Below are 1,153,433 nucleotides of genomic sequence, written 5' to 3'. Positions count from 1 at the left end.
AATATTTCTTAAAGTCCTGTCATATGAAATGTATGTTGTATAATGGAAGGTTAATAATTAATCTTGCATATTTTAGACTTGCAAACCCTACCAAACGTTAGAGGCTGTGTGGCTTGCCTGGAACCACAGCAAATTGGCTGAATAACCAGGACTAAGACACAGAATGTTCTGTTTCACAGTTCAGGACTTTGGAACCACACTGATTTATCATAATGACACCTCAAGACCAGAAAACATTGGCAAACAAGAAGAAAGAAGGATTTATACAAAACAGAGCAATGAACTAAGGGGAAAAGAGAGAAGGAGAAACTGGGCATAAAGGTAAAAAAGGAAAATGAGAGAAAACAATATAAGGTTAGAGGAAAAAATAAAACTAAAATTAAATCTATTATTAAGTGCTTTTATCTCAGTGGACAGAATGTAAACATCTGAGCACCATTATTTAATCCATAATTCACTCCAGAAAACTGTATTGAGGACTTCAGTAAAGAAGACAGACTGCAATAATTTTTCAAATCAATGTCAGTAAGCATTAATATTATAATATGAAAAAGTAAAAGGAAAAAATAGAATAGGAAGAAGGGAAGAAAGATCTCTGTTTCTTATTGCTCTCATTTGACATTTGTTCATATAATATTTAATTAAATTATGTAAAGCACAAAAATTCTAGAAACAAGTACATTTGGTGAGAATAAATTTTGTAGCCATATTAGGCAGGAATTTACTAGCAGAGAGTATTCAGAATGCCATTAGCATCAGTCTGTGAGGTTTATGGAGTGTAGATTAATTCAGTGCATTAGTAAGTGGAAGTCAGTTCAGAGAGCTTCTACTGTAAATGACCAATAACAATAGTTTGCCCTTTCAGCACCAGCTTTCTGAAATTGTTCTGGAAATGGACTCGGTAGGCATTCCCCTAAGCAATTTAGAAGAATAGATTTAGAAGCCTGAAATGTATGCTGACTCTGAATAAACTCTCTCTAAAACCAGAAAGGAGAATTTTCTCCTGTAGATAAGTTCTTCAGTGTGGGATATCCCATCTTCTATAAACCAGGCAAAGCAATTCAGGAGTACCACCAGCACACAACTAGGATTGTAGAATCTAACCATGACATTCTTTTATATTATATCTGTAAGGTGTGAGCCAAGCTTTTAATACTGTTTTCCTCCATGCTGAAGCCAAAGTAGCTTAGTCAGACACAGGATAAGTTGTCTGAAATGATTATTTTGAATAATTGGGTATGCTTGGCAACAGAAAGCATAAATTTTATAGAAATTAACTGAAAGTTTCAGAATGAATCAAGTATAAGACAATATTTTCTAAGAATCTGATGACTAGCCATATATGTGTACGTTTCTGCACACACATGTATGTGTACGTGTGCATGCATGCATGCACATGTGTGGATCTACTTTTTATTAACTGGCACTGTTTAACAATATAAAGAAGCTAATCAATGTTGGTGAAAAACAAAACTCAGTAAAAATATTTAAAGAGATTTATTATCAGCCAATATGGGTGATCATGGCCTGCAGTACAGTCTCAAGAGGTCCTGAGAAACTGTGCCCAAGTTGGTTGGGTCACAGTTTGGTTTTATACATTTTAGGGATACAGGAGTTACAGGCAAAGACGTAAATCAATACATGTAAGATATAGACTGGTTGGGCCCCCAAAGGCAGTACATCTCAAAGAAGGGGAGGGGGAGACTCTTACAAGTCATGCCTGGGTTCAAAGATTTTCTGGCTGGCAATTGTTTGAAAAGGCTCAGCTTTCTCTAAAGACTTGAACTAAATGCGTGAGTTAAGATAAGGGGGAACGTGGAAGCCAAGTTTCTTGTACATAGATAAAGCCTCTAGGTAGCAGCCTTAGAGAGAATATGGTTAATGTCTCTCTCTTTTTAGATGCTAAAGATATTAGACCCTCATCTCTCAGATATGGGAAAGACCTAGAATGGGAAGATTCTCTGCAGATGTATATTTCTCCCACAAAAGACAGTTTTGCAGGACCATTTCAAAATACGTCAAGGAAATATATTGTGGTGTAAAATATTTCGATTTCTGTCAGGGTCTGTGTATTAGTCCATTCTCATGTTGCTAATAGAGACATATACAAGATTGGATAATTTATAAAGAAAAAGAGGTTACACATGGCTTGGGAGGCCTCACAATCACGGCAAAAGGTGGAGGAGGAAAAAAGGCATATCATACACGGCGACAGGCAACAGAATGTGTGTAGTTGTAGGGGAACTGCCGTTTATAAACCATCAGATATCGTATGCCTTATTTACAATCCTGAGAACAGCATGGGAATGACCTGTCCACATGATTCAATTACCTCCCACTGAGTTTGTCCCATGACACATGGGGATTATGGGAGCTACATGCAAAATGAAATTTGGGTGGGGACACAGCCAAACTACATTAGTCTGCTAACTGTCATGTGATGCTATACCAGAGTCAGGTTAGAATTAATAATCTAATTGTTACAAAGAGTCTTTTTTTGTCAGTCTTATGCTCTATCTTTTAATGTTAATGCTGGCTAGTTATGCCTAAACTCCAAAAGGACTGGGATATAACAAAGTGTGTTCAACTTCCTGTCCTGTTATGGCCTAGAATTTAATTATTCAGCTTTCTCTGGGGTCCTCTTTGCCGAAGGGGAGTCCATTGAGTCAGCTGAGAGGCTTAGCATTTTAGTTTTGATTTACAACAGTAATTGGGGAAGATACTCATTTTTTAAAACTATTCTTTAAATATTTATTAAAATGAAAAGCTCCCTGGTGTGTGTGTGTGCCATTTGATTGAAATGCAGCTTTCTAGGACCATATCAGTTAAAATAATCTGGGACCAATGCCCACCATTTGTCTTTTCTATCTGTTCACAGGGCATATAATTGAGGAACAATAAAGCTTATTAGAAAACATTGCCATACAAGTGTTTACCCTATACCATTCTTTGTTTTTCTCTCCTTTTTTTCCTTCTCTGAACCAGTTCTACTCTGCTTTTCAATGGGATCTTTATGTACCTAATCACTGAGTTCCACTGTATTGGGTACTTGAGTAGTATGGAGATGCCTTTTAATTTTTCAAGCTTTTTTGAGAGCTATCTTATTTTCTATATGAGAATAAAACAGAAAGCAACTTGACTGATGTCACATACAACAATAACTAGAACTACCTGGTGCTAACTCCAAAACCCATTTTTTCTCAGATTGATCCTTGACTTTCCCAGCAATTTGGGATTTCACTAACTGTTTATCATCTCTAATTTAGATGCATGTGGGTAACTTGTCTCGATGCGAGCCTTGTGAAAGAGAAAACCCTGACTCTGTTTCTATCTTTCTTTGTCCAAAGTGCCCCACCCCTGCAGAATTGCGGTAGTAAAATACCGAACACATTTGCAATTAGAATTTTAAAACACGCTATGTGAATCTTCAGATTTCCTTTTCTTTGCTGTATAATACACAAAGCTAAATTCCCTGCTATTAATAATCCCGCTGTGTGTGGGGATATGGCAGGAAAAGGCCACATTATGATATTTTTATACAAATTATTCCAAGTCATGCTGTCCTGTCAACCTCAAAATGAGAGCCCTAGCTGCAACTTAAGTAAAATAATTCATCAAAGGTAAAGGGATTAATGGTATGTCTTGCATGCATAGTTATTTCCTCATTTACCATTCAAAAACTATTTATGACTGTCTACTAATTTAGGCATGGCATCATATGCACGGGCTTAGTGTAGTTACATTGCCAATATCAAGATTCTTTCTGGCCCTGGGAACTGTGCTGGTTAAAAGTGGAGTTCAGGAAATGCCACTCCCAAATATACCACTTTGGAGTATATACTGATATCTTTGAACCAAGGGCACTTGGGGAAGACCAGATATAAGCAGAATCTTTCTCTGAGCTCCGCTTAGCTGCCTAACAACAGATCCTCCAAAATTAACCCATTTGTCATGAATCTCTTCCCCAGGGATTCTATTAACCAAGGAAAATTAACTGGGATCCCAGGAGATAAGGATGAAGTTGATACCATGCCCAGATAGACAATCACCTGTTCTTCTGAGTGCTGCTCCAAGACAAGTTTTATTACCTGAGAGATGCTTTATCTATATAATAAGACAACATTTATTCACCATACATCTCCTCCATCACCCTCCCACAACTTGTGTTACCACCATCTCCCTGAAGGGCCTCAAGATGTTATATAAGCTGCAATCATTTGATTCTTCTTCAAGACTCCTATACTGTGGGACTCCCATGCATACATATGCAAATAAATATGGTTTTTTCTCCTGTTAATATGTCTTATGTCAACTTAATTTATAGCCCAGCCAAGGAATCTAAAAGAATGAAGGGAAGACATTTGTTGCTCTCCTACAAACATAATTTAAAAGACACACTTCAAAAAGATAAAAGTCTCTTTCCATTAGTTCTGGTAGGAGAGCAGTCTTGCATTACTTTTTGGTCTTCATATTAAGTCATTAATAACACAGTTTGTGAGTGATTGGCTGTTATCCTATACATAAGCAGATAATTTCTGAGGTTGGGTTTTTCTGCTGTTGATAAGTGGAAGTATTTTACATCATCAAAGGAATTTAGATATTTCCATTCGTTCTCTGTCCATGCATAATTTTTTTAACATATTTACCAAATATTCTCTATGTGCCAGGCATTATGCTAGATACTGAATATACAGTAGTAATTAGAAGCCATCTTCTTTATTCTCATGAAGTTTAAAATTTAATAGAGGGTTTCAGCTTTATTAGAGTGAAGGTTGTCACTTATGTGCTACAAACAAAAAGCTGGACAAACTGACTCACCAACATCTTTTGGATGCATCAAAAGACTGATGTTGCAGGGTGAGCTTCCAACTGAAAATTGAAAGACACACGTGAAACCATAGAGTCACTGCTGAGATCTTCTTCCAAAGAACAGAAGCTGATAAACAGCCATAAACTGATAGGAACACTTTAATGGCAATTTTGATCATTTGCTGGAGGCTGAGAGTGACTGTTATGAGAACGAGTTAACTCCTGGGGACTGCAGCCTTAGAGGGATCCCACACTTTCCTGGGCTTTACCTATCAACACCCCATCAAGTTCTCTCAGTGAAAATCAGTTGCCCTCCAGGCTAGGAAGTAGCTGGAGCAAGAAATATACAAGATGATCCTGGAGTGTCTAGTAGTACCAGCAAGTGAAGAAGTGCTAAAAAATCAAACAAACATAAACAAGACCATGATAACTAGGTTATGTCAAATGGATTAAAAAAAAAAAAAGGAAAGAATGCCCAGTGGCTAAAGTTGAAGTAATTTGAGCTACCAAAGTAAGTAATATGGTATAGGATTATAGTCCAAATATGAAATAAACATTCACAAGTTCATACTAATGTAAGTAAATGATTGACTATATTCACAAACAGGAGAGGAAGGACAAATCTCTTATCCAGAGGAAGCCCAAATAACTGATGTAGACACTCCACTTTCAAGGGGGGTGGAGCATGTCTCATATCTCCCTGCTCTTTAAGTGTAGACAGTGCATTGTGACTTCCTTCCAAATAATGCAGTATGGAAAGAAGAAAACTGGTAACTTTACAATAGAGAAACCTGACAAACAACCTCATCCAGGTGGTAGAGTTTAACATGAATTGTGATAAGTAATGTTCATAGTATGCACCCTTGATGTGTGATGAAAATGATGCTTTACCTCTGAGTCTTCCCTAAAATCACATAACTCCAGTCTAATCACAGGAAAAATATCAGACAAATCCCAGTTGAAAGACATTCTACAACATATCTGACCATTACTCCTCAAAACTTCAAGGTTGTCAAAAACAAGGAAAATCTGAGAAACGCTCACAGCCAAGAGACTAAAGATAGTTAAGACTTAATGTAATATGGTGTCCTGGGACATCAGGTTTAAAAGCAAATTAAGTATATAGAAATAAAGTATTATTTTAGTTAATAATAATGAGCTAATATTGGTTTATGAATGGAAATAAGTGTATAATACTAATGTATAAGATACTAACAATAAGAAAAACTGGGTACAAACTGTACAGAAACTCTGTACTATCTTTTCAACTTTTTTGTAAAACTAAAACTATTCTAAATTTTATTTTTTAAAAAGTGAAAGGGAAATAAAAATATTCTCAGACAAAACTTGAACAAATTTATCACTAGAATACCTACACTGCAGAAAATATTAATGTAAATTCCTTAGGTAGATGGAAAGTATGTAGGTCAGAAACCTTATGTAAAGAAAGAAAAAATATCAAGAAAAAAATAAATAGACAAAATACTTTTCCTCTTTTTTTTTTTTTTACTGATTTTAAATATAGTAAATAAACACTGCAAAACCCAAAGTATAAAGCCCAGAGATAAATATTTAGTTATGAATGTCCATGACTTTTATTATGAAATGAAAATGACAATGGGAAGCTGGGATTCCCTAGGCTATATGACTTGTGGGGAAAAAAAAAAAAGAGACAAAAAGCAAGATAGATTGTTTTTGCCCTATAGCATTGACCTCATCATGACTCCAGATTCTCCACATTTCTCCTAATGCTCTTGAATTTTTCTTCCAAAGAATATAGAAAAATCAGTCTCTAGTATTATAAATAATGATGTTACTGATGAAATAGTTACACAAAATTAAACGAACAAAGGCATAGATTTGCAAATAGCACAATGTTTCTTAAATAGAAGAGTAACTGAGAAGTCATATTGGCAAAATTGCAAACTTCAGTTATTACCCACTCAAGACCAGACTTAGCTGAAATAATCAAACAAAATGGAAGAATTACCCCTGGTAAGATATATGATTAACTAAAAATAAACAGATTAAGACATGATGATAAAATATAGAAATGAAAAGATTGACTAGAGAAAATTGGACTTGAGAGAAATAATGACAACAAAATATGGTAAACAATGTTAGAGCTATAAAAGATAAAATTTTACAAAAGGAAAAATTTTCACAGTGGAGAAAACCTGACTGATGAACCTAACCACTTATATAAAATGTGTGCTGTAACACACCCAGGAGCTGATTTCTGGAAAGCATTAATAAAATACATAGACCATTAGCTAGACTAATAAAGAAAAAGTTCCAAATAAACACAATTAGAAATGATGAAGGGAATGCTACCACTGACCCCACAGAAATAAAAACAACCATCAGAAACTACTACAGATACCTCTCTGCACTCAAACTAGAAAACCTAGAAGAGATAAAAAATTTTCTGAACACATATACCCTTCCAAGGCTGAGCCAAGAAGAACCTGATTCCCTAAACAGATCAACAATGAGCTCTAAAATTGAATCAGTAATAAATAGCCTATCAACCAACCAAATCAATAAATAAATAAGCCCAGGGCCTGATGGATTCACAGCCGAATTCTACTAGATGTAGAAATAAGAGCTCATACCATTCCTACTGACACTATTCCAAAAAATGAGGTGGAGGGACTTTTCTTCAATTCATTCTGTAAGATCAGTATCATCTTGATACCAAAAACTGGTAGAGATACAACAACAAAAAATTCAGGCCAATATCTTTAATGAACATTGATGCAAACATCCTCAACAAAGTACTAGCAAACCAAATTCAACAGAACATTTAAAAGCTTATTCATCACGATCAAGTAGGCTTCATACCCAAGATGCAAGTTTGATTCAACATATGCAAATCAATAAATGTGATTCATCGCATACAAAGAACTAAAGACAAAAACCACATGATTAAATATACTTAGAAAAAGCTTTTGATAAAATTCAACACCCATTCATGTTAAAAACTCTCAATAAACTAAGTTTTAAAGGAACATACCTCAAAATAAAAAGAGTCATCTATGACAAACTGACAGCTAGCATTATACTGAAAGGGCAAAAGCTGGAAGCATTCCCCTTGAAAAACAGCACAAGACAAAGGTGCCCTTTCTCACCACTTCTATTCAAAATAGTATTGGAAGTTCTAGCCATGGCAATCAGGCAAGAGAAAGAAATAAAGGGAATCCAAATATGAAGAGAGAAAGTCAAACTATCCTTTTTGCAGACAACATGATTCTATATCTAGAAAACCCCACAGTCTCAGCCCAAAGGCTCCTTCAGCTGACAAACAACTTCAGCAAAGTTTCGGGATAGAGAATCAACATACAAAAATCACTAGTATTCCTATACACCAACAACAGCCATGCCAAGAGCCAAATCAGAAAGCAATCTCATTCACAATTGCCACCAAAATAATAAAATACCTAGGAATGCAGCTTATCAGTGAGGTGCAAGATCTCTACAAGGAGAACTACAAACCACTGCTCAAAGAAATTAGGGAAGACACAAACAAATGGAAAAACATCCGATGCTCAAGGATAGAAAGAATCAGTATCATTGTAATGGCTATACTGCCCAAAGCAATTTACAGATCCAATGCTACTCCTCTCAAACTGCCTATCATTGACATTATTCACAGAACTTGAAAAAAAACTATTTAAAATTCACATGGAACCAAAAAAGAACCCAAATAGCTAAGGCAATTCTAAGCAAACAAAGTTGATGCATCACGCTACCTGACTTCAAACTATAGCACAAGGCCACAGTAACCAAATCAGGATGGTACTGGTACAAAAATAGGCACATAGACCAACGAAACAGAATAGAGAGACCAGAAAGAAGGCCACACACCTACAATCATCTGATCTTCAACAAAGCTGAGAACAGTCAATGGGAAAAAGACTCCCTATTCAATAAATGGTCTGGGATAACTGGCTAGACACAGGCAGAAGATTGAAACTGAACCCCTTTCTTACACCATATACAAAAATCAACACAAGACTTAATTAAAGACTTAAATGTAAAACCCAAACTATAAACAATCTGGAAGACAATCTAGGCAATCCATCCTGGACATAAGCACAGGCAAATATTTCATGCTGAAGATGCCAGAAGCAATTGAAACAAAAGCAAAAATTGACAAATGAGATCTAATTAAATGTAAGAGCTTCTGCACAGCAAAATAAACTATTAACAGAGTAAATAGACAACCTATGGAATAGGAGAAAACATTTGCAAACTATGCATCTGACAAAGGTCTAATATCCAGCATCTATAAGTAACATACAAATTTACAAGAGAAAACCAAACAATACCATTAAAAAGTGTCAGATGATATGAACAGACACTTTTTAAAAGAAAACATATATGAGGCCAATGAGCATACAGAAAAAAACTCATTATCACTGAGTATTAGAGAAATACAAATCAAAACCACAATGAGATACCATCTCAGCACCAGTCAGAATGGCTACTATAAAAAGTCAAAAAATAGGCCAGGTATGGTGGCTCATGCCTGTAATCCCAGCACTTTGGAAGGCCGAGGCAGGCGGATCACGTGGTCATGAGATCAAGATCATCCTGGCTAATAAAGTGAAACCCCGTCTATACTAAAAATTCAAAATATTAGCTGGGTGTGGTGGCTGGCACCTGTAGTCCCAGCTACTCAGGAGGCTGAGGCAGGAGAATGGCATGAACCCGGGAGGCAGAGCTTGCAGTGAGCCAAGATCGCACTGTATCCGGAATTGGTGGGTTCTTGGTCTCACTGACTTCAAGAATGAAGCCTCAGACACTTGTGGTGAGTGTTATAGTTCTTAAAGATAGTGTGTCCGGAGTTTGTTCCTCCTGATGTTTGGACGTGTTCGGAGTTTCTTCCTTCTGGTGGATTCATGGTCTCATGATCTCACTGGCTTCAGGAGTGAATGAAGCTGCAGACCTTCATGGTGAGTGTTACAGCTCTTAAGGCGGCGCATCTGGAGTTGTTGGTTCCTCCCATCCAGAGTTGTTCATTCCTCCTGGTGGGTTCGTGGTCTCACTGGCCTCTGGAGTGCAGCTGCAGACATTCGCCAGGAGTGTTACAGCTCATAAAGGCAGTGCGGACCCAAAGAGTAAGCCGCAGCAAGAGTTATTGCAAAGAGTGAAAGAGCAAAGTCTTCCCGCTAGGAAAGGCTACCCAAACAGGTTGCCGCTGCTGGCTTGGGCAGCCTGCTTTTATTCCCTTATCTGAGCCCACCCACATCCTGCTGATTGGCCCATTTTACAGAGAGCTGATTGGTCCGTTTTACAGAGAGCTGATTGGTCCGTTTTGACAAGGTGCTGATTGGTGCGTTTACAATCCCTGAGCTAGACACAGAGTGCTGATTGGTGTATTTACAAACCTTGAGCTAGATACAGAGTGCTGATTGGTGTATTTACAATCTCTAGCTAGACGTAAAAGTTCTCCAAGTCCCCACTAGATTAGCTAGACACAGAGCACTGACTGGTTCATTTACAAACCTTGAGCTGGACACAGGGTGCTGATTGGTGTGTTTACAAACCTTGAGCTAGACACAGAGTGTTGATTGGTGCATTTACAATCCCTGAGCTAGACACAGAGTGCTGATTGGTGCATTTATAATCCTCTAGCTAGACATAAAAGTTCTCCAAGTCCCCACCAGATTAACTGGATACAGAGTGCTGATTGGTGCATCCACGAACCCTGAGCTAGACACAGAGTGCTGACTGGTGTATATACAATCCTCCAGCTAGACATAAAAGTTCTCCAAGTCCCCACCTGACTCAGGAGCCCAGCTGGCTTTGCCTAGTGGATCCCGTGCCAGGGCCGTGGGTGGAGCTGCCTGCCAGTCCTGCGCCATGCGTCTGCACTCCTCAGCCCTTGGGCAGTGGATGGAACCAGGTGCTCTGGAGCAGGGGGCAGCACCCCTTGGGGAGGCTCAGGCCACAACAGGAGCCCACCACAGGGTGGCTCGGTCATGGCAGGCTGCAGGTCCTGAGCCCTGCCCCACGGGGAGGCCTCCAGGCGAGAATTCGAGTGTGGCGTGGGTGGGCTAGCAGTGCTGGGGGACCAGGCACCCCCTCCACAGCTGCTGGCCCAGGTGCTAAGCCCCTCACTGCCTGGGGCCGGCAGCACTGGCCGGCTGCTCTGAGTGCGGGGCCTGCCCAGCCCACGCCCACATGGAACTCATGCTGGTCCTCGAGCAATGCACGCAGCCCCCGTTTGCGCCCGTGCTTCTCCCTCCACACCTCCCTGCAAGCAGAGGGAGCCAGCTGGGGGCCTCGGCCAGCCCAGAGAGGGGCTCCCATAGTGCAGTGGCAGGCTGAAGGGCCCCTCAAGTGTGGCCAGAGGGGACACCAAGGCGGAGGAGGCACTGAGAGCAAGAAGGGCTGCCAGCACATTGTCACCTCTCAGTGCCACTGCACTCCAGCCTGGGGGACAGAGCGAGACTCCATCTCAAAAAAAAATAAAAAAATTTAAAAAGTCCAAAAATAATGGATGCTGGCAAAGTTGCAGAGTAAAGGGAACACTTACACACTGTTGGTGGGAGGGTAAATTAGTTTAACCATTGTGAAAAGCAGTATGGCGATTCCTTAGAGAGCTACAAGCTAAACTACCATTTACCTCAGCAATTCCGTTAGTGGGTATATACCCAGAGCAATAGAAATCATTCCACCAGAAGTATGCATACAAATGTTCATTGCAGCACTATTCATAATAGCAAAGACATAGAATCAACATAAATGCCTATCATTGGCAGATTTGATAAAGAAAATGCAGTACCTATAAACCATGAAATACTATGCATCCATAAAAAAACAAAGAGATGATGTCTTTTGTGGGAACATAGATGGAGCTGGAGGCTATTATCCTCCAGCTAGCTACTGACACAGCAACTAAGTACCACATGTTCTCACTTATAGTCCGGAGCTGAATGATAAGAACTTAAGAATACAAAGAAAGAAACAATAGACACTGGAGTCTACTTGAGGGTAGAGGGTGGGAGGAGGGAGAGAAGCAGAAAAGGTAACTACTGGGTACTTGGCCTAATACCTGGGTAATGAAATAATCAGTACAACAAACCCTCACCACATGAGTTTACCTGTGTAACAAACCTTCACATGTACCCCTAACCTGAAAGTTAAAAAAAAAAGTTAAAATGAATGAATACATAAAATGTGTGCTACAAAGTACTGAACATGACAAAAATAATTTGACAAAATATAAATAAAATACTAAAAATAAAAATCGCTTAAGTGAACTATGTAAAAATTGATAGTTCTTGATTTTAATGAAATTTATTCTAGTTGATATTCTCATTCTCATGAAAATGTATCAATTTGGATAGAATTTTGACAAAAACGTATTAAACATTTTTGTAAAGCCTAAAAAATATGGATGCAAAGCTATACTTAAGTCCTGAAACTATCCATTAAAACAAACAAAAAGCAAGATTTACTGAGTATTGATTATAGTTAACACTGCAAGATGCTAGACATTTGTTATTTAAGATAGGTACAATTCCTGTCCTCATGGAACTCAAATATATTGTGATAAGTTGGCTTTTAAAAAGTAAAATAATAATCAATGTAATAAATTCTGCAATTTCAATTTTGGTAAAAGCCTTATAGCAAAATAATAATATGTAAGAAAGCTGAGTGGATCCAAATGAAGTAAGAAAGCATTATGAATTTTTATGGAAAGCTTCTCTGAGAAAGTAGCTTTGAAGTGGATATCTGAGGGAGAAGGAGCTAGTCTCAAAAGAAGAGCATATTTCAAAGTCTGGGAGAAGGAAAGGCCTTAGCGTATGTGAGTCAAAGGAGGGTCACATGGTGTCAGAGCAGGAATGAGAAACCAAAGAGATATAGCCAAAGAACAATGCAGAGCTTTGGACTTAACTTGTGGGGCTGATGTAAAGATTATTGGCAGGATTACAACTTATGTTTGGGGATGAAAATTGAATGAGCTCAGACTGAGCAGAAGTTTATTGGAGGCAGGAGAGAGAAGACACTAGAAATTAAAGAGATTTAGATCAAGAATTGAGTTTCGGACATGTTAAAGGTGGCATGCCTGCTTGATATTTAAATGGGGGACTCCAATTGTGTATGAGTCTAGAGTGTGGAAACTATATCTGCAATTACATGTACCTTAAGTGCCAGACTCCTGTGGGTGGTGGTAAAAGCACAGGAATGTTTGAAGGTGTAAGAAAAGATAGGAAGATAATTGAGAGGGAATCACCCAAGAAAGAGGCACGGGCTAAATCTGTATTAAGGAAGTCAATAGAAGACATTTTCAAGACACAGAACACCATCAACTACTAAAAACACTTTTGAGATTTGGTGACGTTTGCACAGGAACAATAATGAGGGAAGACAGAAGCAAATACTAGACTCTTTAACATAGCTATTTTCATTATTTGCCTTTTAAAAATATATTTATTGTGGCAAAATATACATAACATAAAAGTTACCATTTTAACTCTTTTAAGTGTACAATTAAATGGCATTGGTCATTCACATCGTGCAACTACCATCACCGTGCATCTCCACAACTTCTCATCCCAAATTGAAACTATACAAATTTAACTTCCAATTGCTCCCTTCCCCAGCCTTGGCAATCACTGTTATCTGCAAAGAGAAAAAATTTTACTTCTTCTCTTCCAAGTAGACGCCTTTTATTTTTTATTATTGCCTAATTGCTCTAGTTAGAACTTCCAATATTATGTTTAATTAGAAGTGACACAAGCGGGCATTCTTTTCTTGTTATTAATCTAAGGGCAAACACTTTTGTTTTTTTCACTATTGACTATGATATTAGCTATAGGATTTTCCTAGCCTTTTCATGTTGAAGAAGTTTATTTTTATTCCTACTCTTTGGAGTGTTTTATTATTAAAGGCTATGGAAGTTTTTTTTTTCTGAATATATTGAGATGATTCTTTTGTTTTTGGTTTATTTTGCGCTGTGTTAGTTTGCTTTTGCTTTGATTCTGTTACTAGGATGAAAATCAATTTTTCCTTATTGAACCACCTTTGAATTGCAGGGATAAATCTCACTTGGCCATGGTATATAATCATTTTCCTATGCTGCTGAATGTGGTTTGTTAGCATTTTGTTGAAAATTTTTAAATAAACAATTCACAAAAGGCCTTGGTCTGTAGTTTTCTCATATTTTTGTCTGGCTTTAATATCATGATAATGCTCGCCCCATAAAATGAGTTAGAAAGTGTTTCCTCCTCTGCAACTTTCTAGAATAATTTGAGAAAGATTGGTGCTAATCCTTTCAATATTTAGTACAGTTGTGAAGCCATTTGGTCAAATAATTTTCTTTGTTGGTAGACTTTTATTATTGATTCTACTTCCTTACTAACTATAGGTCTATTCTTACTGTCTGTTTGTTTATAATTTGGTCTTGCTAAGTTTGTGCTTCTAGGAACTTGTCCACTTCATCTAGGTCATCCAATTTGTTGGTGTACAATTATTCATAGAACTCTCCTATAATGTTTTAATTGGTAGCAATGCTCCCACTTGCAGTTCTGATTTGAGTAATTTGAGCCTTCTCCCCTTTTCTCTTAGTCAAGCTCACTCATGTTTGCCAATTTTGTTAAGCTTTTTAAATAAAAAGTTGTGATTTCCTTGATTTTCTATATTGTTTTTCTGTTTTCTGCTTTATGTACCTCTCTTGGACCCTTTATTATTTCATCCCTTCTGCTATTTTGGGTTTACTTTAATACTATTTTTCTACCTTTTTAAGGTGTAAAATTGGGGTTTATAATTGAGATATTTCTTCTTTTTTAATGTAATTGATTGTGACTATACATTTTCTTTTTAGCACTGCTTTCACCAAATCCCATATGTTTTGGTATGTTGTGTTTTATTTTAATTTGTCTGAAGGAATTTTCCAATTTCTCTTGGAATTGCTTCTTTGACCTGTTGGTTTAACGGTGTGTTGTCTAATTTCCAGACACTTTTACATTTTCCAGTATTACTGTAATTATTGATGCCTAGCTTTAAGCATTGTGATATAAAATGATACTTTCTACAATATCCATCTTTTAAATTTTACAAAAACTTTTTTTGGCATAACATATGGACAATGATCCATGCTCAAATGAGAAAAATGATTCTTTTTTGCTGTTGTTTGCTGTTTTGTTCTGTGTGTGCCTAATCCAACTGGTTTACAGAGTAGTTCAAGTTTTCTAATTCCTTATTGATCTTCCATTTGGTTGTGCTATCCATTATTGAAAATGACATATTAAAGTCTGCAACTGTTACTGTTGAACTATTATTGATTATTATCAATTTCTGCTTTTAATTTTGTCAATCTTTGTTTCATTTATTTTCACATTTTGATGTTGACTTTATGTGTTAATAATTCATATATCTTGTTGGTTAATAGCTCTTTTATCAGTATGTAATGTTCTTCGCATCTCTTGTAATAGTTTTGGACTTACTATTTTGCCTGATACTAGTATACCCATAAAAATGCATATGTGTGCTCTTTTTTCTTAATATTTGCGTAAAATATCTCTTTTGTTTCCATTTTAACCTGTTTGTGTCTCATATCTAAAAAGATTCTCTTGGCTGGGTGCAGTGGTTCATGCCTGTAATCCCAGCATTTTGGGAGGCTGAGTCAGGAGGATCCCTTGAATGCAGGAGTTTAAGTCGAGCCTGGGCAACACAGGGAAACCCTGTCTCTACGAAAAATAATAAAATAAGATAAAATAGAGTTTCTTATAGACAGCATAAACTTAGATCACAATCTTTTTCCTTTTAAATATTCTGCTAATGTTGACTGGGAAGTTTAATTTGTATACATTTAGAGTAAAAAATAAGTTATTTTTGCAATTTTGTTATTTTTATGTTTGCCTCATAGCATTTTTATTTCTCATTTCTTCTATTATTGTTTTTTCATGTATAGAGTGGATTTTTAGTAATATATTTTGGTTCTTTTCTCATTTCCTTTTGTGTTACTGTATAGATAATTATTTGTGCTCCCTATAAAGATTGCATATATTATCTTCTAGTTATAACAATCTAATATTAATTTGATAATACCTAACTTCAACTGCACAGACAAACTTGATACAGTTCTATCTTCCACAATATTGATGATGCAAATTACATCCTTATACATTGTGTACCCACAGCATATACTTATAATCTTATATGGTTGGTCATTTAAATTATGTAGATAATACAAAGTGAAGATACTAGCAAAAATTGTAAGAATAGTGGCTTTAATATTGTTTAATATAAACTATAGGAAATTACTGTTTACTCAAATCTGAGATTTCTGTACCTTCATGCAAGTTTGTATTACTGTCTAGTATCCTTTCATTTTGACCTGAAGAACTTCCTTTACATTACTTGCAGAGAGCTTTAGAGCAGTAAATTCCATCAACTTTATTATCTGGCAACATTTTAATTTCCCTCATTTTTGCAGGACAGTTTTCCTGGATATAGAGTTCTTGGTGACTTTCTTTTTTATTCCAGCAGTTTAAATATCCCACTGTCTTGTGGCCTCCAACATTTTTTTCTCAAAAATATGCTTAGAAACTTCTTGAAGATTTCTTATTCATGAGAAGTCACTTCTCTCTTGCTGCATTCAAAATTATTTTCTTGTGTTTGTATTTCAACACTTGATTACAATATGTTTCAATGCGGACTGCCTTGAGTTAGTTCTACTTAGCTTTTATGGAGTTTCTTATATTTGTATATTAATGTCTTTCCTCAAATCTAGGATATTTTTAGCCATTATTTCTTCAAATAATCTCTCATCTGTTTTCTCTCTCCACTCTCCTTCTGGGACTTCCATAATGTATATATTGATCCACTTGATATGATGTCCAAGTTTATAGGCTCTGGTCACCTTTTTTATTCTTTTGTTCTTTCAGTTCTTAGTCATGATAATTTCAACTGGCCTGTCCTCAGGTTCACTAATTCATTGTTTGTGCCTGCACAAGATGCTGTTGAACCTTCTACTGAATTTGTCAATTCAGTTGTACTTTCCAGCTCCAGAATATCTGTTTGGTTCCTTTTTGGTCATTACTATTTCTTTGTTGATATTCTTATTTTTCTTAAATACTGTTTTAGTAATTTCCTTTAGTTTTTTTACTCATATTTTTATTTTGCTCTTAGATACACTTATGGTAGATTCTTTATCTAGTTTGGTATTTGTATATCATCAGGGATAATTTCTACCAATTTATTTTATTCTCTTTAATGGATCATGTTTTTCTGTTTCTTTGTATGCTGTGTGATATATATATATATATATATATGTATTTTCAGACTGCCGTTTTGCCAGGACAGCCCATCATTGATTAGCTGTGCATGCTCTGAGTTTAGGGATCAGGCCAGGGTGAAAGCATTAAGCAATTTCAGAATGTTTCTGAGCGTATCTCTTGACTGGATCTGCATGTAGCTTTCTCAGTTATCCCTAATATGTGGCTGCTTTTCAATTTCTTAGTCTTCCAAAGACTTTTACTTCAGCTTTTCCTCAGGATCTTAGACGGTCAATAGAATGATGCTACCATTATCTCTTGCAACAGGTATATGTGGGTCTGTTTTTACCTTATAGCTATCATAATCATTGGTTACTACTTTTCCCTGCTTCAGATTTGAGTTAGATGTGACAAACATCTTTTCTTTAGATAGCACATAGATAGGTTGAAATGTTGCAAATAGTGCTAATCTGCTCCCTGCAGTTCAAGAGAGAGGAGCAGGAACCAGGTATTGCTTCCTTGATACCAAGGCCACAACACCACACCACATGGGGAGGGGGTGGAGCAAGAATAAGTAAAATTGCCGTGCAATTTCCTATCATTTTTAAGGTGGCCTTTCCCTAATAGGTCACTTGCTTGGTTGCTGTAAACATTTAACTGCTTTCCAGAGTTCTTACAAAGTGAGTTCGTCTAATTTTTGGTCGTTTATTTTGTCTTTCTAGAAAAAAATGGCTTGAAGTTTCCTAGTCAGCCATTTCATTGACATGTATCTTTTCACAATAATTATGAGAAGGGGATTGGCCAAAAACATCTTGCTGCTGATGGTGGGGTGTGTGTGTGTGTGTGTGTGTGTGTGTGTGTGTATACATGTGTCTGTGTTCCTATTACAAGAGTGCATTGAGTTCCACCAAATTATGTCTATGAATGGGAAATACCATGCTCCTTTTGTGCTTTCCTTTGTTGTAATGTTGTAAAGATAAGTTGGCTCAAGTTAACAACCATTTTTTGACACCAGGTAAATAACTAGTCATTGTGCTGAGGACTAAGCATACAAAGAGAAATAGAATAAAATTATCATCTAAAGGCTCTCACAGTTTAATGCTAATAAAGCCAGATCAGGCTGGGCATGGTGGCTCACGCTGTAATCCCAGCACTTTGGGAGGCCAAGGCGGGCAGATCACGAGGTCATGAGATCAAAACCATCCTGGCGAACACAGTGAAACCCTGTCTCTACTGAAAATACAAAACTATTATCTGGGCATGGTGGCAGGTGCCTGTAGTCCCAGCTATTTGGGAGGCTGAGGCAGGAGAATGGTGTGAACTTGGGAGGCGGAGCTTGCAGTGAGTGGAGATTGTGCCACTGCACTCTGGCCTGGACAACAGAGAGAGACTCCGTCTCAAAAAAAAAAAAAAAAAAAAGAACCAGATCAATAAAATTTGTTATGGTTTGAAAGTTGCCCTGTAATAAAAATATTAATGAGGTGAGGGTAGAGGATAAAAAGGAATAGAGATGTAAGAAAATATTTCTAGATAATACAATATCTGTGCCATACATGGAGTATAAATAATTTTTTTTAACTGAGACTAGCCATAGGGTCCTCAGACAAGAAAACAGTATTACAAAGATGCATTTGCGTGATAGTGTGTTGAAAATGAAAGGACTCATTTATTCATTCAACAAGTGTTTCTTGAGTTGTTATTAGGTTTTAGGCACTGCCCTATGTCTGAGAATGCAGTAGTCAAAAACACAGTCTCCAAACTTATGAAATTCAAACTCCATTTGATAGGAGGTAAAAGTTAATCGTGAGATTCTACTTTGGAAATCAGTAAAGGCTTTGTTGAAGAACTAATGTGTGAACAATATCTTGAGAAAATTGAAGAAGTAAGCTATATGAATATGCAGGGGGAGATTGTCTTTAACTAAGGGTACCATAACTATGACAATTTTATAGGTAAAGTATACTTGGCCAATTAAAGAAACAACAAAATTTCAGGGTGCTTCCTCAGTGAAAAATGTGAAAGGAAATGAAGTCACTGATGTAATAAGATCATGTAGCACTTTGTTGGCCATGGTAAGATTTTTCATTATAAGTTTGAAAGTAGATGACTATAGTGTCATAGGACTGTAGAGTCAAATGAAGAACTGATGGTGAACAAAGAAGTAAAGAGTTAGATAGAGCCCACATGGAAAATAACAGTTAAAAGTCATTTTGAATTTTATGTGCAAAAATCCACAAGATGTTTAATGCTCAGAAACATCATATGAAATGAGGACAGCTGGCCAGGTGCGGTGACTCACACCTGTAATCCTAGCACTTTGGGAGGCCGAGGCAGGTGGATCACGAGTTCAGGAGATCGAGAGCATCCTGGCCAACATGGTGAAACCCCATCTCTACTAAAAATATAAAAAATTAGCTGGGAGTGGTGGCACAAGTCCCAGCTACTCAGGAGGCTGAGGCAGGAGAATGGCATGAACCCGGGAGGCAGAGCTTGCAGTGAGCTGAGATCGAGCCACTGCACTCCAGCCTGGGCGACAGAGAGAGACTCCGACTCAAAAAAGAAAAAAAAAATGATGACAGCTAGGGGTAAGTAGATCAGCCAGCAATAAATTTATATGTGAGTGTGTGTGTGTGTATGTGTATATCTATATCTCCACACAAAGTGTATGTTAGGGTTCTCTAGAGGGACATAACTAGTAGGATATATATATATATATCCTATATATATATATCCTATATATATATATCCTATATATATATATATCCTATATATATATATCCTATATATATATATATCCTATATATATATATCCTATATATATATATCCTATATATATATATCCTATATATATATCCTATATATATATCCTCTATATATATATCCTATATATATATCCTCTATATATATCCTCTATATATATCCTATATATATCCTCTATATATATCCTATATATATCCTCTATATATATCCTATATATATCCTATATATATATCCTATATATATATCCTATATATATATATCCTATATATATATCCTATATATATATATCCTATATATATATCCTATATATATATATCCTATATATATATCCTATATATATATATCCTATATATATATCCTATATATATATATCCTATATATATATCCTATATATATATATCCTATATATATATCCTATATATATATATCCTATATATATATCCTATATATATATATCCTATATATATATCCTATATATATATCCTCTATATATATATCCTATATATATATCCTCTATATATATCCTATATATATATCCTCTATATATATCCTATATATATATCCTCTATATATATATCCTATATATATATCCTCTATATATATATCCTATATATATATCCTATATATATATATCCTATATATATATCCTATATATATATATCCTATATATATATCCTATATATATATATCCTATATATATATCCTATATATATATCCTATATATATATATCCTATATATATATATCCTATATATATATATATATGAGGGAGTTTATTAAGGAAAATTGACTTGCAAGATCATAAGGTAAAGTCCTATGATAAGCTGTCTGCAAGTTGAGGAGAAAGGAAGCCAGTGGTGTATCAGTCCGTGTCTCAAAACCTCAAAAGTAGAAAACCAACAGTGCAGCCTTCAGTCTGTGGCCAAAGGTCCAAGAGTCCCTTGCAAATTACTGATGTAAGTCCAAGAGTCCAAAAGCTGAAGAACCTGGAGTCTGATGTTCAAGGGCCAGAAGCATCCAGCATGGGAGAAAGATAAAGGCTGGAAGACTCAGGAAGTCTACTGTTTCATCTTCTCCTACCTGCTTTATTCTAGCCACTCTGGCAGCTGATTAAATGATGCCCACTCAGATTGAGAGTGATTCTGCCTCTCTGAGTTCATAGACTAAAATGTTAATCTCCTTTGGCAACACCTTCACAGACACACCCAGGAACAATATGTTGCATCCTTCAATCCAGTCGAGTTGACACTCGATATTAACCATCACAAAGTGGCAGCACTGACAGATGGCTTGGGAGAAGAGCTTCAGCCTCCAAAAATCTCTATTAGCTCTCCAAATCCGTTTCTTATTAAGATGAAGCCTTAAGTAATAATAATGTCTTTGCTGCATAATTTAAGCTTTAAAGCTAATCTCTAACTGCACCATTCAATTAGATTGCCACCTACTAAATTATTAGATGGAAGTCCTTGATCTGGCATTTGTTTTATTGTGAATCCAAGAGAAAAATGTCAAGGACTTGTGAAATTGAAGAGTGTGAATTTTTAATAGGCAGACTAAGTACATGGTCAGGATACCTGCCAGGCAGGGACACCAAAAGAAGTGAGAATTCTGTTATTAGAAAATCCAGAAGAATGTAGATTTAATTTGAATTAGTCTTATTTTTATTTCTTCTTTTTTTTTTTTTTTTTTTGGTGGTGGAGAGCAGGGCATCATAGTCTTTTCAGCGGCTTTGGCATCTGCAGTTCTTTCTTTGGTCTCATATGGCAACAATAATTGAGATATAGGGTGGTGCAATAAATTTGAATGATGAGTACAAAATGAAAAAGTCCTCTGGCCTCTGTCTCTTTTTTTTTTTTTTTTTTTTTGAGACGGAGTCTCGCTCTGTCGCCCAGGCTGGAGTGCAGTGACGCAATCTCGGCTCACTGCAAGCTCCGCCTCCCGGGTTCACGCCGTTCTCCTGCCTCAGCCTCTCCGAGTAGCTGGGACTACAGGCGCCCGCCACCATGCCCGGCTAATTTTTTGTATTTTTTTTAGTAGAGACGGGGTTTCACCGTGGTCTCGATCTTCTGACTTCATGATCCGCCCGCCTCGGCCTCCCAAAGTGCTGGGATTACAAGCGTGAGCCACCGCGCCCGGCCTAGGCCTCTGTCTTGAATAAGCTGGTCTTGAAGAATATAAACAGAAAGTGATACATTTCTTAGATTACCAGTTAAAAAGAAGAGGAAATGCTGGCTAGAACTGAGTTGATGTGCCTGGGAACACTGTTAAAAAGAATATTTTAATAGTGTAAGAAAAAAAATGTTAAGTCAGTTTCAAGTCAGTTTGAAACATTCTGGGTTGAATAAAATTATTAAGATATTTTTAGTTAATATCTTATTGAACATGTTTCTCAGAGCTTTTGAAATGCTATAGGCCACATGAATAGGTATACAGGACAACAATGTCCCTGACAATATGGCCATCATCCTGTTGTCCTTGGAGAATTCATTAGCACCTTCATAATTGTGGCTGGCTGCTATGCCCAGTTCAAGAAATTTTAGAAAGGTGTCTTTTTTTTTGTCATTCTTAAAAATAGTTGGTTTAATATTCTCATTTTTCTATAAATATGATGATTCCTTTGGAAAAGACTCTCTTTTCATGGCTATTACAACGAAGTTAAGACAGTTTTTCTACAACTTGAAATTGTTAACTGAAACACATATTTTTAGTATTTAATGAGGCTGAAATTACATATTTTATTAAGCATATTTTTTGTACTAGAATGCTTCCCTTGTTTGTATATACATATAGATAGGTTAAATGGCTATGATTTATGAAAAGATACATTTTTAGTATTATTTTAAATTGGTCATGGTTACCAATCACCAGAGCTGTATGTAAATACATTTGTTAATATGTTTGCAGAACTAGATTTCCCATTGCTGATCTACTGTAATTGTTGCACTATAAATATTTAGGTTTGTTTTTAACTGTCTCATATCAATGGGATCTTACTTCATAAAACATAGAAACAAGAAAATAGATGAAAATAGTGTTTTTTGCTTGACCTTAGAAGAGGGCCACAAAAAATAAAAAAAGAGATAAAAGAATAAACAAAATCAATAACCTCTGGCTAGATTAACAAAGAAAAAACAGAGAGGACCCAAATGAACAAAATAAAAAATGAAAAACAAGACATTACATCTGATGCTACAGAAATACAAAAGATAATCGTAAACAACTATAAGGTAAAAAACTGGGAAAGCTAAATAAAATAGATACATTTCTGGACATATACAAGCTACCAAAAATGAACTAGGGAGAAATAGAAAACCTGAGCAGACTAATAATGAGTAACAAATTTGAATTGGTAATAAAAAGTCTCCTAACAAAGAAAAGCTCGGGACCAAGTGGTTTTACTGTCAAATTCTATTAAATTTATATTTAAAAAGTAGCACCAATTCTTCTCAAACCATTCAAAAAAATTAAAGAGGAGAGAATTCTTCTGAAGTCATTCTACAAGGCCAGAATTACCCTTATATAAAAACAAGCCAAGAACACAACGTCAAAGGAAAACTACAGGTCAATATTCCTGATGCATATTGATGCAAAAATCCTCAACAAAATGCTAGCAAACTTAATCCAACAATATATCAGAAAGGTAATAAGCCATGATGAAGATGGATTCATCCCAGTGATGCAAGGATGGTTCAACATATGGAAATCAAAAATTGTGATAAATTACATTCAGCGAAAAGAAAGAAAAGCCCCATATGATTATCTCAATAGATGCAGAAAAAGCAGTAGGTAAAATTCAACATAACTTCATAATAATAAAATAAAACTATTTTTCACTGCATTAAAAAAAGGTTTTTTTCACTCCACTAAAAAACCCTCAATAAACTATGTACAGGAGGTACATACCTCAACATGACAAAGGCCATACATGACAAACCTATAGCTTCATTATGCTGAATGGGGAAAAGCTGAAATCCCTTCTTCTGAGAACTAGAATAAAACAAGGATGTCCAATTTTACCATTTTTATTCAACATAGTACTGGAAGTACTAGCCAGAGCAATCAGGTAAGAGAAAGAAGTAAAAGGTATCTCAATTGGAAAAGAGGTGGTAAAATTGTCCCTTTTTGCAGGTGACATAATCCTGTATTTAGAAAATCCTAATGCCTTAACCAAAAAAAAAACTTAGAACTGATTAAAAGTTTCCATAAAGTTGCAGAAAACAAAATTTACATTAAAAAGTCAGTAAGATTTTTACACACCCAAAACGAACAAGATGAAAAAGAAATAAAGAAGGCAATCCTGTCTATTATAGCTACCAAAAGAAAGATACCTAGGAATAAATTCAACATGGAAGTGAAAGGTCTCCACAAAGAACATTACAAATGACTGATAAAAAATATTCTCTCTCTATATATATAATATAAATATATATATATATTTTATATATATATATATATTTTTTTTTCCGAGATGGCAGATTAGGGGCTTTCAGCATGCCTCCGCCATTTGGAAATAGCAAGATAATACATAGAAGTAAATTCTGTGAGCTTTAAATCAAGAAGGAAAATGGGAATCCCCTTGAATCATGAAGGTCACCCCAGATCCTGAAGAAGGTAATCTGGCAAACTGCCCCTATGGCAGCATGTGGTTGATAAAAATGAGTAAAGGCTCCGTAGGTGAGAGGGCAGAGAGTCTGTCTCTGTGACTCACCTTTCCACTGGGAATCCAAGCAACCTAGGCCAAGGGAGAACACTGTTTCTCTCAAGCCCTGGGGCTAACTTGGGGAGAAGCTTGGAGATGCTGTGAAGGAAAGACACTGGAAAAAAACTGCAGACATTTTCCCAGATCCAAGACTGAGAGCAGTACACCATTTTAAATCTAGGTATATAGAAAGTCAGACATACCTTAGTGACCTGGCAGTGTGGCTGCACAAGCATTGTAGTTTTCGCTGGAGATTGGAGCACCTTCTCTTGAGTGTGGTGGAGGCCTCCACAGTCAGAACCATGGACATCACCCCAGGAGCAGTGCTAGAATTGTGCTGTCTCCCATGGTAAGCCTAGGCAGGAGGGGAACTGCTACAGCTGCCATTTTTCCTGGATGGTGAGACTTGTAGCCTGGACTGGCTTGGTGACTTGAAACCAATCTGTGTGTGCCATTGCTGTATGTCTTCCCTGGCTCTCCTAAGATCATGGTGCAGCAAGGGCCACTCTGCTCCACACCTAGGCAGAAATCCAGGCATTTGGAGCACTTACTTGCCTGAACCAGAAGCCTGAGCTACCCCACCCTTCCTAGGATTAGGTTGTGGTTCAGTGAGGCACTCTCCTCCATACCCGGGCAGATCCCATGGAAGCTGGCGTACCCATTCACCTGGTTCAGCAGCCTGAACTGCTCCACCCTTCCTGAATATAGATCATGGTGCAGCAGAGTTCCCTCTGCTGCATGCCTAGGCAGGTCTGCAAAAATGAAAAGCACCCATTCACCTAATTCAGTAGCTGGAACTGTCCCAAGCTTTGTGGGCATATATTGTTGTAAAGTGGGGCTCTCTTTGTTCCACACTGAGGCAAATCTCCAGGAATTTGGACCACCAGCTAGCCTGGATCAGCAGGCTGATATGCCCTACCCTTACTGTGTAGAGATTCTGGCACAGGAGGACCCTCTCTTCTACATTCCCAGCAAATCTCCAGGCATTTACAGCACCTGCTTGCTTTGTTCAACAGCCTGAGTAACCTGCCCCTCTTGTGCAGGGCTCCTGATGCAGGGGAACCCTCCCTGCTCCACATTCAGACATTCAGATCACTGTTCATCTGGATCAGCAGCGTTATCTGCCCCACCCTTCCTATGCAGAGATCCTGGTGCAGGGAGGCCCTTTCTGCTTCACATCCAGGCAGATCCCCAGGCAATCAGAGAACCCACTCATCTGAATCAACAACCGGAGCCACCCCACCCTTCCTGGACATAGATTGTGGGGCAGCAAAGCCCTCTCTGCTTCACATCTAGGCAGATCTCTAGGCATTCAGAGCACCAGCTTGCCTGGATCAGCAACCTAATCCACCTCACCCTTCCTGCACAGAGACCCTGGTGAAGAAGAGCCATCTCTGCTACATGCCCAGGCAGATCTCTAGACATTCAGATCACCTGCTTGCCTGGTGCAGTCTGAGTCACCACAGCATTCCTGTGCAGAGATCTTGGTACAAGGGGTCCCTCTCTGCTCCATGTACCATCTGACAGATCTCCAGGCATCTGAGATGAGAAACCATCTAAAACCTGCTGAAACCATCTTCTGGATTAGAAGTTTAGGCTACCCACCCCCCTTCAATTAGGGGCTTAATGAACTTAATCACTTAATGCTGAGGTGATATCTCAGCTCTATGCCTAGGCACAGCTCTGGGTGCTTGTTGACTTCCTACTGGCTTCTCCCTCAGTGCTGGTGTTTGTGCCTTCCATCAGGGGACCAGTAGGAGGATCTGCCCAGTCCAGTCTCACATTTCATGGTTCATGTGTCCCCTGGGCTAAGAAGCAAGCTCAGAACACTGTGCATTCCATATATCAGGCCATTATCTGAGGCAACAGAAAGCTTCTGCCAGCAAATAAAAAATGAAGTGTATACGCACCCATGTTGGTCATAGTCAGCTCTTACCTATAAGTGCCATCTGTGGGCTTGTGGGTCGAACTCCATAGCCTATAACCTGCTGAAAGAAGTGCACAGAACTATAGAGGTAAATCCAAAAGATCCTACCCAGCATTCTCTACAGTCCCATCTCCCAGCAAGGATTAAAAAGGGAAAGGGAAAGAGAATGTAATAATAATAACATAAAGGAAAGTAAAAATGCTACCTGCATGAAAATAATTACAAGAATTAAAGTTCCAGTGTCTCCAGATGAGAAGAACCAAGTGCAAGAATCCTAGCACTATGAGAAATCTGAAAGTAATACCAGCAACGGATTACAGTAGTTCTCCAACAATGCTCCCAAACCAAAATGGGAACTCAGAAATGACAGATAACATATCCAAAGCATGGATTGCAGTGGATTTCAATGAGATCCAAGACCAACTGAAAATGAAAACAAAGAAACTTCTAAAGCAATTCAAGAAATGAAGGAAAATATAAACACCTTTAAAAAAATCAATCAGAGCTTCTGGAATTGAAAAACTCCCTTAAGAAATTTCAAAATATAATTGAAAGCTTTAATAATAGAGCCAACCATCAGAAGAAGGAATTTCAGAGCTTAAAAACCAGACTTTTGAAATAACTCTATCAAACAAAAATAAAGATAAAACAATTTAGAAAAATAGTTTTTGAGAAACACAGGATTATATAAAACAGTCAAGCCTATGAATTATTAACATTTCTGAAGAAGAAGGAGAAAAATAAATAACTGGAATATATATTTGATGGAATGTTAAAAAAAGTTTGCCTAATCTTGTTAGACATCCAGATTTAAAAAAATAAAACAGAGAATGCCTGCAAGATACTATGCAAAACTAATATCACTAAGGCATATAATCACCAAATTGTCCAATGTTAATGTCAAAGAAAAATCTTAAAGGTAGCTAGAGAAAAAGGGCAGATCATGTACAAAGAGAAGTTTATCTGCTAACAGCAGACTTCTCAGTAGAAACCTTACAAGCCAGGTAAGAATGGGGGCCTATTTTCAGCATTCTTAAAGAAAAAAAATTCAAACCAAGAATTTTTATATACTGTCAAACTAAGCTTTATAAGTCAAGGGGAAATAAAATATTTTCCAGGCAAGCAAGCAAGCAATTAAGGGAATTTGTTACCACTAGACCAGCCTTACAATAGATCTTAAAGGGAATTCTAAAAATGGAAATAAAAGAATGATACTTGCTACAGCAAAAACACACATAAGTATGCAGCCTACAGACCCTATAAAACAACCACAAAATAGATATAACAAAGCAACCAGCTAACAGCTTCACAAAAGAATCAAAACTTCACATGTTAATATTAATCTTGAATGTAAATGGCCTAAACACCCCACATAAAAGGCACAGACTGAAAGGTGGTTACATAAACAAGACCCATCTGTCTGCTCTCTTCAAGAGACCCATCTCACATGTAATGACATCCATAGACTCAAAATAAGGGCTTGGAGAAAGATCTGCCGCACAAACAGAAAGTGAAGAAAGCATGTGTCTCTATTCTTACTCCAGATAAAACAGACTTTAAGCCAATAACAGAGAAAAAAAAAGACAAAGGAGGACACAGCATAAAGATAAACAGTTTCATTAAACAAAAAGACTTAACTGTCCCAAATATATACACACCCAACATTGGAGCACTGAAATTCATAAAACAAATACATCTAGACCTGAGAAAAGACTTAGAAAACCACACAATAATAGTGGGGGACTTCAACACTCCACTGAACGCATTAAACAGATCACTGGGGCAGAAAACTTACAAAGAAATTCTGGACTTAAACACAACACATGAAAAATTGGAGCTAATAGATATCCACAGAATATTTCGCTCATCATCCAGAGATTATACATTCTTTTTCTCTTCACACAGAGCATACTCCAAGACCCACCACATGCTCAGCAATAAAACAAGTTTCAATAAATTTAAAAACATAAAAATTATACCACCATATTCTCGGAGCACAATGGCATAAAAATAGAAATCAGTACCAATAAGATCTCTCAAAACCACACAATTATATGGAAATTTAAAAATTTGCTCCTGAATGACTTTTGGATAAATGATAAAATCAAAGCAGAAGTTTAAAAGTTCTTTGAAATAAATGCAAACAGAAATATAATATACCAAAATATCTGGTATGGCCTAAAAGTGTTTTTTCTATTTTTTTTTTTTTTTAGTCTGAGCAAGATCAGTAGACCAATAGCTAGATTAACACGGAAAAAAAAAGAAAGAAGATCCAAATAAGCACAATTAGAAATGATAAAGGTGACATTACAACTGATCTCACAGAAATACCAAAGACTGGAGCAACTATTATAAACACCTCTACACACACAAACTAGAAATTCTATAGAAAATGGATAAACTCCTGGTAACACACTGACTCCTGAGACTTAATCAGGAAGAAATTGAAACACTGAACAGATCAATAATGAGTTCTGAAATTGAAACAGTAATAAAAAATCTACCAACCAAAAAAGCCCTGAACCAGATGGATTCAAAGCCAAATTCTACCAGACGTATGAAAAAGAGCTGGAATAAATTCAACTGAAAATATTTGCAAAAATTAAGGAGAATGAACTCCTCCCTAACTGATTCTATGAAGACAGCATCACCTTGATACCAAAAACAAAGACCCAACATAAGAAGAAAACTACAAGTCAGTATCACTGATGAACATAAGATGCAAAAATCCTCAACAAAATACTAGAAAGCTGGATTCTACTGCACATCAAAAAGCTAATTCACCATGATCAAGTAGGCTTCCTTCCTGGCCTTCCTGGGATGAAGGGTTGGTTAAACATATGCAAATCATTAAATGTAATTCACCACATAAACAGAATTAAATTAAAAAACATGATGATTATCTCAATAGACATTGAATCAGCTTTCAGTAAAATGCAACATCCCTTCATGATAAAAACCCTCAAGAAACAAGGCATCAAGGGACCATAATTCAAAATAATAAGAGCCATCTCTGACAAGCTCACAGACAACATTATACCAACTGGGCAAAAATGGAAGTATTTCTCTTGAGATCTGGAAGAAGACAAGGATGCCCATTCTTACCACTCCTGTTCAACATAGTACTACAAGTGCTGGAAGAGCAACCTGGGTAAGAGAATTGAATAAAAGCATTCCAATAAGAAAAGAGAAAGTCAGTCTATCTCTTTTTACTGATGATATAATTCTATACTTAGAAAACCCTAAGGACTCTGCCAAAGGGCTATGAGAACAGATAAACAATTTTATCAAGGTTTCAGGATACAAATTCAATGTACAAAACTCAGTAGCATTTCTATACATCAATAAAATTCAAGTGGAGAGCCAAATGAAAAATAATAATGCAGTCCAGTTTGCAATAGTTACAAAAAAATCTTATAAATACATCTAACTAAGGAGATGAAAGTTTTCTACAAGGAGAACTACAAAACACTGTTAAAACAAATCACAGATGACACAAACAAATGGAAATATATACCATGCTCATGGATTGAAAGAATCAGTATCATTGAAATGGCCATACTTCCCAGAGCAATCTACAGATTCAATGCTATTTATGTCCAACTGCCAACATCATTTTTCAAAGAATTGAAAAAAAACTTTGCTAAAATTCATGTGAAACCAATAAGGAGCCCAGATAGCCAAAGTAATTTGAAGTAAAAAGAACAAAGCCAGAGGCATCACACTACTTAACTTCAAATGACATTATAAGGCTATAGTAGCCAAAACAGCACAGTACTGGTACAAAAGCAGACACATAGACCAACAGAACAGAATAGAGAGCCCAGAAATAAAGTCACACACCTACAGCCATTTGATCTTTGAAAAAGTTGACAAATATAAGCAAGGGGGAAATAACTCTATTCAATAAATGGTGCTGGGATAGCTGGCAAGCCATGTGTAGAACAATGACACTGAATGCTTACCTTTCACAATATACAAAAATTAACTCAAGATGAATTAAAAATTTAAACATAAAATCTCATTATATAAGAATCCTAGAAGGAAACCTAGAAAATACCATTTATAGACATTGGTCATGGCAAAGAATTTATAACTAAGTTCTCAAAAGCAGTTGGAACAAAACCAAAAATTGACAAGTGGGACATAATTAAACCAAAGAGCCTCTGCACAGCAAAAGAAACTATCAACAGAGTAAACAGAAAACCCACAGAATGGGAGAAAATATTCGCAAACTATGCATCTGACAAAGGTCTAATAGCTAGCATCCATAAGGAACTTAAACAATTGTACAAATAAAATTGAAAAACCCCATTAAAAATAGACAAATGGCATGAACAGATGCTTCTCAAAAGAAGATATGCTAGCAGCCAACAAACATAAAAAAATTGTTCAATATCACCAGTCATCAGGGAAACACAAATCAAAATCACAGTAAGATATCCTCTTACCCCACTTGTTAAAAGATTATACTACCCAAAACAATCTACTGATTCAATGCAATCCTTATCAAAATACCAATGAACTTTTTCACAACATAGGGATGAAAGCCCTAAAGTCTGTATAAAACCAGAAAAGATCCCCAAAAGCCAAAATAATCTTGAGCAAAAAGAAGAAAGCTCTAGCTATCAAACTACCTAATTTTAAAATATACTACAAGGTTATAGTAACCAAAACAATATAGTATAAATATAAAAATAGATTCATAAACCAATGAAACAGAACAAAGAACCAAAAAATAAACCCTCATATTTATAGCCAACTTATTTTTAACAAACACACCAAAAATGTACACCAGAGAGATGACACCCTCTTCAATAAATGGAGCTAGGAAAACTGTATATCTATATGCAGAACAATAAAACTAGAGACATATTTCTCTCTATATACAAAAATCGACTCAAAGTGGAATCAAGAATTAAATGTAAGACCCCAAATGATAAAACTACTAAAAGGAAACATTGGGGGAATACTCTAGAACATTAGTATAGGTAAAACTTTTACAGCTGAGGCCTCAAAAGCACAAGCAACATAAACAAAAATAGACAAATGAGACTATATAAACTTTTAAAAAAACGCTAAGTAAAAAGAGAAAAAAAAAGAAAGAAGAGACACCAGCTGAATGGAAGAACACATCTGCAAAATATTCATCTGACAATGGACTAATATCCAATAACAAATAATAATAATAATCTCATGAAAAAGTGGGCAAATGGCTGGGTGTGGTGGCTCACGCCTGTAATCCCAGTACTTTGGAAGACTGAGGCTCAGGGATCACAAGCTCAGGAGTTTGAGACCAGCCTGGCCAATATGGTGAAACCCCGTCTCTACTAAAAATACAAAATTAGCTGGGCATGGTGGCATGCGCCTGTAGTCCCAGCTACTCAAGAGGCTGAGACAGGAGAATCTCTGGAATCCAGGAAGTGGAGGTTGCAGTGGGCTGAGATGGCGCCATTGCACTCCAACCTGGGTAACAGAATGAGACTCCCTCTCAAAAAAAAAAAAAAAAAAAAAAAGAAAAGAAAAAGCCGGCAAATAACATGAATAGAACTTCCTCAAAAGAAAACATACAAATGGCCAATAGATATATGAAAAAATATTCAACATCACCAATCATCAGGGAGATGCAAATTAAAATCACAATGAGACATCCTTTTACTTAGAATGGTTATTATCAAAAAGACAGAAATTAACTGATGCTGATGAGAATGCAGAGAAAAGAAAATTCTTAAATACTGTTAGTGAGTGTCCATTAGTGTAACCATCATGGAAAGCACTGTGCAGATGTATCAAAAAGCAAAAAACAGAATTATCATACAATTCAGCAATCTCACTGTTTGATGAAAGGAGAGGAAAGGAAAGGAAATCAACGTATCAAAGGGACACCTGCATCTACATGTTTGTTGCAGCACTATTCACAATAGTGGAGATATGGGATCAATGTAAATATCCATCAGTGGATAAATGGATTCAAAATACGGCATTTATACACAATGGGATATTATTTGGTCATAAAAAAGAATGAACTCCTTTCATTTGAGCACCATAGATGGAATTGGAGGTCATAATGTTAAATGAAATAAGCTAAGCACATAAAGACAAATGTTGCACGTCTCATTCATGTGTGGAAGTTAAACAGTTATCTCAAGGAGATAAAGAGTAAAATGATAGTTACCAGAGGCTGGGAAGAATGTGTGTAGGTGGAAGAAGGGAATAAAGAGAACTTAGTTAATGGGTACAAATATACAATTAGATAGAAAAAAATAAGTTATAATATTCAATAGCACAGTAGAGTGACTATATTTGATATATATTTTTAAAAAGCTAAAGGATAAGATTTGAGGTGTTCTCAACACAAAGAAAGATAAATGCTGGAGTGAAGAATATTCTAAATACCTTGACTTGATCATTACACATTCTATGCATGTATTGAAATATCACATGTATTCCATAAATATGTACAATTATTATGTATCAACAACAACAAAAAGGCTTTCTGGGTGATTCTAGTATACAGCCAATATTGAGAACCTATACTGAGACAACAGAGGACTTGTTCACTTGTGAGAAAAGGGATTCCCTATGAGACAGGTCATAAGAGACAATAGAATACATATACAAATGCTGTGAAATTTACACTGTCTAGGTGACAAGGTACGTAAAGTCAACCAGAACACACATACAGATCCACTCTCACTTGGATTCAAAGATGGAGGAAGTAGCAAGAAATCTTGCAACAACTGGCTTTTACACATCAGCTGACTCTATACTTTTCTATTATACACCTCTATCATCAAAAAATTTAAAGCCTGAATTATATGTGTATCTCCTGTAATCTGTGAAAATAGACTATTCTATTTATAGATATTATAAAGCACACACGAAATAAAATATTTTAAAGGGATAAAATATAAAATACATTATTGAAAAACGGGCCAGGCGCAGTCGCTCACACCTGTAATCCCAGCACTTTGGGAGGCCAAGACAGGTGGATCGCCTCAGGTTAGCAGTTCAAGACCAGCCTGGCCAACATGGTGAAACCACGTCTCTACTAAAAATACAAAAATTAGCTGGGCATGTTGGCATACGCCTGTAATCCCAGCTACTCAGGAGCCTGAGGTAGGAGAATCACTTGAACCCAGGAGGCGGAGGTTGCAGTGAGCCGAGATTGCACCACTGCACTCCAGCCTCGGAGACAGAATGAGACTCCATCTCGAAATAAAAAAAAAAAAAAGAAATTAATAAATACAGAAAACAAATTGTAAAATTTTTTTAAAAGGCCTAATTTACACTTGACACACATAGAGCTATATATTCTCAACTCTTGAGATTTATTCCTAAAATTCAGAGAGCTGTTTTCTAATTTTCTTATTTAAAATAGCCACATCTATCTCTTCTACCACCATTTTATTCCTTACTCTTTTTTTGGTTTTCTTCAAAGTATAAGCCTGAAATTTGGTTTTAAATTTATTAACTTATTTAAAAATAACTGTCATCTCCCTCGAGACAGTAAAGGCAGGGATATGGTCTTATTCACCACCAAATCCCCAATGCCTAAAACAGTGCCTAAAACAGAGTAGAAAAAAAAATGTATATATTGGCAAGAAGAATGCAAGGAAAGGAAGAAAGAAAAAAATGAATGAAAAAAGGAAGGAAGGAAGGTAGAAGAAAAAAGAAGGAAAGAAGTAGGGAACGATGAAAGGATGGAAGGGAGGGAGAGAAGACAAAAAGATGAAAGAGAGAAAGAGACAGATAAAGGAAAAGAGGAAAGGAGGGCAAAAATCTTGAGCATCTTTTTTGTTTGTTTTGTTTTTGAGACAGCCTCACTCTGTCGCCCAGTCTGGAGTGCGGTGGTGCGATCTCTGTTCACTGCAAGGTCTGCCTCCTAGGTTCACGCCATTCTCTTGCCTCAGCCTCCCGAGTAGCCGGGACTGCAGGCACCCGCCACCACGCCCGGCTAATTTTTTTGTATTTTTAGTAGAGATAGGGTTTCACTTTGTTAGCCAGGATGGTCTCGATCTCCAGACCTCGTGATCCTCCCGCCTCGGCCTCCCAAAGTGCTGGGATTACAGGTGTGAGCCACCGTGCCTGGCCAAATCTTGAGCATCTTATACTTCTTTTTATACTTAGTAATTCCCAGCATAATCATTAGCACAGTGGCTTTTACATATACAGCACTTAACAAATATTTCTCCATTGACTTAACAAAACCAAAAACTACCTGACTGCTGCTAATGTCACAACATATTACCAATATCCCGGAAGCAAAACTTTCATAGTTTGCCCAGTGCATTTTTCCTTTGTATTCAATAATCACAGTGTGCCATCTCTTGAAGGTCATGGAGTCTTTCCCCTTTGCCCTCTCTTCCTACTGCTGTCATCTTCTTCAGGGCTTCTGTGCATAGGGTCACCCCGAGAGAAATAGTCTTCTAAAAGTATCCCTTTGTTTCTCAAAATCCTGTCAGATTAATCTTCCTAAAGACAGATCAATTTATTCCCACTCAAAAAAAGAAATTCAAAGGCCTCTAATTATGTACAAAATAAGGTTGAATCTCCTTATTCTCACATTCTAATTGACTCTGTCACTAACCTTCCCCACCAATTTTTTTAGTTAATTTCTTACCCACAGTGGTTGGGCATGTGGGCTTGGATGTAGATCAGAAAAAAAAAAAATTCTCTAAGGCCATATGGTCTTGAGCAAATTAATTATGTTCTCTGTGCCTCAATTTTCACATGGATAAAATGCAGATAAGAATACTGCCTTTGTTATAGATTTGTTGCAATGATTAAATATTGTTAAATGCTTGGCTTCGTGGGTTCAAATTAAAGCCCTTGGATATGTATTTATAATTTTGGCAAATTACTCGACCTCTCTTTGTCTTGGTTTCTCAAGCGTAAATAAAAATTGTACCTGTGTGTAGTGTTATTAGAAAAATTAAATGAGTTAAAAGTTTCCAAAATCCTATAACACATCGTTATGTTCATATATGCAAATTCATATGTACTTTCACTTTTAGTCAAACTCTTTTAATTAAAATACACACACACGCACACACACACTACATTTTCCACTAGCTTCTTTATTTTGCTTGTATTTTTAAAAAACTTCATTGAAGACTTCATCTGACACCTCTGTCTATAAAAGGCTCCTTCATGAGGCTTTTTTTTGGTCTTGTATTGATGTCCTGATCTGCCCACCAATCACAATTTCTCTTTTTTAGGATGTTAGCCACGTGTTGTTTTTTCACAGTAATGCCCTTTCCATGACCTCATTGACTTATTTAAGCATGATTCCTTATTAATGGAGACCTATTTTTTGCAGACACTATGCTTTTGTTATATAAATACTTTTTTAAAAAATTTGTAAGTACAGTGAAAAATCAACAAGACGACAGATTATGAAGCTTGGCCCTTGATCACCAAAGGAAAAACAAAAACTAAGGATGGCTAAAGTAACTTTACAAAAGTTGTGGAAATCAGTCAAAGATCTGCATCAACCAGGCAAATGCCCAATCCAGTAAAAGACACCTCCAAATAATAGGAAATTTCATGGCATTTTTACTTAGCTTTACTCCACACCTTCCCTGGCATGGGAAAATCTGGAAGAAGCAGGCTAGTTCTTGGTTCCCTTTCTCAGACAGGAAAGAAGCAGAGCAGCATGCATTTCCAAAACTCTCACCTTTCTGTAAAGTGGCCACTGGAGGACAAGTTTTTGTTTTGCCTGACTGGGAACTCAGATGGGGAATGGTGACATGACATAGCTTGGATCTCAGGCTGAGAAAGGCCACAGAGGAAGTAGAAGATGCTGTGATATGTAAACATCATGGAGAAAACATTAGACTCTGGAGTTAGACTTTGGAAAATGAAAACCTTCTGCTCCATGACTTGAGTGTTATATTGTAATTCTCTACTTGAAACCACCTGTCCTAGGCATACAAAGATTTTTAGGTCCATTTTGTTTTCATATATCACCACATATGGCATCTGTTACTTCCTTTTATGACCCTTCTCAATTTTAAAACTACTGTCTTAAATAGGCTTAAAGAGCTAAAGAAAAACGTGGACAAAAATAAAATAAAATAAATCATGAAAATGACATATGAAGACAATGAAAATATTAACAAAGAGAGGTATTATTTAAGAAATAGAAATTCTGGAGCTGAAAAGTATAATAACAAAATTGAAAATAATATTATGAGAGAGGTTCAATAGTAGATTTAAATAAGCAGAAGAAATAATCAGCAAACCTGAGGACAGAACAATTGAAATTGTTGACTGAGAGCAGAAATAAAAATGAACGGAAAATGTAAACAGAGCCTAAAGAACTTGTGAGACAGCATTAAGCAGACAAATTATGTTGGGAGCAAGCCCCCACAAATCTGGCCATAAACTAGCCCCAAAACTGGCCATAAACAAAATCTCTGAGGCACTGTAACAGGTTCATAATGGCCCTAATGCCCAAACTGGAAGTTTGTGGGTTTACAGGAATGAGGGCAAGGAACAGCTGGCCCCAGGGTGGAAAATTGCTTAAAGGTATTCTTAAGCCACAAACAATAGCATAAGTGATCTCTGTCCTAAGGACGTGTTCCTGCTAACTAGCCCAACCTATTCCTTTAATTCAGCGCATCCCTTCGTTTCCCATAAAGGATACTTTTAGTTAATCGGATATCTATAGAAACAATGCTAATGACTGGCTTGCTGTTAATAAATATGTGGGTAAATCTCTGTTCGAGACTCTCAGCTCTGAAGGCTGTGAGACCCCCGATTTCCCACTTCACACCTCTATGTTTCTGTGTGTGTGTCTTTAATTCCTCTAGTGCCGCTGGGTTAGGGTCTCCCCGACCAAGCTGGTCTTGGCACAATTATGCATTATGAGAGTCTTGGAGGAAGATAAGGGAGAGAAAGGGGCAGAGAAATTCTTGGAAAAAATAATGGCTAAAAATGTCCTGAATTTGAGGAATGGCATATATCTACATACAAGAAGCTTAATAAAAACCAATAGGATAAACTGAAGAGACCCACACCGAGCCACGTTATAATCAAACTGTCAAAAGCCAAACACAAAGAGAGAATCTTGAAAGCAGCAAGAGAATTGTGACTTGTCACTTAAAAGGGGTTTTCAAGTGGGTTACCAGCAGATTTGTCAGCAGGAAACTTTGTGGTCGGAAGGCAGTGGGAATATATATTTAAAGTAGAAAAAGGAACAAAGTAAACCTGTAAAACAGTAATTTTAGGCCTGTCAAAACTGACCATCAAAGATGAAGGGGAAATCAAGGTATTTCAAGAGAAACAAAAGTTGAGAGTATTTATTGCTGCTACACTTGCCCTATGAAAAATGCTAGTGTCTACAAGCTAAAATAAAACAAATAACAGTTACTTAAAGTCATATGAAAATATATAGTTATCTGTTAAAGGTACATACATGGACAAATATAAAAACTAGTATTATTTTGATTTTGGTTTGTAACTCCACTTTTTTATTTTCTACAGAATTTTAAAGGCAAATGCACAAACATAGTTTGAATCTATGAGAATGAGGTCTAAATACACATGATGTAATTTGTGACATCAGTAATGTAAAGTAACAGAGGAATTAGTCTGTAAGCAGGTAGCATTTTTGTATGCAATTGAAGTTAACTTGGTATTAATTTAAAAGATTATTAAAACGTGAGAAAGTTATATGAAATCCACATATTAACCACAAAGAATACATGTCTAGAATGTGTGTAAAAGGGATGAGAAGGAGATCCAAATTTGTCACTATGTTTTTTAAACAAAAAGTAAGGCAGTAATATTAACAGAAAAGAGAACAAAACTGAAAGACATGCACCAAACTAACAAAAAATAGCAAAAGTAAGTTATTCCCTATTAGTATTTACTTTAAATGTAAATGATTTAAATTTTTCAATGACAAGAAATAAACAGAAGAATCCTAGCACTTTGGGAGGCTGAGGCAGGCAGATGATGAGTTCAAAGGATCAAGACCATCCTGGCGAACACGGTGAAACCCCATCTCTACTAAAAATAAAAAAATTAGCTGGGCATGGTGGTGTGCTCCTGTTATCTCAGCTACTTGGAAGGCTGAAGCAGGAGAATCGCTTGAACCTGAGAGGTGGAGGGTGAATTAAGCCAAGATTGTGCCATTGCACTCCAGCCTGGCAATAGGGCAAGACTCCGTCTCAAAAGAAAAAGAAAAATCATGATTCAAATATATGCTGCCTCATTTTAGATCTAAGAACATGCATTAATTGAAAGTAAAAAGGTGAAAAAATATATACCTTCCATCAATATATTAATCAAAAGAGGGGAGGGATAGCTAATATCAGACAAATAGATTTTAATTTAAAAACTGTAAAAGGACCTAAAGAAGGAAATTATATAGAAATAAAAGTGTAGATTCACCAAGAAGATATATAACAAGTAAAAACATACATGTACCAAGTATTAGAGTTTTCAAATATATGAAGCAAATAGTGAAGGGATAAATTATTCCACTTTTAAAATTGTGGCTAGAACAATCAAACAGAATGTAATTAAGGAAACAGAGGAGTTTAATAACACTATAGCCAGTTGGAAATAGCAGCATTCAACAAAACTCAACACCTTTCCCTGATAAAATCACCCATATGTTGGGATAGAAGGAAATTCCTCAACAAGACAAAGTCAATATTTGAAAAACCCACAACTAATATTACATTCAATGTTGAAAGATGATAGCTTTTCCCCAAAGATTAAGGAAAAAAAAGGTGTCTGTTTCTTCCACTTTTTCAACATAGTAGTAGGAGGGCTAGTCAGAGAAATTAGGCCAAAAAAAAAAAAAAGAAAAAGAAAATCCAAATTTTGAAGAAAGAAGTAAAATTTTATGTTTTCAAGTGACATGATCTTATATATGTAGAAAACCCTAAAGACATTACATAAAAAGAAAATTGTTATAACTAATAAATGAATTCTGAAAAGATGCAGGATACAAAATGAATGTATCAAAAGAAGTTGGCACTTTATATGCTAACAATAAACAACCCGAAAAGGAAAGAACAGGTGGGGCCATGATGGCTGACTAGAAGCAGTGGCAGTCGAAGGCTCCTCCTGAAAAGAACCAAAACTGCAAGCAAATCCAGCACTGACAAACGAGGTATTGAGGCTCTATCATCAGGACTGACGAGGCAGCTGATGTGACTCACAGAGAGCAAAAAAAAAAGCAAGGTGGTGCATCGGCCCACCTGAGGGCCACATGGGGAAAGGGAAGCACCCTCTCCTATCTAAGGGAGATGATAAGTGACCATGCTGCATAACCTGGGGACCCATGCTTTTTCCACTGATCTGTGCAACCCACAGATCAGAAGATCCTGCTCATGAGCCCATGCCACCACAGCATTGGGTCCTAACCACAGAAACTGCACAGATTCTCAACAGCCACTCAGCTAGAATCTGCCTAAGACTACCGAGTTCCCAGGGGGTGGGGAAGCCAACATCACTGTGGCTGCCTGCTGTCTAAGCCATCTGAGCTCCCTGGGGGAGGAGCAGCAGCCATCACTGAAGCTGGCTGTGGCAGACCCTGGCCAGACTGCCTCTTTAGGCCAGGCACCCACCCATCCCTTCTCACTGGGCGGGGCCTCTGTGCAAGAACTCCATCAACTCCAGCCAGAAGACTGGGGGACAGAACTCAGATCTCCCTGGGCCTGAATCCCTAGTGGAAGGGATGGCTGTGATCTCTGTGGACCAGCAGACTTAGTCTTTCCCCTACTAGCTCTGAGGAATCTGGGCAGCCCAGACGAGTGGGTTTACCCCTAGTGCAGCACACCCCCTCCACCTATGGTACAGCCAAAGTACTTTGATAAATTGGTCCTGATTCCCATGCCCCCAAACCGGGTGAGATAGCCCAAAAAGGGGTCACCAGACACCATATGCAGGAGCATTCCTTCTGGGATCAGATTGGTGCCCCTCAAGGTCGGAGATCCCAGAGAAAGGAAGAGGTACCCATCTTTGCTATTTTCCAGCTTCTTCAGGTGACATCTGCAGGTGCCAGAAGTACCCAGATGAATAGAGTCTGAAGTGAACACCCAAAAAACGGCAGCAGCCCTACAGAAGAGGGATCAGGCTATTGAAAGGAAAACAAACAGAAAGCAACAACAGCATCCATGAAAAAGTCCCCACAAATACCTCATCCAAAGATCAGCAGCCTCAAAGATTGAAACTAGACAAACTCATGAAGATGAGAAAGAATTAATAGAAAAATGCTGAAAACTCAAAAGACCAGAGTGCCTTTTCTCCTTCAAGTGATGGCAACACCTCTCCAGCAAAGGTACAGTACTGGATGGAGGATGAGATGGACGAATTGACAGAAGTAAGCTTCAGAAGGTGTGTAATAACAAACTTCGCTGAGGCAAAGGAGCGTGTACTAACCCAATGCAAAGAAGCTAAGAACTTTGATAAAAGGTTACAGGAACTGCTAACTAGAAAAGCCAGTTTAAAGAGGAACATAGATAACCTGATAGAACTGAAAAACACAGCACAAGAACTTTGTGATGCAAACACAAGAAGTGATTGCCTAATTGATCAAGAAGAAGAAAGAATATCAGAGCTTGAAGACTATCTTGCTGAAATAAGGCAGGCAGGCAAGATAAAAAAAAAAAAAAAAGATTAAAAAGGAACAAACAAAACCTCTGAGAACTATGGAACTATGTAAAAGACCAAACCTAAGACTGATGGGAGTACCTGAAAGAGATGTGGAGAATGGAACCAAGTTGGAAAACATACTTCAGGTTACCATCGGGAGAACTTCCCCAAACTAGAGAGACAGGCCAACATTCAAATTCAGAAAATATAGAGAAGCCCAGTAAGATGCACCATGAGAAGGTCAACCCCAAAACACAAAATCATAAGATTTCCAAGGTTGAAATGAAGGAAAAATTGTTAAGGGCAGCCAGAGTGAAAAGACAGATCACCTACAAAGGGAAGCCCATCAGACTAACAGTGGACCTCTCAGCAGAAACCCAACAAGGCCAGAAGGGACAGGGGGCCAATATTTAACATACATAAAGAAAAGAATTTTCAACCCAGAATTTCACATCTGGCCAAACTAAGCTTCATAAGCGAAGGAGAAATGAAATCCTTTTCAGACAAGCCAATGCTGAGAGAATTTGTCACCACCAGGCCTGCTTTGCAAGAGCCCATGAAGGAAGCACTAAATATGGAAAGGAAAAACCATTGCCCCACTGCAAAAACACACTGAAATGCAAATACCAATGACACTGTGAAGAAACTGCATCAACTAGTGTGCAAAATAGCCAGCTAGCATCATGATGACAGCATAAAATTTACACATAACAATATTAACCTTAAATGTAAATGTGCTAAATGCCCCAATTAAAAGACACAAACTGGCAAATTGGATTAAAAGCCAACACCTATTCGTGTACTATATTCAGGAGTCCCATCTCATGTGCAAAGACATATATAGGCTCAAGATAAAGGGATGGAGGAAAATTTACCATACAGATGGAAAGCAGAGAAAAGCAGGAGTTGCAATCCTATTTTCTGACAAAACAGACTTTAAACAAAAAAAGATCAAAAAAGACAATGAAAGGCATTATATAATGGTAAAGGCTCAATTCAACAAGAAGAGCTAATCTAAATATATATGAACCCAATACAGGAGCACCCAGATTCATAAAACAAGTTCTTAGAGACCTAAAAAGAGACTTAGACTCCCAAGCAATAATAGTGGGAGACTTTAACACCACACTGTCAATATCAGACAGATCATCAAGACAGAAAACTAGTCGATATTCAGAACTTGAACTCAGCTCTGGATCATGTGAAACTAATAAAGAATTCTCCACCCCCAAAGAATAGAATATACATTCTTCTCAGTGCCAAATGGCACTTACTCTAAAAATCAATCACATAATTGAAAGTAAAATACTCCTCAGCAAATGCAAAGAACTGAAATCATAACAAACAGTCTCTCAGACCACAGTGCAACAAATTAGAACTTAAGATTAAGAAACTCACTCAAAACCACACAACTTCATGGAAATTGAACAACCTGCTCTTGAATGACTCCTGGGTAAATAATGAAGTTAGGGTAGATTTCAAGAATTCCTTTGAAACCAATGAGAACCAATAGAAAACATATAAGAATCTTTTGGACACAGCTAAAGCAGTATTAAGAGGTAAATTTGTAGCACTAAATGCCCACATCAGAAAGCTAGAAGGATCTCAAATTGACACCCTAACATCACAACCTAAAGAACTAGAGAAGCAAGAGCAAACAAATCCAAAAGCTAGCAGAAGATAAGAAATAACTAACATCAGAGCAGAACTGAAGGAGATAGAGACATGAAAAATCCTTCAAAAAATCAATGAATCCAGGGGCTGGTTTTTGGAAAAAATTAATAACATAGCCTGCTAGCTAGACTAAAAAAGAAGAAAAGATAGAAGAATGAAAAAGACACCATATAAAATGATAAAAGGGGATATCACTGACCCCACAAAAATACAAACATTAATATTATAAACTAGAACATCTAGAAGACATGGATAAATTCCTGGACATATACGCCCTCCCAAAACCAAACCAGAAAGATGTCCAAACCAGAAAGATGTCGAATCCTTGAATAGATCAATAACAGGTTCTAAAATTGAGACAGTAATAAACAGCATACCAACCAAAAAACAGCCCAGAACCAAATGGATTCACAGCCAAATTCTACGAGAGGTATAAAGAGGAGCTGTTACCATTCCTTCTGAAACTGTTCCAAACAATTGAGAAGGATGGACTTCTCCCTAATTCATGTGATGAGGCCAGCATCATCCTGATACTAAAACCTGGCAGAGATACAACAAAAAAAAGAAAACTTTGGGCCATTATCACTAATAAACATCAATGCAAAAATCCTCAATAAAATACTGCCAAACTGAATCCAGCAGCACATCCAAAAGTTTATCTACCATGATCAAGTCAGCTTTATCCCTGGAATGCAAGGCTCGTTCAACATATGCAAATCGGTAAACATAATTCATGACATAAACAGAACTAATGACAAAAACCACATAATTACCTCAATAGATGCAAAAAAGGCCTTCAATAAAATTCAATGTCTCTTCATGTTAAAAACTCTCAATAAACTAGGTATTGATGGAACATAATTCAAAATACTAAGAGCCATTTATGACAAATCCACAACTGATATCATACTGAATGGGCAAAACTGGAAGCATTCCCTTTGAAACCCAGCACAAGACAAGAATGCCCTCTCTCATCACTCCTATTCAACATAGTATTGGAAGTTCTGGCCAGGGCAATCAGGCAAGATAAAGAAATAAAGCGTATTCAAATAGGAAGAGAGGAAGTCAAATTGTCTCTTTTTGCAGAAGACATGATACTGTATCTAGAAAACCCGATTGTCCCAGCCCCAAAGCTCCTTAAGCTGATAAACAACTTCAGCAAAGTCTCAGGATACAAAACCAAAGTGCAAAAACCACAAAACATTCCTATACACCAAAAATAGACAAGCAGAAGCCAAATCATGAATGAATTCCCATTCACACTTGTTACAAAGAGAATAAAATACCTAGGAATACAGCTAACAAGGGATGTGAAGGACCTCTTCAATGAGAACTACAAACCACTCCTCAAGGAAATAAGAGAAGACACAAACAAATGGAAAAGCATTTCATCCTTGTGGATAGGAAGACTCAATATTGTGAAAATGGCCACACTGCCCAGCCCAAAGTAATTTCTAGATTAAATGCTATTCCCATCAAACTACCACTGACATTCTTCATGTAATTAGATAAATCTACTTTAAAATTCATATGGAACCAGAAAAGATCCAATATAGCTAAGAAAATCCAAAGCAAAAAGAACAAAATTTGAGGCATCACGTTATCTGACTTCAAACTATACTTACAAGGCTGCAGTAACCAAAACAGCATGGTACTAGTACCAAAACAGACACATAGACCACTGGAACAGAATAGAGAGCTCAGAAATAAGATCACACATCTACAACCATCTGATCTTCAACAAACCTGACAAAAACGAGCAACAAGGAAAGGATTCTCTATTGAATAAATGGTGCTGGGAAAACTGGCTAGCCATATGCAGAAAACTGAAACTGGACCCTTTCCTTACACCTTAAACAAAAGTTATCTCAAGATAGATTAAGACTCAAATATAAAAACCCAAAACCTTAAAAATCATGGAAGAAAATCAGGGCAATACCATTCAGGATATAGGCATAGGCAGACTTCATGACAAAAATGCCAACTCAACAAAAGCCAAAACTGACAAAATGGGATCTAATTAAACCAAAGAGTTTCTGTACAGAAAAATAAACTATCATCAGAGTGAACAGGCAACCTACAGAATGGGAGAAAATTTTTGCAATCTACCCATCTGATAAAGGTTCACTATGCAGAATCTACATGGAACTTAAGCAAATTTACAAGAAAAAAAAAAAAACTCCATCAAAAAGTCGGCAAAGAACATGAACAGACACTTTTAAAAGAAGACATTTATGCAGCCAAGAATCATATGAAAAAAAGCTCAACATCACTGATCAATAGAGAAATGCAAACCAAAAGTACAATGGGGTACCATCTCATGCCAGTCAGAATGACAATTATTAAAAAGTCAAGAAAAAATAGATGCTGGCAAAGCTGTAGAGAAATAGAAATGCTTTTACACTGTTGGTGGGAATGTAAACTAGTTCAACCATTGTGGAAGACAGTCTGATGATTCCTCAAAGAGCTAGAACCAGAAATACCATTTGACCCAGTAATACCATTACTAGGTGTATACCCAAAGAAATATAAATCATTCTATTATAAAGATACACATACATGTATGTTCATTGCAGCACTAGTCACAATAGTGAAGACATAGAATCAACACAAATGCCCATCAATGACAGACTGGATAAAGAAAATGTGGTACATATACATCCTAGAATACTATGCAGCCATAAAAAGGAATGAGATCATGTCCTTTGCAGGGACATGGATGAAGCTGGAAGCCATTATCCTCAGCAAACTAACATGGGAACAGAAAACCAAACACTGCATGTTCTCACACATAAGTGGGAGCTGAACAATGAGAACACATGGACATGAGGAGGAGAACAACACACACTGGGTCTTTTTTGGGGGGTTGGGGGAGAGAGAGCATCAGGATAAATAGCTAATGCATGTGGGGCTTAATGCGAAGGTAATGGGTTGATAGCTGCAGCAAACTGCCATGGCATACATTTACTTATGTAACAAACTGGTATTCTCTGCACATGTACCCCAGAACTCAAAATAAAATTTAAGAAAAAGAAAAGAAAAGAACAAGAATAATTCTACTTACTATAGCACTAAAAAGAAAATACTTCAGGAAAAAAAAAAAGCAATCAAAACGGCAAATGGCTTATACACTAAAAACTGAAAAAAAAAAGGAAATTGCTGAAAGAAATGAAAAGAACCACCAGTAAATTGTATCAAACCCCGTGTTTATGGATTGAAATATATAATATTGTCGAAACATCAACACTCCCAAAGCGATCTACAGATTCAATGCTAAACGTATAAAAATCTCAACAAGGTTCCTACAGAAAAGACATATTCACTCTAAAATTAATATGAAATATCAAGGGATTCTGCATAGCTAACAGAATGTTGAGTAAAAAGAAAAGAGTTGGAGACCTCATTTCTCCTATTTCCAAACTTACTACAAGGCTATAGTAATCAAAGTTGATTGGTACTAGAAAGAGACAGATATAGATCAATGTACTAGAACAAATAATAAAAAAATAAAGACATACATATATGGACAAATGATTATCTTCAAGAGTTCTAAGACCATTCAAGAGTGAAATGAGAATTGTTTTAATAATTGGTGCTGAGAAAAATCAATATGTCCATGCAGAAGATTAGGGTAGATCCTAATTTTTTACTTTACTTCACACAAAAAAATTAACTCAAGAGGGATTAAACACCTAAATGTAAGATCTAAAACTAAAAATTCCTTTGAAAAACCATAGGAGAAAAGTCTCACGGCATTGGATTTGGCAGTGATTCCTTGGATCTGACACCAAAGTAACAGGTAACCAAAGTGAAAATAGAAAAATTGGACTTTATCGAAAGTTAAAATGTTTGTGCTTCAAAAGGCACTACCAACAGAATAAAATGACAACCAACAGAACTTGAAAAAATATTTTGTATCCCACATTTAATAAGAGATTGATGTCCAGATTATATAGAGAACTCCTAAAACTCAACAACAAAATACCCAAATAGCCCAATTCAAAAATAAACAAAGAACTTGAATAGGCATTTCTCCAAAAAAGTATTTAAATTGGCAATAAGCACATGAAAAGATGTTCAACATCACCAATCATTAGGGAAATATAAATAAAAACAAAAAAATGAGATACCACTACACACCCAGTAGGATGGATTGCAATTATCAAACAAAACAGACAACAAAAATAACAATAATGAAAATAACAAGTTTTGACATGGCTTGGATAAATTCGAATGCTGTGTATTGCTGGTAGAAATGTAAAAGAGTGAAGCTGCAATGACAACTGTATGGTGGTTCCTCCTAGAATTACACTAAGATCCAGCAATTCCACTTCTGAGCATATAACCAAAATAATTGGAAGCAGGGACCCAAATATGAGATACTTGTTCACTTGTGTTTCTAGCAGCATTATTCTCAATAGCCAAAAGATGGAAGCAAGCCTAGTGTCCACTGACAAATGAGGGGATAAACAAAATACAGTGAAATGTTATTCAACCTTAAAATGTATTAAATTCTAATACATGCTACAGCATGAATGGATCTTGAGGAAAATATACTAAGTGAAATAAGCCAGTCTCAAATGGGCAGTGTATGATTCTCTTATATGAGGGAATTAAAGAGAAGTAATATAGACAGAAAATAGAATGGTGATTGCCAGAGGCAGGGCAAAGAGGGGAATGGATTATTATTTGTTAATAAATGCAGTGTTTTAGTTTGGGAAGATGAAAATGTTCCAAGAATGGATATTGGTGATGGGTGCATTACAAGGTGAATGTACTTAATGCCACAAAAATATACCCTTAAAACCAGATAAAATGGTACATTTTACGTTCTGTATATTTTACCAAAAAAAAAAAAAAAATGCAATGGCCCAAAAAGATGACTACTACAAAAGAATATTATAACCTATTAGGAGTTGCAAACTCACACACCTGTGTAAGGGAGGAAACATTTTCACTCTACCTTCTTAATGTTTGATAATTGAGTCTATAATATAAACTGACAGCTGGCAAATTAACAGGAGAAAAGATATACAAAGTTATTATGGGCATGGGTACATAACATGAAGGAAGGGTGAATATACACAAACCCAGTGAGACATAGAAGCTAATATATCCTCTTCATAGAGAAAAACAAAGGCTGGATGTAGGCAATTTAGGGGAGAATAAGCAAATTTTGGGAAAGATGAATGGGCCCTCAAAACAAGTGATAGTCTATCTACGTGTGGTGTCCTCTAGTCCCTTGAGTTAATCTTTTCTGGTTGATAAGATTCCCAGGGAGGAAGGAATTCAGGACAATTGAGCTCCTTTTGGTGGTTCTCTCTTTAGGCAGAAAAGGAAACACAGAGAAAAACTTGGCCTGACTTGGGGTTCCCCAAGTGCCCTCAGCTTAAAGTGGCATATTTTGGGGTGACATTTCCTGAACTTTCACCTTCATCATGGACTTGGTGATGGAAAGCAATAAAATAGTAAAGATGATATTAGAAATGGAGAATGGGTTTCTCACCTAACAGCATTTAAAAGGAAACAGATACACATTGTGTTAGCTAAACAAGCTAAATTGTTCCACTACATTTAACTCAGAAGGTTTAAGTGTACAGTCCCTATGTAGACAAGAAAAAAAAAAGACAGGAAAAAGAAAGAGAGACAATTTGTGTGTATGTGATTATTTGCAAAGGAAAACTACAGATATATAGCTAGCAATGACAATGCTGAACACATTCAGGGACGGACAGGAGTTCCCCACGGCTGGGGAGCAAGATTTTCCAGCCAGGCCAGGCTGTCCTATAGTGAGTGTCCTATAGGACTATCCCATCCTACTGCTCTCTGCATCTGGTCTAGTGCAGAGCTGTCATTTGCAAAGCGGTCATGTGAAATGTATATTGAATTCCCTCTGCACAATTACTTCTTGGCATCCATGCCTGATTCAATACCTTGACAGCTCATTCTGCTTCTCAGAAGTTACAGGCTAAGTTCAAAATTGACAATTTCCCAAATCGTTCTGAAATACTTTAGTGTGAGAAAGGCCCAGCATAAACCCGGCTCTGTCTTGCTCTATTCTGGGCTCACATGGACACCTCCTTGGGGTTAATAATATGTGACATAAGGAGACATTATTCTCCACTGTTTATGGTTTAAAGGGTCGTTGTGTAAAAGCAGGAAAATTAAACTCACGGTGTAAAATTCAGTCATGAACAGAGCTGTACCATTATTCATTCAGTGCTACCATCCCTTAAGCAGATGTTTTAGACTTAATCTGCCTATTTCTTTGTGTATTAATAAAGAAAATTATAGAACTCCATCTGCAATTGATACTTAACTGCAATGCCACTTGAAATGTGCTGATTAGGCCATTGCAGTAAAGACCTTAAAAATTCTGTATCCATTTTTCATTTTTTTTTTTTTCAGAGAAAAAAGGCAAAGTTGCCAGTATGGCTGTTTAAAGTGATTTCCAAGAGATGCACAAAATATCTTTCTGCCATTGCTCTTATTATCATTTTAGAAAAACAGTATGTCCCCCACTCCTCCCCACTTCACCTTGGCCACCAGGATGAACATAAAATGAATTTTTGATTCATTTTGAATGTATTTATTTATTAGATCCACACCTTTCTGGGGTGTGTTATATGGCTCATTTATGGGGAAAGTTCCTCTTCGTTTAACACTAAACTTACTCCATCACGTGTGTCAGAATCATTAGGCAAACAAGAGATAGTTTGAGTTGTAGATACTGCTTTGCTTTGTGCTGAGTTCTTAGATAGGTTTTTAGCATCATCTGCCATCCTTCCTATACTCTTAATGTCTAATTTGCTAATACTACAAATACAGTTTTTACCAATATATAGTTCTTAAAAAGGTATTCATATTTTAGATAGGGAAAAAAGGCCAGGTGCGGTGGCTCATGCCTGTAATCCCAGCACTTTGGGAGGCCAAGACTGGTGGATCATGAGGTCCGGAGTTTGAGACCAGCTTGGCCAACATAGTGAAATCCCGTCTCTACTAAAAATACAAAAAATTAGCTGGGCCTGGTGGCAAGTGCTTGTAATCCCAACTACTTGGGAGGCTGAGGCAGGAGAATTGCTAGAGCCTGGGAGGCAGAGGTTGCAGTGAGCCAAGATCACTCCACTGCATTCCAGCCTGGGCGACATTGTGAGGCTCCATCTAAAAAAAAAAAAAAAATGACGAGAAAAAAATACCGAATCTAATCACTCAGTATTGGAGATAACAACATAGATTTGGAGACTTAAGGGTGGAAATACCTTTACAAGGCCATATGTCAAAACTGACCTTTTCCCCCTAGAAGTCAAGGTGGTTTGATTAGTTTTGGAGTCAGATTTGTTGGGATTAACCCTGGGAGTTAGTATTAGTTTATCTAGTTGTGTGACTTTAAGAATGCTACTTGTCTTCTTTGTGCCTTATTTTCTTTATTCATACATTAGGGTCATAATAATAGTAACTACGTCAAATCATTAATTATAAGAGACCAATGAGTTAATTCACATATATATATTCTAAATATATTTACAACAGTGTTTGACACAAAATGGGCAGTAGATACATTTTAGCTATAACAGTCAAATATAGTTTGGAATCAGGCAGACTTGGTAGAAATTTAAATCTACTACCTACTCATTTAGCTGCATATAGCCTCAGTTTTCTGATCTGCAAAACAGATACAGAAAGGTAGAGTAAAGAGTTTATGAGATAAAGTACATAAAAATTTTATCACAGTGGGTGGGCATCTTGAATAGTTTTTGATAAATGTTATGCTAAGACAGTTATGCATTGCTTAATGAGGGGAGTATGTTCTGAGAATACATCATTAGGATATTCCATTATTTTGTGAACATTGTAGAGTGCACTTACACAAAGTTAGGTGGTATAGCCTGTTACACAGTTATATGTTATAGCTGTAACAGTAATAAGTTCCTTGCCTTATGCACGCAGCAAGCCAACCCACCAAGATACTGGGTTGCAGCAGAATAAGAGGTTTAATCCTAAGGCCACTGAACAAGGACATGGAAGGAAACATCAAATCTGTCTCTCCAAGGAGTATGGGGCTAGGAATTGGAAGAGTTTTGAAGTGGGCTGAAGTGTGATGGTTGATTGGTTGAAGAGTTCAGGGTGAAGTTATGAGACAGGAAGATGAAGAAACTATTCTCTTGTTAATTCAGTTCCTCTGTGGGGTCTTCAAACTGGTTGGCTTTTCCACTGGAATTCAGGATCTGCTTAAACAATTCTTAAACACAAGCTTTATGATTCTAAATTCAGAAATCCTATCTATAGGAACAATGGAAATGGAAATCATCAGTGTCTAGTGCTATGTGACTTTTGGTTACAAAGAAGTGGGTCAAAATGCACAAAAGGTGTGATAGGCAGGAGAAAAAAGCAGGCCATTTGACCTAGACTGAGCTAAAATACTTTGTGCTTCAAAATCAACCCACGTTTGACATTAACAACGATTATATTTCTGTCCAGAATTCTTGTTAACTCTGTGAGGACAGTTTCATAGCTTGTTTCTCCTAGGCTACAAACTGGTACAGGGTACAGAATGTTACTATACTGAACAGTGTAGGCAATAACACAATGGTATTTGTGTATCTAAACATACCTTAACATAGAAAAGGTACAGTAAAAATACAGCATTATAATATTATGGGACCACAGTCATATATGCAGTCAATCATTAACCAAAACTTTTTTTTTCCTTTGGTGGCATGTGACTGTACTTTTAATGTAAGAGGTGGGTATGAAGTCAGAATTGAATACATGTTGTTTTTTTTCTCTCCCTTATCTCATAACCTCTTACTTGCTCATTCAATCTTTATAAAAGATGTGACAGGTAAAATACAAAGCAGGTCATTTGATCTAGATTAGCTAAAATACTTTGTGCTTCAAAGTCAGCCCACGTTTGACATTAACAACTATAATAGTCACCATTTACTGAATATCCTCTTACTCTATCTCACATCATGTAGGTAGGGTCCTAGAAACCTATTATTCTATAATAATTATATTACTTCTGCTTTTCTGATGGGGAAACCAAGGCTTAGGCGGTGAACTAACCCATGCACAGACCACACAGCTAATGCACAGCAGACACTGGATGTGAAAGCAAAACTGTTCAAACTCGTAGTAACGCCTGCCCCAAAATTAAAGCAAACGGTCTCTATAAATGTTATGGATAAGTAGGCTTTTTAAAAAATAAATTCTATACTCATTCTCAGGCTCCACAGCCTATTTCTCTAATTTGTTCTCAAATATTGGGACTTTAAAAATAAAAATGGAGACACATTCCATTCTGAAATACAAGCAGAATACCTAAGAAACTAATTAGCCTGTTCAATGAAATTGTGACTGAGAAAGGGCCGTAGAATAACCCTGGGCTGGTAATTATCTCTGGAACAGCCAGCTTTTTCAAAGCAAACAGACTGACTGGTGATTATAAAATGATGACCAGTTCAAAGAAAATTACGCCTGCTGAACAGTTAAATGAGGCCCCTGGACTGGGCCTCTCCCCTCTTTGAAATTTCTGAGATCTTAGAGAAAATCATAGCATGCAGATAATTTTTTTCTTTATAATACTGAAATCCATTGAGAGAGTGAATAGTAGATACACTTCTGACTTAGCTCATATACTTAGAAGGGCTAGGTTGTGAAATGTTAAAATTACAGCCACAAGTGATGCCTGAAAACAATTGCAATCTTTCATTAAAAAATAAGTACAACTGAATAAAATTGCAAAGACATCCATTTCCAAGAACAGAAAGTCTGCCTTGTCTTTGTATAAGCTTCAAATTAGTCCTTTGAATAAAAGTGCCATGAAATAACGTGAAGTCTTGGATATTTATTAGAAAGATCAGAAGTATTTTCCAAAAAAATTTTTAGTGACTTTGTCTGTAGTGATACTGTGACCACACCCCCGCCCTTTAAATTTGGTCAGTTGGTCAAGTCTGCCCCATGAACACTGTTCAGTTCACTTTACATTTAGTAGTAGCTCTTCTGTCAAGCGCCTGCTATTCTGCTCAGTAGTGAGGATTCAGCACTAAATAAGATGTCATCCTTTTCCTTAGGAAGCAGACAGCCTGGTCTGGGGAACCTCTAGTCTTATGGAAATAAGTATGAAGATTTTCCTTCCAGCCGATACTTGCTTCAGCAAAGGAATATGGAAATATTTGTAAAACAGGTCTGGAATCAGGGTAGGCTGCTGAGAGGACTTAACATTCTCTATTGTAGTATTAATGTTTCCTTTCTTTTTGTGCTTGGGTCTCATACATAGGTCCTGGAGAAATTTGGCATGGCAGAAGGCAAATGAGAAACTTAATTTTTCTGATAAGTGTTTAAAATACACTATAGCATTTATGAAACATATTGCCAATATTATAAAGGAATAGGGTGACTCTGATGATAGTGTCCCCAACATCATAGTCCAAGTAGCATTGTCACACTCTTTTCCTAATTTCTATGTATTCTCAGCAATGTTAAGGTCCCATATTCATCCCTGGATTAGAGTAGTTTTCATTTCTGCTGATACCACAGCTGATGTGTCATTTCAAGGTTCTGTTCCCAATAGGCCCCTTTGCAATCAGCCCTGCTCTTAGGCTCTTCCTCTTAACTGCCACCAAATTCTGTGGAACATTTGGGGATGTGGAGAGATTAAATTAAAGCAATGCAAACAACTTTAAAGTCAATATTAGATGTTTCTACAGCTAAAACTTCACTCTCGTTTTCTTGAGAGCTTGTTTGGAGGTTTTAGCAGGGCAGTGCAGCTACTCGTATACCCTTGACCGAAGACCAGTCCTCCTCTATTGGGGATGGTCATCATCTTTGACGGAGCGCACAGCTTTGGGAAGGGACACACATGGAGTGGTGGGGGAGGAAAGGGACACCCCATCTGGCCAGCCAGATTAGCCAAATCAACCCTGGTGATCAATGGGTGACAGATGTCACAGCCAGATCGATCACCTTCACATTCCACTCTCATTTTCTTAATTCAAACTCTAGATTCTTACATGTCTTCCTCCCTCCTTCCATGTTTTGATCTTCTCACTTAACATTCATGTTCTAGTTTCTGTTTATTTCTAAAACAGATCATTTATTTACATATTAATTTTTCTTTGCTTTTTTGGTTGTTGTTTTTTGAAATGGGATCTCATTTTGTCACCCACGCTGGAGTGCAGTGGCATGATCTCAGCTCACTGCAGGCTCTGTCTCCTAGATTCAAGTGATTCTCCTGACTCAGCCTCCTGAGTAGCTGGGATTACAGGTGCACACCACCACAGCTGGCTAATTTATGTATTTGTTTTTAATAGAGATGGGTTTTCACCATGTTGGCCAGGCTGGTCTCAAACTCCTGACCTCAGGTGATCTACCTTGGCCTCCCAAAGTGCTGGGATTACAGGGGTGAGCCACCGCACCCGGCCGTGTTTGCTTTTTTTTTTTTTTTTTTAATAAACAGAAGACAATTTAGGGACCTGGAGCTGTACCCTTTTCCCAAAGAGTCATCTAATAATACTTGTAAAAGAAAGAGAAATTCTAGGTACTAATTTCAAGATGATATATGGTTTCACTCTTCTGCCATATGTGAATAAGCAGATGATTTAACAACAGGAGTCACACATATACCTTGTTTCCCAGATGGACGCTACAGTTCTTGTGAATGAGATTCATATTTTAAACTTTTTTGAATGTCCTATTTCATTTAATATAGCACTCTAAACATGCAACTCATAGAAGGCAGAGAATGTGCCGCATGCTAAATGAGCATATGTTGCTGCTTTTGTTGAAGCAGCAGAATGTAGGAGGTAGAATTTTATGGAAAAAAGCAGGCTTTACAGCTAGCCACTTACTATATGAATTTGGGGTAAATCATTTAACTATTCTGAGCTTCAGTGTCTTCGTCTGCCAAATTGATTTCATATGTCACAGGAATGTTGTGAGAATTAAATGAGGTAAGAAATCAAAATACAATTATGTTTCTTCCTCTTTTTCACGGTATATAGTCTTGTGAATGCAAAAAAAAAAGTAAGTACAGAATGAAAAGTTTTAAGCTCTCTCCATGCCCAGATTCAAATAGAAAGAAAGGCAAACTTGCTGTTGGCTAAGAGTCTGGGCGTTGGATCTTATTTGTTTTTCAGCCTACGTGGCTTCATTTCCAGTGGATGACAGCATATTCACCGTGTATCTGGCCTGTAAAATCATGCTTTAGCATCTGCACTACATGCCCACACCAGATATACCTTGCTCTGGGACAATCTCATAACATGCTCGAGTCGTTTCACCTTGACCTCCTGCCTTCCCTGTCACCTCGTTCCTCTCCTTGGGAGGAGCTGTCCTCCCAGGGACACACTTTACAAAAACAGATCAACCAATCTCAAATCACACCCCTAATCACCTCTCTTACCAGGCTGTCACCTTACAGCCACCATTCCATTGCCCTAATCATCGCAGGGCCAAATACCAGACAACTAAGGACAGCCCCTGTGCTCCAGAGCCCGTGGCAGTTATTCAAATAAGCGGATCCTAAGTCTGCAGATCTAACCTCGCCTGCTTCTTCCTGTGGTAAACACAATAAAGGCTGCATCCCTTGCTTTTTCCTCATTCTCTGCCTCTTGACCCACCCTGGTTCTTTCCCACATGGCCTGTGTGATGTGCTGCACCCCCTCTTGTAGGGAACTGTAACAAACTATTTCCTCAATGGAAACCATGTCCTGACTTGCTGACCTTTCTATATTTCAAATTTTCTATTAATGCACTGTATATTAAAACACATAGCATAATTCAGAGAAGTGTCAATGGGACCATTCTATTCTTGCTTTGCCATTAAGCCAATTGGTCTAAATTGACTTTTTCTTTTAAGCTAGATATCTGAAAAGAGAATTGATTGGCCTATAGTTACATGGTTTATTTCATTTGTGAAAAACGGGCATTATTCGGTTCTCATTGAACTTTAATACTGTTATATTTATTATTTTTGAATGTATAATAGGCACAGAGATACTCATGGGACAATCGGGAGACAAAAGAAATTAAATAATCAGACAAATATATGTAAACTTATATCTGTGAAAATTGCTGTAAAGAAGAGTCATGAGACATAGAATAAGTTTTCGACATCGTTTGATGGCTTAAGGAAAGATTCCCTGTGGAGATGACACCTGAGCTGAGATCTGACGGGAGTGCAGGAGACAAGTGATGTGAGGAAGGAATCTCCCTTCCCTGGATAGATGTCAGGCTAGAGAGTATCAAAGAAGTTCACGGCTTCTCCCTTAGCACCCAAGATCTCCTGCAAAAATAATAATAATAATAATAAATTAACAAGGACAGCAATAGAATATGTATATTTTTAAAAAATCATCAGAATTCATCTAAACTAGTATAATTTTAATATGATATTATTTGATAATAAAGACACATACCAATTTGAAGTCAATATCTTATGTAAAAAATGTTCTAAAATACAAAATTAACAATAACATATGATACTAAGATGGAACTAACTGGAAATAGAATAAAATAATTCCTCTTGTAAAGTGCTGAAGACATTACAATGCATGTCATATACGTTCAGTGTGCAGGCAACACCGTATTATATTCATTTGTTCATCTATGAAACTTTTACTGACAGCTACAAAGTTTTAGGTCCACAGGATGCAATCTAATAGAGAGTCAGATTTCCTGTGCCAAGGTATTTACAGCATAGCTAAGGGTACAGAAAAGAGATGCATGATTACAACACAAAGGACGTTTGAGGAGACACTAAGGAGTGAAATTGTATTAGACAACAGAATCCCAGCAGGCCTTTTAAAAGAAAAGAATTGTGAAAGGAATCTTAAAGAATTAAATGGTGTTACACACCCTGGGATTCTTGACACATCTAACACCTAAGCAAGGGAAACAGGCTGGGAAAGCAAGGAAATGAAGAGACCAGGAATGTCTTTTAGGGAAACTTTTAAATAATTTCGTAATGAAAATTTTAGAGCTGGATAGCAATGAATGCTTCATTTTATATTTAAAGGTTTGCTGTGATTTGGAGAAGTCAGGTGACTTGCTAAGGGATACACAACTAATTAGTTCCTTAGCCAGAAGCAGACTCTCTGCCTCCTAACTCCACAGCATGTGGCAGGAACCAGAGCCATACAGGAAAAGCAAAAGTGCTGTAACATAATGTTGAGGTGTTTTAGGGACATGATCTCACATTGGAGTCTTTTCCAAGACTTTGTGCTGCCAAATGTGTTTAGGAATAAATTTGCTTCCCTGACCCCCTGTATCCTGCAAGGGTTATGCTGTAATTGACCTCACTAGGAAAAACCCACTTGTGCTAGAAATGCATCACTGCAGAGAAGTCAGCTCACCTATGGAGCTGCTCAATACAGAAAACAAAACTTTAAATCAAGGTTGGAAGAATTTTTGAAAAGACCAGGAACTAAGACAACAAATATTCTTTCTTGACTTGTGAGTTTCTTCTGTCATTCTTCCATACCATATATTAGCACAATAGAGAAACATAAAGAAAAGTTTGTTTTTATTAGTTTTTTTTTTTTTTTGTCGTTGTTGTTTGTTTTTAACATTTGTTTTTCCAGTTTGTGCCTAAGGGACCCATGTAGGAACTGGAACTTTAGTTAGCTGTATCTTCAATAGAGCTAAGGCAGGTTGCTTGAAAAGTGCATAATGGTCTCTTACCTAAGGCACATCTATTAACCAGTTAATACATTCTGTCAGAACACAGTAATTCATTACTTATTAATGTATGTGCTAGTGATACATCAGTAAATTATGTAAGTCTTTCACATCATCCTACCGTTTGAGAGAGACCATGGCTCTTGTTCTCTGAAAGTTTTATATCTAATAAGGTTGGATAGGAAACAACCAACCAACCAACCAACCTATATTTCAGTTTGGGAAACCCCCCCACCCCAGCCAACTCTATCTTAGCATTCCCTTAAGATTTATTTCAAGTGTCTGTCACCTCTTTTTTCGTTTTGCCTGACCTTCCATAAATGGGCCATGTCCTCTTCCTCCTTGCTCTGAAATTACTCCGTACTTATTGCAATTATAGCACTGATCACTTCACACTGTGGTCATAGGCTTAGGTGTCTTTCTCCTCCATTAGACTGCAAACTCTTCAAGGTTGAGGACTGTATTATATTTATTTTTACATTCTGAATATAAGAATATAAAATGCTTAGAGGCCCTAGTAATGTGGAAGTGAAGACAATTAAATATATGCCAAGCAGCTGTACATTTCACATGGATAAGTATCATGCCATGTTCATGTTTGCATCCAAGAGAATTCTAAGCATGGCACAGAGCAGAAACACAGTAAGTTTAATGAATAAATGTGCACGAATAGAAAGTAAATTGAAGGTTAAAACCTTATATGTTAATAACAATAAACAAAAAATATCTCTTTTTATTTAAAGACTAAAGAAAATTTATAGACAATGAGAAGGTGTTAGCTAGCTGAAAACCCTGAATTTTGGATAGAGAGAAAAAAGGAGGCAGAAACTTCAAATGGAAGACAAGTTACATACAGACATATCAATGACAATGAATCCAGCATGCTTGAAAAGAGGTTGGTTAGAATATTGCCACATAGGTGGGTAAGTCCAGCCAGTCAAACCTAAACAAGATTCACAAAGCCATAATTTATAGGTTATTGGGGATATGTGACAAGAAACATGAGGTAAATACGGATTAATACCCCAATTTTAGTCAATCGAAATCAGGTATTTCCTGGCGAAGCAATGACAAGCTTCTACAACAATCTGCAGATGATATACATTTACTTTCCTAATTAATGCTAAATAGAGGGTGCAGATTTGTTAATGATGATAGAATTTTCACATTCAAACAAAACTTAGCAATGTACAAAAATTGCAGTTTTTAAAATTTATTTGGCAATGTCTAAAAATACATAAGGTCTTGTGAATATGACTTAATTAGATACTCACACTTTAGTCCATCATGTAACAAGTGTTAAAGACAAATAAATTTACCAAACTAGAAGACTCAGATCTTGCTTACCCATGACTATGCTATCTGACTAGACTTTCTTTAAAGTTATGAGAGTTAACTTCCTCCATAAAAAAACAGCCTCTGCCTGGGAACCAGATTAGTCTCATTTCAAATATCTTTTGTATAATTATCACAGAGGATATGTAACATTTCCAAGCCTGATTTTCATCTGTAAATACCTACCTTAAAGGATTGCTGTTAAGATTAAAAGTAGTAATTTATATAAAGTTTTGAGCCTACTATCTGAAATATATTGGACACCAATAAATGCAATACATATTTATTGTAATTTACATATTCATTGTCATTCCTTTATTTACTCATTTTGTGATTACTATATGTTTTTTGTTCTAATGTATGTGCTAGTGATACATGAGTAAATTATGCAAACAAAAATCTCTAGTCACAGTTCTTTCTATTCCGCTGGGGAGAAAGAGAAAAAAAAATCAGTTAAAGAAGCAAATTCTATAATATTTACTATAAATGATAATTGCTAAGAAAGAAGATTGATATGGTTGGGCTGTGTCCCCACACAAATCTCAACTGGAATTATAGCTGTCATTATTCCCACGTGTCATGGGAGGGACCCAGTGGGAGGTAATTGAATCATGGGGGTGTGTCTTTCCAGTGCTGTTCTCATGATAGTGAATAAGTCTCACAAGATCTGATGGTTTTGTAAATGGCAGTTCCCCTGCACATGCTCTCCTGCCTGCCACCATGTAAGATGTGACTTTGCCCCTTCTTCTCCTTCCATCATGAGTGTGAGGCTTCCCCAGCCATATGAAACTGTGAGTCAACTAAACCTCTTTCCTGTATAAATTACCCAGCCTCAGGTATGTCTTTATTATCAGTGTGAGAACAGACTAATGAAGGAACAAACCAGGGAAGGGGATAGGGTTGGTTAGAGGTAGGGAAGTTGCAATTTTACGTAAGGCAGTGAAGAAAAGACTCAATATTAGGAAACACTGTGCCAAAACTTTCAGTGGATGAAAAAGTAAGCCACTTGTGTGTCTAAGAGAGAACATTCCAAGCAGAGAAAACAGCCAAGCACAGTAGATCTGAAGTGGTGTTGGCTCCACCTGGTTTAAGACCAGCAAGGAAAATGTCATGGCATGAGCAGAGGGGTCTGGGAGAGCTGAAGATAGACTCAGAGAGGCAGTGGTGCCAGCCACTAAAAAAGTGAGTAACTTTGGTTTTATTTCTCAGTGGCATGAGTATAATAAAGGGAATTAAGCAGAGAAATGACATGACCTGACAGCTGACATTTTTTTATTATACTTTAAGTTCTAGGGTACATGTGCACAATGTGCGGGTTTGTTACATAGGTATACATATACCATGTTGGTTTGCTGCACCCATTAATTCATCATTTACATTAGATATTTCTCCTAATGCTATCCCTCCCACTGCCCCGTACCCCATGACAGGCGCTGGTGTGGCTGACATGTTTTTTTATAAGGTATTTCTGACTGCTCAATAAAAACAGACTGCGTAGGAGTGTGAACAACCAGTTAGGATGGGGGCAGGATGGGGGTAGTGGAAGGACTGAATGGGGTCAGAGTTCCAAATTAATTGTAAACGTATCAGACATGGAGTGTAAAGTGAAAAGCAGTGTCAAGAATGATGCAAGGTCTTTGTCCTAAACCAGTGTAAGAATGGAATTGCTATAAGAGGTATACAGAAAATAGCAGAAGGAGCAACCATGACTCTCTTGGGGAGCCTGGTGCCTCCCCAAGAAAACTGTAAGTTCTACAAAAGCCGTGCCATGACATGTCTCCATCCCACTTGTGTTTCCAACAGTTTCAGAATAAAATTCTGGTCTTTGTTACCAGCAACAAAAAATATTTGAACAGAAAAGGAGCTAGCATTTGTTATGGCCTCTGTATCACTACACGATGGAAAGCACTTCACATGGCACTTCTTTCATTTTGTGTTTGAAGGGTGTTGTGACATTGATTTTATTATTTAAAAAAACTCAAGACTCAGAGTGGTCTGTCTACATTTTCCACTGAAATTATCTATGACCTCTGGCATCCAAAACACAGGATATTATTGTTAAAACACATCCCAGATCTATAGAATCAGAACTTCTTATTTTGAGCCCTGGGAATTTGAATTTTTAACAAGAATATTTGATAATTCTAACACACGCCAAAATTTTAGGATGACTACAAATCATAACTGGGTGACTGACTGATAATTAAAAAGGAATTCGGTGGTAGGAAACATACATCCTCCATGGTAGCTATAATTATATCCCATTATTGTTATAGTTCTAGACATTCTTTTATCAATATTTAAATATGTAATTCTGTAGGAAAGATCTGCACATAACTCCTTATTTTACCACTAACAAGCTGTGTCGATATAGATGTGTCCAATTTCTCCCCAGACAGGAGGAATAATATATGCTAGTCTCGTTGAGAGCATTGTATGAAAAGCATTCAAACCACACCTCTACTTACAGATGAGAAACAAAAAATTGACTTGTTAGATAATATATTCTTCTTTTAGAGGAAAAACTCTTAAATCCACAAGTAATATCTGTCCTTGATGTCATACTGTCATGGCTAAATTAGTACCTGTTTAAAATTTTGAAGTAACCAAAACTTCTCATTAATTTCAACCCAAGAGTTGGCATGCATTTTCTTTTTAAAGAAATCAGAAGTAAGGACTCACTTTGGGGAAATAAGGTAGTCCATAATAAAGAAACAGAAGATAATTATTATTTAAACAAATAAAAATAGAGGAACTATATTTAGTTCTGTTATTCAAACTGTTTTGTTAATCACTCCCTGTCCACCACCCATGATGTTCACACATTGTTTGAATTAGAAAAACATAGGTCTATCCCGGAGGCAGATTTAGCTCTGCAAACAACCCTAAGAGTTTTGGTAAAGTAAGGGGTTTAATGAAAATCCTTCCATTATGCTCATTAATGGCAGTCTAATATTGGAAGTTTGAGTGCAGTCTTTGCCTGTGCCTCTTTTTCTAAACTAGGATCAAGCTTCAATAATGACTTATGTCCTTGTCTGTGCATAATTCTCACTGAGCTAGACCTCCATTTATTTACCAGGGTAGACTTTTCTGATGTATATTCTAAGGGACACTAGTTCCTGGTGATGCTCTAAGGTCAAGATTTTATAGGAAATGTTTTTTTCTTTGAATATATCATATGCTTTAGCAAAATAAAGTGTCTGAGACAACCTGCAGTAAATAAATATGTTTGATTTTGTCTAACCTGATGATACCAATCTCATTGTATCATGAAACTGTTTTATCACCCAACACTGCAGTGAAACCAGGTGTCATAAAACATCCTTGAGAAGCACTGTTCTCAGGTTAATATACAGGTGGCTCTGACCATAAGTGTCAGCAGGTTTGCTTGAGTACATATAACTGCCATATCAGTTCACACTTTCAGAGGTTATCCAAGTATTCGTTCTAAGAACTATGAGCTCTAGAAAGTTATCACACTTCCTATTGTCATTGATCCTACTGTGGTCCAGGTACATTGGTAGACACTAGGGATATTGCAGAGAATAAAATCTCACAGCCACTCACAACAATTGGGGAACACAACCATTTAGCAACTTAAGGTGTGGTGAGGTTTAACTTAAATAATGCAAAAGAAGACAACAGGACAGTGCTTGGCAGTTGGCATATGCTCCACAGTTTTTTCTCTCCTTTATTCTGCCCTCCATACTGGAAAGTACATGTAAGGAGGCAATGAAGAGGTGACATCCATAGCATGCCCTGGTGAAAGCTTAGCATCAATTCCCTGACATCTGCCTGTGGAAAACAAGCAGAGAAGAACCAAAGTCCAGAGGTGGGCATAAGGTGGGCGATAAGTAGACTGAGGCAAAGACATAAGCATGAAGGTACAGTCTCAAAGAGAACTAAAGGTAGCATTTAGGGAGCAGGAAGGAAACCCCATCCTCCCCAACCTCTGCCCCCAGTCCTACAGAAATGAGACTCCAAGTGAAGCAAATCAGCAAATGAAAATAGAGAAAAGATATTTTGAAAACATAACAATGCTCATGGGTTTTAGAGCCAGGAAAACTCGTCCATTCACTGAACTGAGAGAAGATGATGGTCAGTGACCCACAGGGGCCGATCTGATATGGAGTCCCCGGCCACTGACTTACACTTCCCCGAGGACTCCTATTCAGGAGTCAAATCAGCCTCGTGCCTGGGACAGAACTCCAGGTAGGGGACAAAAGGCACTCCAGAGCGCTCTAGATTGATAATACCCCAAGGCCAACTTGCTGAACTTGATTTGCCAAACATATCAATTGGCACCATGAGCGATGTCTAACAACCTATCAGGAGAAAAGGGGAAGTCAAACTGAGCCCAGAACAACAGGCTCCTACCTTTTAGACTTCAAGCCTGAAGAAGGGATGGTGAAGGTTATGAGGAGCACAGTTGCTCTCATTTGCCTTGCTGCTCCTTTGGGTAGGAGTTGCTGCTCCTTTGGGTAGAATCATGTGGTAGCCTTCAGGCAAGCTGACCCAAACTGCTGCTGATACACACTGTCCAACAAAGGGATTATATGGTAACCTAGTCATTTGAGGAATTCTTTCCAACCAATTTGTTTTTTGCTATTGTGCTGCTTCCAGCAGTTGCCTTTCCATGCACCCCCCATGTATCTTTCTCAGGGCATGTTACTGCACCAACAAATTGTGGCCATTGGAAGAGTCTGCTTGCTAGGTTGCCAAAGTATAATACATAATAGCACACATGCATTTCACTGGGAATAAAAACAGTATATCATCCCCACTTCATTGTCAATGATAATGACAGTAAAGTTATACCCCGTAGGGTAGCCACCAGAGCTAGTCTCTGTACTGTCTCCCTAGGGGTCTTAGGCATATGCACATGCGCAAACACACAGATACACACACAGATGCACACACGCTCTCTGAAACCAACCCAGGAGTCTGTTGCTGCTCCTTTGGGTAGAATCATGTGGTAGCCTTCAGGCAAGCTGACCCAAACTGCTGCTGATACACACTGTCCAACAAAGGGATTATATGGTAACCTAGTCATTTGAGGAATTCTTTCCAACCAATTTGTTTTTTGCTATTGTGCTGCTTCCATCAAAGCAGAGGGGGCAGGCCTTTCCATGCACCCCCCATGTATCTTTCTCAGGGCATGTTACTGCACCAACAAATTGTGGCCATTGGAAAAGTCTGCTTGCTAGGTTGCCAAAGTATAATAAATGTTATTTGGGAGTGATATATTTTGGTTATTCTCTCTTCCTGTCACTACAGCCACAGCCCAGAGTGGAGCACGGGTGGGAGGTGCTATCTACCCAGCTTCCTAAATCCTTCTACTTCTTGGAAAGTCCACTCAAGCATCTTATCTTCATTGGCGCATCCGCTTGAAAAATTCTCTTCCTCTTTCACTCTGTTTCAAATGCTGATTTCCTTGGTAAGGTGATATAAATAAATATGGATGATTAAACTAGTTTACGTTAAGGTGTGAGTGACTTATCACTCATTTGATGCACCAGTGAGTATTGCATCTTAATGAAAACCTTTCTGGCAGTGATAATGACAGTAAAGAATTTCCTATGGGAAGTAGGGGCACAAACTACCTTTCTGCCTAGCATTTTCTAAAAAAAAAAAAAAAGAAAAGAAAACAAAAAAAAACCTGTTTTTTAAATGCCTGTCTTTTGTCTCAGTCTTTACAGCTGATATGAAATTTGAGGTGACTTTAAAAGGACAGAGAAAGAGAGAGAGGAATAAATTTCAGTCTAGAATGATCTACGTAATTGCTTCAATTGTGTTTTGTTTGGGCTTCTCATAACTGGCTTTAATAAGCAAAACTTCTGCAAGAAGCAAAAATGAACCATTCTAACAGAGCAGTGAAACTCTAAAAAGTATAGCTAATGGAAAAGCCATACAAAAATAATGAACTATGAGTTTCAATCATCAAACTAATGCCGCATCCTTGTGTCAGAAACACTAATCAAGTTGAGAGCATCTGGTTCATTTTTGATCTTTTTTTCTTAAGTAACCAAATTAGTCACCCATACAATATTAAATCTCTTGTTCATTATCCATAAAATGTTTTGCTTTAGTTTAGAATAGAAGTTGCTGAAATTAAGCAGAGAGTGACACAAAGTTATAACTAGCTTTCCTGTAAATGAATGTCTTAGTATGGCATATATTTTCACTTTCTTAAATGCAGTTGGCATCACACACATCATACTTCCTGCAGAAAATTCAATTTTGGTACTGAAAACAGAAACATTTCTGTAAATTTTATTGTCCCATATTATCTAGTGTAATTTTATATTTTCTTGAAAGTTCAGTCACTTTGCTAGAAAAGGGGCCAACTGCACGTGTTATCCTCTTGCTAATTTAAGTGTGAATGTGAATGTGCGTGATGGATACTTAATAGAGGATCTGGGTTTAAGTTGGGTCAGATTCAAGACGGTGTGTCCACATCACTGAAGCTAAATTGGGCTCTAATTTTTTAAGCTATCACTGAGAACACTGGAGATTAAGGAAAGAAGCTGACGTGGATAGCAAGAGCGGGAAACTACACTTTTCATCGTTCAAGCTAGTGATAGATAGAGGGAGTCTGCACGTCAGCCTCTACTACTCATAGAGGGCAGGAGACTGACCTGGTTGGGGCAGGGAAAGAGTCTTGAGAGAGTCCTATCTGCACTGCTGTGTGTTGGTGAGGACATTCTGCAGGGAGAAGGCCAAGTAATCCCACATGTCAGATAAGGGAACAGGATTGCTACTCTGAGTCTATGCTTAGTGTGCTTTTTTCCAATAATATAAGCAAAAGAAAGATGTAAATTTGCAATGCATATCTATGATGAGTTTTCAAATTACTCTGTCTCTTATTGTATACTTTCCGGGAAAGGAAAAATAATATTTAGTCTTCAGGAGAATTTTATACAAGCTGTTGTTCCAAGGAACATGACAACTACATGGAGAACACCTACTTGGTGACTTGAATGCTCAGATCCATCACATTTATCATCTCTCTTGGACGATATAGGACATTGTGCTGCTTTGATTTATTTGTTGATGTGTTGTTAATGTTTCACTCCCTGACCTTACACATTCTTTCTTTAGTTATGTTAACATCACCACTTAAGCTACAGCCAAGTAACTTTTGTTGTCCATTCAGGAAATGCTCTGACTCTTCTTAGGTATTAGGAATTAAGAATACTTTGGTAAAAAGGCAACCGCATTTTCTTTATCACTTACTTTCATTCTTAGACATTGCCTTCAGTGGCCAGAATCCTCTAACTTCTAAACAATGTTATAGACACACAAATTCCCAGTGCTATTGGAGCTGTCAAACCTATCACCAGACTAGATAGTTGTTCCATTTCAGATACTAAAGTTTAATAAGCAACAACATACACTGCCCACTGACCTCATAAAACCATCACATATCACTACAGGGCTTTCATTTGGCAACCTCTAAGCGGAGTTGGCTGCCATGAAAAGTTCACTGAGAACCTCAGTCTCTTGGGTTATGATGGAAAATGTCATCCACAACTGATTTCCCATTAAACTGCACTAACCACAGTTGGGCACATCTGAGGCTCAGCACCCCTTTTATTCACCTTCAGTTGGCTTCTCCACACACCTCTTGGCAAAGATATTGCACCCTCCCAGTGCTGAGATCCTTTCACTTTCAACAGATGACCATTGCCCAGTCCTTCTCTAAGACTACTTAGGCCTTTTTACACAACTTTTCTACTTCAAATATTTTTTTATCCGTTATGTCTTTTCTCTCCTCTTCCTTTTTCCTCTCTCCTGTTTTTCCTTTATGTTTGCTTCCATTTAAAATTAATAAGCATCTATTCAGTGTGTATTAATCCAGGTAATTTACAATCTAAGGCAAATTCCCTCCTGTATCAGAGGAATTATCCCTCGTCTCCCTAAGATGAGACTTATAGCTCGAAGCAGGTGCCACTTGTTCTGAGAAGTGTTCTCTGAAATCTCTAGGCTCACTTGGATTATCTTTCTGTGTTATCAGTGACCATGGGCTGACCTCTCTCCTCAGCAAACTCCAATGTAATTGTAATTTGCTGTTCTACTGCTGACTTCACTTATCTCTGATTTCTCTTTGAAGAAAATGGCTGCCTTTGGTCATTCCTGTGCTTTGCATAGCATTAGGCACATAATAAGTTCTTAATAAATAAATATTTATGAATTACACACACACACAAACACACTTTGTTTCTGACACTTCTCTATCCTTTTCCAGGATCTTGGTGAATAAATTATTCACTGTCTCTGTCTCGAACATCTCACCTTTCTACAATGTATTTTAAAAAAGAAATAGCTGTGAATGTGCTTAATCTTCGTAGCTAAAATTAAAGCATTTGAAAAGTAGATTTTCTTGACTCTGATGAACAATTTTAAATGCCCTTCATTTCTTGGGGAATCATTTGTATTTGTTCCCTAATTTATTACTTCTAATGCACCATTCTACTCCAGTGGTTCTCAAAATGTGATTCCCCAGTGGGCATCATTGTCATATCTCATAGGCTTGTTAAAGATGCAAATTATTTTTCCCCATCCAAAAACTAATGGATTACAACATCTGGGATGGACCTAGTCTTCTGTATTTAATAGGCTTGCCCAGTAATATCAAGATGTTCTTATGGTGGAGAACCACTGTGCTTCTTGAATTGCTCTTCCTAGTAAGATTTATGACCTTGGTTTAGTGGTCAAACTAAAAAACAACTTTTCTGTTCTACTAATGGATATTTAGAAAATTTTCACATATCTCAATAATGAGGCACATACTAGGAACCATGGTATGACTTACAGCTAAAATGGTACTTAGAGGAAAACTTATAGCATTCATTGAAACTATTACAAAACACTAATTCATATTTTCTCCATAAGTGTTTAGAGTGTTTTTATATTTCTAGATATTTGGGAGAATATTTTATTGGTTTCTAATTTTATCATGATAATAAAATATGATTTGTGCGATATTGACTATTGTTTGAGATTTTCTTTATGACCTAGAACATGATTGATGTTCCTTCTGTGCCTGGTAGGTCTCTATCTACTATATATCAAGTTTGGTAATCGGGTTTTGATAATCTTCTATAAAAGCTGTTTTTCACATTGAAATAATTATTACTGATAGTAATTTAAACTGTGGATTTGTTAATTTTGACATATTCTTTTGTCACATTTTGCTTTATGTATTTTGATGTTATATATTATGTATGTACAAGTTTAGAATTTTTATATTTTAATTGCACATCGTTCTTTTTTATTATTTATTCTTTTTATTACTTAAAATCATAAATTTTTATCCAAAAATATTTTTATCTGTAAATTTTTTTTGCCTTACTATTATTAACATAGCTACACTGGCATTATCTTGGTTATTATTGGACTGTTTTTTTTTTGTACTCTTTATTGGTGTTTTTCTGCTTTAAAAAATGGTAACACAAATTCAGTAAGGAAGAGCTTAATGTTAAAAAATTGCCTACCAGAGTTAAAAAAAAAGGAGTTTCCTTTTGGTAGGGTTGACAGAAAGTAAAAAACAAACATTATTATTATAAGAATGAATAAAATTAAAAACAGAAACAAAAATAGGTGTAGTAAAAATGGAAATGTGGAAGTAGAAAAGAGGTTTGACATGATAAAGTAAATGTAGAGGAAAAGGATGAAGAGATTAAGGGAAATAGAATATCATAGAAATGGGGAGCAAGGAAGAACAAAGGATTGACTGTATTTTCTGCTACTGGCATTTTGAATAAGATGAGTGCTGAGGATAAACTCTTGGACGTGAGGGTGGTGGTCTCCAAGGATCGGAGCCACTCCATCAGAGGGAGTGAAAAGGATGCCAGACTTAATGGCAGTCATGAGAAAATGAGAAGTGGAAACAGCAAGTAGAGGCAATCTTTATTCTTTATGAGTTGTCAAACTTCCAAAATAATGAAAGAATGTTTACATCATTTAGCCGTGAAAATCAAGTCACTTATAACCAAAACAAAAGTAGGATCTTCCACTTGAAAGTGAAGTGACCAGAAAGGAAGAAACACAGCTGTAGGCATACAACACTCCCATTCATTCTTGCACTGATAAAGGATGTAGCCGATGTAATCAAATGTGTGACCTGGAAATGTAGACTGTGTGTATGCTCTTTTCTTTGGAAAAAAAAATAGACAGAAACAAAGAAAAAAATTGACAATATACAAAAACCTAAATGGCTGTGATAAAACTGATCTCTTTTTTATTATTATTATTATACTTTAGGTTTTAGGGTACATGTGCACAATGTGCAGTTTTGTTACATATGTATCCATGTGCCATATTGGTTTGCTGCACCCATGAACTTGTCATTTAGCATTAGATGTACCTCCTAATGCTGTCCCTCCCCGCTCCCCCCACCCCACAACAGTCCCCAGAGTGTGATGTTCCCCTTCCTGTTCGCACTCATAGGTGGGAATTGAACAATGAAAACTGATCTCTTAACTACAGACGACATGAACATCCACATGAAACGATTTTTATTATAGCTGTGTTATGATTATGTGAGCTACAAACCATACACACCAGAATATATGAGGAATGAAAAAGCCATGTCAAATTAGTGGAAGTGAAGGTTTATTCCTCTCAGATACTGAAATAAGACTAAAATCATCTGATAATAACAGTTACAGAGAAGAATACAAGTATGCTGAACTCTAACAGCATTGATATCTTTCTAAATTAACCAAAATAAAAAAATACGAAGGTGAGAGCATAAATGAAGTGATAAAGCTTAAACTAGCTTATATTTTCAAATTTGGAAGTAGAGAGAAAAATTGCTGTATGTTAAACTGAAACATGTAGTTAATGAGAAATAATTGTAAATATAAAGCATTTTAAAAATCAATATTCCTGGCTTTGATTAAATATTTATCTGACATGTTGAAATTTTTTAAATTTATATTTATTTTTCTGTTGTTATAGTCAAGTTAAAATAAATGTAATAATTTATACTAAATGCTATCATTTTATTCTATTTTATAAAATTATTTCTAAACATGTAGTAGGCTATTTATGTATACTTAAATGTGTCTCAGTATTTGTCCATAAAATTACTTTTTGGAATATTAATATATTTATATTAGATGTAGAGATGTTTTTCTCTCCTTTTGTACTTTTCAATAGTACTGAGTTTTTTTTTAAAGAAGCAGGAGTCACCTTTATAGAACTATTTTATCTTAATTTTAACTTATTTTTAATTTTTGTGGGTACATAAGTGGTAGATATATTTATTGGGTACATGAGATATTTTGGAACGAGCATGTAGTGCATAATAATCACATCATGGAAAATTAGGCATCCATGCCCTCAAGTATTTATCCTTTGTGTTACAATCCAATTATACTCTTTCAGTTATTTAAAAATGTACAAATAAATTATTATTGACTATAGTCCCCCCGTTGTGCTATCAAATACTAGGTCTGATTCATTCTTCTCATTTTTTCTGTACACATTAACCATCCCCACCTCCCTCCTGCACCCTCATTACCCTTCTCAGCCTCTGGTAATCATCCTTCTATTGTCTGTCTCAATGAGTTCAAGTGTTTTGGTTTTTAGATACCAGAAATAAGGAAGAATATGCAATGTTTGTCTTGTTGTTCCTGGCTTATTTCACTTAACAAAATGACCTCCAGTTTCATCCATGTTGTTACAAGTGACAGAATCTCATTGTTTTACATGGCTGAATAGTACTCCATTGTATATAAATACCATATTTTATTTATTCATTCATCTGTTGATGGGCAATTATGTATCTTCCAAATCTTGGCCTTTGTGAACAGTGCTGAAACAAACATGGGAGTACAGATACCTCTTTGATATACTGGTTTTCTTTTTGGGAGGTATATACCCACCAGTAGGTTTGCTGGATTGTATGTTAGTCCTATTTTTAGTTTTTTGAGGAACCTCCAAATTATTCTCCATAGCGTTTGTATTAATTTTCTTTCCCACCAACGGTGTATGAGGGTTCCCTTTTCTTCACATTTTAACCAGCATTTCTTATTGCATGCCTTTTGGATATAAGCCATTTTACATGGGATGATATTATATTTCATTATAGTTTTTAATTTGCATTTCTCTAAGTATCAATGATGTTGAGCACTTTTATCATATACCTGTTTGCCTTTTGTATGTCTTCTTTTGAGAAATATCTATTCAAATTCTTTGCCCATTTTTTGATCAGATTATTAGATTTTCCCCATAGCATTATTTGAACTCTTTATATATTCCAATTATTAATCCCTTTTCAAATGGGTAGTATATACTTTATTGGTTGTCTCTTTGCTGTGCAGAAGCTTTTTAATTTGATGAGTCCCATTTGTCCATTTTTTTTCTTTGGTTGCCTGTGCTTGTGGAGTATTGCTCAAGCAATTTTTGCCCAGACCAATGTCCTGGAGATTTTCCCCAATGTTTTCTTTTAGTAGTTTTAGAGTTTGAGGTCTTAGATTTAAATATTTAATCCATTTTGATTTTATTTTTGCATGTGGCAAGAGATAGGTTCTAGTTTTATTCTTCTGCATACGGACATCCAGGTTTCCCAGCACCGCTTAATGAAGAGACTGTCTTTTCCCCAGTGTATATTCTTGGCACCATTGTCAAAATGAGTTCACTGTAGGTATGTGGATTTGTTTCTGGGTTTTCTCTTCGGTTTCATTGGTCTATGTGTCTGTTTTTATTTTGTTTTGGTTACTATAGTTCTGTAGGATAATTTGAAGTCAGGTAATATTTTTCTAGTTTTGTTCTTTTTGCTCAGGATAGCTTTGGATATTCTGGGTTTTTGTGGTTCCATATAATTTTTAGGATTGTTTTTCTTATTTCTGTGAAGAATGTCACTGATACTTTGATAGAGATTGCATTGAATCTGTAGAATGCTTTGGGTAGTATGGACATTTCAACAATATTGATTCCAATTTATCAACCAATCTATCATTCCAGTCCGTGAACAGGAAATATCTTTCCATTTTTTGTCCTCTTTGATTTCTTCCATCAGTGTTTTATAGTTTTCTTTTTCAACAAGATCTTTTATTTGGTTAATTCCAAGATATTTAATTTTATTTATGACTATTGTAAATGGGATTATTTTTTATTTCTTTTCAGATTGTTTACCATTAGCATATAAAAATGCTGCTGATTTTTGTAGTTGATTTTGTGTCCTGTAACTTCACTGAATTCGTTTTTTAGTTCTAATACTTTTTTGGTAGAGTCTTTCAGTTTTTCCAAATGTAAGATCATATCATGTTCAAACAATTGTAATTTCAATTGTTACTTTCCAATTTGGATGCCATTTATTTCTTTCTCTTGTCTGATGGCTCTAGCCAAGACTTCCAGTAATATGTTGAATAACAATGGTGAAAGTGGGCATCTTTGTTGTTTTTGAGACCTAGGAGGAAAGGCTATCCCTTTTCCTCATTCAGCATGACAATAATTGTGTGTCTAACATATATAACTTTTATTATGTTGAGGAATATTCCTTCTGTATCCACTGTTTTGAGAGCTTTTATCATGAAGAGATGTTGAACTTTATGAAATGCTTTTTTGGCATCAACTGAAAGGATTATATAGTTTTATTTTCTTTTTAGAAACAGAATCTCACTCTTTTGCCCAACTTGGAGTGCAGTGATGCTCACACTCAGCTCACTGCAGCCTTGACCTCAGGGGCTCAAGCAATTCTCCCACCTCAGTCTTCCAAGTAGCTGAGACTACAGGTGCACTACACCATGCCTGGCTCTGTTTTTTATTTATTTATATTTTTTTGTGTAGAGACAGGGTCCCATCCTGTTGCCCAGGCTAATCTTGAGCTTCTAGGCTCAAGAAATCCTCCCACCTTGGTGTCCCAAATCATATGAAATTTTTTCTTTCATTATGTTGATATGACATATTACATTATGGATTTGCATGTGTTGAACAATCCATCCTGGAATAAATTTCACTTGGTCATGATGAATAATCACTTGGTCATGATGAATCACTTGGTCATGAAGAATAATCTTTTGAATGTATTGTTGAATTTGTTTTGCTATGATTTTGTTGGGAGTTTTTATATCAATATACATCAAAGATGTCGGCCTGTAGTGTTTTGTTTGTTTGTTTGTTCAGGTTTTGTCTTTTTTTTTAATGTGTCTTTGCCTGGTTTTGGTATCAGAGTAATACCAGCTTCATAGAATAATTTTAGAAGTATTCCCTTTTCCTCTTTTTTCAAAACAGTTTGAGCAGGATTGGTATTCTTTAAACGTTTGGTAGAATTCAGCAGTGAAGCCATTGGGTCCTGGGCTTTTCTTTACTGGGAGACATTTTATTATGGCTTTGATCTCATTACTTGCTATTGGTTGCTTCACAGTTTGGATTCCTTCGTGCTTCAATCTGGGTAGGCTGTATGTGTCTAAGAATCTATCTATTTCTTTGATATTTTCCAATTTATCACCATATAATTGCTCATTGTATCCATTAATGATTGTTTGAATTTCTGCAGTTTCACTTGTAATGTTTCCTTTTTTAGCTTTCATTTTATTTCTTTGGGTCTTTTCTCTTTTTTCTCAGTTATTTTGGCTAAAGGTTTGCCAATTTTGTTTATCTTTTCATAAAACTAGCTTTTTGTTTCATTAATCTTTTTTATTGTTTTCTTTATTTCCAATTCACTCATTCTACTCTAATCTTTATTATTTTTTTCTTCCAGTAAGTTTGGGTTCAGTTTGCTCTTACTTTTCTAGTTTTTTAGAATGCACCATTAGGTCATTCATTTGAAGTTTTTCTTTTTGTTTTGATGTAAAAGCTCATAGCTATAAATGTTATTCTTATTGCTGCTATTGTGGTATTTCATAGGTTTTGATATATTGTGTTTTCATTATCAGTTGTTTCCAGAAAACTTTCAATTTCCTCCTTAATTTCTTTATTGACCTACTAGTCATTCAGGAGGGTATTGTTTAATTTCCATGTGTTGTATAGTTTCAAAATTCCTCTTGTTATTAATTTTATTACATTGTGGTCAGAGAAGATGCTTGATATTATTTCAATTTTTTGAATGGTTTAAGACTTGTTTTATGACCTACCATATAGTCTATGAGAATGATCGTAGTGCTGAGAAGATGGACATGTATTCTCTTGTTCTTGGATTAAAAGTTCTGTAAATATCTATTAGGTTCATTTGTTCCATAGTGCAAATTAAATCTGATTTTTCTTTGTTGATTTTCTGTCGGGGAGATCTTGTCTAATGCTGAAAATGCTGTGTTGAAGTCTTCAGCTGTTACTGCTTTGGGGTCTCTCTCTCTCTCTTTAGCTCTAATAATATTTGCTTTGTGTATCTGGGTTTTCCAATGTTGTGTGCATATATATTTACAATCCTTATATCTTTCTGCTGAATTGACCCGTTTCTCATTATATAATGATGCTCTTTGTCTATACTTACAGTTTTTGTCTTGAAATTTATTTTTTCTGGTATAAGTACAGCTACTGCTTTTTTATTTGTATTTTTTTTGGTTTTCATTGGCATGAAATATCTCTTTCCATCCCTTTATTTTGTGTCTATGTGCATCTTTATAGGTGAAGTGTGGTTCTTCTAAACAACAGATCACTGAGTCTTATTTTTTCATCTGTTCAGCCACTCTGTGTCTTTTGACTGGAAAGTTTAGTCCATTTACATTCAATGTTGTTGCAGGAAGTCAGGGACCCCAAAAGGAGAAACTGGCTGAAGCCATGGCAGAAGAACATAAATTGTGAAGATTTCATGGACATTTGTTAGTTCCCCAAATTAGTACTTTTATAATTTCTTATGCCTGTCTTTACTGCAATCTCTGAACATAAATTGTGAAGATTTCATGGACATTTATCACTTCCGCAATCAATACTCTTATAATTTCCTATGCCTGTCTTTACTTTAATCTCTTAATCCCATCATCTTCATAAACTGAGGATATATTTTGCCTCAGGATCCTGTGATGATTGTATTATCTGCACAAATTGTTTGTAGAGCATGTGTGTTTGAACAATATGAAATCTGGGCATCCAAAAGGAACAGGATGGCTGCGATTTTCAGAGAACAAGGGAGATAACCATTGGGCCTGACTGCCTGAGGGGCTGGACAGAACAGAGTTATATTTCTCTTCTTACAAAAGTGAATAGTAGAAATATCACTGAATTCTTTTTCTCAGCAAGGAACAGCCCTGAGAAAGAGAATGCATTCCTAGGGGGAGGTCTCTAAAATGGACTCTCTGGGAATGTCTATCTTATGTGGTTGCAGATAAGGGATGAAATAAGCCCCGGTCTCCTGTAGCGCCCCCAGGTTTATTAGGATTAGGAAATTCCTGCCTAGTAAATTTTAGTCAGACCGGTTGTCTGCTCTCAAACCCTGTCTCCTGATAAGATGTTATCAATGATAATGTGTGCCCAGTGGGACATGAAACTTCATCAGCAATTCTAATTTTGCTCTGGTCCTGTGATCTCACTCTGTCCCCATTTGCCTTGTGATATTTTATTGCCCTTGAAGCATGTGATCTCTGTGACCCGCACTGTATTCATACACCCCTCCCTTTTGAAATCCATAATAAAAACTTGCTGGTTTTTTGTCTCAGGGGGCATCATGGAAACTGCCAACATGTGATGTCTCCCCCGGACACCCAGATTTAAAATTTCTCTCTTTTGTACTCTTGCCCTTTATTTCCCAGACCAGCTGACACTTAAGGAAAATAGAAAAGAACCTACGTTGAAATACTGGGAGCTAGTTCCCCCGATACAACATTATTCTTGATTTGTAGGAACGTACTCCTGTCATTTTGTTGTTTGTTTTCTGGTGGTTTTGCTGTCTTCTCTTTCTACTTTTCTTTCTTTCTGTCTTCCTTTTAATGAAGGTGACGTTCAGTGATGATATGCTTTAATTTCTTGCTTTTAAATTTTGTATATCTATTGTATGTTTTTTGATTTGTGGTTAACATGAAGCTTGCAAATACTATCTTATAACCCATTATTTTAAACTGATGACAACTTAACATTGATTACATAACCAAACCAAAAAACAAATGAGGAAAAAAGAAACTAGTAAGAACTCTACACTTTAACTCTGTCAACACCCAACTTTCTATTGCTTCTCTATATGTCTTATTGTGTTGTCTATGTCTTGAAAAGTTGTTTTAGTTATTTTTGATTAATTAATCATTTAATATTTCTACTTAAGTCAAAAGATGTTTCCACACAATTACAGTGCTGTACTAATCTGTTTTTCTGTGTGTTTACTATTACCAATGTGTTTTATACCTTCAGATGCATTCTTCTTGCTCACTAACATCCTGTTTTTTAAGATTAAATAACTCCCTTTAAAATTTCTTGTAGAACACATATGACAGCTTGTGTTTATCTAGAAGGGTCTTTTTTTCTCCTTCATGCTAAAGGATACTTTGACTGGATATACTATTCTAGGGTAAAAATTCTTTCTTTCTGCACTTTAAATACATCATCCTACTCTCTCTTGACATGTTCAGTTTCCACTAAAAAGTCTGATAACAGATATATTGGAGCTCCATTGTACATTATGTATGTCTTTTCCCTTGCTGCTTTTTGGATTCTTTCTTTATCCTTGATTTTTGGGAGTTTGACTATTAAATGATTTGAGGTAGTCTTTTTTGAGTTAAATCTCCTTGGTGTTCTATAACCTCCTTTTACTTGAATGTTGTTATCTTTCTCTAGATTTGGGAAGTTCTCTAATATTATCCCTTTGAATAAGCTTTCTAACACTATCTCTTTCTCCACTCATTCTTTGTGGTCAGTAACTCTTAGATTTGTCTTTTTCAGGTTATTTTCTTGATCTCGTAGGCATGTTTCAATGTTTTCTACTATTTGTTTTCCTTTTGTCTTCTCTGACTTTGTATTTGCAAATAGCCTGTCTTCAAGCTTACTAATTTTTTCTTCTGCCTGATCAATTCTGCTATTAAGAGACTCTCCTGCATTCTTAAGCATGTCAGTTGCATTTTTCAACTCCAGAATTTCTCTTGATTCTTTTTAATTAATTCAATCTCTTTGTTAAATTTATCTAATAGAATTCTGAATTCTTTCTCGGTGTTATCTTAAATTTATTTTCATTTCTTCAAAACAGCTATTTTTTATTTTCTGTTTGAATGGTCATGTATCTCTGTTTCTCCAGGATTGTTCCCTAGTGCTTTATTTAGTTTATTTGGTTAGGTCATGTTTTCCTGGATGGTGTTGATGCATGTAGATATTTTTTGGTGTCTGGTTATTGAAAATTTAGGTATTTATTATAATCTTCACAGTCTGAGCTTGTTTGTACCTATTCTTCTTAGGAAGGCTTTCCAGGGGAGTGACTTGGTCCCCAAGACCAATAATGCTGTAGTTTTGCAGACTCATAGAGGTACTGCCCTCGTGCTCTCAGATAAGATCTGGAAGGATTCTCTTGATTGCCACATAGAGACGACTGTTCTTTTCCTTCACTTACTCCTAAACATGTAGAGTCTCACTATCTGTGCTGAGCCACATAGAACTGGGGGTTTGGTGATTCAAGCACTTCTGTGCCGCCACCACAGGGACTGTGCTGCATCAGACCTGACGCCAACACAGCACAGCCTTTCCCGGGGTCTTCTCTTTCAGTGTGGCAAATTCACTTAAGCCCCAGGTTGGTCCAGATAAACTGCCTGAGGGCCAGAGATTAGAGTCAAAAGCCTTAGTACTTTACTTGATGTTTTATTCTACTGTGGCTAAACAGGCATTCAAAACACAATACAAAGTCCTTCTCATTCTTCCCTCACCTTTCCACAGGAAGAAGAGCCTCTCCCTGTAGCCACCACCACCACCAGTCCACAGAGGAATCTGCCAGTCCTTGGGGGATTCTACCAGTCCAGTGCTGTAGATTACTTAAAGCCCAAGGGCTTTTCCATCAGCTTGTGGTGAATGCTGCAAGGCTTGGGACTCAGCCTTTAGGGCAGTGTGCTCCCCTCTGTCCCAGGGAAGGACAGAAATGCTGTCCAAGTCCTGCATTTAGAGACCCCAAGGGCCTATTTGTTGTCTTACTCCACTGTGGTTGAGCTAGTACATAAAGGGCAAGACAAAGTCTACCTCACTTTTTTCTCTGTTTTTCTCAAACAGAAGAAATCTTTAGATTTCTTAGCCACTGTAGATTTCACCATGGTCACACTGAAGCCAGCATGTCTCAGAGCCCAAGGCCCATGGTGTACTCTCTGGGTACTGCTGCTAGTTATTCAGGGCCTAAGGGTTCTCTAGCCAGCAAATAAGGAATTCTGTCAGGTCTAGGCCCTTTCCTTCAAGGCAGTGGGTTCCTTTTTGGCCCAGGGTATGTCCAGAAATGTCATCTGAGAGCTAAGTCCTAGAATGGGGGCCTCATGACTGCCTAGTGCCCTAGTCTATTGTGGCTGAGCTTCAAAGTCCTTTTTACTCTTCACTCTCGTCTCCCTAAGGAGAAGGATGGAATTATTTTCCTTGCTATGAGCCACACTCATGTTGCAAGCCCTCCCTTTGCCATGACATCTGATATCTCTCCAGGTCATGTGCCCGCCTAGTTCACTGGCTCTAAACTTAACCTAGCACCAGGAGTTGCCTAGGAATTACAATCCTTGTGTCTTAGACTGCCTTTCAAGTTTACCTAACACTCTAGAGCACTCTAGCTCATTATGGTGAGGCTTGAAAAGAAAGTCAAGTTCTGGCCACTGGGATGGGCTACTCCCCTCTGGCCAGGGCTGGTCCAAATGCTCCCTCTGTTTATGGGTGCTGACTGAGCCCATGACAGCTATATTTTTTGTTGTGACAGGGCAGCACTGTTCAATGAAAAGTCCCTCAGTATCTGCACTCTCCCTCTTCAAAGTGCACAGATTCTTCCTGCTGCATACTCCCAGCCAGTGTATGAGGGAGAAGAGGCTTCAGCAATTCAAGACTGTATCTCATGCCCTGCTCAATATCTCTTTCCATGATACAAAGTTAGAACCAGGTACTGTGATTGCTGACCTTATTTTTGGTTCTTGTCACGATGCTTTTCTATGTGCAGATAGTTGGTAAAAATTGGTGTTCCAGCAATGGGATGAATGGTGTAGGTTTCTATTCCACCATCTTAATTTTTATTCAAAATAGTATTTGTTGTAATAAATTTTTAAAGACTCAAAAGGGAGAAAACAGGTTTTTGGTATTTATTTTCTAGGCAAGTTTCTAACCTCCTTTCCCCATCCACTGTGTGAACCCAGGTAGCATCCCACGTCAAAGGCAAGGCTGTCAAACCCGTCTCCTCTGGGCACTGAAATGTATCAATCTGCACTGAGTTGGTAAATTTAGCATGCATTAATTCAAGCGAGCTTGGAGCTACAAATGCTTTTGTACTTATTTATTTAAAATAAAATAGCAATGCCTCTGAAATAAGTCAGTTTTTCAGGAGATGAGCTAATAAAGGCAGAAAAGAAAAAAGCTTCATGCCAAGTTCTGATCCAAAGAAACTGAGGTGATGGTAGAAAAGTAAATTATAGTCATATGGCCACAGAAAATGCGGTATTGAGTGGGTGCTCATGTCTGGCACCGTCAACTAGACACAGTGAAAGCAGAGAACTCTCCAAAGGAGACTGTATGGTGGTGGGGGATGGGGTGGAGTGGAGAGTCTCCAAAGGCCACCAGCACGGGAAAGATTCACAGGATGTCATTATTTCCCAGTTAGTGGCTTCTCTTCTACAAATATCAGAGGGCTGCAACATACATGTTTGCTGGAGATTATCTGATTAAGACCATGATTTATAGTTTTTGTGAGAACATAAAAAAGGTGTGTATAATTACCATTTATAAATAAACCTCAGCAGGAAGTAATTACATTTTTTACCAGAAATTTTAAACATTAGGCTATAATTCTTTCTGTGGTATTACATATAATAGTTCTAATATTTCTTTCAAGCTTTGTAGTTCTGTGCCATGATAATCAAAGAGAAAGACATGAATACATATTTCATGCCATTAAGTATCATGTACGTGGGAGTTTCAGGCATTGTTGGGTGTTGACTGAGAGTTCATATGTCGTAGAAAATCAAAATGATAGAATTAGAATTGGTGAAGCAAAAGTTTCCCAGGTGGTTATTATATGCAGTAAACTGGTGAAGATAATTAATTTGAAAAGCTACTCATTTTTGTCTGTGTTTCTTTCTTTATCATTCCAGTTTAAAACTTTGCTAAATTTCATGGTGCCTTATAATTTCAGCCCCAAAATAATAGCAGCAAGTGACAGCACCATGTGATAGAGCAAGCACGGACTTCAAGGGGAGAAAAAAAAAAGGCTGACCAGAATTTAAACACAAGTTCTGTCACTTAACGGCTGTGAAAACTTGGACAAGAAACTCATCTTTTGTTTTGCAGCTTCCTGTACAGCAATATGGGTAATGACACCTAGCACACATAGAGGTTGCAAGGATGTTATGGGATATCATATGCAAAGAGCCTGAGACGTAGTAAGTGCTTATAAGTGGCAACAACTGTTGCAATTGACAGCTGAAAATAATATTTGGAAAGTTTGGTCTCAAAAGGATGTATAACTTGACATTTCAAAATTCTTACAAATTTTAACTTTTTTTATTAGCATCCTCATTTCATTAGCAGATGTACTGTTATTGGCATATGCTGATATTTCTTAGGTAGAACATTTGCTTGCAGCTTATTTGGCTGACATTCTCAGTTATATCCTAACTATGATTTCATATTCTGTCCCTGAAGCACCAAGTACTCAAAAGCACACTCATTTTTTTGCATGAAGCACACATGAATATGATTGCACAGTTGTTGATGACACAAAACAGTCATCAATATGGTTTACTCATCTAATACAAATAAGTTATGAATACTGGCCCAGATTCAACTAGACGAATCTCCATTCCCAGCCTCAAAGCATTATAAAAAAGAACAAAGAGTAAAGCATCGACTGGGCCTTGGGTCCTCCCTGCTTGTGAATTCTCACCCATTTTAACTCTGCTTACACCTGGAACATCAATACTTCCATCTAATATCTCTGAATTTAGAAAAGTATCCATGTGTGAGGCAATCTGTTAAGTGATTTATGTACGTGACAGTGTTCAATCCTTACAACAACCTTGAAAAGTTATTATGTCTATTTTATGATGAGAACTTGGAGGCTCAAAACATTTACATAATTTTTCAGATATTGCACAGCTAGAAAGTAGCAGAGCTAGATTTTAAATTCAGGTCTTAATGACTCACAGACCCAGAGTTTTTATTATACAGAGCATTGCAATAATATGATTAGTAAAATATTGCTTTGTTTTGGTTTTCATATAATTTTCTAGCCAAATAGCATTCACTAACCACCCCCCCGCCACCCGCAATTGCTTCCTAGATAAAGATGACGTGTCTGGATCATTCACAGTCTGAACTCAAACTTTGATTCGGCTTAATTACTACATCATAAAGGGCAACCCATGTTCTAACGAGTGTGTCTCATTCAGTCTCTATGAGCACATACTATCCTCCACACATTCAGGATTCTTCTATTAGAAAAGAAAAATGTGTTAAATCAAATTAATCCCAAGCCAGGATGATTTCACATGGTTTCACAAAGGGACGTTAAGAACTGTGGGAAGAAAGTGTTAGGAAGAAGGTATTAAGGAGAAACTCTTAGAACACTCTATAACTAACTATTTTATTTCCTTTAATAAAGGTGAGTATTTTCAATGTTCTTTAATCTACAATAGGAAGAGGATTTTCTTGAATATTGAATACAATACAAAGTAGAAAATACAGGCCCTTTTTTTTCCCAAAGAAGCAACTATGAAAACTGCTATACTTAAAATTATTTTCTGTATTTTTTATTGCTATATTATATTTGTACATATTTGGGGGTACATGATCAAATCAAGGTAATTGTAATATCCACCACCTCAAACAATTATATTTTCTTTGTATTGGGAACATTACAATTCTTTTCTTCTAGCTGTTTTGAAATATAGAATAAATTATTAACTATAATTTTCCTGCTGTACTATTGAATACTAGAATGTATTCCATCTCTCCAATTTTATTTTTTTATGGAGATAGGGTCTGGGTCCATCCCCCAGGTTGGAGTGCAGTGGCGTGATCATAGCTTACTGCTGCTTCAATTTCCTGGGCTTACGTGATCCCCTCCCATCTCAAACTCCTGCGTAGCTGAGACTACAGGCATACTCCACTATGACTGGATAATTGTTGCCCAGGTTGATCATGAACTTCTGGTCTCAAGGTTTTTCTACCTCGGCCTCCAAAACGGCTGGGATTACAAGCATGAGCCACTCTGCCCAGCCACCAACCTTATTTTTGTACTCATTAACCAACTTCTGTTTATTCTCTCCCCTCCCTTCCCTTCCTAGCCTCTGGTAACCACCATTCTATTCTGTCCCTCTATTAGATACACTTCTTGATTTCCCACATGAGTGACAACACGCCATATTTATCTTTCTGTGCCTGGATTATTTTACTAACATAATGACCTTCAGATCCGTCCATGTTACTGAAAATGACAGAATTTCATTTATCTTTTTATGGCTGAATATTATCTCACTTTGTACGTATAAGTCATTTTCTCTATCCATTCATCCATTGATGGACACTTAGGTTGATTTCATATCTTGCCCATTGTGAACAGTGCTACAATAAACATGGGAGCACAGAAGCCTTTTTGATATACTGATTTCCTTTCTTTTGGATATATACCCAGCAGTGGGACCGCTGGATCACACAGTAGTATCATTTTTAGTTTTTGTAGTAAACTCCATACTGTTTTTCATAATGGCTGTACTTTACATTCCCACCAACAGTGTACCAGCATCTTCCCTTTTCCACATCTTTGCTATCATATGTTACTTTTTGTCCTTTTAATGATAGTTTTTCCAAATGGGGTGAGATGATATCTTATTTTGGTTTTGATTTTCATTTCCCTGATAATTAGTGATGTTAAGCATTTTTTAATATACATGCTGGCCATTTGCATGTCTTCTTTTAAGGAACATCTATTTATGTCCTTTGCCCATTTTTTAATTGAATTATTTTGGCTATTGAGATGCTTGAGTTTCATATATATTCTGATGATTATTTCCCTGCTAGATAGTTAGATTTCAAATATATTCTTCCATTCTATATGTTGTCCCTTCACTTCTTTATGGTTTCTTTTGCTGTATAGAGCTTTTTAGTTTTATATAATTCAATTTGTTGTTCGTGCCTCAGCTGCCTATGCTTATCAGGTCTTACACCAAAAATCTTTGTCCTAGACCAATGTCCTGTAGTGTTTCCCCAGCGTTTTATTCTAGGAGTTTCATGGTTTTAGGTCTTAGATTTTTCTAAATATAAGATATTATCTGCAAACAAGGATAATTTGACTTCTTCTGTTCTATTTTGAATAGCCTTTATTATTTTCCTGTTTTCTAACTGTTCTGTCTAGAACTTGCAGTATTATGTTGAATAAAAGTGATAAAAATAGGCATCCTTGTCTCATCCCTGATCTTAGTGAAAAGGCATTCATTTTTTCTCCATTCAGTATCATATTAACTGTGGGCTTATCATATGTCACCTTTATTGTGTTGAGGTATGTTCCCTCTACACCCAGTTTGCTGAGGGTTTTTGCTGAGGGTTTTTATACAAAAGGATGCTGAATTTTATTAAATGCTTTTTCTTCATCTATTAAAATGATTATATGGTTTTTGCCCTTGATTCTCTTACTGTAAGGTGTTACAATTATTGATTATGTGTATGTTGAAACATCCTTGCATTCTTGAAATGAATGTCACTTGATCATGGTAAATGATCTTTTTAATATGTTGGTGAATTCTGTTTGCTACTATTTTGTTGAGAACTTTTGCATCTATGTTAAACAATGATATTGGCCTGTAGTTTTCTTTTTTGTGTGTCTTTGGTTTTGGTATCAGAGTAATGCTTGCCTTATACAATGAGTTTGAGTGCATTCCCTCCTCTTCAACTTTTGAAATACTTTGAGCAGAATTAGTACTAATTCTTCTCTAAATGTTTAGTAGAATTCAGTAGTAAAGCCATCAGCTCCCGGGATTTTCTTGAATTAAAGACATTTTATTGCAGCTTCTATATCTTTGCTTGTTATTGATCTGTTCAGGTTTTCTATTTCCTCATGGTTTAATCTTGATGAGGTTGTGTGGATCCATGAGTTCATCCATTTCTTCTATATTTTCTAATTTGTTGGCATATTGTTGTTAATAGTAGTCTCTAATGATTCTTTAAATTTCTGTGGTATCAACTGTAATGTTTCCTTCTTTTGTCTCTGATTTTGTTTATTTGGATCATCTATTTTTCCTTAGTCTAGCTAAAGATTTGTTGATTTTGTTCATCATTTCAGAAAAACAGCTTTTTGTTTCATTGATCTGTATTTTTTTAGGCTCAATTTCTGCTTTAATCTTTATCATTTCTTTACTTCTACTAATTTTGAATTTGGTTTGTTCTCGCCTTTGTAGTTCCTTGGAGTGCATAATTAGGGTGTTCATTTGGAATCTTTCCTTTTTTTAATGTAGGCATTTATTGCTATAATATTCCCTCTTAGTTCCATTTTGCTGCCTCCCATAAATTCTGGCATTTTGAGTTTCCATTTTCATCTGTTTTAATTTTTTTAAACATTCTTCTTAATGATTTCATTGACCTATTGTTCATTCAGAAGCATGAATGAACATTGTTCATTTAATAAAATTGTTTAAATTTATGTGTTAATAATTTCCAAAGTTTATCTGTTATTGACTTCTAGTTTTATTATGTGTAGTCAGAAAGAATACTTAATATGATTCTCAGTTTTTTTTAATTTGTTGAGAATTGTGTGGCCTATTATATGGTCTATCCTAGAGTATATCCCATGTACTCATGAAAAGAATGTGTATTCTGCAGCATTTGGATAAAATGTTCTGTAAATGTCTGTTAGGTACATTTGGTCTAGAGTATAATTCCAACTTTTTAAATTGATTGTTTTCCTGGATGATCTGTTTATTTTTGAAAGTGAGGTGCTAAAGTCCTGTACCATTATTGTATTGTAGTCTATCTTTACTTTTAGATCTATTAATATTTGCTTCATATATTTGGATGCTCCAGTGTTGGGTGCGTATATATTTAGTATTGTTACATTCTCTTACTGAATTGACCATTTTATCATTATATAAAAATCTTCCTTGTTTCTTTGTACGATTTTTGGCCTCAAGTCTTTTTTATCTGATATAAGTGTAGCTAGCTCCTACTGTTCTTTTCTGGTTTCCATTTGCGTGGAATATCTTTTTTCATCCCTTCACTTTCAGTCTATTTGTGTCCTTATAGATGAAGTGAGTTTCTTACAGGCAGCATGCAGTTGGGTCTTTTAAAAAATCCATTCAGCCACTCTACATCTTTTACCTGGAGAATTTAGTCCATTTACATCCAATATTATCAGTAGGTAAGGACTTACTAATGACGTTTTTTTACTTGTTTTCTAATTGTTGTGTAACTACTTTTCATTTTTCCTTTCTTATTATTGGCCTTTGTATTTAAGTGTTTTTCTCTGGTAATGTGTTTTAGTTCATTGCTTTTTATTTTTAGTGTATCTATTATAGGCTTTTGCTTTGTGATTACTACGAGCCTTATAGAAAACATAGTTATAGCAAGTATTTAAAACCAATGCCAACTTAAGTGTGATAGCAAAATAGAGGAAACAAACAAAAAATAGAAAAAACTGTACGCATTGATTTCCTTCTCCATTTTGAAATTTTGATATAATGAGTTACTTTTTTTTTTTTTTTTTTGAGATGGAGTCTCACACTGTCACCTAGGCTGGAGTGCAGTGGCACGATCTAGGCTCATTGCAACCTCCACCTCCCAGGTTCAAGCAATTCTCCTGCCTCAGCCTCCTGAGTAGCTGGGATTACAGGCATGTGCCACCTCTCCCAGCTAATCCATTTTGTATTTAGAGTAGAGACAAGGTTTCACCATATTGGCCAGGCTGGTCTTGAACTCCTGATCTTGAGATCTGCCGGCCTTGGCCTCCCAAAGTGCTGGGATTACAGGCGTGAGCTACTGCCCCTGGCCCACAAGTTACATTTTTATATTGTCTAGCTCATAATAAGTTGCTATAGTTATTATTTTTAATAGTTTGGCCTTTTAGATTTCTTACCAAAGATATAAGTGTTTTAAACACCACAATTACAATATTAGTATAATAATTATGCTAGTGATCTTTTCGATCAATTTGAAGAATTCCCTCTACCATTACTTATAGGACTAGTTTTGTAGCAATAAATTCTCTCATCAGTTGTTTGTCTGGATAAGTCTTTATATTTCCCTCATTTTTGAATGATAACTTTGCTGGGTTCTTAGCTGGCTTTTTTTTTTCTTCAGTACTTTGAATATATTGTTTCACTCTCTCCTGGCCTATAAGCTTTCTGCTGAAGTCAGCCACCAGATTTATTGGTTTTAATTTATTCCAAATTTTTTATTAGTACATAGCAGTATGCTAGGTGTTTATCAGGGTGTGATTAAATTGAGTAATCCCTTCACTTAAGGATTGGTGAAAGGAAATGTCACTACTTAGAAAGATAAGCAGTTTTCAACTATGCTCATAAATAATCAAGCTTGTTGTTGGGTGTCCCATTAAGCTGCCGTAAAAGAAATGAAACAGATATGGCAACCAGAAAAAGAAACTGATCACATAGAAATAGACTCACTTTTGGTCAACAAATAGTTGGATCTCACATTCTAATTACAATTTTCAATTAAAAAGTTTCTTAAATTGACTTTATAAATCAACCAATGATTGGATAAATGTACTTATGTAAAGCAGTTTTACTTGACTCTGCTATATAAACTATATACCAGTGTCATCATTTATAATTCTGGCTATTCTTTTCTCATGACTGAAACATTTATCTCCTTATATAAGGCCCTTATTTTTGGAGGCCAAGGCTTCTGAAAATGGAACTGATTGTCAAAATGTTGAAGTAAATGAGAATGGACAGCCTTTGGGTATCATTTATTGAATCTATGGTAAGCTTTGGTGAAAAGATTTCCCCCAATATAAAAGGTAGCACCACAGAGTTCCCAGTATCCAGGTCAGAACAATCCCCTTTATTTTATTACATTTTTTCATCTGTAAAGATAACAGTGTTTTCAGACTGTTTTAATGCCCTTTATAAACGTGTTTTCAAAAGATGATTTTGAGAACCAAATCTTCTTGTTTTTAACTTGTCCTTTCTGATTACCTCGGCAAATGACTAAATCTTATTCCAAGTGAGTGGAGTTTGTGGGGGTCCACAGAATCATTGACGGTACATTCTGCATGCATATGGTGAGGCTGACCCTGGCTCTTGCTTCCTTGGGATAACTAAAGAGAATCCAGGCTTGTCTTGCATCAGTTTCTTTTTTTTTTTTTTATTTTTGGATCAGATCTTTATTTTTATAATTTTGACTTTTATTTTAGATTCAGGGGGTACATGTGCAGGTTTTTTTACATGAGTATATTGTGTGACACTGAGGCTTGGAGTACAAATGATCCCATCGCACAGGTAGTAAGCATAGTACCCAATAGGTAGTTTTTCAACCTTTATCCACTGCCTCTCGCCCCACTCTAATAGTCCCCGGAGTCTGTGATTCCCATCTTTATGTTCATGTGTACCCAATGTTTAGCTCCCATTTATAAATGAGAACATGCAGTATTTGGTTTTCTGTTCCTGCGTTAGTTCACTTGGGATAATGGTCTCTGGCTGCATCCATGTTGCTGCAAAGGAAATAATTTCATTCTCCTTTATGGCTGCGTAGTATTCCATGGTGTATATGTACCACCAATCCACCACTGATGAACACCTAGGTTGATTCCATGTTTTTGCTATTGTGAATAGTGCTTTGATGAACATATGAGTGGATGTGTCTTTTTGATATAATGATTTATTTTCCGTTGAGTATATACTCATTAATGGGATTACTGGATCTAATAGTAGTTCTAAGTCCTTTGAGAAGTCTCCAAACTGCTTTCCACAGTGGCTGAACTAATTTACATTCCCACCAGCAGTGCATATGCATTCCCTTTTCTCCACAGCCTTGCTGCCCTTATTATTTTTTGACTTTTAATAGCCATTTTGACTGGTGTGAAGTGATATCTCATTGTGGTTTTGATTTTCATATCTTTGATGATTACTGATGTTGAGCATTTTTTCATGTTTGTTGGCTACTTCTATGTCTTCAAAAAGCACTTTAAAATGCATTATTAGTCTGCTCAGCCATTCCACCACCAGCAATTTCTTAATGGCTGTAGCTACCCTAACCCCTTATCATCTCATGATTTTTCTGATCCTTCTCACCTCTCCCTGTTTACACCAGTTATGGGTTGAATTGTGTCCCCCAAAAAGATATATTCAAGTCCTAACCTCCAGTGCGTGTGAATGGGACGTTATTTAGAAACAGGGCCTTTGCAGATGCAAGCAAGTTAAGATGAAGTAATTTCGGTGGACCCTAATCCAATATGACTGGCATCTTTATAAGAAAAGGAGAAGACGCACAGACAGAGACACACAAGGAGGATGCCATGTGACAACAGAGTCAGAGCTGGAGAGATGAAGTCGCAAACCAAGAAACACCAGGGACTGCACAGGCACCAGGAGTAACCAGGAAGAGGCAAGGAAAAATTCTGTCCAGAGCTTTATAGAGGGAACATGGCCCTGCTGACACCTTGATTTCAGACTTCTAACCTCCAAAGTGGAGAGAATAAATGACTGTTATTTTAAGCCACTCAGTTTGTGGTACTTTGTTAAGGCAGGCCTAGAAAACTAATACAAAACTCCCCTTCCTTCTCTCTCACTCGCTTTTATTTTCTCAGCAGAGATATTTAGCATCTCTTTATTATCTCAACACCTATCCTCAGATCTTCATCTCTGACCCACAAGCTGCCGATGAATGCATTTTCCTGAATAAGGACAGTTCCCTCCCTAAGAGAAATTCTGATGCCAGAGGTCAAGAAAAAATAATTTTTTTTCTCCATTACATATAGTGTATTTAGATTACCAAAATATACAATCCAAGCACCCAAATTAGATTTGGGTGTCTAAACTCTACAAATTGGCTGTTGCTCTTGATCAAATAAGCACACTCTCACTTCACATGCATTGGCAGCTTCCCGCTGTCAATAGAGATGAAGATCCCCTGCTCGTAAGAGCCCGGAAAGCTTGTATGAAGTGGCCTCTACCTCTCTCTGCCTCATCTAGGACTGCTCCCCAGCTGCCATTCTCTGCTCCACCCACACTGCCTTCTTTGAGTTCCTCATTTTCAACACATCCTCCCTCCATCCTCACACCATTGAGCCTGCTACTCCTGCTGCCTGGAACGCTTTCTCCAGATTCCTGCCCCAGCCTGTCTCTGAGGTAACTCTAATCTTCGTCTGATCTTAGGTCAACAGTCAAGTCTTTCCTAATGCCCCAGGACTGTGATGTATATATCACATCCCCCAGTCATAGATCAATGGAACAGAACAGAGCCCTCAGAAATGATGCCGCATAGCTACAACTATCTGATCTTTGACAAACCTGACAAAAACAAGAAATGGGGAAAGGATTCCCTATTTAATAAATGGTGCTGGGAAAACTGGCTAGCCATATGTAGAAAGCTGCAACTGGATCCCTTCCTTACACCTTATACAAAAATTAATTCAAGATGGATTAAAGACTTATATGTTAGACCTAAAGCCATTAAAATCCTACAAGAAAACCTAGGCAATACCATTCAGGACATAGGCGTGGGCAAGGACTTCATGTCTAAAACACCAAAAGCAATGGCAACAAAAGCCAAAATCGACAAATGGGATCTCATTAAACTAAAGAGCTTCTGCACAGCAAAAGAAACTATCATCAGAGTGAACAGGCAACCTACACAATGGGAGAAAATTTTTGCAACCTACTCATCTGACAAAGGGCTAATATCCAGAATCTACAATGAACTCAAACAAATTTACAAGAAAAAAACAAACAACCCCATCAAAAAGTGGGCAGAGGACATGAACAGACACTTCTCAAAAGAAGACATTTATGCAGCCAAAAAACACATGAAGAAATGCTCCTCATCACTGGCCATCAGAGAAATGCAAATCAAAACCACAGTGAGATACCATCTCACACCAGTTAGAATGGCCATCATTAAAAAATCAGGAAACAACAGGTGCTGGAGAGGATGTGGAGAAATAGGAACACTTTTACACTGTTGGTGGGACTGTAAACTAGTTCAACCATTGTGGAAGTCAGTGTGGCGATTCCTCAGAGATCTAGAACTAGAAATACCATTTGACCCAGCCATCCCATTACTGGGTATATACCCAAAGGACTATAAATCATGCTGCTATAAAGACACATGCACACGTATGTTTATTGCGGCACTATTCACAATAGCAAAGAGTTGGAACCAACCCAAATGTCCAACAACGATAGACTGGGTTAAGAAAATGTGGCACATATACACCATGGAATACTATGCAGCCATAAAAAATAATGAGTTCGTGTCCTTTGTAGGGACATGGATGAAACTGGAAAACATCATTCTCAGTAAACTATCGCAAGGACAAAAAACCAAACATCGCATGTTCTCACTCATAGGTGGGAATTGAACAATGAGAACTCATGGACACAGGAAGGGGAACATCACGCTCCGGGGACTGTTGTGGGGTGGGGGGAGGGGGGAGGGACAGCATTAGGAGATACACCTAATGCTAAATGACGAGTTAATGGGTGCAGGAAATCAACATGGCACATGGATACATATGTAACAAACCTGCACATTGTGCACATGTACCCTAAAACCCTAAAGTATAAAAAAAAAAAAAAAAAAAAAGAAATTATTCAAATTGAAAAAAAAAAAAAAAAAAAAAAAGAAAAGCGGTGGGTGCCATAAAAGTTTGCATCAGTTTCTTTCCTTTCTCAACCCTCCATCCAGGATGGTTCCTACTTTGTTAAGTTGACTCTTGAATTTTTGCAATGGAGAAAATAGGGAAAATATGAAAGAAACAGGTCAGTGAGGGTTTGTAAAAACCAGGACTAGAAGTTATTGTGCAGGGTCATTGAGAAGAGCAGCCTTGGAAAAACTATATTTCCGATCAGAACTTTTTACTTGACATTTAGCATTTATCAGTTCTATAATAAGGGGAAAATAATCTAATTTCTAAAAGTTTGAAAAGGAGTTCTTTGTTGTTGTTGTAATATATGTCTTTTCTCTGAATAAATGCAAATAAAAGACAATTTTAAAATTGAATTTGGTTGCACAGAGAAAAAAGCAATTAAAATCTAATTTGTATTAATTTTTGTATTACCTTTAGCCTGATACAACATTATTATTACAACTGTACCTTATAGGCAAGTCTTTCAGTAGGCTTAATATGTATTTTTATTATATATTATTGCAAAAGTATATTTTCTTTTGCGTATTTTTAAATTTATGTAAATTTATATATATACTTATATAGCACTTTTTGTCTTAGATATTTTTACTAATCACTTAGATTTTAAGATTTATCCATGTTCCTATGTGTACACTGAATGTAATGCTTTCAAAGGCTACATAAAACTTAAAACTTAATATTTTTACTTGTTCACTGTCCTGGTGCTGACCACCAGGTTGCTGTCAGTTCTTAGCTACCATACATTACACTGCAATGAACATTTTTGTGTATTTTCTTTTATAGAGCCATGTGAGAATGTATTTCAGGTATATATACAGAAATATATTTGAGATACATGCCCAGGAATGGAATTGCTAAGGCAAAATATATGCATATATTTAATGTGACCATCAGTACCCATCCAGGACAGCTGCTCCAGCTCATGCTTCCTATAGTAAAAAAAAAAAGGGCAATTTTCTATTACTTGTGAACACTTGGCTTTGTCCAACTTTCTAATCTTTGCCAGGTTAATAGGTGTATTCTTATGTTTTAATAGGTGTTTTAACTTTGCACAGTGTTATTTTAACTGTCACAATAGTTTTAGACTGAATTATGTGGATTACAGCTTTGTCAGTACTAAAAGCCTATACTTTCCATTTAGAATAAAACAAATAAGGACTGTACCAGTCAAGGGGAAGATGTAAGTCTACATTTGCCTTTTTTTTTTCTTTTGGTTTGAAACACTGGAGAAGGTAAAAGTTAAAAAATCCATGTAGGTAACTGAGAGCTTAGCCCAGTGGCTCAGAATCCTATAATAACCAACACATCCTTTTATAATCAATGCTTCATAAGGCACCTTTACTATTTTGAAATGAAATTTATAGTCTGATTCATCAATACAATATTTTTAAAATATTGTTCTAAGAATAGTATAAAGGGAAAACTTAACAAAAGTAATTCATAATGAAATAATATGCTTCTCAATATGTAAATTAGCAGGCAGATCTATAATAGAAGACAGAGATAAATAAATACATGCATCTGTACATAGATTCATAATGAAAGCAACAGCAATAGAAGCTGCTTGAAACAGGTGTATTTTATTAGCAATTTAAATAGTACAGCATTGCTGCTCATGATGTGCTTTTCCAGTAGAGTGAACAATTTTTGGCAGCATTCTTAACAAAAAGAGTAAAACTTTGCCTCAATTTATAGGTTAGTTGCATTTCTGGAGCACTCAGTAATATTAAAACCTAGTGAAAACTATGTTTTTCATTCAAACATAAAATAAAATTAGATTCCAGGATCAAACATTTTTGAACAAGTCTTTCTACCTGCAATGGATGTCCAGTAAGATATTAGAAAGCGATGCAAAATGCACATAAATTAATTTTGTGGGATTCTCTCATGCTCTATTGTGTTTGCTTCTGCCTATGAAAAACCAGAAGCACACCCTTAAACAAACAAAATATCTGTTGGACTTGTTAAACCACTCACTTGGCTAAATGAGTCTTGACACCCAGTCTTAGTTTGTATTCACTGGTTTTTAAAATTTTTAATTAATTAATTAATTGATTGATTTTTTAGAGATGGGATCTCATTATATTGCCCACACTGTTCTTGAACTACTGATCTTAAGCAATTGTCCCACCTCAGCCTCCTGAACAGCTGGGATTATAGGCACAAGCCACCATGCCTAGCTACTATTTTAAGTATAGTTAAATCTTCTTAATGTAAAAAGTCACTAACTAGTTACTATCCATGCTGAGCACATACCAACTTCTAATTGCTCATCTCAATTAAATCATATATATAAAACCATGATTTATTTTGTGAAGTGACAAAATTTGATAAAGCTGGGGTGGACCTCTCTCTTAGCTATGACAGAGACAGAAATTGCTAAAAATAGAGATCATAGGGTTTTTTTTTATCATACTTTAAGTTTTAGGGTACATGTGCACAATGTGCCGGTTTGTTACATATGTATCCATGTGCCATGTTGGTGTGCTGCACCCATTAACTCGTCATTTAACATTAGGTATATCTCCTAATGCTATCCCTCCCCCTTCCCCCCACCCCACAACAGGCCCCAGTGTGTGATGTTCCCCTTCCTGTGTCCACTTGTTCTCACTGTTCAATTCCCACCTATGAGTGAGAACGTGAGGTGTTTGGTTTTTTGTTCTTGCGATAGTTTGCCGAGAATGATGGTTTCCAGCTTCATTCATGTCCCTACAAAGGACATGAACTCATCATTTTTTATGGCTGCATAGTATTCCATGGTGTATATGTGCCACATTTTCTTAATCCAGTCTATCATTGTTGGACATTTGGGTTGGTTCCAAGTCTTTGCTATTGTGAATAGTGCCACAATAAATATACGTGTACATGTGTCTTTATAGCAGCATGATTTATAATCCTTTGGGTATATACCCAGTAATGGGATGGCTGGGTCAAACAGTATTTCTGGTTCTAGATCCCTGAGGAATCGCTACACTGACTTCTACTATGGTTGAACTAGTTAATCTAGTCAGGTTTGGATTCCAACTCTGGTTCTCTGGCTAGTACCATAAACTTGATCAAGTTAACCAAGTCTCTAAACCTCCAACCCAACTTGAAAGACTAGGTTGTTGATATTTGCTATATGGCATTGCTGCTTAGTACAAATAAAATAATATATGCACATTCGTGCCTCAGTGCAGGCAGTCAATGAATTTCAGTGTATTTCCAATGATGGATGACATTTCTGTAAATGGACCTCAAGACTTCGACTAGCACAATAGCCATTGTGCTTTGCATGGCTTTGTCTTGACATAAACAAGACATTTTGTTGATTGATCAACCTCTAATTACAGGAGGACAGAATCGCTTGAAGTAAAATATTGAGAATTTTTAATGTTTTAGTGCAAAAGAGAAAAAGACAGGTTAGTGAGAGAAAATATTCAGAAATAAAGAGGGTTGATGAAACATTTTTGGAATTGGATTTAGGTACCTTCTCTCAGATTCATTCTCATTCTGTACCATTCTACCAACCTTAAGGTGACAAAGTAACTTGAGTTTCATGTTGGATGTCTGACACCCTCTGAAATACTGCACAAGAAGCATGCCATTCTCAGAGTTGGTCTTCATTTTCTGCGGTGTCCAGTGTGTGTGTGTGTGTGCACGTGCACACGCGTGAGTGTGTCTGTAGGGGTGGGCATATTTAAAGCACAGCTCTCTATTACATTTTGTGATGAGCTTTAGATTATTAATGTATTTGAGCTCTACTAACTCTCTAATGTGAATTAGTTATTGTGTACTCTTTAAAACCGTTTTTTTTTAAAGTAAAGACATGATCTGTCACATATCGTTTATCATGTGAAGTTGGTCCTAAAGTTAATTTTCCAAAATTCTTACTGAGAGGCTACTCTTGCCCAGGAGTCACATTTTAATATTTACCTACGTTGTCTTTTAAACAATGAATACATTTTAGAGAAATAGGAACAGCTCCAGAGAGCATTTGGCCCCTTTAAATTCGTCCTGCAATCCATTGTTATTGACGAAGTACCACAAGATAAAGAAAGTGGTTTGCATTCAATTTCCCCTTTTGGAACTAAGGACAAGATCAGGTTTTGCAAAGCGCTTATGCAGTGGTTGGAGGTGCCTAGATGAAACATGTAGTAGAAGAGCATGCACTATAAATGGAGTGCACTGGCTTTTATCTCTTAGAAGTACAGTCTGATCTTTGCCTCCTGCATCCCTCTAGCTGGGCACAATAGGATGGGAGGAGTGTGGGAGTGTGCCAGCACACAAGTGTGGGAAAGGGAGGTGGGCACAAAAAGATGAAAAAAAAGTGGAAGCTCAAAAGTTTCCAGAATGAGAAACAAGAGGTGTATTGCCAAGGGACAAATTTCCAAATAGATCTGATGCTCTTTTATCTTGCTGTTGCTTTTCAAAAGTTGAAAGTTTTTAGGGGCAGATGCAACTGCATCCAGACAGTCTGTTTTAACAGAACACTGCATTCAAAAACTCTTGAACAGTAGAGTTCAGATGATCTTCTGCCTTTACCTGGAGCAGAAAATAATCTAGTCTCACACTTCCATTGCTGCCAAAGTATGTGACTAATTATGGGAGAGAGTTTTGGGGGAGAAGCCAAATGTAGCTGAAGATTAGTGAGACAGAGAGGATAGAGCCTGAACTCTGGATACAGATGCCATATGAATTGGGTGCTATAGGACCAGATTGTCATGATGGTAAAGAATAAATATAAAATGGACTTTTGAATTGGTAAATGGAAAAGTCAAATTCAGAGAAATAAGGTTAATAAGAAATAAAGTTAAGCCTTGGGGCATAAAAGTTTTTAAAGAGCTATTCAAATAATTAAGACCTTGAGGACCAATAGAAACAAAAAGGAAGAGAAGGGAAATAGCATTTGACTTCCTGTAGATGCTTTACACCCTCTGCTAAGTGTTTTGTTTTAATCAGTTGAATAATTTTCCAAATGTAGCCTCTGGACCAGCCACATCAGCACTTCCTGTATACTTAGCATAAGTGCAAATTCTTGGAGTCTACCCCAGATTTAGAGTCAGAGCTTCTAGGCGTGGGGTCCAGTAATTGATACTTTTTAACAAATCTTCCAGAAATTCTGATGTGACCCAAAATTTGAGAACCTCAGTGTGAATTTATGTCATCTTCACCGCAGCTCTGCAAGCTTTTAAGATAATGAAGCATCCCGGTGAGGTTAGGGAACACGTGAGACGTGGCAGCAGGAATAATATTCAACACTCAAATCTGTCTGATTTCCCGCCCTGTTTCTTGTCTGACTTTTCCCTCACTGTTCCTCAATAAGAATTACAGGTATTTTGTAGGAATATAAGAGAAAGGAAGGCATCGTATTCATCATCCAGCAAGGTGTGGATGCTTTGTGAATAGGTAATAAGTGTTAGGTAGGTTAAAAAGATAGAGACTGCAAGAGTTTTAGATTCTGACAAAGGGTTCAATTAAAATTGGTTTTCTACAGCAAACACCTAGGTACTGACCCAGAAAATGAGAATAGGTTACCCACAGCAAACAGCTGGATTCTGAGCCAAAAGCACTTCTGAGCCAGGATCTTTCTGGTTAGGGCAGTGATTTTCACTAAACCAGCAGCATTAGCATCCCTTAGAAACATGTTAGAAATGCAAATTCTGGGCCCAAGAATCAGAGAGTCTAGTGGGGCCCAGCAGTATTGACATTAGCGAACTCTCTAGTTGATTGAGACACACACTGAAGTGAGAATACCTCTGGGATAGAGGCACAGTTGGTCTCAGAGGGAGTACTGAGTGAGGCTGAAAAGAGGTGATTGGTAATAATTGGGCTGAGTAAGTGGGGAAGGCAGAGTGATCAAGGTAAACTATAACATGGAGTCAGAGAAAGGAAGAATGAGAAACAGAGAAAACACAGAGGCCTCAGAATACTAGTTGGAAAGGAATCTGAAGTCTTCCTTTCCTCTAGCATCTTCTTTGTGCTTGATCTGTGCAAACTGCCTGTCAAAGGGTAATTTATTCACTGTTGGTGAAACAGTTAATGGTTTTGTAATTTTGTTCTGAATAAGAAATTGTACACTTATTATTTCATGCATTTAACAGAGCTTGAAATTAACACTGTTGCCAGAGCAGGATTCATGTTGTTACCTCCAGCCTCTGGCAGGAAATGTCCTCTACCAGAGGGGAGAAATAGCCTAGTGGTCTTCTGTCTGTGGTGATGCTCTCCGTGTGGCCCCATAACAGAATCAGAAACAATTAGGTTCTTAATATCATTATCGTTTTTGTTAACAATGCTTGCTTGTCAAGGTCTGTAATAATCATTTTTCAGTTTTCGAGTTTATTTTGCTGCTTAATGAGGTTGATTTTAGAAAAGGGATTATGTCTGATAGCCTAACTCACTATCAGGCAAAATAAATTTCGAACTCTACCCTTAAACTTTTTCTCTATATTCAGAAGGGGTCACTTGCCCCACAATGCCAGCCCTGACCCTAGGTCGCTTTCCAGGGAAAAATGGTGTGAAATGAAAAGCCAGGCATTTAGCATCAGCATAGGGCTTCAGCCCACTTACAACTGCAGTACCTTGGGGAAGTTTCTGGAGCCCTTGAGCCTCTCTTTTCTCTTACATAAATTGGGGATAGAGAAGCATAATGCAACACGTACCTGTAAAAGTTAAACATGGTAACAAATATAAAGAGCCTGAAAGGTCATAATCAAAATTTGCTGAGAACCTGCTCTGTACTGAATGCATGCTCTACTCAAGATATCTTCAATTTTTACCCAAGAGTTTCTCAAACATTTGACTTTTATAACTTTAGTAACACAAAACAATAAAGGATTTCACAGCAATCTAGAGTAGAAATGTGGCCTGCAAGTAGCATTACATTTGTAAGAAAACATGTATTTCATATTTTAGGTGAATTATATGTTTTGCAAGAACATCATTATTTTTGCTTTTATAAAACTATTTTAAATACTTATTTAAAGTAAATAAGTCATCAGAGATGTGCTACCTTAGCCCTGTGGATTTAATAGTTATACAGTGGAAGGAGACACAATGAAAACAAATGGGAGGGCAAAGCACACCTCTCCCACCGGGGACTAGGTCAGGCACTTCCTTTGCATTAACTTGTCCAATACTCACAATTACCTCATGTAGTAGGTTCTACTCTTATCTTCACTTTATAGCTAAACAGACTGTGCTTTCAGAGGTTAAGTAAACTTCTTATGATTACAGAGTTTTGAAAGGGATAGGAATTGGAACCCATGTTTTCTGTTTACAGCCCTGGACTCTATTTCACCTCTCAGTGGAGGTTTTATTTTCCCATGATTTCTTTCGTTACCTATATGTGTTTATTTCTAATTTAACTTACAATTTTTTTTCACAAATCTTTTCATAGTTTTCATTCTCACTACTCCTGCTTTCATTTAGGATAACTCCACTGAGCAAAGAATTTCAAGTAAGTAACCAGTTATTATTGTGTCATTATTTCTATAATTGAAGACAGAGGTGAAATTTGCTCCTGAATCAGTAACAAATAACTTGATAAATGATTAATATACAATCTAACACCAAGATAAACACTTTGCATAAAAAGACCTCCAATAAGTGCTTATTGAACTTAATAAAAGCTTACAAGTTATAAAAATGAAACTAATTTACTCATCTTAGAAGAAACTTCCAAATTGAATAGTTATATGGTAACTGATTAAAATTCAGATGTATTTTTTAAAGCAAGTTGACCAAGTGCTTTAAATTCCTTCAGCTTAATTTGATTTGTTCATGTACTCCACCACTCATTTATTTATTTATTCAGTGAACATTTATCTGGTGCTTATAATGTTACAGAAATCACACTGAATCTCAAAACTGTAAAGAAGAATCAAGCATAATATTTGCATCTGGAAAATTTAAACGTGTTGACTTAGGCTACTGATGTTGTTTGTTTCGTTTCTATATTAGCAAATCTTTAAAAATGTTTATCTTTGCAATCATCAAACACAAGATTTTTACCAATTTAGACCGATAGATAATTAAATTAGTTGAACAACTAGTGTTGAGGCAGTGTTAGCAGTTTTTTCAAATAAAAATAAGGAGCTTTTAATTACATCAAAATTTTCCATAAATAATGCTTTTTTAGTATAAGTAATATACTTATTTAGCATGTATTTATATAAAAAAGTATTTATTGTTTATCTGGAATTCAAATATAACTTGTGTTCTGTATTTTATCTGGCAACCCTAATTTGGAGTGCTCATAATTTCATTCCCTTCTTGTTTTAACAGAGTTATAAAAGTACAGCAAAAAAAAAAAAAGCAAGCCTAATGAAGCCTCTTACCCATGGTCAACAAACCATAGAATCTCGGGCACCTTAAGCCAAACTAATGAGGTTTTGAGACCCTTGTATGAAAGACAATTTTCTGAAGGAAAATTATATACCACGTCAGACATATTTTCCACTCAGAGAGCAATAGTTTTCTCATTTAAGTCTGCCTGTCAGGGACTATTTTGAGTGCAGTGATATTTTTAATATCATATTTCACTCAAGGATTTCAAAGTACTTTATAAATAATTACATTATTAATGCCTTTGTGACCCCTGAGAAATAGCTAGGGGGCATGTATTATTTATAATGACATTATGGATGGAGAAACTGAGATAAAGAAAGGTTTAGTGGTTTGATCAAGGTCATGAAATGAATCACTAGCGGTGCTGAGTACAGAACTCAAAATCGGTGGGCTGTGCAGTTCTGCACACTTAGACCGTGGGGGGTTTTCACCAGGGATGAAATTTGGTCCAGCTTTTAAAAGGAGGACAACCATAATTACAATAAACTGAAATTACTGTTTATGTTTTCCTTTTCCTGCCACTGCTCAACTCTGCCTGCCGACCCTCCACACCACTATACCTGGTGAGTGTTACATGAGCAGAAGAGAAGAGAATATGAAGCACTTTCCTGTGGGACACAGGAGCTCTGGGGTCTAGTCCTGGTTCTACTCAGATGAGCGGGTGACTTCAGGACAGGTTGAACAGAAGCTACAGGGTGCAGGTATTAGAACCAAACCACTTCAGTCCCAGCTTGTCACTTTACTAGATGTTTAACCCTGAAAAAGCCACCCAGAGTCCACCAGCTTCAGGGGCTTTATTGCTATGATGAAAATGTTAATGTTAATCCGGACATGTTGTGCTATTATAAATGTTATTAATAAAGCCCTTAGCAAATCATTACTACATATTTTGACAAAAAGGCTACTATCTAATATTTTTCATAAATTTTCCTCATCTCTGGTTTTTGGTTCCATCAGCAAAAAATGGTGGGATTAGAAATAGATGATCTCAGAGGTCTTCTCTGGCTTTAAAATGACAAGATTTCCCTGGCGCAGTGGCTCACACCTGTAATCCCAACACTTTGGGAGGCTGAGTGGGGGCAGATCACCTGAGGCCAGGAGTTCGAGACCAACCTGACCAACATGGAAAAACCCTGCCTCTACTAAAAACACACACACAAAATTAGCCGGATGTGATGGTGCATGCCTATAATCCCAGCTACTTGGGAGGCTGAGACAGGAGAATTGCTTGAACCCAGGAGGTGGAGGTTGCGGTGAGCTGAGATCATGCCATTGCACTCCAGCCTGGGCAACAAGAGTGAAACTCGGTCTCAGGAAAAAAAAAAAAAAAAAAGATGACAAGATTTGATAGACTGGGAACTTTAAAAAAGTCACTGAGGGTTCCCTTAAAATGGTGCCTATGTTTATGTTTAAACATGATTCAATTGCATGGGTCCATGCTTCATATACAATGTTGCTGCTACTGGGCATCTATGTGCGGATGTAGAGAACACTCCTTTACACTTACAAAGCACCACCTGGTAGTGAAGATTTATGTCTAGCATTTAAAAGGAACCATTTTCAGTATCTCAGAAAGCCCTTATGGCACGGCATTCACATTTAAGCTATTGCTGTGAAAAACAGGGTACCTCTACCCGACACCAATTTGCCTCATGCTGAGTAACACAGAAGCACCCCTTGACTTATGAGTTAGACATTCATTTGACCTTGGGCAAGATTGTTAATTTCTCTGCACCTCAGACACTTTATATTTAAAACAGGAGTAGTAAGTCCTCACCTATAAGGTTGTTATAGGAATCAAGTGACATAATTTAAAACTATCCTCTTCAATAACCCAGTAAATTTTCCAAGTGACAATGGAAAATCTCATCCAACGTGTATCTTTCTATGTGCAGGTCTTGACAGGCCACTCCACAATAAAAGAAAGATAGAAAAATATTCTTAAAAGATTCACTCATTCATTCAAGAGTATGCACTCTTTTTTATTTGAAAATAATAGCATATTGTTTCAAAGGATAGCATTTTGGTAAGATTAAAATGTTTTATTATTCTCTTTTGTTAACAATTCAGCATGTGAAAACACATGCTTATAAAATAAGGTATCTTTTTTATTTTTTTTCCTTTTTTCGTTAATCTAGTAATCTTCCTCCCACAATCTGAAGTAGCTGCTCGGTTTATAATGATATGGTAAATGAACAAAATAGAAAACTGTACAAACCTGGTAGCAAGTTTAAATACACACACACACACACACACACAAACACACACACACACACACGATTAAAGGCAAAACCTTGCAGTGAAGCGGCACATTCTTTCAGTGAACTGCTCACACAATCCCTAAATAACAACTCACCTTTCAAATCCAAATTTGACAGTCTTATTGTTCCTTTGGCCATGCTATTTTACCACCTGCCACATCAGATAGATCTCTTATCTTCTGGTGAGATATAGCCCTGATTGTTTATCAGGGCAGCAAAACACAAATTACCAAGTAAGATTGTCTTCCGGGTTGAGCCATGATCCTGGACGCTGTTGCCGGCTGCATCCCCATCACACACCCTCTTTTTGCTTTTTAGCTTCTTTGCTGTGGAACCCAAGTTCTATCTATCAGCCCAGACCCACCTGGCACCACACCGTTGACCTTGTTTTCCTCTCCACTGCTCTCTTTTTTCATCCAGGGCCAATAAACTGCTAGAACTTTCTCAAAATAGCATGCTGCTGGCTCATGCCTCTGCACCTCTGCTAGTGTTATCTCTGTTCAGAACACCCTTCCCAGCACGCTTCATTTCCTCTGTGGCTTCTCTATGTAGATTCCGTTGCTTCCTTAATGCCTTACCCAGCGCCCCGTCCGCATCTTCCACACCACTACCAGGCTGGCCCATCAGTTTCTTCTGTGACCAGTGACTTGTGGTGTTTCCACCACACCACCTGCCACAGTGACGGCCAGTGGCTTAAGAAGGTCATGGCTGTCAGGGACCCTATCTTTTTCATTTCTGAATTCCCAATGCCTGGGACATGAGATTTAAATATATGCTAAGTGAATGAACAAATGGTAAACAGGTGGGTAAATGAAAGACCATACTCATTGATATCTTCCACAGGGACCTCGCTAATCCATCTTTAGGATGACCAGGTGATTATAGAGTGGCCCTAGGAAGCTTGGACCTACAAGGTAGACCCCAGATGATCATGTTTAGATGAACCAAAGAGGTCTGTCTTGGGAGTCTGGGTCCAATACACACAGAGACATAAGCACTTGGTGTTGGAGGCAGAAGCCAGAACAACATGGGGGAAAGGGCAGCAGTATATGTGTCATGAATTTTGAGAAACTGTTGCAGTATGGATATGACAGATGTACCTGCCTCACAGGAACTTTGCAAAAATTAAAGAAATCAATACATGTAAAGCACTTAAAATGGTGCCGGGCTCCTAGAAAGCAGTTAGCAAAGAATAAAAATAATAATCATTATTACATGTTTTATATAGAATAACAAAACTGCATAGAGTTCTCTGAAGACACCGTAACTCTGTGCCTGAGGTTCTCTTACATTGCATGATACCTCTGCCATCATATTTATTGATTTACTGGTCAGTTCATTCAAAAAACCCATTTGTCACAAACACATTGGGTGCCCATGCTATTCCAAATACCCTTCTTGGCATTTGTTTTACTCTGTATGTAGTGAGCTCTTGGCAACCGCATTTTTTAAATCTCTCTAGTCTTGGGTAGAAGAGTAAATGAGTAGAAAACATTCACTATGATTCACTACTTTTATTTTCCTTTTCTACATACAGGTAATTTAGCTTAAACAAGGCTCAGGTTCTTTATGAAAATTATGTGTGAGTTTCTCAACAGGCCCCTAGTTTTCCTAAAGTGCTTCAGGTCACAAAGACTTTCTGACATCTTCAGGTCTCTTAGCAAAGAAGGATCCCAGCCTTTGCCTCTGAGTGAAACCAGGATCTAACTGAGTCCAAGAGGTATGTGGCATTTCTTGAATATTAATTTACAAATGTGTGTTATTTAGTCTGTATTATGTTGGGCAAATTCCTAGGCACTAAGGATTAAAAGCAAGGTTTAAGGAACTCAGATAGGAAAATCTACGATAATTAAACAATGCAAAAACATCCATTATAAAGAGAAGTACGAGCTCCGAGAGTCTAGAAAAGGGACATCTAACAGTAGGGAAAGGCAGAGGTCAGAAACACCTTCCTAAAGGAGGCAATAACTGAAAAGAATTACGTAAAAAAACAGTCAGTGAAATACTGAAGGAGGAGAACAGGTTCTCAGGCAGAAAGAGTAATACTTTTGAAAGCAAAAGATATAAATATTAAAATACACTCAAGTGATGATACATACATACTTCAGACATGTTTAGATGCATTATAAAACATTATATTATGTAGCTATATTTATACTTTATACAAATCAATTTATAAAAGTTAAAACTTAAAAAGGATATATTTTATGCATAAAGTCCAGACTTCTTATAAGTCCACATTATTTGACAAAGCAATTTAACCTTTTATATCTTGACCCCTGTTTACCTCACTAGCTTCATTTTCCCTTTCGTAACTACCATCTTTGGTTTACTTGTAGGAACATTCTTTCCCAAAAGGTCAGATAGAAAATATTTTCATTATGGTGGTCCAAGCCGTCTCTCTCACAATCACTCTGTTGCTCTAGGCAAGCAGCCATAGGCAATACATAAACACATGGGCATGGCTGTGTTCCAATAATACTTTATTCATGGACACAGACATTTGAATGACATGTGATTTCCATTTGTTAATGAGATCGTCTTCTTCAAATGTTTTCAATTATTTGAAAATGTAGAAAACTTTATTAGCTTGTGGACCATATAAAAAAAGGCAGCAAACTGGGTACAGATTCCAGGACATAACTTACCTACCCTTCTTTCAGAAAATCTTTATAACTTGGTGGCTGGGAGCTGGAGCAGGAGTCTGACTTCACGCGGTTTACTCCCAACCCAGCCACTATACTAGACATATGATCTTGAACTAGTTAGGGGGAGCATAAATGGCGTGCTTCAGGTCATCTCTCTGTTGATGATGGGGAGCAATTTAAAAAGTGTCAACCAGGCAGCAATACAAAAATTAGCCAGGCCTAGTGGCTGGCACCTGTAGTCCCAGCTACTCGGGAGGCTGAGGTGGGAGGATGGCTTGAGTGTGAAAAGTATAGGTTGCAGTGAGCCGAGATCATACTACTGCACCATGCCTGGGTGACAGAGCCAGACCCTGTCTCAACAAAACAAAACAAAACCAAAACCCAGAAACCAAAAACAACAACAACAAAAAAAAGCAGGGCAGTAGAATAATGTGATACGCCTTTTAGGGAAGTCTCTCTGACTGGAAAGAGAATCTTAGACCACAGCAGGCAAATTTGATAAGGAGACAACTGTTAGGAGGGTGATAGAACAAATTTCATTCATTTAGTTTGATTTTACTTATCATTAGATCTGAAATCTGAATATATCATACTTAATTGTATTATCTATCTGTACTATACTTACTGTGTTTTTTTCTAATGTCATTTACAAATATACCGCATTTTCCATTACAAAGCAATTAAAGGTCCACCATAAATGATGACCTTGTGAGCATTGTGTTTGAGAGGAATGGATTTGGAACCTATGAACTGCAGATAGAAATGCCTTGTAAAGTATTTTTTTTTTTTTTTATCAGGAACACATACCATCTGTTTCCTTTGGTGATACAGTATCTCAGTCCACAATGTGGTTCCAAATGAATAATGGAGATTGGTTTTTACAAGCCAGCTTTATGTGTTGCAGAAATGATTAATAACCCCATGGCCAACCTTGCTTATAAAAAGAGAGAAAACATGTGAAAACAATTTTGTATCTGAGTGAGATGAATCCATATTTTGTAAGTAAGATTAAAGTCAACATAAGCAGATGCCATGAAGTTTAGAGATTTCCCTTATTGGGCTGTGTGGAAGAAACAGTGTAAGCACTGGAGCATGCATGGCTTGCACTGGAAACCAGGTACCAAAATAGGCCTTGTATGCGGCCTCAGACAAATGACTTAAGATCTCTCAGCCTCAGTCAAATGAATTAAGATTTCTAAGCCTTCATTTCACCTATGTGAAATAAGGATAATGGCATATGCTTTATAGTATTTGGGTAAAAATTGATTATTGCATGTAAAATATGCTAAACTACATAGTATGCCATGTTATATTTAGTAAAATTATTTTTGGAATGGGGTTTGTTTGTGTGTGTGTGTGTGTGTGTGACTGTGTGTGCCTGATTCCACTCCAACCCTTAAAGGTCTCCTCACCCCAAATTTGCTCTTGATTTGGGCCGAATGACTTCCATGAAAATTCCTGAAACTTTTTCTCCAGCTTTGTGCTTTATTTGACTTCTCAACACTATTGTGTCATTTCTTCAATTCTCCTCCCTTGATGTCTTTTACAACACATTCTTTTTTGTTCCTACCTCTCTGATCTGATGTGTGTTCTCTTTCTTTCTCTTTCTCTCTCTCTTTCACACACACGCACACACACACACACAAACTCCCCCCTCTTTTATCTCTCTCTCTCTTCCCTTTTCTGTTAGTAAAAGGCCATTAAACATTTCATCCCTTCAAGGCTTAATCCTAGGGCACTATTTATTCTTTTTACTCAAGTGGTAACTCTAGGAGATACATTTAAGCCCATGTTTTCAAATATCATCTATAGCCAGATGACTCAAATTATAAATCTCTAATGTAAGATTAAAATTCCCTTTTGTGCTCTAGAACTGAATAAAACCAAGCAGCTCCAAAATAACTCTCTTTGAATGATTATCTAACAGGATAGCCCTAAACCTGGTTCTTTTTCTGGGCTCCCTACTGTGTTGTCACTTTCTTTTCTGTTATACATGATCCTTGACACACCCTGCTCTCTCGTCCCGCGTATTCCTTCCACCATCAAGCTGTATTTATTTTCCCCCTGGAATATTCCTTGCTTTTACTTTGTAAAATTATGTGAACTGACACATCATAATTATGCATATTTATCAAGAACAGTGTGATATTTCAATACATGTATGTACCATGTAATGATCAAAGCAGGGCAATTTGCATACCTATTACCTCAAACACTGTTGTGACATTTAGCAGCTACCTTACAACCTCTCAATTGCATTTCTCAGTAAGTTAGTTCTTAGATGGTCATGGTAATCCGTTTAGTTATTTTGACTTTGGTAAGCTTGCTGATACCATTTTGGGCTGAATAATTCTTTGTCGAGGGGGGCTGCTTTGCATCACCTTTGGCTTCTATGCCTAGATGCCAGTAGCGTAGCACTCTATCCTCAAGTTCTGACAATCAAAAAAACTGCTCCAAACATTGCCAAATGTCCAGCAGTGGGCATAGAAAGCAAAATTACTTCCATTTGAGAACCACAATCAATTCATTTCTTTCCATTTTGTCTTGCAGATATAGACCAAGGTTTCCTATTCTCTTTCCTAGATGGACTAAAAAGGCTTTTAACTGGGCACCCAAATCTATGCTGCTACTCTTTCCATTCTTCCTGCAGTGTGGAGTGAGTGCTGAAGTCAGCTGGGGTCTGCTCTGTCATACAGTTACCGTGTGATTTTGGACAAAACCATTAATGTTTCTCAACTCTTCACTCTTGCCATGGCTAAACAATACAAATATTATAGGGTTGTTTGAGTATCAAATATGTAGTACATGCATGGTGCTCAAAACAGTGACTGGCATAGGGTATAAACTTTCAATGAATATTAGTTATGGTAGCCAGAATTGTCTTTGAAAACAGAAGTCCTGTGAAAAACAATGAAATGCGATAATACCAGTTCTCAGCTAATAGGTTTGTCTAGCATTGTTCCTGCTCACACAGTCTTATGTTGCACAAGGCTCCCTCCTAATACCTGCCCTCTAGATACTTTGTTTTGGTTTGTGCTATTTCATATTTGTCCAAGATATTTGTAGCATGATACTTTAGGCCTCTTCCTGTCTGTTCTCTCAGAAATGCCCTTTTTTCTCTCTCTCTATAATCGTTGCCTATTTCACTTCTACTCTTCCTCAGTTTTCAGTCCAATCACTAATTTCGCAGAGAAGCCTTCCCTGGCCTATATGACTAGATTGATTAACCCTATTTTACCAATTGATATATGTTATACTTGTTTTAAACATTAATTCATTTGCTATTAATTTTTGTGTGTGATTCTTTGTATGCTTTCTCCACTAGACTATAAACTATTTGAGTGCAAAGTTTTTTTTTTGTTTGTTTGGGTGGTGATTTTAGTTTTGTTTGGTGTTAGACTCATGTCAAGCACAATTATGGACTTATCATAGACATTCAATAAATAATTCATGTTGTATAAAAGTATGTAGTTTTTCTAGCTTATTAAACAACTTTGAAGATATAAAGTTAATGTACATTGTTTTGTAAATAAAAACCAATGTCTTTGCAAAGTTTCCTGAAGAAAGCAAGAACTGAGAAAAAGGTTCATGTGCAGGAAGTTTATCCAAGGATACATTATCCAGTTGATTAGCACTGTGGGCAACTGGGTCTGAATTCTGCTAGGGACGATATAGATGGAGCCTGTGGTGAAGGCAGCTGAGAACTGTCTACCCAGGGAAGAGAAGAGGTGGGTATTTATCTACTAGCTCCCACTGCCCATGCTCAAGGGTGCACTGCCTGGGTGCTAACATCCTTGCATTTGCATTTTGCACATGCATGAAGAAAAGATAAGCAGATGCGGAAGGCTTTCCATGTGGCAAACTCAGAGAAATCTATGATAGAAAGTCAAAGAGTTGAAGAGCAAATATTAATGTCCAACACTTTTAATTTATATTTTCAGAACTCCTACTAAAGTAAATCCTAATTTCATACATTTATTGGTGACTTTCTTCTTCACGAAATGAGTTTTTTTAGCCCAGTTAGACATCTTGTATAGTTACAATTTTAGGAGGTCTTTTGTAGAGCAATTGTATGTTTCCTTTGTCTTTCATCATTTCATGACATAGTTAAGTCTGATAGTTTGTTATTTATACATCCTTGGTTCCTTCTCCTGCTTCCAGATTTTAATAAAGTAAGTAAATAATTAGAATTTTTCTTCTAATAATGTTATACAAGATATATTATCTTTTTAATGCAAATCATTGGTCCATTTAGAATTCATTTTGGTGCATCTAGGCAACATACGTGTGATCTAGTGATCCATTTCCTCTTCATTCCCACCAGCATTTAGTGTTATCACTGTTTGTTTGGTTTTGTTAATCTGCAGTCATTCTAGTCATTTAGTCTGTAGTCTTTCATCTTTAATCTGTAGTCATTTAGTCATTTAGTCTGTAGTTAGAATTTGCATTATCTTAGTGGCTAACAGTGTTCAAAATTGTTTCATGTACCTATTTACCTATAAATCCTCTTTAATAAAACAGAGTTTTATTATATCCTTCCTTCCTTCCTTCCTTCCTTCCTTCCTTCCTTCCTTCCTTCCTCCCTTCCTCCCTCCCTTCCTCACTTCCTTCCTTCCTTTCTCCCTCCCTCCCTCCAGGGTTCTCCACAGAAACAGTACCAATAAGAGGATAAATAGTATCTTAGTCCATTTTCTGTTGCTACAACAGAATATCTGAGGCTCAATAATTTAGAAAGAAAAGCATTTATTATTTACCTCATGGTTCTGCAGGCTGGGAAGTTCGAGGAGCATGACACCAGTATCTGCTCAGCTTCTGGTGAGGGCTTTACTGCTGGGTGAAAACATGGCAGAAGGTTAAAGAGGAAGTGGACACATGCAACAGGAGACTAAATCTGAAGGGTGTCATTTTATAATAATCCATTCTTGCAGGAATGAACCAGTTTCTGAGATAACTTATCTAGTCTTATGAGAGCTAGTACTTGCTCACTATTATAAGAAAGGCACAAAGTTATTCATGAGGAATCTGCCTCCATGATCCAAATACTCCCCACTAGGCTCCACCTCCCACCTCCTAAAACTACCATGTTGAAGATCACATTTCAACATTAGTTTTGGTGGGACAAACCATATCCAAACCACAGTAGAAGGTAGGAAGATAGATAGGAGACAGATAGAGGTAGTTTCTTTCTTTCTTTCATATATATATATATATAACCTTAGAATGACCTTCAGGACCTGCAAGAACTGGCCTTTTATTAACCACCTGATCTCATCTGTTCTTAGTCTCCTCTCCATTGATTTATTCTGCCCCACTGAACTCCCTATTATCCCTCTTACACATTAGGCTCACTCCCACCACTTCATGTACTGCTTCTTCTTCCAGGGATTCTAAAGGAAACATGGGTCACTTCTGTATTTTCATCAGAACTTTTAACATAAAATAAAACAAAACAAAAAACAAATTTTAAAACAAAACAACAACAAAAGAAAAAATGAAAGGAGAAAAGAAAGAAAAAGGAAAGGAAAGAAAGAAGAAGGAAGGAAGAAAAGAAGGAACGAAGAAAGGAAGGAAGGAAGGAAGGAAGAGGAAGGAAGGAAGGAGGGAAGGAGGGAAAGAGGGAAAGGGAAGGAGGGAGGGAGGAAGGAAGGAAGGAAAGAAGGAAGGAAGGAAGGAGGGAAGGAGGCAAGGAGGGAGGGAGGAAGGAAGAAAGGAAGGAGGGAGGGAGGAAGGAAGGAAGGAAGGAAGGAAGGCAAGTAATACACACACATATGCATACATAAATATATATATATATATATATATATATATATATATCTTAGAAATTTTAGGAATACTAAGGAAGTAAATAAGGTACACTCTGAAGTATTTTATTTGCTCCTGATAAATGTGTGATGAATATTTCTGCACAGTTCTCAAATAAACACATAATTTAACCAGGTGAGCATTTCTTATATATTCAAGCAAGACATGCAACCAAGACTTGCAGGGAGAACTAAAAATGGCTTCTTCCAAAAATCTAATGAGTAGAAAAATAGAAGAGAAGGAAAATAATCTTAGTAATGTTTTCAAACTTCATATTAAACCTATGGGACAACGTGGACTACTTGAAATCATTAGGATTACTCATTGCCTCTGTGTTTGCTGCATTTAATTTGGCTCTGCCTGGGTTTTCTATCTACCCAGTCTGTCCATGTGAGACATGTTGGTGGGATCTGAGTTTAGAGCTCACCTGGTTGCAGGGCAGAGCTCCAAGAGCACAGGCTTTGGTGTCAGGCAGTCCTGTCTGATGACCCAAGTTCCTTGTGTTAGTAACTGTAGAACTGCAGAACTCAGTTTTTTCACCTGAAAAGTGAGGTTATTGACCTCATATAACTAGGAGGATTAGTAATAGCAGTTGTAAAGAACTGTACACATAACAGAGACTTGGTCAATAGTAGTTAGTGCTGTGATGAATATTTCTTAAAGGGGCTTGGACTTGGAATTAGCCTCAAAAGGGCCAATTGAGACTGAATAGGCAAAGACTCTGGTTACAAAACTTCTTCAACTTTTGAAGGACCTCCGATCCTTGGGGAGATGCTGGAGATATTTTATAGGGCTGAAGATACAAGATATTTTATGAATATTTATTGAATTTAACAAAAATATGAGGTGACAATTTGAGCATATTTTAGTATAAGATGTGTTAGCTCATTTGCATTGCTGTAAAGAGATACTTGAGAGTGGGTAATTTATAATGAAAAGGGGTTTATTTTGGCTCATGGTTCTGCAAGCTGTATAGAAAGCATCTGCTCCTGGTGAGGCCTCAGGAAGCTTTCAATCATGGCAGAAGGCAAAGAGGGAGCTGGTGTATAACATGGTGTGACAGGAAGCAGACAGAGGGAGCAAGAGAGAGAGCAAGAGAAAGAGGGAGGAAATGCCAGGCTCTATTAAACAACTAGCTGTCACATGAACTAACAAGGTGAGAATTAACTTACTACCATGGGGAGGGCACAAAGTCATCCCCATAACCCAACACTTCCTACCAGGCCCCAACTCCTCATGTCTTCCCAATAGTCCCCCAAAGTCTTAACTTGTTCTTGCATCAACTTCAAAGTCCAAAGTCTCATCTGAGACTCAAAGCGTATTTCTTTCACCTATGAATCTGTAAAATTAAAAACTAGTTATTTACTTCCAAGACACAATGGTGGTTCTGGCATTGTGTAAAGATTCCCATTCTCCCCACAGTTCTCCAGAGAAACAGAAGGGAGACATGGACCAAAAGAAAAGGGTAACAGACTCCATGCATGTCTGAAACCCAGCAAAGCAGACATTAAATCTCAAAGTTCCAACAAAATCTTTGACTCCATGTCCCACGTCCTGGGGACACTGGTGTGAGGGGTAGGCTCCAAGGCCTTGGGCAGCCCCATCTCTGTGGCTTTGCAAGGTGTAGTTCTCATGCTGCTCTCACAGATTAGAATTCAGTGAGGCTTTCTCACGTTCTGGGTACAAACTGCTGTTGGCTTTACCACTGGGGAGGCTGGAGGGCAAAGGCCCCTTTCCCATGGTCTCAATAGACAGTGCCCTGGTGGGGACTCTGTGTGGGGTGTCCAACCCCATATTTACCCTGGGCACTGCCCTAGTAGAGGCTTTGTACAGGGGCTCTACCCCTGTGGCAGGCTTGTGCCTGGGCACCCAGACTTTCTCTTACGTCTTCTGAAATCTAGGTAGAAGCTGCAGCCTTCTTCACTCTTGCATTCTGTGTACTCACAGGCCTAACACCACATGGAAGCCACCAAGACTTGTGTGGGCTTGTGCTCTCCAAAGTGGCAGTTCAAGCTATGGCTGTGGTCCTTTGAATGGAGATTGGAACTGGAGCTACTATGATGTGGGAAGCAGCATTGAAAGGCTAAGCAGGGCAGCATTGTCCTGAGCCTGTACCCTGAAATAATTCTGTCCTCTTAGGCCTCTGAACCTGTGATGGGATGGGCAGTCTGGAAGACTTCCAAAATGGCTTCAAGACCTTTTCTCGTTGTATTGACTACTAGCACTTGGCTTCCTTTTAGTCATGCAAATCTCTCTAGCAAGTGGTTATCTGCAGCCCTCTTGAATTCCTCTTCTGAAAATGCTCTTTTCTTCTCTACAACATGACCAAGCTGCAATTTTTCCAAACTTCGACACACTGCTTCCTTTTTAAATATGTTTCAAATTTAAGTCATTGCTTTGCTCCTATATCTGACTGTAGGCTGTTAGAAGCAACCAAGCCACATATTGAATGCTTTGCTGCTTAGAAGTTTCTTCCTCCAGATACCCTAAGTCTTCACTCTTAAGTTCAACCTCCCACAAATCCCTAAGACATGAACACAATGCACCCAAGCTCTTTGCTAAGGCATAACATGAGTGAGGATTTGTTCCAGTTGCCAATAAATTTCTCATCTCCATCTGACAGCTTGTCAGCCTGGACTTCACTGTCCATATTTCTATCAGCGTTTTGGTCACAACAACTCAACTAGTCCCTAAAACATTCCAAACCTTCTTTCTTCTTCCTGTATTCTTCTGAGCTCTCCAAACTCTTCCAATTTCTGCTTGTGACACAGTTTCCAAAGCTGGTTCCGTATCTTCAGGTATCTTTATAGCAATGCCCCACTTCTAGTACCAATTTTCTGTTAGTTCATTTGTGTTACTGTAAAGAATACTTGAGGCTGGATAGTTTATAACAAAAAGAGGTTTATTTTGGCTCACAGATCTGCAGGCTGTACAGGAAGCATGGACCCAGCATTTGCTCCTGTGAGGCCTCAGAAAACTTCCAATCACAGCAGAAGGTGAAGGCGGTGCCAGAAAATCCTATGGCAAGAGAGAAAGCAAGAGAGAAGGAACAAGAAAGAGAGGCGAGAGATGCCAGACTCTTTTAAATGACTAGCTTTTGTGTGAACTAACAGAGTAAGAACTCATTTATTACAATGCAGAGGGCATCAAGCCATTTATAAATCTATCCCCATGACCCAAACACCTCCCATGAGGCCCCGCCTCCAACACTGGGGATTATATATCAACGTGAGATTTGGAAGGGATAAACATAATAATCTCAGATAAACTATTTTTCCTTATTAATTTATAGAAGTGTTTATGTATGATATATATATACAGTTATGACATATATAGTAAGTTAAATAATTTTTGTCTCAGTAAATGCAGTGCACATTTTATATTACTTGAAAAAAAGAAATCATGTACATATTAGTTAACATTTACTGAGTTTTGCCAGGTTCCTCTATATGCTCAAAGGAATAGGAAACATCAAAACAGCCATGTTCTGCGTGACGAAAGGGGAGAAGAGTCTATCTGAAGACACAATTGGAAATAGTGAAGAAAAAAAGCAGGTTGTGCTAAATGGATGTGCACATCAAACACATGCTTGGGTGAGAAGAGGAAAAGTGAATATGAATGAAAATATATGCAGCTTTGTCTTCCAAAAATATTTATCTTTGCAGTTGTCTTTTTAACAAAACTGTAGTAGAGTTTCTATTCTTATTCTCATTTTTCAGATAAAAAAAACCTGAGAAACAGAAAGGTTAAACTATTTTTCCCTGTACATACCTAGTAAGTGTGGAGACAACTACAAACTCAAGCTGCATGACTTCATCCCCTTAAGGACAAAATGATGCATGTATGACTGCCTGCACACTCGCATTTTTATCTTTTAGAATATGAATTAATGAAATGTTATATCTACTCTTGTGAATGTTAATATTTCACAAACCATGATTCATGGCGCATCCTTCCCAGGAAGCATACCACTTTTGGACATAGAAGCTGGAGGAAGACTGACCATCAAATTCCTTTCTTTGAGGTTGACAGTGTTCATTAACATATTAAGGCTTTGAGAGAACTGCACGTAAATTTTAACAGTCAAAAAACAAACAAACCTTCACACATGGAGATAATATATTTTCCTTTGCACATCTATCAATGATATCCCCTTAATACCACCTTGGGAAGTGTGACTTGAGGTCATTCTCAAATTAAGACCCAGGATTGATGCCAGCAAACTTCCTTTTGCAGAAAAACCAAGCACACTAATTAGCCTTGTGGCACCTGGTTGTGTCTTTATCAATGGCAGATTTTTCTTGGCACAGTTTCTGATACAGTCCTTATGCAGATGTCATTTTTTTGTGTTTTTTTTTTTCTGACATTGGGAACTTTATGATGCAGGCTTCTGGTATTATAGCAAAATAGTTCCCATTAAGTGAACATTTCCCAAACATTTCCTATCAAAAGGAAGTCTTAAGAAAAGACTACAAATTAAAGAGTTAATACTTGGCCTGTTTTAAGATTTCTAGTTAAAATCTCTTTAAAAAAAAAAAGAAAAAAGAAAGGCCAAGTTGAAAACTAATTCTGTATGCCTTGTAACTGCGCAAAAATTAAGTGTTTGAAGGCACAGTTGAAACTAAGTCAATAGTCTTCTTTACACTTGAGGTTTCTTCTGCAAATGAGACAGCCAGGTCAGATCCTAAGTATGATCCAAGAGTACTGCTCTTTTATGTGTTCAAGTGAATAGAAGACATCAAAACAGCCCAACTCTGAAGGAAGGGGAGGAGGACCCACATGAAAGACAAAGGAAAGCAGGCTGTGGCACACTGATGCGCACACCAGACACATGTTCATGTGAGAGGAAGAAACTTAACAAAACACGAGAAAAAAAATGCAGCAATGGCTTCAGAATACTGATTTCATCCTGGGGCAAGTCCCCTTACATTTCATTGACTCAGGGTCTTCATCTGTAAAATGGGTTCTAACATTTTCTAATTCTACTTTTAGTTTTATAGCTTGCGCTAGAGAGCTCCTCTTCTTGTATGTATACATACCCCAGTTCTTCCCAAAGACTTTTAGGCACCTTATAAAGAATGTGAATATTAACATAAAAGAAATTTTAAAATTTAAGGAAAAATCAAGACAGTGTTAAAGTGAGCACACAGAAGTGCATGCATGCACCGAGGACTTGCACAACTCTTCGAGATGGGCTGTTAGTTTAATTCAGAATGTCCTACAATATAATGCCAAAAGGGAAAAACTAGAAGTGACAAGTTTCATAGTATGAGAAATGTAACTGGCTCTCTGGGGCTTAGGAGAAGAAAGGCGTGTTTGGTGTTGATGTATACAACAAACCCTACGCTATCTCACTGCGAGAGGCTGCACACGTTGTCCTGGTAATTGCACGGGTGCGGAGTATGACCACACATCATATCTGGGTGAATACCTCTTTCACCCTCTATTTTTTTACAGCTGTCTGTCACAAACATATGTGGCAGCCTTAGAGACAAGACTTTCAAAATGGCTATTTTTAATAACACTGATCAAATCCAGTTAAGGATATTTTAAATTATTTTTATTTTTCAGGACACTATGTCACTTGCTCTAGCCCCCTGCTACTAATTCAATTTGTGTTTATTATTCAAATAAATGCAGATATCATAGTTTCTACCTACGAGAGTTTCTGTTCTGGAGAAAAATAAATTACTTTATTTTAAATACCATTACCTACACTGAAGATAAAACCATTAAATGACTTTCATAACTTAGTGTACTCTTATTACCTAGGCTCAGCCGGAGAAGTGTTTCCCCTTTAAGGAGGGAAGGTATACTAGAAAGAACATTCCACCTGCTGACCCTGTGACTCTGATCTCTACTTGTCTGATCTCTTAGCATGCTTATTGAAACAAAAAAGTCAGTGCTGTCTGACAGGTATCCATAGTGATGATTAATATTGAACTTATTTTATCCACTTAAGAAATATTTACTGGATGACTACTATTCCAAGCACCACGTTAGGCATCAAATCAGGAATTGAAAGAAAATGTTTATTACCTAGTGATAACATACATGAAGCCTGTAAAGTAGTCATTAAAATTACTTATTGTTTTTATTGCTCAGAGAACGTGCTTGTATTTTAACAACAACAAAAAAGGAATATAGGAGGTGTCAGGCCTAAGTATGAGTGAAAGGCAATGTTGATTACTAATGCAATGTCTATTATATCTTCCAAACTTTTCTCATGGTATTTGAAAGGCTATGTGGCAAAGTCTCTGCAGCTGCAATTTGCTTAAATTTAAGAATCTGTCAGAATCTGTCTGAGGGAAGCTCCTAAGATCTCATTTTCTGCTATGGTATATTTGAATGCATGCTTATTCATTTAAGAATTCATGTGGCATTATGCTCGGTGATCTGATATGTACACAAAATTACAGAACATTATCCATATCCTAGTTTGATGGAACAGATATAAACTTTAAAAATGTTAATTATAAGGAACTATAAAGCTACTAATTTATATAGAACACTCCCTATAGTAGTATACCAAAGGATGCCCTCTCTAGGAAGACTAGAATTACAAAATGACCTCACATTTGAATGAAAATTAGTTTATTAAAAATTTCTTCCTTCCTCTGGGTAGATGCAGCCTTGTACCAAAGCACACAGCTTGGAAAGCTAGATTGTGTTGGATGGTCATCCCCCTACTCTCTTCGCTGGACAGATTTTGGCAGGTCTTAAACCACAGAAGAAAATGTGCAACCCCGAGTTGGTGCCTCTAGAATCAATACCAATGAGTACAACATTAATTAGAAAATTCGTAAGGCTATTGTTTTTAAAATATTAAAAGAAAAAAGCTTCTATTAGGCTACTCTTTTTGAAGAAGACTTTATGAAAGACGAATAAAGATTAGTTGTATTTTGAAGAATAGGTAGCATTTGCATAGGTAGAAAAAGTCAGAGAGATACTGTTAGTTGGCTAGCTGAAACAGATTGAACAGGAAAAGGAGGAAGGGAGAGAAAATTTTGTGGGAACAGCTGGTAAAAGCATTTGGTTGGAACTGATGTTTTGAGAGTGAGAATTACGATGTGAGACTGGAAATGCAGCTGGGTGCCAGCTGACAGGGGACTTTGAATATTAGAATAAAAAATTTAAACTCTATCCTTTAGGCAACAGCAAATCATTGAAGCATTTTAAGAAAATGATTGATATAATTAGAAGGAATAATTTTGGAAAATATTACAATGAAAAGACTTTTTTTCATTAAAGTAGAAATCAGTAACACATGGTTGTTACAGAGAAATGTAAAATTGCAGATAAGGTAAGTAAAATCACCTCTAATTAAACAAGATGGAAGTAATTATTATTAATTCTTTGATGTACTTAAATGAGAATTCATTCCATGCATATAAAAATGTGTACATTATAAAATGGAGTCACAATACCCATAATATTTTTGAAACTTTATGTCATTTAATAAAATCATATTAACTAGTACTTTAAAGGAACTGTAAATTTTATCTTTTTAGTTTTTTGCGGAGGGGAGGATCTCACTATGTTGACCAGGCTCATTTCAAACACCTGGCCTCAAGTGATCCTCCTGCCTTGGCCTTCAAATGCACTAGAATTACAGAAGTGAGCCACCATGACCTGAATAGTAAGTTTATTTATTTTTATTTATTATTACTATTTTTTCTTTATGAGACAGAGTTTCTCTCTTGTTGTCCAGTCTGGAGTGCAATGGTGTGATCTCAGCTCACTGCAACCTCCACCTCCCGGGTTCAAGGGGTTCTCCTGCCTCAGCCTCCTGAGTAGCTGGAGTTACAGGCATGTGCCACCACACTCAGCTAATTTTTGTGTTTTTAGTAGAGATGGGGTTTCGCCATTTTGGCCAGGCTGCTGTCAAACTCCTGACCTCGGGTGATGCATTACCTCGGCCTTCCAAAGTGCTGGATTACAGGCGGCCAGTAAGTTTATTTTCAATTAATATAGTTGTCTTTCATTTTACTTTTAATTGACACATAGTAATTATACATACTTATGGGGTAGAGAGTGGTGTTTCAATACACGTATACATTGCTTTAAAATTATTTTGTATATCCATCATCTCATATATTTATCCTTTACAGTGAGACATTCAAAAACTTTTTTAATGATTTAAAAATAAGTTTAAATTTTGTCCTCTTTTGTTTTTATTATAGATTTAGATGGGAAAAGTGCAGTTTTGTGAGATGGATATATTGCATTGTGATGAAGTCTGGGCTCTTAGTGTTCATTGTATCCATTAAGTACTCTCATATCCCACATCCTCCACCAACCCTCCCACCCTTTGGAGTCTCCAATGTCTATTATTCCACTCCCTATATCCATGTGTATGCAGTATTTAGCTCTCACTTATAAATGAGAAAATGTGGTATTTGGCTTTCTGTTTCTAAGTTATTTTACTTAAGAATAATGGCCTCTCATTCCATCCATATTGCTGCAAAAGACATAATGTTATTCTTTTTTATGGCTGGCTAGTATTTTATGGTGTATATGTATTGTATTTTCTTTATCTGGTAATCCACTGATGGACACTTAGGTTGATTCTAGATCTCTGCTACTGTGAATAGTGCTGCAATTGACATGAGAGTGCAGATATACCTTTGACATTCTGATTTCCTTTCCTTTGGTTGTATACCCAGTGGTGGGATTACTGGATTGTATGGTAGTTCTATTTTTAACTCTTTGAAAAGTTGCCATACTGTCTTCCATGGAGGTTATACTAATCTACATCCCTACAAACAGTGTATAACCATTCCCTCTTCCCCATATCCTCACCAACATATTTTATTGACATTTTAGTAATGGCCATTCCGAATGGTATGAAAAAGTATCTCACTGTGGTTTTAATTGGCATTTTTTCTGATGATTAGTGATGTTGAACAGTTTTTCATATCATTGTTGGCCATTTACATGTCTTCTTTTGAAAAGTGTCTGTTCATGTCTTTTCTCCACTTTTTAAGGGGGTTATTTTTATTGTTGTTGTTGTTACTCACATATTTGAATTCCTTGTAGATTCTGGATATATTCTTTTGTTGGATGTGTAATTTGCAAATATTTTCTTCCATTCTGCAGGCTGTCTGTTCACTCTGGTGATTTTTTCTTTTGTGGCATAAAAGCTTTTTATCTTAATGAAGTCCCATTTGTTTATTTTTGTTTTTGTTGCATTTGCTTTTGAGGTCTTAGTCATAAACTCTTTGCCTAGGCCAATGTCAAGGAGAGGTTTACGTAAATTTTCTTCTAGTAGTTTTATAGTTTCAGGTCTTACATTTAAGTTTTTAATCTATCTTAAGTTAATATTTGTATACAGTGAGATATGGAGGCTCAGTTTCATTCTGCTGTATACAGGAATCCAATTTTCCTGGAACCATCTATTGAATAGATGCCCTTTTCCCACTTTATATTTTTTGTCAACTTTGTCAAAAATGAGTTGACTGTAGGTATGAGGCTTTATTTTTGAGTTCTCCATTCTGTTTCTTTGATTTATGTGTCTATTTTTACACAAGAACTATGCTGTTTTGGTTACTATAGCCTTGCAGTATAGTTTGAAGTCAAGTAATGTGATGCCTGTAGTTTGGCTCATTTTGCTTAGGATTGCTTTCACTACTTGGGCTGTTTTTTTTGTTCCATATGAATTTTAGATTTGTTTTCCCTAATACTGTAAAAAAATGAGGTTGATATTTTTATAGGAATTGCATTGAATCTGTAGGTTGCTTTAGGCAATATGACAATTTTAACAATATTGATTCTGTTGATTCAAGAGCATGGGAAGTTTTTCCATTTGTTTTTGTCATCTACAATTACTTTCACTGGTGTCTTACAGTTTACACTGTAGAGGTCTTTCATCTCCTTGGTTAAATGTGTTCCAAGGTATCTTATTTTTTGTATTATAATGGAATTATAAATGGGATTGATTCTTGGTTTGGTTCTCAGGTTGATTGTTATTGGTATATACAAATGCTACTATTTTTAATATTAATTTTGTATTATAAAGCATCATTGAATTTATTTAACAAATCTAGTCTTTTGGAGGAGTCTTTAAGGTTTTCTAAGATTGTATTATAAACAAACATAATTTAACTTTCTCTTTTCCAATTTGGATACATTTTATTTCTCTTGCTTGATTTTTCTAGCTAAGACTTCTAGTGCTTTGTTGAATATGAGTGGTGAATGGGCATCCTTGTATTGTTCCAGTTCTTAGTGGGGATGCTTTCAAGTTTTCCCCATTCAGTATGATGTTGGCTGTGGACTTGCCATATATGGCTTTTATTATTCTAAGATATATTTCTTCTATGCCTAGTTTGTTGAGGTTTGTTATTATGAAAAGGTGTTGAACTTTATCAGATGCTTTTTCAGAATCAGTGGAAATTATCATATGCCTTTTATCTTTCACTTTATTAACAGGATGTATTACATTGATTAATTTGGTTATGTTGACCAACCTGCACATCCCTAGAATAAATCCCACTTGGTCATGATGAGTGATCTTTTTACTGTTGAATTTGGTTTGCTAGTATTTTGTTGAGGATTTTTGCATCTGTGTTCATCAAGGATATTAACTATAGTATTCTTTATTTTATTTTTGCATTCTTGTCTGTCATTAGGATCGGGTGATACTGGCTTTGAAGAGTAAGTTGGGGAGCATTCTCCCTTCCTCAATATTTTGGAACAGTTATGGTAGGATTGACACCAGTTATTCTTTGTGTATCTGGTATAATTTGACTGTAATTGATCTTGTCTTGGGCATTTTGGGAGAGATGGAGTTTACTATTGATTCAATCTCACTATTCTTAATTGATCTGCTCATGATTTCTGTTTCTTCCTGGTTTAATCTTGGGATATTGTATGTTTCCAGGAATTTATTCAGTTCTTCTAGGTTTTCTAGTTTGTGAGCATAAAGATGTTCAGAGTAGTCTCTGACAATCTTTTGTCTTTCTTTAGTATCACTTTTAATGTCTCCTTTTTCCATTTCTGATGCGGTTATTTGAATTGTCTTTCATTTTCTTAGTAAATCTAGTGAGAAATCTATAAATTTTGTTTATCTTTTCAAATAACCAACTTTTCATTTTGTTAAATCCGTTGTATTATTTTGGTTTCAAATTCATTTTATTCTGCTAAGATTTTTGTTATTTCTTTTTTCTGCTAGGTTTGGGTTTGGTTTGTTTGTTTTCTTCTAGTTTCTTGAGGTGTGACATAAGGTTCTTAATTTATTATATGTCTTTTTTAATGTAATTCTATAAACTTTCCCTTTAGCACTGCTTTTATTATATCCCAGAAACTTTAGTATGTTTTCGTCTCTATTTTCATTCAATTTGTAATATTTTAAAATTTTTCTTAAATTTGTCTTTGACTCAAAAATTGTTCAGCAGCATGTTGTTTAATTTCCATGTGCTTATATAGTTTCAAGAATCTCTTGGAATTGACATCTAGTTTTATTCCACTGTGCTCCAAAAAATATTTACGATTATTTCATTTTTTTAAAATTTATTAAGGCTTGTTTAGTGGCCTAACACATGACCTATCTTGGAGATTATTTGATGTACTGATGAGAAGAATGTTCCATGCACTGATGAAACAATTCTGCATTTGTTGGGTAGAGTGTTCTGTAAATGTCTGTTATGTTCGTTTGGTCTAAAGTCCAATTTAAGTCCAGTGTTTTTCTGTTGATTTTCTGTTTCAATGATCTGTCTAGTGCTCTCAGTGGGGTGTTGAAGTTCCCCATTATTATCATGTTGCTGTCTATCTTTTTGCTTAGGTCTAGTAAAAATAGGTCTAGTATATTTGCTCTGGCATTAGGTGCAAATATATTTTGAATACTTATATTTTCTTGTTTAATTGATCTCTATATCATTTATATAAAAATGTCTTTGTCTTTTTTTACTGGTATTGATTTAAAGTCTATTTTAGCAGATATAAATAAAGCTATTTGTAGTCATTTTTGATTTCCATTTACATCGAATATCTTTTTCCACCCCCTTTCTTTCAATCTATAAGTGTCTACTAATAAGATGAGTTTCTTATGGGCAGCATGTGGTTGAATCATGTTTTATTACCCATTCAAACAATCTTTATCTTTTAAATGGAAATTTTAATGCATTTATGTTCAAGGTTTATACTGATATGTGATGTTGTGTTTCTGTCATAATATTGTTATCTAGTTGTGTTGCAGCCTGATTTGTGCAATTGTTTTATAAGACCTGTGAGTTTTATACCTCCAAGTATTTTTATAATAATGAGCATCAACCTTCTGTTTCATTTTTAGAACTCCTTGATCATATCTTTTACGGCAGATCTTGTTATGACAAATTTCCTCAGTCTTTGCTTGTTTGGGAAAGACTTTAACTATCTTCTACTTATGAACTTTTATAATACAAAATTTGGGATTGACTCTTATTTTCCTGAAGCACATTGAACATGGAATCCCAATCTCCTCTGACTTGTAAGGTTTCTGCTAAGAAGTCCACTATTAGTCTGATGGGGTTTTCCGTATAGGTTACTAGACTCTATTCTCTTGCTGATTTTAGGATATTTACCTTTGTGTTAACCTTAGACAATCTGAGAACTGTATGTCATGATGAGGTCTTTCTTGCAATGTATTCCTCTGGAGTTCTTTGAACTTCTTTTATCAGAATGTCTTGCTCTTTTGCTGGACTAGGAAAGTTTTCCTCAATTATTATTTTTTCTTTTTTTGTTCTTTGTTTGTTTGTTTGTTTGTTTGTTTCTGAGAAAGAGTCTCACTCAATTGCCCAGGCTGGAGTGCAATGGAGCGATCTTGGCTCACTGCAACCTCCGCCTCCCAGTTTCAAGTGATTCTCCTGCCTCAGCTTCCCGAGTATCTGGGACTACAGGCACGCACCACTGAGTCCAGCTAATTTTTGTATTTTTAGTAGAGATGAGGTTTCACCATGTTGGTCAAGCTGGTCTTGAACTCCTGACCTCAGGTGATCTGCCCTCCTCGGCCTCCCAAAGTGCTGGGATTACAGGTGTGACCCACTGCGCCCAGCCTAATTATTTTCTTAAATAAGGTTTCCAGACTTTTTGCATTTTCTTCTCTCTCAGGAATACCTTTAATTTATAGATTCAAGTGTTTTACATAGTACAGTAACTCTCAAGGCTTTGCTCATTTAATTTTTTTTTGTCTGACTAAACTAATTCAAAAGATGTGTCCTCAAGTTCTGAGACTCTTTTTTTCTGTTTTGTCTTGGTTATAGTTCAAACTTTCAACTTCATTTCATAACTCCATCAATATTTTTTTCATTTCCAGAAGTTCTGTTTGTTTTTTTCTTTAGTAAATATCTATCTCTTTGATAAATTTCTCATTTATATTCTGGCTTGATTTTCTGATTTCTTTGTGTTGGTTTTCAGGTTTCTCTTGGATCTAACTGACATGCTTTAAAATAAGTATTTTGAATTCTTTATTTGATATTTCAAATATTTCATTTTGGTTTTTATCTATTGCTGCAGAGTTAGTCTAATCTTTCGGAGATGTTGTAACACCCTGTTTTTTCATACTTTCAGAATTGTTATGCTGGTTCCTTCTCATCTGGAGAAACTGTCAGTTTTTCTTATTTTGAATTTATTTTTGTTTGGAATGAACATTTTTTCCCTTTCAGGGTGTAACTTTATATATGTTGAGTAGTGTCATTTGGCTTTGTTTCTGTGGGCTTCTGGGTGACTGCCTTCATATGGTGACTTTCTCAAATGCCAGTTGTGGTAGCAATGTACTAAGGGTTTAAGAAGCTCACAGACTTTTTCTGAGCTGGGGTGGTGGAGGTCTCAATAAGCTTATCCCATTTCCAAGCACTACGCACTTGTGTCAACAAGTTTTGTATCAGGTTGCGCAATTCAACTTCCAGGTCAATAGGTGGCTCTTGCACGTAAGAGCCAGCTGTGGTGGTAGCAGAAAGGTTTACACTTGATCTTTGTTTACAGGTAGAAGCTCTCCAGTTACTCAGGCAATAGGCTGGTTTGTGGAATATCCAGTGGCCTGCACTATGTGCTCAGCCCTATGGTGTGTAAAGTTGGGCTGAGCTAGACTGAGCAGGCCCTCAGGTCCCCCAGTGGTGGACACAAGCACCAGTCCTGATAGGGGTGGTGCAGGAGTGATACAGACTCTGCATGATTTCCTTGGCTATAAGTAGCCCCAGTGTGGTGGCTTTCTCAAATGCCAATTGTACTAGTAATGTACCAGGTGGTTATGCAGGTTCAAGGTCTACTGAGTATCCAGGGTAGTGTGAACAATGGTGGTAGCAGAGGTTGCATAAAGCTGTGTCCTTCCTGAGTGACTTTAACACTAAACTCCTGATCCAACTCTATAGTGATTACACACACATACATGATCACACCCACACCCACACATGCATATGTGTCCATAATATAAACAATATAAATATAATCCTTCGTTTGGGCATGTGATACAATAAAAGTGAAAAGTAAAAGATTAAAGTCATGAACACAGATAAAACCATCAGAACTGATCAAAGAAAAAGTGTAAAGAAACTCCCCAAAAAATATTTTGTTTGAAAAAAGTAAAAATGATTATATGTATAATTGAATTTTAGAAATCAAAATGATTTTTTTCTATTTCTGTGAAAAATGACTGAAAATTTGATAGGAATTGCACTGAATCTGTAGATCACTTTGGGTAGTATGGAAATTTTAACAGTATTAGTTATTCCAGTCCATTAGCATGAAACATCTTTCCCTTTATTTGTGTCTTCTTCAAATTCTCTATTGATGTTTCTATCATGTATATATAAATCAAAACATCAGATTTTACACAATAAATATACAAAATTGTCAACTAAAAATGAATTTTTAAAAATCAAAAGATGAAAATATGAACAACTTCCAATCAATACATAAAAATAGACATTTTGATAGTTTCAACCAATATGCAAGATTTTTTTTTAAAAGTTCAAGAATGTCGTATAAGTAAGTACTAGAAAACCTTCAAGGAGAAGAATTTTTTCAGAGGAAGAAACAATGAATATGTGTTTAATAAATGAAAGAGAACAGCTAACAAATTTTATAAGGTAGAATAATGTTGAAATCAAACAGAATAAGAACACAACAAAAATATAAACTTTACATAAGCTCTCTGAAAAAAAGTACATTATAATAATAGCAAGCGAGTACAGTTCTTCACCTAATCCCTGAAAGTCTACTGTGACTTTAGTGTGATTATTTTATAATTTTTTTTTTTTTTTTTTTGAGACAGAGTCTAGCTCTGTCACCCAGGCTGGAGTGCAGTGGTGCGATCTCGGCTCACTGTAAGCTCTGCCTCCCAGGTTCATGTCATTCTCCTGCCTCAGCCTCTCGAGTAGCTGGGACTATAGGCACCCGCCACCACACCTGGCTAATGTTTTGTATTTTTTAGTAAAGATGGGGTTTCACCGTGTTAGCCAGGATAGTCTTGATCTCCTGACCTCATGATCCACCTGCCTCAGCCTCCCAAAGTGCTGGGATTACAGGCGTGAGCCACCATGCCCAGCCAATTATTTTGTAATTTTTAAAGAAGAGTCCTGAGTCACAAAGAGATTAAATACTTTTGTTCATGGCCCCACTTACTTGTGAAGGAACCAGATTTCAAATTCAGTGGTATGGCCAAAATAATTTATACTTTTACATTCCTCAATCCATGCTCATTCCACTATAATTTACACCCATATTAAACAAAATATGGCAAATAAAATACATATATATGTGTGTGTGTATATATACATATATACACATATACAACTGTGTGTGTGTATATATATATATATATAGAGAGAGAGACAGAGAGAGAGAGAGAGAGAAAGAGAGAGAGAGAGAGAGAAAGAGAGAATTGACCCTTGAATAACACAGGTTTTAAACACACAGGTCCACTTCTGTGTAATTTTTTTCAAAAAAAAAATTGGAAAAATTTTGTAGATTTACAACAATTTGAAAAATCTCACAATTTATATAGCCTAGAAATACGAAAAATTAAAACATGTTATATGTGTCATGAATGCATAAATACATGTAAATAGTAGACCATTTTATCTGTTACTGCCATAAAATATACATAAATCAATTATAAAAAGTTAAAATATATCAAAATGCATGCACACAATCACTTACAGGCCATTCATGGTACCATTCATACTTGAGAAAAATAAAAACAAGTGTAAAGATGCAGTATTAAATGATAACTGCATAAAATTAGCTATAGTAATACTGTACTTCTGTGACAATCTTGTAGTCGCCTCCTGTTTCTCTTGCTGTTAGCCCAAGTATTGCAACTATCTGCTTAAAATGTTGTTACACTAATCACCTCCACATTTCTAGTAAATTGCTTTCCACTGTAGAAACTGACCTCTTGAAGTTCTCACATATTTTTCATTGTGTTTAGTGCAATATTATAAATCTTGAATAATACCATAGGACCCATACAAAGTGCCACTAGAGATGTTACAAGTACTCCCAAGACACAGAGAGAGGTCATGACATTACAAGTTAATTTATTGTAAGAATACACTGTATTATATATATAATGAACAACATATGTGTTTATCGACTGTTTTTTTCATCAGTGAAGCTTCTGGTCAACAGTAGGCTGTTAGCAGTTAAGTTTTGGAGAGTTAAATGTTATACATAGATTTTGGGCTGCACAGGGATCTACTGACATTAATAGCCTTAACCTCCACATTATTCAAGGGTCAACTGTATGAATAAGCTAAGGAACAAATAGATAAACAAATTGTGATATGTTTATACCATAGAATATTATTCAGTTATAAAAAGAAATGAAATGACTTATGTTACAACATAGATTAATTTTTAACCATAACACTAAGTTAAAGAAGCTAGATGAAAGGGTAACATACTGTATAATTCCATTTATATTAATTCCATTTATATGACTTGCCTATCGTAGGCAGATCTAAGAAACAGAAATCAGATTAGTGTTTGCCACAGGCTGGTATAGGGGCAGGTGAGAAATATGTTAGTAGATATGGGGTTTCATTTTGGGGTAATACAAATGTTCTGGGCATTAGATAGTGGTGATGGTTGCACAACTTTGTGAATAAACTAAAACTACAGTACATTACAGTGTAAAAGAACAAATGTTATGGTAGGTAAATAATATATCAATTTAAAAAGACACCAAATTTAAATGTGAAATATGATCTTGTATTGAACAATTGAACACTGGGGTAAAAAATAAGTTGCTCTAAAGAAAATTATTGGAATAATTGTCAAAACTTAAATGAAACCTGTACATTAGGTAATAGTATTATATTAACATTAAATTTTCTGTTTTGTGATAATTTTGGAAATTTCACATTAAAGTGTTTAGTGAGAAAGGGATCTATTGCTTTTTACTTGGTCTTTAACGACTCAGAAAAGAATAACAAATCAAATGTAGCAAAATGTCAAAAATTACTGAATCTAGGTGAAGGGTATAAATAAATTCTTTGTACTTTTGTACTTTTTTTCGTCACTTTTATGTAAAAATTGTTGCAAAATAAAAATGATTATCATAAAGTCAAAAAAATGAAAAACGAAAGAAGAAAAATGCAAAACAAAGCAAGCGCAGTCCATCTAGCAGCGTGTGGATGTGGTCCTTTCTCAAAAGAGAAGTTAATTTTAATGATTCTTTGAGGTTATGTGAAGCTTTCTCAACCGGCTATTAACAGTGAATTTGTAACAGATTAGCTATTGAACAAAAAATCCCACTATCCTGTGGGGGAGGAAAAAAAGGCACATTGATGTTTATCTGATGAATTCACAAAATTTATTTTACTATCCATGTTTGGATTTATTTTCTTACATTAATGGGGTTTTTAAAAGGTAGATGATGATTTTGTGATTCTAAAGAGCTTCAATCAAAATATAAGATAAACAGTCAGAATTATAAAATCATAAAATATTATTATTAAATATTGATGCAGAGATTATGTTTACGCTTCTTGGCATTGCTACATTTGACCTATTATTAGTGGTGCTTCTGAATCACCAAATATTAATATTCTCTTTTCAAATCTCAGGGCCTTTTTTCCTAATTCTATGATTTATTAGATGACTGCATATCTTTAAACCAGAATTTTTAATTGCCACAATATAGTAGCTACTCTAAATTTGAGTTTGTCTTAAGTCCAAGAAAAATGTGGAGATGATATTAAGAGAATTCATTTTTATCCATCCTTAGATAAAAATAAAAACTAATCATCATTTCTCCTTGTTATAACAATTTAGAAAAATTGTTGGGAGATATCTAAAATGAGGGCAATTTATCAGTGCTGAACTATAGGAAACAAGTATTGTCCAGTTCTGCCCAGCACGGTTAAGTCGTCAAATCTACCCTTGAACTGTGTGCCTGGTACCACAGTGGGGAGTTCTGCTTTCTTCGTTGCACTTTACTTTCCTCATTTCTTCTCCATGATCTGAATTTGTTTTTCATGGAAGGCCTTAGGATAGTCATAATAGTTAACACTTACTAGGTGCTTATAATATGCCAGGCACTGAGTGAAGTATTACATCATTTAATAAGGACAAACATTATCTAATTCAAGTCTCACACACCCAGAGAATAGTAGTGAAGCAGGTGGACTTCACATTCTGCCAAGATGAAATAGCCCCAGTCAGTAGTACCTTTACAACTAATTGACCAAAAACAAACAAACAAACAACAACAAACAAGCATTAGAAATTTCTGGAAGGTGAAACGAGGAAGGCATGCTGTTTTGGGACTTATGAGCTTCAGAAATGACATGGCAGTGAGCTCTCTGGGTATCTTTATTGCCAGACACGGCACTAGAGCACTGCAGAGGCTTCTTATCCAGAACCTCCAACAGACACAGAAGCAAAACACTCCACAGAAGTCTATTACCTATAGCCACAGGGCCAAGAAGAAAAGGAAAAGAATGGCCTAAGCCTTAAGCCTAAACAAAACAGAAAATGTTTTGTTTTGTTTTGTTTTTCATTTTTTGCCAGAGTGAGGGGAACAATATGCTTTTTAACTCCAGCTAAATACCAACAGAACAGCATGCTAACCTCCTTCACCATTGTGGTTTCATGGGAACTGATTAGATAGTTATTTTCCAGCTCATTCCCACCCACACTCCCTCCCTTCCCCTGCTCTCCCAAGCAGGTAGAGTGCAACTTAAATTCCTCCACCGGATGGTTAACTGGGGGTTAATCTTATATCTCCTGCCTAGATATTGTCATTAGGGGCTGAGCCTCCATCCTGACAGCAGAAGAAGACAACCAGACAGTGGAAGGCAGAGCCAGTACTCTAGGCTCCACCAACTCCTCTTTCCACCCATGTGTAAGTGGTGCCAGTGGTGCCAAGGGAGGAGCTGAGTCAACACCCCACAGAGCACCAAGGAGAGGAAACAAAGTAGTGAAAGTTCAGGCTATAAGCTCCTCATTTTCTCCTCTTTTCTGCTATCAGAGGGACACAGAGAGCTATACTTACCCAGAGAGCTATCAGGGAGCTATACTTTCACCCACCCGGCATGATTTAGTGGGAAACAAGAGAGAGAAGCAGCCCTATTTGGTATTCGACTTCCAGCCCCCTGGTATGAGTGGAGACCAAGAGGAGATGAACTTCTGTTCTCCATCCTGCAGCAATAAAAACTGAAACCCATCAGGGAACTAATCTTCCACCTACACTTGGAGTCAATGGAGATTGAGAGTGAGAGTCAAATTGTTGAAGGAAACTCTCTAAAGAAAAAGGAACTAACAGTAGATGGCTTGAAACTTCAGAAAAGAAAGAAGAGTATGCAAATTGGTAAAAATAAGGGTGTATAAAATAGACTATTTGCTATGTGTGAGTTTCTTAAGGTATATTTGAAGGTTGAAAGAAAAATTCTACATCCAATGTGCAGCTTAACACATGCAGGAGAAATACTTAATACAATCATATCTTAAAAGTTCATAGGCACTCAAATAAATGTAAAGTTTCTTAAATTGATGTGCAAAAACATCAATTCCAGTAGACCATAGTAAGTTATAAGAATGTATATTGTTATGCATGTAGCAACCAGTAAGAAAACTACAAAATCCTATACTAATTTAAAGATTGAAAATAAATCAAGATGGAATTTTTAATAAGTTTAAATAACCCACAGAAAGGTAAAAAAAATCAGAAAATAGAAAGCATAAGAAATGATCCAAAGACACATAATAAAAGGCCAAATTAAGTCCTAACATCCTAATACAGCTTTATATCTATCTCTGTATTAATCTATTCATCTAATCAAAAGGCACAGATTGACAGCATATTAAAAATAACAAGATTCAAAAATACACTGTCTACAAGAATTTCACTTCAAATAAAGGATATAGGTATATTTAAAATAAAAGAATAGAAAATGATTCAGCACAGAAGCATTATTTTTTAAAGCAGATGTGTTATATATTAATTTTTGATAGACTACATTTCAGAGCAAAGAAAATCACTACAAAAAGAGACATTACATAATAATACATGTATTAATCCAACACAAAGACATAAAAGTCCTAAATATGCACATTAGAAAACCATACCAGAGCCTGAAAACAGCAAAAATTCCAAAATTAAAAGAGCTTAAATAAGTAGACAAGCCACAGTTATGGTCGGGGACTTCAAGATTCCATTCTCAGAAAACGATAAAACAGTAAACAGAAAATCAGCTGTGATATAGAAGAACTGAATAATATAGTAATACAACAGTAGCTCATTGATATATACAGAACACTCCACCCAACAAGAGAAAATACACATTTTTCAAAGGTTTATGGAACGTTGACTAAGATAAACCATATATCCTGGACCATAAAACAAACTTCAGCAAATTTAACTTAATTTAAATCACATGGAGTATGCTATTTGACCAAAGTGGCATTAAATTCAAAATGAGTAAGAGACAAACAACAGGGAAATCTCTAAATGTGGAAATGTAACAACGTATTTTCCAATAATCCATAATCAAAAAGGAAGTTTGAAAACAAAAAATAAATAGAATTGAATATAACATGAAAATATAACATATCAAGATATGTAGGAAAACATCTTAAAATATGTGAAATTAGTTAATACTTAAAATTTTATAGCACTTAATAATTACATTAGAATATAAAATAGAAAGGTGGAGCAAGATGGTGGAGTAGAAAGCTCCACCGATAACAAGGACACCAATTTAACAACTATCTACACAGAAAGAACACCTTCATAAGAACCAAAAATCAGATGAGAACTCATAGTACCTGATTTTAACTTCCTGTTACTAAAAGAGGCACTGAAGAGATAGAATAAACAGTCCAGAATTACTGACGCCACCCCTCCTTGACCTCAGCAACAGTGTGGTCCAGAGAGCATCTCAGGGTGCTGGGGGAAGGAGAACACAGCAATTTTAATTGAACTCAGTGCTGTCCTGTTAGAGCAGAAACGGGAACAAACTTAGCTGACTCTGGCCCACCAAGGGAGCATTTAAACCAGCCCTAGCGAGAGGGGAATTGCGGATCCCAGCGGTTTGAACTTGAGTTCCCACAAACCTTGCTACCAAGACCCAAAGTGCTCTTGGTCTCTAAGTAAACTTGAAAGGCAGTGTAGGCCATAAGGAATGCAATTCTTAGGCAAGTCCTAGGGCTGAACTAGGTGCAAAGACACTGGACTAGGGGGCAAGCAACATATTGAGACACCAGCCAAGAGAGTGCTAGCTTCACCCCTCCTCTAACCACAGGCTGCACAGCCCACACCTCCAAAAGACACTCTTTCCTTCTGCCTCAGGAGAGGAGAGGGAAGAGCAGGAGGACTTTGTCTTTCATCTAGGATACCAGCTCAGCCACAGCAGGACAGGACACCAGTCAGACTTGCAATGCCCCTGTTCCAGGCCTTAGCCCCCAGACATTTCTAGGCACAGCCTGGGCCAGATTCTGTTGATTCAAGAGCATGGGAAGTTTTTCTATTTGTTTTTGTCATCTACAATTACTTTCGTTGGTGTTTTACAGTTTTCATTGTAGAGGTCTTTCATCTCTTTGGTTAAATGTGTTCTGAAGTATCTTATTTTTTGTATTATAATGGGATTTTAAACAAGTGGGAGGACAAAGTTAAGGCATAGAATTTTGTTGGTTTCCTTTTTGCTTGTTCGTTTACGCAGTGTTAAGTTGTTATCAGGTTAAAATCATGGGTTATAAGACAGTATTTGCAAGTTTCATGGTAACCTCAAACCAAAAAGCATACAATAGACACACAAGAAATAAAAGCAAGAAACTAAATCATATCACAAGGAAAATTATCTTCCCTAGAGGAAGACAGAAAGGAAAGAAAGAAGAAAGAGAAAATCACAAAACGATGAGAAAACAAATAACAACATGGCAAGAGTAAATTCTTACTTATAAATGATAACATTGAATATAAATGGATTAAACTCTCCAATCAAAATATGTAGACTGGCTTAATGGATGAAAAGACAAGACCCATTGATCTGTTGTCACAAGAAACACATTCCACCTATAAAGACATACACAGACTGAAAATAAAGGAATGGAAAAAGATATTTCATGCCAATGGAAACCAAAGAAGAGCAGGGGTCACTATACTTATGTCAGACAAAATAAATTTAAAGACAAAAAGTATAAGGAGAGAAAAGAAGGTCACTATATAATGATAAAAGGGTCAATTCAGCAAAAGGATGTATCAGTTTTAATTATACGCACCTCAATATATATAAAAAATATTGTTAGAGCTAAAGAGAAAGATAGGCCCCAATACAATAATAGCTAGAGAGTTCAACAACCCATTACTAGCACTGGACAGATCTTCCTGACAGAAAATCTACAAAGAAACATCAAACTTAATCTTCACTATAGAATAAATGGACCTATTAGAAAGTTACAGAACATTTTATCCAGGAGATGCAGAATACAGATTCTTTTCCTCAGCCATGGATTATTCTCAAGAATAGACCATACGTTAGGTCACAAAATATATTTTCAAATATGTTTAAAAATTGAAATAATATTAAGCATCTTCTCTGACCACAATGGAATAAAACTAGAAATCGATAACAAGAGGAATTTTGAAAACAATACAAATACATGAAAATTAAACAATATACTCCAGAATTACCAGTGAGTCAATGAAGAAATTGAGAATGAAATTGAAAAAATTCTTGAAACAAATGATAATGGAAACACAATATACCACAACGTATGACAGATAGCAAAAGCAGTAATAAGAGAGAAGTTTATAGCTATAAGCTAATTGTATTAGTCAGTTTTCACACTGCTATAAAGAACTACCTGAGACTGGGTAAATTATAAACAAAAGAGGTTTAATTTGTTCTCAGTTCTGCATGACTAGGGAGGCCTCAGGAAACTTACAATCATGGTGGAAGGCAAAGGGAAAGCAAGACACGTCTTATATGGCAGCAGGAGAGAGAGAGTGAAGGCGACATGCCATACTTTAAAACCATCAGCTCTTGTGAGAACTCACTCACTATCATGAGAGCAGCAAGGAAGAAATCTGCTTCCATGATCCAATCACCTTCACCAGGTCCCTCCCTTGGCACATGGGGATTACAATTCAAGATGAGATTTGGGTGGGGACACAGAGCCAAACCATATCACTCATAATCAAATAAGAGGAAAAAACTTCAAATAAACAATCTAACAATGCATCTTAAAGAATTAGAAAAGCAAGAGCAAACACACCCAAAATTAGTAAAAGAAAAAAAAAAATAAAGTTCAGAGCTGAAATGAATCAAATTGAAATAAGATAGACAATACAAAAGATCAATGAAACAAAAAGTTGTTTTATTTAAAAAGATAGACAAAATTGAAAAACCTTTAGCCAGACTAACAAATCAAAAAGAGAGAAGATCCAAATAAATAAAATCAGAAATGAAGAAGACTTTTTGACTGATACTGCAAAACTCGAAGGATCATCAGTGGCTACTATGAGCAACTATGTGTAAATATATTGGAAAATCTAGAAGAAATGAACAAATTCCTACATATATACAACCTACCAAGATTCAATAAGGAAGAAATCCAAAACCTGAACATGTCAATAACAAGTAATGGTATTGAAGTTGTAATAGAAATTCTCCTAGTAAAGATAAGCTCAAGACCTGATGGCTTCACTGCTGAATTCTACCAAACACTTAAAGAATAACTAACACCAATCTCACTCAAACTATTCTGAACAATAGAGGAGGAGGGAGTACTTCCAAACTCATTCTATGATGCCAGTATTAATTTGGTACCAAAACCAAAGACACATCAAAAAAAGAAAATTACAGGCCAGTATCTCTGAAGAATATTGATGCAAAAATTCTCAACAACATACAAGCAAATCAAATTCAACAATACATTAGAAAGATCATTCATCATGACCAAGTGGGATTTATTCCTGGGACACAAGAATGTTTCAATATATGCAAATCAATCACTGTGATATATCATTATCAACAGAATGAAGGATATAAACCATAGGATTATTTCAACTGAGGCTAAAAAAGATTGGATAAAATTCAACATACCTTCAGAATAAAAACCCACAAAAAACTGGGGATTGAAGGAACATACCTCGACATAGTAAAAGCCACATAGGATAGACCCACAGCTAGTATCCAACAAAAAGTCTTTTCTCTAAGATCTGGAACATAACAAGGAGGCCCACTGTCCCAACTGTTATTTAACATAGTACTGGAAGTCTTACCTAGAGAAATCAGATAAGAGAATGATATAAATGGCATCTAAACTGGAAAAAAGAATTCCAAATATTCTTGTTTGCAGATGGTATGATTTTGTATTTGGAAAAACCTAAAGACTTCACAGGAAAACTATGAGAACTGATAAATTCAGTAAGGTTGCAGGATATAAAATCAACATATGAAAAATCAGTAGCATTTCTGTATGCCATCAGTGAACATTGTAAAAAAGAAATTTAAAAAGCAATCCCATTTACAATAGCCACACATAAAATTAAATAACAATAATTAACCAAAACAGTGAAAGATATCTATAATAATTATAAAACATTGATGAAAGAAATAGAAAAGGACATCAACAAAATGTAAAAATATTCCATGTTGATGGATCAGAAGACTCAATATTATTAAAATAGCCAAACTACCCAAAGCAATCTACAACTTTAATGCAATCCCTATCAAAATACCAATGACATTCTTAACAGAAATAGAAAAAAAAACTATCCTAAAATTTATATGGAACCACAAAAGACCCAGAATAGCCAAAGCTACTTTAAGCAAAAAGAACAAAACTGGAGAAATCATATTACCTAATTTTAAATTATACCACAGAGCTATAGTAACCACAGCAGAATGATACTGGCATAAAAACAGACAAATAGACCAACGGAACAGATTAGAGAACCAGAAAGAAATCCACACACCTACAGTGCACTCATGTTCGACAGAGGTTCTAAGAACATACACTGGGGAAAAGACACTCTTCAGTAAATAATGCTGGGAAAACTGGGTAATCCATATGAAGAAGAATAAAACTAGACACTTATCTCTTACCATATACAAAAATAAAATAAAAATGGATTAAAGTCTTAAATCTAAGACCTCAAACTGTGAAACTACTACAAGAAAACACTGGGGAAAATCTCAAGGACATTGGTCTGGGCAAAAATTACTTGAGTAATACCCAACAAGCTCAGGCTACCAAAGCAAAAATGGACAAATGGGATTACATCAAGTTAAAAAGTTTCTGCACAGCAAAGGAAACAAACCATAAAGAGACAACATAAAAAATAGTAGAAAATACTTGCAAGCTACCTATTTTACAAGGGGTTAAAAACTAAAATCTATAAGGAGCTCAAACAACAATACATGAAAAAATCTAATAATGTGATCAAAAAATGGGCAAACTATTTGAATAGACATTTCTCAAAAGAAGACATACAAATGGAAAATAGACATAAGACAAGGTATTCAACATCACTGATCATCAGAAAAATGCAAATCAAAACTACAATGAGATGTCAGCTTACCCTAGTTAAAATGGCTTTTATCCAAAAGACAGGCAATAACAAATGCTGATAAGAATGTGAAGAAAAGGAAATGCTTGTACACTTTTCCTGGAAATGTAAAGTAATACAACCAGTATGGAGAACAGTTTGGCAGTTTCTCAAAAAGCTAAAAATAGAGCTAATATATGATCATATGGGGATCATAGCAAAGTCACTGTTGGGTATATACCAAAAAGAAAGTAAATCAGTATGTGGAAGAGATAATCTGCACCCCTGTTTTTTGCAGCACTGTTGACAATAGCTAAGATTTGGAAGCAACCCAACAGTCCATCAACAGATGAATGAATAAAAAAAAGTGTAGTACATATACACAGTAGAGTACTATTCAGCCATAAAAAAAAGAGATCCAGTCATTTTCAACAACATGGGTGGAACTGAAGATCATTATGTTAAATGAAATAAGCCAGGTACAGAAAGGCAAACATTGAGTGTTCTCACTTATTTGTGGGATATAAAAATCAAAACAATGGAACTCATAGAGTAGAAGAATGGTTACCAGAGTCTGAGGAGGGCAGGGATGGGGGATGATTAACAGGCACAAAAAAATAGTTGGAAAGAATGAATAAGACCTACTATTTAATAGTACAACAGAATAGGGTCACTACAGTCAATAAGAAGTTAATTGTACATTTTCAAATAACTTAAAGAGTGTGATTTAATTGTTTGTAACTCAAAGAATAAATGCTTGAGGGGATGGCTACCTCATTCTCCAGGATGTGCTTATTTCACATGGCATGCCTGTATCAAAATATCTCATGTACATTATAAATATATATGCCTACTACATACCCCCCCAAAAAAAGTAAAAAAAAAAGACTATAAAAAATTGTCACATAAATAATCTACATTCCCACCTTGAGAAAGTAGAAAAAAATAAATAAGCCCAAAGCAATCATAAAGCAGGAAATAATAAAGGTAGGAGAAAAAAAATCAATGAAATTGAAAAAAGGATAATAATGCAGAAAATTGATGTAACAAAAAGATTATTTTTAAAGAAATAATAAAATATAAACTTTAAGAAAAATGGACCAAAAAAATTCAAACTGGTGATTTCAAACTAGTGAATAAAACATTGTATTATACCTCATACAACTAGTAGAAGGATAACAACAGAATATTATGAACAACTACATGTTCATAAATACAACAACTTAGAATAAATGAACCAATTCCTCAAAAACCATAAATTAATAAAACTCAAACCAAAATGCAGTAGAAAACCTGAATAGTTTTATGCCCATCTAAGAAATTGATTTGAAATTTAAAGCTCCTTTTTAATAATAGCCATTCTGACTGGTACGAGATGGTATCTCATTGTGATTTTGATTTGCATTTCTCTAATGATTAGTGATGTTGAGCTTTTTCCCATATGTTTGTTGGCTGCATGTATGTCTTCTTTTGAGAAGTGTCTGTTCACGTCCTTTGCCCACTTTTTAATGGGGTTGTTTTTCTCTTGTAAATTTGTTTAAGTTCGTTATAGATGCTGGATATTAGACCTTTTTGAGATGCATAGTTTGCAAATATTTTCTCCCATTTTGTACGTTGTCTGTTTACATGTATCCCCAAACCTAAAATAAAAGTTAAAAAAAGAAAGAAATTTAAAGCCCGTGAAAAAAAGTCTTTTGGCCAAGATGGTTTCCCAGAAGAATTTTATTAAAAATTTAAAGAAGAATTAATACCAGTCTCATACAATCGCTTTCAGAAATGGAAGAGGAAGGCACACTTCTCATCACATTTCATAAGGCTCTCGATACTAGAATCAGACAAACACAATTACATCCCCCAAGAAAAAACAAAAAACAACAAACAACCAATCACTACTAGTCAATATTCTTCACAGATACAGAAATTCTCAGCAATATATTAGCAAATGCAATCCAGCAGAGTATAAAAAGATTTATACATCATGAACAATTGGGATTTATTCTAGTTATGCTAGGTTGGGTTAACATTCAAACACCAACCAATGCCACTTGCTACATGAACAGGCTAAAGAAGAGAAACCTATCATATGATGATATTAATTAACGTAGAAGTACTTTACAAAATCCAACACTCAGTCATCTGAAAACTCTCCGCAAACTAGGCATAAAAGGGAACTTCAACTTGATAAAAAGCATTTACAAAAAAAGCCCTACAGTTAACATTATACTTAATGGTGAAAGCTTGAATACACTCTTAACACTCTTTTTCAACAAAGTATGGAAGTTTTAGCCTAAAATAAAAGTTTAAAAAAGAAAGAAATTTAAAGCTCCTGAAATACATATATGTATCTATATATATATGTATGTATGTGTATATATATATATATATATGTATGTGTATATATATATATATATATGTATGTATGTGTATATATATATATATATATATATGTATGTGTATATATATATATATATATATATATATATATGTGTATATATAGATGTATTTGAGCCAAGATGGTTTCCAAGATTTAGACCAAGGCAAGGATATACTCTCAGAAACATGAGAGCATGATTGAAATATGTGAACACTCACAAAATATGGAAGTTTTAGCCACTGCAATAAGACAAGATCGATATAAAAAGAATGCAACTAGAAATAAGTAAAACTGCCCCTATGTACAGATAATGTGATTTTTCATACAAAAATATAAAGGAGTTTGACATAAAAACTGAAAACCCTAGAGCTAGTAAGTGAGTTTAGTAAGGTCAATTGCTACGACCTTACTAATTAATTGTTTATTTGTTTGTATCTTTACTATATATGTCCATTGTTAGTATATAGAAATTCAATGAACATGTGAAAACCAAAATTAAAATATCATTTAGAATCACTCCAAAGAAAATTAAATAGTATGACAAAATATTACATAATATATATGTTAATGTTGTAGTAGGATGTGGTGATAAAAAGATAACAGGAATCACCCTGGGGGTATTGAAACTGTTCTGTGTCTTGACGGTATCAGTGTCAATATGCTGGTTCTGTTATTTTACTGTAGTTTTGCAAGATGTTACCAATGGGAGTTATTGGGTGTATTAGTTTGCTAGGGCTGCCATAACAAAATACCAAACTGGGTGACTTAAACAACCGATATTTATTTTCTCATGGTTCTGTAGACTACAATGCCAAGATCAAAGTGTCAGCAACTTTGGTTTCATCTGAAGCTTCTCTCCATGTCTTTCAGATGATGACCTTCTCCTTCTGTCTCTTCTGTCTTTGTCTTTCCTCTGCATCTGTGTCTTTATCTCCTCTATAAGGACATGAGTCAGACTGGATTGTGGCCAGCCCTATGATTCATCACCTTAATTGCCTATTTAAAGGCTCTCTCTCCAAATACATTCACATTCTGAAGTGTGGAGGTCAGTACTTCAACATATGAAGTTTGGGGAGACATAATTCTGCCCATAACACTGGGTGAAGGGTACATGCTTTTTAATGAATTATTTCCTATATCATTTATTATGACTGCATGTGAATCTATAATCATCTTAAAATTATAAAGAATGGAACCATTTTTATCATCCTCACTGTCTTAAGAAAATAACTGAAACCCACAACATTACTGTTACTTGTAGCCATTGCAAGGTAGCAACAGAACTGGGCCAAAAATGAATTTGTTCTTTGCAATTGAGATATTTAATAAGCACCTAATAAGTATCTATTGTGTCAAGTGACACAATCGTTTTTAAAATATAGTTTTTAGTAAAATTTAAATAGTTGTAATGGTTATTTTTATGCATCAGCTTGCTGGTACATGGGTTTCCAGTTATTTGCTCAAATATTATTCTTAGTGTGTCTATAAGGGTGTTTTTAAGATGAGATAAACCTATAAATTGGTAAATGTATATGAGTCTGAGTAGAGCAGACTGCTCTTCCTTATGTGGGAAGAGCTTATCCAATCAGTTGAAGGCCAGAATAGAACAAAAAGACTTAAAATTCACTGAATAAAAGAGAATTCTTCCTGCCTGTTGGCCTTTGGCTTGGAACTACATTACCTCTCTCCTGGATCTTCGGTTTGTCAACGCATTCTGCAGATCTTGGGACTTTGCATTCTCCATAATCATATGAGTCAATTTCTTACAATAATTTTTTATGTATTATATACGTTTGCTAGATTTATAAAACACATATATGTATCTATATAAAGACATATATGTATGTGTCCGTATTTATAATGTATATCCTATTGGTTCTATGTATCTAAATAATTCTCACTAATACATACAGCACCCATAATGTTCTCTTCAAATCTGAGATATCCAGTGCTCCAGGGGCTATCCATGTATGCTGAAGCACATCTAGGCAGTTGAGCGATGTAAACATCTAAGACAATGCTGTACATTTCCCAGAAGTGTTGGCTACCAGAGACAATGCGTTCTGCTCTTGCAGGCTCTGGGCACCTGAGGCCAACCTTTCTCTTGGCCTTGATGTCACTTGATAAGGTGTGCAGAACTTCCCCATAATGGGGCAATATACTTGCTATTTCCTGGAGTGCCTTTCTTCCTGGGTGGAGTGAACATGATCGAAAACAGGTGATTCCAAGCTAATTTTTCCCAGTCAGAATCTGGTTTGAACGAACTCCCTGAGAAAGGAATATATAGTAAGTGTCTTCATGATGTATCAGCAGTACCTAGCATAAAGCATAGCATGTGTTTACATAGTTACTGGCTATATATATATATATATATATATATATATGTGTATATGTGTATATATATATAAAACACTTGCTTGCCATCTGTAGCCTGTTTTTAGATTACCTACTTCTACACAAGATTCAGTGTAACTCAAGAGCTTATTCCAATTGTAAATTTCTTTCTACAGAGGAAATAATGTGCTCATTCATTCAAATACATACACATATATGTATATGTGCAATGGTTCATTCTAGGTACTGGTGTCTATACACACACACACACACACACACACATATATATGTGTATATACATATGCATACACATACGCATATGTGTATATATGTATATACATACACATAAGCGTATGTGTATATATCTATATACATACATATACACGTATGTGTATATATCTATATACATACCTATATACATACACATACACATATGTGTATATATCTATATACATACACATACACATATGTGTATATATCTATATACATACACATACACATATGTGTATATATCTATATACATGCACATACACATGTGTATATATCTATATACATACACATACACATATGTGTATATATGTACATACATGTGTGTATATATACGTATATGCACATTTGTATATATGTGTATATATGTACATATGCGTATATACATATACATGTGTATATGTACATATGCGTATATACATATACATGTGTATATGTACATATGTGTATATATGTACATATGTATATAGACATATACATGTGTATATGTACATATGCTTATATATGTACATATGTATATATACATATGTGTATATGTACATATGCTTATATATGTACATATGTGTATATGTACATATGCTTATATATGTACATATGTGTATATGTACATATGCTTATATATGTACATATGTATATATACATATGTGTATATATACATATGTGTATATATGTGTATATGTATGTATGTATATACATATGTGTATATATGTATATGTGTGTATATATGTGTGTGTGTGTGTATATATATATATATAGCCACCAGTACCTAGAATAAAGCATGGCACATATACATATATGTGTATGTATTTGAATGTATGTATTGGAATGAATGAGCACATTTTTTCCTCTGTAGAAAGAAATTTACAATTGGAATAAGCTCTTGAGTTACACTGAAGATTGTGTAGAAGTAGGTAATCCAAAAACAGGCTATGGATGGCAAGCGTTTCTTTCGCCATAGATGATGTCAATAGGAGGTTCTAGAAGGATCTGTGATTGTACCTACACTTGAAGCCTTTCTTCTTGAGCCACAGATATATGTTGGCTATGAAAACAGGACAATTGTCAGCCTCAAATAACTTTGATTCCATGTGACATGGCTGCCTTGATACTTATTAGATATTATTCTCCCTCAATTAAAGGGGTCTTTTTCAAGTTAAGTTTTGCAGAAATGAGTTAGCAATATTCTCCAAAGATCTATGAGGAGCTAGGTAGAGACAACTGCAGACACCCATGATGGCATGACACTATAAAACCAAGCACTGCATATGAGCACCCAAGTGGCATTTGCACAGCACACTAACCCTTTCACGGTGGAGGGGTGGGGGTGGGGCTCAAAATTCCTTTTTCAAGTGAGCCTCTGAATAACCATGGGTAATGTCTTAACATCATCCCTCCAGCATTCTTCAAGTAGGAGGCACGCTAACTAGCTTGTTGGAGTTGTGACTGCTCTCTCCACTATTCAAGTACACAAGGCAGGGCAGCAGAGTTATTTGGTTGGGCCGAGGGAATTGGTCTCTTTAGTATACATTTAATGAACCCAATCAACAATATCATTTAGGAGTCTCTGGAGGTAGACAAATAGTTGAGTAGATGATTCTTTGCTTTTCCCTTAGCAATCAAAATTGCCATCCTTCAAAGATTCCTGGCAGTAGGATGAGTGAATATTGATATTATTGTTTCTACAATGTCACTGTATTATTAATAAACTCTTCCTGTGCACTGGTCCTGGGCCAGGCATAAAGTCTATGAGTTGTTCTGATAGAAACACAAATTGGAGGTGAACGGGAGAGATGGGCATTTGCTTAGAAAGTGTGATTGTCCAGGGTTGAATCAGTAAATACTAGAGCAACTGATTAGGCTTCAGAAGACAGGAGTTATTGCAAAAGTAACTGTGGGAATAATCTCTCTCACCTCATGTTGTCTTCATTTTTCTCTTCTGTCAAAAAGGAATAATTCCTATAATTGCCTCCTACTTGATTGTTCTACTTTAAATTTCACTGTTCCAGCTGTAAGCTTAATCCACTTTCTGTGACTTCTATCAGACCAACAACAACAACAACAAATGGCAAATGATTTCAAACATATGATTACTAAAAATAATACCAGGCAGCTATAATACAGATTTTTATTTTGTCATATATAATACAGATTTTTATTTTAAAAAAGTATGCATTTGAAGTCCTCTCCCGTACTCTCTCAATTGCAATTTTCCTCTCATCTTTTCCATAGCTTGCTTCTGAAGTTAGCATGCATCATTTCCATGTATGTTTAAAAATTGTACTCCATATACAAGTTGGAAAAATCTATATATTATCATTTTGCAGGTTTTAAACTTACAGAGATGGTCATTTTCTCCACATGTTCATCTGCATTTTCCTTTCTCTAATTTTTTTTCTTGACATTTGCATTTTTATATTTCTAAAATGCTAGTCTTAGTATGTAAATCCATGGATAAAAGTATTCAATGTCTTCTTTCTCAAACATAAAGTTTCTCAAGAGCAGCAAAAAGTCCCTTGAATGGCCCCTTCCTTCTTGTCCACAGGTTCACCCCTTGCTCCAAACCTGGGAGAAATAGTGAATTTGCCATGGTGTCTGAGACTTATCTTCTTTTTTCCAGACCCCTCCTCTTCTTTCTCCTTTATTAGCTGCCTAACCCCCTTTGCCCTTCAAACACCCTTAGCAAGCTCATCTCTACAATTCTCCTTGACTTGCTCTGAGTCATGGAATCCTCCTTACTTTTGTCCAAGCCCTTGACTCACTGGACAATAATCATCAGATTTTGCCAACAAACTGTAAGCTTTATAAGGACAGATATCATGTGAATTCTATCTGCATTCTTTGACACTGGGGCAAAGAAAGTTCTGAAAAATATTTTCTAACCGGATAAATGGTCTTCCTTGCTCCACATATATGATTAAGCCAAAGAATAAAGGAAGCAATGGAAATGGGATTGCTTTAAAGGGCACAGAGTTCAATACAAACACAAGGTTATGCTAATATTGCCGGTGGCCAAAATAATAATAATATTGTTGAAATAGTGTGTCTTTACTGCATTATTTGGAAATTACTCCATACCTTTTTACCCTCTGCAACTCATAGTATTACATAAATATCCCAAGGATGAGTAGCATGTCTGCAGGGATGCTTCTTAGCTGCTCTGCAATATCACTCATGAACTCTCTAACTGTGAGGGCAATCCTGGGTATAGTTGGCACTATTGTCTTGTATTTTAAACTGAAACAGTACCTGATATCACGCAATTCTGATTATATACAAATATATGCAATGATGATCAATTATTATGTTTTTCTTCTGATTGGTTATAAATCCTGTGGTATTCTTATGCTATTTGCATTAACTACAAAAAAACCCCAAAATCTACAAAATCACATTATCATATGACTGATAAATTACAGTGGGATATTAACTATTTATTAAATATATACAATATAATAAAAATAAATATATACAATGAAAATTGATGTTACAATGTGTGCATACAATGTGAAATTATTAAATTAAGCTAATTAACATATCCATCACCTCAAATACTTTATAATTTTTGTGATGAGAACATTGTAAGTTTATTCTTAGTAATATTGAAAGGTACAGAACTCAATCATGTTGTGCAATATTCTAAAAAGAAAAATCAAACTTATTCCTCCGGTCTAACTGAGGCTTTGTAGCCTTTAATTATCATCTCCCCATTCTTTCTATCTGCAGCCTCTGGTAACCACCATTCTAGTCTCTGCCCCTATGAATTCAATTGTTTTCGATTCCACATGTAAGTGAAAACATGCAGTGTTTGTCTTTACGTGTTTGTCTTATTTCACTTAACATAATATTCTCCAGTTTCATCCATGTTGTTGCAAATGACAGAATTTCTCCCTTTCTTAAGGCCAAATAATATTTTATTGTGGATGTATATAATATTTTCTTTACTTATTCATTGCTGATGCACACTTACGTTGATTCCATAACTTGGCTATTGTTACTACTGCTGCAATAAACATGGAAATGCAAATATTTCTTTGACATAGGGGTTTCAAATCCTTCAGGTACAAACTCAGATATGGGATTGCTGGATCATATGGTAGTTCTGTTTTTAGTTTTTAGAGGAACCTTCCCACTGTCTTCCAAAATGGCTGTACTAATTTCCATTAGCACCAACAGGGTACATAGGTGCCCTTTTCTCCACATCCTCACCAACACTTGTTATCTTTTGACTTTTTGATATTAGCCATTCTAGCAGCTATAAGGTTATCACATTGTGTTTTAATTTACATCTTTCTAATTATTAGAGATGTTGAGAATTTTTTTGTATCTCTCTTAGCCACTTGTATGTCTTCTTTTAAGAAATGTCTATTCAAGTCCCTTCCTTCTTAATCGAATTATTTTCTCTCTGCAGAGTTGTATTAGTTCTTTATATATTTTGGATATTAATCCTTCATCATATGTGTGTCTTGCAAAGCTTTTTCCTCCATCTGTAGGTTGTATTTTTACTCTTGTTTCCTTTGATGTGAAGAAGCTTTTTATTTTGATATGTTCCCATTGTCTATGTTTGTTTTTGTTGTCTGTGGTTTTAAGGTCAAATAAAAGATATAATTGCCCAGACCAATGTTGTGTGTTTTTTTTCTGATATTTCCTTTAGCAGTTTTATAGTTTCAGGTCTTATGTTTAAGTCTTTAATTCATTTTGAGTTGATTTTTGCATATGGTGACAGATAAGGATTCACCATTACCTTTTTTGCATGTAGATACTCAGTTTTCCCAACATTATGTATTTAAGAGACTGAATTATGAGATAACTAATTTTACAGCTTGCCTTTGTTTGAATCATGGCAGTTTTTAATGAGTCCCTCTGCCAGCCATCTCTCTTCCTCCTGAAAGACACATCTTTTTTTTCCCGGTGGTTATGCTTCATTCCATATGTGCTTTAATTTCATTTCTTTAATGATTATGACTTTGAAATATGTGTGTTCTGTTTATTGTGACACTTCTGCACAGATTATTTCTTCCTTTAAATTGCTCCTTTTTCTTTTGCTTGTATCCCTCTCCAAGTTTTGATCTATTTACCAAAAATAGTTATGCCAGTGGTGAAGCTCTCATCTCTCAGCTTCAAACCTGCACTTTTATTCTCTGTTGCATGATGTTGCAGCTGAGACTCAAGACTACAATTCTCTTTCACCAGTGGCTTCCTGTTTGGCTCTGATAATAAAGGTTATGGGGACAGCCTGCTTCCAAATGTTCCTGAGAAGATCACACCATCCTTGCCTCTTCGCTTTGGGGCCTGTATTTCATAACATAAATAATGGTTCAATTCAATTTGCAGTTTTTCCAACATTTGTGGAACTAATGTAATTGTACCCCCTCAGAGACCACTCCCCGTCATCTCAGGTCTTATGTATATGGGACTTTTTGAAGACATCAGCCCCAACTTAGCCCATTTTTAGAAAGCTGAGCTTCAGTGGTACAGGACCTTTACTCCAAGCTTCTAAAGTTAAATAATCCCAGCTTCTCCACTTTGTTTAGTCAGACTATCCCCTGTCTAGATCTTGCTTGATAGAGAAATTGGTAATAGCAGTAGTCCTAGAGAATAGTTCCTCAAAGATGAGATTCAGGAATTGGTTTAATGTTGAGCTAGGCAAACTATTTCTGTAAAGAGCATGCCATAAGGTTACTATCCTAATTACTATTGACTAGTGATAAGAAAAGAAATAGCCACTAGGCAAAGAACCAGAGTGGTCAGGCTTGACCCAAAGCCTATCTTTAATGAAACCTGGTTAATAGAAAGTGATCCAGACTGAAATCTGGAGTCAGCCACTCCAGGCCTGGCTCTACTGTAAACAAGTAGCTTCTTTGTCTATGGGGACATCATATACCAGCACTCTTCAAATTCCTCCTCTCAAAAACAAGCCATTGAAATTGGTTACTTCAAAGCTCTTCTCAATCTCTGTAATTCTATAAATGTAAGAATATTACATTTAACTTTATTCTGTTTCCTTGAGTAAAATTTGACATAAAAAATAGTTGTAGCAATTGATTGCTAGAATGACAGCATAAAGAGCTCCTCTGACCTGCTCGTTAGCCAAACTGGTAAAAATCTTAAAAAAATACCTACTTATAGTCTCTGGAAATGGCCCTGAGAGTAAATAGAAAATGAAACAAATGCCTATTCAAAAGAATCTATTAAAATTCTGTACGAACAGAAAGAGTCTGCGGTATTTGATCCAAGACAAGAAAAAATTGGAAAACTCACAAATATGTGAAAATTGTAAAACAGACTCCTAAATAACTATGAGAAAAAAAAAGAAATCAAAATGAAAATTAAAAAGGAAACACCTTGAAGTAAAAAAAAATGATGACTCAACTTTCTAAACTTAGGAAATGCAACTAAATCAGCCTTCGGGGGAAATTTATAGCTTAAAATGTCTATAGTAAAAAAAGATGAAAGATCTCGAATCAATTATCTGACATTCTATCTTAAGACACTGGAAAACCTCATTGTCTTACAACTAAGCATAGAAGGAACATACCTCAAAATAACAAAGGACATATATGACAAATCCACCGCCAACATCATAAGGAACAGGGAAAAGCTAAAAGCATTCCTTCTAAGAACTGTAACAAGACAATGATGCTGACTTTTGCCACTTCTATTCAACACACTACTGAAAGTCCTAGCAAAAGCAATCAGGCAAGAGGAAGATATAAAAGGCATCTAAATTGGGAAAGAGAAAGTAAAACTATCTCTGTTTGCCAGTGATAAGGTTGTATACCTAGAAAACAATAGACTCCTCCGAAAGACTCCTAGATCTGATATATGAATTCAGTAAAGTCTCAGGTTACAAAATCAATGTACAAAAATCAGTATCACTTCTATACATCAACATTGACCAAGCTGAGAATAAAATCAAAACTTTATTCCTTTCACAACAGCTGCAAAAAAAGAAAATTTCTAAAAATATACTTAACCAAGGGTAAAGAAACTCTACAAAGAGAAGTACAAAACACTGCTGAAATAAATCAGAGACAAGATGAATAAATGGAAATATATCCCATGTTTGTGGGTTGGAAGAATCGGTATCATGAAAATGACCATATTGCCCAAAGCAACCTGTAGATTCAATGCAATTCTTACTGAAATATCAATGCCATTTTTCAAAGAAGTAGAAAACAATTCTACTATTCATAAGAAACCAAAAAAGAGCCCAAATAAAGCAACACTTAACAAAACAAATCTAGCGGCATCAAATTATCCAACTTCAAAGTATAATACAAGACTATTGTAACCAACACAGCATGGTACTTGTATAAAAGCAGATACGTAGACAAATGGAGTAGAATAGAGAACCCAGAAATAAAGCCAAATACTTAAAACCAACTGATTTTTGACAAAACATACAAAAACTTAAATTGAGGAAAGGACACCATATTCAATAAATGATCCTGAGAAAACTGGATAGCCATATGTAAAAGAATGAAATTGGATCCCTATCTCTTGCTATAAACAAAAAAACAACTCAAGATGGATCAAAGACTTAAATCTAAGACTGGAATCCTTAAACATTCTGGAAGAAAACTTAGAAAAAACTATCTGGACATTGGCCTATGCAAAGAATTTATGACTAACACTCCAAAAGCAAATGGAACAAAAACAAAAATAAATAAATGGGATGTATTTAAACTAAAAAGCTTCTTCACCACAAAATAAATAATCATCAGAGTAAACAGACAGCTTACAGAATGGGAAAAAATGATGTTTGGAAACTATGCATCTGACAAAAGACTTATACCTGCAAGGAACTGCAAGAATCTTCAAGGAACTCAAACAAATCAGCAAGAAAAAAAAATCCCATTAGAAAGCAGATAAACTACATGACAAGAAAGCACTCCAAAGAAGATATCCAAATGGCCAGCAAACAAGATGTTCAACATCACTAATCATCCAGGAAATGCAAATTAAAGCCCCAATGAGATACCACCTTACTCCAGCCAGAATGGGTATTATTAAAAAGTCAAAAACAATAGATGTGGCATGGATGTGGTCAAAAGAGAATGCTTATACACTGTTGTTGGTAGGGTAAATTAGTACAGCCTTTATGGAAAACGGTATGAAGATTTCTCAACCAAAAGTATCTCTGCTATTTGATCTAGTAATCCCACTACTGGCTATCCACCCAAAGGAAAAGACATTATATCAAAAGACAACTGTACATGTACGTTTATCACAGCACTATTCACAACTGCAAAGATGTGAAACAAACTTAAATACTCATCAACCAATGAATGGATAAAATAATGTGCTATGTTAATCAAAACAGTGTGATGCTAGCAAAAACATAGACATATAGAGCAATGGATAAAATTGAGAACCTAGAAATAAACTTTTACAATTTATTTTGACAAAAGTGCCAGGAATATTCATTGAGGAAAATAATATTTTTCTCAAGAAACGGTCCGGAAACAACTGAGTAGCCATATACAAATGAGTGAAATTGGACTTTTACTTTACATTATATAAAAATAAGCTCAAATGAATTAAAGAACAAAATATTAAAGCTAAAGCTATACAACTATTTGAAAAAATTATGAGGGTTAATCAACATGACCTTCATTGGGCAATGAATCCTTAGATATTAATACAAAAGCAGAAGAAAGAAAAAAAATAAATTGAGCATCATCAAATTATAAACTTTGTGTTGTAAAGGATATTATCAAGGAAGATAAATCACAACACACAGAATTTTTAAAAATTGCAAAATCACATATTTGATAAAAAAATCTAGAATATGTGGAAAACTCATACAACTGGTTGATCAAAAGATAATTCAACTTAAAAACATGAAAAAGATCTAAATAAATATTTCTCCCAAGAAGAAACAAATGGCAAATAAATACAGGAAAAGATGTTTGACATTTCAGGGAAGTACAAATAAAACCCACAAAGGAATACCACTTCACACTCACTAATGTGGCTGGAATCAAAAGGTCAGATAATTACCACTCTTGGCAAGGATGTGGACAAAGCAAAACTCTTATTGCTGGTGGAAACATGAAATGGTGCAGTCATTTTTGCAAACTGTTGGCAATGCCTCAAAAAATTAAGTATCGTTTCTATATGAGCTAGCAATTCCACTCCCAGAGAACTCTCCTCCCAAGAAAAGTAAAAACACATGTCCACACAAAAACTTTTACACAAACTGTAACACGTTATGAGTAATTGCCACAAGTTGGAAGTAATACAAATGTCTACTAAGGAATAGATTTTAAAAACATGGTATATTCATGCAGTGGAATATTATATGGCTATAAAATGATGAAGTACTGATCCATGTGACCATTGGATACACCTTGAAAATGTTATGCTACATGAGAGAAGCCAGACACAGAAAGTTACCTATTGTATCTGTACCATTATGTGAAATGTCCAGAATAGACAACTTTAGAGCAAAGGAAAGTACATTGGTGGTTGTTGAGTGGTAATATGGGGGGGGGGGGGGTGTATGTAAAGGGAGTGTAGCAAAAGGGTACATTTTGAGGTGATGGAAAATGTTTTAAATTTGACTGTGGTGATGGTTGCACATCTCTGTAAATATGCTGAAAAATCATTGGATTATATACTTTAAATAGGTGAATTGTATGGCATGTGAAATACATCATAATAACACTATTTAAAAAACAGCTGTATGGGGATCTAGGCAGGGACCTGAGTGAATGGAGTTATCTTAAATCACTGCACATTCATTTAGCTGATGTGGCTAGTGTACACTTTGAATTCAAGTGACTTTTGCCGTTCATAAGAATCAAAGAGAGAAGGGGTTTAGAGTATCTAGGAGGTGTCGATTTGATCCACTAAAGCGGTATTTGATCTGGGTGGTGACTGATAGAGACAGAGGTTGGGCAAAGGAATGCCTCCTTTTTAACTTGCAATGCTTCAAATAGCTAATAGTATGGGCTTCTTGGGTTCTGTTGCATGAAATAAGGGACGTTGGTCCATTTAACTGGGCTGCAGACATCTGCAGGCTCAGGCACTCTTGGCTGAGGCCTGGCCAGAGGCTTTGTGACCTGCTGGAGGGCACACTGGTTGATGTTCCCATCTTTTCCTCATATTGAGAAAACTGCCAGTGCCTTTGCCCTCACAGCAGCTGAACTTTATCTGTAGTTGCCCCTCGTCATGTTTTAATAGACTGCAGTATTTGTGAGATCTTGTGAGCTGAGTCTTATTTCTCCCCAAGCATTAGATAAGCAAGACTGTCTACTTTGCTTCTCTTTCTTATTTTTGTCTCCACTACCCTGGACATTTCCATTAACTCTGACTTATAAGACATTAACTGCTTTCCTCCAGGCTTAAATTTTCCTATAACCTAGGAATATTTGGGCAGTGGTTCCATTCCGGAAATCTAATCGATGCATAAAATGCACCCTGAGTTCTTTTAAGCAATTTCTGAGATATAAAGCAGTCTAGGAGTAGGGGCCAATAGGCCGAAGGACAGGGACTTGGCCTTAGTGATGGCCTCTGAAGTGCTCAGGAGAATCACTGGCTCATGCTAGGTGCTTAATGAATCATGAATATGGTCACCAACAGAACTGAGATACTATCTAATACTTGACAAGAAAAGGAAGGGGGATGTTCAGAGGCAAGCAGAGCAGATGTTAGCAGGATGCTGGAGCTGCACATCACAGCTGCACCATTTCATCTCTAGGTAAATGACTGTGGGACCTTTGGATGTAATTACCAAACAATTTCCATGCTAAACCGCTCTCTGTCTTTACTTTTTCTAAAACATTGGACTTACCTGTAGCTGCAGGGATCCATATATGAGACATTCTACTTTGTATTATGTCTTAACGTGAATTTCTTCTCCTGTTGTGGAGTCTTGGATTGTATAGCTATGGTCATTTAGAAAATCAATCCTTCAATGCATAAGAATGCTGACTTTTTTTTAAACCAAAATTGCTTTTATATATTCTCATTTTCAGACAACAAAGTTGTAGCACATATAGATTCTTTAACTTGCCCAACACTACACAGTCCTCAGTGGCAGGACCACAATCACAACTTAGGCATCGTACTCCACAGTGTATCCTTCTACTCACCTTGCCATTGGTGTCAAGCAGGATGAATAAGTTATGCTGCAGTAACAATTAGGCTCAAAATCTCAGTGGATTAAAGCAAAAAGTCTTTCTTGCTCATATTATACGTGAATTTTAGGGCATGCAAGGGTCTGCTCCACAATTGCCTCACGCAAGGCCTCTACCATTTTTAACTAAATGAGAAAGGGATGTGGGAAATTGAACACTGGCTTTAATGCTACCCAGATATGCCAAATATCATGTCAGCTCACGTTTCAGTAACCCAAGCAGGTCACATGGTCATGCCCACCTTCAAGGCAGTGGCAAATATCATTCACCGTGTCTCTGGATGAGACTAACTGGAATAATGGTGAAGAACCCTACTGACTTCAACACTAGGCTTAAAACATACACTTACACATATACAAAAATATTTGCATGCATCCATAAGCACACAAACAAACCCATTCCAAAGCCCTGTGTATATTGTGCCAGCACAGAGAAGCAAGCTGAAAAGTGATATTTCCTTCCTTCCTTCCTTCCTTCCTTCCTTCCTTCCTTCCTTCCTTCCTTCCTTCCTTCCTAACAAATTGATCTTTACTGAGAATCAATTTTGTGATAATGATGCTAAGGAGTACATGGTAAATTACTGATTCAACATACCTTTTTTTTCTAAACATCAATTTGGTCATGTAGCAGTAAAATCCCAATAGTATGATGTAGAGTTAACTCTGACATCAAATTTTGATAGTCAATTAGACTGTGGCCTGTCAGCCAAATCCTACTAAGGAGCATTATAAATGTATTTTTCCATTTGATCTACAGATATTCAAATATACTAAAATAACTGGATACATTTGTCCAATTTTCATTCAAATAGAATGGTTAGAATGATCTTCCTCTAGGTCATTTAGAAAGCAATATAATTATATGTAAAGTCCATGATATATCATCTTCATGTAAACCAGGTGTCAATTGCTTGATGACTCCAAGTTTTCAGGCTGTCCTTTAACTTTTTTTTTTAATTATTTTTTAATTATTTTTTTTAATTTTTTTTAATTTTTTTTTTGGGGGGTGGGGACAGAGTTTCACTCTCCCGCCCAGGCTGGAGTGCAATGGTGCAATCTCGGTGTACTGCAACCTCTGCCTCCAAGGTTCAAGTGATTCTCTTGCCTCTGCCTCCCGAGTAGCTGGGATTACAGGTGAACACCACCACGCCTGGCTAATTTTTGTATTTTTAGTAGAGAAGGGGTTTCACCATGTTGCCCAGGCTGGTTGTGGGAGTCCACCCTCCTCGGACTCCCAAAGTGCTGGGATTACAGGCGTGAACCACCACACACACACCTGGCCCCTTTAACATTTTTAGAGTGTCTCACCTTAGGTGCTGTGAAAAATCCAACACACCACTGAATATTTCACGGGATTTGCAGAGAAGAGATAAATTCTTACATTCCTCCAGGGAACTTCTTTTCCCAAATTTCTACTTTAGATATTTTTTTCTTTCTTTTGTTTCATTTTGTGCATGAGAGGTCTGTAATCGCTAAGATAGTAACTGACTCATTTTCCACAATCCATCTCAACCTCTGCTTTTTAACACTCAGGAACGTTCTAGAGTTTTATTGAAAATTTATGTTTAAAAAAAGGATTGACGATAATCTGGGGCATATCAAAAAACAGCATTATTTTGTATTTGTTGGATTATTTTTGTTTTCATTTTTATTTTTGGCACTGGATAGCACAGCTCTATCAGGAAACAGAATGCATAGCTAAATCGTGGACCTCAGTGTTCTTGAGAACTTTTTGGTCATTCTAATTTCTACGAATTCCTGTGCACTAGCTATCCCTACATGCACAGCACTGATTGACATCTAATGTCATTGGATTTCTTCTTCCTTTTATTCCTCTCCATCTAGCTATTATCTTTAACTCACCCCTGTCCCTTCCCAAACCCTGTCTGTGACATAAAGAAATCAAGCCCCATCTCAGTTTAAGTGTCTCCACCTAGACCATGTGCTAAATAACCCTGACTTCCATTCATTACATGGCTTCTCCGGGCATTTTCCTAAACAAGATCCCAAATACTTTGTAAAGGAATCAGCTCTTGCCTAGCAGATAGAAGGGGGATACAGTCAACTTTGACTTTATATGGGTTTTAAATAGTTGAATGGCGATTGAAGATAATGAAACTAAGACTTAGAGCAAAGTGTTCAAAATTTTTTGAGAAACTCTGAAACATAAAGGAATATATCATATTGTGTAAAAATGAAACAAAATTTAAGTTTTGCAATACATAATGAACTCTGCTTTTTTTTTTTTTTTTTTTTTTTTTTGACAGAGTCTCACTCTGTTGTCCAGGCTGGAGTGCAGTGGCACAATCTTGGCTCACTGCAACCTCCACCTCCCTGGTTCAAGCAATTCTCTTGCCTTAGCCTCCTGAGTAGCTGGGACTACAGGCACCTGCCACCACACCCGGCTAATTTTTTGTACATTTTTTTTTTAGTAGAGAAGGGGGGATGGTCTAGATCTCCTGACCTCACAATCCGCCTGCCTCAGCCTCCCAAAGTGCTGGGATTGTAGGCGTGAGCCACTGTGCCCTGCCGATATTTTCTATTATATTTCAGTTTTCATATATTTCTTTGAAGATTAAATTGATTCTACAACCCCTAATGAGTTATGATCTGCAGTTTGGGAAACACAGGCTTTAGGTGGCTCAGTAAATTCTCTAAAATTCTAAAGCTACTCTGTGTTAAACACAGAATTCCAAACCTAGTTTGTCCAAATTTAAAGCTTATCCAATAACTATTAATAACATTAAAAAAAGTGTCTTCTCCAGAGGATGAACAATGTATTCATGAATCTGTAGGAGTTCTCAGGAAAGCAGTTCACAGAGAATTAAAGGGCTTTCACCTTTTACCCAGAATTGCTCATGCTGGCCTGGGAGATGACTGGATTCTCGTTGAAACGGGAATGCACAGTCAGACAGCTGGCTTTGAAGATGTTTTGCACAACTGCTATTTTAAAGCATTTTTATGAAGCTTCACATTGTCATTAGAACTGTGATCCTTGCACTGTGGTGATATTGTAGCTCATTAGGGCCACGCAAGTTTTAATAAAAAGGGAAAGAACTACATAGTTTACTTAATGTGGCAAGTGTAATGCTATGTCAAGTACACTGAGCATTTTTTTTCTTTTTCTCCACTAGAACTATACCAATCTTGAATCAAGTTCACACACACACATACAGACAAGTACTTCACAGCCCCTGAAATATTAAATATAGACATATTTTATCCTAAATCGCCAAAAGCCAAATGGAAAAGTTGTGCCAAAAAAATTAAAATTGGTAAGAAGAAATAAATCAGAAGGAGAATAAGGCGAAAGTATCTAGAAGGCAAATAACAAATAGAAAAATAGAAATAGCTTCCGTGTCTTGCCCACACTAAGAGTGCTTCCAGAGCCTGGCTCCCACATTGATGGAGGAAGCACTCACTTATGGAGATGAATTAGGAGAAGGACTCCAGCTTCATCCAGACATCTCTCAATGCACTATCACTGTAATACGAAGAGCCACCTTCAGTGGCTTCCTCTCTTAGGTTGGACGTTGCCTGACTGAGAGATAGGATGGTGCTGAAGTCACAACAAATGGTCTCCATTGTATCAGTTGACTCGAGGCAGCATGAGTACCAATTGGCAAGAGTGGGGTACCAGATGGTATAAGTGAGAGGATGTGAAGTAAATCATATATATTCCATAATAGTTCTAATGTCAAAAGTAGCCTTTTCTGTTTCCATTGTTTCTCTTCACAATAAAACAAGAGAAACAGACCATCTCACATGACTCCTCAACTAATGTTTGAATTTATTCTTCCACATTATTCCCAAACAAGCATTAAACTATATGTGATGAACAACCCACAGTGTTTAAAAAATCAATCTCTTGTGGATTGATACTTTTATGAAATAAAAAAGCCTAGATATTTTGTTCATGTCAACTTTTATAAATTTTCTAAATTATTTTCTTACGTTCTCTACTTAGACTGACAAGAAAAAGGCAGAGTACTGACGTAACTTATGTTTGAATACCCCAGTGTTACTATAAAGAGCAACTACCTTGAGACAATTGATTGAATTTTCTAAGCATTTTCTGACAGTGAAAACAGTGAGTCAGTTGTTGGGTGATGGAGATACAAAGGTGATAGGATAGTTGCTCTGGGCTCTATGTGTGGAGAGGCTCTCAGCCCAGCTCAGAAAGCAGAAGTCTTCCAGAAGACAGAGTCCAAAGCAGAGCCTTGAAGGGAGAATTTGAACAAGTACTCAGAGAACTAAGAGGAGTTTGGCATACAGAAGCTTCAAGTGTTCTTGCTCACGTGTGTGCTCTCTCTTCCTTTTCTATCTGATACAGATCTATGTTGGTCTTTCTCTTGCTTCTCCTCATCAGTTCTAGTTAACTTGTGGAGACTAATATCAGTTAGGAACTCTGTTGTCATCAATGGACAGAAGGAAAGAAAGAAAGAAGAAGGAAAAGAAGAAAGGAGGGAAGGAAGGAAGAGAGGGAAGGAGGGAGGAAGAGAGGAAGGGAAACAGAAAAGGAAGAAGGAAGGGGAATATGAAAAGAAAGAATAAGAAAGGAAAGGAAAGGAAAAGGGAAGATAGAAAGGAAGGGGAAAGAGAAGGAAAGAGGGAGGGAGGGAGGAAGAAAGGGAAGGAAAGAATCAAGTTATCTTGAAAAAAAAAAAAAGGTAAAGAGAATTGTTTCAAATCTCAAAGAAAGGTCAATGGTTTCCATTCCCAGAGTCTCCAGCTAGCTTCTCATTGATGTCACTGGGTAGGTTCTTCTATTCAAACCCCTGAGGCAGAGCACTGTGAGCTGTCCATGCAACCAGAGCCTCTCACATTCTACTCCTGCAGCCATGTCTCCAGGGACTTCCCCCTAAATCACATGGCTGCTAATTAGGAAGAGTAAAAATTTGAACACATCAGGGTACATTCTGCAAAAAAGAATACATTCTGGAGTAGGAGGCAGGTGGAGGACAGGTCTGTGGATGTCAGTTGGCCTCACACAATATGCTAGCCCCCTTACACATAGCAAGGTGACAAATATTTAAAGCATGCTTTGAGTACTTTTGTGGGATTAAACAAACTCATTTAAAAATATATACTTGGCATACATAATTTCAGGTCCACCCAATATCTCAGTACTGTATTTGGAAAAAAAAGTCTGAATATTCCATTAAAAAAAAGAAGAAAAATTGAAAAATGAAAACTCTTCAATGAATTGCCAGTGTCTCTTAGAATCAAGTTAAAAGTTATAATATGAACCAAAAGGTCCCACAGGACCCAGTCCTTGCCCACACGTCCAGACCCTCCCATTACACTATCTCCCATGCCTCTAGTTCAAAATGTTATCCAAATGTCAGAGGTTCACTCTAGGTCCCATTGCTCACTGCACAGAAAGCCAATCACTGAGACAGTGAGTATTGCCAAGAAAGAAGGCTGTTTATTCTCATGACAGTGGCCAGAGAGATGGGAGCCAAGTCTCAAATCTGTCTCTCACACTGACTAAAATTGAGGGTTTATATAGCAGGGAAGTAATGAGGCTACACAGGAAAACAGGACTTAGGGAGGGGTGAGGAAGCAATCATGAGGAATAAGATTTAATAAGTTTCAGTTCCTTACCTGAGGGTTGGTTTCCTGAGGAAGGAACTCAAGTAAGACAAACGTTAAGTTTCAAGTTTTAAGACAGGGAGGGTAAATTTCTACATTCGTACAAAACGCCATAAATATAATTTCTATGAGTCAACTGGGCTGGTTTCAAGAACATCCCCACTATGCTGACCTCACCCTCCCTCGTGGCTGACCAAATTCATCTTCTTCCCTGCCCTGGATCTTTGGACATGTGTCTTTCTCTGCTTAGCCCACTCCTTGCTGCATCCATTGCCCAATCAGCTCCATGCCTTCACTGCACCTACTTCATATTTGGGGTCTCAGATTCAATCTCACTTCTATAAATAGTGCCTCCCTATCTTCAGCCTACTTTAAGTATTCAGAGTAAATATTAACAGTGTGTCCCCTTGTTTTACTTCCTTCTTTTTTAAAGCAGTGATGAAGATTATTATAACCTATTATGGTGATTTCTGACTTCCCTAGTAGAAGGAAAGCTGTATGAGAATAGAAAACATTTCTCTTTTGTCATCCTGGGCACAGTGCAGTGCTTCTGCCTATTAGGTATTTAATAAATATTTACAAATGAACTTTTGAATTCTTCCACTATTATTAATAATAAGTGAAATTTCCTGGGTACTTACTACGTGGTAATTTAGAGCCAAATGACCATGAAAAAAGTAAGGTAGGAATAGGTTAGGTGACTTGCCCAAGGTAACACAGATTAGCAAGCAGCAGAGCTGGGATCTGAGTCTGGACAGTAGAACCCTGGCATGCCATGTGTTCCTACCATGCTCTGCTAACTCTCAGTAATTAACTGCAATGAAAACATAAGGCCGTCTAAAAACTAGTGCTATTAATCTTTGCCGCCCACCTTGGAATTAGGTCTCTTTGACTCCCACATTGTTCCAATAACTTAAATTTTCCACAGCCTTTACTGAGAGGGGAAGGGTTGCAGGGGGTGGGATAAGAAAATTGGAAACTTATGTCTTGGAATGCCTTAGGCAAGAATTCACCTATGCATACAGCAGTCTATAATTATCTGGGATCCCAGAGCTTTCAATCTAGGATGACATCCATTAGAAAGCCAGCTCTGTGACACTCCATTTTGGGGGAAGGGAGGCCAAGGTTGTACCATTTCTAGTTCTGAGAGTATGGACACCTAAAGATATGGTGGGCCTTTCATCTCTCAATACCACCTGATATTATCATGACTAGATTTTAGGTTGAGAACAAAATGCCCACTTGATCTCATTGGAAAAAATAGTCCACAAGTAGCTCTGGTAGCCCCAGATCAGATGCTAAAGCTGGACTTTTTAAATCAATAAATCGTTATGGAAACTAGAGAGAGACCCATGGCTGTGACAGAGGTAGCAGAGTATAAATATATATAGGGAAGGAATTTTCAAAAATTCTCTCATCTGCAGGAAATATAATTTACCTTAGGAAAAAGAAAGGTTCAGACTGGGCAACATGGCAAAACCCCACTTCTACAAAAAGATACAAAAAAAAAATTGCTGGGTGTGGTGTTGCATAGCCATAGTCCCAGCTACTCCGGAAGCTGAGGTGGGAGGATCACTGAGTCTGGGAAGTCAAGGCTGCAGTGAGCCATATCACACCATTGCACTCCAGCTTGGACGACAGAGTGAGACCCTGTCTCAAAAGAAAAACAAGAAATAAGAAAGGTTTTGTTTAGGAAATATCTTGGTAAGCTGACTGGGAAGAAAGGGAGAAGCCTGAAAGTGTGAATGTTGACAGGAACCAAGTAAGAATAGAGAAAGCCCGAGGACTCTTCTGAGCAACCATGGCAGCCTTGGCTCTGCTCTGTAGCGAGGCAGAGGGGCCTGAGAGACAAGGCCGAGCAAGAGGCATCTGTAAGTTGCGGGAGGGATGGGAATTTGAAGCTGGGGACATCGTCCATCAGAAGAAGTAAGCAAAAAAAGCCTAAGTGGAAGACTGGCCAAGGAACATTTTAAACCAGAGGATGTTTAACATTCAATTTGGAGGGGTTTTGTGTGGCTGTGATGTGACTCCTGCCGCTCCTCCACTCCACCTCATCTCATTTCACTTCCAGTGGAATCTACTGCACACATAGAAGCTATAGTGAGGGCTTGTTTTTTCTTTTGTTTTATCTTGTACGAAATAGGAAAAGAGATATTTTCCTGCCTGGAGTGAGGTGGCTCAGGGAAGAAACAGCCCATACAAGAGAGCAAGACATAAAGAAATTTAATCCCCAGAAAGTAGGGAGCTTGAGGCTCAGGAGAACACATTAGGTTGTCAACTGGGATTCTAAGAAATCTTGGAGAAGAGTTTAGACTTCTTCAGGACTTGAGATTGATCCACCTGATCTTATGTAGGTCTCAAATCACTGGGATACACCCAAACTGATCTCTGCCTCTAAAAAACATATTAATATTAAAGGTGGTTTTATGTTTGTTTACATTTAATTGTCCTATTTGCCTGAAGGTACTAAAGATATTTTTTCACAAAAAGGGTTTTCAGGGCTTGGGAGGGACGCACTGTATTACTGCACTTTGATGTTCATGTGAAATGCTGAACCTTGGTGAAATCAGTAAAACTCTGTTATAAATGAAAGTGTTAACTCAGCCATTCTCTACCAATATGCTGACTACTGGAGAATATTTTTAATTATACACATTTAGTTTTTATTCCTGTGTGTTTCTTCTGCTCATAATTTATTAGCTTAAAATACGCCTTAAAATAGAACATCAGTGTGTAAGTAAGACTCAAATTATGTTACTCATCCATAATAGCTAGCATTTATAGTGTACTTACTATCTTCCTGGCACTGTGCTAGTCCCTTTACACACCTTATCTGATTTAAACCTTAAATAGTCCATCCCAGTTTCTGGTTTATGGCTGAGTACTCTGCGGCTCAGTATTTTGAAGCAATTGGCAGAGTGGCACAGCTGTTCAAAGAGAGAAATAAATTTGGATCTAAGTACCTCTGTCCCTAGACCCCATTTACTATTCACTAACTACATCTCAAGATGATCTAAAAATGAATTTAAAAATATGAAAACCTAAAAGCAAAACTTGGGTAACTGGTCTTGAAAAAAAAAAAGATAAGGCTTAGTCTCATTCAGTAACCTAAGAGGACTGGTGTCTGGGAGGTCCTCCAGATATCCAAGAGGCTAAGGTTTTTTTTTCTTACCAACACAACTTAAAGCTAAATACACTGAGAAAGAAAAGCAACTTGAATTTTTTTTCTTTTTGGGGAAAATTAGGAAGTTGGAAAATATTTCTAATTCAAGTTATTTTTTAATTATATCTACCTTCCATCCTTGTGGCAAACTTGGATAAACTTTACCATAGGTTGTTTCCATTTCAGAATACATTATGTTCTATTGTAGTAGCATGGGACTTTAAATACCATGTTTTGTTAGAAGGAAAAAGAATGGAAGAAAGAAAATGATGGAAGGAATGAATGAAGGAAGGAAGAATCAGAAAGATAATACTAAAGACAAAACACCCTTTTAATATTAATATTAAACAGTGGAATTAGCAAAGAAAGTGTTAGGCTGCCATCATGTATTCATTATAAAAAATACAAATTTCGGGCTGGGCATGGTGGTTCATGCCTATAATCCCAGAACTTCGGGTGGCTGAGGCAGGTGGATCACGACATCAGGAGATCGAGACCATCCTGGCTAACATGGTGAAACCTTGTCTCTACTAAAAATACAAAAACAAAATTAGCTGGGTGTGGTGGCAGGTGCCTGTAGTCTCAGCTACTCGGGAGGCTGAGACGTGAACCTGGGAGGTGGAGCTTGCAGTGAGCTGAGATCGTGCCACTGCACTCCAGCCTGGGTGACAGAGTAAGACTCCATCTCAAAAAAACATATAAATTTTGGAAAATATCCAAATTATCAGGACATATTTTTGTTCAAAACTCAAATTTGGGAAACTTCTATTTGCTTTTCTAGCACAAATGCTGAGCACGTTTGTTTATTTGTGTGTGTGTATACACATACATATATATGAATTTAAGTAAACTAACAATATATAACATCATGTAGTATACTACAGGAGATATATAGTGGCCACAAGGTTGATAATAACCGTAATGCCAACTTAAGGTCTGGAAGGGCATACACTATGCATTACTTAGCCATATGATGCAACCTGGCCTGAGGGTTTCCATTCCTGGCCAGTGGATTTGCAAGAGACAAGGCCACCTCAAAAGACACAACCTTTATAAACTGTAAAACAATGCTTACCCTTAGAAGAATGGCTTAAATTTCCTTTATTAAAAAAATAGCTGGTAACTAACATGGACTGAGTAGAGTTATATTCTGTATAGTCCATGTTGGAGGAATATTCTCCAAACTTGGAGAACAGTTTCTGGACAGAGATCCTCCAGGTCAGTCGATCATCAGATCCCTGTCTTTACCTGGCGCATGCAGCTTGCCTGCTCCCGCTCTCCACCTTATAAGAACACTATGAAAATAAATTGCTGGAGCATCATGTGGCATCTAAGACACATCTTCCATGCTAATTGGACTGAAGGGGAGAAATTGCCCCTAGGGAGGCTGATTAACCAGGGCCATCAGAAACCTTCAAACGCATCACCATGATTGAATAAAATGCATTTGGAGAATAATTTAGTTAGCATACCTCTTTTCAAAATTATACAAAGAACTGAAATGAATCATTTAAACTACAGCCATCTGACCTTTATTTCCAAATCATTGTTTTTCAGAATTGGCAAAGACATTAGGAAACATTTAGATAACTTCCCTCTAGAGGCAGCAGAGATTGTTTCTATGGCATCTGACCAGGCCACCTTCTCTCAGCCTGAAGAGTCTAGAGGCAGAGTTCTTTATGCATGGAGGCAGACCAGAGCATTATTAGATAGTTCCAATTATTAGAAAGAATATACTTATTACATACTGTCTGTCTCCCTAAAATTCCCATCCGTGAATTTTTGTCCTGGAGAAACAAAGGGAGGTCTACCCTCTTTTTATTTTTTTTCTCTCACATGACAAAACTCCTTAAGCTTTTTTTTTTCTTTTGTTAAAAATATCTTCAGCAATATCCCTTCTGTATTTTCTGGGATAACTTCTGAATACCTGAAATTGTGTGTATTATTCAGGGTTCTCTAGAGGGACAGAAATAATAGGATGACTGTGTATATGAAGGGGAGTTTATTAAGGAGAATTGACCCACACAATCACAAGGTGAAGCCCCACAATAGGCCATCTGCAAGCTGAGGAGCAAGAAAGACAGTCCAAGTCCCCAAACCTCAGAAGTAGGGAAGCTGACAGTGCAGTCCTCAGTCTGTGGCCAAATGCCTGAGAGCCCCGTGGAAAACCATTAGTGTAAGTCCAAGAGTCCAAAAGCTGAAGAACTTGGAGTCTGATGTTCGAAGGCAGGAAGCATCCAGCATGGGAGAAAGATGAAGCCTGGAAGACTCAGCAAGTCCGGTCTTTCCACTTTCTTCTGCCTCCTTTATTCTAGTCGTGCTGGCAGCTGCTTAGATGGTGCCCACGCAGATTGAGGGTGGGTCTGCCTCTCCCAGTCCAATGACTCAGATGTTAATCTCCTTTGGCAACACCCTCACAGACACACCCAGGAACAATACTTTGCATCTTTCAATCCAGTTGGGTTGACACTCAATATTAACCATCACACTGTGTGATAAGCATCATTGTTATAATAAGATTTTTAGATTCATGAGAGGTGTCAAAGCAAGAACCTGTATCTGAAATAGACCTAAGGGGGCAGAATTAGGAGGTCCTTCCACATCTCTGGCTTTCCTCTGTAGCTGGTTAATAATAAAGTACTGACCTTTAATTTCCCTCACCATCTTTAACTCTGTCTCATTGTAAAACACCCCTACTGCTTTCTTAATCTATTAGTAAAATGTATGTTTGTAGAAGAATTTGGAAATGTTGATGAGAAAAAATGGAGGGTAAAAGGTATTGCACAAGTAAAGAAAGAACATGTAGATATTTCAGCATATAGCTTTTTAGCTCTATACGTATATATTTTATGTTTTGTTTTTAAAAACTGGGTCATATGAAACATATTTCCAAATCTCTTTTGAAAAGCTGTACATATTTTACCTATGACACCTATTCTGCCCTATCCTGCTTTCCCATTATTGGGATTATTTATTTGAGTTTCATGATTCAAGTGGGCCAATGTGTAAGTTGTGGTGAGGAAAGATAATATTTTGAAGGGTTTGGTAAACGGATTTTGATCACCTTGTCCTCTTGACTCACGCTATGTTTTTATAATCTTTTAACATATTCTCTCTCTCTTTCTCTCTCTCCTTTGCATTTTCGTATCAAATGGTTCAATCATTGAAGTTATCTTCTTTCATGGTCTGTTGTATTCACTTGATTAAAAAGTTGTTCTTTAAAGGGAACTTTAAAAGCTCTTAAAACTTTGATAAAAGTTCAATTGAAAAGTTACCTAAGAACTTTAGGTGGTTGTTCTTTTAAATCTGGCTCAAATCTAACCCTCTCAAAACAGGTTGCAATTTTTCTTACTATTTCCTAGTTGCAAAAACAAACTTTGCAATCAATTTCTTATTTTGCTAATGGCTTATTCTCAGTTGAGCAGGTTTTTCCCTAAGGATTAATCTTTCTGAAGTAAAGGAGGCTGGGGCTGATTGAGGAGAGAATAAACAAAATAAGTGAGCAAATTTTACAGCATGTTAGAAGACACAAGTGCTAAGGTAAGAAATAGCAAAAATATCAAAAAAGAAGGTGTGCTGGAGATGAAATCATTTGAAAATTTATACAGGATGGTCAGGGAAAGTCTCTTTAAGAAGGTGATGTCTGAGCAAAGATTTGAAAGTTGAGAAAAAAGTAGCTTTATAAATATCTCCAGAAAGAACATTCTAGGCAGAGGAAAGCACAGGTGCAAAGATCCTGAGGCACTGAGATATTTGGCCCACCTGCCCAGGAGCACCAGGGAGGTGAATGTAACTGCAATGGGATGAGCCAGAGAGAGAGATAGCAGGATACGTTTTTGGAGTACCAGGACACCAACTATATAGGAACATGTAGGCCATCATAAGGAATTTTGTTTTACTGTGAGTGACAAGAGGATCTATTTCAGTATTTTGCACAAAAGAGTGACACTCTCTAACTTCTATTTTAAAAGAATCATTTTGACTGCTATGTTATGGTGTAACAAGGATAGGAGAGCTTATGCCAATTAAGATGCTTCATGGTAGTCCAGATGAGAGATGATTGTGGGTTAGAACAACGGGGATAGCAAAGGAGATGATGAATTGTGGATGGGATTTGGATATATTTTAAAAAGAGAACAAACAGAATACCTGATGGATTGCAGGTGGAGTGTGAAGGAAAAGGAGCTATGTGGACAGAGTAGAGACAAAAAACAGAGTTGAGTCCCTTCTGGCTCACCTGACCTGTTCTGATGCATGTAAAAATCTTGATAAACTGAGTTACCAAGGTTTAAAATCAAACCCAGACAAAGCATAGAAATTAAGGAATATCAAAATCAGAGTGGATTATATAGATTATTCATGTCTCTTTATTTTATAGATAGAAAAACTAAAGCTTAGAGAGTCAAACCCAATTCCCCTGAATCCTTTTTGCTCCTTTCGGTTCCTAGTTTTTAATGTAAACCTGTATTAAGTGGAATATCCACACAACGACAGACACAGGTTATAAAGGTAAAGTGAAGTGATGTCCACACAGGTGCACACCCATGTCATCAGCACAGAAATCAAGAATGTCAACATTATATGGAAGATCTTTTCATTCAGAATTATTTTCAACATTGATATGGTTTTGCTGTGTCCCCACCCAAATCTCATCTTGAATTTCCACATGTTGTGACAGGGACCTGGTGGGACGTAATTGATCATGGGGACAGGTCTTTCCTGTGTTGTTCACATGATAGTGAATATGTCTCATGAGATCTGATAGTTTTATAAGGGGGAGTCTCCTTGCATAAGCTCTTTTTTTGCCTGCTGCATCTATGTAAGAAGTCACTTGCTCCTCTTTGCCTTCCACCATGATTGTGAGGCTTCCCCAGCCACATGGAACTGTAAGTCCATTAAAGCTTTTTCCTGTATAAATTATCCAGTCTTGGGTGTGTCTTTATTATCAGTGTGAAAACAAACTAATACAACTATATTTAGATGTTTTGTAAATGTGGTCACGATACATTTATTTTCATTGAAATAAATTGCTCTATTGTATCAATATACAATTTATTAATCCAGGATACTGTTGACACACATTTGAGTTGCTCTCTCTCTCTCTGTCCCCTTTTTTCTGTCTATTATGGTTAGTATATAGATATTTCATAAATATTTAGTAAATAAATATTTTCACACATGTTTGGTGAAGTATTTTTTATTCTCTGCATGGACTTATATGATGATATCAATAGAGCTTCATCTTTTCCAATAGCACAATGGCTCCACAAATACATTCTTATATGGTGATTTTGCTTTAGCATATGGTCCTCAGAAAATTTGTTATCAGCTCTATTTCATGAGAAAAAAGTATTTTCCTCTCAAAGATGTGATTTCTGCCAACTCTCTTGTTCTTACTGATTCTCTAAAAGGTGATGGAATGCTATTCTTATATAAGGATCATGGGCAGCTAAAGAGCATTGAGAAAGATATGAGTCCCACAATGAGTGATTTAGCTACTCAGGCTGGTATATAAAGAACATGGAAGAACAAATGCTATGAATCCAAAGGGAGATGTTGGTTAGAAATAACAAGTTTAATACGATAATAAAAATTATACAATAACAATATTAATATAAACCATAATTTTATTGAGGTAGGTATCATAGCATAGTGTTTAATAGAAAAGGATCTGGACCAAAACTGCTTAGTTAGAATCTCAGCTCTGCCAATTTCTGACTATATAACCTTGTTTTGCCTTATTATTCTCAACAGTCAAGTGGGAAGCATAACATACCTATTTGAGAGGATGTAGATTTAATCAGGTAACATGTGAACGACTGAGAATCTGTGCTTGAAACATAGTAAACACAATGCATGTATTAAACATTATTGTTATCACTTATTATCATATTTGAGTATGTACCTATATTATTTTTAATGTTCTTTCTCTCAAGATAGCTATAACTATGCTTAAACTTACAGCATCTTTTTTCTGATGTCATTTAATTTTCTACTCTTCTGTGCTAATTTGGTTTTTTTTTTTTAATGTGCACTTTGTATCATATGTCACTAAATGGCCCTTTTGAGTGCCTATATTTACCGAGAACTATATCTTGTCTGAGTGCATCAACGACAAATCTCAGTGAAAATTTTTTACAACCCATTTTAGATATTCAGTTATGAAGGCCTACTTAAGTTAAATAACTTACCTAAGGCTTAACAGCATATTAAATAACATATTATGTAGTGGGTGTGTTCTTTTCTGGAAGCCCTGTGGTATTTTACTATTTTTGCTGCCTCCTGTGGCTTAATGGATAAAATTCAATCTTCAGTGGGTTTGACTAATTTGAGCTGGTTTTAATGGAAATTTATCTGGGGTTATTTGGATACTGATGTTTTGAATCATTACTTCTGTACTACAACAATAACAAAGCTTGCCACAAATGTCAGACCAAATTTGATTTCTAATTTTTGTCATTTTGAGGTATCATAGCTGGTAGAGGATTGGCTGGAGAAAAAAAAAAAGCAAAATTAAAACCAAAGGATCCATATAATGGATTGGATGTTTTTGTCTCTTCTGAACAGGACTTTTAAACTGTATTGAAGCTCATTTCAGCTATAATTTTAAGATTGTTAATAGTAAATTAAAAGGGTCCAACTCTGGTAGAGATTGAGTAAGCATACACCAATATGTCTCTCCCACTAAATGCAACTAAGAACCTGGGCAGGCTGCATGCACAAGGGACCTAAGGACTTTAACAAGCAAATGATAGCAAGAATATTGGGGAAGAAAACCAGATTTGCACCACTACTCTATTGGCAGTAATTCCCCCCACATACCCATTTTTATTTTCCTTTGGTTATTCTTAGCTTGGACTCATAAAATAGCACAATATTCAGACGTGAGCACCGGGTTTAGACAGAAAGAACTTCAAAGGAATCCCTCTGTTTCTCATACAAATGATGGGAAAGGGAGCATTTATGGGGCAGATATAATAGAAGAAAATTCCTTAATTTTGTTTTTGCTATCATTATTCTCTACTAATCCTGCCCCCTAGCAATGTCACAGTGGCACAGAAGCAGAAGCAATGGGGAAGACACCCAAAATTTCAGGAAATAAGTATTTGTGGTCTCAAAAGTATGAGGAAATACTCATATTTTCCTTCCTTCTTACCTTCTTGCCATATGGCTCCAGAGAAAGGTACAGTCACAGGAAGTTTATGGTAGAACACAGAACTAAAGCCCTGGTTTTGTTGTCAGATCAGAAAGAAGTTGGGCACAGTGATTCATGCCTGTAATTCCAATACTTCGGGAAACCAAGATGGGAGGATTGCTTGAGACCAGAGGGTGGAGGCTGCAGTGAGCTATGATCGCACCACTGCTCTCCAGCCTCGGTGACAGACCAAGATGCTATCAAAAAAAAAAAAAAAAAAACCTAAGAGAATCCCTTGGGTTCAAAAAATGTCAGGACAATTACAGAAAGAAGGGATCTCTCTGAATATAAGAAAATAATCCCATAGAGTATACATAAACTTCTGAGCTCATCCCAAATCTGTGCACGCATGAATTTAAACAGCATATCAAATACCTTGAGAACCAAATTAAAGCACTGGCCTTCACCCACATCCCATGCTGGCCGTTGAGTAGTGAACTCAGGAAAGATCTTAAAGCACAGCAAAACCTTTAAAAACTGATTGGCATTGGATCCATGGCCCTCAGGTGTGTAAAACTTGGCTGGTGAACACACTGTGGTCACTTGTCTCCTAAAACATAAAGGTCAATATTCTATTTTTTTTTTTTTTGAGACAGAGTCTCGCTGTTGCCCAGGCTGGAATGCAGTGGCATGATCTCGGCTCACTGCAAGCTCCGCCTCCCAGGTTCACTTCATTCTCCTGCCTCAGCCTCCCGAGTAGCTGGGACTACAGGCGCCGGCCATCAAGCCGGGCTAAATTATTTTTTTGTATGTTTTAGTAGAGATGGGGTTTCACCGTGTTAGCCAGGATGGTCTTCGATCTCCTGAACTCATGATCCGCCCTCCTCGGCCTCCCAAGGTCAACATTCTTAACAAGACTCTGAGATTCATAACATAGTACCCAACATGTCCAGATATAATCTATAACTTCTCAACGTGAAGGAGCATGAAAATCATGACATTTTATAAGCAGACAGAAAATCAATTGATGTCACTCCTGAGATAATAGAGCTGTTGGTATTATCAGACATGGATTTTTAAAGCAACTATTATTAACATGATCCAAGAACTAGGGAAAAATACTTTTGATACAAAAAAAAAGATAGATCTCAGAAAAAAAGATAAAAAATCTTAGACGGGCGGATCACGAGGTCAGGAGATCGAGACCATCCTGGCTAACAAGGTGAAACCCCGTCCCTACTAAAAATACAAAAAATTAGCCAGGCATGGTGGTGAGCACCTGTAGTCCCAGCTACTCGGGAGGCTGAGGCAGGAGAATGGCGCAAACCCGGGAGGTGGAGCTTGCGGTGAGCCGAGACTGCGCCACTGCACTCCAGCCTGGGCGACAGAGGGAGGCTCCGTCTCAAAAAAAAAAAAAAAAACTTTTTAAAATGAAAGACTTATAAATAAAAAACATAATACCAAAATTACCACACAAAAAAAGGCACTAGGTGAGCTTGATAATAGATGGAGATAGCAGAGAAAAAACCTAAGCATGATGAGGATACATCAATAGGATTTATCTAATCTGGAAAATGTAAAAAAAAATAAAAATAAAAAATAATGAAAAAATTAAAAGGGACTCCAAGACCTGTGATATGAAATGGAAGATTTAACATTCATATCATAGATTATCAGAATGAAAGAAGGAAGGTCATATACAGGAAAAATAAAAGAATAATCGATGAAAAACAATTGGGGAAATATATAAGTTAAATGATTCAAGAACCGCAATGAACCCTAAACAAGACAAGTTCAAAAATATTCATGCTCTGATTCATCATAATCAAACTGCTAATGACATAATAAAAAAAGAGAGGAGAAATGTATTAAAAAAAGCTAAGAAAAGCAAACATCACTTATAAGGGAACAACAATTCAAATTGTTATGGATTTCTCAACAAAAATCAGGAAGGGCAGAAAACAGTGAAATATAATTTATAAAGTGCTGAAAGTAAAGAACTGTCAACTGAGAATCCACCAGACCATTCTGCAGAAATGAAGGTACAGTTAATATATTCTTGGATAAAGGCAAACCGATAAAATTTTTCAGCAGCAGACCTTCTCTAACAGAAATGGTAAAGGAAGTAATTGAAATAGAAGGGAAATTATATTCAGTGGATACTTGGAACTTCCAGAATGAAGCAAAGAGTGATTAAAATGTGAAATAAATATTTAAATATAAGTAGGCTAGTTTTCTCTACTTGAGTTTTTTAAAAAATATGTAAGCAAAAATTACACCATTGTCTGATGGAGTTTTCAATATATGTAGACAATACAAATGGCAAATACACCATAAAGAGAGAAGAATAAAACAATCTCTGTAATGGTAATGTTTCTTCATTCATCTACATTTCACTTGAAGTGATAAAATATTAATTCCAAATAGATTATAAAACACTAAATATTTAAATTATAATTTTAAGAGCAACCACTTAGAAAGCACACAAAGAGATACAGTAAAAATGTAACAGTTAAATAAAAAAGAAATGTTAAATAATGTTATAATAATACAAAATAAGACATGAAAATAAGAAAAAGAAACAGAGGAAACAAAGAGAAAGCAAATAATACCATATTTTAACATCTTTTGAACAAAAGGGCAGGCATATTACTGCCTATTTTAAAAGATATGGGTACACTAAGCTCAGATTTTCTCAACTATAAATAACCACTTCTTATACCTAAGTCATCTTTTCTCATTCATATTTCCCTGTAGGAATTGGGGCTTGGGAAGCTGATGCAAAAAATGCTGAGTATATAGATACTGCTATTTCTGTGAGACATAAATTGTCCTTTGTCTCAGACTCAAGAATTTAGTGTGCTCCATCAACATCCATGGAACCCTGATAGGCTAACTGTTAGCTTGCATATAGAACAAAATCTCAGACACAGAGAACATGGAGTTGCAACATTAGTGTTAAGCAAATTATACTTCAGAGTAAGGAAAAGTATAGGGATAAAAAGACATATTACATAATAATAGAAATTCAGCAAACAGGCATGCTCATCCCAAATGGCAATAAGAAGGCTTCAAAATGCATAAAGCAAAAACTAAAAGAAAAATGGACAAATCCACAAATATAGCTGGAGGCATCAATCTTCTTTCATTAATAGAGCAAGTAAACAGAATATGAAGAAGGATCTGTAAGAACTGAAAAACACTATCAAACAAATGAAATGTAATTGACATTTATAAAACACTCCATAGATTTATAGCAAAACACAAGTTATTTCCAAGTGTATATAAAATCTTCACAAACATAAACTTTATTCTTGGCTATAAAACTATCCTTAATAAGCTTAAAATATTTGAAATAATAGTTCAAGTATGTTGCCTGATTATAATAAAATTAAGCTAGATATTAATAACAGAAAGAACAATGGTAACTCTCCAAATATTTGAAAATAAAACAATACATCAGTCAAGGAGGAAGTCTGAAAGGAGATTAGGAAATATTTTGAATTGAACAAAAATGAAAATGTAACTTACAGATTGGGTATTCCTTACCCAAAATGCTTGGAACCAAAAGTGTTTTGGATTTCAGTGTTTGTTTGTTTGAAATATTTGCATTATACTTTCCCAGTTGATAATCTTCAATCCAAAAGCCTGAAATCTAAATTGTTCTAATATGCGTTTTCTTTCAGCATCATGTTGATGCTCAAAATGTTTTGCATTTTGGAGCATTTCAGAGTTTAGATTTTTTTAATTAGGTATAATCAACCTGTACTAACATTTCTGTGATGATACTAAAACAGTTCTTAGAGGGATATTTATAGTATATATTATTATATTAAAAATGAATAAGCATATAACTTTCCACCTTAGGAAATTAGAGAAAGAAGAGCAAAATGAACCCAAAGCATACAGAAGTAAGAAATAAATGAAATAATAGAAATAGGAACAAAATAATAAAAATAAAAATAAATATCAATAAAACAAAGAAAACAAAAATGGAAAGACACAAATTACAATTTTGGGAATAGAAATGGGAAAATTAAATGACTTTGAAATGACATTCCACTCTACCCTAAATAGGGAAATTTATATGAAATGAACCAATTCCTTGAAAGACTCAAACAACCATGAATTAATAAATAAAAATAGAAAAACTAAATAGTCCTACACATATTAAAAAAATTAAATATCTAGTTAAAAATTTTCATCTAAAGAAAACTCTAGGTCTAGATGGTTCACTGAAAAATTCTACCAATATTGAAATAATATATAATAACAATCCTTCACAATCTCTCCCAGAAAATCAGAGGACGTAACATTCTCTAAATCATTTTAAAATGTCACAGATTATTTGATACCAAAACCAGACAAGATAGTCTAAGAAAACGATAGAGCAACACCCATCATGATCATAGATATGCAAATTCACAACTAAATATTGAAAAATGGAATGCACAATATATACAACACATAGTGCCTAAATGCGGTTTACCCAAGGATTGCAAAGTTAGTTCATTATTCAAAACCACTCAGTATAAAATATCACGTTATAACAGACAAATAAGAAAAACAGTGTGGTCATATTAATTCATTCAGAAAATGTATTTGACAGTGTTCAACTCACAGTCATGATTTGAAACAAGCAAAATAAAATAAAAAACTTCTTATCAAACTAGGAATATGAAGAACCTATCTCCACCTGGAAAATGATGTCAACAAAAATCTAAAACATTTTACTGAATGATAGCAGATGGAATGTTTGCCTCCTAAGATGGAGGAAAATGATAGGATTTCAACTCTTACTATTTCTATTCACCATAATACAAAATAGTAAGTGACAACAGGCAAAAAGGAACAAGTAATTAAAAGAAGAAACACAACTGTCCCTATTTACAAACAATGTGATTGTCTAAGTGGAAAATTGTAAGGAGTCTACAAAAAGAGATGCTAGAACTAATAAATGAGTTTAACAAGGTCTCAAGATGTAAGCTAAACAGAAAAATCAATTTTTATTTCTATATATTAGCAAAGAAAACCTGGAAATATAAAATTTTAAAAACAATATTTAGAATAGCTTAAAAGTAAAAAGCTTTGTCATAAATCTAACAAAAAATATAAAGAACTTATGTTCTAAAAACTACAAAATGCTGATGAGATAAATCAAATAATTTATAAATAAATAGAGAGTTATATTGTATTCATAGATTAGAAGAAAAAATACACTTAAGATGTCAATTACTTCCAAACGGATCTGTAATTTTAATACAAATACAATGAGAATTTCAGCAGGATGTTTTTGTAGTTACAGATGAGTTGATTATAAAATTTACTTGAAAACCGAAAGGACTGGAATAGCCAAAACAATTTTGGAAAAAATAAATGAATAAATCTTGAGGAGTTGCATTTTCTGCTTTTTAAGACTTACTATATAACCAGGGTAATGGATACAGCACGGTATTGGTGTAGAGATAGGCACATATATCAATGGGAGAGAAGGGAGAATACAGAAGTAGATCCACACAAATAAGCCTAACTGATTTTTGACAAAGGTGCTAAAGAAATTTAATGCACAGAGCACAGGCTTTTCAGCAAATGTATTGAAACAATTGGATATTCATATGCAAAACTGAACCATGCCCTAAACCTATAACTTATTCAAAAATAATTCAATAAAGATCTCTATGTAAAATGTAGAGATATACAACTTTTAGAATAAAGTATTTGAGGTAGGCACAGGAAACATCTGTGACCTTGAGTAGGCAAATAATTCTTAGCTATGATACCATAGCTAAGAATTTATCAAAAATGTTTTAAAATTGATCTGTGAAAGATGCTATTAAGGGTATAAAAATACAAGGTACAGATTTGAAAACATTCTTTCTAAATCTTATATCTGAGAAAGGACTAGTATCTAGAAATATAAAAAACTCTTCATACTCAACAGTAGAAAAAGAAAAAAAACAAATTGTTCATAAAGATCAGACACTTTATCAAAGTATATATACTGATGGCAAATAAGCACATACAAAGAAATTCAACATCGCCAGCCATTAGAAAACTGAAAAATTAGAAGTTATGCAAGATAAAAATATGATATGTCACTCCATATCTATTGAAGTAACTAAAAAGAAAAACAAAAAGCTGATAATAAAACAAGTACTGGCTCTGAGGCTTTAGAATTCTCAGAACTAGAATTCTACATCCAGCTAGAATTCTCATATATTGCTGGTGGGAATGCAAAATTGTACAGCCTCTCTGGACAGTAGTTGGGCAATTTTTACAATAAAGTTAAACATATATTTACTATATAACAACAATACTATTCTCAAGAATTTTCCAATTAAAATAAAACCTTCTGTTTACCCAAGAAAGTGCATGTGACTATTTATAGCTCTTCCTTCATAATCTCTGAAGACTACAAACCAACCAAATGTGCACCAACAGTTGAATGGGGGAACATGCTGTGGGACACTCACAGTGACATACTATTCTGCAATCAATCAAACAATTGATTAGTGCAAAATATGGATCTCAGTGAAACTGTGCAGTATGGAAGAAAAGTTTCAAAAGATTAACTACTGTGTGAATCCATATACATGGCAATCTTAGAAAGGTAAAACTATGGATAAGATGAGTAGCTGCCAGCCTTAGGACTTGGGGGTAGGTGGCAACAAAGGGGACTACAAGGAGTTCTGGGGGAGGTAGAACCACCACAATTGTGGAAGTGGTTACACAAATCTATACATTTGTTAAAACTCATGGAACTACACAGCGAAAAAAAAAAAACAACAACATGTCAATTTCATTGTATCTTTATTTAAAAGTTTATAATGGAAAGATTAAAACCCCACAAAACTGAGTTATAGTAGACATAGTAGACAAAGAGGCAAAAGTATATCCATTAGTGAAAAACTTTTTTTTAGCTAGTGATCATAGCATCTTGTGTGAAAATTTGAGTCTCTGCAGAGCACAGTATCAGGGTATCTGGAGATTGCCAAAGGTGTAATTTTCCAGTGCTATGATATAGTTTTAGCTGCTTCTAAGAGGGCCTGAAGGCCTAAGGTAAATTGAAAATGGCAGTCCTAACTATAAAGATATTGGCACACTGAATGCACCTGTGAAAGCACCCATAATTCTTACTGCAGAGACCCTATTGTATATAAAATAATAACAGCAAAGGCTCTGGAGAAACGACTATCTTCCTTACTAGCTGATGATCTTGAACCATTATGCAAAATCCCTGAGCCTCAGGGTCTTCATCTTTAAAAAGGAACTGGTAGTAACAGACTTACTGAACTGTTTGGAAGAGAACATTTAATGTAAAGTGGTTAGAACAGTGCCTGAAGCACAGTAAGAAAGCAATGCATGTTAGCTATAGTGGTAAGCTGAATAATAGCCTGTCACATCCTAATCTCCAGCACCTATGACTATGCCACTATACCTGACAAAAGGAGTTTACAGATGTTAGGGACTTTGAGACTATCCTGGACTATCTGGATGTTCCCATGGAATGACAAGGGGCCCTCCATATAAGCAAAAGAGGGAGGCAGGAGAGTCAGTGTCAGACACGGAGAGAATCTGGAAGCTACTTTGCTTTTGACTTTGATGATGATGGAAGGGGCCATAAACAAAGGGATGCAGGAGGCCTCTAAAAGCTGAAAAAGCAGGAAGTGGAATCTCCCTGAGAGCCCTGTTGACACCTTGATTTTAGCCCACTGAGATCCATTTCAGACATTTGAGTATCAGAAAAACATTTAAATAGTGCATTTATTTTCATAAAAATATTGTAAATTTTAATAATAATTATTTTAGAACAGTAAATTTGTGTTGTTTTTAGCCACTAAGTCTGTGGTAATTTATTGCAGTCCCAATCAGAAACTTATATAATTGTTCAAAGCAAATAAGTTATTTTTAGTTCCATTCAACTTACAGCTCTGCAATTCTACCACTTTCTAATAAGTCTTTCAAATTTCCTATTATCTTTATTAGAGAAAATAGCTGTTTTGACATCATCCATAAATGCATAAATTCAGACTCTGGAGTTGGCCAAGCCTGGATCCAAATCCTGCCTCCAATACCTGCCATCCCTGAAATCTGACATCTGGCCTCACCTAGAGTGTGCTGTTTCCTCACAACCAATATGGGAGTAAATGACTGCCTGTCTCATAAGGTGGTTGTTGAGAAGGGAGATATTGCCACAAATCATTTAGCACAGAATCTGGCTCTTAATTAGTGCTCATTGAAGAAGAATTAAAATTAGTGGTTCTCCAATATCTTCACTATACAGATAAGTAAACTGAGGACCAGGGAAAACAAGTGGCTAGACTAAGTCAAACAGCCAATTTCTAATCGATGCAGGACTAGAATCCATACCATTTTGCTACAACACATAGACACAGAGAGGGGGACAACACACACCAGGGCCTGTTGGGGGGTGAAGGGTGAGGGGAGGGAACTTAGAGGACGGATCAATAGGTGCAGCAAACCACCATGGCACACATATACCTATGTAACAAACCTGCACATTCTATACATGTATCCTGTTTATTTTTTTTTATCCTAAAAAAAAGAAAATGTCTTGGGAGGTGTGATGTCATACCTTCTTTATACTTGCAAAAATAAAGCTCTCCTATTTTCTTCCCTTTTAAATATTTTGCTCTAATGTCACATGAGTCAAATGTGAAATGAGAACATACTATTCCCTCAGGTTTACTCCTATATTGGTTGGGAGGAAAAAGCACACTCTAAGTGAGGCCAGATGTCAGGTGTCAGGGACCACAGGTATTGGAGGTGGAATTTGAATCCAGGCTTGGCCAAATCCAGCACATGAGCTTCTGTTCACCACACAAATGCATTTATGGATGATCTCAAACAGCTTCACGTGGAGTTGATTTTTATTTGAGATTTTGAAAAATATTTTGAAAAGAATAGGTTATCACACAATAAAACAGATTGGAAAAGATAAATGTGAACTTCCAAGGAGAGTCCAGAACAACAATTTTTTATGAGAAGAACTTTAGAATCCGTAGCTTTCCAGCCTAAACCTCCCCTATCTCCTCAACATTTCCTAAAGAAAAAATAAAATAAAGATATTGAGAAACAACTACAGGAGGAGTTGCAGGTGACTTCAAGCAATGGAGACATGGAGAGGGGCTCAGTCAAAAGGAGGCTACTAGGGTCTGTTTAAGAAAATGGAGAGACAGGAAAATGACAGAGATAATATGGGTTTCGTTTCAGAGCACCACAATAAAGCAAGTTACATAAATGTTTTTGTTTTCCCAATCCAAATTTACACCATAATGTGTAATGTTTACAGTATAGTGTATTCCATTAAGTGTGGAGCAGCATTATGTCTAAAAACCAGTTTATATACCTTAAAAGTATTACAAAAAATGCAGTTGAAAATTGCACTGCCACAAACAAGCAAATACTGACGGATTTTGTCACCACCAGGCCTTCCCTGCAAGAGTTCCTGAAAGAAGTACTAAATATGGAAAGGAAAAACCAGTACCAGCAACTGCAAAAACACACCAAAATATAAAGACCAATGACACTATGAAGAAACTGCATCAACCAGTGTGCAAAATAACCAAATAGCATCATGATGACAGAATCAAATTAATACATAACAATACTAACCTTAAATGTAAATGGGCTAAATGCCCCAATTAAAAGACACAGACTGGCAAATTGGATAAGGAGTCAAGACCCATCAGTGTGCTGTAGTCAGGAGACCCATCTTATGTGTAAAGACACACACAGACTCAAAATAAAGGGATGGAGGAAAATTTACCAAGCAAATGGAAAGCAAAAAATAAAAAATAATAATAATAATAATAAAATAACCCAGGGGTTGCAAACCTAGCCTCTGACAAAACAGACATTAAACCAACAAAGATCAAAAAAAAGAAGGGCATTCCATAAAGGTAAAGGGAACAATTCAACCAGAAGAGCTAACTATTCTAAGTAGACATGCACCCAATAGAGGAGTATGCAGATTCGTAAAACAAGTTCTTAGAGACCTCCAAAGAGACTTAGACTCCCACACAATAATAGTGGGAGAGTTTGTCACCCTACTGTCAGTATTAGACTGATCTATGAGACAGAAAATTAACAAGCATATCCAGGACTTGAACTCAGCTCTGGATCAAGTGGAACTAGTAGAAGTCTACAGAATTATCTACCCCAAATCAACATAATATACATTCTTCTCAGCTCCACATGGCACTTATTCTAAAATCGATCACATAATTGGAAGTAAAATACTCCTCAGCAAATGCAAAAGAACTGAAATCATAGCAAACCATCTCTCAGACCACAGTACGATCAAATTGAAATTTAGGATTAAGAAACTCACACAAAACCACACAACTTCATGGAAATTGAACAATCTGCTCCTGAATGACTCCTGGGTAAATAACAAAATTGAGGCAGAAACCAAGAAGTTCTTTGAAACTAATGAGAACAACGAGGCAACGTACGAGAATTTCTAAGACCTTTTCACTGAGGAGACAGTAGCCTGAATAGGGAGCTGACCCAGTTAGACCAGGATCCACGGCTGTTTGCCACCTCGTGGACATTGGTGATAATTACAAGTCACTTCCAATGACTTAGAGATGCTCCTTTTGACAGCATCTCTAACCAATAAATTTAGCTCCTTGATTGTGTTTTCTGCCTGTGAGTAGAGTTCTAAGGATAGGAGGAGAGACTGGTAGCTGTAAGTGCACTACAGTATCCTTTCTTTGGAAGAAAAAAAAAAATCTATAATCAGTTGCCAATTACTTACCTAGCAGTTACAATGTGTGAAGTGTTCTCAAAGAGTATTTAGGTATTTAAGAGTACTACCCAATGGATCACTATCACTAAAACCTGCATTTGTCATGCCTTTAAATGAAAACGTTGCCTGTGAATTTTTACTTCAGAAACTGTTTCATATTCTCCAGTGAAGCCACGGCCTTCAGGGTCTAGATAAAGGCATGGCTTGTTTTATTGCACTTCACTTTATTGTACCTCAAAGATATTGCTTTTTTTTTTTCACAAAGTGAAGATTTGTGACAACCACCTAAATTTAGCAATTCTGTTGGTGCCGTTTTTTTCCAACGGCGTGTACTCACTTGGCGTCTGTCACATTTGGATAATTCTGGCAATATTTCAAACTTTTTCATTATTATTATATCTATTATGGTGATCTATAACCAGTAATCTTTGAAATTATTATTGTAATTATTTTGGGACACCGTGAACCACATGCCAATAAGATAGTGAGCTTAATTGATAAATGTTGCATGTGTCCTTATTGTTCTACTAACCAGCCGTCTTCTCATCTCTCTCCCTCTGCTCAGTCCTCCCTGTAACCTGAGACACAATAATAGGGAAATTAGGCCAATTAGTTACCCTACAATGGCCTATAGTGTTCAAGTGAAAGGAAGAGTGGCACATTACTCACTTTAAATCAAAAGCTAGAAATGATTAAGCTTAGTGAGGAAGACATGTCAAAAGCTGAGATAAACTGAAAATTAGGTCTCTTGTGCCAAACACCTAAGTGGTGAATGCAGAGAAAAAGTGATTGAACAAAATTAAAAATGCCACTTCCCTAAACGTACAAATGATAAGAAAGCCAAATAGCCATATTGCTGAAACAGAGATAGATTTAGTGGTCTGGATAGAAGATCAAACTACCTACATTTTCTCAAGTCAAAGCCTAATCCAGAGCAAAGCCCTAGTTCTCTTCAATTCTTTGAACACTAGGAGAGGCGAGGAAGCTGCAGAAGAAAAGTTTAAACTGGCAGAGGTTGGTTCATGAGATATAAGGAAATAAATTGTCTTCACAACATAAAAGTGCAAGAGGAAGCAGAAAATGCTGATGGAAAATCTGCAGCAAGTTACCAGGTGATTAGCTAAGATAATTAACAAAGGTGGCTGCATTAAACAACAGATTTTCCATGTAGATAAAACAGCCTTTTATTGGAAGAAGATGCCATCTAAGACTTTCATAGCTAGAAAGGATAAGTAAATTCCTGGATTCAAAGCTTCAAAAGGACAAGTTGACTCTCGTGTTCATGGTTAATGCAGCTGGTGAAGCAACAGATCATTTACCATTCCAAAATTCTAGGGCCCTTAAGAATTAGGCTACATTTCTTCTGCTTATGCTCTGTATATGCAATGGCAAAGCCCTTGGCAACTACAGCTCTTATCAGTCAGCAGCCATCAAAATTGAGTTAAGACTCTGCCAGCCCAAGGGTTAGGACTCCATGAAGACTCAGATGATCATTAACATATTTTAATTTTAGTAATACTTTTATTTATTTTTCATATATCTCTTTCCTCTGTACCTTTCTTCATGCCTTTCCCTCTGCCCACAGTGGCCTTCTCCAACCCCACTCTCTCTCAATGCCTAACCATCCTTTAAAACTTATCTCAGACATCAATTCCTCTGCACTCCGTGATGCACTGTTGCCCTTACCAAATTGTAATCTTCTGATATATGATTGTTCTATTCACTAGATGATTAACTCCTTGAGGGCGAGGGCCGTGCATTACTCATCTCTGTATCTCCAGTTCCTAGAGCATTTCTTTTTTGTTGTCGTTTGTTTGTACTGGTGCATAATAATTGTACATTTTTATGTGGTGCATATGATATTTTGATACATGCATACAATGCTTAATGATCAAATCAGGATAATCGAGATGTCTGTCACCACAAACACTTATCAGTTCTTTGTGTTAAGAAGATTTCAAATCATTATGAGATTCATGGGGAAGGGTAAACTTGACCAAATATTTGATGATAGTGAGGAATTATCATTTTATTTATTTATTTTCTTTTTAAAACTTTATATTTTATTTCAATAGGTTTTAGGTAGCAGGTGGTGTTTGGTTACATGAATAAGTCTTTCGGTGGCGATTTCTGAGATTTTGGTGCACGCATCAACTAAGCAGTGTACATTGTACCCAATGTGTAGTCTTTTATCCCTCACCCCCTTCCTGCTTTTTCTCTTGAGTCCCCAAAGTCCAATGTATCATTCCTATGCCTTTGCATCCTCATAGTTTAATTCCCACCTATGAGTAAGAACATATGATGTTTGGTTTTTCATTCCTCAGTTACTTCATTTAGAATAATAGTCTCCAATTCCATCCAGGTTGCTGTAAATGCCACTATTTCACTCCTTTTTATGGCTGAGTAGTATTCCATGGTGTATATATATATATATATATATATATATATATATATATACTGCATTTTCTTTATTCACTCACTGATTGAAAGATACTTGCACATGCATGTTTATAGCAACACAATTTTCAACAGCAGTTTTTGGTAATACTTTCAAATTAAGGTGTATATGCTGCTTTTTAGACATAATGCTGCTCCACGCTTAATGGACTACAGTATGGTGTAAACATCACTTAAATTTGCATTAGGAAAACAAAATTTTCATGTAACTTGCTTTATTGTGGTGCTCTGAAACAAAATCCACAATATTTCTGTCATTTGCCTGTCTTTCAGTTTCCTTAAATAGACACTAACAACCCCCTTTTGACTGAGCTCCTCTCAATGTCTCCGTTTTCCTCTTTCTGATATTCCTGTATGTGTGTCCATCACTCTAGCTGTAATGAATGATTTGTAATTACCTGATATAGACTGAACATTGTGACCCTAAATGCATATTTTGAAACCTTAATCCTCAACATGACGGTATTTAGAGATGGGTCTTTTAGGAGGTAATTAGGTCCTGCGGGTGAGCCCTCGTGATAGCATTAATGCCCTTAGGAGAGACCTGAGAGAGCATGTTTCTCTCTTTTCGCCTCTCTTCTCCATGCGAAAGTGTTTAACTACAAGCCAGGAATTGGACACTCATCAGAAATCAAAACAGCCAGCACCTTGAATCTTGGACTTCTCAGCCCTTAGAACTGTGAGGAATACGTTTCTTCTGTTTAAGCCACCCAGTATCTCTAGTATGTTGTTACAGCAGCTGAGCTAAGAAATTTACTGTATGTGCCTTGCTCTCCCACGCTTCCTTTTCTTTGCATGTGCTAGTCCCTCTTCATGGGATGCTCTTTCTCCCACTTTTTAAAATGTTACTTTGCATTTGACCCAATATGCCCTTCCCATGTAGTCAACAGACATAATAAACCAAAAAATGAGATAGCTCAAATTTGCTTTTTCAGACTAGGTTTTCAAAACTCAGTATATATTTTATAGTTATGTCACATTACAATTCAATTAAAAATTCGGTTTCTCAGTCACATCAACCACATTTCAAATGGTCAAGAACCACATATGTCAGAAGGCTACTATATTGGGCAGCACAATGCCACGGGATCCTGAACATTCTCACCTTGATACAAGTTATGACCCATGAAGAGATGATAACACTGCCGTAAAGAAAGTAGCAATATTTGTTTCAGTGTTTAAAGAATTATATAATTTGGGTTAAGCATTTACTGGGCACCTTGGTAGACTGAGAGGGCCTCCAGAGTTAGGACAATATATTTTTCCTTTTAAAATCCCTTACTTTTATTTCAAGCCATTTTCTATGAATTTTTCCACTTAGCTTAAATTTTGCTTTTTGAGAAGAGGCATGAAGTAGACCTTGACCTCACAGTCTGACTTGACTTAAAAGATTCCTTCCATGCCCTTACACCACTTTGTGTTATCACTTGACCCATTGCCCTGTGCTCTAATCTCCTGTGTGCTTGACAGCCTCTCTCATTTGATGGTGTGCTCTTCGAGGAAAGTGACTATACCTTTCTTTTCTGTATCCCCAATGCTGCTGTCATTCCTGGCATAGAGTTTTGCTAATGGCCATATATTGAACGAATGAATGACTTTTTTAAAATAAGCCTTAATCAAGTATCAGTCATTAAGAGGTGTCCAGTAGAATGTGATTTGAGGACCACTGAGAAAAAATACTTCCTCCCTGCCCCCATCTGAAACTCTATCTGATTCTACCTATCCTATTTATTAAGAACACACGTTTGACACTTTATTTCAAAATATGTCTTTAAGGCATTTTTGCCTCACCCATTAAAATTACAACTTCTTTTGGATGGGGTGCTCTTTGATACATGAGTCATTATTGGCACACGCGCTTATAAACAGTGACAGCCAGAGGAGAGTAATTTCCTTTGGGAACAGAACAACCTAGTAGAGAAAGATTTTAATATGACAAGAACAGGATTAGCAAAAGACAGAAAAAATAGGAGAGTGGTAAAAAACAAGCATTTCTAACATCTCACCTATGCCTAGTATTAGATCTACCCTTTGCTCAAGGACCTAAAATAGATGTTTCGTTAAAAATATAGACATTGATTCAGTTAGAAATGAATTCACATCCAAGTTCTGCCATTTCTTCACTCTGTGACTGAGAGAAAGTTATTTATAGACTCTGAGTTTCATCTTTCCTAGCAGAAAAAGGGGGACACAACAAATCGTGTAGGGACAGTGAGGGCCACGACACATGCATACTGTTTGTCATATGCCATACTAGAGTCCCAACAAAAACTCAATTAATATTATCATATATATCCCTTCTGTCCTATGCTCAAGGCTGTCCATGGTCTGGCAGCAATCTATTTATCAGATATTTTGTCCAACTTCTTGCCAACAGTAGGTGCCACATTAGTTCCCTAAATGTGTTCCACATGTGTGACCACTGTAACTTTTCACATGCCATTCCTATGTCCAAAGTGATGATCAGATAACTCCCAAGCCTCCCAGGTAACATGGATTATGGGTGGATTTTAGAGGAAGCATAAGGGTTGGGATGTGTGTTGTGTTAGGTAACAGGAACATAACCATATTATTTGAATTTTGGAAACCAAATATTTTGCCAACTAAAATGTCTGCCTAAAATACACGCAGAGGAAGTTGGGCATGTTTCGCACTTACTGGATGTCTTCTATGTACTAGGCTCAGAGCTGCTTTGTCTTTCATTCATATTGTTAAAAAACAAAGCTTCGCCTGAATTAAATTTAAAGGAGCTTAATTTAGCAATGAATAATTCATGAATTGGGCAGTCCCCAGAATCACGGCTGATTCAGAGAGACTCCAGGGGTGCCTCATGGTCAGAACAAATTTATAGACAAAAAAAAGAAAGTGATGTACAGAAATCAGAAGTGAGGTACAGAAACAGCTGGATTGGTTACAGGTTGGTGGTTGTCTTATTTGAACACAGTTTGAACACTCAGCAGTGTTTGAGTGGTTGAAGTACGGCGGCTGGGATTGGCCAACACTCAGCTATTGTTACAGGTGCATACTCCTAAGCTAGATTTTTAATCTTTTCTACCTGTTAAGTTAGGTTACAGTTCACCCAGAAGGACTCAAATATAGAAGCACAGAGTCCTTCTCAGGCCATATTTAGTTTGCTTTAACAGTATCCTTACTGGGAGGAGAGTTAGCAGTTAAAGATTATACCAGGTTTTTCTAAAATACCTGTCAATCTCATCTGATTTATGCTCTGAATGCAGTTAAAGAGTTAGGTCCCACCTCAGCACAGGAATACTGCTTTACCCAAAAGACACAGACTACATTCCAAGAAACTCTGACGTCAGCTGGTTGGAAGAGAGTGTCTCAGAAGTTGAAGTACTACTGCCAGATATAAGGCTGAAGCGTAGAATTCCCGCAGGGACCTTGCTTTTTTATTAAGAAATCTGCTGATGGAGTTCAGTTTGGCCTGAGCCTGAGCTCAGAGCTCATAATACCCTGTTCCACCTCGAAATCAAATACAAGTCAATCGAAAATTATTTTTGGCCTGCACTGTGTGCAGTTGCTAGGGAGGCATGATGGGGATGCAGTTGAGTCAAATAACGTGTCTTCCAAGCTGCCTCTATTTTTACAACACAACTGAAAAAGGGCACTTCCAAGCGTAACATCTAATTATTCCCTTTTCTGGTGTTCACCTCCTTGAGATTGTCCACCACACTCATCATTCTAGGACAGCAGGCACATCTTTTCCCATCATCAGTTATATTAATTAGAAGAAATGTCCACTCTCAACTATGTATTTCAACTTCTACAGGAGTTTAGCTACCACTGAAAAAAAGCATATCTAGGATTTACTAATGAACTTACTAGCTTCTGAGTCCTTCCTCTGTTAGTATAACAAGAAAAAAATAATATCCTCAATTGATAGGTGAAAACAATAAAGCTCGGGGAGTTTAAGTGATAAGACATATGTCTAGAAAAGGTCAGATCTCATGTTCAAACCCTTACAAAGAAACAAATAAGACAGCTGAGGAAGTCATCAATCCAAAGTACACAATCTCTGTCTCTCCCAGAATGTACTGAGTTTGTATGAAAATACTGAGGCATGCATTTCTAATACTTAAGACATGGACACACATGCATACACACACACACACACACACACAGAACATACTTGAAAGTCCTGTATCTGGTACATTATGGCAATATTAGATTTACTTCTAGAAACCAACCTGAGTTCCCAGTGTGGATAAATGCCATACTCTAGTGTTTCCCTAGAATTCTATTTTCACCTCAATCAAAAGCAACACCTATATTTAAATTATTATTTATTTTAGTGTAAATCTATGGAGGCTCTTACTTTTTGAGGGCCTGCATTGTGATTTGTTCATCTGAAGTTTCCCTCAGCAAATCATACAGGATTTGGCATATAGGTTGTGCTCAAGAAGTACAAGTTAAAAAAAAAAAGCCAAAGTTGAATAAATGTTAGAGACATTAACTGCAAGAATAAGTAGGCTATTAAGGACTTGTGGAGATTTTAAATGCACCCAGTGTCATTTTTTAATTATTAATTCATCCATTCACTTAAACATATATTAAGTTTATTTCCTCCACCAAGTCTCATAGTGAATTCTGGTTACAGCAGTGAATGAGTGAGGCTCTTGAGGAAAGAAATATGTGCTCAAAGAATGTATAAGCTAACAATTTTATCTGCTAGAAAATGACATATTCATTTAAAGAAATTTCTATTTAAAAAAGCAGGAAAAAATATTATCCTCAATTGATAGATGAGAACAATAAAGCCCAGGGAGTTTAAGTAATAAATCACATATGTAAAATCGAACAGATCTGGTATTCAAACCCAAGACTGTCTCACCTGAACTCGTCCATTTTTTATACTGCGCCATGTTGCCTTCCATAAACAGGAAGTGTTGGGTGGGTAAAGGGAACTGAACTGTATGATGGTGAAAAACATCCCCTTTCTATAATAAAGTCCATAATGGCTGGCACCAACTTGGTCTCAGGTGTGATACATTAGGAATCTACTTATCGACCACTCGGAGCAGCTCCCCCTTCCAGTGGTCAATTTAGGCGCCAAGGCAGTTAAAAATAGGTTCTCTAGACATTTTCCTTTGCACTAGTTCCAAAAGCTGACCGCATCACCTCGCCTCACCTCCAATTAGTTCTCAATACAAAAGCACTTTGGCTACCAGCCATTTCTAGAACCAGGGAAGCAGACTTCTTACCCAGCCTGAATATAATTCCAAAAACAATACCGTAAACAGAATGATGTGGAGTGGAGAACGTGGGTCAGATGGAGAGAGGCTCTCTGACAGCATCATCCACGGTTCATTTGCCATTAATAACAAGGCAGCTTGCTTTCCTGGGACTGCTCCAACTTGCTAATAGGTGTTCTCTGGGGATGAACAGAGCCACTACAGAAGCATCTGTAGGCCTGTGTATTGTTTCTAACAATCCAGAGCCCCACAGAGTTCTATCCTCTGGACTCCTCCATCCAAATGGACGAATTCCCGCTTCCTGGCACTTATGCTTTCAGCGCTCCCCACAAATGAGGGCATTTAATATGTCATAGTAGTTCTCTTCCATTTTGCACTTCTTCAATGCTCCCTTTATTAGAGGCACAAGCCATTGATTTAATTAAAAGGTTAACACCAGAGCAATCTAATCTTTCCTCCCCACCCTTCTCTTCTGATTTATCCAGGGCTGCAGCTTACATTAGAAATCACAAAAAAGGGAAAAATGCATCGGGCCAGTTTTATAACTAGATAAATCAAAGCACAGCTGGGAAGGGCTTAGGGTAGTGAATAGAACATGCATTTTGAGTTGGGATTTTTAGATAGTTAACTCAGCGAGAATCTCATCATGATGTTATTTTGGGCGTGTTCCTTCTCCTCTCCAGGGCTGTTTTCTGATCTGTTGAATGACTGGTGTTTTCTGAACTTGACAGATTATGAGAATCACATGAAATATTTATCAGAAATACAGATTTCCAGGACCCATATCAGATGGAAAATCCGAATCTTCAAAGAGGACGAGGTCACCCCTAGACATTGTTTATGCTTGCAAGTTCAGCATACTCTATGTAAGTGGACCCTATGGGCTTGTCCAGCTCTGACATCTTGTCCACCTCTGACTGTGACCTCAAAGCACTCTTATATATAAGTAGTAGACAGAAAAATAATCAAGGGCTCTGAATTTTTCTCAAAACTCTTCGGAGATACCATAATACAACAGGGCACTTAGCCAGGTCATAGTAAGTGTTAGACCACATCAAGAAAGCAAATGAACTAATTTTACGTCTTGGCCAGACTTCTCTTTGCATGTCTCTGCTCTCTTTCTGTTGCCCTCCTTCATTCTGAAGGTATTCTTCAGCCCAGTTCTGGCCTTTGTTTTATCCAGACTGCCCATTATGTCTGCTCAAAAGCACTAGAACCTCATCCATTGGTCCTCTCCTGTCACTTACAATACTATTCTCAACCCTGTCTTGCTAGACAGTATGGGAGAAACCATGATATTAATGTGCTAATGAGTAGTTTTGGCATAAGCTTATTTCTTTAGGCAGACTATTTGCAATTTAACTAGAGATATCACTAAAACTTGAAAGAATTATGTTAAAAATGTCAGAATTTTGAACACCATATACAGTCTAATGTGGATGTATTTGGGGTCAATGTGTGACTTCCAACACACTAAATCACATCATACCATCATTGAAAAAAGAGCATTAACTGCACTTTATTTTTTAAAACTTTGATATGCTAGAAGATTTACCTCCAAGCCTTAAAATCTTTCTGTTTCATTCACATAAAAATTTTAAAAATTTAATCAAAAATCCATTTAGCTATTTCCAATATGACTTACCAAGTTATTCTTTTCTCCCACTTAGGAGGATCTCTACACTTAACTTTTACTGACAATGAAGCCTGATTTCTCCCATTGCAGACCTAAGAATAAATTAGAGGCTTATCAAATATGTGCATCTTTGAGAAGTTTAGAAAAGAAATATGATATGCCAAAACCACGCCACAGGTAACTGCATTTGAAAGTAATACAGTGTACTTTTTAAATATAAAGCTGAGTGAATATACTTGATTTCTGAAAATAATATTTTCCATATTGAACCAAATGCTTGAAGATTTTCCTGTATGAAAAATAGAAAACAATTGAAGGGTCATGTTACAGAATGAGGCAAAATTTACAACAAAATATTTTCACCAGGATTTATCTCACCAAGTTTACGTAAAACCTGAATAGAGCTGGGTGCAGTAGCTCATGTGTGTAATCTCGGCACTTTGGGAGGCTGAGGCAAGAGGATCCTTTGAAGCCAGGAGTTTGAGATCAGCCTGGGCAATAAAGCAAGGCCCCCTATTTACAAAAAGAAAAAAGAAAATATTTTGTAGTCCCAGCTACTCCAAAGGTTGAGGCGGGAGGATCACTTGAGCCCAGGAATTCAAGGCTACAGTGAGTTATGATCACACCACTGCACTACAGCCTGGTGACAGAGCAAGGCCCTGTCTCTAAAAAAATATTAATCAATAGAAAATTAAAAGATTAAAATCCTGAATAGAATGGCCAAACACTGCCCTTTGGTTCTCTAGTGAAATGCACAGTGGTTTAGGATGCAGGTTCTGCATGCAGACTTCATGGGTTGGAATGAAGGTCTTACCACCTTTAAACTGGAAGTTACTGGGCACGTTAATTAATTCCCCATGTCTTATTTTCTACATGTATAAAAATAGTATAAAAGTACCACCTACTCAATAGGATTTCTGTAAAGAGTAAATGAGATCATGCATGCAACAGCTTAGAACTAGTAACTGGGTACCAGTTATTAGTTAATGTTAGTGGCAAGTGCTTTGATTTTCACCCAACATGCTTCTTACCTAGAGGAGCAATTAACTGGGAACGATACTGTGCCAATGCAAGCTCTTAATCTCTGTTTATCACTTTGGTCCAAATCCTGATGAGGATTCTTATCACATGCCAGATCCTAAAGGAAGTCTCAGGGATCCTTTTCACCCCCAAGTTTTAGACCTGGCCAGAGTCATCTTGTTCGGCGCCACCTGCTCCAGGATCCCTTTTCTTTCAGCCTCAGTTCAGGCTGGCAGGATCCTTCCTGGTCTTCCCTCACCGGCCATCAGCAAGGCGAGAGAAGTCCTGAGAGAAGAGCAAGAAAATGTTCTTCTCATTCACCACAGTTTGTGTCAATCAAAAGGATGGACAGACATATTCAATGGTGATTTGATTGTGACAGTTTGTTCTCCATATGTCTACTTTTATGTATTCCTTAATGATTTTAAAGTGAACGAACAAATGTGTCCCTTGACTAGTCAACAGCTATTTATTGAGAGCCAATTTTGTGGCAAGCACCATCCTAGGGACTAAAGATTTGCTGCTGAAGGACAAATGGGATTCTCAGTCACATGGCACTCACACTCAAGAGAAAAAATATGTATGCCTCAAAAATATACCAATGATTAAATAATTACAACTGTGGTGAGTGTTACCAAAAAAGTAAATGGATTCTAATATAGTCAAGGACATTGGGAATAGAATATAAATGGCACATGTGAAAGATACGTTGCCATCAGACAAATTTAGTCATTCTGTTCTGAATAGTATATGAAAAGTCCATATGAAAGAGGATATCAAAATCAAAATTATGATGTGTAAAAAGAATTAGGGATGAAATAAACAATACCAGACAGAGAAGCAGGGTCAGCTCATTTGAGGCTTGGGAGGTCTTGTTAAGGATTTGTATTTTTCATGACAGTAATAGAAAAGCATTGACAAGTTTGTACTAGGTGAATTAAAAGTTCAGAATTATGTTTTCATAGATCACTATGGATACAATACACAGAAGTACCTGGCAAGGAAAGCTACATGTAAATTATTATGTTGGGACAGGCTAAGGAGTATAAGGGGAGACAAAAAATAACCAATGGTGTTTGGAAATATATAAGACTTAGAATTGAGAGAATGTTTTTGGAAAAGAGGGAGTGGAGGAGATTCTGGATTGGAAAATTCAATAGGGCATGTATTTTTTTTCCCACAGTAGGCAACACCAAAGTAAGATATTTGTGACATGCTGAGTTTCAGGTCTCCCTGCAGCATCTAAATGGAGACATTGGAAAGGCAGCTGAATATGTCTGTCTGGATCTTGAAGGAGAGGTCTTGGCTTTGAATATAAGTTTTATCATTGAAACCATGAGAGTATAAGAATTCACTGAGAGAAAGACTATACAGTAAAAAAAAAAACAAAAAACAAAACTTAAAATAGAGCCTTGAAAAACTCCAAACATGAAAGTCTAAGCAGCAGAAAACAAATGATAAAAAGAAGCTGTCAGTAAATCAGGAGTAAATGAACAGTCCATAGAATCCAAGAAAAGAGAATGCTTAAAAAATAATGACAGCATGTCAAATCCTTATGAGAGCCAAGGATGCAGAGGATTAGACGTGTTCAGTGATATTACTGTCCTGGAGGCATTGATGACTTCATAGGGAGAGCCATTTTTTTTGATGACTTGCCAAAAGTTGACCTGTGAATGGGAAATAAAGACATCTAGATGCTAAATATGGGGAGTTTCTTATGTTCTTCTATGAAGGACAGGAGAAAGAGCATCAAGTTGGACTTGAAGATAAGGTAATATATGTTTCAGACTCTAAAGGTTTAGCCATTGTAATGTGAAATTGACATGGGGTAACTACAGTAAGCACCCATGTCTCATTCAGAAAGGAGAAGAATGAAGTAGGCAGTAGCACAGGCCCACAGAAACCTGCCCTCTCACTGAGTGGCTTGGGAAGGACTTTTGTCCTGGGTCAGAGAAGATTTTTTTGACTAAACCTGATTTAAAATCTGAAAGAGAGGATCTAGGAAAAAGGGGGAAAAAAGGGGCTAATCCATATGTCAGAGTTCCTGAGAAAGTGAAATGAACCAGAAAATAAGTGAAGGGATTATTTTCAAATTTGGGAAAAATATATCCTCAAATCCTTCATTTCACCAGGAGAGGAGAAGATAAGGGTACATAAAAATCATTGCAAACATTTTTAGATTCTTCTCTGTAGCTTGCTTATCCCTACCTCCACTGTTGTAGTTTGAGTAAGTGTGGTTCATATGACTTTGTCTCTTTGTTTTACTGGTTTTTGAAACATCTATGTCCATATCCAAAGTAGAGACAACTGCACATGGCCCTGAGATCTCAGTTTGACTTTGATGCCCTCGCTAAATATACTTTGAGTTGTCTCACTTGATAAAGATTTGAATATTTCTTCTTGAAAACAGTAGAAAGATGAAGTCTCTGGAAGTACCACCCTAGTAGCCTTCCTCTGTATTTTTATCCTTTACACCAGATAGCCTGTGTAATAATCAAGATAGGTTAAGTGACTGCTACAAAACAGATAACCTACAGTTTATTTCTTGCTTTTGTTATTTGCCTAATTCAGGAAGACAGGGGAAGCTGGTGGGTGTTTCCAGGCTGATGGATCATTTATTGTCTTGGAGCTGCACCATCCAGACCTACAACCTTCCTATACAGTGGCAGAGAAAGAAAGCTGAAAAGTCATATGCCAGCTTTTGGGCACTTCAGCCCAGAAGGAAAACTTGCTATTTCCTCCCATAGTTCCCTGGATAATTACAGAAGGGCTGGGGAGTGTGGTGTAACACGTGGGGTGCTGGGTGAGCACACTGTCTTTGCCACAATCCACTCTTCTGCTCACTGAACATTTCTGTACTCCCTTCTTTTCACACATGTAACATGCTCATTCCTCAAGAAGTGGAACAACCCTCAGTTTCCATTCATCTGAGGCATAAAGCTCAAAATCTGACATCTCAGGGTGATGTTTTGTAGTTTCTTCTTTAGATTGAAAGAGGCTTGTCTTAGAAAAGACGCGTATAATCCAAAAAGACAAATCATTTGTGCCCCCAATACTCAAATTATAATGTGGGGCAGACAGAGAATAACTACAATAAGCACCCGTATCTCATTCAGAAAGGAGAGAGATGAAGCAGGGAGCTGCACTGGTCCACAGACACCTGCATCTTCGCTGAGTGGATTGGGAGGGCCTCCTGTCCTGGGTCAGAGAAGATTTTTCTGACTAAACTTAATTATGACTATGCAGCATATTTTTCTCCAAGGCACCTGGGTTCCACCCTATGTAGTATGCTTGCTTTTCTGTTTTCCTCTTTGGACATATTTGAAGTCAGTACTGAGAACTATATACTCCTTCTTGGGTGCTATATAGCTCTTAGGGAAAGTTGAAAGCTTAAGACATGCTTTTAGCCTCAAAGAGTTTATCATTTAACTCAAGTTCCAAATTTCTTTACAATTCTTCCAAAAAATGAGCAGCTTTTTTGTCTATTTAATGCCAATTAATTTAATGTCAATGCCTTCTTGAGACATTCTATTCTTTTTGACTATTCTCACAGTTCCTGAAAAGCTAGTATTATCTGATCTGTTATATATTTGTTTCTTATTCCCCATTCTTTCCTATTCCCTTTTCATTGGAAGGGGCTCTCTTGAGACTAAAGATACTTTATTGAAAAGCTATAGTCTTAATTATCTTCTCCTTCTGCAGCATCTTGTTTAGCAACAGGTGTGAATGCCATACCGATCCGATCTCTATCAAAAAGCTAAGTTAAATTAGTCCCTGTATCTCAAAGCTCTCTCAATTTTATTCACTAGAGTTAAAAACTTCAGGGTTATCTGTTCTTCCAATATTATAAGGCTGGATCTTTCAAATCACTCTACTCTTTTTCGTTTCTGAGTGACAGCTGACTAATTCCTTCCCAAGCTTATGAATTGTAATACCCTTTCAAATGCACCCTGTAAATATTAGCTCCCCTCTGGTATTTATTAGCTCATGTATGGATCATTTAAAATGTCTCAACTTCTCTCTAGCAAGAAATCTCTCCCATGGTAATGCAGCTTTCATTTTCCTGCCAGGTTAAAATCTGGAAAGCACAGGTCTGACCTTATGTATTTAATTTTTTATTTTACTTAAAAATATCTTCATATAGAATAAGAAGAACATTCATATACTGAGCATCCATTCTCTGCCAGACATGGTTTCATGTGTTAACTCATGTAAATCTACCCAGCAGTACAAAGGGTATTAGACACACAAGGAGGCAACTCTTTCCAAGTTAGACAGCAATAACTAGCAGAGTTAGTCTTTTTTTTTTTTTTTTTTCTATTTTTCAGACGTAGTCTCAGTCTGTCACCCAGGCTGGAGTGCAGTGGCATGATCTCGGCTCACTGCAACCCCTGCCCTCTGAGTTCAAGCGATTCTTCTGCCTCAGTCTCCGGAGTAGCTGGGATTACAGGCGCCTGCCACCGCACACGGCTAATTCTTTTGTATTTTTAGTAGAGACGGGGTTTCACCATCTTGGACAGGCTGTCTTGAACTCCTGATCTCGTGATCCACCCGCCTCAGCCTCCCAAAGTGCTAGGATTACAGGCATGAGCCGCCGTGCCCAGCCCAGAGCTAGCCTTTTGTATATGGGCTGCCTTGATGCCAAACCATTACATCTCATTCCTTTCTATTCTTACCTGTGAAGGAGTTAAAACAATGGATGCAATCTGTAAACTGAAAGCAATTAAACCAGCTTCAGTCCTATGAATGGTTCAGATTTTACACTCTCCAGATAAGGTTTGTCTGAAAGGAAATGGCTGAGCCCCAGGAAACTTGATGTCCTTAAGAAGTCACTGCAACTAAACACATCTTCTAGATATATTTAGAATGTCAAATTACAGGCCTTTGTGGGGAAGGGAGTCATGGTTAGTGTTTTGTTCTGTTTTTTCTTCCTTAATATAAATTTGCAAAGGATAAGTGTGAGTGAATTTAGGGAAACCTCCAAGTGCAAAAATGACAAGAACACCACACCTCAAACTACAATTTGGTGACCACATTATCAAAAGACTAATTGAAGGAAGTAATAAAAACAACACTGTTTGTTTGGGGGGTTTGGGCGTGAAGAGCAAGACAGATGGAGGCTCTTTTGTTTTGTTTTTAATGCAGTAATTTTGTCTCACTCCTTTTTTTATTTCTTAATTCACACTGTGATACGTTTAGATTTTTTTTTAACAGGCAATGCTGTTGTTTGGAACACTCAGTTCACACTCTTTCTTTTCCAGTTCTTTCACAGATTAAGAAAAAAAAGATTGCTTAAAACTGAAATAATATATCTTAGATCTTAATGTATCCCACTTGTCCTGAGAATTTTAATCTCTTACTGGCTATCCTTCTTTTAAAAATAACCCAAATGCAAATTAAAAATAATCAACCAATCTGTGCTCACAATGTCTTAAATACAGTATGCACATGTGACATTCATAAAAGGAACAAATAAGATGATATGAACAATATTTTTCTTAGTAAGTATACCACGTTGGCCATTCAGCCTTTTGGTAGCTGGTGACAATTAACCCTTTCTGATTTGTTTTGAAAAATATTTTTCTGTTTATAAAATAATGTATAATAATCGTAGATAATATGGAAAATTCAAACTAGAAAAATCCCATCACTTAAGGACAAATGCTTACATATTTTATGTGTATATATTTTGCACAAGTGTGCACATATACTGCATAGATCAGTTATGCTTTAATTTGATTTTCTTCTTAATATAGAGAAGGATTTGTAACATCTTTGTAAATATTGTTAATGACTGTCATATTCTACTCTATCATGTCTTAATTTACTTAATCAAACTGCTATTTTTGAGCATTTGTCTGTCTTTAAAATTATTTTCATGTAAATACAACTTTGGCATGGATATGTTTCTAGTGTATTTTCGTTAGAATTGATCCTTGAAATTGGTATTGCTGGGTCAAAGTTAAGCGATGTTTTCAGGACTCCAAATACACATTGTGGGATTGCTTTTTAAAATGATCATACCATTTGAAATTTTCAACAGGGAATGACTAGCAGTAACCTTACTACAGCAAATGCTGAAATTGAGAGCAAATAAACCTGTTGTGTATTTAGCACTTCATTAACTGCTAGTATTTTTTAAAGGACTTACAGGTACATTATTTCATTCAGGAAGCCCTGCAAAAAAAGGTGACGAAGCTATTTTTAGACCCTTCTTACAGATGGGGCATTTGAGGCCAATAGCAGGCAGATAAATTATCTAAGGACACTCAGTGGAGTTGCCAAGACTTCAGATCACATTTCTGAAACTTTCAGGCTGGTTATTTTCCGTCAGCCCCATCTGGCCCTGTCTGTATGAGGAATCCCTCTATCCACTACGCAGACAGATTCATCCTCCTCTGTAGCACTAAGACAGGCCCATGACCTCCAGTTAGCTACCATGTTTTTCTGTCAAAGGCATTCATTGTGATGAAATCTACTAAATCCTTTTAGCATTATGTACAGAGCTATGCTAATATCAAATACCACTAAGAGCTGAGGTTGTCCTTTAAATTATTGAACTAACTCGCACATGTTATAGACGAAGGAAATTGAGGAAGCGATATGCAACATACTAGATCAGCAAGTAAAGCACCTCATGTTCACCACTGTTAGTAAATCTAGAGAGCACATGAAGGAGGCAAAGCCAAACCCACGTGTGCTTGGCACACAACAGAAAGTCAACCGTATTGGGTTTCCCATTTTTCTTCTCTTATATTCCGTCTTCCTTGGCCACACATTGTTGCTGTGAGATTCTTCACCAGAAGCATGCGATGAAATCTCACTTCTACCTCTCAGTTCTCACAAGAGGTTATCTAATTTGTAAACTGATTTCATATCATTAACTGGTGGTAATTAGAATGTCAACATTGTAATTCATTTAGTCATCATCAGTGGCTTTCTTTTGCTCTGTGATCTTCATTGCTACGTTTTTAAGTTATCATTTTAAAGATGGATGTAATAGCACTAAATGAAAAAATTTTTAAAGAAAAATCCCACAATGCTTCTATACTAGCATATTTATTTAGACATTTGTTTATTCTATTTTATTATTTTCCATGTACATATAGAACAGGTACATTTTTATTACATTTTGAATTCAGATTGTATGCTGTTTCCCTTAGCATGTCATACAATTTTTAAGTTTACATTTTATTCACAATTAGGAATGACAGCAGTTGTGTAAGATTTCATTGCACATACGTACAAAATTTATTGGCCAACCCGTGATATTGAATAGAGGCTATTTATATTTTTTACCTTCCTCTTTCTTTCTTTCTCTCTCTTTCTTTCTTTCTTTCTTTCTTTCTTTCTTTCTTTCTTCTTTCTTTCTTTCTTCTTTCTTTCTTTTTCTCTTTCTTTCCTTCCTTTCTTCTTTCTTTCCCTCTTTCTTTTACTCTTTCTTTTTTCTTTCTTCTTTTTCTCTTTCTTCTACTTTCTCTTCTTTCTTCTTTCTCTTTCTTCTCTCTCTTTTTTCTTTCTTTTTCTTTCTCTTTCTTTTACTCTTTCTCTTTTCTTTCTTCTTTCTCTCTCTCTTTCTCTCTCCTTCCTTCCTTCCTTTCTTCCTCGACATGGAGTCTTGCTTTGTTGCCCAGGGTGGAGTGCAGTGGCTCACTGCAATCTCAGCTCACTGCAACCTCCACCTCCTTGGTTCAAGCGATCCTTGTGCCTCAGCCTCCCACATACCTGGATTACAGGCACCTACCACCACACTCAGCTAATTTTTGTATTTTTAGTACAGACGGGGTTTCACCATGTTGGCCAGGCTGGTCTCGAACTTCAAGCCTCAAGTGATTTGCCTACCTCAGATTCCCAAAGTTCTGGGATTACAAGCATAAGCCACCACATCCAGCCAATGCTTTTTACTTTTAAAAACAAAATTGCAATGAATATCCTTGTGCATTTTTAAGATTCTATTGTTAACAAAACCTCCTTATGATAAACTCTATATTTAGAAAAATATCCCTATAATCACTTCACAAAAGTGACATAGGGTAACAAAGTATTAAAATTTTGGCAAATCTTGACATGCACATAATAATTTCCTCCCCAGAAGACACTGATATCTCTACAGGTGGTTTTTTAAACTAATTAATTGAACTTTCAAATAATAATTGTATGTATTTGTGGAGTACAAAGTGAGATTTTGCTGCAAAAGATCATACCATACTCCATAATCATATCCAACTATTATGATACAGATATCTGAAGTTCTAGATTATAATTCATTCATTTTTTGTAGGTTTTAAAGTTGTGAGCTTTCTAGCAAAAGAAAGACAACTTATTCTTGTACCAATGAAACAAGCCCCTGTGCTGAGGTATGGTTTGGGGGAGATAGGACAGGATGTGGTTCATCTCCTTAGAACATTTTCGAGGGAGGAAGATGAGCCAATTTCGGCCTCATTTTTTTCAGGTCTGAATCGCAAAGTGAGAAAAAGTCAGACCAATCTGGAGCTTTAAGTTAGGTCAGAGCTACAGAGCCATCCTGGTTCTCTGTTTCCCCACTCAGTGACTCTTCTGAGTCACTTCCCTAGTCCGGGAGTGACTCAGAAGAGAAAGCCACCCCAATCCACAGATTGCCCTAACCTCTCACATTTGAGCACAGTGGGACTGGAGGATGCCTGATAAAGATGTAAATAAATGCTTTTATAAAACAACAGTCATTCTCTTTTTAAAGATGCTACAATTCAGAGAAAACCTCGAATCTTGCCAATTTGTTTACAACAACATGTATAGTCCATTATACCCTGTAGCAGGTTTTGAAGGAAACTTTCCTGTGTATATGGTGACACTCAGTATAATCCTTTAACACATCAATGCTCAGCCTATTTAGAACTCTTTAAGTGCATTAACTATTGTGAGGCTTTGGTGACAGTAGTGTTTAATCTGTTCTTTTGTTAAAGAATTTGTCCTGGCGGGCACGGTGCCTCACGCTTGTAATCCCAGCACTTTGGGAGGCCGAGGCGGGCGGATCACGAGGTCAGGAGATCGAGACCATGGTGAAACCCTGTCTCTACCAAAAATACAAAAAATTAGCCGGGCGTGGTGGCGGGCGCCTGTAGTCCCAGCTACTTGGAGAGGCTGAGGCAGGAGAATGGCTTGAACCCGGGAGGTGGAGCTTGCAGTGAGCCAAGATCGCGCCACTGCACTCCAGCCTGGGTGACAGAGCGAGACTCCGTCTCCAAAAAAAAAAAAAAAAAGAATTTGTCGTAAGCCATTTCATGTCAAAAGAATGTTTTATCTAGTTGTAAGCTAAGTGGAAAGGTCTATACATTGATCTTTGGAGTTTAACATCTTTCCAAAGATGTGACTTGATTTTTCCAAATTCAGTCATATTTTGCCAGTATTGCTACTTGGGTTGCTTTAGAAATTTGATGAATTGGTCATGGTTGGAACTGCTTTGCTTGTAAGTCACTCCCTGAGCTAGCCAAATATTGGGTCTTGCTCTCTTTTAGGTTACACTTATGCTTAAGTGTATTTGAAAGGGAGTGAATCAAAAATATGATGGCAAATAGTTAGAAGTTATGACACTTAAAAATATCATCATATTTTTTATTTCTACACTTTAATAGTAATGTCTATGGTCTTGTTTAAGCCTAAATATGAAAACGACCCCATTTCAGATTAACATTTTGTCTTCCGCATGCAATCCTTCCTTCTGACCCATGTAACATACAGACAACATGGACACATTCACTAATTATTCTTCTCATTGAGTCCATAGGCTTCCCATACACACAACATTCATTCTAGTTTATTGGAAGGTTTCAATTTTCCCCAGCACATGGCACACAGATTCACAAATTTGGGCCTTTGCCTTCCCTGGAATTTCCTCCTTTGCTTCCATGCCAGATGAACTGTTATTTGTCAGCTCTGGATTCACCAAATCTTGTTGCTCTAGCTTAGTCATCTTGGTGCCTGCTTCACCATCCACATGTGGGAACATCATAAGGACAGGAAGCATGTATTGTTCATTTTCTAGCCAGAAACTGTATAACTTGTTCTTGTTTGACTCTTCCTATCCACAGGCTAACCTCCACAGCAAAAGGTTTAGAACTACAACAATACAGAATCCTCGGGATTCTGTAATTCAGTATCAGCATCAGAGACATCAATGGAAATTGCTCAAGGAGAAAGTAAGTGCAATGCCTTTGTCCATGTCCTCATAATCTACTGCTATACAGAAATAACTCAAGTGAACAGAAGAGGATGTACCTGCATGCCATAATTGCAAGTCTTGCTAATAGTAGTCGACTAACCTGAATTCTTAAATCAGTCCAAGTGGAGAAATGTGATCTTCTGTGAATTAAACAGAAGTTACTAAAGTCTTTGATTTCCTTTTTGTTATAACACATTATTAAATGATGTTATCATCTTCCCATATTTTCCTCTAACCCATTTGATCCGGGAATGCTTTATTTTCTGTTTAATGGCAGAACAAATGTCAGTACAGAGTTATGCAAATGGTTCAAAAATGGTGAGCTGAAATCATTAAATTCCCCCATATAAAAAGTTTGATTAAAATTAAATTGGATACATATTTTATTTATACATACTCTTTTCCCAAAATCTAATTGAATCCTATTCAATCCCATAAATCTGAAATTGCACACTGGTAATTCCTAGACTCATGCTGAATTTAGTTCTCATTTTTACCCATTGAAAATCTGCTAGACAACCAGGATATGGATTTTCAAATCAATTAATCAGATGTTCTGACAAACAAGAAAAAGATGAAAATAACATTTTATATGTAATCCCAAGAGTATAGCAAAAAGATTTCTAAGAAACCAACTGAAGTTTCTCCATCTTCATTACTGCTATAAACAAATGCTTTCTGGGGTTATACACAGGAGATGATTCTTTTCTAAACTAGAAATAATATCATACCAAAGAAAGAATGCTATTCATAGGAAGTGGGGATAGAGTCAGCAAGTTATAAATATAGAATTTTCTTGATAAATATTTGTCTAGTAAATTTAGCACCAAACTTTGAAATTCAGCACCTACAATTCTGAGCTTCCTCCATCTCTAATCATTTAACAAAAATCAGAGCTACAACATTTTGCTTTTTTTCTAAAGTCTTCTTTTAATAAATAAGTGTTCCATCTTTTTCCTCTGGTAAATTTTTATGGCTTTATTTTACCTATTCCTTTTGGTTGTATTGACAAAAAATTGTCTTTACTGTGAGGCATTGCAATTTAGTTTCTGAAACTTGCTATTAATTTTTCAGAAAATACATCACCATTGTCCACTAGAAATGAGTTGCCAGGCACATTGTGAAACATGTAGAAAATGTGCACTGGCCACATTCTAAATGTCTTGTTTCCCCGAGGGAGTGTGATTTTTTTGTTTGTTTGTTTGCTTTTACTTTTTTTAGAAACAAGTTCTCCCTCTGTCTTGAGGCTGAAGGGCAGTGGCGTAATCATAGCTAACTTCAGCCTAGAGCTCCTGTGCTCAAGTGATCCTCCCACCTCAGCCTCCAGAGTAGCTGGGACTACAGGTGTGTGCCACATCACCTGGCTGATTTTTTTATTATTATTATTTTGTATAGACAAGGTCTTGCTATATCGCCCAGGCTGGTCTCAAACTCCTGGTTTCAAGTGATGCCGCCACCTCTGCTTCTCAAGGTGTTGTGATTATAGGCATGAGCTACCTTGCCCTGCCCATAATCATCATCAATAGAGACAACGACTATGATCTTGCCACACTTACAAAACTTTGCTATGAGACAGGCAACAAAATATTCCTGACAAAGACTTGGTGGATGTTAAGGTGTCATATTTAGTGCCACCTAATTATCAGTAACAGTAACTATTTAATGAGTGCTGCAGGCACTAGGCATTGCATTTCATTTACATCACCTCTGATTTTCACAACACTTTGTGATTTGCTGCCATCCCATTTTACAGATACAAATAATTTATATAATTTGCCTTCTATATCATATATGTCAAGTGAGGTGAAAAGCATGTGCCTGCCGGGCGTGGTGGCTCATGCTTGTAATCCCTGCACTTCGGGAGGCCAAGGCGGGAGGATCACGAGGTCAGGAGATCGAGACCACGGTGAAACCCCGTCTCTACTAAAAATACAAAAAATTAGCCAGGCGTGGTGGCGGGCGCCTGTAGTCCCAGCTACTCGGGGAGAGGCTGAGGCAGGAGAATGGTGTGAACCCGGGAGGCGGAGCTTGCAGTGAGCCGAGATCGCGCCACTGCACTCCAGCCTGGGCAACAGAGCAAGACTCCGTCTCAAAAAAAAAAAAAAAAAAAAAAGCATGTGCCCAATACTCTGAATACGAAATGAAATCTCAAATCCATAAGCTGTTGCTTCTTTGAGTAAAGTGTTAGAAACACCTAAAGTAAAAACATATGTTGAATGGAGAAGCAACACATTATCTCACTGTAATTATTAACGCATCTATGAGAATTTATCTGATTAGAAATGACCTGACTGACTTTTGGAGCCAAACAACTATAAAATATAAGACCACCAGCCACTCCCCTCCTTAAAACAAACAAATTCTCCAGTATGGGTTTCTTTCTTCAACAATATATACAATATCAAACCCTTCACACTTACATAGTCTGGCTCTTAGCTGAATCACCTATCCACTTGGTGGTCACAGTAATTCTGGTTGTCTTCCTTCTAGTCATTCTGTTTCCATCCCGAAGTCAACTAACCGCACAAGCACACCATCCTCTTCCCGTCTCTCAGCCCACCACCTAAGTCGTTTTTTCTAGGAATCTTTCCTGACCCCAAGTTGAGATGGAGTCCTCTTCAAGGTGTGATCACATTCCTAGTGCACTGGAGTTGTTCTTGTCATGTAATGTAAGTTGTGTGACAGGGACAAAACTTACTAAATCATGAGTTTTCATGAGCCCTCATAGTTGTTCTCCTTCTGTTTGTCCACTTTCTGTGCTTTCGTTGTGTTGATCCAGGTATTGGGTGAGTTGGAGACCTAGATAAACTGAAGAGATTTTTGTTCAGAGAGAGAGAGACAGAGAGACAGATTGATAAATATTAAGAAAATAGGACAAAATGTTTAAAAAATGCTAAAAGTGGCCAGGCACGGTGGCTCACGCCTGTAATCCCAGCATTTTGGGAGACCAAGGCAGGCGGATCACGAGGTTAGGAGATCAAGACCATCCTGGCTAACACGGTGAAACCCCATCTGTACTAAAAATACAAAAAATTAGCCAGGCGTGGTGGTGGGTGCCTGTAGTCCCAGCTACTCAGGAGGCTAAGGCAAGAGAACGGCATGAACCTGGGAGGTGGAGGTTGCAGTGAGCCGAGATCGCGCCAGTGCACTCCAGCCTGGCAACAGAGGGAGATTCCGTCTCGGGAAAAAAAAAAAAAAAAGCTAAAAGTAAAATGACAATGGGAGTTCTTTATACTATTTTTGCAACTTTTCTGTAAGTTTGAAAATATGTCACAATACTAAAATATAAGTATTCACAAAAACATGCAGTGATACTGAGCTGTCAGAATTTTTTGGAAGGTAATAAAGACTGATCGATAATCAGTAATCCTAAGATATCAGAGAAATGATAAGCACTGCATGATATTTATTCTATATTTTTAAGGGAAGTGAGATGGGTAATAATTTGAAGTCTCAAATGCAACTTGGTGAACAGAAATGGTTTCAACCCACTTTAATAGGCATCACTAAATCTACGTATACAGCCTGTATTTTCTAAGATTTCAGAGATAATGTTGTTAGTATTATCTCACAGTATCTGGCACATCAAAAGGTCTTGATAAAAATAAAAAAATAATAATAATCCTGAATGGATGAATGAACCATCATGCCCCCTATTGTATAGTCCTTCTATACGGTGTATCCTATTCTAGTAGGATACACTTACTAGACTCTATCAGAGGTCAACAAACCTTTTCTGCAGAGTCAAATAGTAAATAATTTAGGCTTTGTGGGTCAGATCTTTTTTTTTTTTTTTTTTTCGGAGACAGCCTCATTCTATCGCCTAGGCTGGAGTGCAGCGATGCCATCTCGATCTAGGCTGACTGCAACCTCCACCTCCCGCAACCCTCTGCCTCCCGGGTTCAAGCGATTCTCTGCAGATCACATAGTTTCTGTGGTAACTTCTGAACTTCACAATTGTGGTGCAAAAGCAGCTGTAGATTAGATAACACAAACAAATTAGCATGGTAGTGTTAAAAAAAACATAATTTATGGTGGATTTAAATTTGAATTTGAATTTTATGTAATTTGCATGTGTCACAGATGTTATTCTTTTCTTGATTCTTTTCAACTATTAAAAAATGTAGTGATCATTCAAGCTTACGAACTTACAAAAGTAAGCAGCCGACAAGTTTGGGCCTGTACGACAGGGTTTGCTGACTTTTTGAGTATGTCATGTTTCTCTTTTTTTCTTGTATACCAATCCTCTTTCTTAAATTGCATGAAGCTTGAGCACAGGTACATGTACTCCTAGCATTTAGTTATACATTGCCAGATTTACAAAAAATATTGTGCAAATTGAATCAAAATATGCTCCACTTAAATGATATCATGTAACTGACACATGAAAACCTCCCTATTTTAGCCATTTTTAGTTAAAGATGTATTAGGTCATTTTATATATTACTTACCCTTTAAAATAAATTTTCCTTCATGCAAAAGGAAAAATAGAGGTATATTGACCGCACAGCAAGTTTCTCTGCTGTTTGAATGCCTTTTGTTTTCAGTGCTACATCATCATCTACTAATATGCACAGCCTAAGTCTAATTAAACTAGTATGTTTGCAGTGCCTCTAACAGGGCTAAAATCGAGAAGTTTTCCATTGAAAGAGGCAGGTTGCATATTTAAAAAATGACAGTAAAAATAAGATAACAATTTGTATTCAATATTTTGGGTTATAAATAATTATTATTCTAGGTCTTGTGTGATTTCTTAGTAGATGTAACATCAAAGATATAAACAACAATTTTAAAAACATCATCATCAGATTTGTTTTTCTGTTTTTAATTTGTTTTTGTGCTTTGGTGCCTTCTCCTGCATCTTTTCCCCACTTTCCCCCAAATAAACAAGAATTCAGCAGCCTACAAAGTTTCTCACACTGCTGCTTCAAATCTGCTCTACATTTTTTTCTTCCTACTAGTCAGCACACCCCCTGCTGGCTCTAGGCTAACATTCTTTCCACCTTATTAAAAATGCCAATAAAAAGCAAATTATAAATGCTTTTACTGTGCTTTGTGTGCTGATTTAAATTCAAAAGGGATAAAAGGACATAAATACTAGGGATTAGGTTATATAATAAAATAATCTTTTGAAATCAGCTCCTTCTTCTTCCAAATAATTTATTTCCTGAAAAATACATCCTTGGAAAATTTTGTAAAACAGTTTTCCTAGTAGTGGCTATCACAGATCATGTTTAGATGTCAGCTTGACTTAAAAATCAGATGTGCACCTAGGATAGAACAGATACCTGCTGTTCTTCATTAACTGCCTTTAAAAAACTGAGTAATAGCATGTTGGCTGTGAAGTAAACTATTCCCTGAGAGACAGAAACAGGGCCTTTGTAACACTAAAAATAATTTTTATAGAATTCAAATTGTCAATCATATGTGGGCTCAAATGATCAGATTAATTACACACACACACGCGCACACACACACACACACACTCTACAAACACACAGAAGATTTAGTACATTTATTTCATTTGTGAACAGTTGTGGCACCGAGCAATGACGTGATAACCCAAAACTCTGATATCAGAAAACACAGGTTCAGATCCTTGCACTTCTAAATAATAGCTTTGTGTTTTGGACAATGTTACTTAAATTTCAGGAGTTTTAAAAATATCTTTATATGCCAAATGTAGCTAATGATACTGACTTCAAAATTTTGCCATGAATTCTAAATGAGAAAACAAAGTCAAAATGCCTACTGTAGGTAGATATTTAATGAACACTGTTTCATTTTCTTCTAGAGAATTTAACAAGTAGTAGCTTAAAGATTATAGATATTTATGGTTTTTGAGTAGAAATAATTTAATGTTGTGATAAAGATTCAGGAAATGTCCATCTTTTTTTTTTTTTCCTCATCTTGTAGTCTTGGCCAACTCTTTAGGTTCCTAAATTGGCTGTTGTCATTACAAACCTCGTCCCCTCACAAGATATTGTACACGCTATGGGGAAAACTGCAGGAGCAATGACCTTTTTATTCCCACTCTTCTCCTTTTCACTAAGAAGATCTCTTTTTCCCCTTGAGTCTTTTTGGTCAGAACTGAGTCACACAGCAAGCACCAGATAATCACTCTGAGAGGGGTATGCAATTGCTATGGTAGGCTTACTCCAATCGTGATTTCTTTACCAGCCTGTTTTGGAACCAAGGAAAAAGTTGGAATTGGCTGCTGACCAGGACCTCAATGTCTGCCACTTGGATGGACTTGAAAAATACAGGATTAAATTGTTCCTGTCCTATAAGCACTCATTACTTGTGTTTGTACATGTCAACTTCCCAGCTAGAAATTGTGGAAAGTATAAAAAACTTCAGATAGGACCAGGTCACTGATGACATCTATTTAACCACACACACACAAAAAATTATACAAGCCTAGGCACATTAGTGTTGCTCAATAAGTTAATGTTGGGTTAATTAAATTATTGTGATTATTTTGAGTAAAAAATCATGCAGGTTTCCACTGGAATGAGTAATATTTTTAGATGTTTGCACTTATTCTCTTATTTTTACTTGAACTGGCAAATAAAATGCATTAGAAATCCTGTGATTATGGACTGAATAAATTGTCTTCTTCAGGCTAGGACATAGCATTTACAACTTGTGTCCGTATAACAAAAGTATTTTTAAATGTATGATTCCTTTGAATATGCACAAATACCAAAGCCAGGGATTATCATAATTCACAATTCACAGGTATGGAAATGGAATCTCAAAGAGACCAAGTTATATACTCCAGGCCTCGTGATAGTAAGCTGCAAAGCCAGGGCTAATATTTAGAATTTCCTATTTTAAGCTCAGAATTATTTTTATTTAATTATCCCAAACAAGTTTCTCCTGAAATGTTATAGATATCAAAATGACTTCTTGGTGATTATAGGCAGGAGTTCTTTTAGAAAGAGGCAGGAAATAAATGAAAAAGAAAAACTATTTTTGACATATGTTTCTGGATGTGGCATGGCTAGATTTGTATCAGTGCAATTATATAGATAGTTTAGAGGGTAAATTCCTTCAGAGAAATGAATCTAAATAGTGGAGAAATATGTGACTAGGAAAATTAACTATCAGGATGTTAATCCTAAACTGCATTTTCAGTGTTTTTTTTTTATATATAGTTGACATCTTGATTTTAAGGTAAATAAGGATAAATGTCCTTAAAGGAGCCTCTGCATTCTGGTGCAAGGAGTGGATTGGGGGATCGTTATAACTCCTGAAATAACTGACAAGGAATTTTTGTAGCTAACATTATCAGACATCAACTATTCCTTGAAAATCTACTATGTGTGCTGAAAACTCAGAGTTAAATATTCTTCAGGGAACTACTCTTGAGAAATTACTGAGTTAGGGAAACAGAGAATTGTTAGCGGAGCTTGGACTTGAACATTTGCCAGTGGGAACGAAAAGTCCAGGGAAAGAGGAAAGAGCAGTATATGCAAAGAGCACAGCATCTTACCAGCTGAAAAGCATGCACACCTGGCAAAGGCATCTAAGAGCAAAGGCCGTTGTACTGGCAGGAGGCAGATGACAGAAGATAACTATTTTTGATAGAATGGCGGGGGGGAACCTTCATTTTCTGTGCCCCTATGGGTTGGAGCCATTAATTCTGTGTGACATTTATTATGTCAATATCTGTCTCCTCTTAGTATCCTATCAATAAAATGGAGATGACCAAACATGCCTTCTGTATGCCTCACAGGAGAATTATAAAATCAGTGAGATGAACCACTTGTTGAATACTCCAATGCTAAGATTCTATTTGATGAATGATTCTTTCCCTTCTGTCCATAAGGAAAAATAAGTGGAAGTGCTCAAGGGAAAATCAAAGAAACAATGAAATGCCATCCTACTCATTTCCTTTTTTAAGATTTCAAATATAAGTTTGTCTTGAGAAGATGGTCAGATTTATTATCTTGAAAACATAGACATTTTCGGGTTTCAAAATTATCCATTTTTTCCCCATTTTCTGTTAGTATTCAACCTGCTCCATCCATGCAGAACTCTTAAGCCTCCTCAAAGCAGAGTTCTCTGCAAAAATGAGTTATTTTTCTATACGGAGAAACATAGGGGAGAAAAGAGAGTTTACTCAGCTTCTACTTCACCATTTGGAAAGTGGATTTATCAGACTAAAAGCTTTACAAAATAATTTCAATAGGTAAATATCAATTTGGCTGAAAACAGTTTTTATAGTGATTAATATTCTACTGCTAATAAATACTTGCTGGCAAAATGCCCCCAGAAGATGGCATTGTTTACACTATTGTCTGAGAGGAACAGCTGTTTACCCCTCACTACATTCAGAGCTGCAGTATTCTTACTAAAATGTTAACAAATATTAGACAAATGTCTGACATTTAAGGCTCAACTTGCTCTGAGAACAGGTGTGTTTGAGGGAGAGAAAGAAAAAGCTGCAACTGTAAATAGGAGTTTAAATTAGGTGAAATTTATACACTGTGTCTGCATATAGACATATAAATGCAGAGTTTCGATATTTACTAATAACTTGAATACCATTCACAGTTCGAGGGCTTCATGGCAAAAAATTTCCTAATTGCCTGTTAATATCTATCCTAAGCACATTTTACTGGCACAGACAATTAATTTAAGGCCATTCTGCTGGAAGACAAAGCCAACATATTCTATAATTTTTGAAATGTTATATTAAACTAAGCATTTTTGGGGGGTGAGGTGTAGAAGGTGGAATTATACAGTGGAACATTAAACTCAGTGACAAAAGACCTGTGTTGGCTATCATATTCCTATTCATAAAGAGAGGGGTCTTGAAGTGTTGTTAGGGATGTGGAACTAGGGGAAGTCTCACACACTGCTAGCGGGGGAGGAGACTTATAAATTGGTACCATCATTTTAAGAGTAACAGAAAATACCTGGCAAAGCTGAAGACAAGCATTTCCTATGGTCCGGAAATTCTGCTCTTCAGTATATGAGCAAGAAAAACTAAGAGACAGGTACAAGATTGTACTTTTTTAAGGGAAAAATCAACAACCCTGGAAACAATCTATAGATTCATACATAAAAGAACTAATGAATATATTTTGGCATATTTATGAAATGAAATACAATATAGTAGTTATAATAAAATAACTAGGACTTTATGTAGCTGGATACATAGATTTCAAAATTATAATATTAAGTAAATTGCAAGGTGCAAAATGAAAGAACATGACACCATTTATGTATTGGTTAAAGACAAAGCACTCTTACATATTGTTCAGGGAGATAAATATGTGTGGCAAAAGTTTAAAAACATTATGTATAGGAATGATATCCACCATATAAGTAAAGTGTTTACTTCTAGGTATGATGGCAGATGAATGGGATCAGAGAAGAATGCAAAAGGAGCTTAAGTTATATCTGTAATATTCTACTTTTAAAAATGTCTAAGTGTTTACATACAATTACAACATACCAAGCTGTAATGGCTCAGTTTATTCCTCTAGATTTCTTAGTATGATTAATAGCCAGATAGATGTTTTTCCCCATGGGATCCTCAAAGGCTAGGGGTTGGGTGGCAGCTCCTCAGGACCCTAGGTAGAAGGAAAAAAGAAGCCCACGCAGCTTGACTTTGAATCCCAGCCCTCTCCTCTCTTCAGACCCCTTCCAGCTGCCAACAAGGCAGCTCCTTAGGTCACCTCAGCCTGGATATGTTGACGTTCACCGTCTTCTGGGTGTGGTCCTCCACTGCACCCTACCATGCACCCCAAGTAAAGCTCCAGCTGGGAAATTCTTTCAGTTTGCCCAGGAATCTAGTGACTTACATAATTATCTTTAGTTAGAAGCTTAGAGAGAAGAGGATCATTTATGTATAAGTGATAGGACCCTCAGAATTCTTTCTTCTCTAATAAAATAATGAGGTCACTAATCCAGTTGTCATTCAACTATCTCTTAATATTTCAATGATGTGAGTCTAGCTGTAACCAAAAAACACAAAGTTAACCTCAGGATTCGTGCAGAAGCTGCTTGAAACCTAGTCCCATCTATAGTCGTGCAGCCAGGATTGTCAGGAGTCTACAGTGTCAGATAAGGCAGTATAATTGCTTCTGTTGAAGATAAGAGGAGGGTCGGGAGAGAGGAAGACATCAAATTCCTCTGAAGCGGGTAGAGTTCATCAACCCTAACTTCATTGTAAGCTTCAAATAGGAGAAATCATTATGGTCCCTCATTTTGTTAAGGTTTGACAGCTTTCTGACAGCTTCCAATAAAAACAAAATAAGTTGATTTATGATAAAGCAGGAGAGTTTCCAGATATATACTAGAAGCCAAAAACAGAACCAAAATTTGTAAGCGGGGGTGTCTACAAAGAAACCAAAATCACTCTTTCCCTTTTTCAAAATTCAAATCCCTCCAGCAGAGCCCTCATATTTTGAATTCTTATGAGCCAACCCGGGCTTCCACCCTGACTCTCATCACTACCACATCCATGTGTCTCTCCTCTCTCCGTCTCCACCTGGGCTTGGAATCCAGAGCCCCGGAACACCTTGTAGTACCTGCCCGAAGCAACGCGCCAACAGCGGGAGGGAGACGCAGACGCGAAGACCGGCGAGAGGATGTGCGGTGGGAGTAGCTGCGGGGTCTGCAAGCAGGGGAGCGCGCACAACGGTAAACCGCGAAACCAGAAACCCCGATCCTGTCGAGACCCATCAGCTTTTCCCATTAGGGAACGAACGCAGGGGAAATTAAATGCGTAATTCAAGCTCTGTTTTCCCCTCCCCTCCAAAGGTGAGGTGGGGGAACGCATCTCGTTAGCTCATTACAAAGCTTTCCGTGGGAAATTCCCTCTTCCTAATGTCTGTCTTCCAACTCCTATTAGCATCCTTCGGCAGCGGCCTTTGAAAATCTCCTTTAAATTTCAATACCTCTACTCGTTTCCCAAATAGGGGGAAGGGAAGAGAAAGCCGGGGGGTAGAGAGAATTTCCTTTCCCTTTCCCTCCCAGGTAGCCAAAGCGCACCGCAGCGGCTTGGCTGCCTGGAGGAAAAGCTCCCGAGCGGGGCAAAGACCCTCCCAGGCTGCTCTTATAGGCGAGCGCGGGGCGGGCCTGGCTGGGGGCGGTGCCGCGCGGCCCCGCTCGCCTATAAGGAGCTGTCCGCCACCCGGGTGCTGATTCCAGCTCTCGCGCCCGACGAGGTGGATTTGGCTGTCCACCGAGCTCCGGCGCCTGTCGTTCTAATTGGGTTTGGATTTGCACCGTTAAAGAGGGGGGAAGAGAAGGAAGAGACGAGCGAGGAAGGCGAGTCCAGCTAGCGGCTGTTGCAGGGACCGTAGCCCCAGCTGCAGCTCCGAAGAATCCCCCGCCACGGTTTCGGTGGAGCGTCTGGGCACGGGATGGAGTGAAAGAGCGAGTGCCTCTCCAAGGGGGGGTGGGAGGGGGTCAGGCGGTGCAGAGGAGAGAGAGAGCTAGCGGGTAGAGAAGAAGCCGCGGCTGGCGACTGCGAATTTGGTATTCGATTGGGAGGGACCGCTCACTCGGGGGAAATGGATTCTGTACCACGGCTGACCAGCGTTTTGACTTTGCTGTTCTCCGGCTTGTGGCATTTAGGATTAACAGCGACAAATTGTGAGTACAAGGAGCTGGGGGCGGGTAGGCGAGGTGGAAAACGATCGCATTCAGAAAGACAATCAACTGTCTAAGCGTACTCGTTTGTGTCTGCTTTGGGCAAAGGAAACGGAAAAAAAAATGCTGATCAGTGTGGTTCCATCACTCCAACCATCCCAAAAGTTAGTAGAGCTCAAATGAGCCAACCCTGCTGGATTTCCTCCCTTCTTCCGTTATTGCAAAGTTCAAGGGATAAGGAAAGGTTTCTCTTCCCTTAACCTCCTGCTAGCTCCGCGTTCCATGCCTGCCTGATCTCAGTCAGTGCTTTTTCCGGAGAAGGGCCCCCGGTTCAGAGAGAATGCACTGGGAGCTGAGCTTCTTGGGATGGAGATGCTCCCAGCCACCGTGCTCGGTGATAGTGGCTCATTTCTGAATGCAGTGCCTCGGATTTGCAGTATACCAAGCGCCCCACGATACGTGGCTCTGCGTTCTGCCCTAGGCAGAAGGCTCCAGTTGGGGTATCTTACAACCAATGGGCACCGGTTTAACAGGATTGAGAGTTTTGGCCTAAGAGTCGTGGACCAATGTTGTTAACCAAAAGATCAATGGCTGCCCCTATTACAGGAGGAAGAGCTTTGATGCACACCCCACCCCAAAAATCTTTGTGCCTGTGAACACTAATGAGTATGCACTAAGTGTACACTCTGTCGTCCAAGCTCTAACCTCGGCAAGTGCAGGACATTTAATTTAATAGGCAGGAAGGCTGGACTCCCGGGGATCCACCAACTGCATTATATATTTAAAGAATCCAGTCCTTCAAACTTGAATAAATCTCTGGAGCTATGAGAGGTTCAGGCTCAATTTCTCAGCTGCCTCTCTAGGCAGAAGAGGGGAAGTTTTTCCAGCTCTGGGACTTCCTAAATGAGAAAGAATGCAATTAAGCCATCTGTGTTGTTTCCAAAGATGGTTTATCAAGGTCCCTCAAGTTTCTGGGCTTCCTCCCATATCCCCTATCCCTGTCATGAAGCTTAAAAATATTACCCATATTGGAACAGTTTTATTTTTTAGTTTTTGTAATTTGAACTATCATAGTTAGAGAACAGTAGGAAGATTACTTACCACATAGGAACCTTTCTCCCTCACTCTCCATCCACTTAGGTCCTAGAGGACCCTGTGCATTTATCCCCAGAGTTATGTCTCAAGGGAAGACAATTGGACAAATGTAGTGTATAGAAAAATGTTCAAAACTAAGCCAGTGTTTCTATCTGTGGTTGGAAGTTTTGGAGGGCCAGCATCTATAGTTAGTCGTAATGCCTTATACCGATTGTATTAAAGTTTGTATTCTACAGGAAGGCTAAAGGGATCATCCTCTCTAAGGGAGGATCCAAAGGGCCCTGGTTTAGAAATTGTTTCAGAGAATATGTAGGAGCCGTTGGAGTCTTAGTTTTTCTTTTACTTCTTCATCTCATTCTCTTCCACCTCCTTCTTTTTCTTCGTCTGTGAAATTGTTCCCGTGGTGCTTTAGAAAAAGATCTAAGTGGTTGGTTAGAGGAGGTAAGGCACAGTGCTGGGCTGTTTTTCTCCACCTTCTGGAACACTAGAGGTCAGTATTGTCCTAATGATACAAAGGCGTGGCAGGAAGCTAGCTGTGTTTTCCCTTCAGCACAGTTACCTATCTGAGAAGAGTGAATACTTTGAAAAGCCACAAAGGTGGGGGTGAGAGATAAGGGTAAAATAGACAGAACATACTCCATAGGCATATGGCTGCAGACTTCCTAATGCAACACCTTTTCTTAAGAGCCAGTAAAACAAATATTGTAGAATAGAATTTTTTTGTAAATTAATTGAATTACGGTTAATGTGTTTTAATAATGCTCATAAAACCTAAATGACATGGATTTAAGACTCACGCTTATCATTACCGATGCAGTAATAAAGCTAATTCTGAACATTTAAAACGAAACTTTGTGATTATGAGCTTTAGTATTTTATCAGTGACAGTTTAATTTCCCTATTTCCAATCAACATTTCAATTGAATGCTCACTGCTTGCTAAATATTTTGAGGTCAATGTTCTTAAGGAATAATCATTAATGATCATTATGCTGTACAAAATCTATTAATTGAGTGAATAATAGAACAGCAGAAAAAATTAGCTCTGAACTTGGTATAATTTGGTGTCTTCATAACTTATGATGCAGAAGCTCTAAGAAATATGCATTAAAATTCCACAATTCCTTTAGATTTCTACTGACTACACTCTTTATTCATTAAATATAGGACTTGGGTTTATTTTTATCTATAATCAATTAATATTTGTTTACATATACTGAACATTAGCAATTTATTTTCAAATAGTCACTTTATAAAAGTTTATTTGGAAATTTTTTTTACAAGATCATTCTTCCTATATTTTGAAGTAATATGTCATGACATTTGTGACAGTAGCCTTGAAAATGGATTTATTAACCCAATATTTTCCATAGAATATAGTTACACTTGTGGACTTTGTTCAGGTATACATAACTTCTAATTGTTTTTATTATTCTTATAATAATATGTTGTTGGTGATTGTTACTGTGGTGTGGTGTGTATGTGTGTGTTTTGTGTGTGTGCACATGCGTTTACATTTCTCATAATCTGACCAAAACCTGGGCTTTTAACTTCAAAGGAAAGATGAATGTTTGCCCAATTATAGATTTTATAAGTTTCTAATTAAACAAAATTAAAATAAAGTCAGATTAGAAGGGCCAGCTTCAATACAGATATTATGAATCTGTGCAGAGAACATAATTACTTACCAGTAATAAAAACTGCAAAAATTCCCTCATTTCAGATTTTCAGGAAATTAAATAGCTACAATTCTTCCTTTGGGTTTAACCTGAGGGAATTAGTTAACTTCAAATGTAGATATAGTAGGCCAATGTTTAATGAAAAATCATTTTACATATAATATTAAATCTTTTGACACAAGAAGAAGTGATATGACTTGATAGTTGGTTAAAGTGAAACTGGGAGTTAGAAGAGCTGAGGAGTTCTAGCCCTAGTTATGCCACAGCTAAGGGTTCAAATACCTGTTATGTTATTCAACCTTATAGTGCTCACAGGCTTGAGTATAAAACAGCAATTGAGGTATGCGTCTACTCCAAAACAGAACAGCAGGTAAATATGTTACTGAGAAAATTCTTTAAATATTAAGTATGTTAAGAGACGATTACAGTGATAAAATGTGCATTCAGAAGATAGCAGGAATGCATGGAGCACATATGGGGTCACTATTTACTATTTTTAACAATAAGTATAGGTTGTGCGATTATAAAAAGCTTTAATTTTGAGCGATACATCACTTTGAATGATTTCCAAGCGCAGTATCTAAGATTGTTGCTGCATATTAGGGTCACACAAATACAGCCTTGAGAGAGGGATCAAAAACTCTTCATTCTAGCTCATTCATCACATGCAGAATTTCATCTAAGATATATGAGGACTTCAATCAGATTCATAAGGCTCTTCAAATAAGGAGATGAACTATACTTTGAGTTATCTGAAGCTTATGCACAAATTCAATCAATAGATAATATTAAAAATAAACAATCACTCTGGTTTTTTCAGCAGCAACTTTTTGTGGCAATTACAGTCGGCACAAGTAAAGGAAGCACTCCGATGCTCATTTGGAAGAGTCCTAAAGATTTTCCTTTTGTTGAATTGGCTTATCTTTGACAGTACATATGAGTTCTTTTTCATTTCTCTTCACATAGTCCCCCATTTCAAAACTAAATTGATATTTCTGCAATTGGGAAATGTATACCAAACCCTAGACTAGCAATTTCCACACAAGTTCAAAATTATGAGAAAATTAGTTTTATTATGAAAACCTTACTCTCTCCTTGCTTTATTTTTGTTCTGATCAATGACTATCCTCTAAATTGCAGTTTTCTTTCTTTTTCCTTTGTTCCTCTGCCCAATTTCATTGCTTTCTTTACTAGATCTCGGTTTCCCTTTACTGAATCACTTTATTTCTTAATGCTCATTTGTTAAAAAAACAAAGTAATGTGATGTCATTTGAAATGCCCCTAAAACCTTCAGTTGGTGATTCAGAGTCTTCGAGTTGATAAGCCAGAACTTCACTCAAATATTTCCTGTGTATACAATGATAATTATCCCCCTTAGATGAGAAGGTGGAGAAAAGATCTAGTTACCTAAAATCCCAGAGGACAATTGCAATTCACTCCACAGGACTTTATTGAAAGGTTGCAGTGTACACATTTGGAGCCAATAATGACATTTTTAATTCATAAGGGAAGATTTCTTCATTCATCAAAACTCTTCCACTTTCTGGTTGGTGACCTTGTAGAGGTTACTTAGTTACCCCAATGATCTTTCTGTATGAAACGAAGAAAATGGATTAGATCATTATTATTAACATCCTATTTATTTTTAATGTAATTTGTCTTTAAATGCTGATGTTGCCTACTGGTCATTTTATTTGGCTATTTCTGGGATGATTATATTCTAACATTGTAAATCAATTATAATTAGAATAACAATACAGTAGGGTTTTAATTCCTACCAACTTCTATACACTTATCTCTCACCTCATATTGTGTCCACATAAATTACCAAGGCAATACAGCTAGGTATACTTACAGATCCAGTTTACAGATGAGTATATTCAAGGTTAGTAGAAGTTAATGATTTCCTCAAGATCACAGATCTAAACAATAAAAAAACAACATCTGGACCTATATTTATCTATTTTCAAACACCAAACTCTTCGCAAGATATGAAACTTACTCCAAAATATTCACTTTGACACTGTGTACATACATATCTGTGGAAACTTGACATGGGTTCTTTATGGTTAATTTCTGTAGCTCTACCTATGGCAAAGGGCATGAGAGTAGCAGTTCGCACCACAGCCAACTCCTGAGTCACATCTAAAAGAAAAAAAAAAATGGAGATCTAGATTTGATGCAAAATGCTAAACATCACAATGACCAAAGATAAAAGCCTCATCTGGATGAGCACTTGATGCTTTATTTTTTATGAGGTTTGATTTAAAAAGTTGATAGGGAAAGGACACAGCCTTGATGAGGACTTGTGAATCCCTTTCCTACACATACACAAACAGTACCGTGAAAGGCACATGTTGACATTGCGGCTTGCAAGTCTAAAGATGTCAGACCAACAAGTATTAATTAACTAGTAGTTATGAATTCCTTGTCCTAGCACAGGACTGGCACTGATCTGGCTCTGACTAAACCTCATCTTCACCACTCCTCCAACACAAATTTATGAAACTCCTTCACATTCCACAAACAAGCTATGTTGTTTCAAATCTTGCATTTATTTTCATAGACTGCCTGCTTGGTCTAGAATACACTTTTTCGTTTGTTATCTTCTCTCACTCTCTCCCTGCTATACACACACACACACACACACGCCCAGAAATATTTTTCTCAGGCATATCGAGTGCGCCTATATATTACATTTCCATAGCACTAACAATCCTTGTCTCCTCAACTAGGATGCAAAGTTCTCTGATGGTCATATTTTATTTGAAAGTCTATATTCCATGTGTAAAACATTGGGCAAGTGAAAGGATGAGAGAATAAGTGATTGGTTTCCTGCTAAGAATGCTTATTTCTAAACTAAAATTCTCTCTTGGCTCTATTGCTAGAGTACTACTTTTAAAATTTGTTTTATGTTTATTTTTGAAACAAGTACAACTCATTACTGTTTTGGAAATGCCAAGAAGTGGTTAGCTGTTAAATGAAAGAATGGAAGTTCAGATCACCTGATTGGATGCGGGAGCTGAAAAATGAGCCCCTGCAGTTATAGAAGCTTTCATATTTCCATAACTTCATTGCCATGATGGTCTTATTTATGTATCGCATGGCCATTTGTTCCTAACAGAGGAAGCCTCTCCATCCACTGACTTCAGTATCAAGTTGGAGCCAATTTTATTAACTTGCTTTATGGAATTTTAATGAGTATTGCTTATAGAATCTAAAAAAAATACATAATCACATTGCTATAAAAACTATTTTATAGCCCAAGGATCAGTATAAAAAGGAGAAGTTTGGATTATACTCAATGGGGCTTTATTAATAAATTATTGAAAAGATCTCTCTTTTTTTATTGCAAACCTACACCATTACCCTGATAACATGATTCCATGAATCCCATGTCATCTTTTTAAGCTGTGGTCAAGAGCAGATTTAAATGTTAATACTTTTTTTGTGTGTTATGCATTAGAAAACATTACTTTAGAACTACAGTTTCTCTTTCATAAACTCAAGTTTGTCTATGAATCTGGAGAAATAATAATGAAAAAGAAAATATAGTCCATAACCTCAAGAAACTTTGAACACTTGGTAGTTAGAAAAGTAAATTTAGTCATGTCAGAGTGATAAATGCTTTGATAAAGGTAAACACGGCATGCGCTTTAAGGCACAGAATGAGCATCTCATACTGGCTGGGACATCAAGGCATACTCTTTGAGGAAAAACAAGTTCATCTAAGATTTCAACAGTCAGACTTTGCTAGCTGGAGAAATGGGAGGGGGGCAGTTATTACTTGGTATAGGGATAGAAGAAAAAATTAGAGTTGTAGGTAAGCATGAGAGTCTTTTATTTTAAAAGCTATGGAGATTCATTGAACGTTTGTACACATGTAATGATTATAGTCAGATTTTTTGCTTTAAAAAAATTACTCTGTGAAGGATAGACTAGAATAGACCAAGACTGGTGGTAAGAAAACCAGTTAAGAGATGATTACAATAACTCAAGTGACAACTAGTAAGACCTTAAATAAAGAAGGATAGATACATCAGAATCTACAAAAGTTACACAGCATTAGAAAAAAAATAATGGCCAAGTAAATTTAAGACCTAGGCATATATGAGCTAGTAAACTCACAGAAGGTACAGATATTTGGTTAAAATGTATTCTATAGCTGTTTCCATTGTTTTTGACAAATGAGAGGGATAGATGCTAGAAAAGGTACTCAGTTCTCTGAAATGAAGTTTTTCCCTGGGAATACCAAACGACCATATTCTCAATGCAGTATATTTCATATTTGCATGACATTGTATAGCACATGCTGTCTCTATCCATCATCCTGATGCATCTTCTAGTCTGTAAATTATGCTGGTTTTTGTCAGCAGAGTGAGAACTAGTCATTAAGGAACGTGTAATTAAACCTCGACATCCCAGTTCTCATTCCCTCTCTGACGGGGGTAAACCAGGGATCATTACTGCTATCAGGGGCTGCTCAGTGGAAAGAGAAACAGGGGGAAGTTGGGTGTGCTATGCTGATGTGCTATCATTGGTAATTGATTTGCTGGCGTAAATTCCATGTCTCTACATTTCTAATTGCTTTTGTGCATATTCTTGGGGGTTGATTAATGCCATCTGTTCACAGGATCAGCTGAATTGATAGAGTTTTAAAGGATGACAACAGTAATGTTGAAGATAGAAAGAAAGTGAAGGGAAATGCCAAAACACTGCTTGTGATGTATATTATTTTTAACTATCCACCTTTGGAAGCAGAAATATCCTTCTAAAGGCAATCCAAAGCAAATAGCAGTCTAAAGAAATGTGCCAAACAGACAGATGTTATGTAGGTATTAGTCTAGGTCACTATTTACTGATTAGGTGGGTTCAGTTGTATCTCTTTTTTCCCCTCCCTCCCTTCTTCTCACACTTTCTTCTTCTCTTTCCCATTCCTTTTCTTCTGTCTTGTGACCATGTGGTTTGTATATTACCATTGACTTTTCCCTGAGGAGATGATTCTCTTCCAAATGTAAGATAAAAGGGTAAGAAGTCTTTGAGATTCCAGTGCTGCCTTGCTAAACAACATGGGCATAGTCACCAAAAGTGAAACTTCCAGGCAAGACTTGTTACTGATGCAGGCCAGACATGGGCCTGGTACCCACAGGGAACCTGAGAAGGCCCCTTGATTGCAGTGCTCCATCCAACTCTGTCCCCAAACAACCCTTCTGCTAACTCCATTAATCTCCTGAATCTGTAAATATGGGTGGAGTTGTGTGGGGAAGGGAGCTTTCCAATTGATATAGATAAGCTTTAAGACAGGTATAATGATTGGATGTCCACATTATATGTATTTTATCCTATACTGAGTATAGGAAAGCAAATCTATACTGTACTTGACAGAGAAACAGATCTTTTCCAGAAAAAAAAAAGTGTGTGGAAGAGATAGTACTGGGTATCTGGAAAAGGGAGAATAATGTTTTGAATCTGGAAGGAGAAGGAACAGGGATGTTCTAGGTATGCAAAACAAGTGTTGCCACTTTCCTATTTTTGCCCAGGCTAAACCCTTCCCTCGTATTACATGGCCAAAAGTGCAGTAGATGGCCAATGGGGAAATGAAAAAGGACAGTGAGAAGGGCATATGTCACACAGTTTGGGATTGAGTTAATTCTCGTTCTGTGAATATGTTCTGTGGATACTAACATGCACCTTGCAAAGTCTGTAAGTATGAGTGACTCGGCATAAAATACATATAATGTGGACATCCAATCATTATACCTGCTATAATTATTAATGAAACTCAACATGGTTTTTCTCATAATAACTTATAATACAATGTAGGGCAAGGACAGCTACATTTCCATTTTCAAACAAAGTCTGGCCCACTTCCCCTTCATCTGGGTAATCGGATGGGTGAGTCACTGCTAAGACAAATAGAAATTTGTTCCCATTTTATCTCCCATGTAAACAGACTATGAGTAGAGTCTACCTCCACCTGACAGAAAAACATCACCATTCTGGATCCCTCACTTAGTTCCTGGGTTGGGTCATAGCATAATCACTGCTTCTAGGCCTTGGTCAGTGAACCTGCTTGCTAAGAAACTTACAAAAGGAGCCCCATAAGAGTGGGGGAAACAAGCTTCATCTAGAGAAGTAAGGAGCACAGCCCCTCCAAAAAACTGAACAGGGCAATGGAGAAGATGTCAGCATTATGGCAGAAAGATCCTTAAACAGATCTTAAGTAAACCCATGATCCTGGGAAGGAGTGTGTGTGACAATGTTCTCAGCTCCCTAAGACCACCATTTGCAGGAGATTCAGGCAGATGGACCTAGAATTGGAAAGTTGAGATAGCCATGTTGCCCTCCTGTGTACTACTGAAGTCTGTTTCTGGTGAATAAATGGCATAAGTATTCCTATTTTCCTGTTGATTTTGGGTTAAAAATCAGGTGCTGCGTTATAATTGATGAGTTATTAAGACATGTTATCCACAAGTCCTCCCTCCCCTCCCTCCCTCCCTCCCTCCCTCCCTCCCTCCCTCCCTCCCTCCCTCCCTCCCTTCCTTCCTTCCTTCCTTCCTTCCTTCCTTCCTTCCTTCCTTCTTCAGATATTTATGAAATGCCTAGTGCCCATCCATTTATCTGTACACTTCTGAAATATTTTTGTTCATGACAAAACAGTTGATAAGAAGAAAGATTAGAATTGCCATCCACATAGCTCCAGAGAAAACCACAACAAAGGTAACCGTATCATCTCAAAGCAAGGTCATAGCACTGTGACTCACCCTTTCATCATTCCTTTACTCTTGCTCCATGTATGAAGTATCTCTTATTTTTTAAGTCTTTTCCCCCTGTTCCTTTTTCTTTGATATTTTCCCCAACATTCTGATCTGCCTTCTTTCTAATCCTCTTTTCTTCCTTCTCTTTCCTCTCCTGTCTTCCCCATGTTCTTCTACTCCTTTCCTGTCTTTCTATCTTCTTCCTCTCCATCTCTTCCTTCTACCTCCCTTCCCTCACTCTTCCTGTTGCAATTAACTTTTACTAAATGACTTGTTTTATGTTTTATGCCATAAGTTAATGCTTTTCAAACTTTTCCACTGAAGTGCTGCTCACTGGAAAATAGAGTGCACAGGAACCCAGGGGATTCTAAGAGCTCAGCTTCAAATGGCCACTGAAGCATGTAATTTCTTGAATTTTATCTTCAACACTCAGGCAAATTTGCATTCAGCTCCATATTATATCCATGTTTATACTATAATAAAATATTTTCCCCAAATACCCAATTAAAATTGATTAACCCATGGCAGAGGGCTGCATAATCCCAGGGGCAAAGGCTTCAGTTTTTTGGCTCTTTCTCCCTATTTATGTTTTCCAGTGTTCCTGTATCACAGAGTCCTACTTTGTGGTCTCTCTCCTCATCTCAGAACAACAGGTTGCTGCATTTCCCATGATGAACTGTCAATCTGTGAACTGCCTATTATGATTAATCAATAATGGGGAGTAAGAAGGACTTATTAATTCACAAGAGAAAAGGAAACTCACAGACTGGCTTAGTGATCTGTTCACTAAGTTTTGGATGAGCTGTGGGTAAAAAGAAACCCCAGTCCCACCCCAAGTCTTCAGATACTGCTCGCCCCTGTTATGGTCACCTGGGACTATGCTGCCACATCCATGAGTTGTACCTTTGAGTGAATGAGCTCTGTCAGTTTACAGTAATGGGGTCAACCAAGGCAGATGCTTTCTGATTGGAGATAGGCCGAAACCACCAGGATATTAAAAGATTAATGCCTCTGATTCTACAACAATCAGGGACCCTTTGACACAATCCAAAGAAATGAAACCAAGCAGATTGGAATTCTGGAACACTGGAGATTGGAGATAAAGTTAAGTAATGTGCTTCCTTCTCGGCAGGGTTTCAAACATACACTCTGTGCCAAGGTTGGTACTTGGTAAGATTTTACTCTATTTGTTACCAACAGTCCTATGAGACAGTTGTTCATTTCCCCATTCTAGGGTGAGGATCTACTGGCTTGGATGGTGTGGTAATTTACCCAAGATTAAATAGCTATAGGTGGTCACACTGGGATTTTAACCCACTTTCCCTTGGCTCCAAAACTCATACTTTGAAAAATTTTATCTGCTGTGTCATTGAACTCAACACAAAGACTTAGCTATTGTTAAACTCCAGCAGATAATTCCTCCTAGCAGAGACAGTCTTTCCCTATAATCCAGGGTGAGAAAAGCCTCATGTGTCTAGACCCACAGATTGTGCCCCAATCTTCAGGCCAGTCTTGCAGAAGGCTCCTTCACCATATCTAGAAGTCACTACGGCAACCAGTTCCTGTAGGTTAGCTGTTTATAAAAGTTGCTTGTATTGCTCAATAAAGCTTTTCACCAACATTTTATGGCCGGGCTTCATGCTTTCACTGATGGCCTTGTGGATTCTATGATCAGTGCCCACTGTTAATGTCTGTTCCTGAGACTCCCCCTGTCACTAAGTGCAGTATTTTTTATCACTGCATAATATTTCACCCCTAAAGAACACTGCAGCCCTAGAATTTGTTACATGGATTTTATCTTTAAATTCTGCTCTCCCATGTTCATTGTAGCATTATCTACAGTAGTCAAGTCATGAAACTAACCTAAGTGTTCATTAGCAGATTAATGGATAAAAATGCATGGTATAAAAACACCTTGAAAAAGAAGGAAATTCTGTCATTTGTGACAACATAGATTAACCTGGAGGACATTATGTCAAGTGAAACAAGCCAGTCACAGAAAGACAAATACTACACAAACTCACTTATATGTGGAATCTAAAAAACTCAAATTCCTAGAAGCAGGAGGTAGGATGGTTGTTGCCAGGGGCTGTAGGTGTACAGAGGGATGGGAGATGTTGGTCAAAGGGTACAAAGTTTCACTTAGAAAGGTGGAATAAGTTCTAGAGATCTTTTGTACAGGAAGGTGACTATACTTAACAGTAATGTATTATATACTTGAGAATTGCTGAGAGTAAGATTTAAATATTTTTACAATTTCACATTGTATACATATATCAAAACATTATGTTGTACTCCACAAATACATACAATTTCTATAGACCAATTAAATAAACAATAAAATTTTGTACTAATTAGAAAAATCTTATTCCTGACACTTAGATAATAGTTTCAAACAAGGTAAGTATTGGATGCATTCAGATCTGTTCTTTGTCTTCACACTGCAAGATTCATCCCCAAATCCAGACTGTAAGCTCTTTTTACCCATTAGGGATAGACAGAAGGTTAGGTTTGACAAGTGTATACCCAATTCCATTATTTTTCACCACTGACTATCACTGACTAGCGCTCAATGATGGGTCCCTGTCCGACTGGCTTTGGAGCATCCTGTTGGTAGGCAAGGACCAGTGCTTGTACATACCTGCTTTCATTGTCAGCTGTATGGAAAACCACAGTAGTAAATGCTTTGTTTTATTCTCAAGTTCTCATGAGTTTGTCCCTTAGGCCTGCTGCTTGGCTTGGTTGTGAGGCCTGTCTTTGGGTCTCCTGTATCTTCTATTTCAGCTATTGTCTTGACTCAGTGGACCTGCTTGCTTGGGTTTAGAGAGGCAAAATAATTTTCTCAATGTCCAGTGCCTTACAGTCTTGCCTCTCTTCTGCATCAACAATGGGAGCTATCGAAAAAGGACACAGAGTATTCTGAGGTTGTTCACACTGAGGCAATCAATCAATGTAGTGTTCTAGCTCTCCGAAAGAATTAGCCTTTCATAGAATAAAGCCTTAAATATTTAAATTTTGTTTTAAAAGCAGAACATTTTGGTTAACTAAATGAAATCTTACATATGATTTTAATATGTAAAATAAATTACAAGAGCAGCTTTGAAGAAAATAGAATGAAGGGCCTAGAACGCTACCACTCAGCCTGCCCTTCTTCTGATTCTTCATGTAGGTACCATGTGAAGACTTCTGCCTTATTCTTAACTGCAGGAATCTCTAAGCCTACAATTTCACGCAAAAGTGACTAGGCACAAGAACATTTTGAGGAAGAGTGGGGATGGAATTCCTCCTCAGTCATGGTCCATGCCTGGCTGGTGTACAGCAGCAGAGCCACACTGGGTGTGCGCCACTTGCCTCTGCTTGTATTGGTCCAGGAGCTGATGTCCAGGCTGGTAAATACTTCAGATATGATCTCTGCCCTAAGTTACACTAAATAAGCAGATGCTTTATTCTAAACCATTGTAAATCTGGTATATCTTGCTACTATTTTATATGAGTGTCAGGGCAAGACAGTCTTATTGGAATTTACTGATTTGAAAAGATGGTAGCTTGTCAAATACTTGTGTCCTTATCTTGATATCCTTAGTTTGTGATTAATAGCTATTTGTATTTTAAATAACTGTTTTGTGAAAGCCCTTGCATTATCTACCTGCATTCCAGGCATTCCCTTGGGACCTCCTCAAAAAAGAGAATCTCATGTTAGCTGTGATTAAATTGCCCATATATAGCACAGTAAATGGCAAAATGACTACTTAATAAATTGAATTGAAGCACAACAGATTAGGTGAAACCCAAGCATAGACAGCAAGCCTGGATGAGGGATAATACGGGGCAAACCCGTGAGTGTTGGCTTATAGTGCAGTGCTCCCTCCACTGCCTCAAGCCTCTGTCTCCCAACATCTGTGAAATAAATTGACCTTTGGGCTCCATCATTGAGGCTATCTCAGTGCTCCCTAATGTTAAGTAATGTAAATAGAAGTGATGAAAGTATACAAATTAAATAAAATTGTCACACACCTGGATTCAGTCTTCATTTCTGATTCTGGTCAGAATATTAATTTCAAACACATCCTTGAGTGTTTACTTAGAGTGCCATTCATCAGAAAATCCTTTTATTTAGGTCTATGCTGCACTCTCTCCTTCCCTCAGTGAACCCCAAATGTCCCTGCTTTGTATTTGTAATAAAATTTAATATAAGTAATAATTAAATATAGGATGGTATATTTAATGGGTTACTAAAAATAATTTAATAATATTAAATAGTATGTACACATATATATGCATACTCAGATTTTTAATGATTTATTTTTAGCTTTTTTTCATGGTTAGCGCACCTGGTAGAATTGTACATGTGCATATCCGCTATGTAAACCACTTGTTCTGGTAACTGTCAAGATTTATTATCCCCCAAGGTCAATATTGACTTGGGTGTCACCTTTGTGAATATTTACTTCTCTAGATAATAAATTGAAATGGGCATTTGGATGGAAATTAATATCTACTTATTTTCTGAAATCAAATGCTGTCGGGAGGTGTGCAGACATGCTTCACCGTGGCTGCTTGTTTCAGGGTGGCGTTCAATAATCATTCTTTGCATTCTGATTTACTGTGGTTATTTTTATACCTTTTTCACATGGTTCTTTTGCCTAACAGATAGACTGTGAACTTCCAATGTATTCAGCTTGACATTTCAGTACCACAATCAGGAGATCATGATAGTTGAGCGTATGGATAGTAAGTACACATTGGATTAGTGAGCACCTTGGCCTTGGAGTTTATTTAGGGCAAGATACTGTTACCTGAAAGACATAAAGCTCCTTCAACAATTATCTAATTATATAAAGAATACAGAAAGAGACATAAAATTATACAGTAGTTCTTTTGGTTTTGAGGTATTGATTCGTCGTTTTGAGATAACCTTACAGTATGCCATGTGTCTTGTAAATATAATGTGTTTGTACATATATGTTCATGCAAATATAATACGTTCAACTCTGTGTGCCTGTGTGTGCCTGTGTGCCTGTGTGTGCCTGTGTGTGTGTGTGTTTGTGTGTGTAACAGTGCTTACTTCTTTACTGGCAGAAGACAGAGACATCTTTGGTAGACAACTTTTAATATATCAAACCACAAATTCTAAAATTGTGCTACTACAATAGAAATATTTCTTGTTGTTCTTATTATAACTGTTGTATTAATTTTGGGTACAGGGTCACAACATATATACTGAGAAATGTTCAACCTTAAAAGAACTAAGGCATTTAAATACAAGTATAATGGTGACAGTTGCTGTATTTTTTAATATATGAGTGGAATACATATATGCTTTTCTATACAAATATTCATAGGCAGTGCATTCTTGGTTTTGTCCTTTACAAACAAGGAGTATTAGTTTGTCATCCCCGCAAATCTTTTCTAGCTATTAATGGTCTCAGAAAAGACCTGGACTTAGGCAAGCATATCATAATTAAGCACAGACTGTGGCTTAGTAGTCAAGGGAATAAACCACTGTGAAAATTCGTTAGTAAAGTTAATCCAAAAAACATCTGAACAACTGAAACAAAATCAATTCTAGGGGAGAATGTATAACTCTATTGATGTTCTCACCCTTGTTGATACATTGTTTAGAGTAAAGATTTCTATGTCTTCTGCATAAATATCAATTTTTGTTGGCAAATTCAATTTGACTTATGGGGTTCCTATAGCTAAGTGTTTTGTGGTTTATTGGGAAATGATGTCATTTTGTGTATGAGGAAATAAAAATACCTCACTTGATGGCCAATGAAAGTCTCATTTTACACACCATCCAATCCTCAGCCCAGGTTAAACACTAATGCCAAGATGGTGCCACTGCTTTTATGTGCTGGGAAGGTTTGAGTCCTAGAAGGAGCCAAAGACATTGGAAGGTTTCTTCGTGCATTAATTGCACGTGTATGGGCACACATGACATGCTTACACATGGCAGACATATACACTTACTGTCAATTAGTTTAGTTTGTGCTTCTTTTTTAAAAGAGGAATTAACGTGGAGTCAGATTAGTGGTTTTTAATCAGATGTAAGTTTGCCCCAGAGGACATATGGTAGGGTCTGGAGACATTTTTGGTTGTCACAGCTTGGGGGTTGCTATTGGCATATGGTGAATAGAGATCAGAGATATTGGAAAGGAACATTCTACAATGCACATTGTATTATATGTTGTCTTTTGTCTCCCACAACAGATAATTATGTAGCTCAAAATGTGAGGATAATCAAGGGTTGAGAGACTAGTTTAGATCTATTAGTGATTTATGCATCATGATGTGTCAATTATATATATATATATATACATATATATATATATATAATTTGAGACAGAGTCTCGCTCTGTTGCCCAGGCTGGAGTGCAGTGGTGCCATCTCACCTCACTGCAACCACCACCTCCTGGGTTCAAGCGATTCTCCTGCCTCAGCCTCCGAATAGCTTGGATTACAGGTGTGAGACACCATGTCCAACTAATTTCTGTATTTTCAGTAGAGAAGGGTTTTCACCGTGTTGGCCAGGCTGGTCTTGCACCCTTGACATTAGGTGATCCACCTGCCTCGGCCCCCCAAAATGCTGGGATTATAGGCATGAGCCACCATGCCCAGCCAATTAAAAATTTTTAAAAGAGGTTTTCTTCCAGCATTTAAACTTATAGAAAGATATATAAAATAGAAGAGCAATATGATGACATACACTTTCATCCTGGTTCTGCTTACTGGCTATATAAATTCCTTTTCATTATTTCACACTTTTTTCCCAAAAAAGGTGATGATACCCTCTCCAACTGTTTTCTATTGTGAATAACATGAGATAAAGAATATTTTTAAGAAAGTGTAACCATGATTTTGCTGAAATCATATTTATTATACTTTTCATTATTTGGAGGAGTAATCGCCTGGCTGTACTGTCCTCATAGGCTTTAGACAGACAAGGATAACGCGGAGGATATGGGCACAGTGCAAAGAGGGACTGAGGGTACATAGCCTGGACTGGGGGTACATATCCTGGACTAGGAACTGCAAAGGTCAATTTTATACCAGTTTTAGGTTTTCAAAGGGTTTTTAAGGTTGGTTTAAATTTCTACCTCTGTTTAAAAATTATCTGGTCAGGACACCTTTTGGCAGAGTACCATATGCTATAATGCAATCACTGAAATCTGTTTATAGTAAAGCACTTTCTGTCAATTTTTTTCTTTTTTGTAGGCCCCTTCTTGCATAAGCATAACTATTATCTATCTATCTATCTATCTATCTATCTATCTATCTATCTATCATCATCATCATCTATGTTTGAAAAACGGGATAAAAACTAAAGGTGCCAAAGTTGCCTATGCTTTGGAGGTGATGTAACTACATGTCTCAGGAAAGGCCATGAATCAATCTATTTAGATGACACTCTCTACCTTATTTAGCAGCTCAAAGATCAGTTAGATAATAATTCTGGGTTTGATTGCTTATCTTCTCCAGTCCAATATTCAATTTTTAACATCAATTACATTAGAAATAGTCTTTAATTTGTCTTTTCAATGGAAAGAAGATGGATGGCCTTGGTCTCTACTGGATGTCTGCGTTTTGAAAAAGGAAAGTGATAAAATCAGAAGTAAGAGACTGCAGAGTTGGGAAAAGGACCTTGGAAGTGATGTAGTCCAGCCTACTCTGCATAATGTATATAGATCTCCACATTCCCTAAAACATTGCAGATAGTTGACTATTCCATTTTACTTAACCTCCTAAGTGAAGAGGTGGGACCTCACAGGACAACTCAGTTCCTCAACAAAAATTATAGTTGGTAGGACATTCTTTCTTCCACTGTACACAAGTCTGCTCCAAGTACCACCAAACCACTCTCCTTAGCTCTACTCACTGGACATCTCAAACCAAGCCCTCTTTGTCTTCATCATGATTATTCCACAAATACCTAACGATAGCCACCACACTTCTCTCAATCTTTTCAATCTTTTTATATCTTCTTTTTCTTAATTTTTTCTATGACATGATTTCTTTCCCTTGGACTTCTCATCATCATGTTCTCTTATTTGTAGTATATTCCATTTTGCCAATGTTTTCTTTAAAATATGATGTCTGGAATAGAATGCAATCCTGATTTGTTCTTACCAATCTATGTGGGCTACAATGTGATGGTCATAAGGAATCCTGGGTGGGAGAGAAGATTCAGTGATGTTTACAACAACATAAACCTCAAAGTCTAAAATGAAAGTACCAAAAAATTGTATTGTGGAAAGGACATTGTCTCTACTTTCTCTCACTCTTTCACTTACTTGGCCCTCAACTGATATAAATCGGTCTCTTTACTTTGTTCAGAGATAACTGGTACAATTTTGGGTTTCTCCTAAATTAAGTGAACTTTGAACTCACATCTTACCTTTATCTGCCCAGATCTTCCCCACAGGCCAGTTCTTGTCCTCTCTTCTCTAGTCTTAATTAGTATGACTGTCCTCTAAATCCTTAATGCTTGTACAGTATATATTACATCTTTAAGCCCTGTATTATATGCTGTCTTTTATTGGCTTCTACTTCTATTTTCATTCAGAGTGTGTTGAACTGCAATCAATGAGAAGAATTATATTTAATATAGCCTCTGTCTGTAGCAATAGGAGTACTGCTTACTGTGTGCCAGATCTTATCATTGACATACATTACTACTAATCTGGCTCACGACCCTATATGGTTAATACCATTATTCTTACTTTTTAGATGAATAAATTTATGTTTAGAGTGTCCAAGAAACTTTCTTAACTTAATACAATTATTAAATGGTTTGCCTGAAATCCAGCCCTGATCTCTGAACCCAAAGTACTGTGTCCTTTACATTGGAGGAAAGATTTTACAACCCAGGTAGAATGTGAGCTCCTAGCAGTTTGTCAATATATCATTCTAATTAATTGGGGGAAATTTTATTCATTTTACAAATATTTTTAGAACACCAATTCTAAACCAGGGACTGGTCTTAGATATTAGTAAAGAAAGACATTCAATTTCTGAATATACTGTGGAATACAGAGAGTCCCACAGGTCTTGTGTTCCACCTTCCCACAGCCACCTTATGGAGGTGATGATTTATATTGGCTCCTTTCTGGTAGTTCCCCAGTTGTGCTTTTTCTCTTGCTTAAATGTTTCATAAAGCCATATGGTTGCTCATATCTCCTCAACTGTCATGATGGTGGATGCTGTGAAATGATCTTGGCATGTTTGAGGACACATATCCTTCAGGCTGACCTTATCTTAGAAACTAAACTTCTTAATTGTAGCTGTAATCCCAACCCCGCCACAGACGGAAGCAACGGTAGTGAGGAAACACACACACACACACACACACACACACACACACACACACAAATAAGTGAGGCCCATCTTCCTGGAATGTCAATTTCATCCAAAGAGTAAGAAATACACATTATGTGTAGATCTTAAAAAATACAAATATGTTCTGGAGTAGAATACAAAATTTCAGGAAACTTTCAAATAAAACATGAAATTTCAAATATGTCTCTGGCTCCAAAATGTGTTCACAGAAACTTGATATCAATGAATTCACTGTTTTCCCACTTCAAGATGCCTCAGGGAAAAAGCAAACAAGCAAGCTTAGTAACAAATACCCCTGATTCAATTTCTATGGGTCTAGGTAAGTCTTCCACATTGGCCTTCATTTGAAAATAAATGTCTTTCTCCAAACTTTGATTTTCTTTTCTTTTCCTTTTTTTTTTTTTTTTTGTTTTTTTTTGTTTTTAAATTTTGAGATGGAATCTAGCTCTGTCACCCAGGCTGGAGTGCAATGGTGCAATCTCAGTTCAGTGTAAACTCCACCTCCCAGGTTCAAGTGATTCTCTTGCCTCAGACTCCCGAGTAGCTGGGATTACAGGTGCCCACCACCACACCTGGCCAATTTTTATATTTTTAGTAGAGACAGGGTCTCACCATGTTGGCCAGGCTGGTCTCGAACTCCTGACCTCAAAGATCCACCCGCCTTGGCCTCCCAAAGTACCACCACGCCAAGCCTGGTTTTCTTTAAGCCAGAGTTACTAGATAGTGTTACAACACAGAATGATGTTATAGTTGTATATAATGTCTTATCTCTTAACACCCTCTGATTTTAAAAATGCACTGTGTAGACAATAATAATATTAATAACCTTCTTTTTATTCTAATGACTGTTTTTAGACAATCTCTATTACAGGCTTTATGTGTTGGGGAAGAAGGTAGAATGAAGTAATATTGACAGAAAGGCCATTCCTCCACTTCCCCCTTGGCAGGCCTCTCACTGACAGTCTTGCTATGGGTGCTACTTTAGGACCCTTAAAAATTCCCATTCTGTGTTTAAGAGGTGTTGTGAATCCCCAGAAATTGTGCACTCATCGCTGTGCATATATCTGCATATTTGCATTTTTCTTGGATAAAGGTATTTATATTTCACCCAATTTCCAAAACGCATCCATGACCCAGAAAAGATGAAGAAAGAAAGCTCTGAGAGCCTCATTACCCTGAACATCCTCAGGGAGTGGAGGAGGGGACAGCTTTATTCTAGATGCTGGAAATTTAACCTAAATGTGCCTGAGCGGTGTGCCCTTTTCCAGCACCTGATGGGGTGAGTGTGAGCTCTGGGATGCTGAAGAGAGTGGGAAAGAGCCCCCCCCAAAGGGAAAGAGCCTTCTAGAAAATAAAAGACAATGACAGAAAAGGAAAACTTCAGAGATGTCACAATTTGCCAGTGGCAGAGTATGCACATTGAAAACAATCTGGAATTAATAGGAATGAACATTTTTTAATACAAAGAGTAGAGATTTTGAAGAAATTACTCAGAGCCTTTCCCTTTGTCCTTTCCTCCACCTCCCCGATATCCCCTCACAAAAGGGAAAAAAAAAAGAAAAAAAACAGAGAATAACAGGTTAATATCCAGAATTTGCAAGGCTCTGAATAGCCACCTGACAACAGTCGCCTCCTGCTGAGAAACCACTGAACCTTAATCATTTTCCATTGCATCAGAAAGAAGATGGCTGAGGTATTCATTTTTTCCTTGAAATGTCAGGTGCTTACAGCAATTAACTAATCATGTTCCTACCAGGTCAAGTTGCAAGAAAAGAAGATGATTGGGTTTTTAATGCTAAGGGGACATTTCAGACATTTTTGTACAAGAAAAGAAGACAATTGAGTTTTTAATGCTAAGGGGACATTTTAGACATAGGGATTAAAAAACGGTTTCATAATGACAAAAGCTCCACTGACGTGCCTCAACATCCCCTGAGTGATACCATGCCTTGTACAGAGGAAACGAAGAAAGGCTGAGGCTGGACTAGGGAGGGAGATGTAGCCCTGGGCACACATTTTTTTCTTGAGTTAAAACATGGCCTTGAATGGCCATTAAGGTCTCCAATTGTAGGAAATTTCTTTGATACAGAAATCTGAGAAATTCCTAAAACAGCTCTGAGAGAGCGGCTTGTTCAAATGAGCCATCTTTAGTATCAATCACAGCCTAAGAATTGAGTGTTTACTAGATAACAGCAAAAATAAGACCAAGACAAGTGATGAGGGTGGCCTAACATTTATCCAACACTTACTACAGACTAGAAACAATACTCAGCTATGTAAAATACGCTGAATGTTTACAGGTAAGGAAATAGAGGCACCGAAGTGTAGTCACATAGCTGGAAAGTGAAATGTCCACTCAGGGAGTCTGCCTCTAGGGCTTACAATCTTCAAGTCAGAAGGTCAGTGTTTAGATCCTCATTTTACAGAGGAGAAAGTGAAACTGGGACAGGTGAAGTATCTTACCCAAGGCTTATCACTGGTACACACAGAGCTTGGACAGACCTGGCCAAAGCCAAGTTCTATCCGACTGCACATACATTTTCCCATTCAACATTGCTTCACATGACCTGCATGTTGTGTATAATCACATTGGAATTCATCCCTAAGAGAGATACTGGATTCTAACACTGGTGCCTAAACCCAGTCAAGTAGTAAGGCTGCAGCCCAACTGAACCTCATTAATTCTGTTGCTCTGGAAGCACTCCACACCCCTGCCATGGCCTCCATGTTATCTAGGTTTTCTCTGTGTCCCTGGTGTGTGAAAGTGCAGTCAGTGACTCGTAAAAGGTTCAAGGTACAGACTCCTTACTCAGCCCTTACTCCTCTCTTTTTTCAGCTCTATTGTTCCTTGCACTCCATGGTATTTATTGAGTGTCTGTTGTGTGTAGACAGTGTTCAATAGCGGTAAAGAGCTAGCACCTGCCTTCACGCCACTTAGATCCAGGATCAGGGAAACCCACAGCATTGTTTGTGCTCTCAGTGTCTTTATGCTACTCCTCTAGCACAAGCATGCACATGTGCATACACACACTCAAGCACATGCACACACACACACACACACACACAGGACGTCTTTGCTTAGCTCCGTCATAAACATTTCCAAGCTACACTGAAACATTCACTTCTTTATTTTATTCAGCACGATTTCTCTGTGTCTCTAACACATTCTGTTTTACTAGTTTTTTTGTCATATGCATATCTTTAATCTTCCCCAAATAAATTGCTCCTTGAAGCTAGAGACACTTGCTACCCATCTATGTTGTTCTTTTTTTTTTTGAGATTTGTTTTTTTTGTTGTTGTTTGTTTTTTTTTATTTTATTTTATTTTATTTTATTTTATTTTATTATTATACTTTAGGTTTTAGGGTACATGTGCACAATGTGCAGGTTTGTTACATATGTATCCATGTGCCATGTTGGTTTGCTGCACCCATTAACCCATAATTTAGCATTAGGTATATCTCCTAATGCTGTCCCTCCCCCCTCCCCCTACCCCACAACAGTCCCCGGAGTGTGATGTTCCCCTTCCTGTGTCCATGAGTTCTCATTGTTCAATTCCATCTATGTTGTTCTGATTAAACTGGCAGCATGGTGTCATGGGGGAATGCTTTCCAGACTCAAACAGAACTGGAGTTAACCAGCTCTACTCTAGGAATGTCAGCTTGGGTAACCTCTTAACTATCCTATTTCCTGTCAGTAAAATGTGAGTTCTTTTCTTCCTCGTATATTTTGAGCACATTCTTGACAGATAATACTGATATGCCATTTAATGGTTGTTCTTTCCTTTGCGTCTCCATTCAGTAAGTGTCCATGAAAGAGTTTTATTGGTTTCTCCCAAGATATTACCTGATAATACTTTTGTTTGTCTCTAATTTCTGTTTAGAGATTTGTTAACTTGGTTGGAGTGGTCCATCGGACATTTGAGGGCTCTCTATACACTTTCTTAAATTGTTTGCTAAATTGTTTTTGTGCCCTGTTGCATTCATCATACTTTCAAAGGAACACAAATTCAAAAATGAAAAGATTAGTGAGTCTTTATCTTTTTTGTTGGTAAATATGCTTTCTTTTTAGGCAGTCTTTTATTCCCCCTTTAACATGATTAACCTAGATCTAAGTATTGACAGTGTGCATGCTCAGACAGGGAGCTAGTGATAAAAGGGGTCATCCAAGGTTATTTGAGTCCCCAACAATGCTAACTAGTTTGGACGTCCTCATAAGTATACAGCAGAAATTGGACACTGTCCTTGAAGAATATCACTAAGGCAAATATTTACATACATTTATTTTTATGAGTGTTATGTAATACATTAGGTAACATCAAATGCAAGTTTGTTTTTCTTTCTTTAATGGCAGTTTTCTCCAATGCTTTTGATATATCAATGTGCAAGGGAGGATGTCTAAAACTGGGATAGTATAGTGCTTCCCCCGTTTGCTTAGCCAAACATCTTATCTCGCAACCCAGGCTTGCTGCTCTGCAGAGGTCACTTTGAGAAGCACTGATTTCAGGGCTTTTTGCTTTATCACTGTTAACATCCCTCTGATCTCCTTCATTTGGTACCACAACAAGACTCTGAGTTTTTGTCCTTTTATTCCCTTTGAATGTCTGTGGCAACAAGGAAATGAGGTGGGAAACTATTCATTGCCATCAGGAAGCCTTCATGTTGCTCTGTGTCTCTGGAGGCTGCAATACGAATGCCTCAGAAAGGCACACTGCTTACTCATATCCCAAGAGACATACAGAGGTGGCAGTAGTTCCTGTCTAAGTTTTAAAGATGATATTCTTGCCAGGAATGATTCTGGTGCTGATTTTCAACCTGAACAGTCAAAACTTTTATGTATAACTTAGACTTTTCAGTATACAGAACTATATTTTTTAAACCATAATAAAATTATCAGGCCTACTTTACTTCCTATTAGAGGAAAACAAAATATAAAAATTACCAGTTTAAGGGTCAATGCATCTGAATTTAAACACAGACTCTATCACTCATTAGCCTTGTTACCTTCTGAGCTTCAATTTCTTTATCTGTAACATGAAGGTAATGATACCTACCCCTGATGATTAAGGAGAGGGCTAAAGAAGCTAACGATTTCATTATACCTAAATTAATATGTTTTGGCTTCTATAATAAAATACCATAGCCTGGGTGATTTATATACAACAGAAATGTATTTTTTACAGTTGTAAAGCCTGGAGAATCCCAATCAAACTCTGAGTCAGGCAGATTCAGTGTCTGATGAGGGCCTGCTTGCTTCTTGGTTTATAGATAGAAACTTCTTACTGTAATCTCACATGGTGGAGGGAGCGAGAAAGCTCTCTGGGGTCTCTTTCTTTTTATTTCATTTTATTTTATTTTATTATTATTATACTTTAAATTTTAGGGTACTTTCTTAAGAACACTAATCCCATTCATGAGGGCTCTGCCCTCATGACCTAATCACTTCTCATAGTTTCTACTTCCTAATAGTGTCACCATGGGGATGAGGATTTTAATATGAATTTTTGGGGACACAAATATTCAAACCATAGCAATACCTTAAGCATAGTGCTTAATCTCTAGTAGCTATTCACTCATTGATAGATATTCTTAATACAATTGTTATTACTAAGAACAAAGAAATGGGCTGGGCATGGTGGCTTATGCCCGTAATCCTGCTAATTTGGAAGGCCAGGGCAGGTGGCCTCATTTGAGCCCAGGAGTTAGAGGTCAGCCCCGGCAACATGGCAAAACCCCATCTCTACAAAAATACAAAACATTAGCTGGGTGTGGTGGTACGTGCCTGTAGTCTCAGCTACTCAGAAGGCTGAGGTGGGAGGATTGCTTGAGTCCTGGAGGTGGAGGTTGCAGTGAGCCAAGATCTCAACAATGCACTACAGCCTGGGAGACAGAGCCAGGCCCTGTCTCGAAAAATAATAAAAAAAAGAATAAAGAAATAACTAGATTTTGTTAGCAAGATCTTAGAAAGAGAAAGGAAGGTCGGGATGAGGGGCATATCTACTCCACTTCTGCACTTTCTGGGGTGCTCCAGATTTCAAAATTCCCTCATGCCTGCCATCCTGTTGACTCTGCCCCTGCCTCTGTGTGCTGCAGTCCCTCCTGACATGGTGCCTTTCACACACTGGCAGGTGAATTGAGCAGTTTGGGCACCTGTTTCCTCTAGGATCCCAGCATATAACTTTGTACTTTGATGAAGAATGCTTCTGACTGTATTTCAATTTATCTGAAATATCAGTCTCACACACCGTCTGCAGCTGGGATTGCACTTTGCATACTCTGCCCAGGGCACTGGCAAGTTCTGAAACAAAATTTATAGTAGGGACCAGCCCAGAGACATGCTCTCTTCAAAGTGTGTTAGTCCTGAATGAAATAGGCACCAAGATAACATCCAGAGTACTTAATCTCGGATGTGTGGAGAATTTTCCTGGACTGTAGCATGTTAAATGTTCACAGTTAAAACCTGAAACAGAAGTGCATTCAATCATTTGGTTAATCTAAGAATACAGATGGCTGAGGTGGGATAGGATCAGAGATAATGACATGTGACAAAGTGTTTCTTGGTGATCTTCCAGCCTATTTGAACATCTGCAATAGTTTGAGGTCTTAAAAATAAATAAACTTAGTTTTCTTTCCATCTCTTTCCTCAAAAAAAAAAAATACACACAAACAGTTCTCAGAGATAAAAAGAAAATATCTAATCAGTTCAAACAGGTGGTCTAAGGTTTGCTTGTTTTTAGATAATGATCTGATGCAGGCTCCACTCTAATTGACAGCATGGCCTCCTTATGAGAAGGTCTGCACTTGTTTTTCCCAGAGTATTTGATGCTGCTGTTTACCTCTAAGGGAGCATGTTAATAACAAGGGCACTCTAGGGTGTTGCCAATCATCCACCACATACTGGAAATCAATGTTGTGTCTAGTGCTGTGCTAGGAATTATAGACATTAAAAATGGCATATGACAGGAACCCTGATCTTAATACAGTGTCCATCTCTTCGTGATGCCAAGCCTAATTTAAGCACTAAATTATATGCTTTGTAGCAGGGAAGCAGGAAGTATTAAGAAGAGTATTGATGGTGGTGGTGGTGGGGGCTTACATAGATTTGAAGTTGATTCCAACCCAGATAATCTGCACACATTCTCCTAGCCCCAGTTTGTTCATTTGCAAAATGGCTATAGTGGTGTCTATCTCACAGAGCTTTGGTGAATGTCAAGTGAGACATCCAGTTTACCTGCTTGACACGGCGTAGTCACTCAAAACTGCTAGGGTGATTTTGCTTGATTTCCTTCTGCTACAGCATTCCTTTTGCCACATGAAGTAGAACAAGGTGTCTCAAACTATCTGTGATAAAGGACCAACCCCTCCCAAATCTCTCTTTCTGGCTCCATCCAGCACAGACTAATTTTTTGGAAAACACAAAAAGATGAACTACTAGAAAAGTAGAATAAAGAAAATAACAAAGTCGAAGAAAATACAAGCCAACTTTTTACTATTAGATTCCACATAGATGAAATGATGCATCTGGATTGTGACAGGTTTCTAAGTGCTTATCCTCACATTCTGTACCTATTTTATCCTGGAGTGGTGACAAAGGTCCCTGGGCCCACGCTGATCTGCAGATCACATCTGGAGTAGCATGAACTGGAAGACAGTGATATGATCCTTAAATTTAATCAGATTAAGAGTAGAAATCACCTAGTTACTTTATTGAAAGTCTTTACTTCAAGCTAGTATTGACTGAAAGGACAACCTTCATCTGCAAATGATAGTAAAAAATCTGACCCAGGGGAGTAGTCATACAAACAGACATCAAGGACAGGAGGGGGGAAATGCTCAGATGCGAGTTAACAGGACACAGCACCAGAGTTGAAGGAATGAGAGGCAGCCTGGACGTTTATCTTATTCCCTCTCAACCAAGGGTCCCAGGATTTAAAGCAGAGAGGAAGGGCAAATTAATGCAAGGATTTGCAGTGCAGAGCTTATAGTGTTTGACAGATTTCCATTCCAAAGTTCCCATTCAACAATTATTACTAACCCTTTTGCTTTCTTGAGGGGGTGGAGATAATTGGACTTGTGTTCTGAGCATTCAGCTTGTACCTCTTACTGCATCTTCCCCCGAGTTCAGAATGATCTATATAAAATGGATACTTGTGTGCATCTCTCCTCTCATGAAGCAAATAAGAAACTAAGTACCCTGGTTTTGGCTGACCTCTCTGAACTCAGCCCTCCTTTGCAGCTCTGAAATTAGGTCTGCATTTTGTATTCTAATTATTCTGAACTCTTGGCAGTTCCTTGCCCACACGTCACTTTTCCATATCTTTGTGCCCTCCTTTGCTAATGGCATTTTCTCTGCTTAGCCCAGTATCAACCCCTCCTTGCCTGGCTGACTTCTATTTATCCTTCAAGACTTGGTTCAGAAAGTCCTCCAGAAAGTCTTCCCTGGCCCTCCCTCCCCCTGTCCCTGCTCTGTGGGCCCATACCTTCCTCTGCGTACCTTGATCACTGAACCAGCCACATTATTGAGAAACCATCTGTTTGTCCTCATCTATTATTCATCAGCAAATGCCGAATAAATGTTTGAGAACTGACTATAACTGAGGTAGATGCCCTGGCTGCGTTGAGAGGCACTCAAGAACAACACTGTTAAGGACAAGCAGAAAACTAAATTTACTGTGCAAATTTGGCTGAGGTGAAGCAGAACCAAAAATCATCAGATTCAGCCACTAGAAAAGTGAGAAATTCATAAACAAGGTAATCTCTATATTCACCTTTTTCTATTTATTTGTTCTGCTTCCTTTTTCTGATAGAAACTAAATACTTGTACATACATTTTAAGTGCAGCCATTTGAGCACCAGCCCAGAGAGCATCAATCATGAGGACAAAGGTCTCTGCCTTGGGACAAGTAAAGAACATGAGAGACACAAGGCCCCATCTGGAATAATGGGCAGAATAGCTGGCTTAAATTGGAGTTTTGGCCTCGCTATGGATAAGCTCGATGAACGTTTGACCTTTCTGAGTCTCTATTTCCTCAGCTGAGAAAACCATGGCAATAATGTATGTCACAGGATTACTTTGAGAGTTAAATGGCATGGTTTACATAAATACCTAGTACAGTGTCAGGTACAATAAATGGTAGCTATTATGATCAGAGGCAGCTATTTATGTTCTGTTTGAAAGCTTGCTCAATGTTACTCTGCTATGCAATTTCTCACACTCTAATGTTGCATTGCTAGGAGATTTGGGGCAATATAATCCAGAAGGCCCATGAAAGCATATCTCTACTCAATGAAAAACCAGCCCTAAAAATTATAACAAGCATCTGATCTTAGGAAATACTTCTTAGCCTGCCCCTTATAAAGATGCTGGAAAATTCTAGTTTTTCCAAGTTGTGGCAGGCCCTGGAACCCATGCTGAGGAACTGGAATGAAACAAAGCAAAGGGAAAGAAAGATGTCAACATGATTTACTGGAACAAAGTGGCATTGTATTGGCACTCAAGAGCATGTAGATTAGACAAGGATCGACTTATCACAGTTACAGATCCTGAAACACTTTGACTTGCAGAGAGGAACACTAAGAAGCAAACAGAGGCCAAAAAATCCCTCAATTCAAGCATAAAAGAGACATGTATTCTTTGCCCTGTTCTGAGAAACTATGTGCGCTTGGCTTTTTGTCTGGATGTTTGGGTTGGTTGTCTTTTTAAACTGTATATTTGAGTGAGGGGAGATATGGGCATTTGGGCAGTGGGAAAATGCTTATGGCTTTTAAAGGAATATGATGGAGAAAATAGCAGTGTTAAAAATGTATTTTTTAAAAATTAGAGCTGATGCACTCGGATCCCTAGGCTCCTAGGGTCTTATACCCTCACTCTCGACAAAGGTGGACCTAGGTCATACTTCAAAAGGAGCAGGAGCCTCAGGGACTTGTCTACTGAGAGCTGCTGTCAGTGTCACCACTCCACTTCCAGCAGCCTGGTTGAAAGTTGCCCGAGGCAAGATCTGCAGAAAAAGGAGTCAAAAAGCGTGAGGAGAGAAGGAAGTAAAAAAGAAATTAAGTTCTGTGGGATGTTATTGCTGCTCAAATCCCAGGTTTACTATAGCAGATCCCAGCCCTGTGGATCTTGGTAACCCATGACTACTCTTTTCATAATTACAAGAGCTATGGAAACTATATAACTCATAGCACTCAAGCCCCTTCCTGCTGTTCCTTAGTAAAATTGCCTACCCTCACCTGCTCTGGGTAAAAGAAATACTTGCCTTTTCTATTTCCCGTCCTGCAACAGCCCTAGAACTGTTTTGATTTTCAAAAATTATTCCTGCCAGCAGGGCAAAAAGAGTAGCTCTCTCTACTGTACACAGAGGAGCTCTGGTTGGGAAGTTCATATTGATGTACTTCCATGAATTGTGTCCCTAACAGAGTTTTGAACTGCAGCCAAATGGGTGGGAGTGTGGCCTCTCACCCCTCTGCTTCCTATCTGAGTTTCCTTAGCCAAAATGGGCATAATACCCACCTTGCAGAGTGTGTTGAAGATTACCATACTGTATGTAAATGTATCTGCAACACAGACAAGAAGCCAACCAAATGTTTCCTCTTTCCTGACGTCATGAGATACAGCTGGATGTAAACATCTGTAAGTCTAAGAAAGGATGCTTGTGAAGCCAGTGGTTTTACTTTTAAAACTGTTATCAAGAGATAAAGTCCAACTTCTTCATCTGGAGTGGAGTTCTTTCCAGAAACTAAGACTCATTTAACTCTACTTTCCAACATTCCCTGGAAGGATCCCTCTCCTCCTCCTCATCTCCTCCAACCCCTTCCGCTGCTAAGTTACAGCATTTGGGGAATGCTTTTTTATGTTCTCTGGTTACTCTTTCTTCTTGGATAGCTTTCTTCCTCTTCTCTGCCAGCCAATATCCTGTTCAACTTTCACAGTTCACTCCAAGCCTCACATCTTTCATGAATCCTCCCCAGAATGTTCTAGTCCAGTGATTCCTTACCAGTGGGGTATGATCACAGGGGCTGTCAACAGTGGCTGTCAGTTGCTGAGAGTTACTTGACCATGGAAACTGAGAGAATCCCATGTCCTTTGTCCCCATCCTGACCTGGACCTCATAAGTTGCCCAGCCAGGTTTCTATGACCTTTACCACCTACAATCCAATATCCTCTGAAAGATTACTCCAACTTTCATTTCCTTGTATTTACACCCTTCTTTTTAGCACCAGACTCCATTACTTTCAGACTCCATATTTTTTCTAAGTCATCAAGAAGACAGAAGGCATTTGCCTGGCAGGACCTTCGTAATCTCATTTTCTCCCGATTTAACAACATACTTATTTCTATCCTCAATTCCCTCTCCCGCACCATCCATGTCCACTGCCATGGCTCTGATTTTGACTCCTTCTGTGACTGTAAAGAAGTAAAACACCTATGCCCCTTTCCCTTGCACCTTCATCTCCTTCTCTGCTGGCTCTTTCCCATTTGAACTAAAGCATACTTCTTTCCCTTCTCAATTTTACATCCCTTCATCTCATGTTACATTTCTTTTGCTTTCAGAGACAAGGTTTTAGAAAAAATCATTTATATGCAGTGCTGTTATTCTACCTCTTTTATATACTCTTCCACTTATTGGATACAAGTTCGCTGATTATTTCATCCATTCAAGTTTCTAGGAAGGCTTCCAAATTAGAGAGAAGCTGGCATGAAATTGACCATCTCCTCTCACTAGCCATGTGAACTTGGGCAATTACAAAAATCTCTTTTCTGTCTCAGCATCTTCTATGCAACTGGAGTGATGGCCAGGCACGGTGGCTCATGCCTGTAATCCCAGCACTTTGGGAGGCCAAGGCAGGCGGATCACGAGGTCAGGAGATCCAGACCATCCTGGCTAACACGGAGAAACCCCGTCTCTACTAAAAATACAAAAAAAAAAAAAAAGAAAAAGAAAAGAAAACTTAGCCAGCTGTGTGGCGGGCTCCTGTAATCCCAGCTACTCAGGAGGCTGAGGCAGGAGAATGGCGTGAACCTGGGAGGCGGAGCTTGCAATAAGCCGAGATCACGCCACTTCACTCCAGCCTGAGTGACAGAGCAAGATTCCATCTCAAAAAAATAAAACAAAAAAAAAACTGGAGTGACTGCTCCTGCCATGTGGTCATGATGAGAATGCAAAATGATAACATACATGGAGCAGAATGTAGAGGTCACTGGACACATCGAGTCATTGTGAATCAGTCATCTCAGCAGTATTTTATCCTATGGACCAGCCCACTTTTCTTGGAATTCACTTTTGCTTTTGCCTTCAGTGATTTATCTCTGTCGTAGTTTTCTTCCTCTGCTTTTCTGGTTACCAATTCTCAGCATTTTCCCCAAGTTTCTATTTTCTATCAAAAGCTATGTTCTCCAAAATTCAGTTGTTGTTTCCTTTATTTTTTAATGTTTTTTACTTACCTAGACTGTGAAATTAGCTAGCATTAATTGATTGATAATTACTCAATGGCCATGTCCAATACTAATCTCATGAGCCCCATTAAACCAACTGACATCACAATTGGGAAGGACCCAGGTATAGAATGCCCGTTTGGGGCTCAGTTCTTTATCCAATTAAGCCCACTCATTTTCCTGTGCACCCTCACTGTGTAACACCACCAGTTTCTGGTAGTTATATCTTTATACCTGACTCTTTCTTTCTCCTTGTCCCCTGTATCGAATAAATTAACAAGTCCTTTTTTTTTTTTTTTTTTTTTGAGATGGAGTCTTGCTCTGTCACCCAGGCTGGAGTGCAGTGTGATCTCGGCTCACTGCAAACACCATTCTCCTGCCTTGCCCTCCTGAGTAGCTGGGACTGCAGGCTTCCGCCACCATGGCCAGCTAATTTTTTTTTAATTTTTTTTATTTTTAGTAGAGATGAGGTTTCACCGTGTTTGCAAGGATGGTCTGGATCTCCTGACCTCGTGATCCACCCGCCTCGGCCTCCCAAAGTGTTGGGATTACAGGCGTGAGCCACCACGCCTGGCCAACAAGTCCATTCTTAATTCATAGATATATTACTTCTTACCCAGATTATGGAAATAGCCTACTGAGGAGCCACTGTGCCTCCTTTTTTGAGCTGCAATCCAATCTACAAATTACTTTACCAGAATGAATCTTTTAATGGATAAACAAGAAGGATGGTTATCAGAGGCTGGGAGAGTAATGAGAGGGCAATGTGTGAAGAGGTAGAAAATGGGGATGATTAATGGGTACCAAAAGTAGTTAGTTGTTTGTAATACAAAGGAGAAATTCTTGAGGGGGCGGATACCCCATTACCCCATCGACCCTGATGTGATCATTATGCACTATATGCTTGTATCAAAGTATCTCATATACTCTGTAAATACGTACACCTACTATGTAACCACAAAAATTGATTTAAATTATTTTTTAAAATATTAAAAAATAAGTTAATAAGCATAGCTAATTCTCCAAGTTGAAATTATTTTAGTAGTTCCTGGTCAGCAGTGTCTTTTGGGATTGTGATCCTGGAACTACATGGAAGTGAATAACCTACAGGGATTGTTAAATATGTGAATTCCTAGACATCAACACAGATGCCCTAAGTAAGAATTTCCTGGTTGGATCATGCTTAAGCACACTGAAATTTGGGAACATGTAACAATAGAATAAAGACAAAATTTTATGGAATGTTATATAAGGTTTAGCATAATCCAGCTTTTGACTGTCTCTCCAGCACCCTTGAAAACCATCCTGTCATATGATTCTCATGCCTGTTGCAGGGTCTGGTCCACCATGCCATCATGCCTTTGCCTAGTATCAAAGTCCGTCCACCCCCGATTCACCTATCACACTTATTCATCCTTGTAAGAATAGCCCACATCAATCATCTCTCCCTTAGTAAGGCTTCGCTGAGATTCCTAATTTGCATCCCTCTGATCTTAGATAAGTCCGTTTTCTACGCTTTCAAAAATTCAAGTGTATCAATCCCTCTCCTCCCTGTACTATCTCCAAGTCTAGTATACCATTGTATATATCTCACTGCGTTTAAATGTTTGGTAATTTGCCTGTCTTTGTCATCAGCCTAAAAGCTTCCTAACACTTGAAAAAAATGTGTAGCACATATTAGGTGCTCAAATTTTATTTGTTAATTGAAGAACTCTCTCTTTAAATCATGGTGTCTACCAGGTGTCTTCTACCACTCTTACGAGCCAAATCTTGTGCATCAATGATCTTCTGAAAATCAAGTAGTAACCTTGCGTCAGGGGTTTTTATCCCCATGTTCAGTCCTGCTACTTCTAAGCAAGTGCTTTTTCAAGTTGCTTCCTGCTGATCCAATCTGCCAGGGATATTTAATTGCCCATGTGCCTATTCCCCTGGTACTCTGTAAAGTAAGCTATTGTATCACCAACTCTGGTGATGGAATTATTTTTTATCTCACCGGGTATTTTTTTAAGTTACAGAAGTAACTTATTATCAACAGTATAATTAACAGCAATGTTATTGGAATTTTTTCTACTGATATTTTATTGTTACTTCTTCATATTTTAAGTCCTAGAAGTAAAATGTGTTTTCAACAGCACTAATGCATTTTAAAATTTATTGTATTTATTATTTTCTCTTACCTTAAGTAGTAAAAGTTATCCTTAACAGTATTATTAAAATTTCCAAAAACTAATGGCCTCACCAGATTTGTTTGTATTTTAAAGTCATAACTATAAAATGAATTCACCATTTATTGAATTGGCATAGATATCACATTTCTGTGAACATTGAATAAAGTAAATAAGGCCTCCCTCTAATCACATCAATGTCTTCAAAAAAAGCTGTGTTTTTGCTTCTTCTGCCCAAAGGAGAACTATGTGCTACATCGGAATGGGCTCAGCATTTCAAGTCAAACTGAGCCAGTCAGTTTGTGTCCTCTTCTGTAATCTACTACCTGTGTGGTTGTGATGCACAGGATGTCATTCCTGACCCTCAGATTTTCCTGTCAAAATAACCTGCAGCAGCCTTTGTCACACACGGCACATATTAGGCACTCAATAACTGCATTTTCTTTTTTTAAAAAATCGATTTTCTAGCATGGTACTTGCTTTTCATAGGGTCATACTTGTTTCTCGTAGGGCCATTAAGAAGGAGTTGGGGACGCTCTTGCCGTTTCCCTGGCATGTTGCTGTCAGCCTTGATTATCTTCTGTTTGGCATCACTGTAGTGTTTTTCAATATCTATGTGGCTCTGGTCTTCTGAACAAGATGGCGAGTTCCTCAAGGGCAAGAACCTGTGAATTCCAGCACAGAGTGTATGCTCAGTATATAAAAATGCTCATAGATTCTAGTTTTAGAATTGCTTGCATAATATTATGTAAGGAAAGCAATGTTATGCTAGAAAGAATAATTTTTCTTCTCACAAACATGGTTTTCTTAAAATGATTAGGTGAAAAATGAAAATACTTCAACTATTTTCCAACTGTAATAGTCTATGATTTGTAAGACGTTTTCTGTAGTTGTCTGGTGTCCATAACCTCTAAGGCTTGACACTTAGAAGTTTAAGGAATTTTATTTTAGTGTGTTCAGGGTGGCCCCTTTACCTTTCCAAGACTTGCTACTTTGGAATAGATGACTCCACAGAGCATAAAGTGGAATTAAAGCTGAGAGACGCCTATAGCCACTTGTTGTATCAGAAATCCGTCCACTATGAAGATATCTGTCAGGATTAATAAGGCTAGGCAGTTCTCAATAAAGAAAGCATGAGTGAGTTTGCTTTACTGCACAGGCTTGCCCTGATCATATTAATTTGAAAAACAGCTGGAGGTGGCAACTTACCAGGTAAAAACAGATTGGGGGACCGATAAAATTATTCAAATGCTCATGGGCAGCTCCTCTGTAATTCACAGGAAAGCCTACACTGACATCTGAGAAGCAGCATTACGGAAAAGTCCAAACAGAATTTGCAAACTCAGGTGGTCAACAGTTTGAACTACAAGTAGTCTATTTGTGGGTACACCTGTATGGGCCTTTATGGGCCTCCTTAGGTGGAGAAGGGCCTGCTGGTTGGTATACAAAGAGCAAGAAATCTGACATTGGTCAGGCTTTAGTTTGGACCACATGGGAATACTTCTAAGCTTCTTTGCATTATTAGCAGAACAAGCATTTCTTACAGAAGACAAAATCTATACCTGGAGATTCACAAATCCACAAGATAAAATGGGGCTTTCTAGTCAAGCTCTCTTAAGTCTCCCAGGATGTCTGTCAGTCCCTCAGAGCTGTGATTTCTAAAGACTTTGACCTCATTCAAACTAGGTGAACAACCTAGTTAAACTTTACATGGTGTTTTTTTGGACTGGAAATTTTATGACAGAAAAAACATGCAGATACAGTTGACCCAGCAGTGGATGGACTCAGCCAATGTCATGTAAGTTTGTCTTTCTGAGTATACTCTGTGAAAGGCCTGGGGCTGCCAGTGCCATTTACTGCATCAACCAAGATCTGAGCACATTCCCCTTCTAGTTTTTTTTTTTCTGGAGATCAAGTGCTGTCTCCATTAGGAATGAATGTTCCTGAAGGCCAGGGAAGCCTAGAGCGAAGCCTTGTCTGCCATAACTCATCATGAGATCCTCCCTGAGCCCCACTAAACAAAGCCTCGGTATTTGCCTTGTTACTGCATTTCATCTTTCAGTGTGGAAGAGGGTTCTCTAAAGCAGTGAAGCTTAACTATTTTCTTTAATCTATCAATCACTTGATCTACCTTTTCTTTTTTTTTTTTGCCTACATAAATCATTCAAAATTTGTTTTTGTGTTTAACCAAAGTATCAGTAATCCTCTCAATTTATATTAGATGTCTGACTAGTGGTATTCATCATTTCACTTTTTCTAATAGAAGCTACTCTGACCTTAAATCTATGAGAAAAGGAAAATGTGAAGGACATGGACTTTGGAAAAGCTTGTTAGTCTCCGGACCTACAGGTCATGTTGCTGGCCACTTTCCTAAAAGAAAGAAGACCATGGGTAGGACATTCTAGTAGGTGCTTTCCTTTTCCAGCTGATAATACAAAAATAAGTGGAATATATTTCATGACTGTAAGAGTTTTTAATTAGGTTGTATATCTAAGACACACACACACACACATCATTGACAAATAAGAAAAAAATAGCACAGTTAATAAATTAGTTCAAGGCTACCCAGCTAAATAATAACAGAATTGGATTTAATACTTAATCTCTGAATTCAGCCTTCCCAGTATGTCCAAATTTAAGTCAATATCTCCTCTTCTCAACCTGCTATTTCTTCTCCTGAGTTTTATCTTAATGATTAGCACTATTGTCCTGGATGGAGGGAATGCAATAATTCAGAGCCATCCTTTGCCCTCCCTCTTCACCATCCTACTATCCAGTGAGCAGGGATCTGGCTGATTCTACCTCCGCAATGCCTTCCACATCCATGCCCTGTTCTACACACTGCCGGATATTCCAGGGATTTTTTCATCTCTTACTTGGGCTGTTTCCACAGCTTCTGAGAGATCTTGCTATCTTCAAGGCTACCCTATCACCTAAATCCAGCCACCACATGGCCAATATTTGCTTTTATTATAGATTTTTTTGTTTTTGTTTGTTTAGCACCTCTAATTTTGTCCAATATTTGCTATAGTTTATATCACAAAACCTTTGTCCTACGTGCAAAACTCTTCATGATTTGGCTCATACGAACTGCTCCTGTTATTACAACCATCCTTTCCATATATTCCTTGCTACCTCTCTCTCCTCCCTCAGAATCTACTCCTCTGCATCTTTATTCTACCGTTTTCTTTGGCTCAGAATGCTCTTCTTTAATTCTGCTTAACTAAATCCTGTTATTATACTTCCTACGATTGTACTCAGTTGTTTTCTCCTTGAGGAAGTTGCCTCTGACCCCAGCATGGGCTATACCACTGTGATTCTTTAGATCTGCATATGCAATGTGTGGAAATGTTTTGCCTTCTATGTTACTCCCTATTAAACCATTACCTCACTGAAAGCTGAGACCCCATTTTAATCTCCCTCCCCTACTGTAGTACCTATTACAGGCTCCAGAGCATAGTAGATGCTCAATAAATGCTTTATATACACAGTGAAAGAACTCTTATGACAGATGTCATAAGAAGTTTAAGGATGGAGTGGTGCCTATGGATTTAGAACCAGTGGTAAGAAAGCTCTAGGTTGTCTGTGTGGGGAAATCCTATCGGTCAAGGCCATGAAGCAGGACACACAAAGTTAGGGTCCCTTTCTTCTCGGGAGTTTTTTTGGTGTGGTTTGTTTGTTTGTTTAACAGGAAAGAAAGACACAAAGGGTACTTTTGGCATTTTTTCATGGAGGACACAGCAGTCATATTTATCTCTGCATCGGTAGTAGAGTCTGGGAGAGGATATCACATTCGTTCATTAGAGAATTCATCTAATTGAAGACTAGAAAATCCTCTAATATTAGTGATAAAAGATGCGAGTTATTATTGGATTTTTTGTTTTGTTATTTTTTTTTTCTTTCTCTGTCCTTAATTATTCTCTCTAATTGGTTATGTTGTTGTAGTGAAAAGATCAAGGGAATGTTGGGAGCAGTAATGTCTGTTTTGTTTTTTAATTCCCCACTGAGCCTGAAAAACTAATACAGCCAAATAATGAGCTGATAAATACTAATTTATTAACAGGTAGCAATCACAACACCTAACAAAAAGTCATTCAACACTGAACTTGAAGTTAGAAGATCACGTTATAATTTCCAGCTCTGTCCATCTAGTTACGTCATCTTAAGCTAATCTGTACATAGTTCTATGTGCCACTTTCCTCTTTCATGAAATAGGAATGTTGATGTAGATATCTTTTTATTCTATGACTTCAAATTCTAGGACTCTGATTTAAATGATTTCAAAAATATTTATTGAAATCTTTTCATGCTTAGGAATGCCAGCCATAAAATAAGAAGGCCTGGTTCTTGTTCTTACTGAGTTATAATTTAGAAAGAAAAGTTTAAGGTACAAGGAGCATTAAATGACAATTATGGAAGTACTTAAACTCTGTTTAACATCCAGGACGCAACACGTATTTCTTACATTCAGCAAATATAATACTTCTCAAGTCCTTCTATACATCCGGCACTAAAATAAGTGCCCAGAATGCAAAGAAAAAGAAACCAAAGCCTCTGCCCAAGATCCTGTAAGGCAAACCATTTCCAGGCCTGATAATGAACGTGGAGATGGAGTAAGATTCACAAGAGAGAAATGATGTCATCAAAGCAGTGGAATAAAGGTGGGCACAGGACATTCCATATTAGATGATTACTTTACGGCAGGCATAGTATGTCCATTCTTAGTGCTAGATATTTGTCAGCTTATGCCCATTTAACCAATGAGATGAAAAGCAAAATCTGCTATACTTTGTGAGAAAGAGAAGTCAGGCACTTTCTATTGCTGAAAATCCTAAGAAAACATATTGCTCCCATTGCTGCAGACAACTATGTTATGAACACACAGACTGCCAGACTTAGGATGAAGCTGTCGTTTGTAAAAAGAGGAGAAGTATGGAGAGAAACTCAATCTCTGATGACACAATGCAGTAGCTAAATTAGCAACTTCGAAGGCCTGTTCTTCCTTTAGGTTCCTGATATCTGAGATCAAATCCCCCTGTATTGTTTAAGTGCATCTGAATCAGGATTTCTACCACTTAGTGTAGAAAGAATATAACTGATACTGGAAATTGGCCTGTTACATGCTTTAAAGGCTTAGAATAAAGAGCACTATCTGATGGAGGTCACTCGCTATAGGGTTCCCATAGTTTGTTTTTTAGGCATGGTGAGAAAGGTTCAGACAAGGATCCATTGCCTTTTTTTCCCTCTTTAGCCATGTCTAATAAATCCCCAATCCTGTCAATTCCATGACCTTCATACATCTTACCTGCTTCTGTCCATTTCTATTAACACCACAACAGTCCAAACCAGCATCTTTGCATACCTGGATCACTACTGTGGATTTCTAACTGGTCTCCTGCATCCATCAGTTTTCACTCCTCTATTTTATTCTCTATCATGTGAATCTTATAATTTCTTGACTTACAGAGCATCTTTAATTGTAGCTCATTGCTTTTTGATAAAGTCAAAACTTCATAAAATGTCTTATGACTATATTAATAATGTCTACCTCTCCCATATCATTATTCAGTGTTCCACCACCCTCCTGTGACTACCACTGGGCTTCAGCTATTCTGAATCTCCTTCAAATCTTGCTAATGCATGTGCATTCTCCCATGGGATAAAGCATGTGGTTTTCCCACCACCGGGAATGCCATTTTCTCATGTCAGTCTGATTCCTATCATCCTTCAGCTTTCATATACAATGTCACCTTATACGGAAAGTGGGTTTTGACCCTAGTGTAGATTGCTCCTTTCTGCTAAAGGCTCCCATGACCCCTCTGTACTTACATTCTCTCACTGTAGTATAATTATTTGTTGGATTACTTCTTTTCATTTTTGTAGGTCTTTGTTGGTGTTGTTCACTGTTGTAATCCCCCAGTACCTTTCTATAGTGGATACGCCATATATATTGAAGAGCTGAATGGTTTGAGTACATGGAGAATTATGCAGACTACCTTTTAAAAAGCAGCCAGGGTAGGGAAAGTACAGACACTGATGATAAATAAAAGCGGTTAAAATTCAGGCAGAAAAACAGCAATCAATTACTGAATGTTCTGTCTTAGAGTTGAGCAAATAAATGGCCAGAGATTGAAGTAGATGGTTAAGAAGCTGATAAGCAAGATAAGCATTAAAAAATATATACACACAGCACTGGTACCATACCTGATTCAGACCTTTAGCCATTCAGTTAAACCTGACTGATTCCAATTGGTCTGGCCAGTTTGCTATATGACGCAAAGGTAATTTATTTAATGTATTCTGTGGGTATAAAAAAACCCCACGAGATCTCCCCACCACCAAAGATGAGCTACAGTATCAGTAGAGACATGAATGAGTCACACAGGGTCAGATGCCAGCTCTACCAAGTTCAAGCATCTTAACGTGAAACTGATATTAATTCGTTAAACAGTTGTACAAATCCAGACTCTGCGTGCAGAGCAGCAGCTATAATGTCCCAAAAACTGAAACTTGTCATTATAATAACACAAAGGATCCAAATTTAGAACCCTGGAAGAATGGCTGTACCAACCAACAGAAATAGGAATTCAAGTGCTGAGCAATATAGCCACCTCCTCTCATGGTTGGTGTTCTCAGTTTAACACGGTTGAGCTACAATCCACAAACTGGGTGACTCATAATCAAAAGTAAAAAATCCAATTTAGTTCACAGTATTGATACTAATGTTAGTCTCCGTCTGGAGGTTTATCAGCTTAAAGTCCATCTGCTTTATAAAGCTAAAAAAGGACGATGTGTTCACAGCCTGCTTTTGGTTTCAAATTGAGAAATATGTTCTGAAGCTATTAACAGTAAGTGGATATGCTCTCGAGGTAGAGTATCAGAGCAGCCAGCACAACAATCCGAGGAACTTCCCGCTGCAGTCTGCCTGAGTGCTTAGGTTCGGGAAATCTCCACTTAGCTGACACTGGGTATTGGTTTGGAGACATCTCTAACTGTGTGTGGGGCAAGAAAGTAGAGTTAATGGGTAGGGTGCCGCCTGAGAGAGACAGTTTTTTTCTTTCCCCACATCTTGAAGAGCATTATGGATACTCACACTAAAACTCTGGAATGCTTCTGTTTAATTCAAATGATTTCAGTTTAGTCTTGATCAGAACAAAAGCCAGATTACTTTTTGAAAAAGATCATATTTTCTTAAATCTAACGTAGACTTCATTTCACATTGTAAATTTGGAGATTAGGATATATGTATTTAATCTAGTAATGAGTTTTTTCCCCTTTGAAAACTGTTTTTAAATTAGTAATATCCCATTGGATCAATGGAATCTGAGCATTGGATAAAGATGGCATACATTCTTCTATGTGGCAAAGTTTCCCATCCTGCAGAAGATATCTATTATTGCACTTGGGACCTTCTATGTGAAGACCCCACCTGGTCAGACTCCTGATTTCTCCTCAGTGTTATTTTTACATCCTGAAAGTGCTTCTAACTGGCACTGAATCCAGACAATTTTTAACCAAAAAAAAAGTTTATCTTATTATTTACAAAAATCAGGACACTGGAAAACACTTAACAAAACAGAGATTAAATAAACATCATAAACTCACTACCAATGGAAAACTATGATGAATGCCCCCAATCACATGCTTCCTGATCATTATTATGCACTGTCCTTTTAGTATATCTATATATGTCAACATAGCTCCATGTCAATATGTTTGTTTACAACCTTGTTTTAAATGGCCAAATGGTATCCTACTACACAAATATGCTGCTGTTTGTAACCAATTGCAGGAATTTGAAGAATTCAAGACTACATTGCACTCTTCAAGACTACATTATAACTCTTCTATTTACCTGTTTGTTTAGACTACAAGTACCTAGAAGACAGGAGCCTTGTTCCATTCAAACTGTCTTCTAGACGCTTTGCACTTGATATGTATTCAATAAATGTGGATTTGGATTAATCCCACAAACAAAAAGATACTTGAGCGAACACACAAAATCTGGAAGTGTGGTCTATTGGTTTCCTGTGGCTTCAGTATAACAAACTGCCACCAACTTCATGGCTCAAAGCAGCAGAAATTTATTCTCTCATAGTTCTGGAGGGTCAGAAGTCTGGAATCAGTACCATGGGTCAGAATCAGGGTGTTGGCAAGAACATGCTTCTTCTGGAGGCTCTAGAGGACAATCTGTTTCTTGCCCCTTCTGGCTTCTGGAAGCTGCCAACATTCCTTGATCTGTGGCTGCATCACGCTAATCCCTACCTCTATGGCTACATTGCCACCTCCTCTTCTGTTTAAAATCTCCCTCTGCCTCTATCCTATAAGATAAGTGTAATTGCCTTTAGATCCCCACAGATAACCCTGGATAATCTTCCCATCTCAATATCTTTAATCACATCTGCAAAGGTCCATTTTGCCATAGGGGATAAATGTACAGGTTCAAGAAATTAGAGCATGAGTAACTTTTTTTTGAAGGTTGGGGGACATGGCATTTTCAGCCAATAACTAAGAGGACATAATTTCAACTATACTTTTTAATCGTTGTGTTTTCAGAAAAAGAGTTAAGACTGAGAAAAGTGGGAATGGAGAACACACTGTTCAATTATCTTTTTCTTGAGAAAGCTTTGGTGTTTGTTGAAATGAGAACTTGTATTTTCCATAGTTAGACTATACTTTCCTATCATTTAAAAGCCTAAGTGACTTGATATTACTCAATTTTGTTAATTGAAATAACAGTATTACATTTACTTTTAACTATAAATAAAATTAGTGCGTATAGCCTGGATATATACAGTCATATTGGAGAAGGAGAAATAAACAATAAAACCAAAGAAAAAGGGAGTAGACGAGTCGAGCAAGGAGGCAGAATAGAAAGCTCCACCAATTGTCCTCCTACCCTCCCCACCCTCTTCAAGAACGCTTTTAACTATCTGCACACAAACACACATTTACAAGAACCGAACATCAGGCAAGAATCACACTACCTGTATTTTTCTTCCTATGGTTGGAAGAGGCATTGAAGAGACTAGGAGAGTCAGTCTTGAATCATTGGCACTATCCCTTTCCACACCCTGGCAGTGGCTGTGTGGCACCAAGAGAGAATCTGTATACATCAGGGAGACAGAGCGCAGCAACTCGCGGACTTTGCATTGAACTCAGTGCTACCTTGTCATAGCAAAGAGCAAAGCCACCTTTGGCTCAGCCAGCACTCACCCACGGCCCACAGAAGGAGCATTTGGACCAGCCCTAGCCAGAGGAGAATTATTCAGCCCTGAAGTTGGAACTTGAGTTTCTCAGAAGCCTCACCGTGGGCTGAAGTGCTCTATGGTCCTAGGTGAATTTGAAAGGCAAACTAGGACACAGGAATGGCATTTCTTAGGCAAGTCCTGATGCTGTGCTGGTCTTAGAGCCAATGGACTGGGGTGGTGCATTACCTAGTGAAACACCAGACATGACTGCTAAGAGAGTGCTTGCACCACCCCTCCTTCAACACCAGGTAGCACAACTCACAGCAGTGGAAGTCACTCCTTCCTTCTGCTTGAGGAGAAGAGAGAGAAAAGTAAGGAGGACTTTGTCTTATATTTTGAATACCAGCCCAGCCACAGTAGGATACAACACCAGGCAGACTTCTGAGGCCCCTATCCCAGGTCCTAGCTCCCAGACAACATTTCTAGATATATCGTAGGCCAGAAAGGAAGGATCTGGTCCTGGAAGGATTCATTACCTGCTGATTAAAGAGCTCTTGGGCCCTGAATTATCAACAGTGATACCCAAGTAGTATACCATGGGCCTTGGGAGAAATTCTGAGACATATTCACTTCAGGTACCAGCTTGGCCACAGTGTGGTAGAGCACCAAGTGGGATATTGGGGTTCCCAAGTCCAGGCCTAGGCTCTTGGATAACTTTACTGGACCTGTCTTGAGCCAGAGGGTAGCCCATTGCCATGAAGGGTGAGTCCCAGGACTATCAGCATTCACAAGGGCCTTAAGTGAAAAGCCCTTGAACCCTAAGTGAACATTAGCAGTGGCCTAGCAGGACTCCCTGTGGGCCAGTGGTTATGGTGGCCACGATGAGACTCCTCTGACTGTGGAAGGGGGAAGGAAGAGCAGGAAGGACTTTGTCCTGTGGTTTGAGTGCCAGCTTAGCTGCAGTAGAATAGAATACCAGGATATTTCAAAGGATTCTAACTTGAATACGTGGCTCCAAGTCAGCATCTCTGGCCCTGCTCAGGGTCTGGGGGAACTTGCCACCCTGAAGGGAAGGGCACAAACCTTGCTGGCTTCACTATCTGCTGATTGTAGATCCCTAGGGACTTGAATGAACATAGGTGGTAGCCAGGTAGTGATTACAGCAGGACTCAAGTGAGACCCAGTGCTGTGCTCGCTTCAGGTCTGAACCAGGGTAATTTCAGTGGTGGTGGCCACAGGAGTGCATGCATCACCCTACCCCTAGCTCCAGGCAGCTCATCACAGAGGGACATGCTATTTGTTTAGGAGAAAGTAAGGAAGAGAACAAGATCCTGTGCCTGATAATCCAGAGAATTCTTTCAGATCTTATCCAAGATCACCAAGCTGTGGGATTTCTTCAACACCAGAACTGTTCTACAAGAAATGTTAAAGGGAGTTCCTCAATCTGAAAGAAAAGGATGTTAATGAGTGATAAGAAATTATTTGAGATACAAAACTAACTGGGAATAGTAAGCGCACAGAGAAACACAGAATATTATAACACTGTAATTGTCATATGTAAACTATTCTTAAGTAGAACGACTAATGAATGAACCAATCAAAAATAATAATTGCAACAACATTTTAAAACATATATAATACCATAAGATATAAAAAGAAACAACAAAAAGTTAAAAGGTGGGTAGATAAAGTGCTCAGTTTTTATTAGTTTTCTTTTTGTTTGTTTATTTATGCAATTAGTGTTAAGTTGTCATCACTTTAAAATCATGGATTACAAGATAGTATTTGTAAGTCTCATGACAATCTTAAATCAAAAACATACAACAAATACACAAAATATAAAAAGCAAGAAATTATACCATCAGAAAAACATCACTTTCATTAAAAGGAAGTTAAGAAGGAAAGAAAGAAGCAAAACCACAAAACCACCAGAAAACAGATAACAAAATGGTAGGAGTAAGTCCTCACTTATCAATAATAACATTGACTGTCAATGGACTAAACTCTCTAATAAAGAGAAACAGAGTGGCTGAATTGGGAAAAAAAAAAAAAAAAAAAAAAAAAAAAACAAGACCCAGTGATCTGTTGCCTGCAAGAAACACAACTCACATATAAAGATATACATGGACTGAAAATAAAGGAATGAAAAATAGATATTCTATGCCAATGGAAACCAATAAAAAGAGCAGGAGTAGCTATACTGGCATCAGACAGAAGAGATTTCAATACAAAAACTGAAAATAGAGACAAAGAAGGGCATTATATAATGATAACAAAGTAAATACAGGAAAAGAATGATGATTGTAAATATATATGCACCCACCCAACACTAGAGCATTCAGATGTATAAAGCAAATATTATTAGCACTAAAGAGAAAGATAGACTTCAATACAATAAGAGATGGGGAATTCAATACTCCACTTTCAGGGTTAGACAGAACTTCCAGATAGAAAATCAAGAAAGAAACATCAGATTTAATCTGCACTATACAGCAAATGGATCTAATAAATATTTACAGAGCATTTCATCCAGTACCTCCAGAAAATACATTATTCTCCTCAGCACATGGATTATTCTCAAGGATAGACCATATAGTAGACCTCAATACAAGTCTTAAGATATTCAAAAAATGGAAATAATATCGAGCATATTTTCTGATGGACTAAAACCAGAAAGCAATAACAAGAGGAATTTTGAAAACTATACAAACACATGGAAGTAAAACAATGTGCTCCTGAATTACCAGAGGATCAGTGAAGAAAATAAGAAGGCAATTGAAAATTTTTTTGAAGCAAATGATAATGAATACACAACATATCAAAACCTATGGAATACAGTAAAACCATATTGTTTCTTCATACTGAAGAGGGAAGTTTATAGCTATAAGTGCCTAAATTAAAAAATTAGGAAAGCTTCAAATAAATAACCTAACAATGCATGTTAGAGAACTAGAAAAGCAGAAACAAACAAAACCCAAAATTAGTAAAATAAATAGTAAAGATTGGGGCACAAATAAATAAAATTAAAATGAAAACAATGCAAAAGATTAACCAAATGAAAAGTTTATTTTTTGAAAAGATAAACAACATTGGCAAACATTTAGCCAAACTGACTAACAAAAAAAGAGAGAAGACCCAAATAAATAAAATTGGATATGAAAAATAAGAAATTCCAACTGATACTGCAGAAACTCAAAAAATCATTAGTGGCTACGATGAGCACTATGAGTGACTATATGTCAATAAATTGTAAAATCTAAAAGAAATGGATAAATTCCTAGACATACACAACCTACCAAGATTGAACCATGAAGGAATCCAAAATCTGAACAGACCAATAACAAGTAATGAGATAGAAGCTGTAATAAAAAGTCTCCCAGTAAAGAAAATCCTGAGACCCAATAGCCTCACTGCTGAATTCTACCAAACATTTAAAGAACTAATATCAAATCCTACTCAAACTATTTCAAAAAATAGAGGAAAAAAGAATACTTCCAAATTAATTCTAAGAGGCCAATCTATGAGGCTTCTCTTACCCTGATATCAAAGCCAAAGACACATCAAAAAAGAAAACTACAGGCCAATATTCAAGATGAATATTGATGCAAAAACTCTCAACAAAATACTAGCAAACCGAATTCCACAACACATTAAAAAAATTATTCGTTATGAATAAGTGGGATTTATCCCCATGATGCAAGAATATTTCAACATATGAAAATCAATCAATGTGATACATCTTATCAACAGAATGAAAGACATATTATCATTTCAATTGATTCTGAAAAAGCATTAGATAAAATTCAACACTGATTCATGATAAAATTCCTCAGGAACTGGGAATAGAAAGAACATACCTCAACATAATAAATGCCATATATGACAGACCCACAGCTAGTATTATACTGAATAATAAAAAAAAAAAAATGGAAGACTTTCCTCTAAGATGTGGGGAAAAAAAAACAAGGATACCCGCTTTTACCACTGTTATTGAATATAGTACTGGTAGTCCTAGCTAGAACAATCAAACAAGGGAAAGAAATAGCGCATTCAAATTATAAAGAAAGAAATCAAAGTACTTTCCTTGCAGACAATATGATCTTATTCCAGAAAAACAAGGATTTCACCGAGAAAATTATTAGAACTGATAAACAAATTCAGTAAAATTGCAGGGTGCAAAATCAGCATACAAAAATCAGTAGCATTTCTATATGCCAGCACGGAACAATCTGAAAAAGAAATAAAATAATCTAATTTATAATAGCAACAAATAAAATTGAATATCTAGGAATCAACCAGAAAATGAAAAATCTCTACAATGGATATTACAAAATATTGATGAAAAAAATTAAAGAGGACACCAAAAAGTGGAAAGATAGTCCATATTCATGGATCAGGTGAATCAATATTATTAAAATGTCCATATTACCCAAAACAATCTATAGATTCAATGCAATCCCTATCAAAGTACCAATGACATCCTTCACAGAAATAGAAAAAAGAATCCTAAAACTTACATATAATTACAAAAGACCTAGAATAGCCAAAGCTATCCTGAGCAAAAAGAATAAAACTGGAGGAATCACATTACAGGACTTCAAATAATACTACAGAGCTATAGTAGTACCAAAACCAGCATGGTACTGGAATAAAAGCAGACACATAGACCAATGGAACAGAATAGAGAACCCAGAAATGAATTCATACATCTATAGTGAGCTCATTTTTTACAAAGTTGCCAAGGACATACATTGGAGAAAAGCCAGTCTCTTCAATAAATGGTGCTGGGAAAACTGAACATCCATGTGCAGAAAAGTGAAACTAGACCTCTATCTCTCACCATATACAAAAAATCCAATCAAAATGAATTAAAGACTTAAAGACTTCATACTATAAAACTGCTACAAGAAAACATTGGGGAAACTCTCCAGGATATTGGTCTGGGCAAATATTTCTATAGTAATACTTCACAAACACAAGGAACCGAAGCAAAAATGAACAAATGGTATCATGTTTAAAAGCTTCTACACAGCAAATGAAACAATTAACAAAGTGAAGAGACAACCCTCAAAATGTGACAACATATTTGCAAACTACCCATCTAATAAGGGATTAATAACCAGTACATACAAGGAGCTCAAACAATCCCACAGGAAAGATTGACTGAGATCTGAATAGACTTTTCTCAAATAAGACATACCAATAGCAAACAGGCATATGAAAAGGTGCTCAACATCACTGATCATCAGATAAATGCAAAGGAAAACTACAAGGAAGTACCATCTCACCCCAGTTAAAATTGCTTTTATCCAAATGTCATGCAATAACCAATGCTGGCAAGGATGTGGAGAAAAGGGAACCCTTATATACTATTCGTAGGAATGTTAATTAGTACAACCACTATAGAGAACGTTTGAAGGTTCTTAAAAAAACTAAAAATAGAGTAACTATATGATTCAGCAATTCCACTGCTGGGTATATACTCAAAAGAAAGGAAATCAGTATATTGAATAGGTATCTGCATTTCCATGTTTATTACAGCACTATTCACAACGGCCAAGATTTGGAAGCAACCTAAGTGTCTATCAACAGATGAATAGATGAAGAAAATGTGGTACATATACACAATGGAGTACTATTTATACATAAAAAAATGAGATTCTGTCATTTGCAACAATATGGATAGAACTGAAAGTCATTATGTTAAGTGAAATAAGCCAGGCACAGAAAGACAGACTGCATATTTTTACTTATCTGTGGGAGCAAAAAATTAAAACAATTGAACTCCTGGATATAGAGAGTAGAAGGATGATTATCAGAGGCTGGGAAGGGTAGTGGGGGTAGTGGAAGTCATGTGCTGGTTATAGTTGGAAAGAATGAATGAGACCTAGTATTTGGTAGTATAACAGGGTGACTGTGGTCAATAGCAATTTGACTGTATATTTTTAAATAACTAAAAGAATATAACTGGATTATTTGTAACACATAGAATAGATGCTTGAATGGATGGATGCCTCATTTACCATGATGTGATTATTACACATTCCATGCTTATATCAAAGTATCTCATGTACCCCATAAATATATACACCTAGTATGTATCCACAAAAATTAAAAAAACATTATTTTAAAGGGAGTAAGTGAGAGCAAGGAGAGGAGCGTCAAGCAAGGCTGTTGCATATGGAGAACAGTGCAGAAACACCAAATGGGACCAGAGGAACCCTTGCCCTCTCCCTTTGGCATTTAGCACTGTCATGGTGGGTATTGACTCCTAAACAGCACTTTGCAGCCTGTGGCCTATATTTCTGAGTGGAGAATGTGGAATGGAGGGAATGGGTAAAGCAGGATCTATAAATTTGACCATCTTGTGTCTACCATCTCCAGCAAAAACATTGACATCAGATGTATTAATCATCATCATTATCATCATCATTTATTGTCATTATTATTATGATTTTATGCAACTGCCAATATTACTCCTATTGTTATTTGATTCCTAAGCCTCATTTACTGTGAACAAAGCATGATGCTATTCCATTTTACATAGTTTGATTTAATCTTCTGGCAATGCAGGCAGTGTTCCTTGTGTCTGTGAAAGCTGAAATTGCATAACGCAAACACAATAATCAACAGGAAAAAGTGCAGTTTTTTGTGACTTTTAAAAAATTGATGTCAAACATTAAAAATGTACTTGTTTTACAATTGGGGATAAATGTATAGGGATATGAAAAAATATAACTAATACGTATTCAGTACACCCTAATTTAAACATATTAGAAACACTGACAACTAAAGTGTTTCATTCCTTTATTAAAATAATTTACCTAAAACAGCTAGCTAGATTAGCTTGCCTCCTTTTTGTCATATGACTTACTGTACAGAGCAGGCATCTTTTCTAATCCTTGGTGACCTGTCATACTCCTTTTTAAGTTGAGATCTGCTTCTAACATTTTATGCTTTGCACTTTCAATGTCACAAAATATCTCTGAGAATCCCTCTCATGTGAAGTTTTTTGCCATCATCAGTAAGTCTGGGACATTTTCAACCTTTTCGTCACAATCACTTTTCTCATTTATGTTGATAAGTTCATCTTTGCTAAGTTTTTAGGCTGCATGTCTAGAGTCCCTTGAATGGCAAAATGTCAAGGTTTCTAAGGTCAGCTGTTTGGTCTCCATTTGGCTTCCATTTAAATTTTAATCCCAGTGTTATCATTTTTCATTTCTTTGAGGCACTTTCATCTCTGTTTCCCAGTTCTGCATGTCAATTATCAATTTTTGTAAATGTCACATCGATTTACCACTGGGCGAGAAGGAAGCAACACAACTACACATTTTGCTGTCTGTGTGAGGACTGATTAGCAGATACACAGTCAGCAATCACTGAAAGACTTTGGAAGAAGTGATGTGACTGGCCACTGGTCATGCTGTGCATCTCTTATGTATGTGGTGATTTGTGAACTAGAAAGCTAGCAGCAAAGTTTGTACTTTATGTCTTTACTCATAATTAATATACCATAATAATTAAAAATTGAGCCATGTTTTTGGAGGGCTTTGTCATTTACCTAAACTGTGATAAGTAAAACTTGTGCATCTCTGAAATGTGCACAAAGTGAGGACTGCCTATACTCTGAAGTAGGAACTATGAGTTTGCCCATGATATGGAAAAGAAAATTGAGGCAGACCAAGATTATATGATTAACCCAATGATTATATGTATTAAATGGTAAAGGCTGATTTAGATTTTAAAATTCAGGTAGCCTCATTACAGATATTATAGCTTAACTTCACATTGTTTGGCATCAGATTGAATCTCAAACCCTGACTTCACATTCTTTGTCTCGACTCGAACCCTGACTGTGATCTCTGTCAATTAAGCTTCCCGGAAAATGTAGTTGATTTTGCAGCAGCTCTAGTTAATCAAGAACCCCACCTCCTGCTAATGCCAGAGTCTCCAGCTTCTCAAATTTCTTGAAACTGTTTCTCGAGACTCAATTTACTTAAGACTGTTTTCAAAGACTATAGTCTATTACAATTATAATATTACAGTTTACTACAGGTACTATAGTGTTCACATTTGAAGCTTTTTCTTGAATCCTTCAACTCCCTGATTATGGCAATTTGGTTGACACTTTGAAGCTTTCCTTCTCTCTCAACTGTCCTCCTACCCTGGGGTTTTACCACAAACACTCTCTTGGTGTCTTTAAAGTTTTTTTTCTCAGTAATATCTGCCAGCAAAGGAGGACTATATGACACCCCTGTTTTCTTCCCAGGTTGTCCCTTTGCATTTGTATATTTTCAGGAGAGTGCATTAACCCTGTTTTGGAAAGGCAAGAATTCCTTTCTAATCTCTAGTCATTTCAGTTTGTTATTCCCTCTGAAAAATGGTGATGAAAGTGGAGAAGAGAGTGACCAAATTGGCACTATGCAAAGCTGAGATGCTAGCTAGTGATGGCTCCAGAATGATGGTGCTGGAGTTGGAGCTAGCATAATATAAAAGCAACCAGCCCAAGTATAAGACCTATAGTCTCCCTATAAAAAACAACTCCATCATCTGCCATCTCTGTGACTTAGGGCAAGGAGCATTTCAGAACCTCAGTGTCCTCCTTCATAACATAAATAAAAGCTTGAACTCTCACTACTAACATCAGCAAAGATTAAAATATTGTTACTGTAAAGTGGCTGATACATGTAAAAGTCAAGCAAAAGTTAGATTTTATTATTAGGGCTTGAAAGAGTGAGGCACAGTGGCATATACAATTATACACAAAGATGATTGATTGATTGAATGATAGCATCCAGAAGTCTTTTGCGGTGTCTCCCAAAATCTGTTCTCTAATCATTGTTGTGAAGGCCACTTTACTAACTAAACCCTGGATAACATACCTCTAAATACGTCTCGGTGTATCCTCTTTAATTTTACAGGTATAACCCGATAATTGCAATCAGTATTATAAGCTTTATTTGAGAAGAGATACTTGCCAATAGGTTGTTCTGCTAAGCTAAGCTGTGTGATAAACTAGAGATAACTCCCAAATTCAAGCTCCAACTCTACTTTTCTGACATTTGCGTTGTCACAAATTATTGGGAGTCCTCACTTAAAAACAATCTATCTACCTGTGGCCCCATAGCAGTGTCTGATGAACCAAGCACATAGAAAAGTATATGTTGACATAGGCCATCTCTTGCTCCAGAAGTGTTCACTACAGGAAGCCTAACCATTTGTTACACAGGGTCAGATCTCAAAGTCCTTTCCCTTATTCTTTGAGTTTTAATTTTTATTTAGTTTTCTCTCAATGCCATCATGCCTGTGTTTAGGCTGGTCCTCCTGATTCTTTGTCCTCAATTAAAATATGGATAAATCAGATGATCTCTAATACCAGCTTTATAGAAAGTAGGTAGAATCAGGCAGGATTCTCTCTAGTTTATAATACAACTTGAATTGAATCAGCTTTGTGAGTTAGGATTTTGACTGTACTCCAAAGAGATTCAAACTGAGAACTATTCCTTTGGGCTCCTTTGTTGTAAGGTCCACTGAACTCAATGAGGGCATATGGACATGGTTTACCATTTCTTCAGAGTTTCTTGTGAAGTTGCAAGAAAAATGACAATGAAGTCAAATGTGTTATTTGTTGAGTTAACTTAAGCAATATATGTTGACTCAGAAAATAAAATATTACAAAAGATAGAGACAAAACACGGAAGAAAATGCCAAGCAAAACCTCAGATTCAATCCTTGAAAGGACAACAATTCTACAAATTGTAGCATATAATCATCAAATTTTGTTTTCTGATGAATATAGGTACATTTTCCCATGAAGATAATATGTTTACAACTAGAATTGTGGTCTACATATTGAATAGCAGCCTGTTATTTTTATTTAACAATATGTTCTGAACACTTTCTACACCTGTAAATGTATTTTGTTATGCATTTGTAATAGCTTATTGTATATAGGCACAATGATTTCTTTTGTACACATCCTGAATTGTATACCCTTCAAATAAAGCCTTAGAAAGAATAATTCTGGGTTGAAGTCTATAAACATATTCCTAGTTGCTGGTACCTATGGACTGACCTGAGTTCGAAATCCAGTTCTTGCACATACTAGCGTTATGATATTAGCTCTTAATTTCAAATTATGACTTGGCCTAAATACATTGGTTTTATTCTTCAAAAGATCACCTTCAGACTGTGATGGAATCTTCAATTCTGAACAATTTACAATTTTTGCCGGCTCTGATGCAATATGCATCCACTAGAGATAGAATATACTTTCTGTCACCTAATCCTCAAAACCACTGTTATGTCAGCTTTGTTTCTTTTAATTCATGCTGTTCTGATAGTAAACATTGAGATAAGGAATTGGGTGCAGGTATTTTATTTGTGAGATTGTCCCAGGAAGTAGGAGGAAGAGTGTCTGGAGAGGGATGCAGGGAAGGAGGAAACGTCAATATATGGGGCATGGCCAAGCAGATTCTGAAGGCAACAGGGACTCAGTTGTGTGGGACCTCTGTGAAAGGTAGAGAGGAATCTCCAGGTTTGTCCTGTTTCACACTTAGGAAGCAGGGGTGATTACTTCTAATCAAAAACCACCTCCCTGGGTAATAATTCCTCAAAATGCATGGCGTTGGATCTAGCAATTCCAAGTGCTTCAAAAAAGACACAGGGCTACATTCAGAAACAGGACCGTCAGGGTGAGTCTGGGCTTAGGTGAAACTGTTCACTGGAACTGTGGCTGAAGTCATAAGTAGGACAAAGGTGCATGATTTGGGGCAGCAAAAACACCTGTTACGTTAGTCCAGTGTAATAGGCAGAAAATTTGATCTCAAAGAGATTAATTAATTTGCTTGAGAACACTCAGCCAATAATTGGCAGAAACAGGCTTCAAACTCTGGATTTCTGGCTCCAACTCCCATGTTCTTCCCATCACACTACGCTGCCTCCAAGAAAGCCCAGCACTTTGTGCTTGTATGGAAGCTTCAGGCACTCTGCTCTGGGCCACAGCTGTTTGGGCATAGCACGGTGGTGTGCCCTGCTGTATGCCACCCATTCAACGTCTAAATCCCCTACAGCCTCAGTGTTCAGACATAAGAGCTGCATCCTTTTTATCTTTCTGAACCCCTGATTTTTCACTTCACAGAATCAGTGCACTTGTACAAATCGTTTCAAACAGTGCATTGCAATAAATTGATGGGTTGCGAAATCCATTTAGTGAGACTTGACTAGCATTTTAAAAAATAAAATAGATGAAAATATCAGAAGTGTGTGGTTTCTGTCACTTTATCAAAGGAAAAAATGTTTATTCATGTGTATGTGAGTGTGTATGAGCATGCGTGTGTATGTATACGTGTGTGTGTGCTGAGTCTCTACAAGGAATTTGTTTCATATGATGGGACATGGATAAGAAACTTTGAAAGCCTCTGACTCATAGGTTCAAAATGCAGGCTCAATAATGCTCAAAATGCATGGGTTCAAGTCCCAACTCCACCACATACTAGCCAGATATGTTTCAGTCTTCCTATCCATAAAACATGGCTAACCTCAAGGGTCATTGAAGAATAAATGAATTGCTATGCATAGAAAGTTGAGAAGAGTGCCTAGCACATTAGGATTACTCAGTCATTGTTACTTTTCATTGTAAAAGTATAATCAATATATGACGTACAAAGTTTGCATGTAATTTTTGTTTAATATGGAACGAGGGAAAAGAAAATCATCAAGTATTTTCAATTATTTGGAAAGACATATTATGGGGATTGAGTTAAAATACCATTTTCCTTACATTTATTTTGTGTTCTTTCCCAACTGCCCCTCACTACCCAGTGTTCTAGCCCTATAAACACAGTATTTATCAACTTAAACAATGAAGGTCTTAGGAAAATTAATGTAAAATATTTAGTAAGCTAAAATTTCATTCAAACATATGCATTTTTCTAGTTTTCAGGAGGATAAATGAACTGTATAATATGGTCTTGTTCCATAAATAATCTTGCAGTCTAAACAAATGACTCTCAAATTGCCATAAACTAAGACAGGATTATTATACTTTCCGGCTCAGAAAGAACACCGTAACTCAGGCTTTGTGAAAGAGCCAGTGACTTTGAACCGCTGCATGCATGTGGGTGTGTTCTGTTTATGTAATCTAGAATAGTCATTTCTGAATTGATTGTACACAAAATTCATCCGAGGGAACACTGAAAATCATTTCCAATTGCATGGGGCCAATTGCGTAGAAAACACTGAGAGTGTCCCCAAATCCATTCTGTAAAAAATGCTCCTAGAAAGTGACGGTGGATCAAAAGACAAGCAATTTTGAAAATACCTTGATTGAAATTTGCTGACTGCTCATTCTTGGCTTGAAATAATGCCATTATAATTATTTTTAGTGTATCTGCAGCAATTATACAATAAGTTGATTTTCACTGCTTCTTCAAGAACAACCTTAAAAAACCATGGACACTGAGATTCTGAAATATCAGGAGAAGATCAAGAGAATGCTTTTTCCAGGGCCCCAATCATGATAACAACCCTTTCCCCAGCATCCTTGACATGTTTTGTTAGATGTGATTGAAGGATTCTAGTGATAAGTAGTTATTTGTCTCCAATAAAACTTTACAGTTGCATTCATAAACAGGCTTCAAAGTTCTTCTAGTCATAAATCATCTGGACTCTTATTTGCTTATATTTTTCTTTAAAAACTGTTTTATAAAAATTAGGTATACATTAATGGAGAGTATGTATGCCCTACTATAAGTAAAAATTTTGTGTCACTAGATGTGCTGGTTTTATTTTTTCTAATACACACTTAAATGAGAAAATAACAATTAACATGAAATATGTTAGTTCTTACACCATCTAAAATCGCCTATTAAAACCACCCTTTGGGAAACACTCTTTATGAGTAAGAGGAAATAAGCCTCCTATTTGTCTCACCTAGCAGCCCTTCAAATGCATAGATCTGTGAACATTTTTCTTCCCCAGGTGAAATATCTATAACTTCCTTAACTGCTTCTTAGGTGAAACAATTTCCTAACTGCTCACCATCCTAGCAACCTTCTTTTAAGTGCTCTCTGCTTTGTCTAAGTAGCTTTTAAATTGTGGAAGCTTCTCTAAGGTGTTAATTTCTTATCTCCGGAAAATATAAGCATTCCTCTATAGCTTCGTTTTCTGAGTCACAGGCCTGAGGAACTCGCTTCTAGAAAATGTGAATGAATCAGCTGTAGGATGCAGAATTTCTTATGGCTCTTGAGCATTATCTTTGTGTTTCTTTGATAGGGGATGTGGGAGCAAGAGAGTGCCTTTATATGAAGATATTGAGCAAAATATCAAAGTTTTTTACAAGGAGGACTAGCATAAGGCAAACGACACTAACGACATACTCATTCCTTATTTTAATTGACCTGTTCATTTTGAGATAGTTGTAGATTCACATGCAGTTGTAAAAAATAGTGAGAGATCCTGTGTTCCCGTTACCAGTTTTTCCCAGTGTCAACATCTTGCACTGTTCTGTAGTACAGTATCACAACCATGATGATGACATTAATGTTGTCAAAATATGAAAATTTTCTATCAATACAAAATCCCCTATATTGCCCTTTTATAGTCAGTTTCTCCTCAACCTCAACACCTGGCAATCACTAAACTGTTCTACATCCTGTAATTTTTGTCCTATTATGAATGTTATATAAAAGGACTCATACAGGGCCAGGCGCAGTGGCTCACGCCTGTAATCCCAACACTTTGGGAGGCCGAGGTGAGTGGATCACGACGTCAGGAGATAGAGACCATCCTGGCTAACATGGTGAAACCCTGTCTCTACTAAAAATACAAAAAATTAGCCAGGCGTGGTGGCAGGCGCCTGTAGTCCCAGCTGCTCGGGAGGCTGAGGCAGGAGAATGGCGTGAACCCAGGAGGCGGAGGTTGCAGTGAGCAGAGACTGGGCCACTGCACTCTAGCCTGGGCAACAGAGCGAGACTCTCTCTCAAAAAAAAAAAAAAAAAAAAAAGGACTCATACAGAATCCAGCCTTTGAGATTGGCTTTTATCATTTAACTTAATTCTCTAGAGATTCATGGAGTTGCATGTATCAACTATTTTTTTTCTTTTCTTTCCCTTTTACTTATTTCTTTTCATTGCTGAGTAGTTTTCTGTGGTGTGGATGTACCACAGTTTAACCATTCACCTGTCAAAAGATAATACATTGTTTCCAGTTTTGAGCCATTACAAACAAGACTGTGAAATTTGTGTACAAAGCTTTGTATAATCATAATTTTTTATTTCTCTGAAATCGGTGTCAAGGAATACAATTATTGGGCCATATCACAGTGGCATGTATACTTTTTAAAGAATCTGTCAAACTGTATTCCAAGTATCTCTACCATTTTATATTCCTACCACCAATGTATGAATGATCCACATCCTGGAGAGCATTTGGTGTTGTCACTATTTTTTACTTTAGACATTCTGATAGCTCTATAGTTACATCTCATTGTGGTTTTAATTTGCATTTATCTACTGGCTGATGGTGTTGGACATCTTTAATGTGTTTATTTGCCATCTGAATATCCTGTTTGGCGAAATTTCTCTTTATGTCATTTGCCTAGTTGTAATTGGATCATTTACTTACTGTTGTTTTAAGAATTATATATATACCGCATACTAGCCCTTTGTTAGATATGTGGCTTGCAAATACTTTCTCAGGCTGGGCGCAGTGGCTCATACCTGTAATCCCAGCACTTTGGGAGGCTCAGAGGGCAGATCATGAGGCCAAGAGTTCAAGACCAGTCTGACCAACATGGTGAAACCCTGTCTCTACTAAAAATACAAAAATTGGCTGGGTGTTGTGGTGCGTGCCTATAATCTCAGCTAGTCAGGAGGCTGAGGCAGGAGAATTGCTTGAACCCGAGAGGTGAAGTTGCGGTGTAGTGAGCTGAGACTGTGTCACTGCACTCCAGCCCTGGGCAACAGAGTAAGAGCGAGGGTCCATCTCAATAAATAAATAAATAAATAAAATATTTGCTCTCACTCTGTAACTTGTTTTTCAATCCCATGAATAGGGTCTTTTGTAGAATTAAAGTTTTCTATTTGGTAAAGTCAAATCTGACTTTACGGATTATGCACTCCTTGTCTAGTATTATAGATACCAAATATTTTTTACCGTTTTTTTCTAAAAGTTTTAGAGTTTTAAAAAGTTATCTTTTCTCTATTGAATTGCTTTTGAGTTGTCGAAAATCAATTGTCCATATTTTTGTGGGTTTATTTCCAAGTTCCCTTTCTTCTTCCTTGATTTATGTGTCCCTCTTTCTACCACGATCAGTCTTGATTACTGTAGACATAATTTTTTAAATTGAGTAGACTAATTTATCTTTTTATTTTTTCTTCCTTCTTTGTTTTCCTTCTTTCTTTCTCATTTTTTTCAAAAATTGTTTCAGCTGTTCTTTTTTTGCCTCTCTATAGAAATTTTAAAATAATAGTAATATAACAATTAATTACAGTTTTTGTAAGTAAAATAATTGAATACAAAAATATCTTGCTGGGAATTTGATCGGACTTGTGTTAAACCTGTAAATCAGGTTTGGGGACAACTGACATCTGTACTATATTGAATTTTCTAATTCATGAACACTGTGTATCTGTCCATTTATATAGATGTTTGGCTTGTTTTATCAGTGTTTTGTAGTTTTTAGCATAAAAGTTCTGGTCATGTTTTCTTCAGATTTAATTACTAACTTTCTGAGTGATTGCAAGTGATATTTTATTTTATTTTTATATGTGTTCATTGCTGGTATATAGAAATACAATTTATAGTTTTATTTTTATCTTGAATTCTGAGACCTTTTTGATCTCATTTATTAATTCCAGAAGTCATTTTGTAGAGTTTTTTTTTTTTCTTGACAGCGTCTCGCTTTGTTACCCAGTCTGGAGTGCAGTGGCGCAATCTTGCCTCACTTCAACCTGGACTTTCTGGGTTCAAGCGATTCTCCTGCCTCAGTCCCCCAAGTAGCTGGGACTACAGATGCATGCCATTATGCCAGGCTAATTTTTGTATTTTTGGTAGACATGGGGTTTGTTTCATCATGTTGCCCGGTCTGGTCTCAAACTCCTGGACTCAAGATCCATCCACCTTGGCATCTCAAAGTGCTGGGATTACCTGCCTGAGCCACAGTGCCAGCCGTGTAGATTCTTGACTTATTGCATTGGCTATACATACATGTATGTGTGTGTATAGTATGTGTCTATATATGTGTGTGTATATATACATATGTGCTTGTATATATGTGTTTACATATACTTAATGAAGGTATATGTATATATATTCATTAAATATAAACAAACATATATACATTGATATGTATATATCTTCATTAAATATAAACAAACATATATACATTGATATGTATATATCTTCATTAAATGAACTGTGACATATTCCACCTTCCCTATTTCTCTGTTTTCCAGAAGAGATAGTTTAGAATTGATGTGAATTTATCTTGAATTGTTTTGTAGAATACTGCAGTGAAACTATCTGTGTCTAGAGATTATTTGGGGGTGTTTTAAAAATTAGAATTCAAGTTTCTTTTTTTTTTTTTTTTTTTTTGAGATAGAGTCTCGCTCTGTTGCCCAGGCTGGAGTGCAGTGTCGTGATCTTGGCTCACTGCGACCTCCGCCTCCCAGGTTCAAGAAATTCTCCTGCCTCAGCCTCCTGAGTAGCTGGGATTACAGGCATATACCACCAAGCCCAGCCAATTTTTGTATTTTTAGTAGAGATGGGGTTTCACCGTGTTGGTCAGGCTGGTCTCGAACCCCTGACCTCTTGATCCACCTGCCTCGGCCTCTCAAAGTGCTGGGATTACAGGCATGAGCCACCACGCCCGGCCAAATTCAAGTTTCTTAATAGTTACAGGACTATCCAAATGATATATTTCATGGTTGGTTGTGATATTTTGTATTTTTTTAAAGACTTACTCATTTCGTCAAAGTTTCAGATTTATGAGATACAGCTGTTTGTGGCAGTCCTTTATTATTATTTTGATGCCCGTAGTGACATACACTGTTTCATTCCTGATATTGGTTTTTCTCTCTTTCTTTTGTCAGTTTTGCCAGAGTTTTGTCAATTTTATTGATTTTTTTCAAAGAAGTAACTCTTTGCTTCATTAATTTTTCTTTGTTATTTTTTAATTTCGTTGATTTCTGCTCTCTTCCCTCTTCCTTCTGCTATCCTTGCTTTCCTTTTTCTAAGTTCTTGAGCTTGCAGCTTGGATGATTGACTTGAACTCTTTTCTAGTGTATGCAGTTAGTCCTGTAAATTTCACTCAGCATTATTTTAGACATATGTAACAAATTTTAATATGTTGTATCTTCACTGTCAATCAGTTCAATTGTTTTTTATTATACCTGAGCCTTCCTGTTTGATCCAATTTATTATTTAAAAGTGTGTAGTTTTCAAGTGTTTGAAAATTTTCCTATTACTTTCTGTTATTGAGAATCTGTGATATTCTATTTCTGTCAAATAATACATGCTACTTGATTTCAATTATTTTTAACTGGAAGTTTGTTTAGTGGCCCACAATATGGTCTGTCTTGACATACATTCAATGAAAACTTGAAAAGAATGTACATTTGGCTGCGGTCGAAGACTGCTGGTTAACGGTGCGGAGTTCTTCTGTAAACTTGCTGATACTCTGTCTCCTTGTATCAATCATGTAGAGAATGATGTGGATGTCTCAAACTACACTTGTGAATTTGTCTATTTCTCCTTTCAGTTCTACCGATAGAACTGCTTTATCAGTTCTATCACTTATGTCACATATTTTGCAGCTTTGTTTTTGGTGTACACATTTTTGTTTTTTGTTTTGGAGACCGAGTCTTGCTCTGTCGCCCAGGCTGGAGTGCAGCAGCACCATCTCGGCTCATTGTAAGCTCCGCTTCCCGGCTCCTGGGTTCACGCCATTCTCCTGCCTCAGCCTCCCAAGTAGCTGGGACTACAGGCGCCTGCCACCACACCCAGCTAATTTCTTGTATTTTTAGTAGAAACGGGGTTTCACCGTGTTAGCCAGGATGGTCTCGATCTCCTGACCTTGTGATCTGCCTGCCTCGGCCTCCCTAAGTGCTGGGATTACAAGCATGAGCCACCGTACCTGACCCGGTGTACACACTTTTATAATTGCTACGACTTCTTGGTGTATTGATCCTTTTATCAGTATGTAATACATCTCTCTGATTCTGGTAAGTTTTTTTTGCTCTGAAGATATGTTATCTAATATTAATATAGCTACTCTAAGTTTCCTGTGATTAATATTTCCGTGAGATATCTTTTTCCATCCTCTTAATTTAGACCTATCTATTTTGTCATATTTGTAGTTAAGTTTTTTGTAAACAACATAGTTGGGTCATGGTTTATAATCCTATCTGATAATCCTTGTCTTTTAAGTGGTGACCTTAGGCCATTTATATTTTATTTTATTTTAATATATTAGAATTTAACATTTAATATTTTGTTTTCTGGGTGCTTTCTGTTTGTCTCTTCTCTGCTTTCTTTTTCTTAACTTATTGTGGATTACTTGAATATTTATTTAAAATTCCATTTTGCTTTATTTATACTGCTTTTGAATTCATCTTTTTATATAGCTTTATTAGTAACTGCTAGGTATTGCACTCTATTTTATATAAGTAATTTGTCACAGTTTACTGGTGTCATCATTTTATCAGTCTGAATAAAATACAGAAACCTTATTTCTTTTTGTGCCCCTTTATCCTTCCCCTTTGGTCATATAATTGTTTTAATTATTTCCTCTGCATACACTTAGAAGCACATTATACAACAATATAATTTTTGCTTCAAGTGTCCCAAACATAATTTAGAAAACTCAAGAGAAAAATGAAAGCTTATTGAATCTACCCACATTTTTTGTTTACTGTGTTCCTTCTACTTTCTTGATGTTCCAAAGTTCCTTCTTTTATTTTTTCTTTCTATTTAGATAACAGAGTACAGTCATTATTTTAGGATAGGCCTGCTAGTGACAAGTTTTCTTAGATTTCTTCATCTGAGATTTTTAAAATTTACTCTTTACGCTTAAAGTATATTTTTGGCTGGGCGTAGTTGCTCACACTTGTAATCCCAGCACTTTGGGAGGCCAAGGCGGGCGGATCACGAGGTCAAGAGATTGAGGCCATCCTGGGCAACATGGTGAAACCCCATCTCTACTAAAAATACAAAAATTAGCTGGACGTGGTCGTGCAGGCCTGTAGTCCCAGCTACTTGGGAGGCTGAGGCAGGAGAATAGCTTGAATCTGGGAGGCAGAGGTTACAGTGAGCCGAGATGGTGCCACTGCACTCCAGCCTGGGTGACAGTGAGATTCCATCTCCAAAAACAAAATATATATTTTCTTAACCACACTAAAAGTATTGTGCTCCCTTTTTTCTGAACTCCGTGGTTTCTGATGGGAAACCTATTGTCACTTGATTGTTTTGTTTTGTTTTCATTATGGGTAAGATGTCATTTTTCTCAGGTGGCTTTCAAGATGTTTTTCTTCGTTTTTAAAAGTTTAATTATGATGGGTCTTGGTATGGATTCACTGGGGTCGATCCTATCTTTGGTTTCCTCAGCTCCTTGAATCTGCAAGTTTATGTCTTCCATTGAATGTGGGAAGTTTTCGGCCATTATTCAAATTATTTTAGCCCCACCCTCTTTCTTCTGGAACTCTGATGACACAAATTTTAAAACTTGTTATTGATCCCTGGTCACTAATGTTCTATTAATTATTCTTCAGTCTACTTTCTGTTTTTCAGATTGGATAAGTTTTATTGTTTAATCTTCCAGTTTTCTGATTCTTTCCTCTATCTCCTTTTCTGCTATTAAGACTATCAAGCCTATCCTCTGAGGATTTTATTACAGTTCTATTTTTTCAGTTTTAATATTTTCATTTGTTTTTTTTTTTTTTTGAGACAGAGTCTTGCTCTGTTGCCCAGGCTGGAGTGCAGTGGCGCAGTCTTGGCTCACTGCAAGCTCCGCCTCCCGGGTTCACACCATTCTCCTGCCTCAACCTCCTGAGTAGCTGGGACTACAGGCACCCGCCACCACGCCTGGCTAATTTTTTATTTTGTATTTTTAGTAGAGATGGGGTTTTACTATGTTAGCCAGGATGCTCTCGATCTCCTGACCTCGTGATCCACCCGCCTTGGCCTCCCAAAGTGCTGGGATTACAGGCGTGAGCCACTGGTTTTTATCTTCTATTTATTTGCTGATACTATTTCTTTGGTGAGGCTTTCCAGTTTTTCATTTGTTTCCAGTGTGTTCATAATTGATTATTGAAGCATTTTATCATGGTTGTTTTTAAATTTTTGTCAGTTCATTCTGTCTTTCATTTTGATGTATGCATTTATTGTTTTTGTCATACTATTTAAGATCTTAGGTTCTTAATATGATGAGTAATTTTGAATTCAAACTTGGATATTTTTATATTATGAGATCATTAAATTTATTTAAACCTTCTGTTTTAACTGGCTTTTTTTTTCACACTGTTCTAGCAGTCAAAGTGGGAAGTAAAATTCATAATTGCCTTGTGTATATAAAAATCCATGCATTCTATTCAGTCTCCATTGGTACCTGACTGGTGGGTTCCTCATTATTGCCAAGCAGAGGTGAGAATTCTGGCTCTCCGTGGAGTCTGCCCTGGAACTGTCAGTAGGGAGCATATTCCTGCCAGTGACTTCAAAGTCCTGGCTCCCGACTTGGCTTTATTTGACACCACTCAAGTGCATCTTGATAATCTCATGGACGTGGAAGTGCAGGTTCACCACTCGGCCTTTGCATAGGTAAAGATAGGGCCACAATATTTTCTGGGTGTTTAACCAGTCACAGTAGTTACTTTTAAGTTTTCTGACTTCTTAGGTTGCTATTTTCCTGGCCACCCTCCTAGAGAGAACAGGCTTGTTTTGGAGCATTTTTCATCTACCTCATTTGTAATTCTGGATTCTAGCTTCGACAACTCAGAGATAAATGAGGGAAAAATAAAACTCATGGCATGCACCACTGTGTCCTTTCTGAAATTCCCTAGACAATCAGCTTTGTTCTCTACAATTTTCAGTCTTCATAGGCTTATTTTTATTAGAATGTCCAGGATTCTCCATTGTAATTACTGGGCAAAAGAGGGAAAGGTCTATTTTCTCCACCTTCTCAAAGGCTGAAGATCCCACCTATTTTTTTTTTTTTTTAAGTACAAAAGGAGAAAAATATTTTGTTGGACTACTCTGTACTGGGCGTTTAACTTGCAGCATCTCATTTCAAATTTTTACTACTTTATTGGTGTTTTTCCAGTTGTACAAATGAGGTACCCAGGTCACAGGAAGGTTAGAAAACTTGCCTCAGCTCACACAGATGGAAAAGGAGAGAGCTGGAATTTTGAGCCCACAAGTGGCTCACTTACCAGCTCCATTATGTTTTGTACTCTCCATCCATTAATTTCTCTAATACTTTCAAGGTAGCAAAAACTCTGCAAAGTATTCTAACACTTGAGAAAATAATTCTCAAGTGTTAGAATACTTGTGTGAGGTTACTTAAAGGAGAAATTATTTATCAAAATTACAGAATTTAAGAATTAGATAAAGGTTATTTGATTTACACCAAAAGGTAATGATTTGGACTCAGAATATGTCTCCCAGTCCAGATCTTGCTCTATGCTGCATTTTCTGCTACCATAAAAGGACTATGAATTCACTTATTTATCATTGAATTGAACACATCTTAGCTGATCATAGCTCTGAAGTGAGAACAGAGTGTTTACAAGGGCAGTGGATGCCTGGAATTCCCTGGCCTCACTATTATCCTAGCTGTTCTAGCCCTTTCATGCACATGCTTCAAATCTCAGCCTTTGGGATGTGAAGCACTTCAGAGCTAAGAGTGCACATATGTCATTATGACCATCACCTAATGCTGCAATGGCTTCTCTGTTAGTCTGTCTTTCCCCCAGGGAGTGGGAAAGCACTGAATCTTTCCATCTTTACATTCCTGGCACCAGAATTGACCATTATATCATAAGACCTAAAGAGACAATATTGAGTGAATGTATGGATGGTTGAGGAAAATAAAGTAAAATCAGCAAAAATACCCTGCATGTGAGAAAGTAAGTTCTGATTGAATAATCCTTTATTTAGCAAAGGCATATGGCCTACTTTGCAAAAGAATTTAGGATGATTATAAAATTACACAAATTAATCAGTTTCGGCATGTTCTATTTTTTCTGACCTTTCTCAAAATAAAAAAAAGAACCAATTACTTTGGGGGAGGACATTGCTTTTCTTTAATAAAAATAGGAATAAATAAAACTTGCAAAGCACTTCCTGAGGGCAAATATTTTCATGGGATTATGTTGATTACTTTAGCTGCGGTTGAAGATAAGACCATTGATTTTTCTCATTATCTATGAGACTCTAATCAATACCAAGTATTTATTGATTAGCTCTTGTATGTTTTATAAGATCCTAAAGGCTAAGGTAACTAAAGAAGAAACAAAACATATGCTTCCTTCTTTTATGTTACTTATCTTGTATTTGAACACACGGTTTTCATGGAAGAAATAATGACAAATAATATAAGACGATGGGATTGGAGAACTGGCTTGCATTAGATATATTACATAATCACAAATGATAGCTTTAACAAGAGAAGAAGGAAGTAGGTACTGATTGTCTACCATTGTATTAGCCATGATAAAGGAAACTTTTATGTTATCTTTAAGGAACACTTTTTAAAACCAATATTATCAGCCATAATTTTTACCTGTTAAAAATCTGAGACTTTGAGAAGCTGAACAACTAGATTAATGCTGCACAATAACTGAAATAAGTAGGATTCAAATAGAGTTGGAAAGAAAACCTGTGCTCTGTTCAATACATTAAGCCTATTGAGCTAAATAACTAGTAAGTGTTTAATAAGTGTGTTTCAAAAGTAAAAGAAAAAGAGTAAGAATGAGACAGAAGTGAAGAAGTCCACCTGGGGGAAGTGTGGAGATTAAAGATGTGTAGGGTTTGGATGCATGAGGAAGAGAAAATGCAGGGCCTGCAAAGAGTCACAAAGAGTCCCCCAAACAGGGGAGAGCAAACCAGTCTGATCAGGAAACAGACACAGTGGGAAACCAGTAAGGCCTCACCTGATAGGGTGAAATAATGAGCAGGGAGTGTACATCGCACCTGATAGGAAGAAGAATGGATCAGTATAAAAGTGTAGTTTCAGTAAAAGAGAGCAATTTAGGGTGGGGGCAGTTTGTCCAGGCCTGAATTTAGTTAACTACAGTGAGAAAGGAGTACTTGGTTCCCTGAGGGATTGCTTCTCAGATTTGGATGATGGACAGATGTGAGAGAAGGAGAGAGAAATGACTTGCAAAATTCAAATTGGGGTGATTGCTAGACCCTAGTAAGCTACATGGCAAAGAAGCTTGCAGTCATGATCTCATCACTTGTTAGTTTTTTACCACTTTGAACCTCAGTTTTACTGTCATGAATATGGGGTTGCCAGGCAAATTCAGTGAAATAAAATATGTAAAGAACCTAGTCCACAGTAGCTTTCCAATAACTGTGAGTTTATACCCCTGGGTGAATGGCAGTGTTTTTCAAAGGGGAAAGAAAGCACAGGTGACTGGAAGGATTGAGTTTACCTTGGGAGCTCTAACGTTTTCCTGGAGAGACCTCACACACGTTTATAGAAATAAATTTGATCTGGACACTGAAATAGGTCAGAGGTCCTCAGTCCATGAAATCAGATAATAAGCTCTGTGCCCTGAGATTCTTAGGCAAAAACAGCTAGGCGCTGTCGGTGCCTGTGATAGTGCAGATGGCTTCTGCTGAGCCAGCTGGCTGAATTGAAAACCCAAAGTAGATCAAATACACATTACCCGAAATTTCTGGGGAATGTGGAGCCTTCTGCTTTGCATAAGGCAGGTCCTTGGCTTCTGTGCCTTCTTTGTGTCGATCTGGGCTGGTGCCCTTTTGAACTCAGAAGAATGGTAATTCCCCACATCACTTCTGGTGGCCCCTATCTTTTTATCGTATTATACTTTCTGAGTACCCTTCCTTTTTCCCTTTAACTCTACAGTCTCTTTCTGGGCTTTAGAACTGTCCTGTTACAAGGTTATCTTACATTATACCCATTATACAAGGGGATAAACTAAGATACAGAAAGGTTAAGGGATTTATTTGGGATAGCCTATTAGAATAAAGCCAGAGTTACGGTTCTGTGGGGAAGATGAGGTCTTAAAAAGACGATAGCCATCAACTAGTCCAGGGGTTGGCAAATTTTGTAAAGGACGGGATAGTAAATATTTTAGGCTTTGTAGGCTACATATAATCCCCATTACTTTTGTTGCTGCTGCTTTTCCTCCTCCGCCTTTAAAAGAGTAAACAAACATTATCAGCCTGCAGGCTGTACACACACAGTCCATGGGCCAAATTTGGACCAAAGTTTGCCAACCCTGTAGTACTTTAATCCTTTCAATGTATACGTGAGGTGACAACAAGACAGATGAATTTAGTGAGGCACCCAAGTGTCACCAAGTCTAGAGAGTGGTGGAGCTGGGCTAGACCTCAAGTTTCCTCAAAAACATTTTTCTCTTTGCCATAGTTTAATTTCTCAGACACTTGCCAATTGTAGGAAGTAGTTACTTATCTATTTACATTCCAAAATGGGCCATTTGAAAGGCCATGGAGACTGAGGTACCACAGTTTGTCTCCTCACCTCTGTATCTATGCTTGTCCCTTGCTTTTTAACGTAATTTTCATTGCCTAAGTCCAAAGATTATTTGAGGTGGTGTAAAAAAGTACAAATAGCTCACAACAATAAATAAATGATAAAAATCACGTGATACAAACAATGAAAGGGAAATAATAATGCTAACAGAAAGGTAAGCAGTAAGTATTGAACTTTGCCTCTGGCTTCCTGATGCCTATAACAAAGAGAAGTTCATGGTTAGTCACAAAAGTCAGCGTTCACACATTTAAAATGAATCAGTTGTTTGTTGGAGCTCATATTTTGTGATTTTAAGAATGAGTAGCCATTCCTGCAGGGGCTCTGTATGAACAGTGTGCTGTATAAAGCCATGTTCAGGTTTTATATCTCACAATTATTACATATCAGGCTGCACTGTTTATTGGCTAGACCATGGCCTGTGGAGCTGACAACCTGTGTTGGAATCTTACTCTGGTACATTCTTGCAATATGAAATTGGCAAGTCCTTTGGCTTTTCTTATCCTCCATGTCCTTATCTGTGAAATGGGAACTAAGAATAGCTACCTGAGAGCTTGTGGTGGGGAATGGTAAATATACATAAAGCCTCTGGAAGAGACTGGCACATAATCAGTTCAATGAACAGTTACTATTATGATTGCTGTCTGTGGATTCCTGACTTGCATTTTGAAGGAGTGATGATTGTTAAGGCACAGACAACTCAGAACTGATTTGGCATTAGATGAATGCTTAATGATTCTTGGTAAATGCCTGAATATGAGTGATTAGACACTAGATGTGTCAATTTATGTATGAGATGATGGGATCTTATTTTTTTAGGAGGAATGGGCACCCATAGTCATATTAAAAAATAAAGCACATTTGATGTTGTTAAGGTAAAGCCCAACAAATCCACAGCTAATATTTTATCTTGCAAATCTCGACCTTGAACTTATTTGTTCACTCTCTCTAATCTCCATACTTGGGTATAAGATAGAGAAAATACTCATGGAATATGGACAACAATAATAATAGCATTGCATTTGCATGCCAGCTTGATAGAGGTGAAAATAAAAAAAGCTTATTTCAACTCAGTATTATCTTGCATGATTTGTATTAATGATATCACAGCCTCAGTGTTTAAAGCCAAGTTTGGAAATTTGCAGATGCTACTAAATTATGAGAAAACAACAAATAATGAGGCACAACGTATTCTGATGGAGGAGAAATTTGCTCATTTGGGCACCTCAGGCTAATAGAGAGCTAATGGATGGCAAATACAGTTTGTGTAGATAAATGTTGAATAATGAGTTTTGAAACACTGACTAAAGGGAGGGAATGCCTAATGAATTGAAAGTGCTTTAGCACAATAAATCAAAGAATGTTGCTGTGTGAATAAAGGGGATGGTCTAAACGTGCAAACTCAAATTGTTTTTTCTTTTCAGCAAAGGGCAGAAATGGTCACCAGAAGTCAATAACACTTTTAACATGCAGTAATCAGCATTTCAGAGTGCAGAAATAGGAGGAACTTTGAAATCTGTCTTATGTGCATTTAATTTCTGCTCCTTTTCCAAAATTATATGATTTGGAGTAATTCTATTGATCCACCTGAACTCCATTTTCTTCATCTGAAAATGAGAATAGTAGTATTTGTCAGGGCTATTGATATGGTGTCATCAAGTGAACTGCATAAGGGTCTCTGGGCGGAGAGGTCATCACCCACATTGTAAATGTCATAGATTTGTCTAATACATTTATAGACTTGTCTAATACATATATATGTCTAATACATTTATAAAATACATTTGTTGAATACATGTAAGCACCATGCTCTTTATAGATAGACTCAAAGTTTCATGTTTGTTTATTTTGTTTGTTTTAATCAATATATACATAATAAAAACACTGCTATATAGAGGCAAAATATGTTGAGAAAGGGGTACTTTTTTTGTTTCTAAATTGCTAAAGGCACAACAGCAACTGGCGTGAGGCTAAAGATTTCCTGGTTGGAGGCATGCATGCACAGCCCCAGGGGGACGAGTTTTTGGGTGAGATGGGCACCAGCTCTGAAGGTACCTCTCTCCAGATTGGTGCTGCTCACTGATAAGGGATGACTGCTTTGCCAGGGGTCAGTGTGAGACTATGGAACAGTATAAGGAAAATCAAAACACTGGGAGCCACAGAAAGAATTCTCCATAGTGGGCACTGCTGCCCTCAGTGCTCCTGTAGGATCTTACCTTTAAAAAGCTACACTGCATGTGTCTTTATAGTAGAACGATTTATAATCCTTTGGGTAAGACATATGCACACTTATGTTTATTGCAGCACTAGTACAATAGTAAAGACTTGGAACCAACCCAAATGCCCATCAGTGATAGACTGGATAAAGAAAATGTGGCACATATACACCATGGAATACCATGCAGCCATAAAAAAGGATGAGTTCATGTCCTTTGCAGGGACATGGATGAAGCTGGAAACCATCCTTCTCAGCAAACTAACACAGGAACAGAAAGCCAAACACTGCATGTTCTCACTCATAAGCGGGAGTTGAACAATGAGAACACGTGGACACAGGGAGGGGAACATCACACACAGGGAGGGGAACATCACACAGTGGGGCCTGTCATGGGGTGATGGGCTAGGGGAGGGTGAGCATTAGGACAAATATCTAATGCATGCGGGTCTTAAAAGCTAGATGACGGGTTGATAGGTGCAGGAAACCACCATGGCAGATGTATACCTATGTAACAAAGCTGCACATTCTGCACATGTATCCCAGAACTTAAAGTTAAAAAAAAAAAGGAAAAAAAAAAGCTGCACTGCAATTGCCAATTTCCTTATCTGGCTCTTTCCCTTTCCCGTGAGCTCCTTGGAAGGCTGGAAGCTAGCCCTACTATCCCTGCTTCCACAGGAAAGTTCCTGAAGCCTGTTTGACACTTGGTGCATTGTTTCTGAAAAAGTGATGAATGAGTCTCTCTTCTGTTGCCTCCCATGGAGGTCAGTGTCATATTTCTAGGCTTAGTTATTTTAAATTGCCTTGCTATTTTTAATTTTAATATGCTCCTTTTTTTCTTTATTCTGAATTTTTGGTTTGTGTCAGCCAACATTTATTGAATGCACAATGTATGACAATCAGTTTCATTCTTTATTTTAATCTTTAGTTAATGTTTAACACTCTTATGAGATAAACATCATTAGCCCCATTTTCTAGATGAATAAGTTGAGGCTTAGATAGAAAAACAGTAAATTGCTCAACATTGCATAGTGAGCAGATTGCAGAGGAGAGATTCAAAACTAAGTCCCCCCGTCTTCAAACTGCTCTTAAAGATTTTTCTCAGTGGGTCGCTGAACATTCTTTCCCATGCTATTCTCTAAAGTTTTTCTAATATTTTCTTATTTTCCTTGACATACACAAACATGAAGTAATTACACCCCACTATTGCATCATGTAGCTCCAAACATTCCAGTATCCTTGCCCTGTAAGTAAGTCAACATTCACTATTTGTCTTTAGTTCCCATTTGTGCTTAGATGAATAACCTACTCTATTAGCCTGAATTTTTTTCATATTTTATATCTATTTTTCAAAACTCATTTATAGGAACATATGGGAGCCCTGCTGAAAGGATTGTAGAAAAATCCCTTTGGGCAAGAGGTGTGCATGAAAAAATACAGTTTTATTTCATCACTCTCATGCAAAAATTTTCAATAGCTCCTTCTTGCCGATTTAATCAACTCAATTGCTGGCAACTTAGTATCCATTCTTTAGGGGACCAGACATTCATTTCTAAATGCATTTCCTTCATATTCCATGACACAAACTCCCTCACATGGCCTTCACATGTCTAGCTCCCAAAATAGCCTGTATGCTCTTCACAGATAGGAGGCATATCATATTTATTCCAACGAACTATCTGGGGAATTGTATTCCCTAGCTCTGGGAAAACTGCTTTCCTCTCTGTGGCCCAGAGAAGCCAAATCTTCTTTTATTATTATTATTATTTATCTATTTATTTTAGAGACAGAGTCTCGCTCTGTCACCCAGGCTAGAGTGCAGTGGCATGATCTTGGCTCACTGCAACCTCCATCTCCCGGGTTCTAGCAATTCCCCTGCCTCAACCTCCCCAGTAGCTGGGACTACAGGAGCACGCTGCCATGCCCGGCTAATTTTTGTTATTTTAGTAGAGACGGGGTTTCACCGTGTTCCCCAGGCTAGTTTCAAACTCCTGAGCTCAGGCAATCCGCCTGCCTCAGCCTCCCAAAGTGCTAGGATTACAGGTGTGAGCCACTGTGCCCGGCCCCAAATCTTTTAATGTACTATTTTATTTGTTGGACTGGACTGTCTACTCATCTGCCATCCAAACATGACCTATTCCTAATAGTAACTCGAATTTGGGTGTTCTTTTAGAGCTTGGAAAGCATGTTTACATATATTATCTCCTCAGATTCTCACCGTATCCCTATGAGAAAAATATTTTAAGCATTCTTATTTTTCAGATGAGACAGGTAGAGGTTACCTGATGTGCCCAGGGACTGCCAAACTAATGAAGGCTTTGGATGGGATCCTGACACAGACATTCTGATTCTAAAGTCCCATTCTAAAGCATTGTCACACTATCCTACCCCAATTCCATCTCCACCACAAAGATGTTGCTTTCTAATCATCCTCTCAACCTCTATACACTTTGATAACATCAAGAAGTTTTTATCATGTTAACAACCAAATAAATGCACAAAGTGAAACAGTATGCATGTTCTGAAAATACAGATAAAGACAAATCTTTTTCTCTCCCATTCCCCTTGCCACTCTCACCTTGGAACCAAGCCCCACTGTAAGGACATGCTGGCGCCCCAGAGCCTGTGTGGTTCTTAGCATGGACCACCTTGCAGGAATGAGCTGGCCCTTTGTCATTGTTTCACTATGCTCTACTTGGAGAACAGTAAAGACAGCCTCTGAAGCACATTCAGTTGACCCCTGGACATCACAGAGTTTGGGGGACCACCCCAACCCGGTCAAAAATTCACACATAAATTTTGACTTCCGGCCAGGCGCGGTGGCACACTTCTGTAATCCCAGCACTTTGGGCCGCTGAGGCGGGAGGATCACGAGGTCAGGAGATCGAGACCATCCTGGCTAACACAGTGAAACCCCGTCTCTACTAAAAATACAAAAAAATTAGCCAGGCATGGTGATGTGCACCTGTAGTCCCAGCTACTTGGGAGGCTGAGGCAGGAGAACGGCGTGAACCCGGGTGGCGGAGCTTGCAGTGAGCCGAGATGGCACCACTGCACTCCAGCCTGAGCGACAGAGTGAGACTCCGTCTCAAAAATAAATAAATAAATAAATAAATAAATAAAATAAACAGAAAAGCCTTTGACTCCCGAAAAACTTAACTATTATTAATGATAGCCTATTATTGGCCAGAAGCCTCAGTGATCACATAAACAGTTGATTAACACATATTTGTGTTATGTGTATTATTTGCTCTATTCTTACAATAAAGAAGGTTACAATAAAGAAAATGATACTAAGGAAATCAAAAGGAAGACAAAATATATTTACTATTTATTAACTGAAAGTAGAACATCATAAAGGTCCTCATCCTCGTTTTCATGCTGAGTAGGCTTAGGAGGAAGAGGGAGGAATTGGTCTTGATATGCAGGGGTGGCAGAAGTGGAAGAAAATCTGGGTATAAGTAGATCCATGCAGTTCTGACCTGTGTTGTTCAAGGGTGAACTGTACTCACAGTGGGGGTGGAAGGATCAACACAACTTAGGACATTAACAGCTAATTGCTCTACTGAATATAACTATGGGCTAGAGATGGTTCAGACGATATTATGTGTAGTAGATCATAATCCTGAAGACAACCCTAAGAAGTAGTGTCCCATTATTTCCCCCATTTTACAGATGAGGAAACTGAGGCACGGGTAAAAAAAATCCAGGGGCACAACTAGTGTTAGATTTGGGTTATATCTTCAGGAAAGCCCATCAGAGCCTGAGCCGTACTCTCTGTGTCTGGCGTTGATAAAAAAAACAAACAACTGATAAGACGCCAGCTTGAGAAATGGCTTAGAGCTTCGGACAGTCTGACTTTATTCCTCTGGGAAACATCAGAAAGGGGATAAAGTGTCAGGAACTCCACTGCAGCGCTATCACATACAGGAGGAAATTGATCCTGTGGACACAGCATCAGTTACCAGCCTGAAGACACTGCACCAACTGCCTGATTAACAGCAATAATGATAATAATACTAATATCCACCATTTATTGACAAATTCCTGTTACTGTCAATGTCTCCCTATTGTTATAAATTAAGCCCAAGCTCCTTTGTGCAGTGCTCAAGGACCTTCATAACACAAGATCTGCCTATTTCTTCAGACTCATGCCCCACATATCCATCCTCACAGTGTAAGCTCCAGCGATATTGATGGGTTCATTGTTCCTCTGCACCCTTCAATTTCAGGGCTTCACTTAAACTCTTCTCCCATCTTGAATGTCCTTTATGCTCTCTACACCTACACAACTCTTTCAGCCTTGATTCAACTATTCCCGTATCCACGAAGACTCCGCATAGCACACAGCTTAGGTGAAATACCACTCCTCTGGGTCTCTAGAGCAGGAAGGGCTTACATCTGTCTTCATATTTACCGACTGTAATAACTACCTCAGTTTGTGCATCTAACATTCACCAAGTAGTGAAATTCCGAGGGCAAAATCTGTCATATTCACCTGTACACTATTGTCCAGCACAGCACCTGCACAGGCTTTGTCAAAAAGTGACAGTTGGAATTGTGTATCAGACCCTGGGTATGGCACCTTGAATCCAGTTCTAATCTCAGTATAACCTATGAGTTTGAGATTATCGAGCCGTATGTACTAGTTCATTCTTGCATTGCCATAAAGAAATATCTGTAACTGGGCAATTTATGAAGAAAAGAGGTTTGACTGGCTCACAGTTCTGCAGGCTATATAGGAAGAATGGCAGCATCTGCTTCCAGAGAGACCTAAGGGAGCTTTTACTCATGGAGGAAGGCAGAAGAGGGGCAGGCAGCTTACGTGGCAGGAAGAGGACCAAGAGAACAAGGTTGGGGGCAGGGGGTGCCACACATTATTAAACAACCAGATCTCATCAAAACTCTATCACAAGAACAGCACCAAATGGATGGTGCTAAGTCGTTAATGAGACCTCCATCCATCTGATCCAATCACTTCCCACAAAGCCCACTTCCAACACTGGAGATGACAGTTTGACGTGAGATTATGTCGGGACATAGATCCAAACCATATCACTGTATTAGGTCATTTTTGCATTGCTATAAAGAAATAACTGAGACTGGGTAATTTATAAGAAAATAAGTTTTTCTCACAGTTATGCAGCCTGTACAGGAAGCATAACAGCTTCTGCTTTTGGGGAGACCTCAGGAAGCTTCCAATCATGGTGGAAGGAAAAGCAGGAGCAGGCACTTCACGTGGCAAAAGCAGGGATAAGAGGGGTGGAGGGGCCACACGTTTTTAAACAACCAGACCACATGATAAGTCACTATCCCAGGGACAGCACCAAGAGGATGGTGCTAAACTGCTCATGGGAGTTCACCCCTGTGACTCAAATTCCTCCCACAAGTCTCTACCTCCAACACTGAGGACTACAATTCAACATGGCATTTGGGCAAGGACAAATATACAAACGATATCACAAACCTACTTTGCTTGTGAAAAAAATATGAGCTCAGAAAAATAAAGTAATATATTCAAAATTGCATATAATAACTAATAAGTATAATAAGAAAGTGTTCAATTCAGGATTCAAATCTAGCATTGTTCAGAGTCTGGAATTTTTTTTTCTAGGTCTGTATTCTGTATCACAGTAACTGTCTCCTTAAGAATAAAGTAAAGTTGGCTGAGCACAGTGGCTCACACCTGTAATTCCCGAACTTTGGGAGGCTGAGGCAGGTGAATCATTTGAGGCCAGGAGTTTGAGACCAGCCTGGCCAACATAGCAAAGCCTCATCTCTACAAAAATACAAAAATTAGCCAGGCATGGTGGCACGTGCCTGTAATCCCAGCTACCGGGGAGGCTGAGGCACTAGGATCATTTGAACCTGGGAGGCGGAGGTTGCAGTGAACTGAGATCACACCACGGTACTCCAGCCTGGGCAACAAAGAGACTCTGTCTCAAAAAAAAAAGAAAAAAAAAAAGAATAAGACAAAGCTGATGTTTGGGAAACTGAGCAGAAAAATCAACCATCAAGATTCTCAATTCTTTTTTTTTTTTTTTTTTGAGACGGAGTCTCGCTCTGTTGCCCAGGCTGGAGTGCAGTGGCGCAATCTCGGCTCACGGCAAGCTCCGCCTCCCGGGTTCACGCCATTCTCCTGCCTCAGCCTCTCCGAGTAGCTGGGACTACAGGCACCCGCCACCACGCCCGGCTAATTTTTTTGTATTTTTAGTAGAGACGGGGTTTCACCGTGGTCTCGATCTCCTGACCTCGTGATCCACGTGCCTCGGCCTCCCAAAGTGCTGGGATTACAAGCGTGAGGCACCACGCCCGGCCAAGATTCTCAATTCTTAATTCATGATTCCTGAATCTATGCAGCTGAAAAAGAGAAAAAAGAATCAGCTTTAGGAATGTGTTAAACACTGACTTCTGATCACCCTTGGTTTACCTAGAAAGTGAAAGGACCCATAGAACTTGGCCAACCCTTGATCACAACAGGTATTGGGGAGATACAGGAATGCTTGGAAGAATCACAATAATCATGTTGCTCAAAAAACATGAAAATCATTATAGGTGACATTTTTTATCACTTACATAAGATGTAGAAGGCTTTATGTGATTTACTATATAATATAATATATTCCTTATAACAAAATATGCCATCACCATTTTTAGATGAAAAAGCTAAGATAAATTAAATAATTTGTGCAAATTTGTCTTCTGCTCACTAAGTAGAAGACCTCAGACTCAAGCCCAGTCTGATTTCAGATCCTGCAATCATTAATAAGAATCCTTCCTTGCCTGACTATTGTTGACCTCTAATTAGGTGTTCACCTACATTAACCTGGAGGAACAAAGCTGGAAAGGGGCACAGGAATCCTAGGCAAGAGTAGGGAAGCGACAGTGCAACCAGACAAGGCAGGCATATTTGAAGGTGGTTTAGGAATTTACATCACGAATCCCAAACATCCATGGAGACCTCCTTTTAACACATGACTTGGCCCAGAGGTAGGCAGTAAAGAGCAAGTTCAGATAAGGCTTTTTCCCTGCTTATAAAAATCATCTGCAAGTTAAGTTGAAAAGTTATTTATTTCAGCTATTCACTCACTTCAGCCCTAATCAGCACATGCATCAGAATATCTGGAGACTGTGCCAATACACTCTTGACATTTGGACTAAGACAGAAACTGCAATTCAGTGTTAACTACCTGGGGTACCTAAATGGCCATTCCACATTGATCACTTATTTCGGGCATTTCTCCAAATAGAAAAGGTTGATTTTATCAGACATTCACTCTTCTTAATGTGGATCAGTAGTTCTGTCTCATACTAGCCATAGCCGCCTGGTGCCTGACTTGCCCCTCTCACAGGCTGGTGGGGTTGCTGACAGCGTATCACTGATTGTCCACAGCCAGCTCCAGAGACACCTGCCCACACATCTTCTAGGAACCACTGCAGATGTGGCTATATGACCTCTCCATAAACTGAACTCTTAAATGCTGAGGCTTACCAGATTCCCTCCACCACCCCCGAACCAGAATTAAATATTAAGGAAGTAAAATACACTTTATTTTTTAAAGTGACCTTTGCGTTGTCCTTTGCAAATATTAAAAGCAATGCCACTGGCACAGGAACTAATCCAAGTCCCTGGGGCCACTTTTCAAAGAAAGAAAAGAGTAATAGTAAGTAAACTTCTAAATGAAATAAATGAAGAAACTATCAGCTAAAATTGCTGAATAATAAAATAAAGACATGTGAATCATCCTCAGGGGATAATTTTCTCCTCGATCCTGGCTGATTTTGCAGATGAAAGGAACACAGCGCCAGAAGTTCAGCAACCAGGCTCTTCATCCCACTCTGCCCATTCATTGGCTTTGTAGCCTCACTTCAGGCAAGTCACTCAATCTCTTTGGAGCTCAGTTTACACTTCTGCTGTAGAGAAATGATAACACCAACAGAAGTCACAGAGGCGGAGCTGGAAGCAATGAGAAAGCTAACTATTTTCTGCCTTTCTCTCTACCCTCATCACATAAATTCAAATAAGCCCCTTGCTCCAGTTCCAATAAAGGAGTCTCCTCCTCCCGGGAAAGCTGGTTTCTCCATCTGCGCTTATGAACCCACCTCCCGTTCCTGCAGGGACATCTGGCCTGAGCTTCGGTCTATATCTATGAAGTAGGATTAAAAATAATGCCTGCCTCACAGGGATGTTGTGAGGATAAATGAGCTGAATCAGGTAAAGCACTTAAGGCAGTGGTTGGTACATGCAAAGTACACAATAAATGTTAGCTCTTCTTATGTGTGGCTCTTATTTATCCATATATAAGAAATATTCAAGTGTCTTTCATCTGAAATACCTGAATATCTAAACATAGTTCAGTCATGCACCACATCACAACATTGCAGCAAATGGACCACATATGCAATGGTGTTTCTACAAGATTATAACAGCTGAAAAATTCCTACTGCCTAATGACATCTTGATGATCAGAACCTGGTGTAGGCCTAGGCTACTGTGTGTGTGTTTGTATCTTAGTTTATAACAAGAATGTTTTAAAAGTTAAAAAAAAACTGTTAGTTAAAAATAGAAAAAAGTCTTACAAAATAAGAATTATAAAATATTTTGTATAGTTGGGCAGTGTGTCTATGTTTTAAGCTCAGTGTCATTACAAAAGAGTCAAAAAGTGAAATAAAATTAAAAACTGTGTAAAGTAAACATGTTACAGTAAGCTAGTTAATTTATGATTGAAGAATGATTTTTTAAAGTAAGTGTAGGGTAGGCTAAGTGTACAGTGTTTACAAAGCTCACAGCAGTGTACAGTGATGTCCTAGGCCTTTACATTCACTCTCCCATCACTCACTGAGTCACCGAGAGCAACTTCTAGCCCTACAACCTCCATTCATGGTAAATGCCCAATACAAGTGTACCATTTTTTATTTTATGCTCTATTGTTACTATACCTTTTCCATGTTTAGCTATGTTAAAATACACAAATGCCATTGTGTTACAATTGCCTATAGTATTCAGTACAGCAACATGGTGTATAGGTTTGTAGCCTAGGAGCAATAAGCTGTACCATAAAGCCTAGGTCTGTAGTAGGCTATACTGTCTAGATGCGTGTAAGGACACACTGATGTTCGATTACAAAATCACCTAATGTCACACTTCTTAGAACAGATCTCAGTTGTTAAGTGAGGCATGACTGTATATTATATATAACTTAACCATTATATATGTTATTAAAATATAGTTAATAATAATAGATATACTATATATAAATAAATTTATATAACATATATTTATATATTACATATGAATCTGTATTTCTATATAGATTATATATTATATAATTTAAGCATTATATATGTTATTAAAATATAGTTAATCATAATAATAGATGTACTATATATGAATTATATATTTATATATTATAAATATATGCATACATTATACATAAATCTATATTATATATAGATTATGTATATATTTCTCTCTTAACCTCTTCTGATTTGTATCCTCCTCCAGAAACTACCTCATTTCTCAACTTTCCTGTACAACCAAACCTCTTGACCAAGTGATCAACATTTACAATCTTTATTTTTCTTTCATTTTTGAAGGAAAAAATAAAAGTATCATAAACTCCATGTATGTATCACACATATCCATCATCAACTCCATACCTCACCAACTTTCTGTTCTCTACATTATTTTGAGGCAAATTATTGACGTATTTTTCCATAAATATCAGTAAGCATCATTGATTTTTTCTCCTCTATCTTTTGAATTTCCACTCACTCTTGAACATGTAGACACACATCTATTCTAGACACCAAATAGATAGACAGAGTGGTGATCACCTGGGCAATATTGAATGCCCTCCCTTAACGCTCCATATTCTGCCTCATTTTTCTCATTTATGAAAAGGTTTGTTTGTTTTGCTTTGTTTCTGTTTTTGTTTTCAGATAAGTTTGCTAATGATTTCCCGACTGTCAAATCCAATGAGCATTTTTTAGTTCTATATCGTATAGTGTCACATATATGGCAAAGTACAGCACTTTCCTATAATTTTATTTTCTCCTCCCACCCCACTCTGAACACTTGCAGAACGCATTACCATGAGTGGACTCTGATAGTTGATATAAATAAGAGAAGCTTTAGAAGTTGCACACAGTTCCCCTGGCCCAGCACTAGTTCCACGCCATTACTTTCCCATTCAAAACAGCATAGGAGTGTATCGTGCTGACAGCTTTGGTAGCTGGTAGTCGGGTTGCTGTTGTCCTTGTTTTTGTTTGTTTTTGAGTAATTAATACATTTACATTGTACACAGTTAGAAATGTGCATAATCATATACAGTTAAAGTTTCCTGACACCTTGTCCCTTAGAAAACCAAGTCCCCTCCCTGGGACCAACCACTTTTCAGGTTGCTGTGTGTCCTTCAGAGCTGCTCCACACATATATAAGCATATAAAGACATCCTCCCTCCTTTTTAATACACACCTATTAGCATACAAATGCACTGTTCTGCACCTTGCTTTTCCACTTAGCAATAAATCTTACTGATCTCTTCAGATCAGTGCATAAAACACTTCATTCCTTTTGAAGATGCACAGTATTAAATTGTGTGGGTGTATCATAATCTCTTCAGCCAATCTTCCACTAATAGACATTTAGACTGTGACTAATCACTGCCATTAAAACAATGTTGCAGTAAATAACTTTGCATGCCTGACATTTTGCAAATGTTTGAATACATGTATAAGAAATTTCTAGAAGTGTTATTGCTGAATCAAAACATATGAAAACTTGTCATTTTTTGAGAGATAGTGCCAAATTGTTCAATAGAGAATTTGCACTGATGTACATTCCAATCAGCGAAAAGAGTGGCTTTTTCCTAATACTTTCATGAAAATACTGTTTATTAATTTTTCTGACCTACTCAAGTCCAATTAATGAAAAACAATATCTTGAACTAATTATTTAGCATTATCTATCAGCCTTGCTTTATCTAGATTTTTAAAATTTTAACTTTTTTTTGTTCATCATTGCCATTTTTGTAGATATTCTGCATATTTTTGGTATTCATTATTTATACTTTAACCTAGTGGTTGTTTTAACATATTGCGGTAGTTTTGTTTTTGTTGTTATTTAATTTCCAGGTAGTAGAATAAATGGATTTTCTGGCTTTTATATCGATTTTAGTTTTACCCCACTGTGACCGGATAATATTGTCTGCATTATTTCCATGTTTGAGAACATATTGATGCTTTCTTAGTGATTATTTTTTTGAGAATTTTCAATGGATCATCTGAAAAATGTTTAATCTCACCTGTTAGTCTACAGAGGGTAACTATATATCTATTACATCTCATTTTTAAAGCATATTGCTTAAATCATTTGTATATGTTTTTTATTCATTTAATCTTTCATGAAATGGAAAAGGAGAATTGAAATCTATGACTACTTTATTTCTGTGTATTTCTCCAGATACTGCTTTTTCTTTCTTTATACAAGTTATCATTGTAGGAATTAGGCCTACACAAAAGTGCAAGAAGTGAGGAAGTGAAGGTCTAGAAGTAGACTAGGGATTAGAGAAGGTGTCCTCACTAACCACTTGTGATAAAAAATTAAATAAATATGTGGGCTTTGTCTCCAGTTCCTGGCATATAGCTCCTAAAGTCCTTAGAATCTGCAGAGTTCTGTGTCTTTGGTATGCCAACAAGTTACTGGTGGCTGGAGCACCCTGGATAGATGCAAGATAGAGGCTGGGCACCAGCAAGTCCTAGACATGCTTGGAATTATAGCACTTTAAGCCCCACCTCCCAACCTCTGGGCAGAGGAGAGAGGGTAGAGATTGAGTTAATCATTAATGGCCAATGAACTAATCAAGGATGCCTATGAAATTAAACCTCCATTAAAGCCTGTAAAGGGGTTTGGAGAGCATCTGTGTCAGTGAGCGCATTGGGGTGCTGAGAGGTGGCATATCCCAAAAAGCCATGAAGACTCTACTCCTTCACCGATTCTTTTCTGAATGCAGCTCCTCCGTTTGGATGTTCCTCAGCTATGTCCTTTAAAATAAATCAGTTACATTAAGTGAAGTGCTTACTGGAGTTCTGATAGCCGTTCTGGCAAATTATAGAAACTGAGGAGGGGTTTGTGGAAACCCCCAAATATATAGCTGGTCAGTCAGAATTGCTAGAGACAACCTGAGGCTTGGGGCTGGCATTTGAAGCTGGAGCCATCGTATGGGACTGAGTCCTTAACCTGTGGGATCTGACACTGACTCCAGGTAGATACTGTCAGAATTGAGTTGAATTGTTCAACACCCATTGGTGCCTAGAGACTTGAAAATTGGTTGGTGCGAGGGAAAAAACCCAGACATTTGGTGTCAGAAGCATTGTGAATAAAACAGTTCACATCAGTGCTTCTGAAGCACCAGTGTGGTGGACAAGTGGGAGCTTTCAGGCATGTCTGAGAAGCCAGTGCATCCAACCACTTAGGCAGGACTGTGAAATGAGAGCTCAGGGAGAAAGGGAGCTGGTGCTGTTGTGTAGTGATTACCTTTGTGGGTCCGAAACTAACCTCTGATGATGGGCTTGGGACCACTGTGCTCTCAAGGCTGGCGGTGAGGAAGAAAAGCTGGACCTGGAATTGAGAACAATGAGGGCTATTGGAAACCACTGCATCTATCATTGTCCCTGACCATGAAGACCTCCCAGAGGCATCCAGACCACATTTTGAATCTTCTTCAAGTGAACTTTTTGTCTTCCAGAACCATATAGGAAAGGGAAATCTGGAAAATGTATTTCCTAGCTTAACAAAGTTAACTCAGTACAACACAATTCACCTTTGCTCATTATGATATTCCAAACTTTCTGAATCACTTGTTATAGATGTGTCTCCTACATACAGTAGAGTTTAGATTTGATTTTGTCTAATCTTGGATTTTTAAAATTTTAATAGGTGAGTTCAGTTATATAGATTTGATTGTGTAGTAGAAAGTTATGCTTTTAGTTAATCAAATTTTTTGTTACAGTATTTCCTCTGGTGACTGTATCAAAATAATTCAAGTAGACTGTATGTTCTTGGCTTTGCACTAGTAATGTGTGTGAACCCAAAATATCTGAGACAGGTCTTTACCAATTTAGAAAGTTTATTTTGTCAAGGTTAAAGATGCACACGTGTGACACAGCCTCAGGAAGTCCTGATGACTGTGCCCAAGGTGATTGAGGTACAGCTTGCTTTTTTTTTTTTTTTTTTTGAGACAGAGTCTCGCTCTGTCGCCCAGGCTGGAGTGCAGTGGCGCAATCTCGGCTCACTGCAAGCTCCGCCTCCCGGGTTCATGCTATTCTCCTGCCTCAGCCTCTCCGAGTAGCTGGGACTACAGGCGCTCGCCACCACGCCTGGCTAATTTTTTGTATTTTTTTAGTAGAGACGGGGTTTCACCATGGTCTCGATCTCCTGACCTCGTGATCTGCCCGCCTCGGCCTCCCAAAGTGCTGGGATTACAAGCGTGAGCCACCGCGCCCGGCCACAGCTTGCTTTTATACATTTTAGGAATACGTGAGATATCAATCAATATATGTAAGATGTGCATTGGTTCTGCCTGGTGGCTGGGACAACTCGTAGTGGTTAGGGACTTCCAGGTCATAGGTAGATAAGAGACAAAAGGTTGCATTATTTTGAGTCCTTGATCAACCTTTCACTGAATACACAATTTAGTTGAGCATAGTGAATCTGCATTTTTACATAAACAGTAGCGCAGAAGAAACAATCAGATATGCGTTTGTCTCAGGGGAGCAGACCAATGACTTTCTGTCCTGCACCTGTGATGATTAGCTGTTGGTTTACATTGCCAGGGTGAAATTGCACAATACTATTTTAGGGTAAAAGTCTTGAGGCCCACAAGGAATTTTAACCTTAGAGCTCTAACTTCATATAATATCCTTAATCCTCTCTCTCTTTAAATGTTATCTGTTGACTTCTGGTTATAAGCAATGATTAAATTAATAGTTTCCTCTCACTTGCAGCTGTCACCTGATCTTATTTTATTATGTTCTCTTTCTCAGTGTTTACCTTTGTAATATTAAATAGGCTTACCCTTCTACTACTTCAAATGTTATCGCTTAGGGACCATCATTAGAAGATGAGCAGCCCGGAAGACACTTCCTCCCACTTCTCAACCCTTTGCCCTCTCAGCCCATCTCTCTGTCTTGTTAGTATTTGTAACAGAGTTTGCAGGTACGATACTGTTGCTCCTGTGCTTTGTGCCATGTCTCAGAAAAGGAAGGTAAAATGCCTACATTCCTCTCTCATGTGCACATTAGAAGTATATGGGAAGTTTTGAATGTGTTCAAAGTTAATGATTCCCAAGTTTAGTCACTTAGATAATATTATTTTCTTATGTTTATTTGCCACACAGCATGATAATTTTAGTTACCCACCAGTTTGTAGAAACCCTTCACTGGAAAACCACTTGTCCAGTACAGATGTAACAGCAACTTTCTTGAGACATTTCAGCAACCAGAAAGTGATCAATTATTTTTTATCTAAATTGAGTTTATAAGGCTCATGTGTGCTCCTTACAGGGGATATTCTTAGACGGTCATTCATGCCCCTATCCTCATCATATTCCCACAATTCTAATAAACCATAGCTTATTACTGAGACACTATCATATTGAAACCATAATATAAGAGCTTTCCAGAGATAAATTAAGTAGGAGCATACATCCTGGGAGCAAGCAGGGGGATCCCAAAAAGCACAGAGAAGTGAGGTCATCAATCACGGCAGCTTCCTGAGCCGGCAGCCAGTGCGGTCACACAAGGCCCCTTGCTCCAAAGGGTCCCTGCTTGAAAATCCTTGAAATAATTAATTTTGTGTTTAAATTTGTGCTTTTTAACTGATGTCCCAGGGGAAAAAGGGGCACACACTGAGGCCTCAAAGCCTTGCCTCACAGGTAGATTTTAAGCTCCCAGCTTCTCCGCCTCTGGATGCCCCAAACCCCACTCAGCCCCCACCTCACCCAGTGATAGCTACCATCCTGTACTCGAGGCAGAGGCCCAGGCACATACACAGGTAGAGTTGGGGATGGTTACACATCCCCATGGCATCTTGCTGTGGGGCATGACAAAGCTGTCCCTTGCCAGGCTGGAAATACCAGGACACATGAGGCGGGCAAGTCAGTAGTGGCAAGCCTCTTGCCCACCCTTGGTTCAGATAACAAGCGTAACCTGGAACAAAAGTTGTGGTCCTTCAGGGAATACCCATCCTTCTTGGATTGGGAAGCTGGCACCTGGAAACCAGAGACCGATTTCCCTGCCTGGGGACAGGGCATCTGTCAGGTAGCTCACAGGAGGGATAAACAGACAGCTGGTGAGCCACAGGTGTGGCTGGCTACGTCACAGGGCTGGCCCCCAGGCACCTTGGTAGCCCCTTGCCTGATAGGGTATGATGTTAAATAGCAGGTAAATAACACCATGACAAGTCAACAGAGATACCAGGAAGAAAGTAAAATATGTGCATATGGAATTTAGCACTTTTAACGGCACTTTATTCTGGTTTTTGAACAAAAGATCCACATTTTTATCTTACATTGAGCTCCTCAAATAATGTGGTTAGTCCTAGAAGTAATTTAAGTGTGAGACAATCTTACCAACAGCTCTAGCTATTAGGGCATAACTTCACAAAATTATAACGAGTGCTCAAAAGTACTATTGTAAGCTATTCTAAGTAGGCTACACATGTGTTCAGTCCTACTTAGGGATTAAGGGCGTATCGATCAACTTTTTTTTGGTATTTACTTGCTTCAGGAGGCCCAATCATTTGCAGATTTGCAGAATACTTCTCCAGGTTGTGATTCTTTTGCTGTGAGCTCAGTAGAAGCCTCTGTAAACCTGACTGTGGCATCTTCCCTTTAAATAATCTGTTGTTATGTATGGACTGCTCCTTTTGTACTGAGCACTGGGATTCAGATTTGTGAATGGGGAAGTATATACAAAGATAAGCAAAACTCTGACTGGAGATTCCATATTCAAGCCTATCTGGACTCATATAATCGATGAATTCACATGTATATATTTGGACTGTTTGGCCCTGGAAGAGAGGGAAGTTAAAACAATAAAAAAAGGCCAGTCTTTCAAGAGCTTAGAATGAAATTGGCAGCAAAACACATATTCATATTAAAGAGAAATAAACAATCAAAATTAATGATAATGATTATTATGGCTGTCAGATGAACAGTGTTTTCAAAGAGTCATAGGAAAGAGAAGACTGTTTATTGACTATTTACCATAGGTGAGGCAGGGTGCTAGCATTTTATATATGTGATTTCTTCCTTCCACTTCTCCTGAGAGAGGACTATTGGTATCCTCATTTTATAGACAATGAAACTGAGGCTCAAGTAGCTTAGGTAGTTTCCTAGGGCCACACCACCTGTTGTCATTTAAAGGCAGGTCTATGTGACCCCAAAGTATTCTACCGTAAAGTGTACTTTCCAAGGATAACTGTCTCATCTCTATTTGTTCAGTACATTTGCCATTCAAAGGACTTTCACATCTATTACCTCATTTGATCTTCACAAAGGCCGTTGATAGAAAGCTCACCACCAGAACGGGGAGCTGAGGACACAGAGCAGGTGAAGAGCCCAAGTTCATTATCGATTCACAAGTGAGGCTCCTCTGATCTCCCGTGATCTCTACTTGTCTGGTAAATGAATGGACTGAAAAATGACTGTATAATCAAAGTGTGATTTGTCCAGGGCGGTATTGTATGAATAATTTATGTAGCATAAATACTGCTAGATAGAGCACTTAACTAAACCCTTGATCAGATGCCTGTTATTATCTGGCTGGCAGACAATCAAAAAATGAAATGAAATTTGGGCAAATTCCATACACACTTGGGAAAGGCCACAGAGAGCAAAGGAAGAACACAAAAAGAGAGGAGGAACTCTTGAGAGTTTAGAGTGCATTTGGATTCCCAAGACTGCTGGAAGTCCACGATGAAAACGTGCTAAAGTGTGGCTGCATATCTTGGGGAGAAATTACATGTAGCCACTGTGATTGCGGTTAAACTGGAGGCTCCTTTCTGGCTACGATATGGTGGGTGGGTTGTTTCTTACATTCGTAGCTTGGCATGACTGATTCTGACATTGTTAATGATCTTAATATCACTTGTACACTGATGCATATGAGCCTGTATCAGTGTGTATTTGAAAATTCATGGAATATAAAATTATTGATCTCTCCTCAAAATCCAAATCACCGTACTACAGGCTTCATCACTGATGTCAGTAACTAAAAACAGCTGTCATGAAGAAGCCACAGTACAAATGAAACAAAACCAGAAAGGTGGTCACAAAAGGGAATATCAAACTTTCAAAACTCGAAGGCCCAAGGCAAATGATTTATTGGGAGTTGGCATAAAAATTTCTATGACATCCCCTTGTCTTCTTTCCGTCCCTTCTTCACATTAATCATACAGTGGGCCTTTATTCCAAATTATAACTTTTATTCCTGTCCTTACAATTTCTCCAAATCCAAAGCTTTGTGTCACTACACTGTATCTATTCAGGTTTTTTTTAAGAAATCAATTCATAATTTGGCATGCACACTGCTACTGTACTGGTCCAGTCTTTCTCACTTCTGTCCTGGAAGACATATCTGATGGGCAAGAACACTGAATGACTTCTCCCTAGCTAGCCATGGAGTATCCCATCTATGTGAGTTTGCTGGAATCTCGTGCTGCTCAGAATATAATATTGGAGTTTCATGTGTTCTCCCAAGCAAATTTGAAACTCCCTGAAGGCAAACATAGAGATTTCTGCTCCATTCAGACTTGTACAGAAATCTGGCTGGCTTTTTAAGTATTCACAGGGATTACCTTCCTGACTTAATTTTAGCTTGTCCTTCTTTGGCATCACTTTATTTAGTTTCCAAAGACATTGATTTCCCACTTTTGCTGCGAATACTTCCCTCAGGTTCCCCCTGAGTTGACTATTTGGACAAGAATGTCTAGAACTCTGTCTCACACCTAAAGTACGGCTCTAGCTCTGACTGGAAGCATCATATTTTCATCTAAGAGGTGTTCTGGCCTTCTGCCTTGCTTGAAAGGTCCATGCTTCTTAAGCCAACTTGTCACACTCCTCTTAGATAGGATGGCTGTTAGTTTCTGTTCTGTTTCTCTTATAGGCTTCTCACACAGTTAGACATAGACTTCCTTGTAAGTATCAACTGAGCTCTTATGTTGAGTTTAGTGTTTTACTTTCTAATCTTGATAAAATTTTGTGCTCCTAAAGATAAACTCATGAAACAAAAATATTTAGCATGATGATTTGTTGCAAAGTGATTGCTTATGTAGACACCAATCATGTTGAGAATGAAAACATCACAAGCATTCAGAAGTCCCCATTATCACCTCCCTCCTCCCAAAAAAAACCCATTTGTACTTCTTGTTTTTCTTTATAGTATTTATTACCTCTGTAGCAAGCATCCCTAAACACTCCATATTTTTCAACTCTATAAACAGAATGTGTCATTTTGTGTTTCATTTCTTTTGTACAATATTATGTCCCCTTAAGTTTCTTTCAAGTTGTTGTTTGTAGCAATACAGATATTTCATTATTTTCATTAGTAATCAGGAAAATCCACACAAAACCAAAAAAAGATTTCATGCACAATAGAAAGAATATCTAAGGTTAAAAAGAAATTTTAAATGGACAATTTCAAGAGTTAGCAGAGAGCTGACACACTGCCTGGGAATGTAAGTATATCCAGATAATCTGGAGAACAATTTGCTATTATCTACTAAAATTTAAATGTGTATACCCACATCCCGTGGCTCAGCAATTCCACTTCTACATATGTATCCCTCTGAATCACATGCACATCTTCCTAACAGCATGATTCATAGTAGCTAGAAGCTGCAAACACTCCAAATGAATGTCAGAAGTAAAAGGATAAATTATTTCATAATCTTACAATTAATTCTGATGTGGGATAATTCCTTTAAAGTTTTTTGTACACCCTTCTTTATAGGTGTTATATTTCTCACTCAAAAAAAAAGGTTAAAAAATTCTTTATTTTACAAATTTAAATAGAAGTACTCTACACCTCTATGCTGGGTAAATGAAATACTAGGTCTGTTCAAGTCTTTTGCCTACTTTTTTCTATTTGAATATCTATATTGTATATATCTATTCAACTGATATATATATATATGTGTGTGTGTGTATATCTACATATATATATAATATATTGTATGTAGTAATTTTTTAATATCCTGGATTAGAGCCCTAGTTCTATCTTGTGTTATAAATATGTCATCTCATCTGACTGTGTGTTTGTTCATTTTCTTAATTAAATGAAAAGATAAGTTCTTAATTTTACTAATCTAATTCAGCAATGCTTTTCCTTATAGCCTCTTGCACCTTGTTTTAAAAATTTATAATATATTTTATCATCTAGAAGCCTTATTGTTTTACCTTTCACATCTGTATTTATAATCCTTTTGAAATTTATTTTTGTGGATTATGTGGAGTAAGGACACACTTTATTTTTTCCAATTGTCCACATCATTGAAAAGATCATTTTTTCACTGCTCTACAGCATCACCTTTGCTATATATCAAGTGTATATATATATATGCCTATTACTAAGTTTCCAATTCTATCCCACTGATCTATTTGCCTAACCTTGTGCCAATATTGCATGTCCTAATTACTGTAGTTATAATGATTTGTGGTAGATACAAGGGAAAAAATTCCCTCACCTCATTCAAGAGCATCATTAGCTATACTTCTTTATTTTAATTTTTTATACAACTCTTAGAATAAGCTTGTCAAGCTTCTAAACAAAATGAACTGGAATATCAATTGGCATTGCATTGAATCAGTAGATTAGGATCAGTTCAGGAAACCTCACATTGTTACAACACTAAGTCATGAATCAATGAAAGTGGGCCATCTCTCTCTTCATTTATTTAGGTCTTCTTATATATTTCACTCAATGATGTTTTAAAATTTTCTAAATATAAGACTGTACTTCTCTAGTTATATTTATTCTTAGCTATTAATATTTTTATGATACATTATAAGCTGTACCTTACTTAAAAATAGGATCTTCTAATTGTTTATTACTTATATACGGAAGTAAATTTATTTTAGTAAATTGACCTTGATTCATCAGGCTTGCTAACCTCATAAATCCTAATAATTTATTTATGAATTTTATCACATTTTTTGTGTATATAATCAAACCATCCATGATTAATGGCATTTATATATTTTCCTTTCTGGTCTTAATATTTAAATCACTATCTTGCCTTATTCCATTGAAAAGGAACTTCAGGACAATGCTCAGTAGAAGAAAGAATTATAGACAAGTTTCTTCATTCATAATCTTAGTATAAAATATTTCAAAATTTCATCAATAAATATGATATCTGATTGAATATGTTTGTAGATACACTTTACTAACTTAAATAATTTCCTTTAATATATGCAATGTACCAAACACATGGATATATATATTATATGTACATATATTTATAATATTGAAGGTGGATTTTTCAAATGCTTTTTCTGCATCTAAGATTTTATTTTTATGTCATTAATATAATGAATTACACTGATTAATTTTTAAATCTTAAACAAACCTCACCTTTTAAAAATAAATCCAAATTAATTACTGTATTTAGCTCTATATATCTAGAGATCTAAATATCTGTAGATACTATAATGATATTATGATAATAGCATATTGTGATGATTAGCATATTATTATTTCATGATACGTAAAATCAAGGATTCTACATTTTTTTTACATATTACTAGAATCATTTGACTATTATATATTTTTTAAGCATGACACATATATAGAAATGTGCAAAAATCATAGATGTACAATTCAAAGAATCATCATAAAATGGACACCCTTTCATAACTAAGTTGGCTAACACTTTGCTACAGATTTTATTAGATCATAGCAATCTCATAAACCATGGACACATTAAGAGTTATTTTTTATTTATTTTTGTTAATCACCAGGCTTAGGAATTTCAGACTGAAACTCAAAGTACTGGAAATAAATATTTGGGGCATAAAGATTATTGACATTCTAACCAAGTAAGGGCTAGCCAGGCCCTCAGTTTTTGGAAAAAATTGAAAAGAGTAATACGTTTTGAAAACAAAATCGAGTGGGCTGCTGGCAGAGCTATAGGCAAAGGCCTTAAGGTAGGAAAAGATCAAGGATTGTGAAGTCAGACAGACCTGGGTGTAACATGATGAAACTAGGATTATTTATATGAAAAACCATGAAATGATTGAATTATTGCCTTCCATACAGAAGTCTTCTTTTTTTTGAGAGGATGTCGTACTCTGTCTCCCAGGTTGACGTGAGGTGTACGATCAAGGCTTGCCTCAGCCTTGATGCCTCAGCCTGGTGCCACCACGCCTGGCTAATTGTGTGTGTGTATGTGTGTGTGTGTGTAGAGATAAGGTTTCACATTTGTGCAGGCTGGTCTCAAACTTCTGGCCTCAAGCAATTCTTCTGCCTCAGTCTCTCAAAGTGCTGGGATTACAGGCATCAGCCACCATGCTTATTTTAAGAGTCTTGAGACCAAACCGTGCTGGTTGGTAAAGCTCAATGCTTGGCACTCAGTCAACGCTCAGTCAATGTTAATTTCTTTCTCTCCACATCTGCCCTCAGTTAACATAAACTTACAACAATGAAGAAATAAATATTAAATGCTCTACAGGTCTACTTTTTGTTTTCTTTTGTTCTCTAGGTATAAACAAGGAACTAATAAGAGGAAAAACATAGCAGCACTTACAGCAGAAGGAAAATCCAGACTGGATAGTAGCTGAGGTTGTGGTCCCTCCCTGCCACTTAGTACGGAGATAAAGTGGGCACCAGGTGTTGAAACTATAAATGCTGAATTAGGAGAGATGTCTGCAAGGGTGTGAGTCCTGCTATCACAGTCCCCACAGCATGAGCACATGACCTATTACTTTCTGTAGGAAGTGAAGAAGGGTATAGGGTAAAACTCTCTTCTGTGCAATTATTCACACAAAGGAATCAAAGAGAAGGGAAGAGATGGCAGGAGCAGAGCTAGCAGCTGGACATCCATAGTTTTATTTCGCTGCATCCATGCACTAAGTCCCCTGAGGTGAGCTTCGTTGTTTCCTTTCCCTTTGGTGACTCAACGCAGGCTCCCCACCTGTGCATGAAGCACTGCACATACATTGAGCTGGGTCATGGTGATTGGGCTTTTCGTAGAATATAAACTCTTCCATTTTTACGTAAATTACAGGTAGCACAGATCTCCTAGAAATGTGGGGCATGTTTTTTTTTGAAAATTTTGTATTTGTCTATTAGTAATTTCCATACTCCAGAACTTCTGTTAAGATCACATTAAAGGAGTGGACATCCTTCATGAGGAAGGTACTCTGTGACATTCCTCCTACATCATCTTTCGGAGGCCACCTTTCAGAGTGGCATGCATTTCACTAACTGGGTCCTTCATCCCAATACAGCTTACTGCCAGTGAGCTAGAATCCAGGCTGAAATAAAGCAAGCCAGGACTTTTAAGAAAATGAAACGTGATTACAGTTTTAAGCACAGATATCTGAGTGGGTCCTTGGCATGTTTTGCCATTATTTCCATAGCTTTGCCCTTGAAATGTGAGACAGCACTGAAACACTCTCCTATCCACCTCTCCTAACAGAGTAGCACACACTGATATTGTCAGCATTATTCTCAAAGTGTTACTTCAGCTTAAGTTTCCCTTATTTTCATTTGATTTTCTGGTTTTGCTTTCAGAAAATATAAACCGAGCCAAGAATTTGCATCTTCTTAGGACAGAAACCTGAGGTCTATTCTGGATGCTTTATCTAAATTTCACCTCTCCTCACATTTCCTAATCCCACTTTTCCACTTGATATTATTGTATCACTGTCTGATATATTATATATCTTATTTGATTGACTTGTCTCTTACTTGTCTCACTTAGCACAGTACAAACTCTGTGGAAGCAAGGACTTTATTATGTGTCCTTAATGCCTAGAACAGTACAAGGCACATAGCATATGCTCCACACATTTGTGTAGAGATAATTCATTATCTCAATTTATGACAAGAAACACTACATCCTAAATTATCCAAGTTGATTTGGGATAAAAAGTTAGGTTGGGAAATGAAGGAAAAGAATATTTAAACAATCTATAATGAAATATATTAATTTAATGAGTACTTAACACTGTATTTTCTAATCAAATAGTACTCAGTAAAAAAAGCCTTGTTCAGAGTAACTGAATTTCTTTCCATAGCTCCCACTTCTTAAAAAGCCGGTACTGACCTGCTCTTCTGTTCTGCATTCAAGCACGAAATTGATTAAATCACTTAGAGCAGTAGTTCTCAAATACAAATTCTGAGGCTCCACTTCCAGAATTTGTTAAAACGTAACATCTCTGTGTCTCACTCTCAGAGTTTCTGATTTAGTCAGAAATCGAGTGGGAGGCTTGCTTGAGCCCAGGAGCTCAAGACCAGCCTGGGTAACACGGCAAAATTCAGTCTCTACAAAAAATACAAAACATTAGCTAGGTGTGGTGACGTGAACCTGTAGTCCCAGCTACATGGAACTATATTTAGTCAGAAACACAGAAGCATACGTTTAAAAAAATTTTCAGGGAATTCTTCTATGCAGTAAAGCTCGCAAACCATTGGTCTAAGTATTTTTTTCAAAAATGAGACTATTCTTTTAAAATCATTTTTCTTTCAGTCCTTCTGAAATAAGGTTTGTTCATGATCATGCAACAAATACTTTAGAATATATGTAATATCTCTTTATATATTTGTGTTTAAAAGACATACACACACACACCCATGTTATACACACACATACACAAAGCCTATAAAGCCAAATGTATATCCTTAAATGTTTTGATAACTGAAGGACCTGAAAAGCCACAGCACCCACCTTGGAATGTCAATGGTGCAAACTATACGTCTTGCATTCAACTTAGAACAGTTGACAAGTCATTCTCAGACCTGTCCCTTTCAGAGGACATCGCTGTCACTGGGCAGGTTGAAGGGATAGTAAAGAGGATTCGAAAGCACTGAGCCTTGTTTTCCAGTAAGAAACTGACATGACAGTAAGCTAGTTCACTGTGTACACCATCATGACCCAATCTGTGTGTGGGAATTCTGAGAGAGAACATGAAGAGAGTTTTTGGAGGAAATAAGGGTAGTGGAAGGTCAAGGAGAAATGGTTCTTTGATAGCAGCTCACACTTCTTAATGAAGGCTGCCTGCTACAGGACTTGTGGAGAGCTGCTATGTGACAGAGAGAGACACATAAGGGAGAGGAGGAGGACCAACATTTGCGAAGGCCCTCTATGGGCTGGGAATTAACAGGCATATCTCATTTAGTCTTCGTAATAACTCACATGCTAAAAAAAGTCCTTCTGTATTTTAGACAGTTCAGCTTTACCTTCAGTTTCCTGTACCACATAATTTGTCCAGGATCATATATCTAGTAAATGGGACCCAGGTCTATCTGGCTCCAAATACTCTTTCATGTATACAATGCTGCCTTGGACCAGGGAGGAGGCAGAGTGTCAGAATTACTTCCATCTTACTAGTGGATATGGTGGATTCACACTGGCTTTCTTTCTGTTGGTGGATCAGGCCAAGCTCTTTAGGGCCGTTGCACTTAGCGATCTCTTTGCCTGGAACACTCTCACAACCGCGTCTTTGTGAGGCTGACTTTTCCTGCTGTTTCTGTGTCAGTTCTAATGAATTCTATCCCAAGTTTCCTGACTACCTAGAAAGAATGAACGTCCCCACTCACTCTCATCATGTCACTGCTTCATTGTCCTCTTGGCACTTATCAACTGAAATTTCTGTGTATTATTTATGCCTTTGATCACTCATTTACTGTTCTATTTTTTAAATTAGAATGAACATTTCTCTTTTTTCCTCTTTTTAGAATGAACATTTCTTAAGAGCAGGAAGCTTTCTTTTTTTATGCCTGTTGTACACTTGATCCTTAGAGCAATTCATTGTAATTACCAGGCACTTAGTATGTACTGGATATTTTAATAGAACGGGTAAATCTTGTTCTCACCAGTAAAAACAAAACACTTTCAATTTTTAAGAATTTTGTCTATAACACTGTGGGACTGGCTGACTGATAGTAATTTTTACACAAAACGGGCTCACCAAATTCCATATGGGTGAGGTCATGTTATGTACAAAAATAATTTGACATAGAATAGGGGCCCGGGCATAGTGGCTCATGCCTGAAATCTCACCACTTTGAGAGACCTAGGAAGGACGATCATTTGAAACCAGGTGTTGGAGACCAGCCTGGGCAACACAGCAAAACCCCACCCCTTAAAAACAAGATATAAGATAGGCTATGATATAGCATTTTATTTAATAAAATGAAAAACTCAAAGTGATAGTCAAAAGCTGCAGTGAACAGAAAGGAAGGGAAGAAACCACTGCAGGCTTTTTACATCAGGGAATAATGTATTCATTTATTAATATTAATAATTTAGTGTTGGACACTGTAAAGCAGTGGTTCTCAAACTTGGAACCACCTTGAGGACCTAAAAAGTGCTCTTATGACTGGGTTCCACCTCAGAGTATCTGATTTAATTGTTCTGTGGAGTGACCTGGGCTTTGGGATATTTAAAGTCTCCCAAGATCACTCTACTGTGCAGACTGGTTTGAGGACCACTGTTCTGGGGATAGTGTACCAGCCATTGTGGTTGTCAGAGTCTGATGCAAGTGACAGATTCAGCAATTACGGTATAGGGCTGGAAGTTATGTCTCATGATAACCATAACTGTAGGTTACTATGGAAGCACAAAGTAGATGCTCCCCAACCAGGGTCCTCCCATCACCTCCCAGAGCCTAGGCTGAGCTGCAAAGGATAGAGAGACAAAAAAGCAGGAAGCCCATCGAGGGCAGAAATAGGGAGAATTCAATTGGCAGGGAACAAAGGTGAGCCAGAGAGAACTTTTGCATCTTTGGTGCAGGAAGCAGCAAGTAAAAGGAAGAAAAAAGCCAGGTCTGGACAAGTACTCTTTGACTCAGGACATAAACTCAGTCTTAAAAGTTGAATAGAACATGAATAGGCTCAGAGAAAAGAAAGGTAATCTTGGAGAAAACAAGAGTTATAACAGGTTTAGAAACTATCTGGTGTAACCAGCTAATTTTATAGGTGTTTTAACTAGGGTGCAGAACAGTTATTCAACCTGTCCCAATCAACCAACAAAACCATGTAAGGACAGAACCTCGGCTGCAATGTAAGTTTGGTGATTTACATGGAAGTTTTAAAGCACTGCAGTGCAGTCATGGGGGAAAGGCATGAATGGAAGCAAAAACAGTGTAGTGTGCTTGAAAGAGTCACAATACTGGTCCAACAAGAAAGTAAAGTAGACATCAACTAAATGGAGACATGTCATTTTTTCTCGTTATATGACCTCAAAGAAGTGCCTGGGTAGGCAATCGCCAATACCTGAGTCTTGCTTCAAAAGATGCTCTTCTTTTTAAGTTGAGGAAGGCATGTGAGGGGTCTCTGTTGGATCTGTTTTTTTGATGTTGTTTGAGGATAAATTTTGGTGTAAGAAAGGTGCTGATGTTAGCAATAGTGCCATAATAACTGTTCATCTGTATAACAGATTTGGATCACTCAGGAGGTTCAGTGTGTTCCCTGCCTTGGCCATCTCCATCTTACTGACAGCATTTCTATATCTTAAAAGCATGGAAGCTTTTGGTCTTATTGCCATACACACACACACACACACACAAACACACATGCACACACGCATACAGATGAATACAGTTAGTGGCCTTTGCTTTGAATTAAATAAGTGAGCACCCTTACTACCTCCTCTAAGTCTCTTAACTTCAACTTATTAGGTACAGATTGACCCTTTAAATCACACTTCATCAGTGCAAACCCTGACCAAAAACACAAGGCTTCCTCCCCAGGTTGTCTGTGGCACACACGTGTGCATTTTCCTTCCTGCTTAGCATACATGTGTTCCTGAAATATTTTGGAGGCTTTCTCCTTTTTCTGTATTTTGGTTTCACCAACATCAGCACACCCAAGGCAGTGGTGCTGCAGGAGAGACTGCTGTGCATGATTGGTGTGTCTGCACAGTCAACACAATTATTGCTTATGTCTGACTTCCAGGACTTTTATCATCATTGAGGAGAGATACACAAGTAATAGCAAATGTCGCTGTGGTCAAATGGTAAATTAGGCTTTAAGAGGCTACAAATGGGAAAATTATGAGGTATTTTAAGACACGAGACGTACCTTAGGGAACTCCTTGCCCCGTCCCCCAATCATTCCTAAATTATCCCATGCACCCAGTTTTTACAACACTCATCAAGACCTGAAGTTTCCCTACCACTGCAGCCCACATTGATCTTTCCCTTATATGAACATCAGCTGAGTTTTATAGTGTGTATCAAACAATTTAGCACTTAACGCTAATTAAATGAGGTTAAATAAAATCACTTCTGCAGAAGGGCCTGCTGTGAACTGTATGAGACAGATGCATGGTACTATTACCACCATTAATTAGATTAATTGGCTTTTGTATGTTCATTTTTCCTCCTCAGCTCTTTAGCAAGCATTCTACTGGAGGTTTCATATCAGCTAATTCATGATGGGGAGAATGGAGATGCTAAATAGCTGTGGATTTATTAAAGATGGGATTACGTGGTGGGCCAGATTCGGGGCTCGTTATGCACAGTGGTCTTATTTCTTCCTGCCACCATTTTCTCCTTGAAAACTTGCCCTCATCTTTGCAAAGGGAACAATGCCAGAACCCTATCCAGCTATATTTAGACAGCCAGAAATGAAATAACTGTAACATGATTGATAACCTTAAGTCCAGGGAAATGATATTACTAATTAAATCGTGAAACATTAGGCAGGCTGTCAGGCACAGATATATTTAAAGTCATAACAGCCCTTGCTTATTTTTAAAGTGTTTGCATATTGAATGATTCTGGTAAAATTGTTTCTATTTATCAGACCAAGTATAAAGTGCTCATCTCCATGGTATCTGCAAGCATAACGGTCAATCTAAGATAAATCCAGGCCCAAGAGAGCAATTTCTCCTTCATCTCACATTCTCTCCATCTCTGTAACCCTTTTATGAGGTTCACTAAAATGAGTTTCACTCAAATTTGGAATTAGCAAATTCCACACTTTACAATTTCTAGAAGCACAAGCATGTGACAAGCTGAGATAGAAGGAAAAGGCACAAGTCACAGAGCTTCGATTTAGCAGATGCTTATTGTGTGCCACATCCCTTAGATCTTTGAGTTGCTAATCTTCCTGTCCCAATTTTACAGATGCAAAACCAAACCACAGACATGTTAAAAGACACACACACACACACACACACCTTTTCCCAGCTAACAGGGAGCAGATTGCTTTTGAAACTGAGGGCTCTTTGACACCCATGTCAGTGCCCCTTCAAAGTCTAGTGATAAGAAAAGAAATATATATATAAATATCTCACATTAAGAAGTAGATGAGTTTTTTTCAGTCCAAGATGGCCAAATAGGAACAGCTCCAGTCTACAGTTCCCAGCGTGAGTGACACAGAAGATGGGTGATTTCTGTATTTCTGACTGAGGTACCAGGTTCATCTCGCTGGGGCTTGTCGGACAGTGGGTGCAGCCCATGAAGCAAGGTGGGGCGTCACCTTACCCAGGAAGTGCAAGGGGTCAGGGAATTCCCTTTCATAGCCAAGGGAAGCCATGACTGACAGTACCTGGAAAATCAGGACACTCCCACCCTAATGCTGCACTTTTCCAATGGTCTTAGCAAACGGCACACCAGGAGATTATATCCCGTGCCTGGCTCGGAGGGTCCCACGCCCATGAAGCCTCACTCGCTGCTAGCACAGCAGTCTGAGATTGAACTGCAAGGCAGCCGCGAGTCTGGGGGAGGGGCGTCCACCGTTACTGAGGCTTGAGTAGGTAAACAAAGTGGCCGAGAAGCTTGAACTGGGTGGAGTCCACAGCAGCTCAAGGAGGCCTGCCTGCCTCTGTAGACTCCACCTCTGGGGACAGGGCATAGCTGAACAATAAGCAGCAGAAACTTCTGCAGACTTAAATGTCCCTGTCTGACAGCCTTGAAGAGAGTAGTGGTTCTCCCAGCATGGAGTTTGAGATCTGAGAACGGACAGACTGCCTCCTCAAGTGGGTCCCTGACACCTCAGTAGCCTAACTGGGAGACACCTCCCATTAGGGGCCGACTGACACCTCATATGGCCAGGTGCCCCTCTGAGATGAAGCTTCCAGAAGAATGATCGACAGCAACATTTGCCATTCTGCAATATTTGCAGTTCTGCAGCCTCCGCTAGTGATACCCAGGCAAACAGTGTCTGGAGTAGACCTCCAGCAAACTCCAACAGACCTGCAGCTGAGGGTTCTGACTGTTAGTAGGAAAACTAACAAACAGAAAGGACATCCACACCAAAACGCCATCTGTGTGTCACCATCATCAAAGACGAAAGGTAGATAAAACCACAAAGATGGGGAGAAACCAGAGCAGAAAAGCTGAAAATTCTAAAAATCAGAATGCCTCTTCTCCTCCAAAGAAATGCAGCTCCTCTCCAGCAATGGAACAAAGCTGGAAGGAGAATGATTTTGACAAGTTGAGAGAAGAAGGCTTCAGACGATTGGTAATAACAAACTTCTCTGAGCTAAAGGAGGGTGTTCGAACCCATTGCAAAGAAGCTAAAATACTTGAAAAAAGATTAGAGGAATAGCTAACTAGAATAAACAGTGTAGAGAATACCTTAAATGACCTGATGGAGCTGAAAACCATGGCACAAAAACTATGTGATGCATGCGCAAGCTTCAGTAGCTGATTTGATCAAGTGGAAGAAAGGGTATCAGTGATTGAAGATCAAATGAATGAAATGAAGTGAGAAGAGAAGTTTAGAGAAAAAAGAATAAAAAGAAATGAACAAAGCCTCCAAGAAATATGGGACTATGTGAAAAGATCAAATCTACGTCTGACTGGTGTACCTAAAAGTGATGGGGAGAATGGAACCAAGTTGGAAAACACTCTTCAGGATATTATCCAGGAGAACTTCCCCAACCTAGCAAGGCAGGCCGACATTCAAATTCAGGAAATAGAGAAAATGCCACAAAGATACTCCTCGAGAAGAGCAACTCCAAGACACATAATTGTCTGATTCACCAAAGTTGAAATGAAGGAAAAAATCTTAAGGGCAGCCAGAGAGAAAGGTCGGGTTACCCACAAAGGGAAGCCTGTCAGACTAACAGCAGATCTCTCAGCAGAAACTCTACAAGCCATAAGAGAGTGGGGGCCAATATTCAACATTCTTAAAGAAAAGAATTTTCAATCCAGAATTTCATATCCAGCCAAACTAAGCTTCATAAGTGAAGGAGAAATAAAATCCTTTACAGAAAATCAAATGCTGAGAGATTCTGTCACCACCAGGCATGCCCTACAAGAGCTCCTGAAGGAAGCACTAAACATAGAAAGAAACAACCGTTACCAGCCACTGCAAAAACATGCCAAATTGTAAAGACCATTGATGCTAGGAAGAAACTGCATCAACTAACGAGCAAAATAACCAGCTGACATCATAATAACAGGATCAAATTCACACATAACAATATTAATTTAAATGTAAATGGGCTAAATGCTCCGATTAAAAGACACAGACTGGAAAAATGGATAAGGAGTCAAGACCCGTCAATGTACTGTATTGAGGAGACCCCTCTCACATGTAGAGACACACATAGGCTCAAAATAAAGAGATGGAGGAAGATCTAGCAAGCAAATGGAAAACAACAACAACAAAAAAGCAAGGGTCACAATCCTAGTCTCTGATAAAACAGACTTTAAACCGACAAAGATCAAAAGAGACAAAGAAGGCCATTACATAATGGTAAAGGGATCAATTCAACAAGAAGAGCTAACTATCCTAAATATATATGCACCCAATACAGGAGCACCCAGATTCATAAAGCAAGCCCTTAGAGACCTACAAAGAGACTTAGACCCCCACATAATAATAATGGGAGACTTTAACACCCCACTGTCAACATTGGACAGATCAACAAGACAGAAAGTTAACAAGGATATCCAGGAATTGAACTCAGATCTGCACCAAGTGGACCTAATAGACATCTACAGAACTCTCCACCCAAAATCAACAGGATATACATTCTTCTCAGTACCACATCACACTTATTCCAAAATTGACCACATAGTTGGAAGTAAAGTACTCCTCAGTAAATGTAAAAGAACAGAAATTATAACAAACTGTCTCTCAGACCACAGTACAATCAAACTAGAACTCAGGATTAAGAAACTCACTCAAAACCACTCAACTACATGGAAACTGAACAACCTGCTCCTAAATGACTACCGGGTACATAGTGCAATGAAGACAGAAATAAAGATGTTCTTTGAAACCAATGACAACAAAGACACAACATACCAGAATCTCTGGGACACATTCAAAGCAATGTGTAGAGGGAAATTTATAGCACTAAATGCCCACAAGAGAAAGCAGGAAAGATCTAAAATTGACACCCTGACATCACAATGAAAAGAACTAGAGAAGCAAGAGCAAACACATTCAAAAGCTAGCAGAAAGCAAGAAATAACTAAGGTCAGAGCAGAACTGAAGGAGATAGAGACACAAAAAACCCTTCAAAAAAGTCAATGAATTCAGGAGCTGGTTTTTTGAAAAGATCAACAAAATTGATAGACTGCTAGCAAGACTAATAAAGAAGAAAAGAGAGAAGAATCAAATAGATGCAATAAAAAATGATAAAGGGGATATCACCACCAATCCCACAGAAATACAAACTATTATCAGAGAATACTATAAACACCTCCACACAAATAAACTAGAAAATCTAGAAGAAATGGGTAAATTCCTCGACACATACACCCTCCCAAGGCTAAACCAGGAAGAAGTTGAATCTCTGAATAGACCAATAACAGGCTCTGAAATTGAGACAATAATTAATAGCCTACCAACCAAAAAAAGTCCAGGACCAGACAGAGTCACAGCCAAATTCTACCAGAGGTACAAAGAGGAGCTGGTACCATTCCTGCTGAAACTATTCCATTCAATAGAAAAAGAGGGAATCCTTCCTAACCCATTTTATGAGGCCAGCATCATCCTGATACCAAAGCCTGGCAGTGACACAACCAAAAAGGAGAATTTTACACCAATATCCCTGATGAACATCAATGCAAAAATCCTCAATAAAATACTGGCAAACCAAATCCAGCAGCACATCAAAAAGCTTATCCACCACGATCAAGTTGGCCTCATCCAAAGACAAAAACCACATGATTATCTCAATAGATGCAGAAAAGGCCTTCGACAAAATTCAGCAGTCCTTCATGATAAAAGCTCTCAATAAACTAGATATTGATGGGATGTATCTCAAAATAATAAGAGCTATTTATGACAAACCCACAGCCAATGTCACACTGAATGGGCAAAAACTGGAAGCATTCCCTTTGAAAACTGGCACAAGACAGAGATGCCCTCTCTCACTGCTGCTATTCAACATAGTGTTGGAAGTTCTGGCCAGAGCAATCCAGCAGGAGAAAGAAATAAAGAGTATTCAGCTAGGAAAAGAAGAAGTCAAATTGTCCTTGTTTGCAGATGACATATTGTATATTTATAAAACCCCATTGTCTCAGCCCAAAATCTCCTTAAGCTGATAAGCAAGTTCAGCAAAGTCTCAGGATACAAAATCAATGTGCAAAAATCACAAGCATTTCTATACACCAATAACAGACAAACAGAGAGCCAAATCATGAGTGAACTCACATTCACAATTGCTTCAAAGAGAATAAAATACCTAGGGATCCAACTTACAAGGGATTTGAAGGACCGCTTCAAGGAGAACTACAAACCACTTCTCAATGAAATAAAAGATGACACAAACAAACGGAAGAACATTCCATGCTCATGGATAGGAAGAATCAATATCGTGAAAATGGCCATACTGCCCAAGGTAATTTATAGATTCAATGCCATCCCCATCAAGCTACCAATGAATTTCTTCACAGAATTGGAAAAAACTACTTTAAAGTTCATATGGAACCAAAAAAGAGCCTGCATTGCCAAGACAATCCTAAGCCAAAAGAACAAAGCTGGAGGCATCATGCTACCTGACTTCAAACTACACTACAAGGTTACCGTAATTAAAACAGCATGGTACTGGTACCAAAACAGAGATATAGACCAATGGAACAGAACAGAGCCCTCAGAAATAATACCACACAACTACAACCATCTGATCTTTGACAAATCTGACAAAAACAAGAAACGGGGAAAGGATTCCCTATTTAATAAATGATGCTGGGAAAACTGGCTAGCAATATGTAGAAAGCTGAAACTGGATCCCTTCCTTACACCTTATACAAAAATTAATTCAAGATGGATTAAAGACTTAAATGTTAGACCTAAAACCATAAAAACTCTAGAAGAAAACCTAGGCAGTACCATTCAGGATATAGGCATGGGCAAGGACTTCATGACTAAAACACCAAAAGCAATGGTAACAAAAGCCAAAATAGACAAATGGGATCTAATTAAACTAAAGAACTTCTGCACAACAAAAGGAAGTACCATCAGAGTGAACAGGCAACCTACAGAATTGGAGAAAAGTTTTACAATCTACCCATCTGACAAAGGGCTAATATCCAGAATCTACAAAGAAATTAAACAAATTTACAAGACAAAATCAAACAACCCCATCAAAGAGTGGGCAAAGGATATGAACAGGCACTTCTCAAAAGAAGACATTTATGCAGCCAACAGACACATGAAAAAATGCTCATCATCACTGGCCATCAGAGAAACGCAAATCATAACCACAATGAGATACCATCTCACACCAGTTAGAATGGCGATGATTAAAAAGTCAGGAAAGAACAAGTGCTGGAGAGGATGTGGAGAAACAGGAACACTTCTACACTGTTGGTGGGACTGTAAACTAGTTCAACCATTGTGGAAGTCAGTGTGGCGATTCCTCAAGGATCTAGAACTAGAAATACCATTTAATCCAGCCATCCCATTACTGGGTATATACCCAAAGGATTATAAATCATGCTGCTATAAAGACACATGCACACGTATGTTTATTATGGCACTATTCACAATAGCAAAGACTTGGAACCAACCCAAATGTCCATCAGTGATAGACTGGATTAAGAAAATATGGCACATATTCACCAAGGAATACTATGCAGCCATAAAAAAGGATGAGTTCATGTCCTTTGTAGGGACATGGATGAAGCTGGAAACCATCATTCTGAGCAAACTATTGCAAGGACAGAAAACCAAACACTGCATGTTCTCACTCATAGGTGGGAATTGAACAATGAGAACACTTGGACCCAGGGTGGGCAACATCACGCACTGGGCCTTGTCGTGGGGTATGGGGAGGGGAGAGGGATAGTACTAGGAGATACACCTAATGTAAATGACAAGTTGACAGGTACAGCACACCAATATGGCACATGTTTACATATGTAACAAACCTGCACGTTGTGCACATGTACCCTAGAACTTAAAGTATAATAAAAATAAATAAATAAATAAATGATACCCTTTCAGAACAGGAAAAAAAAAAAAAACGGAAGCAACGTACAACAAAATATTTGCGTTTAATACAACTAGTTGATGGTTACATCATACATTTGTACCTTTTGATGTATTTAATTCATAATAAAAAGAAATAAAGTTATAAGCATATTACTTAGAAAAAAAAGAAGTAGATGAAGGTGTAATTCTCCAGAGGTAGCCACACTTGTGAATTAAGTTCTTTTAAAGACAGATCTCTAAAGCCAGTGGGATGAAGAGAACTCTGTGGGCTTTGAGGTTGAGCATATCTTTGTCCCACAGCCAGGCTGGACTAAGAACTGTGTGGCCAAGATCACATAACTTCTCTTTCCCAGGCATCCTCATCCCCTTCCGTAACATGTGGCAATGATACCCACTTTGCTAGTATTTTAGAAGATTAAGTGGGGATAATTTTAAAACAACTACAAGAAGACAAAGGGCAAGGAAAGGGGGTGAGGGTAGGACTTCCTGACATTTCCAGAATTGTATTCATGCAGGGGTTTGCTTATTCTCTGTTAAAGATGGTATTAAATATTTCCTAGTGCACAAATTTTGGCAAACATAATAGGCATATCTTGCCCCAACACAAGGTATTAGATTGAACACAATAAAATTGTGAGGAAAGGCCTGAAAATCATGTTAAATAGTATTAAGAAAGCCTTAATTGAAGCTCCAAAATGATTGCTTTAAAATCTCTTTATCTTGGTTTGTTATTTTCCTGAAGGATGTTGGAGGGAAGGGTGCCTTCAGCTGACCTATGTTGCACTCTAAAAGGCTTTCTGTTAGGATTGCAAATGATTAAACAGGTACTGTCCCTAATCCTGAAAGCACTGAAGACATCATGGTAAATTACATGCACAGAAGGAAAGAAGGATCTTTTGGCATTAAATCCCGGTCTGGGATCTCATCTTAATTCTATATGGATTGTCAATTTGCTAAATTCAAAGCCACAAGCTATTGTAATTAAAATTGAAAATCTCTCTCTGATTTCCTTTTCACCACTGACAAGGATTTGCTACTGAAAATTGTAAATTGCAAATATATTGTCAGGGTCTGCAACCGGTCATCTTTCATTTCACTTAAGTTCCAAGAAATTACCTTTGTTTTAGTGTTAAATTTAGTTGGCTTCAAAATACTAACTCTGATATGAGTGATCAGGAGAAGGAATGAGAAGGAATCACAGACTCCTATGTCTTTGTGGTCAGGATCCTTCCCAAACACAGTGCCCTGTTGCCAAATCTCTGGGCCCACCGACTCAGGCTCAGTTCCCACCCTGCTTGTTCAGTCTTTCGCCTATATACCTGTCCCCTCCTCCATCCAAGCTAAATCTTGCAGGTGGAATGAGTGCCCTTTAGCCTATTCATGGGCTGACCAGACAACTTTTGAGAGTGGAAAAAAAAAATATCATTCCTGAAAAAGTTTCAAAAAATGAGGCTTGGCTGGGCCAAACAGGATGTCTGGTCACCCCATCTATGCAAGGCTATCTTCTTTATAGGTGCAGTCCAAGGGTCCTCCATGGAAGTTTCATTGGTGGCTACAGTATCCTATTAGCTCTTCCAACACTAACTGTGAGCCCCAGACTCATTTTTATATTTAATTATTTCAGGATTTATATAATTTTTATCATACTTTGAATATATGCTATACTAGGTTGCCAACCCTAATCCTAACCCTAACCCGTCATAGAGAATCTTCTCCTTTAGTGCTGTGTAATGTGCTGTGGTCAGAGCAGACATTCAACATTGAATGAATACATACAGAATATGCATTCACTAAAATTATTTGTATGCTTTTCCTCTCTTTTATAATTAAGAAAGAAAGAAGGTGATACTATGACAATAGTACCAGTCCCCAGAAGTATAAAGATTCTGAGAAGAATATTCACATAAATATTATAGTAATAGCCATTTGTGGAGTTTGATTTTTCTGAGAAAATTAAACATTAGGGCAATCTAGTTAGCCAGTTTTCATTAATGTGAATAGCTGTGTTTTAGTTGATGTATCCTTCACCTAAGACTTGGGTTATTGTACTGACCCTGATGGAATAGCTATGCAATCTTAAGTGCATTATTGAAAGTTGATGGAGCTCCACTTTTCTGATTTATAAATTTTAGTGAAGATTATCTCTGCCTTAGAGCCATACTGTAGTAATGCATTTGAAACCATGCCCTCGTTAAGATCACACATTCTATACACAAAAGGCACCTTGTTGTTTATCTTGTGAAGAAATGCCATGAGATGCTTCCTCCAGGACCATTCAGTCCTGCCAACAATCTTATATCATAAGTATTACTAACTGCATTTGCAGATGAGGAAATGGAGAAGGGTTAAGTAAATTGACCACATTAGTAACTGCCAGATGTGGGATTCAATCTCAAGTTTATCTGACTCTGCAGTCAGGAATTGGATTGTATCATTGTTTTGGCAAATTCAATGATGTGCTGATAGGTGAGTGATCGGGGGTAATAGATTGGGAATTAATCTCAGGATTCATTTAGTTCTGGTGGCTCCATGCAGATTCAACCCAAATGTGTTTGCATAGTGCAGCTGCAAGACATTGATAGTATTTCTCATTTGAGGAGACTGGGTGGTTTCTATACAAGCGCTAAATAAAAGATTTTATAGGAAAAAAAGCCCCACAGGTATGTTATAACCTTTCTTCTGTTTACTATTTTTTCATCCCACTATGGAGGCTTTAGAAAGAAATAGGCCCCTTCTCCTATGAACAGCTCTTTTTAGATGAGTGGGGATAAGGACAATGTTTCATTTTGCTGTGTGTCTTGGCACTGTGCCTCAGGCATGAGCGTGCAATGGGTGTGTGTGAAGAGTGGATGAAAACCAAGGGCTTGGTCCTCTCCAGGAAAAACCATCAAAAAGACCCAAGGAGAATGTATTAATAATAATCTACAGGGACAGTCCTTTGAATATGCTCATACTCTCCTGAGATAAAGGATTTCACAGACAGGTCCTGTTCTACTTTGGCAGGAAGAAAGGAGATTATTCAAAGGCCCTGTACCGACAGTGCCATTGGGTTTCATAAGGGCCCATTTTCAGACTACACTTGAGCGGAAAGGTCTGGAGATCTGAGCAGAACCTATTGCTTCTCCTTGACAGTTTGCTGAGTATAAGAATACACAAGGTTGCTCATAGTGCTCACTGGTGAATGGTCATTCTCACCAAATCCTTTTGTTGGCTTCATAAAGTGCAGAGTTAATGGTCTGTGTTATTGTAGTTAGATATTTAAGTGAACTGAACTGTGCTGAACTATTAGAGTTAAGATTTTCTTGCACAGATAAACAAATATTTCCTATAAAATATGGTCTTACAGTAGTTTCCATTAATCTGGTTGTATTACATAATATGCTTCCAAATGAGCTATCTGATTTTATCGTTAGAATAATTTTGTGAGACAAAGAGAATCAACTTCATCCCATTTTACAGATCAGCAATTTAGTTAACAAGTGGTTATTATTGTTCCTGAGGCTATCCAAATATTCAAGCTATATAAGCATCCAATAATTGTGATATAATATTACTAATTCTAATATAACAATATTATCAATAGCTAATATTTCATGAGAACTCACTATGTGTTAAGCACTCAGCTAAGAATCATTTCAATTTTCTCACCTGCAAATTGGAGATATAATTACTGTTCTGTCCACTGCAAGGGGGTGTGTACAGATTAGATGCAGTAATGTGTGTTTGAGTACCTTGGCGTGTTCAATACTATTCAATCGTAAGGGTCCATTTCTCAGCCCACCAACTGTACTAATGAATTCTTCTCTCTAGCTCATTGAACTACATACTCCTGGCACCTCTGTCTAAGCTGCTTTTGTCATGCACCTCTATTCATATTTCTCTCTTTAATTCCTTAAAAGCAATACCAATAACCACAATAATAATAGGAATGATAATTACAGTGCATGTCTTCCATTGTAGAAGCCTGCCTGGTTTACAAAGATGGGATATAATTGATCAGCAAAATATCCCTGTGAAGAAGATAAGCTAGTTATCATAATGCTCATTTTTCATTTGAAAATGCAAAAAAGGTAGTTGAGATTCAGAAAGACTGATAATTCTAACTCATCCTGGTGACAAAGTGAAACTCACACTCAGATGTTCCCATTCCATTCCATAGCTCTTTCTGTTTTCAGTGAGTGTCCCTCTCCCTTCCAAGGCCATTTTGTCCTTAAAAAAAAAAAAAAGTCTATGCAAGTCCCTGTGCCTGCTTCAAAGCTTCTTATATCAACACCTTTTGCAAAGTGACTTGCCTCCCTTGGATGATCTAAGCTTCTGTACAGTCTGAAGGAGGTCTACAGTGATCATCTCTAGTTCTATTTCTCTTTAAAGGGCCTGGTCACACAGTTGGGGCAAGGGCATGTGTTACTCTTTCTATAGGAAATGCTTTCCCTCTGCTTACCTCGCCGGAGTTTTAGAAGATTCCACTCAAGTGTCTCTTCTCCTGTGGAGCCTTTGCCAACACCTCTCCACTGAGCACTGCTCTCTTTGTGTCTCTTCTGTATCCAGCACTGACTTTCTGTGGAGCACCAGGAATGCTTTTTTTTCCCTCTGCAGTTGGAACAGATCTGTCATTATGTCAGGGATCAGCTATCAGACCCCTGACATGGTGACAGATCTGTTCTAACTGCAGACTGTGTGATCCCTGACAGCTGAGACCATGCCTTGGTCATATCTGTATGTCCATGTCCTAGCACAGTAAGTGGCAAACAAAAACCCCATAGTATATATATATTTTTTTCTACAGTAAATTTTTGAATGAGTGAATAACTTTAACAAAACAACAGCTGCATCTGTTAAAGGACAGTGTGTCTATCACTGCTGTGAAGCAGCTGTGGTCTGATGGAAGTTGAAGTGGCTAAAGTAGGCTCCTCTTTTTCTGTGAGTCCTTAATTGCTGTTCTTTCCTGCAACATTACCAGTGTAATGTGCTAATTCATCCTACGTGTCACCCAAGCACATTTTGTAGATGTGTGTGGGGCCCAATTCTGGTGTCACTCATTTGTAAAGGCCAAAGTTGAGGTGTTGTGAACGTCTAAACTCCGTGTGTCAGTGAGCTTCTCAGTGGTTCGTTCCACTGGACCATTAGTTGCCTAATCCTACCCTCATTTTCTTCCTGGAGTAAAAGAAAAGAAAATTACAAGAACGATGAAACTGTGTATATTAAAGGGAAATAGAGCTGACACAATTAAGAAATACTCCTCCACACTAGTTAGCCCTTGGAAAAGAAAAAAAAATGACAAAGCGAAGGCAAGCCATTTATATTAACACACCTGGGTTCCAGACAGAAACTATGGAGTCTATTAATTAAAATTAGTTTGGAAACAACATTCTATTATAAGGCAATCTTTTCTTCAGAAAGCTTGCTATTAGTAAATTAACCTCAGCCCGTGTTCTGGCACAATGCTATTTCTATCTCATAAAATCCATATTGTCTGCTTATAGTCAATAAAATACACTATCTAATAAAACCCAGTTGTGCATGGTCCTGGGGCCCAGAAATCATGCAGATAATTGAAATGAAAGACATACAAATATAAATAATTGGCTGTAGTCAATAGTCCTAATGATCTTTCCCACCTAGTTGTTTACATATACTTGGATTCTCCATCTTTGCAGCCACCATTTCCCAATATTCCTCTGAACTGACCAGTCCCCAAGACTCTATCCTCCCAGAAGAAAGGTTATATTGTAGAAAGATTGCTGAGCTTTATACTCGGATAAACTAGGCGTCAAATTGTGATTTTACCTCTTCCTGGCTGTGTGACCTGAGTTATACTGCCAGGATTTTGGTTTCTTTATTTGTGTAACTGTATAAAAATATCTACTATACAGATCGTTGGGAGAATTACATTGAAATGAAAGGGACAAGGAATGCCCATGTGGCTAGCAGAGTTCCATATTCATTCCCATTTCTTTCCTTTACAAGCAGTGAGGCCCTTAATAGAATGGCAAGAACAAGAAGTAAGAAAGCCTGAAAGACTCAAACACTGTATAATTTTTCTCTGAATAAGCTAATGGACGGTCAAGGTTTTCACCTTTTATGAAGCATTATCATTGGCAACATTTCTGAGAACTCATATCTGCTGGAGAACAGGGCACTTCCCCAGCCAGCTCCCACTGAGGGCCAGGCATGTTTCCAGAAAGCAACATGACGTTGCAATCAGTTTTCCACCAAAGCCAGACACAGGCAAGCAAAGGGACCTTGGGCTGGCTCTTACTTCTTTGGACCTCAGTCATTCCACCTTTATAAGGAAGATGTAAGCTTGTTTTCTTTATTTCTTCTGTGTTTCTGTTATACATGTCTGCCCTGGATTAGTAAGAATGGGCTTCAAGAAAGACTAAGAAAAAAAATTTAAAAAGGAACAGGCAACTCAAGTGCTCATAAGAACTTACATTAATCAAACAAGTGTCTGTTTCCCTCTGATGCTGCGAATACTCTGCCTCCCGTTGTGGTGTCTTTAAACTTGTTTCATCCTCTAGCTATTTTCACTCCTATTCCTTTCTCCATAGAAACTATACACCAATGTCTACACATCCATGTCAAATATTTCTCACCACCAAAAATCTAGGTGTGAAGATCCAGGCTTCGTTTGTTCATTTGGGGTTTTGTGTTTTGTGTGTGTGTATTTACACAAACTGTGATACTTGCCAGTGTCTTTTAGTTCGTGGTGTTGCCATATAAACTGTGTTTATTCCTTTCTGTCCTCCAAGCTAGGACAATCACAATCTCCTTCATAAAGACTTATTGATGGCCTGCTTTTTTCATCATGCCATTATCTGAACTCCTGTACAATGGACTCTTGTGGTGACATTGAACCTTAAATCTAGGTGAACTGTCTAACAGCAGATGAGGAATGTTGAAGTTGTGCCATGCAGCTAATCTACGGCATGTGGTTTTCATACTTAAAGGCTGTGATGTCCAATTTCCAATTAAATAGAGACACCTATTTTTTCCCTAAGAATGTAATCTTGTCTTGTAATCACCTGACCCTCTCAAGGATACAGTCTATGTCTTTTCCAATATATAAATCCCCAGAGCTGTAAGTGAATCAAAGAAAGCTTGAGAAATGGCTTCATGCCTTCATATTTTGAGCTTTCTCATTGATGCAGCCATAGGTAACAAATATGAGAAGAAGAACTAACAATAGAGGGGAAAAGTGAAACAGCTACAGAACTTACAGACTTTCAAGGGGGTTATGCTCCAATTGACCCGTCGTAAGTTAAAAAAAATCATAGATTGAAACACACTTTATATACTTTACCTACTCAACAATATAGCTTAACCTAGCCCACCTTAAATGGGATCAGTTTGACACTTATTATACATTAGCCTACAGTTGGGCAAAATCATCTAGCACAAAGCCTATTTTATAATAAAATATTGAGCATCTCATGTAATTTACAGAATACAGTACTAAGAGTGAAAAACAGAATGTTTGTTCAGGTACTTGAAGTACAGTTTCTACTGAATGTGTTTCACCTTAGCGTTACTGTGAAAGTCAAAAATCATAAATAGAATCATCATAAGTCAGGGACTGTCTGCAGTGTTAACAAGACTAGGGAATGTGTAAGCAAAATCAAGTTTATACTGAAACTGGATGGCTGAAAGCAATGCACCTCTTTTCTGTCACCTCCTCTTGGAAGTGGCCCTTCGTCAGAAAACTCTGGTGAGTGAAAGCAACATGCTCTTCCTTGAAAATGCTCTTTTGTCATTGTATATGCTGTCTTGTCTTTTTGGGATGTCCTGTCACAATTCCTTTGGAGTTTTAGGCAGAACATCCTCTAAGAAGTGTGACCTCTCTAACCTAGGCTGGAGGAGAAATTCCTCCCCTGAGTTCTCCTGCCTCACACTCTTTCCTTCAGCATGACTTACATTGTGCTGGGTTCTGTGCACATGCCTGTCTTATTCTCCAGCCCATGAGCTCCTCAAGGGCTAGATGACCCTTTCTATCACCACCTTGTACTGCTTAGAACATGGTCTGACTGGCTACTGGCCTGCTGTCAGTGTGTTAACATAGGGTGTGTGAAGGAGTCAATTTGTGAATGAATGAATGAAAGAATACATGAAAAAAGTAAAGATGCCTTTGACACTTTTATAATTTCTCTTTTCCTCTGTAGTTTTTTTTTTTTTTTTGAAATTTGTTCTCCATGTTCATCCAAACTTTATTTGTATATAAATGAAAAAGGAGGAAATACAAGGAAAAAATCCTCAATTTTGTCTGGATCCACATAGGACTTGGTGTAGAGAAAACTTCAGTGAAGTCTTTTAACTGAATTCTAAAATAAACTATGAGCCCATTTACCCAGATTTAATAGCTTGGAACCACTGAAGCACAGAGAAGTTCAATTTTAAAGATTTTTTTTCACTCACAAATACACACGTATTGAACACACACACAAAATTCTACTTTGGGTGCTTTAGGGGAATAAAAATTGAAATTAAAACCAGTCTAATACTAAGGGGCTTACATTCTGGTGAGGAGTGTGTGACACATAGATATATCAATGCTGTTGCGAGGTGCAGAAACCGTGTCAGGAATCTGGAGAGAAAATGGTAGACTTGTACTTGCCCTTGAAGAGATGGCAAGATGTGAACATGTGGAGAAGTCGGTGGTTGCTGTGGAGAGATAGTAGCATGCAGAGGGCCATGAGCCTAGAGACTAACATTGTTTGGCTGAAGTCAACAGCATCAGAGGAGGTTCCAGGTTCTAAATTCAGAAGAAAAGCCAAGGAGATGCCCTGCCCATGCCTTTGTTACCCACTATGATTCATATTTGGGAGCAACTCAATTTTGTGGGATTTCATAGATTTCAGCAGGGAGCATAATCTTACCAAAATTAGATTTCCTTAATGAAAAATGGAGAACTGAAAAATGTTACCTCAAAGAGAAAGTTAGAGATTATCCTTTACCATTGAGGAAGTGTGGGCAAAAGCCTGGCAGTTGAGACCGATCTCCTCTCCCTCCTCTCTATCAGCATCTCACCAGTGTATGTGATCAGAGTCAGGTGAGGCCCCAACAGTGATGAGACACTAAGTGTACATGAGCTCTCTGTTTCTTGTCACATGACCTCCCCTATACAGCAACAACAAGCAAATGAGAAAAGAGGGCAGGCATAAGCTGAAGTCCACCTGCTCTTAAACACATTTGTGCCATGATTTCCTAAGGAACAGTTATCAATACCCTGTTTTCATTCAGGGACTTTGACAATACTGTCTGAGAGAGCCTTGTATTCTCAATGGAGCAGCATGCAGAGAAGTTAGATTTCATGCCTCATTACAAATACTAAGAGATGGACTTTCAGTAATATGTATGTATGCCTTTTCATGAAGACCTTAAAGTTTGCTTGTTTATTTTTTTCACCTGAGAGTTTCTCTACGATTCGTTACTCTATAACTTTACCACCATACATTGGGCTTCAACTGTTCTACCATGGCCAGAGCATCTGGAGCTGGAGAGAAGCTATATTCTGCATGCAAAGCCAAATTGGAGAATTAGTCCCTGAGTTTGAGAGAAAATCTATTTAATTTGATTATTGACAGAAAAATAAATGGCTCTATTATTTGTCTAGAGTCTCCGAAATATGGCATGTAAGAACCTACATGATCTGAGTTCCAGTTCCAGCTGATCCTTCCCCTACAAACACGCACACACACACCAAATATATATATCAGCCCTCTAGATTTACTTATAATTCTAGAAGAAGCCATGTTCTGCCCATCAGCAGCAGCCTTTGCATAATAAATGTTTCCTCTCTAGAACACTCTTGGCCTAACTATTATTAGCCCTTCAGGACTCCACTAGGGTGCTATATATTGAGTCCTGAGTCTACAGTAGGTTCCCTTCCACCACATCCCTGCAGCTGTTCAGTCTTCTTTTCATCCTGGAAATGAACCTGTGGGAATTATCCATTGTTTTATTTTGTCGGAGGTTTTTTTTTCCCCATAAGACTATGAGCCACTCTAAAGCAAAGGTCAAGCTTTTTACGCTTTGATCAGGAAATCTAAATATATCCCTAACAAAACAAATGGTGTGAAATGAAGTATTCAGTATAAAATCCTTATTTCTACCCCAACACACACACACGCACACACACACACGAAATGCTGTTTCAAGAGACAAAAAAGCCCTCAAGATGTTATCTGATCACCTTCATACCATTGAATAAAGAATTGTTCCCATTTGAAAAATACTAAAAACAAGAGAAGTTCAATGATGCTTCCTAAAGCCAGTCCAGCCCCTGAAAAAGCAGGAGAGCAGTTCGCACCATGACCTGCCCTCTCTTGGTGTAGACTTCTCCCAGTTCCGCTTCACCTGGTAGTTTAGTTCAGAGGAGGAACAGTTCAGAGGAGGAACAGGAGAGTCTCAGAAAAGAGGACTCTCAGAAGCAGGATACTTGCCACGTGAGGCAGGTGCCTGTTTCTCCTGTGCAGTGGTCTCCAGAGACGGGCGAAGGAGACTCTGATCTGTAATTATCTCCTTCCTTCGGTCTCTCATTAGTGCACACTGTTGCTGAATAGAGATAAACCTGTCTTTGAGAATTCTGTGCCCGATCATTGTTATTAATTATAGGGAAGATTTGATGTTTTAAAATATATTTAATGGGATTTGGAGCTTTGAAGTTCACGGGAAGGATTGAAATGTGATACATGTTGATAGTGATTGTAAATGATACACAGCTAATGAAAAGTTCCATTGCTGGGGTGTTGAATTAGTAACACTTGACATTTGTACAGCAATTTTTATTTTAAAAGGCCTTTTGTGAGCAATATTTTGTCTCATTCTCAGAAGAGCCCATTTAAAGCAGATAGGAAAAAAGTCACCATACCTACTAACAAAGAGAAAGGGAGATGGAGGCACTGACAGGAGCAGGCAGGTGTTTGAGGCCAGGAGCTGGCGGCACCCGTCCTGACACAGGGCAGGTGTCTTTACCACCGGAAGCTGCCACCACAGCTGTTAAAAGCCTAGATGCCTAACTGTGCCAAAAGCCACTCATGCTGCTAAACTTAGTTCCCAAAACATAACACACACAAACACAAAACCCTCCCTTCCCAAAGTTTCCTGAGAGGGGGTAGGACACAGGAATATCCGAAATTTTTAAGTGATATTAAATTTCTTTCAATGCTAAGAACCTTAACACTCCGGACCTTTCACCTAGGATTTTCACTTCTGGGAATCTATCCTAAATAAAGAAAGAGAAATGTTCACAGATTTTTTTTTTTGAATAAGGATGCTCATCTCAGAATTATGAAAGTAAACATTTGAAAATGAACCAGTTCTTCAACATCAGAATACTTAAATAATTTATATTATATGCGGGGATCTTATGAAGCTGTTAAAAATCCTACTTCCAAAGAATATTTAACAAGGTAGGAAATTCCTGTGACTTAACCTTAAGTAAATAAAGAATAGATAAGAAATTAAAGTTATATCAAATTATTTATAGTAGTTATGTTTATTATTTTTATTCTATGTCTGTTGTTTTAGTTTAAAAGTTTCACAATAAACATTATTTGAGTAACAGAAAGGAAGACATTTTAAGTTTTATTTGTAAACGTGTTATTCTAAATTAATGTATTATCTCATTCAATGTGGTTTCTTCAGCTTGTCTTATGGCCAGACGCTCTTCTTAGGGACTGAATATGCCAGTCTCTTCCCTTGGGGAGCTTACATTTGAGGGTGGATGTTGGCTGGGGTTGGGGGGAGACAAAACAGAACATAAACAATAAATATACCAAGTAAATGACATAGCATTTATAACAAGTACTCCATGATGCCTTCTCGAAGTTATCCAAAGATGATACAAAAAGGGGAAAAATGTGCAGGATACAGAGCTTGGAGAAAGAGGGAGAGTTGCCATTTGAAGGAGATTATGAAAGTTAGGCTTTTTAGGAGTGTAGCATTTGAATAAAGTCTTGAAGGAGGTGAGAGCCTCTGCCAGAACATAGCTTCTTCTTTAAAACCTTGGGCCAGGTTTGTTTTCAGTTTTTTTTCAAAATTCAGAGAAGTAATTCAATGCATGTACTATATATTAGCTAACACACCAGTGGGATTTGAGACAGTGCCTTTAAGCAAACACATTAATATTTCTGCAGGGAAACATGAATATTCATACAAAGTGGAATAAAGAGAGTATTAGCCCACCTGAGTTTTGGCTAGGGTTCTCCACCAAATGAATTTTGGGAAAAACATATTTGATTACATATCTTTATGGATTTCAGAAAGAGAGATAAAGTGTTGTAAAATTGTAAGACACAGAGGTTGAGTGAAGTGATGCAATCAGAAATAACATTTTATATTTATTGCCGGTAGCATTTACACATTTTGCTCCAGATGTCCTTCTGACGGCGCTACAGCTCTGGAGTGGGTTTGAAACAGCTCCAGTGAGTGGATGGAACGGCTCTAACTAGCTCTCTTGGAAGCCTCCTGTCACCAAGGGGCAAGTGGCCCAGGCTTCTCTCAGAGGGAATTCCTGCAGGGCATAGAGGCTTGGGCTAGGGCACCCTTCAGTGTTCCTCTGCTCTGAGATAATGCACGTCCTTCAATGCATCAATGTACGGCAATAATCTCTAGGTGGATATCTTAAACAGTGACTTTTCCAAAGGGAGAGTAGTGAGGCAGAACTGTTTCTGAGATGCTGAATAAAATTGGCCTTTAGCCTTTGAGAACACGATGCTGATTCATGTGAGGGGTTTCATAAATCTGTGCAGAAGGAATGTTTGGATGATGGCAGCGCTGGCTGCGGGTACTTTCACTCACACTGCCCATGCCTTGCCTCACATCAAGGTTCCACAGGATAACTGTCTCAGGTTGTCAAGGCTTATAAGCTACTTTATTATATTTTTATTTATTTCTTAACTAAATCACTTTGGTGAACATAATTTCTAAAATTTACAGGACATGTCATGATTGAAAATATTCTCACTACCATGTGAACCCAGGAGTCAGAGCTTGCAGTGAGCCGAGATAGCGCCACTGCATTCCAGCCTGGGCGACAGAGCGAGACCCCCTATAAAAAATATATATATATATATATATATATTCTCATTTAGTTTTGGTTTCCACATTCCAAAAACTAATTGAGAAAACATTTTACTATGGAAATGCAGATTGTCATGAGGCAGGGACTAGTGGTGGTTTTGTTCCTTGCCGTATCGTCATGTTTCTAAACTGTGCCTATAACAAAGCAGGCATAATGCATCTACGGAGAGAGAGGTATATATATATACACATATATATGTATATGTATATACATATATATGTATATATATGTGTATATCTATGTATATATATATATGTGTATATATACATATAAAAGTTAGGGCCTATTCAGTACATTCAAGTAATTCAGTACATTCAAAGAAAACTATTGATAATGCTCATTTATCTCATAGATATATATCCACTATTGCATATATATATCAAACTATTGATAATGCTCATTTATCTCATATATATGCACAAATTGTATATATATTTGCATGTGCACATATGTGTGTATATATACATATATGTGTGTATACATATATCTGTGTATACATACATGGGTGTATACATATATCTGTGTATACATGTGTGCGTATATATACACACAAATATATACACAATCAGACACTATGCATCTATAGAGAGAGGTATATATATCTATATACAGACACATATATGTATGTATATATACACACATATGTGTACATGCATATATGTATGTATATATATACATATATAGGCACACGCACTCAAATATATATACATGTATGTGCATATATAAGGTGAATGAATGAGCATTATCAATAGTTTTCCTTGAATGTACTGAATTCCTACAAAATGATCAGCAGCTGTGCTTTTTCGGTTGTATTCCAGGTTAATCACATATATTACCTGTTTCCTTGCAATGCTTCAAGGCTGTGAGTGTTTCATTAAATTCTTCTTCACTTCCAACCATCCAGATCTCCTCCAGTTAGTCTGTTCATAGCCCTCACTCTACTCTCATTATCCTTCCAGTCATTACATTTTGGGTCCCTAAATCTTATATTTAATTTTGATAAATGAGTAAAGAGAGGAAGTGGCCTGTTCAGACATTAAATCTTGGTGCATGTTATTACAAAAAAAGGATCACTAGATCAAGAGGAAGGAACATGCATTTGCTACCTAACCATGTGTTCCAAGATAGCGTCAACTGCAAAAAAAAAAAAAAACTCAGAAAAAGCTCAACTTCATTCTGAGATCAGTTGAAATGGAGGCTAATATCTCAAACACACTGGCTTTACAGTTGCATTATCTGTATTCAGAGCTCTCTGACATGTGCAACCAGGGCAAATAACACAATTTTCTGCATTACTTCTCTTTAGCTTAGAAATTTTCTTCAAACAGAAGGGAAAAGAAAAAGAGAGACTAAACTCTTTTGTAAAGGCTATCACCAGGTCTGAGAGCAGTAGTGGAGTGAGCAGCGCCAATCCAAGTGAGAATAGCAACAGTCAGGCTGCCACTGCTTCCTCTCCTATGGCTCTGACTATAAAAATAAAACTTCTCCTGTTTTCACAGGGCTAGCAAACACTGAACAGCTCGCAGCTGGCTGGGCCACCTGTGTGTCTTTTGTTGCCGCCAAAACAATCCCCTTGGCATCCGTGAACAGTGCAGAAGCAGCTTCTTGACCTTCCCAGACCATTCCTGATGGAGCTGAGGAGATTCTGGCTTTTCACCTTCTGGCCAACACCGCTGCTTTTTGTTAACCTCTATCCTGGTGTTTAGAACCTAGATCTCTGTCTCTTGTACCCTCTCTGCGTTACTCAAAAAAATCTGGGACAATGGTGAAGTGGGAAAGCCCTTAATTCTGTACCCTTTAAAAACTACTGTGGAAAGTAAAGGGATGAAATCCTAATCAGAATTTTTTTTTCTACAAGAGTGTATGGATTTATTTCCAATTAAAAAAAGAACAGCACCAGAAAGTATCCATTTGCTGTTATATCAAAACATTTAAATTTGTTTGCCCTACTATATTTAAATTAGTGTGTTAAGTAACTGGGAATTGAAATGCAGCAACACATAGTTCCAAACATGCCCAAGGTGTATATCTCAGCCTCTGCTTATTGATTTTGTGCATTCATTGACTCACTTACCCCATGGAGGTTGTAGTTACAACCCAAAATCTAGGCTGGTAACTTATAAACTTGCTATAGATATGGATTATGGGAGCAGATAATTTAGAGATATTGGATAATGGATTCTTAGTTTCAGCTGCTATAACAAAAATACCATAGACTTGTGTGGCTTAAACAACAGACATTAATTTCTCACAATTCTGGAGGCTGGAAGTCCATGATGAGGGTACCAGCAGATTCAGTGTCTAGTGAGGACCCATTTCCTGGTTTGCAGATGACTGTCTTCTCCTTGTACCCTCACATAGTGGGGAGAGAGAAAGAAAGAGAAAGAGAAGAAGAAAGAGAAAGAGAGAAAAAGAGAACAAGCTATCTCCTGTCTCTTCTTATCAGGATACTAATTTCTTCATGAGAGGTCTACCCTGGTGACCTAATCACCTCCTAAAGGTCCCACCTTTACATACCATCACATTGGGAATTAAGGTTTCAATATGTTCATTTGTTGGGGGCACAAACATTTAGTCCGTAATATGGATATTAGAGATTGTTACTCAGCCCCCTGTCCCTTCTGAAGAGTAGCGTGTGCTTTTGACATATCCAAGTATATGCAGTCATTTTTTTAAATGCCTATTTAACACCTACTACATATCCATGGGCCAAGCTCAGTGCTGGAGATACATATGTGAGTAATAGGGACACGGGATGCCGGAAGTGGTAGGGGTAGCAGGAAGTTCTAAGCAGAAGACCTAACACAGTCTAGGATGTGACTTCCCAACTTAGACCCCAGAGTGGCAGAAAAAGGAGGTGCACGTGTCCAATGAGTACAAGGGAGAAACAGTCCATGATATGGGATGAATTGGGCTGGAGCTCCCAGTGGGAACCTTGCGGCCAGTGTCAGCAATTTAGGCTGAATCCTAAGAGCAATGCCAAGCCCTGAGAGGTTTCTAAACAGAGGAGAGAGAGGAATGCATTGGTCCCCTCTTTTCCGCTAGGTTCATTTTGCACTGCCGCATCTCCACAGTGACTCTCCTTTCTCTAAGCATCCTCATGAGCTTGCTTTCAGGACTTGGTAAGTGCTGCTGACTTTTTCAAGAGGACTTGGAAGTCAGATGAACCAGGTTTAAAAATCAGCTCTACCACTTACTAGTTGTGTGATTTTAGACGTGTTACCAAGATGTTTTTCCTCATTTGTACCTCCTGGTGGGTTACTAATTAAATCTCTGTTTCAACACTTAAAAAATGTTCTTCTCTGTTGTCTTTGTCATATGAATTTCAATTAAGTGTCTTAACTCACTGGCCTAAGGCCCTTAAGAATATGTATGTACCATGTCTGACAGATAACACAGGACCTAGCTCTATGGAGTTGTCTCATGTAAAGATAATTCACCCCCTGTCTCCCTAGCCTAGATAATCCCTATTTATACTTCTTCCCAGGTTAACAAAGATCTCAGACCCAGGAATCAATAACAACTACTATTAGTTTAGCCTGGACATACACTGCATGTGATTATACCAAATGTACATGTGTCCTCAGGCATATAACCAAGAACTAATTATCTCGTGACTACCAGGCACTGTTACTTAAGGAAATTACAACTTCTTAAGGGGTGGCTGAGAGGATAAGTGAGAATAGGAAAATAAGTTTATAGGACACCCACTGAAAGTACATTAACACGCACTTGCCATATGGTGACTCATTAAATTAAACTTGACTGAAACTATGGGAAGTGGATGGTGGTAAATGCATTTTTTTAGAAAAGAAAGTGCAGTCTGAGAGAGGTAAAGCAACTTGCTCAGGTTGTTAATCCTCAGGTAAGCCAGCGCACATACAGGAGAAGGATAAAACAGGGCTTGTCTGACTTTCCTGTCTAAGTACCTTACCTGAGGATTCCCCCAAGAAGTGATGCAACATAAAAACTGATAAGATTTAACTATTATTGACTAAATGCATACTATATGCTAGGCACCATTCTAAGTGCATTATATCCATATCCCATTCAATTTCTTATATGGTAGATTGTACTATCATCCGGATTTTGAAAATGAGAAAACTGAGATTCAAGCAGGTTAAGCAAATAGCCCAAGGCCTGTGAACAAATAAGTGGCAGAGCTGGAGTCGCAAATCTCCCTTTTGCTCATTTCTTTGTTCTTAAGTATTCCTCTTATGCGCCAGAATGGAATCATTATATATGCTGTATGAAATCAAAATTGATATATTTTTCAGAGTTGAGATCAGTTAATGAGGACTAGAGGAGGTTTTGTGGAGGGAGAGGGCATGTGGAGGGACATGGGCTGAGAGCTGGAGAGAATTCAGAAGGTAGAGAGGAATGAGGAGGGCATTCCAAGCAAGGCGATCTCACAGCCAGGGTGTGGGAGAGGAACATGACAGATTGGAGGGACCACGGACAGAACAGACAAGCAAGCATCTAAATTTCAGTTCTGAAGTAAATAGCCAGTGATTCTATCTTATTATAGCATATACTTCCCTGCTTGGCAATCATAATTCTCCTCTAGTTTCCTATTAAAAGAAAGTTGTAACTGGGAGACAGGCAAATGAAAATCATCCTCATTCATCAAAGTTGGTTTCTATAGAAACTGCTGGTGAGGCTCCATACAGAATCCTGGAATCAAGGTCAGCTAGACCATCCCTAGGGTTAGTTCTGCTTTGAACATTCCAGGAGTGATTAACCAACCTAAAACTACCCTTAGGCTAAGGCTGAAATTTGAGGTCAGGATTACTAAAGTCGATTTATAAAAACTTAACCCTTCATAGCATAATGACATGATTTAAATAATTCATATCACTCACTGATTTTCTGAAGATAGCAGAAAGGATAGTGAAATTCATTAAAAAAATGGAAACAAACTGAAAATTAGGAAAGGAATTAGAAAGCAAACGTGAAGTGGGGCACACATAGTAAATGATGCTTACTAAATATTTAAAATAATAGTCTCCAATAGCAAGAGGTCTAGAGTGTGGCCTCTGGCATCCAACCTTGCTGGGTTCAGATGCTGACTAGGCTGCAGGAGAACTGAATACAGTGGGTCAATGCCTTAGTCAGCTCAGGCTGCTATGAAAAATGCTAGAGGCTGGGTGGCTTCAGCAGTAGACATTAGTGTCTCATAGTTCTGGAGGATGGAAGTCCAATATCAAGGTACTGGCAGATTCTGTGTCTCGTAAGGAGGACCTGCTTCTTGCTTCATAGACAGTCATCACCTCTCTATACCTTTATGTGAAGATGAGGCAAGAAAGCCCCCTGGGACTTTTTTTTTTTTGAGACAGAGTCTTGCTCTGTCAGCCAGGCTGGAGTGCAGTGGTGTGATCTCGGCTCACTGCAACCTCCTCTTCCCGGATTCACGCTATTCTCCTGCCTCAGCTTCCCAAGTAGCTGAGATTACAGGCGTATGCCACCACACCCCGCTAATTTTTGTATTTTTTAGTAGAGATGGAGTTTCACTATATGTTGGCCAGGCTTGTCTAGAACTCCTGACCTAAGGTGATCCACCCGCCTTGGCCTCCCAAAGTGCTGGGATTAGAGGTGTGAGCCACTGAGCCCAGCCTTGGGGCTTTTTTTTTTTTTTAATAGGGCATTAATCCCATTCTGCCTGCATGACCTAATCACTTCCCAAAGGCTTCATCTCCATATGCCATCCCAGTGGAGACTGGCTTTTAACATATGAATTTTAGGGGGCACAAACATTCAGTCCATAACAAGTAGATACATCAATTCTTTAACCGCCAGTGTCCTCTTCTGAATAGCTAGAATACAATCCTCCTTAGTTACAAGTTCTGTTCTTGTGGGCTTTCCTTGTAAAGTGGGCCCCTTTGAGCCAGAACGAGCCTGGTTATTCTATGTCTGAGCCAGAATGAGCCCAGTTATTCTATGTCTGCTGAGTTTGTATTCCCCTAGAGCAGACCCTAAGACAGGAATTGAAGTGAAAGGGGTTTGGTTGGGAGATAAAGGGAACAGTAGTAGGTGCCAGAGACAAGAAAGGAAGAAAGAGCATGGCAAAATGGGTGCTATGAGCTGATAGGGGTGAGGAGAGGTGGAATGGGAGCCAATTCACTGAGAAATGCGAAGGGCCAGTGCACAACACCTCACAATTACACCTCCCCTCCCCCGAGGTGCAGAAGTTCACATTATTCTTGGGTAGAGGGATGCAGCCAAGGGCAAAAATTATCCTGCACTCTGTCCTGCCACATGATGGACAAAGAGACCTCCAATGGAAGGAGAAACTTTTCCAATGAAGAAAGGTCGGTGCTGCCTTGAGAACTCCAGTGTGCTGACGTGCCAGAATGGACACCATTTTCTATCCAGCTCAGAGCAGATCAGGCCTCCAGTGTTAGCTCCATAAATATCCATCAAATAATGACCAATGGGATGAATGCAGCCTCAAGCCCAGGGGTTCTTCTCCTGGGTTTTTCATTATAATCAGATGGGGAATTTTAAATTGCTTGATATCTAGGCTCCAGTGCAGACCAGTTAAGTCAGATTATCTGCTGTAAGATCCAAGCATCAGAATTTTTAAAAGCTCACCAAATGATTCCACTATGCAGCCAGGACTGAAAATTCTTATTCAACTAACACATGAATCTTTTCTACAAAATCCTTGACAGATGGCCATACAAGCCTCTTTTTGAAACTCTTCATGGGGAGGGACTCTGCTATTCTCAGAAGCAAACCATTCCCGTTTTTTTTTTTTTTTTTTTTTTTTTTTTATGGCACTAATTGTTCCAATTTTTTTTCCTTACTGTGAGCCAAAACCTGCCTCTGTACCTTCCATCAGTCATTCAAGCTCTGCAGTTTGGAACAATGCAAAATGAGTCTATTCCATTTTCTACATGACTGCTCTTTAGATATTCAAAGGCTGCAATAATGCCCTAACTTGACCTTCGTTTTTATGTTCTAAACGTTTTCAGTTCCTTCAGCTACTGCTCTTCAACCTCCTGTAATCATTTTCATTTGCCAATACCACTTTTTTCCTGAGGAATTCTCAACTGAATCCGTGGTCTGTGTCTGCAGTTGGAAATATACAGGGCAGCAAATGTTAAATGAATAGCGTGTGTGTGTGTGTGTGTGTGTGTGTGGTGTGTGTGTAAAGTGTTATGAGTGATCGGCTGACTTAAAGTAAATCTGCTTTACTAGGAAAAAATAGGATTTACTAGGAAAAAAAATAGGATTTCACTCTTTCTGTTCCATCTCCCAGAATTTGTTTTCTTAAGCAACATTTTTCTCTCTTGACTAATTTGTTTGAACACCTCAGCTCTTGTTTTGCTTTTCAGGGAAATGTAGATATATATTTAACATGCATAACTTGTAGAGGAGAGGGGGTAGAAAAGGTTTATATTTAAGGTTTTTTCACCCATCCATTTTTTAGGAGTGCTGAGCCATGGAATTCATGGCCTGAAAAACAAAACAAAATAAAAATCAATAAATTTGAAAGAAAGGGAGTACTGCATCTGTGATACTTCAGGGAAAGCAATTCTTACCTTAATGACCAAGTCTATTGCAAATTTTGGGGCCAAGCAGTTGAGCCTCTTCTGGACAAATGGGATAGAGCAAGCCTTTGCTCCTCTGGAGACAATGTGCGTGGCCAGCACCCTCACCCCATATAAAACAGAAGCCCAGTTGGCCTTGCAAAATGCATCCAAAAAAGGGTTCAGGGTGAGGGTAGATTTGTGCCAATTAATGTATCATGTTGCAGAAAACAAAGACAAATAAAGTTGGCAGGTAATCTTGATTTTGTAAAAGGGTTAAGGCTTTGAGAATCTCATGGTTGACTCTGAAAGAATCTTAAAGAGACAGTTTGGAATTCCAGCAAGACCAGTGTGGAGCAACAGGAGGGAGAGTGGAGATGAGTTGGGGACAAGAGGAAAGACTTGAATTGCAGGGCAGTCAGTGTTCCTCCAGCTCCACTGCTGATGATCATGCTGATCTGTGGGGAGTAAAATTCCCTTTCAAAGCCTTGGCTTATGTATTTGTGAAATGAAGATGAATAATCATCATGATGTCAATGTTCAACCACAGAATTGCTGTAGGAATAGCATGAATGAATTCCTGTGCCAGGCCTGGATGGCAGACCCTCATAAATGTGAACATTTTGCCTATTTATTTATTTGTTTATTTTTTTGATACAGAGTCTCTCTCTGTTGTCCAGGCTGGATTGCAATGCTGTGGTCTCGGCTCACTGCAACCTCCGCTTCCCAGGTTCAAGCGATTCTCCTGTCTCAGCCTCCCAAGTAGCTGGGACTACAAGCATGTGCCACCACACCTGGCTAATTTTGTATTTTTAGTAGAGACGGGGTTTCTCCATGTTGGCCAGGCTGGTCACCTCACCTCAGGTGATCCACCCACCTTGGCCTCCCAAAGTGGTGGGATTACAGGCGTGAACCACTGTGCCCAGCCCATTTTGCCTAATTTTTAAGAGTTCACAGAGCTAGTAGGTCGGGGTCAAATTTCAGCTCCACCAAGCACCCAGTAACATGATCTAGTGAAGTCACTGATTACCTCTATGCCTCAGTTTCCTCTGTAAAATAAGGACCATAACATTACCTACCTTGTAGACTTATTATTAAGACCAAATCACCTAATAGTTATGGAAAGCAAATGGAGCAGAGCCTGATACATAGTTTGTATGCAAAAAGAGCTAGCAAGTAATAAAGGATTCTCCCCTAACTGTGTTCCACTAGTTCTAAAACCTTTGGGGCTCTGCTTATTCAAGTGTAAAATGAAGAATGTGGTTAAAGTCTTTGAGGATTCTTATCCTTATTCTTGGTATCGCAGGATTTGTAGGTTGCACCGTGAGTCTGGTCACGTCTGTCTGCCTCATAGCCACCCTCTTCCCCTGGGTAGAGAGACCATGAGTTTTTATTTTCCAGTGCCTGGTTGGAAAATAAAGACTCAGCATTTGATAAATGTTTTTGAAGAAATAAATGGAGTAATTCATATAAAAATTCAGTAACACCTGTTCTTTTGGCATTAGTGTTTGGCTTCTCTAGTGCTCTATGGAGAAGAAGCTGCGTTAGGTTCTTGGAGACAAGAAACTGAAACGCAAATTTTGACTTTTCTGTTTCCTAGTTTTCCCATCTTATGTTTCTTTTTCAGTATTCCATCTTTATGGTTCCTTTACTGAAATTTCCTCACTTAGTTTCTATCTTGTTTTTCTGTAGTTAAAATTTGAATATAATAATTCTTTTTAGAAGAAAGAAGGGGTCCATACAAAAAGAAAGAAAGGAAATTCCACTTCTATTAAATAGTTTGGAGTAAGTTATGTAACTTCTTTGTGCTTCATCATTCATAATCTAAAGGGGATCTATAGGAGGTGCCATTAGTGACTATTCAAAATTCCTTTCTGTCTTCCTTCCTGCCAAAACCACAGTTTTCTCCAAGAATTTCCCTTCTTCCACCCAACTGTGTGCTCATTAGGAGACAGATCCCAACTCAACCTTAACACCAAAGTCTAGGACAATCATGAAAGTCTAATATCTCTGCCAAGAACTGTCTCTGACAAGTTTATATGACAAAATTCTAGCAAATCAAAGGATGTTCTTTCCCTAAAAAGAGGTGCTTAAGAATAAACAGCTCATTTTATTCTATTAGACAGCCATAACTGTTCATTTTGCAGCTTTGAAAATGAAGATAACAAGATGCAAATGGTCAAGTGGAAATATAGAGAGAATGTAGGGTCTTGTTAACATTGGTGGGTCACTGAATTAAACAATCCTGGAGCCACTGAACCTTTTCTTGTTTCCTGAGATGACGAACTTTCTTTTTTGGTTAAGCCAGTCAATTTGGCCTTTTCTATTACTGACAACCCAAAACTCTCCCTTGGAAAACATTATCCATAGCCTAGAGTGATCGAAGGAGTTGTGAGATAATGTACAATGCCTAGTACAGCCATCCCTCTGTATCCATGAAGGATTAGTTCCAGGACCACCCACAGATACCAAAATCTGTGGATGCTCAAGTTCCTTATATAAAATGGCATAGTATTTTCATATAACCTACGCACATCTTCCCCTCTTCTTTAAATCCTTGTAGTACCTAATACTTGCCTATGTCACTTCAGTTGCATAAATTCAACATAATACTACATGAGTGCCCAATTCACGTTTTGCCTTCTGGAAATTTGTGGAATATTTTCCCAAATATTTTCAATTTGCAATTGGTTGAGTCCATGGATATAGAACCCATGAATGTGGAGGGGTGACTGTGTTTAATTTTTGTGCCAGACAGGCTAGCATGTCCAACAAATGTTGATACATTTATGATAGCTTTCTTTTCTTGCTATGAGGGGATATTTTATTTGTTTCTGGGTTACTTAATAGTTATGTTCTTGTCCTCAAAATAGGTTGTTGCTTTTCTAGGCATCAGATTGGTGCACTTCCTCTTACCAAGGCATAACACTAGGGTGAACATTTGGCATATCTTTCCATTAAACCTGAAGAGCCCCTGGCAGGTATGGGGCAGGTGTGCTAAAGTGGTATTGGTGGCCAGTAGAGTGCTTCACAATAGACAGATGGAATAATAAGATGCCCTCGACACCCACAGGAATCTTACAGTTCAACTTCTAATCTGTCTTCTTTGATTAAGAATTTCTTAATAGTCATTTCAAACCTTAGGGAGAGAGGTTATGTGAGGTGGCTTTGAGAGACATTTATACTTCAGGGGTTTCAACATGCATAGTCCCTTAACAGAACAATTGCCTTTATTGTTGACATTGCATAGATGACATTGTGTGTCCCTTGGGATATAAAACTCACTTAATGTAAAAACATCTAACATAGTTTTTTTGGTTGTTTCTTTTCAATCAGTTTTTTTTTTAAAGGTTTAGGTGATATCTCAGTTTGTGAGTTGAAGCTTTGGAAGTGTTCTTATTCTTAAACCAGAATCTGCAAACTTTTTCTGTAAAGGGCTAGATAGTAAATATTTCTGGCTTTGCAAGCTATATGGTGTCTGTCACAACTGCTCAACTCTGTTGTAATATCAGGAAAGCCGTAGACAATATGTAAATGAATGTGAGTATGGCTGTGTTCCAATAAAATTTTATTTACAAAAATAGGTGGCAGGCCAGAATTGGCCTGTGGGTCATAGCTTGCCAGTTCTTGTTTTTAATCAGTGAAAAGGTCAATTTGAACACTTTGTCCCAGTTGTCACTAACCAACTGTGTGACCATGTTAAGTTATTTAACCTTACCAGGTCTTAGTTTTCTTAATCTGGAAAACAAAAGCACTGGACAAAGTGGCCCCTAGGTTTCCCTCTACAGCTAATATGTGAAATTCTGTGATTTCAGCATGACTCTTTAAGGGTATAGCTAAAAACTGAGTAAAGATGAATAAGAAGCTTATGGTCTTTTTTTGAATACACTCAATTCTGAAGTCACTATGGAGTATCAACAAACAGCATGTCCAACAGTATTAAAAAATAAAAAATTCTATGAAATTCATAAGAAAAAATGTTCACCCAAGTTTTAAAGGACTCGAGGGATAAATGCATTTGAAGAAGGAGAATAACTAGGACTACTAGTACTTATTAAGAGTCTTCCAAACACTAAGCAGTACTCCTGTTTTTTACAGATATTGTTTATCCTTACACATAGCCTATGACAGAGTGTATTGTCTGTGTACACCAGAGGAACAGACTCTCTCTCATTATACATACAGGAGAGAAATTATAAGAAATTGATTCACATGACTGTGGAAGTCCCAGCATCTGCAGTCACTAAGCTGGAGACTCAAGAGAGCAGACAGTACAATTCTAGTCTGAGTCTAAAGGTATGAGAACCAGGAACAATGGTAGTTAAAGTTTTAGTCAGAGGTCAAGTCTGAAGGCAGGAGAAGACCAAGGTCAGGCAAAGAAAGAGAATATTATTTCACTCTTTTTAAAGAGTCTGTTCTATTTAGGCCTTCAGTGGATTGAATAAGACATTCTTGGGCTAATAGAGAATAAGACTAATATTCCTATCATGGAAATAAAGAAATACAAATCTACAATGGTGGGAAGAAATGGAATAACATTAAGGGGATCAGATTAACAGACGGAGTCCCTCCTTTCCCCAACAATAAGCTCTTTAGTGGTAGAGGCAGGTATTTTAATCCTCTTCTCTCCAGTGTTTGCTGTCTTTGCCTTTTTTTTTTTTTAAGTTAAGAGCAATAGACCATGGCCCATAAGCAATAAACTATACAAACTGAGCCTGTAGGTGTAGACAATAGTGGCATAATTAAATAAAACTTACAACAGAGTTAATTTGACACACACCTAATGATATACATAATGCAGTTTTGAGGCATGGTAATTAGGTATAAAATGGTAAGCTGTTGACATAAATGGTTGCAATTAGTATTGCTTCTGCACAAGCAAACCCTGTGTTAAATTTTACATTTGTCACTTTGTTGGTTCTTTGGGATTTATAAATAATCATCATTGTTGACAGATTTTGTAACTGGAGTGCAAAGCTATGGAAATTCATGGCCAAAGAGCTGTGTTCATTTATTTAATTTTATTTGTTTCCTTATATTGTTTGTTTGTACTATATCTTGCCAGTTTCACAAAGGCTTTGGGGTCATCTGCATAAACCATCTATAATGCAATATAAAAAAATACATGTACAATGATAAACAAAACAGCAAGATCAGAGGAAATATCAATGAGAAAAGGAAGTATAGATAATAAAGGAGGCTAACAGTTAACTTTGCTTCTTGTAGCAATGGCTAGATGATGATAACATCTATGAACTGAGTGCCTAATGCACCAATTTATTTCTTATTATTTTAACAACCCGGAAAAGTAGATGTTTCATTCATATTTTATAGATAGGGTGAGACAGATGAAAGTATGTTGACTATGTTCATTCAGCCAGTAAATGAGTGGAGCTGAGATGAAAACTCGGTCTCCATGACTCCAATGTCATAGTGCACTCTACCGGATATAAGGAGACGTGGAGTGAGGTGAAGTGAGGGAGATGATGGGGTTTGGATTTGGAGAAAATAAACTTTGGCTTCCTAGCACCTAGGAGACAGAGAGAACAGAAGTTGGTAGCCTTGCATGGCCCATGCAAACACAAGCACTAACAGGAACTACATGACAGCTCCTAGAGGCTATTAGCAGTCAGCAAGCACCCAGCATTTATTTAATGATTTATTGATAGGAGGAGATGTTTCAAAATGTATTAAGTATGTGTTTGTCAATACACTGATATATTACTTACTCATTTGAATGTGGACCCATTCCTTGCTGTAAAGAGTCATCTGTATTTTAAAGAAAATGATTTTGAAAGATGATCATCTCTGTGCTCATTGCAAATGCAGATAAAAAAAAAAAAAACAAAAAGTACAAAAACAAATGGTCTTTGCCCTAGATTAAGAGAGGCTAACGGTTTAATGTTCTACCACAGATCCTGAAAATTAAAATATGAGCATCATTAAACAGATCTTGATGATTAAAATTTAGAAAGCTTTTCAGAATTCATCTGTGAATTCAATAGAAGATTATGGATGATTGGAAAATATTTTATAGGTTCAATGATATTTGAGACATATCTTTAATCACATCAAGATTTCAAGAGTTGAGAAAGCAAAGCAAACACAGGAAAAGAATAAAAGGAAAAAAGGGTAGCAGATGCACACCATATGTGTGGACATGATTGTGGCAAAGCTCATTCAACTTGAATCCTGTGCCACTCACTACCTGAAAGCCTTGGGCAAGCTATTTACTCATCTCTTGTGCATATTTCTCTCTGTAAAAATGCCACAAGGTAAAGAATAAATAATATAGTGCACTTTAAGTTCATGGCGCCAAGCCTGGCACATAATAAGTACTCAATAAATGTTAGGTATTTTCTGTTAATAATTATTGAATGAAGTATAGGACACTGGAGTTAGACCATTATTGCATACTGAACTTATGACTGACATTGTACTGATTATTTATAGGTATTACTTCATTTAAACTTGGTAAAAAAATTCTGAGGCAGATCTTCTTATTATCTTTGCAGACAGTAAATCAAGACAAAAAGAGGTTCAATTACTCATCTGATGCCACACCAAATAAAGGTGGCAAAGCTGGACTTTACACCCACACAAAGTCCAATGTAGCTGGCTTGCCACCTGGTTAGTTTTTTTCTCAAGTCGTATACAGTATGTAGATAAAACCCTTATCATTGATTTGGGAAAGATGACTTGGGCATTAAAATAAAGGAAACATGATTCTTCCTCTTTATTTCTGTCCTACCCCCATCTGTAGTGTGAAATGAAGAGTGAAAAGTAGAAATCAAAATAAGGGTAAGATTAAAATTTTTTTATCTAGGATTTTATCTAAAATTAAGAGAAAAACACTAATTTTTGTCCTTTTGAAAAGTAAGCTAGGAATTATTTAGTTTCTATATGTCTATGTGAATCTGTAACCATAATAATCATAATAATGGCAAGCACATCATAGAATATATTTCAAGGCATGTTTCTTATGCATGCCACCATGATTTCTGCTCCTCTCTGCACCTCCTCATATCCCTAAACATCATTAACCAAGTAGAAATTCCAAAGATATAGTCCTTGGAAACAAATTTTCTCTAAAGTAAAAGTCACCCTTGAAGTTGACAAAAAAGGGGACCTCAAGTTTCTGGTGATAGAGTACTTCCAAAATATTATGTAACTGGTACATTCTTGAATCTTTTCTCCTATGACCATTAAAGATTTAGAATCATGGAGTCTTAAATTTGGGAACCGACTATAGGGCGTATTTAATCTCATCCATCCTTTCATTTCACAATGGTGGAAACTGAAGCCTAGAAATGAGATCATGAAGAACTGGCAGTATCAGATCAAAGCAATTATATCCTGCCCATCAGTGTTTGATATTCGGGCCACACTACACTGACCCTCCACCCCACCAACATTGCAATGAGGAAGGTGACATGCTGCCTCCAGCTCTGGAGAATAGGGCTGTAGAAATACTTAATTTGTTTATATCAAATTGTCATCATAGGAGACCCTTAGAAGAAAAGCCTCTATCTACCTACTGACAGAGAGTTTTCATTTACTGCAAATGTCAAGATGGGATTAGCGTGCTTTGAGGAGTCTGGCATGGGGGTCTGAATCTGATCTACATGAAGATGCTTCAGGACAGAAATGCTAGCTCTCAGGGCTCCTCATTTTACATGAAATTGAACAACAACAAATGCTAACTACCCTCTTCCTCTAAAGGTCAATACAAGCAGCACTAGCTTTGCTTGAAGTTTCCATTTTGAAAGCAATGTGATTTCCTCCCTTAAATCTGCACTACAAAAAAGTTACTAGCTTTTGTGACAGCCCTTAAGATTTTATGCCTCCCCCATTCTCACCTTGATAACTCTCCTCTGTCTTTCATTTCATTTCTTTCAAGTTAAGGAAAGGAGAAATAAAATAATATTTACTCTTCTTCCATGAAGAATCTTCTCTTTCTTTTAACTTCAATTATTGCTTCTGCATGCCTTTAAAAAAAAAAAAGAATTAAAACCTCTCTTAACAACATTCACAGCTTAATCGTTTTCATTCTTTGTTCCAAGGTCTATGACTCTGTTTTTCACTTCACTTACTTAGCTGGAGTCTATCCAAAACATTCCTTTTCTTACATCTGTGTTTATCCCTAGTATTTGTTCTTAGTGGATTTCAAAACATGACTGTTCTCCTTGTGTTTCTGGCTCTGAAAACACTAAAATGCATGCCAAATGTTAGAGAATGTACATGCACTTTTGAAGTCGTTCAGCCATTCATGCAAAGAGGTTTGTTCAGTGCAGACTTAGACACTGTTCTAAGCAGCACATGCCAGTCTAGGTGCAGTTCTAAGGATAGCTTGGTGAGGGTCTCTTTGAGTGTGCGGTTGGTCCGCTCGACTTTTCCGGAAGATTGTGGGTGATGAAAGTGCCAAGGTATGTTGAGAGCTGTTGCTATATTTTGTGAGATTTGGGATGTGAACTCAGGACCGTTTTCAGTTTGGAGGGAGGAGGGGACTCCAAACCACGGGATGATTTCTGATAGGAGAAGTGAAGCAACTGTGCTTGCTCTCTTATTGGTAGTCGGGAAAGCCTCAACCCACCCGGGGAAAGTGTCAACTAGAACTAGGAGGTATCGAAATCTTTTAACTGGAGACATGTGGGTAAAGTCAAGTTGCCAATCGCTGCCGGGGAGGTGTCCCCTGGCCTGATGAGTGTGGAAGGTGCCTGGCCGTAGTGGGGTTTGCGGGTTAGTGTGTTGGCAGATGGTGCAGGTGGACGTGAGCTGTTGGAGGAACTGTAAATCAGAGGAGTCTAAGGTGAAAAAGGAAGAGAGGAACGCCTTCAATGTTTGGGGGCTGGTGTGGAAAGTGGTGGGGGTTTTTTAGAGAGATTTCAACAGGAGTGCAGTGAGCCAGTGAGGGGGTGGCAGTGTCCCAGACTGTGGGGTTGACAGATAGGGACAAGGAAGACGGAGTGTGGGGTTGGTCAGTTGAGTTGGCAACTAGGGCGAGGAGGGAGGTGGAGTCTGGGAGAGCTATGGGATTAAAAGTGATGGCTGCTCTAAACTTGGAAAGCATATCTGTTCCTAACAGGGGAAGGGGGCACTGGGGCCTAACTAAAAACCTATGAGAGAAGAGGTGACCTGAGAAGGAGCAGGATAAAAGTGGAGTAGCTCTTGGGCACATGGTTTGGCCTCCTACCCCGACTATAGGAGGGCTGGAAGTGGAAGTGACACCCCAAAATTCCCGCAGAACCGAGAAAGTAGCTTCTGTATCGAGGAGGAAGGTGACGAGGCACCCATCTACTGTGAGAGGCATCCTGGGCTCCTGTGCAGTGATAGTGTGCGTCGGTGGGGGGAGTCCCAGGGCTCTGTCAATCGTCAATGGCCAGTCCTAAGAGGTCGGGGGTGGGGCCGGGGTCTGGCCCAACCCCCATCCAGGAGTTGGGGCAGTCGACAGCCCAGTGACCGGGCTGGTGGCATTTTGGACAGGGCATGTGTAGAGGCCTGGGATTGGGACACTCACGGACCCAATGCCCTTCTTTGCCGCACTTGAAGCAGGGCCCAGGGGGCTGACAGTGGCCAAGTGGTGGCTTATGGTCACCAGTGTTTATAGCTGGCCGAGGAGGGGCTCGGAGAGCTTGAGCCAGCATTTGACACTTTTGCCTCCTCGCCTGCTCGTCACGGTTATGGTATACCTTGAACGCGGTGGCCAGAATCTCGGTCTGCGGGGTGAAGGGACCTCTGTCTAGCTTCTTTAATTTGGCTTTAATGTCTGGGAAGCTTTGCACGAAAAAATGGGACATGAGAAGCTGCCTGCCATCAGGGGCTTCTGGGTCTATGTTGGTATATTGTTGGAGTGCCTGTGTAAGGTGGTCAAGAAAGGCGGATGGGTTGTTTTTTTAAAATTAACAGCCTTTTGGGCTGCCTTACGTAATCCGGCTACAAGGCAGGAGGCAAAATGGTCTCGAGAGGCGATTCCATTGTCTGTATTGTAATCCCAGTGAGGCTCCTGTTCTGGCACTGCCTGTGCGCCTAAGGGTAAGGCTGGGGTTGTTTGGTGGACTTCATCTGCATAAGTGCGGGCTTGCTCTCAGACTCGCCTGCACTCCTCAGGAAGGAGGGTGTTAGAGAGAATTATATAGATATTATGGAAAGTGAGGCTATAGGCTTGGAGGAGATATTGAAATTTTTTGATATAAGAGGCGGAGTTAGAAGTGTAAGAGCCTAAGCATTTCTTAATTTGGGATAAGTTAGCCATAGAGAAGGGAACATGGACATGAACAATGCCTTCTGCCCCTGCAACTTCTCTAAGAGGGTCGAGGATGGGAAGGTGTGATCTGGAACGAGTGGTGGGAGGGCTGAGCGGCGGAGGGGAGGGAGCTGGAGAGGTTGCAGAGGAAGGGGAAGGAAGAGAGAGGCTGGGGAAGTGGTAAGGGGCGGGGCCGCCGCTGGCCAGGCGGCTGCCGGAGGGTGGGGCTGAGGGTGGTGATATGGCGGAGGTTCGTCAGCGGGGTCAAAGTCAGGATCGGAGGGAGAGGTTAGCAGTTTGAGGGCAGTGATAAGATGTTGAGGTTTACACGGGAGGCCGTGGACATAGGGGATCTCTCCCCATTTTCCTGTTCGCTCACAATATCCAGAGGCCCATAAGTGGGCCATTTATTTTGGTTATCTAAGGGGTAAGTGGGCCAGTCTTGTGTGCAGTATTTAATTAGACGTTCTGGTTTGAGGTTGGCCGCTAAGCCTAGGGCTGACAGATTGTTTAGGAGGCATCGTAGGGGAGAGTCGGCAGGCAGGGATGTGGAGCCTCCCATTGCGGGGCTAGGAGAGGATATGCAGTGAGGGCTAAGTAGGGCGTCCCCTAATAGCCGAACACCGCGACGTGACTCAGAGCTTCCCGTTCGGTCGTCACCAAAGCGAAAGGACTGAGGGGCCGACTATGGCCGAGGACCGTGGGCCACCTGGTACCAGGAATTTTGAGACGAGAAAGGGAAGGGGGGCCCAGGCCAGAGACGCGAGGAGGAGAGGGAGAAAACTCCGTTCCTTGCAGGCCAAGTCTAGAGTAAGATTTACGGCGGCCAAGAGCGGGCGGCTGAGAAGGGAGTTGGTCGGCTGGTGTTGGACATCAGGAGGGGAGACTTACCGAGATGAGGCCGGTGTTGGGTGGAGAGGTCGGCGAACAGGAAAATGGGCGAAGACCGGCCGGGGTCTGGACCGAGCCTGAAGAGGGATCGGGATCCCACGGAAGGGTGGGGTGTTCCCGATCCGAGTCACGGCACCAATGAAAGAGGCCGGGCAAGGATCAGACTACACCAGTCGTGGTCAAGAGATCTTTATTGGAGGTATCGAGCAGAGAAGGAAGAGAAGAGAGGAGAAGAGAAGAAGAGAGAGCTGCTGGTGTGCTGGGTTTTATATCCCTTGGGCCTACGTGGGATGGGCCCAAGGGAAGGCGGGAGATGCTTCTTTCTGATTGGCCCTCCTTTGGCGGGTTCAGACAGTGCACAGTCAAGGAGGGGAGAAGAACCTGGAACCGACCCCATCTTAAGGTACGGCGCCACTTTAAGGTACCTCATGTTACCTAACAGATAGATTATAATATAATTTCAGATAGTTGTAAGTGACAAAGAGAGAAATAAACCCAGGTAAGTGCAGGGACTCTGTTTTATATGTATATATACTTTTCTTTCCTCCTTAAATAATATCTCTTTGAGGAAGTGACATTTGAACAGACACCTAAATAAGGTGAAAAAGTAAGGTTTGGGAGAAGAAAATTCTAAGTGGAGGGGAAGTCCATGACACTAAAACACCTTTGATTTATTGGAGGATCTGCTAGAACACTAAAGTGATTGGAAATACAGAAGAGAAAGGCAGAAAGGGAGAAGAGAGAGGCCAAAGACAGATTACACAGGGCCACATAAATCACATGAGGAAATGTGGAGTTTGTTCTAAGCATAATCATAAGCTACCGGAAACTTTTGGGCAGGGGTTTAAACGAGGCTGTTTCAATATTCTTCACCTCACCTAGGTGACTCTGTAGAGGGTAGACCTCAGCTGGGGAAGGAAAAATCAGGTTTTGTCCTAAGCTACTGGATGGGTGGCTGGCAGGACTGGGTAGCATGTTTGTGCAGGGAAATGGGGAAACTGCAGACTTTATGACACATTGTGGTGGAACAGGTAGAACACAAGTCCTGGAGTCAGCCAGAGAAGGGATTGATCCTCAGGTTGTAATCTACTTGGGCTGACTTAATGTTTGTGTACATGTGGATAAAGAGCTTGATCTCAACTGTGAAGTGTGGACACTGTTGCCTACCCTGCAGGGGTGTTAGGAGTTATTAGGCGATGATATAAACAGAGTTTCTAACAGGGTAGCTAATGTGTTCATAGTCAAAGCCACAGTCTTTTGAGTCAGACCAGGATTTGAATCCCAGCTTAATTAGTCACTTTGCTTGGTAGAGGAGTTTGTGCAGTGGGTAAATCTCGGAGATCCTTTCTCCTCTTCTGCAGAATTTGTAGAATGATGTCCGTTTCACACTATTGTTTTGAGAATTAAAACTATGTGTGGAAGCATCTAAGACACAATGGATGCAATTTAGTAGCTGCCACTAGGTTTTGGACTGGTTCCCTTAACCTTTCTTTGCCACGGTTTCTCCTTCTGTAAAATGGAAACGTCTGATATGTTTGTGAAGATCAAATAAGAAAACATATGTGTAGTGTGTACCAGAATGCCTGGCATGCACTTTATGTTAAAAACAATGTAGGGTGATGTCATGATCATCACCAGCCGCACCTTTCTGTCACCTCCCCTGCTCCAAGCACATGAAACACATTTTCACATCAAAGACCAAGTTTCTGAATGGCTTGAGGTGCTCAGGCTGAAGAATGCCTGCAATCCTCTATCTCTGCTTTTAAGTCACCAAACCTGGAGGGGTAGCATATTCTAGCGTATAAGACATTAGACAGAATCTGGAGGGATCTGTCCCTGTCTCTATGATTAAAAATCAGAAATTTTCTACATAAAACCCCCAGATTGCTGACTTGGCTTTGGTAAAAATCTGAATATTTTACAACAAGTGCATGGAGTGGTGCAGTGACTGGCTCTCTTCACAAGGCATGTGCCATTCATTTAGACACAGCCCCCAAAACTCCTCATTGCTTTCACACCCAGCCCGCTCATTCATCCTTGTTGCTTAATGAGTATGCAGAGGACTGTGAGTGTGATTGCGAGTGTGAAATCGTGGCTGACTCTAAGAAAGAATATCATCTAGATCTGGAGACTCTCCAGATTTCCAGATCCCAGAATTCATGTTTTCTGGTAGAAACATGAACACTAATAATGCAGACAAAATTTTCGAAACAGCCAAGTATTGGGTCTGAGATTTGCCTGCTCTGCTTCATTAGCCATCGTTCCTATGGCTTCACATCTGTGAGTCTGTAAACAGGCCATGGGCTGAATGACACGGACTGTTGTTTTGTTTAAAACGAATGGCTGTGATCCTGATTAAAGCATCATGTGGGAGATTTTATAATAAACATTATCTGTAATTCCCACTACAGCCAGCAGGAATCTGAATCACATTTAATAATCTAAAGCTTGGAAGTAGTGACACTTAAGTACATTGAGATTTAAGTACAGGGATTCCAAGAAGGAGGAAGTGGGTATTGCTGCTCTCTAGGCTTGATTAGGTCTCTAACTGTCAGATCAGCTTAGACTAGTTGATACTAAAACCTTCTCCGGTAGATCATTCAGTACTTATTGTCAGTTTTCTGTCATACCTTGTTCTCTTACTGACTTTCACTTTTACTTATTCTTAATGGTGGTGGCAGCTCTATTATTGTGCCAATAATTCAAGCTAATTAACAGAAACCACCAAAAGAAAGATCTCTACTATTTCCAGTTCCTTAGGTTTCCTTCCATGCAGTGATGGCCACCAGAGGGAACAAATCAGATGATTAGGCTTTATGATTAGAACATTTATATTAACAATGACTAACATGTCATTGGTAGAGATTAGGGGTCTGCAGAATCCAAGAAGTCCCCAAGCTACAGACTCAATGCTTTCTCTTTGTCCTTTGATAAAACTTCCTCAAATCCATCTCCAAGCCTTCCCCCAAGATGGAGCCCACAGGATTATATCTGAGGCTTCTGCCCACAGAGTGGATGCCAATGCACCCCTTCCCTTTTTTTTCTTCTTTAATGACCTTAACTCTTGTATATATGTATATAAAACACTCTTCATTCTTCTCACTTTTGTATATATTTTTTGTCCTGTCGTCTTCTCTAACTTCTCCTACTTAACATATTCTCTTCTGTAAACTATGTCTCAGATATCTCTTTCAAACAAAAGACTAATAATCAATACTCAGGGACACTTTAATTGTTGGTATTTCTTCCCACCTGAAGACTTTACTTTTAAGTGATGTTCTCATGTTTGGGAAAACCACACATAATTCAATAAAACATGTTACTTCTGCTCCTCAACACAAGTTTTAAGGGTGATCTCTATTTAATGTATTTTCACTTGTGACTATAGACTTAAAACCATAAGAGATTAATAATAAAGTTTCTTTTACACTCCAGGGTCCACTTTTACTTGGCAATATTAACTCCACTTATCACCAGGAGTTGTCAAGTAAAACAAAACAATTTTGTAAAAGGGATCTCCCTTTACTCAACACTGCATAAAAATTCTTGAAAAAAAAAAAACTTTTCTCACTGTGTGTGTGTTTTCTTTTTAAAGCAAAAAAGCAAGGTAGCAGCTTTAATGGGGAAAAAGTGATTTCACTACCATGTACTCTCCCTAGTATTCTGAAAATAATTGTGGGGCAATGGAGAACAGATTGTCTCTTCACATCTCTTGTTAGGCAGGGAACCTGTCTAGACAGCAATCTCAAGGATAGCTGAGCTGCTTCCTGCAGGGTCACAGCTACTCTGCAGTGTGAGAGGGCCAGCCCAGTATGCTTTCAAGAGCCCAGGAAAGGTCACATATAAAAAGAACTACCTTCCCCTTCCTGTGCTGATTCTTCATGCCTGAAATCTGTTGAAGAAAGATAAGTAGGATCCCAAGTGGTGCAAGGTTGAGGCAGGAAGCCAAACCAAAAGTAGGAAAGGGAGGGAGTACCAGAGGAGACAGAAGGAAATGTAGGGAGGAAGAGAAGAAAGAGAGCCAGGAAGGAGGCACATTTTTATTCTAATGCTTTTCAGATTTTTCTGGATGTATGACCCAGGATAAGTCAGTTCCTTACTACAAAAGAGGAAGAAGGGCACAAGCCTCATGGAACTGTTGTGAGGATTAAACAAGGTCTTGCTATAGGAAACACATTTATGTATTAGTTAATGTGATAAATGGTTTCCTTCCCCTCTCATGATTACGTTTTTCCACTGTAAATTATTAATTCTATCAGGGAACAGAAAGCTGGTGCTCTGTGTTTATAAGTCCACACTATAGCATAGATGGGTATCTCTGATCATTTCCTAACAAATTATCTTAGGAAGGTGAGCAAGCAAGGTAAAGAGGCTGCCAGGACCTTGGACTGTTAGAGAGCAGAAGGTGAAGCTCTATAGTGCTAATGCATATTTTTCAACTGTCAGTATTTTCTTAGCATGGGTTTTGTTTGTTTGGCAGTGATAGTGGCAAGCATAAGCTCAATGTCCCTTCACCCAAATGACTCCATTTATTGGACAAAAAGTTCTTCATCCTATAAACATTCAGATGAATGTTTAGAAAGAGTTGGAGCAAACCCGCTCTGATGTGGTTGGGGGAAGAAAAAGGTATGTTACAAAATATCCCCTTAATACTTTCAAATATCTGCAAGAATCTCATTTGGGGATTAGACCTGGCCTCAATAGAAAGAAGAACAAAATAGGAAAGCAAATGGAATTGTTTAGCACCATTTATATTTTAAGACATTAACATATGTCATCCGTGATCTCAGATCTTCTGTATAAAAATATAGAGTACAAAAAATAAAATTACCAATGGCTATTAATGTTATTATATCATTACTATTTATTGAAATGTTTTTCTCACCAAAATAAAGCTAAGCATTTATATATTAATACATACCGTCAATTGAGGATTTGACCTATCTGCATGGAACTTTGGAGTTGATGCAAACTTTAAAAAAATTCACTCCATCTGACCATCCCTACCTCTCACATAGCGCACCTGACAACCATCATACTCCTTAGATGGAATCCAAAAATGCTACCTCTTCCTTGAATCACGATGCCCACTTAGAATCAGTAGGCTAGCTATTTCTATTCGGAGCACTGCCTCCATGGTTTTTTTCTTGCTGCTGCTGCTTTTTTATTGTTGTTGTTTAATTCGCAAACCTGTCTTCTTTCCCATTGGACTGGACATCATTGATCTTATCCTTCACAGCCCTCATGCATACTTAGAGAATAGCATGGGGCAAACCTGAGGAGAACCAGAGGGCTGCTTTCTCTTTTCATATCTCTTGTGGTGGCATTGGGGTTCTTATTGGCCTGGGTTAGGGACTGGCTCGGGGATGTTGGATATGAAGGCTTTGATGATGCACTGCACAGCTATCCACTCACTCAAAGGACAAATGGACAAAAGCAGAATCTGATTCATCCATTAAAAAAATTGATTTTGAGGATGATGAAGAAACACAATAAAGAAAAAAGGAAAACCGGTTCCTTCTGAAAGAAAACTTTAGTATGGGCAAATTTCCTGTAAAGGCTCTTCAGTTATGAATAGAAACCGCAAAGACTTGACATTTATTGTGAACTTTCAAGGAACACTGGACAAAATTGATTTATTTTTAGAAAAATAATAACTCATAATGCAATGGTGCACTTCCAGCAAAACCCACTGGAAAACTCCATTTCTAAGATTGAAGAACCCTATCCTGTTGGATTTATAATGCTTCAAAAGTGAAAATATGATGCCCAATTATTAATTATTATTGTTTGTTTGTTTAAGGTACAGAACAAAGTGAGGGCGTATTTAAGGCTCTTAGACTCAGGCTTGGCATGTGACTTCCCTAACATGAAGGAAGCAGTGTGAAGGCATCAGCCCCTGGTTCTAAGAGCCAGCATCATCTGCATAGAGCAAAGGTCCAACAATTGATCTTATCCTTCAGAGCCTTACTCTTCCACATGCGTAATGTGAGGGTAGCCTTCCACGACCCCACGTAGGTGTGTCTTGTCCTTCTCTTCATGTGGGAAAAGAAAATGGGTAAAGACCAGGAGTAGCCTCAGTATAGAGTGCACCTACAGCTAAAACCAAACTGACACAACTGTATGTTTAGGGAAATGGGCTATATATTCACCTCCAGGAGAGAGAAGAGGCAGCATGACTCAGAAAAACAGGGTAGTCATCTACAACAGGACCACTAAAGGATGACACAGGATCTGAGGATAAGGACTGCAGGAATAAAGAGAGGCAGGCAGCATATGGTGATAGTTATGAAGAAATCCACTTTCAGACATTATGTCTTAAATATATATATATATATGTTTTTTTTTTTTTCTGAAAGGGCATTGGGTTGACTTCTGCTTCAGTCACCGACATAACCTTTGCTTTTCTTTCCGAGAGTTACCTTGGGAGCAGCCCAATATGGATTTGACTTGTTCATTTGGCATGATTTAGTACCTGAGTTAGCTTTTCAGAAATCTTGCCAATATTAGCATTGTGTGCAGACGCTTCTCAAATGAGTGGCGCCTTGGGACATCAGCAGAGATGGTGCTATTAAATCACGCAGCCAGTGTCCTCTGCCATTCTATGAAAGGCAGGCAAGAGTGCCGTAGCTTCCCGATGCCTCCAGATAAACTATAGGGCCTTTTAAGGAGTGCCCTGGGTAAGCCACCATGGTGGTGAAGTGCATTTGGATAAGTGTGATAGAGACAGCCAAGGTGGCAGCCATGGGCCACGGTGAGCTGTGTCAGCCTTTCCCACTGCATATGGCTGCCTGGCTGCCTCTATGGTGAAAGGTAACTGTGGGCAGTAGACAAATGATTGGTGAAAAGAGAACACGAACAGGAAAAGGGCAGAAAATGCCCACCCAGACAGGTAAACAGGGAAGAACAAATAGACAGATGGAGTGGAAAGACCGTGTTCACAGACCCCATGGCACGTCCCTTCTAGCTGTGTGACCTTGCACCAGTTACCCTGGCTTCCATATCTCTTACATAGGAAACCCAACAGGCTCTTGTGGCTGTGTTCTGATCCATTAGCCATTTGAGAGGACCCTTACTTCCTTTCCCATCTTCTCTACCCCGCCATGTAGGTTGATTTTTTTTTTTTTTTCTTTTCTAAGTTCTGAGAACTATAGTAACAACCCCTTATGGCTGTCACTCAGATAGAAAGAAGGTTATTGCTTTTTCAAAACAGGATAGAGTTACAGCAGCGATATAAAATGTTGGCTTCCATCGAGTAATTTCAGATGTTCTGTTGGCTCTCCTGTCCTCTGCAAATGCTCTTTCCCTGTTCACTGGCCGGAAGCTGCTTCGTCTCCTTGAGCAAGGTCAGAGAAAGGAGCTGAAGTATATTTTCTGATAGATATTGAACACACAAATTATGGTACCCCATTTGGCCAGCCACAAAATGCCCTTGCATCGTTTTTGATCACTGGGGTGCTAGCACAACAATATCACCACAAACCCTCAGCACGTTGCTAATTTGAGCTGTTCTGTTGATATGATGGCAGCTCCTGGATGGGCACCAAGAGTCATAAGAAGGCAGAGGAATGGTCAGATTGGCTATGTGAGCAGCCATCACCAGAGTCCTTGGGGTCATCCTGCCAGCTGAAGTCCTTGGCGGCCACGTTTTGCAAATGGTTTCTGTCTTTAACTCAGACTCTTGGCTTTCTCCTATCTCTGGTGTTGGGAATTGACTATTTCCTCAGAGTCAAGGCCTGTCTACTAGAGCAAAGGGCAAGGTGTCCTAGCCATTCTGGGCATTCAGTAAAGGTCAAGCTTTTTTTTGTACACAGAGTAAATAGAGACACACGGCTGTCTGAGGAAAATGGTCCAGAAAGGATTTCTGTCAGCCAAATTTAGTTATGTTTTAGGTTCTTTATCAGCAAATAGCAATACTATGACTCCCTTCCTCACTTAGATGTAAGCCAGTCTCTTTTGGCCAACTTATTAGCTCAGAGGCTATCTTCATTTGTCCCTGTGTTCTCAAAGGCTGGCCATAGGACCTACTCATGAATGACACCAAAATGCTGAATGATTTAGGAATTAATGCTTTAACATTTCTATTTACTTTTCTCTGTCAGTATTTAATGAAATGCAGTTTTCATTTCTTTTAGACTTTCATAGTTTCCATATCCCTCATGCCTATATTTAAAATAAATTATGTAGAGAAAGGCTGTATTTTTCCTCTTGAAATAGCAGTGAAATTTGTAGGAATTCTTGAGAGTACCAAGAAATATGTCCACATGAAGATAGATGTGATAATTAACTTGGTATAAGTCATTGTTAAATAACTACTAAAACATTTATATATTTGTCTGATTATAAAAGTGAGACATGCTCAGTTTAGAAATTTCTAAATTATAAAAACTTAGAAAATATGAGACACTTGTAATTAAATCAGTGAGTAATATTGACTTTTATTATTTTTGATATCATGGTCCTTTTCTCTTTTTCTTTCTTTCTTTTGAGACATGGCCTCACTCTGTCACCCAGGCTAGAATGCATTGGCCGAGTCTGGGCTCATTGCCACCTTTGCCTCCGGGGATCAAGGGATCCTTCTGCCTCAGCCTTCCCAGTAGCTGGGTCTACAGGCACGCACCACCATGCCCAGCATTTTTTTTAGTATTTTTAGTAGAGTCAGGATCTTGCCATGTTGCTCAAGCTGATCTCGAACTTCTGAGCTCTAGCAATCTGTCCTTCTTGACCTCCCAAAGTGCTGGGATTACAGGTGTGAGCCACGGCACCCAGCAGTATCATGGTCTTTACTTTGATATGTTTGTAAATGCTTGCTCTCTCTCTCTCTGGCTCTCTGTGTGTGTGTGTGTGTACATGTGTATGTGTGTGTGCATAAATTGTTTGCACAGTAATATATAGAGGGCACCTCATTTTTTTGCACTCTGCTTTATTTCACTTTGCAGATATTATACTTTTTAAAAATTGAATGTTTTCGGAAACCCTGAAATGAGCAATCTATTGGCACAATGTTTCCAATAGCATGTGCTTATTTCATGTTTTCATTACATTTTGGTAATTCTCACACATTTCTCACACAGTTATTATTATATCTGTTATGGTGACCTGTGACCAGTGGTCTTTAATGTTAGCTATCCTTTTCCTTGTTTCGGGGCACCAAGAGTGCACCTATATATAAGACAGCAAACATAAGTGATAAGTGTTGTGTGACTACTCCACTGACGGGCCATTCCCCTATCTCACTCCCTCTCCTTGGGCCTCCTTATTGCCTGACATACAACAATAAATATTGAAAATAGAACAATTAATAACCATGCGATAGCCTCTGAGTACTCAAGTGAGAGGAAGATTTGCACCTCTCTTACTTTAAATCAAAGCTAGAAATGTTTAAGCTTAGCAAGGGAGACAAGACAAAAGCCAAGACAGGCTGAGGCCTAGGCCTCTTGTACCAGTTAGCTAAGTTGTGAGTGTGAAGAAAAAGTTATTGAAGGAAATTAAAAGTGCTACCTCACTGAGCCCACAAATGATAAGAATGCAAAATGGCCTTGAAAATTTTAGTAGTCTGGAAAGAAGATCAAACCAACCACAGCATTTTCTTAAGCAGTAGCCCAATCTAGAGAAAAGCCTTAACTCCTTTCTATTCTATAATGGCTGAAAGAGGAGAGAAAGCTTCAGAGGAAATATCTGAAACTAGCACAGCTCTGCTTATGAGGTTTAAGGAAAGAAACCATCTCCATAACATGCAAGTACAAAGTGAAGCAGTAAGTGCTAATGTAGAATTTGCAGGGAATTATCCAGAAGATCTAGATGACATCACTGACGAAGGTGGCTACACTAAACAGATTTTCAATGTAGACAAAACAGCCTTTTTTTTGGAAGAGAATGTGATCTAGGACTTTCATAGCTAGAAAGGAGAAGTCAATGCCTATTTTCAAAGCTTCACAGAACAGGCTGTTTCTAGGGGTTCATTTCTCTGGTGTCTTAACGTTGAAACCAATGCTCATTTACCATTCTGAAAATTCTAAGGCCCTTAAGAAGTATGCTAATATAATCTACTTGTGCCTCATAAATGGAATATCAAAACCTGAAGGGCAGCACATCTGTCTATAGCATGATTTCCTGAATATGTTAAGCCCACTGTTGAAACTTACTGCTCAGGAAAAAAAATTAAGATTCATTTCAAAATATTACTGCTCATTGACAATGCACCTGGTTACCCACGATCTCTGATAGAAATGTTCGAGGAAGTTAGTGTGTTTTCATGTCTGCTAACACAACATCCATTCTGCAGCCCATGGATCAAGTAGTAATTTTGACTTTCAAGTCTTATTATTTAAAAAATACATGTTGTAAGGCTATAGCTGCCAGTTAGTGGTTATTCTGATATCTGGGCAGAGTAAATTGAAAACTTTCTGGAGAGGATTCACTATTCTAGATGCCATTAATAACATCTGTGATTCAAAAAGGAGGTAAAAATATCAACATTAACAGGAGTTTAGAAGAAGTTGATTCCAACCCTAATGGATGAATTTGAGAGATTCAGCAGAGAAAGTAACTATAGATGTGGTGGAAAGAGCTAGAGAAATAGAACTAAAAGTGGAACCTGAAGATGTGACTGAATTGCTGCAATTTCATGATAGACTCTAAAGTGTGAGACGTTGCTACTTATGGATGAGCAAAAAAAGTGATTGCTGGAGATGGCATCCACTCCTGGTGAAGAGGCTGTGAACATTGTTGAAATGACAGCAAAGAATTTAGAATATGAATTTGAGAGGATTTACTCAAATTTTGAAAAACGTTCTACTTTGGATAAAAGGCTATCAAAGAGCATCACATGCTACAGAAATATCTTTCATGAAAGGAAGAGTCAATCCATGTGGCAAACTTCATTGTTGTCCTATTTTAAGAAATTGCCACAGCGATCCTAATCTTCATCAACCAACACCCTGATCAGTCAGCAGCCAACAACACTGAAGCAAGACCCCCCACCAGCAAAAAGATTATGACTTGCTGAAGGCTCAGGTGATCATTGGCATTTTTTAACAATAAAATATGTTTAATTAAAGTAAGTACATTGTTTTTTAGATGTAATGTTATGCACACTTAATAAACTATAGTACAAACAACTTTTATATGCACTAGGAAACCAAAAAATGTGTATGATTATCTTTATTGCAATATTTGCTTTACTTAAATGGTCTGGAACAAGACTTGCAATATTTCTAAGTTATGTCTGTATGGGCATGTATGTATCACACAAGTGGGATCTACACATACATACGTATGTATAGAAGCTTACATATATATATATATATATAATTTAGTTCCCTACTTTTGTTCAACATTAATTTGCATTATGATCTTTCCCTTAACATTAAATGCTCCACAAAAATTTGATTTAATTAATTTATTTTTAATGGTTTTTATACTCTTATTCCTTATAATTTTTTTGCCAAATAATATCCATATATTCTCCTGTGATCTTTTTTATAATTTCAACTTTTATTTTAGATTCGTGGGGTACACGTACAAGTTTGTTACATGGGTATATTGCATGATGCTTAGGTTTGGGGTACATATGGTTCCATCACCCGGGTAGTGAGCATAGTACCCAATAGGTAGTTTTTCAGCCCTTGCCCCCGACCCAAGTAGTCCCCAGTCTCTATTGTTCTCATCTTTATGGCCACCACACCCAATGTTTAGCCCCCACTTATAAGTGAGAATATGCAGTACTTGGTTTTCTGTTCCCATGTTAATTTGCTTAAGATGATGGCTTCCAGCTACATCCATGTTGCTGCAGAGGACATGGCTTTATTCATTCTTTTTTTTTTTTTTTTTTTTTTTTGAGACAGAGTCTCGCTTGGTCACCAGGCTGGAGTGCAGTGGTGCAATCTCGGCTCACTCCAAGCTCCGCCTCCCGGGTTCACGCCATTCTCCTGCCTCAGCCTCTCCGAGTAGCTGGGACTACAGGCGCCCGCCACCAAGCCCGGCTAATTTTTTTTGTATTTTTTAGTAGAGACGGGGTTTCACTGTGGTCTCGATCTCCTGACCTCGTGATCCGCCCGCCTCGGCCTCCCAAAGTGCTGGGATTACAAGTGTGAGCCACCGCGCCCGGCTGGCTTTATTCATTTTTATGGCTGCAAAATATTCCATTGTGTATATGTACCACATTTGTACCACATTTTCTTTATGCATTCCACAACTAATGGGCACCTAGGTTGGTTTCGTGTCTTTGCTATTGTGAACAGTGCTACAATGAATATACTAGTGCCTGTGTCTTTTTGGTAGAGCAATTTGTTCTCATTTAGGTTTATATGTGGTAATAGGATTGCTGGGTCATGTGTGAGTTTTCACTCTTATAAATTAAAATGTGAAAATGAACACACTAGTTTGGTAGTCCTTGTGGCTGAAAATACTGAGTCCACAGGAGAGTTCCAAAGTTTGCTATGTTCTTTGCTTCCGCATTTCCAGGATCTTTCTCCTCCTTTCTAATGTCTTTGTTTTCTACGTGCCTGGTCTAAAGAAGTGATGCCATGTGCTGTGCATGCTCCCTAGACTTCAGTTCCCTTAAAACATGGCAAATGACCATTAAATGAGAGGAGACAATACCATTATTTCACATCTCATTCTGGGGGGACATGAATTAATTTCTATGGATGTAATAAAGAGAAGGAAAGCCATTTACTGAGCTTGATGATGAAAGATTGTCAAAGTAGGAAACTCACAGCTCTGAAGCAGTCCTCCTTCTAAGGGTCTTGTCACCTTTACATCAGGAAGCACTCAGTTGGATAGTATAGGGGCCAAGGGAAAATTTCTCCATTGCCGCTGAAAGGTAGCTGAAAATCACTGACAGAAGGCAGATTAATAGGAAGAAAGGCATACAAATTTACCTGATTATAGTTTTACATGACACAGGAGCCTTCAGAGTGAAGAGCTGAAAATACAAGAGAAACTCCACTTTTGTACTTAGGTTCAGTGAAGTTTGGACAGTTCTCCTAACTTTGATTGGACAAATAGAGTATGATCTAATGTTTACAGACTGAGAGGGAAAAACAGACAAGCCCTGTCTGTCTAGCTTCTTCTCTGCCTCTGAGCAGCATTCCTTCCTTCTGGGCATGGGGCAGGACCTTCTCTGGAAGGGGGATCTTATGACCTAAAATCAGACAAAGTAGATCAGATAATGTCTTTCTTTTTTGTTGTTGTTTTGTTCTTTTTTTTTTTTTTTTTTTGAGATGGCATTTCTCTCTTGTCACCCAGGGTGGGGTGCAATGGCATGATCTTGGCCCACTGCAACCTCTGCCTCCTGGGTTCAAGCAATTATCTTGCCTCAGCCTCCCAAGCAGCTGGAATGACAGGTCATGCATCACCATGCCCGGCTAATTTTTTTGTATTTCTAGTAGAGATGAGGTTTCACCATTTTGGCCAGGCTGCTCTCAAACTCCTGACCTCAGGTGATCCGCTCGCCTTGGCCTCCCAAATTGCTGGGACTATAGGTGTGAATCACCGCAACTGGCTCAGATAATGTCTTTATGGCCAGTTTCTACACAGAAAGGCAGGAGGAAAGTTAGAGTAATATTTTTAGGTTTTATGGTTGGCTTTGGGGAAAAAAGGGGTTTTTAGTTTCTGTGGCTAGCCCCAGGGGAGAATGAGGGGCCAGAGACAGGAAGGTTGGAGAAGGTCAGAGAAAATCTTTTGTTTCTGAGGCCTTCATTTTGGGATATCATTTTTCTGAGCTCCAACAACAGGCAGACAGCTATTTATTTACTTCCAAAACAACTTCTGGTTCTCTATCAGAAAGCGTGATGAGAAAACAGAAGCTATTAGGTAGAACAGGTCTGGACTCAAATCCCGACTCTTGTATCTGAAACGTTATATATCTAGATATGCCATTTCTTCCCTTTCCATGTGTCCTAATCTAAAAAGTGGCAAAAATCCCCTATTTATGTTGACGGCTTGGGGAAACAGATACATGAATGTATGAGCAATGCTGGGCATGTGGTAGACATTTTTTTTTTTTTTTTTTTTTGAGACGGAGTCTCGCTCTGTCTCCCAGGCTGGAGTGCAGTGGCGCAATCTCGGCTCACTGCAAGCTCCGCCTCCCGGCTTCACGCCATTCTCCTGCCTCAGCCTCTCCGAGTAGCTGGGACTACAGGCGCCCGCCACCACGCCCGGCTAATTTTTTTTTGTAATTTTAGTAGAGACGGGGTTTCACCGTGGTCTTGATCTCCTGACCTCGTGATCCACCCGCCTCGGCCTCCCAAAGTGCTGGGATTACAAGCGTGAGCCACTGCGCCCGGCCTGTGGTAGATATTTTTAATCAATGCTCATTCTCTGTGTGTGTGCATGCACACAAAGTGCACACAAACACATTTCTCGCAGAACATCATAGCAAGGAGATATTTGGGGTAAGTGCTGTAATGTACCTACAGTGATAGTTTTAACAGCTCTTCCTGCTTTCTATATCAGGTTTTTGTTTATTTGGTTGGTTATTTTTTGTTTGTTTTGTTTATGGTTTACTTTTTTTTTTTTTTTGAAATGGAGTTTCTCTCTGTTGCCCAGGCCGGAGTGCAGTGGCGTGGTCTCGGCTCACTGCAACCTCTGCCTCCAGGGTTCAAGCAATTCTCCTGCCTCAGTCTCTCAAGTAGCTGGGATTACAGGCACCCACAACCACGCCTAGCTAATTTTTGTATTTTTAGTAGAGAGGGGGTTTTACCATGTTGGCCAGGCTGGTTTCAAACTCCTGACCTTAGGTGATCCGCCCGCCTTGGCCTCCCAAAGTGCTGGGATTACAGACCTGAGCCACCATGCCCAGCCAATGGTTGAATTTTTTATTGTTTGTGTTCCTCAGCATCCATTTCTTGTCAACTCCTGGGTTATTGCACATACTAAGCAACTATCTTTTCTCAGTGATGTATTTCTTTCAGTTGAACTCACTGTACGTGTAGAAATTAACACCCTCATTCAACCCAGGTATCCACTAGGCTATAAAATGAATTCCTTTATTATTCCTTGCTGTTTAATTCCTCTATCTTTTAAATAGAAGTGTTGCTTTCCACTAGACCTTATCCAAGTTCTTAATATTATCATTCAGTTTCTAGGACTACAAACTAGGCTGAGCACTCTAATTATAGTCTAACCAACCTGACCAAAATTTGGGAATTAATTGGTGGTTCCTACATGCTGAGATCTCCCATAGTAGTTGCAATGTTTTTGTTTAATGCTGTATTTAATGCTTTGTTTAATGCTTTAGTCTGCATTTGGAAACTACTATTTAGCTTGTGTTCCATTAAGACTACCAAGTCAACTTTGATCTCAGTTCCTCAGAGGTAGTGCTCATTCTCCACCTTGGAACTGAAGTGTTTTTGTTCTGATGGTGATGTGACAGTTGAATTTTTGGTTTTCGACTTTTTTTTAAAAAACTTCTAAGTTCACCTTTTAAGTTTTTTACATTTATCCTGCTTGAACTCTTGATAGTGTGCTCATTATCATAGACTTCATACAGCCTGTAAATAGATATCAACAGCAATAGTTTGAATATGAATACAATACCTGTGAAAAGTTCTCTGATATTTATTTATTTATTTATTTATTTATTTATTTATTTATTTATTTATTTTATGTGTGTGTGAGACAGAGTCTTGCTCTGTCGCCCAGGCTGGAGTGCATTTTTAGAGCTCTTTCAAGAAAGGCTGTATTAATATTAGTGTTTCACCCACTCACTCCCATTCCATACCCCACCCAGCTCCTGACCTTGGCTTTGCATTCTCATGTACCTGTCCTCATTCTATAACTTCAGCTGCTTATTTTTTTTTTAATTGTGATATGGAGTCTTGCTCTGTGGCCCAGGCTGGAGTGCAGCAGTAACGTGATCTCAGCTCCCTGCAACTTCTGCCTCCCATGTTCAAGCAATTCTCCTGCCTCAGCCTCCTGAGTAGCTGGGATTACAGGCACGTGCCACCATGCCTGGCTACTTTTTTTATTTTTTGTAGAGACGAGGTTTTGCCATGTTGGCCAGGCTGGTCTTGAACTCCTGACCTGAGGTGATCTGCCCGCCTTGACCTCTTAAAGTGCTAGGATTACAGGTGTGAGGCATCATGTCTGGCCTAACTTCAGTTATTGGTACTGAACACATCAATTTTGCTTAGGGAAAGGTATGAAGGCTTTCTTTGCTTTTATTCTCTTTCCTTTTTTAAAAAGTCACAAAACAATAAAGTTAGAGCTTTTCTTAGAGTGATTACATTATTGTACGATGCTGCATTCTACAAAACCAGGAGCAATCATCATTCAAGATGAAAATGCTTCCTTTAATTATATGACATGTCAGTCTGCAAGTTGCATGGCATGGAAACGGTCGGGTTATTCCAAATCACCAAAAGACAAATGTATTTACAACTTCTATTAAAATCCTAACCCTGCAGCTTTAACAAAATTAACAGGATTTCGATGCATTCCTGATAGGTTTGACTTATAAATTTCAATTCTTGGCCCCCATGCCAAAGCTTGATGCTGTTCATCTGCTTGTTTCTGCTCCCCGAAGACAGGGCTATTTCAGGAGACACATTTTATATTTCCATCAAAACCAGGGAGAGCTTCTTTAAAAAATAAACCCATGATTCTTTTTCATTTTTTTTTCTGCCTAGGTAATTTGGGTAATTCCACAGTGAATGAAAGAGATGAAAAGATGTGATTTAAGACACATTAAGAATGTAAATATATAAAAAAAACTTTGGCTTCTTGTCTTTTCTTCAACAATTAATTTCATGAAAGTGTTTTCTGGTGGCTTACAAACAATGCATGAACATGCACAATGGTCTTTGACAGGATGTCAAAGATCCTGCATGGCTGAGATGACTTCCATCACAGAAAATCAATTTCCTGTAAATAGTGAAGAAGCAAAGATATTAGGCCAACATCAGATATGATTCTCGAGAATCTATTTCCTGCTTGTTTTCTGGAAGCTCTTGGTGGAAATTTGAAATAGATATTTTGCCCCATCAATTAATTTCTTATTTTTTATCGTCATCAGAAATATCAAAGTTAATATTTTATCAATATTTTATACCCCATTTTGTTCCAACAGTACATTCAATACTGTTAAAAAATAAATATTGAGTGTTTCTTGTTTGCAGTCTGAATATACATATAAATGCTAGTGAGAAATGAAGAAAATAAAGATTCAGTAACCAAAGCCTAAATCTACATAAATTGAAAATAAAATGAGAAGTTTAGAAATATTTAGATAAGGTTAAAATTGCATATAAATTCAAGATGAGTTTTATTATGACTCATTATAACTAATTCCAACGGTTGATAGAAATCATTTAAATAATTTTAATACTGTTTGGTAATATGTTATGTGGAAACATAGTTAGGAAATCTTTCCATTTCCTCAGTCTGGATTTCTGGAAATTAAGTCCCCCCAATCTCTCCCCAAATAATTCAAGCTCTGATGTGTAAGTTATAGGAAATACTCTCCCCTGCCAGCTCATTTCCTCTTATTGTTCACCTTGAATGGGACCCTCAGCTACCTTTTCATGCCTCCCTCTCCCTACAGATGTATCAAGCCTGGTAAAAGCCAAGGGCTTCCACAGGAAAAGAGCTAGGTCAGAGATATCCAAGGCCACCATGAATCCCCTTTCTGTAAGAGAATGTGAAGGGGAGTTTGAGAAAAGCCAGAATTAAAAAAAAAAAAAAATCTAGCCAGTCAACTCATTTAGACCAATACATTAACAAGAAAAGGAACCAAGTTTCTTCTGTTTTCACATTTTCAATGTAATTTTGTATTTAATTCCATCTAAATATTAATTTTATAGTTATATTGCATATTTTATAAAATGTTCAATATTTATTTGAATAACTATAGTAATTAGGATAGTACTTTGCCTTGAAGGCTCAATAAATAATTGTGGAATTAATTAAGGTAAAGTATGTAAGAATTTTTTTTTTTTTTTTTTTTGAGAGGGAGTCTCGCTCTGTCGCCCAGGCTGGAGTGCAGTGGCGCAATCTCGGCTCACTGCAAGCTCCGCCTCCCGGGTTCACGCCATTCTCCTGCCTCAGCCTCTCCGAGTAGCTGGGACTACAGGCGCCCGCCACCACGCCCGGCTAATTTTTTTTTTTTGTATTTTTAGTAGAGACAGGGTTTCACCGTGGTCTCGATCTGCTGGCCTCGTGATCCGCCCACCTTGGCCTCCCAAAGTGCTGGGATTACAAGTGTGAGCCACTGCTCCTGGCCAGTATGTAAGAATTTTTGTGTTCATAAGAGTGATTTTATGTTTCTGCATCAAAATTATATTGAGTATGAGTTTCTTTTTTGTATATAATCAAGCTGTAGCAATATAGTATATTAAGCATCATAAAGATATTCTAGGAATATATATTACCTATATGCAAATAACCCTATATTCAGGTTTTCCTTTTGTTTTTTACATTTTTAAAATTATTTCTTTCTAGCTAGCCGCCTATCTCCCAATATATTTTTATTCTACATCTGATGAAACTAGTTGATCTAGCTAACAGGTCAAGTGGATAAAGTGTCCCATTGAATTACACGAAAATTGTTCTGCACTAACTGAGAAAGGCTTACTTCCAGCCCTGGCTCTGATCTTCACTGTATGGATGTACTTGAGCAAGTCATTTTGTTTTATGTGTGCTATTTCTTCCTTATCTAACAAATAGAAATCATGTATCTCCTGCCTGCATCACTGGCTAAGGTGAAGATCAACTAAGATTATAAATGCGCTCTGAGATGTAGAAAATGCTATATATTTATAAGATGGTATCATTTGTACAATGATGATGATAGTATTAATTATGTGACAGACTAATCTTTAATATACACAGCAGGATTCTCTCTTTTACCCTTTCAGTCCTGATTTGATTGATAGCTATTTCTGGCTCTAAGATATTTTGAGATTCAAAGCTGGCACTGGGACAGAGGGAATGTCATGATTCCAAAATGTATTAGACATAAAGTCATCCAAACAGCTATAATATGTAGAGCTTGGTTTTGACTCATACAAGTTTAATTATCTGTAATTTAAGAAAAGTAGATTTAATACTAATTATTTACAAATATAATTTCTTCTCAAAATAATCAGAATTGGGAGCACAGTTTTAGCCATTACATTAATCTAATTTTCCTTTGTGACAGAAAACTATATATGTGTCCATTCCTTATTTATCCTTTATATGAATGTTGTTTATCAGCACTGGAAACCTCACCCTCACATCCTCTTCGAATGAAATATGAAAAAGTGATTAGTCTACACACAGTTAGGCACTCCTCCTTAAATGTAATTGTAGGTGAAATTACAAACAGTTATCTCAATGAATTCTCAAAATATTTCTAACACGGGATTGATTGCCCCAATTTTACAGATGACAAAACTGAGACTCAGGGAGGCGAGGTAACTTGCCAAAGTTCACACAGTTTGTCTAGAATACTAAAATCTTGTATCAATCAAGACAAGCCTGTTGACCTACACACAAGGATGCTTTGAAAGCTACTTCATCAGGGACAAATCCGGTGAAAATTAATCTTTTAGTCTCATCCCTCCTGTTCCTAATCTTCTTATGAGACCATATGTTTCTATATAAGTATTTTTCAGCTACTTAAGTGTGTCCACTAAAATTCTCCAATGTTTTTACAAATACCAAGCATTTGTCATATAACATTTCACTCATATTTTTGCATTTAGGTCATTCTTTGTCTCCAAGGTATTAGGTTTTCTTGCCACTCATCTTCTGCCTGTGTCTTTAGTACTCATGAAGCCACCTTGGCTCTGCTGTTTCTCTCCTTTTAATCAGAAGCTTTCATCCATTTTGTTCCATACCAGCCAAGTTATTTCACTGTTACATTTCTGAATCTTTCATGCTTACAGTTTGTCTTCCTTACCTTGGAGCCTCTGCTTATGACATAGGATTTTTCTTCTTCATTCTCACAAGTAGCAAGTAAATAGCAAATAAATCCTTCAACATGGAAGACCCTCCACATTTTGCTTATTTATTTTTGTAATTTGTACCAACCCTTTATATTTGGTGAAGATATCACTTTTATCAGGAAGACTACTAGGTACATTGGCATGATTTAGATTCTTCTTCTCTATGGACATTAATTGCTATATTCCTACCACTTGGCTATAGTGACTGGCATTTAATAAACATTCCATTAGTGGTAGAATAAGGGAGCAATTTAATAGATGAATGAAATGTGTGTCTAAAAATGAGGTTGCTTAAAAAATTCTGTTTCTCTGATTCATGTTATAGTGTTAGCTCCAAAAGGGAACGTTCTCTACTAATTATTTTATGGTAATCTTAAAAACCTTTAATGGTTTTCCATCTTAACTATTTTCGATAAATAGTAAAAATGTCTAGTTTCTTTTGAAATACATTCAAGTTTTGTGAAAGGTTGAGAATGAGATGTATATTCAATGTGTCATAATCCAGTGGAATTGAACTTAGGGTATTGTGCTTGTGTTATATTGCACAAGGTTGAATAGCTTCCTTTCAAAAACTGTCAGACCTGGCATTAATCGATCCAATCAAACAGTAAACCACAGTCTGTCCTTTCTTATTTGGCAAACAGATAAAGCACAGTTAATACATTTCACTGCAACCCTCAAGTGTTCTCTTTCTAATGTTTACTTTAGAAAAGGTTATAATGAAGTTGACTTAATTTAGTCATAATTCATTCAAAACCCATTTTTTGGTGTAATGTGCCAAGAACCTCTCAAAGGCTGGGAGTAGAGAGAAGAAAGATAACGTCCATCCAGTCAAGGTATTCACAATCAAGATGGGGAGGAAGATAAGTAGATAATTATATTTGGTTGGTGCAAAAATAATCGCGATTTTTGCCATAAAAGTCATAGCAAAAACCGCGATTACTTTTGCACGAACCTAATAGATTATGTGATTAAGTCTCAGCAGATAAATGTCTGGAATTTTATGACAAAAAGTAGAAGGGAAAACCACTCAAGCCAAAACATTTAGAGGATTCCAGAGGGAGTTCTGTATTTGCTAAGTGGCAACAAGTTGCTGGTAGAGTATTGGGGAGCTGCGGGAGGTGGAGGAGTTTTTTGTGGGAGGGAACAGCATGTGCCAAGACATACACAAGATGGGCAGAGAAATATCTACAAGACTGAAAGCTTATTGGCTGAATTATATTATAGGAACATTACATTCGCATATCTGAAAGAAAGGAAGGAGACAAAGCTGGAAATACAAGCGATAATTACTTCAAAAGGGACCATATATGCCCCTCCCCAGCTTTGGGGTGGGCGGAGCTTTGCATGGAGAAGCAGGGTGATTGTATTAGCATGTTGAAGCAGCACGCTGGTGTATGGTTGTCAGATAAAATATAGTTACATTTCAGATAAAGAATGAATCTTTTCTTTCAGTATCAACATGTCCCAAATCTTGCACGGGACATATTTACACTAAAAAATTATTCATTGCCAAATTGAAATTAATCTTTCACTGAACATCCTGTATTTCTCTGTGTTAAATCTGACAACCTTACTCTGATAGCAGTGTGGAGAATGAATTGGAGAAGAAAGGACAAGGCGGAAAGACCGATTCAAGGGACAACCTATTAAAATCTGCATTCACCCTTTGAGTCACAATGGCATTGGTATTACATTGTGCTAGAGGGCAGGATGTGGACAACTTTGTTACCATGGCTGAGACCCAGAGAGGCACAGCCTGAAGAGAAAGACAATGGATGTTCTGGAACAAATAGGAGATTTTAGTGCTCCAGGGTTTACAGGAGCACTGGACCTAGGATAGAACCACACTTTAAACTGGGGAGAAGATGGCACATGTGCCTATTTCCCCTGAAGACTGTGGGGTAAAATCGATACTGTTGCAATAAAACATAGGAAACAAAGACCCAGTGCGTTTATCCTGGGTCTCAAGGAGAAGTGTTCAAACATGCCCCATATCGGTGTTTGTATAATGAGTTGAACTTTTCAATTTCCTCCCCTACTCAGTATCTTCTATCTATGTCACAGTGGCTTTGCAGTCAGGAAACAGTTATCATTAACCCAATTGACAGACAAGGATATCTGCACATATACACATATTCTGCCTTAGTTCCCTTATTGAAAGCCTTTTGCATGTCAAATCCAAGCTGAAACTCCATATTTTCTACCAAAATGTTCAGCCCACAGTTTCTTCTCCCTGCCACTTACTATGTCAGCATTACTCAGCCCTGCACAAGGTTGCTCTCTGAAACCTTGTTTGGTTTTGGCTTGTGAACTCATATTGCCACCCACTGGACTGTAAGCTGCCAAAAGGCAAGGACAAATTTTAGCATTTTCCAGGACACTCCTGTAGTATCTTAGTATTAGACATATAAAAGACTCCTAATAAATGTTTGATTATCAGACTAGCAGTGGAAGAGCCAGAAATAAATTAAAAATCTGGTATCTCAATATGCAGCCTTCTGCTCTTTTGGGTTACCTTCATACTTTCTAAAAATTTTCATCCCCTGTCAAACCATACAGAGGTGTGATTTCAAGGAGAATGAACACAACACTGGAGGCCCAGTGTTATTCAGAGGATGCTTTATTCATCTCCCAAACTCAGTGCAGGAATCAGCACCAGCCACACTAAAGAAGATCGTCTGTTTAAACTGCACCATCAGGATAGGGTCTACCAATGAGATGGAGTTAAGGAAGCTGACAGCTGACTGCACCATCCTTGGCTCCTCTTTTATGAACCCTCAGGGTGTGAGTTCAGTCTTCCCCAACCATTGCTCAGCTTCTTTGCTTCCCAGGGAGGGGGATTGGGAGCAGGTACCTCTGCATATCAGAGTTGAATCCACTAACTGGTTATAATCTGCTCCTAACAAATGAGCAGTTGCTTTACGTTAATGGATATATTCAAATATTTGTTTTATTTATTTGTTAGCGTAGGACATACGTGTATACTCCTATAAATAAGATGATTGCAAAGTACGTTTACTATGTATTGCATAGAGCAGCTATTCTCATGGTAACCATGCCGACAAGTATATCAGAACCCCCGAAGGATTTGCTAAAACACAGCTTGCTGGGCCTTAGGGTCCTGAGTAGGCATGAGAATTTGTAATTTTAACAAGGCCCCCAGGTGATGCTGATTGTGTTTATCCAGAACCACACATTGAGATCCATTGATGTAGAAAATACGGTTTCATATTTATCCGTGTACATGTTGTGCACACACTGGCTTACGTATGAGGACATCTATTCTATAGTTGCGTGTTATGTTTAGACAAAAATTACTGTAAATATGCTTATCTGCATAGCTACTCATACATATATAAAAATATACAAATATTTACTCACAAAAGTTGTTTGTATATGACTTTAAGTCTCAATAAATGCTTATGAAAGGTTATAAGCCTATATAATATTATGTATACAAACACATATGCATGTTTGTGCCTAGAAATATAGTTCTATTTCTAGGTGATACTTGTATTGTGTATGTACATGTGTATAGTATCAACATATCTTTCCCTTTTACAACAAAGGCCTTATTAAGTATAACATCAAATTTAATATTTTAGTTAAACTCATCATCAAAAGCAGTGGTTAAGTGTTCCAACCTGAGGGCGGAGATGTCTCCATGCTGGCCCTGTTAAGCTTTATTAGAAGGATGATCTTTTCAATTTCCCTAGAGCCTCTTACATATTTGCTATATTTCACATATGGAAGTGCCAAATTAAATAAGCTTCATGGTCTTTCAGAACCACCAGGGTCCTCCTATACAGTCAAATTTCAATCATTTCACTTTTTTGCCTTCCTCCCAAAGAGATAGTACAATTCTTCTGGCATTTAACTGACTAAATTAACAAAAATGCAGTGCAAACTCAGTGTGTTGAGTGCTCCTGGGTCTTACATCCTTCTTGTGCTAAAAGGGTCTGCTTTGTTCAAAGGCAAACTTTGTCTTTGGAAGAGGAGGAAGTGCGAGACATGAGGTTGGGGCCTGACACTTAGGAGGGCTAAGGTAGAAACAAAAGAAATGAAAGCACCAGATTGACCAGATCTCCTGTGACATACAGTACAATAACAGCTTCTTTCTTCCCTACTCCACAATTCTTCAAATGCAATAGAAGAGAAAGAGTAACCTGGAAGGATCAAAAGAAAAGGTAGCAAAAAGAGATGGATATGCATTACTAGTCACTGCATTTCCAAGACATGATTATGCTCTGGTTATATCTCATGACATCACATTGCAATAAATATTACCCATCATGCATAACTGATGGCTGAGGTCCAGAGTCTTTGGGTAACCTATTTAAGAACTCTCAACTAAAAGTGGAAGAGCTAGAATTTGAGCTAAGATCTGCCTGATTTCAGTGGTTAGATCTGGAAGCATAAATCAGTGCTTTCCTAAAATGGTCTGCAAGGAAGAGTTAAATAATAAATAAAAATCCCTGGGAATTCATTTAAATATACATGTTGCAATGGGACAAGAGAAGCAGGAGAGGACCTAGTGGGCTTGAGTTTTGAATGAGTAAAATAATTTTGGGATATGAAAAAGGAGACTTATATGGTGAGCTGTCAACATCAGCATTTCTCAAAAACAAGGTGGTGAGTTGCCCAAATAGGAACCTCAATGGTATAAAGTCTGAGGTTCATATACTTTTACATCCATAGCTTTTAGCAGGATGTTTGACCTGTGGTAAGTTCACAGCAAACTCTCATTAAATTAATTGCCTTTTTAGAGCTGATCCTGCTTCAAGTTCAACTTCCCTTCCTGGTCCTCTAATGACTAAAACAATTTTACCAGGGGATAATATTTTATTTCCAATCTGAGATAAGGTTAAATGCAAACAATGCAGAAGAAGAGGAACCATATTGACTCAGTACCTGGGGGTATAAATGATCAATGGTAGATCATCTTCTGATGTTATGGTTTATTGGAGAGATGGAGAAGATCACTGAAGATCTGATCAGGGAGTAGGGATGAGCACAGAAATGAGAGAATCTGGTGGTATCAGACAAAGTGTGCTTATTTCACTAGTTACCTGGCATCTGGTCTTCTGAGCAGAACTGCAACAGGGGAAAGGCAAGAAATGGCTTTGGGAGCTGGGAGACTCTGCACAAAAGCCTTCCTGGCAGCCTTTCTTTCCAGGATCATTGTGCTTAGACTTTGTTTTACATGAGAAGAAGAGGTATCAATGATTCACCATAGAAAACAAAAGATCCTGAAGATAGGAAAAAGAGTAGTAACAAGGTTTATGAATCAGCTAAACTTGTGTGTCCCCAAATGTATTTGTTTATAATGATCCTTTAAGAAGTTTGGAAATCAAGTCCTTTAACAAAACCAAATGTGATTCTTAAGATTATATAAGTTAACAGAAACATCTATTTATAAAAGAAGGAACAAAAAGAAAGAAGAGGCCGGGCACGGTGGCTCACGCCTGTAATCCCAGGACTTTGGGAGACCAGGGTGGGCTGATCATGAGATCAGGAGATGGAGACCATACTGGTGAACATGGGGAAACCCCGTCTCTACTAAAAATACAAAAAATTAGCCGGGTGTGGTGGCGGGCACCTGTAGTCCCAGCTACTTGGGAGGCTGAGGCAGGAGAATGGCGTGAACCCGGGAGGCAGAGGTTGCAGTGAGCCGAGATCACGCCACTGCACTCCAGCCTGGGTGACAGCGAGACTCCGTCTCAAAAAAAAAAAGAAGGGAACAGTGACAAAGTGAGAGAAAGAGAGAGAGACAATGGGACAGAAAGACTTAGAGACAGAGGGTTATTTCAGCACCAGCTAGAATTCAGCAGTGGCATCTGACATTGTCATGCTTCAGACATTCTGCCATCATGAAAAATTGGATTAATCATAACCTAAAGGGTTTCACATCTGGGTTTCTTAAGCCTGGCCTAAATGAGTGAACCCAAGACCGCGTATAATGGGATTTCAGTATTTCGACGATTAAGTTTTTCATGAATTCTTCAAAGTTTCCTTCTGCCAAACAGACTGAAATAAATCAAAATATTTAGGAAACACATATTCTAATCATGAGTGGCCTCTAGATAATTAAGAATTGTTATTTTTAATTTTAGTTATTTTTCAGGAGAGAAATATTTGTCAAGCAATTATGTCAGGCATTTTTTTAGGTGTCAGAGATACAGCAGTAAACAAAACAATTAATTTCTGATCTTGTGGAGTTTATTTTCTAACAAAGGGAGATAAAATAAATCAGTAAAACATGTAATATTCTGAATTCTTAATATTATTGAAAGCCCTCATAAAGTCTATTTTTAAGCCTTGCTAGCCAGAATGACTCCTGGAGTCAATGCGGACCCTGTGAGGTTTGGAGGTGTGGAGGCCCTGCAGCTTGGCTTGGTCCTCACACACCTACTATGCATTTTATTCATTTTTTGACCCTGGAGAGGTTCCAGACTACTCTGAGCCTCAGTTATTGCAAATTTGAATTGTGATTCTGACATTAACTCTGAAAGTTGTTGAGCATTTTATAGGAGATAATAGGTGTGAAAGAGTGTGAATGTAACTCTTGATCAAGAGAGCCATGCATAATCTTCATTAACATAATTTTACCAATGTCACTAACTCAAATTAACCAAGGAGAAAAATCCCTTTTATTTATGGGGATTTTGTTTTGTTTTGTTTTGTTTTATAGACTAGACAGAGGTCTACACCTTAAGAATTGGCAAGACATTTGTTTGCATCTATTGCTATAGATTCCACACCTCTCAGGGCTTCCAGATTGGTATTCTAAATATAAAGGTAACAATGGGTTCATCTAAAGGGCATAGGGGATGAAGGTATAGGAGACTAAGCTGCTCTCAGTACATCAACCCCTCGGAAAGATGGTACCGCAGAGCAGAGCAGGTGCCTTCATATGCCTGACCTTTTCTCTGCCTCCCAAGTGGGCTTTAAACAAGTCTTTTAACTTCACTGAGCATGTTTGCTTCTGTAAAATTGGGAACAATTATCAACTTTCCTATTTGCAGAGCTTGAGAATTAAGGTTTCTCTCCAAAGAGAAAAGAAGATACAAAACCTTCATGCTTGAATTAAAAATTACAACCTTCTTATGTTTTGCTAGACCACTTTTTCTAAGTACTGTTAAGGGTGAGCTTCATCTCTTTTTATTCCATAAACAGTATGTTATTCAAAAAAATTATTGCTTTGGTGGTCTGAATAGGAATATAAGAGCCACTATTAGGCTAACAATTGGTAGCAATGATGTTTTTGAGCAAACTTCAAGGGTAGTTAGAGAAGTCTAACGCTGTGTGCTTTATGAACTAAACACAATAACGGATGGTAGCCAATGCTAAAGGCTCCATTAGGGAGGAGGAGGAGCTGAGTGCGTGAGTTTCCACTTACACACTTTTTCCCTGTGTGAGTTGAGGACGCAACTGGCAGATTTTACCATACTGCTCCTATAGGATGCTTATTGGACCAAGTCTCCTAACCCAAAAATCAGAGCTACCCCAGCTTTACAAACAACCACTTCCTGGTATTTCAATTAATTAAAAATTTATGTAGAAAAAGAAAAAATCTCAAACTGCTATGCTAGAAAAAAGATAGGAAAATGGAAATTTCTCTCATGCTATTCAATTTTCTGAAGCTGCTGCTTCTTTCTTAAAACAGGAATAAGGGTGTTATAAGAGATGTCTATGTCATTGATAAGATCATAGATCTATTAAATAATATAGTTATTAAAAACATAATATACAAGTATTGCACACATGTATATGCACATATATTGTGTATACATATACCTATATATGTAAATTCCATGTCTGCGGGTAGTTTGTTTTAAGTATTTTCTCAACTTTTGTTTATATAAACTGTTGACTATGTGTGATTTACCCTGGCATGAGTCTTTATCTTCCCATTCTCTGGGAGGATACCACTCCATGTGTCTATTGTTTATCTTGCAAAGGTAGATCCTTCTCATCTACTGAATGATAACAGTAGAAGCCTGGCTTTTTTGTGACATATTTTATTGGAACTAAAGCTGTAAACATATACATATGCTTTCTGTGGATTGTGTTTTATTTTTATTGATGTCTTTAAGGAATTTGCATGTTCAAATGCAAGCACCAATAGGTATCTTTGTTTTCTGACTAAGGTCTGAAAATGAAATTGAGTGAACATTTTATTTACCCATCTCCTCAGGCCAACAAATCCATATGACACTGATCTGGTTATTCATAAAGGTTTTGGTGTGGGATGTTTGGAGAAGATCTCAAAGGATGGGGATTCTATGAACTGCTTAGTTGTGTATTTCAGGGTATGCTCACCCCTTTTAGTTTTTGAACTTCTACTTGCCCACTATGCTTCTTTAAGAGGTTTTGCTTGTTTGGTATTTTTGCCAAACAGACTTTGATAAAATATTTCTTGCAATGGAAGGCTTCCATTCCTTGAAATTCTTGAAAAACTTCTAAATTATATATTATATATATTATACATATAGTCAAGATGGAGAGAGAGACAAGTCAGCTGCCAAATATGGCAGTGTGCTTAGGTTAGATGACAGAGGCAATCATTCGATATCAGAAGAGTACAGTGGAAGAACACCTAAAACAGACTGGCCTGGCTGGGCCCAGTGGCTCACGCCTGTAATCCCAGCACTTTGGGAGGCCCAGGCAGGTGGATCACCTGAGGTCAGGAGTTGAGACCAGCCTGACCAACATGGTGAAACCTCGTCTCTACTAAAAATACAAAAATTAGCTGGGCATGGTGTCACACGCCTGTAATCCCAGCTACTCAGGAGGCTGAGGCAGGAGGATCGCTTAAACACTGGAGTCAGAGATCGCGCCACTGCACTCCAGCCTGGGCGACAGAGCAAGACTCCGTCTCAGAAAAAAAAAAAAGAAAAGAAAAAGAAAAAAGAAAAATACAAAACTCTCCCTAGTAGGCTTTAAGGAGCTGCAGTCTCGTGTCTCTTCAGTTTGAGACATTCCTGGGATCCTACAAAGGACCTGGTGATGGGGAACCTGTGTTCTTTTTTTCTCATGAAAATTAACTCCATTGCTTAAGTGTGGAGCAGGACGCTTTGTGTCAAACTTGCAGATCCACACGTTCCGTCTTTCCCCTGCTCTGGCCCTGGGATTCTAGACTTTCTCAGTTGTTTTTCTTTCTCTCTGGTTTCTGTGGGGCTCCATCCATGGGATGCACGAGGGCATACAAGGGCTGGGGAAGAATGGGTCAGAATGTTGGTTGTATATTCTCTGCTACCACAGTTGGCCTCTTCTCCCTGGAGAATGCTGTAGCTCCTGCCTGTCCTGACCTTCACACCAGCTGCCCCCTGCAGCCCTGGCACCTCTTTGCCCTGATCAAGTGCTGCCCACTGTGGCTGCCCAGGGTGCTTCACTGTCCTGTGGGGGCTTCTTTCCATGCTCCCCACACCCTGAGGACAGTATCTTAACTCTATTCTCCCCAAACCATGTGTCTGAGGGTGCCAGTAGCTTCCTGCTGATATTCACAACTGACATTCACATCTAATAGGCATATCTGAATCAGGGTGTCAAAACTGAACTCCACACACTCTCCACCTCTCAGCTTCTGCATCCTCTCAGCTGTGGCACCTCCATCGCACCAGTTGTCTAGCTGAAAATCTCAGATCCTTCTCTGACTTCCCTCTTTCTCCTGGGCTACTGTCCTCAACTCTTCGTAAAATGTCATGGCCACGAGGATTCCTACCGTGACCACCCTATTGAATATTAAACCTCAGCTCTTGCTTCCTCAAAAACTCCTTCTTCTCTTGGTCTTGCTGTATTTTTTTCTTTGTTTCTTAGCATTTATCATTTACAACAGGACTGCCATCAAAATTGGATGGTTTAAAGCTACAGAAATGTATCTCATTTCTGAATGCTAGAATTTCAAAATGAAGGTGTTTCTCCTTCCTCTGAAGCCTCTGAGGGAGGATCCTTCCTTGTCTCTTCCATTTCTTGGTAGCTTCAGGTCTTCTTTGGCTTGTGGAAGCCAATCCAATTTCTGGCTCTGTCTTCGTGTGTCTGTTTGCCTCTGGGTCATCACATAACATTCTCCCTGTGTGTCTGCATCTATGAGTCCAAATTTCTCTCTTCTTATAAGGACACCAGTCATACTGGATAAAGGCCCACCTTCCTTAATGGCCTTACTTTAGCTTGATTAAATCTGCAAAGACCCTATTTTCAAACAAAGTCACATTTACAGGTACTTGAAGTTAGGACTTCCGACTTCAATGCTTCTTTTTAATTTTTTTGAGGGGGACATAATTCAACCCATAACCTATAGTTGACTTATTTATTATGTCCACTGTTTATTGTCTATCTCCACTAGCAAAGAATTAGTATTTTTCAGGGCAGAGATCTTTGTATCTTTTGTTCATTGATGTATCCCAAGCATCCAGGGCTATGTGGGAAAACAGTGGTTGCTCAATAGATATCTGTTAAATGGAGGGAAAGTCTGAATAACAAGCTGTTTTAAGATTAACGTAAAATGGAATTTTACTCAGCATAGGGGTGAAAAATATCCCTGAAGCTTTAGGTTGGCATTCTCGATTGTGAAATGCAAACACTTTGTTATGATATAAAAAGATACCAAACCACTAACGTTTCACTTGGAAAACAATACCTCACTGGACATGGAGGGATCGAAATTTTACCCTAGTATTTCTTTTCTTTATTCCACAATTGGTTTATGAAATGTGAAGCATTTATTTTTAAGCTAACTCCTGTTAAATCTTCTGAATTTCAGACCTGAGGTTTGACTATTTAGCAGATGGTAGATATGTACCTTGGAGAGAAAGAGAGGGTGGAGAGGGAGGATACAGAGAGAGGAGGTACAAGAGGGGCTGCCAAACCTCAGCCCTGGACAGACTTCAGCAAACAAACAGAAGTGAGACCCAACAGGACCGGGTGTGAGCTGGCTTTATTGTTGTCCACCAGCTCTGGGTCATAAGTGACCTAATCAACCTTAGCTTGCATCTCTCTTGCAATAGCTTTTTGCCTGTTCGCTGCACACAGCCCTGATTCTTACTAATCCTAGGCCTTGGTGGGCACACCTGGAGCCCTTTATGAGATCCAGGACACAACTGCTGCAATATCCCTTCATTCCAAATCACCTCTCAACCCCTCCCCCATTTATTTTCTCTGCGCTACTGAACCTTTCCAACACTTGGTATACCAGCACCCTCCTCATCCTCTCCCCAAATGACTTGGCTATATTTTATATTCAGAAAGGCCAGCTATGGAGGACCACAAGTGGGAGCAACTACCCACCATAGCTATTAACAAAATTCAAATTGCACATAGCACAAGTATAAACTAGGTCCCATATACATATATATATATATATATAAACAGGTGTGCTGTGTGTTCAGGTAATGCAATGAGGCCTGTTTTCTCTTTTCTAGAACATGTGGTAAAATGACAAAGATGCATCTACCGGTCCTCTATGTGCTTCCTTTAGAGGCCAGAAAATTATTCTAACTATTTGAAAATAGTTTACTTCCAATCGATCTAGTTACTAATCTGTATTATTTGGAAAAACTGAATCTACAAAAAAATCTTGCTTAGAATAATTTTCTTACCTTAGGTTGCCACATTATAACAATGAAATAATAATAATGTAATTATATAACATATTTTATAAATAACCTTATATATTATAGGTAACATTACACATAACGTAGTAAAAATATATAATACAACTATATGTAATATAGAAATACAATAACAATAGCTTCAATAATCACACATTTATCTTCTAAAAAAGCATTTCAATATTGGACACAAAGGGAAAAACTAATAGATGGACAAGGGAAAACTAGAAGTTATTTGTAGTGTCCCAATTCAGTAAGTAATTGCTGTTATGATATATAAGGGATTCTGCAAACCAAAAATCATAACAAATTGGAAAACCACACCAATAGAAAACTGGCCAAATAGATCACAAATGCTTTCAGAATTAAAAAAAAAAAAACTCAAAAAGCATAAAAAACATCTAAAGAGAAGCTCAATCGTATTAAATATCAAGAATGCACATTTGAACAAGGATGAGAATTCATTGAACATCTATTACTCTGGAAAAAGCAAGAAGCTGGGGACCACTAGGGGTAGTATGGCTGGGCGTGGCCAAGCTGGAGAGCCAGCTGGCAGGGAGAGTAGATGTGACCCCACAGTTCCTGCAGAGAACCTGCATCCTGGAGAAATTCTCACACAGGATCCTAGGGGAACACTACTGAGAATACTCATTTTTGTGCTTTTAGAGGTGTTGAGAAATGCAGTGAACACTCTTGTGCAGGGGGCTGCAAACTTCTTCCATAACGGGTCTAAGAGCTGTGAGCCAGAGGCTCTCTTGCAGTACTCAACACTGTCCCACAACACCGACAGAAGCCCCATAGACATGATGCAAATGAGTGGATATGGCTGTGATCTAACAAGGTGTCATTTACAAAATCAGGCAGTAGGCTGGGTTTGGCCCCGACTGTAGTTTGTAGTTTGTCCATTCCTGTATATCCCAATTCCTTTTACACATATTAAATACACACACACACCCCCACATAATTCAAAAAGCTAGCAAGATTAAATATAAAATACACATAATCATATACGAATGATGGCTTTTGGAGGATGCAGAAGGGAATGGAGTGATCAAACAGAGAATAAGCAATGGTGTGGTGGGGAGTGATGAAAATGAACCTAGAAATAAGGACTGTCCTAACTCAAGATTCTGTACCCAGGGCCAGTTTCATTTCTTCTAAGCAAAGGCACACAAGCTGTGGTTTCGGATGAGGAGCTATAATTTGCTCCCAGTTTTTTAAGAACTGAGATTCTGTGCAGAGTGCTGCCAAATTGCCCACAGTAAGTTAGTATGAAGCGCGGGCCTCTGATTTGATTTGATGATGTACCTAATTGTGGCTGGGAATCACAGTACTTTGTGCACTCATTTTGAGTGCCCCTTTTTTGTAAAATAAATGATACCAGGTGAAAAATAGCAGTTTTTTTTTTTCTTGATCAGGAAGTAATGATTTAAAAAATGCCCAAGGGAAGAAGAAAATTGTCAAACTATATGCACAATGGCTTAAATTGTTCAAGATATTACCTCTGATAAAGAAGAAATGGAGCTGTCACACAATGAAGGTCTGTCCCTAGGTGAGAAGGGCTAAGGGATAAGCACACTACAGTTGTTAAAAGTAAGGGACTGGAGTGGATTTTGAATTCACACCCTGGATCTTCACTTCATAGCTACGTGATGGACTCTTTGTCAGCATCAGTTATCACATGTTACAGTAAGCATGATATTTACCTGGAAGAACTGTTTTGAGGGTTAAATGCCCAACTTAAAAAAAAAGATGTGTACACAGCAATAACATGAAATAGGATTAACATGATATAGTTTGTACGATTAGCAATTCCTAATTATTGTTGCTTGCCATATTTCCATGCAAAGATAGTACACTCATTATTCCATACTCCTTAACAGAGAGATGTCTGTTGCTACAAAAGTATAACATATCATATGGAATGCTACCATGTGTTGTCTTGAACCCCAAGTCATCTAGAAAGCATCCCAGTTCCCACTGTAAACAGTCACAAAACGTTTTAAAATAGGTTGATTTTTAAAAGAGCCATGTTTAGTAAATTTGTTAATTAGCAAATTAGTAAAATACCAAAGAAACACACCATGATAGTCAAAGGTTACACAGGGTCACACAGGATCCCTGTCTCAAAAGTCCTGTAACAGTCTCTCATCTGCATTGTCCCCAAGCCCTGGGGACAATGTTGGCATTACATAGATGCTGCTCAGCCCATTTCCTTGTCTTCTGCCTGCAAGGCATGCAGTGAGCACACACTTTCTGCAAAACCTCTAAGTGAAACAGTAGGTGGTCTGGATAAATATAGTAGCACGTATCTCGTGTCTCAGGTTCCTAAGATTCCTACATCATATTTCAATCTTTCATATACTTTCCTTCACATGTTACATATTTTATTTCTTTCTTCTACTATTCTGTTTCAGTAAATTGAAGGAATATATAAATATGTATAAATTATGTATAAGGTATGAATAATCACAAATACATATCTATACGCCTATGATCTCAATTTAGGGAAAATAACTGCCAGTAGGTGGGAATCATTCCATGGATCCCTCCTTCCTCCACCTTTGCAGATCACATATCCTCTTGAATTTTGTGTTATTAATCCTTTGATTTTCTTTAAGAAAGTTTTACCATCTACACTTCTATATTTAGTTTTGTGTGATTTTAAACTTCATATAAATAAATTGAGTCGACCTTTTCAGGCAATATTATTTTCTTGAGTTCCGTTGATACGATTGCATATAGCTACAGCTTATTTTCAGTGTTGAATGATTTTCCTTTGGAATAACATACAATGGCTAATTTATTTTATTGTTAGTGGATATTTGTGTTGCTTCCAGTTTTCTGCTCTAACAAGCAGATCCATCATGAATACTTTCACACATATCCTAGCACACATGGGGAGTACACTTGTTTAGAGTATTTACCTAGCAATGGGATTTCTTGGACATGAGGTGTGTATATCTTTAACTTTATTGAAATTATCAAATAATTGTCCAAATATTTGTACCAATTCATATTTTACAAACAATACGGCTGGGCGCGGTGGCTCATGCCTGTAATCCCAGCACTTCGGGAGGCCGAGGCGGGCGGATCACGAGGTCAGGAGATCAAGACCATCCTGGCTAACATGGTGAAACCCCGTCTCTACTAAAAATACAAAAAATTAGCCAGGAGTGGTGGCGGGTGCCTGTAGTTCCAGCTACTCGGGAGGCTGAGGCAGGAGAATGGCGTGAACCTGGGAGGCAGAGCTTGCAGTGAGCCGAGGTCGCGCCACTGCACTCCAGCCTGGGCGACAGAGACTCTGGCTCAAAAAAAATAATAATAATAAATAATAAATAATAATAATAATAAAATAACAAACAATACGTAGGTATTCCAGTTGTATTGACTCTCATCAAAACTTCATATTGAAAGAAACCTTGGTTATTGTCAATATGGGGGTTGTGAAATGACATTTCATTTCCACTTTAATTTTTAACTGTCTAAGTACTAATCAGGCTTTTTAAAGATTGTGAGCCATTTGAGTTTCTTTTTTTTTTTTTAAGTTGGTCTTCAGATATTTTGAATATTTTTCTACTGGGCCATCTGCCTTCTTTCAAATCGATTTGTAGAAATTATTTATATATTCTAGATGCTAATATTTTGTCAGTTATATGGTTGCCAAAATTATCTTTCAATCTGTGGCCTAGATTTTTACTCCCTTCTTATGTATATACATGTATGTATATATTTCAATATGCAGAAGCGCTTAGTTTTTTTTTCTTTTTCAACTTTTATTTTAAAATCAGGTGGTACATGTGCAGTTTTTTCATGAATATACTGCGTGATGCTGAGGTTTAGGGCATGATTCAGCCCATCATCCTGGAAGTGAGCAAAGTACCCAATAGGTAGTTTTTCAGCACTTACCCTCCTCCCTCTCTCCCCGCTCTAGGAGTTCCCAGCATCTATTGTTCCCATCTTTATGTCCACGTGTACCCAGAAGTTGTTAATTTTTACATAGCGGAATTAGTCCATTATTTTCTGATATTTTCTGATATTTTAAATTCTCTATATTTTGCTTAAGAAATAGTTTTTTAGCTTAAAGTCATAACGACATTGTCTTACATATTTTTTAGGTTTTTTTTTTTTTTCAGTTTTCCCTTTTACAGTTAAACCTTTAGTCTATCTGGCATGTATTATTTTGTGTCTGGATGAGAAATATGTCAAATTTCTTGCCACATGATTTCTTTGTTTTTTTTTTTTCCATTAACTGTAAAGCATATTCCTTTCTTACTGGAAAAAACCTTGCAGGACCAAGTCTATCATAAACCAAGTTGCCATATATCCTGGGGCTGTGTCTGGTTGTCTTATTTTGTTTTATAGTGGTAATATTCTACCCCATGCCAATACTCACACGGCAATTACTACAGATTTCTATAATTCCTTATATGTACCAAGGTATTTCTTCTCATTATTGTCTTCTTCTTCAGGAATATCTTGCATATTCTTGGGTCTTTACTCTTCTAAATAAACTTTACTATTAGCTTGTCATTGTTAAAGGGAAGCGAATCTGGAAGGAGAAAATGAAAGGAGAGAGGAAAAGGAATTCTGAGATGGGGTGTGGATTGAATTTCAATGAATTCATAGATTTATTTAGGGAACATCACAACTGCAAACTTTATGGTATTGAGTCTTTCTAGGAAAAAAATTATTTCTATTTATTTAGGTCTTCTAAAAGGTCTATCCAGAATATTTTATAATTTTTTCATGTATTTTGTTAGATTTATTCCAAGGTTCTTTTCTTTTTTTTTTTTTTTTTTGAGACGGAGTTTTGCTGTTGTTGCCCAGGCTGGAGTGCAATAGCATGATCTCGGCTCACCACAACTCCGCCTCCCGGGTTCAAGCGATTCTCCTGCCTCAGCCTCCCGAGTAGCTGGGATTACAGGCATGTGCCACCACACCCAGCTAATCTTGTATTTTTAGTAGAGACAGGGTTTCTTCATGTTGGTCAGGCTAGTCTTGAACTCCTGACCTCAGGTGATCCACCTGCCTAGTCCTCCCAAAGTGCTGGGATTACAGGCATGAGCCACCGCACCTGGCTGGTATTCCAAGGTTCTTAAAGCTACTATGAATTTCCCTTTTTAAAATCACCTTTTCAATTATTCATAGCTGGTGTATCTAAACACAATTGATTTTTGTACATTGATTTTATGCGTAGTAACTTGATAAACACTTTTCTTCATTCTCATAATCTCTATGTAGATTGTTTAGGGTTTTCTAAATATAAAATCATATCACCCATGAATAATGAGAGTTATGCTTCCTGCTTTCCAATCAACAGAAATTTTCTTTCTTTTTCTTGCATACTTTGCTGGCTAGGACCTCGTTTGCAATGTCAAGTGAGTAATGTTCATGGTGGGCATATCTGTCTTTTTCATGATTCTAAAACAATCTTTTTAGCATTTCATCAATAAGGGTAATGTTTCCTCAAGATTGGCATAGACACCCTTCCAATCCTAATTTGCTAAAAGTCTTTGTCAAGAACAGATGTTAAGATATTTGTATTGGATACTGACTTTTTCAATCTATTGAACTAATCATATTAGTTTTCTCCTTTTAGCTTTCAATCTGATAAATAATATCAAATATTTTTCTAATCTGAAGCCATGTTTGTCATATTGAATATTGCTGAATTCTCTTCAGAATTTACTCTAAATTATTGAGGTCTCTTATTCATATTCATTTCTTTTTGAGACACCACTGATTGGTTATGGTTTTCTCAAAACATTTCCCTTTTATCTTAGTTTTCAAATTTATTGACATAATCTTGTTTAGACTAACTTCAATAACTTAAATTCCTCTTCATCTTGTCACACCCTATTTTATTTTTTATAATATGTTTTTATTTTGAATTGTGGTGAAAAAACACTTAACATGAGATTTACTCTTTTAACAAATTTTTAAATGCACAATAGAGTATTCACTAAAGTCACAATGTTATACAACAGATCTCTAAAACTTATTCATCTTGCTTCACTGAAAAACTGTATACCTCTTAAATGATAACTCCTAATTCTCAATCTGTAACCTGATTTCGAAGCTGCAGGCACTTATGTCCTGCCACGTATCTCTTACTCCCTACTTGTATCCTAAAATCCTAGTCCAGAGGCACAAATTGTCTACACTCTGGCTGCTTCTCTGGTTGCTCATCTAATACCCAAATACTGACTGAAACCTGGGTTTCCTGCAGTTTCCATTCCCTCTTATAGAGCCCCCTTGTTTGTCCCCTGTAGCAGAGCCATCTTCAGGCCAAATCACCTCCAAGACTCATGTGTCCTCTGGAGTCAGCCCAAGTTATGTCAGTATTTCTCTGGGGATCTGTTTCACCCTAAGGAAGAGGTAGTATCCTGCTATGTTTCATTTTCTCTTTTTGCTGGGCCACCCATCAGAAATGCTAAGAGTTGAAGAGCAGGGCTTGTAAATAAGAATCAATTTAATTACTCCTCATTTCTAAGATTCACTCAAACATCTGGTACCAGGCATGGAGCCCTGAAGCACTGCTCAAACAAATAGGAACTGAGTAGGACTTCTCTCTCAGCCTGGACCACTCTCAGGTACATGCACTACTTTTAAACCTAGCCAAAAAGGGAGAGAATAAAATTGAGGTGTAACAATGTTTAATGATTATGGAAATTGTATCAATCAATCAGTGAGTCGGAAGACATTTGATCTTCACTGACATTTGAAAAAGAAGGAGAAGCAGCAGTTACAGAATCTTTACAATAAGCCACATCTGTTATGTATGATCACATTTAATCGTCCTCAACACAATCATGGTAAGAAAGGGTAATTCTGTCATGTCGAAGAAAACAAAGCTTAGAAAAGGTAAATAGAGTATTCAAGGGTATACATCTAACACCCTGCTTCTTTTGCACTAAACGTCTCCCCATGGGCTCACCATTCTGGTATACAGAGTAATGTATAAACCACCTTGTGAGCATCACAATATAGTGACAGTATACTATCATGTTAAGCAGTAAGTGACAGGTGCCCCTGTTGTCTGGTTCTGAATTTGGGAAAAGAGATGCAATCAGGGAGCTCAGGAATGATTAAAGAAGAAAAGCAGTATTTGAAATTGATTCAGAAGATGAGGATTTTGCATATATAAATTTGTTCTCAAAAGTCTATGATACAAGCTTAGCACAGTAATATTTCAATACATGTTTCACATTCCATAGTATTGGTTCATCTTAGTATCAATGTTGGCAAAAGTTATGGACTCTGTTCATTAACCTCATTGTTAATATTGTTTTGCTTTTACTTTGTCCTTGGCCACCAAGACAGTGTTTGCATAATCAAAATCTGAGTCATATACATATTATATGTATATTTTATACATATACTTCATAAAGCATGTTTCAAGATTATTGTTATAATGTAAATCAGTCCATTGTTTATTTAAATATCAGGGTTTTTATTGTATGCCCTAGGTTCTGGAAAGCAAACATGAGAAGTATTAGTATAATCATTTAAAACTATTTCTAAAATCAAGGTGAAAGAATGTACTCTATCATTTTGTTATGGTCCCTATAGTTCTGAAGTAAGTTTCTCCCAATTCCCTATTCTCAATATTATTACTTCAGTGATCATTTAAAATTTCTGTTAGAACTACAATAAAAATGAATTGTGGGAGTGTCAGAGCAGCCACAATAAATGTGATTCAGTGGCCATTCTGAGAGCTTTTGAAGGAAAACTTTGGTTTTTAAAATGTTAACTTTATCTAGGGATGTCTTTAGTAGTGCAATGTTAATGAATAAATCCATCCTGCGGGTTTGTGAGTGGTAAACAACCAGTCAGGTTAGGTTGGAGAGCAGGACAGGGCCAGCTTCAGGAGTGAAGTCTGCATATGAGCATTGTGGTAGTCCATTTTTATACTGCTGTGAAGAAATACCTGAGACTGCATAATTTATAAAAGAGGTTTAATGGACTCACAGTTACACATGGCTGGCAAGGCATCATGATCATGGCAGAATGTAAAGGAGGAGTAAAGACATGTCTTACATGGCATCAGGCAAGAGAGTGTGTGCGGGGGAACAGCCCTTTATAAGACCATTAGATTTCGTGAGACTTATTCACTAGCACAAGAAGAGCATGGAAAAAATTCACCCTTGTGATTCAATTACCTCCCACTGGGTCCCTCCTATAACACATGGGAATTATGGGAGCTACAATTCAAGATGAAATTTGAGTGAGGACACAGCCAGACCACATCATTCCACCACTGGCCCCTTCCAAATCTCATATCCTCTCATTTTAAAGCCAATCATACCTTCCCAACAGTCTCCCAAAGTCTTAACTAATTTCAGCATTACCTCAAAAGTCCATAGTCCAAAGTCTCATCTGAGACAAGGCAAGTCCCTTTTGCCTGTAAAATCAAAAGCAAGTTAGTTACTTCCTAGATACAAGGGGAGGACAGGCATTGTGTAAATACAACCATTGCAAATGGAAGACATTGGCCAAAATGAAGGGGTTGCAGGCCCCATGCAAGTCCAAAATCCAGCAGGGAAGTCAAATCATAAAACTTCAAAATGATCTCCTTTGACTCCATGTCTCACATCCAGGTCACGCCAATGAAAGGGGTGGATTCCCTTGGTCTTTGGCAGCTCCACCCCTTGTGACTTTACAGGGTACAGCCCCCCTCCTGGCTGCTTACATGGGCTGGCCTTGAGTGTTTGTATCATTTCCGGGCTCATGGTGAAGCTGTTAGAGGATCTACCATTCTGAGGTCTGGAAGATGGTAGCCCTTTCCTCATAGCTCCACTAGGAAGTGCCCCAGTGGGCACTCTGTGTGGGAGTTCCAACACCAAATTTTCCTTCCTCACTTCCCTAGCAGAAGTTCTCCATGAGGGTTCTGCCCCTGCAGCACACCTCTGCCTGGATATCCAGGCATTTCCATACGTCCTCTGAAATCTAGGCAGAGGTTCCCAAACCTCAAATCTTGACCTCTGTGCACCCGTCGGTACAACACCAGATGTAAGCTGCCAAGACTTGGTGACTGTACCCTCTGAAGCAACAATCTGAGCTTTACGTTGGCCCTTTTTAGCCGTGGTTGGGATGCAGAGCACCAAGTCCTAAGACTGCGCAAAGCAGCAAGGCCCTGGGCCCAGACCACAAAACTGTTTTTTCCTTCCAGGCCTCTGGGCCTGTGATGGAATGGGCTGCCATGAAGATCTCTGACATGTTCTGAAGACATTTTCCCCATTGTCTTGGCCAGTAACATTTGGCTCCTTGTTACTTATGTAAATTTCTGCAGCTGGCTTGAATTTCTCATCAAAAAATGGCTTTTTGTTTTCTATCGCATTGTCAGGCAGGAAATTTTCTGAGCTTTTATGCTCTGCTTCCCTTTTAAACATGAGTTCCAATTCCAAATCATATCTTTGGAAATGAATAAAACGGAATGTTTTTAAGAGCACCCTAGTCATGTCTTGAACGTTTTGCTGCTTAGAAATTTATCCCACCAGATACCTTAAGTCATCTCTCTCAAACTCAAAGTTCCACAGATATCTAGGACAGGGGCAAAATGTTACCAGTCTCTTTGCTAAAGCATAACAAGATTCACCTTTTCTCCAGTTTCCAACAAGTTCTTTGTCTTCATCTGAGACCACCTCAGCCTGGACTTTATTGTCCATATCACCATCAGCATTTTGGTCAAAGCCATTCAATGCATCTCTAGGAAGTTCCAAACTTTCTCACATTTTCCTATCTTCTTCTGAGCCCTCCAAACTGTTCCAACCTCTGCCAGTTACCCAGTTCCACAGTTGCTTTCACATAATTTTGGGGTATCTTTACAGCAGAGCCCACTACCCAGTACCAATTTACTGTTTTAGTCCATTTTCATACTGCTATGAAGAAATACTCAAGACTGTGTAATTCATAAAGAAAAAGAGGTTTAATGGACTCATAGTTACACATGGCTGGAAAGGCCTCACAGTCATAGTAGGAGGCAAAGGAGGAGCAAAGGTACATCTTACATGGTGGAAGGCAAGAGGACATGTGCAGGGGAATTGGCCTTTATAAAACCATCAAATCTCATGAGACTTATTCACTATCATGAGAGCAGCACAGGAAAATCCCACCCCCATCATTCAAATACCTCCCACAGGGTCCCGATTATGGGGAACTACAAATCAAGATGAGATATGGGGACACAGCCAAACCATATCAAGCATCTACTGAGGCAAGAAGACAGGTAGAATCTGAAGGTCCATAGCCCCATTTTCTAGGATATTCATTGAAAGCCAAAGTAAACTGCTACTGAAGTTCACTAAAATGTAGGGGCCTAGTGATATGTCCAGACTAGGAAACAAAATTTTAATTTTCAAGAAAGTAAAAGCCATTAGTTGTAGCCCTAGAAGTAGTGACAGCAGAGTAGACCGAATCCTAAGTTGGAAACTGATATGGTTTGACCATGTCCCCTCCCAAATATCATTTTGAATTGTAGTTTCCATAATACCCATGTGTCATGGGAGACACCCAGCAGGAAGTGATTGGATCATGGGGGCAGTTTTTCCCATGCTGTTCTCATGATAATAAGTGAGTTCTCATGACAGTAAGTGAGTTCTCATGAGATCTGTTGGTTTTATAAGCATCTGGCATTTCCCCTGCTTGCACTTTTCTCTCCTGCCACCAAGTGAAGAAGGACATGTTTGCTTCCTCTTCTATCATAATTGTCGGTTTCCTGAGGCCCCCCCAGCAATGTGGAACTGTGTCAATTAAAGTTGTTTTCTTTTCTTTTTTTTTGTTTTGAAATGGAGTCTCGCCCTGTCTCCCAGCCTGGACTGCAATGGTGCTGTCTCAGCTCACTGCAACCTTTGCCTCCCGGGTTCAAGTGATTCTCCTGCCTCAGCCTCCCAAGTGGCTGGGACTACAGGTGTGCACCACCATGCCCAGCTAATTTTTGTATTTTTAGTACAGATGGGGTTTCACCATGTTGGCCAGGCTGGTCTTGTGATCCGCCCACCCCCACCTCCCAAAATGCTGGGATTATAGGTGTGAGCCACCACACCTGGCCAAACCTGTTTTCTTTATAAATGGCCCAGTCTCCAGTATTTCTTCAGAGTAGCATGAGAATGGACTAATACAGAGATAATTCTCTTTTTTCCTCTGTGTGTTTTGCTGCCTCCTTTTTTTCTCAGCCTGTGTGTTTTGGTGTCTCTGGTAGATCCTGAAGATGTCGTCATATGTACATGATATTTTTTTAACTTCTGATCTAAGATCTCAAGAAAGGGCTCAAATGAAGTTTCCATTTGAAGTTCTAAAACTGGGCCTTTAGTCCCTACTCGGTGATTTAAAGTTTCGTTTGAGTATATTCTGATACACATCTTGCTTTGCAGAGTATACGGAGAAATCACTTGTATTTGTCCTAAACATTCTGAAATTGGTCCCAAGATTGAGAACAGATGAATAGAATGGATCAACCAAGTGTTCTGGGCCCATTCTGCTGGATAGCAACTAAGTGATTAATGCCAATGGGCCTTGGGCAGATCTAGTGCAAATCGCAGCACTGTGACCTTGAACAAGTTACTTAAATGCACTGAGGCTCAGTTTCTTTATAAAATCAGGTCAATAACACCTAACCCAAAGGGTTAATTTATGTAAATTGCCTGTCCCAGTGGCCTATTGTCTGGACTCAATAATTGGTGTATGGTATTATAATGATGGTGATGACAGCAACCGTACAGATATGGCTTACCTTGCAGGACATTTTGTGATGCAAAGGGAAAACCTTGTCAACATAATGCCTGTATGAATAACCCCTTATTTTCCTAACCTACCATCTCCTATCCCTCAACCACAGGGTTGGGGCGTGTTTGCCAAGCTCTCTTTGTGTGCTATCACAAGGGTTAGGTTGATTCTGGAGGTCTGAGTGGGCCAGTGGGGGCAGTTGCATGAAGTAGTAAGATGAGGGATAGCTAGAGAAGAGAGACCACCAGTGCTCCAGGTTCCTGATGATCTACATGTGGCTCATGGGCCAGCAGTATCAGAGGCACCTAGGAGCTTGAACCTAAATCATAATCTGCATTTTTGTAAAGGTAATTCATGCTCACAATAAAGTTTGAGAAGCTCTGTCCCAGGGAGTACCCTAGAAAATTAAAAGCAGGTTGCCGGGTGAGTAATAGGGGACAGAAGCCTGATACATGCAGAAATTACAGGGAGATGACCAAGGTAGGAATTCCATCAGGGTCCAGTTGTTTTGAAGGCACAGTTTACAGGCAGAAAAAAAGCACTATACAGCCCAAATATTAATAGATATGAAACATAAGCAAACAATTGATTTTTTTAACTTTTCACATATATTCTGTTCAACTCTGTATGGCAAATATGATGTTTAGTATCAAATGGTATCCATTCACATTTTCTTAGTACACTAAATTTATTCCCAAGTTAAAATTCCATTTAAAGAAATAAGAATCCCTTCCTAACACATGTTACAGACTTTAAAGAACTAGACTCTGTGACCCAGTTCATCAAAATGCACTTGAAAAATTATGTCTGGAACTCTCAGACCAATGCTACGCATTAAAGATTTTATTTTCTTCCTTCTGTCTTTTCCAAGGCTTGACTCCTAACCACTTGAGATGGAGCTAAAGCTGACAGAGAAAGTGAAAATCCTCTGCCTTCTTGCCCGGAGGAAATGCTTGGCAGGAGATTTCCAAGCTGTGCTGTCATCAAAGCTAAACTTAACCTTGTTCAGGAAAAGAACCCTTAACTTTCAAACCAACTCCTTGTCAGACCATTCAATTTGCAAAGTACAATGTTGGGGGGATAAAAAAAGGAAGAAAAAATAGCAATGAATGCATTGTTTGAGATTGAGCCTTGAAATGATGACTACTCATGTTTTGCAATGACATTAAAGTTAAATGTCTTGGTTCACGGGCACTTACCACTCCCTTCATCACCATTAATCTTTGCTCACAGTTTTGAAATACACCACTTTGTGTCTTCAGCAATGAAATGAAATTTTCCCAGGGTTATAATTGCTTTCCAGTATGTCTTTTCTCATGCTATTTGATTGCTAAAGATTTTCTTCAAAGTGGGAGATATTTAGTGAACACAATACAATGTATTTTCCTGCTATTTTTAATCTGTTCATGCATAATCTGAAGGGTTTGGTGAGGGAAAAATGGAAATTGAACTCATCTGACCGTGACAGATTTGCAAACTCTAAATACAACTTAAACTTTATTGATGCTTTTAAATTACAGCACTGAATACCTGGACATGTCCATATAACATGTATAGCATTTTATGTCTTCATAGCTATAGCCAACATTTGCTTAAGAATCACAATTGTAATTCAGGATGAGCAAGAAGAGCATTTTACAAGGAAAAGTAGAGCATGCTGAAGCATTTTGCCTGGAACAAGCTTTTATTTTTAGCCTGTCCCCAAAAAATCATTATCTAGAGGCCTGAAATGTCTCAAAAAATCATTATATTTGAGTACCTGGTAGGTCATTTCATTGAGTCCTGAAGAATCTTATTTAATATCAGGTGGGTTTGTTATCTGGACCACAGAGCAATTGAAGGAGTGATTGTCTTTTGGGACCTACTCTTTTCCTCTGACTTCTGACATGCAAACTTTCTCCTGTGTACAGTTTTAACAAATGGCACACCGCAGTTTGGTCCAGCATATTATACCCAGGAATCTTATTGAGTTATTATGAAAGGTGGTATTTCCAAAATTGACATAAGGAACTCTCAGTAGTTAATACTTACCTCCATATAATACATCCAGGTCTTCTTTCCAGTGCCTTAGCTTGGATACATTTTGTAAGAGTAATAGCATGTGAAAGAATGTCAAAAACCAGAGGCCTGGGCTTGAGATTTAGCCCTGAGCTTTGCCCATGCCCTTCTCTTCCAGTGAGAAAATATCTTTCTAGAAGAGAATAAATATAGAAAGCAGAGACATCCAACATGGATCAAAGAGACTAGATGGTGACTAGGGACAAACCATGCCAGTTTATTGTCCATTCCTGACCAATAAATAGCTCTCATCCCCAAAACCCAAAAATCCAGACCAAGAGGCCTAGTGATAAAATCGGGAGGGAGTGGTAGCTACTGAAAGCTAAAAACATTCTCATGTTACAACATTAGGATTTCAATTTATTCATGTTCTAAATATCATTTCCTTACTAAAAAATCTTTACAGAGGTTCACAGGATAGTTATAATTGCAAAGCTGTAGTTATCATTAATTAAGCATTTTCTTTGTGCCAACCACTGTTGTCTTTGTTAGTGGTTCATGACAACTCTCATTTGTCATGACCTCCCCATGGGAAACAGGCATCATCATCTTCATTTTCCATGGAGGAATACTATATCACAGAGAAAGAAATGGATGGCCCCAATTTACCAAATCAGTCAGCGGAACAACTGGATACACAAGGTATTGGGCCCCATAGCTGTGATGTTTCCATTCTATCTCACACATTCACTTCTGCCATAGCTTGCTCACTCATCAGACTTCAAGGCCCTACACAATCAGGCTGTCCTCCAAATTACTAGATATATCCCCAACTTGTTCGGAGTTTTGATTTCTTTACTTGCAAAATGAGAGGGTGTTGGAGGCTGGAACAAGTAAATCAGAGAGAAGATGCTTTGCCTACCCAGTTAATACTCTTATGACCTTCATACCTGGGCCTCCTCATCTGTCAAATGGTCACCATCTTGGCTGTCCTTCCTGGCTGAGATGATTTTTACAAAGCTCAAATAAAGAAAGCATTTAGAAATCACACACATAGGAAAAATGGTAATGACAATCTCATCGATATTCTCTTCAAGTGCTCACAATCTTGAACGCACTTCCCTGTGTGACTTGGAAACATAAGTCACTTTATTGTTGCCCAAACATTTTCCATTTTAGAGACCTGTCCAGTTTCTACTCCGATTTCTTAGTCTTCATTTAAGACTGTCCTCCCCTTATCTAAACCTCTACTTAACCAATAAGCAATTGAGCAATTCTCTGTGGTCATCACTGTGAAATGCAGTGGAAGTAGGAAAGTGAGTAAGATGGGGCCTCAAAGAGCTCCAGGACCCGTGTGCTACAACATCTTCAAAATAAACACCTGTCACTGAGTTGGTCCTCCTAGTGGAGGCGGAGTACTATATACGAAAGACACCATAAAGGAGAAAAGGAATTTCTTGCCTGGAGAGATCAAGGAAGGCTATGGAGTATTTACATCTTGTGCAGTAAGTGCATTGTGGATGAGTGAGCAAGGGGAAGGTGATGTGCAGGCATCCAAGACAGAGTCAAATATAAACACAGACAATAAATTGGCAAATCCAAACACAGATTGAGAAATAAGGAGTGCCAGAAGATTAAATAACCCAGAGTTTGATCATGAAGGGATATATAGAAGCAAGGAACTAAAATTTTATTCTGAAGGCATGGGAGACTACCGAACTCAGGTCAATGTCATCTTTCTTATTTCCTGAATATGGAATTCATTGCTCACCTGTCTTTGGGTAATTAAAAACGATCACCTTATGACATATTATGACTTGCCATCTGAATATAAATATATGGTTTTTAGTCTTGTGACACTGACTATTATATTTATCTAAATGAAAGACGAGAAGCTTTAACTATAATTTGGAAGTCATCTGAATGTGGGACCATTTATAACCTCTTTTCTGCGTGATATAAAGATACGTTAATTTTAGAAATTGATTTGTGAGCTTCCCAGTTCTTCAGGATAACAAAATAGATTGTCAATAAACCTAGAAATATTGAACTAATTATTTATTCTTACCTTCCTTTTAGTTCACCAGGTCATGATGATTCCAATAGAGTATGACTAAAGTTACATAACTCTGTCCATTCCAATTGTCATTGTTTTAGTTCAGGCTACCATTATTATATATATATATTCTTTTACTATTCTAAATCCCCTGATTAGGTCTTGTTAGCACAATCTCTTACCCTCAATTCTCTATCCCCATCTCCACCCAAGACATTTTTCCGTATAGAAATTGGAGCAAACTTTCTAAAATACTAATTGGTGTGACTCTCTTGCCCAAAACAGTATTTCCCTGTTTTTATTTCATTTTGTTCTTAAACTATTTTGATTCCTACTGCCTGTATAAGTGCAGAATTTCCTTCTTTTTAAGTTTATGATCTTCAAAACATGAGCTTGAGAGGCCCTATTTTAATATATTCACATTTTAAAAATAAATTTTATATATGAACTAGAATGAAATTCAAACATTTTCTCCAGCCAGCTGTCCCAACCTGCCTCATCCCTTGAAAAGTTATATGAGGTCCATGCTTTCTGTTCCCTTTAAGAGTCACCAGGGTATGTGTCAGGTAGCATGATGCATGATGCCTGGGACACTGTACTTAAAAAATATTTGTTGAATACAAGAAAAATGTGATAAAACCTAAAAAGTATACTATGTTTGGTCTTGAAGCATAAGTAATGTGTAAACAACATAGCTCTTGGTACAGAATTATCCTACAAATTCTGAACAGATGATAAAGAAAGTGCTAAAAACCGTGTGGATGGAAACATTTTGAAAGATATAGTAGATAGTCCTGGGAATATCATTTTTCAAGGATAGTAGTTGGAACTGGAGATGATGCACTTAGAAAGCAATAGAAGATGAAGGCAACTTAAATTCATCTAGTTATCTGCCTATCATCGATTTAGATATTTTATATGAATTGTCTCTTTTTGTTCTCACAATAAGCCTGTGTGTAGTTATCATTCCCATTACATGTAAAGAAAACTGAGATTAATTAACTTCCTGAAGGACACATAATTAGTAAGTTGCAGAGTCAGGATCTGAATTCAGACTGGGCTGGATTCCAATGTCTGGTCTCTTTGCAAATATGCTACAGTTTCCAACACACACACACACACACACACACAAGCAACCACATTATGATCTTGTAGGACCACTCCTTCTGTCTCTGGGCTGCCATTATTTTCTCATCTACATGCACCAATAAAGGTCAATGTTTGTTCAAATTATCAGTACACGTTTATCCCATCCACTTCTAAATGTTTGGCATTGACCCCATTGTTTGTGCTATTAGCCAGTTGGCCAGTACTCAACTCAAGCCTATCTTTCTAATCAGGCATTTTCCTAAGTTCCAGTGAGCAGAAAGAGAATACAGAGATGTTCATTTTCTTTTAGAATCATTATGCCTAGACCCATTCAAGACGAAAAAGGTTTATGAATGTGTATGGATTGATTGAGCTACACTTTAAGATCATGGTTTCCTGAGCAACAAGGATTTTCAGTGTAATTTAGAACCACTCAATGCAGGATCATGATTAGCTATTGGAAGTTTAGCCCCATTGTATTCAAAAAAGAGTAGATATCTACTGAGAAAGACACAGTTCTAGAATAGAAACTCTCAATTCTGATAACTACTCAATGAACAGAAATACTGTCTTTACAAATTCTTTAGTTGCCTCCTTTCCTTCGTTTTAATATTCAATGCATAATCATCTGGACAATGACCTTTTTAAAATATAAAGACATCATCTCTACTTTTAATTTTTAAAAATTTCTACCTTCCATATTTTTTCTTTCTCCCAATCTTATCATTCCGTACTATCCAGTTCATTCACTTATGTAGCTTTTCTTCAGAACCAATAAATTCCGAGCATAATTTGGTACTACTTTTAATGATGTGTGTGTGTGCATGCACGTGAGTGTGCTGTGAGAAGTGTTAATAGATGGGGAGGAGGGAAAAAGGGCTTATAGAAGCAGAGTGAAATTTGTGGAAACTTTTCAAGTAGGAAACATTATATTTTTTCAAAGATTTGTGTTTTTTCTTATGAGTCTCCGATAAAACCCACCAAAGTATTCCAGCCACCACTCTTAGCTTCTATTCCAGAAACTTCTAATTTTTTTGGTTTATGAATTTTACCTGTTACACTCAATATTATAAAAGGTTGAATAGCTTTCTAATTAAGCTATGACACATTATTCGTAACCTTAAAGGTTTAATAGCTTTACCGTATTTGATTTTAAACATTATCAGAGTGATGCCTTTGGAGGCACAGTCCTCGACTTCTGATAAAGCCGATCCTAACAACAGGTCACTTACTCCTGAACTTGGTGTTACTTTTTGATTCTTTGACCAACTTTCAGTACCACCAATGATTTCCTTAACTTAGGCTTGGCTGGGACCTACCATGGTAGGTAATTCTTTTTGTTTTTTTTTTTTTGAGATGGAGTCTTGCTCTGTCGCCCAGGCTAGAGTGCAATGGTACTATCTCTGCTCATTGCAAGCTCCGCCTGCCGGGTTCACGCCATTCTCCTGCCTCAGCCTCCCGAGTAGCTGGGACTACAGGTGCCCGCCACCATGCCTGGCTAATTTTTTGTATTTTTAGTAGAGACGGGGTTTCACTGTGTTAGCCAGGATGGTCTCGATCTCCCAACCTCGTGATCTACCCACCTTGGCCTCCCAAAGTGCTGGGATTACAGGGGTGAGCCACCACGCCTGGCCCATTTGTATATAATTCTGCTCTTTCATCCTCATGATGCTACCTCTGGAAGCCAAGCTTAAGGCTGGCATACCTTGTAAGTATTTTTGAAGGCAACATATTAAAAATACAGTTTTTAAAAAGATGGCATGGCCGGGCGCGGTGGCTCACGCTTGTAATCCCAGCACTTTGGGAGGCCGAGGCGGGCGGATCACGAGGTCAGGAGATCGAGACCACGGTGAAACCCCGTCTCTACTAAAAATACAAAAAAATTAGCTGGGCGTGGTGGTGGGCGCCTGTAGTCCCAGCTACTCGGAGAGGCCGAGGCAGGAGAATGGCGTGAACCCAGGAGGCGGAGCTTGCAGTGAGCCGAGATTGCGCCACTGCACTCCAATCTGGGCGACAGAGTGAGACTCCATCTCAAAAAAAAAAAAAAAAAAAGATGGCTTAATGGGACCAGCTGGGTACTACTTGGCTCTCTCAGTGGGAAAACTAATGGAAAAGACCATTGCAAAAATCATAACATAATATTTGGATAGTCAGAACTAGAATCAAATCGTGGGAAGAGAAAATAAATAAGTGGAAAACTGAGAGATCATCCCAAGAGAAAACAACAACAATTCAACAGGATAGAACTTGTGTCTTTCATCCTTTCACGCAACAAAGAAGTACTGACTAGTTTATGTAGTCTCAAATACTAAATACCAGGGCAAAAAAAGAGATCTGTCCAGCCTGACCCTTTATATTTGCACATCATTAGCTCATTATATTTGTCACATATGAGGGGCTTGGTTGTAAACAACATAGCTCTTGGTACAGAATTACCAACATTTGTTGCATTAGATTAAGTCACTGGTAAATTAGATTTAGAGCATGAAAGTGAAAAGAATAAAGCAAAACAGTGTGTTGTAAAAAAATATTTCTAACCTGAGAATCAAAACATAACAAAAAAAAATCAGTGGCAACATCAAAAATAAAAACATCAAACATAACAAAAACACTGCTTTCCTCTCAGCTGTAATCTGAGAAGAAATCAACTTAGGGAAGGGTATTTCAGAGCTGTTGAGTTTGGGCTCATTGTGGGGCATCCGTGTAGAGATGCTCTTGAAATTCAAAAAGGAAAGAGCTGTATTCATACAAAATTGTCAAATAGAGAGAGGTCTGCCATCATTTTAGAGTTTAGAAGCAGGTTTCAACTCAGGTTTTGTGCAGAGTCACTTTGACCTTGGTTCAAAGCCCAGTTTAGATACTGCAGAGACTGTGAAATGGACAAAAAAATCTAGAGTCCTCATCCATGGAATAAGGTGATGGTTTCCCCATTGCAGCTGTTGCAGTGACTGTGAGCAACTCAGACAGCTGCACCAGGAGGCTCCCAAGGAGTCAGGCCTGCTGCTGCTACCTTGTTATGCTTATGGGGTTTATGATGATGTCCTCCTAGCAAGCCACTTACAAGCAGGAAATTAGTAACTCCAAATAAAATATTTCCTAAAATCTTACATAGAATTGCTTTAAAAGCCTGGAAAGAATCCCAGAGCCCTCTTGTTAGCCCTGGACAGGACTAACCCCCTCTTCTGGGTGTTCCCACAGTCTGCTCTGGCCCCATCACCAGTCACTATTGCAGTGGAGGGAGTGGTGCTGTGTTTATCTCCACCATGTTTGATGAATTTGCGATAATTACTTTTACTCTCTGCAAAGCCTGACAGAAATTTTGACACCTAGTATGTGCTCAATTAAATTGTGTTGATGAAACAAATGAACAATAACCCGTGCCGTTATAAAGCTGAGGAATCTGAAATACAGAGAAGTAAAAAAGAGAGTACATTACTAGTGCAGGCAGAAGGCTCAGGACTCCTGGATCCCAAACAATGGTCTTTTGCATGTAATTGCTCATGAACATAAGGAGCTTATTTCAAAAAATGTATGGATTATCTTTCAGTCCAAAGTAAATGATTGCTTTCTTGAGCTCGTGGTGTCTTCTTGACTTTATTCTGTCTTCTCACAGCAAGAAGCACAACCATGAGTATTTAGCAGATGATCAAAAAGCAAGTTCTGCATTAATCTGGAAATGAATGTCAGGATAGAGAAGACTTAGCCTTCCTTTCATGACTGATTTTAGAAAGCTGTATTTTTGGTCTACTAATTATGAAGTAATTTATCTTTTAGTGTTTCATCGTGAAGAATGGGTGCACGGTCAGATTCAAGAGTAATATTATAGTATTTATTTTTGTTATTTTCTAAGTGAAATTATAGGTAACAAGGGGAAAATAATTGAAGCAAAAGGCATAAGTTGTCATGTCTAAGCACTGTTGTAGGCACTCCACAAAATGTATGTTTTATATGTTTTAAACAAAGTAGGCCATTAAGTGTGCAATGCTAAGAGGAGTTTTATCTCACCTATAAATACAAATGAATCTTTTAAGCTCCAAATCCCCACATACAGACAATTTACCGTGGTAATCAAGATGATGCACACAATTTAACTTCAGTACCATCTGTAACTCTATTGGCATTTTAATAATAATGAATAAAAATATATGTTGGCAACAAAAAATGTTACTCGAAGTAGAATCATTTTAGAGTCAATGATAATTTCTCAATAGCTGTGTAAATATCATATTTACTTAGAATTCTCTATTGTGCCTTTACCTTGTAATTAATATGAAAGAAGACCTTCAGTATTTAACTGTATACATATATTGAAGAACATATTATCCCTTCTTCTTTGAATTGGAAATATCAAACAAAATGCTTGTCCATGCAAATATTAATAAGGAAATGAATGTTTCTTTTATTTTTCTCTTCTTATCTTTTTTTTTTGCATTTTTTTCTGTTTGTTTGACTTCTCCCCCCTGGGTGGGTAGGGTTTAGCTAGGGGAGGGTATTGAAGATGAAGAGAAAAAAGGCAAAAAAAAAAAAAAAAAAAAGAAGAGAAATTCAAATTATCCTGAAAGTTATAAACTACTCTTCATCAATGTTTTTCTGTTGTCCAGGAAATAAAATAATGTCTTTCACTTTGCAGGAAAAAGGTCATCCATTATAACAGTTGTTATAAGTAATACTACTACTAATGGTTACCTCTCTTCTGCAAAGGTGCCAGAAAACTGGACTAGGGTCACCTACAAACAGTAAGGAAACCGGAGTTTTGCTTCCAGCCGGTCAAATAATTAAGTGAATAATCTTGGGCAGTCCTGTCATCTCCCTAAGCTCCCCACAAGCCCTTATATATAAAGTGAAAGGCTTGGAACCTATAATTTCAGAGGTTCCTCCTGGTTCAGAAATCCTCTTAATCTATGAATGTAAAGCTAACTTATGTGAACAGGACTGGGAGTATTTAAACAGCTACTGGGTGGAAAGAGCTAAGGTGCTTTTAGGTTATACCCACAGAAGTAGATTTTTATTTGGGGGGATGACGGGAGCTAGTGGTGGCCTTTACATTATAAAGAAAAGGAGTACAGATGGCAGAAAAGTTATTCGTTGAAGAAAAATGGGGAATCAAAAATATATATGAAAAAGGATCTGCGTTTTAAAAATAGCCTTTTATTGCATCAGAGTTTTGCTATAACTCTTTTAGAGAAAAGACCCATGAAAAAACTTTTAAAGATCTCGTTTTGAAAATACTCTACTAGGCCAATGAATCTGTGAAATTTGGTTCATTCTTGGAAAGTGATTCCTGGGAAATCAATGTAGTCTGTCCCAAGTTGTGTGTTCCATTGGAAGTGAGTATGAGAGAAGGCTTTCAGTCTCTCATTATATTTTTTTTCTTAAAATTCAAATACCTATCTTCGGACCCCAGTTTCTTCATGCCTTCTTCTTTTCTACATTAAACACTGATGAATATTCACATACACTTTTGGAGGAACAGAGTGATGGATTCAGCATTGCACAGACACACTATTAGAAGTCTGAGATGCACGTGGAGCCTGAAATTGAAGGAGAGCACAGGTTTGCTTATTGAAGGCTGCAGGAGCATTGGGGGAGATAACGTTTTCTTTCCTTGCTCCCCAGCCATGTGCTTGAGGTAGTACTGACCCAGTCTCCACAATGCTGCAGAACTGCAGAGGAGAGAATGAAGGTGCAATGCCATCTTTATGCATGCACATGTCTTCACCCATTTTATCCCCCCCTCCACTTCACCTTATCCTGTTCATCTGGCCAGTTGTAAACCTTTAATGTGAATGAGCTATTTATGACTCCAATTTGTGGGCAAGTTTTGTGGCAGAGAAAAAAGATCCCAGAAATAAAATCATTAATACAGTTGCTCTCAATCGTAGCAGATATTACTGGGCAATTCATATACTACTTCCCATTCTCATTATGGACTTTATACTTAAAAGGGGACATTTTCCCATCTATTCTTATTCCATCTTTAAAATGACTCTATGGCTGGATATGGTGAAAATGACTCTTTATTTTGCAGACAGTGAAAATAAAGCTTAGTACACCTGAATGTATTATCTGGAATCATCCAATCAAGAGAAGAAACAAACCTAGGAAAAAGGAATCTCCAAGATCTAACCCCCAATATGCTTTCCACTAATGAAGCCTATCCCAAATCACAAAACAAAACAAGTTTTATTGTTCTCATTTATGCTAGATCATTCTTCCTTTGCTTTAAGAATCTGATACTTATTTAAAAAAAATACAGACATTTGAGTTTAGAATGGTTCTATCATCAAACCCTTAACCTGCTTATGCTTGAGGTTGCAATTTTTTGAATTTTTGCAATCAGACCTTGGCGATAACCTTGAGCAGTAGGATATAGATAACTCCCGCATGCTTAGCCTTCCACTAATGGAACATTAGGCAAAAATCGGCTTCAATTCCCGTTTACTAGGCTAATTTCATAAGAGACTTGCTCTCTCTTCAACGTAAGCAAGATTGCCAAAGTGGTTCATGTGAGATAGAGGTGACAGAGGAAAAGATTTATCTGCTTTGAGCGGCAGGGTGGGGGGATTTCTTCCTTTTAGATTTGAGATTTTTCCATTCTTATTACTTTTAGGGACAGGAGATCAAAAGTTCACATATGTTTTCCAAAAAGCCACTGTTCAAATGCATAGGGTCTATGAGGAAAAGGCTGCTGAAAAATCTTCCTTGGATCTTTCCATTAGCATAAATCTATGGATTGACTAATTTCCAAAGTGGAACCACTGTCCCTAGAAACTGAGATACAAGGCAGACATCTTTCAGAGGAGAAAACAGACAGTAGGGAATGGCAGTTATTGCCACACGCTAATGGGCTCTGGAAGCCTAGTTCTCCTGGAGGTCAGCACCTTACAATGGAGGGGACTGAACAGGTCTGGAAGAACAAAACATATCACTTGCCTGAGAGTCTGGACTGATAGATTCCAATTTTACTGGTTCGCTGTGATCATAGTGAAAGTCTCCTAAATTTCCTCATCAGTTTATTTATTTGTTTACATCTCTATATTTCTCAATGGTCTCTGAGCTCCTTGAGGTCTAGACTCTATTTTACCCAAACCTATCCTGATTGTCTCTCTGAGAATATGCACAAAATGAGACTTTATAAATATTGGTTGGACTGAATTAATTTGAAATGATTATATTACTTCTACTATTCCATGATCATTTTACAATTTACATATGAATGCAAAGATTACCAAAAAAAAAAAGAGGAGAAAAATAAATTCCAGAGTTGTTTCTTGAGCAATGTATGATTGAGTTGACTTGAAACATATATAGGGTTACAGTCAATTCTGCTACACCGTAATATATGCATTTATAAAAATGGCTTGCTAATTGTACAATAAAAATTTTATAAGAAAAGATTTAGGGGAGAAGTAGGATTAGGAGTACAATACTCAAAAATTTCATCGGTCACACATAAAAGACTATAAAAACCTAATAAAATAGTAGCAGAGTTGTATACATGCTCAATGTCTAATAAATACATAACTACTATATACAATACCTATAATACTTTATGTTAAAAAAAGCTACAACTTTCCAGTGGAAGTGGGTGTCAGAAACGCTGTGATTTCTTGTTAAGTAGTGGAGAAAGTGTTACCTGAAATAGGAGGATGGTTATATCTACACATCAGGATGGGTGAGGCTTAGAAGGCTCCTGTGAATGTAGATACCATATTGATGCTTAAGATCTATATATGTGTTTGTGTGTGTGTGGTTTGTATTTTTCTATGGGGCTCACTTTTTTTCTGCATTCATCTGATGCTTCTTGATGACAAAACAGGCATACGTACATGCAAGATCTGTATTATGTTGAATATAATTTAATAAGTGATTATTATATATTGTTTTCCAATATATAAATAATGCAACAAATGTGTGACTTTAAACAAGTGCTTTGAGGTACGTATGCACCTTCTGTCACCTGTGTCTTCTGCCAGAGGTAAAATGGTACTGATCTGCTTTCTACTCGCCAAATGACCATAACTGCCGAGAAACCATATCTGCGATTTTTATGTTATTCTTCAGTGAGGATCTGGATCGGTTTTGTATTTATCAAATACCTCAAAATATTTTTCAACATTTGTACTTGGCAAAAACTCAAAATGCACTTTGCCAGTTGATTTTTTAATACACTTAATGAACAATAATTTAATCCTTATGTTTCTAATTAATTTTTCTGCAATTAGCTAAAATACCGCTCTCTAAGAATTTGCTGAATAAACAAGCTTAATCTTATGTAAATGTTCTTTTTTTTTTTTTTTTTTTTTTTTTTGAGACGGAGTCTCGCTCTGTCGCCCAGGCTGGAGCGCAGTGGCGCAATCTCGGCTCACTGCAAGCTCCGCCTCCCGGGTTCCCGCCATTCTCCTGCCTCAGCCTCTCCGAGTAGATGGGACTACAGGCGCCCGCCACCACGCCCGGCTAATTTGTTGTATTTTTAATAGAGACGAGGTTTCACCGTGGTCTCGGTCTCCTGACCTCGTGATCCGCCTGCCTCAGCCTCCCAAAGTGCTGGGATTACAAGCCTGAGCCACCGTGCCCAGCCATAAATGTTCTCTAAAAAAAAAAGAAATCAAACCAATTCTTCCTGAGAGCCTTTACTACCATGATGTTTACCTTCAAACTAAACGGCACATTTTAAATTTGTTTTGAGTGAGGTATGTCTAGGTTTCATGAAGTCGTTGTTCAATGTCCTATAAAATTCAATGTGTACAAGACAAAAAATAGGAAAAGAATGTTGGTAATATTATACTGACTAATTGGCTGGTAGACTGACTGCTGGATCCTGCCTCCCATTCTTTCTTTTCTCATTTCATTAGCTCACAATCCCATTCTTTCAACAAACCTTTATCAAAGGCTTGTTATGTAGGAGATTCTCTGCTAGGGTCCCACAAAATGTGTGTCACCCAGTGGAAAATACAAACAGATAAGTGAATTATTACAAAAAACTTAGATGACCAATTGTCTTAGACCATTTTGTATTGCTATAACAGAATGCCCAAGACTGAGCAATTTATAAGGAACAGAAATTTATTGGTTTACAGTTCTAAAGGCTGGGAAGTTTAATATCAAGGTTCTGGTATCTGGTGAGAGCTCTCTTGTTGCATCATCATATGGCAGAAGACAAGAGAATAAGAGAGAGAACCCACTCCTGAAAGCTCTTTTATTAAAGCAGTAAACCTAACCCAATGAGGGTGGAGCCCTCACGGCCTAATCATCTCTGTAAGGCCCCAAATCTTAATATTGTTACAAGGACATTAGATCTCATCATGAGTTTTGGGAATGACAAAAATTCCAACCATGGCAACAACATACTAAGAGTGAAGAGCAGTTCCTGTCCATGAGATTGGATGGTCAGGACATCAGTGTCAACCCTGAGGGGTGTATCTACCTTGTCAAGACAAGCATCTTTGCTCATGGCCCCACCCTGTCCCACATTTGGGCCTCATCAAAGAATCCTTAGAAAGAATACTTTCCATATTTAGGATAGGTTGGAAGGATAGCTGTTGAAATAAATATCAGATTCAGAATATACAAGATCTAGGACTATTCACTACTGCTTCATGGAATAGAAATAAGTTCTTAGAATAAGTAAATTGTTTTCTGAAGACTTTCACACAACTGGGAATAAGATATTTTAAGTTATCCGACTCCTCTAGACACAATTATTATGGGAGCTCTTATAGACTGAAGATGGGAGAGTAGTCAAACAATGTTTCCCCCTTTCAATCATCTCGCTTCTTATAGAATAATCTTGAGAGCAATAATTTGAGGCTTTGCTCAAGTGGCTTATTAAAGAAATATAGCTAGTTGGGTTTTTGAGTCAGACAAATCTGGGTGACAATTCTGGCTGCACTATTTTCTAGCATTGAGACCTTGGACTACCTACCTGACATTTTTGAACTTAATTTTCCCCATCTATGAAATAAAGCTGGACCTGTCCTTCAGGGGTGCTATGAGGAGTAGATGCAGTAACACATGGAAACAGGGAGTACCTGACCTTGTTCAGAGCAGGTGGTTAATAAATGATGGTAGTTAATTTCTCAACTTCTCTTCTTATGGAATATTTCTTGCTAATAGAATCTGGTCTCTCTCCCTCTCTCCTCCTATCATTATAGACAACTGTGATGATCCACTAGCATCCCTGCTATCTCCAATGGCTTTTTCCAGTTCCTCAGACCTCACTGGCACTCACAGCCCAGCTCAACTCAACTGGAGAGTTGGTAAGTAGGCTGACAGAAGTCCTAATGCCAAGCACTAAATAATTACATGGTGAGCAGATGAAGGAAAGTGAGCACTCTCAGACACTGAAATCATGTCCAATGGCCATCTTCAGGAAAATATTTAGGAGGAGAGGAGTGAAAATCTAATGTAAGCATACTTCCATAGCATAATAGTCATTCAAAGGATGCTGACTTGTGTTCACCCAAACCACAATATCCTTTTTTGATTATCACAAGAGGTCTTTGTGAAAATTACTTTATAAAAAGCATTTTCTTTATTTTTATATTTCCATAGTGAACATAAATAGATATCAAAACATGTTTTATAATAAAATATTTATAATGAATGTTTATTAAATTTTCTTTCAATAAGTTTAATTTTACTTGAAATTAATATTGCTGATTTTTAAAATACAAAAATACTATTAATTAAAAGTAAGAAAATATAAATAATCTGTTATTCTACCAGGTAGAAATAACTGTGGTTAAGTATATGGTGTGTATCTTTCACATCTGTGTGAAGTAAGAGCACCCCCTTAACAAATCTCTCATATGAAATGTTGTTAACAAATATGATGTTGGATATCTAGGCAGATATGTTTTAGTCAGATTTGGATGTTGACTTTTCTAATGCATAGATACATAGGTAGATAAATACTGAAAAAGAGATTTGAATTATTTCAATTTTTAAGGACTTTTTAGATATCTGATAGTATCTTAATATCTACTAAATATTATAAACTTTTCCTAGGTTAAGAAAAGCATGTATGCAATTGCAAGAGAGGTACTGGTCTATTAGAGTTTATATTATTTAATTTTGAGTATATTTTCCATTGATATCTTAAGTAGGTCACATTAGTAGGTTTTTGCAATATTGAACCATCTTTGCATTCTGGAATAAGTTCTAATTGGTTGTTGTGTGGTTTTTTTTTTTAATGCTAAATAATTTAATTTGTTAACACTTTAATTTATAATTTTAATCTCCATTATTAGTGAGATTGATTTATAGTTTTTGCTTGTATGTTTGTTTCCTGTTTGTCCTGTACCTCATTTCACCAGTTTTCGATTAAAATGGGATTCATAATTTAAAAGTTAGCAAGTGTCACTGTTTTGTTGAGAAAGCTGTTTAAGAATAATATTCTAAAAACAAAAGAATGGCCAAAGATTCAACAGGAAAATTTCAATTAAAATTTTGTACTAATGTCCTTTGCTGAATATTCTGTGCCAAAAATTTGATTAAGCATTTTAGTTTTATTATGATATTTAATCCTCACAAAGTTGTTGCAAGCATTATTATCTTTTACCTTCAGGTAGGATTTCTGAGGCATCAGTTTCCTAAGACAGCAAAACTAGTTTGGGGAAATGCTTGCATTCAAACCTAGTTATCTGAATTCAAAGTTCGTTTTTATATTCATCCCGTTAACAAATTGCTTCACTAGTACAGATTGAAAAGGGGTGTAGCAGCAAGAAAATAAAGTTAAAACCTAATCAATCAACCACAGTTCAAATGCGGGCTGTACCACTTAAAAACTCTCTGTGTACAAGTCACTTACCTTTCCCAACCTCAGTTTTTTATATGTAAAGTGGCCCAAGAATGTCTGCCTTGCAACATTATGTGCAGATTAAGATCAGACTTGTATATCCAAAATATCTTTCTTACAGCAGGGTAGAGAACTGAACTGGAGCAGGAAGCCCACTTTCCATTTCAGGAAGAAACACAGGTTGGCAGAATTTAACACGGTTTCCAACAGAGCTTCCAGAGAAAGGATTTGTTTAGATCCCACCCAAATTGTGCAGCAGCAGAAAGCAATTACTACTGCCTAATAGCTCCTGGGCAGTTTCTGGGGGAAGCTGTGGGTCTGATCACAGGCCAGCTCTCTCCCTGACAGACAGATATTGAGTGAGGACAAGTGTCTCTGCTCCAACTTATAATTGTTTGGCTCACCGGGGAATTTGAGTGCCTGAATCCAAGGCTAGCATGAGTGTACAGAGACGTTCACTTTTCTTCCGTTTCCCAACAAGAGTCTAAATCGGGAAGGCCAAGAAGAAGACACAGTGATACAGTTGGGATGCACTGACCTAGAACTCATCCTCTAGTGCATATTCCAAGACTCCCAAGGGGGACAGCCTCTCCTTTACTCACCGAGGCCCAACCACGGCCCTCAGCGGGAATTAAACGCTGGCTCAGGGAAATATGAGATCAGTGGTTCTCATCCCAGGGCTGTGCCTTTGAATCACCTGGAGAGCTTTACAAGGAGCATTGCCTGAGCCCATTTTTCCTATGTTCTGAATTAATTGTCTTGGATGGGACCCAAGCAAGGATATTGATAAAGTGAAGAAACAAAAGCTTTCCAGGTGATTCTAAAATAAAACAAGAGTTGCAAATTGCTACATTGGAGGAATTCATGAGTAAAAAATCCTTCTATTAATAATTATTGAGTACTCAGTATTTGTCAGGCATTGTTCTAGATCCTTGACACACAGTTGGCACAAATAGGCACAAACAGTATTCATAGAGTTAACATGGATAATACCATTACCATACAATTACAAACTGTGATACTGATCGACAGCTAACACTTGTCATTAGTAATAATATCAACATAATTATTTTGTTAAATATGTCCAGACATGTATTTATACTATAATAAACCATGTATATGTGATATATATGTGTATATAATATATAGAGTAAAATGTATATATATATATATATACACACATATGTAGTTGAATATATACAGTCAGAGTCTCTCATATACAAAGAGGTGGATATATACAGGGTTGGTTATATAAATATATTCATATGTGGTAGGATGAATATATATGTTTATATAGATGGATGTAGTAACATATACATGCATACACAGTCATGTACAGATATATACATATGTGGTATACAGATATATTAAGATAAAACTTGAAAGTCATTATATTAATGCTATTAAGAACAGATTTTATTTCATGAATGGAAAAATATAAAATTTAGAAAGTTAAGAAGAAAACTTACAATTTTTGTTTATATTGGAAATATCAGTATAAAGTACTGATTTATTTTCTTCATTTTAAGACAAAACTTATGTCCTGTCTATCCACTGACATGGCTTAGAAGCAATTATAACACTATCTCAATAAACACTCCTTTTTAATGTGTCTTCCTTTAAAACTTATCTTTTGTTTTACAAAGAAAAGACATGCAATATATCCAAAAGAGCAAATTGTACCACATGGTTTGAAATCTCAGATGCTCTCAAATATACGTGCAGATGTAAAGGAGCATCTCTCCGGATGGTGAGATTGTGTGCCTAAGAATTACACCCTCCCTCTTCCCCCGGTTGTAAGCTGATGCCTAGCAGCACACAACTAAAAATCATAACACCACTATATTGAGCGCTTCCCATGAGCCTTCACTGTTATGAGCCATTAAGGTACACCAATTCTATGCTGACAGCCACCCTTTATGTAGATGTCATTGTGATCTCTGATTCATAGGTGACACAGAGAGGAAAGCAATGGCCATGGCAGGCTTTCACCCAAGTGATCTGAATCTGTGTGGTGCTATTGGCCACAACACCACAACACTGTCCTGCCCAGAAAGCCAGAATAACTTCAGTGTTTTAGACAGGGAAAGCTGTGTCATTTCTATTAGTTCACTTACTTCCCTCCCTCCTATGTGATTAAAGTATAATTGACAAATAAAACTGTATACATTTACAGTGTACGAAGTGATGATTTGATATGTATGCATTTTGAAATAATTACCACAATCAAATTAGTTGACACATCCATCACCTCATGTAGTTATCCTTTTCTTTGCTTTGTAGTGAGAACACAAGATCTACTCTTAGCAAAAGTCAAGCATACAATAGAGTATTATTAACTATAGTCACCAGGCTGTACAATTATATCCAGAGAACGTATTCATTTTATCAGTGCAAGTTTGAACCTTGACAAACATCTCTCCATTTTCTTCACACCCCAGTCCCTGGCAACCACTGTTCTACTCTCCGCTTCTGTGAGTTCAACATTTTTCAGATTCCTCATATAAGTGAGATAATGCAGTATTTGTCTTTCTGTGCCTGGATCATTTCACTTAGTACAATGCCCACTAGGCTCATCTATGATGTTGCAAGTGGCAGGTTTTCTTTTTTATGGATGAATAATATTCCTTTGTATAAATGCCACAATTTTTTTATCCCTTTATTGATCAAGAAACACCTGGGTCGCTTCCGTATCTTGGCTGCTATGACTAATGCTGCAATGAACATTGGATTGCAGATACCTCTTTCAGATACTGATTTCATTTCCTTCAGATATATACAAAGTAGTTGTATTACTGGATTTTATGGTAGTTTCATTTTTTTTAAGAAACCTCCATACCGTTTTTTATAACTATACTAATTTACATTCCCAACAACAGTGTAAAAGAGTTCTGTTTTCTCCACCTCCTCACCAACACTTATTTCCTTCTTTATAAGAGCCATCCTAACAGGTGTGAGGTGACGTCTCATTGTGGTTTTGATTTCTATTTTCCTGATGATTAGCAGTGTTGAGTGTCTTTCTGTGTGCCTGTTGGTCATTGGGTTATTTTTTTTTTTTTGCTATTGAGTTGTACTTGTCCTTTAAATGTTTGGATATTAACCCCATATGAGATATTTGGTTTGCAAATATTTTCTTCAATTTGATAGGTTGCCTTTTAATTTTTTTAATTCTTTTTCTTTTTTGTACAGAAGGTTTTTAGTTTGATATAGTCCCACTTGTTAATTTTTGTCTTTGTTGTCTGTGCTTTAGATATCTTAGCCCATTTCAGTTTCTTATATAAGACTAGCTAAAACTGGGTAATTTACAAAGAAAAGAAATTTATTTCTTACAGTGATAGAAGCTGAGAAGTCCAAGGTCAAGGGGGCCAGATTTTGTCAGGGTTCTCTTGCTTATGGGGACTCTGCACAGTCTCAAGACAGCCCAGGGCATCATGTAGCAAGGTGGCTGAGTGCTCTAACATGGTAGCTCAGGTCCCTCTTCTTCATCTTATAAAGCCACCAGTCCCACTCCCATGACAACCCATTAATCCATCAAACCATTAATCCCTTAATTAGTGAATGGATTAATCTATTCATGAGGTCAGAACACTCATGAGCTAATCAATCACCCCTTAGGGGCTGCACCTCTCAATACTGCCACATTGGGGATTAAGTTTCCACATGAGTTTCACAGGACAAACATTCAAGTTATAGCAGTGCAGTGTCATATCCAAAAAAGTATCATTTACTTTGGAAAGCAAGGAGCAATCACTCTGAGTGTGCTGGACATTTCTCCACTCTGCCTTGTGCAATACACTGGGCCATATTTTGTAATATTCTGCCTCAACACTTCAACTTCCAGTATGTTCTCCTCCCTAACAGATTTGCTAATAGATGCAGTCACAATGGTCTGCTTTATATAGCCTCATTCTACTTTCTCTTCCAAGAGGGTATGGTGAAACTGCCTCCTTCAGCTCTACCACTCAACACCAAATCCTTGCCCCTTCTAAATGTCCAAACACCAGATTTTACACACACACTCTCTCTCTCCCTCACATACACACTCACAAACACAAACGTGTGTTCAGAATTACATTTAAAGTCTTAAAGAGTAGGTACTAAGATGCATTATTTTAATCCCCAGAGAATAGTTTAAAATAGGTGAGTAATAAATACTTGTCAAAGTATAATTTTCAATAAGTTAAAAACATAGCTCTCATACAAATATAAACTCAGCACATCGTGTGTGTGTGTGTGTGTGTGTGTGTGTGTGTATTAAACTTATTAAGGCAGGAACCAGTAAAATGGTACAGCTAATTCAAAGAGTAATTTTTGGGAACTGCGTATTCAGAGACATTTGGTGAGGGTGGGAGGAGGTGGAAGAAAATAATATTGGAATAAAATTGCTAGGTAGATACAAAACTAGTTAATGTATGTATTAGTCAAGATTCTCCAGAGAAACAGAACCAACGGGATAGATATAGATATAGATATATAGATATACACACACACACAAATACATATATATATATACATACACACATATATACATATATATGAAATCATTTATTATGAAAATGGGCTCACATGATTATGGAGGCCAAGAAGTCCCATGATATGCTGTCTGTAAGCTGGAGAAGAGGGAGGCTGGTGGTGTAATTCAGTCTAAGTCCAAAGATCTGAGAACTGGGGGAACCAGTGGTGTGACTCTCCATCTGAGGCCCAAGGTCTGAGAAATTAAGGAACCACTGGTATCGGTTCCAGAGCCCAAGGACCCAAGAACCTGGAGTTCTGATGTCTAGGAGCAAAAGAAGATGAATATTCCAGCCCCAAGAGAGAGAGAGAAAATTCACCTTTCCTCTGCGTTTTTGTTCTATCTGGTCCCTCAATGGATTGGATAGTGCCTGCTCACAATGGCTAGGGTGAATCTTTCTACTGATTCAAACGTCAATATTTTCCATAAACACCCTCACAGATATAACCAAAAATAACACTTTACCAGCTCTCTGGATATCCCTTAACCCAGTCAACTTGACACCTAATACTAACCATCACAATGTCTTACAGGGTTATATCTTCTCTATTGGACACACATTTATAAGTTGGCATGTGACAACTTCACAGTATCTAAGCTCTAATCACCCAGGAACTAGCCAAACCGAATGACATGTGCATTTTTCTGGAGAATTAAATAATTGTTAAATGGATTTGTTTCAAATTGTTCCAGGAGGATACTGAAAGATCATACTATATTTTCTTATGATTTCAAAGCTTTAGATAGTGTTTTCTTAACACACATTTATTCATTGGTTCATTTATTACAGTAATTAGTAAATTTCTTCTACTCCACACCATTCAGCCTTCCAACACTCTTGTCAAGGAACATCCTGGTATCCCACTGAGTATCCCACTCAAGATGAAATTTAAATTGTAAAACCCATGACTTTCAGAGCATCAAATCCCCCTCAAAAGGATAGAATGTACTCAATAATATCCTTGTATCTCATCACTGCTGAATTATTTCACACTGATGAGCTCCCCTGCAAGTTTTTGGGCACCATTGAAAATTGCTGAATCCCTTGATAATTATATGAAACCTTGGCAAACATTGAACATAAATGACCAGGGAACACTTTACCCCCGCCTGTGCTCAGAACTCAGGTAGACACATGTCTGCCCTATACCCAGGAAGAAAGTGTGCACAGCTGATCAGTTTGCCATAGCAGAAGAGACCAACTCAAACATTGAAATAAAGACTAAAGGAAAAATGTGCTGGGCAAATGTTATCCGATGAGCTCCCCCAACCCTAAGTAGACCAAGTTTAATGAGTTCCATCAATAACAAACTAATTTTTCTGAGAGAAAACACACCCTTGGAAACAGCTGTTGGGCTCTAGGTATTGCTGTGCCTGTCAAGGTCTGGGCAATCCAGCACACGAGGAGGGGATTAATAGTTAGAGCTCAACTATAATAGTCTCCATGCTGCTATCTCGTCGATAGAAGGGATTTGCCAAATAGAATTTTGTTCTCTCACTTCCACAAACACTTCAGCCTTCATCTCATCACACAGAAAGAAAATGAAAAGCAAGGAAGAGAACTAATTACTTTTGGAAAAAGAAAAAAAAACACAACAAAATACGTTAAACTGGAGGTCAGATCACCATTAACTTTGGTTGCCAACTCAATCTATATAATTGTGGCTTAGGACGGATCAGTCTTTGTCAAATGTGATTTGTTTTGTGGCAAGAAAGCTTTTGATCTGGGCATTAGAGTCAGCTGGGCTTCAGAGAAGCACTTACTGTCAGCAGGAAGTGCAGGGGTTGGTGGTATAGCATGAAGCCACAGAGTTGTGGGTTAGGCCTTCTTGAAAATGAAGGGGAAGGATTTAAGTTACTTTAGATGATTAAAAGGAAAATAGAAATGGACGTCTTTGGCCCCATGAGAGGAGAGGTTTGTATTTTTCTATTGCATGTTTTTTTTTTCCAAATAGAGTTTGAAAACAATTATGTTTATCATTTGTTCCCTGAAATTTTAATCCATCTTCCTCACTCAATATATTTTTTGAGATGCTTGCCTATGTAAATTGAGATTGTGTGTTTCTAGCATGACAGTTTTGTTGCCATGGAGAATTTGATTTCTTATGTCAAGGCATTTTCAGCTCCTTGGGCTCATGGACGGATAAAAAGATTTAAAATCCTTACCTCCCGCTTTGGCACAGATTCCATGCACACTTACCACCCCCCATACCACTTCCTTGGGCAGTACTTGTTACAAATTGCTAAGGACCTTAAAGGTCTTCTGAAGTTGGTTTTCATCTTGATGTCATCAGGCCATCCATGAGGACATGAGGGTTGGAAGCAAGCAGAAATCAGGGTTCATTTGCACAATTAGCATATCAGCTGTCTAGGGACTTGTTCCAGATTACAAGGTGAAAATCCTGGGAACCCAATTTCATAAACAACACTACAACGTCTGCTCCCTGGAGACAACAGGAGTCTTCTATCTGGATTGATTAAGCCCCATAGAATACAGATCAAATCTACTGTTTTATTTTTTATTTATTTTAATGTGTGTGTGTGTGTGTGTATATATATATATATATATATATTTAATTTTTAATTTTTTTTTTGAGACGGAGTCTCACTCTGTCACCCAGGCTGGGGTGCTGTGGCATGATCTCGGCTCGCTGCAACCTCTGCCTCCCAGGTTCAAGCAATTCTCCTGTCTCAGCCTCCTGAGTAGCTGGGACTACAGGTGCAGGCCACTGCACCCGGCTGATTTTCATATTTTTAGTAGAGATAGGTTTTCACCATATTGGTCAGGCTGATGTCGAACTCCTGACCTTAGGTGATCCACCTGCCCTGGCCTCCCAAAGTGCTGATATTACAGGTGTGAGCCACTGCGCCCAGACTCTAATGTGTTTTAAAAGACAGTAAGCTATACAGAAATTGATCAGTGGATTACCCCCTCTCCCTGTGAACCATCCTTCTCTCTTTTCAGCACCTTTCCTTTCTTGTGTCCTGTGCTAGCTGCCCCAGGCATGGTAAGCATCCAAATCTATGCTTTCCTCTGGTTCATCACACTCTCCCTTCCCACTCAAATTGCGTATGGTGGGTAGAAGCTGGGACGTCCATCAGGAGCTTGTTACAAATGCAGAATCTTGGCTTCTACCCAGAACTCCTAGATTAGAACCCATGCTTTAACAGTTGGTGCATCTGCAAATTGAAATTTGAGACGCAGCATTCTAGAGTATCACTGAACCTTTTGTTATTTCAATTCTCACCTCTATGACTTATTTACTGTGGATCTTAGGGGTAGGAGAGAATAGAAAGAAATCCAAGTTGGCTGAGTTATTAAAAAGAAGGAACTGTGTCGAAAACTTTTGTTCTTCATTTCTATCATCACTTCAGTACCCTGGTACTCATTTTTCTCATTTTTTAAGATGGAGAAACAGAGTCAGAGAGGTTAAGTCAGTGGCCCAAAACTACACAGCTAATTTTGATAGGGCTTGAATTTGAATCTAGGTCTGTCTACTCCACATTAATCAATATCTTTATTGATGTTGATGTGAGATCTTAGTCTGAATAAAGGTGCTCTTGACAATTAGCTTTCAGGTAATTTTGGTATTCCCCTAGGGTTCTAAGTATTTTAACTAAAAGAATAGATTTTCAGACATCAAGGAAGAAGGAGAAATCTATATATCTTGCCTTTTGAATGCCCCTAAAATCATACTGTGTGGCCTAATATGCCTGAGGGAAAAACTAACCTTGCCCTGGATATTTAAACAATGCCTTAGGCCTCTTCTTTTACTAGGACAGCTATAGATCATTGAAAGATACAGGACAGAAACCTTCTGCTATTTAATAGGAGCCTTGGGACCCTGTCTCAGATGGAGACAAATTCAGTGTGATAGCCCTTTATTCAGGCTGGCTAATTGCAAAACCACATGATGAGGAGGAGGAGAAGGAAAGGGATTGTAGAAAATTTGTTACTGGCTACTAATTAGAAGATTTGAACATTATCATTTGGCACAAAAAAAAAAAGTTCCAAGAAAGAAGCGAAATTCATGTACTTCATCCTTCACTTTTTTTTTCCTGATTGTAAGTCACTTCCTTTGAAAGGCCAGGTTGCAGTGACTTCTAAGTAGCACTCCATGAAATGCAGTGAACCACCACTTTGATGTTTCTAAAACTTTGCAAAGAGACAAGAGCTTCTTTAATTCATTAGTTCATTGAATTTAACTTAAAGCATTTCAACAAAACTGTAAGAATAGAATTAAGAGCATGATTATTAGTGACTTATATTTGTCTAGTGATTGGCAGTTTATAACAGTAATCTACAATGTCAGTTTACAATGTTTTCAATGTGTGTTACATTTAGGAGGAAATAAGCTATGTTCAGCTAGAACATTGTGTGGTAGATGTTTTTCCTTTGTCTAAGGAAATAATTAGAAGGAGTCCACTGGATATGTTGTTGGATAGTGGAGTCTTCTTCTCGAGAAGCCTTTCACTTGAAACATTGTGGACGTGTCCTTAAAAAGATGAGTTTAGGTTTACTGAATTCACCATGAGAAGTGAAAATGGTAACATATAACAGATGCCAAAGAAACAGAAAATGGGAGTTAATATAATCCTGTAGTTTATCTTTCTCCAGATTTTCAATTTGAAGACTCCTTCTTTTATGGTGACCCCCTCCTCATTTCTCCTTTTGAGTATCTCACTCCTTGCTTATTTCAGTTATATTCATCTACACAATTGGTTGATCATGTCTGGACTTTAATTTTCTAGCCAATGAAAATGTTTCATTAAAAATCCAGATTTTATCAAAGAACTTTTATCATTTGTTTTGCTAAGGACTGACTTCTAATGAATCTTTTCTACAAAAAATATCCACGGCAATCTGAAAGCATTCTGGGGTATCTTTATTCGTGTGCTTCTGTGTGTAAATAACAGAAAATCCAGCTCACACTGGTTGAAAAATATTAAATTATTCTGATTAGGCACATAAAGATTGAAAGGCATTCATATTTCTATTTCCAGAACAGGGTGGTTACAAGAGTCTTTACCCTATAATTAACTTTATTAAGCTGAACATTCATTTTGTGAGACTTTTTGTATCCGTGGGTTTTTTTTTTTATTACAAAAAGATTAAAGGTAAAAATTAATAATTAAAAACAAAAGGAAATTCTCAAAACGGGCAGGCTCCAGGGCTGGCAGATTTAATTCAACAATACCATCCTCAGTGGCAGCATTGTCCTGGAACTGATAAGCCTGCCCAACATCTCAGCCAGCTTTACAACATTCTGGGAATCAATGAGACCACGACCTCCTGTGGCTTGTTTTTTAAGCTATCAGAGTATGAGCCCTGGAATAGCAGCATAATGAACATCTCCTAGGAACTTGATAAAAACGTAGATTATCTAGACTCACACCAACCTGCTAAGTTAGAAATTCTGGCAGTAGAAACCTATGTTTTCCTAAGTTCCTTACGTGATTCTGATGCTCACAAAACTTTGGGAAACACTTCTTAGAGCACTGAAACTCTTCAAGGATCCAAGACCCAGAATCACCCTTTCTTATTTCACCAGCTTCCACAATTTGGTCATCTGTCCAGTCCTGAAACAGTCACAGTCAAGGAGGATGGAATTACCATCGCTGAATTTAGATTCATTATCTGATAGAGAATAATCAACCGTGTCTATAAATCTTCATTCTATCCCTTTCTCTCTCCCTTTCTCTCCTTCTCTCTCTCTCTTTCACAGTAATACAATTCAATACACTCATATGTAATCATTTTTGTCCATAGTTGTGAAGCCTGTGAGTTCAGATATATATATATATATTATATATATATATATTTTATCCTTGGTATGGTAGACACTAACCATACTATTTTTATAGAAGTAGGGTAATCACTTGTCCAAAGTCAGAAGGTAGAAAGTGACCTTTTAAACTCAAAAACACCAGAATTCGACCAGACACTGTCTTTTAAAAGAAAATTGCTCCAAGAATCTAAGTTAAATGTAACATGCTCAACTGTGCATAAAGTATATTGCTCATGAGAAAAAAAAATGTAAGTGGTAATATCATCAATATGAGAGCTATAGTTTCAAATCACTTCCGATTCCAGTTCTCTCTTTTCCCTTTGATAATCTTGGGAGAGTAATTTTTCTCCATATGCCTAAAAACAGGAACAGTGTTTTACCTTGCTGCTGAATCTTCTATATATATATAAAATCAGGTATACATAATCCACTAGAATCCACTAACAATCTCTTAGTCCTGAGCAGCAGATGGGCAGAGTTAGAGTGTATTGATTTGCCAAGTTAAAATTGAACTGAGCCTCTACTCATTTTATAAGAGAAATTTTACAGCAGCACTGGCCAATAGAAAATTCTGGAAGGATGGAAATATGTATAAGTGTGCTATGCAAGGTGTTCACTAGCAACACACGGCTACTGAGTATTTAAATGTGGCTACTGTGACTAAGAAATTCAATTTTTAATTTATTTTAAGTGAAACTTAAATTTAAATATTCACTACCATATTGAACAATTAGTTTTAAAGCCTTTAAGTTTTATATACATGACACTCCCATCCAAGTTTTTTAAAATGCCTGCGTGTTTTTATGCACACATGAATCAGCCCTTGGTCTGTAGGGGTCATGAATATGGAATATCCATCTTGGGACTGAACTCCAATTCTTCCCAGTCCAGACTGCCCTCCTGCCAAATCCCCTCACTTCTTTTATAACTTCTGAGCTATGAAACAGGCAGACAGACCTCCTTTCTTGCTCCATCAGGGCCTTGAGTGCTCCATTTTTCCAAAGGGAAGATACTTATTGCGGACATCAGCAAAACTGTCTTGAGTACTGAGCATCTTTCAAAATAATAACACAGCCTTCTCACTATAGACACTGACAGACACACCAGTGTGAAGCCAGGTGCACACACTGTCTCAGAGGCTGTTGGTGCTCATATGCCTCAGACTTCACTATTTCAGCCAAAAGCCGGCATCTTGGAAGCTGAGCAGAGACAGGACTTTTTGTGGAAGTAATTATTGAGGCGGTGGTCTCTGGAGATAGGGCGTGAGGGAAGCAGGGTAAGACAGAGGGGAAAGCTAGTAAGAATATAGTCTCCACTGAAGCCAAGGTTCCTTCAGATGCTACAAAGACGTTCTAGACCTTGGACTACACTATAAAGTCTGTCATGCCTTGAGACACTGGGACTGGCCTTTTGAACTTTGTATCAATCTGACACTTGCTGAGTTGGGGACATGGGAAGTGATAGCTCCCAGGCAAGAAGGCTTCTCTTTGGCCAAGGACAAATCTCTGGAAAAGGGGATAGTTCTAGTTGTCATCTAGCACCCACAGCTGGAGGATGAGTTCACCTGCTAGAGAGGATCTGGATAGAGACCTGAGAACACCCTCAACAAGACCACTTTCAACCCTAATAGCTAAGCTTCTCCTCTCGGTGTTTCTCTCTGTGCTTTAGACGCCACCCTGCTCTCCAGAAGCCCTCAATTAATACCTGACCAAGTTGGTGTATAAAAACCCCAGCTCCCTCTCACTCAAATGAGATAACCCTAAGGTGCTTCCTATCCCACTGGGATGAAGCTCACTCACAGGGATGATGTCCTGATGATGTCCCATAGATGGGCTTTCCTTTCTGCTCTGCCTCATCTTCCTGGGATCACTTCCCAAATGAACTACTTGCATTCAAATCCTTGTTTCATAACTGACTTCCAGGAAAGCCAAACTAAGTCATACACAGAATCACTCTCCCTAAACATTACTCTGTAGGCAGCCATTAACTATAATAACCAGGTCTGATTATTATCCCAAATCACCCCTCCCTTACATGAACCTCCTCTTAAAAGCTCCTTTGTTGTTTTCTGCAGACTGGTCTCAATCAGGGTCATTCCAGATTTTCTTACAGGTGTTTATCATTTTTACAACCCACATGGTGTGTTGGCAAGTTCCCACTTAATTTTATTTATTTATTTATTTATTTATTTATTTATTTATTTAGTGATGAAGTCCCACTCTGTTGCCCAGGCTGGATTGCAGTGTCATGATCTTGGCTCATTGAAACCTCTGCTTCCCAGGTTCAAGCGATTTTCCTGCCTCAGCCTCCCGAGTAGCTGGGATTACAGGCACACACCACTGTGCCCTGTTATTTTTTGTATTTTGAGTAGAGATGGGGTTTCACCATGTTGGCCACGCTGGTCTTGAATTCCTGACCTCAAATGATCTGCCCGCCTTGGCCTCCCGCAGTGCTAGGATTACAGGCGTGAGCCAAGTTCCCACTTTATTTTCCCCTGGTTAACTCCTTAGTCTCTAATTAATGTGGAAATGGAAGTGCAGGAGGTGTGGCCTGGACCAGGCTGCAGCACCTTAGCCTTCTTGCACCTGCCCAGGAGCAGAAAGATTATGCCCAGGGTTCTTGCCAACAGCTTCCCTCCTCAAAGATTCTTCCCCAGCCACAGGTCATATTACACAAGGGTGATCCTGTTCTGCAGGGAGGAGCAGGAAGCCCTTCTGAGGGCTACAAGTATGTCTGTGAATGTTGTTACTACTCTTACACATACTGCATAATGTTCAGTATTTATGGGAAAGCTTCTTTCTGTTATTCATTACCATTACCAGATAGCTGTGTCCCTAAAACATCTAGAACTTTTACTTACAGAAGCACCAACCATTTAATAATTAAAGATGTGGCTAGTGATTCAAGTTAGCCTCACAGTAATTTGTGAGAATATGCGTGTAGTTTCATAGGGCCTTCTGGAAGACAGGAGAAGTAACTGCCTGGGAAACTTGTTTCCTATAGGGTTTATTTTAGGCTTTTAAAAAAAATGGTCAGGCTGTATTTTTAAAACAGATTAGGTGTGGACAGGCGTGGTTGCTCATGCCTGTAATCCTAGCATTTTGGGAGGCCAAGGCGGGTGGATCACCTGGAGGTCAGGAGTTCAAGACCAGCCTGGCCAACATGATAAAACCCTGCCTCTACTAAAAATATAAAAATTAGCTGAGTGTGGTGGCGGGCACCTGTAATCCCAGCTTCTCAGGAGGCTGAGGCAGGCGAATCCCTTGAACCCAGGAGGCAGAGGTTGCAGTGAGCCAAAATCACGCCATTGCACTCCAGCCTGGATAACAGGAGCAAGACTCTGTCAAAAGAAAAAAGAAAGAAAGAAAAAAACAGATTAGGTGTGAAAATGCTATGCTGCTATGTGTGTGTATGACACTTTTAACTCCAGTTGGTCATGGACTAAATGTATTCTCTTTTTTTTGAAAGAAGGTTGTGAAATATCGTTTTGCAGAGACTGGTATATAATCCATTTTGTGCCCATTTCCAGTGTGTGACATCAATCACTTCTCATTTCCCTTTTTGAGTTAGAAGTGGAAATAAGTGTAGAAACTAAGGAATTTCTGCATTTTCTACTGGTTATTCTGCTTCATGCTTTCAGCCTACCCAAGTGTGTGCAGTTTGGAATGCAGGATTAGCAATAAGTGTCTTGGTATATAGAAGTGAGCATAGAGTGAGTGACTGGGAGGCAGGAGATCTGATTTTGTTTCGTTTTGTTTTTCTTACTTAAAACTTTGCAGTTGGGCATGGTGGCTCACACCTGTAATCCCAGCACTCAGGGAGGCTGAAATGGGGGGTGGATTACTTGAGATCAGGAGTTCGAGAGCAGTCTGGCCAACATGGTGAAACCCTGTCTCTACTAAAAATACAAACATTAGCTGAATGTGGTGGCACATGCCTGCAATCCCAGCTACTCGGGAGGCTAAGTTGGGAGAATCACGTCAACCCATGAGGCAGAGGTTGAAGCGAGCCAAGATCACACCATTGCACTCCAGCCTGGGCAACAGAGCAAGACTCTGTCTCAAAAACAACAACAACAACAACAACAACAACAAAACACACTTGCTTAGAATTCTCCATACAAGTCTATTATTGCTTTCTTAAGATGTTGGTTCCTATTGAAACCTCAGGCAGGGACTTGAAATTTGAACTGGGTTGGAGTGCGGTCTTTAGCCATACATCTGGGTTAGCTGCTTGGCCCATTGAGGCTGCTTTGAAAAAATTTTAAAAAGGCTACTGCTGATTTCCATGAGAATCAACTGAGATACTGGAAACAATATCAAGATGAATTATGTTTCTAGTGAGAATTGCTCTTATGAGGAAGCAGGAGGACGAGGACCTGAGGGATTTGTTGGTGCACTTGAGAGGCCACTTGTAGCCCAGGGGAGTCCTGGGTGCTGGATCCAGGTTTCCTGGGTCTGGAGCTCCTGCATTACTACTTCCTAGTTTATGATCTTGGAAATGCTACCAACTATCTTGTTTGCATGATGGAGCTCATTTGAGAATCTCTCATCTAGTGTGACATCAGGAACAGGGCTGGGTCTTGAACCAGATTGCCTGACTTTTGGTACAGCATCTCTTTATTCCATCTATTCCTCCAAAGTCAAATAATACAGTTTGTGGAGTGTGAGGCTGGGAGTATGCTAGAAATAACTAAGACGTAGCCTCCAAATCATTTTGGATCTTTTTTTTTTTTTTTTTTTGAGACGGAGTCTTGCTCTGTCGCCCAGGCTGGAGTGCAGTGGCGCAGTCTCGGCTCACTGCAAGCTCCGCCTCCCGGGTTCACGCCATTCTCCTGCCTCAGCCTCTCCGAGTAGCTGGGACTACAGGCGCCCGCCACCGCGCCCGGCTTATTTTTTTTATACATTTAGTAGAGACAGGGTTTCACCATGGTCTCGATCTCCTGACCTTGTGATCCACCCGCCTCGGCCTCCCAAAGTGCTGGGATTACAAGCGTGAGTCACCGCGCCCGGCCATTTTGGATCTTTTGTTTGTCAAACATTTGAACAATTCCAGGTATTCTCTAAGGTGAGATTATTTTTTGTTTAAATGCAAGTTTTCCCTTTAAATGTAAACTTCTTTAAATATCCTTTAAATTTAAACTGCAGAGTTTATAGGAATTTTTGTAGTTAATAGCCATTGATACATCAGCCAAAATTACAGACAGCATTGCCTTAGTTAACGCCTTCAACTTGCCAAATGCACTTATTTGTATGTATGTTATACCCCCAATTTAGAGAATAATTCAGAAACAAGAAGCTAGTGTGGGTGCAGTGCGTTTTTATAGCGACTACAAATAGTTTCTTCAGGCTACTTTCATCATTTGTGAAAACACATTTATTGTTTGGTGGAAAGAACAAAATGTTTGCCATAGCAACCATGGCAACCCTGGGTGTCTTCCCTATTAGCTGTAATGCAGGGAGCATCTTCAACAGCAGGAAAGAGTCCTGGGCAATTATCACCCAGATAGCATCCCTCCATTTTAAGAGCTTTGGCTGAAGCTCTTGGGCTCAGAAAATTTTTAACATGATGTGTTGACGAATGCTAACAACAGCTATTCCATTTTGGTTAATTTGGGGGAGATTAATAAGCTAAGTTTTTTTACTGTGGGGAAAAAGGGAGCTATGATTTTCTTTAGACAAATTTGCAGAAACTTTAATGCTAAATCATTCTCTATTTTTTGTTTTGGTTTGTCTTGGTTTGGTTTAGCTTTGATCAGTCTTTGTTATTTTATTCTTTGCAAGGCAAAATTTCTTGTCAATTTATTTCCTTGTTTCCATTCTTCATATAAGTTCTTATCATACGCTAATTAGAATAGATGAAGGAAAATCTTTAAAGCATGATGAGGAAGTCTAGTTGTGAGCTATTGAGGGTAAAAGAGAAATAGTTAAGGCTTAAGAATTTTCATTTTAAAAATGATGATCACAGAAACAGCAAAAGTCCTATATTATACCATCAGCTCCCAAATTGCTGTACATATTCTTTATGCAATAAATCACATATGAGTAATAAAATTCTCAGCCTATAAAAGAATAAAATGTCGATAATGGAAACTATGTTATATGCAAAAATCAGAAAAGTATAAAATCACTCATACATTCACCACAGACAAAATCGCCATATACATTTATTTTCTATCATGTTTTAATATTGCTGAGAGAAGACCATTTCAACAACTTTTTTTTTTTTTTTTCACTGAGAAAGAATGCAGCCTCATGAACTGGGCAGCAGAAGACATTGAATAGAAATAAAGAATATGTTTAGAATAATTTTGGATATTTTGAAATGTAAAACCTCCCTCTCTATAAGCCTCTCTGTCAATTTTGAGAAGCTAGAGAAAGGCAGAGGGGAATGGGAATTGTGAATATGTTGAGGAAGACAGAGTTGAATGATAAAAATGTACTCCTAGATCTGGCATCTCAGAATCTCTGCTCAAATACCCACTTCCAGTGATTTTCCTCCTTACTAATTTTCTGGAGTTTTATAAACTGTTTTTTTTTCCTGTTGAAGAATAATTACAAAGAGCTGGATTTACCCTATGTTTTAATCCTGGGTGCCAAATTTTCTAAACTTGCTGGATTTCAGTTTCCTCAACTTTATGATGGAGATAATGCTATTTACTTAAAAGGATATTGTATATTTATTCAAGTAGGCAAAATTGCAGTGTCAAATACAGTCCAATGCACAATTACTTAAACACAATAGGCGTTTAGCTCTCATTCATCTACTAGGTGAATGTGTTCAAGTAGGCAAGTACTTTCCTTCATGTGATCTTTCCATACTGTGATCCTGCCATCATCTAGATCTTGTTATCAGCTGCATCCATCAGTGGTGGAAAAGGAAAGCAAGTGGAGAAGGAGCACGCTAGCCTGGAAGTGGCACAAATTATTCCCACCCACATTCTTATTGGAGAGAACTTGACCACATGGCCATAACCATGAAAGTATGGAAAGCTGAAAACTGCCATTAAGCCATGCACTCACTGCAATTCTATTACCACAGAAGGAAGAGAGAATGGATATTAGTGACTATCTGCCATAACTGCCACTGTATTCATAAAAAACACTTAAAAAATACATTCCACAATAGATGTTGAGCACATTCCCTTCCCCTTCTTTCCTGCATTTGAATCTTCTCAGGAATGGTGAGAAAAAAAAAGAAAAAAACAAACAAAACTTTTCTCAAACAAAATCTGCTAAGGGCTAGCTGCTTACTGAGGAAAATCTACCACAATTTGTAAGATGTGCCTTTAAGTCCTCTATTTTTCCATCCTTAAAGACAGAACAGGATTGGCTTTATGCCTTCTATCATTCTGTCTGCATTGCAGTCCTGTACTATGAGAGACTCTACAGGAGGAGCTGGGGCTCTGGAAAGCTCTCAGTTACCAAGGAGATGTCCAAATGACTTCTTCCAAGGTGGCGAGAAAGTAGACTGAAACATTGCTAAAATGATTTTCAATGACATAGATTGAAAGAAAAAGGTTATTGATTAACTCCTCTAAATGAAAACTTCAATTACCTCTCCCTACTTGATGTCCTGAGTTGCTTCTATGCTATCTCTATCCATGGCATAATACAGTCTGTAATAGCTCCCACATGGGCTTCAGGAGATTTGTGAAACTTGGGAACAGTAGAAGTGAATATTGTCTTTTTATTCCTATGTGAAATAAAAACAGAAAATTTAGGCTACAAGTCTTTCAACTAAGAGAGAACTCATATTGATCTTCTGCAAACCTCAGATGTGATAAATACAAAATTTCCGGGCCAAAACAGTTTTTGTTATGTGTGTCAGAGTGCCCCTGCATGTCAGGTATACTGAATCACACGAGGATTCAAGAATGCTACAGACTCTGTCATGCCTCTGAGATTTTGTGTATGTTGTTCCCTCTTCCCTGGCTAATCTCCATCGAACTTTCCACCTTTTCTCCTAGGATATGGCTGCACTTGCCTCAGGTTTCACCTCTACTATTGCTATCTCTAGAAGGCCTCTCTGATCAGCTCCTGAGGCATTCTGTGCTCTGTGTACCTGCTGTTTACCTCTTGTGATGGTTTCTTTCACATCACTTTATATTTTTTGTCAGCCTCTCTCTCTCTCTTCAGCACCCAGCATACTCCTGGTGCTCAACAAACATCTGCCGAATAAATGAATGATACTCTTCAAAGGCACAGTCGGTGTCCTTTCATCTTTGTATCTGCAGCATAATATCTTGCCCATGATAGGTTCACAGTAAATATTCAGAGACAGAGGAGAGAGAAGGTAATGAAAGAACACTAAAACGAGGAAGAGAAGGAAGAAAAGAAGGAACGATATATTAGTCAGAGAGAGAGAGAGCGTGCTTGTAAGTCTAGTTCATATATATCTGCAATCAAAGGCTGAAATCATAAGAAGAGAAATAAATAAAACAAATGTCACTAGGAGTTTGTAAGATAGAAGTCATAATGACTAAGGAAATATGGATGGAAGCATGGAAGATACAGCTTTTGACATGAATCTTAAACCATGAGAGAGATTTTGATGGAGGTGGAGAATGGAAAGTATCAGGGGGTTAAGTACAGAGGCAGGGAAGAGTAGGGTCCATTTGGGGGTAGAGTCATCTTAGTTGAACACTGTTTCATTTCCCTTTGATAGCTGAAAATTGTAGCTATGTGAGACATTACTACAACTCTCTCTCTCTCTCTGATCCTGTTCCAGGAGCTGGCGGTTGGTCCCCAGCAGATTCCAATGCTCAGCAGTGGCTCCAGATGGACCTGGGAAACAGAGTAGAGATTACAGCAGTGGCCACGCAGGGAAGATACGGAAGCTCTGACTGGGTGACGAGTTACAGCCTGATGTTCAGTGACACGGGACGCAACTGGAAACAGTACAAACAAGAAGACAGCATCTGGGTAGGACATCTTTTTCCTTTCAATGAATAAAACTGAGATGTGCTAATGGTAACCAGAGTATATTTCCGTCATTTTCCAATATCCGGATTGTTGGTAGTTTAATAACTGGTGAGTGCCCATTAGAAATAATTAGACAATTTGTAAGGCCGATGCCCAGCATGGTTCTCTTTCCTAGGAAAATTAGGATGTCTGTCACAAATAGTTTAGTATGTTCCCCTTTTTGTAGTAAACTGGGTAATTCACTGACTGAGCCTCACTTTCTTCATCTATAAAATTAATTAAAAAACAGATAAATGTACCAACAAAGTATGATTATTAATGTGATTATACTAATTTACTGAATATTTATTGTCTTATTTATTAGTTTATTATATTCCAGGCACTTCACATATTTTGTAACAACACAGCTAGCTCAGTTACATCATTTGATCAACGTTGCCCAATATGTGAATTGTGACTTGGGAATCTTTAAAGTCTGGTCTGACTTTAAAGCCACTAATAGCTTCTATTGCAGATTCACAAATAATTTAAAACTAAAACTACAAAACAAATAGAAAATTTAGAATTATTCTGTTATTGGAAACCATGCTCAGCTTCAGAGTGAAGGACAGTTTACTCCAAGTTACAAAACAGAACTTTCCTCCCCAGTCCCAGCTCCACACTCTTGACCTCACTGTGTGGGTGAAAGGCTGTCAGCAAATTATTAATGGAGGAAAAGGTGGAGGTGAAGCAGATAGCAAAAGTCACCTGGAGGTAGCTTCAGAACCTCAGGCACTAAATAAAATAAGTTGTAAGTTTATATTATTTTTTGTGGAGAAAATAAGTCACCATTTTTTAATCCAAATGTGTGTAAAATGTGAAGATTTGGAACTGAATAGCATATTCTTTCCTTCTCAGATTCTCTCCCCTTAAATCAATGCCAATTTATACTTTACATTAGTGTTGCCTTCACATTCACATTCCCATGTTGGCCCCATCTCCCTGATAAAAATGAAATAACTTCTGCTTCATATACTCATTGTTATTTGTTAATTGCCTACCCATCACTTGGGTTTGTAATTGAAAACAGTCATAAATTGAGGATTAAGATTAGTTATGGCAGACTGAATCCTGAGAATAGTATTAATGTCATCTTTATTCTGGGTCACTTGTAATATTGGGTTATAATATTTATAAAGGGCATAAGTTTTCTTCATTTTTAAAAAGAGTCTAAACATTGAGTATACATGGAAACAAAGAGGGTAAAATAGACACCACAGCCTACTTGAAGGGAAAGGTTGGGAGGAGGGTGAGAGTCCAAAATCTATTTGGTACTGTGTTCAAAACCTGGGTGATGAAATCATTTGTACACTAAGCTCCAGGGACATGCAATTTACCCATGTAACAAACCTGCCCATGTACCCCCTGAACCTAAAAGTTGAAAAAGAAAAAAAATCGTCTTTTGGGGACTATTTTATTTTTTCTCAATTTTGAGGTCCCCGTAAATTATTACAGGTTTTTGTTTTATTTGACTTTTAGTTTGAGATAAGAAATACGCGCACCTTCCATTTTGAGGAACAATTTTAAGGTTTTTATGTTGACTTTAGAGGGACAAATCGATGTGGGATTTTTTGTTTTCTCTGATACTTGTCATCAGGACTGGTTGTCTTTAGATTGAGTTGTAGCTTTGAGTTATTGTGCCTAATTTTTTTTTAATCATGAGTTTCATTTTCTTTAGAACCAAATAATCTACTTTCAGCTTAGCCCCTGGGTTGGGATGTATTTCAAGGAATGACAATTCCTCTGGGCTCATGAGCAGGGGTCACAAGGACTCTTTCACTTCCTTACCCTTGTCAATTTACCTGTGTTTCTAAATGATTCCAAGCTCCTCAAAGGCAGGGATCTCTTTATATGTCCATTTAGCCCCTGTGCCCAGTATCACTAGACACATGGCAGGAACTTATTTTGGGGTGATTATTAAGAGAACTGCAGAATTACTAGGGCTCCCTGAATTGAAGGGTGAGGGCAAGAGACTTTCCCCATCCCCTACCTTGCATTCTAGACAGCCTTGACCTGGTAGGGCAGGTAGAAGTTGCTGGATGGGCAGAGAAGGAAAGGCAGGGTCCTCCATGTACAGTGAGGCAGGAAATTCCAGCAACAGCTCTCCAGAGATGCTTGCGGCGGCTGCAGGGCAATTGGGAGAGAGGCAGTTTCAGGAGCAGCCTTTCACTAAGTAAATACAGGGAGGAGAAGTGATTTGAGGAGGGACCATTGCAACTTCCAATTTAAAGAGTAAAATAGAGTGGCGTTAGGCAGGAATACCATGATAGGTCATGTACAGTAACTAGACTCAATCCTGGAAAAATAGATGTCCCCTAAATTAATACTGGGATAACTAACAGTTACTAAACACCTATTACACACGATATGTAAGCAAATGTAATTCTTTATGTATATTAAATTGTCATTCTATAAAGTGGTGATTCAACGTTAACATCTCCAGGAACAAGAGGCTTGAGGCTCACAGAGCCCAATCCAAGCTCACACAACCAGAAACTGGTGGCAAAATATTTCACAACTAAGATTTATTCCTAAATATAGTTGATCGCAAAACTGTAGTTTCTGTTTCTCTTTTAGTACACTGATTTTTTTTTATTTTTTGATTTTCACAAAATTGATTTACTTTTCTCACCTCAAATGTTAACTTCGTCAAGCCAAGTCTTTAAGAATAATATTAAGCCCTATCGTTTAATTCACATGTTGCTAAATATAAAAGTGTGAAGATACCAATAATACCTATTTGTATTTGTATATGTTGTAAATAGTGCTTGGAGTCTCTAAAACCCTCTAGGCTTTCAGGGCGTTTTAAAAACACTTCACAGAAATCTGTGAAATTTGCCTTGTGGCTAACTAATATTTATTGGTGCTTTCATCAGATTACGCTGCTGGATTAAAGAGATTATCTTGAGACCTTTTCTTTTTACTTTTTATTTTTAATTTTAAATTAGAAGTAAGACTCTGGATTCACCAAAACTAAGCCTTATAGCTAAGACAAGAACAATAGTCAAACAAAACGTTTTGCAAAACTGTCTAAATTGTTTTGTTTAACTTTTCAGAAAAAAGTCAATGCCTAAAACATCAAGTACTGGCTTAAAGGTGGTTTATCAAGAAAATAGAGAATATGTGTGTGTGTGTGTGTAAGTATATATATATGTATGTGTGTGTATATATATGTGTGAGTTTGTGATTGTGTGTCTATATATATACACAAATATATATATACACACAAATATATATATATATTTAGAGAAAGGGTCTTACTCTGTCACCCAGGCTGGAGTGCAGTGGCACTATCATAGCTGACTGTAGTTTTGATGTCCTGGGCTCAAGTAATCCTCCCACTTCAGCCTTCAAAGTAGCTGGGACTACAGGCATGCACCACCACATCCAGCTAATTCTTCTGAAATTTTTAAAACTTTTTTCTTAGAGATGGGTTCTCACTATGTTGTCCAGGCTGGTCTCCAACTCGTAGGCACAAGTCATCCTCCCGCCATGACCTAAGGTTTACAGGCTTGAGCCACTGCACCTGGCCAATGAAGCAGAGAAGCTCTTTAATGCTTATGTTCACCAGGTCTTCTGCGGATCCTCACATTTTAGATAATATATAATTTGTAGTGCTCTTTAAAATTGATTTACCAAACAATATATAGCACATCCTGAGGATGGGACAATCCATTCACCAGTACTGAAGAGATTTATTACATTTCACAAGGTTTGCTTCAGAAAAATAATCCTAAAAGGATACCTTTGCAATGTACGGTAGCAATTTTTCATGCCCTGAAAATCCAGTTCGGAGAGTTTCTGATCTGGCACTGAATGGAATGCTCATGGATGAGGCCACCAAACAGCCACTTAGTGATGCACCATGATTTATTCACAAGCCAGAGTCCCTCGCTTCACTAAATAATCAGGCATGAAGGTGTGTCAGGGACAAACCCTGCAACAATGTTCAGAATCTTAGCAGCTCCAAAACCTCTTCCTGACTGGTGTGTAGACATGCCGAATCATTACAAATATTAAAATTCCACCTCTGGGCAGCAATGTGAGCCAATGCTTGGTAAAGTGGGTAAACTTGTTTGGAACAAAGGAATCTCTTAATTAAGTCCACTCAGACCAGGTCCTGTTAGCAGTCATTTTGAAAGATATGCCAGAAGAAACACGTAATGTCCATGTTATATCCATGCATAACCACTATGTTGAGCCCTTTCCTTCATAAGCACAATTCCCACACTGTCAGTGAGGCTTTTCTGCCCTAATTCAATGTCCCCACATCCTCAGCTACTCATCGCATGGCTCTTGTCAATCCCCTTCTCTACCCTATCATCTCCTGTGAATGTACTATATTTTATTAATATTCAATTTGCAGTTTTCTCTTATTAAAATTATGTTGCCTCTCCCCAAACAGACAGCCATATAGTCCTTTATTATTGATGCTTTTGGCCTGTGCACTCTGATGGTCTGTGATTTCCTGTAACTTTCTGGAATGTGTCTTAACATGAAGGACTTGCATTTGTTACCTGGCGGTTTTCTCACACAGAGGTCAATTCAAGCAATGGATTATACATTTTGGTCATCAGTTCCCCGATTTCATCCTTGAGTGACTTCCAAATTCTCTGGGAGATGCTGTCTGATCTTCATGATTTATACACATTTATTCTGCCAGTTGCGCCTAGAACATCCTGAGTATTGATAACTGTTTGATATAGTATTTTAAGCCTACCAATTTCAGAAAACAATTTGAGAGTGAGAATCTCATCACCATCAACATATATATTTTAAGCTCTCATTATCTGCCAAGCACTGTGCAAGGTGCTAGGCTTACAAAGAGGCTTAAGCTGTGGTTTTTCCCATCTCTGGGTGTGCAGAACCATTAAGGAGACAAATCAATGGCATGCAACACAGTATACGTGTATGTGGTAGCACGGCAGAAGTTCACATACACAAAGCTTGTCAGAGAGGGTGTTCCTGACAATATATGAATGTGAGGGGCTTAGACTACTTGAACCAGAAGAGACTATGTTTAAGTTATGTTGGTTTGTCAGCAACTACAGAATACTGCATGTCTAACAAAAATTTAATAAATGTACATAAAAATGGGAAGAGAAAATGGTAAAAATGGGAAGAGAAAATGGTGAAAGTGAGGTGCATTCATAGCAGGAGAAATGCTATAAGCAAAATCTTAAAGGAAGATGTATTAAGGACACAAAGAATTAATAAATTAGATATAAGATGTCCCTGGTTCGTGACAGAAAACGAATTTGAAGAGAGAGACTGGATAGATACTGTAGACTAAGAGCATCCTCGTATCTTTTTAAGCTAATACATTATTATTTATTAGCCATTGTAACAAAGTTTGTTAACACTTCTCTGTTTTAATTTTTTATTAAATAATAAAGACTACATGTAGGAACATGGTCTCAAATATATTTGTCAGGATTTTTTAAATGATTCTCTCCTTTGTTTCTCATGCGCATATACTAATAAGCTTTTAATATAAATATTAATTTCAGTTTTGGCAATTATTAAAAGCTCAGTTAAGAACTTAGCATGCCCAGAATCTTGCTGCTGATTTAATGGAGACCACCAATGCAAAAGCAAGTTATTACAATGTCACAGACTAACAGAAATAAAGTATAGAGGGAAATACAGAGGCTTTTGATTACGATCTGATTACAGTTGCACCACTGGTTGCTTGCATGACCTTGAAAATGTCCCTTAACATCTCTGTAGCGGGTCTTTCTCCCTACCCAGGGCAGGGGTATATCTAGAATCATCCAGGCCCATTGCATCCATTCCTCCACATTTCCTTGCTCAGACACTGGTTCTTGGCTTACCCTGTGGGTTGCAATGCGAAATACATAGAGATAAAGCCTGGGCTTCACTATGAAGCCAGCTTAGAATAGTCAATGAAATGATCTTAAAGTTCATCATTCCCCTTGAATCATCCCAGTGGTTCTGTCCTAAGCTCTTTTGCTGATTTTAGATGATCTTGTCACTGGATAGAGCCCTGCAGAAAAGGAAACAGGGAACAACTGGCCAATCAGCATTGTGAAAGCAACAGCTGGTCTTTACCCCAGCTTCAGCAGGCTCCCTCCAGCCCTCTGGCTCCACATTTAGCCCATGAAAGTTCCTCACTGATGCCCATGTGTTTTCTCTTCTTAACACTAGAATTTGCTGAAATGTTTCAGAGAATTTCCCAACATTGGGCCTAACCTCTTTAAGGAGTAAATGCACTCACACATTTACACATGTGGCATTTAAACACATCACACAGGCAGGGAGTCAATGTGTAGTCTTCAGGATTAATATTCATATGGACACGTTCTAGGGGAGACCAGATGTTTGCAGTCCCCTACAAACTGGTTGCATGTGTAGTGAGATAGGATCCAACAGCTGATATCAAAATAAGGAGGATGATCTGCTTAAAACTAATTCTCCTAAATCCACTGCTATTAAATGAATCTTATTGTTAAGGTACTTAATGATTCCCAGCAATCTGAACTTATAATTGTATTTTCAATATATATAAACCTGTTAGTCCTCACTCGGATTCCTCTTAATCTAAAGTGAGTATCTCCAAAACCTAAGCTTTGATTTTTTATCTTGCCCAAATTCCTACCTAAGGGGTCTGCGGAGTCATGCCCTACAAACTGTCAATTCTTCTCAGATGGGTTTTATTTGACCCTGTATATCATGACTTACTTTCCAATCTGACTCTGGCATAACAAGGAAGAAAATAAAAATGTTTTAACCCAAAATATATTTCCTTGCCATACCTTGAAATTACTCTGCAGTCTCTTGTGGGGAAAATCCACATTCTATAGAGAATCTCCTTTCCCCTTTGTTTTCCTTCCTTCCCAGATCCAGGATATAATCAACTAAGAGCCAGGTACCCTTTTATGTCTGATAAGAAATACTTTACAACCTGCACTCTCTGAAGTCTGCTATCTGAGAACTTCCTCTGCACAACTTGGTCTCCACAATCCTTTAGCTTAACCTGAACATTCCTTTCCATTAATCCCAGGACTTCAGATAAACTCAACTAATTGTCAACCAGAAAGTGTTTAAATTTACCTATAGCCTGGAAGCCCCCCTCCGCTTTGGGTTGTCCCGCCTTTATGAACCAAACCAATGTATTTCTTAAATGTATTTGATTGATGTCTCATGCCTTCCTAGAATATATAAAACCAAGCTGCACCTGACCACCTTGGGCACGTGTTCTCAGGACCTCCTGAGGGCTTTGGCCACAATCACTCATATTTGGCTCCGAACAACCTGTTAAAATATTTTACAGAATTTGACTCTTTTCATCGACAAGAGTTAATATCTCAATTTTAACATCCAGCAAAGTATTGGGATTTTTTAAATGTAAATATAGTCAATGATGCTAGCTAGGTGTAATGACTGCGTGGAAGAGATTTTTAAACTAATCATTATTTATTTAATGTTTAGCTAACATGGATGAATTCTTTTGCACGTGTGTGTGTTTCTTTGTTGTTGTTTTCTTACATAGATTATCTCAGCTTTGAAGTCTGACATGGATTCTGTGACTATGATAAATGACTAAAACCCTAAAGCACTCAGTTTTTCCTCTGTAAAGTGGATGTAATGAGGGTAGTCACCTCATACGATCTGTAAAGGAGAGATTCTCAAAAATGAGCATGCTTCAAAATGTCCCACAGGACATGTCAAGGCAAGGCCTGCTGGGCTCCGCCTGCAGAAAGTATTCAGTAGGCCTAGGGTAGGACTGAGAATTTACTTTTATAATGAAATCTCAGGTGCTGTTGGTGCTCCTGGTTGGGGACCTCACTTTGAGCAACAGTGCATAAACTTTAAATGGACTGAACCATACAAGGATCTGTACATAGCATTATCAACAATAAGGGATGTCATTGCCATGAAAGGTAGGTGTATGTGATGCGCCTGGGGGAGAGGCCCAGAGGACACTGGCTCTCAGGGTCTGCTTTCTTTTGAGCTTTGTATACAAAAGGAAAAGCAAACAGTAAGTCAGTCTTTCTCTCACTTAATAAACTAAATACTCAGTGGGAACAATAAGATCTTGTGGTTACAGGTGAAGACAGTTTACCCAAGCAGGCTCATTAAGGACAATTTGCACAGAGTCCTGGCAGCATACAGAGGAGCTGGAGGAGGAGCCTGGGGGAGTTACTGATGCCTAAAGAAAAGGACTCTGGGTCAAATTTCCAGGCTCCAGGTGTCTACCTGGCTCTAGCCAAATGGAAATATTCCAGGCCTGGAGGGACATCAACAAAGCCAAGAATCTCTCAAGTATTTTAAGTTGAAAAAAAAAAAAAAAAAGCAGGCTTCATTGAATTTATTATTGCAATGATAACAATCAACATTAAGAAGGAAAGCATAATATACTAACCACAAGTTTCTACTACTCTTAAGTACGGTTTCCAGTTTTGTGGGCCTTAATGTTAATTGCAAATAAAGGTAACTAATTTTATTCACTGATTATGTGAGGCTAATAAAAGTAGAGAGTGCAAACAAAATCAGTGTGAGCAGGAGTTGCTCTTGTGTTTCATGTCTCTGACCAATTGCAATTGTTCATATGAGAGGCACATTTCCTACTGCCTTGTAACCAAAAGGCACTTCTGCTGCTGTGGCTGCTCTTGGAATCAGAGAGAGACGCTGAATGATGCCCCTAAGTTTGTCTAACACCCTAGACTTGCCTTGAAAACAATTCTCTAATTTAGTGACTCAAGAATTTTTTGGAAGTTAATTCAGGAGCTCATAGGAAAAAGAAACTGTTTTTTTTCCCCCCTAAGTATTGGAAGTACAGAGAAGGACTCATAAAAATTGGGCTGGAGTTATTTAACCTTGAATACTGTGGGTGATGTTTTTTTCGTTTTGTAGGAAGGGAGTATTGGAAGTATAGAGAAGTATTGGAAGTACAGAGAAGTATTGGAAGTACAGAGAAGGAGTCATAAAAATTGAGCTGGAGTTATTTCAACTTGAACGCTGTGGGTGCGTTTTTTTTTTTTTTCCTTTGGTAGGAAGGAAGATGTACTTGCAAAAATCTCCCCAAAGAATCATGGACCCCTAACATTCTGTCTTATCTGACTGTAATTTAGGGTATCAAGCATCTGTTAGGCACATTCTGCAGGTACTAAATTAAGGAGGATTCAAGAGTAGAATGTAGAAATTTCCTGTCAGAGGTAAGAAGAATGCATGGACAGGTACAAAATGGAGGAATATGCACAGATGGGCATACAGATGAGAGCATGAAGTTTCTGACTTGTCAGTAGAAGAAGTGCTATGATTTTTTTTCTCCCAGAAAATATTTTGATTTTGCAATGATTCAGCCACATTTTTGTCCTACCTGTCTCTATTTATGAAACAATAACTGAGAGCTAGAGTTCCACGAATGGACTGTAAAACAGAGTAGAAAGAACTGATGAACAGAAGATGCAGCACGTAAGCATGAGCAAGCTAGCCCACTATGTATAAACAGCTCAGCTGACTGGGTGCGGCACCTCCCTTGAACATGAAGCACTCTGCATGTAGATGAGAGAAAGGAAAATGCAGTGCAGGTGCAAATGACTGTGACCCAAAGCCATGTTCCTCTGAGGAGTGGACACTTTCATGCCTGGGCATCCTACAGGCCTTCCCTATCTAGTGCATATTTCTGCAAAGGCTTATGTTGTGTTTCAGACACTGTGTTTATATGTGAGGGCTATAAATATGTGAGAATTTAAGAATGTATGTGTGTGTATAGAAGAAGAACCAAGCCACAGCTTGGGAGGGGCATCCTAAACCCCTTAATAAACACGTAATTTAAGGGAAGATCCTGTGCTTGCCAGAGAAGCTTTGCTTAGAGGCCCGTTCCTAAGTCCCCTTGCATCAAGCTTGCTGCTCCTGCACCCCTCATACCCAGAAATGCCAAAGCTGCACTGCTGGCGTAGGTGTGCATAGGTTAGTTCACGTCCCTGATTCATGAGTGATGACCGACGACCCTGCCCAGCAGAGTCCAGGCCATCTTTTTTCTGAGACATCTCTGGCGAGAGGTGGCAGCTCAAAAAGCCCTTGAGTCTTGTTTTTTTTCTTTGGTGGGGACTCTAATCTGTTGGTAATGAGTCTTTCATACACTCCCCCCTCATTCCAAGTAATGTGTTTGAGTTCTCTTCTTGAAATACATTTGTCATTTATTGAATAATTTCTGAAACAATTAAATGACAACTCAATGAATGGCTTTGTCAATTTTGTGTAATGGAAAGTCAAATTATCATGTAGGAAATGCAAAATCTTTCTTTTTATAACATTGTTAAAAGACTTCAAAAGTAACTGCATAATTATAAAAGAATTTGAGGTATTCAAGTTTGCAAAATCAATAAGAATATCTCATAAACCTATTTATTTTTGGGAATTGAAACCATACACATGGACTTATTTAAATGTAAATGTAAAGATATGAATAAAGACTGATGTTTGTAGAAGTCGATCTTATTATTTATGCTAAAGTTGATACTTTAAACATATACATCTGTATGTGTACATACACACACATATGATAGTATATAAAATATATATGTATTTATAGACTTAAATTATATGTATTTATATTTGTAGATTTAAATACAGTAAGTTCTCACTTAACATCATCCATGGGTTCCTGGAAACTGTGACTTTAAGCAAAATGATGGGTAACAAAATCAATTTTTTTCTCATTACTGTTATAATGAAAAGATATTGAAGAAAACAATGTTATTTGAGGACTCATTGTACATTGTTTTGTTTAAAGTCTCAATTTCCAAGAACTTGTAAAAGACGCTAAGGAATTACCATATATACTTTTGTATATATATTTAAATAAGTTTAAATAAATATATGTGTGGTGTAAATATATGGGCCTATACATATATATCTTTAATTCTCAGCTTGTTTCATCTTGATTTCTTCTTATCTATAAATTTTGGTTATTCAAACTTTTTACCTTCCTGTAGTAAATAGAGGATTTAGAAGATTTTTGTTCCACTACCTCCTTGGCAGGTATGCCAGCTGCCTTACTTTAAAAAGCAACAATTGCAATTCTTCAAGACAATTATAATTTGTTGCTTTCCCTAATCAGCAGGACCTCAGATAAATGGACATATTAAGGATTTGTTGAGAGTATTGTTCTGTGGTTCAATGACTTGTGTGATTTCCTTATTTAAACAAGAACAAAGAAGCCAAAGAAAATAACGTATTTTAGAAATAATTGGGCACTACTTATCAGAGTGGTTGGTGGACTGGATACTAATCAGGATAGTAGACTCCAAATTATTTTTTTTTTTCCAGTTACAAGTACCTTTGTTTATTCAACAGTAGACACAGTGCTGGCAGCAACCCGTAACTGTACTCCATGGATTTAGATAAGAAGATGATGGGGAAGGGGGATTTTTAAGTCAAACTAGATCAGGATTATATTGTTTCATTTGAGTCTCTCTTAATTCAAGTGTATTTAATAAAATTCTCCTTTATGAACGGATTTGGAGCATGAACTTTGGATTTAGGCAAATCTGAGTTTGAATCCCTGCTACTTACTAATGGTATCACCCTGGGCAGCATTTTATATCCTAAGCCTTAGAGTTCACATCTGTAAAATTTTTATAAAACCTACACTAAAGCAGTATAAGAATTCACTGAGGCAATCTACATAGACTCCCAGTGTCCCTGACATATAAAAAGTACTCAAGTTAGAAATATTTACATCCTTACCTAAAGAAAACTTGAATGCTGACCAAGACTTTATCAGAATCCCAAAAGACACATTTCTTCCCTCAAATGTAAATGTATCTTCAAAATATCCCTGCTCCTGTCCCCAGATGTATTTTCTTAGGCCTGAGGCATTTGCAAATTCCAGAGGCCATGGCATGCCAGTGTCTGTTGGTTCTGCTGGTAAGGGGGGCAGTCTCCCTTTTGTGACTCCTGCACAGTCCAGCCTCTCTCCTGTTGGGTGATGCTGCTAAACGTGCTCCCAGGATAGATGAAGCATCTGCCATGCTTGTGGGTAGACATGGGTTACTAAGTAACATGACAGAAAATGTAAGTGGATCTGGAAACAAGGTAAACCACCAGGAGAGCCAGAAATTTAACAATGACCAGATTTTAAGCCACTGGCATTTTGTTTAAGTCAGTTCCCAGTAAAATCATTTGAGCATGACTTTAAAATAAAAGCTGGGGACTTGGTTGATGATGGGGTGCTGTATGGAGTAACTTGATGGAGGCCCAGAATCTCAGGAACCATTTCTCAACATCTCTTCTTGCAACACTAGGTAACAGCAGAGCCATTGCACATTCATTTCAGAATGGGCTGCCTAGCCATTCAAAATCGGTGAGTCAGAATACTGACTTTTGACTAATTTCCAGAAGCGTGCAATTGTTTTGCAACTTGTCCTACCGCAGACACAGATTCCTTAACCTCCTTCCACTAGATAAGATATTATCTAACAAGGGTTCCCATATAAGCAAACATATTGTTACGTGAAAGCTCAAATAGCAGCAGAGTTTGTACAAAGCTGTGGGAGAAAGTCCTAAAGAAAGAATGCAGGTTAGCAAGGAGAGGTCAGGAAAGTAACAGATTTTGTAACTAGAAGAGAATAGGAATAAGCAGCCAGGTGTGGTGGCATGCACCTGTAATCTCAGCTACTCTGAAGGCTGAGGTAGAAGGATTGCTTAAGCCCAGGAGTTTACAACCAACCTGTGCAACATAATGAGACTCCATCTCAATTAAAAAATAAAATTTTTAGGCTGGGCGCAGTAGCTCACGCCTGTAACCCCAGCACTTTGGGAGGCCAAGGCAGGTGGATCACAAGGTCAGGAAATCGAGACAATCCTGGCCAATAAGGTGAAACCCCATCTTTACTAAAAATACAAAAAATTAGCTGGGTGTGGTGGCGTGCACCTGTAGTCCCAGCGACTCAGGAGGCTGAGGCAGGAGAATCACACGAACCAGGTAGGCAGAGGCTGCAGTTAGCCAAGATCACGCCACGGCACTCTAGCCTGGGCAACAGAGAGAGACTCTGTCACAAAAATAAAATAAAATAAAATAATTTTTTAAAAAATGTAAATAAAAGCAATGGGAATAAGGGATCAAGAAAGATGTAGGAGTCTTTAAGGCACCAAATTCAGATTCATCCCTATTTGGGGAAATTTAAAAAATCTTTTAAGAGAGGTGCCAAGTACAATTAATCACAGGATTTGAAGTAAGGAATCCATACCCCATTCCTGGCCCTGGCCCTTATTATTGTGTGCATTTTCATAGCCACTTAATCCTTCTGAGCCTCCAAGGCTGTATCTTATCCAGATGCATGTACCCAGCCCAGGCACGTAGTAGTTTCTCAATAAATGCTGACTTCAAATAATTAAATGCTATGTCATTTTCAAGAAACATCAGCTAGGTAGGTATTGTGACAAGTCACAAGATTGTTTGAAAAAAATACATATAACATCTTTCAACTGCGTAGAAAATAACAGAAATGTTATCAGTTTGGCTGAAACACACGACTTGTGCTGGGGGCCTAAGAGATAAGGCTTGATAGATATATTGGCTGATGTATCTTATGGGTTTGCTAAGGAAAATATAGTACCTTGCTTACATCTGTTGTTCTAGTGTAATTATTAATTGAGCCACTTGTCAATATAAAAAAAACCCTTCGTTTGGATAATATATTATATTGTCAATGTCTTTCTAGCTGCCATCAATTCAGAGTGAGCAACATATACTTAACTCAGAAATAAAGCAAACTAAGGATATGCCGTACCTTTGAAGTATGTGCGACAAGAAGCTGGATTATAGTATTAGTTATTATTACATGATCCTTATACCAGTGTAAATTCAGGAGAGGGCTGGCATTTTTTTTTTAAGTTTAAAGTTTAAGCATGAAGGAAGGCCTATCAATAGATAAAACTTTGGTTGTGAGTCTCCAATGGTTTTATAAGTTCACCATCTTTAGGAACATACATGTAATTAGAGTGTACAATAAGGCCGTACTGTGGAAACCCTAACTGCTAAGGAAGTTCCTGCAGCTGGCTCACGAAAATAATCAAGGAAGGAGCTTACCTGCCTCTATCAATTTTTATTAAAAGCAAAATGAGTTTATTTGGAGAAAAGATGCCCAATAGAATATGGATTAGCAAATTAAAGAAGGATGTACTTAGTTTTACTAAGTTTCGGAGGAACAAAGTCACTCTTCTATGGAAGTGTATGTAAGGGCTATAAGATTAAACTCACTTCTTTGGGTCAATTTTAAACTTGTGCACAAATAGACTTGATGTAGTAGGTTGAAGAGTGCTCCCACAAAATTCCTGTGCACCTGGAACCCAGATGTGATCTTATGTGGGAATAAGGTCTTTGCTGATTAAGTACTTAAGGATCTTAAGGTGAAATCATCCTGAAATTAGGGCTGGATAAATCTAATGACTGATATCTTTATCAAAAACAGAGGGGACACCTAAGACAGGTCACTTAAAGAAAAAGGCAGATACTAGAGCAATGCATATACAAACCATGCAGTCCCAAAGACTACCAAGAGCCTCTCGAAGCTAGGAGAAGAAAAGGGAGGATTCTTCCCTGGGGCTTTCAGAGATCACGTGTCCCTGTTGGAATTATGCTTCTGGACTTCTGGCCTCCAGAAATACGAAAGAATAATTTTCTTTTGCAAATCCCCCAGTTTGTGGTAATTTGTTATGGCAACCATAGGAAAACAGTACTCTTTAAATATTCATTATTTTGCAACCTCTGCTATTATTCCACATTTAACTCTGAGCTCCTCTGCTGGGGTGTGGCCGCCATGCACTGAACACAGCAGCCTGCACACAATAATTTGTATTCCTCCAGGGCACCCAGTACAATGCCACTGCTGGTTCAATACGTCCATGACTGGTTTTGCATTGCCAAGCTTCTGGATCATTAAGCCTTTGCACATACTACCATCTTCACCTGGAATTCTCCTTCAAATTCCCCATACTCTCTTGACACATACGTCTCCACCTTCTGTAAATTCTTTCTCATCTTTCAAGATCCAGTTCAGCTCTAATCCCAGGTCTACAACAACACTTCTCCTGATTCAATTACTTCAAGTAAAAGTGATCCTTTGCACATCTGCACTCCCTTTCTCCTTCCTGGGTCATGTCTTCGGACTTGGAACAATTCTTCTCTAGATTTGGTTATAATCACCTCCCCCCCACCCAACATGTTGCTCCATGCAAGTTAGTCTTGTCCATGAAACTGGATAGAGTGATTCTGGAAAACAAAGTCTGGTCTGATTTTTACCTTCATCTCTCTACTTGGTCTGGTATGGAGTAAACGTTCAATAGTAATTTGTTGACTATTTGCCCTGGCTGTCTCATTCCTCAGTGATAAAACTGAAATGTTCTCTAAAATTACTTTTCCATCATTATAAATTTGACTTGAAAGCCATGCAACTGATGCATTTGCTGGGGATTATCTTTTGCCCATCGCTCATTAAACCTGTCCTCATATAGCAACAATATTTATAGGAACAGCTAAACGTTAGCCCCCAAGTGAGAAAATGACCCATGCAAATGCCCTGGCATGACACAAATACCCACAGCAATGCAGATTGTGTGATGACTCTGCTGGGTGGCTACAGTTCTGAGGTATGGGCGATGGATGAGCTAACTTGGAGAAGACAGCTAAAGTCGTCAAGGGAAAGAAGAGGGTACAGTACCTCATTAATTTGTTCCCAGCCAACAGTTTTCAAAGATTAGCCACATAATAATGCCCCTAGAATATGCTCTTTGTGCATGACCAAAGATGATCTGACAGGCACTTCAAAACAGTAATTGTTGGATTGATGACACTGCTGAGGAAAGAGGACTCATTACACCCAATTTGGAAGATTGTGAATATGTTGTATAGATGGGTTATGAGGTTGCATTTGGGTAAAAGAGCTGGACAAATGCATGATGACATTACAGTACCCCAATGGGCGTCTCAGACATACAGTACGTTCTCTCACCCTTCATTATTTGAAGACTGGGAAACAATACTGCATGTTTAAAAAAGTACAAGTTCAACTTGTGGCCAGATGTATACTATGGTAAGGGAATGAAGTGGTTCTCTAGTAGATATGCAATCCTCTAGGGAGATAGGCAGTTGTGACTGTGCTATCCTGTGCCTCACTTAAAAAGAATCCACTGGACAAAAAACAACATTTCAGCAAAGAAGATTTTATGATGACTGCCTTCTATGATTCACATGCCTTCCTACAATACGACATGTATGCATCAGTGGACATTTGACATTAAACAATCTCGAATTATTTTATTTTATTTTATTTTATTTATTTATCTTTTTACTGAATACTTCTAAATTTATTTATTTTTTATTATTATTATACTTTAAGTTTTAGGATACATGTGCACAACGTGCAGATTTGTTACATATGTATACATGTGCCATGTTGGTGTGCTGCACCCATTAACTCGTCAATTAACAGCAGGTGTATCTCCTAATGCTGTCCCTCCCCACTCCCTCCACCTGACAACAAGCCCCAGTGTGTGATGTTCCCCACCCTGTGTCCAAGTGTTCTCATTCAATTCCCACCTATGAGTGAGAACATGCAGTGTTTGGTTTTCTGTCCTTGCGATAGTTTGCTGAGAATGATAGTTTCCAGATTCATCCATGTCCCTACAAAGGACATGAACTCATCATTTTTTATGGCTGCATAGTATTCCATGGTGTATATGTGCCACATTTTTTCAATCCAGTCTATCATTGTTGGACATTTGGCTTGGTTCCAAGTTTTTGCTATTGTGAATTGTGCTGTAATAAACGTAACTGTGTGTGTATCTTTATAGCAGCATGATTTATAATCCTTTGGGTATATACCCAGTAATGGGATGGCTGGGTCAAATGGTATTTCTAGTTCTAGATCCCTGAGGAATCGCCACACTGACTTCCACAATGATTGAATTAGTTTACAGTCCCACCAACAGTGTAAAAGTGTTCCTATTTCTCCACATCCTCTCCAGCACCTGTTGTTTCCTGACTTTTTAATGATGGCCATTCTAACTGTGTGAGATGATATCTCATTGTGGTTTTGATTTGCATTTCTCTGATGGCCAGTGATGATGAGCATTTTTTCATGTGTCTTTTGGCTGCATAAATGTCTTCTTTTGGGAAGTGTCTGTTCATATCCTTTGCCCACTTGTTGATGGGGTTTTTGTTTACACCAATAACAGACAAACAGAGAGCCAAATCATCAGTGAACTCCCATTCACAATTGCTTCAAAGAGAATAAAATATCTAGGAATCTAACTTGCAAGGGATGTGAAGGACCTCTTCAAGGAGAACTACAAACCACTGCTCAATGAAATAAAAGAAGATACAAACAAATGGAAGAACATTCCATGCTCATGGGTAGGAAGAATCAGTATCATGAAAATGGCCATACTGCCCAACATAATTTATAGATTCAATGCCATCCCCATTAAGCTACCAATGACTTTCTTCATGGAATTGGAAAATAACTACTTTAAAATTCATATGAAACCAAAAAAGAGTCCCCATTGCCAAGTCAATCCTAAGCCAAAAGAACAAAGCTGGAGGCATCACGCTACCTGACTTCAAACTATATTACAAGGCTACAGTAACCAAAACAGCATGGTACTGGTACCAAAAACAGAGATATAGACCAATGGAACAGAACAGAACCCTCAGAAATAATGCCACATATCTACAACTATCTGATCTTTGACAAACCTGACAAGAACAAGAAATGGGGAAAGGATTCCCTATTTAATAAATGGTGCTGGGAAAACTGGCTAGCTATATGTAGAAAGTTGAAACTGGATCCCTTCCTTACATCTTATACAAAAATTAATTCAAGATGGATTAAAGACTTAAATGTTAGACCTAAAACCATAAAAACCCTAGAAGAAAACCTAGGCAATACCATTCAGGACATAGGCATGGGCAAGGACTTCATGTCTAAAACACCAAAAGCAATGGCAACAAAAGCCAAAATTGACAAATGGGATCTAATTAAACTAAAGAGCTTCTGCACAGCAAACAGGCAACCTACAGAATGGGAGAAAAGTTTTGCAATCTACTCATCTGACAAAGGGCCAATATCCAGAATCTACAATGAACTCAAATATCCAGTAATACTTTCAACCAGCATAGCTTAATATGCATCATAAAACAAAAGGTTTTGGATGAGAGAGGTACATTTTTAGCTTTAAAAGGAAACATTCGTTCATTCACAGAGTAAGAGCTATACACTGAAATCAAAATACCATCCAATGCAAAATATGTGGAATCCGTTCCCCACACCTCTGACTCTAGTTAGATATAATACATGTCATACTTATAGACACACATACACAAATGGAGTGCAATTGTCACATCTTAATTTTCAAAAATGACTATATTTACCAAATAATTATTCCCTTTTAATATGTCACTTTAAAAATATCTTGAGAGATAATTTTACATTTTTATTTTTTGTGGGTGGAAATACACCTCAAATTTTATAATAAAATTAGAAGTGGCAAGGAGTTCTATGTATCAGAAATTTCTTTATGGCAATTTAAGAAATAAAATTGTCATTCTGAAAAGCGATACATATCAGTATCAATGATAGCCCACATAAATGAAGGACATGTTTATCTGCTAATTCAGTGAATCTTATTACTAAAGAGGTAGTGGCTATTCGGTGTTGGGACTCATTTAAATATAGAGATATCTAAAAATATAAATATCCTCCCTACATAAAACTCTTCAACGCAGGCCTCGCTGCCCAAACTCCCAACAATCTTCCTTCTCAGCAGAATTCATTGTCTCAGGAGTTTTCCACTACCGTCCCATGAAGAGAACACGTCGCACTTTATTTTGTAAGCTTTTTATTTGTCTTGCTCCCCAAAAGAGAGTGAGATTTGAGAGAAGGCAGGAACTATAACTTACATAAAAATATCAATAACGATTGATTATAAGAAGCAGCAGCAGCAGTAGCATCGATAGCATTTCCCAATTCCCCAACTCCTGCCCCAAGCACAAATCTGCCTCATTATGTCCTGAACTCCCAGCTTCCAGGTGGGTGGCAGTGGGAGCCCTCCTCCTCAGGAGATGTTCCACCTGCCTGCTACCTGCTGCAGTGTTTGCCTTGTAACCAGGCCATTCTGTACTCAGGAGCTACAGGCAAGTTACTATTTCTGCAGTGCCATTTCCTTATTTCTTGGCTGTCAAAAACAGAGGCTGTTCAGGTACCAGTCCTCCTGCTCTTGAGTAAGAGAAGAAAGTGCTGTATTTGTAGTGAAAAGGGTGCTGGTTCAATGCTAGCAGGATTTTCCAGTTGAAGGGGTCAAGGAAATGTGCAGATTGAACAAGCACAATTTTTACTTTCATTATATTTGTATGATGATTTTAGCTGCTTATTAGTTATTTATAACCCACCACAGCTGACGCAGTGGCTCATGCCTGTAATCCCAGCACTTCGAGAGGCCGAGGCAGGAGGATCAGTTAAGCCCATGAGTTGAAGACCTGTGGGCAACATAGTGAGACCTTGTCTCTACATTTTTTTTTTTAATTAGCCAGGCTTGGTGGCATGCACCTGTACTCTGAGCTACTCTGGAGGCTGAGGTGGGAGAATGGCTTAAGCCCAGGAGGTGGAGGTTGCCATGAGTCAAAATCACACCACTGCACTCCAACCTGGGCCACAGACTGAGACCCTGTCTCAAAAAATAATAAATAAATAACCCACCTCATTCTAAGCAGGAGTATGATGAAAGATATATAATAGAAAAGTATGATATGAATCAATTAGTGAATAGTGGAAAAGAAGAAATGATTGTACACACAATAAATCCAGTGTGAGGCTAATACCGCAAATTAAATTCAATACATAGTAGATTTTTCTATGACAAGCATCATCTTTGCTAACATTGCTATTGCTTAAGAAATACCAGCATCACTCTGCAAACTAAAGAAATTAAGATAAAAATATTAGCAATTTATCCCCTGGTCACGTTTTACTTTTAAGTGCTAGTCAGATTACAAAACTGCCTAGATACTTTGCATGTCATTGAAATGACACTAGGGTTTTTGGGTGGAGGATAAAATAGAATTTTTCTGACAGCATTCTGAGAAGCAGCAACTGATGGAGAGGTGACTCTTCATTAGTCGGGGGTGGGCTAGGATGCCCAGACAACAAGGAGAAAGGAGATGGAGGATGTACATGTGGAACAGTGGGCCTTGTCAGATAAAGCCCTCCTTCAAGAGATCCCACCTGAATAAAAGCACTTGTTTAAAAAAAATACATAGAACATGAATCATGTATATTTATCTCATTAACTACTAGTGGATATGTGCTTCAGAGTCCCTAGGGTAAAATCCCAGGACCATCCCCTTTTCCCTTACCGAAAATGTAAGTGGTTTCATGAGCAACTTCTCTTGGTAATCCTGGCCAATATTTCAGAGACCGTACTTGACTTAGAGGCTCACTGCCCTCTACTGACACTCTTTTGTATCTAAAAAGTATACCCAAAGTCTCACTGAAGGGGCATAGTTATGCCAGAAAGAGCATGAGGTATATATCCACAAAGCCCTGGCCAGAATCCCAGCTCCACCACCACTGAGTCTCCTGTGCCCATAGCATGCTTGTCTTACCTTTTTCCTGACCAATCTTCTTTTCCATGTAATGCAAATACAAAATTTCTCATGTAGGAATATAAGGGGATTGGAGGCAAGGTTTTTAAGGTGTCTGTCACATGATAGGTGATTATCAAATGGTTTACATTATTAGCTACTTGTACCTGCACAAATTAATTTTGCTATACGTAGGAAGAGAATGTTTTCAATCCCTACATGTCAGAGAAATGGAAACCAGACTCCCCTTAAAAACGATCTGGACGCTCAAACCATGGGTGTTCATAAGAAACTTCTGAGTTGATTCACAAAGTGAGTTCATTTTAACCTTGTAAATGTTTGATCCTATTTTTATAAGTAACAAGAACAAATGGCCACTTCCTGTAAAATAACATAGAAATAATACTCTGGTTGACAGTGTTAAACAATGCAATGCCCAAATCTATACCCGCACCTCCCCACACACAGGCGTGCACGCACACGCACACACACACACACACACATCGCCAGGCTAATATCAGGATTAGGTTGGAAGATACCAGAACTCAGACAGTTGATCCTTTTGAGGCAACATAAATATAGTCAGCCTGAGAGTCAGTCCAGTCAGGGTTCCTGGGGGAATCTCCAGAATCATGTCTGAGAGATGTACTAACACAGGGCAAAAGGCGAGGAGCAAGACTGAAATTAGGTTGTCAGTGGAGAGCTCAGGCTCCTGTGGGGTGGGATGGAATGAGACCAACTCTGGCCAAGGTAGGAGAGTCCTGGTTGATTCCCCTCAACCATCTGCAGTGGTTTTGTGGCCTTGCTCACATGCCAGAGGCAGAGCAGACAGAGAGCTGACGGCAGCCCTGGTCATTCCTGATATTTTATTTGCATTCTTCATTGGACTGGAATGCTCTGCTACTATGTGTGTCTACCTGTGTCTGTGAAGTGTGTGTATGGGCACGTGTATCTGAGTCTGTGTCTGTGTGACTGGGTGTGTCTTTGGGCATTCGACAGTTCCTTTCCCAAGTTAGTGTGCTTTGTGCTGAAAGCCACATGAAGTGTCAGTAACACAGACCTCCTAAGAGACGACAGAGTGGCTGTTCTCACCCATAAATGGTGTTGCTAGAGGATGTGGGGAGACTTCTCACTTAAGGTGCTTTGGTTAGGAGCATGTAAATTCACTGTTTTTGAAATGTAAGTTTCAGACAGGGACTGGTAAAATAATGTCCAGCCTCTCTCACACTGTCCCTTCCCCACCTAGGTGCAACAAGGACTTGAATAAAGCTCCTACTGTGCACTGCTTTGCCATCTGGAATCCCTTAAGCGAGAACTGTATCTTTTCCAGCGCAGCTCATCCCTGCTCATTCGCCTCATTCCTTGGTGTCAATTTCACCTTCTGCCGCCATTAAGGTCCAAATGGGCAGCAGGGCACCTCTGCACACTCTGATTATGCTAATAACGGCTCGCTGACTGCACTAATGGGGTCATTATCGCCCCTCATGACCATGGGGTGCAAATCGCCACTTTAGCATCATCATTCCTGTCCTAATCGATCACTATCCTTCACACCAGCCATTCTTAGAACCCAAAAAACTCTCCGTAAAAAGGATGCTTTGTGCCTGTGCTTCCAGGAAGCATTCAGAGATGAAAGCATGGGGGACTGAGGGCAACATGCCTGACAGAGATTACAGCAAGTTAGGGAAGAGAGAAGGCCCTCTGGCAAGGTTCTGAGATGCAGGGAATGAAACTAATTCATGAGTAAAGGATCCTGACATGAAATTGGAGCTGGGGCAGTGTGTGCACACTCTGGCTTATCTAGGTGACAGAGGGCCGGCTTGGGAGCTAGGGACTTGTCTTCTGCTCCAGCAGCTCTGGCTGGACTACACAAAATTAATGGGCCTTCATGTTTCCATTTGCAGCATGAGAATGGTAAAAAGAACAGAGTCAGTCAGGTTAGGGGTCAGTGCAAAGTCAAGCCTCCAAGCGGATAATTCAGTAGCCACAAGGAGACAAACTGCAAAGTCCCAAATGTGTCTAGTGTTGACAACCTTCTCTCAGCTCGCACTACATAACCAAAGCTTATGAATTCAGCCTCCATGTTCCCACCACCAGGCTCCCATCCTTATTAGCTCCGTGGCTTTGAGAAAGTTGCTTAATCTTGCCAAAGCTTAGTCTCCTCATCTATAAAAAGAAAAATTAAATTATTGGCCCCATAAGACTGATATGTTAAGCCCTATTCCCAAACCTTATACATGGTAAGGGCCCAACCAATGGCCATTGATATTACTTTTACCTACAGACTTGGATCTAAGTTTAAGGCATCTTGCACTATGATATCCCAGCATCACCATGTCTGCTAACCAATCAGAATTTTCCAGTCAACAGGACTAGACATGGCCATTTTTAAGAACTAAATCAACATATTATTAAACTGAGTGGATGAAATCAACCACGTGACATTTATGAATACAGTATCAATTTCTTTACAGACTTTAGAAACCGATTTGACTCTATTTGTCTCTGGGAGAGAGCTAAATTTCACCTTCCAAAAAAAAGTTGGGCAGCCCTCAGAATGATTTATGAATAGGTCTTTGCTGCATAAAATCTCATTTTCTTTAGTGCATTTGTCAAAAGATTTCCCCATGTGTGTCTCATGCAGGACTTGGTCGTTGTAACCCTCACAGCCTCCCATGCAGGAGGAATATTTTTCCTGATGCTTTCTCTTGATAGGTCTTGGGATGATCATATTTGACTGATGTGTTAGTGTTCTTACTTTAACTCGTGCACTGTGAACTTTATATCATGTTTTACTTGCCAGCATATTAATGCTTTGGTCTTCATGTGCAGATGGAGTGAAGCCATAAAACTCAGCCCTGTCAGCCAATTAGGCTTCATCTGACAAGCGACACTTTGTCTTTTGTGTGCTAGCCCGAGAATGGCAAAAAGACAGCATCTTGTTTGCCTTTTCAAAAATACGCCCCCATAGAATAGAAATTATGTACGTTTTTGCTGGCTTAAGCATAATATAGATTTATTATGTGGGAAAGATAGACAAGAGTTTTTTTTTTTTTACAATGCTGGGAAGGCTTTAAAATTATTTACTGTCCTCATTATCATTAGGAAGCAGACATTATCTGATCTATCTCTCCAGTTTTTTATGGTAAAACTCTATTTTAAGATTCATAATTTTTAAAGACTGCCTGCCCCTGAATGGAATATGCAGGCTGCACGGGGAGGAATGATACCTGATGGGGTGTCCGACTGCCATTTGACAAGCATACTTGAAAAGTTGAGAAAGCATTTTCTAACAGGACGTGAAAACTGAGTCCTGAACAGAGTGGATACTGCTCAGAAGAATATTTGCGAAGGAATGGCTGCTGAATTTATGTAGTGTGAACATTTAAAGTAAAAATTCAAATCCTCACCTTTGGGGTCATGGTGATTAATTTCCAGTCCAAACGTAACTCTTCTTATAGGCAAGAAATCCAGTAAATATTCCCCTGTGACCAACAACCCCGTGAGCTGTTGGCAGAATTAATAAAGCTGTCAGGATTTCTTTGGGATATTGCACGTCTCTCCCTGTATGTCATTTAATTGTGAAGTGTAAATATGCATATGGCCCATCAGGAAGACTAAATATATTAGTCTTTAGGGCTTCAGCTCCTGTTTCTGTACTCATTTATCAATTTTGATTAAATTAGGGGAGAACATTTTGATACAAAAATATATAAAATTTATGTAGCTTTCTAGGAGAATGACTTGCATTGTTTATACAGCATAAGCATCTGGGGAGAAATATGTATTTTTCTAATATGCAGCTTTGGATAATATAAAATGTTCTGTATACAAGATTATGTTCACAGCTTGGGAGAATTTGGGGAAAATGCTTCTGGCAAGCAAACTGTTTTTAAGAAGGGAAAGTTGAAAACCAGGAGCAGAGGGAAAACATAATGCAACTTCTATTTTCTCGAACTTTAAAATATGCAGCTTCCGAGGCTGACTCACAATCCAAGTGAGACCTCTGTCAAAAGAGTCTGAGTATGGAGAGGGAGGGGTGCAGATGGAGTGAGAACACTTATGGTGATGTCAGGATCCAGCTCAATATTCCAAAGCAATGCTTTCTGTACAAGCGAAGCACATTTACAAGGGGATTGGCCTTTACTGTGTGAACTCAGGGCTATCTTTGGACCAATAGATACTGGCCAAGCTAGGAATGAGTCAGTGGTTTGTGACTGTCTGCACTGGTTTTGCTTTGAAACAGTCAAAGAAGAGAACTGCCATTTAAAAGAGTAGCAAGAAATGTGTGAGCATTGTAATTGGACATTAGTAAAATCCAAGTGTGAGTTTGTTGTTGTGTTGTTTTGTTGTGTTTTTCCTTCTCTTTGAGTATCGATTTGTAAATTGATGTACTGACCACTTTGTATATGCTCTGTGTTGTGCCGACATTATAAATTTAAATTCAAGCAAAAGATAGGTAGGAATATCCCCCTTTTACAGATGGAAGGATCGTGTTCATAGAGATTAAGAAATCTACCCCAACCCTACAGTGAGGTGGTGCTCTTCTGACCAAGATGGGGCCTGGGGCCAAACTGTAAATAGAGGCCTACCTACCATATGCTTACTTAGGTAAATGTTATAAATGATGCTACCAAACTTAAATAATTTGTGTTCTCTACTCCTTTGTTAACAAGTATACTTTCACAGCAATGTGGAAGTCTAGGGTGAGATCGGAACAATACATGATACACATCACCCCTGCCCATTCAACATCTGACTCCATCCTTCAAGTCATTGGGGGCCAAGCTTACATTTCCGGGTTGCCCACACCGCCCCAGTGTCCACACCTTGGTCCCATAGGTGCCCACACTGGTCTTGTGGCCTGGTCTATTTTCACTGGGAGAGTCCTTCACAGGCCCAGAAGTGAGCTTAGAGCCCTTTGGTCAGGAAATTCTGAAGTTTGGATGCATGAAACATGGTGTAGACCAGAATGAGAGGGTTGGGTGGAAAGGCACGGGGAGGGCAGGCTTCCAAGTTTGCTCATAGCCTGCCAGGACCCCTGAGTGCTCATGGCATGGGAAAACAACAGCAACACCCAAAGGAGGACCAAAGCAGGGGCCCTTTAAAGCAGGAAGCCCTGGAGAGTCCCTCCTGCTCCCCACCACCCATCTAAGGGAAATACTACCACCTGGGCATTGTGATTGAAAGGAATTAAATTCAAATCAAGATCATGGGACTCAAAGCTGGTATTTTATCCACTCTACCTTGCTGATTTCCTAGTATTTTAAATGAAAACCTACGAAAAAATAAAATTGTGAATGTGGTCACCTATTTCAGGAATCCTTTTCACAGTAACAAAATAAAATATTTTAAGAGTCACATCCCAGTGCAGAACCTTTGAGTACCTTGTGCCCTTGAGAAGTGGCCACAGGTCCCAAACCAGGGCCCCCGTTAAGCTGAGCTAGGTTTCTTTCTTTGGGGTCTTGTTGAATTGAGCCTTAGGAGCACCCCAGGACTGCTTATCTGCTAGTAATGCCTGCGATAAGATATTCAGGGCTCTGTCGATTTCCCAGCTGTGCTTCCAGTGAGCAACAGGAGCTTTGGGACACTTTGTGCCTGCAATCGCTGGGAAAGAACAGCTATGATAAGCACCAGGGAGAGGGAGTTTTTTCGCCTGTAGTCTGAACACGGAAAGTGATAAGAGAGGAAGGCCTCTGCAGACTGACCCGAAAAGCAAATGCAGGCGGAACAAAAGGCAGCCCTGACTATAAGAAGATAAGGCAGCAGCACAATTGGTAGCTGGCTGCAGGATCTCCATCCATTCAAGTCACGACCTTATCCTACAGCATGTGATGGAGCAAAGAAGTAAAAAATGTATGTTTTAAAAAAGAAGTCTCAAGATTTTCTGTAGTAAAATAGGTCAAAACATCCAATCAAATTGAAAGAAAGCAATGTAAAAATTTGAATCAATTGGAAAGCCGGGCATTGTTTGGTCAGATAGATATCCCACTTACTCAAATCATGTCTACGGGTGTTAATGAGGACAACCTAGTGCTGGAGTAGCAAAAGCATAACAGTTCTTATATTTTTTTAAAAATATACAAGTATAAATAAGCTATCATGGGGACCGAGTGTGGAGGCTCACGCCTGTAATCCCAGCACTTTGGGAGGCCGAGGTGGGTGGATCACCTGAGCTCAAGAGTTCGAGACCAGCCTGGCCAACATGGTGAAACCCCGTCTCTACTAAAATACAAAAATTAGCTGGGCATGATGGCCTGTAATCCCAGCTACTCAGGAGGCTGAGATTGGAGAATCGCTTGAACCTGGGAGAAGGTGGTTGCAGGGAGCCGAGATTGCGCCACTACACTCCAGCCTGGGCGGCTGAGCAAGACTCCATCTCAAAAAAAAAAAAAAAAAAAGGACATTATGAAATAATTTTTAAATAATCAGATGTCAAATCTCTCATAGGGGCCGGGCGCGGTGGCTCACGCTTGTAATCTCAGCACTTTGGGAGGCCGAGGCGGGCGGATCACGAGGTCAGGAGATTGAGACCACGGTGAAACCCCGTCTTTACTAAAAAAAAATATAAAAAAATTAGCCGGGCGTGGTGGCGGGCGCCTGTAGTCCCAGCTACTCGGAGAGGCTGAGGCAGGAGAATGGCGTGAACCCGGGAGGCAGAGCTTGCAGTGAGCCGAGATCGCGCCACTGCACTCCAGCCTGGGTCACTCCAGCCTGGGTCTGGGTGACAGAGCGAGACTCCGTCTCAAAAAAAAAAAAAAGAAAAGAAAAGAAAAGAAAATCTCTCATAGGGAGCTCAGCAGTCATTCTGCATAAAGGCCATAGGCCCAGGTCCCAGCCACACACCTCATTTCAGAGATCACAGTGAGGATGAAATGACAAAAATAAACCTCCTAGGTCAGGGGCTGGCAGGAGGTGAGTGTGTAGGACACCCCAACTTTATTTCATACATGTTTGGAGACGGGCCAGGGTCATGTCTGTCTGATAAGCAGAATATTTGAGTTCTCTAAGTTTTTAAGGTTCCTGTAGTTTTTAAGGAGGAGAGTGAGAATGACTACTGAGTATGTAATTTGGTCATTTTAAGTTTGTAAATTAAATGCCGCATGTGCGCATGCCTGCGGGCGTGCGTGTGTGTGTGCGTGTGTGTGTTTTAGGCCAAGACAAAATGTTACTACATCAAAATTCCTTATCAAAAAAAGTCATGTCAGATAATCACATTCCAAAATACATGTAAATGGCCATATCAAAATGACAGTCAAAATGTCAAATCTCTTTCTCTTCCACCTCAATCCTCCCACTGTTAGAATATGTATGCTTATCACACTACGTGCCCCCATGTTGGGTTCCTAAGTTATGGTCTTCAATCCCATCAAACAAAGTTTTCTGACTGCTGGACTGTGGCAAGGAATAGGATTTTTTTATAGAGAGATGTTGATTCTTTCAACCCTTGGAGCTGCTGGTCTGGGCCCGTGTAGAACCCCTGTCCCTGTGGTCATGAGCAATCTCCTACTGTGCTATACCTATATAATCAATGAATGTTTCGACGTGAAAAAGGTTGGAAAACATGGCCAGGCAACTCTAGAAAAAGGAAAGATAAAAATGGTTTGAATAAGTCAGAAAAAAATGTATGAATAGGTAGATTTTTAAATGCATAGTCTTGAGAAAAGCACAGAATTTAAAAAAAAAAAAAGGAAAATAAATTCCATAAGAGAAGAAAAGCAAGAGACAAAATTAGGAGTGCAAGATTAGAAGGTGTGAAGGAAACAGTAGTGCGGCTGACATTCTGGAGGGGCATGTCTGGGCCAGGAGACTACAACCGAGGCCCATTTCATGGTCAGAGAGGCCTGGAGATGGGGGTTGGCTAGAAGGCAAGAGAAAAAGGTGGTCTCTGGGTAAGAATGTAACAGGATGAATGTGTGGTTTGGGAAAATGCACCATTAACTGTATGCAGGACTGATGGAAGGAAAAGGTAATGGAGTCAAGAAAATCTGATTAGGGTCTCTCTAAAGTTATACTTCTTAGGTTTTCATCAGAAAAACATTGGCTTGGAAAAGATACGGCTTTAATTTCCTTCATTTAATTTCTATCTATCTATCTATCTATCTATCTATCTGTCTATCTATCTATCTATCTATCTATCTATCTATCTATCTATCTATCATCTATTGAGACAGAGTCTTGCTCTGTTGCCCAGGCTGCAGTGCATTGACACAAGCTCGGCTCATCGCAACCTCCACCTCCCAGGTTCAAGTGATTCTCCTGCCTCAGCCTCTTGAGTAGCTGGGATTACAGGAGCAGGCCACCATTCCCAGCTAATATTTGTGTTTCTAGTAGAGATAGGGTTTCACTATGTTGGTCAGGCTGGTCTCCAATACCTGACCTCAAGTGATATGCCCACTTCAGCCTCCCAAAGTGCTGGGATTACAGGCGGGGACCACTGTGCCTGGCCTAATTTGCTTCATTTTAAATTTACTTTATATATTTCTAAAAGAAAGAAATACAGTTTTCTGCTTGAGAAATTCCTCTTGGTATGGTTTTTAAGCTTTAATTGTGTACGCTTGTGACATAAACTTATTTTTCTTGTCCTCCACATTTGAGACTTTGCTATAGATAACTAACATCAAAAATTAAGCAGCAAAGAAGCTTATTTCTGAGATATTTTTAGTTTTCCCAATTCCTGATCTGGACTTCCAGTTTTCATTTATTTTCTTAAGTTCTGATAAGATGGATTGCTTTGGCTTATGAAGTAGGTACTTTTTCTGGCAATAAACTTTACTTTTAAATATGTTATGAAAGTGGATTGAAATGCTCTTTAATAGAAACTAGCTGTAGCATATATATACCAGACATTTTTATACAGAATGTGCTTACAGAAAGGGAATCTGAAGCCTGAGAACTTTGCAGAAACCATCTGCTCTCTCCCCCACCTCTTCAGAGGAGGGCAGAAAAGAAACAGAGAGACAACATGTTAAACCCTAGAATTTTAAAGTCAAGATAATGTAATTCTGGCTTTGTCATTGCACAGAAGAGGAAGAAGGAGTGGGTGAATTAAATAAATTTGAATACAGCTTCCTCACCATTCATTAGCTATATGCTGATCAGATTGCTTCAGTGCTCTGAGCCTGTTTCCTGTAAAATTAGAAAACAGTATCTGCCTGACAGCACTGTTGAAATGATTAAATGTGCAACACCAGAAATGAGGTAAAAGTTCATTAAATCATATCTATACAATATTATTTCATTAATATTTTTATGAAAAATAAATCAAAACATAGTAGAAAAGATTATTAAGTTCTGTTTGGTAAAGTAAAGAATTCAATGCATGAATCTTCTAAAAACTATGTCTAACTATTGGATGAACAAATGCATGACCCTGTTGGTCATTTCCTCAAGAATTCTGCTTAGTTCTTGACCTTCTTCTCCAAACGAAAGTGCTAAAATATAGAAGGCATGGTGACGGACTTGATTCTGATACTCACTAGCTGTGCAGCCTTAAGAAAACCATTCAGATTTTCTGGCTAAGAGATCTAGGAGTATTAAATAAGATAAAGTGTGCAACATACCCAGTATAATGCCTGTCACATATTAAATGCTCAATAAGCATTGGTCCTGTATTCTTAGCACCTCATCTGTAGTGCTAGAATGCTACCAGACTTGCCTATTTCTCAGGTTATTTTGAGTTCAAAAGATATAGTGGGTGATATAGTGAGAGACATTATACATATGCAAGCCAAAATTAAAAGCAATTATCCAAGATCAGTGTTCTGATATGGAACAATAGATGAGAAATGGAAATCCTGATAGCTTGAAGAGAAAGATGGACATCCAGGTTTCCCCTTATTGAGTATCTGCTCTTGTCCTCATTTAATTTGTCAGTGTCTGGGGCTGACTTAATGAGTTTTTCTCAGCTGCTGTCATTGTTTCCTTCTCCATCTTCCCCTTACAATTAGAATTTCAGACCAGAACCCCTATAATTTCCATTTCCCAAAGACAGAACAGATACACGGTGTGCTTTCAGGATGGATGCCATATTGACCTACCAAACCTGGAAAGGAACAAAGGGAGTGTCCCCCTTAGCCCCGACCTGCTAAGCTGTAAACCCTGGTTCACCTGAATGTGATTGGAGCATGGTACTGTGGTCTCCCCAAAAAGGCCAGAGGGAGTCAAGTGGGGGCACCACTTGTAAAATCTCCTTCATAATGAAAATGTGTGTTCTTTATAAATGACTTCTCTTTGCAGTAATTCTCTTCCCTATAACATTATTTATAACAATATTTTTAATGTTGACCTTGAAGCTCAAAAAGTTTAAATAACTTGACCAACTACATATGTCCAGTTAGCAAAATTGCTGGAGAAGAGGTACCAATTTGTGTGAGTCCACATGTGTAAGCTGGCATTGGCCTGGAGAAATACCTAGCAACCTACATATTCAACTTCAAATGTTCAAATCACCTCATTAAAAAAGCACAAAGAAAGAGTTGACATCAACTTAGCAATATATTTAAGCCAATGTACCCCAGATATTAATATTTCAATATGATAATTCAAAATTATTAATCAGTTAGTTTGCTGTTTTTGTTTTGCTTTGTTTTTGTATTAAGATCTTTAAAACTCAGTGTGTATGTTATACCAAGAGCACATCTTAATTTGCACTAGCCATAGGTCAGGTGCTGAATAGCCACATACTGGACAGCCACCTCACTAGCCACCTCCCATTTTTAACATCTTTCATGGAAGGCATCTAAGTTATAAGGTACACTTTAATTTTCTAACACTTGTGAAGGCTTGAAAGTGACCAACAATGAAAGAACAAAAAGTCCTATGTTTATTTTTACTGCTTTTTCCCTCCCCCAATATTGTCACTGGTAAACTGAGATCTTTTCCCATTTTGTATGGATTGCACAGAAAGAACCTCCAGCTGGAAAAGACAATCAGGTTTTTTTTTTCCACTGGCCAGGGAATGGAGAAGGCACTCTCTCACTCTAAATGCACCTCTCCCCAAACATTAGAAAGCATAGGGTTTTTAAGGACTGGGTGCATGGCCAGAGAGGAATGTTTGCATGTGCAGGGTGGGACTCCAGACGTGCAGGCTTAATTCATAAATATGTCTTCATACAACCCACGTAAACAAAACAGCAGAAGTTTTCTTTCAGAGGCAGAATTTTTGCATTATAATAATATGTTAATGATCTAAAGGCCACTAGGGGTTGTCTGCTCCAGTGTGTGCTGGTTTGGGGTTCTTATCTACCTCTGGTAATCTGGACAGAGGTCAAGAAGCTCTGGCACCATCCCAGGCCATCTGACTTCTTTAAGGAGCTGTGCCCATAAATAAAGGGACTGTATTAATCCATTTTCACACTGCTGATAAAGACATACCAGAGACTGGGAAGAAAAAGAGGTTTAATGGACTTACAGTTCTACATGGCTGGGGTGGCCTCACAATCATGGTTGGAGGCAAGGAGGAGCAAGTCACATCTTACATGGACAGCGTCAGGCAAACAGAACTTGTGCAGGGAAACTCTTCTTTATAAAACCATTAGATCTCATGAGACTTATTCACTATCATGAGGACAGCATGAGTAAGATCCACCCCCATGATTCAATTACCTCACACTGGGTCCCTCCCATTACATGTGTGAATTGTGGGAGTCACAATTCAAGATGAGATTTGAGGGGGGACATGGACAAACCATATCAGGGACTAAAGAAAAACAGTAAGAAAAAGAACTTTTCCAGTTGTTTAATCAGGGCTGTCCTGGTAATGAGGTTGAGTTTCTAAATCTCAGTATCAGACCATTCATTCTAATTCCATTACCCTAAACCTAAACCACTCTGTCCAATCAGCTACAGTCACATGCCTGCTTATGAACTACAAATCCCAGGATGATTACCCCATTGCCTAAATCCATGTTTTCAAATCCAGCACAAAAAATATCTACTGCATGTGCCCAGATCCTGACACATTTTCTCATTATCTATGTGTCTGCACCATCTTCTGGCTGTTGTTGCCTCATATTGACATCTCTGTGTCTATTTCAATTTCTGACCCATGGTTTTATCCTAATCTCTGGTCATTTTGTAATCTCTAATCCCCCTTCCAATGGCTACCTTGCTTCTTGACCCAACGTTTTTCTTATATTCTGCCAAGAGTACCTCTTTGCCATGGTTTTTCTCACATGGCATTAGACTTGCTTGATTAGGATGACTTTTTAGTTTTGTCTACAATCTCTAGTATTCTTGACATTTACTGCATGCTTACTGAATTTCAGACTTCCACAAACTGCATGATCTGAATTTCATTAGATGCCTCCCAAGTTACCCACTGAGAACAACAGACTTGTACTTGGTCATCAGACTTTCTCCTGACCTGGATTCCTCATGTGACTTTTAGTTGCCCTGCCAAGTTTGCTGACAATGGAACTGTCTAATGTCTGCCAAGTGAAAGGGTTTTTTGTTGTTGTTTTCTTTATTTGTTTATTTTCTTCCCTTAATTTCAGGTACTATAAGATTTCTCAGAAATAAACCCAGCATCCTTATTCAGCAAACTTCACACTGAAACACTCTGTACTCCTGGGAAATATTTTAAGAGCCACAAAAGCCAAAAGTGTGATATAATACAAGTCTAAAGTTAACAATTTCAGAGGAACTAGGAAATAAAGAGGAAAGAAAACTAATATCCCATGCCTAAGGGCATAGCAGGCACACTTCAAATATGACATGATGTAAAAACAAAATACCTTAATAGGCAAGATTTTATCTCTGCTTTTAATGTAAAGGAAGTATTGACTTATCTAATTAAAGTCTGAATCAAGAAAAAACTGAGTGGAACAGCTTCTCCTAGTCGGCATTTATACAACTATGTCCCTTGATTTATTTAAATGATACATGCACCTAGTTGATTTCAAAATATTAATTCATCAAAATCTGTACGTGCTTGGTTGATGAGCCCAATCCAAGGAGTGGACACATTTGGGCCCAACCTTTCAAAATTCCAAGTTCAGAGTCTATATGAAAATGACTTCCCAAGTCTAAAGCTGATATTAGCTAAACATGTCACAGGGCCTTTCCCCCACAATTCATCTATAAATCCTTTAACACTGTCCTTCTCTGGGCTGGTCAGGGAAAATCTTCATTTGGGCATTATTTTTAAGTATTACACATTTAAAGAATATTATAGACAAATGAGTGTGCACCCAGGGGACAAACACCAGTAAAGTAAACATATTAAAACTCAGTAACATGTAAAGGGGTGGAAAACATTACAGATGCTCAGTCCGAAGGCTGTTATTTTGGCAGGATTAAGAGAGGAGACATGGATTCAATGACAAAAACAAGAAGCCACAGAAAAATGGGGCTCAGGAGACATCAGTGGGTGGGACCACCTCCTACCTGAAGTGGTGCAGACATCAGATGGGGGGGGTGAATTTAATGACCTTGACAGGCCTCTTCAGCCCTGAGATTCTATCATAAAATATTCCTTTCCCACACCACATGTAAAATATAAATGTTGCTTCCTGAAACCCAACCAAGAACCGGCTGCTTTTAAATAAGTGAGAAAAGAGAATGCCTGCTAGTGAGGACTTTACACTTTGACCTGGGGTTTGTTTCTCTATAAATAACCAGCAATGCACATCACCATGCAAGATGGGCTTGACCTCAGCATATTCTCCTGGTCTCATTTTCCTTATACCTGAAGGGTAGAAAGCTCAGGCCCTTTTTGGCCTTGGGCAAGAAAGCTTTTATTGATTGCACTTGTCATGAGTAATCTGCAGCCAAAGGAGAGAAACCATAGGAGTCCTATAAACTGCAAGTCCTGGTATTGCATTTGCCATATTTTCAAAATGGATATGATATACAAGAGTGATGCAGAAAGCTAAACAGTCTATAGGTTTATTCCTGTCTCCACGAAACCCCAACGTGTATTTCTTAAGAAAGTGATGGGGTAAAATCAGTGTTTATTAACTTTCATTTCCAAGAGGTTTACTAAATACCACCGTGTTACATTAAAATAAATATTAGGCCAATAATTCTTTTTCATTATTTTTGTAATTGCCATTTCAACCATCTGTCAATTACCTTAGCGCATCATTTGTGAATAGGTTGATCTGCTAGTAAGAACAGCTCTAATGGAGGAGGCGCATGGATTTGTCTTTTGCCATCAGAAATCCAGGCAATTCAAGGCTGATAGGGCAAACACCAAGAAACTAGTAAGTGCAGGAGCTACGATTTGAATCAAGATTCATTTACAGCCAGGGTCCATGCATTAGCAATCACCACCATGCTGATATGCAGAAGGGGCCAGCTTCAGGAAACAGGTCATTCCATAACTACCCTTGTTACCTTCCCATCAAGTGCCCCTGTTCTCCCAGCAGAGGAAACAGCCATGTCATTGTGTTAAGCTATCAGTGCCAGTTCCTCCCCCAGTAGGTATCTGCAACATCTTCACTGGGGGAGATTACTGTTAAAAAGGCTGAAAGAAATTTTAAGACAGAGATGGCAGATTTCACAAATACAGATGAAGCCCATTCTCAAGTTATATGGGATAATAAGTTCATTGGAGTTGCCCAAAAAATCCAAGATCATCAAGCCAAATGGACCCAATATTATATGTAAGAAGAGACATTAAAAATAAGTTCATAATAAGATATAAGCAGATTCAACTAATTTAATTAATTTCTACCAAAAGAATAACAAATTAACTTCAAGAGAAAAAATAATGGGAAAAAAGTGGTAATTCGATTAAAAAGTAAGGCATTTGCTCCTATAGAGAAATAATATAAACAGACTTTTGAAAACATTTACCTTTGCCTAATTATTCATTATGCTCAGCTTTATATGGAAATGACCAAATCTTAATACCTCAGATGGCCCATCATGGGTTCACTTTCTATCCACAATCGAAACAAAGCCCTAGACAGTCAGTGACTTCAACATTTTCTGCAAATTAGTAGATATTTTGGGCAAACAAGCCTCATGTGGATGATGCTGTATTTCAACTGAATGATCAAGAGCTTAAGATCATGTGGAATGCTTTCATCAAACCCAATCTGCTCATTCCAAGCTGTGATTTCTGACTGAAAAACAGGTGACCTTTAGCAAATAGCTTGAACTAAGGTGGAGAGATATGCATACATATTGAGTTACATTGGTTTCTAGCCTTTGATTTTACCAGTGTTTTAAATTAATCTCCTCTTCTTTCCTCCTTTTCCAATCCTTATTCTTTTCTCACATTTTCTTATTTGTGTCCTAAGTTCAGTGTGAGTAAACACATACCTCTTTAAAGAACGTTTCTAACATAATTTAGTATTGATGTTGTTTAAGCTTCAGTTTAGGATGTATGTAGAATTTGTTTCTATTCACTCATTTAATTTTATGTTCAGTATTTACTGAACACTTGCCAAGTGTCAACAGGAGACCTGAACAAGACAGGTTTTAGAGCACCATGAGCTGCCGCATATCCTAGACAGAGCTAACACTAGGGTGACCTAATAGCCAAGTATTTCCTGGGACAGCTCTGATTGATGCCTGCTGTCTGAGCATGACAATTTATACTGACTTTTTCATCTTCAAGTGTTCTAGTTTGGAGGATAAAGTCTATGATTTATCTATATTCTTAGTTAAAACTATAGGAAGTGTGTGTGTGTGTGTGTGTGTGTATGTGTGTGTTTTAAATTGGTGAACTTGTCAGCCTGTCTTCCTATGTGTAGTTTCCACTAGGTTAAGAAACCTCAAATCATATGATTGACAAGGGAGTGGCATAATTTGCATACGGAATGCAGTTCTGACACCTACCAGAAAACAGAGGAACCACCCAGAATTCTCTGTGTAGTATGAGCTCATATAATAGAGGTAATGTCAGGTAACATTCATTGACTCTATGCTATGTACCAGACTGTGCTAAAGGCCCTCAAACTTCATTCAACCCTCACCAATATCCATATGGTAGGGAAGAACATTTATTTCTATTTTCTTATTGAAGACACTGAGATTCTGATAAGTAAAGTTAGTTTTACTTATCAGGGGATCCAACCACAACCTCTCTGGAACCTAACTAGGGAATGATGCATATTGACTCACTGCATCTAAAAAGTGCTAGCAATTACACAGAATCTCTTCTCACTTGGCTGCAGACAGGGTAGAGAGAAAGGATGTGAGAGGAGTCACAACCATTGCATTTGATGAGCTTGTGTGGTTTCCCACTTTCTAGTGAAATCTGTTGGATTCAGGGATTCATCCTTTACCACCCATACTCCAATCTCCTTACCTTCACCCTCCCCAGTCCTACACATACGTATTATACCTTTGTCACCTAAAAAAGAAAAAAGTATATTTAACCTCTGTTCCATGCCTTTCATCCTGCTAATATTTTTCTTTACTTTGTACTTAAACATGTAACTTAAATATCCATCCAGCATTTGCTTCTAGAAAATTTAGTGTTCTCTCAACTATATCAGAAAATTCCTTCTGCATGTGTTTCAAGACATGATTGTCATCCTTAACTTCTTACTTCTGTTTAAGCATCTCAGCCACCTTCTCTGTGATTATTTTATATATATACGTATATAATTTTTTTTTTTCATTTTTGAGACAGTCTTGCTCTGGAGTGCAGTGGCGCAATCTCAGCTCACTGAAACCTCTACCTCCCTGGTTCAAGCAATTCCTCTGTCTCAGCCTCCCAAGTAGCTGAGATTACAGGCTCCAATCACCATGTCTGGCTAATATTTTTGTATTTTTAGTAGAAACAGGGTTTCACCATGTAGGCCAGACTGGTCTCGAACTCCTGACCTCAGGAAATCCACCTGCCTTGGCCTCCCAAAGTGCTGAGATTACAGTCATGAGCCACCACACCCAGCCACTGTGATTATTTTTTTGCCACAAGTTTCCTACACCACCAGTGGCACAAGGCTGTTTGTTGTATGGAGTGAGATTTTGCCGACATTTTGGTGACAATGGTGAGTGATTTCAGCACCAAAGGGAGACAGCAAAACATTGAGCATTGGATGTCATTCCACCTATGTCCATCAGCTATTATTTAGCTCTAGATAATTAAGTGGCCTCTAGCTTTGGAGGCCCCAGTCCCTTGCAATTATTATGTCTTCAAATCAAGACACTTCTCTTATCCCATCTTGTTACATGACCCCAGTTCCCTAAAAAATAAATATTTATTTTATCTAGTTATTAAACAATTCTAAAAATAACAAAAAAATCCCCATGCAGCAGAATAATCATTTCCCCTGAGAAAGGAAGCCACCATTTCTGTTATTGTACCTAGCTTTAACTACTTTGGTTTAGACCTTCCCATAACCAAAATATTCATTAAGCTGTTTCTCTAAATAGGATACCAAGATATTTCTTCTGCCACTCTAGAACAAAGAAATATCGAAATTAGCTTTAAAACTAAAAATTTTGTCCTAATGATATAAATAAAATATAATTAAGCACGAAAAATGTGTTCAATGAACTCCTGTAACACTCCAGCAATGAGGGGAAGAAGATTATGGGGCTATAAAGCAGCATAGTATATGAATCTTCAAAGAATTGTCAAGTCAGTTTAAGAGAGAAAATTTTTGAAGAATAGATACAAAGGAAAAAGAGGGTAAAAAGGCCATGCTTTTCTTCTACACCCTCTTCTCCTACCTCATTAAAGAAAATTGGTATGAAGATTAAAAGAAGTCTACGAAAATAAACATATTCTTTAAACTTTAAGTAAATTAATTGAAATTAATTCAGTGCTTCTTTATTTCCCAAACTCCTGTCCCTTGAGAGAGTGATGGCACTCAGAGATTTTGCAAAAAGAGTATTCTAAATTGCTGTTCAGTAAAACATCTCATTGAGCATGGTCAAAGTAGAAAACATAGACTTATGAAAAACATTTTACCATGGAAAATTTCAGGTGAGTAATTTTTTTCTCAGAAAAGATATTGTCTTGTTTTGTTTTTACACATGAAGATACTTGAAAGATTACCATCTTTATAAAGCTAGCGTCATCCTACAGTTAAGTGACAAGAAGAAGTCAACAACTTGAGGAAACTTGGCAAATGTGTTTCTCCTGGGACCAGTTAGGTAAGAACAGGAGAAACGAGCTTTTGCTTGCTTTTTTCAGCAGTGGTTTCACAAGCGGGCTTGAGGTTGTTGCTGAGTACGGAAGCCGGATGGGACCTTTTAAGCCAGAAAGCGAGAGGCATCTTTTAGAGCTCTCCTTTCTCAGGCTCAGGCCGAACAGCAATCTCTTTCTGTAACTAACCCAAGCTCTTCCCTCACGTAATTTCTCCCAGGAGCACATAATTTTTCCCAGGATTCCCGGCGGCATTTGTCTGCGGGCAGGTTACATCTTCACTCTTTTTCAGAAACCACCTTCCCTGTCCTTTCCTCTTTGCCTGGGATGACTCCCCAGTCCCCCATATGTCAGATGCAAAGATCCAAGGCAATGAGGTTTTCAGGGTCTCAAGACTAAAGCTGCTAAAAAGTTTAAACATAGGTAGAGATCCCAACAAGCATAGGCACCCAAAAAGGGCAAAACATTACTGATGGTAAAACAAAGGGCTTTGAAATCTGACACACTTGTGTTTGAATGCCAGCTTATTAGTATACTAACTGAACACCTTGTGTTTAATGTTTAGCTACAACAAACCTCAGTATACTTATTTCTAAAATGGGAATAATAGTGAGTTTTGAGGTTTAGAACTGATCAGTATAAAGAACTAGGTGTTCAATAAGCAATTGTCATGTCTTTGAAATGAAAATGATAAACCTACCTGGATTTATTTTTCCTTTATTCATCTTTGGAATTGGTTGTAACAGATAATTTATGCCCTACATGCCAGAGAGTGTTCACAGCCAGTCTGTTCTGACTGATGCAGATCTCTCCAGAATATGCTCACAGCACCAAGCACCTCTCTGAAATTGACAACAGCTGGAAGTTTCTATTTATTAATGTATGTAGTTTAAAATGTGTTTTCTAATAGACTGTAAATGTCTTCAGGTGAAGGACTTTTTTTTTTTTTTTTGGATGAATGTTTCCAAGGCACACAAAGATTCCTAGTGCAAAATTAGCACACAACAGATAAATACATTAAATCAAATTTAAAAATGAGCCTTCAAAAATGGTTTTCCCATTTCACAGGTGAGAAAGCTGGAGCTCTAAAAGAACAGTTTTTCTAAAGTAGCATAGGTAGTACAGAGGGTCTGAGATTCAGACCAAGAAGTGATTCTCTAGAGTCAATATTAGTTTATATTATATATGAAATAGATAATATATCATTACTGTCATTTTTCGATCAGTGAATAAACAGAAGTCCAGAGAACGTTAAGCACATATTTGCAGAGTTGGGGCTCAAACCCAGGCCTCCAATTAGATGTCCATTGCTCTTTTTTTTTTTTTTTTTGACCTACTTTCGGGTCACCGTGGAAACCATTCTCAGGATATTCCTACCTTAACTTTGCTCTTGGCTGGCTGTCCAGGATTTGCTTGTCTAGGCAGGGGCAAATCTTTTTTCCCCTGTATGAATTTGTGGAGTCAGTAGTCCTGCCAGAGTCTTGGTTTGGTCTTGGTTGAGGAGGTAGCTTTCAGCTATCACCTGCTTGCTTGTTTTAGTTTTGCTGGAGAGCATTTTCCCCTCAACATTTTTGGCAGGCAGCCAGGCCTTTTTAGCATGTGGAAGTCCTCCTCAGGACACACCACAGTGGAATGTCAGAGTGTGATGCTGTTGGGAGGTTAAGTAAAAGAGGTCACAAGTCTTGCCAGCTCAGGGACAAAGAGGTGAGCTATCTGACCCTAGCATCTGCTGCAGCACTGCTGTGAGTGCCACAGTTGGAGACATCCTGGCACATGTGCCTTTGGGATTCAGGTGTGGGCTCTGTGAGTTGTGGATTCTTGTAAGCCAACTCTGGTTGCAGAGATGCTGGCTTCAGTCAAGCACATAGGAATAAATTCAGAAGACAATGGAAACCTACTCTGTGTTGGCAATATTAAATTTTTGTTGAGAAGACTTGCCTTGACCATGGAGAATGAAAGCGGGACTATCAGTCTGTTTGGGCTGCTGTAATAAAATACTACATACTAGGTGACTTATAAGCAATATATTTATTTGCTTCTCACAGTTCTAGAGATCTGGAAGTCCAAGATCAAGGTGCTGGCAAAGTTTGTATCTGGTGCGGGCTTTCTGTTTCATAGATGGCACCTTCTAGCTGTGTCTTCACATGGTCTCTGGAGATTTTTTATAAGGGCACTAATCTCATTTATGAGAGCCTCACCCTCATGAACTAGTCACATTCCAAAGTCTGTACCTCCTGGTGTTATTGTGTTGTTGATTATATTTCAACATGTCAGTACTGGGGTAGGGAAGACACAAATATTGAGACCATAGCAGGGGCTTTTCGTCTTAGCCCAGTACTTGTACTTTACCTTTATTTAGATCTGGGGTGCACTGAGACTGCTGAACCTGCATATCAAAATATTTCCTCATTAGTTGGTAAAATACCCAAGTTATCCAAATAGCTTCCATAACCTTCTGGCCATCCTAGCCCCTCCCTAGGAAACTCCAACTCTTCTCATGATTGAGCAACTAAAAAGCACTGATGCCTTCTCGGGGAAGGCCTACTTCTTCTGCCCAGCACGCACTGCACCTTGGCAGCAGGCGTAAGTTTTTTTACAGTTACATTCCAGAGCAGCAATGCTCAGATTTGGTGGCACCTTAGAATTACTTGGGGAGCTCTAGGTCCTACTTCTAGATATCCTAATTTCGTTGGTCTGGACTGGGCCTGAGCATCTGGATTTATGAAAGTTTTCTGGCAATGTGGATATGCAGCAAAGTTACAACAATTGTTTTAGAGCAGTGGCCCTCAAGTAGAATGTACACACAAACCTCTTGGGGTTACAGAATATCCTTGTGTTACAGAATATCCTGATTCAGCAGAACTGAGGTTGGACCTGAGATACTGAATTTCCAAAAAGCTCCCAGTGATGCTATTCTGTTGGCCCGCAGACCAACACATTGCTGGAAAGGACCCAGAATATCCCCCTTTTTTCTGCATAGCCTGCCCATCTCCTCTTCTCCAGGTCACCCTCCTCCTGGGAGAAATTCTCCAGTCCAGGGTTTGCACTGTGCTTTCAATATAGCTGTTTTCTTTCAGCAGCTCCTGTTAATCATGGGAAAGTTCCGTCTCAACTAAAACTCTCTGTTAGCTGAGTAGAATGGGGGTGGAATGTAAAGAAGTCAAGGTTACAATATCAGTACCCAAGTTTAATACCCACAGGGACCAGTTAGCTTTTCTGTGCTCTGAACCCAAGTCTCCAGGCCAGCCATGGCTCAGATGTATGGGATTGTCCCTGAGAGATGAATGCTTCATGTCCATCACACACGCAATACTCACCAGAACAGCAGCCACAGTCTGACTCCCACTCACTCAAAGGTCAATAGCATATCTTGATAGGAAATAAAGACACAGCAATGTTAGCTACAATCGGGTGCTTACCTGTGCCAGGCACTGCGGTAAACATTTTAGAATCCTCGCAACATTCTGTGAGGTAGGTGGTCTCATTATCTCCATTGGATAAATGAGGAAATGGGGTTCATGGTTTTCACCTTCTGACAGCATACAACCTGTAAATAACCCAAAATCCAAGGACTTAGGCCAGTATGCCAGGTGCTAACCAATGTAAATTAGGGGTGATAAAGGATTTGCAGCTCTTTGGGGATGGAAACTTCAAAATATGTTTTTCTACCATGTCCCTGTCAAGCTTCTTTAATCTCTGCATTAATTGTCCCCTCTCTCAATTTGTACTGATGATGACTGCCTTGTTTATTTATTGTGTTTTTAGAGAAGCTCAAATTAGACCATCCGTATGTTTAAAAAGAAAAATTGAAGAACTGCATAATATTGGGAGCATTTTAGCTTCATCGAATCTGAGCAGCAAATGTATCCACAGATTTACCTACCATAATATAAGTCTGGTCCTTCCAATCTACCCTTCTTTTGATTTGTCATCAGTGTACAAGGTCATAATTCTCGTCTAAGAGCCTAGAGATTTCCCCAGTCAACTTTGTTTGATTCTAACGTACCTGACTAGTGGAGTCTGCAATAGTTCTATAGGTTAAAGAAATACTAATGTTTTATTTTTAAGCGAAAAATTCAAAGGAAGCTACATCTTTTTTGCTTTAGTGTTCAGAAACACAAATTTTTGATATTTATAATGAATACTGACTAATAAAGTCTAAGGATTGTATAATTTTGATTTTTGATGTTAGTTTGTTTATTTGAGACAGGGTGTTGCTGCTCTGTTGCCCAGGCTGGAGTTCAATAACACCACTTTGGCTCACTGTAGCCGTGACCTCCCTGGCTCAAGTGATGTTCCCACCTCAGCCTCTCACGTAGCTGGAACTACAGGCTTCTGTCACCATGCCTGGCTAATTTATTCTTTTTTTTATATAGACAAGGACTCACCACGTTTCCCAGGCTGGTCTTGCATGCCTAGGCTCAAGTGATCTCTTAGTCTTGGTCTCCCAAAATGGTGAGATTACAGACATGAGCCACTGCACCTGGCCGGGATGGTATTATTTAGTACCAAAGACAAACTGCTAAAAATTAAGTACCAGATAGCAAAACTTTCTATAAGTATTCACCATTAGCTTTCTCTGCTCAATTCACCAATTATACTCTCACTGTAAATCAAGTCAATCAATTAGTCGACAGATTTTTATTGAAAACTCTATACATGAGGCACTGTGTTGAGACCCAGCAATTGAAAGAGTCCAATATAAGGCCTCCTCACAAGGAGATGTGCCCCTTTCTTGTAAATAGAACTTATAAAATTAATTGTTTACTTCCTCTATAAGTTATTTTCTCTTGACGTCATGGAAGATCTATAAATTCTGATAAATACTTTTATTTTGAGTTAACTTCCTTCAGCATGCTTCAGGTAATAATAAAAAAATGGAACTCATGATTCTTGCTATTTTAATTAAATTAAACCCTTGAAACCCCCATCTCTCAAGTGATTTTCCACTCCCTTCTATGGGTTTATTTCCTAATAGGCACTTTATTAATCTCCAAAGTCATTTATTTATTCCTTTAGATACCCTGCCCATTTTTCCTGCAGTGAATGTTTAAGTTCTATGCTGCTAGAAGTTTCTTCCTGCTTTGGTGTTCAAAGCCAGGAACAGTGACTGGAAAGTCAGAGAAACTCAACAAACTTTGCTTGAATGAATGAGTGAATAAATGAAAATTGGCTATGAATGTAGTAGAAGTGAATTCTACCCCTAGATGACAAGTTAAACAAAGATGCCCTTTTAAGCCCTCTGTCAAACCGTAAGACTTTAGAATTTTACAATTCAGTTTTCTAATTAACAATAATAACCATTACTTGAGCAGGCCAATATATAATCAGAGCGGTTAGGTGGCCAGTGACCCAAAGACGCTAGTCATCGAAACAGCACTCAGTATTGATATTTTCTCTATTGTATTGTGCTGTGTTTCAGTCTTCAAAGGTGTCTGGTATATATATTTTACTTTTTAATCTTCTAAAGACAGTTTTACTAATTAGACACCTATTATTTTTGGCAAAGACCCAAAGTTAACCTTCACTGTATTGCTCTAATAAAGCTTGTTTTTAATGAAATAGGTGACTAAGCTATTGTTAACAATCTAGAGTAATGAATGTATGGAGGATTTTCAGCTGTCTAAAGAAAGAGTTAAGTGATATAGATATAAAATTTGTTTCACATGGCTTAAAAGTGCAGACAATTACAGAAGAATGTTTAGAGACATGAAAACGTGTAAGGTTGTGAATACAAATTTGTCATCAGTCCTCATAATATTAAAATAAAAGTCTATTTCTTGAAGCATAAGAAAATTGTTTCAGCATTAGAAGAAATATAATAAAATGAAATCTATACATTTATAACCAATTACCACTTATGAACATTCATTGCATAGCCAGACAAAGGACCAGACCTTCAATGTATATATTTTTAAATGTTACTGTAATCCTGTGAAATAGATATATTAACATCATTTTACAGCTGAAGAAACTGAGGGCTGGAGAGATTAAAGAATTAATGCCAAGCTAAATCTGGGATTTGAACCAGGTATCCTTCCTGTGCCATGCTCTTTGCACTCTACAGCACTGCCTCTTGTGGCTTTGGCTGAAATTACACAGTGTAAACGTGATCTTTAAGATGCTTAGGTTTGAGAAACTCTACTTGTGTGATTATGAGTGCTTTTTAAATTTTCTAATTTATATTTATTATTCCAAATTTATTCAAGAAATATGTTACATTTAAAAATGTGAACCTAAAAATATTCATTGGGTTTTGGGGAGGGTGTTTATAAATCTTTGAAGACATTGCAAAGGGTACTATCTGTACTTCCCTCAACTTCCCCTTGGAACTGCTGTGAGAAACAAGCTATTAGGCTTGGTAGATCGCTGGTCCGACTCAGCATGGCGTATCTGAAGATGAACTATTCACCAAGTCATATTGAATGTGACTTCCAGTCTCGTAGCCTTTCCTGAAACTCGATAGCTAATAGAATGCCATATTCAAAAGGCATTGAGCTATTTAATGTGTTTTCCCCAGTGCTTTGAGTTTGGAAATCATGATATAAGTTATTACTACAATTATTTTCCACCTTCATCTGCCAAAGAAAGTGAAATCAATTCAGTCCACATCTTGACTGCAATGCTGGTGTAAAAGATCCTGTACCTACTCTGAACATGGATCTTTGAAATTGAACCTACTGATGCAACATAAATTTTAGAAAAGTCATCTTCAACTGCCAGGCTGGCCGCAGGACTATTTAAAACATGATTTGGGGACCTCTATTTCAATTTCCATTACTCACAGGTCACAGGTCTTCACCTTTGTTTAGGCAGGTCCTAAACTAATGCTCTCACTGAACTGAATAGTTCTACTGTCATCCGCAGGTTACTTGACCTCTCTCTATTACAGTTTGTTTTCGTGTAAATTGGGAACTGTTCCATCTGCAATTCACTCAGTAGGCATTTTGTGATGCTGTTTGTCATGGTGGTCCTATGAGGAACCCATGAGTGTAGCACGGTCCTGAACTTTATCGAAGTTACAGAATGGGCCCTCCTTCTGATTTCAACTCTTACTCACCACAGGCATTGCAGAGGCCCTGAGCCATGCCAAGTCTCAGCTTCCTTTATTTATTTATTTTTTTTAAGTAGGGATAATTATAGATGTTCCTCATAGAGTTGTTGTGAATAGGAAATGAAATGGTATGTGTGAAAAACTTGCCACAGTGACAGTCACAGAGTGAGATCCTTATGGGCAGTAGATGCAACTAAGCAGACATATAAATGCCAATCACTTCGAATGTGATAATCTTGTACTCATTTTGTAATTAATAATCTTGTAATAATTATTGTTTGTTTTTTGTTGTTTCATATAATTTGATTTGCATATATATTCACTGTTGAAAAATTGACAAAGAGAAAATGGAGGCAGAGATATCTCCATAGCTAGATTCTATCACTGCTACCTACAACCATTTTAAATTGCTGTTAACGTTTTGGTGTTTTTTGCTTTCATTTTTATTAACACAATAAATATTTTCGCTGATATAATTATATATACTTATACAAGTTTTACGATACCTTCTTCACTCTATAATGAAAGATAAATACTTAATATTGCTATTACAAATACTGGCAACTATTAATTAATATTTCCATTCTGTGTGTAATTATGTAATTATTTTTATCTATTTAGAAACTATAGATAGTAAATTAAGAAAAATACCAGTATTTGTAATTCTGTGAGCCAGAGAGAGCCACCATTAACATTTTAAGATATTTTCTTCTGGTCATTTTTTATGTGCATAGACCTATGATTTAATCTAAGATGCCAGTGATTGTCAGACCTACAATTATTTCCTAAAGAAAAGAAAATGCTGCCAAATAAACACTGACACACTGCTTTGTACCTCTTAGAACTTCTGTTTTGTATGCCTTGAAATGGCCTTCAAATTACATAGGCAGAGGTTTTCATCGTAGTATCAGTCTCGGGCATACATTAAAAATAGATGCAAAATTAATTGGGTAACATATTCCTTGGACAAAACCACATTCACGGTCTGTCTCTCTTGACTCCTCTTTGGCACATTCACATCTGTGTCCAACATGGTATGGTCTTCTGTGCTGCTGTTTCTCTCAAGTAAACAATCTTTTTTCAATGTTGAATCACAGCATAATATTTTAAAGCCATTTTAAATAGCAATTAAACTTAAAATTTGCATTACCAGAAATGTGTATGACTCATGAAATAATGAAGCTGTGCCCAGTTTTGCCCAACTCTACACAGTTTTCACGTGGCCAAGCACAATCATATGAGGACCAACAGTGACCTATTGACTGGAAGGTGCACCCCAATTTTAGGCATGCCACAGTGCAAAAAATATACACAGCTAGAACAGCTTGAAAAATTACATATTTTTTCCTTTAGGGTGCTTTATTTAGTTTTATCTCTCTTTTTTTATTCCCATTCAATATTGAGAACATTTCCCAGTATCTTTAAGACTCTTAAAAAAATCTCTTTCAAAGTCTTCAATTAATTTAGCACCAAAAGCCTTCAGCTTTTGAGGCTTTTAGAAAATTACGAGTATTGAAAACAAACCTTCCAAACAGGAATATATTGAAAATTATTCCTACAAAAGCAAAGGAGGAACGGAGCCAATTAAATGATGGACACTCAGATATGTACAAAATTTAATTTTAAAAACCCATAATTACATGTTGGAATCTCTTGACTTCTGGGAAGAATATTTTGATAGAGCTCCTATTTTTAATTAGATAAATTCATATCATATCAGAAAGAAATAAAATTGAGAAAGTCTATGATTTCACATAAACCTCAATCTGATCATAGATTGAAAAGAAGCATAGAGGCATTTTATTTGACAAGTTATATTGTGTATTATTTTTATTGGCGAAAGATATTATAAAAGGAGGGGAAAACACTTCATATATAAAATATTTGACTGCAATATGTTAAAAACATTATGCAAAAATATTAGAATTAAGAATATCTTCCACTTATCAAAGTTTTTCTGAATTTTCCAGAAATCTCAGCATCTAAAGACAGAATAAATAATATCATGGTCTACAAAGAAGCAGCAGGTAGTTATGTCAACAATTTCCAACATATAAATGTTAAACTATAATTCTGAAGAAAACTGTAAGCAGTTTTCTATAAGAATTACCATATTGAAAGAATACATTTTTCAGAAAAATGCAATAATGAGGTAGTAGAAACAGAGCTAAAGCATAAAGTATATGAATAAGTAACAAGAATAATTATTATTTTAGTTTGTAAAAATAATTTTATTGGTGAAAATTGTTTTATTTCTTAAGTTTAAAAATCCCACCTATATAATAAAGTCAGTTTGTGATTCAGGAAATAAATACTTTTAAAATTTTTTAAATTTTTTTATACTTGAAAATCATCTCTCATATGGTGCTTAATAAGATATTTAACCCTTTCCTCACTGTAGATCATTCAGGGTAGTTCTATTTCCTCTACTGTACTCAATAGAAATGGGTACCTCTCCCTTTGCAATTCTGATCATTTTGTTAGGATAGATTCCAAGCAGTGGAATTTCTAAATCTTATAAAAATTTCAAAACTCAATTGCATTGAATGGTACTCTCTGAATATCAAGAAATAAAAATATTAAAATTCCAATGCATAGTTTAATTCTATGCATAATCCAATGCAGTTAATAACAATCCAATGCATAATTGAAACAAAAAATATTTTTAAATAGGTTTTAAATAACTAAAAGAATATCAGTAGCACTTTGTAGTAACATGATGTTCAGCAAATTATATGAATAGAACTTGTGAAAATTATTTTTAAGTAGTTATAATTTTCAATCAATTATATTTCTAAATTAAAGGCATTTACTAGGTATTGGCTGTGTTCTAAGCATTATGCATACTTCTCTCTGTCTAGCAAAAGAAAGAAAAGATCTTGTTCTTAAGAGATTCTTCTGGTAGTGACTGAAATGCATACACCGAGATAATCACCATAAACCTCTACAATTGTCCTAGTAAAACACCCGAGGACAGCAAACACAGAGACTGACCAACCTCACCTGCAAGAGAGTAGGGCTGGGACCAAGCATGCTTGGGGCAGATTTCAAAGGAAGCAGTGAGAGTGGAGCTGAGTCTGGGAGGCTGAGCAGTTTGACAGCAGAGAGGAGAAAGAATGTAGATATATAGGGACTACATGGATGTAGTCCTCAAATAGGGAAAAGCATGGTGTACTTGAGGAACACAGACCACTGTGAAGTTGATCCCAGGATGCATGGGGCTGGGAGAAAAGGTAGGGTAGAAGGAGGCAGGGTGTCCTGTATTAAATTGGGATGTGTCTTATTTGTCCCATCATGGATGCTCTGATTGCATTAAATTGCACTTTTCTCTTGAGGCTGGCACTTAATGCTACTATCCCACATAGCATATTTATTCGAGAAATATTTAGTGATACCTTGTTTTCTGCATACCAGACACTCTTCTGATCCCAGAAAAAGAGCCTTGGGCACAACAGATAGATACAATAGCAATCCATAAAAAAAAAATAAGGTAATTTTAAATAATGAGAAGTATTATGAAATAAGTAAAACAGGATTTTTTTTTTTTTTAATCCTCAGGCTGGAGTTCAATGTAAACATATTCTGAATTAAGACAGCAGGGATCTCTCTTAAAAGATGATATGTGGACTATAGCATAATGCTAAGAAGAGTCCAGCCATCTTTAGTACCAGAGGAGAAGAAATATAGGCAGTGGAAACCACAAAATGACAAGTGCAAAAGCCCCGGGGCAGGATCAAGCTTGGCAGTTTGAAGAACTGGAGGAAGGCCAGTACCTGAAGTTCCAGAACAGAATAAGGATGAGATGGGTACAGGAAGGGAATGTAGAGGAATTTAGAGGCTTATAGGTCTTTGCGAGGAGCTTGAATTTGGTGCTAAATGCTATGCGCAGCTACTGGAAGTTTTTAGACTAAAGTAATATTTTCCAGCAACAAAAAATTCGCACTTTCACTTTAATGTGGAAGTGAGCACATGCCACATGTATTACTCAGTATAATGCACCCATGACTTTATATAATATTTAAAAATATAGCTTTGCATAAAACTAGAGAGGAGATGGCTGGGCGCACCGAGGCGGGCGGATCACAAGGTCAGGAGTTTGAAACCAGCCTGACCAGCATGGTGAAACCCCATCTGTACTAAAACTACAAAAACTAGCTGGGCATGGTGGCGGGATTACAGGCACCCAGCTACTCGGGAGGCTGAGACAGGAGAATTATTTGAACCCAGGAGGCGTAGTTTGCAGTGAGCCGAGATCCTGCCACTGCACTCCAGCCTGGGAGACAGAGCAAGGCTTCATCTCAAAAACAAAACAACAACAACCACCAAACAAACAAACAAACAAACTAGAGAAGAGGAGAGCTTGCACGTGGTTCTCCGGTTGATTTCTTTTTTTTTTCTTTTTTTGCATAACTGTGAAGATCAATTTGGATTGCTACTATCTCTAGTTTTGATCATTAGGGCTCATGTTTGGCAGAGGTGGGGGAGTCGTTTATGTGGAATGGATTATGTGGTGTACAGAGGCCTACTAGGTAGATACCTCAGTTTCAGCCTTGTATGCTCGAATATATAGAGAAGACTTTCTGACTTTTCTTTCAGTACAATATTATTTGAGAAATCAGTTAATTTTCCTTCTGATTGTCCTTATGGCAGTTGTTACTGAGGATAGCGAAAATCGCCTCGTGACCATTGAATACGGCTGGGAGACAAAATTGAGTATGGATCTTCTTCTGTCTGTGTATTTATAGATGTTGTTTCTGTGTGATATAAAAGACCTTTCATTAATTGACTTAAAAATAATTAGTGCTTACAACAAATATTTTGTCAGGAAAGTAAAGGAATAAAAGAATGGCTACTCCATAGGCAAAGAAGCCCCAAGACCTGCTGGTTGCCCATTTTTATGTTTATTTCTTGATTATATGCTAAACAAGAGGTGGATTATTCATGTGTTTTCCAGGAATGAGGTGGACAATTCCAGAACTGAGGGTTCCTCCCAATTTTAGACCATATAGGGTAACTTCCTGATGTTGCCACGGCAGTTACCATCATTCTGACTTTGACTGATTTTCACTCAGCCTTTTTCGAAGAGGTAATCATCTGCAAGAAATGAATGATTAAAGGAATTATTTAGGAAATTAAAAGTAACAAAAAGTTTTAGATAATCCTCCCCTGAGCGGTATGTTATGTTTGCATATTCGATGAAGAAAGTCCTAAAACCTATTATGTACATTTATATGGTACCTTTCCCTTCTATTCATATTTTGGTCTATTCTTTTTTATATGTATATCTTACTAGATCCATTCATATCATACAGGCTGCTATTCACTTGATTATAATGATAGTGCACATTTTTTTTTCATGCAATGTGTCAAGGTAATTAATATTAGCTGCTCACAACAGAAAATCACCCTTGAAATTCCAGTGGTTTAATACAACAAAGATTTATTTCTCAGGTCTGTGATTGGGTGGCCATTCACCATCTTGTAGCGTGCTGCTTAGAACAAGCACCCTACAAAGTTGCGAAGGCAAGCTGAAGATGCACAGCGGCTCTTAACTGCCCACAAATGGCCCACAGCACACACCCTCACAGTGTACTGGGCAGATCTGGTTTCATGGCTAAGTGTAATGGAGGACATGAAATGGATGGTGAACACTGTCTTTGTCACCACCAGCCTTTCTGTCACCAAATATCTGCTACCCTCTTATACATGTACACTCCCATCTTTTCCTGTCCCTCCAGTCATTGATGGTCATGATACACCACACTTTTGTTATTCATGCTTTTGAAAGTCATTCCAAAGTGCCATCGAATTACCTTGTCTACTTCCAAGACCACGTGTGTGGTAGTTTTCATAAAGTCGATATGTGGCCTCTCTTAGTATAGAGACCTTGACTTAAAAAAGAATTAAAATTTAAAAAATGAATATCATCCCTTCTCCTCAATACCCCTTCTCCCCATAAACGTGTACACATATATATCCAATGTGCAAAAGTAGAACAGGAAGAGGATAGCTGCAGTAGACACTGCTATTCATTCAGAAGGTAGGACTAGAAAAGGGCGCTCTGCCACTCAACGGTCCCCAGCCTGCAGCTGTTCTGCAGTCCTGTTCAGTAAATGCTGCAACATCCTCCTGCCTTGGAAAATGGAAGCTTGATTTGCTCTCTGGGGCAGCTCGTTTGTCTATCATTATCCAGGCTGTTAGACTCCTCCCTGGAAGGTTATTCTTTTCGTATTACTTTCTCTGGCATCAGCAAAAATGGAAATTAGGGTATATGCCTTTTGGGGTTATACTTTCTCCTCTCACTTCCTATCCACAGAAAGAGCCACAAGGCATGTTTTAAGCACCAAATATTAAAAAGTCTTTTTGGTCCAAACTCATGGTATATTTGATAAAATACTTGCCTCAAAAACTAAGTGAACTACTGGTCAATATGCTTGGTTCTCCATGCCGGTAACCACACCCACAGTTCTTTTGGAAGTTTTGACTTCTGTCGCAGCGCCCCCTCCCTGAGCCTGTCTCTCTCAACTTAATTTCAAATAATCTTTCTGGGAAAATGCACAGGAATGATACACCCTTTGGATCTTTACACTGAATTGCTTTATCTAACTGAGAGATTGTACTGGGTCTTTGCTGCTGAAAATCTTTATAAAATCCTATCATTTCTTTTGGTTATCTAGAAGCACTGTTTTTTCCAATCGAAAATTTCCCACGTTTCTGCAATCTTCCAATGTCTCCTTCTCCCTCATATATACAATCTTTTTTCTCTTTTTTCTAAACCTTACCACACACAGCTGATATACTCTTCTGATTTGCAGCTTCTTCCCTTAAGACTTAAGTCCTCTGTGCATGTAGTCTGCCTTCAAAGGTCATGATTTCAATAAAGGTTTCACCATCACCAAACGTAGTTCTCCATCTTTCCAACTTCCATTATCAGACTCCTTGCCACCCATCAGAGAACTGCTAAGCCAGGCAATCCACATCTAATTATTATTATTATTATTATTATTATTATTATTATTATTTTGAGATGGAGTCTCACTCTGTTCCCCAGGCTAGAGTGCAGTGGCGCAATCTCGGCTCATTGCAACCTCTGCCTCCTGGGTTCAAGCAATTCTCCTGCCTCAGCCTCCTGAGTAGCTGGGATTACAGGTGCTCACCACCATGCCTGACTAATTTTTGTTCTTTTAGTAGAGATGGGGTTTTACCATGTAGGTCAGGCTGATCTCCAACTCCTGACCTTGTGATCTGCTCATCTCGGCCTCCCACATATCCAATTATTTACTGGCACTCCCTTCTTCTTTTTTGCTTATTTGTTTCTTTTTTAAAACTTTTATTTTAAGTTCAGGGGTGTAAATGCAGGTTTGTTACATAGGTAAACTTGCATCATGGAGGTTTGTTATACAGATTATTTCATCACCCAGTTATTAATCCTAGCACTGTTCCCAAACCGAACTGAGGGTCTGGCTGCTTATTTTCATGGCCCAACAATGAGATGAAGATGAGCTGGGAAAGAAGGGAGTTTATGTCTGTAACTGGGTACAGGGAGAAGGCTTGGAAAATATCACCAGACCAACTCAAAATTACAAAGTTTTGCAGAGCTTATATACCTTCTAAGCTATATATCTATGTGTAAGTGTTCATTCATCAAAAGTCATAAGTGATTAACTTCTTCTAAACTGTAACTAAGATCTGAGTCCTGAAGACCTTCCTCTGGAGCCTCAGTAAATTGACATAATCGAAATGGGTCCAAGTGCTGGGGTGATTGACCTTATCTTATCTCCTGCTAAATCATGAAGGTTTGGGGAGTTGCTTCAGACCCCCAATAAACTTGTTTGTGGAGGCCTGGGGAGTTTCTTCAGACCTCCAATAAAACTTGTTTAATCCTAAATGGGTCCTGTTAAGAATTCCTTCATTATCTTTTCATACGTCAAGGCCCAGAGAAGGCCTAGGCAAAACTCTTAGTGGGCTTTTGTTACCTTCCAGCCTTTGTGTAAGGACGCTGGCTCCATCAGCTTTTAATGTTTAACTTAACCACTTAGTGCTGAAACAATTGTTCTAGAGGCCTGACTGCTGACTGTTCAGCCATTAGGAAGACCTGGCCTGCCACAGTATCATAGGACTATCTCCTTAGTTTAGCTAAAGATGGGGGTCCTTGTCACACAGCCATGAAAAATAAGTCTCGCAGACAATTTGAAGGGGAAAAAAACAGAATTTATTGGACAAAAAGGAAAGAAAAGGGAAACAGAGACTCGTCACAAAGCCGGAGAGAGAATCCCGCTAGTATATGCTTCCTGCATCACAGATTGAATCTCAGGTTTCACGCAGGAAGAAGAGGGGCCAGGCTCTTCCCCACTGCAATTGGTGCAAATTTTTGTGGCTTCCCCCCAGTGTGAATGCCTCCTAGTGCACAGGCTGGTTGGAATTTCTCAGGGGACCCCTTCTTACCTGGCTGTCTCAACAGTACCCATTAGTTATTTTTCCTGATCCTCTCCCTCCTCCCACCCTCCACCCTCCAAAAGGCCTCAGTGCATTTTTGTCTTCTATGTATCCATGTGTTCTCATCGTTTAGCTCCCTCTTATAAGTGAGAATATGCAGTATTTGGTTTTCTGTTCCTGCGTTAGTTTGCTAAGGATAATGGCCTCCAGCTCCATCCATGTCCCTGCAAAGGACATGATCTCATTCTTTTTTATGGCTGCATTGTATTCCATGGTGTATACGTACCACATTTTCTTTATTGAGTCTATCATTGATGAGCATTTAGGTCGATTTCATGTCTTTGAATAGTGCTGCAATGAACATGTGTGTGCGTGTGTCTTTGTGTAGAAGCACTTGATTTCAAGCTACCAATTTCAATACTAGTCTAAGTAATTAATACTAACTGTTCATGGAAGACAAACTTTCAAACTCTCAATGTTGAATGCAGCAATGTATTTCTCACATTATAATTGGATGTGGATGAGGCATCCTTCCTTCATCTAAAGCTTAGCCACCTGGAATGCCTGATGTCTGAGGTCACAAAGGCCATGGTGAAGGGAAGGACTAATGGATGTGGTACCCTAGCTTTTAACCATCTTGTCCCGTAGTTAATACACACCACTCTTGCTTGTGTCTACTTGCTGGAACTAGTCTGATGGCTCCAATCTCATTCAAGTATGGCTAGGATGTTTAGGAGAACACATGTAATATTTGGTGAGGATTAAATCTCTTTCTCACACTATTACAAATCAGCTTTCCTTTGTAAAACTGCTTTCACATCCATGATTTAATGTTAATTTCAACTGTTTCTTAGAGACGAGACAGAAAAGTCAAGACTCATTCCAGCTCTGTGGATGAGAAAATCTATGAGTATCCACCTGTCTTTGATTACACTGACTTTCGTAGCATTTCTTCTTATCTTAGGTTTACTGCACACAGAAATCTGTTTTCTTATTCTCCAAACACTATCACTGAGCCCAAACATTTCTGTAATCACAAAGACACATAATCACAAGGAAGGCAAATAAGTCTGATAAACTATAACAAGTGCAGAGTCACCTCACTGAGTCCATAGAAAGGATCTGCTGGAGGAAGGGTGGTTTAAGCTGATGCATTTGGGATGGATAGGAATGAGTCACCTGAAGATGGGAGAGGAGTGTAGTTCTAGGCATGGAGCAGAGAATAGAGCAGGCTGGGAGGAAGAAGAGCGTAAGAATCCTTGGTACGATGGAGGAAGGTCATCAGGTCTGCAATGCCTCCTGTAGAGGGGACAGCAGTGGGGCTGGACCACAGGCGAGTGGCAGGGATAGAAGCACTGGCAGGCCACATGAAAGAGGTTAGTTTATGCTGAAGACGGAAAATTTAAGCAAAGTAGGGCCAGGAACTTTTTCATTCCCTTGCCTTCCTCCATTGCTCTGCAGGCTGCAAGGACTTAGAACAGATTTGGCCTGAGAGCCAACAGCAGCTTTTCAGCAGGCAGCTTCTCCAGATGATTAAACAAAGGTAACCAGAGGGCCAAAGGGCATGACTCTGCTGCAGCTTTCACCTTGAAACACTGAGGGGAAATCTACTTGCCCATCAGATCCAGTTACAGGAAATACGAAACCCAAGCATTCTAGATATAATGTTTTTCTGCTTTGGAGAAAAATATATCCTCAAATACTTCGGTACAAAATACCACAGTGAAAAGTTTTAAAACATTGTATGTTTTTAAACAAAATGAGCTCCCTGAAGAAATTGCAGTATCTAAGCTCACACTTGTTTCTTCTTGAATTTGTGACTTAGCAGTTTTGGGATTAGGCATCAGGTGCTTTACAAAGATGTTGATCTGTAATTGCTAGTACTGACTCTTTTGCTTTGATGATGGATTATATAACATTTGCAATTGATAGTCTCTGAATCTTTATTTTCTTTGCAAAGGTAGAATGCCATCTCCAAAAACTGGACAGCTGTACTTGCTAAATAAAGTGTAGTTTCGATCAACCTCTTAAACTATCATGCCTTTTACAGTTTGTGAACTAACATTGCACTATTCATTTTGCTCTTATCCATCACACTTGACTCTTGCCTGCATTTCTGCTCCCCAAGCAGGGACATGAGAAGGCAATCACTAGTGAAGGATTTATGCATAATGTGGTAATCTTGGCTCTCCTCATATAGTTAAATTTCATTGATACTGTTTTGGAAAATGACTTTATAATGATGTGAGATTATGCTGCTCAGCTTGGCTTACTACCTATAGTGCTATGTGACACTCATGTACAATTATACTCCACAAAAGAAAGCAGGACACACTCACACACTCATATCCCATTCACTGTATACCTCCTAAAACCTCCTTCCCAAAAGCTTCTATTCAAACCATGTTTCATCCTCTCCCAGATCTTGGCACTGTATCAGGCCTATGATGATACTCCTGATGCAACAGCAACTGTTGCCATTTTGCCTGTGATCTCTTGGGTGACTAATTTCTAGATCCACCTTAAAAACTCCACTCAGATTATTGTTGGAGGACAGTCACCACAGGTGACTCCTTAAGGGAAAATGTCACTGAAGTACTGTTATGGACTAAATTTTGCTATCCGCAAATTCATAGATTGAATTCCTAACTTCCAAAGTGACTATATTTAGAGATAGGACCTTTAAGGACATAATTAAGACTAAATGAGGTCATTAGGTGACTCTCTAATCCAATAGGACTGATGTCTTTGTAAGAAGAGGAAAAGACCCTAAGATGGCACACACAGAGGAAAGGCCTTGTGAGAACACAGTGAGAAGGCAACTGTCTGTAAGCCATGTAGTGAGGCTGCAACAGAAACTAAAACAGCCAGAACTTTGATCTGAGATTTCCAGTCTCCAGAACTGAGAAAACAAACTTCTATTGTTTAAGCCACACGGTCTATATTTGGTTATAGAAATTCTAGCCAACTGTTACAGACTATATACTGTTACAAATAAACAAATAAGTAAAAACATACTATCCCTATCCCTTTGCTCTCTTTCACATTTATGTGCTGGTCTTAGCTTAGTTTATTCTGCTATAACAGAATAACACAGACTGAGTAATTTTAAATAAACAGAAATGTATTTGCCTCATGGGTCGAGAGGCTGGGAAATCCAAGAGCATGTCTCTGGCATGTTATGAGAGTCTTTGTGATACATTATCCCATGGCAGACTGTGAAGGGACACAGAGGGCGAGGGCAAGAGAGGGAGAGAGGAAAAGGACCAAACCTACCATTTTACCAGGAACCCACTCCTGGAGTAACTAACTCACTCTGCAAAATAGCAGCATTGATCCATTCATGAGGGCACAGCCCTTGATGACCTTAATCACCTCTTATCAGTCCCCACCTCTCAACACTCTTGCACTGGGGATTAGGTTTCCAACACGTGATCTTTGGGAGATACTAGCAAGCCACAGTGGTACCCAATTTTGTCATCTGTAGATTTGGCTCTTTCCCCTGACCAAAGACTTCTGGGCTTGAGTAAGCTGAGTATGTTGTAAAGAGTACTTAGTTTAGAAAGTAGCTAGTCCAATGTGAAATTCCTTTTTTGCCTTTTGTGAAATGAACCTTGTCACCAGATTCTGGCCTGGATCTTGTGTGTTTACTGCTCAGAGCTTCTTCCTAGGAATTGAATCCATTGTTGCTCTTTGTTTTTTGTATTCTGACTACATAGATTTGCTCTTTGCCTACATAAAAGGACAAATTCACCTTCCTGTTGTTCCTTTCTTAGCTAATCTATCTTTTTGTATTTGACTGCAGTTCCCCATGAATTGTGTTTTCCACCAGCTTCCACTGTGTTGTGGAAACACCCTCACTCCTTCTCATGAACATTTGGGAGGTTTATTTTTTTCATTTTGTCTAAGCCTGCTGAATCATTACCAGCATATGGGGAAGAGGGAGGCAGAAACCAAGTATCACTCCCCTGAAGCTACTCAAACAGGACAGTATCTGTTTGGACACATAGCCGGAGTGTTATGGAAGAAATTCTTGTAAACTATGTATTCAGTCATGATACACATTTCTAAATGGTGAATTTCAAAAATAGATGATTCTACCTTGCAAACTTGTGCAAATGTATATAACAGACAGAGAAGCAGCAGCCTATCCATGTCACAGCCATAGAAAATGTCTGACTCTTCCTCTGAGGCTAGAAACAGCTGTTGATGGAGCTCACAGCAATCAAGACAGGTGTTCCAGTTAGAATGAAACAGTTGTCAAAATTTCTACTTCTCGCTGTTTCTTTAAAACATCAACACATTGTAGTATAATGTAGTTTTCAGCTATTAATGGAATTAAATATATAGATTATCTAAAAGAGTAAAAAAAGTTTAAAAGAGCAACTTCTTTGGGATCAGTTATTTCCACATGATGAGGCATGACCTAACTCACCTATCCGAATCATCATCATAATAGTAATAACAATAACGACAGACTGGGCACCATGGCTCACATCTGTAATCTCTGCATTTTGGGAGGCCACAGAGGGGCATCGCTTGAGGCCAGGAGTTCAAGACCAGCCTAAGCAACATAGAAAGTCACTGTCTTTACAAAATATTAAAGAATTTGCCCAGCATGATTTTGCATGCCAGTAGTTCCAGATACTCAGAAGGCTGAGAGGGAGGATCACTTGAGCCCAGGAGTCCAAGGTTACAGCAAGCTATGTTTGGGACATTGCATTTCAGCCTGGGCAACAGAGTGAGATCCTGTCTCAAAAAGATAAAAAGTAAATACAAATCATCATAAATTTTATTCATGCCAGGAACTATGCTAGGTCCTGGGGAGATATGATGCTCAAGACAAAGGCTCTAACTGTATAAATTGTATACTTTAGCAACTTTATAAGTTGTATACTTTAGCAACAAGGATAATTGAATAAATAACTAGGCAAATCATTAGAAACATAAGTAATTATAATTTCTATGATAAGGAGAAGTACTTTGCAAAGGGAGAATTTATAAATTGAGCCCTTGACCTAGGGCTGGGGACCAAGAAAGACTTCTGTGAAGCAGTAACATTTGTGCTGAGATATGAAATATAAGAGGGGATAACCACAGGGAGAAATGGAAAAGTAGACCCTGCAAGAAAACAGATGATATAAAAACATTGAACCAAGAATTGTTCATTAGAATTGCAGAAGGTCATAGGAGCCAGAGAGGAAGGGGCCAGATCCTTCAGGTTTCTGATGGCAATGATAAGTAATTAGTTACTTAGAGTTCTGAAAGCACTAGACAGCTGTGAAGTATTCTTAAGTAGGGAGTAATATGAACAGAACCTCTTTTAAAAAAATAATATTCTGGCTACAATGTTGAGAGTCAATTGGAAAGAGACAAGAGCAGTGATGAGAAAACGAAGGAGGAAACTAGTAGCCATCAACAAGGAACAGTGGCATCTCTCAGTTCATGCCATACAAAAATGGCCAGAGCCTTCCTAATTTGCTTCCTAATTTTCAAAAGTATTCTCAGGACCTAGGTGTTTCTTTGAAGATGACCTCATTGATTCATTCAACCTCCATTGTTTGTGCACTGACTCTATGTGAGGCACTTGGGGAGGGAATGCACAGCCCTGGCCCCCAAGGAGTCCTCTAGGGACAGGCAATTGAGTTATGGTAGAATGGGGGTTATCCCAGCAGTAAACAAAAGAGGAATAGTCACACTGCAGGCCAGGTGTGGTGGCACACACCTGTAATCTCAGCACTCTGGGAGGCCAAAGCAGGTGAATTGCTTGAGCTCAGGAGTTTAAGACCAGCCTGGGCAATATAGCGAAACTCCATCTGTACAAAAATTACAAAAAAAAAGTGGGGTGTGGTGGCACGCGTGTCTAGTTCCAGCTACTCAGGAGGCTAAGATGGGAGGATTGCTTGTGCCCAAAGTTTGACACTGTAGTAAGCTGAGATTGCAGCACTGCACTCTAACCTGGGTGACAATATAAAACAAAAAACAAAAAACAGACAAACAAAAAAGGTGACACTGCAAATGGCACCTAACCAGAAGCTGGGGAGTTAGGAAGTGTTTCACAGAGGTAATGCTGGTAATGCACAGAAGCGAAGGAAGAATGAAAATTATCCAAGTGTTTCTCATGAGTATTGACTGTTACCTATAAGTTGTTAGTTTGACATTTAGGAAAGTTGAAAGCAAGACCCTAAAAACTATTTTGCTTAATTATGTCATTTTTTTAGGGGAAAAATAGTTACCATGTCTGCTATGGCTTGATTGTGTCCTTAAAGTTCAAGTGTTGGAAACTTAATCCCAGTGCAACGGTGTTGAAAAGAGAATTCCTAGTAAGAGGTGATTAGGTCATTAGGACGTTGTCCATTACTGTTATTTCAAGTGTGACCTTGTTATAAAAGTAAGTTTGGCCACTTCTTGCCCTTTTGCTCTTTCGTTCTCTCTTGCCTTTCTGCTTTACATTATGGGATGACACAGCATGAAGACCCTCACCATGTGCCAATACCTTTGTATTGAACTTCTCAGCCTCCAGAATTGTGAGATACAAATTTCTTTTAAAAAATAAATTACCTAATATTTTGTACTCTTTTATAGCAATACATAATGGATGAAGATAATGTTGTTTTGCCTGTGTCCCTTATGGCACATTTTATTAATTGCCTATATATGTCTCTGCTCAGTTCTCAAATACTGTTTTTAATCAGGTCTCATCTTTCCTACCCAAACTAATTTCCAGTTCTTTGCACTCTTCCTGCTTCTTGTATATAAATCTGTCTCCTTAGCATCTTTTATTGGTCAGAGATCATGAGATTGCATTTGACAGAACCACAACTCAAATGGCTTAGTAAAAACAGGAACATGGTTAATTTATCTAGCTTGTAATTGAAGACTACACCAGTTCAAGGCACCTCTGGATACAGGAATCAAATGAGATCCCAGCTATGTGGTCCCTCTCTTCCTCCCCAAAGTGCTCCCAGTTTCTCCCACCCTCTCAGTCTCAGCCACCCTCAGCCTCTCACTTCTGCTTCACTCCCAGGAAGATATTTCTACCTGGAAGTGACTTAGACACAAGCAGTCTTAGGATGACAGCCTAACAGTGTGTTCCAAACAGAAGAAAGCAGCCTTTTTCCCTCAAATAAGTCTATGGAAATTCAGAACTGAGCTCCACATGGTCAGACAATTAATGACTCTGGCCAGGAATATGACCTATGTTGGTTGCCCAGACATCAGCCACACACACCCTCCTGACAGAGAAGAAGTGTGGCATCTGCTCCACACAGATGGCATGAGCTAACAGTGTGCACTGCACAGGTTCTCTGAGAGTGTTGAGGTGCTATCACCAGAAAGAGAATGCTATGGAACCATCTCTACCCCAGAACACAACTGCATGGTCATGGATTTGCAAACTTGGTCTCTCTCTTTCTTTTTTTTTTTTTTTTGAGGTGAAGTTTTGCTTTTGTCACCCAGGCTGGAGTTCAGTGGTGCGATCTTGGCTCACTGCAACCTCTGCCTCCCAGGTTCAAGTGATTCTCCTGCCTCAGCCTCCCGAGTAGCTGGGATTACAGGCGCCTGCCACCACACCTGGCTAATTTTCGTATTTTTAGTAGAGATGGGGTTTCACCACGTTGGCCAGGATGGTCTCGAACTCTTGACCTCAGGTGATCCTCTTGCCTCAGCCTTCCAAAGTGCTGGGATTACAGGAATGAGCCACTGCGGCCAGCCTGGTTTCCCATCTAATTCTCTTCCTCCCGTGGAGGCAGGGATGAAGAAGATTGTCTTAGTCCAGGATGCTGTTAGCCTGGATGGCTTGAGTAACAAACATTTGCCTTTCATGACTCTGGAGCCTGAAAGTCCAAAATCAGGGTGCCAGAATGATTGGGTTTTTGCTTACTGCCCTCTTACTAGCTATATTGTCACATGGTCCTTCCTTGGAGACAGACAGAAAGAGAGAGAGGGATCTTGTGTCTCTTCCTCTTTCATAAGGACACAATCCTATCATGGTGCTCCATTCTCATGACCTAATCTGACCCTAATTAGCTCCCAAGGTCCCATCTCCAAATACCCTTACACTGGGGATTAGAGCTTCAACATACGGTTTGGGGAAGGACACTAACCTACTGTCTACAGCAAAGCTCTACTCACTGAAATCACCTATATTTGCTTCTCCTAGAACTCATCTTGCTGGCATTGCTTCCACCTTTGATTTTTGTTACCAAACTGGAGCATTGTATCCAGGACCTGAAATCTGTGAACTAAAGGGTTTTTGGCTTTAGCCTCAGCCATTATTTTTCTATTGGTTGTATTCTGATATAATGTGACCCCAGATTCAGAAAGTAGGAAGACAAGTTCTTCGTTTGGGGGCTGAAATGCAAACTGAAGGTGAAGGACCTTGTATCTGCTGAAGGACAGTGAATGCTCAGTTGGCATGTCTTAGGTCTCAAGCAAAGAAGAAGAGATACAGGTGGGGAAGCAAGTGGTAATTTAGCAACCAGATTATGTGGTTGTTGATACTCACTGCTTTATTTCCCCACTGGCCCTCCATAGCTTTAGCAGTCTTCCCTAAACCTGGCTGGCAGCTAATTAGAAATGCCAAATTTCTAATGCCACCCCAGGCCTGCTGGATCAGAACCTACAATATATGACAAAGCTGGCGGCTCATTCACAACGACTTTACAGTTAGAGAAACACCGCTCTGAAAGTCTGAGTGCCAGGTGCTCTGTGGTTCAGAGTGTGGGGAGAGATTTGAGATCCTACGCTTGGCTATAATGTTAATGGGACATGATTATTTACTAAGCTCCTCCCACAGGCAAAGTGAATTTCAAGGAAGAAATGTTGGGCTTACATGAACGTCTCTTCTCTTTATGGAAAGTCACTTTTCATTGCTAACATTGGAAGACTTTTTTTTGTAATAAAGTTATATTTTCTTTCCTGTAGACCAAGGTTAGTTGTGACCTCACATACCTAAGCTGCCAGTCTTGGTCATTTATTCACAACCCAACTTTGCTTACAAACCATTTATCCATCCCCTGCCCTGGTTTCTAACATGATTCTTTGTTACCTGCTCAGCTAGCAGACTAAATTTATTCAGTTTTCTTTTCCTTTGGCACAAACAGCCAATCTCAATGTTGCAAACTAAAATCAAACCAGATGTGCTAAGAATTTTATTGACTATTTTATGTAACAAGCTGAATTACCAGAAGGCTCAAACTAAATTAATCAAAAATTAAAGCATAGAAGATTTAAGCCAGACACTATTTAAACAGGCTTAAAAGGTTACCAAAGGAAAAGCACATAATCAGTTTGTTTGAGTGATAAAAAAAAGAAGTTAAGTTGAATCGGGGAGAGAAAAGTTGCCTCTTGAACTGTAGATTTATCTTCTAAATGAAGTATCAGGTGTTTTAATGTTTTTGCAATTAAAAATGAACAAATAATAAATAAATATAAAAGCACTAACTGGACCAACTTCTTGCATATTACACTGAAAAATTATCTGGTAGATTTGTAAAATTGAAAACAGAGGCTTTGGGAAGTAGTAAAAGAACCTGTGTCTGTGAACCAGAGTGCACTGGCTTCAAATTCCCACAGACCCTGTGCATGTTATAACTCACCAGTCAAGCTGCACAGCCCTGAGTTAGGCTCCTTATCTCTGAATGGAAATAGTCCAGTGCCCCACCTTATCCAAGGGGAATGTGTGCCAAGACACCCGTGGATGCATGAAAACTCGGATGAGACCAAACCGTATGTATGTTTTTTCCTATACATACATACCTATAATAATGTTTAATTTCTAAATTAGGCACATCAAAATATTAATAATAATTAATAATAAAATAGGACAGTTATGACAATATACTGTAATAAAAGTTATGCGATGTGGTCTCTCTGTCTTAAAATGTCTTGCTGGACTGTACTCACCTATTTTTGGACTGCAGTCTATTGGGGGCAAACTAAAACCTAGGAAAGGAAAACAGGATGAGGAGGGGTGACTGTGACAACAACTCTAAAGGGCCATTGTACAGATTAAATGTGACTATTGATTTATAGAGCCTGACATATACTACAGATATTCAGTAAAGGAGAATAAGTAATATTGGGGGCAAAATTGATAGAGGAGGCATGTGAGGAGTGAGATGGTTTGATGCCAGTGAACATTTATTTGACAAATCCACTTAAACTGAAAAAAAAAGTCACCTCTATGTTTTCGTATTTGATCTTCAGAGCCAGCCGTTATAGTAGGATAGGTAGATAATTCCCCAACTTAATAAATGTGGAGGGAATACAAACAGCAATGGGGTCCAATGATGATGTAAGGTCCCCAGCCATTCTGAGGCAGAGCTAGGGCTGAATCCCAGCTTCCCAATGACAAAAGCCTGGGGCCTTTAGCCAAAGCGGTGCCTCCCCTGAGGATATGCTACTATGCATGTGATGTCCCTTGCAGCTGTGTCCCATGGCCCCTGCTGATGACCATATTTCCCATCAAGATAGTTGAGATATGAAAGAGAGGGCTCTGGATAGAATCAACAAAATATCATCTCCACAAGGCAGGCAATCTTTTCTATTCCACGGATTTATCTGAAATACATATTTATCCTAAGGGCATAACAGGAACAGTGTCTTGCATGTAGTAGGCATTGGGAATATTTGTTGGGTTAATCAGCAAGCATGTGCTTTCGTATAGCAATGGAAGGTGGCTAGCTTACACAGTCTGCCTGCTCTAGGCAATTTTCATCTTCAAGGGGCCTGAATCTCTTACCTTTTTTTTATGAGCATTAAGTTCAGGGAGTTGGAGTGGTTCTCAAATGTTAGTTTATGCATAAGAATCTCCCAGGGTATTTATTGTAACCGCAGATTTCTATTCCTAGCATCAGAAACTAAGTCAGCTGATTGAGGTGGTTCCTGGAACCCTGTGTTGACATTAATGCTGGCATATTGGGGCAATACGTTGCGGTCCCTGATGTAGATTGTAGGTGGAAGTGTGGGCTGTGTGTCTGTGTTTTTGTGAGTGGAAAAGGAGGGAGGAGGAAGGTGTTAAGTGAGAAAGAAAAGATTTGAATGAGTGGAACTTCCTAGTTAGTGGGTTGGTAAACTCTTTCCCCTCTATTAATAATAACCTTTATCTCTACCTCCCTTCTGAAGGAAAGGTCAAGATTGGCTAGAATCATAACTTCCCATTATAGTTTAATTTCCTTCCTTCCTCTAATACCCCCTTTATTGTACCCAAGCCCTCCCTTAACAAGCCCTTGGAGAGAGCAAGAAAAGAAAACAGGCCTCATCAATTTCCCTAATGATTCTTTTGAAAAGCCTTTTTTTTTTTAATTTTTATTTTTAGATCTCTTCAAACAATGTTCCTATTAGAAGGTTGCCAAAGGCCCCGTGGGATTTATGGAAACTTTCTTTAAGAAAAATAGGGAATAATTTCAAGGACAGTGTCAAATGTCATAAAAATGGCTATTTTTAAAGTTATGGATAAGTAGAGGAAGCTTCATTACATCATGAACCGCATTTGCAGTGGGAGCTTGAGGTTGGCAGGTGGCAGAGGGAGACCCACGTAGTTAAGCCCAATGCTCAGCAGCCCCAGGGCCTTGTGCAAGTGCCTAACCATGCTGAGTTTAATGCCACTCCTTGACACTTTCATCACTGTTTTTCTTTGAGTTTAGATAAAAATGAGACAGTCTCTAAATAAAACTCTGTATATATTCCTGGTAGTGAGAGAAGCACTCCAGTACTATTGGGTTCCTTACTGTGATACTGCAAGATAACTTCAAGTCTTCTCACGTCTTCCTAAGAATCCCTTCAGATGAGCTTCTTTGCTTCATTTTTTTCTTGATTGTATCTTTTTTCTGGACTATTTCTAATAACCTATCTTTTTTTTTCCTGCCTGTATTAATCCACTAGGATTGCCATAACAGAATACCATAGACTGGGTGGCTTAAACAACAGAAATTTATGTTCTTACAATTCTGGAAGCTGGAGTGTCCAAGATCAAGATGATGGCTGGTTTGGTTTCGAGTGAGGCCTCTCTCTCTGGCTTGCAGATGGCTGCCTTCTCATGAAGTCTTCACATGGCCTTTCCTCCGTTCATGTCCTTGATTGGAGGAAGGAAAGAAAAGGATGGGGGAAAGAGAGGGAGAGAGGAGTGTGGGGAGAAAGGGAGAAAGAAGGAAAGAAAGATTTTTTTGTCTTCTTACAAGGACACCAATCCTACTAGGTCTCCACCCTTAATTACTTCCTAAAAGTCCTTTCTCCAAATATGTTCACATTGGGGGTTAAGGTTTCCATTCAATTTGAAGCTCAAATTTCCTATGAATTTTGGGTACACATGGTTCAGTCAATAGCACTGCCTGACTGCAGTCCTTAGGTTCTCTAATTTTCTAATGCTTTCATAGGAAGAAGTAAATCATTTGTACAAGTCACCTGATGGTCACGTGTATTCACTCAGTGAAACTTTGCTAATAGCTGACTATATGATGAACTCTGTACTAGGCTCTGGTTTGCCCAAATTAGTAAAACATGATCTCTGCCCTTCTGGAATCTAACTGGGAGAGGCAGACACTTAAAAAATAAGAGCAATAGCATATTACAGATATGATCATACAAACTGGCTCATGGTACTGTGGGGTACAAAGGAAGGGATCGTCACTTATGACTGGAAATGAAGATTCTGGGGAGTCTTGGAATAATGGTAGAATGTGGTGTGGAAAGGAAACAGAAGGCAAGAAACAGCCTGGTACAGCAAAGGTAATAAACAAACTCCAGACAATTCAAAGGCTCTAGAAGCTAAATGGAAGTAGGTGACCCAGTGAGCCACAAAAGCAGCATTTCATATGGGGGCTCCTTAGTAGAAGAACTTACAGCTTGCTGAAGAGCAAATTCTTTGTCCTTCAAGACATCAAGTGTATTTTAACAATAAAGTAAAGTGCTTGAAATAAAAATTGGGTTAGAGATATACGGGATTGAGTCAAAAGTGAGTTTTGCAAGTGAGTAAGTCTTTAGCATACTTCTTAGTGATCAGTTCTTTCTTTTTTTATTTTTATTTTTATTTTTTTTTCTGAGATGGAGTTTCACTCTTGTTGCCCAGGCTGGAGTGCAATGGGGTGATCTTGGCTCACTGCAACCTCCGCCCACCCCACCTCCCGGGTTCAAGTGATTCTCCTGCCTCAGCCTCTCGAGTAGCTGGGATTAGAGGGGCATGCCACCACACCCAACTAATTTTTGTATTCTTAGTAGGGATGGGGTTTTGCCATATTGGCCAGGCTGGTCTCGAACTCCTGACCTCAGGTAATCTGCCCGCCTTGGCCTCCCAAAATGGGATTACAGGTGTGAGCCACCATGCCTGGCCAGTGATCAGTTCTTTCATTGGGGGCTATTGAATGAATAGGATTTGGCTCTGGGCTCTGAATAGACTGGAAATTACTGTGTGTGCATTTTAACAATGTATCTAGAATATTTATCATTGTTTCTCAATTAACCCTATGCCATCATCGATATGTAACAGTCACTCAGGCTTGCACATTCAATTCATACCAAAAACAGTCTATGAGGTAACTACTCTCAATTATTATATGATTAATCACCAGTCAGGAGTGGTTAGATTTATTTTGTTGTTGTTGTTGTTGTTGTTGTTCTGTTACATTTAGGCATCCAATCATTAAATGTATTTGTAACAGAAGAGGCAAAACTTCTAGAATCTCCGTTACCACAATAGAAACTTGTTCAAGGCATAGTCCCTACATTTTAGGATCATTTGACACTGAACTGGTACATCAGACCCACCCAAGAAAGATGTGAACAGTAGCCAACAGAAAATCAAGCTGCAGGCACTATTTTTGTTCACAGAATTGCCTAGAAACTCAAAATTCAGCTTCTGCTCTCACATACCTCTTTCTTTTTCTGTCTTAACATACATTTCTGTTTTTCTCTTGACCTAAAAACAAGAAAGGAAAAAAAAATCTAGCTGTGGTTGTGTCCTCACACCCCCTCCACCCTTGGTAACTGTCTAGAATTTATATTGTGCCATTGTCTGGATCATGCCGTCATGTCTTTGTGGCTAATTGAGGATATAGCATACACTCCAGGCAGGCCAGCCCAGGGAGAGTAATGTGGAATCCAATAAAACCACAAGGCAGGCAGGGGGTAGTGATGGTGCCAGGGATACCAGAAACCTTTAATCCAGATCATCCCTGTTTTCCATTCAATTATTGGTGGTTTGCCTAGGACCCCAAAACTGTATTTGTAGATGAACTTATTACTTTCCTTCCTGATGGCATCTTCAGACTTAGAGCTAAATCTCAGACTTCAGTTGCTTTCCTTAATAACTGAAAATATACTGCATTATATTCCATGTCCTTCAAAGTAGCTTTTGATGTGTTGGCCCAATGGGTCTTTTCAGAAATACTGTGCGTAGATGATTTGTAGGAAAACTGAGATGCTGTATATTTTCCAAGTACCAGATTCACAAGGAATAATGCGATAATGATGCCTTGTTTTCTCAAGCTTTCAGACGTGCCGGCCTGGAGCTGGCAACATGCAATCTCGTACTACTTCATTTGAATTACTGAAATAGGGGACTTCTGTCTGCATTCTATTACTGATTTCCGTGTTTCACAACCTGCAGTTTCCTAGTCTTCAGGGGTAAAGGAAACATAGCTCAAATTCAAAAGTGCCCTGCCAAAGCCAGTAAGAAAAGCCATTTCTCCTTGATTTGCAGCGACTCGTTTGAATCTCCGTAGTGGGCCTTGAGAGACCCATATTTTGTGTTTGGGAGCAGGCGCAACACAGAGTTGATTCATGATTTTAGCTGAGGGGACACATTGAGGCACCAACTGACTAAATTATTTTCATTTGTATAATGGATTTAGGGCCTTCACTCGATTATGTCTGACTTCTCCCAGTCTAAGCTCAGGATTTCCATCTTGATTATTTTAAATTAATAATATTTATTAGTTTGTTTGTTTTCATTTAAAAATATAATGCATGCTTATTTTATGCAATACAAAATATATGAAAAAGAAAATAAAAATCTCTAATAATCTCATCATTTTTACCCAGGCATTTCAAAAGCCACCTATGTATGTATTTATCCAACTATCAGTTCATCTCTTCATCCATCCATCCACTCCTGCATATCCTGCTTTAGGAATGTATTGGACAGCTTATTTTATATTATGAACATGTTCTTATCTAATAAAATATCATTAATTACACAGTCTTAGTGTTGGTTGCAATTTCTGTTTCAAAATTTCTTTTAATATTAAGGGAAATTTAACTGAATGTGTATATAGTATATGCATATGTATATAATGCATACATCAAACAAATAAGCCTTTTTTTTTTGACAGGGTGTTGCTCTGTTGCTCAGGCTAGAGTGCAGCAGTATAATCACAGCTCACTGCAGCCTTGAACTCCTGGGCTCAAGCGATCCTCCCATCTCAGCTTCCCTAGTAGCTGAGACTCCAGGCGCATGCCACCATGCCTGGCTAATCTTTTTAATTGTTGTAGAGAGAGTCTTTCTATGTTACTCAGACTGGTTCTGAACTCCAAGTCTCAAGTGGTCCTCCTGTCAAGGCCTTCCAAAGTGCTGAGGTTACAGGGCGTGAGCCACCACGCTCAGCCCCAAATACGCCTTTTTGTCTGGTTAGTCAGTTTTGGATACTACTTGGCCTATGCTATCCTTCCTCCATCAGAGGAAAGCTTGATTATATAATATGTAAAATTTGAAGGCTAAAAGGAAGCTCAGAGACCATATGGCCCTGTGATTTTCAAATCTCAAGGGTTCCAAGGAGGTGCCTCAGGGTTTGCTTTGGGCCAAGGTAGAAGCAAGGAGAACAAGGCTTCTGCTCAGCTATCGCTGGAGTTGCTCCACTTCTCTGTTTTATAAATAGTGTCAGGTTTCATAAGATGATGTATTTTTAATGTAATTTAATTTAATGTTTAGTATAAAGGTTTTTGCTGCTTTTAAAAAAATATTTGAAAGCTGTTGATCTTGTTCAACTTCTTTCTCAAGGTGGTCGCCCCTCCTACAGCAAGCCTGACAGTTGGCTCTGAGAAGCTACTTTATCTCCCCCAGGGATTCTTGGCTCAGCATGCAAGTACAAACCCTGAGCTGCAAGGGGATCCTGCATAGCTTGAAAAAACTCTACCCTTCATGGCAGTGATTACCACTTTAGGAATTTAGATATATAGTCTCTTTTGGGTCTAATGCATATGCAGCATGAGAAAAAAATTTTCTAGGAGCTTCTGGGAAAGAAAGTTCTTCATTCTCATCTTGAACAGAAAAGATGGCTCTCCTTCCTACCTGCTGATGTAAGGCCTGATGTAACTACCGCAACTCCTGATACCAGCCTGAGGATGGACCAGATACAGAGGAAGCCAGAACTAAGAGAACTACAGAGACATAAACGCAGACTCCAACAGAACCTCAACTACTTACCGCCCTTGACCCCACCTTCAACTCTCAACTGGGTTCGTTTTATTGCCATAGTTATTTGGGCCAGCAGGAGTTGGGGATTCTGCTGTACATCCACTAATGAATGTAAAATGTCATCTTCACCATGCCTGCAGACCACACTTTCCTGGAAAGGGTTAGTAGCCCTGGAGTGGGTTCGTAACCTGCTGGGTGTTACAGAAGAGAACTAGCCTGGGGTCAGAGGACCTGAGTGTGATTCCAAGTGAAACCAGATAAATTTTCTTCCGTGAAGTTGCCTAATATCTCTTTATCTCAATTAGCACATGAGTAAATTGGTGATAAATATCTATAATACATAAGTCGCAGGATTGTTAAAAGGTTCACACTAAAACATGTTATGTATTATACAAAATGTAAGGAGGCTGTCTCGTATTTGTGATGTCTGCAGTGTGCTAAGAATGGCTGTCACAGTTGGGCACGGTGGCTCACTCCTGCAATCCTAGCACTTTGGGAGGCCAAGGCGGGCAGATCATGAGGTCAGGAGACTGAGACTATCCTGGCTAACACGGTGAAAATCTGTCTCTACTAAAAATGCAAAAAATTAGCCGGGAGTGGTGGCGGGCACCTGTAGTCCCAGCTACCCTGGAAGCTGAGGCAGGAGAATGGCCTGAACCTGGAGGCAGAGCTTGCAGTGAGCCCAGATAGCGCCACTGCACTCCAGCCTGGGCGACAGAGACTCTGTCTCAAAAAAAAAAAAAAAAAAAAAAAAAAAAGTAAAGAAAGAATGGTTCTCACATAGTGAGTCTTCCTGTATGCCAAGGTCTACACTAAAAACTTGACTTTCATGGTCACACACAAAAAAATTGTAATAGGTAGGTACAGCTACTCAATTTTACATCTGAAACTCAGATGTATTTTAGAATCCCAAATGATCTGGGTTTTAGAAAGGTTACATTGAGCATGCAGTGGGTGCTATGCAGCAACATCTGCTTAATCTGGGCAGCATGCCATTATTCACACATAAATATTTCTGCTGAAGAATATGTGGCTATTTACACCAGGTGGCTTCAACTAAGACCATAAAAACCTCACATGATTTCAGGGCAGACTTACCTTTAGATTAAGTTCAGGTCAGATTTGACAACCCAATGAATTAATAATAATACTAATAGTAATGATGATAACAATAATAATTTTCAAAACTTTTTGAAAATTGGAACTATAAACTGTGCTGTTTTATCCAATGTTACAGATAGAAAAACTAAAGCATGCAAAGTTTAAGCAAATTTTCACATGTCACTTAGCTTTTAAGTAGAAAAGCTAAGACTGAATCCAAGCTGTCTCAGGAGCCTGAGGCAGACCACTTTGCTTGCCACTTTGCTCACTAGTGCTTACAAACGCTGCCTATCTAGGCCCTGTCCAACCAGACAGTTAATGGAGCTATCTACATTATCTTTCTGAAAGGGCATTTAGAACATCAAACCATGTCTTCCAAATCTCAGCATTTTTTTTTCTGGAGAGAAAACAAATATACTTTTTCTGCTTTCATAATTCTGTATAACATGTTATTTGGTCTAAAGAGAAGTTACTAATAGGCAATTATTAAAGTCTAGGAGCCAGTTGAGATATCCAAGTACGGTTGCCCAATTGCAGATCACTGAGGTCACTGATTTAAAATACACACACACGTATTCAAATTCACAAACAGACACACACCACACACACGTAGATGTACTCTTAAAGTAATGGAACGTGTGTGTGTGTGTGATACACATTATTATATGCCAGAACTTTTGCGGGAGATGTGAAGCCGGCAGTATGCTAGACACAGATAAGCAGAGACAGCACACCCTCCTTTTTTGTTTGTTTAAAAATTGCAGTGTGAGTGATAAGATCTGGGGTTGAAGTGTTTGTGAGGCTTCACAGGGGAAATGAAAAGGAAGTAAGTGCTTCCCAAAAGATGCAAAAGTGCAGCAAGACTGGGACGATGAGCTGAGACTGCACTGGAGGCAGTGGAGCAGAGGAAAGGAGTTGCAGTCAGCGGCCACAGCACACACCAGTGGGTCCTGGTTCAGTATTGCTTGGCCCCAAGACTACAGGCACAGCATTTGACAGGGATGAGACCACAGGGCGAAGCAAACAGGGGGCAAGTCACGCAGGCCTCTTTTGCTATGTAGAAGAGCTGAATTTTTTAAAAACATTAACATCTAAACCTTAAATAATGTTAAGCTGGAAACCGCTGTTAAAATATGCCTTCAATTCGAACAGAATATATATTTTAACCACTAATTTTTATAAGGCCTAGTGTTAAATTATGGCTTGAATAATCAGTAATTCTTCAAAGTATGGATGAATCCGTCTCACATTTCAGGTACAGTGCATAGACTTGTGATCAGGAAATAATGAGATAATTATATTACTTTATGCTCCACAGTCAGGCTTTATCATTTTTAAGGAATGTCTAAAATTCTATTAAGTGTAATTTTTGAAGCTATTAATAAACCAAGGGAAGAGTTTGAAAAACAGCACTTAGAGTTTCGCTTTAGTTTCAGATCATGTCTGAGAATAGGAAAAGAATCTGTATAAAATCCTGGGGCAGGATATTTTGCAATATTTTAGCTCAATCCAATGTTAATCCTGGCTGCACAGCCACTCTGTTCCCTAAGCCAGAAACCCCAAAGTCTCCTTCCCCCTCCTCTCCTACCTCCCACTTCCAATCAATCTTCCATCTCTATCTCCTAAATATGCCTCCCTCTATTTCTCTCCAGTCCCCCTGCCCACACCATCATTACAGCACCTACTGGGTCCTTGTGTTGTCACCAATGCTCAACTCTCCAGGCAGTGTTCCTACGTCCTCTCCTCTAGTTGGGTGGAACTGGTAACTCCCCTCTTTTGCGAAACAGCCAAACCTCCTGGGACAGTTTTTAGCCTTTTCCACTGGGTATCTGTCTCCCCGCTTGGTCTAGCTCTGGCCTACCCTTCCTGTTGAGAGGAAGGATGGTGCTACACTCCTTTTATCTCTCTGCACTTGGCCCGCTGCCAACACATTCAGTTGTTGAGTGAATGACAAAATACTTATAAATGTTCTCTTGCCCAGTTATTTCATTCCTTCATTTCTGTAAGTGGTTTTTCCTATTAATTAACATGCTCATTAATACATAAGTCCAAAGCAGATGGCAGTTCTTTACCTTTGGGATTTTCAGCACATTGATATGATAAGTGGCAAAAAAAATGTATGTAAACAACTCATTTTCCATGACATTAAAAAATGAAGGGCCTCTCATTCCCTATTAAATGTATCAAAGACTATTTTGTATCAGGATTCTGCCTTCTTGGTCACATGAAGAAAAGCTAAACCTCAAACTGGGACAGTTGAAAATAAGTACCTGATTTCGTATTTCGGTGTAGACTGGGGTATATATTTGACTCTTGTCCAGACTAATGTTATTGATTTTGATCATGTGTTTGTTTGGTGTGTGTTTGTGTTGTCATAGATTCCTTTAAAAATTTTATAGTCATTTTTGTTTTCCACGTTACTCATCTCCATTCTCGAAGTCAGGGTTTCTCAGACACAGCACGATTGATATTTTGAGCCAGATAATTCTTCGTGGGGGCAAGCTGGTGTATTGCAGGACATTTAACAGCATCACTGGCCTCTACCCACTAGATGCCAGCAGCACCTTTCCCCTATACTGTGACAATCAAAAATGTCCAGAAAGGAAGGGGGTTGGGAAGGTGGCAAAATTGCCTCAAGTGAAAACCACTGCTCTAGGTGGCCAGTGCAAAGTGATGGCTATGTTTTTATAACTCTTTCCACAACTTTATAACTATATATTAAAAGGCATGCATAGAATCTTTAGTTATTCTTTGTTTATAAATTAAGATTGTATCCCTTCTCTACTTCCTCCAAATCAATAGATATGATACTAACTGATTCTGTTTTAATGTCCACACAATCTTCCACGGTATAGGTATGTTACAGTCTTCTGAGCCAACCCTCCCCGTGTGAACACCCACTCTGATTCCATTTACGTCCTAACATACAATTCCACAACAAGCACCTTTACAGTTGTATCCATTTATGCTGCCTCATTTATTCCTATAGCCTACCTTCCCTGCAGTGAGATTTCTACCTTTTAAGTATGTGGATATTTAATGGAAACAGATGTTGATAGATTGCTTTCCTCAAAGGCTGTCACAATAGAAATTTTCTCCAGCAATGTATGAGAGCACCTGCCCACCAGCACTCATTGTCAAGGCTCTACTTTTTAATAGATCTGGAGTGATATCCCATTGTCACTGTAATTTGCATTTCCCTGACTAATAGTTATATTGAAGAACTTGTTGAATAGAGTGTCTAACTGAAATAGTGTGACATCAGACATCTGCAAGGCCCCAAGTCCCTCATTTACTGCCCACTTCTGATTTCCAGAGCAGCTGCCACAGCCACTGCCGTGCAAGCTCAGACTCACCTGACCTCACATGCTCTAAAATTATGCTGTATGTTATAAACCTTTAACTCCTTCATCAAACAAGCTTCCTGTGCACCAAAAAAAAGGAAAAAAGCATAAAGATTCAAGAACCTTATTTGGCAGCATTCAGGGAAAAAAATAATACATTCCTCATAATTAAATTGCCTATCAAGTATTTCTCACATTTTATGTGTGTGGGTATTTGTGTGTTGAGCGTGTGTGTGTGTGTGTTTGTGTGACCCCTCTAAACAGAAAACGTGAGACACGTTCACTGGTGGACCATGGATTTCTGATGCCAAATTAAGTATTCTCCATTTTTAGGAATGTGTTACAATGGGAAAAGAGATCAATTGTAAAATGAATAGCTGCTGGGTTGAGTTTAAGGGAAGATGGAATGCTCTGTGAGGGAGAATGGAGTCGCTATGTTCCAGGGCTCTGATAAGCAGTCATTCTGGAGATATTGTAAAGTCTTCAAAGCAGCAACTGCAACATAGCTCCACAGAGAATGGGCTGAAGGAAACAAGCTTAACGCTTTGTGAGGATGCAGGGGAAATTCAGTGCTGGAGCTAAAAATAAAGACAAGGATTAGAATGACCGGGCGCAGTGGCTCACGCCTGTAATCCCAGCAGTTTGAGAGGCCGAGGCAGGCGGATCGCCTGAGGTCGGGAGTTCAAGACCAGCCTGACCAACATGGAGAAACCCCGTCTCTACTAAAAATACAAAATTAGTTGGGTGTGGTGGCACATATCTGTAATCCCACCTACTAGGGAGGCTGAGGCAGGAGAATCGCTTGAACCTGGGAGGCAGAGGTTGCAGTGAGCCGAGATTGTGCCATTGCATTCCAGCCTGGGCAACAAGAGCGAAACTCCATCTCAAAAAAAAAAATAATACTTTTATCATCTAAAAAAGGGGGAAAGTATAAATTCCACTATGAATTTTTTTGAAAAAAAAATTTCAGCATAAAGGAGTACCTGCTCATTAGAGAAAATTCTAAAAACAAAAACAAAAACAAAAACTTTTTAATAGACATCTTGCAGTGGTGGTCTAGAAAATGTATTTTTCAAGAAAGTGTGGTTAGAAATTAATAGAATGTCTCCAAGGTTGTAGTATTGGGTTGATAGTCCCAATTTCCATTGTGAGTTTTTATGTACTCTGGATCTTTTAAAATATAAAAAAAAATTAGGAAGTTAAGACAGGTTCTGTTAAGAGGATTCTAATTTTAAGGCTCTAAATTTAAATATAAAATGCTTATATCGGCCAGGTGCGGTGGCTCACACCTGTAATCCCAACACTTTGGGAAGCCAAGGTGGGTGGATCACCTGAGGTCAGGAGTTCGAGACCAGCCTAACCAACATGGTGAAACCCTGTCTCTACTAAAAAAGGCAAAAATTAGCTGAGCATGTTGGCACCCGCCTGTAAGCCCAGCTACTCGGGAGACTGAGGCAGGAGAATCACTTGAACTTGGGAGGCAGGGGTTGCAGTGAGCCAAGATTGTACCACTGTACTCCAGCCTGGGTGACAGAGTGAGACTCCATCTCAAAAAGTAATAATAATAAAATAAAATAAAATAAAATAAAATAAAATGTTTATATTGCTTTTATAAACCATTTTCTTATAGACTTAGTATTCAAAACAAATCTGTAAAGAAAATATATTATTCTCATTTGACAGATGACCAACAAAATTTGTCAGGGCTTGGCACCTACAGCACAGATTAGAGATCGTATTCATTCCCAGCTCTGCCAGAAACCAGGCAAGTCATTTACCAGCAAGTGTTAGTTTGTTACAGGTTTGAGAGGGCTTATCATCTGTAGATACTCAAGTTAACCTAAGAAATTTTACTACAATCAAATACCAGGTAGGACAGGCAAGTAATATAAAGGGGGTAAAGGATAAATGAGTAAAAGGGTAAAAAATGGTATTTGAGAATCTATATTGCATCAAAATGAATAATGAAAATCATGATAATAAAGCAGGGTCATTGGTATGTGTGTAAAGTAATTATTTAGTAGAGCTGTTCTGTCCTTGTCTGTATAGTCTCAGCTGAAAATTGACTAACAGATATGGTGTATTATTAGCTGCTTTGCAACGACTCCTTGGGCAGTTAGAGTTTTCTGCGGAATACTTGTCCATGGAGCAGGTCCTCAGGTGATGAAAGCATCACTTCCTTCTGTATCCCACAACCTCACCAGGCAGAACTACTGTCTACTTGCAGTCCTCATGCTGCCTCTCTAAAATTCAATGAATTCAAAATTATTTTTTCAATAAACATTAACTGAGCATCTAACATGTAACTAGCAATGTACTCTGTTCTGTAATATATAAATATTAAGAAGGATTAGACTATGCTTCTTCTGTGCATAGTCTTGTAAAGTAGTTGGCTTATAAACAAAACACATGTATTTCTCACAGTTTTGGAGGCTGGAAACTCAGATTAAGGCACCAGCAGGTTTGATAACCGATATGGTGTATTATAATCTTGTAAACAATGTAGTAAGTTTATGATGTTATAGAAGTTAATGTGCAAGGCATTCAGGAGACCCATGTATGCCCAAGTGGGTCAGGAACAGTTTCCCAGAGGAGGAATTTGATCTGGTGACAGAAGTTCTCATGAAACTCAGAAACTTACAAAACAGAGATCTCAGATCCTTACCTCATAGCATCTCCAGTTGCCTGACTTGATCCTAAGGCTGTAATAGGAAAGCACCAAAACAGAATTCCATAGACTCAAGTCAAGACCTACTCTTATAAACAAATGGAAATAAAGCTTGGTACAAGTGAGAGAATCTTGTGTGCCCTATGAGTCATACCCTTCAGCAATGTGTCTCTTGCATCACTGAAGCTGTCCAAGGGAATAAAGTACAGCAAATAAGTCAGGGGCAGAGGTTTCATCTACAGGAGAGGATAACACCTGTGGACCCGACTCTGGGAGACAGAAGCACCCAGCCCGAGTGGAGATTCAAGCCTCATCTATGTATAGCCCTAACACAACTTCCACAGCACCCTCATATCACATGCAAAGGACAGGTGTGTTTTCCATTTAGCCTGCTAAATCAGGCCTGCCAACCCCTGCCTCCTGAGGAGGCTTTCAGAATTAACTAGACCATGTTGGCAGCTAACTAGACAGCTAAGGAAAGAAAGCATTACCTCATCTTTGCACTGGCTCATTTGATATTCCACCTTCAATTACTCCAACTGAAAGTTGAAATAAAAATAAAAAGTTATGGCCTTTGTGTGTGTGTATGTGGGTGTGTGTAGATGTGTTTTTGTGTGTGAAAGGAGAAATAGAGAAAGAGAGCAATAGAGATTTGAGGTTTTAGAGACAGAGAGAAAAGAAGCAGAAAGTATTTGTGTTAGGTTCTGGGAGTGCAATTTGGGAAAAGTAGAGAGCATTACGAAAAAAAGATCCAAAAATACATTCATTAATATTCATTAATTTGCTTGTCTTTTTAAAGACTTGACTATCTATTATGGGTTAAGTACTATGATGGACAGTGAGGATGTAGCATGAACCAAACAGAAATAGCCCAATTCCATGACACCTTTAGTTCCCAGGGAACCACTGAATTGGCAAAAAAATTCATGTATTCTTGGAATTCTGGTAGCAGTTCTATTTCACCCAGAAGACCTGAACCAACTTTCTAGGCAGCCTGGGAGTTCAGGACACAGACACAGAGGGAGTTCCCAGAGCCAGAGTGAATATGAGGCTGTACTGACATTGACTGTTGGGCACAGAGCCCTTGCAATTAAATGTCTAGGCCATAGATGTATATGTCAGATTTAAATAGGTCTGAGAGACATCAGAGAAAGTGGAACTTGGAGAATGATAATGAAAGGGAGTAAGATTTGTGGTAAATGGAATGTGGGACTCAAGGAGAATGCCTGGAGTGCTTGAGCCTAACAGCTAGCTAATTGGTTCCCTGGAGTTTGGAGGGACAGGTATAAAGTGGGAAGCCAACTTAGATGTGCCAACCAAAGGAAGTTCAAAGGTGAATGGGTTTCTTTTCTTAAGGACTTTGATAGCCTTGTAAACTGACAATGCTGAAACACTGTTGTTAGTGCAAGGAGGAGGAAATAGACTGCATGCTGTATTACTGATCAGACAGAGAAGGCAAGCAGGAGGACTTTCTGGAGGAACTCAAGGAAGAGAAAGAGGAAGTTAGCTTTTCGACAATGGAAAAGGAGCATTTTATAAAACAAGCTTTCATGAATCTAAGGTTTTTGTAGTTCTATGAGTTTCAAGGCAATCCTGATTGAAGTACTTTGAATAGGAAAGACAAAAGCACACAGTTTGTGAAATGCTCTTTTATTCTAGCTCTAAGTAGAAGAGTTTGACAATTAATGAAAATAAAGGAGACAGAGTTATTCATTCAGTAACAGGATGCTATGGCTGGAATATTTGTGTTACCACAACATTAGTATGTTGAAATTCTAACCCATAATGTGATGGTTTTAAGAGGTAGGGCCTTTGGAAGGTGAGGGTGAAGCCTTCATGAATGGGATTAGTGCCCTTGTGAAAGAAACCTCAGAGAGCTGCCTAACGTTTTCAGCCATGAAAGAACACAGCCAGAAGGCACCAACCATGAACCAGGAAGACAGCTCTAACTAGATATCAAACCTGCTGGTGCCTTAATCTCGGAGTTTCCAGCCTCCAAAACTGTGAGAAATACATGTGTTTTGTTTCTAAGCCAACTACTTTACAATATTTTATTATATAAACTTGAACAGACTAAGACACAGAGTCTTCATGATGAGGCAGTGAGAAATTAAACTGGTATCATTACTACTAATGTGAAAGGGAGAAGACAATTCACAATCATATCACGGAATTCTGTAAAAACTTTATCTCATCAATGATGTTTCTCTAATACAGAGTGTCTCCATGAAGGGATTTGTTTTTTATTTCATTTTTGGCATAAGATAAACTGGTAGAAAGGCATTCATCTTGGGGTAAAAAAACTTTGGCTGCGAGCTCCAACTCTGGAACTCATTAACATAATTTAAGACATTGATCAAGTCACTTCTGCTCCCTGAGCCTCTATTTCTCTACCTCTCAAATATGAAAGGGAGGTGGGGCCATTTCTAAGCTTCCTTCCCAGTAGAATACTGTACATTTAACTATTTAAAGATTGCAAATGAGAGTGAGGATTGATAAATAGGAATCTGTTTGCCTTAACTCATATTCATTTAAAGAAACTGAAGAAATTATGACTATAGACCTCCACTGGGGGATGAGCCATGCTTGCTGGGCCCCATTCTACTTGCAGCCCTCTAAAGTGAGTGAGATGGCTCAGGGCTTTGTACAGGGAGTATGAGCATGAACCACACCAGCTAAAGGCTTAAGATTTCAGCTCAGCCATGCTGGCTGCAACAATGAAGACATGCAATGAGCATAAGGAGGATAAATGAAGACAACAAATAAGTAATACATAGGATTAAATGTTTGCAAAATGTACCAGAGTGGAGTGCAGCCATGGGAGACAGCCAAAGTACATTAAGTGGAGACAGAGGAGGGAAGGTGAGGATGATGTTTCTTTGTGGAAGGCTCATGATCAAGACTGTATCCCCAAGGAGCCTGTGCATGGGGATTACCATTCCTGATAAGCCATGTGCATGGCCTGCACAAAATAAGCCTCCACAAAGTTGTGCTATAATTATGAGGATTTCAGCATGATTTTTAAAGCACTAAACTTGTTTTTCAGCCAAGATCTTCTGGTGTGCGTTTGTGTGTGTGCCTGTGCAGACATGTGATAGTCGTGGGCAGAAACTCCAAAAGTAAAGCATAAAGCTTTTTTCATATGTAACCCCAACTATGATTAAAAAGCCTGTGCTTGACAGAGAAAAAACTAAATAATATTATATTTGAAAGTAAGTTTATTAAAGCAGCTAAGAACACGGGCTCTGGAGGCAGATTCCTTCAGAGAGGAAATCTCTGCTGTCAAATTTATTAGTAGATGTGTGACCTAAGGCCTACTTCAGTTTCTTCATTCTTAAAATGAGCATTATAGGCCAGGCATGATGGCTCATGCCTATAATCTCAGCACTTTGGGAGGCCAAGGCAGCCCAATCACTTGAGCCCAGGTATTCAAGACTAGCCTGGGCAACATGGTGAAACCACATCTTGACAAAATGAATAAATATACAACTATATAAATATATACATACATACATACATACATACATACATACATACATACATTAGTTGGCGATGGTGATGCACACCCATGGTCCCAGCTACTTGAGAGGCTGAGGTGAAGGGATCACTTGATCCTGGGAAGTAGAGGTTGCAGTGAGCCAAGATTGAGATTGAATCACTGCACTATGGCCTGGGCAATGAAGTTAGATCCTGTCTTAAAAACAAAAATAAAAACTAAAAAACTGAAAAGAAATAAGCATTATACAAATACTTGTAAACAAAATTCTAACCCTCTCCCCCCACAGCCATCTGAATGGACCTCTCTTTTCAGCTGAGTGCATTCAAGGTCAGCCTGAAAAACTAGTTCAGGCCATGATGGAAGTGGGGGTTTGACCTTATACCCTCCTCAGTTTTGTAATTCAAGAAAAGCCAACCAGCATTAACATCAACACAGACCTTAAATCTGATAAAAAGCATTTACTATCTATTCTCTCTGAAGTCTTCTAGCTGGAGGCTTCATCTGCATAATAAAACCTTGGTCTCCACAACTCCTTATTGTAAGTCAGACATTCCTTTCTATTGATAATAACTCTTTCAACCAATTGCCAATCAGAAAATTTTAAAATCTATCTAAGAACTGGAAGGCCCCTTCCCCTTTGAGTTGTCCTGCCCTTCCAGATCAAACCAATGTCAATTTTACATGTATTTATTGATGTCTCATGTCTCCCTCAGCCGTACAAAAGCAAGCTGTACCCCATCCACTTGGGCCCATGTCTTCAGGAACTCTTCAAAGCTGTGTTAAGGGCATATCCTTAACCTTGGCAAAATAAACTTTCCAAGTCGGTTGAGAACTGTCAGATACTTTAGGGTTCACATATTTATGTCATAAGATTGTTGTGAAAATTAAATGAGTATTTTTATATTACAAAAGAAATAGAGCAGGGATTGCCACATAGAATGTGCTCGAAATTGAAGGCTTTTATGAAAAGAAAGTTTTTACAAAAATAAAAAAAGCAGAGCTACAGAAAGAAGAAAAGGTTTCTTTAAAAAGTTATGTTTAATTCAGATCCTACAACATACTTTTTTTTTTTTTGAAGGACAATGTATTGTTCCCATTTTTCATATATCATATATAAGATAAATGAGTTCTAGCAAGTTGCTACTTTAGAGTAAAAATTCCACAGGGGAAAATATGGTTTCTACATTGCAGATTTTACATTGATGTTCTCTGTTCTTCAAACCAGTAGTTTTGTTTTTATCTTTAGCTTCCATGCATGAGGCAGTGGGTTCCTGGCTAACCTTGCTCACATTGTAGGCATGATTTAAAGTATCTTGCTTTGTACTCAGAATTCTTTGAGCTCATTCAATTCTTGAACTCATCCCAGAGCTCAATCCAAAATCTCCATTTTTTGTCCCATAAATTAGTTCCTTCTCCCTTCTCACACCCCAGGAGATTGATAAAGTATCCTTCTTTTTATCACTCTCTTTTAGTGCTTATAAGCATTGTCTTTTAGCAAGGCTCCTCCTCAAAGAAATGCAAATGATAAAGGCACCTGTTTGCTCCTGCAGAGGATAAAGAGAAGAGTGAAGTATGCAATGTCTCTGGGAGAATAAGTTTTTTTCTGAACAGTTCTAATAGGATGGAGTGAGATAAGTAGTTCTATAACAGATATACAAAAGAAATGCTTGGGAGGTCTGAAGTGGGTAGTTTTTTATCCCGATTAGGTGAAAATTAAAATCTTTAGAAAGAAGATGGTTGTAGAAACTGCTGGGGAAAAGGGTAAGCTTCCTCTTTGCCACCAGAAGGTTCACTGAAATAAACTGACAATAGACAGGTTAACAGGAGAAAAGGCATCCATGCTTATTAACATGCATAACCATGGCAGCCATATGAAATAGGAGACTCAAAGAAGGGCCACATGGCTGAAGCTTAAATAGGACTTCGTAGGCAAGAAGGAGACAGGGAATGTAGGCAACTTTGAAGGGTAATAAATGATTGCTAGGGGAAATAAATCGGCCCAAAGAGCAATATTTTGTAACTGGTTCTCTGAAAATTGAATGGAACCAAAGAAAAGACAATAGCTTGGGATAAAGTTCTTCTGAGCTCTGGAGGAAGTGAGAAGTGAAACTTCATTGTGAACAAAGATTATTTTATTACGTAGATAAAGTCTCCCAGGTAATTTATGGAGAAAAAGTGTGTGGTGTGGTGATGACTTTTAGTTCTTTCTTTTCTCAGGTGGTTAATCTTTCCAGGTTATTTGATAAGACTCTTATGGAGGAATTTTAAGACTGTTGCATTTTTTTTAAAGACCTTTCCTCAGTCAGAGAGGGGAACTTCCAGAGATAGCCCCTCACAGAAACAGGTGAAGGTGGGGGCTGAAAAATAAGAGAAGGTTAGAAAGTCCTGGTTCTGAGGCTGCTTCTACGGTCTTCCAACTGCCTTTAATTCAAAGGTGCTCAGCACGTCAAAGCTCCATACTTTGGTGTATTGTGCTCTGAGCCCTAACATTTCCCTGCTCAAATATTTCTAAAAGTTTCATACATCAAAAGCTAAGTTGGTGGCTGTGAAGAGAAAAAACATATATTTTAGTAGCTCAGTGGCAAAGTTTCCCATTAAACCACTCTCCCATCTCGGGGTATGTGTCAGTCCAATTAAACAGTTGGTTCATATTTCAGAAGGTAGTGTTTGGAGGCTTTCCATCAAAGTTAAGCCTCTGTATGGCTCAAGCAAACAGGTCTTTAGCAAGAGGCATTTTTATGGGCACAGAGGAAAAACAATGGTTTATGTTTCATGTAGTCTACAAACTAGTTTTTTGTTTGTTTACAGTTTAGAAGGCAGTCAGTTGAGAAGATTCCTAGATTTGGGTTTGAAGTATCTTCACTTGGAAATGAACCAGGCAGTGGCAATCTCACAGGTTTTTCTGAATTGTAGTTTATATCAGATGTTCCTGTGAACTTGCCCCCAAATTGTACCTGTAATACCTGTAAGATTTGGGTGGATTCTTCTCTTCTTGAGGCTCAAAATAGCATGAGGCTCTGGGACCCATCAGGAAGTGACATTTTTTACTTATAAGACTAGAAACTCTGTGAGGAAAAACTTTATTCAAGGTATGAGGCCAGGTTTCCAGGGGCTTCTATAGCTTCATAATATCAACCTCGGTTCCTCAAAGCTGCCTAGTCATATTGAAAGATATAATATTCCAGTCAAAGCCTTGGTAATATAATCAGTGCTTCCAATTGTCCTGTTGCAAAGAGAACAGACACTTATTGAACTTATGCAAATAACTATATTGCCATAATAAAAGAATACTCACAAATAGTGATGTGGTTGGTCCCCACTCAAATCTCATCTTGAATTATAATCCCCATAATCCCCACATGTCCTGGAAGGGAATGGTGGGAAGTAATCGAGTCATGGGGGTGGTTTCCTCATGCTGTTCTTGTGATAGTGTGTGAGTTCTCACGAGATCTGATGGTTTTATAAATGGCTCTACCTGCTTCACTTAGCACTTCTCCTTCCTGCTGCCCTGTAAAAAAGGTGCCTTGCTTCCTCTTCACCTTCCACCATGATTGTAAGTTTCCTGAGGCCTCCTGAGTAATGCAAAACTGTGTCAATTAAACCTCTTTCCTTTATAAATTACCCAGTCTTAGGTATTTCATCATAGTAGCATGAGAACAGACCAAAACAAATAATTTCCAAATTTTAGAGAAATCATGCAAAAAAAAATAAATACTTCAATTATGTTTACAAAAGTATATATTATCAAATTGCTGGAAGTCATAGAATGCTTAAAAAATGTCTTTTTGCATCTGGAAAACAAAACGTAAAAAGAATCAGCAATGTTTCAAACAAAAACTCATAAAAATTATAACCTCTCATTAGTTTAGTTCCTTATAATTAATTTTGTTCTACTTGATGTTGAGTTAGCAATTTCATGAGTCCAGTTTTTGCATTAGTTTTGGAAATTCTTACCAGGTCCAATAATATCAGAAATTACCAGAAACTCGTACTTGTCAGAGTTCTTTTTTTCCCATATATCTTTAAAGACAACACTTTATAATTAATTTTTCCCATATATCCTTAATGACAACACTTTATAATTATAATTGCCCATAAAAAAGCTTCAGACAAAACATCAGAATAAAACAATTAGCTTCAAGCAACAAGAATTAAAATGACCATGGTTAAATATCTGATGGTAGTTCATTATAATAATGTCACAAATGACAAGGAAGCTTGCTTATATTTGTAACCTGAAATAATTTAATAGCCAAAATTATGACTGATAACATATACCATGACATATCAGATATTTAGGAAACTCATAAAATTTGGAACACATATGAATAGTATATCTATGCAAGTGTAACTCAAAAGAGGTCAAACCTAATTTTTTATTTGGCAGTGCTTTCTATGTATTAAACATATCAAATAACCTTAATTGGTTTATTATCTCTGTTTTGTACCTTTAGGTGCTATTCTGGAATTTCCAAAACTCAGTGTGAGGTCAAAAAGACTTCATTTGTATTTTGGAATTTTTTTTTTAAATAAAGGTTTAAAACACTTCATTAAAAGTAGGATCACAGATCATTATAAAATAATAGTCATTCATTCAGCTAACCAGAGTTAGAATTAAAAGACTCAAAAAATACAAGATGTTAAATAGATGTTAAAAAAAATTATTTACTCTTTCATAGAAAGTAGACTCTGTTTTTCCAGCTAATCAGAAGACTTAGCAAAGAGAGCACAAGCTCACAGAATGTGTCTCTCTCACTCCTCCTCTTTTTGTAATTCACTCAAAAGATTAACAATTTTTTTAATTTTAATTTTTTATCAATATTACATGAAAATCTTAATTCAAAGAAAACATTAATGTTTACTTTTGTATCAGTGTACTTTCGATATTAAAGCTCATTTTAAGAAAAATTCATAAATAATTTCCTTTTAATCTTTGTCGATTACACATAAAATTTTTATGATTCAACGTTTATAAAATTTTTATAATTTTTAAGATATTTTACAACTCTTTTAAACAGACATATTTTTTACTCATGTAACTTTCTATAAATCTCTCTCTTCTACTTACTGATTTCTTTCTGCCTTGTTTATTTCTGTATTAAATCCATATTTTTAAATAACCTTTTAAAAACCTCTGAATTGGACAAAAATTACTTTTTCTTTAACAAAAATACATTTTCATGTCTATTTAAAATAATTTTTCTCACCAAAACACACTTCTTACTTCTCTTGTATATCTTGCATACAAAATTGTTTCTATTAATTTTAGTAATTTTAATTACATATATTAATTAAAATTTTAATTATTAGCAATTGTAAACCAGCATTCTGTAGACTAACACAACTTTATACTTTCTATAAATATGTGTTACCTCATAGAATAACATTTCAATGTGGAATAGTACATATTTACTAACTAGCCCAAATATATTTTGTCTTTTTATAAACTTGAGAAACCAGAAACAAATAAACGTATGTTTAATAAGTAATGTTTTAATATTTCATCTTACTTGGAAATGACCTAGATATTCAATGAATACTCATTTAATTTAATTTAGTAAAACTCTAATGATGTAGTTACCAAACAGATTTAGAAAAACTTTAAGTAAACTTAATATAAATCATAATTATTATATTAAAAAGTTCATTTCTAAATTTTTATTCCAGTTACATGTATTTAATTAACTTGCATTTAGGTCAAATTCATACTGTTATGATTTTAAACATCTAATAGAGATAAAAGTTGTATGTCTGTATTAGATTTAATGTTGACAGACATACTAGTTTTAAATCAAGTAACGTTATTTTTATTTACCAAATATTATAAATACACATAAACTTTAGAAGCATTTGAGCTTATTTTTTTAATTTATAAATGCTCATTTATCACTAAGTCAATTTAGTACCATGTAGACAGAATACAAACACAAAGATATACACATGCATACATAAAAATATAGGCAGACCAAAATAAAGAATTTATAGCTCTGATTTTATAATTTTAATCATGAGGCAAGTAAAACTCACTAGTTTAAAAGGATATTTGGAGCCTGGCGCTTTAGCTCATGCCTGTAATCCAAACACTTTGGGAGGCTGAGGTGGGAGAAATGCTTGAGTCTTGGGAAGTTGAGGCTGTAGTGAGCCGTGATCTCACCACGGCACTCCAATCTGGGCAAGAAAGTAAGACCCTGTCTTGAAAACCAAACAAAAAAACGAAAACACACAAACAAACAAACAAAAAAAAAAAATAAAAAGACAGTTGGACACAAACTGTGTCTTTGTAAATGGAGCAAGTTGAAGACTGTCTATCTCACATGGACAAAGTCCTTATTGAATTTTAGAAAAGACAAGGTAGGAAATTTACATATCATCAGCACAGAGAAAGTTTTTCCAAGAAGGTGTTTGGGTTTGTCAGGTGGGACAAAGAGGAAGATTTAAAATATATGTCAATGTAATATAAAATAATAGCAATCCATTACAGGATTTTATAAGAAAGTATACAAATGAGAGCCCATAAGAAAAGTTAAGAAGCCTGTTTTAAATAACTGGTTGAATATAAGAAGGTTGTAGTTCAAAGACCAATTTTGTTAGATAGATGGTTTTTATATTCGTTTTTTGTTTCTTAACTGGATTTTGATTTCAAGGCAAAGCCCGGTAACAAATAGGACCAACAAAGAAGTTGTGGCTTCTGGGGCCTAATACTTATACATATAAAAGACAGGTGTAACTGGAAGGCAAAGTACTAAGATCTTTAAAAATTAAGGACATAAGCATGCAAAGAAACAAAACAAATCTGAATTCGCCCCCTGCATAATGACCACTACTGTAATTGCTGCCAATTATCTTTAAAATTGCTGGTCTTGCTGGTGACTCATGAGTTAATAAACACCCAAAGGTCGAGTGTCCTCTCACAGTACAAAGTAGCCCTTGGTACTCCTAAAAACCCAAAAGATCACACAGCTGACTGTAAAACACTGCAGAGCTTCGGACCTCAGTGGATGTAGTCCAGGATTCTCCGGGCTCCATGAGGAAGGCTGAGGACCCCAAAAACGTGTTGTGTGGTGCCTTTTCTGTGTTCCTTAAGGGGTGTCTGGATTGCTAAAGGCCTATTTTTTATGTTTTTATGTAATAATCAGAGGTCTGATGTTTTCTATTGGAAATTTTTTATCCACTGACCACCAAATGGAGGAGGTAGAAGCTTTTTTTTTTTTTGAGACGGAGTCTCGCTCTTTCACCCAGGCTGGAGTGCAGTGGAGCAATCTGGGCTCACTGCAAGCTCCGCCCCCCGGGGTTCACGCCATTCTCCTGCCTCGGCCTCCTGCGTAGCTGGGACTACAGGCGCCCGCCACCACGCCCGGCTAATTTTTTGTATTTTTAGTAGAGACGGGGTTTCACCGTGTTATCCAGGATGGTCTCGATCTCCTGACCTCGTGATCCGCCCGCCTCGGCCTCCCAAAGTGCTGGGATTACAGGCGTGAGCCACCGCACCCGGCCGGTAGAAGCTTTAAGAAGAATATATCAAGGGAACCAGATGGAAGGTTGAGGCCATCAAAAGGAAGTAGAGGCATAAGTAAATGAAAGAACAAATCATAGAAGAGTCAGCTTGGGAGTTTTTCAGAAAGGCCTATGGAGTTTTACACTATCCCTGGCAAAAATCACGTCCACAAGAAAGAAAGACAGAGGAAACAGTGCATATGGTTAACAAGGATTCAGAAAGAGGAAGTTTCAGTCCACTGTGAAGTTTTCATGAGAGAAACAGGATCCTATAGAGAGATTAGAAAAACCTCAAAAATGCAGCTGTTTTTAATAAAACAGTTTTTTACTTTAAATTGAACTGAATTGGGGAAGGAAAAGTCTCATTCAGGGACCCAGACATCCAAACGATCTTCTGGTCAAAAGGATTTTACTTTTGTTTTAGGTCAGATTTTTGCTTTTAATTTTATTAGAAGAATTTCTAAGGCTTGATGTGACACTATTATGTGTTTTTCTTTCAACTCAATCTTCCCATAAATGCCAATTGTGTGATTGCATAATATGAGAGCTGTCTAATTTTTTTTTCAAATATAGAAGACTTTCCAACTTAAAGAATCTATTGTCTGGTTATCGACAATTAGGATCTCTGATGGTATATTTATTCCAACAGTGACTCAATCCAATGAACCCATTTATGGAATGACTAGAAGCTAAATCTCCAGGTTCAGAATAAACTATTTAAGCAAGAGGTTTCCAAAAAGGGTGCAGAAGATGCAGTTGCCATTACCCTCAAATTTTCATCCTCAGAAATAGACTAAGATGGCAAAAAGATATCTGCTACCACAGGTGGTTAAAGATGGTGCTTACAAATAGTGTCTCTAGTCTCCACCCAAAATATGGGGTGCTGCTAGTCACAGACCTGTCTATCTATGACATTGGGTAGGCACTTCTGGTATTAGACTTTCTCAGCACTAAACAGGCAACCAAAGTTGAAATAACAAAAGGCCCTTAGGGATGGGACTTCTTATTAAGAGAAACTCCCCTGAGAGCTTTGTACATTCAGACAAAGAGAGTGCTGCTGAATAACAATTTGTGCCTTGGGTTTCCAGTCTTCTCAGACTGGCCACTTGGCAGGACCCAAAAATCGGGCTCCCGGCTAGGAAAGACCAACGAAGGAATATTCCCACTGGGTCACAAAGCCAGGCTGTCAGGATATAAGATGAAAAGAGAACTTTATACGCCAAAGTTCTTTTTATGACGAATGACACAAAAAGACAGGGACAGAGCAAAATGAAGACCAATTCTGGGAGGAAAGGGATGAGACGACGTGAGTATTCATACTAGAAATAAACCAGAGTTGTAAAGACCAGTCCATACAAATGTTTTTCTCCTATTAATCTAAATTTGAAAAGGAAGGAAAGAGAGGAAGTGATGTTTACCACTCACTCAACTGGATTTTATAGACAGAAATTAAGCAAGCTGACTGGTAAAGATCTCTTACCTTTTTGCCAGCTTGTCAGTCCTAGGTTTTCTCAACTGTAGTTTCAAGTGGATCAGGGCGATTGTGGTATCCTGCTAACTATGCCGGATTTGCAGGGGTGAAAAACAAAACAAAACACCTTCTACTCCATCCTCTGAAGTTTGCTGAAATGAACTGATAACATAATGATTAATAGGAGAAAGGACATACATATTTATTTATGTGGACAAGCTTGGGAGCCATACAAAACACGAGACTTCATGAACAACTAGGTGCCTGAAGCTTAAATAACTCCCTCCTTATAGGGATGAGGGAGATTAAAAAAAAAAAAAAAAAAAAAAAAACTAGGCAATTCTAAGGCATAGTAAATGTTTCTTATGAGAAATGAATGGGCATAGAGCAGATAACAGATTTTAAATGATATTCTTTGGAAATGAAATGGGACCATAGTACAGAAAATAGCTTGGACCAAGGAAGGTGAGGTGCAGAACTCTGCTATAAACAAAGGTTGCCATATTATACAAAAAAAGTCTCCCTTCCCTAAAGAGGCCCAATTTTTGGGTCCTGCCAAGTGGCCAGTCTGAAAAGACTAGAAACTGAAGACACAAATTGTTATTCAGCAGCACTCTCTTTGTCCAAATGTATAAAGCGGAGGATTTCTTTTTTTTTTTATATTATACTCTAAGTTTTAGGGTACATGTGCATAACGTGCAGATTTGTTACATATATATATACATGTGCCATGTTGGTGTGCTGCACCCATTAACTCCTCATTTAACATTAGGTATATCTCCTAATGCTATCCCTTCCCCTCCCCCCCACCCCACAACAGACCCTGGTGTGATGTTCCCCTTCCTGTGTCCATGTGTTCTCATTGTTCAGTTCTCACCTATGAGTGAGAACATGTGGTGTTTGGTTTTTTGTCCTTGTGATAGTTTGCTGAGAATGATAGTTTCCAGCTTCATCCACGTCCCTATAAAGGACATGAACTCATCATTTTTTATGGCTGCATAGTATTCCATGGTATATATGTGCCACATTTTCTTAATCCAGTCTATCATTGTTGGACATTTGGGTTGGTTCCAAATCTTTGCTATTGCGAATAGTGCCACAATAAACATACATGTGCATGTGTCTTTATAGCAGCATGATTTATAATCCTTTGGGTATATACCCAGTAATGGGATGGCTGGGTCAAATGGTGTTTCAGTTCTAGATCCTTGAGGAATCGCCACACTGACTTCCACAGTGGTTGAACTAGTTTATAGTCCCACAAACAGTGTAAAAATGTTCCTATTTCTCCACATCTTCTCCAGCACCTGTTGTTTCCTGACTTTTTAATGATCGCCATTCTAACTGGTGTGAGATGGTATCTCATTGTGGTTTTGATTTGCATTTCTCTGATGGCCAGTGATGATGAGCATTTTTTCATGTGTCTTTTGGCTGCATAAATGTCGTCTTTTGAGAAGTGTCTGTTCATATCCTTCGCCCACTTGTTGATGGGGTTGTTTGTTTTTTCCTTGTAAATTTGTTTGAGTTCTTTTAGATTCTAGATATTAGCCCTTTGTCAGATGAGTAGATTGCAAAAATTTTCTCCCATTCTGTAGGTTGCCTGTTCACTCTGATGGTAGTTTCTTTTGCTGTGCAGAAGCTCTTTAGTTTAATTAGATCTCATTTGTCAATTTTGGCTTTTGTTGCCATTGCTTTTGGTGTTTTAGACATGAAGTCCTTTCCCATGCCTATGTCCTGAATGGTATTGCCTAGGTTTTCTTCTAGGGTTTTTATGGTTTTAGGTTTAAAATTTAAATCTTTAATCCATCTTGAATTAATTTTTGTATAAGATGTAAGGAAGGGATTCAGTTTCAGCTTTCTACATATGGCTAGCCAGTTTTCCCATCACCATTTATTAAATAGGGAATCATTTCCCCATTTCTTGTTTTTGTCAGGTTTGTCAAAGATCAGATAGATGTAGATATGCGCCATTATTTCCGAGGGTTCTGTTCTGTTCCATTGGTCTATATCTCTGTTTTGGTACCAGTACCATGCTGTTTTGGTTACTGTAGCCTTGTAATATAGTTTGAAGTCAGGTAGCATGATGCCTCCATCTTTGTTCTTTTGGCTTAGGATTGACTTGGCAATGTGGGCTCTTTTTTGGTTCCATATGAATTTTAAAGTAGTTTTCTCCAATTCTGTGAAGAAAGTCATTGGTAGCTTTATGGGAATGGCATTGAATCTATAAATTACCTTGGGCAGTATGGCCGTTTTCACGATATTGATTCTTCCAACCCATGAGCATGGAATGTTCTTCCATTTGTTTGTATCTTCTTTTATTTCATTGAGTAGTGGTTTGTAGTTCTCCTTGAAGAGGTCCTTCACATCCCTTGTAAGTTGGATTCCTAGGTATTTTATTATCTTTGAAGCAATTGTGAATGGGAGTTCACTCATGATTTGGCTCTCTGTTTGTCTGTTATTGGTGTATAAGAATGCCTGTGATTTCTGCACATTGATTTTGTATCCTGAGACTTCTGAAGTTGCATATCAGCTTAAGGAGATTTTGGGCTGAGACAATGGCGTTTTCTAGATAAATAATCATGTCATCTGCAAACAGGGACAATTTGACTTCCTCTTTTCCTAATTGAATACGCTTTATTTCTTTCTCCTGCCTGATTGCCCTGGACAGAACTTCCAACACTATGTTGAATAGGAGTGGTGAGAGAGGGCATCCCTGTCTTATAAGGCGTTCTTCTATAAGGGCCTTTCGTTACTTTAACCTCAGTTGCCTGGTTAGTGTTGAGAAAGTCTAATGCCAGGAGCTGGCCTCAGAAAATAGATAAAAAGTCTGAATGGATTTGGTGATAATTTTTAGTCTTTTCTCCTCTCTGGTGGTTCATCTCTGCTGATTAGTGAGATTCCTAGGGAGAGGGTTTTAATACAATTGCATTTTTCTTTAGAAAAAATTTCCTCAGTCAGATAAGGGAACTTCAGAGAGAGCCCTTCTCTGCCATTGGGGGTTGCAGGAAAAACAAGAAAAGGTTAAAAAGTCCTTGGTTCTGAGGCAGCTTCTAAGACCTTCCCGTTCCCTTTATTTCAAAGTGCTCAGCATACCAAAGTGCCATACTTTGGGATATTCTTCACTGAGGTCCAATAAAACCAAAGGTTATGGTTGCTTATTTGAAAATAAACATTCAGGTATGGTGAATAGGGAGGTGAAATGTCATGAACAAGGTCAAAAGAAGAGCAGATGATCTTATGGGTTATATTCACAGAAGAGCTGTAACATCATCTATCTGAGACTTGGGGTACTCATGGAGGAAAAAAGTTAGATGGGGCTAGAGAGAAAAGGAAGAGGACTATTCTTGCTGAGTGCCTTATGTTTTCTCAGTTTCATTCAATCACACTGCAAATTTCAGAGGTAAATTTTATACCCCCCTTTACATAAAGAAAGTTCTTGGACTTTTAAAAACTTTGACAAGCATTGCTTAGCTAGAAAGTGCTAGAACCCTCTCGCTCCCATTCCAACCTGAACAGTAAAAACACATTCTTTAACTTTATTCAATAACGAGTCAAGGTAGGTCTCTCGTCAGGGAGCCAAATGAAAGGCTCATATTTTGTATGTCTCCCCTGCACTTGGCATAATCGAGAGTGTAGTATGATTAAAGTTGTAGATAAAGGAATGAAGAGGATAAATGTGTTACAAGTTTGTTGACTAGGCTGGAGAAAAGAAAAAGAGACAGCTGACTAGTGTGGAGTGTAGTATCACAGAATAATGATATGGTAAACTGGGCCTTGTAAGGGCAAAGGGAATTGTTTCCTTCCCCTCTGAAGTTTTGAGTTTGCTGGAGGAAATAGACAATAGATTAACTGGAGAAAAGGAGTACAAATTTTTAACGTACAAATATGTGTAATTGCCTGATGGGTTTTTCATGCTCACTGTACAGACAAAACCAATTCACTGAGACCATGACATTGTAGTAAAGAGTTTAATTGATGTGCGGGCAACCCACATGGGGGAACTGGAGTCATCTCTCAAATCAGTCTCCCCAAAGGCTTGGAAGGTTAGGTTTTTATAGACAATTTGGTGGGCAGGAGTGAGGAAATGGGTGATGCTGATTGGTTGGAGATGAAATCACAGGTGTGTGGAAAATGGTTGTCTTCCCCTGAGTCTGCCTCTGGGTGGGGCCATAGAATCAGTTGAGTTATGAGTCACAAGTCTTGCTGGTGTCAGTCTGAAAAAAAATCTTAAAAAAAAAAAATCTTAGAATCTGCAATAGAGATGTTATCTACAGGAACACTGGGAAGGTCACAAATCTTATGACCTCTGTCCACATTACTCCTGAGCAGTAAAGGATTATAGGAAGCATGTCCACAATTTCAGCAGAGTTCTGTCCTCTTTCATATTCCTAATCTTGTAGCCTTTCATTGTTTTTACAAAGGCAGGTTAGTCTGGGGAAGGGCTATTATCATCCTTGTTTTAAGGTTAAACTGTCAATTAAATTCCTTCCAAATTTAGCTTGGCCTATGCCAGGAATGACTAAGGGCAGCTTAGAAGTCAGAAGAACACGGAGTCAACACTATCAGACTTCTCTTACTGTCATAATTTTGTGAAGACGGTTTCATGTGCACTGGAAACATACAAAGGATAAGAATCAAAAGAAAGGGTAAGATAGCTGAGACTCAAATACTCTCTTTATGGGTTGGGGAGTGGGGTAGGAAAATGGGGTATATAGGCAGTTTTGAGGAGTAGTCAGTGATTTTCGGGGAAATTGAATGTGCCCAAATAATATACCATACTCTGAAACAAAGCACCTCTGAGCTCTGGAGTTGTGGCAACAAGTTGTGGGAAGGTAAAGAGTAGAACTTCATTGTGAATAAAGATTGTACTATTATGCAAACAAAGTCTTCCCAGTAATCTCTTGGAACTACCCTCAGAAGAACAGATAAAGTCCAGGCTCACAGGTATAATCCCAAGCTATTTGGGAGCCTGAGATGGGATGACCCATTCAGACCAAGAGTTCAAGATCATCCAGGGCAACATAGTGATAATCTGTCTCTACCAAAAACAAACAACTATATATATATAGTTATATATATACAGTTATATATAGTTATATATATCGTTTTATATATATAGTTATATATATAGTTATATATAGTTTTATATATAGTTATATATATAGTTATATATAGTTATATAGTTATATATATAGTTATATATAGTTATATAGTTATATATAGTTATATATATGGTTATATATAGTTATATATAGTTATATATATAGTTGTATATAGTTATATATAGTTATATATATAGTTATATATAGTTATATATATAGTTATATATAGTTATATATATAGTTATATATAGTTATATATATAGTTATATGCAGTTATATATAGTTTTATATATATAGTTATATGCAGTTATATATAGTTATATATATAGTTATATATAGTTATATATAGTTATATATATGGTTATATATATACTGTTATATATAGTTATATATAGTTATATATAGTTTTATATATAGTTATATATATATGCATGTAAGAGTGTGTGTATATATGCGTATATACATGTATACACACACACTATAAATATATATATATATATATATATATATATATATATATATATATATATATTAGGTGGGAAGGGTGGTAGGGTGGTGTGTGGCTGTAGTCCCACCTACTCAGGAGGCTAAGGTGGGAAGACTGCTTCAGTCCATTGCAGTTCCAGGCTGCAGTGAGCTATGACTGTGCCACTGCACTCCAGTTTAGGTGACACAGTGAGACCCTGTCTCACACATGCACAAAAAAATCAATAAAAAGTCTGTCTGGATGTGGTTAATCTTCTAAGTTATTTAAATAAAACTTCTATGGAGGAATTGTAAGACACTTGCATTTCTTTTAAAAGAAGTTTGCCCAGTCAGACAGGGGAACTTATAGAGACAACCCCTCCCTGAGTTGGGTGGAGTACTCAGAAACAAGACACGGTTAGAAAGTCATTGGTTCTGAAGCTGCTTCTAAGGCTCTTTCATTTTCTTTAGTTCAAAGCAATCGGCAAGCAGAAGTACCATACTTTGGGGTATCATTTTCTGAGCCCCAAATATGCCTGTCTGAAATTTCCTTAGAAGTTTTATACATTAAGAGCTGAGTTGGTGGCTATGGAGAAAAAAATGTTAGGAATGGAATGGCAAAGAATCTCATTAAACAAGCCTTCCATTTCTGGGACTACGTTGGTCCAATTAAACAATTGTGTCTTATTTCAGGAAGTGGTGTTTACAGAGCTCCCATCACAGTTAAGGTGAACGAGTCTTTAATATGTGGCATTTGTAAATCAGAAGAAAAACAAAGGTTGAAGTCTGTGGCAATCTGTACACTAGTTTCTCTGGATTCTGGAGGGCAGTCAGTTGAGATAATTCCTAGATTTGAGTTTGAAGCATCTTCATTTGGAGCAGAAGCAGTCAGTAGCAATCTGACAGATTTTTCCGGATTGTAGTTTGCATGTTATGAGCCAATGTCTATAAATAAGCTGTTGTGGTGATTTCCCTGAAGGTTATATCAAGCTGACCAGTTTTGGCTTGTAGGGCTTCAGCAAACTGATAATTTTAATTTTAGTTATTTCAAGTCAGAAAATTGGGAGAAAATTGGAAATGCCATAATAATTTGGAGACTCATAACCAGGTACTGGAGGAAACCACAAGGAATTCATATCCAGTCCAAATTACAAGCAAAGGATAAAATCTCAAACAATGAGCAGGGTTAGAACCTAAAAATGGGTATATTGTAGTTTTCTTCTGAAACGTGTGTTTTCTCTCTTCAGTCACTCTAATTTTTACCAAAGATAATCACAGGAAGTCCAATTTGTTTGCAAAAATGAGTTTAACCATCTAGGTTCTTTTTAAGACTGCGTTGCTGAAACTTTGTATGGAGAATCTCAAATTAGGCTTTTAAAAGTCCTCTTACAGGTGTGCAGCCAAGCCAGAGACACTTCCACAAATTCTGCCTATAATACCTGTAGATTTGGGTTAATACTGCTCTTCTCAGTAATGTCCTTAAACTAACTCCAAGATCTTGGGTTTGTCAGAGAGTGACATTCTTTACTTACCAGCATGGCAGCCGTATGAACTGTTTATTCAAAGTACTAGACCAGTTTCCAGGGGGCTTTTTATTGGCTTCATAAAGTCAAATTCATTTGCTTAAAATGGTCAGATTATATCTGAAAGTTAGACTATTCAGCCAAAGCTTTGGTAATGTAACAGTGTTTCCAATTGTGTCTTATTAGAAGAAGAATAAATTCTTATTGAACTTAGGTAACTACATTGCCATAAAACAAGAATACTAAGGAATAGTTCACAAATTTTAGGGGGATCAATCAGGGAGAAAAAAAGTAAATGTGTCAATTCTGTTCACAAAAGTACACATTATGAAATCTAAGCAAGCTATAGAAAGCTTAAAAGAAAAACAAAGTCTTGCTAAATATGGAAGACAAAATATAAAAAGAATCAGCAATATTTCAAACAAAAAATCATAAAAAGTCATAGTTTTTCATGAGTTCAGTCCCAAGTAATTAATTCTTGTTCTGCTTAATGAGCAATTGTATCAGTTTAGTATTCTTTTTTATTAGAGTCTTGGAAATTCTCAAAGTTTTCAGAAACCTTTGCTTGTCAAAGTTCTTTTTATTCTTCCTATATACTTCCTTGAAGAAACAACACTTTAGGATTATAATTGCATACAAAAAGCTTTCAGAAAAAGCATCAAAATAAAGCAGTTAGTTGTGGACAACAAGACAAGACTTAAAATGGAAATGATTAAAGATCTGAGAGAGTTCGTTATACTAAAAAAGCAATTGAAAAGAAAATTTGATTATTTCTGTGGTGTTTATACAATAATTAAATGTAATAACCAAAGGTTATAAATGATAGCATTATCTTAAGACATATCAGATATCTAGAAATTGCATACAATCTTTGGACACATATTAATAACATATCCATGTAAATGTAACTTAAAGAAAGTTAAATATTATTTCTTATTTGACAACGTTTTCATACAATTTAACATTGGATAAGCCTCACTGGTTTAATACTTTTTCAGGGGGAATTTTGGAGTCTTTCCTTAATTGTCCAAAAGTTATTTGGGGGTCAAAATACCTTTATTTTAATTCTTAGGGGGTTTGTCAAATATCAAAGGTTTAAAACATTTGATCAAAATAAAATCACAGGTCACCATAATATAATATTCATGTAGCCAGAGTGATAAGAAGAAGATTTCAAAAGCAAAAACAGGAAGTTACATAGTTGTAGAGAAACTTTTACTCATTGGTAAAGAGGAGACTCAGTTTTCCTAAGTAATCAAAAGACCTAATACGACAGTATAAGGTACAAAGAACATGTTTCTCTCTCTCCTCTCTCTTTTGAGAGTTTGTCTCAGTCCATTTTGTGTTGCTATAGCAGAATACCTAAGGCTGGGTAATTTATGAAGAATAGAGGCTTATTTAACTTGCACTTCTGCAGGCTGGGAAGTTCAGCCTGGCTTCTGGTGAGAGCTTTCCTGCTGCATCATAACATGGTAGAGAATGTAAAAGGGAAAGCAGATATATGTGAAGAGGCCAAACCTGTGAGCAGTCTGGCTTTATACTAACCCATTCTTGTTGAAACCAATCTATTCCCATGAGAACTCATCCAGCTATACCAGAACAAGAACCCATAAACTATCACCAGAATGGCTCCAAGCCACCACAAGGGCAGAGCCCTCATGGTCCAAGCACCACCCATTAGTCCCCACCTCCCAATGCAAACACATTGAACATCAAATTTCAAAAAGAGTTTTGATTGAGAGAAGTAAACCATATGCAGACCATAGAAATTTCACCCCTGCCCCACAAAACTCATGTCCTTCTCAAATAAAAAATGCAATCATATTATCCCAATATTTCCAAAAGTTTTAACTTGGCCCAGCACCAACTCAAAAGTCCAAAGTCTAAAGTCTCATCTGAGACTGAAGGTAAGTTTCTTCCAGTTGTGAGCCTGTAAAATTAAAAAAAAAAAGAAGGTCATTTATTTCCAAGATACACTACTGGAACAGACATTTGGTACACATCCTCATTCCAAAAAAGAGAAATAGGCCAAAAGAAAGGAATGATAGGCCCCATGTAAGTCCAAAACCTAGGTCAGGTGCAGTGGCTCACCCTTGTAATCCCAACACTGTGGGAGGCTGAGGCAGGAGGATCAGTTCAGGACAGGAATTTAAGACCAGCCTGGGCAACATAATTAACATTATTTAAAAGTTAGCTGGATGTGGTGATGTGCACCTGTGGTTCCAGCTCTTCAGGAGGCTGAGGCAGGAGGATCTCTTGGGCCCAGAATTTGGAGGTTACAGTGAGCCATCATAGCACCACTTCACTGCAGCACGGGTGACAGAGTGAGAGCCTGCCTCAAAACAAACAAACAAACAAAAATGTCTAAAATCCAGCAGAGCAGATGTAAATGGTAAAACACAAGAACAATCTTTGATTTCATGTATCACATGCTGGGCAAACTGGCATGAGTGCTGGACTCCCAAGCCCTTGGAAACCCCTGAATCCATGGCTTCTCTGGATGCAACCTACATGGCTACCAGTCTCTGCACTTGGAAGTGGGGAGAAGCAGGAAAATGTTAGAAAGTTATCAGTTCTGTGACTGCTTGTAAGACCTTTTAATTTTCTTAAGTGCTCAGCATGCCAAAGTGCCATGTTTAGGGTATTAGTTTCTGAGCCCCAGTGGCATGAACTAGCTTAATACACGTGGGAGAAGAAAGTAGACAATGATTGTGAAAAACATTTCAGTGTTACAGAGTCCTTTGTATGGAAAGCAATCCAGTCCTTAGACTTTAAGCCATACAACATTTTGTAGAACGTTCCATGGAATAGCGTCGGAATGCACTTTTCTTCTAAACTATTCTAACTATATCAGAATATTCATTTTTCATCACCTCTGTGATGGGTGAGGCAGTGCTTCCTAGAGCTTCTGAGGCCCAGTTTCCTCTCACTCATATTTTCCTCTATTACTGTGACCCAAATAAAAACTCAGTAGAAACAAAGCCAACATCACAGCAAGCTCATTATCAGTTGTGTGGAGGTGGAGACCTGCTGTCATTAGTATGGGGGAGGAATTACACAGCAACTTGGAGAAGCAGTTTAGAATTAAATAGAAATGGAAAGAAGTGCTTATGAACATCTCAGTTTTCATAAATAAAATAATGTTGTGGGTGTGTTAAAGATGTAGCTATAACTCTTTTATATGTCTGTCTTTATATTTTCATAGTATCCATTATTTTTCAAAAAAGTTTTCATCTTGGCTGCCAAATTTGCTCATCACAACTAATTGGAATAGAGAAGAGGAGAAAATAAGGACAAAGAGTTGAAGTGACATTGCCACAATGCTGCTAAATCGATCATGATCTCATTTTCTTCCCATATTCAGCAAAACTATCCATTCCCCTATTATTCCCACCCTTTTTTCCTTCCTTCTTGCTTACATTTACCCAAAGCACCAATTAGCTTGAACTAGTTACTAAAACTGAGAAATAACAAAAAGAAAAATTCCAAGTTGTTTGAACTTGCAGTTTTCTGAAAATTACTTGCCATAAGACAAGTTACAAACATGTGAATCTAATGCTGTTTTTTAATCAACAGTTTGCAAGACCAGTGAGATGAGATTCTAAAATGTGCTGCAGATATTTTGCTATCATAATAAAGTGTTGAAGTCTGTGGATGATTTACTTTTTAAAAATAAACTAAGGTGTACTTAAGATGATGCCAATGATATTCCTAAGATACCACACTCACTTGCTTACTTAAATTCCAAGACATTTTCTGGTCAGCAGAAAAAGAGCATGATTTGAGAGTGAGCAAAAGGGTAACTGAATAACACTGCAGCACTAGAGAGGTAACTGTCAGTGATGAAATAAGACTGGTATTAGTTCAAGGTCATTAGCAACATTGAGTTGTGATTGTTATGGCTTACTCTGGTTTATTTTTTATTTTAACTATAGATAGAGATTTAGTCTGAAGAAAAGCAAGATAGATAAAGTAAAATAGTGCATCTTTTTACAAATGAGTTAAGAACACGATGAACATACCAGTTGGCAACAGCCCAGCACTTAGAACTTCTAAATGAAATGCAAGAGGGTGACGCAGATGACAATTTTAATAGTGCTAATTCATAATGTGTTAGAATATATAAATTCTATTGATTGCAATTTAAAAAATAAACTACCAATGCTTCTTTTTCAATGGCACCTGCTTGCTCTCCTAATTAACAGGTAAAATGGAGAGCTAGGGAAAAAGATCAAGACCTGTTTTTAGTAGCTGAAAATATATTTATTAAAGAACAAATTTTGAAGTTGTTTGATTACCGATTTTACTACTCAGATGCTTATAAATAACTTTGCATACAGTATTATTAAAATCTAGTCCTGACCAGGCGTAGTGGCTCACGCCTGTAATCCCAGCACTTTGTGAGGCTGAGGTGGGAGGATCACCTGAGGTCAAGAGTTCAAGACCATCCTGGCCAACATGGTGAAATCTCGTCTCTACTAAAAATACAAAAAAAAAAAAAAAATTGCTGGGCATGATCATGGTGGTGCGCACCTGTAGTCCCAGCTATTCAGGGTGCTGAGGCAGGATAATCACTCGAACCCCAGAGGCAGAGGTTGCAGCGAGCCAAGATCATGCCACTGCACTCCAGCCTGGGCGACAGAGGGAGACTCCATCTCAAAAAAATAAATAAATAAATAAATAAATTAATTAATTAATTAAATGAAATCCAGTACTGTAAGATAATACATTTGTGTTTTCTGAGCCACTGCGTTTATGGAATTTAGTACAGTGGCAATAGAAAACTAATAGAGACACGGAAGCTTGAATGGTTTCTTAACTGCACGGTCCTGAGGCAGCCTCCCGCTCATGATGGGGCATCTGGAGAAAGACTAGCTAAGGCGTTCTCCAGTAGTGTTTACTGTTTCTCTTCTTTCCTACCTCTTCTTCACTGCAGAGTGTGACAGAGTCTGGAAGACTGAGGGGGCGGGGGCGCAAGCCACTTTGGTGGAATGGCTAACAGCTTAGTGTAGACTACAAACTTACCAGGAAGCCTGTTTCCCCTCCTCTGCCAGGGCAGAAGGACAGGTCTGAGAGCACCAGACTGGCAGATTGAGCAGAAGAAAGCTGGGAAACTGCTCCATGTGGAGTGATTCCCCTGAGGTTTTATTTCCAAAATTAAATTTGTGTTGCTTTCCAGAGTGCGCTCCTATGATCCTATGATCCCTGTCTATTCACACACATTTTTTATACTTATGGTTGCCTACCTGTCTGATATTTCTATTTAATATGACACTTTAGCAGCTAATTCACAAGCATTGCAGACATAGCTCTTTGTGGCCATCAACTTAGATGATTAAAAAGGTGAATATGTAAGTGTGTATGTGTTTATATATATACCCACACAAATGTGGACATATACACATGTAGTCTGTCTCCCTGATAATTTTTTTTTTTTTTTTTTTTTTTGAGACGGAGTCTCGCTCTGTCACCCAGGCTGGAGTGCAGTGGCAAGATCTCGGCTCATTGCAAGCTCCGCCCCCCCGGTTCACACCATTCTCCTTCCTCAGCCTCCCGAGTAGCTGGGAATACAGGCACCTGCCACCATGCCAGGCTAATTTTTTTGGTATTTTTTAGTGGAGATGGGGTTTCACCGTGTTAGCCAGGATGGTCTCGATCTCCTGACCTCGTGATCCACCCACCTTGGCCTCCCTGATAATTTTTACCCACAATAGTGCTCATACTATCTCCACAATTTTTCAGTGTACAAGTCTTATATTTATTTTGTTAAAACGCATTTTAATTTTTTAAATTACCTCTGATAATGTTATAAATTATTTTCTTATTTTTTTCAGGTTGGTAATTGCTAATACATATAAGAAAACAGAATTTTCAAATAGATTTTTACTTATTGCTTTTAATTTAGATTCATTTTATTTCATTTCTTGCTTAATTGCTCTGGCTTAAACTTCAAGTATAATGTTGAATAAAAGTGACAAGTGAGGGCATCCTTGTTTTGTTTCTAAACTTAGGGAAAAAACTTTCTGTCTCTCACTATTAAGTATGTTGTTAGCTATGGGCATTTTGTAGATGCTGTTTATCAATTTGAAGAAGTTGAGAAATTTTTAAAGAAGTGTTCTAATAATAAAACTTAGTTTGCTAATTACTAAAACTATATAATTATTATATTAAATTTAGAAAATGCAGACATGTAGAAAGAAGAGAATTTTTAATCAGCCCTAAATAGACTACCAAAATAAAACCATTGGTAACATCCAATTTGGCACATACCAGAAGGAAGATGTCAGATTTCATGGCTTATTTACTATTTTTAATTTTGGACATAATATTGTATTTAACATATTTGTATTTGTAATTTTTCCAATATCATATTTTATTTCTCCCCAAATTTCTAGAAATAGTGTTATAGAATCACAGGATATCGACATTGTGTGTACATGGGTGTGTATGTGTGTGTGCATGTGTGTGTCAAGCTGTTTCTTATCTATCTATTATCTATCTATGTATAATTCTCTCTACATGTCTATGTATGTAAATACATATATAACATTAATATTTATTTTCAAGAATTCTTGTTAAATTGATACCTATCCCAGATGTGTGTGTTCTTGCCAATTTTTGGCATCTTTAAAAAATATTTGTGAACTTAACTAGTAGAGATTTTGTAGAATTGTTGCTTTGATTGGACATGTCTTGCTTAAAATACAGTCATGTCACTCACAACGGAAATACATTCTGAGAAATGTGTCTTTAGGCAATTTCATTGTTGCATGAACATCATAGAGTGTACTTTCACAAACCTGGATAGTACAGCCTACTACACGCCTAGGCTATATGATGTAGCCTATTGCTCCTAGACTATACACCTGTACAGCATGGTACTGTGCTAAATACTATGGACAATTGCAACATAATGGTGTTTGCATATCTAAACCTAGGAAAGGTAGAATAAAAAATGTTTTATTATAATTTTATGAGACCACCATCATATATGCCATCTGTCTTGGACCAAAACGTCATTATATAGTGCATGACTGTATTAGTTTGAGCTTCTTATTTTCCCATTTGTGTAAGTTATTCAATTTTCTTCCTTTGTGAACTGATGTTCACGTCACTCATATTTGTTAGTTTTCCAGTGCATTCTTTTACATTGCTTGAGTCCGGTATATAGTAAAAGCACTCTTTGTCTAACACACCTATAAGAAGACTGATTCTTGTCAACATAATAGAAACTATACTTAGAATTCAGTGGCATTTCCTTCAATATAGTCACAGTGGGAAATTACACTTACTTCAATGATGGTCCCACTTATTAAAACACTGTAAGATATTTTTACTCTGAAATAGTCTTTAGAGCTCTCATGCGAACCATAGGATCAGCTCAGCCCTTTTTTAAGTTATTGGGAACCTAATGCAGTGTAGCCATCTTGCTCATTCACCTATTCCCTAGACTTGGTTTTGAAATGACTTCTGGCTATTTCTTTCTTTTTTTTTGAGACAGAGTTTCACTATGTCCCCCTGGCTGCAGTGCAGTGGCGCGATCTTGGCTCACTTCCACCTCCACCTCCTGGGTTCAAGCGATTCTCCTGCCTCAGCCTTCCAAGTAGCTAGGATTACAGGCACCCAACACCATGCCCAGCTAATTTTTGTATTTTTAGTAGAGACAGTGTTTCGCCATTTTGGCCAGGATGGTCTCTATCTCTTGACCTCGTGATCCGCCCACATTTGCCTCCCAAAGTGCTGGGATTACAGCCGTGAGCCACCATGCCCAGCCGACTTCTGGCTATTTCTAAACTCAAATTCTTCTCGAAAGATGAAAATTTGCTGCCAGTAATAGTATCAAAAATATAAGATCTTTGTTCCAAAGTAAATTTGTTAGAAAAAGAGAGACTATTCTAAGCAAGCTTAGTGATATTAGGAAAATTGGATCTCCTTCCAACTATGACTGCTTGGAATGCTAAAATATTCATTATATTTTCTGATGCATTTAAATACATATGTATATAAATTTAGAGTAATTTGTGTAAATGCAGATGGTTTGTTGCTTGTTTTTTTTTTTTTTTAATCCTTCGTTTTCCATGGTCAGTTCTTACACCCTCACATTCATACTATTAATTCTTTACACTTCTTCAATAAATTTACTCAAATATAAATAGCTTCAAAAAATTTTTAAAATCTACCCCCCAAAAATCTTCAATATCTGAAGTTTAGGAGGAGACATGATTTCAGGATTTTTTTTAAGAATAGAAGGTATAAAATATTTTTACTAGGTTATTTTATCTATAATTTCTAAATCAAATTAACAGAAATTTATTGCAGATATAGTATACATAAGGTTATATATTTTCCTAACCAAAAATAAATGATTAAGACTAAAATTCTTGGGCCCAGAACGTGCACATCATGAAGTCTTTGCGCATCCTGAGATAGTAACTAGGACCAGTTACCTTATGGCCCTCTCTTTAAAGCCTTTTTTTTCAGCATGTTGCCACATATTTAAAAAATACAGACAAGCCGAGCTTTTGTGTATTTCCTCAAAGAGGCTACTGCCCTGCACATCATTAGAAATGTTTCCCTTTAAACTTTCTATTGTTCCAAAGACTTCGATTTACACTGGCTTACACTCTTCTGTATCATTCTCTGATATCACCTTATCTGTGCACGACAGATACGTCTTTGATAGTTACATTTCTCTAGAGAAGAGAACAAGTTTTGAACATCAAACCAAGAAACTCATTCTTTTGGGGAACTGGGAGATGGGTTTGCAGAAAGGTTGTAGAAAAAAGGCTTCCGGAAACCAAAGATATTCTTTGCATTCTTTAACACTTTGCAGACTCCTGAGAGTGACCTGATTTCAGGGTTGGTTTCTTTCAGGGCAGCCACTTTCTTTCATGCCAATGCCAGAGTTAAAGTACGAAGAGAAGGCCAGTCTTAGAGCAGTGCTTCTCATTCTGTGACTATACATCCTGGCTCCACTGGCTGTCTATCATTTGTTCAGTTCACCTTCTCTGGCAGGAAGACCAGCCAGCCTGGCAGTGTTCTTGTTGGCAAAATAGAACTGTCATGGCTTCATCTGTAACCTCAGCCATGGTCAAGGAGAGCTAATGGAAGCTGGAAAGAGTGGATTCCAGTTGGCATATTGAAGAAACTTAACTGAATAGTTTTCAAAATGAGAGGTTGTGGAATAAGAGTTGCAGAGAGATAATAGCACAAAAGGAACAAGGAAGCAGAAAGAGTACAAAGAGAAGCAGAAGGGCAATCATGGAGAATAAGAAAGAAATGTTTCCTTACGTCTATTGAGGGACCTGATCAAGTTTACTTAAAAGACCTGGGGCATTGTATAACAATTGGTAGTGTTGAAGAATATTTTACTTGGGAATAAAAGGAAATCAACAGCCACTCATTCACACATTAATCAAATGTCTACCATATTACTTATAACTTAATTTCTGTAATTACGTTACTGAAGCAAAAATGCTAAATACAGAACACTAAGAGCTGGTATTTACATGGAGGAGTAAAAAGGTAAACAATTTAACGTATTAACATAGATTATGGAGCTGGAAGAAACACAGAGGAAGGACCTGAACTTAATTGGGAGTAGGGGAAGGATTCCAAGAATAGGTGACAGCTGAGCTATAATAGTGGCATGAAGGTATTACTTTAGAGAAAATTTCTGGGAAACATGAGTGACCAGTGCACTTTTGCTTTTGGGTATACAAACAGGAGAGGCACACAAGATAATTATCTGCTACAATGACTTTGCCTCATTTCATCAAATCCATCTGAAATAAACATTATTTGGAAAATTCATTTTTCTATGACACATTAAGTTGTATACTGGTCATCATGTTGACCAAGGAATTATGAAGGGAAGAAGAAGAAAATTAATATGAAATGTTTATTACATGTCCAGTTCCACCTTACCTGTTGGAAGTCTCAATCACACTACCATTTTACAGTGAATATTACAACCATTTCACACACATGGAACAGAGCCTCAAGTGAGTTAAGTAGTTTACGGAGGGCACATAAAGAAGGTGAGTGTTGAACCATCTTGTGAAAGACAAAACAGTGCCCGGACACAGAGAAATACCAAGTCTAGATGAAGAGTTTTCAGAGTCCTCAGTGTCTGAACATCTGCCACTTACTAGCTGTGCAATTTTCTGGAAGTTATGTGACATTTCTCAGCTTCTGAAGTCTACTTTGGAAAGAAAAAACATCAATCCAAAAGTACTGTAAATACAAAGGACCAGAGAATGTTTTGCCTCATTTTTTTTAGCATCTGTAGTAAAAACCTGTGGTTTGATAAGCACAATTCTGAATAGAAGTTTAGGTTCCAGGGCCTGAACACAGGCAAAAGTGTTCTGCTCATGAGACAAGTAAAAATAATTTGGTGTTGCTTCAGACTGTGCATAGAAACAGCAAGATAACTGGAAGCTGAAAATCCATGAATTGACCCCTTCTTACAATCCCATGCATCTGTAGTAAAGTTACTGAACTCATAAAATGGTTGGATAAAGATGTTTTGTTTTCACAATGAAGTGGTGATGCTTTGGGCCTCTGTCAAGGTGAAGCAGAACTAGAGAAAGATGCACAGGCTCAGATCTCAAAGAGAAAACATTTAGTGCCGGACCCTTGGCAGGGCCACAGAACTAGGAGAGCCACATTGAGCGAGGTCTCCCAGGAAAGGAGAGCCCCAGTTGACATCTTGTGGAATGACACAAGGATCACAGCAGACAGTAGACAAAGGAAGCACATTTTCAATGTAAGCGAATTCTTCTGTGAATCAATACAATGAGTTTGAACGAGAACTCCTTACTCTCAGGGGCTTCTGAAAATCCAGCTTCAGTCTTTGATCCCCTCGTTTCAAATTTCTCACTAAAACAACAAAAACAGACAAAAAAAAAAAGAGATGAAGGCCATTACAGCACCATAAGACGAGAGTGTGACATTTAATCTAATGGCCCAAAACTGGAGATTTTTTTCTTTGTTTTTTTTTTTTTTTTTTTTTTTTTTTAGATTAGTAGGCTGGAGGAGCTAAAGCATGAAGTGAAATTCTAGAATCACACATGCTCTGCAAACAGCAAGGTTGTCTGCTTGGAAATAGCATGCTCTTGGGTCAGACAGGCAATGCATATTTTACACAGAAAACTGTAAGTCTGTCCCATTTCAGGTCTGCTCTCAGGCAGGCGGAGTGAGAATTTGTATTATCCTCTCTCCGTGCATCTCCATAATACAGTGTCTCAAATTCTCACATGAATTTTCTCACTTCTAGAGCACTGTAGAACAGAAGCAGTGATATCTGTACAAGCTTTAAACAAGAGAAAGAATCCAGAAGTGGAACATTCCATCAGGGACTAACAGTCTACAACAGTTAAAAGTGTAGACAGGACTGGAGACAAGAAGGTGCATAACAAGGTTTCTGGGCGTTGTAGATTTTCATGGGCTCCATTTTAATTCTGTCACAGAGAGAGGTAGTGAGGACAGGTTAGATCACATTTCAATTGAAGGGAGTTCATGCATTTGATAAAAGTGTTGTAGCCTGGACGTTTGTCCAAGAGTTACAAGTGACAGTATGCCACCTGTCGGGCAGATGAAAATTATCTACTTCCTGAGCAAAAATAATGAACCATAAAAACTTAACAGGATTCCAGAAGACTTGACAATGATGAAACCAGATACAAGTATATAAAAAGAAAATAAGGAGAAAGAGACAGTATGTTGTTGAGATTTAAAGAACAAAAACAAAAAACATGGATTAAATTCCAAATGAATGAAAAGACATTAAAATGACCAGGTAAAAATTATTGTCTGCTTTGCTTGAGGCATTAAAAAACACAAAAGACACTGCAGATATTTTTAGAAAGGTGAACTAAAACAAACAAAAAAATCTTTGAGAATCTAGTTCAGAGCACAAGAGATCTAGAGAGACAGTGATTTGGGATCTTTAGTAATGTCTACTGACAAATCTCTAAAAACAATGAAAAACACACTTTGCTAAAGGAAAATTAAATGCATTGGACCTGCCGTAATAACAGAGAACCTTACTTTGTCAGAGTCCTGGTAGCGTCTAGAAGGCAGGGGCAGATATTTTTAGTAGTTAGGGCCCAAACTGTATTATTTTAAAGCTAATCTTGCCAGATGGGAAATTGGCTGGGACTGGACAGAGTTTTTGACCTAAGATCTTTGAATTGATGGACACAGAGAATCAGGAATCTTGAAGTGAGTCTCTATGAGTAAGCTGTCAGTCTTGAGCAAAAGCTATTTGAGCCAGTTCTCGGTTTTATCTTATGAAACACGTATTTCCTGGGGCAAGGTCTAAGCCACTGTTGCTTATTCTGAGTATTGTTTAACACGGGGACAAAACATGATCTTAGTTTCACCTCTAAATAGGTAACCTAGTTTTCATTTCTAACTAGATTTTTTTATTTTTCTAATTTAAAAATATGACCAGATTTTTTATATGCAGAGTTTTCATCAATAATTTTGCAAGTATGTAGCCCAGTTTTTGATAAGCACAATCAGATCAATCTTCAGTTTAGGAGGTCACTGCCATTGAGTCTCAGAGATGACTCTTAAACCATGAGCTTGGTCTTCTGTAGAAATAGCTATTCTTAAATCAGGTCCATGGTCTCCATGTCCCATATCAACAATATTTTTCCTTGTCATTTTTAAAAATTTTCTAATACTCTATTTATAATATATTTAATATTTCTCATAATATGTGCTTTGTATAAGGAATGATACTTTCAAAAATTAAATATAGATATTTAAGTAGATGTCTACAAAAAATGATTAGAGGATAAATGTTCCAAAGTGTTTATAAAGTTTATTTTTCTGCAAAATGGGCCAAGTAGGTGGATTTTAAAAGTCTGCTTTTTTCATTTTTCACGTTTCTTTAGGGAACAGAAATAATGTTTGCCATAGGTAGAAATCTCATTTTAATTTTACAGAAATACAATAAAACTAGCTTTTAGATCCTCTTTTCTTACCCTAAACTTTCACGAAGGTTTGATCAGTATGTGAGCGATGGTGTTGTGGAATGGAACAGAGCTGGTCAATGTGTTAGCAAACAGCCTCCCGAGCAGCAGGCACCCTACTCTCCCACTGAACCAACTTTTCCATGTCAGCCCTGTATGCTGCATGATTTGTCTTTGGTAGAAATCCCAGGAAAATCAAGTGACTTTCCTTTACTTCATTTTGCAGGTGAGCCCAAAAGTTCAACTTTTATCACCTTTTTGGGAAGTAAGATTTTCCTACTTCTACTTTCAGGAGTGAGCTCAAAGTCCCAGCAGGCAAAAAGCCTGCAACACTGTGTGGGTTTTATAGCCAGGATCCATTATTATTTTTTTCTGAGTTAAGGGATCTAAACATAGAAAGGAAAGTTGGACATTTGTAATTTGCGCTTACTGGAAATGATAAAAAGTCATGGATATTGAAGAGGAAGGAGGCCATTTCTATGGTTAGAAAGACTGACCCTGTGAGCGCTGCTTAGCCTTTGGAATATCTAGTGTCTAAAAGAATAGAGGCAATGCTAAGATGTTGTAACACATCTGAAAAGTAAATGGAAATGATTCTACTTTTCTCATATATTTTATAATTCTGTGAGTGTTAAGAGTAGGTAAGAATAAACAATGCTTACAGATAAAATATAGTTAAAATATTTTCCTCTTTCTAAGCCTTGGTAGTCATATAGTTTGACCAAGTGATAGAATCAAGATTATCCCATGATTTGAAAACTGTCTTCAGTACAAGTCTTACAAAAATATGATAAAATCATAACAAATATTTTAGAAGATATAAAAATAAAAGATAATATCCTGCTTCTACTAAAATATGGACATACTCAATTATCTTAACACTTTACTTTAGAAATATGCTTTGACAGATGTGGATCCACAGAATCTCAACATCTTAAATATCATCAACAAGATAGTCCTGAAAGCGATAAAGAGGATATATCGACTAAGTATTGTTGACTTCCAGAATCCTATCTCACTGTCTAGCATCTTATCATACATTAGACAAATGGTTCTACTTATTTTTATATTACTATCATTTTAAAACCTAGACTCCTACCTTTATTTTTTAAATCACTGTTTACCTCAGTAACTTCGAGCATGTCTTTCAGCTCCTCTATCATGGATGTCAGTACATAAAGTTAGAAAAAGAAAACTGTTATTTATGGGGCTGTGGAGGAATAATCATTGTAGTACTGCCTGGATAACTCTCCCTGTACCTTTCTGTCAATTGTAATTATTCTCAGCTTGCAAGGCTCAGCCTCAGATTTGACCTTCTTGAGATTGCCATCTGTACCTTTGAAGAGTTCAGTTCCCTTAGCTCAACATACACCCAACTGCTTAACAATGGATTTTACACCTCATGAGCACACACCACACTCTCAAGTAATTGACTACATTCTATTTTTTTGTTTGGTGTTCTATCACTGCTCAATAAATATTCAATTACTGCTCAATAAATATTCAGTCATTTTCTTTAAATATTTATGACCACACCTACTATGAGTCAGTCTCCTTTGGCAACTCAAGATACGGCAAAAAAACATCAAAGGATGTGGCTTATAATAAGGTGGAGAAAACATATTAAACAAGCAACACACAAGTAAGTTTCACTTGTGACAGTTGTGGTGAGTGATATGAAGGCACTATGATGTTTGTAATGCCTCATATTAATTGCCCTGTTGCTGATTGTTAATTAGCACATATCTAACCCCAATTCCACTGAAAATCATATTTGATCACTTCTTCAGTTACTTCTTGGAACTTCATTGTTTGGATTTTCCTTCCACTTTGGTGATAGTCCCCTGTCAAATTTGTTTGTAGGACCAGATTCTTTTCCCTGACTTGATCTCATCTATTCTCATGTTCCCAAATGTGAGTCTCCAAACAGACTCCCCTCCTGAACTCTACACCTGCAGATCAACCCTCCTTCTCAACATCTCCCTGTGTGAAACTCAACACACCCAAAATAACATCACTTTTTCTCCAAACTTGCCTTTGAAATCCGAGTGGATGGCACTTCCATTCTTCTAATAGTTCCCAAATCTTAGAAATATTTTTTTTTCTCTTTTTCTCATATCTCACAATAATTTATCAGCTCTACCTCCAAAAAATATAAACAGAATTATTTATGCAAGATGAGTGAGTTTTATAGATCTGTTGTACAGCATAGTTCCTATATCTAACAATACTGTATTGTGCACTTAAATTTTTGTTAAGAGGATAGATCTCATGTTAAGTATTCTTACCACATACACACAAAAGGGGCAAGAACAAAACCTTCGGAAGTAGGTGGATATGTCTATTACCTTGACTGTGGTGATACTTTCTAGATGTATGCATATGTCCAAACTCATCAAACTGTGAACATTAAATATGTGTAGTTCTGTGTGTAGCAATTATATCTTAATAAAGATATATGCATATACAGCATCCCATTAATTTTTGCCACTGTGTCCCCTGCTCCAAGCCAGTGTCACCTTTCCCATGACAATGTCCTTCTTCTACCACTTCTACCAATGTCCTGCTTCTACCACTATTGTAACTTCAGAAGCCAGAGGCATGCTTTTAAATTTTAAATCAGATGATGGCTCTCCTCTACTTAGTCTTGAGAAGTGGCTCCCATTTCAACTCAGAGTAGTAAGAGACAAAATCCTTACTGTGGCTACAAAGTTATACATGATGCATGAAACTTCCTGAGACCTCTCACTTCTCCTTTCTTGCTGCTCTTTCACTCTCTCCAGCCACATTGGCTGACTTGTTTTTTCTCTAACACACTAGGCTCTTTGCTCTAGCTACTTCCTATTTCTGGATGGCTCCAGGGATAACTACATGGCTCACTCTTTACGCCTTTAACCTTTTTTTTTTCCAGACCTCACCCTCTGCAAATGTGTTTGCAATGAACCTCTTTAACGTTGCAACCTGCCCCACCTCTGTCACCTCAGCAATTGAGCTTTCCTAACCCTGCTCACCTTTTTATTTTGTCCACATCACCCAAACCCTTCTATCATATCTTACCTATTTTGTCTCTGCCTAAACTTCTGCTAGTCATATAAGCTCCAGAAGGGCATAAATCTTTTCCCAATGTATACACAGAGGTTTTCCAAGTGTCTTGAAGAATGTCTGGCACAGATTAGGTACTCAAGGAACCCTCAGTAAATAAATAAATAGATGAAAGAATGAACACACTTAGTGATTATTTCTAAAGCAAGAAAGAGATATCATGATGCCATTTAATTTCCTGAGATAGAATTCCTTACAATGCATTGGATTCAGAAATTAACTGCATTAAGTACAATACCAGAAAGAAAATAAAAAGTACCAGAAGAGAAAAAGGAAATTAATGGAGGATAATACAGTAGAGCTTTACTTCTAAGAGTTGTGAGACAGAGTAAAGCAACGTGCTTATCTTCCTAGGGCATTCCTCATTATGCCCTAACTTCTTGCTTGGCACATGGCACATAGCCGGCACACCATAAGTGTGTGCTGAACTAAACTGAAATTCTAAGAGATATAAGTTAATCACTAAAAGACTATTGGCCATGGAGTTGATAGAACTCTTCTTCATGGTTCTTGAATGAATTTTTCCAAGAAATATTAGAAATCCTAATAGCCGATAAGAAAAGGAGGGATGAGCCATTTGAGACCAACCTGGAAAGGGTAGTAAGACCTCATCTCTACAAAAATAAAATGAAATAAATTAGCTGAGCATGGTGATGTGCAGTTGTGGTCTCAGCTACTCATGAGACTGAGATGGGAGGTTCGCCTGAGCCTAGCAGGTTAAGGCTGCAGTGAGCCATGATTATGCTACTGCACCTCAGCCTTTGCAAGAGAGCGAGACTCTGTCTCAAAAAAAGAAAAAAAAATAAAAGGAAGGATGTCAATGGGGAAGAATACTTTGGGGAATCTTTGCATATACTTTGCCATTTCTCAGAAATGCACAATTCACATTAACATGTTAGGATTTGGGGAGGTATTTCTTTCTTGCAATAAGGAAACAAATTTAACAAAGTTCAGCTTAGAATTTCCAAATACTTCACGAACTATTGGTGCTACAGAGAACACGGCATTGGAAACACTGAAACAGTCGGCCCTGCATGTCCCTTTCCAATAGTAACACCATTGGGAAGCAGAGCAAAAGCTTTGCTTTAATTCCTTAGACCTGAATTTGAGATCCAGCTTTATTACCTCTTATAAAAGTTTCCTGGGAAAGTTCTTCCTACTTTGTGAAACTCCCCTTTATGCATTCCTAATATAAGACTGACAATTAACTTAAAGATTATATAGGTAAATGCACATGAAAGATCTAAAAGACACCTGTTTCATAACCGTATGTTAATAAGTGTATGCTGAATCTGAAGATCCCATTCTTAAATCTTAGATCTTTCATCTTTACCAGGAGCTCTTGCATCAAATAGTCAATTATGAGTAAGTACTGGAGCTAATTGAATATATTTCTTATATTCTTAATTTACAAGTGGTGCCTGGGATGCATTTTTAAGGTCATGTAACTTTTGTCTTATTCAACTGCTTGTTTATCCTACAACACCTGTTACATTACGGGTATTTTTAACATTGGTTTTTCTTTAGAGAGATAGTCTATACAGAGGGGACTAGCACAGGTGGGATGAGACCACACACTAAAATCCTGGTTCTTCTCTTTACTAAGTACTTGATTTCAGTCCAGTTAATTAGCATTAGTCATCTCAGTCTCTTAATGTAAAACCAGAATCACAGGGCTCATTCCAGGAGGTTACTGCAAGACTCAAATGCAGCACTGCATATAAAGCACATACCAGGGTACCCAGCACCTTATGAAGCACAAAATAAAGGTACATACTTTCTTTTTTACTGATATTGATAGTCCTTCTCTTCTTCCTTCTTGGTTTTAATCTTCATTTTCTGTAGTCAAAATAAACACATTAAAAAATACAATGAAAAATAATTATACCCAATTCCAATTGACATTGAAATTCCTAGCCCAAAACTAGCAGTGGCCACCAAGGGGTTTCCATAACAGAAAGAATGGCATTCCTGGTGCAGTGTCCTTTAGACTACCAAGTCTGTGTCCTCAGGAAAAGAAAATCAACCTCAGGCTGAAGCCCTGGATCTGAAGGGAACTTTCTCTAAAGAGAAGCAGTAGCGTGACTTTTGCCCAATTCTACCCCTCTAGGTGTTATTTTAATGACAAACCACAGCAACATATTTCCAACCATTTCTTCCTCCAATTGACTTGTAATTGGAGTCATACCTAAGACCTCAATCATCTCATGGGAAGCTTTGGGGCTGAGAAAGCCCTTCAAATTTGTCCAAATTGAGAAAAGAGGGCTGAGTCTTATCCCAGCCTCGCTCCTACACATGGGCCAGTCTAAGGTAGGCCCCAGGAAGGAGGCATAACATTGGCCAAAGAGGTTCTCTTCTGCTGAGAGAGCAATGTCCAGAGAGGGGCTCAGCAGAAGGCTGGTAGCTGACAAGACACCCCTCAGCTGAGCCTCAGTCTGGAGGGGAACCTGGGCCACACAATATGGCACCACCCCAGGGGACATTGTAACTGGGTTTTGTCATGTCTACGTACATGTTTGATGCAAAGTCAGAGAAAAGAAAAAAGGTAACTATAAGTTCAGAGTGACCCTTAGTCTGCACTTAATGCTGAAGGATAATTATTAGTTTCAGTTTGGGACTGTTGCTGGATGAACAGAGACAGGCATTTGAAATGGTAAACACAGAGAGAACAGTAACCACTGGACTGGTGGCAGGAGGCCTATTAGTCCATTCTCATGGTGCTGTGAAGAATACCTGAGTCTGGGTAATTAACAAAGGAAAGACATTTAATTGCCTCAAAGTTCTGCAGGGCTGGGGAGGCCTCAGGAAACTTACAATTATGGTGGAAGGGGAAGCAAACATTTCCTTCTTCACATGGAAGCAGTAAGGGGAAGTGCAAACTGTCAGATCTCATGAGAACTCACTCACTATCACGAGAACAACATGGAGGTAACCACCCCCATGATTCAATTACCTCCCACTGGGTCCCTCCCATGACACATGGGGATTATGGGAAATACAATTCAAGATGAGATTTGGGTGGGGACACAGCCAAACCATATCACCTGGTTTTTGTTCCATTGGGCTACCTCCAGTGTGACACCATGTAAGTTACTAGCCCCTCTCGCTTCCATTTCACATCTGAATGCAGTCTGTTGGCATAAATTAATCTTTGAGGGCTTTGAGGTTTAAAGTGTACTCCATCTGAACCTTAGAAAGGACCTGGCTCCCTGATGTGAAGGAAAATTACAAAATTCACAAAACCTTCTAAAATGCTAACTCTTTTATTATGGCTGTTTAATGACCTTTGTTCAAGGTACAATTACTTATAGAAAGAAATCAGTTCTTGGAAGAGGACTAGCAGGTAATTTCTGAATGTACTTGCTGTTCAGTACTATGCTGTGACTCTGAACAGATATTTACTTCCCATCAAATATGTTGCACATGTGTGATGTGGAGCACAGAGAGTGTCACGCTGGACATTGCATGCCTTTCAAATGTGTCTATAATTCAGTTATATGGAACTATAGGTGACTTTTTTTCCCATATAAGTAAGGTTGCAAATGCTGGCTAGATTCACACACTAACCCATGCATTAGCCTCGCAAGCTTAGGTTGAAACAAACAATTGCAATAATAAATAACAAGTTTGATTAGTGCAATCCTGATATAATGTAATAAAATATAAGAAAAACACAGGAGAAGATAGTTTTAAAAATTAGTTTGTAAAACTTGATTCTGTAAGGAGATATACAAAAATGAAACTATGCTGAAACGTCATTTCCATTCATCTGATTGACATACAGATCAAAATGTTTGTAATACACAGCGTTTTTGAGGCTATGAGGAGAGTCAGATACTCAGATGTGCTGCTCAGAATAAAAATCAGTACAATTGCTAAAGAAGCCATTTTGGCAATATCTATCAAAATTACAAATATGACCCAGGAAGTTCATTTCTAGAAATCTATCTTAGAAATATACTTCACATGGACAAACTCATGAAATACATTAGTTTAGAGGTTATTCTATAATAATAAAATAATTGGGAACAAACCAAATATCTATCAGTAGAAGGGTGGAATATAATTGGACAAAGACATAAGAAAGAATGAGGAGGCACCTATATACTGGTATGGAAAACTATTCAAAATTCACTAATCCATTAAAAAACAAGATGTAAAACAGATCTGAACTGGTGAACACAGAGAGTGGTAAACTTTGTGCTGGGGGTGGGAGGCCTGGTTTCCATTCCTACTGCATATACCGTATTATTATTTGTAGAAAATAAGAACAAAAAAATACATATTTATTTATATAGGCATAAGATATCTCTGAAAAGATACAGAAGACACTGGACTTAGGCAGCTCTGGCGAGAGAAGCTGAGTGGCTGGGAGCTCAAGGTTGGAAGGGAAATCTACTGAACACCCATTTAATCTTTTACAATGTTTAGCCATATAAAATTGTGGCTTGTTTAAAACAAATAATTTTTAAAAAATAGTTGGATAGCTGAGAGTATCAAAAAAAGCCAATCTAATTAGAAAAGGGAAGAGAGAGACAAGAGAAATGGGGTTGTGAAAAGCTTGGTGGACCCCTGGCTGTCTTACAGCTCTGGGTAGTGTTATCAGAGATGATCTTGGGGCAAGGGAAAAGGAGAGCTATCTCTGTCCATCCAATTGTTTCAGGAGAGCCAGGGGCTCATAATTGCAGAGTCTTTGAATGCCTTTGTATATTTTCACAGAAAGAAACCTTGGAGGCCACTGAGCCTAATGGAAAGAGAACTTGGGTAGCAACCAGGAAACTATAGATCTAATTACAAACAGTCAATTATGTGGTTTTAGTTGAATCATCTAATCTCGTGGTTCTTAATTCTGGCTACACATTAGATTTAACAAAGAAGCGTTAAAAAACTATAGTCAAAGTTGGTTTTGATGGTGTGGGTGGGATCTTACTCAGACCAATTAAAACAGAATCTGTAAGGAAGAGACATAGGCATTGGCATGTTCTAGAAGTTCCTGCGGTGATTCTAAATCAGAGATAGGGTTGAAAAGCTTTTCTTTCCTTTTGTAGTTTTATTTTAGTGTTATAACCAGTCAAATTGTGATTTATAAGCATCAAATGACACAACTTAACCTTTTAAAGTGTTCTTAAAATAAAGACAAGGTTTGTAAGAGCTTGCTACGGTGCTCATCACATAAAAATCACTCAAAAAATGGTATGTATGCATATGTCACATGTCTGTTCAAAAAATCTTCATTGGACAAATGCAAGGAGGTCTTGTCTGTATCTATTGTGCACATCAAAACCCAAGAAAGGCAGTTCCCTCAGGCTTATCAGAAAAAGCACAGAAATTTATAATCAAAGCAATCTGGGGTCAGTTTCACTAGTTCCCTGCCGCGTGGTCACGGGGCAGTTTCACTCAGCATGCTTCCTCTGGTACAAAGTGGTCATAACAATACTTGGTAAGGTTGTTGGAAAAAAATAGACAATGCAGTTACCATACAATATTTTTACATAATCACTACTGTATCCACTATAATTAAAGACAATATATAACAAATACGTAGATTATTCTAGAGATGCAAAATGAATTCTCTGAAGAGAAAACAGCATCTCAAGAATTGGGAGGAAAAGGGATTCAAACAATTATTAAGTGAGAAAATACTTCACAAAGAAAAACTGCAAAACTAAAGCTACATACGTGAACACTGTTTTGCAGAGGCCACATCTAGACCCTCAGCAGTAAAGGTTGTGCTTTTTGGAAAATGAAGACAAAGCAACAGGAAGAAGAGAAAGGGTTGCAATGGCTGGAGGGAAGATGAGGGCTTCAGGGTGGGTTGTGTGATGCTCTGAGGAAAAGCCGGTCATATCCTTGGGTATTCCAGGTCTCTCTGCTGGAACTCTGCTTTTAGGACTTCTCAAATGAAGTAACTACCAGCCTCTTCTCAGAGTCACATGGAAGACAAAGAATACTGACAGAAGAAACAGCTCTGGACAGCGACTTTGGAGACCATGATGTCCTTGAGAGTAAACTGAACTCATGGAGATGCAAGATGTTTTAATCTACCTTCCACTCCAGATCAAGGGAGGGTAAATGAGGGAAATAATGAATATGAAGTGCAAACTGCTGGTTATTGATTTGAGATTTGATATCACAATTTGATTTAGCAGATCCACTGTTTAGATATCCATAGCACTGACTCTTGGCTGGAGATTGAGTGTGCTGCATGGGGGACATAAGGGAGGAAAATATCTTTCCTTCTTCTGATCTTAGGTTCGTGGTTGAAGCCTCTATAATAAAAGACAGATTAACAAGAGAAAAACATGCACATTTATTTCATAAAACTTTTATGTGACACAAGAGTTGTCAGAATGAAATGAAGACCTGAAATAACAGTTAAACCTGAGTTTTGTTTTGTTTTAGAGTTTATAGTCATGCAGAAATATTACACAGGGAAAAAAATGATCTTATTGTAATAAACTGGAAAGCTTAGCAGGGACTCTTTGTGCAGAATTTTCCCTGTGTTCCTGCATCTTCAGAGATAAGGATGCTACTGTCCTCCAGTTATAGGGAGGGTACCTCTCACATAAGTGTCTATGACCTGCTTCAGGGGAAGGTCAGAAAATCTTTCTTAGATTTTATGACCTGCTTCAGAGAAGAAGGGTGAGGGAAAGTGAGAGTAACCCTTTTGCTTTTGCTGTTTTCTCAAAATTCTTTTAGCTTAAAATATTCTGGGGTAATGTGTCCCGAACCTCATCAGGTATGGGAAGAATACACTTGCTCTGGCATATGCAGTCTCATCATAGGTTCTTAGTCTACCAAAGTATGTAACAAGGGATGGAAATTCTGATTGAAATAATTATTATATACGATAAGGTAGATTTTCTCAAAGTGTTCTCCTAGAAAACCTTGTAAGATTCAAAAAGACAACAGGCAACATGGGAGTTCCATAATCCATTAGGTTTGGAAAATGAGGAGTTAAGTATCTCAAAAGAAACTTATTTTCAACTGCAGGATTTCTCATAGAGTTTAGTGTGCTAATAGGCTTTATGAGTCTTCTCCAAACAGACCTAGTACGTGGCACTTCCTAAATTTGGGGGACTCTTGGCAACTGAAGCACTCTTAGAGAAATATTGTAGTAGTTGGTAAGATAAAGCTGGGTAACAGTAAATGTGGAGGGAGATACGGAAAGACACAGGAAATCATATACGTAATCTTAACATACTATACATAAATTCTTAGCCAACGGGTAGGGAAGGAAGAGAATGTGTCTACACCACTTCCCCTTTCATTGATGGATCCAACAATACACAGACTCTGCTGCACTGAGTAGAACTAAGTGTTCTAAATTTTCAAATCCACTGCAAAGAACATGTAATAGGAAATATTAGATGTCATCTTCACTGGATTGAGAGATGGCGAGGCAGCTGGTGAAGCATTATATCTGGTGTGTCTGTGAGGGTGTTTCCAGCGGAGATTGACATGTGAGTCAGCGGACAGGGAGAGGAGGAATCACCCTAAACGTAGATGGGCATCGTCCAGTTGGCTGCCAGCCTGGCTAACAGAAAGCAAGTAGAAGAAGGGGGATGTTGAGTTTTGTAGAGCTTCCTCTGTATCTTCCTTCCCCAGTGAGATGCATTTTCACCTCCTGCTCTTGGACATCAGACTCCAGGTTCTTTTGTTTTTGGACTCTGCGACTTATCCCAGAAGCCTATCGGGGGCTCTCAGTCCTTCAGCCTCATACTGGGGACTGCGCTATGGGCTCCCCTGGCTTTTAGGCATTTGGACTTGGACTGAGCATGCTACCAGCTTTTTTTATTCTCCAGCTTGCAGACCGCCTATGGTGGGACTTTGCTTTTATAATCATGTGAGCCAATTCTCCCTAATAAACTCCTTTTTACATATACATATATCCTATTGTTTCTGTATCTCTAGAGAACCCTGACTAATACGGAAGGATTTATATCTTACTGTTGAAGGTATATAATTTTTTCCTAATTCACAAGACCTAGGAACCAAGTTACCAGGCAGTGATTTGTAGCCAACTTCTGACAACGAAGTGAATCAACCTTAGGATAAAGCTGGACCTATGGATGGTAGCAGAGTTGCAAAGAAGTTAAGTTCCTGAAGCTATCATAGAATTAATCAATCAGCCCTTAAGCTTTTTTTACTTCTGTACTTATGAATGTGTGAAGTATTTAATTCCTTTTTATTTAAACCAAATTGACTCAGGGTTCCTGTTATTACAGACAGAATTGTGCTAACTGGTACATGTACCAAGAATTAATAATACGACACCCATTAACACAGGATGAAGTAGTAACTATGCGCAAAGCAATGAGAATCTTGAAAAAAAAGGAAGATAGTTATCAAATATGCATGTGATGAACATATGCTATGACCTGGGATTCTTTATACCTGATGGTTGAAGCACACTCGAGGAACTTGACATAGATATAAAAGACAAAGACAACAAAAATTATATCCTTGAGGGAATAGACTACCATTCAAACTGAAGACGAGAATGTGGCAGTCCAAAGATAGATAACAGAACAGCCACAGATGAAAAATACCACAGTGACAGAGGAGCAGTGCCATTCTTGACATTAGCTTGGAGTCTCAGCGGAGAGAGGAACATTCGATAAATTTTTTATTTGCCTTACAGGCAACTTCAAACTCTTGGAAGACATAAGAAATAATGACCAGAACTGTTATTTCTAATCTAAAAGTAGGTGTTGCTGTATAAATTGGAAACAACAGAAAACTCAGGAAAGCACTGATTCTCATCCATTGAAAGGATACTCATTCAAAATTGACCACAATCAGGATTCCCCTAAAGGAGAATTATAAAAGAAATAGATCAAGAAATGGAGAGACAGCCCAAGAGGAAATTGTGATTTAATAAATGACCAGCATTGACCAAGACAAATGAATAAAAAAGAACTAAAGTGGTGCCACGAGGAGTTCACTGATAAATTGAGATTTTTAGCAAGATGTTTTCCAGTTGTATTAAAAAAAGACATGTAACAATAGTTAAATTCAAATGGATAACATATAATTATAAAAATACTATCTAGAAGACTAAGGTTCAGAATAATTAATGTTTTCAAGAAAGTAAAAATAAAAATAAAACAAAAACCCACTTTCAATTATATTAAATGTATTTTCAGTTATATTATGAGCAATGTGATTAGGAGGGCTGGGTGGTGATTATAAATGTATGCAAAAATTTCTGTGTGAAGTTATTTATTACAGTGTTACTTAAAATGATACAATATTTGAAGAAAAGATCTGATAACAAATATTTAGTTAAAAATTTTAATGGACATACAGAATGATATACTAAGCTATTAATAAAATTATATTTATGAATAATTTTACATGTGACATTAATTTTATGATGTTAAGTGAAGATCGCAAGACATTAATTATATTTGCAGTGTGATATCACTTTTGTGTGTACATGTATATATGTGTTCATGTGTGCACAGTAGAGATAATATTTATCTATGGTGGTGATATTACGAGATACTTAATTCTACAGTGACCCTATATTACTTTGTAATAAAGAGACTGGTACTATATTTAAGTAAAAATAGATTCTTAGATTTTAAGTACAAATTAAGTTAAATTCGACACATTAAAAACAATTATATTAGAGAAATGTCAATTATATTATGGTTAGTTATTTCTTTCACTAGTTATAATATAGGGTTATATAAATAGAACATGCTCTGACCAAAAAAAGATAGAAAGTCAAAGTTCTGTAGTTTTCTGTCAAATATAATTTTTGTTAGATTGGAAAGGGTTGAACCAACATGATCAATAGGAAAATGAACTCCCAGTAGTAGGGAGAACATCAAAGATTCTAGTTGCTGTCAATGAGTTCACATTTCCTGGTCCTACTCTCTAGACTGTTAAATCTGTGAGTACTAAGAGAAGAAGTCAATCATACTCTGTTCAAAATTTGATAACAGATGCTCTGAAATACTGAAAATAGTTCAAACTAATTATCACTTTTAGGAAAGTAAAGAAAACAGAGTCCATAAAGTATTCTAGGCAAAAGTATAAGATGACTTAATCAATGATCTGTGAGTGCCTAGCAAGTGCCATGCTCATCACTACGAGTTAGTAAGAGGATATGTCACATAAATCAGACCTACTCTATTAGGAATGACCACACCTAGTGGCAAAATCTTGGTTTCTAAGCAGCATTCTCCAAGGCACACAACCAGGGATTCTTGGAGAAGTGACTGACAGTGGAGCTGGGGCAGAGCGAATATAAGATGGGCCTGGAACGTCCTATGACTCACAAAAGTAAGGCAATACTGAAGAAAGGTTGAGGGCCTATCTCAAGGACACAGAAGTTAAGCTAATAAGAGCTCCCAAACTTAGAACAATTAGAGAGAGAAAATAAATCATGGCTATATTAAATTATAACTCATAAATTATACTAAAATCTATGAATCTAACTTGATATAAAGAAATAGTTGAATAAATAATTAAAGGGAGAAGGAGCAGTTCTTTCTTACAGAGGAATTCTAATGAACAGAAGTAGAATGGGCAAGATAGAAAATCACCATGAGCACACCACAGTAATAATGGTCGCAATACATGTATCATCTATGCATGGTAAAATTAGTGGGTGAAAATTTGAGGAGAGACAAGATGTTTGCGTAGCCTGAAAGTATCTTTCCAAAGATATTTATTAATTACCAAGAAAAAAATAGTAAATTTCTTTTATACAATTAAAGAAACCGGCTGACCCCAGCATAACTGGTAAGATTAACATCACCAATGAAAAAGCATACTAGCATGATGACCCTCTTAATGATGCTCAAAGGCAAAATGTCACTTCTGTGGCCTTCTTGCCAAAAATGTATAAATTCAATCTAATTAGTAAAAATAAAAACAAACAGACTCAAATAGAGGGGCATTCTATAAAACAACCTGAAAGACAAGGAAAGACTGACAGACTGTCACAGATTGGAGGCCACATGGTAATTAATGCAATATGGGATTCTGGATTGGAAGCTAAAATAGAAAAGGGACAGCAATGGAGAAACTGACAAAATGAAAATAAAGATTGTAGTTAAGTTAATAGTATGACATCAATGTCATTTCCTGGTTTTGGGGACTGTGCTATGACGATGCAAGTTTCTCACATTAGCGAAACTGACTGAGTGGCGTACAGATTCTCTCTGTACAGTTTTGCAGTATTTTTTTGTGTGTCTGAAGTTATTTCCAAATAAAAGTTAAAAAACTACATCATTCCAGATTAATATGTTAATGGATATCTAGGTAGACAAAATGAAGAAATATACTAAATAGTAACACTGTTAAACTCAAAACTACTTACACAGAATATTCCAAATGCTTTGATGAGAACATCACCTTGAAAAGTGTCCTCAAAATGGAACCAAAGGTCATTCCAGGCTTTGGCCTGCTGTTCTGCACTGGAATCAGGTTTGGATGAGTATCAAACTTGTATATTTTTCATAAGAACTGAAACTGAGAAGAAGAAATAATATAGTAGATGAAAGCACCTAGTACCCGAGTTAACTGGAAGAAAAACATATTCTAAGAAAAATAAGAAATAATTGCCCTTTGTTTCAAAGCAACTGTCTATATCAATATAGAAATTGAAAGATGCTGCTTATCATGAATTCAGGTGAAATAAAATATGTGAGTGACAGCTGCCATTTATTTAACATAATTAAGCTCTCTTTATTGAAAATCCATAATGAGGAAAATGGAACTTTTTGTATTATTCCCAAAGGCAGAAGCAGGAACAAGCGTAGACATTACTCGGAAGCAAGTACTGGTTCAGAACAAGAAAACCCTTGCAGTGGTTATTTACAAAGCACAGAGTTTCATTTGGGTAAGTGGAGGTATTTAGGAAGAATAGAAGGTCTCTGAGATCATGGAGCTGAGATTTGCTTTGCTAAGATAAAAGTTTTTCATGATCTTTATGAGTCCCTCTAAACTAAAATACCAGGATGCTTGACATTACTATATGCACCGTGTGTGTGTGCGTGTGTGTGTAAAACAAAGTTGAATGTGCTAGCTATTTTATTATCATAAGTTTATCATTTGGGAGGTGGCAATTTGTGATTGCATAGCTGTCTTTGTGTGAGCATGCCATTCCATGCTAATATCCAATTTCTTTTATTTTTCAAAAGATATTTACTGTCCTGTGAGCATCCACAGAGAGTTCAGATGGCCCTACCTTTTTTTCTCTTAAGCTTAAGAAAGTAATGAGAAATGAATTAGAGTTCTTCCATGAGTCAGGCTTCACGCACCAGAGAAGTACTGGGGAATGCACTATTGATCTATTTTCTTCAACTCATTTCCTGTGTTTAAATGGAAATATCGATACCTATGCATAAGCTTCTTCTGAGGTTTTGGGGATGTGAGCCTGTGTCTTGTGTTTGAATCAAAGTAAGATTTAGGTTTTGTGGCGTTAAAATAAGAAGTGTGAGGGACAAAATAAAATTCTCAAGGAGAAAGAAGTTGGAAAAATCTTTAACAGCCTTAAGGTTCCTCTCACTTAGTTACCACCGAGGTTTTGGATGAGAATGCAGTAGACAAAACTCAGGCTCACCAAGGAGTTAACTAAGATGGTGGTTATTTACATTGGGAACACGGTCTTCCACTGAATACATTATTTTTTGCTTTAATAGAAGGATTTATTCTTCAAAAAAGGTCTCTTCCTATGTATTTAAAGGTTAGCTAATGGGTCACTCTTGCCTAAGAGAAAGAATAAGGAATGTAAAAGGTGTAGAAACAAAACAAAAGAAATTGTAGAGAAAAATTTTATTAGGAGCTACCAGTAATTTCTGCAATCAAAAATGGGCCTGTGGGTAGCCGAAGTGGGCAGATCACCTGAGGTCAGGAGTTTGAGACCAGACCTGACCAATATGATGAAACCCTGTCTCTACTAAAAATACAAAAATTAGCCAGGCATGGTGGCATGCGCTTGTAATCCTAGCTACTCAGGAGGCTGAGACAGGAGAATCACTTGAACCTGGGCGGTGGAGGTTGCAGTGAGCGGGGATCACGCCATTGAACTCCAGCCTAGGCAACAAGAGCAAAACTCTGTCTCAAAAAAAAAAAAAGGAAGAAAAAGAAAAAAAAGAAATGCATCTTATGGATAATAATGCAAATCCCTGGAGGAAAACAAATAGATTTCAGGAAATGTTATGGTTAGCAGAGAATGTCGTACCTACAAATTAAGCTTCAAAAAAATTTTAGGAAATACAAGAGGTTTTGAGCTACATATGTGAAAAATGAAAAAAAAACTTTCACATCCACCCTGTGTAAATCTTAAGAACAATTTTGATTCAAGGGGGCCTCTTGGCTGAGTCTATAGACAGCCTATCTTTGAATTCAAGCTCTTTGCCACTTGTGATTCTAGGAGCCAATGCTAATTTCTGGGACTGTTGTTTAAGAACTTCTACTTACTGTGTACACATTTTGGCACCATTGCACACCACATACTCACAGGATTTTGTTAATAGGGACTGATGATAACTTAAAAGCTTTATTAGATTATCTGAGTGGATTGCACTGGTCCGGGTATATATATCCATCACAAAACCTCTTCATCCTTTAAATTAAGTACTTCATGAGGACAACAAAAAGACTGAGAAAGTCTGAATTTACTCTATAGAATCAAACATATGTAATTTACCCAATTTAAAAAAACATGATTTTTTAAAAGCAGACATTAGAAAAAAATGTAAGAATAAAAGTAAAGTTCTCTATTTCTCCCTCCACCTACCCCACTCTCTCTCTAACTCCCACTGGTAGGATTATGAAGGTGACCATTTTTAGTATTTTTGCATGTATTTTTGCAGATTTTTCTTTAAATATAAAAGCACAATTACATATTATCAATATAAAAGAGTACATATTTTTTAAAACTTTCCTATCATCACATGTACATGTGTCTGATTTTTTTCAATAGCTGCTTAAAATTCCATTGTATGGTCTTATCCGTACTTCTTCAACAAAAGTCCTTGACTTCTGTACAATTATGTTGCTGTCAGTTAGTCTTTCCTGTTTTAAAAATAGTGCAGACATGGTCGTTGTAAACTTATCTTGACATACTTTTATGAGAATATCTATGCGATGTATTCCTGGGTATGAAACTGTTGAGGTTCAGAGTGTGTATATTTATATATCTATTCTTGTTGGATGATGCTCGTATCGAGGTATTGCTGACTTCATTTATTAGTGACATAGGTGGATTCTCATTACTTTCTGTTTACATCTTGAGAAAGGGAAACAACTTTCTATGTGAGAACAACATGGTACAAGTTCACTTTGCGTATGAATTACCATACATGTAAGGATTGCTTTCTCCAATGCCCTATGAAAAATGGCTACTGCTATCTTTTTTTCTAATAGTTTATTTTTTAGAGCAGTTTTAAGTTCAGAGCAAAATTGAACCTGCATTGACACATCATTATCACGCAGAGTTCACAGTTTATATAAGGGTGTACTGTTGGTGCTGTACATGCTAATGGTTTTGACACATGTATAATGGCATGTGCCCACCATGATAGTATCAGACAGTGTGTCTGCAGTACCCTGAACAGCCTCTGTGCTCTGGCTATTCATCTATCCCTCCCCTGACCCCCAGCAGCCGCTGACCTTTTTGCTGTCTCCATAGTTTTGTCTTTTTCATACAATATGTAGCCCATTTTAGTCTGGCCCCTTTCACTTGTCAATATACATTTACATTTCCTCCATGTCTTTTCATGGCCTGATAGCTTATTCCTTTCAAGTGCTGAATGATATTCCATTGTCTGGACATACCACAGTTTATCTATTTACCTACTGAAGGACATCTTGGTTGTTTCCAAGTTCGGTCAACTAGGAATAAAGCTTCTATAAATATCTGTGTGCAAGTTTTTTGTGTGGACGTGAGTTTTCCACTCCTTGGGTTGCTGCTAACATTTTATTAACTTGGGCATGGCCTCCCTTGTGAGGTCTGGCAGCGCCCTGGTGCTTGCTGCCCTGAGAACTCTCAAGAGTGTTTTGTTACCAGCCCTGGGATTTTGCTCCTGTCAGTGGTAACTGCAGCTTCCTAAGAGGAGTCGGTGGTGAAATTGTTGAGCAGCGGTGTAGATGGTAGCATAACATATCTTTTGGAATACTGTAGTTTATTCAAGGAAAGGAGAGGGTGAAGAGGATTACAAGTTAGACCCATTGTTCCTGATACTTTGGTTGTGGAAACTCCTTCCCTTACAACTACACAGAAATCAGAATTAGAATTCAGATCTGGATTACCATGTTTGTTTATGTTTTATTATTTTTCTTAAAAATGATTCTCTGTGATTCTAAACACAGTTTATTTGCATATCTAAAACTTTTCCTAGTTATTAATTTACTGATATAATCAGATTTTATATAAATTTTAATAGTTGAAGACATCATTTCATATATTAATAGTTTATTAAGCTTATTAATAGCTTAATAGTGTATTGAGATTAACCATGTGGCAAGGACCACATTTTGTGCACCATCCCATTTGTTTTTAAAAGCCATCTTATAGAATAAGAAAACTGAGAATTTGCATGAGAGATAAGGAAAATTGCCAGAGCTGGTACATGGCTGGGCTAAGGTTCAAAGGCAGGTTCCTCTTCCTGCAATGCTCATACTTTTTCACAATACTGACCAATTTTTATTGAATTCGTCCTTGGGGATATTGTGGAGCATAATGCATTTGTACTCTGGTGAAGAGAGAGACAGATAATTGCTGTAATTCTCTGGAAATCACAGGAGCCTAGCCTAAGTCCATTCTGTCTCCATCAAATAAGCATATTCCTTACAGCACTTGCCATACATATTATGTACTTTAGCACATATCATGTGCTTTAGCACTAAATTACAGACTCTTGTACTGCTCACTGTTTTCCTTTCCATGGGTTTATATCATCTCTTTCGAAATTTGTAATAAAGTCTGTATCCAATAAATCTCCCTCCCCTACCTCCACTCCCTTTTGAAGCAGTTTTAAGATGACAGCCAGTCAGTGAATATTCTCTGGGTGTGTGCTATGCGCAAGGCACTGTTTTAGACTCTGGGGATAGAGCAGCAACCAAAACAGCCTGTGCCTTCTGAAAATTTACGTTCCACTGGAAAGAAAACAAGGAAACAAGCATGCTCTAAATAAATAATTTTAGATAATGATATGTGTCACACAAAAAAAGTAAGCTACTAGTTAATATAATAGAAAATAGATTGGAATATGAAGGACCTGATATTTCCCTGGGGAAGAGAGGGCTGGAATCTCTGAGAAGGTGGCACTGGAGCTAAGACTTGACCCTTCAGAACAGGATGTTGGTGGGCAGGGAGGACCTGGGAGAAGTGAGCTGTGCTCAGAAAGAACAAGAAGTGCAGGGAACTTGACGTGGGAACTAGCTGGGTGTGTTTAAGGACAGATGACAGTCTGATGTAGCTGGGTGGCTGGGGGCAAGTGCACATGGCAAAGAGAATGGTGGAGTAAGGTAGCCACAAGTCATGTGGACCTGAGTTTGAACTTCATTCAAATCAGAACAGGATACCAACACAATATTTTACATGGGGGAGTGGTGTGATCTTTTTTATTCTACCTATTAGAACCAGTACACCAGTTCTGGGAGGATGGACAGCAGGCAAAACAAGTGCAGAAGTGACACCAGTTAAGAAGTCATTGCGGTGGCTCAAGAAAGAAATGATAGGTCTTGGACAAGCACGCAACAGTAAAGAAATTAAAAGTAATCACATTGGGATAGAGACAGTGGGAAAGACTGATGGGTGATTTCTGAGGTGTGAGGGGAAATGGTGATAGGATCACCCCCCAAGACTGCACACTGCAGGAAGATGCTCGTAGAGAGGTGCCATTTGCTGAGATGTGTAAATGCTGAGTAAGAGCTGATTTTTCAGGGTCAGGGGTAGAGTGGGGAGATGAAAGGCTTTGCTTGAGTACTATGAAGTTTGAGTCACCTATGAGCCTGGGAGAGGTCGAGCAGGACCTGCAAGTGTATTTGCTAGAGGGTTAGACATATGAATTTGGGAGGTATTGAGCCTATCAGTGGTAGTTACAGCCATGTTTTTAATGAGGCTACTTAGGGAAAGATCTTCCTGTGGTTGATGAAGAGAATGGGACACACGACAGAGCCCTGGAGCCTCTAGCAACTAGAAACAAGAAGGGAAGAGGCATGAAGCAAACTGAGAAAGACAGTGAAGGAGGAGGGAAATGACAAGAGCATGGTGTCAGGGAAGCAAGGAAGGAAAGCAGGAGCAACAAGGGGAAGTGAAATCTAGGTCATCTTTGTTGTTTGCTTGCTTTTTGTTTGTTATTTGATTTGTGAGATGTATTAAGGCATACTTGCATGCTCAAATAGATAACCTAGTAGATAAAGAAAACTCATGATAGAAGGGATAACTCAGGAAGGGAAGGGTGGGCAGGAGGGTTGAGATAAGCCATCAATGTGGTTAGGCTGGCCCTTCCTGCAAGAATGAGCACTTGGCTTGGCTCTCTGCACTGGAGAGAAGGTAGTCTATGTGCTCAGATGCAGACGCAGAGAGAGGTGGCTTTGTGGATGGGTAGATGAGGTAGTTCTGTTTCTGTTATGTTCTAAAAATATGAGGAAGTCATCAGCTAAGTGTGGGGGTGAGGAAGAAATATTGGAGACGTGAAGAGAGAAGATTGCATGAAATCATCTTGGAGAGTGGGAGAGTGAATTTTCCTAGGGAAGCATCACTGGGTGGTTTTAAAAATCTGAACAATAGATTTTAGTCTCAATGTGTTCCTCTTTCCAGCTTCATGATGTTGGAAAAAGCAGCTTAAATACTTTAAACTTGCTTTCCCATCAGTACAATCATTGTGGGTTTTTGCATAACATCTATGAGATGTTGGGTACCTTCATCTGTCCAATTTATTCTTTAAAATTGGGATAATGACGCCTACTAGAAGAGAGATTATTTCGAAGAACTAAATATCTATATGAAAAGGCTTTACGAACTGTAAAAAACAAGGCACTTAAAATATTTTCCTGCCGTTATTCTTATCCACAAATCCTAGCTCAAACTATTTAGTGCTTGATTGATTTTTAGAATCCCTTCTAGTTTGATTCCTATATCCGAAGTTTGGAAATTGAGCTTGTGTTTCTCTAAAGGAAAAACAAGATGTTTAACACAGAAAAAGATTTTTTTTTCTTTTAAAGTGTTCTTAACATTCCTCGGATTCTGGCATTTTCTTGAAATAAAATTAGGTATGTGTTTTGAAATGTCAAGTTTTCAAATAGACTCCTACAAACCCGCTGCGAAGTTACTCCCTTTGCTTTGCTACCTTCTGCATATACACCTTCAGTGTGCTCCAGGTGTCCCAGCTCCAGCCCCACATTCCTGTGCCAAGAATCACAATGGCCCGTACATTTCCACATCACCTTTCTTGCAAGAAGTTTAAAGCATTTGGCACACATTATTGCTAAAGTAATAATAGTTCCTGAGGTTTGTAGAGCTCCAGCTTTCCCTGGAGCTTACAATCTGCATGCATATTACCTGATTTAGTCTCCCATCACCATCTTGGAGCAAACATTAGTATTAGACCTGCAGACAGGAAAACCAAGGTCTTGAAAGTTTACAGGCCCAGCTATATCATTTGCTTTTTATGTTCTTCTTCCTAACTTTCCAGCTTCTAGCAGTCTTTTGAGGCCCATTGCAGCCTCTCTGCACCATGAAACCTTTCCAGTTAACCGCAGTAATAATTGATTCTGCTCCCAAACTAGTTACATCATTGTGCTGACAGACAGCCCCATACACTCTGGTACTGCAGTCCAGCGGGAGGTAATGTGGTACTGTAGCTTGGAAAGAAGACACATCAGAACAAAACTTGAGCTACAAGTAAACTCCGCCATATGCTAGCTGTTATTTAAAATCAATGAACCTCTATTTCCTTACTAGCAAAAATTGCAAGGCTATTATGAAGGAGAAGGCTGATTTATGCAAAGTGCCTTACTAGCAGAGTTCCTACCATGATTGGCACTCCATGAATCATAACTCATGGGTTACAATAAAAGTGTATTTTATCATTTACTAGTTGTTTCACATGAATATACTTTTCGCTCTTTAATAATAATAAAGTCCTGCAGGAAACGACCAGTATCATATTATGGAATGGAATTCTTAGGTTTTGCTTCTCTTCATACGATTTTAATCAATGCAGCCAACTTACACATTTTTTTCTAAATAATTCTTTAGTTTTGAGGTGGAGTTTTCTACATTTCATTCATCTTTAAATGTATTGTCATTTCTCTTATTTCTCTTGTTATTGCCCCATTAATCCGTGGTTTAATATCTGTGTGTTATTGAGTTTGCAGATGTATAATTTTAAACGTGTATTATTATATTATATATTGTAATTGGATTAGATTGTAGTCAAACCTATATGTTCCTATGTGGTTATCTCCTTGAAACTTAAAAAGGTCTCTCTTGTGACATAATGCAGGTTAGGTTTCTATAAATACTCCAAGTGTGCTGCAGAAGTGTGAGTACCCTTGGCTATGTCCAGTTCACATGGTCACATTGCACAAAATTTTTCCTATGCATAAAATATATCACTTTGCCTTTCTTCTCTTTCCCATATGGAAATGTATATACATTTATATATTATTGTAGTAGGAAATTTGGAATTTCACCTGAGTTTCTTTAGAGTGGTTTTTTAAAAAAAGTCCTACGTAGGATAGAGCATAGAGAAAGGAGGTATATTTTGGACATAAAGAAGCGGGAAGATGCTTATCAAGTTAGCTATTGTATACGTGGTTCTTTAGATATGTTCCATCTTAATTCCCATTTGGAAAAGGCACATTATCTTCATTTTAAAGATAAGGAAACTGGAACTTTGAAAAAGTAAGTTAGATTTTTGAAGCCATAAATCTGTTTAATTAGAATACTGAAATTTCAATCCAAGTTCATCAGAGTCCAAAATCTGTATCCTTCCTCTGAGGAAAAAGAAAAATAACTAAGTAGGCAAATGTTAAATAAACTGTGGATTTCTTGTCCTTCAGCTTTGTTCTTCCGCTGCTATTTGATTTCCCCAGTGTTCTAACCCGCAAAGTGAAAAGGGCCAGGGATGATCTCAGAGACAGGTGCCAAGCCCTTTCTTTTGTGATCACCACGCTGTGCCTACCTTTCCCATCCACAATTCCACTCCTGACAAGTGAGAATGCAGACAGGTTGAACAATCCAGAAGAAGACAGAGATGCCATATGGACTCAAAGGTGAGACAGGAGCCTCACTGGCTTGTGTATTCCCACAGCAGCAGCCGGCACTTAGCAAGTGATTAGAGGTCACTTTGCAAATGGCAGGCACCCAACCCTTGAGCAAGAGGTCCTCTACCATACCTCAGTTTTTGTCATAAAAGACACTTCATTTGAACATGAATTAAAGGTATGAATTTGGTTTGTATGTGGATGAGGAAAGTTTAGCATGAAAATCAGAAAATAAAAAGACATTGGTGGATAAGGATGATGGTTGTGTTTGTTTTTACGGCAGGCATTAATGGGAGAGAAAACGTATCATTATTATGAACATAATCTAATAGTGAATATGTGCCTATTATTCATTGTGCCATCCACCCTGCTAAGAATTTTGCATGCATCATTTCTCTTTACCCCACTTCAATCTTATGAGATATACATGCCTATTATCTCTGGCACCCATGACCAAACTAAGTCCCCTGTTCCTCCCACTTATCACAATTGTGCAATATAAGAATTTAAGTAGTTTAATCTGCAATTAATAACTACCTCCCCCATAAGACTATATTCTCTGGGGGCAGGATCCATGTCTTCCTTTTTTATAACTCTATCTTCAGTGCCTTGCACAATGCTTGCTGCATGAGTAGGCACAGAAACATATTTTTTGGATAAATGAATCTGCTTTTACAGATGTTTAAGTAGCAAGTAAGTGGCAGAATCAGTATATAATTCCAGACTTGCCTTAGCCTCTGAAGCGCTGCAATAAATAAATGTGCACTTCCTTCTTGGGCAAGAATAATCATATATATTCCTAGAGGCAAGCAAAGTGTTCCATCCCCAAGAAGTGCCCTCTGAGGACTCTATCCCTGGAGGGCGTCACATTGTCCTACCAGCCTCCACTTCCTTTTTTACTGTGTTCTAAGATAATACGTTCATTCTTTTTTTGTTTGTTTTCTGCCTTTTGGCTATGGATTCCTTCAGAGTACATCATTAAGTTTGTATCTCCATAATGTTGAGCACGTAGACAGCATCAATGTTTGTTGAATGAATTAATGAGTGAGTAAGTGAACTGCCCAGGCTCAGTGCACCAAGAGATGTACAGTTGGTTAACTTTGTTCATTGAGCTGCATTTCCTATGAAGTGATGGAGGGTACTTCACTGTCCTCTTTCACGTGGTCTACTTGAACCAAATGCCTGCCTTTGTATGATAGCTGCTCAGAATCACCTAAGGCTGAAGAAACAATGTTGTTTAAATTTCTTTTCCATTGTGTGAAGGTCATTGGCCAGTAAAGAGATACTATTCATGCCCTTCAGAAGCTTGCAATACAGGTTTCCTATAAATGAGGTACTAACCTTGTTTGAAACTCAGAATCACAGACTCTACATTATAAGTAACCTTGGCGATAGTTTAATCTAGTTCTCACCCTTGGCCAGAATCCCCTTTCCTGTAACACACCTGCAGAGGCTTGAAAATATGCAGGGAAGCCAGGCGCGGTGGCTCACGCTTGTAATCCCAGCACTTTGGGAGGCCGAGGCGGGCGGATCACGAGGTCAGGAGATCGAGACCACGGTGAAACCCCGTCTCTACTAAAAATACAAAAAATTAGCCGGGCGTGGTGGCGGGCGCCTGTAGTCCCAGCTACTCGGAGAGGCTGAGGCAGGAGAATGGCGTGAACCCGGGAGGCGGAGCTTGCAGTGAGCCGAGATCGCGCCACTGCACTCCAGCCTGGGTGACACAGCGAGACTCCGTCTCAAAAAAAAAAAAAAAAAAAAAAAAAAAAAAAAGAAAATATGCAGGGATAGTGATGTTGCTACCTCATCAAGCAGTCTCTCCCATAGTTGAACAGCATTTCTGCCAAGAAATGTTTTAATTGTTTTGAGCTAAATCTTTCTTACGATAACTTCATCCAATTTACTGTAGTTTATAGCTGTACAAAAGAAGTTGCAGCCTTCTTCAATAACTATCTGATGGTTCCTTTCACCTTTTCCCTCTACACACTTTGACAGTCTATTTCCATAAAGCACACCTCAATGCCTTCAGTGTTCCTCTTGTGATTATTTCAAATGTCTCGCCAGTTTTGTTCACTTTTCTGATCATGCTCTGTAGGTTCTCCCCAAAAATTGCCACTCCCCTGCAATGGAGTGGATGTTCGTGTCCCCCCGAAATTTATATGTTGAAACCCTAATCTCAAAGTGATGATATTTAGAGGTGGAACCTTTGGAAGGAAGGTGATTAAGTCAAAGAGTGGAGCCCTAATCATGAGATTAATGCTCTTGTAATCAGAGGCCAGAGGGCTAACTTGCTTTTTTCTTACCATGTGAGGATAGAGCAAGAAGATAGTTATCTCTAAATGGTGAAGAGGACCCTTACCAAGAACCCCACCATATTGGCACCCTGATCTCAGATTGCCAATGTCCAAAACTATGGGAAATAAATGTGTGTTGTTATGTTTAAGCAACCTAATTTATGGTATTTGGTTATAGCAATCAGAGGTAAGACCCCCTGCCTCCCACTAAACCCTAGTTGTGGCCTGATAAAGATGAGTACAGAGCCCAACTAGAATGTCGTCTTTTCTGCTGGTGATAGCAAAGCCACGCTTAGGCTATTTTGGCTACGATGCCCCACCAATAATTTTCTTCAAATCTATTATTTCTATTTCTATTTCTGTTTTTTGTCTCTGAGCTTATACTCTGAGATCAAAGCAAGTAGAATGAGGACCAAATTCAAGCTCCTTCCACAGCCCTCCTGTCTTAGCCACAGTGTCCTGAAAAATACAGTCTGAGTCCAAAGCTTTTGCTGGGGAATGCAATCCTAGAGAATCAGGAGTGAGGGAAGATGGGGTGGAGGCAGGAAAACAGGGAAAGTCATTCTAAAGGGGTGACATTTCAAACTAGCCACCTCTCCTCATAGGCTTCAGAGTGGCCTTAGGAAGAGATTACACGTTATAACAGTGTGTCTAGAGGATGAAAAGAAAAGAATTTGTCCTCCAACTCTGTCATTGATATGTTAATGCTTTCAGATGAACATTTGTGAGCACAGACTACCTCCTAAAGGCATCATGCCTCAGGGGCAGGACTCCAGAGATGTGAGGCTTGGGCATGAGCCAAGGTGCCCTCAGATGGTGGCTAGGCCAGCTGAAGGCTGGGGGAGTAGTGGCTTCAGAGGGACTCCTGGTCTGCAGTGGCAGCAGTCATTGAAGCTATCACCAGAATCCTGGGCTGCAAAGCACTGCTGATGCCACTCCAGAAAGGCAAGCATGAGGTTCTGCAGGGACCTCTGAGTGCAGCCCATGTCACCTCCTGTGGGCTCTAGCCTTCCCGTATTTAGCAAAAACCTTGGCTTTTAAGAAGCTTAGGGAGCCAGCCTTAACTTATGCATCAGTTCCTTGGGAAGGCATTTTCTGAACCTTCATTCTAGGCCCAGTGCCAGGGTTATACACTCTCATAGCATTTATATGTGCCCGCTCCTCGCCTTTCATAATCGTGCGTTCACTTGTGTGAATATTTGCTAATGTCCATCCCTGGTCTGACTTCAAGCACGAAGCACGGGGCTTTTTTTTTTTTTTTTTTTTTTTTATTTTGAGATGGAGTCTTGCTCTGTCGCCCAGAGTGAGACTCCACTCGCTGCAATCTCCGCCTTCTGGGTTCAAGCAATTCTGCTGCATCTGCCTCCCGAGTAGCTGGGATTGTGGGTGCCCATTGTCATGCCCAGCTAATTTTTGTATTTTTAGGAGAGACAAGGTTTCACCATGTTGATCAGGCTGCACGGGGTCCATTTTTGTGCTCACCATTATTCCTACAGCCTCACAGAATCCTGGACACAAAGAAAGACTTCAGGTTCATTCATTCCTGAACCAAAGCGGCTGAACGATGTTAACAGGACCAGAGAGGCTACGGGAACGCCATATTTTCTTCTATATCTCTTTTTTCAAAATCTTATTTCAATGGAGTCAAACTCAATAAGGTGAATTAAAGGAAAAAGAGCTCACCCAAACAAACAAACAGAAATCTTTTCTGTCCTGTAATGTTTACGTGCAGATAAGAAGTGCAAATAGGGAGTTTAAAAAGCTAATAAAGTGTTTTGCTTGAAAAAAAATGTGTTGCTACAACTTGGAGAAAAGATTGTCTGCTGCAAATATTAATATAATTCACTGTCCTTTTTCCCAAATTCTACTTGAAATAAAATATTCAGGTTTTTAAAATGATTATCAGTAATAAGAATGTAATGCTTAGTGTCTGTGACATTCTTTTGACATTTTTCACGTAGCTCCTGCTATAACCAGTTAGCCCATAGGTTTTGTCTCTTGCCTTCTAAAATATGTTTTTCCCTTTTGTTTTTCACAGTTAGACCACTTTTATTTTTGTCAGACAAAAAAATTCATCTATGTTTAACAAATGAGTTAATTATTCACATAGTGGAGATTCTGGTCTCAATTGCTTTGACACAATAAACAAGGCATGTCTGCCTTCCACAAGTAGTGGAGATGCAAGTAAATAAAAGAAGAATCTGCACACCTTTTTAAAAAATAATAATAATAATTTAGGCTAGGTGCAGTGGCTCAGGCCTGTAATCCTAGCACTTAGGGAGGCTTAGTGGGAGGATTGCTTTAGGCCAGAAGATTGAGACAGTCTTGGCAATATAGCAAGACCCTGTCTCTATAAAAGAATATGAAAATTAGCTGGATGTGGTTGTACCTGCCTTTTGTCCCAGATACTTGAGAAGCTGAAGCTGGAGGTTCTCTTGAGCCTGAGAGGTCAAGGCTGCAGTGAGCCATGATCGTACCTCTGCAATCCAGCCCAGGCAACAAAAGGAGACCACATCTCCAAAATAATAATAGTAATAATAGTAATAACAATAATAATTATTATTTAAATAGCAACAACAACAAAAACTTGGGATGTTTGTCAACCCAGAGTCTCTTTCAGCTAAAAAATCCGAAGTATGAGTGTCCCCAAAGCATGATCAATTATAACAAAAGGGAGATGAGCATGAATCAATCTTTCCATTGATAATCAAAGGGCTAGACCCTCTCCCTGGCTCTAGATAATCCAACAGCTGACAGAGTCAACTCCTAGATCTTTCTCTGCCTTCCTTTTTAAAATTTTTCTTTGTGATTTTGACTTCTCATCTGCATCTTCCGATTAACTTCTCACCCAACAACCAAATAGCTTAGCAGCTAATCCTGATGAGTGGCTTCTGACTCTAAATTTAGTTACATCTCTTCCGTGATACAGAAAGGGTTACCTTCCAGCACAGAATTCTCTACTAAAAAGCCATGACAGCCCACCTGTCCCTGCTTCTTTCAGTGGGACGTCACTGGCTAGCCCCAATCTGATAAATATTATTATAAGAAATAACACCACGAGGACAAAAGTAAACAGAAACATACTGGAAGCATGTGTAGAGTACACAAAGCAGAGTGTAGTAGGGTGCAGTTAATCAAGTAGACTAAAACACCTGGGAAATACTTCTTTTTCTAGTAGCTGAGGCAAAAATGGCAACGTGCCAGTTTGTACTAACAGAAAATGCCCATTTAGCTGTGCAGTAAATTCATTATTTTTTTCTATAATTACACTCAAGGAAAAATTATTTGGCAAAACCCTTATACAAAAACACTGGGTGTTGCCCGGGCGCGGTGGCTCATGCTTGTAATCCCAGCACTTTGGGAGGCCGAGGCGGGTGGATCACGAGGTCAGGAGATCGAGACCACGGTGAAACCCCGTCTCTACTAAAAATACAAAAAATTAGCCGGGCGTGGTGGCGGGCACCTGTAGTCCCAGCTACTCAGAGAGGCTGAGGCAGGAGAATGGCGTTAACCCAGGAGGCAGAGCTTACAGTGAGCCGAGATTGCGCCACTGCACTCCAGCCTGGGCAACAGAGTGAGACTCCGTCTCAAAAAAAAAAAAAAAAAAAAAAACCACTGGGTGTTATAATGTACAATATTTTGAATAGTGGTTTTATAGATGGTGCATACACGTGTGATACAATACATAAAAACAAGTCTCAACAATATTTTTGCACAACATTCAGAAAGAGGTACCTACTTTCCATAAAGGCAGAGGACTAGAATTGAGAAATTATTATGAAAGTATTTCTGTAAGGGAGATAAAAAGTATTTGTGTTAGACATGGGTTCAGAGAACTGCTGGTTCAGTATTATTCTGCATGGTCCAGTTATAAAAGTTAAATTCTGAAGCCAAACCAGTGGCGATTTCAATCTGCTTCTACCTATTAACTAAGATGTGGCCTTCGACAAGTTATTTGAACTCCATGGATATGTATCTTCATCTATGAGATGGGTATAATAAAATATACCTCACATAGACTGTCTAGGAAATTAACTGAAATAATATATTTCTAGTGTGCATTTTAAAAATACCTGTTACATAACAGATACACCATTTGTTAAGAAGAATGTATAAACCATAAGATATTTTAGATCTTTGAGAAATTTTAGATTTTAATATATGAACATATTTAGATATGCTAATTAAAATATAAAATCTAGAAAATTTAAAATGGAAAGAAGACACAATGTGATCATAAAAATAGGTGGACGTGATAAAGTCGTCTCTGTGACTTTTTGACCTGTTCATATCACTTTTTACCTGATGTAACTCAGGTAATAAAAAGAAGAAAGCAGCCGCCTCCCCTCATCGTCTTCTCTAAATTGCCACTTGCATTGAGCAAATGGCTATTTGTCAGTCCACCTCATTGCTTTTCTTTGCAGCCTCTGAGTCTTTTGTCTTAATTCTTGTGGAAAAAATAAAAAAACAAAAAGGACCAGTGACAGTCTTGTGAATCCAGAGCATTTGCTGTTCCTACTGAAAAAAAAAAAAGAAAAGGAGGCCGGGTGCAGTGGCTCACGCCTGTAATCCCAGCACTTTGTGAGGCCGAGGCGGGTGGATCATGAGGTCACGAGATTGAGACCATCCTGGCTAACATGGTGAAACCCCGTCTCTACTAAAAAATACAAAAAATTAGCCGGGTGCGGTGGCGGGCGCCTGTAGTCCCAGCTACTCGGGAGGCTGAGGCAGGAGAATGGCATGAACCCAGGAGGCGGAGCTTGCAGTGAGCCGAGATCACACCACTGCACTCCAGCCTGGGCGACAGAGTGAGACTCCGTTCCAAAAACAAAAATCAAAACAAAAACGAAAACAAAAACAAAAAAAAGGAAAAGGTGAGAGCAGGCACTGAGAATGACAGGAAAATAAGGCAAGGAGTAAGTGATCAAAAGTCAGGGAGGTTAGAGAAAAGAATGAATCTGGATGAAGGACACAGCACAAAGTGACTTCTCCCATCTCTGTTCTGTGCCCAGAAAATTTAAATTGAGGCATAAAGGTATTTATCATGGGACCTTTTTAAAGGACCAATTAGCATTTACTATACACCAAGATTGCTTACTGTGAAGAAATGTTAGCAGGAATGACAAACTATAAAAGCTGATGAGGAAAAGGTCAAATAATCTAAGCAGGATTACTCTGGTATATGCTCAACAACTGCCCATGATGATGGAAAGAAATAGCTTTGATTGCCTTTAAAAGGAAAACTGTTAAAAGATTACTAATCTTTTAAACCAGTTGTCTTTACAAATCTCTAGGAATAGGTCAGTTAAATGAAATCTCTAAATACTCAGAAAGTAAGCTGACAAAACCAAAATCTCTTTAATGGAGACAGAGCTATAATGCATTGTGGCAGCTTCATTGGGAATTAAGACTGAGATTATATCATAAAGAAGTAAAGCCATATTGAAATTTATTCATACAACCCTGTCATCTCTCTCAGAAACCCAAGCTCCTGCTCTGAATAATTTGTTCAGATATGCTTCTTAAGTATGGCATTTGAATAAATCTGGCTTTTGATTTGCATTTTGTTTTTCTTTGCCAAAAAAAAAAAAAAGGAAAAGAAGGAGGGAAGGAAAAAAGAAAGAAAGGAAGGGAAGGAGAATGAAAAAAAGAGGAGAACAAAACCAAAACCAAAAACACAACAACAAGTTTGGTCAGTTTGCTTTGGCTATGTGGGTCTCAGGTTAATTAAGGAATTATAAAGAAGCACCTTTGGTTTAACACTCATCAAAACTCTTCCTTAAATATATTCAGGCATGTACAGACAATTAAGTCTGATGAGGACTGATCCCACGACAATTCTCAAAGTTGTTTAGCTTTTTAGGTTACTGTGTAAACCATTTTTAACTCTTATTTTATTTTATGTTTTGTTTTGTTGTTTTTGTAATTCTAAAACTTTTCTGTTAGTTTCCTTACCATGTAATCTAAAATGAAGAATGGGAGAACCTCATTAAGTGAGCATAGTTTTATTAGATTTGAATCCCTGCCAATTTACCATTGTAGATTGTAGAGTCATATGTGGAGGCTATGTGTAATGTGGCATGCGGCATCCTCAGATGTCAAACTTCTCTTTAATTTCCAAATGACAATTAGCCAACCCACCGTTTCCCATGACTTCTCTGACTCCTAAATATTTTTGAGAGTCCCCAGTGATTGCTCATGTGCTCTTCAAATTCACCTTGGTTGTTGCTCTTCATCTCAGCTGGGACTCCTGCCCTTTTTGCAGTATCAGAATAGACTTCTCCAGTCTGCTTTCATAATTCTCCAAAGGCTAGGTAAGACTTAATTGTAAGGCTTGGAGACAAGGAGAAGGTTTGCAGATAAGTCAAAGCAAATTACACACAGAAAGCTTTATACTGACTACTATGTGTTAAAGATGCTAGACCTATGCATGGGGTTCAGCCCCTAATGCCAGGCAACCCTGCTGGACTTCTCTGCTTCACCCATAGTGTGACACTTTGTTGTATGGATTCACTCAGCTGTACCTACAAGGTGCTTTAGACCAGATCTCCTGCACCCCAAAACCATGGGTGCATACAAACTTACTCTAGGGGGCTAAGTAAAGCGGGGCAGGATGTAGTTCTGCCCAGCCCAGGCTCAGGCTCTCTCTGGGACATCCCATTGTGTCAGGCTGCACCTCACCTGAACAGGGATATGGTTTTACTTTGGTAAACCGAGGGGCACATTGAAGTTTTGTGATTTATTTTCGGCAAAGTAAATTTGCAGTTCTTCTCTGTATATGAATGAACAACACTGTCAGCTTTAAGCTAGCAGTTTATCCTGGCTTCTAGTCACCAAGATTTTAAAATGTTTTGGGTAAGCTAGAGAACCCAGTTACATTTTATATAATATAAAATATCAGTCATCGTTTACACATTTCTAATATTTAACTGTTATAGCTATTATATGCTTTCTGTAGCCATTAATAAAAGGTGAATAAGCTGGGCACGGTGGCTCGCACCTGTAATCCCAGCACTTTGGGAGGCCAAGGCAGGCAGATCACCTGAGGTCAGGAGTTCAAGACTAGCCTGGCCAACATGGTAAAACCACATCTCTACTAAAAATACAAAAATTAGCCGGGCATGGTGGCTCACAACTGTAATCCCAGCTATTCAGGAGGCTGAGGCATGAGAATCGCTTGAACCCAGGAGGCAGAAGTTTCAGATAGCTGAGATGGTGCCACTGCACTCCAGCTTGGGTGACAGAGTGAGACTCTGTCTCAAAAAAAAAAAAAAAGAAAAAAGATAATAAATAAATACAAAAAGGTGAATGCAGAGCATGAAAAGAGGAGAGACAGGAATGAAGGAATGAGACATCCCTGACATCCCTGGACAAGCACTACAAAAAATTTCTGACAGAGAATGGCTTAGACTTCCATGGACAATTCAACCCCAAATGGCATATTAACAACAAGAAGAAGTTATATATTGAACACTCAATGAGGATTTGCTATATTCAGGAACCCACAAGTAATTGACATACGCTTTGCCTTTCATTCTTTTAACAGCTCTCTGATAAACCCAGTGTTGTCATTCCCATTTCACATAGGAAGAAACTAAGGCTTAGAGATAGAGAAGCTTGCCCAGGTCTCATTGTGGTGGAGACAAGGTTGCAGTCCATCTGCTTTTCCTTCACCCTTCCTTCTCACTGCTTCGCCTCTGCCGAGACACATACATTCTGCTGCCTACCAAAGGAATCTTGTGAAGCTCCAATTCAGGCTCAATATCCCACTAAAATATCAGAGCTTCATGTAGTGGCAGTCTTTTACATACTATATATATTTATAACTCAGTAAAATACATAGTAAAATGCCCTTGATCTTATCCTGTGATAAATCCTGGGGTAAAATAGTCTTCCAACAATTAAATTCACCCAAGAAACACAGAATCTTATAGAGGAAGCAAACATGCCCATTGATAAAGCAAAGGAACAAACAAAGGTGGAATTGGGGAAGGGAATGTATATATAAATATATGAGATTTCTGCTCTAAAAATTCACATTCTTTTATAATGAAGGTCAAATATGTACACACACTGTTATAATGCAAAATAGGAAGAATCAAGTACCACGAGAGATGGAGAAATAATGTGCCATGGCAGTTCAGAGGAAACAGAGAGCGTGCCTCCCAATAAGCAACAGTGTTGAGCAGAGAGAAAGTCAGTCTGCACAGGGGGACAGACCTGGGCTCACATCCCGAGTCCACTGTGGGCAAGTTACTGGACTTGTAGTTCTCAGTTTCCTCATTTCCAAAATGCCCAGAAACAGCATAGGATGTGACAAAAGACTGATGTGAAAACATGCAGCTGGATCATTTTCTACATCCAGTAAATATTCTATCTGCTCTCCTGCTTGGAAAATTAGGATTATTTAATAAAGGAGTCAGTATTTGACATGAGCCTGAAGAATAACTACAATTTAACTAAACATGTAGAACTAGCAATAATAGTAGTTACGCTTATATAGGTCACATACTGTGCCAAAACTTCATACTTCATGCTAGAAATGTTCTAAGAAATATCTATACACTATGTCCATGTATATGGCATATTACTTAGAATAATTCTGGCATAAATTATTAGCATACATGTTTAACTAATATGCACACATATATTTATATTTCTACACACACACGTGCACACACATACACATACACACTCACCATCCTCTTGAGAAATGCACTCTGGTCCCCATTTTAAAGTTGGGCAAATGCTAGAACAGAAAAGCTAAGTGTGTGCCTGAATTCTCACATCCAGTAAGTGGGAGAGCAATGACTGAATTTAGGCAATGTGCCCCAGAGTCCATCATCAACACCTTGCTACAGTACCACTCAGGAATAGCACCAAGACCCTAAAACAAGACTGCATGTAATGTGTCTGGCCAATGACATTGAGCAGTCTAATTTTTTGGAGTTTATAGTACATTCAGGGATTGTGAGAAATAAGACTCAAAGCAGAACAGCTTATAAGACCTTGCAAGTCAAGCTAAGGAAGTCCATATGCCTGTCTGGCTTGATTCAAACATTGTCAAAAATGAAATCAGACCAAGTATAGAATTACCAAGCTGGATAGTCTGAAAATCACTATTTAAACTTGGGAGTGAAGCAAAGTATAAACAGGGCCTGAGTGTTCCTTAACACAGCAAGGTACAAACACATTTATCCAGCGTTAATTCATTCCCTGCATTCGATATGGGGCATACAGACCTCCCTGGTATTGGTGCAGAGGAGCTGCTGGAACCATGATTAATATCAGCAGTGGAAGCACTGTTGCAAACTATTGGAGAAGGCTAATCAATTCACAGTTCTAGGGGGTCCCTTTTTTCTGGATACGAAATGCTTTAATAAATACGTTGTAAAAGACTGAAGTGAAATGCAGGCTACAACAAGCATTATTTTCCCCCCTTTTCTCCTTTGTAAACAATTTATCAAATTCAAAAATAGCTTGGTACTTTCAATACAGTGTCAGAGTCTTCTTTTCAATTTTATACTTTTTCTAGTGAATAGTTGGATCTAGATGCTCCAGAAAGCCATGAAAATAAACAAAAATTCACTGAATTTCTTAGCTGAGTAAATTCACTGGTAATGTAAACTGGGGCTTGAGATAGATCTTTCTATATATGAATTCAATACCTCTGCTAACCTGTCAACAACAACAATAATAATAGCAATAATGATAATGATAACAACTGTTTAATAAACATTTGGTGTCAGAATACAGGTCCCCCAGTATTTTGCTCCAGGACTTTTTGTCTTGAACTATAACAATCTGTGCAGAAAAAGGCCAGTCTCAGAGTCAAATGCAGAGAATAATGAGCCCTGCTTAGGCTACTGACCAGGAGTTAACACTGAGCATCACTGCATCTTCTTGAGTCTCAGTCTCCTGTCTTAGGACATCACTATATTGCAATGATGAAAGCTTTCAGGAATTTTTGTGTGGAAGAAAAAATTAGGTGACACTCTGGTGGATAGGAGAGGCCAGAGAATTTCTTTGACACTGAATTTGCATAGTGAGCAAGTTTTTTTCTATTTATATTGTGTGATTACTTCGTGCAGCCTGGCAATTCTAGAGCCTTTCTGTCTTAGAAAGTTCTAGCTGCCATAACAAATGTATAACAGACTTAAACAACAGAAATTTATTTCCCACAGTTCTGGAGCCTGGGAAGTCCAAGATTAAGGTGCTGGAAGATTCAGTGTCTGGTAAAAGCACTTTTCCTGGTGCGCAGGTGGCTATTTTCTCGTTGCCTCCTCATATGAGGGAAAACCAAGATAGGGAGGGCTAGCTCTTTTTCTATTCTTACAAAGACACTAATTCCATCACAGAGCATTCATTCTCATGAACTAATTACCTCTCAAAATCCCCACCTCCTAATAATGTGACAGTGGCATTAGGATTTCAATGTATGAATTTGCAGGAGCGTTCAGTCTATATCACCTTCTGCAAAGTCATTTTGGAGGTCATTACAATGATGTTATGTTACTCTAAAATACAAATAAATGTATGAGTGTTTAGTATATATGATTCTTTTCCCATGGTATTGTTATCTCCATTTAATAGATGAATAGACTAAGATTCTGAAAGATGATATAAATGGCCTAAGGTGATACATGAAATAATGGTTGGAGGTGACTTTCAAGGGGACCTTCCTTCAAAGCCCAGTGGTTTCATCTTGCACATGCAGCCAGAGATCCAGTGACACTTCTGAAGGGGGATCTAGGGATAGCAAGTGAAATGAAGAATGAAAAATCGCATCTTTGTAGAGCCACCAGCAAAACATTGCCATCAGACTTCACATTTATCTTTAGCTCAAAGGAAATAATTTCATGATAACCGATACCTGAGTTAGACAAAATGTTTACATTTTTTGTGCTTCATAATAGATAAGCAGAAATTTCCTTTAGTGATGTCCTCTCCTTTCTTTGAACTGCGATTTACACAAAATTCCGTTGAGTTTGTGGGAACAACCATATACTCTCTACCTTCTATATACTATAGTTTGTGCAGGTGCCAGGGATGCAAAATGAATCAGGGCAGTGGCCCTCAAAGTACTTGCTGCCTAGAAGAGGAGACCAACCTAAATACAGACATTCCAGCTCCTTTGCTGATTTCCTTCCATGACAGCAAATACCATTAGGATGAACAAGGAGAGTGCCACCAGCTTAAACACAGAGGTTGGGGAAAAGCAGAGCTGAGAAGATGCTTTAAGGAATTAGTTCCCTGTTGTGTTTATGGGAACATCTCGCAGTTTGATACAACAGAAGGAGAACATGGAAAGGAGAGAAGAAGCAGGAGATAATTAGGAAAGCAGAGGGCTTTACAGGGAATACTAAGAAATTTTTACTTTATCTTTTTTTTTTTTTTTTTTTTGAGATGGAGTTTTGCTCTTTTTGCCCAGACTGGGGTGCAATGGCCCGATCTTGGCTCACCACAACCTCTGCCTCCCAGGTTCAAGCGATTCGCCTGCCTCAGCCTCCCAAGTTGCTGGGATTACAGGCATGTGCCACCACGCCTAGCTAGTTTTGTATTTTTAACAAAGACGGGGTTTCTCCATGTTGGTCAGGCTGGTCTTGAACTCCCGACCTCAGGTGATCCATCTGCCTTGGCCTCCCAAAATGCTGGGGTTACAGGCATGAGCCACTGCGCCTGGCCCTACTTTATCTTAAAGGTAATGAACTCGCTTGTCAGATTGATTAGATGGGAGTAACACTGGAGGCCAAACAAGTGTCTGGAGGCTATTGCAGTGATCCAGGAAGGACAAGATGAAGATGATGGTGATGATGGAGGGAGGTGGGCTGTATACCAGGTATTTACTTGGGTTTGTATTTACTCAAGGCCAGATCTCAGAGTTTACAGTAAATATCCAGTAATTCTGTCTCAATTTACCTGCCAAATTGGCAAGAGAAATTAATTCCTTTAGCTTATAAAGATTTTTCCTCCTTTCTCTCTTTCTTCTTTCTTCCATTATTCTTCATGTGTTCCTTTTAAAATTTGCCTTCTCAACTGCTCATTTTCCCTAGGAAGGGAAAAATTCATTGCTTGGGCTACTTACAATTCAACAGAAAAAGTTGAAAGTCACCTAAGAAAAGAAAGGGAACAGAGGAGTGAAGAAGAGAAGAGGAGATCATGATAAACATGGGTTATTATGCGGTTTTGCCAAAGGCTGTCAGTGAGCTCCCATCTTCTCCGTAGAGTGCTAGTTTAAGATCCAAATCTCAATAAAATGAATGATTAAAAAAGACACATGATGTCTGCCTTCATATTCCTCTTTCCCACAAGAATCTGCTATCTCCTCAAAGATTCCCATTCAGGGAGGTGAAATTATCTTTGGAGAAAATTGACTATAGGACAGGCAAGTTGGAGCTTTTCTGCTGGTGTAGACGTTCATCCCTGGAAGTGAGCCTGGAAAGCTCTGGGGAGGAAATAAGGATGAGAGAGCATCCTAGATTTATTTAGTCATCATTTGTTTCTCATGAAACCAGCTCCAGCCTTAGCTTATTCTCTGGCCAATTAAATGTAAAGGATGGCAGAAACTAGAGCCCACAGTCTGTGAGTAGTTTGTGGGGTTAACAAGCTGACTTTCAGAGGTATGGAATGGCATCAAGGATGAAACACAGACGTCATATGCTGCCCATTCACTCCTTTTGATACTTCCACCTCAAATAATTTTGGATAGTCTGGGTAACATAGGGCTTGGTGAACCTGGGTAACATAGGGCTTGGTGAACCTTGAACACTGACACTTTATTATTTGCCTCTCTGAAGCACTCTAGCCTGACTCTTAAGATTCCTAAATCCACTGTGGTAGTAGAAAAACTCTGAACTATAATGTCATACCAGTTTCCTCTTAAACTAATGACATTTCATTGAGAACATTCCTCAAAATTCCTATCCTTTGTTTTCCATCCAAAGCCATGACCAGGAAGATCTCCCACTGAGACATTATGTTCAGATTCCCGAGGAGCACTATTCCCTCAAGATGCACCATGAAAACATAACAGGGCTTATAATGAAAAAAAAAAATAGGGAAATGAATTCTACATATTATTTCTTCATTCAACAAGGATTTATGGGCCACTTCTTCTGCTTGAGATTTTAGGAGAAGACTCTGCTCTCATGAAGCTTAGAGTGTCGTGGCAGGGAGATAGACAAGTAAATGAATATATATGCATATATTCAGTTTGTCAGGTGGTGATAAGTGTAGGAAGGAAAATAATGCAAGACAGAGAAAGAGAAATCATGCTGGGAAGGTGAAAAAGATTTGTCGAGATCACTTACTAAAGCCACTGCCATGTACAGAAGAACATAAAGGCATTATGAAGGCTGGCAGCCTTTTCATCTTTGTTTCTATTTTTCTCTTTGCCCCAAGGCTTTACCCTGTATACCTGAGTTAACCTCTCCCTAGCTCTGGGCCTGGCCCTTGCTGCAATATCACTCCTTAACTCCAGGTGCTCTAATAGAAGGTCAGGCTGCCCTGCCAACTCCCATGCTCTAGTTCCCTGCCTCATTGGCAGAAAGTTGAAAAAGATTTCTATTTAATTTTTGAAAGGGCAAAGGCATTGTTTTTTTTTTTCTTTAGCGGAGTGTGAAAAGTGTGATTTTGCTGAGAGGGTATTTCAGTCTTTTCCAGGCGCGCGCCATATGGTGGAGCTGCCATACATGTTGGTGTTACCTCTCAGAGAAGAGACAGAAACATAAATATATGACATTGTTGTCAACAGTCACTTCATTACCCCTTACACTTTTTTGTATTACTTTTTTTTTTTTTTTTGAGACCGAGTCTTGCTCTGTTGCCCAGACTGGAGTGCAGTTGCACGATCTTGGCTCATTGCAACCTCTGCCTCCCAGGTTCAAGCAATTCTCCTGCCTCAGCCTCCAGAGTAGCTGAGATTACAGAAGCACGCCACCACACCCAGCTAATTTTTGCATTTTTAGTAGAAACGGGGTTTCACCATGTTGGCCAGCCTGTCTCAAACTCCTGACCTCATGTGATCCACCTGCCTCATCCTCCCAAATTGCTGGGATTACAGGCATGAGCCATCGTGCCCGGCCAATTATCTCTTATACTTAACACTGCAGAAGTCATACAAAATCCAGAACTTCAGAACAAACACAGCAGTAGCAACAGAGGAGTCTGGTGTCATATGCATGCCCTTAATTATTTAACAGACATTTATCTTTACATGCATAATACCTTCAAGAAGAATTTCTCTTCTGAATCGTACAAGCCAGTGGGCAACAAAGGCCTGTTTCTATTTGTTTCTGGGTTGATGTACGTAATATCAGTTGTCATATTTTATCTTCTAGTACTAAGTGGCTCAGACACTTATCATTATCGTAGGGATGCTGATAGACTACTTATATACAAAAGTTCATATTGTTCTTGGAAGAATTTTGAGAACTTTATTCAGAAATTTCATTCTAAATTAGTATTTGGTTGTTAAAGCCATAAATAGGCAGAGGCCCAATGGTGATTTAGGTTTTTCCACGTGTACCTTAAAATAACTTTATCAATGCCCTTTCTTGGTGCTTGTAACTCTTGACTTTCAATAAATTCTATTTGTACTTATGTTATTGATGGAGGAGATTTAATGCAAATAGTTCACAGGCAAGGACACTCGTTCATCAAAGTAGAAGAAGGATGAGAAAATGGAACGTAGAAGTAATAACTTTCATGTGGCAGTGAGGGTAGCGATGCAGTAGCTCCATGGTCATAGGGCTCTGCCCCTATGGGAAGCTGGGCTTTTCTGCCTGGGGCCAGGTGCTGGTCACTCTGACAACACTGGAATCTCCAGTGGGCGAGTCACTTAATGGAAGACATTACCCCCTGCAACCTTCACAGGTTTCCTGAGTAACTTCCGCTGACAAGTTCTATTATATGTCCTCATTAAGAATAAAAAGGGATATAACTGATGGTTTAGGACGGGGTTCCAGGAGTGTATTAGGAGACTCTATATTGATAAGATTTGCATCAGAAATATCTTTCTCAGGGGTAAAAGAATAACAAAGTGGTCCACGTTAGGATCCCTTCATATTTCATTTTCTGAAGTGGCCATGTCAAGCTTCAGGAGAATAAATGACAATGAAGGTCAGGACAAGGAGACTAGGAGGAAAACGTCAAGTTGACCACAGGTGGCACAGGAGCACATGTGTCACAGAAGATGTGCCAAGGCTGGGCTGGGAATGAGGAAGCACTAATACCCACTGAAGGGAATTTCTACTGCCAGAGACAGAGGCATAAACAAATACATCTTCAGTGTCCCGGGTACACAACTCGAACAGAGTAAGAGCACAGAGTCGGTGGTGACTCCTGAGAGAAGGGAGAGAACATGAGCACGTGATTGTCACTAGCACAGCTCTGAGAGCCTATACCCACACAACTGGTGGTGAGATCAGACTAGAATGTCAGCTTTTCTCTAGTGTTGGCTGAAATCCTTGTGTTGTTTCTCTAATCTGGAGGTCATAACCAGGCAAAGCAAGCAGAGTGGCAAGTGGTGCCAATCAGTCATTCCCCTCTTGCCAACTGTTAAGATACAACAGGATTCTTAGATAGCAATCAAATTCTGAGTGGTCTTTTAAGCTAATCAAATAACTGTCGCTATTAAATGACAAGTAGATACACACATATGCACTTATGATATAATATACCTTGTGCTCCAAATAAGGAAGAGTAGGGGAAAAGGAGAGTTCAGTAGTTTAACTCTCATTTTTGTCTCCTCAAATCTATCATTTCAGAGTTCCTCTCAGCTACCAGTAGTGGCCAGTGCCTAATACCTATCTCTCTCATCTTCTTTTCTATAAAAGCCTGTCTGAAATCCATTTTTGCACTGCTCTGAATAGCAGTTTGGAACTTTGAAGCCTGAATGGGTTTGTCAATTTTAGCTTTAAGTCTGTGGTTTGCATGTTAATTACCCTTTGCCTTATTAAATGTATCTTCTTAAATTAAAAAGAAAACCAATCATTTCTAATTACCTCTGTGCTGCTAGTTCCTCCTTAACTTTAGTTTGTACTCTTCTGGGGGGACATCCCTTTGAAAGTCATTCAGAAAATGTAAGTGTCATTGACACATTCCTTGCATGTGGCTCGAGGTATTAGCAGGTCATTGCTTCAGCATACACTGTCATACAAAGATATTTTTACAAGTATTTCCTATTGGAACCTGCCTTTCTTTTTTTTCTCTCTGTCTTTCTTTCCCTTGAAGAATATTGCATGTATTGGTAAGAACCTACAAAATGAAGTGTCATCTGCATATGTATTAGATGTAAGATTCACATCTTCCCTGGAGACTTCATTTTCTCTATTTTCTTGATGAGTAAATGATTAAGAAAAGTTTTTTTATGTTTCTTTGTTCATTCATTCACCCAGTTATTCAGCAAGTCTTTAATAACAGTATGCGCAGTATTAAGATGTTGTTTGTAAATTGACTGATTTTGAAAAAAGTACACATATTTGGCTTGGGTTACTGAAATCCATTTCAATATACCTTTAAGAAATACTGTGCTCCATGCACTGTTCTAGACAATGCAGTTTAAAACGAGATACAATCCATATTCAAAGAGGAATTACAGTCTGGGTGCCTTGCTGGGGATGACAGGGCAAATCATATTAGTCCAGTCTCATGCTACTAATAAAGACATACCCAAGACTGGGTAATTTATAAAAGAAGGAGGTTTAATTGACTCACAGTTCCACATGGCTAGGCAGGCCTCACAATTACGGCAGAAGGCTAAGAAGGACCAAACACACGTCTTACATGGCAGCAGGTAAGAAAGCATGTGCAGGGGAATTGCCCTTTCTAAAACTATCAGATCTCATGAGACTTATTCACTATCATGAGAACAGCATGGGAAAAAACCCACCCCCATGATTCAATCACCTCCCACTGGGTCCCTTTCATGACATGTGGGGGTTATGGGAGCAACATTTCAAGATGAGATTTTGGTGGGGACACAGCCAAACCGTATCAGCAGGGATGTTAGGATTAGCACCCAAAGCTCGTCTCTTTTCTCTCCCACTGCTTCTCTTAACATGGACCCTTAGGCAATGTGGTGTGTTTGGCAGAGCACCAGACTAGCAACAGAGTCTCCCTGAAAATTCCCAACATCCCCTGTCAAGGTCACTAATGCAGAATTTGGTTGTTGCAACTGTCATTGCTTGCACAGACTGTAATTAGGCAAATTAATAACATCTGCCTAGTGGCACCTGGATACTTGTAATCTCACTGCCAGTCAAAGTCAACAATGTAGGTTGGCCGGCTACAGTGAATTCACAGAATCCAAATGAGTGGCTCTGGTGGCAGCCAACTCAGACCTGTCCACTCTCCACTTATCAGTCCTAGCACCAATCTTGCCTTAGACCTCACAATGTCTGCCCACACCATGACCTGCCTAACAAAGTCAAGGAAGAGCATCAGCACCTTTGTGTGACCACAGGTTCTTCCATTCATCAACCAAACAGCGTTGAACACTTAGGAATGACTGAGTGGCAAAAGTGCAGGGGCTGAATGCTGACTGATACTCTTTTCTTTCACTTCTTGCATATTCTTCTGTGTGTCAATCCCGAGTAAGCTCTCCCTGTGATCTCCTTTCTATGTGCTTATTTTCTTTTCTAATATTCAGGCCAAATGTGGTGGAGAGTTCTTGGAAGAAGATGGGAGATTGAGATTCTCTTTGAAGAGCAAATTTCACTCTCTCTGTGACCATTACAAGAAACTTAACTTCTCTGAGCCTCAAGTTCTTTAACTCCAGGGAAGGAAAGACAAACTCCTAAACTGTGTTTCTGTGTGGGGATAAGATCAGTGAACAGCTTTGTTAAGAATCGTATGAATGATATTTGAGAGTAACAAATATAATAACATTTATCTCATTATAACTGTAAAAGGCCTGTGGATAAATTCAGTATACTAGTACTTAAGGTTGTGGGGGTGGCGGGTGGGGGCGGTTGGGGAAAAGAGAAAAAACAAATTTCTGGGAAGTAGTGCATATAATATCACTCAGAATTGTAAATGGAAAGAACCTGCACTGATTTTGCAGTGTGTTCTTGCCATTAATCTCTGAGTCCCAGGGTTTTCCTAGCGAGGCGGAAACACTACATTAATGAGCCACATGTTTGTAAGATGTACTGCAAATTCAGAAGGGTTAAATACATGTGGAGGGGCGGGAAAAGGGTGTCTCTTTTAGTGAGGAAATGGGCTGAAACCTTCCTTGATGATAAGTGGGACAAAGTGAACAATACATGCAAAGAGCCTAGCAAGTGCCTGGCATGGAGGAGACCCTTGAAAACGGTAGCTATGATGCAGCCACTGCAATTTTTTGGTTGCAGAAACTGGACTCCACTTATATATGGAGGTGATTATGGGAGTGAAGTAAAAGGGTCACTAGACTCTCATCAGAATCTCTATAATCTAGTCTCAACTTCTGATAATTTTTTTTACTTATGACTTCGGATCACTTAACCTCTTCAAAATTAAGTTTTCTCACCTTTAAAATGAAGATAAAATGGCCTACCTACTTCACAAGAACGCTATGATCAAATGAATTGATGAATGTTCTTTGTAGTTATTTGTGGCCTCACACTGTCAAGAAAAGTACTGATCTGGTTTCCATCCTCAGAGCTTAGGTCTGCCTAGTTTAGAATTTTATATGCATGGAATTTTGCACTCTTTATGGCTGGCTTATTTTGCTCAACTAATGTGTTGTTGCAGGGATCAGCACTTTGTTACTGTTTATTGTTGAGTAATATTCCAATCTACTAATATTCTGAATTAAATTTACTGTCTTGCTAGCCTCTAGAAGTGGAAAATTAGATTTTTAATTTTATGTTATTCTTCTTATGTACAAAGCACTGAAGCCACAAGTTTTTCTCTAAGGTCTGCTTTAACTGTGTCCCACAAGCTTTGATATAGTGTTTTTATCATCATGCAATTCAAACTAATTTCTAATTTCCATTTCGATTTCTTCTTTGACCTACGGGTTACTTATAACTGTGTTGATTAACTTCCAAATATTTGAGGTTTTTCTAGATAATTTATTATTGATTTCTAATTTAATTTGTGGTTAAAAAACAAACTGTACGGTTTTAACTAAGACCTATTTTATTGTGCAGGATATGGTCTCAGTGAATGTGCTGTGTGGACTTTAAAATAATGTATAATCTGTAGTTGTTGAATGGAGTATTCCATGAATGTAAATTAGGTCAATTTTACTGATAACATTATTTGAATCTTTCATATCCTTTCTGATTTTTTGCCCACTTGTATAATTCCATTTTCTATACTTTCCATCCTTTTTGGTTTTGTTCACATGTATTTTCCTTCTACATGGCTTGAAAACATTACCAGATAGTATTTTTTTAAAAACTATGAACGGACTTTTAAAATGTTTAAGAAAGAGAAATAGTCTTTTATATTTAACCATGCATTTTTCATTTGATTTTTAAATTGACGTGTAATACTTGTACATAGTTATGGTATGCATGTGATATTTTGATACATACACAGAATGTGCAAAGATCAAGTCAGGGTATTTGGGATATCCATCACCTCAAGCATTTATCATTTATTTGTATTGGGAATAATTCAAATCACCTTTCTTAGCTATTTTAAAATATATAATACATGCTGTTGTTAACTATAGTCACTCTACTGTGCTATTAAACAGTAGAACATATTTCTTCTATCTAACTACATGTTTGTACCCATTAACCAATCTTTTTTCATCCCGACCTCACATATACCCTTCCTGGCTTCTGGTAACTATCATTCTACTCTACCCCCATGAGATCAACTTACTTTTAGCTCTCACATATGAGTGTAAACATGTGAAGCTTGTCTTTCTGTAGCTGGCTTATTTTACTTAATACAATAACCTCCAGTTCCATCCATGTTGTTACAAATGACAGGATTTCATTCTTTTTTATGGCTGAATAATACATATACAACATTTCCTCTAACCATCTATTGATGAACACGCGTTGTTTCTATATCTTTGCTGTTGTAAGTAGTGCTGTGATAAACATGGGGGTGCAGGTATCCTTTCAATATACTGATTTCCTTTCCTTTAGATACATTTTCACTAGTGAGATTGAGAGTTCATCCTTCCTTCCTATACACCACAAATTTCACGTGGCATCAATTTCTTCTACTTTTGTGTTAGCACTTCTTAGCAGCTTTATAGCTAATAAATTATTTGTTTTGTTCATGGAACTGTTTCTTTTCCGTCATATTTGAAAGCTATTTTTGTGGGGGGGGGAGCGTGTAGAGGTCAGGGGAAAGCTTCCTCTCTTCTTTCTAAAGGTTCACTGAAAGTTAACAAATGTAACAAATTAACAATGGCAGGATACTAGAAAGCAAAGGCATATCAGTGTCTTTAACATGGATAAGCCCAGGGGAGTTGCTAGAGAATGATGACTCAATAACTCAATGAGGTTCAGGTGCTTCAATACCCTTCTTCACAGGGGAAAGGGAGATGGGAGAAATGTGGTCATTTTGAAAAGCTGTAAACGATTTTCAGGGAAAATGGATGTACCCAATACTCAGACTATTTTTAATAAATAATTCTTTTTAGGCATTGTACAGGATTAGAGATAAAGATCATCTGGGTGCTAGGTGTGGTGTTTAAGTTTTAGTTTTTTTCTCTCTGTAACATGAGTTGTAATCTTCCCTAATTAATTACATTTCAGGGAGGGGATTGAAGACAATTGTGTTTCTCTTTGGTGGGTTCAGTTTCCAAGTAGATAAAAGAACTTCAGAGAATAGCCTTAACCTGTGCTTTGGGACAGACAAAGTATTGAGAGGTGGAGTGAGGAGGGGAAGGTAAGAGAGAATTGAGCCTACTTCTTTAGTTGTATGTCAAAGTGCCATGTTTTGGGGTATCATTTCCTGAGTTCCAGCATTGGATATAGAATGCTAGATTGATAGTGTTTTACTTTCAGCATTTTTGGATTTCCTTTTTTTTTTTTTTTTTTTCTGATAAGTAGTTTGTTGTCATTCTTGTTCTTCACATGTTACATTCAACAACTGAGATGGCTTTAGATAGGTTGGTGGCTTTAATACATCTAACAGGAAGATCTTTTCCTGCTATTCATCTGGCACATAACTTCCGGCGTTGATAAGTGATTGATTGCCTTTGATCCACTGGTGAACTTGGGGAAGGGCTGATTGTAGCTTTGTTTAGATTCAATCTGCCTCTACTGTTAAATGCTTTCTAGGTGACCTTAAGCTGCTAGCACCAGGAAGTCCCTGGGACCATGCATTGCAAATTCGAGATCTCAGAACTATGAGACCTTAGAGCTGCTTGACCATGAGCCTCTAAGACTATGAAACTGCAAATTATGTGGCTCTGGGATATAGGACATTGAGACTGTGAGATTGCGATACTAAGGCTGCCTCTTCTCAGTATGAGAGTCCATGATTCCTTCTCACTGGAGCACACCACACATTAGTCATGGGATTAACTCCTGTAAAGCATTGCCAGGTCATGAAACAAATCTTTTTATCTGAAGTATGAGATCAAATTTTAAACACTGTTTTAAGATGTGTGTGTGTGTGTGTGTGTGATATTCAATCTACAAATTTTGCCGAACTCAGAAGGGGCGGCCAGTCATTTGAAGGTGGGTAAGTTTCTATTGCACCTTTGGATTAGATAACTAATGCTATAGACCCACAGAGTCACATGCCTGGGGAGGTGGGATATGGTGCACACAATCAGTAGGGAATTGAGAGTGCTGAACAGAAGTTTCCACAGTTAGGCCGCAGAAAAACATGACACATTTTTACTCTATCCAAAACAGTAAGAAATCACCAGAACCCATCTCCCTTCCTTCCCCAATACATAACAAAGTGATATGGACACAAGGACATTTTATTTTATTTTATTTTATTTTATTTTATTTTATTTTATATTATTATTATTATTATACTTTAAGTTTTAGGGTACATGTGCACAATGTGCAGGTTTGTTACATATGTATCCATGTGCCATGTTGGTGTGCTGCACCCATTAACTCGTCATTTAGCGTTAGGTGTATCTCCTAATGCTGTCCCTCCCCCTTCCCCCCACCCCACAACAGTCCCGGGAGTGTGATGTTCCCCTTCCTGTGCCCATGTGTTCTCATTGTTCAATTCCCACCTATAAGTGAGAACATGCGGTGTTTGGTTTTTGTCCTTGCGATAGTTTACTGAGAATGATGGTTTCCAGCTTCATCCATGTCCCTACAAAGGACATGAACTCATCAGTTTTTATGGCTGCATAGTATTCCATGGCATATATGTGCCACATTTTCTTAATCCAGTCTATCATTGTTGGACATTTGGGTTGGTTCCAAGTCTTGGCTATTGCGAATAGTGCCGCAATAAACATACGTGTGCATGTGTCTTTATAGCAGCATGATTTATAGTCCTTTGGGTATATACCCAGTAATGGGATGGCTGGGTCAAATGGTATTTCTAGTTCGAGATCCCTGAGGAATCGCCACACTGACCTCCACAATGGTTGAACTAGTTTACAGTCCCACCAACAGTGTAAAAGTGTTCTAAAAGAACTAAACTCCACAGGGAGGCGTCCTTTCCAGGTGAGCAGGGATGGAGGACAGCTTCATACCTGGCCCAGATGCTAATGCTGGGAGCAGGGGATGTGGAAGAGCATTTCTGTCAAATAAAGCCATTCTCCATTTGGATAAAGAGAAAATGTTCAAAGCTTTGACAAACCTGGGAGCTGAAATGTTGAATTTGAATCTCAAGAAATTCCTCTCCACTAAGTCATTCTTTTACATGAGAATGTTGCTGCAGAAGGGGCTGCAAAATAGAAAGTGAGCCTCTTCCTTCTTTGTAAGGCACTTCATGATATGTAATAGTAATTACATCATTGCCTAATTTCAGAGCTATTAGCTAGTGGGTGTTTTGTGTGTAGTAGAAATGTCAAAGATTATGCAAGATAACCTAAATCCACAGGTGCTGTGAAAATACAATCAAGGTTAAGGTTAAGGTCTTTGAAAATGGATTTCATTAAACAGACAAAATTATCTTACTTGGTTTTCACTTTGGTCATTTGCGAAAGCAATAGATCTTCTTTTCTTTGGTTGACATTGATTGCACACCAGCAAGTAGGTTTTATCTATGAATATTAGAAGCTGAAAAGAAGAAAGTTGATGATTCATAATGAAGCAAGCAAATCAGTATGCTAGCTGACATCCCATCTTAAAGATGAGGTATGATTGGGATGATGAAAACGTTCTGGGGAAGGATGGTGGTGATGGTTGTACAACAACGTGAATATGCTTAATGCCCTGAATTATTTACTTTAAATTGGTTACAATGATAAATTTTTTGCTATGTATATTTACTCCGATTAAAAAAATATATTAGGTGTGAGCCTTTGGATTTCATCTGCAGCAAAAAAAAAAGCCCTCCAATAATTTTCAGGGAAAATGGATGGACCCAATGCTCAGAGTATTTTTAATAATTCTTTTTAGGCATTGTAAAGGATTAGAGATAAAGATCATCTGGGTGCTAGGTGTGGTGTTTAATTTTTAGTTTTTTTTCTCTCTGTAATATGAGTTGTAATCTTCCCTAATTAATTACATTTCAGGGAGGGGATTGAAGACAATTGTTTCTCTTTGGTGGGTTCAGTTTCCAAGTAGATAAAAGAACTTCAGAGAATAGCCTTAACCTGTGCTTTGGAACAAAGTATTGAGAGATGGAGTGAGGAGGGTAAGGTAAGAGAGAATTGAGGCTGCTTCTTTAGTTGTATGTCAAAGTGCCATGTTTTGGGGTATCGTTTTCTGAGTTCCAGCATTGGATATAGAATGCTAGGTTGATAGCGTTTTACTTTCAGCATTTTGGATTTCCATTTTTTTTTCTGATGAGTAGTTCATTGTCATTCTTGTTGTTCACATGTCATTCATGTTGTTCACATCCAAATAAAGGCTATGAAGTACAATGTTAGTAGACCACATAGCTTTTGTGTTGTGTGTTCTTTTGCTTAAACTTCACAAGGAAATATGAAAAAGAACAAGATATAAATCTGAGTTGCATTGTCTGCCTCCTGTAACAACAATGAAATTGTTGAAGAGTAGAAAGCTGTAGAAATTTCAGACTAATTACTAGCCAATTGGGTGATTTGGAGATTTTTTTCCTTCCCCTTTTCTCTTTCTAGGCTTCTTTTTTTAAAATCTGTAAAATGGTGATAATGATAATGGAAAGTGCTTAGCATAGCGACTGGCCTCAATTAATGGTCACAATTACTTCAATAAAATCCTTTCCTTCTGAAAGCAGATTGTCAGTTATCTTCCATTCCTCAGTGATTGTGGACATTAGGAACATGGGAATTTCACTGTATTGTTAACTTTGTAAAGCTTTTAGGTGTCATGCCTCAGGACTTGCTAGAATTGCTTTATTCATAAAATATTTAAGAGGGATTTCTTTTTTCTTTCTTTTTTTTTTTGACAGAGTCTCCCTCTGTCACCCAGGCTGGAGTGCAGTGGTATGATCCTGCTCACCGCAACCTCTGCCTCTTGGGTTCAAGTGATTATCCTGCCTCAGTCTCTCGAGTAGCTGGGATTACAGGTGCACACCACCATGCCTAGCTAATTTTTTTGTATTTTTAGCAGAGACAGGGTTTCACCATGCTGGCCAGGCTGGTCTCAGACTCCTGACCTCTTGACCTGCTTGCCTCAGCCTCCCGAAGTGCTGGGATTACAGGTCTGAGCCACCTCACCCTGCCTAAAAGGGATTTCTTAAAGAATAATGTGAAGTATTTCTGAAAACAAACAAACAAACAAACATGATGCAGGATTTTCACCCAAGTCATATTTCATTTGAAATATGTGAGAAATTAGATATGTTCTCAGTACGAGTTTGTGGAGTAACAAATACAGTTTTCCACTGAAATTCCGTGATAACACAGACCTCACTGCCTCTCCTTTCTTCTCTGCAGACCTTTGCAGGAAACATGAATGCTGACAGCGTGGTGCACCACAAGCTGTTGCACTCAGTGAGAGCCCGATTTGTTCGCTTTGTGCCCCTGGAATGGAATCCCAGTGGGAAGATTGGCATGAGAGTTGAGGTCTACGGATGTTCCTATAGTAAGTACTCACATGTGCCTTTAACCATTGCTGAGTGTGAGTGGCACTGCCTACATAACATCAGTTTATCTACATTGAGATTGACAATCTTCTTATTTTAAAGTTGTTTCTAGACTTTCATATGCATATTTAAAAATGTTCAATTCAACCCCAAAGTAGAAAAAACATTCTATTTTGGACTGAAGGAATTTAGTTGTGATGGTGTGATAAAGGCTCAAAGAAACATTCAAAATTAATAACTCTTGGGGAATCAGGCAACCATTTGTCCTTTGCAGTTGAACAAAATTAACTTTAATTCTTCCCCGGAAGTGGCATAAGGTATTATAAAGTCTTCTCTGTCTTGCTTTCCCAGAGCTATGAGAGAAAAGCATTCACCTTCTTGACTTGTTCTAGGAGATGAGGAGAAAGAACAACTAAATGTACTTCACAAAATGCTTTCTCCTTGAAATGATCTCCTTCATTCATTCATCTGTGAATTGTTTGTATTAAATTTGAAATTAGAGCTCTATCTTGCACACAAAGATTATAAAGATGGGTAGAACTAGTGATCACTCTAAAATAAGGTTAAAATTATTCAGGGAAGGTTCCCATCCCTATAATTCTTTCCTGCAGGCTTTATACTGAAACCCAAAATTGCATCATAATAAATAGTTTTTCTGCCGTAAGCAGTAATATATTCTGCTTGTATGCTAAAATTCAATGACCCCTAATGCATAAACACATTTGATCACTAACACTTTCATCCAAACTAGTTCAGTAGATTCCTGTTTTGGGCTGTAGGAATTCTTAATGAGTGACATGTCTGTATTGTTTTCCATAGTGAGATCAACTGAATGCCTGTATCAGAATCAACAGGAGTGTTGCCTAGAAAATGCATTTCCCTCGCCCCATCCCATACATACTAGATTATAATTTCTGGAAATGGAGACCCAAAAAGCTGAATGTTTACAAATTCTCCAAGTAAACTATGGATATAGAGTGTCTGCTAAAAATAAAGACCCAGAACACAGGGAATTTACTGGTAAAATGACTGTATTTATCTTGAACAAGCACTTTCAGAAAGAATGTGGTTTAGAACAGATGCATCAACAAACCATTAGGCCCAGGAGGAATTGCCTTCCACTCCAAACTTTGTATGATAAAGCACAGAACACCTACAAGGGTATATGTGCCCTATCCTGGGATGTCTGGGGCATCAAGCTTCTCTTGTTACCTCCTCTTTAATAACAATTTGTCACTGTTAGGAGGTTATTTTAAAATATAGTATGAAGCTTTTATGCTACAATTAAAAGTTTGTTAATATTATTATGCCAGCCATCTATTTTGATCTAAGAATCTTATTACTCTTTAACATGTCCTTATCCTTTTGCTTTTTCTCAGTCCGTTCAGTTGTACTTCTTTTTCATGCCCATTGTTCACCCACACTGTGCTTACACAGAAAGAGTCACAACATCGAGTTAAATCACAGGCTGCAGGGTTGAAAGATGTTTTTGAGCAGCGTGTTTAGCATCTTCTGGTGATGGACCCCTTTGAGAATCTGATAAGAAACACTGTGCTCAGAAAAATAATAACAATAACATGTACCTTTTCTACAGCATGAGAAGGTTTGGAGGTCTGCTGAAGCCCAGTTCTAAGCCAAGGAAAGAACTCCTGACTTTGTGATAACAGAGTCTACCTTTCTCCATGTAGGCTCCAGGTCTAGTGCATCCTCCAATGGGATAAACTGCCTTCAGGTCAACCTCTCCAGTAATGGGAAGTTAACAACCTTGGGGAGTTGTTGGACACAGAATGTCTTTCTCTATGATGTGCCTCAAGCAGGAACCCTATAATCTTCAATCACTAGTGCTGATGCTTTGGTACTTTTTTTTATTTGGGGGAAATAATTTAAAAAACGAATACATTTCTCAGTTTGTATCTAAAACCAATGGATTAGCATACCTTCTGAACCCAGTTCTCCCTTTCAGCATTATCATATTTTTTACTTGACTAGATTGTTTCTTTTCTTTCTTTCTTTTCTTTTCTTTTTTTTTTTTTTTTTTTTTGAGCTGGAGCCTCACTCTGTCGCGCAGGCTAGAGTACAGTGGCATGATCTCAGCTCATTGCAACCTCTGACTCCCAAGTTCAAGCAATTCTCCTGCCTCAGCCTCCTAAGTAGTTGGGATTACAGGTGTGCACCACCATGTCTGGCTAATTTTTGTATCTTTAGTAGAGGCAGAGTTTCACCATGTTGGCCAGGCTGGTCTCGAACTTCTGATCTCGTGATATACCCAACTCAGCATCTCAAAGTGCTGGGATTACAGGGGTGAGCCACCATGCCCAAGTTTGACTCAGTTGTTTCTATAAACATAAAATCTTATTGTAAGCACCACCAAACAAAACAACAAAAGCCCATGGCCCTCTTTAGCAACTATCTCTCGTTTTCCTCCTCTCCTCTTCACAGAGTGGCTTCTCTCTAAAACTTCTCTTTAGTTGCTCTCCCTACATGCTCACCTCCCTTCACACTGCAACTGATTCCAATCAATGTTGAGACATTTGATGGGCAGTTTAACATGTCAACTTGGCCAAGTTATAGTCCCCTATGATCCAATCAAACACTAATGTAGTTATTGCTATGATATGCTTGGTGTCTACCATATCTGACTTTAAGTAAAGGAGATTATCCTAGGTAATCTGAATGGACCTAATTCAATCAGTTGAAAGGTCAAGAACAGAACTGAAATTTCCCTGAGAGATAGGAAATTTCACCTGTGGACTGCAGCTTCAGATCCTGCCTGATAGTTTCCAGCTTCCCCTTCTTGATGGCCCGCCCTATGTACTTCAGGCAGGTTTAACCAGACCCACAATTGTATAAACCAATTCCTTGCAATTAATCTCTTGAGATATATAAGTATCCTACTGGTTCTGTTTCTCTAGGGAAACTCTGACTAATACAGAATGTTCTAGAGAAACTACTTTTCTCAAGATCACCAGTGATTTCCAAGAAGCCAAATTCAGTGGACACTTAATGTTTCTTAATTCACTCAAGCTCTCAGCAGTATTTCATTCAAAAAGCTATGTCCATATTTTTAAAACTTCACTTTTCCTCCTGTCTCACTTGCTAATTGGCTATCTCAGTTTGCTAATTGGCTATCTCAGTTCTTCTACTACTTTTCCATCTACATTCTATGCTTTGCTGAATTGATAGAGTTTGGTAAATTTAAACACATCTATGTGCTGGTCACCCCACATCTGTATCTCATGGCCTCACCTCTGAGATGATATATGCAGCATCCTACTTGATATTCCCACTTAAAGTATAGTAGGCATATCAAATAGAATATAGCAGAATGGAACCCTTGATTGGTGGCGCCCTCAGCAACCTGCTCTTCTGTAACACTCCACCCCATCTCAGTAAACTGTAGCACTCTCCATCCACTTGCCTATGCAAAACTCTGGAAAGCAGCCTTGGTTCTTCCTTCTCCATAACTTCAAGTCCTGTGTAACTTATCTACAGCCCACAGTAACTCTATCAGTTCCTTCCTCCAAAAGGTATCCTAAATCCATGTACTTCTCCCACCTTTGTGAGTAGAAGCCTCTGACAGTTCTTACCTGGAGTTGTTAAGTAGCCTCCTTTCTGGAGTTCCTGCTTCCACAACACAATCACCCCAAAACCATCTTTTACACAGTCACCAAAATGTTCTTTATAAAGAAGGAATGGGCCTGGCACGGTGGCTCAAGCCTTTAATCCCAGCACTTTGGGAGGCCGAAGCGGGTGGATCACCAGGTGGGGAAATCAAGACCATCCTGGCTAACACGATGAAACCCCGTATCTACTAAAAATACAAAAAGTTAGCCGGGCACAGTGGCGGGCGCCTGTAGTCCCAGCTACTCGGGAGGCTGAGGCAGGAGAATGGCGTGAACCCAGGGGGCGGAGCTTGCAGTGAGCCGAGATTGCGCCACTGCACTCCAGCCTGGGCGACAGAGCAAGACTCCGTCTCAAAAAAAAAAAATAAATAAAACAAAACAAAACAAAAAAAAAAACGAAGGAATGAAAGCATGGCATTCCCCTTCTTGATTCATGTGAAATAAAATTGAGATTTCTTACTGGCAAGTAAAAGTCCTTGTTGAACGGTTGTTCCCAGAATTTACAGGGTTGACTCCTTCTGCCAATGTGATTCCTAATTATGATGTCACCTCCTCAGAGAAGTCCCCTCTGACTGTTCCTCTAAAGTCACCTGCCTTCCTTCTTGTGCACCCACCATTAGCCCATGATTATATGCCCACGGATATGTGATGTGCTGTCATTTACTTTGTGGTGTCTACCACAAACCAGAATCTCATTGGCTGGGTTTGCTTACTTCTTTCTTGTTTGCCTACTCTAGTACCTGCACAGGAAAAAGTACCATGAGATCAGGCACCTTGTCTACTAACAGCCAGCACTTAATTGGCACAAAAAGACAGTCAGTATTTGTTGAATGGGTACATAGATATATCAATCCAGCCTCATTCTCTCAGCATAGGCAACCAGGTTCATCTGGAATTACTTGGTTTTAATAAATCTGTTGTAGTTTCTAAGAAATTACTTTTGTTTCTATGGGTTTAATAATTTTTTCAAAAGTTTAGTTGAGTATGTTGCTAAAGATTGGTAGAATGCTTGCAGCTCTGTAGTTTCTTCAGACTTAACTCTCTACATTTTGGAAAAATTAACATATTTCTTCCACTAATTTATTCATTCAGTAGATACCATTTATTTAGCCTTTAAGATACCAGGCATCTTGCAACACTCTAAGAACATCAGAAAAAAATAAGACCTTTTTCTGGACTTTATCAGTCTTGTATTTGTACTTTGAAACACTTTTCTTGTGATTACATGTCATCAGTTAACTGTGTCATTGTTTAACATCTGCTTCCCCTGACTCGACAAGATAGCTTTCCACAATGCCCTGGATTGTCAACATTGCCAAATATTGGAACCTGAAATTCTCTTGGAGAGAACACATCCTAATGAATCTTCTAATACTGAGATAATTTTTTTATTCACAAAATCAAAGTTAGCAACCTACAATTCCTGAGCATATGCAGCTCCACGTACGAAGTTTAGCTGTTGACTGGGCCAAGAGCTTCTGGGCTAGCATGCTTCCAATCCTCTATCCCTTACCTGTGTTCTCAGACCTAATTCTACATAAGAATCACCTTGGGACATATATGCTTTTAACATACCGACGCTGGCTGCACTTCAATTAGATCATGATCTCCGGGTAGGGTCTCCTGTGCTTGTATAAGCATTTTGTTGTTGTTGGTTCTAGGCAAGCATGATGAGGAACAAGAATTTAAAGCTGTTATCACAAACATCACTTCATTCTTAGTCTGCACTGTCATTTCTATGTCTGTGATTGCTAATCCTAAGGATTTTAAATGAAATCTGAAAACTTGAGAAGTCAGTATAATGTTAAATATATGGGCTCTGAATTCAAACCACCATAGAAACTTGACTTCACCACCTACTGGTTGGGTAATTTTGGGCAATCTTGGGTCCTCTGTGGACACCAGTTTCCTTTTCTATGAAAAGAAAGGTAATAATAGTATTTCTTCATGCATGTAATTGTATGAAATAGTGCTTTGCATAATGTAAGCACCCGAAAAGTTTTAGTTATGAGCATCATTACCTTCGTCAGATATTTAGGCTGCTCACTAAACTTCCCTATATATTTTTTTCCCATTCTTATTCAGGACCACATCTCATCTGTATCTCCAAGGAAGGTCAGCTTTTTTATATACCAGGTCCCAAAGGATTTCAGCACCTTTGTCAGGCCATCTGGGGTCTAGGCTACCTGAAGTTCTGTCTTGGGGCTTCCGTTTGAATTTCTTTAAATATGAGAAGCTAATTAACTTTAAAAAACATTATAAATTCTGATAAAGTATAATGATCTGTCAGGCTTCCCAGTCTCATTACGAATTACAAACATCATTTTATACTTCAGGTCGCCTCTGTTCCACACAAGACCTTGCTCCTATTTGGTTAATTACTGGCAAGTGGTATCATCCAAAATTCATCACCCTCAGAGCTGAAGTCATATTCTCCTTCCCCAGATAAATACTCTTGTCATTCCAGCTTCAGCTGCCCTCTTTGTTGCTGTTCTCATCATCTGGGGTCATTTGTCATACATGGTAGAGACTACACAGTTGTAAATCTCATCTCTGATAGGCTAAGGCCCATACAGCCCTATCACAGGGAACTTCAGAAGGCACAGTTTACAGCTCTGTCAGCCCTCGAAGTGGGGAGGGACAGGATGGCAGCAGTCAGACCTGGGGCATTGGCAGTCCAATGTGAACTTTGATTCCCACTTTGTAAATCATAGCATTTTTAAGAGTTGGAAAAATCTCCAAGATGCCAGATTCATTGCAGCCCCTCATTAGATTTAAGAATAAATGAAATTTCCTACCCTTCTTTCTCTTAGTTCCTATAGGAATGACTGAAAAATCTCTTCTATGAAGAGACAAATGTACACACATACATGGAATAACAACACTTAAATAAAAGACACTGTGATCTTCCATCTTAAATCAATGACTTCTTTATAACTTTTCTGACTGGTTGAGGATCTGAAGGCTCCTTCAATAGTCAACAAACATTACCCAGTAGGCTTCCTTAGGCTTCAGAGATACAAAAATAAATAAGACAATCCTTGCCCTTTAGGAACTCACAGATTTTCAGAAGCTACAAAAGGTAGATAAACAAATGCTCATAAATATGGAACTTTAGGAAACCAAGTCTTTGGCAAGGCTTGCAAAGGAGAAAAAAAATACACAGCTAACATTGTTTCCTGATGAATTAATGCCCTGCTGCCCAGTATGTGGTTTGACTGAAGATATTGCTGTGATTCCTGTGACCCATATGCTAATGGAAGTGATTTTAAAGGAAACCTTAAAAGGGAAAAATGACCAAGTAGTTGGATCAACCACTTTACGCAGCAGTAGGTTTCCACAAAAATGCCAAGGCCTTGCTTCCTACAATTTGTTTTGCATTTACTCTCTGTTGAAGTGGTCACTGGAGTGATTGACTGTGACTCCCCTCTGCCTCCTAGCACTAAGTGGCTTAGTCTGTGCCCAGGTAGAATCATTAACAAAGACTGTTCACCTTCCCTTAAACATAAAACCATACTAAATCTTTTTATAAAAAAACAGGTCAACTACTGTAAGGGAGAAAAATAATAACTATCATCTCTAATTTTGACATTGCTATTTAAATGACTCTCATTGTATGAACATCCTTTTAGTGGGCAATTGTGTTAACACTGTGGCTTAAGACTACTGATGACGGTAAAAGTCAGGAAGCAGCTTGTCATTGCAGGATGCTGCTGCCACAACACGGGTTGATCATTCCTTTCCTTCTGTGAGTTTGTGACTAAGATTTCTGAAACCTCATCCCTGTAGTGAAACCTTTTGCGAACCTGCCTACACCTTAGTGGAGTGATCACTATCTTCTCACTGCCCACCATGCACCTCTTACTTAGGTGACCATATGTCCCAGCTTGCTCCTTAGAATTCTATTCCATGCTTGTCACCCCATTTCATTATTTATAACTCCCCTTTTCAATCCCACAAGTCCTCATTAGGGTAATAAGTTGTAGGGACCACCATAATGCTTCCCTGTACCGCATCTTACAGTCGCACAGTGATGCATTTGCTATGTTGCTGTTAGGGTGTTTGAGTTCCTGGGTGGCATGGCTCATGTCTCTGTTATCTTTGTATTTCAGACCTCAGTACAGTGACCAGAAGGAGTACAGAATATGCTTAATACCTGCCAATGAATTTAGGAGTAATGAATAAAACAATATCTACTATGGGAGTTCCCTAAAATGAGTACATTATTTTTGTGTAATCTTTGTCATTATTCAACAGTCCAGTTGAACCACAAATTTTAGGTGAACACAGAAAGACATCTACACATCTGAAATATCTTAAAACAAAACAAAAGAAAAAAACCTAAGCATTATGAGAAGGCGAGTCTCACTGTCAGAGCTAGAATGTATTTCTGCTGAGGTTACGACTGGAATTCAGAGTTTTGATTTTTTTTTGTACTATGATTGTTTTCATGTTTTCTTCTTGAAACTTATCCTGTTTTTTCACATGCTATCATGCATAGGAATGTCAGAAATTTTGAAAGAAAAGCTATGTTAGGAGTTGTCACAGTTAGCTTTGGAAACTTTCATCATTTTCATAGTTCATCTGAGGTGATCAGAGTTACTGATAAGGCCTGGCAAAGTCACAGAATTGGTGGAGGAATCTGTGCAAATTTGAGCTGACTGTGGAAACCTTGGTGGTTTGTGGATTGCTAGCCAAAGCCCTCGAGTCTTCAGTGCAAGAGCATGGTCTGAATAATAATCATTTTTCTTATATAATGCATCATGACATAAGCTTCAAAATGTAATTGTATTAAAAATCATGTTTACTGTGAAAAACTGAAGAGTCCAAGTGGGACTGATTGTCTCAGGGTGAATGGATAGCTTCTCCTGTCAATGTTGAGCTTCGGCTTTCTGGCCCATGAGGAAGCTGACTCCTTGTCCCTGGCCCACACAGGAGCCCAGCTGGCCCACTTGGGGATTCAAGCTTGGAATCTTCTATTCAGTGAAGCCCTGTTTTTAGCTGGTTTGTTGACAAGCTACCAACATCCATCAAATATGCCAGCATATGCCTCCGGAACTCTGTCTTTCTCAGAAAACAAGCTGTGACAGCCAGGTCAGCAATTATGGGCCCAGTGGGAAGTTGGCCAGTGCTGGCATTCTCCGTACTCCAGGATGGGGGAGCGCACGCTGGCTCTGCCTTGACCCAAAAGGAGAGGTTGTGCACTATAGGGCCTGCCTTCATTCTAAGTACTCTGGAGCATGATTGGCGTCTCCTTCATATTCTAGAGAAGCCTGCCAGTGTATCATCATCTTAACAAACCACGAATTGAATTGAATTGAGTTTGTAATCATGGGATCTTAAAAATCGATTTTGAAAAAAGGGGAAGAAATTGTCCACTCCAGGAAGTAAATATCTAACAGCTGTGTTCTGGGTCACTGGCATTGTAGATAAAATAGAGAACTCTGAGGAACAGATATCAGGTATTAACGTGAAGGAAAAAAATTCCACAAGGACCACATTAGGGTTTTACTACCTTGGCAAGGCACAACAAAATTGGATAATGGGGGTAGGTAGCCAGGATTAGAATGCAGGCTGACCATGCAAGTAATCTGATGCATTTTCTAAAACACAAAGAGCTCTTTCTAAAAACCCAAACCAATCATACATTTTCCCTACTTTAAATGCTTTAGTAGTTATTTCTCCATTGATATCAGGGTCACATTGAAACCCATATTATTTCATTTTATTTTATTATTATTAGTATTTTTTTGAGACAGAGTCTCCCTCTGTCACCCAGGCTGGGGTGCAATGACACAATCTTGGCTCACTCCAACCTCTGCCTCCCGGATTCAAGCAATTTTCCTGCCTCAGCCTCCCCAGTAGCTGGGATTACAGGTGCTCACAACCACGCCCAGCTAATTTTTGTATTTTTAGTAGAGACAGCGTTTCACAATGCTGGCCAGGCTGGTTTTGAACTCCTGACTTCCGGTGATCTGCCCGCCTCAGCCTCCCAAAGTGTTGGGATTACAGGCGTGAGCCACCGCCCCTGGCCAAACCCATATTATTTTATTTTTAATTTGACCTTCCATCATGAGACTCCCAACTCTAGTTCCAACCTGTTGACTCCCCACTGCCCTTGGCACCCTACACTTGATTGAGCACAGAGTTCCTCAAACCTCATCAAGAAGAGCAGCCACTGAGAGGGCTCCTTAACACACCACTTGCTGGGTCCCGCACCCAGTTTTTTATTCCTTAGGTCTGCAGTGAGGCCCTACATTCTGTACTTCTACCAAGCTCCTTGGTGACCTCAATGCTGCTGGTCCACAGGGTGTGGTTCCCTTCAGCAAGTCTGACTCTTGATAGATCCTAGATGGGACCCTGCACTTTGTCTCTCTCCTCCTTGCCTTGAACTTGCAGCTCCTTCCTTCTGGTGGGACTGCCCTTCCCACTCCCACTCCCTCCTTCGTTTTTCCTATTCCCACCACACCCCCACCTCACCAGCCTGACTGCCTCTTATGTCTCAGGACTCTGGAGAAAGATTGACCCTGCTTGGACACCCTCCTGACCCTCTGCCCCTCCCTGGAGAGAGTTCAGCGCTCCCTCAGCACACAGTGCTCACCTCCTTCCAATGGATGTAGAATTGTGTGCTTGCTCTCTCCAGCTTAGTCCTTGAGAGCAGGGACCTCTATAGAGCTTGAATGCAAGAATGCATGAGTGAAGGAAAACCCCAAAAATAAAAAAGGATAGAGGGTTTGAGCTTCGGGAAGATGGTGGGGATAGAGAGGGCATTGTACCTTTACCATAAGGAAGCCTCCCAGGTGTGTACGTGGTTTCCCTGCTCTCCCAGAAAGGAAGCAAGTGAAGGAGCAAGTGCAAAAGAGCAGGACCCCAGGCAAATTCAGAGCAACATTTAAGGAAAAGAAAACTTCTTAATTAACATCATCCTTCCTTTCTTTAAATCAGCAATCAGCATGTTTTTTTTTTTTTTTTGAGCTTTGGTTTTTCCAGTTTACAAATGGGGAAAAATATGGACCTTTCAGGGCTATTAAGAACATTAAATTAGGTGTTGTGTGCTAATTAGTTCCTTTTCCCCCTGGGGAATGGATTCAGAGAAAGAAATCTTCACAAGTATGTTAGAGAAGTTGTGATAGAGAACATGGGAGATGTGTTCAGTTTTATGTTTCTGGTACCTTTCAAACTAAATCTGAAGTGATCACGTATTTCCCATCTGCAATAAAGTGCCCATGTCTACCCTCTTTACTCCTTTCTACACATTTCCCTTTTAAAAGAGAATCTGCCAAGATGCTTGTATGACACAAATAAAGATTTTGATTTCTATAACCAGGCCTCATGCCGCAAATTAAGTTCCAAGGAGATATCCAGAAAAAGTGGTTATGATACTACCTCATGAGGAAAAAGCAGCATACAATAATTTATCCTTTATTAACAGCAACCTTATAACCATGTGGGTCTTTATTATTATCATTTTAAATCTGCTTTTCCAAGTGAAGATGGGAGTGCTGAGTATTCCTCGTGTCTGGGAAGGAGTATGAAGTATTCAGTCGAGGAAACCTTTAATCCTTCTTTGAAAGTTTTAAAAACCTGTTTCTCTATCTGGGAAATGGCTGGAGCCTGTTGTGTGCAATGTAATTAATAATGCAGAGGTGCAGAGTGTTTGGCTGAAATCTCTGAGAACAGCAAAGTGTGGCTCTTATTAGGTACTGGTGGTGGTCGGAAGAAACCTCCCGCACCCCCACCAGGCTAGTTCTGTGCTCACTAAAGGCCGTGCATCCTCTCTGCACCAATAAGCATGTGTGAGTCATACACGATCACAGCTCCAGTGGCTGAGCAAGGCCTGCAGAAGAAACTAACTCTCCCAGTCTGGATGGTCAGCTGGCTCTGAATGGTGAAATAGATGATGCTGCAGGAACTCGGGGACAGTTGGGCAGCATCACACTCGGGCATAGGCACCTCGATGGGTCACAGCTCATTTCACAAGTGGTTCTGGATGGCATACCCCTCCGGGTCCAGCGCGAGGCTCTGAATTAATGTTGCAAACAGTGTACAACTGGCCCTTGTCCTCATGAGATGCACTGATGTGTTGGACAACTGGACCATAAACCACTGAGAAAACAGATGAGCATCTAATTCAATTGCGAGGTGCATTATGAAGTGAATGGCAAGGTGCTTAGAGGGAGACTAATAGGGATGGAGGAGCCCTTAGAAAAAGGGCCAGGTGGGAACCGACTGATGAGCTGAGCATCATGGTCCGAGTGGGCAGCGCATGGGAAAGAGCTCAGTGAACTCAACGTGGGTGGGTCAGACAGGGTATATTTGAATCCTGGCCCTGGCATTTGCTCACTATATACCTCTTCGTCTCTTTGTGCTGTGTTTTTCTTATTTGTGAAGTGGGAATAGTAATAGTATTTTCCTCAAAGTTTAATTGATGTGATTAAATGAGTTCATGTGCAAAAAACATTTAGAGAATTGCAGGGCTTGTGATGTGGGCTCCACACACATTATCCTAGCCCCACACATACATGCATATGCACATACACTAAAATCACAGCATGCCTGGAGCAGTGTGAGGCTTGAAGAAAGGAACAGAGGATGAGGTGGGAGAGGTGAACAGAGCAGGATCATGTGGGGTCCTGGAGACTGAAATTAAGCAGGGCAAAGCAAGTTCACTGAAATACTTTAGCAATGCTGAGGTGTGATGTTCCTTACGTTTTTAAAGTTAAAAAATGTGTCAGGTGAAGGTGGCAAAAGTGGAATCTGGGAGGCAGTTCTGAAACTATTAATAGAAAACGGAAAGCAGGCAGTGATGATGAGGGCGTGAGTGCACGCCTACTCAGTGTGATGTGAAGGCTACTGAATTCCAAACCCAAACAGAATTTTTCATACCAAGTTCTTGATAACATCTTTATGCCATGCTTGAAAATCTTCACTACTGAGTACTTTCTTTCTATAAATAAGGAAATGTGGGGATAAAATGTTATTGAATACCTTTGTATTTTCAGGTCTGAGATTGCGCAATTTTCACAATGACTTTGAAGGTAGGTTGCTATAAGCCCCATTATACAAATAGAAGAACTGGAGCTCAAAGAAATCAAGAAAGTTGCTTCAACCAACCCCCGCCCCCAGGTAGTAAGGAGCAAAACCAGAACTGAAACCCAGCTCTGTTAGACTTGTTCTACTGATTGGTTTAGTTTTCTCTAGGTCGCATGACAACGTGGAGATGTGTTTTCTTAAGAGATAACCTATGTCCCTTTGCCATCAACGTTTGTATCCTCAGTTAACTCACTAGACTAGGCAGATATTGGAGGGAATGGAATGCAGATCATAGTAACAATGATGAATGGAGAGGGAGGTGAGTGAGTGAATGGACTGGAGAAAAGAAAACATTTGGAGTTCAGCACTTGACCCAAGAACTCAGGCCTGCATGAGGGGTCCTGGCGGCCAAGTACACTGGAGTATGACCTTATAAAATGAAGAGGGATGGGGGAAATAGCAGCAACATAATGAATATTTATATTTACATAAATTTCTCCATAACCATTGCTTAGACAAAAAAGTGTCAGAGAGAGAGATATATATATAATTTATTAATATAAATATTATATATAATTTATTTATATAGATATTATGTATATTTATATTAATAAATTTTTAATAAATATTATATAAAATATTTGTTTATATAAATATTAATCCAAATTCTCTCACTGCATTCTTACAATCAGTTGTAAGTGTAATTGAATACATTGTTATGCATCATTTTACAAGGATGGAAAGTAAGGCCCATAGTTTTGACATAAACTTAACCCCAGTCAGACACTTGGTGAGTAGTAGAGCTGCTTTATAGAGTGCTCCTCTCCTTAGTTTAATGTCTTTACCAGGGAACCAAAGGCAAATTTCCTCCATGTAGTTTTACTTCACCACACATGGGACCCCACGTGCCATGTTCAGGCTCTGTGCTCAGTGCTGGTGCTGGCTGGGAGATGAAGAGTATAGTGGTGGTATGAGTGAGTGGACATGATGTATACAATTTGTGGATGGTGACTCTCACATGGCATGTGATAGCAAAAACAGAGGGGTGTACCCAGTGCTAGGGAAACCCAAAGTTCAGATGCAGTATCTGTCTATGGGGGTGGGACAAATACAACCATGAATAATAATGGAATTGAGTTACTGCTTCAAAGACACACCACATGCGGTATGTCTCAGCTTGCAAGAAATGCCTCAGTGGGAACTAGAGATCTTTCTGCCCCTTCTCCATCATGCTGGCCTCCTGCAGTACTAAGATGCACCAAACATTCTCATGCCTCTGGTCTCCCTCCTGGAGACACTGGGTCCCTCCTTTCCCTGGGGTAATTCCTACATATTGTTAAAGGCCAATATACCACTCACTTTCTCCAAGAAACCCTGTCTGAATCTACCCGCTTTGAACTGAGTCAGTTTGGTGAGCATTACTGTGAGCATTAATCTCTGCATTTGCCTTTAGAACCTCTGTGGGACACTATGTGGTCCTTCTACTCACTGTTGGGCACTAAAGGGACTACCTAGGACACAATTTCTACTCCACAATCTGGTACAGTGGCAGAGTACAAGCAATCAGAAGAGAATATTAATATTGTGTACATTGTGATGTATGCACTCTGAACACACTAATTTCAGTTAGAGTGTGAGAAGCCAAAACATGACAGAACAAGAAGCTTGGTGCTACTTTGGCATCCCTGGGAAGTAAACATCTGAATCAAAATGGAAGAAGAAGCATTTGGGGTAAGAAGGTAGAGTGCCAACCAATAGAGTGGCCTAGATAGGAACTAAAGGATTCCTGTTATTTCAGTTACTACTAATACCTCTCCTATCTATTATTGATTTAACACAAATAATATGCCACCCACAATGAGTTCACATTGATGTGTCATCACTTTGTAAGTCTTAGCACATGTACTTCTCCAAGCAGTTTTCTCTAATGGATATAATTATCTTCATCCTATAAATAATACAATCACCTTAGACCAAGGTGACCCAACCAACAAACTATGGCCATCACAGTTTAGAATCCACTATCTTCTCTATACCACAGTCCTCACTATTACATGAGTGGTGGCAGCTGTTGGTCTGTGGCCCCACTTTGGTCTGGGTGGAATCCTAGCTGAGATAACAGTCATAAGTGCATTGATGAGGTAGGGAGGGGAGGTGTTGAGAAAGGTGGAAATTTGTGAAAGTCTCTTTGTATATGGACAGTTTCTTTGTAAAGTCTAGGTTTCCATCAGCAACCTTTTGGTTAGGACACTTTATTCCATATAAATAAATTGTGAAATTGGGTTTTAAAACTAATTACAGAAAAGTATTATTTCATTTTCCTTTTCATTTCAGAACCACAGATTCACAAAGAATGTTTCTAGATCCTTGGAAAAAAAATGATCATTGTGTATGTTCATACTGAGGATTTTAATTACATGCTGAATAACAGAAAAATTGAGTTTTCTTAGGTACTCAATTTTAAATAGAAAATCCCACCCCCTCCACATAATCACCACAATCCCACCCACAGAACATGGTATATAATGAATCAGTTTCAATTTATAATTAAACAGTCTTACATTTTTCTACAATAACAGCTCATTATAAAAGTTTTTGTAATTAAAAAATAGAAAAAAAAACCGTGAAAATAACCTAAAACAACACATTCCAAATAGAATCTCTATTCGATTTTTGGCATAATTTGTCAGATATGTTTACACATACCTGTTACATAAGTTTATCTAAATCATGGTTACTTGACCTTCAACTTTTTTTGCCTTGACAATAAGGAATTGAATGTTTTGTATAAAAACACTAAAATGATAAATATCACTAGCACAGATAAGGCAGTTATGGCAGGAATGTAATACATTTGCCCTCTTTGTTCAAATAACAAGTCTTCTTTTGCTGAGTATTTTTTTCCACTGAACCCAGTAGAAGCCTCAGAATCCTTCTCAACACAAACTTCTAGGGAGACAGTACTATGTGGAGTTGTCATCATAATTATATCTATTTTTCATCTCTAATGTTGTGTCTGAGATAAGGAGATCAAGTGGTTCTGACTGTCAGGAAGACAAATCAAGAGAGATTATTCTAAGCCATCTGACATAGTAAGCCAGATGTAGGTACTTGTGGTGTTCTCACCTTGTCTCCTCCAGCAAAAGCTGACATATCACTAATGAGAGATTTTACTTCTAAACTGATGATCAGTTCACTTTTAGTCAGTGTGTGGGGATTACTTGTAAATGAATAATTCCCTTGAGTCTAATTAGGTTGGTTCTAGTCTACATGTTTCCTGTTGAGACCAGACCTGGCAGATCTCAAGAACGTTTCTGTGAACTGGACATGAACTAAGATGGGAAACAGGAACAGCAGTCATGAGGATATGCACTGATTTTTCTCTCCCGCTCCTTTTTTGTTCCCAGAATCAGACGTTGCTGACTTTGATGGCCGAAGCTCACTTCTGTACAGGTTCAATCAGAAGTTGATGAGTACTCTCAAAGATGTGATCTCCCTGAAGTTCAAGAGCATGCAAGGAGATGGGGTCCTGTTCCATGGAGAAGGTCAGCGTGGAGACCACATCACCTTGGAACTCCAGAAGGGGAGGCTCGCCCTACACCTCAACTTGGGTAGGTTCAGACTTCCCCTTCCAATGCCAAGGGATGGAGAGCTCCTTTACTCCACAGGTCACAGTGTCTGACACTTGCAGTGTATCTGGTGGAAGTCTCTGGAGCACAGTATAAGTGATATTGGTGGGGATAGAAATGTTTAAGGCATGTACAGCATTCTTTGACACAATATAATATTGATATGTAGCGAGAGTTGCAAACTCATTGTTATGTATTTATTGACCTAACTACGTATTTATCCATTTAATTCTCTTAGTAACTCAAACTCTAAAAAAGCTTTCACAAGTTTAAGTATATACACATATTATAAGGAGGCTTGCTCAGAATCTATTCTGTTAGGTACATATAAGAAAGTTAACTTTCAGGGGGAAAATGATGGAGAAACATTTTGGTTGCTCTAGGTTATTTTGTTGGGGAAGAGGGGATCATATGTGTGAAGTGAAAAATCTAAGTTTCTAGGTATTCCCATGTCTTTTTAAGGGAAACTCTTTTCTTTAGGTGCTGTCACCATTCCAGGGTAAGCCCCAGACTCACCAGATTCCATTAAACTTAGTACAGAATGCCCTCCTGCCTCCACACAGTTAGGACATGGCCCCCCACTGTGGGCTGGCGTCCATCAGGGCCTGTAGCACTCTAGGCAGGTCGCGTTCATTGTGACCAACTTCTTATCCCAGAGAAAGAGGAGAGAGGCTCAGCCTCCTGTACATGATCAAAGGCACTTCTGAAGGAAGAGTAAGCTGAGTGCAAAAGGCAGGAGCACAGTTCCCAAGGATGCAAACCAAAAAAACGCTGTTCTATAGAAAAAAAGAAAGAAAGAAAGAGGTAAGCTGAAAAAAAAGTAAGTGGCCGTTTTTCATAAGAATGACTCCCTGCCTCCCATCTGATATTTACTAATACTAAAGGGAGAGGAAAATAGTTATCTTTTTGTCTTCACTATAAAATAGTAAAGAAGGAAAGAAATTGCAAAATGTAATTTGTAACCCCAAGTTGCATGGAAGATTGACAAAAAACCACAGTTAAGTACATTTTAGCAATTAGCTGGAGAGATATAAGGATGAATGTTAGTGCCACAAAAACTAAATAATATAGGTCTTTATTTTGAGGCACCTCTGAGGATCTTCTTGGGGCCCCATGGTGACTATAGGCAGGGGTAGCAGAAAGAATCTCTAGATTTCAAAGTTTAACTCAAAATTGACACCTAATATATTAGATATGCACACCAAAATACCTTTAAAAGTAGAATCTCACCTAGAAGAGAGTGGTAAAAAAATTTGCTGGTAACCTCATTGGTTGTAATTACCATAACTAAAGAAGCAAGCATCAGAGCTTTCTGAATGTTGGGTGCCCAAATACTACACAAACATGCATCAATACATTAACTGGTTTTCAGTTTTCCAGAAAGGAGATCGGATGAATTAAGTAGAGCCTCCCAGTTACAAGTGGCTCACACAGCATTGTGTGTTGGGGGTACAGTTACTATTACTTATCAATAGTAAAGCAAGTGTCTTCTACTGGTGACATTGTGAAATATTTCAGTGACTACTATTTAGATTCCCATTTCATCTATGGCATTTCATATCCAAAATTCTGCTCCCACATACAAAATCTAATGTTGTAAACCAGATACATTTGTGGTGTGAATGGTAGAAATAGCATAGGTGTGGTCATGTAACAAGTTTTGTTTTGATTACAGATGTGCAATCAAATTATGTTGTTTATTTTATGTATTATGTGATTTATTATAGTGAATGTCTTCTGAGCCTCAGTTTCCTTATTTCTAATCTGGGGATAATGACTTGTCTTGCAGAGTATGGACATGAAAACCAAGAACACTATAAATACATTTTCTATAGCAATGAGTAAACATGGACAAATGCCAAAACAGAACCTCCATATTGCTTATTTATTCAAACATTATCAGAATGCCTCACCCTGCACTATGCTGGCTTTTCTGAAAATAAATGGAATATTAAGATAAATAGCACCTACTGCTCACTATGTTACATAGATGGCAGGATAAGTCTGTCTTCCCAGTTTCCATCTTCTCTATATTTCCAATCATGGTGGTGATTAAGTAAAACCTTACTTGATGGAGGATTGAGTAGCAGGAACATATTTTATCTATATTCTGCATAGTTTTAAGATTTCTTCATCTTTTTTATCTGTCTCTGCAGCTCTTCCCTTTCTATCAGTTTACCACGGTTGAGTGTTTTCTGTACTTATCTGTTTTAAGCAGTCACCTAGGATACTTCTTAAATAGCATAAGTTTCTAGATTCCTCTTCTAGAGAAACACTGCCACAGATTAGTACTTTAGTCCCTCCTACCTCATTACAGCTAGAAGATCTCTGGAAGCACTAAGCAAAGGGGAGTGGTAATAGCTTTGCTTTGCCCATAATGGGAAATCTATAATGTAGGTTTCATAAGCACCAGGATAACACCTTGTTCACTTCTGTATCTCTAGCCTCTAGGAGAAACCCTTCCTAAAGTAGGTCCTTGAGGCAAATTGAGTACATTAGAATCAGGGTTTTCGTCTCAGATTTCATTATTCCTGTTGGGCTTGTTCACCTTCGAGCCTGCACTCCTGACTCCTCCATGATCCACCACTGTCTCTGACAATGGGGTATATTTACAGAATATTCACAATGTGGTAATGTCCAGTCCAATCCCCAAGGAAGACCTATGGCATAAGTATACATTAGCCCCAGTTTACAGATATGAAATAGTAGGCTCAAAAAGGATAAATTACTTGTCCCATTTACACAAATAGTGATTAGTGTAGCTACTATTACCATCTCCAGGTGTTTTACTATTAATTTTAGATTATAAAATATGTATCAGTTTTAGAAAACCTGAAAATAATATAAAAAAGGAAAAAAATCCAAATCCTACAACCTGGTTATCTCTTTTATTAACATTTTAGTATCTTTTAAATATTTATCTTAGTTATTTATATGAATTCTTTAAATAGTATTCTAAAATACTGTTGTTTTCCTGTTGTCACATAGCCTCAAAGGGGAAAGAGTTTGTAACATCCATGATCAGGTTTGTTATTTTAAAAAAATGAATCAGAAAAGCAAGAGAAAGACAGGAGAGGTGAGAGAGACAGAGAGAAAGAGAGGCAGGATCCAAGTTAATGGGTTAAAGACTAGTGCTGGTCAAATAAAGGAGAGAGTTTTGGTTTTTCCCACTCCAGTTTATATGGACATTTCAGCAGTGTCTCCTTTAGTGACAATTCTCCATCTGCAATGTGTATTCATTTTCTAATCAGTTACTTGCAATTCAGAAATTCAGGCTAAGAGTGAAGAAGTTCAGCACCACGGTCAGCTGCTCAGGATGGCACTGGGGACATATATAGTGTGCTGTTGTTCTTTTTTAGTGATGCTCTTTGATGAGTATCCAATTTACATTACATAGTTACCCTAACCCTTACTGTGCCTGGCTTGGGTAGAGACAGTTCTACGGCAAAATTGAACTATGTGGTTCCTCTTTGCCTACTTTCTTAGAGTAGAACATTGATATTTTTCCAGAACTACTAAATGGGAAAGAGATTTCTTCTTTCAATCCATAAGGGGGCTAGATATGTTCCCTTTCTCACTTTTTACACATCTCATTCAAATTGCCCATGGCAATCTGCCCTCTGCAGAATTACAATAGTCTGAACCCATTCATGCAGTTAGAGAATCAAAGAGCAGAGATATTACGTGACAAGAGAACTGTTGTAAGAATAAAGAAGACGTCAATAGTACATGCAGGTCAATCATCCTTACAAGATCCCAGTGCCTTTTAACTGAGGCAGGATGTTTATGCAATCCCCAGTATATACAGCTGTAGCAAAGTGAGACTCAAGTGAGACTCCTAGAATAGAACAAACATCTGAGGAGCACTTGGGGGCCGAGTACAGGGTTCAGGCGCCAAAGCATGTGATTGCATAATCAACCACTGAGGTGCCAGAGAAAGTTCTTTGCATCCTCCAAAGAGTCAAATGAACATTTAATTTGGCTCTTTTGAAACTCAGGCATTTTAGTCAGCCAACTCACACATATTTATGGAATGTTTATCATCTTTCTCGAATTGTACTAAATACTATAAACGTTTTTTTTTTACTTGCCATTTTTTGAGAGCCCACATTTAGGCATTGCATTAAACATTTAAAATACATATTTTATTTAAATTACACGACAATCCTACAATCTATATCCAAACCCATTTACAGATGAAGAACTGCTGGTCAGTGATTCCCAGTCAATGGCTCAAGGTCACATAGCTGCAAAGCTGTAGATATGGGGTTATAGCCTTATCCAATCCTACCCCAATTCTCCGATGTTAATAACTAAAATGTAATAAACTTTTATAAAACAAATAATAAAAATTATAAAACAATTCATAAAAATGTTAAATATCAGGCAAACAATATGTATGTGTTAAGTTCTGAGAATGGAGAGATGAGGAAGGAACAGAGGGATCCAGGATCAACCTTGAGTAATCTGGAGATTTTATTATGGAGAGGGGAGAAAAACAGGTATTTCATACAAAGAATCAATGGGATAAAATGCATCACATTTTTCATAAATTCTGTCATTATGCAATAAGAATAGGTTAAACAAATACAGTAAATCAGGCACTGAATTCTGCACTGGGGGTTAAAAGTTGGATTTATCAGTCTCTATTTTCAAGAGACTGTCAGCCTGGCAAAATAGTTATTTCTACTTACCTTTTAGCTTGGTTATATTAATTGGAAATACAATAACTATGCATCATCGAAATCATATAACAAATGTATTAAGATAATGTTTTCGAAGATAGCAAAGTCACAGAACACGGACACAAGTTAGACACCAGAGTAGAGCAACAACTCCTAAATCTGGAGAGTGTTTTTAGTCAATACAATTTAGAAATTTCTTAACAACTAAGGGCATGTGTTTCATTGCTTTAGGGAAGCATAGAGACTTGCTCTGGATTGAGAGTCAAGTCCATTGAAATCACATTGCTTCCTGTCCGTTTCTTATTTTCTTCAGGGCTCTCACTTGAATACTTAGGAGACCATTCACTAGCTTTGTGTATTGCCAAACAAAGTTGAAAGGGGTTACCTTTATAATACTGGCTGGGACAGGGAGGTGAAACTTGTCTTCTTATTCTGTGTCATGTCCTCCCTTCTAGTGTTGCCCCATTTTACTTTTCTACAGCTCTCTGTTTTCCAATCCATTAAATTCCTTTGCAAAAGAATGCCCTCCATTCCTACTAAGCTACATAACTTACATGCATATATGGGAGATACAGATAGTAAGAGCGTAAGAAATGAGGGAGAATCAGAGTATCCATTTTTCCACTAACAGTAGTGGAGAGAGTTTTAGCTTTGGAGTCAAATAGAGTTGGGTTGTAACCCCAATTCTTTGAGTCCTTAGTTAATCTTGTGGCTTGTTGGAGACTCACCTTTCTGCAGGGTTATTATAGTCAGGAATAATTATAACAACATATGTGAAGTGTTTAACTTGTGTGAGAAGCTTAAGAAATACAAGTGAATATCGGTGTTGATAATCTGACAAATTAAAGGTGGGTGGGAAAGTTGATTCTGATGATCTGATAGAGGCAGTCATGAGGGAATTCACATGAGTGGCCACCTATTTTATCAAGAGTAAATCAAGCCCTTTTCAAGAATGACTTTTTTTTTGTCAAATACAATCTTAAACACAAGAGTTCCCATCCCCCTTTTCTCAGGCTGTCTGAAATCCACAGATTATGAAAATTAAAGTGGCATCCATGTTTGAACAGTTAAGATAAGACCTAGAAAGAAGATTTAATCAAACAAGGCATTTGGTTGAAAATACCACAACATGCATGCCCTTTACCAGAAAATGTGAGTTCTAAGTAAGGGTGAAAGAATGGCATGCTTATCCACAGCATCTTGGGGTGGAGGGAGGAGGATAAACAGCTAAAGTTACACATTTTCTGCAAACATTTCAAGCTTCCTATAAAAATTGTTATATTTCTTAGGGCCTTGGGTAGTATACATATTATTTTGTTTTAACTATATTTTAAACCACATGAAAACAAGTTTTTATTTCATTAGAAATAATTATTTCCCTTATCTATGTCTGGCCCTAAAGTTAGTTTCTGTCTAGTTTTATTGTTTTTGTCCTTCACAATTGCCCATGAAAATTTTTATCTTTGTCTTAAGAAATTAGAAACTAGTTAAAACTAGTAATTGAACCTCAAATGCCATTGAGGTAAAACTTAAAATAGATATTCTAAGATCAAGAGTTTGATAATTTCTTGAGAATTAAGTGTTTTGTGATCTCTAATAATGGAAATTTCTAGGGAAAATGAAATGTTTCTGAGGACTACCATCCTACTCTTCTCATAAATACAATTCTAAACATCCTTTTTTAACGAAGAGCAGAAATTTTTTTCCCAGTTTTTTAACCAAACCAAGTTTCACTAAACTTATTTTGATATAAGATATCTGAGTGTTGGTATAGAATAACTAATGGAGAAAGAGTGATGAAATTTATCCATATGTGCTCCTTTTTGGTTAATTAATAAGTAACTTGTAATTCCCAAGAGACTCAATAATTACAATCAGTGATATATATTCTTCAACAAATATACTATGCAGTGTGAGGATTGTGTTTTTAATGAAGTTTATTTTTCTCGTTATCCAAAATAGTTATGCTCACTCTAAAACACAGAGAAAAGAAAAAAAAATGATTATGATAAAGGCATTCCTCAGTTTTAACCACACATAGTGCTTATTTGTGCCTTTTCCAGAATTGTTTTTAGTCTAGATTTTGTATTTTTGTCTTCTGCTCATGTATATTTTAAATCAGTATAGTCTAATTATTGAGTATTCTATTTATTAAATATTACTTTTAATTTTATCAAAAAGGGCAGTCACTACTGAGTACACTTTTGAAATAATGTAAATATTTTATAAATATCATTTTGATGGCTATTTAATATAATACTTCATCTGGTGAGTCTACATAAATGTATTAAGATTTTTTTCTCCTTCCAAATTATTGGACATTATATCCAATTTTTAAATCACTGGCCACTTAAAAGTTTTTCCACAACATTTCAGCTTGCTCTTTTAGAATACATTTACAGAAAGTGGATTACTGGGCAAAAAGTTGTGAACAGAAGTTTAAGTCCCTTGATACTAACTGAAATGTTTCTCCATAAAATTGGTGGGACTCAATTTTGCATTATCTTTGGGCATATATATATATATTATATATATATATGCACTAAGTAAATGAACAATGTAAACAAGGAGCAATGCTAATCCACTTTTGAGAAAAGGTCAACAAATTGCTTTAAGTATTCATAAAAATTTCATGAGCTACTTTGCATAAAATGATGTGTGTTAATTAAGTTTATGGTTTCATTAGATGCAGTAAGTGAAAGGTAGTCACTATTTATTTAAGAAGTATTTTTATTTTCCTAAAGTCTTAAAATTATAAGGAGCAGAATTGTTGGATGCAATGAGAGTGGCAAACTTTCTGAGCCAAAGTTAAGACCCAGGAGAGAAAGGGCTGACATTAGACCTTGAGGAGGGTAAAGGTAAAGTTACTGATGCTAGCTCTGCTTCCCACAGTGGAGATGTTCCTGCCCACTGAGATGGTGGTGATGATGGTGGCAGTGGATGCAAGAACGGTATAGTGAGCAACAACCAACATAATCTACTACTAGAAGCTTTAGGATTTGAAGATCCCAATCATGTACTTAGAGAACTTTGATCCAGTCAACATAATAAATACCACCCTATCCAATTTACTAGTGTTCTCCTGACATTTTAAAGTTATACAATCTATTTCACTAAATAAGGCCACTCAAGGATTTTAAAATAGTGGAATTTAGACAATTTGGTAGCCATCTCAAAACAGAAAGGTAGAACTGTGCCTCATACCTTACATCAGAATAAATTTCAGTTGAAAGGAAGTAGAGAAAACTAGAAGGATTCTTCAATGATCTCAAGATAAGGAGTACCTTTTAGACTATTATACAAATCCAAAAGCTATAAAAGAAAAATGACAGATTTGTTCCCAATACACAAATACCTGAGCGGTGAATTAAAAAAATCAAACAAACAAAAACACCAAAGCAACATCATAAACAAAGAAAGGCAAAAAGATATTTTCAAAATTCATATCACAGGCAAAATATAGGAAGAGACAGCTCAAAGAAAAGGAAATAAAAATAAAAAGATTTTCAACCTTATTCTTATTAAAAGAAATGCATATTAAAATTACTCAGAAATGCACTTTTTTAACTACCAGACAGGCCAAATTTTAAAGCTAGACCATATGTTGTTGGCAAGTCTGTGGTAAAGGCACTCCTAGGCATTTAAATAGGCACGGTCTTTATATAGGACAATTTGGCAGTGTTTGTCAAAATTGCCAATGTGAAAGAAAGCCTTTGTCCTCCAATTCTTCATCTAAGAATCAATGCTACAAATATGCTTGTGCCCAAGTGACATAATATCCACATAATAAAGTATTTCAACAGTTTTAAAGATCTAAAGTAGATAGAAACATCTAAATTTGTATCACTAGGAAGCTCATTAAGTGAAATATGATATGTTCTATATATCATATATATGATTATATATTATTTATATATAATGTATCATATATGTGTATACATCACATATATTATATTATATATGTATATGTATTAGAGCATGGAATACTATGCAGCTATAAAAAGGATGGGAAAGCTCTTTGTATTTTGATAAAGATTTTCAGGATAGATTAAATAAAAATGGAAAGTTGGAGATAAATGCACATTCTATTTTACCATCAGGGTAAAAAATTAAAAGAGTACAAATAAAGAAAATCTATCTTTGCTGCTTGCATACACCTAATATTTTTCTGGAAGCACAAGCAAGTCATTAACAGCAGTGATTACCTGGGGCTATGGAAGATAAGCAGATGGAGGAAGCGAGGAAGGGAGGCAGGGAGGGTGTGTTACTATAAGCAAAGTTACATAAAAAATAAAATCAGTTTGACTGATTCATAATATTTATAAAAGTTATTTTTTGAAGCAGGATAGGGTGGAAAATATTAAAATATTTTATTTTAATCATTATTATTATTGGCTCTATTAAAAAACTCAGTAGCTCATTAAAGGCCACAAAAACAGCACATAGAACAAATAAGTTGGGGAAAAGGTGTAATTCCTTGCCCTGTTTTTAATTAATTACTTTATTTATTTGTGTATGTGTGTGTGATGTATAATGACTTTAAATTTTCAAATGTTTAATATTTGGACTTACTTGAATAAATTATTGTTCAATGCCTTTTTTATTTTAAGAAAAAAGTGAGATGCAGCTCAATTTCAAAGTGAAAACTCCAATATTAAATCTACCTGCCTTGTTACATCTGGAACTGACAGTTTATAAAGCATAAAGTTTCCTTCAGCCAATGTTAGCTCCTGAATCATTTCATTTTATACATAAAAACTGTGTGTGGGGTGGCGGTGGTGGTGTTCTTTGTTCTATCTCCCTCAGCTGGAGGCCACCTCCTGCCAATGCCTCATCATTACTTGTATCCCATTCTTCCTGTACTCTTCTTGCCTGAACCCCTTTATGCCCCATCTATCCAGATTATGGCCAATCTTATAGCCAGTCTTACCTTCTAACTCAATTCCCCCACAGCTGCCAAAATAACCTTTCTTAAAAGTAATCTGCTGGCCGGGCGCAGTGGCTCACACCTGTAATCCCATACTTTGGGAAGCCAGGGCGGCGGATCGCTTGAGGTCAGGAGTTCAAGACCAGCTGGGTCAACATGGTGAAAACCCGTTTCTACCAAAAATATAAAAAATTAGCCTCATGTGGTGGCCCATGCCTATAATCCCAGCTATTCTAGAGGCTGAGGCAGAAGAATCTCTTGAACCCAGGAGGCAGGGGTTGTAGTGAGCCCAGATCGTACCACTGCACACATTCCAGCCTGGGTGACACAGGTAGACTGCATCTCAAAACAAACAAACAAAAAAACACAGTAATCTGCATTAGTAACCTCTGCCTACTCAAAGTTCCATTTCTTAAAAAAGATGTAAACTGTGTGACCTAGCCTACAAAGTCCTGGATAATGGGATCCAGGCTGACGAGCTCCTGGCACTCAGCTGCTGGAAGTCCTGGGCCACGCTCCCCTATATCTCTAAACCTGGCTGCTGCTTCTCCTGGCCTTGCAACCATGCTCCTCCTTCCCTCAGGTTTCAGCCTGTCCCTGCTGCATAAGGAGGGTTTCACAGCACCGCACTCTGCATTTCCATGGCTCTGTGCACTAAGTGCTGGAAACCTGAATACATTTTATAGATTTATTTGATGAACATCTCTACATTAAGACCACTGAGATCTTCAGAGAGGACAGTATACCTTTAAACTCCATGTCTCCTTGACACATTACTTGTCACTGTGACCAGCTCAGGTGGATCACACAATTTTTTTTTTTTTTTTTTTTTTAGATGAAGTTTTGCTCTTGTGGCCTGGCCCAGGCTAGAGTGGAATGGCACGATCTCAGCTCACTGCAACCTCTGCCTCCCAGGTTCAAGCGATTCGCCTGCCTGAGCCTCCCAAGTAGCTGGGATTACAGGCGTCCATCACCTCCCCTGGCTAATTTTTTTTTTTTTTTTGGAGTTTTAGTAGAGATGGGGTTTCACCACATTGGCCAGCCTGGTCTCAAACTCCTGACTTAAGGTGATCCGCCTGCCTTGGCCTCCCAAAGTGCTGGGATTACAGGCGTGAGCCACTGCACCTGGCTTACAATACCTTTCTATAGGAGAAAGAAAGGGAGGGAGGGAGAAAAAATGAAAATATCTTTTAATTCATTAGCATAATCCATCAAACAATGACAACTCAGAAGTTGTGGAACAAACCAATGAAATCAAGTCAGCTATTAATTCACCAGCTCTACTTTTCTAATTATAATGAGTCTGATGCTTCTAACCCTGTATGAAGCAACCAAGTTACTCAGTGAAGGGAATAGTGCCTTGGGCCATAATGGAGGTGGGAGTGAGCAGCCTTCGGGGAAGTGGCAGCTCCTGCCTGCTGAATGTCACACTGTTGAACAGGCTGCTGCAGCTGTACTGGAGAAAACATTTCCAAGAGAGAAGAGACAGACATTTAGCTTTCAGTTACTGAGGAACTTAATATATAAAATGTTGCAAAAATTGAAAATGTATATATACACAAACTTTAGTTCTATTTAATTGTTCATTTTCTAAGGTTGATGCAAGTTCCGGAGGGGAAGATAAAAGCCGTAATCTTTTTGGTAGAGGGGTACAGCCGGGGACTTCCATAAAATTGAGAGAGAAGGAGGGGAGAGGGGGAACCAGGCAGGTTGGATTGCAAAGCATGCCTTTCCAGCTGCATCTCTCATGTCTTCTCAAGAGGGTCTCCAAGCTCAACAGAGGCTAAATCCTCAACAGTATGACCCGAGTCGTGATCCATAGCTGTGGTCAAAGTAAAAAGGATGAGGCAGACCTAGATTCAAGTCCTGACTGTACCTGAGGCATGCATGCCTCACCTCCTTGAGCCTCAGAGTTCCCATTTGTCAAATGGAGATGATAATTTTCCTTTAGAGGATTAAAGATGAAGGTTATTTCTTCCTAAGTGCCATGCATACAGTAGGTACTCAGCCATGGCATATGGGACGATTATTTCCTTGCCACTGCTTTTGCCCACAAACTTACTAGCTGTTTTCCCTTTATGTAACCCAGCTTTACCCCTTCTCCCAGGCACAGCTCCTAATTGGCTTTCTCTACTCAAGAACCACTCAAACTCAAAGAATATGCATTCTTTCTAAAAACAAAATCTCCATTTTCAATCATATTTATGTAGCCATAAGGACCTAGTTCCTTTTATTATTTAATTTTTCAAGTCTTGAAAACATGCACATGCCCTATTTTGTCTGGAAGGAGGTATGCATATTGAACTTGATTCTGGAATCTGTGGGCAAAGCCTGTTAATCCTTCCCAGGTCCAATACAGTTCCAGGCCTGTAGGGAGACATCATTCTTTGCCTTTAGAACAGAGATAGCTGCCTTTGCTTTTGGAGCATTCTGGTGTGCAAAGCTGCCCTTGGACACAGACATCATCTTGCCTCTCTCCCCTCTTCACAGATGACAGCAAAGCACGCTTCAGCAGCAGCTTGCCCTCTGCCATCCTGGGCAGCCTCCTGGATGACCAGCACTGGCACTCGGTCCTCATTGAGCGGGTGGGCAAGCAGGTGAACTTCACGGTGGACAAGCACACACAGCACTTCCGCACCAAGGGCGAGACAGATGCCTTAGACATTGACTATGAGGTGAGTTGATCCTCCTCCCTGTACCTCCTCGGCCCCTTGCTTCAATGAACGCAGCAAGAAAATCAGTGAGCAGAGCAACTGAGAGAAGTGGTGGGGCACTGAGGAGTCTTACCCTGGGACTTACTTCCTCCATCTATGCCAGATAGTCTACAAGGAAAGGAGTGCAGCCAGAGAATCTGAGCAGTGAGGGAGTGATGGGCTAAACCACAAGATGGAAGCTCTGTGCATTTTAAAATCAGCAGGTCTCCTTCTCATTTTTTTTTCTGCTTGTAGCCTTTCTGCGCCACTGCCTAGTCTCTTGGTTATGTATCTCCCTAAAAAAAAGACTTAAATTATCTGTGGTGATGAAAGATATTTAAATTATAAACAAAACCCATGGAAACTAAAACCTGCAGTCGAAACACTACCCTTTGACTTTCACTCTTCCGATGCAAACTTTTGACTAATACCATGGCGAGCTGTTTCTTCCCTGCTCTCTTGTAGAAGAGGTACAGTGAAATGCATCAATTCAATACAAAGAAGGTTGCACAAAGCTCTGCTAACTGGCAGCCAAGAGTTTGCCATCTTTGCTAGTAGTTCAATTCAAGGAATGCATATTGTGCCCCTGCTGTACAGCAGGCTCTGCTGGGCCATAAATATTCAGTCTCTGAGTTGGAGAAACTGAGATAAGCCCTTGCAGAACAAGGAGGTAAAGGCTACAGTGGATGAAGCCCCTGTCACTGAAGGTTTAGAATAGAGAAATTTTATATTTATATAATTCTGTATTTATATAGGAAACAGGGAACTTAATTCAACCTTGAAAAATGGTAGAAGTTTTCTAGCAGGAGATGCTGCTAGGTCTTGAAAGAATAGGGTTAGAAGATTGGGGAGGCATGCCAGAGCATGGTTCAAAAAACGTCAAAAGGTCCAGTATTTATGGAATTCAAAAGAATAGGCCATCAGTGGTGTGTTTGAGTCAGCTTGTTACCAGTTCATGAGTTTCAAGTGTTAGATTTTCAGAAATTTTGTGAGCCCTTGGTTAACCTAGCCATTATTAAAAATTAAGTTGGCCGGGCGTGGTGGCTCACACCTGTAATCTCAGCACTTTGGGAAGCGGAGACCAGCAGATCACGAGGTCGGGAGATAGAGACCATCCTGGGTAACATGGTGAAACCCCGTCACTACTAAAAACACAAAAAACTAGCCTGGCATGGCTGCTAGTGCCTGTAGTCCCTGATACTCGGGAGGCTGAGGCAGGAGAATCGCTTGAACCTGGGAGGTGGAGCTTGCAGTGAGCCGAGATCGTGCCACTGCACTCCAGCCCGGCAGACAGAGTGAGACTCTGTCTCAAAAATAATAATAATAATAATAATTAAGTTACATAAACTTGAAATTAGTTTTAAAAGCTAATACATTCATTGATTTCTAATTATTTCACTATATTATATCGATTTGCCTATCTTTTAACTAAAGGTGTTCTGGAGGAATTTCATGACTATTCTATCTGTGTTGTGGGGATACTGTAGGTTGGGTTGCTACCACATAGCTCTTCCCAATTCCATGTTCAGTGAAATCCCTTTGACAGCTTGAAGTCTACCATAGTGGAAATACTTATACCACAGAGGTTGACATACGTTACAAATCAGGGACTGCTTTATTGTTTTGTGCATTGTCTAGACCAGGGGTCAGAAAACTACCTGGCTTGTCTGACTTGAGGCCTGATTTTTTATGACGTGTGAGTTAAGACTAATTTTCACATTTTTAAAGGATTGTAAAGGAAATAAATAAATTTTTCAAAAAGAATATATGACAGAGACTTTATGTGCTACAGATAAAATCATTCAACAAAAGTCAGCAAAAGCATTCTATAAAACTCAACTGGTTATACAGAACTTACAATAATAGATTATTGCATATTTTGTCATTATTCATAAATTGTGTGCTACACATTGTTAATACCATTAAAATAATCTTACATTTGGATACACAGTCATGGCAAACCAACACGTACATACCTGTGGGTACGTATGTGTTCCTGTGTCCCACCCTGGGCAGTCTGCTAGGAGACAATTTCAATCACGAGTGGGATAGATAATAGAACAGTGGAGGTGGAGATGAATAATTTAAAAATTGGGACTTACTTTTTCAATCACTGTCGTGAGAATAAGAGAGCTCTTTTGATCTTAACCTTAGTTTAGTATACTGTGGATAAAATATGCCATTCATTAACTTCAAAAAAGAATTTGTCTCTCTTTGACTCAGAATACAAGATAACAGGTGGATATTTTTGAGTTGCTGAAAACTGGAAATCTGTGAATATCAATTGCTTTCCTTTGTCAACTTGTTTAATTGATTGACAAAAGAAAGAACACACTCAATATTGGAACCACCTCAAAGAAAAGAGATATCTTCTATAAACTCGAAGACAACAACAGCAACAACAGCAAAACAAACAAACAAACAAACAAAAAAACAAAAACAAAAACAAAAAACCTATAAAATCATCTGGAAGTCTCGTCATTCTCCCCCACATACTTTCCCTTTAATGTCCCAGAAGATGGTTCTAAAATTGACTCTGTTGCCAGATTTAATGTTTATTTAGAAGCCCATGTCTGCTTATATTTTGTCTCTTGTGTATGGAATCTGTATGAAATCACAGCTGAGTGACATTATAATGAAAGTCAGCATTTAGGGAAATGAAATCCGATGAAGCTGGAACTGATTTCTTTAGGGCGTGCACGGATGTCTTGGTGCCTTATAAAATGTGCTTCCTAGGAAAGAGGCACCTTGAAACATTCCTCTGAAGTAACCTCTGCTTTAGGGAATTCAAGTCTTCTCCAGATTGTTCAGCCAGCTTGCTCCAATGATCATAAAAGAAGACAGATTGTCTGTAATAGTGGCGTTTGACATTAGCTGTAGTGGAAGACAAGAGTTACGTGTCAAGAGAAACCTCCAGCCTTTGAAGATTCTCCCCGAAGGCTGTGTGGAGATGAAAGAGCACTGGTGCAGAAACCCTGTGTTCTAGTCACCACATGACCACTAACTGGCTGTGTAAACCTGGGAAATACAAATTTCTAACTTCAGTCATCCAGAAGCAAGATCCGCACCCCTGTTGGAAGGAATGGAGCTAAACAGGATATGTAAATCTAAGGTCTATTTTATCGCAATGTTGCATATCAATTAGAATCTACATTGATTTGCTTTCTGCCATGCGCCCATATGTGCACAAATGAGGCCTAGATATCACCAGCTAGAGGACAACAGTCATGTCTTTGTGTGCCAATGACTAATTTCTGGAGCATGTACTACTCTGATATATACTTCTGTACCCTGTCTAATTTTATATCAAAGCAAATATAATTATGCAAACCTATGTTTCTTTTTACTGTTTACCACGATGTGGTAATAATGGCAAGAAAAGGTAGTAGCTTTCATTATTCATCTTAGACTACCTTAGGGAATATCAATCAAATGACACAATGACTTTCTATAAAGCAACTAGCATGAACTTTGCTGCACTAAGATGTCTGCAGTAGTCTGTTTCCCTTCCTGCCCAGAAGGCAAACAGACAAGGGCTCACAGAATGTGCTGTCAAAAAAAAAAAAAAAAAAGAGGCAGAATGTAGATCCTTTTCTTCTCATTAAAATGTCTTCTCAGTTTACATCACTTAACCCATGTGACTTCTCCAAACGCTGCTAGAAAGAGTGTAGCAGCTCAATTTACTTCCAGCCTGGAGCAGAAGGGTTTAGAAAAAAAGGTATTTTTAGGACCTTTAGAAAAAATAGTTCTTTTCTAACATTTTTGTAATCCAAGAAGTCTTTTATTATCAAGAGTGCTCAGTAATCTTGTTTTACATAGCTATTTTGTAAGCTCTTAAACTGTTGAAAACATATTTGAAAAATATATATGATTTAGGAGTCAGGCGCAGTGTTTTTTCTGTAGTCCCAGCTAATTGGGAGGCTGAGGACGGAGGATGGCTTGAGCCCAGTTTACGGCTGCAGTGAGCTATGATAGCACCACTGCACTCCGGCCTGGGTAGCAGAATAAGACCCTGTCTCTTTAAAAAAAAAAAAAAAAAAAAATATATATATATATATATATATATATATATATATATACACACACACACACAAACACATACATAATGTATATATGTACATACCCAAATATATAATGTGTATATATATATATATACACATGCATATTTGATTTACATATTATCATTTCATAGATACTGAAAAGGCATTTTACAAAGTACAAAATATATATTCAATGAAAATTCTTAGTCAAAAAAACAAACAAAAAATTAGATTGAACTAAACATTTTAAAATACATAGATGTTTAATCTCTAAGAATAAGTTTCGCAGAAGTTTTAAATAGAGATCATATTTTTTAAACATAAGTGTTGGAGTTCTTCTAGGAATGGCATAAAATCCAGAAACTTGGAACTAAAATATATAAAAAATTTTGTCTATATAAAATTTTTTAAAACCATGTGACTGTTCACCAAAAAAACTATATAATTATGTCATCTTTCCAAGAACTTTAAAAAGTACTTCAAAAAAATCACACTTTGAGGCAGGGCTAGATTCCTGTCCAGTTCCCACTTGGACAGGCAAAACAGCGTGTGGAGACTCACATCGTGAACTTTGGTTCCAGAACAACTGTAGGAATACATTAGGAAAGCCCGGAGGACACACACACCCTCCAAAAGAAGCAGATTGCTCCTGCAGGACCTAGGAGACATCCCAAATACTGCGAGTGCCCAAACTGTGCAGGGAAAGGGAGATCATCCCACAAAAGGAGGATCATCTGCCCCTGAACACAAAGCCCCACTGGGGAACCTGAAGGTCTAGATTACGGGAGAAGATTCTGACCTTACTTGGAGCTCATTGAATTTAGAAAGCTGGGCAAAATACCCAAATGTGGAAGTAGCAGGAAAATCCTTGTGGGCTTGCTGAGTCAATTTCTGCCTTGCTTCACAGTGGAACTTCAGGAGGGCTACCAGAGGCACTGAGAAAAGGCCATAGGGAGAAGGAAATCTCTAGCTGAACTTTGTAACAATTTGAACCCATTAAGAAGTCTCCTGGCCAGAACTCAAGGGAGGGCATGAATCCAGTGTCCAGAATCCACAGGTAGGGGAAGTAGGAAAGCCCTACTTATTTTTGCAGCTAGGAGGCGGGTAGCCTAGGACAAGTTCACAGCCCTGCTTTCCCACTGCTTGGAAACAGACTTGGTGCTGTTGAGGGTGGGGCACAGTGAGAGTGAGACCAGCTCTTTGTGTTGCGTGGGAGCTGGGTGAGGCCTGTGACTGCCAGCTTTGCCCACTTCCCTGACAACCTGCATGACACAGCAAAGGCACCTATAATCCTTCTAGGAACATAACTTCGTTGACCTGGGAACCTCACCCCAATCCTCCACAGCGGTTGCCGCAAGACCTGCCCAAGTAGAGTCTGAGTTCAGACATGCCTAGCCCTTCCCCCACCTAATGGTCCTTCTCTACTCACCCTAGTAAATGAAGACAAAGGGCATATACTCTTGGGATATCTGGGGCCCTGGCCACCACCTGTTCCTCTCCATACTACTAAGGCTGATGCTTTCTTGAAAATGCCAGCTCCCGGGAGAAGGCCAACCACAACAAAAGTAGTGCATTAATCAAACAAAGCTACAGACTCTCACAGAGTCCACTTCAGGCCCCTGCAACCTCCACTAGAGCAGGTGCCCATATCCATGGCTGAGAGACCTACAGTTCTGTGTAGACAATCCACAGTACCAGCACGGAGCCTGGTAGACTTGCTGGGTGGCCAGATCCAGAAGAGAGATAACAATCACTACAGCTTGGCTCTCAGGAAGCCACATCCCTAGGAAAAGGGGGAGAGTACTACATCAAGGAAACACCCAGTGGGACATAAGGAACTGTACAATAGCCTTGTGTCCTAGACCTTCTCTCTCACATAGCCTACCCAAATGAAAAGGAACCAGAAAACCAACTCTGGTTATATGACAAAACAAGGTTCTTTAACACCCCCCCAAAAAATTGCACTAGCTTTCCAGCAATGGATCCAAATCAAGAAGAAATCCCTGATTTACCTGAAAAATAATTCAGAAGGTTAGTTATTAAGCTAATCAGTGAGGTACCAGAGAAAGTCAAAGCCCGACATAAGGAAATAAAAAAAAAAAAAATCATGCAAGAAGTGAAGGGAGAAATATTCAGTGAGATAAATAGCACAAATAAAAAACAATCAAAACTTTAGGAATCAACAGATGCACTTAAAGAAATGCAAAATGCTCTCAAAATTCTCAGCAATAGAATCAAACAAGTAGAAGAAAGAACTTCAGAGCTCAGAGACAAGGTTTTTAAATAAACCCAATCCAACAAAGGCAAAGAAAATAGAATAAGAAAATATGAACAAAGCATCCAAGATGTCTGGGATTATGTTAAACAATCGAACCTAAGAATAATTGGCATTCCTGAGGAAGAAGAGAAATCTAAATGTTTGGAAAATATATTTGGGGGAATAATCAAGGAAAACTTCCCTGTCCTTGCTAGATAACTAGATATCCAAATATAAGAAGCCCAAAGAACACCTGGGAAATTCATCACCAAAAGATCATTGCCTAGACACATTGTCAGCAGATTATCTAAAGTTAAGATGAAGGAAAGAATCTTAAGAGCCATGAGGCAAAAACACCAGGTAACCTACAAAGGAAAACCTATCAGATTAACAGCAGATTGTGCAGCACAAATCCTACAAGCTAGAAGGGATTGGGGCCTTATCTTCAACTTCCACAAACAAAACAATTATCAGCCAAGAATTTTTACCCAGCAAAACTAAGCTTCATAAATGAAGGAAAGATACAATCTTTTTCAGACAAACAAATGCTGAGAGAATTTGCCACTACCAAGCCAGCACTACAAGAACTGCTAAAAGGAGCTCTAAATCTTGAAACAAATCCTGGAAACACATCAAAACAGAGCCTCTTTAAAGCATAAATCTCACAGGACCTACAAAACAAAAAATACAATTTAAAAAACAAAAAACAAAAACAGGGTATACAGGCAAAAAATAGCACAATGAATGAAATTTTACCCCACGTCTCAATACTAACATTGAATATAAATGGCCTAAATGCTCCACTTAAAACATACAGAATTGCAGAATGGATAAGAGTTCACCAACCAGCTATCTGCTGCCTTCAAGAGACACACCTAACACATAAGAAGTCACATAAACTTAAGGTAAAGGGATGGAAAAAGGCATTCCATGAAAATGGACAGCAAAAGTGAGCAGGTGTAGCTATTCTCATATTAGACAAAACAGACTTTAAAGCAACAGCAGTTAAAAGAGATAAAGAGAGTCATTATACAGTGATAAAAGGCCTTGTCCCACAGGAAATTATCATAATCATAAATATATATGCACCTAACTCTGGAGCTCCCAAATTGTCAAAACAATTACTACTAGACCTAAGATATAGACAGCAACTAAATAATAGTGCGGGACTTTAATACTCCACTGACAGCACTAGACAGGTCATCAAGACAGAAAGTCAACGAATAAATGATAGATTTAACCTACACCCTGGAACAAATGTAGTTAAAAGATATTTACAGAACATTCCACCCAACAACCACAGGCATTCTATTCAACAGTGCATAGAATGTTCTCCAAGATAGAGGATATCGTAGGCCACAAAATGAACCTCAATACATTCAAGAAAACTGAAATTATATCAAGCACTTGCTCAGAACATGGGGGAATAAATCTGAAAATCAACTCCAAAAAGAACCTTCAAAACCATGCAAACACATGGAAATTAAATAATCCACTCCCGAATGATCATTTGGTCAAAAATGAAATCAAGATGAAAATTAAAAAAATTTTTGAACTGAATGACAGTAGTCATTCACAACCTGTCAAAACCTCTGGGATACAGCAAAAGCAGGGCTAAGAAGAAAGTTCATTAGCCCTAAATGACTACATCAAAAAGTCTCAAAGAGCACAAGCAGACAATCTAAGGTCACACCTGAAGAAACTAGAGAAACAAGAAAAAACTCAACTCAAATCCAGCAGAAAAAAGGAAATAACCAAGATCAGAGCAGAAGTAAATGAAATTGAAACACACATACAAAAAATACAAAAGATAAATGAAAAAAAAATCTGGTTCTTTGAAAAGATAAATAAAATTTATAGACCATTAGCAAGATTAACCAAAAAAAAGAAGAGAAAAAATCCAAATAAGCTCTATTAGAAATGAAATGAGAGATATTACAACTGACACCACAGAAATACAAAAGATCATTAAAGACTATTATAAACACCTTCATGCACATAAGCTAAAAAACCTAGTGGAGATGGATAAATTCCTGGAAAGATACAACCTTCCTAGCTTACATCAGGAAGAATTAGATATGCTGAACAGACCAATAACAAGCAGCAAGATTGAAATGGTAATCAAAAAATTACCAACAAAAAAAGTCCAGGACCAGACAGTTTCACAGCAGAATTCTACCAGACATTCAAAGAAGAATTGGTACCAATCCTATTGACACCATTCCACAAGATAGAGAAAGAGACAAGATAGAGAAAGAGACAGAGAACCCTCCCTAAGTCATTTTATGAAGCCGATATCACCCTAATACCAAAACCAGGAAAGGACATAACCAAAAAGAAAACTACAGACCAATATCCCTGAGGAACATAGATGCAAAAATCCTTAGCTAAATGCTAGCTAACCAAATCCAACAACATATCAAAACAATAATCCACCATGATCAAGTGGGATTCATACCAGTGATGCAGAGATGGTTTAACATACTCAAGTCAATAAATATTATACACTACATAAACAGAATCAAAAACCAAAACCACATGATCCTCCCAAAAGATGCAGAAAAGGCATTTGGCAAAATATAGGCTCCCTTTATGATTAAAACTCTCAGCAAAATTGGCATGCAAGGGACATACTTCCATGTAATAAAAGCTGTCTGTGACAAGCCTACATGTGACATAATATTGAGTGGGGAAAAGTTGAAAGCATTCCCTCTGAGAACTGGAACAAGACAAGGGTGCCCACTCTCACCACTCCTCTTCAACATAGTATTGGAAGGGCTAGCCAGAGCAATAAGACAAGAGAAGGAAAGAAAGTGTATCCAAAGCAGTAAAAAGAAAGTCAAACTTGTAGCTGTTTGCTGATGATATGATTGGTTACCTAGAAAACCCTGAAGACTCATCCAGAAGCTCCTAGAACTGATAAAAGAATTCAGCAAAGTTTCTGGATAAAAAATCAATGTAGCTCTTCTATACACCAACAGTGACCAAGCTGAGAATCAAATCAAGAACTCAGCCCCTTTTACAATAGCTGCAATAAATAAACAAATAAATAAAATACTTAGGAATACACCTAATCAAGGAGGTGAAAGACCTCTACAAGAAAAACTACAAAACACTGCTGAAAGAAATCATAGATGACACAAACAAATGGAAACAAGTCCCATGCTCATGAATGGGGAGAATCAATATTGTGAAAATGACCATAATTGCCAAAGTGACATACAAAATCAACACAATCCTCATCAAAATACCACCATCATTCTTCACAGCATTAGAAAAAGCAATTCTAAAATTCATATGGAACTAAAAAGGAGCCCACATAGTCAAAGCAAGACCAAACAAAAAACAAATCTGGAGGCATCACACTACCTGATTTCAAACTATACTATAAGGCCATAGTAAGCAAAACAGCATGGTACTGGCAGAAAAACAGGCACATCCACCAAAGGAACAGAATAGAAAACCCAGAAATAAACCCTAATACTTACAGCCAACTGATCTTTGACAAAGCAAACAAAAACAAAAGTGGAGAAAGGTCACCCTATTTAACAAATGGTGCTGGATATTTGGCAAGCTGTCTGTAGGAGAATGAAACTAGATCCTCATTTCTCACCATATTCAAAAGTCAACTCAATGTGAATCAAGGACTTAAATCTAAGACCTGAAACTATGAAAGTTCTAGAAGATAGCATTAGAAAAACTCTTCTAGACATTGGCTTGGGCAAAGATTTCATGACTAAGAACCAAAAAGTAAATGTAATTTAAACAAAGATAAATAGCTGGAACTTAATTAAACTAAACAGCTTTTGCACAGCAAAAGGAACAGTCAAGAGAGTAAACAGACAACCCACAAAGTGGGAGAAAATGTTCACAATCTATACAAACTTTGTCACATCCGACGACTATACAAATTCTAGAAGATAACTGGAAACACCCTTCTAGACATTGGCTTGGGCAAAGACTTCATGACCAAGAACCCAAAAGCAAATGTAATTAAAACAAAGACAAATAGCTAGGACTTAATTAAACTGAAGAGCTTTTTCATAGCAAAAGGAGCAGTCAGTAGAATAAACAGACAACCCACAGAGTGGGAGAAAATCTTCACAATCTTCACAATCTTTGTGACATCTGACAAAGGACTAATATCCAGAAACTACAATGAACTCAAATTAGCAAGAAAAAAAGAAAACATCACAAAATGTGCTAAGGACATGAATAGACAATTCTCTTTTTTTTTTTATTGGGAAAATGTCTTTTTTTAAATCCACGTTTATGTTAAAGTCCAGGGTACATGAATGGGATGTGCAGATTTGTTACATAGGTAAATGTCTGCCATCATGGTTTGTTGCACAGATAAACCCATCACCGAGGTATTAAGCCCAGCACCCATTAGCTGTTCTTCCTTTTATTTTAAATATATATATATATACATACATATATATATACACATACATATATATATATATATATATATATATATATATATACTTTAAGTTCTCGGGTACATGTGCACAACATGCAGGTTTGTGACAATTCTCAAAAGAAGGTATACAAATGGCCAAAAAACATATGAAAAAATGCTCAGTATCACTAATGATCAGGAAAATGCAAATCAAAACCACAATGCGATACCACCTTACTCCTGCAAGAATGGCCATAATCAAAAAATCAAAAAATAGTAGATGTTGGCATGGATATGGTGAGCAGGGGACACTTCTGTACTGCTTGTGGCAATGTAAACTAGTAAAACCACTATGGAAAACAGTGTGAAGATTCCTTAAAGAACTCACAGTAGAACTACCGTTTGATCCAGCAATCCCACTACTAGGTATCTACCCAAAGGAAAAGAAGTCATTATATGAAAAAGATACTTGCACACACATGTTTATAGTAGCACAATTTGAAATTGCAAAAACATGGAACCAACTCAAATGCCCATCAATCAATTAGTGGATAAAGAAACTAATATATATATATATTATATATTGTATATATAATATAATATATTATATATTGTATATATATTATATTATATATTGTATATATAATATAATATATTATATATACAAAATTATATATAATATAATATATTATATATACTATTATATATCATATTATATATATATATATATATATATAATGGAATACTACTCAACTATAAAAAGGAATGAATTAATGTCATTCACAGTGACCCAGATCAGACTGGAAACTATTATTCTTTTTTTTTTTTTTTTTTTTTTTGAGATGGAGTCTCGCTCTGTCACCCAGGCTGGAGTGCAGTGTCGCAATCTTGGCTCACTGTGCAAGCTCTGCCTCCCGGGTTCACGCCATTCTCCTGCCTCAGCCTCTCCGAGTAGCTGGGACTACAGGCGCCCGCCACCATGCCCGGCTAATTTTTTTGTATTTTTAGTAGAGACGGGGTTTCACCGTGGTCTCGATCTCCTGACCTGGTGATCCGCCCGCCTCAGCCTCCCAAAGTGCTGGGATTACAAGCGTGAACCACCGTGCCCGGCTGGAAACTATTATTCTAAGTGAAGTAACTCAGGAATGGAAAACCAAACGTCATATGTTCCTACTCATATGTAGTTGCTAAGCTATGAGGATGCAAAGGCATGGGAAAGACACAGTGGACTTTAGGGGTTCAAGGGGAAAGCGTGGGAAGGGAGTGAGAGATAAAAGACCACAAACTGGGTGCCCTGTATACTGCTGAGGTTATGGGTGCACCAAAATCTCACAAATCACCACCAAAGAACTTACTCATGTAACCAAACGCCACCTGTTCCCCAATAACCTATGGAAATAAAATAAATAAATAAATAAATAAATAAAGCTAAACAATCATACTTTTATTAATAAGTTAAAAGTTTCTACAATTTTTTTAAAAAAACAAGTAACAATGAAAAAATATGTAAAGAAAAGGAACACATAAAAACACAAATGGCTTTCATATGTATGAAAAGGTGCTCATCCTCACTAATAAAAAAAGAAATGCTAATCCATGCTAAAATATTTTTAACTTATATTGTAAAGACCAACACTTATAATATACCATGTTGACATGGAAGAAAACGGAAATATTTTATACACTGTTGATGGTACTATAATTAATAATATATAAAAGAAACGGTGATGTTATTCAAAACTGGAAACAAATTCTTTTCAACCCAATAATTCTGTTTCCAGCAATTTGTCCTACAATTATTAGCAAATGTGTGCAATGGAATATATGCTAGGTATGATACAAGATTTGAATTTACCCACTAACTTATCAAAAAGGGATTTGATTAAAAATTGTCGTCAGCCCTGCATGGGAACAGCTTTGCTCAGGGTGCTCCTTGCAGGTACCCAGAGTCCACTCAGCCACAGGCTTGCACCGCAGCTGATCTTAGTCTTGGCAGGACACCTCGAAATGTGAGAAGGTGAGGGCCAGTGAACAGCTGCTCCGAAAACTTACATCATTTGCCTCCCCACCCCTGTGGGAAGCCACCATGTTTCTCATCACCTCTCAGATTGTGATAAAGGGTAGATTCTCTGCCCTCTTCTCTCAGAATAGAGCTGCATAATACAAAATTGTTTAGCTCAATCAAGAACTGGGTTCTTGGCCGGGTGTGGTGAGTCGTGCTTGTAATCCCAGCACTTTGGGAGGCTGAGGCACGTGGATCACCTGAGGTCAGGAGTTTGAGACCGGCCTGGCCAACAATATGATGAAACCCCATCTCTACTAAAAACACAAAAATCAACTGGGCATAGTGGCACACGCCTGTAATTTCAGCTACTCGGGAAGCTGAGGGCTGAGGCAGGAAAATCTCTTGAACCTGGGAGTCGGAGGTTGCAGTGACTGGAGATCACACCACTACACTCCAGCCTGGGCAACAAGACTGAAATTTCTCTGTCAAAAAAAAAAAAAAAAAAAAAAAAGGAATTGTCTTCTTAGCAATGGGAATAACACAGCAAATGTTGTGGTCATCTAACCCATTTTGTTTAGATGTCATCCTTTTTGGTATCTACAGCTACAGTGAATGGTTATTCTTTGCTTAGCTGTCTGTGCAAATAAAAAACTGTCTGAATCGAAATGACTCTTTTATCTTTACCAGTCTATTGGTCAGGCTTTGGTCTTAGGCTCACCTTATGTATTGGTGCCTGACAAACCTCTACGAAAGTGTAATGCACTCATTAAAAAGAATGAGGCAATCCTGTATGTTCTGATACAGAATCATCTCCAATATAAATTGTTAGAGGAAAAATAAAATCAATGTGCAATGCAGTGTAAACAGTTTTTTTGTGTTTAAAAAACAGAAGAGAACATATAAACATGAAAGCACATACAGGCATAGAAATTTCTGAAAGGATACTAAAGCAAGAGGTAAGTTAGAATCTCAGAGAGCAGGACAAAAAAGGAAGAAATCCTTACTTTTTACTGCATACCCTCTTTAAACTTTCTGAATGTTTTACTCCATCCAGAAAAGTATTTTATGGAGAAACTGAGGCAGTAGAAAGAATACATTATTTAAAAGATAGTTCTTATATTTGTTTTAAAGTTTCATGCACTGATTTATTTTTATTCATAGTTTTCTTTAAAAACACGTATTACTTTATAATACATAATTAAATATACTTATTTTTTAAACTGTCTATCTCATCATCTCAGTCCAGCCATAGAATTTAGGCTCATCATAAAGGTTGAGATTTTCTTCTTTACTTTCATTTATATCTATAGCATTATGCCTGACACATAAAATATACTCTGTAAAAAGTTGCTAATTGGATGAATTTTATTTCTGTAAATTATAAATGATATTAATCTGCATTCTACCTTTCTTCCCTTAAGAAGTTCCTAATAGGTTCTCCATGCTCAGAGGCCACCCCGTTGCTGCCTTCCTTACTTTTACTTGGCATTGCCTAATGGACATCTCTCTAATAACTCAGACCTGATTTGAAAACTGGCCAGACGTAACAAAACTATTTATTTGGTGATCATATGATAGAATAATTATAGATCCTTTGTTTCCTTTGGAAATTCAGTTGCAGAGTTAAAAGTGAAGGCCTCTATTGAGGAAAATAAACTGAAAAAATAAAGAAAAAGGAAGCAAGTAGATGCAAAGGGAAAAAAATTAAAAAATAAAATAAAGAGTTATTATTACGTATGGCATTTTAAAATTTTGATTAACCACCCAAAACAGCCCTGTGAGAAAGGCTATTATCTCCTATATCACAAATATAAAAGCAGGACACAGAGAAGTTGAAGAAATCTCCAATCCCTGTTTCTCAATAGCCACCAAGAAAAACGAACAGGATTTGAGCCCAGGTCTGTGTGACCATTTGACCAGAGGTTTATCTGGGGAGCAGGTTTTCCCTCTGAGGAGAGAGAATCAATGTCTGGAGATACAAGCACAGACTCTGGGGCTTGGCCTGGGCTCTGCCTGTGTATAAGACATGAAATCACATCACGTGGTGCCATTTTCCTCGTAGTTTTAAATTTAAGATTATTGTGATTTGTGGACTTGCTAACCTTATATTTCTTCAAGTTTTATGTAAGTGAAATAAGATATAAAGACTTCTCTTGAATGTGTTAAAAGTAAATTAATTGTTTTGCGTATGATGAAGGGAATATTTTAATACCAGTATTATACAAAAATGCATTGTTTTCATTAACATGAACTAAAGGAGCAAATGGTAACATATCTTGTTTTCTATTAGCTGCTATTAGGGGGATGCTAGTAGGTTTTAATTAGCGTGCTACTTCTAGTGGAAGTGGCCAATAAGACATTTGGAGACTGGCTAAATTTGGGCTAAATTACTGTAATCCTCAATAAACTCATATAAAGTTAGCCAAGCCCCTCTAGGGTGTTTGTAAGCCTGAGGCAAGAGTACAAATAGAGAACCACATATCATGAATCTAAATTTTTAAAGAGTTACAAACCAAGCCAAGAAACTAGTGAATCAAATATGCTCTACTCCCCTCCCTTGACAGATAGACATCCCTTCATGCCCATACCCCACAGGTCAAAGTTCTGCCCACAATGCAAACAGCTGCCTGTTGGCCACCCCTCAGGAAGGCAGATGAGGGACGAGAACAGTGAAGACCCTTGAAGGACTATCAGAGCTGTTGAGGCAGGAAACTGGGTGTTGTGTGGGGAGATCATGTTCTGGAAGGCAGTGGCAACTTCCTATAGTCATCGCCCCTGGACGCATAAGGCCCTGCCCTTGTGACACGGGATATGACTGAGGAGGACCGCAGTGGGACCCTTTAGGAACCCAGTTCAGGGCAGGAAGGCCCACTGGCCTGGGTATAAGGGTGATGTGAATGGAGGATTTCCATTGAACTCTTTGCCTGAATACTAAAATGTACATAATTTACCTCATTGGCCAAATAATCTATGTAAAAATTTAGTAAACTCATTCAGACAAAAAATTATAAAATATATGTTACGCTTATTGGGCTGTGTCAGCAGCTGATGTCTGTCAATCTGTGAAAAATACCTATTTAGAGAAAGGAACTGTAGGCTTGGCAATTGATCAGGTTTAAACCAGGAGCAATAAGGACAACCAAAACAATAAGAAAAATGGTCTGAATATACACCTGGTGCAAAATCTGGTGGTAGTTTGAGAAGATAGGGCTGCCCTCTCAGACGGAAAATACGAAGAGCTGATTTATGCTGTTAAGAAAACATGGATGGCATCTGCTGCTATCACTGTGCCCCAGTTCCGCTTTTCATCTCCTCCAGGGCTGCAAAAGACTCACCAAATAACATGGGCCAGTGTGCTCACTTTGCCTGAGACAAGGGGGCAAATTGTGCCAGGTTTCCCAGAATGGAGAGAGCCCTCAGGATGTGGAACATTTAATTTTAAAAATGGCAATGTTTCAGGCAAATGAGGACAAGTTGGTCACCCTAGCCTGGGACTTTTCATTGAGAAGGCTACTCAGTGGAACCAGGTGTAGAAGAAGGTAGGGGGAGACTGTGTGTGTGGCACTTAGAGTTGGGGCTCTAGATTGAAGGATGTGGAATTCCAGCTCTTTACCTTGTGGCTCCTGGGTCTCAGTCAAGCTGCTAAACCTTTGTGTGCTGTCATTTTTTTTCAGCTGTAAAATGGAGCAAATCAGAGTACCCAACTCAAAGGTTAGAGAAAAAATAGTGAAAGTCAGCTCTAAGCGTGGTGCCCAATATATAAACATGATCAATAAGTCCTACTATTGCTATTACTAAAACAATACTTTGAGAGAGTGCTGAGGGTTGAACAAGAGAGACCAAATCCAGGTGAAATTTAAGGGCAATTATTGGGATTGGGTCAAAAGCCATAGGCAGAATGTAGTAGGAGGGATGTGAGCCTGGAGCACTGGGGCAGGATGTCAGGGCATGGATGAAGCGAGGGAGCACAGGCACTTTCTAAATGAGGAGCACTATCAAGAGCAGTGCTTTCTCTTACACAATGCTGGGCTGTGTCTGAGTAAGAAATCACCCACTCTCTATCACTGGCAAAAAAGAAGTAGGATAAATTTTTCGCAGAAAAAAGAGGGACACTGGACACTTGTGAAATAATAGATTATAAAACCAATAAGGAAGAGGTAATCATTGGTAAAAATGTAAGCAATTGCCTCCACCCATTATTTGGCTCCAAAGTAGAAGCAAAAATAAGGCATGATGTGTACTATGAGCGTATTAAAGTTACAGACATCAGAAGTTCCAAACATGGGACAGACTGAGTCACTCATCCAGTCTGTAAAACATAAGTTACAAAACGTAAGTTACAAAACAGTAAAACATAAGTTACAAAACGATGACCCTGGGCAAGATTTGGAAAGCCATCATCCAATTTTGCCTATATGCTGTTTTACTTTCTTTTTTAAATTCTCAACATTCAGGCTAATTTTTAAAAATCAGGAGATTTAACCAGAAAATTGGAATTTCTGTCCTCATTTGTAATGGCAGAAATTCATCCACCCTTGACTAGTATCCCAAAGGCTGATGATGGTGGGTTTCTCCTTCTGAAGCGTCATGAGCTTTGCATGTATCTCAGCAAACACCCAGCCAGTGTAAGTCTTAAAAGCTGAAAAAGAAGACAGCAGTTTAGATCCTTTTTTTATACCTGTTTCTTTAAGAAGTGGACTGTCAGAACAAAAGTGAGACAAATATTTACAAATGAGAAACTTCAAAAGTATCAGATATTCAATCAGATACAAAGTGGCATCTTTAGAACAGGAAGACTCCACATTTAAACAGGACCAGAGAAAAAGCCAAGGGAGGAATGAATTCCTTGCCGTGGAAGTAACATCAAAGATTGAAAAAGAGACAAGTAAATACCAGACCAAAAAAAAAAAAAAAAAAACAAAAAACAAACCATAATAAGATCAAAGAAAAAGAGAGTGGCAGATTCTGGAACCTCATGCATTTAACATCAATGCAGGCTTTCTCCTGGGATTTATCCTGTTGGAGCTCACCTGTGACAACAGCAAATCCAGCAAGTTACCAGATGGACTATGTTGTCCAAGACACTGAAACTGTGAGTGAAACTTTGCAATCTAATACCTGGCATTGTTGACCACTAAGATCAATGAAAGGCACACCATTCAATGACCACTAAGATCAATGAAAGGCATCCATTCAATATGCCAAGACCAAGCAAGCAAGAAAAGTAAGAAAAGAAAGAGACTGAATTGCCAAAAAAGACAATGAGGCAAAAGCAGATTTAGAAGTAAATTGTCAGTGCTCTTTTTAAAATCCAATTTAACAAATATCTGTTGAATCTATTAATGGTTTAATTACACCTCTTTGAATTACATATTCAAAAATGAATCAGATATTATCTGTGACTTTGAGAAAATTTTAGGGAGGTATTCCAAAAACATTCAACAAATGTTTCTTTCAGCATCTACTGTGTTTCAGGTACCCCTTTAAGTAGGTGCAGTATCTCAGTGTAAAAGACAAAAGATTCCTACCCTCATAGTGCTTGCATTCTAGCAGGAGAGGAAAACTATAAAGAATAAACACAAGTAGGTGAATTATATAGTAAGTAAGAAGATAATAAATGCTATGAGAAGAATAAAAATAGATCAAGGTAATGGATCTAGGAGTTCTTGGATGGAGGGAACGAGATTGCAATTTTAGATATGTCAGTCAGGGTAGGCATCATTGAGATGGTGCCATTTGAGAAGAGACCAAAAAAAGTCAGTTTTCCAGGATGCTGTCTGAGGGTGCTTGCTCAGGGTATTCATCTCTTTTACCTACCACGACTAGGCTCCATTTTTCATGCTTCCACCGTCTCTCACCTGAGGCCAAAATAAGCCTGGTTGATCTAATCTTTGCCCTCTTCGTTTATTTATTTATTTATTTATTTATTTTTCCATTTTTACTTCGAGAAAATAATTTTCTTTAAAGGTGATTATTATTTTTCTCTAAAAATCCTTCAGCAGAATAGCGTAACTATTCTCTGAAAATCCTTCAGATAATAGAATAACTGTAGTCTTTTCAGCCTAGCATTCAAATATCCTATCCCATGGCACCAACTGATCTTGCTTACTTTATTTGTGACTTGAAATTTGATGGTTTCCTGTAGTTTTTGTTCACTAGCATTCTTGCACTGTTTCTATCATACTTTGCCTTCCATCAGTCTGCTGGAGGATGAATTTGTCTTTAGTGTCTGGCCCTACATTTTTAGATAGAGGCAGTGTGTGATTTATCCTTAATTCCACCACAGGGCCTTGAATCATGCTTCACGAAAAGTAAGGGTTCAGCAACTACTAAGTGAATTGAATTTTTATCAAACAATTGGAATTAACTTTATCAAGTGTTTCTAAGAGTTGGTAACAGAATAGTAAGAATAAAAGAGTTTTTGATTAGTATTCACTGAAAATTACTGGTCAGATGAGACAGATTTTGTTCAGAAAGTCTGTGACAACTGTAAGTTGCCAATGAAGGGATGAGCACATTATCTAATGGAAGCAGGATTTCCAGCTCAGTCTTCCATATACTGAAGGCCCTGGGCCATTTCATATAGACTATGTACTCAGAAACACAATCTCCATTCAGTATCATCCACATCTGCCAAATAATGAAATATTCTAGAGTCTGAATAGAAGGCATAATCAGATCTTCAGCATCCTCGGAAATGAAATCTGTGAAAGAAAATTAAAAATGATTAAAAACAGGTTTGAAATGTGAACAAAGGTATACCAATTAAATGTGTACAGAAAGAAAGCAGAAGTGGAAAAACTAGTACCTTTGAAAGTAAACATTAAGCTCAAAACAGCCCGTTGTAAAATAATCATTATGGTCTAATTAAAAACACTCATACTAACCCTATGTGTATAGCACATAAAATATCAATAAATGCAACAGTAAAAGACTTCCGAATGTTACTATGTAGATATTGGTTAATAGTGCCCTGATGTGAGTACCTGTGTTGCAGTTCCAACATGCAGAGGCCCTAGAGCCAGGCTGAGGAAGATGGGTGTTGGTTTAACCAGGTATGCTGCCAGATGAATGAACTAATGGACAGAGTTCAAGAGGAAAAGCCAAGGTTGGGAACATTGGAGGGAGCCAATCAGAAGCCAGCAGAACTAAGCAGGAGAATAGCTTGAGGATGAACAGTATTCAGTTTTTGCAAAGAGTAGTTACAATAACTCGGCCAGCCCAAGTCTTCTATCGTGGTAATTCTTATATGGAGGGCTTGATGGAGAGAAACAGCTTAGAGGAAGATTTTAATTTTTATTATCTAAGTTTTGGTAAATCAGACAAAAATATGAAAACAAATGATCTGAGGGATATATTTATTAATATAGAATTAAGAGGTGTGTAGCCTATAAGTATTTATAAAATATTCAGAAAAGAAAAACATCATTATATGAAGCAAATTTCTCCAGTCTAATTTTATCTGATAATGGACTAAATCTATAATTCAATAGTAGAATTATAACTTCCAATTCTCAACTACTTAAAACATCTAAAAATCTAAATCTGGTTGCAAATTCACACTCATATTCAAATGCACATAAAAACGGTTTTGCTTCTTTTCCCTAACTGGATTAATTATGCTCATCAGCCTCTGTTGCTTCTAATGGTAGAAAAATCTAACCTTGATGATGAATAATAATTAGTTAATGATTATTTAAAGCGTAGTGCATTATTGGGTATATATTGGGTTATGTTGTGATGTTCTCTCTGTACTTTTTTCCTCTTCCCTCAGCAGATCACTAACAGGGTGGTTTGTGTATTGTACTGTGTCAAGGGAGTCATGCCATTCACGAGTCCCACCTGTTTGGAGGCAAAAGACTTGCATGACAGCTTTCGTTGCTGTTGTCCGTAGGACCTGCCTTGGTTTACTAATCAGGGTTCTCTAGAGGGACAGAACTAATAGGATACATGTATATATTAAAGGGAGTTTATTAAGGAGAATTGACTCACACAATCACAAGGTGAAGCCCCATGGTAGGTTGTCTGAAAGTTGAAGAGCAAGGAGGGTAGTAGTGGCTCAGTCCAAGTCTCAAAACCTCAAAATAGGGAAGCCAACAGTGCAGTCTTCGGCCTGTGGCAGAAGGCCCAAGAGTCCCTGGCAAACCACAGGTGTAAGTCCAAGAGTCCAAAAGCCAAAGACCTCAGAGTCTGATATTCAAGAGCATGAAGCATCCAGCACAGGAGAAAGGAGAAAGTCAGCTTCTTCCATCTTCTTCTGTCTGATTTTTCTAGCAGCTCCGGCAGTTGACTAGATGGGGCCCACCCACACTGTGGGTGGACCTTCCTGAGGGTGTCTTCTCCTAGTCCACTGACTCAAATGCTAATCTCTTCTGGCAACACCCAGATACACCTAGAAGTAATACTTTGCATCCTTCTATCAAGTTGGCACTTAATACTAACCATCACACTTGGCCTAAGGGAGTGAGATGTAGTCACTTGGACTCTCCCAGACCTCCAAATCCAGCTACCAGCCCGTAACACATTTACCGATAACTTCAGTCCATTTATACCCTCAACCTGCTCTTCTGGTCCTGGATGAAGGGTGACAGCCTAGTCAGAGACGACACCAGTGGCAGCCAAGAGATCTTTATTGGAGAGGTAGAGGTCAGATCGTGCAGGGGAGAGAGAGAAAAGAGGAGAAGAGACGGAAGAGAAGAGAGAGAGCTGCTGGTGTGCTGGGTTTTATATCCCTTGGGCCTAAGTGGGGCAGGCCCAAGGGAAGGCGGGAGATGCTTCTTTCTGATTGGCCCTCCTTTGGTGGGTTCAGACAGTGCCCGGTCAAGGAGGGGAGAAGAACCCGGAACCGGCACCATTAAGGTACCCCTGTTACCTAACACTCCTCCCTTTTTTGTTTTTTAAGAAGTGGGGAAATGGGCGTTGTAGTTCGTCTGGCTACTTCCCGCTGAACAGGGGCGTTGTGGGGGAGGGGTAAGGGAGGACTGTGAGGGTTGTGGACAGGGCACAGTAGGAGTATAAGGCCAAGTAGTAGGGCGCTATATATGAACACCTCCTCGGCTGTGAAGTCTATGCCAATGCCGTGAGCCAGCCAAGGGGCAGGGAGGGGTCTGTGATGAGCCAGCTGTCCCTGCGGAGGTCGTCTAGGAACTGGTGGAACCGAGACATTAGGCGTCGGACCTAGGTTTAGCCCAGAAGGAAAAGAGAATGATAGTTATTTAGGGTGTTTGGCAGACTCGACCCTGGAAATGGCTGGATGAGGGATGTTGGATGAGGGGTTGTTATGGTAGATCTTATCTGACTGGTGTCAGCTGACTGGAGTATTGGTCGTTGATGTATCAGAAGGGTGTGAGGCCGTCTCTGGAGTCCTCTGCGTCTTCACAGGTTGCTAAAAGTTGGTAATTTCTGAGGAGAAGCTGGTTAAAGGTTTGGTTAGAGATGGAAACGATGAAGTTAGTAGTGGGGGCAGAGGAGTTATTGGCGGGCATTGACTCTGATAAGGGGACGGCAGCAAGAGGGGGCTTTGTGAAAAGGTAATAGGGCTGTGAAGGGGGTTCGCTGCTGGAGGAAGGTGAAAAGATGTGGGAGGCAGTAAGAGGAGGTCTGTTAAGGTTTGCACATAGAAGTGGTTCTCCTGTTGGTAGCGTAGGTTTCTTTGATGGTGAACAGGTAGTAGGGTTGTGGGGAGAGTCTATGTTTCTGGAATGGGGGGAAGAGAAGGTGTTTTAGAGATGCGGATGGCTTTTCATGTACGATTTCGTGAAGTTTTTCAAAGTTGACTGCCTTTTGAGCTGCTTTACGCAGCCTGGTTATTAAGCAGGTGGCGAAGTGGTCCCGGGCAGCGACGCCAATTTGGGTGTTGTAATCCCAGTTACGCTCTTGCTCAGGGACTGCTTGCGCCCCTATGGGCAGGGCTGGGGTTGTTTGGTGGACCTGGTCTGCATAAGTGTGGGATTGCTCCCAGGCTTGCCGGCTCTCCTCAGGGAGAAGGGTGTTAGAGAGGATCATGTAAATATCGTGAAAGGTGAGGCTGTAAGCTTGGGGAAGATACTGGAATTCTTTGATATATGAAGCGGGGTTGGAGGTATAGGAGCCTAAGCGTTTTTTGATTTGTGAAAGATCAGCCATAGAAAAGGGGACATGGACGCAAAGGATGCCTTCTGCCCCTGCTACTTCTTGCAGAGGAGCGAGGACAGGGAGGTGAGATCTGGAGCGAGTAGTAGGAGGGCTGAAAGGTGGAGGAAAGGAAGTAGGAGAGGTTGGAGAGGACGGGGAAGGAAGGCCGGGGTTGGTGGAAGGAGGTGAGGCTGCCGCCGGGGGCGGGGCCCTTGTGGGCTGGGCGGCAGCCGGGGGGAAGGGCTGTGGATGGTGATATGGCGGGGGCTCATCGGCGGGATCAAAGTCAGGAGCGGAAGGAATGAGGGGGGTTGGGGAGGGTGACAGTTTGAGGGCCTTTAGGAGGAAAAACCCGTGGAGGTACGGGATCTCTGCCCATTTTCCTGTTCGCTCACAATAGTTATAGAGATCCTGGAGGATACCAGGATCGAGGGACCCATAAGGGGGCCACTTGTTTTGGTTATCTAAGGGGTAAGTGGGCCAGTCTTGTGTGCAGTATTTAATTAGACGTTTTGGTTTGAGGTCGGCCGCTAAGCCTAGGGCTGACAGATTGTTTAGGAGGCATCGTAGGGGAGAGTCAGCCGGCAGGGGTGCCGAGCCTCCCATAATGAGAGGAAGGAATAGACGGCGACGAGCTAGGCAGGGCGCCCCCTGCTGGCTACTTGCTGCGGAGCGACTCAGAGCCTCCGGATCGACCGTCACCTAAACGGAAGGACTGAGGAGCCTCTGAGAGGGGGGAGGCGGTGGGTCACCTGGTACCAGGATTTTAATGAGAGAAGGAGAGGGGCCCAGGCCGGAGACGCGAGGAGGAGAGGGAGAAAACTCCGTTCCCTGCAGGCCGAGGCGGAAGTGAATGATAGGGGCCTACCACTGCCGTAAGGGCGTAGGGCAAAATGTGTCCATCACGGGAGCGGCTAGGGTCTGGCGATTTGCCCTAGAGGTAGGCCCGGGAGGGGAAAACTTACCGAGATGAGGCTGGTGGTGGGCAAAGAGCTCGGCGGACAGGAAAATGGGTGAAGGCTGGCCGGAGGTCTAGACTGAGCCTGGGAAGGGGATCGGGGTCCCACCTAAAGGTGGGGAATCCCGATCCGAGTCATGGCACCAAAATGAAGGGCAACAGGCTAGTCAGAGATGACACCGGTGGCAGCCAAGAGATCTTTATTGGAGAGGTAGAGGTCAGGTCGTGCAGGGGAGAGAGAGAGAAGAGAGGAGAAGAGAAGGAAGAGAAGAGAGAGAGCTGCTGGTGTGCTGGGTTTTATATCCCTTGGGCCTACATGGGGCGGGCCCAAGGGAAGGCGGGAGATGCTTCTTTCTGATTGGCCCTCCTTTGGCGGGTTCAGACGGTGCCCGGTCAAGGAGGGGAGAAGAACCTGGAACCGGCGCCATTAAGGTACCCCTGTTACCTAACACTGGGGACCCTCAGTAGCCTGCCTCGCACTGTGCTAGAGTGACCAGGTCACTGTGGAACCCCTCAAGCCTTTCTGCATTGCCTCTTCCTCAGCCTTTGCTAACCTGTCTTCTCCTCCCCAGCTGATTTGCCCTGGGATCATGCTGAACTTGAGACAGCTCTAACAGGCTTGCAGCCATCACTGCCATGGGTACTTCTGGAGGCAGTACCTTTCTGTGTTTTCTAAGATCTGTCTTGTGACCTCTATCCATATCCACCCAACTCACATCCAGTTTCAATCCCTCAGGGAGAACCAGAGAGCAGGCCTCAAGCTACCGCCTAACTGTGCTCTTGTCTCAACCAACTTCCTCTGAAAATCTTCCACCCAGAGTAGAGGAGAGATTGCTCCCCTCAGTGTAATAGGAAACTACAATTTTTTAATACATAGTACCCTCTATACTACCTGACTGGAAAAAACTCTCAACCCTGAATATTTTAAATAGCACTGTGTTTTGCTATTTAAAAGACAGCAGCTTTTTTTCTTTCTGTTTTTTTTACTAACATTTTCCTGCAAACAATATTTTCTTAAATCATAACTCAGTGAAGTAGAGCATTAATTTTTTTGAAATTCAGGAAAGTAGCCAACACAAAAATAAAAATATTAAATATTTAAAATAATAAAAATAAGTAAAAGTAACATATATTCAGTTAAACATATGTTTTTACATTATAAATTTGATGTATGTGAAAAATTTGCAAATCCAAAATAGATCTTTTCTTTTTTTTTTTTACATTTTTTAATTTTATATTAAGTTCAGGGTACATGTGCAGGATGTGCAGGTTTGTCACATAGGTAAGCATGTGTCATAGTGATTAGCTGCACAGAGCATCCAATTTCCTAGGTATTAAGCCCAGCATCCATTAGCTATTCTTCCTGATGCTCTCCCTCCTCCCAACCTTCCACAGGCCCCACTGTGAGTTGTTCACCTCCCTGTGCCCATGTGTTCTCATCATTCAGCTCCCATTTAAAAGTGATAACATGCAGTGTTTGGTTTTCTGTTCCTGCATTATTTTGCTGAGGATAATGGCCTCCTGCTGCATCCATGTTCCTGCAAAGGACATGATCTCATTTCTTTATATGGCTGCATAGTATTCCATGGCGTATATGTATCACATTTTCTTTATCCAGTCTATCATTGATGGACATTTATGTAGATTCCATGTGTTTGCTATTGTGAATAGTGCTGCAATGAACATATATGTGCATGTATCTTTATAATAGAATGATTTATATTCCTTTGGGTATATATCCAGTAATTAAATTGCTGATTCAAAGACCCATCTGTCTCTAGGTCTTTGAGGAATCACCACACTGTCTTCCACAATGGTTGAAATAATTTACTCTCCCATCAATAGCATAAAAGTGTTTCTTTTTCTCCACAACCATGTCAGTATCTGTTGTTGACTTTTTAATGATAGCCATTCTGACTGGTGTGAGATGGTATCTCATTGTGGTTTTCCTTTGGATTTCTCTAATGATCAGTGATATTGAACTTTTTTTCATATGTTTGTTAGCTGCATGTATGTCTTCTTTTGAGAACTGCCTATTCCTGTCTTTTGCCCCACTTTTTATGGGGTTATTTGTTTTTTTCTTGTAAATTTATTTAAGTTCCTTGTAGATGCTGAATATTAGGCCTTTGTCAGATGAATAGGTTGCAAAATTTTTCTTCCATTCTGTAGGCTGTCTGATTACTCTGATAATAGTTTCTTTTGCTGTGCAGATGCTCTTTAGTTTAATTAGGTCCCATTTGCCAATTTTTGCTTTAGTTGTAATTGCTTTTGGCATCTTCGTCATGAAATCTTCGCCTGTACCTATGTCCTGAATGCTATTGCCTAGGTTTTCTTCTGGAGTTTTTAGAGTTTTGGGTGTTATATTTAAGTCTTTAATCCATCTTGAGCTGATTTTTGTATGTGGTATAAGGAGGGGGTCCAATTTCAATTTTCTGCATATGGCTAGCCAGTTATCCCAGCACCATTTATTAAATAGGGAATCCTTTTCCCATTGCTTACTTTTGTCAGTTTTGTTGAAGATCAGATGATTGTAGGTGTGTGGTCTTATTTCTGGACTCTCTATTCTATGGTTCTGTTCGTCTGTGTGTCTGTTCTTATACCAGTACCATGCTGTTTCGGTTATTGTAGCCTTGTAGTATAATTTGAAGAAGGATAGCATGATGCCTCCAGCTTTGTTCTTTTTGCTTAGGATTATCTTGGCTATTTAAGCTCTTTTTTCATTTCATGTAAATTTTAAAAGAGTTTCTTCTAATTTCATTAAGAATATCAATGGTAGTTTAACAGAAATAGCATTGAATCTGTACATTGCTTTGGGCAGTATGGCCATTTTCACAATATTGATTCTCCCTATCCATGAGCATGGAATATTTTTCCATTTGTGCTCTCTTCAATTTATTTGAGCAGGGGTTTGCAGTTCTCCTTGAAGAGGTCCTTCACTTTCCTTGTTAGCTATATTTCTACATATTTTATTCTTTTTGTAGCAGTTGTGAAAGGGAGTTCATTATGATTTGGCTCTTGGCTTGCCTGTTGTTGGTGTACAGGAATGCTAGTGATTTGTGTACATAATTTTGTATTATGAGACTTTGCTGAAGTTGCTTATCAGCTAAGAAGCTTTTGGGCTGAGTCAATGGAGTTTTCTAGATATTGGATTATGTCATCTGCAAACAAAGATAATTTGACTTCCTTTCTTCCTACTTGAATACCTTTTATCTCTCTCTGCCCAATACTATGTTGAATAGGAGTGGTGAGAGAGGGCATCTGTGTCTTGTGCCAGTTTTCAAGGGGAATGCTTCTGGTTTTTGCCCATTCAGTATGATATTGACTGTGGGCTTTTCATATGTGGGTCTTATTATTTTGAGGTATGTTCCTTCCATATCTAGTTTTTTGACAGTTTTTACCATGAAGGGATGTTGAATTTTATCAAAGGCCTTTTCTGCATCTACTGAGATAATCATATGGTTTTTGTCTTTAGTTCTGCTTATCCACATTTATGTATTTGGACCTTTTCTTTTTTTTATTATTATTATGCTTTAAGTTTTAGGATACATGTGCACAATGTGCAGGTTTGTTACATATGTATACTTGTGCCATGTTGGTGTGCTGCACCCATTAACTCGTCATTTAGCATTAGGTGTATCTCCTAATGCTATCCCTCTCCCCTCCCCCCACCCCCCAACAGTCCCCAGTGTGTGATGTTCCCCTTCCTGTGTCCATGTGTTCTCATTGTTCAATTCCCACCTATAAGTGAGAACATGCGGTGTTTGGTTTTTTTGTCCTTGCGATAGTTTACTGAGAATGATGATTTCCAGTTTCATCCATGTCCCTACAAAGGACATGAACTCATCATTTTTATGGCTGGATAGTATTCCATGCTGTATATGTGCCACATTTTCTTAATCCAGTCTATTATTATTGGACATTTGGGTTGGTTCCAAATCTTTGCTATTGCAAATAGTGCCACAATAAACATACGTGTGCATGTGTCTTTATAGCAGCATGATTTATAGTCCTTTGGGTATATACCCAGTAATGGGATGGCTGGGTCAAATGGTATTTCTAGTTCTAGATCCCTGAGGAATCGCCACACTGACTTCCACAATGGTTGAACTAGTTTACAGTCCCACCAACAGTGTAAAAGTGTTCCTATTTCTCCACATCCTCTCCAGCACCTGTTGTTTCCTAACATTTTAATGACCTTTTCTTAATGTAAACGACTCAAATTTAAAATGTTTGAATATAGCAATAAATCAACAAAGGGGATTTTGTAATACTTTTACAAAATATTTGTGGAATTTACAAGTTCATTGGTAATTTAAAATTTTCCAGAATATTTTATGAGATTTAGGAGCCATTCATATGACAAAATATAAAACTCAGAGACAAATCTAGACTTGATCTAAATGCTTGACAAAAGAAAACTAGAGCTCAAACTAATTTACTACTGAAAATATGAGCACAAATGGAACACAGGAGTGGTTCAACAAGAGAGAATTTGTTAACTTGCAATGTAGTAATATAATTCAGCTCATCAGTAGATCAAGCAAAATCCTCTATTGTCTGTCACATGGATTTTTGAAATAATCATGAATAAAACTAAGCGTTCATTATTATTTAAAATAAATAAATAATTTATGTGTAAAATAGCAGAAGGATATTCTCTTCATGTGGAGTCAAAACTAGTGTTATGTATACCTGAGGAATAAAATTTTTGTTTTGTTTCGTGATGGTGTTGTTGATGTTACAAGTTTGTATACCATTATTATTGTTTAATATTGCTTCAAAAGTTTTGGCTAGAAATTAGGAAGTTTTGATGGAGACAGTAAAATAGGAAATAAATGTATAAGAAATTGATTTCATATTAATTATATTTAATAAGGTGTTTTATATATATATGTAAATACATATATATCATATGATTACCATCATACCTTGGAGATATTGTGGATTCGGTTCCAGATGAATGCAGTAAAGTGAATATTGAAATAATCAAGTCCCACAAAGTTTTTGGTTTTGCAGTACATATAAAAGATATGTTTATACTATATTATAGTCTATTAAGTGTGCAATAATCACATTGTATTTAAAATATATATGCCTCAATTTAAAGATATTTTATTGCAAAAAAATAAAGCTAACACAGAGACACAAAGTGAGCACCCACTGTTGGAAAAATAGTGCTGAGAGACCTACTTGCCACAGGGCTGATGCAAACCTTCCATTCATGAAAATCACAAAATCTGTGAAGTACAACAAAGCAAAGTACAATAAAACAAGGTATTGCCTGTATCTCCCTCACAAATTAAAAGAAAATAACTAAAAAGTATATGATTTAATATAAAAGTATATACAAGTATCCTATTAAAGAAAATATACCAACAGCAATAAGATGAGCACAGCATTTACATGATAACATGTTTAATGAATTAAAATAATTCATATACAATGGAATTTTTGAAATCATGAAATTCATAGAAATTAATTTAATGATGGGTATGTGAACTAGAGAAAGAAAATAATAACTTTAGTTGGGGGACTTTATTAGAAATATTCTGAAAATAGAAAACAACAGTGGGTTCTTGGAAAGAAAAATCAAATATTTAAAAAATATCCATTCTTCTCTAACAAAGTGTTTTAATGTAAATAATAAATTATCAATAAAAATTCTAACAAGCTAGTTAAATAAAATTATTCTGTAATTAAACTTTAAAATAAAATAGATAAAATATCAAAAAATTCTCTTTAAAAATTAACGTAGTTGTAAGTAAAAGTGGGCAACAGGATTAATAATACTCTTCACCTATTACACTGCATTAAGAAACATTTTTTTACTAGTGTGAAGCTTGTAAAAAAATCTAAAAATAGCTTTAAGTATATCAGTAGCTATTTATATAAGAAGACATTCCGATTGGGAGACCACATCCTCCTGAAACATTAAGACAGAGACAGATAAAAAGAGACAGTGAACTAGAGAAAGACGGAGAAGTATCCAAATATAGATATAGTTGAAGTACATGCTGACAGTGATATTTCAAAGCAGTGGGAAAAACTGCATTTCTCATTAAATGGTATTGGGATAAACCTGATAGTTTAAATTATCTTGATTCTTTTTCATGGTAGAAAAAAATAGTCATAACAGGCCGCCTTGCTTTTAAAATAATATATATATTAAAAAGGCAATTTGTGTTAATACTAATTAGAAACAAAAGTTGTAAAAGAAGAAAATCCCTAGTATCTCATAACCTTTCCAAAGTGAACCACTATTAAATTAGGTTGGTGCAAATGTAATTGCGGTTTTTGCCATTACTTTTAGTGACAAAAACCGCAATTGCTTTTGCCTCAACCTAATAATAACAGTTCAGTGTATTTCCTCCCAGACTATGCTTTATGCTCAACTTCTTGTTGTTGACATCATGCTTTATACCCAATAATAACTCTTGCATTTTAAAATCAACATTATATTTACTTCCCATTATATTACAAATGTTTAATAAGCATCATTATTGACAAGTGAATTTTCATCATATTGATTCTTAATTACCTGCTTCACAAAACTATATAGAACATTTGGAATATTTTCTGTTTTTCATCGTTATAGATGACAATTGTAGACAATCTTATGCATAAGGCTTTTTGCGTACGATATAGACTTTTGAACTAGGTTCTTCTGTAGCTGAATGGAGGTATGTTTTGTTTGTCTCTTGGCTTTAGTATGGCCATATCTTTTAAGATGCTTGGATAAAAGATAATTATAAAGACATTGATTTTCTTTTTCTTTTTCCCTCCTTCTGTAAATTATTGTTTTATTTAGTATTAAAAAGGTTCAGAAAGGAAGTGAAAATGGTTGTGTAAAATAGGCCTTTAAGAAGCAAGCAATTACAGTTATTTTTACATAGGCTAATCAGTATCCTTTTAAATGTGTAATCAAGTGGCATCTATAATTATTTGAGCCACTTGGCTCATGCATACAATTGAATCTACCAAAAATGCACGTGTTTACTTTCCTTTCTTAATCTTTCAGAGCTTATAACTAAGAGTTTGTTTCTATTTTCACCCCAAAAGCTTAGTTTTGGAGGAATTCCAGTACCAGGAAAACCTGGGACCTTTTTAAAGAAAAACTTCCATGGATGCATTGAAAACCTTTACTACAATGGAGTAAACATAATTGACCTGGCTAAGAGACGAAAGCATCAGATCTATACTGTGGTAAGTCAGCCCATCTGTTTTGTCTTGATGGTTTCTACCACTTTGGGGTAAGTCTTGCTTTCACCAGCCCATTCCTGAACCCATTCGTAATATGTTTATCTTATGCTCTGAGTTCCCATCAGCCTCTGAGGTGACACTGGAGAGAAAGAGAATGGCAGGTATTGAATCCGTGTAAATTGCATTAGTGGAAGAAACAAATACATTAGGGCCATCCAGAGAATTCATTTCTTTTGTTTTTGACTGTGGGTCATATTTCAGCTGTGGGTAGTATTTGCAGTCTACGTTGGGACAACATGAATTTTTTATTATCTCTGGAAAATGAAACAAGAAAACCACATATTCCATTAAATTCTACGGCTTGGGAGTTACATATTTGTCTACTTATTGTTAATATTAAAAATAGTTCATTTTAAATGAGGGAAATTAAACTTTTAGTGTGTTTGAGATTCTCATTTATCATACTGACAAATTAAATGATTTTCTAATTAAGTAACATTTGTCTTCCTTAATAGACAGTGAGTTTCATGAGGGTCAGGACTGTGTTTTCTTTTTACTACTGCATTCACAATGCCTAACAGAGTGCCTCACACCTGATAGGTGCTCAATAAAGGTGTTGATGTTTCCAACAATAATTTTGGATTTGTCTGTTTCTCTCTCCAGTTCTATCCATTTTTGGTTTACATATTTTGTAGCTCTGTTGTTTGGTACATACACATTTAGTATGCTATGTGTTCTGGTGGATTCACTCTTTTATCATTATATAATTTTATTATCTGTCTCTGATAACTCTCTTTGCTCTGAAGTCTGTCTGATGTTAATATAGCCACTCTTGCTTTTCCTCTTTAAATGTCTTTGTCATGTAACTTTTCCCATCCTTTTGCTCTTAACCTGCCTATGTAATAATTTTTGAAGTGAGTTTCTTGTAAACAACAAATAATTGGGTCATGTTTTTTAATTCATGCTTTCAATTTCTGTCTTTTAATTGGTCTATTTAGCAAATTTACATTTAATGTAATGAATGTTTTGGGCTTAAATGCCTGTTTATTTTGTTTCCTGGGTTTTTAAAAATTCTCTATTTTCTCTGACTTCCTGTGTTCCTTGGATAGTTTTTAAAATTCTTTTTTGCTTTATCTAGTGTTAGAGTATATCTGTGTATAGCTTTTGTTAGTGGTTTCTGCAGACATTATATTATATGTACATAACTTATTATAGTTCACTGGTTTAATCATTTTACCAATTTAACTGATGTATAGAAACCTAATTTCCATTTACATCCTTTTATCTTCCCTTATTTATTTTATAATTGTCTCAATTAGACAATTACATTTTTAGGACCATTTCCATGTATTTAGAACCATTTCAAGTAGTATTATTTTGCTACAATGTCAAACATCATTTAGAGAATTCAAAAGGAGAGGATAGTTTGCTGCATTTACTCATATTTTTGCCCAATATTGACAAAAGGTAAAGAAAAACTCTTGAAACCACGAGGGATATGTTTGGCTTGGATTAGTATTAAAGACTCATTACTGCTGCCCATGTGATCTGCAGTGACATCACAGCGGTTGTGGGTGGGTGGGAGAGGGATGCCCTTCAGATCACTGGAATGTGATGGAAGTCCTGACTCACCACTAAACCATCTCTGAGACTGCTCCTGCAGGGGATGAAGGGGGTTCCTCATGATAGCTCAGTAGGGGCAGAAGTCTAGGCTTTCCGTGTGATCTCAGTTGATACCACAGGGAGAGACTTGGTTCTATCTGACAATGATTAAATTCACAGATCTTCAGAATTGGCCTTGTAAGCCAGAGTCCCAGATTGATCTTCCCATATACCACCCTGGACAGAAATTTGGGCACTGCACTACAGCATGGCTCAATGGAAATGGGGCCATAGTTTTTTCTATGGCACTTGGCTTAGGGAGAGAAGTTGTTGTCTAACAACATCTCTCTTTCTATGCTATCCTTTCCTCATCCTTTGGCTATAGAGAGCAGTCTTCTAATGGCAATTTTAAACAAATTTTATCTGCACCAGTTAGTCTCTCTGGATTGTTTGTCTTTCAGCAGCATACTTAAAACAGATCAGGTTAAGAGAAAACCCAGAGAATTCTCCACTATGTTTTTCTCTTGGTCCCAAGGTTTTTATATATCCTTTATTTCTTTTCCCCACCATTCAGAGTTTTTTTTAGGTAAGTTTTATACAGAATTCCTATAGTCTTTTAGTTGTACTTAGCAGAGTAAATAGAGAAAACCATGTTACTTCATATTCCTGGAATTGGAAATCTCCTTAACTGACATTTTTTCTTTAATCCATGGCAAGAGTAGGTCACCCTATCATTAACAGCAAAAATCTGATTCTTTTTGCAATCTTATTATAGAATTATTTGAACAAACTATGGCTTTAAATGACTTTGTGTTTGTTTTCTTCTTTGATAAATATAATCTATAATAATTTTTTATGTTTTGAGGTATCATATTAACACATTTTCTTGAAAATTGACATTGGATTCAAGGGTGTGAGGCAGAGGATGCTCATGGGGAATCACACTTGGATTAAAGATTGTTAGCATTTTAAAAGGCTCGTGTCAAGTCCCTGACTCCTTCAGTTTGGAAAAGTTAGGGTGATGCTAGGGAGGGCTTAGTTACCTCAATGGCTCAAGAAAAGCCAATGACATTACTTGTCCGTCCCTGGCTCATGCCCAAGGCTCATGACAATTCTGCAACTTATCCACATGAGCTTAGGTCAACCATTTCCTAATTAACATAAGCACTGGCTTGCTCATGACATTTTTTTTTTTTTTTGATTCTAGGTTTGGAGTCTTGGCCCATGGAAAGCACACTCATTCCTATCCCTTTCCCAATATTGTTTCAAGAAATATTTCAAAACATACCAGTTTCCTTAAGTCCAATCTGCTGGCACAGGGGCACTATATTGAGATCATGCACTACCAGAAGTTTAGATTAGCCTAATGTCGTAAACATTAAAGGGCATCACTACCTACCATTTTGCTAAGATGTGGCAGAGCAAGTTGAAACAACAGTAAGCTTATAAAAACATTGCACACTCATTGTTCATAAACTGGTGTTTAAAAGTATAAAAGCCTGAGCTTTAGATATAAATAACTAAGATCTCTATAGTAATATTAAAAAAGAATATCTTTATACATATTATGTGTTAAAAATATCTTTAATGATAAGATGTATTAGAGTTACTGAATAAGCAAAGCAAATAAAAAAAAGGAAGATAAAAAGGAACAAGAGAAAAAAAAAAACTTCAGTTTCTGAATATCGGTAGTTTCCACCGTTTCCTTTTCTGAGAGAATCATTATCTAAAACTTTAATAAGTGTTGTGGTGACTTTTAAACTACTATAGCACTTATCAAGTTGCCTAAAACTTTGCTAGTATATGTTACTCCTCGGGGTTTAATTGGCGGTATTGTTAATATGAGGCATAAAGAATCCATTTAGCACTAATGTATTTGGAAAAAAATCCCAAGAAAATTGTTTTATTGTGCAGGTAGGCAACCTTAGTTTTAACCTTCACAATTTAGAAGAAAAAATGTACATTATTTTTCTTCCAAATTGCTTCCAACACCCTGCTTAAGTGAGAATTCGTGTCACTATACACTTGCACATGTAAACACACACCCACACACATATTTATATACCTAGTCTGTCTCCTTTAGGGATTTCTTATGGGAAGCAATGGTTTGCACTATTACATACTGAAGTACAAACTCTTTCCTTTCTGTAGTCAAGCTGAAAGTTTCCCCCAAAGACACCGTATCTGCTACAAAATCAGCTTTGCTCCAACCCTGTCACTGTGGTGCTAAGTAAGGGCTTTTGGAAGGAATGATATTTTTGTTCTTTTCTAGTGTTCGCAGACTCTCTTACAGTTATTAAGCCTTGGGAAGTTCAGATTCAAGGGATCAACAAATCAGGCAGCAAGAGTATGGTACTACCCATAAATTATAAAATGTGTTTCAAGGCCCACGGAAGCCCCAGCCTTTGCCTAATCTAACGTATGCCTCTTTAGCAGGCTGCATTCAGCAGGCATCCTCATTGCAATCTGTCATCTCTTTCTTGTGGGACCTTCCCACTCCCTGGAGACTTAACAGCTGTTCCATAGGGATAATTCAATTTAGTCTTTATAGCTCGATTTGACTACAAGACAATTCTCCACATGCTGAAATGCAGTAAAACTAACAGCTTAAAGTAGACATAAAAAATACCTCACTATTCTTCCTCAAATCCTTTATCATATGCTAATACAGCACTATATAATAAACAATCAGAAAGCAAATGGCCCATTGAAGTGTGTCTACAGTACCTGTAATGTTGATTATTATATATGTAGTATAAGAAATATATTGCTCTGATAGTTTCCTGAAAATGATTAATTTCCTACCTTGCACTCCACCAAAAATGATGCTTTTTTTGAGCTGTCCTTTCTGAGTCTTCCATCTCCTCTCCCAGAGGCAAGGAGCGTAACATGATTCCCTGGGAGATGGCTGAAGTCTCACTTCCATCATTGTAGGTCTCAAAATATTTTGTGTTTTATTTAAAAGATCATAGTGGAAAAGCATGTGTTACTTTACTTTGTCTTCAATAGAAGGGAAGAAAATGCAAATAACTAATAGGAAGACTCTACTTATAGAGTTGGCTTTGGAGCTAATTGACTATGTCAATTCATTTCTGTACCTTTGTTTCCAAATGGGAATTGGAATCAGGGAATTGGATGGGCGATGGCCAATACTAAGCCAATATAATAATACTTCCAACCCCATGATTGAAATTGTTAAATAATCACAAAATACCTTTTCTTTTGTCCTAGAGGGAAACCCAAAGGTCTCACTTCAGTGTTCCTGGAAGCATCCTCAATAAAATCATAATTGAAACATTGACTTCCTAGGTTATTCATCCCCACTCCATGGCTTATTCAGCTATGGGATCTTGAGAAAGTTACGAAACTTCAGTACCCTCATACATAAAATGAGGGCAAATATAGTATCTACTTCAAAGTGTTAGTGTGAAGATTAAATCTGCAATACCCTTAGGGCAGTGCATGGTACACACTAAGCACCCAGTAGATTGGAGCTATTAATAAAAACATCTATAAATCCATTCAACTGAAGTTGATATAGAAGCCAATATTTATTTGCCATTTTAGATAGCTAATTAATGCAGTCACATACAGTTCCAAATAATAACAGTTGATTGGAGGTAGCTCCTGTTCTTTCCTGAATCTGAATTTCTGTTTACTCCCAAACTATGAGTCATGAAGTGGGTTTGCAGTAAATATATTACAAACTTAATCATCTCATTTATTTGAGAAAATTTGATGAAAATCATTACTTCAGATTTGATCAAATGGTAGACTCCTTTAAAATAAGGAACTTAAAAAGCATTACCTGATAGGCTTGGGTATAACAGATGTATTGAAGAATAACAACAGTGAGCTTTCTTGAAGTGTGCTGCCCTTTGTTTGCATCTCTGCTGTCATGCAACTTATTGGAGCATGGTTGATTATTTCTTATGGCTCTAAAGCCAAGCCAGCACTCACTGTCAGAGTTATGTGTAAGAGATAAGGGTGGACATGAGAGCACACAAACATTTACATCTGCAGGTGCACACATATAACATACACACACACGTAGTGACAGGCACCTTTATCTTACCTCCCTGTGACCCAAAACCTCATGAAAATTGCTCAGAGAAAACTCCCTACTGTCTAGTAAAGCCTATAATCTCTTTAGCTTGTCTCCGGGATCATGTTTCATCTCTGTGAGTATGCTCTGTGATAAATGATACTTTCTCTTGATGGAAGGAATCATTTGAAAAAGCAAACATATTGTGTCTTTTCTCTTCTCATTCCTGCTCTCTTCTACTTCCATTTGACCAGTCTGACATCCACATCACCTGCGTCTATGCTGTATGCTCCTCATACCCAGCAAAAATCATTTCCAAGTTATTCACTCCCTGAACAGTTGCTTCCCTCCTTTCTTCAGGAAAATTGGAATTAAATAGTTTCAAGGTCATATGAAGAATAATGTGCCTTAAAGAAAAAAGGAAAAACTAACAGTGTAATGATTAATATCTTAGTCCATCAAGGCAGCTATAACAAAATGTCATTAACTGGGTAGCTTCTGAATAAGGGAAATTTATTTCTCACAGTTCTGGAGGCTGGAAAGTCTGAGATCAGAGTGCCAGGACGGTCGGGTTCCGGTGAGGGCTCCTTCCAGGTTTAAGACCTCACAGTTCTCACTGTGTCTTCCTCCTTCCGCACGTGGTGGAAAAACAAGCAAGTCCCTTGGGGCTATTTTGCAGCCATTAATCCCAAGACCTCATGACCTAATCACCTCCTGAAAGACCTTACCTCCTAATACCAACATATTGGGGATTAAATTTCAATATATGAATTTCAGGAAGGGGAGGATAAAAACATTCAAACTATAGCAGTCATCCTGTCTGAAAATTGTTTTACCTGAAATTAGTGTTATCACATTTCCTTTCTATCAGATAAGCAAATGTAACCAGTTTCTTTTGCTCATCTGATAAAATTATGTAAAGTATTAAAGAAAATTTCTTTAGAATGTTTTAAAAGTATTTCTATATAAAATGAAAATTTGCAAAATACAGAATAGGGTATGCAACCAGCCAGAGAGGAAAACATTGTTCTCATCTATTATAGGTATTTCATTTAAATAAATATTTAAATGTATATTTATATATCATAGACCACAGTTTATTGACAATTTTATATTTTACTTTTTTAAAGTATTTTCAATGTTTTTAAAACTTTTATTAGAAGTTGTTTTTTCTCTATTTACAAATACTATTTCAGCACTGAATCAATTTACCATAGTTCATTTAAGAATCTACTGTGTTAAAATTGGAGTTGTTTGAATTTTTTTTCTGCCAAAAATAATATTGAGATTACAACCATGGTGCAAAAATAATTTTCTGAAATTTAAAACAGATAACTAGAAATGAATATAATTGGGTCAAAGATTATGAACTTTTGACTCAACCCACATTGCATAAAGCCACACCACATTCCATGCCCGCTGGCCGTGTACACAGGAGATGGCTTATCCTGCTAGTTTCACCTGGTACTTTTCAAGTTATTTGAATCTTCAAGTGCTTTTTAAAAAAACGGGCTATGTGAAAGTTGAAATGACCTCAGATGTGCTTCCTGTATGCAAAACATCCAACTAATGAGCTGAGCATATTCTTTTTATGCTCTTGCACCTGCAGTAATAACCGCAATAACCACTCCTCCATTCGAAGATACTGTATTTCAGAGAGCTTATAGACAAGGCCACAGATCACGGTGCTAGCCCTGGAGGGGCGGTCAATGGAGGGCTGACTGATGAGCTGTGGTTCTATTAGAGATCCTCTGTCCCCTGTGTGTAGCAGGCAGGAGGCAGACATTATTATCCACATTTTATACCAAAAAATATACTCAGGATTAGGGAAAGTCAATGATATGTATTAGTGGCTGTGCCTTTCACAGTCTTCTTCCTCCTCTTATGGAAAGCAATCCACCGTCAGGTTTTATTCATTTTTATTAGGAATTTATTTTTTTTAGGGTCCTGAATGACTTTCATGTCAAAGAGAAGAAAAAAATAATACAAGGCTGGGCAGATCCGTGAACAGCACTGATCTCTGAGTATTGAAGACCAATGAGGTGCTTCAGAAATGGCCCCTGTGTACTTTGTTATTTGCCAGAGAAATCTCTCCTGGGTGTCCCTTGCGATGTAAAAGCTTGAGAGCGGAATTCTTGTCTTTGGTGTGAGATAGGAAGGAGGGCAGCGAAGGGCAGAGTGTGGAATCCCACTGCCCCCTGGCTCCCAGCGGCTCCTGTCTCTGCATCTGGCTGGCAGGCTCTCCCTCTGGGTTGAAGGAGAAGGCAGTGAGTGCTGCAAAGGGTCAAAGCACTTCCCCAGAAACTCAGCCCTTTGTTTCCAGTGGCTCTTGTATTCCTTCAAGGTGAATAGAAACTTTTATGTGAGTGTTTCAAAACTGTTATAATCAGCTCGTCCTACATATAAAACTTTGCTTCCCATTTTCTCACTGGTGTGGCCTCTTTTCTAACCAGACCCGGATTACTCGCTGTTTCTGGAATTCACTCCATGCACATCCTTCTCTCAGCCTTTGCATGTTGTGTTTCTCCCATGCCAGCCGAGCTGTCTTTTTTCTCCTTTACCTCTTCCCTGACCCAGCCCCAAACTAACCATCCTTCTTCAAACTCACTGGTAGGGTTCACATTCTGAACCAGAGTAATGCTCAAAATATTCAGCAGGTTCTCAGAGGTAAAGCAGGGTCCTGGAGCCCCCAGGCTGTGCTAATCCAGAAACCTGGAGTTGCTACATTGTAGGGAGGCCTAGAGGGCACTGGAAGACAGGCAGGCAAACCCAGGTTTCAGGGAGCCACTAGGAGCTTGGGGCCAGTGGCTACATATCAAGTAATGTGGAAGGCTGAAATTGTTAAAAATGGAATCACCATTAGCACAGGCCTGTATGACTGCTGCATATCTTCCATGCTTTATCAACTCCAGGCGTTGTGGAGCACAGTGCTGAGAAAAACTGTAGGGCTGTATTCAGGGTGGATAGAGAAGGCTACTGTAATCTGTAAGCAGTGTCTACCACGGGGTAGGGCAGTGGGGAGTGTTGAATGTGCTGTCTGCCCACCTTGTCCAAGTGCGCTCCTTGTCCCACCTTCTCCTCGGAGCCCCTTTCAGACTCTCAGTTTCATAATACCTTTCTTGCTGTGAATTTCATACTTATACAACATGGCATAACTTAGCATTTGAGTCATTATTGTCATTAAAATGTAGTTATTGAACATCTACTGTGTTTACAGAAAATGATCCTTCTTTTCAAAGAGAAGCATCCTCTCTGATCTTAGAAATTACACACCTGGCATGGTCTTACCTTTGTAGAACTCAGAGTTCATAGCAGATGCCCTGGCCTTGGCCATCCCCTCTGACCTTTCTGCTCTCCTGGCCACCATTTGACAGCCACCCTTCCCCTTTTTATCTCATTTGCCCTTATGGTTTGACCCTTACTTTTTGTTTGTTTCTCCATCTTGATCACTCATCACAATTCTGGTTTCCCATTTGGTTTTTCCACTTCCTTTCTTTCACCACAACTCCAGCCTGTGGATCCTGACTCTACTTCCAACTACCACAGTCACAGCCACTGCACCCAGTGGCAAGACTCAAACATAGCTTACATGAGTTAGAAAGGAGAAATCACAGGGATAGTAGGTTCAGGAAAGACTTTATGTAAGTGCAGGAACTTGGCCTGGACATGGTAGATGCAAAAGCTCAAGGTGGGGCTGTGGGAAACAACAAGCTTTATTCTAGTCTATTTCTTTGCAAGAGTTATTCCTGTTACCCTAAGTATATAAAAGAAACATGCTTTTATGTCACTCATGGTGTTAAATATGTGATATAGGGTCAGGAAATGTATATGGATGAAGGCACTAGGTGTTGAGGAAGAGAATAATCTTTGAAGGAAGTAAAATTAAATCCCAGCCTTACCTCATAATGGATACAAAATTTAGATAAAATTTTTTAAGCTGTCTCTGCTTCAGTGTTCTTCATCTACATGGTAGAGATAATAATGCCTACTTTACATATATAGAGTGACTCCTAGGATATTGTAGGCATTGAATCACTAAGAGCTGATAATATTATCATAATTATTTTTATAGCCTCACTCTGCTCGCCATTTCTTCTCACATGTTCCCCATGAAGACCACAGTCCTGTGGGTAATCTCTAGCCTGCTCGATAAATGGCCGTTTAGAAGTACAACACTAAAGGTTATAGATCAGTGATTATTAGTATTTTACAGGGCATACACCCCTTTAAGAATATAATTAAAACTATGAACACATTTTACTTCACATAACATTTTTGAATCTTCGTTGATGCCTGTGAAGCTCATCCATGGACAGCAGCCCAAGAACTCCAGGTTAAATTTTAGACAAGGAAACATTTATATGTAAAATAAAACTGTGTTTTTATAAATTTCTAATAACCTTCTATAAGTGTTCCTTGTTGAATCACCAGGACGCATAGTAAGTAGGGACCGGACACTGGATTTGTTCCATGTGAGTCGGTTTGGCTGGCTTCTTAGAAACGCTTCACCTTTTGCAACCCTCATGCACACTACAGGAAGCAGTCGGTCTCCATGATTCATAAGAGTCCAGAGATCATTAGGTCTAAGACTGCTCTGGAAAAGTACAAGAATCACAGTCTTCTCAACAATGTAACTCAACAAGCAAACTATAAGCCAATAAATATCTTGTAAATCACATTGCATTACTATTATTCATGAAAAAATAATACTTATAGATGATAGGAAATTGTGTAAACACAGAAAAGCAGAAAGAAAAGAAGTCACCTGCAATTTTATCAAAGCAATCATAAATACTATACAGATGTATATTTTTTAGTCTTCATTTCAAAAGGACTATTTTGGTGTAATTTTGTGTAATTCCTTTTCTTGTTATCAGTATTCGGCAATGAAAATAACGTGTTAAACATTTATTACATGCCAAATATTGTGTCAATTGATTTTTACATTTATCTATTTTAATCTTCAGAATAACCTTATAAAGTGGATAGCTCTTTGTGGTTTCAGTTTGGGAAAAATGAGGTTCAGTAACATTAAAGTAACTTCCCCAAGATACGTAACTAGCATGTGATAGAATCTGCTTTCCATTAGTGGCCTTTCTAATGCCAAATCTGTGCTTAGCTGCTATGATATGCTTAACACACATTTTATATTTTACTCTAATCACTGAGTTTCTAAATGTTAACTAAAATGAAACTACATTATAAAAATGGTGATCAATAAATGTTGAATAAGTGAATGCATTTTTAATAAGAAGAGAAATGAGTAATTTGAATTTCCTGTAAAGAAGTGAGCACACTACAAATTGGAGGTGCATAGTAAATATTCGTTGAAGCTTATGTTGTGATGATTATACCAAGATGAACTTGAAGGATCTGATGAAATGTGAAGAAGAATGTCTTCCTAATGGAGCATCTTCTCATAGAAGGCTGATCCTCTCTGTAACTATAGACCTCCATATACACTTAAGAGATCTATTGCACAGTCTAGTCTAACTCTTAGCTGCCTGGAGATAGAGTGTTTGAAGACTATCTTCAGGTGTCTCCCTCCACTAAATGTTTTCTCCTTCCCTGATTCAGCAGAGGTGGCATGACCTAATTAAAAAGAGCACCGTGTGTGTCAGAAGATGTGGCTTCTCCAGTCAATTGGGCCACTACATAGCTAGTGGAATTCATTGTGTAAAGTCCACAATTAACTAGTGCTTTCTGGTGCTTTCCATGATTGAGAATTATGTCCTCTGGAAAATGTCTAAAATACTTTTCAACTCAGCGATTTCATTAAGAAAAACTATTAAAACTCCTTCTATCACTGTATTAGTCTGCTCTCACTGCCAAAACAAAATACCACAGACTGTTTGACTTACACAACAGAAATTATTTTCCCACAGTTCTGGAAGCTGGAAGTCCAACATGAAAATGTCAGCAGGGTTGATTCTGAGGGTGTCTCCCTCGGTGTGTAGACGACCCTCTTCTCTCTGTCTTCACATGGTCTTCCCAGTGGGCATGTCTGTGTCCTAGTATCATTTTCTTATAAGGACACCAGTCATGTTAGATTAGAGTCTATCCTAAAAGTCTCATTTTAATTTATTCACTTCATGAAGTGTCCTGTTTCCAAATACAGTCACATTCTGAGGTACTGGGGGCTGGGCCTTCAACACACGAATTTAGAGGAAACAATTCAGTCCACAACAATTAGACTCTGCAAACCATCTACAGCGCTTGTGTGAGCAGTCTCTAAGACCTCTCCTCCAACTCCACTTCCTAAAACAAAACTATAATATAGGATTTTCAGCTCCATGAAGTAGTCAGGTATCCAGATCCTTCTGTCCCTCTGCTTGGCCATTCCAACTCTCTATCTTCCATTCTGAGGGTCCCAATAGGCTGCTGGAGCTTGAGGTATTCTATCTGCATGCCAGGCTGCAGAAGAAAGGAAGAAGTGAAGGCAAAGGGGATATTCCTCCCAGCTGAGTCAGCTCCCTTCAAGGAGCCTTCCAGGAAGTCCCATCCAATGCTCCTTCCATGCCGTGCCTTATGGGTCTGACTTAGTCACCAGAACATACATGTCTGCAAGGGAAGTGGGGAAATGTAGTCATCCAGTTGAGCACATTCTTGCCTCAAACAAATCACTATTTCACTACCAAGAAATAGAGGAACAGGCCGGGTGCGGTGGCTTAATTATTATTAATTATTACGCCTGTAATCCCAGCATTTTGGAAGGCCAAGGCAGGCAGATCATCTGAGATCGGGAGTTCAAGAACAGCCTGGCTAACATGGTGAAACCCCATCTCTACTAAAAATACAAAAATTAGCCAGGCGTGGTGGTGTACACCTATAGTCCCAACTACTTGGGAGGCTGAGGCAGGAGAATTGCTTGAACCAGGGAGGTGGAGTTTGCAGGGAGCCAAGATCGCACCACTGCACTCCAGCCTGGACAACAGAGCAACAGTCCATTTCAGGAAAAAAAAAGAAAGAAGAAAGAGAGAAGGAAGGAAGGAAGGAAGAAAGGAAGGAAGGAAAGAGAGAGAGAGAGAGAGAGAAAGAAAGAAAGAAAGAAAGAAAGAAAGAAAGAAAGAAAGAAAGAAAGAAAGAAAGAGAAAGAAAGAAAGGCAGAAGGGAAGAAAGGGCAGGAATAATAATTAATTTTTTGTATATAACTAGGGATCTCTCCACAATCTCTTTGGACAATAAAGATCAATATCTGAGAGTTATTATGTAAGAAGTAAAACAATTTCTATCTTAGTGTCAAAATTGGCAAAACTGTCATTACTATTATAATGATGCACTAGATTTGTGTCATTCAATATGGTAGCCACTAGTCATGTGTAACTACTGAGCATTTGAAGTAAGTATGTGTGGTGCAAATTGTGATGTGTTTTAAGGCATCCCAGATTTTTAAGATTTCATATACAATGGCCGGGCGCGGTGGCTCACGCTTGTAATCCCAGCACTTTGGGAGGCCGAGGCGGGCGGATCATGAGGTCAGGAGATCGAGACCACGGTGAAACCCTGTCTCTACTAAAAATACAAAAAATTAGCCGGGCGTGGTGGCGGGCGCCTGTAGTCCCAGCTACTCGGAGAGGCTGAGGCAGGAGAATGGCGTGAACCCGGGAGGCGGAGCTTGCAGTGAGCTGAGATTGCGCCACTGCACTCCAGCCTGGGCGACAGAGCGAGACTCCGTCTCAAAAAAAAAAAAGAAAAAAAAAAAAAAAAAAAAAAAAGATTTCATATACAAGTAAAATAATTTTATATAGTTATTACGCAATGTTTTTAATACTGATTGTATATTTAAATAATATTTGCATCTACTGAGTTAAATAACCCTGCATTAAAATTTAAGTTAAGTTAATCTGTTCTTTAAAAATTTTTTTTAAAATACTGCTACTAGAAAATTTTAAATTAATTATGTGTTATGCATTATATTTGTTAGACAGCATTGACCTGGGATATCAACCCAAATGTCAGTGTTTCAGTAGCAGATTTCCTTTTACTTTTTTATTTTAAAACATTTGATTGAAAAACAAAGATAGTATATATATTCAAGGGGTACAATGTGATAATTTGATATACATATAATTGTATAATAATTACCACAATCAAGTTAATTAACACAACCATCATCATCTATGCTGTAAATTAGATCCCAGGAACTTGTTTGAACATCTTATAATTGAAAGTTTGTACCCTTTGATTAATGTATCTCCATTTCTCTTACCCTCTAACCCTGACAAGTACTGTTCTATTCTCTGCTCCTATGAGCTTGACCTCTTGAATTACCACATATTTGTCTTTCTATGTCTGGTTTATTTAACTCAGCATAATGACTTCCTGATTTATTCATGTTGCCACAAATAGTATGGTTTTCCTCTTTCTTATATATGTATGTGAATATATATATTCTTATTTATGAATGTATATATATATACACACATATATGGAGAGAGAGAGAGATGTCACACATATATGGAGAGAGAGAGAGAGAGAGAGATGTCACAATTTCTTTATTATCTGTTGAGGGACACTTAGGTAGTTCTCGTGTTTTGGCTATTGTAGATAATGCTGCAATGAACATGAGAGTGTGCATATCTCTTTGAGATACTGATTTCATTTCTTTCAGATGTATACCCAGAAGTGGAATTGCTAATATGGCAGATCTACCTTTGGGTTTCTAGGGAACCTCCTTGTTGTTTTGCATAATGCCTGTACCAATTTACATTACTACCAACTATGTACAAGCATTCCCTTTCTCTACATTCTCACCAATACTTGTTGTATCTTTTTTTTTTTTTCTTTTGGATAGCAGCCATCCTAACAGGTATGAGATAATACCTATTGTGGTTTAAACTTGCATTGTGGTTTGGATTTGCATTTCCCTAAACAATTAGCAATATGAATACCTGTTGGCCACTACAATGTCCTCTTTGGAAAAATCTCTAATGAAGGTCTTTGCTGTTTTTATTAGATTATTTGTTTTTCTTTTGTTTGTTTTGTTTTTTGCTATTGACTTATATTATGTGTTCCTTGCATATTTTGTATAGTACCCTCTTATCAGATAACTAGCTTGCAAATGTTCTCTCCCATTCTGTAGGTTGCCTTTTCATTCTGTTGCTTCCTTTGCTGTGCAGAAGTTTGTTAGTTTGATGTAATCCCACATGTCTATTTTTGCTTTTGTTGCTTGTATTCTTAGTGTAATATCCAAAAAGTCATTGCCTAGACCAATGTCAAGGATATATTTATCTATGTTTTCTTCTCAGAGTGTTATGGATTCAGGTATTATATTTAAGTCTGTAATACATTTCAAGTTAAGTTTTGTGAGTGTTATAAGACAAGGACCTAATTTCATTCTTTTGCAGGTGGATATCCACTTTTCTCAACACCACTGGTTGAAGAGACTATTCTTTCACCACTGTGCAATAAGTTTATTTCCGAGTTCTGAGTTCTTTGTTCTATTGATCTATGTGTCTGTTTGTATGCCAGCATCATACTGTTTTGAGTCCTATGGCTTTGTGGTATACCTTGAAATTAGGAAATGTGGTGCTTTCAGCTGTATTTTTTCCTCGAGATTACTTTGGCTATTTGAAGTCTTTTTCGGTTTCATACAAATGTAAGGATTTTTTTTATTCCACTTCTATGAAGACTGCCATTGGAAATTTGATAGGGATTATATTAAATATACAGATGATTTTGGGTAGTATGAACATTTTAAGAATGTTTATTCTTATGACTCATGAACATGGGATATCTTTCCATTTTGATGCTATTATAAATGAGATTGCTTATTTTATTTTCAAATAGTTTGTTAGTGTATAGAAATTCAACTTATTTTTGTATGTTGATTTTGTATCTTGCAACTTTATAGAATTTATTTATTAGTTCTAGCAAATTTTTGGTGGCGTCCTTAGGATTTTTTAATATATAATATCATGTCATCTACAAACATAGATAATTTACTTTTTTCTGATTTGGATTTTTTAATAATTTTACTTTTTCTTGCCTAACTTCTTGGGCTGGGACTTCTAGTACCCTGTTGAATAGAGGCAGCAGAAGTGGTTTGTCTTGTTTCTGATGTTAGATGAAAAGCCATCAACCTTTAATGTTAAGTATGATGTTAGCTACAGGTTTGTCTTATATGGTCTTATATGGCCTCTACTATGTTGAGATACATTCCTTCTATACCTAAATCGTTATGAGTTTTTTCATGAAGGGATGTTGACTTTTGTCAAATATTCTTTTCTGCATCTATCAAGATGATTGTAAGATTTTTATCCTTAATTCCTTTAATTGATTTGCATATGTTGAGCTATGCTTGCGTTGCAGCCTCTCTTTATTTAATTTTTAATTAAAAATATTTAATTATTATTATTATTGTTATTTTGAGACAGCGTCTCACTTTGTCACTCAGGCTGGGGTTCAGTGGTGCGATCTCAGCTCACTGCAACCTCCTCCTCCCAGGTTCAAGCGATTCTCCTGCCTCACTCAGCCTCCCGAGTAGCTGGGACTACAGGCGTGTGCCACCATGCCTGGCGAATTTTTTTATATTTTTAGTAGAGACGGGGTTTCACCATGTTGGCCAGGATGGTCTCAATCTCCCGACCTCGTGATCCGCCTGCCTCAGCCTCCCAAAGTTCTGGGATTCCAGGAGTGAGCCACTGCATCCTGCCTTAATTAATTTTTTAACTTAAAAGTACTTCATTAAAGATAATTACATATGTTCCTTCCTGTGTTATAAATATTACTGATTAAATTGAGAAGTTGACTTCTATAACATACTCATTATTGGGCTGAAAATTTGTTTTATTTTCCAGGCCAGTTGATGATACTTTCCCTTCACACACACTTGCTATTTTTTCTATTTTTACTCAAGAACAAAGGTACTCATATTTTCAGAGCTAAGAATATTTATTCCTGATTAAAGTAAATTTAGTCTAGAAAAGCAGCATATACTTGTATGTGAAGTGGAAAGTTGTTTTGTTTGTGGGCTAAAAAAAAGTGGTTTGGAGACAAAAGAAAACCATAAACACACACACACACACACTCCACTTCCTTTAGCCTTGTGTGTTAGTAAGGGTTCCCTAGAGAGAATCAGTAGGAGACTGTGTGTGTATGTTTGTGTCTGTGTGTGTGTGTGTGTGCCTGTTGTGTGTGGGTGGGGGGGTAGGGGAAATGATTCACATGGCTGTTAAGGCTGAGAGGACTCACAACAGGCCATTTGCAAGCTGGAGACACTGGGATGTTTATAGCATGACTAACTCCAAGTTTGAAGGCTGGAGAACCAGGGAAGCCAACAATGTAACTCTCAGGCTGAGGCCAAAGGCCTGAGAACCCAAGGGGGTGGGATGCACCAGTGTAAGACTTAGAGGCCAAAGGCTGAGGAGCCTGGAGTTGTTGTTCAAGGACAGGAGAGGAAGAGTACATCCCAGCTCCTGCAGATAGATGAATATGTTCATTTTTTCTCTGTTTTTGTTCTCTCTAGGCCCCTAGCAGGTTGGATGGTGCCTGCTAACCCTGAGGACAGATCTTCCCCTCCTAGTCCACTCAGACTCACATGTCTCTGGAAACATCTTCACAGACACACCCACAAATAATGCTTTACCAGGTTTTTAGGTATTCCTTAATTTAGTGAAGTTGACACCTACATTTAACCATCACACCTTACTATTATAATGACTTGTTGCTTTTGCCTTATGTGAGTAGACTAGACGCATGACTAAAGATTGCAGTAGAGGAGACAAGCAACTCTGAAATTATGCAAGAATAGAAATCATTTGAAAAGTAGTAGTCATTGGGTTTCAAACCTAGATGCTTTTATTCCTACCTGGATTAACTGCTATTATTTCTTTCAGCAATCTACACTAATTTCCTAATAGCAATTACTGATCCTGAATATTTTTGTCATGAAAGCCTTCAGATGAATTCACATACAGAGAACTGTTTAACTGAAACTCCTAGTATAAAGCTATACCTCTTTATTTTAAATACATTGGAAATACAAAATATTTTAAGTATGGAAATAAAAGTTGCCATAATGCCACCACCCAGAAAGAGCCACTATTTAGTATATTAGTCATGGTTCTATGCCTACATATTTATATAGGTATATTTCACCTGATTCATATGTGTAAGTTTGTATTCTATTTGTTCAATTTAATGTTATAAGCAATTTTCTTGCTTGCCATAAACATCGCTACTAGTGGTGGAAAAATAGTTTTTCATATACATATACCATAATTTACTTAAATATTTCTATAATTTCAGATCCAGTTTTGTATTATTATAAATAATGGTTCTCAGTGTGTAAATCTTAGTCCAATTTCAAATTATTTCCCGAAGACTTCTGGAAGTGAAAGTAGAGTAAAAAAATAATATTTTTGAGCTTCTTGATTCATAGTTCCAAATAGCTTTGTGCAATATTTGCTAATGGATATTAAAAAGTAGATTTGGGAGGGCAAAAAAAAAAGAAGCAAAGACAAGAGACCATCTCTGAAGCCAAAGGCAGCATGTGGCTCTAGTAGTTCCCTGTTTACTGGTGCCTGTGCATAGGCAGCTGCTGAGAGGCCAGCGGAGAGGCCATGCAGGGAACCATCTTCCAGCCTGTCCATGCACCATGGCCATTAGCAGTGCCTTCCTTCCAATTCTAAAAATGTGTCTCTCCTGGATGTCTCTCAAATGAAACCCCAATGTACATGATCTTTATCCTTGGAGGCCCCCTTTGGCAGAAGCAGAATGTTGCCTGTTCATAGTAATGCCACGTGTTTAGTTTCACTTAAATTCCTAATATGCATTATGGACTTCTTTTCAGTACTTGTCCTTTCCAGTTTTCTCTTCCTCCACGCAAGTCCTATTCCCAGCTTCACTCCCTTCCCTGTTTTCTCTTCCTCCACCCAAGTCCTATTCCCAGCTTCACTCCTTCTTACTTGTCCTACAAAGCTCAAATCCAAAGGCACCTCATAAAGCCCTGTTACAATGCTTTGTTACATGCTCTTCCAGCAGAATACACATCTCCTTCATGGCACTTGGTCATAGCTGTGATGACATGTTCCATGACCCTTATCCTACTGCCATGTAAGCTCTAGGTGGGCGGGTCTGAGTCTGTCTCACTCCTTCACTGTATCTTTTGTCATGAGAATCAAGGTGGCCCATATGAACTGCTAAATAGAGAACTGCTAAATAAGTCAATAAAAAAATGAAGGAGCCTGTCTTTCCCAAAAATGAAAAAGAGCCTTAATTTGATTCCCGAGTCTCCCTGAGTTTGTGAATAGGAACGTAGCTTGAGCTCACAGGGCAGTCTTTTCCCTACATTTGCTGACAGCATGCCAGTCAGTGCTGGTAGTTCTCAGACAAATCAAATTAGAAATGGTTGTACTCATTTGGAAAATCAAGAACTGGCTTTGAAATCTTTCCCCGCAAATTAGATTGAATCAAGATCATTTTCTCCAGCTTATAAATGCTTGATTGGCTTTGTTTGATGCCTCATGATTGAAGCTCAGCTTTGCACTGCTAGCTTTATTTTTTACTCACCAGGGTGTTGTGGTTTCTAGATGATGATGAAAAACAAAACAAACACCCACAATGAAAAAGTTTTTGTAAATAACAGCTCAGCACAGTAATGTAACCCTTGGAAGTGTCACACATAAGAAACTTGAAAAATAGCCAAGGTAAGCAGAACTTCCAGCTGGGCCTGCTGTATTCTCTTCAGGTCTTAAAAATTAGTTTCCTGGAGTGGCGGGACAGCCACACCTGACTTATTATTTCCTCTCAGGAATAATGAAGGATGTGCCAGGACCTCACTGTCCCTACAGTGGAGGAGTCTCAATGGGAGTAGACTGTCTGTCTGCCTTCCATCTTCCTCACCAACCCATGCATCCCCTTTCTCTGGCTTCTGCCTTAGTCACCAGACTGGATTCAGATGCAGTCTCCTTTCAGTTGTAGCCTATCCACAGCTACCTGGATCTATAACCTCAGGTCTTTTTTCAACAAAGAGAAGTCCCTTATTCTTGTTTTATTCTTCCCAGGTGACTCAAGGTCAGACCAGAGCTTTACTGTTGAGCTGATAAGCAGTGTTTGAAGCAGTGGTGACAGCCTGGTTGAGAATCCGTGAGAGACCATGGATCTTGCATGGTCTTCACATGCTTTTTATTTATAGCTTTTTTTATATTCAGGTTTTCATTTAAAGCAGAGCAGCCAACAACTTTCTGGAGTCTTCCACAAAATAGCTAAGTGGCTTGAGTCACTAATAGTAAATAGTAATAGGTGTCTTTGGGTAGTGAAATGAGAATGTGCTTGAATATCCTAAATAACTGGCCAATGTTTGACTAGAGGTATAATGCCCACTAATAGAAATACCTCTGAGCCATTTATCAGTGATGGTTCACTTTAGCATAACCTATTGTCTATGCAGCCAACATAGGATTGGCAAGTACGTCAGTAAAAGTCTTGAAAGAGCATGGACTCCTAGCAGAGATATAAGGCAAAGCCAGCATCCAAATGGGAAATTCAAGCAGAATTGTCTTTTGTTGCTAAGTTCTAAAGTTTTTCATGTACATCAGTGACCTCAAGTGAAATAACCAAAGGATTATGTTTAATCATAAAGCCAGGAAATGAGTACAAATAAAGCCATTTGTTAAGAATGTCTCTTTTCTCATTTCTTATAGGTACTTGTTCTAGCTTAGTAAATTATGGTTTCTATGCCACATGCTGAGACATGGCTAAAATACCCAGTGACCAATGAACATACGAGAGTCCAGGTTTAGGAATGTTTGACTAACATGGAGGCTTGAGCTCCCTGTTCAGTACATTTCAGTCTATTCTCTCTATGATACAATCACATTCAGACCACTGCAGTGGTTCCATCCTTGTGTCTATCAGCAGAACAGCATCTTCTGAAGTTGTTCATCTGTGTAACAGATAAGTGTAAATTCATTTGATTGGTTCTGTAGTCACATGACAAAGACTTAAATACTACTGTGTTCTCTGTGTCAAAAGTCTTGAGGAAGTAAACCTTCTGCCTGCCATGACACTCCTGTCCATCAGTCATGATATGATCATGGTAATTATGCTATTACTGCAATATCTCCTTTTGGATGAGTTTCTCTGCCACAGAGGAAAGTTTTTAGGTGGATAGGTTTTATTGGATTTCCATCAGCCTATGGCACACTTCTGGTTTGGTGGCAGAATGGCCTGAATACGTCTGCAAGGAAGGTGCTGCTTAGGAACTTGATTCTCTCTCACTGCTTCCCTCTGGTTTTCATTGCATAGTCCCTGAACTGGCACCTGTCTAAGTGGCTGCATATAATTTCTCCCATTTTATCTTCTGCAAGAAAGTTGCAACTATTGTAGTTCCTCATACAGCTCAGCATTAATCTAGCTTTCTCTTTGTGAAATATTTTAGGCTACAGTTTCTGAGGAGGGGGAGGGGAGGGGAAAGCATAATCAGTCAATTGGTTATTATACTCTTGTAAGTGTGTTTTAAAATATCAGGCTTCTTTTTTTTTTTTTTTTTTTTTTTTTTTTTGAGGCAGAGTCTTGCTCTGTCGCCCAGGCTGGAGTGCAGTGGCGCAATCTCGGCTCACTGCAAGCTCCGCCTCCCAGGTTCACGCCATTCTCCTGCCTCAGCCTCTCCGAGTAGCTGGGACTACAGGCGCCCGCCACCACGCCCGGCTAATTTTTTGTATTTTTAGTAGAGACGGGGTTTCACCATGGTCTCGATCTCCTGACCTCGTGATCCACCCGCCTCGGCCTCCCAAAGTGCTGGGATTACAAGCGTGAGCCACCACGCCCAGCCTCAGGCTTCTTATTCACTTTTTAAATAGAGGTTGGGTCTCATCATGTTGCCCAGGCAGACCTCAAACTCCTGGATTGAAGTGATCCTCCCACCTCAGCCGTTCAAAGTGCTAGGATTACAGATGTGAGCTACCACGCTTGGCCTTCTTATTTCTTTAACATGTAAAAATGTATCATCTTTTGCTCACTTCCTTTTTATTTTAATATACTTATCATGGATTGTGATTATTGCCCTCTTTCCTGCATCAAGACAGGAATTATTAAGGAAGAGGCCTAAGTTTCCCTCTTTATAGCCTGAATCGTTCAAAGAAAAAGTCTTCTAAAACGTAAATACTTGGTTACACTTCTCATGCCAACAACAGAGTGATTCAGATGATCCCTAAATCCTCTCCAAAGACAAGACAGATGGTAAAGATATGGGTCTTGAGTCTCAGACACCCTAGGTTAGGGGAACAAGTGGGAATATTAGGGCCCTCCAGTTCAATAGCCTTAGGTTACAAAAAAGAAACCTAAGCCTCTAGAATTGACTCACCTCTGGCCACCCAGAAAAGTGTCAGAACTGGGAAAAGAGAAAGTAAGCCAGGAGCAATGCTAGATACATTGCACGTGGTCTCATGTGGTCTTAAATCATCCCTCTACTATTATTCCCCAGATCATGAAGGAAACAATGAGGACCAGAGAAAAGCATGTTTTTTTTTCCAGTAAATATTTCTAACAGGAATCTAGTTCTGCCTAAATTTAGCACTCTCACTTCTTTCAGAATTCAGAGCAAGATGCTCCATACCAAATTGTAAACCTATTATGTAAGGCATAGGCAGTTATCAAAAAGTAGCTAATTATTACAAGGCAGTATAAAAAATATAATAGATTTCCACAGGTAGCACACACCACCAGAAGCCCATGGAGAAGGCAGCCATCGTGGGATGGATGTCAGGAAAGGTCTGGGCATGGGCAAGCACAGAAGGCTTACTGGGCCCTGCTGGGCAAAAGTGGGGATGGAGGGTGCAGAGGAATGAAAAGGTCATGCCTGGTGGAAGAAGGAAGGCACAACGTGTGTCTAGAGGACAGCTTTGCTGTTAGTGTATCTCTTCACTCTAGTGAGGGTAGTGCTGATGACCAGAGACACAATTCAAGGGAGGTGATGGTCTATCAGTAGTCAGCAGCCATCTGTGCTTTCCTGTTTGAAATCCACTGTGCTCTCAGAGAAGAATGGGAACCATGCTTGCCCCTCCAGCCTCTTCCTCAGTCAGCACTTTCTATCAATTGTACCTGCAAATTTCTCACGGATCTGTTTTCTTTTCTCACTCTCCCACATTGCTATTGGTATTAATCATGGTTTTCCAGAAAAGTAGGGCCAAGATCTCTATATATGTGGAATACATATATGAAAGAGAAATAGATTTGAAAGAGAGATTGAGATTTATAATGAAAAATTGGCTCACTGGACTACAGAGTATGGGAAGTCTCATGATCTGCAGACCTAGGAAAGTCAGTGCTAGTCTGTGTTTGAAGGCCTGAGTACTGGAAGGTGTAAATCCCAGCCTGAATGCTGGAGAAGATGAGATGAAATTTCTCGATCAAGCAGGGAGGAAGGAAACAAAAAAGTACAAATTCCTTCTTCTTGTGCATTTTGCTCTATGCCCTCAATGGAGGGGATGATACCCACCCACATTGGAGAGGGCACTGTACTTTGCCAAGTCCACCAATTTTAATACTAATCTCATCCGGAAACACACAGGGCCAAACCCAGAAATAATGTTTAATCCGGGCACCGCATGGCACAGTCAAGCTGACCAGGGAAAGACTGTAGTGGGTCTCTAGAGAAGTGTTGAAAAAACAAAAACAATTTTCTTTACAATTGTTAGAGAAGATAAGGGGGGCTACTAAATGGGGTTTTATAGTAGGAGGAAAGATTGGGCTCAGCTCTGAATACAATAAAGAAAAGTGGGGATTTATAGCCAAGGAGTAGGGTGGGGGGTCAGTGAATGGAAAAATTACTTAGAGGTAGGGTACTTCTTTGATAAAGTAGCCCAACAGGAGCTTTGTTGAAGGCAGGCAAGTGTGATAATATATCCAAGGAGGTCAGACCAAGGTGGGAGGTTTTGGTATACTGACTCTGCAGAATTCTTGCTGAAATTGGAAAAAATGGGCCATGGACAGAGTCCATGCGTCACACCTAGTCCAAGGGAGGACTCAGAGGAGCCTGACTAGAGTTAGATCAAGGAAAGAGTCTTTTGTCAGAAAAAAATAGACATTGTTTGGGGATCCCTAGGGGCAAACATCTACTCCGTCTTTGGCCCAGGACATCTGAACATCTTGGCTGTTGGAGAAGGGGCATGTATGAGAGTGACAATATAGGGCACTAAGAACTACCATCTTAGGAATAATAGGAGACATACACTTGGAGGGACCAGTGACTTGTGGCAGTTGCTGCCCTGGGGAGGTCTCATTATCATCTGAAACGGCAGTCACAGTCAGACAGAGGAATCCAGGATTCAACTGGAGCTTTGGGGGTATGTTAAGGAAAAGCACTCAGACCCCAAGGATTTCGTTCCTTCCTTGAAGAGTGACTTCCCTTTTGGACAATGAAAGACCCTGGAGTTCTTATAAGATATAGGGAGGAAAGAAAGGACCCATGGCAGCTCACTGACTTCCTTTCAATCTCACTTATGAGGTCATGGCCAGTGGTTTTACCTTGAAGGTTTGATCAATGCACCCTTCCTTGCCAGGCACACTTTGTACCAATTACAGTAAATTAGAGTAACTACATAAAGTGAATTTAATTACTATAGCATGCAAAGGATCAGGTCACATTTATATGTACAATTAACTAATCCGTGTGCTGAGCACAATTTTATAATGCTTGAAAAATCTTGAATGAATGTTGAAATCTTGAATGGAATTAAACATACAGAGGGACAAAGGGGCTTTGGGGAATGAAACTTCCTTCTCGGGAATAGGAGGAATGATATTTGAAGAAAGAGATTAAAAGGTATATAGGGTAGAATGTAGGCCACTGACCATTTGCCATGTCTCCTTTGACACAATTCTAAAGTAATGTCTTCTCACATGGCTTTTCTAAATGGCTGGTGGGAACTTCCTCAAATGCTGTCTTGAGACAGATTCTGGAGACACAAATGGCATTATTGAAAATGGTCAGTCCATGTTGATTTCAAAAGTAGCATTTTTACATGCAGCTCATTTTTCTTTTTTTGCCTCACTTTGGTGAATGGGGGTGGCACCGATGGTCCTTAACACTCTACGTAATTTCTGTCAGCAGTAAGCACAGCTGAGACAGGACTGCCAAAATAGTGGCACACAGCAGCTGTGTGACAGGAAACTGAACTGCAAACACTCACGTGCGCCCAGAGAGCTGGGTCAGATTCTGTGTAGAAGGAATTTCCCATCCACCCACATATTTTCTCTCCTACTTGCCTTCAGATTTGCCCTTAGAGAATATAGTAGAGGCATGCGCTAAAGACAAAGAAGTTTTAGATAGCTGGAGTGGCTGCTTAGGGGCAAGAATGATAGAGGGAAGTGTGAAGGGAATCGGGGGAAGGGAGAGAGAAGCTGGCCTAAGGTGAACGAGGAAACTGTCCAAGGACAGAAAGCATATCCCAGTGCATTTCAAAGTTTTCCTGCTCTCTGTTGAGCTAGGTGTGCATCCCCACTCACAACCTTATCTTAGTAGTGACAATCTCTGAGGCGTTTATTTAAAGCCCTTGCTCTGGAGGACCAATCCAGGAACTCCTTAGATTCTGAGCAACCCTGTATTGTGCTCAATAAGTTAAGCCCATTAAACAATGAAATGAAGGGAGACTGAGGAAAGAGAGCCAGGCCTCTGGTCAGATGTGAGCAAACTGATCAAATAAGGAAAGAATCTCAGTTCCTCTAGTCCTCCACTGTCCTGAAGCTGCCTTCCATGGCTGTGATCCAGAGAACACTCAGAAGAGGGCTCGGGTGAAGCTAAACTGGGTTTTAGATAACTCCTGGAAAGGGGATACTTTTGCAACCTCCTATGCCTTTGCCTTCTTCATGTTTGTGAACATCCCCACTCTACACAACCTCAGACTTTGAATGCAGCTGTGCTTTGGCAGATTTGTTTTTACAAAAATGATACTGACCTCAGGAAAGGAAAATATAAATAAATTTATTACTGCATCCTAGCTTCTCTGCATAGCATTTGTGATTTGGCTTCTTACAAAAGACAGCCCTACCACAATGAGTTGGCCATCATTGGTGATGTTTTTATTCTTGAAAGGGAATTTACCAGAGATCCAAAAATGCAAATTAAAACAACTGTGAGATACCAAGAGCAACTTGGTGGATTTTTTTAAATGGTAGCACTCAGTGCAGAGGATGGAGGTATCAGAGATGGTGGCTAAAAGCAAAAGCCTCCAAGTTAGACAAACATGGGCTTGTCTCCCATGTTCCCTGCTGACTAGACACATGGCTTTTGCTAAGTTATTTGTTCTAAGTCTGGTTTGTGCATCCTTTAAATGAAGAAAATAATACATTATGGCATTGTTGTGCAGAATTCACAAGATATGTATGTAAGTGCCTATCCTATTGCCTGGCACAGTGGGGTGATATATACTGTGGCTGACTGCTTGATGGATATTAAGGGCCTTACCCTCTGACACATTAATTAACTTGTGAGGATCTAGCTTGAAGGGAAGAAAACATCTAAACAACTACAACAAATGATTCATGCAATAATATGCTCATAGCAGTGTGACTGATGGATGAATCATTAGAAATGTGCTACTGGTAGAAGTTTGTTTGGGGACTGTTATTCATTTTCAAGAATACGAGACTATCACAAACAAACATGGTTGGGACCTACGGATGTTCTTCCAGGTAGAGGTTTTTGGAATCAAACCATTACACTGCTCCGGGACTGAGAACTGTACTATGTATCTAACTCTGCCACCTGGCCACTTCTGTGGAAAGTTAAATTCAGGTAGCCATTCAGGTTAGGGCGTTCCCCTTGTGGGATCCTTACCTTTTTTTGCTATGCAAAGAATAATCTTCTTACTCTTCTTTTGGGTTCGATGCACACTTAATATTCCCCAAGACCAGTCCTCTATTCCACTCCTCATTTATGTTATTGAAAATACTTTTACTAAGTTAAATATATGGCCCATGTCACTGCACTGTTTCTAAGTTGGAATGAAAACTATTCATGAAGCATCAGAGGGCTTTCAAGCTCTGCCTCTCCTCACCTTTCCAGACTTACCTCCTTTATGCTACCCGGACCTTCGTGTCCCACTAACTACTTAGAAATGGCAGGTTCCGTGGAATTTCGTAGGGATGCTGTTTTGCTAATTTCTTCAAGCCTTTGCACAAACTGTGCCCTTTGCTGAAAATGCTAGTCAAGGTACCCCCACTCCACCCCTTTCTTAATTCCTTCCTTTGTTTTGTTTTCCCTCGCATAACCTTTGCTTGTCCAGTTATTTCTCCTGCCCGGCTCCCGCGGGAGCTGGTATCTAGCCCTTTTTTAGCACGTTCCACATTGTGAGCTTGGCACATAGTTGACTTACCGTAGGTATTTATATAATGAGTATGTAATTATTTTTACGTCCCTTAGAAAGTGTGGATACTTCCATCCCCCTTCCTTCTGGGACTCTCAGATGGCCCTCTTTGCAGATAGCATTGTGATCCTTAACACATGAACGGAAAACGATCTTGTGAGTGTGTCTGAACAAAGCCGACATTTTTTTCTTCTTTAAGATCTTGCTGCTGAATGTGGAATGATCCTGAAATTAAGGTCAGCTCCAGGTGGTTGTTTATATCAGCTGTCAGATTGCAGAATAAAAAATGGCTTTTATATGTTTGACTTTTATTGTTTTCCAGGGCAATGTCACTTTTTCCTGCTCCGAACCACAGATTGTGCCCATCACATTTGTCAACTCCAGCGGCAGCTATTTGCTGCTGCCCGGCACCCCCCAAATTGATGGGCTCTCAGTGAGTTTCCAGTTTCGAACATGGAACAAGGATGGTCTGCTTCTGTCCACAGAGCTGTCTGAGGGCTCGGGGACCCTGCTGCTGAGCCTGGAGGGTGGAATCCTGAGACTCGTGATTCAGAAAATGACAGAACGCGTAGCTGAAATCCTCACAGGTACTGTCTGCTGACGCTCTGGATCAGCTTCTTGTTTATCCAAGTCGACAAAGGTTGAGGTCCTGACAAAAACATACAGAATCCAAATCTCAGGGATATGGGTTAGTCCAGTATTCACAAATTTACTCCAAGTCTGAAGAGGCAGCATTTTTTATTTTTTTAAAGATGGAGTCTTGCTCTGTCGCCAGGCTGGAGTGCAGTGGCTCCATCTCAGCTCACTGCAACCTCCGCCTCCTGGGTTCAAGTGATTCTCCTGCCTCAGCCTCCCGAGTAGGTGGGACTACAGATGCACACCACCACGCTCAGCTAATTTTTTTTATTTTTTAGTAGAGACAGGGTTTCAACATGTTGGCCAGGATGGTCTCCATCTCTTGACCTTGTGATCGCCCGCCTCGGGCTCCCACAGTGCTGGGATTACAGGCCTGAGCCACCGTGCCTGGCCAGCATTTTTTTTTCTTGATAGGTAACAAAACAAAACAGTGAATTTAGAATTAGCTATGTCAACTTTGGTTAAGTGCTTAAATTTCTTAGTCTCTTAGCAGTCTCATTGGAAAGATGGGAATAAGAATTCTTACCTGGGAGTATTTAGCATAATCTAGACCATTTATAGAACTCTCTGCTAGGTTCTCTATAAACATGGCATGTATCATACAGAATCTTCACCATGCTCACTGAAGGAAGTTACTATTTTTCACTTAATAAATGAGGAAATCAGAAGTCATGGCAATCACTTCAAAATCCCATGTTCCTAAGTGATGGAGCTGGGATTTTATCCTGAATTTGCCCGACTTCCAAGTCTATATTCTCCTTTTAAACCACATTACCATGGAAGTTTTTATAGCCCCTAAATTCTATTTCAAGTAAAAATCAGTAAATTTAAAACCATTTAAAATATGTATACATATATATTTTTAATGTATTCAGTAAATGCTAGTACATATGGCACCAGGGAATGGGAAAACTTTTAAATGGTTCTCAAATGGCCAAAATTTGGGAAACACTGTTTCATTGCCATGTACTACAGATCTTACTGTCTAGCAATATGCAGCAGGTCTGAGAACAAATTGTATTTTTGGATACCCTGGCTCCTCCAGCTGCTGTTCCTTCAACATGGAGCAGTGAAAGTCTCTCTCTCATTCTCTGTTATGTTACCAATATCTGATGTCCTTCAAGCAGCAGCGTATTTCCTATGTTGACAAATACTCATTGAGGTCAAATCTCACATGCCAAGGATTGGGCAGGGATTGGGCTGTGACATGCTGATAGATGAAGTTCTTTCAGAAGTCTCCCTGAATAAACAATCTGAATAAAAATCTCCCTCTGCTTTTCACCACAGGGCAACATCCATCATGGGTTACACTACAATTTAATTTAGATGCCTTTCTCTCAACTGGACTGCATGGATTTTTTATCCAAGTAGATTAGCAAAAATTGAGTTAAATTGTAAAGGATATGACTTAATAGTTGTCGACCTAAAAGGAAGAAGCCAAGGCAATATTAATATAAGTAGATAGTTTATTTGGGCCAAGCTTGAGTATTGCAACCTGGGAATATAGATTCAACTTGCCCTGAATATATACTCTGCTCTGATTAGCTGCAGTTAGAAGCAGATTTTTAAAGAAGAAAAAAAAAAGAGGCAGTTTCTATGTTATCAGAAATTTACATTAAAATCATACCAGCTAAAGATTGCCTGTGCATTGTTCTTTGTATCGCAGATTCCAGGAACAAGAAGATAATGAGTGAGGCAGGTAGTCAGGAAAAAAAAAAAAAAAAGACTTTAAACAATTGCCTGGAGCATGGGTGCCTTGAGCTCAGGGGAAGGGTGTGTGACTGAAGTTTCATACTCATGCCTCTCTGGGCCCGATATACTTTGCATCACTCACATAGTTCAGACTGCTCTGAGCTGTTTTTCTTTTCTAATAGTTATGGTCATGTCAGACTGTGGGAGACATTCAAATGTCCATAGGTGAACAAAATGGCCCACTGAACCCCTGAGCATAGCAGAAAGTCCTGAGTCTGGAAGTCAGGCAGTCAAGTTTAAAAGTATTAATATGTTTTCTCCTTCCTTTCCTGTGGCCCTGGATAAACTTTGTCTCATATGCAAAATGAATTGTATTAGTTATCTATAGTTGCATAACAAGTGACAGCAATATTTAATGGTTGAAAACATCATTTATTATGTCTCAGTTTCTGTGGATCAGAAATCCAGGGACAACTTGGCTGGGTGACTGGCTCAGAGTCTCCCATAAGGTCACAACTGATTTGCCAATGGGGACTGAAGCCATGGCAAGGTTCAGTGGAGGAAGATCTGCTTCCACACTCACTCATGTGCTCAGGCAGGCCTCAGAAAATCCACTTCCACATGTAGGGAAGTTTACATTTTTCCCCTCAAGTTATTTAAGAATAACTTGAGTCTATAAAAGAAATGAATTATAGACAAATTAACAGGAAAAAATGCATACACATTTTATTACATGCACACGTGTGCACAGGAGTCACAAAGACATACAAAATATAAAAGCCCAAAGAAATGGCAGATGATTGATGCTTTTATATCACCTTGAGATTATAGAAAGAACCAGGGTTTAGAGCATGGCCAAAATCATGTTATGGGCCAGGCACGGTGGCTCACACCTGTAATCCTACCACTTTGAGAGGCCAAGGAGGGCAGATCTGTTGAGCCCGGAAGTTCAAAATCAGCCTGAGTAACATGGCAAAACCCCATCTTTACAAAAATCTGAAAATTAGCCGGGCATGTGGGTGCATGCCTGTAGTACCAGCTACTCGGCAGGCTCAGGTAGGAGGATCAGCTGAGCCCAGGGAGGCCGAGGCTGCAGTGAGGCATGATCATGCCACTGCACTGCAGTTTGGGTGACAAAATGAGATCCCATCTCAAAAAAACAAAACAACAACAAAAAACAGGTATGGTAGTAAATCAGGTTATGATGGCAAGACAGGTAATTGAGGGGAGAGAAGAGGAGGTTCTGTTTACCAAGCTGATCTTAAAATGTAGGTGAAGCCATACAGGTATCAGCCCTTAGAGAGAATAAATGACAAATGTGTTTTTCAGACTCTTAAATGTTTAGATTCTCAGTCCTCGATCCAAACAAGGGAGAGCCTCACAGAAAGCCTTGTATCAATGCAGGTTTTCTCTACAGATGCAAGTCCCCCAGGAAAGACAGCTTTGCAGGGCTACTTCTTTTGGAACAGTCCTCTCAAAGTATGTCAAAGAAGTATATTTTGGGGTGAAATATTTTGCTTTCTTTCACAAGCTTCCTCATGAGCCTCTCCAGAAGGCTGCTAAGGGTGAGAGAAAAAGCACCCAAATAGAAGCCACAGTCTTTTTACAATCTAATATTGAAAATGGCATCTCATCACTTCTGTCACATTCTATTCCTTAGAAGCAGGTAAATATGCCCATCTCATGTCCAAATGGAGGGGATGACATCAGGGCTTGGATATTTGCAGGCACAGATTATCCAGGATCATCTTAGAGATTGCCTATCACAAGAGATTTTAAAAATTTGTAAGTTGGTGCTGGCAATTAAATGAGGTAGTATATCTCAAATACTGAACAAAGTGTTGAGTAGCTATTTAACACATTTTTCTTCCTTCTGTGCTGACTCAAGAGATATAGCTAGAAGGGGCCTCGTTCTACAGAGTCATAAAAGTTAAGAATGAATTTGTGCAGTCAGAGGATTTTTATAAAATTTATTAGATTTCCAGTAATGGAGGTGAGTTAATCACTTAGAATTATAATATTTTTCATGTTCCAAATTATAAAAGTTAAACCTCAATCCTCCTTATTTGAAAAAGAAAAATGTGAGCTGGCACTGAGCTGTTTCTCTCTAATCGGTGAGATGTTTTTGAGTAGAGAGACTTGTAGGCCTCAGGTCAAAAATGAAATTTTAATACAAAGAAGGCCCTGGCAGCACATTGCTCTTAAAAATCCAGGTGCTGTCTGTATAAGCGCATGTCAGTCCATTAAAATGCATTTATGACTGAAAGAGAGTCTGGTAAGAGCTACCACCTTCCCCAGCTGCCGAAAGGGAACAAATCATCAGTTATTTCAGACCCACCTCTCAGAAACTGAAATAAGCAAAAAGAAGTTTTTAAAATGTGCAGCCAGAGTTCTCAAAAACTCTTGTGTAATTCTCTGCTAAAGAGAATTTCTATGTTTTTGGAAAATTTGAACTTAATGTTTTTTAGAAAAGAATCAAGGTTTTGTGTATTCTTCGATTTTCCCATCTGGGAGGAGGAAGGACGAACAAATAATCAAACAAAAACAGTTTTCTCTTTCCATACATTTCTGAGGAAACTTGTTTTCAAAGTACTTGAGCCTATATTGGCTTTATAAGAGATGAAAATCTCATATGAACAATGAAAAAATAATAACAATTGTTCCAATAATTTTTGAGAGTCAACGGGGCTATACTTGACATTTGGTATGTCCCAAATGGGTCAGAGAATGCAGATAATCAAAGGTTTATTTGAGACTAGTTCTAACGTCCTGGATCTAAAAGAGAAGGTAATTCCTTTGGAAAGGGCAGTACAACGATGCCTCACACCTTCAAATCTGTTCCCAGAGCTTTGTACAGTGTGCTTGGCTTTTTAGGAAGGAAGTAGTTCTTATTTAGGGATTTTTGCATTGAAGATCAAGAAGAGACTTGCAAAGTAAATGCATCCTCAAAATAGAAGACATCTGAATTTAGTTATTCTAGGGATGAAGTTTCAGGAAGATGAAGGACAACAGTGGAATCCCTTTCTTGTATTTTTCTTTATTTTCTATTTTTGTCATCTCCTTTTTTTGCAAGCCTTATATATGTGTGTATGAGGAAAGGTAGAAGACCTCATTTCACAGTAAGGGATCTGAAAGTAGAACCAGCAGCCATTGTAGATCTTCTGCCAGTTAGGCATTGTGCTAGGGGCTTGTCATACAAAACTGTAGAAAAACTCATAAAACTTTATAAGGCGGTTAGTACACCAACACACATAGAAAGAAACTGAGAATACGAATTTAAGTTAAAGTAGCGAAAGTGATGTTCAACCTCAGCTTTTTCCTTAGAATTCCCAAGTTCGTGGTCCTTACACAGTATCCTGCTACTCTCCATATTCATTGTTCATACTGTCCCTTGCTTAAATAACTCAAGTGTAAAGAAACTCTGCTTTACATCTCTAGATAATCTACAAAAGACTCTTAAGGAAAGTGGCTATTTAGGTCTAAAGCTGTGTCTTTCAAAAACAATTTCATAGTGGTTTTATTCTTGTATTACTTGGGATTCACACTAGATTGGAAGTCTGTTGTCTTTATAAACTTCTGTGTACTTTAGCTAAAATTAACTGTATCATATTATTAAGTAAATAATATGGGAGGCTGAGGCGGGTGGATTGCTTGAGGTCGGGAGTTCAAGACCAGCCTCACCAACATGGTGAAACCCATCTGTACTAAAAATACAAAAGTTAGTTGAGTGTGGTGGCGCATGCCTGTAATCCTAGCTACTTGCTACTCAGGAGGCTGAGGCAGGAGAATCACTTGAACCTGGGAGGCAGAGATTGCAGTGAGCCAAGATCCTGCCACTGCACTCCAGCCTAGGTGACAGAGCGAGACTCCATCTAAAAAACAAACAAAAAAGTAAATTATATATATATATATATATCCATATATCAACACACACACACACACACACACACACACACACACACAAATATTCATTGGCCGCTGCACTCCAGCCTAGGTGACAGAGCAAGACTCCATCAAAAAAAAAAAAACAAAAAAAGTATATATATTATATATATATATATATATATCAACACACACACACCAACATTCATTGAGAAAATAGGTCATACTTTCTTCAGACTTTTTTTTTTTTTGGTGCTCAGTACTGATTCTTTAAAAGGATTATCATCTAAGGATGAAGGCTGCCAAGTGACATGAGGTCTACTTCAGTAAGGGCCTGTCTACTTCTAAGGACATTGCCTTGCTTTGTGCAGGCTTTCCCATTCTAATTTTCCCCGTGCCCATGAAACAAGATTAGATCTCTCAGAATTCAAACTGAAAGATCTGATCCATGTGGAAAGCCATGAGCTTCACTAGAGCAGAGAACAGCTTCTAGGAGTCTTCCTGGACTGTGAACCTTATCAGAAAATCCATTTAGGCAATTCTCCAATGAATGAGCAACTACCTGGATGACCTAATTTATATATTTTAAGCTCCCAGTTCTTTCTTACTTTTCATAAGGTACCAAGAGCCATGGGGACCTCTCAACATGGTCATGTGGTCATGAGGCTCTCTCAAACTCCATACCCTTTCATTGAGCAATAGATGTCTATTTTTAATGAAGGATGTGGCTGCCGTTTTAAAGGCTTTTATGGAGATGCTTAGAATGGAGTTTAGTGTTTTTCAAAACAACCTGAATTACTAAGAAAACAGGACATTTTATAAAGGTAAAGGAGACCACCTGGTTTGTTTTCTTAGGAGGAATAGGCAGAATGTTTTGAATGTCATATGAAATCACAAGCAATCTTAAGAGAAAACCAGCACCACTCTAATTATTTGAAAGAGATCTGACATTTCAATGTTATTTTTATTTTTCCTATGGGAAAATACAAGGCAAGGAGAATCAAAAGAAACAGGCATGGAGTTTTAGCTTACGTTTTTGTTTGTTTGTTTTTGTTTTTTGTAGTGCTTCTCAAAATGTCAGACAGTCTGGGCAAAGAGCTTGAACTCATGCTTCAGTGGTTGTGCTCCAGACTACCTGTGCTCTAATCAGATGTAGGACATGAGTAAGTCTTGTTCCGTTAGCCTCACTGTCCTCATTTGCTGAAGGAGAGGATCAGTCTGGAATCACAGATGCTCCCTCCAGCACTATTCATGATTTCTTGAGCGAAAACAATAGACCAGCCCACCCCTTATTATCTTCAAAGAAATCATCAACCCAAGACTCTTCTTTTGAAACCAGTGTAAGTGGTCCTGAATGATTGGGAGTACCCAGGGCCAAGCCCCTTGCCAGAGGTTATACTTCCCAACTCCCAAAACTCTGGTGCACTTTCTGGAGTCAGAAAAGTAAACTTAGCCTATTTGATACCCTGGATTTTGTGGATGAGTTGCTTGCATGGTCTTAAAAAGATTATGCTATGACTCTTCACAACCGGTAGACAATTAGGAGACAAATATCCAAATATCCATAGGGTTTTTTTTTTGCAAACTTCCTTAAATCATAGTAGACTTGTGTGTGTGTGTGTGTGTGTGCGTGTGTGTGTGTGTGTGGCACGCACGTGCATGCCTATGTTGGTAGGAGGGTTAACAAAATATATTAGGTCTTCAAACTATGTTATAGAGGAACAATATAAGTTGTAGGTACCGAAGCTGTTTCCTGCCGAGAGAAATCCAGGCAGAGACACAGCAAGGGTCTTTGGTTGTGGCACCAGCTTTCCTATAGCTAACGGTTGGTATATGTGAACGGGAAGGCAAAGCAAGCAGCAGTGAGGCAGGCAGACAGCCCACTTTGGATTCCATTAAAGCATCTTCTCCCCAGAGCCTCCTAGATGCACAGTGTACTGCCTTGATGTCACCGGAGGCATCAAACTCAGACTGGGATTTTTGGGATTAAGGAGTGAGTCTACATTTTAAAGGCATGGTTTTGGCACAATAAAATGAAATCCAGAAGGGCTGGGGGTAGAATCCATACCTAGGGATCTGACCCTGGCAGCTGGCACCACTTGCTCATTATTAGCTGAAAAGGCAAAAGGTGAAAGCTGATCACCTGGGACAGACAACATCTCTGGACAAAAGGCGACGTGGCCAGCAAAGAGCCAGAAACCAAGAAAATACCATGACAAAGTGTCTGTAGTCAAGGCAAATGGCTTATTGGAGATGCCATCTCAGCTCATCCCATTTAATTCCTAGGAGCAAGCAATAGTGTTTATCATATTTCCTGGCCACCTTATAATGTTTCACTCTTTTGATAATTCCTTGAACAGTACTAGTTAGAGATAAGGTGTTCCAAAAAAGCAAACAAACAAACAAAAACAACAACAACGAAAAACATAAAAAACATTTAAGCCATCCTTTCTATCAGTTAATTTTCTATGGCCAGTAGACTTTTGTGACTAGCTTGCTCTTTCTCTAGCTCAACATATGATGAGATTCTCGGATCAGCAGCCATAAGGAATGTTTATTTGATGATTATTGAGCATTGACTACATTTACATTAAATAAAATATGTCATCCTGTAGCTATGGTCAACACGACCCCCTTAGCTTTCAGAATTTAATCTCAATTGATATTTTCTCAAGAAACCTTTTCAAGGCAGGCCAGGTGCCTTGTTTCTTTGGTTTTCTTCTTTGTAACGTTTGCTCTAATTATGTATATGTATATATTCATCTGCTCAGGCTGCTATAAGAAAATATCACAGACTAAGTGTCTTAAACAACAGAAATATATTTTCTCACAGTTTTGGAGGCTACAAATCCAGGATCCAGATGTTGGCAGGTTTGATTTCTTCTGAGGGCTTCTCTCTTTGCTTGCAGATGGTTGTCTTTTTTCTGTCTTCACATGGTCTTTTCTCTGTGCATGTCTGTGTTTAAATAGCTTCTGCTCAAAAGGACACCAAACATATGGAAACTTATTTTACCATAATTACCTTTTTAAAAATCCTGTCTCCAAATACAATTGTGTTTTTAGGTACTAGGTGTTGGCACTTTAACATATGCATTTTGCAGGGACACGATTCAGCTCACGCAATGTATATTAATATGTCTATTTAATTGTTGTCCAATGCCCTTCTCTTCAGTAGAATGTAAGCAACCATGGAAACAAGTACATTATTTGCCCAAGCCTTGGTCCAACACCTTGCTTACCACACGTCTTCCATAACTATTTGCCACACGCATGAATAAACTAGTGGAGTTGACCTCTAAAACATTTCTGAAAGATAGAATTTTAACAGAGAAAGAAGAGTTAGTAGTGATTTTTAACAAACAGTCCTGTTACAACAATTATATGCCGCATAATGTGTCAAACCCAGTAATGAGTTATACTCAGGGGGAGTACTAATTAGATAAAGGGCAAGGGAGCTCCCAGAGGTAGGGAGATGGCCTGGAGAGCTGCATCGTGCAGGATGGAAGTGCTCACTCTGTGGAATGCTGGCAGCCAGGTGGTTATAGGCTATAGCCCTGCAGTTAACTGATCCCCAAATAGGCTATAGCCCTGCAGTTAAGCTGATCCCCAAATATTGCCCTTTCTCATAGAAGCCATTTGTAGCTAGCCACCACCTGCACATCAAGTAAACATGACGAGGCCGCAAGTTTCATCCTCTGCTTCAATTAAGTTGTCATTAATGCCTCGGTATTTGAGCTAAGATAATGTTAATGAGAAAATCCCATTAGCAAGGGCAAAAAAGTGGATAGCCACAGGGCTGTGACTGTCACAACAAGCTGTCTGGTTTGAGTTTCAGAAGATAGTAACATGATGTCACAACAAGCACAGAGTTCGAGTTTCAGAAGATAGTAACATGATGAAGCATTTTGTGTTATGGAAAACTGAGAAATGCAATTGCCTGAACTTTAAGATACCAAGCAAAGGTTGGAAATGTTTACCAAAGTAGTGATTTCTTGGGCATCTTCAGCTTTTTAAGTTTTGGATAATGACAATGGAAACATTGCATTTCTTAACTCACTGTTTTTTCTCTATCTCTCACTCAAAAGAGGAATTGTAGGAGATTGAATTTTTTTATCATAGCAGATTAATCTTCTTGTCAAACCTGCTATCACTTCCCTTTTTCTTTTATATTTTTTACCTTGACAATTTTCTCGTATAACTTACGTTCCTCCCATTGGCTTTAGGAAACTTTTGGAGTATCTATTCTGCACTGGATACTGTGATTGAACCTGGGAGGGAGGCACTGCCTTCCAGGAGCTCATAGGCATGGTTGGAAGAGACAGTAAAGAGGCATTAATGAATAATAGAACACGTTCCTGGGACACTGGGGAAGCACAAGGAAGAGGCAACTGGATAGGTGAGAAAGGGAAGACTTTCTAGAGGTAGGGATATCACAGCTTGATTCTTAAGAATAAATAGAATTTGGCCAAATAAGGAGGGAAGGAAAGGATGCTCTAATAAGAGAAGAGAAATTAAATGAGAACCAGGGGTGTAAGATTATGGAAGCTTAGATGCTTGGGGCCCAGAGGGCAAAAGATGAAGCAGAGTTTTGGTCAGGGACCCCAGAGTTTGTGCTGTATCTTGGAGAGAATAGGGAAATAACTCTCTTGATAGTTTAGCTTAATGGTTAGCATGTGGACATTTGATCTCAGCATTCAAGTCTACTAAGGAAACCACACCTTCACCATCAACCACAAATGTATTGTGACTTCCTAACAGACCCTAGCGGATGGCAAAGCCAGATGTTTTCCCTTTATGCACCGATCAAGGCTTTTCAGGATCCAGGTTACCTTGAAATATGAGCCAGGCATTAATGACTAGGAAAGGTTTAACCCGTGATTTATGGCTAATGCTCACGAGAGGGCCTGCTGCTGACACTTGGCTGTGGAGATTCAGTTGGTCTGATGCTCAATCCATCAATGAGCCTTTGGAGAGGGCAGAATGCTGCCCTGCTGATACTGGGGCAGGGCAGGGGGCGGATCCCAAAACATGACTCAGACTCTGACCCCCAGGTACCTGTCATCCCACTGGGAAGAGGAGACTTACATGGACGGATTGTTAATACCACAAGGCAGTAAATATTATGAACTAAATAAATAGATCAGACAGTGGATGCTATAGGAATTTAGAAAGAGAAATCACCATGCACTAGTCTAGTCAAGGAAAACCTGCTTCATTCATTTCTTGATTTATTAACTTACTAATTTATTCAATCAATCAATCATTCATCATATTTTATATGCCCTGCACTGTGCTAGCTGGCTGTGATAGAAAGTAATAAAACATATGTTCTCTGTCTGTACAGTTTAGGAAAGAATTTGCTGACACAAAAACTTGGCCTTGGAAGATTGGGGGATGGATTTCGATAGCAGGAAATGGTAAGGGTAGCGTATAGGTGGAGCAGAGGCTGGGTGTGGAAGCCCCAATTCACTAAGTATATTTACTTGGAGCATAATGAACAAGTGGTCCAGCTGGAGTAGGGAATTCTTGTAAGGATTTTGGAAAATAGCCTGAAAGGACAGAGGGAGACTTGGTTACAGAAAGAGTAGATTGTCTAACTAAGCAGTGTGATTTTCATTCTCTGGGCTCCATGACCCAGTGGAGGGGTATTTGCTGTGAGGTCGATGATAACCTTGCTCTTTAGGTAGTTGGATCTAGCAAGGTGTCCTCTATCAGAAAGAGACAGGGGGCTGGGAAAAGAGGGGGACCATTAAAGAAATTCCCAGCTTCAGGGATAAGGAGTAGAACAAAAGTAAGAGAGGGAATTTGAAGGCATATGTGAATTCAATCTACCATATGTAGGGAAAAGTTAATAGAATTTGATAGCTGATGGATAAACAGTGTGGCAGCAAAACATAACTCAGGCTCTAAATTGCAGTATAATGGTACTAGTAATGGTAATATACTCTTCTACTATGTAACTGACATTTTCAGACTAACTTATTCAATTATTCATATATTGCCCACTTTATTCTCACAAAAGTTGACTGTGAGATAGTCAACAAAAGTTGACAGCTACCTTCAAATTGTTAAATAAAAGCATGAATGAGAGGACATAGAAAGACCATTGAATTGAGTTTTATGGGGAAGATAAAGTCTAGAAACTTTCAAGTCAAGCCAATCAATTTTGTTTCTATTTTACAGATGATGTGATAGATTTAGAGATATTAAGAAATCTGTCTAAATTTCCGGAAATTGTTAAGTGGCACACGCTAGAGCAAGGAACAACAGGTGAATAAAGCCATCAAGGAAATGTGTAACAAGTTATCTCCAGGGTTGGAAGCAGTCCTTGGGGACTATGATCTGGCTTGGGCTATCTTTTTGCTCTTGTGTGTGGCTGTAATGGCCTAGGGTAGTCACGGCTGACACTTAAGGGCCCTGGACAGCCACTTGGTTACAAAGGTTCATTGACACCTTGCAACACTGATTATGATCTTGCTTTTCATTTTGTCTTCAAAACATAAAAAAATATGTTAAAATATGGTGACAATTGAAGTGCAAAGATCTGTTAGAAATTTTATGGAGGAATTGGTTGGGTTAGAAAGAGAGAGAGAGGGTGGAGCCAAGATGGCCGAATAGGAACAGCTCCGGTCTCCAGCTCCCAGCCCCAGCGACACAGAAGACGGGTGATTTCTGCATTTCTGCTTGAGGTACCGGTTTCATCTCACTAGGGAGTGCCTAACAGTGGGTTCAGGACAGTCGGTGAAGCGCACTGTGCGCGAGCCGAAGCAGGGCGAGGCATTGCCTCACTCGGGAAGCGCAAGGGGTCAGGGAGTTCCCTTTCCTAGTCAAAGAAAGGGAAAACAGACGGCACCTGGAATATCGGGTCAGTCCTGTCCTAATACTGCGCTTTTCCAATGGGCCTGGAAAACGGCACACTAGGAGATTGTGTCCCGCACCTGGCTCGGAGGGTCCTATGCCCACAGAGTCTTGCTGATTGCTAGCACAGCAGTCTGAGATCACGCTGCAAGGCGGCAACGAGGCTGGGGGAGGGGCGCCCGCCATTGCCCAGGCTTGCTTAGGTAAACAAAGCAGCCAGGAAGCTCGAACTGGGTGGAGCCCACCACAGCTCAAGGAGGCCCGCCTGCCTCTGTAGGCTCCACCTCTGGGGGCAGGGCACAGACAACCAAAAACTCAGTGAGAACCTCCACAGCCTTAAATGTCCCTGTCTGACTGACAGCTTTGAAGAGAGTAGTGGTTCTCCCAGCACGCAGCTGGAGATCTGAGAACGGACAGACTGCCTCCTAAAGTGGGTCCCTCACCCCTGAGCAGCCTAACTGGGAGGCACCCCCCCAGTGGGACAGACTGACACCTCATTCAACCGGGTACTCCTCTGAGACAAAACTTTCAGAGGAACTATCAGACAGCTGAATTTGTGGTCTCACGAAAATCCGCTGTTCTGCAGCCACCGGTGCTGACACCCAGCCAAACAGGGTCTGGAGTGGACCTCTAGTAAACTCCAACAGACCTGCAGCTGAGGGTCTTGTCTGGTAGAAGGAAAATTAACAAACAGAAAGGACATCCACACCAAAAACCCATCTGTACATCACCATCATCGAAGACAAAAAGTAGACAAAACCACAAAGATGGGGAAAAAACAGACCAAAAAAACTGGAAACTCTAAAAAACAGAGCACCTCTCCTCCTCCAAAGGAACGCACTTCCTCACCAGCAACGGAACAAAGCTGGATGGAGGATGACTTTGATGAGTTGAGAGAAGAAGGCTTCAGACGATCAAACTACTCTGAGCTACGAGAGGAAATTCAAAACAATAGCAAAGAAGTTAAAAACTTTGAAAAAAAATTAGAAGAATGGATAACTAGAATAACCAATGGAGAGAAGGGCTTAAAGGAGATGATGGAGCTGAAAGCCAAGTTTCGAGAACTACGCGAAGAATGCAGAAGCCTCAGTAGCAGATGCGATCAACTGGAAGAAAGGGTATCGCTGATAGAAGATGAAATGAATGAAATGAAGAGAGAAGGGAAGTTTAGAGAAAAAAGAATATAAAGAAATGAACAAAGCCTCCAAGAAATTTGGGACTATGTGAAAAGACCAAACCTACGTCTGATTGGTGTACCTGAAAATGATGGGGAGAATGGAACCAAGTTGGAAAACACTCTGCAAGATATTATCCAGGAGAACTTCCCCAATCTAGCAAGGCAGGCCAGCATTCAGATTCAGGAAATACAGAGAACGCCACAAAGATACTCCTCGAGAAGGGCAACTCCAAGACACATAATTGTCAGATTCACCAAAGTGGAAATGAAGGAAAAAATGTTAAGGGCAGCCAGAGAGAAAGGTCGGGTTACCCACAAAGGGAAGCCCATCAGACTAACAGCTGATCTCTCAGCAGAAACTCTAAAAGCCAGAAGAGAGTGGGGGCCGATATTCAACATTCTTAAAGAAAAGAATTTTCAACACAGAATTTCCTATCCCGCCAAACTAAGCCTCATAAGTGAAGGAGAAATAAAATACTTTACAGACAAGCAAACGCTGAGTGATTTTGTCACCACCAGGCCTGCCCTAAAAGAGCTCCTGAAGGAAGCACTAAACATGGAAAGGAACAACCGGTACCAGCCCCTGCAAAAACATGCCAAATTGTAAAGACCATCGAGGCTAGGAAGAAACTATAGCAACTAACGAGCAAAATAACCAACTAACATCATAATGACAGGATCAGATTCACACATAACAATATTCACGTTAAATGTAAATGGGCTAAATGCTCCAATCAAAAGACACAGACTGGCAAACTGGATAAGGAGTCAGGACCCATCAGTGTGCTGTATTCAGGAAACCCATCTCACGTGCAGAGACACACATAGACTCAAAATAAAGGGATGGAGGAAGATCTATCAAGCAACTGGAAAACAAAAAAAGGCAGGGGTTGCAATCCTAGTCTCTGATAAAATAGACTTTAAACCAACAAAGATCAAAAGAGACAAAGAAGGCCATTACATAATGGTAAAGGGATCAATTCAACAAGAAGAGCTAACTATCCTAAATATATATGCACCCAACACAGGAGCACCCAGATTCATAAAGCAAGTCCTGAGTGACCTACAAAGGGACTTAAACTCCCACACAATAATAATGGGAGATTTTAACACCCCACTGTCAGCATTAGACAGATCAACGAGACAGAAAGTTAACAAGGATATCCAGGAATTGAACTCAGCTCTACATAAAGTGGACCTAATAGACATCTACAGAACTCTCCACCCCAAATCAACAGAATATACATTTTTTTCAGCACCACACCACACCTATTCCAAAATTGACCACATAGTTGGAAGTAAAGCTCTTCTCAGCAAATGTAAAAGAACAGAGATTATAACAAACTGTCTCTCAGACCACAGTGCAATCAAACTAGAACTCAGGATTAAGAAACTCAGTCAAAACCGCTCAACTACATGGAAACTGAACAACCTGCTCCTGAATGACTATTGGGTACATAATGAAATGAAGGCAGAAATAAAGATGTTCTTTGAAACCAACGAGAACAAAGACACAACATACCAGAATCTCTGGGACACGTTCAAAGCAGTGTGTAGAGGGAAATTTATAGCACTAAATGCCCACAAGAGAAAGCAGGAAAGATCCAAAATTGACACCCTAACATCACAATTAAAAGAACTAGAAAAGCAAGAGCAAACACATTCAAAAGCTAGCAGAAGGCTAGAAATAACTAAAATCAGAGCAGAACTGAAGGAAATAGAGACACAAAAAACCCTTCAAAAAATTAATGAATCCAGGAGCTGGTTTTTTGAAAAGATCAACAAAATTGATGGACCGCTAGCAAGACTAATAAAGAAGAAAAGAGAGAAGAATCAAATAGATGCAATAAAAAACGAAAAAGGGGATATCACCACCGATCCCACAGAAATACAATCTACCATCAGAGAATACTACAAACACCTCTATGCAAATAAACTAGAAAATCTAGAAGAAATGGATAAATTCCTCGACAAATACACCCTCCCAAGACTAAACCAGGAAGAAGTTGAATCTCTGAATAGACCAATAACAGGTTCTGAAATTGTGGCAATAATCAATAGCTTACCAACCAAAAAGAGTCCAGGACCTGATGGATTCACAGCTGAATTCTACCAGAGGTACAAGGAGGAACTGGTACCATTCCTTCTGAAACTATTCCAATCGATAGAAAAAGAGGGAATCCTCCCTAACACATTTTACGAAGCCAGCATCGTCCTGATACCAAAACCTGGCAGAGACATAACCAAAAAAGAGAATTTCAGACCAATATCCTTGATGAACATTGATGCAAAAATCCTCAATAAAATACTGGCAAACCGAATCCAGCAGCACATCAAAAAGCTTATCCACCATGATCAAGTGGGCTTCATCCCTGGGATGCAAGGCTGGTTCAACATACGCAAATCAATAAATGTAATCCAGCATATCAACAGAACCAAAGACAAAAACCACATGATTATCTCAATAGATGCAGAAAAGGCCTTTGACAAAATTCAACAACCCTTCATGCTAAAAACTCTCAATAAATTAGGTATTGATGGGACGTATCTCAAAATAATAAGAGCTATCTACAACAAACCCACAGCCAATATCATACTGAATGGGCAAAAACTGGAAGCATTCCCTCTGAAAACTGGCACAAGACAGGGATGCCCTCTCTCACCGCTACTATTCAACATAGTGCTGGAAGTTCTGGCCAGAGCAATCAGGCAGGAGAAGGAAATAAAGGGTATTCAATTAGGAAAAGAGGAAGTCAAATTGTCCCTGTTTGCAGATGACATGATTGTATATCTAGAAAACCCCATTGTCTCAGCCCAAAATCTCCTTAAGCTGATTAGCAACTTCAGCAAAGTCTCAGGATACAAAATTAATGTACAAAAATCACAAGCATTCTTGTACACCAATAACAGACAAACAGAGAGCCAAATCATGAGTGAACTCCCATTCACAATTGCTTCAAAGAGAATAAAATACCTAGGAATCCAACTTACCAGGGATGTGAAGGACCTCTTCAAGGAGAACTACAAACCACTGCTCAATGAAATAAAAGAGGATACAAACAAATGGAAGAACATTCCATGCTCATGGGTTGGAAGAATCAATATCGTGAAAATGGCCATACTGCCCAAGGTAATTTATAGATTCAATGCCATCCCCATCAAGCTACCAATGACTTTCTTCACAGAATTGGAAAAAACTACTTTAAAGTTCATATGGAACCAAAAAAGAGCCCGCATCGCCAAGTCAATCCTAAGCCAAAAGAACAAAGCTGGAGGCATCACGCTACCTGACTTTAAACTATACTACAAGGCTACAGTAACCAAAACAGCATGGTACTGGTACCACAACAGAGACATAGATCAATGGAACAGAACAGAGCCCTCAGAAATGATGCCGCATAGCTACAACTATCTGATCTTTGACAAACCTGACAAAAACAAGAAATGGGGAAAGGATTCCCTATTTAATAAATGGTGCTGGGAAAACTGGCTAGCCATATGTAGAAAGCTGCAACTGGATCCCTTCCTTACACCTTATACAAAAATTAATTCAAGATGGATTAAAGACTTATATGTTAGACCTAAAACCGTTAAAATCCTACAAGAAAACCTAGGCAATACCATTCAGGACATAGGCGTGGGCAAGGACTTCATGTCTAAAACACCAAAAGCAATGGCAACAAAAGCCAAAATCGACAAATGGGATCTCATTAAACTAAAGAGCTTCTGCACAGCAAAAGAAACTATCATCAGAGTGAACAGGCAACCTACACAATGGGAGAAAATTTTTGCAACCTACTCATCTGACAAAGGGCTAATATCCAGAATCTACAATGAACTCAAACAAATTTACAAGAAAAAAACAAACAACCCCATCAAAAAGTGGGCAGAGGACATGAACAGACACTTCTCAAAAGAAGACATTTATGCAGCCAAAAAACACATGAAGAAATGCTCCTCATCACTGGCCATCAGAGAAATGCAAATCAAAACCACAGTGAGATACCATCTCACACCAGTTAGAATGGCCTTCATTAAAAAATCAGGAAACAACAGGTGCTGGAGAGGATGTGGAGAAATAGGAACACTTTTACACTGTTGGTGGGACTGTAAACTAGTTCAACCATTGTGGAAGTCAGTGTGGCGATTCCTCAGGGATCTAGAACTAGAAATACCATTTGACCCAGCCATCCCATTACTGGGTATATACCCAAAGGACTATAAATCATGCTGCTATAAAGACACATGCACACGTATGTTTATTGCGGCACTATTCACAATAGCAAAGAGTTGGAACCAACCCAAATGTCCAACAACGATAGACTGGATTAAGAAAATGTGGCACATATACACCATGGAATACTATGCAGCCATAAAAAATGATGAGTTCGTGTCCTTTGTAGGGACATGGATGAAACTGGAAAACATCATTCTCAGTAAACTATCACAAGGACAAAAAACCAAACACCGCATGTTCTCACTCATAGGTGGGAATTGAACAATGAGAACTCATGGACACAGGAAGGGGATCATCACACTCCGGGGACTGTTGTGGGGTGGGGGGAGAGGGGAGGGACAGCATTAGGAGATACACCTAATGCTAAATGACGAGTTAATGGGTGCAGGAAATCAACATGGCACATGGATACATATGTAACAAACCTGCACATTGTGCACATGTACCCTAAAACCCTAAAGTATAATAAAAAAAATAAATAAATAAATAAATAAATAAATAAATAAATAAATTAGAATTAGAAAAAAAAAAAAAAAAAAAGAAAGAGAGAGAGAGGTACAATTGAGAGCCAGTTTACAAGAGTGTGTCAAGGCTCTGCAACCTCAAAATTAGTTATTTAACTCAATGGCTCTGAGCCAAGAGAAAATTTCCATTCCCACCAAACTCACCTTTTAGCCCACCCGTCCCCCACATGGTGAAAAAATGTGCTGTTGGTGATGGGGATTTGTGGTGTTGGTGATGGGGTTGTGCTGTGGGTAATGGAAGGTTGTGGCATTGATGATGGAAGGTTGTGGTATTGGTGATGGAGTGTTGTGGCATTGGTGGTGGAGAGTTGTGTTGGTGGTGGAGGTTGTGGTATTGGTGATGGGAGATTGTGATATTGGTGATGAGTTGTTGTGGTGGTGAGGGTTGTGGTGTTGGTGATGGAGGGTTGTGGTGGTAGTGGAGGGTTGTGGTGTTGATGATGGAGGGTTGTAGTGTTGGTGATGGAGGGTTATGGTGGTGATGGGGGTTGTGGTGTTGGTGATGGAGGGCTATGGCATTGGTGGTGGAGAGTTGTGTTGGTGATGGAGGTTGTGGTATTGGTGATGGGAGATTGTGATATTGGTGATGAGGTGTGGTGGTGGTGTTGAGGGTTGTGGTGTTGATCATGGAGGGTTGTAGTGTTGGTGATGGAGGGTTATGGTGTTGGTAAAGAGGGGTTGTGGTGTTGGTGATCGAGGGTTGTGGTGTGGGTGATGGGAGCTTGTGGTGTTGGTAATGGAAGGTTGTGTTGTTGCTCATGGGAGGTTGTGGTGTTGGTAATGGAGAGTTGTGGTTTCGATGATCGTTCTTTGTGGTGTTGGTGATGGAGGGTTGTAGTGTTGGTGAAGAGGGGTTGTGGTGTTGATGTTGGAGGGTTGTAGCATTGCTGATGGAAGGTTGTGGTGTTGGTGATGGAGGGTTGTGGTGTTGGTGATGGAGGCTTGTGGTGTTAGTGATGAAAGGTTGTGTTGTTGCTTGTGGGGGGTTGTGGTGTTGGTAATGGAGTATTGTAGTTTTGATGATGGTTCCTAGTGGTGTTGATGATGGAAAGTTGTAGTGTTGGTGATGGAGCATTGTGGTTTTGGTGAAGAGGGGTTTTGGTGTTGCTGATGGAGTGTGGTGATGTTGGTAATGGAAGGTTGTGCTGTGATGATGGAGAGTTGTGATGGTGATGGGGGATTGTTATTACCATCTAGTGAGCAGGGGTGCTGCTGCACATCTGACACAGGAGGTATACCACAAGACACCTACTCCTAACAAATAATAACCCAATCCAGAATACCCAGGGCCAGTGTTGAGGAACCCCACTTTAACCCCAAACCCTACTCTTGTTAAACAAATTTAGGACCTTAGAATATCTCTTAACCTTTCTGAGTCTCAGTTTCATCAAGTGTGAGCTATAAAGGGCTGTGGAGATCTCATTATCAAAAGCATTTTAAAAGACATATTAGATGCTCTGTAACTATTTTTTGTTTTATCTAGAAAGATATATCAAAGTAATAACAATGGACTAGAATTCTAATTTCTGACATAAGTAGACATCCTGAGAAACAAAAGTTAATTTTCATTTAATTATTTTCAGAAGTTAGGTGATTCACAAAAGAACAGAACTAAAGTTTGAAGTTGGTATTGTTAAAAGTGAAGTCATTTGGTGGGAATGTAAAGTAGTCTAGCCACTTTGGAAAAATTCTGGAAGTTCTTCAAAGGGTTAAATATGGAATTACCCTATGAGTGAGCAATTCCAATTCTATATGCACACCTAAGAGTGTTGAAAACATGTTCATACAGAAATGTGTACACAAATGTTCATAGCAGCATTATTCTTAATGATGCCCCAAGTGGAAACAATTCACATATCCATCAACCATAAAAACATACTTAATTGACCAGGTGCGGTGGCTCATGCCTGTAATCCTATCACTTTGGGAGGCTGAGGCGGGTGGATCACTTGAGGTCAGGAGTTCAAGACCAGCCTGGCTAACATGATGAAACCCCGTCTCTACTAAAAATACAAAAAAATTACCAGGGTGTGGTGGCAGGTGCCTGTAATCCCAGCTACTCAGGAGGCTGAGCCAGGAGAATCACTTGAACCCAGGAGGTGGAGGTTGCAGTGAGCCGAGATCATGACACTGTACTCCAGCCTGGGCCACAGAGTGAGACTCTGTCTCAGAAAAAAAGAAAAAAAATACTGATTCATGCTACATGGATGAATCTTAAAAACATTATGCTAAGGAAAAAACGCCAGTCAGAAAATAGAGCATAATGCATGATTTTATTTATATAAAGTGCCCAGAATAGGCAAATCCACAGAGGCACAAAGGTAGGTTAATGGTAGTTGACCAGGGCTGAAGGTGCAGGGATAAGGGGATTGGGGGACAGTATATCAAGGTTACAGAGTATATTTAGGGGATGATGACATGTCTTAAAAATTGATTGTAGTGATTGCATAACTCTGAATCTACTAAAAATCATTGGGTTTCACATTTTAGATGACATATATGGTATGTGAATTTTATCTCAATAAATCTGTTACCAAAAAAATAATAAAAATAAAAGCAAAGTAGAATTCAGTAGCAGAACATAAAACTTTTCAGAGCTTTTTGGTCATCAAAGAGATGGCAGGAGCAGGGCAGGGCTGGCTGGAGGTGCCAGCATGATGAGCAAAAGAAGCTGAGCCCCAGTACCCACACTTCCCTTTGAACGCTGGCTCTGCCTCTGAGCAGCCATGGGGCCCTGGGCAGCCTCTCCACTTTTCTCTGTTACATCTATTACATGAGGGCAATCAACCTAACCTCCAGGACTATTGTAAGAATTAGGAATTATATTATTTGAAGTGCCTGGCACATTGTAGTCATTTGTTACTGGTAGTGTGATGTATTATTAGCTGTTTTTACAATTGGGATATTTCAAAGGTTCATTTGCAAGTTCAGTTGGAAGGATGAAAACTGTCATTCTTTTTTTCTCTATGGAGAAAATCTTCCAAGTCTTTATTTGATTCCTAGGAAAGCACAGGGCAGCCTATTTAACTCTCTCTCTATAAGGAACCCTTTATACTGATGCCCTAGGCTGAATTCCAGCACCTGAGAGAAGCCATGAGAACAAAAGTGAAAAGGACAAAAAAGTTTTCTGTCTTTGATTTAAGCTTAAATAGTTTGTCAGGTTTTTTTAGGATTATAAAAAATGCACATTAAAAAACATTGAAAATTCCAGTATAACATAAAAGAAAAGAATTTGTGATTCTGTCATTCTACGTTATTGCAGTGTTTTTCTTGGTGTTAGTTTTTAACAAGATGGGAATCAATGCAGCACGTACTATTTATTTAGAGCTTTTCTCTTACCAAGATATCAGTAGCATTCTTGGACATTATGATGTTTAATGACTACATTATATACCATATTAGGAATAAACCATATTTGCTTTAGCTAGCCTGCTACTATTGGAAATATGGGTAACAGTGAATTTTTGCTATTGTAAATAATGGTGTCATGAAATACCTTCACCATAAATCTTGGCTACAGCTCGGTTACTATTTTAGAAATAATTCTTCAGAATAAAATTCACAGGAAATGAGGTATGACATTCTTGGGATTTTTGATACTTACTGGTGTATTGCCTTACAGAAAGAATGTACAAATTTAGGCTGCTACAAACAACATATAAAATTGACTATTTCCCTCTATTCTCATTGAGATTGAGCATTATCAGTTTTTATCCTTTATTAGTCTGGGAGATGGCAAATAATACCCCACATGTCTTTAAAGTTCAGAAATTGTATGTTTGTCCTCATCTGTTTCTAGAACCCAAATCCCATCTTTCAGGCCTCGGTCTCTATATCATGGGGGTGCTTAGAGCCCCGTATTGGCCCTCAATATCCTGCTCTTCTCTCCTAAGAGAATTTTTTTTCCCCCATCAAGACATTCTTGGCCTAAAAGGTGTTGCTTTCCTGTTCTCCTCATTGGACATGTCTGTTCTTTCAAAGCTATTTATCTCAAGGAGGTTTGGGAAAAAAGCAATCTTGATAAGGTGATTTCTCCCTAATTTCTGAATAATCAATAGCATTTCCATGCTTACCTTTAAGAGAGTACTTTTAATAACAAAACCTCAGAGAGTCTCTAGGGATGTTATTTTGGATCTATTAACAGAATGAAGTGAAAATGAAGACCAGGTGAAAGTGGAGTTCTTTAGCTGGGGATGTACCACTTCACTTGCCTTGGAACCCATGCCCAAGCAGCTCTCCTGGGCGAGTCCCAATTTCCCAGCTTCTTTCCTTTCTCTTCTGACACCTCCAATGACGTGGCTCCTGACCCTGGCTGCACAACAGAATCCCAAGGGACCTTTGAACCTTCCAAGTCCTGGGATAATCCCCAGAAATCTGACTTAATTAACCTGCAGTGAGCCCCAGGTTCTGTATTTTCAAAAGCTCCCCGGGCAATACCTGCATTGAGAACTATATTGTTCTAATAATTTTCCTCCACAGAGCTAAACTTTTCACCCAGGCTCCCGATGCAGGGATTGCGGACCATGTAGGAAAAGACCAAATCAAAGAAAAGGCAGACCAAAAAATAAAAAGAAAAAGAGAAAACAACCAACCAAGCAAACCCTCATTATGTGAAAACTTGAAAGAGAGACATGGATGGAGATGTGGGGAGAGGACAGGACCCACAATCAGAACAAATGATCCTACAGACTCCCACTGAGCAAACCTCTCCTCTCAGGCCAGTGCCATCTGTAACATGAATACATGATAGATACCTAATTCAAGGAGATACTCACCGTGGCCTCTGTAAATACATTCTTCTCTGCTGTACCCCTGATGCCTAGCAGGGTGCTTGGCCTTTAAGGAATATTTAGAACTTTTATTCTGAACTAGTTACTAACTCCCTTCCAGTCTAGAGTTGACCTGCAAATGCAGTCCCATACGTTATGCAGATATATTCAAATGAGTATGCAAATGAAAGTTTTTAAAAAGGACTTACAATTGACTGTGCTCCCCAAATACCCCTGAGAGAAGTCAAATGTTCACCAAGAAACACCTGACAGATTCTCTGTCTCATTAGCAGAATCCCTGTGGCCAGGACCCAAACCCTGGTCTTGTCTGAGGACAACTGCCTTTGGGAGGAAGTGGGGCCACCAGGCTGAGAAGCCTCTGTGTTCTCTTCTTCACCCCAAGCAGATGTTCAGGGTTGTAGTGATCTGGCTTGAGAGATCTGGCCGAAAACACATCAGGTGTCCTACATCTGGGATGCTGTGAGCAGATGGGTCACAGCTGTCCAGGTGCAAATACAGCTGGGCTCCAAGCCTGGTGTTTGTTTCTCCCAGGGCAGCCTCTCCAGCCATCTGGGAGCTCAGGGTCACCGGCTCTTCCCTTGCCACTCTGAGGGTCTGGCACACCTCTGTGGTGATCCTCAGTGTTTTCTTCCCAGCTGGCTGCTTTGGGGCTGCTCTGGTAGGCTCTACCAAGGCAGGTCTGTTTTACCTGCAGAAATAGCTCTGAATCCATCACTTACTTTGCATTTTCACTGCTGCTACTTTAGGTGAGATCCTCTTATTCTGCCTCCTGGGGACTCTGCAAGCAGTAGGAACTGTGAGTTTTGCGTCCAGCCTTGACCCCTTCCAGCTGCTATCATTGGCTCTTGTGCTGGCTGATTCTTTGAATAAACACCTCTCACACTGATATTACCATCCTAGAGAGCCCTCATGGAGTCACATGTTCTAAAGCTGTAATTTTCATCTCTGGCTGCACATTAGAACCACCCAAGGAGCTTTTTAAAAAATGCAGATGCCTAGGGCCCATGCCCAGAGATGCTGATGGAATTGGTTTGGGAAAAGTGCTCTTCAGAATAATTTATCAAAGGATACTGTGTAAAGTCCTCCTGAGCCTGGCATGTGACATCTCTGGGTGCTTGGATCCTCTTTCCAACTGCCTTCATATTATCGTCTCCTGCTTCTCATTCCAGACCTTTGTTTCTTTATACAGGCTCTCTGTCTCCTGGAACCCTTGCTCCAAGAATTACAAACTCTTGCTCATTTTCCACAGCTCCCCTTAACTGTCACCCACTTCTGTGAAACATTCTTGGGATCCTCACACGGAGTTAGTTAGGCTTTCTTTCTTCTCTGCTCACATATTGCTGTTCCACCCAGAACTGCAAGAGGTGGTGTTCTTTGCTTACTTCTCTGTCTACCCCACTAGCCTGAACTCAAAAGACGTTATTTTAATCCCCCTTGCATATGTCTCTGCCTTTTAACAGTGGACTACCCTAGGGTAGAGATCATGTGATGTTAATATCCATACCCTTTAACGCCAAAGACCATTCTGTATTTGCAGCTCTGTTCATTTGTTAAGCTAATATGACTGCCCACATATGATTGAAATGAACTATTCTGCATACACTGCTGGACTAACTGGTGTAATTCTCACAATGTCCTGTTAAGTACAATCATTGTCCTCTTTGCAAGTGAGGAAACTGACACAATGAGAGGAAAGACAACTCAACATGTAACAGCGCACAATAAATGACTATTTACAATTTAGAATTGTGTGGCTGTGTGCTCTTTCCACAGAAAGTCTTTGTGACCAATCAGTTAATACGACTTTATTTTCTTCAGCAAGCACTTTACACCAACAGGACAGAGTCTTAATAGATTATAAACTCTTTAAAGGAAATAGTTGAAACCTCCTGACTTGTTCCCAATACAGTTTTCTCAGTAAGGTAGGTCAGCAGCACAGGGTACACCAAAGACAGCTGGAGCAATGGAATAGGAGATAAAAGAACCTTACAAAAGCACCCACCTTTCTCCCAGTGCCTTTGGAGGCTGTCGTGCCTCATTTCATTTGATCCCTTTAACAATAATAAGGAGTAGGAATTATAACATTTACAGATGATAAAATCAGAGCTTAATGAAAGTGAGTAACTTAGACAATGTCACCAAATTAGTATGAAAAAGGCTGCAATTGGATTATATGTTACCTCTCTCCAACAGGAGGCTGCCTCTGCCTGACATATCATTGGAATCCAGCTTTCCTCATCTACTTTAGAAATAGCTTACTTTTTCCTAAAATTGTTTGTAGGAAAGTATGAGAAAACTAAAATTGCCCATAACTCTACCATTCAGTTAAAATTGCTGGTAATATTTGAGTTTGTTTATTTTTCTGTTTTTTTTTTCCTCTGCATTTATACAACAATAGATCAGAATATGTGACATAACTTTGGTTGTGGTATGTACAACATTTTGTATTTTTCCCTTTTGTTTTTAAACAAAACATATCAGAAGTAGTTCAGCCATCTTTTTTAAAAAAGAGATTAGAATGAAGTGGTAAAAAGAGGAAGAACAATGCTTTTTATGAACCTTCCAAGGGCTTGTATCCAGCTGAGCGAGGAGTGGGTTTGCTCTGAGAATGGCATGGACAGCAGCAGGCTGGGAAATGAGCCCCCTCTCTCCAAGCCTTCTGGACCCATCATCTCTATGCTTACTCTCTTGCTTTTCTTGCAGGCAGCAACTTGAATGATGGCTTGTGGCACTCGGTTAGCATCAACGCCAGGAGGAACCGCATCACACTTACTCTGGATAATGAAGCAGCACCCCCAGCTCCAGACAGCACTTGGGTGCAGATTTATTCTGGAAATAGCTACTATTTTGGAGGTAAATTCTCCAGTCTTTAAGAGGGAAAATTAAGAAGGGAGGGAAAATGAAGTGGGCAATTATTTCACTATGATGGTTCTGGCTTAGTCAATTAGACAATTCTCCCAACACACAAACACACACACACACGCACGCACACCCTCCATCTCAAAATAGTGAGAAGCAAAATCTCTCACAGCTGTGTGCAAATATAAATTATCTAGGTCAGTGCTGAGGAAGAAAAGAACTTTAGCTACAAGAGCTGTGTTATATAACACATCCAAAGGAGATTTTTGTAGCCATGCCAAGCCCTGTGATCACATGGGAAAGGAGAAACTCAGCTGAAAACTTGGAGAAAGTGTATCAAGAGTCAGCAGTACCTGCAAGAGGCAAAATTCAGGTGGAAGGGCACAATCAGCATGCTCAGCACCTAGGCCCCTCGTCTGCCACTTTCCTCTCTTAGTCTCCTGCCCCTCCTTCCCCACATCCCTAGAGGCCACGCCCACAGAAAGCCAGGAATGAGGAGGAACTAGGAGGCCCATGAACTTGTAACTCGACTTGTAGAAGCCAGTTCAGATTGTTCACAGTCTGCCTTCTCTGATGTTAAGTGAATCCTGGGAACCTTTCCAATGACAAAAACACAAGGGCAAGCTGATGGTGAAGAAAAACATATAATTAGGCATCTACTGATTTTTTATAAATGCATATCTACATATATGTATTTAGTCTTTCAAATGTATTTTTCATTAAAAATTAATATCTAATTTCGTAGTCTGTTGTTTGTATTATAGAAACAGTCTCTGAAAAGGATTTAACCTCAGTAGCTGTCTGACCTTGAGAAAGATGCTTATAGTCCCTAAACTTCCTAATCTGAAACATGGGGAAATAAGCTCACCTCCAGAATTTCTGGAAAAGTTAACTACGACCAAGGTGTAAGCATATAGCATGGAGTATGCCACATGGCAGGGGATGGGGAAACTCGCTCCAGCTCCTATAGATATAAGTCAGGGTCTGGTCTACAGTTTCCTTATTTTTTTCCTGTTAGTAAATTGAAGAGAAGTATTGTATAAAATTATGCATAGTCTCTTAAATAGAATTTACAGATCACTTCTCTCATACCAATGAATGTGGTTAAAGCTCTAAAATGCAAAAGGGATTTTGCACAGGTGCAGTGTACATACCGAGGTCTCCTAGGAGGGAAGCAATATCTTCGTGGCTTGATTTTAGGGTGAGGAAGGGCCTGTGACATTTACTTCAAATTTCCTCCACCTGTGCATGGATAATAAATTCCTTTAGGGAGGGAATACACGTCCAGTCTCTGCAAAAGTTTTTATGACTTAACCTCATTTAATTCATGCAAAAACCTTGTGCAGTAGGTAATATCCCCACTTAACGGATAATAAGACTGGTGTTTGCTGAGATGAAAGAATTTGTGCAAGGCCATAGAGCTCATGAATTCAATTCCAGATCTGTGTTCCCACAGCCCACCAGTGAAAACAGAGATTGGAAGAAATGTATTATAATGATCGTAGAACAAGGGTGTTGGGGTCCACAAAGATAACCTCACAGGCCGAATAATTTTTCATCTTATGCAATATTTCAGCATCAGAGGGAAAAACGCTATCTTGAATTTATTCTTGAGGGAAATGTTTGTAAATAATCCTGATACAATAACATCCAACATGCCTCAGAGACAAAATGGCTCCCCTCCCTCAGTTGAAGAAGCGTTCTTAGAGGCAAGTTTTAAGGGACTCTGGGTTTAGAAGGTGAAGATTTATCAGTGATTTGAACAGTGTTTAAACAAACGCCCCATGCGTAGACTGTAAACTTAAGGAAGGTGAAAAATGAGTTTCAGTAATAATAGTCAACTTACATAAATTCTCTCTACAGCTTCAATTAGAAGTTGTAGCATCTCTCTTCATTTTATAGTGTGCCTGTGAGCTGTTAACCAGCTGCTGGGCTTCAGCCCAGCAGTGACTGTCTATTAGAGATGGCTGAAATAATTCCCAGTTATTTATGGGTTATTACCACGTTTCAAGCTTGCATTCCCATATGCTCTGAACCTATTAAAGCCATTGGAATGGAGTTCGTAAGGAGCACAAGCACTCATATACCTGCAAGGCTCTATACCTATCTTAATGAGAAGTAGATATGCCCTGGTTGCAAGCTACACTAAATCAGTGTATTTTTTTTTTAAGAACATCCTTTAAAAAGGTATAGTATTAACCTTTCCCATATGCTATTACAGCCCTAAAATGACATGCATTTAAATCCTTAGCTCCTTCTAAAACCAGCAAAACATCTGATTTTGCTTTGCACATCACGTCAAAATTCCAGTTACACTCCTGTGTGTACCTTTCTCAGGAACTAAGCCTGTTAATGCTAACAATTAACCAGACAATTACTCTGCTGCCATCCTTACCCAAAGCGTAATTTCCTTTGAAAGTGTAATTCAGAATTGAATTGTGCATTTAGATATGTGTTTCAAGACAGAACCAAAATTCTGAAGTAGCTATAATACGTTTCTTCCTTGGGATGAGTTAAGGATGCCATATAAAAGAATAGCAAATAGCTTACCAATGGAAAAAAAAAAAAGTAAGAAGGAGACACATGTTACAGTATTGGTATTCCCTTTGCCACGCTTTTTATTTTCTCTACAGTGATGGAGTATGCCTTATTTTGTACCAATTCTGTCCCCTCCCTGAGAATGCTAGGATTTACAACAAAAAGGGTGTGCACTGCTGTGAATGAGAAAGCACCAAAATAATTAGATCTCAAGGTCTTCCATCAATAGGTCGCCAAAGCAATGACGGATCATTTCAGCATTCTTCTTCATCTTTTTTCTCTGTCCCACAGGGTGCCCCGACAGTCTCACCGATTCCCAATGTTTAAATCCCATTAAGGCTTTCCAAGGCTGCATGAGGCTCATCTTTATTGATAACCAGCCCAAGGACCTCATTTCAGTTCAGCAAGGTTCCCTGGGGAATTTTAGTGATTTACACATTGATCTGTGTAGCATCAAAGACAGGTAATTATTGTCTCTTCTCCTCTGTTCTCCCACCTCCTTCCCATTCTCACTGTTCTAAATATGAGTTTCTTTAAGCAAAATTCTAATCCACCAACATTAGCCACATTAGACATAATTGAGTTGCCTAATGGAAAATATTTCTGAAAGGATTTCAGGCCCAGAGAAAAATGGTTTAAATTAGTTGAGTCGCTCTTCATGTTGACTTGCAGTAAATGGGATATGCAAATTAAATCAAAATACAAATTTGTGAAAGGATTAAAATTTTATGCATAAACAACATTTGATTACTTTGAAGTTAAAGCAAAAAGGAGGAAGGAATTACTTCTCTCCTAAACCATTTCATTTTTCACTGCTGTGGGTGTCCTTTCTAACACAGGCAGATGAGCATCGGACCATCTGGGAAGTCTGCAACAGAGGTTCCCGAAATGCCCAATAACACACAACCACTCCTGGGTTTGGCTGGGTTTTGCTCTTACTGCCCCTACCACTGTTTCTCTGGCCCAGAGGAGATCAGAAAAACTCACTTTATCTCTCCAATTCCCCTGGGATCTGGCTCTTCTTATATTAGAAGTTTCTAAATGCAAAGACACACTGCAGAAAACCAAAGAGGATGGATTCTGAAGTTGCATCAAGATTTTCCATGTTCTTTTTCTTTCTTCTCCAGAGCCTACCTCCTTCATTCTTCTAGTTCTGCTCACCCTTGTCAAAATATCATTTATAGAATGGGTGAATAATAGCTGTTCAGTGCTTGCCTATGTGTTGATGCAGGGTCTCTGCTTATGTTTCATCAGGGAGTAAATTAGCCATTACAATAAAGTTAGATAAATGACCAAGAAATGCACCCTTATTTGTCAGACACACAGCAGCAGCAACTTAGTCTGACCCCGAGAATGAGGCCAAGAAGGTTTCAGAAGGTTATGCTGAGTTGAATCTTAAAGGAGAAGGCACTCGCAGGCTACACCAAGGTTGAGAGGGAAGGGAGATTGGCGTAGAAGCAGGAGAAAGCATGGATTGCAAGTATTTCATCAATTCAAAATACTTTTTTGGCATTTGAAATCTCTAATAGTTGAATTGGCAATATCTATTTTTCATAGTGGCATATAAAATAATGGTATATCTTACAATTAGTGGTGTCTTAGATTCAATAATATATAGCTCAGTAGGGATGGCAGGCCACAGTGGATGGTGCACCTGGGGTGAATATGTCCAGAGATGTGGGGCAGGACTAGTCAAGAAGAACTTTGTGTACCAGTGGGATTCGGTTTCATGGTCTTGGTGAGAACCATGGAGGAAGGTGGCTAGCTTTTCCTAGTAGAAAGAGTACTCAAGAAGAAGTGAGAAAGGTGGATTGGAAGAGAGCTGGCCCACAACTAGGCAGGTGACTGCCCCAGTTCAGGAGAGGAATAATGAATAGTAGCAGGTGCCTCTATTGAGGGGCACAGAAATCGGCCATGCAGTGCATAGTCTCTGCTAATGCTGAAATGAGCTGCGTAACTTGGTGAAACTTTACACGCATTTCTCTGTTAATATCACCATGCATAGGATCATCAAGAAATCAGGCAGATTTTCTGGCTCTTCTGCTTTGTTTTTTTTTCTGTTTGACTAGCTGAAAAAGTGGTAATAAAATATGTGCTTCATTAAAATGTGCTAATTTAGAGCTCAGAGAATAAAAGTTATCACAGGCGATGGTTGGCAACTATTGGCCAGACCAATAGTCTTCAGTAATGGCGAGGGAGAAGCATCCTACTTCATCAGCCAGTGCAGCCTCTTCCAAAGTGTTGATCAATACAGGGAACATTTATCAATAGGGGTATCTTATGCTACCTTAATTTTCAATCAAGCAAGCTCTCATTACTTTCAATTGCATGAAAGTCATTGCCGTGTACACTGCATCATTAGTTTTGTGTAATTGTAGTCTTGTATAATTGTATTACATACAATTGTGCTTTCGTTAATTATATAATAAGGGATTGTGTTTAGTTTCATGGGTAAATGGTAAGTTTTTCTTGATTTAGTAGGCACTGTGTCTAACAGAAGGGAAAGCTGGGGCAAGGGACAGTGTTTGAGTAGCTATTTCTTAAACTCATAATTAATGTTATCTGAAGACGGGCAGGAGTTAGAAGGGCAGGTGTTTTCTGAATTTCGTGTTTCATTTTTAATGTGTTAATCAACATGAGCTAGGTTTCGGGTTAATTACAAACTCTTTGCCTTCAAGGAGCTTGCTACTTGTTGGGAGAAAGGAGGGGAATAGGCTGGCAGTGGTTTTCCTTACCTGGATTCCTCTCTGGAAAGCCCACAGAGGACAGCCTGAGAATCTCTTCTTACTCTGAGACCCCTTCGCAGTCCCTTGTTACAGGCTGTAGAGACCCAGGCCTCCAACTGCCTCTTTGTGGTTGTCCTACCCCTTCTTTTTCTCTCTCAAAGTGAAGTGGGATCCCGCCCTGCCAGCTTTTCTCTTTTGCTGGCCCCAACCGGGCATCTTACATACTTAAAGGGTCTTAGTGTTAGTCACGTGGGAAAATCAGATATAAGACATCTAAAGCAGCATTCTGGCCAGGCACGGTGGCTCACGTCCGTAATTCCAGTACTTTGGGAGGCCAAGGAAGTCGGATTAACTGAAGTCAGAAGTTCGAGATCAGCCTGGCCAATATGGTAAAACCCTGTCTCTACTAAAAATACAAAAACTAGCCAGGCGTGGTGACACATGTCTGTAATCTCAGCTACTTGGGAGGCTGAGACAGGAGAATCCCTTGAACCCAGGAGATGGAGGTTTCAATGAGCCAAGATTATGCCACTACACTCCAGCCTGGGCAACAGAGCCAGACTCCATCTCAAAAATAAATAAATACATAAATAATAAAGTAGCATTCCTACCTGAGGCACAAATTGTTCCAAAATCTCAAGAGCTCCCTCCGGTGGAGGTCCTTTAAGCAACTTCGTTTTGAGGTGGTGCCTAAGACTCTGACATCTGCTGCCCAGTTTGCACTATTCACAAACCACCTTTGATACTTCATCCTGAGCAAAAGTTGAAAGGGTCTCTTCTCAGGGGTTAAGAAACTTTAACCAATGTGCATCTCAGGGATGGGCAGATTACCAAATCTTCTGGCTCCTGGGAGGAAAGGAGTTGGAAGAACTGGCCTTGTGCACAGCTCTGGAAGCAGGAAGGTGTTGGTGCTGGGCAGCTCCAGGGCCTGGCAGTCCATGGGCAGGATGGGAGAATGAAGCAGTAGGAATTAGAATAAGGCATTCCTGACACACACTGTGCCCTGTTCATGGTCCTTCTAAACCTCTAGGACACAGTGTGCAGCTGCTGCCCCTCTTTTGCAGGCCAAACCACCAGCCTCATAATCTCTACACCCTAAGCCCCTGTCCTTCATAATAACCATCTTTCTAGCCTCTTTGACTTGAAGTAGGCAAAACACAATAGTCTAAGCCAGTGGTCCCCAACCTTTTTGGCTTTCAGGGACTGGGGGCTTGGGGGTGGATGGTTTTAGGATGATTCAAACACACATTTATTGTGCACTTGATTTCCATTATTATTACATTGTAATATATAATAATTATGCAACTCACCATAATGCAAAGTCAGTGGGAGCCCTGAGCTTGTTTTCCTGCAACTAGATGGTCTCATCTGGGGGTGACTGAAGACAGTGACAGATCATCAGGCATTAGATTCTCATAAGGAATGTGCAACCTAGATCCCTCACATGCACAGTTCACAATAGGGTTTGTATGCCTGTGAGAATCTAATGCTGAAGTTGATCTGATAAGAGGAGGAGCTTAGGCAGTAATGTGAGTGACAAGGAGTGTCTGTAAGTACAGATGAAGCTTTGCTTGCTCACCTGACACTCACCTCCTGCTGTTGGTCCCAGTTCCTAAGAAGCCACGGACGAGTACTGGTTCTGGTTTGTGGCCCAGAGTTTGAGGACCCCTGGTCTAGGCTATCACAGAGAAAAGTCACTTTCAATAAGGCTTTATTAAGTGAACAGCTGTTGATACACCCTCTGTAGTTCTGTCTCATAGGTTGGCATTGAGCGAGAAAGTGAGACTGACTTACGTCTATCCCTGAGTAGGATATGATGCTGTAAAGGCTCTAGAAGCCCTGGGAGTCCAGGCACTAATATCTCCACTTTCTAAAAGGGGAAAGCTAAGACCTGCAGACGTATGTTCAGTGTTCTCAAGGTCCCACAGGGCTGAAATTATGATCAAGAGTCAAGCACTGTGAGTATTCTCTCCTTGGTACTATCTAGCAAAGAGGCACTGATCTGGAAAAGGCAGTCACTCTGTGTCTGTGGCTCTAAATGTGTAACCCCATTTTCCGATTGTTGACCTAAAAGGAAAAAGCTGATGCAAAATTAATATAAGTAGAGTGTTCATTTGGGCCGAGCTTGCTTGAGGCAATCCAGGAGCACAGATTCAAGTTGCCCTGAATAGACACTCGGATTAGCAGCCGTTGCAACTGGGTTTCTAAAGGCAAATGTGAAGACCAGGAGTGAACTGATATAAAGTTCTTCCAGGAATTCTCAATGGTTTACAGTTTACAGATTTGATTAGTGATTGGCTATATATTGTTAAGCTGTAGGGTGTGGGTTACAGTGTGTCCAGTGCAACATTATTAGGTTAATAACAAGCAGTTCCAAGAGATGAGTACGCAGCTCAAAGTGGGGGTGTAGAGTATGACTGGGGTGTCATTTTAATGTTTTATTGGCCTGATAAGTAAAAGGATTTGCATTCCTCACATAAAAGTTGTTTTCTTTTCTCATGCTCAACCAGATTGAATTTTTAAGAATATGCAATATGTCAGATGCTTTGTAACATTTATGTGCCTAATGCAATTCCATCTATGAGGGGACGTTCAGAGTGGCATGCAATGTCTAGCAGGGTCTGAGTGGAGTAAGGTGACCTGGGTTCAAAGAGTCTTTGCCCCATATCCATGTAGATGATTCTCACTCAATTCCAGGAGCCATGTCCAGTCCTATGAGGTTCAAGATCCAGGACAGGAGAGACAGATTAGCAAATGCTGTCCAAGAGTATCAACAGGAGATAGGCTCCAAGGTGTGAAGCCAAACCAGGAGGGAAAAACAGGGATGCTGATGAGGAAGATGTCTGAGGTGGGGAGAAGCAGAGGCCATACCTGTGAAAAATCCAGAATCCCGGTGCAGGTGGCAGCAGCTTTGAGAAGCAGCAGGACACATTTAAACCCACCCCGCCCACAGTCTGAGATGTGACACATATTGTTTAAACTTTTGTCCATGTTTTCCCTTTTGCAAAACCAGGATCACAAAAGCTACGTTTGTGCTAAGAGTTGAATGAGAGAGTGCGAGAAAAATGAGAGAGTGCGAGAAGTCAGGTGTTCAATTGCGTGACTGGAATGCGGTAGATGCTCAGTAAACGTTCACTGTGTTAATTCCTCTGGCCAAAGGTTTGCCACTTCTCTAGTTTCCAAGGGGAGAGAAGAGGCTTAAGTGCCCCCAATCCCCACTGTTGCAAGTGATCCTCAGTAGTTTCTGGGGTGATTCCCATGTGAATATTTCACATGCGTCCCTCCTCCCAAATCAGTCTGCTTTGTGACTCCCCTTGGACTTTGGTCCCACTTTTTCAGAGGACCTGCCCCTCAGGGCCACCAGACATGGCCCATTAGGAAAGCACTCATTAATTTGGGTGCCAAGGTTGTGGTCTTCAGATTTTCCTAAAGCATTAGTCTCAAGATCAGGACTAGAATGAGCCTAGAGAGTAAACTTTAAGGAGACCCCTACTTCTAGGGTCATGCATGTGTGGATCCTGCATTTGCAGAAACCTGAGAGTGAGGGCCTCTTTAAATCTTATAGGCAAATTGGAGCATTTTAACATCAGAATCACCAGAAGTGCTTGTTAAAACACAAATTTCTGGGAGTAGAGCCTGGAAATTTGCATTTCTAAGAAATTCCTGGGTGATGCTGCTACTACTGGGCTGGCCTGGTGGCCATACTTTGAGAACCATGCTGTAAAGCTTCTGCTCCTGGAGGATGTGGAATTGTGTGGAATCTGCAAAGCTGATGTGGGTGTGGAGGAGAGGGATGGTTCCTGCCCGACCTAGGACCTCAAGCAGCTACTCTCCTGGCCAGAGTCTCTCTGAAAAGTTTTTCAGCTCCCTCAAAGTCCCAAAGTCCCTTTCTCCAAAGAGGTGTTGAAATCAGCCCAAGGGATGCTGCAGGAGGCCACTGAGTTTCTTCCACGTCTGAGCTTTCCTGATCTTCCTCTCTCAGCTCCTCCTCTGCTTCCCACTACAAACAAAGCCTTCTTGAATAACAAGGAAAATGATCAGAACCTCTGGTATGCCTCAGTGAGGAGTATTTTGGCTGGAGGAAAGTGTGGTTCTAGAACAGCTACAGCTGCTGACAAGCATAACTGTTTGTTGTGAGGTACCCCTGAATGTCGCAGCTGGATCTTTCCTTCTAAAACACTTCACAGCCTGCGGGTGGTGGTGGTGCCTATATAATAGGAGTGACTCCACCTCTCCCCAATCTTGCTTAAAAAACTTTATAAAGATTGATGGACACTCTTTTGCAGCAACATGGATGGTACTTAAGTGAAACAAATCAGATACAAGAAGACAAATATTGCATGTTTTCACTTATAAGTGGGAGCTAAGTAACATGAGACACATGGACTTAGAGAGTGTGGAATGATAGGCAATGGAAAAGTGAGGGAGTTGGAGTGGGGTGGATAATGAGAAATTACTTAATGGGTTTGTTATTGGATAGGGGTCCCGATCCAAACCTCCAGAGAGAGTTCTTGGATCTCGCACAATAAAAAATTTGGAGTGACTCCATGGAGTAAAGTGAAAGCAAGTTTATTAAGATAGTAAAGGAACAGAAGAATGGCTACTCCATAGGCAGAACAGTGGCATGGGCCGCTTTACTGAGTACGCTCATAGTTATTTCTTGATTATATGCTAAACAAGAGGTAGATTATTAATGAGTTTTTCAGGAAAGGGACAGACAATTCCAAGAACTGAGGGTTCTTGCCCTTTTTAGACCATATAAAGTAACTTCCAGACATTGCCATGGCATTTATAAACTGCCATGTAAACTCCATCACCACTGTATTTTCTCCCACACACATTCATTTAAGAAAGCCAGGTGCGGTGGCTCACGCCTATAATCCCAGGACTTTGGGAGGCCGAGGCGGGCGGATCATGATGTCAGGAGATCAAGACCATCCTGGCCAACATGGTGAAACCTCGTCTCTACTGAAACACACACACACACACAAAATGTAATGAGCAATGAGGACGAGCAGAGATCACTTTCATCTTGACTTGGTGGGTTTTGGCCGGCTTCTTTACTGGATCCTGTTTTATCAGTAGGGTCTTTATGACTTGTATCTTGTGACATGAGTCCTGTTGACTTCCTGTCTCATCCTGTGACTAAGAATGCCTAATCTCTTGGGAATGCAGTTCAATATGTCTCAGCCTTATTTTACCCAGCCCCTATTCAAGACAGTTGCTCTGGTTCGAAAGCCTCTGACAGGTTCAACGTACGTTGTTCTGGTGATAGATATCCTAAAAGACTTAACTTGACCACTAAGCAATCTATGCATGTAGCAAAATTACAATTGAATCTCATAACCTATACATATAAAAAAATGATTAGACAGACTGATTTCATATGGCCTTCTGGTGCCCACCAGGGACTTGGATGGTCACCTGGCTCATTCCTTCATCATTTCCTCATACAGTGATGCTACTGTGGAAGATCCGAGGAGATCCCCCAGCTCTGGTTGTGCACGGGAGGAAATGGAGGCGACATAGAGGGTGGCAAAGCCAGATATGGAAGCAGGGTGCTGTTCCTGTGGTCTTTGCTTTTGCATCCTATGGAGACTTTTTGCTGTAATCCTTTCTAAAATTAAACCACTTACTTTTTCCAAAGAGGAGATCGCATGTGGAGCACTGCATTACATTTCTTGTGGCAAATAAGTTATGAAATGTAGCTTCTCCCTCCATCACCACTGTATTTTCTCCCACACACATTCATTTAAGAAAGCCAGGTGTGGTGGCTCACGCCTGTAATCTCAGCACTTTGGGAGGCCAAGGTGGGTGGATCACAAGGTCAGGACATGGAGACCATCTTGGCCAACATGGTGAAACTACGTCTCTACTGAAATACAAAAAAAAAAAAAAATTAGCTGGGTGTGGTGGTGCATGCCTGTAATCCCAGCTACTCTGGAGGCTGAGGCATGAGAATCTCTTGAACCCAGGAGGCGGAGGTTGCAGTGAGCCGAGATCATGCCACTGCACTCCAGAGTGCAGACAGAGCAAGACTCCTTCTCAAAAACAAAAACAAAAACAAAAAAAAGAAAAGAAAGAAAAAAGAAAAAGAAAGCATCTACTGAACTCTCCGGTCAAAATTCTTACCTTGTTGGTTCAGGGTTTGGAGTACAGTAAACACTGAGAGTTGGCAAGCATTACGTTGGATCACCTCCCATAAACAGACTCTTGCTAAAAACCCACCCTGTGTGTGGGAGCTTGTTAAAAACAGTGGGTAATATAAAAAGATTACATTGCGTGGTAATACATATGTTTTAGTCCTTCTCTAAAATTGAAAGCCTTTACATTGGGCGCCAGAAAAGCCATTGGAAGGGCAATGCCCACACAATCTGAGCTTCTAACTCTGAAGTGAGAAATGTTACAATATGCTGTTCTCCCTTAACTCATGGGATGGGGCCAAAATCAAAACAAGATCACTTCTGCTTTACTATTTATCATTTGTGGTCTATTTCACAGAGGGGAAAAAAGTTATATTTTATGTAACACTTACTGAGCAAACATTCTTAAATGTTATTTTGTTTAATCCTCTCCATAGTCTGCAAGGCCTACCAAGTGGGTTCTCAAAGTATGGCCCCCAGGACTGCAGCATCGGTGTCACCTGGCAACTTGTTAGGAATGCAAGTCTCAGACAGCAACCCAATTCTACTACATCAGAAATGCGGGGTGGGGGCGGGGACATCTGTGTTTTAATCCTCCTCCAGGTAACTAGGATGCAAACTCAAATTTGAGAAACACCGTGTTGTTCGGTTATCGCCGTTTTCTAGATAAGACAACCAATTCTTAGAGAGGTTCAGTGACTGCCAAGGTCATTTCTTAGTATTTGGAAAAACCATGATTCGAATTCAGGTTTTGCTGATTCCTCAGTGTATATAAATATGGAAAGCCTGTTATCAAAAGGCCAGAGAAAGAGGAGACATGGGCTTGGGTAGCCAGAGCAGGCCAAGGAGGGGCTACAGAGGAAGCAGCACTTCCTGAAGAACTTGACCAGCAGGTTGGATTTAGGGAGGTCAAGGAGGGGTGCTCCAGGGGCTCTCATGTAGAGAGTGTAAAGCTGGGGTTGGGAAGGGGTGCGGTGCTGAATGTCTGTTTGCCCATATTGGAAGGGCTGTCTTGGCAGCAGTGGATGCAAGAGAACTGAAATCAGAACTGGAGTAAACTTGCCAGCGCACAAAACAGTTTAAAACTTGAGAGACCAGCCACATTAATAGTGAATCTTTAAATAATGCTTACTGTGGGCCAGGACAGTGTGACAATGTGTGTGTGTGTGTGTGTGTGTGGGTGACAGAGAGAGAGAGACAGAGAGAGACTAATCTTCACCACAATGTTGTGAGGTTAATATTATTAACTCCATTTTACACACAATAAATTGGAGGCACAGAGGCACTAAGTAATTTGCCCAAGGTCACACAGACTATGTGGTAGAGCCTGGCTGCAACTCATGGAGTCTATTTGGAGAGATTAGGCCTGTCCTGGCACTGTGCTACTTCTAACCCTACTGTGGGAAAGTGCCCTGTATTCTTCGGCAGGATTGTGAAGTGGAAAATGAGGCATTTTTGTCTTGCATTAAAATCACAAAGGTGGTTGTATTAAAGCAGGAAGAGAAGGGCTATGGAGCACCTCGGTGCCTCATGGGTTATCATCCCTATCCTCGTAGCTCACTGTCACTATCTCCTAAAGAACACACTGAGATAGACGCAGAACGAGCTCAGGGCTCCCGTGAGACACTGGGCTTGATCTAGTTCTTTGAGCTGATTGGGGAATAGAAGAACCTGGGAACTTGCCGGGAATGACTGTCTTGAGGAGATAGGCTTCAAGCTGATTTTGTAAAGGTGTTCAATCTGGAACTGCCAAGAAAAAGGACTGATTCATTTCTCTACTTCTTTAATGAGGATTTCCTTCCCCCATCTATCTCACACCTGTTTGAATCTCAGAAAAGAAGAGGGTTTTGGAGAAAGGGGAAACCCGGATTTGATTAGAAATAAGCAACCTTGAACAAGTGCATCTGTGTCCTTTTACAAACCTCATCTCTATCATCACTTGTTTTTACAAGAAAAGTGGATTATTATCTTGATGAAATGGTCCTTCTTCACCTGTGCATATGGACGGGCACAAAAGAGCCTTTATTCATGGAAAACGCAGAGGGCTGAGCAAGCCAGGATGGCACTTCATTCTGGCCCATCAGATGGTGTTGAGAATCCTTCCCCACCAACTGGTAATCTGACATACTGATGCTGAAAACGAAGCCAGAACAATGAGCCAGGTGAATTATCACAAGCACTTCCAAAGATGAGGAGTTCATTCCAAGTGCTGTATTTATGCGATTGAGGTATGACATGCATGTCAACGTATCAGGAAGAAAATGTCTACAAAGTCCCCAGGGCTCTGGATATCTGTCCTGAGATATACTGGCTTAGAAATTCAGATGTTTTAGGCCAGGCGCAGTGGCTCATGCCTATAATCCCAGCACTTTGGGAGACCCAGTTTGGTGGAGACCAGGAGTTCGAGACCAGCCCGTCCAACACAGCGAAACCCCGTCTCTACTAAAATACAAAAATTATCCAGGCATGGTGGCACACCCCTGTAATCCCAGCTGATGGGGAGGCTGAGACATGAGAATCACTTGAACCCAGGATGTAGAGGTTGCAGTGAGCAAAGATCATGCCACTGCACTCCAGCCTGGGTGACACAGTGTGTGAGACTCTGTCAGAAAGAAAGAGAGAGACAGAGAAAGAGAGACTGTCAGAAAAGAAAGAAAGAAAGAAGAAAGAAAGAAAGAAAGAAAGAAAGAAAGAAAGAAAGAAAGAAAGAAAGAAAGAAAGAAAAAGAAATTTAAATGTTTTAGATGACAGAGTAGCAAAGGAGACTTTCTATCTAGATAGAAACGTGAGAAAAAGGTTTAGATTCTCAAGCCACTTATGTGAAGCAGAGAACATTCCTAAATTAATGAAAAGAATAAAGAGATTCCTTGGTATTGATTCCTTTACATGATTGATATCTCAGTAAGCCTTCATCCAACATCCCGATAAGAGCCTTCCATCTGTTTCTCACGTTCTCTAAAGAGCACTCCCTTCTACACAGCCAATGTCACATTAATTTTTTCCTCATTTACATTGATGTCCACTCATGGGGGCTGTGAGGCGAAGCACCTGAAGCCTTTGGACGCTGTTTTTCCGTGGTCCAAAAGCATTAATCGATGGCCCATTATAAGCGCCATTTATAGACACAGTTGGAAGAGAAAAGGAGTATAATATGTTTTCAGTTGGGAAAAAGGCAGGTCTGACCTGCAGTAAAAGGTTCTCACCTGTGTCTGCAGTGAAATATAAATTTAAAATTAGCTCTATGCTACTTACATTTTGAATTAAGATATTTCATAGGAAGTTCATAGGATTCCAATTAGGCCTTGTGAGTTTGATTGTGACATGGACTTCTGAAGGCCAAACTGATACTCCTGCATCTGTATCACAGGCATGGGCAGCATCATAGATGCCATCCACTTTAACACTTAAAATGCCCAAAGGGAGCATCAGTCTCCCTGGTTGTCACCTGAGAAAACTGATATTCACATAAATCTACTAACTTGCCTCAAAATGGAATCAGACTCAGAATTTTAAGGTGGGAAAGCCCGTGCTGTTTATATTTTAGCCCAATCTTGGACACAATGAATATGTAACTTCTTTGTATCTTAGCTCCCCTAGTTGTCAAATATAGATAACATGTTATAACTGCAAGGTGTTAAACAAAAGCAAGGCGATATTATTCCTGCCTGCCTCTTGGAATTTTGGCAAGGATTGACTGAGATCGGAAAGAAAAGTTCTTCAAGTTAAAAGCAAGAGAGACAGAAATGGATATGGATGGGGTTCGCCGGGCGCGGTGGCTCACGCTTGTAATCCCAGCACTTTGGGAGGCCGAGGCGGGCGGATCACGAGGTCAGGAGATCGAGACCACGGTGAAACCCCGTCTCTACTAAAAATACAAAAAAATTAGCCAGGCATAGTGGCGGGCGCCTGTAGTCCCAGCTACTCGGAGAGGCTGAGGCAGGAGAATGGCGTGAACCCGGGAGGCGGAGCTTGCAGTGAGCCCAGAGCGCGCCACTGCACTCCAGCCTGGGAGACAGAGCAAGACTCCGTCTCAAAAAAAAAAAAAAAAAAAAAGAAATGGATGGGGTTCTGTGTATATCAGCAGGCCAGGTTTTAGAAAACCCATACACAGGCAGAAAACGATGGCATTTCTCTGAATAATTTACCTACATACATAACCTATTTTATTTTTTAGACAAGTGATTAATGTTTTCACTTGATTCAAGTTACAGATGCGAAATCTTCCCTCTAGTTTTAGCTTCATCTTAAAAATATCTCTTGGACATGATTTACTAGGCCCATTGCAGGGCTCTTCTCTCCTAATTCTGGGAGTACTGTAGACCTAGCAGTAGATATCTCAACACCTGAGAAATGCAAAGGGAACACACAAAGCTAAAACAGAGAGTTAATTGAGAGAATGTAGATTAAGTTGGATTTTATGTCTTGCCAAATTTTAGTCTCTAAACTCGTGTGATGTCTAGTACATCCAGAACACCATTAACTTTATTATGACAAAATGTTAGAATCACCTTGCTACCTGCTTTTATCCATGCTGAAAAATATAATTGTGACTATAATAATTAGGTAGGGGGCTATCCCTGCTTTGGATATGGAAATCTTCTCAGATGTGGTTCCTAAGTAACTCTAGGTTTATAGGTTTGATCAAATCATTGTATTGATAATTATAAAACCCTACACTCTGAAATGAGAATTGTTTGTATCAACATTAGCATTTGTGTATGCACATAGCTGTGTATGTGTTCACACGCAATATGATACTAGCCCGTGAATCCTGATGCACACTTCTAGGTCCTACTAACTGAGAGACTGCCTGTGCTCTGCTAATATTCCTCTGTGACCTAGTCATTCATTTATGAAATTTTCCTTGTATGCTTACTCTGTGCCAGACACATTTCTTTGCCTGAAGATCCAAAAGTGAGCAAAACAGAGAGTTTTTGATCTTATAGCCATGTCATTGATTTTCCCTGCTCTGATCTTCCTTGGATCAGGAATCTGCTTTTTTTTAGTATTATGAATCATTCATTCATACATTCTTTCATCTCTTGTGTTTGGAACCTTTCTGCTGTGCCAGGTGCTGGGTAGAAGCTGAGGATATACTTGAGTGCCAACCACAGTAGACAATCTCTAACTTCAGAAAGCTCCATGAAAGGACACACATTTGAACCAAATAATCATGGAAATAAACATATATGCTCCCAAATACCATGAGTGTCCTCATGCACATAAATAGAGCACCAGGAGAGAACCTGAGAGGAAGGCCACTTCATACTGCAGAGGGAGAAGCATGCCAGGAAAGGGGATGTGAGGGGATGTGGACATTGTTATCTTCAGGCTCTACAAAAGCATCTGTACAGAGGTCGCTGCAAACTTTTCTCAGTGACTTTCTCAGAGCTTTGTCCTCTCCATGGCTTTCTAGGAACCTCTGGCTGATGACTCTGATCTCCACATTCTGTGTGTGTCCTCTGCTTAAATCCCTGTTTGGTGTGGAGACTTACAGGATAAGAAGTGCAAAATTCCGCTTTTTTTTTTTTTTTTGGTGAGAAGAAGTTTTTTCACTAGTGTTTTCGCTGAAAACAAATTCCCCACATTTTCCCAAAACGTGTGTGCTGGAAATTCCTGTCTGCCATTAATACCACTCTCTTGTTCTCCTCCCACCACCCCCCATCCCTTCCCTGGCTGCCACAGTTAAAGGGTTAGGCGTCTAGTAATTCAATTCTAATAGTATATAGGCTACACCCCTACACTTAAAAAAATATGAAAAAAAGTCAGCCTACTCAAAATAAACACCGGTGTAAAGGTGGGACTGATATTTCAGCTAGCAATTTGGTAAATCCCAAGAATCTGAAAGTGACAAAAGGAATATGCATTTTAAAGGTCATTCCAATTACCATGCTTACTCATGTTGAGCTGAAACTCTGGAGTTTATGTGAGAAGACCCACGCACTGGGGGGATAAATGAGAACATGTGGTTGGGAGAAACTTGAACAAATAGTAAGGAGAGTAATACAAATCATCGTTGTTTTCTGTGGTATTAAATAATTCTTCAACCTCAGAGGCATCTGAGAAGTAGAGGAAAGCCGACTATGGATAAATAGCTGGGCAAATCCTCACAACTCTAAGAGCCCAGGATTCCATGATGGATTTGCTTCTGATCTACATTTTGCACACTTATATGAGGATCCAGAAGAAGAGGTCTCAAGGGTGAACTCTTGTCTGCATTAAAATGTCTATTTGCAACCACTGCATTCTCCACGTCATAGTGGATTCCCAACTCAATTTTTCTCAATATAATTATCCTAAATGTAGATATACCTTTCCTGCTTTTGAAATAGGAAAACAAAATAGCCAAGAATTATTCCTTTAGACAGGGTTTGCCTCATATGTCTCTCCCACTTCCCCAATTGCATATGCTATTGCAACCGTAGCTATTCTGATCATCAGATTCTGTACATGCATTTCACATGACCTCCAGCACATGATGGAGCCTGAGGCATTAAACACACGAATCCAAGTCCTCCTGCTTGACTTTTGCAGTCTTCTGGCCTCACCTGTTCCTCCCTATCTATCTTTACCTCCTACTACATGATGAATAATTCATCATTCCATCTGTGTGCATTTACTGAGCATCTAGTATGTTCCAGGACATATACATATAGTTTCTGTCTGAAAGAAGCTCAAGAGCAAGAGAGCTAGATAAGAAACCTGAAAGCAGACATCTTACAAAGGGAAGTTAGGCACTGAGGGCCATGAAGTTACATCCCAGCTGCATTTTGACAGGAGAGAAGTAAGGAAAATGGGAGTGTGATGGGATTCCAGAAGTGCACCACTGCCTGCCACAAAGCAGCCAGGTGCCTTCCAGCCTCCAGGCACTTGCTGCTATTTCTCTTGTCTGGAGCTCCCTTCCCAGTTTCTTTTGCCCAAATCCAGCCCATCTGTCAAAGTCTAGTTCAAATCCTACCTACTCTACGAAGTCTTCTTGACTGCTCACACTCTTCTTTGCTTATTTGGGTGGCTCTGGCACTTTCTTCTTATATTTTGTTTAGCTCCCAACCATAATCATGACTGGTTTTCTATCTGTATCTTGCCCATCCAAAGTTCATCACGTCCACTGATGCATTCAGCTGAGAAGACGTGCCTTGTGATTATTTGTTTAATAATTTGAACCTTTTGAGCTTTAACAGCATCTGCTCTCAGTAGCTGGGGGATAAACTGCATATGAAGCTAACAAAACTCAATACGACTCTTGGTTTTGGGCAAGTATTGCCTCAAGATATGGAATGAACTTGATAGTCTTTAATGTCTTTGTGTACCTAAAACTCTGGAGGCTGCTATCTGAGATTTAGGAGTTAAAGCCTTTCACTTCTTTTCTCATCTTGAAAACTTCCCAATGTGGTTCACGCCAAATACTGCTCTATTTGAATAGCAAGAGTGCCTAATAAAAGCAACACCAGAGCCAGCTGTCATCATTCACGTGGTGTTAAGTGCTCCTTCTGTAAGCACTAGCTAGCAAGAGTATTTTTGTTTAGCAAGGCCATCATAAAATTAGACAAGCAAACCATAGCAATGTATTTGAGCAATGTAGTCTATAAATAATACAGTGGAAGGAAGCATAGGAGCGCGTTATCCATATTACAATCTTGTGCTTTTAAAAAAAAAATAGGTTAGCTCTGTAATAGAAGACAGCTCCAGAGAAATAGACAAAATGTCTTTGGTGATTGTTAAAGGATGTGAGCAGCCTCCTGGTAATAAGATCTGCTGAGTGTACCCTGTGGATTCAGTGCGCCCCTAAGCAACTCCTACAGGCTGAGTAGTGAACGCTTGAAAGTTGGCGTTGTTTACCTAGTAGGAATGGAACAAAAAATTGTCATGGAAGGATGCTGACGTGTCTGTAACCATGTCGGCTGTTTATCTGAAAGTGAAGTTATTGAAGAAGAAAGGTTTCGCATTAGCCCAGAAAGCAACATTCGCATCAGATACGGTCCATACACTGTCACTGTTTTTTAGATTTATTTATTTTTTTCTTTCTTTTTCAGAAGTGCCTGGCAGAAACTTAAGCAACATTGGCATTCATTTGGCTTTGTCAAACTCTCTAGCATCTTCAAATGTAGAGAGCTGCTTCCAACTTTTGCCAGATGCCATCTAAAGCCTCTTTATTTAATAAAAAGGAATATAGAAGATACATATATTTTCTCCTTTGATGTTTTTCCATGCTTGTTTCTACAGTGGATTCTAACCAGAATCACCTAGGTTTACTAAAATTCAACAAAGGACCAGATGCTAGCTAGTTTTTTTTTTTTCTACGAATTTTCTTGTTCAAATCCATAGAGAACTATAATAAAATATGTTAAAATGAATTATGCTCATTTTACAAAGAAGGACACTGAAGTTCACAGGTATGAAATTACTTTCCAAAGATTACATAGTTGGCAAGTATCTTCCACCCCCAAAAAACTTAGAAGTTAAAAAAATATGCCCTTTGAAAGTTAAGTTAACCATCTAATAGGTCTTAAGGGATCATCTTGGAGATACAAGAGAGTATCCATGCAAGGCTAGACAGTGCTTGGACTAAGGCTAATGTTTCTAAAGAAAAAAAATGTGTCAAATAAAAGTAGGTTGGTAAGAAGATGAGTTGTGAATAAGGAAAATCAAATGGATAAAGCTAATTTTAGCTAAAGAACTAAATTAAGACTTCCTAACATCAGATATGTAAAGAAAGAAGCCCATTCTTTGTTGCAACATCAATGGGGAATAATAGAAATAACATCAATCGTACACTCCCATAGTTCTTAATCCTCCTCTCAGACTGAGTTGGAATATCCCTGCTTATAATTGATAAAGCTTACAGGAATGTAATATAATTATTGCTTCAGTGAATCAAATATTACTTGTCTAGACCAGCACTGTGCAATGGAACATTGTGTGGTGATAGAAATGATCTTCTTTATGCTGTCTAACATCTTGTTACTGTTGGTAATAGAGAACTCAAAATGTGTGATACATTTAGATTTTTAGATTTAAGTACCACATGTGGCTAGTGACTACCATATTGGATAGGGCAGGGTTAGACACTCTGCTAGGGCCAGTACTTGTGGATTTTACATTTTTCTCATCCGTAAGTTCAGCAGCGGACTGCGCCAGAGGTTAAGTATAAAGATTGGGTTTGGGCCTTCAAATTCAGATCTGGTGTGGCAGATTTAATGTCAACCTTAGCAGCCCAGGCTGGATATGGTCATGGTCACTATCTGTCATGGAGCCCCTTCTCCCAAAGACAATTACATCAGAAGACAAGGGCTTATCACTGTTTGACTTAATTTCTCCCAACATCCTTACAAATAAGTGATTTAACGATTACTAGATCAAAATGTCAAAAACTTTATATTACTTAAGAAGACAAGTTTACTATATCAAGTGTTCTTTTGCTGTTTCTGTTATCCAATTCAAAGTTACCTTCTAAATTAGAATACATGTTAAAAAAACACACACATTGTAATCTAAATAAAATCCATTTAGTAAGGTTTGATTTCCAATTTTTTTCTAAAATAAGAGTCTTCACTTTTAAAATCTCCAGTAGCATACTATATGTTGAAGTTATTGATAGAACTCCCAAAGCCACCTGCTCAAATCTGAGCAGTTCAGAGTAAGAGGTACTCTGCTTGGTCAACAAAACATGTGAGTTCATTTTCTAGGGTGGGTTTAGATTAATGCCTATCACAAAGTAGAGGCATGAAACCCCCAAATTCTGTGATTATTCTTGTCCTGATTTCAAGCTTAGTTCACAGCCCTCAAATATTTGGCAAACCTAAGAAGCTAACCTAAAGGAAGAAAATATATTGATCAGTCTGGTGGAAATATTGGTCCCTTTGAAAATCATACCATTTAATGCATATTTATTAATTGGGATTCCAGTATCACACACTAGTCTCCTGTCAGTTTGCTTGCATGAGTCATTATCTAGGTGACTGTGGTCCTGGGAATCTGTCAAAAGTGAATTTCAGGACTTATCATGTGGAAAACCCAGTTGGCTTTGATTTCATCTGAGTCTCTATACTAGCACAAATGGCATCATGTAAAGACCTACACCAGACTACAGATGTTAACCCAGGACACTCTTCAAAGATAAGGATGGTTTACAAATAATTTTAAAATTCAGCCTTGAGCCAGGCACAGCAGCATAGCCCTCCAGTCCTAGTTACTGGGCAGGCTGAGGTGGCAGGATGGCTTGAACTCAAGAGTTCAAAATTAGGCTGGGATACATGGTAAGATTTCATCTCTAAAATATAAATAAATAAAACATTAAAAATTAGACCTCAGCCCTACCAACTGATAGCTTCAAACTTTGGAATTCATAAAAATCCCTTAAAAGCTCTTTTAATGCACTTGTTTTGACCCTACAATCCCAGAGATTCTATTAAGTCCATCTGGAATGGAGGTTGGAATCTGCATTTTATCCAACACCCCAGGGTACCTGTGGAACAGTCCTTTAGAAGTATTGTGTCAGCAGATTAAATAAAGACATTTCTTTATTGAGTTCATCATAATATAGGCTCATCTAAATTTTTCCTGCACAGCGGGGAGCTATACTTCTAGTTCTGCCTAATGTTAATGGTAGTCTGTGGAAAACGATTTCTTTGTTCAAATTAGCTTGAGAAATGCTGGAGTAAGAAAAGTTAAGTGTATTTCTTTACTGCAGGGTTTCTCAATTTGTGTGTGTGTGTGCAAGTGTGCATCCTCATGCTTATAAACTGTGCAAGGGGGGAAGTCACTGAAAGCTATGTACAAGTTTACAAAGGTATATGACTATGAAGCCCTTCTTTCCACAAAACTACTCATTCACATAAGGAGCTTTTGGAAATGCTTCCCTAGAGTGAATAAATCACAGTAAACACCAGGAACCCCTTGGGTTGCTCATTGTGGGCAGTGGGGCAGCAACTCTGGGAGGTAGTTGGTAGTGTAGACCACGTGGCTTCAAAAGCTACCATTAAAGAGAACTCGGCAGTCATAAGCAGACTTTAGCCTTCATTTTCTGCTTTTCTCTACAAAACACTTACCCTTAAAGGTAACTTCTTCTGCCTCTTTTTCCTTCTAGTATGGAGGACTTGTGCTGTTGATTTGTACAAACAAATTTGCAGCCTGCATTTTTAGTGTCTGTGATCTTAACTGACCACTTGACTTGTGAGCCTCCCTTTCCTAGAGATAGTGATACCTGTTTTACAAGATTATTTTATTGATTCATTGAAGTAATTATTGTGATAAGCTAGCACCGAGTCCAGAACCCTGAGTCCAGAGTTTGACACCTAGTAGAGAAGTTAACTTTGTTTTATATGTGTAAATATTTAGGGAGAATTAAGCAAGAAAAAGGAGGGAGCAGAATCTTTCTGTCTTTCCCCTGCCAACCCTACTACAGCCCCCACCCCCGACTAAAACCCCTAGAGACAGCAAGCATACTGCAAGTTTTATACCAGCCTCAATGCTAGCAATGGTGGCATCAGACAGTACGCAGATTCCCTGGCAGGCTTTGGGCTCAACAGAGAAATGGTGCATTGAATGATGGATGAGTGAGGTTACATCAGCCATAGGAGTAGGAGGAGAGAGTAAGCCCCACAAAGAAAAAATTAAAAACAAAATGAGGAGTGACCTTAGCCATCTAAGAACTGACTGTCAGTATGGCATTTAATTCTAACTTAATAAAAATACAGTTGATGGGCAGTTAAAGACTGAATTTTGTGGTGTGGATTGTTCGTTGTGGGAATTCTTTCCCAGGATAGAACTTAAGTTGAGCTTAGAATAACAAAGAGGATTTTCATGCAAAACCAAGAGCCAGTAAAGGCATGGGACATGTGTATTCCTGTGTGAGGCCCTTTAGAATCCATCTATGATTTGATCAAGGGGCTCCTGTTGTGTCAGTATCTGGGGTGGCTGCTCCTGTTCATCTCCCATGGTGTGGACCTCCAAGAGTTCTGTATTCTTGCATAAGTGCTTGCCTTGGCCAGGGTGGCTGGTCCAGCCAGGCCAAACAGAGCCCTTTGCAGGGGTTCTCATATTTAAGATTAGAGAGTAAGATTCTTTTCTCATAGCAGAAGCCTTAGGCTGCAGGATTCAGCAATTGGCTGCCACAATTCCTGCCACGGGAGGAAGCGGGGATGCAGGAGGGTGAGTGAAATCAACCCACAGAGAAAAGAGATGGCCAGGGAGGAGCCAGCAACCTGGTTGTATTCAAGCCCTGAGGCTCCGCACTTCCTGAAGCTATGCTGTGTCTCTTCCTGCTGTTTAGAGACATTCAGCTCTTACTTGCATCTTTGAGCCCATGTCTCTTTCATTTCCTAAAATGGCTTAAACTGGGTTTTCAACATTTCTATCTAAGGTTTTCATTAGTATAAGTCTTTTTAGACCACATCGTTTACACTCTTAAGTTAGATGCTGAAGAATCTAAACAAGTTGAAAGGGGGAAAATAAAACATTAATTGTGGAAGGAAGGATTTAGCGTTTTCCTTTTTGTTTGTGTTCTCCATAATCTCCATGTGTAAGGGTCGTGACATTTTAGCTCAAATTGGATTCAGAATCTATTTCTAGAACAGGCACGATGTCAGGGGCTAATTAAGTTGTTGGTCAGCTGTAGTTTCAATCATTAGCAACAACCTGTGGCCACCAGCAGTTTTATGGCGAGGCTGTGCTATACCACTGAGTGTGGCTTAGGATCTCTCTGCCTTCACCACTCAAGCCCCAGAAGCAGATCAGAACTGAAGTGGAGAGGCAGCTGCCCAGTTCACTCCATGAAACCAGGTTTGCTGTTCACAAGGACAGGACACTGATGAAATTTAAATGAACAAAGATGAAGTGTAACCTTTGTTTTCAGCTCCTGTGGTTGGCAACAGAGAATGGAAATCCCAGATCTGCATAGGCAGGCTGAGTAGTATACCGAGCTTAGCAATGTGCAAACCAAATCTCACTCTCCACAAACTGGAAAAAAAAACAAAACAGTTAAAAAAAGGAAAGAGTGCAGGAAAGAAAAAAACACAGTTTATGACTGTGTCACAAAATCATCTGCAAGTATAAGTGACAAAAATAACAAGAGTTCACAGTTACTTACATTCTACAAGACCTTATTTAACTCCCACAAGGATATTGTGCTTTGTCTTGATTTTAGAAACAGGGGAAACTAAATCTCTGAAAGGTATCAATAATTGCAAATGACACAGAGCTAGAAACTGGAGGAACTGGGATTAAAACTTGGGTCTCTGATCTGACACCTGGGCTATTTGACTGAATCTTGTCACCTCTGAAGGAGGTCATGCTGTGCCTCAGCTGGGGCACAAGGGGATGGTCCCAGATCAGCCTTTACTCCATCGCGACAGCCTCCATGCTCAGACATGGTAGCCTCTGGGCACAGTCCCTAATCCTCTGATTCTCAAACACCAGCTCAATTTTAATTTCATTGCATGACCTTTAAAGCAAAAATTAAAGAATCTTGCGACATGTAAAAATGGATGAGCATCCTGGGTAATCCAGGCCCTGCTGGTATCTGTTCACTTTGTCCATGGGTTTTAGAGACCATGGCAGTGAGTATAGCGGTAAGGGCCAAGCTTGGACAGTGGTAGTCTCCATTGGAAAATGAAACCTAGAGGAGCCGGGATAATAAGATCCAGAGGGAGATTAGTGGATCCAATTATAACCTGTGTCCTTTTTGGCTTGTACTATATGAGTAGTTTTCATTTTTACTTTAATGTGGTGAAATCTTTTTATTCCATCAAATAAAATTTTAGTTCTATCCATAACAAATAAATACAATATTTGAAAATTAAATTAGATAATTCTAGACCTGGTCTATGAAAATAATTCTCTGATCGGGGGGAGGAGCGTCAAAAATTGCATTCATACATTAGCCTCGGTATTCATTTTGTTTGGCTGTTCTGGTTTGGTTGCTAAATATTGAGAAAATCTTGATTCACACAAATGAGCTGCCCATTGATAGAAGTTCTAGATACCTTGTTTTGCAATAGCAGATGTTTTTCAATAAGACTGATCTAGAAGCATTCAAAAGTAAGTATAATTGCTTTTTTTTACTTCAAATTTGAGAATCGTGTGCATTTCTTAGAAAAGTAAAAGCCAGATAAATATATAGTCAGTGCTAACACTTGCTATGATATGTTATTATTTTAACGTCATGTTCATCCATTCACTTGTTCTTGCTTCATTATTATGCAGTGGAAAGAGCTTGTAGCATGCAGATGTCTCTGAGCATGGCTGGGTTTAAGGGGATGGGGCTGTGGGGCAGCGGTGCCCTCTCTGTATCCATTCTACCTGCGTGGGCCTGAGCAGACCTGATAATACATGACAGTGCAGTGTAGCATCATTCCCCATTAAAGTTCACAGGAATCCCAGGGAAGGTGGGGAAAGATTTCCATCAAAGTCTCCCCAGAGTTAGCCTGGAGCTAAAGACTAACATTGCTAGTGCAGTGTGTTAAAACCTGATTCATGACACATTTGAAAATGATATCATGTTAACCTAAAACTTACAAAATAATTAGAAATATTTGACAAGAGAGATGAAAACATGGAAAGGAAAGGGAAAAAATAAAACCCCACAATTTGCAACGCCTCTGAACCATCTCTACAGAATGACTCTCTACTGAAGTGCAGAACTTTGCTATTCAATGAGTTCTGGGAGCCAGCAGTTTTCTCATTCCCATAAGCTTATTACAAATGCAGAACCTCTGTATCAGGGTCTTCATTTTAACCAAAGTTTGAGAAGCGCTGAGTCAAGTAATAGAATTATTTCTATTCATAGTGGAATCTGAGTGATGTCCTAAAATTAAGAAGACCCTTAGAGTAATCTGGAGAGCTCTACTGTCTGTGCATTTCCTGATAGCTCCAATATTCCAGCCGAGGTATCATAATCATGATGCTGAACAAAAACCTGTGAGTACAAGGAACATAAAACCTTCTTCCTAATAGATGTGAGGTGGACTAACCCACCCATATTTCTCTCCCACGAAATCTATAACCCCTCTGTCAGTTGTGTGGTGGATTTCCATTCTGATGGATCACTTCTAGGTCACTGAGATAAATGGATTGATTAAAGAAATTTAATTATATTCTATTTTGTGAAAATGACCCCTACCAAGCTAATAGGAAGTTCTCTTCCTTTGTGAGTTTTTTGATATATATTATTTTATAATTTGGTGGTAGGTGACTTGTTTCTAAAGTTCCCAGGTAGCAATGTCTTGCTACTATTTTCACAGGCTCAGGTTGTTTGTCATATTAACAATGTTAGTATGGATGACGCTGATACATTCTTCTTGATTCTGAATGTCCTCTGCTTTGAAGAACTAGCCTTTGAAGAACTGAGTACTTCAGGGTCAGGTAGAGAGAGGACCTTTCCCTTTTCTGTTCAGTGGCCCTCACTGGCCCGTGCAGGGAGAGGCATGCGTGCCCTTTGTGCCTGGCTTCTTCTTGAACCCCAGCATTGTTGCTGGGATCACTGACGTGCATTGCAAACTCATTCGATCATCTTTGCTTGTCCGTTATCTGGGGATCATCGCAACAATCTGCAATTGACTTCCTGCCATGAACTAGACCCTGGAAAATTTAGGAAACTGACTTTTGACACTTTTCTTTTTATTCCCTTAATTCCTTAATGTCTGCATCTGCTGTAATTACGACACATTTAAATTATAATGGAGATCCAACTGTGGGGGTAAAGTGGGATTATGATAATTGTTAGAATGGAAAGGCATAGCAATAGGTTTCAAAAGCTTTCGGAAAAGCTATCTGACCAAAACGAGATCAATGCAGTTGGCTGCTAATTAAAGCAAACAGACAAAGGAACACAACCTAGCTGATTTTTAATGTGCGAGCTTCATAACACAGCTTACATTAGTCAGCTTGCATTCTGAGGACTATTGAAATGTTTTGTTCTTTTGTCTCCAAGGAAAGCATATAGAAATTGAAACTGACCTTCAACTGTATAAAGAAGGAATGAGAATTCCTTAAAAGGGAGGTTACTCCATGGAGCATAAATACATTCAGATTCATGTATAGAGAATCATTTATCTGAACATTTGGGAATTTCAAAGGCCTGTCATTTGGTGTCCTATTCATTTCAGTCTGTTATGGGAAGTGGAGAAGAGGGAAATTTAACAGTGAAGAAAAATTATTTCCGTAAGTTTTTATTTAAGTACACTGAGTATATTTTTTATGCTCTTATCTTTTAACCGATGATTTTCTCAAGATGTGTTCAGGTTGAAGATTTTTTTAGAGGGGTGGGCATGTGTCTAAAAAGTTCATATGTCTAAATAACTGCAATAAAAAATGGGCACTCGGGCACACACAGTTAACTACTGTGCTTATTTTCTTAGACAAAGGACCATTTTCTTTTAATTTTTACAAGAGACTTAGAATGTACATGAATCAATAGGCGGCAATAAGGAATGGTGATCATGAGGAGTGTGTTATCAGATGAGCTTTATCCAAAGGAGCAAAGGCCCTCCCCATTTAATTTGATTTCTAGAGTTTGATGAGGGACATAGAGGGCAGTTGGTTAGACCTGGGTTTAAATGTTCACGCTGCCCTCACTGGAAATCTGGAACTCGCTGAGTCTCAGGAGCTTCACATGAAAAGGTGACCCCACTACACACCTCATGGGTACTATGACAGCTGCATCCAGGCAGTGACACCAGGACAGGCCTGGAATCTCATGGGGCCCTTGAACATACTGGCAATGATACATATCCAGTGTCCACCTTTCCAGGTGGATTGCCCATCCTCAGATATCTGAACATCTTCTTTTGTCCAGCTGGTCTCATTCCTGGGGTTAGAATGTGCCTTAGGACAGCTTGACTCTCTCTTTTTAGAGACCATTTCCTCCCTCAGCTGCATGAATGTCCCTTTACCATGGTCTGATAGCAAACATATACACACATGCACACACATGCACACATATATGTATGTGTGAGTATATCTATACATTTGTGTGTATATATATGTGTGTGTATTTGTATATGCACACATGCACATATACGAACTAAAATAAAATATCTCTACATTTCTTTCCAGACTCATTGCAAAAACCATGAGCAGAAATATACAAAAAGTGAGACCGTACTTATATTCCCACAGTTAACCACTGCTAACACTTTTCCAGTCCATTGAAGGACTTTCCAATCTCCTTATGTACAGACGTACTATTTGTTTTAATGTCTCATAGCATTCTACAGTATGGATGTACCATCATTTATTTAACCATTCCCTAAATGGTAGATTGTCCATTAATTATGTTTTTAACTGTTACCAATGATAATAATTTTACATTGTTTTTGTACATGTAAAAATGTATTTCTGGGACATTATTGAAAGAAACAGAATTCTAGGTCAAAGCAGATATATAAGTTAAGTTTTTAAAATGCCACTGTGTCCATGGCATTGTGGCAATATCTGTCATACACTGCATGAGCAGAAAGTATTATAACACAGAACACTGGCAAAGGCTGTAAAGGGGCAATGTGTTCCAAGAAGAAATTGTTGGGCCTGGCAGGGTGGCTCACACCTGCAATCCCAGTACCTTGGGAGGCTGAGGCAGGCAGATCACTTGAGATCAGGAGTTCAAGACCAGCGTGGCCAACATGGCGAAACCCCATCTCTACTAAAAATACAAATATTAGCTGAGCACACTGGCGTATGCCTGTAATCTCAGCTACTCAGGAGGCTGAGGCAGGAAGATCGCTTGAACCTAAGAGGTGGAGGTTGTGGTGAGCTGAGATCGTGCCACTGCACTCCAGACTTGGTAACAGACCAAGACTCTGTTTCAAAAAAAAAAAGAAAACAAAGTTAGAATGCATATGGAAAATAAAAGGATTGATTATGTAGTATCAAAAAACTGCAAATAAAAGGATGCAAAATGTTTTTCTGTAATATTTGCAAATTAAGAAAAATAAAATCCAGAGTTTTCCAATTTTGAGTGAACAGATTTATCAAAATACTACTTAAGGAGTTTAGGGAATTTGGGAGAACAACCTGGCAAATAGATTAAATCTAAAACCTGTTATTTTCGCCAAAAGGTAACCATTGTGGAGACAAAGAGACAGACAGAGGAAGGGAAACTAAAGGCAGAATTCAGTGCTCCAGATTGAACAAATGGAAGTGGCTCCCAGGGTCAGCTTCTGGGCATTGTGCAGAGCCTGATGGAGAAGCTGAAGTTCTCTCCAGGGATATGAGGGTGAAAGGTGGGATTTAAGAACAGAATTGTGAGCCAAGGCAGGTGCCGATGGGAGTGTTCTGGTGCCTACAAAGGATGATTTTTGAATGCAGAGCAGACTTTAGCAAGGTTTATTTTTGGTTTTAAAAAAGTGATGTCGACTTTCTTAAAATTTTAAAATCCTTGTTTTTTTTTTCTTTTTTTTAAAATTCAGCTTATAATGTCTTTTTCTATTTATAAATCTAGCAGGTCTTAGCTATCAAGTCTAAGGGACCTTTGGAGATGTTTAATCCTGGATTTAGTTATTTAAGTACCTTCAAATACTTTAAACTACGTATGTGATATGTTTTATTAACTTTCTAAGTTCATTGATTTGTTAATTAACAAACAGAATGTGACAAACACTTGTCAAACTTAAATATTCAGAAAATAAACATTTAACTTAAATGAACTTCTTTCTTAGGTTTTTTACTAAGGAAGATTTCAATTAAGGATCTAAATCAGTTGTCTCATACTTTCTTTTTTTTTTTTTTGAGACAGGCTGTCACATTGTCACCCAGACTGGAGTATAGTGGTGAGGTCATAGCCCACTGCAGCCATAAATTCCTGGGCTCAAGCAATCCTCCCACTTCAGCTTCTCAAGTAGCTAGGACTATAGGCGTGCACCTCCATACCCAGCTAATATTTGAATTTTTTTGTAGAGACAGGGTTTCCATGTGTTGTCCAGACTTGTCTTGAACACCTGACCTCAAGCAATCCTCCTGCCTCGGCCTCCTAAAGGGCTGAGGTCACAAGGGTGAGCCACTGAGCTCAGCCTTACACGTTTTAAATTGAAGTTTACAAGAATTATACTCAAATAGGCCAAATTCTCTTAAAAACTACAAATACAAAAGGACTATTAAAATATATTCAAAGTTTTATTATAATCTTCCTACAAGAGACAAGAACTAGAGCAGGCCAATTCAAAAATTCACTCTTGGCAGGGGACCTTTATGAGAGAAAAGAAAAATGAGATATTCCTTGTTAGACCTAATGTTTTTAGAAAAATTTAAAAATTAAAAACTCAATGATTATTAGACTTCATGACTTAACGTAAGACATTCAGATTCTAAGGGTAAGGTTCTTCCTAAGACTGTCAACTGATACTGAGTCTTAACCCTGTTAAAATTCATCAGAAATATGCTCCAGTATTTTTTTAACTTGGGAATGCTAATTTTTTCTGAGAAAAGTGAAAATTACGTCACACAGAAGTTTCTGTCCAGGACCAGTTTTGTGATCTTTTTTCTCTTTCAGCACCAAACTTCTTTACCCAAAAACATTCATACCATAGTTTTGATTATTTTAAACTTTTGATACTGAATTTGGAAACTTCTGGGCTTAAAAATTGCATGCCTAAGGAAGACATGTAACGTGCTAAGTGATGAAAATTTGAGGCTGTCAGTGTTGGTGACTTTGGTGGAGCATTTTGGCCCCTATGTGTGGAAGCTCAGACAAGGGCTCCATAACATCCACAGTTGGCTGACCATGAAACCCATGTGACTGTATCACTGGATTCAAAGACCAAATATGGATCCTCAATGAATTTTCCATTTGCTTAATACACATTGATGAACTCTTACATTTTTCTGTACTTGTGGGATTATACAACTTAAGTTTTGCAATAAAAAGTTTGGTAGTTTAAATGACTTTATTTGGCTTGCAATGATAACGAATAAGGTGTTTCTACTAAAAGCAGGCAGAGTCTAAAATTTTCTGACATTAGTAGTAAAAACGAGGAAGTAACCATGTTAACTTACATAGGCTCAGGACACAGAAAAACTCTCTTGTCATGTGCAAAAATTGTAAACTACAAGAGCAGGACGGGGCAAAGGCTGTCTTCTGGGTTAATCTATTTTAAAGATTTCACAAACGAAGTGAAGAGGGATGGAAAATAGAAGTGACATCTTCCTTTCCCATTGGGAATTTGTAGAATAAATTCTATATCATTATGTTAATTGTACAAACATACATACTTTTTCTTTAGTGTAATTTTATTTCCAATTAATCCATTTGTCATATTAAGATTCCTTTTCCTACCAAAAATATCTTTAAAAAAAATCTAAACTGACAACTGCACATTGCATAACAGTGTCTGGAATCAGTGGAGAAAATATGCAAAACCCCCTAACCGTCACTTTGGCAAAAGTGATGCCTCAGATGTATGCTTAGGTATCACTTTTAGGGAGATGATCTGGCATTTGTTTGAAGGAGGATGTGCAGTGCTCCAGTATAGCCTTCAGTGACAGGTAGTATGCTTCACCTTCCTGACTCTGTCGCTTTGTACTTGGACAAGTTATTCACCCTCATCTAGTCACACTTTTTAAATCTGTAAAACAGGGGAAATAATACTGTTAAAGCAACATCCCAGATGTGATTGTGAGCACATAAAGGGAAAAGCCTTAAAGAAAGCCAAGATCAAAATTTCCTCTTGGTGGAGATATTTGTAAGAGACTAGGAAGGAAAAAAAAAATGTTTGCTTAAAAATTATTAAGATAGTCATAAGGCTAGTTTAAGGTTATTGTATTTTAAAATATGATCTGCCTTAGGTTTTTATGGGATCCCATTGCTCTTGTGTTGGGAATTAATGGAAGGGGTCAAGAACGGAAGCTGGAAGACCAGTTAGCTGAAAATTGTAGTTATTCTCGTGAGAGATGCTTGTGGCTCAGACTAGAGGAACATCAGGGGAGGGGTGATAAGTGGTGAGAGTCAGGACAGCTTCTGAAGGCCCAGCCAGCAGGAATTGCTCACATCTTGGATATAGGCTATGAGAGAAGGAGAGCATCTTCAAGTTTGGGGACCTAGATACTGGTAAGAAGGGTATTGCCATCAACTGTGATAGCGAAAAACAGGTGAAGCAGGTGGTGGGGGCAGGGTGAGGGAGGAGATCGGAAAGTCAGGTTTGGTTAAAGGTAACAAGGATCAAAGTGAGCTGGATGGGTAAATTGAATTTTTCAGCAGACTTTTTATCTCAGGAAAATCTATCAAAATTGTACAAAGATTTTATCAGGAATGCTAGATATTCTACTCCCTGCCCTCTGCTCAAAAAAAAAAAAAAAAAAAAAAAAGCTCTAAGTTGCATCATCCATAAGGGTTCTGCTTCTGATCCAATTAGAGGACAATTATCTTTCTAAGTACTTAAGCAATAAAGTTGTTAGGGCCCAAAAATATAGCTCAATGGACATAAGTAATCAAAAGGAATTGCATTACTGACTTGCATCCCTAAGTGGCCACTAAAGAACGTCCAATTCATGGTCTCTATCTTACTTCTCCACTAAGAGAAACCTGAGTTTCTCTTCCCTCTCTCAATTGCTCCTTGCCTGTGGCTGCACAGAAGAAGGCTCTTTTTCCTTGTGTTACTGTTTTCTCACCTCTTAAAAAAAAACAAAAGTGAGGCTCCTTTGCCTGCCCTCTTTCCTGCTGAGCTCTGATTGTGCTGCTCAGGTGCATGCAGGTAATAGTAAATGGGTGAAGGCCAGTGAGGCTGTGACAAACTGAACAGGCCTAGCTAACAGAGGGCTGCACCCCAGAAATGTCTGTCATTCATTCACTCAATCTACAACAATTTATAGAGTGCCTACCTTGCTTACTACTTTGGGTACGTCAGTGGACCAAACAGACAACAAGTAGTGCTCTTATGGAGCTAACGTTCATTTTCAGAGAGACAGACACTGAATCATAAACTGATAGATAAGCAGAGTATCTAGTGTGTTAGAAGATAGTACATGCTAAAGACAAAAAAAAAACAGCAGGAAAAGAGATTCCATGGAAACAATGAGGAAGGTTTGCACATTAAATAACATGATGGTGACAGGCCGCTTTGAGAAGGTGACACTTGAGCAGGAACATGAGCGGACACAAGGGGCATGTGGACATCTGCAGAAAAATGCTCTGGGTAGAGGGAATTTCAGTGCAAGAACCCTGACAAGGGAGCTTTCCTGGTGTGCTTTAGGGACAACAAAGTCAACATGGTTGGAGCAGGTGTAGAAAAGGGAAAAGAGTAGGGGTGAGTTGAGAGTGTTAAGGGGAGCAAAGCAATAAGAACTGGAAGATCATTTTAAGGATGTTGCTTTTACCCTAGATAAAATAGGGAGCCAGAGGAGAGGCATTTAAAATGATCTGCCTTAGGTTTTTAGAGGGTCACCCTTGCTCTTGTGTTGGGAATTAACTGAAGGGGCCAAGGATGGAAGCTGGGAGACCAGTTAGTTGATAATTGCAGTTATTCTAGTGAGTGATGCTTGTGTCTCAGACCAGAGCAGCATCAGAGGAGGGGTGGTAAGTGGTGAGATTCAGGACAGCTTCTGAGGCCCAGCCAGCAGGAATTGCTCACATCTTGGATATAGGCTATGAGAGAAGGAGAGGGCCTTCAAGTTTAAGAACGTGGGTACTGGTAAGGAGGGTTTTGGCATCAACTGTGATAGTGAAGAACACAGGTGAAGCAGGTGGTGGGGGCAGGGTGAGGGAGGAGATTGGAAAGTTCGGTTTGGGTACACAAAGTTTGGAATATCTGTTAGACACCCACGTGGAGCTGTACAGCAGACAGCTGCATAGAGGAGTCTGGAGTTCACGAGTGAAGACCGAACTCAAATCTAAACGTTGAAGTCACTGGTGTGTAGCCATGAGATTTGCTTTGACTTTGCTCAGTAATCTTATTTTTGCTTTAAAAGAAGCCAAAAATTCATATTTCTTCTGTGAAACTCTCCAAATTAAAAACAAACTGACAGACTGCATTTCCCTGAACTGTCTTGACATCACACTTTTCCCAGGCCTCATCCACTCCAGCTGGAAACTTCAGCCCGGCCCCAGTTAAAGCTAAGTTACAGAGAAATAACCACTCTGATCTTCCTGAAGGAAAGCTGTGGGCGTCCTTTTGTTCTTCCTAATGCTGACCTAGAGAGAGCATGTTCTGCTGAAAGTGTGCTTGCCAGGATGCTTGAAATTGGACTCCGGTTTACATACTCAGAAATGTCTGTCTCTAGTCTACCAAGTGGCTCAATCTCGCAACATCCTACAAAATCTTATCTATGCTCTGAAGCAGTTTCTTTGGCTGTCTCCATTGCTGTGCATTTGCCTTTAAAGAGAAATACTCTGTTTCTTCATATTTCCCGTGAACAGCCAAACACAGTACAAAACAACCACCTTGAGGCCCAAACCATATACCTCTGTAGGATGGACTGTGAGCTTAGGTCCATGGACCACTCTAGATAAACCTTTCACTTTACCTATTACCTGGATTGTCAATAGCCCCACCGCGCAATGATCCTTCTCTTTTGGAAGAATTTTTTATTTGGATAAACATTATAAAGACTTTTAACCCTCTGACTTTTTTTTTCTCCTTTCATTCCTATCTCTTCTCTTTCTTTCAACCCTTTATCTCATTTCCCTTAAGACAATGCACATTCTGCTTTTATACAGAGGCTAACAGCTTCCAATGTGTCTGCCACACCATCTGAGTTTTTCCTGGGACACATCACCAGGGCTTTGGGGAGTAAGAGGAAAGCCATTGTGTCCATGCTGAAAGCTTTCTTTGTTAAACATTGTGCATCAAAGGAAGTCACATCCATCCAGATGCAGTTATAGATGCAATATCGTTAGGATTTTAGAAGACAGATGTTCAGTGTGTTTATCTCCTAGCAATTTGGATTAAGAGCCTTACACCTAAAAGAATGAGTGCCCTCACGCTTAATTCACTCTTTTCACTTCCCAGTTCTGTGATGGGTCTTTTTCTGGATTAACGTCTTCGATGCTCAGTTTATGCCACACAGACAGAGAAAGAAACAAAAGCCCAGTTAAAATGAGCTGATTAAAGAATATGGAAATTATACTCATAAAACTGCCCCTTTTAAATAAGAAAATTGGTGTCACGCATCTTTTATCTCAAGCGTCTACTTTACAGATGAGTTTTTCTAATCACAGTGTGCATTGAACCCAAATGAACCAAGCTTGAAGGCAGCTCTACTAGTGCTCATTTATTATTATTTTTTCTTTCTCATTCTGGGGAAACTAGATTTTTCCTTGCTCAAGTAGTCTTTTACCCTTCCAGGAATGCATCATTGGTTTTTCTGAGTGACCATAGACAAATGAGTTTCTAGTAAGTTAATAAAAATGCAGTTTCTACATTTTTATTGGTAAATTGAGTTTATCACTGCAAAACAAGGTCTGCGTGAGGCATATTAAAGATGTGTTCTAAGTGCCCAGATATTTCTTAGAGCTTTCCCCTAAACCCTTCTCCCTACATGTCGAAGTAGATTTTGTAATCTTTTGTTTTAAAAATATTTAAAGTGGGGCAGGTGCCATGTGGCTCATGCCTGTAATCCCAGCACTTTGAGAGGCTGAGGCGGGTGGATCACCTGAGGTCAGGAGTTCCAGACTAGACGGGCCAACCTGTAGTAGAGATGGATAAACCCCATCTCTACTAAAAATACAAAAATTAGCTGGGCATGGTGGCAGACTCCTGTAATCCCAGCTACTTGGGTGGCTGAGGCAGGAGAATCGCTGGAACCCAGGAGGTGGAGGTTGCAGTGGGCTGAGATCTTGCCACTGCACTCCAGCCTGGGTGACAGAGCAAGACTCCATTTCAAAAAAAAAAAAAAAAAAATTAAAGTGCAGAAAATGTTTCTTTTTCTTTTTGTAATTACAGGATTCTTCTTTCTTACCCAAAGTTAAAATTCTGTTAGCTGAAAGCAAGAGAATCCCAGCTCGGACTAGCCTAATTGCGTTGGGGATTTTTCTGGAAAAGGGTTAGGCTATTTCACAGAATCCAATATAGATGAAAATAGCCAGCCCTCAGGAAGTTCATGGGTGCAATGAAGTCTCAAGAACAGCAGAGACCGACCACACAGTTTTGGCATCTCCATTTTTTGCTGCATGCTGCATGTCAGCATATTTTTTGTTTATTCTGTCTCTCTTTCACTGCAGACAAATTTTCTTGTGTCTCAAAACATGACCACTGAGAACGTCTGGGTTTTTTATTTTATAGTTTCAGCCACCAAAAAAAGGCAACCCTGAACTTTCTTGGGGCCCAAAACAAAAAAACTACAGAATAAGCACCTATTGAGTGTGCTTTGCTCAGTTTTTCTTTCTTAAGGCAATTTCTTTTTTTGTTGGGGGAGGGCAGCAATAATACTATGATTTGCTCATTGTGGAAATCTCTGTTTGTGTTTATGTGTGTGCTGTGGGGAGGGGGATGGGATGGGGCAAAAGGAGGTGTGGAAAGGTCATGGAAAAACTGGGCAGCTTCAGAAGAGGAAATTATGGCAAAAGGTAAACTGCAGAAGAAGCAGTATTTCAGAAGCAAGGAGATGCTGGGATGTGAAAGAAAACAGGGTGTGGGGACACAGGGCATTCAAAACAATGCTAGCCCCCTAGGATCTCCTCAGGACATGCCTGGAGAAAGAAATCCTTACTTGGATGAGGACATCAAGGCTCTAAGGTTTTGGAACTTCCCTCCCAGCACAGGCATAGAGCAGGACAGGATCTCTGAGTTACCCAAGAGAAAAGCCTGTGGCCTCTGCTGTCCACCAAGACCAGGAGAATGGGTGGGAATAAAGAGGAGAGGTAGAATTTGAACAGAGAGAGGACCACTTTTTTGTTTGTTTGTTTGTTTGGTTGTTTTGTGTGAATACATCCCATAGCAAAACTATGGGTCCTTTATTTAAATCTTTCCTGTACTTTAGGCTATCGTTGCATACCATAAAGTTATCAACAAGCTTTTCCCAAACATAAGCCCCGTCAGCACAATTGTATGTTTGCTGTGCTGAGCAGAAAATTTCTAATAATATGTTTGAACATATGCAGGAATATTAGTTTCTGGGATTTGAAACAATCATTGCTAGAGGCTTTCCTACCTATATAGAGCAGTCAAAGTAAATCATCTTACTTTTGCTTGCCTCAGATTCTTAGTGGTTTCACAATGAACCCATTTATTGTATTATATACCACTTCTGTAACTTCATTGCTTGCACCCTCTCTCTTTTTAAATTCGCGGAATTTATTTTCCTGTACTATCTCAGGCCCTGTAAAGACTGTTTTCAAAAATTATGGTATGTATCATTGTTTTTACTCTTAATTTTATTCACTACATTTACTGAGCACCAGCCAGGTTATCTCTTAATGGCGGCAGTGTATGAGGTGCGAAGCATAACCCAAAGGCACCATGTAGTAAATGGGATTTGAACTCAGATACATGTCTCCCTAAAGTCTGTGATTTCTGTCCGGAAGAAATAAATGTTACCTCCACTCCCATTAGCCTGACTAAGTCTAAAGATTTTTCCTTTTCACTATTTTTGAAATTTATAAAGGCCGTGTTTTATTTTGTGGTGTTCATGCTTCGTATCTTAAACTTTTACTTAATCCAGTCCTGGTCTGTTATAATCATGTTTGTCCACATCATTTGTTGTAGTTTTATGATAGTCCATTAATTTTATGTACTACAGATTTCCTAAGTAATTTTCTAATGTTGGACACTTATGTTGATTCACTATTATGAATGGCATCATTGTGAATAACACTAATTAGCATATATATTTTTCATATTTCAAACAATAGCCTTAAGACAGGATCGTCTCAGTGTGATTGCTGATTCAAATTATATAAATATTTTATGTGGTTTTTTATGTGTGTGGTAAAAATATTTTTCAGAATAGCCATATTATTTTGACCTGAAGTAGGGAAGCCTTTGTTTTAAGGATAGCATTTATACTTTTACAAATGATAAAATATCCTTGCATTTTAGATGAACAAGTATCATCTTTTCTAATTTCATGTTGTCTTTGTGCAGTTTAAAATAGATACCTGGTCATTCTCCAAAAGAGAAGCATGAGGACAATGACCTCAATTATCTGCCTCTCCTTTAAAAATGCAAAACCATTAAAAAATGTAAAATAATTATCTTTATACGTTTTATTTCTTGGTAAGTGAAAAACCTTACAAATTCTGACCACTTCAAATTAACTTTAAGTCAACATGAATTTGCCTCAATATTAACATCCTTAACTTAAATACTTACATCAGCTTTGAGACTTTCATTGTCCAGTAATGCAAGGTGATTCTACCTTTGTGCTAAAACTGTAACATTCATACTATTTTGATGTCATTCAATCTGCCTTAGGTATGGGAGTATAGCAAATCAGTATCTACTATTAATTGAGGCAGCTGGATATGAGACATTTTTGCTTTCCCCTTTCTGCCAAATGATTTGGTTTATTTTCTTTTCATTTATGTTTTCTTTCATTAGGTGTTTGCCAAACTACTGTGAACATGGAGGAAGCTGCTCCCAGTCCTGGACTACCTTCTATTGTAACTGCAGTGACACAAGTTACGCTGGTGCCACCTGCCACAACTGTGAGTAGATTGATCATTTGCCCCTGGTGGGATGGACAAAACTCCAGGAATACCATTGTTAACTTCAGGATTTATTTAGCGTGGGGCAGGGATGTTTTATTCACTCATTCAGAATGTGTGTTTTAAGAGGTTATTATATACCAAACACTTTGTTGGGCTCAGAGGATGCATGGATACAAGCCATATTCTTGTGGAGTTTATGGTCTACCAGCAAGACAGACAGGAAATGAGATCATGATAGTACAGTTGAATAAGTTTAAGGTGGAAGCAAGGGAAGGTGCTGTAGGCACACAAGAGGGAGCTATTAAGTCAATTGCATTGCCTTGGTGAGTTGTTAGGTGGCTATAATAAACAAGCTAACATCTCTGTGGTCTAAGTAACAAGGTCCATGCCGTGCCTGTGTCACATGCCCATCATGCATGACAGAGGCCCTTCTTCCACCTTGTCCTTGTTCTTAGATGGTAACAAAGTTGTATTATCTGGAAGATTGCTGTAGTAAGAGGAAACACAGGGAGGGAAGCATAGGGAAGCATGCGCTAGCTTTTCAAAGCTTCTACTTGGAAGTAGCAAACATTACTTCCACTCACATTCTATTGGCCAAATAAAGTCACGTGGGCACACCCAACTTCAATAGGTGCTGAAGTGCAATCTTACCATGGAATGGGAGAAAACGGAACCTGAATATTGGTGGTAAGTGCTAACGACTGCCTGTCAACCCCAATGTTAGGGAGACTTCAAATAGAAGACCTGAGCTGATCTTGTTGTAGAAATATGGGAGGAAACAAAAAAAAGAAAGAAAGAAAAAGGATACTCAGAAGCAAAGAAACAAATGGAGACATAAAGCACAGGGGTCCTCTGCTCTGTGGAAAATTGGAATTTTCAAATAGTTCCAGATGGCTGGAGGGTGCTGAAGGTGAGGAGGAGTGATAAAAGGGGAGACAGAGGTAGGCTAGGGTGTACACAGGATAAGGAGTGAGGGATAGAAAACAAATAAAGATGAGCCTTGATTTTTTATTTATTTATTTATTTATTTAAATTTTTTGAGAGAGAGAGTTTTGCTCTTGTTGCCCAGGCTGGAGTCCAGTGGCACGATCTTGGCTCACTGCAACCTCCGCCTCCTGGTTTCAAGTGATTCTCCCGCCTCAGCCTCCTGACTATCTGGGATTATAGGGGCACGCCACCACACCCGACTAAATTTTGTATTTCTGGTAGAGATGGGGTTTCACCGTGTTGGCTAGGCTGGACTCGAACTCCTGACCTCGTGATCCGCCTGCCTCAGCCTCCCAAAGCGCTGGGATTACAGGCGTGAGCCACTGTGCTCAGCCCAGCCCTGATTTTTATAATTGTATAGTCTTATTGAGACCATGGGTTGGGGGAAACACATGAAAAAGTATAGAAAGTTTGCCAGTCAGAGAAATGTATGCCCAACTATGGACTATAAGTGTGATTGTCAAAGGTAATTCTGAAATCACTGTCTGGAATTGTAGAGCATTTAATGAAAAATTAGAAATTTGAAATTGGCTTAGAAGGTAGAAGGGTGAGATAAACATTTTCTAGACATAAGAGTACAGCCAAAACCTGGAGCTCTTCTGAGGACTCCAGTGAGAACTATCACTCAGGGACAGTTCTTGCCAGTTTTTCTTAAGTGCCTGCTGTTGTTGGGCTGGCACTTGGGGATGCAGAAAGAACATGGTAGACGCCAGTAGGGCTGGAACCAGACTGAGCAAAGATAAGTAACATTGATATTCTCATCTTAAAAGACCTCTCAGCCATTTCTTAGCCTCTTCCATTCCTTCAAAGCAGGATTCACTGATGATGTCCATAGGGAAGTTTGATCAAATTAGAGAAGAACTAGTCCACTAGTCCACTGGTCATCAGGGAGTGATGTGGTTATTGCTGTTGGTTGCCTGCAGAAACAAAAAAATATTGTTTGGCTTTATAAAACATATATCTTATTAAAACTTTTCTACTGACAAATTTAGAATTCAAAGTAACTAGAAGAGTATCATTGGATTGTTCATACCACAAAGGATAAAGGCTTAAGGGGATGAATACCCAATTTTCTATGAAGTGATTATTATGCATTGTATGCTGGTACCAAAATATCTCGTGTACCCCATAAACATATACACCTACTATAACCCACAAAAATTAAAAATAAAAATACAATTAAAAAGAAATTTAGAACAGTGAAAAGAACAATAGAATAATGGAGATTGAATTTAAATTTTACCTAGTTCCTCTTTTTTGTTTTTTTTTTTTTGTTTTTTTTTTTTGTTTTTTTTGAGACAGAGTCTCGCTCTGTCACCCAGGCTGCAGTGCAGTGTCGCAATCTGGTCTCACTGCAACCTCTGCCTCCCAGGTTCACGCCATTCTCCTGCCTCAGCCTCCCGAGTAGCTGGGACTACAGGCACCCACCACCATGCCAGGCTAATTTTTTTATATTTTTAGTAGAGATGGGGTTTCACCCTGTTAGCCAGAACGGTCTTGATCTCCTGACCTTGTGATCCTCCTGTCTTGGCCTCCCAAAGCGCTGGGATTACAGGCATGAGCCACCACGCCTGGCCTTTACCTAGTTCTTATATGTGAATACGTATATGATTTTATCAATTCAGGTATCCTTTTATTTTTTTGCAGATCCTAGGAAGAAAAACTAATGAATTATTGTGGGTCCATCTAAGGCTAAAATTACATGTTTTTATCTAAAAGTCCCAGTAAACACTGATCTCTAGGTTTTAAGTCTGGTTCCAAAAATATTATCACCAAATAGCCAAGAACACCATATACCTATAGAGAAACATTGCAGGACCCACATAAGGCCGTCCAGATTGTAATGTCAGTGCTGCTGGAACAAGTTCAGAGACAACTGAAATGGCCATCAATATAATAGCAAGACAAGGGAAACATGAAGATTTAAGTCAAAGCAACCCGAATTTCAGCCAAATCACATTACAACATTCCCGTGACTGTTAAAGCTTATTCCACTCACTTTCTCCAAAAGTAATTTAACAATTTTTTGAGGAGTTCATCTCTATGGATACTGTTCTTCTTTAATTTACTTCATCCATCAGGCTAAAAATAGAAGATGTCGAGCTTTAAAAAAAAGTGTGAAGTTGAAAATCAATGGAGGTGAAGTGCTGATTTTTAAAGGAACACTGTCAAGCCTGATGAGCAGGAGACTCAACACACAAAAACCTTAAAAATACCATTTTTTTTAACACCTTCCTATTTCCTTTTCTGTGAAATTGCCCAATGCCTACATTGTAGGCTGCAACTTTGTGAAACTCTATCTTTGCTTCTGGGCACTCAGCCAGGACAAATCAAAATCCCTTGAATATTTGTGACATTTGGCAAGCACACCTTGGTTCCCTGTGCAATTCAAATATTTGTCCTCCCTCTAACTAATTTCCCTCTTCCCCAGTTGGATGAGGACCATTGTTTTTAGTCATTTTGCAAACCAAGTGATTTCATCAGCAAGCTTGTGTCTCACTCTCAGCAAGCATGAGTCCCACTCACAGGTCAGGTGAGAGCTTCTGCAGTGCAGATGGCACACAGGGCACCCTTTAGTAAAAACAAAAACAAATAGGCCTGAAATTCTGCACTTGTGGAAATGACAGAATCCTTGCTGTGTTTGAGGGATGTCTTACTGAAGGAATTGACCACAGTTGAAACAAGAAATACAAATTCTTTGGATTAATAAATTATTTATAATAATTTCTTGAGTATTCTCTTAGTTTTGTCAAGCTCTTTGGAAATAGTCTTTTCCTCCTCATTGTTGGTGCTTTCTAGTAAATGTGAAGCAAGAGAACAGACTTAGGACAGATGGGATTAACTTCTTTTTGTCCAGCCTTTGTGGATAAGAGAGGGCCTGGGTGAGGTGGGCACAACGGACTCACTAAAGAATAACAAAATGGAAATTCCCAAAATGTGTAGACACAGCATGCTGCTGTCGAAAGTAGAGATATCTTCAGTCTGTCTTAATTTTTTTTATCCTTACCTGATGATAGTTAAGGGACTTGGATATGCTAATTTGGTCATTTTTCAAACATACATCATTCAAAACTACCTTTCTAAGAAAAAGATGATGAATGTGTGGGCAATTTCTGTCCAATCTGTGGCAGCTTTCCCATATGAAGAGGAAACCTACCCCATAAAGTGCCATTGGAGACTATTATATGATGTTTGTAAGTTGTTGTGGTTAGAAAATTTCTCCCAAAGTGGTATCCTATTCTCCACAGGAGCAACTGAATAAAAACAGTGTTTGCAGTCCGCCAGATCAATCCCTGGCAACCCAACCAATGTTCAATGCCTTCCGACTCCCAGAGATAGATATCATGGTTATTAGTTGAATATAACCTGCAAGTTCAGAAGCCTGTATAATCAAAACCAAGCTTCTAAGTACTCAGGGTATATTTTGGTCATGGTATGTCATATCTACTTTATTAAGAATTCAAATTAAGATAAAAAGAAGCAGGTTTTTGATTGTGGGATATTAGGGCATAGATAGATATCATTATAACATAACAATAAAGGGATATGCATAGTGTTATTATCTCCATTTTACAGATGAGAACATTGAGGCCCAGAAAGCTTACGTACATTCCACAAGGTCTCATATCAAGTAAATAGTAGAGGTTGGGCTTTAAGCCAAGGGAATCTGCCTGTTGATGCCAGAAGCTAAATCCTGCATCTTATTTCTTCCTTCAAACAAGCAAGGCATTTGCAAACCTCTATATTACAAACTTGGTGATGGGACATTTATGACCTCCTTTATATTGCTTAAGACACAGTAGAATAGTGTGAGATCATACTTGAAAATACAGTTCTAGAAGACTGAGGGATGAGAAAGTTTTTGTGTTCTAGAATAATCATGAAAGCATTATGGAAGGAAGTAGAATGACTTGGAGGACATCTAAAATTGAAATAGACAAAAGGAAAAGGGAGGTCTGTTGAAAACAGACTGTCAAGGGCTAAGACATGATAGTAGACATATATATGCTGTGTTCTGGGACAATGCAGAACTTGCCTGGCTCAAAAAAAGAAAACATGAATTGCACTAGTCATTCATTCCTGAAGGCCAAATGGGATTCCTATAAAGCACTTTCCCCTAGAGAATACTGAAGCACACTTACTACTATAACCAGAGCTTTTCACATGCTTCTGTAACACCTATAAATATTATTTTAATAACTCCAAATTATTTTAATAACACCAAAATAAATAGCCCAAGATGTTTTTGTTTCTATATTAAACCATCTTAATATTTTTCTTTGTCTTTCTGATTTTGGTGGGAGAGGCAGAGGATCTGTTTTGTTTCCAAATATTCATTATTGTAACCAGCACCATGTTAAGCATCTTTGTATTTAAATATTTTCTGGCCGGGCGTGGTGGCTCACACCTGTAATCCCAGCACTTTGGGAGGTGGAGGCGGGCGGATTAAGAGGTCAGGAGATCGAGACCATCCTGGCTAACAGGGTGAAACCCCGTCTCTACTAAAAAATACAAAAAATCACCCTGGCGTGGAGGCCAGCGCCTGTAGTCCCAGCTACTCGGGAGGCTGAGGCAGGAGAATGGCGTGAACCCGGGAGGCGGAGCTTGCAGTGAGCCGAGATTGCGCCACTGCACTCCAGCTTGGGCCACAGAGCGAGACTCCGTCTCAAAAGAAAAAAATATGTATATATTTTTTCTAATACCACAGGTTCTATGGCTTACTTAAACAAACCTCAGAAACTGCTTTATTGAGTCAAAAGTTCTCAATAGTTTTAAGAATCTTGATTCACATTTCCAACTTGTTTTCCTAAACTCTTATTACAGTTTACACTCTGATCACTACTTTCTGAGATCTTGTTTTACCTTCTCTGCCATTATTGTTTACTACAACTTATAAAACTTTTTTACATGTACTTTTACTAACACAGTGGCATATTAAAATAGAGATTATTACTGACCCTCATTGTGAGTTCCAGATTAAAAAAAGAGATTTTTTTTTCAGATGACTTGTATTATAGGAATAAGATTGCTTCCACAGAATTTTATTTTTTCATTCAACAAGTACTTTTTGAAAATACATCTGATTCATTAAACTGTGAATTTAATGATTACTGTCACATTGAACAGATCCAGTAAGTGATACAAGCACTTGTCCTTGATCTTCTCGATGTTTATGTCTGATGACACTCACATGTGTTCAGGGTCTTTTCACCATTTCTCAGCCTTTGACAATCCCTTTTCAACAGTGTAGGCTCTCTGACATCTTAACAATGCCCTTTAGCTCATTTTTCAGCTTTGCAGAAGGATGTCAGCTTTCTTCCTCTTCCAAGCCTGATGTAGTGCTTCTTCTATGGGGAAGTCAATAGCCATGTATTGATTTGAAGCATATCAAGTCATCTGGCTTTCAGATGCTATAGTAATCATTGCAGAGGGACAACACTTGCTTTAACAGTAGGTATATGGTCCCTTGACTGCATGTAGTTATGTCAACTACCTACTGAGACTATAAACCTATTTAGGTGAGAAAACATGCCTTACTTATACTTGTACCAGTCACATTCAAGGCTTTGGTGGCATATAGGCTATTATAGAAATGGTGAGACAGAAGATTAAGCAGAAAAAGATAATTCAGTGTGCTCTTAGTGGAAATTCCATAAGAATGGGATGATATCTAAATCTTCCCAGGGTCTCCAGCCTCTGATCTAATCCCTGACACACAGTAGATATCCACTCTTTGATGTATACAAAAACAAATAAATGAACTTATGAGGCATGTGCACATAGCAATGTCAAGTTACTGTAGCAAGAACATTGTTACTTTCTTGAGAAAGTGAGAAAGTGCTCAAAATAATTGACCTTTGAGCAGAGATTTGAGGGATGAGAAAGACGAAGAGCACAGACAATGGCCTTGCAGGAAGAGTGAGCTCCATGAACAAAGGCAAAGTGACATGAACGTCAAGCAACAAAGTGGGGGCTATGAGACACCTGGCATAACTAGAATTGAAGATGAAATGGGGGAAGCAGGAAGGAGATGCAGGAAATGCAGCCAGAGTAGAAAACGCAGATAATGAATTGAGAAGGAACTTACTTCTCTGCTGGCCAACTAAGAGCCAGCCACAGTTTGTTGGTTTCATTTTAGTGTTGAGGACTGGGTTGCTATTATTTGTTTGTTGTTTGCTTTGTTCATCAGTTTCTTTTTTTTTTTTTAAATGTAATGGTGATGGTGCTTTGGAGCATATACTGAAGATGGAAGGTGTGGGTACTAGGGACAGATACTGGATGAAATTTGTAATTTTGTGGGCAGCAAATAATGAGAACCAGCACAAGCTAGAAAGCGGGGACCTGATATGAAAGGCATATCTAAAATTGGATCAAGTAGACTTAAAGAAAAATTGAACACAGTAGACAGAAGGATGACTTTTAGCTTTTTAACTTGGATGCAGAATGGAGTGACTAAGTCCTGAGGTCTGTCTCAGTGTGACAGCCTAATGTCAAATGCAGGCTCTACAATTTACAAGATATATGACCTAGGGCAAGAAGCCATGTGAGCTCCATGTGCTTTAACTTCCTCACCTGTCATATGGGGCCAATAATAGCAATCATTTCAAAGAAGTATTGTGAGGACTGAGTAAAACAATCTTCTTAAAGTGTTTAGCATGGTGCCTGACAAATACAAATTTCCTGTTCCATGTTAGCTGCTGTTTAAATAGACAGAGGATGTGTAGAAAGAGGAGGAGATTTAGTAGTTGGACTTCAGTCTAGTTTGGGGCACAGTATTTGCCTGGAAAGTTTCCCACTGTGAGAATTAGCTGGAAATCTCTGGAGTGAGGTCCATGGGGAATATCGGAATCAGTGGGTGTATAGTTGCTGAAGCCTTTTGAGTAGATGAAGTCAATCACGTGTGGTAGGCCAAGTGTGGGACCTTGAAAGTAAAATATTTTAAGAGACTCAAGAAGAGATACAATCAAGAAGGAATGATAACCAAAACATATAAATAAAGTACTAAGGAAAGTGTAACCTAGGAGTCAGAAGAGGGATGTTTCAGGAATAGACTATTCATAGAGATGTCTAGGTACATAGTATCCCACCGAATACTTTTTTTTCTTTTTCTTTTTTTTTTTTTTTTTTTTTAGACAGAGTCTAACTCTGTCACCCACAGGCTAGAGTGCAGTGGTGCGATCTTGGCTCACTGCAACCTCCGCTTCCCAGGTTCAAGCGATTCTCCTACCTCAGCCTCCCGAGTAGCTAGGATTACAGGCACAGGCCACCACATAAGCTATTTTTTGTATTTTTGGTAGAAATGGGGTTTCACCATGTAGGCCAGGCTGGTCTCGAACTCCTGACTTCAGGTGATCCACCTACCTCAGCCTCCCAAAGTGCTGGGATTACAGGCCGAGTACTCTTTCATCATAATGATTGGTAATTGTTAAACGACTGGATAGATGTTTAGGGAGAAGACGGAAAAAAAGCACAATAAGGGGGAAAAATGAAATAAGAAAACCAATGAAATTCAACCTGAGGAAGCTAATTCAAAAAGAAAGAAAGAAATCAGTAATTTTCTGTCAGCAGCCTAAGACTGTGGCAGTATTGGAATGCACTGGAATTTGCTGATCCAAGAGAATTTGTTCATTGATGACTATCCCAGGTTTTGTCAGGATCTAGGTGATTCAAAAGCATTCACTGCTGTTGAGAGGATTTCATTCTCCTTCAGGAGAAAAAAACTCCAACCTCCTTGAATCCGTTAATGAACAGTGAATGCACCGTGCAATTGAGTGCACAGGACTGCTTGTAAGGGAGAATGCTTCTTCTGGGAGGGAGAGATCTGAGCAGGCTGAACTGGATGTGAGAAAGTCTTCTTAAAAGGAAACAGCAGACACTGGGATCTACTTGAGGGAGGAGGGGTGGGAGGAGTGAGAGAAGCAGAAAAGATAACTATTGGTTACTGGGCTTAATACCTGAGTGATGAAATAATCTATACAACAAACCCCCATGACACGTGTTTACCTATGGAACTAACCTGTATGTGTACCCCTAAACCGAAAATAAAATTTGAAAAGAAAGAAAGTCTTCTTAAAGAAGAGACTGGACCTGGGCATAAAGGCTGGACTTGGGGAGTCAGATAGGTATCAGGAGGGTGTTTTTCAAGGGGGGACATCAAAATAAGGACCAAAAATAAGGATGAGCACAGGGGGTGTTTGGGGTTCACCCACTGCTCTAGCCTATGGGGAAAGGAATGGACATTTGTTGAGCCCTATGTAAGTGCCATATGCTGTACTCAGTGCTGAACACATGTCATCTCACATTCTCAGCTCTAGCCCTGTTAGACTCCGGCAGCTCTTCAAACAACTAGATCTTCAGATTTGCACATCTCTTGGCCACAAAGACTTCTTACCACTGTCTTTTCCTGAGGAACCTCTGTCAACTCATGCAAGAAATCTGAGTGGGACTTTTGCAGCTATTGCTTCTTTTTGCTCCTTTAGCATCCTCTCACATAGCACTTATTCCACCATATAAAAATTGTCTGCTTCTTGTTTTTCTTTGCAAACTGCCAGTTTTCTATGCATTTCTCCTTGCATATTTGGCACCTAGTTACAAGTAGTAGATAATCGCTGAACATAAATATTCTTTTATGGCCAAAATGCTTAAAGCCACAGAACCAGTGGAGTTTGAACTTAGTTCTAGATGGCTTGAAAACACTTTCTCTTCACATTACAACATGTTAAGTGCAAAGAAGAGCACTCTTAAATATTTTATGGAACACAGAAGGATTTAAAAGCAAAACTAATCCAAAGACTTCTTATCAGAGAAAGGAAGGAAATGGAGGGTGTATATTCACCTTGGATTGATTTTCTTCCTTTTGAATACATCTCAGTGATTTGAGAGTTTCCCTCAGTCATATCCTACATGTGAATTGGTTCCATTTGTTCTTTCTTTCCTCTTTCTCTGTCTTTCTCTCCATCTCCCTCCACCCCCTTGTTAACTGAGGCTACAGTAAAGCCAACTTCAAATATTTACACTGGGTTGATAAAGAGCAAGAAATGTAATCACAAGTTTTAGCTTTGTTCCAAACCCCTACAAGCAACAAAAGATTCTAAAATATAAGTGAAGATAATTAACTGAATATAATTTAATTGTTGATGTTGCTTCCTTTGGAGAATCATTGATATTTACTTTGAATACCGAGCAAGAAAAATCAGCACCTATTTCTAATGTATTTCAATCAACAGAAGATTAATTGCCAGAGAAATACAAAGCTCTAGTATGTCCCATGAGTAAGAAGTGATCTGGAATATACATACATAATAAACTCAGTATATGAAGACACAGTTTTCATTTGTGCCGCCTCTTTGAATCCGGACAGATTGAGGTTATCAATAGCTCTCTGGTATCAGACAAATTATTTAACTTCTTTCAGCCTTGGTTGTTTTCAGTCTCTAAAATAACAGTAACTCCTTTACACAATTGTTATGTGGATTAAAGGCAAGAAACAGACAACATCTAGCACAATATTTGAAATTTGGCATTTCCAGGTTAAATGGTATCTATTACATATATATAAAGTTATTTCCATAAAAGTTTAGAAATACTTTTTCATATAAGAGACATCCTTTCTATGCTACTAGGTCATATGGCTGTTTCCTACTACAGATTTCTACTATACACTTTTTATACTATAGACTACCAAACAGAGGTTAGGTTTCGGCATAGGTGTTGCCATCAGTAGAAAAACTAAGAGGCAAAACGTCGTCAATAGAACCCTGGTGGTGGGTTGGGGGGGAAGGGGGGGTACTCCTGCATGAGTCAGATCCTCTCTGCCACAAATGACCTTAGGCAAGTCACTTACTTTTTGTGATCCATGATTCCTCATGAATACCATGTGGATTATACATGGTCACTAAGGAAAATTGTTTTGATTTGCTCTAGCAGCATGACTCAGAATGAGAATATGATATAATCTCACTCAATAGTTTCTATTTCTTGTCTTAGCCATTCTATAATATTCTAACCTAAAATAACAATTACATAAACCAGATAGTCCACATCTTGTCTATAGAAAACACTAAGTATTAATTTACACTGTTACCTCAAATAGGCTTTAAAAATAAAACAGGTTAAAACATGAGGAATGTTCTGTAAGCATCACAGCTCTTTCAGCTTCCCCTTGAAGCATTTGGTATAGTTTAATTACTTGGATTTTCATTTGGAATGAGTCAACTCAAAGAGTAATAAAAGTAGTGAGCAATAATAAAACGAAGACATCCTGTGATTGTTCAGTATAGTTTATCAGTATTTTTTAAAACCATGACTGACTTGACTAAGTTGTCATGAAATGAATTTCCAGTGTGTTCATTCCGATTCATGCAAATACATTTTGACTATGTAATTCAGAGACAAAAGTCAGAATACATTTCTCTAGTCATTAAAATTCTATAACACAATAACACTGTGACCTATGTATAGCAAGTTATTTCAGCAATGTGAGCCTCATTTGTGCCATATTCAAGGGAAAATAATAGAATCTGCCCCTCAGTGCTACTGGGATAAATTCATGAATCAATGGGCATGAAATCTCTCTGACAAGTATGATCATAACCCTTTCTTATAGATTTCTTCTTATGTATTTACATCATTTTGTTCCCACTGCAACCTTGGTGAGGGAGGAGGCAAGTACGCTTTAATGTACAGAGGAAAGTCATGAGATGTACAGTGGTTTAACATGGAGAGTCCAAGGACATTCAGGTACAACAGCCCAGCAGGACAAAAGCCTGAATATTGTGACTCTTTCCAAGATTTTTCAGCTATATCACGCTCTAGACAAGGTCAGTTGTTAGGGAAAATCCAGGGTTCTTTTAAAATATAGTTTCTGTTGTTTCCTAAAAGTGGCTTTGATTGTATCATTGTCCAACTTCAGATTCTTTAGTGGCTCTCTATAATCTTATTGAAGAAAACCCTTTACTATTTGATCTCAGTAGGTGAGGCCTTTCATTATTTGGAACCCTCTTGGGTCACAAACCATTTTCAGTCATGGCCCCGTATGTGTCCACTTTATAGCAGTTGTGATCCACTATTCATTCCCTGAGCATGTTCTGTTTTTCTTTTCTTTCCAGTATTTTGGCCTTGAAGGTATTTCTCCTGGAATGTTCTTCCTGACTTGTCTTCCAAATAATTGTCTATTCTCTATTCTACTCTATGCTCTGCTCTAGTAGCACCTCCATGTGTACAGGTGACTGCAATAATTGACTTTTGATTTTTCTCTGGCATTAGGTTGAGCTCCTTGAGGTCATGCACTTTGGCTTTTTTTGTTTTTTGTATGTGTTCCCAACTCCTAAACCAGGTCTGGAATATTACTCATGCAAAATAAGTATTGAGAGAACGGAGTTCTAATTTTCAAATTGTTGACACTACCTTGAAATACACTAATATCCCTTCCTTATTGAGGGAAGGTGAAAAACAGCAAATCAGATAACAGGCCACAACCTCTGTTAGGGTGTCCTTTTTAGCAATCATGTAGGAAAACTTCCTATTTTTAATTTGATGGAAGAATTGAGGATCCTGCTTTTTATTTAAAGAGTATTTCTTAAAGATCCTCACACTACGTCCCCATTTGCTCTCAAACTAGCTTATAAATGATTCTTCAGTTGGCATAGCTGTAGTTCCAGATTTTAAGATATTAGCATAAATAGGATTTTTGGATGGCTATATATATATATATATATATATGCAGAAAACATAAAAAGGAGATAGAATTTTCCATTGTCATAACAGGACATGCAACTGAGTTTATTAGTCTGTTAACAGAGGAGTTGTCAAAGTCAGTTTTCAGTGGCACAGATTTCCTGCTGGCAGCTAATGTGGTGATGAAGACCCTGGCAATCATTCCCTTGTTCCTGTCTCCTTGATTTTGCTGTCGTGATGCCTGGAAGAGGGAGCTAACATTTCTGTCTGCTAACATTTTATTTCATTACTGCATGTTAACTAAATGGGCATTCAGTGGAATAACTGTTATGTAACACATGCAGACTAGGGATGCCTGCAGCTCACAGGCCATCAGAGGAGAAGCTGGGCTCTCTGGCTTCTACTTTAACAGAAGTCTTCCATCTAATGACGTCACTGGGGGAATAGTCAAAACATACGGAAAATAAACCTGTTCTGTATTTGGTTTTGTGTTTAATGGCAATGCAGTATGAAAAAGGAATTGTTTTTGAAGATTAGGCTGCCTTGGGTTAAATTCCAGGCTCTAACAATTACTAATTGAGTGACCTGTGGGAAATTACTCACCTTCTCAGAACGTTAGTTCTCTCATCTCTAAATATAGGGATAGTGATATCTATGTCTTAAAATTTTTTAATAAATAAGAGATTACGCTTAGAGTGGTGGATGTAGTGCCTATATAGGAAGTGCCTGATTAAGTTTACTTATTTTACTTCATCAGTCCTCTACACGTCTACATTTTCTGGCCATCTGTGCATAGCTTTTGGACTAGTAACAAATTCTGATTTCTATGTTTGGAAGGGACTTTTGAGTACAAGTGTGTTTTCTTGCAGACTTCTTCAAATCGATGCTCTAGAAATGGACTGATAAATACCTCCTGTTATCACTGTAGTTCTCCAGTAGCTATAAGATTTATTTCTTTTAGGAAGTAAAATGTACCTTCTAACTTTCCTTAGTTTTATTTGGCTCTCAATGATCCTACTATGGACTTGCCATTTTTTCCGCAGCACTATCATCACATCTCAGTCACTTGACATGAAGTACAATGGTGGGCTCCATAGCTCCTGAAATCACTGGATTCAGAACATACCTAGGAAGAATCAGAGTGAGAAATTGCCTTTACTTATTTTAATTAGCATGTATTATGCTTATCATTACATTATAATATGTCCCTAAATCAGTGAAAGTATCTGATTCCGCAGTTTATTTTGGCTGCTGTTATGACATAATTTCATTGAGATATTTATTTTTATTCAACACCAATTCCTGTACATCTCTCCTATTTTGGGGTCACCCATTCATGCAACACAAATTTGTATCAGGCATGTATAAATATCTGTTCAAGTTTCAACAGTCAACGAAATATAGCAGATGACACTTGGGCACTTGAAGGTCTGATTCCTGTTCTCAAGGACTTTAAAATTAGCAGGAATGTGGGCAGCAGGGAGATGTGTTATATACTAAGAAAATAATGCAAGACTATACATGGTCAGAAGCTAAACTGAATACAGGAAATGGGCAAAATATAGGCACCAAACAAGGAGAAGAAGATGAGCCATGAAGGGAAGGGGTGCTGGATAATGCTGGACTTGAGCCAAACCCTGTGGCATGCATGGTATCTGCACAGACAGAGAATGTGACAGAGAGTCAAAAATCAAGACTGACATTAACTTAGTTGGAGTTGGGGTCAGAGGGATATGGACTTGAATAGTTTGGGGATTCTTATTAATGGAGAGAAATAATGATGGTAGACAAAACTGGTATCAGCCAGAGTTCAAACAGAGAACAGAACCAGTGGGAAAATATATGACAACAATGGTTATATTGTTATCTTGAATTGACCAAGATGCTGAACATGGCCAGGCACGGTGGCTCACGCATGTAATCCCAGCACTTTGGGAGGCTGAGGTGGGTGGATCACCTGAGGTCAGGAGTTCGAGACCAGCCTGGCTAACATGGTGAAACCCCATCTCTACTAAAAATACAAAAAAAAAAATTAGCCAGGCGTGATGGCAGGCACCTGTAATCCCAGCTACTCAGGAGGCTGAGACAGGAGAATAGCTTGAACCCAGGAGGCATAGGTTGCAGTGAGCTGAGATGGAATCACTGCACTCCAGCCTGGGGGAAAAGAGCGAGACTTTGTCTCAAAAAAAAAAAAAAAAAAAAAAAAAGATACTGAACATGTGAAAAAAAAAACTGCCCTTGCTTTCTACATTGCAACAAAGCTCGGGGGTTCATAACCTTACGACTCAAAATGGTCTCCCCACAGTCTTGGAACTACACCCACTGGAAACCACAGGATAAAGCTCACCAGGGAATTTTCTCCCCAGAAGGAGACAGCATCCCTACTGCAGAAGGCCGAGGCAGTGGATCACTTGAGCTCAGGAGTTCGAGACCAGATTAGGCAATACAGTGAAACCTTCTCTCTACCAAAAACTAAAAAAAGTAACCAAGCACAGTGGTGCACGCCTGTAGTCCCAGCTACTTGTGGCGGCTGAGGTGGGAGGATCATTTGAGCCCAGGATGTTGAGTCTGCAGTGAGCTGAGATCACACCACTGCAATCCAGCCTGTGTAACAGAGTGAGACCCTGTCTCAAAAATAAATAAATAAATAAATAAGACAACAACATCTTTGATATGGACAGCTTTTTCCCAGGATCACAGATCAAGACTTCTCTACTATCATGACACTCTTATTTCTCAGTTTTTTTTTTTTCTTTGCTTATGCTTCTATGAAAGATAGAAGTGACAAGGGGGTCTGTTGTGTGCACTCAAGGGATATACTTTTATTTGTGAAAGATTTTTCAGCTAGCTTTAGACATGCATAAACTTATACCTTGATAGATGGGAGATGAAGGGCTAGTGTAGGTGATAAAATTTAATGGTACATATGTTGCCTCATAATCAGTCAGAAACAGACATTGTTTTACTCCTCTTAACATATGTAATGGATCAAAAATAACACTGCCAGGAGGTCTTCACTCTTCTAGAATGGCATCATTTGTTAGGTCCTTTTTAACCATGATTTGGAGTAAATGAGGCAATGATTAGAAATTCATCCCTCATGATAAGCTCTATAGTAGATTCTATTGTAAAGGATATGGTTGCACAAAATATTTTATATTCTCCCATAAAAGTTGTGCTAAATAATAGAATTGCTCTAGATTACTTACTGGCTAAACAGAAAAGTATCTGTGCAGCTGCTGGAACTTCTTGTTGTCCATGGAGAAATACATTACATTGGGTATTATAGAGATTCAGTTGTAGGAGATTAACATAGAGACTGCTTAGTTAAAATGAGTAGACTCTTAATCTAGCTCATTCTTTGATCTATTTTATTTTAGTTGGTTTGGTTTATGAGGACCCTCCAAACTCCTGGTATTATCCCCCTGATAGTCATAATAGTAGTCTCCCTGGTGCATTGTATTTTTTCAAAGTTTTAAATCTTTGCATGCAGTCTTCTCTAGAATGTGAAATGATCTGTCTTCAACTAGGATGACAAGAGCTGAAAGAAATGCGTGATCATGAGAGCACCATAACCTGTGAATAACATGCTGAGACCAGAAGCCCTAAATGATGGTCACTCAGAGTGGTGCTAAGGCCCTAAGTTTTGGTCACACTCACACCTAAGTGAGAAACTGATCAAAAGGAGGGAGTTTTTAAGCAAAATAATGGGAAGAAATTGTTATGGACTGAGTTCATGCCCTAAGCTCCAACAGACCAGACCAAACCAAAGTGTAGTCACTTATGCTAAATGTGATATAATCAAACTAAGACTTTAAGGAAATACATAGATCCTAGAACAGGCCAGGTTTTGTTCTTTTTTTGTTTGTTTGTTTGTTTGTTTGTTTGTTCCATCATAAGGAGGCACCCTCTACTCTAACGTTTACAAAAAATAACCTGAAATCCTTGTTCCCACCTTACAAAACTCACTATTCTGCTATTTCCCAGTGGGTTTCAAGACCAAATAAGTACATTGACAATGGCGACAATGACATCAACGACTACAGTTCTGGTCAATCTCTCAAAATTGGGAGGATAACCAAAAGCAGGGAAGTGTTAAATCAAGTTTAGCCTAAAGCTGCCTCTTTACATATTTTAAGTTCAGCCTAAAGGCTTCTCTGTACGTCGTGAACTATAACCTAAACAGAGTTGTAAACAGACTGTAGCCACTCACTGAGTTTTGGCCAATCAAAGGTGGCCAACTGTTCAAACCGTGTCCAACTAAGGCAGATGCCAAGTTGTAATCAATTTGGTTGTTTCTGTACCTCACTTCCACTTTCTGTCCACATATTTTCTTCTACCATGTGGCTGTGCTGGTGTCTCTGAGACAACTCTGACTCAGGAGGCTGCATAATTCACGAATCGTTCTTTGCTCAGTTAAACACTTAAATGTAATTCGGCTACAGTTTTTCTTTTAACAAGTGCTTGGCCCCCCCCTCCTCCTTACAGCCTCCACAGTGCATAACAGTTATGCACTGGTCATGATGCCCAGAAGGGTGCAGTCTCCATCTCTCTCAGCTATCCATCCCCATCTCTCAATATCTGTTTATATAGACCTATGCGTGTGTCTATCTGTTCGCCTTAACAAGGTGAGAGGACAAAACCTATGCATATGGAGTGATTTGCATGACAGTACTTGATTCTTTGCTGAATGATAAAATAGATATAAAGGAGGAGTTCAGAACAATATGGGATGTCCTAAGTTTGGGGAATCTTTACACAGGGAGTGAGGAAAAGTGAGGCCTTACAGGATGTAGGTATTTGCATAATGTGTGGAGCACAGGGGGAACGGGAGTCATTGAAAGTAGACGGAATGCCTGGCTCCTCAAAGGCTCTCACTGAAGGATTATGGAATGTGATGGATATGATAGGGAGGAGCACAGATCATGGGCTTGGGGCCAATGAGGAGACCAGGGGAATAGGTGGATCACAGTGAAGTATCTGCTGGGGAGGCGGTAGGCAAACAGGCTGGGAGTCACTAACCCTTTGGAGAGAGAATATCTTGTTTTATGCTCTCAAATTCTTCAAAATTCTTCTCTGAACATGAGTCTTTATTAGCAAAGATCATTTCAGGTTTCTTAATGTTAAATTAAAATCATGCCAAGGTGGGAATAAAAGTGAAACAGGGAAAAAAGTAAAAGTTGAAATAATGCCTTTGTAATACTCTCTAGTTTCCTCATTTTTCCTTCTTTAAGAAGCCCAATCCTCTAATTAGAAGATAAAGAATAAAAGTGAGTGCATAGATTCCCTTATGTGATTCTTCTACTAAGAAATCAAAGCTCTTTCATTTTCAATTTTCTAGCACGACAACATAAAACAATCTCATTAAGGACTGTCGAATATTGGTAAAGGTTAGACAGAGTTCAGGCGGCAGGGACAGAGAAAAAGTGTTGGAGAGTTTGAGCAAAAATTAGAAAACTTCAGATTTAAGTTTTCAGGAAGCTGAAATGGAACAAAAAGAAAGCACACAGGTAATGATCAGTCAAGAGACCCTCCCTTAAACCCAAAGACCTAGCCAGCACAGAGATGAACCAGTGTCCTGAAATGCAAACTTAATAGGAAGAAATGTGAGGTGAGGGCCATTGAGATCGCAGCCTGCTGAGGAAAGAAATTCTATTGTATATGCAGGTGACGCATCCCCAGGAAGAGAGAGATGACCTGCATTACACCATTCTCCAAAGGTGGCCGTCGTATTGCAGTGTCGATGGTACCTCGGGGAACCTATTCTCAAGTCAAAGACAGAAGAACATTCTTAAGCTGGTGCTGTTTTACAAACATGGAGGCAGGGGCTTAGGGTAGGAGTTTAAATTACTTATTAAAACAGATGGTGAAATCTCTCTGTACTTTAAATCTGCATTAAAATGAATCTTGAAAGACTGAAATCCAAGTGATCTGGAAAGACTACAAATTGAAGTTGCTGTGTAAATCTGGTGAACTTTTCAGTGTATAGCGGTTCCATGCCATGTAGCAGGAGCTTGATTTCTTTGGATCGGAAGGCCTCGGTGGCTGTGTCTCGTGTCTGTCATTTTGCAGGCATGTGGTTGGGAATCGGATGGCACAGGCAGGCAAAAAGCAGCCTCATCGGACAGTATTCAAGTGGCAGTGGTTGTTGCTCACATGCCTTTACTCACTCCAGAAACCAACATTTGACTCAAAGAGGTAGCTGATTTCCCCTGTCAATTGTCTGTTTATAATAGTTTCTGAAATGAGATTGAACTCAAGATTTCTGATAAGGACAAAAAATAATAAAAAAGCAAACTCAGAGCCTAGAAGTCGAAAGGCAGGATAAAGATCCCTGGACACTAAGCAAACTCTAAATCAAGAGTCCAGGGCTCCTGCCTACCTGGGCTAGCAGCTGGGACACATCCCTGCAAAAGGGGACTGCCAGCTTGTCTGGATGGCCTTGGAAGTGATCTCAGGCTCTGTGCACTGAGCTGGGGCAGACCAAGTTTCAAAGGGCTCAAAATTTATATAATTCATGGAAGTTTTGTTTTTTCTTAAATTATTTTTGGAATGAGAAAAGAAGTCACTACAAATTACTAACATTTTAGGAAAAAGACAATACCACAGATATTTGCAAATTTTAGAACAACATAATGTTTTAATTAACTTCTTGACACAATTTTATAACACTTTTATTTCCTTATAACTTTTGGCTAGTGTTTGATTGCTTCCCTATATGATGATTTTGTTTAAAAAATTGCAGAAAATGAATAAGTAATTCAATTTTTCCTCTAGTATGGTTGATAAAATCATTTCTTAAAAAAAATTCATAGTTTCAAAAAGGCTTTTTTTTCCAGCTTCACACCTCATTATTGATGATGCCACATAAACTTTTATGACTGTGATTGAAATTGGGGATACCCCTGTGAAGTTCCATAGATTAGATAGTAAGATTTATTAGAATTTCCACAGACCAGCTTCTGTTTCTGTACATTTCACACCTTGCTTCCCTACATGACCTACACTCTTCCACTGCTGGGTGCTACAGGAGACATCTCTATGGAGACATGACCTCTGGCCCTGCACCATTTTTCTCTGATGCTGGATGACTTTGCATAGCAAGGAGCATCAATACTCAGGGGAGCAACTCCTCAAATGCAATGGCTAACAATCCATGTACATAGCCGGGAACGACATGGTTATATGCTACCAATCTAAACTAAATATATATCCACGGCATAATTTCCCCTCACTGGATCTTAAAAGTTTCTTTGGCCTCTCTAATGCCACATGGCTTGCGAAGTGTAACAGTGGGAAGGGCAGAGGAAAGAGACAGTAGTATTAACCCATTGCAGTTCAATATTTTGTTTTTACCGATTGCCATTAAAATAACTTTTGCAAAGTTTAATAGCTTTATAATGTGTCAACACAGTTTGACTGAACTATATTCCAAAGAATTTCCTTTCCTGTGTATTTTGAGTTAGGAGAAAACCACAGGAAAGATACTTTTGGGAGGTTTGGAAGGGGGAAGGGAGGCTGCAGTCCTTATGTGTTTCACATCCACTGTTGCTGGCTTTTTGACTCATCTCACTGGTGAGGCAGTGGCTGGGCCTGGAACTGCTCCACCTTCCTCTGGATCCTGCCTCAGCATCTCTACCTTCTGGGTCAGGTGTGTGTGTTTAGCTCTGTGACAAAGCGCCCCAGCTTTTGCAGAATACTCACATCACCAAGGTCAATGACAACAGGAAATTCCATGGGTTGCACTCTGTCTTCCTGGCTCCAGCATGTCCTCATGGGTTTCAATTTAACCTAGCTCCCTCACCTCACATCCACCTTCACCCCTCCACTGTAGTCTTCAAACTCCAGCATCTGATGAGAAGACAACAGCTTTCCAGAGATCACTTCACCTGTTCCCACAATAGCATCAGGTCAAATCCTTATAACAAATACAGGTATACCTCCAAACAGCCCACTTCTCTGACAGCCTACACACACCCGCCCTTACTGACACACACAGTTTACAAAATGCATAATGTTGTAAACACATTGCTAGGGTTTTGCAAGAAGATTTTGAAGCTGCAGCTTCTGGAGCTTTAAAGTAAATTCATCTCTAGCCTAGAACTTTCTGCCTCGATTTTCTTGCTGGTGATCATGAAGTTTCATGACAATTAGTATTCTCTCATCACTGTGATGATGAGAAGGAACTTAACTATAAGCACGATCTAGTAGGAAGAATTACAACATGATTTGTCTTTAATCTGGAAAAGGGTATCTCATATTGCGTTAACATAAAATGTCCTGGGTAACAAAAGTAAATATCCTCTAAATGTAGCTCATGGCACATTTGTTCATCTTTTCCTCAAACCTCGTGTGAACTGCACATGCTAAAGGACACAGATTTTTCGTTGTAAAATATCCTTCTCCCAGCTTGAAAAATAGACATTCACCAATTCACACAGAAAGACCACTCTTTAATGGCATGCAAATGCAAAAATGTTTATTATATTACCACCATGGCCTCTGCACAAAGAATTCTGGACTCGTTAATAACAACGACAGTGAAATATAGACAAATAAATACTGTATAATTATTTCCAAGGATGCCTTCAAATAGCTTTCACTAGGATAGCCCTTATTACTCTGTCTAGTTGAAACCAGTTTTGAAAACTTATGACCACAATATAACTGTTTTATGAGTTTTTTGTTTTCGGCATTTAGAGGCGAAAGCATGGAGTGTAGAGTCAAGAACCAACATCAGATTTACAGATAGAGCCCTTACTAATGGGGGTGGCTTTGGGGAAAGCTCTCACATTGTATGAGCTCATTTGCATTATCCATAAATAGGAATACTTGTTAGCAGGCTCTTTCCCCAGAAGGCTCCAGGAACTGTGCTAAAGTTTAGGGAGCAAGCATGTAGGCTAAGGTGGTAAATGACCCTAACATCTCAGTGGCTTAGCAAAGGAAAAGTTTCTGTTTTTCTCACTCACACTACAGGGTGGCTGGTACATGAAGCTGTGCAGGGGCTCAATCCGCTTCTATCTTATCACTCCATGTCCTTTGAGGTCCTTGGGAGGCTCTTTTCAGCTGATAGAGAAGAAAATGAGAATCACATGGGAAGTTCTAAGGGTTATGCCTGAAAGTGGGGCACACGTTTCACTCAATTTTTACTTGAGCAACACTAAACTACCCTTAGTTCAGAAGCTTGCATACTATCCTGGCAAAACAGGGATGGGAGTGGAGACAGGAATTCTGTTGAGGGGCATCAAGTTCTACCAGGGAGAATGGATGGATCCAGGAACAGAGATCAACTTGTAAATAGTTATCTTTGGAATTTGAATGAGTCTAGGAGACAGGATGTGTTCAAAGTGTGGTTACATTCTTGGTCTTACAGGGAGGGGAAGAAAAAACAATTGTTCTTTATTGTGGGTCCAGACATTAGGCATATAAAGGAACTTCAGAGAACAACTTCATTCTGGCTTAGGGACAGTGGGTCAGAGAGACCTTGAAGCTTTTTTTTTTTTTTGAGTTCAGCGTGTGGAAGAGTAGTACTTGGGGTATTGGTTTCTGAGCCCCAACCCTACAAATCTTCTGAAGCAGATCTTTTAGCATCCTTTAAAGAAAACAGAACCTTGGAACAATAATGAGGCCAGGTTTATAAAACTCATAAATAGCAAAGCCAGGATTTTAATTAAAACCTCCTTGGCTAAAACACTTCTCTTTTTTGTACTGCACACCACGAACTAAACTCTCAACAACAGTATCACTTGGTTGTGAGGTCAAGGCTGACAAATATGAAACAAAGTGTGAACCTCCTCTAACAGGATATGAATCTGCTTCTGAATATATGGTCCTGACCAGGAGCTATAAAGAAAGAGGACTGGAGAAGGTGGGTCTGGAATAAGCCTCAGGCAACTTCCTGTGGCAGGACTTCTTATACATACTATTTAATACCTGGAGAAAAGAGGCAGGACTTCCTCACTTAGACTCCCTGCTCACTAGATGGAGATTTCAATACCAAAGCCAAGGATCAATGAATGAGTTGTGCTATCTTATCTTTAGAGATTATTTTCTAGTTGTATGACTCAACTGGCAATTTGTACTGATGATTTGATCTGTTCAAGTCCCCAAATCTTCTGAGTTATTGAGGCTTTGTTCCGTGTAATATAACAACAATGGCATGAGTCAGGGTCGCTGAGCTACTGTAAGCATGAGGACAGCTTAGCCACTATCCAGCGGAGCCAGGAGCGGGCACTGTGCTGCCTGCAGGACACATGATTTTACCTCTCTGAGCTTCAGGTTGGGTTGCTTTCCTGTTTTTGTTTTTAGCTTTTTTTGTATAAAATGATGAATAAAATAATATCCTCATCTTCAAATTCTTAAAAGTCATTTCTTATTTAAACTTTCACTTCTTTACCTTTTCAGCTTAGAAATAGGTAAGGTGATGTGATCAAGTCAGAGGCCTCAGAGAAACAGGAGAACAAATAATGTTATCTATGGGAAGGGTGTGTCAAGCGTTAAGTATCCCAACAATCTAAAGGCTTTCTTTGCTGTGCATCAAGCTAGAAAGTTGCAATTGGGTGGATAGATCCTTCCAGGGCAACCTCCAACTGTGTTTGGAAAGCTAACTACAGGGAACACTTGAAAGTTTGTAAAGATTTCCCGGAGACTCTGATACTGAAATAAGTCTCGAATATCATATCCGATTTTTTATATTAAATGTACCTGGGTAAGATGCATGAGCTCCTACCTCTGTGAAGGGGAAAATACGCAGAGCAAAGCCTGGCCTGGGTTCAGATACCAGCTTCCTGCTGAATGGTGAGTGGACTTGGACAAGTCAGGGTCCTGTTCTGAGCCTCCTTTTACTTCCCTGTAAAAATGAGGCTCAACACTGTTGTATGAGATTCCTGACGGTATGTGAGTCAGGCACTATAGGATCAAATGGTAACCACTAACTCAAGTTGTTAACTATAGTATAAAATGCTAACTATTGTATCAGATGGTAGCTACTATGATTTTGTCTTTATTCCATGTGCTATAATTATCTGTTCCATGACCATCTCCCTATGCTGAATACATTTCTCCCCCTCATTATATACTGTATTGTGTAGCATCCTCCGTTTATTCTGAGTCTTTGGATAATTTGAAATGGATTACAATGACAGATGCATTTAAGGCTTAAATCTTACCATAGTATTGAATCAACTTGTAAACAATTTTTGCCCCAGAAGGAAGCAATATTTATATTTTTCTTTGATGTCTGATTGTTTCCATATGTTATACCCAGATATATGGAGTCCAAGATAAGGTATAGAACAGTTGTCTCCAAATTCTAGTGTGCATAAATATGTCCCTGTGCCAAACTTAGGTCTCTTTTTTAAAAGATCTCTTATTGCCTCTCTCTGGCTCAGATCTTTATTCTTCCTCAGGGGGATTGTTGCAATAGTCTCCTCATCTTATGCAGCCTCTGTATAGCTAGTTCCATTCTGGCTTCCAGAAAGGTCTCTCAGAAGGCCACGTCTTTATAAATCATCAGTGATGCTTGAATTCACAGTAATCAGCCTCCAAAAATTATTTCTGGAAAGACCTCAGGTGGTAAGATGATAAAATCATTAGTTGGAGCAGAATTATTGAATAAGTGAGTTGGGAAACATTCTTAAATTAAATAGTAACATGATGACTATTTCCCCTAAAAAAAAGTAAAATTACTAGGAAAAACAAAAGAGGAGAGAAGAAATATATATATAGAAACTTAAGGTTCTGGGAAAAGGTAAACTTATTGTTTTGACTAGTGGTATGTTGATACATATTGGAAACTTGAGTTTTCAGCAGTGGGTTTAAAAGTGTAAAAATTTCAGGCCTGTCACCATTTAATAAGTGTTAATTTTCAAAGTTTCCTTTCCCTTCCCTTTCTCTCTCTCACTCTTTCTCTCTCTCTCTCTCTCACTCTTTCTTTCTTTCTTTTTCCTTCCTTCCTTCCTTCCTTTCTTCCTTCCTCTCCCTTCCTTCCTTCCTTCCTTTCTTCCTTCCTCTCCCTTCCTTCCTTCCTTCTTTCTCCTTCCTTCCTTCTTCCTTCCCTCCTTCCTTTCTGTCCCTTCCTTCCTTCCTCCCTTCTTTCCTTCCTCCCTTCCTTCTCTTTCTTTCTTTCTTTCTTTCTTTCTTTCTTTCTTTCTTTCTTTCTTTCTTTCTTTCGTTCTTTCATTCTTTCTTTCATTCTTTCTTTTTCTTTCTTCCTTCCTTCCTTCCTTCCTTCCTTCCTTCCTTCCTTCCTTCCTTCCTTTCTTCTCCTTCTCCTTCTCCTTCTCCTTCTCCTTCTCCTTCTCCTTCTCCTTCTCCTTCTCCTTCTCCTTCTCCTTCTCCTTCTTCTTCTTCTTCTTCTTCTTCTTCTTCTTCTTCTTCTCTCTTCTTTCTTTCTTTCTTTCTTTCTTTCTTTCTTTCTTTCTTTCTTCTTTCCTCTTTCTTTTTCCTTTCTTTCTACAATGCTTTTGAAATTTTAACTTGCAAAAGAATTACCTGACAATATTATGAAACACAACTTCCAGATCCCTATCCCCAGAGATTCTGGTTTAATAGGTCAGGATGTGGCCCAAGAATTTGCATGCCTATCTTGAATATGAATATTTATATTCATATTTGCATGCCTATCAGAGTATGCCAATTGCTGTTGGTCTGAGGAACATACTCAGAGAACCAATGCTTTAGAAGGTGTGTGTGCCCACTGAGAAGGTTCAAGCCTGCCCATATCTTTACATACCAATGACTTTACTTCCAGGCATCTGATGGGCTAGACTCAATTCATCTTTGAATTACTGGGAAAGTTTATATTGAGCTTCCTTATGTATTTATATTTTAAATAGAAACCTTATTATTTTGTAAATCTCAGATTAATGTATCAGATCATGGAGGGTCAGGATGACGTCAATGTAATAGGAGTGTTAGTCACAACAACGTTCTCTACTTATATTTAGCAACTGTTGCTACATTTTATCTTGAGTAAAAATTGTGGTGGTTTTTAAGAAGAAAATGAAGTACAGATGCAGGCTTGGGTGGTGGTGATGCTGGAGGAAGGCACAATGCTTTCTTTGCCTTTCTCGCAGAGCCAGAGGTCATCTGGCTCATATGTTGCCCTAATCGGACACCACAGGCCAAATCAAGCAGACACCAGGCTCTGGTGCAGTGTGTCCCTGGAGCCTGAAACATCTTTTGGGACCTGTCTTACTACATAACATCCCATCCTTTAACTTTTTTTCAGGTTTATTGAGGCATATTTTATAGACCATACGTTTCTCCTATTTAAAGTGTACAGATTAGTGGTTTGTAGCATACTCACTTGGCTGTGCAAGCCTTCTTCACTATCTTAATTGTAGAACATTTCGATGCCCCAAAAAGTAAACCCTTACATGGTAAGTCATTCCTCATCTCCCCTCCTCCACCCCCAGCCCCTGCAGTCAGTAATGTATTTTCTGTCTCTATAGGCTTGCCTAATTTGGACATTTAACATAAATGGAATCATATAATCTATGCTCTCCTATGACTGGTTTCTTTCATTTAGCATGTTTTCACGATTTATCTGTGTTGTAGCATGTCTCATTCCTTTTCACTGCCTAGTAATATTTCATGGTATGGAAATACCACATTTGTTTATCCATTCATTGGTTGGTAGGCTTTTGGGTTGTTTCCACTTTTTGACTATTATGAATAATGGACATGCATATGTCAGCTTTTATTTGGGCACATGTGTTCATTTCTCTTAAATATATACCTGCAAGTGAGATTGCTGACTTAACCTCCTGCCTCCTTTTTCAACTTTGTACCTTGACATAATTTATAGTAAACTTTGAACAAAAAAAAGCACTGTGAGGTTCTGTGTACCCCAGTTTCCCCTGTGCTAATATCTTACATATCTATGGTATGATATTTAAAAGGAAATTGATGTTGGTATACTATATGGAGCTTACTCAGATTGTACCCTTTTTACATGAGCTCAGTTGTGTGTGTGTTTAGTTCCATGGAATTTTAACCACATGTAGACTTGCACAATCACCGCCATGATCAAGATGCAGAATAGTTTCATCATGAGGATTCCTCCTGCTATCCTTGCTGTGGTTTGAATGTGTTCCCCAAAGTTCACATGTTGAAAACTTAATGCTTAATGCAACAGTGTTGGGAGGTGGGACTTTTAAGAGGTGATTAGGCCATGAGTGCTCTGACTTCATGAATGGGTTAATGCTGTTATTGTGGGAGTAGGTTAGTTACTATGTTTCTCATCAAAGGATGAGTTTTCCCCTTCCTTTCTCTCTCTCTCTCTCTCCCTCTCTCTCCCTGCCATTCCACCTTCTACCAAGGGATGATATAGGAAGAATTCCTCACTAGATGCAGTCCCCTGGACCTCGGACTTGCAAGCCTCTAGAACCATAAAAAATAAAACTTTGTACTTTATAAATTACTATTTTTAAATGTACTTTATAAATTACTATTTATAAATGTACTTTATAAATTACTATTTATAAATGTACTTTACTTTATAAATTACTATTTATAAATGTACTTTATAAATTACTATTTATTTACCCTATTATAGCAGACAGCAAACTAAGACAATCCTGTTATGGCCACACCTGCACTCTCTTATCTCCATTTCTAAGCCATAGCAACCACTAATCTGGTTCCATCTTTACTAACCTCCTTTTAGGTAATGAAAATGTTACAGAACCTATGTCTATTTTCAGCCTGTACCAGCTATGTGCAGACTGGGACCCCAAAAGATCTATTTTCTAATTTAATCCCCTGACACATTGTTTGAACTAATTTCAGCACTCCCATTAGTTTTAACATATTTATTATTCTTTTCTTCAATGAAATAAGGCCAAGGCAAAGTCCCACAAACCTATACTGCACAAGGGGTTTGATAAACTTAATTAAATAAATGGCCGCTAAATGCAAAATGCTTCACAAGCATTTACTTAATTACTAGAATTAATTTGATCCTATTGATGTCTGTAGGCTGTGCATGGAGATCTGTAACTAAATATGCAATCATGTGGTAAATATTATATTTCTGGGGACATAGGAACAAAGGAAGAAACAGGACTGATACATTTTTAAGGCCTTAAGAATACGTACTAAGCTTCTTGTCTATTTCTATAGTTTTACAATAGGAATATAAATGGCAGTGCAGAAACACTACAGCTCTGACCTTGATACTTGAAAAGGTGAGGTCTAAATAAAACTATTTTGCTGTCTGAATACTATCATTATTTTTAATGAGAGTGGGCATCACAAGGACATTTCAAATTGTACCTTAGGCAATAAATTAGCTGTCAGAACTATATTCAGACTATTTTCTTCAAAAATGAAAACACTGATCCATCTGCTCTGTCCAGCTACATTATACATCTGTTCACATTAATATAAAAATCTATTCTGAAGAGGCTTAATATGTCTATCGTTGACCTTTTCATTGAAGAGCACATATCTTTGTGAGTACCCCTAATATCAGACCTTCAAATGCAACAATAGGTTTACTAGTTACTATCTTTTCTAATGGAGACAAATCTTGTTACTGATAATGTTTACTTTGCTTTTCCTTCACACTCCCATCTTCTTCCCAACAGAAAATGTGATGATTTCCTCAAAGATGACCTTCAATGCTAATTTAGAGCTTGTGTAAGATGTAGCAAGTCATTTCATATACAGTGGATGGTAATCTCTGTCTTGAGCTCTACTAGGTATTGCAGAGAACAAAGATATTGCCATAGAATTTTTAAGTTTAGCTCAATTTCACCTTTACCAAAGGTTAAACGGGGACATTCAACTAATATTAATTAAATGTATATCTTTTAAATTTAGAAAACATCTCTGCCCTCTAGAAATATTTGGTCTAACAAGAAAGATCAAAATGCTAATCCAAGGATTTCCATACATAGCGGTGGAGAAAGAGAGAGGAAGGCTACCTAACTCAGACTGATGATATGGAAAGGCTTTCTGGAGGAATGAAGCCTGGGATTTAGTCTTGATAAACATACATATTACACCAATACGTCACCATGTTACACCCTTGTTGCACTGTTGCTGTTCTATACTGAGAAGGAGCCACCCTGTACTCATATAGTGAACACCTACTCATATTTTAAAGCTGACCTTAATGGTGGGAGCATTTATGGTGTCTTCTCTATCTCTGCAGAAAAGATAACTTTATAATTACAAGCCATTCAAAAAATGCTTGTTTATGGAACAATGTAAAACCAACAAAATAAGTCTTCTTCAAACAAGTCTTGCTTTTATTCTTATTCCTTCTTCCTCTTCCTTTCCATTCTGTATACATAACCTTTATAAAAATGCTGTTTTCTTAAAAAAGATGAGCAAATACAAATAAGTTCATACCCCCATTTATTAGATAAACATTAGCATATTATACATGCATTGTCTGTGCTTTTCTCTCACAGCTATATATTCAGAAGCTCAGCTTGTAGTGTTACATGTGGGGATGCTTCGTTCCTGTTCAAAGCTGAACTGTATTCTGTGAGTGCAACATAGTTTATTCAACTAGTCCTCAATTGATGAACACCGAGGATGATTTCTGTCTTTTGCAAGCACAAATGGTGTTTTTTAAAAAATATAGAAACATCTCTTTTCCCCCATTTTTTACCAGTGTTTCTTGGAGCAGATCACTAGACATGGTGTTTCTGGGTCAAAGTTTAAATGTATCTGTAATTTTGCTAGATATTGCTAAATTCCACATTTAGGATTTGTATGATTTTCGCGTTCCCTCTCAGCCACATATGTATATGTATATGTGTATATATATATATATATATATATATATCAAAATGAAAAGGCAAATGGACAAATATATACATACATATAATTAGCAATGATCCAATATATTATATATGCTCACGATATGAGTGAACACTCATAGAAAAATAAATGCAAATAAATCTAAAACACACAAAAATATGTCTGACCTTGCTTATAGGAAAAAAAATGCTAATGAAAATGACATTGAAATCCAATTTTTCACATATCAAATTAGCAATGATCCAAAAGATTGACAATACTCCACTGCTAAGCCTGCTAGGGAAAAGGCCTTTCCCCTATAATATAACTAATATTCTCATTTTCATAGCACTTGTTTTTCTATAAGTAACATCAGACATCTTTTATGTGTTTTAGGTTTATTTGCATTTATTTTTCTATGAGTCTCCACTCATATCATCCGCATATATTCCTATAGGCTGTTACCTATTTTGTCTTTATTTTTAACTTGTAAAAGTATATTAGAAATGTTAGTGCTTTGTGATGCAAATTGTAATTTTTTCCAGTTTGTCCATTTGCCCTTTTTTTGTTTGTTGTATCTTTTGCCATTCAAAAATTGCTTTATTTTTTTAAATTTATTTTGAATATTAGGAAATTTATCTATATTTTTGTTTATTGCTTGTGGATTTTGAATCATTGTTAGCAATACTTTTGCTGCTTCTAATTTACATAGAAATTCAGCCTTGTTTTTCTCTAGTACATGTATGTATTCTATTTTTCAATATTTAAATCTCTGATTCAATTAAAATTTGATCCTGGTTTTCAGTATGAGGATTGGATTTAATTTCATCTTTTTCCATATAGTTTTCCAATTATCTCAATACCACATGTAATTTTTTTTTGTTTTCTACTGATTTGAGTTGCCTTTATCAACAAGTATCTATAGTTGTGAATTATATATTTAAATATTTAGTTAAATTATTAAATATTGAACCTCTCTTGATTTTTTGGATTAAACATTTCCTTGGCCATTATGTAATTTTAAAATATGTTATTTAGCTCTGTTTGCTGATACTGTATTTAAAATTTTGTGATTGATATTCATGAGTGATTCTATAATTTTGTTTTCCTTTCTTTATGATGTTTGTCAGGTTAAGGATCTGCTTTGCATTTACTTTACATAACAAATGTGAAAGATGGGAAGATATCTTTCTTTTTCTGTTCTTTGGAGAAATAGAAGTACCAGTGAGATGATTTGTTCTTTAAAAGGTTCATTTGAGAAACCATTTAATCTCACAATATTACAATCTTACTGTATTATCTGAGGGAGTTTTTTCGGTTTTTTTTGGAGATGGAGTATTACTTACTCTGTGACCCAGGCTGGAATGCAATGGCAAAAATGTGGCTTATTGCAGCCTCAAACTCATGGGTTGGGGGAGCTCTTTAAATACTTTTTCTATTTTTTTATAGGAACAGGTCAATTTAAATTTTGTGTCTAGATTGAGGTTAATTTTGGTAAGTTTAAGACGCTGAATTACTTGAGATTTAGAATCATGTCTTTTTTTTGTTGCATGTAATTTTCTCAGAGCTTACCTTAGAGTTAGTGAAAAACAAGTGCATTCTCAATAAACGTGTGTGGAGTATTTGTTTCATAATGCATTAGGCAAGCAGTGTAGGCCGAATGATTCAGTAAACAAAAGTGTATGCTTGTACTTCCTGAAACAGTTGGTGAATTGCACGTGTGTGTTTAACTTTGCTTCGTTACACTCCTCATGAAGAATATTAAATTATTATTATTTTTTTAAATGGCTCTCTAAGTCAGCAGCGAATCAGAGGAACTCTTCGCCTTTTACCATCTCCAAAACAGCAACTTCAGTGATGGGGTGCTCATAGGAGACTGAAAATTCACCTGGCTGGAAATTAGGGAAGCTGAAGGAGAAGGTAGACCATCTGGAGCAGCACACTAGTAACATGTATCAGTAGATGAGCCCATCTGGCTGCCACACACTAGTAACATGTATCAGTAGATGAGCAGTGATGTGTGTGATCTACAGTAGCACCTCATGCCCTTCATTGACCTTACACGCATGGAATCAATGTCTGTGCTCTGCTCTTGCACCTGCTGCATCTCATGTAAAATGTCTGTTGTGGGATATGCTGACCAGAACTACGCAAGGAAACGAATTCTGGTAAATGTAGTTCCAGTTTGGCTTAAATTGACACAACTCAAATCCACCACAATGGCATGACAAAAGGAGACAAATACAGGGGCACGCACACAAACACCCCCTCAAAAAACAACAACAATACTCAGAGAGAGAAAGAGAGAAGCAAAAATCACAGGAGAAAAGGGCAAGAAAATGTTGAAAGCAGAAAGTGAGTAGATGAATAGGAACAGGTAACAGATTAACGTAATTAAAATGCTGAATCTTAATTTACATGCAGTGAAATCCAAGAAACAAACAAATCCACATTACAAAATCCCCCAAAGGCACAGAAGTAGGAATCATCAGCCACCTTTGCAAGTGAACGTGAAGGTAAGATAAATATAGGAAGAGTAAATCTACATCTGTGTAAGAAGTAGTTAGATTATCAATCCTCTTTCCAATTGTGGACACTTGGTGATTGCTCCTTCGCCACTAAGGGAGAAAACTGGAAGTTTTTCTTTTGGAGAAAACACAATTCTTGAAACTGAGAGAAAACATGTATGGTTGAAGAAGGTTGTACCATATTGAAAATGGGGTAACATATGAAAACATTTATATAGAAAGAATGCTAAGGCCTGGCCTTCTTGTCTTCAGCTCCGAGATATTCAGCAGCCAGGCATACATCCTCTAAATCATAGACTCTAACAAGAGCAAGAGAAAGACAAAAGACACTAACATGGGCATTTCTCACAAAATTCTTCAGCCAGAGAAGCCTACATTAAAGTCCTTGGAAGGCAAACCACAGACATTTGTTCACAAATACCAAGTAGTATTTCAGGGCCCACTATCAAATACGAGAGAACATCCCAGAAAGCACTATCACATGAAATATAAGATAGAGACCAAAACAAAACACACAACAATTAAAGCAACTAACCAAACAAGCACAGCTTAAAGGGAACAGCCTATGTGGAGCAAAGAAAGGATCAAAGGCACTATAATAGGATTAATATTCTCAGAGACATGAATGAAGTATTGCATCAATGGGTCAAGAATCACGTACTATTAGAGAAAATAATATTTAAAGGAAAAAAAACCTTCTATAATTTTAAAAAGCTACAACTGAAATAGCTTAAAACGGAAACAACCCAAATGTTCTTCAATGGATTAATTATTAAACTGTAGTATGTCCCTGTTATGAAATATTACTCAGCAGTGAAACTGGAATTGACAACTGATACATCACAAAGCTTGAATGGATCTCAAGGGAATTATGTTTAGTGAAAAAGGTCAGTTTTAAAAGGAATATCCAGCTTGAGGGTGAGGAGATGCTTTGGGGAGACAACTATAACCAGATGGGTAGCTCAATATCCCATACTACAGCAAGTCAGAAGAATCCAGAATATACTTTTTATTTTCAAAGACATTTTCAAACATATGAAAAAGACAAAATTGGCTGGGCGTGGTGGCTCACACCTGTAATCCCAGCACTTTGGGAGGCCGAGACGGGTGGATCACAAGGTCAAGAGTTTGAGACCAGCCTGGCCAACATGGTGAAACCCCATCTATATAAAAAATACAAAAAATAGCTGGGCATACTGGCATGTGCCTGTAATCCTAGCTACTCAGGAGGCTGAGGCAGGAGAATAGCTTGAACCAGGGAGTTGGAGGTTGTAGTGAGCCAAGATCATGTCACTGCACTCCAGCCTGGCGACAGAGCAAGACTCCACCAAAAAACAACAACAACAACAAAAAAAAACAGTATCATGTAATTGTCCCACATGTATCCTTCATCCTTCATTCAGGCTCAACAGTTATCAATATTCTCCCATTTTTTTTCTACTATCCCCTCTTCACTTGTTTGATGCAACATCTTATTTATTTGTTTGTTTGTTTATTTTTAAAACTGAGACAGGGTCTTGCTCTGTCAGCCAGGCTGGAGTGCAGTGGCTTAATCATAGCTCACTGCAGCCTCAAACTCTTGGGCTCAAGCTATCCTTCTGCTTCAGCCTCCTGGGTAGCTGAGGCTATAGGCACAAGCTACCACACCCAGCTAATTTTAATTTTTTTGTAAAAACAGGGATCTAACTATGTTGCTCAGGTTGGTCTCGAGCTCTCAGCCTCAAGTGATTGTCCACCTCAGCCTCCCAAAATGTTGGAAGTACAGGTGTGAACCACTGTGCACAGCTGATGGAGCATTTTAGAAACAAATTGTGGACATATAATTTTACTACAACTACAGTATTTGTAGTGAACAACTCTCTAACACAGGACAACTCATCTTTTAAAACATAATCACACTGCCATTATTGTACCTATCAAAATTAAAAATATTTAATATAATCTGTTATAAAATCTGATCTATAATTTTTGTGGTTATCTTAAAACATCTTCCCTCTCTCCCTTCCTCCCTCCCTTCTTTCCCTCTTCCTTCCTTCCTTCCTTCCTTCCTTCCTTCCTTCCTTCCTTTCTCATCTTTTCTTTAATGTGTTTGAATTAGGGTCTAAACAAGATCTAAGCATAGTGTTTGACTGACTGATACATCTTTTGCATTTCAACTCCATTTTTGCCATTTTTGTTGAGGAAACTAAGTCAAACATTCCCGTATTCTAGATTTAACTAACTGCATTCTTACAGTGTGGCTGGGCATGTTGGCCTCTTTCTGAAAATTGGTGCTTAGATCTTGGGGCTCAAATACATTTAGCTTCAATTTTTTTGGCAAGAATGTGTTTTAGATGGTGTTACATATGTCTTATTGTGCCACATTAGAGGCACCCTGATAATCACTTTTCATGACATTAAGATTGACCCATGAGTTCGGTGTTAATTGAATCCACTGACTAAAATATCCCGTTAATGTTTCAACTAATGGTTTGGCAGTCCTTGATGATCATTGTTTAATCCCTTATCTCACTGGACATTACTAAAGGATGATTTTCAAATTCTATTATTCTTTTGCAGATTCTGGTTTGGTTATTCTCTAAAGATTTTTTTCATGGACTGTTAAGTTGCATTCAAATACATTTATATAAGAAAGACAGGATATGATCTCTATTCTTTCTAATATTCAGAACATGACTTCATTCTCTATTAAACTTCAGAGGGGACCAATGGACTTGAGTACAGAGACAAGATAGATGCTAGGTAGGTAGATAGATAGATAAATACATACATACATACATATATACATATATACCTACATACATACATGCATACATATATAAATTGATTGATGGATAGATAGAAACTAATAAATTGTATATATTTAACAATCAAAGTGACTATTATTTTTTATGCCCAAATTGTCCCGTCAGACTAACTCCTGGGCTGTTTTGAGATAATTCCAGTCTTTAATAAAAGTCTTGTTTTTAGGCAAAACAAGACATTCCACTTTCATTCTGTACTTTTCATGGTCCCAAAATTGACTCAGTAAAATCTTTTTTCCTTTTATGCGTTAATTTTTATTTAAAGACAACACCCTGTGCATTAGGTTGCTTCCTGCACTTCCAGTGGTCCAAATGTGAAAATGCATCATTTTTTAAAAGCATTAAATTATGAGCTTAAGCTTATTACCAACTCTATGATATACTGCAGAATTTTATCTAATGTTTGCATTTTATATTTTATCTTTTATGATAAGTAATTTAGTTTCTGTTGATAAGATAATTATTAGCTTTTTCTTGCTATGTTTAATAGTTTCATACTATAATAGCAATATTGTTTAAAATGAGATTATTAAATGTATTTCTATATTTTAAATTTTTTTGGTAGGATACATCCTACTAGTCAAACTACTGTTTCAATATCAAATATGTTTAAATCTATACGTTCAAAATAATACTAAAAATATTTTCATTGGTTACTTTGGGGCACCCTAGGGAAACATTTCAGCATTTCGAAACTGATGAATTAAAGGGAAAGCATCAACAATGTAACTCACTTTTCCCGAATAATCTTGTAGTTTAGGGAAATCAAATAATTGATGAGGGATGTTTCAGTTTTGTAAAGCATTCCCATTAATAAATCAGGAAGGGATGATAGCATTAGATTAACCACCTACCAGCTGGTTTGTCTTTGGGCAAAGTACTTACACTTTATGAACTCATTTACAGTGTCCATAAATGGCAATGCTGTTACCAGGCTTTGCCCTCAGAGATCTCCCAGTTACTGAGCCAGCATTTAAGGAACAAGTATATCAATAACAGTAGGTTAACTAAGGTAGTAAATGACCCCAAGATCTCAATGACTTAGTGAAATAAACATTTATTTTTTGTTCACATCCCATGCAGTGTGACCTGTTCAATGAAGTCAAACAATGATAAAATCCATGTCTACCCTATTGATCCATTTCATTTAGCTTCTTGGGATTTTTTTCTGAGAATTTTGGATGGCTCACTGATTTGCCTCGGGCAATGGGGCATCAGCAAACATCATGCAAGCAGAGACTTGACAAGTACTTGGTTTCTTGCTGTTCTGGGAGGCTGTACTATGTAAACTCCCCTGCTAGAGTGTGAGAGGCCACGTGGGCTGAAGCAAAGAACTACAGCTTACCACCACCCAGCCTGGCTGACCCAGCAGCTGACTGCATGAACTGCCCAGCTAATCCCAGACTAAATGGCTGGCCTGCAGAATCATGGCTTAGTCATGATTTAAAGTCAAATTTGGAGTTTTATGTGTGTTTGTTTTTATACAGCAAAAGAACTGATGCACTGAGGATATAAATGATGGAAGATTAGCAATATACTGGGAGTTGCTGAAGCTGGTTGTGATGCTAGCAGGATCCTCTCTGTGCTCATTGTATTTGAAAGTTTCTGCAATGAGAAAGTTAAAAAGAAAATACTAAATTTCAATATTGCTTTAAATAATTCCTGGTTAAATTCATTCGTTTTCATTTTCTTTCAATGTTTAAGAACTGTTATTCTAGGCCGAGTGTGGTGGCTCACGCCTGTAATCCCAGCACTTTGGAAGGCTGAGGCGGGTGGATCACAAGGTCAGGAGTTTGAGACCAGCCTGACTAACATGGTGAAACCCTGTCTCTACAAAAGACAGAAAAATTAGCCAGGTGTGGTGGCACGTGCCTGTAGTCCCAGCTACTCGGGAGGCTGAGGCAGGAGAATTGCTTGGACCTGGTGGAGGTTGCAATGAGGCAAGAGCATGCCACTGCATTCCAGCCTGGGTGACAGAGCAAGACTCTGTCAAAAAAAAAAAAGAAGGAAAGAAAGAAAGAATTATTATATTTAACTTTTAAAAATCATTGAAAATAGTTTTATGGTTTCAAAATTTAAAATGTAAGACATTCAGAAATGTCTCACTTTCATCTCTGTCCCCTCCCACATTTTTCCTCTCTCTCCATAGTTATCCTCTTATGTTAATTCTTACCTAAACATTTTGGTAGATATTTTAGATAGTTGTTAGTAAATTTGAAGTTAAATTAGCAATTCGTATGTAGAAAACTAGGCAAATGAGAAAATATGACAATTTTAAATTTCAAGAAAAACTAAATTTTGTTCAGAAAAGAAAAACTAACCACATTATAATATGTAGTTAATCTATGAATAGCATTTACGACATTGTATCACCAAAAGTAATCATTGATCTAACTAAAATTATTATACAACTAGATTAGATGGATGGAGGAATGGAAAGTTGTTTTTATTTCAGGGATGGGGGGATAAAAAGGGCTAAGTTCTCACTTTCCAACTGTTAAATAAATAGATAAGTTGTAAAAGTAAAAAAAAAATTAAGAAGTAACAATATAGACATGCTATTTAGTCACTCTAGTCAATAACAGAAAAATGAACTAAGAATGAAAAGTTATTTCCATGCAGAAGGGAAGTTGGAGCTACTGATCTTTTATAACAAGGCTTGTGGTTTACGATGAAAATTGAAACAAAAATCAGGTATACAAAAACTGCATTAGTCCGTTTTCGTGCTGCTGATAAAAACATACCTGAGACTGGGCAATTTACAAAAGAAAGAGGTTTAATTGGACTCACAGTTCCCAGTGGCTGGGAAAACCTCACAATCATGACAGAAGGCAAGGAGGAACAAGTCACATCTTATATGGATGGCGGTAGGCAAAGAAAAAAGAGCTTGTGCAGGGAAACTCTCCCTTTTAAAAATGATCGGATCTCTTGAGTCTCATTAACTATCATGAGAGCAGCTCAGGAAAGACCCGCCCCCAAATTCAATTACCTCCCACCACGTTCCTCCCATGACACATGGGAATTGTGGGAGTTACAATTCAAGATGACATTTGGGTGGGGACACAGCCAAACCATATTAAAAACTCGTTAAAAAAAAAAGGAGAGGCAACAAGTCATGAAACAATACTACTACTATTAATAATATAGGCTCATATTAATCAAGCACTTTCTATGTGCCATATGTGGATGACATCTTTGAATCCTTACTACAACAGTATGAGGGAGGCTCTTTTTGAGTTACTGTAGTCTAATGAGACAATTTATGCTTTGAGAGTTGATTAGCTACCTATTGTAATGAAGGATTCTAAAACAACACCTGGAAACAACAGACATTATCATCTCGGAGTGTCTCTGGGTCCATAAGCAGCTTAGCTACGTGGTTCTGGCTCAGTCTCTCATGCAGCTGCAATAAAGGTGTCCACAAGGCTGCTTTCATTTTAAGGCTTGATGTGGGGATCTTGCTTTGGTGCCCATTCCCAGGGCATGCTTCTGAAACTTCCAGGCTTACTCCTGTGGGCCTCTTGCAAGGGCTGCCTTGTTACATGGGAGTTGGCTTCTACCACAGTGAGTGATCTAGAACACCCAAGATGGAAGTCACTGTTTTTTATAATCTAATCTTGGAAATGATATCTACCACACTATCATATTCTATTTGTTAGAGCAAGCCAATAAGTCCAGCCCACTTGGAGGGAGGACATGATTTTGTCAGCAGAACATGAATCCCAGGAAGTATCTGTCCATCACGGGAATTACCTTAGAAGTTGCCTAGCACAGGTGGGGTAGCTTGTCCATGCTTCCACAGGGAGAAAGGCGTAGCCCTGCCAGGCAAAACCACCCATTCTGATTCCAAGGTTTATGTTCTTAACTACTATGCAACTGCTCACATGCTGTAGGGTGGTGTTTACCTTTTGTGGGACAACAGCAACTCCTTCCACATAGCTGTCATCCTGGGAATGTGGGAGTGGTTGGGGGGTCAACATAGACAAGAGCTGATTTTCACCTTTGTGACAAACACCCAAGGGCATTATCAGGTTTAGGCAAACAAAAATAATCTGTACGTAATGCTCACAATGTGGGGCACAGATTGTGGCACTCCCACATACCTCCTGCTGCGGAAAGTTTGCAGGAATGCAAGAGAGAATGCCATGAGAACAAGGATAACCTTGAGTTCACTCTAATTTATAAAAAGTCAAACCCTCTCAGGCTTCATAACTTTTCTGGTAATAAATTATTTGAGGCACCCCTCACATTTGATCATGACAAACTGCAGCTTCCTATTCCTGGGATGGGACATTAGTCACAAGGGGCAGGAGTTGGCTAGGAGAGGAGTTGGTACTATATCTTGAAAGCTGTTGGGAGCCACTGAAGTGTTTAAAGCATCATAGGGTGACATGATTGGAGATGTACCTGCTGCTCTGAGCTACAGCATTTTGTCTGAAGCATCAGACAAGATTCTATATTCTCATGTATGAGACAGCAGATGTCTCCTTTGTACCCCAACAGATTTATTCATGTTAGCCTAATAAAATTTATATATTTCCCAAACCTGCAGATTGGTCAAAGCTCCCTATCTCAGGACACCTGAACCTGCCTCTATCTGAGCATGCAGACTTTTGCGGCTGCCAACCAAGCTGTGAGCTTTCTGGGGTAGAGATTTATTGCTTCCTCCATGGTTCCATCCTCTGGTGGCAACCTCATCTGTTGACATGTATTAGGAACTCAGTAAATGCTTATTAAGTCAAAATAAGCTGAACTTCATTGTGCACTTACTACATGTTATGTACTATACTTAGTACTAGGTACATAAAAATAAGATAGTCTGGGCCAGGCTCAGTGGCTCACACATATATTCCCAGGAATTTGAGAGGCCGAGGTGGGTGGGTCACGAGGTCAGGAGTTCGAGACCACCCTGATCAATATGGTTCAACCCCGTATCTACTAAAAATATAAAAATTAGCTGGGCATGGTGGCACGTGCCTGTAATCCCAGCTACTCAGGAGGCTGAGGCAGGAGAATCTCTTGAACCCGGGAGGCAGAGTTTGCAGTGAGCCAAGATCAAGCCACGGCACTCCAGGCTGGGCGACAGAGCGCACCCCACCTCAAGAAAAAAAAAGAAAAAGTATTTTATTAGTAAAAAGCCATACTGTATGTAAGCATTTATTTTTTTAATTCATGAGTCAAATATTAGCTCAGGCCCTGCTGTGATTGTTGCACTCTGCCAAATGCTGCGGCACAACATCAAATGGACACGTGAGCACTACTCTTACAGGTTCTGTAACCCATTTAAAGAGACACAATGGTATTTGGATGATCCACGCTCAGTATACAGTAGGAGCAAGGAGGAAGGTCATAGAGATAAGTAAAGAGGAGGGCCATGTAAGAGGTGAGGGGCCACATTTTGAGAGGCATTACCTCTGCACTAATTTTAAAAGAATGAATGAATTTAAATAAATGGAAAATAAGGCTGGGCCTGGCGGATCATGCCTATAATCCCAGCAGCTTGAGACACTGAGGCAGGAGAATCGGTTGAGGCTAGGAGTTCAAGACCAGCCTGGATAACAGAGTGGGACTCCATCTCTATAAAAATTTTTTAAAAAAATTAGTCAGGTTGGTGGCTGACACCTATACGGGAGACTGAGGTGGGAGATCACTTGAGCCTGAGAGTTTGAGGCTGCAACGTGCCATGAGCCATGATGGCGCTACTGCAGTCTAAAAAAAAATGATAATAAAAAGAGAGAGAGAGAGAGATGAATGGAAAATCTGAATGTCAAACATCAGTATCAAGATACTGGTACTGTGTGTTAAGGCTTGGGGAAAAAGTCAAGGATATAGAAGGGAAATGAATACACATAGAGCAAATCTAAGTAGGAGTTACTGATTCCTGCAAAGGGATATGCAGAGCCAAGCAAAGTTTTCTCTCTGCTGCCTTTGTCTTTCCAGCCATCTACGAGCAATCCTGTGAGGTGTACAGGCACCAGGGGAATACAGCCGGCTTCTTCTACATCGACTCGGATGGCAGCGGCCCACTGGGACCTCTCCAGGTGTACTGCAATATCACTGGTAAGGGTGCAGTAGCCCTACTCACACTTAACCACCCCACTTCATGGAAGGAAGCAAAAAGAAATTCACTGGAGGGGGATATCTATGTGAATAAAAATTTGAAAGACCAACTGGTCTCCTTTGGGGAGGAAATGGTATTCTGGTGAGTAATGCAAATTTGCAGCTAGGTTAATTTTCATGAGACAGAAAAAAGGAAACTTGTTAATGGTCTTGATACTGTTTCACTGAAGCAAGAATTAATTATCAGTGGTTTTCTTTAGGGCCTCCAAGGGCATTTTCTCTCTTGAAACTCAAAAACAGAAAGAGAAGGTAAACAAGCAAACAAACAAGCAAAACTCCAAATCAATGGGAAGCCCCGACTCAGGAAACTGGAAAGCTTGATTCCAGTCTGGCCCCAAGGAATGCATGACCCTTAGGTGAATACTATAGTCTCTCCGAGCTTTATCAGTGAGATGGGAATAATAGTGCCTACCCCAGAGCTGTGAGGATTAGATACAATCATGTGTATTGGAGCAGCTAGCCAGGCTGGCTGTTCTTAGATGCCTAACCAAAACAAAACAAAACAAAACAAAAAGGTGAGCTTTTTCATTTTTCTCTGAAAATCTCTTGATAGTTTAAACTTATTTCTTAAATGCAGAAGGACACGGTAAGAGGCAATCATTACATGGGCTTAGAAACGGCATATGATCCTTAATTTACCATGAAATGTATTTCCACAAAACCAAATCTCGAGGTAATCATTATTTAAAAACCCAGCTATGCAGCCAGTTGCGATGGCTCACGCTTGTAATCCCAGCACTTTGGGAGGCTGAGGCGGGCAGATCACGAGGTCAGGAGATCCAGACCATCCTGGCCAACATGGTGAAACCCTGTCTCTACTAAAAATACAAAAATTAGCTGGGTGCGGTAGCGTGTGACTGTAATCCCAGCTACTCCTGAGGCGGAGACACGAGACTCGCTTGAACGCGGGAGGCAGAGGTTGCAGTGAGCCGAGATCGCGCCACTGCACTCCAGCCTACGAGAGGGCGAGACTCCGTCTCAAAAAAAAAAAAAAAAAAAAAAATCCAGCTATGCAAGCACTCCTACTATTATGAGCATCATTAATTGGCACATGCATATTTTTTGTTTGTTTGTTTGTTTCAAACACTGGTCTTCAGAGATGCCAGCTGCATCATGTAATGAAGCAGGAACGTAGGGGCCTCTTTGGGCTCATTGAGCCCTCAGGCCTCAGGATTTTCTTCAACAAAGCAACCACATTTATGGAGTGATTTCTGTAGGCAGACACCACTTTGGATACAGAGGGTATGAAAAGTAAGACACAGGAGCTATTGTTAATGAGGCAGTAAAGTCACGAACACTACCATGAGGTCCCTCCAGCGAAATGCAAGAAAACTATTGAAAGAAATGGTGAGGAAGGAAACACAGTAATTTGCCCATATGGATACAAAGTCCCATGCTGTCTGCATAGAAAATGCTGGTGACCTGGCATTGGGTGCCATGTCCTTGCATTTCCATAATACTTTATCTCTCCAAAATGGTTGTATGATAGCTGCTTTTCAAAAGCCCCATAACATAATTAGAAATTGTGTTCCTGTTGTCTTTTCATGGTTGTGGTAACCTATAGTGTTCAACAACCTGGTCAAAAACTAGGCTTCTCAGTGGATCTTGGTTATTTTTAAAATGTAATTAACATATGGACTCTTGCTAAAAAGGCAGATTTCCCAGCCCCAGAAATTCCAATTCAGTAAATGCACTTTTACTGTGCTTTTCAAGTGATTCTGATGCAAATTGTCCCTGTTCCACTTTTCCAAAAAACAGAGAAAGTAATTTGGCTGCAGAATAAGGCAAAAGAGATAAATGCCCACTGCTGAGTGGCCAGGTGTGACTTGTAATAATAGGAGTGGTATAACGGACAGCAATTACTAAGCTTCGATTCTCTCTGGGAATTGAGCTGGGAGTTTACAAATACCATCTCTTTTCATCCTCACAACAAAAATCAGAGGCAGACATTTTTTATCTCCATCTAACGTAGAAGGAAAGAGAATATGAGCATTTCATGACTGGCTCAAGGTAATAAATTCTGTGACTAACAGTCAAGACTTAGGAAGCAGGCACAGCCTTCTGGTTCAGTAATAATCCATATCATTAAAATGTTAATTGGATACGTTCTATTACATATATTTTGTTTTTAAACAGTGATGTTTTATTTTTAGAAAATTTTGTAGCAAAAATAATCAATGTTAATTGAAGAAATTTTGAGGGAAAAAAGTATGAAGGAAATATTAAAGCCAACTGTAAGCCACAATCCAGAGATTGCCATTGTTATTAAATTATTAGGATTTCCTCAAGACATTTAAAAATGAATGTTTATGTGTGTTTTTGCTATGAACGTATATGTTATATATATACATACTGACACAGAAATATACCTATACATTTAAATTATAAATTTTTATTTTAATGTGTGGTATAGGTTTTTCCTATTAAAATATATTTTGAAATTAAGATAAATATAGCTTAGAAATGTTAAACTCTTCAAAATAATGCAAGGACAAGGACATAGAGAGCCTGATTGATACATAGGTTTCATGTACATGAAACTCTGCCTTACCATCCAACAGCCTTCTTCCAGGGTTTACGTTTGGTCATTTGTCCAAGAATGGCTAAAGGTGAATGTGTACTTGTATTTAAAGGTTACTGTTTTGCTGATGTGATCCTGAAGAAATTAGAACCTCTGAATTGTGTCCCGAGTTGATCAGCTTGATGTGTATGATGGGGTATTTATTTTGAATATGATTTTTTTGGGTCATATTCAGCTGTATAACTTTCTGTTTTTGTTTTTTAAAATACCTGCAAAAATAAAAGCAGACCAGGCATAGTGATTCATGCTTGTAATCCCAACACTTTGGGAGGCCAAGGCAGGAGGATCATTTGAGGTCAGGAGTTCGAGACCAGCCTCACCAACATGGTGAAAACCCATCTCTACCAAAAATACAAAAATTAGCCAGGTGTGGTGGCGCATGCATGTAGTCCCAGCTACTTGGAGGCTGAGGCAGGAGAATCACATGAACCTGGGAGGCAGAGAGTGCAGTGAGCCGAGATTGTGCCACTGCACTCCAGCCTGGGTGACAGAGTGAGACTCTGTCTCAAATAAATAAACAAATAAATAAAAATAAAATAAAAGCAAAACTCTGTGTAGGCTGAACTACACAACTCTCATATTTAAATGGAAAATAATTTTCTGATACATACATGTAATGATCAAATATGCATCTTTCTATTTGAAAATTTTATAAGTTGAATGTTGTTAAAACATGAATGACTTATGACACTATGAAAAGTGTGACACAGTGGTCCAGGAAAGAGAGTCAGGAAGAAGGGAGAGAAGAAACAGAAGGAAACTTGTTCTATCTTTAACACTGGGATAAGCCCAGAATGGGTGTCCAGAGCACCAGAAGGCAGGAAAACCATGCTCTCTTTCTGCACCTTGTGTCTGTCAGCTCAGTTAAGTGCCTGGGGCCCAAGCCCACATCTGTAAAATTAAGATCTGGGTCCTCTGGCTTCCACAGCCTTTCCTCATTGAGAATTCTCTGAGCTATTCTTTGAGGTTCCAGAGAAAAGAGACTTTTCTTCTAAGAAGTCTACAGATACTTGCAAATGGATGTCATGGGACTGAAGATGGGCAGGTTTCCATTGTAGAAAGCAATAGTACATTTGAGTCCCAGCTGTCTCCTCTTACATTGCACCTTGGGAAACGTTACCTCCCCCTTCCTATATGCAAAGTAGTCCCTAACCTGTCCTGGGAGATGTAAGTCTGTGCATCTCACCTGCACTCAGGGCAGTCTTAAGGAGGGGAGTTCCCCAAATGCTCAACCAGCAACCACCCTGTGTAATGTAAAAAGGCATAATCTCTGTGAAAGGAAATTAACTTAAGGGAGGTGATTAAGCTTATTGATAAAGTGGACTGAATCTGGACCTCCACACGCTTTTGACAGGGTGCCATCCTTGGAACTATGTTCTAAGTTGCTTCACCACAGGGCTGTCAGATGGGAGATGGGGAGAGCACAATTTTTGGATGGAGAATTGAGTGAAGTGATGCATAAGGAAGTTAAAGAGTAAGCTTCCACAGGAACACACACTTGTCAGACTTTTAACAGTTTTTTTAAGTGATTTACAATAATGTTCAGCCAACATAACTTTACTCAATATAAATTTGGGCATTGTGGGCACTGTGAAAGTGCTGTAGTTTTAATAGTGTGTCTATATTAGTTTCCTAGGGCTCTGTAACAAACTACATAACACTGGTTTTATTTCACACCACTACAATAAAATAAGTATCACAATAAAGCAAGTCACATGAATTTTCTGGTTTCCAAGTATTACCGCAAAGGGGTCCTGATCCAGACCCCAAGAGAAAGTTCTTGGACTTCACTCAAGAAAGAATTTGGGGAGAGTCTATACAGTAAAGTTAAAGCAAGTTTATTAAGAAAGTAAAAGAATAAAGAATAGCCATTCCATAGGCAGAGCAGCCCCACGGGTTGCTGGTTGGCCATTTTTATGGTTATTTCGGGATTATATGCTAAACAAGGGGGGATTAATCATGAGTTTTCCAGGAAAGTGGTGGGCAATTCCCAGGACTGAGGGTTTCTCCCCTTTTTAGACCATGTATGATAACTTCCTGATGTTGCCATGACATTTGTAAACTGTCATGGCTCTGGTGGGAGTGTCTCTTAGCATGCTAAGGCATTATTATTAGTGTATAATGAGCAGTGAAGATGACCAGAGGTCAGTTTTGTCACCGTCTCGGTTTTGGTGGTATTTGGCCAGCTTCTTTACGGCATGCTGTTTTATCAGCAAGGTCTTTGTGACCAGTATCTTGTGCCAACCTCCTATTTCATCCTGTGATTAAGAATGCCTTAACCTCCGGAGGATGCAGCCTAGTGGGTCTCAGTCTTATTTTACCCAGTCTCTACTCAAGACAGAGTCACTCTGGTTTAAATGTCTCTGACACAAGTTCATATAAAAGTTATGTTTACACTACATGGTAAACTATTAATTGTGTAATAGCATTATATATATAAAAAAACAAAGTCTATGTCTTAATTAAAAAAATACTTTACTGCTAAAAAATGCTAACAACCTTCTGAGCCTTCAGTGAGTCTTAAGAGACCCAATTATTTTTGCTGGTGGAGGAAAAAGATGTTAATGGCTGCTAACCGATTAGGATGGTGGTTGCTGAAGGTTGGGGTGGCTGTGGCAATTTCTTAAAATAAGACTACAAAAAAGCATGTCACATAATTGACTATTTCTTTTATGAAGGATTTCTCTGTAGTGTGTAATTTTGTTTGATAGCATTTCACCTACAGTAGAACTTCTTTCAAAATTGAAGTTTTCAAATTCAATTTTCAAAATCATTCCAAATTCTGCCACTGCTTTAGCAACTAAGCTTTTGGAATATTCTAAATCTTTTGTTGTCATTTTAACAATGTTTACAGCCTCTTCACCAAGAGTAGATTCCATCTCAAGAAGCCACTTTATTTGTTCATCCATAAGAAGCAACTCCTCATCCGTTAAAATTTTATCATGAGAATATAGCAGTTCAGTCGCATCTTCAGGTTCCACTTCTAATTCTAGTTCTCCTGCTATTTCCTCCAAATCTGCAGTTACTTCCTCCACTGAAGTAATGAACTTCTCAAAATCATCCATGAGGACTGGAATCAACTTCTTCCAATCTCCTGTTTGATATTTTGTCCTCTCCCATAAATCATGAATGTTCTTAATGAGATCTACAATGGCAAATGCTTTCCAGAAGGTCTTCAATTTACTTTGCCCAGAGACATCAGAGGAATTACTATCTATGGCATTTGTAGACTTATGAACTGTATTTCTTAAGTAATAAGACTAAAAAGTCAAAATCACTCCTTGATCCATGGGCTGCAGAGTAAATGTTGTGATAGCAGGCAGGAAAACAACATTAACCTCCTTGTAGATCTCCATCAGAGCTCTTGAGTGACCTGGTTCATTGTCCATAAGCAGTAATATTTTGAAAGAAATCCTTTTTTGTTGTTTATGAACAGGAGTTCTCAATGGTGGGCTTAAAATATTCAGTAAACCATGCTGTCAACAAATGTGGTTCCATCCAGGCTTTATTATTCCATTTAGAGAGCACAGGCATAGTAGATTTAGCATAATTCTTATGGATCCTAGGATTTTAAGAATGGCAAATGAGCATTAGCACTTGCATTAGTCCCTACCAAGAGATACAGCCTATCCTTGGAAGCTTTAAAAATAGGCATTGTCTTTCTTCTCTTCTCTACTTCTGAAAGTCTTAGATGGTACCTATTGCTTAGTGTAGCCACTTTCATCAATGATCTTTGTTATACCTTCTGGGTAACTTACATCAGCACTTGCTGCTTCACCTTAAACTTTTATGTTATGAAGATGGCTTCTTTAATTAAATCTCATGATCCAGCCTCTGCTAGCTTCAAACTTTTCTTCTGCAGCTTCCTCACCTCTCTCAGCCTTCGTAGAATTGAAGAGAGTTAGGGCCTTGCTCTGGGTTAGGCTTTGGTTTAAGGAAATGTCATGCCTGACTTGATCTTCTATTCAGCAGCTAAAATTTTCTCCATATCACCAAGAAGGCTGTTTTGCTTTCTTATCATTCACGTGTTCACTGAAGTAGCACTTTTAATTTTCTTCAGGAACTTTTCCTTTGCATTCACAACTTGGCTAACTTGCACAAGAGGCCTAGCTTTTGGTCTATCTCCACTTTCAACACACCTTCCTCATTAAGCTTAATCATTTCCAGCTTTTGATTTAAAATGGGAGATGTGCCACTCTTCCTTTCACTTGAATTCTTAGAGGTTATTGTAGTGTTACTATTTGGCCTAATTTTAATATTGTTCCATCTCAGGGAATAGGGAGGCCGAAGGAGAAGGAAAGAGACAGAAATCATTGGCCAGTAGAGCAGTCAGAACACACAATATTTGTCAATTAAGTTCATTGCCTTATATGGGTGCAGTTCATGATGCCCCAAAACAATTACAATACTAACATTAGTGACCACTGATCGCAGATCACCATGGCAGATGTAATAATAATTTGAAATATTGCAATGGTGGATTCGTGGCTCTTGCCAATGTTCAGGCTCTAGGGATATAATAATGATAATAATATAATATAATAATGATAATAATAATAATAAACATAAATTACCAAAATGTAACACAGAGACATGAAGTGAGCACACAATATTGGAAAAATGGTACCGACAGACTTGCTCAACATAGAGTTGCCACAAATCTTCACTTTTTTTAAATGAACTATCTGTGAAGCACAGTAAAGTGCAGTTCAATAAAACAAGCTATGCTTGAACCAGAGACTGGGTGACTTATAAAACAGAGTTATATTTCCTTACAGTTCTAGAGCCCAGAAATCCAAAAGTACCTGCAGTGCCACACTTCCTGTTAAACCTGTAGGGTGAATCTCTTCTTGCCACTTCCCAGCTTTTGATGGTTTGCTCAATCCTTGGCACTCCTTCACTTGCAGCCTCAGTACTTTAATCTCTGCCTTCTAGAGATTGCTACCCTGCCTTCACATGATGTTGTCACGTGGCCTTCTCCTCCCATGTGCCTGTGTGTCCATTTCTTTTCTTCTTGCAAGGATACCCTTCATACTGGATTAAGCCCATCCTAATGGAGTGTGACTTCATTTTAACTTGTTTATGTCTGTAAAGAATCTCTTTCCAAATAGGTTAAATTCACAGGTACTGAGGGTTAGGACTTCAATATATTATCTTTCTGGTGACAAAATTCAACCCTTAATAGTATTATTTCGGTCTTCTTCACAGACTAATCAAGGAGATGACACAGCAGTAATTAAAGTATAAGGACAATGACAAGGTGTGCATAGTGCTTGTTGGGAGCTCACAGGAGGGACCCTAACCTAGCCTGGTGTGCAGTGGGAAGGCTACTGGGCAGCAGATAATGCCTCTGAAACCTGAATGGGAGTAGAAGCTGGTCAAGAGCTGCAGGAAAGCATTTCCAGGAAGAAAGAATGAAGGACAGGAACAAAGGCCCAGGATCCCTAGAACCTGCATATTTTTAGGAGTCACCAACCCACTGAGATGACTCGATAGGTTGGAACCCAGAAAATCTCATAAAGCTGTGACTGAATAGAAGAGAAAGGATCAAATTGACTTGAGCAGCAGCAAGCAAAGGCTGTTGAAGCTCTGTAATCTGAACTAGAGTTTCCCAGCACAAACATCTGCTGTCTCAGATTCAACAGAATAGAAAAGGAGGAATGGCTTTATCATAGATAGTTCTTGAGCATGTGAGACTATTTAGCTGGCCCTGGAAAAAAAAAAAAAAAAAAGTGAGCAACAGTCTAAGAGGTAGCAATAAGATGTCCTCACAGCATGCATGGACCTTAGCACTGACCCCATATTTGAAGACAGTGGATCTCTCATATGGCTTGCTCAAATTAGGGACTATTCATAAAGGTGTGAATATATAAAAGGAATTTATACTGTAGGGACTATAGCACAGAGATACTAACAGAGTGGGAAAAAAGGCACATGTCCAGAAGCTGTGCCTCTGGAGATCTGTGGCCTCCTGTGTGGGAAGCAGCCAGCTCAATCCAATGACCACTTTGACCTCAGTCTCTCGTTACTCCTTCTAGGCTCCTTTCTATGCTCCCCATTGATGAAACCCAACTAGAATCGAGAATGCAGGAGTGCGTATTGATAGAATGCTTTTAGTCAGCCTTCCTGTACACAGAAAAGGCTGGAGATGTGCAGAAAGTGGAACTGGTGGGGCAAGTGGAAGATATTTATATTGACCTGCTTAAAGGACTGACCAAAAAGTTCTGGGGAAAATGATCACAATTCATAAGAATTAAGGATGGTGGTGAGGGTTGGGTCTGTAAGTGGAATTCACAAACCATGCAAATAAATGAAGCATAGATTTGTTAAATCAATTTTAACCTGAACAAGAAAAGACCACTCTTTATGGGTTAAATGGCACTAAGGTTAGAACGAATGTAAGAAACACACACTGAATAAGAGATTTAGGAAATGACCTACCCCAAGATTTAATACAGGCACTCAATTTATAAACAACTTAGAAACAAGTAAACAGGTAAGAAAAATTGTGACATGCTAAAACATAATATTTTGTCAAAAGGTAGTTCTCAGCTTCATACCTCCATCTGATGATAAAAATCTGGAATGGATGCAGAGCATTTCAGCTAATGATGTAGGAGTTGGTGATCATCCTTTGCTGCACCCATCTAATTGGGTTGGTAGGGAAAGATGCATTTGAGACAACCAGGAGTCCACTGGGGACTAAGAATTGGGTTTCTGGCTGAAAATCCACATAAGGTGATCTTGCAGGATGGGTGCGATGTCATCAGGAAGCAAAGGAGTTCTTGGCACTGGGTCCCATATAAAAGAAAAGGTGAAAGAGCAGGTCACAGTAACTAATTGAAATCCATGAACACCTGAGGTGGCTGTATAGGAAGCTTGGGTTGATAAAACAGAAGAATCAGCTTCTAAGGTGGGGCGATCTGCCCTTGGGGTGATGGTTAATTTTATGTATCAACTTGGCTGGAACATGGTACCTAATATGTGAACATACTATCCTGAATGTTTCCTGTAAAAGTGTTTTTGGATGAGATAAACATTTAAATCAGTGGACTTTGAGCAAAGCAGATTGCCCTCCATAATGGGGATGGACCTCATCCAATCAGTTGAAGGCCTTAATAGAACAAACACTAACCTCTCCCAAATGAGGAGGAATTCTGAAAGCAGATGTCTCTGGTCTGGAACTGCAGCTATTTCCTGGGTCTCTTGTCTGCCAGCTTCCCTTGCAGATTTTGGGCATACTAAGCCTTCAAAATCCAATTTCTTGAATCGCTCTCCTTCTCTCACTGTCTCATTCATATATATATATATATATAATGTACACACACACAGAGTTTAGTTTATTCAGGTAGTTCTGTTTCTGGACAACCCTGACTAATCCATTTGGGTGTCTCAAAATGGATTTAATGCCCCTACTCTGTGTTCTGCTCATGACATTAATCACACTGCATTATAATGCAGTGTTTACCTATGTGTCCCCGCAGGGCTGTGAGCTTCTTGTTGGAAAATAAGGAACAGGGTGTGATGAATCTTTGGATCTACTTTTATACACACTTGAATGAGTCTAGTGTAAATTGAACTCTGAGAAATCACTGCCAAATTGAAGACGAATTTCTATCTTTCCCGTTTTTTTCTTTCCTGTTCCCATAATTTATCTTTGACTCAAGCCCTGTTCCGTTAAATCAATAACAGTTTGAGACGTTGGAAACAGCCTCAGTGTTTAATCTTGACTGAGTTTGAGTCATTCCTACTCTTTGCAATGCCTTCTATAAGTCCAAGAGTACAGAGTGCCCATCTGTTCCTCACTGCCTTCATGACTGTTTGTTGCTGCCCAACGTCTCTCCAAGTTGCTGTTTTCTTCAAACATAGAAATGACTAATGGGTAGAAATATGATTTGGAGTCACACTGGAGTTTAAATTCTAGCACATTCTAGCTGTGTGACCTTGGATAAATCATCTAATATTTCTAGATCTTGGTTTTTCTAGCTGCACGGCCTTGGATAAATCATCTAACATTTCTAGATCTTGTTTTTTTTTTATCAGTAATGTGGAGACAATAAAAAATTGGTGACATGTAAGATTGTGAGAATTAGCATATACATATATATGCTATACACACACACACACATATATGCAAATTTTCTAGCCTTAAAAAGTAGATGGTCATTCAATATGCTAATGTAATGGCATGGTGTGATTATTAATTGTGTCTCCAACCACTCTTACAGTTGACATAGTATGAATGATATTATATAGTCATTCTAGTCATGAATGATAGCTATCACCTTTGCCAGTGATAGAAATAGAATCTTTACTTGTGTAGGCACCATGAGATTTCAGAGGCTCTTAGAGCCTGGAGAGAGCATTTCTGCACTCTTTCAATATTGATAAAACAGAATTATAAGGGTGAGACACTCTGACAAGATTTTCCTTGAAACTTGACATTAAACTGATTCTACCCAGTTTACATTGTGCCTTTTTTAATGTTAACAGAACACACTGTCAACATGTTAAAAGATATTTCTTAGCTGTATACTGTTTTTCCTTTGTACAGTATTATTGTATATTGATATGCAAAATTGTTTGTCTAGAATCACTAGCAAAAACACATTTATTTCTTATCTTGATGGATTCAATGCCAATTTCATGCATGTGGATCTGTAAGGCAATCATCAGGCATTACAAGGAATTTGCAAGGAACATTTAGTCAAATCTCTAAAGCGAAACTTATTTTCCATTCTCAAACAGCTCATAATCCATTTGCAAACCAACTTACAAGTCTCCATATCTTTTCACTCTGGCTATTATGATGCTCTATTTCTCACTCCTTTGGCAGCAGCCTCTGTTTTCATTAAAACTCATCAAAACATGCATAATGGAGTAGGTAGAAAGCTGCAATCGAGGTCTCTCCAATATTTCTGCACATAATTGTGCAGTGTGATTGCAGTAATAGATTATCATCCCAGGTATTGACATAAAGAAAGAAATGTTTCCATGTGGTTTGGCCTAAATTGTTAGCCTTGCTTCCTGAAGTTAGAGCAATGTCAGTGAATTTACCTGTGGGCTGCACCCGGGTCTGCCAATGTAGGGGAAATGAGAGTGATCCATAACATAAAATGGGACCACTAGTTATGAAACATTTATTTCTCCCCAGCCTTCTTAGGATGTTGTTAATTTTGGCAGCTGTATCATATAGCAAAGTAAGTAGAATTTAGTTGATTATGTGATTTGTATCTGTAATACAATTTGGTGCTGGTATCTCCTTGCAGATTCCTATTTGAAAACACTCTATTTTCTTTTTTTTCTTCAACTTTTATTTTAAGTTCAGTGCTACATATGCATGATGTGGAGGTTTTTTACATAGGTAAACGTGTGCCGTGATGGTTTGCTGCACAGATCATCCCATCACCTAGATATTAAGCCCAGCATCCATTAGCTATTCTTCCTGATGCTCTCCCATCCCCAAACCCCCACCCTTTGACAAGCTCCAGTGTGTGTTGTTCCCCCTCCATGTATCCATGTGTTCTCATCGTTCAGTTCCCACTTGTAAATGAGAACATGTGGTGTTTGGTTTTTCTGTTCCTGTGTTAGTTTGCTGAGGATAATGGCTTCCACCTCCATCCATGTCCCTGCAAAGACATGATCTCATTTCTTTTTGTTGCTGCATAGTATTCCATGGTGCATATGAACTACATTTTCTTTATCCAGTCTATCGTTGGTGGGCATTTAGGTTGATTCCATGTCTTTACTGATGTGAATAGTGTTGCAATGAACATACACATGCATGTATTTTTATAAAAGGATGATTTATATTCCTTTGGGTATATAACCAGTAATGGGATTGTTGGGTCAAATGGTATATCTGCCTCTAGGTCTTTGGGGAATTGCCACACTGTATTCCACAATGGTTGAACTAATTTACACTCATACCAACAGTGTAAGAGCATTCCTTTTTCTCCACAATGTCATCAGCATCTGCGGTTTTTACTTTTTAATTGTAGCCATCCTGATTGGTGTGAGATGATATCTCACTGGAAAACACTCTACTTTCAAAACCTACAGGCACTCACACACGCACTCACACACGCACTCACACACGCACTCACACATGCACAAGTGTCAACTTCCATTGCCCTACTTCAGGCTTATACAAAAGCAAGCTGCATTCAAGTTCTGAAGTTTGCTTTTTCATCACAAGTTGGGTAACCATGATTGCAAAAATATTGTTACCATGAAGTTGTCATTTGATTACAGACTAAAATATTGCGCAGAATACCTACAGGGTACCAAGCTAGTACAACATGCATTATGATGAAGTAGCTGGAACAATTTTTATTTTATAAGTGCATGAATGAGGCTAGTAAGTAGTAGAAACAGGATACCAATTATAACTGTCTAGAGATGAAGCTTCTGCCCTATATGCCGTGCTTTTTATCAAAGGGTAGTAAGGCATGGGAGGCAACACTTCCTCTATTACGTTGAATCAATATGCATTGGTTATCTGTTCTGGCCAGGCACTGACAAGCCACTGAGAATATAGAAATGATTAAGATATGGTCCTGCAAGTTCACAGACTTTATAATCTCATGTCCTTGTGGGAAAAAAATGCCCAAGTCTTCAGCTTTCCCCATCATGATTCATAATTCACACAACAGCTAGGCTGATCTCTAAAAAACACAGGGATGGCCATGTCTCCCCATCCCTTCCACCTCTACCTGAATAAATTCCCATCTCCTACCCATGGCTTACAATGTTTGAGGGGCATTGTTGTGAATCTTTATAAGTTTATATGCATCAATGAAAACTCTTAGAACAGTGCCCATAATCATTACACCTTCTGAATTACTATATTATTGTCTAATTACCTTGTGGGGGCATGAGTAAAACCCTCCATCTTTATACTTTAGTTTCTCTGTCTGTAAATGGAGGGTGATGATGGCAGCTTTTTATAGTTGCCACGTAGTCAATTGAGTGAGTTAACATGTAAACAATGTCAGATGAAGCTGGAAACCATCATTCTCAGCAAACTATCGCAAGGACAAAAAACCAAACACTGCATGTTCTCACTCATATGTGGGAATTGAACAATGAGAACACGTGGACACAGAAAGGGGAACATCACACTCCAGGGACTGTTGTGGGGTGGGGGGAGGGGGGAGGGATAGCATTAGGAGATACACCTAATGCTAAATGACGAGTTAATGGGTGCAGCACACCAGCATGACACATGTATACATATGTAACTAACCTGCACGTTGTGCACATGTACCCTAAAACTTAAAGTATAATAATAATAAAATTAAAAAAAAAAAACAATGTCAGAAAGTGGCAGTCACAGAGAAGGTGGGAAAGAAAGCCTAGATCCTTCTTCTTATCTTCTTTTGCCTTTTCTTGGAAACACATCCACTGTCTTTAGGGACAGCAGGTTTAGTTCATTCTAGGGAGGAGCTCACAAGCTGAGTCCCCTGGTGGCACAAGCATTGTTTCCTGGTTGAGACTCACTCATGGGTGACATAGGTGCTGTGGCTCACTGGTAGTTTAATCAGTTGGAATAATACTTGTATTGTTGCTTATATTTCAGAGGGACAATTTGCTTTCTGTAAATGAAGCTTTTCCAGAGGACTATTTTAGGCTGAAGAATAGTAATTTAACAGCTTAGAGGAGGGAATTTTTATTTAAGTGTCTCTCTTTTCTCTCTAATGGGTTTATGATGTCAACCAAAGTGTGGTGACCACATAGGGCTTCCAGAAGGCTGGTCTCTTAGGCGAAGCTCTGGAGCTGCTCTGCGTGTGCTGAAGGGCTGAGTTTTAAAGTGGTCTCTCTGGACCAGTGGCAGAAGGCATAATCTCTTGCTAAATTGGGCCATTAAGTAAAACTACTAAGTCATAAAGCTGTAGTATTACCCTGAAATTAAAGCATTGTCACCTTTGAATTGCCAAGAATTTTAACAGGCACTTAGAGAAATTCCTTTCACACACCTGTTTAGCACGGCCAGTTGACTCCAACCCACGTGGATGGTAGCAGGAGGCTCAGGTGATTGCAGTGTGATTTTAATTCATTTACTTGATCATTCATTCATCCATCCCTCCCTTTGCTAACTCATTTGCTGCTTTCTTAAATTCCTTTATTATCCTCTCATTTATGTATTCATTTGTTAATTCATTTATTTACTTCCTCATTTATTTTTTCAGGTGTTTAATTACTTACACATTATTCATTAATTCAGTCACTCTGTCAATTATTCAGTTGGTAATTCAGAAATTAAGTAATTCAAATAAACTTTTGAATATTGACTGAACTTGACATCAAGGTTACAAAATGAATAAATCTGCTAATGTCCTCAAGGAATTCACAGTTCGGAGAAGAAGATGGACATTGTAAATGGATATTTTGCACAGTGTGGAAAATAGAATAGAAGCTGGTAGATGTTACAGAAGTAGTACAAAGGAAACAGGGGTTGAAAGAAACTATACAAGGAGGCTGGGGGTGGTGGACAGAGAAGATGCCCTTGAAGAGCTGCCCTCTGAGCTGAATTTTGTAGTAGAAGCAGCTAACGTTTATCCAGCAGCTGCTGGTATTAGGCACCATGCTAGGTATTTTACATTCAAGATGTTATTTGATTTTCTTAGCAATCCGTGTTACAGAGACAGGCACCATCTGGAGAGACTAAGCAACTAGCCCAAGGTCTCACAAGGAGCAAACGGTAAAGCCAGGAGTGGAAGCTATGGGTGAGGTCGCGAGGCTGGGTTATTAAGGCCAGATAACACAGTCTCTGAAACAGAGAGAGCTTCCTGTGTCCGAACAGAATTCCCCTCTGGCCTGCATTGCCTGGTCTCTTGTTCACAGTCCCTTAACTCAATGCCATGGTGGAAAACTCCTCCAGGAAGTAGCCTTGAAGGCTGAGGGCTCCATTATATCAACTTTACCTCCCTGTCCATCACTTTCCTCAACTGTAATGTGGGGAAAATCATATCCACCTTTCCAGGTTTTTCTGAGTATCATATGAAAATTATATAAAGCAGAGATTCACAAAGCTTAGTTTTCTAAAGCATGAGCTGGGATGAATGTTTAAAATGCCATTTTCAAGGCCTATTCCCAGCAATGTTTATTCAGTAGGTATGGAACAGTGATCAGAAATAGCATGTTTAGCAAGCACCTGAAGATACTGGACTTTGGGACATATCTATATAAGGTGATTAGCACAGTGCTCAGTGCTTAATAAGTCCCCATCCTTATACATCTCCCCACTTCTAAGGGGCTCAGGCCAGGGCCTAGAATCGCTGCTCTTCTAAGCACTGAACACAGGGCTTATCCTGACTCCTTCCAGATGGATCTTTCCATCTTTTACTGCAGATAACTGGTGAGTCTCATTTTTGGCATCAGGGGATTGGGAGACAGTCCAGTCAACAAAGATTTATTGAGGCACTGCTTGTGTAATGTAAGCTGCTGGTCCACACACAAAGGACCTCATACTGTAACAAGAAAATAAAGCCATCCAGCTCTTACAGCAGTTTTACCTAGGCCATTTTATTTATTCGTATAACTATCCTGTAGCAACTTGACAATAATAGAATCCTGGTCAAGTTGCTTAAGTTTTATGAGGCTTAATTTCCTCATCTGTATAATAGAAATGATTATTTATTCTTACCTCAATGAGTTGTACAAAATTAGGTAGAATTAAATAAGCAAATGTACCCAACACACCCAGTACAATATCTGACATGCCCTAATACCTCTTGAAATAAAAGTAATCACTTTTATTTCAGGGCCAACATCATAGAATGATCTAGATGCTAAAGGAATTTAGAGACAGGAGTAGTGAAGGAAGCTTTATGGGAGACACTAGGCTTGGGTTTGACCTTGGAAGACAGGTATCCTGGGGTGTGTTAGTCCATTCTCACATTGCTATAAAAATTACACCTGGTGGGAAAGGGGCCGAGATGGCAGAAAAGAAAGAGCTCTAGCCTGCAGCTCCCAGTGAGATGAATGCAGAAGGTGGGTGATTACTGCATTTCCAACTGAGGTACCCAGTTCATCTAACTGGGACTGACTAGGTGGTGGGCTTGACCTACAGAGAATGAGAAGAAGCAGAGTGGGTCATCGTTTCACCTGGGAGCTGCAATGAGTGGGTGTACCTCCCCTAGAAGCCAAGGGAAATGGTGAGGGACTGTGCTACCTGCCAAGGGTACTATGCTTTTCCCATGGGCTTTTGCAATCTGTGGATCAGGAGATTCTCTCGTGAGCCTACACCACCAGGGCTCTCAGTCTCAAGCACAAAACTGGTTGGCTGTTAAAGCAGGCACTGAGCTGCAAGAGTATTTACATACACCAGGGACGCCTTGAGTTCCAGTGAGGCAGGAGAACAGTCCACTCCCCTGGAAAGGGGGCTGTAGCCAGGGAGCCAAGTAGTCTCGCTCAGCAGGTCCCACTTCCATGGGCCCAGCAAGCCAAGAACCACTAGCTTGAAATCCTCGCTGCCAGCAGCAGTCTGGAGTGGGCCTGGGACCACCGAGTTCCTGGTGGGAGGAGTGACCATCATTACTGTGGCTTTAGTTTTCCTCTGACAGTGCTAAGGAGACTGGGAGATTTGGACTGAGCAGAATTCACCACAGCATAGCAAAGGATCTGTGGCAGATCATGGCTAGATGTCTTCTTTAGATCCCTCCTCACTGGGCAGGGCTTCCCTGTAGGAAATCTAGCAGCTGCAGTCAAAGACTTACAGAAAGAGTTCTCACCTCCCTGAGACCGAGCATCTGCGGGGAGGGGAAGCCGTCATCTGAGGTTCAGCAGACTTAATCTTTCCTGCCTGCCGGCTCTGAAAACATCAGCTGATCCAAATGAGGGGGATTCCCCCAGCACAGCACACCAGCTCTGCTAAGGGGCAGACTGTCTTCTCAAGCAGATCCCTGACCCTGTGCCTCCTGACTGGGTGAGACCTCCCAACAGGGGTCACCAGAAACCACATACGGGAAAATCCCAGCGAACATCATATCGGTGTCCCTCTAGGATGAAGCTTCCAGAGGAAGGAGCAGGCAGCAATCTTTGCTGTTCTGCAGCTTGTACTGGTGATATCCAGGAGAAAAGGGTCTGGAGTGGACCCCCAGCAAACCACAGCAGACCTGCAGAAGAAGGGCCTGACTGTTAGAAGAGAAACAAACAGAAAGCAACAACAACATCAAAAAAAAAAAGACCCCACAAAAACCCCATCCAAAGTTATCACCCTCAAGATCAAAGGTAGATAAATCCATGAAGATGAGGAAAAACCAATGCAAAAACACTGAAAAATCCCAAAAGTCAAAATGCCTCTTCCCCTCCAAATGATTGCAATCTGTCTCCAGCAAGGTCACGAAACGGAGCTGAAGCTGAGATGGATGAACTGACAAAAATAGACTTCAGAAAGTGGGTAATAATAAACCTCACTGAGCTAAAGTATTATGTTTTGACCCAATGCAAAGGAGCTAAGAACCATGATAAAAGATTACAGCAGCTGTTAACTAGAATAATCAGTTTAGTGAGGAACATAAATGACCTGATGGAGCTGAAAAATACAGCACAAGACAATCATGATGCAAACACAAGTATCAATAGCCAAACTGACTAAGTGGAAGAGAAATGTCAGAGCTTAAAGACTATCTTGCTAAAATAAGGCAGGCAGACAAGATTAGAGAAAACAAATGAAAAGGAACAAACAAAGCCTCGAAGAATTATGGTGCTATGTAAAAAGACTGAGCCTACTACTGATTAGAGTATCTGAAAGAGATGGGGAGAATGGAACCAAGTTGTAAAGCACACTTCAGTGTATCATCCTGGAGGACCCAACCTAGCAAGACAAGCCAAAATTCAAATTCAGAAAACCCAGGGAACCCCAATAAGATAATCTATGAAGAGATCTACCCCAGGACATAATCATCAGATTCTCCAAGGTTGAAATGAAGCAAAAAAATGTTAACAGCAGCCAGAGAGAAAGGCCAAATCACATACAAAAGGAAGCCCATCAGACTGACAGTGGACCTCTCAGTAGAAACCGTACAAGCAAGAAGAGCTTGGGGGCCAATATTCAACATTCTTAACAAAAATAAATTCCAACCCAGAATTTCATATCTGGCCAAACTAAGGTTTATGAGCAAAGAAAAAAGTAAAATATTTTTCAGACAAGCAAATGCTGAGGGATTTTGTCACCAACAGGCCTGCCTTGCAAGAGCTCCTGAAGGAAGCACTAAACATAGATAGGAAAAACCATTAGCAGCCACTGCAAAAACATACTGAAGTACACAGACCAACAACACTACTAAACAACTACATTAACAAGTCTGCAAAATTAACCAGTTAGCATCACGACAGGGTCAAATTCACACATAACAATATTAACTTTACATGTAAATGGACTGAATGCCCCAAATAAAAGACACAGAATGGAGACCTGGGTACTAAGACCAGACCCATCAGTGTGCCATATTCAAGAGACACATCTCATGTCCAAAGATGCACATAGACTCATAATAAAGGGATAGAGGAAAATTTACCAAGCAAATGGAAAGCAGAAAAAAGCAGGGGTAGCAATCCTAGTTTCTGACAAAATAGACTTTAAACCAACAAAGGTAAAAAAAAGACAAATAAGGGCATTACATAATGTTAAAGAGTTCAATTCAACAAGAGGAACTATTTAAAATATATATGCACCCAATACAGGAACACCTAGATTTATAAAACAAATTCTTAGAGACTGACAAAGAGACTCAGACCCGCACACAATGATAGTGGGAGACTTTAAAACCCTACTGTTAGTATTAGATAGACCACTGAGACAGAAAATTAACAAAGATATTCAGGGCTTGAATGCAGCTCTAGGCCAAGTGGACCTGATAGATATCTACAGAACTCTCTACCCCAAAACAACAGAAGATACATTTTTTTTTCTGGCACCACAGGGCACTTACTCTAAAATTGATCACATAACTGAAAGTAAAACACTCCTCAGCAAACATAGAAGAACTGAAATCATAACAAACAATCTCTCAGATCACAGTGCAATTAAATTAGAACTCAAGATTAAAAGGTCCACTCAAAACCACACAGCTACTTGGAAACCGAACAACCTACTTCTGAATGACTCCTGGGTAAATAATGAAATTAATGCAGAAACCAAGAAGTTCTTTGAAACCAATGAGAACAAAGAGACAATTTATCAGAATCTCTGGGACACAGCTAAAGCAGTATTAAGAGAGAAATTTATAGGATTAAATGCTCACATCAGAAAGTGGGAAAGATCTAAAATTGATACCCTACCATCACAACTAATAGAACTAGAGAACCAAGAGCAAACAAACCCCAGAACTAGCAGAAGACAAGAAATAACCAAGCTCAGAGTGGAACTGGCGATAGATATATGAAAAACCCTTCAAATAATCAATGAATCCAGGACCTGTTTTTTTTTTCTTGAAAAAAAAAAATAAAATAGATAGACTGCTAGCAAGACTAATAAGAAGAGAGAAGATTCAAATAAACACAATCAGAAACTATAAGGGGGATACCACCATTGGCCCCACAAAAATATAACCATCAGAGAATGCTATAAACACCTCTATGCAAAAAAACAAAAGCAAAAACAAAAACAAAAAAAAAGCTGGAAAACCTGAAAGAAATGGATAAATTCCTGGACACATACACCCTCCCATTCTGAACCAGGAATAAGTTAAATTCCTGAATAGACCAATAACAAGTTCTGAAATTGAGGCAGAAATAAATAGCCCACCACCAACAACAAATAAAGCCCAAGTCCAGATAGATTTACAGCTGAACTCTACCAGAGGTACAAAGAGGAGCTGCTACTATTTCTTCTGAAACAATTCCAAACAACTGAAAAGGAATGCCTCCTCTCTAACTCATTTTATGATGCCAGCATAATCCTGATTCCAAAACCTGGCAGAGATAAAACAAAAAAGAAAACTTCAGGCCAATATCCCTGATGAACATTGATACAAAAATCTCCAACAAAATACTGGCAAACCAAACCCAGCAGGACATCAAATAGCTTATCCACCACAATTAAGTTGGCTTCATCCCTGGCATGCAAGGCTGGTTCAACATACACAAATCAATAAATGTAATTCATCACATAAACAGAACTAAAGATAAAAACCACATGATTATCTCAATAGACACAGAAAAGGCCTTCAATAAAATTTAACATCTATTCATGTTAAAAACTCTCAATAATCTAGGTATTGAAGGAATATACCTCAAAATAGTAAGAACCATTTATGAAAAACCCACAGCCAATATCATACTGAATGGGCAAAAACTGGAAGCATTCCCCTTGAAAACTGGCACAAGACAAGGATGTCCTCCCTCATCACTCTTATTCAACATAGTGTTGGGAGCTCTGGCCAGGGCAATCAGGCAAGAGAAAGAAATAAAGTGTATTCAAATAGGAACAGAGGAAATCAATGTCTTTGTTTTAGATGACATAGTCCTGTATCTAGAAAACCCCATCAGCTCAACCCAAAAGCTTCTTAAGCTAGTAAGCAACTTCAGCAAAGTTTTGGGATACAAAATAAGTGTGCAGAAATCACAAGCATTCCTATACACCAATAAAAGACAAGCAGAGAACCAAATCATGAATGAGCCCCCATTCACAACTGCCACAAAGGGAATAAAATACCTAGGAATACAGCTAACAGGAGAAGTGAAGGACCTCTTCAAGGAAAACTAAAAACCACTGATCAAGGAAATCAGACAGGACACAAGCAGATGGGAAAACATTACATGCTCAGGAATAACAAGAATCAATATCATGAAAATGGCCATACTGCCCAAAGCAATGTATAGATTCAGTGCTATTTCCATTAATCTACCACTGACATTCTTCACCAAATTACAAAAAACTATTTTAAATTCATATGGAACCAAAAAAAAAAAGCTCCCATAGCCAAGACAATCCTAAGCAAAAAGAACAAAGCTGGAGGTAACATGCTATATAACTTCAAACTATACTAAAAGGCTGTAGTAACCAAAGCAGTATGGTATTGGTACAAAAACAGGCACATAGACCAATGGAACAGAACAGAGAACTCAGAAATGAAACCATACATCTACAACCATCTCATCTTTGACAAACCTCACAAAAACAAGCAATGGGGAAAAGATTCCCTATCTAATAAGGTGCTGGGAGAACTGGCTAGCGATATGCAGAAAATCAAAACTAGATCCCTTCCTTACACCTTATGCAAAAATCAACTGAAAATGGATTAAAGACTTAGGTATATAACCCAAAGCTAACAAACCCTAGAAGAGAATCTAGGCAATACCATTCAGGACATAGGCATGGGGAAACACCTTGTGATGAAATTGCCAAAAACAATTACAACAAAACCAAAAATTGACAAATAGGATCTAATTAACCTAAAGAGTTTCTGCACAGCAAATGGAACTATCATCAGAGCAAACAGACAACCTACAGAATGGGAGAACATTTCTGCAATTTTTCCATCTGACAAAGGTCAAATATCCAGAATCTGCAAGGAACTTAAGCAAATTTGCAAGAAAATAAAACCATTAAAAAGTGGGCAAAGGATATTAACAGACACTTCTCAAAAAAATGCATACATGTGGCCAACAAACATGAAAATAAAGCTCAACATCACTGATCATTAGAGAAATGCAAATCAAAACCACAATGAGATACTATCTCACACTCATCAGAATGGCCATTATTAAAAAGTCAGATGCTGGCGAGGTTGCGGAGAAATAGGAATGGTTTTACACTGTTAGTGGGAATGTAAATTAGTTCAACCATTGTGCAAGACAGTGTGGCAAATCCTCAAAGACTTAGAACTGGAAATACCATTTGATCCAGCAATCCCATTACTGGGTATATACCCAGTGGAATGTAAATTATTCAATTATAAAGATACATGCATGCATATGTTCAATGCAGCACTATTCACAATAGCAAAGACACTGGAATCAACCCAAATGCCCATCAATAATAGACTGGATAAAGAAAATGTGGTACATAAACAGCATAGAATACTATGCAGCAATAAAAAGAAACAAGATCATGTCCTTTGCAGGGACATGGATGAAGCTGAAAGCCGTTATCCTCAGCAAACTAATTCAGGAACAGAAAACCAAACACTGCATGTTCTCACTTATAAGCAGGAGCTGAGCAATGAGAACACTTGGGCAGAGGGAGAGGAACAGCACTTATTGAGGCCTGTTAGGGGAGGTGGGGGAGGGGAGAGCATTAGGGAAAAAAGCTAATTCATGCGGGGCTTAATACCTATGTGATGTGTTGATAGGTGCAGCAAACCACCACAACACATGTTTTTGTATGTTACAAACCTGCACATCCTGCACATGTACCCTGTAACTTGAAAAAAAAAAAACAATAAAATGTTTATTTAAAAATATACCTGAGACTGGGTAATTTATTTTAAAAAAGAGATTTAATTGGCTCATAGTTCCACAGGCTATACAGGGAGCATGATGCTTCTGGGGAGGCCTCAGAAGTTTCAGTCATGGCAGAAAGGGAAGCAGAAGCAGGCATGTCTTACATGTCCAAAGCAGGGGGAAGAGAGGCAGGTAGGGAGGTGCTATACACTTTTAAACAATAAGATCTCATGAAAACTCTATCATGAGAACAGCACTAGGGGAATGGTGCTAAACATTTAAAAACCCACTCCATGATCCAATCACTTCCCACCAGACACCACTTTCAACATTGGGGATTACAATTGAACATGAGATTTGGGCAGGGACACAGCTCCAAGTCAAATCATTCTGCCTGTAGCCCCTCCCAATCTCATGTCCTTCTTATATTTCAAAATACAATCATGCCTACCCAACAGTCCTCCTAAATTTTAACTCATGTTAACATTAACTAAAAAGTCCACAATCCAGTGTCTCACCTGAGACAAGGCAAGTCCCTTTCACCTATGAGCCTGTAAAATGAAAAACAAATTTTTTACACTCTATCGGGGACTTGCCCCAATAATCACATAGTTCTTTGCTATCTTTCCTAAGCATTGGCTGGCTTGAGAAATAAAGGGACAGAGTACAAAAGAGAGAAATTTTAAAGCTGGGTGTCCGGGGGAGACATCACACGTTGGTAGGATCCGTGATGCCCCACAAGCCACAAAAACCTGCAAGTTTTTATTAGGGATTTTCAAAAGGGGAGGGAGTGTGCCAAGAGGTGTGGGTGACAGACATCAAGTACTTAACAGGGTAATAGAATATCACAAGGCAAGTGGAGGCAGGGCAAGATCACAGGACCACAGGACTGAGGTGAAATTAAAATTGTTAATGAAGTCTCGGGCACCATTGTCATTGATAACATCTTATCAGGAGACAGGGTTTTGAGATCAACCGGTCTGACCAAAATTTATTAGGTGGGAATTTCCTCTTCCCAATAAGCCTGGGAGCGCTATGGGAGACTGGAGTCTATCTCACCTCTGCAATCTCCACCATAAGAGACAGGTACGCCCTGGGGGGACCAGTTCAGAGACCTACCCCTAGGTGCGCATTCTCTTTCTCAGGGATATTCCATGCTGAGAAAAAGAATTCAGCGATATTTCTCCCATTTGCTTTTGAAAGAGGAGAAATATGGCTCTGCTCTGTCTGGCTCACTGGCAGTCAGAATTTAAGGTTATCTCTCTTATTCCCTGAACAATTGCTGTTATTCTGTTCTTTTTTCAAGGTGCCCACCTTTCATATTGCTCAAACACACATGCTGTACAATTTGTGCAGTTAATGCAATTATTACAGGGTCCTGAGGTGATATATATCCCCTCAGCTGACAGGATTAAGAGATTAAAGTAAAGACAGGCATAAGAAATCACAAGGGTATTCATTGGGGAATTGAAAAGTGTCCATGAAATCTTCACAACTTATGTTTAGAGATTGCAGTAAAGACAGGCATAAGAAATTACAAAAGTATTAATTTGGGGAACTAATAAATGTCCATAAAATCTTCACAATCCACGTTCTTCTGCCGTGGTTTCAGCAGTTCCCTCTGTTTGGGGTCCCTGACTTCCCGCAACAACTCCCAGGATACAATGGGGCTATAGGCATTTGGTAAATAGTCTTATTCCAAAACAGAGAAATTGGCCAAAAGAAAGGGGGTACAGGCACCATGAAACTCAGCAGGGCAGTCATTACATCTCAAAGCTCCAAAATAATCTCTTTTGACTCCCTGTCTCACCTTCAGAGCACATTGGTGCAAGGGGCTAGCTCCCAAGGCTTTGGGAAGCTCTGTCCCTTAGGCTTTGCAGGGTACAGCCTCTGTGGCTGCTTTCACAGACTCACAGTGCAAGCTGTCAGTGGATCTACTATTTGGGAGTCTGGAGGATGGTGGCCCTCTTCTCATAGCTCCACTAGCCAGTGCTCTAGTAAGGACTTTGTGTGGGAGCTCCAACTCCACATTTCCCTTCCATACTGCCCTAGTAGAGCTTCTCCATAAAGGCTCTATCTCTGGAGCAGGTTTTTGCCTGGACAAACAGGCTTTCCAGAAATTTTTTGAAATCTAGATGGAGTCGCCCAAGCCTCAACTCTTGCACTCTGTGCACCCTCGGACTTAACACCACCTGGAAACCATCAAGGCTTATGGCTCGCACCTTTTGAAGCAGCAGCTCAAGCTATATCTGGGTCCCTTTAAGCCACACTGAAGCTGAATGGGCTAAGATGCAGGGAGCAATGTCTCCAGGCTACACAGGGCAGTGGGGCCCTGGTCCCAACCCATGAAACCATTCTGTCCTCCCAGGCCTCCAGGCTTGTGATGGGAGAGGCTGCCATGGAGGTCTCTGAAACACCTTTGAGGCTTTCCCATTGTCTTGGATATTAATATTCTGCTCCTCTTTACTTATGCAAATTTCTGTAGCCAGCTTGAATGCTTTCCCTGAAAATAGGCTTTTCTTTTCTACCACATGGCCAGGCTACAAATTTTTCAAACCTTTACACTCTGCTTTCCTTTTAAATATAAGTTCTAGTTTCAGGTCATTTCTTTGCTCATGAATATAAGTATATGCTGTTAGAAGCAAGCAGGCCACATTGTGAAAGCTTTGCTGCTTAGAAATGTCTTTCACCAGATACTCTAAATCATCATTCTCAAGTTCAAAGTTCCACAGATCCCAAGAGCAGGGGCACACTGCTGCCAGGTTCTTTACTAAAGCATAGTAAAAGTGACCTTTACTCCAAATCCTAGTAAGTTTCTTTATATATGTGATGCACATGCATACACACACACACGTGTTTGTGTGTGTGTGTGTGTATACATATATTTTTTAAATGAGGCACGGTATCACTTTGTCACCTACGCTGGAGTGCAATGGTGGCACGATCTTGGTTCACAGTAGCATTGACATCCTGGGTTCAGGTGATTCTTCTGCCTCAGCCCCCCAAGTAGCTGGGATTACAGGCATGCACTACCATGCCTGACTAATTTTTTTTTGTGATAGAGATGGAGTTTCACCATGTGGCTCAGGCTGGTCTCAAACTCCTGAGCTCAAGTGATTCATCCACCTATGCTTCCCAAAGCTTTAGGATTACAGGCGTGACCCACTGTACCTCACCTAATAAATTTCATATCTCCATCTGAAATCTCATCAGCCTGGATATTATTGCCCATATGACTCAGAATTTTGGTCAAAACAATTTAACAAGTCTCTAGGAAGTTCCAGACTTTCCCACACCTTCCTGTCTTCTTCTGAGCCCTTCAGACTCTTCCAATATCTGCTGATTACCCAATTCCAAAGTTGCTTCTACATTTCCAGGCATCCTTAGAGAAATTCCCCATCACCGGTACCAATTTTCTACAGTAGCCCATTCTTGCATTGCTGTAAGGAAATACTTGAGACTGAGTAATTTATCAAGGAAAGAGGTTTAATTAGCTAACGGTTCCACAGGCTGTACAGGAAGCATGATGGCTTCTGGGGAGGCCTCAGGAAACTTTCAATCATAACGGAAAGTAAAGGAAAAGCAGGCATAACTTACATGGTGGGAGCAAGAGAAAGAGAGGTTGTAGGAAGAGGCTACACACTTTTAAACAACCAGATCCCATGAGAACACTGTGATGAGAACAGTATTAGGGAGGATAGTGCTAAACCATTAGAAACTGCCCCCATGTTCCAGTCACCTCCCATCAGGGCTCATCTCTAACATTGGGGATGACAATTGAACATGAGGTTTGGGTAGGAACACAGATCAAACCATATCATGGGGCTAGGCAAAGAAGGGAAACTGGAGGAAAGACAAGCCTTGCTGAGCTTAGCAGGATCATGAATGCGGAGATGCAATGAGAAGGTCCCCCAAGTCCTCCTGGCTTCCCTGGGTGTTCTGATGGTCTGATACTGTTTGGTTGAATGAATACTTTTCCTATTTGGAAGTGGAAAATAACAAATGGGTGGCAAAGGTGTCTCCCAGAAAGCCTGCTTGCTCTTGTTCATTTTTGTTCTGAGCCCAAACTTCCAAGGAGAGATGATGAATCAAAGTAAGCCTAGACATTCCAAAGAATAAAAGGGCCAAGACTGACTGTGGTCCTTGTTCTGGGAAGTAGGCAGGCCAAGCACCCCTTGCTTGAGAGCTTTTTCCTACTATTCCTCCTGAACGGGCGCATGTCACAGAAGCACCAATCAGCCTGCATTTTCAGTATGCATGTGTTTGAGTTCTCATATTTATGTCTATTTGTAAAGAGAAGCAAGTAGGAGACACTGACTGATTGCTGTCCATAGGGACAATTTCAACATGGGTTTTCCAGTGCTAGCTGTGAGTATTCTAACTTTTATGCCTTACAGGAAGTTTTGCTCTCCCACTTTAGGGTATGCTTTCATTTTGTTCTCATGTAAAGCTCCTTTGAAAGTCACAATTTTTATGCTTGTAATTGAAAAACATCTACCAAGTTAGTTATTTAGAGTGTGGGCTTGGTAGGAATCCCAGCACTCACATTTCCTACTTTTGGCAAATTATTTCACTTAGGTGAGTTACCCAGCCTCCTTATACCTCAGTTTCTATCTCTATAATTAATCATAGAATCTATTTATAAGTTTCTCGTGAAGCTTCTATGAGGTAATCGATGTAAACTGCAAGAAAAAAGACCTGACATTATGTATCTAATGTGTGGTAGACACTATTAGTTATTATTTTCATTATTCTGTCCCCAGAAATATAGACTCTGGTTTCTTGGTGTTTCTGGGGACATGGTGATAAAAATAATGACTAATAACATTTTTTGTGTGCATAACACCTGACACAATGAAAGCACTCATGAAAATTAATTCAACAGAGTGAATAACTACTTATACTTGAACATGAATGATCTACCATAATGTAAATGGTTAGATTTAATAATGATTGTAATTTAGTTTAAATTTAATAATAGCTTTCTGATCATTATTTTGCCAATTACTCCTTAACTTTCTCTCTGTGTGTGTGTGTCTGCGTGTGTGTCTGCATGTGTGTGTGTGTATCTGCGTGTGTGTGTGTTGGTGCTGTTACAAAAGCATGTGCATGTGAATTTTTTGGAGCTTAGAATACTTTTCAGCACTTGATACATGTGAAAATTTCTGGCAAACTATCTTGTTTTCCCAGAGTTTTATTCCTAAATGTCCATACCTACAGAAAAGTTGAAAAAATAATGAGTAGCCAGATACCCTTCACGTTTACGATTCTGCCACATGTGCAAATTTGTGCCCTCCTCATCTCTTTCTCTTTTTTGCCTCTCCTCATTTTCTCAGACATCTTTAAAAATTTTTTACAGAACCATTTGAAAGTAAGTTGTAGACACAGTGATAATTTAAATCTAAAGACTTTAGGTTTTATCTTCTAAGAACAAATATATTCTTCTATGTAACCAGACATAAGAAACCATTCATAAGAAAATAAGCATTAATTAAATTAATTATCCAATATATAGTCCATGCACCAAGACACCAAAGTCCTACAATGTGTTTTATAGCAGTGTCTATTTTCATATTTTTATTCAGAATTCAAGCAGTGTCTACAATTTGGATTTGATTGCCACGACCCTTCAGCCTCCTTTAATCTGGAAGGCACAACTCCCTGACCCATTCTTTTTGCTTTTGTCATTGTTGTTGGTTGGTTGGTTTTCATGACATTGATATTTTCTGGAGATTAAAAGACAGTTGTTAAATAAAATGTTCCATACTTTGGATATTTCTGATTATTTAATCAGTGTAGAACATTTTGGCCAGAAAGTCTCATGAGCAATGCTTGCCTCTTTAGTGCAGCCCATGAGCACACACATAACATCAGTTTGTCCCGATACTGGGGATGCTTCTCGCTATCATTTGGCTAACACAGCTCTGCCAGATCATTGCATTGTGATGTCAATTTACAACCAGTGAGTGAGTTATCTGTAGTATTATGTAAGCACGCTATGTGAATACCCTGTTCCCCAACATTTCCTCCCAATACGGTAAGGATCCTGACTCTTTTAAGTTATTACACTGGAATCTGTGACGTGTTGCTTTTCTAATTCTACAATTTCCTTTCACATTTATTGCTGCTATTCTGCAGTCTTACCTACAGGAGAGATTTTTTTTTTTCCCCTTTCCCTGACTCCATCTCCCCTTGTGTCATTATGGACTATAATTCATGGTCCCTTTAATTCTGCTCCGGTTTCTTTTTTACATGTGTCTATTAATATTGGAGCATTTTCTTGTGTTCTTGCATGGAAAGATGTTCTCATTGTCAACTAGAACTTTCCCTACCCTAGACCCAGACTCAGCTCTTTTCCTAAAGAAGCCTACCTCTTTTTTGTAGCAAATGGTATTTGGAAACCAAGATCTAGGTGTTTTGTTTGCTCATTGTTTCTGGGCCCTTTCGGTGGACAGAACTAAAATTGTGTGTGTGTGCGCGTGCATGTGTGTGTGTGTTTATGAGTTCATAAGGTTATTTACAAAACAAACCTAGTTCCATTAGATTCTTTTCTCATCATTCTGTCTTCTATATATATATATATATGATATATATGAGATACACATATAATACATATATATGATATATATGAGATGCACATATAATACATATATATGATATATATGAGATACACATATAATACATATATATGATATATATGAGATACATATATAATACATATATATGATACATATATATATAAAATACATATATATGTATCTTCTGTCACAGTGAGTTGTTGTTTCAGCAATGTCAGTATATTTACCCATTTGCTCCATTCTACAGTATGCAAACAATCATTTCAGAATTACTTCAGCAATATCATATCAATAACAATGTAAACTTAAAGATTTCCTTGAATTTTAATTTTTATCCTTAGAATTTATTCTGCCAAGGGTGTATAGTAAGACAGAATACTATTTGAAAGTTGCTTAAATTAACTTGTTTCTTTTTTATAGTTATTTTATCAATTTAATGTACAGCTAGGCTTTTTAGTTTCTGATTAATATTCAACTTCAGGACTTGCCTTTTCTTTATCCTTTTGATTTTAACAGTGTAAAGCATTTTCATGTTACAAAAGTCAAATGCAGACAAATATGCACACACTGGCTGATTAGAGACATTTTGCACTCATTCGTATTGCCTTCATCTTGTTCTTACCCATCTTTTTAAGATAACTATTTATATCAGTTTGTCCTTTCTGTGTGCATTCATTTTTCTCTTTTATGCCTTCACGAAATGTATCATACTCTTTTGTGCATCAATACCTTGATTTTGTCACTTTACAATATACAGTGGAAATCATTCTAGATCAGTTTACAGAGATCTTATGTATTATTTATTATGGCTGCATTATACTTTACTGTGTCAGTTAACAATGCTTTATTCGATCAGACGCCTATGGATGTGTATTTAATTTTTTTCCAATATTCTGCTATTTGCAATATATAACCTCGGCTGAACAGCAGAATTTCAAGTATGTATCTAAACATCTTTTCCCACCATGTGTCACTTTCATGCTGATTTCAAAAGCTGTCACTGAAGTGGATAAAAATTCTGGTAGTCCTTTAAGCGTTTAGTAGTAAGTGAATACCTACTTTAGGCCAGATGTTAGGGACACAGAGATTTCTGAGACAGGTTTTCATATGTAGTACTTGCAGTTTAGCATGGGATGCTGAGGAAACAGGTTGTTGTAATACCATGTAAATGTGACAAGCACGGGATGCTGGCAGGACCGGAAAAGACCACCCATTGGAGAGGACACCAGCATCACACAATCTCATTCATCTTGTGGTGAGCTCCAGAGTAGAGACGTCAGCTGGAAGAAAGATGAGTAATTCTGCTCTTGTCTCTGAGTTTTATTTTTGTCAATCCCCTCCAGAATCAGAATATAAGCTCCATGAGAGCAGAGTAACTAGACGCTCTCACCCTTAGAGAAGGTGTCTCTTCTTTTCTGACCTGGTACAAGGAGATATAAATGCTGCCTTTGGATATCTCTTCAAAGGACAAAGGCTAGCCCTTTGCATTCAGCTCACTAGCTCATGACGTCCTCCGAGTTCAATACTGGCTACTTTAGATCTTATAAATAGAGGGACAACAAGTACTATTATACTTATACTATTACAGCACAACAAACACAAGAACTGTTTATTATAAACTTGTGTTCCAGTGCATTTATTATGTACTTGTGTGAGTCCCCAGTCTTATCCTCAGCATGCACCAAAATAGAGTCTATGACCATGATACTCCTAATGACCTCATAAAGCCTTCTAATGGCAATCAAAACACTATCGACAGACTCACAGTCCTCTTTCCATCAGGTGACTTAGACTTAAGGCTTCTTTTCTCCTTTTCCTTTGCCCAAAATGCCAATACACTGAGTATGGGGGGATGGTATCTTGTTCCCACCCCCTCCCCCTGCAGTCCGCCCTTTGCTGCTGCAGATATTCTTCCCAACAGGAATGCAGCACAAGGCAGTCTGCCTTCCTAGAACCAGCTGTGAACTCCCTGAGCTCAGGGTCTAGCCTGTTAACAAAACTTGGACCTCTCATCCGACCCCTTTCCAGTCCCTAACATAGTGCTCTGCATACACTAGGTGTCTAAATTAAATAATAATAATAATAAACTAGTGAATAACAAATAAACAAATATGATACAGTGCACATAGAATCCGTTCCACACCACTACCCCCCAAGACCATAAAATAAATTTCCCAGGTCTCTTTGATCATGCCTACTTTAAAGCAAGAAAAAAAGAAAAAAATTACCCCCCTGAAAAGATACATAAAAAGTAAAGGCTAAAGTGAAGTGTGAAGATAAATCAGCCAAGTATGTTGTCTGGAAGTCGTAAAGTGTGGCCCACTCAGGCAGGTGGAAGGCAGTAATGGATGGAGCCCGCCACGCTGCGGTGTCTGCATGGCATTAATGCAGAGCGCATGGTAGCCCTACCAGCCACCCTGAACCGGTAATGCGCACGCCCCCAAACAGCTGAAACCCAGACACTAAAAGCAGCCACGTCTGCCGTGGTTTTAGTGAGGCACGGATGGATTCTCGCACAGACAGCTGGGCTGGTACACATGGGAGGGAAAACAGCTCCTGGGGGATATCTGAAGCCTTTTAAAGGAATTGGAAATCACTTTACACCAATTGTCTCCCTTCCTTTTAAAGGTCGGGTGAGGGGAAGGTGGAATGTATCCCCTCAGTAAAGGTTCCCAGAAGTGTTTCTAATAATGAAATAATCTTTTCACATCCTCCCGGATTCGCTTCAACAGAACGGCTCATAGCAGTTCAACTTTGACTTGGAGTCAGGTACCAGGCGAAGGATTAGGAAGGAGGAGCAGGCTGGGCGTGGTGGCTCACGCCTGTAATCCCAGCACTTTGGGATGCCAAGGCAGGAGGATTACCTGAGGTGGAAGTTCAAGACCAGCCTAACCAACCTGGAGAAACCCTGTCTGTACTAAAAAATATAAAATTAGCTGGGCGTGGTGGTGCATGACTGTAATCCCAGCTACTTGGAAGGCTGAGGCAAGAGAATCGCTTGAACCCGGGAGGCAGAGGTTGCAGTGAGCTGAGATTACGCCACTGCACTCCAGATTGGGCAACAAAAGCGAAAGTCCTTCTCAAAAAAAAAAAAGGGAAGCAGGAGCACCTACTCAGAGCCAGCACCATGCTCAGTTCAACCCTATGCTTTTTATTCAGTGTTTATGACAACACTGCACAATGAGTTATGCCATTTACAGAGGAGGAGACTGAGGCTGGGGGAGGTGATAAGTGTCTTGCATGTCCAGGAATCCAGTGGGTGGCAGAGCTGACATTGGAAGCCAGCCCTGATGATGGCAAAGCTCAAGCTTCCCCTCATCACATTTGCCTCCATGAGCCATGAAGCCCTTTCCAAGCCTATATTTACTCAGCAGTCATTACCTATGATTTAAATGGAGAGATAAGGGAGAAACATATGAAAAATTAAATAACTATCAATGCAAAATGACAAGAGATATCACAAGACTGCCCATGACTAGATGGAAAATGAGAGGTAGAGACAGTACTTTGAGGATTATTTAAAGTGTCTTTACCCTTGGCATAGAAAATTCACTTTGTCAACATAGATAACTACAGCAGAAGTGACCCTGGGGACCTTAATATAGACTTGCTCGATTACAATAGGAGTATAAGTGAATTGGCACACTGTTCAAAGGATGAGAAGCAGCTCCCCACAGTGATTTCAGTTCAATTAAGCTGGGTATTGACAATCTGTAGCCTTCCCTTCCTTCCAAGCACGTTGATATAAAAATTGCAGTTTTTTTCTGGCTCCGCAAAGAGACAGATATGTGTGTAGAATGAGGTCTTATTAATCAGAGTTATTTCTTGTGTGTCCTTTTTTACTTTCCTTTTGTTTGCTATTTCTTCCGAGTTGTGATCCCCATGGTAACAGATGGAATTGCTTACAGCGTCTGTAATTACTATTATTAATAATAATGATCATCATAATCAGACCAATCTGATATGACGAGAGAAAAAAATATGAAAGAAAATTAAATTGTGGCTCTGTATGTAAACCATTTACAGCTTCCAAAATGAGAGCCAGAGGAAACAGGTAGGTCACATAGAGATCCACTAGTGAAGGCTGTCTGGGAGCTTTTCTGGGGTAATGACCAGGGAAGATTTTACCACACTGATGCGAATACAAAATGTTTCAGAATATTCCACCATTACTACTCTTCTGGCTCTTTGTACAGCCTCTTTTTCCTTTCTCTTTTTGTTATTGTTGAGTGTGCGTGTGTGTGTATGTGTGTGTTTTGATCTTTTAACTTGAGACTTCTTTTCAGTTTGGACCATTACATAATACAGTCTTAAAAGAGCAGCTTCAGAAATGCTGAAACTAAGAACCTGACAGTATACAAAGGACTAATTAGTTTCTTCACTTGACGAAGCCATCCAGAAGTGCTAACTCAGGTGCTCAGTGCTAGCTTAGGCTCTGGTAGCCTGAGGATGAAAGACCACTCTTGACCTTGGAAGTTCTCAAGGAAAAGAGTGCACAGACTTCACTGCGCAGGGCTCTCTAATAACCTCTACCCACCAACTCTGCCCCAGACAGATCTCTGGAAAGCCCCTCCTCCTTTACCTGTAGTCTACAGAATATTGATAACAGCCTCAGACATTTGTCATTCTTGTGTACACAACTTTCTCCCCAGCTGATGGTAGGCTTTTGGAGAAGTTAACATATTTTCCTCCAGTGTGTGTACTCTGGTGGATAGTAGAGCACTAACTGGGCACATATTTAAACACAAGAATGAATTATGCATTTCATGTCCTAAAAGATCTCATAGCTTTATGAAGAAATGAACTTGAAAGCTCAAAATCACGATGCAACTTGGGAAATACTTTACTGGTTTATATATCAATACACGGTCTGTCTTTGGAAGCCATGGGGCACAGTATTTGATGGCCCATAACTCATAGTTCCTTTCTACATGAAGAAGGCATGATAGCTGCTCTGGATCTGGATCATGAGATCGTTCACACTCATGCCAACTCACTGTGCTGAATGCAACTTTAAAAAAGCTAATTTCACTTAGATGACTACTACTTTCAGCGAACTAGAATGCTTAGTGAAGTGGCCCTATTTCCTTTCCCAGCTAATGATTAACAGGTTCCTGCCTGTTCAAAAATCTGCAGATGCAGTCCTCTCCTAAGCAAAAGAATTGATCTGGGTTAGTCAATACATGTATGCCTTTGAGCAGTGAAAGAGAAGAGGCTATGTTTCTAATCGTGGGATTGAGTAGTGGTGTGCAGTAGAAGTAATGAAAGAGAAAAATGAACTGGGTAGCAAAAGTAGTATCAGAGGGCAATGTTTTTCCAGGTTTCTGGGTCCATGAGTACTAAAGAACAAATTATCTTGAAGGAATTTCAGGAAATGCAAAGGACACAAATAAAGACAGAGATACAAAGGGCTATTCTATAGTGGAAAAAAACTTGTTAACCTCACACTTGTTAACCTCATTTGCAGAGTATGCTCCCCATCGCAGTCCTCTAAGGAATGAAGTCCAAACCCTCACTCTAATGTTGTAGAAAACTTCTAATGTTTAGAGTCTTTACTCATTTGAGTGCCAGACGGTCTATGTGTACCAAATCATTATAATACTTTTATGGATGCAAAGATTGGTGTAAATATGACCATTTTCCAATGAGGAAACCTCAGAAATGTTATGAAACTTGCCAAAAGCTTTACTGCTGACATGGAGCAGAACATAGATTCCAATCTGAATAGGATTGTTTCTAAAGCCAACCTGTTTCATGGTATTATTGGTACCATTGCTGCTTTTCAAATATTACCAATGAGAAAACTGGGCTTTGAAGAAGTAATAATTTCATCAAGGTTGCTCCCACAGTTAGTGTTGTGCCGGCACACAAACCCAGATTTGCTGACTCCAGAGCCCATACTGTGTTCACTAACCTCCACTGTCCAACTAACTTAACCATCTTGAACATTTAGCTTTGTGGGTCCAATTTTCACTGAAGTCATGTGTGAGTCCACTTAAAAGAGAATCTCCACCTCTTCACCCATCTAAAGGATGGTCAAAATGAATTTTGCTTGTTAAAAAATCATTCAGAGATGACTTTCACTCTCCAGCTCAAACCACCCTTCCCTAGCCTAGAGCAGGCCTCAGGTGTATCTGTCACCAAAGCTGACTTTCTTTCAGTGGCATTAACACCTGACCTTTCAATATTTAGTCAGGATGCAAGGCTAAATCTACACAACCACCAATGCAGCTGAGGAAGAAAAGATAGGAAGAGAGGAAAAATATTATGGCAATAATATTAGTGGCTTTAAGATGAAAGATTGACTTTCTAATACAACTTTATTTTCTTCATTGCCAAAAGCAATATGATATTGGTAAAGTAATTCAATGAATAAGGAAATCAATAAATGAATGTATAAACAATCAGATTAATTGATATATGGATATGAAAATCTGTGTTTACTTAGAAGGAAATATAAATCTATATGAATTAGTAAATGTGGAGACCAATTTTGGAATCAGATTGGATGCACTGAGACTGGGGACAAGTCTAAGAGACAGATACATATGACATGGGTGGAAAAAATGTTATGTATTTACTTCCTTGTTTTAGTCTTTATCCTGCTGTCTCCCAGGAGAACGGTAATCAGAGGACACAGGGCAGATTCAAAATAAAAGCCAGCTCAGGGGCTGTAGGTTTCAAGCAATCATTTCTCCTGTCCCTCATACAGTGTTTGAAGCTAAGGATTGTGATGTCAGTTATATATATCATATGATCACACACACATAAACACACACACACACACACACTGTGTGTGGTGGATTATTGTGAGTACTGGAGATAATATATGCTAAATGTGCTAGTATAAACCAGTAACACAACATTTAGTATTATAGGTAAGACAGGGTTTTCCTTATCTTCTTCGTATAAGCATCATGAACATTTCAAAACTGTCCATCTTAATTTCTCCCTCTACAATATTTCATTATGGATGGATAAGATTTTTGGTTATTTTATCAGCATTTGTCTATACTGGTATGAATAACATTTTAAAAGTTTTGGTTTAATTGTTTTTATAATATTATTATCTTTACCAACATGAATTGTCTTATTTTTGTTTTTAAAGTTAAAAGCAAATAACATCAATTTGTTTAGACTTTATGGAAAATATAATCTTAGGTTGGAAGCAGTGGCTCGTGTCTATAATCCCTGCACTTTGGCAAGTTGTTTGAGGCCAGGAGTTCAAGACTAGCCTGGGCAATATAATGAGAGCCCAACTCTAAAAAACCTTTTAAAAATTATCTGAGTGTGATGGTACATACCTGTGATTCCAGCTACTTGGGAGTCTGAGGCAGGAGGATCGCTTGAGCCCAGGTGGCCAAGGCTGCAATGAGCCACGATCGTGCCACTGTCCTCCAGCCTGGGCAACATAGCAAGCCCCAGTCTCTAAAAAATAAAATATAACCTTGCCTCAGTGAAACACTGAGGACATGTGGGTTATCAATGGGCTGGTTTTAGGAAATAGTCTTAAGACGAGTCAGAATGTTTGAGCACAATTTAATTTTTTGCTGTGTATTAGGCCATTTTTGCATTGCTAAATGGGAATACCTGAAACTGGGTGATTTAGAAAGAAAAGGAGTTTAATTAATTGGCTCATGGTTTTGCAGGATGTACAGGAAGCATGGTGACGGCATCTATCATCAGCTTCTGGGGAGGTCTCAGGGAGCTTACAATCACGGTGGAAGGTGAAGTGGGAGCAGGCAGTTCAGATGGCAAGAGCAGGAGTAAGAGAGAGAGTGAATGGAAGGTGCCATGCACTTTAAACAACCAGATGTCACCATCACAAAGACAGCACCAAGCCATGAGGGATCCGCTCTCATGACCCAAACACCTCCCTCTAGGTCCCATCTCCAACACTGGGGATTACAATTCAACTTGAGATTTGGGCAGGGACAAATATCCAAACCATATCATGCTGCAAGAAGTATTTTCTTTTATAGAATTGGAAAATCCTTTAGAGATAATTAAAATCATACTCTCTTTTTCTCCTGCTTCTAATATGTTGAAACTGAGGTCTGGAAAGATGGAACGACATGTCCCAAGTTGTGTACAGAGCTAGTGAGGGAGAAAGGATTAACAAAGGTCACCCAAGTGGCCTATTCTTTTCTCTTTTCAGCTCAGTCATGCCAACTGCTGTGCTTCTGCTTCATAGCTGTGCTAATTAGTTTTGGTGACTTTCAGTGTATGTGCGCATCATTACTGTCTCATGGATGTGCCTCAGGTCATTTCTTTGCTTTCTGGACCTTAGTTTCTCCATTTGTAAGACTAAGAGGATGGGGAGGGAAGAAACCACATGATTTCTATGCTAGGTTCCTTTTCAGCTCTGAGAATTTATGAAGAGTAATGATGTAATTATGCGGGCAAGATTCTCAGATGACAAAAGCTTTTCAAGTCTTCCTATTTCCTCTTTTGCTGTATTTGAGAGGATGTTCAGAATTAAATTGCATGTCCAATTGCAGTAAATGTTTTAGCCTAGGTTATTACTACAGAGTGTCTGATACATCCCAGATAGAACCTTGCAATTTTGTATTTGTGGTTGCTTTTCCATATTACCAGTGCTACCAGGGTATTGCTCTCTTGTTTTTGTTGCAATTGTTGTTGTTTTCTTAACTGACTATGAAACTAAGCTTCAGAAAAGAGAAGGGGGCTGGGCACATTGGCTCATGCCTGTGGTCCCAGCTACTCGGGAGGCAACTTGGGAGAATTGCTTGAGCCGGGGAGTTTGAAGCTACAATGAGTTATGATCACACTACTGCACTCTAGCCAGGGAAACAGAGAGAGACCCTGTCTCTTTAATAATAAATTTTTTTTTTAATAAAAGGAAGTGATTTATTCAAGCTTGTTGTTGGCAGATACAGGCTTCAAATACAGATCTCCCGTGCTCTAAGACCCAAATATCTCCCCTCTCTCACTGCCTCACTTTCTTTCGCCTATTAGGCAAAATATGTCCTTCCATCATGATTTAAAGGTCCTCATCTCTATGCTCTTTCATTGTAAATCTTCCCAAATATTTTTGGCAAAGAGAAGTAATATGGGGAATAAATACTAAACAAAACAAAACCCTACAATTAACTTCATTGCATGCAGAGTGTGGATCACATAATCTCAACCTTGTTCTCTGAGAAAATGGTTCTCTGAAAACATGCTAGTGTTTCTCTTGTGAGGAAGTGTGTCAGTAGCTTTGGAGTCAGACATCCTGGGCTCAAGTCCTTGCTTAGTCACTTATTAACTGTGGGATATTGGGTGAGCTGCCTAATTTTCATTCACATTTTCCTCATTTTTGACATAGTGGCATTGTCTCCCTTCCAACTTAGGCATTGTCAATTTTAACTGAGATCATGGGATTAAATGCTTGGTGTAGAGTCTGTGGGAAAAGGGCTCCGCAAATTGAGCTCTTAAGATTACTGACCCCCATACTAACTCTGGTGGAGCTCCATGGGGAACACAATTTCTCTGTCATACCCTCCATACAGTACCAGGGTGTTGATTAATGTTGCATGCCGAGTGGCCCATCACACTGCTCACATGCTCCATTTCTGACATTCCTTCTGACATCTCTTGCTTTGTGTTTTGTTGTCTGGGCAGAAGACAAGATCTGGACATCAGTGCAGCACAACAATACAGAGCTGACCCGAGTGCGGGGCGCCAACCCTGAGAAGCCCTATACCATGGCCTTGGACTACGGGGGCAGCATGGAACAGCTGGAGGCCATGATCGATGGCTCTGAGCACTGTGAGCAGGAGGTGGCCTACCACTGCAGGAGGTCGCGCCTACTCAACACGCCAGGTAAGGCCTCTGCATGCATGACCACAGTGGGATAGATGGGACTCTCACACCTGGAGTATTAGGCAAAGGAAAATTTGCCAAGAAGGGGGCTATAGTTACAGTTAGTCACTGTGCACTGGAGAGAAACACACCAGGAGGGGTCTGGTTATGTAGTAATCCTGGCTCTGAAATTCACCATGGAAGCTAGAGTGAGTTCTATCACCTCTCAAGGTTTTCTCTTCATCATAAAGAAAATGATTCCAACACCCACCCTGCAACATTTTTGAGAATGAAGAACATTGGAAGAGGAATGGGCCTCAAAGAGAGCGTTTGAATTTGACATAGAAAGTGTGGCCATGGGAAATGCTAGTTTGGGGAGAGAGAATAGAGCTTGATAAGGCACCAGGATCTCAGCACACCCACCCAAGAGGGATGAGTTTTGTCTGGGGTGGAGGATGCCTGGATGCCTAAGGGGGCAGTGTTAGGCAGGCAGGCCAGCAAGGCAGGCAGGGCAAGGCTGTGGGTTCATGGCATGAACGGAGCCTGAGAAATGGGGGCTTTAGGTGAAATGACTCTTTTTATAAGTAAAGTGTGCTTCTAGAAAAAAAATTAAACTGACACTGTATATTTATATATTTATTTTCCTATGGTTATTTTTTATAGTAAATGGATGATTTAGTTGTTAACATGCTTAGAAAAGGAAACAAAACAACAAAAACAACTTCTAGAACTGCTTACCAAGACTCTGAAGAGTTTCTGTAAAATGTAAGATAGGGTTCATCAAAATTTACATGTTCCCTGGGAGTCAGTCATTTTCTTGTGAATGTCAGTTCATCATTTGTTTCATGGGAGACAAAAGGACAAAAGATCTGAAGTATCTAAGAAAGGGTGTTATAATCTCTAGCCTCAAGAAACTTACATTCTAGCACTTAGAAGTTAAGAAGTTTGAAAGGCTGGGGAAAAAATGGAGAATAAAATATTAACAAAGGGGAAATCATAGAAACCTTACTAAATTCAACAGAATGCCTCCTTGATCTAGGATCTTCAGGGAAGACGTTGTTCCACGTAAGTGAATTTTCCAGATAACTGTCACTTATCCTTTTAAGCACCAAAAATCTTTCCAAAGAATTTTTAACTATTTGAAATGAAAATCTTTCTCAAATGGATTACATGCTTCCATGCCTTCTTAAACAGAGAATTCTGAACACAAAATGTAACCTTTTCTGATGACTCAGGATCAGCATTGTGAAAATCAATTATTGTACTCTCCTTAGATTCAGCCAGGCTTGCAGGGCTGATTAGATCAGAGGTACCGGTTTGTGTCCCTTTACCCAGCATTCTCAGAGGGTGCTGCCCTGCCAGAGTCAATGTTTATATTTATGTGTATTTCCCTCTCCATGCCTGTCAAGCCTGCACATGCTACCTCAGCACTGTTCTCAGGCTGCCTGTCTCCAGAAATGCCCTTCCCACTTTTCATTGTGTTGTTTCTAGTTTTTGAAGGTTTGGGTTTGGCAGAATTGTAGGACTAATGGCAGGGTATGTTCGTTCTGACTATGGGACTTCCTTTAGCATATGCACTCTGTGATATCAATTTGGCTACACCATTGTCTTTGCAAATGTGTTCTTTTCCTAACTCAGCTGCCTCACTGTCGCTGACCTTATTTGAATGGGAGGGCATGGGTTTGGCAGCAAGTCATATTGGGAGTAAGGGCTTTATGCTGTCATTTACCAGTTATGTGACCTTGTGCAAGTTGCTCAATTTCTGCAGTTTCAATTTCACCACCTGAAAAGTTTGCATGAAAATCCTGAACCCATGCAGTTGATCTGAGGATGGAAGAAAAAATTTAGTCTGAACTCCTTGTGCTATGCCTGGTACATAATAGGTATTCAACAAATACTGGTGTCCTTATTCATAGCTTCCATTGCAGCAGGGAACATCCAAAATGTGTTCCATAATGGGAAACAAGCACAAAGGGAAATTTTATTTCTATTTTAACAATGTAAATAGAATAATTGTAATAATTATGTAGTAACAGAATTGATTAGAAAACTCAATATAGATAATCTCATCCCCTGAAGATGGCAACTTTAACATTCAGATGTGAATCCTTCCAGACATCCTTCCGTGTTTATATGCTCAAAGGCACAAGGAAGACACACCATATTTTTGTGCATGAGGGTCTTCATTAATCCTCTTTTCCCCATGTGTTCTGAATCAAAAGGAGGGAAATAAAGGAGGACAATGGGTATGTACGCTCAGTGTCTACTTTCTTCTCGTGAGCTGGCTTGGAGAATGTAGCATGAACCACTTTGTCCTCTTGGCTTCCACCTCCAGACCAGACACTGCTTGTGGGGCAAGAGAGTACTCATTTACCCAGACAGTCCCATAGAGGTGTGACCTAGCTTCACACTTTCACTGCGAGGACAGAAGCCACCTCATCCCCCATGCATGTAAGCTCACCTTCTGGAATAGCAGGAATGGGAAAAACAATATACAACATTTGTAGCCACATGGATTCAACAGCCAGCACCCAGGGCATACACCTACAGGAATGTTTTCCTGGTCCTTATTATTACTAAGCCACTCCACTCCCTTCCCAAGGGGAAGCCCAAGGACAGAAGTGGAGGAGGGTAGAGGCCATCTCCTCCTTGCCTGTCTAAGATTCTGGAAGAATTTTGTGCAAGTTTTTCCTTTATCAGATGAATCTGTGGTCTATGCTGGGAAGAGATTCCCGACCCTGTGATACTCTTTTACAACCTGTACTTGTCACACACAGAAAATGTAACAAATACCTTTCTATATCAATAAATACAACTTCATATCATCATTTTCATTAACTATAGAGGATTTTATTATATGGAGGTACTCCAATGAACAAATCTCCTATTTGGACGTGTAGATTGTTTCAATTTTTTTCGCTATTATACATAATGCTGCAGAACAGTTTTGCACTTAGATCTTTGTGAACATAACTGATTATATCCTCAGGACAAATTCCTTGAGGTGCCATTTGCAGGGCAGTGAGTATGCATATTTTTAAGACTCTTGCCACATTGAATTCTGCAATGCATCAAGGTTGTACCAATTTATACTCCCAACAACACTATGAGACTGAGTGCCCATTTCCCAGCGAGGGATACTATTATCTTCCTTTAACTTTGACAATGTGATAAGTGCAAAGGTGGGGAGTCAAAGTTGATTATAAATAGTTTTGTTGTTAATTTTTAAAAGTGTGCAGCCTGATTTCCGTAGCCTATTGGCTATTGCTAACTAGTAGCCAGGGTGAGTAGACGTTATGAAAAATTATTAATTGTGGCTGCAGGTGCATTTAAATCAATAACAGAATGTGGGGGATGCCTTGTGGCCATAGGCTCTCCTATATACTATGCCCAATAGTTAATAAATGGATACAGTATAAGAAGGCAAAATGAAAGAAAAATAAAGACATATTGAAATGGCCAATAATGACTGAGATTTCTTGTTTGAGTATATGTGTGGGGTGAGCTACTGGAATTATCTCTAACCCAGGCAACAGATCTGCACCATAACAGTCTTTGTCCCCATCTGATATTTCAGGAAACAGAACCTCAGAAAGAATAAGATGCTTGTTTAATGCCACACAGAGAGGGGCAGATCTAACTCTTGCAACCAAAATCTCCTGAAGTCAGAGCAAAAGTGCTATTTCTGATACATCACAAAAGTGGCAAAGAGCCAAGAGTTACAAGGAAATGAAGGAGTCAGAAAAAACTTGATTTCGTGTACATTGCCTTATTGTGTAGGAAAATGGAAGGAGAGAGAAGTGCACCCAGCACTGTCTCTGTGAAGGCCATGGAGTTGTCAGAGTTGCCAGAACTGGGCACATTCCTGGGCAGCATCAGAGGGTTTGCGTCATCCTGGCCTAGACACAGTAGCTTCCATGGCTTACACACCCCTTCACGGGAAGGCCTGTGTATCCCTACACAGCATCCCCAGAGCCCCCTTCTGCCTGCTCTCAGTTCCAGCGATGGCTCTGGTTCCATTCATTTAGCAGCAGCAGAGGGAGAAGGAAGAGACAGGCAGGATAAAGTCATGCATGGGTCACCACTGGGCCTTTTTCATTCAGTTGGTGACTGAACCATGACACTGTCGTTTTATGACAGTCTCCTTGGATATTTTTTCCCAGAACTACTGATAAGTGCCAACCAATGGAATGCATCCTCCATCTCTGTAGCTGAAGGTTTATACTAGAAACTCTCTCCAATGTCTCACCAGGACATCCGTATCCCAGGGAAAGTGTCTTTGTGATTCTCATGGATCTTTGTCTTTCCCCTCACTCTGCTTGCTGCTTTCTACTCTGAGCTTTCTGCAGGGCCAGAGGCCCGGTGCTACAGTGCAGCTTCCAGTGCAGAGCCCAGGGTGGGAGAATCACCACAGCCTGCCAGTACTCACAGTACCTTGTCACGGGGAAGGAGGCGGCCACTTATCCCCACAGAAAAAGGCTTCCTTGGTTGAGCCCAGACCTTTTCTCTCTTGTCAGCACCTTCATAGGCATTTTGCCTGAGGCTAGAGTCCTGAAGGCGACATGTGATGAGCATACGAAATGAAACAGGAGGACAAAAAAATAAATATCAAAGCCATAGTCTGGAAGATTCTTTAATCACATGGCTAATTAGCTCTATAACCCATAACTTTCCCCTGGAAGGAGGACAAGATGGAGAGGGGCATAGGCAAGTGACTACATGGGGAAACTGAGTGCCCAGATCTCCACTGGGAATGGGCATTCCAAGGCCTGCCTATCCCACAATTCTCTTGCAATAGTCTCCATGGTGCCTTGAAAGCCCCCCGCCACTGGATTCAGTCACTGGGATGTCAGTATCTGGTGTAGGCATCCTCTTGAACTCACCACTCCATGTAATGGAAGTCTATTTGTGGAAACCCTCTTCAGTAAAGCTGTGAGCTCTCGCAGGCAGAGGGAAGAAGTCAATATTGAAACACGTGAAAGCACTGGAAATTCAGACTCCATTACTTCGAAATCTAATGGCTGTAGGACAGCCTGAGCTGGAATTTACTTTGGTTTTTCTGAACAGAAAGCATTTGCGGAGCAAATCAGTCATGCAAGCAAGATTGCCGTGAGGATTGTGTAAGTTCTTCAGGAGCCCTAAGAATCCAGAGCCCTACAGCACCACAGAACCTCTGTTTACCTACCAGTAACATGATGGTTAAAAGCCATTCCTATTAATTCACTCATGCAGCTGGGAGTGGTTTCTACCTGCAGTCAATTGCTTTACCTAGTTATGTTACAATGGAATTTAAAGGGACAGCATGCTATTTCTTTTAAAGTATTTTGAAATTCTGATTTTTTTCTTTAATTACTGATACTTTAGTGAGCATACAGCTAACTGACTATATATATACCATACATAATAATCTAGATTATATAATACATAGGATATAGTATGGATAAATATACATATATATGATAGTATATAGTATGTAGTATATAGTATGGATAAATATACATATATATAATATACGATGTATATACTATATAGTATATGCTATGTCATATTTGTCCATAATGGTATATACATTCATCACGTACTCTTTATGTGTCCAAACAGCTCTGTAAATGCACTTGCGCATATTAATTCTGTTTATTTGCAATATTCCCCTTCACATGTGAAAAATTAATGATTTAGTTTAGAAAGCTGAGTAAGGAATTGTGATGTAGAAAAGTCAAATTACAGGTAGAAAAGAAACAGAACATCAACATACTCTGGGGTTCACAAAACTAAAAATGCTTTCTTCTCAATACTTGTACCACCCAAGATCAATTAGCAGAATTAACATTTTTCTTTCACACACTAGGCATTTTTGAGTATCTGTTTTGTGCCAGGCACTGGGGAGTGAAAATAAGACACTGAAAAAATAGAGTTCTTGCCTGCATACTTGTAGTAGGGAAGACAGAAACATCACCCCGCAGCCCCCCCACCCCGACAACACACACACACAGAATCAGTGCATGATGAAAGTGACGCTGAAAGGTCCAGAAGGACAAAGGACTAGAGTGTCAGTGGATGTGGGGAGCTGCATCTCACATGGGGTGGTGGGAAAGTCCTCCTGGTGTGTAGGAGCTATACAGCAGGACCCTGAATGAAGGGACAGGATGAAGCAGGCGCCTGTTTGGGGTGGAAGATTCCAGGCTGAGGAATAGCCAGAAGGCCAGTGTGGCTAGAGGAGCAGCAAGGGTGGGAGGAAAATGATGGAAAGTGGTATCCAGAGCCCAGATTTTACAAAACCTGGGACTGTGAATTTTATTCTAAGAGTAAAGGGAAGTCACTGGAAGATTTTAAGCAGAGGATTCTTTTTCTATTTCAAATCCAAAGGGTAATGTCAGTTTATGTAAGTCAGGCTAAACCAGGTAGAAATAATTTCATATGAATAATTTGATAAGCACATAGACACTTTAGGTCACCCCCTATGCCTGGTGAACTGGAAAAAGCTATGAGCTCCCTGAAGGAAGAAATATGTCTTATATCACTCTGTTACCTCACATTCTAATTCTGGGGTGTGTGTGGAAGGCTCAGTGACCGCCTTGGATCCCCTCTGATTCATGGTGGTGCTTCTGTTCTTTCTCACCCAATTAACTAAGCTGAGATTGCTTTGGCTACTTCACTCACTGTGTTCTTGCTGCGGCCCACTTTCACCATGCTCACAAAGCTTGGAGGTCTGTGTCAGAGAGCTGCAATCTTTGCACCGTGTCACCACCTCTGCTCCCATATATCTTTCCTTTCTTCTTTCCTTCTTTCCTTCATCTCTTTCTTTGTTCCTTCCTTCTTTCCTAACCACCACCCCTGCCTCCACAGACACACGCCTAAACATACACAAATAAGTGGGTAGAACTGATCCCCAGTGTCTACAGTTCTTCCACACCAGAATTAAAACCACAAACTTATATTATGACATCTGGAAGACAAAATATCAGGGTAGTATTTGACTTTTTTTTTTTACTTATTTCTTAAATTATACTCCCTATCATCATCATCTTTTTCTTCTTCTTCTTCTTCTTCTTCTTCTTCTTCTTCTTCTTATTATTATTATTATTATTATTATTATTATACTTTAAGTTCTGGGATACATGTGCAGAACGTGCAGGTTTGTAACGTAGGTATACATGTGCCATGGTGTTTTGCTGCACCTATCAACCCGCCATCTAGGTTTTAAGTCCAGCATGCATTAGGTATTTGTCCTAATGCTCTCCCTCCCCTTTCCCCCAACCCTCCAATGAGCCCCAGTGTGTGATGTTTCCCTCCCTGTGTCCATGTGTTCTCATTGTTCAATTCCCACTTATGAGTGAGAACATGCAGTGTTTGGTTTCTGTTCCTGTGTTACTTTGCTGAGAATGTTGGTTTTCAGCTTCATCCATGTCCCTGTGAAGGACATGAAGTCATTCTTTTTTATGGCTGCATAGTATTCCGTGGTGTATATGTGCCACATTTTCTTTATCCAGTCTATCACTGATGGACATTTAGGTTGGTCCCAAGTCTTTGCTATTGTAAATAGTGCTGCAATAAACATACGTGTGCATGTGTCTTTATAGTAGAATGATTTATAATCCTTTGGGTTATATACCCAGTAATGGGATTTCTGCATCAAATGATTTTATATATATATTTACCAAAAAGCTATTTCTACTTGATGTACAACAAGAATATAATAAACCCAGGTGGGCTGGGTGCCATGGCTTACACCTTTAATCCCAGAGTTTGAGAGGCCGAGGTGGGAGGATGGCTTGAGACCAGGAGCTGGAGATCAGCTTGGGCAACAAAGCAAGACCTTGACCCTACAAAAAATATTTAAAAAGTTATCCAGGTGTGGTGTAGTCCTATCTCCTCGAGAGGCTGAAGTGGGAGGATTGCTTGAGCCCAGGAGTTCTAGGCTGCAGTGAGCTATAATTGTGCTACTGCACTCCAGCCTCAGCAACAGGTGAGACCTCAGCTGGAAAGAAAGAAAGAAAGAAGGAAAGAAAGAAAGAAAGAAAAAAGGAAAGAAAGAAAGAGAGAGAGAGAGAGAAAGAAAGAAAGAAAGAAAGAAAGAAAGAAAGAAAGAAAAAAGGAAAGAAAGAAAGAGAGAGAGAGAAAGAAAGAAAGAAAGAAAGAAAGAAGGAAAGAAAGAAAGAAGAAAGAAAGAAAGAAAGAAAGAAAGAAAGAAAGAAAGAAAGAAAGAAAGAAAGAAAGAAAGAAAGAAAGGAAGGGCATGCCTTGGTGACAGAATGAGACTTTATCTCAAAAAAAAAAAAAAAAGAAAAAGTCACTGCGACTAGCCCACATTCCAGGGGAGGGAAATCTGCTTCTATCTTCTAATGGAACTGGTATACAGACATGTTTTAAATGACAATGTCATCTTCAAAATTTTACATGAATAGTCAACCAGCCTAAGAAATGCAATGAATACAGGGCAGAGTTGAGAGTCAAACCAAGCTCTTTCTAGGCCCTTAGACTCTGGTGTCTAAGTCAGTTATAATTCATGTTGGAAATGGGTTTGGCCCTCCATTTTTTCCTGTGAGGGACTTTTGTTACCCTTAAAGTGATACAGCTAAAATGTGTTTTTAAGCATTTGCTACAGCTCTCAAAAAATAAAGAGATCATCACATGAATCAAGCCAGTGCAATTTACAGTGCATGAAAGCCAAAGCCACCTTTCCTAATGGCCTAGTAATTTACTCTTGGTATTTCACTGGGGACGTGAAGTCAAAATTAGAAGTGGGTGGGTTTTACCAATAAGGTGGATACCTTAATCAAGCTAAAGATGTGGATGTGAATCTGAGGAAAAATAAAAACTGTCCTATGTAAAGTCAACAGATGGTATATATCTGACCACAACTGAATTGCTGTTCAGACCATGAATTATTTAAATAATCAAAGTTGATTGCCCAAGAATCAACACTCAGACACTACATAAAATAAAATATGCATTTTTCCCATCACTTTATGAAAGCCCATGTCAACTTCCTTTATCTCAAGGATAAAGGAATGCATGTATAGGAAGAAGAATACAACGTTCTAATATTAAGATACGGTACAGCAGCAGCAGAATGCAAAGAACATGGATTTTGGAATCATGAAATTGGGTCTTCAATGTTTTTTCTTCCTTTATTAGTTGTGAGACCTCAAGTAAGTTAAATGGGCCTTCTGAGCCTCACTTTTCTTATGTGTGACATTTAATGAGACAGATGCCATGTCTGGCACAGAGTAGGCCATCCAGACACTGCTGTTATTTTAGCCAGTATTTTATCACATTATCCAGTGGGCAAGGAGAACATTAGCTCCCTTAGGTACTGATAGACGGTCTCCCAATCTCATGGTGTGGTCATTCAAAGAGTTAAGTTGTGGAGCTTGCCTCTTCATAGCTTGTGGGCACACCTACTTTCTAAATTTTGCTTTATTTGTAACTATGGCATTTACATACTCCTGGCAGCACTGTTGAGAGTATAGAGTTAGGTCTATGTTCCCCTCTCCATTTCTGCCAAATACCCAAATTCACTCATCTGCTTATCTTTCTCATTTCAGTAAATGCTACCCTCATCTACTGAGTTTTTTAAGACCAAAACCCAGGATTCCTTCCTCCTCACTATCTCCATTCCCATTCAGTATATTTGCCAGTCTCTTCTCTCTAATTCCGCATCTACCACCTCCATTCACACGCTCATCATCTCCTCACCATACTAGACAAGTGCAGTAGATTCCTGCTTCCTGTCTTCCACCATCCCATGCCCCATTTCCCTACAGCAGATATCTCAGCCTGCAGCCGGAGTGATAATCTTTTCAAAATTAGATTATATAATAACCATGGCTCCAAACCTTTCCCTCTGTCCTGGAAGCAAAACCCAGACTCCTAACTGTAGCCTGCAGAGCTCTGCCAGCCACAGGCCTCTGCCAGCCCCTGTCCTCCCACTAACACAGTGAACTTGGCCCCACTTTGCTTTTTGTTGCTTCTTGGCCAGCTTGCCCCACCTCTCAGACACGATACACTGACTCTTCTGTCTACCCAGAAGCGTTGTTCCTCTCTCCATGCTTAGCTGTCTCCGATTTTACATACAACTAAAGTATTCACTCCATTACTGTTAACTGCTTCATCCTTCCTGAACAGTCTGCATTGAAGTTGTTTCTATAGGATACCTTCTTCCTGCTTATTTGTTCACTATCTGCCTCTGTCAATAGAATGCAAGCTTCTTGTAAGAGGGGCCTTCTTCGTCTCATTCTTTATTCCCAAAATGCTTAGAATAATACCTGGCGCCTAGGGACAATTGAGTGAATAGTTGTTAAATGAATAAAGGGTCTCTTCTCAGTAGTAAATATCACCAGTAGTCATATGATGTCAAAGGACAGGTGACAACACATGTTCACTTGGCCAAGCCTGTCGCACAGACCCTGGTGGGAGGAGAGCAACTTCACAGAGTGAGGGGCTAGGCTTGGGGGGAGCTGCCCTCTCACTCCCAGCTTTGCCATTGGTTCTCTGTAACCTTGAGATGTTACTGATGTTTTATGGGCTACAAGTTTCTCCTCTTTGATGCTAGAGGCTTATATTTAATGTTCTCCGAGTGTCCTTTCCACTCTGGCACTCCATGTCTGTATATTCACCACACAAAGTGAGTTAAAACACGTGTCAGAGTTTATTACTGTCACAGTAAGGAGCTTGTCGGGGTTGGTAAAACAAACAAACCAAAAAAAAAAAAAAAAAACGCTTGTGTCAGCCTCTCAAGCCTATGAAATGTGCTAATATAGTTATGTGTAGTCGGCGATATTTTTTGACATCTTCATACACCTACTCTCCTCAGAACATACGTTCCTTACCGTGGCATAGATTGTGCAGAGAAGGCATGAAACTTCCCTAGGGTCATACACAACAAGTCAAGAATGGCAAGAAAAACAATTTCTTACTGTAGTGTATGTTTGTGTGTATTACCGTAGAATATGTATGCATGTATTTTCTTTATAAACATATTTGGTGGCTTATGGGGTAGATATGGAAATGAAATTATACTGACTACACAGATGAGGTTAATGGGTCTGCATAGGCGTTGTGCTATAATGGCATCTCTGAGCTTGCTTTTCGGGGATCCATGGCCAGATACTGGACTTTCTTCACACCTGAGTCCTCACCAGAACCTTCCCAAAGAGAAGGCCGCAGAGCTCTGATGATGAGCTCACTTACATGTTGCATCCGTTGCTTTGGTTCAAGCACTTGCTCCACTCCTACAGCCATGTGACCTTAGATGAGGTACTCACCATCTCTAAGCCTCAGTTTCCTCATCTCTAAGAATGAAGATGAGAAAAATAACATGAATGATACCCACATCATTGGAAGAATAAAAAGTGTTTGAGAATTTCACTCTGTATAACTTTTCAGTTTACCTAAGTTGTTTTGAAATCACAGGGGTGACTTTCTGAACATAATTTTCATTGTCTTATTATTTGGTGAGAAGAGGGAGTGGCTACATGATGGCATTTTTCTGTGTGTGTGTTTACGTGTGTGTGTCAGATCAGATGAGAAATACCAAGTGTGTTTTCTATATGGTAGTGGTGATTTCACAGAGAAGATATGAAGCTTCCTAAAACTGGGAAATCATTATCTTGGAAGGAGACAGTGGAAATGTTTTAGCCTCTGAACAAAAAAAAAAACAAAAAAAACAAAAAAAAAAAAACCACAGCATAATTCCCCCACTCTGCCACTTATTTTTGGAGTGGCCATCATCAGGAAAGGTAATCTGATTCTGCATTTCATTTTCTTCTCTGCAAAATAGCTAACATGTTGACCTCACTTGCATCTCATTTTCTTCTCTGAAAATAGTTAACATGTTGACCTAACACTATGCATGTGTAGTGTGGGGCTGGACCTAGTGGCTATTATTACTTAAGGAGCCTATCTCCCTACAGGCAGAACTAGAGACTATATGTACATGTGAGCCAGGTATACAGTGCTCTGAAAAGGAGAAACTACTTCTAGTTAGGTGAACACCTTTCCAGAGGTTTTCTATGGAAAAGCACCTCTTCTTTGGGGACACAGCATGGGTAGGAGTCATTCTGAGTTGAGGGAAGTGATGTGGAAAGGCATGAAGGGAAGATTGACCCTCAGAGAATGGGGGAGACATTGTAGGAATAAAACAGTTAAAAGTTCTTGCTGCTTATTTCAGATAAGGAGTCACAGAGGATGGAAAGAAAAAAAGGCAGGCAGGCAGGCAGGCAGGCAGGCAGGAAGGAAGGAAGGAAGGAAGATGGAGATCTTTCTGAGTTTCAGATACTTCCCAGCATGCTTCTATAGATTAACTCATCTCCTTTCACTGAGTGAAGACATTTGAACTGGAGAGGGATGTAAGAGGAAGGTTAACCATGTGGATGGGGGTAGAGAGAACCCACTGAGTCTGGAGGAGACCACAGAGAGACTAGGTAGGCATCTACCTTAGTGGAATAGGGAAGAGTTAAAAAGCATGGAGGTGTTGGGTCATAGGAATGGAAAGATAAATGAAGACACTAACATTTAGAGGAAAGCACTAGTACAGCCGGGTGAGTTATTGGTTTCAGTGAACCAAGCAGAGTCTAAAACAGTGCTGTCCAATGAAAATGTAGCACAAGCCACATGGGCAATTTAAAATTTTCTAATAGCCCCATGTTAAATATAAAAAGAAATAGGTGAAACTAATTTGAATGATATGTTATTTTTATGCCAAGATATCCAAAGCAATGTCATTTTAACATGTAATTAGTGAAGAAAAACCCTAATACACTCTTTTACCTATTTTTTATACCAAATCTTCAAAATTGGGTGCATTTTTTGCATTTACAGCACATTTTAATTCGTAACACGTTGCTGTACTGAATACTGTAGGCAACTATAATACAATGGTAAATATTTTTATATCTAAACATACCTAAATATGAAACAGGAATGGTAAAAATACAAGATAAAAGATAAAAAATGAGCTGGGCACGGTGGCTCAAACCTGTAATCCCAGCTACTCAGGAGGCTGAGGCACAAGAATCACTTGAACCCGGGAGGCGGAGGTTGCAGTGAGCCGAGATTTTGCCACTGCACTCCAGTATGGGCAACAGAGTGAGACTCGCTCTCAAAAAAAAAAAAAAAAAAAAAAAATTTACACTCCGTAGGGCACTTACCATGAACAGAGCTTTCAGGACTAAAAGTTGAAAGTTGCTTTGGGTGAGGCAGAGAGGGAATGATGTGTGAATGTGGAGGTCTAGGAAATTACAAGGTGCCACTGTACACTTTATAAACACTGCACACTTAGGCAACACTACATTTAAAAAAATATTTTTTCTTCAATGACAAATTAACATTAATTTACTGAAACTTTTTTACTTTATAAACATTTGCTTTTTTAACATTTTTACTCTTTTATAATAACACAACTGAAAACAGAAACACATTGCACATCTGTACAAAAATATTTTCTCTTTTACCTTCATTCTATAAGCTTTTCTCTATTTTTAATTTTTTAATTTTATTTTTACTTTGAAACTTTTTTTGTTAAAAATAAAGACAAATACACATACTAAACTAGGCCCACACAGAGTCAGGATTGTCATCATCACTGTCTTCTATCTCCACATCTTGTCCCATTGGAAGGTCTTCGGAGGCAATAACACGCATGAAGCTGTTGTCACTTATTATAACAATGCCTTTTGCTGGAATTCCCCCTGAAGGGCCTGCCTGAGGCTGTTTCACGTTTTTTTTTAATAAGTAGAAACAGTACACTCTAAAACACTGATAAAAATAGTATAATAAATGCATAAACCAGGAACATAATCATTTATTATTATTATAAAGTATTATGTACTGTACATAATTAAATGTACCATACTTTCATAAAACTGGCAATAAAGTAGATTTGTTTACACCAGTATGTACACATTAGTAATTCATTGCACAATAACTTGAAAAAGACTACTACATCTCTGGGCAATACAATTTTTTTAGCTCCATTATAATCTTTTTTTAATATATATATTATATGTTAAGTTCTAGGGTACATGTGCAGAATGTGCAGGTTTGTTACATAGGTATACATGTGCCATGGTGGTCGGCTGCACCAATCAGTCCATCATCTACATTAGGTATTTCTCCTAATGCTATCCCTCGCCTTGTTTCCCACCCCCTAACAGGCCTCGGTGTGTGATGTTCCCCTCCCTGTGTCCATGTGTTCTCATTGTTCAACTGCCACTTACGAGTGAGAACATGCAGTGTTTTGCTGAGAATGATGGTTTCCAGCTTCATCCATGTCCCTGCAAAGGACATAAACTCATCCTTTTTTATGGCTGCATAGTATTCTACGGTGTATATGTGCCACATTTTCTTTATCCAGTCTATTATTGATGGGCATGTGGGTTGGTTCCGAGTCTTTGCTATTGTGAACAGTGCTGTGATAAACATACGTGTGCATGTGTGTCTTCATAGTAGAATGATTTATAATCCTTTGGGTATATACCCAATAATGGGGTTGTTGGGTCAAATGATATTTCTGGTTCTAGATCCTTGAAGAATCAGCTCCATTATAATCTTATGGGGCCACCCTTGTACATGAGATCTGTTGCTGACCCAAATGCCATTCTGCAGCACATGACTGTATATATGTATTTATATAAATGTGTGTTTATTACAACAACCATTAAATATGATCTTGTTAGTCCAGTTATATAAATGAGAAAATGGAGACTTAGAGGTGAAGTAAATTGCCCCAAGTCTTATATAAAGGATGGGATTCTAGGTAGATCTAACTTCAAAGCCCATGCTTCTAAAAGTCACCGACACATGTCAAGAGAGAATGAAGGTAAAGCAGGATCAGGAGACCTTGAGTCCAGATACTTTTGCTCTATGTGATGGTTCTGCCAAATGAGGAGGGAGATGTTGCCGAATAGAACATACTATACGTAGTTGATTACAAATGTCATATGTATCCACATGTCAAATAAACTCTTACCTATATATTATTGCATGTGGTATACATATATGTACGTATATATGCACTTTACATGTTTTTTTCTGGTTCCTAAATAATCTTTATGGAGGAAACACTTAAAATATGGAAATAGAAAAAGGAAAGCTGTTAACATTAGCCCAGCTTTTGAGTGCAACAGCTGCAATGCACTAGGCTTTGTGGTAAGTATTTTCAGTTCCTAGTACACACAAATTACAAAACCATCTGAGTTAATCCTTAGAATCCCGTGAGCTGCAGGTTATTACCAAGGAACAAACGCAAGTTTGAAGAGGTTAGGTAAAGTAAGAACCATGTGACCCTATCTGTATCTGTAGGATTACACACGATTCTAGTAAAACCTGTTACAGTTAAATCCCGCTGCATGGAAAGACAAAAACAATCCTTGCTTAATTCAGCCATGTCATCAGCTGCCCAGATGCCAGTTAGATGTTCGCTTGAACTGAGCCAAGCCTAGACTGGATTTTAGCTAGTAAACCAGTATTATATATACATAGTCTGAAGTCACTGAAAAGCTATCTGAGTAATCATTCCATAAGTTGCCCCCCAAAAATAAAAAGCTAAATCTTTCTGTGAATGCATCATTGACAAGGAAAAGGAATCAGATAAGAAGAAAATCAGAAACAAAGTTGCCGACACTGTAAAAATTTATCTGTATATTCAGCACAATTTTTGCATTAGAATTTAGAAAGGATAAAACGTTAGGATATTGGAGTAGTTGCAGAATCCATCTTGGGAGTATTGAGGTTGGGGGGTAGGGAGAAAGAGAGGGAGGAAAGGAGGGAAAATCCTTTGGGGAATTGCCTCTGAGTTAGAAACCTGTACTCTGCTTCATTTTTTACCTTGAGTAAATGAAGACAGATTCTCAACATGGAGACATGATCTCAGGCACATAACCCTTTGTGATCTTCCCAAGGGCCATACATTATGATGCTGAAAAACAAGAGTCCATTATAATGACCCACAGCTATTTAAAATGACAACATTCCACAATGAATTCCTTCCTTCTTAAAGAAAGACAGGGATATGGTGGCAATGGGAGCACAGAGTTGGCAATTTCTTGGCAGCTAAGAAGCTCAACAGGGATGAATTCTTTAGTGGTAAAATTGAAATACACATTCCTTTTTCAAGTGGAACTTTTCTAACTCTCTGAGTTTTCAAAAACAGTAACTGGGTCATATTTATTTCTGAATACCTCTAGAGCCATTTTAGTGACTGGCACAAAGTAGGTCCCCCTCCCAAATTTTCTTGGATATGGAAATCTTGTCAGAATATGATCCAAAAAAGTACTTTGAAGACAATAATTGGAATTCTCACATGAGACACAAAAAGGTATCAGGGCTTGGTGGCTCACACATTTAATCCCAGCACTTTGGGAGGCTGAGGTGGGATGACTGCTTGAGCCCAAGTGGTCAAGGCTCCGGTGAGCTATGATTGTGTGACTGCACTCCAGTCTGGGCGACAGAGTGAGACTCTGTCTCCAAAAAAAAAAGGAAAAGAAAAAGCTTAAGTGTGGTGCAATAACAAGGTAAAAACAAACAAAACCCCAAAACAGAACATCTTAATGGCTTAAAACAACATGCTTTCATTTCTCAAGTAGGCCACATATGTTTCATGAATTGGCTTGGGGCTCTGTGTTAAGTCTTCTCCTGCCAGCACCCGGAGTGATAGAGTAGCACCTCTCTCAAGTGTTGCTGATGACCTTGGCAGATGAGAAGAGGGCTCTGGAGTACGTCAAACCTGCTGCAGTCTGGGAATGACACATGTCACTTCTGCTTACAGCCCATTGCCCTGAATGAAATATATGCAATCCCCAGGGGACAAGGAAGTTTTTTTTGTTTGTTTTGAGATGGAGTTTTGCTCTTATCACCCAGGCTGGAGTGCAATGGCACGATCTTGGCTCACTGCAACTTCTGCCTCCCAGGTTCAAGCGATTCTCCTGCCTCAGCCTCCCGAGTAGCTGGGACTACAGTTGCATGCCACCACACCCAGCCAATTTTTGTTTTTGTTTTTTTTTGAGAGGGAGTCTTGCTCTGTCGCCCAGGCTGGAGTGCAGTGGCGTGATCTCGGCTCACTGCAAGCTCCGCCTTCCGGGTTCACGCCATTCTCCTGCCTCAGCCTCTCCAAGTAGCTGGGACTACAGACGCCCGCCACCACGCCCGGCTAATTTTTTGTATTTTTAGTAGAGACGGGGTTTCACCGTGGTCTCGATCTCCTGACCTCGTGATCCGCCCGCCTCGGCCTCCCAAAGTGCTGGGATTACAAGCGTGAGCCACTGCGCCCGGACTGTATTTTTAATAGAGATGGGGTTTCACCACGTTGGCCAGGCTGGTCTCGAACTCCTGACCTCAGGTGATCCACCCGCCTCAGCCTCCCAAAGTGCTGGGATTACAGGTGTGAGCCACTGCACCCGGCTACGAAGTTTAATCCTACCGCGTGCTCAGAAGTGAAGAGACAGAAGTAATTGGTGCATAGCCTTAATGTCTATCAGACAGTGAGAACACAACAAACAAACTAACAAACAAAAAGCAAAAACAGGAAAAAAAAAAGAAAAATATCATACCCAATAAAAGAATTGAAATCAAAGGGTATATTTGCAATATTGTCTTTCCCTTTTTATCTACTATCTACTATAAAGTGAATCATTCCTTAATGCATGGCACACCAGAGAAAAATCCATCAGACCTCTGAAGTACTATGAACTATTTTTAAATCTCTAACTCTATTTATAGATCCTCATGTAATCATGAATATGAATATCCTGAATTTTAGTTTCAGCTAACATCAGATATTTGGTTAATATCAAAATTAAATTTACTATTTCGTTAATATTATAGTTTCAGTGTTAGTTCATGCTAATGTCAACATCAACTGATGAGCAAATATTTGGAAAGTATTATTTTATTCCCTTTTTTAGGAAAAGCAAAGCAAATTTTCAAAATTAACTTTGTGATTAGTCACAAAGCCCTCACATACCTGTGGATAAAACTGTCTCCATATACATATTGGTGTGTGGCTAAAAAATTTTATACATATTTATTGATACAGCATCCCATTTAATGCTGCCTTTATAAATCTGTGGCCTCTGAAATAGTGTTACTACGTGTGTTTTTGTGTACATGTATTTTTAATGGAAAAAACTGTAAAATACTTTAAAGATATTTATTTATTTAAACAACTAAAATACTTTAAAGAGATTTATTCTGAGCTAATATGAGTGACTGTGACCTGGGTAAAATATAACCCAAAGAAGCCCTGAGTAAGTAGTGCTGAAGCAGTTGGGTTACAGTTTGGTTTTATAGATTTTAGGGAGACAGAAGTTACAGGCAAACACACAAATCAATCCATGGAAAGTATACATTGATTTGGCCCAGAAAGTTGGGGCATCTTGAGTCAGGGGCTTAGAAGTTATAGGTGGATTAAAAGATTCTTTAATTTGCAATGGGTTAAAGGGTAAAGCTTTGTCTAAAAATTTGGAGTCAGCAGAAAGAAGTATTTAAGATAAGGAGGTCTGTTAACCAATGCACTGGGTGAGAGTGACTTGTAGAGGTGTGTGACTTAACACTTCTCTGGCATAGCCTTAGGTCTTATTTATTATTTAGTATCTTACTGTCACAAAGAGTTTGTTTTTTTAGCCTTTGTAATATTAATGCTGGTCAGTTGTGCCTAAACTCCAACACAGAGGTGTCATCACAGGCGTGTCTGACCTCCCTTCCCGTCATGGCTGGGAATTCAGTTTTTCAGATTTCTCTAGAGTCCCCTTGGCCAAGGAGCGAGGGTTCTGTTCAGAGTTGAGGGGATCTTAGGGTTTTATTTTTGTTTACAGTATAAAATGGTACACCACTATGCACTGTTGACATATTTTTCTTCATCCCCTAAATGCTGTCCTACTCTCTGGCAGCTGGCCAGTGAGGGCCATCACCTCACTCCGCAAGTGCCCATGGCTGCGAGTATTCTTTTGAGCCATCCTGCAGGGAGCGCATCCCAGCAGCTTGCGTTTCTTTCCCACACTGACCTCTTCTGCTGCTGCACATTTTGTGCTTGAAATTGCTGTTTGGATTCCTTAAGACTTTTGAAGACGTTCAGGAAGGTGCATGAACTACAGCAAAGAACTAAAGGGCGACTATTACTCTGGACGTTAAATACACATTTTATGATAGCTTGATGTGCTTTATGAAAAACGATGGGGGAAACGTTAGCAATGATTGGGCAGTTTGAGATGGGTAGAAGTCCATTCATATTATGAAGGACTTTAAACATCTTCGTTTGCTGGGAAAGATTAACCAAGGAATGAACTAGAAGAACAGATTGCCCCAGGGCAGTTTATGACGGCACGCAATTTGAATGCACCTCAGTAGGGTGTGCTAAGACCATTATAGTCCTGATTGATTAGCACCAGAAAAGTATTTCTACTTCCTGCTAAATGGAGGATGGCTGCTCTGTGCAATCTCAGAGGATTGTTTAATCTACATGTGTGTACTGCAGGTGCCACAGAATTCTACGTCCTTGATTTGACAACTCAGGTCTGTGCTATCTTCCTGATACTATGCATTTCACAGTCTGAATATGAGAGTATCTTTGTCACTGAGCAACAGTGTTCATGTATGTAAACCTGCTCATTGCACCTGCTCCTTGCCATTTTGGTCAAGGTAAGTATAATGCCTCTTCCAGTCATTCATCAGTACCGTTGGGTTTTGGTGGGTGAGTTCTTCCCTGCCTCAGGACAATGCTAATTTCATTTCTCATCCTCCACCATGCCTGAATACACAGTTTACCTAAAGGTTAAGAATTATGAGTCCAATTAAGAGGATGGAGCAATTCCACCACATTAACATTAATAGTGCATGGAAAACACTCCCCATGGCTTCATTTTTTAAGCAGTAGCCATTTTCCTGTCTATTCTCTCTCTCTTATTTTTTCTTCCTGCACCACTTAATGAAAATCTAATGGTAGCAATGGCACCTATGTTGATGAAAGAGAAAAAGTGATAATTGTTCCTGCTTGTCTCTTTCTCATTTCTCCTGTAAGGGAAGCTAAGAGTGGCATCCTTGAGACAGGTTTGCTTTGCTGATTAAAGACAGTCCTTGGGAGAAATGACCCAGAGGATGAGGAATTGTCAAGAAAGCTCTGCTGCAGACAAATATGATGGAACTAGTTCATCAAATGATAAAATGTGAACTTTGCTTTCATCCTGGAATGGAAAGGTCATTACAGGAGAGAGTGAATGTTATAAAGGTTAAACGTGAGTGACTGGTGATGATGTACCAGGGAATTCCTGGCCCTGTAAGGCTGTCTGGTATCAGGCTCTCTTGGCCTGTTTCAATTTATACACAACCATGAGGGCCTCACACCCATCCATTAAAGGATGCTGTAGTCATACATTTAGCTAGGAAAAACCTTTGGCATCAGGGGCTTCCACAGGGAGCGGGCCAAGAGATTCCACTAGATTATGGATCTCCCTCTCCCTGAGGGAGGCATAAGTGACAGAGTAGCTGAGAGATCTTAAGCAGCTAATGGAAAGGTTTGGGACCAGCTGTTTAGCATGACAAGCATTCCAGAGGCATTGAGGGGCAAGGAGGAAATTTAGCATGTGTTGAATCATTACTGGAAAGAAAGAAATTGCCCTGGAAACTGCGTATCAGGAAGAGGCCTTCATAATTACTTTATTTACCAAGACTTGCCAAGCTCCATCCTATCTTCACTCTTGTTTCCCTCCACAGGCCCTCCCTGCTACTCTATGCTTGAGCGCAGGAATTCTCAAGGTGTGAAACACAGGAAAGGTTTATGTGGTGCATGGATGGAATTTTTGAAAACATCATTTTTTTCTATTTTATTGTGTTATAAAAATGTATACCATTAGCACTTAAAATTTATAATTTCAAATCTCTTGTTACTAAGAGAGTAGTGTAAGTTAAAAAGAAGTTAGTAATCCACGTCAATTAACTTAAAGAGATTTGAAGTTAGTGGTGGTTTGGGTAGAAATGGCAACAAACTGGAAGATGCTTCTGGAATGAGGGAAGGAATGAGGGAAGGTTAGGAAGTGCTAGGACACTTTTCCTTCCTCAGACACATCCTTTAAGGATGTGCTGCTAGACCTTTAAGCCTTACTCACTCACTCCTCTTCCCACTTCCAGAGGTGCCTTCTGCCTGCAGTCCTGCTGGTAACATTACATTTTGCTTTCCCAGCTCTGCCTCCTCTGTGAAGCCCACCCTGATTTATTCAGAATAATTCAGCATGTGTTCTTTCTGCTCCCTTTTTATGTGGTTCATATTTTCATTGCATTATTCACTCACTTTCATTTCAGTCAGTTGCACACCTAGAGATGTTATGCAAATGGTATTCATTTTTATATCCTCAGGGACAGGACCTGCATTTGGGAGATATTAAATGATTAGTTTTGAGTAAACAAGTTATTCATATCCTTTCTTATCAAAGTCCTCAACAAGCTCTACAGCCACCAAATCCCATGGCAATACTAGGAGATCATTTCTTGATTAGTGGCATTTGACACAGTTGACCATGTCCTATTTTGAAATACTTGCTTTACTTAACTTCTAGATTGTGATACCCTCCAGTGTGGTCTTGCCTCTAACTGTGCTTCTGCTACCTTTTTTGTTGGCTCCTTCCACATTAAACAAGAAGGAGGGCTTAGGGCTCAGCCCAGGGCTCTCTTCTTCATCTATGCATTCTTCTTGGATTGCCATTCAGTCACATGCTGGAGAATCTTAAATTTAGATCTCCAGCCAAGATTCCTTTTCTGAATACAAGATGCATATATCCACCTGCCTACTGGTCTTATGATGTCCCAAAATAATTTCCTGATCTTCTTCCTCCAAATATGCTCTTCCAGCATTCTTTCCCAAACTTTGTAAATAGCAAGTCATTCTTCCGGACACTCAGACCAAAAAACCTACTAGTTATCCTTGGTTCCTCTCTTTTTCCCATACTTTCTCATAATAATGTTCCTAATCCAACTGGCTATCATTGAAACAGATGCAAAATTTAAGCACTGTGTTCACTACCTTGGCCACTCCCTGGCCCAAGATGCATCACCTATCTTTTCGATTATTATGATTGCTTCTTCCCAAACACTTTTCAGTCATAGAGGGACAAACTGCCTACAATATCTGTGTGTTTCCTCCTGACTTCAGTGATCCAGTGCCCATTCCCATCCCCATTTCACTACTCAGAGCGAGACCAGGGGCCCTCTTAGACCTTCCATGTTCTGGAGGCACTGGATCTCTGTATATTCTGCTGACACTTGCCTGCCTGCCTTCCTTTCCTTTTCCTTCCTTCCTTCCTTCCTTCTTTCCTTCCTTCCTTCCTTCCTACCTCCCTCCCTCTCTTTCTCTCTCTCTTTCCTTCTTTCTGTCTTTCCCTCTTTACCTCTTTCTTTCTTTCTCTTTCTTTATTTCTTAAGGGTTATGTTGGTGAATATGAAGCATATCTCATTGTGGTTTTGATTTTCATTCTCTAATAATTAATGATGTCAGGTATCTTTTCATGTACTTGCTGGCCATCTGTGTGTCTTCTGTAGAAAAATGTCTACTCAGCTCCTTTGACCTTGTATAATAGAGTTGTTTGTCTTTTTGTTGCTGCACTGTAAAAGTTCTTTGTCTCGGATACTGGACTCTTATCAAACATACGATTGCAAATATTTTTCCCATTCTATCTTTTCACTTTATTGACATTGTCGTTTGATGTAAAGTTTCTAATTTTGATGAAGCCCAATTGATCTTTTTTCTTGTCGTTGTTGTTTGTACTTTTGATGTCAAAGCTAAAATCCACCTTAGAGGTGTTGCACTTGTTGTTCCCCTGACTGCAAATCTCTTTTCCAATTTACCACATGCCTTGCTAGTTCACCTCTTTCAAAACTCTGTATAAATAGAACCTTCTTAGCAAGCTTTATTTCTGTTCACTCTATTTAAAATTGCAATCTTTTCTGGACACAGCAACCCTGGGCCCCTTTTTTCCACTTTATTTTTCCTCAGCACTTATTTTTATATGATATAATTTACTAACTTATGTAGGCATGTTTTTAGACTTAAGCTTCCTAAGTCAGAGGTTAGTGTCTGTTCATGTGTGATTGTATTTTCCATGCCCAGAGCACAGGTGCTACAGAGGAGGTGCTCAATACACCCGACTAGCAGGGGAGTTCAGCCTGTCGCCATGGGCCTGATTCTTCCTGTGAAAAAGCAGTTTTATCTGCCGTTCCTCACCCATCCTTGACCTCAACTGTTACTTTATCATTGGTATAATTATTAGCATAATCATCACTGCCAAGAAATATTTAGAAAGGTTCCACCTCTTCATGGTGTTAAGCTAAGTATAGGCATAGAAGCACATATCTGGGATTTCCCAAGACAATCCTGATTTTAAAATAAGTTTATTAGAGAATGTAATCCAATTTTTGTTTTCAAAAAACAAAGGCATAAGAAACAGCAATTCTACATTTTTGCTCCTGAGCTGAGTGACATTATAGCAATGGCATGTTCTTTCTGAACCACAGTTTTCTCACCTGTAAAATGAGGTTGTTGTAAGGATTAAAGAAAAAATTTTTTTGAAGACAAAGGAGGAAAAAATGTAATAATGTAATACTCATGGCCCTATAATTTAATTTGAGTGATCTCAAGACTTTACAAAAAACAGAATTTTCTGGATTCTTTGCTTATCTCTTTTGTTTCAGGAATATGATATGAATGCTAACTTTAATCTTAGAGACTCTTATTTTTATTTTTATTTATTTTTTTTGAGATGGAGTCTCACTCTGTTGCCCAGGCTGGAGTGCAGTGGTACAATCTTGGCTCACTGCAACTTCTGCCTCCCAGGTTCAAGCGATTCTCTTGCTTCAGCCTCCCAAGTACCTGTGATTACAGGTGTGCACCACCATGCCTGGCTAATTTTTGTATTTTTAGTAGAGACAGGGTTTCACTATGTTGGCCAGGCTGGTCTCTAACTCCTGACCTCAGGTGATCCTCCTGCTTGGCCTCCCAAAGTGTTGTAATTAAAGGCAGGAGCCACTGCACCTGGTCGAGACTCTTTTAAAGAAAGCCCAAAGGCCACCATTTTAGATATACCCAGTGAGACTTCTATTCATGTGCTAATGATGCCATCACAGAGTTCCACAAACTGGTAGCTTAAACAACAGAAATTTGTTTTACCTCCTCACATTCCTGAAGGCTAGAAACCAAGATCAAGGTGTAAGCAGGATTGGTTTATTCCAAAATCTCTCTGTTTGGCTTGGAGCTGGCCACCCTCTTCTGGTGTCTTCACATGACCTCCCCTCTGTGTGTGTTGCTGTCCTAATCTTACAAGGACACCAGCCATATTAAATAAAGGCCCACCCATTTGCCCTCTTTTTACTTTAATTATCTCTTTAAAGGCTCTTTCTCAAAAGACAGTTGCATTTTGAGGAACTGGGTATTAAAAATTCAATATATGAATTTAGGAAGACACAGGTGAGCTCATAACAATGAAAAATATGCAGGAGGAAATTTTTGTAAAATTTTTTACTTTATTAATGCACTGAAAAGAAAGAAATACTGAAAGTCAAAAAAAAGTGTAGGAGAATCTAAACCCATCATTGAAGTTGGCTTCTACCTTGACAGCATGTGCCTAATACTGGTGATCTTGACCTTTGGTCCTCAAGGCCTTTAGGGTCCTAAGAGCAGAGGACATTTCTCAGGGCACAGCTAAGGCAAGGAGTTTAATGAGAGGTGTTAACTTCTTATGCTTTATAAAACTGAAATTTAAAGGAGAAGCATGAAATCAATTCCCAAGGGAAAATACTGAAAATTTCCTGTGCCAATCAGGATGGAGTAAAAATCTCTCTTATAAATATGTTCAATAAGTTTGTGTACATGTTAAAAAGACTAAAATAGAGTAAGAAACTATTTCAAGTGACCAAGATTTAAAGAAATATAAATAATTTCTCAAAATTAAAAATATAATAATTAAAACTAAAAGCACAAGGGATAAATTTAAGAGATAATTAGAAGTGACTAAAAAGAGAATTACAGAACTAGAAAATATTTCTGAAAAAAATTACCCAGAATGCATCACAGAGCAAAGACATAGAAAATAGAAAAAATATTTAAGTGATGGAGAATAAAAGTGTAATTGCTAACATATATCTAATTGGCATTTTGGTAAGAAAATCATTCCTGAGATGCCATGCAAAATGTAAATTGTGAGCTTAATTTTATTTGCTAGTAAACCTGGCAAATAATACTTTAAATGGTAGCTATTATTAGCAGTATTGAGCTTATTACTAACAACAGTTCTGTCTTAAGAGTCGAGTACACAATCTTAAAACACTACATTATCTTAAAAAAAACACATTTAAAAGCAGTAACATGTTCTCAGAATGTGCTTTCCTAATGAATTTAATCTGGTGATTGCAGTTGCAGTGATGGCACTGATGATGATGACTAGAATGAGCAATAATGAATGAGGAATTTGCAATTTTTGATAGGGCGGTAATAACACAATGTCATAAACAATGTCAATGTACTTGAGAGTTACTGCTTTTTTTTTTTTTTCCTAGCTCTCATCTTGATTTCCGAGGTATTTTAGATAACTTAGGTTTCTTGAAGGCCTCACACATGAGGGTATATGTTAATATTCCCAACACGCTTTGTTTTTAGTACCAAGCTTTTGTACATAATAAATTATCTACCAGGACAATAAAAGTGTACACTTTTGTACATAATAAATTATCTACCAGGACAATAAAAGTGGCATCATTTTATTAAATACCTACTCTGTGCCAGAAAACCAGGCCTCTAACTATGGGCATTATGTAATTTAATAATCACGTGCTATTTTTCTGATTTTATAGAGAAGCATCCAAGACATAGAGAGAATAAGTAATTTCTGCAGAGTCCAACAGCATTAAAAGAAAAAAAAAGAGATCTTCTAGAGAATTTTTCTGACTCCAATGCCCTAAAATATTTTCACAATGATAAGGTACTCATTTTTAAGTTTTATTAAGATATATTTAATAACACATAAAATGTACTCACAAAAATGTATAATTTAGTGTTTTTAGTATTTTCAGAGTTGCAAATATCACAATTTAATTTTAGAGTATTTTAACACTCCAAAATAATATCTTCTACATTTTTTCAATCATTCCCCATTCCTGCTCCCACCTTGCCCCATTCACCACAGTGTCCCAAACCCCATGGTGATATATCCTCTTCCATCCCTGTTGTAGTGATTTTAGTCTTCTCTCTTTTTTCTTGCTCAGTCAAGCTAAAGGCTTATCAAATGTTTTGATCTTCTCAAATAATCTACTTTTAGTCTTATTGATTTTTCTTTATAGTTTTACTATTATCTGTTTCATTTATTTGTGTGTAATCTTTAATATTTTCATTCATCTCCTTGATTTTGGCTTAGTTTGCACTTCTTATTCTAAGTTTTTAAGGCTAAAGGTAAGGTTGTTGATTTGAGATCCATCCTCCCTCCTTCCCTCTCTCCCTCTCTTCTTCCCTTCCTCCCTCCCTCCATTCTTCCCTCCCTTCCTCCTTCCCTCCCTCCCTCCTTTGTTCTTTCTTTCCTTCTCCTTCCTTCCTTCCCTCCCTCCCTCCTCCTCTCCTCTCCTTCCTTTACTTTCCCTTCCTTCCCCTCCCTCCCTTCCTCCCTCCTTTCTCTCTCTCTCTCTTTCTTTCTTTTCATCTCCTCCTACTCCTTCTTCAATACAGGCATTTACAACAATAGATTTTCCTCTAGGCCTGTTTTCTGTTTTCTTGCATCACAAAAGGTTTGGGTATGTTCTGGTTTTGTTTTCTTTTGTTTCAAAGCTTTTCTTATTTCCATTGTGATTTCTTTTTGACCAATTGGTTATATGGAAGTGTACTGTTAAATTTCCACTTATTTGTAAACTTTTCAACTTTAAATTGTTGATTTTTAATTTAAATTTAAGAATTTTGGGTAACATACTTTCAATGATTTTAATCATTATAAATTCATTAAATATTGTTTTATTTTTAAGCATATGGTCTATCTTGGATAATTTTTATTGCGTACTTACAAGATTATGCATTCTGTTGTTATTTGGAGTTTTATATTGGTGTATACTGTTTTTTAAATGTTCTACATTCTTGATCTTCTGCCTACTTCTATTTATTTTTAACACAAGATCATTGGATTCTCAACCATTATTGCTAAATTGCCCATTTCTTCAACTTTTTTTTGTGCATATGTCTCATTATTTTAGGGCTCTGTTGTTAGTTGTATATATGTTTATAATTGTTCTATTTTCCTGATGATTTTCTCTTATTATTATAAAATGTCCTTCTTTGTTATTAGTAACAATTGATTTCTTAAAATTTATTTTCTCTAACATTATTTTGTGGCTAAAATAATGTTAGCTCTCTTTTATAGTTATGCTTGCATGGTGTATCTTTTACCATCCATTTATTTCCAACATATTTGTGTCTTTGAATATGACGTATACCTCATATAGACAATATATTCCAATCATCTTTTAAATATTCTCCCTTTTTTGCATCAATCGCTACCTTATGATTAATTTAATTCACTTATATTTAATGTAATTATAGATCTGACAGGATTCCCACTTGCCATTTTTCTACTTCTTTATTGGAGTCTATTTTTCAACTTCGTTATCCTGGGAATTACAATTGGCACCTTATTTTTAAACAATCAAGTTTGCATTAATCCTAACTCAATTTCAATTGTATACAAAAGCTTTTGTGCAACATATTTTATTTCTTCTTTCCTCTGTTCTATATTGATTACAATGCAATTTACATCTGTATATAAGCCCACTAAGACAGTTTAGTATGTATTGCTTTGTGCAGTTAGTTGTCTTATTTGTTGAGATATTATTGTCATATTTTCCTTTAATTCTTTAGAGATATTTGTATTTATTTATTTGAACATATTTATAAAAGCTGATTTAAAGTCTTTGTCTAATTAGTTCAACATTTGGGCTTCTTTAGGAACAGTTTTTATTGACTTTTGTTCTGTGTATGGGCCATAATTTCCTGTTTATATCTAGTAATGTGTTTCTTGAAAATAGGACATTTCAGATAATATAATGTAGAAATTCTGAAATACAGATACTCTTTCTCCCCAGGTTTGTTTTCTGTTGTTTTTATTGTTTCTGATGATTTTTAATTGTTTACTGGACTTATGATAAAAAAAATCTGTATTCATTTTTGTGTGTGGCCACTGAAGATTCTGCTTAATTAGCATTGTTCTCAGTTAATTATTAGATTATATTTCTTAAATGCCCTGAACCAATAAGTCTTTCAGGCTTTTCTGAGTCTCTGAGTTGTGTTGGAACATTACTTAAATGCAAGCAGTTTACAGCTCCTCCTTAGCTTTCACATCCTGCCTCTGCAAGTCCTTAAGATTAGTGGGATGTAAGAAACTAAGATTTTTTTGGTTATTTTCTAAGCATGTGCACAGCCCTGCACATGTGCATAGCCCTTCAGGTTTCCCAGAAATATGTTGAAGCTTATCAAAACCCCTATTGTCATACCATTCCCCAATTTTTCCTGTAAACAGTTTTAGTCAACTTCTTATTCCCAATTGGCACCACTGCCTCAGGCAGATGTGATATTAAACAATTGTCACTGAAAGTTTTCAACAAATGCTGTGGGGATAGGGCTGCTCCCATGGACTGATATCTGACTGAGGCTCTGGAAATGCAGCTTCTTAGGGAGATTTGAGAAAGGTCAAATAGTAAACATTCTCTGTATCTGGGGCTTTTGAGGGGGTTACCAAACTCATTCTGCTCCCTTGTACAGCTATTAGGCTACTGCATTTGTGAGGTTGTTGGTTTTCAAGGCTGCCATGGAGCTAAGTGAAGGAGGAAGGGAACAGGGCAAGTTAAAGCACCATAATAAGCCTTGTCATTCTTACTGAGATTCAGCTATTTTTATTAAAGACTCCTTGGATGGTTAAACGCCTCTATTATTTTTCAGAGATTTGAAAATTAATTTTTGACAATTTTGAATAGTGCTTTCATTGCTTTTATGAAGGTGTAGATGTTCCGAGGCCCTTCCTCCACCATCTGGAGGTGCTTCTGTTGCTGGGAAGTGTGGGGCTTCTCAGTTCTTGTCTTTTTGGAAGACATGTGTCCAGAATTGGTTCCTTTGGGTAGGTTCTTGGTCTCTCTGACTTCAAGAATAAAGCCGCAGACCCTCGTGGTGAGTGTTATAGTTCTTAAAGATGGTGTGTCCTGAGTTCGTTTCTTCAGAAGTTCAGATGTGTCTGGAGTTTCTTCCTTCCGGTGGGTTCATGGTCTCACTGATTTCAGGAGTGAAGCCACAGACCTTCGCAGTGAGTGTTACAGCTCTTAAAGGTGGTGCGTCTGGAGTAGCTTCTTCCTCTTGGTGGGTTCATGGTCTTGCTGACTTCAGGAATGAAGCCAGAGACCCTTGTGGTGAGTGTTACAGCTCATAAACGTAGTGCAGACCTAAAGAGTAAGCAGCAGCAAGATTTAGTGTGAAGAGTGAAAGAACAAAGCTTCCACAGCACGGAAGGGGACCTGAGCAGGTTGCTGCTGCTGGCTAGGGTGGCCAGCTTTTATTCCCTTATTTGGCCCCGCCCACATCCTGCTGATTGGCCCATTTTACAGAGTGCTGATTGGTCTGTTTTTATAGAGTACTGATTGGTGTGTTTACAATCCTTTAGCTAAACACAGAGCTCTGATGGGTGCATTTTTAGAGTGCTGATTGGTGTGTTTACAATCCTTTAGCTAGACACAGAGTGCTGATTGGTGTGGTTTTACAGAGTGCTGATTGGTGTGTTTATAATCCTTTAGCTAGACACAGAGTGCTGATTGGTGCATTTTTACAGAATGCTGATTGGTGCATTTACAATCCTTTAGCTAGATGCAGAGTGCTGATTGGTGCATTTACAATCCTCTAGCTAGACAGAAAAGTTCTCCAGGTCCCCACCCAACCCAGAAGCCCAGCTGGCTTCACCTCTCAATAATTCGTCCAAGAGACCAATTAGTAAAGTAAGCAGAAAGTGTATTAAGGGAATAAAAGTACACTCCAAGAGAGGAGTTGGCTGACCTGGCTAGAAACACCCCCAAGAATTCTCTGTTGCAGTTTTTATCATGTTGGGTTGTTTCTTTAAGTTCCCACATGTCTTAAGTCTCTGCCTTTTTGTTTGTCTAGTTTTCCACTGTTGTCTTACATCCCCATCTTTGTTCCCATCTAGTTCCCCGCCAGGTTTGTGGGATCCTCCCTTACTGTCATTTGATGCACATGCCTGGGGTCCGGTGATCAATAGGAATCCTACCTAATGATGACATTGCTCATGACCGCCTCCCCAGGAAGGTTGCATAGCAGTTAAATCTGTACTGATTGTGCCTGAGTATGTCAGGAATTTCCCCTTTATCCTTTCTCCCTTCTTATCGCATGTAGCTGGCTACATTCTGACAATTTAACCACAGAATGAACAATTACTGGGTGTCTTAAGTGGCATTTCAGGACGTTCTTGTCTACATAGGTATCGCCTCTCCTCTCTGCTAATACCTAACTGCATGTTTCAGGTGGTCTCTGAGACACAAGATTTTCCAGAGCTTCCTCACCAAGAGGCTTCCTTTTCTGCTCATGTCTGTCTGCCTGCTCTAACAATCCCAGAATGTGAGGGTTTGGACCTAGTGTAGGACTTGATGCTCGGCTTTGTTAAATGTTACGTCGTATGATGGGAGCTGACCGGCCCAAAAAGGATTCCTGAGGTGAGGGTAGAAAAGTGGGAACTACAGCAAATGGAACCCCCTGTTATGAAAAGGAGAGGCCAGGAAAGGAATGCGCCATTTTTGTCATGGGCTCCTTCTCCAACTCTCCTTGGGCTAGATATTTGGCTTCTCTGTGCTCCTTCCATGCTCATACTTATCTTTATTCCAGCTCCAGTTGCCTGGTAGCTTAACTGTTGCTTCTGCTTCTTCACCAGAAGATAAATTCTCTCAAGGGCAAGACAAATGTCTGATTGCCTCATTGCATCCTTGTGGATTAGCACAATGCTTGGCGTGCTATAGGCACTCAATAAATGTTTATGAAGTAAAGTCAACCACGAACACCTTTCATTTCAGAATCTCAAACATAGAATAGGCAAGGCATAGTAAACTCTGCAACAAACCTGTTTCAGGCAGGAAAGCAGAAAGGGAATTGCCAGCTCCACCCATATCTTCTTTATTAGAGGGATGAATGGCCAGAGGCAAAGTCACAGAAGACAGGCAGGCATTGACAAGGCACAGAGGTATGCAGCAACTTCTGGTTTGAGAGGTGCCTCTGTGGTAAGCAAGATAAATAAAACTGGTAAATGACAGATCTCCTCAAGGAGCTGAGTTGAGCTAAGAGCTAGCCTTGGCTGCTGGTGCACACATCAGGAAAGCAGTATTTGAGACCCAGGAGCCTTGTTCTTTATTAATAGGAGGATCTGGCTATGCCTCCTCATTTTTATTGCATTGAAAATAATCATTAACATCATTATCATCTCATCCCTTCTGATTCTGAAGCACTTTGACATTTATAAAACAATCACATAATGGTGACCCTCATAGGGGACAGACACCCTTTGGACTCTATTTTACAGGTGAGGAAACTGAGGAGCTTTTTCCAAATCACTAACTATGATAAGTGATAGAGTTGATCCTACAACCCAAAATGCTGGCTAATGGTCCCATATATTTTTTTTTTTGGAGTGGAGAGTGGGGGACGGGGTCTCTGTCATTTAGGTTGGAGTGCAGTGATGCAGTCACTGCAGCCTCCAGCTCCCTGGCTCAAGTTATCCTCCCACGTCAGCCTCCTGAGCAGCTGGGACTGCAGGCACCACCATGCCTGGCTAATTTCTGTAATTTTTGTAGAGACAGAGTCTCGACATATTGCCCAGGCTAGTCTCAGACTCCTGGGCTCAAGTGATCCTCCCACCTCGGCCTCCCTAAGTGCTGGGATTACAGGCATGAGCCACCTCATTGGCCTCATATCTTATTACGGTTTGTCTTGAGTTCAAAGCAAGATGCATTTCTTTGCTAATTTCTTTGGGTACATGGCTGTTTTTCTTCTCAAGAAGTTCAAGACCCCCGCCCCCGCAACTCTGCAGCAGTCTCCGTATTTCCATCCATTTTTTATCCTATGGATACCTTGCTTTCCAACTTTGTTTGAAGGAATAGAAATTATAACCTGACCCTCAAATGGGTATCCAGAAAAAAATGTACCACTTCTAGTCAGATTCCCTCAAAAGTTCTTTGTCAGTTTTTAATTTGTTTGGAGGTCAACCAGACTCCTCTTTTCCCTCAAGGTTCAGCATAAATGTCATGTACTCTGGAAGGTCTTCTTGAATTCCCCAGGCCAGGTTAGGTCCTCCTTTGGAAGTTTCCATGGTATTCAGTACTTTTCTTTACAGAGACATTAGCATAACCCTCTGCAACCACTTCTCAAAACAATGCTTGTACTGCCCCTCTACTGGTCTAAGTCACCTATGTGAGTACTATGTCAAGGAAAGCGAAGAACAATTGTCCCCAGCTGTATTCCTGTGGCTTGCCCAAATTCCGACCACAGTGGGCTCTCAACATTTTCCAAATCACGGACTCTGATTATTTCAGTTCTCAGACATGGGTCCCAGAAGGGCTGCCTTCATTTTGGTTTCTCTAGGCCAGCAGCTTCTTGCATACCAAGTCCAAAATCTGGGTCTCTTCAGGGGCATATTCTGTTGACTATATTCCCCCCCACCCACTATGTATAGGGCAGACTTTCTTCTTTCACTGTATGTCTCATAAGTTTTTGTTGGAAATTGGTCATTCAATTTGCAATATACTATATATTATTGTCATTCAATGTCAATTTGAGATAATGACTTCTTGGTCTGTACATATAAACATTGTTGTAATGATGAGGCTAATGATGAAAGTGCATGCAATAGATATTTTTACATAATTTGGGTATGAACCTTTTTTGTGGGGGTTGGCTAAGGTAGTAATAGTAAGATTAAGGGGATGAGGGCTATTATAGTAGTGGAAGAATACATGTTTGTAACTTTTATTTGGAGTTGCACCAATATTTTTGCTTCCTAAGACCAATGGATGACTCTCATCCTTTAAAAGTTGAGAAAGCTGACCGGGTGCAGGGCTCATGCCTGTAATCCCAGCACTTTGGGAGGCTGAGGCATGTGGATCACGAGAGGTCAGGAGTTTGAGAATAGGCTGGCCAACATAGTGAAACCTCATCTCTACTAAAAAAAAAAAAAAAAAAAAAAATTAAATAAAAGTAAATAGAAATACAAAAATTAGCCGGGCATGGTGGTTGGGTGCCTCTAATCCCAGCCACTCAGGAGGCTAAGGCAGGAGAATCACTTGTACCTGGGAGGCGGAGGTTGTACTGAGCCGAGATCGAACCATTGTACTCCAGCCCTAGCAACAATGAGAGACTCCATCTCAAAAAAAAAAAAAAAAAAAAAAAAAAAATTGAGAAAGCCATGTTGTGGGCATGCGGGCATATATTGTACAGATAATATCTTGTAACAACTCTTTTATCAGATTTCTCCACAGCCCACTGTTCATGGTTGTTGCTGGTTTGTTGCTGTTTTTCTTGTTGCTGTGTGTTCATGTAGTGACCTTCCTGAATTAATTCTGTCTATTCTGTTTTCCTGGGAGTTTGCAGCTTCTAAGTTCTCTTCTAGCTCTTGTTTATTTTCTTTTGTTTTGAGACAGAGTTTCACACTGTTGCTCAGGCTGGAGTGCAGTGGTGCGATCTCTGCTCACTGCAACCTCCACCTCTCGGGTTCAAGCTATTCTCCTGCCTCAGCCTCCCGAGTAGCTGGGACTACAGGTGCGTGCCACCATGGCAGGCTAATTTTTTGTATTTTTATTAGAGATGGGGTTTCACCGTTTTAGCCAGGTTGGTCTCGATCTCCTGACCTCATGATCTGCCTGCCTCGGAATCCCTAATTGCTGGGATTGCAGGCATGAACCACCACGCCAGGCCCTTGTTTTTGTTTTTTAGTTCTTGTTTTTATTTTTCAATCCTGATTCCTAGTGATTATATCTGTGTCAGTATAATTTAGTGGCCAGCCAATGAGTGGTCAGATTTTTAAAAATGCTTTGCTATGTATCTTCCTCCCTTTGCCAAAGGGACCTATGTGGATACCTTGAACTTCAAGCATCTTACAAGACAGGCTTAGCTTTTACTTCCTGCTTGTGCAGGGCCTCAAGGTCAGTTATAGGTGAGTGATTGGTGCTCTCTTCTTTCCAAGGTCTTTTTCGGCATGTGCACATCCGTACACATGAATGCAAACTTGAAGATTCCTAGGAGCATGTAGGAGATTTTCAGAGTCTCTCTGATCTTCTCCAAAATTTCCCATTAAATTCCACACCAAGCTCTTCTTTGCTCCAACTAAAATCACAACCTTATGCAGCTGAGAGGTCATCAACAGCGTGCTGTCATTTTGGTCATGCGCTGCAGTTAGCCCTGCTGCTCCCCAACCCAGCTGAGCTCTGACTTCAATTAAATAACCACCACACTGTGAGAACAGAGATTTGTCAGTGCAACATGACTTTAAACAAAGTGTTGACTGTGCTCTAATAATGGTGCTTTTAATGGAACATCAAAAGTTCTCAGATCTTTCAATTGTCTGCAAGACTGCAGGCTTCTGGCCACTGGACCACTGAACTGGGAAAAAGGGGAAAAATGGAGACATCAAATACCCCACATCTTCCCAAGGCTCAGTAGTTTCTCTGGGGTAGGCAATTTTCAGTTCTTCGATGGCTTAGGTTAATTGCTAGAACTCTGAAATGGTTGATTTTAGTTATTTTGCTTGTATTTCTGTTGTTTTAGAGAGAGAGAGAATCTACCAGGATCCTCAATCTGCAATTCTGGAAGAGGTAGTGAATGTATAGTTTTGAACTTGTGAGTGTTGGTGGGATTTTGAATGAATCGTACCACCTTACCAGCTATGGAAAAGGATGTTGGCTAATTATTGGCACAAAAATAGGATACAAGCAATCTAGGAACTTAACCAAAAAATTGTTTTAATTACTGTGCAAATATTTACTTATACGTAAACAACTGTAGTGATCATCACACATTTTTCTTATCTATTTAAAGTGATTTTTTAGGTTTGCGTTGTTGCAGTTGGTGGCCGTGGTAATGAGTTGTGTATGTCTTGTGGACACTTTTTTGGGGTAAAGTCAACTATTTTTAGAAACTGAAAGCAGTAATTTTGGTGTTTACTCCTGTTAATCTCAATTATTGAGGAGTACGCAGAGTGTGGCTGATGTATGAATCTCAGCTGTTGGGGGAGCCATGTGCCCCACTCTCCCATACACTATGTAGATTCTTTTCAGACTGCTTTGTTGGCCCATTGCTGGATTTTATTTTTTAATGTTTTATTCTGAAGTAATTTCATGACTTATTTGGCATTGTAGGAAACAAGCCAGTGGTGAGAATATTTAAGTGGTTAGGTAAGCAAAGCTGAACTGTAAAACTTATTTTTATTAAAGGAGTTTTTATTTCAATTATTTTTGGGAGAACAGGTGGTATTTGGTTTCATGGATAAGTTCTTTGGTGGTGATTTATGAGATTTTACTGCACCCATCACCCAAGCGGTGTACTCTGTACCCAATGTGTAGTCTTCTGTCTCTTAACCACCTCCCACCCTTCCCCCTGAGTCCCCAAAGTCCATTGTATCATTCTTATGCCTTTGCATCCTCATCATTGCTGGCTTTTTAAATAAGGGAGTCTATGAGACATTTCTTACTAATTCCATTGATGTTTATGTTTCTGTTCCGTTAATCACTAGAAGCAAGGGAATATTTGTGGCTTTGCTCATGTTAACTTTTGTCTCTCACTGAATTCTGGACACACTAAGTTATATATGTGCTGCACTTCACTTTTCTACCCTCTTCAAGACAAAAACAGAAAAAAAATCTTCTAGTCACAAAATGTTAGGCAACTAACGTTTATTGCCTGACTAATCATTTTACTTTGGTGACTGAGTAATCATTTTATCTACATGATGCCACTGGGAGGTAGTAATTTGTGAAATACCACCTTGGACAATTCATTTTCTTTCTCCGCACAAGGCCTGGGGATGCTTTGAGCCAGATTGTGCTAAAGAATGCCATGTTTCCAAAGGATAAGGTTTATCTTCCATGAAACAGACCATTTGCAAAATTAATAGGTAAATTAACAAAGTGCAACAGCCCATTAAACCCACTATCAGAGTTTAGAATCTGAGTTGGGGAAAGGAAGCAAAAGCTAAATGTGTAAACAGAAGTTCCCTGAAATGACAGCAGCTGTCATTCTGTGGTGGAGGGTTGTGGCTGCTTAAACAAAGCCAGCGGAGTGCTCTTAACATGTGGTCCTGCCAATGTGTGAATATACACTCACGGGGCAAATGCATGGGCTATAAGACCAGAGCTAGGAATCACAGTTACTCAGTGTACGTTAAAAGCATTATACTGCAGGGAAGGAGTCAGAGCTTATATCTACTAACCATTTCTTCATTTATTTGAAAAGTTTCTATTGAACACTAGCTGTGCTGAAATTTTAATACTCCTTACTCTATACCAAAGCTCTGGGTATGGCCATCTTTTTCTCCCTGGAGAGCTGACTTTCTCTTGTGGACTGAAAACAGCTGCCTTGATAGCCAAAAGGTTATTGACTATTTTGGCTTAAGCATGGACTTTGCAATCAAATGGACTGTTTGAAAGCTGTGTCACCTTGGAAGGTTTTTGAGGCTTGTTTCATTGTAAAGTGAGGAGGATCCCACCTTGCGGAGTAGTCTTGTAATGATTAAGTGAGAAAATCTATGCAATACTCATCATAGATAGCTCTTATTTAATTATTAGTGTGTGCCAGGCAGTGTGCTAGGAGATCCACATGTAGCATGCCATTTAATTCTCGCAACAAACTGTAAGGTGGGAATTATTATGATCCACAGCTTACATTTGGGGAAACTGATATTTAAGAGGTCACACAAGTTGCCCAATGTCACTGAGCTAGTGAGTGGTGAAAGCGGACTTGAGATCCATGACATCAGGCCCCAAAGCCTTGACTTTTAATCACCAGGCCTTCCTATGCTTACAGATGGTAGCCCTCAACAGATGCTGGGTTCCTTCTTTGTCTCTTATTACCACTTCCACCCCTCATGTCTGCCATAGGAATTAAAACTCATTGGAGTACTTTTCTAGCTAGCCTCTGAGGTACACAATCTTCACATTGGTTAATAAAGCTTGTTGATCTTCAAAATGTAAATTGCTTGTGAGCCGAGATGCCCCTGGATGAAAATCCCCTCAGATGCTTCTTGTAATTCTGACTGCAAAAGTGCAGGGGGTTCATTTCCCTTTTGCTTCTCATATAAATTAAAGAAGACACACTATTTCCATTTTCCTGTCTCAGATCTTGCCTTCTCCACTATTTTGGAGGCTGTGCAGAATAAATACTATAAAATGGCTCATTTCTGCTTACACTTTATTTCTTAGTACCCACATAGATCATCTCAATCACCTATAGAAATATTTGTGTCAAAGGCTAAGGCAGCTGATAAAATTTTTTCCTTGTAGGTTATGAGCCTGAGTATCCCAGCATCTCTTCATTGAAAGAAAAATAGTTACATTTGGTGTTTGTGATGACTTAAGGTAGTGAAAATATTTTTACTGCCAATAAAAGCAGTTTTATGGTGCTCAATCCTGAATCACTAAAATCTGGATTTTCAGTAGAGCAAATTGCACTGCTTACAACTGAGGCTTTTTAAAACGAATGCAATTTATTATCCAGGCAGTCTTCTGTGGCAGGTTTGTCTAGTGGTTAATGCCTCTAAAGAGTCTGTAGACACCCAATATCTAAAGTAAATGTGTGTGTGTGTGTGTGTGTGCTCATGCGTGTTATTGAGCATTCCTGTGATAACGAGGGAATTAATGGCACATAAGCTAAAATGCTGAGCTCCTAAGTTATGTAAGATTCAGAAGCCTCATGTTATAATTCTGAGTCCTCATTTTTTTTTGCTGTTTTTTCCCTCCACTTTTTAAGTTTCTTATTCTATAATTAACTTTCCATAAATTTAGGTCATCTTCACAATTTTATTATGAAGACTTCACAATTTTATTATGAAGACTTCACAATTGTTTTGAAGCAACTGAGGTAATAGAATGTTGGACATAGAATTTAACCCTTGGCCCATCTAATTCCAGAATTTCTTGTCATACTACCTTCTGTAGAAATTGGCAGACACTCTCCTACTCTTAAATAGAGATAGTAGTGTCTGGGGTGAGTGGGATAATTCAATTCGATCTTTTATTTATTAGTGGCTTACTTTGTGCACAGCACTCAGCTGTGAGCTGGCAACTGGGGAGAGGTACACAGACACTAGACAGTTCAGACCCAATTCCTTTCCTTATGAAAATTGTCATATATTTTGGAGAAGTGGAGAAGGCGGCATGATCTCAAGAAAGATTTAAAGGACAACATGACACTTATTTGAACAGCAAAAGTCTGTAAGCAAATCGGTCTTGTGGAAATTTAGAAAACTGAACTGAAGGGGTAGGAGGACAATTTGTGGTAGAGTGTGATTTAATGGATGTGCTAAATACTCCCCAAAGATGGCTCACCTGTAGAAGAAAAGGATCTGGTACCAGAGAGAGAGAGAGATCCAGCTTCGCCTGTGTTCAAGATGAGCCAAGCCTTGTCAACAGTCCTTTCCCACGTGACAGACATGGGAGTGAAGCTATCTTGGACATTCCAACCCCAGCTGCCATCTGATTGCAGAAGTTTGGGAAGCTCCAAGAAAAACTAGAAAAAGAACGTAGTCAACCTGCAGAGTTGTGAAAAACAATAAAATAGTGCTTTAAAGCCACAACATATTTGGAGTGGTTTGCTATGCAGCAATAGATACGTGGAGCTTTGAAGGCTTGATATAATCTAGACAAGTCGACCGGAATTACAAGCACCAGAAATTGTGAGAAATAATACGAAATTTATTGACCTTCAGATACAAATTTTAAATACATTTTTTAAAATCCCAAGTAAATTCCATAAATCAGCACTGCCCAATAGAACTTCCTGAAATGGTAGAAATGTCCTTAGCTACACCGTCCAATATGGCAGCCGCTAGCCCTGTGGATGTGGAGCACTTGAAATGCAGTCATTGCAAATGATCTTTTTGCAATCCACAAGTTGAGTTGATAGGAGAGAAATTACCAGAGTTTGTGGCTATGTTCCTTCTAGGTTTGGCATGTGATTAGTTGGGTACCTGGGGCTAGAGTTGCAATGGAGAGAAGGGCCATAGTGCCACTAATTCTCTCCATGCCAGTGTCTCTCAAATCATGGTATGTAAGATTGGGATACCTGTTAAAACTCTCCCACACAAGTTCTTCTGCTTGAAGCACCTGAGCACTACATTATAAGAGGGAGTCTGCCTTAGGTAGTGCAGGTGCAGTCTCTATACTCAGGTCTTCACTTAACAACCACCCAATTTATCTAGATGACTGTGGGTGGTGTTAACAGCTAGGCTTTCCTGAACAGTTATTAAGCATTTCATTAGATACGTTTAACATTCTTCAAGACCTTTTAAATATTACCTGTTTTTTCTTTAATCTGAAATGCGCTGCTCTGCAAGTTTCATTATGGTTCATGGGTTTCCTTTTCACACGGAATTATATTTTTCTTAACTTCCTCTCTTGAGTGCTTGGAGAATATTGATGTGAAAGGTGGTTGGTAATCACAGGAAGCAACTTCTATATTCAGAAAGGATGGTACTTCCTGAGCATGGAAACTATCGAGAAACTGGCAGGTAGAGAGACCTGATTGAACTACAAAAAGTCTGTAATGAAAAATAGCTATTTTCCTTTAGCACATACTTTCTCTCAGGCAAATCCCCTGATTTTAATGAATATAGAATAATCACTTGTAATGTTAGTTACCATGTACATACAATTAGGGTAATAAAATGTGGAGGTATGTTATGTGTTTTTAATAGATTAAATTTGCCCTGTTTTGTTATACTGAGGTAGACATTTACTTATCAAATTATATATTCAAAAATTGAAGAGTTTATTCAAGTACATTTTACTAGTACTAATTCTGAATTGATAGTGTTCAAATTTATGAAACTCCTGTAGTCATCAAAAGCAGGTGAGAATCATAGGGTCACACCCCCTCCAGACCTTGCTTTATTTCTTTGTAGATATTGAAGGAAGCATTGCTAGCTATAAGATAGTCTTTCCTGGGATTTTTCCATAAATCTCTACTGCAAATTTCACACTACAACTTAATTCTATATCAGTTGCCAACAACAAAGACAGCAAGATTCTCTAATTGGACTTTGTTTTGTTGAAATACAGCTATGACAGACCCTTTTGGCAATTATATCTTTGGAAATGCTGGAATAAATTTTTTTTAAAGAAACAAATAGAATCCTGAGGGCATATGGGGAGTCTAGACCTTATTTTTTCCTTGAAGATATTGGGGGAAGCATTGCTATCTATAAGATACTCTTTGCTGGGATTTTTCCATAAATCGCTACCACTTGAGGTATTATTTTCATAAATTTGCTGAAGGGGGCAAAATTCAGGGAAAATGTCAATAAGCCTGGATGACTATTTTAGAAAAAGGAAAATGCAGAGGAGTGAGTCAGATAAGTCATAGAATGTTGGGTTCATGAGGAAGTAAATGATAATCCAATTAATACAAAGAGGAAGAATCCCTTGTACGTTTGGAAATACTATGAGCCTGAGTTCACTCGGGGACATGCAGTTAGCTAGCAAATGTCTGGGGAAGGGGAGGAATTACAAAGCAGAGATGTGAAATATCTAATCAGATGGACCTTTTAAGCAATAATGTATTGCCAAACTGATGAAAAGTCATTACCTTTGAATAATAGTCCACATCTGAGAGTTAATTATTACAGGGTGAGATTATGGGTGCCTCATGCGGACAAGGTCAATTATCTTATACCTATTAAAATGTATTATGAATAATTCACAGGTAAAAGTTAGCTGTAAAACATGTTAAAAATGAAAGGTCAGGAAAACATTGAATTCAGTGGTAATGTATTTTGATAATAGCAGGCAAATAATTAAACAAGGATAATGCTCACACATAGGATATAAAGAATTACTCATCAGATTGGTCTTCTTAAATGAACACATCAACCCCTGCCATTCTCCTGCTTCAGAGAACTGTCATGTTATTTCTCTTAATGTCACTACTGTTTCTACTTTGCATGCCACCACACCTAGCTCAGTAGACATTTATCAAGCATTTACTCTTTCCTTGGGTTTATCTCAATTCCTGGGGATTCAGTGGTAAGACCAGAGCACTGCTCCTTGGAAACTCACAGTCTGATGCAGGAGATAAATCAGTAAACAAATAATTTTAAACAAAATAACCATTATCAGGATGAAGATATTTGCAGAGGCCCAGCCCTGGGAATGGATTCTTGAGAGAGATTAGGACTGAGCAATTCTTGGATCTTGGAAGGTGAGTGGGAATTGACCAAGCTAAGATGAGGTCAGAGGAGACATGTGGCTGGAGGGTGAAGCTGGGTCATCAGCAAAGGCTCTGTAATACAAAATAGTATTTGGTATTTTCATGTGTGTCTCTGCACGTATATATGTGCATGCACACATGTGTTTGCCTGTCTACATATATGTATATCTGTGTGCATGTGTGGATATGTGTATTTATATGTGTGTATATGCATGTGTGCATTTATGTGTGCCTATGTGTATTTTCAGGTGTGTGAATGTGCATGTGTGTTTATGGTGTGTGTGTGTGTTTGATTGCGTGGGGCAATGGAATCAGAGGTGAGTCAGTATCTCTGCAGCATAGGTCAAAAAGCACTTCAATCTCTATTTATAATCTTCATAATATTTTTATTCTTAGTTCAATTGGTTTTGCTGTGAACAGAACTACAGACTTCTGTAAGAAGTAAAATTAGCATTACTTCTTTTCTCTCCCGTTTTGCCTGTGTGCCCAATATAGGACAATGAGTCTTTATACTTTTGTAGAACAAAGGGAAAGGGGGTGTTCAGAAGGAAATTGTAAGAGATGCCAAAAGGGGAAGTTCTGTTCTCCCTCACACTCTTTCTGTTTTACAACTCTTTCATCTTTACTTACGGGAAATTATTTTTGTGATGAATATACATTACTTTTATAACTTAAGAAGAAACAAGGGATGCTCTAAAAACCTTATGTTAAGCACCAGTATGAATTCTCGCTTGGAATGAAAAGTAAAAAAAAATAAAATCATCTATATCTATTAAAAACATGTTAGGTGTCAGCACAAGGTGTATTATAGAAATGTGAAACTATTCAGTTCTTGAAGGTTAAGTTAATTATTTAGATTCATTCAGAGTGCATTTTGATTCAAGTTGTCTTACTACAAGTCAACATGCTTTGTATTAGTTATTTATTTGAGGACTCTTCCTCATGCATCATTTTTCCTCTAAATCGGTCTCCAGAAGCAGTGTTCCCCCTCACTGAGCAGCATGAATATACAGACAATATTCAAATGAATTTTTTCCCCAAATCACCACCAATTCTTGTCTGCAATACTTAATAGTCATCTGTCAGATGTCCCTGTTTCTAGTTCTTTGTTTCACCAATCTCTGTTACACAATGTTGCTTAAATTATTACCCTTAAATTCTTACCTACCAGGTAAATGCTAGACATCTGCCCACGTCACTCAAGGCCCTCTGTGACCCTGCTCCCTGCTGGCTGGGATCTCCAGCCCCTCTCTTGCTATTCCTCTACACTTCCCCTAACCATCCAAACTCTTTCTAGGCTCTTCACATTTTCACACTGCTCCCTCTGCCTAGAATACGCCCATGTCTGGTCCATCACTTCAACCCCTCCTTAGTCATTAAGATTTCATTCTAATATGGTCTCCTCCTCAAAGCCTTCTTTAATGTCTCCAAGCTAAATTCTCCTGAATGTATTCCCATGGTTCTTTGCTTATTCAAAAATTTATCATGTCTTAATCTAACATTTATCATGTTGCTATAAGGGCAAAGGGAAAACTTCCCCTTTACCCTCTTAAGGTTCACAGAAAATCAATGACAAAAGGCAGATTAATAGGAGAAAAGGCAAACAAATTCACTTGATCATACTTTTACACAATACAGAAGCGCTCAATGTGAAGGCCCAAAGGTACAGGGGAAACTCCATTTTTATATTTAGACTCAACACGGTATGAACAACTGTGCAGAAAGATGATTGGATGAAAAGTCTATGATCTAATGCAAACAGACTGAGTTAGAAAACTCAGAGAAGCCTGTCTGTTGGCTCTTCAGAAGGGTAAGAATTTAAGCAACATTTTTCTTGGCTTCTCTGCGTAGCATTCTTTCCTTCTGGGTGTAGGGGTTTTATGACCTATAATCATACAAGGTAGATCAGATCATTTCTTTATGGTCAGTTTTTATACAAAAAGTTGGTGGGTAAAGTTAGAGTAATGTTTTTAGGTTTTATGGCTGGCTTTGGAGAAAAGGGATTCTGATTTCTATCATCTGCCTTGAGGAAGAGGGATTCTAGTTTCCATGCCTAGCCTTAGGGGAGAATAAGAGGCCAGAAACAGCAGGGCAGGAGATAGTCAGAGGAAAATGTTGGCTTTCCGAGGCCTTCATTTCATTTAGGGATATCGTTTCCTGATCCTCAGTATTGTTGAAATTATTTTGTTTCAGGCTCATTTATCTCATATTGTGTTGTGAACTCAAACAGGAAGATGCTTCTGTGTTTGTAACCCTGGCACCATAGCACAGTCGCTGGCACCTATTGAAAACTCAGTCAGTGTTTCACGGGTGAATTAATCTTTCCACGTGCTCAGTGGTCCCAATTTTCTTCAATTAGACCATGAACTTCTGTGATCTGGGACTTCTGCACACACTATTATACTAGATAAAATATGTGATGTGAGAAATGCAATGAGGGGTTGTCTGTGAGGGTGTCCACCAGCAATTCCTTCCATCCCTGTCTGTGCACGCTGCTCTTCCTATTAAGAGACAAAATCGTTTTCCCTCCCCATGAGCCTAGGCTGCCTTGTGACTATGATTTTCTTTGAACACGTAGCTCTGGGCCAGTCCTCTGTCTCGGCATCAGGAGATCTGTCGGCTTTTACTTTTGTGCTCTTGATATCTAACAGCCATGTAAAGAAGCATGAATTAGATTATTGGATGATAAGAGACCACATGGGCAAAGAAAGGATGAAAAAGTTCTCAGTTCTTCCAGCTACTCTAGTTGAGGTGCCAGCCACATGAGTGAAGCCCTTTGGGGATGTTCCAGCACCAGATGAGTGTGGTCACAGTGAATATCACATTAGAAAGCAACAGCCCAGGAAATTCTGAGAAATAGTTAACTATTTTCAACCAGAGGTCAGCAAACAATAGCTCATGTGGCCCACTGTTTGTATGTGTAAATAAAGGTTTATTGGAATAAAGCTAAGTGTATTCATTTACATATTGACTGTAGCTACTTTTGCACTACTGAGGGGAGTTGAGTAGTTGTGTCTGAGACCATATGGCTTGCAAAGCTTAAAATATATACAATCTGGCCTTTTACAGAAAAATTTATGGACTGTGTTTTAAGGCACTAAGTTTGATCCAGTTTGTTAAACAGCAAAAGATCACTGAAACAACTGCTCTCAGATTTCAGCTTATCCATGGAGGGGGAAGGGGGAAAGAAAGATGTCACAGGTGATATGAGGTCAGGCCTTAATGTGCAAGTATTGATGAGAATCCAGGACTTGAAGGTTGGTACAAACAGAAATCAATCTCTTTTTAGCTCCAGATCTTTTCTCCCCGTTTCTTACTAATGTTGAGAAAGAAAATACTAGCACAGACTAAGCAAAGTTAAGTAAAACATATTCCCCAATTATGTGCAGGTGATGAGATTAGAGTTGCTGAAGGTATTATCTTCCCTCATTGCCAAAGGAAACTGCACAAAGAACTGTTGAGAGGCCAGGAGAATGAGCGCCAATGGTCTCTGGGGGAAGGTCCTGGCTGATGAGTCGGCCTCTTCTGTGTTCAGCTTCTTTAACTCCCTCCCAGCCTGTGATTCCCCAAAGGGCACATCCATCTGTTCTTCAGAAATCAAAGAATTCTCTTTTTTTTTCCTGTGACATATGAATCTTTTCTGGTAAATTCTGAAAGTTTTTACCCACAAATTTTAGTTAATAGAAACGTGGCAGCATGGCTTGGTAGCAAGAGTGTGAGTTTCAGAGACACACAGATACAGGTTCAAATCTTGGCTTCACTATTTTTTTTTTTCCGTTTGGGCCTGGACCAAGTGCTTTAACCTTCCTGTGCACCACTTTCCACAAAGTGTGGACAAAAATGGAAACATAGTTGGCACAGAATAAATGCCTTTTTGTTATTTTTATAATCAAAATGTATTCTTTGACTATGCTCTGAGATGATCTCATTCAATGTTCAAAATAAAAATCCCAGGAATATCACTGCTTACCCAGAAGAGTTTAACAGTAATCACCATTTGTTTGAGAACATAATGTGTCCAAGACATTGTGCAAAGTTCTGAAATAACAAAGATGAATATCATAAGTCACAGAAACCTCTTTAGTATGAGGATTCAGAGGTGTTAACTGTCAGATCTACTGGGATAGAGGGCTAGGCTGGGTTTTATTCGTTTTTCTGAAATGGGAATGGTAACCATTGACATCCATTAAGTGCTTACCATGTGCCTAATTTTAAGTACTTTGCATGTATTAGTTACTCCTGATGCCCCTGTGGAGGCCGTGGCTGAGACACAGATGTACCATAATGAGCTGTCCTTTCCCTACTGGGCTCCACTGCCCTACTTTAACATGGCAGGCATGGGCCAGTTTATTTTTCAGTAGAGTGGAAATGTGAAGATGTCTGAGTCTGTATCATATTAAATGGTGTCATACGGCAAAATAAAACAAAACAAAATACCCAAGAAAGCAACAAAAAAAAAAAAAGAAAAAACAAAACAAAACAACCAACCAGCTTGACTGTTGTGTTTCTTCACAGCTGGCTCTAACCAGCAGAAGCCAACAAGGGGCAGTGAGCTTTGAATGTCCATTATCTGACCTAGCTGAAGACACTTGCCTGACCCATGAACAATGGGATTTCTTATAAACAACTGTGTACACACTTATGGGCTCATTCTGTTTTGTCTGAGTGCTGGTGTTCATTGCTGAGTTGGCACAGCTCCATGACCTCCCACTTCTAACTTTAAAACTCCTGAGCTTCCCCCTCTTTAGTGACCTACTCAGTAAGTTTCTTCAAGTGAGTGCTTTCAGGCCTAGGTAGTAAATAAACTTGACATTTTAATTATTTAAAAAAATCATTTTGTCTTATTTTTAAACTCTAGTCATTTTTATTTAGTTCTTTGATGAGGCATAGAGTGAATAAGTAATTTGCTATCTCCAGCTTGTAGTTGGCAAAGCTGAGATTTGAACCCAAGCAGGCTGTCCCTAGAACCTGCATTCCTGCCATCTTATGCTGCTCGCTTGCATAGAGTCAAATACTGAGCACCAAGCTCTTTTCTACAGTGAAATGTCAGGTGCTTAAACATAGTCTGAAATGATCTTCATAGCTGTGTGGTTTGGCGGAACATTGGTAAAGACCTTAATGATATAAAAAATAAAAATCACTGACTATAATACATGTAAACACACAGGCACAGATTTTTAGTGTCCCTAGTGGTTTAATGGTAATGTTTAACAACAAGGTCTCCAAAAAAATGTGAGTGTGTCTAGATACGTTTATTATAAATTTACTGACATAGAGGATGCAGAGCAATTTACAAATAATAGTAAAAATACATGTTATTCTTATTATACATTCCACATGGGCATTTTATTCTCACAGAATATATGCATTGATTTTTTTTCTAAATCCTGGCATTCATAGTCAACCTACAGTTATAACTCTTGAAAGAATATAAACACAAGTACCAGTCAGTATTTTCATTTACATCAGTGAGTAAGACAAAAGTGAAACAATGAAGGCATATGCTAAAGCTTTGCTTGTTTGACAATGATGGAAGCTGCTTCTTTGGTGAGTCAAATAATAGCTTTGGAATACTAGTAGAATATTTCCTAAATTGTGTGTGTGTGTGTGCGCGTGTGTTACAATGTAATGGAAGCAACATGACACACTTTTAAGTTTAAATCTATATTACTAGTATTTTCTCCATCACTTTCTTCAGTCCAGAGAATCAATCAAACAATACGTCAGGCCATGATTTGTATAATAACAGTGTATAGTTTCTGTGGTGTGAACACTCGCACCATGGCTGATCTTACCGTACCACCATGCGGTTCCTGAAGGTGGACCTGAGCAGAAGTGTGCAGTAGCGCAGCACTTGCAGTTACAATAGATATAAACAATCTCAAGATCATAGACAGTTGTGAAATGCAGTCAAATTACAGAAAATCATGAGTTGAGTATTGTCTTTGTTTTTAATATGATTCATCAGTTGTAAGTTTGTGTAATTTATCTTTTAATAACAACTATGTTTCACAGCCAATTCACAAAATTTCTGAATATTTAGCAAGCAGCTCCCTTGAACTAGTATAAGCTGTCTGCAGAACACCAATGGGTGTACATGAAGAATTTGTGTACAGGGAAAATATAATTACTGTTTTGAGTTAGACTTCAAAATGTGCACCTAAACTCTCAGACATTTTCCTATCATTTATAATAGAGGAAATGTCTTCTAAACTTAAGTGGGATGCAAAGGGTATGTTAGCATATCTCAAGAAAGTCTGTGTTAATCCAAAGGAGTCTGGTCAGCTGAAGCAGCAGCAATCCACATTGGGTCCAGATGGAGGGAGCTAGGACTGATAGACAGCTCATACCAATGTCCCCATTGCCCAGGCTGTCCTCATACAGCAGGTGGAGAGAAGCATCACTCCGTTGTCTTCTGGGTGATCATTGCAGAGTGAAGAGTGCTCGGCACCTGTCCCAGGTTCCTTGTGCATATTTTTGCTTGTAATTAAAACAAATTTCCCCTAGGTAGTAGCATTGCTTCTAGTTTTAAAACCATGAAACTGAGGTTGAAGACTTGTGAGGTAATTTTCTCAAAATCACTTACCTGTTAAGAGGTGGAGTCAGAATGTCAACCTGGAGAAGAACCCCAAAGCTTTCTCTCTTTTATCCTGAAGATTTAGATAAATAAAAAATACTTAGAGCTGAGAATCACTTTGGATGTTGGTAAAGGTCATGATGCTGCTGGAGGTTGTTCAGAGGATCCAGAGAATGATGGCTGGAATGATTCCTATTAGAAGTGAAGAAATGTTACTAGAGTGAAGTTTGGAATATTTCAGAGCATATGTTTTCCTCCAATAGCAGGAATTCTTTGGCTGTTAAGTTAAAGAGGCAGGAAACAATGCAGTGATATTTTCTGCTTTCCCTTATTCCTTCTGCACTTTTATCCCAGAACTTCAAGTGCAAATTAAATAAAAAGGCTTGTGATCTTTTCTATCCTAGAAAAATAACTCCTTAAACATCCATTCTCTTAGTTTTGCTTATCTTTTTTTACCTTCTGCCTCTCAGTGAGAAGTAGTCTTTAAATGACCAGTGAAAAGCTGATTCCTCCCTAGTGGCCATAGTCAGCCCTGCCTTCTCTCCCTGGAGCTACTTGGTGTTTGTCTAAGTCATTGAGTCATATGTCCCTGAAAAGGAACAAGGAAGTTGTGTTCATTTAATAATCCCTTAAAATATGGCCTTCATCAAATAAATCGATGAACTTAAGAAAACCCAGAACTCAGGGCAACTTGCCTTCTGACTGTGTGACTTTTGAAGCATCTAAGGTGAGTGTGTCAAAGAATACGTGACAATCTTCAATTCTCAAACGTATGCCCAGTCCTGACACCATCACCATTAAACACACATTCACACACACACACATACGTATCCATAGATACATTTTTCTTGTAACTTCCAGGTTAAGATTTGGTTCAATAAAGCAGATCTGTTATAGCTACTATATCACTTATGGATTGGGGCTTTTATTTCTCTTTTTAAATTCATGGAATTTTATAACTTTGTGGGAAAGTAAGTTTTGTTTCTTTCAGCCTTTTCATTGCATGAGAATACAGCATCTCAGAAAGGTTAATTGACTTCATTTGAGTCATACAAACATGGATCCACTTGATGATAAATCTGCTTATACAACTCAGATGCCTTGATTTTTAAAAAATAATCTTTATTTGTTTTAGAATTGTTTTAAATTTACAGAAATACTGAGACAATACTATGAAGTTCCCATATACACTGTACCCAGTTTTTTCATTATTCACATCGTACGTTTGTATGGTACATTTATTGCAATTAATGGACCCATATTGATACATGGTCATTAACTGAAGTCCAGAGTTACTTGGATTTCCTCAGTTCCTACCCAATATCTTTTTTCTCTTCTGAGATTCCATCCAGGATGCCACGTTACATTTACATGTCATGCCTCCTTAGGCTCCTCTTGGCTCTGACAGTTTCTTAGACATTCCTCGTTGAAAACCTTGACAGCTTTGAGGAGCACTGGTTACATGTTTTGTAGAATGATCCCCTCATTTTTAATCCAGTGTTACCTCTCTGTTTACTCAATACTTGCCTTTTTTTCTCTAGGAACTTCAGCAAGGCCTTATCTTACCTTAAGTGAGCAATGTGAATGAGTAATTTGATGAAAAGATCTGAAAGGACATCCGTTAGTTTGAAGAAAAAAAAAAAAAAGCTGTACCCTTCCAGAAGCCTGGCATAAGGCCAGCACATCCTTCACTAGAGACTTCTTCATGCAGGAGTCCCCTCTGGAGCACAGACGCTGCCCAAGCAGAAGCAACACACGAGTTCTTTGTCATCTGTTAATATCTTTGCACAATTACTTTATATATATTTGTAAACATCTACCTGCTATATACTAGGCACTGTTCTATGAACTTGCATTAATTAATTATTACGTTATTTCAGCACCCTTATCAGATAGGTTCTATTATTATCCTCATTTTTTATAAGAAAACAATTAGGATGTAATGTGCACCAAGACCCAGATGGGAGACAGAGGATGGACTCATAGAAAAGTAGAAGACATTTTAGCATGAAGAGGTGTGAGTGGTATATGATCAGGCCACATCCTGGAAGCACTTTTTGGCCATGCTAAGACCGTACATTTTTTTCCCCAAATAATGATATAATATAGAAAGATTATAAAAAGGGGTATGATCTGCTCAGATTCGTATTTTAAGGGAATCCCTTTCCTGCAGCATGCAAAATGGGTTTGAGGTGGACTAGACTGGATCAGAGAGGCCGTTAGATCTTATGAGTGAGAGAGATAATCTGCATAAAGGCCGAGGAAAGGGGACTATTTCTTGGTGTCTGAAATTTTGCTTCAAACAGGGCTCATTCTCTGCAGATGCTCAGAAATGCAACTGGAAAACTCAAGATTTTAATATGCCCAAGTAGATGAGAGGACACACACACACACACACACACACATTTGCTTATTTGTATGTATATATTTTGTTAGTTATCATAAATTATTTGATTGGTAGCAGGTACTAAATCTTTTTTCTTAAACTTTTGTAAGCAAGAAATAGAATATTTTTGTATTTTGTTCATATCAAATTGAACCTGAATCTGAGCTGCTCTGCCAAGAAATGCAATCTTGGTGATGATTGGGTCATTATTGCTGGGCATGAGGACTCTGGGAGGCTCACATATTACCCTGTACTGGGGGAGATCTTCTATGCTTCTGCTCATCATGGTTGACACTGGCATTCCCATTGTCCAGGCAGGTGCTTTCCACTGCTGACTCCTGAGAGATGTAGGCCAAAGCCCTTGTCTCTGCCCCAAGCGCCAATGTGTGTGGTTGGCCATCCTAGGCCCTGGGGAGCTTTCCACTGTGAGGATTTCCCACCCCCTAGGCCATTAGAAAACCTGCATGAGAGACTCATTCTGCCCTCTTTCCACAGACGGACACTTCCTCTCTTTTCCTCAGTGTTTCTGCCTCTGATCCTTCAAAGAGTGGCAGCCCAGTGTGAGGAATGGAATTTTGTATGATGATGGACATGTTCTATTCTGCATTTTCCAGAATTGTAGCCACTAGCCATCATTTGAAATGTGACTAGTGCAAATGAGTGATTTAATATTTAATTTTATGTAATTTAAATTGAAGTTTAAATAGCCTCTATGGCTGATAGCTACAATACTGTATAGTGAGAGAGAGGGAGAAGCCAGGAAGGAAGTTGATTTAAGCAGCTGTGCTTTCTGCCTTGCCATGCAAATCACCCCTAAGAAGATTAAGTGCACAGGGGCTTTGTGGTCTGCTTAGAATGGAGAGGGAAATATACAGAAATTCTTATCTCAATACATCATCCTGACACAGATATATTCACTTTCATGCTTATATGCTTTGGATGCATTACCTGTTTGTAGGTTGCAGGGAGGGGCTCAGATTGGTAATTGAAGCAATACTGGAAAACTCCCCCAGAACATTTTCTGCTTCCCTTTCTCACCCTACAGTCTACCCAATGGAAGCCTGGCCAAAGTCACAGGGAGGTTCAGGACATTCAGTGTTGAGTGAGGTCAGCTTCAGCCTTGCTTCACTCAGCAGAGTCAAGTGAACAGGCTGTGCTGGGAAATGGGATTTCTCAGACTCTCATGGTTGTGCAGATGTGCCACCACCCACCAACCTCTTCCTTGGTTGTCCCTCACTGCTTCGGTAACCCATACTTAGAAAGCACATTCACCATGCATGCTCTTAGCGTCCCGGAAGGTTAATTGGTGGAGGTGGTCAAGACAAAGAGGCATTTGGTCATGCCTATAAAGTCACTGCCAGTCTCTCCCACAATTCTCAGTTTCAGAGTCCTATAATTTGTTCTTTCTCCTCTCTTTCTTTTCTTTTCTTTCTTTCTTTCTTTCTTTCTTTCTTTCTTTCTTTCTTTCTTTCTTTCTTTCTTTCTTTTCTTTCCTTTCTTTCTTTCTTTTCTTTCTCTTTCTTTCTTTCTTTCTTTCTTTCTTTCTTTCTTCCTTCCTTCCTTCCTTCCTTCCTTCCTTCCTTCCCTTCTTTCTTTCTTTATCTCTTCTTTCTTTCTTTCTTCTTTCCTTCCTTCCTTCCTTCCTTCCTTCCTTCCTTCCTTCCTTCTCTTCTTTCTTTCTCTTTCTTTCTTTCTTTCTTTCTTTCTTTCTTTCTTTCTTTCTTCTTTTTCTTTCCTTCTTTCTCTTTCTTCTCTTCTTTCTCTTTCTTTCTTCTCTACCGAGATATAATTCATATATCATAAAATTCATCATTTTAAAGTGTTTGTTTCAGTGGTTCTTAGTATATTCACAAGGTTGTACAACTATCACCACTAGGTGATCTTAAATACGTTCATCAACCCAAAATGAAACCCTGTACTTCTTAGCAATTTCTCTCCATTCTCCTCTCCTCTAAGCCTTTGGCAACCATTAACACTAATCTATTAACTTTATGTCTTTATGGATTTGCCTATTCTGGATCATTTATATGAATAAAACCACTCAGTAAATGGTCATTTGTTTCTGGCTTCTTCCACTTAATAGAATGTTTTCGTGATTCATCCATGTTGTAGTATATTTCAGTACTTCCTTCCTTCATATGGCCGAGTAATATTCCATTGTGCATACGTATCACATTTTGTTTACCTGTTCCTCAGTTAACAAACATTTGGATTATTTATACTGTTTGAATCTTATGCATAATGCTGCTGTGAATATCACTACAAGTTTTTGTAAATATGTTTTTAATTTTCTGATTCCATACCTAGGAGTGGAATGACTGGATCATGTGGTAATTCTATGTTTACATTTTTAAGAATCCCCAAACTTTTTTCCATAGAAGCTGCACCATTTTACATTTTTATTAGGAGTACTTGAAGAATCTAATTTCTCCACAACCTTGCCAACACTTGTCATTGTCTTTTTATTATAGTTATCCTAGTGGGTGTGAAATGGCATCTCATTACTGTTTGATTTGCATTTTCCTCCTGACCAATGGCATTGAACATCCTTTCATGGTAAAGCATTTGTCATTTTATTTAAATTGCGTTACTTTTCTTTGTATTGTTGATTTGCAAGAGGTTGTTTTTATGTAATCTGTAAACTAGGCCCTTGTCTGATATATCATTTGAAAACATATTCTTCAATTCTATGAATTTTCTTTTTTGCATTTTTACAACATATTTAATAGTATATATTTAAGGTACATAAAACATGATATTATGAGATACATATAGATATTAGGTTGATGCAAATGTAATTGTGTTTTTTCCACTATTTTTAATGGCAAAAACCGCAAATACATTTGCACCAACCTAATAGTAAAAAGGTTATTACAGTGAAGCAAATTAATGTATCTATCATCTCACATAGTTATGTATTTTTTGTTTGTTTTTGTGGCAAGAGCAGCCAAATCTACTCTTTTAGCATGAATCCCATACACAGTACACTCTTATTACCTGTATGGTCTTCATGATGGACCTTAGATCTCTAGACTTAGTCATCCTGCATGGCTGCTGCTTTGTGTCCTCTGACCTATATATTCCCATTTCTTATGCATTTTCTACCTTCCTCTGCCAACCCTGGTAACCAATGTGTTGTTCTCCATCTCTGTATATTTGAATTATTATTTTTTAGGATCTACCTATAAGTGAGATCATGCAATAGTTTCCTTTCTGTGTCTGGCTCATTTCACTTACCCTCATGTCCTCCATGCTCATCTATGTTGTGACAAAGGGCAATATCTCACTCAGTTTTAGGGCTGAATAATATTCCATTGTATACCTCAGTTTCTTTATTCATGCCTTCAATGATGGATACTTAAGTTGTTTTCATATATTGGGTATTGTGAATAATGCTGCTGTAAATATGGGAGATCAGACATCTTTATGAAGTGGTGATTCCATTTCTTTTGGGGGTATGCACTGAATAGGGATCACTGGGTTGTATGGTAGTTTTATTTTTAATTTGTTTGTAATTCCCCATACTACTTTCTAGAACAATCTACATTCCTGTAAACAAAGTACAAGAGTTCCCTTCTATCCATACCCTTGCCAACATTTGTTATTTTTTGACTTCTTGATAATAGTCATCTTAAATATGAAGTGATATCTCATAGTGGTTTTGATTTGCATTTCCTTGATGATGAATGATGCTGAGCACCTTTACATATGCCTGCTGACCTTTTCATGTCTTCTTTGGTGAAGAAATGTCTATTTACATGTTTTTGCCCATTTTTTAATTGAGTTATTTGTTTTTTCTTTTACTTTCTCTTATGATTGACTTAAGGGGGATTTTTTGTCTTATTTTTTTCCTAACATTTTACTGGAAAATTTTCAAATATATATAAAATTTAAAAATTGTGTAGTGAACATCAATATACTCATTACCTAATTCTACAATTAATATTTTCTCTTTATGACTTATCACATATCTATTTTTATTTTCCTTCAACTTTTCTGAGTATTTCTGGTGCAACCTCCTCCTTAAACTTCAACAATTCTTTTTTTCTTCTCCTACCAAGACTTTGATCCATTCAGGCTAGGGGAAAAAGAATAACACAACAAAACCAAATTCTTCTGCCCAAAATGAGGATGTTTATATGGAACATCTGTATTTGAGTGGTCCAATTAGTTGTCATCCAATTTACATTAAGCATAAGCACTTCTGCAAATCATTTAAAATGAAGAATTATGATGTCCTTCTGTGAAACTATGAACACTTTTTTTTTTTTTTTGCTAGTGAAGAACTTCAAGGAGGACAAATGCCTTTAATGCCACTCTCAACTTGGTGTATCCTCAATAGATATAGTAATCCTTTAGGGATGTAGACATTGCTTTCCCCCTAGGACTTAGTGAGTGAGAGGTTATCTTCTCTATTGCCTTATTTTATGTCCCTGAGTTTAATAGTGCCAATTCCATGGCCATTGAGTTTACTTGCTTTATTTGCTCTAAAGAGAAAGTTCAGCAGAATTTCAGAAGGGGCTGGAGAATTGCATGCCCAGCAATGTCTGCCCTATATCAATTTTGTACAGCACTAGGAAAAGAGAATTGAAACCAAATTTCCCATTATGTAAAAGTAGCTTTAAAAAGATACAACTGAATTTAAGATGATTGTCAACAGAATGGGATACAGCATTAAAGGGAGGTAGGGACACAGCTAAAGGATTTATTTGCCCTTTTCCCTAATTTTCTTTTCCTCATTTTGTCATTTACTTCAGAGGACATCAAAAAGCACTATTTTAAGACCAATCTGAATTTTTGGAACCTAACCATCTGATATGCTTATTTCAACACATGAACATGAACAGATGTTTACATTATAATGTTAAATGTGCCAGCTGTTGTCATGTCAGAATAAGCATCTATGCATTTTATTTAAAAGTGAAACAAAGCTTTTAAACCTCTGTTCGTAAACCTCCATATGAATTCAGCTTGCCTTCCTTCCTTCCTTCCTTCCTTCCTTCCTTCCTCTCCCTCCATCCCTCCCTCCCTCCCTCCCTCCATTCTTCCCTTTCTTCCTTTAGCCCTTTCTTCCTCCTCTCCTTCCTTCCTTCCTTCCTTCTCCATTTCTTTCTTCTTCCTTCCTGCCTGCCTCCCTGCCTTCTTTTGAAAGAATCATTGGTTTTTAGAACAATATTTGCTATTTCTGGATGTATCATAGCATGAATATCATATATATTTTATTGGCTAATATCTTCATGTCATATATTACAGGTCTATACTTGTTCATCCTGCATATCTGCTACTTTTTAACCTCTGACCCAATAGTGATACTTTAACAACGAAGAAAATATGAGTATCGTAAAATAAGTAGCATAAAAATCTAGGCAAAGTTCTTTATGTTCAAACACCTAGACGCTGCCTAGCTTTGTAATTAATTAAGTCAACCCTTAGCACATCACACTTAACTACCTGGTCACCTTGTGCGATGGTTAGTTTGAATATACCATAGGCATTTGGTATATTCAAACCATTTGGCTTCTTCCCTCCAACTGCCGATCTTCCCAGGCAAACGGAAGCTCTAAGACATCATTCTATCCAGGTCTCGTCTCTTCTACCTGCATTGCAGCTGCTGAGCCCCGAAGACGATAATCATAGAAGGTCAATGCCTGATGACATCAGCCAAGTCAGTGAATGAAGACGATATCACAGAAGGTCAATGCCTGATGACATCAGCCAAGTCAGTGAATGACACACTCTTACCATTGAGCACAGGACTAAATGGGGTTTAAAGAAAGTGTCCTAGATTTAGATATGAGTTTTTAAATTTCCATCCACAGAAGTAAGAGGCTGGCTACATTCCTTTTGGCAAACATCCATGAATTTTGGCAGTTGTCACCATTCGAACAGCATTGCCTATTAGGCTTTTTATTTTTTCCTGTTGTGGCGCAAAAACACAGAAGGTCAAGGATTTCCCACATTAAATTGCTTTAGTTCTGTATTCTTTATGAAGATAACATACCGGATTTAAAACTGTACTCCAAAGATTGCACTGGGAGTGGGGTAACCTAAACCACAAAGATAGAACTGGTGGCCTCAGCTTAGACCTTTCTCTATTGTTGCAAGCACAGGTGCTCCCCAGGGGGCCCACAGAGGGGCTTTGCCATCTGGACAAGTAGATCAGCCTTGAAAAAATCATTAACACCTAAGTGGAGTGTTTTTTTTTTTCTTTCTTCTGATTTTTTAAAAGAGATTAAACAAACATAATAAAAGAGTGTTAGGACATAAGGTGTGAAACTTGTTATATCACTATTCCAGGAACATGCCAGGAGCTATATCTGTTTACTTAAGCCTGTCCATTGGAAGGAAAAATAGAACAGTATGCAGTCCTTAAATATGTTTATGCAGACCGTGTTATACCATAGGGAAGTGATTTTAAAATATCGCTAACTGACGAGACAGAGTACTTCTTACATGTTTAATGTTATATCAACTCTTTAAAAATGTTTGCCTATGTATAAACAGAAAAAATAATTCTGGAGGAAAAATGCCAGAATGTTTACAGCTATTTCCTGGTTACAGTGGTCTTTGCAGGGGCCTGTAAATCCTGACATCATCCAGCTGCCAGTCTCCCCACCCCCAACTTTTACCACCCCACCTCCCCCTACACCCCAGTTAAACCACTGGCTTTCTATTCCCCATCTCTCAGCTTAGCATCTTTGTGCCAGCTGGTGCCACTGCCTGAAACCCTTTCCTTGCATTCAACTGCTTAGTTCATTCCCTTACCTCCTTCAAGTTTGACTAAAATACCACTTTTTCTAGGAAGCCTGTGCTCATAGAGACACTCCTATGTAGTCCTGTTCCTGCCTATTCCTTTCCCCATACCCAATCCCCCTCAGTGTCTCCTATTTTTGCTTTTTTTCTTAGTACTTTCCACTTAATTGTGTACTTTATAATCAAATTGTGCAACATATGTGTAGTTATATATATACATATAGTTATGCATTACACACAAACACACTTTTTTTTATAGAGTGTAGTGTACATACAAGCCCGTGTGTATGTGTAACTCTCCTTTCCATAATGTAAATTCCATGAGTACAGATTACATTTGCTGTATTTAAATCCAATGCTTGGCCCGGCGTGGTGGCTCATGCCTGTAATCCTAGCACTTTGGGAGGCCGAGGCAGGGGGATCACCAGAGGTCAGGAGTTTGAGACCAGCCTGGCCAACCTGATGAGACTTCGTCTTTACTAAAAATACAATAATTAGCCAGGTGTGGTGCCATGTGCCTGTAATCCCAGCTACTAGGGAGACTGAGGCAGGAGAATTGCTTGAAGCTGGGAGGTGGAGGTTGCAGTGAACCAAGATTATACCACTGCACTCCAGCCTGGGTGACAGAGGGAGAGACTCCATCTCAAAAAAATCAAAATAATAAATAAATAAATAAATCCAGTGCTTACGATAGTATCTGGCATATAGTAGGCACTCTAAATAAATGTTGAATTAATGGGGTTTGGCATTATGGATGATTTATAATAAGAAAAACATAATATAATTCCATAAAACAAATGATTTTTTAATAGCGAGTAGAGTATGAATAGCATAAAAATGAGTAGCATAAAAATCTGAGCAAATTATTTTAGCATCATAGGAAAAGTAACAAAATATCTGAGTAAAGTTTTAAGATATTCAAATACCTAGACACTGAATGGTTTTGAAATTAATAAAGCGAATCATTAAATTTCAAGTTAACCCTTAGTTCATCATGCTTTACCACCTGGTCACCTTGTGTGATGTGTAGTTTGAAAATACTATGGACATCCACTGTTTCTCCTTCACTCTAGGCCTCTGATCATCACAGGCAAAGGGAAAACCTAACAGCTCATTCTGCCCAGGTCTCATCTCTCCTACCTGAATTGCTGTTGTTGGGTCCAGAAGAAACTAATGAATCTATGCAGATTTGACCTTGACACTAGAGAATTATGAAGTAGCAGCTCTGATTCTAGGTTACTGCTCCACACCATCTCCAGCAAAGGGGCTTACCCAAAAGACGAGTGTTCCCTTTCCAAATGTTAGAAATAATTAGTTTTGTAAGGCTTGGGGTCAATGTCCATTTGTTTGAAAAGAAAAAAAAAGACAGAATTTAAAGATTTCTGCAGTGTCAACTCTTTTGTGTCTTGCAGCCACAGCTAAAGCATAATGCAAATTACTAATTCAGGGAAATTTTATTTTGGAAAATTTTACATTGATGTGAATTTCTGATAATATGTGTATTTTCTCCCAAAACATTTCTTGTTAGTTCATTGCTTATTTGTGATGATTTCTGTGCCCCTCAATGTATCCTAAGGCTGGGCATGGTGGCTCATGCCTCTAATCCCAGCACTTTGGGAGCCCGAGGCAGGCGAATCACTTGAGGTCAGGAGTTCAAGACCAGCTTGGTCAAAGTGGTGGAACGCCATCTCTGTAAAATATACAAAAATTAGCGGGTCATGGTGGTACATGTCTGTAGTCTCAGCTACTGAGGAGGCTGAGGCAGGAGAATGACTTGAACCCTGGTGGTAGAGGTTGCAGTGAGCTGAGATTATACCACTACATTCCAGCCTGAGTGAAAGAGTGAGACTCTTTCTCAAAAAAGAAGAAGAGGAAGAAGAGGAAGAAGAAGAAGGAGGAGGAGGAGAAGGAGAAGGGGAAGGGGAAGGGGAAAGGGAAGAAGAAGAAGAAAAAGAAGGAGAATAAGAAGGAGGAGGAGAAGAAAGAGGAGGAGGAGGAGAAGGAGGAGGAGGAGGAGAAGGAGGAGGAGAAGGAGAAGGAGAAGGAGGGTAAGGGTAAGGGTAAAGGGAAGAAGAAGAAGAAGGAGGAGGAGGGTGTTGGGAGGAGGAGGAGGGAGAAGAAGAAGAAGAAGGAGGAGGAGGAGGAGAAGGGGAAGGGGAAGGGGAAAGGGAAGAAGAAGAAGAAAAAGAAGGAGAATAAGAAGAAGGAGGAGGGGGAGAAAGAGGAGGAGGAGGAGAAGGAGGAGAAGGAGGAGGAGGAGGAGGAGAAGGAGAAGGAGGGTAAGGGTAAGGGTAAAGGGAAGAAGAAGAAGAAGGAGGAGGAGGAGGGGGTTGGGAGGAGGAGGAGGGAGAAGAAGAAGAAGGAGGAGGAGGAAGAGGGGGTTGAGAGGAGGAGGAGGGAGAAGAAGAAGAAGGAGGAGGAGGAGGAGGGAGAAGAAGAAGAAGAAGAAGAAGAAGGAGGAGGAGGAGGAGGAGGAGGGAGAAGAAGAAGAAGAAGAAGAAGAAGAAGAAGGAGGAGGAGGAGGAGGAGGAGGAGGAGGGAGAAGAAGAAGAAGAAGAAGAAGAAGAAGAAGAAGAAGAAGAAGACGACGACGACACAACAACTTGGGATCATTCAGTGACACTGAGGAGAGGGCAAGAGTCCCTGCTCAGAGGTAATGCCCAGGGTCACCTGGAGGTGTGGCAAGAGAGAGAGGATGAGGCATGGACTTTGATTCCTTCAAAAATTTCCATCAGAACTTGAAATAGAATTTTTTGTTTGTTTGTTAATTTGTGCAACTGGCATTTTCCCAAGTAAGTGGGAATAAAAATATCTCTAGAAAGCATGGTACATTTTTTGAGCTACATCACATTATTTTATTATCTAAATAAATCCAGAGTGCAATAAATGTTAATAAAGTTTTAAGGACAAAAAATCCTTCACATACTCCACCCACCGCATCATTGCCATGTCTTAGCCATTTAAGAGATCAATATTCCAAACAAAATAATCACATTCCTTGATGGCCAGGAATTGCTAGATTAGGAGGGATTCGAAGGTGGGAGGCTGAATTCTAAGTCCAGTTCTGCAGTGGCTCAACTCATGACATCTAACAAACCTAACACCTCTCAACCTCACTTTCTATTTTTATAAAATGAGCATCTCTTCCTTTATTTTTCTGGATTCAAAAAGAATTGGTTGTAAAGGGAAAAGTTTTGTTATCAGCCTCAAGTATTGTAAATTTCCTTTCAGTGCAAGCAGAATTACATACAATTATTATTCCAATTTGGACTTCTTAAAGTAAAAGTGAAGACAAATAACTTTGTATATACAAGCAATGCTTCCAGGATAAAATTTTAAAAAAGTCACTATCAATGATGTAACAGAAACTGCTGAAGTGAATACAGGGAATTAATATGTCAAGTAACTAGTTGGACCTACATGATGGTGTTTTGTTCATTGTTGCTTTCTAAATCATTTCAGTATTTACAAAGAGGCTTATGATGTTCTTTGAGTTTTAATTAATAGGCTGAAAACTCAAGTGAACTTTTTTTCACATGTGTTACTCCATAAACCAGACTTTAACTCAAATAGTCAAAATGGAGAGGCTTTACTGATGAACTGCTTACGAAGGTGTCAGTAGGAATGGAGGTATCCACAGGCAAAATGAAGGCACCTGGATGCTAGCAGGGTCACTAAGCCTGGTATTGAGGAGGAAATAGAGCTGGAGCAGTGGAAGAGAGGTGCCCAGTAGAAGCTAGAGTCAATGAAGGAGCTCAATCATTGGTAGTTCTCAAAAGCAGAGAGGAATCCAGAAGGAAACGCCGTGATCTCGCTCTCATCTCCACTTCCTGCTGGTGCTTCTATTGGCGGGCGGACACGGGAACCTGGCAGTGCAATCTGCAGGCACAAAGAAGCCAAACAAAGGCAGAAAATGTATCTCGGGATTGGAGGTACAAGGAAAACACTGAGCACAGAGGGATGGAAATTACAATGCCGTTTAGTGTTGTGACAGATATTGGCATTTGTGTCTTTGCTGGAGCTGCAGTTCTGGAATGCCAGAGTAAGGATGCTACAAAGAGTTTCCTTGCTACTATCTTTATCTTAAGAATGAGTCTGACTTTGTTTTTGGTGGCAGTGGATTCCCATATCATCACTTAGTGGTCATTAATTGTGGGCACTAATTGCTGAGTTCTCTGATGACAGAATTGCTCAGCAGTTTATAACTGTGGTGAATCAGCAATTATTTATGTCCATGTCATCTTTGATGAAATCTTACCTGACTATAGAGAAGCTTGAGAAATGTGTTTTTTCTCCTCTGCAACTTGGGCAGAGGGCCCAGCTTACAGCACCCTTCTGTGAACACTAAATCACAGTGTAAACTCACTCACCGTGCGCTGTGCTTCATTCCACAGAATATGAAGCAGAGCCTCTCTGGGCAAAACTGTGCAGTGGGCAGTATCTCGCACCATTTGTATTCCATATTTTTTTCCTGCCTCGGGCCCATAAAAGTAGCAAGTTTCTTTGGACAATCTCTGCTGCAATCAGAACTCTCATTCACACTGAAATGTAAGATAACAGTTGAAGAGGCACTGCAAGCTTCCTTGGGGAGGGAGGGAGGGTGTGTGTGTTTGTGTGTGTGTGTGTGTGCGCGCCCACACGCACGCTCTTTTTAATAGACTTACAAATAAAAATGTCTATGAGGGCCAAGCAGTCACATAAATGAAGACATTATTTCTACAAAGACCCATCTTGTCTAAGCAATAAATATTAAGGAAAACTGCCTTCCTGAAAGATGTTAATTATAAATTTTATAAAGTTAAAATAAATGAGTCTTACATAAATGTAAAATGAATACAAGTAGAAAATTTGTATAACCAATTGAAGAGGGAACCATTAGTGAGTTATATGAGTAAAGTTGGTTCAAATGGGAAGTAAAGTTGGTTCATAGAATGCTTGAGGAACAGAGATTTGTGTAGTCAGTCAGGACAGCAATCTGCTCAGAGACAAAATAGTTAATGTCTTATAAGACTATGAATCATAAGTTTTGGAGTTAAAATTATTTTTATCTCCACTGGACAAAATCTACATGCTAATATGTGGTCCTAATCAATAGTGAAGTGCACATCAAACAAAGATAAATCCTCTAAAGGAATCATTAATCCACCAGATAATTAAATAATCTTCTAGAAAATTATATTAAATATTGAATGGGACTGTTCAATAATGCTTCATATGACATTGAAAGGGTATCAGTCATTCCTTTGTCCTATTCCCAGTCTTCAGCTAACTTTTCTTAAGAAAATAATATAGTAGCTTCTATTTTTCTCAGAATACACCACGGTTTTCTTAGGTTTCTGAATGTTGATAGATTTAAATGTAAAAAAGTAATTACTTTAAAAAAATTTCCCACAAAATTACAAAAAGTGGTCCTAGATCTTACTTGCTGCCATCTGTAGTGACTGAGTAGATGGTCATCGAAGCTGCAATTCAGAGCTTGACAATGATGTGTTATGCCGAAGATGATGGTGAGCAGTGAAGAATGCCGAAGATGATGGTGGGCAGTGAAGAGAAAGCCCAAGTGACCCCTTACAGGAGCAGCTGGTTGGTGGGAATGTGGGACCCAGTGTTGCCGAGACTTCTGACTTTCTAGAAAGCCCCAGAAACCCTTTATAATAAATCTCTTGATTTTTAAATATTGACAAATTAATTCAGAAGTTTAAAAGCACTGTATGGGCAACAATTTCAGCCTACCTCTGGTCAGAGAGTTTCCATCTTGCAAATTTCTTCATAAGCTAAATAAAACAAGCTTTGGTAGGGAAATTCTAGTTTATTAGATGCTTTTGTACACAACCGGTAATAGAAAACCAATAGATTTTCTCTATATAAATTTGGATCCTAGAGCCTAGACTGTTTAAGTCTTCTCAGTTCAACAACAGAACCTAACATCCATTGTCAGGGAACCCATCAGTCAATCCACCACTCCACCCAGCAAATGTCTGCAGAGTGTAGATGATATACCATGTGTGGTGCTGAAGATATAGCTACTTGATTCCATCTCTCCTGGGCGTTTTGCAGCCAAATTTCGCAGTCAAAAGTGATGTGCACTTTTGATCCCAGGCTGACTCCTTAATTCACTGCAGACTGACTCCTCCGTTCAAAACTTTTCTGAAATTACTGTTTTCAGAGGAATCCAGGACCACTTCATTGGTTAATTCAGCAAACATGTCTTAATCGTTATCCAGCCTGACTTTTCTGTGACAGTGAAGTCTGTTCTGATTTTCCTGAAAACCTCTCTTTGGGTGTTCTGGAAAGTTTTCCACTGCTTCTCTCCTTGCCACTACTGTGCATTCATGTTGTAGTAGATTCTTTTTTCTTCACTTCTTGATTTTTTGAATTTATCATCCCTTCATTTTACAATCTTTCTCCTATAAGCTGGGTGTGGTGGCTCACGCCTGTAATCCCAGCACTTTGAGAGGCAGAGGCGGGTGTATCACAAGATCAGGAGTTGAAGACCAGCCTGGCCAACAAGGTGAAACCCCATCTCTACTCAAAATACACAAATTAGCCAGGTGTGGTGGCACGTGCCTGTAATCCCAGCTATTCAGGAGGCTGAGACAGAACAGCTTGAAGCTGGGAGGCGGAGGTTGTGAACAGAGATTGCGCCACTGCACTCCATGCTGGACGATAGAGTGAGATCCTGTCTCAAAAATAAAAAATAGCAAATAAAAATAAAATTAAAAAAAATCTTTCTCCTATAAAACTCATCAGAGAGAATGGCACCCACACAAACTGTTCCATCTCTCCATGCCCCCAACATCCAACTAGTCACTGACTCCTTTATATGCTACATCCTTAATAGTCTCCAGATGATTTCCTTTTCCCTGTCTCTATCTGCTTTAGTTCAGGCTCTTCTTATTTTGTACTAATTGTAACAGTGAAGATGCTTTTGACCATAAGTAACAGAAAACAGGCAACATGGCTTAAGCAATACGGGTATTTATTAACAAAAATAATTTGTATTTGAGGCCGAGGCAGGTGGATCATGAGGTCAGTAGATGGAGACAATCTTGGCTAACATGATGAAACCCTGTCTCTTCTAAAAACAAACGAACAAACAAACAAACAAAAAATTAGCCAGGCGTGGTGGCACACACCTGTAGTCCCAGCTACTTGGGAGGCTGAGGCAGGAGAATCTCTTGAACCCGGCAGATGGACGCTGCAGTGAGACGAGATAGTGTCACTGCGCTCCAGCATGGGTGGCAAAGCAATACTCCATCTCAAAAAAAAAGTAATAATTTATATTTGGACAGTTCTAGTGTTGTTTAATTCAGCACCTCATCATAGATAAGTAATTTCCATTTTTTACTATTTTCCTTAAGTCTGACCCTAGACACGTGCAGAAGTTCCAGCATCTCAACAGAAAGAATTACATCCATTAGCAGAAGGAAGCCTTCTTTACAACTCACTTTAAGTTCTTGGCCTGGTATCCTTTTATGTCTTTTTGGACAGGAGTGTGTGATATGTCTGTCTAAAACAATCACTGCAAGAGAAATTTAAGCACGTTCATTAATTTAGACCATTAATTTAGACCAGTTATGATTTATTTTTCTCCTGGGACTTACCTCCCTTCAGACTCATGTTGGGTGGATACATGAATCAATTAGTAGCAGTAGTAGTAATCATAATAATAACTACAAATAATAGCTAAATCAGAGCAGTCCAGATGCTCTTCTAAGCATTTACTTGTATTGCCTCATTTAATCCTCACAACAACCATATGTGGTAGACAGCATAATTATTCTCATTTTACAGCAATGAAAACGAAAGCTTAGAATGGTTCGGGATTTTGACAAAGGTAACAAGCTGCCAGGATTCATACTCAAGCTGCCTGATTTGGAGCTCTGCTCTTACCCACTGATGTTCTACCTAACATGGGTTTTATTAGCATGAGAGAAGTATGTGGAGAAGGAGCTGCTGCTGGTGTGTCAGTCAGTTCAGGCTGCTACAATAAAATATCATACACTGGATGGCTTGAAAATAACGGAAATTAATTTCTCACAGTTTTGGAGGCTGGGAAGTCCAAGATCAAGGTGTCAAAAGGTTCAATGTACAGTGAGGGCCCTCTTTCTGGTTCACTGACGGTGCCTTCTTGCTGTGTCCTCACATGGTGGAAGAGGCCAGGGCGCTTTCAGCCTTTTTTTTTTTTTTAACCTTTTTAAGAGACAGGGTCTTGCTCTGTCACCCAGGCTGGGGTGCGATAATGCAATCGTAGCTCACTGAAGCCTCGAATTCCTGACTGAAAGGATCTTCCTGCCTCAGCCTCCCAAAGCTCTGGAATTAAAGGTGTGAGCTACTGAGTCCATCCCTCAAGTGTCTTTTATAAAGGGCACTGATCCTATTATGAAGCCTCTGTTCTCAGGATCTAATCACCTCCCAAAGGGACATCTCCTAATACCATCATCTTGGAGGTAAGGATTTCAACATGTAAATTTAGAGAAGTGGGGGGTCACATGTATTCAGACCACAGCATTTGGCTACCAAGCATCTGCTGAATTTCAACTACTATGGGACTATAATAATTTCCTCCTTCCTTCCTTCCTTCCTTCCTCTCTCTCTCTTTCTTTTCTTTCTTTCTTTCTTTTCTTTCGTTCCTCTTTCTTTGTTTCTTTCTTTCCTTTCTTTCTTTCTTTTTTTTTCTCTCATTTTTCTGAGACAGAGTCTCGCTCTGTCACCCAGGCTGCATTGCAGTGGTGCCATCTCGGCTCACTGAAACCTCCACCTCTTGGGTTCAAGCAATTCTCCTGCCTCAGCCTCCCTAGTAGTTGGAATTACAGGTGCGTCACCAGGCTCTTCTAATTTTTGTATTTTTAGTAGAGATGGGGTTTCACTATGTTGGCTAGGGTGGTCTTGAACCCCTGACCTCGAGTGATCCACCCACATTGGCCTCCCAAAGTGTTGGGATTACAGGTGTGAGCCACCACGCTACCACGCTGCCATGCTGGGCCATAATGTGTTTCTTATTTCCATCCTTGCTCCTCTTCTCACCTCCCTCTCAAACCAGCTTCCATACTGCTACCAGAAGGTCCATTCCAAAACAGAAACCTGATCTTCTCTTGTGCTAATCGCCCAATGCCTCACAGTTACCTTTAGGAGCAATCTCAACTTCTTTATCAAGGAGCATGAGGCTCATCAACACCTGACTCCCCATCTCTCCACCCTAGTTCAGCAAAACATCTTTCCTTGTTCTCTGTACTTCAACATTGCCTAATGAATTACAACCTCCAGATAATACCATATTCCCCTGTACTCTCTTGACTTTGCACATGTGGTCATTATTATTACTTGGCCAAGAATGTCTTTAGGCTCTTTTTTCCCCCCAAACATAGTATGACATTTCCTCTAGGTTTTCTTCACTGACATCATTCTGAGTTTGCCAAGCTTCATTTTTGCTCCCTCAGCATTCCATGCATTATGAAATACCTGTTTGCCTTCTCAAGAGTCGCTTGAGTGTAAGGGCCTTGTAAGCTGCTTGAGAACAGTCACTGTGACTTATTCACTTCTATCTGCTCAATGAATCTTGGTATAAACACTGAAAAAATACACAGAATGACCCTTAAGGAGCTCAGAAATTAGTGATGTAAAACAAACATTTGAAATTAGGTATTTGTAGTTCAGGAAATGGTATAATAGATAATTGGCTCAAAGAGAGACCCTCCTCATAGTTAAATACAACCTCTTAATTTATAATGAGTTTTATTTGTTATGAAAACTAGCCCTTCAGTTTTGAGTATTGTAGTGGTTTTTAAGTGAGGTTCCATGTGTCACACAGTGTTACTTCAAAGGCAAAGGCATTACCTTCAAGTTGTTATCCATTATCCACCATTCCCTAATATTTATGGAAAGCCTCTGTCTGTTCAGAGTAAGCCCAGCATAGCTCTCAGTTAGGGAATTCTAAATGCAACACTGCTAGTGAGTTCAATAAATATATATTTTGTAATAATACATAGTACATGAATTACATATTGTACTTTATACTATATATTGTATAATAATATTTATGGATATATTTATATGGAGCTACCTGTATATTAAATATATAATCTATATTTCACTGGGGCCACATACATATACATTTTTTTACTTGCTAAACACAACTAGGAATCCAGAGTCCAGAGATAATCTGGAAAAACCTCTGGTCTATCAAGACAGATTTGCAAAGTCATGCTTTTGACTTGTAGAAAATACTCTATTGATCTTTTAAGCAGAACTCCAGCAATTTTGTTAATTACCTCTAAGACAAATTAGAAAGTACAATTTCACATAAGGGATGAGGGAAGACAGGACTACCATGAATAAGAAAACAAAACAGTAGGAAATTGCAATAAGAGGCAAAAGTAATACTATTGCTTGGATCCCAGTAATGTGGAGTGTGTTTAATCCTTGGTTAGTTACACAGGGCAGCTGAACTGAGTGGACATTTCACTGAAGAGAATGCCATCTGAGCACCAAGCCCTCTGCTTCAACTTTTCAAGCACTTACTATGTGTCAAGCATTGGGCTAGCCATTGAGGATATAGAAATAAGTAAGATATTAGACATGGCTTTCCTGACATTTAGGTCTTGCTACTTAGAAAACACATTTGACAGCTTAAAGTCAAAATAGCAACATCTTGAACACCATGTATTTATGCCTCTCACATGATGGTTTTGGGTTATTTTGGTTCAGACTTCTCATTCATTGTTCTCTGTCATCCCCCCAAAGCTAAATTTATTATGATTCTGGATGTCTTACAACCATGTTCCCATTGAGGCTGGAATACAAAAGAAAAAAGGAGGGTGGTGTTTTTCCTTTTTTCTTTTTACTTTAAGTTCTAGGGTACATGTGCACAATGTGCAGGTTTGTTACATATGTATACACGTGCCATGTTGGTGTGCTGCACCCATTAACTCGTAATTTAAGAAGGGTGGTATTTTTCTTTAAGGAACATGTATCATTTCCATTTATATGCCATTGATGAGAACTTAGTCACATGGCTTTAACTTGCTACAGAGAAGCCTTGGAAATGCAGTCTTCATCTGGGTGACAATACTCTCCTGAAAATGCCATTTCTATAGAAAGAAGGAGATTGGATATGGGGGAACAGCTACTAGTCTGTCACCTTGTCTAATAGAAGATGGATGCTTGAATAAATAGGCAGACAAATAAAATGACTGCCAAGTCTCCTTCTCAAAATAGAGATTTTGTAAGCTTAATTCTTCCCAAGATGACCTGACCTTCCCATTGAAATATACCAGCACCTATCAAAAAGCGAGTCTACAACTCCTCTAAAACTAATTCTACTGAGGTGTATGTTTACATAAGTCATTGTACAGGTGAAGCTTCAAGCCCAGGTGCAGCTTGATTTAGTTACTTTTTTATTTCTTAACTTTTTAAAGCCTGGATTGCATTTTTTTCCAAATTGACAATTATCTTAAAATTATTTTTATATTATTGCCAAGCCCCTTACAAGGCCACTATCAATATGAAAAAATGATTTGTACGAAGTAAAACAAAAAATTGAAATAACTCCAAATATTTAAATAAACACTGGCATGTACAATTTTTCTCATGGTAATAACCCTAAGTGTGTGGTGCCATGATCCATTTAAGGAAGCTGAGGGCTGTTTAAAAATTGCTGTCAACATATATCATTATCCTTACTTTTCTCAAAATGCATGATGAAAAATACACATGTATTATTTGGAAGATTCATTTATAGAACACTTCCTGTGAAACTGCTGGATAAATAAAGTATAGCAGTAGTAATAGTACAAGCTATAACTTATATAATACTTTTTATATAATTATATTAAAAATTCTAAATATCTTTAATAGAATATTATCAATGTTTGTTGTTTTTAAACATTTTGCATTACACTGTAAACAATATAAGGGCATTGAAAAACTTTGTATTTCTCTATATTCCTTCCATACTTAACAACAACCAAACACCTACTATGCGTAAAGACTCATGCTTGATATTGAGGATGCCTAAGAGAACAGAAAACAAAAACACATGTTTTTAGAATAGGCAACTGCTAGATGAAGAGTAAATAGAAATTGATTAGGTGATAGATTTTTCTGGCGTGGTACCTGCTTAGGATGAGAGAAAATAAAATTAGGCTGTTGGTCTCTTTGCAGTTTCCAACAACCTGTGGATAAATACCCATCTCTTGGGAAATCATCCTGCCGTAACATAGGGCTGGTCTGGCAAAACTTCTGTGGTATTCAGTGCAAGTGATTCTTTGCCTAATTTCTTCCCGTTACTCATAATTACCCTCTGCCTAAATATCCTGGGTGCTTATCCTCTTGAATATCATTCTTAATCTCTGGATGATCATCCCCCGCACTTTATTTTCATTTGGCCACGCTCCCACTATATAATTATTTTAATCAGGAGCACCATCTTTTTTAACCGTGATAGCAAATGATGCCATTTCCAGAGTAGGGTGGAAAATTAAAATTGTTAGAATCGAATTTGATTTGCTTTGTGATGGTGATTCAGAGGCGATGGAGGAGCAAGGGAGTGTATGCTGTGTTGGGCCATAATGAAGATCAGAGGCTGCGTGCTGCCAGATTGGCATCCTTTCCACCCTGTGAACAGTTTTCATTTCAGAATGGAATTGTGGAATTTGTATCAGTTTAATGTTCAGGGAATACTTGAGAATTGAATGTTGCACTTTAGTGCATACAACAGTAGCACCTGCCTAGAGGCATTCAATAAATATTGGTTTAAATAGATTGAAACACAGACAATTTTAAAAGCATTGACTTGACACAGTGTTCCCCCAAACCCTGGTGTGCATACGAGTCATTTGAAGAGTTTGCTGAAATATTGATTTCTAAGCCTTATTTCTAGAAACTACGATTTAGTCCGTGTGACATAAGGACCTGGAATCTGCAATTTAAAGAACTGGACGATGCATCACACGTGATTCTGTTGCTGGTATGTGGATGTCAACTAGGCAGAATATTGGGAAATCTGAGCTAAATGGTGTAAGCTGGTGTTGGCCTGAATGATGTTTGAAAGTTAAAGGAATTGGGGATGGAATTTTTATGGATTGCTCTACCTTCAATAGAGTTAGTCCATTCATTTCTCATTAAATTCATATTTGTTTAACTGACAGATACAAACACAAATATATTAATAAAATATTCAAAAGAGTCAATAAAGATGAACTTTTCCATAATAAAAACTAGATACCTATTATGGGCAAGGACACCTGAAGTTCCAAATTGCTTGCTCACTCCTGAAAACAATATTAAGGTTTTATTGTAAATTTATTCATGTCTATGTTACGTTAATCACAAGATGCTATTATAGTCTACCCACACCAGTTCTTACATTTCTTTCTAGAAAATAAATGAGAAGACTAACAAATGTAAAGAGGATGACTGTTTGATTGATTGATTTTACCTACATGTCCAACTTTCTACTCCGTTCTTACCAAATGAGATGTGGGACATAAAAGCTTTGAACTATAAAAATATAAAAATACAAAGATAAAGTATTATTGTTCATTAATTACCTCCTCTTTGCTTAAGAAAGCTGTTCTATCTGCGTAGAGGGCAATGAAGAAAGATAAAGTTTCCTATTTCTGCTTCATTAGTTCACTTTTCCACCTCTCAAACAGTGTAAAAGCTCAATCCAACAAACTCCATTTTTCAGTAGAGCCTATCATCAGTTAATGTCCCTGACCTTTATTTTTCCTGTTTCTCTTCTGTGGCATTTTGTAAGTGTGTTGTGTTGTGTCAGGGTATAAACCATTGAAGGAAAAAATGGAAGGGCCCAAACTACCCATTTATTGGAAAACAAGCAAATAAACCCACTATTGCCCTTAAATATGCTACTGCTATTGCTGCAACAGTGTTGGTGATTATGTATGTGGAACTGTTTCTCTTAGGCATGATGGATTTTAAAATTCTGTCTACTTAGTGACCAGATACTTAAATCTTGTAGACCCTGGCCACATTAAGAATAGGAAGTAAATCCCAGCACTTTGGGAGGCTGAGGCGGGCAGATCATGAGGTCAGGAGATCGAGATCACGGTGAAACCCTGTCTCTACTAAAAATACAAAAAAATTAGCTGGGTGTGGTGGCGGATGCCTGTAGTCCCAGCTACTCGGAGAGGCTGAGGCAGGAGAATGGCGTGAACCCGGGAGGCAGAGCTTGCAGTGAGCCCAGATTGTGCCACTGCACTCCAGCCTGGGCAACAGAGCGAGACTCTGTCTCAAAAAAAAAATAATAAAATAAAATAATAGGAAGTAAGGCCGGGCCAAACTGGGCAGATCATGAGGTCAGCAGATCAAGATCATCCTGGCCAACATGTTGAAACCGCATCTCTACTGAAAAAAAATACAAAAAATTAGTCAGATGTGGTGGTGGGCGCCTGTAGTCCCAGCTACTTGGGAGGCTGAGGCAGGGGAATCTCTTGAACCTGGGAGGTAGAGGTTGCAGTGAGCCAAGATTATGCCACTGCACTCCAGCCTGGGCAACAGAGCAAGACTCCATCTAAAAAAAAAAAAAAGAATGGGAAATAAGACCAGTGACTAAGTGAATGTTATAGACTCATTTAAGGTCAAGGCAAGCCAGTGACTTTACTAAATGCAGATCACTGAGTGTCTCTTCAATGGAAGAGAGAGTGCCTTGTCATGGATCAAAGTATAAGTAGTCTGTCAAGGCCAGGCTTAAAGTTATTTTCCTTATACTTTATATTAATTGTGCAACTTTCTTGGGTTTCACTCTCTCCAGCTATAAAATGGGCATAATAAAACTCTCTTCATGGGATATTGAAAGGATTAAATAAAAGGGCATATCTACATCACCTCCTACAATGACCAGTAAATAATTCATGTTTAAGAAATGTTTAATTCCTCATTGTCTCTTGTAGTATGCACGCAAAGATTTTTAATTCTGTGGCTGACATAGTGTTTGGAAAATGAATGAAATCAAAGTTCCTGTCTCTGGCTGCTTACAATCTGAAAATAAATAAAAGGCACACAAATAAAGAACAGCTGAACCAAGTAGTAAGTTTATCACGGGATCGGGAATGGAGAGAATATTATTCATTCTGATATCTGGTGTATAAAAAAGGGGTTTTAAAATGATGCTTACTTTTAATTTTCTTTCTGATTTTCAACTTCACCATATAAATTTGAAAACCTCCCTGCACAGAGATTTCCAGTGGCTACATAATAGTTTCTCTTGTGGTCCTGTGACAATTTATTTTATACTTTCTCTGTTGAAGGCACTTAAACTATATCCCCATTCTTTTTTTTAAACTCTCAATAATACTGTGATTAATCCTTTTTATTATGAAATCTTAAGAAAGATCTTTATAAGTGGAATTTTAAGACTTTTAATAAGGCCAAATGCCTCTCGAGAAACTTTGCCTTAACATTTGCATCAAGAGTTTAGCAGAGTGCATGGCTAAGATTTTAATGTGATGTAATGAGATTGATCTTTGAAGCAAGGGCTCAGTGGTCCTAGTCTTGGTAGTAGATAATTTATTTTGCCTAAAACAGATGGTTTCCATGGGGAAAGCCATGGAGAAAGAAAAAAGTGTTGATAATCTGGCTACCAAGATTCTCTCAGAGTTGAACTAAGAATTATGGACAGCCAAGCCAGCCAGTATGAATGAGACAGAAGCGAGACTCTGAGCTCCAGGACAGTTTTGAATGACCTTTTAGCTTAATATTGCCTCGGTCCCTCCACGTGGCATCCTAGCATCAGATTCTCATGGTGACCCCACACTGTGAGACCATTCGCATAAACTGGGCTTCAATTCCTTCATCTGTAAGAAAGGGTTTTTTACAGCCTGGATGTTTGCTGTTGACTAATTTTATTAGTTGTTTTTTGGCATGTAACTGAAGTATTTTAGCTGCCAAATATTGTCATTAAAACTGTCGAAAAATCTAGTGGTTTCCCCCTTTGACTATTTTCTGAAAACATGTGTTCCCTTTTCCCCAGTTGAAGCTGTAGACACACCTGGTTGCTTCTCTCACTTCCTATTCTGCTCTGATGAGTTTAAAGTGTACAATTGATTTAACCAGAAATAACTTAGTAGCTGATCATATTTCCGAAAAGAATCTTCTTTGCATCCCAAGAAAAAAATGACTCAGAAATCACTTTTTAAATTTGATTTTAAATTTTCAGGTGACTCTACTGCGTTCAAAGCTATTTTAGTAGAGTTAGGCATGGAGTGAGAAAAGGTAGAGCCAGGAATTTCATTTCCTCTGAATGATCCTTGCTGAGATCCTTAGAAATAAAAACCACAACATTCAGAAATTAAAATGTCAACTTTGAATCAATTTGCTATAGCAAAGACAGTTGGACTTTTAAAAATTTAAAATGACAAATTGATTTAGTGTACCTGTAACCCTTTAGCTATGAAATGGAGTGCTACGTTTCTTTAAAGGCTGATAATTAGTTTATATTTCACTGGATCATATGAAGAATATAATTTATGGCCCCTTAATTTTTTTCTTCTTTAATATACTTTAAGATGGTAACATTGTTTTCTTTACTATGAACCTAAATAACACTGGTCCATGTTCTTTGGCACATTCCTGTGCTTCTGTTTCCATCTTTCCCATACCTCTTGAAGTGTGGAAAAGGCAAATCCCATTAATCAGACAGAGGAAGATAGTGTAAACCAACACTCACCTTTGCCTCTGTCCAGCTCCCTCTCTACACTAGATACAGAGCAGATCTTACAGTACTCAGAACTGACCAGCAGATTTGCACCTTGTTTATTTACAAGAATTAAATGCGGCTGGGCACAGAGGCTTATGCCTGTAATCCCTACACTTTGGGAGGCCAAGGCACGTGGATCACTTCAGGTCAGGAGTTTGTAACCAGCCTGACCAACATGGTGAAACCCCGTCTCTCCAAAAATACAAAAATTAGCCAGGTGTGGTGGCACTCACATGTAATCCCAGCTACTTGGGAGGCTGAGGCAGGAGAATCAATTGCTTGAACCGGGACAGAGGAGGTTGCAGTGAGCCAAGATCATGCCACTGCACTCCAGCCTGGGTGACAGAGCAAGACTCCATCTCAAAAAAAAAAAGAAAAAAATTAAATACAGGGTGTCAGAAGCAGACAAATAGACATACAAAAATCTCAGGAGACATTAAGGACAGTAGGTTCTGAAAACAAACCAGCAAATGTATTGCCCTATTTATTTTCACAAATACTACTTTTCCCCTTCATAATTAAGGGAAAGTATAGTTTTCCTTCAAAGTGTTGGGGATTTTAAAATTCAAAATTCTGATATATCAGGAGGAATCCTAAACAGTACTGATTTAGTTTGCTAGGGTTGCCGTAACAAAATGCCACAGATTGAGTGGCTTAAAGAACAAAATTTTATTCTCTCACAGGTCTCCAGGCTAGCAGTGCACAAGCAAGGTGCTGGCAGGAATGTTTTTGCTCCAACACCTGTCTCCTGAGTGTGCAGATGCCTGCCTTCCTGCTGAGCCCTCACACAGCCTTTCTTCTCTGCTTGCACACCCCTAGTTTCTCTTCTGAAGATGAGGCCTTATAAGGACACCAGTCTCATTGGATTTGGGCCCCACATAAATAGTCCTGTTTTACCTTCATTTTTTAAAAGACCTTATATCTTAATAGAGACACATTCTGAGGTCTTCAGGGTTAGACAGCAACATAAGAATTTGGGAAGAACACAATTCAGTTCATAACATCCTGCTCTTTGGACCCCTCAAATTCCCACACTTCTTACATGCAGAATACAACCACTCCATCGCAACAGCTCAAAAGTCTTAACCCATTTCAGCACCAACTCTAAGGCCCAAATCTCGTTAAAATATCATTTAAACTAATTGTGAGATCCAAGGTATGATTCATCCTGCTGCAGAATTTTTCTCCAGCTGTAAACCTGGGGGAGCAGACAAGTTATCTGCTTCCAAAATATAATGGCAGGACAATCACCAGATAGACATTCTCCTGCCAAAAAGGAGAAATTGAGAAGATGGTGTCATAGGTCCCAAGCAAGACCAAATCCTAGTATGGCAAATTTGATTAGGTTTTAAGTCTCCAGACTAATTCTTTTTGGCTTCACGCTCATCCTCCAGGCCTACTGGTAGGTATGGTGGCCTTATATTCAAGGCCCACTAAAGTGGCAGCATTACCTCCTGAGTTCCTGGGTGGTAGCCCCATCCATAGGAGTTGGGTAATGGCAGCTGGGCTGCTGAGATTAAGGGGGTAGCCTCAACCTCAGAAAATGAGTTGGAGGCAGCCTTGACCCCTGAGCTTGTGTCCTCCAGGACGGTGGCAGCAGTGACAGCCCTTGCAATCTTTGAGTCACCTTTGAGTTCTTCTTCCCTTTCCCTGAATAAAACATGTTCTTGCAGCTAGATAGCTCTATTGTCCCATCCTGTCCCATCCCAGAAATCTGACAGTCTTCCTTCCTATTGTCTTCTCTCTGTCACCTTCAGTCAAGGATGGCAGTGTGTCTCCCATTTCTCTCTATTCATAGCTTCCTGGGAGGTGGCTGATTAGATCCAGGAGCTGCATCTATAATCTCTTTACCAAATAATTTTCCAGCCATACTTACTGTGTTCTCTCCAGAACCCACTTTCTACTTTTTGGCAATATGGACAGGCTGATACTTTTACAAATCATCAAGTTCTGGTTTCTTTTTGCTTGACGGTTGCTTTAATTTATCTCTTCCAATGGCATTTTTTCTATAAATAGTCAAAATATCGAGGCCATAGCTTTGACACTTTGTGTAGAATTTTCTTTGCTAAATATTCAAGTTCATCATATACAATATGCACTTTCCACAAAACACTAGAATACCATTCAGCCTTTTTTTTTTTACTTTTACGACAAAGATCATGTTCCTTCAATTTCCAGTAACATGCTCCTCATCTCTGTCTGAGACCCCAAAAATCACATTTAACATTCATCCTTTTCCTACCAAAAGTCTCTTCAAGACAGTGTAAGATCTTTCTAACATGTATTTGAAAATTCATCTAGCCTTTGCATATTACCCAATTCCAAAGCTGCTTCCACATTTTTAGGTATTTGTTAGAGCTGCACCACACTTCCCTGTATGCAGTCTGGTTTCCTTTACTAGAACTGCCGTAACAAAATACCATAAACTGAGTGACTTGATCAGCAGTTTATTCTCTCACAGTTCTTAAAGTTAGAGGTCCAGGATCAAGGTGTCAGCAGGGTTGGTTTTATTCTGAGGCTTCTATTTTGACTTGCAGATGGCCACCTTCTTGTTATGTCCCCACAGAGTGCTTCTGTGTGTTCCCAGGCCCAGTTCGTCTTCCATTCTTATAAGGACACCAGCCAAATTGGATTTGAACCCACCCAAAGAGCGTCATTTTAGCTTAATCACCTCTTTTAAGATCTTATCTTTAGGCTGGGTGCGGTGGCTCATGCCTGTAATCCCAGCACTTTGGGAGGCTGAGGTGTGCAGATCATGAGGTCAGGAGACTGAGGCCATCCTGGCCAACATGGTGAAATCCCGTCTCTATTAAAAATACAAAAATTAGCTGAGTGTGGTGGCACGTGCCTGTAATCCCAGCTACTTGGGAAGCTGAGCCATGAGAATTCCTTGAACCTGGGAGGTGGAGGTTGCAGTGAGCTGAGATCACGCCACTGCCCTCCAGCCTGGTGACAGAGGGAGACTGCATCTCAAATAATAATAATAATAATAAGAGGAAGAAGAAAGGTCTTATCTCTAATTCAGAGGCATTGTGAGGTGCTGCAGGTTGGCACTTCAACATTTTATTTTGTTGTTGTTTTGTTTAACCATGTGATTGATTAAAAGGATATTGCAAAGGATACAGATGAAGAGATGTGTAGGGTGAAGTACAGGCGAAGGACCCTGGAGGTTCCACACCCTCGCTGGGGGCATCATCCTCCAGGATACTCCACATGTTCAGGTGTCTGGAAACTGGCACTTCAACATATTAATTGTGGTGGCAAGGGGCACAAGTCAGCCCATAGAAGATACCAAGTTAAAGATAAATATACATGTGATCAATTAATTCACCAATATTTTCTGATAGCCTGTGCTCAAATCACCATAATAGTAATGTGTGTGGAGATCTAAAAGTCTGAAGACACAGTTGAGTCCAGCTTTCTCCCTGGCCCTGCTTGAATACATTGGATGGACAGCTGCATCCTTATCTCATCTCTTCTGTAAAGCATTTGACCATAATTCCAAGCAGCATCCCACATCACAGGCCCTTAATGTGCTCTCTATCAAGAACTCACCCAAAGCCCAGCTCAGAAAAGTAGTATCAGTGGGAGGGAGGGTCATGGGAAGACAATGCTACTCATGTGTTCTGAATTTTAGTCTTTAGATTAAGCCAGCAATTCAAAGGCGACTCCTTTACTGTAGCACATCAATCCCTCAGCTTCAATCCCTCAGCTTTTTTCAAAGGAAATTCCCTTAGCTTTTTTTTTTTTTAAAGGAGATTCCACTATATGAATTTCTTTAAGAAATTCTTCCCCCTGAAATTCAACGTACTGACTTTTTGAAGGGTAGTCTATTGAGGACGTTTTCTGGCAAACGGCTCTGTGTTCTTCTCTACAGGATCTCACATACACACAAATTTATTTTCAAACTCACTGTTTAAAAAATCATTTACTTCCCACCGATTTGTAAACTCTATTTTTGTGTGTGAGTAAGAAATGTGTGACAATGATTTTTTTCTCTTTTATTGCCAAAATTGAATTAAAAAAATATTTCCATAATTGTATTTTTTGTTTTTACTAGGACAGTCTTCATCTATAGTTTATAGCAGATATAGGGATTGTTATTTTTTTCCAGCTTTGTTGAAGAATAATTGACAAAAATTGTATATATATGGTATACATGATGTTTTGATATAGTTATACATTATGAAATGATTACCACAATGAAGTTAATTAACATATCCATGACCTCACATAGTTTCCATCCCTTTACTCCCCTTCCCCTTCCTCTTCCCCTTCCCCTTCCTCCTTCCCTCTTCCTCTCCTCTCCTCTCCTCTCCTCTCCTCTCCTTTCCTTCCCCTGTCTCTCACTCTTTCTTTTTTTTTGTGGTGAGACCACTTAAGATTTACTCTTTTGGCACATTTAAAGTGTGCAGTACATTAGTATCAGCTATAGTTATCATGCCACATATTAGGTCTCCAGACCTTATTCTGCATAACTGAAACTTTGTACTCTTCAAATGACATGTCTCTATTTTCCCTACTCCCCAGCCCCTGGAAACTACCATTCTACTCTTTGCTTCTGTGAATTCAAATTTTTAGGTTCCACATGTAAATGAGATCATAAGGTATTTGTCTTTCTGTGTTTGGCTTTTTCACTAGCATAATGTCCTCCAGATTCATTCATGTCGTTGAAAATGGCAAAAATTACTTTTTAAAAGCTGAATAACATTTCACTGTGTATGTGTGTGTGTGCATAGTATATATGTGTGTGTGTACGTGTGTGTGTGTGTATATATATATATATGATAGTTCCATTTAAATTATTTTGTGGAACATCCATACTGTTTTCTGTAATGACAATACCAATTTACATTCCCACCAAGAGTGTACAAGGGTTCTATTTTCTCCGTGTCTTCACCAACACTTGTTATATTTTCTCTTTTAATTACAGCCATTCAAACAGGTCTGAGGTGATAGCTCATGTAGTTATGGTTTGCAGTTTTCTGATGATTAGTGATATGGTTTGGCTCTGTGTCCCCACCCAAATTGCATCTCAAGTTGTAATCCCCATGTGTCAAGAGAAGGACCTGGTAAGAGGTGATTGGGTCATGGAGGGAGTTTCCCCTATGCTGTTGTCAAGATAGTGAGTTAGTTCTCACAATATCTCATGGTTTAAAAGTGTTTGGCAGTTCCCCCCTTTAGCTTTCTCTCCCCTGTCACCATATAAGCTGTGCCTTGCTTCCCATTTGCTTTCCTCCAAGATTGTAGGTTTCCTAAGTTCTCCCAAGCCATGAGGAGCTGTGAGTCAATTAAACCTTTCTTTATAAATTACCCAGTCTCAAATAGTTTTTTATAGCAGTGTGGAAACAGACTAGTACAATTAGTGATTTTGAATAGATTTTCATATACTTGTTAGCCATTTGTATGTCTTCTTCAAAAAAAGTCTATTCATTTCTTTTAAAATATTATTTATTTATTTATTGCTGTTGAGTTGTTTCAGTTTCTTATGGATTTTGGTGATTAACTCCTTATCAGATGTATAGTTTGCAGATATTTCCTCCCCTGCATTCCATAGGATATTTTTTCACTCTCGATTGTTGATTTTTTTTTAATTTACAGCATATTTTTAGTTTGATACAGTCCCTCTGGTTTATTTTTACTTTTGTTGTCTGTGCTTTTGGGGTCATGCTAAAAAAATGTTGGTCAGACTAACACCATGAAGATTTTCTCCAGTGTTTTCTTGTTATTTTTACAGGTACAGGTCTTATGTTTAAATTTTTAATCAATTTTTAGTTGATTTTTACATATTGCATGAGATAAGGGTCCAGTTTTATTTTTCTGCATGTGGATATACAGTTTTCTCAAACATCTTTGTTGAAAAGACTGACCTTTCACCATGTTTTGTTCTTTGTACTCTTGCCAAAGGTAGTTGACTCTAAGTGCCTGGATTCATTTTGAGGTTATTTATTCTGTCCTGTTGATCTATATGTCTGCTTTTATGACAGTACCATGTTATTATGACTACTGTAGCTTTATATTTGAAATAAGGAAGTGTGATGTCTCCAGTTTTGTTCTTGTTGAGGATTGATTTGACTATTCGGGGTCTTTTGTGGTTCCTTATAAATTGTAGAATTATTTTTTTCTTTTTTTTGTGAAAAATGCCATTAAAATTTTGATAATGATTGCATTGAACTTTGGGTAGTATGGTCATTTTAGCAATATTAATTCATTGAATCCATGAAATGGCCTGTTTCTCCATTTATGTGTGTTTTTCACCATTTCTTTTATCGATGCTTTATAGTATTCACTGTACAGATCTTACACTTCCATGGTTACATTTATTCCTAAGTAAATTCATTTTTGTTGCTATTGTAATGAGATTGTTTTATTTATTTTTCAGACAATTCATTTTTCATGTATAGAAGCACTACTAAATTGTAAATGTTGATTTCATTTTTTGCAACTTTACTTAATTCATCTATTCTAACAGTTTTTGGCATCATCTTTAGGGTTTTCTATGTATAAGATTATGTCATCTGCAGAGACAATTTTACTTTTTTTTTCCATTTTGGATGCTTTTATTTATTTATTTTTCTATATAATTGCTGTGGCCAGGACTTTAAGTACTATGTTGAATAGAAGTGGCCAGAATGGGCATCCTTTCCATGTTCTTAATCTTAGAGAAAACTTTCAACTCTAAAGGTTGAGTATGACGTTAGCTGTAGGTTAGTCATATATGTCCTTTATTGTGTTGAGGTACGTTCCTTCTACCTAATTTGTTGGGAGTCTTTATCATGAAGCAATGTTGAATTTTGCAAATATTTTGTCTGCATATATTTAGATGATAAAAAGGTTTTCACTCATATTCTGCTAATGTGGTGTATCACATTTATTGGTTTGTATATGTTGAACAATCCTTTTATCTCACTTGATCATGGTGTGTGATTCTCTTGATGTGCTTTTGAATTTCATTTACTAGTATTCTATGAAGGATTCTTTTACATCTGTGTTCATCAGCGATGTTGGCCTGCAATTTTATTTGCCCTTGTCTTGCTTTGATATTAGGGCAATGCTGGCCTTTTAAAATGAGTTAAGAAATGCTCCTTGCTCTTCACTTTACGGAAGTAAGAGTTTGAGAAGGATTGACACTAGTTCTTTAAATATTGCTTAGAATTCACCAGTGAAGCCACATGATGCTGGGCTTTTCTTTATTGGGTGGTTTTTTATTACTGATGCAATATTCTTACTCATTATTGATCTGTTCAGATTTATTGATCATGTTCTCATTGAAAACCCCCTGAAATCAAAGAAATGAAGAGACACAAGCAATGTTGTTCTTTATTTCAATGAATGTAAAGTATCTTTAAATATAGAACTTTAATACATATACATTATTTTCAAAAAAGCCTGAAGTAATAGTTATTCATAGCTGATTTAATCAAAAAAGCTTCATGGGAGAGGTAACATTTGTAATAAACATGGAATGAGGCATGGAGAAATTGGCTTAAAACCTTTAATAAAATTCCAAGGATTTTTTGCCTTTTTCTGAATGACACTATTCTAAAATCTGGCAACTCCACAAATAAGATCTTAATGAGTCTTCATAATCCAATTTGTAAACTAAACTCAATTCTAATTTATAATCAAATATATACACTAGAATATTTTCTATTGTCTGATGTGAATTTCCAGATATGCTTAAAATCTTACAAAGGCCCTCTCACTTTGTTGGCTGGTATGCAGAGAGAGACAGCATTTTAGGCTCTCAGGATGTAATCAACAAGGGCCTTTCATGGAATTATAATCCAAGAACTACTGGACCTTACCAGGCCTTTTAGTATCCCACCTGGGAAGTCATGTAATGTCACATCAATCCTGATCTACTGGCTACAGGAGTCAGCCCACTCAGATTCAAGAGGAGACACAAGCCTTATCTCCCAATGAGAGGAATATCAGAGAATTTCAAGACCTCCTTTGAAATGACTCCATGTATATGCATTTTTTATTTGAGAACTCTAATCTTCAAATATTTTTATTAATGTAATACAATGAAATACTTGTAATAATGTCTAATTTTTGCAAAAAAAGTAGTTATTGTTCATAAGAAAATATTAATAGAGTAATAATGAATTTGTTATTATTGTTTTCTTTGTTAGGCCTCATCCTTTATCCTTGTTACATGTTCAATAAACAATTCTGAGCAATTCTTCTGACTAGGTAACAAAAGAGCATTAATTTCAGATGCAATGAGTTATAAAAAGTTTAATTATATGTGTAAGTACAGTCAAACCCTAATTTTATTTTACATTTTTGATACCTCTGAAATTGAAATGAATCTTAGAATCAATGGGGTAGGATTGTTGAACTGGCAGCAGTTTTCCTTCTTAGCAATACAAAAATAATTGTATGACCAATTATCAATGATGACCTATTTTATCATCTTTGATGAAATATGATAGCTGTTACTCAAAGTTCTGGAGTAACCAGACACTCAAGATAAAATAACCACACCCTCTATTTTGAGATATTTTCTCTATAACCAAAAATAAGTCCTAAATCTTAGATACTGCTTGAATTACACTATCCTAAAAATCTGTTAACATTCTTTTTTTATAATGTGCTTATTTTTCTAATTTGATTCTAGACTTCTAAGAGAACAGCCAACAATGCATTAACTATATCTGTCAGCTGAAAAGTCCTTTAATTGACTTGTTCATGTTGACTGAGATCCTAGAAGGCAGCCTCTGTTAATGGTGTATCCTGATGAGAGGCAAGGAATAGGTTTGCCAGCATCAGACTTGAGTGCTAATGTAGTATATCATGTTATTTCCAATCACTTAGCTTTTTCTTGTGATAGCAACAAAATGACTTCTTGAAAAATGAAGCCTTGCACCATGTTATCTGAAAAAATGCATACCTGTCTTTGACCAATATAGCTACATGTTTTCAATAAAAATCTTGTCTTAAATCTTAGGTAAAAAATGTGTCTTTAGGGAAACTGTATTGTAGTTATTATTAAGAGTGTTTGTATCACTACATCTTTTAGTGAGAATGGTATTTCGTGTAGTATACCGGTGTGCGTGTGTGTGTGTGTGGACATGTGTACAGATATTTATATATATATATCTGCAAATAGATATGTATTTATTCATTCAATTATTATTTAAGGAATTGCTGAATGTCTAAAATATGCTGGCATATAATGACTACCAATCATCCCTGCCCTTAAGTAGATTATGGTCAACCTCTCGTAAATTCAATTCTTCTCTACCTTTTGTGATGTGGAAACATAGCAACTAGTATGTTGTAAGTCTTGAGTAAACACTAGCCAATGTTTTCAGTATTTTTATTTAGAAAATTATTTTATTTTGATTTCATCTAGTTTTTTGTTTTGATTTTATCTAGTTTTATAAAACACAAAGTATTTTTTTTAAGTGGGACATTTTTGCTCAGAAACCAAAATTGCCAATTTCATATGTTTTATGATTGTAGAATATCTTTCAGAATAATTAAATGACCTTTGTGGGGTATTATGGAATAGAAAATCCTCAAAGGCAAGAAATCCATAGGCTTATTTTATTTTTTTGTTGTATACCCTGTAAATAATCATAAACATGAGAGTGGTTAATAAATATTATTCAGATATGGGGCTGTGAAATAGGAGATACAGGCATGAAATCCTATTTTTATTACTATCGTTATGCTGATGATCCTCTGGCCACTTCTTTCTGGTCTGTGTAATTGCAAAGTTCTTCATATTTTATTCATTAGAAGAGCTGCTCTGTGCCCATTCTTCTTATGTTGCTGCCTCGTGCTGTTTCCAGCACTTCCTAATGGGTGTGATCAGTGGGCTCCATCAACTTTCTGTCTATGCCTTGCTCAGACCTCCAATGAATATTAGACTTGCAGCCATCAGTCATGTTTCAAGTGCAGACATAATGAATAGAGAATTTTTGTTTGTTCATTAGCTTTGTGAAAAGCAAACTCATTTTGTCTCCTTCCTGCTCTCTTTGATGTATTTGCCCACCTACTATAATGAATTTGAAGGGAAACTTGATTCATGTAGGTATTTATTTAAAAGGTTCTTGCTGGCTCTTTTCTCACCTTTTTTCACTTCTTTTTTTTTCTTTTACCGTAAGCAGATAATGCTTATTAACCATCAACAATAAAATACTGTAGATAGGATTGTGATAAATTCTTGTTGAATCGATTGTGCTGAGGTGTTTAAAAAGGTTGCCTTTCAGAAGGGTATCAAAGGAAGGAATATGGGGAGAGAAGAGGGAACAGGAGAGGTAAAAATAATTTGGGGAGAGGAGGAGGAGAAAGGGAGCAAGAAAGAAAGGAAGGAAGGAGGGAGAGAGAGACAAATGCAGAGACAGAGAGAAAAAGGAGAACCAGGAGAGAAAGAAAAAAGAAATAAGAAAGGGCAAAGGGCAATCTTGGGTAAGAAAAATCATATAGGTGTTTGTGTGTAAGAATGTGTGTATGGGTGTGTGTGTATTTGTGTGTGCATGTGTATATGAGTGTGTGTTTCTGGGTGTATGAGTGCGAGTGTGTGTATGAGTGTATGTGTGAGTATGCATGTGTGAGGGTGTATATGAGTGTAAGTGTGTGTATGAGTGTGAGTGTATATGTGTGTGTGTGTGTACATGTGTGTTGAAAGGAATGCAATTCTTAATTGGGTAAGACAATTCAAGAGTTTATTATATAAACACAGCATACCCTCCTTCCATTTAGGTCTGTTTGTTCACCATTTAGGTGAAACTTTATTCTTTTACTCTGAGCAAGTGTAGTTTTTCATCTTAGTATATTTTACTTAGACAAAGAAATTTTTTAAAATGCATTACGATGCAAAATAGCAGCTTGTCAGGGATCAATATTATAGCTTTTTTGAGTGCACTGCTGGAAATCTGATTCTTTTTTGTTTTATAATGAGTGAGCTCAAGATAAAATGTTGATAAAGACTAGATAATTTTGAAGAGAAAATACATAATTGAGTCTCAGTTGCTCAACTTATTTTATTCCATACTTCTTGTTTCTTTTCAGCAACTAGATTCTCTTAGAAAATATTAATGGATCAATAAAATTCTATCATATTCCTATGGTATGAATATTTTTATTCCTCCAAAATTCATACATTGAATCCTGATCACCAGTGTGACGGCATCAGAAGGTGGAGCCTTTGGGAAGGGATCAGACCATGAGGATAAAGTTCTCATGCATAGGATTAATGCCCATGGAAAACAGGCCCAAAGGAATACCTAAGCCCTTCTACCTCACAAGGACACATCAACAAGGCAGTTTCCCTGATCCAGAAAGTGAGCTCCAGGTAGACATGAGAATTGCCTTCATTTTGGACTTCCCAGCATCCAGAATTGTAAGACATAAATTTCTGTTATTTATAAGCTATCCAGTTTATGGAATTTGGTTATAGCTGGCCAAATAGACTAAAATGCATACCAAATTTATTTTTCATAAGAAAAATGCACTGAATTTAACATTTTCAACTAAAGAGTACTTATTTCAAAGTTTAATTTATAGTAAATGTGTATGAATCAGTTGATAAAGCTATAGAAATTACCGAGTTCCTTACATAAGAGTTCTCACCCTTTGTGACATGTTTTCAAACACAAAAATTCCATAAAATATGCCATCACCATGAGGGGTTTAAACTTTGGTTAAAAGACTCAGAATATAAACAACAGTGGATTAGTTGTTGTCTTGATAAATGGAAACAGTGACTTGGAGGTGGATCTATTAACATGAATAATTGCAATGGCATTTTGATTAGCAATGCAACATTTACTCGCTGTTCTCTTTATTTAACACAAAATTATTGATTTATTGAACACCCTATTTAAGAAAAGACTAGGAGCTTTTGGGGGAAATGTTAATACCTCCATGTGTATATTATAAACACACACACACACACACACACATAGCATAGTAGGTAATAAATATTCTTCAAACTTTGTAAAGAAGTATCTGGAAAATGGAATATTATACATATAATTAGTCTTGATATTATATAAAGAAATTGCAATTTGTTAAGGAAGTTAAGAGAAATAGCCCGATATAAGATAGTATGCAGTCAGTCAATAATTTTCATTTTTTTCAAAGTGCTATACAACTGAGAAGAGGAAATGCTTTCAAATAAAATTGTTAGAGAAGACTTCTTATGGGAAAAAGCATTTAAAAAGGGCTTTGAAAAAGAAGGGAAGCAAAATTTACATATGTCAAAATGTGGAAGGGTGGAAGTCAACTATTCTTGCAGGAAAGAATTATGTTAGCAGAAATTCAAACTAAATGAACAAGATTTTTTTTAAAAAAAAATGAGTAACAACCCAATTTGATTGAGGAAGAATATATGTCTAGGAAAGTAGACCAATATGAAAAGTAGCTTGGGGACCAGGGAATAGAGGTTTTGAGTAGCAGAGATTGCTAGTTTTTTGTTTCTTTAAATTCATTTGCAAATGAGATACTATTGAATATTTTGCTGGCAGAAAGCATTGTAATCGAATAGTTAGTTTAAGAAAACTAGTTGAGTGCATGTGTGCAGAGCAGATTGCAGTGATGTGCAGGCAGGACACAGTGAGCCCACACTGCAGATTTGGAAAGAAATCTGCAAAGAAAGCTTCGATGGGGGAGAGTGTTAATATGACATGCACAGGCTTTGCTGTCTTGATGGTTAAGAGGCTAGTGTTTGTTGAATAGAATATTAAACTTCTCAACCTAAGGCTGCGAAAAATGGGAAAACATGTGAGAAGCCTGAGTAGGAAGAAGGACACACCACATAGTAATGTGCTACTCGTTTGAGGTACTCATGGAGAAGCTGTCCATCAAACAGCTCAGAAAAGAATGCAGAGCTGGAGAACCAAGCCTTTTTAGGCATTTGTGTATAAGCAATATATAAAATATTATGACAAAGGACAGAGAAAAACACCCCACATCTCCAAAGACCTGGTCCGCTGAAGGGTGGTGGGATGGGAGGAAGACTGGTAAACGCTGCTACAAGGAGATACTAATGAACACAAGGAGAGAGAGATAGAATGAAGAGAGGAAAAATGTTACCATCTTCCCACGGAAACAAATGAAAAGTGAGCATGAGAGAGCGTTTGACACAGGAATTGGTACCTAATGACTGTGTGTGTGTGTGTGAAGCAGGATAAACAAAAATCACAAGAAATCTAACTGAACCTCACTGATATTTTAAAATGATGGAACAGAGTTTGCTGCAGAAATGAAGCAAAAGGGAATGGGAATGGGGGCTAGCGAAGAAGGAGTAACTGTGGGAGATGTTCTTTAGGGACTCTTGCAGCGAATTTGTGAGAAAAGTAGCATCATCACATGCACACTAGATTTATATTTGACCAAGACAAAAGCAGGGCAACTGCCTGCTTTTAATTCTAATAAGAATTAGTTAAACCAGAAATTTGGTGACCTTCTCTCAGTTCCAAGTTAACCTTTATTTTTTCTCTGTATTTTATTTGTCTCCACTTATCATCCTACCTTTCTTTAGCTGGATCCGCTATAACCTAACACATGCGATTTGGTAAGAGTAAAACCTAAAACTAAGTAGCTCATTAGTGTTTAGTAATCCGTGGTGTCATTGAGCAAGAATTCCTCATAAAAGAGAGGGGATACAGGCCTGACAATTTTAAATAAAGTTCAAACCTTGTAATTTGTGATTCTAAAATTTAAGTGTGTAAACTTGAGTGAAGTTTTAGTGTCACTTGATGAGTGTGAAATAAATGGGAGAATCTTGGGCTGTACTCCCGAAGTGTCTGGGAAGTTTTTGAAAACCCATGTCCTGGGTAAAGTGCATTAACGCATGGCTGTGTGATATCCATTGTAATGTTATTGACAGCTTTGTGCAGAGAATTCTAGCTTTCCCCTCTATAAATATGTACCCTCTTTCCTCCACAAAAATTAAATTTTAGTTGAGTCAATGACTGCCCAACCAAAAAACAAACAAACAAAAATATGTCCTTAAGACATCCCAGATCATTCTGATTCAAGTGGCCAGAAGCTATAATTTGAGAGGAAAAATTTCAACTAATTCCCAGTTACATGATTAGCCTATCACTCCTAGGTAGCTACTGAGAAAAATTATAGAAGTTCAGGCCAATTAGACTTCATAGAAACAATGATACTTAGTAGAACAATTATTTCTACAAGATTTTTTTTTTTTGCTTTTCTTAATTTGTTTTTTAGATAAATCAATAGGTATACTAATAGAGTTGGAGAGACAATACAGTTTGGAATATCCCCAAGAGAGTTGAGTATACATACTCAATAATGATCTGTAGTTTTACCAATGTAATGATTATTTGATTTATACTATTTTAATGTTGATTCAAGAACAAGTGCTTTGAAAATATATAGTACTCTTTATTCCCATCTCTAATAGGACCAGGTTTCACATAATATGTAAAAATATGGCTGGGCATGGTGGCTCACGCCTGTAATCCCAGCACTTTGGGAGGCCAGGGTGGGAGGATCACGAGGTCAGGAGATCGAGACCACGGTGAAACCCCATCTCTACTAAAAACACAAAAAATTAGCTGGGCGTGGTGGCGGGTGCCTGTAGTCCCAGCTACTCGGAGAGGCTGAGGCAGGAGAATGGCGGGAATCCGGGAGGCGGAGCTTGCAGTGAGCCGAGATCGCGCCACTGCACTCCAGCCTGAGTGACAGAGCAAGATTACGTCTCAAAAAAAAAAAAAAAAAAAAAAAAAAAATATATATATATATATATATATATATATATATATATATTATTGGGATTTGGAGTCATAAGATCTAAATTCAAGATCCTTTTTCTTTTCTGTGTGATTTTGGGGAATTTGCTAATCCATTGTTAGCTACCATTTCTTTATCTGTAAGAATGAGCATCTTCACAGCTTTGTTGAGAGGGTTCAATGAGTTATGTGATGTGAACCTTGTTTTGAATGTTAGTGTTATGGATGTCCAACTTTCCTCACTGGTTTGTAAACTGAAATGGCAGGTGTATTCATAAAAGAAATGACTTTAGGCTGGGCGCGGTGGCTCACGCCTGTAATCACAGCACTTTGGGAGGCCGAGGTGGGCAGATCACCTGAGGTCAGCAGTTCGAGACCAGCCTGGCCAATATGGTGAAACTCTGTCTCTACAAAAATACAAAAACTAGCCGGGCATGATGGTGGGTGCCTGTAATCCCAGCTATTCGAGAGACTGAGGCGGGAGAATCACTAGAACCGGGGAGGTGGAGGTTGCAGTGAGCAGAGATCACGCCATTGCACTCCAGACTGGGCATCCGAGAGAGACTGTCTAAACAAAAGGAAACAAAACAAAACAAACAAAAAAAAAATGACTTTAGATTTTTCCCCTGACCCTGTACTCTCCACTAAATAGCCAATTTTTTTCCTTTTGCTTTCCACATATTGCTTAATATTGAACATCAAATTTATTTCATTCTAAATTGAATTAAAAATAATATTTAACATTTTCTTTCCCTTATCCTTTCATTGTGAAGAACTTGATGGCAGGATTCATAAATGTTTTGTCTTTTATACTAAGCAGGTTCAATCAGACAAGAGTCTTGACCATTGCAGATGTTTTATATAGGTTTGTTTAATACATGAATGAACTGATACGTGAAAACCTTACTGTATGGTGGTCTCATTCTATGCCACACTTATAGTAAGCATTTATTCAAAGGCTTAATAGGTGTCTTTCTCTGGAGATGTGACTAAAACGGAAAAAAGCACTTGATTTCTTCAATGATAACCTAAAATGCCAAAGATGAATGCACCTATATAGAAGCTAAAGGCATCATAATCATATATATTTCTGCAAAACACATTTTTTTAATGTCATCTTTAGAAAATCTTTCTGGATTGTTTCTTTTTTTTTGGCATTTGGTCATTTGTTCATTCAGCAAATATGTATTTAGTTCTTAGTGCAAGCCAGGCACCATTCTCTATGTTGGATATACAGTCATGAACAAGCCATAAAAAGCCTTTTCCTAATTCCAATGAGGAATACATTACACAAACAAAGAAAAATAAATAAAAATAATGATTTCAGGTAGTAGTAAGTACTCTTAAGAACAATAGGTTGGGAGCGGTGGCTTACACCTGTAATCCCAGCACTTTGGGAGGCCGAGGCAGGTAGATCATGAGGTCAGGAGTTCGAGACCAGCCTGACCAACATAGAGAAACCCCATCTCTTCTAAAAATACAAAAATTAGCTGGACGTGGTGGTATTGTCTTGTAATCCCAGCTACTCAGGAGGCTGAGGCAGGAGAATCATTTGAACCTGGGAGGCGGAGGTTGCAGTGAGCTGAGATCACACCAATGCACTCCAGCCTGGGCAACAGAGCGAGACTCCATCTCAAAAAAAAAAAAGAAAGTAAAAGGAACAATAGAGTGATGTTGGAGTGCTTTGGATAGGGTTAACTGGAAATAATTAACGGTTAACTTCAGGGCCCAGTGATAAGACATCAGCCTCTATGAAGACCCATGGGAGGACGGGTTCAGGCAGAGAGCAGCAAGCATCAAAGAGCATGTGCGAGGGCTGGCAAGGAGGCCAGCACAGCCGGAGGGCAGGGCACAGGCTGGATTGTGGAATAAGACGTAAGCCTGAGAAATCTGCAGGACCACATGCGTAGGGTTTCATGGGCCATGGCGAGAAGGTGGGATTTGTTTCTTGTTGCAATAGGGAACTATTGGGAAATTTCAATCAGAGGTAAATCACGTGATCCATACTTTAAAAGTCCCTTTTGGATACTACAAAAATAACTTTTGGAGGATGGAACAAAAATGGAGGCAAGCATTTTACTTTTGAGTCTATTGTAATTACCCACAAAAGAGATCATTATGGCTGCGGCTAGGGTCTGTGGTCGACTAGCTGAGTTACTAGCAAGTAATTTTACCTCTATCTATGCCTTTGTTTTCTCATCTGCAAAGTGGAAATAAAGGTATTTACCTCATAGGGTTGTTGTGGAGATTAAATAAGCTAGAACATAAAAAAAAAGCATAAATCTGCCTGGAATATTTTAAATGCTCAATTAATTCTGGATGTTTTTATTAGTATCATGAGTCTAAATATACACAATGGCTTTAGTAGCCAGATTTATTGCAATTCTTAGTTTCTAGATTGTGTGTACATATCTGGTATTTTACTTTTCCAACTCTGCTTTTCGTTCATTTTTTTTTTTTTTTTTTTACTGTGTAAATCAGTATAAGTTAAACTATGCTGAAGTCATGAACATGCCCCACACTAAATCTCTGAGGCTTAACACAATAGAGGTTTCTTTATTACATCACAGCTTGATGAAGAGTTGAGAGTCCTCCCTCTTTCTTTTCACTCTGCATTTGAAAACTAATGCTTTTGTCATATCAGGGAAATTGTGCAGTAAACTGAAAATCTTACTCCAATGCTGAGTTGTTCCTTTATTGTTATCAGTTCCTACAGATTTGTAAGAGTGTCTCAAAATATTCATTTTTATCTGTAAGGCTCATGTTATTTCATGATGTTTCCAGCACATTGGAAAGTATCAAGGTCTGCTGGGCAAAGTGGCTCACACCTGTAATCCCAACACTTTGGGAGGTTGAGGCAGGCAGATCAACTGAGGTCAGGAGTTCAAGACCAGCCTGGCCAACATGGTGAAACCCCAGTCTCTACTAAAAATATAAAATTAGCCAGGTGTGGTGGCACACGCCTGTAGTCCCAGCTACTTGGGAGGCTGAGGCAGGAGAATCGCTTGAACCTGGCAGGCGGAGGTTGCAGTGAGCCGAGATTGTGCCACTGTACTGTAGCCTGGGAGACAGAGTGAGACTCCATCAAAAAAAAGAAAAAAAAAAGAAAGAAAGAAAAAAGAAAGTATCAAGGTCTGGGAGTCTTTGTGAAGGTGGGTGTTCAGGACAGGAGCGGTGCAGGGTCTCAGATGTCTGGAGCCTGCAGCCCACAGTTTGCTCAGTCACCGTGTGACTCTAACTGTCGTTTAACCTTACTGGGATCCTTCACTGAGGCACTTAAGAAAAAAATATACAATAAAAAAGGTATTTTTATATTCTCCTACAAAAACTCACACAATGCCAAAAGAATCATTTAAGTTAATCACGTTGTCCATCTCTTTGTCTAACCATGAAGGATCCCCATGGTACATTCTAGAGAGCTTTGTCTAGTCCAGCTTGAAATGATCCCATCAAAGTGACTTTCATCATTTGTTTTGAGAGGCAGTACCATTAATCTTTTCTGTTTCCCCCTCTCTCTTTTTGGCTCACTTCAATTCAACAGGCAGGGAGAAGAGAACATTGAACAACATTATAAAAATGTTAATTCCTAATGTCACAGACTAGCCCTTAATCACACTATTAGACATATGTTTTGAATTAATGATCCTGACCAGCAAGCAGGAAGACGAAGATTGACTTTGATGAATGCCTGCCATTATTTTCCGAGATGGATGAAGTTGTTTTTCTTTCTGACTAAATGTTTTCTCAGAAATGATATTCTATTTAGAAAGAAAGAGCATATAAAACACTTTCTTTTGTTGGCAGAATCTTCTTTTCTAAATCAGCATTTTGATGGTGTGTGTTTTGTTCATACAGTGAGGCATGTTGCTGCAATCACTGGTAATCTCCTGGCCTTATAACTTTGGTGGCCTCTCTCTCTAGATTTATTTTTAAGCCCCCAGTTCTTAACTACAAGCAATGAAATAAAGCATGTTTAGTATGTACAGAAATCTAATTATTCCAAACAGTCATTTCCTAAAGACGACTGCAGTGAAAATCAGATCTCCTTTTCTTTGTGATCCTTACCTGCACAGATTCTTTCTCCATGGCACACTTTGTCGAAGTCCTCAACACCGAGCCTCCGAGCCTCTGCTCAAATGCCACCATTTGCATAAAACTGTTCCCACGACCCCTGGTGAGAAGTCATAGTTTCTTACTCTGGGCTTTTCTAGAATTTTATTAACTGCCCTGTTTGGCACTGATCTCACTCTGACTTTCAGTATTCTTAGCTGTGTGCAGGGCCTCCTTCCTCTAAGTGTTATGAGCTCTTTTAAGGTAGCAAAAGTTCATTAAAGTTTATATCATTCACATATTACACCATGACCTTTCACAGCATACAGTTAAATCATTGAATATAATATATGCAATTCACATCATTACATTTAATTATATAATTTTACAAATTATATATTTAATTTATATATGAATTAGTAATTGTATACAGTATGAATATAATATTTAATTTACATATAATTAATTATATATGTGTGTATACACATACACACACACAAAACTTTCAACTTTGCATCATTCTATGGGCAGAGGCTGTGAGAAAGCTGCACAAGATCTGGTTTCATTAGGTTACAGTTAAGTGACCAGTTGTGAGAATAGTTCCTTCAAAGTTCTGTGAAGAGTTTTTAACTGAATGCATGGGTAAGTGGCATCGAGACTTAAAAAGATGAGGCAGGACCATTACCATCATGGAAAACTGCTATCTACATTGCAGTGACAGCCAAGCACCATGTTTGAAGGAGACAAAGGCATGGAAGTCAGGTTACACTGCCAATCTTTGGGGCTGGGTTGGGACAGACTCCAGGTGAACTCAGATTGGGTTTATGTAAATCACATGTGGGAAGGAAGAAGGACAGATGGGAAAGACACTAGGGGTTTCCAACCATATTGCAAACACCTTGAAATTAGAGACATCATTGATCTTTCTATGTACTTCTTTATAACCCCTACAGAATTTATTTTCACGTGATATATACCTAATTTGTATTTTATCAGTTATTATTCCAAAAATGCTATATAACCAGTTGCCAAAGCTCAGTGACATACAACGTGCAGTCCTTATTCTCACGCTCACTCATCTGTGCATCCACTGGGTAACTGTGCTTCCTGAGTTACATTCTGGGGCAGTGGCTGGAGAGGTCATGACCTGCTGGGGCATGTTCCCAGGGTCATGTCAAGGAAGCTATGGAAGGGCAGGTGGAAACATGCATGCCTTTTGAGGTCTATACTGAAAGTGAACCATCGTCATTTCTGCACACATTCCGTGGAGCTACACAAGTAGCAAGGCCAAGCCTCACATCAAGTGAGGCAGTGGGTTTACTCCACCCATAAACCCACTGCCACATATATTTGCTCATCAGTGCAGCAAATTTCTTTTACTCCTACAACTTCAAACATTGTATGAATAAAAGAAATGAGAACTAAAACTCTTCTTGTTGGCATACTGAGTTTGCCAGAATCTAAGGCTATGAGAATACATTACATCTAAACTTAGAAAAATGTAAGGGAAAGCAATAACCACAATGACAACAACAGCTCAACAGTGCACTGTCTGTATACATCTATGAAACTTTCTAGCTCCATTCTGACATTGTCTGGAATTCTGCTTGGACTGTTCATAGCAATGGGAAGAGGCCAGATTCTCTTGGCCGTAGCTGTAGTTATCAACAGGAAGCTGTTGTGTTTACTGTTTTCCAGTTGTCAAGACTTTAACTGAAACAATTGCAAGATTACAGAGAGATCTCCAATTTGAATTACGTTCAACAGCTCCCAATGATTAAGCCATACAATTGTGCAACTAAGCTGTTTGAATTCTCTTCAATTTCTTACATTATAAAAATCATCATTTGAACTAAGCATGTACAAATTAGATTTGTGTTTAGGTCTTCTGTAAAACATATATATTTTCTCTATCTTTGAACCATTTCTCTGCATATAATACATACATATTCTACTTGAAACTTTAGGGTCAGGATAGTGTGGTTATCCACTCATTAGCAAAATCCCTAGACTTCATCTGCTGGAATTATTCAAATTCAAGTATAATACTTTTCTGAGACAGCTCATAAAGGAGTCTATATGGGCTGAAATCTCTGATTTAACAAATGAGGATGCAATATTGTTTCCCACTTTTACTTCCTCTCCCTCCTCATCCTTATTCTCTCTCTTTCTTTCTCTCACACATACATTCCCTCCCCAAACTTACATTCTCTTTACAAGACATACTAGAGTATGCAATTTTGTTTTTTATTTCTGTCTTTTTGTGGCTCAGCCGAGATAATTCTTTTCCAAGTTTATGATGCATTATCCTGTTTAGGATAATTAGAAAAATAGAAACCTGCGGCTGGCAATGTAAATTGGAGGTAAAACACACCTAGAAATTTCTGCAGTGGAGAAACAGTGAAGGTATTTGGACTTTACGTCTGCACTGATTAAGAGGGGAAGAGGCTCACTGTGTTGAAATTCACTGGCAAGGAGTTTTATAGGCAGACCTAAGACAACATAGCCTTATGCAGTCTGCTCTGCCAAATGGGTTAAATAGTAGTTTTGCAAACTTTTTTCTTTTAATTTGTTTGTCAAATACTCTACTTTAAAACTGGGGAAGAATTTAGGTCCATAAAAATACTTTGAGTGGGAACTCAGAAAGACACAGAACATTTGAAAAGAAGGCAGCTACAGGGCTTAAACTGTGCCTCTCAGTTTGCATGTTGTCTGCAACAAAGCAAAACACACTCATGGTTATCCCTTTGAAACTTGGGGTAGGGAGGTCCTGAGAAGGTTCCAGCACTCAGTGCTGACATTGCATTGTGCTATAGTATTATTATTGTGTGGCAGTGTGTAGGATCACCTTCTGTGATCACTTACTGTGTACACTCTAAAACAAATACTTTCTTAGGAGGATTTATATATATACATATATATTAAACATATACACACACAGACACACACACACACACATATATGTAATTTGAGTTTTCCCATACCTTGTTTATATGCATGAGGTCATATGACAATAATATTTGCATAGAAGTAATGTAAACTCATGCAATTCCTCAGTCGTATTTTTTATATCCTGCTTACAGAGGACCTTGCCAACTCTCTAAGAGCTTTGTGGCTGCTACTGGGAGTTCCTGGAGGAGTCTCCCATCAGGTCCCAGTCCTCTTGCTTTCTTAATCTTGGCTCTTTTGTGGAAGTCCTTGCATTGCATGGCTGCTGGGGCTGTGTATGAAAACTCTGGCTTCCTAGCCAAGGAGCTGGCCTCACAAATCCCCAGAGCCCCAGGCCCCGGAAGCACAGTGCATAACGCAGACCTCTACTGTGGAGAGATATCTATGTCACATGCAGGCAGCTGGGGGTAGACAGAATTTTTCCCCATTTGCTTCTTGTCAAAGCGAAGTGCCTTCCTGGTTTTCAAAGCAAAATTGTGAAACCTCCTTAATCCCTGCTCACCAGATTTCATGGAGTTCTTTGTTTATCAGAAGTATCAGAATAGGTTTATATTTGGATTAATAACCCCATTTGGTGGAAGAAATAGAGATTTCAGAGATTTAAAATATTGATCTATTGAGAGATACTAAGTGTCTGCTTAGCTTTTGAATAGCATTTCTGTATCGGGGGAAAATGTGTTGTGAGTCCTGCCTCCACAGCAAAGAAGTCAGAATTTAAATCCCCAATCTCCTTTCTAGGTGGGACTCAAGCGTGCAACTTGTGCTTTACCCATCAGCCCCTCCTGTGAGATGCTCTGATGGGAAGATAGCCCCAGGAAGCAGGCTCTATGTGAACCTTCTTTTTTGCAGACACAGGGGCTGCAGAAACTCATCTTTGAGGAGACAGGGGTTGCAGCTCGAGATACTTGCAGGGAGGTCGTGGTGGTGCAGACAGCACGTCGACTGAATCGGTCTCTAAGCGTTTGGCATTCAGGGGCAGCCAGCTGGGCAGGGTTTTATATTTATGATTCTGTGGCAGTCCAGCATCTTCATAATAAATACATTTTGGCTTGGAACAGGCAGAGTGAATTCTTAGCTTCTATTCAAGAATCTGATCAATTAAGTTCTATTTTATCTGTTTTATGCTACCCTTTTTTTTCCTGTTAAACCTTCCTATCAGAACATTTGCAACATTTTGCAAAGTGCAGTTTAAAAACCTAGCCATAGATTCTAAAAAATTGCCCTGATTTGTTCTTTATGTTGTTCATTTACTTTGTCTGCAATGAGCTTTTCCGTTGGCCACAGGTGGCTTATCCGTGGCCTGTGAGTTTTGTTCAGGATATCTTTTCATCAAAGTCTTTCCTGATTGGTATGGTTTAAAATTGCAACACACCCTTCTTCACAGCACACTTGCTCTCCTTAGCCTGTTTTATATTTTCCTTATATGGTAGGGTTTGGCTGTGTCCCCACCCAAATCTCATCCTAAATTGTAGCTCCCATGATTCCCATGTGTTGTGGGAGGTACCAGGTGGGAGATAATTGAATCATGGGGGCAATTTGCCCCATGCTGTTCTCATTGTAGTGAATAAGTCTTACAAGATCTGACGATTTTATAAGGGGTTTCCCCTTTCACTTGGCACTCAATTCTCTCTTGTCCATGTAAGTAAGACATGTCTTTTGCCTTCCACCATGACTGTGAGGCCTCCCTAGTCAGATGGAATTGCGAGTCCATTAATCCTCTTTTTCTTTATAAATTACCCAGTCTTAGGTGTGTTTTTATCAGAAGCATGAAAATGGACTAATACAACATACCTCTTATCCCTTTCTAAATACTAAATTATTTAAATATTATTATTGTCATTTCCTCCTAATTACCATGTAACGACCAGGAGGGCATGTTTTGTTTGTTTCTTTATTTTGGTATGTTTTCTTAAGTGATTTATTCCAAGTGCCTAGAACCGTGTCTGAAATAGTATTAATCCTTAGTAAATGTTTGTTGAATGAATGCATATTTTGTAAATAAAATATTTATAATCATGCTTTGTTCCTTCACTTTTGAAAGAACCTCCTGTCAGGAAAGAAAAAGTTCAATTTCTGCAATGGCCAAAATTTGCAGCCTAGGTTGTGTTTTTTCTTCCTGACTACATGGTTAGCGTCAAGACTTGAGGCGAGTCAAACCCATTTGATCCTCAGTATCTTCATTTGCTGTAATCTCTCCAGTACTCCACAGGGACCAAGAACAAAGATGGGACATCTAAAGGGAAAATTTAGCAATAATCCTCCAGTTTTCATATATACATATATAATTTTTTGTTCTCTCTTTCTTCTTGTTTGTTGAGAGTCAATTGGTTAAAACATATTTCAACCTTTTAACTTCTCAACCTTTAAGCCAGACATTAGGAGGGAGGCACTAAGAGGCCAAAGTGGTGCAAGATGTTGATGGATTGAAAACAGAATTAAGAGTTGGGCTGCTAATGGAACTTCTTGGGGGTGAAAACACCAAATAAGAATTGGTAAATCTACTAGAAGCAACACATCCACCAGAAGCTGGACACAAATTGGCTGTTCAGAGCTTATACCATTAGTAACGATGCAATTAATGTGCTTATAGCCTTTCGGGTAGTTCATAAACAAAGTAACTCTTGCTCATTGGATTTGACTGTGTAGTCTGGATTCTAGAGTCTGAGAGTAGAGGCCTGGGCTGCTGGAAGGAGGGAGAATTTGAGAGATTTCTTTCCATTCTTGGGCTCAAGGACAACACTGACAAATGTATTCAAATACAAAATGCTTCACCCTCATGCTGGCCGGACTCACGCTGTGATGACCCACCTAAGCTTACTCCAGCCCTGAATGTGCTCCATGCTCCAAATAAGCCTGCCAGTCCTCTAGGCCAGGTATGCTTGGCTCACCCGAGAAGGGATTTAGGAAGAAAGCAATTCGTATGTAGTATTTGACAGTGATATACAGTTATTTGAAACTAAAGAAAATGAATTCACATTGTTTATCACTATTCTTTAAAAGAAAACACTGGTTAACAGACATCTCTAATTGAAACTCTAGCTTTAAAGATGACATAGGAATTGAACTTACTGTAGGCAGAGTGTGGAGTGCCATGTTGGGATGACTGTAGTCCTCCAGGCCCTCTGCTTCATGAATCAGCACCCCTAAAATGCCGCTGCTTTTCAAAGTATCTTCTGTATGTTTTTCTTATGGCCTTCAGGTTATTGAAAGCTTTAGGTTGCCTGCTCTATTCCTACTTACCTCAGTGGCTTTCATGGGGATCATAGCCTGGAGGCAAGTAAGAGAAAGTTGTTGCTCTTTGTATATAGAGATTAATTGTGATTTTTATGTTTGTACATAAGAATACGCATGTAAACTGGAATCTTGATTAGGCAAAATTTCAACCTTGTAACATCCTCAGACAATTGCTATTATTCACTGTAAAATTGCAAATGATATAAAGTGGCCCTTAATAAATATTTCTTTCATTTTTTAAATAAGCACATGTTAAGCACCTGTTGTATATCAATCACAAATAACACAATTACCAAAGGCCCAGGCCTCACATCCTTTAGCCTAATGATGTATAACACCTTTATCTGCCTATCTTGTTTTGGATGCAGTATCACTTTAAGAATGATAATTCTAAGCTACTGAAATATTCTCAATCATAAAAAATCCAAAAGATTTCACTAAACTACATTTTGTAAAGAAAAAAATTAACAAGGACAAGACTCAAAAATGGTTTCCAGTTAGCTATAAATGCTGGAAATCACAGGTTGCATACCACCTTTATGTGGGTTAAATATAACCTGCACAAGAGTTTGTTTTGTCCACATATTATCAGCTTTAACAGTGCTTTTATTTTTTTTTCCCCAAATTTTTGAGCTTGGAACTTATGACTTCTTTTTAAAAGACAAAATCAGAAGACATGGCAACTGTAGGGCTGCTATTATCATGAGAGAAATCAATGGGAGACCGTCAGAACAAGCCCTCTTACACAGCCAACCTCTTCTTCACCTGAGTCTCTAACTTCCTCATTGTCTACCCAGAACTGAGGACAGAGGTCAGGCTAATCTTGGCCCTAGTGCTCTCATTTTCTCTTTGGTAGTTTTAAAAGAAAGTTATTATTTTTTAAAATTCGTATATTAAAATATTTTGGTCTAAATTCTGACCCAACTTACTCAATTGTGCCTGACCTGGTGAGAATTTAAGTTTATGACACTGCCTGTCAACATTGCCATTCATCAATATTTGACTATACAAACATTTTGATAAAAATGTCGTTTATATGTGTACATATATGGGCGCATATAGGTATAAAAATACAAATTTAAATATATAGAAAGAGTGAGAAAGAGGGACAAAGAGGGAAAAAGAAGGAACAAAAAATGAGATGACGAAACAAAGAAAGCAAGCAAAGGGAAGGGGGGAAGTGAGGGAGGGAAGGAGATTATCTATATACATCTATCCTCCAAGATATTTTCAGCTCAGTTTCTGTGCCATCCCCTGTGTTACTTCAGACTTGCCCTACCCTGACTGGTGGAATATCTTGTCTTCCAGATGGAACACCATTTACCTGGTGGATTGGGCGGTCCAATGAAAGGCACCCTTACTGGGGAGGTTCTCCTCCTGGGGTCCAGCAGTGTGAGTGTGGCCTAGACGAGAGCTGCCTGGACATTCAGCACTTTTGCAATTGCGACGCTGACAAGGATGAATGGTAATGAGAATCTCCATCTTTCTGCAATTATAGAGAAAACACATTAATTGATGCATAAATTTCCCCAAGACAGAAGGACGTGGATGAGAAATTCAATACAAACTGGAGCTCCCCTGTTAGTGACTTTTGTTTTTTAACTTTAAAAATGGTAAATTCTAGTGTTTTCAGTATGATAACTTATGTTTGGCACATATAAGCATGTGGTCATACCATCAGCTTCTTCTTTTTTTTTTTTTTTGAGATAGAGTCTCACTCTGTCACCAGGCTGGAGTGCAGTGTTGTGATCTCGGCTCAGTGCAACCTCTGCCTCCCAGGTTCAAGAGATTTTCCTGCCTCAGCCTCCTGAGTAGCTGGGAGTACAAGCACGTGTCACCACTCCTAGCTTTTTTTTTTTTTTTTTTTTTTTTTTGTATTTTTAGTTGAGACAGAGTTTCACCATGTTGGCCAGGATGGTCTTGATCTCTTGACCTCGTGATCCACCTGCCTCGGCTTCCCAAAGTGGTGGGATTACAGGCATGAGCCACCACACTTGGCCCCCATCAGCTTCTTATATTCAGAACTTCCCATTTCAAACAAGGAATGGCATGCAATATTGAGCTTTGCGATTGAGTCAGGGTATTTATGATATGTGGACTGTATGTTTTGGGGGGACAGAGTGAGAGAGATAGGGATGTGGGGTTATATAGGCTGTTTCTTCATGCTCCCATTGATGTTTCAGTCACCAGCCTTCCCTTTTGCTACCAATAAACACATAGCAAAGGAAATGTATATTTATTGAGCATCTATTACATTTCCTATAATTATCTTACTTTTGCTTCTTAATGTTGAGTAGTATCTATTGCAAAGATGTTAAATAATTTTCCCAGCGTCAAACATGTCTGTCAAGTGATAGATACAGAATTGGAAATCAGCTATTTCTGCAGCCAGAGTTTCTTAGTCTCCTACACCAACTTACTTCTGTAAAATGAATTTAGTTTGAAGCTTCCATGCCCATTACATTTACTCTTCTTTTATCCTCCAAGTGAACTGCTAGTTTTTTACTGTATTGATTATGAAAATATGTACAGATCATTTCTAAATATACTTTTGTTTTGACTGAATTTAAAGCATTCTTTGGTTTTGGCTTAGCAATTTTGCTTACTTCATCAAATGCTACTTAATTTTAATTAAAAATTCTTATGTTAAGCTAGTCTCAATCCCCAAATTTCCTTTTAGTGTTTTTACTCACTCCTCAAACTGTTAACAGCTAGGACTATTTCACATAAAATATAAGGTTAAGTCAAAATCTCAGTTCAGCAAGGAAAGGACCAGGCATTTGTCCTTACTGGGTCCCAGGAGATGTGAATTATCACTTCAGAACACCCTAGGGCTGCTTGGGCACCAGGGCAGGTTACCCGAGTGCCTTCTCCTAAACTCAAGCTGGCCGAAGTTATATGGCAATGAATTTTTCCTCTTCATGTGGGTAAAATCAAATATAGTTAACCACAGGTAGAATGGACCTCTGCATTCTGTGAGCCCCCACTTTATCCTGCAGCGAATTCTATCTCATTATCGTGGATGCCTACAAACCAACTATGATTTGTATCCTGGGTGGAGGCCATGTCTCTTTAAACATTATACCTCTCAAGACCTACAGAAGACATTCAGTGGTAATTAGTTGAACAGATTAATTTAGACAATCTTTAAAGAAGAGAATTATCACAAGATGGCACCTATGAGCTTGGGAGGCGTGTTGAGGTGTTAGATGGTTGTGCTGCCGTAAAACATATTCAAACATCTGCTCCCAATCGCTTGGATTCACTCATTCCTTTGATTTATAAATTTACTCTCACAGTGCATACTAGACACTATGTGTATAATCAAATAAACAGATATAGGAGCTAGAATAGGTAGAAGTGCTTCCTCCTAGTTACTCTTGACTGGGACCCCTCCCCTCCTCTCCCTCCTCTCCCTCCTCCTTCCTTCTCTCCCTCCTTCCCTCCCTCCTTCCCTCCCTTCTTCCTTCCTTCTTTCCTCCCTTCCTTTCTTCCTTCTTTCCTTCCTTCCTTCCTTCCTTCCTTCCTTCCTTCCTTCCTTCCTTCCTTCCTCTCTCTCTCTTTCTTCTTCTTTCTTTCTTTCTTTCTTTCTTTCTTTCTTTCTTTCTTTCTTTCTTTTCTTTCTTTCCTTTCTTTGACAGAGTCTTGCTCTGTTGCCCAGGCTGGAGTACAATGATGCAATCTCTGCTCACTGCAACCTCTGCTTCTCGGGTTCAAGCGATTCTCCTGCCTCAGGCTCCTGAGTAGCCGGTATTACAGGGCACACCACCACGCCTAGCTAAGGTTTAGTACAGACGGGGTTTCTCCATGTTGGTCAGGCTGGTCTCGAGCTCCTGACCTCATGATTCTCCTGCCTCGATCTCCCAAAGTGCTGGGATTACAGGCATGAGCCAGTGCTCCCGGCAGACTCTGAGTCCTTTCTTAGCTGCCTTCTTGATCTTTGCTCACTGTTTCTTTTCCTTTACCCCTTTCTTTATAGGACATTTGCCTACTGAACACTGCCTCAGTGTCTCCTCCTACTTGGGAACAACTGATCCAGGCTTAAATTACTGCACACTGAGGAGCAGGGAAGAGCGTGGCCTTATATCCCTTAATTGGTCTGAAGTGCTCTGTGTCTCCTTTCCTAAAACTTTCCACTGATCTCTTCCATTCTGCTCCCAGCCTCTCCCTCCTTTGACTTGCTCGATGTTTCAGTATCCTCTGAACCCCTCATCTGATAATGTCACTTCATCATCTAGAGTGAGCTCAGAGGGATTCTTCATAATGTCTTCTCTCACCTTGATCACTCTAGAAGTTATTACATATTTCATGACCCTTTCCATTTCCTTTAGAGCCAGGGACAATTTTCCATCCAGTGCCACTTTCTGTGGCAAGAGACCTCACTCAGGGCATCAGAATTTATTATTAGATAAGGTCCTGTTCAACAATCAGCCTATCAAACGTCAAGAGAAAAAGACCGAACTTCCCCTCTTAAGGATGCCTGACTCATTCCTGGATGTCCCAGGGTAGCACATTGACCATCTTGGGGCAAAGTCTAGGTGAGAACAGATCAGAAAGTTTCTTCTGTCATTCTCAAGAGGGAGTAGAGACTGAGATTCTGATTCAGCACTTCTGAGTTTCATTCTTTGTCTTAGTGCAAGTCATAGCTTGTGATAAAGGGTTTTTATAAATACTTTATTATAGAAGCATCTATATGTATTACTTTATCAGACATTTACTGATTTATCACTTACTTACTTAGTGCCTACTCTGTGCCAGACAGATAGTCTGCTGTGCAGAGAAAGTCAGGGGCATTACGGTCCCTGCCCTTGAGGAACCCTCAGAACACTGGAAAGAAACCGCTGTTTAGTTATTAGGTGGGTGCAAAAGTAATTGTGGTTTTTGTCATTTAAAAGCAGTGGCAAGGCTGGGCATAGTGGCTCACACCTGTAATCCCAGAACTTTGGGAGGCCGAGGTGGGGGATCACGAGGTCAGAAGCTCAAGACCAATCTGGCCAACATGATGAAACCCCATCTCTACTAAAAATACAAAAATTACCTGGGCATGGTGGCACGTGCCTCTAGTTTCAGCTACTCAGGAGGCTGAGGCAGGAGAATCACTTGAACCCAGGAGGCAGAGGTTGCAGTGAGCCGAGATCGCGCCACTGCACTCCAGCCTGGCGACAGACTGAGACTCCATCTCAAAAAAAAAAAAAAAAAAAAAGTAGTGGCAAAAACTGCCATGAGTTTTGCACCAACCTACTAGAAATACATGGGTTTGAAAAATTTGGCGAGAGAAATAAGCACAGATGTGCCTAAACCTGGGGTAGAAATGAGCTGGGAAATTTAGATTGTGAAGAGGAGCAGCAGTTATATTTTGAAGGAGCAGAAGCAGCTAGTTAAATAAATAAACAAACTGGTGTACTACAAGTAGGGGGTGGGGGTAGGGGGAACATCTGTGTGCAGCGGGGAAATTTAAAATAATATAAAAATCACCACTCTCTCAAACCACAAATATATTGGTGTGGTTGTTGTACAGTCGTCATGTGAGAAATGTACAGAAGATAAAGGAAAGGAGGAAGGTCAAATCCAGGTTATGAAGCTCCTTGTACGGAAATAACAGTGAGCTAGCTTTGTCTGTTCAAGGATTATGGCATACGATAAGCATTCACACGTGAGACCAGGCACATCTTTGTGAAAATACATTTATTATTTATCTATCAAACTCTATTATTTACTGCAGAAAGGAAAAATACAAAAGCTAACACACTTGTGAAATAGTTAATCAAGTTCAACATACATGCAACTTCTTTCTTGACCAACATGTGGTCAAACTGACTTTCCACACATTTCAAATTTTTGTTTTAGACCACCACGCCTCTTTTTATATCAGCGGTGGTCTGTGTGCCTCAGAGAAACTTTGGATATTCTTGCCTTGTAAAATTCCCTCAAGTTTTTGCTCTTGTGAAACTAATCAGAAAACTGACTTGGCCTTGTATAGAACCCAGTGGATAGCAGTTTAATATGTTACAACTCCTAGATAGTATTGTCACTTAAATGTTACCTATCATATCCTGAATTGTTCTTAATATTTTATATACTGTACCTCATATTAACATCTCAATAACTCTTGAGGTTGGTTTTATTATTTCTTTTCCCCACAAAAAGAAACTGAGGCTCAGAGATGATAAATTGTTTGGTTAAGGTCGCTTGACTAAGGGGCAGAGTAGGCATTTTAGCTGAATCTAAGGATGCCCCTAATGATTATGTCAAAGGAGCTGCTAATGTTGGGGTTTTGAATAATAGCCAGTCAGTAAGGATGCTAGAGAGAACTCTCCTACAATCTCTCAAATCACATCACCGCAGCATGCATGTTTCTTTTTGCTAAGCCAGGGTGCTTAGGGAAACTGTGGCATCTTATAAACCTCTGGTGATTAATAATTTTTTGTTTTGTTTTATTATTTTTTTGAGTAAGCTTCTCACTTTGTTGCCCAAGCTGGTCTTGAACTCCTGGGTTCAAGCAATCCTCCCATCTCAGCCTCCCAAAGCGCTGGGACTATAGGTGCATTCAACCATGGCCATCTTGTTCTATTTTAATAAGCCTCTTAATAACATACATTTCAATAAGACCCAAGTAAATGAAGATAATGAGTGCATGTTGTAGGGCTGAGTGAAAGTGACACAGCTCACAAGATTGAGGTGGGTGGGGAGAGAAAAAAAAGTCATTCAGTGAACCTCAAAAGCACATTTCCTTCTTAGAGTAAGAGGAAAGCTTTAACAACCCATCGGAATTAGCTGATTTCCTAGGGGTTTCTATCACAGCCAAATCACAAAATCGTAATGAAAAAGGAATAAACGAAGGAACATGTAAAGAATAATAATTTTACTGATTAATGACTGTTTTCAAAGGAACTTCTCTCAACATAATCATTCAATCTCTAGGAATCCTCCCAACTAAATGGTTTCTGAACCAGCTACTTTAGAGTGCTGGCTTGTTGAGAGTAAGAAAGGAAACTCTGGTGACAGCTCCGGGTTGCAGACCCTGGAGACAGCACGGGAGAGTGTTGGGCTGTGTGGAAGGTGGAAAAACAGTCATCTAGCAAGAGGGGTCAAAGGCTGGCAGAGCAGCATGTTGGAGAAGGCAGAGAGAATGCACAATGTCCCTCATGATGATGACCCGTGGCCCAAATGAAGAGTCTTCTCATCCAAACAACCAGGTTGCACTAAAGTGAAGCTCTTTTACTTAGCAGTAGAACATTCTTTCATTTATTTTAGAAGAAAGTACAGAAGTTTTTATTTGATTTTTAGTAACTCTGTTCTTTGCCTCTTGCCCTTAGTGTACCCTTGTATAAAGTGATACGGCAAAAATAGGAAGAGAAAATGATGTAAGGTGTAAATTCCGGTCATCTGATAATCCAAAAAAGAAAATCTTTTATTCTTTTCCATAAAGAATAGAATATTTTTATGGAATGTTATCTTTTTAGCACATGGAATCCTGGAGCTTTAAGCTACTATTTACTCTTTGGTTCTACTTTTCTGTTACAGAGAAATTATTTAATAAATGTTGCTAAATTCATGAATGAACAATGGATGAATGATTGCTGTTAGACAGATTTTTACCAATGTATTTTTAGATAGGTCAGGCCGTAGCCATGATAGGATTAGTTGAAATTTACTTCCTTGTTAGCCATTACTCCTGTTTCACAATCTCACAATAAATACTTACCAATTTTAACCTATATGCCTTTTGCTACAGATTGATTTTCTTCTGGCTATCAAAAGTAGTTATTTGTCTTTCTATGCCCGGATTATTTCACTTACCATCATATAGTCCAGGTTTATTCATGTTATGGAAAAGGGCAGGGTTTTCTTAATTTGCCAAGCTTGAACAGTAGTTCATTGGTTATATACACATTTTCGTTATTCATTTATTCACTGATGGACACTGAGATTGTTTCCACGTAAGGGGATAGATATGTCAAGGAGTTTGATTTAGCCATTCCACGATTTATACATACATCAACACATCACGTTATACCCTATAAATATATACAATTTTTGTTGTTCAATTAAATGATTACTTTTTTAAAAAGTAATTACAAGTGAACATCCTGTTCCAAAAGTTATCTTTGTATACATTTGACTTCAAAATAAGCTTTTGTTTTGGTGAATGCATGTTTAATCCAGGCCCCAGGACATTGCCCTTCCCAAGGGCCCTGCATTCCCTTCCCATGAGAGGTAGAATGAGATGATGCTGGATACCTCCTAGTGGTGTCGAATTTTGCTGTTTCCTCACCTCGGTCATTATTTGATCTTTCAGAACTCTTTCAGTTTCCTCAAAACCTTCACCTCTGAGATTCCCAGGCTCCATGCATTAAGGGGACCTTAGACCACGTAGTATCTGGAGAAGGGGCCCCAATCCTGAATTCTGAGAGAAATAAAAAGTTCACCTCAGGGCACACTAAAGTTCTACCCCTTATTTAAAAAAAATAATAAATTAGGCAATCTCTATTGGTTGAATTTTATTATTCATTAATCTGTTTATGAGCTACTCTACTGTTTATTGAGTTTTGAAAGTGCCTGTTCTCTAGGCAGACAGGAATTAGGAAGGGTTTAGGTGGGTTTTTGCTCACTCAGTCCCTGAATTCCCACACGCATCTTGCAAACTAACCAGGGCCAGCCTCTTGTGTTGGAGAGGAGCGTGCTTGGCACATGGTGGGTCCTCCACGCATTAACTGCTGAATGAGAGGATGCATGAATGAGGAGATGGCACATTTTCTCTCTCCTCATCCACTCTTCCTGGCCAAATATGTGCTCCACTTGCTAGTTATTTTCTGCTGTTTTAGTCATTGAATATACTCTTAAAGTATACATTCTGGAGTAACTTGATACTGGCTTGCTTATGATAATGTTCCCGTGACTGGGTTTCAATTTTTTTTATTTTTCTTAAGACAGAGTCTCACTCTGTCACCAAGGCTAGAGTGCAGTGGTGTGATCTTGGCTCACTGCAGCCTCAAACTCCTGACCTCAAGCAATCCTCATGCATCGAACTCTCAAAGTTATGGGATTACAGGCATGAACCATTGTGCCCAGCCTACATTTCTTTTTAGCCAGAATGTTTTGTGATGTACTTCAAAGGAAAGAATAAAAAGGCATTGCCCAATTAAGAGATAAAGCAAAAAATATGAAAATACAAAAAAAGAACTTGTAATAAGAAGTTGAAAATTCAAAACCAAAATATCGCATCATTATTTTGTAGAATTCTAAATGAGGTAAATAGTTGATATTTTGCCTAGCATAGCATTAAAGAGGGTTTTTTTTTCTTTCCTTTTATTTAATGATGCCACCATCCTATCTACCTTTTAGGGAAAAATATCTAATATGAACAGCTTATCATCTATGAGTTCTGGAAAACAAAACATAGCTATGAAATACATTTTTTTTATCTTGTGGAAAACAAAACGTAGGCTGAGGTTTCTATTACATCAGTTATCTGTCAAGCCCTACAAATATACTATCACTAAATTGTCTGCAAAGTCTCATTATTTGAGCAATTGCAAAATTGTATCAGAAACAAAACTCAAAGTCATTATAGAGATTATGATTTTGCATTTACATGAAATGATCCTCTCCCTGAGGAGCTGGCTTTACCACAGGGATATTCAGAAATTACCAGTCAGAACACAGATACACAGGGAGACATTCCTTACAACTTCTTCTTGATCAGAATTTACTGGAACTCTTAGCCAAGTATGTCTGAAGGGGACAGCTCTGACAGAATGGGAAGCTGGTGATGCTGTTTTCCTACTCCTTTCATTCTCTCTGTCTTTGTCATTTCTACTCTGCCTGGGGCTGCTTCCGTGGTCCATGGCAATGCTCTCTGTGGACTACAAATAAATCCCAATGTCTGCATTTTTTAAAAGTATAGTGCCTTCATCATGTAGCAGAAGGAGAAATAATTCCATCTCCTTTGCACATCTGTCTTATAGGTATTTTGTGAAAGTGTCATGAGCTAATTCATGTAATAACACTTAGAATACACCCAATTGTAGCTATTTTTGCTGGTATCATTGTCATTTTCTGGATGTAAAATGTAATGAATCTCTCAGTAATATTTTATTATGTAATGGAAAGAACAAATTGTAGATTTGTCACTTATTAACTGGAAAGCCTAAGTCATTTAGCCTCTCTAAGCTTCTGGTTTCTAATTTATTTTTAAAAGTGGAGGAATATCTATCTCTGGGAAATATTGGCTGAGTTAGCAATAATTTGTGCACCCAGCATATGTGGCATGGAGTCAGAGCTCAAAGATTTATCAACCATCTTTTTATTATTATTTTCTCCATTTTCATCCGAGCTTAAATAAACTATAAAAGGCAACACTGATTTATAGAAGTTAAACTGATGTCTAAGAAAAGTCTGTATGCATGTATTGCAAATCAAAACCACAATGAGATACCATCTTATACCAGTCAGAATGGCTATTAAAAAGCCATGAAAACAACAGATTAGCTAGAGAGGTTGTGGAGAAATAGGAACACATTTACACTGTTGGCGGGAGTGTAAATGAGTTCCATCATTTTTGAAGACAGTGTGGCGATTCCTCAAAGACTTAGACAGAACTATCATTTGACTGAGCAATTCCATTACTGGGCATATACCCAAAGGAATAGAAACCATTCTATGATAAAGATACATGCACATGTCTGTTCATTTCAGCACTATTCTCAATAGCAAAGGCATGAAATCCACCTAAGTGCCCATCAATGATAGAGTGGATAAAGAAAATGTGGTACATATATACCATGAAATACTATGCAGTCATAAAAATGAATGAGATAATGTGCTTTGCAGGGACATGGATGGAGCTGAAAGCCATTATTCTCAGTAAATTAACACAGGAGGAGGAAACCAAATACTGCATCTTCTCACTTATAAGTGGGAGCCGACTGATGAGAACACATGAACACATCGGGGTGGGGAACGACGCACACTGGGGCCTGTAGGACGGCTGGGTGTGGGAGGAGGGAGAGCATCAGGAAGAATAGCTACTGGATGCTGGGCTCAATAACTAAGTGATGGGATGATCTGTGCAGCAAACCACCATGGCACATGTTTACCTGTGTAATAAACTTGCACATCCTGCACATGTACCCCTGAAATTAAAAGTTGGAAATAAAAAGAAAAGAAACTAAAGGGAAAAGAAAGAAAAGTATATATGCATGTATGCAATGAACAAAAACATAGCAGAAGTAATAGCATGCCAGCACAAAGTTCATTCAACCACCAAACTTCGAGTGGAGTAAGGAAATAGCACTGAGGTTCCTTCTCCCCAAAATAAGGTTGCTCTCTGAAAGTTTATTCGTAAAATTCACCAGGTAACTGATGGATCTGCCCTGTGTGTAAATAAACCAAGAGATTCCTTGTGAATGTATAACAGAAGAGCTCATGGACTCCCAGAAATCCTATCAAGGTGATCCATGTGTAATCTCAGGGAATGTAGGGCTAGAAAATGATTGCAAGTTAGTAAACTGAAACCTAGTCAATTGAGCTGTGTCTTGTGTGGAGAAAGCCTGTGTGCACAGAATGGGGATGGTCACCCTGAGACCTACGGATCAGTGTGAGGACTCAGAGCCTGGCGCTGTGATTCCAGCACAGTCCAGAGGAGGCATAGACTAATGTGAGAAACACCAGCTTCCACTCTTGAGAGAGCTGCTGTCGGCAGGTGGGAGACCCATGTTGGAGCACAGGAGACATTGGTGGTTATAGGCAAATGCTTTGGCATCTAAATCTGTGTCCAAATCCTGGCCTTTCCATTTGCAAATGATAAACCTTGAGAAGTTTCGTCACCTTCCTGAATCTCAGTTATTGCTCCTGTACAATGCAGGAAATTGTTACAATATTTTCCTAGCGTTATTCTCAGGATTAAGTGAGTTCATGAGTGAAACTCTACTTCAATGCTCCCATGGCCAGGGAAAGGATCCACGGGTATGAGTTGCTCATCTGAGTCCCCAAACCACCAGTACATTATAAAGCAGCAACCTCAAACTCTAGCAGTGTCTCTAATTTAGGGATCTTATTTTTAAAAAAACAATTTATCTCTGGAGAAGTCAACAGTGATTTAAAATAGAATTTTATTGGCCACTTTATAAATATTTCGGTATTTAGACTTTGCCTGTGAGAGATAGAGACCTCTTAAAAGGTTTTAAGCAATAAAGTATGAATCATGGTACATATTATGTAAACATGTTTCCTGGAATAATAAGAAGAATGATAGGAATTAAGAGAGTGGATAGATTAGAAGCAGGGATCCAGTTTATGTCACCAGCCCCAAAGCCTATGCAGAGCCATGAGATCTCAAAATAAAACTGAGTCCGGGACCATGAGGATAAAGCAGTTGAACAGAGAGATATGAAGAAGGTGTAATTGGTGGAAATTGTTAATTAAGAGCAAGGGAGGAAGTAAGAAAGAAATGAAGACTCTTATGCTTATGATCTCAGCAACTGGGTGTACAGGATAAGTCATTCACAGAGTTGAGTGACAGACAGGTGGGAAAGCTGACCCTTGAGAAAATGACTAGTGAAGGAAGTTGAACATCTTAGTTTAAGGTACCTGATGATATCCAAGGGAAGGATTTAGTAGACAGTCAAATAAATATATATTCACGGAGGAACATGTGTGTGTGTGTCTGTCTGTGTGTGTGTGTGTAGCAGCAAAGAAGGCAAAAGTAAAATGTAAAACGGTGTAACGAAGTGAAGGACATTAGGGGCTGACATGTTCCATGGAAACTAACAATTTAATAAGAGAAGTCTCAGTGGACTGAAAAGGGAAAAGGCCAATTGTAGTAGGTTGAGGAGGAAAAGGGTGCAGAGGAAGATGAGATGAGAGAATGCAGGCAATTATCTGAAGAAAATTTGGCTCTGAGGAGAAAAGAAGGGAAGTAACTAGATTGAGAGATAGGGTTGAGGATGACTACAGCATGCAAGCAGAAGAAGCAGGAGAAGTTGAAGGTACAACATAAAGAGAGAGCTTAACTGAAGGAGAAAGTGCCCTGAGAAATCAGGAGAAGATGAGATTCAGGATAAAATACTAGCCATGGACAAGGGGAGCACTGCTCAAGCCAAGAGAAAGCAAATCACAGTGGGTTTGATGGTCTGACTTTGCAGATATCTTTGCTAGATTGCTGATTAATGCCGAGCTTATTCTTTACGAAACATTTACTCATTTTCCAACAGGGAAAACAAGAATTACACACACACACACAAGTCAATATATAAATCAATGTCACAAAATATTTTATGCAAGAAATTAAAATTAGAATAGAGAAGGAAAAGAGAATACAGAACATTTGGGGACATTTTTGAGAGGAAACTGGAATTGAGTCTTGAGAAATTTGAAGAGTTGGAGAAGACAAACAGTTGATGTGTTCCACAGAAAAAGAGATATATATTTTGGGATCATCAAGATCTAAGTGGTACTGAATCACAAGTATGGTGTATAGTCTAATAGTTTTGACTTTTAATCTACTTGCTTCCTGAATAAGACCAAAGGCAATCTAGAAATATATATATATATATTTATTATATATATATATAAATATATTTCTAGAAATATATTTATATATATATTCATTATATATATATATATAATGGCACCACTAATTGTTTCTTTATTTATATTGAAGGAATGTTCTACAAATTATGACTCCCAAAATCTTCATCTGTGGTATTTTTTAAATCAATTTTACATCTCTAATGTCTTGAGGATCATTTTAATTTCTTAACAGTAAAGTGACATTGAGTAAACCTTGGCTGATTCATATACCAAGACCTGCTTTTGTTTTCTTGTATTGGTTTGTGAAACGTCCTATGGTTTCAGATTTCTAGAGCATTTATAGAAAAAAAATAGTTTCTGAACATTTTAAATACATACTTAATTTGCCTTCACCCCTTGTTTCTTATGTTAGGAAATAAAAACAAGATTGCAGATGTGGTCCAGTCCCCCCTACCCATCCCTGTGTGGAGCACAGAGAGATGGATATTATCCTGGGGTAGACTGTATATTTGACCACTCAATGCCTGCATTTGCTTTGGTTGGAAGCCAAATGACCTTTAAGCTCATTTAAAGCTTCTTGTTACCTAAACTCCTTGGTCTTTTTTTTTTTTTTTAATCTGGAAGCCTTGAGAAAGAGAGTGAAAGAGAAATAATTGCTCCTTAAACAAAGCTAAGATAGAAGAATTATCAGCAAGCATCGTTGCAGCACTGCAGACTTGAAGAGTTCCTTGCAGGCATCTTACTGGCCATTCCTCATTTCCAGCCATAAGAAAAGAGAAACATCATGTACCCCACTCAGGAGAAGGAGGTGTGGGGTCTCTTGAAGTTGATCCACTCAGATTCACATATGGGCTTCAAATGGAACTGAGTTCTTGAATTCTTCCTGTAATTTTCTGTTTGTCTACCATATATATATATATAACATTTTATTTGCTGCTTCTGAGTGACTGAAAGAGGAAAGGACACAAAAGAGGGAAAAAAACCCACTGTATTTTTTAATAGTTAAGTCACCCAAATTATTTACTAAAATAAGCTTACCAAGCAGCAGTTAACCAAAATTGGTTGATGAAAATGAATGGCAGTCTGTGACATTTCATCAAACCTGAATGATACCCCGCCCCCACCACTCTGCCACTCTAAATTTGGTGAAATACCAAGATTCAGATATTTAAACTTAGAGAAGACCACATTGACTAATTCTGTACCATACCCTTGCTCTTGAGAATATTTAATTTTTTTTCTTGCCACATGTGTTTTATTATTTTTAGGTCATACTAAAGTGTTTTTTAAGGATCAGATGCCTATTCTATGAGCTCTTGTAGGCTCCATAAATGAGAATGTCTGGCTGCTCTGCTCATGCATTCCGGTTGTGGGGTGCCATTTCTTGTTCTCCTTTTATGCATTCTTTGTCATGTTTTTATTTCAAACGTCAATGAGAATTTCCATAACTATGTATTGAGTCTCTACTATGTACAAGTTGGTGTGTTCATTGTCTTGTATACATTATTCCGTTTGATTAATACAACAATATCAAATTATTGTTATTATTATAACCATTTAAAACATAAGAAAGCTGATCCCCAGAGTGACCTCACTGATATTATACAACTAGGGTGGTGAGGTACATGGATTCAACTCATGTCATCTGATTCCAGTGACAGGCTTTCTTACTACATACAACACAATCATCTCTCAACTGTACTTAGGAAGGGCCTTGTGCATTGTTCCAAAGGAAGTGAAAGTTTGCAGAGTCCTTACCCTTGGCATGAAAAAAGCAAATCTACAGCTGTAGACTCCTTGCCTATCAATAGGTACCACCATCATTTGCATCATTTTATTGTGACTAAAACCCACCATGACAATCACCACTACCATCACCACCAATTGTCCTATCCATTGTTTTGAAATGTTGGAATCATACCTGTCACTCACAAATTTAATTAAATCTGATCATATTCCTAATATGACATTAAAAGCAGGAATAAATATGCAAATTCTCCTTGATGGCTCCATTGCCTATAGGCTCAACACAGCCTTCACATGCAGTTTATTGGTCCAGTCAGTGTGGGTTCCCACTATAATTTTTTAAAGAAATTTAAAATTCATGGCCAATATTCAAAAACTGAACATTTTTACATTAAGATTGTAGCCTGGCTCTTTGGTCTCATATTACAGAATAGCATAATTTCCTGTTGCTAATGAGTACTACAGGCCTGTTTTAGTTGGGACAGCTACTTTATACTTATCTCTCTTTCCCCCGACAAGAGATTGTGTGTCAATTTCCATTTATTACTAACACAAAGCTGGATTCACATACTGTTTGACTTGCTTGGCCCCTGTAGGCATTTAAATTTATATCTGTTTCTGTTGCATTAAACAGCTTTAGAGAGCAATTTACTTAAAGTTTTCAGGTAAAAAGTATCCTTAGTAATGTGTCTTGCATCATCAAACTAAATATGATTTCTTTCCTCTGTTGTTTGGAAGAGAATTTTATTCTTAGATTGTTATTTCTAGATCCAAACACTTTGACACAAAAACATCAAATTTTTGTAGAAAAGATGCCAGAGTGTATAGGAAAGGCTGTCGTTGGCATTGATGGGCAGACTTTAGAAACTACCATTTTCACCTTGAAAATGGAAATGGAGAGACATACAATTCTATAGCAGTACAGAATTTCTTCAGGAGAGGATTTGGGTTTGGTCTTCATTCCACTTCGGCTGTTTGGAATTTGCTTTGAAATCTCTGCCTGAAAAGATACTGGAATGTGGAGACTGAAATTCATCCCTGTGTCTATGCAACATTCATAGATGTACTTTCAAGCTGAGACAAAGCCTTATTCTATATCCTTTGAATGGCCTCTAAGTACAGGTATTTGAATTGTAGATATTGTATAGTATATTTCTTTACATTTTCCATTTGATCTGTAGGAATATCTGTAGGAATATATATACAGGTGAATATTTGACTTATTCATAATCAAGATGAATTAATATGTTTTTCTCTATTTTCATGAGTTGGATAATAAATCTGAAAATTTAATTTTCTACATGTGCTGTGTAATATAAGCTCTCCAATACAAAATCATAGGTGGATGCATAAAAAGATAAATTGACTTGCCTGGGGCCACAGAGTAGTACAGGGACAAAGATTAGAACTAAAATAAGTGTCACTGCCACCATTTTTGAGCATTTGCCATAGATCAGGCACCATGCTAAGTGACTACATAATCTCTTTTAAACCCATCAGTCACTGTGATGTAGATGTTATCTCCATTTTAAAATTGAGCACACTGAAGATCTCAGAAATGAAATCATTTGCCCAGTCTAACACAGCTAGGACCTGGGGACAGAGATTCCAGAACACACCTGTATACTTCTAAAACTATGTCCTTAAAGACCTGGGGTAGATACTGGGGATACCAAGAATGTGACACTGTCCCTGTCTCTTCTGTGGTGTGAGGTGTGACTTTAGGCCCCCTATCTAATACCTCTGAGCCTCAGTTTCCTCATTTGTAAATGGGCATAATGACAACTATGGCATAGGATTTTTTGGGGGGTAAAATTCCTATCCCCTAGTGTATTTCTGCCTCAAAACCATTGTACATTCAATGCTAGTTTCCTACGTCCAATTTTTCCTTCTCAGCCAAATGATGTGGCCCTTACCATGAGTCCAAAAATACCACCTTAAACAAAAGGGGAAAATATCCAATGGCTTATCCTATTCTTTCTAAACTCTATCCAAAGGTGATTAGTCAACATTTTACTTGAATGGTTAACAAAAACAAAGCCAGAGCCACTAACTACTGAGATCTTTAAGAACAAAATGAAAAGCAACGAAGCAGTAAGTATAAAGCACTTCGAGTTAAAAGGTGGTTAAAAAAAAATCTAAAGTTGATTGAAACCTGTTGGCAGGTGGCTGAAACAAGTCCTTGGAGTGATTTTTGAGTGGAATTTGTGATGGCTGTTTCAAGTTAGTTGCTGAGATAGCCGATCTCTTTATGGGAATGAGAGGTGAGGTTTAATGTCACATTAGCACACACTGAGCTGGTGGGCTGCTCTTAGCCACCAAAAGCAGCATCTTTGTAAACTATCCATTTCTACAAGCACATGTGGGGAAGATGTAAAATTCACTTGTTTTTGGAAGCCAGCCATGGGTTTTGTAATTAATATTCCTTCCCTTCACACACACACACAGGCAATGAAAGGCCTTCTGTTTTCCCCCTCTCTGCCCCTACCCGCAGCAACTGCCCAAATCACTTCTGAAAACAGGGGACATGGAAAAGAGTCCCAAGATTATCCACATTTTGTCCTCTTTTTTCTTAAATTTATGTTTTGCAGGACAAATGATACTGGCTTTCTTTCCTTCAAAGACCACTTGCCTGTCACTCAGATAGTTATCACTGATACGGACAGATCAAACTCAGAAGCCGCTTGGAGAATTGGTCCCTTGCGTTGCTATGGTGACCGTGAGTACTAAATCGAAAGAAGCTTTCTCTCCGCATTTACATGAGCACAAGATGTTTTTACTCCCTTATCCCTTTTCCCTGCAGTGTGCCCTAGTCTTGAAAATTATCCACATGCCCAGTGCTTTCCCATACCCCATTGAAAACGATAAACCACGTTGAAGGATTTTCTCATTTGCAGGACGCTTGTGGAACGCCGTCTCATTTTATACAGAAGCCTCTTACCTCCACTTTCCTACCTTCCATGCGGAATTCAGTGCCGATATTTCCTTCTTTTTTAAAACCACAGCATTATCCGGAGTTTTCCTAGAAAATCTTGGCATTAAAGACTTCATTCGACTCGAAATAAGCTGTAAGTGCCCTCAATTATGAATTTAATGTAACTGATCAACAAACAAGTTTTAGTCTTGTTTTTGCCACCAATCACTAGTGGGCATTTGTACCAACAAATTAATCTCACTGGGCATCTGTAAAATTAGCAGTGATAATGTCTAGTTCCTTCTGATGCTTTATGATTTATTATGACTTATCAGTATTTAATGAGTCATTCTCTCATCAAAACATGGGCATTCCGAAAATTCCCACAGACACCTATTACAGTTTGCAAAGATATTTCTTACCTGTGACTTTAATCTTCCACACTACAGGATTTTATTCATGACACTTTCTGTGCAAAGCTGAAAAGAGGATTATTATGCATTCTATTCATATTTGGGGTCTACTTTTTTGCTTTACCTTTGTTCCAAAAGAAATTTCCTGACTTATTTCCCACACTAGGAGCGTGTGACTATCCAATCAGAATTCCCATGGTTTCTCTACCACTTCCCCATGGACAGTGGCTTATCTAATAAACTTGATGCCAGGATGTGGATCATCACCTTTTAGCACTGCATACTCTACATATAAACTATATTCAGTAATAATCATGATATGCGATGAAAAATAATGGGAATACAGATGATGACATTTCCTATAATTAAACATTTTGTATATAATCATACTAATGAAACAATATTCCAATACCAATAAAATACAATTTTAAAAAATTACATCAAGTGGTATTTTTAATAAAAATGGAAAAAGCATACCTACATATTGCTCTGTTGCGATCATAGTAACATTAAAATTTATGTTTATGAGTCTCTACTTCTCGAAATTTTACAGTGACTTCATAAAATTTAAGTTTTTTCATATGTTCATGTTCAAAAGATAGTGTATTCATGTCCATTTATCTTATATTGAGAAAGTAATACTTTCTATTAATTTTAGTTTGTTTCATATGAAGAAAGAGCTATACAAATAGTTAGATAAGGTTTTAAACTTCCTAATATATTTGTTAAAAATTCTTAAAAATTTCATTTTATACTAAATTCTGTAAATTCTAGTACTGTCAATGTTTTTACTTCAGGATTGATTCTAGAAACTTCTACATGTCTCTGCAAGCAAAAAAATTCTACTACAGTAATTTCAACAGAAAATTCATGATAAATTTCTATTTTATTAAGTAAAAAGTTACCATATTCCTAAGAATTTGAAATTGCTTGGGTTCTAGTAGGATGCAAATTTTGTCTCAAACCTCTGTGGTTCCATACATTCATGTATTCAACATTAGATTTGAGTCAAACAAAGCTAGCACAGTAATTATACAGATGAAAAATGAGAACTTGAGTTCTTATTCTTAAAAATAAACAAATAGATTTGGGTCTGTATTTTTAGGAGACAATGGTAAATCTAGAGTTCTCTGTATTAACTTTCCCTCAGAATATAATATGTATTAAGTGGAAAGAGATAAAACATACTAATTTGAAGTTTATACACATATTGTTAAAAACAGTATCATCATATAAACAAAATATATTTGTTTATTTTTAAGAGTAAGAACTGAAGTCCAGGCGTGGTGACTCACACTTGTAATCCTAGAACTTTGGGAGGCCTAGGCAGGAGGATTGCTTGAGGTCAGGAGTTCGAGACCAGCATGCCCAACATGGTGAAATCCCATCTCCACTAAAAATACAAAAATTATCCACGTGTGGTGGCAGGTGCCTGTAATCCCAGCTGCTCAGTAGGCTGAGGTAGGAGAATCGCTTGAACCCCAGAAGCAGAGGTTGCAGTAAGCCGAGATTGCACTACTGCACCCCAGCCTGGGTGACAAGAGCGAAACTTTGTCTCAGAAAAAAAAAAAAATAGGTAAAAAAATAAAAAAATAAAAAAATAAAAAACAGTAGCTTCAGCACTTATTGAAACAGACCAACAAATGATTTGTTTAGCGAAGGAATGTTTTATCACTAACATTGCTTAGAATTACTTGTGTATGGTAATAATTTTTAAAAAGATGTCTTTTTAGTGACTTTTGCTATTTTTTTGGTTCTCTGCACTCAGTGCACTTTTTACTGCTTACAGACAGGGTAGGCTGTATCCACCACCTTGCCCTTGTTATTCCCATGACCATAAAGACTCAGGCTTGTCATTAGCTCCCTATGTATGTGTGTCTAAATGAATGTTTTTCTGTAGTTTGATTGAGGCAATTGACCATATCACTATAATGATGTGTCTGCATGAAATACTCTTGAAAGCATAAGTAATGTCTTAGCAACAGAAATTGGAAATTTGAGAGCTCCAGAAAAGGAGACAAAAAAAAAAAATGACTGAAGGAGATGACAGAGGTGTTTAAGTCTCCTGCAAATTACCAAGCAGCTAAGTGTTTCTTTTGCAGTTACTGCACAATACATACAAGGAAAAAGATCTTCTTAATTGGTAGTTTTAAACTCATTTTGCTCCAACTATTGAGACTATTAATGGGAGAAAGCTCTTGTGGCTTTGGTGTGAAACAAGATCCGTCATACCTAACATGGCCAGTCTTTAAAAATGTTGAGTTGAATGCCAACAAATTCATAATATGGATATAATAACTTCAATGTAAATTTAATAAAAATCAGGCCCCATGGCCTTTTGATTCATTAAAGCAGCAGCAAAAGTATATTATTACAAGGTAATGACCGATGATTAAGTGTTAATTACGTATCAATGCCCAGTTTGTTTGCACTTTGTGGTACTGTATTTTAGAATTACATTTGACAAAAATCAAAACCCACTGAAGTAATTGTTTGGTATATAATATATCACCAGATTGGAGAACATATACTTTCCAAGACAAGATTTTATATAGAAACATTGAAAAGTTCAAGATCTTATATTCTCAAGTATTTGCTACTATTAATATTTAAAAGGGGAAAAGACCAAAATGGGATGGAAACATCTTGCATTCTTTATTTACAGCTACACTCATATTACGCATTTTAGGCTGATGGATTTTTTACTCTAAAGGGTTCATAGCAAGAAACCTACACAGACCAGGCACTTGGAAAAGAAATGGCCTTTTAACAGATGCAGTGGCTCAGAATAGATTTCCCTCCTATCCCCAAGGAGTGTTCCTCTAAAACTATCTGAGCAGCAGTTTCTAAGGTTGATATATCCAAATTATTGGATAGGGAACAGTAGATTCCCATGAAATTTTCAATCCATTTCCTTCCAGCCTACTTTCAAAGATATTTGAATTTTGTAGCCCATACTCTATGCAAAAGAGGACACGCCACTGTGTTCTCAAGTCTTAGTGAATGTGTTTTAGTGGGCCTGTGAAAACAATAACTATTTTGATACTTATCTCACAATGGCTGTACAGGTAGAAATTGATATTTTAGAGTGGATGAGGAGATCAGAAGGAAATGGCTTTTGAGAGTCAGTCTGGCATAGTGGAAAGAAGCTGGACTAGAACCCAATGTGGATTCGAACTTTTGTTCTTCCAAGTGGGTTTGTGAACTGCCTTGAGCAAGTTCTTCTCCCTTCCTATGCTTATTTATGCAACATGGGGTTGGTGACATCCATATGCCACCCAGATGCCTTTGGCTGCAAATAACAGAAAATTCAATCTGAACTGGCAACCACAAGAACAGGAACTCACTGGTACTAGAGCATGTGACTAAGCCCAGAGGAGGTAGGACTGGTTTCGTTTATGGTTGTTTTTAGTAGTTTAACAAAGTTGTCAGTCGTCTGATGGTTTTCTCTCTCTGTTATGAATGTTGAATGTCTACTTCGGTCTAAGGCTGGCTCCCCATCATGGTGGAGCTGCATCCCAGCTGGTGAAGAATCCCTGCTTTCCAGGCTTACAAGCAATCCTCCTGAGAGGCCACTCACTTGGCCCCCAAGAACCAATGTGTGTGTGGCTAGGAACGTATAGATTGCAGATTGATTTATACCAGGGCCTACCCCCACACCAGAGAGTGGGCTAGCTTCCCCTAAATCCCATGGGAACGTGAAAGAGGGAAGAGTTTCCCAAAGCAAACTCAGTATTGTTAGAAAGAAGGTAGTCGTCAGGGAGATAATCAATGAGGATTCTTCTAAGGCAGTTGTCAGAATTGAAATGTGTAATTTATTTTTAAAAATACCTTGAAAGGAAACAAAACCAGAAATTTGCTGAGCTGCTCAGGGGAAAAACTATACATATACATACTGTATGTATGTGTGTGTATGTATATATGTATATGTATGTTCATGTATATATTTACTGTACAAATATGAGAGAAAAGAAAGAAAGAAAGATTTAACTTTATGATTTCAGAAGCATCATACTGAGAATATTACAAAATGTGATGTTAACTTGGACACACTATAGTTAGAACTTCAGAAAATAGTACAAATGAATACTACTAATAATTACAGTTTTGTTGAATTGTTGAGCAATTACTCTGATTAGACACTATACAATTCTTTACATTCCTGATTTCATTTTGTTTCCAAGCACTCCCATCGATGACAATCACTGTGTTGTACTGTGATTACCACCACACAGCGCACAGGTAGGCAGGATGAGCCTAGAGAGGGGAAGTGGCAAGCCCTGATCGCACGGCTGGGAAGGTTAGAATCCAGGACCCACCCAACTCTGTCTGGCTCCTTGCAGCACCCCTCAACTCTGCTTTGCACGGGTCGGGAGGATGGACAATGTTAGAACTGAAGAGAACATACAATTAATTACATCCAGGTTTTGAGGCACAGGACACAAAGGAAGCTCCTGCAGTTTTGTGCAATACCACAGGTACTATTTATCTAGAGATTGAAAATGTGGCTGCCATCAGATCCTTAAAGAGATTATGTCCCTGAAAAGTTTTAACAGTATTTTATTTAGTTCATATTTCTCATTTTACACATGGACACATGGAAGGCCAGAGAGATTAACTCACTATGTTAAGGCCTTATGAATTATTTATTCCACAAATGGACCCTGAAATCTCTCTAATGCCGACCTGGGGTGGGGATTGAGGACACAGAAATGGAGTGTGGTTCCGTCTTTATGGAGCTCAGGACTGAGTGCTGGGAGAAGTGCAGAGTGTGTCCTAAGGATATTCTCTAATGGGCTTGGTGGTCAGTCCTGGAAGAACATCATACAGGAGTCTTCTTAGCAGCTTCTTCTCATCTCCTAGGAGCACTTGGTAGAAACTCTGTTATAGCCCTAAACATGCCCTTTCTTTTCTTTATCAGTCTTCTCAAAAGTAAATCATGAACTCATCTTGTTTCAATTGTCTCAGAATTCTCAGTGCCTAGCACAGGGTCTGGCTTGATAAAAATGCCCTGAAAGGCTGAGACTCCTTAGCTTTGCCTTGAACCATAAAGAAGTAGCTGGTGAGAGAAGGCATTTGTCAGAAGGTTGGGGGAAGTTGAACTTAGAGGGTAAGTTCATGATAGAGCTAATGCTCTCATTGGTCTTCTCCCTTCCTATTCAGGGCCATAGGGTTATGTCCACCTCTTCAGCAAGTGAGAGCCAGCTTGAGTTTGCCTTAAGGGCCCTGTTATACTGGGCCACAGTGGGATGTATCATTCATTCTCTCACGTTGTTTTCAGGCATCTTTATTATCTATTCTAGCTTTGACTAGCCAGGGCAACTGCGCAGGTTTCCAAGTGTAGAGGTTTTGTTGTAGGAATAATGATTTAAAAATTGAGCCCTGGGAAACACCATCTGGATTCACATCCAGACTCTGCCCCACCCGCACTGGGTCAGCTTACTTAGCTACCTGTACCTCACTTCCCTCATCTGTAAAAGACTCCCTGTCTCATAAAGTTGAAGCAAGGCTTAGTGAGTCAATTAATGAAAAATGAGTAGCAAGGTATTTGGCTCACAGTAAGTACTCAATAAATATTAACTATTTTTATTGAATTTTACTGATTCTAGGAGGTGCGGCTTAAACATAGTATGTCTTTAATAGTTCCTTTAATAAAGTTAAATAATAATAATTTTAAAGACTTTGCAAGGACCCTAATACCTTGGTATAAAACTGTAAAAGTATAAAGAAAATTGCAGAATTGCATTTAGTATGTGCAGTGTAATGATGTTTCAATGAATAAAATGAGAACTTCCTGTATATAAGGCACAGTGCTAGGTGCTGGGTATACGATAAATGAGATGTTCTTCTAGAGTTGCAGACTCGAGGGAGACGGTAAACAGATTATTATACAGCAGGGGGCTGCAGTTTGGAGCAGAGGTAAGCACAGACGGGAAACCTATTATAGAGGTCAGGGGGCAAGGCTAGTCAAAGCGAAGCAGCAAGCCCTCCCCAAACATGTGTTGTCTCAGTGGAATTTATTATCCACAAGACTAGTCTTGCAGGAAAGCTTTTAGCAAAATCTTTAACATTCCTCACCCAAATTCTCACCAATCTTATTCTGTGTTTTATAGAAAAATGTAAATGTGGGGTCCAGTCATCTCTCAGTTAAGTGTTTTTAAATTTGGGGATGTGCAGGGCTGCCAGGTGGCACTGGTGATCTGAATAAGAAACAGGGAAAGACTCAAGGGGCGGCCTTCACTCTTATTTAGTCTAACTGCTCGTCACTCAATCTGTTCCCTTCAATTCTGTTTCCTTTAAGGCATGAATTTGTAACCTGAAGCCAATTTGCCTAGGTTGAAAAATCACAGGTCACAGTAATAATAACGGCTATCACTTGTTGAACATGCAGTATGTGCCAGGCACAGTTCTAATAACTTTATCGGGGTTCATGTCTAAATAATCTGATGATTTAAGTACTGTTTATATTCACATTTTACAAACAAGAAAATTAAGGCATGGTGACATTGAAAACTCACCTTGGGTCACAGTAGCTCCAGAGTCTAAGCTCTCAGATCCCATTCTTACTGCTTCCACCTTACTACGTCTCCTTTAGGACAGGGCTCGCCAGAAAGCAAAAGAATTCAAGCTCTCACATACTCAAAATTCTGTGTAACGGGACTTTGATGGAGGCTGCTTTCAGTTAAGGTTTAAAGGCTGGGAAGAAAGCACTCTGGGGTGGAATTTGTCTTTTGGCATTTCTGATAATTTAAATCTGGCAGTTGATGACTTCATCAAATAAATACCCGTTTCCTATTTTAGGGCGTAGAGGAGAGGGAGCAATTGTGAAGGTGCCTAGAAAAAAAGGAATGCCTAGCATATGAAAGTTCCAGTCCTCTCCTCATCCTCAATTTGTAAATTACAATTAACCTCTCCATTTCCTTTAAATTTAGAACATTCTTATGTGATAATGGAAAACACAAGACAATATACTCAATAGAGCAAAATCGTGAAGAACCCTGCCTTTGGAGACAGATTCTACTTACCACTTAGGACACTTTCAGCAAATTATTTATATTTCTGTGCACTTTAGTTTTCTCACTCATAAAATGTGAATAATGCTACATTTCTCATAGGGTGGTTTTGTGTATTAAAATGAGATAATCCATGGTCAGTGCTTAGCATGGTGCCTGGCATAGAGTTCGTTGTTCCCATTGTGCTACCTCTTCCAGTTCTCTCTCTTAATGGTTATCCACCATTGCCACTATCATCACCACCACCATCACTGGCACCATCGTCATCACCTTCATCACCACCATCACCACTACTGTTACCACCATCACCATTACCACCACTAGCACTGCCACCATCACCCTCACTGTCACCATTATCACCACCACCGCCATCACCACCATTGCCACCACCACGATCAACACCACCACTGCCAGCACCATCATTACCATCACCATTACCACCACCAGCACTGCCAGTATGACTATTACCATCACCGTCACCATTACCTCCATCACCACCACCACCACTACCACCATGACCATTATCACCACCACCAACAATGATGACACCATCACTACCATCACCATCACTACCATCACCATTACTACCACCACCACCACCACTATCACTATCACCATTACCACCACCATTGCCACCACCACCACCATCATCACCGCCGCCACCATCACCATCATCATCACCTCCATCACCACCACCCCCATCAGCACCACCATCACCATCATCATTAACATTATGTCCACCACCACCATCAATACCACCACTACTACTAGCACTACCACCACCACCATCACCGCTGCCATCACCTTTGTCATTTCACCATCATCAGTATGCTTATTTCTGACTGGGTGCCATCTGGCTTCCATTATACAAAGATTGTTATAGAGAGGAGGCAGAAAGAATAATGGAAGGAGTCCCATGTGATGACAGAAGGCTTGGATTTGATTGCAGGCACTGCCACCTACAGCAGCGTCTCCTTGGACAAGGCAATACAATTTTCTGAGCTTTTTTCGTTATGGAAACAGCACAAATGCTTATATAACACGCATTAGTAAAATAAGGAGGAAGGACTGGACTTCCCAGGGCCTAAGTCTCCTCCCTGCAGGAGTGGAGCTGCCTTGCTAACCTCATGTCTGCAGATATCCTGGAGGACACAGCTGAAGCCACAACAGATCCAGAAAATCCAGGGCCTCGGCATTCATGCAGGTTTATCAGATCAGAATGAATGGTCCAGGTGCCTATCCTGTTTCCTGAATTTGCAAAAGTAGCAGGAAAAAAACAGCTTGCAACAAGTATACACATTTAATTTGGTAGCTGTTACTATTAATGGTGATTTCAAAGCTGCAGGGATTTCAAAGGAAGTCTTCTCTACATTGATATTGACTTACAATCGTTTCTCCCACTCCAGCCTGTGCCTTGAATGTGCTAACAACTTCCTCTATCCTTCTTCCCGTTTTCCTTTCTGGTTTCAGCTCCTTCAGAGATCACCTTTGCCATCGATGTCGGGAATGGTCCTATGGAGCTTGTAGTCCAGTCTCCTTCTCTTCTGAATGACAACCAATGGCATTATGTCCGGGCTGAGAGGAACCTCAAGGAGACCTCCCTGCAGGTGGACAACCTTCCAAGGAGCACCAGAGAGACGTCGGAGGAGGGCCATTTTCGACTGCAGCTGAACAGCCAGTTGTTTGTAGGTAGGGGACATCTTAAGGCTCCCTTTGTGCTAAACCCTACAAGATCACTGTGTGACCATGCCCAGGAAAAATTTCTCTTTTATTTTAGATCTGGGATATGATCAAAATGTCATAAATCATTTCTGATGGTAAATTTCATTCTATACATTCTTTTTTTTCTGGCTTCATCAGCTACATCAAGTTAAGATAGTGCTAACCATTAGCAAATTTTGAAGTTGTCCAGATTCTGTACATTTTCTTTTTGTAATATTGTCTTCAGATGTCCACAGACCCCATTTGTTCTTCATCATTGTAATATAAATCTACTCCAAGGGACAGGACAGGTCAACTCTTTACACCTTAGTGCGTGTGGACTCTAAGTCATGGGCTGCCCTTCCAAGTGCTACCCCAGTCCTGATAATTATTGATATCCATGCAATGATATAGTTGAGCCATTTTAAAGGGATTTTCATCATCACTAACATGGTTGAGAGAAGAATGATCCCTTTCTAAAGGGATCTATCAGGGGCCTCTTTGATGCTACCCTGAAATCATAGCACTGGGGATCAACCTGCCACAGGCTGTTCATCTGAACTGGCAGCTGCTGCTGGTGGGGGCCTGGAAAGATCCAGGCACCCTTCTTTAGTCATTCCTCACTTCTTTCATTCCGCTAATAGTCACTGAGCATCTACAACTGGTCGTTATCTTGTTAGACAGTGGGTATTGAAAGATGAATTGAGCACTACCACTGTTTTTCAAGGAGTTCATAATCCTCTCGGGTGTGTGTGTGTGTGTGTGTGTTTCACAGAGAAGAGAGCATGGGGTTTTGGGAGTCTCTCTTCAGTGCCTGAGCCTTAACTACATTTATATTGGCATTTTGTTTCCCTTGTCATAATTCTTACATTTTGTTAAACATAAGGGAGTGCGTGTATATGTGTGTGTGTGTGTGTGTGTGTGTGTGTGAGAGAGAGAGACAGAGAGAGATGAGAGAGAGAGACTAATACAGGGTGAGCCTTATAGCTGTAGTTTTAAAAAATTAACGTAGGTTGAGGAGGGCTTGAAAAGCTTTAAAGTACAAAATCGAGCTCTGAAAGTTAAGAAATATTGTCAATACTACCAAAACGAAGAGTGTGCTTTTATGTAAAGCTTGGAGTTCAGATGTTTAGAACAGTGATGTAAATAAGTAACAGAATTTGTCAGTCTACCCAGATTTAACTTTGTTTCCTTTTTTGTTTATTTATTTTTTTTGCCAGCTCCCACACTACATAGCTTTACTGCTAGTGATGAGATGCCACCAGCACTCAATGGAAGTTTCTTACTTGCTTCCTTTAAATTTAGGTTTGTGCAACTTTTAACTCTGAGGAAAGCAGTCACTAAAATCACACCAGCTAAAAGAAAATAAGTAATAGAGTGTGAGGATGTCATATTCCCTTTTCTTAACAGGAACCAGATTTCTTTCTTTGTCTGTCATGTTCCCCAGATCCAGCAGAAGCTAAGATATAAATGATCAAAACAGTTTTGTGATTGCAAGTCATTTGCTTAATTAATAACTCATATATGTGATATGATTCACTATTGAAATATTTTAAAAATTTATATTGCTGTTTTAATTCTATTTAAACATCACATTTTGATGGGTGACTTCTGAGGAAGGTTGCTAGTCGTCAAAATCTAATATTTTTTTGGTGGAATCAAGTCAAGTGTTTCACAATTTTCATAAATTATATTCCATGCCAAAGTTTAATTTATCTTCAGGCAGTATTTATGAATCTTTCTGGCTGAAAGGTATATATAAAGATGGAATAATTTTTTTACCCTTTCATGCAAATTTTACGTAGCTACGAAATTATCATATGGACTGGATATGTGATAAAGTTCGTGCAAGTCAAAAGGGAAAGGCGGCAGCTGTGTTTCATGGCAGATTTCTATCTGCAGACGTTTCGGTTAGATTGATCACAAATGCAGTGAGCTGTAAGAGCATGTTGATGGGTCTGGAGGATATAGCTTGCTGGTGCTGGAGCCAAGGTCAGCTGTGGCAAGAGCACCTGCTTCTGCTATGTTTCTCTCCAATAAGTCCCATCTCAGATGTTACTCTGCTTTATTGAATTTGTCTTAATGTACTTGAAGAAGAATAAAATGCAGTTGGAGGTCACTTTAATGGTCTTTCAGTTTGAATTTTCCTATTTAGAGTTCAGTGATATGCCCATTTAGAAATGTCAGGTAGCCAACAAAGCTGAAGTCTCAACATTTCCATCTTGCACAATTCAATTGTTCTATAAATATATAGATGAATAAATAAGCATTTTGGTGCTTAGTTATAGTCACCAAAATGAACAATTGCATTCTGTATTATTCAGAAATTGAGAGGCCTTGGATATTTATATTTGCTAGGCAGGAAAAGATATCATTGGCATGTGCTTCTTTACTGGAATAGATTGAGTGTAGCATTACTTAAATATTAATTTGGATATGTCTGTCTAGATATCTTTGGCCACTGAAGGATCTTTCAATCAAAATGGAGCATCCTTCAGCATTGTAATCACTGACACAGCTGCTGTGGTCATGAGTGTTTCCTGAGTACCAGAAATAGGCTGCGTTTTTAGAATAGGATGTTCCTCTCAGCACTGCCCCTGTCATTGGAATGTGACAGGTTGAAGTGCTGATACATGAGTCAGTGCATACTGGATTTCCAGAATCAATACTTTAACTTCAGGCTGTTATATCATCATGATGGTTAGGGACATTTGCAACCATGCCATTTCACCAGTCACATTTCTTTAACAGAGCAGGAGACTCTTCACAACATGCAGCTTCTGAAATGTAAGCTGCAAGCGTGTGGCATTCTCACCTTTGGAACGGTCAATAGTACCGCCCCTTCTGCTTTGTTATTCCCCACTAATGTGTCCATCAATATAGGATGAGGCAAGAAAAATCCAAGATCCAATGGAGAGATCGGAGTATGCATTCCTGGTCAGATGCCAACAAGCCACAGGCCCTGGGTAGAAAACTAACTAGCATGAGTGTACTATTGTCTTTATCTGCAGAATGAAAATGAAGAGACTGTAACCACTCTTCTAAGGCTTGAGGATCTGCTATCTGCATGTATAAATTAGGAACAACTGTCACACCTACCATCATGCCCATGTGTATGTAACAGCAAAGAAAATGTCTCATTCCCTCCAAACCTAACACAAGATCTTTCAAAATATGCGGCAATTATAGAATGGAAATTTTGTGAAGATGGGGGCCTGTGAGTCTCATTTTATGACTCTATTTCCTTCTACTTTTTATTTTTCCCATGGGCCTACTTTTTTTTTCTTGGCCCCACTGCTCTATTTGTGTCAAAATAAACTGAAGCTACTCCAAACTTACAATCCCCTGGGGAAAATACTACACTGACTTGATAAGTCACAACATTGGGAGAGATCCCCCAAAATTGCTGTTCTTGCTTCCAGGCTGGTAGGGAATTATTATTCCTATTTTCAGGTGAAGCGTGTCAAACTCATTGAGGTCAAGGGTGAAGCCAGGCAGGCTTGGTGCACACATGTTAATTTTGTGCTCTGGCACTTCCTAAACTCTTGATTTGCGGCATAATGCAACACATAGATAACTGGCCCCAGTCTCCTCTTGGAATAATAACTTATATTTTACTCTTGTGAGTGCCTCATGAAGATAGCCGTCCTGAAGCACGCCTGTAGTGCTTTCCATTAGGCATGATGTCATGTGTCTAACAGTATAGGAAGAGATCTATATTCTCTTCACATTGAGAAATAATTGGAAAATTAGCTATTAGCATATTTTTACATAAAGCTGTTGTGCATGGAGGATAATAATTATCATGACGTCAACGGTGAAACAAAAAGTGAAGAAATAATTGTCTTTTTAACATTATATAAATCTCTGATTATGTCTACTATTCCCATAAAAGTGTATTTTTTTCAAAGTTAAATAATATATTAAGTATGCTTCAATTTTTTTAGGAAACATTAATGTATGACTTTCAATGTCCCCTTACCAATTACATAAGGGAAATTGTTCTGGTTGGTTTAAGAAGATGGTAAGAGACCTCTGAGCGCTAGCAGGCAGGCCCTGGGACTGCCTCAGTAGCCACATAAGAAACACTAGAAGAGCACCCAGTGTCCACTCAAAAATGCTTCTTTAGTGGAAAAACAACAACAACAACAACAACAACAACAACAACAAAAAACGATGAAAAACACCTGGGTTTGTCCCTAACACCAGTGCTCCACAAAATCAGGTTCTTGTAGCTTGAAAATGTTTGAAAAAACATTAGTTCTGTTTTTATATTCAGGAGAAGTGAATGATTAAATCATCCTTTCAGCAAAATTTTGTCTCTTCTTGAGGATGTTGAGAATTGGATACATTTAACCCATCCCAACACCCATTTTAGTGTTTTCTACCCGGTACTACATATTTTTTGAAACAGAGTCTTTCTCCGTTGCCCAGGCTGGAGTGCAGTGGTACGATCTCAGGATCTCAGCTCACTGAAACCCCTGCTTCCCAGGTACAAGCAATTCTCTTTCCTCAGTCTCCTGAGTAGCTGGGGTTACAGGTTCACGCTGCCACATCTGGCTAATTTTTGTATTTTTAATAGAGATAGGGTTTCACCTTGTTGCCCAGGCTGGTCTCCAATTCCTGGGCTCAAGCAATCTGCCCACCTTGGCCACCCAGATTGCTCCCTACTATTTAAGACACACTTTTGAAACGTTTGTCTACAACTTCTTCTGCTTTAATTAAGCTCATATTGTGATCTTTTGGTCTCTGTTGGATTGACAATGGACAATTGAAGCAGAATGGAGGGGTGTGAGAGTGTGTGTGTGTGTGTGTGTGTGTCAGGATTCATACGGTCTTTTTTAAAGGAGAATGCAGCATGGTATCATCTTCTCATGCAGCTCAGAAAGAGAGGTCCCAAGCTTCAGACCTCACAAAAACTCAAAGTTAGAAGCAGTAATTTGATTCTCTTGGCACTTCCACTTGTCAACATTTATAACTCAGTAAAGAAAGAAATCATTAGCAGAGCATCATTTATGTGAAACTGGCATTCTAATTGTAAAAAGAAACTTAAGGCAGATCTTTCTGGACAATAAAACAGTTCTCCCTGGACATTCAAGGATCCAATCTGAGGGGCAATTGCAGGAAAGAAATCAGGCTGCCCTGGAGCTAATATGACTGCCACATGCTGAGTAGCCACAAGGGAAGCTCCCAGTTGGAAAAGAGCAAACCAGAGAGCAGGCTGAGGCTGCAACACTGCCTAGAGCTTAGTGAGCTGGTTTCCATTTCTCTGAGTCTGCCGAGAGGAAGCAGATGACTCAGAGGAGGTGAGAAAGCCCTTGGGCAGAGTAGGGGATGGGAAGTGTGTCAGAAACCTCCAGTAAGTCCTACTGGTGGAGTTATACTCTTCTCATTTTGTTATCAAGTTTTTTTTGAACACATGCACAAGTGGTGCCTCAGCCAAAGCTTCATCTACCTCTTCCATGCACAATGTGTCATCATCGCCTTTGAGGGTGGCCTTGCTTCAGTTTCAGCAGCGCTGGCATCATTAGCTTCATCAATACCCAGACTGAGTTTGATCATCCTGTCAATCCTGTTAGCACGTGTCTGGGGATCTTCCACACTCAAGCCAGAAGACAGGAACACAGTTTCATAAACCAAGAAGCAACTTAATGGAAGAAACTCTCCAAAAGAGACTTGTTTTCCAAAGAAAAGTATAGTTCAGAGCAGGGAAATTATAAGCCTACCTAGGCATGTTGTAAAGCCATTCAAAAATAACTCAGAGAGAGGATTCTGAATGGTAATGTAGTGTCCCAGTCACATTCTGCTTAAAAGGATTGTAACAAATAGAGACAAGTTAAAAAGAAAAAAACAAGAGTTTCTTCTGAACCTGGAAGAAAGGGATGTGGATTCAAAGCTGCTTCAGTAAGGAAGGTGATTTTGTAGAAGAGGAGGTAAGAAGTGCCATGCTCCAATTCAGCTTCCAGTGTTATCATCCCTGTTTCAAGGTAAATAAGGATCTGCTCTCAGGCTCATCTTCCATGTGTAGAGGGGCTTAGGGACCTGTGGTAGGACCTTGTAATCTGCTGTCCAGGTCTCCCTTCAAAGAAGGACTTGCCCTGTGGCTGGGAGTGCTTGTTGGTGGACAGTCTTCATCTGTCTGCACCTTCAGAAGCTGCCTCAGCTGCAGAGAAAGCCTTGACCAAGGTCATGTCCTTTCCAGGGAGATTCACATCCAGTGAATGAGCCAGAGTACAAAGGCACAACTATTGGGCCCAAGAAGGAACATCTCTGGTTATTCGTTCTGGTTTCAGCACTCCTGGTGGGACTGTGCTGGGCTGATGTTGGGCCTTTACCATAGTTCACTTCTCTGCCCATTCATACTTTTTTTTCTTCTGTCCCACCATAAGTGTGGTTTCCAAGGTTTCCCCTAAAAATATCCTGTACCCTTAACTCCATCACAGAACTTGCTTTCTGGTGAACCCAACCTGAGACAGAATCAGATACATTTTTCGTGCAACTTACACACATGTGTGCACGCTCACACACACACAGACACACACACACGCTTCTTTTAAATCAAATTAATTTTCTTAAGTGAAATTTATTTTTCATTTCTCCTGAGAATTAGCTATAAAATAATGCCTCTTCCCCTCCTACTTTCCTTTTCTAAAACACTGTTTCATGCTAATAGGTTATTAAGACCAAGTTTGCATGGTTTTGCTTCATTACCCTTTAAAGGTCCTGGTACTCAAACTAAAAGGAGCCCGCCCCTACCCCGATCTACCTGACAGACTCCTCTTCATTGATAATGCAGACTTTGATGAGTCAGATGTACTATCTCCTCTCAGGGGAGTCTATCCTGGTATACCCCCCTATTTCTGTGAGCACACACAATACGCCTGATTATACTGACCTGATTGTTGCATCTCCCCTTTCTAGGAGTTTCTTTGTGGGAAGACATAGTGTCTAATTTATCTTCACATCTCTGGGACCAGTAAAGGTTTTCTAATATATTTAGTGTTCAATAAAAATCTAATGGATTAATGAAAGTGAATGAAGGCAGAGCCCCCCGTGCCGTCCATTCCACTAGCGGCTTTATGGTATTCGGCAAGCCACTTACTCTCTCTGAGCCTCAGTTATTCCATCTGCCCACTGGGCTTAATAATAATCAATACCTTGCAAATCAGTTTCAAACATTGAATGCAGCAATGGATGTCCCTGTTCCACTTGGGATTTTCTTTTAAGGGTTCTTAAATAAGAATGGCAAGCAAAAGATTGTTTCAAATGGGAAATGATTTGTGCCCTCACCCCAGTGGAATAATGAGACACTCCTTTTGGAAACTCAGGGGTTTTGACATTTAAAGGACACACTCAATTGGTGTAATGGCTCCAGGGGGAAAGATCCCTCCCTACGCTGGATTTTACTTCTTCTCACAAATCAACAGAAATTTCCCCACACACTAGTGTACTTGGAGTGTGAGTGCCTCAAAAGCTGAATGCAGGTCCTTATAAAGGGGAAAGTTTCTTGCCATTTTCTTGGCCATCGACTTTAAAGATAAAGAGATTTCAAAACCACATTTTCAAATTACTATATGGTTCACATACGCCTGCTTCAGAATTGTTATTGCTAAATTACATTCTCACTGCTATTATTTTCTCCCGATCTGTTCAATAAGACAGTTTTGGGTTGTTTCTCCAAATCAGAGAGTTGTGTCCAATCTGGCAGTGAGAGGATGTGCCCAGACCAGAAATGGGACCTTTACTTGTTATTTAAGGATACCAGAAATAAACTGAAAGCTGACCACACTCCTCACACATTTGCAATGCCTTCTAGGCAGTCAGGATTTTGCCTCAGCCACTGACTTTCTCTTGGTCTGGACTGAGAATAAAGTGCAGCAAAAAGCCAGGCTATATGATTGTTTTAAATTGAAATGACTTTCTTTAGCAGAATTTATTCTTCATTCTCCCAGCGATCAACCTCCTCCTTTCCTACTATCTCACCCAAAAGAGTCTTTAAAAGCCTGTGGGTGCTTAGATGGAGTTTGGAGCATTTTGCAGGATGAGGAGTGAGGGGCAGTGGTCTGATTCTGCATTTCCACTTGCTTTTATTTGTCCTTCATCCTTTTCTCCCCACTCACATTATTTTCCTTCCATAATTTACTGAGCAAATATTTTCTGAGTGCATGCTCAGTCAGCCCTGGGCTGGGCAATGGGGTCATGGAGATAAATAAGATCCATTCGCTCTTTGGGAGGTACAGGCTTGGGGGGGGGGGGGTGAGTTGGATTTTCTAGTAAGTCCTTCATGCTGTGGTATGTGGTATGTATTCAAGGCGGTATGAGCAGGGAAAACTGGATGCAGCTCCCAACTCCATGCAGAAGCAGGCCCCAGACTCTATTTCCCTTAGGTTGTGTAATTACTTATTTCCTGCCTCTCTCTTTCTTATATTGGTGAAATAAGATTAATTTACAGTTAGTACAGTGTCTAAGGAAATTGGCCCTTGGAAGGCAGCCTGAGACTTGTGTGCCCACTCAGTGTGTAGGAAGCAGATCTCTTACATTGCTAAGCCAATCGATCACTTATTCAAGTATCTGGGAGGACATCTGGAGCCCAAATGCCTCAGGACCTAACACTGACCATCCTTCCGGACCTTGCTGTCTATTTGGGGTACTAGACGCGGACACTGCGTTCCCTGCCGCCATCTACACTGCACCGGAGCCCTGCTTTGGGCTCGGGTTTGTCTTAAAATAGTGAGATGGTGCTTGTATCGATGACAGAGTCAGGTGCCCTTTTGCTTCTCATTCTCTGCCATTTTCCCACAAACTCTTATCCTCAAGGATCCTTCCTTTTCTACCTTTTATCTCCCATCCTTTCACAGATAAATTAATTCATCAAAAACATGGGGTGGGGGTCACTGTCAGGATGAGGCTGTAGCCCTGAAGGGCAGATTCAGGCTGACAAGGTCTCATCCACACACCCACTAATAAGAAATAGTCCTTGCCCAGAGGAGTGTGCTCCAAAAGCAGTAATGGAGGGCAGTGGAGCAGTTATATATGTATATATGTGTGCATATGTAGATGAGGTTCATTTCTTTTTTATAATACCTCCACTCTCTTAGAGTTTCTGAAGCCTGCAGTTTTCCCCTTTCAGTCAGAACATATTGTGTTATGCGTTTCCTCTGGTTCCATCGTTTTTTATCCTTTTGTTTATCTGCCCTCATTTTTCTCCTCTTTTATCTTCTGCAAAGCCACCTTGCTTCCTTCCATTTATTCCTGAAGGCCACGTAACCTCTGATGGTGCCTGCATGCCCAGCAGGAAAATATGGATGATAATGTGTCCTGCCTGCTTTGTGTTCACAAAAGACTAAAAGCCTCTAGATATTTCAATATTTTATCTTTGTTATTATTGTTATTCTAACTTGTCCCCATCATTATGTATTGTGAAATTGATACCTTTTTCTGTACTAGAAGGTCATGTGGACCTTAAACAGTAGGAAAGATCTAGCTTGAACCCAGTATAGGGGAGGCTTCAGACCAACCACAAGCCATAGGTAGAAATGGAAAGTGTAAATCAGATTTCCAATAAGTATCCCAGGACTGGGAGAATTTTAGTTCAATTGCTCACATTTTTTTTGTCATCTGTAGTTTGTAAAATAATCACCGGCATTTAGCATACTGACCAAAGAACTTAAAAAAAAAAAGCATCATTCTGAGAATGCAAACAATTAAAATTTAATTTATTGCTGGTGGGAGTATAAATTGAAACAGTTAAGACTGTTTTGCATTATCTACTAAAGTCGAACATATGCATACCCTATGACCAACAGTTCTACTCCTAGGTATACACCAAAAGAAATATGAACCATAATAAATACAGAAGATTACTTATGGCAGCACTATTCATAATTGCCAAAACCTATACTATGCCCATTGAGAGTAGAAAGTAAGATGATTTATGAAATGTTTCTCACACCAGAATGCTGTACAGCATCCTTTATTAATACGGACAAATGTCATCAATACAATGCTAGGCAAAAGAAGCCAGGGTCAAAATAGTACATGCAGTATGATTCAATTTAAATCATATTCGACCTCTGATTTCAGAAACAGGTTAGTGGTATTCTTAGAAGGGGTGGTTGGTAACTGGAAGGAAGCTTCTGGCATGCTGGTAAAATTCTGTCTTTTGATCTGGTTGCTAGTTACTTTGGTGTGTTCAGTTTGTGAAAAATTATCAAGTCATATATTCCTGTGCACTTTTGCATTTGTTCTTGAACACAAGAAACAATAAAACACAGTACTAAACACAGCCTCAATCACTGAAGTTGAGTTTTCTCATCATCATAAGTTTTAATGGTTTTGTAAGTAGTTCCCAAATAGAATTACCATGACTTATTTTTCTCTTTTGTCAGACATTTCCCTCCCCCAGTCTGTAACAACTATTTCAAAAGATCAATTAAGTATTAATATTTCTGCTTGTAATCCTCCTCCGAGCTCCATTTTCAGCTATTTTCTTTAAAAAGTGCAATGAAGCCAGTAATAACAATGCTTTAATGGCTCTTGACATGGATTGATGAATTATTATTCACAAGTCTTTCACAACATTTATTTCTACCAAACAAATAAGGAAATTATTTTAATCTGTTAACAAAATTCAAGTTATCACTAAGCTCTTTTCCAGTTTCCTGAGGGGGTTTGGCGTTTGGTTTGAGGTGTCAAAATTTGTGGTGAGGATTAAATCAATGAAGCATGTAGAGGTTTTGATATTAAATAAATTCTTCGTTCTGATCACTATTATTATTATTTTACATTTTGGGCATCCAGTTGATACTACCAGTATTATTAAATAGTGTATGTTTAGTGATTCCTGAGCAAGAAATTTCTCTATCTGGCAAAACTCAACCAGATACATGCCTTATCCTTAAGGAAATCACATTTTGAAATTAAAGTCTACAGCAGGATTTCCTCCTGGTACCAAGATTCTGCCAATTGGAGAACCAGGGCTTAAAAAAGAACATAATCAATAGTTAGCATACTTGTTTTTATTCATCATGTATATGTTAAACCTTCTGCCACTTTAGTCAAAAAGTCTGCCGCTTTTTGAACTCTAAGTGGTAAATGCAGCTGAACTTCAGTAGAAAACAAGCTGCTCCATGTTCAAGGGCATAAAAAAAAAAAGTAAGGCAGGAAGAAAGGGTGGGAGGGAAGAAGGGAGAATGGAAAGGTGGCACTGTACTAATTTTTGTGAAATAAGAGCCTGACCTGATGCAGTCTGTGTTTTTCCAGGGGCTTCTCTGATAATGAGTTTTGCTGGAGCATGTGCAGGAAAGAGCAGACACACATGACAGAAATAGAGGCTCCGCGTTTGTGCTCAAGGAGGGCACAAGGAATTGAGATGCTTCTCTGAAAGCAATGAGCATTTGTCCAACTGACACATATAGGTTTTCAAAGACAGGCTTAGAATGATGATAGTGAAGTTTTTAAGAGTTGATTCATACTCAGTCCAAGGAAACATCATCATAATGAACCCACTTGATACCAAGGGCCAACTGAAGAGTATCATACAAAATTGCTTCTAGCTAGGCCAGCCAACTAATGGTCTAAGTTGTCGAAAAGACTGATAGGGAAGCTGAGAGAATAAGTGCATGCTGGTATATTATTTGGTGAAAGAAAACACGTAAGAGATAAGAGGAAGAAACTGGAAGAATCACTTAGTTGTGGTATTGACCCAAATCGTCTAATATTCATCTTAGAATTTTAGGGCAAGGAGCTACATGCAGGCTTTGAAGGTCACCAGGTCCAGTGTGATTCCAGGCTTTGCTACATAAAATCTGTTTAATTCCCAACTCTGGCCAAAGCAATCTCTGACGCTAAGTTTTCTTAGGCAATGTGGATGTTGAGTTTCTTAGGCAATGTGAATGATATGAAGAATACCTTCTTTCCCACTGACGATTTAATGAGTTTAGTATAAATTTCTAGCCTACAACTAGTATGACTAGTATGTTTAAATATTGTTTTTAGAACCAGAGGCACTGCTTTGGTCCTCAAAGAGCTCAGATATTAAGGCTGAGAAAAAAAGAAAAAAAACCCTTGACCTTCTCTAAGTATAAAACTACATGTTTTTTGTTCTTCTAAAATTACAGTGAACTGTATACAAGAAACAAACAATTAAAAATAAAAGTATATTAGAGCAACACGGGAAAAATTAAATACTTGCAGTGGCCAGGAAGGCAACATGAATGAGTGAAGTCATCCTGGTGGGGTCTGTGGTCAAATGGAGAGTGCATGCCCTGTCTTAAAGGAGCTGACCCCAGTGCAGCTGAGAATTGCCATGCAAGAAAGCAGGTTCATTTTTAAGAGATGTTCTGATTTTTCAATGAGGAACTAACTAGAATTTTTAGAAGTATTTTTTGTGTTTTAAAAAATTGACAAATAATTAAAATAAGTAAATGTTCGGTGGGTAGAAAGATAAATGATTAATAAGTTTATATGAGTTCAGGTGTGCATGTCTGCGACTACAGAGGTAGTGTAGGACAAGCAGTGGAGTGCATGGGGATGGATAACATACTAGTAAATACAACATATGTGAAGAGGTGCAAAGTCTAGATAGGCCATGTGGCATGAGAGCCACAAGTGGTTCGGAATGCTTGGTGCACTGAAGTCAGTGCAGGGAGTGTGGGAGAAAGAAGCTGATGAGGTAAGAGGAGGCCAGATCTTCCTTGCTGTGTCAGTTGTGATCAGGAATTTCAGCTTTATCCCTAGAACAATGACTAGTTTCCTAAGGGTATCAAACACGTACAGCAGAATCACATTTTCAAATTTGCATTAATTCTGGCCACAAAATGGTGAATGGAAAGGAAGAGCAGGGGCTGAAGGTAGCATGTTTTTGCAGGTTAGGGTGACAGAGAATATACTGAAAGAGGTCTCCAGGCATAGAAAGAAGCAGACAAGCTGGCCATGGTGGCTCACACCTGTAATCCCAGCAATTTGGGAGGCCAAGGCAGGAGGATTGCTCGAGCTCAGGGTTTTGAGATAGCCTGGGCAACATAGTAAGACCTCATTTCTAGTAAAATTAAATAAATAAATAATAAAAATTAATTTTAACCAATTAGCTGGTCGTGGTGGTGTGTGCTTTTGGTCCCAGCTACTCGGTAGGCTGAGGCAGGAAGATTGCTTGAACTTTGGGAGATGGAAGCTGCAGTGTGCTATGATCACACCATTGCACTCCAGCCTGGATGATAGAATGTGACTCTGTCTGAAAAATAAAACAAATAGGCAGGCAGGAAGGAAGAAAAGAAAGAGGAAGGAAGAAAAGAAAGGAAAGAAAGAAAGAAGAAAGAAAGAAAGAAAGAAAGAAAGAAAGAAAGAAAGAAAGAAAGAAAGAAAGAAAGAAAGGAGAAAGAAAGAAAGAAAGAAGAAAGAAAGGAGAAAGAAAGAAAGAAGAAAGAAAGAAAGGAGAAAGAAAGAAAGAAGAAAGAAAGAAAGAAAGAAAGAAAGAAAGAAAGAAAGAAGAAAGAAAGAAGGAAAGAAAGAGAAAGAAAGAAAGAAGGAAAGAGAAAGAAAGAAAGATAGAAAGGAAGGAAGAAGGAAAGAGAAAGAAGAGAGAGAGAGAGAAGCAAATGGATTCGGAAACAGATTTCTGGGAGAGGGAGAGAAAATCCACAGGGCTGGAGTAGGGGAGGAGGACAGTGAGAGAGGAGGATGAGGGAAGATTACTGTTGCCTTTCTGTTTCTGTACAATAAGTTTTACAGAAGATTCATGCCTCCAACAACTCTCTATACATAGTAGGTAAGAAGGGCTGCTTTTAAAAAATTATTCTCTTTATAAAGAAAAAGCAAACTTACTCCTAGTTTTCTTCTTTGTAAAGACTAAAACAGCCAGGTAAAAATGGAAATTTAGTTCACTGTGCAATTGAGTTCATACCTCACTGTGTCATTATGTTTTGTCAGCATCTGTAATTGAAATAATTCCCCAGATTTGTGTCACTATCACCAGGCTCTATAAGTCTCAAACCTTAAGGAGTGCATTTTTGCCTGAGAAACCACCCAACCCAGTCATCTTCTTCTCTATTAATAAAGTTGTTGACTAAGTCACATGCAAGAAAATGTGCAATAGATCTTGCATTCTTCACTTCTGCTAACAGAAAAATGACACTAACAAGATATATGAAGAGTTATTCAAATCCACCATGGGGAGTGACTACAAAATGAGAAAAACAAAACCAAACAAAACATTTGACTACCTAAATCCTCTCCTCTTTATTCTACACACTCTCCAGGAAAGAAATAATGAACCTTCCTCTATGATCTGCTTGTGTTTATAATTAATTGATTTATCTTGTGGTTAAAGAGATTTACTTACCAAAATTGAGACAGGAGAATGCAATTTGGGTTTGGCCTCCTGGCCTGCTTGGGTATCACTTATGGGAACTAAAAATAAAATAATTGAACACATATTGTATTCTATAAATCATTACTTCAGAATGCAAGATGAGATCTATCCCTTAGGATAAATGTCTTTGGATGTAGCAAGTGAATGTCATACATATATTTATGAGTCTGCTGACCTGGTGGGATTTTGGAAAAACAGCCCTTCTCTCCCCACTCTCCCCTGCCCCATGTCCCCCTCACATCCTCCCCATTTCTAATTATTTCCTTGCTTTCCTCAAAGCCATTGACCCACCATTGGGCCAGTCTGACTAATGCCAGGAATTCTTTAAATTATCTATTCATTCCTTTAACTTACAGCTTTGTTTCTCACTTAACATCTCTATTCCCTGTCTAAGATTATGCATTTCAATTTCTCATCTGATGCACTTTGATAAGGACACATTTGTATCTGGTCATTTGCCAGACAAAGATTTAATAAACTTGTAGAATAATTTCTAGAATGAGGCTCAGATGAGAGATCTAAGGGTACAGAAAACGAATGACAAGTTGGTCCTGACCTTAGTATTTTCCCTTCCACCTTCTCCTCCTCTCCATTTAGTACATCTGGTAGACCTCAAAGATCTGTGTGTGGCTTTCACTCATCCATATGTATAGACTTGAGCCTGAGGATTTGAAACAAAAGTTGTGTTCTTTAAGGCCGTTCTGTACCTCCACCTCCCCTGGGTTCTCCCAGGAGTTTCAGCACCAAATAAATACCTTATAATGGGACTTAGCTTAATTTCCTGGCTTGTCTTTCAACACACATTTTTCTGATATCAGAGGGGTAGGCTGGTGGAATACTGGATTTCTGATGGGAACAAAACACTCTGAAATATTAAATCTGCTTGATTCTTGAATAATTTTCAAGAAACATATAAAATCTTTCTGAAATCTTTAAGATATATCCTCAGCAGAAAGTTACAAGCCTATTGTGTATTCCACAAAAAAGAAATCTGTCTTCTAAATCATAATGTAAGAATAAGCTCATTATTAATCAGCTTAATTTAAGGATTAATCAGCACATATATATTAAGGACCTGGTTCTAGCCATTGTGAAGGTGCAAGAGAAGGCATAAAAGAGCAGCAGTGATTGAACAGGTATTGTATTCTATGTTATTTTCTTTCTTTTCTTTCTTTTTCTTTTTTTCTTTTTTCTTTTTTCTTTTTTTTTGAGACAGAGTCTCGCCCTGTGGCCCAAGCTGGAGTGCAATAGCATGATCTCGGCTCACTGCAGCCTCCGCCTCCCCGGTTCAACCTATTTTTCTGCCTCAGCTTCCTGGGTTCAAGCAATTCTCCTGCCTCAGTGCCCCCCGAGTAGCTGGAATTACAGGCGCCTGCCACCATGCCTGGCTAATTTTTGTATTTTTAGTAGAAATGGGGTTTCACCATGTTGGCCAGGCTGGTCTTGAACTCCTGACCTCAGATGATCAGCCCGTCTTGGCCTCCCAAAATGCTAGGATTACAGGCATGCACCACCATGCGAGGCCTATTGTATGATCTTAATGAAGTCTCATTATACACCGCACAATAGATTGATTTTTATTTTATAGATCAAGTAGCTGAGGCTTAGGTAATTCCATGGTCAATATGGCTAATCAGCAAGTGACATGAGTTTGACTCCATGTCTATCTGGCTCTGGTCTACCCACCTTCCACTCTACTGCACTGCACTGTGCAAGCATTAGGAAGTCTACTGAAGTTTTCTAAGTTGGTGTACCTAACAGCTTCTGTCTAACTTTGCCAGAAAGGACAGTCCCACTCTGTGCCTTCCACTTCAAATGAAAGTGTGCTTGGCCGGCGCGGTGGCTCACGCTTGTAATCCAGCACTTTGGGAGGCCGAGGTGGGCGAATCACGAGGTCAGGAGATCGAGACCATAGTGAAACCCCGTCTCTACTAAAAAAATACAAAAAATTAGCCGGGCGTGGTGGCGGGCGCCTGTAGTCCCAGCTACTCAGAGAGGCTGAGGCAGGAGAATGGCGTGAACCTGGGAGGCGGAACTTGCAGTGAGCCGAGATCGCGCCACTGCACTCCAGCCTGGGAGACAGAGCGAGACTCCGTCTCCAAAAAAAAAAAAAAAAAAGAAAGTGTGCTGTGGACTGTGTAGGAACTTTTTTTTTCACAAGAAACATGGCCATCTGAAGTTTTGCCATTAAACCTGTAAAATATAGGAACTACAATCTTTCACTTTTTTTGTGTGTATACGGAAAGAGCTTGAGGGAGGGGGTTCCCAGCCTAGAAGGATGTGTATTTTTTTCCTAACTTTTATTTTAGGTTCAGGGCTAGATTTGCAGGTTTATTATGTAGGTAAACTTGTATAACGTGGATTTGTCGTATATTTTGTCACCCAGGTACTAAGCTTAGTACCCAATTGTTATTTTTCTCTGATCTTCTTCCTCCTCCCACCCGACACCCTCAAGTAGGACCCAGTGTTTGTTGCTCCCCTCTTTGCATCCAAGTGTTCTCATCATTTACCTCCCACTTATAAATGAGAATATGGGGTATTTGGTTTTCTGTTCCTGCTTTAGTTGGCTAAAGATAGTGGTCTCTAGCTCCACCCATGTTTCTTGGACATGCATTTTTTTTGAGGCCCTTCGGAATTCCAACTCTCACTGGAAACTTTAATAAAAAAATTAATTTAGACCTGCATGACAACAGAGAACTACTTAACTCTTACCCATGCCAGCATTAAACCTAAATGTATTGAGCCCTATAATACCTTATATTTATTTCCTTTTATTTAACCTCTTAGGGGGAACATCATCCAGACAGAAAGGCTTCCTAGGATGCATTCGCTCCTTACACTTGAATGGACAGAAACTGGACCTGGAAGAGAGGGCAAAGGTCACGTCTGGAGTCAGGCCAGGCTGCCCCGGCCACTGCAGCAGCTACGGCAGCATCTGCCACAACGGGGGCAAGTGTGTGGAGAAGCACAATGGCTACCTGTGTGATTGCACCAATTCACCTTATGAAGGGCCCTTTTGCAAAAAAGGTACCTTAGGCGCTCCTGTTTCTCCTGAGTGCAGTGCTGTGTCACCTACACGCTATGGTCAGGCCATGTGATACTCACACTCTGAGACAGTCTTTATCATCTACTCTCCCTCTGTTTAGAGAGTCTGCATAGTTCTTCAACGTAGTTGCATATACTTGTTGGTATTACGTGTGTTCACTGGCAATGTAACTGAACTGGATGGATAATTACAGGAAAACACCCTGTCCACCGCCAAAAGGCCAGTTAAGTAGAGAAAGAGGTGGATTCACATTTCTGTTGTTAGCTAGATTGTTAGTGAACACATTCATATTTCCACTTCCAATCCCTCAGTCCACAAATGTAATCAAAGAATTGTAGAATCTAGCCCTGGGGGAGCCTCAAAGATACTTAAGCCATCTTAAATTATTTTTTACAACAAAGAGAATATCAGTCAATTAGTAAACACAGTACCGTGTATTTGGTGAAATCTCCCTATTCTGCAGGTGACTTGAGCGAATGTCTGAGGCTTTAAAAGCCCTGTCTGGAAGCTCATATTTAGTTCATTGGTGGGCTGGGACTGAAACACACATGAAAGTCAAAATTTCTGCTTCAGGGCTTTTCCTATACCCCTTCACAATCTCATGAGTTCATTACATTGACACAAATTAATAATCACGGATATACACCTTGGACAAGGAATGAGGATTATTGTGTAAATTCTCTAGATGAATTCAAGATACCTCAAGAAACTAGAAAATCTCAATATTCAGTATAAATACGTAGTGTTTTTCAAACATAAGGAAAAAGATTTGGTGTACTCTCAATTTTTGCAACATTTTAAAGTTTATTTAATTGATGGAAAAAGTTTGTTCAGTAAATAATGTAAACAATATTTCAAGAGCAGCATTTAAATTATTAAAATAAAATGCTTGAATCACTTTGAGATACCATTTACAAACAATCAAAGCAATTATAAATAATTATTCTCAATTCATTAAAGCACATCTTCGAAGCACCTTTACAAAGCAATGGTTTATTTAGTCCAGCTTACTACTATTGGAACTTAGAAACAAAAGGGAAAAAAAGCACTCACTGTTTTATTTGAAGGATACTATAGTTTGAGCCCTCCGTTCATTCATACAGGGGCCTTCTCCTGAATTAGTTTGAATTACTTACTTATTATTGCTGAAGAGCATGGTATGCTTCTTGGGAGAAAATTAATGGTAAAACTTTTCGGGTTAACTGCATGGAAGCTTAAAATAAAAGTTTCAGTTCCAGGGGCTCATATTATGAGCTAAACAAGCAAAGTGCTGCAAGGTATTCACACTGGGGGAAGTCTCTGAACAACTTCCCCTGAGAAGTGTGAATGCTGCCCTTTGAACCATCCCACATGCTAGGAGGAGCACAAACAGAATAAATCCTATCAGACCCAGGCACTGAAATGCACAGGCATTCTTCTCAGCATCTCTAACCAAGTCTTTTGTTTGGAAGGACATGAACAGTAGACCTCTCTGCATTTCTCTGGGGACATTCTTCAAAGATCTCATAGATCATATTGTTCTAAATGTAGCCAAATTTCTTTTTTTTTTTTGGCTCCTTTCTCCAAAACCATTCATATTAATTTTCTTCTGTCCACGGCCCTGTATCTTTTCCCTGCATATGTTGCAACATCTCTGTGCTCCCTCCCACTTTTAATTATGATCTGCCAGTTACATAGGCAAATGTGTGCCTAGCCTTTCCATATGCTTTGTATTTTACTATTTCCAAACTCTTCGTTCTTTCTGATAATTCTAAGAAAATGATTCCCTCAGTATTAAGTCCTCACAATGTATGGAAGATGGCCTTTTTAGTCACATCTTTGAGCCCTGCCAACTGCCCTTGGGGAATATGGCCGGAACTGAAATGGGGAGCCAGCGGCTACAAAATGGTTTTGAACAGAGGGTGGTCTGTTGGGCGACTGGGGCAGCCTTCCATGCTACTTACTATGGCACAGTATATTTCAAGGAGATGGTGTGTAAATACTGAATATATCTTGGATAGAATTAGGGACATTTTTTTCATTACCAATTCGTAGGTCAGAACTATGTTTCATTGGCCATTTTTCCGTTTCTCATAATGGTATGAAGAAGTAATCATCATAAAAAATAAACTAGTAATTAATTGCAACATATATTCCTCATCCAAACAAATAGAGCAGGTATTAAAATCTAAATTTAACTTATTAGGGGTTAATAAAGGTGTACTAATTTGCTAAATGTCAGGAGGTCCATCTAGCTTGTTTTTGGTTCATTTTTTCTCTTTATGACCCTAATTTCATTCTATACGTGAACAAGGTAATATGATTCCATAGCTTCAAATATGCAGCATTTGTTTTGCGCATTTTTTTCTCTCTTTTTCTGTTATTGAGATGTAATTTATAGACAATAAAACCCACTCTTTTAAGGTGTATAATTCAGTGATGTTTAGGATATTCACACAGTTGTATAATCATCACCACCATCAGTTGCAGAATATTTTCATCATCTCAAAAATAAATTCCATGTCATTAGCAGCCACTCCCCAGTTACCTCTTCCCACGTCCCTGGAAACCACTAATCTACTTTCTTTTTCTGTAGATTTGCCCATCCTGAACCTTTCATATAGATAGAACCATATAGTATGTGATCTTTTTGTGTCTGATTTCTTTTACTTCACATAATATTGTCCCAGTTCATCCGTGTTATAACATTCATCATTACTTTATTCCTTTTTAATGGCCAAAGAGTGTTCCATAGTGTGAAAGCACCACAGTTTGTTTATCCATTCATCTATTGATCAGTTAATGGATGTTGGGAGGGTTTTATTTCTTTGGCTATTATACATAACACTGTTATAAATATGTACACATTTTTGTGCAAACATATGTTGTCTATCCTCTTGGATATATACCTAGAAGTGAGATTGTTGTGTCACACGGTAACTATAGGTTTAATCTTTTTGAGGAACTTTCTAACTTTTTCAAATTGGCTGTTCCATTTTACATTCTCACCGGCAGTGAAGGAGGTCTCCAATTTCTTCACCTTCTTGCCAACACTTTTTATTGTCTGACTTTTTGATAATAGACATTTTAATGAATATGAAATGCTATCGCATTGTGGTTTTGACTTGCATTCCCCAGTGACTAATGATATTTGATATCTTTTCCTGTGCTTATTGTCCATTTGTATACATAATTTTTTTGGAGAAATGTCTAACATCTTTTGTAGATTTTAAATTTTTCTTCTTTTTACTCGTGTCAGCTGTAATAATTTGTTGTATGTTTGGAATATAATTCCCTTATGAGATATATGATTTGCAAATGTTTTCTCCAGTTCTGTGGGCTGTATTTTGTCTTCTTCATAGTGTCTTTTTGAAACACTAAATTTTAAATTCTGATCAAGTTCATTTTCTCTAGTCTCCTATCTTTTTTGTTTATACATTTAGGATCATAGCTAAGGAAGCCTTACTTAATCCAAGATCATGAAAATTTACACCTATGGTTTCTCCTAAGAGTTTTATAGTTTTAGCTCTCACAGTTAGGTCTTTGATGCATTATGAGTGAATTTTTATATTTGTTGTGAGGTAGGGGATCCAGCTTTAATCTTTTGCATGTGGGTGTATCCTTGTCTCAACACCATTTGCTGATGTGTGTTTGTTGTTATCTCTCTTATCCCCCCTACACACACACCATTAATAAAGAACCTGGGTACGACTGTCACGGTGTTTTAATTTAAATGTTTTTTCTTCCTAATTAAAATGTAAGATAATTATTTATAAAATTTATTTGAAAATTTATTTAGAAATCTAGAAAAGTTAAAACCCAATCTAAGTACTCAGAAATAATCATTAATAGGGAATTTATACTTCCTTCTAGTTTTTTATCCCCTTGCACTTAATATAACTAAGATAATTTTGCCCATCACATTTTATATTCTGGATTTTCTTTATTTCCTTTCAAAAGCATTTCTGTGTAAGTCACCAATATTTGTTAGCATCCGTCTTAATGATTGCAATATGTTCCATCTGGTGCTACTGCCTTCTCTTGTTTAATCCATCGTATTACCAGAGCATTACTGCTCACAGATAAATCGTGGAGCTCTGGCACCACCCCTGCCCGAGTTAAGGTTCTGGTTCATCTACAGTCCACGTTGTATGACACTGGTTGTGTAGCTCAACCTCAAGATTCCTTGGTTTCCTCATCTATGAGATGTGGGAAGCACAGGACTCTTTCACAGGGAGTTGTGTTTAACATTCGATGAGCGCTCCACAAAGCACATGGGATAGCCCATGGCGTGTAAAGTCTCACTAAATGCTGACTCTTCTTATTGATTGAAATTTTTCAGTATCTAAAATTTTGTGTGTAAATAATGCTAAAATAAACACATATATTGATTATTTTCTTAATAACAATTTCAGTGAAAAAAATAAAAGTATGTACATTTGGGTACTCTTTACATATTGCCAAAAACCTGTCCAGAAATCATTTAATACTTATATTCATTTCAATTTATACCATTTATTTTTACTTTTTATTATGGAAAAATGGCAAACATATGCTGTAGGACAGGGAAGAGTTTAAGAACTCCCATCCACCGGTTATCTAACTTCAACAGTTACAAACTCATGATCATTTTTATTTCATCGATACACTCAAGTCCTATCCTCCACCTTTATTATTTTGAAGAAAATCCCAGATATAGTACTATTTCATCTACAAATATTACATAATGTATTGCTAAAATATAAGCACTCATGATAAACACATAGCCACAGGATCATTATCATAAGAAAAGTATAATAATTTTTGAAATAATTGCTCAGTGTTCAAATTTCCAATTGTTTTATTTTTATTTAGCTTGTTTGATTTTATCTAAATTAATTAGAGCTTGGATGATTTCTGGGTAATTTCTAGACTATTCATTACCCAGGACTGGTCTTTCTGTTTGTTCTAATTCCAAATCTAATTCTACTACTATTATTAAAACCGGCTACTGTTCATTGAGTTCCTACTATGTGTTGTGCTTTTATGTACTTTCTTCCAATCTTTCACCCATCCCAAGACCGAATTCATCCTGATTTATATTTGAGTAACGTGAGATTGAATGGGATCCTGTGATTGCAGGATGTGTGTAGATTCAGGTTTTATCTCCAAGTCTACAGGCCCCATGGAGGCTCAGAGACACACCCTCCAGTACCATCCCATTTCCAGCTCCTTCTCCTACTTCATGTCTTCCACCAATGCCCTGTCAATATGGAGATCTTCTTGCAGGTCTCAGGAGGCTCTGCTCTCAGAGACATCCAGCTCTGGAAAACATTGTCTCTGTCACTAACACATCACACCCAAGGTTAACTTCTATTGGTCCATTGGTATTTTTGTTTTGTTTTGTTTTTGTTTGTTGTTTTGTTTTGTTTTGTTTTGTTTGACAAAGTCTCACTCTGTCACCCAGGCTGGAGTGCAATGGCACAATCTCAGCTCACTGCAACCCACACCTCCTGGGTTCAAGTGATTCTCCTGTCTTGGCCTCCCCAGTAGCTGGGATTACAAGCACCTGCCATCACACCCAGCTAATTTTTGTATTTTTAGTAGAGGTGGGGTTTTGCCATGTTGGTCAGGCTGGCCTCGAACTCCTGACCTCGGGTGATCTACCTACCTCTGCCTCCCAATGTGTTGGGATTACAGGTGTGAGCCACCGTGCCTGGCCCAAATGTTTGTTTTTTTAAAATATGTGTCTTACCATCTCAGAATCTAGTTAGCATAGATTCTTCCACCAAGTGGATGTTCTAGAGGTGTTGTTGATAGTGGCTCGGTGACCTTGGAGAATCATCATGGTCATTAGAAATCACTTTCAAGTTAAGTGTCTTTATCCTTTTTGGCCAGTGGTTTTAGATATTCAGATGACTCAACCCATCTGATCAAAAGCTTAAACTCTTAGATTGTAAAGTATAAGAAACTGAAAGAATAATAGAGTCCAGGTGTATTGCTGAATTTAGCTTTATGATAAAACAGACAATATTTAAACATTAAAAATAACTAGAACTGGGGCTGGAGGAAGAGTGACGACAGAAATTTGGTTTGACATTTCTAATTACAAAATGCTTTTCATTTTTAATTTATTGTCTTAAGTATAAAGAAAAAAGTAGTATCTTGTATATGCCCATATCTATGTTATTCCTAACAGAATGCTCTGAATTTTACTTCCATTTAAGCACACACACAAATACCAAATAAAAGTCCTTTATTTTGTTAACTAGGAGGCAGTAGCTCAAAACGCAGACCAAATATCCCCGAGAAAATTTACTCAAGGAAAATTCTTGAATCAAGCTGTTGATAACCAGAATTCTCACTGTCACAGATGTCTGCTGCATATTTTTATAAACAGGAGTACCAAGGTTGTAACCTGCATGATAAATGCAAAACACTTTCTCTGAACCTTTAGTAAAAATGAACTAGTATTCCCAATCTGCTAGGCAATATGCATAAATATGCAACTTTAATTTTTTGGCACTATTACAGATTGTTACAGAATTTTCACAAGGTGGAACACATTTGCAATAGAATTAGGAAGCAAAAGCCAGGTATTATTATATTCTAGGTGCCACTAACTCAATCAGAGACTTTCATGGGGAATTTGGAACATTCCATATGCCATTTAGGACAAAGGGAAATTAATCATGCCAAGGTGGGTTTATGTTTACTGTGCAGTTTTTATGGCAGAGGCTTGCTACCTGATCTAAGATGCGCTGCACTATGAAAGAGACTTCCCCACACACTCTGTTACTGTAGAGATAAAATTTAAAGTGAACTCAAGAGCAGCCTTCATCTAAGGAGAGTATCTCAGCATTTGGACAGACGAACATTTAATAAATGAATATATTGTATAAAGTCTATTGGCATGGATTCAGGTTAAATTCTCTTCTAAACTTTGTAAGTTCAAACTGTACTGGGCAACTCTCTTAAGTGCTTTACATACATTAGATCACACACATCAGAGAAATACTGATGAGGTAAGTGTTATGATTCCCATTCATCAGATAAGAAAACATTCTCCACAAAGTTCATTATCTTGCCTAGGACCACATGGCCGGCCTGAAATCAAGTGAGACTCCATATCCAGTGCTGAGTCACTCAGTGCTAGTTCCACTACACTAACATGGTAACAGTTGGTGTGCTAGAGCATTCTTCATGGAGGCTGGGTGATTTACAGATCCCACTAAATGAATTTTATCAGTTTCTAGATCCCATATTTCTTCCTGGTGGTGGCAGATCTCCATTCAGTGTGTTATGCTAGAGGGATTGTTTCCCATAGGAAAGCCTATTTACCCAAGTCTTGGTTATGTTTTGGAACTGAGTACCAATGCCTACACATCTAAAAAAGTGAGTTGAAGAGTTGGAGACCTATGCCTTTTGTGCTTTGTCCATAAATTTCTTCTTTGCTGTTTTCATTGTTCTTCATGCTTTACCAACATCATAGAGAATTACTGCTGCTCACCCTAATATCTTGTTCTGTATTTAGAGACCATCCACAATCTCCCTGAGATACCAGGAGAAGAACACAAACTAGAACTGTCAGGTTCTCAGTTTTGGGAGTAAGATGGTACCAGTGTATTTCTCTATGCACTATGCTGGAGGCAGGGACATTTTATCTTTGCTTCTCAGGAAATTAGCCTGGCACATGGTCATTATTTTGCAGATGTATGTGGAGCTGGACTTAAACCACAGGAGGCAAACCTGAGCTTTCTTTTCTGGCTATGCAATCCTGTTCAAGATTTGTAACCTATGAGAGCATTAAGTTTTTCATTTGTAAGTTAAGAATAGTGACTTCTGCCACTTCAAAATTATTGTGGGGAACATGTTGTCTGATGCATGTAATACTCCTCACACAGTGCCCAGTGCATAGGAAAAGAGAAAGCAGTTATGGCTAGCTTGAGCAATGGATCTAAAGGTTTCAACGTGTGCTCTCCCCTCTTATATTTTGCAGAGGTTTCTGCTGTTTTTGAGGCTGGTACGTCGGTTACTTACATGTTTCAAGAACCCTATCCTGTGACCAAGAATATAAGCCTCTCATCATCAGCTATTTACACAGATTCAGCTCCATCCAAGGAAAACATCGCATTTAGCTTTGTGACAGCCCAGGCACCCAGTCTTTTGCTCTTTATCAATTCTTCTTCTCAGGACTTCCTGGCTGTTCTGCTCTGCAAGAATGGTGAGTGTGATGGCATGATGCCCAGTGGAGTCTCAGCCTGGGCTGGAGGGACGGTGCGTGCCCTCCAGAACTCTGCATAATTTCAACCTCAAATTGGTCCCATCTGGGAAGCTTATTTCCAGACTTCCAGCCAAATCCTTGATTATTCTTTACCTTTATGAGTTGCAATTGGTATTCAGGGCCAGTGTCAATTCACCGCTGAAGTCTCAAATGCATTGACTTTAATTTGCCTCAACTGGATAGCAATAATTCTTTATTATTTATTCTGTGCTGGAATCCATTAAGTGCAAAGGAGAAGATCATAAGCATATCTGAATTTCAGAAGGACACTTGCCACATATATTTTGTCATCTTTGCTTCAGTCTTCTTTACTGAGGGCTGTTAAAACAATGAGCATACATGCAGGCTGTATTAATAGAAGCAGTTGTCCAGGTCTTAGAGAGAAGTAGTTAGTATATGAGTCATAACCATGGAGAATAGGTGGCTTGCTTCTGGGAATCAGATTTCTTTTTCTCAGGCTTTTTTTTTAAGATAATGACAAACTGTGGCATTTGCTATTTTGAAACAGAAAGATTTGGGGCATTTTATTTGACAAAACTGTAATACTATTGTTTTATAAATCAAAATGTTATCACTTCCTTTATTTTTATAATTACTCCAACTTGATACAAAATTCACAAAAATACAGGGCAATTTTTTCCTAATGCTAAATAAAAGGATGATTTTTTTAAATTGTATTTATTATTTAAGCTTCAAGACTAGTGATAAGCTCAATATCATAGTATCTGAGGAAGATATCATTTTTCAATTTGCATGGTATCCAATAGGTTCTAGTGCCTAAATTGCCCATTATTAATATAAGTAGTAGGTGAAAATCAGATTTTTGGAAAGAATTTGGGCAAAATGAAATATGAGAAATTGAGAGTGATAAGCAAGATGGAATACACTTCATGCAAGGAATGGTGAACGACACCAGTTAGGATGGCTACTGCGAGTTAAGACTTTCTTCTGATACTGCTTAATTCTACCCTGAAAGGATGACTATTTTTGATATAGTCATGGCAGGAACACCATTAGATCAAAACCTTATGGGGTAGAACATACAATAGTATGATCTCAAAAAACACTGTCCTGTGATCAAGAATACAACTTTTTTCCCTTTGTCATCTGCTGGTGTCATGAGATGGGGCTGGGCCTTGGCAGATTCTGCCCAAGCCATGTCACTGAGTTTCTGCATGGACAGTGGTGAGACTGAGCAGAAAGGAAGCCTGGAGTGTGCCCCATACACAGAGTCCTCTCCAGGCCTTATGAGGAAACTCTAAATTATTATCTTGCTTTATTTTTTCTTTGGTTTATTCCTCTTTGATTCATCTTGCTTTCCAGCTATTTACAACATCAAAAGCCATGAATGATGAATGGGTGTAAAGAAATGATCAAATGCTGAATCAGGCCTGAAGTGAAATAATGATGATGGACCACATGATGTAACAGGTGTCCTTCTAATAGAAAAATAGAAGGGAAGGAAAATAGAGAGAAATAGAGACTAGGATGACAATGGCTCATTCTAAGCCCATCTGGACTTGAAGAATCTACAAGAGAGAGGGGGAAACACTATGGGTAATTAGATCTGTTTATCAATAGTCCTTTATGTGATTATGATTAGGACCATTCTATCAACATAGCAGGTCATAGACCCTGCCCATCAGGGCCTTGTGAGGGTGATAAAGCTGACTGAGGACACTGAGGCATGGAGCAGGTCTTAGACTCTGCCCATCAGGGCTTTGTGAAGGTGATAAAGCTGACTGAGGATACTGAGGCATGGAGAAGTTCAGTAGGTGGACATGCCAATGAGGTAATCTATGGCACAGTGGGGACCAGAATCCAGGTTTCTCAATAGTCAGCCAGCAGCCTTCGTTCTAAGCAATATCATCCTCTAATGATGTCATTGGACCATAGTAAGATGTTTGGTTACAACCAATGCAAGATTTTTTCCAAAGCGTCTTTTGGGTATAGTTCCATAGGCACAATTGTACCTGTCAGGACATGCCTAGGGAAATACAGCTGCCATGAAGACAGACAGTGCATAATGGGTATAATTGTATGAAATTGCACACACACATATATAACTCTATACTGAGCACTATTTTAATTAATCCACACATTTAGTTCTCATCACAACCCTGTTTGATTGATGTATTGTTATAGAAGCTGAGGTACTTCAAAATCTCACAGCAAGTAAGAAGCAGAGCTGGATTCACCCTCCCTTCTTCAGTCTGGTGGCATATTCTGTATTCTTAACCACAAGGGCTAAACTAAGAGTGTTTTTAAAATGCATAATGTTTTAAATAATGTGAATCTATTTAACTGAGAAAGCATTCTTGAATTCTATCCTGCCCCTATCTTCTGACATCCTGAAGTCTTACTCTATTAAAAGCTGCCTGATCCCATAGGCATCTTCATGTTTTAAAGTCCTGGCTACATGCAGGAATCAAGAAGGTACTTGTTCCTTGTTTGTATGATTGCTTAAGCTTAGGTCTCAGGGCATGTGTGAAAGTTCAGATATGAGTCCTGAGCCAAATATGAGTGATCATGGCCTGTGACACAGTCCTCAGGAGGTCCTGAGAACATGTGTCCAAGGTGGTCAGGGTACAGCTTGGTTTTATATATTTAATACATTTTAGTTAGCTCAGGCTAACTCATGAGAGATGGATGTCCAGGACATTGTTATTAATAGAGTGTCCCCCTTCCCCACTCCAGCTTAGAACACCCCCACCACACCATGCTCCAGGGAACCCACAGCAGTAGGTGGTGGGAAAGATGCCCTGATTTAGAATCCTGAGCATCTCTTGCCATCTCCTTATACTGCAGAGATACAGCTAAGATATGTGCTCAATCATTCATTTTTTTATTAACTCTCTGTGTAATTACTAGTCAAACTACACAGTATCAGAAACTGTGAAGATAAGCGAAGAAATGTAGGACTAAGTGCTGTCTAAAGGAGATAAGGAATGAGAGACTAAAAAATCTGCCTTCAAGTTTTTGAAAGGCAATCTAGATAGAGGAGGCAGTCGTGATACATAGATTTCTACAGCAAACTAACTAGAAGGGAGATTTTGACTAAATTTTAAGATGAATCTTCTAAAAATTCAGGGATTATAACAGTGGAATAAAATACCTTGAGTGGTAGTGAATTCTTTGCCATTGGAGGTCCTCAAATAATAATGCATGACTATTTGTTGGAGAAACCATAATAACTATCACAGGAGTAGATGAGAGGAAAAAATAATAACCTCTGAGTTTCTTCCCAAGTCTTAGATTTTGTGATTCTTTATTCCCTTCTTGTGTAGTCTTACATTAATATTTCTTTCTGTTAAGGCTTCATTTGCAGACTTTGAAATGCTGCTTTGAGGAATAAAGAATCGATATTCTTACAGCTTGTTCCCAGTATGTTTGTTCTATTAGGCCATTGACCTAATTACCAGAGAATCTTGGGGGGTAGGCATTGCATTATAAAGAACTGGGAATATTTTAATGTGACTTTGATACACTGTCGTGAAAAAAATGTACCTGTGAAAATACTATTGGGAGTTAAGGATTATTAGAGATTGCAAAAAGATCAGAAAACCACAGGGTTTACAGGGGGAGGTTATTTATTATCTGTGAAAGTTTTTATGAAAAGATCGATTCAAATCTCCCTGAGAAGAATTAAGAGTCTTCTGTTAGTCTAGTTTTCTTAACCTTTGTGACTGAAGATAGCCTTGGGAATCTGGTGGAAATTATGAGAGGGCCACTCTTATAGGGAGCCCATTTTGCTTTCTCCAAAAAAAAATCAAGTATCGGCCTCCAGGTTGTGCACAATGGCTCTAATTTTAGCACTCTGGGTTAAGAAGTCAGCAGGTGGAGTAAGGTGGATGAGTTGCATAAACACTGCACACAATTCTCAGATTGCAAATTTATTTAATATAGTTCAACAGGCCAGAGGAAAGAAGATCAATGTGATTCAAAGTCATGGTTATAAGTCTCTCCCTGGCAGGGGTTTGATTTTCCAGGGTTGGAATTCTTGTTTGCCCTTTATCATTATTCTTGAAATTTCTCCAACTACAGACTCATTCTGGTTAAACTGCTGCTATCTTTTCAAAGGAAAACAGATACTTCTTCCTAAATAAAAAGAAATTAGTTTAATTTCTGGAATGGAAGAACAGAGGCAGAAAGAGAGACATTTTGAGGTCAGAGAGTTGTTAGGAAAGAGAAGGCAGTTTTAGTTCTATCAGCTGGGGCTATGGCCACAGACAACTTCTCCGAGTCTGGACAGTTGGAGGAGAAGGGGTCTTGAAGAGAGGAAAAGGGTCCAGAAAGGGAGAAGAGCTCATTCTGAAGATACACAGGACCTTCACAGAATTTTATTGAGTGATGGATTTGCCTTCTCCACAATAGTTGGGATTTCTCTTTCAAATTTGCAACTCAAAAAAATATTCATGGAGCACTTACCATGTGGCAGATACTAGCTCATGTATTGGAGAGACAAAGACAAACAGAAAGCATCCTTTCCTGGCTTTAAGAAATCTAATTGGCTGGGCGTGGTGGCTCACATCTGTAATCCCAGCACTTTGGGAGGCCGAGGCGGGTGGATCACGAGGTCAGGAGATCGAGATCATCCTGGCTAACACGGTGAAAACCCGTCTCTACTAAAAGTACAAAAAATTAGCCAGGCATGGTGGCGGGCGCCCGAATTCCCAGCTACTAGGGAGGCTGAGGCAGGAGAATGGCATCAACCTGGGAGGTGCAACTTGCAGTGAGCCGAGATCACGCCACTGCACTCCAGGCTGGGCGACAGAGCGAGACTCCTTCCAAAAAGAAAAAGAAGTCTAGTTATGGGAGAGAAACATAAGTTAAAAAAAATAAATGTCATCAATGCTAGGTAGAAGCCTGTTCTAGGTAGAGTGAGTTAAAGATGATCAATTCTCTCTGGGAGAGAAGGTCAGAAAAGGCTTTCTAGAGAGGGTGACGCTTGAGTTGGTCATGAAAGATAAATTAGTGTTCTCCAGCAGACATTATATTTTTTCATGAAAATTAAAATTATTTTTGATTGTTCATCATTTTTTCCATTTTATTCACATTGCAGTTGAAATCTATACATGTGTTATGATCAATTTCTGTTTCTATTCTTCCATCCTCTTCTTTGTTGATAGAAATGCAAAGTCAAATTTAGAATATGCACTAACTCTAGGGCTATCCATGTATGGTGAAATCCTTTGGGTACAAAATCCAAATATGGTTCCCAGATCACCTTCTGGGGAGGCTGTGCAGCTGCCCTCCAGCACCAAATGGTTTGTCCGACTTTGCTTCAGGATTTCCTTTTTATCAATCTTTTTTTAAGCATATGCATTCAAAAGATGTACTGTCTGCATTTGTGATTGCACACACCTTGGAGGGAATAATGATGAACTGCGACACTTTATATTTTGAACACACTAACTCAAGGGAGGCAAGAATAAGAAGGAAGCCAGGGAGGGAGCATTTTCAAAGCACAAAACTCTGCAGTGGCTAGCCAGGGCTGGGTTGACCTTAAAACACCCCTGCCATTACTGCTATCTTATGGAAGCCCTTCAAAGTGTAATGCTGCCTCCACATAGCCCCTCCCTGACACCAGCATATGCTTGATTTCCTCAGAGCAGCAAGAATCCTGATAAACAGAAGGCGAAAAGCAAGTCTTGGAAGGATTATTTTGACAGCATTACTAAGCCCTGACCACTTTAGTCTCTGGGCTTGTGTCAAGTAACACTTTGCTGATTTTGAATTTAAAATTCCCAATAGTCTCCCAGGAGGAGACTATTTTGCTATCTCCCAGACTTTGTTTTAGTTGTTTCATTCCCTACATTTCTGGGCTTTCCAACAATCTCTTGTACTTTCATCATCCATTTCACTGTAATGCGGTTATGACACACTGTAACCTCCAGAGGGCGATAAAGAGCCCTCCTAGTCACTTTCTCCCAGGGAAGGTCAATGGATGATAAGGGCAGGACAGAGGGCACTTCCATTACCACAGGGTTAGACTAGGGTGCTAAGGTTGGGCCTGACTGGAGAAACAGTGGCATGCTGAGTAGCACTGGATCTGGGTAATCCTTGTTTCTCTTCTCTTTGTTGTTGTTTATGCTTTATTTTGTGATACGCTCCTAAGTCCCAAGAAGATTGCTATGAACGGAGTTGTGACCACCCCCTTCCCAAAATCCACGACCCTCAGTGTAGCTGTATGTGGAGTAAGAGGGTAATTAGGTTAAATGAAATTATAAGATTGGAGCCCTAATCCGACAAGATTAGTGTCCTTAAAGCAGGAGACACTAGAGAACTCTGTCTCCAGCTCTCTCTTTGAATGTCATATGAGGACACTGAGAAGGCGGCCATCCACAAGCCAGGAAGAGAGCCCTCAACAGGGCCTGAGTCAGCCAGCACTTGTGTTTGTATTTCCCAGCCTCTAGAAGTTTGAGAAAATAAATTGTGTTGTCTGAGTCACTCACTCAGTCTATGACATTTTATTGTAGCCAACTGAGCAGACAAAGGTCAAATGAGATGATGCAAGTAACTATGATGTGTAGACTGTAAACTATAAAACACACTTTATTTCCTTATTGGTAAAAGTAATAATATGAATGATCTGCATCCTGGGGTTATCAGAGCATGAATGTGAAGGCTAAGATTTGGGGAATTTGGGGTTAAAAATTAATACAAAGAGGAAATGAAAATGTGCAGTGCCTAGAGGCAGAACGCTTGGGCCTGGATGGGACATTACCCTGAAGAAGGAGAAAGATAAGGTACAGGGTGTCCTCTTGAAAACCAGCTGTCTCTAGGCACAGGAAACAGATTTTAATAGATACAAGCATGAAAACGAAACCTTTTAAGAATGACTTTCTCAAATGCCCCCTGACATAGACCTTCAGGGACCTTCTCTGATGTTTCTAAAATAAAGAGAGATGTGTGTGTGTGTGTGTGTGTGTCTGTGTGTGTGTGTGTGTGTGTGTAAAGAGAGAGAGAGCTATAATAACTAGGAAACAGAGTTATGTGTAGAACTAACTAAGACTTCTGCTCACTGCAGGGCTGGTCCTTGCACAATACACCTGGGGCAACAGTCAAACACAAGGAAACTCCCCACCTCAACCCCAACAACTTTGGCTGTGGAGCTAGCTGGGCAGCATGTGCCAGCATCAAAGAAAATCAAAATAGAGACAATAGCAGCTTCTAAGTCAGTCTTCTAAGACCCTCAGAAAAGAGCTAGTATGGAAATAAAGCCAACAAAAATGTCAAAATACAATCAACTCTACAAACATCTGTTTAATAGCTACTGTCTCAGTTTGCCAGGGCTGCCAAAACAAAATACCACAGACTGAATGACATAAACAACAACAATTTATTTTCTAACAGTTCTGGAGACTGGAAGTCCGAGTTCAAGGTATTGGCAGTGTTGGCGTCTGTTGAGGACCCTGCCTTTGTGTTGGCCACCTTTTCCTGTGTGCTCACATGGTCTTTCCTCATGAATGAGGAGAAAGGGAGAGAGAGACAGAGGGGCTTTGCTGGTGTCTCTTCTTATAAGGACACTAATCCTACAGGATGAGAGGCCTACCCTAATGACCTCATTTACCCTGAATTACTTCCTTAGAGGCCTCCTTTCCAAATACAACCACACTAGAGTTAGTCTTCAACATATGAGTCTTGTGGAGACACAAACATTTATTCTATAATACCTAACATGTGCTAGATGCTGTTCTATGTGTTCATGGTAGAAAAATAAATATGGTGTAGCTGGCTTCAGAAAGATTCTTGGGGTTAAGATTAATATATAATTCATCTTTGTAATGTCAGTGTGAGGCAGAGTAACTTAGCATATAGTTCACCTCTGATTATTCTTGGATTTAATTAATGTATTTTGAATCTAGTAGGAGGAGAAGCTACATATACAGTGAGAGGGGAAATGCCCTATAGAATCCATGAGAAGATGTTATAGGATGACAGTGGGGCCGTATTGGGGAGAGGGGTAGCTCTTCCTGGTGCATTTCAAAAGTCTTCTAGTATAAATAGGCATGAATATACATTGCATTAATTGAGTTCTTAATCATATTCTTTTTGAGATTCTGTCCTGCCACCTGTGATGTATGTGTGGGAGGCAGGGTTGCTTGGGGAGTGGGTCTCTGTAGAGCTGGCATTCTGTGGCTCTATGTTCTCAGGGCCTCTGGGTCTTCTCACTTTGTACTTTCAGTTTAAACAACTCTTCAGAAATTTTCCAAGAATTGAGCAACTGCTTGTTTTTTCAGCAAGGCTGGTTGCTTACAGCTGTACTGTGAGAATCAGAATAATTATTATTTGCCCTTATGATGCTTCATTGTTTGTAGAAAGAAAAAAGGAGTGCACAAAGTGCCTTGGTTCTTCATCTGTAAATGTGGGATAATCGTGTTGGTCAAGGGTCTCGCAGCAGTGTGGTGGGGCATTAATGAGATCCTGTCTGTAAAGGGCTTGGAGAAACTCACTTGAAAGATGTGGCATAAATACAAAGAAGGGTTATTACACAAGAGACCAAAGAACAGGCTAGTTACTGAACTCCCTTTATTTTACCTTTTTTTTTTTTAAGCCAGGGATAGAGAAAATGGGAGATTGAATGTTTAGCTTTTGGACTGGAACTCTAATTAGAGGTTTAAGGATTAAGAAAATAGTTGAGGTCAGTGTGAAGAAAGCTTTTCTGAGAGAAAAGACATGTTTTTATTCTTCTTAGAGCACTTGACCTGTAAATACTTACATCTTGAGATGTGAAACAAATTCAATGAAAGGCCCGAGCTCAGGGCTTATTCGGTTCTCTGTGCAGTTAATTACCTTTTGTCCAGCAAGGAGGCCTTGAATTATCATTATTTCTCCTAATTCAAAGTTATTGAAGATATGTCTCCACTTTAATAAGTAGTTTGACCTCTCGATGTTAAGAAATGAGGGCTCTGGCAGTCAGATGCCCTGTTCTAAAGCTGTAGTGGAAAGATGGGTCAGGGGATAGTTTCCAGCCTTAAGAATCCAGTTCAAATTCCTAACACCAGCCATATGCCACTGTCTTTGATCTTTCAGCTAGAAAATATTTCCTAACAGCTAATACCTATCAAGTGCTGAGTATGTGCCAGGGCATAGTTTTCATAGTTTGCATACATTAATTCATCTCATTCCCACACAATGACTACGGAGTCGTTACTAGTATTTCCCTATTTTACAGACAAGGAAATTTTGGCCTAGAAAAGTTAAATGACTTGTCCAAGAAGACACAGCAAGGGATTAGTGGGGCTGGAAATCAAAGCCCATTATATTTACTTTTTAACTTGTAAACTCTTCTGCTCTCTTCTCTGACCTTTCATGGTACTGTGTGTACTTCTCTCAAGGAACCTGCCATTTTTTACTGGGTGCTTGCTCGAGCCCCCATCTAGGTTGTATTCTCATCTAGGAATGCCACATTCACTTCCTGTGCACCCCACCACCATGTCTTTCTTGTAGGTCTTCATTCAAGAGAGGAGCCAGGCAGAAATAATGGGGTAATGTATCAGGAGTGCTAAAACACCACTGAAAGATTTAGAAACACAATGCCAAGGAAGGAACTTGCCATGTATCTCGTGATATTTAGCAATTTGTACTTTGATGCACAAGGAAGCACACAGGACTAACAAGTCAAGAAAAAATACCATGCCTTTATTGGTGTCAATTCCTGTAATGCAAGTTTCAGGATGCTGCAAGAGCCCCCAGCTCTGAGACTCACCAGCCAAATCCCACAGCCACTGTCAACTGAAATGCTGTAGTGGAATAGCATACAGGGGAGTGCTACTTTCTTGGAACAAGTGATTTTAAAGTATTAATGGGGCTCCCCAGGATTTTTTATTTTTTGGTCAGAAAAATTACATGTAATAAATGTATGTTCTCATTTAAACATGGAGAATGAATGTGCAAATTTATTATCTCTCCCTTCTTAAACTCCTTCAAAATAACATAAAGCAGGCCAGGCATGGTGGCTCACACTTGTAATCGCAGCACTTCAGGAGGCTGAGGTCAGGAGTTCGAGACCAGCCTGGCCAACATGGTGAAACTCCATCTCTACTAAAAATACAACAATTAGTCAGGCGTGGTGGCATATGCTCGTAGTCCCAGCTACTCAGAAGGCTGAGGCAGAGTAATCGCTTGAACCTGGGAGGCGGATGTTGCAGTGAGCCAAGATTGCACCACGGCACTCCAGCCTGGGTGACAGAGCAGGACTCGATCTAAAAAAAAAAAAAAAAAAAAGAGACAAAGCAATTAAATAATTTTTAATTTTTAGAAGTAGGAAATCGAAAAGACAAAGACAACAGAAGAGAATTTAGTATGAGTGAAAAATACGAACTCAGTGTGGGAAATTGGAGAGCAGATGAAGGAGGAAGGCTGCCTCTGCCCCAGTGTTTGCTGAACAATTTTCCCGTTCAGGCTAATAGGCAAGTTCCTTTTCGCTTCCATCCCAGGCTTATTCTTTAGCATATAGAAGTTGAACCAAATACTGTCGAAAGCTGAGGGCAAGGTGAAGATACTGGGCTAAATATGGAAATAAAGGACTGTCTGCACACTGGGCTATGGGATCCCTAGCCTTATTTTGTGGCCCTGTTCCCAGAGCTCTTGTGGTGAGACTTGTTTTTTTTTCTCTATACTGGAGATAAGAGTCCTTGACCATGGAAGAACTGAACAGCCCCATGAAAAACATGTGTGATAACTGGAATTATAGAAATGTACCCTCATTGAAAAAAATAGTTTACCCATATGATCACCAGACAATAAAGCCCATCTACTGACCTGCGTAGCTCCTGCACTTGGGAACTTCAGTCCAATTTGTAGTGCCTCAGTCCTAAGTGTGAACAAATAACCAAGGCTATTCAGTACTTTCGCCAGCCCTCCAAGACAAAAGATGCCAATGAAAGCATACAAGTATACAAAGGTAATGGAGAAACAGGGGTGATGCAAGAGACACAAGAAACATTAACAACGTAATGTCTTCAGCTAGGTAGGATAATATATAAACCCATAAAACAATAATATGGTATTTATTTATTTTTTAAGAAACGGAGTCTCTCTCTCTCTCGCCCAGGCTGCAGTGCAGTGCCACGATCACAGCTCACTGCAGCCTCAAACTCCTGGACTCAAGGGATCCTCTTGCCTCAGCCTCCTGCGTGTCTGGGAATATAGGTGCAAGCCACTGTGCCCAGCTGGGAACATGATCTTTAAAATAAAACTGGCAAACAATGAGAAATGACTTTCGGAAATGTGATAGAGCAATTTGTTAAAAAATCTAGAAAGGTGGAAGATAAAATCTGAGAAATGTCCTAGCAAGTTGAATAAAAATACAAAAAAAATGGGCAATCAAAAACAAAGAAGAAAATCAGAGGGTCAAAATGTAATGTCCAATATCTAATAGTATTTACAGAAAGAGAGAATAAATGTGGAGGAGGTGTTAGCAAAGATATCATTGAAAATATTTTATGGAATAAAACTGATGTAAAAGTTTGTTCTCTTACCCAGCACAGTGCATAGAAAACGGCACAGCCGAGGCAAAGGCAAAATCCTAAGTCTCCTAAATATAGATGGATCAGGAGTCAGACAAACATGGAACTTCTGAAGAAAAACACTCGCCATTTGCAGATAGTGGAAAAACATCACAATTCTAATCGGAAATGGTTTGCAAACTGTAATCCTATGTTTAGTCAAATTATCGGTCATGTGTAATGTCATTATTGAAGACTTCCTAAATATCTTTCCTGGGACTCTACTTGATATGCATGCATTCATTATCTGATATTGCATAAAAACTACCACCGAACTTAGCACCTTAATGCAACACACATTTATCACCTTATATAGTTCTGCGAGAGGTCAAGAATCTCAGCCTGGTTTAACTAGATGATTCCAGTTCTTGGTGTCTCCGCGGTCAAACTGTTGTCCTAGGCACAGAGCTTGATAATCTGCTTCCAAGCTCCCTCGTGTGGCTGTTGACAGATTTCAAGTTCTTGACATGCTGGTTTTTTAATAGAGCTGCTTAAACAGCATGTCATCTGGCTTCCCCAGAGACAGTGGTGGGCAGGGGGCAAGGGTATAGAGGGAGGACACAGGAGGACAGTTAAAACAGAAATCGAAGTCTTTTAGAACCTTAACTGGAGAAGGGACGCCTAGTCCAACCTGGGTGAGAATTACACAAGGGTGTGAATACTAGGAGGCAGGGATTATTGGATGCCATCATGAAGATTGCCTGTCACAATGTGGTTCACCCAATTAAAGAAGTATATATAAAAAAAGACATGAGACCCAGGAAACAGAAAACCCACCACAGAACAGGCCAGGTATTTCGGGATAGCAGCTATGCAGAAGTCACAGAGAAAAACCAGTCTGGGTCAATGGTTCTCAGCTGGTCATGCTTTTGCCCTCCCAGAGGACATTTAGCAATATACAGAGACATTTTTCATTGTCAAGACAGGACTGCTACAAGTATGCAGTGAGTAGGAGCCAGGGATGCTGCAAAACATCTGTAAAACCAGGATAGCCCCCTTGATGAAGAATCATTTGGCCTAGAATGTTCGGAATTTTAAAGTTGAGGAAACTAAGTCTATAGGTCTAGAATGAGATCCAAGAAAACAGGGCACTTGGAAGGAGGATCCTAGAAAAAGTCTGCAAGTAACAAATACCAGCTTTATCACTTGCATGCATATATCAGACAAACAATAAGGACTTTGAAAACCAATTTCACCAAAATGGTGATAGACATACACAGAAAGCTTGAGAGGGGCTCTTATGTGACTGGGTCTCAGAAAGGCAGCTCCTCATTTACCAACGTGGGTGGGCAAAAGATTATATCTAAAATGGATAAATGAAGAAATAACAACATATTTAGTAAAACAGAGTTAAAAATAAGAAGAGTAATGGAACTAAAAGTAACTGCATATGAGGAGGAAGGCAAGAGGGTGGGGCAACAGCTGCTTTCTTATGTTCAGTTTTTCTATACTATTTGACTTTATAAATGTATTACTTTGATAAAAAATTAAGTGCTTCAAATAAATCTATTGTTAGATTATAAAGAAAGTGGTTTACAGTTTTGTTAAAAGAAAATTAGTTTTTTTCCCTACCAATAAATATGTATAAATATCTAAAGGATATTGACTGAAGACACATGAGATGACTACGTGGACAGTGGCACACATGCCCCCTTTTGATGTTTTCAGTTAATGTAGTTCTTCAGCGCATGAATGAAGGAATGAATGGAAGATTGCATGATGAAATAATTTAATTGAAAACAGGCCAGGCGTGTTGGCTTATGCCTGTAATCCCATTACTTTGGGAGGCAGAGGCAGGTGGATCACCTGAAATCCAGAGTTCAAGACCAGCCTGGCCAACATGAAAAAAACCCATCTCTACTAAAAATACAAAAAGTTAGCTAGGCATGGTGTTGGGCACCTGTAATCCCAGGCTGAGGTACAAGAATCACTTGAACCCGGGAGGCAGAGGTTGCAGCGAGTAGGGATTGTGCCACTGTACTCCAGCCTGGGCAACGATAGCAAAACTCCATCTCAAAAAAAGATCTATATATCTATATATAGATATATATCTATATATCTATATATAGATATATATCTATATATCTATATATAGATATATATCTATATATATTATATAGATAATATGTGCATTTTATATTATATATATATAAAAAACACATGATTCTACCCTTTTTTAAACGGTTAAGCACATTTTATTTAAATAACTCATGCTAAGGCTAATAAGAAGCTCCTCATTGCCAGATCTGGTTCAGGCCATAATCTCATGAGCTACCTAGAGCACACATATGTAAACCAAAACCAAAAATAAAATTTGAAGTTCATCTACACACCACTGATCATCTGAGTGGAATCCCTCCTCTATGGCAGGGCACTCCAAAGTTAACTTCAACGACTGGTTCAGGCCATGAAAAGCCAAATAGCATTTGACATCAACCCAGACCTTAAATCTCATAAGAAATATTTACAATCTATTCTCTCTAAATCCAGCCAACTGGAGGCTTCATATTCATGATAAAACTTTGGTTTCTACAACCTCTTATCATAACTCAGACATTCCTTTCTATTGGTATTAACTCTTTAAAACAATCTGAAAAATTGTAGATCTACCTATAACCTGGAAGCCCCATCTTCGAGCTGTCTTGCCTTTCTGGACCAAACCAATGGTTATATTAAATGTATGTGATTGATGTCTCATATCTCCCTAAAATGTATAAAACCAAGGTGCACCGCAACCACCTTAGGTACATGTTCTCAGGATCTCCTGAGAGCTGTGTCATGATCTATGATCACTCATATTTCCCTCAGGATAAATGTCTTCAAATATTTTACAGAATTTGACTTTTCGTTTACACATGCCCTTACAAGAGCGCTGGAGATCTGTTGACCACTTCTCAGTCTTCTGGATGAATATTTTGTCCTGATCCTACACTTTAAATGTTGACATTTTGTGTCATCTCTGTTTTTTTGTTTGTTTGTTTTGTTTTGTTTTAAGGAAAGATGTACCCTCACTGAGCTAACTCATCCATTCCCATTCCCATGACTTCAGCTGGTTACTGTATGTTGATGAACCCAAATCTATATGCCTAGCTTGGGTAGATCTGACTTAAAAGAATTGTCCCAATTACCTACAGTGGCAAGTTTACCTTGCTGTTTCCTAGGCCTCCGAAACTCAATACATCCCAAAATGAACTCAAGCTCTACCTCAAGACCTCCCCACCTCTCCAACCCCTCAGCTAGATCTGCTTCTGCTTGAATTTTTTCTTTTTCAGGGAAGTGTTCTACATTCACACAAATATCCATGTCAGAGACAAGCATCACTCTTATTTTCCTCTTTCTCACCCCTCTGGAGTCCATCAGTCACCACACTTTACTGAATATACTTATGTTGCATGCTTCCACAGTCTCTTTAAATCTGTTCAATTCTTAATACTCCCACTTCAGCTGTCTTTGTTCTGGCAACCCTAATCTTGGAATTAGATTACTGCCACGGAGTTCAAATACTTCTCCCAAACTCTAGGCCTGTACCCTTTTAATTCATTCTCCATTCTGACCAGGGTGATCTTTTAAAAATTCAAATATATTCATGTCACTTATTTTTCGACAGCTTCCCATTGCCTGCAGGCTCATCTCTAAACTCTCCTCAATCCCAGGCTCTTGCTATCCTCTGAAGTTTCCTTTTTGTTTTGTATGATTCTCACACCCCATTATACTCTCTGTCTATATTAAATTATGCTCAGACAATTGAATGCATCATGTTCTGTCCTTCCTCTAGGTCTTTGCACATTTTCTTACCTTTGCTTGAATCCTTTTTTTTTTTTTTTCCTGCCTCCATTCCCTCCTTGCTGGAAATTGTAATTTCTCCAAGTTTTGGTTCAATGTCACTTTCTCTGGGAAGCTTTCCTGGTCCCCTCCCAAAGAGTGCATTAAGAGTCCTTCAACTGAGCTTTCTGTATCAGTCTATTACAGAAGTTGTCACAATCACTGTTCACTTGTATCCATTGCTATGATCCGAATTCCAGGACTCAGCACTCCTGGCCTAGCACAACGTGGGGGCCCAGTGTCTACAGGCGATAAATACTCCACCATTGTGGACAACTTTTCTTAGTGAAATTGCTTAAGAGCTTCTTTTAAAAATAGGGCATTTTTTTTTCAAGCAAAAGATCCTTTTTCACAAGCATATACTAATGGTTCATCTTTAAAAGAGTTCACTGACATATTTTTGTTGTGCACTAAAGCACAGCAAAGAAAGAAAAAGAAGAAATTAAATTGGCTAATAACCTTGCTTAAAAGCACAGAAATAAAATGAGAGTAAAACTTCAAAAAGTTGCAGATAATAAAAATGGATTGCACTTTTCTTCTTATTTCTAATTTTGATAGATATTTTTCTTCTCAAAGGGTCTGAGAAAAAATATCTTAAAAGGGAGGCAATTTAAGCCAGGCAAAATATTATATTAGAAAAAAGATAGGGGAAAAACGTGATCAAGTCATCAACTCTGTAATTAATACTGTTGGTTTTCAGGTGTTTGAATTGCCCACCTTAGGTGGGGCCTCTAAAAAGACAAATGAGATTAGAGATGAAGTGCCTGCTAGTCTAAATGATAGCACAACAATGAAAATCAAAGAAACAGCACACGTAATTCCCCTCTGATGGTCCTGATTTCCAGCTCTCCGTAGCAATAACTAAGTAAGCCTGAGTGTCCAGCAACATAGGCCATCGACATTTGTCAGGCTTTTCAATAAACTGGCAATGAAAGACTAAATCCGTGCAAGGTGGGAGATAAATTAGCACACAGCCAAAGGTACTGGAGGAATAAGCACTGGTTTTGTAGCTGAAATATTTTTTGACAAAGTAATAATCCTTGGTAATCTCTCTCCAGCTTTAAATAACAGCCGGTCTTTGTGCCGGCAGTTTAATTTTGTTGGCTGCCCTTGTCTTACAAATATATTTAGTGGAGTCTGGAATATCATTTTGTGCTGAAAGCTGAAGCCTTTGTCATGCTGAAGCCTGGCAGAGGCAATAAATCAAGGACAAAGTGAAAAGGAATAGAAATGGGCTATCGGAAACTTATTTCCCCAGAGCAGCCGAGCTTTCTTCTCATGTTAGCAGGTGTATTGCATCAGTCATGTCTTCCTGTTAAGTGCCTATGTTGTAATGATATTGACTTACAACTACATTGCACCCTGGTTGGCATTGCTCCAAAGTGCTTAAGATGCATCTATGGGAAATACATGCTGAAAATAGTGTCATGAAAATATACAACTCCAGTTTTCTTTTCTTTCTTTTTTTTTATTTTCTTTTCCTCCTCTAAGATCATTCTTCCCAGGAAATGGGGTTTAGGTAACTTCCCCAAGTCACACCATTTGTACATGGAAAGGTGTATAACTGAATAATTTTATCCTCCAGTAAGAACTGTGCTGGAACAGGATATTCAACTTCAGCTTCTTCCACTAATTTCCTCATTTGTGTCTAATCAATTAATAAATGATGTTTTAAAGGTAAGGGACCACTATAAACTTAAAATGATGAAACCAGGACTAATGTTCTTCAAGATCTGTGTTAGCCAAATTGGTCATTACTGAGAATGGATTGTGGAGAAAGAATATTTAAGTGTTTATAGGGGTCTGTGTCTTACCGTTAGCAATATAAATGAATAAAAATCACTATACTAGGAAGCCAGGGAGCTGGATTCTTGTATTAGTTTTCTATTGTTGAGTAATACTTCTACAAATGTACTGGATTAGAAAAGCAAACATTTCTTATCTCACAGTTCCCTTGGGTCAAGAGTCCAAGCACCATTTGTCTGTGCGCTCTATTCAGGGGCTCACAGGCTACAATCAAGGTATCAGCTGGGATGTGTTCGCATCAGAGGCTCCCCTGGGAAAATTCTGTTTCCAAGCTCCATTAGGTTGTTGGAAGAACTCAGTTCCTTGTAGTTTTGGTTCCTATTTTCTTTCTGGGCTGCCATCCAGGCTCTGCTCCCACCTCCTTGAGGCCATGAAAGTTCCTTGTGGCACTCCCTATTGGCCTTGCAGCTTACTTTTTTTTTTTTTTTTTTTTTTGAGACAGAGTCTTGCTCTTGTTGCCCAGTCTGGAGTGCAGTGGCACAATCTCAGCTCACTGCAACCTCCGTCTCTGGGGTTCAAGTGATTCTCCTGCCTCAGCCTCCCAAGGAGCTGGGATTACAGGTGCCCGCTGCCACACCTGGCTAATTTTTGTATTTTTAGTAGAGAAGAGGTTTCACCATGTTGGTCAGGCTGGTCTTGAACTCCTGACCTCAGGTGATCCACCCGCCTCGGCCTCCCAAAGTGCCTGGATTACATGCATGAGCCACCGTGCATGGCTGTAGCTTGCTTTTTTAAGCCAGCAAAAGAAAGCAAATATATGTATGTATGGATGGATCTTTTAATGTAATTACAGAGAGGATATTCTATCACTTTTGCAATGTAATGTAACCTAATCATGCGAATGATATCACATCATCGTTGCCATATTCTGTGTATTTAAAGTAAGTCATGAGTCTCAACTACACTCAGAAGTTGGGGTTCTATGTGGGGTGTAAACATGAGGGCCACCCTAGGGTGTTTCTCCCACATAAGGAGTCCTTATTATTATTAAAAACTAGATACTCATATATTTGCTCTAAGCAGCAAGAATGAATGACTTATATTAACACTAAACAAAATTGATAAATCTCACAAAGTTAATGTTGAAAAAAACAGACTTAAGAAAAGCACATTCTCTATACATTCATTTTATATAAATTTTTAAAACATGCTAAATTAATCTGTGCTATTAGAATAATGTTAACTTTGGGTGTAGGGAGAATAAGGGAATGTGAGGGGATTTATATGGTGATACAATGTTCTGTCTCCTAAAGCAGATGCATTCCATTTGTAAAAGTGTATGGAGCATGGAGTATTACATTTATTTGCACTTTTACAGATGTAAGTACAATTATTCCTTATACTTCAAAAAAAAAGTAAAACAACACAACACAAAACAAAACAAAAGCCCTGAGTTAACTTAGACTAGATGCTTAATTTCTCTGGCTCTCAGTTTTCTAATCTATACCATGAGGTTGGTCTTGATGATGTTTAAATCTATTCTAACAGATTATAGCTAGAGTTGTATAAAGTCTTGAGAGGCTATAAAACTCATTGGATGATTCTGAAGAGCTCAGGATTCATCGTGTCCCAGCACAGTTCTTACTGGAGGATAAAATTATTCAGTTACACATCTTTCCATGTACAAATTGTGTGACTTGAGGAAGTTACCTAACCCCCAATGCACTTTTGTTTTCTTGAGGCCTTATTCAGCTCAAAAAATATCTATACTCTACTAATTTGGCAACACCTTCTGACTAGGCACCTATGTTATAACCAGGGTAGAGAGCAGGCAGTGGTGGGGGAATCTGGCCTAGGGGTAGACAAAAAGGAGGTGTATTGCAGAGAATTTTAAAACAATAATAAAACTGTGTGCAAATGGGCCGGTCTTGTGTTACCAACATGTAACCGCCTTTCTAGACAATGTGAGCCACCAACACATTCTCACACACTGCAGCGGACAGTTCCACCACTGCCCCATGTTTTCACTTGGCAATTGTGCTAAAATCATATAAAGCACTGGCTGCAGATATAGCTAAGATGTAACACTCTATGCTGGGAAATATGACATAGAAGCTGAGGGATGTGTGCACACCCACCTAACACTGAGTTCACGCCAAGACCCTCTTCAAAGAGAGGTCTGGATATTCAGAAACATACTATGTTTTAGCCTCACTTGTCCCTCAGCTTCGTCCTCCAAGCCCCACTGAGCAACCATGATCCCTGTAAGTATTAGGTAACTGGCTCCCAGAATTGCTTGCTTGAGGCCAAGAGTTCAAGACCAGCCTGGGAAACAAAGAGAGACCCCCGCCTTTACAGAAATAAAAATAAAATAAGCTCGGCATGGTGACATGCTACTTGGGAGGCTGAGGTGAGAGGATCACTTGAGCCCAAGGGTTGGGTGCATGGCTGCAGTGAGCTATAATTGCACTACTGCACTCCATTCTGGACAACAGTATGAGAACCTGTCTCTTAAAAAAATACATCTCCAATTTAGTACCTCTTAATTATCCCTTCACTTGTAGCTTCAAGACAAATTCTGATTCCAAGCACTGCTGACCACCTCACCGCTGCAGGGTGCCATCTCCTTCCCCACTTTCCACTCCATCCCCTCCTGCAGCCACAAGCCTCTTCCCAGGCCCCCTGCCTTCTCCTCTGGACTGCAGTAGTCTCTTCTCCATAGGGCACCCAGAGCTATCCATTCACAGCATGAGAGACCAACTGCATTTCTCCTCTTCTCAAACCTGGATCTAGTAGGCAGTACACAATATGGCCCTTAAAGTTGATCCCAGACTTTTTTACCTACTGTCATAGGCCTGGCTCATCGACCTTCTCATTATTTCTAGAATGTGCCCAGCAGGCCACTGTTTTGGGTTTTATACTTACTTTCTCTATCTGCAAACCCATTTAGCTCAGTTTCATGTAGGGCCCTGTAAATGTCACCTTGTCTGGCAGTCTTTCCCTTACCACAGGCTGCCATGTGAGGAATCCAAGGAGTAGGGCTTATAGAGACCATGCAGTCTCCAAGTCAGCCCCAACCTTCACTCTCTGCCTTCTTCATCAGCTTGTTATCTGGAATTATATTCTTCATTTATTTGTTTGTTGCCTGTCATCCAAACCTTAATGTAAGCTTTGGAGGGCACAGATGTTGTCCTTTGTAGCTAGGATGGAGTTTAGCAGAGAGTAGGTATTCACTACAGTATTCAGTTGACTGAATGATTGAAAGTCTGGTTTAGCTTTTACATTAGTCATATTGAATTTTCACTACCACTTAGGGCTCCTATTTCTGTTTGGTAAAATTTTTCCAGCAAATAACATGGCCGTATGTGTTGGTTTCACCCCATGACCTGAGCTTTGTTGGGAATTTTAATCATCTGTCACCAGAATTTCATCAAAATTTTCTTATAAAAAGTGAGTAAACAACTGGTGATGCTGTTAATGGAGCACCTACATGAAAGCAACATTCAGGCCATCATGAAATTAACATTATCTTCAAATAATAGTTGGTCAGTGGAGCCTGCTGGGCTGAGATATGTTTGAATGATTTCATCCTCTAGCTTCAGGACTGAAATTAAGAACCAGGTTAGACAACTCAAAGTTAAAGGAAAGAAACAAGAGCAGAAGGGAAAGGAGGTCCAGGAAGCCAGAACATCAAAAACTGTAAGAAAAAATAGACATTGAGAAATAGAGAGTCTGGGACAAAAGAATAAAAGCAGAGAAAATATCCAGGCCTCAATGCCATATGTCCCTCAGGCTTTCCCATCAGCTGCACAGTTACTGTGTGTGTCTTTCTTAAAGTTTCTTCTCTTGGCCCCCATGCTTTCCCCGTGTAGGCTCTGCCTTACTTCCTGTCGTGGCATTTTAGCCTGGTTGGTGCAATTCCGTATCAACTTAAGGCCCTAGAGCCACACAGCTATTTGATTTGCAGAACAACATGTAAGGGAGAAGATTCTCTCCCTTGTGGAAATGGGCCATACCTGGACAAACAAATAGAACTTCCATGAGTGTGCATTGTTTTTTCTTTCCTTACTCTAGTCTTACTACATACACAGAGTCAAGCTGTTGTCTATTGTAAGTTATATTAAGCCTTTAGTCTGTTTGTTTGCCTGGAAGGTAGATGTGATGTCAAACATTTGAGGCATTTTGAAAGTCTCAGAATATTAGGAGATTTTATCATTATAATAATTGGGGATTGAATCCATTTACAGTAAATGTCCCGGTACTACTGGCCCATTCTATTACACATTGGGAGAATGATGGTTTTCCACTTCATAATGATATCTAAACCACAATTTGATCAGTGACCCAGAAGAAGGGACCTGCTCTCCCTCTCCAGTTGCTTCCTAATCCCACTCCTCAGATGAGGTGGAAAGGAAGGGGGAAAAAAAATAAAAATGCAGTGAATTTAGGAGACATAGAAGAAGGAAATGACACAAAGGAAAGGGGAGGGAGAAAGAAAGCAAAAGAGATGCAAACATTAAATAGGTACAATCCAAAAATCCTATCAGTGGGCTTCTAGTTTCAATTATTTGTAATCTCTTAAATATGGTAGTCCCTCATACTTATTCAACAAGTTGTTATGTGCATTATCTCTTTGGATCCATATACCATGCCTGTATTAATCTGATTTGCTGTCATAGTTGACAAATCCCAAATCTCAGTAGCTTGTAATAACATTATATGCCACTTACTTTCGCATTATATCCCACTGGCTATGAGTTTGTTCCATGCAGTTTTTCATTCAAAGCCCCAGGTTGAAGCAATAACTCTATTTAGGACTTTCTATTCTCAAGATAGAAGAAAAGAGTTAACAAACTTGTGGAAATATGCAGTGGTTCTCACAGTTTGTGCTCACAGGCTCTTTGTCAAAGGAAGTTGGAGGGTTATTCCCAACATCACCAGGCAGGGAACCATGCAGTTCCCACAAGGTGTGGCCAGTCTCATGGCCATAAGCCAGGGTTTGTAATTACCTTTTATAGGAAAAGTAAATATGTATCTGGGAACAATAATACAACCTACATTAATACCAGAGTAAGTTAATAAGGCTTGTGGGCCCACTCCACTTACAGATAAGAAAACAGAGGGACAGAAAACTAAGGAGAAAAAGAGCCTGACCTAGATCTCAGGTTATGTAATTTCCAGATAATTGATTTGGCCTTTCCATCCACTTTCTTTCCCTCCCCTACCTGCATTTTCTTTTACACTAAGGTAGCACTGCTCAAATGGCAGCTGACACCAGAATCACCTGAAAGACTTCTTGAAACACAGATGACTGGAACTCACTTTCAGAATTTCTGATTTGTTACGTCTGGCATAGGGCTTTTTTAAAAAGTTTTCTTTTTAAACAAGTTCCTAGCTAGTGTTGAGTGTGTTGATCCTGGGACCACACTTTGAAAACCACCGCTTTAAGGTCCATCTCCAGAGTAGAGTGCAATGTACAACTGTTCCAATTACCTATGTTTTTAGGCTTTTTGTAGAATAAGTGAAGAGCGACTTCAATGAATTGGTTCTATAACTTTAACAGCTCCACTCTGGATCTTAGGAGAGGCTATAGCAGCCCCACAGTAGTAGCTCTCCAAGTGTGGTCCCTGGACCTACAGTACCAGCATTGCCTGGGTATTTGTTGGAAATGCACATCATTGGCTGTGCTCCAGGACCACTAACTCCCAATTTCTGGGGATGGGGCAAAGCCCTCTGTGTTTTACGCAGTCCTCCAGATGATTCTCATGTATGCTCAATTTTGAGAAATGTGGTTTGGTCCTACAGACACCCCTGTGGCTAGACTGCAACTTCATGGTGAGGTCTTCAGGACTTGTTTGCTGCATGCCTTCTGCTTGCTAGAAATGAAAGCTCTTGGGTCCCATCCTATATTTACTGACTGATCTTCATGTTTCGGGGTTTCTTCTTGCAGAGCCCCTAGTCTCTGCTGCATTACCCAGCCATTTAGTCCATTTATTACAACTGACTATCTGCTTGACTTTCAATTATAATTTTATCCCTGAATGATCCTTGATTCTGTGCTCTGTAGCCTCAGGACTTATCTTCCTGCTCATTTCCCTGGCCAATATTAGAACCTTAGTCCAGATGTAGCTTATCAGCCCTCTTGGAAGGGGGTTGGTGTGGGGATGCTTAGACAGGGTTGATGTGAGAGCCTCTATTTCTCATGATTTGTATTTTTCCATTAAAATTCTTCACCTTCCTTCATTACAACCTTGTCTTACTTAACTCTTCCCCTCATTCTTTGAGACTAGCTTTAGGGACAATTTTAACCAGTGTATTAAACACATAATTATAGTCATACTATTGTGTATTTATGAAACACAAATCATCTAATGGGCTTATTGCCCTTGCATGAGTTGTTCATGAGAAAACATGATGCAATTACCAGTCCCCTTCCAATGAGATGTACTATTGCCATTTTAAAAAAGCATTTCTACATCCAGAAGTCATTTAGTCTTTTCTTTAAATAAAGTAAAAAAACAAGGCTGCAGACAATGAAATGTGAGAAACAGATCAACATCTCAAATGATTTCTAGGCAAACTGAGTCATTTCACTTCAGATCTGTGACGTTTATACAGCAAATGCAGATGTTATGTTTACTCACTGCAGAGCATTCCCTGAAAGTCTTGGCTTGCATGGAAAACTTTCATGGGATGTTCTTTTAGACAGTGTATGTCTTGCTAGCTGAGAAAAATTTTAAAGAAAAAAAACTTGACCTCAGAGGAAATTGACATAGAGGCATCTGAGGTTAAAATGTCAGCGAGAAGACCTTTGGGAACATGTGAATATTTCCTGAGTCCCAACTCGACCAATGTGTGCCCATCATCATTGAAATTTGGTAATATGGAGGTGCATAAAGCATGTTTATTGTCTTCAAAGAGCTGATAGTCTTGCAAAATACAAACAACACAGAAAAAATGCAATGTTTTATCATAAATGCTGTGATTAGTGCAACCAATAATTTATCACCAAAGCAGGCATTCACACAACAGGTATACTTTGCATCTGTTCCTGGCACATCCCTTATATGGTCACTCTAGTTACAGTTAATAAGTTCAGATATGAAGTAGGCTTAGAATAGACATTTCCTTGGGGGATGATTCTACCTAAGACACCAGATCTAGTGCTTATTGAACTAATATGTTTCATTGTCCTGTTGATCTTTAGAGCCATTCACTATATATTTACAAACTATTGTGTTGGATGTTGAGATTTCTTTCTAAAGCCAAACCATTATCAAATGCTTAGTCTCCTTTTCTCACCATTCACACATTTCACCTTTCAAAGACCTTCACCACATCAACTCCATGCCCTACTGGTTATGTACAGAAAGAGTAACAGACTAAGGTTGACAAGCATCTGTGTTTAACCTTGATTTTATTGCAAACCAGCCATGACACATTCTACTAATCAGTAAACATCTCCAAACATGAGAAGGACATCATCAGTGTCCCTGCTCACATTGTTCTTTGGTGCTGTTATCAGACTAATGGATGAGTCATCACTCTGACACTTCACCAGTTAGGTGACCTTAGAGAAGTCCCTGAACACCTCTGAACCACAGGATGCCCATTTGAAATAGCCACAGAACCATGGAGGGTATTATATAGACTGAGCACAGTATATGTGAAATGTCAAGCAAGTTTCTGCTGCCAAGTAGGTATCTGGTGCATGGTGATGAGTTGCTGTCATTATTCTTACTGATGCAGTTGCTAACTGCAACATAGGGCTGGCCATCAGTGACAGTTCTGATTTTTTTTCTTTTTTCTTTGAGACGGAGTTTTACTCTTGTCTCCCAGGCTGAAATGTAATGGCGGGATCTCGGCTCACTTCAGCCTCCACCTCCTGGTTCAGGCGATTCTCCTTCCTCAGCCTCCCAAGTAGCTGGGATTACAGATGCATACCACCATGCCCAGCTAATTTTTGTATTTTTAGTAGAGATGGGTTTTCGTTATGTTGGCCAGGCTGGTCTTGAACTCTTGACCTCAGGTGATCTGTCAGCCTCAGCTTCCCGAAATTCTGGGATTACAGGCATGAGCTACCATGCCTGGCCCTGATGTTCTTTTAGACGAGTGACCATGCTCTTTCCCAAAGCCATCTGGTAGTCTTCCTTCCTTTTTACCATCTTTGCATGTTATTTTCAATTTTCCTACTAACATGTCAGAACCAGTTTGCTGCTTATTCCTCTGCTGTACTTTCAAACAGAAAATAGCATGCTTGTTGGCAGGTTCTGTTTGACTAAAAGAAATAAACAAAAATCTGTGATGAAACAGTTCACTAGGATGTTTAATCCATCGTGTGCAGTGGAAAGGGGTTCATTAGCCAGAAGCTCACTCTGAAGGATACCCAAAGCTGAGTGATCAGGGGAGGCTTCACTCAGTAATGGCATCTGGTGAAGGTTAGCATGAAAAAAATCCATGGTTTGTCAATTACTTAAGTAATATCTTGTCCTAGCATGGTGATGCTCATGGCAACTCACATTGATTGGTTTTGACTGCTCTTGGAATAATACTGGAGCCACTTTGGTCCCAGCTGGAAGCAGAGCAGGATCAGTAGTGTCTGCCTGGGGTAGTAAAACAAGAAATAGAAGGCTTCTCTTAATGTCCTACCAGTCCTAATCCGTAAACTAATTGCAGGACTAATACCTACAGGACTGTCACAGAAGCAAAGATTTTATGCCTTATTTATTAATTTATACACATTCCAATCTGTCTTGTACTCCTGGATTTGGCATACTCTTACAAGCTTTCAGAAATGAAACAAAGATTAGTTGACATTCATATTCTTCTCAATCCACCCTTTTATTTCTCCTAAAAACAGTAGACTTCTATTCATATTACAAATATTTCATCTACTTACATATTCTTAACTGTTGTAAAAATAAGAGAAGGGTCAATGAAGAGGACAATAGAAAAATCTGATAATTATTAGATAAATTAAGATAATTATTTTATCTATATATACTGAGAGTGCTTGGGAAATATACTGCATTCTGCTATGGTCTATCTACACTCTATTTTCTTGTATACAAGGCATAGCACATGTATGTCTCTTACCTTTAATGAGGATAACAAATTTACTTTCTTAAAGTAATTGAAGAACAGTAATTTACCTGTTTCCAATAGTATTTGTTTTTTAGATTTTTCTCATCTCCAACGAATACTTGCTTGTACCCAGGGATAAGTATGATAAAACAGGGGATGTTTCTATGTAATTATTTATCTTAAAGTCCCATTTAAACTGACTCTCCCTCAAGAAGGGTCCTTATGATAACAAGACAAAGCTATGAACAGCCACCTTAGACAGTTGACCTTAACTATAGAACACCCCTTATACTGTGGGTGGAGTGAGAGTGAGTCCCTCACAAGGCGGGAAGCAGAATCTTCAGGGTGAGAAATGAATGCACCCTAATGGCACTTTCCTGCTTGGATAGGAACACATTCTTAATCAGAGCAGCTTTTGAAATGGGAAACACTTGGAAAAGTCGGGGATCATACTTTAGGGCCTGGAAGGGGCTGCTGATCAAAAGTCTCTTTTTATTCTGGAATCTGGGGAGAAGGCAGAAATCATATACTTTATTTTTATAGAAGACCTGCTGCTGTACTACACCAGGAATTCTTGGGATCGGGGCATGACGACGATCTCATCCAGGATATCCAGGAACCCCTGAATTACATCCCATGCTTTGTATCTGTTAGAATTTTCTATAAACAGCACCCATAGCTTGTATTAGAAGCTCAAAAGTGTCTGTAACTGTAGAAAATTAAGAAGGCCCAGGAGTTATTGTAACTCATTTTGGCTTACTTAATAAAAGTAAATTATAGGGACTGAAATATTTGTACTGGGTATGCTTGCATTTTAGTATATTCTATTTTTTATATAACCAACATAATTGCATAATGAAATTAATATATTAGCCTCAAATGGTTTTTTAAAAAAACCTGAATCATTTGGATCTTGATATCTTACTAAGAGAGTTATGACTACATTAATTATTAAATATCAAAAGAAGTACCTTAGTTTAAGAAACTTTATAACGATATTTCTACCATATTTGAAACCTTTCCAAAGTATTTATCTTGCTGTTTTAATTCTAATTACCTGGGTCCCTTGTGAAGGTGAAAGTCTTTGGTGAGTTTCACAGCCTTTCTTAGTGTCAGATTGGGCCCATAGAAGTTCAAATTTTGATTGAGTAGGCTTACCATTGGGAGAGTGGGATGTTAAGAAAAATCAGGGATGAGTGGGAGGTAAAGAGAGAAGGTGGGGGATTAGATGAAGTGTGGAGTTTCCAGGCCAAATTCCCAGCCCCTCCCTGGCCCCTGATCACTTTATTCTGGGATGAAGCCCAAGTTTCCCTCTTCTCTCCTGTCTTTTGCCCCAAGGCTACACAGGGTTGGCAAAGTGTGGTCTCTGGACCAACAGAAGGAGCTTCACTTGTGGACTCGTTAGAAATGCAAATTCTGATGCTCCCCTCCAACCTCTACCTTCTCACATCTGCAAAACTGGAAGCTCTGGGGTAGGGCCCACCTTTCAGTATTTTAACAAACCCACTAGGTGATCCTCCTATTTGAAAATCTGCTATTATAGCCAGACACTTTCTGAAACACCCCTGAGATAGTGCTCACCTGAGCAGCAGGTAAATGTGTACCTTCCCAGAGCTCTTCCTGAAGATCCCGTTTGGTTGCATTTGTGATGAGCCCCAGAAAGGCTGGTTGTCAATAAGTAAGTATCTACGAAAATTTCTTTTTTCTTTTCTTTTTTTTGTTTTTTTTTCTTAAGACAGGGTCTTGTTCTGTCACCCAGGCTGGAGAACAGCAGTGCAATCAGAGCTTACTGCAGCTTTAACCTCCCAAGCCCAAGCAATCCTTCCATTTCAGTCTCTTGAGTAGCTAGGGCCACAGGCCTACAACACCACACCCACCTAATATTTTTTATTGTTTTCTTAGAGACAGGATCTCCCTGTGTTGCTCAGGCTGGTCTCAAACTCCTGGGCTCAAGTGATCATCTTGTCTCAGCCTCCCAAAGTACTGGGATTACAGATATGAGCTGCCGCACCTGGCCTACAAAGATTCTTCCGGCTAGAAAACATTGGCATTACCAAGCAAGCTTCCCCACCACATCTTGTGGCACACTGTGTGCTGGTGGTGAGTTACAGGGGTTTTAAGCATGGATTCCCCTCAAATCTCACTGACCAGGTGGGCCTGGGACAGTTAAAGTCCTTGTGCTGGTCTTCTCTGAGCAGCCAAGTCAGTGCACTCCAGTGTCTCTGCAGATATGATGAAAAAAGTCATGAGATCTTCTAAATCTGATGTTTTGTCCTCCAGCATAACCTACGTGAACTGAGACATCCTTCTTCTGTCATGTTCCTTGATGAGACTTAACCCACATGACAGACAGCAGCACCTCTGTCTTGAACCCTGGTGTCACAGTATCTGAGGTTAGAGGAAGGAATTGAAGATGAACATAGCCCACTTACACATTTTTTTGATTTGTAAATAAAATACTACTAGTTCAGTGTTTGTTTTGTATAATACATTTTCCTTTTTTATTGTAATTACCAACTAAATATGATGTAGCTTTTCATAAGTAGCTCTATGTCAGGCTCATAAACATTAATGCTTATTGTATGCCATAATAGAGTAATCCTTAAGGCAGGTGAGTTCTTTTGTCTGTGTTCTGTAGTTTCTGTGTTTTCTTCCCCCACTTCCCTTGTTGTCTGTTTTCTTGGACCAAAGCTCTTAGCATCCTGGAAACTCTTCAACTTGCTGCCTCTGATTTTTCCTGTCCTGGGTAAACGGGTAGAGTAAATTGTTTCCAAATCAGCTCCAAGCTGCTCTTCCTCTGAGTTGCTCCCACTTGCACCCAGTGTGCTTTGGACAGGGATGTCAGCCTTGAGTGACAGGAAAAATGTTGTAGTTTGACACCTGAGTCCACTACTGCTGTAATCTTGCAAGAACTATTTAATCTCTCAAAGACTTTTTCAAAGGTTGTAAAGTTTGATAATAATGTCTACTTCTTATTTAAAAAATATGGTATTGGCCAGACGCGTTGGCTCACACCTCTAATCCTAGCACTTTGCAAGACCGAGGCGGGCGTATCACGAGGTCAGGAGATCGAGACCATCCTGGCTAACATGCTGAAATCTCATCTCTACTAAATATACGAAAAATTAGCCTGGCTTGGTGGCAGGCACCTGTAGTCCCAGTTACTCGGGAGGCTGCGGCAGGAGAATGGCGTGAACCCAGGAGGTGGAGCTTGCAGTGAGCTGAGATCCTGCCACTGCACTCCAGCCTGGGTGACAGTGAGACTCCATATCAAAAAATAAAAAATAAAAATAAAAATAAAAATAAATATGGTATTAAGGATGAATGCATAGAGTAACTAAAACCATGCTTTGCCATATTGTAGGTTTTCAAAATATTTGAATTCCCTTCTCTTCCTAGTCCTATCTAAGCTGTGTTTGAATAGTTGGATTAGCCTGAGAAATGGCTTCTCTATAAGTATAAGGCAAATATTTGCTTAACAAATGTTTACCAAGGACCTACTATGTGCTTTGCAGACCAATGCAAGTGTTGGCACAAAAAAAAAAAAAAAAAAAATCAATCACTTAAATCATTAGAGTAAGTTTTGTTCAAAAGTCTTACTGAAGACTATAGAATGAGGACTATAGCCCGAGTGGTCCTTCAGAGAAGCTGTCAGACTTCTCTGGCACAGTGCTTCAGCCCACAGCTTACATATGGGGGTGGGAGTTCAGTAAATGCAAAATCACATCAAACTTGCTCGCAAGTTACATCAAACCAGAATCACACCAAGGTTTTGGTGTAAGAGTACCTCTGGTCATAGATTACAAAGGCACAATTGTTAACCCTATCAGATGTCATCTTATGTGCAAGAAAAGGCGAGGGCTAGGGTCATTCATATTTTAAGGAATATAGTGACTCAGGCAAGAGATGTGGGGGGCCATGTGCCCCATCCTGTTTTGTCTTCAAAGTGTATTTCTGGAGAGCTGCACATCATTCCACAGTCAGGGGCTTGTGAAATTATGCTGGCAAGCTGAAAAGGGCCAAAAGGGCTTCTTCCCTTTGCCATTTTGTCTCACAAGATCCCCCCTTTGATCATAAATCAACTGTCTGGTTGCATTTACAAAACCAATACTGATTGTTCCACATAGCCAGGAAGGCTCTTTCCTTAGGAAGGCTGGTGATCTTCATTTGTATTTGTAAGGAATTGGGCAGCATGCATACTTTCCTATTTGTTGGAAAGCATATTTTGAATAGCTTCTATTTTTTAACTAGCATAATCTGATTTTCTTTCCTGACATTTCCCTGCACCTAGCATAACACCTCAACAGGACTATACAAGGATAATACAGATTATACATAGTGGTATATACATAATAGCATCAGTATCAGTTACAAATTAGAAATTTTTTTTAAAAAGCCATTGATAACCATGCAACAAAACTGAAACATACATTTGCATATTTTTTCATTAATTGTACTGTGTTTTTTCCTTTTTTGTATCCATATTTATTATTATTTATGAAAAAATTTGACCTAGAGCTTATTAATGTTTTTAGAGAATACTTCAGAATAATAATGTGGATGATGAAAACTTTGAATAGACATGATTAAAATATGATGAAAGTTCCCAGTTGACAAGAACATCTAGTTATTTCTATTATATGCAGTATTCTAAGATAATTAGAATCATGACTGACAGTGCCACATCAGAAAAATCAAACTTTTATAAAGTTTATATAGTCTTTAGAATACTCACATTAATAACATATTTATAAAAATATACTTTTAGAAAAGATTTAACACAATCAAAATTATAACTGATACCATATTAGATTTTTATGAATTTATATATTTTTATGACATGTATAGCAATAACATATCCATAAATATAATGGAAAGAGGATCTAGATTATTTATCATTTGATAATATTTTCTATACAATCTACTTAATAAGTCTAATATTTTAATCAAAAAGACTTAATTTAGAATTTTGATCTTTGGGAAAACTGCAAAAGATGTCAACATGTTTAAAATACTTGATCAAAACAGAATCACAGGTTATTGTAAAATAATAATTATCATTTCACTAGAGACGTAACATGGATGTAACCCTTTTAAGCTCAGTTTTCCTAATTAATCAAAAACTGAATAAAGACAACCCAGGAATTATCTTAATAGAGTATAAAATCTTTATTGTGTAGGCCAGCTACTAAAACATAAAGAAAAACCTCCCACAGTGTGATTGCCTTTTCTTATGAAAGCCCATTTAAATAATTGTCAAATCTGATGAAAAGAGCCCTTGACGCAGGAAGAGTGCATCCAGGGTCATGAATGTACACTATATGATAGAGGAATGTAAACACAAAACTAGTACCTTGAGCAGAGGGAATACATGGCTTTTAGTAACAGTATAGGAAGTTTCCTGGTTACATCGAACAATTCAGACATACCAAGAAAAGCCAAGGCACAGATTCAAGTTATACTTGAGAAAAAAATTGTTTTTCTGGACCTTCAAGATAAACATTTCAGCCTCAGGTCACAACAGCAGAGTTAGAACTGGAGAAATATAGTTACAAGAACTGATGAAAAAGTTGAAAGAGTTATATCATCTCTGCTAAGCAAAAAGTTATATCTTCTCAAGGAGAAAAGGAACTGAAGTCAATTATGTATAATTCACAAATAAGGTGCAATGAAATACAGCAAAAGTTAAACTTTTGAGACAAAAATCTGAGAATTTTCAAAAAGAAACTGATTTCAGAATTAAAAATCAAAACCTCCTGCAACTGCCTGAAGAGCAAATCAGTATCTTTAGGTAACCTTATTTTTCTAACATAACTGACAAAATTTTGTTTTGTTTTAATATATTTTAATAGCAAAGCTCAATCTTTAGAAAGACTATTATGAATAATGTTATTTTTATTATAGCCAACTTGATCACATAAAACATATCTTTCATACATTCTCTTCTCACAACTATATCATGCCTTACCTACCCAGACCATTTATGACATGCTTAGACTTTCTGGTTTGTCCAGTACTTTCTCTTTTTTAAATAACCACTCATTTTACTTTAAGACAACAATTTACCATATAAGCTTCTTTCTCATACAAGATTAATATCTTTCCTCTTACCTTTCTTACCAAAAATACGTCATCATATTCATTCCATTCATATCATTCTTCACATCTTTCTTTCCTACTTACTGGTTCCTTTCTATCTTGTTTCATGAATAACCTCTGAATTAGATAAAATTGTCCTTTTTCTCAAAATGATGCATTTTTATGCTTTTCTTATATTTTTCCATCAAAAAACCGTATTTTTGCATACTTTGTATATATAATTATATATTAAAATATTTTAAATTCTTAGTAACCTTAAATTGTAGTCAAAATCTAGGAAGCAAGATCTTGAATTGTCTTTCATATATCAGTATTTTATATACTAAAATAATTTCCTAATTTTTAGAAACATGTTTCCTTATACAAAATTTTTCTCTCAATTGAAAATGACCCAAGTATTGAATATCTATTATTTAATTTAACATAACTTTAATATTTAAAATTACATGAAAAGTTTATTTACAACTATTTACCTAATTTATTATTTTTAACAGATTGCCTAGATTACTTATGAAAACTGAGATATTAGACAAAACTAGTCATCAGTTAAATTTATTTTCAAATTGACCACTTTTACAGCCTGTGAATATCAAGTGTTTACCTAAGTAAGAACTTTATAATTAAATACATGAGTATTTTCATGATAGCTCAGAAAATTCAGCTGTTTTCATTAAACTAACAATATTAAATTAGTCTTACTTATAAAAAGAATACACACAGATCTTTCTGTTTTGGGCTGAGTTTGCAGTTTTATGACATTCTAAAACCTGCCACCTTAAAATATCTAGCAGAGGCAAATATAGAACTGTCTCTTCAGTAAATCCAGGCAAAAATGTATGCTGATGATTCTGAAGACATTTTTATTTTTATTTTATCCATAATTTTTAAACAAGCTTATTTATTAAGGATTTTCTTAAGGCATATGAACTGGAAAATATTTAAACTTACTAATTCATGAGTGCTCATTTATTTATACATCTATTTAGTACCATATGACACAACATACTGCATAATACACATACATATGCAAACACTTCTCAACACATATACACATATAGAAATAAAGATATTATAGTTTTCATTTTAGAAATTTAGTTATGAGATAGTAATATAAACTCACTAGTTTAAAGAAGACAATTAGACCTAAATTATTTCTGACAAAATTGGAACCCTTTTCCATGGCTAAACTTTATTTGACCCAATAGGCAATCTAATGGAGGCTGTGGACCAAAATTTTGGGTAAGCATTTTCCATGCAAGTTTTTATTTTTAGAAACTTCATTTTCCTTTTTTGCCCTTCAATTTCAAGTGAGTTAAAGGATAATACTTCAATGATTACATTTTAGGGAGAACTTGCCAAGTTGTGTAAGATAAACAAAATCTCCAGTTACTAATACAGCCTTGAAGTAATAATACCATAAACAATGAGTTTTATCTCAACACCAGTAGAATAGACAACAGATTCAAGTAGGCAGAAAAAATAATAGAGAACTTAAAAAGACTCTGCATGTTAACTCTATAGTTGTGAATTTTTTGAATAATGATCATTTAAGCTCTGAATTTTCTTTTTCTTTTTCTTTTTTTTGTTTGTTTGTTTTTTTTTTTGTTTTTTTGAGACAGGGTCTGCCTCTGTCCCCCAGGCTGGAGGGTGGCACAATCTCAGCTCACTGCAACCTCCACCTCTCAGGATCACACCATCCTCCCACCTCAGTCTCTCAAATAGCTGGGATTACACATGGACACCATCACTCCCAGCTAATTTTTGAAGTTTTTGTAAAGATGAGGTTTTGCCATTTTGCCCAGGCTGTTCTCAAACTCCTGAGCTCAAGAGATCTGCCTTCCTTGGCCTCCCAAAGTGCTGAGATTGCAGGCATGAACCGCGGAACCTGGACAAAAATTTCCCTTCCTAAGAAACAAAAGGTTTCATGGAAGAACTTACCCTTTTGTCAAGGAGTGTAAATAACTAGCTGAATAAAACTCAGCATTGGCAACCAAGTATGAGATCTGAGACTCAGGAGAGACCCACCTAGTCATCTGCAAATGTGGAGGAGATATAGGGGCTCTAAGGGCCATGCTGGTACCAAGGCTCTGGGTCCCCACAATGTTCCAAATGGTCCCTATCTGTATACTATGGGTTTCTTCTGGGACACCATGATTGTTGACTAAAGAAAAAATAATTAAGCTTTTTAGAAAGTTAAAGTTAGTTTTATTCAGAAGTCTTACTGAAGACTGAAGATTACGGAATGAGGATCTCACCTAGGAGCAGTCCTTCAGAGAGGTTATCAGATGGCTCTGTCACAGTGTTTCAACCCACTGCTTACATACAGGTGATGAGGGTTCAGTACTTCAGTACATGCAAAAATCACATCAAACTTGCTCAGAAGTTACATCAAAGCAGAATCACATCAGGGTTTCAATTCAAGGGTAGATCCGGTTTTAGATTACAGAGGCACAATCATTAACTTCATCAGATGTCTTATGTGTAGGAAAAGTCAAGACTTAAGGTCATTCATATTTTAAGGAATATATTGACTGAGGTAAGAGATGTGGTGGGGGGCTGTGCCCTACCCTGTTTTATTTTCAAAGCCTCTTTCTGAAGAGCTGCACATCATCGCAGAGTTAGGGGCTTTGTGGAATTATGCTGGCATGCAGAAATGAGTGAACACTGCTTCTTATGTTTGCTACTTTGCCTCACATGATAAATAAAAGATAATAACAAAGGAAGAAATGTAAGCAATCTACTACATTCCAGGCACCATGTATAATCCTTTATGATAGTTACTATTAGTATTATTCCACATCATGAAATTGTGGAAGAGCAGTTTTAAATAAATTGCTGATAAATTGGCAGAACCAAGATTTGCACCAGATATCCTGCTCTTAAATTTTTTTTCTTGACCACTAATTCATAAACTTCAAAGTTGAGTGGTTCATTCTAAAGCTGATGTCTAGTATCTTTAATAATAAAAAATGCTCTTTGCCCCAAGTTATATATGCACAAATGATATTTTCCTTAAAAACAACACTTTAGACAATTGATTCTGTTATTTCATCTTGCCAGCTGTACTTTCTCTGAAAAGTGAATTTACTGAGCACAAATACCCAGGGAGAAATGGCTAATTATGGCACCAGGTTTCCTAGCCAGCTGTTCCACACAGAGAGAAGTAGTTCATGTTTAAATATCAAGGCTGTAATGGGGGGTATTGCAGCAGAAGACCTCTGCAAGCTGCCAGAACACATTTCTTGTTGAATGGCAATGGAGACAGGGGCTGGTGTGTTGTGATCTGTAAGTAACAGGACAGTGAGCTCTTTTAAATCATGCTAAGGGAGCTCTAGGCAAATCATACTAAGGGAGCTCTACAGTCAAGTGCACTGTGGCACTGAGGGTGCTGCTTACCTGTCTGCAGCTGCATCCTCAACACCTTCCTCTATAGTGTACTTGCTTTTAAGATACCTTTAACATATTTCACAGTATACATATATATATATATGTACATATATATACACTTATCAAAGGAAGTTTAAAAACAAGTACATGCAAAAAGAAGAAATAACAAATCACCTTTAACCCCATCACTAAGATAGATAGGCTAAGATTTCATTTTGTATCCAGTTCTCTAGTGACCTTGGTAAAGTCATAAAATGTGTTGACACTTGGTTTCCTCATCTACAAAATATAAATAATATATATTTTGAAAGGCTGTTATGAGGATTAAATAAGATAATGTAATTAAAGCACATATCACAATGCTTAAAACAGGGATCATAATTAATAGTGACTTTTATCTAACTACCAATGGATACTTAAATGCAAATGTAATCAAACTACACTGTTTTAGAATTATCTTCATTTAATAATATCATGTAATGATATTTCCATATTGCTACACATTGGCAAACAAATTGTATTAGATTATGTAGTTTGTTTTCATCTTTCTCATGGTTGGACACTTAGGTTAATTTAAAATTTTGCTACTTCCCTTTTCCCCAAATGTTATGATCAATTGCTTACTGCTCAGTCCTTTGGGTCTCAATTATTACCCTGTGTAAATTCCTGGACCTGAATGACTAGATTTAAGTGTATAAAAAAATCCTTTTAAAATCTTAGATATCCGTTTCAAATTGCCAGGATTGCTGCAGAACTTGGGAAAGGTCCACCCTGACAGCCTCTGGCCAAGACCCAAGAATGCAGGGGCAGTTGTTTGGAAGTTAGGACCTTCCAGGGTGGCGACATCCAGGTCCATGCCGGAGAGTTTGACGTGGTATTAATGAAGTCTGAAGCATAAAATCCAACCCTGGAATGGCATTTGACATTACCCCATCCCCAGGCATGGTGCTAGGTGTCAGGCTTCTGGACAATTACTGTTTGTAGAATATCTGTTATATGGTGTGCAAGCCTGGAAAATTACATTATTTTTTCTAAATCTAACAAAATATCTGTGAAGTAGACATTAATATCCTTATTTTGCAGCCACGGAGCAGAGAGCTTAGATGACTTGTCAAAACTCACATAGTGAAGAATGACCACCTCACTCTCTCTCTTCTGACTTACAAAAATCAATACAAAAAGATTCACAGAGGGCCTATATCTCTTGCCCCAGATCACACATACTGTCATCAACAAGAAGGACACCAATACCCTGGCAAACATATTGCCTGTTCCAGTCTTTTAGTTAGATTATTCAGAAAATATCAGAGACAGAGAAAAAAGGAGATGGAAATGCTATTAGTAGACCATGGTAAGAAACTGCACCTTTATTCTGTGGCCAATGGTAAGTGGCAGAAGGATTTAAAAGGCAGGGAAGGTAGAAGGGAGAAAGACCAGACACTGGAGAAAAGATAGCATTTTCGAGGGGATGGTTTTAGGAAAAAAATGGCTAAACACAGATTTTAGAAAGTTATTTACCTTGGAAAGCTCATGAAAGATTCTGAAGTTAATGAGTGGTTTCCAAAATGCTTTGTAAAACTCCACACAAATACAGTTGCATATTGTTAGTAGTATTAGTCAGAAGCTAATATGTTAGGACAGATATTGATATCATAATGTCATCTAAAAATATAAGTGGTCTCTAAAATGAAATTGTTCCTGCCACAGACAACTTATCCTCTTACAGGCTTTCATTGTCAAATATTCGTATCAGTTTTGTAAACTGTTTAAAGAGGGAGGAATTGGGAATGGTAATTTGGTTTTCTGTTTTGCTTTATGATTTTCTAGGAGAGATTTCCTGGGACACTTACTCATAATGGCTATCATGCCCCTTCCTGCCTGTCCTCAAGAAAGCATAGTAATCTCCCAGCTCTATGTGAATGTGTGCTGTGGTCTATGGGGGTTCAAGTGGATTGCAATGTGCTGTATCTGTGATAGGTTCCATCTGTGTTCTTCAGTGTTCTGCTGATGAATTCTCACTACATCCATGGGTGATATGCCCCGGGTTGTTTTAAGATTATTTAACTATCTTCGTGAGTGTCAGTATATAAATATGCTCTTACCCAGAGGCCATAATCCCCACTGAAGAGTGATTAATTATACACATACCTCATGTTTGTATTGCAGCTTCCCCCAGGGAGCTCAAAGCACTTTGCAAATATGAACTGTGAATAATAAATAATGCCTTTGATTTCTAAGACACCTATCTCTAAGGTCTTAAGTCTATGCCTTTCTCAGCATTCTACTAGGAGCAAAGCCCTCACAACCCAAGGGCAAGAGTCAGCACCTCTCATCTTCTCCTGTGAGAGGGCATCGTGAACTATTCACAGGCCTGATTTTACCAGAGTGGAACTAAGTATGTGAGGGACAGGAATGTATAAAGGCAGGGAAAGTAGAAGGGAGAGAAACCAGACACTGGAGAAAAGATAGGATTTTCCAGGGTATGACTATTAAAAAAAAGGTTAAATGCAGATTTTAGAAAGTTACTTACCTCAAAATACTCAGGGAAAATTCCAAAGTTAAAACAATACAGGGTAGGTGGGGCATGTGACACTAAGTGCCATTTAGAATGTGGCTTTCTACTAAATCTTGACTATGAGAAATCCTCATTAATCAACAAAAAGATGAGGTAGGAGGGAAGGTTCAAAACATGGACTACAACTATAATTCTCAGTTAATTATTGGCTTTGAAGCACTTTAGTGACTAAATTCCAACATTGGCAAAAATAATTCATTTCTTTTGCTACCGAAGATAGTTATTTAGATAAAATGTATGTAGATCAGATGGCCCTATTTGTTTCACAGTTTACTCTATTTTTAGTCCCTCTCTTATCCAGGGAAAGGGGTGGGAGAGTTATTTGGGTCATTTTTTGCTTGAGCACAGAACTCAACAGCAATTACATTATCATCAAGCAAAAGTGATATTTTAGGCACAGTTGTTTACAAAACAGTAAATAAATAAGAACCACTGGTTCCTTTCTATATAAACACTCTTCTCCTAGGAATTCACCCGTTTCAAAATTTCCCCTTCACTAGGCAGAAATTTGAACTTGAGATGAGGATTAGGCCTTTCAGAATTCTTTGGCTGCTGCCCACATAGCAAATTGTACACATTCAATTGATATCAATTGGTAATGAGACTAGCACTCCAGGCCACTGTTTTCAGTGTTCAAAACCACACTGACTTCCTTCTAATTTCCTGTTGTGCAAATGGAGCTCTTAAATGTGGTGCTGCATTAATAGAACTCTTTTCAGAATCATTGTAACAATGACAAAAATAATAACACAGAGGATCAAGCCTAAGCTAACTAGTGATGATGGTGATGATGATGATGATGATGATGATTTATCTTGATTTTTTGTAGAATGTCTGCAAATGTAGCTTCAGAGAGATTAAAAAATAATAATCAAGATAATAATTGTAAGAATAGTTAACATTTATGAATATTATGTGCCAGATACTCTTAAACTGCTTAATTCAGCTTCAACCTTCACAATTTAATGAAGTAGAAGTAGATACTATGATTATATACATTTTGCACACAGGGAGGTAAAACACTAGAAGACCATTAGATTTTTCCAGGCTTTCACAGGTGATGTCTAGAGGCCTTGAGATCTGATCCAGACAGCTTGTCTCTTAACCACTACTCTGGCCTGCCTCTCAGAAAACATGTTGATGGGCACACAGGCTTAAGATTTGAACTAAGCCACTATGTCATGGAGCTCTACCAGGATTCTGTCTTTGAAGGGGGTGCCTTATGAAAGAACATAGTTTTTATTATTATGCATTTTGACTAGTCTCTCAGCTGGTGATCTGGGAAGAAGTAATCTGAAGGAAGCATTCCTAACTTACTATAAAGCAATGTCTTATCTCATACAGCTGGCTGTGAATCAAATAGGGTCACAGTCTACACAAACCCCCATTCATAACTCTTAGATCTCCATTTCCACTCTTCACTTCTCTCCAAAATTCTGGTTCCACATTTATTGCTGTTGGTTTGCCATCTTTAACAAATAATATTTCACAAAAAAATAGTGGTTAAACTGATTCCTCCCCTGTTGTGAAACTTGCATTTTTTCTTCCTCTATTCTTACTTAAAAAACTTAGTAAATTCCTTATTTCCCTAATGAGATTAGTATTTATTAACTACCATCTGTCATATATCTTTGATAGGTACTGAAGATACAAAGATGAATCAAACAGAATCTCTGTCTTCCCAGAGCTCACATTTGATTAGAAGAGTCATACATTAATAAAATATCCATACTAGTAGAAATATAATTATGAACAGTTTCATGTGACAAAATTTAGGGTACTATGGAAGCTCATATCAAAATGAGGGACTATGGGGATCAAAGAAGGCTTCCCTGGTGAGCTGAGCTCTGAGAGTGGGCTGAGTTGGCTGAGATGGGTGGTGCTAATTCCAGTAGAGTGTATGGTTTGTGCAGAGGTTCTCCTATGAGGGAAGATGGGGTGAGGAGGAACTGAAGGGAAGTCTGGCTGGTATAAAGGGGATAAAGTATAAAGACAGTATACTTTATACAGAGTATAAAGGGGAACGATGTGAGAGAGACTGGTGAGTAGACTGGGTCCAGATCACCCCTCGACCTAGAATCCTAGGCTCATGGCTCTTGTCTTTGCCTTAATGCTTTAATGCACACAATCTGCCACCAAATCCTGTCAAAAATGATTCTCTCTCTCTCTCTCTCTCCCAATCCCCCCCCCTTTCCCCCTCTCTCTTTACTCTCCTGTGGCCTCAGAGCTAGATTTCCCTTTTTAAATCCAATCTCGCCTGAACTCTACCTCCAGCCTTTTAGATGATTTTCTACCTCCAATCCTTCTTCACCCTGGGGCATCCCTTCATTGAGATCTGTGGTTTTTCTTTTTGATTTTTATAAAATACATTTTAGACTACTCTCTTCTTAAGAACCTTTACTGATTCCTGAAACTTCTGCCTTATAAACCAAAACACAGTGGGACAGAGTGACAAGCCCTTTAGCATCTGTCCCAGCCCGGCTGTACGTGGTGCACTGAATTTCCCATCAGAAGTTCCCATCAACCCTTTTGTCTGAACTAGAATGTACCGTCAATTGTGAAGGGCTGCTTGGAGAGCTCCGGAGATCTTTGCTAAATGTGAGGGAACTCAAACTCAATTACATTTTATTTTTCTTTCAAGGAAAACACACTTGTCTCTTTTTCAACCTTGCCATAAGTGAACAAATACATGTGACAAGGTAAAAAAGTGACACAGTTTTCTTTCTATGCGTAGGTTTTCTGAATCTCATTTATGCCTTCATTTAGCAAGTATTTAGGCAGCACCTAATATGTGTAAGCAAGTGAGGAGGGGGAATAATAAAGCTTGAGAAGATGTGAGTCTCTTTAGCATGAAGTATAAGACATCAAGAGGAGATTCCTGGAGAGATGACTGAAAGGTTGAGATAAATTTAGGGTATAGGACAGGTATTGGACTTTACTATGTTGATAGGTAAGGACGTTTCTTCACAGTGAAGTGACACTGTCAGGTATGGTGGAGGAAGACAACTTTGTTGCTGATATAGGGGAGATTCTAGAGAAAGGATGGCCAGTGGGAAGGCTTGGGCATTACCGAATACAAGGGAGATCCTCTCAAATAAGCTGGCCCTCTCTCTCCCCACTGCATACTCCCTCAGAGCCTGGAACATTTTCTCTGGGTCATGACATTTGTTTTGTTTGTAGGCGTGAGCTCCATGAAAGCAGAGGCCTTGGCTGTGTAGTCTCAGAATCCAGCAAACAAAAGGTGGACAGTATGCATTGAGTAAAACATGCTGGCTGGCTGCAACTAACAACCTTATCATATCACAGAACAGGTGGACTCAGAGGCAGAACATGGAGCCCTGCCCCCTCACAATCCAGAAAAGCTTTCCACCTGATTGTCTTTATGCCAGTAAACAGGATTCTCTGGTTATGTCTTGACAACTTTACGTTGTGAAAACAGACCAAAGTTATTCATGAGCTAGTTACACGATTTGTTAGTGATTTTAGAAAATGGTTTAGGAAATCATCTCTAATTGACCATCATTTATACTTTCATTTATGAAAGTGCCTGGAGCCAGCACTAACTAGTCTGTCTTCTCTGCACTTAGTAGGCTGCATGCGGCTGACAGAAGCAAGGAAAACATGAGGACCAAGCAATGTGCAGACCATTCTGATCAAGTTACATCACTGACACCTTTAAACTTTAAAAATTATCATTCTGAGCTCAACATACATTTTTTGAATGCATATTGAGTGGTGCACATGAGATGAGATGCTGAGGATGTGTTATTGAGTTGGTTATTAAATGCAGTTTGGCTCAGCCCCCTGTTATGTGATGCATTTGTGCTGTGGGTCAAGTTGCCACTTACCCCACTCCCTGTAATGACATCATTGGAAAATGTATCTAAGTCACCATTCACATTAGTGCTTCTTTTGAAATCACCCCCATAAATAACATTAGGAAAAAGCAAATGATGGGTTGTTTAAAAAAAAGTCATAGCTCAAAAGAAGTAATGCCTCCCTTCAGGATCAGAGTTTGGTTTCACCTCTCAAATGGCTCAGCAAGTACTTTCTTCTTCTCCTTCCAAGCATACACGCCCACCTTCCACACAACCGTAGATATGCACTCCATCCTTTTTTTTTTTAAATCCCCTTGCTTTAGACATGCTCTTTCCTTTGTAAGATCCTCTGTTTTCTTCTCATCCTCATGGCTAATTTTTAGGGTCTTCAAGACCCTTCAAGACCCATGGCTAATAATTAAGGTCTTCAAGACCCTAATTCAGGGTTTATCTTTCCTTCCAAGCCTTCTCTGATTTCCCAGCTCTCCACTCTCCTGCCTGTGGATGTTCCCTCGCATCATTCCTCTTCACAGTATTATAATAGTCTGCTTATTGTTATGAGTAACTCATCACTAGATGTGAGTGTCATGGGAGAAAGTCTGTCTCCTTCTGTAGCCAGAGTCCACACCATTGTCCCTGATACATGACAGGTGTTGTCTATCTGCCTGTTGTATGTGGATGGAAGGTTTGCTTCCCAGCTGAGCCCCGCACTGGGATCACAGAGATGTTAATAATGTGAGCATGAGCTCCTTGTTAGACAGAAGTGGTCACTCTCAGTGGCATTTCAACCAACCAGGTAACAAACCACAAATCGTGACCCAATATTTCTGTAAAATTGCATCTCTTTATACTGTCAGTATCTGTGGTTACCAAAACTTAAAAAAAAATCTTCAGAAACACAGAATGGTTGACGTTAGTTCCAAATATTAAAAAGTTTTAAGTGTCATGCTCAAAAGCATCTATATTTAAAAACAATTGGATCATAAAAAGTGAACATAAAATTTACACAGCTGCCTCATCCTGAATACTTTAAAGACTAATTACTCTGTTGAATCCTAATGACTATTGCCTTCAAGCTCTGTAAATTATATATAAATAAGAGAAGAGAGTTTGTAAATGTAAGTGACTCTAATTGGGTCTCAGAAGAAAGAAAAACAGATCTTTAGTAGCTCGATGAAATCTCTAAACCCATAAAACATCGGTCAGTTTCTCCCATGGAGTTTTGTGGAGTGTACCTTTTACACATGCAACAGAGACTGAATTCAAAGGGCAGGCCTGAACCAAGGAACCTGTTTGATTTTGCTTGTACATATGAACTGAAAAATATAAATTAAAGAAACTCCTGATTTCATAATTCAATATATTTTTATTTCCTTGAAAAAGGGCTGCCATTCAGTGAAGCATACGATAAGGAAACCTGTCAGAACAGAGTCCCATGGAAGAGTAGCAGTTGGTCTGTATTCATTCCCAGTAATGGGACTCTTTTTCTATGCAAATGCATTTTGAGTTAAAGGTAAGACAGGTTGTAGGATATTTTGTGCAAATGTAAACAGAAGCACTGAAATAGAAGAAGATAATTGTTGCTTATTAAAGTGCTTAGAATAGAGCTGAATCAAGTAAACCAGAACTCATCACTGAATAGTTTGGGGATTTGGTACCTGTTTACTACTTCCTCTGAGAGTTTTCAAGGTTGTTTTTTAATAAGAAATGAATCGAGCCCTAGAAAACCATCATAGTTGAGTGGATCTGAAAATGCTCAGTGCAGTGCAGTTAATGACTCATGAGAAATTCTCAAAAAGCTGAGAATATTCTCCCTCTTTTTAATTTTTTTTAAATTTCAATAGGTTTTGGGGGAACAGGTGGTGTTTGGTTACATGAATAATTTCTTTAGTGGTGATTTCTGAGATTTTGGTGCACACATCACACAAGCAGTGTACATGGTACCTAGTATGTAGCATTTTATTCCTCACTATGCACCCATACTTTCCTGAGTCCCCAAAGTCCATTGTATCATTCTTATGCCTTTGCATCATCATAGCTTAGCTCCCACTTATAAGTGAGAACATACAATGTTTGGTTTTTCATTCCAGAGTTACTTCACTTATAATAATAGTCTCCAATTCCATCCAGGCATTTAGGTTGCTGTAAATACCATTAATTTGTTCCTTTTTATGGCTGAGTAGTATTCCTTATCCACTCGTTGATCAATGAGCATTTGGGCTAGTTCTGTATTTTTGCAATTGCAAATTTTGCTGCTATAAACATGCATGTGCAAGTATCTTTTTCATATAATGACTTTTTATGGCTGAGTAATATCCCTTATCCACTCATTGATTGATGAGCATTTGGGCTGGTTCCATATTTTTGCAATTGCAAATTTTGCTGCTATAAACATGCATATGCAAGTATCTTTTTCATATAATGAATTCTTTTCCTCTGTGTAGATACTGGGATTGCTGAATCTAACTGTAGATCTACTTTTAGTTCTTTAAGGAATATCTACATTGTTTTTCATAGTGGCTGTACTAGTTTACATTCCTACCAACAGTGTAGGAGTGTTCCCTGTTCACTGCATCCATGCTAACATCTATAATTTTTTGATTTTTTGATTATGGCTGTTGTAGGAGTGAGGTGATATCTCATTGTGGTTTTGATTTACATTTCCCTGATAATTAGTTATGTTGAGTAGTTTTTGTCTATTTACATATTTTCTTTTGAGAATTGCCTATTCATGTCCTTAGCCCACTTTTTGATGAGATTGTCTCTTCTTTCGTTGCTAATTTGTTTGAGTTCGTTGTTGGTTCTGGATATTAGTCCTTTGTCAGATGTATAGATTGTGAATATTTTCTCCCACTCTGTGGGTTTTCTGTTAACTCTGCTGATTATTTCTTTTGCTGTGCAGAAGCTTTTTAGTTTAATTAAGTCCTGTTTGTGTATTTATCTTTGTTTTTCTTGCATTTGCTCTGGAGTTCTTGGTCATGAAGTCTTTGTTTAAGCCAATGTCTAGAAGAATTTTTTTAAATATTATCTTCTAGAATCTTTATGGCTTTAGGTCTTAGATTTAAGTCTTTGATCTGCCTTGAGTTGATTTTTGTATAAGATGAGAGATGGAGGATCCAGTTTCATTCTTTTACATGGGGCTTGACAATTACCCCAACACAATTTGTTGAATAGGGTGTCCTTTCCCCACTTTATGTTTTTGTTTGCTTTGTCAAAGATCAGTTTGCTATAAATATTTGGCTTTATTTCTAGGTTCTTTATTCTGTTCCATTGGTCTATGTGCCTATTTCTGTACTAGCACAAAGCAGTTTTGGTGACTATGGCCTAATAGTAAAGTTTTAAGTCAGGTAATGTGATGCCTCCATATTTGTTCTTTTTGCTTAGTCTTGCTTTGGCTATGTGGGCTATTTTTTGGTTCCATCTGAATTTTAGGATTGTTTTTTATAATGATGGTGGTGTTTTGATGGGAATTGTGTTGAATTTGTAGATTGTTTTTGGCACTATGCTCATTTTCACAATATTGATTCTATCCATCCATGAGCATGGGATGTGTTTCCATTTGTTTGTGTTGTCTGTGACTTCTTTCAGCAGTGTTTTGTAGTTTTCCTTGTAGTGGTTTTTAAAAATTTTTTTCTCACTAATGTGAAATGGGTTGAGATTTTGATTTGACTTTCAGCTTCTGTTGGTATACAGCAGAGCTACTGATTTGTGTACATTAACTTTGTATCCTGAAACTTTGCTGAATTTATTTACCAATTATTGGAGCTTTTTCGATGAGTCTTTAGAGTTTTCTGGGTATACCACCATATCATCAGCAAATAGTGACAGTGACAGTTTGATTTCCTCTTACCAATTTGGATGCCCTTTATTTCTTTCTCTTGTCTGATTGCTGTGGCTAGGACTTCCATTACTATGTTAAATGGAAGTGGTAAAAGTGGGCATCCTTGTCTTGTTCCAGTTCTCCGGGGGAATACTTTCAATTATTCCTCATTCATTATAATATTGGCTGTGGCTTTGTCATAGATGACTTTTATTACATTAAGGTATCTCCTCTGTATGCCCATTTTGCTGAGGGTTTTAATCATAAAGTGATACTGGCTTTTTTCAAATACTTTTTTCTGCATCTATTGAGATGATCATGTGATTTTTGTTTTTAATTCTGTTTATGTGTTGTATCACATTTATTGACTTATGTCTGTTAAACCATCCCTGCATTCCTGGTAAGAAATCTACTTGATCATGGCAGATTATCTTTTTGATATGTTGTTGAATTTGGTTGGCTAGTATTTTGTTAAAGATTTTTGCATCTATGTTTATTGGGGATATTGGTCTGTAGTTTTCTTTTTTTGCTATGTCCTTCCCTGGTGTTTGTATTAGGGTGATAATGGCTTCTTAGGGTGATTTAGGAAAGATTCCTTCTTTCTCTATCTTTTGGAATAGTGTCTATAGGATTGGTACCAATTCTTCTTTCAATTAATGATAGAATTAAGCTGTGAATCCACCTGGTCCTGGCCTTTTATTTTGGTGGCTATCTTTGTATTATCATTTCAATCTCACTGCTTGTTATTGGTCTGTTCAGAGATTTCATACCTTCCTCATTTAATCTAGGAGGGTTGTGTATTTTCAGGAATGTATCCATCTCCTCTAGGTTCTCTAGTTTATATGCATAAAGGTGTTCATAATAACCTTTAATAATCTTTTGTATTTTTGTGGTATCAGTAGTAATATCTCCTGTTTCATTTCTAATTGAGCTTATTTGGATCTTCTCTCTTCTTGGTTAATCTTGCTAATGGTCTATTAATTTTATTTATCTTTTCAAAGAACCTGCTTTTTTTTCATCTATCTTCAGTATTTTGTTATTTTTGTCGTTGTTGTTGTTGTTGTTTCAATTTAATTCAGTTCTATGCTGATCTTTGTTATTTCTTTTCTTCTGCTGGCTTTGGGCTTAGATTGTTCTTGTTTTATCAGTTCCATGAGATGTGACCTTAGATTGCCTATTTTTGCTCTTTTGGACTTTTTAGTGTAGACATTTAATGCCATAAGCTTTCCTCTTAGCACCGCTTTTGCTGTATCCCAGAGGTTTTGATAGAGTTTGTCACTATTATAGTTCAATTCAAAGAATTTTTAGAATTTTCATCTTCATTTCATTGGTGGCTTTGTTCGTTTCAAAAATTTTTTTTTGTCTTTGTTTAATTGGGTTAATTTCACAGCCTTGTCTGTGAGCTTTGAAGATCTTTCTTCCACTTGTTTGATTGGATTGCTGAGACTTTCCAGTGCATTTCTCTAAGTGTGTCCTTCATTTCCAGGAGTTGTAATTGTTTTTATTTTACTGTCTATTTCACTGAGGAATTTTTGTTTCATATCCTGTATCATGTTTTTGATTTCTTTAATTTGGACCTCACTTTTCTCTGATGCCTCCTTGATTAGCTTAAAAATTGACCTTCTGAGTTCTTTTTGTGGCAATTCCAAGATTTCCTCTTGGTTTGGATCCATTGCTCGTCAGCTGGTATGATCTTTTGGGGGTGTCAAAGAAACTTGTTGTATCATAATGCCAGAATTGTTTCACTGATTCCTTCTCATTTGGGTAGACTATGTCAGAGGGAAGATATGGGATTCAAAGGCTAGTGTTAAGATTTTTTCATTCATGGGGTTCTCCTTTGATGGGGTGTTCTCCCCTTTCTCCTAGGAATGGGGCTTACTGAGAGCCAAACTGTAGTGATTGTTTTTGCTCTTCTGGGTCTAGCCACTCAGTAGAGCTACTGGGCTCTGCATTGGTATTGGAGAGCTTCTGCAAAGAGTCCTGTGATATGATTTGCCTTCTGGTCTTGCAGCCATGGATAACAGCAACTGCTGCAGTGGAGGTAGCAGGGGAATGAAGTGGACTCTGTGAGGGTCTTTGGTTGTGTTTTTGTTTAGAGCGCTGGTTGCATGTTGGTTGGCCTCCAGCCAGGAGGGGGCACTTTTAAGAATGCATCACATATGACCCTATAAGGAGGATGCATTCTTGCCTTAGGAACACTTGGTTAAGTATTCAGGTTTCTCAGGTGGGGAGCAGGGCCATAGAGGTCCCAAAAGCTTCTGACCTTTGTCTTTCACTACAAGGATGGGCAGAGAAAGACCGCCAGGTAGGGGCAGGGATAGGTGTTTCTGAGTTCAGCCTCTCTTTGGGCAGGGCTTGCTGCATCTGCTGTGGAGGATTCGGGTGTGACTTTGAGTCCTATGGAGTTATATTCCCAGGGGGATTATGGCTACCTCTGCTGAATCATACAGGTCACTAGGGAAGTGGGGGAAAGCAGGCAGTCACAGGCCTCACCCCACTCCCACGTAGTCCGTAGTCCTAAAGGCTGTTCTAACTTTCATTGTACCCCTCCAACAGTACCGAGTCTATATCCAGGCAGCCAGAGACCAGGGCTGAGAACTTGCCCCAGACTATGAGTTTCCCAGCAGAGAAAGCAAGCCGACTTACAGGTTTTTGGTATCTCAGGAAACCTGCAGTGGTGATCCAGTTCCTTCAAAGGGTCTGTGGGTTCTCTTAGCTTTCCTGGTATGTTCCTGTGGTAGTTCTTGGAGCAAAAGTTTATGACGTGAGTCTCCACACACTGCTCTGTCCATCCAAGCAGGAGCTGCAAGCTAGTCCTGCCTCCTATCTGATGTCTTAATTTTCGAGAATATTCTCTTGAGGATAGCTAATTCTTTTCTGTTCTAATCTTTTCTTACCTTGCTTAAGACGGAAATTATGGAAAATAACCTTAATGTTTATTTTGTCATAAAAATTGGCTTTATTTTTCATAGAATTTATAATTTTTAAGCATAAAGTGTCTCTTTTTCCAAAAAGCTTAAAAATATTTATTTTTTAAAAAATTTGGAGCCATATCATTGCATTTAAAAAACTGTTTACTTGACTAATAAGGATTGAATACATTCAAGATGTACAATGTGATGGGTTGATACATATAAACACTGTGTAATTGTTACCACAATAAAAAAAACAACACATCTATCACCACCCATGCTTTACATTAGATTGCCTGAACTTGTTCACTTTATAATTGAAAGTTTGACCAACATCCTCTCATTTCCCCAAACCCCAGTCCCTGGAAACCACTATTCTTCCTTCTGCTTTTGTGATTTCTACCTTTTTGGATTACACATATAAGTAAGAACATACGGTGTCTGTCTCTCTATGTCTGGCTTATTTCACTTTGCATTATGTCTTCCGATGTCATCCATGTTATTGAGAATTCAAGTATTTTTATTATTTTCTGTGGCTAAATAATGTACCACGTTTTCTTTACTCACTAATCTCTCAATGAACACTCTGGTCATTTCTATACCTTAGCTATTCTGAATAATGTTGAAATATACATGAGGTGCAAATATCTCTTTGAGGTACTGATTTCATTCCTTTGGGATATATATCCAGAAGTAGGATTGATGGATCAAATAGTAGTTCTGTTTTTAATTTGTTGAAGAGTCTTCAAACTGTTTTCCATAAGTGCCATACCAGTATATATTCTCACCAACCGTGTACAAGGGTTCGCTTTTCTCAAGACCCTTGCCAACGCTTGTTATCTATTGTCTTTTTGATAATAACCATCATAACAGGTGTGAGGTGATATCTTATTGTGGTCTTAATCTGCATTTCTCTGATGAGTAGCAATATTGAGCACCATTTTGTAGATTTGTTGGTCATTGTATGTTTTCGTTGAAAAATATCTATCCAGAACTTTTGCTCACTTTTGTCATTGTTTATTCTTTGCTACTGAGTTAAGTTCTTTATATATTTTGGATATTAAATCCCTACTGAATATGTAGTGCAAATATTTTTCCCATTCTCTAGGTCACATTTTCATTTTTTCAACTGTTTCTTATATTGTGCAGAAACTTCTTAGTGTGATGTGGTCTCATTTATTTATTTTGGCTTTTGTTGTGTATTCTTTTGGTGTCATATTAAAAAAATATATTGCCAAGACTAATATTAAGGAGTTTTTCCTCCATGTTTTCTTCTAGGAGTTTTATGGCTTCAGATCTTATATTTAACTCTTTACTTTTAAGTAAATTTTTGTATGTGGATCCAACTTAATACATTTGTATGTGTGTATCTAGTTTTTCCAACACCATTTATTAAAGAGGTTGTCCTTTTTTACACTGTATATTCTTGCTGTTTTTATCAAAGTTTAGTTGATCACAAATGTATAGGTTTATTTCTGGGATCTCTCCTCTGTTACGTTGGTCTATGTGTCTGTTTTGATGCCAGTACCATACCATTTTTTCGTTTTGTTTTTGTTTCTTTCTAATTAGAAATTCAACCTGGATAACATAAAGTTTTGATCACTACAGTTTTGTAATATAGCTAGAAATTATGAAGTGTGATGACTCCAGCCTTGTTCTTCTTTCTCAAAATTCCTTTTGCTATTTGGGATCTTTTTTGATTCCATATGAACGCTAGAACTGTTTTTCTATTTCTTTGAAATATACAATTGGAATTTTAATAAGAACTGCATTGAATTTGTAGATCTTTGGGGGTGGTATGGACATTTTAACAATAATGATTCTTCTAATCTATGAATGTGGGCTATGTATCAATTTATTTGTGTCTTCTACTATTTCTTTCATCAGCGTCTTACACATTTAACATTCGATTGTACATGCAATGGTTCCAGGACAAGTTTTTGACAATCGAGTTTGGCTTCAGAATGGTCACAAATTGTATTTTAGTCGTTTGCTCTGTGATGCCTAACTGAGTGGGATTATCATATGTCTTTACTTAAATAATTTTCATTAAATGATTTTATGTTCTATGATGGGGGCTAAGGAAGGATGCCAAGTATGGCTGCTGACCTTCAGGAAAATTGTAGGCCACAGCCAAATTACAGGGAAGAACCGTGTGAAATGGCTAATATTTAAATGTCCAACCCAATTAAACAGGCCTACATTTTTCCCATATGAAAAATTAGCATAAAGTTAATTATAAGTATGCCATGTTTTTCAGATTGAAGGATGAAATATATGAAATGCATTTGAGATAGTCCCTATAACAAAATGGCAACCAACGATATTTTAATGATATTGGTAATAACACTAAAAATAGGTCATTAATTTTGTTTCCCCCAAATTCATGCCCACCTGGAACTGAGAATTTTACTTATTTGTAAAATAAGGACTTAACAGATGTAATAAAGTTAAAATGAAGTCATACTGGATAAAATGGGTTCTAAATGCAATAACTGGTGTCTTTTTAAGGAAAATGAGATGTGGATACAGAGACACAGAGACGAATAGGGACACACAGAGGGAAGAGGGCCATGTGGCATGATGATAGAAGCAGAGATTGGAGCAATGTACACCAAAGAACAATAAGGATTGTCAGGAGCTACCAGAAGCTGAAAAGAGACAAGAAAGCATTCTCCCCTTGAACCATTAGAGGACAAGTGGACCTGCTGATGTTTCTGTTTCAAACTTCCAGCCTCCAAATTGCTATTATTACAGTAGCCCAGGAGACAAAACAGATGGTAAATGGAACCACAGCACTGGATGAGATTGTGAAGGCAGTGAGTATTGATAGAGAAGTTCCTAGATCGAGCCTGGGGACTTTAACATGAAGAAAGCAAGGTGACATCGAGAAATCAGCAATGGAGAGAGAGAATGAATGACCAGTCAAGTAAGAAGGAAACTAGGAGAGAAAAATATTAGGAAATTGAAGCATTTTAGAAAGAAAAGAATGTGACTGTGTTGAATACTAATAAAAATAAGATAGTGATTATGAAAGGAAAATTCGATTTATCAACATATAGTTTATTGGTGAAGTAATAATAAAATGAAAGTTTTGGTGGTAGCTTAGGGTTAAAATCTGACTGGAGTAAGTTTTAAAAGTAAATAAAAAAGAGGCATTAGAGAAAGTATAGGTAGTGCCTTAAAAGTTTTACTGTAAACCAGCAGGGAGCAGAGAAATGTGACATTAGCTAACGTTAAAAAAGTTGCAGGCCGGGTGCAATGACTCATGCCTGGAATTCCAACACTTTGGGAGGCCGAGGCAGGTGGACTACCTGGGGTCAGGGGTTCGAGACCAGCCTGGCCAACATGGTGAAACCCCATCTCTACAAAAATCAGCCGAGTGTGGTGACAGGTGCCTGTAATCCCAGCTACTTGGGAGACTGAGGCAGGAGAATCGCTTGAACCCTGGAGGCAGAGGTTACAGTAAGCCAAGAGCTTGCCATTGCACTCCAGCCTGGGCAACAAAAGAGAAACTCCATCTCAAAAAAAGAAAGAAAGTTGCAGAAGTTTCCTTTTAGATACAAAAAATGCTAATGGGAATTATATAGCAGAAGGAATCAAATTTTAAAGAGAATTGTAAAGGAATGGGGTGTTGCCTAAGTAGTGTCTTTGCAAGGTGATAACGATGAGAAGGAAAGAATACATTGGCATCAGATAAAAGACAAGGATAATTCATCTAAATTAATAAAAGGAAAGTCAGCGCATAGGGGTTCAGCTATTGACACGTCAGTAAATATGGGGGCAGGACTTTGTGATTCTTTTACAAATGTTTGAGTTATCTTCGAGAAGACGGAGACAAGATTATTAGCTGAGAGTGAGGAAGGAGAAGGCAGAAATGAAAAGAAGGCATTATACGGTCACCTTAGCCAATAGGTGAATGGATAGGAGAAAGAAGCTGAGATTGAGAGGGTGGGGAAAGGCCCACATGAAGTTGGCAGTCCTGGATATAAAGTGGCTTATAAACAGTGTGCATGGTTTGTGTTTTCTTCCACCAGATAAACCATTCAAAAGTAGGGTAAGCAGTCATGGCTCTGTCAAACAAATATCCACATTCAAGAAGCAAGAATGGGCCAAGGGACTTGAGACTGTAAATGAGAGGATAGTGATGGACCAGACAATATGAGCTGGGAAAGGAGACAGGAGAGGACACAAAGGAGTTAAGAGTTCTGAGCAGATGGTGAGATTAACCCTTACACTAAGTATTGGAGGAGTCCAGGCATTAGAGGAAGGGAATTAGAAAGGGAAGAGATTGTAGTCAGAAAACAAAATTGCTACAGTTGCAGTTACGGAGGGTTTGCAATTATTAGTACTAACAGATACTGAAGTCTGATATTGATTCCATGATGCACTGATCAATTATGACTGACAGCTTGAAAAACAGTTATATGGAGGTGCTGAAGTGGGTGGGAGGTGCATGGATGTGGAGACATTATTGTGTGGCTCTCATGGGACCTAAGATATGAATAAGGAGGGGCTTCCCAGCACAGATCTGTAACAGAAGCATTCTAGATGCAGAGAATAGCAGGAATAAAGTGTCCAAAGCAGGAGTGAGCTGGCACATTATGGGAACATAAAGTAGGTCAGTAGTAGTTGGAGCTTAGTGGGTGAGGGCAAGTGTGGAATGAAATGAACCAAAGAGGTACAGGGGAATATCATATAGTTTCTTGCAGACCGTGGCAAGGAATTTGGATTTTATTCTAAGTGCACTGGAGAATCATTAAACATTTTAAGTAGTGGCATCTGGTTTATAGTGTAAATGGTTATTTTGACTACTGTGTAGGGAATGGATGGATGTGGGAGAATGAGGAGGTGAGGCTGGAATCTGGGAGACAAGTTCAGATGTGTTGTAGTTGTTCAAGTAAGAGCTGGTGATGGACTGCCTTGCGGCATGGTGCAGACCTGGAAAGAAGTGCAAAGACGCACAATGTATTTAGTAGAGACCAGAGGGCTGTTGACGACTTGGTGTGGGGCATGTGTATAGGGGTTCTGGTTAGGAAAATGAAACAAAAGAAACAAGTATGGCTCCTAGAATTTTAACCTGAGCAGCCAGCACAGAGGGGTGCCATTATGTGAGGTGGTAAAACCTAAAAAGGGAGCTGTTTGGTGAGGACAATCTGGTTAGCAGAAACTGAAAGATGCATAGGAAGCTGAAGCTGTCTGAGTCTAGGATTGACATGAACTGATGTGGAATAGAAAGGAATCGACATGGAGAAGAGCCTGCTCTTTCAAAGTGAAATAGTAAAGCAAGAAACTAGCAATGCCATCGTAAAGGGAGAATGAGAGCGAACTCTTATCCCTCAGTGGTGGTCCAGAGTCTGGATCAGTCATCCCTTTGATGATGTGAGGGCCATAGTGCTTTGTGTCTTTCCCTTTAGATCTTACATGTACATTGTGGCACCCAGGCTTAAATATCACTTTGTGTCACAGATGTGTTTGCTGCTCCTAATTGAATCCCTCTTTACAGAAACAGGTAAAATTTCCTTGGCATTCCTTGCCAGTGTGGTCTCTTTCTTTACCATTTCATTCCAAGTTCCCATTCCTTTTGTGGGGTCACAGTTTCCCTACTTTTCAAAATGATGAGGTTCGTTGTGCAAATGGCTGCTGAGGTTCTCATCAGCTCCACTGTCCTTCAGTTCTACAGCTTCAGGTGCGGAGAGATCCAGCTACATCACTCTGTTTACATCATAGCTAATAGTATATCACTTTTTGTTTTCCAAACTAAGTTCTATCTTGTGTCTACAAAACTTCTTCCCAGACAAACTCTTTCTGATTACTTCCACGCATTTTTTTAACTTTTATTTTAGATTCAGGGGTACATGTTGAGGTTTGTTACACAGTTAAACTCATGTCACAGAGATTTGTTGTACAGATTATTTTGTCACCCAGGTAGTAAACCTAGTATCCAATAGTTGTTTTCCTGATCCTCTCCCTCCTCCTAACCTCCATCTTCACATAGGTCCTGGCATCTTTTGTTCCCCTCTTTGTGTCCATGAGTGCTCATCATTTAGCTCCTACTTACAAGTGAGAACATGAGGTATTTGGTTTTCTGCTCCTGCATTTGTTTGCTAGGGATAATGGCTTCCAGCTCCATCCCTGTTACCACAAAAGACATGATCTCATTCTTTTTTATGACTGCATAGTATTTCATGGTGTCTATATACCGTATTTACTTTATCCAACCTGTCATTGATGGGCATTTATGATGATTCCATGTCTTTGCTATTGCGAATAGTACTGCAGTGCACTTTTGTGTGGATGTACCTCAACCCTTATAATTGCTTATTGATTTTGAATTCACAAAACGTGTATTCTGTAGCACTGATCAAAGCTTCTCCCTTTCCTTCTGCTTATACGTCCATTCCTCTATCCATCCACTCATCCTTCTGTGCTGACACACATATCTTTTGAGATAGCATGACATAGTGGAAAGGACACATACTTTATATACATCTGTACTCCTCAGTTTAAATCCCATTTCGTTATGAATATTCTCATTACAGTTTTACATGTGGAGTTTTTATACCTCTGTAAAATTCCATTTTTTAATCTGAGGATTTAATGAAAAACCTATCTTTAGTACCAGATTGGGTGCCTATTACAGAGTAGGCACATCACATCAGCCAATGTGACTGTTGCTTTTGTCTCCTTCAACTAGATTATAAGGTCTTTGAAGATAGAACTGTAGCATTATAGCCATTTGTTTCTCTAGTGTCTTACACCAGCAGGCATTGAATAAATGTTAGTTTATAATTTGGGTGAAGTGTTGATAATATTCTCCGCAATGGCTATTTTATTCAACAAATGTCTTCTGCAGATTTAAGATAGCATGTCCCATGTTATTCTCTGTAGACACAAAGATGAATAAGCAACAGTTCCTCCTAGGGGAGCTTAGACTCAAGAGGATGAGAAAGACAAAAGAGTCTTGATAAATTGAGATTTGTATTAAACGTGACCAGAGTGGCAATATGGTGAAAAGAAAGATGTTATTAGTCTTTGGGGCAAGTGGGGACCTGGGTCACATGGACTGGGTCTTAAATAATGAGGAGGAGCTTGCCAGACATATTAGGAGGCAGGTAGGTGTTTTCAGCTAGTGGAAAACAGAAACAAAATAAAACAAAAACATATCAATGTGCAAAGGCAAGGAAAAGTATTTGGAGGGATACTGAGTGTTCAGGTGTGTGACTAAGATATAACAATACATACATAATAAAGTCGGAAAGGTAAGAAAGGACATTGAATGTCATGGTAAGAAGTTGGAATTTCTCATATAGAATTAGAAAGCCTTGGGCTTTTGCTTTTTTTTTTCTGACAGAGTTTTGCTCTTGTCGACCAAGCTGAAGTGCAATGGCACGATCTTGGCTGACTGCAACTTCCACCCCCCAGGTTCAAGCAATTCTCCTGTCTCAGCCTTCCAAGTAGCTGAGATTATAGGCATGTGCCACCACGCTCGGCTAATTTTTATATTTTCAGTAGAGGCATTGTTTCGCAATGTTGTTCAGGCTCGAACTCCTGACCTCAAGTGATCCACCCACCTCAGCCTCCCAAAGTGCTGGGATTGCAGGCATGAGCCACTGTGCCCAGCCACCTTGGGGTTTTTTAGGCACTAGAGTCATATGGCCAAATATGTGTTATAATATTCATATTAATAAAAGTGTGGAAAACAGATTAGAGTAGGAAGAGTAGAACGGTGAGAAAAGGTAAAACAGAAAAATTATGTTCTTGTACAACCAAAGTATGAGAGTCTTTACCCTAAGTCCCAGCTCAAGATACTGAATTAGATATTTGAACTTTTTAATTTAATTAATGTAATTTTATTTTATTTTTCAAAATGTTTATTTTCATAGGTTTTTGGGGAACAGTTGGTATTTGGTTACATGAATAAGTTCTTTAGTGGTGATTTCTGAGATTTTGGTGCACCCATCACCCAAGCAGTGTACACTGAACCCAATTTATAGTCTTTTATCCCACACCCCCCTTTCACCCTTACCCTTGAGTCCCCTGTATCGTTGAGTCCATTGTATCGTTCTTATGCCTTTGCATCCTCATAGCTTAGCTCCCACTTATGAGTGAGAACTTGCAGTGTTTGGTTTTCAATTGCTGAGTTACTTCACTTAGAATAAGAGTCTCCAGTTCCATCCACGTTGCTGCGAATGCCATTTATTTGTTCCTTCTTATGGCTGAGTAATAGTCCATGGTGTGTATGTGTGTGTGTGTGTGTGTAAAAAAATAAAGAAATTGTGGTGTGTGTGTTTATGTGTGTGTGTATATATACATATGTATGTGTATATATACAATTTATCTACTAGTTGATAAAGAATATATACCTATACACATGCGCACATACCACAATTTCTTAATCTACTAGTTGGTTGATGGGAATTTGGGCTGGTTCCATATTTTTGCAATTGCAAATGTCACTGCTATAAACATGCATGTGCAAGTATCTTTCTTGTATAATGACTTACTTTCCTGTGTAGATACCCAGTAGTGGCATTGCTGGATCAAATGGTAGTTCTACTTTTAGTTCTTTAAGGAATCTCCATACAGTTTTCTACAATGGTTGTACTAGTTTACATTCCCACCAGCAGTGTAGAAGTTTTCCCTTTTCACTGCATCCATGCCACCATCTATTATTTTTTGATTTTTTGATTATGGCCATTCTTGCAGGAGTAAGGTAATATGGCAATGTGGTTTTGACTTGCATTTCCCTGATCATTAGTGATGCTGAGCATTTTATTTGGACTTTTAGACCTCGAGTTCCTGGCCCATCTTCCCCCTGTCATGTGTAGCTGAATTTCAAGTAGGATAGAAATAATAATAAAATGTCTTGCTACAAGGTACTGGGTAATCCTTGGCTGAGTATTAGATCTGCTTTGAAATAGGTCCAACATATCCTACTTCAGGGGGAGTGTAGTATCTCTTCCATGCGAGGTTCTTTCCTGAAGCCAGTTACGTCTACTCAGATGTATACAGAGTCTAACATTGATCAACTTAAAGCCTGGCCAAATATCCATGGCAAGCTTGCCAGATCTGACATCTGGATACTTAGAGCATGAGGTCCTGGGGGTCAGACCTACAGGGAGGCACTGGTTTCCGGGCTGTGGCTCATGGGGCTCACATGTGTGATACAAAAAGCTGTCCGGGGGATCTGTGACCAAATCCCAGTAGGCTGAGCTCTCTCTGAAGGGGCAAATGGTTTCCACTGTACTCCTTGGAGACCAAGGCATTGTGTTGGCCAAATGAAGTTGTGGGGTGGAGATGGGGTGACGAGGAAGAGACAGTGAGCCTCCCCATAAGCACTCCTCCCACTTCAACTCGTGCAGCTCTACATTTTTTACTTTTCTGTACTAGCCTTCACTGTCCGCATCATTTGAATACAGTGTTGCAATTGGAAACAAATTTGAAAACTACTAGACTCAGCATATAAGGCAATCTCAGATGCACGCAAAAGAGATGGAACCCTAAACACAGGCAACAGTCAGCAGGTTGCAGGCAGTTGGTGGGAGCCCAAACCTGAGTAAATTTTCTGAGATGTTACATCCTCAGATGCAGGTGAGAAGGAGGCTAAACCAGTGCAGAGACTGCTCAACTCCAACAGGACCACCAGGTTCTAGCAAGTTTCTTTGGCATGCCACCCTTGGGATTTTCGAGATACATATACACCCAACTCAGGCCAGGCATGGAGGCTCATGCCTGTAATCCCAGCACTTTGGGAGGCCAAGGCAGGTGGATCACCTGAGGTCAGGATTTCAAGGCCAGCCTGACCAACATGGTGAAACCCTGTCTCTACTAAAAAAGAGAAAAAAAAATGAATAGTTAGCTGGGCACAGTGGCAAGCGCCTGCAATCAGGAGGCTGAGGCAGGAGAAGTGCTTGAACCTGGGAAGCAGAGGTTGCAGTGAGCTGAGATCGCACCACTGTACTCCAGCCTGGGCAACAAGAGTGAGAATTCATTAAAAAACAAAACAAACAAAAAAACCCCACAAAAACAAAAACATATACACCCAACTCAAGGATAACACACTCTAGGTGAGACAGTGTGTAAGAATGAGTCAAGTGAATTGGTCTCTGCACTTAATGAAAATAAGTACTACGAGAGTTGTACTGTTCCAGAGAAATTATTTTTTAGATATTAAAAATTTCAACAGCCCTTGATGCTAAAAACTCAATAAATTAGGTATTGATGGGACGTATCTCAAAATAATAAAAGCTATTTATGACATACCCACAGCCAATATCATACTGAATGGGTAAAAACTGGAAGCATTCCCTTTGAAAATTGGCACAAGACAGGGATGCCTTCTCTCACCACTCCTATTCAATAGTGTTGGAAGTTCTGGCCAGGGCAATCAGGCAGGAGAAAGAAATAAAGGGTATTCAATTAGGAAGAGTAAGTCAAATTGTCCCTGTTTGCAGATGATATGATTGTATATCTAGAACACCGCATCATCTCAGCCCAAAATCTCCTTCAGCTGATAAGAAAATTCAGCAAAGTCTCAGTATACAAAATCAGTGTGCAAAAATCACAAGCATTCTTATACACCAATAACAGACAAACAGAGAGCCAAATCATGAGTTAACTCCCATCCACAATTGCTTCAAAGAGAATAAAATACCTAGGAATCCAACTTATAAGGGATGTGAAGGACCTCTTCAAGGAGAACAAGCCACTGCTCAACGAAATAAGAGGACACAAACAAATGGAAGAAAATTCCATTCTCGTGAATAGGAAGAATCAATATCGTGAAAATCAAGTTAAATAATGGGTTATACTTAAAGTAATGGGTTATAAGTTAGTATTTGCAAGCCTCATGGAAACATCGAGTCAAAAAGCATACAATGGATACACAAAAAATAAAAAGAAACTAAATCATATCACCAGAGAAAACTTCAAATAATCTAACAATGCATTTTAAAGAAGCAGAAATGTAAGAGCAAATCAAAGCCAAAATTAGTAGAAGAAATAATAAAAACTGGCTAACCATACGTAGAAAGCTGAAACTGATCCCTTCCTTACACCTTATACAAAAAGTAATTCAAGATGAATTAAAGACATAAACGTTAGACCTAAAACCATAAAAACCCAAGAAGAAAATCGAGGCAATACCATTCAGGACATAGGCATGGGCAAGAACTTCATGTCTAAAACACCAAAAGCAATGGCAACAAAAGCCAAAATTGACAAATGGGATCTAATTAAACTCAAGAGCTTCTGCACAGCAAAAGAAACTACCATCAGAGTGAATAGGAAACCTACAGAATGGGAGAAAATTTTTGCAATCTACTCATCTGACAAAGGGCTAATATCTAGAATCTACAATGAACTCAAACAAATTTACAAAAAAAACAAACAACCCCATCAACAAGTGGGTGAAGGATATGAACAGACACTTCTCAAAAGAAGACATTTATGCAGCCAAAAGACACATGAAAAAATGCTCATCATCACTGGCCATCAGAGAAATGCAAATCAAAACCACAATGAGATACCATCTCATGCCAGTTAGAATGGTGATCATTAAAAAGTCAGGAAACAACAGGTGCTAGAGAGGATGTGGAGAAATAGGAACACTTTTACACTGTTGATGGGATTGTAAACTAGTTCAAACATTGTGGAAGTCAGTGTGGCAATTCCTCAGGGATCTAGAACTAGAAATACCATTTGACCCAGCCATCCCATTACTGGGTATATACCCAAAGGATTATAAATCATGCTGCTATAAAGACACATGCACAAGTATGTTTATTGCAGCACTATTCACAATAGCAAAGACTTAGAACCAACCCAAATGTCCAACAATGATAGACTGGATTAAGAAAATGTGGCACATGTACAGCACGGAATACTATGCAGCCATAAAAAATGATGAGTTCATGTCCTTTGTAGGGACATGGATGAAGCTGGAAACCATCATTCTCAGCAAACTATCGCAAGGACAAAAAAACAAACACTGCATGTTCTCACTCACAGGTGGGAATTGAACAATGAGAACACTTGGACGCAGGAAGGGGAACATCATACACCGGGGCCTGTCGTGGGGTGGGGGGAGCAGGGAGGGATAGCATTAGGAGATATACCTAACGTAAATGACGAGTTAATGGGTGCAGCACACCAACATGGCCCATGTATACATATGTAACAAACCTGCACGTTGTGCACATATATCCTAGAACTTAAAGTATAATTAAAAAAATAAAAATAAAAATTTCTAAGTCCCACCAAATTATTCAATTATTTCCTCCCCCTCTCTCTCTCTCCCTTCCTTCTTTCCTTCCTTCCTTCCTTCCTTCCTTCTCTCCTTTCTTTCTCCCTTTCTTCCGTTGTTTCTTTCTTTCTTTTCCCTTCTTTCCAAATTTACTGGGTACTTACCTTGGGCCAGGCACTAGAAACCCAAGAACGAATGAGATATGTCCTGGCTCCCAAGGAGTTTATTGATTTGTACGAGTTAGGCAAGTAAGTACACAACGCAACACAGTACATGTTAGAATAAAGGAGATGGTAGGGCCTATTGGATCAGTTATGGGCAGTTTACAGAGGCCAGGGAGGGCTTCTTAGGAGAGGGAAACTTATGATGAATTCTGAAGTATGGGAGAGTCGACCTAATGAGAAGGGCATTCTGGGCAACAGTGATCACCATGGGCTGTTGTGGCCCTTGGAAACTCATGCTCTTTGGAACCGGCTGGATTTAGTTTTTAAATCTGACCTCATCATTTACTGAGAACAGGAAAAGTTATTTACTTCCCAGCAGCTCTGTTTTTTTTCAGCAGTAAAATGAAGAAAATTAAAGAGAAAAAGCATTCTAGATGAAAGTGGAGTGTTGAGTAGGTGCCCAATCATGATGGAATACCTGTGCTAAGCCAAGGAGCGTAACGATGTCTAGTAAGTGAAAAGGGATCTTATCCGGGTGTGATAAACCATTGGCTCTTTTAAGAGGATTCCTTATCATGTGTTTAAGTACTTTTTTAAATATAGATTTTTCAATTTGTTAGAAAAACAGCATTTATAATACCTGTTGTTTATTTCTAAAAACAATGATGCTGGTCAGACATGGTGGATCACGTCTGTAGTCTTAGCACTTTGGGAGGCTGAGACGGGCAGATCACCTGAGGTCAGGAGTTCAAGAGCAGCCTCGCCAAGATGGTGAAACCGCAAGTCTACTAAAAATACATAAATAAATAAATAAATAGCTGGGTGTAGTGGTGCAAGCCTGTAATCCCAGCTACTTGAGAAGCTGAGGCAGGAGAATCACTTGAACCCAGGAGACGGAGGTTGCAGTGAGTCGAGATCGTGCCACCGCACTCCAGCCAGGGTGACAGAGTGAGACTCCATCTCAAAAATAAATAAATAAATAAATAAATATGATGATTTTGCCTGAATACAGGGAAGAAGAAGAAGAAGCAGCAGCAGCTAGATCTAACTTGAGTGCTCCAACATTGATTGGACCTTTAAAACTTTTCGAAAGTAGTTGCTGGTGACAAAAGTTTATTCCTTTTAATATATATTTATTCCAGAAGCAACTATGGCTCAAATTAGCTTTATTTTTATTTATTTTATTCTATTATTATTAGTTTTTGAAACAGAATCTTGCTCTATTGCCCAGGCTGGAGTGCAGTGGCGCAATCTCCACTCACTGCAACCTTTACCTCCCGGGTTCAAGCAATTCTCCAGCCTCAGTCTCCTAAGTAGCTGGGATTACAGGCATGCGCCACCATGCCCAGCTAATTTTTGTATTTTTTGTAGAGACGGGGTTTCACCATGTTGGCCAGGCTGGTCTCGAACTCCTGACCTCAGGTGATCCACCTGCTTTGGCCTCCCAAAGTGCTGGGATTACAGGCGTGAGCCACCACACCTAGCCCACTTTTATTTTTAAACTAAGTTTTATTTTAAGCTAAGGCTCAAATCTGTTTTATTGTTAATTTCCACATTGTGAAAATCTTATCTCTGTTTATATGAACAAAAAATGATGTGTGTCCTTTATGGTGCAGCAATGTTAATATATAAACAACAAGAAAATGATACCAAATAGAAAATAAATGCATTACAGCATGTCAGAGAAATTGCATCACATCCATGGCCAGAACATTCAATTCATTCTTTGCTTTATTAGACTTAGGGACAGCACCTTCCCTCTGTCCATTCACTGTCTGTGGAATGATAAACTTGCAATGTCTATCATTGCTGTCAACCTAATGAAAGGGGATGGGGACAGAAAACTCCAGAGGAAATGGAAGCTCACAGATGAAGGAAGCCAAGGGGGTAGAGGAAGGCCTGAGGATAGCGGGAATAACTCTGTGCCCAGGATTTTCCAGAGACAAGCAGACATGGCAATGCCAGGCAAGAAGCTGATGGTGATCTGAACCACTGGAGTGCACAGCTGGAGAGGTGGAAATGTCTCTTAGCTCCCTAACAAAGCCACTGAAGAAGATGCTCAGGGAGGTGATTAATGAGCCCCAAGCTCTGACCCATATGCTTTCCAAAAGTTAGCCTTTCATGGGGTCAAACTTACTTTGAAAAGTTATGGAGTGTGTTTGCTTCCCCAAGAGTCATGTGAAATGAGTTAGTGGGAGGTTTCAGAACATCACATTCGCGGGTGGAGGGATACTTTAAGAGGCATTGATTGCATCAAAGCTCCTAAGAAGGCGAGTGAAGTATTTGAATGGCTTTGGAAGAACTAGCTGAGGTGTTTTTTTTGTATCACGAACTTGGATATTGGGGGAAGCTTCAGAATAATTTAGCAGATAGGATCTCTGCTGAGATTACTAGGTCCTAAGAGGAATGGTGGCAAGAGGGATGCCAGCAAACATGTATAAAATGAAAGTGTTTTCAAAAATCGAAAAATATGTAAAGAATATGTGTGTGAATATGAATACCAGAACAGTGAGATGTTAAGAGAGTTCAACAGCCTTAAGGAATGTGGGGGTTGATCACTATGCCTGGCATGTAATTATCACGCACTGGTTTATTTTATGAGGTTGAATTAAATGTTAAGACACACAGATTCTTAGAAAAGTGTGGAAGAGCACACTGCCCAGCAGCCCACCAGTGCACGAGAAGGGCCTTTCCCTGCCACGGGCAGGAGGGATACCTTGCCCATGACCTGCACAGTGACCCGCCCCCCACCAGCTCCTGTCTGCACAAAATATGCTGCTGTTGGGAGCAGCCATTACTTTTTAAGCAGTAAAATGACAAAAATAATAATATCTGGAAATCTGCAGTGGTCAGAACCACAGAAAGAGAATGAACCAGGAAAACCAGGACCAGGTATAGAGAGCTTCTCCTTCTGGCCTCAGAAGTGTTAGGCAATGGCCTCATAGCTCCAAACTACATTTTTCTATTCTTCATTATATTGTTTCACATGCATGTATTCTGAAATTCTGTGAGTAGCAACTCATATTTGAAATGGTCCCTGCCCTCTCCCCGCAAAAGTATTCAAATACTTGGGTGAGGACTGGGGATCACTCAGGGACATGGTAGTTACTCACAACCCTCTTGCCTTACTGGGTTGGCAGCCTGGGAAAGATTGGCAGGCTGAGAGAGTTCAGGGAGTTTTTCTTTGGGACAGGGGAATATGAGAAACTTTGAGGGGATGAGAAAGAGTTACTTTAGTTGTTCTCAGCTCAAATTTGAGCAGATACTCCTTTCTCCCCAATGGCCATCAGCTTATGACATTGGTCCTCAATTCCAGTTATTTTCCATTCCCACATATGTCCAAGGGAAGAGCTCCTGCCATTTTGTGTGTGGGACTCCACTGACTCCAGACCAGATGACCCCTACAGACAGAAAAGGACAGCAAGCAGCATGCAGTTGGGCTGCTTGGCTCAACTCTCACAGCCAGTGACACTGGGGAAAGAATCAAATGAGGAAAAGTGCCTGTCACCATGTCTGAGATAAAGTAGCAGCTCAACAACTTATTACCCCATGGCAATTTTTAAATATAGAGTGTCTTTCAAACATCTTTTTTAAATTTTATTTTTAATTGACATATAATACTTGTATATATTTATATGGTACATAGAGATGTTTCAATACATATATGTATAGTGATCAGATAGGGTAGTTAGCACATCCATTATCTCACACATTTATCATTTGTTTGTTTTGGGAACATTCAGTATTCTCCTTCTAGCTACCTGAAACAACATACAATACACTTTTGTTGACTCTAGTCATCCTACAGTGCTATAGAACACTAGAACTTATTCCTCCCATCTGGCTGTAATTTTGTTTCCCTTAACAAATGTCTCCCAAGTTGCCATTTTGCATTGTGAGCTAATATTCTCTCTCTCTCTCTCTCTCTCTCTCTCTCTCTCTCTCTCACACACACACACACACACACACGCACACACACAATTGATACACTTCTATTTTTAATATGTCTCCTGGGAGCCTCATATATCTAAATTCTGTTTCATTTTGTAAGAAATGCTGACTGAGACCCAGTAAACTGATTTCCTAACCAACAAGGAATAGCTAACAGCTGTTTGAAAAACGCAGTCCTAATAAAATTTGAATGTTCCAATGGGCTGTAAAGGGTTAAGAGGGTTAAAGGGCCCTAAAGGGTTAAAGTGAGGCAGTGTGCCCTAATCTGGCCACACTCCCATCGTGGGCATCATATATCAACGGGTGATAACAGGACTGAGTTCTCTTTCCAGTCCTTAGATATAAAAAGGAGACAGCAATTAGGAAGAAAGAGAGGAATAGGAAGTGGTAGGAGTTGAAGAGAAAGTAGAAAAGATCTTAACTCTACCTTATTAAAGTTTCATGATCCAATTACAGAATAGATGTTTTATTTTCTAAACTGGCATTTTGGTTTGTGATAACACCACACACACACACACACACACACACACACACACTCTCTCTCTCTCTCTCTCTCTCTAATTTTGCAGCTCTCTTCAGAATTTTCTTTAGGGACACTGATAAATATACATAATATATTTTAAAAAATTGAATAATGGAAGGATTAAGACCTGGGGCCCTAATAATCAATTAAAAGACAATCTGATCATGTCTTTGCATTTTATAGGTGCTGCTTTAAATTCTAATTTCTAATATTTTTCTTTCAAGGAAGCTTACAGGTTCGCTATCACCTAAACAAGGAAGAAACCCATGTATTCACCATTGATGCAGATAACTTTGCTAACAGAAGGATGCACCACTTGAAGATTAACCGAGAGGGAAGAGAGCTTACCATTCAGGTACCTTCCTTACTTTCTCCTGCCTCAGGCAATGTGCCTTGGCTACTCTGTCAAACTTTTCTAAGCTTCTACCCCATGCCAGTGTAGTGCCTAGTGCTGGAAACATAGTTGCAAATCACACTTGCCTCCAGACTTGGAAGAACTAGGATAGTGGTTCTCAAGATGTGCTTCCCATGTCCCACCAGTATCAGCATCACTTGGGACCCTGTTAGAAATGCAGATTCTTGGGCCAAGTGTGGTGGCTCACGCCTGTAATCCCAGCACTTTGGGAGGCTGAGGCAGGCAGATCAAGAGGTCAGGAGTTCGAGACCAGCCTGGCCAAAATAGTGAAACCCCATCTCTACTAAAAATACAAAAATTAGCCGGGTGTGGTGGCACACACTTGTAGTCCCAGGTACTCAGGAGGCTGAGGCAGGAGAATCGCTTAAACCTGAAAGGCAGAGGTTGCAGTGAGCAGAAATCATGCCACTGAGCTCCAGCCTGGGAGACAGAGCAAGACTTCATTAAAAAAAAAAAAATGAAAAGAAAAAAAGAAATACAGATTCTTGGCTAGGTGCAGTGGCTCATGCCTGTAATCCCAACACTTTGGGAGGCCGAGGCAGGTGGATCACAAGGTCAGGAGTTCGAGACCAGCCTGGCCAACATGGCAAAACCCCGTCAATACTAAAAATACAAAAATTAGCCAGGCGTGGTGGCACACACCTGTAATCCCAGCTACTGGGGAGGCTGAGGTAGGAGAATTGCTTGAAACTGGGAAGTGGAGGTTGCAGTGAGCAGAGATCCCACCACTGCACTCCAGCCTGGGAGACAGAGTGACTCCATCTCAAAAAACAAACAAACAAACAAACAAACAAAAATGCAGATTCTTGGGTTCCACAGCAGATCTATTACATTGGAGGCTATGGAAGGGGGAAAGCAGCAGGTGATACTAATGTCTGCTCAGGTTTGCCAACCCCTGGGCTACATTAAAGTGAGGAAGACGCATGGGCAAAGAGGAAATCATAATAGGCTGTGGGAAGGCCTGTGGAGGAAGCAGGCACAAGTGATACTGAAGAGGATGCTGATCCCACCTGGGCATCAGTAATAACTTCCTGGAGGAAGTTAGGAGTAACCTGAGTCTTGAAGATGAGTAGGAGTTGGCCACATGGAGGAGGAGAGTGCTCAGGAAGAGGGTCCGTGTGAGCGCAGGCTAAAGCTGTCTGAAAGCATGTTGTGGGGGAGGCACCCCATGAGATCTCAGTGGGCTCCATATAAAGGGCCAGCAGCAGATGATGGCAGAGCCCAACAGAGAATAGACAGAGTCCAGATCATCCCGTTTAAAATCATGACCCTCAGCAAGCCCTTGCATCTGCCCATAAATCACTCCATGTTTTTTAATCTGTCTGTTCTCCTGTTCTCCTGGTTGACCATTTTACACTCTCTCCTCTTTGCTTACACTGCTAACAATTGCCAGTTTGTCTTAACTCTCAGCGGATGACTTTGCTTTCTTATTTCTTGTAAGAATTTACACTCTTACATTCAGAAGAGAATATCCGCACATTCTCGAGCACATTACCTACCTACCACATGTGTGTTTGCACTCTCTCTCCCTCCTGAATAGTTCATGGTTCTAGCTAAGGCCTGACCTTACTACCTGTGGGCCAGATCTGATATCCTACTGAAGAAAATCACTCTAGCATTCTCCTTCCTCCCTCCCTTTCATCATTTATTCCAGCTCTACTGAATGGCTCCCCAAAGCCTAAACAAATAATTATTACATGCATTAAGAACTAATATACAAAGACAACAATAGCTAAACAAGCAAACAAGCCAGCAGATCTCTGGGTAAAGAGAGGAAACCTTTCTTTTATCTGACTTCTTACAGTGTTCCATTCTCTTTGTCATTTTCTTGCCCGAATTTTTGGAAATGTTGTCTATATGCTTGTTTTTCAAATTTTCCCTACCTTTTTCTTATACCCATACTGAAAAGGTTTTGTCTCTGTGCTTCAGAAAAACTGTACTTCTCAAGGCATCAATGTGCTTACCTTGCAAAATCCAGTTGTCATGTCTCAGTGTTATTTTTCCTTGTCCTCTCACTGGCAACTGACATAGGGATTCCTTCCTATTCTTGCAAGTTGACCTAAGTCTTTATTGCTTGCAGGATACAACTATCACCTGTTGATCCTTCTGCCTGTGTTAGTTGCTCTTTCTTGTCTCTTTCGTTGGTTTCCCATCATCTCTCAAAACTCTACCCATCAGAACGCCCAAGGACTCCAACTTCTGCTTTTGATCTATACTCACTCCATACTCATCTCATTCCATCTCACATCTTTAAATTTCATGTACATGCCAATGAATCAGTCCTGAATGTGTATCTAACACTAATCCTGTCCCTGGATTCCAGACCTTATACCAACTAGCCACTGGGCATATCTATATGAATGTCTGTTAGGCATCGGAATATTTAAGTTAATAGTTAACATTGACTTAATAGGGTCAGGCGCGGTGGCTCATGCCTGTAATCCCAGCACTTTGGGAGGCCGAGGCGGGCAGATCACGAGGTCAGGAGATCGAGACCATCCTGGCTAACATGGTGAAACCCTGCCTCTACTAAAAATACAAAAAATTAGCCAGGCTTAGTGGTGGGCACCTGTAGTCCCAGCTACTCAGGAGGCTGAGGCAGGAGAATGGCGTGAACCTGGGAGGCAGAGGTTGCAGTGAGCCGAGATTGCACCACTGCACTCCAGCTTGGATGACAGAGCCAGACTCTGTCTGAAAAAAAAAAAAAAAAAAATACTGACTTATTAGGTAGTTCTCCTGAAACAATGACCTCATCCCCTACAAGCACATCCCAGTTAGTGGCAGCTTCATTTTTCAAGTTCACAGTCTCAAAATTGTGGTATTCTCCTTTTATCTCTCTTTCTCTTACATGCAGCATCTCCTGGATCAACAGCATCTACCTTTCCCCAAGCCACCCTTGTCCTTTGCTTGGATTATCACTGTTTACGGTTGCCTTTTGATTGACATCTCCCTGCTCTTCTTTAGGTTCCCCAGTTGTCTATCCTCAACACAGCAGTCAGAGTGATCCTGGTGAAGGAATAGTCAGATCCTGGCATTCTTCTGTCCAAACACTGTCAATGGTTTCCTTTCTTGTCCAGAGAAAAAGTCAAAGGTCTTCCAGTGGCTTATAAGTTCTCCATGATCTGACATCCCTGCTGCCTTTCTGGTTGCTTCTCTAACCTCATTTAATTATATGCCCTCTGGAACTCTAGTTGTGCCACTCTGGCCTCCTTGCTATTTGCAGAGCCCTTGGACTTACTGCTTTGCCTAGAATGCTATTCTTTATATGTACGCATGTCCAGTTCTTGTACTTCCTTCTGGACTCAAATGATTCAAAAGGTCATTCTCATTGAGGCCATCTCTGATCAGCTTATTTAATAGAGCAACCTATTTCCTTGACTTCAACCCTACACTCTCCCTTGTCCTTGTCTGCATTATTTTTTTCTCTCAGCACTTAACTTCCAATACAATGTATTTACTTATCAAATTTTCTGTCCTATCTCCCTCCTCTAGAATGTAAGTTGCCTGAGAACAGAGGAGGTTCATTCTGAGCAGATGTGCCAAAGGAAAGTCGTGGCAGGGGAGATGGGAGGACGATGTATGAGTCCCTAGTGGGTTGCACTCAAGCTGTGCAAAGTCAGGCACATGGCCAATGTGACCTTAGTCTCCTCTTCTTACAGGTGAACTGTAAAATAATGAGGATTCTTTCCAGGAATAGAATCATATGCATAGTCAGAGTAGAGCCTGGAAGAAACCAGTAGGATATGGCTAGCCTGAAAAAGTGAGAATGAATGGGGAGGGCTGCCTAGAAATGGGAAAGGGACTGAACAGATGGGGCTGGAATTAGCAATGGGGGAAGTAAGGAGGGATCTCTAAAGGATGGTCATAGAAATAAAGTCCTATTAAAGTCCCAGTTGTGGATTTTGCTCACCCCTGCAAGATGGGATTATCAACCGTCCATGTTGGTTGCAACTAACTGTTCAGCTACCCTCTCCTCCCCAGGACCACATGTTTTGTCAAACTGCAATCCTTGCCCAGGAAAAGCTCTCTGCCCACACCTAAATGAGACCAGGTCAGAATTATGGAAGAAGGGGGCAGTGGTGGCCCTAAGGACAAACTGAGAGACAGGGGGAGAAATGGAAAATGAGTTCCTGCCTCCTATTAATGTTAATCTTGCACAGCAAGTTCCTGAGCAGGTTTCATTTGTTCGCTTGTTTGCAGCAAAGAATTTGGTGAGAAAATCTCTGTAGGGAGATAAATACCTGTAAAATGCTGTATACAATTTCCCAGGGAGAAGACTTTTGTGAAAGCCCTTATTTCACAAAGAAGAAAGAAAGGGGTATTTTATGTGCATTGTGGGCAAATTAGCGAGACCTGTCTAATCTCTCCTGAAAGAAAATCTCAGAGGAGGGTCTGCTCTCTGTGTGCATTTTTTTCAAGCTATTTCCAGATGGGATCGTTTTATGCTTCTTACCTGCAGACCTCTGCTGATGTGCCTTTGTTTTCTGTTTTCCTGCAGATGGACCAGCAACTTCGACTCAGTTATAACTTCTCTCCAGAAGTAGAGTTCAGGGTTATAAGGTCACTCACCTTGGGCAAAGTCACAGGTATGTTGTTCTAGTTCATACCTTTCCAGTGGGCTTTATTAAAATAAGTGAATACATAATTTTCATTAGGGTGTTTAAGGATTCAAGTCTGGAGCCTTTTGCTCCCATAATATCTGAGATCTGAAACCAAGATTTCTTATTCAGAAAATGCCAAGATGTATCTGTGGCAGAAATAGGCACTGCGTTTCTATCTATAAAAATTTGCAAGAGGTGAAATACTAAAGTAATTTAGCAGAATACTTAAATTTTTACTTAATTTTAAAATGTATTTTTAAGTTTTACTTAATTTTAACTTAAATGTATGAGTGCATAAATTAAGGATTTGAACAACCAATAGTTCATCAAAAATTTTAAAGGCATTGTAATTTCCTACTATAATAGTGAATCTTTTTTTTTCTATTGGAAGTTCTGTCAATTTTCACTTTATATATGATGAGAGTATTCATTACATGCATGCAAGATGGAAATTTTTTATCTACTTGATGAAGTGAACATTTTATTACACTTAAGTGATCTTTTAAAACTTTAGTAATGTCTTTTTGTGCTTAAATTTATCTTGCCTATTATTAATATGCCTATTACAACTTTGCTTAACTTAGTGTTTTCCTGGCCTCTTTTCTCATTCTTTTTCTTTCAATTTTTCCTTTTCTTTCAGCTTTGTAGGTGATCTTGTAAAGAACATACTGTTAGATTTTATTTTTTATACCCAATCTGTCCATCCATTTTTTTTTTTTATAATGGCAAATGTAAGTCCTTTTACATTGTGGGGCTACTTGTACAGTTGAATTTTGTTTCTGCTACCCTATTTCTTATATATCCAACTTTTCCTGTGATTCTATCATATTCTTTCTGACTGTCTCTCTCTATCACAGTACAGTGCAGAAAACATTAATAACTCAATGCATGGTAAGCAGAAATACAGTTAACACGTAAGTTAGTTGCTTACAAAATTGTTGTAGTACTTACAGTGTGGGTTCTTTTTGGGGTCTTTTGGAATGGCTTCCTCGTGCCCCATACTGTATGCAAATTCACAAGTAGAAGGAGGAGGTATCTGAAAAATGGCTGTGGAGAAGGCATCACAGGCCCCTGCTTTTGCTTGCCAGTAGAAAGAGCTGAAAAGGCATAAAAATGATTCCTGCTACAGCCCTCAAGCTTCATAAAAGGTTTCTAATTTCCAGATGTAATGTTGATCCAGAAACCTAGCTGCAGTAGGGTCAAAAAAATGTCCATTTTAGTTCCCCAAATAGCAGTTGGAAGAACCAATCAACACTGATCCCTGATTGAGTTTATTTCTGATTCCATTCACCCTCCTAATAATAATCATTTTTATATTTTTTAGATACTGCTTATTTTTGATTTATTAATATAGACACTAGTTTATATATTCCTCATTTCTTCCTTTATCTCAGACTTTTCTATCTTCTGCCAGGCTTTATTTTCTTCTTTTTAACTAAACTCTTTTGAATTATTTTCTGTTTAAGGTTCCCTTCATTATGTGTGTGTATATATATATATATATATATATACACACACACATATATATATTTTTTTCTTTTCATGAACAAAAGGTTTTTATTTTACCTTTAATCTTGGAAGATAATTTTGCTAGATCTTCAATGCAATATTGAAGAACATTTTCCCTCAGATGTTGAGAAATCAGTCAGAGTTGTGATGGAGCCAGGGGCACTGGCCTTTAAGCTCCAGGTATACACGTCTCTCCCCAGCTCTGCATCCTTCAATGGTTGCAGGATGCCAGCTTGAAATCAGCTGTAGTAGGAGGGTTTACAGTGTGGATATCAGAAATGCTAAAAGCCAGGACTTTCCCTCCTCTTCCTACTGAAGAGCCAGTTTCAAAGACTCACTGGCACATCAGTGTCCTCTTGTTTTCTGGCTTCCCTGGTTGCTACCAAGAAGTCTGCTGACCATCTGTCCTGCTTTTGAAGGTGCTCTGACCACCTCTGTGCCTACCACCTACAAGTTGATTTAAAGTCATCCCTTTTTCTTTGATATTTTGCAGTTTTGTCATCAGGTGTCTGCTTGTAGATTTCTTTTTAAAGTATCTTACTTGATATTTTTGTGTTTCCTGTTCACTATGTCATATGTATCTACGTATCTAATTCCTATTTATTATTCATATGTATCCGTTCATTAGTTCTTGAAAATTCTCAGCATGTCAAATCTTAGTTCCTTCTATTCTATCTACTCAATTCTTTTAGATATAAATTATATGAACTTAGACTTGCTAATTCTATCATCATATTTCTTATCCTCTTTTTATAGCTTTCATTCTTTGATATAACATCTTGCATTCCGGGCAATTCATTTGGCTTTAGCATCACATTCACTAGTCCTCTCCTTATTTAGGCCTAATCCCGTTCAATGAATCATTTCTTATTGATTTTATCTTTCATTTCTAAAAATAATATTTTGTTCTTTTTGAAGCATGGCTATTAATAAAGATAATTTGTTGTCTCCGTTCTTTTGTTTGTTTCCATCTTTTTATGTATTTAGGCATTTCATTAATAGTTATTGAACATTTTGTCTCTGATAATTCCAACATCTGAAGTCTGTGAGGGTCCCAGTCTCTTACTAGCTGTCTTCTAAATTTTTCCTGTGGTAGCTTGTTTCCTTATGCTGTGTGTGTGTGTGTGTGTGTGCGCGTGCGTGCATGTGTGTTTGTTCATATTGATTACAGTTAATTTGTGACAACTCTAAGGATCAAAAATTAAGACACTTTCCTCAAAATAAGATTTTTTTTTTAACTTCTGTCAAGTGCCAGGAGGTACTACCAATTTAGGACAATTTTAATTTATCACTTTTTTTTTTTCTGAACAGAGAAGAAATATAAATTTGAGCTCCATACCTCAATGAGATCAGTCTTCTGGTTGAAGTCTTAGCAGAAATGTTGTTACTATTAATATCATTAACCAAATTAAAACACCCTTGGAAAGAGGGAAAATTTGGGCTTACGGACCACAAAGCCCAGACCTTTTTCATGGCCCCTGCTCTGTGTAATGGAAGTTCCAATAATATCCTCTTGTTAAAAATGAAAAAAAAATCCTCATTAAATCTTACCACTGTGTATAGCATTCATATGACCCTTCACACGTTTAGCTAAGCCAACAATAAGGCTGGTGAATTGAAACTTTAAAGCGAGATACTACAGACAACTTGTTATTTTATTTCTGGTGCTTTGTAATTATCAGGTAGAAAAGACCTGTTAAGATTGAGGAGGAATACTGTATTAGTCCATTTTGGCAGTGCCGTAAATCCTTAAGACCAGGTAATTTATAAAGAAAAAATGTTTAATTGACATCGTTCTACAAGCTGTTTAAGAAGCATGATGCTGGCATCTGCTCAGCTTCTGGAAAGCCTCAAGAATCTTAAAGTCATGGCAGAAGACAAAAGAGGAGCAGGCATGTCACATGGTCAGAGCAAGAAGAAGAGCGAGGAGGAAGGTGCCACACAATTTTAAACAATTATATCTCACCAACTCACTCACCATCACAAGGACATCAACAAGAGGATGGTAGTAAACCATTCATGAGAAATCCTCCCTCATGAGCCAATCACTACTCACCAGGTCCTACCTCCAACATTAGGGATTACAATTCAACATGAGATTTGAGTGAGGACACAGATACAAACCATATCAAATACCCAATAAAATGTCATCATTGTTCTAAGGATGGGAGATATCTGCCTACTGGGCTGCCTTCCCGTTTGAACTGCCGTTGAACAGATGGAAGGATTTGGACCAACACTTAACCTCAACACTCTGGTCTATGAAAGTTCCCTAACAGAAGGTAAAGGGAGACAATATGAACATCCAGCCTTATTATTTAGAAAGGACACTAATCCTGGGGGACCTTTGGAACAAGGAAACCTACTCAGAAATAGAGTAGAGTAGGGATGGAGAAAAAGGTAGAGATGGTAAAAATGGCTGCATGGAATTAATGATGAATGCAACTGAACTTCACAATTTTAGAAAAGATTGCTTTGTAGGACATTTCCAACTGTAAATCAAATACTAGAAAGCATTTTTCATGATAGATACGAAAAGAAAACATACGTAGTAAATCTAATGTCTCAGTTTTCTTCAGTACCATCGGTAGCATTTCATTGCAAAGCTAAAGCAAGTTTGTTAATTTTCTTTTTGTCTGAGAAAGGCGCAATTCCTTATTAAAGAGGACAGTGGTTTAGTACATACTCTATACCAGCCATGGTGCTACAGATACTGTTATAAATAAAGCAGTTTTTTTTGTTTGTTTGCTTGTTTGTTTCCTGAAGGTCCCCATGATGTAGATACTGACCCATGAAAAATAGCAGATATAATTGTGTACATTAAAACTTCACTGTTGGTTCTCTAAGAATGTTGATGCTCAAATCCATCAAGTTATGGGATATTGCAAGGTTTATTCTTTGGTTTACTGACATTTCTTAACTTTCAAGAGAGATTACTTGGTTGTGGCCTATTGCATCAGTGAATTTAAGAAAAATAACATTAAAAGAGAGAGAGAACACATATTTAGGGAAGTAATCCATTTGGAAGAGATAATGTTTCTGGAAACTTACTTATTTCATTTGAAATATAGATGTTTATGCCTCAGATTCAAACATAGTGTGCTTTATCACTGTTATTTCTAAGTCTCTGTTTAACTTGGCCCTGTCACAAGAGCATAGACAACCAGGCAGATGTAGGAATTGAAAAAACTTGAAACTTCTAAAAGAAACTCTGCCTTTTTGTTTTTAATTTTTTTTTTCTGGTCCTGATGTCCTCTTCTTTACTCTTCTAAAATATATCCAGCAAATTTGATTTCAAAACAAAAGCTACTATTGTTTGGTGAAATTAAGAGTTAAGTTATTATTATTATCTATTCTGAGAGAAGACTTCTTGCCAGTCTGCAGAATTAAGAAGTAGCTACTTTTTAAAAATATGGAAACAGGTTAAAGTTTAGGTGGAAAAGAATTATAGTACTGCCTTTAAACTGTTGCTACCAAATTCTGAAGAGACATTAAAATGGCATTTGCACACATGGCATGGTGATAGCATTATTTTTTTATGCAACCAACGTTTATTAATCTCCTACTTGCCAGTTTGATAGGCCAAAGCTCCCACCTGACAGAGGCATTATTCTTCTGTTCCAATGGCTGTTTGCCCACCTAGATTTCAATATTTACTTGCCTCAAAAAAAAATACAGAAATTGAAAGAATTTCTTCTCAAGATGCATAAAATTTACAGCTAATCTGTAAATTGCAGAGCTATCTGTGAGCACTTACACATGATTTTGACGTGTTAAAATGAGTACTGATTGCATCTATAGAACAGGGTTCTTTAATTCTCCCCAATCCCTCAGGTTTAAACTTTGAGCCTACTGTGTCTTGTCCAACATTACAGTATCATTGAATGAATACCCTGAATGCTTTCACGTAAAATCACTTTACAAGCATCTTGCAGAGGGTGAGTTACGGCTGCCATTTATAGAAAGCACAGAAGAATTTACACATATAAATAAAAGGTGTGTACTTCAAAATGCTCACTTTGGAAGACTGTACTCTAATTCCTTTTTGATTTTGGACGCAGAGCCTTCTTATGATTCAAATCTGGGAGTCATTGCTAAACTAGGAGGCAACATTCCAGAGTGGAAGGTGCTCAGCTTTTTGGAGACAAATTGACCCATATTTGCACCTCTCACGTAGTGAAACATTGTGTGACCTTGGTGAATTTATCTAACCTGTTTATGGTTCCTTATTGGTAAAATGAGGATAGTAATACTTAATTCATTTAATTAATTCACAGAGCTGTGTATTTCTTGAAACATTATATGCAAAATACTTGGTATTTAGCATATACTCAAGAAAAGTTTGCTTATTTTTTTTTTTATTTTCAAGATTGTAGAAACATAAAAGAGAACTGTGAGTGGTTTTTTTTTTTTTTCTGTTTTCTTTTTTGTTAATCTGTCTGTCAAGGTGACTGTAAGTGTAACTTCCAGGGAGGTTCTCAGCTGTGCTCCAAAGAGCAATTCTGAACCATGGTGAGTCATGCAGAATCTAGTGTGACTCATTATCAATTAGCACTGTTTCAAGGGTGAATCAAACTCATACCAGCTTCAACAATAACAACAAAAAAGAAAATAATAGTTGGTGAAAACAGAAGTTTCAATGTGTAAGGTCTGCTTCAGGTACAGCTGGCTTCAGAATCTCAAATATTATGATTCGGGTTTTTCCAGTCTGTTTCTCACTCCACATTTGACCGCTTACCTCTTGGAGGTGCTTCATTTGCAGGCGAGATTTCAGTGGTAATGAAGGTGAAATCATCAACTCCAGGTTTAAGTAGGAGCAGTTCAACATTCCATGTGGAAGGAAAACCTCCCACTTTTAAAAGTTCCAGAAAACTTTCTTTATGTTAAGTCATGGGATTGAGTTTTCAAGGACCAATACCAGACCATGGCAGTGTTCAGGTGACTGGGATCTACTGCATGGCCATGGCCCAATTATTCACCCAGCTATGGCTATGAAGAGAGTGGAGTTAGTTCAATGTTAATTGCATGGGTTGATAACAGGGAAAGGCCACTTCTCAGAAGCAAGTTGAGCTGTTCTTACCAGAGAAAGAAAAATCAACAATGATCCCGTAATGCCACCTCTTTTTCTCTTTTGCATTTTGCTCTCCCTCTTTTAAGAGGAGAGAAGAGGGTGCAGTTATAGCCATGGGCTAGGAATTGTGGCTGATTTGGGGAAAGGATTGTGCCAGTGTGCATCAACAGTTCAAATATGTTGTAGTAGGAAAAATAATAGTTGAACTATGCTCTATTAATAAAAAAATGCATGTAATCTTTTTTAGAACAAGTTTATAGCTTCCAAAGTGATTCCTCTAAAAGATTATTTTAAATGCATAGGCTTCTCAAATTATATTTCATTTTGTTTATGGTCATACATAGTTCTTTAGTAAATACTAAATCTCCAAACCACAGCCTCTTTCAGACTCAAATCCTAACATTGTGTGTAATTGTTTTATATTGTGTCCAGATAATTTTTGATGATACTGTCTCTTTGGGTAATACAGTATTTTAGATTCGTTAATCTAATCTGATCTTCTGCATCATGAAATAAATGGTGTGTTTTAGAGCATCCTGAAATATCAGATGTAATAATCATCCTAACTTGCCAAATACTCGTGTCTTATATTTTCTACTTTGTAGATAACCAGCATTGAATTGCAACTGGGTTAGATGGGATTTTTGTTATTTTTTTCCTTTTATAATAACAAGTTACATTTTTTCCCCACAGATACATTCAATAGATGATTTAGTGTCTCCTCATGCAACAGGAATGTGTGTTATCTTCTGATTTAAGATGCAATTTTATTTCTGTGTGTTAAATGAATCACCTCATGATAGCAGTGCCAGCCTGCTCCATGCTCTGCACTGCTCTGTAAAAGTTGTCTGTTTTTTCTAAGAGTGAAACCACTCTATGAATAGCATGCCCTTGAGTTACTCATTTTATATCGTCACTTGCCTGCTCTGTCTATACTAGTGACTAAAAAAATGAATGAAGCAAAAATATCAATGATATGTTATTTCCAAATGCAGACTGTCTTCAGCTGGGAGGAGCTGTTAGTAATCTCCTTCTAAAAGAGGTGGACTTCAAGGAAACGCCAGACATTACACATCTTTGCCTGACTGTGATAGCACAGGATGTTTTGTGTGGTGGCCCAGAAGTCACATGACATAACTCTTATTGATATAAATTTCAAATTACTTCTCCTCAAGCAAAATCTGTTGAGCATTACTATGGCCACACAATGTGTGACACAAACAAACATAATAGCAAAAATTCTGTCCTTGTTCTAAAGATCTTGCTTATCTTAAAAATTAATTCTTTCAAAGGAAAGTTATTTGGGTGGGGTCTGTTGGTAGTATTAAAGTTTTTCAAGGTTTTGAAGTATCCCGTGTAGGCTATGCTAAATATTAGGTTTTCTTCCCTGTTACAAAATAATAATACTAAAAATGGTATAATATTTATAGCATGCTAATACCAATAGTATCATAAAACTAGTAGTTACTGTTAGTATTATTATTTGATAATATCTTTCTGTATAATAAGTCTAAACTCGTTCTTTATGTTAATTTATTTTTCCCCTGGTCATTACCCAGGGAGATAAGTATCATTCTTATTTCTACTTTTATACATGAGAAAATTGAGTCATAGAGGTTCAGTGACTTTCTCAATATCACATAACCAGTAAGTGTCTGGATTCCGCACTCCTAATAAATCCTGCCACAGTTTGGTTTTTAAGGAATGATATGAAGTATTTCACACAATGCACAGTTCAATTTTCTTCTGAGAAGCTCTGCATCAAAAGTTTGTCTTTTTGGACTTAATGGGCTTAAAAGTAGAGATAGAGTGAGGGAGTCTTTAATCATGGAGAGAGAATGGCACATTTCGTGTAAGTCAGGCTTTGGAATCAGCTCTAGGTTCAAATTATGACTTCACCACTGACTAATGTGACCTGGACAAATTACTAAATATTCCAAACTTCAGTCTTCTCAATTAGAACACAGATACATGTTATTATAACAATTATAATTCAGAAAATCTTGTGGTAATGCAAATGATGTGCCTAGGATGATGCCTGACATTTAATAACAGCTCAGTAAGGTTTGTAACACCAGTATAATAATAATATAAGAAGCCACATCAACTAACCTAGCATTTTTCCTTTTGGACTCCAATTGCCTTCCAGCTAAAGGTATTCTAGTCTTCACATAACAAAGCTTAAATTTTACTCTTCTCTCCCACTCTAAGGGAATGAATGGATAAGGCAAGGTGTCGACATTACTTTAATTGATGATTGGTAAACGGTGGAGGCAGTGGTGTGGACAATATTTACTTTTTAATTTTTTTCATTTGTTGTTCTTTTTTTTTTGGAGACGCAGTCTCACTCTGTCACCCAGGTGCAATCTCCGCTCACTGCAACCTCTGCCTCTCGAATTCAAGCTATTCTCCTGTCCCAGCCTCCCAAGTAGCTGGGATTACAGGTGCGTGCCACCTAGCCAGGCTAATTTTTGTATTTTTAGTAGAGATGGGGTTTCACCATGTTGGCCAGGCTGATCTCAAACTCCTGACCTCCAGTAATCTGCTCATCTCGGCCTCCCAAAGTGCTGGGATTACAGGCGTGAGCCACCACACCTGGCCAATCATACTTTTCATAAAATCATCTGAAAAGAGTTAACGAGGCCAAAACCCACCTGAAATTATTTAAACTTATTTTCTCAGGAATCAAGCTGCCTCTGATGGGTTATAATCATGTGATACTTTGTGAGTCAGTCCAGCTTAAAATCATCAAATCTAGTCCGATGCTTAAAGACCGCAGGAATTACCACTATCCCTCTCCACTTCTCAGCATGGGGTAGTCATGTGGTTCCAAAGACAGGACCCCAGCCTCATTTATGGTTTTATCTTCCCTGCTACTGTATTGGCAGACACATATTACATGTTCTATAATGTATGTTGAAGGAAAACACACACAGGCACATGCACGCACACACATATACGTATAATGTATAAATATTAGAACTGTGGTTACCTGAAGGGTTATCATACTACCCATGACTGGGCCTAATATCGTGCAGCTAGCTGCCTCCCAGACTTGGATGAGTATCTCCAGCTTCCTCTTACAATGTATTTTTCTCACGAGTGTGTGTGGTAGTGAGATTGGAAATGAATGGGTTGGGAGTCAGACAGTGCTGAGCTCAAACCATAGAAAAGTTGCTTCTTAGCTCTGTCATGACTAACATCACCTCTCTGAGCCTTGGTTTCCTCATCTGTAAAGCAGGAGTAGTAACACTTGCTTTATTTATTTGTTTTGAAGATATGAGATAATGCCTGTGAAGTGTCTGGCGCTTAGTGGTATTTGAAAACAGCAGCTACAGTTAATAAGATCATACAACCATGCTGCCTATTGATTTTCTTTGCCTGATATCCCTCTTCCTTGCCGATGGCTCTGCTATTGATTTGTTTGCCCTTTGCCTGGGGAATCTGGGCCAGTGTTATAAATGTCAATGTTGACAAGGTAATGAAGTAAAAAGGATCCGAGCTAAGAGTAATGAACTCCCTGCAGCAGCCTTGTAGGGACCTCTCTGAAGCTTGGTGAGAATAGAAGCACTGTATTGGCCAGAAGCTGAAAGAAACAAGTGGAACAAGAACAGATTAGAATTCTAGATGCTTTCCCACACAGAAGGCAAGGGAATCCAGGCTCAAGGAGTGTTGTGTGGCCACTGGTTACTCATTTAGTCTACCAAGATTTTATTTTTGCAGGATGCCATTAATGATAATAAATTGAGTTTTAAAACAGATTAACATAACATAAAGCTCATTGTCACTTAGTAATGATTGTATATGTCATTTATCCATTTCTAAGAATGATTTGACCTGAATCTGTGGATTTTTCCTTTACACTTCCACAATTATCATTGCCAGTGATCAGTGTCAGAGCTAGGGTCTTGTGGCTAATCTTCTAAAGGTCTTTGCCTTTTTCTTGGTAAAGAGTCACATGGCCTGCTTCTTAGTGAGGAAAATAAATAAGTAAATCATTCTACCTAGGAAATTTCTAGTTTTAGTTCATTCCCTTAAAATCAACTGCTGCCTACTCTAATCAACTCTAATCAATCATATATAAGACTTGAATATATGCTTTATTTTTCTCATTTATTTTCTTACCGTTTTCTTCAAAATGATTCCATAGAATATAAGCCTTGCATAGAGCATGCCTCCCATAAAAGATAAACATTATACAAATATTTGGAATTAGTAAATTGCTCCCTAGCATTATTTGTAGATAATTCATTGAATGCATTATTGAATACCTATTATATACAAGGTGATATAATAAGAGAAAATATGAAAACATTAAAGAAGTAAAGCCTATGGATCTTTGTTCCTAAAGTGATAAAACAAGTATCTGTGAGGATAAGACATTTATTTAATTAGGATATGAATAGTTTTGATAAGTGCTTACAGATTGAGTGTGAGAAACCATTTCTAGCTGAGATGACCCAGAATGTTATTGTGTGGAAGATCACCTTGACCTTAGTTAGTCCTGAAGCAAAGGTTTGACCTCAATAGATGGAGTACATTCCAGGAAGGAGGAATGGTGTGAACCAGGTAAGACTGTAGGAAGACAAAGATAGTAGGATAGGAACAGTAAATAGGCCATCTGAGAGGGTTTCATACATGCAGCAGAGTAGAGGGAGGCAAGGGAAACAAGAACAGTCCATTGGGAGAATATTACAGAGGACATCCAGTGCTCTGCAAAGGATTTCGGAATCTACTATGCAAACAGGAGAGAGCATGGAAGGGAGCTCTCGTGGTCAGGGCTGCTGTTATCAGCCTCTCTTGTTAGTAACAAGCAAGATAGAGGAAAGAGAGACTGGTGTGCAGGCTATGCTAATGCCTATCCTTTGGATATGAAAGAGATAGCAATGGAACTGGGGAGCAGGTGCAGGTGCAGTTTGTAAAATAAGAATTGGAAGATTTGGGTAATTCACTGGGTAGGTGGGTGGCAGAGTACCCAGGGCAGGAATGGAGAGGACAAGAGGAAAGAAAATTAGAGCAGCTTTTTCCAGTCATTGCAGAGGGAAATAAAATCGTTCTGGTCTGGCCTGAGCCTGAGTTTACTGACTTGGGGCATAAGTTACAATGGATTATAAAGCTGATACCTTACCCTCTTCCTTTGAGCCAACTCTCCAGTCCTGCTCAGCTGCTTCTGGATTTGAGAAATCTCTATCATCAAGAACAGGGGGAAGATAAGTGGATTGGATTGCTGTGGGGAGAGTCCAGTTGGGGGCCTTCACTGTGGCGATGTCCACAGTAGTCCACAGCTGCATGGGACAGATCTCTCCCAGCCTTGAATTTTTTATGATTGCCTGACTTGTGTTTCTTATCTGTGTATGTAGCTGCTTCCTTGGGAAAAGTGTGGTCCTTAAAGGCAGGAACATTTTGTCATCAATATTCTTATCACTCCCACTTTGAAACACGAGGCTTTGTGCTCTGTCTATGCTTCTATGTGTTTCATAATACACTTCTTCTGATTAGTAATGCATCACAGGTGGTAGACATGTTTTCAATTCAACGGGGAAATGCTTGCACTCCTATTCCCGATTTTAGGATCCCTACTAGTGTGACCAGTCATACTAGTCTACTCAAAACAGAGGGATTCCCAGGGATGTGGGATTATAGGTCCTAAAATTGAAGCAGTCTTAGGAAAGCCAGCACAGCCCCTCGCCTAAGTCACACTCAGTTCAGGGGTTTTGAATAGTTTAATGGAACTGGACCCAGGGCTTTGAATGCCAGATGAACAACTGAGTTTCATGCTTTGCCCAGCCACAGCTGAGTTCAGGGGCCAATATCCCTGAGGATATGCTGTGGTTTGAATAGGTGAGGTTAGGAAGGAGTGAGAATGAACCACTCAGCCCACTGACCAGCACTCGCTGAGTCTCTGCTGGGGTGCAGCACAGAGCACCAGGTGTGCTGAGATGACAGGAGGGGGGTGTGGGATTGTTTATGCCCTTAAATATTCAGTGCCCTGGGTGGAAACCCAAAATTGTGTGCAAGCAGTAATTACAGAACAACTGATCTTTAAAGCATGGAACTTGTATTCAAAGGGCATCACTAAAAGACTAGAGAAAGGAGAAATCAGAAGTAAAACTATGTGTAACCAAGATCCTGTTTCCCTACTGATTTTGGATAGAAGGCCAGACCTTCTCTGTGAAGGATAACACACTCTGTCTAGCTTATGCAGATATGCTGTCTTCATCAGAGAGAAGTCCTGCAAATATGCACATTTCAGACGCAGATCACATCAGCTGCTTTAGGTCTGTGAACAGGAAGTTCCATATGTGTACCTCTGTTCTCACACTGCTAATAAAGATATACTTGAGATTGGGTAATTTATGAAGAAAAAGAGGTTTAGAAGACTCACAGTTCCACATGGCTGGGGAGGCCTCACAATCATAGCAGAAGGTGATGGAGGAGCAAAGGCACATCTTACATGGAGGCAGGCATGCAGTACAAAAGGGGAAAAAGGCCCCTTATAAAATGATCAGATCTCATGTGAACTAACTCACTATCACAAGAACAGGATGGGAGAAACTACCCCCATGATTCAATTCTCTCCCTCCCAAAATACTTGGGGATTATGGGAACTACAGTTTAAGATGAGGTTTGGGTGAGGACAGAGCCTAACCATGTCAATATATATCATCCATTCTCTTTTTTTGTGTGTGTGAGACTATCTCCTTCTCTTGCCCAGACTAGAGTGCAGTGGCATGATTTCAGTAACCTGTGCCTCCCAGGCTTAAGCAATCCTCCGACCTCAACCTCTCAAGTAGCTGGGGGGACAGGCTCACACCGCCAAGTACAGCTAATTTTTGTATTTTGTATAGATATAGGATTTCACCATGTTGCCCAGGCTGGTCTCAAACTCATGGGCTCAAGCAATCCACCTGTCTCAGCCTCCCAAAGTGCTGGGATTACAGGTGTGAGCCACTGTGCCCAGCCTGTATGTGCCCATTCTAACAAGAGCTTACTTTATATTGGGAGCTGCAGAGGTTACTTTGGCTTGAGGTGGGAGATAGGGTCTTTGGTCATGTGTGTAGGTAGAGTGCTTCTCAAAACATGAGTGAAACTTTTACACACAGAGACACCAAGCTAAGCTTTCGGAGTTTAATATGGAATTTCCAGGTTAAATTATCTTTTTTATAACTCTGGGTATAGCAATGTTTTTTTTTGTGTGTACATGTATATGTATGTCCATGTGTGGTGATGTACATCCTGGTACAGATATGTATGTGCATGCATATGTGTATGCTTGCATTTGTCCATGCGTGTACATATATTGGTACATGTACACATATATTCATGTGTGTGGGTTTATACATGCCTATATATGCATATGGGTGCATGGTTGCCCATGTCCATGTATGCACAACATGTGCATGTATGTCCACATGCATAAACACGTGTGGGCAACTGTGTGCTATAACTGTATTGTATATATGTATATCTGGATATCTATGTTTCTGCATATTTGTGTATATATATATATGTCTCTGTGTTACAGGCACATGTATATGTGTGTGTGTAAATGTATGTCTATGCTTGCAAATGTACATGTACACATATGTTTCTTTCTGTATAGTGTCTGTGAATACATGTACATGCATGCCCATGCACGTGCACATGTGTTTGGGTGTGTGCATGCATGTTCTGCTCTGTGTGTATATGCGCATGTGCATATCTGTCATGTATATCTGTGTGCATGCACATGTGTGTACCTATATTTGCATATTTCTATGTATATGTATATTTGAATATCTACATGCATGTGTGTGTGCATGCACATGTGTAGCCCTGTACACATATATGTCAGTGTTTTGCATACACATGTATGTGTGCATTCATGTTTCTCTCTGTGTGTATGTGTACAGGAATACCTGTACATGCATGTCTCTGTGTGTGCATTTGTTTGTATGTGTATGTGCATATTCCTTTCTGCATGTATGTATGTATTCATAGCTGGACACGCATGTCCATGTGTGTGTCCATGTGTTTTGCTTCTTTTCTGAGTAGTCACATTTCCCAATTTGCTTTTTCTCTGTTATATCATGTGATCTCTCATTCTTGCTAGAGGCTATACTCATGGTTCTGATGATCTTGGACTGTGCTCATGTTTCAAAAGGAAGTGTCTGGAATGCATTGCCTTGGAGCTACCCTGAAGAGTAGGGCTGGGCCTTTAGTTAGATAACTCCAATGTCTTTATCTTTGGCTCATTTATCTTGGGACAGGCACGTTTCCTATAAAAGACTTTCCCATCGCTTGCTTAGAGAGAAAGAGGTTCTGAAAGTCGTAGTGCAGACAAGAGCTGGTGGATGTCAGGGTCTACTAGGTAAAAGTCCCTTTATGTCTCATTTTTTGGTGAGCACCCTTGCCTCAGCTATCAACACTACCCTCACCTACCTGTAATAACCCCTCAGTCTCATAGCACTTCTTTATTCATTTTCCAAGCAGTGTATTTATTTGGGGGGTATCAAGGGTACTTTTTAGAACTATTTTCTCTTTCGGTAAGATTGCTTTACTTGCGAGAGAATTGCTGTGAAGCTGGCTGGGGAAGAACAAAAGACTTTTAGATGCTAAGTCTTCTAAATGTAGAACCCACTCATATCAGTCACGGTTCAACCAATGGAGCATGACTAGTAGGAGATAATATATTGAGACTTATTGCACAGAATTGGTTCACGTAGTTATGGAGGCAAGGTATGATGTCTGAAATCCACTGGGTAGGCCATCAGGAAGTGCAGCTGGAACTCTCAGGCATGAGTGGAAGTTGCTGCCCCTAGGTGGAATTTCTTCTTCTTTGGGAAGTCTTAAAAGCCATTCTGCTCATAAGGCCTTGCAACTGATTGAATGAGACCCACACAGATTATCTAGGATAATTTCCCTTACTTAAAGTCAACTGATTATGGATGTCATTCATGTTTACAATGTACCTTTACAGCAGTACTTGGATGAGGGCTTGATTGAATAAGTGGGGACTATAGCCTACTCAATTTGACACATCCTTAGACCATTATAATACCCTCTCTTTATTTTTTATTGAAGTGAAATGCACATAAAATTAATCATTTTAAAGAATACAATTCAGAGGCATTTAGTATATCCACAATATCTTGCAACCATTGTTTCTATCTAGCTCTGAAACATTTTCATCACACACACACAAAAACACACACACACACACACACACACACAAAAAAAACAACAACAAAAAAAACCTCGGTACCTATTAAACAGTCACATCTCATCCTCACCCCTCCTCTTAGCTCCTGGAAACCACTAAGCTGCTTTCTGTCTGTATTGATTTACCTATTTGAGATATTTCCTATAAATGGAACCATACAATTTGTCACATTTTGTATCTCACTTCTTTCACTTAGCATAGTTTTTATATTTATAATATTGCAGCATGTAACAGTACTACATTCCTTTGTGTGGCTGAATAATATGTTGTATGCATACACCAGGTTGTTTTTTAAAAAATCTATTGTTCTTTCATGAACATTTGAATTGTTTCCATATTTTGGCTATTGTAAATAGGGCTGCTGTGAACGTGCATGTATATGTATTTATTTAAATACCTGTTTTTAATTATCTTGGGCATATCTCTGGGAGGAGATTTGTTGCCTTTTGAAAGCCATTAACACGCGAGGGCTAGCCCAGTGGAATCAATCAAGGAAATCATATATTACAAACTGTGCTTCCCACACTCTCACCATTCTCCTTGTCAATACAAAGAGATATTTAAAGATTATTCTGGTTGGATTTATTCTTTTAATTATCCTACATTTGTGTATCCAAGGGCAGGGTTGCCACACTTAACCCTATCAATTCTCAAATATAAGTTAATGAGGATAAGGACAATCATGGGGTAACATCCCAAGGTTATTCTCTAATATGTGGTTCAAGGAGATTTTGTTAGCAACTAGACTTGGGGCAAGTAGTAGAATTGGAGGCAGGAGTGTCTCTGCACTCATAAAGCCCTGTGACAGTGAGCAGCTGCCTTACATCTCTTGGTTGCAAATCTATCCTCTTTGAAATGTCAGAGACTGCCAGATGATCTTTGGAGTTTATTCTAGTTTTGAACATTATATGATTTTGTGATGTATGAAAATGTTATGAACTTTGGCTTTGAAAATTCTGATGCCAAATCTGACCCCAAAGTCATATTTCATGCTACTTTTTTAAAAGGGGAGAAAAAGAGAATTGAAATCCAATTTGCTGACCCAAATTGATGAACTTCTGGGCTGCAAGCAAACTACTTTTCAGTAGGTGATGAAAAAGAAATTGAGCTGGATGATATTTACAGTTAAAACATTAACATGCATTTAATAATCACATACAAACACAAGTGTGAATATCTTATGATATTTTATACTTTTATCCTGTGGAATTCCAAACTCCCCCTGCTTACCTCACCGGGCGGCATGGTGCCTTACCTTTATAACTGACACCTGTGCATGTACTGACCACATGTCCTGGGCTTCCCGTGGAAGTGCTCCTTTCATTGACTGCTGGCTGCAAACACGTACCCAGCCACTTTGACTGTTAATGAGCTCTCATTCTCATTTGAAATATATCATTACTTCTGTGTGTGGTCATCCTGGGTACTCTTCATCCTTTTCCTTTTTCTTGGCATAGTGAAAAAAATATGGAATTTGGAGTCTTATGCCACCAACTTCCATTGCAGTCTGGACTCTGAAGTATGATTGTTATGTGGATCCTGAAATCTTTTTGACAGCAGTTCCTAATTTATAGTACTGTGGTGACTGAAGCTGTGTAAGCTCTTAGTTCCAATTTAGGAGGGGCAGGTTGAAGGAATCTGGGACTCAAAGTGTTGGTCATGCCAAAGGCTTTAAAAGAGAAAAGAGGGAAATCGAAAGAGCAGAGTTATGTAATGGATGGGACTCAGGATCTCAAATCAGGACTTCTCGTTCCCCCTTGCATTCTTTGGTAAAATCTATGCCTGAAAATTGCTCATGACTTCATTCCATCTAATTTTTTTTTGAAGGATCAGAGGGATTTTTTATCATATGCATAGGAAAAAGTTTTATTATGCATCATTTATATCAGTCTTGTATCTTTGTGATTGACTCATTTTGAAGCTCTGATATAAGAATTTTGAAACTCTGAATAAGAATTTCCTTGTGTGAGGTTAGGAGGAGAAAATTGGAATCAAGGAGAGGAAGAAGAAAATTAGTTGACTCACTTATGAAGTGGATGTTATGAGTAATTTTAGGTGTCAGCTTGGCTGGGCTATGGAGTGCTCAGACCTTTGGTTAAACACTATTCTGAGTGTGTCTGGAAGAAGGTCTCCAGATGTAATCAGCATTAGCGTTAGTAGATAAGTAAAGCAGATTGCCCTCCCCAATGTGGGTGGGCTTCACTCAGTCGATGACAATTACTGAATAGAATCAAAAGGCTGAGTAACAGGGAACTCCTCCTGCTGACTGCCCTCAAACTGGAGCACTGGTCTTTCTCTACCTTTGGACTGAAACAGAAATATTAACTCTCTTGGTGATACAGCCATCTAGCTTTATGACTGGAATTGACACCCTCAGACCTGGATCTCCTGCTTGCTGACTGCAGGTCTGGGGACTTTTCCACCCCAATGATCATGTGAGCTAATTCCTTATACCATGTCTTTATATAATCCTGTTGGTTCTATTATTCTGGAGAACCCAGACTCATACAGTGGAGGTTTCAGTTCTGAAATTGCCCCTAGTGATCTAGATGTTCATCAGAAAAAAATGGCTCCCTTTTCTGTAAATAAGGTACTAAACATGTATTTTTCTTTGTGTTCTGCTTCTGGAAGCTCTAGAATTCCACAAGTTACATCTAAGTTATTGGCAATTGCAGTTTGCATCTCAACATGTCAAGAAACTTGAAGAGCACTGAATTCAGATTTCAGCTTACTATATCTCTTGGACACACATCTTCAGTGGTCATAAGTAATATAAAAACCCCTTCTAACCAGGGCTTCCATAGATGGTGAGGGATGGGTTAACATACTTTTCTATCATAGTTAGCCATTCCTCCCTGCTCCCCAAATATTGCTTGTCTCTAATTCCTTTCTGTTCCTTTGGGAGGGAGATGCTTATTATTAAGCATCAGTAGAAACACATCTGGCAGCGAGAGCTGACACTTGCACAGGTGACAGGAGTAGGACAGTATAATGGTGAGAGCTTGAGACCTGACATTGGACAGACAGAGCCTGAAGCTTGGCTCAACCACAGGTAGCTGAGACCCTGGCAAGTTCCTCCCTTTATCTGGCCTCAGTTTTCTAATCTGAAAACCAGGAATCATCATTGCAATCTACCAGAGTTGTTTTGTTTTGATGATTAAGTAACTGTGTATGTATGTATTATATGCTTTTACACACACTACTTAGTGCACAGTGACTGCTAAATATTTAAGTGCCATATGGAGGTAATTATAGCTGGGGAATCTGAAAATGAAGATGAAAGAAAGAACTGTGAAATTCAGTCTAGAAAGAAAACTTGGCAGAAAAGAAACTTCAGGCCTCCTATTCTCTCTGTTTTACCACATTTTCATTCCTGGCATGGGAGACCCCTATACAGCCTGGTCTTGCAGAGCCAGGCCCTGTAAAGTCGAGCAGTGGAGGTGGAATGGGACAGAGAGGCAAGTCCAAGACCTGAAAAGCCAGGATGGTTTTTTGTTTTACTTTATCTGAAATGCAATGAGAAGTCATCAATGATTTTTTTTAAAGAAGATTGGTTTCTTTTTCTAATAATTTTAACTTTAATAATATTTTAGATACAGAGGGTACATGTGCAGGTTTGTCACTTGGGTATATTGCATGATGCTCGAGTTTGGGATATGATTGATTTCATCACCCAGTATTGAGTATAGTATTCGACAGTGAGTTTTTTAACCCTTTCTCCCTTTTAATAGTCCTCAGTGTCCATTGTTACCATCTTTTTGTCCATCCTAATGTTTATCTCCCACTTATAAGTGAGAACATGCAGTGTTTGATTTTCTGTTCCTGCGTTAATTCATTTAGAATAATGACCTCCAGCTGTATCCATGTTGCTGCAAAGGACTTGATTTCATTCTGTTTTATGGCTGCATAGTATTCAATAGTGCATACATACCACATTTTCCTTATCCAATCCACCATCGATGGGCATGTAGTTCGATTCCATGTCTTTGCTATTGTGAATAGTGCTATAATGAACATGAGTGCATGTGTCTTTTTGGTAAAACAATTTATTTTCTTTTTTAATATATACCTAGTAATGGGATTGCTGTGTTGAATGGTAGTTCCGTTTTAATATCTTTGAGGACTCTCCAAACTACTTTCCACAGTGGCTGAACTAATTTGGATTTTTTGACTTTTTAATAATAACTATTCTGATTCATATGAGATGGTATCTCATTGTGGTTTTGATTTGCATCTCTCTAACAATTAGTAATGTTGAGCATTTTTTCATAAGTCTGTCACTATTATGTCTTCTTTTGAGAAATGTCTGATCATGTCCTTTGCCCTTCTTTTTAGTAAGGTTAGCTGTTTTTAGCTTGCTGATTTAAGTTTCTTATAAATTCTAAATATTAGACCTTTGTCAGTTGCATAGTTTGCACATATTTTCTCCCATTGTGTAGGTTGTCTATTTACCCTGCTGATTTCTTTTGCTATGCAGAAGCTCTTTAGTTTAATTAGGTTACATTTGTCAATTTTTGTTTTTGTCGCAATTGCATTTGAGGATGTGGTCATAAATTATTTGTCAAATCTAGTGTCTGAAATGGTGTTCCTAGCTTTTCTTCTAGGATTCTTATAGTTTGAGGTCTTGCATTAATTTTTTTTTTTTTTTTGAGAGAAAGAATCTCGCTTTGTCACTCAGGCACCCAGGCTTTAGTGCAGTGGCACAATCTCAGCTTACTGCAACCTCTGCCTCCCAGTTTCAAGTGATTCTCCTGCTTCAGCCTCCCAAGTACCCGGGACTACAGGCATGCACCATCATGCCTGGCTAATTTTTGTATCTGTAGTAGAGACGGGGTTTCACCATGTTGGTCTCCAACTCCTGACCTCAAGTTATCTGCCTGCCTCGGCCTCCCAAAGTGCTTGAATTACAGGCTTGAGTTACCACACCCAGCCTTACATTTAATCTTTAATCCACCTTGAGTTAATTTTTGTATATTGTGAAAGGTAGGGGTCCACTTTCATTCTTCTGCATATGGATAGTCAGCTATCCCAGTGCCATTGATTGAATATGGAGTGAGATAGGATTCTTAAATACAGCATTTTCTTGTCTTTTCCTAGAGAGTTCTTTTCTAAGCTCTTTTCTAAATTTTATGCTTTTGATTTTAGCGTAAAGTATTTTTGTAGGCATTCACTCAAGTGCTCCTTTATGATATAGCTGGTGTTTATTGATTAAACTAAACTGCAAACACACTTCTTGTCTGTTAGTGCTAATGCCAATAATTGCTATGATAAAAATAGTAGTAAGTGCTTTTGGGTTTTATTATCATTTCAGATAAGGTTTGTCCTCTGGATCAGTGATTTTTTTTGGTTTTATTAAAATATTTGAGTGATTTAAACCAAGACAGTATTATTGCCACTGTTATATGTGCTAGGATGCTGGGAATAAATATTTCAAAGGTAGTCATATACTGTCATTTTTTAGAAGAATTACTGAGTTTTAGTCAACTGGCATTTATTTCACCAAAGCTATTTATCCAACTCTATTGACTTGTATCTGTAAATTCTATAAGGGTAGAACTTTGGGAGTATTAGAAATAATATACATAGATTTCAGGAGAATAGCTCTTTAGATTTATTACTTTTATCCTGATTTGAGAGGTGAGAAAATCAATGTTCAGTATCTTGTCCAAGCTTTCTCTAGTACATGCTGTTGGTGCCCTATCATAGTCCCTGCCTTTACCACTTCAATGCCAGCTCGGTTACAACCTCCACACATGAAATTTTGCTAAAATCTTTCTCTGGTCATAGACACTTGTTTTCCCTATCTATATGGCAATCCGGAAGTGCCCAGGTATTGCTTCCTCCTGGGAATTATCTTCAGCCAATTATAATGTGAGCTGATGCATTAATATCTTAGCTCCCTCACCATCCATAGAGATAAGTCTGATTGTGTTTTTCATTGGCTCCTGGTGTTTTCCTAGTAAGTTTAAGCTCTCTTTGTCCAGTGCTGGTTGGTTTCCTTAATGTTTCCTTCCCCTCCTTATCTCTGCCACTACCCTGTCAGTGCTTTCTTCACTTCTCAAATAAACTGCTTGCACTCTAATGCCTGCCTTGGTATCTGCTTCAGAGCAAATTTAAACTATAACAGTCACCATCCATTCTTCGATTGGCTGACCTGGTATGCAAAGCCAGATTTGCTTGATGCCAACAATATATTTATTCCACTATGTGATGTAGCCCTAAATAAAAGGCATATAAGGCATAAAACCCATTTCACAGAGCTTCTAATCTTAGATAGACAATACATTAGTGCAGGAAGTTTGAAGGCATAATAAAAATAGCTGAATCAAAGTAAAATGCTAGCTGAAAGACTAATTAGAACAGCCTTAGTTATGAGCTGGTAAGTGTATAGAGACATACATGGGTGGAGAGTCTCCTTCTACAGACAGACATGTTAGATCTTAGAACATAATGTATAAACTAGTGCTGTGTATTTACTATGTGCCAGGCAATGAGCTAAAAAGAGCTTTACCTTCATTATTACATTTAATGCTCACAAAAAAAGTATGCGGTGGAATCTATTGCGGTGTATTAAAACATCTCATAATTTAGTAGCTTAAACCAATATCCATTTTACAATATCTCACCATTTTGTGGGTTAGAAAGTTAGGCGGAACCTACTAGAGTTCTTCAGCTACTTGTGACATTGACTAAGTCTCAGTCGCTAGGTGATATATGGCTAGTGGCTGGGATAGTCTGGAGGATCTAAATGAACTTGCTCACATGCTGGGTGCCTTGATGGGGGTATCTGGAAGGCTGAGCTCAGTTGGCCTTTCTTGCTCTGTTTAGTCTGAGGCCCTCTCCACAGTCTCTCTAGTAGGCAGAAAGTATCAGCCCTCTTGAAAGCTAGTCTCAGAACTGGCACGGAATAATTTTCAATGTATTCTAGTGGAGAAAGCAGTCACAAATCAGCTCAGATTCAAGAGGAAGGGAAATAGACCCCATCTCTCGGTGAAGGGCATGATGACGATGACGATTACTGTCCTTTTTGATCTACAATATGCAGGCACTATATTCATCCCCATTTTATAGATAAGAAAACTGAGCCCAAAAGATATCATGTAATCTGTCCAAGGATACAGTGTTAATGTTGAACCCTGGAAGTCTGATTCCTTGGCGATAAAAATCTGTTCTAAAGGGGAAACTGTGTACATACTTAATAGAAGGCAGGTGTAGAGAAGAAGAAAGTTTATTTGTTAGAAGAGAGTTGAGGCAGGGACTGCCTATCCAACATTCAATGTTCACTCTCTTTTTCTTAATTAAATACAATGGTGTTTGTTGTTTGTTGTTTTTGTTTTTGAGGGAGTAATATTCCCAATTAGAAACAGTATATTTCCTAGCCTCCACTGAGTTAAGAATGGCCATGTGACATTGTCCTGGACCATGTACTATAAGCAGAAGTCACTAGAGTTTTCCGAATGGCCCAGCTTCACAAATATGGGCCCTTCACCTTCCCTGCTTTCTTCTCCCTGGAATATAGGGGCGATGGCTAGAGCTTCTAAAGTCATTAAGGCTATCTAAGGCTACAGTCTATGGAGAGGGAAGTATGAGTCTAGAAAGAATTCTGGGCCTCTGATGATCTAGAAGCAAGATACCAACTTTGGACCGCCTAATATCAGACTTCTCATTAACCGCAAATGAATTAAACTCTGATATTATTTGAGCCACTGTTTTCTTCTTGATATATGCAGTCAAATGTAAATTTAACTTACGAGGATGATTTATGTTTTTGTACTTTCTGGAATCAGATGGAGAAATTGGGAAGGAAATGCTACTATTATAGTAAAATCAACAGCCATGCTAGAAGAACAATGATATCAATTTCCAAGAACTGATGACTCTGTGAGCTGGACAATCCCTTAGGGGTTCCTTGCCCTACAGAAAAGTCAACGGATGAATTTATGTTTGCTCACATCTGGGTCACTGAAACCAGTCTGAGCTCCATTATACTGGCAGCCACCTAATCACGTAGCAAAGAAAAATATTCAAGAGATAAAACAAGAAAGCATAACATGAGTTCTGAGGCAAGAGCTCTAGATAAAGAATTCTGTAGGATGCAGAGAAGGGACCGTTCTCTTTAAACTGAGCTGAGCGGGAGGTTTTCTGCAGGAGGAGGCTTCTGGACTGGGCCAAGCCCTACTGGTGAGTGCTATACTGTAATTGTGGCATGCTTGCTTGAAGAGCTAAGCAGGCAGCCTTTATGCAGACACAATATCCAATGTTTTGTTCTCAGTTCGACCTCAATTAGTATTTACTGAATTGAATTTGTGGTGTGATTTGAAGCGGGCTGCAAAACACACTAGTTCCAAAATGCCTCCTATACAGAAACCCCAGAAATATGTTTTTTCTTTGCATGAAGGCGTTGAAGAGTTTCAAAATATAAATATGCTATCTTGAAGAAGAGCACAGTAAGCAATCATCACGCATTATTACCTTATTAGGTTGCCAGTCAGTTAACAACTTGTTTCATTAGGAAGGAAGGGTGTTTGACTCTCTAGGATGGGCAAACTTTGCTGAAGAAGGTTAATAAGTTTGGGGGGAAAATGATTGCTAAATTATGAGAAAAGTATATAGAATAGAATTTAAAGGTTCAGTCACTGGGAGCATTGACAATTACAAAAGGAAGCCAGTGTACCATCCTCCAGGCTGGGACTGGGTTCACAGAGGCTGGGTTCAAATCTCAGCTCTGCCACTTTCTGGCTGCTATTTTGGGCACCTTATTTAACCTCTTTTATTTCCATTTCTTTGCCTTAAAATCGGCAGAGTAATACAGAAGATGGTCCAGTGTCATCAGGCCCTTAAAGCAGAATGTAGTGCACATTAGAGAACGATTTGTGAGAAATATTATGCAGTCTTCATTTTACTCAGTACAGCAGGATGGTAAAACTGACCACATAAGCTGAAACTGGGTAAAGCAATCTTAATAAGAACTATGGTAGTTCCATGACCTTTAAAATTTGTCGTCAAAGCAGTGTGTTGTCTTTCCAAGTCTTAATGCTACTGTATGCCATTTCTCTGCATGATGGTCCACTTAACCTGGTAGAAGCTCCATAATTAGTGTCTCCTAGTATTATTATGCAGCAATAACTACAAAGGGCATCCTGAGTGGAATGTAATATTGCCTTGTAGTATGAGATAACCTGCTACGGGTTAGAATCAGAATGCAGGAGACTTGGCACTATAAAACATAAAAAGGCAAGCAACACTGGATACTGTATATAATGGTCACCTGTGGGACCATTTTTTTTTTTTGGCTGGACTCCAGTCCCCAGAGAATAGTTCCACTTTTACAAATTGATAACAGCCAAATTTAGATCATTCAACTTAGGCTCTCTGGATCTTTATAGAGGCCAGTATATGACTCATCAGAAATAACTGACTTTTAAATTGTAAAAAGTATATTTCATAAAAATGTATATGATAAAATTACATATATATATGAGACATCAGAATATGTATAGCAGTTAGATATAACTCATCAAAAATGATCACATTTTAAACACATATATCATATGTGTTTTATGACATATGTGTTAAAAAATCTCACTTGGCTTTCAAAGATTGGCTTACATGAGTGTAACTGACTGTTGGTTGCCTACCCAGCATCCATTTTGACTCCCTTTCCTTTACCAACAGGGCTTATAGTTGGATTTTCTGTTACTTGTTTTAGAAAGACTTTTAACAAATAAAATTTGCAATATGCTTACTTCTGTAATAAAAAGTAGATAATATTAAGTCACTGAAGATGACCAGTATGGCTTTTACATTTTTTTGGTGTTCTTAACTTCACAACTTATAATTCTTCATTGGAGTAGGATATATTTCTATGATTAATTTTAAGCTTTGCTAAAAAACCTCTCTTGGAATATGCAGTACCCTTGTCTTGCTCATTTCCTTTAACAAAGTAAACAACATAGGTGTAAACCAGTACGCGTGAGTCATTTATTCTGACTCCACATCAAGTAAATAATGAACAACCTAGGAGGAATTATTTTTGTTTCTTTCAGTCCCAAAGAAACGAGATTTTATATCAACATGCAAATCCTGCTGTTTTTTATTTTCTTTTTTCTTTTTCTTTTTCTTTTAAAGACAAAATCTTGCTCTGTCACTGAGGTGGGAATGCAATGGCCTGACAATGGCTCACTGCAGCCTCAACCCCCAAGGTTCAAGTGATCCTCCCGCCTCAGCCAACTGAGTAGTTGGGACTACAGAAACACACCACCACACCAGCCTAATTTTTAAATTCTTTATAGAGACCGTCTTGCCATTTTGCCAGGGCTGGTTTTGAACTCCTGGGATCAAGTAATCCTCCTTCCTTGGCTTCTCAAAATACTGGGATTGTAAGAGTGAGCACCGCACCTGGCCTTCAAGTCCCGGTCTTAATGCCAACAAGGTGATTTTTATTTAAAAATCAGCAGAATTGGCATTAGGAATATAATACCTAGGAGTTTTTAATTTGGATATGTAGCTAAAGTTTTACTGATTCAGCACTCACTGTCTTACATCCATCCAGGGGCCTTTACATAATGCATGTTATCAAGAAACCCAGTTAAAAAGTGAAAAATTAATTTAGCCAGGTAGTTAGTTGCCCAGTTGAAATAATGAATTCTCAAATGGTAGAAGGTTTGTTTACTGAATTGACTTGGTTTTTTTTTTTTTTTTTGACTTCTTGTATCATTAATATCCATCTATCATCTATCTATCTATTTCTTCATCCTTTTATCTGTCAGTATGTGTGCATTTTTATATAAGAAGACTTATGGAAGACCTGTGAAGTGCCAGACCTTATGCAATGTGGACCCATTTGTTCATTCAAAAACATTACTGCTGTGTCCAAGGTACTTTGCTAAGAAGTAGCGCCAGGTATGGTGGCTCACATCTGTAATCCCAGCACTTTAGAAGTCTACAGTGGGAGGATTGCTTGAGCGCAGGATTTTGAGACCACATGGGCAACATAGTGAGACCCCTTCTCCACAACAAATTTTAAAAAGTAGCCAGGTGTGGTGGCATGTGCATGTAGTCCCTGCCACTGGGGTGGCTGAGGTGGGAGCATTGCTCAAACCTTGGAGGATGAGGCTGCAGTGAACCATGATCTTACCATTTCACTCCAGCCTGGGTGACAGAGCAAGACCCTGTCTCAAAAAAATAGAGAAATAGGTGGTAAGTTATAAGCAAAACAGGAACCCTTTCTTCATGAAACTGATGATCTAGAGTGGTACATAAGGGAAGACTCAATAACCACACACATGGACACACATGTAATTATGAAGTTAGTGAAAGAATCAGAAGGGAAATCAACTGTTTTTAGTGGTAGAGAATCTGACAGTGGGAGGAGGGAGGAGTGCTCCTTAGGAAGGTGCCCAAGGAAGTCCTCTGTGAGGAAAAGACTTTCAGTCTGACACCTGAAAAAAAGGAGCTTGTCATGCAATGCTTGGGGGAAGGCCATTAGGCAGCGTGAAGAGTCGGTGAACAGGCTCTGCCTTGTAAAGCTTGTGGGGTCACTGTAAACAGAACAGACATCGTGATGTGTGGCAACCAGGCTTGCATTGCCATTCTGGTTCCATATCAACAGTTCATTTAGTTTTAGGTACCAAAATGCTGAGAATAATGGAGAGAAATATTCCCTGTGCATTCCTGGCAAAGTTGTAAGAAATATTAGTGAAGTTCTAATCAGAACTTGGCTTGCTTCATCAAAGAGAGAGTTCTGGATAACATGCTGTGGATGTAAATGTAAAAGTAAAGAAAATATGTTTATCGAGGTCAAGAATGAAAAAGTTTGAAATGCATGCACACACACCCGCACACACGAATATCGCTGATTAGATGCCATTATTGTTGATACTGAGATATTTATTTTTTCATTCACTAATTTATTTTACTAATATTGGCTTGACACTCTGTATTGGAAACGGTTCTGGTTGATGTCAATGAAGTCTTGAAAAGGACAGCCTTTCTTAAAGCAAGAAGGGGAGGACAGACAAAATGGCAAAGCAAAGGCAGCCTAACAGAATTAAGCAAAATGCCTTAGGAATATGGAAGTTCTTTTTTTGGTTTCTTTTGAGACAGAGTTTTGCTCTTGTCACCCAGGCTGGAGTGCAATGGCCCAATCTCAGCTCACTGAAACCTCTGCCTCCTAGGTTCAAGTGATTCTCCTCCCTCAGCCTCCCAAGTAGCTGAGATTACGGGTGTGTGCCACCATGTCCAGCTAATTTCTGTATTTGTAGTGGAGATGGGGTTTCACTATGTTGGCCAGGCTGGTCTCAAACTCCTGACTTTAGGTGATCCACACGCCTCGGCCTCCCAAAATTCTGGGATTACAGGCATAAACCACCACGCCTGGCTAGGAATATGGAAGTTGTTAACCTGCTCTGACTCCTACCTATCTCTTCAGTGTCATCTTTTGCCTTATTTCAGACAGAGTTAACTTCATTTTTCAGTGTCTTAAATGTGACCCACTACTTCCTCTTTACTTTGTAAAGGCTTTGTTTTGTGCCTGAAACATGTAACCATCTTCTATTCATCATTTAAGCCTTTATTTAAATATATTTATTTCAAGCAATCTTTTTTAAATCAGTGTTTCTCAAAATGTGTTCCATGAACCATCTATATCATAATTACCTGAAAATGTGTTCTTTAAATTGCAGATTTTTGCACACCATCCCCAACCACACCCTCTGAATGAGTAGAGAACCATAAATATACACATTAGTACATTTTCCTGAAAGTTCTTTTGCATTCTCAGTCTGATCACTGTTACCCTAGATTTGTCATGGGTGTCTTTTATGTGTCCATGGACATAATGATCTCCCTCTACTGTAAGATTTATTGCCTGAAATCTTTGCTGGTCTGCTAAATTAATCCACCAACATGATTGAAAGCTCACGGAGATAGGAAGACTGTGTTTGCTAGTCATTGTAAGTCCACTATCAAACATGGAGCTGTGTCTAGGTGGCCAATAATTAGACATATGTTTTGCAGAGCAGGTACAGAAGTTATCCAGGTCATAAAGGGACAGAACGGTCTTCCAGGAAGAGAGAATCATGTCTGAGCAAGTTAGCTCAGATCATACACAGCAGACAGGTTGGATGTGTAGCTGGGAGACTGGGTGTTAGTGAGTGAATGGCTGTTAAGTCAGGCTAGAGAAATAAAATTGTGTTTAGCTTATCAACAATCCATACCTACAGAAAAGTGTCAAGCATAGCATAATAGAAAAAAAAGGGCGGAGGGGGGCTATGGCCGTGAAACCTAGGTTTCAGGCCTGAATTGGCCTTGGACTGATTAATTTACTTTAAACAATTACTTGACCTTATGTGTTTTGTCTTTCCAAACTGGAAGTTGTGTATAATTATCTCACTTTCTCACTTTATAAGGAAAGATATTTACATAGGACATACAAATGAGCATACTAAGATAAACATAAAAGCAGTAAGCAAATGCCAAGTGTGTGTGTGTGTGTGTGTGTGTGTGTGTGTGTGTGTTTAAATTTGACAATCCTCTTTAAGCATTGAAAGATTTATTTATTTCTTGGATTTTGGGTCCTCCTTGTAGTTAAGTTTTTAAACCGTTTGTCCCTTACCTGAAAGCTACAATGAACTCCAAAGGGAAAAATTTTCACTTGTATATATTTCTCATACCTTCCATTAACATTGATTCCGCTTAATTATATTTTACCTTGACACAACATTTTACTCTTATAAGCTCCTGTTGTATGGGTCTGTATGGTTTTGTGTTGTTACACTTCAGAATTCAAGTGTCATAAGTAACTTTTCACACATAGAAAATGTCATGTTACAATCTAGAGCAATGTCTGTTTTTAGCAAATTGCTGATCTTTTCGTGTTTCTTTCATCTAAAAAACACACATACACACACAAACCTGCCTGCACAAAATTATCCTGGATTCATTCTATCACTCTCTTCCTGTAAAACAATTGCGAATGTGTAAAGTGTTGTGCATTCTGAGGCTACACTTGGCTCTTTGCTACTTTCTCTGGCATCACAGATCTACTAGCTTTAATAGAGGAGCATAGCTTTACTTACAAGAAATAAAGGTGTTTGCAAAATAATGTAGAAAGTCAAATTTCAAATGCCCAAATACGTTAGTTTAAAATAAGTTAAGTCATTCAAAATTGGAGTGCTACATTTGTTCCATTGTGTATCAGTAGTAAGTGGAAACGTAGCAGAGTTTCACAGCAAGCATATTACTATCTACACCATAGTTCTAAATCCAACAATAGTTGGGCACTGAACAGGGCCACTGAAGCCAGGCAACAGAGTTTGGAACTGATGAATAGTAGGAGGAGTAAAAGATTTTACTATTACTGCTAACTACCCCACGGCCTGTTCCTCCTAACAGTATGCTTTTATTATGGCGAGATGTTAGTCAAAGGATGAACATTTAGTTAGACTGGAGAATAAGTTCAAGGGACCTATTGTGCATCATGGTGACTGCAGTTAATAATAAAATATTATATATTTGAAAATTGCCAAGAGTAGATTTTAAGTTTTTTCACCACACACAAAAATGGTATATAAGGTGATCCCCCATGTCACGTTAAACAGCTTGACTTAGCCATTCTACAATGTATGCATATATCAAAACATCATGTTGTGCAATACAAATATATACAAAAACCAAACAAATGCATAAAATACCAAAGACACATTAATGGTTATTGTGCTATAAATTTGATTTATATTATTGTATTTATTTCTGACAAAATTCATGTGGTAGGTACTATTATCCCTATTTTATAGTGGATAACATTGAAGAAATGTGGAAACAGATATCATATGGGCAAGTTCATGATTCATCAACTTAGGTCGACCTATTTCCAACCTGTACCTATCAGCAGCTCATGCTGTTTTTACATCACCCTTGGAGGACATGGGGCTAAAATCAAAAGAGAATCAAGAACCATATTTTGATGATATTTAAAATGTATTGAGTGAGAGAAACCAAGTCAATTTCAAATAAGACATTTGGATATGCTGTTGTTTTTTCTTTCCAAGATACCTTTGATTTCTTAAGACAATGACAAGACTTTTGAACACTGTAATTCTTTTTTTTGGATAAGATTTCTATGTTAGAAAATCTTGGGAAAAGTGAAACCGGGAACACTGGTATTTTTCGGTGGTGTCGCCTTTGCTTGCATTCCCATTTTGTCAGCTTTTGAGGAGCCATATTCACTATTAAGTTTGTCTTCAACATCCATTCTCTAACACAGCACATAAAACAGTCCGCTCATCTAACTCCACATGAATCTAATGTAATTTTAACCTAAAAACAGAAAAATGAATTAGGAAATACATTTGTCTTTAATATAATACAGAGTTCAGTGATTTCTGTGAGGCATTTAACCAAAATAACTTGTGCTTTCCTTAGTTTTTGTAACCCATTTTTTTAGATAATTTATGTAAAACTATTTTACTCTACAGGAGATATTTTGTAGGGTTTTTTTTTTTGGGGAGAGGCTGAATTGCTTAGATACAGTTTGGCATTTAAAATCATAAAGACTCGGGTTTAAATCTCAACCCTGCTACGTGATCTTCAGTACATCTTTGAGCTTCTTCGAGTCCCAGTTACTTCATTTGTAAATTTTGAAGGTTGAGAGCACATATCCGGAAGAACTTTTGAGGGGAATAGAAATAATTCTTCGACAACAATTATTGCAGTTGTATGTAGCTACTTAGTGAGTGGTGAATGTTGAGTATTTTGCAGCTTTAAAATTATTGTTTTTATCAAATTATTATAGCATACTACATATCAGTTAACGCTATTATAAGAAATTAAAATCATTTAGAACCTTTCTAACTTTTGTCTTATTTTTGTTTTTTCCCTCTCCATCTGTGTAAGAATCTGTGAAATAATGATCTGGAGCATTATGTGGAGAATATTTTCTCCTATCAGGGATTCTTGTTCTTTGCATTTCTTTTCAGAAACACCTCAAGATTTCTGTCCTTATAATACATCTGGAAGAAGCACACTTCCCTAGAGATAGGGCTTTATTTAAAACATCTCTTCATTCAAGGTGAGAATGTCATTTGCTGGCATTTCCCCCGACTTATCTATGTGCCTATTCTTACATCTGGAGTGTGTCATGACAGTCACTATAGTGATGTCCTCCAGGGACCTGGACACTATGCAGGCTTCTTTCCCACTGAGTACTGGGAATGAGAGCTGGCAATGTTGACTTAGATCCTTCAGGCAGAACTACAATGAATTGTCACTTTCCATGTTCTGAAATCCTGCAATGCAAAAACCTCATGATAGTTTATTCTCCTCTTGCCTTTTCTTCTGCCTCTTCCTCTAAATATTTCTGATCTTTAACTCTACCACCAATCTGTAGCTAATGCATATTCTGAATTGTATCTGGGTACACTTAGTTCTGGTGCCACCAGCAAAAAGCATCTAGTCCGTTAAAGATTTTGTGAGATGCTTTATGTGGGACACAGTCTTTTAATGCTCATCATAACAAACAAACATATGTGATCCTTTCATGAATAAGCAGCAAATATATACCAATGCTGTATGAGATTTATTTGAATATTTGGAGACAGAAGTTTTCTCATACATCTCAGAGTTCTTTTATATTTGAAGAAGTGGCACTTCACATTATTATTGGATTTTCATTATCATTTTTGGGAAAGTTCTCACAAAATCTCAGACCTGAAGTTGTAGACAGAACTATAGAGCACAAAGATGTCTGCATCCTAATCCTCAGAACCCAAGAATATATTAGGCCATATGTCAAAGAGGAAGTAAAGTTGCAAAAGTAATTAATGTTGCTCATCAGCTGTATTTGAAATAGGAAGATAATCCTGTATTATCAGGATGAATCCAGTGTAATCAAAATGGTCCTTAAAAGTGAAAGGAGATAGAAGAGAATTATAGGTTGAAGTAGGTATGAAAGAAAGGCACAGAGAAATGTAACATTGCTTGCCTTGAAATAGAGAAGGAGTCTACAGAAGCCATGGGATGTGGGTGGCTTCTAGAAGCTAGAAAAGGCAAGGAAATGTAATAGTCCCCAAGAGCATCAAGAATTAATGCAGCCTTGCTGATACTGGATTTTTAGCCCAATGAGATCGATGGCAGACTTCAAATGCACAGAACTGCAAGATAGCACACTTGTGTTTTAAGCTGTTTAAAGTCATTTAATTTTGTGGCAATTTGTCACAGTAGCCACATAACAATACACGATTGATTTTTTATGTAAAAAGACAGAGATGATAAGTTGGCTAAGTTTACATGGGTGTTGATGAAGGAGAGTAAAATTAGAGCAAAACTTAAAAAAGGCATTATTAAAGGAGGTTAATTTCTCATTTTCTTCCATATCCTTATCATATCTCTTAATGTTGCCAACATAATGCATGCTTACAGATCAATGGAGGCTCTTTGACCATTTATGAATCAAAATAAAATTATAATCTATGCTGGTAGATGAGAGAGTCCCTACCGCCTTTCGAAAAACAAACACATTATCTTAATAAATAACCATTGGAACCATCTCGGTATGTGAAGACTCTTACACCTTAGGAAAAAAAATGGTTCATTATGCATTGCAGTTTTATATAATTGCATCATAGTAGTTTGTTCAATTGACTCTTTTAAGAAAAAGAAATGGAATACTGAGTAATCTTGCCACAAATCTTGAAGAAAACGAGACATTTGATCTTGCTGTGAATCTCAAATTATTGCATGTTCATCTTTTATAAAGTCTCAAAAATACTTTAGGAAGTTGAATGCTGTCATAAAAAACCCATGCACACCAATCAGTTCCATGGACAGAACCAAGCAGGTGGAAATCTTGAATAAAAGGTCAGTCTACACAGGTGGCTTAAAATAATTTACACAATAAATCTTTGGAAGGACAACATTGACTTTTAATCTCTCTACCTCTTTATTTTTTTTCTCTTGCTACATTTTTGAGTGAAGTGTTGTAATGAACATCATAGGGTGCTTGCACTAATCACCAGCATCCAAAGATAAATGATGATGGGGATAATGATACAAATTTTATAAAACACCTAAAGTACAGAACAGATTTATTGTCTTTGTTACAGTTCATAAAATACATGAATGAAAATTTAGAAGTTTGGAAAATTTTTATCTCAAAGCAGAGATGGCCCTGACAATTTTCTATGAAATGTAGTTGATACATTGATGCTTGCATTGGGAGTGGAGGTGGGGAAAGGAGATAAAGAGAGATAGGGGAGGGTTTTCTTTACTCAAAGAATAACAAAGTAATTTCTGTAATTTTAAATACTACTCAAAGAGGACCCAGCATATAATTTGGAAAAAAAAAAAAAAGAAAGTAAAGGACTTCTGATTATCTTTTACATTGCAGAGAATCTTGGTTTGGATTCTGAAGTTGCTAAAGCAAATGCCATGGGTTTTGCTGGATGCATGTCTTCCGTCCAGTACAACCACATAGCACCACTGAAGGCTGCCCTGCGCCATGCCACCGTCGCGCCTGTGACTGTCCATGGGACCTTGACGGAATCCAGCTGTGGCTTCATGGTGGACTCAGATGTGAATGCAGTGACCACGGTGCATTCTTCATCAGGTACACTCAAGAGCATGCACAAGGGAGCTTCTGTCACTAGCACTACTTTTGGTGTCTTCAAGGAGCTTCCAGATTAAAGGGTTGGCTAACGCGAATCAGTTTTTACCTTGCATAATAACAGGTGGTTAAAAATTATGACTGATATTTCATGGGTGATTTTATATATATTTGATGTAGTTTTATTTTTAATATGATGAGTAATTGAAACTAAATGCATAGTTGTGTAGTTTGCTTATTATGCACATATATAATGCCTTGTGTATGTGTGTGTGTGTGTTTGTATACATAGTCACTACTGTTGAAGTGGATACTGCTCTGAGAATTGAGGTATTTAGAGAACAGGGAGGCAGCAAGCTGGTTCCCGAACTAACATGATAATTCATGTGATTAAAATAAACCTTATTTTTAGCTTTATTAAGAAATAATTGACAAATACAAATTATATATTTTAAAAGTGTAAAATGTAATAATCTGATAAACATGTGCATTGTGTCATTACTATCACAATTAAATTAATCACATCACTGCACAGTTACCTTTTGTGTGTGTGTGTGTATGTGTACGCACATCTGATGAGGACACTTAAGATTTACTATTTTAGCAAATGTCAAGTAAACAATACAGTATGAATAACTGTAATCATCATGCTGTACATTAGTTCACCAAAATTTGGGCCAGGTGTGGTGGTTCATGCCTGTAATTGCAGCACTTTGGGAGGCCAACGCGGGAGGATCACCTGAGGTCAGGAGTTCAAGACCAGTCTGACCAACATGGCAAAACCCCATTTCTACTAAAAATACAAAAATTAGCTGGCCGTGGTGGCTGGCACCTGTAATTCCAGCTACTTGGGAGGCTGAGGAATGAGAATCGCTTGAACCTGGGAGGCAGATGTTGCAGTGAGCCAAGATCATGCAACTGCACTCCAGCCTGGGGTATAGAGTGAGACTCTGTTTCAAAAAAAAAAAAAAAATCACCAAAATTTATCATCTTATGACTGAAAGCTTGTACTCTTTAATCAACAACTCTCCATTTCCTGCACACACCAGCCCCTGTCAACCACCGTTCTCTCTGTTTCTATGAGTTTGACTTTTTTAGATTCCACATATAAGTTATATCATATAGTATTTGTCTTTGTGTGTCTCCTTTATTTCAAATTGGCATAATGTCCTCTAGGTTATTCCATATTGTCACAAATGGCACAATCTTTTTTAATGCTGAAAATTTTCAATTGCATGTGTATACGCCACAATATCTTTCATCATTTAAGCATTAACAGAGAGTTTGTTTCCATATCTTGGCGATTGTGAATAATACTGCAGTAAACATGAGTGCAGAAAGCTGCAGGCATCACACTCCCTGATTTCAAACTATATTGCAAAGCTGTAGTAATCAAAAAAGCATAATACTGGCATAAAACAGACACATAGACCAATAGAATGGAATAGAGAAGTCAGAAATCAACTAATCTTTGGCAAAATTTCCAAAAATGCATAATGCAGAAAATGTTGCTTATTCAATAAATTGTGCTGGGGAAATTGAATATCCACATGCAAAAGAATAGAATTGGACCTTTATCTTACACCATATAAAAATTAACTTGAAATGGATTAAAACCTTAAATATAAGACCTGAGACTGTAAATTCCAGGAAGGGAACATAAGGAAAAATCTCCTTAATATTGGTCTTGAAAATATATATATATATTTTTACATGACACCGAAAGTATGATCAACAAGAGTGAAAATTAAAAAAATGGGACTGCATAAAACTAAAAAAACCTCTGTACAGCAAAGGACACAATCCACAAAATGAAAAGGCAACCTACAGAATTGGAAAAAGAAATGTTTTTAAACCATATGACTGATGAAGGGTTAGTATCCAAAGCATAAAAAGAATTAATATAACTCAATAGCAAAAAAAAAAAAAAAAAGAAAAGAAAGAAAGAAAAGAAAAACACTTCAAAAAATAGGCAAAGAATGTGAATAGGCTTTTTTTTTTTTTTCACAAAAGACATACAAACATCCAACAGGTACATGAAAAGGTGCTTAACATCACTGATCATCAGGGAAATGCAAATCAAAACCACAATGAGATGTCACCTCACAGCTGTTAATATGATGGCTGGTATCAAAAAGACAAGAACAACAAATGTTGGAGAGGAAGTGCAGAAAATGGAACCCTTGTACACTCCTGGTGGGAAGGCAAATTGGTACAGCCATTATGGAAAAGAGAGGTTCGTCAAAATATTAAAACTCGAATCCTATTTCTGAATATGTAACGAAAACAAATTAAATCAGCCTTTCTTAAAAGCAGAAAAATCCCACAGCACCATCATCCATACAGTCTCTGCTTCACTACTCTCTAAGTGCCTTTTCTATCTTTTCTTAGTCACTGTCATTTTGGGTGTCTGAAAATGTATCTGGGATTTTGTCTTAATCAGGTATGATAAGGTGACAGGCATGATATGACTGCCTTTGAAAGAAAAGTTTATTTCTTACAGTTCTCAAGAAAAAGAGATACATTCTACCACTCAGAGCCACATGGAGAAGTGCTAGGGTTGGTCAGGAGGGAGAAAGAGAAAGGGGAAAGTGTGGTGGGGTGGCTGTGTTGCAGCTTCCATGGGAAGGAATGGGGTGAACCAGGTAGGCAAGCTTGAGCTAATTAGAATTGGATAGTTTGAATAATGTGGGCAGGACCTGCGCTACAGGGGTGGTCTCTAGTTATCTAATACTTGGCCTTGAGTGATTTCAGGCAAGAGAAATACTGGGTTGTGAGTGTGAGTTAGATAAATGAATTAGTGGGGAAGATGGGCTCTGGATTGATTGGTTTGTGTATAAAATGCATGCTTGCAGGCATGTTGTTTGCTATCTCTAGGAATTAGCTAGCCCTGAGAGGGGCAGTGTCTCACTGGCCAGCAAGATCCTCAAGATGTCAAAGCATCATAAATACTGATTTTAAAAATGACCAATACACTGGGATAAAACCAAGACATCAACATGTATCAACAGGTCAATATAATATAGATAGAAGCAGTAATAGTGTCTTCATTCTGATTATGCTTTAAAGTGGTTTGTATATGGGTGGGGGGTATTGTGAGATTTTACTAGGATGCTTTTTCTAAATCCACAGGATATATATTTTGTTCAGATTTTGCTGCTAATATTGGTATGAAATATGGGTTTTGCAAGTAGTGGTGATGAATAGGCTAGGTCTGAGATGTTTGATAAGCTCCCAGGTTACCATGGTATTGTTTGACCCTCCCCTTGCCTTCCAACACACACTAAGAACAATAGTGGTGGGCGTTGACGGGTTCTGGGCCGTGATAATTTTCCATTACAGGCACAATTCCCCCAGCAGTGGTCTATGATAGGTCATGAAGTGTTAGTAGGAAGATAAAAGGTGGGACATCTTATTGCATTAAACAAGTCAAGGGGATTTTAATATCTTGGGAAATACATTGAGAAACACACACTCTCTTTTATATGGCAGGACTCTTAGCCAAGACTTTTAGCCTGAGATCTGTAGTGCCCAGTCCAATATTTTGTAAAAAATTGAGAAATAAATTTTTTAACAAATTTGGTAACCTGAGTAGGATATTTAAATATCTCTCTACTCTTCCAGCAATGTATTGCCCACTCCTTTACCATTTAATGTTTCACCATTTTATTCTTCAAATAGGATTTTGAGTTGTCTTTCAGGGGATTCTTGTGATTCTCCTGTTGCCTTATTCATCACACATCTTTTAAGCAGCTACTCAGTGTTAATTTCCATAGTTAGTGGAGATGACAAAAAATAAGAAACATTTAAAGTCCCTAATTTTAGAAATCTGTGAAGATGATGGAAGGCAATGGTTCAGGGAATTAGGGTGTGGCACTGGATGCCTGGCACTATATCATAATACAGTGTAAGCAATGCTAAAGGAAAACTATGAACAGAGTTTTTGGGTTGTATGGAACCTAGAAAAAGCAGCAAATATATCTCAGATGAACTAATGATAGATTTATAAATAATCTGGTCATGGCAATTGCTTAGGGAGGGTTTGCAATGTTCAGAAGACAGAAGACCATTACAAAAGGAAATATATAAGTTAAAGTTCAAATTTCTGGTAGAGTGTAGCATATTTAGTAATCAGTGAAAACCCCTCACAGGTAAATCATTAGGTGCAAGTGTAGAAGTCCAACATATTTCAATAATGAGGAGTTCTTATGGAATGTTAGCTCTCTTTCTCTCTATCTCTATATATACATAGATATTTCATAGAGATAGATATAGATAGTTGCTCAATGTCTATCTATATTATTATAATATACAATAAATTCCATAAGAATAGATACATAGATATAGAATATATAATATATACATAATATATAATGTATAGATAGAATATATATAATATATAGATGTTGATCTATATCTGTATTTATATCTATATCTATATTTATAGATCAAGATCTATATATATGATATAAATAGATACATTTAAGCTGAGCCATTCTTTTTTGAGAGGGGAATTAAAACTAAAAGATAGGTCTAAAATTGTTAAAGACAATTTAGACACACTGTGAGCAGAGAAGTACTATTGAAATAAATGAATAACTACCCCAAGGGTTACTTTGTAGAAGGTGTCTATTAAGCATGGATATAGGCATGGTATTTTTAATTTTTGTAGTCATGTTACTGAAGCTGTCATCATACTAGATCTGAAGTATTTTACTTGTAGCTTTAATAAATATTAGAGGGTTAGAATTAATAATGTATATTAATGTATCATTAGCAACATTTGCTAGAAATGAGGAAATCTGTTGTAAAATCAATGTTAAGTAATAACCAAGGTTATTACTTTGGTTAATAATGTTAAAAGTAGTACATAGACTCAATAAGGGAGAAACCACTGTAAGTTGGAGTAAGAAAAAAAAGCCATGAGGCTGGGTGCGGTAGCTCACGCCTATAATCCCAGCACTTTGGGAGGCCAAGGAGGGCAGATCACAAGGTCAGGAGTTCGAGACCAGCCTGACCAACATGATGAAACCCCGTCTGTACTAAAAATACAAAAATTAGCTGGGCATGGTGGTGCACACCTGTAATCCCAGCTACTCAGGAGGCTGAGGCAGGAGAGTAGCTTGAACCTGGGAGGCAGACGTTGCAGTGAGCTGAGATCACACCACTGTACTCCAACCTAAATGACAGAGTGAGACTCAGTCTCAATAAAAGGAAAAGAAAAGAAAAAAACAGAAAACAAAAAAAAGAAAAACAGAAAGAGGACATGATCTAATAAACCATAATGGATGATTCAGATTCGAATACAGTCATGTACCATGCAAAGAAAACGGTCTGCATAGACAGTGGTCCTATAAGACCATATGGAGCTGAATAATTTCTATGACCTAATGAAGTGGTAGCAATCATAAGGTCCTAGCACAATGCCTTATCCACATGTCTGTGGTGACTCTGGTATAAACTTACTCCTCAATAAAAGCCTCAGGCATTTTTTCAGGAAATAATTCAGAAGAAGGCATTGTTATGGTAGCATATGGTACCTCTTGCATATTGTTGGCCTTGAAGACCTTTCAGTGGGACAACATGAGGAGGTGGAAGACAGTGATACTAATGTCATGAATCCGTGTAAGCTGATCTACTGTGTATGTTTGTGTCTTAGTTTTCAGGAAAAAAGTTTAAAAAGTAAAAAATAATAGTAAATAAATTTAAAAATAGAAAAAATGTTATAGCAAAAGGATATAAAGAAAGAATTTTCGTATAGTTCTATGATATTTGTGTTTTAAGTGTTATGACAAAGAAGTAAAAAAGTTAAAAAAATAAAAAGTTTACAAAGTAAAAAACTTACAGTAAGCTAAGGATAATTTATTATGAAAGAAAGAAAAAAAGTCAATAAATGTAGTGTAGCCTAAGAGTAAAGTGTTTATAAAGCCTGTGGTAGTGTAGAGTAATGTTCTGGACCTTCATCACCTACTCACTGACTCGCCCAGAGCAACTTGCAGTCCTGCAGGCTCCATTCATGATAAGTGCCCTGTGCAGGTGTAGCATTTATTTAAATCTCATATTTTTACTCTGCCCTTTCTATGTTTAGATATGCTTAGGTACACATATACTCACAAATGTGTTATAGTTGCTTATAGTATTCAGTACAGCAACGTGGTATACAGGCGTGTAGCCTGGGGGCAATAGTCTATACTAATGTACAGCCTAGCTGTGTCACAGGCTGTACCACCTAGGATTGTGTGAGCACACTCTATGATTTCCACACAATGACAAAATTGCCTAATGACACATGTCTCAGAATATATTCTCACCATTAAGCTACACATGACTGTATTTATAAAGAAGCAGGAGGCGTTTTAAGTAGGTGGAGTAGCACAGGGATATACAAGAATAACAAGCACAGTGGACAATGTGATACGGGAGATCTAGTAACTAAATATTTTGAATTTCCTCTCTTCCTGTCTCCCTCCCTCCCTTACTTTCTTCTTTCTTTCCTCCTTGTCTTCTACCTGTCTTTTACCATACCTCTTCCCCTCTCTCTCTCCCTCTTTTATTGCCTCCTCTGATTTCTCATTTTCCACCTTCTCTTTGTCTGCCTGCTCTCTCTCTGTCTCTAACACCCACTATCATCACCATCACCCTATTGTTATCAATTGGTGACATATATATATATATATATATATATGTATATGTATATGTTCTTCTCCATGTATGTATGCATGTATGTAGGTCATCCAGGTGTACAGAGATGATTAATAATATCAATTTCCAACTCTAAGTTTTTTCCACCAGACCCGCCTTATCATTGTCACCAGTTCTGAATACCTGCTCCATGGCCAGCTCCTTCTTTAATTACAATACCCTTCCCATTTGACCCCATCAGCCTCTCTCTCATGTTGATTTGTTTCTGCTCCAATTTTGAGAGTCCTAGGAAAAGGCCACCTCTGTACACCACAAACGCATAAACTACCACACTCCGTTCACTTGAAGCCACAATAAATACTTACCAAACATCCTTCATGTGTGTCTCTACATGGCTGTGTGGCAAGTGCTGTGGTATGAAGAAGTGCGTGTCTTGGTTTTTTCATTAGGAAGCTTGATGTCCCACTTGTGAGACTAGGATTTGCATGTTTATACACATGTAAATGTGTATGTAATTAATAGTAAGCAAAATTATAAGAAGAAACAAGATTTAGTGAGCACTTACATTGTATCAGGCACTGTTGTAAAAACATATATATTAACTTGTATAATTCTTACAAAACCTGTTAAGGCAAAGACTATCATTTTTACCATTTGACAGAGAAGAAAGTTTAAACGACACATGACAGGACTAATGATGTCACATGGGGGCTTGAGTTCTGTGGCTGCCTGCACATCACCAATCTTGGTATTTTTCCAGCAGCAGAGAGGAGTAATATAAAGACTCTGAGTGCAGTAGTTGGATAGCTTTGGTGTGAATTTTGCCTCTTCCATGAATGATCTGTAGGACTTTGGACATGTTACTTGATTGTTTCAATCTAGTTTCCTTATTTGCCAAAGGGGAACAATAATACTCATGTTGTAGTAGTTTTCCAATGATCAAATGATACAACAATAATAATAATAGTGGCTACTAATAAGTGTGTAGTAGCCACGAGGTCCTGAAAATTTAACGTGCAGTATGTACACACATACAGGTATTTACTACTCTCCTTTAATGCATGTACAAATTTATATTTAAAAAGAGGTCTTCCTCAATGTCACCAGACCAACAAACAACAGAGCAAAGATTCAGATTAAGGCCTGTGTACCCTTAAACTTGATGCTTTTTCTTATATCATACATGGTACTGTACACACAGTACAATTCCTCTCTCATCAGTGGGGGCTGCTGCTGAAGGTGTTAATTCTCCAGCACTTTTGTTCTTTACTGTCAATAAACTCAGGATCCTCTTGCATCTGAAGAAAACTCGCAGGCAGAGCAGGGCGTCATGCATAGGAATAAGAACTGTCCAGCGAGGCAACAGGGGACATTAGGAGCAGGGTGAGGGCATGTGGGCAGGATACCACCATCCTCTGTTTCAACCCCTTATCTTGCAACTTGCATATAAACAAACAGGGCCATTGAACTATGGGGTGTGAGCAGTGCACTTCAAATGCTTTTTGCTTGTGCATGTTTTTTTAGTTCCTTGCAACATGTCAACTCACAACTGAGGGCACCCGGTGTAATGCACAGGTGTGTCATTCCAGGTGGGCCACACTGTAGGCTTCTTGCCAGTGCTTTGAGTGAGAAGTAAAGTCCCATGTCTTTTACTCCTTTCAGATCCTTTTGGGAAGATAGATGAGCGGGAACCACTCACAAATGCTGTTCGAAGTGATTCGGCAGTCATCGGAGGTAAACAATTCGTTGTTGTTGAATGCAAAAAGACATAAACGATCCTGTAGTTTGGAGAAAGTTATCTGAAGCCTTCCTTAATTATGGCCATCCAGCACTCAGAGCCCCCTACATTATCTGCAAGACTGTGAGCTTTTCATGAGTAGTCATGCGTGCTGAATGATCAAAGGCACCCTCTGCCGACACCAGCAGCTCTGTGGATTCATCTTCCCTCTGATTCATGAGGCAGCTGAGCACTGAGTCAACAGCTGGAGCATTTACTTACAGACAGCAGCTCACATTCTGCTCATTTCATACAGTTTTCACTGTTTCTAAAATGCAAACAAAGCAAACCAATAAAACTAAATACGGGGAAGAAGCCACGTTGGGGCGGACAATGGGTGAAGCCTCAGTCCTGTTGAGTGTTCCCCACCAAGTGATTTGGGTTAGGACTAATGAGCAGGGTGAAGCCCACAGAACTGTAGTTTCAAATCTCGCTGCACATACGGTTACAGATGCAGACGTTGTCTGCTCTGCTGTGAGCTCAGCTCTCCTGCTTTTCCATTTTCTCACTGCCTGTTGGCCTCCCCACTTTTTTATTCTGCGTCAGCTTGGCTTCTGCCTGCTGTGGCTTTATTATTCCATGCGGGTGTACCAACACAGAATGATTCCCAAGCTTTGCTTCATGTAAGATGCCTGTGAAAGACCAAACTCGTTTCTATCTGAGAAACATAACCTTAGCAGGTGCCACCATCCCTGCCTTCTGGAAGCCTAGATGAACTGATCCTTGGCAGATGGAGGTTTCCTTTTAAAAACCTGCAGTATCTTTCCATTTAGCTTATATTTAACGAGCCTTGCTATGGGTCAGGCTCCGTGCTAAGTAGAGGAATATGGGGATGAATGAGCCAGCCAGGAGATGGGTAAACAGACAACAAGACAACCAGTGAAGGCTGTTATGAGGGAGGAGGTAAAAATGGCTATGGGAGCACAGAGGTGCACTCCTGATAACATGAAGAAAGGAAAACCACGCCTTTCCTTAAGGAAGTTCCTAAAACCTCTGACCTGAATTACTGCTTCAGAGAAGCTGGTCCACCCTAATTTTTGTTTGGCATCGAGAAATGTGGGAAAGAATTTTGTGCCTATTTCTCTTCCAATAATTTCTCATTTGACAAGTGGGAAAAAAAAAAGACTTTTGTGACTGCTAACTCCTTTCCAGCTATTTACATGCTCTGTGAGTCTCTTTAAGGACAGGAAAGTCATCTGACCTCCTAGGAAAATTCCTGGAGGCTTGCACAGCTGCTGACTCTGACTATCCCATGCATTGAAGGAGTAGGAACCAGTTTCCTATTTCATCTCTTAATGCTGCAACCCACTCATGGGAGTCACTCACTACCACCCAGTTTATTAATAGACTTGCTAACTTAGGTGATTTTACTCTTACTTGTTCTAACATAGTTGCACAAAATGCCACAAAATGATTTAGGAATATATATTTATAAAAATAAATCTTAATCATGGCCCCAGTTCTACAAAAAATTGGTGGAAGACATGCAATCCATGTATGAAACTTACAAGTGTCCATGCTTCTGTAAGTCATAATGCATTGTGTCCAAAACTAGCTTTCTAAAATAGACACTTTTCCTCAATATCTCCTCTCCTTAGAAAAATGAAACAGCAAAATATAGAACTTATTACAAGTAAATTCTTTGCTTATCATACATATTTTTAAATATTTTCATGCTGAAACACTACATTCATGCAGAGACACATCTGCCACTTCCTCACTTCCACTATTCCTTTGCTGATACTGCCTTTCATGTTCCAAGATCCTTCCTGGCAAAGGTAGGGGTGAGACCTTAAGGTAAGCAAGAATAGCTTGCAACATAATCCAGTTAAATCACACACAGTCAGAATAAGGGGCAATCTGATGGGCCTGGGCAGAAGTTTGCCATCTCAGTTGACTTTGAGTTTGTCAAGAACAGAGGCATCTTGTCACTGAATGAACCTTAGTTTAACAGAGTTCAGAGCAGTGTAAAAATGTTCTAAATTTATAGTGATCATTTCATTACTAATGAAAATGTTTTAGCAAAACAAACATATAACATAAAACAAATTTAAATCAGGAGAGCATGTGTTAAGATGTGAGATATTTAAGTACCATTTTCTAGGATGCTAAAGTAACTCTGAAATACTTAGTTGTGAGGTGACAAAAAAATGGGCTAATTACAAATGATTCTGACACATTACTTATAGCAGACTCGAAAAATTTACAAAGAAACCCTTTGCTAGTCCAATTCCGTATGTATAAGATGGCATTCTCAGTTCTTTAAACAAAACCTTCTATGGTTGAAACTGTCTCTCTTCCCCAGTTAGTCTGAAAGAAGGAGGTTTTATAGTAATTGAAGACAGGGCTTTTCAGCAGGTCTTTATTTCTGGGCAGGTGGCAGAGTTGTGTTTGTGTGATTTGTTTTGTTTTGCTTTCTCTCCTAAGCATTCCCCTCATCTGGCGGGAATCCACTCTCCTGAGCAGATGACTCATGATGATTTCCTTTTCTCTTTCCTTCCCCTTTCTCTCCAGGGGTGATAGCAGTGGTGATATTCATCATCTTCTGTATCATCGGCATCATGACCCGGTTCCTCTACCAGCACAAGCAGTCACATCGTACGAGCCAAATGAAGGAGAAGGAATATCCAGAAAATTTGGACAGTTCCTTCAGAAATGATATTGACTTGCAAAACACAGTGAGCGAGTGTAAAAGGGAATATTTCATCTGAGAAACTGCAGGGTTCCTACTACTCTTTTTTCTTGTTGTTCAATTATCTCCTCCCTCTCTTCTCTCCTGTCTTTTTATTTGGTCATTCTCTTTATTTTCTGCTTGCCATGTCTTTTCTGGAACATACTTGCATCCACCACAGCATCAATTCCCTTGATCCAGCCCAAGAGACCAGGCAGCCATGGCCACTGCCTTCCTCTCTGATGAACCTATCGGGTGAAAACGACCACTCAAGAGACTGTCTTCGCTATTCAAGACAAGGAAGAGACACATGTGCGCACTCCTGCATGTTCAGTTCTGTACTTCCAGTTTCTAAAACGCACTGTTCAGTTTTGCAACCACTTGGCGGTTCAGGCTTGCTTTGAACCTGAGCTCTTAGGCACATGACGGTCATTCCTGACATCGTCCCCATCTCAAGTCTGTTCTTACCAGGGAACCCAGGGCAGGGAGAGAAGAACCTAGAGGCCTGGTTTGCTTTGGTGGCATTGTAAAAGCAGCAAGAGAGGTTTGGTTTGTGGTGGGTTACTTTCTTTACATAGGCAATCCCCTGCCTTAACTCATCACCCTTTTACACTATGACCCTTAGGCCCTGAGTATTTTCAAATATATGATTGCTGATAGTAGTGAGCAAAACTACTTTGTTCCTTTCTTACCACTCTCTCCTGGGGCCAACACGTTGGGACAGCACACCATAGCGTAAAGCTAGGGGATGCATGGAAATAGCAGCTTGAAACTAGGAGGTAACAAGAAAGCTTCTAGGAAGTAGATGTTCCATATCTTCAAAATGCCTCCTCCAATTTTGTAAGAATGCTAGCTAGGTATTCCTGGGATTATTATACTGAGATACACACACACACACACACACACACGTGTATATATGTATATATATGTGAGTATATATATACACACATATATATACACACACACATGCACACTTATATGCTGCTGCAGCATAAAGAAATTGAAATAAAAGTTTAAAATAGTACCTGGTTCAATGAAAGAGCCTAAACCATCTTAACTCAGCTTTAAAACAAAAATTAAATGAGGAAAAAATGAAAAAAAAAAACCTGCATGAAAAAAGAAAAATACCAAACAGAATTCTTCCCTTCCATTCACTCACTAAAGACCTGGTGAAGACAGTTAATTCAAATTTGCAAGTTTCACATTTTTTAACATCAAGCTATTCTCCAAGAGGTTTAGGATTCATTAACATAAGTGACATGGTCACCTCTAGCTAACTAGTATTGCTTGATTTCAGAGGAGCCCTTAGGTTCTGTAGCGTATCACATTTTCAAATCTGCTATACCCCATATACCTAAAGACCCTTCCAAACATCTTTTTACAGGCTTAAACTCCCAAAAGAGGTAGTGACAAATTTCACAGTCTTCTCCCCTTTTGGTAACAAAGCATTGAAAACAGTCATTCCTTCAAGAAGGCACCTTGAGCTTATCCATGGGGTGGCGGTAAAGATCTTAATGACTTTTCTGTGGCAATATGCGTCATTCTTTGTCCTGGGCCATCTTGGAGAAAAAGGTAAGGAGAAAACAACATAAATGCTCCAAGATGCTGGAAATGCTCATGTAATGATTCTTAAGTGTGGAAAATACTTGCTGATTCTCTTTATGAGGCAGATTCAATTTGGAAAACAATGACCACAGCTCTATTTGCCATCCTTGACAGTTAGCAGACGTTCCAACTTGTGCTTAGGGTACACTGTCTCTCGCCTCTCACAATGAGGAACTTAGTTGCTTCATTCCATTTCAAACACAGCTTTTCTTTCAGTTTCAGAGCTTATGAGTTAAGGATTTAGTTTGCAATCATATTTCTCTATTTTAAGATGTTGTTTTAAATGCATATTCTCTCCTTGAAATTTTCTGTGGATTTGAGCTTAATCGCTTTATCATCTACATGATATCTTTTGGCTAGTACACTTATTTTAAAGTGATTTTAACCATGATACCATTTCTCTCCTTTTAGTTTTAATAAGACGAGTGATTCTTTAGTAAGATGAAAGATCTTTAAACACTGTTTTCCCCTGTCCTTTCCTCCCTTTATTCAATTTTCACTTTTGAATTTTCTATTTCCATAAAAAGGCTATATGAATCAGCCTTTTGCTTGGCTATATATTCCTTTGTCCCCTGAAATAAAAGTCACCATGAAGTGTAGTGGGTTTAGCCTGAAGCAGCTCCAATAATGAAATAGAAAGGCAAAGGAAGGTATGAGTAATAAAGCTGGAACTGTTCATTATTCAATCTTCGAGCAGTGAGGACTATATTTTGCTGACATAGTGCTAATAGAAGAAATGGAGACTAGCAAAGTCTAACTCAGAGTATTTGGTTTTCTCATCTAAGTATACATGCTTGTAGATTGTCCCGTAGGATGAAGAATCTGTGAAGCTCTATCCTGACCACAGTGGCACTACAAAATCAACTGGCATCTTCCTCACGTTTGTAGACTTCATGCACACTACATACCACAGACCTAAATGTAGATGCCAGGACAGTGCCGTCTGCACGCCACTCCTACAAGTAGTCTCAGGGCTAAAGCAGAATTATTTTTACAGGGTTGAATTATTTCATAACCCCAGAGAATACTAACTTTCGCTAGATATGTATGAAATGCAAGTGAGCCGTACCCTCCAAAGTAGAATGTAATTTACAGTTAGAAATCGTGCTAACTCGGACTGTCTTTCCTCAGTGGTACCAAGATCTATGTAGTTTTATGGAATTGTTCAATTGTGTGAGTGTTTCAATCCTTCTGCAATTATCATCTCAAAGGAGACTTTGAAAGCATCTTAATCTCTCTTTAACCACTTATTTTTTTTCTTTTTCCTACCACATTCAGGTTTCCCAACTACATGCTCTGGTCAACTGGGCCACCATGATCACTTCCACTTAAACCCTCAGCCTTCAATAACTGCTGTTTACAAAAAGATCTTGTGGAATATGGATCACTTTACAGTCAAACCAAAAGTACTTGTGAAATTTCATATTTTAATGGGGCTGTTTCATTGATATTTTTTTCCACCAGACAAATCTAGTTATGTAAGCAACAGTATGTTTGCTTACTCTAAAATATATTTATCCTACTGCATCATTTATTGCATGTAGAGCCTCAATTGCCATCTTTATGAAAATTTGTCTGGAGAAATAGACATTTGTCATTTCTATAGACATATTTTTATGACTAGCTTTGCCTCTTCTATTTACCCTCTGCTGTATGCAGAAGATTTTAAGGATCCTAGGGGTGATATTTTAAAACAACTTTTTTCCTCTCCTTAGTAATAACAGAGATGATATTAACTTGACTTCTACCTTTTGTCAGACCCATCTCCACCAACGGGTAGCAAGAGCAGGATAGAACAAAATAAAGAGATTGTTTTTCTTTCTTCATTCATGAAGTATTTATGGACTGCCAATGAGTGCCGTGCTAGGCATTGGGTGAACATATATAAATTACACCTTGTTCTTGTCCTTGGGGAGCTCAAAGTCTAGCAGGCAAGGCATGTATTGTTGCAACAGGGCCATGCATAAAGTGTCCTAGAATGAAGCACAAGGTCCCGCACAATTATTTTTGTGAAGCGTCTGCCAGAGACTGAAAGAAACAGGTAAATTTCTGGTGAATATGTTATTTTTTAAATTACTGCTTCCACCTTCCATAAGCTGTTTTGTTTCTCCTCCTCAAAGTAGATATCTATCAATGCATACAGATTTCTGTAGAAAGAGGTGGATTGACTTTTAGGAACAGTAAGAATAGATGGTCTCTGTCTCTGCCATACATTTGGGGAGGCTGAATTCTCTACATTCTTGTTTCAGGTCAGGTTGGGGGATTACAAAAGTCTTGCCTCCCATGAGTTGGACCTAAGAGTGTCCACTATGGCCCCTCTCCTTCCCTTTTCTCAGTTCTTCCATTGCCATGTGTTTATGAACTATTGCATGCCGTTGTTCTTTCAGATGTTCCTGAAGGTGGTTTGGTTGTAGTCCAGCTCTTCCTAAAACCCTCCTTAGTCCTGATGAGCCATTTTGACTCTACATAAAATTTCTGAACCTAACTGAAGTCTACCCTTCTGTCAATAATTGACTAAAAAATGTTTTCCATTTATGTGAGGTCTCACCTCTGAGCCTGAGTGAATGTTTCCTGTCTTGAAGGTCATACTTGCTCCCTCTCTGCAGGAAGTTAATTCAGTTAGAAGAGTTGCACTGGGAGGGTGCAAGCACAGCCAACTTATCCAGTCCAAGATATCCAGGGAGATGAGGATCAGACCTGTTGAATTTTTTCTTAGGAAAGGAAAGGTCTTGACAGATTGTTCACCAACTGCCCTAGCTTCCTTTAAGCTTCCCCATAGCTACTATCCATCAAAACCTCATTGCAGCAGCAGCCTACCAAAAGGCCTTTGGGATACCTGTATGGTTCTGCCACTCATTCTTCCTTAACGAAAAGGCTTGGACATACTTAGTCCTCAATTATCCTACAGGTCATATATCGACTAAATAAATAAACAGACTTCATTGTTTCTGAAGATGGCAAAGGTGATTAATGGAAGAAGATGCAGGCAAACTCAAAACTTTCAGAAGTCTAGGAGGATAACTGAGTGCTATTTCGTGTCTCTCATGCAGTTTGAACATGTTTTCTTTAAAATACACATAGTGTAATTAAATTATTCCTATATACTCTTCTTGAGTCTTTCTTGACCTCTTCTTTTATCCCCTCTTTCACAGTCTTGTTTGTGGAACCATCTACTTTGCAGATTTTTATTGTCTCTAATTCTCAGCTCTGCCTTCACAAATTCCAAATATTTGAACCACCTAAAGGGGAAAAAGTGCAACACACACACACACACACACATGCACACTTTGTACAAATAGGGCTGTTATTCAACTTTTCTCTTGAACATTCTACATACATATCTGTTTGGTAGGGAGAGAAGCATTCCTCTTTTATGTTGACAATTATTTGAATCCTTCATATAAGGTTTTAATAATTAACCAGTTTGCTATTTTTGAGTGATTATTTTATCTTATTTTGCACTAAGGTACTCTGAGGAAGAACAGAAAAGCACATTTTCTAGTGAAATATTGTACTTTGTAAGCTAGACGTCTGTCTTATGTAATGTTTATAGTCTACAAAGTGGCTGAGCAGACATGAACAGAGGTTAATGCAAAAGTTGGTTTTGGTTTCAACCACACCCGCTGTGAACTTGACAAGGAGGAAGAGGGGCCAGTGGCAGTAACTGGTGGCCATCTGAGGTGAGGAAGGTCATTGCTTCCACCATGAATCAGTGGTGGCAGCCTTTCCACTTTCGTGGCTCCTCACTCAGGAGTCTCTTTAGTGCATTTGGATCATTGTCGTACTCATTAGGGAAAGAGGCAATATCATGGGCTTTGCATGAATAATTCTTTACTCACATTTGCATGATATCTTTTTTACCTTCCAACACTTCTTCAGTCACATCTTTTTTTTCAATTTTTAAATTTTTTTTCAGGATTTTCTCAGAGTGCTTTAGAACTATTACTATAATTATCTAACCTGCCCAGGTTAAGCACCCAGATACAACTTTCAGGAAATGAAACTGTCAGAAAACTGCCCTAGGTCTATTATCAGTCAGAGCCCCTGTGGGTGGAAGTCCTCAGATTCTGGAATCCATCCGGTGTCTTTCTTTTCCTTCCATTCATCCTGACATGAATAAGCATACCATAACTGTAAGAAGCAGTGAGTACTTCCCAGCTCTGACAATGAGTACTGCCAGGGACCTACCGTCTAACACCATCTGGGAACACTATTTTTTCTCAGTCCTTCCAGTTGACACAAGGAAACCCTTTATAAAATAGGACAAAATTAGGAGATTAGTCCCAAGCCAAGACCAAAGGTGAAGATAATTATGTTAGTGATTAAAGTCTGGTCTTATTTTAATGAGTGTCATAGTCTTACATGCTTCAGATGCCAGAAATATCTTCAGAGAACGTGAACAAGGTGCTGGATATGCAACAGGAATAATGCATCCCCCTACAGACTCTTTGAAAGGCTTTCTCTTTCAAGAAAACTTGAAGGGAAATTATTAATGGGCATCAGCTTGGGCATACTTTCCCATTAGAGTCAGCCTCTATCCCAAACATTTTACATGAAATATTCACCTAGTCTATTCTCTTTGAAAGGCAATATCAACCTGTGTAACCTTGTCCTGCCTTAAATACTGTTGCGAAAAATACCAAACTTTGCTTAAAGCAGCGTAGTTATATTGAGAAAGAGACTGTATTTAGTGAGGACGAAGACCAAGAATTTTCTCTTACTGAATCTGGCAGTTGACAGGCCTCCTGATATCCTGTGTTGCCTTGGACTAACATTTTCCTTAGTCACTAGCCTAGGGCAGAAAGGCAGCCATGTATAAATGAATACCCATGGCCATGTTCCAATATAACTTTATTTACAAAAACTAATTTAGTTCATAGGTACGGTTTGCTGATTCCTAAGACAGAGCATTACAGTGTCTGTTTCAGATGGGAAGTAAGTCTTCCTATGGCATGTTCAGGCCCTCCTTTTCAGGGAATGAGAAAGAGTGTGGGTGGGGGGGGTGTATTTCAACAAATAATAAATTGCAGAATACCCTCCCCTCAAAAATACACATATGTTAGACTCTTTATTATAGTAAAAGCACAAAACAGGTCATCTTTTTGTGGAAATGCTGGAGTCTACCTTTTCCTTTTTATCTTCTGATTTTTGTTCCTAAAACAAAATCCCAAGTGATGTTGCCTCATTCCAAGTCAGTTTTGTAGACCATGTAACATGTCTTAATACACTGTATGGGGAAAAAATAAAAGTTAGCCTTAGATTTCTTTGTTTTCTATGGTTATTGTTGTACAGAAGAAAGACGAACTGTAAATAATGTATATTTAATAAAGAGAACATTTTGTATGATTTTGTGTGGAAGACAAATGTGCCTTGCTGTGTTTTCTTGAGTTAATGAAGAGTCAAACAATTAATCCCTTGGCTCCCGTTCTCATTCCTTAGACCATTAACTCGCAGACAACATGACCTGTGGGGTTGCTGGAGAAACACGGAACTCCCACTGGCTGGGTTTATTGATTTCTGCATGGCTAAAAGTGCTGTCCTGGGCTCACTCATCGCTGAGCTGAGTTATCCCGGGCAACACGCCTGGCTCAAATGTATACAAAAGCAAGCTCGTTGATTCAGTCAATGTCAACCTCAGTGTTCTGGAGCCACCCTGGTTTCAGCTGCCCACGTGAAACTTCAGACTCTCCTCCACCCTCATCAGCGCCCACTCACAGGAACTGTATTTCTTCTGCCTCCTGCCCTACATCTTTTTCTTACAAAGGACCTTAACCCGATGTTTTTGAGACTGAACAAACACTGCTGTGAAACAGAACCCACTTCATGTGGTGCTTATTAAGCCTTCTATGCATGAGGTAGTCAGCACACACACACACAGAAATTTAAAACTGACAGTAATTTAAACAGAAGACAGACACTACCAGATTTACCCTTAAGAAAAACCTAACTTGGTTTATGGTCCCTTGGAGAAGGGACGATAGCAGGATAGGAGAGGAGGAGGAGAGAACAGTTAGGGGCCGTTTCAAAAGCCTGAGGGAGGGTGGTGCTGGCTTGGACTAGCACTGCAGTAGCAAAGATTCTAGCAGTAGCTGGGTCTGGACAGAAACAACAGGGATGGTGGATTGGAAAGAGAGTGTGAGGGGGAGAAAACAAGAGAGCTTGGATTTGGGGCTTATGCACCTGGGTAGATTGGGGCAGAGTTTTTGTTTTATTTTGTTTTGGAAAATGGTGGCTGTAAAATGAGAAGGGTAGACAAGTTTAATTTGGGATTTTGTTAAGTTTGAGGTTTAACTAGGCAGCAAGTATAGATGGAAGGTCAGTGGCTGGATACATGTCTGCAGTTCAGCAGTGAGGTCTGGTTCGCAGACACTTGAGAGATGTGTATATGTGTATATGTCTACGTACGAATAGGTATATCCACACACACGGCCATGTGTGCATACACACACATGCACACAGGTTGGCATCATCTAGGGCAGGAGTATAACTAGGACATAGATCTAGAAACAATGGATGTTCTAGAAGGATAAGCTACATAAGGGAACCTGTAAACGTGCACTGAAGAATGAGGAAAACCAGGTGAGTCAGTTGGAGCCCTGACTACAAGGTGCTCCATCAGGAGGAAGCAGAGAGTTATTAGATGCTACTGAGAAACTAAGCCGGTGAGAATAAATAAAAGCCAGAGGCCAAGCAAGATTAAGGCACTGATGACCCTTTCTAGAGCCACGTAATGAAGAAGTTGGGAGAAAAGATGATCGGAGTCAGCTGAAAAGTTGGTGAAGCGCCGGGGAGGCGTGGAACAAGGCTCAGGGCCTGTGAGCAGTAGAGACGCGTGAACATCAGAGCCTGGAAGACTGGGGCTCAAATAACATAAAACCGCTTTCCCTAATTTTGTGATTTGAAAAAAAGTAACCAATGTAACCCTTATATTTTGCAGATAAAAATTGGGAAACAAAATAAAACCAAACCAAAACAACTTCACAGATCCTGAGGATTGAATGAGATCATGCACACACACCAGCCACAGAGCAGATTACATGGTCAGGGGCTCTCTGCAATGCTGTGTGTCATTACTTAATTTTTTTATCATATTCTAATCTATAGGAAATAAACACAAATATCACACATGTGTGTTTATTTCCTATAGATTTATCAAATAAAGTGAGGCATAGAAAAGGCAAGCATGCTTAGTTCGGCATGATGGGGTCAATCGTGATTCGTAAGCAAATCGGGCTAGAAATAAGTCTAATTCTGGCTCTGCCATAAATTAGGTCTGTGACCTTTAGTAAATCATATGCCGAGAGTCTTTGAGATGTCTCCCTTGAAGGAAAGGTTGTGAATCTAAATAATGAAATGAATCAGTTATCTTAAAAGAAATGTTGTGATAATTTGTGAGAGCAAAGAAATTGGCCTTACAGGCTTTTGGACAGACAATGATGACTTAAAATGGTTTTTTGTTGTTGTTGTTGTTTTTGTTTTGTTTTGTTTCTGTTTTTGTTTTGTTTTGTTTTGTTTTTTTGAGACAGAGTCTCGCTCTGTCCCCCAGGCTGGAGTGCAGTGGCATGATCTAATCTCACTGCATCCTCTACCTCCCAAGTTCAAGCAATTCTCCTGCCTCAGCCTCCTGAATAGCCTCCAGAGGTAGAGAAACGAATCATCACACCCAGTTAATTTTTGTATTTTTAGTGGAGACGGGGTTTCACTATATTTTCCAGGCAGGTCTCGAACTCCTGACCTCAAGTGATCCACCCATGTAGGCCTCCCAAAATGCTAGGATTGCAGGTGTGAGCCACCGTGCTCAGCCAAAATGTTAACTCTTTTAATTGGTAGCTGAGGGATAGTAAGTGGATAAGTGCCTTCTCATCTCATCTCCGAGTTTCAATTCCTCGTCACTCAAAAGACTTTATTGTATTTTTTTGTTTTGTTTTAAGCCACTAAATCTGTGGTAATTTGCTACACAGCAATAGAAAACTAATACAATCATATTCCTTAGTGGCCTCATCATCAACCTAAGCATGGTACCACATAGGAATAACAGCATCTTCCTTATAAGGCTGTTATAGGGATACCATTAGTTTAATTTTGCAAAGGGCTTAGAACAGTCTGTGGTACATATATGAGTGTTTTTAGGTTGTCAAAAGGTGTTTAAACAATATTCACGTCCTCAGAAAAAATGTTACCTTCTCTCCCTTCTTTTATCATGAGCTTGATTCTAGTCGCACAGCAGAATCAGAGTAAAATGGGAAGTTCATGAAGGACTATGTTAGCTTGAGGTCTCTTTTTCATGCCTGCATTTGGTGTAGGCCAATGAATTAAAGGAGGAGAAAAAGATGTCTTTTAGTCCAAGCAGACATACAGTATGTGGGGAAAAAAGACTAAAGTTATTTAAAAATACTCAAATTTGTAAATGATGTCTTAGCCCATTCAAACTGCTATAACAAAATACCATAAACTGTGTGGTTTATAAATAAGAGACATTTATTGCTTACATTTCTGGAGGCTGGAAGTTCAAGATCAGGGTGCCAGCAAGGTCAGGCCGTCTGCTTTTGCATCCTCATGTGGTAGAACGTGGAAGAGGGAGCTCTGTTGAGTCTATTTTACAAGAGCACTAATCCCATTCATGAGGGCTCCACACTCAAAAGGCCTCACTGTCTAATACGCTCACTTTACAGGTTGGGTTTTCAGTGTATGAATTTTGTGGGGAATGCAAACATTCAGCCCACTGCAAAGTTGATATGCATTTATTTTAATTTTCATGGTGGTTCAAAAAGAAACTTTTCCTGGCCTAACCCTTATCAGGTAAATAATCTCACAGCGCCTGCTCCTCTGAGCCAGAGGCCAGGCTGAAAAGCATTTTGAATGCATGAGAGCAATGGCTGAGCTCAGTCTGACACCAACACACAGGGGTTGCTGAGAGCCAAGTCCATGAATGTGAAATTCTTCCATGGGGAGGAAACAGGAACCCTAATGACAGCGCTGACTGGTAGAAAAGGTAAATCCAGTTCAGCCACGTCCTCTGAAGCACTCTAACTGTTGGAAAGGGCCTTAGAGAATTCAAACCTGTCTTACAGCACATCTTTCACCTGCGTGGAGGAGAAATGCCTTCAGCTGAAAGTGCACCAAGAATGCTCTCTGTGAAACGGCAGACACGGCAGCTCTCACTTTCCTGACACTTTGGTTTGGAGACTGTGACATCTTGTCCCTCTCTCCCAGGACCCTTAGTTGTGTGTTAAGCTCTTATTTAAGAAATACAGGCTTTACTTCTGTGAAGTATTTAGAATAGTCAACGGCATAGAGACAGAAAGTAGAATGATGGTTGCCAGGGATGGCGGGAGGTGCAGGGGGTGGTAACAAAAAGAAAATGAAGAGTCACTATTTGATGAGTACTGAGGTTCAATTCCATCTTTCCAAGCAATTTTGGAAGATGCAAAGAGTTCTGAAGATGGATGGTGGTAATGGTTGCACAAAAATGTAAGTGTACTTAATATCACTGAACTTGACTTCCTGCTAGCAAGGATTGAAAGAAAATTTAAGAAACCACTGAACTATATACAAAACAATGTGCAAAGATGGTACATATTGTTATGTGTACTTTACCGCAATTTTTAAAAATTGGGGAAAAAATAAATGCTGGCTTTATGAAGAGAATTAGAATGAGTCAAATATCTTCATGAATGCACAATAATAATAAAATAATAGAATATTACCATTTTTGCTGACATATTGTGTGTACAGTTCTTTATATATGTTACCTCTTACTGTCATAATAAAACCATCAGGGGCAATATTTTTCTCATTTTGTAGATAAGAATATCTAGCCTAAGAAAATTAAGTTGTTAAAATTAATACATAGTCTGATGTCACAAACACTTGAATTCAACATCCGTTTGTTCATTATTATCAATGTGGCTTTGGGCAAAGCTCTTACCCTGTTATTCAATTTCTCACCTGGAAAACTGGAATTTTTGTATTTTCAGGAAACAATACCTATTTCCCAGAATCATACTGCTGGTTAGTGGCGCCAGTAAATATCTAACACATTTTGGCTTAAACCACACCTTGCTCAACCTAGCTGCTCCACAACTAATTCAAGTGATTCATTTTCACCGCAGTGCAACTGCTCTGTCCCAGAATTCTTCTGCTTATTGAAACTACAAAAAGCAAAAATCAACAACAAAAAACATCTCCCTCCAAAAACATAAAGAGATACTAAAGAGAGTTGGTAAAGGCCATTAATATGAAAATGAAGCTTTCTCAGGCCAGCTACACTGAACCAACATTGAAACAGAGGCAGCAAGAGAGTGGAACACAGTACTGTCAGAGTCATTCCATGCCCACCAGCATTGCTTCCTGATGTGCCTACTCTCAGGACCAACCCTTGGTGAGTGGGGAGAGCAGCTGGAATTTTTTTGTGGATGTCAAAGACCGTAAAACATTCTCTGGAGGAATAATATTTACCTAAAGCTGGGGCCAATAGGAAACATCTTTTAGTACATAAACTTATGACCAAGTAGAAATCAAGTGCTCCCACCAATACACAGAGAGAACTTATTCAGCACGCTTGGCACCCATCTTGGAATCTCGAGGGTACATTCATGTAAGAGTTCACTCCTATCCTGCAGGTCTTCCCTCTGGGTTTCTGTGAAGGAGCTAGTAAGCACATCGAGCAAACTCTATGATGCAATGTTAATTGAGAGCCTGCAGTGTGTTAGATGCTAAACATCCCATTTATGCTTTCTCTATTTAAATTCCAGCAAGTGGTAGTAACAGCTACTAGGGAAGCTAAGGTGGGAGAATCACTAAGGCCAGGAGTTCAAAGCTGAAATGATCTGTGATGACACCTGTGAATAACCACTGCACTCCAGCCTGGGCAACACAGCGAGAACCCCTTTCTAAAAAATAAACACACAAATAATTAAGTAAATAAATTCTAAAAAGTGGGCAAACTTACAAATCAAGCTGCTAGAAGACAAATAGACAAGGATCAACTTAGTGTCTGTCTGCATATAGGTTCTTTAGCATTTTATTTGACATGAAAAAATATATTCTTATTCTATCATTCCTTAGAATTTGTGAAATGACTTTTTTGCTAATTTTTGTATTTTTAGTAGATATGGGGTTTTGCCATGTTGGCCAGGCTGGTCCCGAACCCCTGACCTCAGGTGATCAGCCTGCCTCTGTCTCCCAACGTGCTAGGATTTCATGTGTGAGCCACCACACCTGGCCTGTGAAATGACTTTTTGTGTTAATATTGTAGTGTCTAATACTACTTTTATTGTATATTATCTGTGAGAAACTATTCATTTCCTCCCTAATTCATTGACTCTTTAAACAAATGTTGGTCAGCCCTTTTGATATATATTTTGTGTAAGATAATGGGAATAATCACATAATAAGATGTGGCTTCTGCTTGCTAGGGGCCATGGTGATGTAGTGGAGGTCAGCAGGTGAGCAACAAGCCTGTATAGCAGGTGCTGTAGAGAATAACCTAGTGTCTTGATTAGCACATATGAGAGGATACCTGGCTGAGAGAGCTGTTGTTCCAGCTGTGTCTCACAGGCCTAGAGTATGATTAAAATTTAGGTGGAAAATAGTACTCAAGAGAGAGGAAGTAGCATTTGAAAGAAGACAATTCAGGAAATTGTACATAGCTCAATGTAGGTTAGAATAAGGTTAGAAAATTGTTATTTAAAAATGACAGACCGCACAGCAAAGACAGGAGAATGACCTTTTACATCAAAGTTTCCGCTTACGGGTTAAGGGAACAAAGGCAACAAATAGTGAGAGGTAAAGCCAGCTGGACTTCATGGGTCGAGTGGGGACTTGGAGAACTTTTCTGCCTTACAAGAGGATAGTAAAATGCACCAATCAGCACTCTGCAGCTAGCTAGAGGTTTGTAAAATGCACCAATCAGTGCTCTGTAAAAATGCACCAATCAGCACTCTGCAGCTAGCTAGAGGTTTGTAAAATGGACCAATCAGCACTCTGTAAAATGGACGAACCAACACTCTCTAAAATGGACCAATCAGCAGGACATGGGTGGGACAAATAAAGGAATAAAAGCTGGCCACCCCAGCCAGCAGCGGCAACCCGCTTGGGTCACCTTCCATGCTGTGGGCGCTGTATTCTTTCACTCCTCACGATAAATCTTGCTGCTGCTCACTCTCTAGGTCCGTGCCACCTTTGAGAGCTGTAACAGTCACTGCAAAGGTCTGCAGCCTAAATCTTGAAGTGAGCAAGACCACGAACCCACTAGAAGGAACAACTCGGGACACAATAGGGCACATGTTAAAGTGAAACAGAATTCTATTTAGGGCACATTGTTTCCAACCAAGTATCAGACGAGATTTGGTATTGGAAGGCTTCATTTTATCCCAGCCATCATCTTCCTAGTGATAGATGAATCACTATCTTGAGCTTCGGATGTCTAATTTGTAGTATGTATATAAAATATTCCACTCACTGAGTTATTACGAGTAGTAAAATGAACAATGTGGAAGTATATTTGTATATTATACAGAGCAATATCAGCTATTGATATTAGTTATTGGTATTACAACTGCAAGCCAGGAGAAGGAGAAAATATCCATCAATTACAGTAGGGATTGAGAAATCTTTTCTGTAAATGAACAGATAGTAAATATTTTAGGTTTCAAGGGCCAGTCTCTGTTGCAACTACTTCACTCTGCCATTGTAGTGTGACAGAAGTTGTGGGCACTCCATAAATGAATGAACTTGGCTGTGTTCCATAGAACTTTATGCAGAAAAACTGAAACGTAAGTTTCATATAATATTGGTGTGTTTTTAATTTGTTTCAGCCACTTAAAATGCAAAACGAAAACCTTAACTCATAGGCCTTACAAAAACAGGCACTTGGCCTGCTTTTACTCTCAGGTTGTGTTTTTCCTGACTCCAGAATTAGACAAATATTATTTGAATTCAAAGTCTAGCCTATTTTAGTATGAGAAGCAGAGATAAGAAATAAATGCTCTTTACGTTTTGGAGACTGATGCTATTAAAGTGCGCACTTGCACTTGGAAATGCGGCTGAAAATACTGAGAGCCAGTTTTCAGAAAGATGTGGGATCCGAGTCCAAGACTACTCTCTAGCCGAATAGGGAAGGATTTAAAGCAAAGGGGCCTTTTGGATTTTTGGGTTACAGCATTGACAGTGATGAACAAGATAATCTCAGTTTCTTGCTTTTAATTAAAAGAGTTCCCCTGAAATTTTTTTTTCTTTTAAAAAGAAGAGGTTGTGAATATGAAAATATTTTCCAGCCATAAAACATATAAACATTCGACTTAAACGATAGAAATAAACTCTCTTATTTGTTGGAATCTTGTTTGTCTGGGTTGGAGGACCCAGAAGAAGTTTAAAACTTTTGCACAAGTCTCAGGAACATGACTGGATTATGCATTTAATTGTACAGTCGAGTTAATCAGGCTAAGTGGGCCACTTTAAAGAAAATAATTATATTGTGGAGAAACAGAGTTTTGTTTGCTTAGCATAGATGATGCTAATGTATAGAAATGTCTATAGAATAATTCTAAGCTTCCAAACATGTGCTTTACATGAGTAATAGGTATGTCATGAGATATTGATCACCTAAAACCTTTGTGAGAAATGGCAGGGCTTAGGGTGCCTGGAACAATCCAACTGGTGATCTTGTCCCCAGGTTTTGGGAAAATGGTCTGATTAGAATGAGCATCTCACGGATGGTGGGTCAAATTACATAACTTCAGATCTGCATTTTTGAGTTAGGATAAATAATACAAACAAGGCAGTTAAGCAAAAAGCATAAAGAAGTAAAAAGGCTGTTTAAGGACAAAGCAAGGAAGCCTACAGCTGGAAGGCACTTATAAGCAAAAAAGGGAAAATAAATGATATAAATTTACATTCAATAATTGGCCAAAAAGTTTTTGCTTGCTAGAAAGAAGAGCCCTTTATAGAAAGCCATAAAAATACTGAAAGTTTGTGTGGCTTTCTCATTGCTCACTTTAAAAAAAGCTAGATGTGAATTTCTGAGTTGAATAACTGTCAGCTTTGTGGCAAGGTCAAATCTACATGCTGAAAGACAAAGAAAAAGCCAGGAGCAGTGTCACACCCAAATCAGCAGAGTTGAATGCCATGCCTTCCGGGCTTTCAGTGGGCTTGGCCATAATCCCTGGCATTGATTCTAGATACTTGTCCTTAGGAGGGGAAAGGAGACATTCTGAAAAGTCTCAGGCCAGTCAGAAAACAAGAAAGGTACAGTGAACCATCATATAACCCATCTGGGGTAATCATGCTTTAAAAAAGCATGAGATATTATCACATTATAACACAAGACTCCAAAAAGAACAAGCCTTTCAATACCAATTTAGTTTGTTTCAGTGAAAGTGTACAGGAATGTAGGAACAAGATAGAAACAATAACCACAGTCTATCTCTTTTTAAAAAGGCTTTGATGATTTCTGTCTCAAAAGATGTTCTTCTCCGTAATCACGGACGGTGCACTTTGGTGGAACACTTTGGTGGAAGAATAACTGACTTTTAGAGTGACTTTCTATAACTCAATCTCAACTAAACCATACTTACTATTTCGCAATAATTAGTCCTAGAGTACGTTATATTGCAAATCTACAATAACTCCATTTACACGAGTGATAATATGCTTATCAAATACATAGATAAACCTTACTAGGAAAATCTGTTAATGTGAAAGAAATGAATATATTTTAAGGTGACAGGATATGCTGGCCAAAGGTTACTACTGAAAAAAGGGTGACAAAACTTGATGAACCTGAAAGAAAGGGGTAAACACCCCGAAATTCAGAAAGGGAAGATTTGTAGAGAAAAAAATAAAGTGGGGTCAAATAAGACCACACCTTTAGTATGAATAAAGGTCAAAGGAAGGACTCTTTCTCCATTGTGCTCTTTCTGTATGACACAGACATGTGCCCCTCAGCTTTCCTCTTGCAACTTTTGTATGCCTCTGTTACTAGGATGGTGTTTGCCAGTTATCTCTTTCTGTGATTACCCGTCAGTTCCTGAGCTTCCTGAGGCCAGCGGCCAACGCTGAGTACACACTATCCCTTATACGCTGCTGAGCACATAGAAGGCTTTGCGGCCTCTCTGTTCATGTTGTTGAATGGGTCAATAGTTAAGGGTCAGACTGAAATAGGATGGTGACTTCAGTGAGAAGTGTGGAACAGGAGAGAACTGTGAGGAGAGTTCAGAAAATCAGGTATTTGAAATTCTATCCGACAGAATATTTTGAATTTGGTAAAGACAAAAATAAAGTGTTGAATATATTCCTGAAAACACTGAAGGAAAGTAAATAACTTGTGTATCCTAGAAATCTTAGCAATTATCCCTAGTTTCTTATTATTGAATATTTATTGAATTTCCATGTTGAGTTTTATATGTATTCTTTAAATGTTAAACTTATATTAAGGCAACTCTTTCAGAAGCCTGATTATTATTTTTTCTAACTGAAGGCCACTTAGAAAAAAGCCTTTCTGGTTGGGTGTGATGGCTCACGCCTGTAATCCCAACACTTTGGGAGGCCAAGGAGGGCGGATTAGGAGGCCAGGAGATGGAGACCATCCTGGCCAACATAGTGAAACCCCATCTCTACTGAAAATACAAAAAAATGGCCGGGCGGGCATGGAGGCATGCACCTGTAGTCCCAGCTACTCGGGAGGCTGAGGCAGGAGAATCACTAGAACCCGGGAGGTGGAGGTTGCAGTGAGTAGAGACTGTGCCACTGTACTCCAGTCTGAGCAACAGAGTGAAACTCCAAAAAAAAAAAAAAAAGAAAAGAAAAGAAAGAAAGCCTTTCTAATGAAAGAATTTATCAAAATGCATCTCAACAGTGGCGCGATGGGCTAAATGGAAACAATTTCCATTTAGGTTCAGTTATTGGGCTAACTGCTCACTGGCTTAATTTTTTTATTATACTTATGAAAATACACAGCACTGTTCAAAATGCACATAGCTCCCACTATGGGCCAGGTGTCTGGTGGTCTCAGAGACACAGGAATAGCTGTTGCTGGTCCTGCAATTTGAGGTGTGATTTAGTTTGAGTTAATGTCAGGAAGTAGTTAATGTAGCGCCATTGAAACTGTGGTCTGCAAAAAAAGTCCTAAAAGCTATACATGGGGTTCCCATGAAAAATTAAAATACTGTACAAATAAAAAGCATCATATGAGTAAATATTTCAGAAATAAAGTATGTTCCCTAAATCTGACACTTTAATGTATATGAACAAACTGAACGAACCTCTGCAGTGAAGAGACGTGATGACTTTATATCACTTATACCAGTGTTTCTCAGCATGTGACATTTTCTCTCAGCCCCCATTAATTTATTTTTATTCTGTGAAAGTGGACATTACAGTGGCCTGATATTCAGAAGCCTGGCTGGATCCTAGCCTCAAATCTATTCCTGACACTTGGTGTGACCTTGGACTAGACATTTCGACTCTCCACAATGCAGTTTCCTCTAATGTGAAATGAGAGAGCTGATCCAGGGGAGATGGAGAGGCTTTACAGCTCTCAAGCTTGATGCCATTAGGAAAGGTCTAAGCAAGAAGACGCTGCTTCTTCAGTATCGGTTTTCCACCATGAGGCTAGGTCAAGCCAAAGGACACAAAATAATAATGCTCATGTAGGATGGGACCAAAGACTGATCAAATCAGTCTCTTCTTTAAAAATAATTGCATAGGTGAAAATGTTAAGAATTTTAAAATTGTGCCCTGAATGTGATGAATGTTCCTTCAAGCTCAGGATGATACCTTTTTGTATATGGTCATGCTGATCATATCTCATCTCAGAAGCTAAGCAGTATTGGGCCTGGTTAGTTCTTGGATGGGAGGATGATAAACTTTTGGCAGAAGACACCAAGAAATGCATTGTGCAAAACAATTTAGTTAACTACCATGACATTATCCACAAGGTGAAAACATCTCCTAGAAACCCCATTTATTACCACATCACTATTAATAACTAGGAATCTATTATCTGTGGATCAGACTATCCTCCAACTCATAACTTTATCTGGTTGTCTAAGTGGTTAATTTCATAGATTTGGGTTCTTTGTCAAAGCAAACGATTTTTGTTTGTTTTACTAAAACTAATAGCCTGAAGGATTAAGAAAACATCATTCTCCCTAACATTTGGAATGAATTCTATTTGTTTCCCCTGATTCCACATCAATAGCAGCAGCAGTGTCTTTTCTGCCATATGTTGAGCGACTGCTTGCCAGGTACTCACTTCAACACTGTCAGTTCAGATTCTTCCAGAATTAGTGCAAAGCACTCTCATCTTTTTTTTACCATGCAGAAGTTGAGAAGATTAGCAAGATGAAGTCAAATATCTAAGGTCGCACTGTTAAAAGGTCAGAATTTGACCCCAGGTAAGTCAGAAGAGGTGAGCAGAAAAATACAAGAGCCACACCTGGAGCTGAAATCAAGGCTCAGGCCCATCACTGAGCTTTCAAGCCCTGCCTTCCTTCTTGGGCACAACTTGAGGCAAGAAGTGGTCTTGGGTACAAATGTCTGTGTTGGTTTGTTTTGTGTACAGAACCATGGTGTTAGCCTCTCATCTTGAATTTCTTCCTCTTTTCATCCTCACAAATGTACACTAAATGCCTAACCTGTGCTCCTGTCTTTTTGTCAGGGAGAGTATCTCCACTGAGTCCATTCAAATAAATACAAAGGCCCTCATACCTGGGGAACCTCTCTCTGGAGAACAGAAAAGAGTAAAGACAAGAAATAACCAGCAAAGTAGACTCAAAAGGAGATTAGAAGAATTAGTATTATTTAGATGAAAATGAAGAAGGGTTAAGAAGATATAGTGCTGTTTTCGTAAATTCGAACATGAAAGTGTCCATCTGATGAGAGCTAGACTGTCAGTTTTAAGGAACAGTTTTCTGAATAGCTCTGTAGAAACTGGAACAGGCTACCTGATACCACCACTGTTCCTGTTTTGAAACAGGTTAGAGATGTTAACTGGAAAGATTAGGGTACATTTCTGTGCAGAAAAGAGAGCCTAAATGCTTTGTTAAAGTTTGGGAGTGAAATGAGGGGCAAGAAGGACAGCAGTGTTGTGATTTAATTGTCAGTGTTTTTAATAATTTTAATAATCTGAAGTGCTAAAGAGGCTATCAAAGAATGCATTAAACCTCAGCAGAGAACAGACACAGAATGCTGCTCTGTAAAGATGTGAGACTCCTCTAACAGGGCAGAATTCTTCTCCTAATGAGCTGGGAGGGTTGAGGCAGGTTTTTTTTTTTTTTGTTGTTGTTGTTGTTGTTGTCTTGCCACTTGGAACTTCAGTGTCTTCCCCTTCAAAGGAGGGGAGTAGATAAGATGTATACTGGGGTCCTCTCCACTCAATTTGTCAGTTTGTGATTCTATTCTGAGAAAAAATAAAAATCCATTAAGAAACATGTTCATAAGTTTTGAGGGAGAATCAAAAGATAAAAATTGATTCACTTTTCCATAAAATATATAAAATCTTAGAGTTTATCATGATTAAATTCTGAAGTGAGAATAATGATGAGTTAAGTTTCTTTCTAGCCAGAGCAGGTAATAACAATGATGTCAACATATTTTATTGAGTTTTTGTTCTCTGCACTGCATTTGTGCATTATCTCTCATTCTCACCATCCCAGTCTCACAATCACATTCTTACTTTCTAAGAACAAAGTATGTCCCAACATTCCCATTTGCTGATGAGGAAGTTTATTCTCCAAAAGATAACATAACTACCTCAATTGCTGCTCTGCTGGTCATTGTTAGAAAAGGAGCACATAGGACATGGAGTAATTTGATTCTGAATACCTTATTTTTCAGCATAACTAATACCGTGTAGAAGAGAAAAAGTACTTTCTCCTCCTCATTTATTGCAGGGGTCATGACCAACACTACTATAAGAAAAGACAGAATAATGGCTGGGCGTGGGAACTCACACCTCTAATCCCAGCACTTTGGAGGCTGAGGCAGACAGATCACGAGGTCAGGAGTTCAAGACAAGGCTTGCCAATATAGTGAAACCCCATCTCTACTAAAAATACAAAAATTGGCTGAGTGTGGTGGCAGGTGCCTGTAGTTCCAGCTACTTGGGAGGCTGAGGCAGGAGAATCACGTGAACTTGGGAGGCAGAGGTTACAGCGAGCCGAGATCATGCCACTGCACTCCAGCCTGGGCAACAGAGCAAGACTCCATCTCAAAAAATAAAAAATAAAAAAATAAGACAGAATAACAAGAGAGAGGCTTAAATAATTTATTTAATCACAGTTTTACAAGACCCAGGGAAAATTGTGTACTTCTAAGTCTGATGAGAGAAGTGAATGATTATAGAGAAACATGATTGGACAAAAAGTGTATTATCTAGATAATAAAATGAGGGGTGAACCCAGCAAAGCCTATTTTCACAGCTTGTTTTCTGTGTCTGTGTAAGAAATTTCTTCCTCCTATCACCTGGGGAATGGGACAAGGCCCTGGTCAGCGGAGGACCTTCAAGGGGAAGGGAGGAGGTCAGAGACCTTCCTGGATTTTATGGCTTGTTTTTGAGGATAGAAATTCCAGTTTCTGTGACTCACTTGGTAGATAATGGAAAGGAAAAAAGGAGGTTGGGAGAAGGTCCAGAAGACCTAGTTGAAGTCCTTCCAAATCGCCTTCAGTTCTAAGGACTCAGCAAGACAGCATGCCATATTTTGTGTTATTTTGCATGTTCTGAGCCCCAACAACCACTATATTAGTCTCCTAGAGCCATCTCAAAAAGTGTCATAAGACTGGAAAAAAACAAAATCCAGAGACCGAAGTGTGAAAGTCAGTACAAAGTAGCTGCTTACAGTATATCTGGTCATTGATTATGAAGTCTGAACACCCAGAAATGGTCCCCAAATAACCAATGATTTGACTGGGGTAAGGATAAAAATACATATTATCAGTAAGTCCCTGAAAAAGATGGGTAGGTAGGTAGATGATAGATAGATGATAGATAGATAGATAGATAGATAGATAGATAGATAGATAGATAAGCAAATTAATGCCAAACCACAAAAACAACAAAACATACTTGATATTTGTTGAAACATAAAATTTGAAGTCCTATCCTAAAAGTTTTATGTTTATTATCTCATTTAATACAATAGCCTTGTTCAATAGGCACTACGTTGTTTTCTTTCTTTTTTTCACGTAAGAAAGTAGAGTCTAGAGTGTTTAGCATCAAGGTCATACAGCAAGAATAGAGCAAGGACTTATGGACAGATCTTGAATCCCAATCCTGTGATCTCAACCACTATGTACTACTTCCCTGTGTCAGCCAGTAGGAAAATGCAGTAAGAAAGCCTGGCTGAAATTTAGTATTATCAGGTTTAACTCCTAATACTGAGTGAGCACACTTAGATTCAAGCCTTCTTAGTGTGTATGAGGTGCATATACCTGAGGCTGGAATTCATGAAGAGATCAAATGCTTTGCTCTGGGTCAAGTAACTCAATGAAATACCCAACTAAATTAGAATACAAGTTAAAGGTGCTTGAACTGTAAACTGGACTATTTTCCAAACTTTGAATTCACTGACTTTGGAAGCTAAGCTCTAGCCACCTTCCATTGGTGATGAAGAGGAACTATAGTCACAAGAGCTAACTAGCTGGTGGGTTATTGAATTTTTTAACATTGAAGTCTTAACCACCACACCCTTTTCTTTTATTATTATTATTTTTTTAACTTGGAGGCAAGGGGTACTAATATTTAAATTATAAAAATGTAAGACCTGAACATGCTCATCCCCCACTTCACCCCTAGCCAAGGTCCAAGAGAAGTCACAATTTCGGGATTATAGGACCAAAGAATGGGGCATGGAAGAGATTTTGGAGTTCACTTAGCCTAATATACTTATTGTTCAGATGAGAACACTGAACTATCATGTAAGTTGCTCATTCAACCCCAACTAGCTATTTAAAATTCATGTGAGTGCAGACAAGATGCTCAGCTTGTGTAGCTCTTGCAAGGTTTCATCTGAAAAGGAGAGATCATCACAATAAAACCTACTACATGGAGTTAAATCAAGAATTAAATCAGGGAATGAATTGAAATCATAACAGCACCAGCCGGGCGTGGTGGCTCACGCTTGTAATCCCAGCACTTTGGGAGGCCGAGGTGGGTGGATTGCGAGGTCAGGAGTTCAAGACCAGCCTGGCCAACATGGTGAAACCCCATCTCTACTAAATATAAAAAAAATTAGCCGGGCGTGGTGGTGGGCACCTATAATCACAGCTACTTAGAAGGCTGAGGCAGAGAATTGCTTGAACCTGGGAGGCGGAGGTTGCAGTGAGCAGAGATCACACCACTGCACTCCAGCCTAGGTGACAGAGTAAAACTCCATCTCAAAAAAAAAGAAAGGAAATCAGCAGAAACATTCAGAAAATGTTGCCAAGTCTCAGTTTACATGAAGATCTCCCTCCAGGGCCTGTTGTGTCTCACCTCCTCCATGAAGCTGCCCTTGACTGCTTCGTCCACATGGGACTGCCTTCTCTGGTTCCCTGTTACTCCAACCTGCTCCAGAAAACTTACCACTTGATCATCAATCTTTGAGTAGTTTATTTATATACAAGACTTTGACTTTCAACTTTTCCAGGTTCTCTGTAGAACATATACTGAAATTTCCCCTGTATTTCCTACATCTTCCACAGTGCCAATTTCAATTCCTAGGTATTTCATACTTGAATTTTAATTGAATAATTAAATCTTAAAAATTACCTAACCAACATATAAAGTATACTTACTTTAAAAAGTAAAAATGTTTTATAAGATGTACCACCCATCTTTTCCCCTGATTTTAACTCATTCCCTAAAAATTCTCTGGTACCATCCTCTATTTTTCTAAATAACACGTTTATGCTAATAACTTTTGACTTGTTAATTTCAGGTATCACTATGGGTTTCTTACTGTGGAAAAATCAGGATTTCACTTTCTTGCACATCCTCCACCCTCCACCCAGAATAATTAAGGCACAATTTTGGGTCACATCAGTATTCAGTGTTGTTGTCATTGTGACCGCATAAATAGTAGTGGACCTAAGCCAATTACTGTATTACATTGATTCTCTCATGAATCTCTATTTTCTTAAGTTTTCACATGTTTGATGGACTATAGGTCTATCACAAGTTTATCCTTAAACTACCAGAGATGCGATTCTCCTTTCAATGAGTCCAAACACATCAGACATGCGGGTTCATTTCATCCTTGCATCCTGAAGCCTTTGATTTCACTGCTCCAGTCAAGACATTGTTCCCAGGCCAGCAGCTCATCTTTTCTCCTGAGCGTCCCCTTCCCTGTCAGCCAGGAATCACACTGTGCTTTATTAAGCATCATATTCCCTTTGCCCAAATACCAGGATTTCCTACTCCTTGCTTCTTTTCCTCCTTTTGGGGGAGTATATCCTGAAAAAAAAATAGGACAAAACCAAAAAATGTTAGGTCTTGCTTATCTGAAAAGTCTGAATTACTTTCTCAACTTGATTAGTAGCTGGGTGAGGTATAAAATTTTTAGCTTGACAATCATTTTCCTTGGAGTTTTGAAAGCATTTCTTCCATTGCAGTTTTAATTTCTGAGACAGCGACTGCAGAACCTTACATCAACTCCTCCTTCATTATAGGATGACTGCTGATTTACCATTTCTCCAACCTTTTAGGATCTTCCTTTGGTTTTTGTTCTGAAATTCCATGATGCTGTCACTTGGTGTGAGTGGTTTTCCACTCACGTGCTCTGCAAACAGCAAGTTGCTCCAGGATGCAGCCTGGACAATCTCAAGCATTTCTGTCATAAATCCCTCCTGTCTGATTTCTCTGTCTTTGGGAACAAAATGATTTTGAGTATCTGAGTCTGATTTTGTGGTTTTGTTCCTTGCTTTTGCTCTCACTCTTTCTATTTTTCTATCATTTTACTCTTCTTTCTAAGTATTCTCCTTAATATTAGGTTGGTGCAAAAATAATTGTGGTTTTTGCATAATTGAAATGTTCCATTTGATATTGGAGTACATTCTTCAATAAATGTGGTTATGTTATACATCATTTTAACACACATTTCTTGCTTTTTTGTTAATAACTTATTACTTGCTGCTGATTTTGTATTTATTTTAGACTATGGAAATAATGTTAGACAAAAAGCAAATTTGAGCAATTTTCTTATTCGACTTCAAAATGAGTCATAAAGCAACAGAGACAACTCACAACATCGGCAATGCATTTGGTCCAGGAACTGCTAACGAGTGTACAGCAGTGGTGGTTCAAGAAGTTCTGCAAAGGAGAAGAGAGCCTTGAAGATGAGGAACATAGTGGCCAGCCATTGGAAATTGACAATGGCCAATTGAGCGCAATCATCAAAGCTGATCCTCTTACAACTACAAGGGTTGCCAAAGAACTCGATGTCTAGTATTCTACAGTTATTTGGCATGTGAAGCAAGTTGGAAAGGTGAAAAAGCTCGACAAGTGGGTGCCTCATGAGCTGAGTGAAAATCAAAAAAATCATCATTTTGAAGTTTTGTCTTCATCTTATTCTACACAACAACAACAAGCCACTTCTCGATCAGATTGTGACATGCGATGAAAAGTAGATTTTATACTATAACCAGTGATGACCAGCTCAGTGACTGGACTGAGAAGAAGCTCCAAAGCCCTTCCCCAAACCAAAATTGCACCAAAAAAACGTCATGGTCCCTGTTTGGTGGTCTGCTGCCAGTCTGATCCACTGCAGCTTTCTGAATCCAGGTGAAACCGTTACATCTGAGAAGTACGCTCAGCAAATCCATGAGATACACCAAAAACTGCAACACCTGCGGCTGGCATTAATCAGCAAAAAGGGCCCAATTCTCCACAACAACACTCAACTGCAAGTCACACAATGAACACTTCAAAAGTTGAACAAATTAGGCTATGAAGTTTTGCCTCATCCACCACAATCATCTGACCTCTCACCAACCAACAACCACTTCTTCAAGCATCTTGACAACTTTGTGCAGGGTAAATGTTTCCACCACCAGCAAGATACAGAAAATGTTTTTCCAAGAGTTTGTCTAATCCCAAAGACAGATTTTTATGCTACAGGAATACACAAACATTTCTCATTGGCAAAAATGTCTTGACTGTAATGTTTCCTATTTTGATTAATACAGATGTATTTGAGCCTAGTTATAATGATTTAAAGTTGATGGTCTGAAATCGCAATTACTTTTGCACTAACCTTTATCATTTCCGATTCTGAACTTTGAATTTATTCTATCATAGTTTCACTTTATTATCTTAATCCCTCCCTATTATAACATCCTGTTCTTTTTTCTTATTTTCTACCTTCCTTCATCCCTGACAAAATTAAATTACATTGAGTTGGAGCAAATCTAACAGTTTTCAACAAATTCACATTTTAATATCTAAGAAAAACATGCAGGCAAACTTGCTCTCAGACAGGCTACTCTTTAAAGTAGATTTGTATAAACATACATTTGTCCTGCAGGTGTGGGGAAATGCTCCTTATCAGAAATGCTGATCAGACAACAGTAGGAGTAAAGAGGGCCTCCTCCTTTCCTTCCCTTTCTGGCCCCAAAGACCTGTTAACCATAATTGCCTCCTTGCTTATCAGCTGACACACTGCTCTCATATGCTGTTAAATAAATGCAACTTGCAAAAGTGCTTGCCCATTGGTCTTTTCTCTACCAGGGTTACTTGATGGACTAAATTTTGCTCCCAATACTTATATGTTGAAACTCTGTCTCTCATTGTGATCATATTTGGAGCTAGGGCCTTTGGGAAGATAATTAAGGTAAAATGAGGCCATAAAAATGGGGCCCCAATCTAGGACTGACATCCTTATAAGAAGAGGAAGAGTGCCGGGTACAGTGGCTCACGCCTATAATCCCAGCACTTTGGGAGGCTGAGGCGGGCAGATCACCTGAGGTCAGGAGTTCGAGACCAGCCTGGCCAACGTGGTGAAATCCCATCTCTACTAAAAATACAAAAATTAGCTGGGCGTGGCGGTGGGCACCTGTAATTCCAGCTACTCAGGAGGCTGAGGCAGGAGAATCACTCAAACCCTGGAGGCAGAGGTTGCAGTGAGCTGAGCTCGCATCATTGCAGTACAGCCTGGGCGATGAGAGTGAAACTCTGTCTCAAAAAAAAAATAAAAAAAAGAAGAGGAAGAGACAGGAGGAATTCCCTCTCTCTTTGGGCACACAGAGAAGAGGCCATGATAAGGAGAAACCTCACCAGAAATCAACCATGTCAGCTCCTTGACCTTGGACTACTAGAGTCCAGAACTGTGAGAAAATAAATTTATGTCATTTAAGCCATCCAGTGTGTGGTTTTCTTATGGCAGCCATAGAGGGCTAACTCAGTTATCTAATAATCCAATCAAACTTCTGTGAACTACTTTGTGACTGCACTATGCTAGTTCCTGTGGGGTGAACCCAACCTCTGACTTTTAGAAATAATCAGCTTTGAAGAAAAGGGAGCTGCTCTCTGTTCCTGGTATAAAATTTAGTCAGTCATTATTGCTGTCTGGTGCTTTGTAGATTACTGAAGTTCGGAAGTGACTTGGGATCTCAACACAGTCTCATTTCAGAAATTTAACATGTCCAGAACCAGTTATTAATCAAAACTTTGCCAGACTTAAACTTAATACTCTTCTTCCCAAACCAGAGGCTGCTACTGCTGGCTAGAGGGTGGCTTACAGTGAGGGGATGGGGGAGGTACTTTTTTTCTAGGCCAGATACCTCCAGCCCCCAAGCCCTCACAAGATGCTGGCTCCAGATTGACTGCGAGAAGGCAGGAAGTAAGAGACTGACCTGTGTTACAGGACTCACCACACATATTCATTTGAAGAGTCAGTAAGTCCTCATATGGAATTGTTCAAGTGTGCTTTTGGTGCTATCTCCAATCCCCTTGGTACCCCACAAATGCGTGTGGACAAAACAATGTCACACGGTTAAGAAAACAGCAGAAGTGCTACTTGGTAGGCTGAAGCAGGAGAACAGGAGAATTGCTTGAACCCGGGAGGCGAAGGTTGCAGTGCACCAAGATCGTGCCATTGCACTCCAGCCTGGACAATAAGAGTGAAACTAGGTCTCAAAATAAATAAATAAATAAATATAAAAAAATAAGAAGCAATAAAACTTCAGTTACTTTGAATCTGGTATTCTATGTGACTGATTGAAATTCTTATTTGATTAAATATTTTTAAAAGTGGAAACTGTGAGGTATAGCATTTTTGTTTCAAAATTTAATTCATGCATGAAATGTTATTCATACACACACATCTTTAAAATAGAAAGATTTCTGGGATTGTTTTGCTTATTTAACACTATATTGTTCACTTTATTTTAGATTTTATCATTTTTATTACTTATTGGCATAATTATGTAGACAGAGTTAATTAAAAGAAAAATTTCACTGTCCGTATTTCCTTTCTTTGCCATTGATATTATTAACTTAATTAAATTATTAATACTGCAAAAATAACTGTGTCTACAAAAGAAGATAATTGTTTTCTAAAAAAGGACTTGCTACGATTATAAATAAAGCAAGCTAGCTGTGCCACTGAGGAAAGTATAGCAAGGTCCCTGACTTAGCATGGGGACCTGGGGACCCCCACAACAGAGGAGCTCATGAGGGGACACTGCCCTCTGTCCAGTTTGGGAATCAGCCTTGCATTCCAACCTGCCAAATATCCTATCTGCAGCTTCTTCTAGGCATGGACTTCCCACGGCATCTCCCCTCATCTCCATTCCTCTGGTCTTGCAATTTGTATCTGGGGTCTCCTTTCTCAGTGCATAACCTTGGTAAATGCTCACAAGGCATTAAAGACTAGCAGTAGTTTTATCTCCTCTATGCAATCTTTCTTGTCACTGCTCTAGGAATGTTGTTCCATCGCCACCTGAGCCCCACACATACTCCTCAACAGACTCTTACGTGATTAGCTCCTTTTTTTGATGAAATAGTTTAGATATATGCTGAGACTATATAATTAGGTTCTTTTATGGGAAATATTTCAAATGTAGATATAAGTACAGAAAATAATCAATCCTCATGCACCCAGAAATCATATTTAACAACTAGAGATATTTGCCATTTTTGGCTCAGGTCTTTAAACTAGTGTTAATATTTTAATAATAATGTTATTATTGCTAAGGACATAGACTATACCATGTGGCACTTTTCATTACCATTCCCTCTATCCATTGGTAGAGGTAACCAAGATTCTTCTGAACAATGTTCTATACATTTGCTATTAATTTATGTACCCATCAAAATGTGTTACATATAAATACACATTAATTTATATAAATGTCTACATGTTAAACAAATTTATATACATTGTCAATTTTTAAAGTTTTTTTTAATTAAAACAAATGGTATCATAGTGCTCATATACTCTTACTACTTGTTTATTTCTACTCACTGTTAAGTTTTCAGGTTTTAATCATTTGGATACATTTTTTTAATGAAAGCTATGGTATAAACATTCTTTTTCACATGCCACATCTTATCTATTCCTCTAATGGTGGAATTTCCAAAATTATGGCACCATTTATTCACACATTTTCAATACATATATGTGCCCACTTCTCTGAATGTCTGTTGAATTTCTGGTCTTTTAGACCCCGGCAACTTGACTGATGTGGCACAGAATCTTGGTGTTTCAACTTACTTTTTCTTCCTAATTACTATTAAGGTTGTTTTATTGTCTTGAGTGCCTGTTCTGTGCTTGACACTGTTCTCAGCTTCTGGGATTCTTCAGTGAACACATTGAAGAAAGGTGTCTGTTCTTATCAAACTGATACCTGGTGGACTTAGGAGATAGAGACAATAAGCTATAGCCATAATACATAAATGAATTAGCAAGCATATAAGTGATCATCTGGATCTGTGTCTCCACCCAAATCTCATGTTCAGTTGTAATCCCCAATGTTGGAGGTGTGGCATGGTGGGAGGTGATTGGCTCATGGGGGCTATTTCTTATGAATGGTTTAGCACCATTCCCTCGGTGATAGTGAGTGAATTATCATGAGATCTGTTGTTTAAAAGTGTGTAGCACCTTCTCCCTCTCTCTCTTTCTCCTGTTCCAGCCATGTGAGATGCCTTGCTCCCCTTTACTTTCCACCATGAGTATAATCTCCCTGAGGACCCCCTGGGAGCTGATGCTACCAGGCATCCTGTACAGCTTGCAGAACCATAAACCAATGAAACCTCTTTTTCAATAAATTACCCAGTATCAAGTACTTTTTATAGCAATGCAAGAACAGAGTAATGCAGTAAGTCCTTAGAATATTTTACATGCTTAATATATTAACAAAAGGTGAAACTATTAAAGAAAAATCGGGGGAAAAGTAACCAGATTTGCCACTTGTTTTCCTCTATCGAGAACAATTGAGAAATAATCTTCCCTTCCTTATCAATTTCTTTCATATCAAGCAAAACCACACAAATCAATGTTAAAACTAATACATCATGACTGGTTGCTATCAATACCTTGGTATTAGAACTTTAATTGTGAAGAATATTGCCTTTGCTAATGGCTATAGGACTGTTCTAGTTATCTTTTCCTGTATAACAAACTACCCCAAAACAGTAGCTTAAAACATTGGCAATAATCTAGCTTACTCACCAATGTGGGAAATAACTAGATTCAGTTTGGCAGCTCTTTCTTGTGGTCTCTCATGCCACTGAAGTCAGATTGTGGCTGAGATTGGCACCATCTGGAAGGCACCTTCCCTCACATGCCTGCCTCTTGGGCTGGGGGATTCAAACAGTAGGGGCTGGAAGAACTGGGGTTCCCTGGGTGTCTCTGTCTCTATGAGGTCTCTCCACTTTGTGTTTCCATATGGTCGTCTCAAGATAATGAGACACCTTACGTGTCACGTCATGACTGGTGGAACCAGTGTGCCGTGCGAAATAAGCAGAAGCTACACATGCTTTTGTAAAGTAGCCATGGAAGTCATGTGTTTTTTTGTCACTTTCTATTTGCTGAGGCAATCCCAAAGTCCCACCTTGCCAAAGTCCCAGGGAAAGGGAATGCAGACCTTGCCTTTTGATGGCAAAGTGTCAGATAATTTGCAAACATGTTTTAAAACCACCATAACAGCAAATTATAATCACATGTCAAAACAAACCATATGCCTACTTAAGCTACTCATTTTGAAAAATATCTTGAAAATTAAGACCAGAAGTTCCACCAGATATGTGTACAGTGAAGGCAAATAATTTTGTTGAAAATCCTTTTCAAAGAATGTTCTTAACAAAGAGAAGCTGCCCACCCTAAAATAATCACTATTATGAGCATTTTTTCCTTCTACATCATTTTACTGTCAGAATTTTATCCCAATTAGATAAAAACGGAAATGAAATAGCTCAGTGTTATACAGACTGCATAGATAGGCTTCCAGGAAAAAGGACCCTTGAAAAATGTATTGGGGCAAAACAGTTTCAGAAAAGACAAGCAATCCATCAAAAAAGTGATACGTATTTTACCAAAAAGATACCTCTCTACTAGCATATAGTATTTTATGTTTGAAAATTTCCACTGCACAAATCTCTCATAGCAGATAATAGCAACTGGGGATATTAGATCAAAATTTATTGACAGTATTTGATCTTCAAGGTGTTGTGGTGGATCCTAAGGATACAAAAAACTTTGATACAAAGTATTTGTCCTCAAAGAGTTTACAATTTTGTGAAGCCACAATATTTACTTAAAAATTACCAATGGGGATAATAAAATAATGAAAATTGCAGCTACAACTTCTGGAATGCTATTGTATGCCAAACACAGTTCTAAACACATTGCTTATGATGTCTTTTTATTCCTGGCTAGATTTATGATGTGCAAACTTTCTACTTATTTTGCATCTAAGGAAAAGGTGAGAGATGTCATCGCAAATTAATTTTATAGAGTGCTTATAGCCACTATACCAAACTAAGGTCCACATACAGTGCCAAAATGTGTGTTACAGATAATACACAATGATTGGCAAGGACATTAAATATCATCTCAATTCAGAGATGGGGAACACAGCCTTCACTTTGGGGGTAGTTAGAAAATATATAGAGAAAAGGCAATGTTTGAGCTCACCCTTGAAAAATGACGAGGTAGGATTCAGATAAGCCATAAAGGAGTGAAGGAAATGGCTCTGGCCACATGAGCAAGTTAAGTTTTCATGGCAAGATGGAGTAAAACCATTAGGAAGTGATTTCCTATATAACATATCATCTGGCTGAAGTATCACTTGGAGAAAAAAGTCATGAAAACACTTGATCTAGTATTGCATGTGAGGAATGCTTCAGAAAAACTATTTTAAAGCTCCTTTGTGAATTGTGAATTTATTCATTGTGTATAAAGTGAAAGTTGATAGTTTATGGGAAACAAAAAATTTGGCTTTCAGTTAGGGGAAACAACCAAGCTACAATAATCACTGTAACTGTCAGGACTATTGATGTGAATACAGGGAAAAGGATTCTCTTTCTTTCTCCACTTGTTCAGAACCTGGAAGGATGTTCCATGGGGTTGCAGTCAGCCAGCCGAGACCTCAGGGGAGGGTGACAGTGATTTAAAAATGTGGAGAATTTTTTTCTCTATGGTAGAAAAAAAAAATCAGTAGCAATTTCCTGGGATGGTGGAAGAAATACATGGGAGAAATCAAGAGAAAACTTCCTGGGGTGGTAGTAAAGTTTAGTTATTAATAGGGGTTTGGTTACCCAAGTGTATGCATTTGTCAACACTTAGCAAAACAAAATAACATTTATGCAGTTCATCTTTTGTAAATGTTACCTCAAAGGGCATAAAACACTGTAAACGAGTGTTTACTCATAGTAAAGGGTAAGAAGGGTAGAGAAGAGCTGAGAGATGAAGAGAAAATAGATTCACATTAGTCCAAATATATGCACATTTAAAACTAGTCATCACTGGACTTTTCATTACATGATTCTTTTTGCTTCATCCAGTTTGGATTGGTTTTTGTTGTTTATTTTCAACTACAAGATTTCTAAGTGATAGAAGATCTTAGGATATGGCATCAGAAAATACAGAGTCAAAGTCTGTACACAGTCAAATTAACTAACAATATTCATTCTTTCATTCATCATTTATTTATCACATAATTTTAATTCTACCTTGTAAACAAGATCTAGCACCAAGCTGAAATACAGAGGTGAAAAGTTTATTGGGCTGGCTTCCAGGGCTCAGAGTCCAGTGAAAGCTTTCCTATGCAAGTCGTTATAATCCAGAGTGATAAATGTTGTAATGCAAGCAAGTGCTAAGGCCAAATGTTACACAGGCCTGGAGCATCTGGATCTGTTTTGCAAAATGAGGAAGACTTAAGACAAAGTGCAAAATGAGGAAGACTTAAGGTTTTGCAAAATGAGAAAGATTTAAGACAGCAGACTGTCTACCTTCTTCAAAGTGCAGGTCCCCTATAGAACAAACCAGAAAGTTTCTGCTTCCAGCCCGAGGAATACCTCCTAGCTTTAGTCCATGAACAGAGAAAAAGGATGACTGAGGTGTCTTGGAATCGAGCCTACCTGGGCTCAAGAGGCCACCCCTCACCATGGCCTCAGGCTCTCCCTGGTGGCTCATCAAGAACCCCATCCCCTTCTTATGTGTAGCCCCCGCCCAGGCCCGCTGCCACCACACACACACACACACATCACACAATAGGAAGCATTTGCACCAAGGGAAGAGCTGGGCAATTTCTCTTAGAAGCTTCAGGAAAATGTTTTACCTTAAGATTTGAAAGGAGCTCATGGACATAAAGGATCCTTTTTCAGGTGATTGTTCTGTTCCCTCCAAAATTTACATATTTTGAGTTTTCAGGGAAATGCTGTCTATAATGAGAATTAAAGCATGGTCACTATGGAATCCATACTTTCTACTTTGCAATCTTTGCATCACTGAGTGTTTTTAAGATTTATAGCTGTGTTTTTCTTCCCAAGTCCTCTCCAGAACAATAGTGTTTGAAGTGCTTTCTGTGAAACAGCATGCTTAGAAATGCTTGGTGCTAACAGAACACCAAAACTTCAGGTATTGACTTTAAGATATTGATGTAACCACAGGGAGGATGATTGTTGCTGTAAAACTTCACAAGGCAGGAATTGGGCCAGCCCCACTGGAGGCCGTCAATGTGTGCGCTATGGTTTTGGAATATGGTTTATATCTTTGACCTTTAAATGGGACTTTCTTGGAAGACATACACTTCTTTGTGTATTTCAAAGTCAATGGAAAGAATAATGTGCCTGTTTTTCTTTGTTTGTTTTTTGTTTTTGTTTGTTTCTTTGTTTTTCAGATTACCTCTGAGCCAAAGTGATATTTGGAGAGCAAGGTAGGCTTATGTAGAATCACAGATCATTGCATGACCAGAAACGATCTAATTATTGGCAAGAAAGACTCTATAACTCGGTAGATTTGTCCTTTTGCCTGGACATCTTGAAAACTTAAAGTTTAGAAGTACAACTAGAGCAACAATCACACAATCAGTTTCTGAAAACCTACAATACCTTCGATGGTTATTTTTAAATTTTGATTTTATTTGTTCCAACATTTTATTATGAACATTTTCAAACATGTAGCAAAATTAGATTAATTTTACAGTGAACTTCCTCTAGGAGCAGAGGTGTCCAATCTTTTGGCTTCCCTGGGCCACAGTGGAAGAAGAAAAATTGTCTTGGGCCACACCTAAAATATACTAATGAAACCTGATGAGCTAAAAAAAAATAAAAATCTCAAAATAAATCTTATAATGTTTTAAGAAAGTTTACAAATGTATGTTGGGCAGCATACAAAGCTATCCAGGGCTACATGCAGCCTGTGGGCTACAAGTTGGAGGAGCTTGCTCTAGAGCCTACTATTAAAATTTTATTGTACTTGCTTTATCAGATGTCATCCTTTTTTATCAGAATTTCCATCTATGAATCCATCTTATCTTTTTGATTCATTTTACAGTAAATTAAATAAATGTTCATGATAAATACTCCAGCCTGCATATCATTAACTATAGCACAAGATTCGTTTACAGTGTTTTATGCCCTTTGAGGTAACATTTACAAAAGATGAACTGCATAAATCTTACTTTGTTTTGCTAAGTGTTGACAAATGCATACACTTGGGGAACCAAACCCCTATTAATAACTAAATTTTACTACCACCCCAGGAAGTTTTCTCTTGATTTCTCCCATGTATTTCTTGCTAAATTACCATCCCAGGAAATTGCTACTGATTTTTTTTTTCTACCATAGACGAGATTTGTGTATTTAAAAAATTAACATGAATAGAATCCTATAGAGTGGGATTTTTTATGTTAAGTTTCCTTTATTCAGCATAATAACTTTTTGACATACACCCTTGATATGTATAGTTATTTCTTTTTGTTGCTGAATAATATGTTTGAATGATTACATCACAGTTTATTTATGCATTGTTCTATCGATGGACACCAGTGTGTTTCTATATTTTGGCTAACATGCATAAATCTTCTGTAAGTATATATATATTTTGTGAACATATATCTTCATCTCTCTTAGGTACATGCATAGCTTTAGAATTGCTGGGGAAGTGTGTGCTTAGTACCATTTAATATTCTTACTAACAATGTAACAGATTTACTGCTCCTTATGCCTACTAGCATTTGTTACCAATCTTTAATTCTGGCCATCCTAGTGAGGAGTAGATGTATCTCACTGAAGTTCTCATGAATGTTTCTCTGTTGTCTAATAATGCTGATTTTTCATGTTCTTATTGACCAATTCTTATATCTTCTTCTCAGAGGTGTCTGTGACAATGGTTTATTCATATTTTTACTGTATTGGTTGTCTTTCTATTATTGAAATTTAAGTTTCCCATAAACCCTGATTACCAGCCCTTTGCCAGAACTGTGTGTGTGTGTGTGTGTGTGTATAACATTTTAATATATTTTCACTGTCTGTGGCTTGTTAATGAATGGAAATTTTATTTTGTCAAAGTTCAATTTTTAATTTTTTCCATTATGCTGCTTTTTATTAGGAATAGATGGTTATATTGTGTTTATTTATTTACTTTTTGTCTCCTATCTTGTCTGAGTTCATATTGTGTTTAGTTTTGAAAATGACTTCAATCCCTTTTGAGACCAAGTCAGAGGTAAACTTAAAGAGTTAAAATGGTTTCAGCAGAAATCCAATCTCTGTGATATTGATAATCAATTTATTCAATTATTTTCTCAGTTTAGTTCCATTTGTTTGTCAGGTTCTTTGCAAGAATACGATGGTGAACAAAACAAAAAGAGCTCTGCTGTCCTACAGCAGTAGGGAGCAGATGAGTCAGGGAAAGAGGTGAATGTGTGGAGGGGGTACCATGTTAGAAAAAATGAGCAGAAAATGCCTCTCTGATAAATGTGTATTTAGGCAAACACTATAATGGTAACCAAAGTGATATGACACGTTTTTTGAGCCTTTTCTATGAGCCAAAAAGGCCAGTCTGTTTCATGTGTGCAATCAATTCACTCTTCACACTGTATTACAAGACACTCACTCTTCTTATGCTTGTAGAATATTGAGATCCTTCTCACTGTAAGAAAATAAAGAAAATAAAAGAAGAAGTGGGGACAAAGAAAATGTTTCACCTTCAAAGGTGAAATATAAGTTGAATCTTGGTCTACCTGAGTCCTTAGCCATTATGTTCATGGAGACATCTATTTCTAAAAATAAAAGAATTAAAACAAAATGTGTATGTGTGGTGGGGTGTGTGTGTGTGAAAGAGAGAGGGAGAGATTGAGAGAAAAGGATAGAAAAAGAGTTAATTTTACGTGCCAACATGGCTGAGCCACAATGCCCAGATATTGCTCACACATATGCACATTTCTTATTCTTTCTTTCTTTTTTTTTTTTGAGACGGAGTCTTGCTCTGTTGCCCAGGCTGGAGTGCAGTGGCGCAAGCGCGGCTCACTGCAAGCTCCGCCTCCTGGGTTCACGCCATTCTCCTGCCTCAGCCTCCCGAGTAGCTGGGACTACAGGCGCCTGCCACCAAACCTGGCTAATTTTTTCTAATTTTTTGTGTATTTTTAGTAGAGATGGGGTTTCACCATGTTAGCCAGCATGGTCTGGATCCCCTTGTGATCCACACGCCTTGGCCTCCCAAAGTGCTGGGATTATAGGCGTGGGCCACCGCGCCTGGCCATATTCACATTTCTGTAGGGGTGTTTCTTGGATCAGATTAACATCAAAATTGGTGGATTTTGAGCCAAGCACATTGCTCTCCATAATGTGGGTGGATCTCATCTAATCAGTTGATGGACTTAATAGAACAAAGACTGACTTACCCTGTCCCCTGCCTCCAACAAGAAGAAATTCTGCCAGCGTATGGCCTTTAGACTTAAATGACAGCACTGGCTTTACCCTCAATTTCCCCTCAATTTCCAGCCTGCTAACCTTAGCTTTTTTTTTTTTAATGTTTTTTATTATACTTTAAGTTTTAGGGTACATGTGCACAACGTGCAGGTTTGTTACATATGTATACATGTGCCATGTTGGTGCGCTGCACCCATTAACTCGTCATTTACATTAGGTATATCTCCTAATGCTATACCTCCCCCCTCCCCCCACCCCACAACAGTCCCCGGTGTGTGATGTTCCCCTTCCTGTGTCCAAGTGTTCCTGAACTTGTCAGTCTCTGTAATGGCTTGAAATAATTCTCTCTCTCTCTCTCTCTCTCTCTGTACATCTCATTGGCTGTGTTTCTCTGAGGAACCCCATTAGGCTGTTGCAAACTCCATTAGGTTGTTGCAGAAGTAATTGCGGTCTTTGCCATTACTTTCAATGGCAAAAATCGCAAAACTTTTGCACCAACTGAATACAATTCCTGTATATGTGTGTGACTGTGTGTGTGACTGTATATGTGTGTCTATGCATGTGTTTCAGACTTTTACATATATGACAAAACCTGATTATGTGCTTATTCAGGAAATGGACAAATTGGATTTGCCGAAGTCACCCATTGGAGCTATTAATAGTGACTTAACCTGAGCACAATTTAACGCACATGCTCAAATGAAAACTAGGATGTGGCTTATGGGTATATAAGGCTGATAGACCATGCACATTTAATTTCGCTTTATCTTACAATCCCATTAAACAGCTGATACAAGACTCTTTTTTGTTTGCTTGTTGGTTATAAACATAAAAAGTGGCAGCATAGTGGAGAGACACAGCACAGTATTTTGGAAGATGGAAAACACTGGAGATGAGGATCCACTTGCTTAGTAAAAGCCCATGGGCAGGAGGGTGGGTGGAAGGGGTGTGAACTGAGAAACAAAATGATTTACACTGCATCATCTCTAAGAGCTCAGCGGCCGATACAAAATGTATTCCTTGAAACAGACGTAATGGGGTGGGCAGGTGAGTAAGATCAAGGATGAGTGGTTAGAAATCATTAAGAATTAGTTCCCCTAATCCTTCTCCATTCTGCATCCCTGGGCTAACGCCCTCCCTGGTCCCAGGAGAGCTTGTGAAAATATTCTTCAAAAAGGGAGAAAAACAAAGTCTCTAAATAAGAGAAGACCAAAATATAGTGACCAGGGGTTCTCTAATGAAGTCACAGCCACTGCGTGACTGCATGCCTACTGCATGAAGGGGAGCCTGCACTCTACCCAGTCTACAGAATCCTAGCAGTCAGGCCTTCGGCCTTTCTTCTGCAGACAGGAAAGGATTTCTCTGGAAACTCTAATCAGCCCTACCAAACAGATCAGTCACATCCCAACAAACAAGAATACCGCACACATTCTTAGAGTTTACAAATAGATTTTAGAGCTCCCCGTACATAATTATGAATAGACAACCTGAGATTATTTGGTATCTGCAAAATTCCTCTAACATGAGAGATTGAGATCATATCCAACAAAGACAAATTAGAACTGCCTCGTCAAGAAGAGCAAGACTTCAAATAAGTAATTTTCAATAAATGCCCTTAAAGGAATATGAAAAGACTTTGTAATTATGAAGAAAAAGAACTTAGAAGGAAAATAAATATTCATAGGACAAGAGAGCATTTTAAAATTATGCATGTAAAGAACTCTATAATTGGATGCCTACTGAATGCAGAAATTTCCAGAAAATAAAACTCCAAAAATGATATGGGTAACAATAAAGATACAAAAACTAGAGACACAGTCCAGAAATTATAACATGTGCCTAAGACATGTTTCATAATTATCGAGAAGAGAATTGGCACAAAAAAAAAGTGATTGAAAAAATATTCTTATCCATGCAGGGCATGAGTGCTGGAGCAGAAGAGCTCAGTATACCTGCACTTGGTTGATGGGATGAAAAGAAACCCATGACAAAGTGTATCATAAAAAAGTATCTGAATGCTAACAGCAAAACAAAACAAAAGCATAGAAAGACAAATAGAAAATACAGAGATTGCATTAAAAAAAAATCTGGAGTCCACCAGAATGGCTTGAGACTTTTCTTACATCAATAAAAGAAACAAGATTTAAATATTTTAAGAAAAAAAAATTTCAATCTAAAATTCTGTTGCAAGTTAAATCATACATCAAATGGCAAGGTATTTGAAAAATCTTTAAAAGATGTAGCATCTCCAAAAGTGTACCTACCATGCTCTGCTTTTGTCAAGAAACTATGGGAGTATTTGGTCCAATAAAAAGAGAAAATATGCTAATAGAAATGAGAAGAAGGGTCTAGTAATCAGGGGATCCCCAAAAAGTCACCATTGTGCTGGTGAAGCAAGAAGCCACATGACAGATTTGTACCAGAATTAGAGGGATTCAGTATAATGAAAAGAGCCAGAGGTTTCAGGACAGATTTTTCTAAGAAGTTGCCATTGATATAAGACCTGATATGTTAGTGTTCTAAGAGAATTTGGGAGGAAATGAGTAATAAGCCTATAAAAAAACTAACAAATAGAACTAGACAACAATCAAATAATAATTATTTATCTCAAGAACTATGAAAAGTTGTGGTAAAAATTAAAAGCAATCCGTTTATTACATGGTTCAGATAGAAAAAGGACTTAAATTGCCCAAATATGTAAAAATTGATGACTAAATTAACCCAGATTACCATTCTATGTTATAGGAAGGGTGAAGAGAGGTGGGGGAGAAAGTTACGAAGGGTGTAAGGGTGTGGGGAGGAGGCAGGTAAATATAAATCTGTATTAAGGTTAAAGACAGGTTACTTTTTAATTATGGAAGTTTAATAACCAATGCTTAAAAGTGAAAATCAAGAAGTAACAATAATAGCATGTTATTTGAAGATATTGAGGTAAGAAGGAAAAGAATCCTATTAAAAAAACCTGCACTTCCTGGAGAGGAAGGGGAAAGGAAGGCAGCAAGATGTCATTTGTGGGCCACACATTGTGGAGATTAACTATGAATCCTGATGGAATTAAAATATTCTTTAAAATACAAACGTAAATAAATACAAATTGACTGGTGCCAGTCTACTTTTTGAAATCTCTGGAAACGTACGCATGGTTTGAAGAGTTCAGTTGCTACGATGCCATGGTTATCTGATAGCTGTTTAGATTTAGTACACTTACCAGAAGGATGCTGGCATTTTGGCACTTTGTTTGCTTTTGATTTCTCATTTACATGAACTCCTTCTTTTTGCTTTTCTCCCACCTCCCCTAATTTACTTCCATTTTTATTTCTGTATCTCATAAAACACCACTGATCTTACCATTTGAATTGTCGCTTCCTTTCTCCTCATAGCACGAAAGCCCTGTAGGAAAGAAAGAGGTTTTGCTACAGAACCATGAACGTGATTAGAATCACAAACAACCAATGCCAAAGAAATCCTGTTAGAACCTGATAAGACACCCACTTCTCTTCAGTAGACTTGAGAAGTTATGAGCACTATTTAATTCTCTGACCTGAGGTTCTGAGGTTCTGATGGATAGATTTGAGCTTACTACTTTTCCTAGGATGTAAATACTGGTTTTGTTACCATCGCTGATGCTAGACCCCCTTTCCTCTTCCTGCGGTACTAGGTATCTTCTCCTGGTCTTGTGGCTGGAGCACAATAGAATCCACATCATTTCTTGATTAGAGCCAATAGTAATCTCCTAACCAGTTTCTTTGTCTTCAATTTTTCACACACACACACACACACACACATACGAGTGCACGTGCACACACACACACACATATTTATATATATTTTTCGGCCTGCTAAAATTCTGAAATTTCAGGCATAGAGCCGCCACATCCAGCCGATTTTTCTGGCATTAAATGCAGCTTCCACATTGCCACCAAAGAGAGAATTCTGAAACACTAATATGACTATGTTGCTCCTTAGTGTTCTAAACACTTCCCTTAGTGTCTACCCATTGTCCTCAGAATAAAATCTGAGTCTTTTAATAAGCATGTCCTTTATTTTCTGATTTCTTTCTACATTTCAGCCTCATGTATTTCTACACCCTCTCACATTCTCTGTCCTCTAACCATACTGAATTACATGCTACACCTGACAGAGCTCCAGTGCACCTGCAGTCAAACGTTAATGAAGCATTTATTCATAAACACCAAAAAGCAAATGTGATGGGCAAGAAACTATGGTATAGCATGAGCATAGAACAAGAGACAAAGGCATGGGTTTGTGGGTCTGGTTATATTTTTTATGTGGAACATGAGTTTTACTAAATGTACATGTTAATTCACAAGTTTCTTGTGTCCTGAGATAGTAAAAAGGCAAAATCGACATGACTTCAGAGCATAGTTTGGCTGAAGAAGATTTTTCCCAGCCCCAATTAACTACGGCACAGATACTGGCAAGTTCAAAATTCCCAGAATTCTCACTCTATTTCTATTTTTAGAAAGAAGTAGATGAAGAGATGTTTGCCCTCTTTGACAGGAGTGGGAATGGGTTCAAGATGAAAAATAGATCCACAGAGACTTAGGAACAATGGAGGAAGTAAAACATGAAAATTAATTTTTTCTCTCTTAGAAACTAGAGCTCTAAACTAGAAAATATAAGAGTATCCTGTGAGTATCTTTTCAATTAAATAGGACACCCTCCTTACTAGTAAAATACGTGAAGAACAGAGCCTGGTTATTCCAACAACTTCTAAACACAGTCACATCTGAATGTGCCTTTTCTTTCTTCAGTTATAACAATGCATCAAACAGAGTGTAACCTCAACTGTTTTTCAGTGGAAAACAGACAAGCCTGAAATAAGAAAAGAAAAAAAGAAAATCTAAAAGAATTCTCCCTAAATATCTCAGAGTAAATAGAGTTAGAACAAAACTGTGGTAGTAAATATGAGTAAGAAAAAAGAAAAGGAAATCATAACAGATGGCAAATCAAAAAAAAACACTAAAATTAACATTAAAAAGGAAGAGAATTATGGCATCTGAGAGCCCAAACACTCCAATTATAATAAGACAAAAATCAAAGGGAAAGAAGTAAAATGTTATTTCACATTCATATCCAAAATAATTTATTACTAGTACATCAACACCATCTAGGGAGAAGATCAGCAAGAACATAAAGAGCTTCATCAACACTACAAAAAAAAATTTAAAAAACACCTAGCCCTAACAGACACCTATAGCACACTCCACACAATAATGGCAAAACGCACAATCTTCTCAAGCAACGTGGAACATTCCCCAGGACAGACTATCTTAGGCCACAAAACCAGCCTCTAATTTTAAAAAGACTGAAATTGCACAAACCATCTTTTCCAAACACAATAGAATGAAGCTAGAAATTCATAATAAAAGAAAAACAAAAAGGAAACTCATAAATATGTGAAAATGAAGCAAAGCATACTCAAGTAACAAAAGAGTCAGAGAAGAAATGACAAGGAAAGTTAAAAATATATAGATATAACAGACGACAAAAATAAAATATTCCAAAACTTATGACATGCAATGGAGGGAAACTAAAAGGGAAATTTATAGCTGTAAATACATTAAAAAAGAGAGCAATCTTAAATTATTAGCCAAACGTTACACATTGAGAAAATAGAAAAACAAGAGGAAACTAAACCAAACGGTAGTAGAAGAAGGAAAATAATAAGGATTTAGAGCAGAGATAAACAACATAGAAAATAGAAAAACAAAATAAAATTAACAAGAATTTTTTCTCTAAAAATATCACAATTGGGAAAACCTTTAGCTAGACTGACACAGATAAACAGAGAGAAGACACAACACAAATAACTGAAATTAGAAAAGAAAGTGAGGACATTATTACTGACCTTACAGAAATAATAATAATAATAAGATAATATTATAAACAATTGTACCCCAACAAATTAGGTAACCTAGACGAAATAGAAAAAGTGCTCATAACATGAAAATTGCCTAAACTGTTCAAGGCAAAATAGAAAATCTCAGCAGATCGATAGTAAATAAATATTTTGAAACAGCAATCAAAATTTCATAAGGAGAAAAGCTCAAGTCAGATTGTTTCACTACTAAATTCTATCAAGCATTTAAAAAGAATTAGCAACTGTACTGATCAAATTCTTCCAAAGTGTCGAAAAGGAGGAAACGATGCTTAAGGGATTGTACGAGTTCAGAATTACCCTCATACCGAAGCCAGACCAAAACATTTAGGGAAAACAAAACTAGAGATGAAAATAATCTCGACAAAATTAGCACATTGAATCCAGCAATATACAAAAAGTATTATACACCATATTCAATGAGATTTAATCTAGGTATGTAAGGCCAGTTACATTGAAAAGCCAGTTAATGTAATCTATATCAAGTGGTTAAAGAAGAAAAATCACAGCCATCCATACAGAACCAGTATTTGACAACATTGAACACCTACATGTGATTAAAACAAACAAACAAACAAACGAACAAACAAAAAACCCTCACCAAACTAGGAATAGAGAGGAACTTCCTCAATGTGATTAAGAGCATCTACAATGGATGAACTGGAAAACAGTATGCTAAGTAAAATAAGCCAGACACAGAAAGACAAATACTGTATGATCTCATTTATATGCAGAAATGAAAAAAGTTGAGCTCATAGAAAGTGAATAGAATGGTGGTTTCCATGGATGGTGAGGTGGAGCAAATAACGAGTTGTTAGTTGAAGAATACAAACATTCAATTATATAATTAATAAGTTCTGGGAATCTAATGTACAGCATGGGTGGTGACAGAGGCATTAATTTGACGGTGATAATCATTATACAATGTATACATCTATCAAATCATCACATTGTACACATTGAATATATATAATTCAAGGTGTCAATTACATTTTTAAAATAAAAAAAGTCTGCAGAAAACCTACAGCTAGCAATATACTTAATAGTGAGAAACTAGAAATTTTCCTGCTAATGTCAGAACAAAGCAGGAATATCCTCTCTCATCACTCCTTTTCAACATTGTACTGGAATTTCTAGCTAAAGGGATAAGGTAAGAAATGGAAATAAAAGTTATACAGATTGTAAAAGAATAAATAGTATTATCTATATTTGTAGATGACATGATTGTCCATGTAAATAATTTGAAAGAATAAAACATGACAATAACAACATTCTTGGAATTAGTGATTACAGCAGAATTTCAGGGAAGAAAATTGTACATATACAACAATAAACAATTGAATTTTGAAGTGTAAAAATTATTAACATTTGTATTAGAACCCTCAAAAGTGAAATGCTTAGATACAAATCTAACAAAATATGTACAAGATCTATATGAGAAGAACTATAGAACTCTGATTATCAAAATTAAAGAATTAAAGAACCAGAAACATAGCTCATATTATGATAGGAAGATGCAATATTCCCTAAAGGTCAGTTCTTCACAGCTTGATCTAGATTTTAATGTAATCCGAATTAAAATCCCGGGAAGTTATTTTGCAGATGTGGACAAAATAGTTCCATATTTTATATTGAGAGGCAAAATATCAGAATTGTCAATACCATATTGAAAGAGAAAAATAAATTCTGAGGACTGGCACTACTCAACTTTAGGACTTACTATGAAGTCACAGTAACAAAGACAGTGTGGTATTAGAGACACAACAGACAAATAGATCAAGAGAACAGAAGAGACGGCTCAGAAATATACTCACACAAATATAGTCAACTGATCTTTGACAATAGAGGAAAGAATATATAATGGGAAAATTAGCATCTTTTTAACAAATTGTGCTGGAACAACTGAGTATCCACAGGCAAAAAGGTTAATATAGACACAGACGTCACAGTTTTCATAAATATTACCTCAAAATGGTTCATAGACCTATATGTAAAACACAAAACGATAAAACTTGTAAAAGATAACATAGGAGAAAATATATATGACCTTTGGTTTGATAATGACATTTCAGATACAACATCAATGGCATGACCCATGAAAGAAGTAATTAATAGTATGGACTTCACTAAAAAAAATGTCTTGCTCTGAAAAGGCCACTTTTAAGAGAATGCAAAGAAACACAGCATACTTGGGGAAAAATATTTGCAAAAGATAATATCTGAAAAAAGACTTGAATCTAAAATGTAATAATAACACATAATTCAAGAATGAGAAAAGAAATAACCAGATAAAACATTGAGGAAAAGATATGAAAAGAGGTCAGGCATGGTGGATCACACCTGTAATCTCAATACTTTGGGAAGCCAGGGCAGGAGAATCACTTGAGGCCAGGAGTTCTAGACCAGTTCAGGCAAAAGAGTAAGACCATTTCTGGAAGAAAAAAAAAAAATTGAAAAATTAGCGAGGCATGGTGGTGTGCATCCATAGTCCCAGCTACTCCAGAGGATGAGGTGGGAGAATCACTTGAGCCAAAGAATTTAAGGCTGCAGTAAGCTGTGATCACACCACTGCACTCCAGTCTGGGCAACAGTTAAACCCTGTCTATCTGAAAAAAAAAAAAAAATGATGATAACACTGCAAAAGAAGGTAGACAGATGGCAAATAAGTAAATGAAAAGATACTCCTCATCATATGTCATTACGAAATTTCAAATTAAAACAAAGATGAGATATCACTGTTGGAATGACAAAAACTCAAAACACTGTAGACACCAAACGTTGAGAATGTGGAGCAAAAGGAAACCTCATTCATTAATGTAAAAATGTAAAGTAGTACAGACACTTGCAGGAAAGTTTGGCAGTTTCTTACAAAATATATTCTTATCATATAATCCAGAAATCACATTCCCTGATGCTTACTCACATTGTGTTCACAAAAAACTTTCACATTCGTATTTATAGCAGCTTATTCATAATTGTCAAAACTTAGAAGCAGCCATGATACCCTTTGGGAGATTAATGGATAAGTTAACCATGTTACATCTACATAGTAGACTACTCTAGCTGGCTCATGTAAGTGGAATCATAAAGTATTTTTCCTTTTGTGACTGGCTTATTTAATTTAGCATTATGTCTTTAAGGTTCATTCATACTGCAATGTGTCAACATTTCCTTCCTTTTAATATTCAATAATATTCTATTGTATGTATGTATCACATTTTGTTTGTTCATTCATCCTTTGATGGACACTTAGGTAGCTTCCACCCTTTGACTATTGTGAATATTGTTTCTATGAACATGACGTATAAGTGTCTGTTCAAATTTTGCTTTCAGGCTGGGTGCGGTGGCTCATGCCTTTAATCCCAGCACTTTAGGAGGCGAAGGCGGGTGGATCACAAGGTCAGGAGTTTGAGACCAGCCTGACCAAAATGGTGAAACCCGTCTCTACTAAAAATACAAAACTTAGCCGGATGTGGTAGCGTGTGCCTGTAATCCCAGCTACTCAGGAGGCTGAGGCAGGAGAATCACTTGAACCTGGGAGGCGGAGGTTGCAGTGAGCCGAGATTGCACCATTGCACTCTAGCCTGGGCAACAGAGTGAGACTCCGTCTCAAAAAAAAAAATTTTTGCTTTCAATTATTTTGGGTATATAACCAGAAAAGAAATTGCTGGATTATATGATAACTCTATTTTTAATTTTTTTGAGAAAACTCCAGACTGTTTTTTATAGTGGTTATACCATATTACATTCCTACCAACAGTGCCCGCACTTTCCAATTACTGCGCATCCTAACTTGTTATTTTGGCCCACTGATTTTTGACAAGAGTGACAAGTACATACTATGGGAGAGGAGGGGTAAGCGTCTCTTCAGCAAAAGGTGTTGGGAAAACTGGGTTTTCATATGCAATGAAATAAAATTGAACACCTACTTAATACCATATACAAAAATTTATTTGACATTAATCAACAACCTAAATATAAGCTAAAATTATAAAATTTATAGAAGGTAGCATAGGAGAAAATATTCATAATCTTGGAATCTGCAATTCATTTTTAGATATGACACTAAAAGCAATCAGTAACACAAATTTAGATAAATTGGACGATATTCAAATTAAAATATTTTGTGTACCAAAGTATGTTATCAAGAAAGCTAAAAGACAACCTATACAACGGAATACAATATTTGCAAATTATATATCACCTAAGGGTTTAATATCTAGAATAATAATAAAAAAAACTTCTGCAACTCTACAATAATAATGCCACTAAACCAATTTAACAATGGTCATAAGACTTGACTAGACACTTCTCCAGAGAAGATATACAAATGACAATAAACACTTGAAAAGATGCTCAACATCATTAGTCATTCAGGAAATGCAAATCAAACCATAATGAGATATCACTTCATATCTACTAGTATAGTAATAATAATAATGAAAAATAATAGATGTTGACAAGGATGTGGAAAAATTGTAACCCTCCTACGTTGCCACTGGGAATGCAAAATGATGCAACCACTGTGGAAGATACTTTGGCAGTGGCCCAAAAGCCAAACAGAACTAAATATTTTCACTCTACGATTGGGGAAAATACAAGAAAGGCTGCTCTCACTACTTTTATTCAACTTAGTGCTGAAATTTATAACAGTGTGCTAAGGCAAGAAAAAAAATAAAAGACATACATATTGAAAAGAAAGAGATTTTTTTTTTTCAGATGACACAATTGTGTATGGAGAAAATCCAAAGGAATCTATGAAAAACCACGTAGAACTAACAGGTATGTTCAGCAAGGTTGGAAATAAAAGATCAACATACAAACACAACATAATTAAAAATGGCGAAAATCCTAAAGAATCTATAAAAACATCCAGGAGCTAATACGTAATTTTACAAAGATTGCAAATACAAGATTAAAATATACAAGTCAATTGCACTTCTAAATCTTAGCACTGAATACATGGATTGAAATTTAAAGACAGAATTCCATTTACAATTACTAAAAAATGAAATATTTAGGTGTAAATGTAACAAAACATGCACAAGATTGTATGTTGAAAACTATACAACACTGATGAAAGGATATCCAAGATGAGCTAAATGAATAAAGATACATATTGCATCAATGGATTGGAAGACTCAATGTAGTAAAGTTATTAATTCTCCCATTATAAATTCACGTGTGAGTTTAACACAAAGCTTATAAAAATCCTACCAATATATTTTTGTAGACATCAACCAGATTATTATAAAGTGTGTATCCAAAGTAAAAACTAGAACAGCTTAAACAATTTTGAAAAGATTATATATTAGAGGAAAATGGTCTACCTGGTTTCAAGGTTTGTATAGGTACCGTGGTGAAGATTATGTGCTATTTGCAAAGGGACAGATACATCAATCCATGGAACAGAGGAAGAACTTCTTACAGGTGCCAATAGAAATGCCCAAATTGATATGGACAGGAGACAGGGAAATGCTGGGTAGAAGAGAGCGGTTTCCCGGCAAAGGCCCCATCCTCAAACCTGGGAGACCCGTGCCCCGAAATAGGGACAGGCATTCTTGTTTGTGTTAGAGACAGGCCCAAAATGTTGCCTTTTGGCCCGCCGTGCCCCTTATCCTGTTCCCATATAAACCCCGAAACCCCAGGCTCCAGAAGCAGATAAGCAGACGAGGAAATGAGGAGACAAGCAGATGGACTTTGGAAGGACGACATGGGCAGAGAAAGAGAGAAGAAGAGGAACGTGTGAATGCCAAGAGGAGTTTGGCTGGTCGCGTTTGGAGAAGGGTTCGGCTGTTGGACAGCCAAACTCCAGGGGAAGATCATCTTCCCATTCCATCCCTCCCTTCCGGCTCCCCATCCATCTTGCTGAGAACCACCTCCACCACTCAATAAAACACTGCATTCATCCTTCAAGCCTCTGTGTGACCCAGTTCTTCTGGGGCACTGGGCAAGAGCTCAGAATACAGAAGGCTGTCACGCTGGCCCTCTGGCCTTGCAGAAAGACAGAGGATCCATTGAGCTGGTTAACACTCAAGCCGTCCCTGGACAGCAGGGCTAAATGGGCACACTGTAACACACTCCCACTTGGGCTCTTGCACCTGTCCATCTGGGTGCTACCCCGCCCCTCAGGGGATTGAGCAGTGGCAGTGACCAAGCAGGCAAGCCACACCCCTGGTTCAGGTCCTGCGAGTGGGATCAGGAAATTTTCCTGTTTCAAAATGATTTTTGAAAAAGGTATAAATTCAATAAAATGGAGGACATTTTTAACAAATGGTGCTGGAGCAACTGGGCATCCACAAGCAAAAGAAATTAATGTTGACCCAAGTCTCACATCTCATAAAAAAACTGACTCAAAATGAATGACACACATAAATGTAAAAGGTAAAAGTAGAAAACTTAAAAAAAATAGGAGGAAATCTTTAGAATTCAAGGCTAGTCAAACAGTTCTTAGATAACAGTGTGAGCACAAACTATAAAATGAAGAATTGATAAACCAACTTCATAAAAATGATAAGCTTTTGTGCTTTGGAAGAACTTGTTAAAAGATTGAAATGGTCTGCTTCCGACTGGGAGAAAATTCTTCAAACCATATATCTGACAAGGGACTAGAATCCACAACTCTCAAAACTCAAGAGTAAAATACCAAACAATTCCATTAGAAAATGGGAAAAATATATTGAGGATATATACAAATGGTCAATAAGCACATGATATGATGTTCCACATCATTAGGCATTAAGGAATTGCAAATTAAAACCAAAGTGAGATATCCCTGCACACCTGTGACAATGGCTGAAATGAAAAATTGGTAGAACTATTAGGTCCAATATGAGAAGAAACTGGATCTGTCACACATTGCTGGTGGGAATGTAAAATGTTCTAGCCACTTTGGAAAACAGAATGGAAGTTTGTTAAAATAAAAACTAACAAACAAAGCTAAACCTGCAACTACCACCTGACTAAGCAATACCTCTACTGGGCATGGATCTCAGAGAAATAGACTCATGTTCGCACAAAAACCTGTACACAGATACTTATAGTACCTTTATTTGTAATGTCTCCAAACTGCAAAAATCCAGATGTCTTTCAGTGAGTGAATTGTTAAACTGTGGTATATCCACACCATGAATGCTACTTAGCAGTAAAAAGAAACAGATTTTTGTTGTTGTTGTTTTGTTTTGTTTTGTTTTGTTTTGTTTTTGAGACGGAGTCTTGCTCTGTCACCCAGGCTGGAGTGCAGTGGCGCAATCTTGGTTCACTGCAATTTCCGCCCCCCAGGTTCACACCATTCTCCTGCCTCAGCCTCCCGAGTAGCTGGGACTACAGGCGCCCGCCACCATGCCCGGCTAATTGTGTGTGTGTGTGTGTGTGTGTGTGTGCGTGCGTGTGTTTAGGAGAGACAGGATTTCACTGTGTTAGCCAGGATGGTCTCGATCTCCTGACCTCGTGATTCGCCCGCCTCTGCCTCCCAAAGTGAAACAGATTTTTTATGTAAGTAACAACTTGGATGGATCTCCAGAGAATTATGGCAAGTGAAAAAAGCCAATCTTATAAGGTTACATACCATATGAGTTCATTAATATAACATTTAAAAACCGACAAAATTGTAGAGATGGAGAGATTAGTGGATGCCAGAGTCTAGGGAAGGGGTGGGGGTGATAGGGAGGTTTGTTGCAAAAAAGCAACGTAAGGCATCCTACTGGTGAAAGAACTGTCGAGAGTCTGGGTCAATGCCGACATCCTAGTTATGATGTACCCTAGTTTTGATGTTACTATTGGGAGAAACTGGGTAAACGGTGCATAGGGTCTTTGTGTTATTTCTTGTAACTCTGTATGCTTCTTCAATTATCTAAAAAACAAACAAACAAAAAAACAACAAAAAAGCTTAAATGGAAATGAAAGAGTAACATATTTAGAAATACCTCATGATAAAACACTGATCATAAAGAGAAAAAATAAATGCATCAAAATGAGCATCTCAAAACTGAAGAAGTTGTAATAAAAGGTATAAAGCTGTGGATTCATTTTGTTGACTGTTTTCTTTACTGTGAAGAAGCTTTATAGTCTGATTTGATCCCATTTATTTATCCCGTTTGATCCCATTTATTTGATCCCATGTATTGATTTTTGCTTTTGTGGCCTGAGCCTTTGGTGTGATATCCAAAAAGTCATTGGAAGGACAATGTTTAGCAGCATTTCCCCTATGTTCTCTTCTAAGATAGTTTCTAGTTTGCATTTAGGTATTTTATCCATTTTGAGTTGATTTTTGTGTATAGTATAAGGAAAAGGTCCACTTTTATTCTCTACATGTGAAAATCCAGTTTTTCTAGCACAGTTTGTTGAAATAACTATTGTTTCCTCATTACGTCCTTTTGGTGTCCTTGTCAAACACTAGTTCACTGACAAATTCATATGTTATTTCAAGGTTCTCTCTTTTGTTCCATGGCACCCTCACAGTTGAATGACAGTTTGATGCACACAGAATCCTAGATCAGTGGCTATTTTTCATTAGCACTAGAATGATTTTATTTCATTGTTAAAATATTTTAAATTTTTAAATATTTTGCTCTTATCCTAACATTTTATATTCTATTGTTTCACTAGGAATTTTCAAGTATGCACTGAATTTTATTTATATCACTAAGGACTTGGCATGTTTCTACAATCCAAGGATTCATGTCTTTTGTTCAACCTAAAACATTCTCTCAATTTGCTTCTTTTTTTTTTTTTTTTTGAGATAGTCTTGCTCTGTCACCCAGGCTGGAGTGCAGTGGCATAGTCACGACTCACTGCAGCCTTTACGTCCTGGGCCTCAGCGATTCTCCCACCCTAGCATCCTAACTGGGACAGCCTGTGTGCACCACCAGGCCCAGCTGGTTTTTACAATTTTTTGTAAAGAGGAGGTCTCACAATGTTTCCCAGGCTGGTCTTGAACTCCTGGGCCCAAGTAATCCTCCCGTATTTGTTGGATCATGTCGTTTTATTATCTGTGTTTCCTTACTGCTTGTTTATTGTTTTAAATCTCTGTCTGTTATTACATCATTTCAAAGAGTTTTCTCACATCTTTCTGTAATTCCGCTGTCTAATTTGCTGTTAAACTTACCAATTAAATTTTTAAATGAAGCTGTTATATTTCCTTTTATTAGGTTACTAGTTAGTACATTTTAAGAGCTGTCTTGATTATTCTAATTTTATAGCATCTTTTTCTTATATTTTGATTTCTACTCCTACTTTTATACCTTTAATACTTTTGAACATATTTACTGTGTGTTTCAAATTGTCTCATTAGCTGAGGCTCCTGGGACTGTTAATCTTGTGGTTAACAATTTTCTTCTGTTTGGTTTTCCCTCATGACATGTATAGTTTGAAAGTTTCCTTCATGGGCTTAGTAAACTTGGGAATGACTTTTTTCTACAGATATTAATTTACCCTGGGTTTCTGGACATGTCTTAAGTGAGTGAGTTGCCCCAGGGTTTTCCCTGCTCACTTTCGTGTTACATTTTTAGCTTGGAGATGCATAGCCACTATGTGATGTGTAAATTCTGCCTGTGCATTCACAGGTGCTATAGGTTTAGGGCTCTCCATCTCACAATAGATATTATTTTTTACTTGACATTTCCTCAGGCCTTTGGATGATGTGTTTCTCAGTGTCTCTTTTAGCAAAGAGGTACCGATATCAAGAGTTTTCTTTATTCAGAGTCCTTATTCCAACTCGATATGGACCCAAGGCCATGTCTCTTGCCCATGGATCACATGAAAGCCCAGCTCCTGACTACTAAAGCCCATGTTCTGGTGGGATATTACCCCCGAATACAGCATATTGTAACAGGAAACAGAGGCACTTCCAAAGAACTGCAAGCCTTCAATTTGCAATTGGTATGAAAAGCAATACAAAATTGTTCATCTTTTACTTACACCCAAGAAGATTACCTAATAAAATGTGGGAGACTTCTGAATCATGTATTCTCACCTGTGAATGAGGTTTTCTTTTTTGGCCCCATCATATATATTTCCTATAATATAATATGATAGAAAATATCCGTTGCAAAATTTCTAAGATATTTTTTGCTGATTGAGACTGAATTATGCCTAGTCATTTTGGAGATTCACATTTGCTGCTTAGCATTTTTAAAAAATTATATGCATCCAGTGTTCCACCGATATTCCTTCTCATTTCCTTGGAACTTTTTTGTTGTGTTTGTATTTTCACCCTAGCCTCAATTATGACTCATTTCCAGTTGTCTCCTCTTTAAAAGTAAAAGAAACATACTGGATTTGGGAAATCTCCTGTTTTGATTTCTACTTGTTCTTCTCATATTTTTAAAGTGGTGCCTGCCTTCTTATTTTTTAACCAATCATCAGTTTGCATAACTTAGTGATAAATGGAATAAATTTTAAGATCAAGGTCATGGCATCAAGCTTTTGAGGATTATTTCAACAACTATGAAATAGGTGATCATGTAGGTAGAAAACTGTACAGATAATATTACATAGCCATTGCCTCTTTCTAGTTTATTAATTAAAAGTATGTATGCATATATCAGCAGAGAATTATGGTATAATAATTAGTTGACAATAGCCAATAGCCATTGGCTGTGTAAAAAAATAGAACTTACTGGCAGCTTTGAAATAAGAGGATATTTTCTCCTTTTACGTTGGATAAAAAGGGAGTCACTATATTACACTTCTGATGAATTACATTAATCTTGATAGAACATTTTCCCTTAAACCTGCAAGCTATTTTATATGCTTTATGTTTAATTTTTAAAAAGAGACGCCGACTCTAAAATCTCTTTGCATTCCATGTGAGGAAATAGCTGCCAGAAAAGACATGAAGACTTCAAGAGCCTACAGAGGTAGGGCTGATGAAAACTGCACTGTCCAGGGTGTTGCAGGAACAATGTGTGTGCAGGAGTTAGGCTTTCAACAGCATCATAAAGGAAAAACCAACCTCAACAGGCAAATAATTTTGTGTGGTAAATCAGATTTCCAGACAATTAGGTAAGAGTTTTTACAAAATCAGAAATAGAAATAAAACTTTCAACCTAAGGCCCTAGCCTTTCTAACATTTGAGTTTCTTTTCCATTTCAGAGATACTATGATTCGCTGAGAGTAACGAGGCAAAACCAACAGCAAAGTAGGTGACATTGGGATTTGAGAAATGACACTGACATAATCAGATTATTTATTCTTCCTGGCAACTCCATGCAATCACTAATAATACTTTCTTATACTGAGGGAAAAACAGAGGCTCACAGATGAAATAACTTGCCTTAGATCACAAATGAGAAGTGAATTTAAATCTATCACTACACTTTTGGAAGACATTGGCCAATTATCTACATCAATGTAAGGACATTAAACATTTAGGAAATGATTTTTTTTCTGAAAACTTCTGAAAAAAAAAAAGGATAATTTGGGACTAGAAAATGTGTTTCAGGAAGGCATGGAAACATGTCACATACTCTGCTAGAAATACATTTTGCCATAGCAGAATTGTGTAAACAAGACTGATTACTCCTTTTCCCACTCTGGGAAGCAGGCTATTTACTCTGGTAGTCAGAGGTGACCCACTAAGTTCAAGCACACATTTCTAATAATGTCAGAAAATTCAATACTACAGAAAGATAACAGTTTTATTGGTAGTGTTTTTACTCACACTTCAGAATAAATTAAGCACTAATGTCATCAATAAACTGTAAGAAACACAGTTAATGATACAAACTTTTAGCGACTCTTGTCTAAGAAACAGATATGAACAAGCAATTCCACTTAAATATCTATGTTCTGGTCTTTTCCAAGCCGTTTTCTTCTGTTACTCATTTTGCTTCACTTTGGTCTCATAATAGTTGCCAATAAAATTGTTTTATTCTCTTGTATTAAGTCTCTTATTATGACTGGTTGAACCTTCTTGGATTCTGTGTGAACTTCTAAGGAAAGTTGTTTCTCCCATTAAGATTCCCTATAGATTTGGTTTAGCTTAATGTGACTATTTCTCCTCAATGATGTCTTTTCTTGCTGCCACAGAAAAAGGGGAATTCTCTATACTCTTTTTGGTTCAGGGGCTTCCTACTCAGGTCAATTCTTAAAACAAATTCAATGTGGGAAGATATATGGGGAAAGAATATTTCCTTTCTTCTTGTGTATTAGCAGCACATACTCCTGCAGCCTCTCCCTTTTAATAGCAACTCTGTGAGTCACTCTCCTATTTCAAGATAAGTCTAATGGGCAGTCTAAACTGCAGGTGCAACTAAAGAACATCAGTCCCCCAGATTTTATAACTTGAATTCCAACACACAAAGTGATTAAATGGGGCTAAAAACCATTCAGAAGCAGTGTATAAAGGCTTTACCCCTAGTTTTTCTGGAATGAAAGAGAAAAGAGCCTCAGGGTTGCCTTATTAAACTGAAACCAAATAGAAACTCTGCTTCATATAAGTGGAGGTATCTCATCATGTGTGTATGTGTCCCTGTGTGTGTGTAACAGAGTCCCTCTCATGGGTAGAATGGCTTAGTAATGACTCTCAATCCACGAGTAGAGGAATGTAAGATGTCAGAATTGTATTCCTCCTTATGAAGCCAAGACTGTTATGGAATAGAGTGTATATGACTATATTTTAACTCTGCCTCTCTCTAGGATAATCTCAGTGAATCAAACTTATAATTGCTCTGAAATCAAAGAGAAATAAGCTTTAAAAAACTCACGATTTATTCCCCACCCATAGAGTGATTTAAGATAGTTTCTTGTGCCTTCCTAAGTGTAAAATATTGCAGTTTACATTTTATTTATGGAAATATAAGTATGCTAGCAATTTTCTTTGCATAAAACAGATGTATTTTGGGGAAAATATATATTTCCCATGTACCCATTTATAGATATATGGTTTCTCTTGGGAGCTGAAAATATTTTCATTTTTTCTCTCAAATCCTTTTAGAGGTAATTATCTGCTTACAGTTCTTATTTTCTTTTATAATGAAATAGAATCATACGATACAGGTTACTAACTCAATTAAGGTACTTGGCTTCCTAGCTTGAGTCTATGTTATTAACAAGTAGATTTTTCAGGCTTTACTTTTTTTCTTCTGATAAAACAGTTTCTCAGAATTAAATGTTAGCATATTTCAGGATTGAAACTCTATGTCTATTTTTAATCATATATAATGCAATCATTTATATATGTGCAATAAACTATACACATATAGAAAAATGAATAGAAATATCTTCCTTTCTCTTAACAATACCCTATATCTTTATTACCAAAAATGTGAATCTTATATAGACTTCTATAAGCCATTTCAAATTTTTTACAGTTTTTGAGCCATGACAAATTATGAGCATATGAATTACACTATATGATATTTCAATCATATATTTGTGTATATAATATATATGTGTGTAGATAGATAGATAGATAGATAGTAGATAGATATCTCCAAGTTGAGTTGAAGAAGTTCAATTATCTGTCCATTCAGAACTAGAAATGACAGGGAAAGAAGAAAGGAGAGTGTCAACTTAGTGCTTTCATTTTTCCATTTGGAATTTCACCTTTTCCTTATTTGATACAAACTATTGTGGACATTCCTTTAGGATTGGCACACTTTCCTCCTCACTCTACACTGCAGACAGGGTTTCTCACTGGCTTCCAGCTACTTGTCCAAGACTAAATATGCTTGAGCACTAGCTTCACCCTAAAGAGGGAGCGCATGGAGAGGTGGTGAATGGAGTGTGTTAGGGTGAGAATGGTAGCTCCAGCTCTCCTCTTTCAGAAGAGTTAACAGCTGCTGCAGTTTTGCAATCATGAAAGAAGATGTGTTCGTTTCCTATGATTGAAGACTTTGTTCCATATCTTTGAATATCCAATGCGATTGGCTGAATAGGGGTATCTTTAGGGCTTGGAGGGGAGAGCAAAAAGAGGCGGGTAGTTGCCCTTCCAGTGACTCACACCCACCCCTAATTGTCCTTTGTTTTGGATGGACTCCAACTCTGAATTTCCCACTTATAATGTCAGCTGCTCAAGCTCTTTCCTGGCATTCTTCCTTCCTTGTTTTCCTTCAGTATCCCCTGACCCTGCCTTATTTTCCTTCTTCGTTTTTCTGTTCTTTCTCCCTCCCCACAAAAAAAAAAATGTATTGAGTGCTTTGCAAATAACCAGTGAGATATGCTACCCGCCTCTTTTGCTCTCCCCTCCAAGCCCCAAAGATACCCCTATTCAGCCAATCACATTGGATATCTAAAGATATGGAAAAAAGTCTTCAATCATAGGAAACTAACACATCTTCTTTCATGATTGCAAAACTGCAGCAGCTGTTAACTCTTCTGAACGAGGAGAGCGGGAGCTACCATTCTCAGGCTCCTCGGGGAAAGAAGAGCTAAATCAGGTAAGGGCAAAATGGTGCAAAGTCTTAAGATCCTGCAGGAACAGTGAGATTGCCGTGCTTCTGTTTTTCTGTCCTTTATCTTAAGGAATATTCATTTTATTCTACAGAAATCTTTAGAAATGTCAGTTCTCCCCAGACCTGAATTATCCCTAATCTGTCATTCCATAGAGAGAGATCCTAAATAATGTGCTTTAGGAAATGACTAGCCAAACCAATCTGTATGCTGAGCTCCCCACAAAACACTCCGTCTTCCTATCTACACTTAGCTTACACAGAAGATAAAATGCTTCATTTCTTTTTAGTGTTGGGTGTTTGGGAAATTGTCCCCTATTATTCTAAAAGGTGATCCACAGGTAATGAATGCAGCAGTTAAGTTGGTCCTAGGGAGTGGAATGAGTCTTGTTTTCTGCTCACTACATAAGGCAAGCTTTATGTGGATTACAAAATTCCAGAAACCCAGAAGGAGAGCATAAATGCTGGCATTACCTTCTGATTTCAGCCATGTGAGACTGTCTCTATTGAACAAGATTGGACATGAACAAAGCCAGTCTATTCTCAGCTTGCCAGCTGCAGCTCAGCTTTTGGGTGAAATGAGGTATTTATTTGCTCTCTTCTTCTCCCGTTGTAGAGGCTCCTTTCATATGAATCATGCGTGTGAGACTCCTTGTACCATTTAAAATTCTTTCTGTCAGCTCCATTCTATCTACATCCGAAGGAATATTCAGTAGAAAGATCTGGGGTAGAGTGTGGAGGGGAAAGTTTGAGATTACATATAAACTCATCACTGGATTTTGAGACAGGCTAAGTCTCCACTGCTGATAACAAACTTGTGTTAAAGGTAAGCAGTCTCTTGTTTAGGAATTTATCAACCGCTTCTCGGCCTTTTGGCTAAGATCATGTGTAGGAATTTATCTGCTGCAGAAATTTACATTGTAATTTAAGTAATATTTCTTCATGGGCACATGAAGGGCCTACTTTTGATAAAATCCATAAGTCATAATAATTTGAAAGATCTCCTTTTTCTCTGCCCACCCTACACATCAATGCTTTTAAAACTCCCAGTGCCCAGCAATTACATCAGAGGCTCTGAGGATGAAACCCAGGCATAAGTATTTTTAATGCTCCCTATGTGATTCCAGTGTGCAATCTATACATATATACACATATATAATTTATTTAATCTATTTAATATATAATATATACTGTCTCTACTTATATCTATAATGTAACATATACATATATGATAAAGTATAAATATATTTATATATATTATATACGCAATATATATTTGGATATATACTATATATTGCATATATGGTATATATCTTTATATACCATATATGCAATATTGCATATATGGTATATATCTAAATATATTTATACTTTGTATATATTTAGATATATACTATATATTGCATATTTAGATATATAAATATATTAAACATTGTATTTTTATCTTTTATATATTTATACATCTCTCTATATATATATTACATATATATGTATATATACTTCATATATAAAATATTTAGAGACAGGATCTTGCTCTGTCACCCAGGCTGGAGCACAGTGGCGCAATCATATCTACTTGCAACCTTGAACTCAGGCCTGGGCTCACACAGTTCTCCTGCCTCAACCTCCTGAGTAGCTGGGACTACAGGCTTGCCCCATCATGCCTAGCTAATTTTTAGATTTTTTGCAGAGGAGGGGTCTTGCTGTGTTGCCCAGGCTGGTCTTGAACTCCTGGCCCCAAGGTATCTCCTGGTCTCTGCCTCCCAAAGTGTAGGGATTATAGATGTGAACAACCTGCCCAGTCAATTTGAGAAATACAGTGTTAAGAAATTTCAGGCATTTGCGGTTACACGTGGGTTGTATTGTGAGAGGAGACAGAAGATTTGCCCAAGGAGAACTCACAATATTTCAGCAGGTGTCTATCCATTTAGTAATATGTCAATATCTTTGCTTTGATAGGAGCTAGCACCTTATTAAATTATCCACATTTTTAGAATCTTGCCCTTCTCCTTGCTTGGCTGGAAACTGGACTTCATAGTACTAGTAGGACTAATATTTCAGGTTACTAATATATGATTAGTGTGTCACTGGACATTTCTATGGGAAAGTATGCTTATGTCCCCTATGCTAGACTTGTCAAGTATGAAATTATTGCATAGAGGGAAGATACTCTTCCATAAACTCTTACCCAAGGAATGGCAAGGCTTAATAGTTCCCTGCTCTCTTCTCTAGAAGAAAATGTTCTCTCAGGTCGAAGTTTCTTGAGACCGCCTGACTTATCTTTTTCCTAGGAATGTTGGGGTAGATACTTCCAGTTTTGCCTGTGGAAGGCATATCAATTATTGTGTTCTTCCTCATATAAGATCTTAGGGACTCTTCTTCACATAATTGCCCTGAAAGGACCCATTATGACAGCTTCATGTACTTGGTGAGCTGACCCAAGAGAAAACAATCAGGCTGCCTTTCCTGGGAATCAGAAACTGGGCAAGTGAGCAATGTATAATCAGTGACATGACAATGACCAAAATATTCATTTTTTGTTAGAGCCAATGACCATGAAAATCAAAATGCAAAACCCACTGAAGTTTAGAGAAGTGCATTGAGAATGGGGAAAGCACATATAAGCAGAAAACGCTGATCTTCACAGAAAAGTAAGAGAGTAAAGTTGCTATGCAGGGAAAAGTAGATGCAAGATGCAGTACACCCCAGTGAATGATGCAGATTGCATCAGATCTTGAACTTTTCATTTATTTTATGGCCATCCATAAGATTATGTATTAGGGCTTATCAGCCATCTCCCTAACATGCTGACCATGTTTTCGTGGCATTCTCTTTCCTGCAACTAAAAGGTATTGATAAAAAAACATCATCCCTCAATGCATACTTTTCAATATACTGCTTCCTCTCCTCCTGCAGATGAGTATGTTAATTTCCAAGGGCTACTGTAACAAAGTGCCATGAACTTTGTGGCTTATAACAACAGAAGGCTATTCTCCTAGTTTTGGAGTCTAGACATCCAAAACCATGTTTTCAACAGAACCATGCTTCCATGAAGACTCTAGAGAGGAATCTTTCTTTGCCCTGTCTAACTTCTGGTGGTTGCCAACAATCCTTGGCCTTCCTTGACTAGTAGATGCACTACTCCATTGTCTGTCTCCATCTTCACTTGGTGCTCTCCCTAATGATTTTGTGTTTGTGTGTGTGTGTGTGTGTATATGAGTGTGTGTGTGTATGTCTTTTTTCTCTTCTTTTAAAGACACCAGCCATTGGATTAGGGCCCACCTTTATCTGGCATGACCCCATCTTAACTAGTTATATCTGCAACAACTCTGTTTCTAAATAATGTCACATTCTGAGGTTTAGGGTGGACATGACTTTTGAGGGACACTCTTCAGCTCATTATAATGACATAATCTATATAATTGTTCTTTCTTGAACCCAAGCAACATTCTGTTCCAAGAGGCCTTCTCACAGGGTGTCTATATTGAAAAATGACATGATTCCAAGACAGGTTCATTTACATCACTCTAGTAAGCTAAAGAGAAAGGCATTTGAGGATGAAGATGAAATAGTGGTTAGTTTCTACTTGTGCCCAAGAGCGTAACATAGAACTACTAGATCCTGGATAATTAATGATCACAAAAATAAGATAAATTTTGTAAGACCTTTCCAGAGATTGCAAATAGGTGAAACTACAGTATGAAAGCATCTAGCAACTGCCATATATTTTCTTCAATAGAACAGAATTTAATCAGATAGTGGTTTACTGTGTAGGAACACCTTCCATCTCACTGTCTGTTTCTCCTGATATTCAAATTCTTCATTTGGATGTGTCACTGTTCATAGACCTTCTTGGCCACAGAGGGCAAGGGGCAAATTTCTACTCTGGTGTTTACGCAAGACATTCTTGCTGTCACAAGCAAGGTGCTGTATTCCATTGTTGGCAGCCTCTAGCTGTTTCTGTGTGGATGACCAGCCAATTCTCCATCTACCTAAATTTGAAGAATCATACATACAGCTACAAGGAAATTTAGGCAGAACTAAATTTACTTTTTGTGCCCATTACCTTGTATAACACCCATACCATTAAGCTGTATTGGTATTTGGGTTATAATTTGGTGATAATATATTCTTCTGTAACAGTGATCTTTTCTCATATACACAATTAGATCATTTGTCATTTAAATGCCTTTCCACATCTTGTCAAACCCTGAGGTCTTATTAAACATTCATTGACTTGCTGATTGACAGACAGAAAGAGGAAGACTTATAGGTCACTAAGCATGAGAACTTAATCAAGTTCTTCAAATTTCCACAAATCCTTGCTCTATAAGGTGCCAAAACAATACTGAATAAATAGGACAGGATATGGATTCCAACCTCCTTTCTACTGGACCATGTGACTTACAGCAAATCAATTAAAGTCTTGATTCAGTTGCTTTTTTTGGTAACATGTACCACAATAGAGTTTAATGAAATATGATAAAATAACGGTAACTTATCTGCTAAAATCTGGTAATAGCTACCTGGTATTAATGTATAATAAATAGGCAGTCATTGCACTAGGCATATTTACCGAAAATATTCACTTAATCCTCAAAGTAATCATTAGCTTTGATGTTATTGTTAACATATTAACGATGATAAAACTGGAATTTATGTAAGTTGAGCAGCTGATTTAAAGTGAACGAGGCAGTAACTATGCGTCAAGGATTTGAACATAGGTCTGGACTCTAAAACTTATTCTCCATTGGTCTGCAATGCTTCTTTACAGAAGCTAGGTTAGGTGATCTCCTGAGGCCCTTTCTAGTCGCAACACTTATTATACTCTTGCATGTTAGGTGGTACAGCAAAGAGGGTTGACTTTTGGTACATTTCACTTGTGTCCATGTGAAGAGACCGCCAAACAGGCTTTGTGTGAACAATAAAGCTTTTTAATCATCTGGGTGCAGGTGGGCTGAGTCCAAAAAGAGAGTCAGTGAAGGGAGATAGGGGTGGAGCCGTTTTATAAGATTTGGGTAGGTAAAGGAAAAAGGGGGGTTGTTCTCTAGCGGGTAGGAGTGGGGGTCACAAGGTGCTCAGTGGGGGAGATTTTTGAGCCAGGATGAGCCAGGAAAAGGAATTTCACAAGGTAATGTCATCAGTTAAGGCAAGGACCAGCCATTTTCACTTCTTTTGTGGTGGAATGTCATCAGTTAAGGCAGGAACCAACTGGCCATCTGGATGTGTACGTGCAGGTCACAGAGGATATGATGGCTTAGCTTGGACTCAGAGGCCTGACAGTACATGCCTGGTGAAAGATTGCAATGAGCACAGTCTATTTTTATTATCACTGTCTTCTCTGTGAACATGAACCACCTGGATACAGCATGTCCTTCAGTCTCTCTCCCTGTCCACTGTTTTTCTGCTACTCTGCATAGCAGTTACATGTATTCTCTACCTTTTCTACCTGAACTTCCTCTACCTTCTACCTCATTCCTACACAATACAAAAATAGCAGCTCTTCTTTAGCTGTTGGTTGGTGTCTATATTGTCTAGAAAAAATCAAGAAGACAGCACATGCTAAGCTGTGTCCTATGGAGGCCCTAATGCAAGAGTGAATTTGCATGTTCAAAGTACAGTGAGAAGGTGTGTTTCTTGAGAGCAGTGAGCATTTCCCTCTTGTCCATTTGTCTTTAATGAGAGCTATTGTAGCTTAGGCCAGAAGGGGAGCCATCGCCCTGGACCAGCAGAAGGAAACATTCCATGTGGGAGGTACTGTAGTATTGATCACTCCTCCAGAGTGGCTGCTTGCTCTCTGTTGGGCAAAGGGCAGTCCTGCATGCCCAGGCCAGCTCAGGCCCCCTCTCCCTGGGGCATCTCAATAACCCACAAAACAATTTTGTTTTGTTTTGTTTTTTTAATTTACACAAGTGGCCTTTCATTGCATAGACTGTACACAAAAGTCATGAAATTGTTCAAAGAATTACCACAATGCCTTGTAGAAAGTTCCAAAGAGGAGAAGAAATAAACAAAAGGCTGAAAGAAAAGAACAAGGCATTTCAGTGGACTTTAATAAGCTGACTTTTCTTCATTTCCCATAAGGTCACATTCACAACTCTCTTCGCATTTGGATAGCTGCTAATGGCTGTGAGTTTATCACAGGAAAAGGATCACATTCTCTGCAGCTGCGCAAGTCAAGTCAGTGCAGTTGATGACAGTAAGGGAGATGAATGCAAAGCCATCTGAAGTCTTGCCCCCTGGTAGAGCTCAGAACCTGGTAAATCACATTAAATGGAAAGCAAAGAGGATGTCCCCTAATTCTGAGGAGAAAATCTGCTTTTCCCATCTCCCTGAATCTCTACTATCTCTGCCTTTTTAGGAAGGTAATGATTAAAAAATATAGGATGATATTCAGGGAAACAAACCCCAGTGTAGTTCAGGTAAAGTTTACCCCTGAGGGAGTCACACTTTTTCAGGTCTGAAAAAGCTGATGGAGTCCTAAGGGAGGGTTTATACTGTTGCGGTTGACAGTGGTAATTTGTTTTGGTTTTATTTTCAATATGCTTTTTCTTGTTCAGAAGGTCATGCTTATATATGGCTTACAAAGTAATATTAGGAAAACCCTACCAGACAGCCGCCCAAGGGCAGAATTCACTCTTGGAAGAGGACTGGGATGTCTCATGGAAAATGACAATTATTTCTTGAGCACTCACAATATAAAAAAATACTATGCTTCTTGAAGGAGCATTCACTTTTACTCTAATATTGTGGCCTGCTAGGGTCTGAGGCAATACAGGGATATAAAAGAGTAAAGCTAACATCTCAATAGGTTTATTCCAAAGAAGAGCTCTTCCAAGACAATGCTGATTTCAGTCAATGCCAGGGAGGGGGATCACAAATAATTGTTCAATGAGCATACTCATCATCTTTGCCATGAAAATATCAAATATTTAACATTTTAGTTGTACACAGTCAATCAATTAAATATTTTCCAGTTGCATTCCATAAATTCTCTTTCATTCGTGCTTGAGCTCTTCTCTCACTGCCCTAGTTTAGGGCTCAGACTGCAGAGACAACCAGGACTCTGTTTCTGCCTTCAAAGACTCATGATCTCAATGAACAAGCAGGAGAAGCCCAGAGGTTATGTGGGACTTCTTATATGTGGCTTCTTCTTGATGGTCACTGAGTTGCACATGGAGCAGGAGTCAAAGCCACCATGACCTCTGTTGCATGTATCTATGCTGAGTCTCACATTGTCACAAACTCCAGAGGATGCTCAGGGGGTTGGGAAGGAGAAGCTTCCAATACTGATGAGATCCTAGAAAATGTGAATGGGATGGAAGAGGCAAGGCTGGCAGGCAAAAGAACATGTCCAGTGGAACTTCAGAACTGGGCCTGCAGTGGCTGAGGATGAGAGAGATGTGCTGATTGGATACCTAAACAGACACTGCCACATGGTAGAATCACTGGCAACTTCAACCACTCCTGGGGCTCCAGCTGCACACATACCAATTAAACCAGAATGTCCTGGGCCATCCTCAACATTCTCATGTGATTCCAGTGTGCAGCCACAACAAGCACCTGGGAACCAGAGGTCTGTAAGTGGCTGACGAGCCCCACACTGTGTGCTGCTCAGCTTCTGGCGTGCCTTGTTTCTGCCTTTTTTGCCTCAAGACCCAGAGATTTGGCCAGATTTCCTGTCCTCCACAAAATGCCTCTACCTATTTTAACTTAGGGATTCCTTTTTCCTTCCAACCCTGAATCATTTCTTTGCTTTCTTTAAATACAGGGAACTTTTATTGACTCTTTTAATTATACAGACTTAGACTACAAGCAGTACTTCATGATGGCAACTGAAGAAGTGTGAAGAATGCTACAAAGCATTAGAGTCCAGGAACCCAGTTCCAGGTGCTAGACCAAATGTTTTCCATGCTGATTTCACTGAATCCCCACAACTATCCTGTGGAGTAGACAACTATTCATTCCTTCCTACAGATGAAGCAACAGAAGCTTAGAAAAGCTGAGTATCTCAGCAAAGATCATTTAACAAGTTCGTGGTAAAGATTGGGCATGAGCCCGTCTGTGTGATTAAGGCCCCTGACCTGAAACACAGCATGGCATGGTCATGTGGTAATGTAAGATGGGAACTGGGAGCCTTCATCAGCTGTTGCTGGGCACTGTTTACATTTTGATGTTGAAGCTCAGTCCCCAATCTAACATAAATTTCTTTCATCAATCCTAGGAAGGCCATATGGTCCTTTTCCACCAGGGTCAGTTACCAGGTGCCTCTGACTCTGAATCCAGGCAGAGCAGGGCTAGTATAAGCAAGTGTGGGTTGGAGGTCAGAGTCCTCCAGTTTTAAACGGTGTGACATTGAGTGGGCTACTTCTTTACCTCTCTGAGCTTCAGTGTGCTCCGTATACATGGAGAAAATGTTTTAAACTTTCATTAATGAAAACCAAGAAAATAAAAGCATAGAAAACACCTATTAAAATGCAAATGCTAACATATTTCTAACAAATGATGGCAGGTGGGAGAAGAGGATGCTTTGCATTTCTGAGGTTCCCCTGCTCCCACACAGGACACTTCAGACTCAGACCTCTGTGTCCTGCCCAGGCTGCTGCTGTGTGGCATTCCTCCCATGGGACTGGAATAGACACATTCATAAGCCTCAGCACTGGCCCTAGGAGGGGACCAGTTCCCACAGCCCTTGCTCCCCTCTGGGAGCCCAGCCCTGGTCTGTTTTGTTTTTCACGTTGGCCATTGTGGCTTTCCTTCACCCTGCATCTCTCCATCGAGGCCACCTTTGCTGCTGCCTAACCTACCCTTAAAAGCAGGTGACCAAGTATGTAAGA

General features: G+C 38.5%; 1 protein-coding gene and 1 long non-coding RNA gene across 6 annotated transcripts; one reads left to right on the top strand and one right to left on the bottom strand.

The window, feature by feature from the left end:
• Nucleotides 1-145,529: 145,529 nt before the first annotated feature.
• LOC129472294 (uncharacterized) lies at nt 145,530-186,230 on the bottom strand. The gene is made up of 3 exons (XR_008653871.1): nt 186,134-186,230; nt 146,499-146,577; nt 145,530-145,684 (listed from the first exon to the last, which is right to left on the bottom strand). It is a non-coding gene; the product is annotated as an uncharacterized lncRNA (long non-coding RNA).
• Nucleotides 186,231-210,109: 23,879 nt separating this feature from the next.
• Nucleotides 210,110-1,094,318, top strand: CNTNAP5 (contactin associated protein family member 5). 5 transcript variants are annotated; one of them, XM_055262660.1, is made up of 24 exons: nt 210,110-210,564; nt 405,119-405,223; nt 425,797-425,990; nt 586,848-586,995; nt 603,060-603,263; nt 615,384-615,568; nt 646,421-646,561; nt 673,839-674,103; nt 700,016-700,165; nt 703,001-703,172; nt 739,040-739,146; nt 779,843-779,962; nt 819,200-819,400; nt 919,532-919,688; nt 936,094-936,221; nt 936,400-936,570; nt 945,313-945,531; nt 962,699-962,938; nt 970,915-971,139; nt 1,037,085-1,037,215; nt 1,041,774-1,041,861; nt 1,076,044-1,076,262; nt 1,084,564-1,084,635; nt 1,087,193-1,094,318. In XM_055262660.1, exons 1-24 carry the CDS (start codon nt 210,483-210,485, stop codon nt 1,087,387-1,087,389), a joined length of 3,921 nt encoding a protein of 1,306 aa, XP_055118635.1. In that variant the 5' UTR covers nt 210,110-210,482; the 3' UTR covers nt 1,087,390-1,094,318. The 5 variants fall into 5 exon arrangements, with proteins under 5 accessions (XP_055118635.1, XP_055118634.1, XP_055118636.1 ...); XM_055262659.1 differs by having other exon boundaries at nt 646,421-646,564; XM_055262661.1 differs by lacking the exon at nt 210,110-210,564 and adding an exon at nt 346,863-346,951 and having other exon boundaries at nt 646,421-646,564.
• The last annotated feature ends 59,115 nt before the right edge of the window (nt 1,094,319-1,153,433 follow it).

The sequence above is a fragment of the Symphalangus syndactylus genome, chromosome 22 (genome assembly GCF_028878055.3).
Source record: "Symphalangus syndactylus isolate Jambi chromosome 22, NHGRI_mSymSyn1-v2.1_pri, whole genome shotgun sequence".
Classification (NCBI taxonomy): Eukaryota; Metazoa; Chordata; class Mammalia; order Primates; family Hylobatidae; genus Symphalangus; species Symphalangus syndactylus.
The sequence above is the reverse complement of the archived record's forward strand: the minus strand, read 5'-3'. Positions and strand labels throughout refer to the sequence as shown.

Excerpts from the sequence above, each read along its gene's own strand:
- CNTNAP5 (XM_055262659.1), top strand. The coding sequence starts at position 210,483 with ATGGATTCTGTACCACGGCTGACCAGCGTTTTGACTTTGCTGTTCTCC. Across the intron at positions 425,991-586,847 it reads AACAAGAAGACAGCATCTGG|ACCTTTGCAGGAAACATGAA; the intron begins GTAGGACATCTT and ends TCTTCTCTGCAG. Across the intron at positions 971,140-1,037,084 it reads TGTTCTGCTCTGCAAGAATG|GAAGCTTACAGGTTCGCTAT; the intron begins GTGAGTGTGATG and ends TTTTCTTTCAAG.